This window comes from Tauraco erythrolophus, chromosome 2 (assembly GCF_009769465.1).
Source record: "Tauraco erythrolophus isolate bTauEry1 chromosome 2, bTauEry1.pri, whole genome shotgun sequence".
Taxonomy (NCBI): Eukaryota; Metazoa; Chordata; class Aves; order Musophagiformes; family Musophagidae; genus Tauraco; species Tauraco erythrolophus.
Window position 1 is genome coordinate 91,789,078 of NC_141466.1, and position 1,023,467 is coordinate 92,812,544.

The 1,023,467-nt window shown below is 40.7% G+C and overlaps 7 protein-coding genes across 9 annotated transcripts; 4 read left to right on the forward strand and 3 right to left on the reverse strand.

Annotated features, from left to right (window-relative positions):
- Positions 1 to 10,563: 10,563 nt before the first annotated feature.
- On the reverse strand, positions 10,564 to 24,279 carry HNRNPU (heterogeneous nuclear ribonucleoprotein U). 3 transcript variants are annotated; one of them, XM_086631598.1, is made up of 14 exons: positions 23,534 to 24,279; positions 22,304 to 22,412; positions 22,110 to 22,183; positions 19,599 to 19,738; positions 17,943 to 18,042; positions 16,734 to 16,846; positions 16,090 to 16,353; positions 15,742 to 15,861; positions 15,108 to 15,236; positions 14,574 to 14,742; positions 13,809 to 14,048; positions 13,151 to 13,353; positions 12,101 to 12,172; positions 10,564 to 11,688 (listed from the first exon to the last, which is right to left on the reverse strand). In XM_086631598.1, the coding sequence occupies exons 1-14, from the start codon at positions 24,231 to 24,233 to the stop codon at positions 11,635 to 11,637; spliced, it is 2,487 nt and encodes an 828-aa protein (XP_086487724.1). In that variant the 5' UTR covers positions 24,234 to 24,279; the 3' UTR covers positions 10,564 to 11,634. The 3 variants fall into 3 exon arrangements, with proteins under 3 accessions (XP_086487724.1, XP_086487723.1, XP_086487722.1); XM_086631597.1 differs by having other exon boundaries at positions 23,498 to 24,279; XM_086631596.1 differs by having other exon boundaries at positions 22,304 to 22,415; positions 23,498 to 24,279.
- A 36,453-nt stretch (positions 24,280 to 60,732) lies between these two features.
- On the forward strand, positions 60,733 to 76,020 carry DRC8 (dynein regulatory complex subunit 8). The gene is made up of 7 exons (XM_086627959.1): positions 60,733 to 60,799; positions 63,637 to 63,721; positions 68,066 to 68,138; positions 72,763 to 72,842; positions 74,683 to 74,725; positions 74,826 to 74,892; positions 75,905 to 76,020. The coding sequence occupies exons 1-7, from the start codon at positions 60,733 to 60,735 to the stop codon at positions 76,018 to 76,020; spliced, it is 531 nt and encodes a 176-aa protein (XP_086484085.1).
- Positions 76,021 to 99,688: 23,668 nt separating this feature from the next.
- KIF26B (kinesin family member 26B) lies at positions 99,689 to 413,571 on the forward strand. Its single transcript, XM_086627966.1, has 15 exons — positions 99,689 to 99,751; positions 100,013 to 100,414; positions 199,283 to 199,816; positions 228,421 to 228,587; positions 300,614 to 300,797; positions 347,132 to 347,338; positions 348,908 to 349,001; positions 351,091 to 351,353; positions 354,195 to 354,378; positions 360,794 to 360,953; positions 391,171 to 391,333; positions 392,472 to 395,922; positions 409,874 to 410,076; positions 411,443 to 411,593; positions 413,423 to 413,571. Exons 1-15 carry the CDS (start codon positions 99,689 to 99,691, stop codon positions 413,569 to 413,571), a joined length of 6,375 nt encoding a protein of 2,124 aa, XP_086484092.1.
- A 20,610-nt stretch (positions 413,572 to 434,181) lies between these two features.
- Positions 434,182 to 873,472, reverse strand: SMYD3 (SET and MYND domain containing 3). The gene is made up of 12 exons (XM_086627978.1): positions 873,309 to 873,472; positions 818,631 to 818,694; positions 812,106 to 812,213; positions 810,943 to 811,000; positions 806,508 to 806,644; positions 523,581 to 523,648; positions 520,986 to 521,088; positions 511,592 to 511,702; positions 488,419 to 488,506; positions 484,082 to 484,256; positions 441,038 to 441,146; positions 434,182 to 434,292 (listed from the first exon to the last, which is right to left on the reverse strand). The coding sequence occupies exons 1-12, from the start codon at positions 873,470 to 873,472 to the stop codon at positions 434,191 to 434,193; spliced, it is 1,287 nt and encodes a 428-aa protein (XP_086484104.1). The 3' UTR covers positions 434,182 to 434,190.
- Positions 873,473 to 880,677: 7,205 nt separating this feature from the next.
- Positions 880,678 to 890,463, reverse strand: TFB2M (transcription factor B2, mitochondrial). Its single transcript, XM_009983148.2, has 8 exons — positions 890,139 to 890,463; positions 889,097 to 889,185; positions 888,050 to 888,203; positions 887,503 to 887,651; positions 885,881 to 885,970; positions 884,591 to 884,653; positions 883,144 to 883,295; positions 880,678 to 881,731 (listed from the first exon to the last, which is right to left on the reverse strand). Exons 1-8 carry the CDS (start codon positions 890,461 to 890,463, stop codon positions 881,545 to 881,547), a joined length of 1,209 nt encoding a protein of 402 aa, XP_009981450.2. The 3' UTR covers positions 880,678 to 881,544.
- A 1,527-nt stretch (positions 890,464 to 891,990) lies between these two features.
- Positions 891,991 to 956,514, forward strand: CNST (consortin, connexin sorting protein). The gene is made up of 11 exons (XM_086631600.1): positions 891,991 to 892,748; positions 908,719 to 909,150; positions 920,392 to 920,597; positions 925,089 to 925,119; positions 928,076 to 928,162; positions 928,648 to 928,762; positions 936,998 to 937,019; positions 937,204 to 937,303; positions 942,853 to 943,733; positions 951,203 to 951,338; positions 952,170 to 956,514. The coding sequence occupies exons 2-11, from the start codon at positions 908,769 to 908,771 to the stop codon at positions 952,373 to 952,375; spliced, it is 2,166 nt and encodes a 721-aa protein (XP_086487726.1). The 5' UTR covers positions 891,991 to 892,748; positions 908,719 to 908,768; the 3' UTR covers positions 952,376 to 956,514.
- A 25,573-nt stretch (positions 956,515 to 982,087) lies between these two features.
- On the forward strand, positions 982,088 to 993,413 carry SCCPDH (saccharopine dehydrogenase (putative)). The gene is made up of 12 exons (XM_086627988.1): positions 982,088 to 982,295; positions 982,448 to 982,560; positions 983,439 to 983,519; positions 983,997 to 984,126; positions 985,731 to 985,780; positions 987,577 to 987,707; positions 988,224 to 988,341; positions 989,530 to 989,649; positions 989,762 to 989,818; positions 990,352 to 990,463; positions 992,291 to 992,372; positions 992,837 to 993,413. The coding sequence occupies exons 1-12, from the start codon at positions 982,088 to 982,090 to the stop codon at positions 992,940 to 992,942; spliced, it is 1,308 nt and encodes a 435-aa protein (XP_086484114.1). The 3' UTR covers positions 992,943 to 993,413.
- Positions 993,414 to 1,023,467: the final 30,054 nt, after the last annotated feature.

The window sequence follows — 1,023,467 nt, forward strand, 5'->3', positions numbered from 1 at the left end:
TGAAAATCTACTCTTTGGCAAAGAGCAGTTGTAGAGAAAGAGGAGAATGCTGTTTTGTACTGATAGCAACGTGGTTAGCACGTGCATAATGGCATCCTTCAAAATGCATGAGTGCTGTAACTGATGAAGGAGAAGTGGCATGATACTGTGTAAATTAAAAAATCTGGGGAAAACTGCAGCATTAGATCCTCGCCGGTGTTAACTGGTGTTGGTTTAAGCTGCTGCATTTAAGGATATTAGCTCAATAGCAGCTTAACTACAGTATTAGCAGTTCTGGCCAATAACTGTATGGAATTCTAGCTGTTTCTGCATTCCGTAGATAACCAATATATTACTTCTGCTTCACTGAGCAAAATGTAAAATGAGTATATGTCCAATGTTAACAAAAAAACGGGGAAAGAGGCAACACGCAGGCAGTCTGGACGACACGTGTGAGCTTTGTTGCCTACTAAAAGTTGAGATGGAATTGAGCTCACCAAAAATCAGAGCCTTTGCTGAAGGGGGCGGGGGGATCCCAAGACAAGGCAGCTGTGAGCAGGACTTGAGTGGCCTGAAAGGAGAGGGTCTACAATAGCAGAGGGAAGAATGCTTATAGTTAGACAGGGGACAAAGTCTGACATAATTCCTCGAAGCGCCGGCTACAGCTGCTCCTGCGCCAGCAATGGAAAGTGGATTGAAAGCGACTGACGGCTTGCAAACCCCTGGTGAACGGGTGAGGGACAGGACAAAACCCAAAAATCTGAAAGCTGTTAGTTGTAGTGAATTAGGATACATTCACAAGAAAGTAAAAATTATAGTAACTTAATAGAAGTAATTTTAACATTTGAAAACAATTTCCTAACTTTTTTAAAATTAGTGAGCCATATCTCTAGAAATGCTTTTTTTTTTTAAATCTGAGTCATTAGTGGAAACACAGCATGCATCTATGTTCCTCAAATTAAAACTTAACAAACAGCTACTAGAAAGAAGTACTAACTGTGAAGATGTTTCATTTTCAGCTCTCTCAGCCTCAAAAAGGAGAGAATGAAGCATAGCAACTTTAAGCTATAAAGTTACTAAAATCCTGTTTGTTTTACTGGCAGTTACGTTACTTGGCCGCTAAACGGTGACTGACGAGCACTTAGTTTCTATCCTCGAAGTTAGCAAAATTCTCCCTTAAAGCAATCTAAAACGCCTCCAAAATAAATAGATGGTTTATGGCCCCATTCGCTCCTCCACACCTTACTCTTCCCGCTCCCCACAGCAGCCATAATCTTGGGAAAAGGTGTTCACCAGCCCCCTCTGGCAGGAGCGCATCCTCGGGGCTCCCAACAGCGACCCAAGCACCGGGCAAGGGCTGGCGGGTGGGTGAGTGTCCTCCGACCCCTTCAGGAAGGAAAGTCACCGTCCAGGCAACAGGCAGGAAGCGGCCATCTCAGGTTAATTACCAACGCTGTTATTAGAGGGGTGTGGGATCAGAGCACCTCTGCCCCGCAGCGCCCTTCGCTAGAGTGGACGTAACGCTTCAGCCATCGACAACTGGAACAGGATCAAAAACTGAGGAACTATTCTGCAGCTGACAGCAACTGTCATCCCAAACTCCTCATTTATGTCTCTGTCCAAGCAGAGATTTTTGGGAGATGCTGGCTTTTGCAGGCTTCCAGGATATTTTGCGTGGGTCACTTCCCACCCCAAATCCTACAGTGCTGCAAAGGAAAGGTCACCCCCTGCCATGAAAAAATGAGCCTGGCTTTTAGTAGGGTAAGTTTTTAGGTGGGGGGGAAGTACGTTTGTTATTTCTGGGGTAAGCAACTCGGGTAACAATGAAGTACTGTGTGAACTTAGTTGTAATGAGCTCCTAAGTGAAAGACTTTCCCCAGCTTAGTAGGCTAATTCCCATGCTTCTCTCATTCCCATATCCAGTCATCTAGCTCAAGAGCTCTGTGGCTACCAGTGAAAATTGTTGGATTTGCTCCATTTAAAGTTTGAAGCAAGCATGTTGTTATTGCCTTGAAAAACTGATCAAAATGAAGGTTTTACAGTATGTTCAGAGGATCAAGAAGATGATCCTGTGATTTTTTTTTTTTTTTTTAATTTGAAGAACCAAGAATTAATTGAATGTTAGAAGTGGAGCTGAGTTTTAGTTAATGTGGCTCAAAGCCTTGGAACATCTATCCTTCTTACTAAAATGAAAATACTACACTGAGTAAGTATGGCTGCTAAACCTTCAGTTGGGGGCGGGGGAGCGGGCTGACGAAGAGAAGGTAGAGCCTTGGGTGAGACAATTTGAATAAAACACAGACTTTTATTCATGGCTAGCAGTACCTTGACCAAGAATGTTTGTTAACAGGCCCTCGCATTTTCATGCACTACTTTTTTCTGCATGGGCTCGTAGTTTGCCTGAGAGCCGTCCAGCAGTGGGTCTGCCTCTTCCTGCGAGAACAGGTGACAGCATCGCTGTATCTGCTTGTTTTAAAGATTTAAGAGCAGTTCAGTTCTGAGGAGGATGTTTTAATCTTTCCAGCATCTGTCATCTATCATGAGCAAGACTGTGTCAGAGCCCTCAACTTCCCTGAACATGTCAGGAGCCCACTGGCAGTACGTAAAACGTACCGTGGGAGCAGACAATCACCACTGCAGGGCTCTTTCTCTTTAGACTGGCCATAGCTCTGAAAATACCCAGCCTGTATATTGTGGTGATGTATTTAACAGAACCAAAGATTCCCCCTCTCTGTCTGCGTGCTCTGAAGAGAAGGAAACGCATGCTTTGCTTACTTCTTAAACTCCTTGTTTGTCAAATGCTGTTGCAATAGAGCGGGAGATACACTCTCAGCCAACATGGCTTCTCTCCGCAGACAAGAGATCCTCATCTCTGATTGATGGTGAGTGGCTTGTGATCAACTCCAGTGACAAACGTGCATTTATCCATGAGATATCTTGACCTTCAAGCCTGCATACATGTGCATGGCCGATTTTTGGAGTTCACCTACAAGCTTTACAACTCTGGCTGATATTCGTGCTTTCCATCATCCAGGTCAGGAGTTCTCACCACCTTTATTTTTGCCAGGTGGCCAAACCCAGTGAAAGAGGTTTTCCTCCACCACCTCATCACTGTGACATTTTGTACAGATGCTGTGGAAAGGGCATGAGAGATCCAGGGGACCCATTTGCCCATGGCTCCTTCTTCTGAGCAAATTCACAGAGGGTAGGGTGCCCGCAGTGAACATTTAGGACATGCTACTTCAGCAATTAGAGGGAAGCTAACATCCCCTTCCAGGTCAGGAAACACTCAGGCTCTGGATGGGATAGTAGCAACATTCCTGAAGATGTAAAGCCGCTAACTCATTTATTATCAGGCAGATACTTAATCATAAACGGCTGTTGCAGGAGTCTTTCATAGAGCCAATACAGAGCAAACAAACTTCCAACGGCCTGTTCCTCAAAACAGAGGGAATGATACTCTGTTCAGGTCCCCGAAAGAAATCTGGAACTACCAGTGATTATCACGTGCTGTGCTTTTAATGCATTCATCCAACATTTAAAGCTCTCGAGGGTCACCCTGAGGCAGCGTTGGGAGGCTGTGACAGAACTCGTTTGACTCAGTTTCGCAGCTCAGATAGCATCCAAGTGCCACCTTCTTCACTAACTGCCTACTCAGACTCCCAGATGGATAAAAGAGCTCAGCTCTTTATTCTCGAGCCTCACAAAGTCCCCCTGAACCACTACTGCAGAGGGCTTCTTAGTCCCACTAACAAGCAGGATGGTCCTTGTGATCCGGAAAGCCAGTCACCATTCAACTTTTCTACTCACCATTTTTTAGATCGTCATTCAACCTTCTACTGGGGACACCTCTGTCACCCACATGTCTGCTCTTGAGATCATTTGAGATGCATCTCGAGAGCATCTAAGTGGGTCGCAGAGTGACCACCTACCACACAGTCAGCAAGCCGCTCCCTCAGAAGAACATTCAGTTCAAGCAGAGTGAAGGTTCAAGCCATGCTCCCCACGCTTCAGGAACACTCTGAGAACTGCAAAGCTGTGAGAGGCCACAAACCACAGCCCTGTATTAAATCGAGTGCTCCTGGTACTGCAACAAACCTGACACAATTCAGAAGAGTTCAGCTACTGATACACCAGCAACACCATCCATCTACTGGTGACCTCCAGTGGGATTCACACTGAGTGGAACGCTTGAGATACAGCCACCATTCAAGGAGGAACTCATAGACTCCCTCCCTTCCCCCACCAGCCTTTCAGTTGCTTTCAGCAGTGTAATTGTCACTGGTTTGTTCTGGAACTAGAGGATACTTATACTTGGTACTTGCTGGACAATACACCTTTCAAGGCAGTAAGTATCTATAAAAGCAAGCTAATTTCTGAAAACTTCTCTCCTCTTCATTTTCTGCGCTAGGATCTGCTGAAACAAACTGTTGGAGTGTCTCATTTCCCTTCTGTGGCTGTTTCCTTAAAGGAAAAAAATAAAAAAAAAAGAACTGGCCGGCTGCCAAGTCACGGAGGCACATAAATATCCCAGGGCTGCGCCAAAGCGATAGCAGCAGCCCCCTCCCGAGAATCTCCGGGGACACGTTGGTGTTTTGGAAGTGTCTCCCGGCCACCAGCTTCTTCTCCACCGCCAAGCAGACCACGGAGTTTCCTCAGCGCGGAGCAGGGCTGGGCTCGGCATGCAGCCCTGTGGACCAGGGCACTGGATGGCAGCAATTCCTTCCACCTCCTCCTTTCTTTCCGAGAAAGCAGCTTCTACTGCAGCCACGTACAGGAGGGAGCCAGTCAGTCGGCTCGAGTGCCGGCAGCCTGCGTGCGGCTCAGTGGCCCTCGCTCCATGCAGGAGATACTTCCCTTCTCTTTGTAAAAAAAGGGGCAGGCAAGTTGATAAAAAAGCTGTGACTGAAGCAATATCTTAGGTCTGGAAACCAAATGCTGGAAACCAAATGCGTTTTGTGACGTTTAAGTGTTGCGTTCTCTGATATGTAAGTACTGAAACAGTTCTTATTGTGCTGTCACAGCCGCTTCCTCCGAGGTCTCTCAGAGCAAAGGGGGGGAATACACAACGTGTTTAATTTGCGGAAGTAATTTATGTCTAATATTTCTCTTCGAGATGCTTGGCTTACTATTTAACAATTTAATAAATGATCTTTTTTTTAAAAAATTAATTTAATTATTATTACAGGGTAGCTGCTTGCATAACGAAGAGTACACTAGAGGCTGGGCACCTGCTTGCTGAATAGCCGCCCCACTGAAAAGGATAGGACTTGCAGTGGACGCCAAGTTGAACGTGGGCCAAGAGAGTGTTCTCATTGCAAATAAGGCAAAGCACAGTCTGGGCTCCATCAGGAAGTACGTGGCCAACAAATCAAGGGACGCTCTTTTCCCTCGGTACGTGACACTGCTGAGGCAGCACGTCCAATATTGCTGTCCTGCTTTGAGCCTCTCTGTCAACAAAGATGTCAAAAAACCATAGAGGCTGCAGTGAAGGGCTCTCAGGGTGTCTGGGAGCTCAAGAGCGTGCCCTCTAGAAAAACAGTGGAAGGAGTTGGACTTAGTGTGAGCAGGAGCAGGCTGTGGGGTGACCTAATAACTGCCTAATATTATCTGCAGGACAGTTACAAAGATGGAGCCAAACGTCTCTTGATATTTGCAGATGATGTGCAGGGGCAATGGCCACAAACTCTAGCTCGGGAGCTTCAGGACAGGCAGCAGGATAAACTGTTTTACTACGAGGACAGTGCAGCACTGGAACAGGTTGCCCAGAGAGGTCATGTAATTTCCACCCTTGGAGGTTTTCAAGCTTCAGCTAGACAAAGCCCCAGCTGACCTGAGTACTAGTGCCAGCCCTGCTGCGAGTGGGAGGATGGACTACATCTCTGGAGGGCCTTGCGAACAACATTTCTGCAATTCTGTGACCTACTGAGAGACGGAGAATCTGCAAAACCTGAGGCAGAAAAAGCCCAACACAGTGCAGAGGACCACCCACACATAAAACGTCCTGGTTCGCTTTCAGGAATTCAGTCTCCACCAATGCGGTGCTCCCAGGTGAGACTGGAGGCCCAAGAGCACCTCGGGTGCTCTGACAGCAGCAGGCAGCAGGAAGCAGAAAAGACAAAGCGCACACAACGTGGAGCTGCCGGGCTCTGGGTGCATAGCTCTGCTGCTCACAACCTGCACGCGATGCTGCATGTGGACCTGCCTCTGCTAGCTCAACTATTTCCAAATCTTGTTTCAGCATGATGTGAGCAAACCCCAAGTGTCATTTTTTTCCGACAAAAATATTGCAGTCAATACCTCCAACGAGACGTACTCATTTCCTCTCCCCCATCTCTTACTACCTTCTTACCAAAAAGACAAAAGTCCTTTCATAATACAAGGGCTTATCTTATCAACTTGCTTAACAGCCCCGCAAAGCTGAAAGTTCAGCAGAGTCTGTAGAATAGAATGGAGACTTTCCTGGTCTCTCACCTTGTAAACAATCCCTGGTATTCAAAGCATACATTTACATCCAGGGAGTTCTTCAATATTATTCTGGGCCTTCTTATTTTGCAACTCTCTTGAGCATCAGCACCATTTCAGAACTCTGTGCTCCATCAGTGCTCCTTGCCAGCACAGACCTTCCCATGTCTAAGGCAAATCAGTTTTTGTTGGAACGTGGAGGGAAAGCTCTGAAGCACAGAGTGGCAGAAGAGTTAATGTTGGCTGATGTGACTTAAATGAAGGCCACGCTCAGGGCAGAAGACACGTACTTGCACTTTTATGCCAGATTAGTTACCAGATGTGTCTCAGTAAGCAGCCCTCTGATCCCAGCTAAGGGAGAAGTAACACTGAGGAAAACAAGTGCCTTTTCAATCCTTGTGCGCTGACCAGGCAGCAGATCCCTGAATCATTACTCAGCGTGCACTGCATCTGCCCTTGACTACCAAGTGGAAAAATTTTTCTGAGCGTGAAAAAGTTTGAGGGAAAAAGTGGCTGAGCTGTCTTACCCATAGTTTCGATTTCAGTAACTTTTAGGACCAAAATTACTCTGAGGTCAGAGGTTGTCTACTAAACCAGAAAAGAGAAGAAAAAACTTGCTCTAAAGTAACGCCTGTGTATCAAGTCACCCACATAAGTAATTGTATTACAAGTTTTTTTACATTTGTCTTTGTTTTCTTCTCTTTTGATGTTGACAATATGTCAAGCATTTAGCATCTCGAGGCTACAGCCAAATTTACGCAGCAATTGATTCACTGCTGACTCTTCCTGCCGCTCCCAGTGCTGGCAGAAAGACAAACTAAGTCTTTAGTCCGCCAGCCAAGTCCCGATTTCAGCCGATTCCGTGCAACAGCCAGCTCGGGAGAGGCCCGCTGCACCGCAGGAGACAGCTCGCGCCTCGCTCACCGAGTGAGCGAGGGAGAAAAGCTACGCGAAACTAATTCCTGATCTGCTGTTAAAGCGGAGAGAGGCCTCCCTGCTCCCTCTGCCTACACGGGCTGGCTTTGTGGAAGGGGGGAATTGTGCGTGACAAGAGCCAGGTGCTGCTCTAACTTGGCCGCAGCCGGTTTGTTCACACCGGCGTTACCACGCTGCTCATAGGAATTTCCGCTTTCCTCTCAGCAGCTTTTTCTGACATCCTGGAGCTCTCACTCTCCACATCCTCCACAGCACTTCAGGCTGGCTGAGACGGCTCCGGCCGTACTTACTCCTGCCTTACTAGTTCGCAATTACAGTACCTGCATGCTGCTTCCCTTTGGAAGAGTCCCACCCCTGGCAGTGAATCATCTACAGAAGTATTGAAGTATCTCGTGTCTCTCTGTAGCTCAGTTTGGTTTCTCGTGGCTTAGTCTGAGGTTGCGCTTTTAGAAAGCGCTGGCCTAGTTTTCTAAAAGGTCATGAATAAGGAAACCTCTGAATCTTAAAAAGACGACTTCATCACCTGTTTCTATTAAAAATAGGTCAAGAATGTTGTAAGAGATTTAAAAAAAAAAAAGTGGCTTACACCATGAAGAAGAAAATTTATTTTATGCAAGTGGTATGGACTGCACATGGCATTGCCAGAACACAGGTTTAATTCATTCTGCTATCAGAAAAATCAGGCAGAACTTCTAAAAAGTTCTTCACTGATGGAAGAATTATTCTGCAATAAGAACTTGTGTAGAGGTCCCATTTATATTGAGCTCCTACACACACACCCCAGCATTGCCGAGTACTCCCCATGCAGCACAGGAGCAGTGCAGCACACCAGAAGGGATGGCTTATGACAGCAGAGCTGGGGTTTAGGGACAAAACCAAAACTCATGAGGCACCCCAGAACAAAAGCCAGGCAGGCCTTGATGTCCCACACGTGAGAGCCCATTTATGAAGAGTCCATGTGTTCTCAGAGCACCCAGGACACAGCCCCTTCCCAATACCAAGGTGCATCGGGGAAGCACCTCCATTTACACCGCATGTAACCTAGCGACTTACTAGCAAAGCCAGAAATACAACTGGGAGTATTTTTTTAAGTGAGAACTTCCTCCCGAGATACCCAGCATAGACCTGCCTTCAGCCTGCAGCTAAGCACACATGGACCCATCATGCAATGCAGGGTGGCTGCTAGATGTATGCACCTTCAGCAGTCAGCGCTGCAAGGAGAGTACCACCAGCAGCATGTTACTGCTACTGCTGCCCACAGCTGCACAGACAGCACACACCACATTTCTGCTGCTACTGAACCAGCTCCGAGGCTCCCCAGGTTTGGACTGCATTAAAAAATAACCCTTCATTGGAAAAAAACAAACCCAGTTTGTACTGTAGAAAAAAACGCCCAACGCACACAAACCCCAAACCCACGTTGCGTATCACGACAATCTGCACGACTGCCGGCAGCGCGTCTGCTGTCACGCTGTACTTTCCCTCAGGTAGGCAAGTCCTTATCCACAGGGAGAAGTCAATGAACAGGTGGCTCAGCCCTCTCTTTTTGGCAACACACAGCTGTGCTTTCCTCACCTCTCTGTAGCCACCAGCTAGCTTTTCTATTGCCTTTTTTTGAACACAAACTGCACATTTAAGTGTTTTAATAGTAGCAATTTTCTGGGTAATGGCTTTTCTACCCAAACCCTTTTCATATGGCAAAATAAACTCCTCCTCCAGGAATAACTGGAGCGAAGATAAATTGAGGGAGTGTCTCTCCTTCATGGGTACAGCCTCACACAAGGGCTGGTCTCCACTCCACTGTGATAAGAGTGGGGAAGGATTTGGACTTCTGTATCCCCTTTCTGAACTGCACATGCCTCGGGTGCCCATGTCGGAGCTTTTTTTGAATGCTGTAGCTCACAACACAGGCAGCACATGCATCACTGAACTTAACAAAACAGCCTTTTTTCATATAGAGTATTTTCAGTAGAAACATAGTCCTCTCTCGAGTTTAAGACAGTTGAAGCATTTCCTCATGTGTACCTTTTTTTTTTGTTTTGAACACCATACATGGAAGAATTGAAAACAAAACATCCCAGACTTCTGAATTAAAATACAAGCTTTACAACCACATAGTAAGTGTAAGCTCTTGTATTTAAGACTATATAATTTTATAGAGTACCAAAATAAGCAAAGGATCAGCACTCCATACAAAGTGTTAGTTCTTGTGAGGAGGGTAAAAGGGAGATGGGACTTTCGTTACACTAAACTTTTTTTTTTTTTGCAAGTCTTAAGAAAATTCCATTTCAGCAAAACAGATCTGGGTTTAGATTCCCCACACTTCTAGTTCATTAAATAGTGTTTCTTTAAAGACAGTTGACATTCTTCTCATTGAAAGTAAAGGGATGATTTAAAGCAATATTAACAAGGAGGTGGTGCTGTCAATGTTTAATGTCAATATGCAATGTCATCTGCTATAAAGGCTAGAAGAGCAACACAACTTTAATCTTTACTTCTGAAGACTATTAGAAATTGACTAACATTTGAGAAAAGTTTCAAGCACACTACACCGACTCTAGGTCTAGGCTGCTGCTGGTAAAGCCTCTGCTAGTCTGTACGCTGCCACGAACTCGGCAGGCAAATCCCGACGCCCAGATGCCGGCAGCAACATGTGTTTTCACACGCACACCACGAGTCCGACTTAGGACAGTTCTGTCTCTCCCCTGTCTTACGGCATTAAAATGCAAGGAAATTATTAGCTAACATCGCCACTACAATTTTACAAAAGCGTAGTAAATCTGAACAAAACAGCGGTTAAAACAAATTGAAGCGCTCTGTTCGACTCCAGGATTCGTTCTCCATGACAACCCTCCTCTCCTATTCCCTGTCCAGTTTCTTCCCCCACTCCTTCCCTAACGTCTATTTTACAATAAATAGGTTAAGTGGATTTACATAATGCAAGCGCAACTCAAAAGACTTTTGCCCTATACACATAACCATGTTAAATTGTGAGAATACACACGTGATATATCTCTAACAGAGCAACCACCAGTTTAGATTTTTAAAGAAACATTAAGTATTTCAGCATGTACACAGTAATGAGTTTAAAACTGTCCAACATCATCGCTTTCATACATTCTCTTCCTCTTTATAGCCTTAAAGGGATTTTAGACCTTGATGGCAACAATCCCAAAACAAGAGTAAAATGAACTTATTTTATTGCAAACAAACGTCTAGAGTTAGATTTCTCCACCCACTTTCTTCAAAGAGAAAAGGAATCAGCAGGCTGAGGAGATACACCCATTTGAGAATTGACATGATTAAAAATTAGATATAAAATGGGTGACTCACAGTTTCATTAGCTTACAAAATGGTGGAGTAACTACTACAAGCACACTAGGTATACAGTATTTTGTGGGGAAAGAGTTATACAGACACACAGCTAACTTCATATAGATCCCATTAGACAACTGGATTTACAACAAGTTTTGTTTAATAAGAAATGGGCAAAGCCAGCTTCTTTTCAGAATCAAAATGCAGAACAAATGGAAAAGAAATTATGGTGTTGTACCTTCACAAGTTTGAGCCTCCACAAATAATGCAACCAAGTTTTACAACTTTAAGAGCTTCTACATACACTCCACCTTCACTACTGAGCCCCAGGTTTCCTCTTTGCCCCCAAACATCTTATTGAGCTCCAAATGTTACAAAAAAGTCCTAGTTATTGCCAGAAACTTTTACCTCCCCTCCTTCCCTCCCCACCCAGAAGCTTCATAGAGAGGATGGAGTGTAATATGGAGCTTTACATGATCTTATGGTATTTAATGAGGGCTACTAAGGACCCCCCGTACGAATCTGGTTGCTAAACATTTCTATCGTATTGTGACATGACTCACGACTGTTTCTTAGAAATTGGGGGATGGGGAAAAAGGAGAAAATTCTTTAATAAAAAGACACCAGGTACAAAGCAACGTTTTACTTTTGTTGTGGTAAAAAAAAAGTCACATTTTACAGATAAAATGTAGAACCCTGAAATACTGACACATTCTCTTATCGTGCACAATGCTGAGGTTCTCTTACGAATCACTTTAAAACTGCAATTAAAAATGTACAAAAAAAGAAAAGAAAAAAATCAACCCACAAAGCTTCTAAAAAAGGAACCCGCAGGCACTTCCTCTTGTGGAATGTTTAAAAAGTTAGCCTACTAAAGAAAACAGTCGACTTCTTGTGAAGGTTTTGGAGAAATATGTATCAGTTCATTTATTTGGGTATTCAATAATATCCTTGGTGATAATGCTGACTCCATGGCTTCTGACCCCAGAATTGCTGCAATAAATGGATAAATAGTTAATTTTGATCTGTAATCACATAATGGTTACATTTCTTACAGAAAAATAAAGTCTTTAACAAACATCTAGTTCTCCTGGAACCCGAGATTAAAAGTCCTCTCAAATAGCAGCAAGTTCCTGAACAACTGAAGACACTTAAGTTCACTTCGCAGTAGTAATGTGAAGCCAAATACTACATACCATTAAGACCAATAAGCCCTAGTTGATATTTGATATATCAAGACCATCAAGCCAGATTAAGTTTTGCACAGAAAACTATTTATAGGGATATTACCTTGCATAAAGAGATTTTGCTATCCAGTTTTGATTACACATCTTAATTATTTCAGACAGTGTTTTGAAACATTCAAGTTAACCATCAGTGAAAAGGTAAAGTTACTACTACTTACACCCTGCTGCCACTGGTTGTAGCCCTGAGATTGGTTTTTGTAGCCACGATTATTTCCCCTTCCTCTGAAGTTCTGCAAAAAGACAACAGTTTTTTTAACTACTTCATCTATACAGATTTTTCAGAATTGTACTAATACCAGTTTTTCTATTACCACCAAAATATCACATACCACATAGAATTTTTCACAAGGTATCAGGCATAGGTTAGAAAAACTAACAAAAAACCTCCCTGAAAAACACCAGCATACCAAACCCCCCCCCCTCTCCAAGCCAACAGCTTCTTAAACATGGGCCAAGAACATGAGAATTAATAAGCCAGTCATAAGCCAGTTCAAACTGTTGTTGCCAGTGGTCTGGAAGGCTGGCTAATCCAGTTTTGACTCACTCTATTTCCAGCTGCTAAACTGCACCAGGACAACTAAAAATACAAGAGCTTGCCTATTTTTAGTTAGGAGAGGCTGTGGTTGCTACAAGGATGTGTTATCTGATCAGACAAAAGGATATGGGTCATACAACTCGAAATAGAAGAGCTAGTCCACAAAACTTCAAATAAAAGTTACAGTACAAAAAGAAGAGACCTTGATACTAGTAGATAAAATACTGTGTTTCCCCCGTTTGTCAGTATTAGACAAACCTGACCCATGTTTACTTGCATGGGCTCCATCTGCTGGCTCTTCAGTAATCCAAATTCTGTTTTCCAATACTTCCACTGATACTCCATCAGTTAAGACCTAGGCTAACATGTCCTTACTGGTTGTGTTTGGTATCAGACATCAAAACGAAGACTCTCCCCAGAGCTATTTCCAGAAAGTTCCCTAAACACTTGATAAAGGTACACCTTGACCCTAAGGCCAAACAACGTTTACTACTCTGCGGAAGGTGGGCAGGAGGGTTCCAAGCCTTCACACACGCCCTAAAAATCTTCACCTGTAATAGGACAGAGGTACAGTCTTGACATGGAACCCCCACACCAGCATCATAACTTCTGCCTTTCAAACATCATCCAAAGTACTGTAGGCTCAGCTAATAAATCACCCCAAAAACATCACCTGGTTGTAGTTTCCCCTGTTGGGCATTCCACCTCTGTTATAGTTTCCTCTGTTTGAGTAGCCACCTCTGCTTGGAAAGACAGGGCCACGAGGATATGGGTAGCCAATTGCACCGCTGCTGCCACCACCACCACCACCACCTCCACCACCTCGCTGAGGCATGTTGCCTCCCCTCCTGTTGTATCCACCACGATTGCCAGGAACTGCAGGGAGAGAGTTACTTCAATCAAGTAATTGTTCAGTCTTAAGTATTTCTTACATGATGATTATTGTTCAAAATAACGACGTTTAGAAATAAGATGTCCAAACTCAGTGCAAAACTTTCAGTGCAAAGATTAAGTCACCTGGTCATAGTCAATACAGGTAATTTAACCACGCACTAACTCCCCAATACAGTCTGTAACACAAGTGAACACCAAACCTACCTTAAAAAAATAAAATCTAAAGTTGTGCCTCAAACCACATGAACAGTGTAATCCAGGATTTTGGCAATCCTTGCTTTTGAAGTTGGACAATTAACTTTCCGCTAATACAGGAAACTTGCTGAAGTTGAAATCAAGGTTCCCACTACATAATAAATGCAACGCAAGTACTACAAGCATTTTTCTTCTTCCTCAGCAGCGACCTCCAAAATTTACAGGCTTATTTCTAGGCTCACCTCCTCCTCTGAAGTTGCCCCGCATGTTGAATCCTCCACGACCTCTCTGACCCCTATTAAACTGATTTTTATTGCTCTTCTTATTCTTCTTAGAGCCAGTGTTCTGTTTCTTCTCCGGTGGAAGAGATTTCTTACTTTCTTCTTTATATTGTTCCAAAAGCTTCTGAGCTTCTTCTTTTTGCAACTCTACATAGATTATTTCATCAAAACATTCTGCTACCTCTGGCAGTGTGAAGTTCCCTATAATTGCAAAAACACTGAGTATTCAGCATCTACAATCAAAGCCGTAACTTAACCACCTTTCTCCCATTCTTCCTCCCACCCACTGCGTTCCCTCGGCATAGGGACAAAATTACATAATTTGAGCGTTTAAGAAATATAACAGTGACAAAAGAAATAAACAGGTCTTCATGGAGTTGCCAGTACTGTTCCAAACCTTGAAAACATTCTGCCTATATCTTTTTTTTTCTTTTAGAAGCCTCCACTCAGAACACCAGTTTCTGCCAAATACGTCACTTATATAGGGCACTTTATGCCAAGACAGCTTTGTGCATCTGCATGAAGCATATCAGCATAACTGAGTAGTGTTAAGGACTGCAGCAGAGGGAACACAATATAGTGTTGTCCTACAAGTTACAATAGTCTTCCAGTTTTGTTTAAGTACAACTGTTTAAGATAAAGTGATTTTTTTAGACTTCACGTTTACTTAATCCTTTAAACAGATACTCAGCATCCTAAAACACAGTATAGGATTATGTTCCATGCCTTTCATTTTGAGAACTGCATGCTCTGGAAGATCTTTTCCCTCCACCTCTGCCTTCTTTTGTGTTCTTTGCTTGTAGTCTTCATCTTTTGGGCAAACAACAACTGCTTTGCGCTGGAAGCCTGCAAACAGGCACATTTTTCTCCTCTGCGCAGCTGCAGACACATTTGTCTGAAAAAAATGCAGTAACTTACTACACGTAGCTGTCATTGTAAGAGTTAAGGAAGTCAACTTATGGTGTATAGACTTCACCTCTACAAGAGTTTGCAACGAAGTTTACAAATAACTGGACATAAAGATGCTGCATAATGCAAAGTTACAAGCTCATATCCACGTGTTACAACACTATTCCTCCCACATCCCATAAATCCAGAAGTTCAGACAAGCATTTGTAGTAATATCTCAACTTTGTGTCCCCTGAACGAGTAGTAAGTGAAACAACTGCTATTACAATGTAACTTTAATCCCATTTAATTACTGCACTACAGTCTATAACCATTTAAATTTTCTTAACCATTTTTCACTGAAGCTTCTACCTGATCCAAAATGAAATTCCGCTTCTTACGAGCTGCAATCTCAATGAACTTTCCAAGACACTGTGGAGCTCTCTGCAACAGCGTGTTAAGTTTTCCAGTGTCCGCCATCTGCCGCTTAAAACCTGCAACCTACAGAGAGATCGCCCAGAGTTAAAGTAGTCCCAAGACACGTGGCTGACATTTTTCTTTGCAAAATGCTTTACACTTCGCTTCAAGGGTTGTTGAATTCAAGGCCACGGCTACAAACTCATAACTGAAATTCCCAAAGCCTCCATTAGACATAGAGCTTTATAAACAAAGACTATACGTGAATCAATACAGCTGAATGTAAGGTATACTCATCACATCACTAATTCAGAGCTACATGATCTGTTCTGAGGACTGTGATACAAAGAAAAATAGAAATACTTAAATAGTCAACAACAGTTATTATTTCTTACATAGCACAACAAAAAGCTTCAAAATCCTGCTATGCCATGTGTGAGTAGCCGCTCAGCAAGATAAATGTCTTTAATGGTCACTAGCTAACGAGTAGCCGGTTCCTTGATACAAGAGAAGCCCATGGCAGACAAAGACTTGGATTTACAGCAAGTCTTTAACATATCAACAAATAAAAGGTCATATTATCACTTACCATCATTTTGTCCATAATAGTATTTGTCCCAAGAATGTTGTATTTCCCAGGATTTGCTGCTGCATGTTTGGTAACCCATGTAGTCTTGCCAGCACCAGGCAAGCCAATCATCATCACCACCTACGAGGACAGGTTCTACACTTGAGATACTAGCTCACAGATTTTCTTTAATACGCAATTTAGACCAGCAAGCCTAATAGCAACTGAGTGAGGGGCATGAGGGTGTCAGGGGTGGGAGGAGTGTGAAGAGTCATGGGATATCAAGTATTAAAGCCCCCAAACATAAAGGTCAGAGTTGTGTAATAGTCTGCCTAAACACCACAACAAGATTATCAACAGGAAACTCACCTCACAGTCTTTCTTTTGCTCAGGTCCCTTTGGTCCTCGGACCCTATCCTCCAGGGGGACCTTCTGGATGAAGGTATACTCTTCAGGTACAGGGAAGTACGGTTCCTCCTTCTGACCAAAGTTGAACTCAACTGCACAGTTATGGCAGAGAACATGTGGGAAGAGTGGCCGCCCATCAAGAACTTCTTTACTTATTTTGAATGCAACACCAAGCTCTTGTCCATTCTTTGAATATGAGAGTTCCACTTCATCACCATCAAAATTCTGGTTTTCAAACAAAGCATTAGTTTGGATAAAACTATATTATGAATTATATCGTATTACTCATTTCACTATATTGACTATATTCACTCAACTTCTATAACGCTGTTATATCATAAAGGAACTACTTGGAAGTTTTATCTTAAAATGAGTTACTGTCAATGACCGTCTCATTTCGGAATTATTTTTTTTAAAGGCTTTGAAGACCTTTGTGAATATGGAATCTTATCACTGTTACTAATACCTACTATTTCTACCTCCTTCCTATGTTAAACAATTTGTCTTGCTTCAAGTTTTTCTGTATTTGGTTCACTGCATCTCACAAAGCAGTCTCAAAACCCAAGGATGTTTTTCCTAAAAAAAAAGTGCAAGTGAAAACTTACAGCAAAACATCCAATCACATCATTTTCATCAAACTTCTCCCCAAAGTCTTCAGTCTCACAATTGCAGGTCTTTATTCCTTTTAGAGAATATCCGTAAGAAAATTCTTCTTCCCCTGAAGAAATAATTTGAATTTATTAAAACCAGACACTTTTCACCTAACCTTTTAGCTATAAAGTGATTTTATTTCTACTTAAGTTAAGCTGCTGTTCAAAATGTTCCCATTAACGCCAAAACAAGCTATGACACCCAAACAGCTATGTCTCATTCTTGTACTCAAACTACTCTCACTTGAGATGGAACAGCAATGTTTCCCCCCACCCCAGTTTTAAGAATCTTATGCTGGTGGTTCCAGATTCATGTTGACATAAAGCTGAACTGCTAGATAAAGACAAAAGCAAGTATTTTTAAACTGTGAAGACCTAATTATGCACCGGTATACCTGTACTGTAGTTAAGTCAGAAATGCCTTCTGACTTTAGTCTCCAGTAGCACTTACCCCTCCCCATTTTAAGGGGAGTTTAGCAGACATTCAGCCTACGCAACAGCTGAGGATCAAGCTGTAAGGAACAAGCTAACAGGAAGTGTCAAACATAAGGACTCATGTGGAACTTAAGTACTTAACTAGAAAGCTGCTGTTGATGTCAGAACATACCAATCCATACATATTTCCCACAAAGACATGTCTCAGTAGCAGGTATTAGTTACAAATACCATTATGATCAGTTCCCATCTAACTGATGAAGCTGTGCTTCCTTCTTCCTAGCTACTTTCAGAAATGAGGATTCTCCTCCCAAGCCAAAAGAATGATAATGTAGTTATCCAGTGATTTTTCTTCGTTGGTTATATCTTACACCATCCCTCATCCTTCCAAAAAAAATATCCAAGAAACCGTGTTCCTATTTATGACACTACACAAAAAGGAGACATCCTAATCTTGTGAGGTCTTCAAGAATGTTCTCCACAACCCATACCTGACCACCTGAAAGAATTAACTCTCAAATCATGTAATCCTTACAGGCCTGAATACTTAACAACTTTATTTGGTCCCAATAATAAAGGGACATGTCCAGTGAATGATTCAAGACCACTTTTCAGAACACAGGGACTACGATCACTAAGCTTTTCCCATCTGTTTAAGAAAAAATGACTTGAAACTTCAACCATGTTACAATGGATAATACAAAAGTAATCAAATGTTTTAAGTCTTACCAAGCAACATTCCACTTGTGTTCAGTGACCAGCCAACTCGCACTTCATGTATGTCAATGTCTTTTGTATACAGGTGTTTAACAGGAATCTTTTCTGTAACCTATTTTTAAATTATTTGTTAAAGAGTATGCAGTATTTATTAGACACTAACAAGACAGAAAAACAAAGGTAACATCTGGAACCTTTACACTCTGGTTATATCTTTGCTAAGTCCGAGTAGTCACCTTCTGCAAAATCAAAACATGCTTAATTGTGTGAAATCACAACCCAATCACTAAATAGGTACTTCTGGCTGAGCAATGAAGATGCAAGATACCACACACCTTCCAAGCGCCTAAATTCATAGCAGTCCCTCTCACTAGCCAAAAGCCTTAATCCTTTTGACACTGTATTAAAATCATAAACAAGATGTGTATTTTTTTTTTTTAAATAATTGCCATAATGTTGGGATTAACAGTAAATTACTTTGCCCATAAAATGTGGTAATGGATAAAAAAATTCTTTATTACATAGACTAGGGAAAATATTACACTCATTCCTTTCTACAGTAAGCAGACTTCCTGGGCAAGTTGCCAGCTTCCAAACAACATAATCAGACTTAAAAAAACCCACCGAAAAGTACTGGAATCTGTAGGCAATCAGCTGTTTTCTAACCGCCTTTACAAACTTCACCAAACTAAAGTGAAAAACTGATCAGTATCCTACCAGTTTCCACAACTATTCGAGTCAGGCAACTGAGGTGAAACTGATTTCAAAGTGCACAGGGCAATAAATACTGACATCAAGTTTACTTCATTGGCCTTCCAAAGTTATAGGTACCAACAGACAGAGAAATCACTCAGTGCAAGGGCATGGAGAATGGGATCACTACTCTCTCCTCATGGTAGTGGTTACATTTAAAGTACTAGAGGAAGAGAACAGTGTTTATATACACAGGTACAACATATGCAAAAAAAAGGCTTTCACATTGCTAAGTCAAAATAAAAACAGCAAGCTTTGTGCCTCCCATTATTCTTTTGTCAACAAGTTGCAGATATCTGTTTATTACAAGGCTGATTGTTCTTTGCTGTTCTTACCCTTCAGGAGAAGTCTTGCTCTCAAAATTGAAGTACCTGCTAAATATTTACATTCACTGCACACACAAGTCAGAATTATGCAGGCTGGAAGGGACTTCTGGAGGTCATCTAACCCAAATCCCTGCTTACAGCAGGTCAAACTCAGACTGAGTAGGAACACAAAAAAGGACTGCTGGGATAATTTATATTCCTTTTCAAAAAACAAGTCAAGCTTTCCATAATCTTCAGAAAGTACCAGTAAACTTCTGACTAGCAAGTATCAAAATGCTTCAAGCTTTGATGCATGAGGTGCCAAATAAAATTCTTGGTTCAAAAGTGAGACCAGAAATTACACATTCAGGGCAAATGCAAGCTGCTTTTTTTTTTTCCTGTTAAACGGAAGATCTTATTAAAGAGGAAGCAGTTTTGAAAATTGAGCCATCTCTTATCAAGAATCATATCACAGGCTCATAAGAGAAGGCCTTCTGAAAATTCTGTTCACTTGAATTAGCTTTAACTAAGTACAAAAAACCTGACAAGTACAAAAATATTGTATTTATGCATGCAAAACAGTCTCCCATAAAACATCAGTTTAACTCACCTTCATCTCAAAGCAGACTTTGCCTTTAGAAACTCCATAGGAGGCTCTCCCTCCAGCCCAGAGGAAAGCAAAGCTTTCCATGGTTAGAGAGGAAGCACTAAACCGGTCTCTCGAGATTTTAAAATGCAGGTCACAGTTATCTGTTAACATAAAAATCATTCTGTTTACTCTTATTACAAAATAAAGTACAGTTGTCCAGTTTTATGCATTAAAGGTGATTTTCAAGACAAACTGCCAGCAAGTACTCAGCATCTTTCAGGAAAGCAACTGAATGCATGCCTAGATAGAGCTGCAGGCTGAAGCTTAGCCAAAAATCTTAGGAAAAGCTAGCTAATAAGAGTAATTTTCAAGATGCCATCATGAAGATGTCATCAAGTTTCCTTTATTTTTTCCATCTGCTTCAAAACCTGAATTTCAGCTCATCTATTTGAACCATTTTTGTCAGTTACCTATTTCCATAAATACAGAGCAAAGGAACCTGCACCATGCTTTTCGCATTACCTGCTAGATACCTTTTTTGAAGTTGTCTTACCCCTTACACTCAAAGCTAAGGGCAGCTGAGAAGTAAATAGCAACACAAGTATTTTAGTTTAAGTACTGAAAGTAATACTGTCTTCGGTTAATATAGTCATTTAGCAAGTCCAATTAAGATTAAGCCAATTAAAATAAAGTCAGTTAAGTCAAATGCAGATGGGTTAAGCACGCAGAATGTGATGAGAGAACCTACTTCACCTAAGAAACACAATCTGCACTATGAATTCACCCATCACCAAGAACTTAAATGGAACGTTTGTTTTACAGACATCTTTAGAGCTACACACAATGATCTTCCAAATTAATCTTCTAGTAGTTTTCAAAAAGACAACACAGAATGGTAACGTGAGTGCAGGACGTAGCACTTGAATTCCCCAGAGCAAGGAATCCATAGAAAAAACTCCCAAGTTACAAGAAAGGAGCCAAATGAGCAAGTAGTGAGTTCTTCTGCCCAGATATAAAATCTGCATGCTGCCCAAGTACAGTAAAATGCAGTCTTCCCTGTAGTACTGTTAACATATGTAGGAGATCTTGTTTTGTTTGGCTACTGCCATCTCCAGTTGCAACTACATTTGTTGTCCAAGTGTTTTCTCTTTGGTACTTCTGTTATTTTATTTGTTGCGTGAAAACCAAATAAAATCATACTGAAGAAACCCACCTGTGTAGATGGCTTTTAGAACAACAAATGAAAACAGAATTTGAAGTTACAGCTTCCTTGTAAGACACAGGTAATAAAAAGCACTTAAGAGTGCTAAACCTCTTATATGTCTGGATCATTATGCTCCAGAAAAGAGAGTGCCAAGTTGTTACACAATTCAGTCTTAAAGCTGTGCTTGATTCTGATCTCCAAGCAGTCTGTTGACACTTTAAATCACAAAGTTTGTCCAGTAACAAAACTTTCTACTAGAAATAATAATGAAAAGTAGCTACTACTTAGTTATTGGGAAAAATCAGAAAATCTCAAAGGTGGCTACTCACCAGGTTCACATCTAGGAACTTGAGATTTAATTACCAAAATGTTAAGGATGGCATATTCAGCCATTTACGTGGCTGTAAACTAGTACCTCCTTCCATTCCAAAACATTTCTTGGGCAAAAAAACACCTGGAACTACTAGCAAATATGCGAGATAACGTTGTAATTTAAGCTTTCTTTCCATGTCACTTTAAGAATCCAGCAAGCTCAAGCGTGACTTTTTCAAGTTTCATAATCCTGCACTAAGACTTTGTACTTACCTTCAAGAATACAAACGTCATGTTTGCCCCAGTCATGATACATCACAACAATAATAACATCTATAACCTGCCTCAAAAACCCCCACTATTTGTAGGCACTTGTCAATTTCTATGCCCTTCTGACCAATCCTCTCTACCATCCCATCTGCTCAAATCATTCCCCACCTCAAACTCCCAGATTGCATGAATGCATGATTTTTCAGGAGGCCTTACCTGATCTTTTTGCCAGACTTATCAGAAAACATGAAAAAATACTTCACTGGTTGGTACATAAACAGGGCCTCAGAAAGTCACGCAGGAAGCTCACGCCACTAACTGTACTACTGTAACCACCTAAACTATTGACTCTCAGAACTTTCTGAAGTGAAAACCTCATGTACTACATAATCAGTAGTTTCTAAGCAGAAACTCAAGCAGTTTCTACGGTGTTCTATGCTCACTCTGTACTTGGTCAGCTTAGTTTTCATACTAGATTAGTTTTGTTAAAAATTTGCTCAGAAAACTGCATGATATCACAATTTCATGGGAAAACCAAGCTTATTGCTGCTAATATAAAGACTGATATACCCTTCTGTTCTTTTGTATACTGAACATAAGTGGAAACACTGTTTCTTTTTTTTTAATAAGCTTCTTGGTAATGAAAGTCAACAAATGTATTCATTCCATATTTCAGAAAGTGTGGTTTTAAGATTAAAAGTGTAACACCACATCTTTCCAGAGTAAAGAAAAGCACATTTACTCACAAGTATCAAGACAAACCACTGTGTCGTCAAAATGTTCATCTTCTTCTTCAACAGGTGGTTGAGGAGACTTGGCCCTTAACAAAACAAAGAAAGAGATTAAAACGATATGTATTTTCACAGTGTCAAAACAAGCATTTCTGTACCTCACTCCTCCTCATTCACAAAATGCTGCCCAGCACTGGAAGTCTGTTTACCTGCTGTACTTGTTTTCTTCAATGTATTCAAAATATCCACGGCCATGGTCTTCACGTGGTCTCTTCACTCCCCTCTTTTTCTCACCAGGTTTTTGTTCCGTTTTAGTATCTCCTGTAAAAGAATTAATGATCTATTTTAACTACCCAAAGCAACCCTTTGATTGGGAATAAACTCTGATGCGACGGTGGTTCCAGCCTTGGAAACTGAAAGAGCCTACAGCACGAGAAAAGCAATAGCAGCCTAAAGAAGAATTTTGATTTGTGCTATGATAAAAACCCGTATCTCGAATTTTTTCATCAGACTCATCTCTGATCCGCAACAGAAGCAGCCAGTACACCACACAGCAGCTGGTACCGTCCTCGATGTTAAGATCCCCACAGAAAAGCCAGACAGCTCCGAAGCAAAAAAAAACCCCAACCAAACAAAAAAAACCCCAACCAACCAAACAAAAAACCACAAAAAAACCCACCTCCCGGAGGAAAAAACCTCCAGCGACGCGAGACCCGCCCCCACCCCCCCAAAGCAGGACATTCCCGGCCGCTCGCAAGGACACGGAGGAGCGATCCGCACGACTGCGCCTCCTCTCGGCGGGCCGCGCGCGGCGGCCCGGGCGGGAACCCCGCGTGGGGCCGCCCGGCTGCCTGCAGGGAAGGGATTCCGCCCCCACCCGCCTCCATTGTACCAGGCCTTCCCAGCGCCATCCCGTGCGGCACCCAGGCCGGAAGTGACGTCACGCCGCCGAGCGGTCCTCAGCACAATACAGCGCGCCCCAGCGGCCCCTCCGCCGCCACCCCTCCCCCCGCCACGGCCCGGCGGCCCCTTCCCCGCCCCCCCCCCCCTCCCCCGCCAACAGCCCCTCCTCCTCCTCCAGCCTGGCGTGACGGCCCCTCACGGGACCCCCGCCCCCCACCGCCCGCGGGGCCCGGCGCAGCGCCTGGAAGGGAGCACGCGGTGCCGCGCGGGGGGCGCTGGAGCCCCCCCCCCCCCCCCCCACCTTCCCCCCCCGCAGGGGAGGCGCCGCCGTCGCTCTCGCGCCGGCCGCGAACGTCCTCCCGCGCGCGCCCCGGAAACCGCCCTCCTGGCCATTGCCCACCCCCCACCCCCCCCCCATCCCCCGCGACGGGGGTTCCCGGGGGAGAATTAACGTCGTCCCCCCTCCCTCCCCCCCCCCCTTTCCCGCCGCGCGTACTCACCCCCGGCGGCCTGAGCCCCGGGGCGGCCGCCGCCACCGCCGCCTTCCGCTTTCTTCTGTTGCTGCTGCTTGGCGGGGCCCGCCGGGCCGGAGGGGGCCGCCGCCGGGGGCCCCGAGGCGCCGCCGGCGCTTTTGCCGGGGGCCTCCTTGGCGGCGCCTCGCGGCTGGAGGAGCGGCGGGGGTTGCTGCTGCTGCTGGGGCTGGGGCTGCTGCGGCTGCTGCTCCCCGTGCCCGTTGGCGTCCCCGGCCGCGGCCTCCTCCTCGTCGGCGAGCTCGTCCTCCCCCTCTTGGAAACCCTGGTCGTCTCCGTTCTCATCATCCTCCTCCTCCTCTTCCTCCTCCTCGCCGCCCGCCTCCTCTTCCATGGGGCCGCCCCCGGCCCCCATCCGCTCGCCGTTCTCCTCGCCGAGCTCCATGGCGTCGCCATCGGCGGCCTCCAGCCCTTCCTCGTCGTCGTCCTCCGCGGTGGAGGCCGCGGCCTGGTCGGGGCCTCCCCCCTGGTGGAGCTGCATGGCGCCCCCGCCGCTCTCGGCTGCCTCCCCCTCCATGCTGCCGTTGCCAGGCTCAACTGCGCTGCTGGCGGGGCCTCCCCCGCCGGCCTCCTCCTGGTCTAGCGCGGCCTGGAGCCGCTCCATGAGCTCGGCCTTGAGGCCCTTGTCGGAGAGGCGCCGCTTTTTCAGCTCCTCCTTCAGCTCCGACACCTTCAGCTTCTTCACGTTCACGGGCGAGCAGCTCATGGCGGCGGCAGCGGCTCGATCCCTGGGCGGCGCGGGGGCGACTCTGGGCTGGGGCGGACGGCGGCGGCTCTGGGTCGAGGCCCCGGCGGGAGGGCGGTGGGTGGGTGGCGCGGCTGGTTCGTGCGGCTGCGGCAGCTGCAGAGCGGACCCGCCTGGCGCCAAATCCTTTCACCGAGCTCGCGAGGGAGACGCGCCTCGCGGGGCCGAGCACGCAGCACTGCCCGCCCCGCCCCCGCGCACGTCGTCCCTCCCCCCCTCCCCCTCCCCTCCGCTACCGTAACGGCCGGCCGCCCGCGCGCGCCCGTACCGTAAATACCCACCTCGGCGCAGCGGCTCCGCGCGCGGGGCCCGCCGCCGTCACGCGTGGAGCGCCGGGCGCCACCGCGGCCACTCCGCCGGGCAGCGGAGCCGATTTCGAGGCGGGGGGGAAAAGCGGCTCTGCCTGGCGGAACGCCCCGCTCCGGCCTCACGGCTGTGCCTGCGCCATGTTGGGCAGGCGGTGGCAGGAAGCGCGGCCGCAAGCGCGGCCGCTGTCCCCTCTCCGGTACACCCCTTCGGCAAAATAATCCACTCGGGACTGGCAGTCAGTCCCCGTGTCACTCGAGCGGGCCTCTCTCCGACCTCTGGCGTGGATTAAAGCCGAACGAGGTCCCGGCCCTACCGGGCAGCGCGATCCCCCGCCCCGGCCCTGTTCTCAGGTCGCAGCCTCGCAGGCAGGGCAGCGCCTGCCCTCCCCGCGCTCCCGGGCGCCCATCTCGGGCCTACTCCGAGCAGTTTATTGCATAAAGCGCTTGAAAGCGAACACTGCTACTCGAAATAGTTACCCTGATGCAACCTCGTTAGCGCAGTTACGTAAGGACGAACACAGAGCTGTATACCCCTTTCTCGGCTGGCTGCAGCAGCAAGAGGCATGCATAGACCTGATGTTTAACTGGAGCAGGCTGGGGCTAACAAAGCCACGGGGCTAACAAAAGGGATTTCAAGTGCATTAACTCTCCACCGCACAAGAAGCACTAGTCTGGAGCTCAGCACAGAGACGATCAGCTCACCAACACCGCTCAGTTCTCCCTCTTTTTCTCTCTCTGCACGGCATTAATTTGGGGTCTCAGTGGTTGAGTTTTTCCCAAATTGGTCAGAAGTTACTTGGAAATAAACAGCAGAGAGGGTTTCACGTGAACAGAAAAGCAGCACTGATCTACAAGTCTGCTGCCTTACAGAAAGCCTGGATAAAGAGCTAATTTTCACTTGCAGGGAAAAAAAAAAGGCAATTCAAACAACTAGAAGATCAATCATTATGAAGTATAACAGAAGGGAAGGTTTGTTTGGCATGAAGTTGCCTTATGCTTCGGTCGCGTGGCCTTCTGAACTAGAACAAATTATGTTTACCTGCACCGAGAGGAAGGGAGGAGAGATGAGGAAGTCACCCTATTTTAACTGCACAAGTAAAGTCTCTTTCAATGACATACACATACACTGCACTGACTGTCCTCAGTCAGGCTGGATCCATTCGGAGGAAAGATGACTCAGTCAGCAAGGTTAGCTCAACCCATCACTCCACAACAGCTTGTTGGAACAGAGACAGGGAGAGCTCCCTCATGCAATATGTACAGATGAGAAAAAGGTTGCCAGAACCTTTCCTGTACTATAAATGCAAGTTAGTAGATTTATCTTAGTCTAGTCAGTCAGAGTCATCTTGGGGGGGGGGGGGGGGGAAGGATAAGAGTGCATCAGTGCTAGGGAGAGGTCAGTGTGTGACCAAGTTGCACCAATATAAATCACTACCTTTGCCTATTTCTTCATGAAAGAGCTATCTCAGCTCGTCTGCTGAGGTACTCCCAATATATACCATTCTGCCAAGGTGGGAACAAAAAGTAAACAGGGTTCATCTAGTTAATATTGCAAGATGACCTACTGAAGCTTACAGACAACTGTGTTAATTTAGATGTCATCAGCATGTCCAACCTCCACATTTGTTTTTTAGTTTTGAATGTAAACGTTTTAAAGAGAAGATAGATCATTAAGTCCTCACATCTGAACCTCAGACAGAGCCCTGTGTTTAGACATTGATCTGGCACAGGCCTCATCACATGTTGAGCCATATTTCTGGAAGAGCTTCATTGACCTAATCATCTGATAATACCTTTCACCACTGCAAGCTTCATAGATTGATAAATTCTTTTACGCCTCTCTTGGATCCCTAAGCATTACCTTAAATAAGCACATCTGCACACATTCACAGCACCTCTGTGTTAGAAAATGCCCTCATTCAGAATCACACTAGAGCTGCAGTCCTCACATGTAATCCCATTCCTAAACAATGTCATGTCTGCCTACTTCAGTAACATGCTCATACTGCTTTATACTCCTGTTACCATGGAGAAACAAAACAGCTAACAGCTTTGAGGCACATCAAGAGATTACTTACTTACCCTAAAGCATTCAAGCCAGTATATAAAAGCACAAATACATAAAGACTCATTATTTTTTTCCCCCTGGAAATTTAACACCACCAACGTGAGATTTCTTTTTTTTTTTTTTTTTTTTTTTTTAGGTTGCTAGTTATCTCTTTATTAAATCACTTAAAAGTCTGAACTTTTTTTATTTCTAAAAGGAGATTAATTCATACCATAGTAGTAAGGGTACTATCTAATCACTCAATTAGACTACCAAACAAATATTTGCAAGTGTAGTAAGACTGGGCTTTCAAACTACAGTATGCTGTTATCTGTTATTATAAAAGTGAGAAAAGCCAGTTATTTTCAGATGTTATGTGATTTAATTGCAGTAAGAACAGCATTTCTTATAAAGCTAAGTACATAAAATACACACATAACTGATATAAACGTGTGACCTTAATGACAGCCTCTCAGTTTAAGTTATATATATATATTTTTCTTACACATTTGCCTCTGGGAAAAACTCTCAAAGATAGCTCCCCTGTCGTCTTTAAGTTTTATGTTTCAGGAGTTTGCTCTTCCCTATTCATACTTTGAAGGGGAAAAGTAAGTTAAGGGGATACGCTCTCCTCATTTTTGTACCATCTCTTAATTCAGACAGTAGATCCTTCAACTCAGCTTTTCCTAGATCTTGCAGACAGATACCAGCCATATAATAAAAATGAGTGTTTGGTAATGTGAGCTTCTGAAACAAGAAAGTGCTAGAGGAAAGCACTTTAACTTTAATTTGCAAAGCTGCTACTTTTATGATAATGATGGCCATATGAAAAACAAAACATCATTGCTGATAACCACAAGTACTCCTCCATTAACATTGCCCTTTCTTTAGTCTCAAAATATATTAAAAAAAAATTGCCTTTCCATTTAAATGGAAAGTGACATCTGCCCATACATAACAAATGCAATTCTATGCACTTTATTTATCCATCATATAACATTTTCCTCCGATGTTACTTTCTAACTTAAGATAGTGTTTTTCTCTCCAAACCAGTCTCCTCTCTCAAAAGTAATTTGGGATCGTCCCTCTGGGACTTGGCCCTTCAACAGATCAGTTACTCTGGTTTCCCTGACTTTTGTTTGTGCTCTTTCAGACTTTAGTTAGTTGCTCTCCTCATCCCTAACGTTCTTTCCATTATTAATCCATAGTCCTTCCAAATGCCTCTCCTCCTCCTGTTTGCCAAGGGCAGTGACAAAGGGGTGACAAAAAGAAGAGCAGGCTTTCAGGAGGGGACTGGATATTCTCGGGGGTCCCATCCCACCTGGGCTTTGAACTTCTTTTTGAACCTTTCCATACACCTTCAGTGTAGCAGGAGGATGCAGGCATTTCTCTTTTCCTAGTTCTGCTCTCTTATAGCCTTGTCTGTCTGTCCTGTTCTGGCTGTTCTTCTCAGGCTTTACCCTACGTTTGACCATCATAATATGCTCCAGGTCTGTTCTGTACGCCCTTAACCCAACTACCCTCAATTAATATTGCCTTCAATGTTCCACATTCAACACACCATTACTTTAAAAGAGAAAATTCCTGAAATACTCTGCTGCCTTTTATAATAGCAAGGAGAATGTGGAGCGAGTCTTTTTCTTTCTCCCTTTTCATCTCTCCTCCTGAAATCCTCATTAATCATTATTAAAGCCAGTTGGAAATTTTCAGACATTTTTAAAGTGCTAATTTGTCACAAGTGAGGTTGCATGACAAAGGGTCAGTTCTGATGATTTCTTAGCCCAAAGAACTCCTTATCTATCTATCTATCTATCTATCTATCTATCTATCTATCTATCTATCTATCTATCTATCTATCTATCTATGTCTATAGGTAGGCTCCATCTGTAGAGACTGCCAGGAAGTTGGGAATTTGTTTTGGAGAAATACCACTACACTTGCCCTGTGCTCCTCTCTTTCCCTGGCATTCACTGCTACTCCCTACCAGAGTCAGGATGCTGAACTAGATTGACCTTGCCTTGTACTATCTATAATCTCTCCACAATATTTTAATATCAAGTGAGGTCCAATTCCTCTCAGAAATGAGGCAGGAATCTTTCATAATAAGGCCTAGTATTTGCACAAGAACTAGATCAGTAAGGTCCTAAGGATGGTTTCGGACCTAAGGATGGTTAATGCCTGATTACAAGCAGAGCTAACAGCGTTCAAGGGACTGAAATTCATGTTTCCAGCACCTGTTTAGTTAGTCAGTTCCTCCTCAGCAGCCTCTTTCTCTTATTACACTTCTGCAGAGCATTCGCCTTTTTGCCATGGTACCCTTTGAGCCTCCAGGTGGGTTGTCAGTCAAGAGTCAGAACACAAGTCATTTTTAAGATCCCAACACCTTTTTGCTTTTCCTGTGGTGGATGAAGACGAAGTACTTCAGCAATCCCACCAAGCAGAAGGAAGGGCTGCAAAGCTACACTGGGACATCACAAATCAGCCACAACCCATGTTTGTCACCCTTTAAAGGTTGAGCACCCACTGACCCCATAACAACAAGAATCTCCCTTCCCCATTTTCAAGGAGTAGCTCTTCTTGCTTAAAAAAAGCTGAAAACCAAACCATGAGTTTGAGAAACAGTTTCTCCATTCAGAGCATTCAAAGACTCACACAGCTTCCAAGCCTGGCCTTGGAAAAAAGGATGCATCCTCCAGCATTAAAACCAGGATTCATTTTGGCTTTATTCAGAGTCATTCCGAAATTTACTGACCACACACTTATCAAGTGTTACATATTGAACACTTGATATTAAGTTCCAGAAATCAGACATCTGCAGTTTCTTGAGATTTTTCTTGTTACCTGCCACATATACACATTTACTAAAGTGGAGCTATGAACTCAGGAAAATTAGATAGAGCAAACCTCTCTGAATAGCAGTGAGTCTCTGAAAGAGGAGATAGCATTGTAAATCAACTTCCAAAAAATATTGTTTTCCTGCAAGAAAACAATGTGAAACAACCAATTTGAAGAGAGTATCAATTAGTCTCTCTAAGGGACTGTCAAGACAATCATAAGTAGGTTTTACAGTTGAGTGTCAGCTCTGTTGTACCTTCCTGCTCATATACCAGAAGAAACGTGGTCAATATATGTAACTAAAACCAATTTATCTCAGAAGACAGATGCAAGAAGTGTGGGTGACAGGACAATCCACAACTGGCAGCCAACAGACCAGCTCTTGCCTAATGCAACTTTTCTGTTCAACCTGAATATAAAAAAACCCACCCAAAGAAACCCAAAAATACCACCACAAACAAAACCCCAAAACCACCCAAAGAAACCCAAACAACAACCCTCCCACTTAATGTCCAGATGACCACCTTCTTGAGTTGTCTTTCCCTCTTGTTCTGATGTTCTGCACCCTCTATAGTACATAGAGTACACCTCTATCACCGTTTTACTCTTTAAGGCTCTTCAATACACCTTCCTCCTTCCCCTCTTGAGATGCTTTGGACAAAAAACGGGAAGCAAACACACACCTTTTGTGGCACCAGAGTGCTGCCAGTTCTTAGGCCATCTCCTCTGTTCACAAAGAATGCCTTCTGCAGATTGAGAAGGCCTTGCTAAACAAAACCACATAAACCCCCTAAAACTTAGAATATTATATGCTAACTAAAGGTACTGCCATGGTCTAACTGCATACCTTAAATCTGTGATGGGCAAAGCTAAGTCAGCAAGCTATTTTTGAATAGTCATTAATCTTATGTTAGCATGCTTTCAAAATGGCCATTTTTGTAATGAGGGCATGCCACACAGCTGAAGCCCAGAGCATTCACAGATGTGCAGATCCCAGCAATACGATGCTTTTCTTTTCCTTCGTGAAGCTGTTGGCTTATTAGTTTTTGAGTTTTACAGCCTCAGGAGAACTACATGCACACTGAGGCAGTACCTCAAACTTCTCCCTAGCACTACTTTCTACATAAGAAATGTGTCCAGTACATTAAAAAGAAAGAAAGAAAAAAAAATAGTTAGATGTCAGGAGCTTTCTGTGTCTACGCACTGCTCTAGCAGTCCTACAAGCCTGTTGCTACAAAATCCTGAGGTCTGCTAAGGTAGCTCTAGGAGACACCAAAACAGCAGAAAACAACTTGGAAAGTGCAAAGCTGCCTTTCCTCACAGTCTCCAATCTTTTCACTCTTACCTTTGGAAGCAGCATCCCAAAGTCTAGCTACTTTTCTGTTAGGCCCCAGAATAAGCCAGCACAGAAGAGAAAAGGAAAACCGCTCTGCCTCTGAAGGAAACAGAGCCTTTTCCTTTCTGCCCTCTCGCCTCCCATCACACACGCACGGGCTCAGAAAGCTACACAAACCCTAACTATGCATTGGCAAACCACAGCACAAGCATCAGCGACACTTAACTTTAAGATCGTACACTATACCATTTTCAGATCAAGAAACATAGAAAAGCAGGATAAAGAAACGAGGTCAGAGGCTTGGTTAGTTGTTTGGTTTGTTTTTTGTTTTGGTTTGGTTTTTTTACAAAACTGCATTTTATCCTATTAAGTTTGCCTCACTGTAGAACACTCCCTAGAAAGAAAGCCATTTTGTCATAGACTGCTCTTTAACCCACTCTGCTGGAGCAAATCTGCTCAGCTTTATTTTCAGGATGAAGAAAACCAGCACCATTTCATATGACAGACTTAGCAGCAACAGAAACTCTTCCAGCAACACAATAAAGTAACTGCTAGCAAATAGCTACAGGTAATTTCATAGGAAATCATCCAAAAAAACTCAATAAGCCACCTACTAACTCTCTGAGAACAATTATTTGACAATAAGCATCACAAGAAAAACACTGTCACTTAACCTTGCCGTTCCACATCCATAGTTTAAGGATACTCCCAGGAGCACACTCTTGCCAGAAGGCAGGCAGCCCTTCCAGCAGGTATTATAAACCACAACCAGGTATCCCATCAGGTCACACTGCTTTAAAGGAACAGTGCCAGCAAAATCAGGGGGAGAAGAGGGTCTAAAAAGCTTTCTACTCTAAAGTAGCTAATCCAAGAGTTAACAAGCTCCTAAACCATCTAGCTAAAGTTTTCTGACAGCAAACATAATGCAAGCAATCTTTTTAAATAATATCAGATCAATATGTTTTGTGCAGCACTCTGAATGATTAGTATTTGCAATCCAAGGCTCTCTATCCTATAGCTTTTCCTATGTCTTGATACCCCCTGTGACTCTGCTGAGTTCATTATAGGGTCAGAGCCTCAGTGAGATTCTGGATTTTATGAGTCCTTTTTCACACAAAAGAAAACAGAACTGCCTGGCAGATCCTTCATGAGATGAGGCATCTGCACTTGCTTCTCCTGCTGTCTCCTACTCCACTTACCATCAAAGTAAGAGATTCCCCAGCACCAAAAATGAAAACAAGCATGGAGCAAGGTGAGCACAGCATGCCACTTGTAATAAGGAACTGTTTTAGCAATTCTATTATCACACAGAGGACAGTATTTCTGAAAAAAAAAAAAAAAGCTGGTTGCTAAGTGACAATAGCGTGCTTATCTATCATTTTCAAATTCAAGAACTTAAACCCAAAAGTATTGTTGAAAAGGAATGAAAAAAGACACGTGTACTCCAAGCACAAATCTTACACCTTCGGAACAAAGAAGAATCAGATTGTCCACAATATCTAGAAAGTTTTTTTTTTTTTTTTTATTGCAAGTATATTCCACATGGGAAAGACTCAGATACTCTAGTTATGGACAGCACTGTGAAATTCTAATATACTGACACACAAAAGTCAATTAAGAGTAAAAGTAAAAAAACCCACAAAACACTTGAAAAAGAAGCAATTACATGAGAAAATAATGTTATAACTGATCAGCTTTAAAGGAAAGCAATGCAGAGCGTTCAGATGGCAAATCTTTAAATGAATGCTTAAAACCAACTTTTCTCTTTTATTTCTTCTCTGAAGCTGGACTCATCACAATAGCCAACAGGTTTGTTTAACTCCATAGGAACTCACTCCAGTGATCCCTGTCCAAGTTCTTAGGCTTGACATATGAGAGTTGGTACCTAATGCCATGCTTTAGCAACCAGCAATAAATCAGAAGCAAGCTTTAGGTCCACTGTTTATTTTAAGCACCCTTATTATGAGGAAATATTTCTGTTAATATTTCCTTTTGTTCATTTGTACTCCTCCCTTACGGGTTTATAGCTTTCCCTATATTTTCTCCCCGATCTGTATGTATTTCAAACGCTTTCATATACACTTGAAATACTTCACCATAACCATGCAGCTGGAACATTGAAATATCTGGCTGAACCTGACTTGCCCTGGCAGTGGTGTGCGGCAGCCCACTTGAAATGAGTTGAAGATCTCTGTCTGCTTCCAAGTGAACAAGGACTGCTTTGGAGGATGCTACCCCAGATAACCCCCAAACTGGCAGCCTGGGAAGGAAGTGAAGGGACCTGGGTGCTGAGTCACTTTTCACTTTCATTGCTATGAACAGGTTACGAATCCACAGAAGCAAATCTGGATACTCAGCAGTGACGCTTGTATACAAGGGTGAAAATACTCCTCCTTCTTCACACCCTTCTCCTCCTCCTCCCCACCATGCAGTTACTGGTGCAGGAGGGACCACACTGGAAACTAACTGAAATCCTTCAGGAGCCAAGGGCTGATATGCCCTCATCACCCACAGCTGGCAGTGCCTTGGGCTCAATCTGCTGGGGAACAAGCACCTGGGAGGCCAAAGACAACCCTGAGCCAAGGCTGGAGAAAACCTTCAGCCTGATGGAAGAAAGGGAAGAATTTGGTTGGGACCAGGGTTACGGCCTTATAGGGAGACTGGCTTGCAGGCAGAGGGCAGGAAGAAAGAGCGTGAAGTGCAAGAGATGGAACAGCCCACCCTCTGTGGGCTGTAGCAGGAAAGGTTGGTGGAGCAGCGAGGAGCCTGCCTGAAGAAGGGTGGGCTGTCAGCAGCCTCCTTCTGGGATGCTACAGGGTGCTTTCTTGGGTGATATCCAGGATGGGTTTGAATAAAGTGAGGTTTAAAAACACACTCAATAAATACCAGTGGGAAACACTGTGCTTTTCCAGAGTATGTTCTGGATTTTAAGCAGTTTTGTTGAAATTTGAAGTTTACTTTGCTTCTTTGGTCAAGTTTATTAAAGCAATGTATTACTGCGCCTCCTGGAACTGCTTCAGAGATTCTGTTAATTCTAGAGAATACCAAAAACAAGGAAACTCTTTAGAATTAAGAAAAGGAAAATTATGGAACATGGTATTTTACTTAGCAATAAAGTTGCTTGTTGCAGGGCACCAAGATCTCTTATATTCCTAACCACCTATATTTTAAAATAAAAGCATTTAAAACTAGGTAACGGTATGTTAATTTCCCCCTTTCTACCCCTTAGGTATATTCGGAACCACGTTTGTAAGGATAAAGGAGAAGTATTTTCTGTCAATACTTTTAACAGTTTGATGTTTTATCTGAATTGGAAATTGCATTTGATTTCTGTTTTTTTTTTCTTTTTTCTTTTTTTTCCCCCCAGTCTTTACTGTGGCTGCATCTGCTGAAACTGGAGGTGTAAGAAAGGGAGAAGTGTGATTTACACTGGTGGAGCTTACTGCTGAACTCACTGGTGTTACTTGCGTGAGGTAAAGCTAAGCAGACATATATGCCTCATGATTGGGATTGAGTATGAGTGTATGCCTCGAGACTGAGATTTTGCCATTAGCCATTTAGATCTGCTGACATTTTTGATCACTAGATCCTCCTCTCTTTCAGTTTTTTCAAAACTTAAAGATCCTTTAAAATCATGCTGAGAAATAAAACTTTTCTCTCTGATTATCTACACCCATTTTTTCTTTCATCTTTTTGTTTCCTGATGCATCTGTTTCAAGTGTTTGACTGTGTTTTCTCACTTTTGTTCTATTTTGAAATCCTCTCATTTAGGTTTCATTCTAATTCTTCTAACACTAATACCTCATCGATCTTTTCTCTTCCCAGTGAATATTATCTGTCTTTCTCAGTAGCTAACACATACGCTTGCTCTCTCCAACTTCCAGATACTAGCACTTTTATTCTTGATTTCCAAGTGACGATATAAGTGATTAATTCCATGCAATTATTTGTCATGGCCAAGTTGAAAAAGAGCTCTTACAAGATAGGTTTGTCTGTGAAACCTTATGCTTCATATAAAATCAACTCTTATCTGCTGCAGTTCACCAGGTTATTGAAGGACGTTGGGAGGATAGACAAAATAATTTGGTGATGCCTGTCTTAAAAGTGATAGACATCATCCCAACATCAAGAACTGTCAGGTTGCTGCCAATGGTGCTGGCTCCTTCATAACCAGATATACCTTATGCAGATCCAAATGGCAGGCCTGGAACTTTGAGCGATCTGTGAATTTATGGACCTTTTTTTTTTTTTTCTTTTTCTCTTTCTATCCCTGATATTATTGAAGATTGTTCCTACTGAGAAAAAAAGATGGGTATTGACTTTTTTTAAAGTCTAAAATCAGAGATTTTCCTCTGTGTTTCTCATTTCTCAAATCTATAGGGAAGCCAATAGCTCTAGGCTGACAACTTTATGCATTCATATTTTATGATAATGAAATCTTGGAAAGTGATAAAAACAGAGCTCTAAAAATCAGCTTCTTCCTTCTACTGTTGAATCAAAGTAATCTCACAAAGACAGAAAGCCTCTTTTAGTCCTTTCCGAGACTGTGTCATATTTACTGAGGAGCTCTTCAGTCACTCTGGAAACTGGACTTCTGAAAATATGCTGCTAGAGTTGTTTAGGAGAACAAGAGACTCTCAAGAATTCTGAAATTTTAGATCAGAAGAATCATGTGTATCTCCATGGCTACCAGATCAGTTCATGAGCATCCTGGCAGATTTCTGGGAGCCATTTTGGAAGGTTTCATAGATAAACTGCTTAGTGAAAAGACTACTGTGGCCATTTAGGCTTGCTGGTAAGACCAAGGCCCTATATATTTGACCATGAGTCAGAAGGGAGAACATGTTACTGCACCACATTGCTATTTGACCTTGTTAAACTTGTTGGTGTCAGGGCTAGAGATCAACAAAATGGCCCATTAGTGTCTCGTTACCCAGTGACCATGGGCCTGTCTTCGTGTCTGTGAAATTGGACTTCTAGCTTGCAAGTATTTCACTATGGGAAGAAAAGAAGTGGTGGTGCCACTGAAGGGGAGTCTTCAAGGATACGTCTGCTTCCAGGAGCATCTTTGGATGTTTACAGAAGCACACAGGACACAAAAGCAGAATCTTTTCAAAAGGCTCAGCTCTTGAGTATGCCATCTGCCCTAGGTTCCACATTCTTCCCACATGCCTCTCTTCTTGCTAGTTGCTCTACATTCTCGTATTTCTACGAATTAACTTTAGCTTCACCTCTTTAATACTCAATTTTAGTTCTCTCTTCAGTCATGTAACTTCGTGTCTTGGATGCTCCACACTACATGTAAAGAGACAAACTACTTGCAAAGGGGATGCAGAGAGGTACAAATACTCTCTTAAAGACATTGTAAAATATACAACATTAATACTACTTACTCAGACCACATGCAATAGAACTATGATATCACTTTTTAGGGAAGACATTCTGAGCTTTTGGAGGTTTGGTCTTAATCCTGTAAATAACAACAGATTTAAAATCACTTACATGTGTTAATTTTGAAAAATGGTGATGAAGAGACTTATCTGGGGTCACAGTTGAGGTCTGACAACAGAGAAACAACACTTTATAATTTAACTGGCATATGCTTTCTAGTTTAGCTACAGTTGTTTAAGACCTTATTGTCCCAGCAGCTGCACTGCTTGAGAAGTGACAAAATGGGATGTGTGATCACTCCCTGGCTCACAGCTTTGTTTATCAATTTAAAGTATCAAATATGCTGTGCTGTGCCGAACAGCCAGGGTGAGAGGAAAGGAGGTGGAAGGAGACGTACCGGGGCATCCACACCCATTGCTATCTCATTCTTCTGTTACAGAGGGGAGATGCCAGCTGGCAGTGGAAAGTAAGGTCACCAGAAGACAAGAGTATTGCCTCAAATCACTGCAGCAAGGTTTGGTCTTCAGGCCTCCCTCTTAGACTGTGTTTTTGGCCAAGTTAATCTAAACTGACAGAAACTATAGCTCTCAAGGTGGTGATGATGTATACAGCAATGCCAAGAATGGAATAAGAATTAGAATTAGAATAGAAAATAACAGGAATAGAATAGAATAGAATAGAATAATTTCAGTTGGAAGGGACTTAAAATGATCCAACTGCCAGACCAATTCAGGGCTGACCACGTTAAACATGTTATTAAAGGCATTGTCCAAATGCCCCTTAAACACTGACAGGCTTGAGGCATCGACCACGTCTCTAGGAAGCCTGTTCCAGTGTTTGACCACCCTCCCAATAAAGAAATGCTTCCTCATGTCCAGTCTAAACCTCCTCTGGTGCAGCTTGGAACCATTTCTATGCGTCTGATCATTGAATACCAGGGAGAAGAGATCAGCACCTCCCTCTCCACTTCCCCTCCTCAGGAAGCTATAGAGGGCAATGAGATCGCCCCTCAGCCTCCTTTTCCCCAAACTAGACAAGCCCAAAGTCCTTAGCCGCTCCTCAATAAATATTGCTGTATCATGAAAGTATGCATAAGCCAGGTAAAAGATATGATCTGTTTTTATGATATACTTCCATAAGCAATTATAAGAAAATAAATGTCTCACAGTGTAAATGATACCACTTTTAGGTTTATTTACATAGCTATCCCATTCCTGATGGTAAGATGTACTGCTAATGACAAAACTGGGAAGAGGTTACCTTTCTAGGATCAGGTTTAATGACCCTCAGTTTCAGATAGATTATTAAACTTGTATTTCCACTTCGTAAAGTTCAGTTAGCAGCTTAAAATTTGTGTATATATTAGGTAGTCCGTTTTCACTGCCCTGGATAATCTTAGCCATAAATTCCTTAAGTGAGACTTCACTTCCTTTGATCCTTGCTTTCTTAATGCTGCAAATCTTTACATGTTGGAGTAATCTTACACACTGATCTGTGTATGATCAGTGTGTCTGATCAGCAACCATGGCTTAAGCAGTTGTTGCTCCCTACACGATGCTGAGCAAGTATTTATATGTTTATTCAGCAAATGAGAACTCATCTCGCGGAGAAATAACCCATTAGTACTTTGTTGCCCATTTGTTTCTCCTGGGTTATTTTTCAGGTTGTTTGTCATTTCCTTGGTGTGGTTCATTGCACAGCTTCATAAATGCTTAACTGATACAGCTCTGAATGTCTAACCCTAAGACAATTTAAATGGTTTTATCAGGATATTTAAGTGCCTTTTCCTGTTAAATCTCCTTTATCTGCATCTATCTACAGTATCTATCAGAATCAGTTCAGCATGTTGCAATTTTCCCCACTCCTTAGGGCTCTGCATGTGATAAATGCTTGTCGTTCTGTCCCACAAGGCTAATGTCCTTGTCATGTTTTCCTGTGCAAACACTCACTTCTAGTGTGCAGGTATCAACTAGCCATTTCACTCCAGCAGTCCAAATGATGTAACATAATAAAGCTAAATTTGTTCAATTTACGCTGTATTCTGTTGAAGGGATGCAACTTCTATTTCAGAGCTCAAAAAGGAATCATATGTCCAATATGTCCAAAAAGTCTTTTTTTTTTTTTCCCCCCATCTCTGTCAGCCAGTCTAATAAATGATGATGCTTCTCTTCTCAAGCCTTGCTTTTGCTTCCTTGATGAGCCTCCATGTGAATGGAGCATGACCAAAGCTAGTTCAGGACAGCAGGCACTTGAGTTCGGAGAAAGCAAGCCAGCGATGGACCAAAAGCCTCTTCCACCCACTGAAGGAGAATTGTGCTGAAAGGCTCAGGCTGGTGCTTGGTGGCAGGTCTGCGTTTCCTCAGCCCTGGTCAGTTGTTCTTACGCTGTGCCTTCTGCTGCACTAGCCCAGCTCACAACCTGGCAACCACAACAACAAAAAAGAGTATTTTTTAGCTGAATCAGTTTCCTACTCAGATCCTTTCATGGCCAGGCCCTGGGGCATGGCAGAGAAGGTGACACAAAAGCAGGTGGTGCCTCTGCTTGCCCTCTTGGCGCCATGCCACTGAAATCTCTTGACCAATCCAAAGTATTTGTTACCTCTCTCAGCTTGAGTTACTGCGTCTAAGTGGCTCAGTAGACAAACGCTTCCTATTTCTAGATTTATGACGTATTTAAATAGTTACACTGGCAAAATTTACAAGTGGAGGAGCAGTTTTGATGGCTTATTTTTCCTGTTCCCTAGAATGAAGAATACAGCAAAATGTCAACTCTTCCTGGTAAAATTGGCTGAACTTCAGCTTTTGACAGTGTAAAAGTCTATTGTGATATGAATATTTTACATTCATAACCAACATGCAAAGTTTCTGAGCACAGATTGTATTTTCATTAATATAGTTATCTGTCTTCTGGCCACAGTACATCAAAGTCCCCTGTCCCTCATGAGGGAATCAAGCAGGAGTTCAATTTCTTTCTTATCCTAAATGTAGAGAAAGTATTCCTTGGATGTGCCTTAATTCTGTTCCTTCCCGCTCCCCCTTATGCAAAAAAAGTATATTTTTATTTCAAAGTGACTTTCATTTTACAATAGTACGTCTATACGGGAAAGTTTACAAAACATTTTCTGTGCAGTATCTGTAGTTAGATCAGAGTTAACATTATTTAAATATGGAAATGAATTTAATCTCTGCAAAGTTAAAGCTTATTTTTAAGTAATAAGAAAATGTCATGAACCTGGAAAAACAAGCTAGCCATGCAATTAGCCCTTTAAATAAAAAAAAAAACTGAGATGGAGGAGCATTGAGGTGATGCTTATGCTATAACACTAGTCTTAATCCTGTGCCGCTTGTGTCAGTGGAGGTGAATAAATTGTGAATCAAATCAAGATCAGTCCCACAGGCTTTAACCGTAGTCCCACTGCAATTCTGAAGTTAACATGAGCAGGTAGTGGGGTCAGACTTACAAAGTGAAATCCTGAACACATTAAGTTAATAGGACTTGCTATGGAATATGATTTTCTCCTTTACTGTCCTACTGTAGATTTAAAAGGATAATGCTACATAAATTCTCCGAACATTATCTCCACAAGCAGATGGTCTAGATTTTTTTTTCAATAAATGAAAACTTGCATTCTGAAGAAAACAGAAAAATCTTAAGTGCTTAAATTGATGGGTTTTCTTATACCCAGGTCCATTTTGATTTTTATTACTACTAACCTAGTGAGTGCAGCAATGTCTCCATACCCAAATAATCTTGACAGATGATGTAAAAGAATGTAGTTCTGCTACTCATACACTAGGAGGATTTTCCTGTGTATTAAAAAGTACTATATCATGCCTCAGGTAAACCAATTAAGTGCCATATATGATCATTCAGATGTGTAGCCTTAGTTCCTCCTCTCATCCCAAAGCTAACGGCTCCTACGTCGCAGCTGATGGCTTTTAAAATGTACTTTGGGCCAATTTACCCATGCTACGGCCTTATTCCCTTAAATTGCATGTTATCATATAACAAACAATGAAATAAGAACTTTTTTTAAAGGCTTGATTCACAATATTGGTAACATAAACATAATTTCAGTGTTCAATATTCCAATGCAATTGCGATTCTCCAAATGTCAGTCTGAAATCTATAATTTTGTGTTTTTCTTATGTATCTCTATTTTTACACAGCTTCTGGAGAACTACATTATTAGAGGGCCTCCCTTAAATATTAAACAATGACCAAAGAGTCTTTTGCTTTTTTAAGAACACCAAAATGAGTCTTCTGGGTCATATCAAAGGTCCATCTCTTTAAGCATCCTTTCTCCCAGTGAGGCCTAAAGCAGGAACTCAGTGGAGAACCAGGCAAATGGATATCTTAAATACTCTCTCTCTCAGCCTCCTACAAATGGTTTGTGATTCAAGGACTTCCTGAGCTAGGGGCATTAAAGAGTATTTCCATGTATTCAGTACCACTCATGGGTTTTTCTTCTTTTCTTCCTAAGTACATAAATGCAGGGATTTGATAGTATGTTATTTGGGGATTTTTTGACATGACATTGAATCATGTGAAAAGAACTTTTTCAAAAGAAACAGAGAAGAGAAGAATGGAGTTTGCATTCATGTTGCCGATGTCATTGGTTTTGTCTCTTCCAAGAGCAGTTCCACTGATGATGTCTTGCTGCTCCAGAAGTCCCTCATTCCTGAATTTCAGGCTGCTGGCTGACACCCTCTAGGCTCCGGAGGAACACAGTTGTGTGTTGGGTATGGAAACCAAGGTCTTCCTTCGAGGAAGCAGGCCTTCTTTACCAGTACAGGACCCTTGAATTTGTCTCAGTGTTCAGTGGTGAGCCCTCACTGCCTGTGGAGCATGGGGAGAAGTACTCATGGCAACTCGTGTTGCTAGGCAGATGGATGATTGTGTTTTGTTCCTGCCACCGTGTTCTCAGAGATCCTGGCTTCACTTCTAGATGTAATTAATGGTAATAAAGTCTGAAGGTTAAAATATGTGGATCTCTAGGGCCATTTCTGTGCCTTGGTGGGATGGGGAACAGTATTCTGGCACTTACATAGAAAACTGAGAGCTTTTTTCTGCTGCAGCTCTTTAAGCGTAATCCCAGAGGCTAAGCACTGCCAGTAGCTCCTTGACATTGAGGAATATTGCTGAGGGAAAGAAATGCTTCCTTTTTCGTAGTAACTCATTTTTAATGCATGTTCAGCCACTTTTTCTCAAATGCAACTTTGTTGAAGCTGGACAGAAGCAGCTAAAGATCCATAGGATCAGAGCTGTACATGAGCAGCAAGAGATATTTGCCAGGACAGCTCCAATGCCATCCTGTGGACCAAGAAGGATTTGAGATGCTGCTGTTATAAGCAGCCTTCAAAACGATTCTTTTTGCCTTCTTTCCCTCCCTGTAAGTTTTATTTACAGACTCAGCCAACCACTGAGCTTTCTTCCTCTAAAAGAACATCTCACCTTCCTGCCTTCCCCCCTATTTCTCCCTCAGTTTTGTTTGAATGGTCCAACTTCCTGGCTGTGCTGATTTAGATGCTTGTCAGACCCTTTACCAAATTTCTTAACTTGGCAGAAAACTATGCACTTTTTGATAGATTGTTTTTCTACTCGTTCAGTGACTCATATCTGCTCTCAATGAATGGTGGGGCCAGCACAAGGTAGAAGGAGGATGCGCAGCCAGAAGTAGAGAAGTAAGGACAAGACTTGAAGAGCTGGATCCTGCCCTTTCAGCACTGGTGAACGTCCTGTGTCTCGTGGATCGTACCCTCTGACATTTTATATAAGAGCTCAGATTTGGGGCTTTTAGATTTATTACCTGTATGAAAAATAAAGGAACTCCCTTGCCAATTGATTGTGCTTTTTACTGTTATGTAGATCAGAGCAGGAAGACTTATTTTTCAAAAAGAAAACAAAACGATGACAGATAAGGTTAATATGAAAATACCAGTAGTCTGGAAGAGGTCAATGGTAGAGCAAATAATGGTGGGCATGCCTATTTGTCTCTACCCTCTCTGTTAGGCTTCTGTTCCTCTGGTCCAAGCACAGGATCAAAGTCTGCAGTAACAAAGAGAACAAGCCAGAACAGAAGCTGTCTTTCCTCCCACACATCAAGGAACAAGGTAGATGCTCTCAGTGTAATTTACCCAAAATCTGAAGGGAAAGATACAGCATAGGCAGGGAATGCTGGAGGTTTTTTTCTCATTTTTATCTGGTTGTTGTGTATCATTTGGGTGAACAGATAATGTTAAGATAAGACTCCGTTTTGAAGATGCTGTTTCTGAGTCACTCAAATCAGATGCTGATCCCAGAGGAAGAGTGGAATGGAAATGCCAAATGCACTTGGGTTATTCGTGTTACATTGCTGAAACGGTACTGCGACACAGAAACACCTCCCGAGCGGTAGGGCTGTACCCGTTTAGCTACAGAGGAATAACAGGTAGACTTCTGTCACAGGATCATAGCTATTCATTTCCTTTCTCTGTGAAGGGCAAAAGAATGTGGTTTCTGGTGCCTTCAGTTACAGGGTCTCCAAGGACCCACAGAGGGAGTTCCATGGCGAAGGTCTTCAGCAAGTGTTCAGAGCAAACATGTGTCCGAATGCTGCAACCCCGAAGCCACGAGGGGACACTGCTTTGTAGGATGTTATTATACCTCCTTGAACTGCCTTATCTTCAGCATCATTTCTCCCATTTTTCAGTTGTTTTTTATTGCTGAACAAAATTTCTGAATATACTCATGGAAAACATACAGAATGTGTGATAGGACCCTGATAGCTGAGAGGAATGTATGTGATGAAATTAGGTGCAGAGGCAAGGGTACCTCACGTCTCTTAGGCTTCCGTGGATTTGAGCTTTATATCAACAATGCTGGTTTCTTCCATATTTTCCCTGAGATATTTTCTGACATTTTTTAAAATAAAAATTGCAAGTTTAAAAGGGTATGTTCCTTTCAGAAGAGCTCTTTAAAGATCTTGCATGCAGCAGCTGATATTTCAAGCTGTTGAATTAGTAGTTCTGGGTTTCCTTTTGTACTCTTCTGTGCCAAAATGCGATTAGTTGTTTCAGCCCACTCATACCCTTGGTTTGAGATGTCTGTGCATTAAGTTAAAAGGGAAACAGTCATGTGGTTCAGGTCCAATATTTGATCTGCGTTATAATGGTTAACATTTTTTTCCTACATAGATTTTTCAAGATATGTTGCCAGGAAATTTTAAAGCAGCAAGTTCTCGTTTTGGAGTGCTTTCTCATTCCATATTTTGTTCTGCTCCTGGAGACAGTCAAGACACCAAAGCCCTGTGTGTCAGGAATTGGGGGAAGAAGGGGAAACAGGTGCTGACACTTGGCTGCAAACTATTGAAAGCAAAAGGAAACTCCAGGCTGGAGCAGACGATGCAAACGAAGCACTCTGATTTACAGCATTTGTGCTGAGCGGAATGGCAACGACATGGGCAGGACAGTGCAAAATATCGTTTGCTGAATTTAGTATTAGCTTTAAGACACAAAAGATTCTGCAGCTAGGCCAAAGATACCAAACTTAACAAGTACAAACATCCAGGATTTGACCAATGCTTTTATACACTCAGAACAATGCTCTCCCCGAGGAGCTGTTGCGGCAGCTCATGAGGCCCCGAGTCAGCTAGTCAGCTGCTGCAACGAGACGTGGACATTGTGGCATACACAACGTGTCATAGCTGTTGCATACTTCACGATTTCCCCTTTCCTGATCGGCTTTCACACACTGCTTCCGTTACCATCCCTCTTGGAGGAAACAAAGACAAGCGTGTGTCAAATAGGAAAGGTTGGTGAGGGAAGTCAAGCACGAGCCCTAGTGAGATTGCTGGGAAGATGATAAAGGTGGTGGCCTGAGTGGAGTTACTGTCTTACCATGTCACATTTGCGGTGACTCACTTCAATTCTAAGGCTACTGTAAGAACACAAGAATCTCAATAAATTTGCACAATAGGCAATATTTGTATCTATTTTAAAGCTGAATGTTGTTCATGTTTTGGGTATGGATTTGGCATGAAAAAACAGGATGACTAGAACAGGATTTTTCAAAGCTTTTATTAGGGTAATGTGGAAAACACATTGAATTAGCGTAGCATTTGTAGAAGAGCTGTAAATGTCCTATGGTCAATCAGGTGATCTCAAAAATGACGTAAGAAACCTCATGCTGGGCACAATATTCAAGGACATGAAATTCCACATTTGGGGTAGGGGCAGGAAGTGATAAGCAAGCTCCGTCCTTGCCCAAACAATGTATTTTGTACTTCAGTTTCAAACATGTGACTGATCCACCACCACAGATCTACAAACCAGGAAAGACAAAGATTTTCTGTGTGGAGAGGTTGAGGGAACAAGAAATGAGACCCCTGTAAGACCGAAAGATAAGGGCCTTTCCTTCTGCTGTTGTTGCATCCTCTTCATGCTTCAGCTGCCATGCTGTTATCACCAAAACTTCTGTTACCAATATGAGAGGAAATCCATGCTACTCCTTTAGTCAAACTTGTAATTTGAAATATTTAGTTACTTAATCAACTGTTCAAGTCTGTAGATAATCTTTCAGAGGGATCAGCTTTGTTAGAGAGCATAATCAGCTGTTTTCCCAACAGAGTAATGGTGTGTTCTCTTGGGTATCTATTATACCCTATTTACTCTGAGCCATGTTCAATAAAAACGCATAAATAAGTGGCTGAAAGGCAAATAGCAAATGTTTCAAATATTATTTAAAAAAAAGTAAGTGATTTTTTTAAAAGCAAAGAAGCCCTATTTACCGTCAATGTGTTTTTCGAAATTTCAGGCTTCCATGAATACTGAGCACATCGTAACGGTTTGTTTGAGAGGTGGAGATGAGCATGTGAGGAGTCATCCACACAGGCTTTGCAAAAATTTAACATCTGACAAACAAGCACCTGCTGTGGCCAGGACAAGGTTTTAGTTCTAGGAATTTCATAAATATTTATTTTCTGTGAATATATGGTTGCATCTTGCTGGAATATTAATATTTATATTTTCTCTGCTTTCCTTGTTTTAGAGTCAGAAGAACCAGGCATCGCAAGCGTGTCTGCTAAAACACACAGCTAAATTTAAACTGCAGTTTTATTTAATATTGCTAAGACAGAATATTTTAGCTGTTTGGGAGTGATGGTATTTAGAATAAAATGTTCTTTCACTTTCTAAAGCTCAGATACACAGAAATCTCTGAATTGCTGGGAAAACTCTATTTTTAAGAGAAATGGAGCACTGTAAGTGGCAGGTTTCAGGGGCTCTTTCGGGGCCTGGCTGCAAGGGCAGCGCCGTGCAGGACTGGCCCCACCTCGCGGGCCAGAGCGGGTTTCGGTCGTGTTTTCCTTCTCCTTGGCGCACTGGGCAGCGATGCCCTCAGACCTTGCCTGGGGAGAAGGCCGGGGTTGGGCCTCCGCGCTGGGATCCAAATTTTGGGCTTTATCGACGTTTTGGGGAGACTGCGGCCGCGGCTCCGTGCCCGATGCAGTAACTCCAGGCCGGCACGCAGAGCCTCCAGCAGACAACTTCCATCACCTTTCACTTGCTTTGTATGTCAGCAGGCCGCGAAGGCCGCAAGGGAAGAGCTTTCCAAGGCGGAGGGAAAGTGGCTGTATCTGTCAGCCCAGGCCGGCCCGGGGCCCGCTGGGCAGGCCGCCGGCAGCCGGCCTCGCCGCGCCCGACCGCGGAGAACCGCGGCGGTTGCGAGAAGCGACGGCGACGGGGGGAGAGGGCCCGGCCCGGCCCGGCCCGCGTTGCCATGGCGACGGCGCGGGGCGGCTGCCATGGCGGAGGAGGCGAGCGGCGACGGTAACGCCGGGCCGCGGCCGGGCCCTCCAGCCCGCCGGGCGGTGCGGGAGGGCTGGCGGGGGTGGGGAGTGGCGGCCGGGCCGCCGCCGGGCGCCGGGCGAGTGGGGCCCGCTCCGTGGCGGCCTCCAGCGGCGGGAGAGGCGGCGGCCGGCAGGGCCTGCCCTTCCGGGCCTGGTGCCAGAATGGTATACGTACACACGGCGAGCGACACAGGCGCATATATCTGTGTGTGTGTGTATGCGTGCATGTATGTGTGTATGTATGAATGCAGGCACGCTTACATATTTACACACACATATAAGTACCCCCCGCTCTCCCATCCCATTCAAGGCGGCCGCGCCGCTGCCCCCACATCAGGCCTGGCCCCGCCTCAGGGCCAGGGGCTTCTCCTGGGGCAGGGGATGCCGCCAGCCGCCAGTGCCACTCGCGGGCCATGGCCACGGGTGCGGGCAGCCGTACGGTTGCGCCCGCAGCCGATGGCGGCGGAGCCGAACGCGTCGTCACCGTGTGGGACGGCTTCCAGGGCAGCCGGGGCGGCTGAATCGGCTGCTGGAGCCGGTTGGTCATCGCCTCTTGCAGTCGTTTCTGGAGGCATCAGGCTCTCTCTGCCAGGAAAAAGTAATCTGTGCTGCTGATAGCACCGCGGTTTATTTTTAGAGGCAAGCGTGTTCTACTTGAGGCAGCGTTGCCAGAAATTATATTTTACAGGCTAAAGGTAATTCTTCCTGCAAGGGTATTCAAGTATCATTTCAACAAAAATGAACTTTCTGTAAAACTCGCAATATTGTGACTTCTAAAATCCATCCTTTCCATAAGTAAACTTGTGTGTGTTGTAGTCATTCACAAATTCTGAACATTGTATTTGAAATAATCTGAAAAATCGATTATTTCATATTATTTAGGAAAAAAACCAATATACTCTGTGGAAAAGTCCTGTATAAGTAGTTGCTGTGGATGGTGCTGAATGAGTAATTTGATTTTGGTGGAAGTATTTCAAGCATGCACTTTGCAGCATAGATATCTTCCAGAAATTAAGAGATAGGACTGCTGTAGCTTCAATGAGGACTGTTCTAAAAGTATTATTTCTTTTAGATTGTTTCTCATTCTATTTAGTCTTGTAAAAGCATGTTTTTTGTATCTTTCTTGTTTTGCAAATGAAGCTGAGGCACAGTGCTGGCAGAGGTGGATAGAGATAGGATAACAGCCTAGAAGTCGGCTGAACCATCTGAGAAGAGGGAATCTGGTGTTCTGGCAGGATAACAGAAATATTGGGAAGTTCTGGCTCCATGTATTTTGGGCACCCATATGTATGATACCGAGATTTTGCACCATTTTGTCAATCCGCAGGCAGAAACTCTTGGAGAAGGAAGGTTGTGTGTTTTTGGTTGCTTGATTAATGGCTTTTAATGCTGTTTTTGTAGTTTCAAAGTGAGAATACTTTTAAGAATTGTAATTACTGCATTACTGAAGACAGACTTGTTTTTTACTCTTCATGTTTAACATCCTGCAAAACGCTATTCCCAATATAGTATCAGATATCATCTTCTAGAGGAAAATTGTGCTGTCATCTTAAATGACTTTGACCCTCAGCTACATTCCTGGCCCTACCAGACTTCCCGATGGATCATGGAAGTGACATATTGGGCTTTGGTTTCCTATCCGTAGAATGAGGACAATAACCTGTACCACACAGACAAGGCATCACTTACTTTCCGTTACTCAGGAGAATCATAGTCTGTTAGGCAGACCAGTCGCTTATTGCCCTATAAAGGTGTCTCATTACTATAAACTCAGTTGAGGTAAGCTAACAGTCAGTGTCTCATTAAACTGCAGGAGCAATCCCATAAGAATAAGTTGCTTACGCCCATTTCAGAGTTGCTGTTAGACTTCTTGCAGATAGCTGTTAGAGGGTTAATTAGGATTCCCCAGTTCTGAATTCAAGCATCCGTCAAGCTTTCTTCTGACAGGCATTCCACATCTAGGCAAACTGCAACTTTTACTTTATTATGCTTCAAACAGAACAATAACATTAGTTATGTTGTCAAATAATTAGTCTTTAGAGTATTCCTCTCAGTTCTTTGTAGAACGGCAGTTCCACTAGCTTTCATGGTAAAGGTTTCCCTTAGGTCCTATTATTTTCAAGTTTTGTCTTCTTTAAAGTTAAAAAGCTTGCTTAAATAGATGTACATGATGTACACAAGGAAAATGGTGAAAGGCCAAATCCTGCAACCTCTTGTACATCGTGTTACTCACATGAGTATTACCCTCTAACTTGTGCACTTGTTGTCAATAAAATCTTCTATGTGCATAAGTGTTAGTGGGATCATGCCCCTACTATCTGTAGGTGTATGTTTTATGTATGAATTTTAGATTCCTACATTTGAGCTTTCAACGTTGTTTAAGGTTTTTTCTTCATACCCATCTGATTACACTAGACTGTTTGCTCATCTTTCTCTTCTGTATGTTTGTCTGTATCTTCCTTCCTATCATTCTGTTTCTTTCCCTTTTTCTGCTACTTAATTCGGTCTGTCTGTTCTTCCATTTGCTCTCAGATACTTTCTTTGTAATTTGACATAACATATTTTCTAAGTTTTAATATCTCTGATCTCAATACTGATGTTACTAGAACCTGAAAGCAAAATGTCAGACCGGTAGTGCCTGAAGTAGAACTAGACAGAAGACAAGACATATTTTTCTCCAGCTGGGATTTAAGAAATAACATGAAAGTACATAAAGGAGAGAACGCTCAGTGTTCCTATATAGTTATGGTAATGTTATGTAATTGATCAGTATTAGAGTTTTTCTAAGACCATATTCTTTGTGCCAGTTAGCACATTTTTAAAATGCAATTAATTAAGTAATGAATCTTAATCCAAAAGGAAGTGTATTAAATAGTCTGAGCTCCTGTTTCACCCAGTCATGCCCATATGAAACCGAATAGTTCTGGATAACAGACGTCTTCCAGAAAGATACCTGATTCTGATGCAAAGACCTACGGAGATGGAAAATAACCATTCTACGATTATGGTTTTTGCTGATAAATGATTAGTAGTTGTTCTGGGTAATCTGAGTTACAGGTGCAATATGTAATCAGGCCTCCCAGATCCTCCCCCACTTATGAAACAGTCATGTGGAGGTCATTAGTGGAAATGGGAAAGAGTTTTCACCCCAATTTTAGTGCCTTATGTAAATACAGTGACAATGTGTTCAATAATACATATATATCTGCTCTTTAACTGCCCTGGTTTGCTGCCTGGCAGGCTGGTGAAATCAGAGATTTACTGGAGTTTACAGTTGGTAAGAACCAGCTACATACCCATTCAACTACTACCTTCTTGCAAAGAAACAGAGTTGCCCCTACTTCACCTGCCCTGCCAAATCCTCCTGTGTCTGGAGGTAGGATCTACACCTTCCCTCTCTGTGTCCCCTGGCGCTCCGCCTGGATTCTGTATTGCTAGAGATACTGAAAATGCGCTATCACTGCTCATTCAGTTTTAATAAAGTTGCAAGTCCAAACTTAGAGAGCCTAGTAGCTGCCGTGAGCACTGTAGGTAGTCCTAACCATTAATTCTACTCCAAGCACGCTTAATTAACATGAGAGTTTCAAACCTGACACAGAAAAGCACTTAAGCTGTGTATGGCTTTGGGGAATCACACGGAATGAGATAATATGGTGCACATGACGCTTAAGCACATGAGTATATTTAAGGGTCTTGCTATATTGATAATTTTAAAACATATTTTTGAGGGTTTCACAAATATGCGTCAGCATTTGAAAGGTACGAAAGCTATGGATTAAACATGCACAATAAACCTTCGGGCTAAATTAGTCCATCAGACAAATTAACTCTAATTTAAAAAGTGGCAGTGTTTCATTTATGGAAAAAAATACAAAATTAGTATGAGTTGTTAAAAATAAGTAGCTTTCATAGGGCTCAAGCAAGCAATATTTCAGCTCTAGGAGAAAATCTGAATATATGAGATCACTTAGGAAATCAGTGTGTGGTTTTATCACAGTGGAATTTACAGATGAGTACTATGAATATTTTTATATCCTCTTGTTGGCATTGCTGTGAGAAATTACATTATTAAACTGTAATACAGTTTAACATGCACCTTGACATCAATCTGAGTTATGTTTTAATATTTGTACTTATTTGGGAGTGAAACAAAAAATAAATTATGTCTGTCTCCCATGGACACAGAGGCTGTAGAACCAATCCTCTTGGCTATCCTCCTGCAGTAAAAGCTGAGCTCAGACGAATGTAGAATAGGTAATTGCAGATTGACAGCTTTCTTGTTTCTATGGTGCATAAAATGGCAGAAGTTTTTCAGTTTGGTGCTACTTCTAGCTGACTTACTGAATAAAAAATTGGCTGGTGTGCAGAAAGGCTTTAAACTTTTTTGTCTCTTAGACAATGCCAACCAGCAGATCCGCAGTGCTGACAGGGAGCTGGAGAACTCCCACAAATTATCTTTCCAACAATAGTTAACATGTTATTAAGAACTTCCATATCTACATACTAATTATTCTGAGATCTGAGGGGCTGGGTTTTTTAGCAGTTTAGGAGTACTTTTATTTGGTGTGAACAGATACCACTTCGTTGCTATTGGCAATAAGAAGTGGCGGCCTAAAGGGTCATGGTGGCAAGCTAATGGTCTTTCGGGTGACAGAGGTCTGACAGGAACCTGTTGTTGAATGTGTTCAGCAGGGAGCCCATGGGCTTTAGACCCCAGGTGGAGGTGGCTGTGCAGACTTGGGTGCTGGTCACACCACTGCTCTACCCTGGCCAAATCCTGCCATGAAGTCCAGCTGCTGCTGCTGTTTCTGCCATGGGGTTATGGCTGAGGTGGGGGGCAGAATCTGAAAATAGCTCCTACACATCCTGTGAGGTATCCTGAGGGGAGAAGTAGCTGCAGCAGCAATGTCCCAGCCCAGCCTGTGCCAAAGTGGGCCTCGTGCTCTGCGTGGCAGCAACGTTGGGAAGGGCATGAGATAGTCAGAGATGGGGCTAGGGGTGCTGCAGAAGGTGGCCAGAGAAGCAGGGAGCTCACAGGTATGCAGTGCAGGGGTGAAATCTCTTGGCATGGCAAGGGGCAGGAGATCTCAAAACCTACTTGTGGCCCTCACAGCTTTCAAGGTTGGATTCCACGTGCTACCTGACAGGTCTCGGGAGATATTTCTGTAAATAGTCTTTAATTGTAAATGTCCATCTTTAAGAAAATAGAGACTGAACTTTTTTGAAATGTGATATCTTTGCTGTTCACTGTTACGTAGGTGTGGGTAGTATGTGAAAGCCCTGTGAATGTAAGATTGGAAGGGATTTCCTTGAGTCCAGCCTGGAGTTGTATACAACCATAACTTTCAAAAACTTACCAAGCTTCATCTTAAAAATGAGAAGGATTACCATGTTGCTGGTGTAAGGTCACAGAAGGTTCTGGACCCTTAGTGCTGATGGTCAGGTTGAAAATGAGACATGAATTCTGAAATTTATCCATGAACAGCTTGTATCCTTTTTTCCATTTGCCAACTTTCTCCTTTAGCTCAGCCTGCCTCAAACAGTTACAGAAATAAGTCTTATTGATGATAAATGTAATTGTCTTAAATTTGTCAGCTGAAATGCTGTTCAAATTCAGAATGTTACTCTTAGGCAAACAAAAAGCAAATTGAAGGTTCGTATTTGTTTGCAATATGTAAAGAAAGTGATTTAGCGCTGTTAAGTTTTCAAGACAGCTCCTTAAAAAACAAGCAGCTGCATCAAACCTCTGTTATCCCTTGCCTTTTTGTTTCGCTGTCACAGTTGTGTTTTGCTTGGTCAAAGCCCTTGCTCCAGAGTAGTGCAGATGGAATTGCAACCAGTCTAGAAGCTGTATTTTTTTAACCCATTTGAGGCCCTGTCAGGCAAATAGAAGGGCTTGTGATATGTTGCATAACAGCACGTAGTAGAAGTCATATTTAAAAACCCTCATTCTCCCATTACATTGTAGACAATTACAGGTCTTTCAAATGAAGAAAGTTTACAAACTGCTGTATTCTAGCAGATCTACTGTGGTGCTGTTGTTAAACTTTATAATGGCTTATGTTTAAAGTACATTAACTCTCAGAGCACTAATACCCACTTGATTCTGGTCTCTGGTTCCTGACCACTTGAGCAACCAGTGTGCAGAGGCAGTTTAGTAGGCATATTCCATTTATGAGCCGCCCCGTACACAATCAGATGTGCATACAGGTATCCATTGCCCTGTTGGGGCCATCCCACACCATCGGCAGCGTGAGCTGTGTGTGTGTTACTGCATTTTGGAGGAGCTTGGTGTGGTGCATCTGTGTTGTAGGCTACGGGTGCTGGCATTGTCCTCTGTGGCTCTGCCATCCACTTCCAAGGCCAGCACTGTGGAGAGCCCAGGAAAAATGGAGACAAAGGCCTTCTGCGACCACGCAGCATAGCAGCATGGGCTGTGTTCTGCTGGTGTCATAGACTATGTAAGCTCTTCCTTTTCAGCCGCAGATGGAGGTATAGCAAGACTCAGCGTCACCAGGAGAGCTATATATCCTCGCAGGGTAGTTTGCTGTCAATGATGAAAGAGAATATAAGTATGGGCTAGACATAACTCTTTCATTATATCCCAGGTGTGTCTGAGGTGAAAGATACAGAACAAATTGCCACAGTGGAGATTACTGGTTTTGCCAGCTTTGAGCTGCAACAGGAGTGCTGACTACTACAACTGCCAGAGTTGGGATTTTAGGGATGTGCAAGACATCCCTAATGGAGATTTATGCTGAGCTTATCTATGCCTTATGAAAAGGAAGACTGCATGCAGCTGGTATTGACTTTAAAAAAAAGAGTCACGATTATTTTTTGCAGGCTAACAAATGTCAAGTGCTGACATTTCTTTCACTTCACTTCACTTCACTTCACTTCACTTCACTTCACTTCACTTCACTTCACTTCACTTCACTTCACGGATACCATTATGACTTTCCTTAAGAGAAGTATAAGATATTAATTGTTTATTATCTGTGAATCACAGCCGTACGGGAGGCAGTCCAGACTTATGCATATGTTCTGCAGAGGATGTAGACAATAAGCTGTATGTTACTGTTCACAGCATGACCCTGCACTATTTAATACAGGGGTGACAGTGGGTTGGGATACAAGGAGTAAGGTGCTTAAAAAGGTCAGGTCAGGGTGTTAGCTCACACTGTTGGCCGTTTCAGAGCTCAGAGAGACTTTGTACTCAGGGTGATAAAAATCTGTAAAGCTGTAGCTAGAGGGAAGAGTGCAAGCTAGAGCTGTGACCTTGCACAGCAAGGAGCTTATCCCTGGGTGCTAACTGCAGTACCTGCAACAGCCGGAGAGGCGGTGGGAGATGGCAGGAGGATCTCAGGGCTGTGGCTGGGTGCAGCCGCACCCAATCCTTGGAGCAGCCGCAGACAGGCTGAGTGCCAAGTATTTGGTTGTGCAGTTCCCTGCGACTTACAGGTAGTAATCCTTCCACACAGTATCATCCTGGCTGGTCAAAACAGAGAGCGGAAAACCTGCCCGTGGTGCTGTGTGTGTGTGAATCCAACTTGCATTGGCATTTCCTGATGGAAGGGCTTCTGCCTAATACCACCAGTGAGGCAGGGGACGATGGCCTCCACTGGACCATTTTCCTTGCAGATGTAAAAGGAATGCTGTAGCATAGCTTACAGATTACTCACTAGAAAATGTCAGAATGTCTTGCAATTTTAACCTCAATTAGGCCAACTTGTGGTTTTCTTTTCTGACTTTTTTTTCCCTGAGTGTGCTGCTAGGTCCAGAACACTTCATCAGCAGGAGAATCCAGTGCTGTAGCCAATTTCTGGCCCCAGGCTCCACATCTGCATTTCCAAGGGCTGGACTAGCCCATCTTGGCTAGGTGCTGCTATAGGCCACTGCCTGGGCTTGTGATGGCTCAGGAATCCCTGCCAGAGTCTGTCTCATCTTAATTGCACGAACCTTGGACATGATGCATGCCACATCCCAGATGCATGGTCCTATCAACCAGCCAGCCTCTGCACCTCGGTTTCTGCTCTTTGGCAGCTGCCAAATCACAAATTTGTTTTATGTACTGAAGGTGGGAAGGATTCCTTCCATACCATCCCACCAAAAAAAATTTGAAAAATTGATTGCTCATCAAACCTCAGCTAGTGCAGAGGTTTGAGAAAATTGAACTCTAGCTGAGTATAGCTAGTTAGTATTCCTTGATCATTTCCCAGGTTTGTAGGCTTCTCTGCTGATGCTCATGAAGACTGGTGCTTCGGTATATATAGGTATATATGTAGATACATCATATCTGCACAGATTGTGCACAATAAAAACATCAGGGCATATTTTGTTGAGCCTTTTCTGAGATGCATGAAGTGCTGTCACTGACATGGATTGATACGTACCTGTGTTGCATCATCAGGCTAACTGCCTACAGGGAATGGAGTTTCCCCTAGCAAACCATATGATTGTAGCATCCTTCCCCCATATGTCCCAGGACTGTGTATACTTAGCTTACCCTCAGCAGCAAGCTGCTCAGGAACTCTTTGAACAGCAAGGAGGAAGGATTTTCTTGCCTGTAGGACAGGGGAGAAACTAATCAGCCCGTTTCTTTTCCTGAAAAATAAGTCTCATCACCTGAAGCTGGATCTAGACTGCCAAGGACACAGGCACATGCGGCACCTGAAGAGATGCGAAGATTATGATGAGAAAACTGCATGGCTGGGAAAGGAGCTTCAGCAGAGCAGATGGGTGCTATCCCAGAGGGAACAGTGCTCCAGGGCAAAGTGTCAGCCACCTCTGCCTGGGTGTGTTTTTGTGTAAGGAGCTCAGCCAGGTAATAGGAAAGGTAGAGTCATATCCCTTACCACATCCTCAGCACATGCTGCTGCTTTTTTTTCAATGGCACCAAACTTCCATATGCATTCCCCACCACCAAACCCGCCACGTGTTCAGCCCTGAAGAGCACTTAGTGGAGTTTTACAGGCTGTAAGAAGCACTGTATGACATTAGCAGGATTCCCGCTGGGACCCAGTCCCCCTCAGCCACTCCTAACATTTAACATTTGCTGGCCCTCTTCCCTTCACTTGCAAGTTCTGCTTGATCAAAAATAGTTCCAGTATGTTTAGAGTAAGTTTGCTTTACATTTTGTGTGTAGGAAGTCCTTAGGCCTTTTATTTCTTTCACAAACAAATTGCAATCCTCCTTTCTGGGGATCTCCAGAAAGAATTGGGTGCAACCAGGGAAGTTAATGTCTCTATTGTGGAAGCCTGTGCACCAGGAGGCTGTCAGGTCTGTAGTACAGGAAGTGATGCAGAAAATTGTGGTTTATTGGTCCCTTCTAACATATGGACAATTTTATGTTACAGCAAGCATCTGTCAAGGATTTTGCAGAGATGGAAAAGGTATCCCTCGTAATTTGTCCTTCTCCATTCCCATAGGCAAAGGGAATGCAGCAAGCCCAGGCAGTGGTTGCAGTTCCACTGGGGCTTCATAGTGACATACTTTGCCATCTGCATCCGCTGGCTTCAGGAAATACAGTGCGAGCTCTGAACAGAGCAAGCCGATGGAATCCTGGTAAGGGTGTGGGAGTCGGGTTTAATGCAGCAGCTGTTCAGGCTGTTATATCATTGTGAATCAGGGCAGACAGGTATGAAGTATGAAGTACTGAGGATACGGACTGATCTCTGTGGACTGATGTGGGAGCTGTTTGCCCAGCACAGACCGGGCAAAATAATGGCATCTTGCAAGAGCAACTGGAAGTGATAGCATTAAAATGGCTTTGATGACCTACAAGATTGTGTACCATGAGGGAAAGAAATATTTTTTCCATTGACGAAGAACCATATTTGATTCAGAAGGGAGGGCAGTGGACAAGATTGACCAACATCTCTGGGGAGAGAGAAATGGGACAAGAACTTTGTGAATGGTGGATATCCCCTCTCAAATCAATGACACTGTAATACGAACTGCAGTGGATGCAGTGTGAACTATGGATTTAAATGCCTTTGGATATACTAGGTGGTGAAAAGCATTGACTATGGCTGCGTTTCCAGCTTGACATGGTATCCTCCATAGCCTGTTTTGTTCTGTGTTATAGTATCAGTTAGATTAAGAATTTTATGAGCAGCTAGAAGCTTGACTGCTTATCAGGGCAGCAATAGTTTCTACACTTACTTTGTTTCTCAACAGTTGAATTAGTTTGCTAATTGCCCCATATATTGTTGGTTTTGGTTCCCACATGTATTAGAACGTCTGAATCTGTGGTAGCTTAGAATGCCATGGTATTTAAAATACCATCTACTGAACAATCAAAACCTAGGATAATATTCAGGATATCTTGTTTCATCAGGTCAAGTTACTGGCAACTTGTAGCTCCTTTAGTTGCCACCAACTGACTATCACAAACTGGTTATATTTTGCATATTGGTATATTGTTGCATTTTTCAACTTTGAGGTTGAAATGCACAGTTGTCATATGTTTTTTTAAGTCTTTAATGGATTTGTCAATTTCAAACTGAAATAACCAAAATATTTCCATTGTGGTTGATCTGAACTATTTTTATTTTTTTTTACTGCTAGTATCATTCTATAAAATAATCTAATTTCCATAGCCAAAGCTGGAATCAAAATGGAGCTTATTTTTTTACATCACTTTATTATAAATTTTGCCCATGTTACAACGGTCTTATTTAAATAAGACAAAAGGAAAAATTGTGGTTAATATTTTTGTGTTAGAATTTGAAGTAGCTATTGCAATTAACTTTGCCATAGCCTTTGTCAAACTGACAGTCTGTAGGTTTATTATCAGACATCAAATTAATTACCTTACCTGATTTTTCTAAAACCCTATTTGCTGCTGGTAGTTTTATTCTTATGGTTATTTGCACCACGTGTCATGTGGCTGTGCAAAAATTGTTCCAATTGCTCTACTCTGAGAGCTCCATTCTGTATATCTGTTTTTAAATATAGTCCCTTTATTTTTATTCTCTATTAGTTTTCTATAAGGCAGTTACTGTGATGGAAACAACAAGGTAATTTTTCAGCTCTCACATGTACTACTATTAGGAAAAGAGGTATGACAATTGCGTGAGGTTATGCCCTTAGCCCCAGGTTGATTTGGTACATGATGATGAGTGTAGGGTTTTGGTTTTCTTGATTCAGCTGATGATGGGGTTTGCTTGTTTATTTAGATACCACATGGTGTATGCTGTGCCAAACATAGACAATAGGGAGCAATGATATGGCTAGTTCTCAACAATTCTGAAAAACATGAAAGAAAAAGCGTTTGCTGTTCTTGAGACTTCATTTTTGCTTCTGTGAGAATGCTTGAAAGTGACCTCTGCAGAAATCAGTTAAGCTTTTTTATTTTTCTGCAGGAAACAGACTAAAATTCAGGATGCCTAAGTATCATCTGTGATAACATGAGATGTTTCTCATTCAGGAGAGAAAGCATTATCCCTTTCCTGAGTCTGCAGGCCGTAGCTTGGATCTCCACATCGGAGTAGGTACCACTGTTAGTGGAGACCTCAGCCTGATTATTTCTTGGTAACTGGTATATACCAAATTTCATGAAGCTGCATCTCTCATCTCTTCATTCAATCTGAATGGCTAAATGCAGGTGACACATTTCCCATTGGTGCCATAAATACTTTGTGTCAACCTGTTTTCTTCAGATTGCAGTTCAGGAATGGGTTTATCCCTTCTTTGGAGGAATCAAGCTGCTTTATAAACCTCTTGTTTTTCTTCAAAATCTGCTTGATTTGTTTTTCCAGAATGAAGACTCCTCAATGAGCACATATCTCAAATTATTTCATTATGTATCACAAGACACACAAAAAAATAAAATTGTATCTTCTGCAAGTTTACAGCTTAATCATATTGTTCCTTTCTTTTCAGGTGTCTAATATATTAATAGCATACATGCTGTAGGAGGTACAGAGTAGAGAAGAATTTATTTCTCTTGCCTCAATGTTTTTAGAGCATGGCATACAATTACTGTTTCAGCATATTAGGTTGACTGTACATTAAGCTTCCTCTGGAATTAAGAAGGTCACTAGAAAAAATCTAATGTATATATGTCTTTTCTTCTGCAGAGCAGAAAGGTCTTGCCAATAAGTCAGATTCAAATGGCCTCACGATTGTTTTCTCCTTGTGTTCCTTTTCCTCAGTAATTTTCTTAAAGTAGAATTAGTTAAATGCTGTAAGGTTTTCTTCTTTAGGGTGGGATAAGGTTTCTGAATTACTTTTAAGTCAGTCAAGCTCCCCAGTACGGTTCACATGAAGGCAATGCAAATATTTGTGGCAGAATAATTTAGGGAGTTGTATACTTTGCTTTGGAGTTAGGAAAGGTAAGCAGTAGCATGGGAACACTTTATACTGATATCATCACCAAGAATTCATCTTAAGATACCACACTGGCTTTCCTTTTTTGTTCTGGAAATACAACCTCTCGATACAACTGATGAGCTTATTAAAGAGTGTTTGAGGTTTCACCTGTGCTGGTGATGCTGAGAATTGTGACTGCTTTTTAATATCTTGGCCTAGGTAATGGTCCAGTTAACACTTGCTTAAAAACCTGATTAGATCTCATAAGAGCTAATTGATAACCTCCTCAGAGTTGCAGTTGTGTTGTGGTTTAGCCCAGCTGGCAGCTAAGTTACCACCAGGTGAGGTCACTCACTCACTCCCCTCTGTAAGGTGGAGAGGAAAAAATGTAACAAAGGCCTCATTCACGGTTCATTCAGAGAGGATAATTAGAAACAACAGCAGATCTTACAAACACCTTCCTCCCACCCCTCCCTTCTTCCCAGCTCTTCCTCCTCTGCCAGCGGCACAGGGGGCAGGGAATGGGGGGGGGGGGGGGTGTGGTTGCAGGTCAGTTCATCACATGTTGTTTCTGCTGATCCTTTCTTAAAGGAGGAGTACTCCTTACACTCCTTCCCCTGCTCCAGTGGATCCCCTCGTCACGGGACAGTCCCCAGACTTCTCCAAGGTGAGCCTTTCCCACAGGATGCAATCCTTGCCTATCAGGTTGCTCTGGCGTGGGCCTCTTCCCCACAGAGTCACAGCTTCTTAGGGGGCTGGCTGCCACCCGCTCTGGCGTGGGGCTCTCCCTGGACTTCAGATGCCTCTCTGCCTTGTCGCCAGCCTCCAGCAGCTCACAGAGACCATTTTCTATGACTTCCTTCAGGCACAGGCATCTCTGCTCCAGCGTGGGGTTCTCCATGGGCTGCGGGTGGATCTCTGCTCCACCGTTAGTCCCCATAGGCAGCAGAGGGGCCACTGCCGTCTCAGCACGGGCTGCAGGGGAATCTCCGCTCCGGCACCTTCTCCCGCTCCATCTTTGCTGACTATGGTGTCTGCATGACCGTTTCTCTCTGGTCTCAGTCCTCTCTCTGCTGCAGCTGTGCCGAGCCTGATGAACCTTGGCAGTGCCAGCAGGACGACCTCTGCCCATGGGTGCCCTAGGAGCAGGGTACTTAGGAGCTCTCCCAGCTGCGCTGCCACGGCCATTGCCAGTCGGGCAGTGGCGACCCAGTGTAGGCAGCCCCCACCTCCCTGCTCTCCTCAGTGCAGGTGCAGCCTCAGCTCGGGCTCTTTTGTCCCCGTCTTAACTGGGGCATTTGCAGAGGCGCTGATGGCTCAGCCCTGGCCTGAGGGGATGGGGTTCTGACCTGGCCAGAGGCTGCTCAGACTGGCTTTGGATCCAGAGAAGCTTTTTGCAGCTACTTACAGGGGCCATTTTCTCAGCCCCTCCTGTGCTACCAAAACCTCATCTGGTAAACCCAGCACAAGTTGTGAAGTCTCTTATTGTTTTTTTTTCTTCATATTTAAGCTAATATACATTGTACATTTCTTCTCATTAGAACTACAGTCAGATTTTTTTTTTTTTTTTCAATTCTTATGCCCTTATTTCCATTAGTGGTTTTGTGAAGGATTTTGGAAGAGGTCAGATGAAACAGTGGCTGCAAACATCAAAGACAAATCTCTTTTGCTTTTTAGTTTCTCTTTCATTCTTTCACCCTGTACACCTTAATTGGGAATCGCCCTTAAAGGGAACATGGTACTGGTTTCACATCTTCAGGAACAGCACCAGTCTCCCTTCTTACTGGGAAACTGTTCCTGCATCTTGACACATTTCTAGAATTTTAACTCCATATTAATGCTATAAAGAGTAAGATCTGTTTCTCTATTTCTGCTTGTTGGCTACACCTTTTTTTTGACCATGCAGTAGGCTCAGTTTTTAAACAGGGACTTCACACTTAGTTTTTTGTACCTTTTCCACCTCCATCTGGCTGAGATATTCCCCATATCTTAACCACCTTCTCACTTCTCCTTTTGATTGGCGTTATATGGTAAGACAGAGAGTGTTACTTGTGATTTTGGGGATGATGGCAAGAGCTAGGATTTGCAAAGGATTGTCATAGGGATCTTATGGAAGAATTTTGAAGCAGTGTGGGTAGGGTGGTTAAATACCGTAGCTTGCATCTGTGAGCAGAAAAAGAAGGTTCACTGAAGTCAAGTGGAGATTGCAGAGGGCTTTAAGACAAATTTTCTCATGTGGCTGTCTGCATGGTCATGTCCTCTCTCTCGTCCATTGTCTTCTTAAAAGTGCTCCTTTTTCTTCATGGCAGTCTTTGCATCTTGTTCCCAGTTTTTCAACTGACAGGACCAAGGTTGCTGCCTCCTGTTTTGGTTGATATAATGGCTAGTGGGAAAGAGAAGAAATGGTGCTGGAGTATGTAGCCACTGGTACGATTCTGTACTTCCTGCTGATAAGCCCTCTGTTAGTGGGTGGGGAGATCTACAAAAGAACTGTTCATAACAACACTTTTAAATAAAACCAGAACAACAACACGTAAATGACTCTGAAACCGTCTGTCACTGAGTTGGGGTTGCCCCATTGTGTCCCTTGTCCTTTCAGACTGACCAGTTCAGCAAGACAGCCCCATGTGAGACAGGGTTCTTGTCACCAGAGACCTCGGAGGTTTCCTCACACCTGCTTGTAACCATAACACAGTACTATGAAGAGAGGATGGGATCATTAATGAGATGTCCACATGCATATAAGAGTTTAAATATAAAATGGACTATATTTATTAAAATATACCTAGATTAATGTTTATAGAGACTAATGTTTCAGGTGTGTTGAGCAGTAACACTAAGTAATAAAATCAAGTCCACTGGTACTTCTACAAATCGGCCCTTAATTTTACTGCTTATGTAGCACAAAAGGAGTTTCAGAGTATCTCATTGTGCAAATAGATTCATCAGGCTGCACTGAGACTGAATCTTCCTGTGAGCAGCAGACATGATGCTCCCCAGCATTTCAGGCGATTGTTTAATGTTGGCCTACCTGTTCTTTTGATACCTCTTTTTTCTGCACATAATTTCTCTTCAGTGAAAGGAAGGGTTGGCTTTTTGAACCAACAGAGCAACTGTCCCTGAGGAAGAAAAGAAAGCAAGCTCATACATTTACACGGATGGTAGAATCTAGCAAATTGTATCAACTATAAATCACTTTTAAAAATGCTCATTACTCCAGAGTCTGGCAGAGCCACATCTACTTAATTGCTTCTGTTCCCTACAAAGACTGAAGCCGAGGTCTTTGAAGAAGAAATGCCACATGCCGCTTAAGGGCAGGTTTCAAATGGGCCTCGGAGTGCTAAGGAACAGTCTGGACATGCTGAAGAGGAACAATTCAGTCTGAAAGAACCAGTAGAATTAATTTGGGAGTCCCAGCTCTCTGCCAGTCTTACTTAACTGGCAGCGTCTAGAGCTTTATCTAATTCACGCTAAACAAACTGGAAAATAGCAAAGGATAGTACAAGAAAGGAAACTGATAGTGAATACGCTTTTCAGTTAATGTATCTAAAGAGTGGATTTTGAGACGTTTTGTCTTCATATTGTATATGTGATAGGAAAACAAATAAACAAATGAGAATAAGAAAATTAGATAAAAATGACAAGTATCTGAAGTATTTTAGCAGCATAAAAATGGAAATAGTATATCATCCCTACAGGATGCATTTGAGGGAATAAGTAGTTATAGGTATTGCAATCTTTTTTGGCATGGTGTGTTTCAATATTTATTTATTCGAGCCATTAAAAGTAATCAGATAATTTTATCTTCCATATTGTGTATTGTTTTTCTAGTTAGTAGAATAAGTGAGTGAAATTTTGTATTTGATCAAAGTGTAAATATTTCTGTCCTGAAAACTGCTAAAAAATTGCTCCACAGGGCAACATGAAACTTTCATTGATCTACCCATGGAGCAGAGTCTCCTTGTACAGAAAGATTTCAGTACATTGGAGCATCACATCTGCTGAGTTAACTGCATATCTGATCTCTTGATGCGCTTCTTGAACGTATAATTTTAAACATTTATCCAATACTTATCCTAGAGCTGGAATGCATCTTTTTCTGCCATCTTTTTTTTTTTAGAGTGAATTGTAAAAGTCTTCAGATAACTAGCTTTGCCATCCTGAACTATGCTGAACATCTTTGACTTTCATTCCTAGAGGGAGGTCGGGAAATTTAGGCAATAGCTTATGTGGTGTCCACTCATCTTGCAGAGAGTCTTTGAGAGGACTACAGTATATTATGTTTTCTTCCTTGGATATGGCTCTTAATCACAACTTCCTCTCAGTTCTTGGAAGAAATATAGATTACCTGGTACCTAGATTAAATCATCAAGTTCATTTCATTTCAGAACCTTTCTTTGACAGGCCTCTTGAAACAGGTAAGATTAATGTATACTGTTTTCATGGAAGGCAAAGCTCAAAAAGGCTGGATGGCTACATAGTTCCAGTACTGGAAATCTCTCCCTGCCTCCCCCTGGTTAATTTTTATTTCTACAGAAAGCTCACTCATCAAGCCAAGAATGTACAGCTATAAATATTCCTTCAGCGTTTCTCTATTGCAAGAGAGTGTACAATTGAAGTGCCTGATCTCAAGAACCAAACTCCCAACAGTCTACATTGGAGACTGGATCCAGGACTCTTTGAAGTAACTGAAAAAACTCCCATCAAATTCAGTAGTTTGAGAGTCTTTAGGGCTTCTTCTACAATGAATCATGTCTGCTTAGTTTTAGCTGTGTTTGTTGGAAAGGAATTAAATGTGGATTTTACTGCTTAGGCACATAAAAGGTAGGCATTATTGTCAAGCTATGAAAAGAATACAGCTTGTCCTGAATCTGGATGCAGGAACCCAGATGAAGTGACTTAAACCCATCTCAGGGCAACCCTGGGCCCACGTTCGCCTTGCTCCTTCCACTGGCACCATGGTGTCCAAGCAGGGCTCAGGCTCGTGGTCCAGAAGGAGCTGTGGCACACTCTGAGCAGGGACCACACTTGGACAGCTAGGTGATCATGCAGCTGAGATGCACCATTACCACCAGACTTGATGTAGCTGCAGAGCGACAGCAAAGCCATATTACTAAGATGAATGACAGATTCTGCTTTTAGAGTGGTTTTTTTTTTTCAGAATGACTTCTGTTTCAAAGTACCTTTCCTGTCTGCCACTTTCTCAGTTTTGGTGCTTCTTCTGTCACAATTCTGAAATTGGAAATAAACGAGTTGCAACAGCTCAGTGAATCTTTCTTTTTCTTTTCTTATGTTTGTTTTTGCAGATGGGGCAGTAGCTGAAATTGAGAAAAAGATTATAGAAGCTTTTGAGGTGTTTGACCATGGAGGCAATAAAACTGTGGATGTCAGGTTTGTAAATATCTTCACACAGAAATATTACAGGATCTAGTACAGAGATAAATAACCCCCTAAACTTGCATCTGCTTTATCAGAAAATATAATTGAAACAGTCCTTTTGTCTCTGAACAATTATGTCTTTGCTTGTTTAATAGACATTTTGCATTGTTTAGTGGTTGAAGACCGAAACTGGCATGAGAGGGGGATGCTGGGACTGGTGGAGTAAAGAGGCAGGAGGAAACTGCAACGAGACAAGTTGAAGGCTGCAATTATTACTAGCAAATGTCTGCTCTGGTAGCTCCTTTGGCAATACAGGTCCTGGATCTCATACGGATCCCCTTGCTTTCAGGATAGTTGCAGCACATCATGCATCCTGAACGTTCCTCTTTCTCTGGCATAATGTGGGATGTGGATGTTGCTCTGATAGGGAGATGTTTTTAGGAAACTGGGAAGAAGCTTGCATATAATTTGATGATTATGATGATGGTTGTAATAATAATAATACAGTGAACATAAAGATGATCATACTTGATTGCCCGAAAAGTCCATTTAGCCCAATAACCTCATCTGAGCTACTGGTAGTTACTTGGGGGAGGAATACAAAGAATTGAGCAAATACACAGTATTCCTTGTTTTTTTTGTACATCTGCCACATTTTGATTGGAGTGGTGCCTGGGTTTTTTTTGTGTGTCATGATAAATAGTAAACGATTGTTCTCTATTAATCTTCTCAACACCATTACTGATTTCATAGCTGTCTGTCACATCTGTCCTCCATCACAGTAGTTTAAGGCTGAAGTCTGGATATGTTTAATCTCTTAGGAGATGCTGTTCCATAGCTCTGACCATTCTGTTTTGTGCTCCATCTTGTTCAGCTTTCTCCTTTTTGAAATGGGATGACCAGAACTGGGGGAATGGGATGCACAAATGGGAGTCAGGAGGAAGAACTGTGTGCACTATACCTTTAGAATGCAATGTTATGGAAATACAAACAAAATACATGTCTGAGGGAGTAGGAAAAGGTTTAATGGAAGACAAAAACATGGACTGTTAGACTGATCAGGGCATAACTGGCGACAAGATACAGCACTAAAGCAAGTCAAATTTAAAAATTCCTGAATAATCTTAATTCCGTGTTGTGTTTTTTTTTTTTTTTAAGTTTGAATATTTGACAGTGCTACTTTAACTTTGTTTTAGGATAAACATCCATACATATAACAATATGGCTTTTGTTATAAAATACAGAAAACATGTATTTATGTTTCCCTGAGCAGGTTCTGAAGTTGTTATAAGCTGTTGTCATTAAAGTTTGCAGAAATATTTTTTCGTATTTCCAGTTACTATTTTCACAAGAACCAGAGCTTTTAATTGTAAATCTGTTATTGAGTATAAACACTACAAAGGAGTGTGAGAACTGGTGAAATTGTTGTCATTAGACATTCCTAAGAAAGCCAAATTGGAAAACATCTTTAAACATTCCAAACATCTTTTCTGGATTACAAAACAGAGATGAGAGAGGTGCAAAACATTTATGTGACAGTTTTAGCAATGCATGCTTACTAGTGCCTCTAAATTTAAGAAATTATGGATACTTCATGGAATTGAAATGATTTTTCAGTTGTATTAGATAGAATGTCAGGGTATGTCTCCACGCTCGGTACAATTGCTGTTCCCTTGCCCAGAGGGCTCTTTGGGAAGAGTGCTCAATTAAATCTCTTGGCCCATCCCCAGAGAGTTGCCTGATGCCCTGGACTGGTGCCCCCGACTGCTCTGCCCCCGGCTGGGCGGTGGGATGGGGGCTGTGGCTGCCCCGCCTTGCCCTGCCACCCACCATGGGGAGCTCCAGCCACTACCACCCCAAAAGCCCTGGGGAGCACCTAGCCCTCACTGCACCATGACATCCTAGTTGCTAATTTGTTTGTCGCTTACATCTGCAGTCCTGGATAAACAGCTGTAAAATTTGCTACACTTCTTACTCTGTTATAGAATGGATATAGAGCTTGAGAAAGTGTTACTACAATGAAAGGATACAAATAGACTTTTAAAAAAATTCATTCAAACAGTGAGTGGTAACATGTGAGAGGGGATATTTAAAGTCTATTTAACATAGTAAATGCAGAATTTCACATTAATTTTTATCATAGTACAGTTACTGACTAAGAAAAAAATTTATTGTCTAATTATTCCTAGGTACATATTGCAGGGCTGTATCACAATAATGGGATGATTAATGGCTGATGATTTTGTATCAGAAGGTGGCAGTACAGCATAATGCTTAACAACAATTGTAGACATAAGAATGTTATTGCTTGAAATATCAGATTCCTGTGAAGAATATGGAAAATTACCCGGCTTGACAGGCTAACATCGGTATTGCATGACTCCTAATGCAAATACAAGTTAGTAAGAAATTAAGCACGAGGGAGATGGTATTTCATGCTGTTTACAACACACCCTGAGTCAAGGGCTTTCCTGATTTTACAAATCCTGTCATTGAAAATGTTATATGTAGGGTGAAAACTGTTTTATTGTGTCTGTGCTACAAAACCTGTATGAACATAAACTCATTTTAACCATAATTTTTGTGTACTAGAAACTACACAGCAGAAACTGCAGCTACTGAACTAAGTGAGAGGAAGTGGCTGGGAAGAAAATACGATTTCCTATCTGAGTCCTTTAAACTCCGTGTTATTACCAAATGTGACATGACTTTTTTGACCACAGAGACTTCAAACAAATCCTTATGCTGGCACATGCGGAGACTGTCAGAAACAGGAGTTTCAACAGCAATGCCAGATTTTGCAAACTCTTTCAAGGCCTGGCTTACTTTAGTCACATTGCAGTTTTGCTGAGTGTGAGGTGAGGCAGGAGATGATGGCAACCTTCCCATCTCTGGCAGTCTGTAAGAGAGGAAATGGTGAGGGACAGCAAGGAGGCGTGATTGGGGTTGGGTGTTTCTCTCGGGGAGGCAGAGAATATTTACATGTGCCTTTTAGCTGTAAAAGACAAGGGAGTACAGGAGTGAGAGCATCAAATACAACATATCCATACTAGAAACAGGATGCGTGGACAAGGATTATAAAAATAGGACCAAATGACTGGCCTCATTGAGGCAATGGCCAAACTTCCATTCACGTCCACAGGGGGCAAGGTTTCACTGAGTCACTTGAGCAGATGGCTTCTTTTCACAACAACTGTATGTGTGAGATTGGGTTTTGTTTTGTAACTATTTTTGTGCAGTCAGCCTTCTCCTCTCTTTTGTTTATTGTAGTGCTTCTTGCATGTTCTCAATCAGAATGGGAGCTCCTCGGGACCTGTCTGAGGAGGCGAAAGACTGACCCATCTAATTTCATTTGTGCTTGGTGTGCCACATTTGGGGCCTTACTGTTGTAAGATAGTTCTACAAAGGTCATTGCTTTTTGTATCTACCATTTTTCTTAGCCAATCTGATTTTTCCACCAAATGTACTGGTGAAGATGAAGAAACTACAGAGGTTTGAATCATGGTAACCACCAGCACCGTGGATACTCGTTCAAATGTGCTTTAATTTCTGTGTTGTATAATTGGACTGAAAAATCACAAGCAATATTGATGCTTTTGTTATTTTGTTTTCAATCATACCGTATGTCTCATTAGTACTCTTTTTTACAGCTTTACAGTACTTTTGTTTCTAGTCTGTGATGTTGTTTATCTTAAACTTTTTTGAGGCATTGCCAATTTGGTCAGAATTTTATTTAGAACAGCTATGTAAGAACAGCTACACCAGGTTCACCCGTAAATACAATCTATGAATATAATTTGCAGCATAAACAGAGTGGTGATAAGCCGCTGTGTTGGTCTGTTTGACTCTTTCAGAGCACAGCAGGGTCATAGCAGGGCTGCCTCCTTCCTGACCTTTTGTAATTGTTATTTACTGCAGTTAGAATTTGTATCTTTATAGCATTTAATGTAAACCCGTATTTTATTTGTTACCTTTCATCTCAGTAGATTTCCAACTGTTTTATTAACTATATAAATGTAGACTTTACTGAAATTAAGCTTAACAATTAGAGGACAGCAGTTGAAAAGTAACCTGCACACAATACACTGCAACACAATGGTAAAAAAGAATTTTTTTGGAAAGTAACAAGAACGATTATACTCTTCCAAAAAGCTCCAGAATATTTAATGTCTGTAAAAATAGGTATTGCTTACTGAAACATCATCTTAAAAGTCCACATACATACATATGCTTATGTGTGCTTGGGTGCTTGTATGTGCACACTCCTGTACGGAAGCTCTGAATTGGTATCTGGATTCTCCACAGACACTCTTGTATTGCAGATTTACTGACAAAGATGATCATTCTTTCTTTCAGAGAGATTGGTTCAATTGTCAGGTCACTGGGTTGCTTCCCAACTGAGGCAGAACTACATGAACTGCTTGCAAAGGTAAATGTTTAGATCTTCTGTATTTTTTTCAGTCTTAAGCTTGGACATTCTGCCTTGCTGTGTGGGAAACTTAAGCTCTTTTCCCAGAGGTTGGAAGTGTCATGGAAGTGATTCAGGCAGTCAGTCTCTCAAGTTGCCCTGAAGCAAGCCTTTAGGCTAATGAGGTTAAAATGAGGAGCCTTTGACTCTCTTTTACCTCAGAAGGTCACTGTGACACTGTGCCAAGGTGGAAGGGCATGTATAGAAAATGGAGGAAAAATTGGTTTTGGCTGGTGAAAAAGAATGTCCTAAGCCTCAGTCAGATTAGGTTATCCAAACCCTAACCATCTCACTCTTTTGGACATGCCATGGACACACACTGGATGATTAGGTAATAGTTCTTGAGCAGGTGTTAAAATTATGCATCAAATTCAAAAAATACACAGAGGGAAGACCTGCTGTTTTTTTCACTGGGTCCTGTTATTTCTATCTTATAGCCAGACCTCTCAACTTTCTGTCCTTCCTGAGGTCTCTCCCAGTCTTAAGATTTCTCAGTTATAGATAAGTAATCTTTTCTTACTTGATTACTTAAGCCTGTAAATCAGAATTCAGACGTAAAACCTCGCAAGACCTAGCAGGGTGATGTGCAGGGGTAAGGAACTTCCATCACATTTCTCCAGTTTTTTCTTACACCGATTTTTGTGTCCTTACCTCATGCTAGCAATAGGAAGGATGGTGTGCTGGTGCCTTGGCAGGGTATGTTTAATAAATGGGACAAAGAAGTGGGACATTCTTTTTTGCAAACTGATATGCTCACTTAAGGAGTGGAAGATGCTGTGGCTGAGAGGTGGGGGAAGGATATTTCTCTTTTTCATGTATAGGTCAGGATACTCTCTTGCTCTTTTCTTCCTGTCCCCAACAAAAATTTGGATGGTTGCAGTAGCTCCTCAGTAGGCTTGTCTGGTCTCTTGTAGATCAGAATTTAGTGTGAGAAATCTTCGGCTAAGTCTTGTGAAAATGACGCAGCTGCTTCAGATGAGGAAGTGCGAAGAACGATCAGAGGAGAAAGATCTTTTAACATGATGCTGCAATCTGTCTGCTCTGGTTCTGTGCTCTCAGTACCAGATTGTCCCAGCTCCCACTGACAAACAAGACAAAATGGAAACAGAAATCATGGTGCATAACATAAATGATATTTTTAGAGGCCCACAAAGATTTTTGTTTGGAGCAAATGAACAGTACAACTGACTGAAGACACAGAATTGAGGAAAGGAAAGGGATGCTTTGACACTACCCCCTGCCAGGTCCAGGGCAATTAGGAGAGTTTAAGGCTTGTCTCCCCTCCCAAAGGCACTAGACTTTCTATTTTATATTTTTTTTCAGTTTTCAGCATTGCTGGAAATTTGAGATAAGTAATACATAACAAAGTACAATGCAATGCAGCTATGAGGCAGAAGATTCTTGAGGTACAACAGTGTAATGTGTATGCAGTTGTTGATTTTAAGGATATTAAATTAACGTACAAATACTGCAAGAGGAAAGAATACATTCAGGAGTAATGGTTAACCTTAAAGAACACTGAACTGGAAGTTAAATCTCAAAGAAGGTTTCATGGTGCCTGTAAAAGAAACATTGGCCTACATTTAGTACCAGAAGAACATTGTCGTCTTGTAGAATCCTTAGTATATTAATAACAAATATATCTTAATTTATATAATATACCATTATCATTGACTACAGTAATACCATTTTATCTTAATCTAGATAAAGTAAAAATTGTCTCTGTTGGCTGATATGTAACTAAGCTTTTTCTTCAGTTTTTTTGCCCTTTGTGATTAATTTCTGTTTCTCACTACTGTGTCTCTCCATCATCTCATCTTTCTATTAGCCTTATTGTAGCTAAATGAGCATACATTGCCCTCAAATTATTCGTATCTGCCAAATCAGCATTCATGAAATTATTTTATATCTAAAAATTACCATATACTGTTTCCTATATTGTCATATGCTAAATGCTGTGATTAATATAATATCTTTAGGCCTACTTACAAATTTAAGATTAAACGATAAGCCTAGAGATGGTGAAAGCTAATCTGAGGGTTACTACAATGCCTGGAGTTTGAAATCCCGGGTTCAGTGTGCTGCTCTGCCTCAGATCTCCTGGATAACTCTGGAAGATGGTTTTGTTTCTCTGTGACTCAAGTCCCCACATGTTATGTGGACAATGATAGTATGGCTGTGAGAGCAGAGATACGACACATAATGGGTGCTACAATACAGTTGTTATGAGAGCTGTGGATGTACCCCAAGGAAAGAAGTAGAGCAAAACTCACAGAGTTTAAACAAGTAAATACTGTTAATATCACAGTCAATGTGAAAAGAGGAGGAGTTACAGAAAAAGGAAAACATCAATGGGAAACGAGGTATAGAAGAGGAGCGAGCATGAGGAAGAGTAAGAGGACACATATACCTGCAAATCTCAATACTTACTGACTTAGGCAAGGTTAATTATTTATTCGCATATCTGTCCAATGTTAGAAATAAGATTAATTTGAACAGTTAAAGATATTGCTGGGCCTGTAGAGCCACTGGAATGGAACCTGTTCTTTCCAGGTCAGAGGAAGCACATCACCTCCCAGGACTAGGTCCATTGTCAGGAAGGACACATTTCTTCCACGGATTGCTTTCTTAAGGCAAATAGCACACCAACAAAAAGCAACAAATCTGGATGATATTTGTCAGTGAGGGCTGACGGTTTCACAGGTATTTGTTGCATTGAGCTATGAAGTGGTGGTCATTACTGGTGAATTCTTCTGGTATGAAAATTAGGGTGACCTTCAACTGTTTGGGTGAGCAGATCTAATGCTTTTTGGCTCTTAAACATGATTTATATAACTTTTCATCTTCATGGATGTTTTGGGTCCTTGCTTTTGATTGTTCTGCTTAATATAGGACACATCTATCTATTTCCAGAAAATAGCTACCGTATTTTTTTTTCTGTCTCTGTGGACTTCTGACCTAATATTAGTTGAAGCACAGATGTTCTCTAAAACATCCTGTGTACTTCTATATCTCAACGTTTGTGATGCATGGAATAGTTCGGTGTATTGACTAACTGTTATGTCACTGGAAAGAAGTTATGTTTTGCCAAGTATTTTGTTACATCTTTTCAATGAAGCAAGCAGTAAAACAAATGGTTCTGTAATGGTAAAAGGTATCGTTTGATTTAGCATGAAGCATGCAACAGCTTCATTGCCTTGCTAAAGATCCCTTCCATTAGGCTCACCAAACAGAAGGGAAAAAGTGCTTTTACAAGCCAATTTCCACTCTAAAGCAGCAAGAGGTGGTGGCTGCCTGCTGTTAGCAACCAAAACCCTTTGAGAGCACTGGAGAAGAGCGTGCGGCAGCAGTTGCAGCTCTCCATTTAAGCAACTGGCATCACCCTCAGCTCTAACCCAGCTCCCAAGAGGAGAATTTCTTACTTCATCTTTTTCTAAATCGGTTAGAAGATTTCAAATCAGTGCCTGTTTGAGTCTTCTTTCAATCTGAGCTGTGTCTGTGGAGAGCCTAGTGAGGTTTTGCGGCTGCCATGTGAGACCACAAGGCATGCATCCAGTTTCAACACAGACAGGAACAGGCTAGCTCCAGTAAGAGGGCTCCTTTTGGGAGTAAAACTTGAAATTTTCAGGGAAGGGATGCACCAGGATGATAGGGAACAGTTTTTACCATGTTACTCATCTCCTGTGGAAGTATAGGAATGCAGTGAGAATGCTGCTAGAAGCCCCTGATGTTTCGAGACTAATCTATTAATTTACTTGAGAGGCAAAGGGAAGCTTTTCTTTGTGTAGCATTTTATGGGCTGCCTTGTGACTGTTTCAGACTGCCCTGACTCAGTCTGCCTGCCTCTCTGGTCCTTCCCCTGACGACTCTCTCTGGCTATGAAACATGTGGAGGCAACAAATTCCATCCTTGAGGTGCACTAGACCTGGGCTATGTCCAAACTAGCACATTAAATATGCCCAGAAACATCCTTGGGTGTTGAAGCCAGCTGGCACAGGGCAGCTCATGTCTGCCCTGGTAAATGTTTTATGTGGAGTGGCTGCACAAAGCAGCCGGCTGGAGAACAGTCCCAAAGGTCCGAGCCAGGCCTGGTGACTGCTGGGGGTAGCGTCAGGTGGCACAGGCCAAAATCATGCCAGGGAATGTGCTAATGGGTTGTTGTTATGGGTGGTCACATTACACTGCTTGGGGGTGTTCCAGGTCCTGCTAGACTTTACTGGTATGAATGCAGTCTGAATGTTTAAACCTCTGCTGAGTTATTGTGGGAGATAAGATCAGTTACTAGGCATTCAGTTCCTTTGCATGAATGGTTTCTGAGCACAAGAGGGCAATATTGAGTTGTTGAAAATGTCTATAATAGCAGGCCTGTATTTTGCCTGTGATATTATTTCTTCCTCTAATTTCTTTCTTTTTAATCACAAGCATTTCACTCAGATGTTATGGTGCCATGTGATATTAAAAACCTGATATAAATATTCAAAGTTTAACTCTGTGATTTTAATGCAGGAACCAATCCAATTTTCTGGTTTTCGTATTAGTTTGCTAATGAGTCATATAACCTGCCATACTTAAGTTTTATTTTTAGGTAGAAGAAGAACCACCAACCGGATACATTCATCTGGAAAAATTTCTTCCAGTGATGACAAAAGTACTACTTGACAGAAGGTAATGGAAAGTGGATTTTCTGTGTCTGTAGTTTATTCCAGATTGACAGGGTTGATTCTGAATAGATCTATCTCCAGTAATTTTATGTCACTGGAAGGAGTACAGATTTTTTTTGTTGTTGTTTAAACTCAGTTTACATTACCTTGATAGATTTTGTTTCAAAATTACTTCATCTACATGAAATCGTGTTGTACGGATGACATAAATGATAACAGCTTATAATCGTGAATTGTGATAATGTGTAGCTTTTGTATTTTTAATTTGAACCAGAATTAACTGACTTTTCAACATGTTTTGTGCATCTCTGAAATATTTTATATGCAAATTAAGGTCATAACCATGACTTTCTCTGAACATCTGAGTTACAGTTACTGAGAAGCACAGTCCGTTGAAGGATATTTTGAATAAGTTGTATAAATCAGCTTTGTGTTCATGTCTCAAAATGACTGCCAGGTACACTTGAATGTACACAACTAGCACTCTTAAAATCTAAATTTTAGATTTAATTCTAAAAGTCTAGAACAAAACTGCTGTTTATTATTCAAAGGTACATAGAAATCTTTGGTTGTACACAGAAACTTGTGCTTTCTTGACATTTTGCACTAAAAGCAAGATTACTTACAGGGAATTTATCTTTCTTTTTAAAGATGGTAGCCAAGGATTTTGAGAGACTTAGTCTTGTCCAATACTGAGAAGTTATTTTGCACACAGAAAGCCTTTTGGTAGGAGGGTGTTCTACACATGAAATAACTACAGGATTTCCCAAAACTGTCTCACAGCATCCAGAGGCAGTGGAGTGCACCTTGAGGCTGTGTTTGAGAGTCTTTGCACCCCTGCCTGAACACAGACCAGCCAGTAGTGTTTGAGTCCCATTACGTTGGCGCAGGTGAATTGCCTTCCCAGGTTCCTGCACTTTTGCCTTCTCTGGCCTTCATGGCACATTTTTGGTTCTACACTGATGTTCATCCTTTCACAAAATGATACCTTGCTGCTCTGGGCTCTCTTCTCCTCTTCCACACAACCATACACACACACACAAACACACCCAAAACCCCTTTCCCCAGGCTAGTGCAGGCTTGTCAAGATCCACTTTATCTTTTGGGGCATTATGTCCGTAGTTCACTTATCAAGGGCACGTGAAACTTGGATCACAAAAAACAAGGCCTCCTCTTAGCACATTTGATTTTTAGATATTAAAAGAGCAAGGTGGGTCTAGGCGAAACGATCTAGCAGTTAGAACATCCATGGCGTTCTTGGGGGTTGGTGAGAGTCTGCTGGGATATGGAAGGTCTCTATTGCTGTGCAGGGTTTCCTTCCAGCTCAGCAATCAGGCACACATATGGACACACACACGTACCCAGTTCTCCTGTCTCTCTGAAATTGTTAGTGATAGACCTTTTATAGCTACCAGCCTCCTTTGCTCATCATCAGCTCATTAGATCAAAGTCCCACTAGGTGATCTGTTGCCTAGCTACCTGTACCTGGACAAAACTTTATTTTCTTGGTTTGGCCATCTTCTGTTCAGTGCATTGGCCGCGTGGAATGATTCAGTTGTTACTGATTCCTGCTAACCCAATCAGCCAGCCCGGACATGTACCAGCCGTTCATCTGGCTCCTTAGCAAGAGGAAAATTAAACAGGAGTACAATAAAAGACATAAGAGGTAAAGATACAGACAGTTCCAAAAAACCAAGCTGGAATTAAATGTTTGATAAGCAAACTTAGTAACTTCTCATAGAAAATAAGTTTTCCCTTTCCTATAGTACTCATATTTTATTGTTTTAGAATAGTGCAACGACCTGGCAAACAGTGACTGAACTTTTCTAATTCAATGGTTTCAGCTACCTGCCTATTCCAGAAGATGTTCTTCTGCGTGCATTTGAGGTCTGTAACTAAATATCCAATTACCTAATTGCTGGAAAGAAGTTGCTGATTCTTGTTTCAATATGGTTAAAACCACAAGTTTTATTCTTTTTCTTTAAAGGCTTTGGATGAGAATAAATGTGAATATATTACTAAAGAGGAGCTGGCCAAATATTTGACTGAAGAAGGTAACATGAATTTTGTAATATCAGTATTTAAGTAAATAAACATTACATGTGTATATGGCACCCCGAGGTTCCTCATTCTGCATGCCAAAACTTGCATGAGTAGATACATTGTCTTCAAACAATGCTGTTGCTGTGATGAGTGGCTGCAGACTAGAACATTTCGCTGGTGAATAATCCAGGGAAAGAACATTTATCTGCCTGCTTGCAGACATTATAAGATAGAGATTATTATTATTAAGAGTCATAATTCAATCTTGTGTGGATATTTTACAATTCCGTGCACATCCCTGTGCTTCCTAAGGATGTGCCTCTTCTTCTGTCCTGTAAAACTGTAGTTTAGATTTCCAGATGTTTCAGGTAGTTTCAGTGCTCATTCATTCCTGCATTATCTTGATCTTAATTCTAGTGCTGTACACAAACAAAGAGATTCAAAGACCAGATTTAAGTTGTGTATCATGTAATCCTCAATATCCCTTGGAGAGCCTGCTTTTCTTGCATGGCTGACTCATGCCTGCCTACCTCAAGTACGAAATGATGTGCAGGCTTTGTGCAAGACCCATCCTCAGATGGAGACCTTGTTCTCAAAAAAAGATGTGGTAGGCCATCAGCAGCTTTGAAGCTCCTAAAAGAGAAAAAACAGAAGCCTTTCATGATGTGAGTAGAAGTGAAAGGATAGCCAAATGAGAGATCATAATTCTAATGTACATGCTAGACGAATTCACTCTGACAAAAATGGTTGTTTTGAAATCCCTGTGGCAGAAAGGAACAGGCTGGTTTGGAGTCTGTGAACTAAAAGATCAGAAGATCCAGGCACTCTGTCTCCTTTCCCTTAGACCAGCTTGTTTGGTGTGTAGGACTTTGGCAAAAGTAAAGGAATGGCTTCCTTAGTATTGCCCCTTTTCTCCTCAGCGTGAGGACTGAAAGGAGATCCTTACAAGAGAAAAGGAAGGTTATTTGCCAGCCCTGAAAATAATATTTATCAAGACAAAGTGTTATTCTTGCTTTCTTTTAGGTGAACCCTTTACTCAGGAAGAAATGGCGGACATGCTCTCCGTGGCTCTAGATCCACAAACAAATACTGTTCGCTACAGAAACTACATTTTAATGCTGATAATAGATGAAAATTAAGATCTTCCCCTGTAGTGTTTGAGATGCCTTTTGGTAACAGTAGTGTAGCTTGGCAGTTAGTTGAAATACGTGTTTTAAAGTATAACGAAGCTCGGCTTGTGACCTTATGCTTATAATTAAAATAAAATCTGTGTAGCTGTATTTCCTTGTGTTCTGTATACATACTGAAATATATTCACACCTGGAAAAAGAGCTCTTGACAGATATACTGTATAAGGTCTGGAAAAGAGATCATGGAATTTGGTTTGAAAAATAACAGGAAAAATAATGTTAATGGAGTCAAGAAATGGCTTTACAATTGCTTCTGAAAAATGAATGGAAAATGAGACCTGTGAAAGTGGCTAATAAGTAGGTAAGTACCTTAAGATGACTAAAATCATGAAGGCATGCTACTAGAATAAAGCTTTTATATTTAAATGTAATCCTTGTTTGTGTTTAACTAATAAGGCACCAGGTAGGTTACCACTTTTGAAACAATATAATAGATCAAATAAACTTTCTACAATTTCTAGTTTTTGTCAAATATTTGTGCTTTGTTTACCGCAGGCAATTAAAATGCAACGGTGCGTTCCATTTTATGTCACTCATCCATTGGCACATGGTATTTTGCTTCCATTTTAAACATGCAGGTAACACTCAAACCATTGCCATTGTCAAATTTACAAACAAAGTAATCCTTGAGAATGTTTCTGTTACTATAGGCAATAAACAGTTCCCCTTTCATAACCAGTTTGAAAGTCAGGAGCTGAAACTGTTCAAAACTTAAGATCATAGAACTGGAATTTGATTTTCATAAACTGATGAAGTGCCTTTTTTTGAAAGATGTTAGTGTAGAAAATGTCTCAACTATGCTTGCTAGAAGACCACCACAGATCTCACTGCTCTTCTCATTTCTAGTGTAATCATTTTCTTGACTTTTACAGTACTGTTGTCCTTTAACTTGAGTTTGAGCTCTTTCCCCTCGAGTTCTTGCCTTGTACATCGTCTTCTAACCAGTGGTTGCCCTCAACTGAGGAGGTCTCAGTTTGTGGAAGATTCTGTGGTCTGGTCCCCAGGGTCACCGTCTTGTACTTTGTGCTCCACACCTTTGACTCCATTTCTGTTTTTCTACTCTCTATTAAGTTTGGTTTCCTCCTGTGCAGTGTGCTACCACTCCTCTGTCTTAACTGCATATCCCAGCTCTGTGTCATCAACAGACTTCATCAGCTGATGAGATCCGGGAAAGACTGACACACAGAGGCCTTGAATGTCTTACCCGCTGTCATGCCCTTCTAGCGGCAGAGCTGAGAACAGAGCAGAGGCCTCCTCATGTCAGGTCTTTTGCTCTACCCATTTGTTTCACTTGAGCTGGAAACTCAGAGGAGCTGTTTTCATACACAGCTGCAAGGGAGCTGCTATGCTTCACAAAGAAGAGGTTAGCACAGTCTAAATGTGGTGGTGGAAGCAATCTGAAAGAAACCATTTTTTAATTATTTTTTTACTTCTCTAACCCAAGTTGTCTTTCATTGATATTTTCTTAAACAGTAAGGCAACAAAGAGTTAATGCAGGTAAGCAACATTTGCCTAGTTCTAATGCACTCTTGTTAATACATTTACTGTATATTTCAATTCTTTGTCAGTAAGAATGAAAAACAAAGGTAATCATTAGTGTTATAATGTGTGAAGATATAGGTTTTTGAAGATTAAAGCAAGAGCAACAAAGGCCCATTAAGAAAATATGTTTTTTATTAGCCTTCTTTAGTCTCTCTTTGGAAGCTGAAATTATTTTCCCTAGATGAATCCTTTGGTTTGATATACCGTGTGTTGTACTGGATCTTGAACACAGCTGGCATGAATACAAGTTTCATTCATATTCTGCAATCTGGGAGCCACTGTCAGCCTCATCTCGGATGTCAGCAGGAAGATGCTTATTTCAGGAAATTGTTTCATAGCTCACAGTGCTCCAGAGAGAGCACAATTTGTTTCTGGTGGTGCTACCCCAGAGGCTGCCTCAGCTACTGCTGCATCAAATCAGGATGCTCATGTACAACATAGTTACAATTCATAGTGCGGATAGATAGGATCTTAACATATAGCCTTTGATGATATATATAATTTTCTATCCTGTGGTCCTGGAATGCAAGGGAAGAGGATATTCTGGCAAGTAAAAAGTGGAATTGTGTCTGAATTTATCACACAGCAGCTCCTCCAGCCCCATCTTCTTACACCTGTCCCCAGGAAAGATCTGTGCAAATAGGACAGATAAAAGCAAGTTGCAGTCTTTACTTCAGGCATAAGCAACCAAATTCTGTTGCCTAGTGACTTTCCAAATTGGGGATGAAGGAAGTGTCAAGAACCAATCTCAGACTTTGTAAGGTCCTAAAAGATCCTGGCTCGTGGCTGGCTAGGATCACGTGGCTGTGATCTGGTCAGCTTGTGAAGGAGCTGCCCTGGGGGTCACGCCAGAAGGTGCTGAACAGTGCCGCACACGACTCTTCCCATGCCCTCGTCTTTCATGACTTGCCAGCCCATGCCATGGCCCCCCAGCTCCCTGTGGTCATGGTGGGCTGCATAAGGGGATTCTTCAAAGCTCTGTGGGATAGGCTGTCTTACTGCCTTGCATCTCTGTGCTCCCTGGGGCTGAGCAGGGTCCCATACCCTACGGGGTGGAGAGGAGACTTAGAAAACTATTTTGATATAACTAAAAAACCATCTTTACTTCTAAATTTGAAAGGAAAAATATATTACTTTGTCCTCATCTTTGAGATGGACAAATTGAACTGCTGAGTGGTCTTGAGCTGTCTCTTGCTATATGCCTCTCCTTGCTGGCTGTTTTGTCTCTTCCCTCAAGATCAGGAACCAAGATAAGGGAGTGGATTGCACTGGGAAGCCTCTAGGGAGGAACCAGCCTAGCACAGGGAAGCAGAGCCAGGGCTTTGAAGAAACTGGGGAAGTCAGAGGGTTTTTAACCTAGTTAAAGGAGGGAGAGGGAAGGGAACTCATTACCCAGATGTAAAGAAGAAAACTAAAAGAGACCAAAGAAATCAAAGAAGCAAACCCTGGAAACCATCTACAAATACAACTGAATCAGCAGGCATTTCCATCACTGCTGCAAGTTGCAGGCTGGACAAGACTTTACTTGTTCAAAACTTTAAGTAGGTTCAGCTGGGTCAGGGCATATCTGGTATATAGTGGAGACCTTCTCTTCAGTCTTACTGATGCTGTGGAGAAATTCTTCCAGCTGCTGAACTTGCATTGGGGGAGTCCCATTGCATGTATTCCAAGTAATACACTGGTGTTTTTTTTATGTTTCCCTGATCAGCTTTGGAGTTGCTTCTCCAAAACACTTTTCTGTCTGCTAGTGACAGTCCCATATATATTCACACCTGAAAGCTTCAACATTTTCCCATTGGAATGCATACCAACATGGTATATACTCTTCTTTTAGACTCTCCACTGACTGTGAGCAGAAACAGAATCATAGAATGATTAGGGTTGGAAGGAACCTTGAAGAGCCTCTAGTTCCAACCCCCCTGCCCTGGGCAGGGACACCTTCCACTACATCAGCTTGCTCAAATCCTCATCCAACCTGGCGTTGAACGTTTCCAGGGATGCAGCCACGACTTCTCTGGGCAACCTGTTCCAGTGTTTCACCGCCCTCACAGGGAAGAATTTCTTCCTTAGATCTAATCAAAATCTCCCCTCTTTCAGTTTAAAGCCATTGCCCCTTGTCCTACTGCTACACGCCCTTGTAAAAAGTCCTTCTCCAGCTTTCTTGTAGGCCCCTTTTAGGTACTGGAAGGCTGCTTTAAGGTCTCCTCAGAGCCTTCTCTTCTCCAGGCTGAACAACCCCAGCTCTCTCAGCCTGTCTTCATAGGAGAGGTGCTCCAGCCCTTGGATCATCTTTGTGGTCCTCCTCTGGACCCTCTCCAACAGGTCTATGACCTTCTTGTGTTGGAGGCCCCAGAGCCAAACGCAGTATTCCAGGTGGGGTCTCATGAAAGCAGAGGGGCAGAATCACCTCCATCAACCTCCTGGTCATGCTTCTTTTGATGCAGCCAAGGTTACAGTTGGCTTTCTGGGCTGCAAGTGCATATTGCTGGCTCATGTTGAGCTTCTCATCAACCAGCACTCCCAAGGCCTTCTCCTCAGGGCTACTCTCAATCCATTTTCCACCCGGTCTGTATTTATACTTGGAATTGCCCTGACCCATGTGCAGGATCTTGCACTTGGCCTTGTTGAACACAGGCCCATCTCTCCAGCTTGGCAAGGTCCCTCTGGATGGCATCCCTTCCCTCCAGTGTGTCGACTACACCACACAGCTTGGTGTTCTCAGCAAACATGCTGAGGGTGCACTCAATCCGACTGTCCATGTCTCTGACAAAGATGTTAAACAGCTCCAGACCCAGTACTGTCCCCTGAGGGTTGCCACTAGTCACTGGTCTCCACTTAGACATTGAGCTGTTGACCGCAACTCTTTGAGTGAGACCATCCAGCCAATTCCTTATCCACCAAGTGGTCCATCTCTCAGATCCAGGTCTCTTCAATTTGGAGACAAGGATGTTGCATGGGACTGTGTCAAATGCTTTGGACAAGTCCAAGTAGACAATGTTGGTTGCTCTTCCCTTATCCACCACCGCTGTAACCCTGTTGTAGGTGGCCACCAAATTTGTCAGGCACAATTTGCCCTTAGTGAAGCCATGTCGGCTGTCATCAATCACATTTTTTTTCCATATGCCTTAGCATAGTTGCCAGGAGGATCTGCTCCATGATCTTGATGGGCACAGAGGTGAGACTAACTGGCCTGTAGTTCCTTGGGTCTTCCTTTTTTGCCCTTTTTAAAAATGGGGGCTATATTTCCTCTTTTCCAGTTGGTGGGGACTTCAACGGACTTCCACAACTTCTCAGATATGATAGATAGCGGCTTATCAACTTCATCCGTCAGTTCCCTCAGTACCTGCGGATGCACCTCATCAGGCCGCATGGACTTATGCACCTTCAGGTTCCTTAGATGGTCTCGAACCTCATCTCCTCCTACAGTGGGCAGTTCTTCATTCTTCCAGTCTCTGCCTTTGCCATCTGTGACTTGGATGGTGCAACTAGAGCACTTACCAGTGAAGACTGAGGCAAAGAACTCATTGAGAACCTCAGGCTTCTCCATATCCCGGGTAACCAGGTCTGTTGTTTCCTTCCAGAGAGGCCCACATTTTCCCTAGTCCTCCTTTTACCACTGACATACCTATAGTTTTTTTTGTCCTTGATGTCCCTGGCCAGATTCAATTCTATTAGGGCTTTAGCTTTCCTAACCTGATCTCTGGCTGCTCAGATAATTTCTCTGTATTCCTTCCAGGCTACTTGTCCCTGCTTCCACCCTCTGTAGGCTTCCCTTTTGTGCTTGAGTTTGTCCAGGAGCTTTTCTGCCCAACTTCTTTGTTGGGATGCATAGCTCCTGAGCTTGGAGGAGGTGATCCTTGAATATTAACCAGATCTCTTGGGCCCCTCTTCCCTCCAGGGCTTTATCTCATGGTACTCTACCAAGCAGATCCCTGAAGAGGCCAGAGTCTTCTCTCCTGAAGGCCAAGGTAGTGAGCTTGCTGTGTTCCCTCCTTATCACCCTAGGGATCTCGAACTCCACTGTTTCATGGTCACTGTAGCCAAGGCTGCCCTTGAGCTTCACATCTCCCACCAGCCCCTCCTTGTTGGTGAGAACAAGGTCCAGCATAGCACCTCTCCTTGTTGGTTGCTCTGTCACTTGGAAAAGGAAGTTATCATCAGTGTGTTCCAGGTATCTCCTGGGTTGCTTATGCCCTGCGGTGTTGTCCCTCCAACAGATACTGGGGTGGTTGAAGTCCCCCATGAGGACCAGGGCTCATGAACATGACTTCTATCTAGCTATAGAGGGCCTCATCCACTCGGTCTTCCTGGTCAGGTGGCCTGTAGCAGACCCCCACTACTATGTCCCCTGTCGCTGCCCTCCCTTTAATCCTGACCCATAAACTGTCAGTTGGCTCCTCATCCATCCCCAGGTGGAGCTCCATGCAATTACTAAGATGGTATTGGCTGCCCGTATCAGGGTGTCATTTATCGCCTGATCTAGACTTACTGCCACTGAAATCAGCACTGGCAAAACTCTTGTCACAGGTAATGGGAAGAAGCTAGGCCTTCAGTTTCAGCAGGGAAAGTGGCTGGGGATGCTGGAGTTCAGACAAGGCTGGGACACGGATGGGAAGCTATGATTTTTTAAGTCTTGTAATATGCTGTTATCATTGTGTAAAAGGGGGAGCGTAGCCTCGACAGTAAGGCACCAGGCTGGCAGTCAGGTTTCATTCTAGACTTTGTCAGAGATATTGAGAAAGTCATATAACCTCTCTCGAGCTGAACTTTCCATCTATAAAGTCAGAGTAATTATGAGGAATGGGAGACAGGGAGTATCTGTCTTGCCTACCCTGACTGCCGACTTTTTGTATCACTAACTCTGATGTGATGTTTGCACAGTGTCTGGAACTGATGTTCTGATCAAAATCAGTGCCTACAGACCTCCCTGTCATATAATTAATAATGTTCTCAGCCTTCAAGTCTTTTGTTCCAGACTGCATGTTCAGGTTGCAACTTCTGAACAGGTCAGTCTACAGAAAGTATGTTTGTTTTTCATCGAACACAACTCTGCTTTGTAGTGCCTCATGCTGTGATACGTTTGATTGTACAAATAACTATTGAGACATCTGGTCTTATTGTTGGAGGGTTTTTTTTGGGACAGGTCAGTACTAGGCATGGGGACTATGCTGATAAAAAAGCTAAATAAAGATGTAGGTTGAAACAAGGTAGATTCTCAGATTCTCCTGTTTAACCCATTTTGAATCCCTGGGGCTACTATTTGGCTTAGTATAGTTCTGAAAGCCAAGAAAATGTTATTATGCTCAAAAGATTGATCACAGCATTTATATCCTGAGGCCCAAATTCTGAAGTCCGTATTCAGACAGAGCTGCCATTGACTTCAAAGGAGATCTATCTGCAGAAGAGCTTCAGAAATAGTGATGTACTGCCTCACAAGGCACTGTAAAAACCTTTTAGTCTCTTTAAACGAAGCCTCATCTGTGGAAGGTCTAACAGAGGTGTATAACCAGCATGCAAGTTGTGTCATTGAAATGACCAAAACCATAAAACCATGGGAGTAGGTAGTTAATTCTTGTCTGCAGTAATGCAAGTGAGCAAGATTCAGCAAGACTCAGCAGATAGAACTTTTCTATATTGTTCAGACTACAAAAAGTAAAATCTAGGGGTGCTACAGCATGGAGGCTTAAAATGACCTCTTCTTGCCATTATCCTGGAAAGACTGTAGCCTTAAACACACACGTTGCTTCTGTGATTTCATATACTAAACCAGTTCCTTTTATTCTGGTCTTTAACTATTCCTTTTAGAACTCCTTTTAGAACAGGCTTCCTTGCTGCAAATACCTGCCTAAATGATAGCATAAAAGGAAACACTTTGACATAAGATGTTTCACGTAGAGGAAAACCTTTGAATATTTGCTGCCAATAGTAGACTCTTGCCTGCCAAGATAACAGCATCCTTCAGTGCGGAAGAGGTCCTAAGCTTTGCTTTATGGTATGCAGCCACGTCTTCCCCTAGACTCCAGCCTGGTGATTAACATAACCAGAGTGGAGTTCTCAGGTTTTCTAAAAGTGTGATTTTAGAGCTGATAATGGAAGAATTTGAAGCTATCTGAGGTCTTCCACATGTGCAAGTTATCCAAGTTACAGTGAGGGAATACTAAGGATGTGGTGTGGTCCAGATGGAAACTAGTAAGAAAGACAGAAATTTAGCTTCATTTTAGTTTATAGTAACACTGCCAAGAAAAACTTGGTAGTTAACTTTAAGGATAACTTAGTTGAAATACCTATTTGCATGGTGAAGTTGCATTCGATATTGCAGAGACAAAGCTAAAAAAACCAACACCGTAGCCAGTTGTCATATGGTATTAAGTTGTTGCCTTGAGAAGTAATGCCATTCTTCAGAGCTCCTCCAAACACAGAAGTACATCCAAATTCAACTTAAATTTGATGGAAAACTCAGAACCTGTCTCTAGATCTTTGGGTTTCATCAAAGTTGCAGAGATAGTTTGTTAAGCTAAATATGATGTTTTACCATTAACTGTTGAGATCAATAGGGGAGAACTTCCTGAAGAAGTTGCATAACTAGGAATGGAAAGAAGACCACTCTAAATACAGGGCCCTTGACTCAATCCATTCCTAGAAAGAAAGAAAGAGAAGAAGAAAGAAGATTTGCTCCATTGCTCCACCACAGCCACAGTTTGTTGACTTTCAGGATACATTAAAAGACATGTATATTTGCTCAAGATGGTTGTTACTCAGTTTATAGAGGCTGGCCTGAGTCTGAGGTTCAGCTGTTTGAATGTGGTTTGTTTTCATCGGTATTTTCCTCTGGCACCTCCTCATCTGGATGCACAGTGCAGTGCTGCTGTCATTCACCTTTTGATTACAGTAGCCCTATGAAGCTCAAATCAGCAATAGTGTGTACTCTAAAAATCCCCAACTATCTAAGCTAAGAACATCTAAGATGAAAAGCAGGGAACATACACGATAAAACCAGTTACATATTCTTCTAGTAGTTACTTTATTTAATTACAGTGTTTTACAATTTATATGAACAAGCTGTGAGTTTCCTCTGTTGCTCCTTTGCCAAGACAGGTTTCTTTTGATGTTGCACCAAAGTATATATCCTGAAAGCATCTGTAAAAATGCACCAGAAACAGAGGTAAAAGGAACTGTTGAAAGCATGGAAGCATTGGTTTTACACCAATGTGAAGAAAGAGGTTCTTTCTCTTAATTTCCTATTGGCAATGTGCTGTTGGGCTTTCACAAAGATGTTCTCACAGAAATCTTGTGGCTCCGTGGGGTAGAACTGAATGGCCATGAAGAAATAGGGCATGTGGAAATGTGTCTTTTGGATTTTCTCGTATAAATGACTGAAACTTTTTTTTTCCCATCTTCCAAACCACAAGGGATGAAATGTCTTTTCGCAAAGTCATATAATACGAGATACACTTGTTGGTGAGTTCTCTGCTTTCCTCTTCAAAAATGTACCACCTCTCCAGTTTAACACAGTGGGTTAGTGGGGGTGGAGTATCTTTACCAGGAACTTAACTCTTTAAAACAGGTAAATGAACACCAGGGACAGTAGCAGACACTGCAGAGCTTAAAAAAAAAACCAACAAAACCACAAAAAAAAGGGCAAGAAATAAATCTCCTCATATGGATGTTTCTAATTGCCAAGGGCACTTTCTGTCTGGCAGAGATGATTTAGCAGTAACCACTGAGAGGACGAGCTCCAGCAGGCAGAGGGGAATAATGATAACTCTTCTTTTGGATGACATGACAGAATTTTTACAAGGGATTCCCACAAGCCCCATAAGCTGTATCTGTAGCATCCTTATTGCAGAACCTGACCACTTGGTGTTTAGTGAAAAGAACCATTTAAATGTTGTGAGAATGGTCTATACCCAGAGACATTAGTCCCTAATTGTGGAAGAACATAGCCACTTAGTAAGCCATGCCAGCAGGCCTTTGATAGCCAGGAACCATTGCTGCCATAGGAGGCAACGTCAGCTGGAAGCATACAGCTATAAAATGAAGAGAAAGACCGTTCTTTTGTTTTCTCAGGATAGCACAGAAGTTGAACATCATCGCTTGCTCCCTGCCCATTCTCACTGAAGAAGCAAAGGCTTTACAGTGATACAGTGACAAGGGGAAATGCTCAATGACAAACTGCAGACATTTGGGACAAATGTAGAATTAGAAAAAATGACCTACAAGTAGATGTGTTGAACCCATACACCTTTCACATGCAAAGTTCACACCCAAGATAGCTAATATCAATCATGCTCTCTACTATTATATGCTTACAAAAAGGTGAGCTCAGGAAAAACATTTAAATTCAGAAAACAAATTCTTTATACACAAATCAAGATGGGAAGTCCAGTTCAGTGACCAGGACTTGCTGAATAGGGTAGCTACAAAATGGGAAGAACCAACACCTGCATTCAAAGACTGAGACATACCGAGAAACAGTGGCTGCTTGGGCTAATATGACAACTTCAAGAGCTCAATAACCATGGAAACCTCAGTAAAAGGAATGCGTCTTCAAGGAAATTCAGAAGAGAGAGGAAGAAATGATAACTGGAGAACCCTTCAGAGGTAAAAATATATGTATTCCCCTCTCCAGAGACGCTTGTGGTACAAACAGTTTTTATTTTTTAAATAAAATGTGTTCTCACTGGCATCTATGAGAAACTATTTGGTGCAAAGGTTTTATAATATCTCTTTTGTAGAGTTGTCACCTTTCTGCATTTGTGAAGGCCCTGGTTTTAGAAGCTTATGATCAAAGTCACTCTCAGGTTTCATTTAAACAAGAAATAGGAAATAATCTGTTTTCCTCACATTTGGCAATAGCTTCAAAAATAATTAAAACAATCTGAAAGTAAGCAGCTCTGGAAGACAACAGCATGCCTTTCTAACTTGCATTTAATGTGTGTTGTACTGTCCTTTGTTGGAAGCCAAATTCTGATTAATGCTGTTCAAATACAATTCTTATTTCTATAATCAGCGAGGTCTATGAGGTACACCATCAGAAACTATAGGTAAATAATGGTGGGAAAAAGACAAGAGCGTTCTCACGCACACACAGAAAGCTTGCCTGGCCTCTCTAACAGCTGGCTGAGAACCAGATCTCTGCATCAGCTCATGAATGTATCTCAAGGAGCAAGAGAAGAAACAATGCATTCATCACTGCTAAAATTTAACTTTATAACGTGCCTTTCGGCAATGAAAATTCATAACAAGGATAATAAAAATGGCAACAGAGGAACATTCTTGCCCTTTCTCTGTTGGAATTACCCGCTGTTTGTCCAGCACTCATGTGCACCCAGCCGAGACCTGCAAGTTCGCTTTCCCTTTGTTATGCTCTGAACCAGTTATAAACCGTAAGGTAAAACTCTTGCGCTAAACTTCTGCTCTGCCAATGAAATCTTTAAGTCTTACAATATTTGTTTAAGAACAACAGATAAGATTCTGTTTGCAGGGCATTTTTCAGATAGTAGGTAGATTAAATAAATTTGTTCAGAAACGGCCGTCTTCACTCCCTGCTGATCAATGAGTGTTCCTCTGAACTGAAGCATTCACAGACCATCTCTGTTCCCCACCTGGGGAGAAAGCCTGGCTCTGTTCCCCTTACCGCCCCACTACAGCTGTCCCGGCAGACCCCCATTAGTGAAAGCAGCCCCCAACTTTCATACTGCCCCTGCTGCTTCACTGGCAATGGAAACATGAACTGTATCAAATAAATGACATTAATGACAGGCCAGGTTGCAGAAGATCACACTCCTCTCACTCAGGATTGTAAAAATAAGATAAACTCTTCACATTCATCACTACCTTCATGGTACCAATAACATCGTTAATCTACTACAACACTTCAAAAGGGGCCAGCTTTACTGTCCGCTAAGTGTCCATCTCACAGAGACAGTAGTGTATTTCATCATCCTTGACCCTCATACTGAGGGTATGTACCTCATACAGATGTACAGAGGTACCTCTGGAGATGCCAGGAAGGGGTCTCAAAATTCCCATCTCACAGGTCTTTGTCAGAGGGGCTCACAATTAACGTGATTATATTCATCAAGCTCTATATCTTCCATGTTCTCATTGCAGACTCTGTTTTCGTGTAAATCTGAAGTCAACTGGTTATGTCCTCACATAGTGGCCTACTCATCAATCATGTTGAGAAGAAATAGGTCTCTGAAAGCTCTGTATAACTGAGCTGCGTGTACAGAGTACAATTTGTACAAGTAAGTACTTTCTGGCCTGTTGAATGCAGAATTAGGCTGTTGCTGAAGGGGTCTGTATATTATGGAATAGAGGAAGACTACCTATACCGTTTTGATTGTTGTATCTCTAACCAACATCAATGTGTACAAGTGCAAATTACAGGAACCACAAGATGTTTAGCTTGGAGCCTAATCTAATGGATTGTTGTAAAGTCTGTGCCTTGCTAGAGTAATTTACTGGAGACAAAAGCTATACCAGAGGCAAACTAGGGGAACATGGTTAACCTTCTCAATGTTACGGTATTGTGTAAATCTGTCCCTCTCATTGGTCCAAAAACTGCAACCTTAAGTACTTCCTCTGAGTTCTCTTTGCCTGTCTTGATTCCTGGAATGCATCAGACACATGCTGTTAGAGAACCAACAGTGCCAAACTGCTCTCTCATCTCCTACCTATTCTCACACCTACGCATCCAAAGGACATCGTTATTTCCTACACTAAAAGTTCAGGGTGCAAGCTTTGCCTTCTTCAGCGGTACTTGGATGGGTCAGAAGTTCATATGCAAGGGCATATTTTGACTGCCATCTTCCTCCTCCTGGAGAGAATGCCTCATTCTGCAGGGGTTCTAGTGGCGTCAACAGCATATTTGGGATGCCTGCTAATTACAGAAATCTGTAGATCGGCCACGCACTACTACATTCACAGATTAGAAATGTTTTCCAGTTTTGCAGACTCAATTACTCATTAATTTGGGCTCCACGTTCCACTTTCCTGCATGGTCTGTACTTGCCAATCTAGTCCATGGGTCAAAGGAAGTTATTCCCTTCTAAGCAGAGTTCGTTAAGACAGATTCTTCATATTTATTCCCCTTACTGACACCTTCAAGACCATAAAAAGAAGTTGGGCCTGAGAAGGAAGAGAGATATCTTGGGCCCTTTCTTGCATCAAATGTAATGTCTGCACCAGGAAACAAGTCTCATTAAGATGCCACATCCTGGCACCAACCACTTGACAGGTATCGTGAGTAAGAAAGTGCAGACCCTGTTTAAAAGTAAAGAACTTCTTGCGGGCTTGAAGAAGGCATGCAGAAGAATTTCAGGATTAGTGTTATGCTCAATGAAAAAAAGTCTTTGTGGTTGTGATGTATGCAAGCCATCCTCATTTATCAAGACAAGAGCTGTAAGGTTCTGGATTTTTAAGGATTGCTGTTACCAGTATTCCATGTGGCTAAAGCTTTGAGAGCAATCTTGAAAATGCAGGATGTTGGGTTTAGTTAGCAAACTAACTTAATTTATGTAACCCATTAAAAAGCACTTCCTTGGCCTGTTTGCTCAAAGGAATGTGAATTGACCATTATTCAAGACAAGTTTACAGAACTGTTACTGGTAATGCTTATGAGACATGTAAAATAACTATCTATACTTAAGTAATAATGATTAATTAATACTTATTAATAAATAATTAATAATGAATTTTGTTTCACTTCTTAAACTTTTAATATCTCCTTAGTAAGTCTGAATACAATTCTAATGCTTAATTAACCCCAGTTTCATTTCATTAGTATGCTATAAATAAAAAAAGCAACAGGTGTCTAGGCAGGTAGGTAGCCTTTATAGTAAACAGTTCATCTTAGGAGGAGACATACTTGTTTTTCTTTCAACACAGAAAACGGTAAACACAAAATCACACAAAGAAACACACACTCACACTTTACCGGACTCCTGAACGTCATCAGGGCCTTTCCCTGAAGAAGCCTACAGCTTGTAGCCTTCATTTTATTGTTATTTGCATGGCAAGTAGTAATTGTGAAGTTGCCTTATGGCCCTAGCTGCCCATTCTTTTCCAGATTGACTTGAATTATGTGTAGCAATTTTTCTTCCTAGTTTGTCAGAGACTCATTCAATGAAGCCTCTTCAACTCACATGGACCAACCCCCACCCCAATTAGTTAGCGTCTGAGCAGCTTCCTAAAACATTTCCTTAAAAGGTTACAACCTTCCTTTTGAAGTCTAAGAAAATTTGTTCCAGTCAATCATGTGAAAGAATGTGAACAACTGGACAAACCTGACATACACAGAAAAAAAGGCTTAAGTCAGTCATCTATATTTGTCAGCTAAAGACGTATGCTTTCCAGGTAATTCTGAGAACCACCTTCGTGAGACATCAACCTTCGCAAGTGGGAACAGAGAGGCTGCCTGACAGGACAGGCTGTATCTCCATACGGGTTTTCTGAATGCGACTTGACAGCTGTATGGTATGCAATAGGACAGTTTCAACTTTACAAAATTTGGCAATACTCTTTCTGATCCCTCTGGAGCTTTCTCCATGCTTTTTAGCATCAGAAATGTTTTCTCTGTGATAAATACATCAGCTTGAAGCCCAAATAAGATGAAGATTCTTTGAATGATACAATTTTACATACATTCCTCTCTAAAGTGTGATCCTTATATCAACTCTCGTCACCACCCTGAGGCAGACTGCAGCTTTTCCTAGAAAAAAAAAAGTCAGAATCACTACACTCTTCCTTTTCCGTTTTAAGCAGGCTTAGCATGCTACAGAAACACTCAATTTCTCTTGAGATCTTCCACTCACTGGTACTGGTTTGTTTATGAATTTGTATGTAAACAACCCTAAAAGAACACACCTCCCAGGCTTGCAGTATCATCTGAGCCTTTGGGATCCGAAAGGCATCCTGTCCTCAGGCTGCCTCCCCAGCCCCAGTCTGTTCCTCTTAGTGAAAAATGAAGCCCCGGCTGCTCCCAGCAGTGTGGGATGGTGTCCCACACACATTTGCAAACACAGAGATTTGCCAGCTCCAGGGCACAGATTCCAACTCTTTCGGACCAAAGGCCTGTTTCAGTTTGCAGTCTCATTAGAGAAGTAACTGTGAACATACTGGCATTCAAGGCTTCTCAGTAAACATTACAATTATTAACGAGTGCCCTCAGTAGCAACGTTCATCCCAGAATATTGGTCCGTACTTTCAGACGGGACCAGCCTCAGCTGTCACTGCAGCGCACACTGCATTTTCATGCCAAACACCTGACTGCTGTCCAAAACTCCTTGGTCACAGAATGTAGCTCTCCTACAGCATCAGCTACTTTCCAGACTTTCATCCTGCCTGTGCTAGGAGATTTGGGCCAAATTAATTACTGTATATTGATGTCATTGTATCATTGCGGATCAGACATCATGCAATGAATACAGTGGTGAGTCTAGCACGGGTTAAAATGCTCAGTGAAGCTAATTGCATGGTGAACATGTCTTTCATATGGACAAGGCTAAACAACAAATTAAAATGTAGGCAATTATAAGTACTCTGAAGCCCTGTCTATGCATAGAGAGATATCCTGATGGGTCTGAAGAGAGGAAAACCTCTGGGAAAGAGGCAGTGAGGAGCAGTGAGGGCAGACTAGGAGTGCTAACCACCTCCTCCACCAGCACAGTTGTTTGCAAAGTATTCGTCTTTCTACAGTGCAGTTATGGCTGTTACATTAAATTGGCTTTGTCAAACTGGTGCTGCTTTGTGTCTGATAGTCACTAGCAGCTTAAAGCTGGCTCTCTGCGGTTGAACTTGCACCTGCTCACATGGGTACAAGATACATGGGTGTAACCAGTAAAAGGAGCTTTAAATACAAGCAACCATCCAAGAAGTCCATGCTAATTTCATTAAGGCAATTTAAACTTCCATTTGTGTTAAATTGGTAAAACTTTCCCAAACAGACAAGCCCTCTCTAAAGAATAGAATACCCAGCTCTGCTGAACTTGGTAACACGGGGTAATGCATCCCACTCTGCCAAAGCTTTCCAGCAGTAGGAAGAAATGCCCATCAATTGCTTGCCAGCCCACCTCCAAAACTGTGTTTGTGTTGCCAGCTGCCAAGGGATGGGATTGTTTTCCCTCTGTCATGGTGTTTGACAGAATAGTTACGGTTCAGAAAAGAGCCGCATCATTAAGGCAGTGGGTGGGGACATGCTGCTGAGTACAGCTGCCCCTTGCTTGTGTTGCTTCCAGGGACAGAGCACAGCTTGAGGGGAGGGATGGAGGCTTTCCTAAAGCTGTGAGTATGCCTGCCCTGAAACAGTGCAGCGATACTTTACCCAAGCCTGCCTGGGTGCACAGACAGGCTGTTAGAGTCATCTTCCCCACGCTGACTTCTGAGCTTAGTGACAAGACTGCTTGTTTCTTTAAATCTGAAAGAAGTTCCTGTGCACAGCAAACCATGCTCACCCAGAGCACCGGCCTCACAGCATCCCGCTGAGGAACAAGTATGCCTTATTTGTCCCCTGCTCTCAGCACTCCAGAGCTGGGCTGCCGTGTTTGAACATCCTGTGACGGGCAGACATGAAAACTGCAGCCATCCGGGTCCAGTCATGAATCCTTCTGGACTCCTCCGATGGGTTATTCAGAGTCAGAGCAGGAGGGCATGAATAAGCTACAGGAAAATTCATTGTGGTAGACAGGGAAGGGCAAAGAGAGCAGCTCTATACCTTTCTTGGCCACTGACCTGCATCCACGGGAGATGCCAGGTCCAGCCATGGCTCTGCCTCCCCAGCTGCCAGCAAGCTGACGAAGGGAGGGGTACAGAGACCAAACTGTGTCTTTCAAGGCAATGACGAACTAGAGGCAGTTAACAAAGAGGTGTGGGGGAAATGGCAGGCAGACAAGCCAGTCATCAGCCCTCTGCAGTTGCTTTATAAAGAGTATAATCAGCATGGCATGATGTATAGCAAAGAGAAAAATGGAGCATTAAAATTTTTGGAAATCTGCATGCTCTAAGTTTCACTTTTAACCCTAAACTTAGTGATAAAAGAAATGTATGAAATGTTTGAAAATGAGTTGAAAAAGAGTTTCAGATGAAAGAGATGCTTACAGATGTGGAGGGCCTACCATTACAAAAATCTCAGGAACACACTGGGGTGAGACCTCTGACGTAGCTTATCATGAATGTAATTCTCTGCTGTTTGAGCACTGGGTTGAATTAGTTCATCCCAGATGAGCTGAAGGGCAGAGAAGAAGAAATGCCTGCTGCCTTTTATATAGTGTTTCATTTAAGGCATTTACACATTGAAGAGTATGACAGACAAGCGCCTGTGAAGCCGGCTCTGTTGTTGATCTGTGCTGCTATAAATTACTCCTGCAACAAGAAAGGGTGCAGCAGAAAAATGTGATGATATAAATGCTTGGCTGTTTGTTTCTCCGGGCTGCCGGTTCGCTTTGCTGAGTTACCTCTGCTCACCTCCTTCCACGCCATCTGTACCGCTCGCCTGTGTCCCCAGCTCCTAGCGCGAAGCAGGCACGTGCACTGCGCTCGCTTTGTGCTCGCTACCCTCCAGCACTTTGCCTGTTTTCTAACTTTGACACGTGCTGGCCTATATTCCTCCTGTTAATACCGTTATTTGTTAATACCAATAGTACCATCTTCTTCCCTCGTCTATTCAAAGAAGACTACTGAGAATAACTCTTTTGGAAGACACGTTTTTCCTCAGCCCCTGAGGTAGTTAGGAGAGTCTTTGAAGAGTGTTTAAATGGAATCCTTTGCCCTCGTATCTCCAGCCAGTGTCCCGGTGCTCAGGGAGAATCACTAGCAGTGTGCCAGAGCCAGGTTTTAGCAGTTCAGGCTGCCACGGGCCCCCTTAGCACAGCTCTGCCGGCCGAGGCAGCCCGAAGACGCTTTCACTGGGGCCTTCCGTCACAACCCCACAGATGCTGGGTGCTGCTGCGGCATTACTCTGGATGCGGCTCCACCAAGCCCAGCACAGCAAGGAGCTGATGGCTTTTCCATGTGCCCGCAGAGGCAAGCAGGGTTTCTAGAGAAGAAGCAGCTCACATCTTTCTCCTTCAGAGCCTGTGACTCTGGCTGCTGTTACTCCAGTATTTTCTTGCTCTGTTGCCGTTCCATGTGAAATGTGTATTGCTAAGGCATGGCGTTTTGGGATTCACAGGTACTCCCACTTTGTTTCATTTTTCAGGCTTGCCTTTATTTCTGGAGTTGCCATGAATGCTTATTGTGCCTGAATAACAGAAAATGAGATTCTGTCAAATTTCAGTATTTGAATTTATGAACTTAACTGAAATTGGCTGCAGACTTGTCATTGCAATGCATCTCGCTGCATAAATGACTGTAAACTTCTCCATGCAGCCCTGCTCTGTGAGTATATGTAAGTCCATGACATTGCATCCTTTATTACTTACGAAACACATATCAATATTGTGTTAATAAGTAGGCATTGATTTTTTACTGAGAAAATAAAGATTTATGAAAGTAGGCAGTGCTGTGTGGCAGAAACTATGAAAGCAGTTTCTAGAAAATCTATGAAATATTTTACATTTGAGATACAGAAAAAATTCTATTCAAAATAAATCCAAACAGACAGCCCTTTGTGGAAAACAGATTGCTTTCAGTATCGGGCAAGGGTGAGATTTAAAGGCAACTGTTTTGCAACAGAATGAGACTCTTTGTCCAAATTTGAACACAAATGGCTTCCTCATATTATGGAGAGATTCAAGGAGACTCTCAGCAGGAGCAAGGAAAATACAGGCTAAACACCTGTGCAATGGCCCTGAGGCAAAAGGGCTAAGCAAACAGGGAGACGTACCCCTGTCAGGCTGAGAGTAAAACTCTGCTGTTGCTTGGAGTAGGAAGAAGTGTATTTAAAGTGTACTGATGCAGATCTGCTGGTAACAGCAAGAAGTAGAGGCTGTAATAAGGACCTCGTGGAGAGTTCCCTATCCACGTTACACCAACCAGAACTAGGGGCTGTAGCAGCACTTGAGAAGTACACATTTTCCAGTGCCAGTCTTTCTTATGCTGACACACAAGGTAAATCTTGGGACTGATTTAGAAATTGTGCTACAGCAAACACCTCAGCAGCCAGCTCATAGGGAGGAAATGCCCAGTATTAATACTCCATGATATCATGCTCAACAGTTGTCGAGAGCAAGTAGAAAAACACACTCCAGAAGCATAGTATATCCCAGATACTATAGAAAGTGCATTACCTACTACATCATAACTTCCAATGCAGTCTATACAGCTGATTTCTTCTTGTACTGCATAAACTCCTAAATCCTGCAGAATATTTGAGCTGTGGATACGTATGTTTCTGCTTCCATTCATAAGGAACTTCATGTGCTAGAGCTTTTGCTGAAACGATCCTATACTTTGGCAAGAGGATGAGAACAAGAACTGGAATGGGTTTAGAGAAGAAATAGATCAAACTGGGAAAGTTCTGGTGATTCTATTTGTAGCTCTTAATAATTATCCGTTTCTATTTTTACAATTAATTCTTTGTCACTATTACTACAAATACCTTCAATTTCCTCCCTATCCCCCAACGGACTCCAGCTCATTCCTATGCAGCTTCAAGCAAGTATGGAGCTGTCATGCATTTCAAATCTCCCCAAGGAGGCTTTTTAAAATTGTAAGTAAGACCTGATACTGAGACTTATTAGCACCAAACTTAGAAACAAAGCTTCTGTGCAGGCAGTGATGACTCTTCAAGTTACAGTTGCTGTCACCTTTTTTATCCTGAAATTTATTATAAATGTGAATTCCTCAAAGGATGTCTTTGATACAACCAACATTTCCAGTTCTCACAAACTACTGTTTATTGATAGAACTGGACTTATGCCAGTATCTCAGATTTGAGTGATGAAGCTGAACTTCTAGGTCAGATTTAATTGCACTCACACTGAGATATACTCAGAGGAAATCCACTGAAAGCAGCAGAGTCATAGTACACCACTGCAAATGCACTGCAATGTGATGGAGAAGCTGGAAGTTTGTATACTAGCTAAAACACAATTCACAACAGTCCATAGAGGTGCAATATGTAGACTGAGATCAAAGTCCATCCTCAGTGCTTTGAGACCAGCTTTTGCTCGAACCTCCACCTGACACTTATGCCTGCCTCCAAGGCTTTGGCTGCTGTCCGCTTACTTACGAATGTCTGAACAGCCTCATTTTTCAGGTCTGTCTGGAATTAAGAACAACAGTTAGTCTAACTTCTGAACTGCTAGTATAAATAATTTGCCAGGATTAAAGTTAAGGCAGATTCCCATGACTACCCATTACAATAACAGACAAAATGTGTAAACTTGAAATCGAGAGGTAGCTGTGGAGCTGCGTGTTGGTGATTCTGTTAACTAATCATCCTCCTTCCTTAGAGACACACAGAACAGGAGGGGCTGTAAGAGGAAACTTTATCAACTTCCACACAAGGGAGCCTAAAGAAAGGGAGAAAGTTGTACCTCAGTGCTTCTCAGAGAGGAAGGTGTTAACCCAGGGAAAGGGTTACTAGCAGAGCTTCTTGCTGGAGCGATACCATAGTGTCCTGTACTTTGGTCAGCACAAAATAACAAGAAATTGAAAGATTTTAGCAGTAAATAGCTCTAACTGGAGAATTTGGAATATCTTCACTTCCAAATATTCTCATAATTCAATACAGCCTTTCTTCAGTGGCCCAAAATGTCAGTAAATACTGACACCTGTCAGGAGGGAGAGCTGATCCAACAGCAACAAAGTCATCATCCAGGCTTGGCCAATAAAGTCATACAAGACTGCAAGTTGCAAGAGGAGCTCTCTCAATGCCCCCTTCTTAACAGTTCCCCCAAACCTGAGAGGTGAGAAAACGGAAATTTGCTGCTGAGACTCTTCAGGCTCAAACGACAATTTCACCAGGTCCTGAAGTCCTAATTTCCTGACTGGAGGCATTCTTCCTCCTCACCACTCATGACCCTACTTCTCCGCATCAAACCAACCTTAGCCATCAGCTAAGGACTGAGAAAGCCGTGGACATCCTCCTCAAGATCCTGCCATGCTGATGGGATCCGTTTCTTCCCCTGGGCTACTCCATCTGCTCCACTGCCCCTTTGCCGGAGACCACCTCCCCCTCGGCCACGCCGCTGGCAGGCACCTGGGCTGCCGGTGCCTCCCGAAGCCCCGGGCGTGAACCCAGCGCTGCTGCTGGAGCTCTCACCCAGCCGGGCAGCAGGCAGGAACGAAGGGAAGCGATGCCAGGTGGGCAGGAGCTGGCTGAGAGCCGCCACCCCACCACACCCACCTCTAACGGAGGGACAGCGCTGCATGCCGCCGGGCCGCGGCACCCCATTACGGATCCCGTGCCCCAGCGGAACGGGCTGCTCGCCCGCTGCACCCGACCGCGGCCGGAGGAGCGGTGGCCGCTTCCTCCCTGCACCTCCACACCCGGCACAACCGCGGCGGCGGCGGCGGCGACCGCCCGCCGTGCACCGCCGTGCACCGCCGGTCGCCACCGCCACCGCGCCGCCGGCAGAGGGCGCCCGCCGCCCGCCAACGCCGCCGCGCCGCGCCCCGCCCGGCCGCGCCCGCCGCCGCCCCTTAGCGCCGGCGGCGCCGCTCGCTGGGGGCTGCGCGGCTTCATCACCCCTTTCCCGCCCGGGTGGGCCGGCGGATGCGCTGTTTAATGTCCAGCCCTGCCGCTCGCCCCGCGGTGGGGACTGGCTGCGGCGCGCCGGCAGCTCTGGGGACTTGGCGGGCGGCGCCCGCCTCGAACCTGCTGCCGGAGCTGGGAAGGAGCGCGGTGGCTTACAGCCCGCCTCACCTCCCGCCGGCCGGTTCCCTCCCTCCGCTCTCCCCCTGCCAGGCTGCTGAGAACCGCACGGCCTTTAAGCGCCGTTTTGTTCCCCGTGCCCCACCAGCCTGCTGCAAGGCGCTGCCTCGCTGTGACCCTGCCTGGACCGTCCCTGTAGTGCCCCGTGCCCGAGGGTCCGTGGAGGAAGCAGAGGCCGGGGTGCTGGCAGAGCTCTGCCTCCCGCTCCCTAGTTTGGGGTTTGGAAGCTGTCAGCACACTCCTCAAGATGCTGCTCCTTGCCCACGGGACAGCCATCGTCTCCTGAGGTAGACATGCCGTTGTGCATGGGATGATGATCGCGGGCAGAGCAGATGTGGTTAGGCAGGCGTAGCTAGCAGCTCGGTAATTAAAGGTCTGCTGAAAAACAGCAAATCTGCCAGTTCGCCACCAGAATCGCTGAGCCCGGAAAATGAGAAGTTACACACCGTGGTGTAAGTGGCACGTGGCTGCCTGCAGTCGGTGTCCGGGGGCCTATAGAGTATACCTGCTCTGTTCTGCTGCCGACTTGCATGGCTTTTTCCTGCACTACCTTGTCATCCCTATCACGTCTCTCTACAGAACAAACCACGGGATCTCTGCATGTGGATTTATGTGAAACCCATTCACTTGGAGTAGAGCTAGGGTACACCTCCTTTGTTTGCCTGTTTGGTCAGCTTTTTGGAGGCACCTATGTAAATGCACAAGGCACTGGTTACCTCAGGTGGCATCGCTTGTGCCAGCTTTAGATTAAAGCTTTCTTAACCAGATCAGGAACGGCTGCTCTGCTCTAAGGGTGATAACCCAGTCAAGTCAAAGCACAGCAGAGCATCTTAGGCACCTTTAGTGCTGGCAGAGTATCTATGAAAACAGAAAGGCACTGGGAGATTCCTTGCTCAGTGATGCAGTGGGCTGGTTTTGTTTCCACACGGCTGTTAGAGCCAGGTACATTAGGGATGCTGGAAGGATGCATTTATATGGAAGTAACAATAGGAGGGTGGAAAGGTGGATCAAGTCCCTGGTGTGTTCTGCCTTCTCAATTGCATCAACCCATCTGTGCTACGACCCTATCGGGGGATCTGGCATTTAGCTCTCTACTGCATCCATTTCTGAGAAAATCAGCAACTTGTTTTGAGGAGGAAGATTTGTTGGAGATGATTGTGCTGACTGCAGGATTTGAAATAAAAAAGGATCTGTAACCAGATATGCATAACCCCCCAAAAGAAATCCTAATTGGAAGGGAAAGATTAATAGCGACACGAGTCTGTAGAATTTCATTGTTAAGAGATCAATTTATTATGCCCTTGACTGCAAGTTAAATTAATACACGTAAAATTACAACACGGAAAAGAGATGCCAGTGACTGTCATAAATTCAGCTTGCTTTTCTTTCCTAGTTATTTAGGGAGGATTGGGAACACTTGTGAAATCACGTTCATTAAAGCCCTGAATAGAGGCAACTAACCAATAACTGCGGTGGAAGCAACAAGGTTCCCCCCCGCCCGCTTCAAGAAGAGGGGGGGAAATCACAGACGTCAATCAAGAAATACTGCAAAATAAAATGGACCCTCCTGGCAGCCGAGGCATCGCGCAGACCGGCGGTGCGGTGCTGGCAGTCTCCTCGCAGCCTCCGGCGCCGCCAGCCCTGCAGCTCCGCCGCTGACCGGGGAGCGCACCGGGCTCCGCAGCCCCGTTCTTCCCTTCCCTTCCCTTGCAAAACTGTCAGGCACAAATGGGCAGGAGGATATTGGCTGCAAGGGACGCGGAGGCTCCTCCCAGAGCCTGGATCCCGATAATTTTGGAGGATTTCTTTTAACTCAGTTACAAACCTTGGTGAAGGAAACAAGTTGCCGCTGTAGCGGAGGCAGAAAGCGCCTGGGCTGGGGCAAGCGCGGCTCCCGCTCCCCCGTTCCCCTTCCCGAAGCTACCTCGGATGCTTCGCCTCACTTGCGGAGGAGAGCTGTGCTGCCTGCCGCGGGGAACGCTCCCTGCGCTGGATGTTGCCGTTTCTGGGAAAACAGGGGTTGTGAGGGAATGAGAGGGAAGACAATGAGGAAAAACCGAGCGGGAGAAAACCCCAGCCCCAGGCGTTTTCCCGAGAACTGACGGCGTTGTGGGTCTGAGCGATCCCGTCGGACGCTGCGCCCGGCGGAGGGAGCAGCCTGCCCGCGCCGCGGGGGACTTCCCCGGACCGGCTATTCCCTTCGGATGCGGACTGGGAAACCTGTAGGAAATTCTCCCGCCGCGCTGCGAAGCCACCATGAATTCAGTGGCTGGAAATAAGGAGAGGATTGCGGTCACGGCGCGGAGCAGAAAATACGGGGTAAGTTGTCGGCGGAGGGGCGGCTCGGAGCGGTGACCGCCGCCGTGCCGGGGCTCCCTCGCCGGCCCGGCGGCTACCGGCGCCGCCGGCTGTCGCCCCCCCCGGCCCCGCTCAACTTCCGCGGCGCGGAGCGGCGGCGCTGGGCGCCCCGCGGGGGGCGGGGGAGGCGCGGGGGCCGCCGCGGGCGCGGAGCGTCCGAGCGAAACTTGCCGGCGCCGCCGGGCCTCCCTGCCTGACCCGCTGCTCCTTCTCCCGCTCCAGGTGACCGACCCCTGCTCCCCCACCAAGCCCGCCGCCCCCTTCTCCCCCGAGAGCTGGTACCGGAAGGCGTACGAGGAGTCCCGGGCGGGGAGTCGCCCGGCCCCGGAGGGAGCCGGCTCTGCCCTGGGCTCCTCCGGCACCCCGTCCCCCGGCTCCGGCACCTCCTCGCCGGGCTCCTTCACCGGCTCGCCGGGACCCGCCTCGCCCGGCATCGGCACCAGCTCTCCCGGCTCGCTGGGCGGCTCGCCGGGCTTCGGCACCGGCTCCCCGGGCTCCGGCAGCGGCGGCGGCTCCTCGCCGGGCTCCGACCGCGGCGCCTGGTGCGAGCACTGCAGCGCCCGCCTGGCGGAGCTGAAGAGGCAGGCGCTGAAGCTCCTCATCCCCGGGCCCGTCAGCAGCAAGGTGAGCGGGGGGCCGGGGCGGAGCGGGGGGGGATCCGTGTGCTGCCGGCGGGAGCTGCGGGCAGGCTCCCCAGGGGGGGCTGCCGGCCACCTGCGCTCCGGTTTGCCGCTGTCCCCGCTGAGGGTTTTGGGGTTTATTTGGATTCGCCCCTGCTTGGTCTCGTTGCCCTTTCCCATCCCCGCCTCCTGCTTCCTGTGGAGCAGGGCGGCCCCGTCGCCGGAGGGCGGCCGGGCTGCGGGGGGGCCGCTGGGACAGTCCCTCAGGCTCGCTCCTTGCCTCCCTCTTTCGTTGCATTGATGGTGGTTTTGTGTTATTTCCCAGGTACTGGTTCCCAGTGAGGGTCAAGCAAGGGTGGGAATGCCATATGGGAGTCATTGGTCCATTCCCCTTTGGCTGTCTTTGATCCCGACAGGATGGATTTACAAAATATCCTGAGACTTGGCAGCCAACTTAGTGGTGAGGTGTGTACGGTCTGATGCACATGCTTTCTACTTCCATTGTGGGGCCAGGTGCAGCAGAGACCCTCCTGTAGCTCCAGGTTCAGATGAGGTGTTGAAACGCTGTGTGAGCCCTGTGAGGCTGTGGCAGACCATGGCATTGAACCCAGCTCCCCAGGGTGTCATTAACACAAGAACAACTTGGTGATGCTTCTCTCTTAGGAGAAGCATTAGTTGTTTTTTTTTTTTTTTTAATAAGAAGACTTAAAAATACTTGAAGCTGCTGGACCCCAAGTACTGGGTTGAATAATCCTGTGCCTAAAGAGCATGCAAGCATTTGTGAAACCTGGTCTTAGGTTTTAAGAGCTGACTAATCACAGATAGAGTTGGAAGTCTGCTTCCTGCTTCTGTTGGGGATTCTGGTACCTCCAAAGGCATACTGTGAAATTCCTTGGTTTTGTTTTGTTTGGCATTGTTTTTTGTTTTCCGTGTTTGTTGTCCGTAGAAAGATTAAGGTTACCAACCCTAAAAGAGTGACCAGCAGCCCTTGGCTGACCCCATGCTACCAAATTTGTAAGCACTGGGTTCCTCCATAGCAACCCTGTGAGTGTTGTATTGTGAATGGGTCTACAGCTCCCAGAATGTAATACAATGCAATTTTGTTTGCCCTGTTGGGTCCAGGTACTATCAAATGATAATATTTACTCTTCCACTTCAAAGAGTTTTCATTAGTGGTTACGATAAAGAGGTATCATGGAAAAGAGCCGACTGCTGAGAAAGGGTCCCTGGTATTGATGTTGTGTTGTACTCTCCATTATTTATTTATGTGCTGTTTGAGAGGGAGTTGGTGCTTTCTTGAACAAAAGACTCAAGGGCTGGTTCTTACCTTGTCTGAAGAGCTGGCTTAACTGATTTGTTGATGAAAAGAGAAAGGTAGAACCACCAAAATAAATAGTCAATTTAACCATATTAATACATGGTTGATCCCCTGGAAAGAGGCCCTGTACCAAAATCTTCACAAATTTCAGGCTATGTGATTTGGCAGTGATCACTAGCTGAGGGTGTAGGTGGGAAATTACTAATACAGACATGGGAGCCATCAGAATAACTGAGATAGGACGTGGACGAAGGATAAAACATAAGCATCAAGGCTTTGTATCCCTCACACAGTGTTAAATAGAAATTGACAGATTTTTGCAGTCATGTAAAGATTTGTACAAGCTTCTTTTATTGTAATAGTGGTAGTTGTTGCTTCTCCTAGCCTTCCTGAGAGGTTACCCTTGTGTTGCTATTGCTACTTGTTCATGTAGTGTAGCTGATAGTGTTGTACAGGCTGGTCTTTATTCATGTCAGTAGTAAGCTTTGCTTCTCTGTTCTTAGCCCTGTTATCTATTTCTTTCTTTTCCTCTTACACCTCCTTTTCAAACCTTCCAGCTCTGTAGGAGTGCCACTTACAAAACTACTGCTTATCCAATGTGTGTGTTTGGGGGAAGGAAGGAGGCACACGTAAGGTAGTTTTGTGGGCTCTGGTGATCCTCTGCCCTACTACCTGTGCTTAATAGTACTTGCAGGCTCAGTCCTTTGAGGTACTCCAGCCTTTTGCACACAGTTCCTTTCTGCAGATGGATGCTACCTGGCTGTGGCTATTTGCAGAAGCATCCCTTTATTTCATCCTTTCTGGCTTATTTACAACTGTTAAGAACTTTCTGGGCTTGTGATTTCTGCCTTCAGCAGATGCTACCCAGCACAGTGAGGCTTTGGTCTAGGTGATAAAGGATACAAATATCAAGGCTGGTGCCATTGACTTCTTTGGATTGAGTGTGCCATGCTGGTCTTGCAAGTTCATTGTTGCTGCCATCCTCTGGGCAGCCTGATGAGTGTTTGCTTAGGAGAAAGTGGGGCATTGGCGTGGGCCCATCAGCTGCCTCTGCAGGTGTGTGCTGCAGTAATGCTCTGGGGTTGCTCTCTGAGGCCAGGATCTCTTGCAAGAAGATGGAAACCTGTAATGTGTCTGGGGAGAACTTACTTCAGTTTAGACTGAAGCTGGAGTCTACTGTTCTGTGTTAATGTAGCTGGCATTTTTCAGGGTCCTGTGAGGTCTGCTCTTGATTGCTGCTGTGGGAATAGGTTTTTGAGGGGCTAGAGTTGATCCTGCTGCTGAGTTCAGTGGAAGAAGCAGGATCACACTCCTGGTTCTGGGTATTCCCTCAGAACTTGCAAAGCATCTTACAAGTCAAGATTGGTGCTCGGTAGGACGCAGCTAATTGGCAGTATGCCTTTATTAGAACAAATAAATGGAGCATTTAAAATGCATTGGTCATCTTCTAGTCAGCTAGGTCTAACTGACTTACATGACGATTTTTGCTGATGCTGCTGAAGACAGCCTAGAAATTTCATTAGCATTACAAATGCTAATTTTCCCTGCCCATGGCAGGGGGGTTGGAACTAGATGATCCTTGAGTTTCCTTCCAACTCAAACCATTCTGTGATTCTATGAAATACAGTATGTGGCACCTGTTTCACATTTACGCTTTATTTAGAAATGCATGTAACCTTGGGTGTTGTGTATTGCAGAAGACGCAGAATATGAGGCTATCTGTATTTTGACATGCATCTAGTAGCAGATACTGGAATCCGCAATTTAATTTATCTGAATGTGAACCTACATTGGTGTTTTCTACAGTATGTAATCATGTGAAGGCTGTGTATATCTGCAAAATGTAATGGTATACCTAACAGCAGCATAAACAGACCAGGCTTTATGCGTGAAGCTATGTACTGAAGCTTTTCATTTGATGCAGAAAAAGCCACACAACCTCGAGTAAACTGCTTCTGACTAGCTCATTGTTAGTGTTGAGCTTTCAGTTTTAAATAGAAGCATTCTCTCCTAGTACGTCAACAGGATGAAAGCTTGGGATTTGGGGTCTCTTTTTTGATGAGGCACAAAGGTGAGAAAACTGTAGTTATAGTTGGGCTACTTTAATTTACCCATTGAAAATGCCAGGTTCCCTGCCAATTACAAAAAAGAAAAATGCTAGAAGCTTGTTGGTTTTTTTTCTCCTCTTGTGATACAGATGTGACTTAATGATGTACAGCAATTATCTGCATACAAGGGGTTATGTTTTATGAAAATGAAATCTTATTGTAACCCCCATGCAAAGCACACCCGTGGGAAATGACTGGCACAAGTGGTTGTTATAGTTGCACGTTGCAGTTTGTAACTGAAAGGATCTTAGAGTGTTTGGTAGCCATTGTTTGTGGGGTTTTTGTTACAGTATCAAACGTCTGCACAATGATAAGGATGTCTCAAATCACTAATACTATTTTTTTTATTTTTAAGCCTTTTATTAGGCTATGTTTTCAGAAGGGTATCAGATGAAGTTGTAGCACGGAAGTTTATGACATTATACTCTCTATTTATCAGAATTTATGTGTAATCTAGTTGCCTTGAGTTCAAACCCATGATATCTTCTGGCTTCAATGGAACACTAACTTCACAGGCATCCAACAAAAGATCATTACGGTTAATTGAGGAGTTGCTATATTTGTGTATCAAATTCTTTTGTGCGTAGACAATCAATCGAATGCTAATACTAATAGTCTCAAGCTGGTAATTATAGATTTGTTAGTACGTGATTCCAAAAATCCTGAATACAGCCTTTAAACCAAGAGGCAATTTGAATGTGTAGACATGAATATATACTTGGGCGTGTAGAATATCTACTTGTGGGAAGTAAGGATGCTATTTTAAATACTAGAGATAGGTAGCACTGATGTTGATAGGTGGTTTATGTTCTGGACTGTCCCCTAGCTATAAACTCTGTGTTTCTGTGTGTAAGAATTAGGTAAATTCTCTTTTAGCACAGTGTGTCTGTGAAGGGGGAAGGAAAAGACTTGTACTCAGGGTCCAGTTTTGTTTCCTTTTTCCACAAATTTACTGATACTCTATCTCATTTTTTGCTTGCTTATTGTTGAATTAGTGTTTTCGATTTCAGAGGTGTTCAGTAGTCAAAGACTTGACTAATTATTAATAATGAAGAAAACCCTGAAGCTGATCAATGAAAAATAGGTTCCTGTTAGCTGGTAACAACTCTAGAAATGTTCCCAGTAGAGACAGGACAGTAATAAACCCTTCCTCAAAGCTTAGCAAGTGGCACAATAATGGAATTTAATTTCTGTCCAGACTTTTAATTTGTGAACAAGCACGGCCAGTCTGTATGGTGACTTAATTCACTGTGCAAAAATCTCAGGCACCTAATCATTTCATCCCAACTCATTGTAATGCAGATAGGATTATTGCATTAGAAATGTGATTTTAAATGGCCTGAGGCAGTAATTTGTCAGCATTTGGAAGGATTAACTCCATTAAAGTTTAGGCAACAACAACCATTCCTTTGTGTTGCATCACAGGTCACAATACCAAACATTTAGCACAACTCATCTGCGAGTCTTCTTATAACTGTATGTTTCCTGGCAAGCTGGGAAGCCACAAGCTACTTCATTTGCCCTGGAATTATGGCTGCTTACAGAGGTCCAGAGGAAACAAACAGATGTGCCTTCACCTCTGACAAATTAATGTAAAGCCTTTTCTCAGAGCAGCTGGAAGTCTTGCTGTCTTGCTGCCACAATCCACAATGTCAACATGTGAAATGATACAAATATTTCTTTTAAACTAGCAAATGGCTTCGAGGTAAGGGTGAATATACTATATATTAAAGACTGCTTTTTGGGAAGCTGTCAAAACTGCTAGCTCTGCAGCTTTCTCCATGGGATCAAAAAGGTTTGCCATTGAGTGCCCTGGAAATTAGGAACAAGCCTATGATTATGTTTAGTGAATTGAGACTATGGTGCTTTTCCTATCAGAAAAGAAAAATACTTTTAGGAGACCCTGCACAGACCTGTTGGGAAAGCGGGGAAAGTATTGATGTTTTATCTGAAGTAAATCTCTAGGGAGGGGCAAAATTTTGATGAAACTTTTTTTTTACAGATATTTGGCCGTGCATCTGAAAACATTGTGTTCAGAAATACACAGTCTGTAGCTGACCTCTTCCTGCCAGGCTGTTAAGTCACAAAGTTATTTCAAGGTGCTTTATACATGCCATGAGAGCTGCACCAATCTTTAAAATCATCTTGGATATTTAGATAGTCTTATTATTTTCCTAGAAGTAAATATTGCGATATCCATAGCAATCTTGTATAACAAGTGTAGGATTTTGGCTTATAATTGTGGAAGGGGAGGAGGAAGAAAGGTAGTCTGTGCTGAATTCCCCAGACAGTGTCAGAAAAAATGTCACGTATTACCAGTGTGACCATTGGCATGTAATGGGATTCACACCTGCGTCAGCAGATTATAAGAACGTTGCAGTGCTGTGTATGTAGGGTTGAAAGACATCTGCAGTTTTGCCACATCAGCAGTACATAGCCTTTGACATCATATAATTGGGGTGCTTCCAAGCACTGAACTTGCAGCCTGCCACTGCAATAAACTTGACTGTCATGCTCTACATAATGATGTAGTAGGAACTGCAGCATTTCGTGACATGTGGTCCACATGTCAAAAGCGTGAGAGATGTTCTAAGTTAAATTGCTAGCTTAGATCTTGGCAATGTGTCATTCTGTAGCTTGAGAGAAATGTATGTTAATAAAATGTGAGGAATACAAGCATGTGGGCTTCTCCCCGCCATTGGATAAATGATTCCTAGTCCACGTTTTTTGTTGTTGAAGCTGCAACTCAAGAACGATCCCTGATTACTGAAAAGCAGATTGCACGTTTACTTCGAATTAAGCAAGCTGCTTAATATGTATTTAGCAACACCCTGATAAACAAAGTAGTGTCCCAAGTGCAGAAAGTTCTAGAAGTGTCTTCTGTGGTCTTTCTAATTATTTGACCAAATTTTGGTTGCACTGTGACACAGATGGAAGTCACAACAATTAAGGTACTGCTCTTCTAGAAAGCAGTGGCAAAGCAATAACTGCAAGCAGTCTGCTGCAGTCAAGTATTGAGATGCTGCTTTTCTTTGGAAGCGTCAGCGTGTGTGTTTGAAAGACATGGTAATGTTTCATCGAACGGTTTCTGTTAACATGGGGTGGTCATTGGAGCAAGGTTGTTTTAGATGATCATGCCATGGCTGCATCCTTATTCATAGGTTTATGAATTCCCAAATCCCCAGTGCCTAGTTTTATTTTCAGTTGCCTTCTATGTGACCTTTCTACATGAAACAAATCTGTGTGGTTTTTTTTTTAAAAAAAACCCCAACAAACTATGACCATAATTAAGCTCTAAAAACTGTATTTAGATCTCTGGTTTCGAAACCTGAAATATATAATCAGACATCTTGGTACAGTTGTAACATCCTGTGGCATCTACAACTGGAATATGCATTTGCTTATGCTTTTCGCTCCACTCCCCTCTTTAGCTGATATTACAGTATAGCTTAGTAATGTTTTGATGAGAGCATTTTTGAGGTTTCTCCAAGTAAACGCACAGATCAGCACGAGAGACTTAATAGGGCAGGAGAATGTTGATTGCAGTGTTCTAAGCTCGGGATGGAGGCTGTTCAAAAGATCCTGCGAGGCATGTCAAATGTCTTTTCCTTGTATAACATGAACTGTTGCTGGTTACTTATCAAAACAGCAAAGAAGTGAGGAGGGAGAGAGAAGAGGTCTGGATCTGAACCTTGTCAGCCTATTGACTTACATGAAATTTGCCCCGGTGACAGGATTCTGACTTCAGTGAGATAAGCAGGATTTCATTTAGGCCACAGCTTTACCTATCATATACCTCTAACCAGGGAATACATGTATGCATTTAAAGCAGCAGTCAGCTGAGCAGGGCTGAGACATCCTGGCCCCCTGTGGGCTTCCCAGTGTGCCTTTTCTTTCTCCTCTCTGTATGAAGGTCATAAGTTAGCATCCCTGCAGGTCTTCTGTATGAATACATGGTGGTTGCTGCCTGCCTTAGTTCTTATCAAAATGATAGATAGTTCAAACACTTTCAATAGTGCTGCTTTCTAAACTCCAGTCCTTTTGATTGAAAGGTCAGGGAGTGACTAGATGTGCTATTACAACAGCAGATGTAAGGAGGACGTGATCTCTGAGAAAGGTACTGATGAGAGCAGCACAATGCATCCAGCCGGAACGTCAGCTGTAACTAGTACAGAATATAGGGATTACTTTTTAATTACTTTATGAAAGAGAAATTAAAGGAAAATATGATACCAGCTATACAAAAGAACCTGTTTTAAGAAATTGATGTGTTCAATTGCGGATTGGATTTATTGTTGTGGCATCAGAATTCAATTTATTTTATTTGAAATAACACAATGTAGTAAGGCTGTTATAAGCTACTTACCATTTCAGCATTGGTGTGCTTCTTCACATTTATTTTCATCTTCTACTGTTTTTACTTCTAGTTGTCACTAAGACCTGCTATTCTATTCAGTCTGTACTATTAAATCATATAGTATGTGGTTGAGCTTGCATTTCTTATATATATTATAAAATATTCTATGTTTTCTGGGAAGGAAGAAAAAAAGATTTCAGTCTGAAGAAACCTTCAGAGTGGTTTCCAATTCTCAGCTTTTCCCTGAAACTGTATTCAGTAGTAGTCTTGTGGTGGGGAGGGGAATTGCCAAGGAAGTTCTGTTTGAGACCTGAGGGAATTGATGAGGTATTAAATTGGGCTTGGCTTACAATTTATGGTGAAAGCAAAATACTTTCTTCTCAGAAGGAACTGGACACTTTTAGATTCACATGTGTTGGTATAAGATTTTTGTATTGTATATTTAAACTTGTTGTGTCTTCCTATTAAACAAAGTAGGGCTGTGTCTGCTCACTTTCTTGCCCTACAAGTAGGAGAACTTACAGGCCCTATGGTATCTGCTTTGTTAGTGGGTGGTCAATTATTTGGTTCAATGGATTTGGTGATTCAGGAAAACAGTGTCAAATGCCTCTTAAAAATTATTTTATTCTTGTAAAAAAAAAAAAGGCAATCCAATATGAGTATGACTCTGGAAAATATTTTAAATTTCTTCCTGCTGGTGATAAGATATCGGTATTCAGTGCAATATTAATGATGTAAGGCATCCATGCAGCTCCGGTGTCTGTAGGAAAATCTTAAATTTGGAATACAGTCTAAGTGTTTTGGCTTCCAAATTACCTTCCAGTAGAACTTTGTGGTTTTTTACCAATGTGTTTTGACCTACAGATTTTCTGTGGTGTATTAATAACAAACCTCTATTTTAAATTATATTTCTGCAAGTCCCCTAAATCATAAATACTTTGACGTGGTCGTTTATTTGCACCTGAGTATTAACAACAGCTTCTCTATTCCATGGGCTTGCACAGGAACAAAATTCTACTCACATAAATGTTTGGGGAAAAGCGTATGAAAGGAGACTTTGACATCCACCACAGTAAATTTTTTTCTTTTTCTGAAGAAAAAGTGAAAATTCACAGTGGTTTAGGGGTTTTTGACTTGGTTCAGGACTGTCTAAGCAGGCCCGTCTCAGCAGCAGAATTAATTTTCCCCAAGTTGTCTTTCCTTACCCTTTTCTTTCCCACCCTCATAGTTAACTGAAGATAAGTAAAGATTCAGGAATACAACCCCTGAATTTTTGTGGGCCGCTGTACGGTTCTGTTGGGAATTGCCCATTTATTTTATCACAGGTGTGCTTGAAGATGTGAAAGAGGTTCCTGTGGTGCTGAACAAGATGGTCTCTTTGGAGCTGTTTGCTAAAAGCAGGACAGAACGTGGCCTTCGCATGTTTCCATCCTGACTCCTGTAAGAGTTGCTGGGGCAAACTTCTGTCTTACTTGGACTTTATTACACAGAAGTTATTCAGTAGAGTGGGCTTCTGCCTTCTAACTGATAGCCTGAACGATTGTATGCTACTATTTCAATTGGACAGTTTTATTTTTCTTTGCCTCTTAGCTAAATGAACCTCTGACCTGTTAAGTGCCAAATCCTGAAAGAATTACCAGTTTACTCCATCCACCTGATGGACTCCAGCAGAAAGCCTAGTGGGCAATAAGGCAGTCTTGGCTTTAAGCAGGCGCTGAACAGCAAGAATAGAAGTCATTACTCTTCATTTCTCTATTAGTTTCACTGCTCATTTAATAGTGCCGGGCAAAGAAAAACATTAATATCCTATTCAGCAGCCAAATGCACCAAACTGGGAGTTGAAACTCATGTGTTTTCCTCTTTTCTAATGGTATCATTAAAATTTAACAAGTCCTCTAAATCATGTTAGTATTCCCAGGGTTAATATTGCTGAAATTGCTGGCAGTGTTCCCACAGGAAGAGTTAACAGTGGCTGAGGCTGTGTGGCTGGCATTTGTTGCTCAGAGGGAGGTGTTGGGACTGGAGAAGCCCTGGCACCAGAAAGGCACAATGAAGCCTTTGGTGACAGGGGGCATTTGCAGTACACATACATATTCTTTCCTATTCACCTCTCCCTTTTCACTCCCTCCCCCTTTTTCTCTCCCCACTAGTCCTAAAGCTGTCATTTCAGCTCCTACTCGTTAGATTTCTAATGGAAATTCTTGACAATAAGCCTGCATATATGTGAACCTAGCAGGAAGGCATACAAGTGTGCTAGTTGGTGTGAGTGTCAGATTTAAGAGATTGTTAGACCGTAGATGGCTTTTACTGGAGGTCGAGCAGGCTAATAAAGTGGGAGATGCAATTAAAATGGTATTTGTTAGAAAGGAATAGCTAGCTGTCTGGGCAGGCTGAACATGGGGAAGTGATGGGTAGCTAGAAGGCCATTAGTGATGGCTTTGTATGTAGTTCTGCAGCATGGGTGGCAAGCCTAAATCCGGAGCTGGTCTTTTAGCATGGCTGCTAAGACTGACTTTTTTTCCTGTAAGTCAAACCCATTTTTGAATAATGGATTTGACAAACGTCCAGTGGATTTGGCTTAGATTTAGAGGTGGGAGAAAGAAAATTATGGTGGGTGGGGTGGATAAGAGAAGAAACTGGTTAAAGGGAGCTTTCGGGTACACTCTCCCATCACCATGAAAACAAGGCTCTGCAAGATTTTGCAGAGTTGTTTTTTTGTAAAATCATTGAGTTCCTGCAAAGAGACTGTTGAGAAATATAAAATGGGACAGACAGCTCATTGAAATGCCTTCTTGTTTTAAATGGACAGTTGGGATCTGGTTCTTAAGTTCTTGAGGAGAGGCCTGATTTAAAAAAAAAAAAAAATTCAGAATTGTTTTCCCAACTGCAATAATCTTTACTTGTTAGAAGTATTTAGAAGTACGTTATGTTAGAAGAAGTATGTTAGAAGTACGCTTTATAGCCAGATAGGAGCAGCCTCACGGTCACAAGCCCTGGTCCTCATGGGGGACTTCAACCACCCTGACATCTGTTGGAGAGACAATATGGCAGGGCACAGGCAGTCCAGGAGGTTCCTGGAATGCGTGGATGACAACTTCCTCCTGCAGGTGATAGAGGAGCCGACAAGGAGGGGTGCCATGCTCGACCTTGTGCTCACCAACAGGGAGGGACTGGTGGGCGATGTGAAACTTAAGGACAGCCTTGGCTGCAGTGACCATGACACGGTGGAGTTCAAGATCCATGGGGCAGCAAGGAAACCACTCAGCAAGCTCTGTACCCTAGACTTCAAGAAGGCAGACTTCGGCCTCTTCAAGGACCTGATGGGCAAAGTGCCGTGGGAGGCGGCCCTGGAGGGACGAGGGGCCCAGGAAAGTTGGTCCACATTCAAGGAGCACCTCCTCCAAGCTCAGCAGAGGTGCATCCCGACGAAGAACAAGTCGGGCAAAAAGACCAGGAGGCCTGCGTGGATGAGCAAGGAGCTCCTGGACCAACTGAAAATGAAGAGGTTAGCCTACAGAGGGTGGAAGCGGAGACAGATAGCCTGGGAGGAATACAGAGAAACTGTACGAATGACCAGGGATCAAGTGAGGAAGGCTAAAGCCCTGAAGGAATTGAATTTGGCAAGGGATATAAAAAGCAATAAGAAATGCTTCTATAGGTATGTAGGGGACAAAAGGAAGTCCAAGGAGAACGTAGGCCCCCTCCGGAAGGATACTGGTGCTCTGGTCACCCGGGACATAGAGAAGGCTGAGGTACTCAATGAATTTTTTGCCTCAGTCTTCACTGATAAAGCCTCTTGTCTTACCGCCCAAGCTGTGGAAAGAACTAGCAGGGACTGTGAGGATGAACCACCGCCCACTGTACTTGAAGAGCAGGTTCGGGAACATCTGAGGAACTTGAAGGTGCACAAGTCCATGGGACCTCATGAGATCCATCCGCGGGTCCTGAAGGAACTGGCAGATGAAGTTGCCAAGCCACTGGCCATTGTATTTGAGAAGTCGTGGCGGTCTGGCGAGGTCCCCGATGACTGGAAGAGAGGGAACATAACCCCCATTTTTAAAAAGGGGAACAAGGAGGACCCGGGCAACTACAGGCCGGTCAGCCTCACCTCTGTGCCTGGCAAGGTCATGGAGCAGATTCTCCTGGGAACCATGCTAAGGCACATGGAGAGCAAGGAGGTGGTGGGTGACAGCCAACATGGCTTCACCAAAGGCAGATCATGCCTGACCAACTTGGTGGCCTTTTACGATGGGGTGACAGCATCGGTGGACAAGGGTTGACCAACGGATGTCATCTACCTGGACTTGTGCAAAGCTTTTGACACTGTCCCACACGACATTCTTCTCTCTAAACTAGAGAGGCATGGGTTTGATGGATGGACCACTCGGTGGATAAGGAATTGGCTCAATGGCCGCACTCAGAGAGTAGTGGTCAACGGCTCGATGTCCAAGTGGAGACCGGTCACGAGTGGCGTCCCTCAGGGGTCCGTGTTGGGCCCGGCCCTCTTCAACATCTTTGTCGGTGACGTGGACAGTGGCATGGAGTGCACCCTCAGCAAGTTCGCCGATGACACCAAGCTGTGTGGTGCCGTCGACACACTGGAAGGGAGGGATGCCATCCAGAGGGACCTCGACAGGCTGGAGAGGTGGGCCCGTACCAACCTCATGAAGTTTAACCAGGCCAAGTGCAAGGTCCTACATCTGGGTTGTGGCAATCCCAGGCACAAATACAGACTGGGCGGAGAATGGATCGAGAGCAGCCCTGAGGAGAAGGACTTGGGAGTACTGGTGGACGAGAAGCTCAATATGAGCCGGCAATGTGCTCTTGCGGCCCAGAAGGCCAACCACGTCCTGGGCTGCATCAAGAGGAGTGTGGCCAGCAGGTCGAGGGAGGTGATTCTCCCCCTCTACTCTGCCCTCGTGAGACCTCACTTGGAGTATTGTGTCCAGTTCTGGAGTCCCCAACATAAGAAGGACATGGACCAGTTGGAGAGGGTCCAGAGGAGGGCCACGAAGATGCTAAGAGGGCTGGAGCACCTTTCCTATGAGGACAGGCTGAAAGAGTTGGGGCTGTTCAGCCTGGAGAAGAGGAGGCTCCGGGGTGACCTTATAGCGGTCTTCCAGTACCTCAAGGGGGCCTACAAGAAAGATGGGGAGAGGCTGTTCAGGAGGGCCTGTTGTGATAGGACAAGGGGTAATGGTTTTAAAATAGAGGGAGGTAGATTCAGGTTGGATATTAGGAAAAAATTTTTTACCATAAGAGTTGTAGAACACTGGAACAGGTTGCCCAGAGAGGTGGTGGGTGCTCCATCCCTGGAGACGAAAGCAAAGTAGAGAATGAAGTGTGCCTTGGTCCAGTCACCAAAGGAACAGTCCTTCCACAGAAAAGGTGTCACACTGGGGAAGCAGGGAGAAATGGGTGATAGACCTGAGTTCTTTAAAATGCTGAGCTCACTGCTGGTGTCTTTAAAGCTGTACAGAAATAATTCATATAAAGGTTGTGTTTTGTTTTGGTGGTGGTGGTTGTTGTTTTAAAATATCCATCCCTATAACTTTTCATCTCTTTCTCGAAACAGAAACCAGCAAGCAGCCAGAAGAGTAGAAGGCAGTTTAAAGTTGCCTTTGGTTTAATACCAAAGTATTAATACTTCAGTATTTTTCATTCTGAAATTAGATTTTCCAAAGACTAAGGTACTGATACATCCTAGGATCTAAGGATGTTACTAGATATTTTTTTGTCTTGCATCTAATTAATTTGTTTCTCTTCTGTTTACCGAAGACCTTTATGTTCCATACTGTTGATTTGAGTCATGGTGTAAAACAGGAACTCAATCCATTGCATTAACAGTTTCAGCCAACATAGCAAATAGGTGACGTACATTTTAGTGCATCAGCAATTGTTACGAATTCAGCCTGGTTTTTCCTTTCCCTGCATGTCTCTGAGGGGGGAAAAAAAATGTTTGATTTCCAAGTTGATTTGAATTCTCGTAGTGTTAAGCTTATTGATTCTGTAGTAGTATTATACTGGACATTCTAAGGGCATGCTATTAAGTAGCAGTACTTGTTCCAATTACTTTAAAAGCAGAATAGAAAAGACTTCAGGTGTGAGAGGAGAGCTAAAGATGTGTGGGGGTATACATGAGGGCCGAATGCACTGGCACTTATGGCTCTAAATGAAGCACTTTAGTCTGTAAAGTGCTTTAAATTGCCAACCTTCTTTGTCAGTTCTAGTTACTTAGTTCTTTCTAGCTTGGTCTGCTACTGTCTTGCCTGTTTAATATTCCACTTAAGTATAATGAGAGATGAAACATCCAAGATGCCTGTATCCTCCAGGAGTCAGCTCTACTGGTGTGAATACTTGTGTTAGCTGTTTATAAGCAATGAGTAAACAGGGGTATAACAAGGAGGGGGGAAGGGGAAGGAAAACTGTTTTTACTTCTCTTAATTTGCTGGGGTTTTTTATCAGCAAAGGAAATAAATTCTGTCCCTTTCCTACTCTAAATGCATGCACTTTGGATAATGGGAATCGTTTCAATAAGCACACACTGCTAAGGCCCAGATAAGAGCTATTTCAGTGCCTGAAATACCAAGGACCAGAGTGTGCTGTGTGGGAAGCTGGTGTGGAATCATGCTGCCGAGGAGGCAGTGTGTAGTAATGTGCATGGGTGACACTGATAAATGGCTCCTCTAAGTAAGCATCTGCAGCAAATTGTCAGACTGAGACTTCCCAGCATACCCTAGACCTCTGCATGAATGAAATCTCTGTTGTGCCATTATTTACCCACCTCCATATGAAATGAGAGGATAGGATTCATTGCTTCAGTGCAGCTTTTATATGAGCTTGCTCTCTTTATGTACATATATGTGTATGTGTGTATATATTTCTTTTTCTATGCTGCTTTCTGCAGCAATGGCTGCAGAAGTTTCCATGTTCTCTCACTGATTAGCCATAGAGCTTTTTGAAATGGGACAAAACGACTTTCGGGGTGAAGGACAGGTCTTTTACTTCTGGAAACCTAAAATAAAATGTGTTGTATGTATTCTGTTCTTTGGTCAGACACATGTATAATTAAGGTAAGTATAAACATGGTTTGGTTTTTGTTGCTTTATCTTGTTGTGATTGTTTTAGAGGTTGTGGTGGCTGGGAAAGAAAAGGGAAAGGTCTTGGATTCTTTCTTTTCCTTTTTGAAGAATCATGATTACTGTTTTCAAAAGGCAGTGAGACAGTATGCAAATCTATTTTGCACTGAAATAAAGCCTCTCATCTCTTCCTTGTTACCAGTGGACATCACTGATGCATGAAAAGACTTGGATTTGCTCTTTGCCATTCTTCAAAATGTGTTGTGTTGTTTTTTTTTTTTTTTACTTCTTTGAGGTGATTTTCTAGAATAACTTGTCATTGAAACTGAAACTCTGGTAATTTAAGCTTTGGAAAGATCTCTTGAGATCAGAGTAGAATTTCTGGTCAACCCAGGGAAAAAAACAACAGTATTTGGTATTTAGCATACACTCCCAGTACACAAAGATCCAGATGAGTTCCCTGCTCTTCTTAATGCCAGCCAATACATCAAACCTCAAGGCTCTTAGAAATTAACTTCTGTGGGTTTGACTGCAAGGATATGAAATGGTAACCTCTGATATAGCAGCAGAAAGGTAGCACTGTGTGTCAGGGCAGAAGGACTTACAATGCACACATGATTTAGCTACCAGATTATACCAGCAAGCACCTTAGCTGAAGTTCGCCTTCACTGGCAATGTAAGTAAATCAGACTGCTGGTCAGGGTGCAGTGGAGGTGAGGATATATGTCCTGTCCCACCACCCTGCTGTGGTGTTGATGGCTGGCTGCAGCTGTCAGCTCCACCCTACTGCTGCAGCTCTCTTAAGTTCTTGCTTGACTATTGGAGCCCTCAGCTTCTTGCTCTCTTAGCCTTTACCCTCAGGTTATTTCTGTCTGTCTTGCTGTTTTTTTGTAAAAAGCTTCAATATTTGCTTGTGAAAGGGAATGGGACTTTCCCCACAAAAGTTTCTGTAGGAAAAGACCTTTTTAAATCACTCAGTGGGAGAAGGTGGATGCTCCTAGAGACAGTTACAGTGATTTGTAACACATAGATAGATGCTCATAGAAGTTACAGGACTTGATGAAGTTGAGAATATTCACATGAATGTGACCGTTCCTGGAGTACATGCAAAGATCTCATCGCAGTAAAATGTCTGCTACTTCTGTTTTTACAGCTGAGGAGAGGAGATACAGAGCAACTTGGTAAACTAATTAGTTGCATAAAACAGAATCCAGTTTCTTACATGCTTGTGCTCTTCACTAATGGGCTTTTTCCTTTTTTTGCTAATGTTGCCCATCTCATTCTCCAGCAGCTCTTGTATGCTGGCTCAGCATTGGCTCTTCTGACTCTGTACAGAGAGGAAGAAGGGAGCTGTAGTTTGCATTTCAAAGCTGTCGACCTTAAAGGCGTTGGAATATGGCAGTTCAATATATGGTAACTAACTACCCAGTTATGACAAAAAGTCTTTCAGAAAGACCTTGACTTCTGATTCTCTGATTGGTACCAGAAGCTGGCTGTTAGTTTAACAAAACAAAAAGAAGAAATTGCTAATGGGGTTGGGTGTGTTTTTTGTGACTTCCCCCCCCCCCAAGAGCCTGTTGTCTCTCTTTTTTCTCCTACCTTGGACAGTTCATATCTATGAATAATTTAATTGTCCTTGGCTGTCTGCTGTTGTGGATGGCATGCTGTTACACATTCTGTATTCATGTGGTATTTGTTAATGTTTGTTTTGTATTCTGTCTGCTTCTCTGCCTTTCGAAAGATCAAATGGATGATGCAAGGCTTGACAACATATAAATGCTATTAAACTGTATCTGAAAGAACAGAAAGGGGGTCTTTGTCATTTCATTAGTTAGAACATTAATTGGAATAGATTGTTTGGTGTTTCTCTCACCAGTGGAGAAGTAAATGTTTGAGAAAGCATTTTTCTACTTTTTGAAAGTTTGTCTTGAATAGATCTAGAATTTATAAGTAACAATTTATACTGGCTTACACGATATCTCCAATGTATTCCCTCTCTGTTTCCTATCTCTAGACATTCTTTGTTACTGTCATTATTCACAAAGTTGAAACTGCAGAAATACTGATTTTCAGATTTTCATTCTCTTCATTGGGGATTGTATTGCTTTAACTGATTGCTGAGATGCTTATCAAGCAAAGAGAAGCATCTGTAACTTTTTTGTGTTTACATCCTTTCTGATCCAAACATAAACATCCTTATTAGTATTAAAAACATTTATTTGGATCCTGTCTGTAATCTTCATGAACCTCAGGTTGAGATCCTGGGAACAGTAGGCAGAAAGCACACCCCGAGCTACTCTGTCGGCAGTTTTGCCAGGGGAATGGGAAACCAGGCTAATGCTTTAACTGCAATTCTATAGAGTGATCTCAGGGACGAGTGTTCCTTCTTAGAAAGCTTCATCTTTTGGAAAAAACATAAGAACAAGAAATAATAACATTTGCTATCATGGGTAAACCACTTAACAGCTAGCAGGAAAGCAGGCATTACATTAATAGTAACTTTTTAAGGTAACACTGAAATTTTTCATCATCCGCCATTAAAGAGTGTTTGAGTGTATACTGCTGCTCTAGCAGCCTCTGCTTTTGTAGGCATTTCAGCCAAGTCCCTCAAAGCTGTTTATCTTCTTGTGTTTGTTACGGTGCCTGCCAGTCCACTACATGTTGCCAGTCTTCATAAAACTGTTGCATAGCCCTGTAGGCAGCAGAGTCTTTAAAAGTGCTTCTGATGCTGAGTGCCCCTAATGCAGAGGAATGATTTTCTATAAAGCTGACCCCACTGTTGCTGGATGGCTGGACGGCAGGTACGTGCTTGCTTTGCTTGGCCAGTGCCTGCAGAGTCCAGTCCTGTAGCTCTTGCTCCTGGATGTCAGCCAAGCAGCTGTGTGTTCCGAGACAGGGCATCAGTGCTGCGATGTCTCTTGAAGCAGGCACGTTTGGAGACACCATTCTCACTGTGGGCAGTGCTGGATGTGCTGCCTCTTTGTCTGTGGAATGGCTTGTTAGGCTGCCTCTAATTTGAACCATCTGTGGCAACCTGCATGCTCTGCTATAATATTGTGTTTTGTCAGACCTCCAGTGGCATGCTGTGAGTGAGCTGGAGACTGACATGGGAATTAAGGTAGAAAATCCACTGGAAACATATCGCAGTGCATGTACAATTAACTGGAAAATAATTGTGTTCATTATAAACTGTACCTCCTGCACCAGGCTCCATCTTTGTTTTTATTCTGGCAACTGTAGTGCCTCTAGTGAAACTACAGGGTGTAAAATGAGGGTGAAATGTGTCTGTGGGTGTTCCAGTGTTTGTTAGAGGCCTCCCCTGTGTTGGGTGAAGCAGTATTGGAGTTTGTGCTTCCCTTCATCATTGTCTGTTGAAGGATCCTGTCAGGCAACCTGAGGCTTGTTAGAGCACCCAAAACATGGGGTTGCTAATTGGCTACAGCCTTGTGCTTTCTTTATATGCTGCTGTTTCTCTTCCTGTGAACAGCAAACATACTGTATGCCTCTTTCCTTTAAAAAACTTCCGTGCTGTTTTAACCTCTCTACCTCATTTTGTGCACTCTTTTGATAGTTTTCTTTTCCCTAACTAATGACTCACCTGGATAGGATTGCTGCTGGCTCTGTGATTATAGCAATTAACTCTAACCCTAAGGAAATGGCTTGCTGTGTTGCCTGGCAGCCAGGGTCTACAGGAGCTGGTAAAACAGAATGGATTAGACTTTACTTTTCCTTCATTTTAATCTTGTTATCGATTAGCAAGGAAAGCAACTTACTGTGAAAGATCTTGTCAGTTGTCATAAGTTGTTCCAAAATCTGTTGACTTGATTTTTCAGAGTTGCTGTGAATTCCTCACAACTTTTAGGAAACTGCAAAAAGGCTTTGGTGGTTCTGTAAATGGAGCTTCTTACGCCTGTCTTAAAGCAGTTGATAACTGGAATCACTGTCGTAATAATTTTTTCTTCCCCATGTTAGTCTTGTTTTTTACAGGGGTGTTTAGCCAAGCCTTAGTATTGTCTTTCATTTGGTGGTAGAGAATCATGAAAATACAGTTTTAAGTGAAGTTAGGGCCTTGGGAATACATTATTGTGTTTAGCAAGCTTGCTTATATGTTAATAACTAAAAGCAGATGTGTAAGCAAGGGTGTTGAACAAAATGGGAGCGAGCAGTGCATGTGTAGGTATCTCAAAGCAGGCCCACTCTAGGTACCAGGTGTTATCAAAGAGCACCTCTCAGCTAATATCAGAGGTGATAATGTGAACAAGCTGCCTGAATCATGGCGGTGTGGCACAATTAAAATCTTTATAGGGCTAACGACAGGCTGCTGAATTGGCTGCATGAGAGGAAACGTAGATCTGCCTACAAGCAAACATGAGGCTGATAAAGCTATAATTTGTTTTTGTACCCTATTGCCCCTTTTAATGATTCTTTTGCCAAATGTCAGCACAGATGGAAAATTCAAACCAAGCTCACCAACCCAATTCTGTGGGATTGGAAAGGTGCATAGTACCCCAGTGCAGCACCCCAGGGCTGGATTGCTACTAGGCTTGATGGTAGACATTTCAGGTTGGAAGGGACTCCTGGAAGTTACCTAGTCCAGCCTTCTCTTCAAAGCAGGATGGAATTTGGTGTTGGATCAGCTTGTTCTGAGGCTCATGCAGTGAAATTATGAGCATTTCTAAGGTCAGATTGTACAGCCTCTCTGTGCCCTGTTGCCTTGCTTCTGCAATCCTGTCCTCTCAAGTGCACGTTCTTGATGTTTCTTGTGCCAGCGCTTACTTTTCTGACCTTGTGGTGAGCTCGTTAGGGAGCTAATCTGGTAAAACCAACCCCTTTCCCAAACCCTTGGTACTAGCAAAAAGGGGACTCAATGCATGAAACATTACTAGATAAATCAGACCTGTTTCACCTATGTTCTCCTTCTGTCTGGAGGTATTTATGTTTTCTAGAGCCAAATATCTACACGCAGCTGAGTGATTAAGATATGAACTGCTCATCTGACATCAGAATATTTGTAAACACTATGACTACATATAGCCACAGGCAAATTATTTTTTTTTCCCCCCACAGTTTATAACTGCATGATGAAAAAATGTACTTGTAACAAGGGACAGGGGGGAAGCCAGCCTTCTCATATACTGTAGTCTTAGTTATTACACTTGTGTTAACATTCCTCATAAATTTTTTTTGATAGGTTATAGAAAAATAGGCAGAGCTGCCAATGTAATTAAGAGAATGTCTACCCGTAGAATTGGTCTGAAGGCAGTGAATTTAGCATGGCAATACAAGTAGACTGTAAGTATGGTATTGACAGTAGAAACAGTCTAAATATAGTGTTTCATTCTCTACTTATGTGTGGCCATGAGCGACCACTTGCAGTGACAAATAGTGGATTAAATATCATCTAATCGAAGAAGGCCTATAAGAAGGGGAAAGGTGCTTGAAAACTGTAAATACATCTTACAGACGCATCTGTGTTCCCTCTGCACAGACTGAAAAGATGTGATTTAACCCTGCTGTGACTGAGGTGTTTGTGCTGGGCTATCCTGGTGTCTGACTCCGTAACAGTCAGTCCAATACAGTAGGGTTCTTTTCTGCAGCTATATGACCTTGAGCTGCTTTTCCTAAGTGGCAAAACAGTCTACTGCAGGGCCCTCTGCCTTTGGGAAGGACTGTGACAAAGCCATGGGGCTCTTCTTGGTTCTGTATTTCTGAATGGCTCACTGCCTGTGCTGACTAGCTCCTCTGAGACATGTGCCTTAGGTGTTCAGTAGTCTCCTTTGCCCCTGCCATGCTGTGTCTAGAAGGGGAGAGTATCTTCTTAATGACTCAAACACTGCATCTGCATTGCAACAGAATGAATTCATATTTGGCTGATCTCTTGCAATTATAGCAGAAAATCAGTATGACTTTATCTGTAATCACTGAAAGTTTCTGCCTTATTCCTTTGGTGTTCAGCAAGGTTAAAATCTGTGAAGTCTGGATTGCTAATGGAAAGTATCAATGGCTCAGCAATTTATGTTCAAAATATGAATGGACACATATTGTGAAAGATGAGGACTTTTTGCTAAAGCACCATGAGATTTATTCAACTCCTCTGCCTTTTAATTATAGAGGGGTTACTGAAAAAACAACTTATTAGCCACAAAATAACACATCCTGGTAATACTAGTTTCTCCCTGGGTTGTAAGTTTATTGTGGGATACCACTGCACTTCTCAAAATTATATCCTGGACACTTTACTGTGCTTCAAAACGTAGTTTTGTTGTAGCTCTCCAGTAGCCACAGACCTTAAAGCTGGTCTTGTGGTCCTGTAGGCTATGATTTCTTTACTGAAGCTCATTGTGTTCCACTGATGTAGGGAGTAGATAGAAAGAGAAATTGGGTTTCCCTCTTTTTGTGGTGGCTGTGCTGTTAATTCACTTTCTCTTCATTCAGCTGTGGTGGAGAAAAATAACTAATTGCAAGACCCCTGACTGTGACTGCTGATCATAATTTGGGGTTTAGTACAAATACAGGCCTGCTTCTACCTGTTAGAGGTATTTCAATGAGTTCAAGGAATCCTAGGTGTAGGGTAAACATTGCTCTATTTCTTTTGCGTCATCCACTGCCCTTTTATCCCTTCTGCCCCATATATCCAGTAACTCTCAGTCCTTTTTGGAATTGTATCTATTTTGATGAGCTTACAAAAAAAAAAAACCACCCAAGTTCCTTTGCAGAAGCTTTTTAGTAAAAATAAAGCTATACCTCTGATTTTCAAATTTTAAAGAGATAATGGGACTAATGTCAGACCTAGGTGCCAGAAGCCAAGCAAGCATGCTTTTGAATTCATGTAATTCTGAGCTTGTTCTACCCCTGTCCATTCCAAAGAGAAAATCTGAAAGCTCACTTGTTGCAACTGTCTCTTGGGCCAGAATAGTAACTATGGACTGGCAAGGTAGAAATGAGCCTTGACAATGGCTTTCCCTCTCTGAGTGGAGACGGATGTGCTTGATGTGGTAGGAGGAATATGGGTGTTTTCTACCTGGGCAAATCCTCTAGAGGCTGGTCACCTGGGTGTGCTGGCAGAATTGTGGTGGTGGTGTTCCACAGGCTGCTGTCCTGCGCTGTGGGAGCTTGCCAAGATGAGTGATGGGAAGAGAAAAGACCAGGGAAGAGGAGGGAGGGAAAAACCCCCAACCAATTCTTTTTATTGCTGTTGGTTTCTAATGTCCTCTGGACTGCCTACTTGTGCCAATGAGAGTCATACACAGGAAGGTTCCTATTAAGTATCTGGACTTAGTTCTAGTAATAAATAAATTAGTTCAGTTTTGAAAATGCACTCTAATTCGCAAGTATTAATGAATTATCCTCCAGCCTTTTGTCTGCCCTGGGGGATATATGACTAGAGATCAAAGGTATAGAGGAGTGAATGACTTGACACAGTCACAGGAAGCCTGATAGTTCAATTCCCAGGACTTGTGTTTTAATGACAAAAAGCAATGTGGCACAGTGAATAGTCACAAATCTTCTATGTGGAAGCTGGAATTCTTGTTCTTGCAGTAGCATAGACATAGGCAAATCACATGGCCTTGAACAAACTGTGCTAGCTACAAGTTAGTTTTACCTTTCTGTCGTTGCCCTGACTCCTTTCTCTTTTTAAGACTGTAAATTCTCATTGGTGAAAAAAAATCTGTCTTTGTACAGTGCATGGCATAAGGAATCTTGATTTCTTTTTGTTATTTTTTTAGCTGTTTCCTCTAAGAGCTACCAAAATATGAAATAGAAAATCTGTTTCTATATGTATTACGTGTTACATTCTTTCAGGTTTTATGTTCTTGAATGTATTTTTGCTTTGCTACTTTATCTCCGTGGATGTCTATAGTGCTCTATATTGCCATAAAGCTTTATATTCTACATACTCGCATACAAAATGACTTTCTCCAGTCTAGTTGCTGCTATTTTACAAATTAAAAGCCCAAAGAGCAGTCTCTTCCACCCTTTCTTGCTTACCTTCCTCTTCTTTTGGATTACAGAGGAACCAGGGAGATTTGGTTTTGCCAGTCCTGCTCTGTTTGTTTTTTTAATACGCTGCATATAAATACACTGACAAATTTAAATGTTGGACAAATTTACTGTTGGACCAGGACTGACTCCATCCTACTATATCCTTTAAAGAAAGAAGTGTATGTTAATGTCACAAACACATCTTTTTCTCTAAAGGCTCTGTAGTTTTAAGCAGCCTGGTTGCCTGTGTAATGCTTGTTGACACTCAGAACTTTGCCTTCTAATTGTAGCAGGGGAAAATACAACCCTTGTCAGAGTCAGTGGTGGGTCAGTGGAGAACAAAGGCAGTAATCAATCCAAGGCCTAATTAAAGGCAGTGGTGCCAGGAAATGATAGGGAATTCAACAGCCTGACACTCAAACTTCCCTAATTGGACTAGTGTTCTTTATAACTGCCCTGTGCCCCACTCCATATTGCCCCAGCTATGATAGGAGTGTCTCACTCTGTGTTTAGTGTTTTGCTCTTAAGTTCAAGGCAGAGATGGATAGAGGGATCCATTAGCAGTGATTGCTTGTAGCTTTATACTCTTTCACTTCACACTTTTTGTAAAATCTCAGTTACTGAATTATGGTTATAAGCAAGTTGATGTTCTATCATAGTTGATACTTTTGTGAAAAGAGATGGTATGGCTAAGAGAAGGACACGCTGAGGCTGCTGCTGTTCTCACGCTCTTCGAATGAGAGAGCAAATAAGGGAAATAGTACTTTTGGATGGAGAGGATGACTTTGGTTCATTAACAATTTAATTTGAAGTGTTGTGGTTTCTACTACTTCATGAGATTAAAAGGAACTCTGAAGAATCTCAGGCCAGAAGAGAAGCTTAAACAGCAAATATCTGTGACCAAGAAACAATATTACCTTCTACGTCCTATAACCGTGTGATAAAGGGTAGCAGTTGCTGCAGGAATCTGAGAAAAATCCAACAAACTAGTTAGGAGCTTTCAATAAGTGTAAGTATAATAAATATCTGTTAGCTTGAGCTGTGCAATATGTTCTAGTTAAATAACATTTACTGAAGTTATATCATTTCTACAGGAAAGGATCCTGCAGAGTGCAGAAAAGAAATCCTGATGGAATCTTCAGTAGCTTTGCAGAGAAATGTATTTTGAGCATGGGACAGATTTGTTGTACTTCTGTGGAAATTTCCCCTCCCATGCTTGGTATCTCCTGTCTATTGGAGGTGTCTCTGTACAATAGTGAGAAAGAGTTAATTTTTTCTGAATTTCATGTTGAGAAAAAACTGCTTGAGGACGAAGTGGGATGAGTGCCTGGAAAAAGAATGGCAAGAACTAGCCGTTTTGTGTGTTTGTTTTTGTTTTGTTTTTTTTTTTTGACATGGAATAAGAGAAGATTGTGGGTGGTAACCAGCAGCATGACAAAGACCTGATAAATAGTTTATAGCACCATGCAGGATTCGATTCTGAATTTTTTGCAACTACATCACTTTAATTATTCCATCTTGAGCTATATAATAAGCTGTCATAGTATAAGCAGGTTAGCCATAAGTAATTTCATGGACTTCAGTGGAGTGTCGCCTGTCTAACATATACCAACATATTTTTGAAGGGCTGGGCCATAGGCTTGGTCTGTGGCATTAGTGTGTGCCTGGTACAGGATGGCAAGATAGAAGCCTCCCCATGTGCCAGCTGCCCATCAGTATCAGTGAAACATATGCCCATTCAGTTTGCTTAGTAATATTAATGCCATGTATAGTGGAGACAGAGATCTTTCCCTGTAAATATAGTGAGTTATTTTTGTTTTCTTTTCAGAGAAACTGCAGGAATGTAACCACATCTGCCTAGTTACTCACTGGCATTAAGTGAGCTACCCCTATGACTCTTATTCCCAGGTATTTTTTTAATTGAGAGTTGGATGTCATTAAGTAAAGGGATTTTTTCACTGTGAAGTGAAAAAACTATTATAAAACAGAGAAATGCAAGCTACACTATTTGTGTTAATAGCACTTTTTTTATCCCAGAGCCATATAAATATTTTAAGAAGAATTTAATTTTGTACGTAGGTCAAACAGATCTGAAGGAAGTAGGTAGTCTCTGGACACAAATGAAGCCAGATCTCTAGTCTTTTTGCCACGTCCGCCAAACCTGACTGCAGAATGAGCTCTGTAGGTGAAAGGGTACTGAAAGAAGCACTGAATAACATTTTTTGTTGTTATTTTAAATTATCTTTCTAGTAACAACTAGTGTTGATGACACTTCTAAACACTGTTAAATTATGCAAATCTTAAAATAACAGAGCAGTTCTTACCTATCTATACCAACAAATTTGAGCAGTGTTGTTCTCTAGTACCTAATCACAATAATAAGTCAATCCAAGTTTGAACTTCAAACCATTTGAAGATTAACTAGTAAACACAATTAATACAACTGAGTGAAGTTTCTGTATATATTAGAAACAGTGTTTCTTTGTATGTTACTTTAAAAACTTGGAAATATCTCAGTTGCCTGTTATAAAAGGTGTGGAAAACTCTTCACAGACTTGCCTGTCTCCTAAGCTGCCCAGCATCCTGCAAATTATGTACCTTGCAGAGAAGCATTATTAATTCCAGTGGACTGGCCTGTGGCACAGTCCGAATCTGTTTATAATCTTCCAGCACTCTGGTATTGCCCACACCTCTAACAAGAAGGATCAGGGTCATGCAGAGAGGGAGAAATGGACCCACATTTAGTGTGATAAATTGAAAAATGAACAGCAACTGCTTCCTGTTGAACCTCTCTTGTTCACCTCAGTCTAGTGGTGTAGGAGTTTTATCATTTTTCACAAGTAAAAAAAATTTGAATAAACAGATCTACCCAACCAGGCAGTTCTTACGAGATGGAATGCAGGGTTTTTTTTGATCTACAGTGTATTCTGATGCACTAAGTTCTTGGTCAGACCCTTTTCACTAAAGAAGAGTCAAGAATTTTGGAGGGGAAACCAATGCCAAAATGTAATGAAATCACAGTGTTGTATTCCAGGTTGTCAAAGGGTGATGCGTCATTGTTTATCTTCTTAGACTGACGAGTTTAATAATATCTTTTTGTGTGCTCTAATAGGTTGTCATGTGTTGCGACTTCATAGCATATTTGCCCTGCTAGCAAGATATTTAAGTACAGATCTAGCTGAGTAACAAGTTTCTTTGAGCAGAAGGACCAGCTAAATTCAGGACTCTTTTTAGCTGGCCAGTCAATAATACAGCTCTCCTATCTGGCAAGAGAAGTTTTCCCAGCCTTATTCTGTTTTTCTTTAGTGCAGTGTGTATAGCAGATGGACTTGAATCACAAGGTTGGCTGATACACTGTATAGAATGCAGCAAAAGATAACTATCTGTTCAAATTCTCCTGAACTTGGTGCAGAGAATAATGCTGACTGGAGGAAAACAGGATGGGTAGATTTTTGGAGAGACTTTAGAGAGTTTGTCGCAAATGGAGAATTTTCTCTGGCTTTTGAGTGGATAGAGTACTTCTTCAATTGTAACTAAGCTTCTCGAATGCAGTGGTTCAAAGACATCCATATTATGCTTGTTATTTCTTGTATTACTTATTTTTTACATATGAATTAAATCAGAAAGCCTTCTGATGAAGTCATGATTAGTCATCAGCGGTCTGCACCTGAGAGTCATGTACAATATTTGTTTGAAAGCTGTTACTGTTTTGCAGTGTTAGGAAGATCTGCTGCTGCAAAGAGACCATATTGGTTTCTGCTGTTGCAGAGTCACCAGTTGTACTTCAAATTGCACTTTGACTATTTACATGAAAGGTTTGGGTTGTAACTGAATTTTCTATAGGCTAGTGGCTGTTAAGCCCCTTTCTGGCCCTGAGTGAAAGTGGGCAAGAGAAGTTTTCATTGGCAGAATGTGTCAGGTGAAACACAGCAAAGGACAGAAGCCTTTGCATGCCAGGACTTGACCTCATGCTGGACTTAAACATTGGAATGACGTTGGCACAGGGCTATTAATTTATGCATGCCTTCTGAAGTCTTTTTGAACTGGCATAACTGGCAAAATTGGTATCGTTTTTCTCTTGTGTATTCAGATGTCTACTACGTATCTCCTAACGCATAGCCATTGCTGAGCTTTCAAGCTCATCTGCTCCCAATAATATGTTTCTCCTTTTATTTGTGTTTGCCACTAAAAATCAGTATTCAACACCTATTCAGCATTCAAAGTTGAAGTTCACTGGTATGAGCTATGAACACTTGCTGTCTGTTAGACACAGCAGGACATTAATTAAAGGGAAATAACAGACTCCTTAACAATGTTGTTATATTTTCAAGACCAAGCTTAATGTTATGTAGCATGTTACATGAGATTGTCATTCATAATAGGGCAGTTTAGGAGTAGAAAAAATACAGTTCATTGTGTACAAACTTTAATAAACTATTTCAATGTAATGTTCTTTCTTGCTTCATTAGTACTGGTTGATTTGTCTCCTGCTTTGTTTTACCTTTTCACACCTCTCAGACTCCATGTTGGCTGTTGTATTTTAGTATTTACTTCTCACAGTAAATGGTAAGTATCTGTGGAAAGCAGGGTCCTCTTCTGGTATGCACCGAGTACACAGAAGAAAGGACCGCTCTCTTCTCTTAAACAATAGCAACAACATTTAAACTAAGCAGAAAGTCTGAGGGTGTTGCTCTGAGTATTTATTCTCTTGCTTATGCCATGGGAATACTGATTAATCATGTTACATCAGTAGTCATCCACCTGGACAGCTTTCTGTTCTGAAAGATTAGGATTATATTTCTAACACTTCTAAATGCTGTGTAGCTCCAGAAAAGGGATTACCAAACCCATGATACGGTGTCTTCCTAACTTTCCAGAGCATGCAAAAGACCTGTGGAAGGATTTTAGAACTGAGTCTATCAGTTGGAGATGCAGGTTTCACAGACTTGCTGTGTAACTGTCTGCAAATTCCAATGCCTGAGTTTCACTGTCTGAAGTACTACAAGCAGAGGACCCATTACACAAGGGCCACAGGAAACTTCTGCAGTTTCATGTTTTCTACAGAAATCTTCAGGTGAAAGGTGTTATAAAACTTCAATGTGCTGTGATTAAACAGTATTATCACTCTAACTTATCACCACAATTGTAATAGCGTAAATGGATTTGATGATTAAGTCACCATGAATAATTTGACAAGGTAATAAAAATAAAGAAGTTGCAAACTGTAAACACAGCTGCTTATTCTGCTTTTGTTGTAGACACAGATGAGAGAGAAAATGCCATTATATTGATATAAACTTCCCCTAAGTCCCTGAACTTTCAATGGCTAAGGTATTGGAGGGAAAGAAAATGTTTCCTCAAATTCTTCACTCCTTTTTTCACTTCCTCTAGGCAGCTGTTTTTGTGACTGTAGGGAAATTTTACTCTGCAAGGGTTATTACCTGGATTCATTATGGCACTATAACTTTTAGGATGCTTCTACCCAAAGGCAAAGGAGGTAACTCTGGTAAATCGCCTATAATTCTAGGTCTTGGATCTTTCACCCTGCCCTGTGCTCTTCTCTGTAAACACGGGTGCAGAGAAGCCGTTGGACTGAGAAATCAAAAGTGATGAAATGCTCTCACAGGTTGTTATCTTGCCTTCAGATTAGCTAAAACTGGCAACACAATCAAACACTTGTGTTTATATCATGACAGACTTTTTTATGGGGATTGTTCTTCAGTAAATAGTCAATGTATATAGCTATAGCTCTGATCCTGCAAGTGATTGAACTGGCAGGCTGATTGTGTACCAATGTGTCTGCAAAGGGTCAGTAAGGTTCCTGGGTGTAAGTGGTTCTCTTGCTGTGTGTGTGACTGCCAGCTTGATATGCCAGCAAGCACTTTATCTGGCCTCCCCCCTTCCTTGCTGTGGTGCCTGGAGCTTACATGATCAGTGCAGTGTGCTTCTCTTATAGCAGTTTCTCCTACCCTTGGTGTCTCTGGGCTAGCTGTAATGCATGGGCTTCCCCATGAAGCCCTGGAGGGCTGGTCTGTATCCACACATGTATGCCAACTTGGTACCCTGTGTTCAGAGGCAGCATAGTGTTGTGGCATCTGTTTTGTTGTTGGATACATCAGTAAGGTACATGGTATATGTGATATTCATATGACGCTAATGCACAAGCTCCCTCTCCTGCTTCTCGCTTTTGTGTGAACCAGTGCATGGCATTTCAGCTAAATTCTGTAGTCTGTGGTCAGAGGAGCATGACTCTCTTCTGTCTTTTAAAATCCATGGTAGGATGACTGTGCGAAGAAACCCTTGATTTGTGAATCAGAACAGCTTGTCTAGACTCAGGCACAGCTTGGTTCTTAATTCTCTGTGGCTACTTGGGCTAGAGCAAACTGAGTGCAAAAGGGTGGAAATCGTTATTCCATGTTTTGTTTGACACAGCCTGGTCCTAGTGAAAATGTGTAATGTGCAAGGCAGCAGGGAGAACAGGATGCTCTCAACTTGAGCTGATTCTGTCATCAGTGGTGTCATGTAATTGTCAGATTTTAAAATTCAGACCTGCTGGATTTTCTGTGTTATTTTCTTTCAAATACTGACAAAATAGAGTCTTTTCTGCTTGAAATCAGCACTGTGCTGAGCTTAACACCTAGTCTGCTGTTCAATGCCTGAAGAAATTCTTAGTGTTTCAAAGTAAGTTTTGCTTGGATGAGGATATCAGCATTCAGTCTGGTGGATATAGCTATAAAAGAAATACTTTGGAGGAAAGGTCATGTGAGTAGGAGATAAGTTGCCTTTGCCTGTGCTGTTTAAAAAGAGTATTTCAGATGCAATACATTATCTGTGTTGAAAACAGCATGAAGTGCTTTATTGCTGTTAATGGTGTGGGCAGTAGTAGAAAGGAATTGCACAGACTGGTAGAAATAAGCTTTAACTTGACTTGCTGTGAATCACTAATCAGGTGTTGAGCATGGGACTAAATATCAACACCTTTCAGGACATTAAGCACTTACAAACTCAGCCTTAAATCCCTGTAAAAGATACTTGGCATGGAAAAGACAAGCAATTCGTTATCAGGGTAGGTATGTGTCTGAAAAGGGTTCATTGATTTGAGAGGCAATTCCTAATCAGGCCCAACAGTGAGCTAAAGTTCTAGTTCAAATGCAACTGTATGTCAGTAATACTGAACAAATACTGTTTTCTGGATGTTTGAAAGGAGTACGTGATTAAATTGTACGCGCACCCCACTTCCAATCTTCCCGAACCAGTAGAACTGCCACCTAGCAAGCCCCTCGGCAGTGGGCTGAGCTCAGCTGGAAGGTAAGGCCCCAACGACTTGCCCCTCTCCAGCAGGGTGGAGATGAGAATCGAAGGGCAAAAGTAAGGGGAAAACACTCATGGGTTGAGATAAAGACGGTTTAAGTGAAGAAAAAAAGGACCCCCTCACCTCCATGCTGAAAAACAAGCCATGCAAAAGCAGCCACTCACCACCACTAGACCAATGCCCAGCCAGTCTCTAAGCAACAGCTACTTTAGAAAACCTGCCTCCCCCAGTAGTACTGCTAAGCATGATGTTATATGGTCTGGAACATCCCTTTGCTCAGTTGGGGTCATCTGTTCTGGGGCTGTGTCTCCTTCCAACCTCTTGTCTACTCCCAGCCTGCTCACTGGGATGGCAGAGTGAGAAACAGAGGCAGCCTCGGGGCAATGGCAATAGCTAAAACGTTGGGGTGTTACCAACACTGTTTTGATCAGCTATCTAAAACACATACAGGCTCCTGTGAAGAAAATTATCTCCACCCCAGATAAATCCAGTACACCCTCCCAATTAACAGGTTAGACACTGGATTTCAGAGTGCAGTAACCTGATGGTTTAGCTGAAACCCATCTTGGGAAGAAGGAAAAAGCTTCAACAGTCAAGATTGCTAGCCCATCTAAAGCAATGTGCTGTTAAGAACCTGATTCTCTTTTCTTTTTATATGACTGTCTTTTTCTTTGTTGTTTTTTTTTTTTATTTTCATTTAAGTTAGCAAAAGAGAGAGGAAACTGTGTATCAAACACCTGAACAGATGTAGGAGGCAGAGAGGAAAGGATACAAGGCTCTGTGTTGTGAGGTTTGGTTTTGTTTTTTTTTTTTTTTGTAGTGTGTTTTATTTGAGGTTGCTTGTGGGTACAGATTGTAGGCACCTAGTTTGTACAGAAGGTAAAGGCAGAAAGCACATCTCCCATCTCTTTCTCATCTCCCCTTTCAAATATTAGTTTGCGACTTACCCTTTACTACTTACTTATTTTAAGTCTTGTAACTGAAGTAGCTCCCATCACATTTCTAACTCTCGCTGTTGAATGGCAGCTGAAGAGCTCTGTACAGAAAGGTATCTTGATCTGTCCATCTGCTCAGGTACCACTACCTGTGGGAAAAACAAGGCATATGAACACTTACATTTGGAGGCACAATTTTGTTTTTATCACCAAAACTATATGAACAAATAGAACTAAAAAAACAAGGCCAAAGTCCGCACTCAGTTAATCTATTTATCCCAGGCTGCTTAAAGCATCTGTTTTGGGTGAAGTTCTAGACCCACTCTTACTTTAGTTGTAAGTTTGAAAAACATCTGAATGAATAACAAATCTGTAATTGCCATTCTTCCTTATAACAGAGAACTAGCTGCAATTGCACAGAAAATGCTGAGTGTGCGTGTGGGATTTCTCAACATGCAAAGTAATCCTAAACTATAGCCCGCCTTTAAAAACTTAAAATGCTACTACCGGAGAGCCTATATTCTTTAGAGGAAGCTAAGAGGGTGTAGGAAAGGAAGAAAAGGGTCAAACTGCCTACAGCAAGTCTTGTGCTTGAGGTAACGATGGACTGGCAGGTTGTCAAAACACAGACAGATGCTTCCGTAATGTATGAACAACATGGCATCAGAATGAATGAACAGTGTTCTGCTTTTCCAGCCTCCTTCCACCCCCGTCGTGTTATTAGCTGAATTTCATAATTTGTGTGTGTGAAACATTTTATAAAGTCAGTATGGTGCTTGTCAAACTACCTGTCATTATCCCCCTTGTAAAGCAGTTATTCTGTCTGCTCCTGCTTTGGTCTGCTCTCTTCCCCTAGGGAGATACAGCACAGCTGACTTGGATTTCAGTTTCAACTCCTGCCTAAAATTGTCCCTTCTGAAAAGCATTGATTGACTTTCGGTGGGAGCATCACTTTTAAAGCTGGAGGTAGATCTGTCAGTAAGCCAAGATTTAGGTGCTTTTGGACCAGTAAGAGAAGGCTGGTCATGTATTCTTCTTTGCTTGAATGTGACTAGCTTCAGTGAGTTAATTGAATGCTGACATGAGGGACAAATCTCTCCCTTGATTTTTGTATGCCCTTCTAATTTTATTGTTTATTTTTATATCTTCAGTGTTTTCAGTTCTCTTGTAAAAGTACTGTACACTTTTGTTTAAAAACATTTACATTTTATACTTTCGGCCTTTTTATTAGGAAATACTGTTGAATGTGTTTGTTTTTTAAAAATATTTGAACTCATGCTTGCAAAGACAAATTTTTATCACTCTTAAAATTTATAAGACCAGATTTTTATCTTGCAAAACTAGCAAGTGACAGTTGAGGAGAACTCCCAACGTTCTTTCATGTGTCAGGTTGTATCTATGTGGAGGGAATGGATGGAAAAGGCTGGGAGGTGTTACTGCTGATGAAAATGCAGAAGGTGAGTTTTCAGGTAATGTGTAGTGAGTGTTCTAGGACCTCACTTAAACTTGATGGTGTTCAGTTGCAAATATATTTCATGCATCTGTTCCCCTATAAATTATGCCTGTCATCTAAAAAGTAAAATATTTTTACTTTCTTCTGAAAGTAAAATGCAGCTGTTTAAGTTAAGGTGGCCTGAAGGGGAAGGATAGACTATGGGAATCTTCAGGGAGGATGAAGGAACTGATGGGGTTATGCTGCAGGTTGCCTGGAAGCATGAAGTGAAGCATAGAGCTAGGATATGCGTGAGGAAAAACATTGGGTTTGGATGCAGGGTACAGGGAGAGGAGACAGGAGGCATTCAAGTGCTATAGGGGATTTTCAGCTGCAAGCTTGATGTGCTGGCCTCTGCCCAGATTGCTGTGTCCCAGGCTAATCTCTGGCCCTGTTTGCTATAGGTAAAAATAGAGAAGGACTGCTTGTGGCACAGTCTCCACAGTAGTGAAGGAAACAGCGTTTGATCATTGTAGAGTAATGAGGTGTACCAGGTTGCAGGAGAGGTGACTGTTGCTTGTGAGCTGAAGCACTATCCCTCCAAACATGCCATTACAGGGACTGAGCCGTTGGGGCCAGTTATTCCCTTACGCTGCTGCAGAATTAGTGTGTTGCCTGTTGCAGAGCAGCTTGTCAAGGTGATTCACAAATGGGTGTGCAGAGCTCGGTATTATGAACCAAACCAGAAGACTAAGCACTGGGGTTCTTGAGCTACAATAAACCTCTCAAGTGAAAACAAGGCCCAGAAGATGACTTTCTAGACCTTTTAAAATCAGATTGTGAAAGCAGCCCATCGCTCTGTGTGCAAGTGGTGTCCTTGGTCTTTCAAGAACCTTTACTAGTCTTGCTCTAGCAGCAAGTTCATCGCTGAGCTAATATTTCCTTTTGCTAGTATGTGACACTTCTGTGTTAGTGTGGTACAGTTCCAGTTCTCTCCTATAGATGATTTTCTTGGCAATCTGTGATACAATTAGATGTTGAAGCATGCAGTGAGGGACTATTTTTGGCCAGTGATAAAATGACAATGATTACGCATAATTGCTGAAAACAATTTTGGATTTTATTAATGAGATACTCCAAACAACATCTTGTACACTATTGTCTCAGTTAACAGCCAATTCGTAAGTTAAGTGTTGTGTAATTTGCATTTATTTCCCGTATTTATATTGAAATGACACTTGCTGTCCATAATTACCCATCCTCCAGATACAAGTTGTTGCTTTTTAGTTGCTGTTTCCCTTAAAAGAAGTGGAAATAAACACACAATTTAGGGTTGTATTGATTAGTCTCATCCAGGGTATAAATAGGGTTTTTACTATGCATCTGTTTCTCAAAGTTTTGAGAAGAGTAGCTACAGGCATTGAGAATAATTCTAATAAAGATTTAAAAAGTGCTAAGGCTGATTGCAGGGAAGTGTTTTTTAAATAGCATGAAATGGTGGTAGAGATGTCTCTGGTCCTGATCCAGCAAAAATGTACATGTTTAACTTTCTATATTGTGCTATCATTGGGACTATTTAGAGTAAAGAAAAAATAAGTAAAGAAATGCAGTAAAGAAAATGAAGCGAACACATCTTAGCAGAGAGGAAAATTCTGAATTGCAATGTTGGTTTAGAGTGTGGTTTGGCCCTACACATGGGAGGGACCAACAAGTGTGAGTGACAGTTACAATGAGGTGGTTGTGGAAGTTCTTAATCTGGTTGCTTGTATGTAAGGTACATTCAAGAACATCTAACTCTCATAAGTCTGTCAAGGAATAAAAAAATTTAGTTACATGTCCTGCATATAATTAACAATTTCTCCCCAAACTTATAATGACCTTACTGGATACTTTCAGGTTGGGGCAGAGGGATAACTGCTGCTGCTTCTTCACATATGTCCTGATTTCAGGTAGTAGGGCTCATCAGCACCCCCCATCCCTCTTTTTTCCTCCTATCTTCCTTGCAGTGAAGGTATGGATGTACTTCAGGGTGGCTTAGTCTGAATTGATATGAGAAATGCTCTTCAGTGATAATGAAATCAGCTCAGTTGAGTGTACTTCTATCATCTGGCCCTGCTTTGGGAAGGAGGTTGGATCTGAGACTTTGAGTTCCCTTTCAGTCTGATGAGTTCTGTGATCCTATTCTGTGATTAATGTTTACTTTGCCTCCATATTCTAGTGATGCTGAATTCAATCTGAGAAACAGGAATTACACTGCCAGGATATATGTAATGCTTCTCTTTTTGGTGGTGTGCGGTGGATTTTTTTGTAACATTGAGTTAGGAGCTTTATTTTAGGTTGAAGTCATAGAATCATAGAATGGTTTGGGTTGGAAGGGACCTCAAAGATCATCTAGTTCCAACTCCCCTGCTGTGAGCAGGGATGTCTTCCACTACATCGGGTTGCTCAAAGCCTCATCCAACCTGGCCTTGAGAAGTCCTAGAAGTCATCTGGTATCATAGAATCATAGAATGGTTTGGGTTGGAAGGGACCTCAAAGATCACCTAGTTCCAACCCCCCTGCCATGGGCAGGGACACCCTCCACTACACCAGGTTGCCCAAAGCCTCATCCAACCCGGCCTTGCCCTATCCCTGGAAGTGTTCATCTACAACTTCTCTGGGCAACCTTTTCCAGTGCCTCACTACCCTCTGAGTGAAAAATTTCTTCCTTAGGTCTAATCTAAATCTACCCTCTTTCAGCTTAAAGCCATTACCCCTTGTCCTATCACTACACGCCCTTGGAAAAAGTCCCTCTCCAGCTTTCTTGGAGGCCCCCTTTAAGTACTGGAAGGCTGCAGTGAGATCACCCTGGAGCCTTCTCTTCTGCAGGCTGAACAGCCCCAACACTCTCAGCCTGTCTTCATAGCAGAGGTGCTCCAGCCCTTGGATCATCTTCGTGGCCCTCCTCTGGACTCGCTCCAGCAGCTCCATGTCCCTCTTGTGTTGGGGACTCCAGAGCTGAACACAGTATTCCAGGTGGGATCTCACGAGAGTCGAGTAGAGGGGCAGAATCACTTCCCTCGACCTGCTGGCCACGCTCCTTTTAATGCAGCCCAGGATACGGTTGGCTTTCTGGGCTGCCAGTGCACATTGCCAGCTCATGTTGAGCTTCTTGTCGACCAGCACTCCCAAGTCCTTTTCCTCCATGCTGCTCTCAATCCATTCTCTGCCCAGCCTGTACTTGTGCTTGGTATTGCCCTGACTCACGTGCAGGACCTTGCATTTGGCCTTGTTGAACTTCACGAGGTTCTCACAGGCCCATCTCTCCAGCCTGTCGAGGTCCCTCTGGATGGCATCTGTTCCCTCCAGCGTGTCCACAACACCACACAGCTTGGTGTTGTCAGCAAAATTGCTGAGGGTGCACTTGATCCCACTGTCCATGCCACTGACAAAGATGTTAAATAGCACTGGCCCCAGTACTGACCCCTGAGGAACACCACTTGTCACTGGCCTCCATGTGGACATTGAACCGTTGACCACAGCTCTTTGAGTGCGACCATCAAAACACTAGGAAAAGCAGTTCTCCAGCAGATCAATAGAGGAGGCTATTATGTGTATCATTTCTTTCCATACATATTTCAAAATATTATAGATGTGAGGAAATATAGTCTATTGCAGAAAAACAGAAGGAAGATGAACTTTTCCACTCTTTTTTGGCTTTGTTTTCATCAATACTCTTTGTTTCAGTATAAAGGAAATGTTGAGGTAAACTTACTGTTTTGGGCTAACCCTCTACCCAGTTGTTAAAGATTGAATAGAGATGCATATGATTGAGAGATTTCTAGTTTGGTTTTGTCCTCCTGATCAAATTGTTTATCTACTTGGGGAGGTATTACTGCCAGTTTCCTGTAGGTGGTGTTAAGTGTTGTATAATGATGACTTATCTGACTGCAGGGGAGGATGAAGAGAAATTTCAATTAAGCAATTAATTTTTCTGTTGTGAAATCCTAATGCTAACAGATAACTACTCAATGCTAGAGGAACTCCATCCACAGCTGTGATATTACTCTCTACTGGGAAAGAACATGCAGTAAACTTCTGACAGAGCTGTCTCAATTACTGAGCTTTCTTCAGATTTCTCTGTCTCTTGTTAACTGAAATTGTGTATCCTTCTACAAATCATATGTGTCTAAATAGTACCGTAAGGAGTAGTTTATGGAATAATCCAACTATTTGCTTAGTCAAATAAATGATGTTATTCAAAGTTGTTTTTTTTTTTTTTTTCTGGTGGAAATGCTGTAGTCTTCTGATTCCCCAACTTCTGCAGGAGAAGCCGATATGTTAGTTGCTGTGGAATTCATAAGCTGGGTATTACAGGCTGAGGAAAAAGAAATGAAAAGTGTCTTTCTCACTTTCTTCAATGAGGTGCAAATAAGATGTGTCACTGTGCAATTCTAGTGAACAGCTATGTAGACAATTGAATTTCCTGCTTATCTGATGGTTTACGGAAATGTTTCTGCAGATGCTACCCAGTGCAATTAAATATGGAAGGTACATATCTCTCCTGCCTTTCTTTCCACTTGTCATTTGCTGCTGCTAGCTTTGCCTTTGTGCTGACTTCCTCAGGAGGAGGAGAAATATGGAATTCAGAAATGCATTGCTCAAAATAAAAGCATTCCATGTAGTTTTTACATCTTTGAAGATGATGATAAGATTTGTTGTGACTTTCTTTTTGCTTGTGAATATATGAACAAATTTGATGAATTTCTTGTTTGTGATGTCTCCCAACAGTGATTTTAACAGCTCTTGGCCCGTCTCCTCTCATTTAAATAGGACCTCAAGAGCAAGTAAATCTTGAATGAGCAAAAATGTAGCTCTTGTAAGGCGCTGAACTGGTGGAAAGAGTGCACTGAAGCACAAGAAAAAGCTTACAAATCTGACAATAAGGATCAGATGATCAAACTTCCAACTTATCAATTTAATCATAATTTCCCTCAGCTTTTCCAGAAGGCTGCGGTAATCATAAAAATGAAGGATTTCTTTCAACTCTTCAGGTAGCAACACTGGAAACACTTTAGTTTGTTGGGTCAGCTTTGAAGAAACAATGCTATTAAACAGGCCTGTAATCAAACAGACCTGCAAATAGTAATCACTGGGTAAGAAATTGTAGTCTATTTCAGGCACAGAGAATATCTAATTAATCCCTGAAGCTATGGGTGGGCTAGAACACACCTGCTGTTATGTTTGGAAGATGACGCCTTAGGTGTAAAGGGGCAGGAGATCTGGGGGATGAATCCTTTATTAAAAAAAAATTAAACCCCCCAAAATCCAAACAACTCCCCTCCCAAACAAAATATAAACCATAACGATTTTTCTTCTCCAAATTTATTGTAGAAATCTCTGTGTGTTTTTTTTTTGTAAAGGTCTGTATCTGTCAGGTTTTTGAGGAGAGGTTCAGACCCAGACACTAACCTTCACAGTGTAAATATCTGTCTATTAAGCAGGCCTTGGATTATTTTTATTAACAGACATTAAAAGTTGTCCATAGTAAGCACAGTTATTGGTACTTGCAGGGGAAGATGCTAGTCCTGTGCACAAGGGACCTCTTTGATGCACTTATCTTACTTAGTGTGAAATGTGGGTTGGAGTCTTTTAATCTGTGGACTAGTTTTGACTCCTAAACAAATGTGCATGCTTGCCTTTTTCCTTTTTTTCTCCCAAGTCTTCATTATTATTATCCTCAGGAGGTCCGCAGGTGCCAAAATGGCTTATGTCAAACAGGAGTTAACTAATGTGTAAAACATGAGTCTATACCTTTCCATAGAAAATCTTATTTTTTCTGTTTCCAAGAATAACATTCTTGGTCATCTAGTATAACGTTGTTTTGTCAAAGTTGAAAAGTATTTCACTACTAAAGATAGAAACATCTTATTTGCAAAATGATTTCAGCTGTACTTGTGGTTGGATGTGAATGTGAAACAAATCAGAAACACGGAGGAATTTAATTCCTTTTGGACAGGTATACACTAGTTGTTCTGTGGTACACTTTTTTGTGACTGTGTGTGTAGTGTTTAAAACTGTTCCTTGGGTGCTGGGATTTGTAAGTTAAGCCAGTACCAGCGATGGTATGAATTTGGAGTGAAGTAGGGAAGTGAATAAGGGAATTGGGATTCAGGGGAATGTATTCTCCTTAGTCCTTGTTCTGTCTCACACATAGACTTCTGAAAAGCAGTATTTTCTCCAGATAATCCCGTTGTACTGTTTTGTTTGATAGAACAATTGATGGCTTGTTTACAAGTATTAGCATGCTGATATTTCTTTTAATTTTGTGATAGTTACATGCTCTATAAAGTTTAAAAAGGTTGTTACTGAGTAGGACATATAGCATCTGAAAACAAAGGAACAGCCCTGGATAGAAGCTCTGACAAAGTCTGCTATTCCAAAAACGGACTGGTTCCAAGAACCAAAGCAGTTGTAGGATGAATGATAAGACCTCTACTGTACCATCTGTGGCCTGTTGCTGCAGGTTACTGTATCTGAGCAGTGTAAAATAGGGTTTAATTTCAAAAGATTTAGTCAGACTTCTTTTTGGCTATGCAGTCTGTTTTTTTCCTTATCTTATAGATTAAACTGTTGAGGTTTTGTGTGTGGTTTTCCTCAAACTGCAGGTTCTGTGAAGGTTTAGGATTACTATCAGGAAGTGACATGTGCCTTCCCTAAAGTCTTGAATCGTGAATCTTCAAGAGCCTAAATCTCTAGTGAAATTGTCAGTTTGTAAATTGGTTCTCCCTTTACTTATTGAAATAATGTTATCTATTTGTCTTATAGCCATTAGGTTGCATACAGAGTACATTTTCTTCCCTTCTTCTTTATTTGCTGCCCCAAGGGAGACACAGGACCTTGAAAAAGAGCATTTGATTACATGAGTGAAGAAGGAGAACCTGACCTTCAGATGTTGCACCCTCCATAAAAGGGGGAGGGGAGATAATGGTTTAAACATATACTTGATGGGAGAGAGGTGTGCAAGTCTTGCTTAAGGAGGCAACACTCTTGTGCTCAATTGCTGTTTTACCTGAAAGAAGCTTGATGGTTTTGTTCGTACTGTTTCATTTCGGGAACAGTAACTGATGTGGCAGACAGAGTGATAGGAAAGAAATCCTTACAAAAGCTTTCCAGAAGCTGGTATTTCATTCTGGACTTTTTATTTTGTTTGGTAGCAGCTGGTTTGCCAGCTTGCAGTCTTGAGCTCTGGGTGTTGCAGCAATCTACTTTCCAAAATTCATCTTTTTATTCTACCTCATCTCTTCTATCCAGTAACGTGTGTTTGAGGTACAGAAGTGCTTATGGTTGCCGGTAATGGCTGAGAAGTGAGACGTTTCCGGGGTGCTAGCTGTTATCTAAACATAGTTGATGCTTGAAATGAAGCTTTGTGATGTCAACTCCAAGTGGTCATTAATCTCTCTGAGGTAATCCTCTTTGCTCCAGGTCACCATTGTTTATGTAAAAATGAGCACATGAAAGATGTTTTTGCAGGCAGTATGTTCATGTGCCCTTTAGAGCAATTTTGATGCCAGTTTCAACTGCTTCATGACACTTAATGACTAGATGTCTCTGGAGACTTGAAACTCTCATGATTTCACAAGTGTGATGGAACTACTTATGTCTGAGTATTTCTATTCAGCCTGGTAGCAGCTCTCTTAACGTGTTTGGGCCTGGGCAGTTGATCTATTTGTCAGTACAAGGATCAGCTATTATTAACTTTCTGAAACTTATATACTCAAGCTTTCATAATAAACCATGGCTCAGTAATTTAAGTCAGGTTATTGTTACCATTGTCTGACAGAGTGATTTCCAAACTCGAGCTTATCAAACATTGTGCTTCTACGACAGCAACTTGAACAGTATCAAACCAGCAGGATGCATGTTACAAAGTGTTAGATGCTTTCTTCTCTAAATACTGCAAAGCTACTGCTCAAGCACTTGTATCCCTTCTTGAATTTGAGGGCTTTCTTTTTCCATTTACTAGATCAATCCTTTTTAGTTGGAGAAATAATGAAATTACTTCATTTGGAAACGGAGAAATGGTGTTGTGTTTTAGCTCTGTCCTTTAAGGTGCCCATAATGCTTCTCCTGAACTGATAAGTTCTGCAAAATCTGAAAGTGTGCTCAGTCTTTCATCAAGTCACTGCTAAAAATATTGTGTAGTACTAGACCCTGAGTAAACCCTTGCAGTGCCATGCTTCACACTTTTCTATCTTGATAGTGAGTTACCAAGAATGATTGATCAAGAATGTCTCTTCAGCCAGCTGTGTGCTTCTTTAACTGTAACTTGATATCAAACATACTTCCTTAGTCTACTAATGAAATATCATGTGGTATAACTCAGTTGTATTCAGGCAGTTAAGCTGCACATCTACTACTTTTCTGCCATCTTTTAAGTCAATATATGACTTGACATTATTTGTTCTGACTTTTATGCCCTATATGATTCTAAATTAAGTTTTCTTCTTTCATTTAAATATTTTTATGGGTATCAAAGCTATACTGACCATGCCTTCTCATCACTGCCTTTCTACAGCTAGTAGTTTGCTTTGTTGTTTCAGGATTCTATCTATCCTATAAGAATTCTTAAAAACTACTTTTATTCAAAACCTACTTTTATTCTTTAAGTATTCTTAGTACGTCTCATTAAACCATGCCAGCCTGTTGTGGGTTAGGCCGATCCGGCCTATATTCTGTGTACCTACCTGTATTATTTTATCTTTTGCCTATTTTACAATTCCTAGTTCTTAATTCTGATTAAAAATAATGTGAAGCCTAAGGTAAAAGTAATTCAGTCTGTGCTGTGCCATCAGGTATGTCTCCATGTTCTCTGTTGTTTAACAAAAGACTTTCCCACGGAAATGGATCTGTCTGTTCTGCATCCCTTCACTTCTAATTATTAATCTAACTTCCTCATTGTCATTTTTTTATTTCCCTCGGTAGTTGTGACTCACAGTGTGCCTGTGCCTTAGCCTTTCTGACTTTTGTCTCTCTCTGCTTGTACTAGTCTCTCTATAGTCACCCTTATCAATGTATCTTTGCACTTTTGTACCGCTCCTTTTTTTGACTTTTAAGATCCTGAAAGAGCTCTTGGCAAAGCCTAACTGAACTCCTGTTATGTATCTTGACCTCCATCCCCAGAAGAACATTTTGCTGTTGGGCCTTTTAATGCTACCCTCCTATAGAAAAGAACAGCTTTTCATTTTTCCCTCTTGAGTTGTTTCCTATGGGATCACAAACTCCCTTGCCTCTTCCCCCTTGTCCCTTTTCATACTCATTGTTGCAAGATCACTTCAATCTAAAATACCTTTTTATGTTTAGAGTCTGACAACTAGAGGCATTTGTTGCAAAGGGGTTACAAATGTGATCACTAATTTTGACATAATTGACAAACTAGGGTGACTAGAGGCTGAGGGAAACTTGAGCCCGGAAGGACTCCTGTTACTCAAAATCAGATTAAATCTCTAGAAGGAGAGAAGCTCACATGCATCAGGGCACAAACGAACCCCCAAATGAATTGGTATAGAAGAGATGGATGGACTGTTACTATGATCAGATACAGCTATTTCTGTGTGCTTTGCCGATAACCTGAGGGGTGGCAGATTGGTGTACGGTCTGTCAGAAAGAGGGGAGAAAACAATTGCTTTTTCCACTGTCTGTCAATATGTGTGTATTTTTGGGACAAGGATTAAATAATCATAATAAACATCAGTGTTGCTACTGATCGTGATATAGAATTATTTCATTTGGGTATGTGTGAGCTGCATATGGGATCTGGTGCCAGTATCTCTAATGGTGGTGTCTGCAGAGAGAAATATCTTTCCAGGCTGGTGGAGTTAATTTAAATCTACCCATGTAACAATTTATTTGGCTTATAAATGAAACATATGCAGCTGTATCTAGAAGATACATATGCGTGGGGACAGATTACTAAAGATGCAGTAACTTTCATGTTGCAGTTGGTCTGTGTTAACCAGCAGGATTGACTTCAGGCTTATTGTCCATTCTGTGATATTAATCTCACAGATACATGTAAGCACATGACTACTTGGAGCACAGGGAAGCTGAGCTTCCTCAGTTGATGCCATGTCTGTGTGTTTTAGGAGTATGGCAAATAAAGGTGGCAGCTTCAGCCATAACATTGCTCTGAAGTTCATTATTTTGTCAAACTCTTTTCTGCCTAAAAAAAAGTACCAACAGTCCTTCAGCTGCTTGTTTGTGGATGTGTTTTTTTTAAAAAAAAACCAAACTGTTTTAATCATGTTCTCATAAATACCTAAAGTGTTTTTTTCGTTTTTAAATCTGTCACTTGGTACATTACAAATTTTGGAAACTAAAAAAATCACTTTCCACAGGAGTGCTTTTTTTTTGTGGGATTTCTGGTTGTTTTCCCTACCCATTAACAAAATGGTTTTCCTATGTTTTTAAGGGCATTGCCGTGGATGAAGGGATGTTGTGCTGCTTAAGTATGGTCTACTGTGAGGCAGACAGACCACTCATTTTCAAAACATTCCAGAGAACAAAAGATGTTCTTACTGACAGATCATATGTTCTGTCATTGTAACACCAAACTATTAAGTAAAACTGTCCCTTAAGGCAAAGCGTTTCATTTATTTTCCTTTGAATGAGTAACTTGTTTATTAAGATGTACTAAGTGGCTAAATCCAGATTGTACTGCAGGCAAGGAAAATTGATTTATCACAGCTCTGTGGTATTGGATGTTTTATATTTAGTGGAATTATCTTTAGTTTTAGATTAAGAATATTTTGATAGGAGCAGTTGGATGAAATACCAGCTCTTGCTCTAGAATATGCAATGTGTTGTTTTAAAAATCTTTCACTCAAGAGATTGTGGTGGTGTCTGAAATACTCTGACAATGTATGCTTGCAGAAGTGAGCAAGACACGTGAGTGGCATGTGCATAGCTGTCTTCATCAGAGCTCTTATATTGAGCAAGGAAAAAAACTTGGTGTTGTGATCCACACACTGGATCTTCTTTTGGGGAATGAAGACGGATGTGGTTACAGAATCACAGAATGATTTGGGTTGGAAGGGACTACAAAAGTCATCTAGTTCCAACCCCCCTGCCATGGGCAGGGACACTTTCCACTACATAAGGTTGCTCATTGCCTCATCCAACCTGGCCTTGACCACTTCCAGGGATGGTGCATCCACAACTTCTCTGGGCAGCCTGTTCCAGTGCTGAACTCTGCTTATGTACTCTCAGTAGGGGTCATCTGGTCAACATGGACTGTAATTAGAAGACATGACACTACTTTTCTCGGATTTATATTAGTTGTTTCACTGAAAGGTCAGAAGAGATGAGGGGGAGACCAGAGTCAACTGAAGGCAAAGAAAGGAATTCTGGACAAGGCATGCAAGTGTTTGAGAAATTATGTGCTTGTGAGTGACTGCGGGGATGGGAGGCAAAAATGTTCTCTGTGTCTGCGTTTGCGCCTATAAATGGGATCTTGATCTGGCAGAAGGGGCTGAAGCTCAGGGAGACAGTGGGCACACAAGAATTAGTGGTAACAGTTAAAAATCAAAAGAAAGTAAAAGCACCAGATGGTCTAACCTTGTGCAGTACTACGCAGTCATCTCGTGGGGACACATGGTGCTGATTAAGCTTAAAACTGCAAATAATGATATAAATTAGCTGGCTAGTGGTAGACTGCTTGTGATCCCTAGCTTTGCAAGATTTTGTTACTTCATCTGAAAAACATCAACTCAGACAATCATGTCTAAAGCTTTTGGGAAAGGGTTTCAGGAAAGCCAGTGGTAATGGTGCTAATGATTTCTCCTCCCCACCCCCAGACTCCTCCAATCTTCCTCTTTCTCTCTTTTCCTTAATTTTTCTCTGTTACTCACTTTTACATGTACTGTAGCTCTTGGCACAATGGAACTGCTCATGGATTTTCATTCCATCTGTGGGCTTGGGCTCTGTCCTCTGAACTCTTCGAGTTTAGTTTGGACATGGCTTTGTGACTGAGCTGTGCTACTGAGATTCATCTGTAAAACTTTCTCTGACAGGCTGTGAAGCTGAGAAAGCCACAGTGACGCTCAGCCTCATTTCCTCCATCTGTGAAAAGCTGAAAAAAGGATGGAATGAAGCATTACCTGTCTTGTTTTACAGGAATTGTAAGCTGCCCAAGGAAAGGGTGGTCTTTAGCTGAGCACTTGAACAGTAGGTAGCATGTGTGCCTCTGACTTTAGCTGATTCCTCTAAACCATAATACAACTGATGATGATAGTTTATATCACTTGATTCCAATATAGCAACAAGGATTATCTAGGGAGGGAAGAGATTTAGAAGTCTCTGTTTGCAGACAGCGAATACAGCCACCTCAAATATTGTTGTAAGATCTCTCTAAAGCTTGGACCAAAGTTAGCACCTTAGCTGTGCTGTGTGCTATATGTTGGAGCCTGTTAATTCTGACCTGTATGTGCTGGGTATCTTGCTATGTAATCCCCCTAGACACCTGAGCAAACAGAGGTAAAGCCTGAATCATCTGAATGACCATGAATATGTCCACAGCAATTGTGCAGAAACCACGAACACAGTCCTAAGTGAATACCAGTAGGCTACAGCTTAGCTTGCCATTCAGGACACTTCTCTGTAGCCCACATGATTTCATCTTTTTCATTTGTTGATTTGGGGAGGGCAGGGGGAGAGCAATAATCTACAGAGCCTTCTGAATCCAATTTTTGTTTTCCTCCTCCCCCTTTGAAAGTCTTATTTCCCCAGCAGACGCAGACAGCCCTGTGGTCTAACTACAAAATAGATTGCAGTCAATTCTGCCATCTGCTGATGATCTCTTTTGGCTGCTTGCCACCATGCTTGTAATATGTAGCTAAATCCAAATCAGTTAAGGACATTAGTAGGATTTGGCCTGTGCTATAGGTAGAGAGGCAAAACGTGGACTAGCTTTTGATAAAACAATTATTTTTGTGCTACTAGAATTATTACGTTCTAAATCAGGATTCACAGACAAGAACTGTATATGTTCCTGTTACAGCTTTATTAACTATGTCATATTAATCTCTTGACTACTGCTGACTGCAAGAAATGGAAACTGGTTAGTGTTTTGCATCTGAATGTCTTCAGCTGCTGGGGAACATAGATGGTAAGAAGGGATCTAATTTGTAAAAGTGTTAAACCTTGCCTGTATTGGTCTTGGGACATACCTAACTTGCTTCTATTGCAGTTTGGGTAGAGCTAAAATCTCAGCAATGTATTATTTGTGTGCTGATGGCTTGGAGGATACCTTTTAGAAACAAGGGATCTCACAGTATTTGTGTTTTTGTGAGGAAAAAAGTAAAAAAAGAGTGGAACTGTATCCAGTTGTGATTTTTATCTGTATTCTTAGTCCGTGCTTTGCCCTGAGTCCCCAGTGCTTTTCTGAATGTGTCTCAGTGCCAAAACCTACCTCTTGGGCCAATCTCTGCCAAACCATTGAACCATGAAGGCAACAAAAATCAGAGGAAACTTACAATGAGCCTGCAGTAGATGACTTATGGAACATGCTGTAAGGAGACAATGCTGAAACAATCTCTCAAGACACATCTCCCTTTTTTTTAGCTTTTATTTTCATTTTTCATACAAAAGCTGTTAACGGTGGCTGCAGTAGTCAGGATGGAAATGCTATGTGATGTCAGTCCTTGTTTTTTAGGACAGGCTGGTCACTAAAGGAGGGAGGAGAAAAAGTGATTTCTGGTATATTGCACATCAGGCTGCATTTTAAGAGATTTGCATCTTTCTCAAGAAGAATTAGCTGGTTAGAGTAGAAGTTCTAGCTGGGCTATGTTTCTGGTGTCACATTTCTTATATGGTATTTCTAATGCTGTATTTTAACTCCTTTTCAGTGGCTGAAAGTGTGTAGAACATAGAGTAAGCAAAGGAATGTCCACTGGAGTATTTGAAACATATGCATGCTGGTGAGTAGGGTGTGAGAAGGATTTCAAAGAAATGGGGATCATGGTGATATTTTAATAACAAACTACACCAAAGAAGCATGCTTATCGAGAAATCTATCCATGAGATATTCTTAGAAAATGGTATCTTTTAGTCTTGAATTCCCATATCTTGTCTTTCTTGCTGCCCCGTTATTTAAAATATCACTGACAACTGCAAGTAACTGATGCCTTTGGAGAGCTGAGACTGAGATTAGAGATGCTCCTCAATGTGGTTTTTTTTTTTTTGTCTTTGTTACTGGATTTTTCCAGCAAAGGCATTGGGAAACTCAGCAACAGGCCTAGCAGATCATCTTTCCCTTGAATTCCTCTACAAGTTGTACTGTGACATGGCCTCAATTTCTGCCAAGCATGACTTAAGTAAAGCTACCAAAGATTAGTGTAAAAGCAGAAGGAAGGCTAGGAAGTATCTGAGTATTTATCAGATTATGACAAAATCATTAGAAATGTTAGTCTTCAATCCTGGAAGTACTTAAGCACGTGTCCTTATGTGACTAACCCATAAAAGCAGTGGGACTCCAAAGATCCTGATGCAGTGTAAGGGAGAGACATTACATAGCTTTGATCTGGAGTATGATTTTGATCTGTTGAATGGCACCTACTTTGCAAAAAGGTTTTTCACCTCACTGCATCACACCATGCTGATCCCTTTGTGTTTTAACTGAAATTTAAAGAGGACCTGGAAGTTAAGGAAGTACAAAGGGGGAGTACTTCTTCCTGACTGTGACTTTCCAAATACACTTTGTGCTTATTGCTTTCCAGTTCCAGATACTCCCCCCCTTACCCCTTTTTGACTGGAAAAGCAGAAAGTTACCCATTTATTAACAACACAGTTCACATTCCCTGTAAAAAGACCAGATACAAGTTGGGGTGAGGGAAAGGAGGGGAGAGAGTGCGTGGGTATAAACTGAAGAGGTTCTTGGCCTCTGCAGTAATTCAAGCTCTGGCTTGGATTACTGACAGCCATTGGGGGTTACAGCGGTGTGGGAGGAGAAAAGGGGTAGGCATACAGATTTATTTAGCAGTTAGTTCAAGTGGTTTGTACACTTTCAAATGGTGAGCAATCAGCCCAGTAGGGGAGCTCTTCCACTGCATCTTGTGATGCTCGCTTGCCATTAAGTGTTTATAACAGAATGAAAGCATGTTGTGTTAAACACGCTGTGCTTAACATGCAGCATGCCTCTTAGCTAATCTAACAGACATCCTGTGTTTGGTTGGAGAAGTATAAGAGGTCAGCATGGCCTCTATTTTTTTTTTGCTATAATGTTGTTTAAATTCTTGTTGACCTTCATCCTCTTACGAAATAACTGAAAAGTTAAACCCACAAATTCAGCAGCTTTTCTTAAAACCATAAGTGGTTCACCGACACAGACATTGAGAAAGAGGGCATCAGTGTCTCCTTACCATGCCTGAATGCCAGCCAGTATGCATAGTTTTTTATTTGAACAAGTTTCTAAACATAGAATAGATTTTTAAAGTGGCTTTTAAATAATTGAGACTTCTGCCCTTCCATTATTATTATTATGTATTTATTTCTGTTTTCAAGGACAAACTTTTAAGTTTGCCCTATTCTCTTCTGTGTCCATACTGTTGGATTGTGTCAGGCATTTCAAGCTTATGAGCTGTCTTATCAAAGCCAAGCTTGGGAATGTATGATCTGGGGTGGCAACAGGACACATTAACTGAAGGTATAAATCTTAACCAAAGGTGCTTTATCTAAAATTTTAGTTGTACAGTCATGCTAAATGAATGTAAATAAAATACGATGTCTTCTAAAGTAGTCTGACCTGAAACATCTTCCTTTCTTGATAGATGTCTATGGCTGTCAGGGTAGGTGGTGGCAATATGTATATTTGGGATGCAGGAGAGATGTGGTGTGCTTTATGAAGTGCTTCAGTGGTGAAGTGAGTAGGTGAGATGCTGTATAATTGTATGTTCCCAAAGATGGCTGATATATAAGTTTTAGAGACACAGGGTAACAGGAAGAGTTCTCTAACTAAGATGTGATTAAAGAGGTGGAAAACAGTGATTGGATTTTTGCTGGTTTGTTTGTTTTGTCCTGCTACATCTTGTGGGCGACTTTGTGTTGCAAACAAGTTGTACAAAGGAAATAATAATGGCCAATCCACCATACATCTCCTATGCTCAGATGGGGAGTTTCAAACTATTTTCCTAGACTTTGCTTCAGTTGACTGTGGGAACAAAGTAATTCTTTAGCTATAAGACTGGTGTTTAAGGACTGCGGAAGGGAAAGGGGCTGACTTTCTGGGGAAAGGAGAGATGTATTTCTGCAAAGGAGTTGCCCCAGTGCAAACTGATTTTCCAGCTGTGCAGCTGCCAGGACTTGTGCATGTTGTGAGGGAGGAAAGAGAGTCTCACTTCTCCTGACTCAAGATGGCAGGTTTCTGTTTTGCTGTGGGAACTGTCTGGCAGGTCGTGAAAAAGTGTAAGTCCCTGCCCAGAGGGACATCCTCATTTCGGGGACCATGGCGGCAGCAGAGTCTCTGTCAGCTGGTGCAGGTGAGAATTGTATTTGACCCAAATCTTTGGGAAGCACTACTGCCGCTTCAGTGAATATTATGTGAAATTTGTTTTGGTTTAGATCAGATATACGAGGGAAATGGCTTTCTCTCGCAATTCTTCATTTTGTCCCTATGCAGCAACTACTAAATGCTAACAGTTGTTGATAATAGACAGGTATTAAGCCTTCTAATAATTGTTCCTGTACAGTGTGAAGTTACGTTCAAGGCTGCCACACCAAAGCACCAACCATATAGTAAAATATTTACCTCCTTCTAGCTGTGTGTTTTTTTAGAAGTATATACTTTTGCCTTCAGAATCTGTTTCCATCATAGTGAATTGAATGTTTCATAGAATTAAAAAAAAGAAAGAAAAGAAAAAGCTGTTTCAATACAGCTTTCCAAACAGTAGGCACCAAGCCCATTCCTCTTTCTTTTATCTGTAATACCAAAATACCTTCTACACGTCATTGGTGCCAGTCATGTCTTTGCACTCTTTAGCCCCTGGAGAGGTTATTATTAAAAGTCTTTTCAGTAGACGTGGTAGCAGCTGTTAAAGTATGTTTTTCTTACAGGTAAATGAATGTTTACCTGCAAGAAAGTCAGTCCAGCATTTCTGAGCCAGAAGAGTCTTGGGTGTTAATAGCAAGAGTTGTGAAATATGCAGCCAATCTCTGAAATAATTCCAGATCAAGGCTGAACATATTGAACACTGTATGTAAACAACAGTATTTGTGTTGGAGCTGGATCAAAGCTCTCTTTTATTCTATTTTAAATGGCTAAAGACTGAACAGGTTAGTGACTAGAGATTAACATTCATTTTGGGCATTTAGGTCTTTAGCTTCTTTCCAGGTGTCATCTGTTTCATGTGGGGCTACCAAGCTGCAGGGGCTGCAGGTGATGCAATAGAGTTTTCAGGGTAGCAAAAGACAGCATTCAGCAAATATGATTCTAGGATTCACCTGTAGGAAAACATACTTTAAAATAAGCCAAAGTACTCTTTCAAAACTTACAGCTGATCTTTTGCTGTATTGAAGAACTGGCTCCTTATTTTTTTGTTGTCAAGTCTTTGCTCATTGCTGATCCAGGAGATTTTACTACTTAATTCAGTGATTTATTTTCTTTACCAACTTTTGATAGGGGACTTTCCTGACAGTGTTTTTAGTAATAGAAATAAATGAGAAATTGCTTGCAATTCATTCACTGTTTACGTGCCGAGGAACTTGAATAGATGGCAATAGTAGACCTTGTATGGTCTGTATTGACTAGCATGTTATGCTGTTTGGCTTATTCTGTAGTCTTCCTCCTGCTGCAGAGTAAATGGTAATGGCGTACACTTGAGGCCAGCAAACTAGTGAGAAGTGTTTTCCTGTGTGAGTGGAGACCTCCACATCTGGGGCTGCTAGCAGAAAGTATTCCTGTGTCAGTCATCTGCCTTGATGCGAGGTATTTGTGAACAGAACTGTGAAAGTCACATAGCACCTGTGGCACACCTATGGATAATGCCATGCCATGCGGAGACAGCATCAACACTGGCATTAGGACCTGGGGTAATGAGTGAAACCTGCAGTGGACCCTGAGGTAGAGGTTTATGCACAGACTTTTGCTTCCCTGTTAATAAGGAATAGAAATAAAACATGTGATAAGTTAAACTGCACAAAGTAACTCCATTGTAGAGTTCCTTCTAGGCTAAATATTGCCTTTACCTGGGCTTTCTACTTTCTAACTCATTCTGTCATTGGCTTCCGCTTCAGAGAGAGATTGCTCTCTCCCAGTCAAACCCTAGAACCACCATAGCACCAATTCGCATTTTTGTGGTGTTTTTTTCCCTCATGTTTTCCTTTCTTAAAGTTATAAAAGGAGAAAAACTGTGCCAAACAACAACAGAAGAAAGTGAAAGCAAAGTGCAGTTGGGTTTGGCCCTTTTTCTGAAGTAAGCTTGGCATGCCTTCTGCTATTGAAAAATCTACATGTCCTGCAGAAGTCTAGGTTATAGATTTTTTTTTTTTTCTTATCAACAAGATTTACTGTGGTACCTTTTAGTGCTAAATGTGATCCTAATGATCAGTTGGTCGTTGATTATATAGCACAAGATTTAGTCTCTCCTGCATTAGAAACATTGGTATTGACTGCTGAGGAGAAATATTATTTTGATGTGATGATTTTCTTTAAAAAAAAACCAACGGAACCAAACTAGTCTCTGTCCTTAAGCCATCCTCTGTTTCTAAGTATATCACTGTGGAGTGTCAGGGACTAGTTAGTATCACAAACACTTACCTGCTGGCATTTGAAAAACCAAACCACTCTGCAACAGTTATCATACATCTAGATCCCCCTTTTCTAAAGTAAATACGATGGTTTGGCTTTCATTAGCAGATATAGGGAAAGGTCATAATGGAAGTGATAAAGGGATGGTTTTAAATGGATTTTCTTTCACTGATACAGTTCTATATAGGTTTTTAGAAAGGAGAGAAGAGGCATGCTATAAGTCAACTGTAGCTACCAGGTTGTAATTTGGTGAGAAATGCCACTGATGGATCTATTTCCTTACACACATACTCTATGCTTGGAACAAATCCTTAAGATAAATTTGGCTTCCTAAAGGGAAGTGTAAAGATCTGAGGGCCGATTTACAGGGCAGCCGTAAAATACTTGAGCTTGTGGGGTTTTAAGTGTACTCGCAGTTGCTCAGAGATCTACTATGTGGTGGCAATGTCTTACATGGGAAAGAACTAGCCAATTAAAAATGTAACTCAGCAATCCATAAGGTACTCATTTGTTTAGAAGAGTTGCTATTTGTGATGTTTCAAAGAGATCACGAGAAGGAAGTAAAAGAAAGTATGTTGGAGGTCTGATGTTTTTAAGTTGTACCTGTGAGTTTTATGTATAGTTTTAAAGTCAGAGAGGACACTGAAGATACTATGTTGTTTACAGACAATAAAAATACCCACTTGCATGGAGCTTTGTTAGATCTGTTTGATAATTAGGTACAATTTTGTGCTTGTCAGTCCTGACTCTTCTCAACATAACTGCTGGGATGTGAGAAACAGGATAATGAAAAATTGCTTTCAAGTCAGTTATTTGAAACTACATTCTGTATCTTTCCATAAGGTTCAAGAGTTCAGGGCATTCTTGAGATAAGTGTAATACAAGTAAGATATGTTGTACATAAACATGCTGTTATAATGCTGTACCAATTATTATAAGTAATATATGCTGGAGCAGAAGAAGAGATAGCAAGTAGCATGGAAAACATGCTTTAAATATTCAAAGGAAATTTATGAGAAGTTCTGGTGACAAAGTGTAAAAGGATGTATTTCTACTGGATGTTTCCTTCGAGATATGATTCCTGTATAGCACTTACTTTCACCTCCTCAGAAGAAGAGACATCCTGTTCCTCATAGAAAGAGGGGGATTCTGATGGAGCATGTTGTTGCTAACAAGGGAGAAACTTGTATGTAATGAATTGAGTGTGTGCAAGGGTCTCCTCTAGTTGAAATGCTAAGTCTGCTCAAGCTTGTTATAATGGCTTCAGAAAGGTATTTAGGCATATAATTACCTGAAAACTGGTGGATCTTGAATGTCTGTACTGGCAGTTTTAGTGGGGAATCTGTATTAGAAGACCAAGCAGAGTTTGGTTTGAAACTCACCTTTGTGGCTTGTCCTCTTTTCATTGGAGGTAACCATAGGGAGCTGCCAGCACCAGCATGGTGAAAGGGCGAGGTGTAGGTTCTCTAAAGATCATGTACAAGAAACTACATCTTGTAGTAATTTTTTTTTATGACTCCAAGCTGTTCCGAGTCCTTGCCTTAAACGCTGGGTACCATCTCGTACTATAGTAAAACCTGACTTTGAGGAGAGGAAATAGAAACCTCCAAACTAGTAAAATATTTTCTGCTTAGAAATAAGATTTCTCCTACATTGAGACTCAACTAATTTAGCTCCTGGGCCCATATGATAGATCACGTGAACACTTTGTGCAGGGGAAGACTGTCCCCTAGGTGAAACCTCAAAAGTATGAGTTAAGTTTCCTTGCTGTCTTGTAGAAAGTCTTCACTTCTTTCAGTTTTGCATCTTAATATTAGTGATCCAAGGCTTTGGCATGTTAATAAGTTACTACATGTCATTTGCTCTGCAGTGATTTTTGCAGGTTCTTACCAATGCATCTGTCTTGTGAGAAGTGCAGATAGGGGATGAGTTAAGCCCAGCAGTGTGAGATACTCCCAGTGCTCCTGTGAAGAGACCACAGGAGAGCTGACTTGTGGTCACTTTAGGTCTACCCTTTAGCAGCTTCCGCCTTTGCCCAGTAATTTGTGATAATATGATGTCTTATGTAGGGGTAAAAAGCTGGAAATGAGAAAATATTAAACCTGAAAAAGAGTTACTTAACTGGTGGTTTCAAGGTCTCTTTTGGAGTTTTCTGATAGTAGCTGGAAATGTTTGGCAAGACTAGACTTCTATCATTCCTGCTTTAGTGGCTCAGTCTTTCAACTATTTATTGGTGATTTCTTGTCCAAAACAGGATGGCCCACAAGTGACTGTTTATTGCAGGGACCCACAATGTCCCCTGGTTTGTGCTTTCCTGAGTTGCTGTAACCTCTGCTTCTAAGCTCTGAATCCCTGTTTTGTGTGTCCCAGGCAAGTTCCATTTTCGAGCTCTTGTTTGAATCTTAACCTTTCACTCAACACTCATGCAGGCGGCTTGACTGGGTCTCCAAACTGATTTTGGGAGTGGAGTTCCATAGGAAATAGATTGGGCTGACTAGGACGTGTCTGAAGTCCCCTGATTGGGGTAGCAAGTCTAGAGGGAGGGTATCCTACCATGAGAATCCAGTCAAAATCATTCTTGGCGGAAGGTGCCTGCAGATGTACTCTGTGCACATGGTAGAAAAAACACTTACTAAAACCTCAGCAAAGGATTCTACTGAGTTTTTATTATAATGGCTTTGGTAGAGAATATAAGACTAATTCATAGGACTGAGAGAGACTTCAATGACCTCTATCTTAACTCAGCTGTCAAAAAGACAAATTTACTCCTTTGCAAAATCTTTCTTATCATTCATCACTTCTAGTTTAGTCTGAGAGCTCAACGACTCACTTTCAGTTGCCTACAAACACGCTACCTGTGTATGATAAGGAGGCGTTTGCCAAATCATTTCAGGAAATGAAAGCTAGAGAGAGAAGTTAATTTTGGTAGCCTTTGGTTAGTTTTGCAATCAAGTGCCTTTTTTTATTACCAAAATTACAAGACACTTACAATACCCTGGTTTACGTAAAAAGTTACAGTAGCTCTTACCTGATTAAAATATGTCAAGTTAAATTATTCTTTGGAGATTTTAAGCCCATACTTATTCCTTCAGAGCCTAAGCCTAGTAATAGATCTAAGAGTAGAAATACCTTGTGAAGTTCCATAGCTGGTTGAGCGTCCTACATTGGTCACTACAGGCAGTTGTTGGTTAGTTGTTAGTGTTAGTTAGTGTCTGAAGTGAGGAAAAATAATCCCATTGTTTGTACTTTTTCCCACTTCCTCTGTTTCTCCCTTATTGGGAATGAGCTGCACTCAAGAACAGTCCTTATTTAGGAGCTGCGTACTGCTTAGGTTTCTCATGGAGCAGGAGCAGGTGGAGGTGGGTGTTTTGTTTTGTTGTTTTGATTTTTTTTTTGGTGTGTGTTTTTTTTACTATGAGACATTTTTTAGTACTGCATAAATTTACACTTTCAGATTAATTTCTAGCAGAGTATTAGATGTTAGTTTAGATCTCCTTGTTAGGCTGCTTCTTGGTCCTTTTACATTTTAGTAGTGTATATGAAGGTATAGTTCTACTTCCTTGCTCTTCTGGTAAGACAGAAAGCTGGGAGTTGCTTTGTTCTTTGCTGTGGCCTTTGGCTATTTCTGAGCTAACAGACGGGGAAGCTGGAAGCAGCAAAGCTTAAGTATGCGGAGAGTTTTACCACATTAAAAACAGTGTAAGAAGAAAACAAGTCTCAAACTTAGCATGTGAGTATATTTGTTTCCAACTTGGGTGGTTAGACTGTGGGTTGGGCAAATTACTTGCTATGCTCATGTATTGCTTTTTAGATGCATTGGAACAGTAGCCTGGAAAGACAGTTTAGAACAAAAGTGAGATTATTCAAGCCTGAAAAAGAAAGATGGTGTCAGGAAAAATGATTCTGAGAGCAGCTCAAGGAAAACAACAACAACAACAAAAAACCAACGAAAAATACCCAAAGAATGAAATATTACTGAATTATAGTGCTTTAGTTTACCCTACTGCCACAGACTGCATTTCTGTCTTTATGCATAAATTTTAGTACAACACTCTTCATATCATTTATACAGACAGCTTTTCAGTCACTCCAGTTGATTTCATTAACGTGGGGTAAGATTCTTGGTTGATTCCACCCACTCCCAAATATTCATTTTCAAAGTTCCACTTAGCCTTACAGGTAAACAGCCAACTGTATGTTTCATGATATCTCCTGCATGCTTCACGCTGTGCTGGTTTCATTGAATCTGCTTGCACAGATAAGTACTGGTCTGTTTAGGAGCTGCCATAGGTGAGCCCAGAGCATTTGACACATCAGACTTTAGACCTCAGGCTTCCTCTGATATACTCATTTGGATGTGAATATGAAGTTTTGAAGTAGATAAGCATTCTGGATGTGTTTTTTTTTTTAAAAAAAAAAGGGAGAGAAAGAAAAAGTGAGGACTCCTGCTCTTCAGCTTGAGAACATTTTAGAAAAAAAAAATCGTAACTACTCTATTTTAGAGGGCATGAGAGACTATTGGCACAGGAGAGACGTGAAGCTCAAACTCCTGTGTTAGACAGGAGCCAATGTCTGAAAATGGACAATGAATAGAGCTTGCATGAGACAAAACTTCTTCTCTGACTCTGTTACTGAGGGTCATGGGTTGTTTAACCACTTTTGCACAGTGCTTGACACTGTGTTTAACAGTGTTAAAAGTTCAACACTTTTGCACACACGTTATAACATGATTAAGACCTGCTGCACCAATGACTTATTTCCTTCTTCATAGATTCCAAGCAGTTGGTTTTGAGTTTGTTTTTATTTTTCATTGTTTCCCTTCTTTAGTGTTTGAATACATGAGCTTGTTCCATTTATGAACTCTTGAATTTGGAAAATACCTGATGTCATAGTTCAGAGGCCCTAACTTGTAGCTGGCAGAAATTTAAGAAAAAAGCAGAAATAATTCCTTCAGTTTTGTAATAAGAGAAATATTCTGGGCTATTATCGATGGAGTCTTATCTCAGGAAATTGTTACTGGAAGAAATTGTTACTGGAAGAAGTTTTAAAGTAGACAAAGTCTTTACACAGCTTGTCATGATGGCAAGTGCAAGTCACCAAGTCTTCAATATATCAAAAGGCTGACACCATGAATACCTACATCCATGATATGACACTTGAATTTTTAAAAATATCTTTAAAATTTTGCTGTTTATCAGTGCGTGTGTGTGAGGAGGAGAGGTGAGGATAGTGTTTAGCTCTTCAGGAAGGTGGGTACAGTGACTCTGAAATAGCTCTTACCAGCTCCTGGTAGCGTCACCACATTAGCCCCACATAAGCTCCACCAAATGCCATCCTCTCCAGCAGCCTCCCAGCTGCCCTCCCAGAGCTTGTTCCAGAGATCTCAGGAGTGGGGAGCAGCCGCTGGTGGTTCCTCCTCTGGCAAACAACAGGGCTGAAAGGAGTATTTTCCAGGCGTCTTCCTTGTCCTTCTTCCCCTGGCCTGCTCTGGTAGGCAGAGGAGAGGACAGCATGTGCTCCCTTCCTGCAAGAAGGGAAAAACGCACTTCCCAAAACCTTGACAAACAATGAAGTTCTGGATTAAGGTGACTCTATTGACTCAGGATGTTTAGGGGACTTTTTTCCTGAGGGGAGACTTAATGCGAGTGCTTGAATGAATAAAATACCTTTAAAAATCACAGGGCAACTTCACCAAAGAAGTCTGACAGCAGCTAGAAACACACTAACGTACTTTGCTTTACAGTTACATCAGAGGCTGTTCCTTGTTGGTGACTTGGTCTGGTTTCATGATTAGGAGGCTGTTAAGTGGTTGTATAAGTGATTATCTGGTCTCTGGTCAAACTTATATTAAAAAAAGAAACCAAAACAAATCCCCCAAACAAAAAAACACAACCCACAAACACTTTCTGTTTTGGAAAGAATTGAGACTGTTCTATAACAAACCATTTTAATTTAACTGTTACTTTTAAAAAGAATTTTTCTGCTTTTTTATTTCTCTTTAAAAGTTTAAAAGCATTGTAATGATTGTAGCCAGGACAGTTTAACTAGGCTTGCTTGAGCAGTGAGATGATTCACTAATAAGTACGTGTGTTAGAGAGTCAGAAAACTACTAGGAGAATGGGCAAGGACCTGAAGAATACCAAGGCAAATCTTTGTTTATTAACATCAGGTGAGAGAAATAAATCAGTTTCTGAAGAAGCAGTTCCTTCTTAGGCCCTAGGCTTGTTTTTTACCTCTTACTCCCTGCAGATGATGATTAACTCAGTCTTAAAAGGATAGAAGTCATCAGATCTAGCAGAGAAATGGATTTGTCTTTGTCCATGTCAGTCCACAAACAGGAAACGCAAGATCTCATGAAGCATCAAGAAGTGACCATTTGCAACATACTTCTGAATTTCCCTGTAAATGCAGTTTCTAGGGCCAGATATTTTCAAATGAGTTATGGGTGGCATGTATTGGAGCTAGCCAGGGAAATTTTCTAGTAAATTTTCTGAAAAATAGTGGGTTTTTTTCAGTGGAAAACATTGCTGGAATATTTTTCCCTATCGGACATATTCCTGTTGAATACCACATCATCGTGAATTGGAAACTTATTGTTGTATGAGTGTGGACACTTTGTTCTAGGTGGGTGGTCGGAATATGTCTCTGCTGGAACTAGTGGAAGTCTACATTACATGCTCTAGTTGAGCTGTCTCCCCTCTTGCGCCATGGTTGCTTTAATACCTGAATAAACTTGGTGCTTTAGAGTGTCTCAAGACAATTGGGCATCAGTAGTCTGTTCAATGAGTCCAGCTCATACAGATAATTCAAAGGAACAGCAGAAATGAAAATAGCCACACTTTACTCGAGATAGAAGTTCTGAACCTGAATTTCCCATCAACTCCTAAGCATTGGGGTGTGTGTATGTGTAAGTACTGTGTGTGTCTCTGTGTATATGTCTGTTTATAAATTTATGAAATGGATAAGAACAACATCAAGAATAATATGTATATTGCAATCTGAACAGAATTACCTACAAATGGAAGATCTGGGGATTTTTTTCCTATTTGTTTGCCATTAGTGGGTGTTTTCAAGAAAATAGTGTGGTCTAGTGAAAACCTAGCAGTTGTTTTTTTCATCTGCATACACATAATCCACTCAAGCTATTCCCAGTTCACCTCATCCGATTCCTTCCTCCTTCCATTTGGGAAATTCACTGTTCTCTGAAGCCTAGATAGGGGTTATCAATCATGTTCAATATTAGGTTACTTGCAGAAGAGAGTCATTACCTTTAATGTGTAATAACTGTGCCATGAAGATAATACAATAAAATCCAAGAAATGTAATTTAGAAAGGCTTCCTGCTCAAGCTTAAAAAAAAATGTTATAATCCCATCCTTAGGGTCACAGAAAATCTTGTTTATTTTATTCCTTCTACTTTGTTTGTGCCTTTTGGGGTTTCTTGCAGAGTAATGCATCATCCACCCGGGGTGGTTCTTAGTGTGGGTCTGCTGCATTCAGCTATTTCTATTGAAACACCCAAGAATCCTTTCTGTTGTAGTATAGCTGCTGTGCGAAGGGCTGCTGCAGCGCACAGAGCAGCTATTGTGTTCGATTGTGGTTGTAGTGGTCCTGCTAAAACTCTTATGATTTGATGAATTACAGGGAATAGGACGACGCTGTACTTTTGACATGGGTGTGAATGGTGCTCAAATGGAGATATTGGAAACTTGGAAAAATAAGAAAGCTTTTTGTGTTCAGACATGTTCCTAGGGAACCAAATTGCTGATTTTGGAGTAACTTCACTGGGAGGGAGGGTCAGGGTGTGGAGCTGCTGTTACTGCTTTTGTACGTTTTCCTTTGGCCTTGTTCTCCACCAGCACTACACCAGTGTGCTTGGCTGTCCCACCAGAGAGCAAGATAGTGTCAGCTTTAGAAGGTGGGAGAGTAATGAGGAGATAAGTAGCAAAGGAGACTTCTCGTAAACTTCTGTATCTTGGGAAGGGTGGTGTAGCGCAGTCATTTCAACCAGTCTTTGTAAAAGATTCTCAACTCTGGATTCTCAGAATAGTTTAATGCGGTGGTTTAAAAAAAAAAAGTTTGTATTGAGTTGTGTGTTTTTTTTTTAGAACAGCAGTGGCAATGACAGTTTCTAGCTCTGTGGTTTTAAATTTTTATCAGTGTTTCTCCACTCCTACAGATACAGTGTCCTTGAATTAGGGGATTATTCCTTTTTTTTTCTCAGCACCTTCGAGTAATATTCTGACAGCTGCCAGAATTCTCCCTTCGTTTACTTTATTGATAAATGTTTACCTTTTCAAAATGTTTAGTAAACTGTTAATTTTATTTCACTATTTCTCCTTTTCTTTTTTTTTTTGAGGGGTACCTCCCCCTAGGCTATATGGCATTCTGCTTACTATAATCCAAATCTGAGCAACGGCAGTTTCTGCTAATTTGATAAATTGAGTTTCTCTGAGGAAGTTTTCAATAGAATTAAGGCTTCCATGAACTATTCTCTCTAGAATTAAAGACTGTAGTCTCCAGTTAGCGTGTGTGTCTTTTTCTGTGATATATTTTGTTGTTAAGCTTTTAATGGGCATCCTAATCTTTTCTGTTGAAGTATGTTTCCTCCTGCTGTCATCTCCAATTGTACATATCTTGGAGAGCAAAGCAGTCTTGTTAAGGAAAGATGATCTTCTTTGGACTTATTCCTTCATTTCCCTTAAGTGCTTATAGGTGAGCAGCCATGCAAAGTAATAAACTCAGTGAACTGATCTCAAGTACCTTTAGATCTAAAATTATTACTAAGCAGTTAATGGAGTTTACAGTACTGGTCTTCTGTATTACTAGCAGAGGTAATGATCAAGGTTTGAGAGGCAAATCTAAACAAGAACTGGAGTACTACTGGGAAAACTTCATTGAGGATTTTGCTCCAGAGGAGGAAAACAGAAAGCATGATGGCTAACCAAGCTTCTGACCCATTCCTACGTGAAGGCTTTGGTCAAGTTACGTGGTACAAAGAGGCCTGAGATAGGTCCCACTGGGAAGGAATGGACTGGTGGTAAAGCTTCTAACAGTGTTTTGCCACTTCAGCTCACTTAATATTCGAACCTGAAACTTGATGTTTCAGCAGGCAATATTGCAAAACTTAAAGAAGCAGAATTCCCAAACTTATACCACTACTGTAGTAGTTTAACTGGATATTTCTTTATGTAAATAGTTTGAAAGCATACTGAAAGAATTTGGATTCCCTCTCTATGGGAAATGTCTCTTTCTCCCAAAGCTCTGAAAAAATAGGTATCAGTTAAAAATAGTGGCAAATGAATATACAGTCTTCCTTAGTTGTATTTCTTCCCACATGTGCAGCTAAAACTTGAAATGATCTTACTCTTAACTATTCTCTTGATGTTGCATTGTCTCTAGACACTGAAATAATCCAGTAAATGTGCTCTCTGCTTAAGTGCAACTTTAATTTGAAAATCACATCCATAGCAGTTCTCAGAAATCCTATTTGAAATTACTAAGCATGATTGCTCGTGCTGGTAATGTTTTAAAAATCAGTTTGGTCAGACACGAGAAGCTATTTCAACTGACTTTTCTAGCCAGTCTTTGTTACCCAGCATGAGTCAGAGTTAGAGTCCCTGCACATCAAATACAGTCAACACACTGATTATTCTGTGGAGTAAGAATCTTGACAAAGCACTGTGGAATAAATTCTAAAAGAAAATCATAGTTGATATACCCTAGAAAAACGTGAAGTAGATTTGTCAAATTGTTTGTTGTAAATTAGTGTCTTGGTTTGAATTAATGAGAGAAAATTATCTAGAGACTATTACCTGGAGAAAATTGTTGATGCAATGTCATATTTTACCTATTAAATATCTTTTTCCTAATATAACACCTACTGCTAGTCAGCTCTAGTTAGATGTTTCTTATTTTTTCTAGCCTTAAAAAAAAATTCTCTGAAACTCCAAGGGCCAAACTTTACTTCTTGCTGTAGTAAAGTAAATGTTGCATAAATAAGAGAGTACATCTACCACTCCTGTGGTTGGCTATCAGACTCTATTTAACTGGAGACTGCATGGGAGTAACAGCACTAGTGTTTGGAAAGATGTTACTATGTGGTGAATCCTGACCCAGCACTGGGGAAGGGGAGCATGAGTGTGTGGATGGACAAATTAAAATAGCTCTATTTTTGCAGCAAATTGAAGAGGGCTGTGACTAAGTCTGTATTTCCTTTAAAGATGTTCTGAAATTTGTCTTAGCTGCTTGTTTATATTCACTGCTCTTACTTGTCATGAACCAAGGCCCATAGCCTTAGTCACGAATCATTTCAGTTTGTCCTGGGCTTTGCCTGTGTGCAGGTCAGAAGAAGCCATCCAATGTGTCCTGCAGATGTTTGAACTAGCATTGATTTAGCTGCTGTTTCTATGCCACATCTTAAGATTTCTTATCTTTCATATTAAGTTGTCAACCACCTGAGATAGCTCATCTTTCTCAGAATAAGTTTCTGCTGAACTGGTTGGAGATCCCAGTGTTTAGCTGGGTGACTGGTACTCAGATCCCCAACAGACAGCTTGAACGTGAAGCAAAAAAGCCTTCAATGAAGCTACAAGTTGGTGGGACGTATGATAAAGTTCAAGAGTAAATCATGCTGCCAAGCATTCAACTTTCTGCATCTTGATTTCTGGCTCATAGCGTCTTTCTGTGGAAGTATTCTATAAGCTGTGAGTTCTCCAAGGGGACTGAACGTATTCACAGGCAGCAAATTATTATTAGCACTTCAATTTAGGAGTAAAATCTCTCACTTCAGTACTCCTCTTCTGAGAGAATGAAGTTCTAAAGTGAGATACATTGTCAGAATACCCTTGAATTGTAGTGGTAACTGGAGATCCTTGGTCTACTGGCACCTCTTTTAGCTCTGACTTTAAGGCTGGGAAAGAAGATGGATGTAACCAGTTTAGATCTTAATCATTAATAAGAAGAATGAGATTAACTCTGCTTTGTTAAAGAATAATATCTGGAGGTTTCCCATTTTGTGGTGTTGGAGAATTTGCCCACTCTGGTTTGAAAATTAGTTTGCTGTGTTTCCAGTTTTTAAAATTAAAATAGCTTGTTATAAAAATTATTAAGGCAAACCTTGTAAATAACTTTCCTTAAAGGGATATTTGTCTTGTTTTCTTCAGGCTACTGCCTTTCACTTTATCCATTACTATGCAGTTTTAGTGTCCCTTTCCTTAAGTCTGTTTTTTTTTTTTTTGTGGGATTTTACTTACTGTGTATAAACCTGCAGAAAAAAAAACCCAGACTTGTGTAAAACTAGATAGCCCTTGTGTTCCTGTATGTGTGTCTGAGGTTTTGTGGTTTCCTCTGAAGTAGAAATTGGATGTAGAAGTGTATGCTCTACTTCTGTAACTTGGCAGTAGGATATCAGGCAGGAGAGCCTGTGAAACTGGAAAACAGCATTTTTCTCTGAAGGAAAAGTAGATCTAGAGCTCCTACTCTTTTGGTTTTGTGTGTGTGTGTTTTTTAATAGCATTCTGCTTTTGTTTTAATTTAAGAAAATGATCATATGGTCTGTTTACTGCAGCCAGAACTTCAAGCAAGGAGAGATGGAGGACTAGTAAATGATCCTCTGTCTGGTACTTACAAACACAGTTTGAATTTGTGATAAAACTAAAATGACACTAAAATCCTAAAAGTACATTTAAGATGGCTTTTACTTTGGACTCGTAATGGAACTGCAATGGCTTGAGCAAAACTAGTTTAGTTCAATAGTTTAACCTTGTGTCTGCACCTGACGGTTTCTTTTAGCTTTGGGTTTTGTTGTGATAGTTTTGCACAATGCTAATTAAGATCTGCTCTAGGGATAATGGGAATGGAGGCATCAGTAGTGTCAGGACATGTGGGCACAACATGTAATCTAAAGCAGCCAAAGAAATGTGAAGTTCAGCTGGTTGTCTGATTTGATGTTTTTAGATATGTATATATACACACACAAAGTGGTTCTGCTGAGTTTATTATTTTTATGCAGATCTGTGTAATGTATTAATTGTCTTAAGATCACAGGAGATCTTCAACATATGGAGCACGCTTAGTATGACAGGGTGATGTTAACAAATTCTTTTCTTTTGCTTTTGTTGGGTTTAAATTTGACAGTGGTTCCTGAGCCGTGGCCCACAGGATACTCGTTTGTGGTTAGAGAGGAGTGGTACGGTTCTGTGGCACTGACTGTGTCCAGCTGCCGTTCACATTAAGAGAAAGCCACACACAGGATGCACTTGCCTAGTATCAATCTGTGGTTCCCATCATCTCTGGGCTGTTAGAAAATTATCACTTGAAGAGATACAGACTTTGTGCAATAGGAACTGGTAGGGACTGTGTCTTCAAGATCCTTCCAGTAAGCCATGGACTGTCCAGTGAAAGCATTTTGGAAGCCTTGAATTGCTGTGGTTTTTATTTCTTATGATATGGAGTTTAAAAAAAGAACACGCACTTACTCCTGTGAGTTTCACCACAAGATTTATTTGAGCTGTTAACTGCTGTGATGAAGGTGATTCCTGAAGTCTTCAGCACAAGCTTGGTAACAGATGACTTTGTCAGGACAGTATATTGGATCTGTTACAAGCAAATGATATACGACTTAAACAGACTGGATTTGTCTTGGGTTTTTGTTCTCTTGTAGTGGAAATTTTGTTGCGCAGTCCTTCACCTGATTATTAAATAAGGACGGATACACTGGAAGTATGTCCAACATATTCAGTAGTGTGCAACAAACATTATATGCGTAAATTTTTCTAATCTAAATCCAGATTTTCATTTAGATCTATTGATAGAGGAGTTCTTGACTGAGAGATAGAAAAAGACTTGTCATGCGGTTGATACTGCTGTTAGTAAAGCCGTGCAGTCCCATTGCACTTGATCGATCCATTTCTTCCAAAGAACAGAACATGGAATGGGCCTGGATCCTTGCTCTCTGTTTCTTAGTGGTGGCTGTCTTGTATTTCTTATTGAAGGGAGGTGGGGTGTTGGAATGGGCACTGCTTTGGCTCTTTATTACGTTTAAAAAAATATGACAAATCAAGAAAGAAATACCAATTTTGTATTTCCTTAGAAAAGTGTTGTTTTCTCTCTTCATGGGGCCAGTCCTTGGGAAAACAGCAGGACAGTGTTTGTGAGCCAGGCAAAAGGGATTTGTTCTTTGAATTTGTAATAGAAATACTCCTAGCTTGACCAAAACCAATTAAAGTATCTGATCTGCTTATGAACTCATCAGATTTTGCTTCATCAAGTAAGGGGGGGGGGGGAAGCTTGGAGCAAACAGATGGAAAGTATCATGGGAGCTGGAATGAATATAACTTTTGGTAGGAACCAGAATGTGATTTGATCTAGTAGCCTTTCTTTTCTATTATTTTAATTCTCCGTATGGCATTCAGGGAACAAAATCAGTCTTCCTGCGAGTTATTCATCACCTGTAATTTTCCACAAGTGTTTCTCAAAGTCTCCTGGAGTAACTGTTTTTGTTTCACGTATCAAAGGAAGTGAGATCAAATCCTGTTATGGTGTTCTTTTCCATCAGATTAACTGAGTTTTCTCATTTTAGAATGAATTTATGGGGGGATGGGGAAAAAAAAAAGTAATATCCGATCAGCAATTGTTTGAGTTTTAAATAGTCAAAATAAAATTGCATCTTGCTAAGATGAAATAAGAAGAGGAGTCTTAGAGAATAGTATGAAAGACTCCGACAAATATGTACGCGTAAATGTAGTCCATTAGCAGGCTCAAGCAAAGAACCTTTCCTCTGCAATAGTGTGTAGGTCCTCATTCTAGCCCTTAAATTGTCCATTATAGAAGAAATTCTATTGCTTCTGTAGCCATGAGAGGCAAACCGCTCCTGCACAACCCATCTGCCCCCTGACTACCTGGGCACTGCTGATTTCCTTACCCAGCTTCCCTGTACAGTCAGAAGTGTCAAGTGATTTTCTTTTTTTGAGCAAAGTTTTTGTGAGATTGTGCCTTTGTCAGAGTAAACTTGCTGTGGGAAGTGTTGCACAACCTCCATGGTGAAAATGTTTTCCTGGAGTCTGAGGTGCAACATCTGGGGAAAACGAGAAGAGATCCTAGAGAATGAAATGCCTGAGTCACCTAGCCTGAGCAAGGCAGAGTGCCCATCACCAGACTTAAGAGAAAGCTTGCCCTTTTAGAGCCATTTTGTGTGAGGAGATAGAACTTTTCTCCTTTCTGAGCAAGTGAGCAACAGTGCGTATTGCTTGGTGGTTCAGACAGTGGTATTCTACAGGAGGGTATGATGGTAAGACACAGCATCTTTTGTTACTTATACAAACATATAGACTGCTGTGAGGGGAGGCAGAGAAGACAAATTAAATCCTGTCTTTCATATGCAGGTCACAAAAATAATAAAAAAATTTGACTCCTCGAATTCTACAGAGATATTCTCATCTCATCCGATTAGCAGTGGCACAAAGACATTCTCTAGACTAGCAGGCCAGATCTTGGTGTCTGAAACTTTGTAGTGTTGGCAATGGCATTCACTGTGGAACCCACTGCTCTAACTGGGGTCGCAAGCTCTGCTCTTTTACATTGGCCCTCCAAGTGCATGTCTTACGTGGAAAAGTGTTGGATAGGCTGAGATGCATGCAGAATGATGGTGGTGGTGATGAAACTGCAGCTTACTTACTGTGGGAATCTTGTTGACTTTTCCCAATGATTTGGCAGCTGCCTGTTGTCCCAGAGCTGGGGTGAGACCCCCTGCCTCCTGAGGCTGGGCTGTGTTCTGCATGTGGTAGAAAAGAGATTCTGTGAACTCTTGGTGCCGCTTGCAAAGTAACTACTTACCTCAAAGTTGATGGTAATTCACCACTGTTTCTTAAAGTGGAAGTCTCTTGCTGGTTAAGTTTGCAAGAAGAAATCTCGGAGACTGGCTTTTAGTTAAATCCCCCACAACCCCCCACCGTTTTACAGCTAAGCTTTCTGTTTGAGGCGTGTTTCTGTACCCATTCTTTCTCCCACTTGAGAGACAGTCAGTAGCTGCCAGATGCTAATAAAATTGTAAGGGGTGGAGAAGCTGAAATGGCATCCCTTTGGTACAACTAGTACATTCCAGAGGCAGCCGTAAATGCTATCTATCAGAGGCAGAGAGCCATTTCACTTGAGCACAGATGGTTTAGTGTAGCTGGAAGAGGAGGAGGGGGTGGGGTGAGAACGAACTCTGTCTGAGGGCCAACAGGAGAATTGTGGGCATTGCAGCCTTGCAGTTGGGGGATATAGGGTAGAGCAACATCAGAGAGGTGTGACCTGCCACAAAAAATACACTTAGATTTTAGGTGAGATTTACAGCCCTGTATATGCCTGCCGGGGCATCTGATGTTCAATGTAAATAGTAGCCTACTGAAATGCAGAAGACAATGTGTTGCTTGGCTGTGCTGCTCGCTCAGCTTTCATAGAAAAAGGAAAAAACTAACCCCCAAAAAACTGCCACCAAAGAACTCCTCTTTTTGGCTATGTGCCAGGCATAACAACCAGGCATGAAAGCAGCTTGGTACCAAGGACTGAGTCTTCCCCCAGCCCGTGCATTTTGAGGTTTCTTTACTATAACGTCTTTTTGTACTCTAAGATAATTACTATGCTAACTTTGTTAAAAAAGAAACAAAATGAAAAAGGAAAACTGACACAATGACTCCTTTTAACAGGATTACAAGGTGCAAGAACACTTCATTTTTGTGCCTCAAACTGCTCTTTAGCCTGCTTCTCTGCCCACTTAGGGACAAGAAACTAAAGAACATCCACCAGGCTCCATGCACCCTTCCCATATCTAATTCCTGAGACCTCTCTCATTGCCTCCTGTGAAGGGGCTCCTTGCTGAGAGGGAGCCTGATTGCTCTGCAGAAATTGCTTCATGCTTCCAAAGTCAGGTGCTAAGTCTCCACCACTGCAAGAGAAGACAGCTTAGAAACAAATTAGTTTTTAATGATGAATGATAGAGACTAGACTGATGGGTTTCCATTTTTATTCCCACTTCTTTCCCGCCTTTTCCTCAAATTTTTGCTGTTGTTATGCCACATTGAGCTGGAATTTGTGAACGATTTGGCTGGCTTCAGCCCACTGTGGTAGGTATTGCTGAGGCCAGGAGGAATAACTTGAAGAGATGCAATAAGAGGAGGGGCTGGTGTGCACAGAGATATTTTTCCAGTGGGAACTATGTCGCCTCTGCTTTTTTCTTGTGCCCTCTTCCATACTTCTCTCATTTTTGGCACCTAGAGACCTGTCTTTAAAGCCACATACAAACATGGACAGCCACTCTACTCCAGTAGCAATTCACCAGAGCCCCATTTATAGTGCTTTTTATAATTCTGTAGATAAACCTCCTCATTAACTTTCCATTTCAGAATTTTAATTGAGCTGTGACTGGGTATAGAGGTAGTGGCCTACTTGGCAACAGATTTCCTTCATCCTTTTATATACCAGAGACAGTTTATCTTCATTTAACTTTACCATGTTTTATTTAGACTGCAGCCTAACCCTGCAAATTCCATGAAACAGGCATGTCTTACTACCCTTGCGTACTACTGGACACTGCTGCGTTTTGGCTAGTGGTAACTATGTGGCACTGCTAAGAAGCCAGGGCAGTGGAGGAACTTGACGAGAGTATGTGCATAAGTTCATAGACAGGGTAGACACATAGGCTGGTTGGAAGAATATATTTTTATTCTTAATTTTAACTTCAACTACTTGTTTTTAAGTATGTAGGGCTGTGTATGAAGTATATCAAGTACTCAACTAGCAGAGCTACCGTTGTGGCCAAACAAACTCAACTAACTTTTCAAGCTAAGAGTTGGACGGTTCATTGTATTCAGCTGTAGAGGTAGCATGCCTCCGCATCTCCACCCTCAGTTTTTTGGGGTAGCTGAGCTCTGCTGGGAAAGCACCCAGGGTTGCAGGTATCATGCTGCTCAGTAGTAGAGAGGAGGCTTTGCGAGTAAGCATGGGGGCATGTGAGACCCTGGACTGTTGAGTTGGCAGTAGAACTATCCCTTAAGAAAGTGGTGCACGCTGCTTCTTTCTGACTTGTAGTACCTTTTCTTTACCCTTCTCAGCACTGTTCAGGTTGCCCTGGTGCCACATTTGAAGAAACATGGGATATAGTAATCTTAACTTCCTGCCATTTCTGACCGTGCCATCTGTCTATAAAGACCTGAGGATGACTAGAATCTTGATTCTTAATGATGCTATGGGTCACCCTTCTGTTCCTTAATGCTGCTCTTACTGCTCTAGTGACACCCAAACTGTAAAAACAAATATGTAGAGATGTAGGTCAAACTTCAGTAGTACAGCATTTTAATATGAGGTCATTGTGTCACTGTAACAAAATCGACTGGTGATTTCTTTCAGTTAATATCAGCCTCATATTAGGGGATTTTTACTGGTATAGTGCTGTCTGTGCGTCAGAAATGCATTAGCTGGGAGCTCTGTGTGCTGGTTGAAAGAATCTGACTTAGTCCTGCAGTATGTGCTTGACCTTATAACCCTGATTAAACACTGCAGGTCCACTAGTCATACTAATTTGAGGTACTTAACTGAATTCTTTGCCTGCATTAGTACAAGTTTTTTTTACTGACCTTCTACAGTCAGTAGGGAAGAGTGTGTCGGATAACTGAGTTTAAGACACCTGTCAAAAATGATCCAGAAGACCTCACATCTCTGTGGGTTGTTTGGGGAGCCTGGAACGATGATGTTCAGTACTTCAGTGCACGCACTCAAATTTGACAGGATGAACTTTAACTGAAGTTTGTGCTGCTGCATCTTTGCTACAGTGAAGGCCTGTGCTGTTGGCATCAGGGCAACGCAAATACCTTGTCTTCGTTGCTATGAGCCACCTTGAATTGCAAGGGAGGTATGTACATTATGAAACAGAACTGCCTACGTTTTTATCAAGTGTTTTAGGAATGGCTTCATTTTTTACAACTGGGATGAGAAATCAGGGATGGCTGCTAAATTTATCTTTGCAAGTTTGGTGAGGACAAGCAGGTGGTAGTGAACTTCAGATCAAAACGCTAGTCTTTCTCTTCCCTTTCTGTAAGTAGATGCTAAAGTCCCAACACTTGTAAGGGCCCATCCCGTGAATGATGATAAAGCTGAAGCAGTTTCATTGGGCTGAAGAACCATGATGAGGTGTTTATCCACTGCTCTTGAGGATGGGAGTGAAAGAGAGACCCATTCAGGAAGATATATTGCTTTCAAGGACAAGTTCAAAGGAAGTCAATCCACAGCCAGAAGAAAAGGCCTCTTTCATGTCAGTTGAAACTGTGCTTATCCCAGAAGTTTTAGCCACGCTGACCTGTAAATTCTTAACTTTACAGTGATGCTTTTATAAACTAGTGCTGTTCACTTTACTGTTTTTGATTGTGTTTTTGTTCTATGGGAGTGTGAGGGAGTAGGGTGTGTGTGGTTTGTTTTGTGGTTGTTTTTTTTTTTTCCCCTACTGCTGTGCTCCTGTGTAACATCTATATTACTTGGTTCCACATCCCAGGGAACCATCAACATTTCACGCATCAGACTTGCTGTGAGACTATTGTTCAATTCAGAAATCTATATTTAATTTTAAGGTATTTACTATTTTTGCAGTAATGATTTCCTTTAGTAATTAAATGGCTTTAATGTTAATGAACAGCAAATTAAGAGGGGACAAAGAACAGAAACACTCAATTTCCTAATTGTTCAGTATTAACAGAATAATCTTGAAGGCATCCACGTAGCCTAGCTGAAGACAATTGATGACCTTGTATAGGATTTGGAGTTTATGGATTTGGTTCCTCACTCTGCGCGGGCTCCCAGTTTAATCTGGCTGTGATCTCTAGATGTTTCTTGGACATAAATAAAGCTGCTGAAGCAGTGATGGGTTCATTCTCTCATGACAGAGACTGTGTTCCTTCTCCTGCACCTGTCACTACTTACTTGGACCAGAGGAGCAGGGATGCTTGACTGCTTTATTTTCTGATCTTTTACCAATGGGAAGTCCAAGGTTGATACTCAACTTGTGGGGCTAATGGAAAGAAACAATTAAAGTGTAGTATTTTTCTGTCGTCTTAAGGGTGCCGCACCAATTCTGTTGTTCATGTTTGTTATTCGGACACTTTAATGGGTATATTTTTTTTTTGGAATAGCCTTCTGGTCATTTAGGAACTGGGTATGTAAGCCTAGCCATAAACCATCTTGTTATCCTTTGTTCTTCTATTGAGTAGTAGATGGAGTTATACTTTAGCGACTAAACTGATTTAAAGGATGAGAGCTAACAGATAGAAATGGCATTTCTTTTGTACGTAAGCTAAGTTGCCTCTGTGATTTGTGTTTCACAGAAATGTATGATTCTTCAGAACATAAACATGTGCTTAGTATAGTGATCTCGAGAGCCCCTTTATCTTGGTGATGTTTTTCAAAGTGAAAAAAATAGTCTTGAGAATTGTAAGGTAAGAGTCTGAACTGAAATAAAGTGGGTGTCGTGGGTTAGGTTGAACCACCCCCCCCACACACAGCCGGTCACTACCCCTCCCCCACCCCCAGGAATAAGGGAGAGAATTAAAGGATAAACGTGAAACCCGTGGGTTGAGATAAGAGTGATTTAATACAGATGATTTAATACAATGTAGGTGCTCACCACCCCCTCGTATGCGAAGCCCGTCTCGTCCCGAAAACTGCAAATCCCGGACGAACGCGAGGCCCCGAAATAGAGAGGGGCAGAGAGGGAGAGATAGTACTCCGAGAGTGGGAGTACTGGGAGAGAGAGAGAGGAAGGGAAAAAAAAGAAAAGCAATAGAGCGAAAAAAACCACAGCAAGCGTAAAAGAGCAAAGCGGCAAAAGCGCAAAAGCCAAAGCGCAAAAGCCCTTCTTCCCATCTGACCCTCGCTTTTATACTGGGCATGACGCTGCATGATGTGGAATACTAATTGGCCAGTTTGGCCCTCAGTCTTAAGTTCCACACAAATCACAGGGGAATTGTGTCCCCCTTGTCCCATCTATGCTCCCCCCTTATCCCGCCGTGCTTCTGCACTCTGGCACACTGAAAAGTCCTTGGCAGCTTGTTATCAGTGTTCTTCTCAGAGTGAGCCTCTGAGTAAAACCAAAACATGGAGCTTTTCTAGCTGTTAAAAAAAAACAAACCCCTCTGTCCCAGCTAAAACTAGGACAGTGGGGTAATCTATGGACTTTATCTTGTGATAAGCTGATTCCTAAAGTTTTATCTGTGCTCCTTTTAAAATTGTCTGTAGAAGAAAAAGGTATACTATTTCTTTTATATTGTATTGTTTTGTAAAGTTTTGTCCTCTGAAATAAAGTAGGTACTTTTTTTTTTTTCCTTGTATTACCTTTAACTTTGCCTCTGCATAGATGCCAGTGGAAGTCATATGGAGTGCCCCTACATCTGGGAGAACATAAGCAGAGCTGGTTTAAGGCAAGCTCTTTGTGCTTTCCTCTCCTTGTGCTTAAGGAATTCCAGGCTGGGGGTTTGCATTAGGATTTTGTGCAAGTCAACCACCAGCAACAATTTTGCTTTTTCTGTGAAGAAAATAACTTAAAATATATTTCAGTATTTAGCCATATTATGCAGGCTTCCTCCTCTAACTGCACTGTGGGCTTAAGCTCAAGTGCTGTTGGAATATCCTGTCTTCGCATATCCCCTCTTTTTATGGTTTTATGATGCTGTCCAAATGCTGTTCAGATATGAGCTGAATTGAAAGCTTTTGAATCATACTGACTCTTTTAATGCCTGATAATACCTATGCAAATTCTTGGTTATACTGCTGTGTCACTGTAGAACTGCTAATACTATTATTTGTGTCTTTTTAAGGATACATGTAGTTGTCAGTCTTTCAGAAGAGGTGAAAACTGGTAACAGAACTGAGTGTCACAAAAATCATTCAACTTGACTTGTGACTGTGACCTAAAGCCTGCTAAGTGTGTGGACTGCTCTGATTTAAAGATGTGGTTCTCAGACTCGATGTTGATTCCTGAGATGAAAAGTGTACTTGCACCAGTAGAAACCAGTCCCAGGTATTTGTCTTTAAGTAGCACTAGTGAAATCATATCTCCAAAGTAGATGGACCTGTCATGGAGGGCTCTCTAAATGAGGGAGCTTATCACAGATTCCAGGTCAGGAAGGGCAAATGATTTCTATGCTCAACTTTTATGTAATGAATGAGCCTTTCTTTGGTCAATGAAGTTTCACCTTGCTGACTGTTTTGATTTTCTTTTCCATTTACTTCAACTTCCTGCATCAATTCCATTCACACTTGCTTATTGTTTTCCCCTCACCATGTTGAGTTTCTGGTCTTTTGTTAGCAGCCTGCTTCATAAGACGCTAAATCCTACTCTGGATGGAGAAAAGTGGGTATCTTGTCAGTTCATTGAGGGAGTCTTGGCAGGGAAAAAAGATGTGCTTGCTCTACACATAAGTGATAGTTGATTTGTCAGTCCTTTTATTATATTTTTCTCCTCTCTCACTTTACTGGAGTGAGAGAGCGGCTGTGTGGAGTTTAGTTGCCGGATCGGCCTAAACCCACGACACTGGGGAAGATTTGGCTTTCGAGGGAGGTATAATTGCTTCTAGTTTGTGGTTAGTATGGTCTCCCTCTGTTTCCTGATGTTGGAGCTTTGGTCACTTGTCAAACACAGTGATGATCCGTGTGGTAACTTGAGAAAGAAGAACTTGCAGTGTACCCTTGCTAGTCTGTGGGTTTGAGATGCTTAACTTTATGTGAGATCAAAGCAGAGAACTAAAACTTTTTTTAAATATATCAGGAGTGCTCATCTAGTAGAGCAATAGCAGAATTTGAGGGGTATCTGTTACATATTCTGTGCTGCATGGAACATAGCTTGGGAGGCATAAATCTGTATCTTTTAGCTTTATATGTACCTTAAAGATTTAAGTTAGGCTTAATTTTTTTTCAGATTAAAAGGTGAAATGGATATGCACAGAGAAATGCACAAGGCACAAAACCTTCAGTCTGATGTATTTTACTAGTGCAGAAGTATTTCTGCCACTGCTGAAGCATAGCTCCTTGGCAATGCGACCTCTCCTTGCAACAACTTCTGATGAAATACAGTGTGAAACCTGGTGTGCTCAGTGCATGGTCTTAGCATAACCAAAATGTTAATTATAACTCTGGAGTAAAAACTGAAGGTCCAAGACTACTCTTCAGAGTTAAACTACAAAAAGTGCTTACTTTCGATGGAGACATAGTCTTCGTGCACCCAGCTTGAGGATGAGTCTCAGTGAAATGCATTGCAGTTCTTCCTGCAGCCGGTTCCACATGCAAAGTAATTTCTTTGACTTGGTTTTCTCTAATGAGTATATTGTGATTTGTGTGGTTGACATCTGTTAGTATAATACCTGGTACGTCAAAAGAAGCATTCATACTCTATTTCATGTGCTTCTCCATCTGAGGAAGAAGACTAACACTTCAATTTACAGCTGAAAGATACTTGCATACTGCTGTGGTGAGTGTGGTAGAACTTAGGCAGAACAAAATGTCCAAATATCCACTTCCATAATGTCTGCTCACTAGTGTTTGTGTTTCACTTAGATCAACACCCTTCATCTATTAATGGTACTGTTTCTGCGCCATACCTAAAAAAATAAATTATCTGTTAAATATTCATTGTGCGCACAGCTGAGCTGGCAGGTGGTTGGTTAGAAGCTCTGTTAGTAAAAATTAAAATCTTGAGCAGCAGCAGCAGCACTTCCGAAGTTATGGGGCTTTCAAACTGTGCCCCAATTGAGATGTTGATATTCATGAGCTGTTTTGAAGAAGCAGACACTGAGGAAACAAATAACTAACCGGATGGTATTAATTTGCACAAACTTGATCAAAGTTTGCTTACGTTAGGAGAACCTGGTAAAAGAGAGGGCCCAAGGAATTTACTTTTCTGTTTGTTCGTTTGGGAAAGGGAAAATAAAATGCTCCAAGAATCTAGTTTTTCCCTACTTTAAACTTCTCTAATTTTAAATGAGAACATGGTTTGCTCCATATTGCAGAGAAAGTGGAAAAGGGAGTTAATTCTCAGCATGGAGTGATCTTTTAGCATTTCCTTAGTAGTAACTGTTATGTGCTACATTCATTGATCATAGGATTGCTTTGTAAATGTACTTCAATCTATGTTTTATGGGAATTTTTTTTTAATTCACAAAAGGCTGGAAAAGTAAAATTGTTGCATGTTTGTGCAGAAATAAAGAAAAATTTGTGAGGGGAAAAATGGAAAGACATGCAGTCCTGGAATTTGATGTTAATGGAATTAGTGTGAGCAAGACCAGGCTTTGAGTGTTTGAAAGGGTATAGAGCACTTTAAAGACCTGCTCTTGTTTTCTGACTGCAATGAAAGTTGTTTATAGTTAGAGGAAAAAAAATTGGATTCTTTCTTGCCTTTGCAAGATTTAGTTTCTTTTGGTTAGTATTTTACATTAAAAAAGCCTAATGTGTTTCAAATTAGGGTAATTTGAGGTTTTGGGCAGGAGCTCTCTAATAAACATAATCAAGAAAAGATGTTCCATGGAGTAAGTTGCATAATATCTGAATTTGTTACTGTACTTCCCTGTCTCCCCACCCAACCAATACGAGAATAGGCTACAGTTATTTTAGACTTATATGGTTTCTATTTTTTAATTTTTTTAGCCACTTACATATTGCAGTGTTATCTTGGCTTTTGAAAAGTTTCTGGTAACTGGAAACCCTGGGGAGCTCAGACAGGCAGGAAAGTGCAGGGGAGGGGGGCTCAGCACCCACAGCTGTTTGTCCACATGATGCCTGTGCCCTCTGAGAGCGGAATTGAGAATATGGTATAGCAAATATCTTTCAAAAACTGAATTTTGTACTGATGTTAAGGCTCAATGGTCCAAGTCAGGGAGCTCCACAGCTGTGAATGGGGTGCCATGGATCTGCAGTGTGGGTGCTTGGGCACCATGCTTGTTGGCCAAGACACTCTACTGCTCAGTGGTAAGTGTGACACCCATTTCTCTCCCATGGGGTTTTCAGCACATGGGACTGCTGTGACACCACTTAAAATTATCATCTTGGCAGTTTCTTATACTATTTACTTCTGTTTTCACAGACTTGTTTTAATATGAAATGAATAGGCCTTTGCAGAAGAGACACACAAAATTTCTGTAGGTTACTGCACATTGAGGCATTACAGCTAAAATACGCCTTTCCCTGTCAAAGTACTTTACAGCCTCGCATGGCCATGTGAGGAGTCACCAGATTGCAGACTACTTGCTTTACCCTAAAAAGTCCTTTCTGTTTCAGACACTGCACATAGTGGCCTAGGCAACCCACTTGGGCTCATCTCATGTGTGATATGCTAGAAGCTGCAAATGAAATGTGACATAGGAATTACTTTCTGGGAATGAGACCTGAAAAACATTTGAATGCATTGAATCAAGAATAGGCTTAAGCCTTAAGGCAGTGTCCTAAATCTTGTGGGATCTGTCAGTAGGACGATGGCTGCTTCCCACCCAGGCACAGTATTTACTAAAGGGCTGTACTGCACCAGTTTGCACACTAGCTTCTCCTTTGGAGTGTGCTACAACATATTTGGCAGGTAGACATGATCATATGTGTTGTGAGCACAGTTTGTGTAGGTACAGTAGGTCATCTCTGCTCTGTCTCTGTAAAGGAAGTCTGAGGATTTCCTCTTCTGGAGGAGGAAGGGAGAATGGCTTGTAGTGCTGGTTGCTGTGATGAGTCTTCACTCCCAAGTGCCAGCATAACGATTATGCCTAAAGAGAGAGAATCTTCAGGAATCATGTCCCAAATGGTGAGTTGAACTCTGACTGGGTTTTGCACCTTGCTCAGTTTGCTGCATCTATTCTGCCAGGTGCAACAGCGCACATAGAGCTCTGGATTGATCCAAAAGAAAAGATAAAAAGTGTTAGGAACTGACATCGGGACATCTGAACATCAGGAAACGCTTTCACTGTGCAGGTGACTAAGCACTGGCACAAGTTGCCCAGAGAGGTTGCGGTCTCCCACCTTGGAGATACTCAAAAGCTACCTCGATGTGGTCCTGGGCAGTGTGCTCTAGGTGGGCCCAGTTTGAGCAGGGTGGTTGGATGAGATGACCTCCAGAGGTCCCTTCCAACCTCAAGCGTTCTGTGATTCTATTGCTTTGCTTCCATCACCCAGATTCTACCAAGCACTAGTGGCCCATCCAGAACTGGGTCTAGGGCTAGGGGAGTATAGGAAGTGCATGGTTTTGTTTTCTGTTTGGGGCAGATGTCAGGAAGGAGTCAATTATTTATTCATTGAATTGCAAATTCCCTTCTTGAAGCTAAAAATGGCTCTAAATATGATTAAGATGAATGACTTGTACTGTCTTCAAACCTTTGAGATTTATTTTTGTATTGAAGGCTGACTTTATATGTTATTAAGTAGCAAAGGAGATGTTCTGTGTCAATTTTTAAAATGCTAATATGAACATGAGGAAACTAGCCATAAAGGAGTTCAGGACAGAGACATTTCAACACTTATTTGTGTGTTAAGAGTGCTGGAAACACCTTACACATCTGATACAGCTGATGGTGCTGCCAAGAATAAATGAGAAGATAATTGTACAAAGCCTGGCTGGGAACAGAGACAGGAGAAGGGGTGGGGAATCAGAGGTTCACATCTATTGTGGAAGATGGTGTCAAAATATTCTATCTGTGCAGGTATAACTCTCCCTAGAAATAAAATGACTTTAATATGCAGTAGCGTATTCAATGTTTAATTTAAAGAAGGAATCCATAAAAGCTCTGAATGTATATGCACACATCAAACTTGTTACTGTTATATTTGCACTGGATTCCAAGTGATGTCTCCGTAATCCTTCTCTGTCACTGAAGTTTCGTGTAATAAATTCACAAAACGCTATGGAAGTGTGTGCCAAAAAAGGTCTCTGGTGGATATTTGTGAGCATGCCAGTAAACGTTTGATGGATAGTAACATGGGAGAGTGAGTTAAATTACAATACTAAATTCAGGGTTTAGTTGAGAACACCAGAAACATTAAAAATTGGGAGAAAAGAGGAGAGAGGGGAGGTTGGACTTTCCAATAACTCCAGACTGCCAGTCCCTATGGTAATCAATGGAGTGTTCAATGCAGACTCTATAAATGTTAATAAACCAAAAAGATCTCAGCTCTAGTATCACTTCTGGAAAAGCCTTGAAGATCTTACATGCAGCTTGGGTAGTGTTGATAAAATACGTAAAATAATTTCAGACAGAGACTGTAAGCTGGAGCCACAGTTCTGTTTATTAATATAAAATTGTACAAATGGTTGCAGAAATAGCTAAAACCCTTGTAATTAAAAATATAGCATGTGATTTGATTGTGTAATGCAACTATACTTCCACCTGTAAACTTGAAGTATGGGTAACAAATAAATCCCCTCCACTTTAAACATACTAAGTGGGGCCACTGTATGCTTCCAAAAAAACCCCAAAACTGTTGGCATATAGGAATTGAGTCCTTACATACAGCTCCCTGTTTGCAAGTGCAGTTTGTTTTTTCCTGTGGGACGTGTCCAGTGTTCTTGCCAGCTTGAGTAGCACAGTGTTCTAGGGCTCTTGTGCCTGTGTTACTCTGCTCTTAAGAAAGAGTAAATACAAAGTAACGAGTGTATTATTGTAGGGCAGTCTCTATCCTTTGCCTAGGTCCTGAGTAGAAGGAGTGACAAAGGAAATTGTTCCATTTTGTTAGTATTTTGATTATTTAGTGGCTGCTTGCTGGTTTCTTTTTTCTTTTTTTTTTTTTCCTTTTCTTCCTCTCCCGCCATAACAAAGCCTGTGTAATCTATGAGAAGAATTTGTCTCTTCTAACTTAACACATGGAATATCTAACGCTAGGCCTCAGGTTTAGAGGTAGCGGCAGTGAATTCCACGAAGCCGTATGAGGTGTCACTCTCTAATTTGGAAGTCTGGTCTTGGATGTATTAATTAGGTCAGTTGAATTGGAGGACTTGTCATGGGCCATCAACACAACCAAAGACTATTACCATTTCCCATGCAAGATTAGTTATATTCAGAAGTGCATGGCAAGAGCCACCTCAATGACACCCCTGTGCCAAAAGGGAGACTTGTCCTTCTGACTGGCGGTGCTGCACTAAGCAGCCTTGGCGTGGAACAGCCTATACCTGGTGGTGTCCAGCAAGGCCTGGAGAAGCTCAAGTTCCCTGCTCAGGCCAGTGCCCTGAACAATTAAGACCAGTTTCTATCAGACAAGTGGATTACAGCCACGACATCAAGTCATGCAGAGTGATTTCGCTCACCAGGTCTCAGCTCTGCAGCCTTTCCCCACCTTCCCTGTCGCAGCCTTCATACTTGTCTCGCTCCTGGGGAGCCGCCTGACCTCGCTGACCAGGCAGGAATTGCTATGTGGGGTTTGGTCCCTCGGGCGGCTCAGCAGCAGCAGGGGGAGTGCCCCGACTGGCACAGAGGGAGCTGCCAGTGTGAGGAGGAGGAGAGGTGGTGGCAGCACTGACTTTGCCTGACCCGACACTCCTCCGTGCCTTCATCTGCGTGTGGTGAGCTGGGCCCACCAGTAACGCAGGGAAGGCTGCTCAGCAGCACGTGTTCTGCAGGAAGGACGGATAATGTGTCTAATCTTGCCATGCCTGAAGGCAGATTGTGCAGCTTCTGGCCAGGTGGAGGTTTTAAAGCCCCAGTAGGCTGCCATGCCAAGCGCTGCTGGCCTCCAGGTGTGCAGCCTTACTCCTGTGTGGGAAGAATGGAGCAGCTGCCCTGGCAGTTTGGAGGGATCTCATGAGTGAATCCTGATGGAACACAGCTCTGGGGGGTTTTAACCACAAGGTACAACCTCATGTTTGGCAGTTTTTCTTTGTGAGGTTTCATGGTTCCCCTGCCAGGTGTTGCTGCTGAAGTGTCCATGTTGCTCTCATGGCTTATCTGAGGGTCACTGGCACCAAGCTCCAGGTTCCAGATGGTGCTGCGGGAGCTGGCTGCAAAGGACAAGCATGATGCTTCGTATTGCAGTGCTTTGTGAATCTAGCCTAAAGTCACAGTGGCACTTTTAATCACTGCTGATGTGCTCAGACTTCTTCCACCCTCCTGCTCTCACTCTGTCTCCACTTCAGTGTGGCTCTTCTGCTACAGCATTAGAAATGCTGAGGCTTGGTGCTAATTCCAAGGCACTATGGTCCTTAGTCCGTGCCCCATCTGCTTCAGAGAAGAGCAAAGCAACCTCTGGAGGAACTGTCCAGGTCTGTGTGAGTCAGGAGTAGAGATAAGCATGAAAGGTAAATAGAGACTAATATTGAATTTAAATTAGTGAGACCCAGACTCTGGAAATGAAACTCAGGAAAATAAGGTAATGCAGTGGGAGGAGAGCTTTCTATCTCACAAATGAAGTTGAATTCCTGTACTCTTTTCTTTCTGGATATGTAGCTTTCGGCTATTCAAACAAAAATAAATTTAAGCTGGTACAATAACAATTCCTTGTTTCTCCCTTCCTTGCACTGTTTTTCCTTGAAATGTTGGGTTTTTTTTAATCTAAATCCAGATGTCAGCTTGTACTACCACAAAGTAGTGGTATTTTTTTTTCTAGGTTGCATGTATTATGCAGGTGTGTAGCGTTTGTAACATGTTTACTTAATCAGTGGTTGCTGAAATTCTTACAAGGTGTTTTAGGAGGCCACTGGGTTACTTTGCTGATCATAAATAATTTTTGTTTAAGGAGATATGTCTAACTTTTCTTAAATTTGGCTTGATTTCTAAATCTATAGAGCTGAATCAGTAGTGGAGAACCTGGAGCCTGAGTTTAGAGGGTTGCACTGTAGATTAATTGCAGGAGGTGCCCTTGGTTAGGGGGAGAGGGTGGGTAGCCTTAAGGTGTTTTAAGAGCAGTGCCATAGTGGCAGTGGCTACCTCTAGAACCAACAGCTTCAGCCTTTCAGATGCCATTCCTGTTTCTCAATTGCTGGTGCTGTGACTGGCAACACAAGGAGCCCAGTATGAGTCTGAAGTCATGATCAGTGTCTTTAATCTTTGCAAAGGTTGGAAGTCCATTCTCCTGCCTGCCAGTCAGAGAGCTTTTCAGCTGGTGCTGTAACCTGAAGACCTGAAGAACGTTATGTTTTGGTTTGAGGCTAACTAATGTTACCAGGCTCTACTGGAAGATTTTCTCCCCCTTCCTTCTTTCCTTCGGCCACCCTCCCCCATTGCGTGGCTTGCTTGGGGACTATTTGAAAAAAAAGATTTGTAATCTTAGCCCTCATCAGACCACACAAGTCAAGAGGCTGATCCCCTCTTGGGCTTGTCAGCAGTCAGCTCATTCAGGACAGAACGTGAGCTGTGGTGAGAGCTGGGGAGGCATTTTTTTAGCCCACACTTGTAGATCAGTGTCCTGGGGGACCAGCAACACCACTGTTTGGCAGTGAGGACTCATTATGTGCCTGTCCCCTGTGGTCCCACAGCAAGGACTTGTGGCTTCTGTTTGTGGTGAATGCATGCAAGGAGGGGGGCACATGGCCTCCTTCAGCTCTCAATGCTTTCATTGAGACCTTGGTGAGAACGTTTTCCAGCTGAGCCTCCATCAATTGAATTGCTTGGGATTTTGTGAGGGTGCGGAGGATGAGATACAGGCTGTGGAGACCTGTGGCAGCCTGGGGTTGCACAGAGTGAGTACTTTTGAACAAACTCAGTAATCCTGAACTGGAACAATGCCTACTTTTTGAGTTTGGGCTGTTCTTTTTTTAATAGGCAACAACAACAACAACAAAAGAGGTTATTAGCTATACTCCAAAGCTCCCCTACTGTCACAAACGTGACTATAAAGGCCTGTAAAGATATGTATTGAAACAGAGCATTTTCCAGCCTGAAGAATTGCTGTGGTAAATGTTAGACCATGTTGCTTGCTTTTGGCTGTAATTGCTCAGAAATGGTAGTATTCCCAGGGGGTTGATCGAGGCCCGCAGAATCTTATTGTACTTTATACCAACTGCAGTTGGCTTCAGATCCGTGAAGGTTTCTGCTATACCCACGTCACCAGTTGCCTGGCAGCCAAGTGACCCATCAGCCTCTGGACCTAAGCCAGTACCTTCCCACAGAACAGCCTTGCATCATGTAGCTGTGTCAGCTTGAGTCAGTCCTGGTGTGGTAGGTGCCTTCTGGAGTATCTTGTGAGGGAGCAGCCAAAAGCAGGTCCTTTGGCATCTGCAAAAGCCACAATGAGTGGAGTTGGAGCTCTTTTCTTCGCATGTAAAGATACACTCAGCAGCCCAACAGCTTCCATCTTGACCACAGCTTCTTATCTTCCCCATGCCGTCTTCTTGTACTCACCAGCCCCTCAAACCTAGTCTCTGTCACCTACTCTTGGTGCAAAACACCAAATCCTGTGCAATCTCTGCCTCAGCCAATGCAGACAGTCTGTTGAATTGGAGCTGAAGCATATGCTGAAGTATAGAGATTAATTTATAGTTTGTGTAGAAAGTCACACACAGAACTTAATGAAATTTAGCAGCTACGTTTGCAGCAGACCTAAGAGAAAAAGACTGTGTTACGGGCTTGTCATAACACACGTTCTACCACTTGAGCTGTGCTGGCATAGTTAAGCAGTGCAGCTGCCCCGAGGCTGGAGGCCAGAGCTTTGCCTGGTGAAAAGGTGTCCCACGCACTGTAGTTTATCCTCGTACTGTATGTGATAGTCATGATAGCATAGTTCTGTTCCCACTGAGAGCTGTAAGATCCTTGGTACTTTCATTCATTTTTTTCATGATGTTGTTTTTTTCCTCCTCCTCTCCTTTGAATGTGCCAAATATTTATCCCGTGCTAACCAAACATAAGCTGATCTTGCAACTGGAGTGGAAACCTGCAAACAACTTTGCTCCTGAAATTATTCCCAGCTGAAAAGCTGAGGTGTGCTCCTGCTTCCTGCCCTGTATACTAGGTGGAATAAATGTTCTTTCATGGCTGCTCTAATGTTCTTAGATTTCTTTGACTAAATGGAGATTGGGGACACTCAGCACCCTGTAAGATAAAGATTTTAACTTCTATGGTGCGTCTTTGTTTTCATGTCTGCAATATTTTTGTACAAGCGTAAAAATGGTATCAATATATCTAAACTATTGTACATGAGAAACGTGTAGAATAAGGGGGCATCAGAAGTGATAATATTATAGAGAAACAAATGTATTTACATCTACAAATTTCACTTCCAGAGAAAAGTCTTTCATATGTTACATCTCATTTTAGGGGTTCCAGAGATCACAGGCAAAAATTACAAGTGATTCCATGCACACAAAAGAAATCAAGCAAAACTGTAATTAGACAATTTGATAATTAGATCATTAACAAGCTCTTAATATAACTGTGTTAATGGAAACAGCTATAAATACAGAACTATATCTGGTTACTGTCTGGTCTTACATCAAGACTGCAGAGCTTTCACAAGCACATGTAACCCACCCTGAGATAATTTAAAACTGTTAGAATAAAACTTCAATGGGTTGTGCTGGGATTTTGCTTTTCCTCGTTTTGTGTTAATAAAACCAAAACCAAGTGCTAATAAAAATAATGAATAATGTCATGCACATCCAGAGGGGTAAGTATGGTATCAATTAACTTGAAGCTGGGATTAGTGCACAGAGTGAGGTGGAGTGTCACGTCTGAAGGGCAGGAGGAGGGTCAAAGGATATCTGCTGGTTTGGGAGTTGTGCACCTGATAAGCCTGAGGCTGCAAGGTAAAAGGCTGTGTAAACCAGAGGAAGGAGCATGGACATTGTATTGCTGGCAGGAAAGGGGCTGGACGGTGGTGGTTTTCCCTCTCTGAGGAAAAAAGTGGACTTTCAAGAGACTGAGTCATTGAAATGTGGTTTGATCTTGGATACATGGGGGTTTGAGGAATCCTGAGGCAGGAGCAAGCAGGGCAGCCCTTTTGTGGGTGAATAGCTTGGGGTGAGGAGGAGGTGGTAAATGATAACGGGCCAAATGTTACTGAGGGGGAAAGATTTAGTAGGTTGAAGTGAGACTGAGAGAGCCTGTACAGCTAGGCAGCAGGAGACGTCAGCTGCCTGTGGAGCAAGTGGCTGTCAGCACCAGGTATGTGGCTACTATTTAAAGCAGCAGTCTGCTGCATGCCTGGTATGTGTCAAGGAGGGTGTTTCAGACAGGTGCTGTCAAACCTCAGAGCTATTTACAGGATGCTCTCATGCAACTTTTGTCCACCTGAAACACAGCATAAAGTCTTTTGGGAAAACAGAGTGGCTTACAACACATTAATAGAGATGTGATCTTCCTTCTAGTTCAGCAATTCTATATCTTTGCTGACCTCATCAGTAGGCCTTCAAATTATTTGTATCAGAAATTAGTTTAAAAAAATATAATCTTTTCATAGATCACTGTCTTGATTTCTCCTCTCCCCCTCCTTTGTACCCCCCCAGTTCATACCATCAGCTTCAAGTAGGTATCTCATCTTCTCCCCCTGCAACCTCAAGGGTGGCACAGTGATCTGGCACTGTTCTCCATGGTCTTAACTAACACTCCAGCTTTTACACTGCCCACTTGCTTGATCCTGGGTGCATTCACATGAAGGAAACAGCTTCTAAAGAAGGCATCTAACAGCTCTGCAGATGTTGAGGTACATGTTAGTTAGTTCAGTCGGGATAAAAAGCTGGTGGAAATCCCAGTCAATACTAGTGTGAGATGTGACTGCCACTGAGTGATAAGAGCAGATTTGTGTGTAGCTTGGAATGCTCCAGATGTACAAAGATTTGAGAATCAGTGCAGAGGGGAGACTCGCTTCTATTTCACGTTTTTAGGAATGTTATCTGTCTAATGCAAAATGGAAACACAGAAGAGGCAACTACATTTCAGTTTTTCATGTGTCTCTGACTGTGAATGTGCATGGGAGAGACTTCGTTATTACTGTGAAGTCACTGTTGTCTTTGTGATGCACTTTCCCAGTGGGTAGGAACAAAATTCATTCTTTGTTTCCTAGATGGCACACAGATAAGCTCCATCTGATTTGAATAAAGTGGGCAGGATTTTACTTGCAGTTTTTCTAAGATTAAGATCACTTGGGTTGCCTGGTGTTTTCGTATTCGAGGACATGAAAGTCAATTTAAAGAGTGAATTTCAAATGGCTTTTGTTAAACTGCAGTAAAACTCTTTAGGTTTTAACTGACCATATATAGTGCTGTACAGGGCTTGCAATGCTCTAATTCTAGTCAATCCGTATCCTCAACCTTCCTAACTCCCAACTCCAGTCCAGAAGGTGGAAATCTGGTAGTGGCAGAAAAGAATCTAGAGAAGAGACCCTAAATAAGTGTTGCTTGAGGAGAGCATTTCCAAAATAAACGAAAGGTTCATCAGCTCTGCTGAACCAGATTGGAACCTCAGTGTGGAGAAATTGGTAAAATTGTTTCCAAAACCTTTACAATTAAAAAAAAAAAGTAAAAAGAAGATTGGATATGCAGAGGCAAAGCTCTTTACTCGTTGTAAAAGCCACCAATAACATATATCAATCTATTGTGGTTTTTTTTTTCCTCCAAAACAGTGATCTTGTATGCAATTTAAAGATACTGATGTTTCTTAGAGTGGAGACAAAAGTGTAAGAGTGAGCATGCAGAAGTGGTTTAAAAAAACAAGATACAAAAGTAAGCTGAATAGGACAGAATATTTTTGATTCTCTGATGCATATCAATTGTGGATGTGCTGAAGCTGAACAGATTTGATAAAAAATGTTACATACTGATTAGCTCTTTTGAGAATGCTAAGTTATGAAATAAAAAACACAATAATTTTTCTAATGATTGTTTGCCTAAAATAAAACGGATATGATTCTCATTGTCGGAGTGCAGATCCTTGAAGAGACTGCACGAAGAAAACCCTGTGTAAATAAGGACTGGAGCTCTAACGTTAGGCCTCAGGGGCAGAATGCCCTTGAAGTTAAGGATAAGAAAACTATGCAGCATGATAAGGGAGTAGTGTTTGCTTAGAGCAGAGCTTCGCTAGGCGGGTACCTGTTTGAAATAAGCTGTTAAATATGACAAGCATATGTATCATCCAATAATGGTGTAGAAAAGGTGTGGTCTTAGGATTATTGGCAAATACTGCCTATATAAGCAATAAGAACTGCGCAATAAACGAGACTTCCTGCAGCTAACTCATATTGAGTCGTCTCAGTACTTCTCCAAATCCCTTCTCCGCATTATGGCGCCCGAACAGGGACGGGAAAAAATGAGCTGGACTCATCGTTTCACTCGGGACATTTATTACTTGTTTTGAACGAGTGTTATTTTAGCGGAGAAGGGACGGCGACCTCAGGCGGCCCATCGGGGAAAGCCGGGCGGATCTACCCAGGCGGCCTATACAGGAAAGCCGACGATCCGCAGGATCCATTAAGGCGGCCCATCGGGGAAAGCCGTGCAGATCTACATACAGGCGGCCTATAGGGGAAAGCCGGAAGATCTGTAGGATCCACTGTCGCGGTAAGACGATGGAACAGGGACGTTGCATTGTCGTTGTTGGGAAGCTTCTTAGAGAAGCGTGGATTAAAACTTGGAAAAAGATATTGGCCCTCCCTGATTGCAGGGGGGTATGCAAAAGATATTATCGTGAAACACGAAGAATTAGGAACCAAAGGAAAGAAGAAGTAAACGACTGAAGAAAAAAAAAATAAGCGACAACTACCTCAACAGGAGGAGGTAAGCGACTGGGAACAATGGAAGCATGGCTTTAACAGAACATAAGTCTGTAGTTAAAGTGCTGACAAAGTGCTAGAGAAACCAGCACTATTAACAGTTCTGACTTGATAAAACTCCCGGTACTCCTGGTTTGGGTATCAGCCCATGTACCGGAGGCAAACTCTTCAAATATATACATGACAAGGACTTGGGACACTATAGACGTTAAACTTTGGCGTGCAGCCACCTGTGGGGATGCTGCTGGCCTGGAAAAGTCATCATCGAATCTTTTGATCCAGGGCCCCGAACGAAAGAGAGACTTATTTCTTTTCCCCTCTTCCAACGAAGTCGGTACACCGGCACCCCCGCGCCGCACCGCCCACCGCGCCCGGCGGCGCCCCGGGAACGCCGCTGCTGCTGCCGGCCGGGGCCGCGGGCGGCGTTTGCCTCGGCGCTGCCGCCCGTGCGCGGAGCGAGCCGCGGCTGGACGGGACGGAGACGCGCGGCGGGCCCCGCTGCGCCGGTTCGTTCGCAGCTGATGGTCCCTCGGCGGGAGGGGGCGGCGGCGGTTACGGAGCGCGAGCGGCCGGAGCTGCGACAACAACAACAACAACGACAACAAGGGGGGGGCCGGCACAGGGCTGCTGGGTCGTCATCGCCACCCTGCCCCCCCGCCCGGCTGAGGCGAGGGAGGGCTGACCCCCCCCCCCGCCCCCCCCCCCCCCCCCCCCCCCCCCCCCCCCGCCGCTGCTGCCCCCCCACCTGCCGGCCGCGCCTGGCGAGCGGCCGCTTGGCCCCGCCCCCCCGCCCGGCTGAGGCCCGGGGCCCAGGTTATACCGAGAGACAGCGCATCGTAACTTGGATCATCTCGATCGGCATTGCGGGAAATAACTAATCCTTTTCTGTTCCAGCAATTTGAACAGTTAATATCAGTGTTGCAAAACCGTAAACATGCACATTCCATTGTACATCTGCGAGCGCACACCGCGCTGCCAGGGCCTATAGCAGAAGGGAACAGGCGAGCTGACCCTCTCACGAGTGCAGCTCTGGTACCAAACTCGCTCATGCAGGCAAAATCTTGCATGACTGCTACCATCAGACTGCTAATGCTATTAGGTGACAATTTGGTATAACAAGAGAGTAAGCCCGCTCAATTGTACAATTGTGTAGTACCTGTCAAAATACGATCATGCCACCAGTGAATGGTGTTAATCCTCGTGGTTTACGCTCGCAGGAACTTTGGCATACACTTCTTATCAGACGTATTTTTGTCATCATAAGGTATTGAGCATGTTGCTGGTATTTCTTACAATCCTACTGGGCAACTGATCATAGAATATGTACATGGTACTTTGGAGAATATGCTTTTAAAACAGGAATGATGGGGAAATCTCCCAATGAAACAATAGCTAAAGTGTTATAGGTGTTAAATCTCTAAAATCGAGAGCTAAATATTTTGGGATGAATAAAATGTCACTCATGTCAAAATCAGGCACAGGCAGGGTTACAGCAAGTAGCTTTCCAACAACTGACTGAACTGACTAAGAGAGCATTAAGACGTGTCCCTGATTTTGGGGACAGGGGAGGCTTCCTCTGCTTCCATTCGGCAGGGAGCACAGGAACCTTATGAGCATTTCCTTGATCAACTACAAATGGCAGTTCAGAGATAAACAGAAAATCCGGCTACTGCAGATGTGTTGGTATTCCAGTTAGCCATTGAAAATGCTAACACAGACTGCCAACAAGCTCTTGATCTTATCAGAAATCGGGCAAAAAACGATTGCAGATTTAGTAAAGGCGTGTCAGAATGTGGTCTCGGAACACTATAAAGCAGAGATATTGGCAGCTAAATGTTTTGGTCAACAGTAATCACTGACACGTTGGTGCATTTAATTCCTACTGGTGTCTTTGGTCTTATATCACAAGGATTATGTGCACTATTGCTGGGACGATCATCCACCACAAAATTAGGATTGTTTGTACTCCCAAGGGTAATTGATTCTGAGGAAAAAATAGACGAACAAACGAACAAACAAAACACCAAAATGCTAGTAACTGCTTCTGCAGGGCTATAATAGAGCTTAGCAAGGTATTCCTTTGCATATAAGGGGAGATCCATGTACTATAGGGACTTTAAGAATGTATTTCCCTAACACCACCATGAACCTAAGTCATAGACACACCCAGAATAGCTGCAGCACGCATGCTTATGATAGCTAGTGCAATTCCAGAGCAGAATTTTGGGAACCAGCTAAAATCATTGCAGCTTCAATATTTGCACCAGGAGTTGGAGTGGCACAGGTGTTAACTACACTGAATAAGTTGGCTTGTTGGCTTGCAAAACAAACTAATGCTACAGCTTCTGCTTTATCAATGCTCTTAATTGACAGGATGGTTAAAATCTTTAGTAAAGCAGGCATTATATTGCTAGTAGTTCTTCTATGCATAGTAATAATCACCCCCGCCTATTGTCACGCTCCCAGCGAATGGTACAGAGTACGGTTCATCAAGTAATGGTCATAGAAAAACAAAAAAGGGGAATTGTGGCATCATACACACAGCTACAGTTGGGGTTTGACCTTGATGATTTAAGCCTGTGCTCCTTTCTGAAGTTGGGAAACACCGATAAAGAGGGTGAGAAAGAGAAGGGAGTGTGAACAGCTGGCACAGGGAGTGTGAGAAGTTGACATGGGGAGTTTGGGAAGTTGATATAGAGTGTGTGAGAAAATGATGTTTACTTTAGCAAGTGAAAAATAGCTCCTTTTTAGGCATAGCCAATAGTAAAGTTAAAATAGGTGCGTGCACTATTGTTTGTACCCAATCACAGCTGGGTGAGGGCCGCGTGGACACATCGTGGCCAGAGTAATAATCTATAAAAGCTGCCTATATAACAATAAAGGTCACTCTGCTATCACAAAAGAATTTTGGACACAGACAGTCACAGCTGCACAGCCTCCTTTAACAGTAATCATTAATGGGAAGGCTTTTCTGGCCTAGCTTACACAGGGGCTGATGTATCTATAGTGAAAAATCCTGACTGGCCGCCCTCTCGGCCTCTGATACAAGCCCTGGCAGCTGTGGTCGGAGTAGGTGGAACACAGATCCCACAGCAGAGTGCACAGACCTCGTTAGTAGTAGGCCCAGGTAACAAACAAGCTATTTTGAAACCATATGTTTTTGATGTCCCACGTACATTATGAGGTCGGGATTTGTTGAATCACTGGAATGTGAGGCTAACCTCAAATTTTTAACACACATCACTGATGTCCAGCCCTGACTCAAGCTGGCAAGCCGGTCTGGGTCGATCAGTGGCCATTAAAAGGCGAGCGGCTGGAGTGGGCTCAAAAATTAGTCAACGAACAGCTCAAATTAGGACATATAATTCCCTCCACTAGCCCATAGAATACTCCTATATTTGTTATTCCAAAGAAATCAGGAAAATGGAGATTTATGTTAAAAGATTTAAGAGCTATTATGCAATCATTTCACCAATGGATGCATTACAACCGGGTGTATCAAATCCTACTATGATTCCAGAATGTTAGCATTTGATGGTGATTGATTTAAAAGATTGGGTTATTTCACCTTTTTACTTTTTATTTATTTACACCCTAACGATTGTCCTAGATTTGCCTTTTCAGTTCCAGTGCTTAACAATGAACGACCCACGCAACAATATCATTGAATTGTACTGCTTCAAGGAATGATGAATAATCCTACAGTTTGTCAATTGGTGGTAGGTGATGCTCTCTGTCAGGTCAGACAGCAGATCAGGCTCAGCAGATTGCAGGTGCCTGCCCTGACCGTCAACATATTGTGCCTTCAAATACTCCAGCAGGAGTAAATCCAACAGGTTTATGTGCCAATGAATTATGGCAATCTGATATTACTTATATTCCATCGTTTAATCGATCTAAATATGTGCATGTAACTGTTGAGATGTTCTCTGCCTTTGTTGTTGCTACTGCTCACACTGAAGAAAACCATGGGAGTACCAAAGAAAATCGGGACAGACAGTGATCCAGTATGGTGCCTTTTTACAGGATTGGGGAGTGACGCACACTACCAGTATCCCTCATTCACCTATGGGACAAGTGGTTATTGAATGAATTCATTTAACATTAAAACAAATAGCAAAAAAAAAAAAAAAAAAAAAAAAAAAAAAAAAAAAAAAAAAAAAAAAAAAAAAAAAAGGGGCAGTCTTCCGTATATTTCCCCACAAGAGTTAAATTTATTAGGATCAAAATTTGTAGGTAGTGCCAGCAACAACCACGTTACACAAACGTGTTGTTTTAATCTAAGTGACCATGGTGAGTCCATCCACGAACAATTGCAATGGTTTGGAGAGCATTCGGGGAGAATTGTGGTAGAGGATTGTATATTGATATGTAAACTGTTTTCATGTTTTCTTATTGTTTGGTATATTACGTGTGTGAAAGTTGCTTGTATATATGCTTTGTGTCTTTTCTCCGATCGGAAGGTGTATGGATTCCACCTGTAGCTACTGGAAGGAAAAGCATTAACTGGTATCGAATTAATGACAAAGAATTACAAACTAGACTTAGTTGTGAGCACGTAACTTTGAAAAGAGAAGCTAGGAGGATTGTTATTGAACAACATGTTGCGATTTGCAAAATCCGCTGTTGGCCAGCAGAGCACATACTGGGCAGCCTTGTTGCACGCACTGGCCATGCATGCGGCAACGCTGTGTCAGTGCCTTTGTCATAGACTCTGCTGAGGGTGTAAAAGAGATGGCTCAGAGCGGAGCTGAGGGAGGCTGCAGAGCACACTGTGTGGATAAACAGGGGACGCCCTGAAGGTGCCGTGCCTGCCTCTCTTCTCTGCGATGACCCTGCCGACTGACACCCTCCTGCTCAGTGGAATCTTGGATATAGCGGGAATAGTAAAGCCCTCAGAAAGGGAAGTAGTGTGCTAGAAACTGCTTTTGCAAGGCTGTACCAAAACAACATGCTAGTAACTGGGGTGACAGTCTCATGCACGGGGTTTTCTTCGTGCAAGAAAAGAAAGGGGGATTTGTCGGAGTGCAGATCCTTGAAGAGACTGCACGAAGAAAACCCTGTGTAAATAAGGACTGGAGCTCTAACGTTAGGCCTCAGGGGCAGAATGCCCTTGAAGTTAAGGATAAGAAAACTATGCAGCATGATAAGGGAGTAGTGTTTGCTTAGAGCAGAGCTTCGCTAGGCGGGTACCTGTTTGAAATAAGCTGTTAAATATGACAAGCATATGTATCATCCAATAATGGTGTAGAAAAGGTGTGGTCTTAGGATTATTGGCAAATACTGCCTATATAAGCAATAAGAACTGCGCAATAAACGAGACTTCCTGCAGCTAACTCATATTGAGTCGTCTCAGTACTTCTCCAAATCCCTTCTCCGCACTCATGTTTGAAAAGCAGTTACAAGAGGTTTCAGCTTGCTACAAACCTCTGTATAAATCAGGACAGTAGTAGGTATATAGGTGTCACTAATACTGTCCTGACCTTCACACTTGGGATGTTTAGCTGCTGTTCTTCAAGTATGGCAGCTGTTTGAGAAATCACTGGTTACAGTGTCAATAGTAACTCAGTACTGACATTCATCAAAGAACTGTAATGCTCTTCTCACAGGAAAAGCAAGCTAAACTTTGAAAGCGTGGAGGTGTGTCAGAACAGTAATTGCTACTGTAGCCTGGTTACTCAAAGAGATTCAAATGATCTGTTGATATGATGCTTATCAAAGCTTGGAATAATGGGGAAGTTTGAAAGGATCAAAGAAAAACTAATGTTACTCCAGTATTTTAACAGGTCTGGCCCATGTAATCATAGGTCAGTCATGCTTCATGCTTATCCCAGATGGGTTTGAAAGGGTGGGTAAGAGGATATCAACAATAAAGAACATTTTCTTTGTGAATGGCAATCAAGCATTTTATGAAAGAAAAAAGGTACTGTCATGTTTGCCACATGGGTGAGGAGTGAGACTAAACATTTAGTAGATGAAGCTAACTGTTTGTAAGCTCTTGAAAGCATCTCATTCTAACAATACTTACGTCAAATTTGTAGCTAGCCCCTAGTTGAGTGAAGAGGCAGCAATAGCAGCTGAGTCCGATGTGGTGACTGTAAGCTTCTGCAAAAACCACATCTGTGATACATCTGGGTTGTATGGATGGCACAAGACTGCATATAGCAATGACGCAGAAAAGTACTTGGAGGTCAAGGTGAATAATCAGTTGAACACAAGCTCATAGTGTGCTCTGGTGGCTAAGAAAGCAAATGCAATCCTTCAACATCAGGCAGGAAAATACAAAGTGGCGAGGAGAGAATGGAGCTGCTGCTTTTTCCAGCACCAGTGACGAGGCTTCTGCAATAGTGCATTTCTACTCTTTGTGCTATAAAAAGGGCGCTGACAAATTCTGCCCCTTCAGCAACAGCTGAGTTTGTCTACCACATAGCAGTGGAAGAAGCTTCCCTCCAGGATACCCTGTGCATGCTGTGGCCACAGATTCAGTCTGGGCTGCAGAGCTCTAGACAACTGCATAGGAGAGCTCACTGGGCAAGGCTTGGATTTTCACCACTGAATGTATATTTAGATTTTCCTGCTGCTATTCCATTTCTTCTTCCCAACCCAATTAAAAATCTGGCTGCTGTTTAGCTATCAAATGCTAACACAAACACCTGTGTGCCAGATGTGTACATCTGTAAGTCCATCAGTGCTGATCCATTGTCAGAGCTATAAGCCAATTCATGGAGCAATTAGAAAACACTTTTGATTTTTTTTTTTCCCCCCTTCTTCTGTCCCTCCTCCCCATTTTTAATCCTTCTATTTTTCCAGGGTTTTCTCTCTTCTGCTTCCTGCTGCTGCAAGTTTGTAAGGTGAGCCTTGCTCTGACTTTCTGTCTCTTTCAGATAAGAAAACAGAGAGCCTAAACCAAAGTAGCATATTTTTCTGGTTGCAGAGTGGCTGGCTTATACTGAAAAATGTTAAATTATAAAAATCTAAATGTCAGTAGTATGTGTCAGCTCAAGAAAAACACCTTGAAATAGTAATGTTGTGAGGGCTGCGCCAGACAGGATTAAGATTTGAATTTTGCTTCCCCCTCCTCTATCTGATTAGAACTGATCCCCGAGACATGTTCTGGAGACACTGACTGTAGGACAGGGAGCACTCTCACGCCTTTGGAAAAGTGGAGGCTTGAGTCACCAGGAGAAAGCAGTTCTTCAAGTTCGAGGGACAAAATTGGTAATAGTTAAAGAGGTGGGATATGATAACACTGCAGAAGTTTTTACTGCAGTTGGTAAGACAGTCTCTTTGCAAGGGCTTGCTGGAAACAGGCTAATGTAAGAAGTCTCTCTCTTATTCCACTATGCTTTCCTCATGACCTCTGTCTCTCCTTTTGCCTAAGTTCTCTGCTTAGAACTCTCCAGTTCAGGATTGCCGCCTCTCTCCTCTTCCCAATATTAGTAACGGTGCTTACGGGGGAATGTTCTTGCTGGGAAAAGGAGAGAGTTTCAGAAGGATGAGAGGGAAATATGTTTTCCTTCTCTAGCAAAGGAGATGAGAGAGTTTCATTTTCTAAGCTGGGAGTGGTAATGGATGGCTTATGTGAAGACGACATGTTTGGTGGGAGGGAGGCCTTCTGTGATGGAGAGGGTAAGGCAGTGTGGTCTTAACTAACCAGAGAGGGTGTCAGTTGCTATGTACAGAGCAATAGAAAAAGGGAGGCCACCTCACTGCCCCCTTGGTCTTGCTCATGTGCGACTTTGACTTTTATTTACCAAAACACTGCTTGTGCCAGTGGAGATCCTGCCACCTTAGATAATTCAGATGATTCAAACTTTACTTAGCAAAGCTAACTGATTTTTATTTAAGGGTTTCCAGCTCAGTTTGATGCTACAGCACTACTAATTTATAGTCATAGTGAGTATCCTGTCATGCTTATTTGAGGAAGAACACTCATTGACTTCAGTTTATTTGAACATACTTTTGCTTTAACAGAAGTGGTGCCATTGTAACAGTGAGGAGCTGTTTTTCAACCGTTGGGACTTTGGAATGCTGAAAACAGCAAATCTCTGAAATGTAGCCGAGAAGATGATCGGATCTGTTTAAGTTAGGGTGCAGAGTCACTTGGAAAATAGCCTGAGTGCCTCTGGAAAGTAAATTTACAAGTATGATATCTTTATTGGGCTGGAAAGTACACCTGCAAGAGAGAAAGGAGAACAGAGGAGAAGGTGTTTTTTTTTTTTTAATTCGGGTTTTTTATTTTTTTTCTTCCTAAATAGAAACCAACCATGGACTAACAGGATTGTGTTTAGAGCAGAGATGTTTGCATAGTCATGGAAAAACATGTGTTTTTTGTCAGGGTTAAGGCTTCCCTCCTACTAATGTTTCTTAATTAGTTCTTTTACTCCCTGCCTGTGGAGAGTGAGAGTCTGGAAAACACACTTCTTCTTGGGCAGAACTTTGATCATTGCTTTTCCCTACTTCTACCCTCACCTCATGTGATGGATTACATACCAGCAGTCATTTCTGCCTGGAGCCTTTCAGAAACAAAAGAACTCCATGAGTCTTCTGTGAACATCTCCAAGTGGAAGGCGGCCTCTGTGATTTAGCTAGTATTGACTACTTTGCTCTTCCTTGAAGAATGATGAATAATATTGGTGTTGAAGAACACGATTTGATAAGAAGGTCTTGAGATCCATTGTATAGTTGAATTTTCTCTGAGGTACAGTAATGACATAGGTTACAACGTCTAACTTGTGTAGACTATTGTTGACCAAACTAAATAGAGTTGTGCAAAAAATCTTAGTATGTCCTCTATTAGTGTCTGCCTGCTATACTTTTGAAAAAAAGTAGTATGCGTATGAGGTATTTATATGTGTATCTCTGATCAGCTAGGTTCTACATGTAACATGTAGAAGTGCTAATTGCTCATCCTACTTCTTGCCTGCCTCTGTCTACCAGTTGAGTTCTGCCTGCTTGCATCTCCTTGTGAGCTTTGTGTAAATGTATGTGTGAAACAGATCATGCTTCATGCTGAAAGTGGTGGTTTGCTTTCTCTGTTGAGGAAGATGGGCACCAAGCTGGGTATCAGGAAGGAAAGGATTATTCTGTTTGTGGTCTACTTTGTTAGAGATGGAATTAAAATGTCATGAAAACTATACAGCAAGGTACAGATTTACAAAGGGAGATGGAAGAGAAGAGGATGCTTCTGCATTACCTTACATGATCATATAGTAGTGCTCTTTCTCCTCCTTCATGAGGTCAGGACTGTGTTTACCCTGGTGCGGCTGTCTGTATACTTCAGTGTTTCTTAACTAGTGCCTGTTCACTGGCTTAAACAAGAATTCCTCAGCATATCTGTCTACGATGAGTCTCTAAAAAACAAAACTTCCTTCCCTCTTCGATCTTTCCCATGTGAGTTTTTAGTTTGGGACCAAAGATGAGGGATTAATTACTAGCTAGTTAGAGTGCAGAAGATGAACAACCAAAGATAGCTGGAATTGATGTTTCTTTGAGCTTGAAAACTCAAAGGTAATGTGGAAAGGCTTCTCACAACAAAGCTCAGTGTGCACTCTGTTCAGTTCACTGCTTGCCTTGTGCATTTACGCTATGGTCTGTGTTGTGACTGATCTCCTGAGGCTTTCAGACCTCTTACACGCCTTCATTTGTTTATTATAGGAATAGGAGTTTATAGTAATGCTGTTTATACTAAAGATGGGTGAACCATTACAGCAATAAGAGAAACCATCATGAACCTTTGCCCTGAACTCAAACCAAACTCTTTTGTGATTTTTAAAGTTCTGTTCGGTTTTCAGTGTCACTGTACTTTGTTCTGTCAGGACTGAAAAATGAGTGCCAAAATGTAGATGGTATTTCCCGTGTCAACCTCAGATTTCACAAGCAAATCTGCTCTCATGCCAGGGAGTGTGGAGTTTCTTAGACCTCACAAGTTTCAGTAGTGAGTATAACCTTTCCAACTCCTGCTGCTTAGTGCAGCTAGCTCAAAGCGCTTCTCCAGTGAGGTTTGTCCCTCACTATTTCATATGGGACAAGATACTCTTTATTGAACTAGTAAGCATAACTAGGGGAACGTGTGCAGATGAAATACTGAAACAGAAAGTATTGTGTAGCTGCATTTCCCTGCTATTCAACCAAGGGCGTAGTGACTGTCCGACTTTGGCCTCCTTCCTGCTTAACTGTGGTGCAAGCCTGTCAGCTGATTGTTCTGTGAAATTATAGTGGAGCTGCCCAGTGCAGAGTAAGAAAGTAAACTCTCTTTTAGGCTCTATCGGTTTTGTTTTGAGAGCAAAATATGACTAATGTGTTTCTGGAACCTGAGTTTCTCTAAATTTATTTGCTGTCATGTAGGCTTTTCTGTTTCATATTCCAGACTTGGATCCAGTGTTGAGCTATCCATCTAGTGGAGTCTGATAGATTAGTAGGGCCAATCTTGGGAGTAATCAATTCAGGTTGTGCCTGTTTTCCTCCTTTCTGCTCCTGAGAAGGAACAGTCTTCCTTCTTCCCTGCCTCTCCCACTCTCTCTGTTTATTGTTGTATCAGAGAATGATCTGATGTTTGTTTTAACACTGAGATGAAGCTGAATTCACTGCTGTCCAGCACTCTTTAAAGTTGGTGTGCTACTTGAATATTTATATCATGCTGACATTTGCTTACTTTAGAGAAACTTTATTTCCTTGCAATATTTATCATAGTATCCAGGAATTTCCATGTTGAACTGCTGCTGGATCTAAATATTGTATATAGTTACCTGGGTTGAAGCCCAGTTGCCTAAGGGAAGTTAACTTTCAAAGAACAACAGCCAGCTCTGTGGCATTAGCTAGCTTAAGAAAGAGCTGGCAAAGATTTTTCCTGGGCTGACATAGAGCAGCCTGGAAAGAAGGCTCACACCTCACTTCAGCTATATAGGTAGCTTTGTCTAGCTCATTATAGTGAAAGCAAAGAGTCTTTTCCCTGTGTACCTGGCATCATGCATGGGGTGCCTATATCTGATGTGATCTGTTGACCTAGTTATGGTCTGGGATGGAAGATAAGATTTGACAGCTTTTGCATCCTGTTTTTTCCCCCTGATTTCCACCAGCCCCTTTCCCGAAGGTTAAGGGAGGAGGGCTTGTGCGGAATCCAGTTCCTGCCTTCCTGACACACTTTGATGCTCTGACCCCCTTTTGTGCATAGAATAGAAATGACCAGCTTGAGGTTTGATCACATCTCAGCCTCCTGTTGTTTCCCATCAGCTTATATGACTCTCTTGGGCTTCTGGGGCTAGAACTGCTCTTTTGCTGCTGTACGTAAAGAGAAACCATGATTTATGAATCAATTAATCACTGCATGCTGAGGAGCTGTTCACGGTAGTTAAACAGTGAAAATAAAATGCTTGAGTATATAATAAAGATGGATCATAACGAATATGCCTCTTTACCAATGAATTTTCTCCCTCCCTGTTATTATACCCTCTACCCATTCTTTCCCAGCACAGCCAAACTATCAAGACATGAAATTTATCTATATTGGATGGCATGGGGTTCATCAAATTACTTGATAAAGGGTAATATCTGTTTGTGTGATTTCCCCCTCCCACATAAATGCTCTTTCAGTCTGATTTCACTTTGCTACTAAAGCCACAAAGAGAAGAAAAAAATAATAAAGATTTTGATACTACTGATTGTAAATCTCTTTAATTAGTCATAAGAAAATGCACCAATAAGTCTCCAAAACTTAAGGAGGGGAAGGTGAAGGTGAAGTCTGCCCTGCCTGGTCTCTAAAGCAACAAAAATGTGGTGTGAAATTTCCATCACATGGTTGCACAAGAAATATTTCCATGACATAACTGTCATTGTTTGCTCTGCCTAACGCACACATCGTTGCTGTATGTTTCTAAAAGTGCATGATACTGTAAGAACTAAATAAACTTGGTGGTAAGCCACTGCTAAGACTGCTGTTAGGCTGCACAACTTACTGAAGCACTGTGTAATTTAGGCCAGCGTTCGGTGACTGTAGTCGGATCAGGGTGGTATATTGCTCTGTGGAGAGCAACACTGACGTTCAAAGATCTGCCCCTGAGGTAGGGATATAGGGCAAGAGGTTTTAAACCTGAGCATGTGCTTCTGCACTAAAACTATGCTTTCCAAGAAGAAAATTATTCTTTACAAATTATTGACCCTATACGTGTTCTGTTTTCTATATAAAATTATTGGTTTATTTTACGTTACCAGTAGATAACCAAAATAGTGGTAGACCATTTCATTAACAAAAACACGTTGTCGTTCTAGCTGAAAAGTGTATTCTTGTTTAAAGAAATGCTGAAAGGCGCTTGAAAACTTTATCAAATATTGATCTGTTTTGAATTCTGAAAAGGATTTTTGGGGAGTGATGGTACTTCTGTTTTTTCATTGTTTTTTTTTCTTTATAGTTAGGCTTTAAAATCTTACAATTTTGTTGCAGAATATTTCCTGGCTTTTCCGAGTACCAAAAGCTGGCATCGATGAGTAGATGGATTTGTGAACCTTGCTAGAAGCCCAGTGATTTTTAGTGGAGTTGCTCCTGATCTCACCTGTGTAACTAAGAGTAGATTTCATTCAAGCCAGAAATTAGGTGCAGTGGTGTGAAGCAGGTTAATTCATTCTCCCTGCCATGCATTGAAGCCTGCAGTGAAATTATAATATTTGCCACTTATCAGTAAAAGAATTTTTTTTTCCAACAGTCATTTCTCATTTTTGTTCAGCTCTGCTGCTGGCATATGTTGACTGTATCTAATGGCCTTTGTTTGTATTCTAAGCTTATCTCGTAAATTGGCTTTTGAAATGCACAATCAGCAGCAATAATATTTCACTGTGGTGACCATGGTTAAACATTTCTCTCCTGTCTACCCCCTCCCTTCTCTGTTTGTTTTTTAGGACCCAGGTTTCTCTTCGGTGATTCATGACAAGCTCCAAGTTCCCAATACCATTCGTAAGGCATGGAATGAGAAGGACAACAGGTGTGATGTTTGTGCCACGCATCTGAACCAGTTGAAGCAAGAGGCCATTCAGATGGTGCTGACCTTAGAGCAAGCTACCAACTCAGAACATTATGATGCCTCACCAGGCTCTCCTCCACCTCTCTCCAATATCCCCACGTTAGTGAGTCCCCGGCACATGGGCAGCCTGCAGCCCAGGGACTGGGCATACATGCCTGCTCCTTATGCTGCGCCTAATTACACAGGCTTCGTTGCCAACAAACATACTGGAAAACCCAACAGTCTAGGAATTGTCAATGGGGTGGAGAAGAAAAATGGCTCTCCTGGACACCAAGCCAAGGTCAGCTTTCAGATGGCCACCAGCCCCAGCAATGGTAATGTTCTCAACTCTGTGGCTATCCAGGCTCATCAGTACCTTGATGGCACCTGGTCTTTGTCAAGAACAAATGGTGTCACTCTATATCCCTACCAAGTAAGTATTTTAAAATAACAAAACATGTTCGTTTTCTTCCTATCAAAGCTTGCATGGGCATGCTTAACACTGCCTGTTTCTTTTGAGGAGAAGTAGAGCCATTCATATAGCGAGCACCAAAATGAGGAGTGCTATAAATTCCCTTTTCTCTTTATAGGAGATTGAATTGGAGTAGACACAGATCATGACGAGTATTAAGTAGAACCTTTTATTAATTCAACTGTTTTATCAATAATAGAATCAAACTGTTGTTGTTAATAGCAGATAACTGTTCACACAGTATATGCAATTATTCCCCTACACATTTCACATTCACTCTTGCTCATAATACATGATTGGAGCAACAGGTGGGAGGCCAGCCACACTTGTTTACTCATAAGTGGAAAGCATTCCTGGTGCACCAGTGACTTCTGGATGGGTGTTCAGGAAATATCCAGAGGGTCCTTTGGTTCATCATGTATGCATGTGATCCTATAGTCTTTGTCTGTATATAACAGGCACTACCTCAGTTGATGTGTTCTAAGTTACAGATGTTCTGATTGATGCTATTGTGTGCTGGTGGCCTTCTGCAGATTCGACTGATTCTTGGTGTTTTGATTTTTATATTTTATCATGAATTCAGCAGGTCCACTAGTCTCCAGAGCTTAGCAGTTCTGGGGAGATTTTCATGTACTTACCATGTTCTTTTCCTTTTCTTTGGCCTGCTGTTTTATGGTACGCCACACCCATAAATACCTGTAGAACCCATCCACACCAGCTCGCACAGAAGGGGCTTTTATGACAGGAGCTAAACTTTCCGAGGCACTTAGCTGAAGGTGGGTTCAGAGTGTCTGGGCACTGGCAGATTGCAAGACAAGACTATTCTTCTGAGTTCTCCCAGCCATCCCTGTTGGCTTCCTTAGGCACATAAAAATCTTTGGAAGTTGATCTTTCTACTAAGTTATGAATAGATAGCAAGATAGATATCTGAATTAATATTTAACATTTATCAGTATGAGAGCAACTAACATTGCCATCAGAAAAAAACAATGTTATTCATAAGTATTAAGATATTGTCATGCACCAAAGAAGACTTGATAAAACCAGAAGTGAACTACAGTTATTTTATCTAGAAAATATGTGATTTTATAGTTTTGTGGATTTATGGTCTGGTGAACCTGAATCACATTTGAGCAGATCAGTATGTGATCATAGCTTGATCTAAGAAAAAAAACTAAACAAAGAATGCACATTAAGAAAACTGAATAATTATTATTTGTATTAGGAAAATTAAGTCACTTTTATTGCATTCACAATCTTTTAGGTTCATCTTCTACGAAAATGTATTTTGTTTACTTTTTAATAATGTTCTTGCTTCCTAGATGGTTCACTTTGTCTTGAAAATATTCACTAAGAAGAATCTTAGATTCGAAACTTTCCAGACTGATCCTGTAGTTTGGTTCTAGTTAGATTAAGGACTATTCCCTACCATTTCCCTCTCCTTTTAATAACCTTGAAATAGAAAAGAGAAAACAGCACCTAGAGTCTAGTAGCAGATTTTGCCTGCATTCCTCTCCTTTCCTTCAAACCAACCAACACAAAAAAAGAAAACCAAAACAACAACCTCAGAAGAGCAAAGAAACCAGAAAAACTCCAAACAAACCTAGCAATGTTGGTCTGTGATAGACTGTGTTGATAGTAAATCTTTTATTCTCTGTAAGATTGCAACCTTTAAATGTTTAAATTCTCACTTTACTCAAGTGTCACATTTAATTGTCCAGTCAAGGAATAATAATGATAATTTTTTGTCTTTAAACACATTGAAAGGATTTTAGTGTTTGGTATGTAGTATCTGTATCAGACTGGTAATTAGTCAAGTAAGAAGAAAAACTTTGAAAAGTAATTTATTTGTAATTTGAAGTACCAGGGAGAGGCAAGCTTTGCTTTTTCTGCTTTTGTGTGCAGAAATAAATCTTATTTGCTACACATTTTCAAAACATCTTGGGTCTCTCTCCCATATAAATGTATTTTTTGTTATGCAGTTACTGTTACAAAACTCTGCTAGGGAAGAGCACTGGGAAGATAAATCTGTTATCTCATCTTAATTAGAACGTGAATTAAAAAAGAGGCACTAGCTACTTACTTCTGAATGTCTATGTATTAATTGAATTTTCTTGCCTTCCCTTAAGAACAGCGATTAGAAAAACCTCACTGTGCATTAGCTAAGAGGAATAGAAAATAATTTCTTGGGATAAAAATCCTTGCACTTCATACAGAAGTACAGTACCCTTCTACATCATAATCTTGTTAAATTGATGTCCAGGGAGAAGTCAGTCTCATGGCTCTAGACTTAATGGCGCCTGTTGTAGACACCTCCCATTGTAAATTAGCTTTTGTTAGACAGTCTAGATAACTTGACAGAAATGGTTGAGTACCTTGAAAACTGACTGCATTTTCTCCCTTGAGGTATCACCAAAGAGAGAAAACATTAGTTTGGAAGTGACATTCTGTAGCTCAGAATTGACTCACAGCAATGTTAAGCTCCAAAAAGTATTCCTACTGTTGTTAAGTTCAAGGATGTTGCTCCCTTCCTAAGATCTTCCCCTTCGGACTGCCTAAAACTGGAACTTTGTTATGGCGAATGAATGACAACTTTTGTTTCAATTCTGGTGGGGAAAAAAAAAAACAACATAGAAATAAAATGAGCATTGCAATATTTTAGGACTCAGCTGGTACAGTTGTATAGAGCAAGTCTTAAATTATATGCCACTATTCAACTAATTCTGCAGAAAGAGTGATTACTATAAGGAGTAAGTAAAACAAATGTGAATTTATATAGTATGAAATTTAGTAATTTATTATATATTTACAGCCTGAAAAATAGAAGTGGTAATAACGTCTTTAACTGGAGGTGCATGTCTGATGTAAAAGAACTGTTCTAATAATTTCATGGAGGCGTTAGGAGACTCCATTGGTAAGTTCCCATAAGAATATGTCAGAGAAAGAGTTGCTAAGAATTGTTTAAGCAAAACTGGTCCCACCTGGAGACTGAGAGATGGCATCGATAACCCTATCAGTCCCTACTGGCCCTGTTCTATGTGATTCCATGTTTAGCCACCCCTCGACTAGACAGAAACAAAGATCTGGTTCCAAAAACCTGTGGTGTTCCATAGGCCTGGCTTGCAAATGAACAGCTGACGCTGTAAGGGGCTGAATCAAATTTTGCTGGCAATTGATCCTCTTACAAAACAGGGAATCAGAGACAGGAAAAGGGAATTGGTTGATCTTAAACAAAAAGCATGGCCTGTTAAAACCCTCCTACAAACACTGGAATGCTGAAATGGTTACCTGGTCAGAGTAAAAGTGACTTTTTTTCTGTTGAATACATGTAGCCAAAATTCAATATAATTTTTGATCCAGTCTGAACATCGTGCCCTTTTGGTCATCAGCAGGTAGCATTTGTATACCCTGGGGATCAGACTGTGTTTTAACACTTGTAAAGGCTTCTGTTGATCTCTCTACCACTCAAAGGGATTTCAGTGCTTCCCTGCTCAGAGAAAACTCTTTTAAATTGTTGAGGTTTTACCTGTGAACGACTGTAATTATTTGTGCAGCTGCTAATGGGAATTACAGGATACCACAGTATTAAGTACACTTTTGTTGCTTACTGGTTATTACATAACACTTCTAAAGAAAAAGAAATCATTCGGCTGGGGTACTAATGTAGCAGCCAAAAGTCTAAATACCTTGGTGAAATGACTGCTTCTTGTCATTTTTACAGAGAATGTGGTACTAAATTGAATGCATAATGTTTTTATTACTTTATTATCTGAAGCTGCTAAAGTAGCTGAAACAAAACCACCGCATTAAAGAATGAGAAAGATTTGAGTCTTTAGTAGTTCAAACTGATTTAGTTTGCTTTTAAAGGAAAAGGAGTTGAAAATAGTGACTAGATTAACCTGGTTACACTAAAACAGTTTTTCTGGAGTAAAAGTGCTCCATTATTTAGAAGTAGTTGTTTCCCTTTAGAGTGGGCACTCTGTTTTGGCCTAAATTAACTGCATGATTCTCACATGCTGGTGTGCCTCTAAACCAAAACCATGGCATTAACTGTGTTGTGGTGTGAGCTGCAGAACATCAAGTGGTGGGCATTTCCTTGGCCCTCTAGTTACTTTCCTGGCTCTCCATAAGAATCTTTTCATATATTCAAGTAGATTATTTAAAAAAGCAAAAAAAAAAATATTTAGCACAGCATGTTTGGTATCTTTGAGTGACACGAAGGTAAGAAAGAACCAGAGAACTGCAAAAGGCTGACCGTTCCAGGAACAATGTGAGCCATGGAAGGGAAGAATGGGTAACAGGAAAGGTGGCTATTGATGTGGGTAGGGTGAGCTGCTCCTGCTCCAGACCTGGAGGTTGTAAAGTTTGAATTTGATAAGGAAAAAGATGTAAGGATTTGAGTAGGGGTATTGTGAACATAATCATAGAATCATAGAATGGCATAGGCTGGAAGGGACCTGAGAGATCATCTAATCCAACCTCCCTGTCATGGGCAGGGACGCCTCTCAACTAGATCAGGCTACTCAAGGCTCTGTCCAACCTGGCCTTGAACACCTCCAGGGAGGGAGCATCCACAACTTCTCTGGGCAATCTATTCCAAAGTCTTACCACCCTCGTACTGAAGAATTTCTTCCTAAAAATCTAATCTAAATCTGTTCTCCTTCAACTTAAAGCCATTTCCCCTTGTCCTATCAGTGGACACTCTTGTAAAAGTCCCTCCCCAGCCTTCCTGTAGGTTCCCTTCAGGTATTGGAAGGCAGCTACTAGGTCCCCCGAAGTCTAATGATATTAAAGGAAAAAGTGTTCCTTTCTCCATTGCACTTAAAAAGAGCCTTTTGACCAAAAGTTTGGAAAATGAGATCTTAAACTACTTGAGAGCCTCTTGGCCTCAGGTGTTAATGATCTCAAGCCTATTCAGAGAGTTATCAAAGGCTTTGTTTGTGTACAATTGATGAAAGCTTACAGTATGTGCTTTCTGTTTCCTCTTCATGTATAATGTGTGTTTAGAAGAACACTGGTCTCTGAGAAAGTACCAGCTTGTTCTGGAGTTTTGCAGTGATGAATGATTTGTTTGGAGTTTACTTAAGTCACGGCTGTCTCATAACACATCAGTTCTTTCAGGCACAGGCTTTTAAAAAGAAACTGGTAATGATTAGAGTTAGGCACAAGATGGAGAGTTCAGATACAGAGCTGACAACTGTGTGTGGGGTATTCTCATCTAGGATTTTGTCTCCAAGCTTTTTTCCCAAGTTTCTACTGTCTAGTTTATTTCTCTTCTACTTGCTGATGCTTCTGTTGCTTCCTAAAGCGTTCAGCAGGATAAAACTAAAATGTTAATGATTGCTATAACAGCGCTAGGATAATTTAAGTAGCTTCTAAAGCATATAATGCAAGGTACAGAAGTCAAGTTACTTGCTCCATCTGTAGACTAACAGGTGTCTTCTATAATTATTCCATGCATCCTAGAGCCAGACCTATTTTGCCAAAGCATCTTAGCAATGAAAGAAAAGATTTGTATACTGTCTCTTCTAGCACCACGTTCTTATGTGATCACACACAATTCAGTATGAGATACCTAACATACAAGGTATTTTGCTTTTGTGCAGTTAGGTTTTGGTCCAGAATTTTTTGGATGGGTTATGTTTCAATAGTAGTTCAGACACTGAATATGAGATCCGCATTTGAGTGTGATAGTTCCTTGAACATAGTAGAAAACTTTGTTCCTATTACTGTGAGCTCATGAATGATGTTGAACAAATGTGTGCAAACTCTTGCACTGATGGTTTTGTGGATTTTTTTTTTTTTTTCATTCTGTGACCTGGACTCTAACAATGAAGGAACTCTGTAGTGAGACTGTAGGCTGAAAGTGCAGGAATTTTATTTCCAAAGTTTGTTTGACTGGGCCAAGAAACAGCTTGTCAAACAAATTCATTGGCACCGAAATTATATCCCTGCATAATTATCTATTGCCCTCATCCCTCATGCATTAGTCGTTATCTCGGAAGTAGCTTTTGTCTGACTAAAAGCCTTTTTGAACCACATCACTAATAATTAGATATGACCCTACTAAAGTCAGTGTATGTCATCAGCTGACATGACCCTACTAAAGTCAGTGTATGTCATCAGCTGACATTTTGCCATGATTGTTTGATCATTCCATTTGTATATCACAGGAGTTGGCTATTTGTATTTCCTGTCCTCCTGTCCACCCCCTCAACTAAGAGCCCAGTTGTATACTGATTCTCTAATATCATCAAGAGGGGAAACTGAAGTCTATGTGAACTGTAGGAGGGGTTTCTTTTTTGCATTACCCTGGTGTGATTTGATCTCTTGCGGCATTTTTATGCATGGCTTAATGACCTTAGAATCATTACTTTTCTCATTCATGATACTGGGGTGACCAAGGGAAGAAAGAGGTAAAGGGTATCCCATGGACTGAAAAGAGCTAAGAAGGCTTATCCTATGAGTATGAAAACCCCATGACTCAGCTCTGATGTGAGGAAGAAATCTGTGGACTATTAGAGGAGTGAGTTAATCCTGTAAATTAGCGAAAGCCAGAAGATCACAATTAGTGAGGATTTGGAGTCTTGGTTTCCTCTCCTGCTCTGTAGCTTGAGGATTTTGTCTGCGTGTGAGACTAGTTTCTTTTCTTAAATAGCTGTGTTGATTGCGTGCATCATTGAACAAAAGTATAAACTGAGAGGATGGAAGATGTTTTAACAGTGAAAAAAAATTATGTAGAGATGGGATGCAGAGGGAGAAGACCAACTAATATGTTGACACAAAATTACTGCTTTGTTTCCCGTGCTGTAAATAAAGTGGCACAGAATCAGAAAGAAAAACGGGCAGCTTCTGCTTTGCTTCATAGTTCAAGAACATAGAGAGTTAAGTTAAAAGACAGCCAATTTGGAAGTGAGAAGAGGAAATAGGCTTTTCATGCAATATACAGTTCTTTGGAACTTACTGTTGTGGAAATAGTATAGAGGCCAAGAGCTTAGGAAAATTCATAAAAGGATTATGTGTTTATGTGGGTAATAAAAAATACCTTCTTTATGATATTAAGATAAAAAAAAAGTAAGAGATAAATTTCCATATAGCATAAGGCAATTGGTATCTTCTCTTCTCTGGAAAAGACTTCCTTTAAATACATCAAATATATAGCTAAGGACTAGAATTCTTGAAGCTTTCTACCACTGAAGCTTTCCAGCACAGGTATAACTGGGCTGACTGGGAGAAGGGTATTGATGTACTTAGCTCTTAGACTCTTTGTCCCTCTGTTCTGAAAGTGGCCCTTGAGTGGCAGCTGGAGAGAAAGCCTGGTAGATTAGAGCTTCGACCGGGTGAAGGATAAACACCAGATGACACCAGATGCCTGGTGCTGTGTTTTGGATGGAGGCTTGTGATAAACAAATTAGTGGAGAGTGCTTTTCCAACAGTATCAACAACGTTGCCAGAGTTTAACGTACGTGTTGTACATTTCAGAATTCTTTTAATTTTTTTTTTTAAATTTCTTCATCAAGTGCATGAAGATTCATGACTTCTGAAAACTCTCTTGGGTTGAATCATTTGTATGAGCAACATCTTGGTCTTTAAAGCTACAAAAAGATTCAATTCTTTGGCTGATATTCCTTCTGTATTTTGCTATTGTTCACATCTGTTGCAAGAGGAGAGAAAATAGACACGTGCAAGAACAAGGGTAACTCATTCTAACTGAGATGTGGAAGGGAAGGAGAGGATTACAAAAGAATTAGAAAGCAAATTTGTAGGAGTTTCCTTTTAGATTTCCAAGGGGTACCACTCAAAGAAGACATAAATCAACGTATTGTCTCCTTGACTGAGACATTTGTTTCCCACATTGTTTTACATAAATGGGGCATAAAAATAAGATTAGATTTAGGAACACAGTCATAAATATTTTTTTGTTTGCTTCTTGTAAAATCGTGTTCTAACCTTTGATTTTGCTTAAAAAAGATTTGGGCTTTTAAATATGAAGAATTATATTACTGTGCAAAAAATAAATTGACAAAGCCTTTTTCTTTGATGCTATGCTGTGCTTCTGGGAAGTAAGGAATAAATAGCTAGAGGCTGATGTAACTGAAATGTGATTCCACACAGCTATCATGTAAACCCATTGTTTTTCTTTTCTCTAAAGTGTTTCTGAAATGGCATCAGAAATGGAGCATCAAGTTCTCTACTGGGGCAGCTCTTTTTAATTCAGTGGATTTCAGTTAAAGTGGTTGGTGGTTCCCTTATATTCAGAGCATTGTGGACTTGAGAGGTGGGTGTTGTCAGATAAAATACACTTGAGGCCAGACTCTCTTCTGTCTCACTCCAGGCTAATTGCTTTGCAGCTGACAGGGCTACACTGGTGTAATACAGACAAGAATGAGACCAACATCAACCCTATAAGATCTGATCAGCCAGAGTGTGAGCACAGCTTTGGTGGTGGGAGTGAATATGGTGTCTTGCAGTCCAAGAGGGCTCAGCTTCCTTTTCGACCGGCGGATGGGGAAGCTTTCTTTTTCTCTACACTTCTGGTCTGACCCCATACTGAAGAGTCTGTTGGAACTGCTCTTGACAAACGAAAGCAGAAGGCTGATTGTCCAGCAGCTTTTGAACTTTGAAAGTGCATAGCTATATTTTATGAAGAGTAAGGAAGGCTTACATCTATACAGGGGTGAGAAAAAGTCCTGCCTAGCTAATGAAACCATCTTTTTTTTTTTTTTAAATACACAAACTGCTCTGAGGAGAAATGAAATTGCACTTCACCTTTCATTCCCACCTAACCTCTCTAGTTGAATTCAGAACTGCTCCAAAGGTTGAAGGGGAAGGGAAGGTAATGAACTCTCCTCTTCCAAGGGGTTGTTTGGTACTTGTGCATAATTACACTAGCAAATCTCAGCAGGAGCATCTGTAGCTCTTCCTTGTATGGGAACACAAGAGTCACCATCACTCATGTCACTAAGGTATCTGAGGACTTCAGTTTTATAAGCCAAAAAAGTTTCAAGTCTGACTGGCAGGTGTGAATGTCAAGTGACCAAGCTGCAACCAGTGCAAGGTAATAGTTGTAATGGATGGGAGTGCAAGTGAAATGTTTCTGTTGTGACAGCTCTCTGAAATACATGTGTCTATTGTGCTTTACTTCAAATTGTTTGATTGTTTTTTGAATTTATGAAAGTGGCATATGTATGTGTTTATTAAATAGCTGGCTAAATTTATGCGCAGGGCTAATGGAAAAGACAGAAATAAGAATTAAAGATTGGAACTATGCTTGATGAAATCACTTCTGCTTCCCTAACTTCATTGTGGCTGCACTGATCTACAATGAGTGCAGCTTGGTGTCACTGGATAATAATAAAACATACTTGTGATGCGAGTTCTACAATTTCTTTACACTTTTTACTTCATTATTACTTTGCAAGAAAGTCAAGGCTATTACCAAAAGCAGAGCGTAGGCCTGGTTTTGAAAAAGATTTCTACTTTAAAGCGTATTGCAAGATACAGATAGCTGATAGATAGCTTTTATTATTGCTTTTCTTCCTTCCTGACAGGTTTTAGGCTGCTGGAGCTAGGCAGTGTTGCTGGATTTAAACACAAACCATAAGCACAGTCAGCTCTGTGTTTTGTTCTTGAGTATTGTCTCAGTTACTGCAGTGCAACATAGAAGATGGAAAATTAACTCAAGCATTGTTAAAGAAATTATACAGAATGTGTCAGAAGAAAATGTATAGTAATGAGATATCATCAGTTCTTAGTTGATCAGTCTGATCCCTGAGGACTTTGTGAAGTTCACTGCCAATGTGCAGGAGATAAAAATGGATGTGACACGATTCTCAATTGTACAATACAGGTAAATCATGGCACTGAATCACAGACAGGGCCGATGAGCAAAATGTGCTGAGAAAACTTTGTCTACATTTGGACCACCTTCTGTGAAAGTCATCATGAAGAGTCTTGCACTGTTAGGCAGGTTTAATTGAGACTTAGTTTGCAAGCTTGTGGAAGACTTCTGATTTCTTTGCTTTGAAGTAATGTAAACCAAAACTATCATTGTTTGTCCTGTTCAGCAAATAATATAACTGGGTACTAGTCAGGTGACTAAAGAGAACAACACAGCTAAGGGTTCCTGGATACCAAGCTTCCCTGACAAATTACAAGAGCATCAGAGGGTGTCCTAAAGCTCATCTATTTTATTTTATTTTATTTTTAGCTGTAAATGCTAAATAAATGATTAAATTGTTTTCATGTAAATAAGTGCTTTGGAGGAGAAAATCTAGTTCTCATCTTACTAGCTTTTCATTATTCTCTACCCTAGTCAGTCATCACAAGGATCTTCGCTTCTGTAATCCTAAATGCCTGAAAGTGCCATTTGCAACCAGGATTTAGTAGTGATGCTGATTATCTCCTGAGTGATGTCTTGCACTTCAGAGCCTTTGTAAAGATCCTTTTAAACATTACCAGAGACCAGCTTATCAAGATTTATTCCTATTTATATAAAAGTAGGTGAAAGGCAAACACCTGGCCTGATGATAGCTAGGACTAGATCAAGATTTCTGGAAAGAGGCTTGAGACAGGCATATACGTGCAGATTACGTAGGTTACAAGATTTTTTCCAAGCTGAGTGATGTGGGTTTTTCTGCTTCCTTTTCCATTCAATGCTCAATGACTTTAATCATATATTGTGAATGTTTGTCTCTCCTATCTGCCCCCTGAATGCTTTGTCTTGTAAGCAGGGGCAGTTGGCACTGGCCCAAGGGACCATTAGTTCTAGGGCCTCTAGGCATTTTTATGATATAACAAATTAGAACAATGTAGCACCTTATTCCTCATATGTTGTCCAGTGAAGTGTGGCAGTGGAGGCTTATTGTGGCTTGGTTTCCTTTTGAGTTAAGAGAGCAGGAGGGCACCTATTAGTTACAAATGCTTGACAGAAATACTGGGAAACAACTGATTGCTCCTCAGTATCTCATTTTATCTGCTGGACAATTTTGCATAATTTGTGAGGGGGAAAGGAAGACTTTTGTTAATGCTGTTGCTGCTAGTATTCTTGTGCCCGATTTGCATACATCGAATAGAAATGCCTCTTCGTAAGTTCTTGGGAAATCCATAGATGGTACCACAGAAAGGCAAAGGACCTGTTGGTAGCCACAACTCCATTGGAGCAAGAGAATGGTTTGCGCTTAGGTGATTAGAGAATTTGCTCTCAACACTCTTTTGATGCTACATGGACATGGAATGGGGAAAAATGAAATTCTACAGGGAAACATATAATGTAAACTCAGCTGAAAGAGAGCTGGAGGGGTAACTGTATAATATTTTGCAGACTTCAAGGAACATTACTGTAAAAGGACCCAAAATACTTTGAGCATCAAAACTAAAAAAAGACAATGCATTTGAAGGAAACAAACTTTATTGTCCCATGCTTTACATGTGAAGAAGCAGACGTACAGGAAAGTGGAAGGATATGCCTGAGACAGGCACTATGCAATTTGCAAAGAGTTGAGGAAATAACCTTTTCTGTTACACTCAGGACAAAGAGGGACATCTTGTCATTTCATATGTGGAAGTTAGATTTTTCTGTGCCTGCCTAGAAGAATTAGTATCAGAGTGGATTATGAAACAGACAAATTATAAGGGTTCACAACAATTTGGAAAAACTTTGGAAACAGAAGAGACTAACTAAAAATATCTTACTGGTTGATTATTTGTCTTCAAATATGACTTGAGCTAGAATTTTTATCAACTGCACAGAGTTCATACACTTTACCATTTGCAACAAGCTGCTACTGTGCTTTCTGAACAGAAAAAACTTGAAAACAAGGGCTTTACTTTAGAGGGATTTATGTGAAAGTATACCCTTGGGAAAGAAGACGACTATAGATTTTTTTAAATTGACCTTTGAAGTTTTTTAGGTTTTAGCATCATTGAAACTTATCTTTCAAAAAGCTTCGGAGTCCAGGATATATGTCCCTTGTTGTTTACTCTGCCTCAATTCTTAAAAAAGTAGTTCCAGCAAATACTAAAATCTCATCGTCCTTTTACAATGCTCCTTTTCTTCCTAGGCAACCTTCTGTAATGCTATTCTGCTGGAAAATTGAGTTTTGAAACTGTAAATTCTTTTTTCTTGAACTTTCATGATAATCTATTTCTGCTGGACTGAACCCTGTGTGCATGAAACCCACTTTCCGTAGAGGACACTATGCAGAAAATGTTTTTCAGAGTTCTGGTCCTCTGGGTTGGTCACAGGGTAAAATGCACGCATTTTACGTGGCTTCTGTTGCTGTGGCCGTTATGAGCAGAGCATCTTAGTGGTGGGGGAAGTATGTGGAGAATTATCCCTGAATATTTGGTTTAATGCATAAATAATATTGAGAATTTAATGGTTTAATGCATAAGTATATTCATTCTACCTATGATTTTTTTGGGGCATGCTTGGTCTGGTTTCTTTATTTGTGTGTGCATGTACTTATGTATATACACACACACATATATCTTTTTCTTCTGCTTCATTTCCTCTAGGAAGGACTCCTGTGCTGCTTTTCCAAAGGAAGTTTCTGATAAATTTCAGGATAGATTCTGATCTGAAATCAAGTTCACTCCACTGGTGACAGAGCTTCACCATGCTTTTTGCTTTTAGTAACTATATGCTGTTCTGCTGATATTAAGAAAATCAAAGAATCAGTATGCCAAATTCTGAAAGCTAGTGTCGTAGAAGGAGGGGTGTTTCAGCCTCTTTTAAGAATACGCTCTAAGCAGCAGTTCCAGTAGTGTTTCAGGCTTGGTTCTTTATTATCCTACATATGGAATAGTGCTCTACGTTTTGGAGCTAGTTCATGCCCATCTTGTATTCCCTTTGTCTTAGCGTAAAGGACTGTGCAAGGTGACTTAGTAAATGCCTGCAGTATACCTTGTGAAGAGACGCGGGAGACCTTTTCCTTCAGTTATACAGATTACAACACTGCACTTCCACTGACCTGTAGCCAGTGATCCTTCTTTTGGCATGTCACTGTGGAGCAGAAAATCATTCCATGATGCTCTATTAAAAATTTATTAAAATAGATTAAAGATTTTCTTTCAAAAATTGATTTAAAAGTAACTTCTGAAACTTTTGCATTGCAAACCCAGTAAACAAGTTGAAGGGGAAAAATACGAAACGTTTCATGTGCAAGTAAAAATTCTCTGTGGAGTGCTGAAAGCCAAAATGAAAAATGAAGATAACCATAAGGCATTTATTACATTTCAGAATGGTTTACTAGAGTTTAGGCAAAATTTCAGATGATGAGCCTGTTTGTTGTTCTTATATTTGGACTTCATTAAATGCATTTAATTAAATCTATTGTAAATCTGTTTTATTCCCAAGGGGCCAGTTAATGTAATCTTGCTGTTTGCTTATAAAAAATATCAACCAAGAGTTCAGCACTAATTTTAATCACTGTTTGTTTTTAGACCCTAGTGAAGTATGTTTTGTCAGTTTAGTTTATTGTGTAGGCTTGTTGTGTCCTATGTAGAAGAAAGTCTATATTCATTGTTGCTATTTTCTTTTTTTTAAAGAAAAAGTAAGAAAGAAGAAGAAAAAATAAGTAGAGAAGTGCTGTTTGAAGGTTATTTATGCTGACTTTTATGAGGAAGAAATAAATGTAGCTATAAGACTTGACTGTATTAAGACAATTTTCTTAAGCTGATATTCTGTCTTAACCATCTGGGTTTTGACTGTTTAGATCTTTTAAGTTTTCCAAGTAGTTTGTTTTGTTCTCTCCTGTCTCTTTGGCTGCCAACAGGAAAAGTGATCAGAGTATCTAAAGGAACAGGAACAAAAATTAGCAAATGTTAGTGGTAAAAATTAGGAAATTATAAGCCTGCAAGGAGGCAGAAATTAAGAAAATGACAAGGGCTGTAGATGGTTCACAAAGTACAGGTCTACCTTAGATTAATGTGTTATAGGTACAGGCAATAATTTATAACAAAAACTGGAAGAATGTGCTGTGCATGTACTGTGAACACATTTTGCTTTGAAAATATACACAAAGTGTACCTAGGAGTGAAGAGTAAATAACTGGCAGTATTTACTGTGGAATGCAATGCGCAAAGTTAAACATATTAGGTAATAAGATACATAAGATGTTTCATATGACTCATTTATTTGTCTTTTACAGCCCTTCTCCTAGATGGGAAATGGCTGATACAAGATCATTAAAGCTTTTTGTAGTCTACCCTTGGTTAGATCTAAGTTCCGTTTTACTGAAAAATAATCCTTGATGAATCAAGTGTTTATTTATTTGTCTACCCCAAATTGTCATGATAGATTATACTGATGGAACTTGAAAAAATATCCTCTTTTTAGGAATGGTTGCCATTTGTTTGTGCTGCAGGTTATAGATGTTCAGTTTGTCCCTCTCCTGCCTTTTCAGAAAGGCTTTACAGCATAGCCAAACTAGAGCCATTGTCTATTCTGCTCTATTATTTTCTTTTTGGAACTGTGCAATTTTGAAAATATGCATGTCTGTAGTTAATATCTGCCAAACTGATCGGATTTTTTTTTAATGTCATCTGAGAAAAATAAAGGACTTGTATGTCTCAGTGTTGTCTTTGAAAATCAACAGTGAGAAGAAAATATTGTTCTTCATCTGACCTTATTTAGATGGTCAGAAGAGATGGGAATTGGTATTAATTACTTAGTCTTCAAGTGAATGTGCACTAAATTCCAGCTGAGAATGGACAGTCAGCATGCTTAAAGTTCTCTGTGTACAAGGGCCCTGAGGTAAAAAGTGGAAGTATGATCTTCATACTGTAAAGCTGCCATAGTGAAGATGGATTATGATGGTTCCTGCAGACCAAAATGCAGCTTACATGTACTGGAAAAAGATCATTGTGTGCACTAGAATTAAATGCTAGGTCAGCTTCAGCCAATGTGATGTTCATCTGGCTCCTGGAAAACCATGCTTGGCTTGGATCCCTTCAAGACTTGCAGGTAGAAAATGGTCAACTGAAATGACTTGGATTGAAAACACAATAGAAGTTGCAGCAAACAAGATGATGCAGAACCACAGTTAGCTTGGAAAATAGAAGCAGACTAGGAGTGTATATATATATGTAAAGCTGACAATATGTTTAGTGCTGTGCGAGAAGTATCCATCCCATTCAGCAGAGTACTGTAGCAAGTGCGTAGCCTGCATGCTCACCTCACAATCTGACCTCTTTGTGCCATTGAAAGGTGATCAGAACACAGAGAGGGCCAGTTCTTAATGGTTTACAGCATGCACCAACAGAGCTTAATTTGGGGTTCAGCTGAGGATCTGCTCTTCTTTTGCTTTTATTAGCTGAGAGGGCGGTAAACCTAGAGCAAACAGAAGACAACACAGCATATCTTGACACCTTGTCAGCCTATAGAATTCACCACAGGAAGTATCCTCCAAGTCAAATGCTTATAGTAGAGTGATTTTTATGACTGCTAATAACAGCTGTAGCTATGCAAACTGAGGTAATAAGGCAATCAAACCTATGCCTTAAGGCATTCACCTTCAGGGCCAGGAAGGAACTGTTTCTGTCCAGCTAGTGGTCTCATTTGAAGCCTCTTCTGGCACCTTTTGAATTCTTTTCATGTATTCCTGTTAAAAATGATGGTTGTTGCTGTCATAAAATAATTTTAAAAGCTCAGCAGGACATTTTTATTATTAACATGAAAGTAAGACAGGTGTTCATGTATTGTGACAGAGATTAGAAAGACCAACCTTGTTAAATTTATAGAGAGGTCACTCCTGCTGATGCACAGCTTCTGCAGAACTGTCTGGTGTGTTTTTTTTTTTTTCTTTAGCAGCTACATACTGACTCCTCTGGAAATGAGACGATTTCACGGCAGGTCCCATTAGCACTGATAACTGTGAAATTAGCAATTGCTACATCGCCATGTTGATACCATGAAAGAAGGAACACCTGCAAGGGACTACTAATAGTAGGGACAGAAAAGGGAAAGGCAGCTATACAAAGCCAAAGGGCAATGCAATTCAGCACAACTGTTACATTTTGAGATGGTGGATTATGCCATGGTTTGCGCAGTTCACTGCAGAGGTGGAAGTTTGCGGCATGGAAATTGAGACTAAATGCTGTTTCCCTGTGAAAAAAGAGGAACATCATAATTGTTACGCTTTTTGACTTGAGAGGTTGGCTGATGTCGAGGTCTTGCGAGGTATTTGCATTGAAAGGATATGCTGTTGTCTTCTGAAGAATGTATCAACGTTTCTGCTTGTGGCAATGAATAAGAGCGTTTCCTAGGCAAGTGCAGTGCTCACAGTTCTGAGCCTTTTCCAGCTGGAATTCAGCCCCCTAGAAGTGCCTTTCTTACAACACTACTGTGTTGGTACTTCTCTTGTTTTCAATTCTGCACATATTCAGTGCATTTTTGGACCAAGCAATAGCCAGTCCCCTGTGTTTACATTTAGCCCCTCTGAACTGTTCTGTAACTTTTGAGCAGATCTGTATTCAGCCTTGCATAATGGCTCCTATTTTGGCTATCCTAACGTAATCTAAGTCTTAGGACTCAGACACATGATCAACTTGATAACTTTTTAGCAAGCTTACTAATACATGGTAACTGTGAATGTTCATAGTTTACAGCAAATTTAACATAATTTGACTTGGTTTCTTTGTCTTAACTGTAGAAAAATGATTGTAAGATAAATCATTATTACCTTGCATTTGCCAGAGGCTAAGTGTGTGCATGTGGACAGCTGTTATGACTCAGCACGTCAACTTATTTCTATGCTTGAGCCCTCATAACCTCATACAATGTCATTTAGCCAGCATTCAGGAAACAAACTGGTTCTTAGAGTTACAAATGATGAGTTGAATGGTTCACCTGAATATGTGCAACTTCAGTGCTATACTGCGTCCAGTTCTGGTGTCCCCACCATAAGAGAGACATAGATTTGTTGGAGTGTGTTCAGAGGAGGGCCACAAAGATGATCCAGGGGCTGGAGCACCTCTGCTACGAGGACAGGTTGCGGGAGCTGGGATTGTTCAGCCTTGAAAAGAGAAGACTTTGGGAGGACCTAATAGCTGCCTGAAGGGAACCTACAGGAAGGCTAGGGAGGGACTTTTTACAAGAGTGTCCACTGATAGGACAAGGGAAAATGGGTTTAAGTTGAAGGAGATCAGATTTAGATTAGATCTTCGGAAGAAATTCTTCAGTACGAGGGTGGTAAGACTTTGGAATAAATTGCCCAGAGAAGTTGTGGATGCCCCCTCCCTGGAGGTGTTCAAGGCCAGGCTGGACAGAGCCTTGAGTAGCCTGGTCTAGTTGAGAGGCGTCCCTGCCCATGACAGGGAGGTTGGATTAGATGATCTCTAAGGTCCCTTCCAGCCTATGCCATTCTATGATTCTGTGATTTTAAGAACTCAATTTCATGCAGAAGACTGGGTACTTTATGGTTCTAAACGCTACCTGTGGAATCGCGACCAAACAGAAGAAGCAGAAAAGATGCTTTCTTCTTCAGGAATGAGACAAATTAGTCTTTTTAAGATGAGAGATCTTATTGGAATGCAGGTAATATGCTGGAAGGTGTGCTGTAGCATCGATTAAGCTAAACTGAAATGGAAAGAAGGGATGTATCAACTTGATGACTAGAAACTAAGATCTGAACACAGTATTTCTGTTCTAAAGCTTTCTTTGCTGCCTGCAGGTTTCAGTGGGTTTTCAGAAGAGCTGAGAGTGCTCGGAGCCTTAGACTTCTCTTGAGAGATGCAAATTTAACAAAGTATTCAAATGTGCACCTTAAGTTTTATTCCACTAAAGGGTGGATCAGGGTAAGCAAGACTCTCCTCAGAGTTCTTTTAGATGATGAATTGTTAATATTTCATTGAGGCAGTAAAAGAAAAAGCTGGGTAAGCAGTATTAACAAATCGTTGGTGTCAGAGGTTAACTTTTATTTAATCAGTTTTTAAAAATGTAATTCTATGTGAAGATGATATAGGAAAGTGTGTGGAAAAAGGATACTAGAGAATAAATGTTCATACTTTGAATATTTGATGAGTTGAGAAACATCTCTCAGTCTCTCTCAACTTAAATTTTCCAGGCTTCTATATTGCTTGGTCCAAAATATGACTGACTTCTAAATGAGTTGACTTTTCTCTGCAAGCAGCTCTTTTCTGTTTGCTCCGAAGTTCATGCTTCATGCAAGATTCAAATCCTCTGGTTCCTCCTTTTACAAAGGTACATTACTGGTAATCTTATAATCTAACACATAACGAAAAATTGTATTGTTGTGGTATCTGCTACCACTAATATAATTAAGCCTTTGGCAGCAGTTTATAGAAAAGCTAATATTCGTAATTGCTTTCTGATGGAGAAGCCACTGGAATGGTACCAGTTTCTAAATAGATTCGAGGCATTTGCTAGATCCCTGGGGGTCAAATCCATGCACTTTCCCATGCACAGCTGGATAAGAGACCTGTCAGATGTGCACTGATCTTACCCTCAAAAAGGTCAGATCTTGAGGTGATTGTGTGTGGGATGAGTTTGCATTATGCCACATTCTTATACAATAATCATTGCAGGAATCTCTAAGCTTGTCAGATTTTTTCCACACTGGAAATGTAGTTCTCTCTCCGCATGTTTTTGTGGTAGAACTTGATCATGTGTCTTTTAAGTAAAGACTAATGATCCAGTTCATACACCTATGTGTGGAAAAACTAATGGTGTTTTTTAGTGCCTACTCTCTTGCTAGCTATAGAAAGAGGTTGCTTTCTGGGTCAATAATGCCATTTAAGTTAAGCCCACATGCTGACACACTCTGGTAGCTTCTATAGCTGTTCTTGTCAACTGACAAGTGAAAGGTCAATCACTTCCAGGCTGCTGTTTGTGATAGGGAAACAGGTACAGTAAGATTTGAACTTCTTACGCGATCTTGATGTTGCTGGCAGGTTAGTAACAGATCAGAGAAATTAAAGTTTGTTTTCATAACAAATATATTGTTCCTGCACACAGTGAACTAGAGAGACTTGTGCCTCAGCTTCAAAAGTGCAGTCACTTTGTTTAGCTTCTGCCCCATGTGTGCAGACAGGCAGAAGATGGGTGGGTTCTTCTTTCGTAGTCTGCACGTGCTCTTCATTGCTGTGCTAGTTATTTTGGCACAATTAGCCTGGCTGCAGGTCTTAAAAGGTAGCTGATGCAACAAGGGAAGGCAGTGTGGTCGCTGCATCTGAATGCATGAAATTGACTTTAAGTGAGCTGCACAAAACAAAGGTCTTTTATCTTGTAAAATGTTACTAATCTGATAGCAAGTAAAAATCGTAGTAGAAAAAGACCTAATTAATTTCCAGCTGCACAGATTTGTAATGCAGCAGCAGGATATACAGGTAATTAAGAGAATTAACAACTTTAATAAAGTAGATTTAAAAAACTTCTGAAAGCTAGAAGCAGCCTCAGCTTTCCCACAGATTGTCATGTTGTTGCTGTCGTCTTGATGAGAAGGGAAGCAGTTTTATTGTGTTGCTGCACAGTATCTTTTTGCGTTGCTGAAATACCTAGAGACACAAAATTGAGACCAGAATCTCACTTCGCTAGCTGCTTTTCTTATTTTTCATTTGCAGAGTAAGTATGGGAATACGTCAACTGGGAAACCTTACATTGCTCTTCTGTCCGCAGTGACTTGGCTGGTGGAGCTTCATGAATGAGAGGCATATTTTGGTCTAGCTGATGATGCTTTATGGTTTTACCCACAAGGAATAGCTCACAGCGTTACAGTGGTCTGCCCATGGGGAATCTGGTTCATTGGGGGAGCTCTAGGGTACGGAGGGTGTGCACACTTGCACCCCAGGGTGGCTGTCCTGCCTGTGGCATCCTTGGGGAGGAAGAGGAGAGGCTGGCATGACCCTGAATGGACGTCAGAAAACATTGAGGGTGTTGAGGAAGGTGAGTTATGATAGCTATTGTGCTTTTGTAATGAGGTAGGGCCTTATCTTTCAGAAAATAGTTTGATAATGAAGCAGGATCCAATAAATAAAATTTACCAGTTATGTCACTCAGGCTAAAGGAGCGCTGCAGACTACAATCTACAACTTCTGTACAATGATAAGTTCACTCTAGGTAGATATTTGCTGTCCTGAATGCTTCAGATCATGTAACTTCCACTTCTCTAATATTTTTGCCCCTCCTTGTTTGCCTTTCTGCTTAATAAATATATCAATACAAAATGAGTGAGCAAGAAGGAGGCTTGGTCAATACTATTTCGTATTCAATATACTGATTCCTTTTGATGTAGATAGAATACTAACTGTACCTTCCATGGATTACTTAGTTCAGGAAGGTGTTGGGAAACTGAGAAAAGTGAATTCATTGCTAAATCAGATCAAAATGAGTCTATACACCTCACTTCTCAGTGATGGAGATGGCTTGGGAATGTGCATCAACTTACATTTACCAAGTCATGGTCTCTATGGGAATTTGCTGATCAAGCAAATGAACCATTGTCACAGACTTAATAGAGCAGATTTCCTGTTTTATAATAAAGCTTTTATTGTTGCCAATGCCATTCTTATTTGGTATTGGTTTTAAGGAGAGTGTGCTCAAGAAATAACTCAGATTTTCAGGCAGTACTGTTGTTCTGTGTGTTTTTGATTTTTTTGTTGTTGGTTTTTTTTGTTTGTTTTGCTTTTCAGTCCAAAAGCTAAGGCAAGAATGCACACTGAGTGAATAGGTGAAAGTAAGAGAGAGGATACTGGATGACTGAGAAAATAGTGTCATTATTTACAATCGAAAATACAGCATAAATGAATTTCAAAGATACTGTTTCATAAGGCAGAACTCTTAGGAGGAAGAATCAGAGGAAAACGTCTTACAGTAGAGAAATCCGTCATTATTTGGATGTCTGATCAGCTTCTTAGTAGCTGATCTTAAGTGTTTGTTGTAAAATATTTCATTTAATGGTATGGGCTCTTGACTGTGGGATGGAGCTAACTGTCATAGCAGTTTTGATGTGCTCATGTCTGCGCAAATCGTATTTTCATCTGTGCTGAGGATTGCATTGTGGCTGCAACAATCAAAGGTCATCTTTCTTTTGGACAAGAGAAAGCTGGAAGTTGTAATTAAGCTGTAGGTGCTGTCATGGTAACTAAATAAGTAAAAATAGTTTATGCTAAATACCGTTTGACTCTGCCTTGCTAAATGCAAAACATAATCAACATTCTTGCCATCTCAATGATTCCCCCTTTGAAAAACCTCACTCTTTCTAAAGGTGGGCTGTTTTTTGTTTCAGTACAAAATCTGTGCCATTACAGTAGCCCCTTCTGCTAGATCAATATTTCAGATTTTGTGTGCAAATTTGAATAAAGCAGGAGCAAGGCATGCCCGAGGACCCTCCCTAGAGTTTCAGTATTCGCAATGAATAGTCAGCTGCCTTTGCTAAGCCGTATTTGGTATGACTACATCCAAGAAAGACTGAATGCAGCAGGCATTATGCATGTCCTTTTGCAGCCTGTTCCTAATAGAACACATACTTTTGACAGGAAAAGTCTACCGGGAATTGCTGTCTTGCTCTTGCTCACACAGTGTCCGTATCAACGGTTGCGTTGATCTCAAGCTATAGCAGCTTAGTATTCTGCTATGAGAGAAAAAGGTCATAATCAAATGGCAAGATGCTTAAGACTACACCAGTGCCCTTAGCTACAAGAACTTGCTACCGTTTCAAAATTATTTCTTCTAAAGGTGGATTTTGTCCTGAATAATTCCTTAAATGTCACCTCTGTTGTAGTGACTGATTTGTGACAAATGCAGAGTATGTCCTTGGTGCTCTGTGGTGTATTAAAGATGACTGACTTAGCAAACCCTCACCACTTTCAAGTTGCTCTGATTGAATGGTGTAATTGTTCCTTTTTGCCCTGTGAAGGCTGTGTTAAAATTAACTTGATAGTTGTATGAGCAGCACAAGATTCCTCTTTCCCTCTATCCCTCTGCCTCCAAAACTTTACTTCGGTCTGCTAGCAGTTCAGTAAACTCTTTACCAGATTTACCTCAAAGCATTTGAAGCTGTGTTTAACACTGACATTTGAAACTGACTTTTAAGTATTTCCCTTTCTTACTTTCACATGCTAACCTCTTCCAACAACATTCTAAAATTATGAAAATGAAGTATAGTAAATGTCAAATTATCCATGTTTCTGTCTTTCTTTTTGGCACTCAGCACAGTGGGTGCCAGCTGTCACTTTGTCTTCTGAGAGCTACCATGGATAAATTTTTGCTGCACTTTTTTGCTACTGCACAGAACTTAATGCAATAACTTGCATGCCAGGTGAAAAGGATGAAGTCAGCGTTTCTAGAGGTGCTCAGATAAAATAGCCACATTGTAGGAGGAGGATCTACTACTTATTGATATGTTCTTTTGTTGAGAGACACCTTCTATAGGTGAAGTAGGACTTAGATTTTTCCCTTCTTTAAGCTCTCTTCTGCTGAAGAGACTCAAGAAGTGTTAGCTCTTGCTCCTTTTGTTTTCTGATGCTGCTTCCTATAGGCAAGTTACTGTAATTCCTCTGAAATTTGTAGTGGCTAGGTTGTGGCTTACTGAAGACTTAAGATTTTAATCTTGTTCTGCAATCCACTGCACTGTCACATCAAACAGTGAACTCTTATGCACTGAAGAAAGTGGAAGAATTCTTTGAGTTTTCAAAATTAATTTGTAAATTGGAGTTTTTTCCTCAACCTGTAAGAATTGGTAGGAGTAGGTCAAGCCCAGCGTCTCTTAGTTCTCGGGAAAGAACTGTCAAACTGTCAGAAGAAAGACACATGTAAATGATACACTGTGAGATGCCTCTCCCAGCGCTTGTTTCATCACTGCCATAGACCAGAAACTAGGCTCCTTTAGCCAAACAGGAAGAATAACTTTATCTTGTTATGACTGAGAGTAAACTCTGAGCCAAAAGGATTTGGACAGAAGGTAAAAGATTAATATTTTAGAAGAACCAGGACACCTGATTGTGCGTAATGGAAAACTTGAAATTAAGCTGCTAAGCTTGTGTTCTAAGCAGGTTTATAAGAATTTATGATGTTTTTGGTGTGCTAAAGCTTTGAGAGAGGTATCCTTTAAGGCTTCCCTCAGCTCATCGTTTAAAGGGATGTCTTTCAGAAGAACCTTTTTCTTGGTTAATGTATAGACATTTACTGTCTAAAATAAGCCAGGAAGTAATTTCACCAGTATTTATTGGGCAGAAAATTCAGTGCTGCTCTGAATCGAGAGTGGACTGCCAAAGAAGTAATTCATGAGTGAGCGCGTGTGTGTGTGTATGAAAGAGAGCTTTCTACCTTCGGTTTCCTTGCTGGTGAGCTTTTCTCCTGAGATTAGGATCTCTGCACACTGAAGATTGCTTTATAGTGAATTTGGACACAGATTCGTATCCTGAATTTGGCTTCAGGTATGGATATGTTTTATAGATATCTGTGCATCCAGTTTGTTCGTCAGTCATTGACGTTAACTAGATTGTGGGAATGTTCCTGATTGCTTCACTACTTCCAGAGCAAAGGATGCTTCATGTTTTTCATAAACACTTACTTCCATTTGTACAGGAATTTCAGTTGGGAGTCTTCAGTTAGGAGCTTTAGAAATATTAATGAGCTTGGCTGTAAAATGCCCCTATATAAATGCAATTAACCTTATACTGCATGATACCAAGTCTTATGCACAAAGTGACTCTTTAATTGGAAGAGAATCTAGCCTGACTGACACCTGTGGTTTAACTCCAGAGCCATCTTTTTCCTATGAAGTAGAGAATTTAAATCATGACTTATCTCCAGCTCTTGCTATATACTGTCAGAAGGAGGAGGTTAGTGGATGCTTTGCTTTTATGAGACAGGAGAAAAAAATGGGATTACGGGAGGGACATCTGTCTTGTTCTGTGTGCACTTAAAAGGTTTTTATCGAGGCATGAAAGGTTGTGTTGTTCCATGCTTTGTCTTTTTGTTTCTTATCCAGGCAGTGATGTGCGGCCAACAATTCAATAAAGGAATTTCTCAAAATATATCCTATTAACTGATCTTAAACCTCATGTATATGGTATGTGGGTACTCACAGAAGAGAACGGAAAGAGAATCGCGGAATCTATTCTTCTTTTCCCCATTAAATCCAGAAACACTATCCAGTGAAACAGTGACACTGAAGAGGCAGATTTATGTGAAATGTACTCGCCAGGCATACATTACTGGAGGGGGTGAGGGGAAGGTAGGGGAAGAGCCCGAGTTTATTAACGTTCTAAGTGTGATTTTCAACAATGTCTTTTGATCTGGTATGAGGAAAAAAAGAAATTATCTAAGAGCTTTGGAAATGTCTGTTCTGTGAGTATTTTTCCGTAAATGCTTGATCTGTTCTGGGTGCATTTACTCATGGTTGTGAATGTGTGAACTTCAGCAAGCAGTGGCAGAGGAGATAGGGATAATTTGGTACTGTGACTGGAGGACAAAGTAAATGAGACGGGGAGATTACCTCCAAAGTGCACTCTTCAGTTTGGTATAATAGTTTAAATGATTTCTACGCTCTCTGATCTATGAGGCAAAACAAAGAAATGCAATAGAACTGACTTGAAGTCAGTAGTCCCTGGACATATGAATTCATCTGAACTTCTTTCTGCCCACTACTTTGTGTATGTATTGAACTCTGAGAATAAATGAGGATTTATTAGTCAAATATTGTAGGCACGGGTCTAGTGAGGTACTCATCCTGTGGATTGACCCAGACGTTTATACTGCACAAATTTGTACAATACTCCGATAAGTACTTGACAAAAAAGGTTCCCTATGTGGCCCAGAATTTGGCATAGCACTGTCTTTGCCCTTCATCTCTGCTGTTTGCATGACCAAAGGGACAATTCCATAATCAAATATCAAGTTCTTGTTTGTTATCCTGTTCTTGCTTTGGTATAAGGAAAAGATAGCAATAGAGTGTCCTGAGGAACTAGTGCAAGCAAAACCTGATGTTCTGCTTGAGGTTATGAGTGTTACAGTATCACAAGGTGCTTCTGTGGACTTTGAACTGTATAACATCAAGTGATATTGCAGGCTTCCCAGATAAAGAACAGTAGAATGTTTGAAATCCAGGGAAGTATTTCAGCTTTCATTGCTTCTGGAGACATTTCACTATTGAAAAATCCCACTTTGGCAGACAAAGCAAACAAGTGCTAAAACTGGAAACCATTTCTCAGTTAGGAAATCCTGGACTGTGGCTTAAGCCAGTTCTTATTTCGTCTTAATTTGTCTATGTCTTGCATTAGGTAAAATAAAGTATGTTCCCATTTTAGCACCCTTGTAAATCAGCAGAGCTCAAGGACAGACAGTATGTGCATTTGGGAGTTCAGTTCTGAGAGAGCTCACACTGACAAGTGCATTTTTGCCCAGGAAGTGAACCAGCATGGGTAAGGAAACCAGGCGGTGGAGCTGGACCCTTAGGACCGAGAAGGTGCTCAACAAGTCTATCATGCCCCATTATGTGTGTCCACCCAGGGAAGCTTGAGGGCTCTCTGACGTGGCTGGTTACACGGGAATGCTGCTTTTCACAGATAATACATCAATATCAACAGTAGCTTCCTGTTTTCTGCAACAAAGCAAGCTATGTGAATGAACAGGAAGGAGAGCTGCTGCCTCTCCAGCAAGCTTTGATGGTCAGTACCATACAGATGTATTGCAGCTTGCAATTTGAGCAGCTGACCATGCTTGTAGTACTTGGACTGTTGTGTAGGATATGCGATAAAATAGCAGTACTACTGAAGAGCCTACGTTTATATAGAAGCAACTCCCTTCTGCATTTGTCCATAGTATATGCAATTCCTAAAATGAATATTATTTATCTCTCTTCTCTCTCTGTCCTATGGTTAGTGTGGTACTCCACAAATACAGAATTTGTAAATGTATTTGATTATTTCCAGTTTCTTATTCAGTTCCGTTGCATTTTACTATAAGAAAGTGTGACCTAAATACAGGCTTTATAAGATCTTCATCGCGTTTCTTAAAAAGCGTTAACGTTCCGTTTGCTGACTAATGTCTGTTTCTCTCCGAGTGCACATGTGAGGGGGAATGTTTTATATTTACATCTTTCTAAAAGAATCTCTTGTCTTTTTGGTGAGTCAGTACTTGATTATTTTGGAGTGCTTGTATTTAAGAACTAGTTATTCAAAAGCTCATGAACCAAGCATCTAATCAGCTTTTAAGGAAGCCTGAGAGAAGTACCTTTCGGGAAGTGTCCACAATCAGTTTGAGGCTTTTTATTGCTCTATTTACGCTGCGCTGGTCCCATTAATAGGACTTGTAGATATGGGCATGGATCACCTGAAAGTCCCTATAATCACAGAAACCATTTAGTTACTGCTTTTATGCCCACATCATGATGGATGTTTTCTGGGTGTCCCAAACACCAAGACACACAATCTTTTCCTGTTTTGCAGTTAGGTGAAATGCTTCTCTCAAGTCTCACCATCTAGCAACTTCAGGGAATCTGACACCAATAGAAATGTGCTGCACTGATTGTGGAAATTCATATTTGGAGCTGCAAATCTTTATTTGGCAGAAGATGGCGAGGTTATGGCTGCAATTGAGATTGCAGTTGAGATAAGTCAACTCATCAACTTCTTAACTGCTGTCAGGTTGCCATGGAAGTGAGTAGAACTTCCTGATGACGGTGTCAGTAATGGCAATCGATTAATGATGGTCCATCCTTGATTTCAGGTATATAAATTGGATGACTAAGATGAGGTTAGGTTTGTAAGTGTACTCTGCCGTGAAGGGAGAGCTTTTTAAATGTGTCTGCTTAGCAGTTTCCAACATGGTATAGATGCTGAAATTGGTGTCAGGATAATTTGAGGGGATACAGCTGAATCTTGTGCTAGTTCACTGTAAATATAATAGCTGAGTTAGCAAAAATTATGGAAAATTTGAAGAAATTATTGTTAGTGAATTCAAGTTTATTGTATGCCCCAAGTGGACATACATAGATTAGCAGAACCCTGAAGAAAATATGTCTGTGTGCCTGCACGCTGGAAATGCGGGAGGTATCCTGGCATCCAGCCTAAATTCTTGTGTTTTAACAGTAGTTTGAGATGATTTAAGTCCAGGATTTCAGCTATAGCCTTCTGAGAGCACTGCTCATTCAATGTAGTGAATGAGTAAATTAGAAAGGCTCAGTGTGTGACTAACATGATAGGGCCAGTTTCAGCAATTTTTCTGGTTCCTCATAAAACAGAGCAACTAGTTTAGCATTTTCTTGTTGAAGTATTATAGTTGGCTGTCTTAAAAATATGTAAAATAAGGTTGAACTCTTAGATTATCTTCTTAGCCATAGTAGAATGGGTAACAGTACTCTATAAAAGAAAGAAAGGTGACTTGATAGTTGGTCTAAAAAATGTTGCCATGTCACATGTCTTTTCCCCTCCCAAATATAAATCACAGCTCTTCAACTTTACCTTTAATAACTTAAATTTTTAACAGCTGAAAAAGAACTACAGGATCATCTCAAGTACTTTTCTTGATATGCCTTGCAAAAATGTTCTGTTGTTACTGTGGTGATCAAGGTAAGCATGAGAACTGAAATTGAACAGGTGAGAGACTGGTTTTTGCAAATTTTTGCAGGAGGAAGGAAGCAATGCCTTGGACAATTGCTAGCAATAATTTGGAGGGTTCTTTTTAGCCATATGTTGCAATTTTGCGATGAGCATTGGTGAACAAAAGCTATTTATGATCAAGATGAGGGAAGGAGGAAAGGAAAGTTGTTAGGAATTGCAGGAAGTAAAATAGATTACATTACACCATTGTAAATTCATACAGAAGTAATAGTCAAGAAACTGAAATCAAAGTTTTGAGGAGGTGCTTCAATAGAGACCTAGGTGACCTAGCTTTCTCTGAAGTCAATAAAGATCGTTCAGTTAATTTGAGGAGAACTGGGTTAAGTCTAGTTGAACTCCATTTCTTTTCCTAGACAATGAAAGCCTGAGATGAGGCTTCCTAACAGGGGAAAAAAATGTTAAGTGGGCCATCAGAAGAATGAAATTACAGGAAGTTTAAAACCTTTTAAGAAAGCCATGAAAGTGAGTGGTAATGATCCCAATTTTCCAGAGATGATAGTCTAGGATTCCAAGGGACTCCTTCCTATGCTGCGTCCTGGCTTTTCTGGAGAAAGATCAACATAAATACTTAAAACGCTAGTGTTATTTTACAAAGACAAACAAATGGTATTTTTTTTCCTGAAGTAAAATATGAATATCTTACACATATCTAAGCTATCTCTCTTGTACCCTGAAGTAAAACTGAGCAAGGATTATCGTTTACTCTTTCTTTTCCATATGGATGGGAAGCTATAGACGCTATTGACATTTCTAGTGACAGGATGAATTTATCCCATTATTTTTAATGCAGACAAGGTTAGAGCTGAGCCAAAGTACTGTAGATTAGCATGACAGAAGCAATGAACTTATTCACAGAGCAGCAAAGATGTAGTGAATGAAATGCCTCTTTTACTCCATCTGCAACCCAGAGGCTCTTCTGGATGAGAAGAGTTCAGCTAGTGAGCTTTAGCTGATGACACTTTTGTTTTTTCTGTCTTCAGATATCTCAGCTTATGACAGAGACTAGTCGAGAGGGTCTGACTGAAGCAGCGTTGAACCGCTACAATGCAGATAAACCCTCCTTGTACAGCTTCCCCGCTTCCCAGAGCACATATGTTGCCAGTGAAGTATCCACAGGCACCTCGGTGGCAGCATCGTTTTTTGCCAGGTAAGAGAGCTTTCTCAGATTTTCCTTCTCCAGAAACACAAGGTCTTTCAAAGGAGATGATTCTGTAGTAAAGAAGTGGGATTGGCTGACTATGGTACACACATTGAAACATGGCTATAGATACAACTCGATCACAAACTTGCTGAATTACCATGAAAATGTTGTTTAATCCATTTGTATGCATTTGTCTATAAGATGGGGATGATACTTCTACTGTCTTCTGTAAAATATCTGACTCTTGATTTTGGGTTAAAATGTGATTGCGCTCCCAGAATAACACCTGATTTAGTGATGTTTTTGGAGGGGTCCCTTTCTGGGATAGGCAATTAATTGTAGAGCTAACTGGAGGTGGATAGTTCTGTTGGGCAGGCAATCTTCAGGCTTTTTTATTGAATTTTACTTCACTCTAGGGAAATTATCAAGATTTCCACTTTCAGACTGAAAAGTTAAGGTTTCTGATTTCAGTTTCTGTCCCTGTCATACCGTCGAATTGGCTTAAGGATCTAAACTCAACCTCAGAACATAATTTCTGTTGAATATTCAGCCAATATCTCAAAAAATCTCGATGAGATGAAGTTTCACTAAAAAACAAATAATAAATCTTCTGGCTATTTTTATTAATTTGTTAGCAAAAATGGTGTGTTAAATGGACATAGCACCTAATAAGTGAAATATCCATTGTCAACAATGCAAATATTTCTCTGTGTAGAAATATGCTCTTTGCAGAGCATAATCTTTTTAGCCCACTTGAATCCTTATGTAACTGAAGAAGTTGAAATAATCCTTGTCTTTTAATGCTTTTCAATAATTAGAAGACTGACTTGGGCAGAGTTGTGGAAGTAATGAAATAAAAAGAGAATAAGCTATTTTTATAGCACTTCCAATCCAATCTAGTGAGAGATCTGAATTTCAAAATGTGGAATGAACTTTTGAGTAAATGCCTCAGGCATATTCAGATTAACTTCCTACCCTCTAGAGAGCCATCTATTAGTAATTCCACATGATTCTATTTTATTTTAAAGGTAAATAGAAAACTTTTTAAATCGTTGGACTCTGTAAATCTGGAAAGATTTTCCTCTCCTGTTTTTCCTCACAAACATGAGGACTGCATATGTTCAGTCGGTGTCATACAATAAGTGAATTGTGTAAGGGGATTAATAGTAGCATATTAGAAGACACAGTGAACATTGTTTGAGGCAGTTCTGCCATTTTTTCTTTACCGATGTGATGCTGGAATAGCAAATGTGAATGATGACACTTCTTGATTTGTTGCCCTTTTCTGTTTAACTGCAGGCAGTTTAAATTAAAATTGCTGAATGTACTCATATGGTAATATCTAATGAGGGTGCAGATTGGGATTAGCACATATTTTAGCATGAATTGATTTATGAAGATGGCTTAACTCATTTGTTCTTCATTGTTTCACTGTTTTACACTGAGAGAATTCATTTGCTCTTAATATACTCTGCTGAAATGTAGGAAACTAATTAAATTTACTCAAACTCCCTAGTGTAAATCACAGCATTTTAAGTAGAACTCTTATAGTTTTTAGCTGATGGTGTGAATTCTTGGGTATGCTTGACCCAGCAGAAATCTCATGTTTAGGCTGTTTACTTTTAAACTGTACTTAACATGACGAAAATGCCTGGTTTAGTTTGAGGCATTTCATAATTAGATAAATATCATTTAAATAAGTCAGTTTTGTTCTGGACTTCAAGTTATATCATCTGCTGACAGTTCAAGCAGCAAATCCAACTCAATTTTCACTGCTTGACCTTTTAACAAGAAAATCCACAACTTGTTTTCAAAATGTGGAGATCTCATTAATTTTGCATCTTATGTGTTTATTTGCATTTTTGTAAAGTTGGGATAAGAAATGTAAGAACCCACAAGTATGTGTATTATAAAATATAAAGTAGAAGACAGTGGTTGTCAAACTCATTAACATGGTGCACTGTTTACAATATGAAACAGTCATTTGTACCCAGTATATGAATCCTATACTTGCTTTTTCTGATGGTAAGTGGCACATGGAGTAGTGATTACCAGTTATGTCTGATTTTTTTTGAACATGTGTCACATATGATGCTTTCATGGTCAGTAAGAAATTACTATGCAGCCAGGAAAATTTTCTAATGTGAAGCTGAAGTTGGAAGTAGAAGAGTAGAAAATATTACTTTGAAATTTGAATAATGTCCCACAGTATTGCACTCTTAAGTTCCCTGACAAGCAAAGCAAACCTCAGATGAGGCTCAGATATAAAAGTCATCTATCATCAGGAAAAAAACCCAGTTAACTAAAATGCTATAGTATGGAGGAAATGTCAAGGCATCCATGGGAACTTTTGGTTGTAATTAGTTGAGAAACATCAGGAATGGAATACTGGGAGCTCATAATTTTTCTTTTCTCAGGTATTACTAGTCTAACAGTGATACTCACTTAAGTGGCCTACAGCTGGCACTGAGCCATGGAGAAGTGACTGAAGGCCACAGTGACTCTCAATCTTTTGAAAAGCCGTGAAACTTCTCAGTTGTTTCAATACTTGACTGTTATGTTTCATGATCTATAGCTGACAGAATTCCAAGCCAGCTAAAAGGACTGCAACTTCTGTGAATTGTCATTTGTTGGGATATTGCTGAATGAGAACTTATATGTCAGGATTCCTATGGGACAGTATGTGAATGTTTTAACGGAACAAGCATGGAAAACAGTGCTCTGCTGGTAGGCTTATGAATATTAGATGATGTAGGTATGAATAATGAATTTCTAATGGTGATTCTGACACACAAACTGAATTCAATCAATTGCACTTTTAATGACAAGCACCAAATTTGCCTTTCTGTTCAGGGCTATAACTCATTTTTGTCTCAGGTATCCTCCAGTCCATGCTAATTTAGCATCATCTTCTTTCTTACTAGTACACATTTGTGCTGAAAATAATTCATTTAATGAATGTGAAATAACGGTAAGATTTGTTACACAAAAAGAATCATTTGCAGAGCATTTTAGGATTTTTATGCGAGTTAATTTCTGCCTGCAGTTTGGATCTTTGTCATAAGAAGCACTGCATTTTTGGGCCGTTGTAGTCTAAGGTCTGCTAGCCTCTTCCCTGTGTCCTCCAAGCACAACGTAGGAGTGTGCCTTCTCTAGCGAAGGGAGAAGTATGTGCCAGTGCCGATGCTGCCAAAGAACTGAGGAAAGGACCTTCTGTTGCTTTTCTCCCTGGTGTTTCCGTGAAGCTCTGGCAGATCAAGGGTCGTTGTACTGAGCCTTGTTCCTACCTCAGCTGGTTTCTACGTGGAGAAATTTCTGGGACTCTGACTTCAGTTTTGGCCTGACTACTTCATAAATAAACCTGCCCTTCTGAGTAAAACTTCTGTGTTGTGACTGGACGTTAGAGTTTAGCTTCTCAGAGGGTGATAGCATGGTGCAGGAACCAGAAGTCAAACCTGGACTGGAGCCTCCTTTCAGTTGTCATTACAATACTTAAAGGTTTTTGGGATCTTGGTACTGTTTCTTGTTTGCCCTGTTATAGTAAGCTTGCTTTCTTGGAGAGGAAAAGCTTTTATTATATCAGGACAAAGGAGAAACATAAAAGCCCATTTCACTTTAGACCTCAAAAAAGGTAAAAATTTTTGAGGACGAGATAATTTTAAATGGTAGTCTTGAAAGTTGTTTTCTGTTGCTGGTCAGGAAGTGTAACAGTGTATCCTGAACAAAAGCCCACCTCAGTCTGAAATCAGATATAGTCATATTTGGATTAATTGAGCCTAATGGGAATATAGACAATCTTGAAAGCCTGAAAAATCTATTCTAGAGATCACTTTCTATGTCTTTATATAAACTTAAACACTAAGCAGACACACAATGCTACTGTTGTAGATGTAGCAAGGCATGTTTTTCAAATGAAATGCAGAAATGTCCAGATTTTTTTTTAAAAACTAAGAAGTTTTGAGACTAAGTAAGAATACAAAACCTTAGCTTCATGTGTAACTGACATGTAGCTACTCAGCTCTAGTTACAGCTACCTCCATTCTTGGAAAAAACTGCTGATCACCCTTTCTACACTCATTCCCTGTCCCTGTGTGCCTTACTGCCAAGGGGTGTTGTCAATGCTGTTCAAAACGCTGCTGAATGCTCCACAGATTTCCCTTCTACTCCTGTGAATCCTTTTTTAAAAATTCTGGTACGTATTGCATGAACTACAAAGCTTGTATGAAGACACTGTTTGTGGGACCCTCTTGTTAAAGCTGCTGTGCCGTTTTGAAGACTTAGCGCTCCAGAGACCCCAGAATCTCATCCCTTGCAGTCGATTGGACACATGTGATAAGCTATCAGCTTGTCACACAACTTTTGATGTTTGCTGTTTTTCCTTACAGGTGCCATATTATGTGACTTTTGTTGAAACTTAAAGTAAGGAGCTAGTCTGTGCAGTCTTCCTGCTTCTGGGGAACATTTTTAAAGCCCAAAGGCTTAGAATCTAGGAACCAGGGATTTTCTTTAAAGACTGTTTTAAATTAATCACACCATTTTAAGGTCCTGGCTTGAATTTTTCAGAGGTCTGGGGGAAATTCACAGAAATGAACTTTTCCTGGCATTGTAACAGAGGGTTTGTTACAACATGTGCAGCAAAAAAAGGTAAGGAACAGAGGCAGCAGCTGGTGGAGAAGGAAATGAGCTGGAATTGGGTATTCTTGTACCAGAGAGCCCAGCTTTGGCTTGGGAAGCTCCACGGGAGAAACATTTGATTCGTGTCAGTAGTCTGACTGTAACTGGTGTAGCTGAAGTGCTAAACTAGCAGATGGGGAGCGAGGTCAGGAATCTCCTCTTGATGCTCCTGTAACTTGTGCAGGTGCGCAGCAGGCTGCGCAGGCACACCCAGGGTGTTGGTGCTGCGAGGACTGAGACACCTCTCAGGACAGAGCCTGTTGAACATTGTCAGCGAGCAAAAGCTGCTTGTCCTGTTCTCTGTGCCTTTTCGAAGAAAGTTCTGTTGAAGTTTTGAATGCTTTCAAATAGTCTGAACTGCAGATGACTCAGATAACAGTTATTTCTTCATGCTGAAGGGCGGTGGACCTAACTGCTCTTTCAAGGCATGCAGTGGTTCCTGGTTTAGGCACTGCTTGAGGAGTCCTTGATGTCAAATAGTGGCGACCTCAACATCCCTAAGGGAAAATTATTTTCTGAGACTTAGGTGAAAACATATTTTGGTTTCTTGCTGCCTAAATTATGCAGAACCTAACAGGATTTTCTTTTATTAGCTGAACAAACTAAATTTAACGGTTAAATTGTGGTCAGTCTCTTGGACATTTTGGAGAACTAAATATAAACAATTATGATCAGAGTTTCTACTCTTTTCCCTCATCCTCATCATAGACTGCGTAAGATATATGTAAAAAGAAGAATACTTAGATACAAAATCCATAGACTGTCTTTTAGTAGAGATGCTGGCAGCAAGTTTTAAAACATCTGTAAATCATTTTCACAAATATTTCTACCTTCAAAGCCTGTCTTGGAGCTGACTAGTAGGGGAAATTTTAATCACAATGATCTCAGTCAACCTGAAAGACCATGAAACAAGTACTTAAAATTGGCACTTAGGTTTGAGTGCCCAACTTCAGGGGCTGATTTTTCATACTTGCTCAACATTCATTAGAAATGTAGGAAATCTGTGTTCATAGTCACTGCTTGTCTGTGCTCCCCGTTGTTATGAGAGCTTTAACTATCAGGCCATTTCTGCTTCTTGTTACTGCTGTTATTTCATGTGTATAAAGTAAATGCTAATCAAAAGGGAATCTTAAATCTCCGGAAGCCAGTGAAGGCTGGCAGTTGGGGCATAAAGAATACTGTTTTTCTATGGTTTGATGGAAACAAAATAAAAATGTCCTGGCAGGAAAAACTGTGTGAGCTACGTGCAAGAATAGCCAGTGCCTAGTAGTTGAGGCAATTGTCTGGTGTGCAGTAAAAAAAATTAGGACTGAAGTGCCTCATCTGGATGAGGGAAAGCAAAGGTATTTGAATGATGTCTAACTTTGCATGATAGTTCTATATTGGGTCCCAAACAATTTTCCAGTGACCTTTTTTTTTTTTTTTTCCCAAAGCTGACACATTCCCTGTGACACTTTGGTTTGAATCTGTTCATATCTTTTGATCACAAAAGTTTAGCAACAAGATTCCAGGCTAGGTCCATTTCTAATGAGAAGTGTGTAGGGTACATGACTGAAACCATGGCATCTGAATCTTTGGATACTTGCACACTGCTGTTACTTGAACAAAAACTTAAGAAAATGTATACACTTGTAGACCTGAGTTGGAAATCTAATTGTGATATGTTTAATTTGGCATTGGGCTGTAAACAGAAATAATTTCAACCTTCATGCCAATTAGATCCACTATATGTTGTCTTCAGATGCTTTCATTCACAGTTTAAAATACAGATAATGGACCTTGACTTTTAAACAAGATTTTGAGAGTGATCCATGGAGCTATAAAAAAAGAAGCAGCTAAAATTACCTTTAGGTTATCATAGGATACTGTACTTTCAGGGGCATGCCGTCTGCTTAGCCTCAAAGCACGTAACTGATAAAAAGGACATAAATCCTCCTCATGTTCCTAGTATCAAAGTAATCCACTTCAGATGTACAGGAGTGTTTACCTTAAGATAACAAATATAGTTTTCTGGACTAAGCATGTTTTAAAAATAATTATTTAGAACAATCTAAAGTAAAATACTACTATCTAGGAACAATTTATTGACCATTGAACAGAGAAATTAAAATTCCAATCCATGAAAGGCATGTTACTTTGGTGTTATGTCTGTATTGAAATATGCTCTACCTGCTTCTGTGCCCTGCACAAGGCAAGTATTTTTTCATCTGCACTTGCCCCACATATGGTATGTTTTCTGTTGATAATAATGGCAGTCACCGAATAATGTCATTATTGAAATGATCGTCAAGATTTTGAGTTTCTTGTGTAACTAGCCTTTCATAGTCTTGAGAAATGTTTATAATTTTCTAAGTAAAGCTTTCCTTTTCTCCCTTTTTCTTCAGAAAGTTTTGAGACATTGTGTTGTTTCTCTGTGCTTCAATCCCCAGTTCCATCTTATGAATATCTGGTTCTGTAAAGCAAAGAACACATGCTATAAAAGTTTTTCTGCTTAAGAGATTATTTTAAAATGAATGTATTGTCTCCTAAGTATAATCCATTATATTAATTGTTTCTAATATAAATTGGCTGAAAACTAGAATCTTATTTTTTTTTCTGATTCTTGTAAAAATCTGTGGAATTTAGTTACAACTTTTGTTTCTAGACATTTGTGAGTGCTTTGTGTAATTTTTGTTTTTGCTTCTTAATATACACAAGTTTTTGATCTTGCATCTAGAATTCATTTGCCCTATCAATTTTTATATGATCAGTTATGTTCAATTTTTAAATTTGAAAAATTCATCTGGGAATACAATACACTTATATGTACTTTTCCCTCCTTTTTTCGTAGAATCATAGAATGGTTTGGGTTGGAAGGGACCTCAAAGATCATCTAGTTCCAACCCCCCTGCCATGGGGTGGGGGTTGGAACTAGACCCTTTCTTTCTGCTTATTTTCTCAAGTACAACTCCATGAAAATTTATGCTAACCGGGTACTCCATTAGCTAGTAGGCAAACATTGTGCATCTTTCTCAGATCCTAGAGTCAATAACTGATTATATTGCAATGAAAAGGGCCAGTAATGCAAATACCTACTTAATCTGCTTCATGCAATGTACATGCTTCATAGAAGCTCTAAGCATTATGTAGCCTCTGTGGAGGCAGAGGGAGGTAACCAAGACACTTCCTGTCTTCAGTAGTTAGCAGTGGCCTTTGTCCGATGTTTCTGAGATGTTACCTTAGCTTAAAGTTTGCTTTCTCTGTTTGTACCTCACTGATTGCTGCTATTACAGATAAGAAGCTTTAGACCTGTGAATGACTCTGATGACCCCGTTCTTGCTGTGACACTCATGTCTTAGATGTTGTGTACTGATAAATGCTTTGCATCACCAGGAGGAATATTGGATGCTGCTGATATGGCACTGAGGCACCGATTATTTTAGTGGCTTACTAAGGAAGGAGGCAATTTTTCATGGATTTGTATTCCTAATTCTCCTAGGTGATTTCAGCATTCAGTACAAAAGTACTGAGGTGTATGGAAGCTGAACTCCTGCTGCTCTCCATGCACTCTGCTAAAACAGAGATAACTTCTTTGCTACTTCTCACCACATCTTGTGATTTCCTGCTAATTTCAATAGATCACAAAGGGGGAGGTTAACTAAAGATAGATTTGGCCTTTTAATTTCTAAGAGGGCTTTTGGGGTGCCAGAGTACTGGCTACATGAACACCTGCTCCTCGCTGATTTAGGAAAACTTAAAATGTACTAAAGCTATTTCCTTCCTTCGGCACTGCTTTTCCCTGCACCTGACATGGACATTGAGAAAAATTGCTAGCAGCATATGCAGTAATCCCTCAGCACCTGTTACCAAAGACTCCTGGTGTTTAATCTTGTGTTTTACTCTTAGGGCAGTGGAAATAAAAATGAATAGCATTAATCTTCTGACTTCTAGTATAGTTGTGACTGCCAACTGTAGTATAGGCAACCGCATGTTGATTTACTGTTTTGCATATTTCTTGCTTCCCTTAAACCTTGACATAAGAGTTCTGATTTATAGTGTCTCTATCTTGGCTTGCAGAGAGAGAAGGATGAATTGATGTAGTCGCACTGTCTATAGCAGAGAATTATATGCACCACCAGTTGTTTTTTCCCCTCTGTTTTTAACACCATCAAACTAACCTTCACTCAAAGAGGTCATAAATCCATAGTAACAAGACTTTTTCCGAAACACCTGGAAGTTCAGTGGCAAACTTTATATTCTGATTACTGCTTTCCTGTTACAAGAAGTAGTGTTACAGTGCTGTTCCAGCAGCCTTGAAATTCCAGCTGTGATTTACCCTGTCTGTAGAGCTCTCCACCGCCTGCTCAGAGAGTCAGTGTTTTCTTAACCTTAAGAGCAGTCTATTCAGCCACTGAATGGCTTTTCCTTACAATTACCAATGAATACAGACTGTTTTAGTTTTCCTTGTTCATAGACAGAATAAAAACTCTAACAAGGAAATGGGTTGAAATGTTGAAGTATTTGTTTATTGCCAAATTGGGCTTGTATATATGTATCCCTGTGATGTAGTTATGAAATATCAGACCACATTACACCTATCTACAAGACTAGATGGATTGTAGCAAATAGAGATTTAGAACCTCACCTCTTTGGTCAGCTGTAAATTGAACATGATATGCATCTTACACCTGCTGTCCTTTGGCATATTTCAGTCAAATGATTGATTTGATATCTTCTGAGTAGCTCAAGTTTAGGATTACATACATACATTGCATGCAGGACAGGAGCTCCAGAGCTTTCTATCACAAATCTTGATTTGACACTATTAGTTGCCTTTCAGGAGACAGACCTGTTAAAGGAGAAAACAAAAAAGGAAAATACACGTTTAGGAAACAAGTAATTACAGGAACATTTCAGCTAACAGAAGGTTTTTCCTGTGAATCCGTTTCCTGAGATTTCATGACTTTGGGTGTAGCTTTAGAGTTTTTCTTATGATTGGAGAATTCTAGAGGCTTTTTTCTCAAATGTATTTTCTATTGCTTAATAAAGAATTGGCCATAATTTCTTCAGTCAAAGTCTATTTTCAGGAAATCAGTGGAGACTCAGTGTCTTTAAGATCTCTATTCTTCTGGTTAACATTGGTCAATGGATTCAATGTCCTTTTAGGGTATAGTCAGATAGATTCACCTAGACTATATATTGGTTATCCTCATTTCTTTGAAGAACCAAACTAAAATCTCTTACTGACAACTAGTAAGTCAATCAATTATCCCAACAGCCATGAGAAAAAAGAACCTAGCTAGTTAGTCTGTTGTGAGAATTACAGCAATAATCTCTTTGAATCTAAGAAAGAATGCTGAATAAGTGAAAATTGAGGAAATCTAAGCAAAGGCATAAAAGACAGTATTAGCAGAAATTATTTCTGTTTCTTTTCTCAATGTATCTTTGTATGCAAATACAGGGAGAAATCAGTCATCTTTTTATTAGAAAGGGAAAAGTACGTAGAAGGAAATTGGACAGCATTGTGTCTCTTGTTCAAGTCATCTGTAAGCAAGCTGAGTTATTAACCTGTCCAGGATGGATCAGATCAACACTATGTGGAAGTTCAAAGTTGCCTGTTACTGCTTTTGCTTTTTATTACTGAAAGAGAAACAAATTAATGTGAATCTAAGCTTTCTTATTGCAATAGCTTTTCTATCTCGTCTTCCACCATGTTTGTCCCTTCCCACAGCAGCATCAACCTTTTATTGAGACAGAACTACTTTAGTTCAGCTATCTGATCTTGTGGAAATATCTGACTAGCTGTGCAAGGTGAAAAATATCTGAATTATGGCTAACTGTGTATTTCTAAAGTGTGCAAGACAGCACAGTTTGGAGATTCCCAAGGGCCCCATGGTCTTTAGTTCAGGTCAGCTAATTAGCCTTGGGACTTCCTGTTTGAACTTTGCTTATTCTGATTTATTTTGGGTTTCTCTGTAGGACAGTACGTAGTAGGATGTGCACTCCAAACCTGGCATTTCTGTAGACCTCAACTGTTACCTGTCATGAGTAAGACACAAATCATCATGAGATAAAACAAAAGATAATTTTTTGGATCTTTGAGTTGTAAGAGTCTTTAGATTTCATACACTCAGATTCTTGATGTTTGTTTTTTTTACTTCTGTCTGCATGCATGAAGGTCAGAAGTGCATTTGCATAATGAAAACTGAGAAAAAAATCCTATGATTCCAGGAGTTGAAGAGAAACATTCGGCATTCCAGAACTCATGAAGTAACATTGAGAACTGATAGGAATGAGGAATACATACATCTTCTGAATCATGCTATGCATGGGAATGGGACTAAAAGGAAGGAAAACAAAATAAAACTCTGAAAAGGAAACAAGCATTTCATTAAGTCATGGAATTCTGGGAGCACCAGAAAGCTAACATGCCATTACTTAAGGAGGGTTTAGTGGAACAATCCAGGTCTCCAGAAACAATACTGGACATGACATTGATCCAGGGTAAACAGGAAAATACCTGTGAATGGCATACAATTAAAAAAAAATCAGTTAAAATAATGCCAATGAGTTTAGGATTATGGAAAACAGGTGTTGGTCATACTGGCTTGAAATGTGTTTCCTGAGGTGATTACAGGTTTAGCTAATAAAGTACAACTGATACAATACAATCTAGGTGGATTTCACTGAGCTACTTGGATTAACACTTTGTGAATTCTTGATTAATACATAACAGCAATGTGAAACAAATTGCTAAAGCATTAAATAAACTAAACCAGATGAAATTATATATTATATTAATGGCTTTGCTCCTGCTGGAATTCTGTAGAGATACAGAATGCCATAGAGCACTAACTGGATAAATATTCTTAAACCTTTCAGATGGTGTTGGGAAGGTTGGTAGTAAAAGATTGCTTAGTCATCTGGGCCAACAATAGGTGTTACAGCGGTGTCAAATGTAGTATTGTAAGTCCAATAGTAAAGAGTGTCGACCATGCTTAAAGAATAGGGGCCTGTGTACTGAGAAGTGCTTGCTGGAAAGGATCTATGTGTCTTGGTTAATTAGTGGCATATGAGCACAGTGGGACACTGTGGCCAGGAGGGCTAATGCAGCTCTTAAATATTTGTAAGAATAAGAACATATGAGGAGAGACTGGGAATTTACTTTAACTCTGCGTTAGGAATAGATATGACCACTGCTAGAATACTCTGTCTAGTTCTGTTGTCCACAGTTAAAGATGCTGAAAAAATGGAGAAGCCTCAGAGAAGAGACACTACGGTCATTAAAAGTTTGGAAAACGTGCCTTCCAACAGCTTGACTTTAGTTTATCAAACAGATTTAGAGAGACGTGTTGACAGTGTGCGGGGAACAGAAATGTGATCCTAGAGGACTCTTCAGTCTAGCAGACAAAAGCATGTCAAGATGTAATGGCAGGAAGTTAATCTAGACAAAATCAGAATCATAATGAAATGTGCATGTTTAGGAAGGGGCAATAACCTGCTGAAATGAACAAAAGTAGCAGAGATTCTCTTTTAGTGTATGTTTTTTAAATTAAAATTGATATTTGAACAAAAAAGGCTGTAGTTAACCTCTGTTTGAGGTGCTTTAAGAGATTAATTTAGGGAAGATCCATTGCTTTTGCTATGTGGGAATTTACATTAGAGAGTCATAATAGTCTCACTTAATTTGGGAAGACATACTCACTTGTGTGTGAAAGTACAGCAACAAGGAATAGTATTTCTGTTCCTCTTTCAGACAGCAATGCTGTAACAAGGCACAGGAAAAAATTGCCATGAAGAAAGGAGTAAACTATTAATTTTCTTAATTTATCTAGGAGTAATTAACAAGTCAGTCTTTTAATGGGTGTAGTTTTTTAGATGAACTTCAGAGTTGTTTTTTGGTGTGTTTTTTCTTTTTTTAACTGCCAGTATCTGGAATTTTCATTTTTCCCTTTTTATGTAACAAGATGTGGGAATCTTTTTTTTTTTTCTCCATAGCTTCTCTGGGTACACATCTGCTTTAGTGGTGCATTGTTTTCTTGTTCTTTTGAGATTCCATCCTTCTCTTGTCTGTTTCAGAAATTACATCAGTATATATTATTTAAAAAAAAAACACAAATCAAAATAACCTTCCTAAAGTTATAAATGCTTTACTTATTCCTTTACCTCTTGGGTTGAGGTTGCCAGTCAGCAAAGATGATGGACGTTCATTGCTGACACAAGTAGATTAGTAAAAATCATACAAGTGGGAAAAGAGCATCCTAATATTTTGACATAGAAATTGAGATGAGATGTTAGGAGCCGATGCTGAAATAAAAAACATTGTATCTGAAGGCAAAGGTTTTGGGGCAAATGTCTGTGCGTTATAATTACTGGGATGAAACCAATGAAAACAAAACAAAACCCAAAACCCACAAAAAACCCCAAACAAAAACCCAAACTCAAAAATATCCCAGCTGTTCCACTTGATGGCTCATAAAATCTGAATAAAGTCCTTCAAGGGCTTTTTTTCTAGGAAGAGACTATTTTGTGTATGTGTAGTTATGGTAGCATCTGGTTCCCATCTCTGGGAATTCAGAGAATCCACAGGCACCGACATGCTGTCTGCTGCAGAGAAGCTCTGCAACACAGATAAATGCTTCAGACAAGTGCTCAGTATGTAATGTAATTGTCTGCAAGCTGGAAAGATGTCGGAGTTTGCTGGGAGGAGGTGAAATCTAAATCAGTAAAGTTTGATTAACATAAGCAATAGGAGCAGCCCTTGCATAAAATTTCCTTTGTTCACCTGTGAAGAGTGGACTGATAAGCTAGCAACACCTGAGTCAATAGGATTAATCAGTCAGAGAAGGTAAGCAAGGCATACCTAAACCAAGAGGAGTCAGTGGGTTTTCACAGAGGCTACCTCCTTCACAGAGGGTTCAAACAATGGGATCAGTAAACTAATTGTCAACAAATTTGAGCAGGAAATATAAAGAGCCTTTTATGAATAATCTCATTGGATTTAGTAGCTGTTGAATGACAAAGAAAAGGAGAGTTTGCCTCAGTTATTTGATTCATCACATTTGTCATTCTAATGCTTCATCCTTTCTACAAACAGGATATGTGTGTAAGAAGTAGTCACATCGTTATCTTATGTGAAATTATATTACATCATGGTAAGAATTTGTTACACATTATTGACATCTGGTATCAGAAAGCAAAATCTTTAAGATGCCTTGAACATGGGCACAGATACAGTGCTGATTTTCTGGCTTATATAGTGCTCAGCACAGTATTTTTGCTTAGCAAGTAGTATAATAGAGCAAATAGAAAAGAAGTGAAGAATTCACTTCTCTTATGGCTGGAGATGAAGTCAACCTCAGTAAGAGTCAAACGCAAAATGCATTTAAGTACATCTGTGCTTGAATGAAGCTTACCTTCACCCCAGGACACCTGCTTATGCACGTATATGTGCAGAAGAGGTGGTAGCAGATATTAGGAAAAAATTTTTTACCATGAGAGTTGTAGAACACTGGAACAGGTTGCCCAGAGAGGTGGTGGATGCTCCATCCCTGGAGACGTTCAAGGCCCGGTTGGATGAGGCCCTGAGCAACCTGATCTAGTTGGAGATATCCCTGTTCCTTGCAGGGGGGTTGGACTAGATGACCTTTGAAGGTCCCTTCCAGCCCTAACCATTCTATGATTCTATGATTCTATGATCCTCAGGGAACCACCATTGTACTGTGTGAAGACGTCTAACTTTTGTACAGTAAACTAGAGGCTAGTGCATTTCTCCAGCAAAGTGGAGAACTGAGTCCTAGGAATCCCTGAACCTGAAAAGAGTAAAAAATGACAGCTCATGCAACTGTTGTGGGTTAGGCTGCTCCAGCAACCAAACCGCCCCCCCCCAGTCGTTGACTCACCCTTCCCCAGCCCCAGGGATGAGGGAGAGAATTAAAGGATAAATGGGATACCTGTGAGTTGAGATAAGAACAATTTAATACAGGTGATTTAATACGCAGTGTAGATGCTCACCACCCCCTCGTATGCGAAGCCTGTCTCGTCCCAAAGCTGCAAATCCTGGACGAACGCGAGGCCCTGAAATAGGGGGGCAGAGAGAGAGAGTACTCCGAGAGTGGGAGTACTGGGAGAGAGAGGAAAAAAAAAGGCAATAGAGCAAAAGCGCAGGAAGCGCAAAAGAGCAAAAGCAGCGAAAGAGCCAAAGCGCAAAAGCCCTTCTGTCCAGCTGACCCTCACTTTTATACGGGGCATGACGCTGCATGATATGGAATACTAATTGGCCAGTTTGGCCCTCAATCTTAAGTTCCACCACAAATCACAAGGGGAATCGTGTCCCCCTTGTCCCAGCTATGCTCCCCCCTTATCCTGCCGTGCTTCTGCACTCCGGCACACTGAAAAGTCCTTGGAGTCTCACGTCCAACCACAAACATCAGCTTGCTATCAGCATTCTTCTCAGAGCAAGCCTCTGAGTAAAACCAAAACACGGAGCTCTTCTAGCTGCTAAAAAGAAGAGCTAACTGTCCCAGCTAAAACCAGGACAGCAACTCAAAGAAACGTCTTTAAATAATATACAAGGGTGGAATAGGTCTTTGCTTGAATAATGTCAGCTGAGGATGCCCCATTGTGTAATGAAGAGTGTGGGAGCCACAAGGTCACTGGTAGCGAGTGAGAGGGAGGAAACCCTTTTCTAGATCTGGAGAGCAGGGCTGGGCAGATGCTGTAGCCACTCTGCTCTTCCTCCAGCAGCCACATCTAAAAGAAAGGAGAGGTGTCAGCCATTGTGTGTGGCTTTGTGACTACACTCAAAGAAATTTGAGGCTGTTACTCTTTTTCACACAGGTGCCTAGTTCTGTGCTACAAAAGCGCTGTGGTCTAGGAAGAGACATTATTTCAGAAAGGTCTGTCTTCAGCACTTCCTTTGGGTCAGCTTATATGTTTGCAGCTTGCCAAGGTGGGGTGATGTTGAGCCAAGTACCTCAATCTTCCTATACTCTATGTATAGAATTTAGTTACTGAACCCGAGGTTTTGACTTTCTCATAAATAGAGTTGCTAAGAAATTGCCATGCCTAAGGATGGCATGGATCTAGGCTGAAGTTAACACCTGAATCTAAAGAGTATGTTCAGGCTAAGTTTCAGGTTTAATTTGCATTAAAAATAACAAGTACATTGTGAATACAAGAACCATCTATTCCTAGAATAAAAATTTTTAAATTGCTGAAGAGACCAGGTTTCCAAGAGTGCGGAGATGGGAATGATTCAGGAGCCTAGGTCTCATTTTCAAAAATTATTGAAGCGCTTATGAGCTTAAGTAACAATAACTACCACTGAAATCTAGATTTCTGCACATCTAGGTAACTTTTGAAATAGTACCTGTGAAGTGATTTCAACTTTTTCAGTACTTCCAGGAGGCAGATTTTATAGCTGTGTTCTGATTCAGATTTATCTCTGGTTCTGTCGTAAAGCGCTATTCTTGTATTTTGAAAATTATGTTTATTTTTAATTCCTAACAACTAAAATTAAACCCCAAACACATTATACAATACTTCAGCTCCAAGGGACAAGATCCTAAACTAAAACAGATCCTCTTCTTTTTCTTCGTGCCAGCTCTTTGTTTAGCAGTATGGCAATTGCACACACATACATCCCAGATGTTCATGGAAACAAAATTCCTCTTTAATTTACAGCAGAATCTGGTTTTATCCCTTGCTGGCTTTGTATTTGTCAAACACACACATGTTTAAAGAGCTCCTCTTCACCTACTCAAGGCTAAGTAAATCCATCTCTCTCAGCATCACCTAATATTTTACATGCTCCAGCCCCTGACCATCCTGGGTGTCATCTCAGTGGACAAAGAGATCATTGTCTCACTGGAGAGAAGATCATGGAGATATGCCTTCAGTGAGATACTGTTCTAGAAATACAAACTGCTTATATAGGTAATCTAACTATTGTATAATTTGACTCTTGCTTGGACTGGTCTTAGAGATCACAGTCAAAATCTGAACTTTAAGATGCAGGTTTTAATCTCTGAAGTTGAATACATTTTCCACTGCTTTCACCTGAGCAATACATAGGAGAGACTGAACTGATTATATATTTAGTAAGATGATGTGTGATTTCAGATTTTAGGTGTAGTAATTCTACAGCTGATGTTTGCTCTGCTCTTCTCATAGTGAATGTGGGTAATATCGTGAAACATCCACAGCGGTTCATTCGTATTTGCTTTGCAAAGTCTTTGACGAGGAGTCAAACAGCATTGGCAGCCTGCGGCTGTTTCACATAGTCAGGAACTATTAAATATCAAGGTGTCATGGAAAAAGCCATCGTTGCAGACTATGTTGATTTGGGCACCAGATGATTGTGTAGGCCACAAAAGGATTTTTCCCTGGAGAGCTTTTTCATGCAGGCTGCGGCTGTAGGCTATGAGGAATGAAGGCTCAGCCAATGCCAAGGTCTCGTCAGGTGCCGCAGGGCTTGTGGGCTCCCCATGGTGGGAGGCTGAGCAGGGCTGGGCAGCCAAGGTCTGTCCCACCACCCAGCCAGAAGTGGCCAGGGGGCACCAGGGCAGCCCCAGCTCTGGGAATTGGGCATCTCCCTAGGAATGGGATGGTGATGTTGGCCTGGCTCGGTGGGGCCCATGACCAGGCAGAGCAGTGCTGTGGGTAGCTGGAGACCATCCCTGCTGTGGCGTTGTGGGGGCTGACGTGGGTTCATGAGCTGTGGGGAGTGCCAGGGGCTGGGCAGGACCTGTAAGGCCAGTGGGTGCCCTTGGGACCCTGACAGACCTAGAGTTTGGGCTGAGGCTGGGAAAAGGGCAAAGCCTGGACCTGCAGTAGGTGTGAGGCTGGAAACAGGATGCAAAACATCAGTGCAGGCTGTGAAAAAGTGGCTCCCCGTGAGCTTGTTCATGTGGGTCATGGTGTTGGGAGAGCTAAAGCTTAGCCAAGGGCCAGGATTAGTGTTAGAAGGTGAAAGCCTAGAGCTGCGTCTCGCATGGGGCTGAAAAGGGGCTGCAAAATCACAGAGTAGGCTGCAAAAAGGTTTCTCCCTCAGTGATTTGCAGAGGAATTTGACTGAGGATCCAATTAAGTGTTCAAAAAACGTGTAGGACACGGTTTAGTGGGCATGGTGGTATTGACTTGATGGTTGGACTTGATGATCTTAGAGGTCCTTTCCAACCTTAATTGTTCCATGATAATACAGGGGAGGGGAGGAATTGCTGCATGGCCTGCAAAAAGTACCAAATCCTGTGTCTGTAGCATATATGACACAGGCAAATAATTAGATCTGTCTGAGCTGTAATTTTTGTTGGACTGCTCAGTTTCTTCAGCACTCTCTATTTTCACACTGGAACTAGCATAATTTCAGACTTCTTTGACTCCCACTGCAGAGGGTCAGCAGAGATGAATATAGGAGTGACGTTCGTCTCCATGAGCCTTACTGCATCGTCAACTAACTAGTACTTCTCTAGTTTTCTTATTGCTTCAGCTACTAGTGAAAGGGAGAATAAAGAAGAGTCAGGAAATTCAGCCCAGGCACAATTCACTTTGCACGCAAGCCACAGAAAAACAGCAGCAAGTGCTAATTACAGTTTTTAAGTTAAGCATTTCCTCTTTATGTGTCTGTTTGCAAACAGCAAATTCCCTCTGCACCCACATGGTTGGAGACACAAAGATGATACTGGAGCATGCAAATACTTAACTTGTCTATAAATTGATGTCAGGCTTTCCTCCTCAGTACGAGTATCAGAATAGGAGATTATTTAACTTGCTTAATGAGTATCTTGACTAGCTGGATCCTGCCTAGTTTTACCCAACACTTCCTGGCCTGGCAAGTGCAGGAAGAGAAATACAAAGAGATAGAGTTCTCACAGTGTGTTCCTATTCACCCTCAAGTCTCTTCCCTACTTTGGGGAGGCTGCTCTCTTCTGGCACTTGTTTTTTAGATCTTTATGAGCTCACAAATCTTTATACAGTGTCCCACCTTGAGCTGGAATTTTCTTCTGGACAATAGTGGAGATAATGTTGTTATTATTATTAGGATTTCTCCATAAAGAGAAAAATTCTTCTTGTTATTCAGTCTGTTGCTTCAAAGTTGATGTTGCAGCACCTGGTAAGTTGTACTTGTGCCCATGAGACCTGGCTGTCACCATCTCCTTCCTGTGCCCTGGTTTCTCAGGAAGAAGTGAAGGAACACAGAGTACTCCCACCAGGCCCCAGGTCTGGATGTCAGAACAAAGGGGTGAGACACCTGGAGAGATGAACAGCTGGGTTATGGAGAGCTACGTGGCTTGACAGTCAGGTGAATCAGCAGAAGAGCTGGGCTCAGCTATGAGAGGACTAGAGTATGGTATCCTGTAACACATGTATTTTCTGGAAATGTGCAGAAGATGTTCTGATTCTCACTCCCTTCCCACCAGGGAGGATGTAGCTCCTGATAAATTGTAGTCTTCTGGCGGTGATATTCCCTGTATTTTACCAAAACGTCTGATAGAAGAACGAAGCATGATCAAGTAAAGGAGAGGTTTAAAAATCTTTAGGAGCAAACAGAGGATGTAATATTTTGTGTTCTCCTATATAAGCTAGGTCTTGCGGATTTGAGGGCAAAAATGCTCTTTAGTCTCTAACTCCTTTCTCTGTGCTTTCATAGGAAAAGAACGATTTTTTGTTGCTGCTTCTGCACCACTTTCAGGACATTGACTTGAATTTCAGAGTGTTTGTAGTGATATAGCCAACAGCATTTCATTAGAGCCCAATACAGATGTCTAACGTTTTGATCTTTTTTGATTTATGTGGTACTGTCATTACATAGATCTTCCTCCTCTGAAAGGATTTTCCACCTCTGGAGGTTTCCTATGGCCTGTGGGGATTCTTCAACCTTTTGTGGTTCCTCAGTCATCTGTCCCAACTCATCTTGCTCCTGCTCTCCTGTTACCGTTCTGTGGCTCCGTCTCCATTGGTATTTGCCTCCATACAGCTCTTAGTTCATGAATTTAGGACACTGAGAACATATTTTTACTGTGTAATCAAGTTAAATTCCTATCCTTCAGCTTCCTCAGATGCTTACTGTTGCCTTGATTTGACTTTACACCTTCCCTTTGTGCTAATGAAACTGTGGGCCTGCCCAGCATGCTGCACCAGTGACTGACCAATGTTAATAATAACCCTCCAGTAGTGTAAAGTGTTGGTTGTTTTTTTTTTTAAAAAAAACCCTGAATCATCCAGTGATTTGGTTTACAGCACTGTACTACAAATGGCTGTTGGTGGGGGGGGGGTAAAATGAGAATCTTGTAGAAGAGAAGAAGATGTGTTATCTCTAACTGCATCCGAAGTTATACTGTTGCACCTTCTAAGACGTGGAGAGGTACCACATGCCAAAACATATATTATTTCTTAAAAGCAACACAAAGACTTGGGTGGGTATTTGTATGTCTCAAAAGATAAATACTACTTGTTTGAGTACCAAAGTGTAATAAAACAAATCACTTGGTGGTTAAATTGTTGATGCAAACAACACCAGAAAGGATGTTAGCCAATTGCCAATCTGCAGTTTAAGATTTGGGTTTGTCTAGATCATGAAGTGACTGAGATTTGAATCCCACAATACTTGATAATTTGTATATCTGCACAGGAAGGCTGCCTTGGCTCTGTTCAAAAGAATTTGTAAACCACTGTAAACAATAAAAGCTTGAAAACTGGTGCATTGAGTCATATGTAAATTCTCATGGGCTTGTTAAAATTTATGGTTTTTAAATATATGCAAATTATGGTTAGCAAACAGTTCTTTAAATGATGGCTAGTGAGTGAGAAGAGTGAGCTAGTGAGAAGCGTGAGAGTGAGTTTATATTTTTATATAAACATTCATGGATCTCATCGAATGAGTCATTATAAATTGTACACATGTCAAATGTTGAGTTTTTTATTCATCAGTCAAGACAGTGTTACCCTGATTGTTGTTAAAAAAACAATTTTTTAAATGATTCCTGTGATATGCCTAGGTAGCCACAGGAGGTGTTGAGGGTGGCACCATCTGCTCTGTGGGATCAATTTTCCTATTGTTTAGCGTCAGAAATTAGTCAGTTCCCTCTTTTTTGGTTGTGTTTTTCTTTTTTTTTCTTTTCCTCCTCCTCCCCAAATTCAGTAGGGTTCTACCGAACAATAGCAAAGCCTGCTAAAAAGATGGAGATGACCATGTATATGGCAGTGGAGCCCTTCAGGTCAAATTGTGCATGTGCTCAGTATTCTGGTGGAGTTTCTTGTGCAGGGACGTGGCTGCTGAATGTGTCCTCAGGGACATCAGTACGCTTTAGGCAATCTGCACGCTGATGGAGATTCAACTCCGTTGTCTTGGTGAGTGACGCTTGCCTGTTCCTCATATGCTGTGGGGCTTCTCACTCCTGTTTTGCATTTCCCCCCAACCCTCCCCCTGCCTCTGTCCACCCAGCAGCCATTTCTGCAGAAAATTCTCTGCTCTGCCAGATGGGTTTGAGTTGCTTTGTTGGGACTGAATAGTGAGCTTAAAGGTAGATGAAGTTTGATTATTGACCTGTGGCTTCTACAATGCAGTGTTTTGCTGTTTTTTCAACCATTTTGAAAGCACGCCATTGCTCATGGAGATCCAGTTAATGCACACTGTAAAACAGAGCGGCATATTGAAATTAATAAAGATTAATTAATAAAGAATTAAAAGAAAGCAATATAATTAATGCTAATCAACATGAACTTATGGAAAATAGCTCTTGTCAAAATGACTTGTAATCACATCAAAAAGAAATATCAAGTAGAGTTGATTAAATATAATTGCATTGATGTGAAATTTGGTAGTTGAGGACTCTTAAGTCTACTGGGTATATAAAGGGAGGCAATGGCAAGGAAATAAAGACAGACTCAGCTGAAATAAGATCTTTAGTAAAAAGATAGTTAACCATTGCAGATTGAAGATGGGTGAAAGCTTATTAATGGTGACTTCTATAAATGTGCAATGCAGATCTGTGGCCCATTACATAAGAGAGCAACTGTTGTGATCATGATACTTTTTTCTAGTTGTATAAACCACCTCAAAATGGGAAGGCACTGAATGTAGGCTGGGGGAAGGTGAGAGGATGGTGGGCGCATCTTGCGGAAGTGACAAGGAAGTTGTAACTGTGAGTCAGGGATGAGGCCAGGAGAAAAAGCCAAGCTGAGAAGAGGAACAGTGGAGCAGCGTACATGTTTTTCAATGAATAGGCATTTATGTTAAATTTTATTAAATACTCAGTTTGCAGAAATGTTTTTCTAAATGGCTCTTACTCTTGGTTGTGAAATTATGGATCTCAATCTTCCACCTATTGTCACGATGCACAGCGCTTGATATTTGACCATTTGACTTTTTTTGTTTGGTTTTGAGGGATGCTATTTGTATAGAAAGTTTCTGCTAAACATGAACAAGGCAAATATCAGTTGCACTAAAAAATAGAAAAAGATCATATATTTAAATAATTGCTGACTACCACTTTTTATTTACATTAAATAGTACCTTCTACTACTAAAGTACCATTTAAGCCTATGGAAAGACATTGGTCTGAGTAAGACATGGTATTCAAGCTTCAACACTTTGAGAATAGACATGAGAAGTGTTTTGCCTTAGGATAAAGTTGAGTGAAACTGAACTTGGGAGAGCTATGGAGATTCCTTTAGGACACAATTCCTTCTTTTCTACAACCTTATTCTAGGTCAGATTTAGGGGCTTGTAATTTACTTCTGACTAACTTCGAACATCATGTTTTAATATCCCTAAAGCATTTCAGTTGCACCAGCACAAAAGGGATAAGAAGTCATGGAAATAATCCCTTTTTTCCACCTTCCCATCTATTCCTTGCCTACATGATCTGATGCAAAAGGGTTAATTCTGATGAAAAGAATATATGTATTTTTTTAAAAACTTTCCCAACAGAAGTCGTCTCCTGTACTGAATCCTGACTTTGCATCAGTGTGAAGCTAGTTAGATGACCTGCCGAGAAAAAACCCAGCATAACTGGTCTGCACTGACTGGGAACTATACAAACTGCAGACTCTCTTAGTCTGGCAAGAGTTGGAATCTGGAACACACTGTAATGTTTAAAAATGCAAAGTGGTAGACTTGCTGTGTTTATCTTGGTGTGATTGCCTTTTACGAACAGGTTCTGAGAGAAGGGAGTCAGTGGTTGTGCTCTCTGCTATGCGCTCTTTTAGCAAGCTCAGCCACTCAGTGCCACACCACTCAGGGAGGATGGTGGTGGGGATGTTTGTTGTTTGTGCTTTTTTCCCCCCACTGTCATAAAAAATATGGTTTCTACTCCTCTGTAATACAGGCAACCTGATTCAAAGGTTCAGAGACAAAAAAAAAAATATATTTGCCTGTCAAACAGTCCAAGTCAGTTTTGAAATGGTGCAAAGCCTGTCTTCATTTCTGTTTTTAATAAGTCTAACGGACTGAAGTACCTCAGAAATAGCAAGCCCATCTTTGGCGAGGCTCTCATGCTCCTCTCATGTTTCCAAATATTGTTCCCCACTTCACCTCCCTCTGGTTGCTGACCGCATTACCCAGTTGGCAGAGTGCCTTCCACAAAGACCTCATCAGAAGGGCGCTATTACACCTGTGTCAGAACATCAGAACTATCCTAATTTCTTACTGCAAATTTCTTACAGGGCAAACCTGTTTGACTGTTGGTTCTTAATCCGTGAATAGCAATACTGATTGTTACAAAAGGGAACTGTGGCCAAAGAAGGTGACTAATCACAGTGGTTTCTAACAGTGGCAGTGTGACTTAAAATGGAGTTTGCCATTATGGCTCATTCGCCACACTGTGGGCTCTGCCACTGGAATCAATGAGGGGTCAATGGAAAGATTAAGTCATTCCTTGGTTATTGCCTCAACTCACATGCCACATTGCGTGTGTCTCTTGCTGCTGAACTTTATACTAGTCTTGCATTATTGCCATCATTGCCCTGTTATTAGTAGTTCATGATTCAGAAGACTTCCTGTAAAGACAGGTTTTTTGAACTTGAGGTGAAACATGCAAGTTAGTCAAATCAGTTTGGAGATGTTTTTGATTATTTTGCCAGCTCTCCAGTTGCCTATACCATATATGTCCCTTCTTTTTCAACAGAATGAATTAAAATAGTCAGTAATCAGCTCAAAATTGTACATGGGTTCAATTTTAATCCTCTTTAATCATCATGAATCTTCATTCTTGGTGTTTCCCAAGTAAGATCAAGAAAATGAATACTTGTGGTAAAAGGCTTTTTTCTTTCAAATATAGCTGTGGACAAAATTGTACCTCTGGAATAAATGTGCAGGTTGTCCAGTGGTATTCTGTACTTGTCTCCAAACTAAAGGAGCATAAATGTTCTGTCTGGGCTCTGCACTTCAAGAGTTGCAATCAAAATTTTTAGTACTCTAACCTCAACCTGAAAAAGGAAATATTCCGTGTAGCCCTTCAAAAGCTATTTCTTTTAGTCTTTTGGTAGCATATACGTATAGAGATATTCCTGACAGCTGTATTGGTTGCACTGTTTTAAAACAATATGAAAATGCTCACTTTATTTTTTCAAAAAAAGCACACCGTAGTTTGTTTTCTTAAATAACTGCTTAGTATGAGAATGTGTTTTCTTTATAGAAAAAAGGTACCACAGGATTTAGTATTTCTATTTGATTATTTTGTTTTTATTTGAAGACTTTTGAATCATTTCAAAAATGTGTCTCTAAGACATCTGGTATCAGGATAATTAAAAAACCAGGACAAAATTTGAAGAAAATATTTTCTCTTTGCATGGTATACTGGTGCAAGCACAGACATTATTAGGTATGAATTATCATCCTGGCGTTTTGATCATCAGGATGAAGAGACTGATTCAATCATCTTTGAATCTCATGATTTGTAAATGGCAGAACATTCTTTAGTGTGGCAGCCCATCCAGTGTATACAGGCATTATTTCTGGTCTTTGACCTGGATGAGCATCACCTCAGAAGCACCTTTTACATGAAGCTTCCAGCAAGAAAGTATACTCGGGTTTACATATTGATATATGTACTTATGCGGAGGGTGTGGGTGTGACCAAATGCATTTTGCTTCTGCGAAGTGAGTAAATGTTGGTTTACTTACTACAGTAAATTCAGAATTTTTAATTAAACAAATATCACAGATTATTTTTGGTGGACAGATAATAGAGAGTGATCCAGTTCCCACTGAAACCAATAAAAGTCTTAAATATGATGGAAGCTGGGTCAAGTTCTTTGTAAGGTGTCTGATAGCTGTTAGGTGGTATTTATCACTTTTAAAGTCACGTCAACGGATATTGCACTGCTTTGGTAACCTCTTAGCTCAGCGCTTCGTCTCCTCTCTGTTTTAACCTGCATGGAATAAGTCCTTCTTTATTCGTAGAGAAAGAAAGCCTTAACTTTACAGAAACTTTGTAAAAAAAAAACGACGTCTCTTGAGGCTGTAGCTGATAATTAACTGGATGCCAGACAAGGTAGTTTAAATAATAACATAAGAAGAATTTGTATTCATTAACTCCATATTCCTATTAAAATCAAATTTATTTTCTCTCTCTCTTTTTTCTTTTTGTCATTTGGATTATAAATTCTACACAATGTCATGGGCCACTGGACAGTCATGTGAGTGCAGCATGCTCTGAACAAATGATGCTGAACAGCATTAGGCAAGCCTTGTTCCTTCATAGAGATAATTTTTATTAAATTTCAATTGACCTAAAAAAGGGAAAGAAATTAATTAAAATTATTAAGAGGTATTTCAGTTGACGTAATCTGTCAGTAAGAAAGAGTGAAAATCAATCTAGCACAGAGTTTTCTGGCACTGTTTGCACTCAAATCCTTTGCACTCAAATCCTTTGCGTTATGATCTTTATTGACAACTGGAGGGGGAGGAGTTACCTAATCAGTACCGTCAAATCGATACTTTTATGCACAAAGCAGTTATGGATAGTGTTAGTGGAGTGCCTTTCTCTGTTAAATAAATGTTAGCTCAGTGTTTTCTTAATGCATGATTTTCATCACGTATGTTTAATGCTGTTGACACAATTCTCTTTACTGTTCTTGTGCTCCTCCTAAATGTCCCTGAACCAGTGGCCATGGTAACCCTCACTCACTGTACATTAAGTTACCTCCAACACTGCCTTACTAGGGCCGGTTGTTAATGAGCATCATTTGCTGGTTCACTTGTACAAGGTCATTCTTAATTTCCTTCTGATTTTAGTATCAGCTCAGCATTGAAGAATCTCAGCCCTAATGTCCCTAGGGTGTTATTTTTTGTCTGGGGAAAAAAAAAAAAAGGAATATATATTATTTAAATATAAATAGTGCTTTGTTTAGCGTTTTGCTGATGTGTCATCTTATCAGTTTGCTATTTATTTATTCATCTTTTTATTAAAATATGAAATTTTAGCAATTCATGACTGCGCTATGTGTCTGGAGCCTCCCTGTATGCCTTCCAGTTCTGCAGATAAGATCTGGAAAATGCTATGGGTTTATTGCCATCTGTCTGCCTGTGGGCTAGTGTGTGGTAAATGGAGTGCTATTTGCATATGATTATATAGTTTTACCCTTGTTGTTAATACATTAATTGTGTGTCATTATCCTACTGACTGACTTCTACAACTATTTCTGCAGGCTGATCTAGGCAGTGCTATCTGTATCAGCATGGCTTTCAGCAGAGCTTCCTTTGCAGCTGGGAGGTGACTGACTGACTGTGGCTGGAGCTACTGAATAGTTGGACACTGTTTGCTTTTTAAAAATGCAGTATTTTGAATTACGACTAAAACAGCAGTTTTAACTAAATTTAGACTAAAACAGAAGACTATTAGCAGTCTTCTGCTCTGTTGGGAACTCAATTCCAGTTTTGTGGGCGAGGCTTTTGCTGAAATGGAAATTAATGCAAAGCACAAGAATTTGGGCAAACACCTCATTTTTTAAGGGTTGTTTTTTCCTCCCAGAATCAACAGATTTGCAAGTCACCAAATGGAGATCACCGTAGAAAAGGGCTTTTTGGCTCTTCTCTATCGGTTTACAAATATATAGTAGTTTCTTGTAATTGTGGAGCCTGCGGTTTTTGATGGTCTTAAAAGATTGTAATTTACACCAAGTGACAAATCTCAGATTTGCAGAGCAGTTGTGACAGAGAGTACTACTGTTTGCCACATGCAATGGTCACGTCTTTTTGAAGTCATGATCAACATATTTATCATGTTAAGTAACAAGAGGCCGATTCACTGTCCCACAGGAATAAGGTAGACTGTGCTTTACATTAACAAACTTTATTCTTGCTGGTCTTCATCTTTCTTTTTATCAGTGTTCGCTCTTCGTATGTATTCCAAATTAGAGCAATTAGCTGTAAAGAAAGTAATATGTTTTTATAACTTTTAAGTCCCATTAGCATTACAGAACCTATAAAGCTAGGGGAGAGAGAGATTGTCTGGCCCACACATTCCTATTTTCCTCCAGGAAGCAAAGAGCTCTGTGTAAATCCTTTGCACGAAGGCAGGAGACAGGGTAGTTCACCTGCACTTGAGCTCCCCTTGGCGCTAAACAAGTGAGCCAGAAAGGACACAGTTTTCTTTCAGCTTGAACATTTTGGGCTGGCAATAGGAAAATAAAAATCTTGTGAATTTGAAGGCAGAGTTAATTTGCTCAGGATAATTGAAAGAAAGTGAAAAAGGAACCTCATGCTGCCTCTTTTAGCAACATTTCAGAGTAGAAACAGCTGGAGGATTCAGGGTTTACCGGTCTGAGTAATACGTAAAGAAAATTAAATGGTGTTCTAAATACCCTGGGTAGCTTGTCCTTTTGCTGTACAGGATATTTGTTTGAAAGTTATTTACTGGGCTTCCTTCTCCAGCCATTTCAGTCCCAACTCAAAAATTACTTACATAACCATTTCTTACAGGGAATAAGAAATCTGTTTTGGAAATTATATTCCTAAACAGTGTTGCAAATGGTTGGGTGAAACTTACTGAGTCCTCTAGTTCTGACTGGGTCATGAAACTAATTAAAACTTCTGTTGCAAATGACATCTCAGCTGGAGAAAACAGCACTGAAAAGCTGATTACAGGTTAAATAATTCTTATCCCTAAACATCATGACAAACCTGCAGTAACATGAAGCAGCAGGCTGGGTTGTCACTACTTTGTGAGAAATAGAAATGTGGTTTCTGGAGCAAAGAAAAGACAGAGGAAGAGTAATGTTTAGACCTGTTTTTATTGCACCTGAAGAGGAGGCTGCAATTATACCTTAAAAAGTCAAAATTTTCACTTTAATTAACAGCAGAAACTGATTCATGCTGCTTTGTGTGTCCCGTGGTGGTGTGTATGCTATGTAGAGTCATCATAGTTTTTAGTCAGTACCTTTGATCTTTAAAACTAAAAAGATTAAGTACAAGACAGTGAAACCTGACTATTTGTGAAGTCGCTCTGCAGAAAAGTGGCTAATTCTCTTGACAAAGAAAGGGACGTATTTCGGTGTATATATAATGTCTGTGCAGAAAAAGAAGACTGTGAAAAACATGTCATGCTTTTAAGGATGGAACAGTGTCTGGAACGGAGTGTCTGAAGTAGTGATCTGAGTTTTTAAAAAGCAGGCATAAAATGGAAAAAAAATTCCAACATCCTGCTACTTTGTGTTGTTTTCCATCCCTAGATGGAATACTTCCACAATGTGCCAGTGTTGGCACAGCAGTGTATACCACCCCATTTCAACCACCATTGAAATAATCAAAATAAGCGTTTGATTCAGTGTCAAGTGATGGTTTGGAAAAAATCTTCTCTCTGTCCTGAGTGTGTCCAAAGATTAGTTTTAGATGCCTACAGAAAACCCACAAATTGATGACGGGCCAAACTGTAATAAAAACTGTATTTGTTTCAGAGTAATGAATCTTTTAAAGACAGAAAGAAATCATAGAATAGTTGGTTGGAAATACAAAGTACTGTATTAATTTCTCTTTGTAATGGCTGCTGTCTTAGCATTGAGCTGTGTTAGCAGAAAACTGTTGACGGGGTTTAGTTAGGCCTGCTGGTAAGCCTGAGCTGAAGTGCCAAAGTCAGTGCTAGAGAAGAGGAGGAACTGCAGAGCTGGAGTCACAGGAAGGAAGAAAATAATACTTAAAATCTGCAGTGAGAGGCACTGACGGCAGTTGTCTGTCATGAAATGCCTAGTGTCAGGTGAGCGATAAGCATGGTGACAAACATGGCATCATTAACCTGCGTCCAGATGGGCTCCTACGGTTCAACCCCACCTAGAAGTGCTCCTTGGACTGAGCCCTAGCTGCTGCTGCCTGTCATAGAGGGACACCTTGGTTGTATTAGGCACCAGAGAAGCATCTTCCCTCTGAGAGCATCGTTGACTGTGACCCAAAAGTATCCATTAAGAACAAGTATATTGCATTCACTCAATGATAAATAGCAAGAAAGGAGATAAAACAGCAAAAGGTCTCTAACTGTGTTCTTACCGAGATCTTCTCCTTTCTTTGCAAATCTTTTAAAGTTAGCCTCTTATCCTCCTACTCATAAGACACAGTCCAAGCTGCTGCACTGTTCATGTGATGATATTAGGATCTTGTGCAGGCAGCTGCTGCTGTTTGTCTCTGGCTCCCGCTCTCTAGCTCGAGGGCTTTCATCCACTGGCCTCCCCTGCATCCTGGGTTTGCTGAGGAAGAGAACCTGCATCTGAGGAGACTGGCATTACTTCAGTAGGTAGCTTCTCTTTTCTCTTCTTTTAGTAAAGAACCTGATGTTCTTTTTGATAGCACCTTACCTCTGTTTAGTTTCCTGCGTCTTACGCCTTACAGCTTCCCCTGATTTAATTCTGTAGGGTCAGATAAGTTGTTGTCTCAGTCTACCTTGTATAAAAATGATAGTGACTTGATCACCCTTGTTCTCTGCAGGACAGCTGTGGAAAGAAATGTTTCCTGTAATAATGTACTCTGTACAAAACAGAATGTGGTTGTAAAGGCTGCTCCAAGTATTATGAACAGAGAAGTCTTGATGGCTAAAGTTTGAACTCCTGTGTTGTCCTACTTTTGGGTGCTTTAATCAGATAACCCAACTAATTTTAATGTATTTTCTAAAAAAAAATGAAGTATGCTATACTATACATTTGGTACATCTCTCAGTGACAGCTGCCAGGTTTCCAAGACAATTCAACAGAGACGATAAATCATTCCATCGGCCTGCTGCAAGATGGTGCCTTCAGATCTGCATGTGTTGCTGGAATAATACATGAGCTAAAGTACTTGAACTTCCATCTGTGTGAGCTTACATTTTTTAGTTTCCATTGAACAGATGAAACCAGGGATGTTTATGCAGTGCCTCTGCAGTTGTCAAATCTTGTGGCTCTGTAACAGTTTCACAATGGAGTATCTGTGTTCCCAGTGTTCTCATTCTCTACTTAGCACAAGCATGTATGAGAGCTAGAGGAATAAAAGCCAGTTGCTTTTATAGTATTTCCTTAGTGAAGCAGTCTCTACATGACTCAGTAAGGCGCTACTTATTTTTTATACCTCAGGCTACTAAGGCACGTGCTTACATTAAGCACTTGTTGGAGTTTGTAGTTGGACTTTAAAATGTTGAGCATGTACCTCAGTGATTTCTGAACTAGAATCTTTCAATATCAAAAGTGTTTCTTTCAAGGGGGAGTGCCAAGTGAAAAAGAGCATCAGGCAGTGGTTTCACAAACTGGGAAATTTGTTTTAAGGCCGTGAAAAGCACCAGGTAAATGGTGCCAATCATGAAATGATGTCAAGCTATTGTGCCAGTTCATTTTTGTTTAAGGTAAATGAAGAGCTAATTTGCCCTTGTAGACTTCTTCAACTAGATTGAGTAGAGTCTGTCCTCCCAGCATTTGCAGAAAGGCCAGCATGAACACTCTACCTAGTGATTTAGCTGGATCGAGAGAAATACAATAGTATACTTTTCTCCCAGTTAGAGTAAATTGTACTACTGGGTACACTGTGAATATGCAGACACGGTATTAATGGTCGTAGAACCATTTGAGGATTAGAATAAGAAAATATGGAGGCTCAATTATGAAGTAGGTAGTAGAAAAAAAAAACTTGATAAGCTTACTCAAGCTTTTGTGTTGTTCACCCATTCCCAGTTGGGACTGCACGCTGTCCTGGTGGTACACACCCACACAAGAAGCTGGATATGTAGTGGAGCTCAGGCTAATAAATCTGCTGGGTTTATTAGCACGGGCTTTACAGTGGCACCACAGGAGGCAGCAGGAGGGATGCAGGGGTAAAAGGATGCTGATGAATCAGCAATAGGACTGTGGGATGAGAAAACATCTGTGAACCTCTTCTGAAAAAAAGGTGAGAAAACCAATACCGTCATGGATGTTTGCTGACATCATGAACTTTCACACAGCGTTTTATTTTTTCTTTGGTGTGGGTCGTGATCTGCTGCTATCACAGTAGGGGTGTTTAACAAGTCCCAGTAAAGAGAACTGTGTTTGTGGAAGCTGCTGTGCAGATTTGATAGGATGTTAGGATGGAGAGGCAGAACAATCAATATGCTGAGACATACCATTAGGCAAAAACGAAGTGAAGATTAATATGGTTTTTTCTCTTTGATACGGAGTGAATCTTTGTACTGGGGAGCTCAATTGTTAAATGACTTGCATTTTACTTCAGGATAATGTCTACTTTTGACCATGCTGATTTCAGAACAATCTCTCTAATACACTGTAAGACACAGTTGCTGCAAAGGCAGTGCTAAGGAATTGGTAATCCTCTCTGATTTGCAGCCCTACTGTGTTAGTGGTTAGCACAGTGCTCTTGCTTTACATTTTTTCCTTTGTAATACATGCTCCACTGGATTTTGAAAAAATGCAGCAAAAGCTTTTAAGATGGATAACACAATTCCTTTTTCACAACACCACAAGCCTGCATTGTAGGTGCAAGAGGCAATGAAGTGTTCAAACAGGAAACACATTTAGTAGATGAATGGGCAAGAGATCTGTTCAAATGTATTTCTAAGAGTTGTCCAGAAGGAGGATGATAATGCCATAGTACTGAGACCTTTATTGCTGTCAGACTCTATCCTACGGGGTCCTCTACTTCTGGTTGTTTACAGTGGCTGTTTGACTCAGGAGCCTCATAATAAGCCAAATTATTTCTGAATAAGACTATGAGAAAGTGCCTGTAGTGCCACATAGATTTTTCTGGTACTCAGTCTTGTGAGTTCAGCATAGACAGCTTGTGTGAGGTAGGCCAGAACCTCACAGAGAGGTTGCTGAAGGTTGGGTTAGCAGTTTCAAACACCAGAACCAAAACTGTCAGATGCAATTTTTTCTATTACAAGGCTATAGTAATTTTATTCACAGTTTATTTAAAACATAACTTAAAGAGCGCAGTTTGATTTCCAAAGTCAGAGACTAAAATTAGAATGCTTGATCATTTTGTCAATTTACATGAACACGTCAATTATTAATATACATGGAACAGAGATGTAGACATAGAAAAATATACTTGTACACTGGCTGAATTATTCCCTTCTGAGTTCTTTTTGGTGGGAAATTATACAACATGTAATGAAGTCTTAGAGTGGAAATCAAAGAACATGTCACCCTGTATGATTGGGTGTAATGGCACCAAGGGAGCCTGAAAGTATTGTCTCAATTTATCATTTCCAAGACAAATGCCTTGCATTTTAAATGAAGCAAGAAAGCCTTCAGAAATGTTCTTTCAAACAGCTGTGCTTCTGCATTTGTTATTTTCGTAGTATATTTGAATTTTTGGCTATTAAAATATCCTTTTGGTTGTATTGACTCACTGATGGTCAATCATATTTTTCCAGCTAAAAAGAAAACTAACAATTCCCTTCCCTATTCCCTTCCACTCTCTACTAAATCAAAACTGCTCACCAAAACTGTTGATTCTTAAAAGCTTTATCTGATTGAGACACGTAAATAGGGATCAGCATGAATGTGTCTCTTTTTTTTTTTTGCCAGCTCAGTATTTTCTTATACTAATATACCTGATATTTTGTTGTCTCTTCCTTTTTGATGGTAGTTTTCCATCCTATGGTCTGTTATAATATTTTAAATTATTCATTCATTTACTTTGCACTTCATCATTCCCTATCAGCTACTAAGGTGTAAAAAGTGAGCTTTTAATGATTTTCTCTTCCCCTGCTTCCCTCCTGCCTTCATTTGTACTGCTCTTCATAAAAACTTATTAAAATGAGTTATTCTTCTGAAAACTTTCCACTGCTTTTATGCACATTCTCCTCTTAGATTGCTCCTGGGGAGAGCTGGGGTATTTGTTTCATTGGTTAAAAGGTCCTGTAGAATTTGGTGGAGGGCTACGTCCTATTCATAGACTTCTTAAAGCAGCTCATGGGATTTAAAAGGGTGTGATGCCTTTGAGCTATAGAATTCAGTTAGTTACACAAATATATTTTTGAGCTCTTCCGTGACCCATATGTTGTTTAGAATAATTTCTATAGAGTTTCTTTAGTTTCTTTCAAACTTTTATTGGTTTATCCTTATTATATTTGATGGGAATTTCCCATGAGAAGAGGATAAAAACCCAATGAAGTATGACTTGAAAAAAATACCCTCTAGTTGTATACATTCTTTGTAGACGAAATGTAGAACTGTGGCCTTAATTGGTAACACAATAAATTGATGTATCTGTCTGCATTCTCTTAGGCTTATATTGTGTTTGGGAAAAAATGCAAAATTATAAATGTTTTTAAAATTATAAAAAGCTTACTAAAAGATTAAGTAAAACTTTTCTTAAAAAAAAAAAAAAAATCTATAATGTAACACTGAGGTCCCTGCACTATTTTCCTCTGCTTCCTGGACTTCAAATTTACATCATGATATTAAATATGCCACAGTATAAACAATATGTACTTTGTAAGATAAAACATTATATCAGAGTAAGTGAAAGGCAGGATAGCAATACAGACTGTAGCACTGTATCCTTAGTATCACTTATTGTTTCCTATACATTTCAATATAAATGTAAATAGAGAGAGTACCTTTTCTAAAAGTGGTGAATTTTGTTGTCTGTTGCACTTTCCTCTGAAGTTCTGAAAGCACAGCATACAGCCTCCTATCCAGTTTGAAGCTATTACTGGCTTTTTAAATTTAGTGAGAGCTGCAGATTGCAGATGGGAGCGCAAAGGGAAGCTTTATCATGTGTCTTCTCCATCCCTTGCTACACATACACTCTGTTTCCTGCACTGGTAGCTTATATTGCACCTTCGTTGTACATTCAAGAAATATATGACCAAGCTACATCTCTGGAGCTGGAAGTGCAGGGTTCTCTCTTAAAATAGTTCACATACATTCAGGCATTCCAACCAGTGATACCTGTGATGCAACAGTTAGTATTTTTCTGTTGATCTAGGGTATGATAATCATATTTTAGATACTGTTAGAGAATTAATCTAGGGTTGCTGTAACTTTCTTTGCGTCTTGGACACTGTGCAAAGCCAGCCCTTCGATCGCGCATGTGGGCTGAAGTACAGATCAGTATGCACATACTGACTAGTTTGAACTGTAAGTACAGCTTTTCCATGTCAGGTTTAGAATTTCCAAGGCAAACCTGAGCACTGAGGTCCAATGGCTCAAGATTCTCTTAGCGTTTTTGCATTCAAGAGTGTTTGATACCTTATATAGAAATATACCTAGCAGAGGAAAACACACAAATTTTATGTCTTCCCTGTGTTTTCTGTTTATGTCGAGACTCCAAACGCTGTGCTTCTCAACACACTTTTTGTACAACACATAGATGGTGTTTTCACATAATTTACAGTTTCTTCAAGTAATAAAGTTGTGCTTCACGGCCAATTAATCTGGAAGGGAAATGAAGAAATTTACAGAACGTTTAACACGATAAACTTTACAAAATCTACAAGTGTAGGAGAATGTTAAGATTTCTGAACATGTAAGATTCTAATTTAGTAAAAATGCAGAAGACAGTTTTGTGTAGATCCTATATGGAAGAACCAAGCACATAAAGATCAGCAGTTCAGTTTACCCACCTTCTCTAATGGAAAACAAGGCCTTTGAGAGAAATGCAGTGATTGCAAACCTACTGATACTTTAATGTGGGTCAAATGGGAGAGTAAAATGAAAACATGCCTCTGGTTGAAGTTCCTTTGTCTCAGGCTTTCTGCTTTGTCAAGATTTTGTTTCTGCCACCTACGGCTTACCCTCGGTACTGCAGTACAGCTGAGGATGTGTGCCATATTGCACTACTTGCATTTTCAACCTAATTATTCTTGTGTGATTGGAGAAGCTAGAAATTGAATTGCAAACCTCAAGGGCCTCTAAAGTGAAAAGTCAGACAGAGATGCTAAGGTTATCACTATCAGCTCTATATGCTTAATTAGAAGTTGAGTAGCAGATTATCATTTACTTTACCAGTGTCAAAACCTTCATTAGAAATGAAACTGTGATGAAGAAGAGTGTGTGGCAAATAGTCTGTGAACCATAACTAAGGCTTGTTTATCTGGGGCAACTGGTGGAGAGAATGAGAGGAGAGAATTGCGGGGGCTGGCGTTATGCTGGATGAATACAATAATGAATTTAAATCGGTACTTCTGTGGAGCTGTTGAAACCAGCCTTTTAGGGGTAGGCGGAAGGAATGGTTCTCAAGACATTATGCTTTTCGGTTGCTACTATTTCCTCTTTCCTTAAAGCAAAGAATATAAAGACTGGCCAGAAAAAAAAACAGGAGTCCAGTGGAGACTGGCCAGTGCCCAGATACAAATAGCGGGATCAAGGTGAATAGTGTTCTATATGTGTGGATTGTGGATGGGATACAGTGATTTTCCTCACTACAGGAATGCTATGTCACTTCGGTGCCCTTGTTTTAAAACCCAGCTCCCCAGACTCCTCAGTACTGTATTTGTAGCTGGCAGCTAGTGAGCTCCATCCTACCTGTTCAGATATGTTTGTATCACCTTAAAAAAACCCATCCTGAGCTTTAACTGTGAGAACGAAGGAGCACAGTGTCTTGGGACCTGATGTGACAGGGCTTTCCCAAGCCTGGGTGAGCAAATCATCCCCATGTGCATGCAGAGGCTTGCAGACAGGCTGGCTCTGTTAGCAGTGATAACCACAGCATTTGCATTTTCACCCTCAGCTGCTGATTTACTCCAGTGCTTTTATATCAGATAACTTATTTAAATAATGCTAACAGACAGGTGAGGAGCAGTCACTATGAAAGCTGTTATGGCTTAGGTGGGCGGAGGGAGATTTGTGGGTAAAGATACTTAAGGGAAGCAGATTTCAGTTAAAATCATTAACCACTGGATGCAAAAGAGATGTACTGCCAGACAGTTGTCATTATGTTTTTTAGTGTCTCTTCTATCTATGGTAGATCTCTGGTATATGTTAGCAACAGCAGGAGATTCGCATTTTCCCTTAGCACAGACTGTTATATAGTGAAGCAATTCTGAACAACAGGAAATGCCTTTTCAAAACAGTGAGTGGCAAGAGTTAGGTATGTGATTTGGATTTCAATTCTGCTCCTGATGCTAACGCTGCTGCTAGCTTTAACGGAAGTGTTTTAGTATAGACCGAAATAGAGGAGATAAGATGTTTCTTCTTTGGAATGGAGCAGTGCAGGTGGACCAAATTCTTGTGGCAGTGTTCTGTGAGCAGATGTTGCCTAATTGCCATAGGCAGTCTGAGAAGTAATGGCCTTACTCATTCTTATTGTTGCTTGTTCTCAAAAATCAGCCTTTCACCTGAGTACTACTGAGGTTACAGTTAAGAAATGTTGCCCTAAATGAGCAAGTATGTGTGTCATGGTTTGATGGGGGGGGGCGGTGCGGGTTCTGGTGGCAGGAGGTCAGGTCACAGGCTTTGCTCCCTGTGACCTCCCTGGTTTTGGAACCGGGTTAGGCTTGGTTCTGGCCACCAGATCGGACTCCTATCCCCCTCGGGGTTGAGCCAATCAGCGCCTCTGCGAATTGCCCTATTTAAGCTGGGACAAAGGAACCGGAAAAGGTGCTTTGCCCAGGAGCGAGGAGAGAAGGGAGGAGGGCACTGCCCCCGCTCCCTGGCTCCCGGCCGGGCGGCTGCCTGTGTCGGGCTGGCGCCGCCCACAGAGAATGGCGGCGGCGGAGCCAGCTGGGGAACTCGGGGGCACCCCACTCCCAGGGTGCCCACTGGGCTGAGTTCACCTGGAGAGGACTGAGATCTGAGAGAAACAGCTGCATCGACACCAGGTCAGTGAGGATGGAGCGGGAGGAGGTGTGCCGGAGCCGAGTTTCCCCTGCGGCTGATGGTGAGATAGCAGGCGGCCCCCCTGCAACCAGGACGGCCTCGGTGGAGTAGAGACCCACTCGCAGCCTGTGGAGAGAAGATGCCTGAGCCTGAGGATGGTCGTGTTGGGACGCACGACAAGGCAGAGAGGCATCTGGAGTCTGCGTGATGACCCACGCCGGAGCGAGTGGCTACAACTCCCTAAGTATCCAAGACTGTGGTAAAGCCCACACTGGGGCAATCTGTGGGGAAGGATTGTTTCCTGTGGGCTGGACTCACGTTGGAGAAGTTTGTGGATTTTTCCTTGTGAGTAGGGGATCCACTGGAGCAGGGGAAAAGGGTGTAAGGACTCCTACTCCTTTAAGAAAGAAGCAGCTGTAACAGCACGGAATGAACTGACCTGCACTCCTCCAGTCCCTGCGCCGCTGGGGGGGGAGGTAGAGCTGGGAGGAAAAGGAAAGGATGGGGAGGTAGGTGTCGGTTTTAAGATCTGGCTTTGTTTCTTTTTATCCTCTCATGTAACCAGTTTTGTTTCCCTTTGTCCTTTTAAGTAACTGTCAATAAATTGTTTTGCTTTTAAGAAAGCCAAGTCTGTTTTGCCCGGGACCATGGTTGGTGGGTGCTCCCTCTGTTCTTGTCTCGACCCTCAGTCCCTTTATTATATTTTTCTCCTCTCCACTTTACTGGAGAAGGAGAGACTGTGTGAGTTTTAGTTGCTGGATCAGCCTAAAACCACGACAATGTGTTATCCAACCTTGTTTGGGGATTGCCTTTAGTTATCCTCAAAGTAAAGTGAATTATGCTTGGAGCTGTGGAGGTAGCTGATATAGGAGCTATAGTCAGGGGAGATTCAGGTTGGATGTTAGGAAGTATTTCTTCTCTGAAAGGGTTGTCAGCCACTGGAATAGGCTGCCCAGAGAGGTGGTTGAGTCCCCATCCCTGAATGTGTTTAAGAAAAGAGTGGATGAACTACTTAGGGGTATGGTTTAATGGGGGATTAGGGACGGTTGGACTCGATGATCTCTAAGGTCTTTTCCAACCTAGAAATCTATGAAATCTATGAGATCTAAACTCACTGTTTTTTTTCCCACTAATTGATTTAAACAAGCAAACTTAGTAGATTCATGAAGTCCTTCTCTGTAGGCTTTTATTCCCAGAGAAGGCTTTGCCTACAAATGAATCAAGAGTATTAGCTGAAGCCTGTCAACTTGCAGAGAGATTTGCCTGTTCTCTTTTCCTGTACCAGCATGCGTAAGTCTGAGAAGAGCCGACAATGACATACCGAACAGGCAAAAGCTGTATCATGTCTTGCTGGTGCCTGGTGCAGCAATGCCCATTATTTTTTGCAGGTACCTGTGTCCTGATGTAGTGTCTTCCCTCACATGACTGAACACGTATCCATCTTAAGATCAGCCTGTAGGTTGCACCCATCATTTTACAATGCCGACCTGTGTCTTGTTCATGTAATGGACGTCCATCAGGCCACCTGACAAGGAGAGGCAGCAGAGCCCTTGGGAAAGAGAGTGGCCAGGAGTTGGCTGATGATACCAGAACAATTCATTTTCCTCCAGCCCACTCCCTGCCCCTGGCTGAAGGCCCTGCAGGAAAACAAGGGTGTCAGGAAATCATCTGTAGGCAGATGAATTGTCTTGACATCTTGGCCCTTGCCTGCGATCTGTAGGTGTGGTGTATGCTGATACCCTGGGGGTCACTCCTTTTTTAGGCTTTTTGAACTTTATGGATTGGTGGCAGTGCTGTGATGATGATAGTACTGATGATGCCAGTGAAGGGAAGAGTATTTTTTTGCTGAACTCTTAATAGTATCAAAGGTAAGTTCAATAAAAGTAATGTGAATTGCATCTGATCTACTACCTGTTAACATACTGAATGCCTGGAGCATGTTGGCAGTGCTTTTGGTATTTTGCCAGTGGCTTGTCAAAACTGACTTGATTTTCTTTTAGAACCCTCACAAAAATCTCCAAGAGTGCTTTGTGGCTCATGTCATCCTCAAATTCCATCACAGTGGAGGTAGGCTCCCGGCTAGCTCTGGAATAATGCTGAGTTAGAAGAGCTACGTTGTTACATTCACAAGCATTTGTGAACTCATAAGGGTGCATAAAGATGCTCTAGCCCCAAGTGACAGAGTAGGTAATTTCTTCATGCTTTATAAGTGTGTCGAGTGGATGCCAAGGATGTCAGCTTTGCTGGCATGCCCCTTCCTTTTTTTTTTTTTTTTTTTTTTTTTTTTTGTTACTGCATAATGTGTTCACAGCTGGGACTACTAGCCATTTTCCTCGGTCTTAGCTGTGAAAGCAAGCTCTTTAATGAAACTTTAAATTAAATTCTTCCCTTTCCATTGGCAGGTTTTTCAATTTTTCCATTTAATGAAAAAAAATCCCATATGTGGAGAGGAAAATGTTCTCCACGCAAATTTGTTCAGTATGTTTTGTTATGGACCATTTATAGATGGCTTGATTTTTTTTTTTTGGACATAGATAACTTCATTGTTAAAATTATAAATTTTTTATTGTATAAAATGTCTTAGGCAAATATTTGAGCATGTTTAAATGCATGTATGGTGCATTTTATGGATCATGCCCAGTAAAACTGGGCTTTACAGTCATCTTCTGTATTGCAGTAGACACTACTTGTGCTTGTTGGTAGTGTCATTATCACTGCATATTGGTTTTCATGCATATTAATTAACTACCTGGTAACATATATCCCATCAGTGTTGTGAGTAGCTGCACAGAGTTGAAAACTGAGACTGAGCTGTGGGCCTTAGAAGACCGGAAGAGGCTTCTGCAGTGAACAAATTTTTTTTCTTTAACATATTTAAACAATACGTAATATCTCAACAGAAGGTGCGGGCTCATGCCGAGTGTGTTTTTGTGGCCTGTGTTATGCAGGAGGTCAGGCAGGATTGCAGGATGATGCTTTTGATTTTAGTACCAAAAAATCTCTTCTATAATAAGCTTCTTCAGAAACTTACTCAACTCTTCCCTTCTCTTTTGCAGAATTTCAAAAATTAGGTTTGTATAATTGCATCCCATTGTTTTCATACAAGCTTTAAAAAGGCAGATTCAAGCACAGACTGTGCTTTGAAAAGAGTGTTTGTATGCTTTTTATACGTTTGGCAGTTGCCATGGTTAGTTATTGTCAGTATAACTCAGTTTACAATATAATGAGCTATTTTTGAGAAAATTCCTGTGCTGCAGAGCATGAGTAGGTGCATATGAGCTTGCGCGCATGCCAGCATATGCCAACACGTAGCAATTTACACCTGTACGTGCTCCTGCCCAAACATCCAGTTTTAACGATAAGTTCAGTGAAATGCCCTGTTGCTTTATGCATATGTGTTTTGAAAAGAGTAACATTGTTTGCTGCATTTGGACACTGCCTCTATCTTACAGCTAGAGGTATTAATGTGGCTTATGAATGCTTCTACCGGTATTTAACATAATGCTGTGTTATAGTTGATTCTCCATTACACAAGATAAGAGGGGACCTGAAACACTTTGGAAACCCTGAAAAAAAAAAAAAAAGTGGAGACAGCCGAGTGACCATTGTGCACAGCCAACTCATCCACAATTTGGATAGCTATTTTAGTAGCTGGTGCTACTAATTGAATGCTGACTTCTGCAGAGCAGATAGGAGGCCAGGGTTATTTGCTTAGCCAGAGCATCCATCTGTGCAGGCTCTTCATTGCAACAAAGATAATTTCCAAGAACCTACAGATCTAGGAAGCATTGCACGAGTGGCTCATGTGGAGGCACGTCAACTTGGGTCTGGCTTGTCTTGTTCGCTCCAGGTGTCCTTCTGCCACCGGGTCCAGCAGGAGCTAGTATCTTGTACCATGCTTCAAGGGCACTCATGGTTGGTGTCGTGTTTAGTAGAGCACCAGGGCTTGTAGCTCAGGTGGGCCTGGAGTGACAGGGCAGAAAGTAACACTTGTGAGTTTCTGAATCTGTGCTGCTGTTGATCTGAGATGGCTAAATTGTTCCGAAATACTGAAAGATTGACTGAATTTAGAGTGGTGGCTAAGCAGCCCATTTTGTTACTTGAGCTAAAGGAATTAGTCTAATAACTGTGTATAAGTAGTAGGTTTTAATACTTTTTAAATTCAACCACTTGCAGGAGAGAAGTGATCTTGTGCATTAAAGCAAGTATAGTACATAAAAGATTACACTTTGGACTTTATGTAGCATACCTTTATTTTCCAGAGCAGCTGTGAACAGGGTTTATCTGAAAAACAATGTATGTAGATGTTTTTGATAAAAATTTAGAACATTATATTGCTGTCTAAATTTTATATTAGATTTTATAATTATATATTAAGTTCTTTTAAAGAAGTAGTAACCTTTCCTCTAAAAAAAAAAAAGGAAGAAATATTCTGGTCAAAAAATTGATGCTGGAAACCGATTGGAACTTTGATTGACTCATCGGAATTGTGATTTCTTCCTTAATCTTTTACGTGGACTAAGCTCTCTACCTGGAATAGGTATTACTGATGGTATAATCCTGTATGTGCCTTCTGTGAAAGAAAGATGTCCAGTAAAAGATTCCAACCATTTACATTTCCTTATAATAAATATTTGTGTTAGATCTCTTCCAGAAGAATTGTTTTTGACCAGCCATGCTTAGAAAAGATGTGTGAAACAATTTAGGTCCTCCCAGGAAGAATTTCTCAGGCGTTCCCTGACTGCAAGTAAATCTGAAGGCTTTACCAAAGGCTTTTACCAAATGGTGCACAATTTCAGGAAAGGGGTAAAGAGCCCTATTTTTAGGATCTCTTGAGCACTTCAAAGGCTTGTAGATGTTCCGTCCTTGACGCTTTAGATATTCCCAGCATACACAGGCTGTTCTGGAGAGCATCCACTCAGTGATAACTGCTGAGGATCCTAGCAGTGTTGTTCAGCAGAACAAGGCTACAATTTGATCTGAAATTTCATTTCATATCATTTCTCCATATGCATGTTATGGGTCATTCGACTGTATTGGTTAATTGTGGGCTAGCGATGTAATAGGAATTCTGGAAACATAAATTAGTGTCATCTTCAAAAAGAACCAGAGCTAAGTGACATGTTTTATTGGCTGTTCCATTTAGATGTAATGTAATTTCAGATACTTGTAGGATTATAACATTGAGGCCTAATAAGATAGATTCTCTAAGTGGCTGGATTGGGTGCTTGATAAAAATTAATACTGAGACAGGCCTTTCTTGTTATTATTTTGGTCTGAGGCAGGAAAGATCCTCTCAGACTTATGTCTGAAGATTCCTCAAAATACTGGTATTACTACTTCACCAATCATTTAAACACAAATCAAACAGTATTTCAACATTTGAAAAATTAAAAAGAAAAAGTAAAAAAGTAATCCAAACAGCTTAAATAGAAGTTGTGATTTTTTTTCCACTTTTTCTTTTCTTATTGTGGCATGTAGTCTGTGAGCTCTCAGTGTCCACTGGAATAGACCCCCATGTAGTTAACATAAGAAATAAAAATAGAAGTTGTCAATCCTGCTTCGGATTCTAAGTAAAGTTAATGAAACAGATAATTATTTAAAGAAAAATATATAAAAGAATGATGAGATCTAGATGATTTTTAAGGTCCCTTCCAACCCAAACCATTCTACAATTCTTTAAGTGAACAAGTAGATGATGATGTGCATTCCTCTGGTTAGTTCCCCCATTTCCCTTTCTACAGTGCATTTGATTGCACTGTCCATCAAGCATGATATGAGAAGAGGAATAATTGAAAATGAGAGAAGAGGCGACCTGGGAGCACTGCATGTGAAGATGACTGGTTGAACCAAGGTCAGGGAAGCAAGTTCAGTATTTTGTTTGTGTGGTTTCTGTCAAGCAGAGTTCTGCTTAGCGTGCTGCCGTGTTCCTGACAGCTCCCAGGATTCTGCTCATTCTCATCCTAAATTGGTTTCTGCAGTTACAAATCCAAGAGGAAAAGTAAAGCTGCTAATTGAATGTAAAGGCTTTCTGACTTGGCTCGCAGCTTATTCCAGGGCTGCTGAGTGCCCACTTGCAGGCCGTAAGTAGGAATGAGTTTTCTGTTTACAAACGGTGCATTTGGCTTGGCTAAGACTGCCCATTAAAAAAACAAAACAAAACCAAGTTGAAAATGTAGTGTCATGACTTATTTGAAGCATTAAATAGTATGTAATCCATGGAGGCAACACTGAGATTTTACCACAGTAGGTTATGCTGCAGTCTAAACTCACTGTGCTTGCTTCATAGACACGTTATCGAGAGAAGATGCAGAGTTGTTTTTAATCTTAAGAGCAGCAACTGTTTTCTGCTTCTAAGATTTACTGTCTTGGAGCCCTGAAGAGTGCAGGTAGTATTTCCAGAGTTAAAACAGCTGGCTTGAAAGAAAAAGATAACACTCCAGAAGTGGGAGTAAGAAGAAAAACAAAGAAAGAAAAAAAAATGATGAAAAAATAAGACATCAGGGTTTTACTTAGTTTCACATGAAGTCTAAGGTCTGATTAGAGGTTCTGATACTCCTTCTTTGCTCTAAGTTCCCCTGGCCGTCAGTGCCTCCTGCTGAGCACTGTGTCCTACCGTGAGGAGAGAGGACTGGTGGGTGGTGGTGGTGAGAGATTTTGCAGGACAGCTGCTCCCACCCCCTTCCTCCCTATCCTTTCCTACCCCTTCTAGCAGGAGTCTCTTTTTTCCCTCTTTTTTGGGCAAAAAGAGGCAGTATTCAGCGCTGAGGCAGGCATTCCCTATCTGCCAGGCTGAATTCTCTTTCTGAGTGACCAACTAGGGTCACTCCAAATTGACTTGAATGGAAAAAGCAATATTGTCTCATGCTTCCAAACTTTGTCCTTTCTGTTTTCAGGCTTACATTCCCAAATCCTTAAAGCCTCCTGTCACCCCATCTCCCACAGCCTTCTGTCTCCTTATGGACCTCCTGACTGTAGCATGAATAGGCACAGGGCTGAGCAGTGACAGGCGGCTGTCTGTGCCCTTCCAGAGTCAGCATGGGCGTTTGGCACTCTCTTGGAGAAGACCTAGGCATAGTTCACAGGTTAGCATAGACCAAAGATCATTCCCAGTGGCTGTGTTTGGATACAGGCACCTTGTTTTAAGGGCGGAGAGAGTTTACCTGGATGCTGTACCAGCCAGTGTTGAGGTCAAAATGCAATTTCTTGCCCATTTTATGTACAAGTATAGGCACAGCCGTGGGCTTCAGTTGTCGAAGTGGCAGGTGGCACTGTGAGACTTGTCCTGATGTACCTTCTGCATGTGCTGCAGGAGATGGCTTTTCTCTGATCCCGGCCCTCTTTGGCTCTGGCTGAAGCCTCCGCTGAAATTCGCTTTATCTTTGTTGTGAAAGCAAAGTTGTACCACAACCAAAAGCTTAAAACAAAATAGCACCCTCGTTTACCATGTTTGTTACTAGAAGATTTTTTTTTTTTTTTAAACTGCAAAGGATTATCATGGTTCTCTTCAAGCATGGGACAAGCACACTGAGCAGTGGTGAATGCTGCTGCTCAGCAAAACGTCTGAAACTGTCTTTTGGCGGAAGATAAGGACTGGGTTTCTAAAGGTTTGCTTTTAAGTACTTAAAGCAGCAGAGTAAAGGTGCATACAAGCATGTCTTAAGCATTTTTGAAGGAATCTCACTAGTTCCATATTTAGTGCCAGCCACTTTTTCTGTCTTATGAATTTGAAGATGAGGGTTGTGTTTTCTTTCTGTGTGTTTACAGTGCAGTGGGGTGCACAATAGGTAAATAGAAAAAAAATCAGTAGTTATAACCAAACCTTTGGCTGTGGTAAAAGCAGTCTTGTGTCTGGGCTCTTTGCTTCCAGCAAGAGATGGACAAACTTGGAAGAGGACAGAAGAGTCATGAGATCATAGCTAGAAAACATAATCTATAGGGATTTACTGAAAGAAACAGGGATGTCTAAAGAGGAGACTGAGGAGGGATTTGATGATAGTCTAAAAAGTGGAAGACAATGTTTCCACCATGTTTGTGATGCATAGGACAAATTATAGAAAAGATATTTCAGACTGAACATTTGGAAAACTTTCTATACAGTAAGGATGTATAGGAGGATGGGGTAGATGGCCTAGGAGAGTTGTAGAGTTGCCATCATAGGACGTCTTTAAGAGTAGAGTGGGCGAACATCTGTCAAAAATGGCATAGTACAGTCAACTGTGGTTGGAAAACTTGAGTCTGTCAGTATACTGACAGAGGAGGATTAAGCTTTTGAGCCAGATTTTCACAATACAAAATAAATAAATAGTTTTTTTCCACAGAAACTGTTATTCATGTACAGCAATGACTGGAATATGAAGATATAACTGATGGAAACTTGTGCTTAAGAATAAAATTATTGCCATTTTTATTTGGCTTTGAGTAGTTTTACAATGTGACTCTCTATAAAGAATGATTTAGATGATGCAGATAATTGCAAATGGAATTTTCTGCAAACTTTTGGCAAATCTGTTCATTCACCATGAGTGCATTTTGCTGCTGAAAGGATTTTCCATGTGCAAAGGGAGTTTATGATGAAAGATTTCTGTGTACCTGAATTTCTGCAGAGGGGCTGCTCTGTTTTTCTGTTTTGGGAAAGCTCTGCACAGAAGTGTCTTCTGACAGTGAATTGACTGTCGATGCAATATGCATTAGAATTTCAGCGCATAAATCATTCTGCATCAGGCAGGTAATGTCAGCTCCAGTGGACAGCAGGGTGCTCAATGACGAATTGAATTTTACACACTTTCAGTGCTTCTTCATGATTTCTTTTTCAGTCAGTTTCCTCTATTTGTGTCTACTGTGATTTATAATTCACATCACTACACTTCTTATCCTTATTCTCGTCATGTGTTGTTGTTGTCTCCTTGCCTTTTTTCCTTTTCCGTGGCCCCAGTATAGTAGGCTTCATGTCACTGGTGTACCAGATGCCATGATGTCCCCCTCTCCCTACATTTCCTCTGAATACTGCTTGATTCCAGCACTAGCACTCAGTCCAAACCTCAGCAGGACTGGAACAGGCTATGGAAAAGAACGTACTAGGTGAAGAAGACCTCTATAGTTAATTCTGGTTGGTTGGTTGTCACTGGCTTAAGAATAAAACTCCTAACTAGGATAAAAATCAATGATTATGTATGTTTCTGGCAGGTGTGCTTATGAATAAATATTTAATTTTCTAATAATGAAAACTAAATCTTGTGATGTGGGCATACATTTGATTAAGAGGCCAATATGAAAGAAAAATTCGTTTTCAGTCAGAAAAAGAGAACAGATTTCTTGGAAGACAGATTTTTTGAAAAACAGTTATAAAGAGCAGCAGATACTTAGAGGTGCTTCTGAAGTTGAACACGTGGAGGAAACCTGCACGTGCAACTAAGAAAAGAAGTGACAGCTTTGTGATTTTCTGAAGTCTCTAGAGGAGACTGTATCAGTTGTATGATGTAGTATTAAACTAATGTGTATATAAGGAAGGCTGTTCTTACTAAACTATCTGCTGAAATTCTCAATCTATGGAGAAGCTGAACTCCTACAGCAATCAGTTTAGAGTAGGAGCTTAACTTAGATGCTCTCAGTGTCTTTTAGAGGATTTTATCTCTCTCCATAGACTGCACAGAAGCTAAAGACACTCTTTATTTGGACAGCTAAATCAGGTTCACTTGGTTCATCATTATGTATACACCCAATTGTTTTCTATGCACTTTTTCTCACTGGAGGTGACATAAATGGGAATTTATGTGCAGATCTGGGAAAAGAAAAGAAAGTTACTGATTCAGCATTTGGCACTCTATTTGCTGCTACTGTCAGAACTACTCTTCTAAAAGGAGCCTAATTTTGACTTTTGCTCTTGGACTTCTTTCTGGGCTAGAGCGTGTCTGTGCAGCCTGAGGGATGCCCCAGGGCCCTCCTCTAATCATATATAAAGCCTTTGTCCAAACAGCACTTTTTCCCTTTTAAATCCAGATTGTACAGTGAATTGTGTGGGTATGGTGAATTCAGTAATATACCGACCAACATACAAGCTAGACCCAGTCTAGTCATACAGTGTAGCTGCTGTTTTAAACCTAAGGCATTCCCAAATGAAAACTCTTAAATAATGTTCTCCACAGATTGTAGTTAGAATATTTGCCTCTAAACAGCGTCTCCACTGATTGCTGCTACATTACTCATTGTAAGACAGCTTTATTTTCCTACATTCTTTTCGGAATGTAAATTGATTTAGATTATTATAATAATTTACCTCAGATCTTGCCAATTAAAAAAAGAAGAAAGATGGAATAGAAGTTTTGCAAGTGACAGATATCTTGCACTGCCTTAGGTTGCATTTCTGTTTGTTTTCCTAATTTGCTTTGAATACAGCTTCATGTTTCTCTTTCTTTTCACCTCTTTTATCTTTCAGAGGGATTGTCAGCAGAAAATTCTAATCTCATTATTTGTGGATCATGTTCTTGCCATGGAATGCCTTTCTTGTCACAAAGCCCTTTGATGGGCTCCCCATGGTATTTCTGGCTGACATCTTCCTAACCCTGGCATTTTCCTATCCACATCCTGGTCATGTTGTTGAGGAGAAAGTGTAAACCAACCCCTTTCACTAAAAGTCCTTCAAGACCCATACATGTTATCTTTAATGTGGCCTAGTTAGGCCATTTCATAGATTTCATAGATTTCTAGGTTGGAAAAGACCTTAGAGATCATCGAGTCCAACCATCCCTAATCCCCATTAAACCATATCCTCAAGTAGCTCATCCACCCTATTCTTAAACACATCCAGGGATGGGGACTCAACCACCTCCCTGGGCAGCCTATTCCAGTGGCTGACAACCCTTTCAGAGAAGAAATACTTCCTAACATCCAACCTGAATCTCCCCTGACTAAGCTTATGCCCATTTCCTCTTGTTCTATCACCCGTCACTAATGTAAAGAGCCCTTCCCCTACCTCCCCACCATCTTTTCTCAAGTATTTATAGGCCGTAATCAGGTCTCCTCTCAGCCTCCTCTTCTCCAGGCTAAACAGCCCCAACTCCCTCAGCCGCTCCTCATAAGTTTTATTTTCCAGCCCCTTGACCAGTTTAGTCGCCCTTCTCTGGACTCGCTCCAGGAGCTCAATATCTCTCTTAAAGCGAGGGGCCCAAAACTGGACACAATATTCCAGGTGCGGCCTCACCAGTGCTGAGTACAGGGGCAGGATCACTTCCCTATTCCTGCTGGTCACACTATTCTTGATACACGCCAGTATCCCATTGGCCTTTTTGGCCACCTGGGCACACTGCTGGCTCATATCAAGCCGGTAGTCAACCAACACCCCCAGGTCCTTCTCCGCCAGGCAGCTCTCCAGCCACTCCTCCCCGAGTCTATAGCGATGCTTGGGGTTTTTATACCCCAAGTGAAGGACTCTGCACTTGGCCTTATTAAAGCTCATGTTCATGTGAACATGAAACTCTGCCTGTACCCACATGCAATACAAAATGTCACAGGTCTGCTGTGGGCTGTGGCTTAGAATAGCATGTCTGAGTAGCCAGGTGGTGGTCACGCTGTCACAACGCTGCCATGACTTACTAGATATTGCTGTGGTCATGCCTGCCAAACCAGAAATATGCTCTTATGAAGCAAAAATTGCATCAACTATGAAATAAAGGCCACATTGTTGCAGTAGGCAGAGCCAAAGTAGTACCAAATGGCAAAAGCTCCTGCAGAACAGGACATATCCTGGTGTGTCGCCAAGTGGTGGTGAGTTGGTGTGTTAAGCAGCAGTTGTATAACAGAAATAACTTCTGGTTCAAGTTCACGCTTCTTTAGTTCACTGTCCTCTTTATAACGAGCAGCTTGCAGCTTCTGAGGAAATGCAAGGAATTCTGTGGGGGTCAGGCATGAGCGTATCTTCTCACTGCTTAGTAGAGCACTGTGTGCTTCATTTGATCTAGGACTCTTGAGTAAGTGGCTGTCTGTGCATCATCAGCTTGGCCAGTCAAGTGGTGCACAGTGTCTTCCTGGCTGAGACCTGTGTGGCTCCACACTGTGACTGTTCTGTAACAGACCAGGGCAAGGGAAGAAACAGCCTGCATGTGCATGCAAGTCCTCAGCTAGGTTGGAAAGACATTCTTCAACAAGCTGGATGTAGTATCAGTATTTGCCTTTTTAGTAACTCAACTGTAGAGAACATGTCAAGCTGTGAACAGTACTTAACTGCCTTTCTTCTTATTATTTCTTATGATTTAACCTTCATTATTCAATATCCTAGCTCACAATAGATTTTTAGCAAACAAATTACCCAAAATTTTGATAGAAGTGCTGAAAAAGAGCTTGTAAACATTAGATGGAACAAAAATCTTCATTTTGGAAAAAGCTTTTTTTTTTTTTAAAATAATAAAGCCCAGATCCCTTTGTCAGAAGGACTTCTGCAACTTAGCCTACTGCAATGGTACAATATCTGGAATATATCAGCATTATATATTACAGTTTGCCACCTCGTACTTGTAGACAGCTCTAGTCAAATGAAAGAAAAATTTTGTAGACCTGGAAGGTAGGATCTGAAAAGGCCTTAGGAGACTTTTTTACAGAAACAGAGGCTAGCACATAGGCAACCCATGAAAGATAAAATATAGCATGTGTCTGAAGGTTAAGTCAGAGGTCAGTGGCAGTATGCACAGGCACAGGATATGTGGCTAACATTTGGACTTCGTAATATAAATGGCCAGAACAGTCAGGTTTCTACTAGAGAAAAATGTTATGCCAGCAGAAGAGAATATTTAGTTGATCTTTTGACCCACTATTAAATAGTGATTAAAGCATTAAAAGTGTCAGTGGAAAACAAGGCTCCTTCACTGATGGAGTAGTCAAGGCTCCTCTGAACTTCATCATCTTTCTGACGTACTCTGACGTCATAGCTTCTGGAAAAGGATCTGTTGACCCGTCAGTTAAATTTGGATCTAGTAAATTTATTCTTAGGTAGTGCTTCATCATTTCATCCTGTCAGAAACTGTTATTTTAGTAGCTATGGACACCTGCGGACAAGATACAGCTCTCATACTCTTAGTCAAAGCTGTTCTGTAGGAGTGCAGGTTTTTTTTCTGATAAATATTTTCCACTAACCACCAGGACTGCTCAGCAGATGAGTATTTATGTCACCATCTCTCCTTTCCAGGCTTGTGATTTGCCTTCTCTTGCTACTTACGTTGCAGAGGTCTCTGCCTAAGCTTTATTTATAGAGGTGTGTGCTGAGGCAGCAGGAGGAATGGGAAAGGACGCTGCTTTGCCTTGACACGCTGGAAGAAGTCAATTCACATTCCATGCTCCCTCTTTACCTCACCAAGGATACAAAGCATCCCAATGGGTGGAGAAAGGGTTAAGGACATGTTCTTCATTCACTCGACATATGTTGTAGCCACTGAGAAGGATTGATTCTGTGGGAGGTAAGATGTACTCCATAACTACATGCTGTACCTGCTCCCCAGTCCTTGCCTCTGTATCCATCTCCCGAGTCAGTGTGATTCAGAGCCTTCTCCTTAGCATTTCAGAGGTTTTAATGATATGAGCCAAAGCCACTGATACTGGTAGTGGATCTCTATTGTTTGGAATACTCAAAATCAGTATTTTTATTAAGTAGTAGATTATTATTAAGAGCATTAGTTGCAGCAGGGCACTGCTGGTTTGTTTTTTTTTTTTTTAAAGTCAGTTTATTTTTACATCTAGTATTTACAGAAAGCGCCCGTGGTGACAGAACCATTGCATTTCTGAAAATAAAGCAGGGCAGTAGTAAGACATAATTATGCCTACCTTGTTATTGGAACTAAAGTATATAGCACTGAAAATACCATACTTGGAAAGAAAATTGATTCCTAAATATCAGCCTATGAATTGTCTCAAATGTATTGGCTTGAGCACAGTACGTTGTTAATACTATTTAAGCCAGATTTTAGCTATTTAGATGCTTAACATTCCATAGCTTTAGATACTACTGAAACCATGTAGAAACCATTCAAAATTGAGCCCTTTATTACTGCAAAAGTGAATATTGTACTAAGTCTTGAAAGAGAGAGCAATGAATTAAAAAAAAAAAGAGACTAAAAGAAGCGAACACAGTTTCAGACAGAGGAGAAAGCCAGCTCTTAATCCTATTTGTGGGCTTTGCTCCAGTTGGGCTAGCTATTGGGGTAAGAGAAGCAGGATTTGGCACTGGGAATCAGTAACACTGAAGAAGACATAGGGATGGAGAGACACAGTATGCAACAACTAGACTATAATCTATATTTCCAGAAACACTGCGATGCAAAAAGGAGAGTTCCTCTCTGCAGTGGTGTGATGTAGGAACATGGGGAATACTGGCTGCAGTGTTGTGAGAGAGATTGAGAAATCAGGGAGTTCAGAGGAGGGGATTAAGAATAATTAACGAGTCCTAATAAAAAGGACTAAATATGTATAGTTTGGCTAAATGGTGACTAATGTGGCCTGAGGGATAGAACAGCCCACAAATATTTGAGGGATGTAACTCCCCGAAAGAGAGAGGAATAATTATTTAGCATAAAAGATGAGTTGTAGCTGTAAGTAAATGGAGGAAATAGAAAAACTTAATCTGAACATTGTGAACAATTTCCTGAATGAGAGTTCAGTTGTTACCCCCTAGAGTAATCATCCCAAAGAAGTGTGGGAGCCTGACTTTTCCCTGTGTCAAACACTTGGCTAGAAAAATACCACACACAACTGGAGCAATCTTAGTCTTAGTATGACAGAAGAGAGGAAGTCTAGACGTCCACCACCTCTAGGCTCTCTGAAGGAATAACATGTTTCTGGACCTGTTTTGCTTTCCTGATGTTTGTGGGGTTTTTTTGTTTGCTTGTTTTTTTTTCTCTCTGAGAAATCGGTTCAAATTTCAGAGTATATCAGCAGATATATTTGTATAGGTGTAGTTGCCCTGGACAGGATGAAGCCTTTGTGTCACAGCAGGCTGCGCTCCGGCTCCCTGGGGAGCAGCTCTGCAGAAGAGGACCTGGAGTCCTGCTAGGCTGTGAGTGAGCACAGCCTGCAGTGTCCCTGGCAGTGAGGGAGGGCACCAGCATCCTGGGCTGTACTGACAGGAGAAGAGCTGCAGGTTGAGGGAGGTGATTATCCCTTTCATCTCAGCACTTGTTAGATTGTGTCTAGGCACCGTGTCCAACTTAGGACCTCCCAGTGCGAGAGAGATGAATGAGCTGGAGGGAGCTCAGTGGGGACCACCAAAGCACTGGTTTGAGCAGTGGGATGGACTAGAGACAACCCTTCCAACCTGAATTATCCTATGACCCTATGCAGTGTCAGTCAGGTTTTGCTAGAGACAGTGATATACATCAAACAACATTTAGAAGTTTTTGAAAGCACAGTTTATTCTGATTTGTTTTACAAAAACGTATGAGATGATGTACAAGCTTGGGAAAAAGCTGAAGACTATTATTGTATTTTTTTTTTCTAAAAAAAACCAACAGTGTCACCAGCACCTTGCACACATAATAATCTGTACAGTAACAATGTCTTTTTTTCTGTTGATTAAGTCTTCACGTTTTTACTTTGAACAGAACCTTTGCCACTGAGCTGCACTGATACACTTTTTTTCTTGGGTAAGAAGGGAGCCTCAGAGAAATCGTAAACAACATTGAATCTTTGAGACAGTTCTGCCTGTCTAAACCACAGTTGCGTCTGAGAAGTGTGTGGCTTCCCCACTGTCCCAGCACTCCCTTGGTGACATATTCCTGATGCTGTTTTCAGTCGCGTTCCCTTTGTGCTGATGATGCCACTGGCAATGCCTTTCTTCTGAGTGGACCATGGTGTGCTTGCTGTGCATGCAGTATGTGATGTGATGCTTCTGGGACCTTACGGAAATGCCATTACTTGAGGTTCTTGCAGCTGTAGGGAGATGGTGTGGTGTTGCTCAGAGTGTCTCTTTGCTGCTAGGAGGGCATGCTTTGCTTGCTCTCATCGTCTGCCTCTTGTGCAAACATTTATACCTAGACCAACTGAGTTTAACATGCTTTCATATGTGAATTTTATGCAGGTATAAACAATTAATTGAGTTTGCAAGGCAGTGAAAATCAGGCATCGGGTCCTCAGGCCTCCATGGTATATTATCAACCTTGAGCAGGCGCCATCGTTATTTGAATGAAGAGGAGACATGCACCAGCGATTCAAAAATTTAATGAGAGTTTTTGCAAACATGCTTGAATCAAACTGTAGTTTGAGAAAAGAAATTGAAAGTCATGTTACGGCAACAGTTGGAAGAATATTAATGGGCTAGGGGGAACATACAAGACAGGACCATAGTGGCACAGAAGAAGAGAGGGTACGTGGGGAATCACCTCTCGCCACACTTCTGGCTACACCTTGATTTCATGCCACAGTTTACTGACCCCTCCTCACTCCTTCCTTGCCCTTGTTGTACAAATGTAAGTCTTTGTGGGTCTGTAAATTGGATCACTGGTACGCTAAAAAGGCAGCTCCTGGGGGCTGTGCTCGCTCTCCCGTGTGACAAGCCATGACCAGCAGAGGTAAATGCTCTTTATCCAGGCTTTTACATGTGAGCCCTGGCTTTTGCACTGAAGTAACCGGACCTGCCCTTTCCATCAGCCATTCCAACAGCCCAGGTCTGCATGTATACAAGAGAAATCTGTGCTACGGCTATTTATGTTTATGGGTACCTTGCTATGTAAATTATATTTAGCTCATTTCATTATAGAAGTAAAAGTTACATTCTGCGCATGTGCATCTGGAAGAACTGTACATGATAAAGGCTTAACCTCCTCAGCTCTCTGCAAGGGAATTCTTAAGTTACAGGTTAAATGGAGTCCCAGCAGATGTTTGCGTGCGTGTCTGCCTTTCCCAGTTACACACATACTGTGTCTTGCTCTTTCACTACCACACTCACACATTGGATCGCATGGAAGAGAGAGACATGCAGTTTCTTTCAGAAAGGTGAAGGGAGAAGTCTGTAACGTGCTATTCAAAACCTCCTATAAATGAGAAACGTATTGCTAGAGCAGGTACGGTGTGGTGTGGGAAGTTATCGTGAAATTCAGATGAGACCCCTTCTCAGATGGTAACATGTGCCCAGGGAATCGTGAGTCTTCCACTCCTTCTGGCTTTGCACCATCCCTGTGGATTTGGGGATCTTTACAGCTGGCTGTCTTCACCTCCATACCGTTGCACTTCCATGTGGGAAGCTGCAACTGTAACCAGAAACATCTGAGTGAAACGTTTTATTATCAGACATGAACAAAAGTTTCTTGCATTTGATTATTTAGCCATTATGTAGTAATGATAATGGTGGAATGGAAGACAATGTAAGTAATGTGATTACAGTTATTTGGATGGCAAATTGGAAGAGTTTTATTACCTTCTTTGCTTCTTTTTTAACTTTCAATATGCCCATTTTAAAAGTATAATCAAAGCAATATGATTCCTTGTTTTATACATTAGTCACCATGAAAAGTTCCTAGAACTGAGACAGGCAGATGTGTCTTCATACCAAGAATCAGCATACCAAGAACTAAATGGATTAAAAACAGTAAAACATTACATTAACCTTTAGTAATATTCAGTTATTGCAATTTGCTATATTTATTTATATTTTTATTAGCTGACCTAACTTTCATCCTTTCATCTTTTTCTCCTATTTTAACAGTCATTTGTGGATTAGGAGGCTTTTAGTTTTGTATCTAATTGGGATAAAGAGTGGGACAAATTTCAAGCTCTCCATGAACCAGCTGCTATGAAATCATACAGAAGCATGTGGAGCAACACTTAGATTTTCTGAAAATTTGCCCCAGATGTGTTGTGCAGTTTTCTTAGTGCCTAAATTGTGGTGGTTTTTTTTTCCTTGAGCTTTGCAACGTTTCTATGCAGCATTGCATTTCTGGGTATGCACTACTTCACCTGAGCAGTCTTGGGAGGAGGAGGCAGTAGTCCATTGGGGTGAAGCTCCACAAACCTGGGTAGTGTTCATACAATTCCTCCTTTAATTCTCATCAGGTTAGTAGCTAAAGCTGTATGAACAATTGGGTTTTGGTTTGGTATTGGAAATGAAAGCAATAAAATTCTGGTTTGAGTTAGATACAACATTCTTTTCAATCTGATACAAACAATTTTATTTCTCTTTTCATGTATGCTAAAGGTTAAAAACAATTATGCCTTTGTGGTTTTAAGGCACTGAAATGTTTCACTGGTCTTTTTGAAATTCTAGTTCATCCCTCCATCCTAAACACTCTTTGGGACCAAAGCTATTAGACAAATTCTAACCTGGAAACCGAAGAAACTGCGGACCACATCCTGCCCTGTGTTACATGCCTATCCTAGCAGAGAGAAGTGGTAAAGGCAGCACTTAGGCTCCAGCAGCTCTGGGCAGCCTCATAGCACTCGCACACTAAGCTAGGTAGGGCGGTGGCTAATGTGCCAGCTGGTGTACCCCGATCTTGAGGGACTCTTCTAGGGTTCCAGCTAAATTTTACTTAGATAGCTGATGCTTTAGTCTTTAGCTTTGAGACAGAAAAGTGCTCCTTTGCCAAGAAGCAGCCACGTCCCCTGCCTCCCTCAAAGGGTATATTTCTACCCTGAAGAATTTGGACCAGTGTTAATGGCTAGTGCCTGTAAACACTGCACACTTACTGCCACCCTCATCTCTGAGCGTGCCATTTGCAAGGAAAGACCTATTTTCCCTTAGCTTTGGAATGATTTAGATATTATGTAGACTTAATCTCCATGGCACTTTCTTCCTCTAATTCGACCTGCAAGGATTTATGTAACCAACATGATTACAGACTAATTAAAACTAACAGTCTTCAAATGGTCACACATACTTTATACTTCCATTGCTTGTGGCGATGTGACAGACGGTGTTCAAGCATCCAGAATAACTGTGCTTGCTTCGTGTTATATAAGATGACTTCTTAAAATAGACTACTGAGAGACTTTTTTGTGTTGGTGCTTTTTTTTTTTTTTCCTTCCCCCCAACCAGCTTCACAACATCACAGCACTGTCCTCACATAAGCCAGTGTGACTGCCCTTCTGCTGTGATCTTATTTAGTCTTGGTGGGAGAAAAAACATGAAAATAAGCTTTTGTTTTTTTTTTCATTCCACTTCTTCCTGTAGCATCAGACAGAGAAAGGAGATGGCATAATCACATGCCCTATATTTATACTCTTTTAATTACCAGATGTGTTGTTCTTGAAGTTCTTGTGATAGTGAGTTTATCTGCAGCAATGGCAACCAGCCTCTCTGTGCGTGCGAGCCCTTTTTACTCCCAGCCAGGTGTTCGAGGGCTGATGCAATTCGGTCATGCTTGAAAAAATTCTGCATCTCGCTTGGTAAATAATGATAGTGTAATCATGTCTTGCCCTCCTAAGACACACCGTGGTAACCTCGCTTTGGCTGGCCCGCCTCACCAGCCAACTTTCCTGAGAGCCTCCTGACAATCGTATTGATGAGCTCCATTCACAAGCTGGTTGCCTTCTGTTCTAACACTAGGGCTTTCTGTAATCTCCTCCTTCAACAGAATGAGTACTTTGTGCTTCCTTCAGCAGCAACACAGGGCATACGTCATGGTGTGGGATCAGGTCCGCAGACAGGAATCCCTTTCATAATTCAGAAAATGCCTGTTCCTGAAATTTGTTCGGCCCTTTATGGTCCCCTCAGTCTCAGTAGGAGTTAAAGGCACGCAGCACACACCACAGGAGGTACTTAGGTCCTTGTAAAACTGAACCTGCACAGAAAATTTATCATACATTCAGAAACAACTGATCTGAGATTGGCCTCAGTGAGCTTCAGAGCACGATCTTACCTCCTGAGATTCATTGAAACTGCCCCTAACGTTATTGATTTGCATTTAATGTGATCAGAGCGTGTCTCCATGCAGTGTTAGAGATGTGAAATACAACCATGCGAAAAGGCCCCGCAGATACGCTGCTTCTCCTGGTATGAAATGCTGTCTAATTACATGTCACATAGTCCATGGGTGATCTTTCTATGTATGTCTTCATTTTCAGAGGTAGATATCTAGAACAGAAAATAAATCCAAAGGGGAGTATAAACGCACTCTAACCTGGGGAAAAGGATGGCAAATGAAAGTCTAACTTAGTGCAGTGGGCAGGAACTAATAATAGAGTAAGGACTGTAGCATTACCCCCGAATGGCCATCAGCATGTTAGTGATGAGCTGAGTACATTTCATCCACCTGCTGTGTTTCCAATATTATTTGATTAAATGAATCGATGGGGCAGTAACCAGACAAAGCGGAAAATAGGTAACATGACATATCTGTAAAATAGCTACAAAAGTACATAATGAAATGAAAGAAAAAGGAGTCAGTGATATTGATGACTGAAGGAGAGAGATCTGTTGGCCAGCAACTTTGTCTGGCGCAGTGTTGTGCTGTCCCAACTCAGGTGTGAAGCAGTGTGATGATGTTTGCCCAAGCTCATGAGGCCCCGAATTGACTCCGTCTTGTGCTCCACAGCACTTCTGTTCTTTGGTTTGTGCATGCAGGACTGGTGTGAGTGTTGATCTGTACAGGGGAAAGTGAACTGGCTGTATTGCGTGTGTGTGTTCACATACATATAATGCAGTCATTTTTGTTGTGGGGCACGTTTCTTTTTACCAAAACAACTGTATCAGTACAGCTGCTCTTGTGTAATTGTAATTTTGTCATTAGGTGGTACTTTACATTCTCTTCCCCTAACCCCCTTGCTGTTTGAGAATAAACTGTACCAGAGTAAATACCTTCATACTAAGAAGGTTATTTGCTATCAACCATACTGCTGAAATTACAGTGGGATCACTTATGTTTAGACAGGGACGAAAAGTATGTATTTATATGGCATAAGTTCAGGCTTGTCTTTGTATCAGCTTTACAGTGCTTTTGCACTGTAGACACACAGTGCGTTCCTATTGCTTTCCCACTGAAGCACCATATCAGGGAAGAGAATAAAATTTATGTTTAGAAAGCTAATCAAATATTTCTCGGGTAAAAAGGTTGTGCTACTTTAAGCTGACATGCTTCTCCCTCCGTCTCCCAATATTTGTAGCATTTGGAGTTGTAATATTCAGTCCTGAATGAGGCTACTTCAGTGATGCCCACAGTTTATGGTGGTGTTGCAAGTGAATAAAAATTTACTAAAAATAGCCTCTTTTCTGAGAGCAAGGAGGCCATGCAGCTGTGTGCAAAGCTGTGCAGAGGAGTGCCCTGGCTGCCCTGTCCGCCTCGCTATTCACTGCGAGACTGATGGGTCCTGTTAAAGCCAAAGGACTGGTTTTACACTCTGCAGCTCTGTGAGAGGGTGCAGAGTAGGTTTTTTTTTTTTTTGTTATGAGAAAGGAAAGTGCCACGATATGCTTGTATCTGCAAGCAACCTTTTAGAAAGGGCTGATCGCAATCTATGTTTGTTGGATATTAGGGCACAGAAGAATCAAGGTGGGAGGATGAAGGGGGAGTCTGCCTGAGGTGCCTCAAAGAGTACCACACAGTTTTGTTTTGAGCCCAGGAGGCCTGAACTGATAATGTTAGGCAGCTAAAATGAGTCCCAAATGGATCAATACCTTATATATAGAATGGAGTTTTCATTTTGATCTGAAGCTTCAACAGGAGGATGTTTTGCTCTAGAGGAGCTGGAGAGTTCTTTAATACAGGGAGGTGGCCTCAGACGTGCCAGATCAGTCAGGCAACTTCATTTTAACTACACTAACCACTTAATAAGGTTTCCATCCTCTCTCATTTAAATCAGATAAAAGCATTTCAAATTACAGCAGTCTTGTGACATCAGACACTGAATTCCAAGTTTTATTTTCTGGCTAGACATTGCGTTGAGGCCTTTATGATTCTTTAAAATGGCCAATATACTGGGTGTGTTGAGGTGATCAAGTTTTCAGAATGGAAAACAAGGGCTTCTCTTGCTGAAAACACAGGGTGGGGGAGCATTTAGGGTGCTTGTGCTTTGCTGCAGGTACTTGTAGTAGGGCAAAAGGAACAAATTCATATCCTTCTGTATCTTCTGGTCTGGAAAGCAAGGTATACTCCAGTTTTTCTGTATGCAGGATGTGCTTTTTCAGATAACCAATAGTCCAGACTGCAGGGCATCAACATACTCAATCGATTTTCTCAAACAAATGCGAAAAGCTGCACTGCTAATAATTCTAATGGGTGGGTTTTGAGGTCCTTCCCTAGGGCCAAAATCAATTCCTTGTAGTACTCTAGGCAGCATATGCTCTAGGCCTTCTCCCATAAAGCCCTTATTCTGAAAAAATGCTCCCAAAAGATGAACCAGCATTCTTGAGAGGAACCACAATGAAAGAAGTTTGACTAGAAAGCTCTATCCATGGAAAGATGAGGCAACCTGAACTTGATGGACAATTCTGGAAGAAGATTACATCCATCTGCCTCTTGTAAGTAGGAAGAAAGAGAATGCTTCAGTTCTAAAGGTCAACAGTAACGTAAATTGTGCAGAATTTGATGGATTTTTTTGAGGTAGCTGTATAAAACCATTTAAGATACTTAATTATAACCTCTTTGATGGTAAGTTTCTCAAGAATATGTTGCAACATCATCTACCCCATAATGGGATGCATAAGAAGTCTTTGATCAGTAAACAGTTTCTTCATTCAACTCCATAAAAAGTTGGATGCAACAAAAGTATAAATCGCTGTGTGGTATCAAAGCACAGTAAATTATAAGGTGACTTTCCCTTAAATACCAACTACTGTCCGTACAAACTGTTGTGATGCATAAGCTATTTGTTGGCCTCCTCCCTTACTTTTCTAATCTAAGGTAGTCCACACTGTTCCTGGTATGACCGAGGTTTTTGTTTGAATGTGTTGCAGTAGTGCACAAAGACATCTGTGGAATTTGGAGTTTTGTCTTACCTTGTTACACAGCACTTGACAACGGTGTCAAGTTAAGCTGCAGTATTTGATCAAGATTTTCCTATATAGCAAATGGGAGAGCAGGATAAAATGTATTGTAGAACCATATAGGTGTACTTTGGCAACTATAGGAATTTCTGAGGTAGGTGTGCAGAGAAAGAATTACTGGAAATGTTTTCCAAGTCCAAAAGAAAACGCTGTCCATAAGATTCCTAGCTTAGTGTTCTGGTTTCCTGACTATGGGATATTTATTATGAAGGAGGTAGATGAACCAATTTTCCAACCGTTTTCATCAAAGAGCTTTGCAGAGCGGTGATTATGCTCTGATGAAGGCAATGCAGTGGCCTGATCTCTTGTGTCAGGGAGCTGTGTTACTAAGTGAGAGGTCTCTTGGAAGAGTAATTTTGTTCCTCTTTTTTTCAACTATTCCCTGAGTTGTTGGTAGAGGTAATTTTTAGCCTACTGTTTGCTTTGATGATGAGGACCAGGATTCTTAGAAGAATAGGCTTTGTAGCAAGATACTGTAACACAGAGGATGTGCCTTTTGATAGGATTGCACCAAGCAGTAGGTGCTGTGGGTCAGGAACCTGTGGGTCACTGGAGAGGGAGGAACCAGAAGACCCCAGCGCTGAGAGAGCTGACCCAGCTTTCAGTAGGCCAGCTGTCCAGGAAGAAAAGCCTCAGGCGCAGATATCTCTGGGAAAGCTTCAGGCATTTATTGAATGTTATTTGTCTTATAAAAGGCAAGGAACAGAAAGTTTATCATGCTCCTAACCCTTGACTGGAGAATAGTGGAGAAAGTCAATAGGATGGCAAGAGACGAGCTTATTGTTACGGCTGAATCTCCTGACTTGGGAAATGAGCTTTCATTCTGTCTGCACCAAGTGAAACATTCATACCTAGCTGTCATTAGAGCAAACAGCAATATTCTAGCCTGCAGATGACAAAAATATATTACAACAGCAAGGTCTATGTCCAAAAAGAAAGGGGAGGATTAGTTTTCTATGCATTTTTAAGAGGGAAAATATTTTTCTGGCTAATATTGCTGCTTGTATTTGTCGTACCTACCATGGACTCATGGGACTTGGAGACTGCAGTCACTTTGGTGATCTGGAAGAGCAGACAAGGCCCTTGCTAATTCCTCTGATTCCTGCCCTCCCCCCAGCCCTCCCCCGTACTCATCAGTCTCAGCTGGTTTTTTATTAATATTGAACATGAGTTACTGGCACTTTATTCAGGTGGAACAGAGGTGTGAATATGGGTATTATCAACAAAAGAGATTGAGGTCTAAGTGAAATCAAACAGCAAATACATTTCTCTGTCTTTTTTATATGTGACAGGATGCATTTACTGAAACATTTTTGGCATGAAATTTTGAGCCACTGTAAATCACTTATTTTTTCATTTTTAGAGGCACGTTCAAAAGTTTACATTTATGAAGAAACAAAAATACATGTCAAATACTTGTTCAGTTTAGCACTATGCCAAAAAGTCAGAGAAGCGCCCTCAGAACTCAGTTAGTTTTCTTTCACTGAAATTTGTACAGGTAATAAACAAAAAGCTGCGGATAGATTAAAGGCTTTAAATCTCATGAATTCTGCCTTTTGGTGCCTGTGCACGCATCTGTACAGTTCACTTATTTCTGGCAATGTCTTACTACTTAGTGTGGTGTATTTAAGTTCATGTTGGTTTTTGTTTCACTTTACTGGAAATAGCAAAAGAAGAACAAAAGGTTTATTTAAAAAATAACAGTAATTGCCAACAGTAATAGTGTTTTCCAGTTTTGTAATTTTTCATAATAATTCATTCTGCAGCGTGATTAAAGTAGGTTAAATATTAAGGTCAGCTCCCAAAGGAGATGGGGTCTGAGCTAGCAGAGTGCTGAGCATTCCTGCAAGAGGCTGGGCACATAGGACTTCCCCTGCAAATGGTAGGATATGAGGACATTTAAGGTTGTGTATAATTGCTTCCTGAATCTTCAGTAGCTAGAGATAGATGGTTTTATAACAAAACGTTGAAGGTGACTTGGGTGAAATTTTTGTCAGATTTTTGCCCTAGCAAGAAGTGTGGATTTCATTCAAATTAAATTACTTCATCCGCTGCTGCTGATTTGATGTCCTTCCAGAAAGTAAACAAGAGTCAAGATATTTTTTAATGTGTTTTTGGTACACCCTTCCAAAAAAAGTGCTTATTAACTTTTTTCCATTTGAAATTGTAGTTTGACATTTATTTAAATTAATGTTCTAAAAATGAAAACTTTAATTTTTGGTGTATCAATTGCTGAGATTGATGTTAAGTGATTTTGTTGAAACTTTTCAGAGAAAAGATATTTTGAAAGAAAAAATAAAGCAGAATATTTTTATTGCTCTTGCAATTGCAGTAACATTTATTTCATGCCATCATTGGATCACAGAGGCTGGAAGGGACCTCAGGATGTTTCTAGTCCAACCCTCTGCTCAAAGCAGGCTTGGCTCTGAGGTCAGACAAATCACCCAGGACTTCATCCATTTGGGTCTTAAACCTCTCCAAGGACAGAGACTGCACAACTGTGCTTGGCTGTCCTCAAGGTGTAAAAGCTTTTCCTTATATCCTGTCCAAAACTCTCTTGTTTCAACATATAGCGATTAGCTCTTGTTGTTCTTCCATGCCGTGGTTTGAAGAGCCTGACTCTGTCATCTTGGTACCTCTCCTCGTAGGTACTGGGGGGATGCTGTTAGGCACCTCCAAAATTGCCTTAAGTATTTGTGTGAATATGCTGAGGAGATCTAGATTAAATTAAAATACAATTTTTCTTTTGTTTTGTCTGCTTTGCTTATAAGCTGTTGGGGCTGGACAGATTTTAGCATGTGTGCAGTCTGTTAAGAGGAGGACCTCAGTCTTGGACCTTAACATATTATATATAGAAATGGTGATAGTGTCCAGTAGTTGAAAACAACTTGTCTCAAAGAATTATCACTGTCTCATGGTGGTAAGTTAAGTAAGTACAAGGCAAGACTTACAGGAACTCCTAGAGGAAATATTTTTGACTATGACAGGAGATGGCTTGTCAGAGCCGGGCTTAAGTGCATTGAATTTCAGTGCATCTGTGTTGTCCGAATAGTATGCCATTTGTATGCTGGTGTTATTTTAAATGTGTTGACCTCCAAAATATTGATGAGGCAAAAAACCCTGTAAAGCTTACCTGCCTTTTGGCCTTTTTATGTATCTGTTTAATTGTTCTGCCAACCAGAAAGTTAAACAATGACAAAATAGACTGTGAATCTGTGTGCTGGCTGCTTTTCCTCGTGGTGTTACGAGAGGTTTCTGCTGAATGGGACAGAGGTGAAGCAAAATAGCTTTCCCCACAGTGTGTGGTCGGGCTTTAGCATCCAAGGTAATGGAATAACTGTAATCGTATAAGCTCCATAAAACTTACAGTTAAAGAAATTGCTTTGTATGATTTTAAGGACTGTTATTAAATGGCCAGCCGTTTGTGGGCCTCTCCTTACAAAGCTTCTGTTAGTCACATTTTTGCGTTGTTGTAACTGTCGTTACTTCTTGCTTGCGAGGAGAGTCAGCTAGGGGCTGGCTAACCAGGAGTCCTGCCCCATGGTTTCAGGTTTGCTAGCTTGTCTCAGATGTGGGGAAATCTGTTTGCCAGCCACCTCTGGTGGTACTTTCAGGAGAAGACACCGTAACTGTACATCTTTGCCCCTAATATTTTCTGGCTAACACATGAAGACAGATCTGTGTATGTTTCTTGTTTTACACACTAACAGTACAAATATAAAAGAGAGCACATTTCCATTTTTGTTACTTAGTGGCAATGCCGGTGTCTTACGATCTAAATCTGAAGTATGTACAGGCAATACTTCTTAACACCCAAAGCTTGAGCTGGATGGAGCTTGTTTCTGATCTTTCCTTGAAAGGTACTAGTCCTTTCACCCTCAGCTGTGCGTGATTGATATTAAGGCTACTCTGGTCTGTGGTTGTCAATCTCCTGCCTATGCAGTTTTCCCATGGGATTTGAAGATGCATTGCCAAGTAACCACAGCAGTAATCAGAAAGTGCTTACATTTGAATTCATTTGACTTATAGTGACTGTAGCTGGTTTTCTTCCCATATAATACTAGTGCTAAACATCTGATTTTATTTTATCCAAGCATAATGGTTCAGCTTGCTTCATGCATTAAGCATGCACTGACACATATCCAACTCATCCTCAAAGCTTTCCAAGTACGGGATAATGCTGTGAGCACTGTCATCTGTCTGACTACCATTTTTTATAAAAGCATTTTTCAGGGAAAAAAATAAGCGAGATTAATAATAAAAACAACTTCTACCCACTCTTTAAAAAAAACGACTAGTCATTTGTTTTCTGTGTTTGTGTGTTGAACATTTTCTTAGAGTTGGGTCCTTCTGCTGATCACCAAAATCACTCTTTTCTCTAAAAATGCAGGTTGATTATGTGTGCTTGCAGTCAATAACACAACAGGAAAGGTGAATCTGGTCGTTTTCATAGTGTGTGTGGTGACCTGGATCAGTAATGCCTGAAATTTGAGAATAGTACTAAGAGGAGAAGAGAATGAGGAGCAAAAAAAATGGAAAGAAAGCAGAAATGATCTTTCTCTAGCTAAACATATCACACTATTGACTCAAGATGTAGTTTTCTTGACTGGTACTATTGAAAGACAAGAGTCTTGTAGAAATTCGAAATGTGATAGTTCATTTGATTTGTTAATTTTTTGGCCAGTGTTACCTCTCTGCATGAGAACTAATTAATGATCGTGTGGCCAAAGAAAGAAGGACATCTGTCACTGAACGGGGGTGTTTCAGGAACTTTTAGGTTAGGTGAAATGATTTTCACTGGAGTACAGTGACACCTGTTGAAGAGAATCTTGTGGATCTAACAGTAATGACATGAGAAGTGGTTTGTTTCATATCTTGTCAGATCCTTGTTTAAAACTGAGAGTTTCACCCAAATAACAGCTGCGTAGAATACGAGTCATCTGTCCTGCAATACGTACTTGTGTAGGACTTTGAGCTTCTCATTAAGCTATTGATCTTCAAGCATATTCATCTTCATTTTGGTGCAACTCAGGAGCAGCTCTGTTACCAGTGAATTTACACAAATTTGAACTTGATATGAGCTGTTAATTTCACTAAGATTACCTGTGTGCAACAAGCCTCACGTTTTATAAGACCTGTCCTGAATAAAGTTTGAAGCCCTGTTTTGAGTCTGTGTTAGCATTAAATAAGTTAAAAATAATGAGTTTCTGGACAGTTACAATACAGTTCCAGGGGAGAGCACAGTCACTAAGGCACTGTGGCCAAAACATCTGAATTAACCACCCAAGAAGTAAAAGATTGCAGCCTGGGACAGCTTTATTGTTGCTATGAAATTGAATGCATACATAAAAATAAAGAGAACAATAAGGGGCAAGTGTTTACTGGGCATTAGAGAGATGTTTATTATGCTTTCTACAGCATAAGCAGAAAGCTCAAATCATCTCCAGATTTTAAAGGCATTGTAAAATAATTAAACACAAATACTAGGAACCTTACTGGAACTACAAATCCAGGAAATGTTCCTCTGAGGATTCTTATTTCATTCTTTACGTGTCTTACTAGGCTGCAACACTACAGCTCTGGGTTTGGCCACACAGAGAATTAAAGTGGAGTAAAGTTGCCCTGATTCTCGTTCGTAGCTCATAAGTCCCGCTGGAAGGCAGGGAATGTGGGCTGGGAAGGCACATGGCAAGCCAACTGCAAGATTTGTCACTCTTGTCTGTTTTTTTTTTTTTTTTCGCTTTGCTTTGGATAAGAAAAATGGTTCCATGTAGAGGTACGAGAAAAAGCCCTTGGAGGTCATTCTCGCTCTGTCTGTGGAGGATGCTTCTCAGGTGGTACCCCTGGTTTGCAGCAGATGGTGGAGAGGCAACCTGGCCCCTTGCAGTAGAACACAGCTGTTCACTTGTTGGATAAACATCCTGTAAAGTGTTTCTATTCTCTTTGCTTTAGAAGATGCATGGCACAATGGATGCCATGGCTCTCAGCCAGATCATTGCCCTCCAAATAAAAAGATGAGATTTTGCATGAAAACACATTTAGTACCACATATCTCAGATTTTAAGATCAGGGAAGTGCTTGCCATAGCAATTCAGACATATTAGCCATGTCAAGTAAGTATGATTTAGAATATCCTTTGGTATGAGCCAGTTCAGGAGGTTAAAGCAGTAGCAGCCAAGCCAAAATAAGTGTGAGAAGAGACGCAAGGGAGGGAAAGGAAGTATACAGACAGGGCAGTGGCAGGTATGGGACCTCTCCTTTTGGTGGTAGCACCCAGGTAAACTTGATTGTAATATCACCTTAGTGAGCCTGCATAGCCTATGCAGGTGATTGGGAGAAACAGAATCACTTTTGGTGACGATTTAGAGAAACTAGGTTAGATTGCTATAACTAGAAAATGTGAACATCCCATTTAGTGCCCTGAGTCCAGTTGTACAGGCAGCATTTAACTGCTAAAATTCAGTAACTAAAGATTCTGGAGAAGAAGCAACTTTTGAGTGACCCTGTGTAACTGAAAATCAAGACTAGCTTTTCTCGTAGGAAAAAAAGCTTGCATGATTGTAAGTTTGCTGTACCCCGTTGGTTCTTACCTTACAGCTACATGAGGACCTATATTATATCATGACTCATTTTATATAAACACATTTACGTAAAACAGAAAATACACCATGAACCCATATTTGCAAACATTTCAGTTGGAAATAATAAAAACTAATGGCAGGCTTCCAGTGTACTTTTGTTTTACATTCCATCAGTTAACTAGAATACTATGCAGGTTACATTTTACTTTCTACATGACAGTCAAGAATTTCTACTCTTTCTTCAGGAAGAATTATGGCTGAGGTTTAAAAAAAAAAATTCATCAGTAAGGCTTTTGTATTGAGATTGGAGCTGGGGAATGGTGTCTTTCACTTTTAGGTGCCCAACCTGAGACCATAAGATGGAAGTGTTTCACGCTGGGTAACCAACGCTGTTGGTCACAAATGTATTTTATAACTACCAATATAGCTGAACAAATATGCTTAGGGAGTTAGTTCAGGAGAGTGATTTTTCAAACTAAGTTCCATCTGTTTTCCAGCCTAGCACTAGGATACAGTGGGTAAGGCAGTTTTGGATAATTAAAGATATTGTTTTAATTACTAAGGAAGACCATTAATCTCCTTTGGGCTTGTCAAGCCAGCTGGTAAGCCGTCCCTTGCACATATAAAGTTCATGCTTACTTACCTTACTCCTTGAACAGTACACCCAGCAGAGAGTATTTGTCTTATAAAATGAAATTTGCCTCCAAATAAAGAAGAAAAATAGATTTTTAGTTTTAATGAAAACTGCAGATATTTACATTAGAGTTAGCTAGTGCATAACTGTTTAGCCTCCACAGCTTGAGAGACAATTTCTCTGTGGAAAATGTGATGTGAAAGTGAGCGTATTTTCCAGTTTTATTTTGACACAGAAACTGGTATGCTAGCCCACTGGCCACTATGATCTGGAATTCAGTTTCCAAGGATGATAGGTATTGGATGCGTCATAGTATAATATGGAACTCCAGTAATGAATATAGAGAGATGCACCTAAGGAAATTTCTTCAGAAAAAAAAGTCAGTGGTGAAGGGTTGTGTCAGATACTGAAGTGTGACAGTCAGTGTTACTTATCAATGTTGATCTTTACTGACACAAGTGTGAATAACATTTTAATTGTTAACTTAAATGTCTGATCTCCTTCTGAATCTAATGAACCTTCTGGCCTTACTGATCTCTACTTTGACAGTGAGTCCTAAAGTTTTAATTTTGTCTTGGACGATGTGTTGGTGGAAAAAAAAATTCTTTAATGAAGCTAAATAGATGTCCCTTGAATTTAATTAGCAGTGTCTGTTTTCTTACTTAAGTGAGAAGGAAGCAAATATGCCATAAGTTGGTACAGCCAGGCTCACTGAAGTTCATGATCTTATATGAATTTATGTCAAATGAGGTCCCAGTTCACTCTGTTTCAGCTGGATACACAGAAGCGTTATTTATTGCAGAGAGACTTTATCTAGTGTTCTTTTAAGTGCGTATCACATAATTTTGCTTTTTTGTTTGTTGTTTTGTGTTTTTTTTTTTCTTCCTCCCTTCACTATTGCGTAGTAACAAGTGAATGTATGGATTCTTCCTCAGTTTTTGAAGTTGCTTTTTGTGAGCAGCCAAAGTTAATTTAGAAACCATGAATTTTCAAACTATTCCTTCCACAGTGTTTCCTTATACATGTTGTACTGTAACCATTACCCAGTGACTTCTCTAAGCAAGGTATTTACAGAGCTTTCCATAATGCCTTGTATTTTGTCTAAAGAGTTTCATCAACTTCATTCTTGTATTGCTTACAAGTAGTATGAATAACTTTCCCAACAGAGATCCTTGCATCACCCTTAGCAGTGCCTTTGTCCTGTGTTAAAAATGGATTATTTAATCCATTTCTGTTCACTCATCTCTCTAGACAAGTTTCCAAAGAGCATACTTTGCCTCTTCATGTCTTAGAATTACCTCTAAGCTGGTTTACTTCCATTTCTTCAATGAATCCCACAGAGGACCTTCAGCTTTCAGGAAGTTCATGTCAGTCATGAATTGGCTTCCAGTGTAGGGGAGTTAACTCTACAGTGAATGTTTAAATATCCCATCCTGCCTATGGAGTTTTAAGGGAAAAAATATATCACCATTTCTGCATAGGCGGGAGGTGAAAAGCATTCTGACTGCCCAAAGATATACCTTATTAAACTTGTATTTTAAAAAACAAAAAGCAGAGTGTGTCCTTTCAAGAAATGACCTCAGTCTTTGCTATGGATCAGGTGGACATTCAAAGCAGCAATCCATCAGTTTTATTTGGCTTGAACTTTAATCAGCTTTCTAATGCCTCTCCTGCAATCTCAGATCTTGATCTTGTGATTATTTCCTCTGCCACAAATCTTGTAAGCTTCCAGAAGGTCTCCAGCTGCTTGTTTACTTAGGGACTCTTAGGAAAAAATAATCTAAATTAACTAAAGGTGTGAATCCAAAGTATATGAGCTAAACTGGATTAAATCTGCATTACTTTGGAAAATTATTCAGTAAAATGACATTAAAGACAGTTCTTTTGTGAATGAGTGTGTCCACACAGCGGTCTAATACAGTTTAAATTACACACTTCAAAAATTTAGTTTGGATCAAGTTCCTTGTGTGAACACAATCCCTGCCACAGCCATACCACGCACAGCGAGGAAGGGATTTGCCTTGTGCTGGAGCCGCTGCTCACCCCTGCGTAGTTCATAGCTGGTATCACTTGCCTCAAGTGGGATGTAATGTAGCTTGGAGTTTGATCAGCGTATTGTCAATCACATAGAGCCACGCTGCCGTCATCGCCATTACCATTACTGCAGTAGTATGCACAGTCTCAAGTGGAAATCGGAGTCCTGTTATGCTAGATACTAAATGAAAACAAATTATCTGGCTCCTGTACAAAGAGCAGAGTCTCAACTGCTGCTGGCTGGACTGGGTGGGCCATGAGCCACAGTGGCATCAGGTCTCTCAAGGTCCAGCCTGGTGCTTTGCCTGGGAAGTCTGGCAGTCCAGAGTCTATATGGGAGAGCCAGGCCTCTGCCTTGTCTTGAAAAGAAAGATGTGAGAATGTCTGACCTCCTATGCCAAATCACAGGGCCAAATCAGCATCAGCTGGCACAACCAGCTGTGTCCAGAGCAATGCTAGCCACCCAAGCTGAATGATTTGCCTCATGTAAATGCACTCACAAGAAAGCCACGCTGTACGTGTTTATGTCATACTGCAGCCTACATCTGGTTAAAATATCCTTCCTAGTTAAATGCTCTGGGAATTACCTGAGGCTTGTTGCCTTTCTTGGCCCCTTCAAAATTCAGTCAAGTCTGATAGGGCTTGTAAATGATTTTCTAGCCTGCCAGGCATTGATTTTTCTCTCCTTGGGGAAAAACAGAAAACCCCATGAAGTTGTGAGAAATAGCTCATTGGTTTTTTTTATATGTTTTGCCAGTTGCAGGCCAAAAATATAAAGGAAAATGCAAGTTCTTCCATTTGAATGCAATCTGAAAGGTTATAACTGTCAAACTAGAATATAGTCCCAAGATTTTGAAAAGGCCAGATATCTCCAATAATGTCTTTTCTTTAAGAAAATGCCAGCTATGGGCTTGGTTGGGTCAAGAAGTGGTTTGCATTATACTATGGACTTTGTAAAAGGAACAGCAAATGCTGGAGAAGCATTTAGTGGCAAGAGGGGGAATGACTCTGTCAGTCAACTTAGAAAATGGCTTTTAGGAAATGTATTTTCACTTGAGGTGAGTCAATGAAACCAGATATATGACCAGAGTGGGTGGAGACACTGCCTGTGTTTAAGACTAGACTATTGAGCTTGACCACAGGAGTAAGTTTTTCAGTATGTTTGGCCAACGTTTGTATTTTCAGTTGTTGCACATAGTACAAGATCTTGCTTATAATAATTTTACAGTGAAGCTAAGACATACAGAAGATCTTGATTCAGCGCAGGCAACTTTATGAAAGCGTTAGTGATGTTCAGTGTAGAAGTTGTAACACTGAATCCTCTCAAGACATTGTGATGTTGCTAAGAAAATGAAAAATTGCTGCTTTCTGCTTTGGTTTTGACGAACACATTTTGATTATGTTTTCTATGAAAAAGAAAGCAGACTTATAAAAGAGAGAGGTTACAAACTGCAGCCTTTAGGCCAGAGGGAAGGGGAAGGACAAGGAGGTGGTTACAGAAACTTCTGAGTTGTAATTATGTGTCAGGTCAGTTAAAATCTCCTAGTGTTTTCCTGTTACTAAAGGCTAATCTATCTGGAACTGCTTTGGACTTGCCATAGGCTAAAAGAATATGTACTGGCAGTGCACATGACCAGCTGACACATAGCAACTTCATGTCCAGCAGTAATTTGTTCATGTGTCTGAGACATCTGATAGAAACACAAGGTATTTGCATATTGAAACGAGTGTGTGTGTGTGTGTGTATATACGTGTGTGTGTTCAATCTTTTCTTTCCTGACTCCTTGGGATAAAATAATGTAGTTACTTTCGTAAGTTCAGTGTTGGATAATATGTACTGATACCAGTGTAATGAAACTAAAGGTTCTTAAAACTTAGGAGGATTTAGACTTATTGGTCTTGACTGTCACAATTCAGCAAAGTAAGGAAAGCTACTGTCAGCACACTTTTATGCTTATCTTAAGTCACACTTTGTCTGCCAAAGCAAGCAACATGAAAGTAGCCTCATAAATTGTTATACCCATCTCTCCTTTGAGATGGTGCTCCAGTTGACCTGCTCTGTATAAAATGCTCGTTTTACAAAAGGAAAACTATGGGACAGCATGATTAATATTAACATTATCCCTGGGCAGTGCAGAATGCACAACTATTGGAACAAAACAGCTGCAACAAAGGCTGAATGTCGAATTGTCTCTCAAAATAAAACATTTTGCAAAATGAAAGCATTGAATGTTTCTGTTCCAGAAAAGCTTAGCTTTTTAATCAAAGTCTATACAAATTTCAGCATTCTTATCTAAGAATACTGTAGTCTTAAAACCAGTCTTCATTGTTTTCCCTGCTTAGTGGTCAACGCAACCGTAGTTGGTATAATTGCCTTCATCTCATTGCAAACAGCAATATTTTCATTGGTCACCATTTGTTTGGTTTTTAGACTGGCTTATGTTTAAGAAGTGATAAAAATTTAAAACGGCTAGTGCAAGGCTTCTTACACCTCGGCGAATTCACCTCAGCATTTAATACTAATTAGTGGAACAGTGGCTGCCCCATCCAAACATCGCACGAGTATTCATTTTCTAATCAGCGGCGTATGAACAAGACACAATTTTGTGTGAACTATTTGGTGACTGAACTTTATTTTAGAATGAAAATTGCTGTATAGCTTGTTGATTTAATTGGAGGTTTTGGAGGTTTCTTACAGGCTGAACTGTTTCAACAGAGAAGATGGTGACAGAGGCCTGAGTGTGACCCTACTTAGTGCAGACTGTGTAAATTTGGAGCAACTTCGTGAAGTCAGTGGCATTAAACTAGTGCTAATGAGTGAAGAACAAGAATTATAAAACTGTTGGGATCAATGAGGTCAAAACTTGAGATCCTACATAAATAGTAACCTGACAGATACCTGCCTGTGTGGATGAGTTTGGGGTTGTTTTAGCTTACTCTTGTCATTTTTCCCACAGAGCCGCTCAGAAATTGAACCTGTCTTCCAAAAAGAAGAAGCACAGGCCTTCTGCACCGTCTGCTCCTGAATCTCCTCTCTTTTCTACCAGCTTCAGCAGTATCCTTCAGGCGTCCCCGCCCCCCGCGCCGCCGTGTCTGCTGAGGGCAGTCAGCAAGGTGAAGGACACCCCTGGTCTGGGCAAGGTAGGCCTTGCGGGTGTTGCCAAAGCACGTGTTTTCTCTGGGAGAAGGTCTTATCCTCACACTAAAACATGAAGGGAATTGGAAGGTCGTGTCCTCTCTTGGTTGGCTTCACTGCAGTTGATCCCTGAACATGCGTACAAAGGTTTACAATGTAAGCCATTTAACGCAAGTGAACTTCTGACAAAGCCGAAGTTGACGTGAGTGCAGCCAGCCCTGATGGTGCAGCAGGGACGTGCTTCAAGGCGCAGCGACACTAAAGGCACCTTCGCGGGGAGCGCCGTGCTGGCCGGCAGTGACAGTGCCCGCTCCCTCCGCTGGCGTTCTGCAGCAGCTGGTCTCTGTGGCTGTAGTTAACTGCTCAGCAGCTGCTCGCTGTGGCATGTTTTGGGTTCCTGATCACCCAGGTGTCCAGACTGGTGTCTTGGCTGGACACGTTCTAGTTTTATTCTGGCTCACGTTTCCTGTCTTTCTGCCGGTACAGTCAGGACAAGGCCGGGCCATGTACCTGAGCAAAGCCAACGCTGATAACAATGAATTGCCCTTTTTTCCTTTTGTCATGTTGCTTCCTCCCATTCTCCATAATCCTACCCTCTTAAAATGCTTTTTAGGTGCATACTTATAATCCAAAATGGTTGAGGCAATGGAGGAGGTAGCTGTATAGTTTATTGTTGCTTTGTTGTTTGTCTGAGTGACTCTTCCTTTTTCTCTGTCACAAATGGAGAGCCTGGCATATTAGAGCTGGGAATACACGCGTGCAGTTGCTGAGGACAGCAGTTTTCTTTAATCAAGGTAGTTTCTTATGAAAACAGCTGTGTGTGTGGCTTTTCTGTATTCATTGAATACTAAGCAGTGACAATGAATTTGGTGAAAATCTTTGTATTTAGAAGAGAGATTGTAATGTATGATCTAGGAGTGCTGAGCATAGGATGAGTTTCGGAATTTTCATTTCTGATTTGGGATACTCAATTTCTTATACTGTGTAGTTCCAGGTTTTAGTTCAGAAAACAATGGTGTTACTTTCATGGATGGTTTAATGCTTGTTTGAAAAGGGATTCCCTCCACATAGGGCTTCCCTTCCTTTCCTCTGACCTGATAGATGGGAAGAATTGTACAAATCTGTCATGATCTTCTAAAAGTTAGCAGTGATGCGTACTCTGACTTCAGTAGTAGGAGGAGTAAACTTGAACCTGTTCATTGTTGTAAGAAGCTGCTATGGAAAATACTTACAATAGAAGTCATTCTCTCAGGTTTCTTACTTTTCTGTGCTTGGGACACATTATATCTGAATAAAAATAATTCCATTGAGGAATAACAAAGAGTGTGATCATGAAAACAAGGGGAATTTCCCTTGTTGAATTGTGTGAGCATTTTTCCTGACTATTGGTTTCACCCTTCCCAAAAAAAGGGTCTGCACACACAGAGACACAACCATAGCTCTGTCAAAACACTGCAAGCTTCATATGAACCTTTCTTGCCTGTCTAATCATTGGTTTCCAGTGGGTGGGGCTTGGGGAACAGTTTTGCAATATGCCCAAACAGACCTATGGCTTGCTTCTCCGTCAACACCGTGTGCCAGAAGAGGCACCAGGTGTTCCAGCTGCATAAGTAAAACTGAAATTTTGCAGTCTAGCAGATGAAAGACAATATTTCTTTTCAGTTTAGACTTAAACTGAAAATCCATAGCTATCAGAGTATGCAAGAAATAGCTAAGAAGTTTTAAAAAATGTTTTAACGCATGCTTCTCCAAAGTAGTAAACAAAATTATGTTAAATCATATAGACAAAATAGAGAAAATTCTCTTTTTTTTTTTTTTTTTTTTCCCCACATTTGCATATGTCTAATCTGCAGTTTCTGTAATTGAGTTTCACTTCTTTGGTTTCTTCTCGGAGTCACCCTATAATTGACCTGAAGCTCTTGTACTTTGATCAAAGTTTCCTATCAGTTTACCTCTGTAGCACCATTTTCATTTTAATATGTCAGGAATAGGTGCGAGGCGTAATAAGTAAATAACTGCAGAATAACAATGTAATTTATCTGTCAGACTGGGAAAACTTCAGATGAGGTAATGGAATTTCCAGCTTGTTTTCTTTGAATTTTTATGGTTGTTATACGTGTTCTGTTCAGTTTGGTTGGCATATGTTTTGACAGGAGCATGCTAAAAACTGTTACTTTTCTCAGAATTTTCTCTAATATAATGTTTTCTGTAAGAGTATAAACTTATGAAATGTGGACCCATATGGAAGAAGCAGGTTCAGGGAGGCTAAAAGTTATTTTCAGTCACTTAGGGTTTTTCTGGTTTGTGTTTAAATAGCATTTTACCAGCAATCCTAGTGTGCTAAAACTCCTGTTTCACTTTGGGTTTGAGTGGGCTGGGCAATTTCTAACATGACTGTTACTGGAAAGTCTGGTTCACCAGAACTGGAAGGCTGGCAGTTGCCAAGGACTCTGAATTTCTGAGGCTCCCGAGGACAGCTGTGCACAGGCTGCCTCAGTCGGGCTTCCTGGAAGGCAGGCGCTTTGCTGTAGGGCTGGGAGCCCCGGCATAGATGCTGGGAGTTGCTGGCTTGGTGTGAGCTTGAGAGCTGTCAGTTTGACAGTGTAGGTTGATGTCCCAGACACTCAGACTCAGTAAGCTCAGACTTTGAGATTAAATTTCATTTCACAGTTTTCTAAAATGAACTTGCCACCAACTGAACAGTTGTCATTTTATGTTTTCACTTCTACTAGAAATTTCTAAGATTCTACTTCTCATTGCAAAATTGATGACAATGATTTATTTAAAATGGCAGAGCTGTCATGTGCAGGCATATAATTTTTGTGAGTTAAACTACGAGCATTTGCCTATCAGCAACATATTTAAAAGTTAATTAGCAGCTCAGTTCTTATGGATATAGGTACAACTGAAGAGTCTAAATGGACAAAGAGAAGAGAATTAGTGAGTATGTACTTGGGTTGCATACTTCACACCTTTTCTTACAAAAGGCCTTGCAAATCAAACTGTACCAGCCTGGAATTTGGAAGCTAAAGTTCAGCATCACAGAAGGAGGAAGATGATATTAATAATGAAATATTGACACTACATAATCCTCATTTTACTTCGACATTAGATACACCATTGACCCTAGCAGAAATACAGCAGTGTCAAAGTGAAATAAAGTAGTAAAGGATCAGATTCTTTGTTGCACCCATTTCCAAAAAGCTCACCCTGAAGTAAAATAAAAGGTTTGTGACCATGTTGCAAATATATTAACAGTGGTGCTGGTAGAGGTTATAACATCCACATGTGCTTTGCGTTTGCATTTATTTGCTGGCAGAGGTGGGTGACCCCAGGTGGTAGTGTGGTATCCCCACAGTGGTTTCCTGAAAGCAGTTAGTTTTCCTTTGGGCTGAGCGATGGTCCTGCTCCATAAACTGCTGCAGCTTGAGCATCACTTTTCCTTCTCTCTCTGCTGTCTTTGAATCATCATATTCTGACCATGGCAGATTGCTTTAGCTGGATTTACTCACAGAGAGTGGACGCTGTCCTGGATGACTGTATGTGCAGTTTCCCCAAGTCTCATCATTTTCTGTAATATCCTCTTTAAATCTGTTTTGTCCTTTTCTGACAATGAACCAAGAGACAGAGCAAAAAGGCTTTCCATGCAGAAATAATGATTTATTCAGTGGCTGCACTCAGATTAACTGGTTTAAGAGCATTCTAGTAAGATTTGCTTAGATTTGCTCCCCAGTCTGCTTCCCTTCTCCTTGCTCTCCTCTATTTTCTGTCAAACAAAACCAAAAATAAACCAAGACTTTTGATGAAAATTGGAAATGTTCTTTCTGTGAAAGATGTTGTTTTGCTGAATCGCACATTACCCATGAAAAACAGCTTATATGAAGAATTTTCTACCAGCCTTAATAAATAGGTTGTTTCCAAGTGGCACAGGGTTTAGGATGAATGGATGTGGTCTCTGTGCTTTCTTTCTTTTATTATTTTTCTGTTTGTAGTCTTATAAAACTCTTTCACTGAGAGGTATTCATTATGTTTGGGCAGAGATTAATTTACTTTTCCTTTTATTATTTTTTTTTGGTGTGAATTGTTGGGTTTTGGTACTTGCTAGTCTGAAAATAAAATAGCAATGTTTGTGCATTAAAATGATCCTTATGCAAAAGGTTTCTACCAGCAAAAAAGAAGTAATACTTGAACCTTCTGTGGGAAGTCATTTCAACCTATTAGCAAAATGGATTGTAATTCGTGATACTGTGTTTACTTTTTATTTTTTTCTGTAGCACCAGGACTTCTGCTTGCAGAGCCCAGCACCATTTCACTAAATAATGTATAAATTCGGATCAAAAAACCCTGTTTCTGTCCCAAAGCACTTATGATCTCAGTGTAGGGAGGAAGACCAGACAGAGAGAGAGACGGGAAGCAAGAAGGAACAATAGGGTATTATCGGTCATCTTGATAGTGGTGTCCTCAACCCATCAGCAGCCTAATATTAGATACCCCTTGTCAAGCTTTGGTAGGTGTTGCAAAAGAGGAGATTATTAAAATCTTTGAAGGGAGAGTAATAGGTTACACTGCAGATGCTTCTGAGGAGCCCTTTCCAAGTGTGTAGGGCAGGGTAGGAAGCAGCACAGAGAGCAGTTTTTGAGTCTAGTAAGTGAGTGAGAGATGCAGGAGCTGGATGGACTCCTGGCAGGGGCTGAGTGTGGAGCCTGACTTGGAAGGGCCATGAATGGGAGCCGAGCCAGCCTAAATGCCAGGAATGCCTGCAAAATGCTGGTAGGCGATCCGTGGTGTGATAGACACTCCTGAGTCATACACTTTTCTCCTAAGGACCTGTGTCACACACTAAAGAAGGTTCAATTACAAATAATTTTTCAGTGCCTTGCTGTAAGAATTTAATTTTCCATTAAAGCACAATATTTGATTGAAATAAGCTAAAATCTACAATCCATTTTATGTTAGTCTGCAGCTTACCTTTTCCTCACATTGATTTGCATAAAACTCTTACCTGGAAGCGTCAGAAGGATTCTGTCTGACCTGAAAGTGCCTGCACCAAAACAGCAGAGGATTTTCAGAGGTATACAGATGTGTCATTGCTTTGACTTTTTGTGAATATCACTGGGAGCTGGTCCACATTTCCATGAGCCTCACTGAAGGTTCCCACTGTAAAGGCTAGCTGGTGAGTATCTCGTTCGGTGAAGGAGAACACATTGGTGTGGGAGAAGGGTTTTACTCCTTGCCTCTTTGGAGGCAGGAGGTCCACAAAGGCAGAATACTACTGATGATTAATGGGCAGAATCTTATGTCTTTGGCCTAAAAAAGGCCATGGTATCATTGTTAAAAATCAAAAGATGGTCTTACGTCATACCATCCCACTTTGTATATTGATCATGTAGCTTGCTACTATCCTTTTGATTCAAGTGGCTAGTCAAGATGCAGTGCTTTGCAGTTTTTTTCCAGATAGGGGAAGAGATTACGAAGGGAATAGATCAGGTGTTGATAGTGCAATTCAGTTCCTTTACAAGGAAATACATAATCTTGAGTACCGTCAGAGAGGCAACCAAAGGCAATTTTCCTTCTAATTCCACCAGGTCCTTTCAGCTGGGACTTCAATGTCTCATTCCTTCCTTGGTTTAAGGGCATTTCTTTGTCCTACAGTACCAATGTTTGTTTAAGTTTTTCTTCTCCTTATTGTTCTTTCTGTCCCTGCTTCTCTGCTTGTGCTGTTTCTTGTTTATATGTACCGCTGCCAAAAGTAACAGTGAAGAAAGCCCCACTGCCCAAGCAGGTCAGTTTTCTGAGTAGATTCAGAACTGTCTTTTGAAGGGGACAGAAGCATATGCCAATGCTTTGGGTTTGCAAACTGCTAGTATTTCAGCTATCCACTGCCTTAAAATAGTTTATTGGACCTTTCACTAAGTGGGGCAACAATTATTGTGCTGGCCTTGACATGCTTTAATCCAAGCTATAATAGAGCTATACATGTGTCAATAATGACTAAGTATTCTATTGGCTATAGACTGTATGAGTCATGATTTGAATAGTCTTTGTCAAAAGATGTTTTCAATAGCTGTGTCAACTCTTAATATCAGTGCAGTGGAAAGTAAAGAGACAGACTTCTGTGATGTGCAAAGTTAATTTGAAGGGAACAAAATTGATGCACGTCTTGATTGAGTCTAAAAGATATCGGAAACCTCCTTTTTGACTGTTGGAGTTTGCATTTTGACTTGCTGATTTGTGAAAGTTCTGTATGATCTGAGGGCTGGAACACCTCTCCTGTGAAGACAGGCTGAGAGAGTTGGGGCTGTCCAGCCTGGAGAAGAGAAGGCTCCGGGGTGATCTTATCGCAGCCTTCCAGTACTTAAAGGGGGCCTCCAGGAAAGCTGGAGAGGGACTTTTTACAAGGGCGTGTAGTGATAGGACAAGGGGTAATGGCTTTAAACTAAAAGAGGGTGGATTTATATTAGATATAAGGAAGAAATTTTTCACTCAGAGGGTGGTGAGGCACTGGAACAGGTTGCCCAGAGAAGTTGTAGATGCCCCATCCCTGGAGGTGTTCAAGGCCAGGTTGGATGAGGCTCCGGGCAACCTGATGTAGTGGAGGGTGTCCCTGCCCATGGCAGCGGGGTTGGAACTAGATGATCTTTGAGGTCCCTTCCAACCCAAACCATTCTATGATTCTATGATTTCACTTCACTGCCATTGATCTTGAAGTTTTTTTCAAAGAATCATAGAATCATAGAATGGTTAGGGCTGGAAGAGACCTTCAAAGGTCATCTAGTCCAACCCCCCTGCAACAAACAGGGATATCTCCAACTAGATTAGGTTGCTCAGGGCCTCGTCCAACCTGGCCTTGAACGTCTCCAGGGATGGAGCATCCACCACCTCTCTGGGCAACCTGTTCCAGTGTTCTACAACTCTCATGGTAAAAAACTTTTTCCTAATATCCAATCTGAATCTACCTCCCTCTATTTTAAAACCATTACCCCTTGTCCTATCACAACAGGCCCTCCTGAACAGCCTCTCCCCATCTTTCTTGTAGGCCCCCTTGAGGTACTGGAAGACCGCTATAAGGTCACCCCGGAGCCTCCTCTTCTCCAGGCTGAACAGCCCCAACTCTTTCAGCCTGTCCTCATAGGAAAGGTGCTCCAGCCCTCTTATCATCTTCGTGGCCCTCCTCTGGACCCTCTCCAACTGGTCCATGTCCTTCTTATGTTGGGGGCTCCAGAACTGGACGCAGTACTCCAGGTGAGGTCTCACGAGGGCAGAGTAGAGGGGAAGAATCACCTCCCTCGACCTGCTGGCCACGCTCCTCTTGATGCAGCCCAGGATGCGGTTGGCCTTCTGGGCCGCAAGAGCACATTGCCGGCTCATATTGAGCTTCTCGTCCACCAGCACTCCCAAGTCCTTCTCCTCAGGGCTGCTCTCGATCCATTCACCACCCAGTCTGTATTTGTGCCTGGGATTGCCACAACCCAGATGTAGGACCTTGCATTTGGCCTGGTTAAACTTCATGAGGTTGACACGGGCCCACCTCTCCAGCCTGTCGAGGTCCCTCTGGATGGCATCCCTCCCTTCCAGTGTGTCCACAGCACCACACAGCTTGGTGTCGTCGGCAAACTTGCTGAGGGTGCACTCCATGCCACTGTCCACGTCACCGACAAAGATGTTGAAGAGGGCCGGGCCCAACACGGACCCCTGAGGGACGCCACTCGTGACCAGTCTCCACTTGGACATCGAGCCGTTGACCACCACTCTCTGAGTGCGGCCATTGAGTCAATTCCTTATCCACCGAGTGGTCCATCCATCAAACCCATGCCTCTCTAGTTTAGAGAGAAGAATGTTGTGCGGGACAGTGTAAAAAGCTTTGCACAAGTCCAGGTAGATGATATCCATTGGTCGACCCTTGTCCACCAATGCTGTCACCCCATCATAAAAGGCCACCAAGTTGGTCAGGCACGATCTGCCTTTGGTGAAGCCATGTTGGCTGTCACCCACCACCTCCTTGCTCTCCATGTGCCTTAGCATGGTTCCCAGGAGAATCTGCTCCATGACCTTGCCAGGCACAGAGGTGAGGCTGACCGGCCTGTAGTTGCCCGGGTCCTCCTTGTTCCCCTTTTTAAAAATGGGGGTTATGTTCCCTCTCTTCCAGTCATTGGGGACTTCGCCAGACCGCCACAACTTCTCAACTACAATGGCCAGTGGCTTGGCAACTTCATCTGCCAGTTCCTTCAGGACCCGCGGATGGATCTCATCAGGTCCCATGGACTTGTGCACCTTCAAGTTCCTCAGATGTTCTCGAACCTGCTCTTCAAGTACAGTGGGCAGTGGTTCATCTTCACAGTCCCTGCTAGTTCTTTCCACAGCTTGGGCAGTAAGACAAGAGGCTTTATCAGTGAAAACTGAGGCAAAAAAGTCATTGAGTACCTCAGCCTTCTCTATGTCCCAGGTAACCAGAGCACCAGTATCCTTCCGGAGGGGGCCTATGTTCTCCTTGGACTTCCTTTTGTCCCCTACATACCTATAGAAGCATTTCTTATTGCTTTTTATATCCCTTGCCAAATTCAATTCCTTCAGGGCTTTAGCCTTCCTCACCTGATCCCTGGTCACTCGTACAGCTTCTCTGTATTCCTCCCAGGCTATCTGTCTCCGCTTCCACGCTCTATAGGCTAACCTCTTCATTTTCAGTTGGTCCAGGAGCTCCTTGCTCATCCACGCGGGCTTCCTGGTCTTTTTGCCCGACTTGTTCTTCATCGGGATGCACCTCTGCTGAGCTTGGAGGAGGTGCTCCTTGAATGTGGACCAACTTTCCTGGGCCCCTCGTCCCTCCAGGGCCACCTCCCACGGCACTTTGCCCATCAGGTCCTTGAAGAGGCCGAAGTCTGCCTTCTTGAAGTCTAGGGCACAGAGCTTGCTGTATAGTTTCCTTGCTGCCCCGTGGATCTTGAACTCCACCGTGTCATGGTCACTGCAGCCAAGGCTATCCTTAAGTTTCACATTGCCCACCAGTCCCTCCCTGTTGGTGAGCACAAGGTTGAGCATGGCACCCCTCCTTGTCGGCTCCTCTATCACCTGCAGGAGGAAGTTGTCATCCACGCATTCCAGGAACCTCCTGGACTGCCTGTTCCCTACCGTATTGTCTCTCCAACAGATGTCAGGGTGGTTGAAGTCCCCCATGAGGACCAGGGCTTGTGACCGCGAGGCTGCTCCTATCTGTCTATAAAGCGCCTCATCTGCTTTGTCCTCCTGGCCAGGTGGCCTGTAACAGACCCCTACCGTAACATCGCCTATCTGAATCAGAAGAGGTTCTCTTTCCGTTGTAAAGCAGAGGTTCTCTCTCCTTCGTCACTCAGATATATGGGGGGGCAAAAAGTTAACAGTTAGATGACAAATGCAATTTTAAACCCTTTACCACAGAAAATAATTTCTGAGGTTGAAGCTGCTTTTGCCTGAAGTTACAATGGTTACTAAAGTGGAGAAAAAAAAATAAAATCCTTTGAGACATTTAAAGGAGATATGTGTTCATCTTTGAATGAAATCCTGGTGGTCTTTCGCCCTCCAGATAGAGTTGCTCAGAACTGGGATTTCCCTCACCAAATGTACTCTTTGGACCTAGTGGAGGCTTTCGTACGCTTTGGCTAGATTTCTGTTAGGCATGCTTTTCTGGGAGGAGTTTTAATGCCTCAAGCTAGTTTAAGAAAAAGGTGAAATTAATAAAAGTTGGAAGAATTTCTATAAACAGTAATCTCTTACCTCCCTCAGTCATATTTTCTATGCACGCTTATTGTCCTTCTCTAAAATAAAGCTTATCCTGGATGTGGAAGTACCAATCCAGGCATGCCAGGAGTCTGTCAGATTGCGTTTTGGTTGGCTGTGAGATTTAAGGAAAGATGTATTTTAAAGAAATTTCTTTGCAGTTATGTTTCCACAATTTAGAGAACGGCCATAATTGCTCTTCCTTCTCTTTGTGAAGTGCAGAAGCTGCTACTTTATGGGAGCTAGGAGCACATACCAACCAAGCCTGCTGAGGGAAAACTTGGCCCTTTTCCTAAGCTTCACACCATGCAAGAGAGAATTCCTGTGTGGAGAAGCAGGGCTGCATTTCTGCCATATAATCTAGCCAGCCGCTTTAGGAGGGGAATATTAGGCCTCTCCCCTACCTCTTCATGAGGCAGTTTAAGGTCAGTGGGTTAGTTTTGGCTCACCTACAAGCTGTTAAAAGCTTAGGAGTGGTTCCACAGTTCCTGGCCTGACAAGCTGTCATTCCGTATAATGGGTTTCCTCAAGTCAGTTGGCAAGGAGCAGGGAGGAGCTTGTGGCAAGTGGATGCTAGCGTAATGGTTTCCTTGAGCATTGCAGGTTCAGGCAGGTAAATGGAGCTGGACACCAAGGAATAGGCTTACATCTGAAATGGGAAAATTGAAGTCAGAATACCCTCGCTTTCCTTCCATCTGACTCCACAAAATGGAGCAGTTCTGCTGTGTGGCATTACGAGTGCCCCACCAATCTGGACACTGTTTGGTCCAGGGGGATACTAAGGTGTCTCTCTCTTCTGTTAATTCCTTCGCCTCTACTGATTTTCCATAAAATAAAGCCATCTTTCAAACTAGTAGGCATCCCCCTTTTCACTGAGTGGGGGTGAAAACAGCAACACAGAAAGTGAGGTTTTTCTAGAGAGTAACTTACAGTCCTTAAATGAAAGTCTTGGCTTTGGAAAAAAAGCATCTCTTTCCATATGTCGTAGAGGCAGACTAGTACCCTGACCTGACCACTAGCTATTGGTGGTAGCAAATGTGGATAAGAGACTGTTGCTCAGTAGATTCCTTCTTTGCCTCAAAGAATACCAATAGTAGTGTTCCTCCTCTTAGTGACATCTTCCTATGTGTATTCGAAATTGTGCTAGTGAGTGAGCTTGTGAATGCAAGAGGTAGATGGAGGAGATTTCCAGGTGGGATTGGACAGAAAAAATATGAAAAAGGCTGTACCTCGCTTTGATAACATTTTGTGTTTCTGTGTTAGAAAAATCAATCCTTTCTGTAATTCTTTTATAGTATATTTCACCCAGGGAAAGAGCTGTAAAGCCTAGTTTTGTATTGTTTACCTTGGTCTGTTTTGATGGATTTTCCTGTAAACATTGAAGATCAAAAGAAAATTAGCTTGCTTGAATCACTTCAGGCTGTTGCTACCAGCTTTTGTACATTCCTAAGTGACTTTATTTATACAGTGCCCTCTGCGCTGTCATAGATGTATGATTTTATGCCCAACAATCTATGACTTTTTGGTTAGTTGACTGTTTTCTTGACTCAAGTCACTTAATGATGTGAATAATCATAATTTGTAGACATCTAGTTGGCTTGGAGCCTTATACACAATCATATGGGTCAAAATTTGTCTGTGTCAATGTTGTCAGCCTAATGAAGCTACAGAAATCTTTAATATTGGTCACCTACTAACTATGCTTTAAACATTCTTATGTTGTGAAATATTATGACAGTGTGACACTGTTTAAAATCTCTTAAACATTGGAGGTTATGAAATTTGAATGAAAATGACTGGATTTTTTAAAAAATATAAAAACTCGTTTTTAACACTTTGATTTCCTCAAAGTTTTTCTGAGCTATTTTATTTTCATTTCTCTTACTTTTCAATTTAAGTTGAACTGCTGGTTGGTATTTTGGGGCATTATAATAGTTGTAGTTAATCACTTCCACTTAATTTCTAAGACTTTCAGTAGTACTTTTTAAAAGGTCTCCTTCTACCCTGCCCTCTCATCCCATTATATACATTTTTAAATCCATGAAGAAGAGGTTAATATAAATCAGGAAAGTCAAGATGAAAGAAACTGAAAATTACAAGGGTGTTTCTCAGACAATGCTGAGGAACGAATTTAAATGCTGAGTAGTTTGCTAAATGTGAGATCATGGTAAGTTTTCTGAGATCTTGTGCAAATTGCAAGCACTGTACTTCAAGTGCTCAGCTGTACAACTTAATACCTTGTTTTTTTTCTTTAAAACTTCCCACAGCCTTCTCCTCCCAGCCTGTTCTTTTTGTGTTTGACTTCTCTCAGCATGTGTCGGAGAGCAGTGCTCAGTGGTGCAGGCGGGATGGTGACACTGCAGGAGGCTCCGCTACAGCACTGCTGTAACATCATGGGCTAATGATTTGGCTGAGCCCCTTGATTCAGCTGCAAAGTTATTCCACTTTCCATTATCCTGAAGGTCTGGGCTTTACCTCATTTCTCTGATACAACATTGACTTAAATAGATAACCAGCTCAGATGAGGAAGAGCCTAGTGTGAACTGTGTTTTAATATTGAGAATACCATTAGATATATCTCTTCTCATTCACCATCTCCCCCTTTTTTGCCTTTTCACCTTTTCTTTTAGGAATCAAACCCGTTTTTGCAAATCTCTCTCTGGAGACATTTATCCATTTTTTGGTGCTTCTCTTATAAGAAGCCTGTCTCTCCACGCTCCAAATCATTATTTCCCTATCTTTTTCCTCACTCTTTAGTACCACCATTATTGCACTTCCTTAGGCTGTGATTCGTGTTGCTAGCTTAAGTGAGCTGATCACTACTCTTCTGATCTAGGCTGGTCATATGAATTCCTCCCACGGGGGAATGGAGAGAAGTGCTACATATATTTAGGATGGACTGACTTGCCTACCAGATGTTCCTTTCTTTTTCAGTTGATTACAGAGGCAACGTAGACACCTGCCTTAGAATAAGATACCTGTGTTTTGACTGGCTCAAGTAAGGTAAAATGAATCTCTCCCTGAGTAGAAACACAGTCTCTTCTTGTGTTCTGCTCTGGATTTTTAACTTTAATATAAAACCAGCTACTAGGAGATGTAATAACAAGATGCTTGCAGAAAGTTCTACATACTTGCATCTCTCCTCCAGATGGAAGTCTACATCCTCTGCTTTCCAGTCTAAGATACATTGGAGGTTCACTATGTGGCACCCAAGTCTAGTTGAGCAGACCTGCATGCAACCGAGCAGGCTGCATAAAGCAACCAGACCTTCATGGAAAAGGACCAAGCATGCTTTTGCACATTTGGCCTTATGCAAACCAAAGGAAAGCTGAACTGATCTTTGTTGATTTAAGGACCAGAGATGTTCAGTTGTACTTCTGCCAGGATGGATCCAGAAAGCTGGTCACTATGTGCACATCCATTAACTTAGAGCCTCTGGCCCTCAGATGCCCAGTTTCTCATTGCTCTGTAACATGACCTGTGAATCACTTCCAGTGAAGACTCCTTCCTAGAAAGGTATGCAGTGTGACTTTGGGTTTGGAAACATTTAATTAGTGGATCTGGATTCCTGATACCCAAGTACCATTTCATTTTCCAAATATAAATAGACTTTTTCTTCTATATTGTTGCTAAAGTGATTAGCAATTAAAAGACCTTTCATCGGATAATGAGATATGAAATGCAAGATATGAAAAACAATACCTTAATGTTCTCATTTTTCTTTATGAAAGCATCTTTCTGTATGGCAACAGTAAAAACAAAGTTTGAAATCATTGAACTGTTTGATCTTACAAAATCAGGAGGTAGGTTAATACATTTTTTCAGGCCTGTGACCCTCAAAACTTCTCCAGAAGTTAGAAACAGAGTGGGTGCACCTGCAATGGGTGGATGGGTATACGTGTAATACACACTATACATACAGTGTGTACATTTGTATCTACAAATATATATAGATGTGTGTGTATATATATATGTGTATAAAAGAATTCATCTCTTTCTCCCCACTGGTACAGTGGGAATATATAGAAAAAAACCTATATATGGAGTTTCTGAGAAAGTTATCTGAAAAAATTGAGAGGCTAGCCCAGCTATAGACTTGCTTTTATTTATAAACTAGCAGATTTTTTTTTTTTTTTTTTTTTGTTAGGGAGGAGAACTCAACATTCCCTTAAGACATTCCCAGTTACCTCTCAGGGATTTTAATCAAGAATAATATCCTCCTTCTTGCTTAGCTTAGTCCTCCTATACATTCCATGTTTTTTTTCTCCTGTGAAGTGATTGAAAATGCTCTCACACAAATAGCAGTGTTTTACATTAAATTCTCTAGGTATCTGTGAGGCTCTATTGCATTTCTGTAGATCCTGGTTGGTGCCATCCATATTAATTGCTGCTGGATTTTTCCACTTATCTGCTTGATTTACAATGTTTATACTGAAGGGGAGACTTAGAAAAAGATGTGGCGTCAAAAGGTGGTGTGTATTAAAATGCCAGGAGGAAAGCTGTACAATAACCTTTATAGCAGCACATACTCCATTACAGAAACAAAGATGTGGGAAAACTTAAAACCTGTCGATCCTTTCTTCCCTACCCCTTTTTCCCCCAGAAAATATGACATATGTACTTCAAACTATACAATGTGAGCATAATTATCTTTCCGCCGCTCAGTATTGCTGGAAGTTTATTCAAATACACATCTTGATTTGCAGTAGAAATCTGTTCTTGACTAGCTCGGCTGCCGCACCTGAGCCCAGATTCTGGAAGCAGTGTGGCTGGAAAAGCTGCTGTCCCTTCCCCACCTGCCCCCAAGAAAATACCTCAAACACTGCGTTTTTGTCAGCTGTGAGGAGCAGTGCTGAGGTATGTGCTGGCGTGAGATCCAACAGAGGCACTGGGGATGCGTATCGCCTGGCCAGGCAGAAGGAGAAGACATGTGCCCTGGTTGGCAACAGCGTGTGCGGACGTGATAAACACACGGAGGCCCAGGCTGCTTTTGGGAAATGGAGCAGCAATGCAGAGGGGGGAATGGGATTTCCCCAGGGCCTCACACTCCGTGAGCAGTAGGAATCATGAATCTCCTCAGATGGGAGGGAGTTCTTCATCATAAAGACTATTATGCTGTGCCAGGCATTGCTGAAACAGAACACCACCAAGCTATTTCCTATCTTATCAGGGTGTATTAATAATGCAGCGGTAATAATAGAAGTACAAATTAAAAATAACTGGATGGGCAGATAAGCAGTGTTCTTGAGATTAACGGGATCAGGAATTCCTTCAAACAGTTAATTGCAGAGCAGCACATAGGGGGAAATTTGCCTTTGCTGTTTTGCCTTTATTATTTTCTTCTTCTTCATCTTTGTGTTATTTCTAGGGCTTTTACATAGACACTAAGAGACACAATATTTCCTCAAGATTTCAGACTGTTCTTTATCTCCACAGAAATGAGGTATCTTTTTCTGATCCATCTAATTCAGTAGGGACTAATAATGCTGAATAAGAATAATATTCTGATTATTAGCCTTTTATAATTTTCTCCTCCCATTCCCATCCCACAATATAAAGGCAGACAAGACATTACAAGTGTCAAATATTCAGGCTTTGGGATGAATTGATGCAGACTGTTCTCTGGAGGTTTGTAGGCTCCTATCAGATTGCAGTGGCATGAAATCCCCAGCGTCCCTGAGTCTCTTGAGGTGTAATAGCTGGGCTGGGCAAAGGGAAGCATGAGTATCTGGTTCTGTGGTACTCAATGATTGTGCTCCCCCTAGTCCTTTCTTGCACAGCCTATGTCTGTCAGTCACTGACCTGGCAGGGTTTTACCTGAATTGGGACCTCTGCATGTTTTTTTTTCAATAGAATTAAAATAATGACTCAGAACTGCTCTTTGGTCCCCTGCTGGGTACCAAAATGTGCCTTACTTAGGGCGTGAGACTGCTGTCACTTTGATTTGAAGTCCTATTTGCTAAGTAATTTTCAGGGCACTCAAATTCTGCTCTCAATGAAATAGGTATTGGAGCTAGTGCAATGTGCAGCCACTTCATACAGCTCCATCCAAGCAACACTGGCCCACTGAGAGATAAGGCTATTAAGGGAAGCCCATTTGATTGAATGCCTGATACACTGATGGAGCAGAAGCTTAGCAAAGAACTGTGGCAGAACTATTACTCCACCATTTTTCTGGAAAGCAACATCATTTGTGAAACTAGCAATATGGAAGCTCAGCGTCGAAGATGTAAATTATATGTCATCCTGCTTTTAACATGGTTTTAGTAGTCCAAAAAGCTTCTTCATGTAATATTGTTATTACTGAAGAAGTCTGTCTACTGCACAGAATAGTTCATCACAGCTGGTTGCCACAGGAATGTCATCCATGATTTGCCAGAGTAAAAGAGTGGAGAAAGGTATTGCTTAAATATTGGTTTCTTCAGTAACAGAACATAGAAGAAAGTAAGCCCTTTGGAGGGGAGATGATGAGACAGAACTGAGGGGAGGGGTAAGGACGAAAGGATGTATTATCTGCACACTGATCCTGAACTTTCTGTGCATGCCATTAGTATTGTAAGTGTTCAGCACAGTTTGATGATTAACTTCTGAAACTGAGTGGTAACATTGTTGGCTGGTCACTCTTCATCATTCAGGTTGTATCTCCACTAATGTAAATGATGTAGATTAGAGCATCAGGGATGAATGCAGCAGTAGGTGAATTCACCAGATTAATGCTCAAGGTGATGCAACGGAAGTAGGTAAACTACACTGGCCAAACAAGAAGTGGGCAGACACCATTTACCTGTGCTTGCTCTTGACAAAAGCACTGTGTGGAACATTTTCGTCTTGTGAACTAGGTGACTGAAACACTCTGAGCACATGAATTCACGTGGATGGTGAAACTTTCAGGGTTCATAGGTGTTTTTACAGAGCCTGCCAACAGAGTATCCGCGATATTTGTGCTATTAAGCCTATCAGTCCGAATCCAGATTCTTTGTTTTGTTTCCTCCCCAGAAATGATTCACAAAGGTTTTCCATCTACCTATCTATGTCTCTGATGTGGATCTTATTGTCCCTAACTGCCGCTGATGTCTCTTGTTTATCTCAGTTTTGCTGTTGAACCTCCATTAGCTTCGATGCTCTTCTCACCATCACTGCATCCTCAGGTGGCCTCTCCCCTGAACCTGTGATCTTTCTACCTGTGCCTGTTCTGCTCTGAGTGCTGCATCTTAAATGTCAACATTTCTTCTCATTCAGGAAGGCGCTTTTTTTTTTTTTTCCTGATGTGAATTACATATGCTTCAGTAAATGGTTTGCTTTTTTATTGAATCTAAAGAGAGGAAAAGGGGAAAAAGAAAAGGCATGCAATCAGTTACCGAAAGCTAGAGTTAAGATATAAAAATTGAAACTGCTCTTCACATATGTCTGGGTCTCCCTTCACTAAATTCTCAAGCAATAATCACAAAGTAACGATTTATGAAACAATCCATGTTTTAAGGCATTGTCGGCATCCACTGTCTCTCAAGGCTAGATTGTGGAGATTTGGTCAGGGAACTAAACAGATCTGCAAAGAGTACCACAGAGGCAGGCTATTAATATTTTCTTCTATATTTTCTGTCTAGATAGTAACTAGAAAATCTGTAAGGTGGGTACCTGCCCTGCATTCATTTTTTTCCCCTCACTTTTTCAAGGAAAGTTTGTAAGAGCCGAAAACACCTTCTAGGCTCGAAGAGTTTTCATAGGAAACTTTCGCATCTCAGTGTTTTGGGGTTTTTTTTTGTTATTTTTCTGAGTTTTTTTTGTGAGTTACACAATGGTTTATATCAATCTCTCTCTCCTACAGGGTAGTCCTAGAGCATATGGAAACATGGATAGAGAGGATAGGTTCTAACTAGCAAATGAGTCTAAAATACAAGACTGTGGGCAAAGCTCAGCTTTCCTTTCTCTGCAAGTTACACTTTACGTCTCAACCGCCCTTCCACTTCTGTTTAACGTACTTCCTCATGTTACAGTTCTTTTTTACCCTTTATTTTTAGGTTCTTTTACTACTGTGAGATAGAAGAATATTCATCAAATTCTCTGGCCCCCTTGGAAATCTTCTAAAAATACACTACTAAATAAACATGTCCATTACTTAATCCAGGATCAAATGACCTGACAAGACAGATAAAGCAAAGTTGTGGTAACGTACTTTCTCCCTCCCTTGTTCCCAACACCTTAAATCCTACAGCACTGCTGCCCACCTATACCTCGCACTCAGCTCCTTGGAGGAGTGTTCTCATCTCCCACCTAACTGGCAGGGACAAAATGCACACAGCCTTATGTTGCAGCGTGCTTACTTGTTTTGAAGTAAATTATTCAAGTGCAAATTTGTAATGGTTGTTCAAAGTCCAGCTGATAAGAAACTCAAACTGTGAATAATTAAGGGCTGGTAATTGATTTTGATATTTTCTGGAGACTGACCTTCATACCTTATAACGAGCTATGCTTTATCAAATTGTGGAAATACAACAAATAACTAAGATCTGAAACAGAAGCTGAACTGAGTATTTGTCATGTAAATGTTTTTATCTGCAGTGCATTTCTTTAGGACTAGTTATCAAAACAAGCTTCTGAATGGAAGGCAAAAGGATGTAAGGCTCTGTAAGAACGACTGCTTTCTGAAACAGTATGAACTAAATTTAGCTACTACTCTCACAAGCAGAAGGCAAATACTGAATTAAAATGGTTGTTTCGCGAACAGTATGTGTTCCTGGTGCTGGGATTTTAAGAATGGAAAGATAAATTGTACCTTGCTTTTTCCTGGCTGTGCAAGCCTAGAGGAATGTTTGCAGATCTGCTGCCCTTGTAGCCACCCATTAACACCATATATAACAGCAACACGTGTGGTAACTGGAGTTCAAGGATTATTTAGGACAGCAGTCACCCTGCAGCGGGCAGGGGACCCTCCAGCAACTGCCTTTTCCTGTGTGGGGATGTGCAGGAATTCTGTTCTTTGGATCCCCAGAGAGATGTTATGCTGGAGAAATCAATTTTTCAGAGACCATGGGAGCCTGTTTCATTTTAATAGTTTGTATTATTTCCCAAAATGGAAGCAGAATGGAAAGATACTTTCTTAAAAGGCGAGTTTTAGGACCTGATATTCCTGATATTTTCAAAATCCAGACAGCTAGAGAGTCAGAGCAGTGGAGGGAAGGCTGTTGGTGGTCTCTCAGTGAATAGACAAATAGATCAGGAAAACCAGTATGTGAATTAGCAGTCTTGACTGAGAGCCCAAGATTAAACAGGCACAGACACTAAACAATCCTCTTACCCCTTGAAATGGCCCTAGTCAAATAGAGCTGAGGTATGTTAATAGGTAAACTGATCTGGATACAGTTTATGCCCTACCTGGTCTGTTTAGAGAAAGATTTTGGCTCCAAAATTGTCAACATAACATCTTCCATGGTTTTTAATTCACTTCATTAAAAAAAAAAAAAAAAAAAAAAAGTCTTGATTTATGCACGTTGGGCAGGCTGTCCCAGCAATCATGTCTTCAGTTCACATCCCAGCCCGTGCATGCAGAAGTCAAACAAAACCACCTCTGTCAGGCAGTGGTGCCTTTTAATTTACAAATAGCTGCCAGAGACCACATCAAGTTCAAGAGTACATGGGAGGAGGAGGAAGGATGAGGAGAAATATAGACTGGCAAGAAGAGCTTCATATTAAGTGAGATGTTAATTTGCATTTGCTGATATTTAGTTGAGCTTGAAAGTAAAGGCTGTTGCAATCCCATAGTATAAAAATGCTTTTGCTTGTTCTTTTTTCCCCCATTAAGAAGCCAATTTGTCTGTGTTTTGCTGATCTTGAAGATAAGACAGATAGGGAAAGAAGTGAACCTTCCTTTCAGTTCAGACTGAAAAACCCCCGGTGTTACTCCTAGCTCCATCTAGACATGCCTTTGTCATCATGGTCCCTTTGAAGAATTTCTTTTGAATAGATGTTAAAAATATAACAAAAGAATGAAAGAAGGAAAGTAAGAATGAACTGGAAATTCTTAGACCTTGCCTGGCTCAGAACTTTTCCTTCACAGAAGATACACAAGGTGGTAGATAAATCATTATAGCAGATTAAGCAGTAATTTTTATGTTGTTTAAATTGCTTTATTTTATCAGTTATGTTCATCAGACCCTTATATTTGTGGATCTGTAAGGATGTCACTTGCAATTCATGGGTCTTCTTTCCTTTGAATTACCAGGGAGCACAAGTGGATGAGACAATACTAAAAAACTTGACTGATAATAGAAGGTGGTGTAATTTAGTGTAAATCAGATACAGAATACAGTTCAGAGATTAAAGCCGTGTATTGTAATTACAAAGAGTTCCTTGGAAATAGTTATTCCTTTTCACCATGTAGGTTTTTTTCCTCTTTAAAAATAATTGTAGTTAATATAGCTGATGAGGTGCAGAGGGAATATAGGCTGAGTGAAGGAGACTGACAGGAGCAGTATCAAAAGTGTAAATGGAGATGCACGAGGTCTAGTGTGCTGTGCTCGTCTTCTTTCTTTTGTTGTTGTTTTCAGCTACTCCGTATCACAAATACCCAATAAGTTTTTTGCTTGGTTGTAGCGAGGTTACAAGGATGCTTCTGATGTATTTGCATTGATTTTGCTTTAAGCCACTGAATATTGTTCTCAGAGGACATTCATTGCTATGTGCTTCTGACAGACAAAGAGAAATAATTTCCAACTGAGAAATTAGGTGCTTCTGAGGAATAGTCCTTTAGAATAGTGTCTGCAGTCCGAAAGGCTAATCGTCCAAATGATAGACATGCATGGTTGACTTTCCTCTTTATGCAGCCTTGATTGAGACACGGTGAGCATGCTGCTGGCCTTTGTGGTGGATAATTTTGTTAGAACAATGTCCTCTGGGAAAGGCTTTTATACGGCAAGGATGACAAGTGTGGCAAATTGCTTACAAACCCCAGACCTAGAGGCTTCTCTTTCTGAAAGCTGCCAGCCACAGTACAGCAGTGCTAGAAAGCTGGAATTCAATAGCTGTTTCTGCTGCTGTGGAAAGTGTGACTTTTTTCCTAAACTCTTTGCTTATTTTCTCAGAAGGCTTGTTTTCACAGGACCAACAGGTTTGGGAGGCCCAGAGTACGTGAAAAGAAACAGAACCAAATGTTCACAGTGAGGACTGCTTGTTGTTACACCAGTAATGAGAGGAGCAATCACCTTCTGATGAAGTGAAATAGAGCACCATCTTCTTTCCATTCCATTTCTGATACAGAAGTTTTGTCTGTGGCAACCGCAGTCTCTTGCCCTCTAGTTTTCTTGCTTTTTATCTTTTCTATTTCTGTTATGTGACAGCAGCTACCAAAACCATTACATATCTCGTTGCATTTCTTACATACTTTATAGTAGCCGCACCACAAGTATATAGTTTGTGATGTGCTGGTCTTCTGATCTGTGTATCTTTTGATATATTTCATGATAGTGAGGGCTCTTGTTCTAATTGCTTCCAGTCTCATAAGCAGAAATGGTCTCTGCAGTGAAATCAAGAGGCAGGGCATCATTACCACAATGGGTGACAGATACAAAAGGATTTATAATCTAATTTCGGTTCATTAATGACTGTGATATTTAACTCATCCAGTCTGCCCTTTTACTACCTGTGTCTAGTTTTCTGGACTGCAATACCATTCGTACTCTGCAGAATACAGCCCTGACTACAGCTTGCCTCTCATTGCCTTATGCCTTTTTTTCCAGGAATGTGGTTCATCCACGTTGTCTTCCTTAGTGCCACTTTTTTACCCTCCCACGTTCATCTCAAGGTTGCCTTCCATGTTGTCTTTTCCTCTTGCACCAGTCTGTGTCTTCCCTCCCATCCAATTTCCCCCAGCTGTCCTGCTGACCTTACGCTGTCATAAAAGGGGAGGAAGATGCCTGAGCTGCAGTGAAAGACAATGATCGAGTAGATCAGGACAGAGCTCTGTGAGAGCAGCTCTGCTGATCGGTGCTTATTTACATCTGCTGAAGACCTGGTGCCTAAAATCTTAGGAACTTGCACCTAATTCATCATGTCTTATTTTCTTTATAGATAGGAGAAGTAGGCAAGTACTTGGTTTCACTCTGGTTATGTGAAAAGAGACATACAAAAGAACTGTAATTGGTCCAGATGCCATTACTGCAATATCAAATGTCTGTATTAGCTGATATTTGAGATATTGCTTGCTAGAAACAGCATTTTAACAGACTTATCGGAGAGAGAAGCTTCACATTCTCTTCCCTCCTGCTCAACTAATGCTGCTGCTCGCCCTGTGTGGGCCAGAGTGGGGCTACCAGCTCCCCCTTACCCTCCCTTCCTGACCTCTCTCTGCTGCCTTCTAATGGGAGGATCTGCTACTCTTTCTCCCATAACGCTTTTTATTTCTGCTGATGCCATGATCTTTATTGTACATTTAGGAAGTATTTATATGTTATGAATTATATTTTTCTCCCATACTGGTTTCTCTTTTCATAAACAAGCCTTACAAAAATCTCTGCATTGGGCAGTTACATATAAATTTGATCCTTTTGTTTTGTTCACAGAGAGGATAAAGTAAATGATGGATTGCATTAATAAAAAAAAAAGTGTATTGCTGTGTGTAAACTGGTCCCTTATGGTATAACATACCTCTCTTCAGCCCTGTATCAACAATGCGTTGAACAAGGCATTCATTTAGAAAAGGGGAAAAATATCACCTAGCCTGAAAGTTCAAGCCTAGAGTTAGTACAACATGAGGGTTAGTGAAGCATACAGACACTTCTTTGTCTAAACACTGTGCCAAGGAGAAAAAGGCCAGAAACAACTCACCTGGAATGTGGAAACTTTGGGACCATAAATGAAGAACCCCATTTTCAGTTTAACAAAGAGTGTGTTTAGAGGTAGCTCGTTAGTTGTTAGTATGTTCACCCAGAAAGCAATGCAAAAGCTGAACAGGCTGTTCTGGCTTATGCAGACAGTGGGACATGACAGAGTTCTCATGCTTTTCTGTTGTACATAACTGTAAGTGTTGTATCAGAATGCACGCTGGTAATCCTAGGGAATAATCCAGGCAAATCCTGGCTTCTCCCAGCCCACCCCTCTTTCAGGAGAACTGTTGTCATGTGGAATTAAAGTACTCCTGAAATGACTTACCATGGCTGTTACATCATGTTCCTATTTGCAAATCTCTGGAGGTTAACAGCACAGTTAATTCATGTCACGGATATTGCTGAAGTTAACATCACAAATCAAAGTATATTTATAATATTGGTTTAGAAGTCAGATAGTTAGAAATGTGTACATATTAAAAGAAGAAAACGCTCATCATTCAGCCAAAAAAGTAATGCTGGATTTTCTGTTATTAAACTGACAGGATGTTATAGCTGCTGTAAATAATACTGACTGCTAAAATCTTTTGGCCTCCCCAGTGTACAAATCAACCAAACATGGATTAACTAGTTTCCTCTGATGTGGTTTGCACTAATCCATTATGGTGTGATAACAGGAGAAAGCCTTTAATTAGAACATTTTGGTTTCTCTTCTGTGTATGCTATGGTTTCTCAGAAAACACTCTTCAGCTTTATGGAGTTCAACATCAAGTAAACTTTAAAAATCTATTACCTGAATGATGTCTGGGGACATCTGTGCGGGGTCTTTGCTGGGACACTGGGGCTGGGTGCATGTGCCTTGTGGCTTGGATGAGAAGTAGTTTAGATATTACTAGAAACAAGATGGACAGATTGCTCCTTCCCCTTGCTTAGACTGGAAAGTCTGCAGATGGGTGGTAATGTGCCACATTCTCAGTCCCCCATGTGCTTCACTTCGTACAGGAATGATGTGAGGGATAACAGGGGCTCTGGGTGGCTCCTGCCCTTCCTTGTGTGTTTGCTCTATCTTTTGTTCTCAGTTGCAAGAGCTGAAAAGCTGCAGAGCTGCTCTCGTGTGCTTTCAGTGGCCCGGCCAGCAGCCATTGCTTTTGCCTGAGAGTTTTGGAGTGGTGCATGCTCCTGCAGCATTTCCTTTGCTCATGGCATGCCTTTGACATAGTGATCCCATCTGGGGCTGTCCAGTGGGAATACAGATTTCCCAGATATGCTGCTCTACCTTGGGAGTTGTGCGTATTACATGAATATTGGATTCAGCAGCTCAATGACTTTGTTGTGCTGCTGCACAGAAATACAGAAACCAAATTGCTCTCTGAGGCTGACGGGCAGACAGACCGGCAGCAGCCATCTGAGTTGAATGGTTTCATTTTCATGTTTTAACAAAAAACAAGACGAAAGTTATTAAAGGTGACAGTAGAAGACGACAGGTTCTTTGGCAGTCTCTGCACTTTCACCCTTCCCTAGATATCATTATGTTCTTCAACCAGCAACCACTTTACTTTCTGATAATGTCACCGTTGCTTTCTTTTGCCCCTTTTGGTCATCAGATTTATAGAAAAATGATTGGGGGTTGGAGGGAGAGAGAAGGAGAGGCTGAACAGGAGAAGCAGTAGTAAGTTACTTTACTAGAATACAAGCAGGTTGGTGGCTGAATAGCTTCACTGAAATGTTCTTGTACAAAGCAGAAAACTGCCCATCAACATGGATGCATGAAATACATCTGAGTTCTTGCTGAGGATGGGGAAATGTTTAGCAACTAATAGCTAATATATTCTCAAGAACTTCAGAAGATGACTCTTACATAGCTCATGTTTGTATTTGTTAGGATTTTCAGTGTGTGTGATTAGCTGAACCCTTGAAAGGTTGGTGTTCTTCCCAGAAATCCAGGCTTCCTTCTGTTTAGCAATTCTACAGGCTTTCCCCACTTTGAGGGAATCAACAGCTGGTCAGGGAACACCTTAACATGGTTGCAGTGCCCGAGATGTGACGAACAATTTTATGACGTTTAAGATTTAAGCAAGCTTGTCAAGTCTCATGTGGTGCATGTGAGACTGACTGCAGCTGAACCTCATCTCAAGCTCCCCTATGGCCAGGACTGCATCTCCTAGTTTTGAAGCCTGGTGAAGGCCTCCTTCCGCTTTCTGACCTGCTGACTGATGTACTAACTAGCTGCGCCTGGTGAGTTGGGCTGAGGAGGCGGAGAGGTGCGGCTGGAGCAGTACACGTTTCACAGACTAGCTCTGGGGCTCTTGCACCATGTGAGTGGATGTGCGATGATCCCATGGTCCCATGTGCACAGCATGCTTGTATGTGGCTCGGCACATGGAGTTTCATGCACTGGAAGAGGAGAATGATGAATCTAACGAGACATCTGTTTTTGACTCCCTCAACAGACGTTTTATACCCTCAAGAGGTATGTTATACCATCTGGGTTTTCTCTTGACTACCTAAGCTTGCGCTTAGAGTCCTTCACCACATAAACCAGTCTTCCACATCAGTTGCAAATTTGGCTCTGTTGCAGAACGGTAATGATTAGAGCAGCTGAGAATCGGAGAAAGGAGGAAAAGTGAGGAGAGAAAAGGAAGTTACATCTTTGTATTAATGAACATAGACATTTTTAAAGACTTTACTGGGGAGAAAAATATGTATTTGATACACAGTAACTTTGCAGTGTGAACGATCATCTCAGATGAACTCATGCTAAAAAATGACCTTTCCATTACTTCCTTTTTTTCCTCTTCTTTTTTTTTTAAATACATTTGGAACCTTTTGAGAAAGCTGTGTATAAAAGTATTAAAATTCACAGCTTGAGGGAGAGAACATTGATTTTATCATTTTGTGTAGACACATACATGCACAGACTGAAACCAAGTCACTGAAATAGTCTGTAACAAATGGATCTGATCCAGAAAAGTCTATGTAATTAGATTAGCCTTTGGCCTGGCAAACACTTCATAAAGTTCTGTTAATACAATGTGAGAGCTAGTAAAATAAAGAATAATTTATCATGGGCTGAAATTGGAAAAAACCCTGACCCTATTCTTTTTTAATTTCATGGCAATGAATTTGCTGGATAAATATATTTATTGGTTGGTTGCAGTATGAGTGTTAAACTAGGAATGCTCAGCCAAAAGACTCTATATTTTTCAGAGCAGTACTTCAAAAATCTTTACAGCTCTCAGATGAGACAGATTTCCCTTCCATCATGCACTGAAAAATTGATCTTTAGTGGCAGTTATTGTTGTTGTTTTTATCTTTGCCATCAGTTTGTTCAGTGTTGTTTCAATGATCTTCTTTTCCAAATCAGACTGGAAAAACAGATGACATATAGGACCAGGTTATGGACCAGGTCCAAATGACCAGAGGAAAACAGAGTCTGAGCTGTGGCATAACCCACGAGTGAGAGAGCAGAAGTTTTAGCAGAGCACAGCAAGGGCCCATCTCTGCTCCTGTTGCTCTAAAGGCAACAGGAATTTTATTACTGGCTTCAGTGGCAGCCTAATTAGGTCTCTGAAGGCTTTTGAAAAATTCCCCTTGACATCTCATGACTGTTCCCTGCGGTGTCAGTGGAAAAGGATGTGTCTTCTGTCAGTGCAAAAGATTGCTCCACATGGAACTTTTTTTCTTTACTACAAATTAATATGATAGCACTTCTTTTGTCACCGTGTGGCTGAAGAGGAGTGCAGCCTTGTCCATGATATACAGCGTGAGTTTGTTACGAACACAGACACAGTAGGTTAATGCAAGAGTCCATCTCTAGACATCTGGGTTCACACTCTTGCTCAGACCTTGTGTAAAAATGAGTTTGTAGTCCCAGAGGACTCTTTAGCACACCTCATTCACAATACTCCTGCATGTTTTGGCAGGTTTCCATCTCTAACCAGAAGAGGCTTAGGACTGGAATAGCAGTAGAGCTTTTCCGGGTGAGAAATGAAGAGTGCTGATGGAGAACTGCAAGAAAATTGTTCAGACTGTGTCTATGGTGAATCAACAGAAATGCCACCAATTCAATTCAGCATTTTCAGTGCTTGTTTGGGCACTTCCACAGTGCCGTGCATTCCAGGCAGTTACAGTACTGCACCTTTATGCCTTCTCTGTGAGCCTGAATGATACTGTAAGGAAGATGAGATCTTGCAAGTGCAGGGACTACTTAGCACTTTCTCAGTAATTTAAGGAGTAATTTTGAAATTTGAGGCTATGTTGAACAACGCTTTACTTTTAAAAAATTTGTTGCATAGGACTGTTATGGTTTAGGCCAGCTGGCAACTAAATGCCACACAGCCGCTCACTCACCGATACCCTTTTAGGTCCTTGAAATACCCTCTCTTAACCAGGACAAGAATTTATCAGGAGAGAGTAGTATTTAGCCTGATTAAGTGTTAGATGCATTGATTATCAAATGCTGAGGGCAGAGGCAATCTTTTCTCCTCAAGATGCTGGAGTATCTTGCAAAGTAATCGATAGCATACACCTAGTGAGTCACAATAGTAAGGCCCAGAGAACTGAGTTGTGTATGAATGTATAATGAAATGGAGGGAAGGAGGAGAAATCCTGCTCTTGAAGGCGTTGAGCACAGGTGGACATGTAAGGTCGTCAAATAGATCCATACAAACTCAAGAACATGCCTATGTGTATTTGGCAAAGTTTAGGTCACTGGTCTATACAATCCGGTCTTCTGCTACCTCTATCAAAGGTCATTGCCTGGGGATTGAAAGGACGTCTTAAACCAACACGCAAACTGTACTGCAGCATCAGCTGGAGAAGAGGAGAGGAAGGATTCTTTTCTAACACCTGTGAACAGTTAGGTGACACCATGTGGTAGGAGGTTTGATATTCATAGCATTCCCTTGGTACCATAACTGCAGAACAAATCCAGTTAAAGTCACACCATCATCCAGACACTAAAAAAAAAATAAATCCATTAGCCTTATGTAGTCGTGAGTACTGCATATTAAAGGAAAATGCTTGGAATTATCATTCCTAGAATTACTTTCCCTGCTTGAGAATTCAAAGTGAGTTTTTTTTAGTGTAAGCATTTATTATGGGAAGTTAGAACTAGAAAAGCCAGCTTCATCTTCCTGTCCTTTATAAACCTTTCCCTTACTATAGTCCCCAGTATTTCAACACCAAGTTCCCAATGTACAGAGGATAGCTGAACCTCAACATAGGAGTGGTGCCCCATTTAAGAGAATTATATTACTGGCCATACTGATGCAGAAAGTTTTTCAAGCGTTTGGCCGTACATAGGTTTTTTTCCTTCTCTTCACCAAGGGCATCAGCAGAGTTAAAGTCATTGGCTAGGGGAGATATTCAGCCCTTGGGGCAATGGTGGTCTCCAGCCAACCCTTCTCTTTCTCTTCTGAGGAAAAAGGTGGTGGATGAGGTGGAGGAAACCCGAAGTCTAAGTCCAGCCCCTGATCCGCAGCCCCAAATACGCTCCTCTTTCCAAAAAGTTTGACTATTGTTCTTAATAGTTTCCTCTGTTGTGAGGGACCCACTTTTTGTGGTTACTGTGACCATGATCTCTCTTTCTTACTTTTGTTCATTCCTTCTAGAGAAACCTCTTCTTCCAGCCTGAAAAGATCCTGTTGATCTTCAAGAGTTGAACTGAAGTCAAGGTCCTATAATTAGCTAATCTGTCTGAAAGAGTTTGTGGATAAAGTCAATGGGCCAGGATTTCACCTTGTATATTTTGGCTTGTCTGTGCACAAATATTGACAAATATTTTAAAAACATTTTTCTTTAGAGCAGTTCTATTTACTGCTCCTCTATGTTTTTATTCTTATGCAGGAACTATTTGCAAAGGGTTTATGATACAGATTTCTACATGCTTTTCTAGGTTTATAGGTGAAAAGCATTCCTGCTTTTCCTTTGCAGACTCTCTGGAAAATGTAGGTTCAGGATAGTATGCCATGTATGCCTACAGAAACTTCAAAGTTTTCTGCACAAAAATGTGTTGTTTTTTAGGCTGGATTTTGGGGATATCTTTTATTTTTTAACTGGTCTTGTTTCAGATTAAGATAATGAATTGTTTTTATTAATGGAGAGATGTGGTGAAAGTATGTAGACTTTGATCTGAGTGTGCGTCTCTAGAGAGAGTAACAAAGTGTAGATGAGCTCTAGAAAATGCATGTTACTACTTCAAAAAGATAATGTAATTGTGTCATTAGAACTCTTTGTAGATACCAATTTGCCCAGTCTTATTTTCCTTGATTTTATGTAGTCTAATGTAAAGCTTTTAAAAAATATTTTTTTTTTCTGCTGGGATTTTCTTAACACTTGCAGTACTTAGAGTGTTTAATACATGCCCAGTTAGTAGGTTTAGTTCTACTAAAGCAACAACTTAATTATTTAATGTCATTTTTTGTATCAGTAGCTGTATTTCAGGATTGCTGCTCCCTGTCAGGTCATTCTAGTTCCCAATATTCATCTAATTGGATGATTTAAAAACTGATGGAGCTGTTTTGAAGTTGAACTAGTGATTGAGCTAAATATAGCTGAAAATTTTTCCATCAGTTTTTGGTTGCTTTTTTTGTGTGTTTGTTTTTTTTTTCCCCCCAAAAAACCCAAATTTGGATTGACAGTACTCCGTAGCTATGGAGTATTTTCATCTCAAAATTACTTTTTGTTTATATAAAGCATCATATAAACTACATTTCCAAAGTATTTTTAAATTCAGTGAGAGGAAAACACTTTGTTTACCAATACAGGCTTTTTAAATTAATCCAAAATATTTTCTGCATTTCTCAGAAATTTTCGGTCTTGCAGATTTTTATTTCTGTTTAAAAAAAAATGTATTTTGAAATACCAAGGTTCCTGTCCTGACAAAATAGAGGTTCTGAGTGTTGGTTCTTTAAAGATGTAATTGAAAGTTGTCAAGTTAAAACGTATTTGTGATTTCTTGTAACCAAAAGAGATTCAACTGTATATGTTTCAATAAGATGCAAATTTTCAGTTAATATATGTGTGAGAGTCCGTCTCTTACCAAGGGAAAAAGTAGGCATTTTGCAAAATATGATGGCTGATCTGAGTTTGGAATTTTAGCTTTAGGGAAGTAAATGCCACGTTGCAGAGATTCAGCAAGACAGGCTTTGAGTTCATCCCTGCCCTTTAGGGAAGACAGGGACTAAGTTTTATGGCTTTTGCAGATACGAGCAACAGTGAGTGTTGCCAGAGCTGAGTGTCTTGATCCAGTTGCATCTGTATGGTCTACGGGGGCTGAGCTCCATAGGATCCAGAATGCCGTCTTCACCTGCAGTGTGTAAGATTTCCTATCTGATGAGCTGAGGTTTGCTCCAGTCTTTGGAGGTGATTAAAGGTGATTAAAATATATCTAGATAAGAAGTTCTGGGTTCAAGTGTTTTTTTGAGGGTCATGTTAATATAGCAGCTCTCCTGTATTAGGTCTATACAAAATAACGGCATTCCGAAACAGCACATAAACCACTTTTTTCTAATGGAATCACTGGAGAGCCAAGGTCGCTGATGCATGAAGCAGATTCTGTCTAACATGTTCAGATATTGGTATGCCTTGTTAATGGTAGAAACTTTTCTGCCAAGTGAGCTAGTAGGAGGAATGCTGGAATTCTTATCTGGAAGTCATTGTAGATTAATGACTTTTTCTTCCTCATGCCTTTGTCCATCTGGTCATTTGCAATATCTCAGAATACATGTCAGAGGATGTTGCAGTCTATGGATGTTCATGCAGTAAGAGACATAGTAAATTAGACTTACTGTGCATGTCAGTGAGCTATACAGAAAAGATTTGAACCATAGACCAGAATAGTTTGGAAAGAGTTATTATGACCTGTCAAGTCAATAATTCACATTTTAGAAAAGTCCTCGATGTAAATTTACAATTTGAATTCATTTTACAACCTATCAGGCCATTAATCAGGGCTCTGTAAGGTCCCCTAATGCAGTTTTATATAATCTGTGTTTTTATGTTTTGACATGATGGACTGTAACAGCTTAATTAAAATAATATTAAGAGGTTTACTGAATCCCACACTATCCAAGGACACCCAGAGATAGTCACTCCATTGAAAATGTAGCTTGTTCTGTCTTGTTATTACACAGTGAATGGAATATGTCCTGAAGCATCTTGACAGAGACCACTTTTCTTACAACACCTATGCAAATTGGTAGAAATTAATGACAGAATGCATTTCCTTTACTTTGACGGGTTCATGTGCAATATTCACCTTACCAAAACTTGTACTGAATATTAGCTAATGCGCATTCACATGCAGTAAGGTAAGACATTTAACAGAAATACAGTAAGAGCAGTGGTACGCAAAGCTGTGTGTGAACCATAACATATTACCATTTATTAGGCTTTACATTATTGAATAGTCTGAATCAAAAGCCAGAAGTAAATATACCCAAAGTTGAGATGCACACTGTTCAAAGTAAGATCTATATCCTTTTTTTTTTTTTTTTTTTTGTATAGCGAAAATACTATGTAAGAACAAAAGGTCTGTGACTATTAAAGAAGTGTGCACAGAGCTGCGTGGTTTGCAGCTCTCACAGCTGAGTGTTGCTGTGAGGACAGTCCTTAAAAAAATGAATGGCTAATATGCAGCTATAGTACTGGACAACAAGTGATAAAGGCAGCTTTAGAAGTGCAATTAAAAACCCACATTGTTAATTTTTGACCGTAATAGTTGTCATAATGCATGTGACTGTACCTGAGGCTTCTCAGCCAGACAGATTTGTGGTCCATTCTGTCTAAATGTGCTACTGTCAATTCCGGGAACTATTTGGAAGGATTTTATGTACTGAAAGAAATTAAGAAAAAACAAGTTGATCCAAGTTAGGGCTTTGGCTCCACCAGTGAAAATCTGAATATTGTTGTGGTTGGCATGACTTTTGTTGGGATTCTGGCCCAATCTTGGCCACATTCACTTTCTGTGCTTCTTACATTTCATACTGATGTATATGATCAGTCTGTACTTAGGCAGTCCCACTTACTTCAAGACATACCTTTTTCAGGTTTTGTGGTATAAAACTATCCTTCACCAGACAGGCAGGCAGTAGAGCTGTCTCCTTCCCTACCGCATAGTGCTGACTTAGGATCATGTTTAGACCTGAAGTTTGAATATTTCATCAAGCTTCGTTTTATGCTGCACAGTATGTTGTTTGTTGTGTTATCTTCTCCCTTTTCTCTTTCTGATATATTTTACCTTCCTTATTTGTTCTGCCTGTGCTCTAATCTACTGTGGGAAGATGCTTCTTAAAAAAAAAAAACGCTCAACCTCCCCTCCTCTCCCTTTTTTTTCCTTCATTAATCTGTCTATTTTGTGATGAGTGACAAAATGTTACAAGGCATCGAAGATCATTTCTTCCCTGATACTAAGCTACAGTAGTGACAAGCATGGAGGATGAATTATCTTAAAATGAAAGATCCCTTTATTGCTCAAGAGAAGGCTAGTTGCTTCAATCATTTGTGAAACCTGTGCACTAACTGCTACTTTCATAGCCGTTATCTGGCATACAGTGCCACCCATGACAAATAGCAGTGTTACCGTAGAAATTTTCGTAGTAGGTGGAAAAGGACTGTTTAAAGAGATGGATTTTGAAGCAAATTCATTGGTCTCATAGGTAGGATATCTCCAGTAGTGTCAACAGAGATGCAGTGTATCTGTGGGAATTTTTACGTACCAAAGGCACCAAGGCCTTTGCTGAGTGGTCTCAGTTTTGAGAACACTGGATCTTGTTGTTGATTAATGGTGACATTGTTGTGACCAAACTGGAAATCATCACTGCCCAACCTCACCAAGATCATCCACTAGTTCTTATCCACCATCAGATCACTCTATCTGCATCAGAAAAAAGAGAAATCAAATTGTCAGTGTAGTTCAGGCTAGCTAAAAGAGAAGACTTCTTGAGCAGCTCCTAAGTGATCAAGAGCTTGATCTTTTAAAAATAAGCTTACATGGCTGATGCAGTCCCCATCCTGATGATTGGTGCAATGGAAAAAGCCTTGCTTGTATATGTAGAGTCCGGAATGAGATTATTCTTAGCTATTTAAATAGCCTGCCTAGAAAAGTGATCACACTAGACTTAGGAATTGACAAGGAGGGATCACTTTTCCACTTACAATGAAGTTTTTTAAGCCATGCAGGACTAAGGGAACTTAATTAAACCTCTGTTTTCATCAACTTGCTCATATTTGTCAATAGTGATTGTAGCCCTTAACTATTTCAACTCCACTTACCGCTGAATGCAAATTATCAGCAAAGGAGCTGGAGTTGCCTTGTGCTTCTGTTAGATCATTTATTAAGAAAAATAAAAGCTTTCCCTAACAGTCAAAACTGCTTGCTCCTTTGATAGATGCTTCACCTAGATATTGGGAAGAGATAAAGGGCTTACTATTGGCTTGGTTTGTAACGTTTGTCCAATTGCCTTGTTAATCTGAGTTTTTTGAAACAAAATATAAATGCTTTTTTACATTTGTATTGAGGAGCTCAGCCTGTCTAGAGTTAAAATGAGGATTGTTTTAAAGGTGCACCTGGAAAACAAGAGAAAATAATCCTTTATAACTAGCAGCTCAGGGACAAAATACTATTATGGCAAAGTCTTGCTTTAAAAAGGCTCTGGTAATGACCATTGCATTCATACTCAATAAGTCCTTATTTTGTGTTTTGGCCATGGAAAAGGCTAATTACACTCAAGACAAAAAAACATATTTGCAGGACTCAACAAAGTTTGTTTTTATAGTTCTTGTGGACAGCAGCTGCAGGCTATCAGCCTGGACCCTTGATAAATGGTTTTGACATTTTCTACAGACACCCCTCACGAAAAAGGCTTTTTATTTATTCTCAAATGTTGAATTCTGCATTATTGATCAGGTGCCATTCATTAAAGGCTGCTACTTGCTAGAAAGAATTACACAGTCCCTAAGCTACAGACAACATAATGAATTATTCTGTTGATGAACAGCAGTTAGAGGAATGTTAAGGTTGCATGGTTAAGCACTCAAAAGTCAGGAAACAGCAGCTGAGGTTGAAGACGATAGGAATTTTGCCCGAATTAAGATTGCAGAATTACAGCTGAGGGCATGTACAAAGACTACTAACAAGCACTGGATATTCATTCTAGGGCAAGTGGTTAGTTACCTGGTGTATTCACAAACACTGCTGCTACTTATTACAGCGTTTAGCAAGGTAGCGAGCAGTGGATGAAATCATTAGTGGTAGGGGTCACTAGGCAGATTGGCACTTTGTTGGTCATTTCTCACTGCAATAGAGTTGCATTTGTCAAGGAAGAGAGTTCTCACCTGAGGGCTCCTGTTTAGTTTTCTTTCTTTTTGTTTGTCTTCCTCTCTGATTTGGTATCATTTTGCTTCTGATATTTCATAGATTTCATAGATTTCTAGGTTGGAAAAGACCTTAGAGATCATCCAGTCCAACCGTCCCTAATCCCCATTAAACCATATCCCTAAGTAGATCATCCACCCTATTCTTAAACACATCCAGGGATGGGGACTCAACCACCTCCCTGGGCAGCCTATTCCAGTGGCTGACAACCCTTTCAGAGAAGAAATACTTTCTAACATCCAACCTGAATTTCCCCTGACTAAGCTTATACCCATTTCCTCTTGTTCTATCACCCATCACTAATGTAAAGAGCCCTTCCCCCACCTCCCCACTATCCCTTCTCAAGTATTTGTAGGCTGTAATCAGGTCTCCTCTCAGCCTCCTCTTCTGCAGGCTAAACAACCCTAACTCCCTTAGCCGCTCCTCATAAGTTTTATTTTCCAGCCCCTTGACCAGTTTGGTTGCCCTTCTTTGGACTCGCTCCAGGAGCTCAATATCTCTCTTAAAGTGAGGGGCCCAAAACTGGACACAATATTCCAGGTGCGGCCTCACCAGTGCCGAGTACAGGGGCAGGATCACTTCCCTATTCCTGCTGGTCACACTATTCTTGATACACGCCAGTATCCCATTGGCCTTTTTGGCCACCTGGGCACACTGCTGGCTCATATCAAGCTGGTAGTCAACCAACACCCCCAGGTCCTTCTCCTCCAGGCAGCTCTCCAGCCACTCTTCCCCGAGCCTATAGCGATGCTTGCGGTTTTTGTACCCCAAGTGAAGGACTCTGCACTTGGCCTTATTAAAGCTCATGCCATTGGCCTCAGCCCAATGATCCAGTCTGTTCAAATTTACCTAGTTATGTTCAGTACAAACAACAGAAGAAAGCATTACAGTCCTGATTTCTTGGTTTTGTGGTCAGACAGACCAGGATCAGTGCTAAGCGTACCGTACCATCCTTCTTGCTGCATACCGGGATTTCTTTGTGTGGGAAGACAGGATGCAGTGGAGATGAGCTGTGCTGTACCTGGAGTCAGATGCTTGCCCAGGAATTGATATCGCAGAGTACAACACAGAGATCATTCGCACCAGCAGCACAGACTTAGGTAATAAGTCTTTACATTTTCCCAAGTAAGAAAGAGTATCCTTGTACCACTAGAGGCTGTGTTTGCTGATCCTCAGCTTTTAATAACAAATTTGCTCAAACATGTGGCTTCCTTGGGTTTAGTTTCCTTCAGGGGTAAGAGTCAAGCGGTAGTGTCTTATAGAGGCTACTGAAAATCCCAATACAATTCACTACTGGTCAGAACCAATTGAATGTTAGGACTGAGGAAGGCATTAAAAAGAACAGCAATTAAAAATAATAAATCTGAGGGAGGACAAGCAACCACAGTCTCAGCAACAGGTTCTGGAGGAGCTGGGAGAGGCAGCTTCATGTACCCAGAGGAGACCTTTCCCGGGCACTCCTCTCCCCACTCCCAAAAGTAGTGACAGCATCCCACAAATGGCACTATGAACATGCCCAAGCCCAGTAATGTCCCCAGTGGGCTGTAGATTTGATTCAGGCTACAAGTTTGCTCATTGGAGCCTGTGACTCTCTCCTGATAGTATAAGTTCCCCCAGATTGTGTCTTGGTAGGATGCAAGTGGCATGTGAGCCACGTGGGTATTGGCAAAGCACAGCTCAGAGGGGATAAATAGGATGTCAGTGCAGTTCACTGCAGAGGGAGGTTCACAGGGCGGGCTGCGGGGTCACTGTTGGAGATGGAATATTCCATCATAACTCCATAGAGTTATGTGAGCCTTTAGATGCATTCTGTATGGTCTTGTATTCTGTTCTCTTGGCCCAGGAAGAATAAATAATCCTGTTTGTTTCAGAGGCATGCAGGATCAAGCTCACCATAAAAATCTCTTCCATGGATTTCTGTTAAAGCTCAACAAATGCATTTTTACTTAGAGATAATATATAGCATTACAAATGGATCTCATTAATTCTAAGTGACTGGATGCTTGGGCTCTGTAGTTATTGTGCCTCCCTGTACCACTGGCAAGATAGAAGCATGCAAGTAGTATTAAATATCATGTTTACACCCTTGTAAACATTATAGCCTACAGTTATAGCATAAGAAAGGGAAGAACTAGAGTTCAGGTACTCTGTTCAGGTAAAGCAAGCTTTTCATGGGATCTTAGACAATTCATTTATTCTTACACTTTATTTTAGTGTAAAAATGAGCATAACTGTAAATATATGTCTTAATCCTGTCAGAAGCCTTTGCAAAGTCCTGTAGGATCTTCAGGTAAAAGGTTCACTAACAATAAATCATATCATTGCTTGAATCCAGGTTTTATCATTTCCTCCTTTTTCAAATTTCATTTTATTGATGGTTGTTCCTAACTAAGGTCAAATTCTCATCTTGTATACTTGCAGGAAAGCAAGGAATTATTGCTGAATTCAGTGACATTATAACATATTAAATTTCTCACCAAAGCATCAAGCTCTAATCCTTGAAGTTTCTGCTGATTTGTTTCATGCAACATATGGCACCAGAGAGTGGTTACACTCCCTTCTGGAGGCTGGATTTCTCCTCTGAATACCCAAGTGCTTATTAGATGGCTCACCTATGTTGCCTAATGTGATAATTGTACCTCCTTACATTTATTTGGACTCTCCTCTCTTCAGCAATGTGGCCCCTTGCTTTCTTTGGAATTCTTTTCCTCTCTATGAATTTCCAAATCTTTTTCCTAGCCAGTAGCCTGAACCATCCCTTTTATTTACTGGCTGTCGTTACCAACTGCCACTCCAAAGCTTTACACATCTTTTTTTCATACTTATCTGAATTATACTGCAATTTGTCACTTCTTCTGGCTTGGCTTAAATAATGTAAATCCTTCTTATCTGATTGCATCGCTACTCATTATTTATGGTGCTACGCCATACACTGTTATGTGCAGACTGGGGAATCTTCTTTTGTATGCAGTCATGGAGATCATCTTTATAAATAATAGAAAAGCTTACAATTGTGATTATACATCTTCTGTGCAATACCTGTATGTCCTTTGTTTCTCTAGCACTGAAAAGACATCTCAAAGACAAGTTTAAGGGAAACTTTGCCTTTTATCTCCATTCTTTCCATAGAAATTCTTTTTTCTTTAGACAAAAAAGCACAGAGCTCCTTGTGCATCTGGGAATTCCTGTTCTCCTGAGAACATATAATGCAAAGTCCTCAGTACCACCCTTTCTCTAATTAGGGATGAGATGATCTGCCTGCTTAAATTTACCCAGCCATATCCTATGCACCTTTTTCACAGCTTCACAAAAAGGGAAACTGGGGCTCTTAGAGGTAATGTAGCAGACATAATTATCAATGAGCATGCTTGAGATACTGCTACTGTTGATATTGCTACTGCTTTCAATCAACATTGGTCCTTGTGGCAGGCAAGGCAGTACAGTCATGCTTTGCTGGAAGGGCAGATTTCTAAGAGGAAAATTTGAGTGAAGCAAAGTTCTCTGCACTGCAGCAGAGTATGAGCATCGCCTATGAAAAAGCGCCAAGTGGCTCACCACTGCCAGCTCCCTCCTCCCCCAGGGGCTGATGGCAACTCTGCGTAGACAGCAAGAATGATGGCAGCCTTGTCATCAATCATGAGAGCAGGGAACTTTCTTTAGGGAGGCTTGCCTCGCTGGTGCTGCAAATGTGTTTGCTGAGTTTTATGGATCTGTCTGTAGGATCTGTAGATACCAAGCCAGATTAGAATACGAACAGAGCAATGTATGGCACATCACATGCTTGGGAGGCCACTACTGCACCACCTGAGTTTCCTGTATTTAGCTTAAAGAATGGGAATATGGTCAAGCTGTGCAATGTTCTGTGGCGGGGACTTTGTCATGGTTTAACCCCATAAGCACCTCAGCTCTACACAGCCGCTTGCTTCCTCCCTCTCAGTGGGAGAGAATCGGAAGGGTAAAAGTGAAAACTCATTGGTTGAGATAAAAGACAGTTTAGTAGAAAGAGCAAAAGCTGCATGAACAAGTAAAGCAAACCAAGGAATTCATTCACTGCTTCCCATCAGCAGGCAGATGTTTAGCCATCTCCAGGAAAGCAGGGCCCCGTCACACTTAATAGTTTCTTGGAAAGATAAACACATTAACTCTGAACATGCCTCCCTTCCTCCTTCTCCCAGCTTTTACTGCTGAGCACAACATCATATGGTATGGGGTATCCCTTTAGTCAGTTGGAGTCAGCTGTCCCAGCGGTATCCCCTCCCAACTTCTTGTGCACCCCCAGCCTACTCTCTGGCAGGGCAGTGTGAGAAACAGAAAAGGTCTTGATGCTGTGTAAGCACTGTTGAGCAATAGCTAAAACAGCCCTGTGTTATCATCACTGTTTTCATCACAAATCCAAAACATAGCCCCATAGGAGCTACTATGAAGAAAACTAACTATTCCAGCCAAAACCAGTACAAACAAAAGAGCAGCAGGAAACGTTCCTAGGCACTGGCACTCAATCTTCCATACTCCTGCATTGTTAACAAGGTCCCTGGCATGGTGTTGGGCCACTAGACTTCTCTCCCAAACAATTTCAGGCACGATTTTAAAATTAGCATGGGCAAAGGGCCATCTTGTAAGACCATTGGATATGGACACACTATAGCAGAGGATGAGAATTACAGGGAAGGATGCTGGCCATTTTGTATCAGGGAACAGTGTTTGCCATGTTTAATTTACTAGGTAGATCATCTAAAGACCCTTTTGAAAGGTTGTATTATGTAGAAAAAAGGAAAGCAGGGAAGCTCTATTGCAAAAGGTAATCGGCATGAAGCAAAATATCTTCGATTTTAAAAGGTCTGATGCCAAGGAAATGAAGAGCTCTTGAAATTCATGGCAGCTAACTGTACTTGCTACTCAGCACAGAGAAATTCTTATTAGAGTGAAAGAAACAGCAAATTTTTGCAGCAGTATGTTAGGGGCTTAAGTAAGGCATCTGCTGACTATACCAGTAGGTACGTGCTTACATATCTGCAGATCCACTGCAGGAAAGACAAGATTTGCCAGCTGATCCCATGTTGTTCATGCTGAGATTGTTGAAAGCTGTTTTGGTTTGTTCAGTTCTTATGAAAATGCAACTAACAGTGACGTTTAAAGATATTCTCCAAAGAAAGAAAAAGCTGAAATTTCTTCCCCACGCATGAGCTGAGTTAGGCTGTTTTTGGCCCCATCATAGGTGCAGGTACGCTTCTATGGATGCATGTGCAGATATATGAAGAGTGTCACAAGCTGGGAAAAATCCTCCTGCTTGAGGCAACAGGCAAATTGCTCCAGCTATGCAGGTCTGAAATGCAGACTTCCCTCAAAGAGATCAGGAGGAAGTGTCCTTTTTCTTTTTTTTTTTTTTAAGAGCAAAATAAAGTGGCAGTGCTCTATGTTAATCTGTTAAATGCTGAAGTAGCAATGCGAGAGCTGAGGGACTGGGCTGATGTGCATGCTGGTTTCAGGCAGTGTCGGTGCTCAACACTGTCTTTCGACCGTACCAAATTACAGCGACAAAAACTCAAAGCTGCTGCTGACACAAACAAGACAAGAGGTCACAGAGCCATGCCCTATGACCTGAGTGTATTTCACACCAGATTTTACTGAATGTGTTAATAAAGTTACATCACCCAATTGAAAAAGGGTACAATCTTGATGAGGGCAAATTTTTTGAATAATACGATTGGTGTTTGGGTATAATACATTTACACTACTTCCCATTATGGCTACAAGTGTAAATTAGTTTAACTGCTATGCGGGATGGGGTTGATGACCTGGTAAAGTTTAGCAATTACACAAGAAAGAAAAAAAGAAAAAACAGGAGACCTGCAAGCCCTAATGGTATTGCCTTTTCAATTGTTTTCACTGCTTTTCCAAAGCAGCAGTAGCAGTAACAGCCATTTCCACAAAAAACATGAGTCATCAGGCCTGAGTTTTCTAATCTGTGCTAAAGTGAAGCACTGAAGCCTACAAGAGTTAGCTTTGTGAAAACAGAAAGGAGAATGAGGCTGTTTATACATGCTTTTCTGACCAGCTTACACTGGCATAATTACCTCAGTTTGTTTTTTCCCCCCAGATGTAACCATGAGACTTTCATTAAAACAAGGTCCCCTCATACAATTCTTTCTTTGTCTCGTTCTGGCTCAGCCTATTTATCTTGACCTCCTAGATTTCATTTTAGCATGATCAGTTAATTGTCTTATCATCTGTAAGAAAGATCCTTAAAAATGGTTAACACTGTTTCCATGTTCTCTGGGCACTATAGAAAGGCTTCTAGCCTTACATCTGTCATGCAAAACCATTTATGTGCATAAGCGTTTGGGATGACATAGATTTTCTTGTGCTGTAGCATATATTTTGTGGCTGGCTACAGCAAAAATGCATGCCTGCCACCATTATTTACAACTGCAACAGTGAGAAATTACAAACCCCACTCTTCATTAACCTGCAATAAGGCTGTTCCCGCAGCCGGTGATTGCCGTTACATTGATGGAGTGCTAATACAGCTCCGTAGCCCCGGCTGGCCTGTCTCGCCTGTGACTGCACCACAGCTCCTGCCTCCCACCACTACCTAGCAGACGTCCAGCAGAAGCAGCTCAAATGATTGATGAGAAAAGCAGCTCATAAAGGCACACACAGTGCCCAAAGCAACAGCTGTCTAGCCCTGTCCCTGCAGTAATTAGATGAGTGAACCCCCAAACGAAATCTTACAGGCAAGAGTAGAAGGAAGTGATAATATCCCCAGTGTCAATCTCCAATTGCTTGTGTTGACTCGTTCCAGCCTCTGTTTGTAGTTATTGGTGTTTGATACAGATTTGACACAGCTTACCCCTCCCACCTTCCCTGCTCTTTTCACTGCCAGTCCTCCAGACAGACCCCTGTGGGCACAGGAGACATGGGAGTGTCAGTGGCTGGGGCTGGACTCTTGTTGTCTTTTTTTTCCTATGGCACCGGTTGTTCTACTTCGCAGAGCATGCTGAACCTTTGTCCTTCTCCACAGAGTAAGAACATAACAAAAGGTCCATGGTAGGTCACAAATTGAGCTTAGCTGGGGAAAATCCTGCAATTAGCAAATTCCCTCTTCAAAAAATGCTTGACAGATATATAGGGATGCAGTAGATAAAAAGTGAGAAGGCAAAGGGACATGGTTCAGGCAGCTGAAATTGTAATAAAGCTGATTAAAAGATCTGTGCTTATTTTTACAGTAGGGAAACATAGTGATATTACAGCATATCTTCCCTTCATGCTACCAGACAGTACCTGTGAAGGAACTCTTCAGTGTCAGTAACTACAATTCAGAAATAAATTTAGGAAAAATGTATATATACTAAATTTTTATATATATTCAGAAAATGTATATGCATTTTTTAAAAATAGTGTATGTAATTTAAATACACACACACACATATATGCATAAAATAAATACATATACAAAAATAAAAAGAAACCCTAAACGGTACAGCTTTGATCCTGCTTTCATTTGTGGCATTGCACATAGGGAGTAATATTGTTAAATTCAATGACTGTAGAACATAACAAATCTTTTTAGGCAGAAACTGAGAAGTAAATGGGGATCCTATTGGATTGAATAGTTGTCCAATGCTGATCCTGTGACCTCACAGGAGAAAATATTAAAAAAATACTTCCAGCATGAGCAGAATTATGAGGTGAAGTTATATCCTGAAAGAGGCACAATAATGATGCAAAGCAAGTGACCTTTTCTTTTATTCTCTCTCTCCACTTTTAAGCTACGGTAATTCTTGCTGAGTTCAAACAGATTTGCATGAGTGTAAAATTAGATCAAAATTAGGCCAAGGTTATTTGTTTTACCAACAGCGCATGTCTCGAGACTGCTTTCATGTTTCCCTGTAGAAAGAGTCAGAGGTGCGTCTAAGGCTGGGCGCTGCCAAGACCCGATCACTGGGATTCAAATAAGAATTTCTGGCAGACTGAGTGGTCCTATTAATCTCAAGTGGTATCTCTTAAACCCTTCAATTACAAGAGATTAGTGAGAAACGGTAGCATTGGACTGAAGGAGTAATGACACATGGGAAGTGAAGCAGAAAACCTGCTTTCTTCTTTTCAAGGAGAAGTTCAATTTACAGTTTATTTAAATATAAATTGCAAGCATAAAGTATTAGAGTTCTTAAACTTCACTGTTTAGTTAGTTTCAAATTAACCGTACTGTATATTTCTGCCTTCCCCAGAGCAGCACTGTGATCTTCAGCCTGTCTGTTCCTTAAATTGAAGTCTTTTAAGTCCATTAAGTTCCTGTGCTATCCCTATAGCTGGCTGAGTTACGTTTGCCCATCCTCACACTGCCTTCCCCGTGGCATGGATTGCAGGTGCCAGCACGGACTGAGCCTCCTCCTGCTACCAGCAGCTATAAATTGCATGCAGGACTGTGAAATGACAGAGCAGGAGGCTGCAGTCTCCCATCGTTTCTATTGCTGTAGCTTAGTAGATTTACTCTTGTCATAACCACTGTTGAGAAATGCTTTGCAAGAATCCTTGGGTTTGGGTTGCATGCATGTTTAATAATGGAGTGTCTACCTAATGACAAGCGCCGGTGCTTTGAGCCCAGTAATAACTGAATGTATCCGTATGCTTGCGGCGAAGTAAGCTGCTACTCAACCCTTTGTACAGTTGCAGAGGGTGAAACAGAAATTGTATCACTCTAGTCCACGATCATACTGCATCTGAGGCACAGCCATTAGGAAGGGCCTAGCTCCCCAGTCTCAGCTTGATTCCCAAACCATGATCTGCCTGTCTTCTCAGGAGATACATCTAGCTCAGATGTTTTGAAATCCGTTTTGGTCTGCCTAGTTTATTGTGCCACAATTATGTATGCAGTTCTGAAACCCATTATGTGCTTCTCAGGGCTGAGCTTTGCCTGCATCTTGCCTGCTTGTTGAGTTTTTGCTACAGTCACAGCTCCCATGGCTTATAGTGGATGTGTATTTTGCACAGCCGGTATCTAATTGTCTTCTCAATTAATGTAGTGTAAATCAAGAGTAATTTGAAAGAGTTACATTGGTGTGAAACTGGCCAGGAGAAATACTCTAGGCTCTATGAATTGCCAGATGAATTCAAATAATCTATCACTATTTGTGTTCGTTGTCCATCACACTTGTGTGCCCATCTTTATTTTCACTAGCATGTGATTTTTGCTTAAGAGTGTCTCACATATTTGCGTGTGCTACTGAATTTGGGCCAAGGACTGTGCTGCCCAGGAAAAACATTTTTGTTATGCTTATAGCAAAAAAGAATAACTTTAGACAGCCTACCATGAAGACACTCGGGTAATCATTTAAAATGCCTGTGGTTGTAGAGAGAAAGCAATAGCATTTGTGGAGTGCAACTCATCTTATCTGGAAGGCAGGTCTATAAAACAAACCATTTGAATTAGATGCTAGAAGTATCTGTTTCTCTCTATTGTCTGCAAAGGGGTCCGACAACTGGCTTAGATGGAGGCAGCTCCTGCAGGCTGGTCTAAATGGAGGTGAGAGAAATTACCCATGATAAGCTGTGCCAAGATGCATGGACATCTTCATGCCAGCTGCTAACAAACTAGCTGCAGAGTAAAAAGTGTTCCAGATAACAGGATACCTACGTGTAATTAATATGATATTCCTCTGCCCTAACACACATGAATATGCTCTTTTCTAACCTAAATGATTCTATAATTCTATGTATGCATGGCGCTTAGGGACATGGTTTAGTTGTGGATTTGGTAATGTTAGGTTAACGATTGGACTCGATGATCTTATGGGTCTTTTCCAACCTAAGTGATTCTATGAACCATTAAGTCTCAAAACAAAAATCCCCGACGCACAGGAAATACAAAAGTTCATGGCAATAGCAGTATTTTTCTTGAGAAATGTCTGTATTTGCCAGGGTCGAGGAGCCAAATGGTCAGAAAATATATGTTGTTAGGGACTTCTGAGTTGAGCTCTTTTTTTATAGTGGTTCATTCAGTTTATCTGTTGCTAGTAAATTTTTAGGATTTCAGTTAAATTGGTCTTTTACTCCAGGGAAAGAGAAACCTGATGCCTCAGCTTCTATCACTAAAGCTATTGGAAGTTAGGAGGATTTGCAGTATTACTTCAGTAAGAATTGACAGGTATTAATCTGATTTTGTGTGAACAGGTTTAAATCAGGACCCAAGCCAGTGATATTATGCTGTAACAAAACTGGTGTAGCTGAAGTTAAAACTGAATGCCCATGCAGTTTTGAGGCCAGAAATAACTCTTAGGCTGCCTTTATATGAAAGATTGTTAAATTTCATGCACTATCCATTCTCCAAAACCCAAAGAAACTTAGCCTCAGGGTATTCAGTTGGCTCTCTTGTGCACACAGGGTCAGGATCTGGAAGACATGGATTCATAGCAGCCAAAAATACACATAAACTTATATGGAAATAGTTTTCTAAAGCAGAGCGCAAGTATTTTATTTAAAGTAGTTGAAGAATAGCATTTATTTTGATTTCCAGCAGATCAGTCTAATGCTCTTACATTGACATCTGTTTAAAAATGTGGGACACAGTAGAAAAAGCCAAAGACATCCAAAGTTAAAATAGGAAAACAGGTCAAGACTGATACCGCTCTTTGTTTTCTTGCTCCTCTAGGATTCACAGTATTGTACTCCCTCTCTTCCCTGCTAACTTGACTAGTGCCTCCCTTCTGAGCTGCTAGGAGACCACGGGCTGCAATAAGCATTCAAACCTTGCCCAGTTCATGTGGACTGACTGGGGGTGTTGGCTGCCTTTGTCCTCAGTAGAAATCAACTCTGCTTAGGGCTGGGTTTAGAAGAATGCTGTGGCAAAATGTTGGAGATGGCTTTTTTCAGTTAGAGGTTAGGTTTCATAAGAAGCTCGGCTGAGCAGTTGAGAACTTATTCACACCAAGCAGTATTTTTCCTCTTTCCCTCATTCAGTTGAAATTGTGTGCACAGATTTGTGACCGTTTCACCATCTAATGACAACTTGTTTTCCCGGGTTAAAATACATGGAGTCAAATGACCACTTTGGCTCACAGGCATACAGAGAAGACATCACAAAAGTACTGAATAATCTTAATTAATCTCTGGTCTCATTCCATTGTCTTCGAAGGACTTGTGTCAAAAATGAATTTGCCCAGATTTTACTTCTCAAAGCAGCTGATTTATTTCCATGTGGAATGAGCTTAGGCCAGCATGAAATGCACTCTACATACAAAAAGCACCAGTCTCCGTGAGGCCAACAGGAACTGCAGTCTTGTCTAACTTCTAGGGCTACAACCTTCTTCCAGGGTGCATCTGCCATTCCAACAGAAGATGTAGATGTGCTCCCACCCTGTGCTAAGGTGACCCTCACCCACAAAGTGACCCTTTGTGGTCACTTGCATGCCAGCTGTGCGTGAGTTTGATGCAAGTGACGTACAGTTGAGGAGCATTAAGATAAAATTTCTCTCTGGTTGGTGTGAAAGTCAGTCTGCTCTAGGACAAAGTGTGTGCAGGTGTGGCTAGAGACAAAAGCTGGCAGAGAGATGTTTGCCCTGTAAAGTTCAGGAACTTATGTGTCTGCAGGTGGTGAATCTATGGGGAGAACCAAAGCCAGACTGATTGTCATGAGTTTTACTTACGTCTAAATTGCATACCAACTGTGCTAAGGATGCAGTATAACCTCATTAAATCCATGAAGATGTATTTTCGCCTTCGGAATAACATCTTATTATGTAGCCAGTTAATGAGTTGTGAGCTAACGTGTTTTAACAAATCTTTTATCGCTTATTACATTCCACTCCCTTGACGATAATTTCAAAATCTGACCATTAAAACAGGGCTCTTTTCACAACTCTTTGATGATGACACTTCGAACCGAGCATTTAATCTTTTTGCGTTTGGATTAGAATCGGAAAGGTGTAAATTACAGATCTGGCTTCTACGTGCTTTTATTGATCAGACTGCTCCGTAGAAACCACAGCAGTTCTGATAGCTTAGCAGTCTAGATTACCTTTCAGCTTTCTTAATTGGGCCACTGGGGTACAGTTAATTTTCAATTTATGTTGAGAGAAAGACAAGGTGATGTAATACCTCATCATTGTACTTGAGTAACACTGACAATAAAACATCATGATGTACCTCGTAATTCTAAATACACAAATTGCTTGTTGATGTAGATGAGGATGAGTTCTGGCTTTATTCACTGTGTATTTTAGGCCAAATTCTGCCTATAATAATTTCTGTTGTCTTCCCTAACTTGCACTGAGACACTAGCTACAGCAACAAAATATGATTTGGTCAAGTGTAACTGGAAAGTTAATTCAACGTACCAGTCTTAGAGCATCCAACAGATTAATCAAATGTCATCATCTTTTTGTGTATTTGCTGACAGGTCAAAGTCATGGTGCGCATTTCTTCCACGCTTGCCAGAGACACATCCGAGTCCAGCTCTTTCTTAAAAGTTGACCCCCGTAAGAAGCAAATCACACTGTATGACCCATTGGCCTGTGGAGGTCAGAATGCTTTCCAGAAAAGGGGCAACCAGGTTCCACCCAAGATGTTTGCTTTCGATGCAGTTTTCCCCCAAGATGCATCACAGGTAGGCAACATATGATCAGAATTGTTATCTAAACAATAGCATGCATCAGAGCCAAATCCGTTCCTGCTGCAACAGTACTACTTTGAGTGGAGTTAGACCAGTGCTGAATTTGGTCCACCAGTGTCATCAATAATGAAATCAGTTTATTAAGTTATATCTCAATAATTGTGTCCTTTCTGTATTTTTTACTGTGAATATTTGCTCATAAAATTATACATGCCATAAATGTGCTAAGTGATGGCTAGTAGTCAAATCTTCAGTATCATCGTTATTGTATATTATAAAATCTTATTATTTGGTGTATACAGTGATCAGAACTGCAGTTCTCTAATGCAGTCCTCTATTCATTAAGAAGTCAAAGATTATTTATACAGTGTTCTATTGCACAGTTTACAATAAAGGGAAGGGGATTTTAGTCCCCAAATCTTTATTCATGTGTATATATTTAGATTTTTTTGTTTTTATTAGACTTCTTCGGTTTGATGAACTGTGTTACCCAAATGCCATGAGGAAGGTAGTGGAAGAGTAAAGTAACATTGCAAAGTATAATTAGAAAGCAGTACTGTAAGGCTGTTTCTGTACTCATAAACTAAACAGAGCTAGGACACAGGGCCAACTAAAGCACTGTCATATGACTGTATCATTAGGTCAGTCCCTGACCTAGTTCTGGTTCAGGCAGCTAGCACCTCCCAGACTAATGCCTGGATGCAGTTCAAGGGCTGGCCTGTGAACAGCCCCTTTCTTGGCCCGTTTTATTTGCTATTATAGAGGTAGTCTAGAAATGCCCATGAAGTGGATGAATTTATGTGACTTATTATCAAATGTGAAGTGCTTCACATAAAAGCCTCAACTGCAAATTCCTATTTAGTTTCACCCACTATCAGTAGGCAGTTGTTTCAGAAGCACTGTAGACCATTCCGCTTGCTTGAACCTTAAATCTAAGAATGTCCAGGGTATATTTGCATGTTGTACTTCTTAAAATACTGCTACAGTCTTTAGGATGGGGCCTACTGTTGCAAAAAGCTAAGAACACCCGTGATAATAATGTAAAGAAAAATTAAGAAATGTCAGCTAGCTAATGCTAAAGAGGCTGTTTGTTCCCCTTACATTCCTTACCCACCTGCTAGTGGAATTGAACTCAGTCCATAATTGTACAAATAATAGGGCTTGTAAAAATTCCTCGGTATTTGATTGGTTTTGAATCAAAAATGTATTTTAAAGTCCCCTAAATAGGCAGTTCCAACAAACCAACAACATCCTCTTACAGTATGTGTATTTTGTTTAACCCCACAAGAGAAGTTGGTACTTCATCAAATGAGACTTACTTGACGCAGAGCAAAAGCCTTGCTTTTTGTGCTTACACAAGTAATGTCATTCCCATCAACACATAGGTCACGTGAATGAGCCAAACAGGATTAGACTTTTTGATACTTTGACATGCTATCTAGACCACTGATGACATTACAACCGTTTTCCAGTAAAAATATACTATTGATTTGCCTTATTATTGTTAATGGGTTTCTTTTCTTTCTTTCTTTTTTATTTTTTTTCCTTAAATATCTGTGATAGGCTGAAGTATGTGCTGGAACAGTGGCTGAGGTGATCCAGTCTGTGGTCAATGGGGCAGATGGCTGCGTGTTCTGCTTTGGCCATGCCAAGCTTGGTTGGTATTGTTAAATTTCCCTGTTCAAGCAGCAAAGTGAATATTTTTAACCCAAGATTCCTATTACATTAGATTAGGGAAAACAAATTTTCATTTGTCTGTGCATAGTAATTGTATTTTGAAGTGGTACACTGTGCATGATCTTGTGCTACACTTTCACCTCTTGCTTACACACCTATTCACTTTGCATGTTGTCTAAACATTGGACAGCATACTCTTTGAAACAGAAGTTATCTTTGAGTTGTTGCTTCATTCTGTCCCCTGAGTACTATAGTAATTTTTAGCATTGTCTTCAATTGTTAAAGAACGATCCAACAGTGATCTACAGTCTTACAACTGTGCTTGGTATTGGAGAGTGTTTGCCGAAATACCACTTTTACCAAGCTGTGTAAAGGCTGTGTGTATCCACTCAAGTACTTGATGTTTGTGATGGCACTCAAATAGTTTGATTTATATTCTGTTCCCTGATTAGGCAATTCACTCATTACTAACCTCTTTGTGTTCTGTCTCCAACAAATCCTATTCTAACGGTTAACTGAATGTTACCGATGGATCAAAACTCGCTCTTTGCAAACACACCAACAGCATTTCAGGTATTCATGGAAAGACAATAAATAGGAGAATCATCATAATTAACACACGATTCTTTTGAAATAGCTGGATTTCAAGAGTAATCATATATTTTGTTCGTGCTTATCTAATAGTATTTCGAAAATACTATCTGTTTAATGATGAGGGTTGTATTGTATGTGTGCAATGATCTCCATTCTTTACTGTCTCAAAGAAACACAAATGTACACATACAACTTTAAAGGATAATTGAGTTTTTCAAGTGATAAAGAAGATCAAGATGTATCAGGCCATGATTATACCAAATTATAGGCAACAAAAACTGAAGAGTACTGAATGCTGCCATGCCAGCAGCTCTGGTACAATGAATGAAGCAAGGCCACTGGTCCAGGTAACCACAAGGCTCCTCTGGGCCAGACAGGAGTAGCACTAGGATGAGCACTTGGAAATTTAACCCCTTGTGACCTGCCAAACACGAGATGGCAAATGAGATGGAAAAGAAAGCCACTAGATAATGGTGTCTCACAAGTGCTACATGTCCTTTAGAGAGGTGGCCTAGCTAGGGCTTTGCTGGAGCACAAGTTGAGTCTCTGCAGTGGCTTCATTAACTGCACCACCACCATTCCACCAACTGTGGACATACTCAGGCCTTGCCACAGACACATGCATAGAAATATTTTCTTCACTGATCTTTTTCCACATGGATTCAACATAAGAAATGAAACAAGGTAAAGAAGCCACAAGTACTTGTCTGGAAGGATGTATGCCTTTATAATTTGGCTTATAAATTTAGTAGCCTTAGAAAACTTGTCTAAAAGCATTATATGTAGTGACACTTAAAGCAGTATAAGATAGTACTCTGTGTCTGTCCTTAATCAGCAAACTTTTACAGCAGAGACAAGCCAGGGCTACAATTGCAGTGTCAAATAATAGAAAACCAGGGGAAGGTTTTAACCCAGATAAAATGTTTCTTCTTGTGGACCCACTTCTGCACCAAATGACTGCATGTAACTGTTTTGTTTTGGTTTGGTTTTTTTCTGAATGAAGTTACATCCGTATGATCCTGGGACCAGATTTATGGCATACCAACCCCAGCATATGAAGTGTAATATAGTACTTTGAAGTAAAATTATATTCAAAGAATAGAATAGATTTCCCTGTATCTAAAGCAGGGATTTTTAGAGACCATGGCACTCCTGCTCTGCCCAATTGCCCCCACAATTCACCCACATCACAGGCTGCAGTGTTGCATGGTAGGGATCTGCAGCACCTTGTCTGGTGAATGGGAGATGTTGGGGGAATGCATGAGGTAATGATTTTTGAAAGCAGCTCAAGATTTCATCTACATTTTCCGTGTACTATTTGTCTGCCTGCCTGTCTTTCTCCCTTGCCTACTGTCCTTACTGTAGTGAAGAAGTTGTTTTCATGAGGCCATGCAGGATAATTTCTCTTGGCAGAAGGCTGTGAAGGTCCTGAGAGTGATGTTGTTATCTTTTCTCCATCCCCCCCTTCGTGACAGGAAAGTCATACACCATGATCGGGAAGGATGATTCCATGCAAAACCTTGGCATAATCCCTTGTGCCATCTCCTGGCTCTTCAAGCTGATTAATGAACGCAAAGAGAAGACAGGAGCCCGCTTCTCAGTCCGAATCTCTGCAGTGGAAGTGTGGGGGAAAGAAGAAAATCTGAGAGACCTGTTGTCAGAAGTGGCTACAGGCAGCCTGCAAGATGGCCAGTCCCCAGGTGTCTACCTTTGTGAAGACCCCATTTGTGGCATGCAGGTGAATCCAAGGTTCATTTTACACTGAAACAAGTAATGTAGCTTTTTTTTTTTTTTTTGAGCTCTTGAGATGGTTCAAATTCAAGAACTACCCAGAGCATAAAGTTTATAGACTTGAAAGTGTTTACTTTAAAACATGCAAGAACTTTATGACCTGCAGCTGCAGGGCCATCTGCTCTCCTGGCCTAAATATTTGTACCTCTGGTATAACTGACGTTGAGCAGGGGCTTGTGTTTGCAATAAAATGTGAAAACATTCAGTGCAAACAAGAATTCACTTCATTCTTAAAAAAAAAAAAAAGAAAAGAAAGTGTGATCTCTCTTTTGTAAAACAACAAGCTAAAATATTTACAGTACTGCACAAATAGCTGGAGGCCATTAATATGGCTGTTTATCTCTTTATAAACTAAATTATTTATAGCACTTGCATTAGCAATGTTGTAGGAAGCATTAATCGCTACTTATTAATTGCTGCCAAGAAATAAATTCCTGAGCAGGGCAAGCCAAGAATAACTCAAACTCTTCTCAGGTTTGGAGGTTTAACAGGAATGAGTAGCTGGCTCATGTATTTCCTGGGTAACCACTAGAAAGTCTCAGCAGCCCTATTTTTTTTTCCCTCTTAGTTTGAGGGGAAAAAAGGCCTGTTCTTTCATTTTGCTGTTCATGCGGGAGTAAATCTGATTTTTGTATGAGTAGATGAAGAGGAAGCAAACCAGCATGATTGAGCTGAATATATTCTTTCAACCTCAAAGGCAAAGGCTACTTCGATCGAGAACCTGCAGAGCACTGGATGAGGGGAATGGAGGGAGAAGGGAACAGACCTACAGGGTCATGTACCCTATTTCCAGATCCAAGCATCTAGAAATCATGAGTCTCATCCACAAAAGTAGTGACTCGTGAGATTTTAAACAGCAAGTAATAAATTTTGTGTTTTATCTCTTTGTGGTTTAAGCCTTTTAGACATGCTCAGATCATATTTTCCATTCTTTTCCATTCTACGCTTAAATACCAATTAGGGTTCTCATTCTCACTTGACTCCTGGCCTTATTGCTTTATCAGATAATTCGAGTATCAGAAGAGATCTCACCCTCTGGTATCCAGTAATGAGTGCAGTCTAGTGAATACAAGATGGGAGACTTGCATCTTCACAGTTCCCATTGGGGCGATAGATGGGCCAGTTAAGATCTGAATTAGCATATGTATGTTACATAACTGTGTAGCAGCTAACCTCTCCTCAGAGCTTATTTCTTTACTAAGTTATTTAAGCACAACAGTAATAATAATAAATATCCCATTATTGTTGCTTATTTTCATATAGATACAGACAGAACAGCTATATACAAAATGAATTATTTTAGATCAGTGAGAAAAGGTAGCTCCGTGAGAAGTCTATGTATCTCTGCAGTGTAAAATACTGAATTAAATTGCAAGAAAAACAGCCTTTTTCTGTTTGTTTACAAGACATAGCGACATTCTGGAGTCATGTGTCCTACACCTGAATTCTCAAAATCCTCAGATGAAGGGAGGATATTATATTATAGCCATACAAATATGCAAAATCAGCAGCATGCGTAGCAAATGAATAATCACCATATGTCATACTGTCTGTCATTAGACCTTTCCAAGTATGCACATTTTCTTGTTGCTTACATTAGTGAGATCAGCCCACAGACTGGCCTGCCTTCTGCTTGCTTTGTTAACTCCTTGCTGCTCCCTCCCTTTTTCTAGAGAGAGCTTAGCCTTCAGCTGTGTCACCCCATCCCCTGCACAGCCTCAGCTTTCTCTCTCCTCAGGCTGATTAATGGTCATGAAGAAGAGACAGGAGCACTGTCTTCTTTAGGCGAACTTAACCTTTAGCTGTATTACATAGCAGGGGAACAAACCCTGAGAATGGGAGTTCCTCTTGGTTTTTACGCCAGACAAAACAAGTCTATCCTGTGGGCTACGGGCCAGCTCTGCATACTGCCAAAACTAATGCCATCAGATTGCACAGTCGCACGTCCCTTCCACAGACAAACTAATCTTAGGTGACATGAAACATGCATGCATTCCTAACATTATGAGGGGTCAATCATGTCGACCCTCCTGGGCTGTCTGTCACTTCGGAGAGATAGGAGCAGGCTGGGGACTGGGACTGAGGTCCAGCAAATGCGAATGTATGTATATTACCTGCCCCGTTCCATTTAATGCATTGCCTTGGCTCATGAGCAGGTGCGTAAGCTTGTGATATGAAGAGGGGAGAAAAAGTCTTCTCTTCTGTGGTGCTCCCCACATGCTGTGGGGCCGAAGACAAACTTCATTCCTGTTATATCCCAAATTTGTCTGTGGACTGCTCCCTTCTAACATTTTCTGAAGGGTATCACGTAGTCCTGCCCCTGCCAGTCTCTACCAACTGTTGAGTTTGGGATGGAAGTTTCCTCCACAATTTTTTTCACACTTATAACTGTCAGAAGGACACAGTGATTGCCAGAGCCAGCAATGCAGGGACATAAAAGGCAGTAAAAATAATGAAAATACTGAATAATTAATAAACATAAATAGCTTAAAATTCTGGGAAAGTGAAGGAACAAATTTATGCGTCTGTCCAGCCATAGGACAGTTTTCGGTTGCTGGGGTATTTATTTATAACAACTGCCACCAGAGTTACCCCAAGTAAAAAGCATGGATTCAATCATGGGGCTCCTGGAAGACATGGTATTGTCACTGCCAGTGTCAGGAGGGTCTCATTCCATCGGGCATCTCCTCCAACGTATCTACAGTGCGCGTTGACCGCAGGAAGTTGTATGGTACTGTTGATTTGTGTGGGAGTTTCTGGGTCATTTCTCTTTTGCGTTATCCTGCAGCTTCAGAATCAGAGTGAGCTCCGTGCCCCTACAGCAGAGAAGGCTGCGTTCTTCCTCGATGCCGCCATCGCCTCGCGTCGCAGCAGCCAGCGGGACTGTGACGAGGAGGATCACCGCAACTCCCACATGCTCTTCACTCTGCACATCTACCAGTACCGCATGGAGAAGAGTGGCAAAGGCGGAAGTAAGCTGTCTCTTCCCTCCCTTTTGTATCCTCCAAGTCTACCTGGAAACTGGCTTTAAACAGGCCCTTAAACAATATTCTTTAGTTGTGAAAATTATCAGAGTTCTCCATTCAGCATGAGTGGACCATTCATATCAGCAGACTGTCCACCTGCCTGGTAAAGACCCACCGAAGGCTGGTAAAGGCCACTGGGGATTATTACCATCACTTGTTAATTTAGTTGCTGTTGTGGAGATACTAAAAGTTAGTCCTCAGCACCGAGTGGGCCTCTGTATCTATAAAAAAGTGCTTTTCAAATTGACTTTTAATATTATCTTTACTGATAGTGTTGAAGTCATGGATTAAAACATTGTGGCAACGCGAATTCCTTGCCACCCTTACGTTAACTGTTCTTCTTCAGCACCTAAATAGGACAGTAGGCATGGAAGCTGATGTTGGCAATGGCTAAACTGTACCTTTTCTTGGAGACACATGGTGTTTTAGTTGCTGGCCCAACTACGTGTGTACAAAGGGTTCTTGTGGTTCTTTGTAAATGCTCTGGGCATTTCAAATTGGCTTGCTCCTTCTCTTTGCCGTAGTTGCTTTCACTGGCTTGTGTCTTTACTTCCATCTCCCACTTGTAAATGAGGAAAAGATGCTTCTATGTCTAGTTATATGTTTCTGTAATTTTCTAAGGTTTCATTTGACTCACATCATTTATATTTTTTTATCATATTTATCTTCTGTTTCAAGTCTCTCAAATTGTTTATAACAGGAGATATACAGATACAGAGGGTTTTTTTTCCATAAGTTCCAGTGATACAAGATAAAAAATATAAGAAGCATCACTGCTGAAGAAAGAAAACTTTCACATTAAAATTTTTTTTTTTTTTTTAAATAATCATTGTTTACAGGGAAAAAATGTTTGTTTGAAAGGCACCAGAGACCTCAACTTCTTTAATAAATTTGTAGGCTTAAGCAATTCTGCAGGAATAACATATGTTTCAGCTCCTGGCTCTGCGTAGGTTATTTGTAACAAGAAATAGATTGCAAGCTACGGTGTGCAGTGGGTGAACACCACTGCAGTATTAATGTCTAATGTTTGAATGCAGAAAATTTACATTGGCTGTACTTAAAATATAAGAGAGAAAACCAGAAAGTTGCTCTAAATGGAAATGCAGTTTGCATGTGTTTAAGTAATAACCCCTGTGGAATTGGCAGGCAGAAATCTCAATTAACTAAAGGTTTATTAATTAACCACCCTGCGGTGGAAAGGAAGACTGAATGCTCAAACAGACTGGTTCATAGGAATAAAGATGGCTGATTTTGAGGGAATTATTATTGCAATTGTTTAATGTTGCGTGCTTTTTACTGCATGCAAGTACATGTACACACAGTCCTTTTCTACTATTTTCAAATGCAATTAATAAAAGGGAAAAAAATATTTTCCTGTGGCTATAATGACTCATTTTAAATAAAGAAGATGTGATCCTGTTGGAGTATAATATAGCATGCTTTGCCCACTGCCTGTAGTTATATCTGTGTCTAGTGGCTCTACCACCTCCTGTCTTCAAGTTTCCATATCTGAGTGGCCTCACAAGCCAGGCAGGGTCAGATCTCACCGATAATTGAATGAGGGGGAATTCCAGCTGCTCAGAAAGGGCGCCTAGTGATTATCACTGTCTCCTGCTGTAATGAAGGACTTTTCAGAAAACAACATGAAGATAGTAGAGATATATAGATTCCAGTAACGGGATTAAAAAAAGATAGGAAAAAAAAAAAAAAAGAAACCCAGCTTCTAAAGGATAAGAGCTTAAAGGGCTGGCCAACGTATGATTTTGGTAAAAAATGACTGTTAGAATAACGCATTGGTACTGTACTTACCTCCTTGTTAGATTCATTACCAGGAATGTCATGAAGCAGGCTTAGCACCATTGAAACAAATGGCATTGTGGCAGAACTGACACAGTCATTTTTCAGCTGTCAGCTCTGCAAAGTCTCTGTGGCCATAGACAAAAAACAAGCGTTAGGATGTTCCACTTCTCTTCTTCTCTCTATAGTTGCCAGGAACGTTAGTGGAGAACTCACCTAACAAGTTCATTTTCAGATGAAGCAAGTGGATCTGCCATCCTAAAAATGTCTTACTTCGACTTGTAAATTTAGTAAGAAGGAAAGATCTTATTCTGGATTTCCTCAGCCTGTGTAATACAAATACGTGTGGAAACAATACGACTAAGATTTTGAAGAGTAGTGATTTCTCTCATTTTCTTTTGTTTCCCTGATGTCTGGTAGTCTTAGCAACAGAAATATTTATTATATATAATTCAGTAAAGTCACCTGCAGTCATTTTCAGTAGCAACTGAACACGCTTCTTTGTTTTTCTGAGTAAATTATTGGGAGATTCTCAATAAAGGTAATTTCAGCCTTTTGAGGGTAGTAGTCTTAGAGGACTCAGGGACTCTTAAGTCTAAGAGTTTTAAGGACTCTTAGAGGGGAGCAAAGGTCCTCCATGAGCAGTTCAGAGGAGGTGAAGGTCTTGTCTTACCACCCAAGCTGTGGAAAGAACTAGCAGGGACTGTGAGGATGAACCACCGCCCACTGTACTTGAAGAGCAGGTTCGGGAACATCTGAGGAACTTGAAGGTGCACAAGTCCATGGGACCTGATGAGATCCATCCGCGGGTCCTGAAGGAACTGGCGGATGAAGTTGCCAAGCCACTGGCCATTGTATTTGAGAAGTCGTGGCGCTCTGGCGAGGTCCCCGATGACTGGAAGAGAGGGAACATAACCCCCATTTTTAAAAAGGGGAACAAGGAGGACCCGGGCAACTACACGCCGGTCAGCCTCACCTCTGTGCCTGGCAAGGTCATGGAGCAGATTCTCCTGGGAACCATGCTAAGGCACATGGAGAGCAAGGAGGTGGTGGGTGACAGCCAACATGGCTTCACCAAAGGCAGATCGTGCCTGACCAACTTGGTGGCCTTTTATGATGGGGTGACAACATCGGTGGACAAAGGTCGACCAACGGATGTCATCTACCTGGACTTGTGCAAAGCTTTTGACACTGTCCCGCACGACATTCTTCTCTCTAAACTAGAGAGGCATGGGTTTGATGGATGGACCACTCGGTGGATAAGGAATTGGCTCAATGGCCGTACTCAGAGAGTAGTGGTCAACGGCTCGATGTCCATGTGGAGACCGGTCACGAGTGGCGTCCCTCAGGGGTCCGTGTTGGCCTGGCCCTCTTCAACATCTTTGTCGGTGACGTGGACAGTGGCATGGAGTGCACCCTCAGCAAGTTCGCCGATGACACCAAGCTGTGTGGTGCCGTCGACACGCTGGAAGGGAGGGATGCCATCCAGAGGGACCTCGACAGGCTGGAGAGGTGGGCCCGTACCAACCTCATGAAGTTTAACCAGGCCAAGTGCAAGGTCCTACATCTGGGTCATGGCAATCCCAGGCACAAATACAGACTGGGCGGAGAATGGATCGTGAGCAGCCCTGAGGAGAAGGACTTGGGAGTACTGGTGGACGAGAAGCTCAATATGAGCCGGCAATGTGCTCTTGCGGCCCAGAAGGCCAACCGCATCCTGGGCTGCATCAAGAGGAGCGTGGCCAGCAGGTCAAGGAAGGTGATTCTCCCCCTCTACTCTGCCCTCGTGAGACCTCACTTGGAGTATTGCGTCCAGTTCTGGAGTCCCCAACATAAGAAGGACATGGACCAGTTGGAGAGGGTCCAGAGGAGGGCCACGAAGATGATAAGAGGGCTGGAGCACCTTTCCTATGAGGATAGGCTGAAAGAGTTGGGGCTGTTCAGCCTGGAGAAGAGGAGGCTCTGGGGTGACCTTATAGCGGTCTTCCAGTACCTCAAGGGGGCCTACAAGAAAGATGGGGAGAGGCTGTTCAGGAGGGCCAGTTGTGATAGGACAAGGGGTAATGGTTTTAAAATAGAGGGAGGTAGATTCAGGTTGGATATTAGGAAAAAATTTTTTACCATGAGAGTTGTAGAACACTGGAACAGGTTGCCCAGAGAGGTGGTGGATGCTCCATCCCTGGAGACGTTCAAGGCCCGGTTGGATGCGGCCCTGAGCAACCTGATCTAGTTGGAGATATCCCTGTTCCTTGCAGGGGGGTTGGACTAGATGACCTTTGAAGGTCCCTTCCAGCCCTAACGATTCTATGATTCTATGATTCTAAGGTGCAACTGCCTGGACGGTTCAGCAGGGAAGCCTGACTTTCTGCATTAAGTGCAGGAGCTCATAGTGCTTTTGGATATTTCCCCATAAGAAGTATCCCACTGCTTCCCACCACTGTGAGCACAGTGATGAAACTTCCATGGATATGTTTGATGGGTTGTCGTATAATCTGGGGACTGTTAAAGCATTTTGAATGTCTAGCCACCAACATTAGTTTTAATTAGACATTTATTCTTCACTTCTGTTTCTTGATACTTGGCATGACTTAACCAATATTGCAATATAATTTAATACATGGAAGTCCTGTGTTGCCTAATACCTGATATAGCTGAAGCACTAACAGGACTTAAAAGAAGCAAAAATTACTGTGTTTTAACAATTGTTGACAGAGATGCCGGCTATATTTTTTGAATATTATTATCAAATCCCACAGCATAAACCACTTTTACAGAAAAAGTCTTCTCTCTTCCTTCTCCTTCTGTCTTTCTTCTTTCTTCCTTCTTTCTTTTTTCTCTCTACTTTGCTTTTTTCTTTTCTTCTCTTCTTTCTCGTTATTCTTTTTTCTTTTATCATAAAAATCTACTTGTAGTTTTATTGTTGTTCATTTTATTTAGCTATCACCTATAATTGAAACAGAATTGTAGAATTATACATAATACATTCTACAAAAAAGCTTTATAGTTTTATAGTCGGTTTTGTGTCATGCAAGACACCAGGTAGTAACCATAAGCAATAAGCCCTGTGTTTTGCAGTGCTTGCAAAATGAAATATCTCTCTCCTTATTTTTTCATTATGAGTTAACATGTTTCAAGTTACAGCTAGTAGTTATATATACCTTTAGTAGCTGTATATTTTCTATATTTATATACATTTTTTATAGTAGACTTTCTTTCTATGAGCAAATCTGCAAGATAATACAATCGTGTACCACCCTTTTGTCGATATGTAGAAGTTTTACAACTTCTTCATATCTATGTAAACTTATTCCCTTCTACCTCCTATGACACCTGCATGCCTGTACACCATGGCATGGTACCACAGCTAGTGAATGCAGGATCACTGAAAAAACATGCTTGTGGTTGATAAGACATTTTCAAAGCAATGAAATGTATCTGGAAACTTATTTTCTAAGGTCCCCATCATGTAGTTGCTCCCATCACCATCTTTGCTTGTGAACTGGTCCCCACACCGCTAATACTTCTTTTTACGTGATGCGTAAGTTGAGGTGCTGTGTCAAAATGGCTGTGAATTTATTTGCATAGAGGTAAACTCAGATGTGAAAGTATTTCCGCTCCTGTTTAAGTTATGTTTGTGCCTTCTAATTGTGCTTTTAACTTTTGAGTTACGATCCTGGAAATAAAACTGCCTTTTCCTACAGATTGCTTCGAAATTAACTCTTGAGAATAGAGAGGAGTGGTCAAAGTTCAGATGCAAAAAAATCCAGCTAGGAAATTGTCTTGAGATAACAGAATTAGAAGCATTTCTGTAAAGACTACATAGTCCCTGTCCTGGGTTCATAAGGAACCATAGGATTTTAAAGAGAGCAAATGTCTGTTAATCTTGGTGTTTCAGTGGTAGCATCTTTTCACTTTAAATGCCGTGTGTTGATACAGAGTAAACAAGAAAAAAAAATAGGAATCCACTGCCAGTTTTACAGAAACTATTTTCAGAACAGAGCAGCTTGTCCACAATCCATTACCCATGGCATGGAAAACATTTTCTTAGCCCAAATGGTTATGTAAAAATATATAGATTTAAAGCAAAGTTGAATGTCCCACAGATGCCACAAGTTCTTCTTAAGATCCGATATTCAAGATGGGAAAGATAAGAGAAGCTACCACAGGATCACTGCTCACCAAGCAGCAATCCCTAGCCTGTAGTTTTCTGGGCAGAGGATCCGTAATGACAGACACAGAAACAGACAAGTCAGGTATAGACCAATAGAGCTATATTTAAAAAAAAAAACAATACAGTGGTGACTCCCACAGAGTTAAAGCCACGGGAGCAGAAGAGTACTGAAAGCCTCGGCAGTTTGTAAGCAAGTCTGGAGCAGACAGCAGTGTACAGCAATAATGGCTGACAGTGAGTTAACAGAACCCCTGCGATTTGTTGCTGCTAACACGAGATGTGGAAAGGTTTCTGAATTGTTTCCACTTTGCAAGTTGGGGCGAGTCTTTTGCTTTCCTGGGAAGCTGCTTTTGGAGTCACATGCTAACTGTTTGCTGTCCTTGTTTATGGCAGTGTCTGGAGGTCGCAGCCGCTTGCACCTGATCGACCTGGGTAGCTGCGTGAAAGTGCTCAGCAAAAACCGGGAGGGAAGCTCTGGCCTCTGTCTCTCATTGTCAGCGCTGGGGAACGTCATCCTTGCCCTTGTCAATGGAAGCAAACATATCCCGTACAAGTAAGTGGTATTCTGTGTTGCACCTAATGAGAGGATGCTTGCTAGCACTGTGCTTGTCTGGGCCTGAGGCAGACTTGGGGTAAGCAGGAAGACAGTCTGCTGGGCTCAGCGCGACCCACTCAAGGTACAGCAGGACCGGCCCAAGGTTCAGCGACGCCTGACCTAACTTTACATCTGGTAGGTACATTGCATCTGACGTTCAAGTTTCAAAGGAAGAAGCCTGCTGAAGTAAGACCCAGGTGTCATTAAGATCTTGAGGCTTGAAGTTCAGCACATTACAAATTTGTTTTCTAGGAATGTTCAGAGATTTCTTTCATGTTCCAAAACAGCCGAGAGCCAGCTTCAGATTTGCTCCACAGAGACAAACGTTGTTGCTGTAATGGAGCACTACAGAGAAAATTATTTTGCTGTTCGTTCTGTGGAATTTAGTTTCTTGAAAATATGTGTCACAATGACCATGCGTGTTTGTCCTGAGATTCTTTCTGTGATCCAAGGTTACTTTTCATTTTATTTTTGTGTGATTTGAATCTCACTGTCAGCCCTTCACTTGCAAAAAAAAAAGTAGACCCTATTTGTCACACTAGACAAGTGACTTTGCTACTCCAGGTAGCTTCTAGGAAATTAGAGAAATTAATCACCTAGTGGTTATAGAATCATAGAATGGTTAGGGTTGGAAGGGACCTCAAAGATCATCTAGTTCCAACCCCCCTGCCATGGGCAGGGAAACCCTCCACTACACCAGGTTGCCCAAAGCCTCATCCAACCTGGCCTTGAACACTCTCAGGGATGGGGCAGCCACAACTTCTCTGGGCAACCTGTTCCACTGCAAGATTGAAAGGTATTGACAAGTTTTACTTATTTGGTTTTGTCTTCATTTTGGAAAATAAACATGAATTGAGTTTGGTTATAATTTTATTTTTCTTCTAACATTTATTTTCTAAAATTATTTGGCAGTCTAGGCTTAAAACTTGCTCTCTGGAAACATTCCTGTTCCTGGAGATCAGTCAGACTGCAATTCAGTTAAGGGCCAACCAAATTTGCATATATAAGCATTCATGAAATGTTTTGTGGATCATGCACCTAGTTATAGTGTGAAAATATTGGAGGCTGGAACTAGATAATTTTTAAGGTCCCTTCCAACCCAAACCATTCTATGATTCTATGAAAATAGCTTGAACTCTGCACTTCACAAAGTGTAGCTCAAACTATGCGTATCAAAAACCTGCCTGCCTTCCTGTTGGATTTTATGGATTGATGGGAGGGCTTACTGTAGTAATAGAAAAAGTGATGTTAATGATGCTCCCTAGGCTTGAACTAAACATAACAGGAATAGTTACCAAATACCACAACTGTCTTTCCTGACAATGCCTGACTAGGGGAAAAGTGTTACCAAACATGTCTTCTACTTGCTGCACTACCCATCTCTTTCTGCTGTGATTCCCAGCTGTTGTGCTTCTGAGCTTGCACAGCCAGAGGTGCCAGCACACTTGCTCGTCAATGTTTCTGTACTGCTGAAAGAAGATAAAAGCTCTCTTCAGGCCAGCATCTCCTCTTGAATTTGCTCCTGTAAGAGCAGATAGTATAGAGTATAAGAATAGGGTTTGTCATCTGTAAATCAGAGGCAATATCTCTGTTTCTAAGGAGGACTTTTAAGATGTAATTTGAAAAACATGTTGGCATATTTTGGAGTAAATTTTGTCCTTTTCTTTCTGAGAAGAGTACAGAAAGTATTTTTTCCCAAGTGTGATCCATTCGTAAGCAATGGAAATAAGAATTTTGGTGGCTGGGTGAGTGCAAACACTTATTTGCTCAGTGATCCGACATACAGGTGTGTGCTGCTCCTTGATGGAGAAGAGAAGGAGAGTGTGTGTGTGTGTGCTGCATTGTAGAAGAGGCTGAGCATCCCACAGACTGATGTGATATGTGTTCCGTAGCACCTCTTATTTAAAGCAACAGCTATCCTATCTAGCTGAGATAATTTCCCTTTCTTTAGGGGTGTTCTCTTTCACCATTAAGGATAAAATAAAAATTTTGTTAGCTGCCTTTTTTGAGTGGGACCAAAGGAAAACAACAGAAGTGTTTTCTTCTGTGGTGGCACTGTGCATTGTGTGTGTGGTCTCAGCAAATTTCCACAGAGCAGCAGACAAAATGGAGCGTCTCTTCTTTATTTGAGCTATTAAACAACCATTAAGTATTTTATGGCAGCCTGTCAGTAGGCACTGCATGGCTTCCTGGTAGCACAGAAACTCACGATTTCATAGACATCAGGTTTTCTCTTACTGCAGAAATTTAATTCTCTAAACTCTGAGAGGCTGCAGGCTCTTATACTCCCTTCAGTGCTGTATCCAGCTTTATCTGCACAGGTAGTAGTTGTAGGGAAAAGCTTGTTCAAATTCATAGCTGGTATAAGCAGATGCTACTGCATTGCCTTCAGTGGGCTGTGTGTTTATACCAGGGATGGATTTACCTCTCTGCCTGCAGTCTTTATGACATGCTGATGTTCAGCACATTTGGCTTTTTTTTTTTTCTTACCTATAAGGCTAAGCCTTGGAAGCCAGTAAGTTGGAATCTGTCTCCTTTGAGAACACCCCCACGCTCCCTCGCATTTTGGGAATAGTAACACAGATTGACACTATCTTTAACAGCAACGTGTGTACTAAAGTTGCAAGAAAGTAATGCAGAAATTCTCAGACATCAAACAATATAGGCTGATATGGTTTGGGATCTTGTCGTGCATTCAAGTTAAGTTCCATGTGGGTCCCAAGAATGGGCAAGAATGCTTATAACCACATGCAGCTAATGAGTGACCAGGCCGTGATTTCTGGGAGTTTGTATCTTTCATATATGTACTTATAATCTTTCTCTAATGTCTCAGTGGGTTATCTCTTTGTCATACTAATATTCAGACCTATTTTGAACCTTACTAAGCACATCATTCTGTCATAGTATGAACCAGTGAGTTCTTCTAGCTCAGTATGTTATATAAAAACATAATTTTTAATTTTACTTAAATACATAGCCATTTAATGTCACCAGTTTCTTTTGGTCTTGAGTTAACAAACAAGTGCCTCAAAACACTGGGCAAGAATTATTTTCTCTGCAGGAACGTCAAGTATCTTCATAAAAATTGGAAGGGGGCACTTGCAAGACCAAGGAAGAGCAAAGGAGTTAACTCCAGCCCTGAGCAAGTTTGAAAGGACTCAGATCTGCTACAGGAGGAGGGTTTTGCTAAGCTGCAGTAGTTGCTAGTGCCATTTTAGTTTAAGAACATTTTAGCTTTACGTTAATGCTGCATTATCTGCCTCTGATTTCCAAGATGAATGTGTTTTAAACTCTCAGATGAATACCCATTTGCACAAACTCCAGATTCTGGTTTATATAGCTCACTATTCAAAAATTACTCCAGTTGCTAGGCAACAAGGGTGGTGATAATTCATGGTAATGCTGTTTTGGAAATAATCATTTTTATACATTTTAATGACTATGAGAATGTAGAAAAACTGTTTAGAAAAGTGCAAGGCTGTATGAATTTCTCTTTTGGAAATTGTTGCTTGTTTTTTTTTAATAGGCTTCTCTCTTAATGTGCTATCCCAATGTGCTAGTGTTTCTGGAGGCATCGTGTGTTTTGAACTACATGCTATGCTTATCCAAGGAGGGAGTCCTGTCTGTAAAATAGATGGGCGTGAGTCAAAAGCATGAATTTTATTCTTGGCACTTCTGCTTCTCTGTCGTATGGTTGCAGTTCCTCCCAGATCTTACATGCTGGTAATGTTTTTTTATCCTATCTGTAGAAAATAAAATTATATTGACTGGTGCAAGGTTGCACAACAGGCTTAGTGGCAGAGCCACCATGTTTTAAGATCTAATCTGGTGCTTAAACCATGGGCTAATCCATTCTTTCTTTCTGCATGACCTTTGGAAAATGATTTATTTTTGTATTTATTTGTTCCCATTTATAAAACTGAGCTAGAAAAAATTCAAGTAGGACTTTTTAAAGGGCATTCAGACTTGACGAAAAGTGCTACTTACATTTTAACTGTTGCTAGGACTGTTACCTTATTTTTTCACATTTTTAGAGTTAAGGACTCGCAGAGATGGCCTTAATGGGATGCAAAATCTGGGTTTTTTTTGGAGGCAAGAGTAGACTATTCTTGTTTCTAAGTGAAGAGGAGAAAAGGGAAAATGTTGGATTAAAGTATTGTGGTATAAAAGATGAGCCTAAAGAATATGCTGTATATCAGATATTGTCTTTAAATTCGTAGTTTAATATTGGAGTAAAAATGAAAAGGAGGTTTGGATGGATCCAGTAATTAAGATTCTTTTATTGACTAAATGGGTGTATCTATCTGCAGTTGTTTTATCTGTGTAAAAAAACCTGTGTGCGAAGAGCACTGGGATCCCAGGTATCTTTTGTCTATACATCTTGCCTTTGCATTTAAAGCATGAGTCAGATTATTTTTCTCAGAAGAAATGTCAATGAAAACTTCTCAGGAAAAGACAAGGGAAGCTAAAAACCAGTTCACAATACAGTTCTTCTACAATAACTACTATTAGTACTGGAGATTTTATCCTTACTTATGAGCTTGTACTAAATCTTAGTTTTGTGGCATTCACACAACCATGTTTGCTTCCTAGCCCTAAGAATTTAATGCCAAAATTGAACTATGTGCCCAATGAGCAATCTGTTTATGCGTTATTTCATCAGTGCCTAAACCTAAAATAATTTATTTTTTTTAATTGAGAGATTTCAGTCTTTTGCTTTCCGCTCCTGCATCTACTAGTCTTCCGTTCCTTGCTTTTGCTTGTCCTCAATGAGAACATTGTACAAAGACCACAGAAAGCCTCAGAAAAAATTTAGTGCTGCCTTTGGAATCTCCAGTCTTTCTGTGTTAGTTTGGTATTTAATATATTAGAAGTGGATGAAGAACTGTTTTGCTGTTTTACTTGTGGAAATGTGAAAGCATATGAAGGGGAAATGAAGAATGAAAATGAGCATGAGTGACATCTGAAACAGAATCATAGGACTGGGAAATGACTGCAAATGAATGTGAGACCTCCAAAAGACACTGAGATAACACGTACAGGAGACAATAATCCATAGAGAAGAACTGGGAAGCAAAAGAGAAAAAGAAATAAGCCCGTTCAAAAAGAGGAATAAGCCTAAAAAATACCCCCGAATGATCCAACTGAAGGAGAGCAGTCAATAGAGATTTTGTTGAATGTGAAATAGGTCCTAATTAACTATCAAAAACATGAGCCGCTGAGGAACAAAAGAATTTTTCCATGATGTTGGCAGCCAGGTTGTATGGACCTGAGTCTTGGCTAACAGATAGTGAAGCCACTGTTATTCTATAGAATAAGCAACATAATCACAGAATCACACAGAACCACAGAATGTTAGGGATTGGAAGGGGCCTCAAAGGATCATCTAAATATTCTATAATATTCTATAGAATAAACAATCTATAATATAGAGCAATTCTATATTATACCAGCTGAAGACCTGGCCTTAGGTACATGCCCTTTGACACTAGCATGAGTGCTGTGGTAACATGGAAGAGCAATGCCATTGCCAGCAAGAGGTGAGCACCGAAACACTTTCAACACAGATATTATAAGGACTTGGACCATCTGACAATTACTTTCACCTCTGGGTTTTTTTCTGTAGCTAACAGTATTACTAGGTTGAATTTCTGACAATTCTCCTCTTTATTCCAGAGAACTGTATAAAATAGTTGGAATCAGGGATGCACAGTCTGTGACTGTAGGAAACTTCTTAAACTTTATCAGAGTAATTTAATCTGCAACTCAAGGGCATGAGGATAGCGGATTTTGCATGCTTCAGGAATCACTGTCGTAGTGTTCATCAACAATGCACTTTATCGTAGGACAGTTTGGACAGCTGGTAGTGCAGATTGGAGCTTTATCTGCACACATCTTACAGTACTGTGTTTCATCATCAAGTTAATGAGAGATAGTAGACAAACTCCTCAAGGAAAGCTTCAGTGGAGCTGCCTTCCCCAGCTTTGGGTTTTCAACTCAGTCCTGCCAGTCTGGCAACGTGATAATTACCAGAGCAGAGGTGTCTGGGTGCATGTGTAGTGAATGTAAGTGAGTGTGTTGCATTCACTGAGCCTGATTCCCTGATACATGACTTTTACAACAGCCCTCAGTTGACATGACTCCATTCTGCAGAGGTATTCAAGTGGGAAGAATCAGGCCTCATGAGCTAGGTCTTCTAGTGCTCTTTGAACCACTTGACAAATTACCACTTTACAGATACTGTAACAAGCAAATAATGATGGTCTGCAAAATGAAAAGAGAAGGGAAGTGCTTGTGGTTTATAGTCAGATTTAATAGCAATTACTAATTGCATTTAAATAGCCATTCCTATCAGCAGCAGATAGCTGCATCATGGAAGGACACTATTTTGGTCCTGGGCCAGCACAGACATGACTGGTAATGAACAAGCAATCCAGTAGTGTGCAGTTATTGCTGAAATATAACTTGAGTGGGACCCAAATAGGCCATTGTGGTGATTTCATATACAAATGAATCTGTACTTAATTCTTTAAAATGCCTTTTGAACCTTCATTCAGGGTATCCAGCAGTTTATTCTCGCCTATTCCACCACTGGTTCAAGCTCAATTGAACATTAATATACTTTCTCTCGTGGAAATGCAGTGATAATTCATTTCATGTATAATTGAACGATTTTTTAATAGTCATATTCTTGGAATAACTAGCTCTTGTGCAATGCAGCAGATTATCGAAAAGCATATAGTAATACTTATTAGCCTTACTTCACATTTTTGGTTACCTTCAGTTTCTTGAATAGTTGCATATGGATATGATCTGTGAAATTACTTTCGTTTCCCTACTGATCTTGCTTTCCCTGCACAAAAGCCGTGTGACTCAGGGCAAGAGGGCAGAGATATCCCACTGCAGATGACCAAAGAAAATAGGTTTTCTTTGTATAGTGCCAGTATGTAGCCCCTTGTTCGGAGCTAGGCATCTCATCGCTAAGAAGAGGTTACAGTCTGGAGAAAATTTCAAATAGAAGCAAGAAGAATTATGAATGGTCTGAGATGAAAGGGTTACTCACGTGGAAGAACACCGTAACAAAAATAAAGCTTCATAGCTGGAAGGGAAAAGACGGCCTCTGAGAAGAGAGATGACAACTACTCTGTAGTATTTAAGGATGGGAATACACATAAGAGGAGAGAATTGCTTCTGGTGAGACAAAGTGGCAGAATGATTTCTTATCCTTAAGTAACGAGACAGAGGAATATAAACTTGAAAGCATGCTAACAGTGATTCCTGTTTGTCAATGGAAAAACTTCCCAAGAGCTCCCATGAAAAATTCATTGGTAGAATGATTTAAAAGCAAAATAAACATGTAACTAACAAATATTAATTAAAAGTTGTATCATAAAAAGTTCCAGATTGGTTAGGGGCCAGGCTTGTGCAATTCCAGTGCAGAGTTCTGGGGCCAGATCTTTAACAATTTTCAATAGCTTTACTTTCATTTTGATAATTTATCTTCATCCTTGTTTGGAAAGTGTTTGCACATGGCAGGCAGTTATACAAATAAACAATAAAACATGTTCTGTTGTGTATACTAGAATCTCTTCTGCTTTTAGGAGTCTGAAAAAATAGCAGTCAGCTGGATTGTTACACTTGCACGGTATCAAAGAAATCCAGAAAGTCTCAGCAGTGTCTTTCTCAAGACTACCCTAGCAGGGATATGGGATGTTCAGTTCATTTCTGTGCCAGGTGATTTAACTCAGTTAACCATTTTTCTTCCTTCATCAGTTAGTTACACTTTTTTTTTTTAAGGTCTTTTTCTCTTTGAACTGCAAAATCAAGTTCTCCCAGTGCTTGATCCAAACTCAGTGTAAGTCAATGGAAATCTTTTTATTGGGTTTTGGCTTAAGCCCTCAGATTAGAAAACATGCTTATATCTAATTAGATGAGATAATCCTCAAATCCTTGCTAAGGGATATTGTATACCATTGTTCATGTTCAGTATTTGATGATTAACAAGTTATTGGTTGAAAAAGGCAGTTTTTGAATAAGTGTTACCTACTGATGAGTTTGTCTGGGATTGCAAGGGACATGATTGATGGAATCAGTGAATGTGAAAACTGGAAATGTACAATTGTCTATTGACTGGTGTCAAATGGGTCTGTGACCATGAATTTGGAGCTCAAGAAGGTTATACAGAAACTTGCCACATAAATAGGGATTTGTGACTACTGAAGTGGCACAAGCAGGACTATTTGATTTTCCTCTTCAGTGTATATAAATAGTATTTGTGACCTTAACTTAAAAATAAACAAAAACTTGGTTTACATTTTCTTGGCAAACAGTTGAACAGTTTTTCTTCATACTCCTTCTTTTCTTGGACTCTATTTAACACCACCACCTCAATGGAGTGACAGGCCCTAGAAGCTTTGAAGAGAATTGTGTCATTGTAAATATGGAATATTTCAACCAGTTTGTCCTGTTGCTTTACAAGAGCGTTTGAATGTCATTGCGACTGCAAGATGGTTTTTTCCATACAAACTTTTACTGAAGTTCTTATTTTCATAACATGTTTGAGAGGAAAGCAGTGAAGACAATCCTCTTGTGCTCTTCAGATACCAACTAGCTTCTGCTGGATGATCAAAGTTTTCTGACTGGTGATTGCCTCCAGGCCTGTACACAATGAACAGATGCCAAGTGAATTTTTTTAAATACGCTTTGACTTTTCAGCCTTAAGCAGGCTGGTTAGAACAATCTTCTGAAATATTAAAATGATCTCTCTCTCCTGCTGCAGAATGAACTTGTTAGATTATTTAAATTTTTAATTTTTTTTTGTTTATAAATGCCATCACGCAGCATACTTTCTAGCAATATGTGACAAGAATCAGTACTATTAATTTCAGACAGCAGGTTTAACTATTCTAGCTGTATTTTGTCTCATCATCCCATCAGCAAAACTATTCTAACTGCCATATTTAAAATTATTTTCCAATGGGTTATTTTTGAGAGGTGGGGGGAGTTACTAAATTGTTTATCTCTCTATTCTTTAGTTTTACTCTTGGGCCGAAATAAAGCTTAATTCATTTTGAAAATCAATGACAAAATGTAAGTCCATACCGTCAGAAATATCAGTCCTTCTGGCTCCTTCTGGTACACCTCGTTCTGAAGAGCAGAGAGCTGGGCAGCAGAATGATGGCTGTTTTGGGGGGCTGTTACAAACCTGGGAGCTATGGAGATACAGTCTTCAGTCTCTATAAATACCACAAAAGGAGAAAGTTGGGAGCTGTCGTAGACATCAAGGGATTTTGGGGCTCAGAAAAGGACGCACAAGGTATGACACTCTTTGCAGGAGTGGGTGCTCTCACTGATTGAAGTCTCTATCCTGCTGGCCTCGCTGTAGGCAGCTTGTGCATCCTGCAGCTTTCCCGGGAGTGCTGCCTGCCTTCAGTGGGAGCTCCAGAGGGCAAGGCTCTCGCAGAGCTCCCATGTCACCTCTGCCAGTCCCTTCGGGCAGCTCAGACCGCACCAGGCGCCTGTGCTGCTTGACTCGGACAGCTGGAGAGCAAACGAGGGGAGCCACTTACCAGGTGGGCTGTTCAAAGAACCTCATCATCTCTGCGCAAGTGGGACCTGAGTCTCCTTGGAGCAGTCTTTAAAGGATTGAACACGTTTTTCATGTCCGCCTCCAGCTATAAACAGAGAAGCAGAATCTTTTGTGCTCCTAGACTGCATTTCCTCTCTCCTGCAAACAACAGTTTTCACAGGCTCTATGTGATGTGCTTTAAAGTTACTTTTCTGTGCAAGAGAGCAGGAATCAGATGCAGTATCCAGATCCGCTACCCAGTTGGCATGTAGTGCATATGAAAAAAAAGTTTCCAAAGGTATGGTGTTAGAGAAATAACTGCACTTTTTCAGAGAGGGAGCCGAGAGTGTTCTAGGAGCTCTGTGTGCTCAGTCAGACCCTGCCAACATGCATCTCCTGGATCTTGTTCATCTCTCTCATGTGTGGACATTGTGGTAGTGATGGAGGATAGTTCTTCTCATGTCAAATGGAATTGAGGGTAACTGCTGTAGTTGCAATAGTTTACACTGATGTTAAAGAGGGGTTGAAGGAGGACCAAAGCTGAATAAGATTTGACTCTGAAAATACATGTCTGTGAAAGAGAACCAGTACATTACTCTCCAGTGAGATTTGTGAAATGCTCCTATGTTATTTTCAGCCAAGGGCTGAGGCTGCTTACTGTGGAATGTGTTTTACAGAAAAAGTGAAAGTGTACTTTGGTAACCTTTAGGATCTTTGCATCATACAGAATATAAAATAAGCCTGTTAAGATGGTAACAGATTTTCTTTCCTCTTGTTAGGTGACTACTGCCATTTTGGATGGCTATGCGCTGTATAATGGCATTATAATCAGCTGCTTTTGTTGGTTTTGAGCTACTCTTGATTGCAGTCCTCTGTGAGCGCCTTCACCTGGAATCATTTATGTGCGTGTCAGACATAAGCTTCAAGTAGGTTACACAACTGGCAGAGTCCTTTGTGTCCATTTGCAGGTGCCATGTCAGCTCCCCTCATGCTCATCTCAGCACAATGAACCCCATGGTGAGAGGGTGTTTTTTGGGGGAACGCTCTGACTGCTGTGGATCTGAATGTGATGCTTTGGGTCTCTCTACTGTACGTGCTCCCAGGGGCTGTCACCTGTCTTCCCAGCAGGGTCACGACTCGTCCAGGCAGACACATGATGCTTCTGTGGTGCTGTCCTGCTTTCAATTGGAATAGAGTTAGTGTTCTTCTTAGTAGCTAGAGTAGTGCTGTGGTTTGGACTTAGTATAGGATTTGGTATCAGAAGAATGTTGATAATACAGTGATGTTTTTAGTTGTTGCTAAGAAATCAAGGACTTTTCAACTTCCCGTGTTTTGCTAGTGTGCAAGTGCACAAGAAGCTGGGAGGGAACATAGCCAGAGCAACAGACTCAAATTGACCAATGGGATATTCCATATCATGCGATATCTTGCTCAATATAGAAATGAGAGTTGACTGGGAACTTCTCTCTCTCTCTTTTTTGGGATTGTGGTTTCAGGATTTCTCTCCTCCGGGATGGCTAGCCACAAACAGGCTGGGCTTTGGTGTGAGCAATTGCACTGTGTCTCACTTGTCTATTCAATTATTTTTATCACTATTATTTTTATTTTATTTTATTTCAAATTGTTATTATCAAATTGTTCTTATCTCAACCCATGAAGCTCCTTGTCTTTATCCCTCCAATTCTGTCCGGGGCGGGAGCGAGTAGCTGCGTGATGTTTAGTTGCCATCTGGGTTAAACCATGACACGGACTGTAGCAGAACTCTGGTCTCTACTGGTATCACAAACACATCTGTTAGGTGTACTCTGAAAATTGAAATGGATTTTTTCATCCTCCTAAGAAAATTCATAGTTTTTCTTAAACTTTGCTACCAAACATCTTTTTCTTCACAAAGAGATAAGACAATGAAAGAAAAGAATTACAAGCAAGTCAGTGTAGTACAAAATATAGTATAACCCTTGAAAATACATTTTTAATTCAATTGGCCAGGTTCCATCCATCAATGATGCTTCTCTGTGGAGCAATACCTGATTCTTTTGAGGAATCTCAGCTTCACACTAGTAACTGTTCAGATGCCTAATCGGAGAGCAAACTGCTGTTGCTAAAGGTGTTCCTCTCGCTGAAGACCGGAGATAGATAACTGAAGAGTAACAGCTAAACACCACATCTTTTCAACAGGGAACATTTAGTTGTGGGTTATGAATAAAGAATGTTGCAGGCTGTGTATGAAATTACAGTAAGGTAGTATTCAGCTCTAGCAGTAATAGCATGGGTATGTGAGAGCCATTTTGACTAGCAATTACACATCTATTTTATGCATTAAACAACTCTGTTATCTCTCTATTGAAACTAACTTTAAGTTCATAGAACATAAATAATTTCCTTAATAATTTTATGTTCATATCCATATAGATATAAAACCAATAGCTGTATGCTTCATGAGAAGTATTACCAGGGTGTTGCTTCTCCTTAATTCATCTCCCAGAAATATAAAAATCCAGTGTTTCCTTCTAATATCTAAACTTTAATCCATAATGAACCTAATGAATTCTATATTCTCTGTATATTATCCATTAATTCTGCCTGGAGCTGGAGCTTCATATAATTTCCTTTTTAAGACTGCACAATTTGGAAGTACATTTCTGTTGTGCCAGATGCCAACTAGTAGAATTTACCAATTATTATTACCTTAAATACAAAGGGACAGAGTTAAGTATTCTATGCTGACATTATGAATTATATGCTGCCCATATGACCTTTCACTGCATTTTGCAATACCTGAATGCGAGAGTAAGTTCTCCTTGGTTAATCCCATAATAGGCAATAGGAATATGTATGGTGCTTTTTCCTTGCGTCTCCTTTGCACATCTCCCAGCCCCATGGTCTGACTATGTTCATGTTGAAACATTTCTGGCAGTTAAATCTGCAAATCTTCACATATTTAAGTAGAGAACATTATTTTGGGAGATCTAAAAAGATGGGCAGAGAGCAGCAAGTCTTTACTGCTCTTGCTGTGCAGATTCCAAGGGGAGCCCTAAGGGATTCTTGCTTCTTTTGTCCATAGTAAAAAGAAATATTCTCTACCACCATATTTAGGAAAAAGGTCCAGCTTCTTGTAGATCAAAGGCTAGGCACTTATTGTCTTAAGGTCAGGGCTAAATGTGTGCTGGGAACTCGCTCAGTGTACTGTGCTCTGCCATTATTCAAGTTTCGAATTGCACAAGTATGGACTGGCAATGGATGTGTTTGATTGGTTGACTTAGCGACATAATTTGTTTTTTGAGGCATTAACGTGCATTTTGACCATCTCTATTTTTGACTCATTTAGAGTATGAACCAGTAAACACAGGGCACAATATTGGTATTGTTGGACGTATCTCGTAGTCTTCAGAAAAGAAACTCTAGCACAGTTAGATTGCAGGAAATGATATATCCCCTAAATGTGATATTGTGCTGCTTCTCAAATATTTCTGTCATTGCTCCCAATCTGTTTGTATTAAGTATTAAATATAGAACTTTTATATCCCGTGATGCCTTTCATTTACACAGGCTTTACGGAATGTGGATCAGATATATTTTCCTATCTGTACCTACCTACATCTTACCATCTTTAATCTTTTGCACTCATTAACAAGTGATAACATTATGGAACATCCTGTTCTTTTCCTTCTTTATCTCCAGTATATTTCAGAAGTAACTTTTGGTTTTTGTATAGTTCTAGCAAATAACTGAAGCACTTATTGTCAGTGTTGCAGTATCCTTAGTCCATGGTTATTCAGAATCTGAATTCTGGCTGCAGTTTCTCAAATACTTTCATAATCTCAAGCAGGTTGGGGAGAAGGAGGCAGACGTAATTGGAAGCCACATTTCTGATTCTGGGGCATTCCAGGGTCCCAGTACCCCATGTTAAACTTTCTAGAGTCTTAACTGGCAGCAGGCACCCCAGGATGCCTTTTGGGCCACCCTGCTGCCTGACGTCTCCACAGGACACAGTGCATGGTGCTCGGACCCTGTCTCTGACATGTCCCCTCTACTAGCAGCAGTCACATCCTTGTCAGAACCCTGCGGTAGACTTGTAGGAGACCCACAAGAAATAGTGCCTTGACTGCTGTCTCACTGACTGTGCTTCTAAACATTCCCTGATCCTATGTATGATGCTCTTTTGCATGATAGAGAAGGTCTAAAGATGTGTGAAGCTCTCACTCTTTTCTGTTTTCTTTTGTATTTGCAAGGTCTGAAACAGAACGGTATGTTCTGCAGTGTTAATTGATTAAATGGCATCTATCATAACATAAAGAGATCAAACAGAATTATTTTTTTTCTCCCGTGTTACCATTTAAAGCTCTCAATTCTATTCAGATCATTAGCATATAATTTTCAGATGAGCTAGCCAGAAGGTCCCTAAATAAAAATTAGCAGAAAAGATTAGCTAGGAAAGCTGGAGCGGTAATGAGCTGTTGCACTATGATAATGGGCTAAGTTTATAGTTCATATCTAGCCCTAATCAGTGATAAGTGCAAGTTGTCAGCATTTGATAGCTAATTGGTGTTTCTTGGTATTACACTGCAACAAAAACACTGAAACGAAAATAAAACTTCTCTTTGTATATGACAAATTAAGAGTTAATTAAAAATGCTTGGGTCAAATACACCTCTTAGCTACACTACATGCAAATGTGCTGTGCTGAGGGAAGATTCGTGAGTTGTCAAAATTTCTTTGGTCCCTTTTGTGTCGTTACTATTTTTTTTCAAAGTGGTACAGTAGCAGCTTTGAAAACAGAACAGGACCTTTAATCCATTTGCTCCGTATTTAATGTCATAAATCACAGAAAAAAATAACAAAACCTCAACTACTGGAAAATATTAACAATGCGATAACAACTTGAACTCTTATAACAACCCGCTTGTTATTAGCTGTGTTTGCTCCATGTTCGTTTGAGAACTTCTGTCCTCCCACAGAATTAATTGGACATAAAATCGTAACAGAGATCTGAAAAATTATAAAGCAGGAATAATCTAAGCCACAGGACATGAAAGACTTAAAAGCCTGGCTAACTTGACATCTGTGAGCTGAGATTTTTGTCATTGCACAGCTATAATTAGGTGGCTCTAATCACGTTCATAATGCTAATACAGGAAATGTCCTGTCTGTCCTCAGTAGCTGGTGGTGGGAATGACTGCTATGCACAAGGTTGTGCTTCAAAACTGTGAAGCCTGACAAGCTCCTCAAGCAGGACTGGCTCTGATGTGTGCTCCAAGGGATATTTAGCCACCTCTGGAGAGGCTTAAGCATACATGATCACACCATCTCTCTGCTAGTCATCCAAATACGTTTTTTAATTAACCATTTAATTGACCATGTCCAATCAGATTTAACACAGGAATAAGCCTTCAGATATCTGAGGTCTGTGCAAGACCCCTGGAACTGGGAGAGGAACAGGGCAGAAGCAGGCTGGGCCATGAAGGTGTGAAGACAGCAGTTACCTGCTCCATTGGTTGCTGGTTCGCCAGCCAGCTGAGCCTAAGGCTGACCAGCCAGCACACACAAGCCAACCGGGAGAGAGGAAGGAGCTACAGCTGGAGGAGGTGAGTTAGGTGGGAAGTGGCAAGATGAGGTTGTAGGGACTATGCAGGTGACCAGCAGGTCAAGGGAGGTGATTCTGCCCCTCTACTCTGCTCTCATGAGACCTCACCTAGAGTACTGTGTACAGCTCTGGGGACCTCAACATCAGAAGGACATGAACCTCTTGGAGTGAGTCCAAAGAAGGGGCACGAAGATAATACGAGGGCTGGAGCACCTCTCCTATGAAGACAGGCTGAGAGAGTTGGGGCTGTTCAGCCTGGAGAAGAGAAGGCCCTGGGGAAACCATCTAACAACCTTCCAGTACCTAAAGAGGCCTACGAGAAAGCTGGAGAAGGACTCTTTACAAGGGCATATAGTGATAAGACAAGGAGCAATGGCTTTAAACTGAAAGAGGGCAGATTTAGATTAGATATAAGGAAGAAATTTTTCACTCTGAGGGTGATGAGGCACTGGCACAGGTTGCCCAGAGAAGTTGTGGATGCCCCATCCCTGAAGTGTTCAAGGCCAGGTTGGATGGGGCTTTGAGCAACCTGATGTAGTGGAAGGTGTCCCTGCCTATAGCAGGGTCTGTGGAACTAGGTGATCTTTAAGTTCCCTTCCAACCCAAACCATTCTATGATTCTGTGCAGAAGAGGGGACAGCAGAAGTGTATGAAACGGATGAACACGGGACACAAACCCACAGGAAACCGGTCTTCATGAATTCCTCTATTCATAGAACAACTTGTTCATTTATTCAGATCCTCACCATTTGAAATGCAATTAGATGAATGTATTTTCCTGCTGAGTAAAATTCATGCAGTCAGCAGACAAATGCCTCTGTAAATGATTTGCTCATCAGTGTATATGGAGGAGGAGGAGGGATGGAGAGAAGAGAGGAGCTAAATGGGTTCATTGCTAGATGGTCTGAATTAAGTGATCAATTTTTTGTTACTGCAATAGCTGCAAAAGTTAACACTGAAATGTTAAGAAAGTCCTGCTTCAACAAAAATTCAGTATTAGCATTCAGATATTAGAGGAACAAATCCTGACAGCCTGAGTTAAAACTCATTTTAGAGTAAACCCAAACAACACGTATTGCCTTCTTGGAGGGTGAGCTTTGAAATATCTTGACTGTTCCCAAGACAGGAAAATCTGGAACAGCTGTCTATGCATTTAAATTCAACATGCCTCCCAAAATGGGGATACATTGGGATACAGCCCTCTGGATACAACCCTCATCCTCTGATTTATGCAGACATGATACTAAATGTCTGAATTTCTATGTGAAAGAATGGTGATGTAATCTGTCTAGACCTGAGTAAATAACTGAATTAGTGTCCTCTGAGAAATTATTAGTTAAGCTGAAGAAGACAAGGAGCTATAAGATGCATCAGATAGTGAAGACTGATGAGACAGCAGTAGCTAGTGTTGAAGTGGGAGTATCAGAGTAGAGGGAAGGCCACCAGGGAAGTTCTTCAAGGACCAGTTTTGGGAGAGATTTTATTTAGTGTTATTATCTGCAGCCTTGACACACAAAGCAGGAGCATGCTAATCGTAGTGGCTGGTTACACAAAGCTGAGAGCCATCATCTGTACAAAGAAATATCAGAACATCAGATGGGAGCAGCTGTGGGACCTCAAGGGCTAGAGTGCTAGAAATGGCACCAATTCAGGGCCTTACCCTGACGAACTGCTAAGAATTTCTAGCTGATGAGTTCCGATTTCAGTAGAAGGAGGGGTAGGAGGTGTGTGCTGATTTAGGCATATTGGTTAATGATCACCGGTGTTCACAGGTGATGTAACAGTGAGAAGGTAATGAAGTCTGAGAGCGCATTAGGAATGACAGTAGAAAAATAGTAATGTCCTTATGCAAGGGACTAGTGTTTCCTCTGCTGGATGCAGCTCTGGACACCCATATAGATGAAGGATGAACTCAGACTGAAACAAGTACAAGAAAGGCTGGCAAGGATAGCTTTTCATGTGAGAGAAGATTAAATGCATTTGGCTTGCATACCTAAGTAGAGTTAGGGAATAGAAAAGAGTGTGAGAAGGAGTGCAAGTGATGCCTGTACATGCAGCAGGAGCATTCTTGTCTCTGGGAGGTGAGAGCAATGGAAACAAAAAGGGCCGTGGGCAAATAGGGGAGTAGATGACTTCCAGCATGCCACTCTGAAATGGAAGTGTGCGTAGGCACACTAGGAAGCCCTCCTAATGATTTTAAGGTTGGATCTTCTAAATACTTAAGGAGGATTATATGATTCTCTGTACTGGGTAGGGGCAGGAGCTGATAATTCAGTTTCTTCTCACTTTAAGCATCACCTTTGCTTGGATGCAAGCACAGGGATCAAGCTTACAAGACCAAACAATGCATTTCTCTTTCCTCCTCCTTCTGTGGTTATTGTCCATGTGTTCTGCTTAAAAGAACGACTGTGTTTCCTCTTGGCCTCTCTTGTGTCTCCAGACGTATCAAACCAGGGCTGCGTTGATTGGATGCTGAGGAACTCTTTTCCCCATCCTTAGGAGATCAGAGCAGGCATGCAGAGGAGATGCAGGAAGAAGGCTGCAGAGCCTTGCTGTAAACCACTATAAACAAACACTAGGAATGTAAGAATGGCCATACTGATTCAGGCCAAATGTCCTTCTAGTATCCTGTCTCTAAATTCAACAGCAGATGCCAAGGAGAGATCCTAAGACTAGAATGAGTACTTTGCCAAAATATTCTTGCAGCCTCAACCATTTTCAGCTACAGGAACTTCTGAGCTTCAGCAGCAGCTTTGTAAAACAGAAGGGGGACCTTCCAGGCATGTTGAAAATGAGTCCAGTTTGAGGCTTTTTGAAGACGGTTGAAGGCTGAAAGGAGCTTTTTATGAAAGACTGGCTCAGCTTGTCTTTGAAATTTTATTTTAGAGCTGCTGGGATTTTGAACAGCTAGCTCTTAATAGATCTCTTTTCATCATTTCAAACTAAATACATACAAACATTAGTAGTTGTGTATTGCTTTCTGGGACTCACAACTCTGTTCTGACTACCAACCTTGTGGAGAGGCAGCTCTTAACATGGAAATACTCAAATTTACGGTTGATTTTCTGGGCATAGTAGATACCTATCAAACTCTAAATCATGCTCTGGTTACCTCAGGTAAAACTGCAAGCTATCTAACAATTTCTAAACAGCAAGTTCAAAAGAGTTCCTTTTCTTTGCTGTCACAGGCTATTAAGAGACCTCCAAAATGTCAGAGATGTAAGAGCCTATTGAGGACCTTGTCTAATTAATGGTATTATAGTGGGCAAAGTAAATAGAAGAATCTGTTTAAAGGGGGAGGGAAACTTCAGATAACATGAAAAATGCATGTGCATCATTAATATTTTAAATTGCTGCATTCATGAAGATAAATGTATTTGATACAGCCTATCTCCAAATGGTTTAAATAGCAAATATATGTACATTAAAAATTATTATATATTGATTTGGCCACTTTTACTTACACTACACAGTACTTGCATGGAGTCTGGGGTCCTTCAGGTTTTATATGGAGTTCTCTGTGAATAAAGTATGATAGAGTGTGAGAGGGGTAAAAGAACCAAACATTTAGTTTTCTTGTGCCTGTGTTTATAGATGACAAAATTCCCACTGCCCTGCAGCAGCTGCTAGATTTGGCCCTATCTGCTAAAAGTCATCATAAAACTTTCTGTGGTTCCACAGTTTAACTTTATTGACATGTCTTTGACTTCAGAAGGGATTATTTTATTCATTATCTCATGTACCCGGTCACTAAATCTGTAAAAGCCCAATTCAGACCCTGCTGAAGCTTATGGGAGCCTTTCTGTAGGTTTCAGTAACAGCTGGGTTTGGACCACAGCACCTTGGGTTTCAGTTTGTGAATCTCAATTTTTTGAGCTTGTTTTCGGACCGTCACCAAAACCAGGCACAGGTAGAGGTTTTTTCGTCTATGATCTTTAATTGCCATGTAGGATAACATCATCACTGTTGTCGCTCACTCTGTTTCATCACTTCTCTAAATCAGCCCATTGTGTGAGTAGCTCAGCCCATCTGTGGATGAAAGTTGTTACTGTCTGATGGCCGTTCATTTTTATGTGAAAGGAGTTTTTAGTCACTCTCCAGTTCTAACGAGCTCATTCTGCCCCTATTGATTGCTGGCAGTACAAAATATAGAGGCCAAAGACTTATAGGCCAGAGAGCACCGTGTTCATCATATTCTGCAAACATCGTTTCAGATGTCCAAGAAACTTATTTTGACCCTGAAACTATATACTGAATAGTAAAGCAAAAGGAGTCTGTGAAGCAAAACCAGCTTTCTAGTCCATTTTGCTTTTTAAAGAAGGTAGGTGTAAATGAGAAGCTCAGCTTTCTTACTCTTCTCAAAAGAGAAAGAATGTGTAAAGATAGACAGCTAAGTCCATTCTTAGCCACCTTACTACTTAACCAGATTTTTGGAAGGAGATGGGCGTCCACCTTGTCTAGGACTTGTACATATTACCTGCCCATGCCAATACAGTATTCATAAATAACAGTCGTGTTTTTAATTCTTTGCTTGTTTGGAGCTGAGCAACTGAGGCCAGTGTGTCCCCAGCTGATAAATGGGAGATGAAACATAAAAAGTTCCCCTGTTTTGGGACTTGCTTCACCTGCTTGCTTCCCATGCTAGGTTAGTACATCACTTGGCGCTGCAAAGCCCATCTTCCTTGCCAATGGATAGAGATTGCTTCTTTGAGCAGCCCTTAGCAGTTTCATACTTCTCTGTGAAGCAGATTTTGGAGCTCTATGTGAAGAGAAACTTTATAAGGTAATAAATTGATTATCAAAGATGGAAGCATGACTTGAGGCTTCTGACTGTTTATTAATGCTGTCAGTTTAATATTCTCACTGGTTTACTTTGTGTTTTGAAAGCTTATAGTCAGGGCCCACTTTCATATGAGTGTGTATTTTTTGGTCATTGATCTAAATGAACAGTTCTGAGAGCATCAGCATCAAGAAAATAATATTGTAACAATTTGTCTCTTAATTTTGACATCCAAAAGGGTATAGATACTGGCTGAAAGTTCCCCTGCGGTTGGGAATTTCATCTGTGTGCTTTCTCTGGTGTGTTCAAGAGTGGAGTTTAAGGAGTTTCAGGCTTGTTTTTGTGGGAGCACAAACAAGATTTCTCTCCATTCACCCAGCCATCAATTCTCACAGCATTTGCAGAGACTTAACTATCTTTGAGGCTTTTATAATACTTTCTCGAAGTTTCTTCAAATTGGCCAAAAGGCTAGGATTTTATTGCTGGAGGTGATGAGGCAAGCTTGCGCACAGGTGTTTAGGGAGTATGAACTCTTAAGCCTATCTGTCTTTGGGAATATGTCTAGTGAGTCACATAGATTAATTGTATAATGTTCATAATATTAATGACAACCAAAGTCTACCTTCTTTTTTCTTGTTGTTCTTTCCACACAGGATTGTGTGTACTTTCACTGCCCTCTGCTATAATGCTGTGGGCTGAAGGCTCTAGGAGGTCAGCATATAAAATCTTACTTATCGAAATGCGAAGTATTTTGCTGAATGACCTTCCCAGTTTCCTGGAGATGTCATCTATTTACGCTAGTAGCAGTGCCAAGTGGAGTGGTTTCTAAAACGAAACAGCAGTCAATTTATTTGCAGGTACCACTCCATTTGGGATTGCAATTAGGATAACTAGAGCTGCTCTCCAGCACAGGAAACTGGGAAGGTCACGCTGCTGAATTGTTGCCATCTTGATGAAGGAGTGTATACCACTGCTGTCGCTATTGCAGATCAAATGAACCTAACCAGAATGAAGTCATTATGAAATCCTCCCAAAAGATCATGAATATTCATGGATCAATCACAAACATTTGAAGTTCATTTTCGTTTGAGGAAATAACCCTGGTATTCCACTCTCGGTACGTATGAATCGTAACACTCCTTGCAAGCAAAGCTGTTGCTCGCTGCTGGGGCTCATGGGTGCCGTGGCATGTGCAGCAGCGGGCTGCCTCTGGCCGGGCAGCGCGGGAGTGCAGCGAGCAGCCTTGCTGTCCCCTCTCCAAATCGCCACGCTGTGTTCACCAGGGAGGCAGCCGAGCTGCCCGGGGTGTGGGCAACACAAGAGTCATGCCAATCTGGTAGGCAGGTGCTTGTTTGTGCTGGAAGGGGAGTTGAGGTGGCCGCTGCCCTGCCCTCTCCGCAGGGGCTGTCACCGACGGTGGCTCTTCAGCACGCGTGACTCCAGCCGGTGACGCTGGCAGCAGCTGAGCCTTCTGAAAAGCAACCCCCTCGTTCAGCTTCTTGAATGCAGAGTGGAGAGCCTCGCTTCAAGGAGCGGTGCTCAGGAACAGCAGCCTGTCCCAAAGGGCTCGATCCTGCCAACTGCTGCATGCCCCTGCGAAGGCGGCGCGAGCTGGGGGCAGCAGCGCTGCCAGCAAAGATGCTGAGCGATGGGAGCGGACCCTGCTCTTTGTGCTGGTGGAGGGGTGTTGGAAATGCCCTCGCTGGGTGTCTCCTTGCTGTGCTCATGCCAGTGTTACCCATCAGAGGGACAGCTGCAAAGGTGGTTCCCAGAACGTGTCCTCAGCAGATTGTCAGGGGATATTTCCTCATCTTTCTTGCTACGTGTTTTTCCCTATCGCTGCCCTACAGGCGCTGGGCAGCCACTCTGCACCCCTTCCGTTCCCTTCCCAGCTCTGCTGCTGTGCTGCCAGGCTGCAGGCAGCCTGGAGGAGAGGCAGGCGGGCTGCTAAACTACTCCAGTTGCTATCCAGCAGCTGATACGACCATTCCTTTCTCATATAAAGCAACCAAATGGCTTAATTAGAGATAAGCTGAGCCAAACTTGTGGTTGCCGTAATGTTTCCAAGTAAGGGAGCCAAACAAGGAGGGGCGTGGGAGGAGGGAAGGCTTTTTCCTTCCCTTTGTGAGCGTACCTTGGTAGAAGTTAGCACAGAGCCTGGCCACATGCAGAGTCCATAAATTATTCTGGATCATTATTGATTTTAACTGTGGTGTGTTTTTTTTTTCTCCTGTAAATCACAGTCTATTTACTGCACAGGTTTTCTTAACCAGTGGTGTTGATGGTTTTGGGGAATCTGGTTTTAACTCCAACATATAGTTGCTGAGCCTAATTAGCTCCCTGGATTAATTGAGCTTCTGTTTTTCAGCTAGAATTTATTAGGAGCTGGCACTGTAATGAGGCAGACCACTAGGATCCTTCTCCTTTTTGATTTTCTTGGAGCTTTGTTTGTGTGTTTTTTAATTGTTGCTTGTGAATGATGTTTGGCTCTGTGCTGGGAGTACAGAGAGGAGAGGGATTGTTTTGTCCATTTTCAGTGCAGTCCTCTCTCTGAAACCATCACTGGTCTCCAGCAGAGTTGTCCTCCTGACCACCTCGTCCCTCTCACGCCAACACTTACTCTTGCTGTGGCTTTAAAGTACACCTGGATCTCTGAGCTCTCATTTGAAGTAACATGTTGACCTGTAAATAAGGGTTTATGTCTTCAGTTTGAATTGCCAAATTGCGAAGTGCACCTGAACCAAACGACATAAATTCACGTAACTGGGGCAAAGACTGCGAGGAACTTTTTTCTCATGTTGGTTGAATTATTTAAATGAATCCCATGCTGCTTTAGCTCCACTGGTGGCACAGGCAGAAGTAAGAAGATGGAGGAGCCATCTTTCTCTGTGCTTTTCCAGGGCTAGTGTTGTGGTGTGCAGCTCAGACCTGGGCTGGCAATGTCAGAAACAGTGCACTCTTTAATACATAGGTAAAAGTGAAGCTGTTGTGTGGTAGTGACTGCTTTATTGTGAGATAGTTCTACTATGGATAAGCTTGAATTGCTGAGATCAGTCAGCGGGACCTCCAAAGAGTGGACACTTTTATGTCAGTTTTAGCTAACAGTGTACTCCTTTGCTGTTTTGTAGATAAAGTTTCATCAGCTTTGGGAGCAACTTTTACACAGAAGTTGCAGCTCTTGAATGTGTCCCTTTTATGGTGAGAGGGACAGTCTGTTTCAAGGAGTCAGAGTAGCTGCAGCTATTGGGACTCTGTCCTTCTGTCATTAATTTTCTTTTCTGTCTTTGGTGGAAAGAAACAAAAGATACTATTTTGTACATCTGCCACATGCCCATGTGTTGTCACAAGCACAAGGATTGTTCTGCAATATGAAATTTGCACAGTTATGCTCTTAAAAGATGAGGATTGTAAGGGGAACCCACTTAAAATTTTATATGCGTTTTGTGATACTAGAATTTAAGTATAAGTCCCTGTTATCCCATACTTGGCTGCAACAATACCTTTCTCCTGCTCTCAACCGCTGTAGTGTCACATCCCTTCCAGCTGTAGTTGTGGTTTTCCCAGTACATGGACCTGGGCACAGTATCCCCTCAGAGTAGTTCTTTCAGCTGGCTCCCTCCTCCCCTGTGCAGTGAGCACAGCTTTCTGGGTTGTGCTAGTGTACCTCAAACAAGATAACCAACTGCAGTGGCAATGGAGATTTCCACTTTGCTTAATTTTCCCTTTAAGGCTAGTCAGCTTCTGCTTGGAACAAGTTCATTATTTCCCCAATGCCTCAGTTCACCGGGTGAAGGATTCCCCAGGTTAAAGGTCCGACACATTATACCCATCGTTTTTCAGTGTCCTCGCTTTGTTCTGCTGACAAAGCCAGGCTTACATGGCTGAACCACCAAGGGCTTTATCACTCCACCTGGCCTCAACTTGACTGTGCCTACACACGTTGCTCCCATTTCCTCTCTCCTTCTATCAAAATTAACAGAAAGGAAAGACGTAGCTAAGCAAACTGTGCTGGTTCATCATGAACTCAGCTGTTACACACCTGTAACATCCGCTGTTGGTTTTGTGCCTTTTGAGCTGTAAACTGTCCTCTGTAGAGATTATTTCCATGCAATAAGAGCCAAAACCAAATGGAGTATTTATGTGGTTCCCTTGTTATGCAGGCATTTATTACTACAAATAAAGCAGTGCAGCAGCACAAGGGAGCAGAGTTAAGCCTTCATGATCAAAAATAGCTGCTATAGTTACAGAGATTTTTCCTTTGACGTACCTCTATAAATAATTAGATTACAAGACACCTGAGGGCATACATCATCTGATCCTGTAACAATAACACCTTGAGGGAGTTGACAAGTCTCTTCTTTTGGCCAAGTGCCTAGGAAGACACTAAGATATATGATTAATAGAGAGCACATTCACACACCCTTGCATGTCTTAAAGCTTAGTTATAATATTGTATTGTATCTCTTGTGGAATGTTATTATTTCCATTTGTGATGGTGCTGCTGTTGTCACTGACTAGCCAAAATCCTCATAGCAGTGGGGTGAGAGGAAGTGGAAGACAAGAAAATATTTGTTATTAAGGTGAGGGGAAAAACAAAACAAAGCAAAGCAGATAATAGAATTGGTTAAATAATTCCACCGAAAAGTCATTATTTCAAGACTTCAGCTGGATCTTTCTCTCCAGTATTCCCTCCTTTTGTGTAACAGTCTTGTGCTTGCCTCTCCCATACAGAAAATAAGATGCTGGGCAGTGAAAACTCCTGCAAATTTCCTGAGCATAATATTTATTCTTATTGCTTCATTTTCTATTCATGAATTCTATTTTGCAGCCCTAAACAAAAGCAATTACCATTTGCCTCTTTTCTGTGTAGCTCACTTCAAACACATTGCTCATATGGATTCTCATAAAGCAGAAGGACCTGACAGAGGACTACCTGGGAAGGCACTGCCCATGCCATGCCCTGTCACTCTGGATGGCACTTCATCTATGTGGTGTGATGCAGTCAGCCATGCTAAATTATGGTGGCATTTGGGATTCCTCTGCTGGGTATCAGTGAGCAACTGGGGGGGACTTGAGTGGGGAGAGAGGCCTTGGAGGTCAGGCAGTGGCAGGGGAAGATGTTAATGAGAGCAAGAGGTGAGGAAAGAGGAGATTAGTACTGGGAGAGGGTCTAGCAATGATGCTGGAGACTGGTAAAATCAAATGTACCTGGTTAGACCGCAGCAGGATGAAATGGAGCTGTGCTGGGCTATCTAGGTGAGGAGCTGGAGATGGGCATCATAATATGGGAATGAGAATGAGTAAAAAGGTCGGATGAGGAAAGCCCAGGATAGACACTGATAGAAGAGAACTGGATTGTCTGGTGAGATAAAAGCATGACAAAATGGATGTGAATACACAAGAGCACAGCTCTTCTTCAGGGCAGCAATGCTCCTGAGTCTCACTGTTTCTCTACAGGCCGCTAATACTAGCAAAACCTCATGGTAAATTGTGAGTCATGTCCTCCTGCTCTATTGCTTGTCCATACAAAAGGTGGCAGCTGGTTGCTGCTGCCAGCTGGTCGGCAAGTTCAGCAACTGAGGACTTTTAATACATAGGAAGGTTCCAGGCTTGCTGATGTCTCTGTGAAGTATAAACTCAAATCCGTATAAAATTACATAAAAATATATAATAAGAGCATTCAAATTGTGAAATCAATTAATACAGGGGCAGGAAATGCCAGAATTAAGGTTGTCCTGGCAAACTTACTCTGTCTCCATAGTCTATATATTGTGTTGTCTTAGCGGGATTTCCTCCTTGCCCCTAAAACAGTCATCTTATTCAAGGCAGATAAAGGATCTGCTCTGGAGATGAATCACGACTGTACAGCAATGTGGTCAATGTCGATAAATTCCTTCCGTAATTTGTAGCAGAGGTGGAAGGTATCTGGAAAAGGAGACCAAGGGCTGTGGAAGAGAAGGGAAGTATTCTGAAGGGAGCTGGTACCACCTTCAGAACTGGCTCTGCCAATGCGTTCCTAAAATTTTTAGATGTGCTATTAGTTGTGTGTTCCTGGTTTTCTGGGTAACCAGATTTAGAACTGACTGCCCCATTTTCTCTGCAACAGAAGTCAAAGGTAGCTGTACTTTGAATATAAAAGACTATATGATGCTCAGTACTCTGAAAGATCAGTGCTTCACACCAAACACCTATGCTTAGTGAAGTCTTCATTGCTGCAGGTATTATCAGAAGATTACATACCTCACCTCAGAGGCATTCATCAGATACTGCATTGATGAGCTCCACAGAAAAAAAAGGGGCCTTTGAAGAAATCAGTCATTCTGGATTCAGAGCTGAGTTTGTATAGTCCTAAGAGTAGATAAGGCACAAGTCTGCACATTAAAAGGCAAGGATTAAAAGAAAGACTGAATAACTTCTTGTTCAGTGAGCACTGTTTATCCTGTGCAGTGATTGAGGCAGGGGTCTAGTGGAAAAATAGTACGCAGTCAGGAAATTAGAGACTTTGACTTAATGCACATAGGCAAGTGGGATTTGGGCAGTGTTCAAGGAAATGTATCATGATCTTCATTCTTCTGATGAAAGATTCTGTATTGTTTGAATCTGAGTATAATTAATCATTCATGAGGAAGGAAGATGCAGATATGTAGAAGAGGAGCACAAAGATGTACGGTTTTCCTTATTACTGAGCGAGTGAAAGGACTAATTTACACGGAGCCCAGTTTGCAGGGTGAAATCTCAGAAAAGAAGAAATGGAGATCACTGCTAACTGCATGGCTGCCACATCTCTCATTTGAGGAGTTTTAATACCTGCTAGGGTTCCTTAGTGGTAGCTGTTGAGAGACTCAGAGAACAGCTCTATGAGTCCTGTAGTAGCTGCCGTAACATGAGAGAGTGGAAATACAGAGGAAGTAAGTGAGCAGCATGGAGAAGAGAGAGCTCCTCTCCACATGGAGGGCTGCTACTCCATCGAACGAACTGAAGCTTTCTGCCTGGCAATCTGCACAGTTCTTCCTTTCTGGATGCTCTGTACCTTACCTGCTGACATCCTAGAGACATACGAGTTTATTTTCCTGCCCCCAGGGCTCCTGCCTCTGGACTTTCCAGAGATAGAGCTTTGCATGCTTTATTTTGGGGCTTTACCTGTGTGGGATGTATGAATGATATTTAGTAGTATTTTGCTGTAGCCATGATGATCTAAGGAGTTAGGGGAGAAAAGGTTTACAAGTAAAAGTAATGCATTTTATTACACCAAGTGATCCAGTTAGAAAACTGAGGTACCTTTAAGCACTGAAAAGGCTGCAGAGTGGACTTACTGATATAAAGACTTTGGAGTCTGAAGCGTGGTATCCTTCTGACGCCACCTTCATTTTTCTCTGTGTATTGTATCCTCATATTCATGATGGGTTATGGTAAATTTTCTAAACTATAAAAACATTAGTGGATGGGATTGAAGTGCATTTAAAATGAAGACAGGTATCTAAAATGGGGTCATCGTGCTGCTCTGGCATATCATTTTATTGCTTGGGGAGCAGAATAGCATTCCTGAAGATCTTCCCTTTACCATAAAGACATTGGTGCGATTTGCTATGCTGCTGTGAGAAATCTGGGACCTACTACAAACCAGTTTCTGCTTAATACAGGGAGCAACATGCACCCAGGAGCAGCAGCCCTTCTGTGAGCTTCTTCACAATTTCCTGTGTCTTAGTTTAGTTTGCCCAGCCAGAAGATCAACAAAGGTCTTCCTTCTGAAAGCTCTTCCACTGCAGAAGTGCAGACCTTCTCTTTGTAAAATTTCTGCTTTCATGGGAAACTTTGTTTTTGCAAATACCAGCTCATGAATCACCTAATGAAACAATTCAGAGCCTTTCTTTTTTTCAGGCAGAAATGCCATGTCAGCATTCGTAAGAACAAAGCATCGATTTTGTCTCACACTGTCTGTCAAGCAAATTTCAGTGAGACATCAGAAATATTTTACCAATATTTTACTTGATGAGAATAGAGTGAGTTAAAAATTAAGCTGCACATTTTTGTGTTATTATGTTCTCTTTGATTTTCTTTCTTTCCTTTAGAAGTTAGTAGGTGCTATTGTGAGAGATCAGTGAACCATGAACAGGTGAACTTGTCTAATGACAATGTCCAGAATTGACAAAAATCTGTGTTTAGCAGATTTCTTCCTCTTTATTTTATTTTTCAATGTACAATAGTGACATGAGGCTAGTTATTTTGTCTGGGTGCAAAATGAAGTTGATAGTCAAGATGAAAACAGTGCTGAATGAGTGAACTCTGAAATGAGAAATAAGTAGTTTGCTGCTAGGTTTAATCCTAAAAACAGATCTGCCCTTTAGTTCCTATCCGATATATGTCAGAGAATCATTTGAATTATAGAATAGGAATTTCCTCTGTATCATCATTCTTCTTGCAAGTGTATATTTCAGTACAAGGCAGATGGCACAGATTATTTTATATTCATAATGCATATACCTCTAGGAGAGCCATGCTGCAGTGTGCTGATGCTGGCTGCATGGGTTATGTGTTCTCAGGAGACCGACATGTTCAAAATGTATTCTTTTGCCCTTTCCCCTGTCGTCCCATGCTTTGCTCTGATAGAAGCACTAGCAAATGAAAGGCTTGTTATTGATTTCTGTGCAGATGTTAATAATTTCTGTGTAACTCTGCATTGGAGTGGCAGTAACTGATGTACAAAATTTGACATCTTAATTATTCCTTGATGGAAAGGAGGGCCACTAACCTGAGACACAGCAGCCTGTTAACTCTGAATCTGTGGATTCGAAGCAGCCTTAGGTCACGAGTGAAATGAGTGAGGCTGTCGCAGTGTACCCTTTATGGATGTTTGTTTGCTTCTCAAAGACACCAGACTCTCTTCAATGTGTCTGGAGCAGATGGAAGCAGAAATCCTGAAACAAAAAATGTTTTACTTCCAGTATTGCTAGCCTAGCTGAAATCACAAGTACTGGAAATCTCGGGAGAAGCACGATTTATGAACTCTTCAGCCTTATTGCTAGATGTATCAAAATATGCATCCAAAACACTGTTGTTTACTTCATAAAAAAGAGAGGTTCAAGAATTTTGCTGTGTGTATGTCAGTCCCATCCAGTAGACATCGCTTCAGTTCCCAGCAGTTGCAGCTTTATGCAGAATTCCCGTGAGCTGGAAATGTTAAGTAAACGATCAAGGGCACACATGTACCATAGGTCGCTAGCAGATATTGAACAGCGAGCCCCAAAAATCTGATCCCCAGCCACTGAAGTTATTGCTATTGTTACAGCAGTGAAAGCAATTCCTTTAGCAATAAGTAAATATCAGACTATTGCTGTCTTTACTTTCAGCTGTATGTAACTACTATCTTCAGCCTTTAGCATAGGAGATGCTCTCTTCAAGAGGATGCCACTTCCCAACTAACCAGCCAGCTGACCTGTACACCTTGTAGCTAAAGCTCTCTTTAAAAATTATACAGTATATTTCTGACTACAAGATTAGATGACCACCACAGAGCATTATATATGCATCATTATGCTGTTAAAATTGTCATGCTTGACAATTCCTATTCTTAGTCCAGTCACAGAGGGCCCCACAATAAGGCATCAGCATTTCAAAAGCTATCCTGTGCTGAACAATAGAGTAAATGGCAAGAACAGAAAATTTGATTCCTACCTCAGTGGAAGAAAAGATCTAATATGAAAGAACAATTGAGCGGAGTCTTAAGGCTTGATTGTTTTGTATTTCACCAGCATCATCCAAAATTAATTTCAGTGATTTAACTATTATTATTATTGAGTTACACAGTGCCCTAGCAGGCAAGAAAAAATTTGGGTCTTCTAATCTAATCCACTACTGTCTTGGTTTCAAGAGCTGGGCCAGAGTTTGCTTGCACACCACGCACGGGAAAAGGGCAGCAGTTTCATGTTTGCGGCAGCGGCTCCTTAACAGTTAGTCTCTAACGCTGGGCTGTATCTTTGTATTGGCAGTGGTATCAGTGCAGAAGGACTGAGGCCAGAAGAAGACATAAAGAGGGAAGTGGGAAGAGGAAAGAAGTTTAAACTGTAGTCCAGGGACTTTCAGCATGCTCAGCTGCAGATATAACATAGTGCAAACCTAAGGAAGGAAACTAATTAGGATTCCATTAAAAAGAGGAGAAAAAATCTTGCCGAGACCCAAGTCACATCACGATGGTCAAAGTGAAACCTCGCTCGCTAATGTAGCCTTAATTCATTTTATTTTGCAGAGACAGCAAGCTCACCATGTTGCTTCGGGAGTCCTTGGGGAATATGAACTGCCGCACCACAATGATAGCTCACATTTCAGCTGCTGCGGGGAACTATGCTGAGACACTGTCCACCATCCAGATTGCATCAAGGGTCCTCAGGATGAAGAAAAAGAAAACTAAGGTAAGACGATCTATAACTCCCTTCTTGTAACGGTGAAGAAGGGAGGAAGAAGGTTCCTAAAGGATCCTTGATGGGGTAAAGCAGCATGTAACAAAATCAGTAATCAATTCCAAAGTGTGTGGGTTGTATGTACCCTGTCCTAGGCAAGTGGCTTAGAGCACATAGCAGAGACTAGGGGGGCTAAACGCTTCAGCTTCAGATACAGAGGAGTGAGTTCAGACATATCTGCTGTAGCAGGTTTGTAAGCTGCCCTCATTTAATGATATAGCTGTCAGAGTGCATTTGTTTTCAGTTATGCTTTTAGTGCTAATGAAATAATAAGGAATGAAACTGCTGTGGAGTTAAAGGAAATCTGGATTAATGAAGAGTTAGAGTCTCTACGCTTCTCAGAGAGAGCAGGAGCAAAATAAATGCAAAGCAGTGTGTCCATTGCCAGCATTGATGCCCCATTTATTCTCACTGCTGCTAAATATGGGTGATAGATTTTCCAAGAAGTAGAGTGAAGATTGGCTGTATCCACTTTCATGTTTTAGAGTCCTGGTTTGTTCTTTACAGTTTACAGTGTGAATTGAGAACAATGAGTGAATTTTATGCGTTTCCTTTAAATTGACAATCTGTGGGTTGACAAAACCTTTTTTGTCAATGCATTGAAGAAATACAAGTGAAGGGATTCAGTCCACATGCTAACACAGCAATGTGTCCCTAGAGACCTCTGAGTGCACGTTATACAATTCCACACACTGGTAGTATGACCAAACGGGAATTGTCTTTATCTTCTGTGCCTTATTCGTGTAATGAGTTTTCTTACACACACACACAGAGCAAAGCCTTTGCCAAGTATCTGACTTCTTTGGCCAGGTTCAATTAAGGGAGGAACCCTAATCCATTTGTTCTGCACACTATTTTTTTGAAGTCTCATGACTCTTAAAATAGGACACAGAGCTGAGGCATCGTGTTCTCCATTGAACACTGTTGTGTGTTTGCTGTAAGAGTGTGGATAAGAAGCTTCAGAGCTCTGTGCCTTAGTTTAGAGATTTCCCAGTTTAGATGTGACCGTGACCCTTTGGTGTATGTGCTTTATGTAAGGAACTGCATGCAATGCTGAAATGTCATGGTTTCTGTCTCTCTCATATCGCAGTATACATCAAGTTCTTCTGGAGGAGAGAGCTCTTGTGAGGAGGGCAGGATGCGGAGGCCAACCCAGCTGAGACCTTTTCATTCTAGAAACACCGTTGACCCAGACTTCCCTATTTTGCATTTATCAAGTGATCCTGATTATTCGTCCAGCAGTGAGCAGTCGTGTGACACAGTGATTTACGTTGGCCCCAATGGCACTGCCCTTTCTGATAAGGAACTGACAGATAATGAGGGTCCCCCTGACTTTGTTCCCATAGTTCCTGCTCTGCAAAAGACCAAAAACGAGGGCAGGTTGGAGGAAGTTAGTGAATCAGGGCCCAGCACGTCTGAAAGAGACTGCCTGAAGTGCAACACCTTTGCAGAGCTCCAGGAGAGGCTGGATTGCATAGACGGCAGTGAAGAGACCGACAAATTTCCCTTTGAAGAGATGCCTGCTCAATTTAGCTCAGACCAGATGTCTAAGTGCTCTGTCTCAAGCCAGCTGGCAGAGCTTAGCCACTTACCAGAGTCAGATAAGGAAGATACAATGCCAGAATGTCAGCATCCTGATCGAGAAGCCAAGGAAAATATAAATGCAACACCCAGCAAAACTAAGAGAAATCACTCCCCTGTTCCTTCTGGAGCTCTCGCTAATGTTTCGACTCCTTCTTCTCCCAGGAGTGTAACAGGCAGCTCTAGTAAAGAGCTTAGCTCTTGCCAGCTAGCACACAGCACCAGCTTGCAGAGCAGCAGAGAAAGCCTCAACACCTGTGGATTTGTGGAAGGCAAACCTAGGCCAATGGGTTCACCCCGGCTTGGCATTGCGAGCCTCTCAAAGACATCTGAGTACAAGCCACCAACTTCTCCTTCCCAGAGGTGCAAGGTCTATACACAGAAAGGAGTCCTGCCCAGCTCTACACCCCCACCAGTTTCCCTGAGTAAGCATACTGGGATGACATCTAGTGAATCTTTGCTGCAGCCAGAAATCCGGACCCCACCTGTAGGCATGAGCCCTCAGATCATGAAGAAGTCAGTGTCTTCCAGCAATGGGGATTTTGAAGAGACCATTCTTGATGAAGATCAACAACAAAGCATTTCTTCAGAATGCAAGAAGGAGATTCTGAGCACCACCATGGTGACTGTGCAGCAACCGTTAGAGCTGAATGGAGAGGATGAGCTGGTGTTCACCCTTGTAGAAGAGCTAACCATTAGTGGGGTCCTTGACAATGGGCGCCCAACCAGTATTATCAGTTTCAACAGTGACTGCTCTGTGCAGGCTTTGGCCTCTGGGTCTAGGCCAGTCAGTATTATCAGCAGCATATCTGAAGATCTGGAATGTTACTCCAGTGCAGCTCCTGTGTCTGAAGTCAGCATCACACAGTTCCTTCCACTTCCAAAGTTGGGTCTGGATGACAAATCCCAGGATGATGGCAGCAGGCGCTCATCCATCAGCTCATGGTTGAGTGAAATGAGCACAGGGAGTGATGGTGAACAGTCGTGCCACAGCTTCATAGCCCAGGCATGCTATGGGCATGGGGAAGCAATGGCAGAACCCCCTGTCTCTGAGTTTGCAAGCACCATACAAAGTGCCAGCATGATTTGTGTAAGTGACAAACAGAAGCCAGTGACTGACAACATGCTTATACTGTCGGAAATGGGGGAGGAAGCTTTCGGCAAAGTGCCACCCATCAAAGGCTGTAAAATATCAGCTTTAGGGAAGACTACCGTCACAATCAAAAACACCGCAAGCCTCAGCAGCTGTGAAGGCTACATCCCAATGAAGACAAACATTACTGTTTATCCATGTATTGCCGTTAATCCCTTCAAAGCACAAGACACTGATGCTGTGCCGGCAGTAACTGCAGACCCAAAGGTTGCTCATCCCCATGATACGAAAGAATCCAATGCTAAGAAGGATATCACGTTTGAAGACCCTTGGCTGAAGAGAGAAGAAGATATAAAAAAGGATAGCTCTGGGGGCAGTGATGGGCCAAGGCCTGACGTGGCCACAGTTTCAGCCAAGCCCGAACAGAGCACAAAGCAGTCCTCGGCGGACAGGTTCAGTAGCAGCAGCAGCAGCGGGGATGCCTCTATCTCCCCAGGATCTGACAGTCTAAAAAGAATTGTGGATGGGTGTGAGGTGGCAGCAGCCGGCTCTACAACCCAAAGTCCTGTTCATTCCAGTGACAGCTTGAAGAGCAGCAGCCTCCCCCGAGGGCTCCCGAAGGCGAGCAAACTGGAGGAGCCCGACAGTCACCTCCATCCTACTGCCACCGACAGCAGTGCAGTCGGGTCTCCTGCCCTCCCCCAGTTTTCTAAGGCTAGCCTTGACAAGAAAATGGCCTCTCCCAAACACTGCGTCCTTGCTCGTCCCAAAGGGACCCCTCCTCTGCCACCAGTGAGAAAGTCAAGCTTGGATCAGAAGAACAGAGCCAGCCCCCAGCACAGCGCAGCCAGCAGCACCACAAGCAGTCCCTCCAGCCAGCCTGGTTCCTTCCTGGCCAGTTTCCCTGAGGAGCTGAGTGCCAAACAGAAGGGCCCTGGCATCGACAGCAGCAGCAACAGCAGCAGTAGCAACAACAGCAGCAGCAAACTCTTCAGTGCCAAACTGGAGCAGCTCGCCAGCAGGACCAACTCCCTTGGGAGGTCCACAGGAAGCCACTACGAGTGTTTGTCGCTGGAAAGAGCGGAAAGCCTGTCCTCTGTGACCTCCAAAATGAGCCCTGGCAAAGACACCACCATGCCCAGGGCTGGAAGGAGCCTCAGCCGCAGTGTCATGTCCTCACCCACCAACTCGGGCCTCTCCCAGTCCGCAGGTGCCTCCCCAAAAGCCAGCCAGTCAAAGATCTCTGCAGTCAGCAAGCTCCTGCTGGCGAGTCCCAAGGCCCGCAGCCTGTCTGCCTCTGCCACCAAGACGCTCAGCTTCTCAACCAAGTCTTTGCCTCAGTCTGTGGGGCAGAGCTCCAGCTTGCCTCCGAGCGGGAAGAACATGTCCTGGTCAACGCAGTCCCTCAGCAGAAACCGGGGCTCCAGCCTTGCTTCCAAATTGCCTCTTCGGGCCGTCAACGGAAGGATTTCAGAGCTGCTCCAAGGGAGCACTAGTGCCAGGGGCGTACAGCCGCGAGGAAGCTCAGAGGCAGACGAGCGCGGGGGCCTTCCAGGAGATGAGAAGCCAGCTGTTCACATGCTGCCTTCACCGTACAGCAAGATCACCCCTCCTCGGAAACCTCACCGCTGCAGCAGCGGTCACGGGAGCGACAACAGCAGTGTCCTGAGCGGGGAGCTGCCCCCTGCCATGGGGAAAACAGCCCTTTTCTACCACAGTGGAGGGAGCAGCGGCTACGAGAGCATGATGAGGGACAGCGAGGCGACGGGGAGCGCCTCTTCGGCACAGGACTCCATGAGCGAGAACAGCAGCTCCACGAGCAGCAGGTGCCGAAGTCTCAAAAATCCAAAGAAGCGATCAAATGCAGGTAAGCTTGTGGTGGTGTGAAAGAGGGATGCAGACCAAAGCAGATAACTAGTACATGGTGGAGAACCTAGCTCTAAAGGTGAGCTAATTCAGTACCACTGTATCTCTTAGTAGAGAAGCAAGGCCAGGGTAAGTGTCCTAGGCTCTGAGTTTCTTCATTTTGCAACATGCACAAATCCTGTGTGGTTGCATTGCCTTCGCAGTGGAGTCTCCCCCTCACCCACTTCACAAAGGTTTACTTCACATGAACACAAGAACATTTATCCCCAAAACTGGCTAGTATTGCCAATGGCAGCCACATTCAAGTATTTATTTATACAAATATTCTTCTGATTTGATTCCAGAAAGATGCCTTTGTGAGCTGGTGAAATGTAACTGTTATTCTTCAGCCGTTTGGGCACAAACTCCTCTCTTGGTATGCATGTTTTACCAGCAGAAGACCCGAGTCTTGCTGAATAGCAGCGTGAGCCCACTTTTGCTCCTTATGTGCTCTGAATGCCCAAAGGTGCAAGATGTCCCACAGCTGAAGCCATCGCTGAGTTCCTTCTTCCCACCTAGAAGATACAACAAAGTTGTGCCCAAGCCCCTTGAAAGATGTTATCTTGCCTCTGAGACTCATTTTTAAACTTTTGAGTTATGAGTCCTTCTTTTCCCAGTAATTTAATGATAACAAATAATAAATTATATTGATAATAATATATGGGAGCTACTGCACAGAAGCACTTTCAAATCTGAAACCTTTTTACTGACCATAGAAAGGACCAAAAGACTTAATCTTTTTTCAGACATATTCCTCAGTAGGTTTCACACTACATCAGGACTTTTTAATTAGATGGCAAGAGCCTCCTGGGTCATACCAAGAGTCTGTGTGGTTGCAACTGGTATGTCTTCCCACCAGAACACATTTCAGAAAATTGCAGGACAGGGATAAGGAGCCTCCATCAGCTGGTCACATCACCTTTTTCGTGAGTCCTATTTTCCCAACCTGAAGCACGAGTCCTACCTAACCCACTTCTGAAAAAAATACTCATTGGCATTGGAACCATTATGCACGGGTATGTGAAATATCAGTGGCTACTTCTACAGTAGTGCTGGCTGTCCAAAATGTGTTATTCTCATAGAATATTGCTCCTTCTTATATTGCTGGGATGCTCAGCTCTGGAATTCATTTGCAGTGAACTGAGTAATGCATAACTCTTCCTTTCTTTATGCTCTTGATTGTGGGAGCAGGAAGAACATGTGCAGAACAGATGTGAATACAATACATACCGCTATTAAAAATGTATCTGTAAGTGCCTGGCTGATTGTACCTGTTCAGGGGATGCATCTGAAAGTGATCACTCCACACAGGGAAAGCACAGACAAAGTGATAAAATAATCTTTCTGAAGTTAACTTTGCATCCTATGAGAAAATCTCTTTCCTATCCCTTCAGTTTACCTGGCAACAAAGTGATTTTCCTCTTTCTGAGGAGCTGTTCCTTTAATAGCTCATTTCAAATACAAACTTTTTACTGGTAACTTGCAAGAAAAAGAAAGATGATTTTGTACTTTGTGGAAAAGGAAAACAAAGCTGTCCACAGAGAGCATTTCTGGGTGTATACTGTCAACTGGATTGTATCTTGTCAAGAAGCTGCCCATATGATATGGACTTTTTCCACAGGACGTTTAGATGAAAAAATTTATCAAGTTCGGTGAAAACAGACAGCTGTGCGGATGAGGGAACAGAGAGAAAATTGCAATGTAGACTTATCCTTATTAGACTCTACAGAACACCCCCCCACTTCCCTGGGGGAGATACTTAAAAAAAATTGTCTGATAAGAGATGCAGGTAGAGCCTGTGTATTCTTTAGACTCCAGAGTTCATCCCGAGCCTAAATCAGTGGGAGATCAGGATCTGTTTACTCCGATGCTCATAAAACTAGTTGGTTTTATTTCTTTCATTTCTCTCTGCTTAGATAGCACATTGGAGGCTGGACAAGGCTGGAGATACAAGCGAGGAAAACATTGTCTTGGTGTTGCAATTACAGAAGAGCTTCAGATCTGTGTGTTGTACTTTATATCAGGGTTATATTTTGGCTTACAACTTTGGCTTTCGGTAACCCCTGTGTAGGACTGAACATTGTGTCAATGGCTCTGAAAAGGGGGCTAAGAAGAGAGGACTGTTTGAGACTCAGGTTTCAGCTTGCCCTTGTAGCAGTCCGGAAAGCATAGGTGGAGAGAAAAGGCTTTTCCATGGTCTAGCCAGCCTTGCCGTACATAGCAGGGCAACAATGCTGGTTTGTTGTGCAGGTACACAAAGACAGTGAGTGAGCGGGCAAGCAGGGACCTTTCCTTAGTGGGAAACATGGAGAATCTAAACTTTGCTGCTTTTTTTACTGCCATGTAACAACTGGCCTGTGTTTTTCACCAAATACAGCTTTTTCGCTAGCTGATAGATTAATGTCTTTATTTTCTTTTTTTTTCTGTGGTTTAGTTCTTCTCTCCCTGGTCAGCAACATTGCAGATATCTGCCTGTTACTGGACCTGAATCTGTGGGCTGGAGGGTTTTCAGTGGAGGACCTGTGTCCCTGGGAGTTGCCTGCCTTGGCGGGCTCAGCATAGCCAGGCACGTTGACCTCCCTCAAAGTACTTTACAAAGCTTCTCTCTTTATTCAGCCTGTCACCTGACATGGAGAGATTCTAAGAGTGTTAGTTCTGGTACTTCTGATAGTGATTTCCTATATCTGAAAGTAATTCTTGTATTGTTTTGAATGAGTTGTACTTGTATTTCTGTATAAGTACAACAAGGGGTTTTACGCAAATTTTTTTTTTAAATCTTTACTACCTTCCATATCTCTAGCAGCAAACCACTGCCCAGAAATTAATAACGCTTCACTTTCTTATAACCCAGCTCCTGTTTGTGTTTAGTCCTGCAGCAGTGAAATCATAATTCTGTTTTGATGTGTTTGATAATAGTATAATTTTTCACGTCAGCAGATTTATGATGGCATAAAACCAGGATTATGACTTCAATGCAGGAGAACATGAAGGAGGAGCTGAGATGTAAGGGAGAATAGAGGTGCTCACAAATATATTTTTATTGCATAATAAACAAAAAGAATGCAAAGGTTTGCAATCTTTCATCCTCTGTAATATCTTCTTTCTATTGGCCTGTTCTAGTGTGAATGTTCTCCATTAAGGAACATTTTTAAGTGAAAAAGAGAGCAGACAAAGGTTCTGAGCTCTTAAAAGACAGAAATTATTGTAATACATAGTGTCAAGAGCATTGGACCTTTCCTGATTTGCGGTCACAGATCCACTGTGCTGTAATGGATATGGCACTATAGATATGCTCATTTCAGGTCAGGCAACCTTGTCCACTTTATTTATGATTATTATTAACAGAAATGCTAGCTGTCAGACACGATCAACATGAATCAGCCCAAGGCCCCTGTAAGAAGAGCTATAAAGAGTCTTTAAGAGAATCACCAGCAGCCCTGTCAGATCTCACAATTACTTTCAAAGTTCTGACACATTGGAGAGACATAATTTTTTTTCTTGAGATTAAGATCTTGTCTTTCAATGCTCTTAAGTGCATTATTTGTCTGTGTAGGTGCTTCTGCCCTGGATGTCATACATGAAGCATCAGACCTACATTGACAGCTTTTGAAGGATAAAACTAGTTCATATCCTTCAGTGTCAGCCTTAGGTTAAGTTTTGGGCTCTGCCTGGATACCTGTACATTTCAAGATAGCCCAGTATTGTGTGTACAAAATTAAAAAAAATAAAATATTTGCCTCTTGCATTCTGGTACCTATTGAAAAATGATGTGTTTCCATCATGAAGCACATAAGCCTTTCCCCTGAAGCTGACCTATCCATTTAATAAACATTCCCATCTTTCTAGCATTTAACATTGGTTCTATAACACCATGTCAGCGTATATTGCCCCAAAGTGACTGCTTATGGCAGAAACGGAGCTATTTAGCCCTGATCTATGGCTGTACATTTCAAAGCTTTGTACAGCTGCTCTTTAATCCACCCTCTGATGTAAGTATTATTCCAGACTCTGTTTTACAGATGGAGAAATGAAGGCAGGGAACTTTACTGACCTGCCCATTGCCTACAGCTAAGTGAAAGCCAGATCCAGGGTTAAATTGCAGGCACTCTTGACTCCTAACCTTAACCTCACCTGACTCGGCCACACATCCTCCTCTGCCCTTGCTGAGCAGTGGAGAGAGGGGTTTTGTTTGTTATTTTCCTTTTGTGGCAGGCCCTTTCTCCTATCTGCCCACAAGCATCTGTGCAATTATGTATTCTATGAGTTCTTTGCTTACTCCATTAGCCTTCCCCCTGTAAGAAATGATTGGCATCTCAGCCATATTTCTGGCTCTGGCTCTAGTCTCCTCTCTCTTGGGTAGGCACTGCTATTCTGAGCAGGGCACTGAAGTGTTAAAGCATAGTTTGTACAGTCATCACTAGCACCAATTATATATTATTTCTTAATTCCTCAGAAATTTCAAGTGCAATGGCCCAGTGCCTCTCCATGGAAAGGCAACAATATGAGTGCTTTTATAATACATACTCCTAAATGTGATCAAGAAATGCATTCCGGCTGAACTCTGTTTTACCAGAGCCATATTTGTATCATAGAATCATAGAAATGTTTGGGTTGGAAGGGACCTCAAAGATCATCTAGTTCCAACCCCCCTGCCATGGGCAGGGACACCCTCCACTACACCAGGTTGCTCAAAGCCTCATCCAACCTGGCCTTGAACACTTCCAGGGATGGGGCAGGCATCCATCTGGGCAACCTGTTCCAGTGCCTCACCGCTCTCAGAGTGAAGAATTTCTTCCTTATATCTAATCTGGGAGCACAACAGATGTGAGAGTGAGACAGGCAGATTAGGACTTGCAAGATCTATGTTGTATTCTCTGGTGTGCTGCTGGTTCGCTGTATCACCTTGGGCAACTTGTGTAGTTTCTGTGTTCCCTGGTTACCAGCTCATAAAACTAGATAATGGCATTGTGAGAAAGGTAACAGCGGGGTCCTTAGATCGGGAGTGTTACCTGCCTGCTTTCTGCTCTTCTCCTTTGGTGGTTAGCATCTTTTCCCCATTTTAATTTGGGTGTCCATGGGAATTACTCTAAAATACTTCTCCATGCAAAACGTGATTGGATGTTTTCAGAGACGCAGCTTTGGTGGTAGCTCCAGGTCCGGCCCGCTGTGAGCTATCAGCAAAGCAAGAGCCCAGGCTCCATTGAGGTTTGCCCAGTACAGACAGGCCCTGTTTGCATTCCCATGTAATGTGCACGAATGCTTGTTTTTACCTTTTACCCCTCTCTCCTGCTGATGTTAGTTACTGATTCCTGCTGCTTACAATGTTTCAGAGCTGACAGACCTGTAAGGAGACCTTCCCTAGGGGCAGCAGAATGGGAGGGGCTCTGAGAAGAGGCTTTCCATGGAGACCACAGAGACTTTTCTGAGGCTGTTTTCTTTCCTGTTCCCTGTGGGAATAGGATTGGGAGCCTGGGAGAGTCCCCATCCCATACGACATCCAGTTAGACAGACCTAAGGGCTGTAGTCTATTGCTCCTTGCAGTGCTCTGCCGAGATGGGACAGACCTCTGCCAAGGCGTGCGTCTCCTTCAGTTTCTCTAGTTGAGGTTTTTTGGAGCTGACTCTGAGCCTGGATCTTTACTGGTGCTGGTGCCAGCGGGGTGGAACACTCAGGGCAGTGCTGGGCGGCCCAGGCAGCCTTGGGGGAGCAGCAGTGCGCACCAGCCAGCATGATGCTCCAGTGGGGACAGCTGCCTGCTGGCTGGAGTGCACGGACCCACTCACAGGGGCAAAGACCCAGGACTCAGGCATGGGAGGAAGATGTCACCCCTGTGGGAAGGAAGAAGACTGTTGAAGAGGTGAGGCTTAGTGGAGAAAGTCCTTTCATGTACAGTGCTTTCAAGGTGGGCCAGTCTGGGCCAGTTCAGCCTTCCTGAACATTGAGTCTCAGTAAGCATCAGAAAACAAAAATCTAAGGGATGCTGTTGACAGTAAGGCTGAGTCTGGACAAGACTGGGGGAAAATGAAGGTTTCCAAATGCTGACTTCCTGAAGTTCAGACCTGTGGCCTGAGCTGCAGTTGTATACCACCATTTGCAGGACCCTGCTCTTGGTAGACCAGAATAAGACTGGCATGGCTGTATGTGTGTGTGTTTTTGTGCACACGCTTTAATCTTCTTTGCACGGGGAACCTGTCTGACTATAGATAATTAAAGATTCCTGCCACAGCATTTTATGGCTTTTGCAGTAAAGTTTCATGACTCCTTGCGGCTCTTCCTCCGTACTAGTTTCACCACCAAAGCAGAGCAAATTGCTACATGGTTTTAAACACTTTCATTAAAAGACAGACTGTTAAGGCATGACAATAGTTACCTACAATTAGAGTCACTTTTTCTCTCTTACTTGTGTGCTCTGGGTTTTTCTGGTGGGATGATTTTAAAGATGGAAACTTAGAGGTTCCTGGAAAGCCCTGAAAACTCTATATTTGCACACATTCACTCTCTGGAAGCACTTAGCCCTGCCTCTGAAAGCAGCAGAAAAAGCCAGAAGCTGAATCTGCAGGCTGTAAATTATGAAAGTCCATCTCCAACCAACATTGCAAGGCATCACGTTTTGAAACGTGGCCAAAATGATAATGATGAAACAAAACACCAACAAAAAGAGTCTGAGCTTTTCTTGTTGAATCCAAGTGAAAAGGAATTTGGTTCATGTTTAGACTGCCTAAGGCACAGTGTGGGGAGCTGAAAATTGCTCTTTGTATCACAAAGCCTTAGGGCATCTCCAGCGTTTCTACTTTAACTTGCTTACAAGTGATGGTAGCTAATTGATATCCCCGCATTATACCTTTACCATGACAAAGGATGCTTAGAATTATACATTGAAACGCTGTTTGCATGCAGGTGACCACTGTATGCATGTGACTGCTGGCTGGACAGCCCTGGGGGGAGCAGAGGGAGGGGAAGTGTGGGCTTCAGCTCCAATTTTTTTTGGTTCTTTAAAACAACAGCATTGATTTTCCCAGGTCAAAGCCAGGCCATTTCATGCAGCAAATCTGTGTTGAAAGGGATCAGAGTAATCATTTTTTACACGCTTGACTACTGCATGCCAGCACTGAGCTTTCAGCCACATGAACATAGGAATGATTTAATAGAGGAAATGGCAGCAGGCTATTGTGCACAGTGAAGGCTCCATGTAACATGCATGACTGAGTCGCACACCATTAGGCTGGGTGTAAATAAAACCTGCTCCTGACACTGCCACAGAATTAGCTCACTGGAATGCCTCCACCACTGTCCTGTCGGGAGCTAATGCTCTGGCTGCAGACCCCCTTCCCCTTCCAGCCTCTGCCTTTTAATGCCCAAGCAACTGGCACAGCTATTTAGTGCAGTAGTGTAGTAACAATAACCAGCTTCTTGAATAAAGCCTCAATGCTGACAAATACCTGTTAAGCCAAAATCGAGCCTAAAGTGAAATAAATATTTAGAAGAGACTCTGGTCATTTTTTGCTAGGGATTGTGGGTGCTGGAAACTCACCCTCCATGATGTGCATCTTCCCAGATTACTCGTCAACCTGCCACGCTGCAGGAGGGCTGCTTCCCAATCTGGTTTCAGGAGTGCTCATTCACCAGCTCTAAACTGCCCTGAAAAGCTCTTTTTAAAATGAGACAGTAATTCGGGATGCAAGGTTAAGAAATTAACTTGGTGTGTAGAAAAAAATTTAGGAGTAGGCTGTACCTCAGCATATTCCTTATACCAGTACAGAAGCAACATATCTAATATAGGTATGGATGGAAGATTATAAACAAGAGTTGCTTTATTCCGATGTACAGCAGGCAGTGATTTCTAGCCTCAAGTGTCCTTGTACTTCTTGTTGATTCACAACAGCAGGATTGCATATAAGTCAACACAGAAGATGGCTTGAATTATTTTACAGTAAGGTGGATGTAGAAGATTTTCTTCTGAATGATGAATCCTGTCAGTTTTTTCCTATTCCAGGTGTTCAGGTGCAACATGGTCCTTGCTATGTAATCTGAGTTGCCAGGATGAACAAATGCTGTTTAGATTTTCTGGCAACAAATGCCTGAATTCTTTGGTGTTTGGAGTACTGACTTCAAGATGGGCAAACTAAATACTTCTTGCGAAGTCTCCACACCATCAGAGGGTCTTTCCACTTGAAAGCATTGGCAATGTCTTCAGTAGTCGGGAGGGGAATCGTGAAAACTGTATGAAAATCTGAGGAAGTGAATAGCCATGTGCTCTGCACTGGGGAAAGTGCACTATAAAATAAACTAGGCGAAAGGAGGTCAAAGGAACGAGGAGGAGTTGTTTCAGTCATGGACAATTGCCCATGAGGGCAGATCCCATTAGGAAATGGGAATGAGAGGAGAAGTCATCATTGCGTTCTCAACTCAAAGCAAGGAGGAGCCCCATTGTCAAACAGTGAGGAGCGACAGGGGAAACAGGACAGATAATCTGTGCCAGTAAGCAAACAGTTTGATGCTGCATTTGAGGTTGATGCTATTGCTACTGGAAGCACAATATTTCTTGGAAATGATGCCACAGAAGGAATGGTGGGAGCTTAGGGGTACTGCTCTACTTAGCTAGGATTGCTTTTTGTAATCATCTTGAGTTTGGATGGGCTGTCTAGTGAGAAAAAAACAAAATGCTGAACAGGTTCTGTACAGAAAGGCAATTTTACCTCCCATAACATTAAGTGCGGTGGGGAATAGCTTTGGTTCCACATCCTGCTTTTGAGCACACACTATAAACTTGCAAAATTATGATATATCAAGTTACAGTTTCATTTTCTGTGTGAAACACCTTGCAATTTCTAGGACAACAGTTGTTTTCTATCCCATTCAGATGTATCCTGCTTTGAAGAGAGATGCATCATACTTCTTTTCATGAAGATTTTGCGTTTATACTTTTTGCCTTTTTTCGTGGAAAAGATGCTCAGTCTGGAACGTGTGCTTGGAAAACTATCTAAGGGGAACACTTCAAAATACACAGTACTTAAGCAAAGCCAGAACGCTTAGGGTTTCTGTCCTGGTCAATGCATACTTTTATGAGCACACATCCTTACGCAGTTGGGCAATTTTGCTGAGGTCAGTGAGTCTTCTTATCCTTAACATTACCCTTACATACCTAGCTGGCTTGGTCTGTGTTTCCAATACCTTAAAGCTTCTCTGGGCTTATCTTTGCTGAAGCATGTTGTAGCTTCAGTGCTACTCTTCAGGCAGATCTATTTTCACACTGCACACCCTCACTGCTGTGTTACTCCCTTTATCTTAATTTCAATCTGGTCAAATCTTAACCTATAGCTCAAGGCAGAGCAACAGATCTGTTGTGTAAGCAAATCTTGTATTCTGTACATTTTCAGGGCTATTTCATAGTCTGATTAGTCATAGTCAAGCTAGGCCTAAGCGGAGAGTGTGGATAAATTCAAACTGAGTGAAAAACATATCCTCCAAGACATTTAGCAAACGGCATGTTGCTTTACATGCTGCATGGTCATAAATGAAAGTGTCAAAGTGTCGTTTTTCTGTCCTGGTTTCAGCTTACAAGATTTCTTTCAGATCGATTTGTGGTATAAATTTCTTTTTTTAATGGAGGAATGAATCCCATTTACACAGCGGAAGGGTCAGACGGTTTGCTGAGGTGCTGGGCAGGGTGCTCACTCCCCTAGTCCCAGCCAGTGGGGCAGGGACAGGAGGGACCTGCTGAGAGCTGCTCCTGCTGAGCTGCCGGGCTGCCCGCTGCCTTCCTGAGACGTGTGTGGGGAAGTAGAGGAGTGATGCGCTGTAATTCCTACAAAGCGTTTTATTTGTTATACAGTGAAAATTTATGAGATCCTAACCCCGTCAAGTGCTGCCAATAAATTTGGGACTTCAAATGGGTATTTGCTATGTAAATGGAGAACTATATTCATGTCAACAATTTAATTGTGGTGTCTGCATGTTGATACGGATGAGCAAGCTGTCAACTGCTTTGTGACACTCACCCTGAAGCTCTGTTTTGGCTGCATCTCCTTTCTGATCCCAATTAAGGTGAAATCAGTAAAAACAGAGGCTAAATGGAGAGGTCAGTGGCAGGAATCTCCTGTCAAAAGACACCATTGTTTTCTGTACCTGGGCTAATCAGCAGCCTATTAATCAGTGCATGTTTAGAATAAACTGGATTCAGTTTTGCCTGACTGCAAAGATACAGGAAATATTTCATTCAGTTTTCAGAATTTCAGTTCTCCCCAAAGCGCTCTAAACCTCAGATGAATCATCCTGAGTCAGCGTTCAAGGCTCAGATAAAAACACATTCCCTCCTTCTCTTTCTTCTCTGCCTCGCACACAGACATGCCTGCTGTGACGGGGCAGGGAGACCTGGGTGGGCAGCCCCTGCGTCCCGAAGGAGCCCCTGGGCAGACGGTGGCGAGTCTGCCCTGTCCCATCATATTGCCAAGAGCCGGCAGCCTCGCTTTGTTGTGATAACCCATGGGCTATCCAGGCGTGAGCTCTGGCTAGAAAAACGTAATGAGCTCATGTTACCATGTCTCCTGCTGCTACTGCAGCCTCCACTGCCTCTCCACTGAGGGTTATGTGCTGCTAGACGGAGCCTCAGGTTGGAGCCCTCCTTCTAGACCACAGGCTTCTGTTTCTCGTTGACTCAAATGGATATGAATGGGAAATAAATGCAAAAACATTTACCATCATCCCTGTGATTCATACACTGGTGACATCTGTTTTGCTTTGCTCCAAATAAGAGCCTGACGCTGTTCTTATGGCAAGGTGAGTTGGAGCCATCCACCTGCATTCACAGAGTGTCTCAGACCTGGACTTTGGCTCTGGTCAGAGATGCAGTTTTTCCAGCAGGGGTGGTTTAAAAGTGCCCCATTACACAAGAAGGTGGTGTTAACAGCCACAGTGGGTTAAAAAGAAAGAGAGGAGAAAATCAAATATCACAGAAAAAGGCACTACCTTAGTCATAGTTCAGCCATGCATGGGAGAGCTCGACAGAAGGAATTTCCAGTCTGCTCAGCTGCTTCGATGAAATGCTAGAGCTATTCTGTAGGCATGGCATGAAAGGAGATGTGACCATCGATGCGGGGCACAAAGTAAAAAGAATTAGCAGCACTCGACTGCTTTACAGAGGAGGTCAGATCTCATGCTTGCAAGTGTTGCTGACTCTAAAAGCTGATGGGCAGCAAAGATAGGAAAGAGATTGCTTTTACGCTCAGACAAAATTTTAAAGACTGCTTCTGTGAGACACCATGGCCAAAAGCCTAAGAAGTATTTTTAAAAGTATTTAATGCCTAAATCCTTTTGGTCGTGGGTGACAATAGGGTTGTTTTCAATGCCCTTCATGTCTAAGGAAGTGGAGGGCTCATTTCCCAGGAGTGACAAAATTTAATAATCTGCCACCCTGTCTCACCTCCCTTCAAATATGCAGCTGCTCTCACCATTTGGTTGCCTTTCTCTAGCATCACTGACAAGAGTCACTCTTAGCATTGCAGTTTGTTGGGATCCTCCCAAACTGTGTCTCTCATTTTTGTCACTTTTTAGCTATGGCAATGGGTCAGGTCTTGCTTTTCCTTTTATTGAGATCTGATTCTTCTCTTAATCAGGCATTTCAGTCTAGAGCTTAACTGAAACGCATTCAAGGTAAGTGAATGCTGACATTGACTTCCAGTCGCTGGTACAGCAGGTCTGAAATAACCCCTACTTGCTGGTATTGTAAGGCTTCACTTGTTCGAGCGTGGGCTCCTTTGCTGGGCGCCAGATTGAGTAGTGACACAAGTGTGATAGGTGTCACAGGATGGGCAGTCTGGATCTCAGGCCATTAAAAAGGAGCCTTGTAGAGCTCCCTGTCTATCCACCTTGGCTGTGCTCTCCTTTTCTTCCATAGAGTTATCTCAGCTGCATTCAGGTGAAGGCTCTGTAGACTAGACTTTCCATTTAGACAGCAAGATAGACAGTTCTCATTTTAGAGCTAGCGTTTTCAGGTTGCCTGCTGGTTACTAACTGCTGGTTTCTAGCACAAACTGCTGCACTCAGAAATCAATGGGATGAGATGTGATGGTTCGCAAAGTCAGCAGAGAAACAGACTCCCATGAATGAAACTAGACAATGTTTTGTTACTTGCGAATCCAAAAACTAGGCAATCAATAGATATTTTTTGTCGTTTGTTTCTTTTTTGGCTTTCATTGAAGCGCTAAGTTGACAGACATGTTGAAGCTATTTACATTCAAGTTTCAATAAATGCAGTGCTGGAGATTCTTCTAAATGATTTTATCTTGTTTTTAAAATAAAATCTGCATGATCATTCTGTGTCCCTTCCCTGCTGGCATCAATTTTGTTCTTGCAGCCAAGAGAGTCAGTTAATAGTTTCATTCAAACTTGCTGGCTCTGGCTTTTGTTTTTGATTTCTCCCATCCCTTCTATTCCTGCTGTCTCCTAGGGGAGACCCTGCAGGAGTTGTCAGCTACGAAACATTTTTTTTTTTTTAAACCCAGCCATTGCTCTGATTATACTAAACCAAGCAAGGAAATCTAACCAGTTGCTTTTTCTTTTTTTTGTGTGTGTCTGTTCTTTCTCCCAGCAAACCATATACTCCACTTCCTTACCACCGCCATCAGATCAGTGACGTACTTTTTCTTCCTTGCCTTACCTTAGGCCCTGACTTGGCAACTCACATGGCAGATGCTTTCCACATGGCATAGGCTTTCTCAGCCATGGTACATTTTAGCTACTGCAGTGCTGCCATCCACTGTGCTGGTATTACAAGGTGGGGCGAGGGTGCGTGAGCACTGGTATTGAAGTAAACACACTGACTAACCCTTCTGCCAGCCCATTGTTCTCGCTGCTTTCTTGCCCATCACCAGTGCTGCAGTAAGTGCATGAGTGGAAAACGTTTTAGAAGAATATTCTCCTGAACAGACAAGGCTAATGCAACTCTGGTGGCAACCACCAAGCTCGAGTGTACTTGCTGCAGGCGTTTTGTCCTCTCTAGTGTTTTTGCTGCTCTAGCCAGCCTACAGTGGTGTTATGCAAAGGACTAAGTGGTGGTATACTGGCACTCAACTCCAGCATAGTAAAAGAGCTTGGGTATCAATGTGCTTTTTATGCTGTGGTTTAAAAAAACCCAAAACCACACCTCGCCTGGACATGGTCTTTGCAGAGGCTGGCTAATGCTTGTTCTTAGGCTGTAAGAGCCAGCACCTGTAAAGAGGTAGGAAAGCAAAGGTAGACCAGTTCCAGCCTGCTGCTTTGGCTCTTCCTTGGCATACATGTACACACTGAGACCTCAGCAAAAGGAAGTAGGCACAAGCTCTGGAAACTTGAGGGTGCATATGCCCTCTGAGGATCAAATCCTGGAGTCAGGCACCAAAGAAGTGTGAGAATCTGACTCATGGTGAGTGGGTACAGCACATTGCAGCTACAGCTCACCCCAACTTCTGTGGCCTCCCTGGGTTTTTGCTCTGTATAAGCCTGAATATATATTCAGCCTTATTCAGATGGTGGGGAGGTAGGAGAAGGGCTCTTTACATTAGTGTTGGGTGATAGAACAAGAGGAAACGGGTATAAGCTTAGTCAGGGGAGATTCAGGTTGGATGTTAGGAAGTATTTCTTCTCTGAAAGGGTTGTCAGCCACTGGAATAGGCTGCCCAGGGAGGTGGTTGAGTCCCCATCCCTGGATGTGTTTAAGAATAGGGTGGATGATCTACTTAGCGATATGGTTTAATGGGGATTAGGGATGGTTGGACTCGATGATCTCTAAGGTCTTTTCCAACCTAGAAATCTATGAATCTATGAATATATAGTTTGTAGACATCTCTGCAGATCATGAAACCATTCTATGATTCTATGGAGCAGAAAGGAGAGGCGATAACTGTGCTAACATGAAATGGCAATTTCTACGTTTGCAGGTTCACAGAGACGGAGGCTTATTCCAGCTTTATCGCTTGATACCACTTCCCCAGCAAGGAAGACTGCCAACAGCCCCGGGGTCCGTTGGGTGGATGGGCCCCTGCGAAGTGGGCAGAGGGGGCTGGGAGAGCCCTTTGAGATCAAGGTCTATGAGATAGATGATGTTGAGAGGCTCCAGCGGCGACGAGGTGGCGACAGCAAGGTGAGTACAATCCATGTAATGTCTCTGTCCTCCTGGAGGGTATAAGAGGGGGAATTCAGATTATGCACTCAGAAATGTGTAGTATCGTATATGGTTGATTCAACAGGCAGCAAAACCTATTACCTTATTTAAAAGCAGTTATGCCTTCTTCTGTAGCAGGTAACAGACCTTGGTACCTTACATTTTTGTGTCTTGCTTATAGTCTTGGTGATTTTCCAGCATCTCATCACATCTGTTTTTCAAGGCAGCAATGGTGTCTCAAGTGCTTTGATGATATTGTTTTCAGGATAGGTAATGTCTTCTCTCTAACAAAGTTGTTCCTACCAACCTCAGGCCTCCAAATTTACAAAAAAATCAGGGAATTGTAAATGTCAGCTCTTCAGAGATATGATTGGGAAGAGTGACTGAAGTTGGTGGAATAGCACCAATTTTAGAGTAACTGTGGATATAGACTTTATTACTATTTTAATGCACTTTTTCTTCCTAGCCCCGGTCACTTGTTTAGGCTGTTTTTGATGTTGTTCTCTGATATGATTTTGTATGGAGAAAACCATCAGTTATTGGGGTGGGGTTTCCACTCAACTTCACCCACACAGTAGATTTGTCTACAGAGCAGAAGACAGAATAGGGTTGGGACCTTCTCACAGGCTTGGAAGAGGATAGTTCTTGTATTGGGAACGATCCCACACTAGCAAGGGTAGCACAGCCTGCACCATGGGCTCGCTTACTGCATGTCTTGATGGCCGCCACCCCTCAGAAGTCATGCGAGGCCAGGCTGGGTGTCTCCAGACAGCACTGCACCCTGTACTGTTGCTGTGCCTCATATCTTTACCAAAAATATATCTTCTTTATTAATGATTGTGAATTGATAGAGCTTTTCATAGCATATTCCCTTTGTTTAAGGATATTTTAAATTTTATGTTGCTACCAGTTCTCTTATTTTATAATATGACTACTGCATTTTTTATGTGCCAAGCAGAGAGATGTATTTAGGATTTTAATACAGCAAGCAATGGATTTCCTTTCCCTAAGAGCTTAGATTTTCTTGGCCAAACTTCTGGTGACAAAACCCAGAAATGTTTACAGTTAATCTGATTTCAAGATGCTGCCTGTTATTAATTATTATGGTTTATTGTTAACTATCGTTGCAAAGTCTCTAAAGCTTGCTGATGGAAAACATCAAAACCAAACAAAAGCAATAAAAATGAAACAGATGATAGATGATTTCATGCGGTGATTCATGTGCTTCCAGAGTAAATGGCTCATTGTCAGTATTATTGATTGGAAGATCACTGGACTGAGTAGATTTGGGTATTTCTTCTCCTTTTCACCTATTTCTTCCCTGCTCCTTTTTGCTGGTTGTCAGGAAGTGATATGTTTCAATGCCAAGCTGAAAATCCTGGAGCATCGCCAGCAGAGAATTGCTGAGGTCAAGGCCAAGTACGAGTGGTTAATGAGAGAACTGGAGGTCACCAAACAGTACCTGATGCTGGATCCTAATAAATGGCTCAGTGAATGTAAGGATGTTGTTTTATTGCTTGGACTCTTAGATGTCCTTTGGTTTATTTCATTGGGGGTGGGATGGAGGGAAGCAGAAATGTTCGCTAAGAATGAGATGTGAGTTACTGTGTTTGTAAACTAAAGTGAACCAACATATGACCTAAGGACAAGTTTTAGATCGACTGTATTTCTAGAACTAGGCCCTATAATTCAGATGAAATGTTGACAGTAGAACTGAACAATCCTTTTTTTGCCTGAGAGATGAATGCTGAAATGGTACAGCACTGTAGTGGTGAATATTGCCATTGGTAGATTAACGTTCACGCGTTTCAGTCCACAGCTCCTGAAAATGAGATTTTTTTATTTTTTTTTTTTTGCCTCAGATCACTCAGACATATGAGCAATATTGTAAATCTGCTCTTCTACCACAAAATAACACCGTGGAGCAAACTTGTCCCTTGGACCCAGCGGGTTTACATGAAAAATGAATTTCGACCATTTTTTATAACTATAGATGTGTAAAGTTTGGAGAGCTTGAAGGGCATTCACATTCAAATGAAGAAGGACCTCAACATCTCAAAGGAAAAAATATAAAGAGTACTGCAGGACTTGTACAATAATTTTTAGTATTAGCAACAGATGAGTTCATGTCAAAGAGTCCTAGAAAAAAACACAAGTTTCAATTTATTTAGGATAATTGCAGGTGACAAAAGGAGGTTGGGTAGAGTGTTCTCTTGAGGCATCCTAAGTCTTCCTTTGACAGCTGCCATAAGTTAACACCAGATTGATACATCCTGCAAAAAAACCCACAGTATATGTTTCAGGAACACTATTAAGGAAGAGAGGTAACAAGGACAGATTTAAAGGGAGCAGAGAATTTGCCATGCTTTGCCATCCGCTTACTACGTGATGCCTTTGCTTCTGATTCTGCCGTCATAAACACAGTAAGCCTTAAGGATGGCACAGACCTCAGGTACAAGATAAGATGGCAAGAGCTGGCTCAGACAATGTATCTCACACTCGACTTCCACGGACGCTGCTGCCAGCTGCTCTGTGGCAACATGTGAGCACCTATGGTGGAGCGATTGGTGCGTGTGCTGCTCTTGAGCGGTGTAGTGAGAATCACATGGAATAGGGAGAGGCGTGAGGAGGTTGGAGGTTGGTTTATAACTTTGAGTTCGGAATTCAGTAAAGGACTTGTCGTCCCAAGGCAAAGCACCTATTTAAATCTCTTTCTAGTCAGCAGAGCGCGTGAGAGTCAGTACATCTCATATACGTGTCCTGAATAGGGATGACTTCAAGTATATGCTTAGAACTCAAAATTTGCTTAAGCGTGGTGCTGAAGCAGACCCTGAGTGCAAGCAATCAAAATCATTGTAAATAGATTTAACTTGGCCTGTTTTACACTTTATTGCTGAATTTTCCCATCATATTCAACCTGTGTGTTCCTTATGGGCCTGAAGGTTAACCTGAAGCCTACAGGTGTTTTGTGCCAGCTGGTTTCTTTGAAGTGAGCCACATGGTTGCTGGAAGAATAGTTCTGGTGGCTTTTCTTGGGGAAAGATGTTGGAGTGTGGCAAAAGGCATCTGCAGTTCTGGGGAGGATGGCAAAGCGTATTGCTCAAGAAAGCATCCAATGCAATCTTAGCAGTGTCGCTCACTATCAGCAAGCCGCTGTGCCATTTTAATAGCCATTAAACAGAAAAGGCAACTTTTGATGACAGTGGCAAGCCAGAGGTAATGTTGTATACAGTACTGATGGCTTTAAAGACTTGAATTATCTCTGTCTCTCCCACCAACCAGCACTGGGTTTAGTCTACTTTTCCTATCTATGTGTTTTCCGCAGTTGATCTGGAGCAAGTATTTGAGCTGGATTCTCTGGAATACCTGGAGGCCCTGGAATGTGTGACTGAGCGTTTGGAAAACCGTGTCAACTTCTGCAAGGCCCATCTCATGATGATCACCTGTTTTGACATCACCTCTAGACGCCGATAAAGAACGAACCTCAAGAGAATTTCAATGCACATCTCTGCCATCCTCCTTTTCCCTTCTGAATAGCATCCCAAAGACAACAGAATGAGGATGAAGGTTGGAGTCAAGTCTCAACTGTGTGTATGAGAGATTTGCTTTACTATATGAAAGAGTAGTATTAAAAAAAAAACAGGACGAGCATGAAAAATGGAGATATAAGGTTGTTGATTCTCTTAGCCTAAAAGAGCACTTTGAGGAACCTTTAAGGACATGTCTGTAAATAAGAACTGCTGGCAGAAGACACTTCTTTCCCTGCGTTAGCTGAGGGAGGAGGAAAGGTGGTTGTAGGACTTCCATTGAGAGGTTCATTAAAAGAAAACCTATCCAGAAAAACTGTTTAAGTGCCTTGCAAATCTTTATTATCCAAACATTTATGTTCATACTTTATTGTGTACAGATGGTGCTAGTCAAGAAAAGAAAAAGGAAAAAAACACACTTTTGAAATGTATTTACAGCTTGTTTTTCTCTTGGTGTTTTCTTCTATTTCAGACTTGCTGTTTCTAAGTAACTTGTGTTTGTAGAGATATTTCCTAATCAGTACAACATATGAATAAATGTTAACTGTCTTTTCTTGTCACCAAAGTAAGGCCACTCAAAGAGAAATTCAGCTTTTCCAGATGACACAAAAAGTATTTCTAGCAGTGAGTGAGGTTTGCGTATATGTTCTTCTGTACTATCTTATATCTTGGAGGAGAAAGTAATTTTCCCAGCCTGTAGGTTCTGCAATGTATGAGAGAGGAGAGGTGATATTACCATGAAGAAAATATCTTTTCTATTTGATCCAACCCCTATAACTTGTTTTCTTTTTAATGCGTTTTAGCTTTGTATTGGTTAGAGTTATGGATGAGGAGGCACTTTTATCCTAACCCCTTTTTCTGATGCTAATAACTTGCTGGAAAATTACTCTTTAGGCTGAGGGCTCCCATGTTTATCAGTCCAAAAGTGATTGATTTATTCCATCTTTCTTTTTTGAGACTATGACTGATAAAATTTAGCTTTGCCTCTTTTTGACATACACCGCTGCAAAACACGTTTTGGCAGCTTTTGGACCCTGACCCGGTCTGTCCATAGTCACAGATGTACCTGAGAAGTGCAAGCTCTGTTCAGCTCAGCTAGTCTGGAAATAAACAGGAGTCGTGAGTGACTGGATATAGCACTTCAGGCATGTTGGCTATGGCGTTTTCCTTATCAACACTGCAATATTGAAGCTATGGCAAAATTCACATTGACATCAAAAGGGCAAGGCTCTGCACTTCAATGCACATCCAAGTGTTTCTTAAAGAAATTTGCAAAATCTGTGTTTTAATTACATATGGGCATAAAAAATTATTTTATTGAATTAAGTTTCTTCTTCTTTATATTGAAATAAGCCCAATCACAAAAATTCCTCTCACGTACACTTGTGCTATCCTGCTGTTGCTTGTGAGAAAACAAGACCATCATTTAGCACGTACACAATATGCAGCAATATACTGTTGTACTTAAATGCAACTCTTCTTTTACTTGCACTGTCGTATTAATGACATCTTACAGTATCCCAAGCAGCAAGTCCCAATGGAAAAATAAACCTACAAAAATCCCGATAGATTTTTCTAGTGGTTACCTGAAAGAAAAGCTTAAAAAAAACCAAAACACCAAGAAATAACATTTATATAGTTTTATTTTCTCTTAATGCTCTACAACTTGTAATAACAAATCTTATTCATTCTGTTAGCCTTGTTACTGGATTTTATAGAAGATCTTTCTTTCATTCTATTGGATTATTTGGAAGGAAAAAAAAAGATCCTATATGAAAGTCACTTTCTAGTCTATTCCACAGCATTTTCCAATCATGAAACTCATATTCCAAGTAAGTATTAAGTAAGGTCTGATCTCCTCTTCTCTCTCAAGACAAAAATAGCCTCTGAAAAAAAGCCCAATGTGATTTCCCTGGCTTTGTTACTCTTTGTAACAATTTCAGTAGCGCTCGTTATGTATCCCTTGTGTTGAGGCCCTCTCTTCTGCACAGAGCCCCATGAACTCAGTTCAGCTCCACCGAGCCACGGGAATTGCCCCTGCAGTTTTGTGGCTGGATGAAGACCTAGTTCCTTTGGGATATGGAGTGCATCTTTCTTTATGGGCTTAGTCCCATGGAGCCCCAGCTACACACTGCCAAGTCACATACACATGGGAGAGAGACTTTCGCAGCTGGCTCCTCTCTCCCTCTCTCTCTCTCTCTCTCTCCCTCCCCTGCCTCCTCAGATAGACCTGTACTTCTGTCACCTGTGGTGCTGCCCTGTGCCTGTATCCCAGGCTGTGCCCCCACATTCAAGGAAGACTCTCCCTGGCTGTGCATATGATATGTGCTGTGCATATGAAGGCTGTGTTGCCTTCTTTAAGCTTAAACATTTCTGAAAATTTCTGCGTTTGCTGGAAGGTGGTCATTGGCCTAATTGGCATGCATTGTCCTTCCTCTGCTGAAAACAAGCAGCCCAAAATGGGCATGTTGGGCTCCCTGGAGACCTGTGGTGAGGCAGTAAATGGCAAGTGATACAGTACAAATAAGCCTGCACCTGATAGAAACAAAGAGAAATCCTAGCAAATGGTGCATGCACAGAATGCGTTATTATGAGAAGATGCCCTCTCACGTAGCCTGGGACTTACACAGAAGTGGTGATGTTTCTATAAATCAAGTGGACACATTTCAGAGCTATTGTAAAATATCTGTTACATGTAAGATTCCTCAGCATCATTAACTCAATTATTCACAGTCTCTAGATTTGGTACTTCTGCAGATTAGGAAGCATAGCAAAAAGCATATCTACCTAGCCATTGTTTTAAAAAGTAAGAGCACGTGTTTGCCCTCCTTATCACGACGGACCAAAATTGATTCCTGAAGCCAAATGGTTTATGCCAAGGATTAATTTGGTATACTGAAAATACTAATTGAGCAGAATCACAGTCCTTTCAAACATTTTATTTCTGAGGACTTAATTAGAGTGGCCATCAACACATACATACATCATGCACTAGTATTCATATTCTAAATTCCATATTCATCCATATTCATCTCTTTTTGGACTTTCTGATAGCGTATTTCAGAATTTGCCACTGTATTTTTGGGAGTTGTGGTGGCTTAATGCATAAAAAGAAATGAAAATTTGTGGAGATTTGACATCTGTGAAATGTTTTCTCATTGAAATTAGCTTTTTCCTTCAGAATTTATATTATTATACTTCAAATATCTGCAAAATGGATAATTAAAAGCATCAGGACCTTATTATGAAATTGATCTTAGTCTACAATAGCCAGCACTTTACAGAAGAGCCATACACTTCTGCAAGTGATCCAGGAAGTCTCATTCTTCAGGCAATTGCCGGTGTAATGCTGGTTTTATCTTGATTTTTTTAAAACACATCAAGTTGCCCAAAACGCACAAGAGCAATGTGAACGGTCTGCTTAATCATTTGCATATGCAGAAATCAGTCTTATTTCCCTGGGACAGCTACAGTAGGAAACAGCAATGTTAATGTAATTAGGTTTGAAGGTTAATTCTTCGAACACGTGTAACAGGAGATCACAGTTCTTGATTGTCAGGTCGTGTAATGGCTGCAGAATGCCAGCCACTGCTCCGCATCCCCACCGCTGAGCTCAGGCATGGGCAGCTCGGGCCTCGTGCTAAGAACTGCCCGTCTTGGCATACGTGAACCTTATTTATATGAGAGATACAACTTGCTTTGTAGCCACAAATTCCAGTCAAACCTTGGACTGGAGAGTTTGGCTGCGATCTGGATTCCGACGTGCCACTGATGTGCGTGAGCTGTCACAGCGGGCAGAAAGCCACGAGTCGCACACATGCCAAGTCCAGTGCTGGGTCACTTTGCATCCTAGAGAGCATAGGAGAGCCCCAATTCCTTGTGCATTTGTCTTAACAACATGCATCTTTTCTCCTACCCTGCACGCCTTGTATTTGCCTCAAAACGATTTCTGTCAATACCCAGGCTCCCTTTTCTTAGCTCTTTACTGGGTCTGTTCTCGTTCACCTGCTCTGGTATAACGGAGGCACAATTGTGTTAAGAGTCAGGAGAGTTATAGGAGAGTAAAGCCAGTTGCAAGGAAAAGGAAAATTCATCCACCTGCCATTTCTTTGGGTATTTACTGTGCTGCTAGTTATACAGTGGAAGGCTATGCTCCTCTTACCTATGTCATACCCCCTCCTTTTGTGTAAGGGCCATGCACAGGGCTATCACTGAGTCTGTTGGCTTCGATCCAGTCTTGGAAAACTCCCTCTGCCATACTGCCGTTCAGTGACTTCCGAAACTTGCAGCTACAGGAAATACTAACTGGTAAAAAAGGATGGCATGATCCTCTGACACGAAGCGAGCTACGTGAGAGCTGCAGGTAACGTACAGAAAAGGATGAAAGGTGCACGCTGGTATTTTTTTCTTTCATCTCTGGACATGGCAATTTTAGAGGCAGAAAGCTGAGAGCGATGCTGATACTATAATGCACATCAAGTCCCAAGCTTGCTCACAGGATAGACTCAGTCCATCTTGAAGTGTTTTGGGTTTTTTTCATTTATCTCCGTAATATGGTTTGTCTTATAATAGCAACTGTTACCTGTGGCATGGAATTCAGATTTTGTGACAGCTGAAGAATCTGGACTCTTTTACAAACAATGCCTTTTACAAATGTTTGTGATTTTGTTGCACCTTTTTTTCTGAGCTAAAAATAATTGCTAAAATAAAGGGTTGTATATACGTACAGACAAAGGTATATGCACACAGCCTGAGAGAGACAATCCTCCCACCCATTATTGTGGGGAAGTGCCACAGCTATTCAGAAATGGCAACAACATCACTCCCTTTCCTCCTTCAGGGAGTGCCTATAAAGCCTTTCTCCTGGCTCTCACCGAGGTGAAGCTGACGTGCCATGCTATAGGGCAAACTTGTGCTCGGAACACTTTTGAAGGCTTCTTTTAAACGTCCGTCCTTCCCCATGTTCTTCAGCCTACAAAGCCAAGTTGCTGCAGTTCCCATCTAGAGGCTGTCACTGAAACATTAAAGCCTATAAAAATAATCCAAATTAACTACTCCATATTTCAGGGTGTCACGAATTTAGCACAAGGTATCTTACAATCAGGACTGCTAAATGCAACAGTTTCTGTATATGCATGAGGCATACAACATAGTTACATCAGTTGGAAACCTGGACTCAGCTCCCCATGAGATAAAGCTGTCTGTCTACTCCTAATAGTTTTTTAATTGCAACCTGAAGCTTCTGCATTGCAGAAGTAAATACAATTCTCATAAAACAGAGGTTGAGCAACCCTCTGATGCCAGTTCCTATGGGAGGAATGGTTGCACAGCATCAGGGATGTACCCTCTCACTAAGCAGAGATCAAAGCGTTCGTATCACTAAACACCAATAGGAGTGGACGATGACCACACAGAGAGGTGCTATTTCTCAGATCCTCTGGTGGGTGACATACCTTGCTTAAGGCTGATGTCCTCATGGTCTTTGTTTGGTTAGTCCATAGTCTTTTGCGTTGGCGACACCCAGCAGTTTTTTGGAGACACAAGGCTGGCTGTTGCTAGTTATCGCAAGATTTGAAACAGGTTTCCAAATAACTATGGCAAACAAAACTGTGAATGATTTGTCAGTGCAAAGTTAATAATCTCTCTCTCTTGCATTTATTGTGCGCTCATCCCAGGGTTATCTGAGCTTCCATACTTGCTCTTGGAAATGATAAACCATTTTATTATTGTCTTTATCTTTTCTTCTTTCTCCTTCTCAAGCAAATTTTCAAGAAAAAAAAAAAAAAACAAACAGAAAAATCAGTTTCTCTTGAAAACGTAGCACCCTTATCCTAACCCCATGGAAGTCAATATGGATTTTGCCACCAGCTTCACTGACAGTAGACTCATGCTCACTTATGCTACATTTTGAAGCTCACAAAGGGCGCGATGATTCTGCAAAGAATGGAGGGGCTGAAAGTAATACAGTGACATTCATCTATAATGTTTCAGACCACTTTCAAACCCTCCTGGACAGGAAATAAAACCGATCCCAAACCGTCTTACTTTGAGTGGTCCTACTTAAGTATTGAGCAAACTTTATAATAATGGTAATAAAATGGTGCTTGAGGCAGTTTCAGCTACATTACATATTCTCTATATACTATAGATATGGATGTATTCACCCTCTATGTTGTATATGTATGCGTGTGAGTATTTACATATAGCACACATACATATATGTTTTATGTATGCATAGATACTAACTTTTCTGAGTTTTACTTCTTTCCCTCCCATGGCTGAAACTGCTGGTTACTAACATCCACATCATATTCTATGTATGAAGGATATAATTTATTTGTAAACTCAGGATGTTCTTGTTTTATAGAGTTGCTTGTATTTTATAATTTATTTACACATCATGGTTGGAAATGCTTATCTAAGTGCTATGCATTGAAGTGTATGTTTGCTAAATCCATTTCACTCTGTCCGTGGCTATGTTCTTTCTCATTATAACAGTGGTATAAAATAGGGCTAAGGAGGAGACAAACTGATGGATATAGAACTTATGCTGGTCCCACCAGTGGGTAATTCCAGAAGAGGATGTGTCAGTAGTAGATATATATATTTTATCAACTGAAATTTATGGGGGAAAAAAAAGTAAAAGAACAAACAGCATGAGGACCAGTTCAAAATGTGGAAGGTCACAGCCATTTCCAAGTTGGTCAACAAATGCATTGAGCCTTTTGCCATTAAAATTGTAAAGTTTATTGTTTGCTGGCTAAAAAATATCCCTTTTGTGGTATCTGAGGTGTGAAACATTGTCAAAAATATGATGTCTGGAAAAAAAAATCAAACTATAGTGGCATTAAATGTTTACTTTTATCTTACCAATATATCTGCCTCCCCCTCCTATTTCACTTTGGATGAGAGCATTTATGAAATGGCAGAGAAGAAGGTGATTTTGACCCATGAGAGGATGTTCTGTTTTAACAGTGCAAGTGAGCAAGACCAAACCTGAAAATACAACAAACAAAGGGGTTTTGTTTTTTCTCAACTGAGAAGCAAATTAACCAGAAAACAACAATAAGGAATTATAGAGTTTGATAGCAACGACAAAAACATTACAACCGAGCACAGCACCATTAGTTTCTTCCCTGCTGCTGTCCAGAAACAGAAAGAAAACGCAGTCACGGGGCCTGACTCTTACATAAGCTGGTTGTGCATACGTGCTGCCCCATATTGACAGGGATCTGCATCTGTGAGCAAGAGGAAAATCTGAGCCCAAACAAATGGTAGAAATGTGTTCACAGGTACAATTTTTTGTCACCTCCAGAAATTGTATCAGATTTCCCTTGGCCGCCATGCAGGCATATTACACAATGTACGAGGAGTTTGTGTCCATTACTCAGGACATGCTTCTCCCTCAGAGAGGTGATGGTGGCAGGTTCTGCTGACCCTTGAACTTCTGCTAAGGTGCGTGCAATAGCTACTTGCCTTTTGCTCACGTTTGTGATGGTCCCTGTTTGGTAATTAAGAAGGAGCCTCACTTACAGGACAAGATGTGAATTAACTCTCTGGGCAAATCTCAAAAGCCCATTAACACTTGGTTAATCCCTGATAAGGACACTCTGCTCTTCCCATAGGAAAAAAACCAGTAAGTCTTATTTCATGTGGGGAAGGGAAAAAAGGAAATGACTTAAAATCTCTTTGCAGACATGTCACGTGCTGGCAGGTGTTGCTCATATGCCCTACTTTAGGAGGGACGTGTTGTTGTCCTAGGCATCTAAATACTTGGTTGACAGTTCAATGAGCATTTAAAATAGTCCTTTCTTCTACCTTGTTATTACACCAGCTCGGTGGCAGAGCTAGCAGTTACAGTGGCAGGGATGCAGTCATCCAGGGTGACCAGCTCTTCCAAATGAAAAATATAGAGGTGGCTACAGAGGCAAAGGTTGGTGTAATAAGACAATGTGGCAGAGGGGAGGAGGGAGTTTCTCCTGCTTTCTCCTTTCCAAGCAGAAACCCCTATGACTCCAGTACTACCTTAGCTGTTGCCCCTGGGCCAGTGAATCTGCATGCTGATGCCTCTCCACAGTCGCTGTAAATGAAGATAAACAGCCATTTCTTTCGTCTGTGGGCTGTTCAGAATAGCTCTGATTTGCTCTAAAGAGCTAAAAGGCTTATTGCCTATTTCTGAGGTAATTTATCTTCATTGCTGTTATCATGCAGCAACATCAGTATTAAAGAGCCCGAAGTGGTTTACAGTGACAAAACCAGAGAAAAATGGGTTAGCGCAAGTCCTAGACTTTGTCTGAGGCAGAACTGATGGTGAAGAGCTCCATGCGAGCTGAAAACAAAATCAATTCACTCTTGGTCAGTTCTGAAGCCTTACAGACCTCGATGCTACACACTGCCAGTTTGGGGGAAGACTGCCAGGAAAGGTTTTGGGCATGGAGGGAGAGCAGGGTATCACTTGGCAAAAGGCTGGTGTCCTCATGAGGCCTGCTTAAAATTGTTGGCACCTCTTGTAAACTAGTGCCCCAGACATGACCAAGTGTTACCTTGTCTTTAATGCCAACAACTTGCCAGGTTAAAAATCAAGACAGGATTTAGCGTGACAGCCTGACAAGTCCCATCTTCTTATGGGGTCCTGAACGAGCTCCCCAGCTACTGGAAAACCAGGGGAAGGGGAAGCAGTTGCTAAATCTGGTTCCTCTCCCACATGTGCCTGCAAAGCACTGGGACCTCACCCTCATTTTGGTTGGCAGCCCAAGCTGCCTGGAAGCTGCTGAGGGAGGGAGGGGAGGGAAGAAAATTTGGCTCATGGTCTCTCGGATGAACACAAAATTAATGTTTAGTTCCTCTCGAAAAAGGCCATCTGTGAGTGGATTTTATGTTTTATGATATCTGTTAGTATTCTTGACAGTTGCCAATCTGGCAGTTTTGGGGGCTGACATCTGCTGTTTAACCACTGAGCAACACTATACCGGCTGTGACTGCATGGATGCTCTACATTGCTCAAAGACCACTTTCATAACTTCCAAAAGCAAGTAGGTAGCTTGGAGGTCCTATCCACCCTCCCTTCAGGAACAACCCTGGCAAATGCTGACCTGGGAAAAGCTCTAAGTTGGCCAAAAATGGTCCATTTCCAATAGATGCTTGTCTAGGGAAAAGACCAGCATTCATTTTCGTGCAAGTTTATGTGCATCTCTTCTGTGGACGCCTATTGCACAGGTTTGGCACCCGCGCTTTACGTCAGATTGCGGGTTTCAGGCCGACCAACTGGCAGCTAAACGCACGCAGCTGTGTGCGCTTGGTGCACATCCATCTTTCCATTCCTAGCTCCTAGAGACCCACGTGCAGCCAGACACATGGGTGCAGTGTGCGGGACTCGGGGCTTGCTGCGCAGAGAAAGTGTCACAACACCAGTGCCGGGGAGGGCTTCATCACTCGCTTTGGAAGGAGCAGGGACTCTCCTTGTCCCTGTCTCATCCCTGCTCAGCTTCATCTTCTGAATGACTAGAAACCAGGGAGACGGGGAGAAAAACTGATATTTTTTTCTATGTTTAGTTTGTCAAAAGACGAATGGCTCATTGTAAGTACAACATAGCAGAGAGGGGGAGCACACAAGGCACCCCGCTGGCTGGGCACTCCGTGCCGCTCGGCATGGCCCCTTGCAACCTGCCCCTGGGAGCGTGCTCATGGCAAGAGTGCCCAGCGCTGCTGAAGGAGTAGCAACGCCTTGACCCACCTTGTCTTTCAGCGCCTGTCCACACGCCGTGGCCCGGCTCGCTTCCGTCGCTGTGCTGTGGCTGGATGCCCAGGGACACAACTATGAGAGCATCACGGCAGCTGCGGGAAGATTCACAGCCCTGCTCCTAAACTGTATTTGATTGGAACCTCACAACACCACAGGGCCAAGCAAGACACTGCAAACATCATTTTCTCCTAATTTCCAAGGATAATGGAAGGCATTCCAATTACGTGAATAATGAGAAAGATAAGAGTGGGGCTCCTCACTGCCCTGCGGCTGGTGACTCCTGCTGCCCATGGGGACTGGAGTCACTGGGACTCACGCCTGGCCTGAGTTTCCAGAGTCTCACCGAAAGTTTCTGAAGGTTATATGTAAAGCCATTAAGATGCTGTGAAATCCACAGCAAAGCTTCTGGACAGCCTCTAAGCCTCGGCATTGCAGAGTTCACATCCTTCAAACTCTATTCTTTCTGCTGGCGAGGCTGAAACAATGGGAGTGCCAATCCTAGTCTGCTTGACAATTGCAGTGGCATGAAGTCATCTGCAGAGTGGGTCAGTCCTAGGAACAGACACTAAATTTAGTGCATGCTAAATAAACCCCTAGCCTAGCAAGAGGGCTTCGCACCTGAAGTCTTTGATGAGGATGCAGTTAGTGTGAGAGTACTGGGGCACTGAAATACTTCCACAGTGAAAAAAATGGTTCCGGGACTGATTTCTTCACCCAGTAACATCACCTAGGCAGTCATGACTCATTCTATGAAATATTTATGTATTGCCTCTCTGAACAATTCCTGACTTGTGTTTATGTCCTGTTAACAGTTTGCTTTCAAAATTTTTCCATATGTTTGCAACATACACTAGTCCAAGAGGCATATTTTCCGAGCTCTCTGTGGCAGGTTAGTGCAGATGTCAAGGTCAAGGCATGTGAGCTTCCCCAGGAGGCCATTGCAAAGCTATGCTGTTTCTTATTGAGGTGCTTCTGAGCTGGCTGTTTCTGCCACTGGATATCAGATAGATACTAGGGCAGTGATGCTGCCTGTGCACGGCTCCCAAGACGTGTCTCACTGCCACGTGGTTACAGACTTATTCTCCAGTCTGTAACTGAGGCCAGTTCTTCTGGAGTGGGGACAAGGCAATGCTATGCCACAGAGAGGTAAGATTGCGGGGAGACAAGGAGGAAGCAAAATCAGTCCATGGAGGTGAGCAGACATTTGTAGAGCTGTCAGCAATTTGAGACCAGAGAGATATCAGGTCAGTTGCAGAGAAGATGAACATAATGATCAAAAATGATCTGAGGGCTGGAGCACCTCTCCTATGAAGACAGGCTGAGAGAGTTGGGGTTGTTCCGTGATGATCTTCTAGCAGCCTTCCAGTACCTGAAGGGGGCCTACAGGAAAGCTGGAGAGGGACTTTTTACCAGGGCATGTAGTGATAGGACAAGGGGCAATGACTTTAAAATGAAAGAGGGTAGATTTTGATTAGCTATAAGGAAGAAATTTTTTACAATGAGGGTGGTGAAACACTGGAACAGGTTGCCCAGAGAAGTTGTGGATGCCCCATGCCTGAAAGTGTTCAAGGCCAGGTTGGATGAGGCTGTAAGCAACCTGCCCTAGTGGAAGGTGTCTCTACCTGTGGCGGAGGGGGGTTGGAACTAGATGATCTTTGAGGTCCCTTCCAACTCAAACCATTCTATGATTCTATGAGTCTATGATGATGCCTTGCTTGTCCCTACAAAGGCACAGGATGTGCAGTGACACCACCCGGCTGACAGCCTGTGGCAAAGACACCGTCTCATTTTGAGAGTTATTTTGTTGTCACACTGGAAGCAGAAAGCCCACAGGGGCTAAGGAAAAAAACACTGATGAACCCAAACCCCTACAATCTAATAGTTATGTCAAAGCTAGCTATGATGATCTGGAGTGTTTTTTCCGTTCCTCAAACAGGAACTTTGTGTAAAACTGACCCTCATGCTAAGCCGTTTTGACCTTTTCATAAGCTAGCACCATTAAGTCTGGAGACTGTTATACTGCCTTATCTTGCTGGGACTGTAAACCTTTGAGCTTTAAATTCCCTCTGTGACCTTAGAAATTCTTCTCCAGACAAGGCAGAGTAGGTCTTTCTTTTTTTTAAAGCACACACTGAGGTAACTTACAATTAAACCCCAAATAACCAAAGTGTTTCAGATGGGAAAGCTGTAAACCCATTTCTCTAAGAAGTCATACACCTGGACACAGCCTAGAAGCTTCGCTTGGCTGCAAGGCCACACCGGCTGGCCAGGAGCTGGCCCCTCGCTGCTGGACGCTTCATGCAGTGAGATTTTGCTACAAGGAAATGCGCATGGCATCTGGGGTGTATGGCAGGGCTGGGTGACGGCTGGCACAGAGGCACCTGTGCCACGTCTGGGCTTCTCCGCCTGGGACCATCTGCAGGCCTGAAGCAGTTCAGGGTTCCCACCATTTCCATCTGGTGGACTGCGCAAGCTTTCTCATGGGGGTTGCAGATGGCAGAGGGGGTGCAAGCCCAATGACAACAAGGTTCGCTTTCCTCAGGTGCCTTTTGCAAACCCCTCCTCCGTGAGCGTCCCCAAAGCGCAGAGCCCTGTGCTGGCAGTGACAGCTGAGCCCGACCCACTGCAGCGCCCATGCAGAGCTGTGGCAGAAAGCAGGCGGTGCCAGAACTGGCCCGGCTCAGCTGGCACCAGGCAGTGACTGGCACCAAAAAGCTGCCGTGATCCAAAGCCAATGTAGTAGTGGAAGACTGGTCCTGCTTAACTGTTGTTCTCCGACGTTGGCCAAGAGTGGAGCAGCAAGCTGAACATTTCCATATCACTTCAGAAATAATAATTTTGGTGTGGTTTGTTTTTTTTTTTTAAATAGAGCATTTTTCTCTCTTTTCCCTCCCTCCTCTTCTCCAACAGAAGCTGGACACTTAACATCTCTTTACAAGGGTAAAACCTCAACAGATTCTAGGGCAATTGCTCCTGGTGAGCGGCTGAGTCACTGGCAGAGCAGGACACAATGGGAGCAGTGGGCACAGCACCAGTTTCCCTGCAGTGCAGAGCAGGGAGGTTGGAAGCGCCTGCAGCTCACCAAACACTCGCTGCAGCACGGGGTGGAGGGCCTCAAAAAGTGCCCCGAGGCACCTTTCTCCCATGCTGTGAAACATGTAACGTGCTCTAGAGTTGGCTTTGGCACGTCACTGCATTCCCCCTACGTAGAGGAAAGGTGTTCACGGAAAGCATCGCATCAGGCAGGAGGAACAAAATCCCTGCCTTTGCCTTCCTTGGCTCCTCATTTGGCTCTGGTCTGAATCAAGATACCTGCCCAGCTGAATGACTTTCTGGCAGGGCTTGGTCAAGAGGAAAGAGGCCCAGGTTAAAGCCCATCTGGGTTGTGGGCTAGGTTTGAGTGAGTCTGTTGAGTTGCAGAGCAATAAACCTCTGCAAACTCTGCCACCGGCCTCTTTCCAGCTCACGCGCAGGACAAACTCCTCGCTCCCACCACCCAACAACCAGCATTTCTTGTGACTTAGCAGCAGATTTCAAAGGGCTGTTCCACAGCAGGGAAGATGCTGGTCTCTTGATGAATTTCTCCGCCACCATGGAAGGATGCATTTGGCCAAGACTTTAGATTTGAATGGTAAAACAAACAGCTTTGTGGCCTGGCTGTATCACAGTCACATTACATGGATTGCACAAAGAGCTTCGGGGCTCTGATGAAATTAACTTGGACAATGCCCATCTAAAGGACTTTATCCATCTTCCCATCTGCTAGCTGTAAAACAAGGCAACATCCTTGTCTGGTGGCTGGCAGGCTGCCCCATCCCGCACTCGAGATCAGCATTCCTCTGGTCTTTGCAGAAAACACAAAATGAGATTTTTTGTCTATTTTTCACAAATTATGTAACAATCCCCACAGAAAATATTTTGTAAGGGTGAAAAAAAATTCTTTATATACCCTCATTACTTTGACTTTTTAAAATACCACTATTTACTGGTGCATTCAGCACAGATATTCAGAAATTAATATTCCCAAATTGTGATAGAGAATTGCCCTCATCCGGCCTGCCTGTTAGCATGATGGGGAACTTCACTCCCCAGTAATGGTATTTTCATCGCAGTCTTCAATAAGGTATATGCTCCTATATAGGGAATAAGCTGGATAAAAGATGTTAATGACATTAAAGTGAATATAAATCCAGATGTTTCCAGTACTTCACTGAAGACCTTCTCCCCAGAGCTTGATGTGCCTTTGAAAAGGAGACTGAAGTACAAGGGCTCTTGCATCCATTTGGGAGAATGCGATTGCCCAGGAGCAGAAGCAAACCCCCAGCAGCGACTGCTCCCTTTCACTCTGTCCCCATCATCTCTGCTACTCCAGTTCCCAGGCCACTGGCTGTCCCTCAGCTGTATGGCTACTGCTATAGGTACAGAGACCAATTCCTCCCTGTGATGCCTGCGACTCTCTCTGAAGACCTCAGGAGCTTTTCCATCCTTCAGTCTGGGCTCTTGCAGAGTGCTGCTGGCAGTGGGAGGGATGGCAGCTCTGGAACTTGGCAACGCATCCCTTGGGTGTCCCCAGCTTGGCAAGGGACGGCACAGGGAGGATCAGGCCAGATCTCTCCTCTACCTGTTTCATCACGGGATGCTCAGCACCACACCTGGCACCTACTACAACAGGAAGGCAACACTAAAAAGGCTTCATTAAAAGTAAACAGGCAAGTACAGCACGGAGCAGAGTGCAGGGCCTGGGGGAAGGGAAGAGTGGAGCTCTGCTAATTTTCTCATCAGACGCCCTCCTCTATTAAGGTCTCCTGGCTCCTGCTCTGAAAGTCAAGTGGAATTGTCAAGAGGAATCACCTGTGATCTAAAGTACAGTTTTCCTCCAAGAGGTATGTAAAATTGCCACCTTCCTACTCAGAGCCTCTGGGGACTGGGAATCAGAGCTGCTGAATTGGAGGGGCGGAGGAAGAAAACACTGCTCTCTCACCTCGTCTCGTCAGCCCCACTAGACAAACCCTGAGCTGAAACAGAGACCTGGTAGCAGGCTCCTTAACTCCAGATGAGGAGACCAACAAGTGCTGCCTGCCCAAGCCCAGGAGATGGAGGGGAACTTTAAGCAAAGAAGGGGCTGAGTGATTACTCCCTTCCTCCTGTCCTAGGGGCAAGGAAATTGGAAGAAGAGATTGTGCTCTGTCCTGATTTAGGCACCTTTGGAGTTAAAAAGGACTCAGGCAGGATGTTTCAGCTCTCTCACTGTAAGTCTCGTCAGAATTTGGTTAACAAGGAGCTGGAGTGTCTGAGACTACTGAAAAGCTTGTGTGCATGTGCGTTCCTGTCTCTGTAGCTATATAGAGATATATTTAAAAGAAGGTTAATTGGTCTCCTGGGAACTATAAAGAACTTGTTAGGTTCCTCTGTGTAAGCAGTGACTGTATGAAGCCTAATTACTAAGCCTGAGTTATTTTTTTTTGGGGGGGAGGGAAAGAATCTCTAAGGTCCTTATTAAAACCTACAAAAAGTCTAAAGAATGATGGAATTAGAATTGATTTGTCCATGTTGATCACAAGTGCAGAGCAAATAAAAACATTGAACTTTCCCCATGAAATACTAATGGAGGTCATATAGCCACGGCTTACACATCACCGTTGTGGGGATAAACAGAAAGCACTGTGCTGAACAGCAAGAACAGCAGGCTGCAGGCTTTCAGGTGAGGTGCATTCTTTATGTGCAGGGCAGGAAAAATGCACGCTTAGATGTTCTTGTAGGGACTATTCTTGTAGGGAGCATTTAGAAAACAGTCATCTCAAATGTATTTTCAGGCTGATTAACTTTGTAAAAACAGAAATGAAAAAGAAAAGGACTTTTGTACTGGGAAAATGTACATAGATAGGAAAGAGAAAATAGCCACTTGAAAAGAAAAGGAAGAAAAAAAAGAGGAGCTCTAACATGGCTTTGTCTGAAATGCCCCAAAGCATTTGCTTGGGATTTTTTGACTGTTATTTAGACTTTGCTGAAGTGCCATGGGTGGAGACGGACACTTTCTCTACATGGAGGAAGCACAGCTGAGGCAGGGGCAGCTCACAGCGCTCTGCCCATCTGCAGCAACTCAGTTGTGGAGGAACTCTCAGGCAATACCTGCAATTACGATGAGAAAGTACGATGATGCCATTCCATCCTGCGTGTCTCACAACCAGCGATGGCAGGACTGGAACGGAGACATTGCATGTAGCTCCAGCTCTTTCACCAGTCCGGACATGCTCATGCGGGACATGATTAATGTCTGTAAATTAACATGGCAACCAGCTGTTTGCTGCCCTTCCCCAAAAGCCAAACTGGCTAACTATTTCTCCCCTATAATTAGCAGTTCCTGTAACTGTTCTTTTGTTCAGTGAGGGACCTCTCTGCAACACCGTCACTGAGTTTGCTGCTCACATTAACACCGTTTTCTGTGGGCGAAGGCACCGACCCACACCCCACCGGTACCAGCCATCGCTGCGGGGCTCTTTGCCGTTGGGCCATTACGTGAACTTGAGCACGATGGGTCACTTATCTACGGGCCTCTTTTTCCTCAACTGTGCAATAATACTTAGCCTGCTCTTTAAAGTATCAGAGGTATTTTGAGAACTACATTTTCTGCGCGTAGCTCTCCTGCTCTCCTACAAATAATGCACTAAGGGAATGCATATAGACTCTTTAAGCCCTTGTAGGTAGGGAAGTAGAGAGGCAGCTATATGGAGAGTGTCATATCTCATTCTTTTTTTTTTTTTTTTTTTTTACGGTGAGGAGAAACTTCCCAAGGATCAACAATGGCAAAGCCCAACTGTGGACATCAGTCTAACCCTGGCTGATTTGCCCAAGGTCAGACACAGTTTCTGGCGCAGCGAAGAAGCCAAGCCAGAACGCTCTGACCATAACTGTAAGACCTTCCTTCTTCTCCTTGTCTTGTGGGAGATTTAATTCTGAATCAGGGAAAAAAAAATATCCTTATAATTGGCACAACCTGTGTGAAAAACAGAACTCTGTTCATTAAGAGCCTTGCAGTGGCCAGGGACTATTTGGAATATGCTGTGCAGTGAAATAGCCTCTGTATCTCATAAATATGCTACGTAAAAAATAACAAGTCTAAGCAAAGCTAGCTTAAAAAGCCGAGCCATCAGAGAAGAGGGTTACAGCAAGAAGCAGAGAAAGGGCTGAGTAGTGGGATGGTTTTGTTGGCATAAACCCATGCATGATAGACTCCGCACACAGGTTGGCAGACTCAAGAAGGTCACTGCGCTCAAAAATTGGTTCACAGCATTTTCACACGTGTCTTTACTTTCTACTGCCTCTGCTATGCAGTTCTGTTTGCTAAGGGCCCAGAGAGTTTTTATGTCCAACATCAGGTCAGCACACCTTGAGGGGTATGGATACAGAGAACTACACCATGCTTAAAGAAACAGCATGGTTTAGGAAACTCTTTGGGGTTGTTTTTTTTTTTTTAAGACAGAGGTTTTGTTGAACTGGTGTACATCATCCTTAGCAAAACTGTATAATCCTCCCCGTTTTCTCCTGTGTGTTGGTACTGTTTTTCTTCCAAACACATACTACAATGCAGTTCGACTCTCTCTAAATGCAACTTAAAATTGTTACTCCTGGAGTAATTTAAGGGATAGTGACAAACTAAAAGTAATTTAAAATGTATTCCTAAAACTCGAGGTGAATCCAAATTACCATTGCGTTCCAAAAGGCACCGGGAAAGTCTCTGACCCGCTGGAAGCAAGCAGCAAGCCTGCCAGCCTTACAGATAACGTTGCAATCTGCCTCTTTCCTACTTTAGCGTCTTTATCTTGGCAAGCTGATACCACCTGAAAAAACTGACAGATATTATTCATGAAGACTGAAACATGATGTCTGTGCAAAGACAACTCCAGCTACTTGGAGTCCAAGCTGAAAAAATAAGATTACTTGATTTGAAATGAGTGCTTATCTAGTGTTCCTTCCTTGCTGGCACGCTTGCTTGCTGCTGCACTTTCAAGCGATGCATTTAGCTAAACATCTCCACAGTCAGTGGCCAGCCTTCTTCGCAGAAAATAGACTGGAATGGGACCACTGGGAGGGAAAAATCTGCCTGCAACAACCTCCCTGCAGGATCTGTGGCCCCGCTGATGGTGTAAACACATGTAACTCTCCAAGGGAAACCGCTCAGTAAATGGTTGAAACCAACCAGAAAACGCTACTCTTTCCTTGACCAAGCTGAAGGAAACTCAAGTTTTTCATCAACAGTAATGAACATAAAGCATGTATTACGCGCCCGTACTGAGGAATCTTCGCAGACCAGCCCAGAGGAGGCAGCCAGGCAGGGCAAGCAATGTGGCAGTGCCCTCAGGACACCCATCTGGAAACCTGAGCCACAGATCAACCTGGGGCGTTTGCTTTCTTAAATTGCTCAGTGACCACTTCCCTACAGCCCTACGGGCGTGGCAGCACACTTGCCGTTGTGATGCTCTGCAGCCAACACAGAACACGCTTTCTCCAGTTCCCAAGAGCCATTGCACTGTTTCGCTTGTACGTTTTCCCTACGCATCTGCTATAGACCACTGCTGGAGAGAAAATACCAGTGTAGGCAGATTCTTCAGGTGATGTAATGTGGCCTTTCTTATTTGACATCAGGTAACTCTGACGCTTCCCTACTGCCCATCCTTCCCTGCTGTTGCACTTGGAGAGTTGTGGTGTCCTTGTACCAGAAGCCCCAGAAGACAGTGCTGCAGTTCATACACACAGATGTGTCTGCACACACAAGAGCTGGCAGGTTGTTTCCCAGTACGTGCTGCATAAACTAATGCCTCGTCCTACCTTACATTCTGAAGTCCCTTCCATTCAAAAATCTTAGTATTAGATCGGTAATCATGAAATAACATAAGCATCACCTTTATGCAAAAGCACATAATTTCAAATATGCATGTGCCCCTTTAAAACCAGAAAACAGCTCTTGAAGACTGGGTACCTCTCACATTTTCTGATTGTCCCATCAGTGATGCCATTACTTTGTCAGAAATCCCAATAAATGCAAAGGTCTGACCTTTTCCCCCAGATAATTTCCTTTTCATAATAGCAGGAAGACCCGACCAAGCAGTGAATTTCTGCGAGGATTATTGCACTTCTTGGGTGGTTGATGTGACTTGGCCTCTGGCATCACGCCATGCGACGTACTCCAGAAATGCACCGCATTTCATAGGTTATTGCTCGCATATTACTGCCGGGCAAGTGAACGCTCCATACGCTGGAACAAATTCAAACGCCTTTAAAGGAGATATCTTCCTCAGCGTTGGCATTCATGCGCTGCAGCTGTAAATTATGCCCAGAGTGTTAATTTTCTTTTTAAATGTGTTCTCATCTCGTAATAATTAATGGTGTCAAGTTACTGGTGTGAAAAAAGCCTGACTTTACAACAACGATGGATTAATGAAATAACAGTCATGGCTGGAGTAGCAGCAATAAATTGTTAGAGAGGAGTGACACACCTGAAGTGATGCTTTCAAAGGCCTTAAATTATTTAGGTTTCAATGTTCCTCGTAAATATTTGGCTTTTGTTAACATTTGTTTCTGTGTTAAAAACAGAAGTCAGCAGCTCTGGCAAGAACTCCCACACTGATGAGCATGGGAAATGGGGTGCACATGCATGGGGAAGCAGGGTCCAAGACATCCTTCTCTCCCCTAGGGACGACCTCTTAGTTCAGCGGTCATCTCTAGGTCTCAGAGCTTCACCACACAGTTGTGTCCTAGCACACCTGTGTGCTTGGTGGGAGAGCGATGTGGAAAGAGGGAAAGGGATATAGCTGGCCTGACAGAAACATGAATTTGCTTAGAAATACCACTAACTGGTGCATTGGATGGCTCAGACGCACGAGCCCCACTCTCCACCCCATTGCCTGCCCTGACTGGGAAGAGCTGACCACACCTGGCTGCAGTGACCAGGATCAGCATTTCCGTGGTTGGGAAGAAACTCCTAGGTGGTGCTTAGCTACAGGATGAAGCCACTGTGCCATCTCCTGCTGCTCCATACTCTGGAGCATAAAGTACTATTTTGGGAAGCAAAATTCAAACCCCACAGGCTTAGAAAGGTCTAGAAACCACACCGCAGAGCTCATAAGTCCAAATCTCTTTTTAAAACTGATATGAAGTAAGAAATTCTTGAAGCAATCAAAATGGGAATAAAACAGAGTAAGCAGTTTCCACAGATGATACACTTTTGATTAAATTTTTTGTTCAATCTGTTTTAATATTCAATATTATAACATGTAAAATGCAAGAAGAAGAGCCCTGCAGATATATTGGGAGGGAGGAGAATCTCATTTAGAACATTGGGAAACTTCTATTTGATGTCAAAGAGTACTGGATCAGGCCTTTGGAAACCACACCTAAGGGCAAGGCAAAGGGAAAAGTACATCATAATGTGTCTGACGCTAGATCCTCAATTGCTCCTTAAACTGGTATAAAAAATTTGGCTGCTGATATGAATGGAATTTTATCACTTTGTAACAGGGGAAGACTCTGTATGCATTTCCGAATACTTATTATCAATTAAATTAAGTGTTGTAAATTGATAATTAAGTATGGTCAATTAGATTGCTCGGTAGAAAGAAACGAATCCTTCTGAAAATTGCAAATATTCCTCCAAAAATTAACACAATTCAGATCATATAGAAAAACTAACAAATACTAGACAATTTTGTACAGCAAGTAGGACCTAATGAAAAGACTAAAATCTCTGAGAAGCTTCCCAACGCAATAAAAAGCATTTGATTTCCTTTCTCTTTGAATATTTTGTTTTCCAGACTGGAGATTTTTTTTTCACTGTGTTCTTATGATGGCCTCACACTCTTCCTTTATCTCCATCAAGGCTTGCATCAGGCTGTGATCTGTCCCATGGGTCACCTTCATAATATTATACGCCTTGAGGAGAGAACAGAGACACACACGTTAGTCATTGTGCAGACCGTATGAAGGGGCTGGTCACTGCAGTGGAGGAGGGATATAAGTACTGGTCTTCAAACGATTGGCAGCTGGGGGCTTGAATGCGTGGTACAGTAGAAATAGGAGTGAAGCATCCCAAAGCGTATAACGATTTGTCCCTGACACAGGAGCAGGCACTGACACATTATTCTTAGATGTTAAAGGCCATGAATATGTTGCACAGATGGATGTTTGGAATAGCAGAGGAAGATACTTTTGCACTGAGGCATGAAGGCCATTTTAAGATTGGTCAACTACAGCACTCGAGGTTTTGATACATTATTTAAAAGACAACTGTGATGTTCACGATGTTAGTAGCCTCAAAGTCCTCTACATAGAAATGGATTAATGCTTAACCAATGGAATAAAGTGCCTTAACTGTACATTAATAGCTTCACTTTAAAAAAGGCATGCAGGGGAACGGGTCTTCGCTACTTTTCCCAGGGGTTATTTTCTCTGTGTGTTGGTCATCCTTTCTTGCTGGGCCAATTTACACTTGCTGATATTGCCCGTAGCGTTGCCAGTTCCCTACCACAGATATGTCTGAAATGCTCTTTGCCCAGCTCATGTTTAGATCATCACTTTTCTGCTTCTTCCTTCTATTAAATTCCTCCTGCAAGGAGAGAAGTACCAGATGGAAATGGATTCAGCACTTCTGAAGAAAGAACAAGGGAACTAGAAGTGTACTGGTAGGAGAAAAGACATCAGAGATGTTTCCTCATCCCAAACTGAGGAATTATCAAAAACTAAGTGCAACCTGTGTTTCAACAGGTTCCTGGTCCAGTCAGCTGACAAAATTCAGCTGTATCAGCCTTGGTTTGCAGAGAAAGAATCTTTTGGAAGCAAATGTTGAGGAAGGGGCCTCATTTAAACTGGAAAGATAAAAATAAAAATAAAAACAAAAATAAAAATAAAAATATGATTTGGTGGAATGAATGAAAGTCTACTTCCGAATTCTAGAGACTGGCAAGAATATGGAAATTCTAGCACAGTTTATTTTTGCTTCAAATTAGCTAATTCTTAGAAGAGGGAGGCAGCAAAAGTTTGAAAGAACAAGTTGAAACAGCAGTCAAAACAAATCAAAGAGTGCAAGGAGCTCTAAAAAAAGTCAAATATGTTCTGAGCTACCACAATGACCTACTACTAAATGATAAAATACTCAGTTAAACAGAACAATGGAAATGCTTTCATCACAAATGCCTAAGAAATGTGAAATAAAATCAGAAATAATCAGGTTTCGCATATTTCTATTTTAGCAGAAATACAAAGCTGGTCATGTTTTTGTAAAATGCAAACATTGCGAGTAAGTCAATTATACTCTCTGAAAAAAGTACCTCAGTTGTTCTTAGTGGTCTATTTTTCCTAATTTAACATATTGGGGAAATGTTATAAAGAATAGATCATAAAAATCTTTCAACATAATGGAGTGTGAGGTATTAAGCTGTACAAGAGCACTTTTTAAAAAAATTAATAATTGAAAAAACTAGTGTAAAAAGCAAGAATAAGAGCCAGCCCTTCCCTGGCAGAGACAGTGGAATGGAGAAAGATGTGAACACTTGCATAGTATAGGAATCCCTGGATGGTGCAGAGCAGGATAGCCGCAGGTGGGATCCCATGCGTGTTGCAATGCAGCAAGACATAGCTGCACCCAGGCTAACTAGGAAGAGACAGAATCACCCTAGAGTGAAGCAGCAAGGTGATTTGGCCATGGATCCAGACATACTTGGTGCCCAGTGTTTGCATGCCCTGGCCAAGAAAGCTGTTGGATTTATTGTGAATGACCTGTGCTAAGAGCTGTGCATTTGGATATGGTACATCTGAGTCTCAGTCCCAGGGCAGCTGACCTTGATCTTCAGCCTACCTACAGGACAGAGGTCAGGCTGCTAGTGACGGACCTGGACACCCTGATGCACAGCCAGAGATGTCCATATGAATATGCCTCTGTTAAAAGGCAAAAATCCTTACTATCAAAATTAATCTGGAAATAATGCTACTATTGCTGAATTCTCTTCACCTCCCACATTTTCTTTCCATTTTCCTTCTTTCCTCAGTATGGCAGATAAACACATTCAGTCTTTACCCTTTTGTCTCCTTCAGGGAGAAAATCATTCTCATGCAATGCACCGTCTCATGTGCTGCAGTACGAGTCAGAGCCCGCTGTACTGAAGTTAGAATAGCAATGACTTCTGTAATCCCCAAATTAAACTGGCATTACGCTATGTAACTGTTTTTGCAAAGGTCAGTGCAAAACTGGGGATAATTTCATCTCCAAAGCAAGGAATTGTTTTACTGGGCAGAAGCAGGAATATGCAGGCTCTCTGAACACTCCCTGCTCCCCTAAATCGCACAGCTAACCAGCAGAGCAGAGGCTGAGCACTCTTGTGGTCTGTGTGGTCTTCCTCTCAGCTAAAAGAACAAATCTAATTATGAAAAACTATAGTAATTGCAAGACACCAACACAGGTCACAGTGTCATCAACCACACTCTGTCTCCCTGAAGAAAATAAAATCCATTAGGTTAGTGGCATGGCTGTTGCTCCATGAATGCCAATGAAACGCAGCACAGTCGTTTGTACCTGATTTGCATGGGGATGGGATGGGATACCCATCACCAGCGCTGCGGGGAACAGTGAGCAGATGCAGGACGACACCGCCCTGTCACAGGGAAAGCAGAAAGCAAATGCCACACACCAAAACGGCATGAAGTGAAGGCTAGCATTTCAGAGAGGGTATCTGCGGTTTTCCATCTCTCTTGATTGAAGGAGACACTTGTTAAAGCAGGCATAGGAAACCCAAAAACTGTCACAGCTACTATCGACCACAGCTGGAGAACAAGTCAGTGTTTGAAGCAACCACCTAGAGAAAGGGGATTTCTTCAGTGTTACCGTGAAACCTGGGAGGGATTTTACCCCAATTCCTGTGCTTTTTGCCTCCGCATCAGGGATTATAGCAAGAAGGGAAACGATACTGTAGCTATTGCAGGCCTTCATGAGATGAGGCAGCCATGCTCATCAGCTCACGGGAAGATAACGGTGCTCCTGCGACCCAAGTGCAGGGTCTGCAGGAGAAACTGGCCAGTCGTGTCATACATGTGTGTATTCTCCTGCCTGCCTGCCCCTGCTCCCACTGGTCATCACTCTGCGGCTGGGCACTGCTGCCCTGCTCAGGAAAGTGCACGAGTACAGGCAGCCACCACCACCATCCCAGAGGATGGAGCAGCAGCCGAGACAACATGCTGCAGCACCCATCAACTCACTTTGAGGAGACAACACTCAGAGATGAAGTCATCTCCCTGAATCCAAGCCTTCTCCTCTGCACGCTGCCTGTCGTCCCAAACTGGGTCCAGCTCCACTCAGGTTCTGGGCAACCAAAGAGGTGAGTTTACAGTGCTGCGAAGGTAACAAATGACACCTAACAAATATTTGTGCTGACAGTGCACCTCAGGACAAATCTATACAGTTGCTAGGGGCTCCTGTAAGCTCCAGAGATGCAGATCTGTCCTGGGCTTCTGCAGGAGTTCTGCTTCCCAGTTGAGAAGCTTTACTCTTCACAAGACAGCTTGTGGCAACTTTTGTTATTGTCACTTTTTTTTGTTATTGTCATTCCAGGCTCTTTAAATTAGGTTTGTCAGACTGGGCTCCAGCTCCAGTCTTTTGCTGACAAAGGTTTTCCTGATCTATAATTCCATTCGTCCTCCCAACATTACATTTTTCATATATATATGTATATAAATCTAAAAATAATATGTTGTTTTACAATAAACTAAGGGTTGCCTTCAGGTTTTATTCCAGAAGTGGAATATTGCCTCTCTGTAACACTTTTATTTCTCAAACCTGGCAAATTAGATTCTGCAGGGTCTAATACTCTTTCAGGGGTGATTTCATTTAATGGGTAACATAAAGCCCTACCTACAAATTATTTAAGCCTTCTTTGGGGGTGCAGGGCAGAGAACTAAACCCAGAGGGCACTAAGAGTAAGGTGGCTATGATAGTGACTCATTTTCGAGTGGCACAGAGAGCAGCAGTAAGGGCTGGGCTGCAGACCTGGGAATGAAGATCTACTGGTCCTAACAGACTGTGCATCTGATGCAGAGAGGCTGTCAATCCCCAGCAGCTCTAAGGCTGTGCCTGATTAAACAGGATTTATATAAGTGAGGCGAATTTCACTCAGATCTCAATTCCCCTGCACCTTCTACATCCTTCTCTTTAATGCCACACTGAAATTAGTCTGACGAGGGCTCCAACAGGGTGCTATTCAGTGTCAGAGTGTATTAAGAAGAGTAATGAAGCAGAGAAGGTAATCGAGTGTCTGCTCTGAGCATGTGGCGTGCTCAGTTGACACATCTAACCACAAAGGGCCAAACTGTGTTCTCATATAACTCTAGGACATTATCTGAGTTATATTAGGAATCGCATCCTTTACTCACAACAAACTGGGAATTATATCTTGTTCTAATTTCTTCCACTGTAGACAGCAATGGAGGGAATCAGTTTCAGATCTCATCTGAAGATGCATTGTGTCCTATGCTTACAAGTTGCATGGAAAAACAGGATGACGAGAAGCTTTTCCTCTTCTCAGCTGTGCTCTCAGAGAGTGGGAGTTCAGTCTATCCCTGTATCACACACGTGGGTGAAAAGGAGGTGGCTGAACAGGGAACAGGCAAAACCAGAACAGGATTGGTTTGTAAATGGTTCAGCATCTCAGCTGTAAAGCACTTACTGTGTCCTTGTGAACCACTAATGGCTTGGAGACCAAAGTTAGAGATGCATCGAGCTATGGCACAGAATGGTAAGCAGCACCTTATTGTCTCTTTTCGGGGAAAGAAGAGATTACAGCTTGAAAAAAGGTCTCTGCGTTAGTCATCACTCAGTATCCAAAGAATAACATGGTAGCAATCTGGCTTGCAATGAGCAACTTCTTCACTAAAAACATACAAAATCCCATCACGACTTCCATCTTCACTGATAAGCAGCACTCGGATGTCTCTAGGGGAGTTCACTCCAGTTTCATTTAATGCAGTATCATATAAGAAATACAATTAGAAGAATGCTTGTTGATATATTGCGGCAGTATCAATGAAAATAGAAGCTCTTCTGACTGAGGTCTCATTCCACTTGCTAAAAAGGAAAGTCTGAATGTTTGAAAATTATAAATATTATGGGAGAAATAGCAGAGCAGATTACCTGACACATGACAGATATATGACTTACTTCTGAATAATGCATGGAAAATAGAAATGGTAACTCTTTCATCTGCTTTTTTAACAATCAGAATTGGACATAATTTTAGTTAAATACATCAAATGAAAATTTAAGTTACCAAGACTTAGTAAGACTGGCATCATATTAAATACTGATTTATTATTGGAACATGTGGAAATTATCAGTTATTCAGCTTGCATAATTAATCAGATGTTAAATCCAAATAGAAACGAGGGTTGAAAAAAGTAAGCACAAAATACTAAGTTATCTAGAGTGTCGTGACTGATACTAACTTTATAGGGGGTCCGGGCAGGAGTAAAAACCACTTCTCCCCCCATTCCCAGTGCAGACACCCATCCCCTTCTGTCCTATGCAGCTGCCCTAACTTTTTGCTACAAGACTAGCTCTTCACATAGTATGGATGTTAAACAAAGGGGATACACAGCCAACTCCTGCACTTCTTTACAACATTGGGCCCCACTCCTGCCCAGCAGCAACAAGAAAGTAGCTGGGCCAGGTGGCTTTCTGCAGCACCCAGCAAAGGCAATGAGGAGGCTGTGTCAGGCATTGGAGGTGGGCTGTGAGACGAGAGGGGGAAACCCCTCACATACTGTCTTCAGCCCAAGCTGACCATAGGACAACCAATAATACAAGAGAATCAGCATCAGACCTCTTTGAGGGGAACTGGAGGCAGCACGTCTTCCAGGGGGAGAAAAACACCCTAGCAGTGGCTGAGGGCTTGAGATGGGAAGCGAGTGAGAGCCTATGTCCTGAGGACATGCTGCACATGGAAGGGGATTCTTCAGTGTATTTAATATGATATTAGCAGCAATATAATGGCAGGACAAAGAAGAGACTGGGGTAGGAGGAAATTAATATAACAGTCAGCTCAGGTACAACAGGGATGGCTTAAAGCCGAAATGTAACTAGCAAAGCACTAGATGCAAAATCAGGTCAAAGAAGAGAATGATGACAGATGATATAGAAATAGGGGGGATCAAGAAGCATGCCTTTTGATTTGAGTGTGGCTCACCATAAAATACAAGCATTAAAGGCAAAGTTCTCCAATCTGAAATCACAGATTCCTCATAGGGAATAAGGAGGGTAGAAACTGCAGCTCTGCTCCTGTTCTTGCACTTTCATTGCTCCCAGATTCACTTTGCTAAGGTAAGACGGAGCGTATAAGGCACTGAGATATATTTATCTCTTTGGATCTAATAGTAATTTTTCATCCAGGCACCTCTGAGCTATTGAACTGTAATTAGCAGTGACTGATACTGGAGGAAGTCAGTGACGCTGAGCAACAGTGACCCATCACCACACTCAGCTGCAGCCTGGGGAAACACCACTGATGGAAAAAGCAGTGAGGAGTATCCAAAGGATCGAAAGGCATGAGCTACAGTGAGAGCAGAAGGGAGGGGACCCACAGCAGATTTAGGGAAAGCGAGGGAGAGGTACAGAGAAGAAATGGTTCACAACACTGACCTGTTTCAAGGTCTCCAGCGCTTGAGGAAACATGTCTTGACTGTACTGCAGTTTGCCCACTCGCATCAGTTGCACAGCCCTCAGCGGATGGAAACCAGGGTAATACAGTCTGCAGAGAAATAGGAGGAAAATGTGTCACTGTCAGCTCTCACCTTCACAGTCACTGCCTTTGCGGAGAGCTATTAGGGCGGGACTGCAAAGTCATTGTGAATGTTAATAAGGTACTCAGAGAAAATTAGCTGCACTACTGAGAAGCATGAAATACTGAGGGGAATTAGCAAATTATTACTCTCCATCTCAGAGGAATGCCTTTAACATTATCCTGTTAGAAAGTGACGGGAGTGGGATTATTTAATTTGTTACTGTTGGATAATACAATAGCATTTACTGTACTTAGTGTTGCAAACAGAGGTCATTCACAATCTCAGGTCTCTGGAGAGGTATAATTTTAAGAGGAAGCTTCAGGAGGGAACCCAGTCCTGGATCCTCCAAGATGAAGGAGAGGGACTGTAGAGAAAGCAGGTATGTAACATCGAGGCCACCATTTCTGAGGGTTTGCTTGTTGCTCCCTGTTGCAGAAAGAAGTGGTGTTCAAGGAAACACCTCAGACTTGACTTGTGCATCTTGACAAGTTATCTGCTAGTGTGAGGATACACTCCCGTTCTTAATTAATTTCACAGGAGCAGAGGTTTTCCATAAACCTTACTGGAGTTAATAAAAACAGAACTATGCTCTCTTTGTTTCTAGGAAGTAGATGGAGAGCAATGTCATAATTAATGCCTCTCAAGATATTCTTGAAATTTCCACACTTTCATGGTGGCCACTCCATGTTTCCAAATCCCGCTGGCCCTTGGCTCACAACGCCCGGATCTCATCCCAGCCATGTGTCCTGGATGTGGAGAGCACAGCATCTCGGAAGAGCAACCTGGGGGCTGCAGAAAGCCATGAATGTGACTTGCCTGGAACTGGCCAGCAACAAACACGAGGTGAAGGGACACACCTGGAAGTTAAGGTCACCTGCAAAAGATCTTAGATCTTTTTGACTAACTACACAAATGAATGAATAAAAGTCTTAGGCACAACTCACTGAAGACAAATGTTCTATTTGATCAAACAGCATTTTATTTCCTCAAGTATACTAGTGGTGTGCTTGAGGAACGTCTAAAAAACTACAAAATTTGTCACAACTGCAGGAAGAAGAGTGGATAAGCTTCCCAAAATCTACTCTTTGAAGAATATTTTTTGTGTGTTTATGCCTAACCTATGATCATTGGACTTCAGGGGAATTGCTAAGGAGTGATACCACTGCAGTCAGAAAGACACTTAAATCTGCATGAGTATGATTATTGGAACACCTTTTGTGGAAGCACATGCTAAGACACTAAACAATGTAAATTTGTACAATGTATAGGAATCTTCATATAAGTCTGCATGCAAATGAATGAATTATCTTTCTCCCTTATTTTCACTAATGAAAATGCAAACACAATTAAATACAAGTAATTGTTTAAATGGCAGTGTATCTGGATGTCCTTACAAATCTCAAATGAAGATGTGTAAACACCATGGAAAATGTTTTCACACCCCAAAACCCCTTTTCTGTTGATCCCACGCAGTTTCAGTGAAGACATACAGAAACACATGGGAAGCATGCCTGGCAGGATCTCACGATCAACAGCTCTCGATATGCCAAAGCCTCTCACAAAGCAGCAGAAACCAACTCCTCAATGAGAATAATCCATCCTGAATTGCCACAAGCACCACCTGTTCAGATCCCTTGTGAGCTGCAGTCCAAAAAGGCTGGAGAGCCAGCAAATGAGAGAAGAAAAATTAACACTTATCTCAGTCCAAACTGATCACTCAGGAACTTCAAGGATCCAGCTAAACAAACACTGGAAATTATACAGTAGGTTTATTTTTAGATTTTGTTTCTGGTTATTATATCAACTAACATGGTGCTGTTACTAGTTAAATAGGGAGAAAAAGCAACTAAGTCAGAGATTTTGGTGTGAGTTAGTGAAGAGTAATACAAATTGCAGCACTAACATGGCACAAATGGGAGAAGTGAGCACATCCACGGCTTTGTAAAAATTGCAAAAAAATTATGCCTACATGATTGCATACTTCTGCTCTCACCTATAACTGTTGCAAAGGAAGGAATAAAAAGGCGATTCCCTCTCTTCTGGACGACCAAAATGCCAGGATGCCTGGGGCAAGGATCACAGTCACAGGAGACGGAGCCAGGGAGGCAAAGACTTTTGCATGAGACGATAACTCATGTTTACAGTCCCCACTAGACTGTCTCTGCTGTATCCTGACAGCTCTGATTCTTTTCCCACTGCTCCTTCATGGCCTCTTCACATCTCCTTTGTTCCACACCTTTACCTTTCATCCTTTCAACCATCTTTTTAATGTCTCTCCTTCTCCTCTCCCTCCTGAATAACCAGCCCCATCCAAAATACCAACACAAAGAGGGAACTTGGGTCCTGCCTTGCCTGCAGCCACTGCAGGGATGACAGCTCACTGTCGTGGGTTTAGGCCGATCCGGCAACTAAAACCCACACAGCTCTCCCACTCCAGTAAAGTGGAGAGGAGAAAAATGTAATAAAAGAGCTGAGGGTCGAGATAGGAACAGAGGAGCACCCACCAACCATGGTCCTGGGCAAAAGAGGCTGTTTTCTTAAAGCAAAACTATTTATTAACAGCTACCTACAAAGAGAAAAGAAAACAAAAACAGTTACTTGAGAGGATAACAAGAAAACAAGGTCAGAACTTAAAATCAACACATTTCCTCCGCTCTTTGCCTTTTCTTCCCGGCTCTACCTCCTCCCCCCAGCGGCGCAGGGGGACAGGGAATGGGGGAGTGCAGGTCAGTTCATTCCATGTTGTTACTGCTGCTTCTCTTAAAGGAGAAGGAGTCCTTACACCATTGTCCCTTGATCCAGTGGATCCCCTACTCACGGGGGAAAGCGTGAGTCCTACCCACAGGATGCAATCCTTACCCCATCGGATTGCTCCCGTGCGGGCTTTACCACAGTCTCGAATTCTTAGGGAGTTGTTGCCACTCGCTCTGGCGTGGGTTGACATATCGACCTTAAACGCGTCTCCATACAGACTTAAAATGCGTAAATGCGTAAATGCGCCTCAACCTGTGCCCGTTATTCACAATAGTCTCAGGCTCAGGCATCTCCTTTAACAAAACACCTCCCCATCGGCGGGGGTTGTTCCACAGACTTTAGATGCGTACCGTACTCAGGCTCTGGCATCTCTCCTCAACGTGGATTCTCCACGGGCTGTGAGTGGGTCTCTGCTTGCTCCACCGAGGACTGGTTGCAAAGAGGCCACTTGCAAGGGGACTCAACTGCAGCACACGTTGTCCCATTCCATCTCCACTGACCTGGTGTCTGCATGGCCGTTTGTCTCATCTCAGTCTTTTCTGGGTGAACTCGGCCCGGTGGGTGCCCCAGGAGCGGGGCTCTCCCCAAGTTCCCCAAGCGGCTCTGCCGCCGCCATCCTCAGCGGGTGGCACCAGTCCGGCCCGGGCCGCTGCCCAGCTGGGTGCCGGGAGCAGGGGCTGTGCCCCTCTCCCTTCTCCTCGCTCCTGGGAAAAGGCACACCTTTCTGGTTCCTTTGTCCGACGTAAATAGGACAATTCGCAGAGGCGCCGATTGGCTCAAGCCCCGAGGGGGATGGGAGCCGGGTTCTGATGGGCAGCTTCTGCCACCTGGACCTCCCCCCCCACATCAAACCATGACACTCACGTAGACAAACCCAAGCTATGCTTTAGCTCAGCAACGTGGCACCTGCTAAACTTCACATGGGTCCATCAGAATTCAGAATCTGCCCCTCCATTCAAACAGGTTTCTTTCTATAGATCATACATTCACCTGTAGTCAACAGAGATTTAGGATTGTGGCATATGCAATACTGGAGAAAACAGGTGTCAATTTAGCAACGTCAGGTACTTGGCCCAGACTACCAGCCATAAACTAAAGCAAGCGAAAATTTAAGATGAAGACACAGAAGGAGTCGGTGTGAAACAAAGAGCCCTGTGCTCATAAATATTTACAAAGCTGTTTTACTGAGCTGATTTATGCTCTGATCTTATTCATGTACATAGTTACATTTTGCAAGCCTTAAAATTGACATTTGAAACAACTGTTTATCATCATATTCTGGAATAAATCTATTAAACTATTGGAACACCTTTTGTGGAAGCACATCCATTGAGTGAGTTTACTAGAGAAATTCAGGCAGCTTGCGGCTCTTCTGGGAGAAATGTAAGCGGGAAAAATGCTGCTGGCTTCTTCCAGGCATCCCTAGGATTCAGTATTATGAAAAACTGGCATGGTAGAAAGAACTAAGAAGCAGTGTCAGGTACTTGTGAGCCAAGTTATTATCCCCACACATTGCTCTGAACAAAACAAAGTCAATAAATTTAAGAATAAGGAAGACATTTACCAGCCAAGGAACTGGTACCTAAAGACTGTCAACAAGAGACTAAGACAACTATAGAGAAATATATGCTGTAAAACACGTTACAGCTTGGGAAGAGCAGGATTTCAATCTGAAAAGGATTTTATGAGATTTACCAAGGCCTGAGGGACAGGAAGGAGAACAATAACATACTGAAAGCTGAAATATAGTTCTGTGAAGTGATGTTTCCTGGCCCTTGGCACTGGTCAATGCCCAGTAGTCCACTTGCAAAGAGAGATTAAACAGAATACAACTAACAAGCAAGGCTGCACTGTAAACAAGAGAACTGGAGCAGGCTGAGAAAGATCTGTACATTTTGTGTCACATTCTCTACTTACATAAGACAGCATAGCTTTTTTTCCATTTATTACCAACAGCATCCATGCTGGCCTCTCCCTCCAGCCTGCCCTCCTACCTATTGACTGGTCCCCTCAGTTTGGTGTCATCTGCAAACCCCACAGAAGTGCCTTCTGTTGACTCCTCCAGGCCATTGATAAAGATGTTCACCGTTGATAAGGATGAGTTCCAGGACAGTTTCCTGTGGTACCCCACTGTCACTGTCACTCAAACAGGGTATGACCCAATAACCATTACCTCTTACCTCCACCACTCAGCCAATTTTTCACCTATGTAGCTCTCTGCTCACCTAGACCATCATATCCTAACTTGGATGTTAACTCCCTGATCTTCTTGACCTTGCAAAGATAACAGTGAGCAAGCTGGCCAGTTCTCTCAATGCCGCTGCTGGAGGTAGCCATCAGGTTCAATGGGTTTGTAGGGGTCACACTCTCTCAGGTAATCCCTGGCCCAACCCTTACTCTGGGATGTGCCTGGGAGACTTCATAAGTGAAGACTGAGGCGAAGAAGGCACTGTCTAGGTTGCTATTCAAAAGTACAAATGAAAGCAATTTCCTAGTCTCCAGGTAGCTTCCACCAGTATTTCACCATTCCAGGCACCAGAAGTTCCTGCATTTCATTCACAAAATACAAGGATATCAGTTTTCACTAGGCAACTATACGGCACATACTTTGTAAAGCAACAGCTGCTTCTAATACACTATGAGATGGATGGCTTCTATCTGTAATTCAGCCACAAGGTTTGCTTTGATTAACCCCCAGAGCAGTCACTGATCATACACTTTCTAAAGAAAAAAATATTTTTCTTCTTTTTATATATTAGCTCTGAATCTCTCAAGCAATCCCTTGTGTTCTTATGTAAAGGACAAAGTAAAAAAGACAACCCTTGACAAATTTTAGCCAGTTCCTTCTATTTCTTAATACCGTGGTTCCATTAATTCTGCTCAACTTATCTCCCATTAAGGGTAAATAATGAGAGCTTTTATGTTCTCTTGTGAATTAAAGCCTAGTATTGAAAAAAAGAGACTATGCAAAATCACTTCCTTTTCTGATGCCTCATATTTTAAAATACATAGACGCCTACCATTCCCTGTAAATCAGTCTGTGGGGTTAACATTTACACTGTTGTCTTCAGCCTGATGTAATTAGAAGCAGGCAGGATTTATAAAACCTGAAATAAGGGTTTAAAATGGAAATGGTATAAGGCTGTTTAATACGATGACATGTAAAAAGTGATGCTCTATATAACCATAAATTGGTTTGCAGTAGCTTTTAGTGCAAGTAAATATGACAGCATAAAAGACATAAAGCAGTTTCTGAAGCCCCAGCAACAGAGGGGGAATTAAGGAGAGGCTCCTGGGCTTCAGGAAAGGTGGTGAGCACAATGCAAAGGGGACAGCATCAGCCTCATGACACAAACATACTAGGTACAGCTGGTGGAAATGTTCACCACAAGCATAGCACCCAATAAGTTCAACCTTCTCTGCTTTCTCGATTTCTGAACTGCTCAGCATCTGAGTACATTCAGTAAAGCTGTTCACTGAACTGCAGCCTAGGAATTATTTTAATGTTGTCCAGTTATTTGTTTTTTCACTATTCAGTGATGTGAGACTGGTCATCTAATTTACATTATGTTATTTCTACTCTTTGGCTGGGATGATCAATGAGTTCTAAATATGGGAATTATGAAAAATATTTTCAAGACAAATTATTACTTGTGCTAAAAAGTATGAAACATTTGGTATCTATCAACCTTTCCAGGGACGAATCAGTTATTTTATGAATAGTCAAAGAAATCACATGCTTCAGGAGCATAAGACAGGTAAACTAACTGTGCTTATTTAGGAGCTCACAGATCTTCATGCCAAAGGGACTGTGCTGCAGCTGTTCAGTCTGATCTCCTACACAGAATGTCACCTAGCAATGCCTGCTCCAAAACCATCAATTTGAAGCTGAAATAGTGCTTAACAAGCTATGCTCTATTTATAGAAAACAATCTTAAGCAGCTTTATACATAATTTGCTCAATATTAGTATTTTCTAATAGGCACAAGCCCTGTGCAAGCATTTTGCCTAGATGGAAGAAGGTTGCAGGGCTATTTTTGGAGGAAATGGGAACATGTTACCAATACTGGAATAAGTGACTCTGTTTTGCGTGCTAAGTATTAGAAGTCTAGTTGGAACTGTAAAATTTCTAAGGGCAATGTATCTATATTAACCTGTGTATAATCTTTAGAGATCCCTGTGAAAGCCTTCCAAAAGAATACTGGCCTGGTTCTCATGTTAATAATGTGATTTTTCTTGGAATAATAATGGTGTTAATCTGTTATTCTTTCTCGCTCTTCTTTCTCTCTCTTTCTCCCTCTCTTTTCTTCTCTTAACAACTTCCTATTGATCATGGATGAGTAGATAAGTTTAAATCAGTTCAGTACGCTACAACTGCCCTTATATCTTCTGCAGCAGTCATGCCATTTTTTGGAGTAGCAGGCTAAATCCTTTACCTGCGGCAGACCTGATATACTCCAGCTGCCCCGAAACGTATATTGTCCATTTTATCTCCCCATCACAGTGTCTCACAGAGACAATAAAAGCATCAGTGAACAGTTTAATGCTGTATCACTTTTTTCTTTTTTTCCCCCAGATTTGACCTCTTTCAATCGGATTTTGCGATCAGCTCCTCACCACTAGCAGGGAGGTTTTCCTGGAGGTAACTACTAGTGCACATTCCTAAAGCATTACATAAAAGCTTTGCCAGGGATGAGAAGACATTATTATTAGTAGAAGATTATGCTGGAAAATCTCTTACAAACTAAAGCAGGAAAAGTTACATTCTGTTACTATTATATAAAAATATTAATTGCCCCTAAGAGACTTACTCTTCTTCTGGTTTAACCAAATAACAGCAGAAAGTTGGCATAATTTTCTGAGCCAGCTGGAGTCTGATATCAGTAGAGATGTGTAGACCTAACACCTCTGATCAGAGTTCACTTGGAAGTCTCCATGCTCTTATCATATATCCTCGCTGTACATTTTTGCATTCTAATTTACATGTGATTTCTATCTGTATTACTGCGGTATTGGCAAAACTCTTGGTATTCCGATATTGAAATTTTCACCAATGACCACAACTCATGTACGAGCCTCATGATACTAAGCTCCAAAGAGCATGGCGTAACAGCCTTTCTTCTGCACAGAGAAGACATGGCAGCCCACGCAAATGAAGTGGTTTGTTGAGCGTTGCAAGAGAAAATCTCTGAGAAAGCCAAGAGTTCAACCTAGATCTCATTGTGACTTTGGGATATTTTTTGGTTCATGCAGAGCCCAGTTCTTGTGTCTATCTGTTTGGCTCTGCCAATCCAAATGAAAGTTAATGTAGTTTTATAGGCTTAACAGGTTTGCTGTATTTTTCAAATATAATGTAGAGACTGTCACTTTACTTCAGAAATTTTTGTGTCAGATGCAAATTTATTTTTCTGGGTTTTTTTAATTCCTCACTCAAGAAATTTCCTATTATTTCAGTGAAAAAACTGCCTCTGGAAACAGTTCAGGATTTAGATCTGAGAAATTATGGCTCAAAATATTTTTCATCACATCTGCATCTCATACTGTTCCATTACTATTTGTTTCAGTAATTTAACTGATGTGATCAAATAAGCAATCACACTTCTTAATCGACTGAATTCTCAAGAAATGTTAGCTATCCATCTCAGAAATAATTTCTCTCTGGCTGCTGATCATTCTGCCGTATTCCTTATGGTGATAATTTATGTCACATTAAAATGGATATTGTTCCAGATGTTGGCTCTGCCAAGATTTGAATGATAACTTTAATAAAATGACAAAGTGATATAAACTGCAGTTTTCATTTTGGCTCTTGATCTGTCTGACTGATCCACTTAAAATGCTGATACTGTCCGTTTGAACTGTCCACTTCAAATATTCTGTTTTCTTCTGGTGTTAAGAGATGTTAAGGAATGAAAGTGTGTTCAATCTGGAATGGAAGTAGGAAAAAATTTTATATAGATTGTCCCTGTGTCCTGGCTGATCCTCAAAATATCTTGTAGCTCTTGGTTTTGGTTTTGGTTTTTGTTTTTGTCATAAGTTCACCATCTTCACAGCTAAAGATGGTAGGATGGACTGTCACTGCAGACAGGAACATATCATCTCAGTCCTTGCATAACAGAAGAGTAAGAGATTAAGGTCAAAATTTTGTTCAAAGGATTTATAAAAAGATTTTAAAAGCCATATAAAGGATGTTGGAAGAATGCCAGAAAGGACAAGAAGTGTAGGAAAGACAGCAAAGGAAGAATGGGAAAGCTAGTTAAAGAAGACATGCATGGGAAGAGAAGTAAAATATGGAAGGAAAACCTACATTAGAGATACTGTAATTTGTGAGAAAGACCTTGGTGTCACCTTCGCCTCCAGCAGTGAGGCTATGACTAGCTGTCAATGTTAAGAAAATGGCCGACTCTTAGTATTTCATACAGCTGAGAATACAACTACAAGACTGGCTGCAGATACAAACAGTGCAAGATTTCTTAGAGCAGATCATGAATCTATAGGTTTGCACCATCTCTCTTCTTCAGCCGCAGAACTAGAAAGTGTCAGGAAAAGGAAAAGCACTGCTGGATCCCTTATGCAAGTTGTAGGTAACTTTCCTCTAATTGATTTCCTCCGCTATGTTATGAGGCTCCCCAGTATCAGAGCCACACACATCTAATTGTTAACTAGTGTCAGTAAACTTCAGAGAGGTTGTGCGAGTGTGTGTGTGTGCGTGTGCAAGCACAAACTGCACAAGCAAGGACGCAGCTGGTAGTATTGACATCTTCAGCGCAAAATGTCTTCTCTCCGCTCACCAGTATCTCAGATAACCTCAGAAGTCTGTTGTAATACAAAAGATTGATAACATGAGTTAGATCACTTGTTTAAGCAATAGTACCAAACTTGTTTCCTTTTCCATCATATCTCCAGATAGTTCTCCAGAGAACCTGTCAGGTTCAGTGCAATGACTCTCTCTCTTTAGAGAAATGGTTCCAAATACCAATTTCAAATAGGATGGCTGAAATCTGACATAGTCATTTTTCTCAGGACAGCCGTGGGTCAGGAAAGAATCAAAGTGGCATGTTCTTTGTCTGGATATCTGTCACTTTCCACTTCTGGAGACTAGAGAGTTATTGGTTGGGTGTTTTTTGTACACATATATCAGTGTTTCAGTAGGCATTTATATATACAGTGATGGGTTCTGAAGTAACTTGTATGATTTGGGGAACAGATGTTGGAGTTATAATGGATATTTCTGTGAAAACATTAGCTCTGTGAACGTTATGGTCAAAAAAGCAAATCAAATATTAGGATATTTTTAGGAAACGAAAAAAGAGAAGTGCTGTAAAAATATATCACACCTCTACATCTTGGGTATCGTATGCAATTCTGATCCTGTCTTCTCCAAAGAGTTCAGCAGAAATGTATAGGCAGGGGTGATGAGGACAGTTGGAGGCAGTGCAATGAAGGAGCAAATAAATAGATCAGGACAAGTTTGCGAAAGAAATTTTTGTGGGAGGACTTGATGATGGATCTACAAAATCAGAGGTAGCATGTAAGAGGCAAATGAGGAACGATCACTGTCACAGAACATCCTAGAAGATATCAAACAAAACCAACAAGCGGCGGGTTCAGAACAAACAAAAAGATGCTGTGTCTCACACAGATGCTAGTTGAACCATCTCTCATTTTTATTTTTATATCATCCCAAATCCCAAATCTGCCTCTTTTTTTATGCTTTCTTATCCACATTACCATTTTTTTCCAGCTGACCACAATTACAGTAACTGTAATACTCCATTACATTTTTCATTGAATTTTCATTGAAGCTTAGCTCAATAGCTTAGCAGTATTTCCTTCATTTAGATTATATTGTCTTATCAAAAATACAATCTTGCATGATACATTTTTAGCAAGTCTACACTGTTTTTTTACAGCATTTTCCATTCTTTTCAATTTTTTCTCCCTTAAGAATTTGCCCTAAATCTTTGAGGTGATGGCCCTCTAGTTCCCACTTCTAAAGTACTATGGCTCTTATTTTTCAATTGTTTAGGGTCACCTCTGATGTGACAATGCTCTTCGAGCACCACTTTTATTTTGGAAGTGCAGAGTACCATGTCCATAGCTAATAATGAAGCTAAGCAAATATAGAACGGAAATTATTCTTCATCCATTTAGCAAGATGGACCTCGTTGCTTTGTGATATCTTGTGCCATTGTTGTTCCCTGAGTAAACATTTTCTTGTTTGGATGAACTACTACAGCGGCATTATGTTTACCAACAAGGTTTCAAGTTAATAGCAATATAGTGGTTATGGAAAAAAGTTAGACCAAGGATCTCTCCTTTCCTCCCACCATTTTCAAATCAGAAAGATATTGGTTCACTGTCATCCCAACAGCGGACATCTGATGCAGCTCAATGTGTACAGGTTTTTGATTTGGTTGTGTAGTTGTTGAACCTACTGATATTAATCTCACTGTCCTGCCAATGTTTGGATGCCTAATCTTCTTGGTTTTGACCACTCAGCTGCCTTCCAGACTCACCTCTCTCACAACTTTTTTTTGCTTTCATCCACAGTTTTGTCACCTTTCAAAATTTGTCAGGCCTGTGCTTTACTGACTGCCATTTTGGTTTTCCTTATTTCTTGGAAATCACCATCAATAATAATAGCAACAATAACAGCTGAAATAGTATGTAAAAAATACAGTGAGATTCTTATGCATAAGTTGTTACCAGTGTGTCTGAACAGGAACTTCATTGCCTGATGTCAGATATCTCATTAGCTCTCTGGCCTTACTCCTCAGTAAAGTCTCAGTTTATTCATCTTTAAGATGAGAATAGTGATCTGCTCACCGGAGCTGATATGAGGCTAAATTCAATCGTGTTTGGGAAGAGCACTGAGAGTTCAATAGCAAGATTCTGTAGAAGTTCAAAATATTAGCACTAGTTCTGAAGAGAATTACAAACCCTTGTTAAGCTACACAGTTAAAATGTGACAGCTAAACAAAATCATTTGTGTGAACTGGAGAACACTTAACTTTCATCCAGTCACTCAGCTGGCTGGAAAATTTCTTGCATGACCAAAAAGGCATGTAAATTGCTTCAGAGATTCCTAGGAAATCAGACAATCTGGAAGAAAGGGGAGGGGGAAATAGCTTTTTTTTTATAGAAAAAAGAAGACCTGCTATGAACTTTATGAACAGCAATCATGAGCAATAATCTCTCCCAGACTCTAAAGTGCTGCCTGAAATGCTGGCTGAATACAAAGGAGAGATTTTTTCAGGTAACACGACTATGCCTCTTCATGGCATGGAAAATGGTGTGCAATACTTCAAAAGACCAAGGCATGCTTGAACTCTCTGTAATTGAAAGTAGCATGTTCACTGAGCAAGCATTTCTCAAGCAATGCCATGTTTGCTCTACACTTTGATTAATGAGTACATTTGTACCTTGGCAGTACAGGCAGGGGGTAAAAAATTTTTAAAAGAAGATTGAGGAGGAAATAGAACCATGAAAGGAATATTTCAGTTCATACAAGGTAAAGCAGTTCTCAAAATGTCGTGCTTTACATGGTACCGCATATCAGTCGCTACTTTAGTCTGTGAGCTACTATCTCCAATGGCTAAATCCAACTTGTATGTTACAGATAGTAGAATGTCTCAAGGCACTTTCCACTCATGTAAACCAGTACAATGGCACTGATTTTTATGCTTGATGCATAGACCGCCATGTTTATATCACCTTTTGCTAGCACATGGAACACCATGCTTCTAAGAGCTATAAAACAATGTTATTGTCAGCATCACTGAATCAAAACCAAATTTCCAGAACATTGCTCAGAATGCATAGTACTTTGGATTAAAAGATTTTCGTCTCTTTTTTTTTAAAAAATAATGTTGCTTTCTTCCTGCAGTGCTCTCTGGAACAGAGAGTAAGGTTTTATGCCCAGATTTTGGCTCAAGATTATTTGTGATCTCAAACCACTATTTTGTAATCATATGTTGTTGTTCTAAAAGATTCTGAGGTTTTACAAAATTATACCTAGCTATAGTTATGTGGCCCAGCCATTTGGAGCTTGTTTAGAGATGTGTGAGACAGAAGGATAAAAGGCTCTCCAATAGGCATTTTGCATCAAATTTCCTTTTGTGTGAAAAGTGTGAGGTTTTGGATTGTGCTTCTAGATTAGGTCATTAGAGGTTCATGTCTTGACATGACAATATATTTCTATAGGCAAGATAAGAGAAGAACAATTCATTCAAGGTAAACTGCAATACATTCAGGGACCTACTGAATAAATCTCTTGAGTAAAAGCAGAAACAAAGAGTTCCCAGACTGAAAATATAGGGCATGGTAAACAGGAACCCAGTTCCCAAAGTATTAGCTGTTTTTTTTTCCCAATTAGTGGTTACTATATAAAAATGCATGACGGATCTGTTAGAAGGATAACATTTTCTCCAGTCATGGCAACTCCAGCCCTTGTGAGGAGAGCCATGGAAGAGCAGCTGCCTCTCCGGGCCAGACCACAAGTGCAGTGACTGAACATGACACTGAAGAATCGGCCATGAGCCCACCAGGGAAAAAAAAAAAAAAAAGAAAACAAACAAACAAACAAACAAACTGGAAGCTGTACAGGAAATCCTATGGAGTTGCTTGACAGGGACCTGATCAGTTTGGGCCTTACAATGGTACTTGCACAGACATCAGTTGAGGCACAGACATTTCATGTCCAACCTCTTTTGCCTTCAGGTCATGAGTAGACATCCAGAAGGTGCAGCACACTCCTGACAGGAATCCTCTGAATGGATCTGATAAATGTTTACATTGCACCCCATTCACTGAGAGCAGCAGGCACAGAGGAAGAGCTACAACTGCATTATCATGCCTAAAGCACATGAATAAATGGCTTGTCATAGTCTAAAATCATGAAACAGTGAGCAACCACATTTCTTTCTCAGCCAATTGTGTAGAGGCAATTAGCACATTGATTTATGGATGACTGGAGGAGGGGAAATGAGCAAAAGAAACACATGTGGACTCTATCAACTAGTATTTTTTCTATGAACTGTTAGTTGTATCCCACTGAGCTAAAGAGAGACTCCATAACAGTTGGCCCACAGTCCCCAGTAGATGATTTCGGTGCGGTGAGACAAGGTTCACAGTTTTAGCTCAGAAATAATAGCCAGCACGTTGGGAAGAGCTCCAGCAAGCTGTTGTGCAAGTGCAGCAGAGCTGGCAGGGTAACTGATCTGTGGGTCCTGGACTACTATATCGTCCTGTGTCCCAGGTTATATCCCTTTACCTGCTAAAACCCTTTGGCATGATATTTACTATTGGTTTCCCATTACACGTACCAGCTGTGTCTGAGGCAGAACCTCCAGTTCATCTTAAAAGCCATTATTTCTAACAGTAAGAAGAAATTCCCTTTTCTCCCTTTCTAGATACTTTTTTCCTATTACCTTCCCAGTTTTCCTCTTCTAGTTTTTGCATCTTTATTTCATAGTTTCTCTACCCTTACATTTTCTTCTTTCATTATTCTCTATCCCATCAATTTGCTTTTTTTCTCTCTAACCTCCTCTGCCATCTTTTTATGTTCTTCCGCTCCTGGGTCCTGTCTACCTACACAAAACCAAAGTGGGGTGTCCTGTGGAGGCTGATTGCTCGTTTGGCTGGGCTACATGCAAGATACACATCTTTGAAGCAACTGCTAGACCACTAACAGCTGTTTCACAGTAAACTCCCTGTACATACTGAAAATTACGTTAAGACATGCAATGGTGTACCGTGCATAGAGCCTCAGGAAACTGCGCATTGATCTATGATATGTCCATTAATCTCTGCAGCCTAAAGGGCATCTTTCTAAATTAGTACAGGAGGCAGCCATGAAAAAAAAATCTGTCAATACTCGTTTTTAAGGCATAGGAAAACCACATACTGAGACTTTGCTATTAAATATGAATCCATGGCATGAGGCAGGCATCAAAATCTAAAATGACATTTACTTGCCTCAAGCAAAAACAAAATGTCATGGCTCCATCTGATTTTGCAAAGTAGCACAATGGGACATCCTCATTTGATTGTCAATTCGTGATTTCTCTGAAACATGGCATAGATATCTCTTACCTTTCATAGCATCCATTCTGAAGATTTTTGTATCACTGTTTGTATTTCATGCTGCACCAGATGTATCTCAGTAGAGTGCAGAAAAAGGCCTTTGCTAGGTGGACAGTTTCTCTCCCAAAAACATGGAGATCTTTTCTGGAGTTACCTTACAGATGCATATCATGGCTCTGCAAGCTCTTGTAATAAAAAGGACTTCACGCTCTTCCTTGGAGCTGTATCTTCTTTCTTTTTCTGCTTATAGTGGTATACCAAGTAATGTTCTTGGTCCACTTCCTCTCCTTTTTCATAAGACTCTGTCAAAGGGCCAGCAACTTTGACTCACGTAAAAGACTAGTCCTTAGAAAGGGCTCTGCTAATTGCTTACTGGCTTTCTGCAGACTTTTTGGGGCAAAAACTACGATATACCTTATCACAGTCCTTGATATTTAGGGCAGTTCTTTACATTGTCCTTGATCACATAAGCAGCTGATGAGTGTCGTACCTTCATATAAGAAGGTATATGGCTCAGTTCTAGCCCTTACTTGGTTTTTGCTATCATCAAGTGCTGTCCTTAGCCTTGAATCACCAGATCTGCCATGGATAGGCAACAGGGCGGACATTTTGATGGCTGAGTTCCTTCTTTGACTTTTCAGAGTAGCGTTGCCATGTGTCCATTTTATCTCTTCCAAGCATGTTCTAGATCTCATCCTAAAGCTGAATGAGCACTGCTTTGGTGTTTAGGCCATGGTTTTGAGACCTAACATCCCTGCCCCTCAGAAAGCACCTGGATTAATGTTGCAAATTTTTGGTGTAAATTTGATTTTAAGTTAAAAGATAATCATTATATGAAAAGGAAACCCAATTACACATTCCTAGATGTTATCAATCTCTTTAACAGTGCACTTCCAGAACAGAGGCAAGAACGAAGCCCACTTCTGAACACAGAGATATTTAGCTACAACACAGCAGAAGGCCTGGATAATTTACCCATGTAAATGATGTTTTTTATATGTTGCTATAAAGCGCAAATAATGTTAACCATACAAGGAAGTTTTGCAAAATTCATATCTTTTGCATTGCTGGTTTGAGGCATGATACAGTAGATTCTTTAAAACTGCAAAGTATTAACTTCTCCATGACATTTGTTTATGAATAGAGATGAGCCAAGAGGGAAATTTTGCTGTGCATGGAAGTACAGCGATGAATGACAGCATGAACACTACTGTGTGGTAAAAATATTTCCACCATGACATAGGTAGAATTAAAATGAATGTGTGCAGATATGCAGATTGCCTTAGCATTTAAAAATACGAGCTCAGACAGATTAAATACAACCACACCACATTTTTTTTGATTCCTACAGTACAGAACATAGATCAAATAATTTCATATAGTATGTCATACAATATTACACATAAGACACAACATTTTAAGCCAGTTTCATGTGGAGAAATATTTATACCAGAATGCAACCATTGAAAAAAGCTATCCTCCTCTCAACAGAGAAGCAATAATGGAAAGATTACTGGTTTACAGAATATAGGAACGTCCTGTTTTGTCTCCACTCCAGAACACGCACACTCATCCCTTCTTCCATTCTTTTCTTTTGGCAGCCTTGTCTTCTTGTTCTGGGAACAGCCAAGCTTCTTCTGAACCCTCCACCCCTTGCCCTTCCCAAGGCTCCTTCACTGAACATCTTTCCTGTGTCTTTACCTCCAAAGGGCTCCTGACAGGATCACTAATCTCCACAGTCATCACACTTGTTAACTGCATCGCAAGACTCAAGTATAGAGTAGGGTGTCAAACCTGAGACATAAGCTTGGTACACTGTACTGAACTACTTCCATCACATACTCTTATTGTCAGTGCTTTTGCAGCATGACTCTACGAGCAAAATATTTATTTTTAAAAGCAGTGAACGATCATTTACATGAAGAATAGCTCCCGTAAACCAGAGTAGCGAACAAACTGATGGCAATCTGGGCATTTAATACCTGTAGAGCAGCTTACCCAGCATGCCTTTGTCACCTGGTGACCACCCCACAACATTGTTATTGATTACCTCACTGTGTGTGTATTACTGTATCACATTTAGTTTTAACACTTTATTTAAAACTCCATGAACTCCAACAAATCTCTCTATCTTACAGATAAGGTCAACAACTCAGAATAGATTAAAGACAACTGAAATGTACTTTAAAGAAAGGGTGTTTGGTCAAACCTCAGTTCTATGCTTGCCAGTGTACATGGGACTATCCCAATGAACCCTGAGTTGACTTGATTTGAAATTATGACTGCAATATGAAACACTTTTTGGATTATAATTTCAAATTTCATTTAAAATCTGTGGGCAAGCACACTGGTTTTCAGAAGGAATTTGGAAATAACTGCAATACTTAGGTAGGTACATAAATCTTCTGTATAAATACCAGAGTCAGAATGCTTGTCTACTGATAGACTTTCAAGGTTAATTTGAATTCGTTAATGGTGTGAATTTAAAGTAATCACTTTAGCCATATTACAGATACTGTCACTATAAACTAACGCAGAATTATTTCATATTTAGCTTGATTCATTTCCAAAGTAAATGGGGCCACACTGCACTACATTGAGAAAAAACACAGGTATTTGAAAAGATTAATCAAAGCACTTTAAAATCTATTTAGGTTATTTACCATTGAGGCAGAAAAAATGATATGCTTAAAAACCAAAAAGCCCATGTTTCTTCAGAATATTGGTCCGCAATGTATGTAAATTTAAAATCCTATGACAAAGATAGTGTAACTATCCTGTCTTAATCTGTATGCCTTGATCTAAATGGGCAGGAGGTAGCTAGAAAATTGGCTAATGTGGAGAACAGAAAAGACGTCCTTTCTTTCAGATACTAGACAAAATGGGACAAGGTGAAAACTAGATACAAGAATATATTTTGCATTGTTAGGTTAATAAGCTGTTTGTGCTTCATTTTGATCCAAAATTGACGGTACAATAAATGCAAATTATGAAGTATTAATCAGAAATGGCATATTGTGCTTAATGCACTAGCAAATACTAAACTACCAACAAACACGTAATCAGTTGCTATAGTAATTCAAGTCTCCACCTATGTCTTAAGAATCATTAAGGGCTATGATGAATTTTGTCCTTTAGAAAATGTGTGCTTTCCCATAATGATTTTTAGTGGATTTTCTGCATAATCCCCATGTGCATACCACACAGATCACAGAGTGTCTAATCAGATTCAAATATCTGATTTGAATTTTTATTGAATGCTGACCTTTCCAATATACATTTAATTTGTGTTTATATCTAACACACACATCGCGATCTCAAATATTCCTCTCTGCTTGTGTTTAAACAAAAGGCAGCATGAAAGCAGTTCACTAGGAAAAATGGAAGCAGATCAAAAAGAATGAAAGATTTTTGAAGCAAAGTACAATAGTTAATTATTGCAAGTCTAAAAACTGTGAGAAATTCTCCCATGTGTATAAGGGCCAGTACAGGTCCTGTACATTAATTAGGCCCACTTAAAGCGCATTTTAAAGGCTTAGGCAGGATTTATGTGATGCATAAGCCTGGGGCTGTCTGTCTGCATGTGAATTTCATCCTCTATGAATATACCTGTCAAGATAACTGAAATCTGAACATTAAGGAGGTTGTTAGCAAATCAAAATCGAAATTCACAGACAGTGTCACCTCAATTGTATTTTGTTGCTCTTCGCTTTCTCGTAGCAAAACAAAGTGGTTACATGCATAAAGCAAATAAAAGCAACTGCAGCCACTACTAAATTTTCTCATTTAAGCTGCCCTAAAGAGGAAGATAGATGGTACTCTCTGAAGAAAAAGATTGTTTCTCTCTCTTGCTCTCTTTAAAGGAAGAGGTTTTAGTGGTACTCAATAACATTTGTTTCCATGTCAGGAAATGCAGGGCAGGACAAATATTGTACTTATCTCCCAAAATACACCAGCCTTCGACTACCTGTTTTGTTCACATAAATATAAGACTTTAAATGCATTAAATTGCACTATATAAGGAATTGAAATTTGATCCCTGATAAGTCATTATTTAGAATTCAGGGATTCTTAGTAATTACAGGTTTCTCCATGCCTTTACATTTCTGCATCAGTCATAATTTCCAAGAAAGGTAGAATCCTGAAATCTGGAACCTCTACTTATCCCCAGAATTCAATAGAAAACATTTTTTTTTTTATTTGAGACATGAAGCATTTTGACAAGTATTCAATTGCTTGGATCCGTGCTAAATTATTAAATAAAGGAAAATTTACTGGAATGATTTTCCTCGTAATTCCTGGAGAAAAGCCACAAATACTTAAGGTGGGGAATTTGCAATGAAAGCACTACAGAATTCAGGCTTTGCATTCTACTGGACTTTCTCCTATCAGATCCTATCTGGTCTACTAATGATATTAGGTTTGAGAAAACTTTTTTTTTTCCCCAATTTCATTTCTGGGTGTTTTTCTCTGTATCTCGTTATGTTTACTCTCATGCCAAATTGCCAAAATATCCCTATTGCCTCATTTAAATCCCTTTTAGGAAATTATATATTCTGCAGTGCCTGAAGAAAGCAGAATTTGAAAGTTTTCCCACCCTAGGAATCCTCTAGTCACCTCTGCCTCTGGATTTTTCTTTGGGAAACATTGTATTCTGTCCATCTGTCTTTCAGTCTGTACTCTGAGGTCATTTCATGTCTTTGTACTGTACATTGCACTGCACCTTCTAAGCATTTGAGCACTAATTCCGTGTCTGTTCAGGAAAGCATTTAAAGTAAGTGCTTAAGCATCTGCTTAGTTGACTTCAGTGGGCCCTACGCACATGTCTAAATCCTTTTCAGAACTACATACAGTTAACAAATAATTCGTTCTGCTACTACACTTGAACATGACTTTAGAAAATGCTTACACAACTGTAAGAGTAGGATTTATCTCAAAAGTATAGTCACACTGTCAGCTCACAGGCATCTAACTTTAAATGCCTGGACTGGAAGCTTAATCTTCGCAAGTTCCCAGTATAGGCAGTATAGAGTAAAGGGCTCCTTCAGAAGGAAATTCAGAATACTTAATTCACTCTGCTGAATATTCTCCAGCATTAATAATTCAAGATCACCTTATGAGCTCAGTTTTCTGTCATGTTGACTCAGACTTATAACTGTGGGGCAATTCGTGCCACACTTTAATTCTCCACATTGAAATGGGGATACAGAACGATTGATTTTGCTTATAATTTACTAATCTTTGACACGTATGGTAAACTTTAGGACACTGCATTTCTATAGGAACAACAAACTTCCAAAAAGAGAAGCCACCTAACTCCAAACCTCGTCCTATAAGTATGTCGGATGTGCAAACTTCATCAATGATCTCATTTAATAAATGCTGCAGTAGTAAATGTCTATAGACTAAAAGCACAATTCTCAAAGGGCCACAGTTTCTAATTTCTTTGGAAAACAGACACAATCTACACCATGAAAAATTTAATTGCACTTTAATTACCAGTCAGCTGAATAGCATGAGATATGTATGCCTTCCTTTTTTCTTCATTTTTAAATAGGTTCTGCCACTTGCAGCAAATTGTGGAAAGAAATAATGGATGCCTTGAGTATTCTTTCTGTCTGCTTCTACCAAAATTAAAAAAAAAAAACACCAAACAAAATGAAGATTTAAATTCTTCTGGATCAGTCATAATCCAGGAGGAACACTAGCAATAATGAATATGGATACACAAACGCAGCTGCAGCGTTCACATCAGTGGCAAGGTAATGCAAAAATTTGCCCCTTTGGTCGAGTTCTGCTACATTAAACTGATAAAAAGCTCTTGGCTGGCTGACTCAAGGTTGCTTCTTTGTTTTATAAGGTCAGAGCTTTAGCATTTGAAAAATCTTTTGTATATTGCAATATTTAACTCATTTCCCTCTATAGAGATGTTGTAATCATTCAGGAGTAGCACAGAATACTGCATATATAGAGAAACCCTTATGAATAAAAAACATACCAGCCTTTTGAAGGATTTCATTAAATGGGTGGGTAGTCAACAAAAACTGTTAGGCTGGATACCGCGCAGTCTAGCCTGGCTTTTATATTGCACCCCACATACTGTGGCATCTGAACAGCATACAAAACAACAATATGTTGATAAAGTCTCTGTAGTGCTTAAATCTTCTTAGAGCTGAAAACAAGATTACATTAAAAAAGTGTTTCTGTGTAGAGTTATGGGGAAACAGGCAAACCATCATATCTTCATTATGGCCTCTATGTCTTTCGTTCATGCTGACCTCCAGCACAGGAGAGCTTCCTAAGTATAAAAGTATGGCTGAATTATTTAGTTCAGTACATACTATTGTATTCAATACGTACTATTGGGGAATTAGCAAGAACAGGAAGTGTGTGATAGGAAGAAATTATTTGTCTATCCATGCTCACAGAAAGAGGATGGAAGGAAAGTGTATGAGTGAAGCTTTGTGCTCCTTACTACATTAGATTCATTTGACCACACGACATATGCATTAGCTACAAATGAACATTAGTTACGAATGTAAATATCCCTCTGGGATGAGGAAATTTTATCTTTGGTAAATCTGTATCAGGCACAGTAGCATGGACTGTTTATTATTACTACTACTACTACTACTATTACATTTTGTCATTTTAAAAGGAGTTAAAGAGCGAAATAGTCACATAGTGCCTGATAAAAATTACTTGGAGAACCAGTGATAAATCACTCGCTGTGATAAATCCTCACTACTGCTTTGCTGAAAAGATATATCACACAAGAAAACATTAGCCTCTAAAGATACAGTACTGTCAAAACTGAAATATCGAAATGCTCCCACTTTGTTATCACATCAGGAATCAATATTATACTGAAAGTGTAAATGAGGCAGAACCAGGTACTTTCATTAGCAAATTACAGAGGAGAGTAAAGATCTTGAAAAGAACACTGTATTTTCTCCATATTCCTTAGGCCATATTATCTTATGTAGCATCCTAAATGTCCTGTTGTGATGAAGAGTAATAATGAAACCCAGGAAAAAAGTACATGTTTAACTATGGATAAAACACCCATTAAAGCATAGTTATCCAACTTTACAATTCAGTAGAAAAGGAACATTCACTGGAAGCAAGTAATTTTGAGCTGCATCTTTCATGTTTATATATGTTTAAATCCCTCAAGTTTCTCCTGCAATTATCATCATGAAGACAGAGTACAAAATAAAAGAAATCTGCTATGATATCTTTTTTTTTTTTTTTTCCTGACAATGTGAAATGTGGGCTTCTTAATATCAGAATATAATTTTTTAAAATAAGAACCTGGAAAGTCTTGATGTTTCAGTGGCATTTTAAAGTCTGACTAGAGTTTACAGGGAGGCTAATATTAGTCATTGCTTTCTTACTGTTGTGCTCCTTTATTCCCACAGGTTTTCCATAAACAGCATGAATTTGCATAGGCAATACAGCATTGAAGAAAGAGATTAGAACACAGATAGCTGACAAACTGTTACATGAAAAGTTAGAAACATTAGCTAGTGTAGCACAAGTGTTTCTTAGAGGATTTGCATTGGAGAATAATATTCTTCCTCAGCGCTTGCTCTATTTCCCTTGTCCGGGATGACTAATCACAAAAGCTCTGGTATTAAATCAGTTAGTAGAGCTGAAACCCAGCAAAATGTGTCAAAAGTAGATTAATTTAACCTTGCAGTATTCAAGGAATGGAAACTATACCCTGGGGCATATTAGAGAAGTACATGGATAGTAATTATCTAAAAGGAGATAACCAACGTGCATTTAGAAAGGCAAGAGCCTCCCTGACTAATCTACTTGACCTTTATCATGAGGCTAAAGACGAGGCTGATAACGGGCTCTGCAGGGCTCTGCAAATAAAAGAGTGTGTTTGTATTTTCAGGAGGTCATGTGGGCATACACAACAAATAGATGAAAGGGGTGAAAAGAAAACAGCTTTACAAAAAACTCTGAAAACTCATAATGCATGTACTGCAAGGCAACGCATTTAACCCTCCATCATCCACCGAAGCACATGCACACGCAATTTCTGTGACCCAACAGCAACACTGTGGGAGCATTTGTTGCATCATCCACATGGTAAGTTTGCACAGTAATGTAAATGGTAACCAGGGAGTGTAGTTCTATGGGAGCCAATGGTCCACTTAAAGGTAAGTAAAGGGGAAAATGATATATATAATCTACAGGGATCTCAGAATAGGTCAAAATTTGATTTAACAGACTAAGCTGCTATAGTACATGAAATCCCTTTCTTTCTTTTTTTTTTTTTTTTTAATCTATCTTTTTTTTTTTTCTTTTTGTCAAGACAGTAGATGAACCTGGGGAAGGCAATACTGGAGAAGGGTAATAAAGGGAAAGCTACTCTCCAAAAAAAAAGGTCTTTCTTGAAACTGCTCTTCTAGCTGATGACAGTCTGCAGATGCTTTGGGTGGGGAATGCTTGAGTCATAGCAAAAGTCTACCTTCTGACAACAACATTCAAAGCCCACAGAAATTAATGAGGCTTGGACAATGTCCTCACAGTTTCACTTCCCTCTAACCAGGTGCCAAGGTGCTCATTTGACCATTTTGAATAGAGCAGCCAAGCTCTAGCAAGCTGATTTTATTTTCCTCATTCCTGCACTGCCTCAGCAGGGAAGGTGGCTTCCCCTGCACTTTTTGGAAGATGGAAAAGATCCTCTGCTACCTTGGTTGGAGAAATGACAGTTTGTGAAAGGAGGGATTTGTATGACAGGTACAACTCCTTCCTTGGAGAAAAGAGAAGTCAAGTTATAGGGTCTTTATTATTTTTCCACAGGAGCTATTGGAAGGAGGACCGGTTTTCTGCCTCCTGTAGTAAAAGGAGAGGCCACCAGTGATGATACATATTTGTGCTCTCAAGTTGCTGAGGTAATAAGGGATAAAGGAGAAGAAATTACAGAAATACACACACATTCCCCCCACCCCCTCATTCTTTACCAAGGAACAGAGAGAGGAGTTAAGAAATTAAGATAAAAATTAAGAAATTAAGATAAAAAGCTCAAAGAAGCAGTAAGGAGTGTAAGAAGAATTTGGGAGAGGAAGAAACTTGATCCATACCACCTCTCTGAGGTTAGCTGCTGAGACAAAGAGAAAAAGACAAACCTGAATCGAGAGACCCTCGAAGATCCATACTGACTCTAACACCAAATGTTCACAGAACTTTAAGCCTCAGAACGAAAATACATCATGCTCTTCCCTGGAGCATTTTCTACATCCCACTGCTTTCTTTACTCAGCAGACAGTGGCCATCGTCCACATTCCTCCACAAGGTTGTGAATACCCTTGCATGTTGCCAGTTCCCTCTTCTTATGGAGAGAGGCTAACAAAATATACCCCAGTCAGCAATCTGGCAAGGCAGTGGTAACAACCAGTGAACCAACACAGCTCTCTCAGGTCTAATACCAGGTTTTGCAGCCTTGAGAGGAGGCTCATTTACTGTCCTGACCTCATCCATAAGCTAACTAAGAAATTTTGAACAGCTGGATTTTAACTTTAATCACTGTTGCTAGTGGTACCGCTGGATCCAGCACAAACACAATCACATTACTACCTTCTTGTCTTTGTTTCAGAAGGAGTTACTTAGATGGAGTATTTTAGGTAGCTCAGGGAAGTCAGGAACCACTCAGAAAGTGTGAAGCACCAGGCCTGGGAACACAGAAGAGGGGTAAACTAGATTCGTAAAGTAGACCATACAGCAAACTAGACCATATGGGTAAAAAAAAAAAATCTTCTACAGATAGCATTCACTTGTTGTCGTAAAAAAAAAAATCAATTTGCAAACATTTAAAGTATTTGGCAATCTAAATAGCATCTGGAAACACACACATTGCTGCTTTTTTCTCCTCATTTCAGAAGCATGCTAGAAGCAGCACAAAATATTCTGTTCTTTGCTATGAAGTGGAACGTACTTGCCTGCATTTTAACTGAATTTATAAGGTCCCTGATTTTGTTTCACAGTCCATGACAATTTGAATTCTACTGAAATAAATATTCATAGCATGCATATTCCAGTCATATGTGTGAATTTGTAAAGTTGAAGCTTGGTTCCCATAATTAAAGCCATTATTAAAGATTCCAAGATGGTTTTGTGCTTGTGCAGAAACTTGCAGAGGAATTATCTCCATTTTTTAACACTAGCACTTGGCTAGAAGTGCCTTAATGCTCAGCAAGTATGGAAGCAAACATTTTTACCTGAGGGATAAAAACTGAGCTTTGCGTTTTAAAGGTTCACAATACAGTCACAAAGTAAAATATTCTAAAATATTTCAAAATACATTCATTTAAAGAACTCCACTAAAAATAAATCTTAGAAACTGCAAATATGCTTATGGCTGTTATGAAAGCAAAGGAGAAACAATTTTTGGGAAACAAATCAGCTTTTATTCATTGCATTGTCAGCTCTAGTCATAATTTGCTCTATTCAGGCCCAATTTGAATATCAGTGATGGAGGCCCATAACCGCTTGCTGAGTTGAGTCATGTTGTGTGGGACTGGCACACATTCAACTGCTGAAAAATCATTACCAGGAACTACAAAATGCAGATGGTGATACATCCTAATGTAGCAATTCCTAGGATGTGGTCCCTTGAGGACTGCTTTGGGTTATGCAAGGGTCTCTCCTTGAATCAAATATCTCCATTTTAAATGTTGGGAAAGCATCCAAAGGTGAATACTGTCTGCAGCAGGGGCACCATCTGGGCAGTGGAAGTGGAGATAGTATTTGTAGGTAAACATAGAGGTAGGAAGGCAAATTCTGTGCCACTGCTAGTCATTTGCAGCTTGTCTTCTAATACAAAAGAGTTGGCATTTGGAAAAGAAAATATATGCCTGTAGCTCAGAGGGTAGGGGTGGGAAGGTGTCCTGAGATGTGTGGGAATGTGGGGAAAAAGGAAGATAGTGTTTGGTGTCACATGAGATAGGGAAATGAGAGTCCAGTGCCAGGTGGAAAAGAGAGTAACTCCTGGAGATTTGGCAGCTGCCAAAACTGTCTTTGCAAAAAGAAGTTGATGCTTCACCGCAATCAGTAAACTGATTAGCTAAAGCTATCTAATCAGTGCTGGGGTACCCAACAAACTGAGATGTTCAATTGTCATTGTTTAGTTGCACTAACAGGGGAGACATCCCTGCCAAAGTTTAACTTTCCATTTTTCCCTGCTATACTTTCTCTCAAGCTGCCCTTCACACCTGGAAGATGCTTCCTATAAGCATCTATAAAAAACTACTTCATTAGCCTTCAGCAAATCCCTCATGAAAACTCCTCCTTTTCACAGTTCTTGGATAATGTCTGAGTTATGTGGGAACTGGTAGCATGTCACTCATGCACATCAATAGTTAGATCATCTAAGGCTGGTAAGGACTGGTGTCCTGGTCATACTCTATCTTGTTAGTCTGTACTTCCCTGACCTGCTGGCTTTATCTTCTTCTGTGACAGCTTGGGGAAAGAATCCCTTTTTTAGCCTGATAACAAAATTTATGGAGCCATCATCTGTCTGCCAGTAACTTCTGAATCCATTGGCCAATTTTAGCTAAATTTGGCAGTGAAGTAGAAATCTCAAAGATGTTTTAGTACTCTAAAAAACCAAGATAACAGAAGATAAAGATACCAATACTACGTTCCCCAAGGTAAAGAACACAGTGTGAGCTTGCCTCATGAAAGATATGACAGAATGAATGCAAGCAAAATGTTATAAATTCTCCACTCATAGGAAACTCTGGTTTCTGCACTATAAACCCCATTATACTGTATCTCTAGTGAATTCTCTGATGTGTAATAAGTAGTGCATGAACACTGCAGCACAGCCATCATTCAGTCAATCAGCATAAAAAGTCAGTCAGAGACAAAAATCTAATGGAAAAATAGCACCCTTAGTTCTGGAGACCAGTGAACAACTCACTTGTTGAGCATTGGCATGGTGGTATTTTCCTTTAGAGTTGACATGTCACTACCCAGAGCTTCTTACAGCCAGAAGTTGTCCTGGCGTGGCCCACAGCTGTCATGACGAACTTGTGTGTTAATGAGCAGTAAAAGGCTACAAGGAACATACTGAACTAGGCTCTGAAATCCCATGATTTTAGAGTCCACAGACTGCAAGTTTCCAATATGCTCACCGCACATTTCTGCAGCCAACTTTTCCATATGCTTCTACATTTACGGATAGCACTTCAGGGAAATCAGTGGCTTACAAAAGGCAAACATTTAAATATAAAGAAGAAAAACAGATCTCCTGAGTGACTGTTGTTAGCAAGCTGTCTTCAGCAGGAGAATAAACCAGACAACATTCTGTGAAGTATGTCTATTTAATAATATTTTTTTCTGAAATAATGAAGTCTTCTTATTAGACATAGAGAGCTGGCTATATCTCTACATAAATATCACTTGACTATGGTCACTGGTATGATTTGTATCAGCAGAAAGTCACAGGTCAGTGACAGCTTGGTCAAAGGGCACGCACAGGTCAGCGTCAGGGATGAAACAAGGCAACATGCAGAAACACAGAAGGCAGATCATGTACAAAATTTGAGATATTTTCACACTAGAGAAGGAACAATGGTGGCAGCTATTAAAAACAAAGCAGTACATGAATCAGGGCTTGCTCCCGTCAGACTGTGATGAGCCATCCCCAACACTTCCACTACCGAATATATTGCCAATGCCAGCCAGAGACTGGATTTACTCTCACTATCTAGACTTATACTTACACTACACACTGAATTCATTTTTTTGTCACTTCAAGTTAGATAGTATCATTACCTCTGGTCCCTTTGATCCAGCAGCCTCTCTTTGGCTTCTTTCTAAAAATATTTTTAAATCAAAAGTCACCGTACTGAAGACACTGAAAACCAAAACTGTGAAAGGCTAAAGAAGAGGGCAAGAGTTATGCAAGTATCAATCTTCACAAAATTGGATACACAATCTTATGATATTTTTGGAGCCACATAATCTCCATGTAAAAAGAAATGTGAATTACATAAATATTACCTTATTAAGGACTGCCATTTAAAAAAAGACCATAATTTATGACAAACTCCTGCACTGCTCTTCGAGAAGAGGAAAGTCATGTAAGTCAGTTTCAAAATTATTAATTATAAGTTCCCTTTTAATTTCCCTGAACTCTCACTCAGTAGTTTTCTTCACTGATGTTAATTTAAAGAGCGGTAATTTAAAAAAAAAAAAAGACTTGATAACGGTTTTCTTTGCATTACCCAAACCCCTTTTGCTTAGCAGAAGAGGGTGCGTTATACAGTGAAGAGCATTCCACTGATGCCTCATGAAATCTTTTTTCCTTTCTAAATCACTGCTTTGTCTGGGTTACCTGATAAAACAATTTGTAATCACCATCAGACTGTGAAAAGCAGGTATCTTCAACCATTGAGAATAAATTAAAATTGCAAAAAATGGCTACGCTAAAATTAAAGAGCAGATGATGCTTCATTGAACTGAGGGAGAATCAGAAACATCTGTCAACATATTGTAACAGAAACTCCTACAGTGAAAAAAGACATAAGTGCAGCTCTCTTACTTCCAGAGAAGTTTGCTAATTTAAAAATTATGTGCATGAAAGAGAATCAGATCTTGAAGTTATGAAAGTGTTCTTACTATAAAGAACTGAGGAAAAGAAACACACTACAGGATCCACACATAGAAGATTCAAGCATTGGATGACAAGTGTGTGAGCGTGTGACTGTCCGAACTTCCAGGCATGTGAGAGAGGAGGAGCTGTCAGTGCATTGCCCCTGGAAATTGAGTCATCTAGCAATAAGTTATTCCAGCTGACTTTTCCCAGGGATCTTCATTGTCAGATGTGACAGACACAGAGATGGAGACAAGTAACAGCCACTGCACCGAGGGTAGGAGTACGAGGGAGAGATCAGAACAAGTTTCCTACCCAGTGTGTGAGACTTGACAGCTCTGATGATACTGAGGACACTTCCATACAACTCATCCACAAGCCATCTAGAGCTGACTGATCTACAACCAGCACCACAGATGAAACTCTAGCCTTAATGAAGCCAAGAGAATTTTGCCAAAAACTACAACAGTGCCAAGTATTCCACCTGACAGCTTTGAATTTTTTCGAAACACATTAACCAAAGATTGTGTTTACTTTGATATATAAAAGAATGCAGACTTGACAAACTTTCTCAACTCCAGTTGAGAAAGCAGTTTTTGCTACGTGGACATTTTGATGTCTAGTAATACATTTGAACATGAGTTTAAACATCTCTCTTTATAGGCACTCTTTATCTGACCTCTTATTATCCACAAACTTGTAGGAACTTCATACACTTGACACCTCTGTGTGCAAGTTGCTGGTAGCACTAACAAGAAAAGGCACAGACAACACAATCATAGAAGCCTCACTGACACCGAAATGTCTTTAATTTCTTAGCAGCTGCTGCAAGACCAGGAACTTACTGAGACAACGTATGGCACTCTTTCAGCATGCCCCTGGCCCTTACTGTCCTGCTCTCCCGTGCTCTGGGCAGAAAGAATATACATGATACACTATTGCTGGGAAAGTGGAGGGGTTTGGTGTGGGGTCTATTTGCAGCTATACAGGTTTTGCCAAACTTCTTCTCGTAGTCAAGATTCACTTGGATTTGAAGAGGCATGACCTTTATTGAGCCTTTGAAAAGCATGCTAAGGATGTGTCCTCCTATCAACAGCACATGCAAACTAGCTCAATAGAATATTATATACCATACCCCAAAGAATATGTAAAACACAGTTTTAAAGTTAACTGGAAACTGCAGCACAGATAATTCACAGGAGTAGAATTATATTTCCAGAGATGCATTTTTAATATTATTTCTTACTGCCCTTACCCCAGGCAAATTTCTCAAAATTAGCTGAAACAAGATCTCTGCTACAGGCACAGAAATTCTGCACTACATAGAATGCAAGACATTCAAAATCCATATCTTCTTTTTTATTTTGGGAGACACATTTATTTGATTGCTTTTTCAAAAAATGCATAAAACCCAAGGTTCTAAAAATCTAGCCTTTCTTTTGATTCAGTTATTAAGCTGATTTAGTTCAGTATAAAACAATAGGATAAATGTCAACGTGGGCTGTCTGCAAATTCCATCCTAAGGTTTCATTTGGTGCAAATTTTGGAATACAAAAGCTAAATTGTCACCAGCACAATGGCACACAACTCAAAATCCATAAAACAGTGACTGTGGTGAAGATTTGCACAAATATAAGGGTCTTCCAGATGTTGATACGGGATTTATCATTTCTTCAGATTAGCAAGTAGTGGAGCTCAGAAATTCACCATTAAGGATACAAATGTGATGTCTCCTTTACATACCTGCCCTAGTGGAATTCAACTTGCAACTATATCTATTGTCTGCAGAGTTCTACAGTGTGCTTCAATAGATCTGTAGGATGCTTAACATTTTTCTACTAAATGTTACAGATTTGTATGTCATTTCCATAAAACCCTACCTCATTTTTATAGATGCTATTGATTTATACTAGAAGTTTAAGAGATGCCTGTTACAGACTTAATTTTCCGCTGAATTGTAATGAGACTCCAGCATATTACTCTTTATGTTGTTGTAGAATCCTTGATTTTTTTTTTCAGTTTTTTTAGGATATATCCACAATGATACTATACTTTTTACCCATCTCATTATTTTAGGAGAGGAGCCCTGTCCTAAATGAATTTCTGCGCACCTATTAATGTCGAGTTCCCTATCTGGAGCTACTAACACCTTAATGAAAATTCAAGCACATTTAGGTTAAAACAAGGAAGCATCCAACAAATCTGATAGAAGCTGCACACTTTTATGAATCAGTCTATTTTACAGGTTCCATCTGCCCTTAAGTGCTTCCCAGAGAACAAACACTGTGTCACTATACCGCATATTTCCATTGCTCTATCCCAAACACACTTAAGCTGCTGACAGATTAATGCTTAGTTCACTTGTGGCATACATTCTTGGGTTCTTACACATGTTCTTATAAGGAAATGGAACTCACTGAGCACTTAATCACAAGTTGGGGTAGTGTTATTGTATTGTATACAACACGCTAACTTTGTTTCAGGAACAGGCTAAGGTATCTCTATATAAGCCATTGCTGTCACTAGCACTGCCAAAGACCCTGGAAATTAAATCACTTTTGTCAATCTCAGTTAAACAAAACAAGCAGAAATTTGCCAAAGGGCAGCCCTGGGTGCTAAGGACGAGCCACCTGAGGAGTGTGCAGAAATGGCCAAAGGCTTGCACAGTTTACTGGAATGCAACTTGTATGGTTTAAGCATGCATACATTTGCTTGAGGTAAGCCGTTACAAATAGACCTTGATAAAATGACTGTAAAGACAGGGAATAATCAGCAGATACAGAAAACAACAGCAACAAAACTGAAGCAAAATACAACCCAACTTGCTAAACTCATCAGCAATCCAGCTGATTGTGAATTTATGTAGCTAGGAAGCAGCAACAGCAAAAGAAACTGGTATGAGTGCACGCAAACATGAAAACACACCATGTATATCTGCATTTGTGCCTAAGAGAAAGGTAGAGTTTCATAGAGAATTCTTCACATTCTTACCTGATGCAAACCAAGTTTGATCCGCTCAGAGCAGTCAAGAACCTCACCTTGTCTTGTGTTTAAATATAGGGCACAAAAAGGAAGGGATGGTATTTTAGGGTGAATATCAGAGAAATTTTAAGTAAATTCTCTTCCACTTTTAGCCTGCCAAATATTTTCCAGTTCTGACCTTTGAAATAGATTTTATAGAAGAAAATTTAGTCCTTGACCCTTCAGCAGACTGACCCTCCACCCTGTTATATACAACAGTGTATAAGCAACCATGAAGGCCTTTTGCCACTGAATTGTATGTTGCTGAGACCTCCAGTGAAATCAGGATCCACAAATTATCAATGATTTCTATGGAGCCGTGTACTTTTCATCTATCAGTAAATTTGGTGTCACTTTTCCTTTGCCTAACTTAGCAGGGTCTGAGTACGATTTGTTGTGGGTTTTCATCAGTGTCATCGGATGCAGTAAATGATCTATCCCTGGTGTTTTTCAAATGCAAAGACCAGGCACAGTGACAGTCCTTGCCACTGCAAACGGGAAAACTCATGTCCCACTGCAATATCTGGAGTTGGTTGTTCATCAATGGACACAGTTTAACACATCAGAGCTGTATAACCACTGTACTTTCTTGTTCTCCTCAAAGTATCAGAAGACCAGCGTACTTCCCTGGAATGATGCTACTCTCAGAGCAAGGCAGAGGCTTGAAAGCATGGAGTACTTAATAAAATTAACAATTTTAGGGAAAGTCAATATACTTTTAGTTGTGTCACAGCTTAATGTTGATGCTCTGTTACATGGAAAAAAAGACCTTTTTTCCCCTCCCTCTCTTTCTTTCTTTCTCTCTACTGGCACAAGCAACCTTGCACAATTTGATAGCATCTCTTGATAAATATCTGGCATTGGTAGAGCTCACCTGTACTGCAAACATGCCAGTAAGACGATACACAGATGATCTGAATCCAGACGGGTAGCAACAGATAAAGCTTGAATATGCATTCAGGATGTTATCTCACTGCAAGCATGTCATCCTGTGTTTCATCTCAAAATTGTGAGATGTTGAATTGGTAGAGGTAATATTACCCAACTTGGTTAGACATTTTGAAATCCCTTGAAAAATAACAGTCTTACACTGTTGCAGTACTGAGATAAATTTCTAAGATAACCTATCTCTAGCTATTGTCATGAAAGAAAGCAACTAACTAGTAGGACATTCCCCTGGTCATAAGTTATTTTGTGTAATTTTTTTGTAAGATTTGAGTTGAACTATGTTTCATAGACCACAATGTCTGTGTTTCAAAACAGCTCAAACAGTACAACATGCAGCAGTTTCCCATTCTCCCCAAGTAAGATCTCCAGTCATATTTACATAAACATTTTTAATACATGTATTTTGTGCCACTATCTAAAGTGAAGTTCTCCACAAAATGCTGTGGTAAATCTCGCAAATTCCCTCTATGACAAGAAAATTAATCTTCTAAATGTTTTTAGTTTTTATGACTGTATATACTGAGGCTTTTGTTTTGTAGCAATGTAGGATCTAATTCCATTTTTCAAAGTCTGCCAAGCACACTATTGCATGAAAAGATTTTCTTTTCTCTTTCTATTTTCTATTTCATCAACAATGAATCAAGTAGAAAGACTTTGTTTAGGATGCTCTACTTGCTGGCTGTCACTTTTGCCAGTTTTCAGAAGACTTCTGAAATGCTGGCCAGCCTTAAAAGTACATTAAATCCTTGGTGTGGATCATTCAACATACCTGAATTAATATGGAAATGTATTCATGATGTGGCTGTAATGAACACACTGTGATTCCAGAACTTTATCTACACTTCTGGCAGCCCATCAACCATATCTTCCAAGAGTGCACTGCACAGCTAAAGAAAGCTGATTTTCCTCTTAGGAAAGTGTTTGCAACTGTGGCAGTATCCATTTTCTTTGCCCTCTCTCTTTTTTATCTTTTGTGATGATGGGGACGAGTTAAAAGAAGGCTCTTTCTCCCTAATTTTGATATTTCTGGGCTTCTTGTAGTTGTTCTTTGGTTGCCTATACTCTTTCCTCTCTCCCTTTACTGGTCATGTGAGCATTGCATTCCTCAGTTTTCCTCCAAGATGACTTTATTTTGTTTTTAAAATACAAACTTTTCAATATTCGTTAGTAGACTTGCATTGTTTTCTGAAGGTGATTTTTATCTCTCTGATACATTTATCTTGCTCTCACTTTTGTCAGCTTTCATGGCTCTTTGGGCAACCTACTTTCTGTTTCTCAGAGCCTTTTTCCTTAGCAGTGCTATAGCTGTCCTTTGTTAGCCTTCCAACGTTTGTAACCAGTTACTGTCCTTGTTCAGCTCTCTACCCACAGTCATTTCCTTTTTGTTTCTTCCTTCTTACTGTCATCTTCAAAGTCACATTACTAAAGGTGATTCAGGCTTCTGTGTCTTGCCTAATGATGAAATTACAAACTGAACCTGAGAAAAGAGGTTCCAGGATACTCAAGGGAAGAGAAGGGCATCTGGGAGAGGTAAGAGAGTGAGAGAAGAAAAGCACTGAATCACCTGCTTAACCATGTACTAGATTATTTGGGGCTCAGTCGACATCTCAGGGTTAGGTACCAGCAGACAGTATTTGGGGTTATGGCCTAAAGCAGATAGATTTTCTAGTAGAAAACCAGAGTGGAAAGGAAGAAAGCAGCAGCTTTGGTGGCAGTCAAGGGAAGTAAGAGGGTTTTACAGGGGAGCATAAGGTCACCACCTCACACCATCAACTCTTTCACTCTTAACTCCATAATCTAACATTTAGATGTTGTACAGAGAAGTAAGGAGATCAGTCATTGTCTAAATTTCTGAAGGCCAGAAACTATTGTATTCATGAGGTAGTGCAACTAGCGTTCGTGTAGCAGTCAATACTCTCCGCATTTTCTTGAGTAGTCCTCTACGGCACAATTCTACTGTTAATTATATGAGGAAGAGTGCTATCCTAGCATGGCCGTGTCATTTCTTATATCAGGATTAGATAATTCAGAACTAGTGCTGATACCTCCAAACGTTCCCTGTATAGAATGACCGGATTTTCTGGTTTTATGGGGTTAAGAAAAACTGACCAACAGTCTTTGACCAGGTCAAGAGAAGTATAGCTCACGGAGATTTGATATGGTGGACAGGAGTATGCATTATGAACACGCTTAATAAACACAGGAGCTGAAAATAAGGATATTTCTAGTTTTCAGGGACACCTGAGTAACGCATTCCTAATAAGATCTTCCATTACATTTTAGCCATTCTACTCAATAACTGGTAAATTCAAGAGCCGGTGAGCTTGTTGTCTACCATCACACCAGCAACTATGTGGTCTCTAGGATTTGCTCACTGCAGTAATTTACCTTTTCCTCTCACCGGTATGTTGATTTTTTTCTCTTCCTTTCCTGTCAACACCAGTCTGGGAAATTTCAGCTTTACTCAGTATCACCTATTTTGCTGCAGAACCTCTCTGACCTTCATTCTCTGGTTTCCCTCCTGGATGGATCATCTCACTAGGAATCTGGTCTCTCATTGGCATGGTTCTTGTTTGACAATACTTCTTTCAATTTTCTGGTTCTGCACACCCCTCTTCAAAGCATCATCTTTCCATCACTCAGTCTTCCTGGCCAATCTCATTGATTTACCCTTCAAACAGACTCTATATTCTTCAATTTCTTTGCTTCCTTTATCTGCCACTCCTTTCCTCTTCTCTCCCTTACAACTGTGTTTCTCCTTTTCAGTAGCTTTTCGCACTTTTTCAATAGAAAAAATTATTGCTTTTTCATCTTTTTCAGCCTTTATCTCTAAGGTTATTTTGACTGTTTTCTTGCTTAAATACCACAATTTTCCTTTTTCAACACTGTTCACATCTCCATCACTAGGAACTCTTAATTGATTTCCTCCTTAGAAGTACTGCCAAGTCTTCACTCTCTGCCTCCTCAACTCAAATTGACAATTTATTCAAACAAAGAAATAGATATTTCCTGACTAAAATCCGACTCTTACTAATTCTCCCCCCAGAGAATGCATTGATCCTTACACCTTCTCTGCTGCTATTTTCTGCATGCCCTCTCTCTTTAGTCTCTTTCATCAGACATAGTGTTGTAAGTTTATCTTTCTTTTTTAATGATTCTCCTCCCCTTTGTCTCCCTTTTCCCTAGGATTTCTGCCTTTAAAACAGCTTTTTCAAAGCAATGCTCAGTTACTGTCAAAAGAATCCAAAACTTCAAATATGCTTCATATACATGTATTTTTATCTGTAAATTGTTCCCTTGATATCACTTCCCAATCCCATTTAGGTTCTAACCAAATCTTTGTTCAGAATCTGTATGCCACCAACTCCCCGCTTTTCTTTTTAGCAAAATTTGCACAGACACTTGTGTATTCCCAGAAATTGTTTTCCAAATCATTCCAGCTGAATAACTATTCTGCATTTTTCTCACAGCACGCAGGTCTTTGTAATATCTACTCATGCATTTGTAGGTTAGTATACAAGAGCTTCGTATTTGCTTAGTACATGTTTAATACTTCTATTTCATTCACTTGAGTTCTTTAATTGATGTGTAACAGCAAGCAAACTAATAAAAAGAGCTCAAGTAAGGATCACATAAGTCCTTGCTTTGGAAACCGCAAGTAAAACAAAAAAGCAAGTACAGAAAAAGAAAAAAAAAATCTCCTGATTACAAGACAAAGATATCTAAGGGTGACCAAACCAAACTGAATCTTTCAGTTCTGGTAGGCAGGTAGACTAGGACTGAAATCCCTATTTTAGACAAAGCCTGAAGCCCTGAATAGTCTAATATCTTAATCTGAAAGAGATTCTATAGTGCAAAAAAATTTTAAATCTCTACAGATGAAGTTAGCATTGACAGAGAACACAGTTCTTCCAAAAGAGTCTTAAAATACCTTCAAAATGCTATGTGAGAGATGGAGAAATCAACATTTGTAGCTGTGTCAGAGAAAAATGAAACTCAGAGACTTGGTGATTTAGTTCACTAAGATCACTAGGAGATCACTATCTGTAAAATTCAGATTCAAATAGCTTTTGGCATAAGTGAGAGGTGAAACTAGAAAGGAAAACTGAAACTAGAAGTTAAACCTGAAGCTAGTAAGCACCAGCATACAAATACAGAGCTACAGGATGAGCACTTAGAAAAATCTTGCAGCCATGAAGCTGTTTAAGAAAGTCTTAGGCTACCTGATTAGAAATGTGGTATATACTGAATAAGATACTGCAAATTAACACTGATGTTGTTGAAAATGAGGGAAGATAGATGGTGGAGCACTTATGAGAGTGTGCTTACAGAAGTCATTGAGGATTACACAGCTGGGTATCACTTTTGAGGACAACACATGGTTGTAAAGGAAGGATATAAGAAAAACAACTAGAAAAGAATCAAAGAATTGAAAGTGCTGGTGCTATGCAAGGTATATGTGGCAAGCAAGCAGCAAACCAGAAAATCCATTTCCTACCTGGGAAATGGATTGATCAGGACACAGATAACTTAGGCACCAGACTTCAGATATAAAACATTTCTTTTTCACTTTTTTGAGGAAAAGGTTGTTGCGATTGGAGGGGTCTGGAGGGGAGGAAGTAGGGAGGAATGGAGGATAGGAGAGAGCTGCTGAACTGCTTTAAGAGATTCCTAAAGATATCAGGCCAGGGACAAGCATGATCCCTGTTATCTATAAAGTAGGTACACTGCAGCCAGAAATTGTGCAAATATTGCTATAAACATCTGTCTTTTGGAAGAATTACCTGCAATTAACCAGAAGCAATACACTCTCCAATTTATACTGTGTTTTCTTACCCAGAGGGCCAACAAAAAGAACCAACTAGAGTTTACAGTTGTCATGGTTTTGTGATGTATATTTTTGTCCTTTCAGATCTGCACAAAAGATATCCAAACTTCTCCAGAACACAAACCACCTTCACATTTTTTAATAAAATAACCAATATGCAACAAAAAATTTTACTGAGTCTTGTGTTATCTCACATAAAGAATAGTGAGATAAAGTGAGGAACAAAGAAAACGATCATGCAATGATATAAATGTTCATGTACATCCTAATTTTTTGAAAAGCTGCATAACATGACAATATACAGAGTACAGTGAATGAGGAGGTCTGACTTACACTAGGAGACACTGATGTTCAAACGAAGAATATTTTTGTTAGACCACAAATATAACTTATAACATTAAAGATCTCTCACGAGGATATATAACTGCTTCAGCTAATTTCATGTAACTTGCTAAACACAAGAAGTGAACAGTGATCTGCTATCAATAACCTGGGAGGAAGGGAAAATGGAGAGGTGATCTTGGTGCTGTCCACTCTTTCTATCTGCTTTAGCAGTTTGTCACTATCAAGCTCTCATCCCTCTGCTTTCCTTATGTTGAAGTTGCACCAAGGCTGCTCGGTGCTCTTCACGCGGTTTATAGCAACAGCCCCCTGAAGTTCCAATGAGCTGTGATGCCCCAGCCTTGCACATTTGCACAGACACAACCTACTCTTTTAGCAAACGTACTTTGTTCTTCCGTTCACAAACTTCTGACCAGTCTACTTGGACTATCACCTTACCATCTCTAGGTGGCAAACCAGTGGAAACACTCATGAACCAAATATCAATTCCCAAATCATAATTCGCACTTTTTTTTTTTTTTTAGACAGTGGAAAGAAAGGATTTCAGACTTTCTCATGAGCTGTGGGGTTTTTTTTTAATGTCTTACAGCTTTTTGGTAAGATTTTTGTTTCCCTTTTTTTCCACGCGTTTTGCTCTAGGCATTAGAGAAAAAGGCTCTTGGCCATTTTCTAAAACCCCAGAAAAGGAAGCAAGGTAGATTTTATTCTTTCTGTTCTTTGTTTCATTCTTTCTTTGAATTGCTTTCTCCACCTTCACATTTTTGTCTCCCTCTCCAGTGATCCCTGAGGTAAGACTTATGTTTACTACTGATGTTTTATGATTAAGACACTGAACTTTGGTCTCTGAATTACTACTATCTGTAGGTTCAGAAATCTGTCAGCCAGCACAAGTCCCCAGGGGACCTCCCACAACCAGGGTGCCGACTGGCGCCGAATCCAGACTTTAACCCTTAAGCACCAGCATCCCCCAGTGGTCCCCTCGATCACTGCAGTTCAGTTTTCTCTCAGCCTTCTAGGTACCCTAACTTCCATTGAAAATGTAAATTCAAGTAAGGTGCCTCAGAACTAGCCAATACTCAGGACTCTGCTGAACATAGTAAAGAACCATATATATTTGGTCGCAGTTAAAGACGAAAAATTTTAATTTATGTCCAGTCATTGCATATCTCGTATGCGTATTACAAAACATGTATCTGTAAGAGCAGAGATTTTTTTTGTAAAACACCTTTGAAAAGAGGGGAGAAATCACACCAAAAGAAAATCAGACTCTTTATTGAAAAGCCTTTTTGAAGAAAATAGGTTCAGGGTCTCTTCCAAGAAGATTAGGTTCTACAGCTATTTTTGGCTTTTTTACAAGATCATGACTCATGGAAAAGATACTATAGCAACCATCAATTTTTAATCTGCCTTTTGATTGAAGTTCACATACTTAGAAGCTACAGTCCATCATATCTAGTGAATTGGAATTCTAAACGAAAAAATTCCTGGCTGACATTTTGTTCACACAATGAAAATTCAACCATGCTCTCAGAAAACATACTGAGCTTTGTTGTAATCTACCTTACGTGTAGTATTTTTTTGAAGTGCAAAATACTCAACAAGAAGTACATGCCAGACACTGTTCTTAAAACCAGCCTTTTGCAAAACAATCTGAAATTGTGTCGACTGGGATTGTTTTCCCTGCTCCCTAAAAGACCTCAATCACCGAGGAAAGGTGAAGTAATGGGATACTGCAAAATGCCACTGGAAGGGATACAGAGTAGGAGGAGTGAGAAGAACAGACAAATAAATGATGCACATCTAACACAAATGCATGATGCTCGCACCTACCCAGCTCCCTCCCACTCCAGAGCAGAACAGCTACATCAGCACAAGCCCTGTGTCAGTGGTGACTCGGCGGACAGAGGGGAAGGACGCGCAAGGCTGCCGGGGGAAGAGACAGAACAGCACTTCTACACGACGCTTTGGTATGGGATGAAAAGAAGGAATTTTCTCTTCTTAATGTTGGAGCCCTCCAGTAACTCCTAATGTTGCAGCACTGAAGATGAAGGGTTGTTAATTAAAAGAGCCCATCTGAAAAGCAGTGGGAGTCATACATTAGCTTTAACTTCAGCAGGAGATTATGAGCAGCGCAGAAAAGAAACAGACAACATGTTTATCCTCTCTGTATCAGAATCTCACCAGACCTGATGGCACAGGAGCCCAGAGAGGTAACACGGCTTTACCCAGTCCCTTATGCTTCCGAAATCCAGTATGTCCATGGTGTCACTTAGCTAATTCTTTTCCCCACAGTACTCTCGTGGCAACAGCTGAGGACATCCAGCAGAGTTTTATAACAGATGCATACTTCCACTGTTTGGCTGCAATGTAAGCACTGAATATTTGAGACAAGGGAAAAAAACCCAATCAAACCCCAACCTAATCCCTGGAACATAAGTGCCTTCTCTGCAATTTAAGGGCTAAACACTGGGGTCCTTCCTCAGAGGTAACCTAAGGGAAGTCTGCCTTACTCAGTGTCTCTGAACACAATCCTTCACAAGCAGCAGTATGCCCAGAGTGTGAATGTGCTAACTGAGACATGACAAACCCATGTAACACCTCTTGCTGATGTTCTGTTATTCTGTGGTTAAGGCTCATGAGGATTTTTGAAAGGAAGTTTATTTTTGCAATCTGCTGAGTGCTGACTATGATGTGGGGCAGCTTTCACTTAGGCAAATGTCTTAACTTTTGTTAAGGCTTTTGGACAGACAATTACTGTGACATTTACAAGAAAAGCTGCATAATACATTCGGCTTAGGCTATTCAGTGAAAGTACATGTTGTAGATTTTAGCAAATAATAGACAGTTGTGGTTCAGCACAAAAAGAGAAGGCAGCTTTTCATTTTGACAGCTGCCATCTCCCCTTATTTTGGAAGTTCTAAAAATATTTGAGAGGTCCTAAACAATGTTCCTCATAGGTTATTGTCACTATCTAAAACATAGAGGTCAGTATTACATATGACAAATCAGTTTTATGTAGTTTAACCATCTGTCTCTGCCAGTTACATGAAGTGGATGATTCTGAAAAAGCCAGCAACCATCATAATGAAAACAGACATTACGATGTACTGCGTCACACAGCACTGAAAATTAATCCTGCTGCTAAAGAAATGGAAAATACACAATAAACACATTACCTGAAATTAAAATTGGTTTTGACCAAATCTCCAGAGCTTTTAAAGTTGTAACAATGATTTCCTATTTATATGGACTGCTCGAATTCTAAGGTGATTCCCTGTGGAGAGCTGCATGAATACTTTTTCCAGAGCTGAGGAAAAGAAAGTAGATAGCTATAATGGAACTGCAGGAGCAGCCAAGCAGTAGATTGATTCAACAGGAGAAATTCAATGCATCCCAAAAGATTTCCTAGGATTTGCTCTCCTGCCGCTTAGGGCACAATTCACTGTAATGAGAAACTGAGGATTTTGTTTCAGGTGTGTCAAAGCTTGTAGTGATGACTTGAAGGTAAAAAGAAAAAAACAACTGAAAATATCTCTTAAATAATGCTTTTGGATGAGGAAAGAGCAAGGACAATCTCTTCAAGGTGCAAGGTGCAAAAAGGTCAATTATCTCATGGAAATAGCATCCCTTAAGAGATACTAATTGAATGCACAGTTGAAGCTTTTCCTTCATCTCTAAACTCCTGCATTAAACAGCGTGAAAACTACAGTACACTTCAGTAACCAAAACCGAGAAAACTTTATTAAATTATCTGGTAAAATTGCACATGGTCTCACTGTAATCTCTACTCTTGGAAATGTCTATAGAAAAATCCTGTTTTCAGTTGTGAAGAACTGAGTTAACAAGTTATAAAATAAAAAACAAGTGAGTTTTTTTTTTTTTAATTCAATAAGGGAACATCTAAAGAGGCATACTACTCTGTTCATCTGGAGCGTGCCACACGGTAGAAGGCTGGCAGAAAGCATGTACTGCTGCAGTACTACATAAGCCCCATTTGAAAGGTTAAGTGGGACATGCACAATGCGAATTTCACCCTGAGGAAACGTGAGAATTTGTAGGCACTCATGTCCTCCTCTATGAGAAGTAATAGTCATTACGAACATCAAGCTTCTCTACAGCTCTAGCACAGCCTATGCAGATTTCCTGCTAGTTACTTTATAGTGAAAGCTCCCAAATACTGTTGTTTCTCAAGCAAAGCCCAGAGTTTTATTCAGAAACAGCCTACCAGATGAAATTTCCTCAGGCAAAATGCTGAATGCTGATGGCATCCTGGTTTGATCAGGGAAGACATGTAAAATCTGAGATGTTCATATTCACAGCAGCACATATTGTCCAGCACTAGCATGCCCCTCACACTTCTCAACATCACACTATGTACTGGAACATCACATGGTGTACAATAACCAACAGAGACGAAATGGATGCTCTAAAAAAGTTACCGAGAATGAATATTCATGTGTGGACATTATATCTGGACATTCAGTACAGGTTTACATTTAGTTACAAACACCACGAATATCCAGAACCTAAAGATGTGAATCTTAGAGCTTTTAGAACAGAGACCAAAGCAGACAGCACCTGCCCTTTCTCCACTAGATGACCAAAGTTGCATTACAGCTCCAGGTTTCAATCAATTTCAAGACCTACCACATGGAGCAAGATCTCCTAGAGCATCTTTCCTTATCGATAAAAGGTCCTTAGACTCAGAAACTCTCCCAGCACATAGCACAGGAGCAAGTACTGACTAAGAGAGAAGAACAAGTGCTTCACCACCTTGGCCCCCTCCCAAAATAAGGACCAGGAGCTTTTTCATTTCCAGTTGAAACTGGATTTTGCATGATTTTTTTTTATTCTTTCTATAACCTCTATCTATAGACTTTATTTCATTCATCTATATTGTATTAATTCATCATATTATATTCATCTGTAGACATTATTTCAGCCAGCTACCTGTCCCTCAATCTTAACCTAGCTCAGCATAAACCACTGATACTCTCATGGCAATGGAGTCTGAACTAGAAAGTCAGCTTTTGTTCAGGGATGGGACAGCATCCAAACACATGAAACAGTGAGCAGCTAATAATCAGTTACTATTATAGCTCCTATTATCATTTTATATGCTCTCAGTCTGACTGGAAGCAAAATGGGAGTTCTGCCTCATCCATTAACCTGGAAAGCGAGGCAAGATGCACAGCAAGAAATAAAAAGAGTAAGAAACATCTAGATGAAACACGGTCTTTGCCTTTAATGAGATAGCCCTCTCTCCCCGCATCTCTGGAAACAGTTGAACCAATTATGTCTCTTACCTGTATGGTCCCAGAGTCCTGCTGCCATAATACAAAGCTTCTTCCCAGGATTCAAGGTTAATACAGGCATCCATGGCACAGTCAAGCATCTTCAGCTGATAGATATTTGTGTCTGGAAGATGACCCATATTGCTGCTCAAGAAATTCTGGCATCTTGTCAGAACCTGTTCCCACTCTGTTATTAGACTTTGTTAAAGAAATATCTTTAATCAAACAAAAATACAAGTTTTAAATGTTGTTAGCAAGGAGTAAGAGCATTAAGATAAAAATGCTGCCATCATTCCAGACTCTGCTTCAATTCTTGAAAACATACTTGAACTCAGAACTGGTAGCTTAGGTAACTACACTTTATTTACATTTAGCAAAACAATTTCTAAAGAAGGAATATTACAGCAATAAAGGGTAAAACAAAGATGACAAGATGAAAGGATATTTTAATACATAACAAACTAAAATTCAAATACTTTTTATTAAGCTGCTGAAACATTATTATTTATTTAAGATACTCCTCCAAATATTACACCCAAGGGCAAGAACCCATGGAAATATTTCTTAACAAAACGTCTCAGCAGCTAAAAAAAGAAATTTAATTTTTTCTATATTAAAATAATGACACATACTTTTAAGCTGCCCAAGATTTGGTTTAGAATTCTCATGAAATTAGAACCTTTTCTTGCAATTAATTGATTTTGTTTCTCCTTGAAACAGTTGTAAAGAGCATTTTTTTTCATGTACAGCTGCATGTTTCATGCATGAGAAAGAAAAATTTCACAGTTCTGATGTCTGAGTGTAGTTCAGGATTAAGGATCTTGGCTGTAAAGAGGTTTTTACCTCCAATGCTACAAGAAGACATTTTGTGTGTTTGTAAGAGAGCAGAAATAAGCTGGGTTTGCATTCACTTTAGCTGGATATTCCTTACTACAAATCACTTATTTTCGTTACATTCTACACCGATTTAACTTCTCTGTGGATCAGATTCTTCCCTCTCTGACCACACCTAAAATGAACATCAATACTCTCCGATTTTAAATGAGTCGTGTCATCTGGGACTTTATGGGACTCCCAGATGCAAGCAGTCTAAACACCAAAAAGACACCATACACACCAGTAAGAATAAATAAAATAATTAAAAAAATAATTAGACTTATACTAAGAGAAGCAATAATATTGTTTGTATCACAGTCTTTTCCATACAATCAACTCAATAAAGTTCAGCAGTTATGTTCATGACATTGCTGAAAATACTATTCATCCCAATCCAGCAATGGATTTAAGTGTACAACAATAAGCCTATGATGAAGTAATTAGTCCTTCCTGAACCTGGGAATATTTACATACTTAAATTTAAGAATGTGACCACTATGTGGCTGGGCCAGGGTTTATAGCACGGTTGTTACAGGGCTAAACTAATTATTTGTGAATTGCTCTCATGCCCTTGGATTGAAAGAACCTTATAAGGGAAGGAATGTGTTACTATAAAATTGCACCTTAACCTTTATATCTCTGGCAAACATCCATGTATTCTTTACAACTGATTAAGGACAGACAAACAGAAGAATGAGGGATATTATTTCCACTTGATACAATTTTTGTGGAAAGCACTGACATTCTTGAAAGATTACCATTTTAGCTGATGCATAGTATTAATTTGTCTGCTTTTACTTCTCATTATACTGCTTTGTTCACTCACTAGCATCTAACAGCAGATGTGCTATATTGCAAAACCTGTTGGGACCAAACCTTCAGGTATATAACTTGCAAACTAGAAAACCCACTATTAGCTGCAACAAGACAAAAGAGAAGCTGGCTTTCCTATATCTGCCCAAGACTGGAGAAGCAGCCCTCAAGCAGCTCTGATACTGTTGCATGGCCTGAGATGCAAAGGAATCCTCCACAATAATCCCCTTGCACTGGTGTCCTGGTTTCAGCTGGGACAGTGTTAGCTCCTCTTTTTAGCAGCTAGAAGAGCTCCGTGTTTTGGTTTTACTCAGAGGCTCGCTCTGAGAAGAATGCTGACAGTGCACTGATGCTTGTAGTTGGCACTGAGGTCTCAAGGACTTTTCAGCTGCCGGGTTCTTGCCAGTGTGCAGGAGCACAACGGGATAATGGGGGAGCATAGCCGGGACAAGGGGTCCACGACTCTCCTTATGATTTGTACTTGAACTTAAGATTGAGGGCCAAACTGGCCAATTAGTATTCCATATCATCCAGCATCATGCCCAGCATAAAAGTGAGGGACAGCCGGAAAGAAGGGCCTTTGCTGTTCCAGGACTCTCGCTCTCAGACTCTCAGAGTGCTCTCTCTGTGTCGCTCTCTATTTTCGGGCCTCCTGCTCCTCCAGGATTGCGATATCCAGACTTATCTGTTTTGGGATCATTAGTTTGGGACAAGACGGGCCTCAGTCAAGGGGTGGTGAGCAATTACACCGCATCACTCATTTGTGCATATTTATCATTGTACATAGTAGCAGTAGTAATAAATTGTTCTTATCTCAACCCACGGGTCTCTCTTCTTTTTCTTCTTTAATTCCCTTCCTCATCCCCAGGGGGTGGGGGAGGGTTAGTGAGCGGCTGTGAGGAGTTTAGCTGCTGGATCGGCCTAAACCACGACAACTGGGCTTTATCATCTCCGTTTGTATGCTTAAACTGCAATCTGTAATTTGGTTCTGAGACAGTTCACTCACACAGATCACTTCAAGTTCTCTAACTGCAGATCTAGCATTACAACACTGTATCAGTTATAATGAGTAGCTCAGATTTTGGAAGTCACCAGCTTTCTCAACTGTAGGAACTGTTCGTTTAATATGCTTAAAAAATTACATTTGCAGAGGATAACGACTATGTGCCTCAGTCAGCAAGGAAGGTTTTCTGTTCATTTTTGGCAAGCGGACAAATGTCAAGCCCTCTCTTCAGGTACTGCACTCGACACTGGATGCCAATTAGCACCGGTATTGTGGTGCAATGGAAGGAAAGATGACAGATTTCAAACAGCCTGTGTCTGAGAACAGAAGCTGAACAGACAATGAGGATAGATTTTCTCAACCAGTCCTGATTCCTTTTACTACAATGTGTTTGATTCATTTTTAAGTATCAGTTAAATGAGTAATCTTAATTAAAGATCCTAGCAAAATTCAGCAGTTGCAATTTCTCCTGCAATTAAGTATAAGAACATTAAATAGGACCAGTATTCTGGCTCCATACTTTCAGTATAAAAACGATTGCAACTGCATGTTGCATATCTATGATTTAACTTCCAGGTTAAAACATGGGACCCGAATGATTGAAGTTCTGTTTCAGTATTGTCTGTCTCTATCCAGTGACTACAGAGGAACTTAAGACAGACCAGAAACTAGATGAAGATTAAAGTTACATGAGATGCGTGTTTCCCTTTTGCTAAAAATTAATCTCTCTGGATTAGATAGAAATAAACTCAGTTGTTGGCTTTTTTTGTTAAAATAAAAATTGCGATCACTTGTTTCCAGTCTGAAATATCGCTATGCAAACTTCTTCTTTTTGCTGCTGAAAAGAACTACTGAGAGATTGAATTCTTCCTAGCTCCAGAGACAGCCCGTGTTTCTGGAAGCGATAAAGTATCTTGCTAAATAGGCCAAATTCAGCGTCAGTGAAATTCCACTGAATAGACTAAGATGAGAGAGAGATCAATATACTCATAGCCCTCTAGTCAAAGTATCTACCTCTTTACTGCTCATCTTCTCTCAGTTGTTGCTGTTCACTAGTTTTTTTTAATTGGAATAAATATCTACATTATGTACATTAGGCTCCAGTTCTGTTTATTAGTGCAAGACAATCTCATTCAATTTGCTTAATTATCAATTATTATTATATATAATTATAATAATAAAACCAACTTATTATAACGATTCTATAATGTTTGCAATGAACCTGACTGCGATTACGTCCTTGTTATTGTCATTGCTGTGCAAAGAATGAGAACCTGGAAATGTTCACAATGGGAGCAATGGGACAAAGAATTCAATAACGTTTCAGATTAAGCTTTATCTCATTTAGAAGTGGATTTATATGAAATGGTGGGCTGTGATGGCAGAAGTCTAAACCTGAGCTAAAATATCCCTTTACATCCCAGGTACCTACTATCCTTGCCATGAAGCAGTTCCAGTCCAAGTAATCAGATACCCTATTATTATTAATGCAATTAAGAATATTACATGGTATAAACATGAAATGAATTAAAAATACATTTTAAAACAACATAAGAATGTAAACTTTTAGGAAATAAATCTCAAAAGATGAACTGCTTACTAAGGGGCACTATGGATTGTTTTCATGACAGACAGTAGCCTGTCACTGAAAGGATACCTGCTTTTGATTTTGGGTATTTCACTTCATTTACAGCATCTTTGACTTCTTTCCAGGCATGCTCTTCACCAGCCAGCTTCTCAGCATCCTGGTTAATGGAAACAAAAACAATTGATGAGAAAAACAGTAGACTGAGAATATGCAGTAATGATGAAAAACAGGGTAAAAAGATTATACTAACAAAACCTACTTCTGGAGACTGTATCATTGTTTTTTGTAAACACACAAAAAATAATTTCACCTGGCATTCATACTTACTCTGTGTCTGTAAGTAAATGAGATGATATCAAGAAAAACGAATGAAAACTTGGAAACATCAAATACTCAAACCAAATACTAGGTTTGCAACAAGAACTATGATCAACCAGAAAAGAGAAATAATAGCATGTGATTTTTACTACCAAAATGCATTGAACAGACCAAATTCTCTCAAAGACCTGTTAACTAATACTTCACAGATCCTCAACCACACTGTAAAAAGGGTTTAGCAAGCAATTTCATTAACCATGTGGTGATTATAGAGACTTTACAAACAGTGGTAGTACAGCTACAAGCCTGAGCTTACAGAAGTCTACTACTCAAAAGAAGCTGAACTTCAATTTTCTTTTATAAAACATTGCTATTTCTTTCCTATTCCATCACATTCTATAAACAGTTATATTTCCCCATCACTTTGTCATAAAGAGGGCAAAAATGATTAACGGCTATAGCAGTAAGAGAAAGTTTCCCTTTTCAACTGTAGCAGTGACTAACTGCACCTTAGACAAACCTCTTGGAATAAATTTATTAAAGCATCTTCAAACACAGCTAGGCATCTTGAGGTATTTCCAAAAGCATCTAGATATTCAACTTCCACTATAAGCACTTAAATACCTTCAGAAATCTGGCCTTTAAGACACTGTAGTTCATGACCTCTTTCCTTACAAAAGGTTCTGCTACTAGCAGAAGAGTTTTCTAAGTGCAAATTCTTTCAGGGATATTTTAAAAACAGATTTAAAAAAAATCAGCCTCCAGCAGGGGTGGAGGCCTGGAATGAGAAGATGAACAAGCAAGGTGTGCAAGAATCTAACCAAGCACTTTGTTACCAACAGATGCTCACTAGGCATCACAGGAGTACCTCTATTAAAAAGCCTGTAATCTTTATCTGTCTAGAACACCATAATTTTCTTATTCCACTGTTTCTTACTTACCATAAATTCAGAACAGAAAATATTTACAGTGAGAATCAGCACTCACGTTCACATTTAATTTGCAGTTTTGTCTTTCTGTCTGCTCCCTGAAACAGTAGACCTCTGTGTATTCCTGGGATGATTAAATCAAGATTAAATCAAGATTGGTCTCAGCTGCCCCACCGTTCTGTAGGGCCCTACAAGGAGGGCAGCCTGACCCCACTGCATTTTGCACATATGCTTCCCCTACAATCAGTTCTCTGATCAAAAAGCTCACCTGGAAATAATTTTGTGCATAGCTGAATTTGCCACCAGCAGGCATAAGGTGAATGTTAGGACAAACAAGCACATACCATAGAAATTTTATCATCACATTTAATGTACATACCTAGCCCTCTTACAGCTTTGCGATAGACTTTCACTGAATCTGTTAGCTTCAGTGTAACCTCTACCAGTTTTTATGAGACTACATCAATTTCTGAACTCAGCCTGTTATCCTCTAACAATCTATCTCTAAAACACCTTTGTAGATCAAGCACTTTTCACTGATTAATCTAAAAGATAAATCTGGCCTGTAAGATAATAATAATGATGTCTGTGAAATTTTAGGTTTAGGGAGCAACCTGAAAAAGATAAATTATTTTAAGCTATCTTTTACCACTGCTCTAAATATAATTCTCAGTATTTTTGTAACATGCTGTAAGCCTTATAACCAAAACCTCAGAAACATGGGAATTGGGACATATTTATTAGTGAAAGAAAAAAACCTACCCTATACACCAAGTTACAGCCAATGACTGATGCATCACTAGGGCTCACTTTGCACACAGGGGAACAATGGATGAATCAGGTTAAATCGTTCACTGACATGGGACTAATCTTTCTTGTGCTGCATTTTGAGTTGCTTTCCATTGTCTTCTAGCACTTCATTTACACCACAAAGTAGCGCAAGGTTGGGGTTTCCTCTAACCTTTACACTAGTGCATAGAGTTAAGTCATCACTGGCTTCATATCCAGGTGGAGAATAGGGAGTGTCTGTTGGACCAATAATCTCCCAGTCCTCTCTGGATTCATGGTCTTTATCCCTTTTGTAGGAGACTTTAGGATGGAGGGAGCTGGGCAGGATGCCCAGCTCTGGGAAGGATTTAAGTCACAGGTTTCAATGAGATGTTTTCTGTGTTCTCACAATGAGGCATTTGGGAGATTGGCTTACATAAGAACAAGCAAAAACTTGGCTAGCTGGGCCTTTTACACCTCTACTGTTCTTCATCAGATTTCCATACACCAAAGAAGTCTTGTCCTTTCCTAAACACTCTAGTTCAAGGCATAGAGGCTGCTTCCAAACAGGCAGCCAAGCAGGGGCTGCAAAACAACCAGGAGGACTTGTCACTGAGAACACCTCTGCCTTCCAGCCTAATAAGCTTTTTCCAAGTATGTTATTTCTCTCCCTTGGACAATGCCTTGAAAGTCATGGCCATGTGATATGACTAAGCCAGCTAAAAATACAAAGCTGCCTTGGAGTTGGAATTATGGAAATAATTGAAGTGATTAATAGTTACACCAAACTGTTTAATTAAAAATAAGAGCATGGCAGTAACAGTTATGGGAGATTTAGCTTTCCACAGAGTAACACCCATTTAAAGCATCTCCTTTCAGAACATGTTCCCAGTCAAACCTCCAGGTGTGCAGAGCTGCCAACAATAAAGGAAGACAGGCTTTTTTCCACTGTAGAAAAGCAAGAGGCTTTTGGAAAAAAAAAGGAAGTTAGAGACTTGTGCCTAACTATTTTCGTTATTTCTAACATTGACAACAAACATAAGAGTTTCCTCTTCAGAACAACAAAATATTTATGTCTTGGTCTAAAAAATAACTACACTAGATAATCTAGTCACAAAAATGCATGACAACCTTATGACGGCTGAAACTGGCATGCTTTACAATTCAGCTTTCACACATGGAGGTGTGCTGGAGAAAACTGAGAATAGAAGTGTTGAAAGCACATGGGGAGAGCAGAAAAGACAGTTGCAACACACACTTTTCCATGGCAAGAACACAATCTCTCAATACTCTTAATAACACAGGTACAATCCATTGGAGGCAGAAGTGTCACTGGACGTGTTAGCTGAACCCACAATCTAAGGCACAAGGAAAGATAAAATTGATCCTGTGACTTTGAGCAATTATACCAGAGGGAAGATGGTTCCAGCACCTGCTTTCCACTTACTCCAAGCATGTGTGGGGGAAATGTCTTCATCAAAAGGTGAGTTAAGATGCAACAGCAACATTTCCATTCCATCTCTCCACTCCTCCAATACTATGGCAGGTGATGCTACAGCTTTCTTGATAAAACAGACCTGGGTATTTGTCATCTTAACACTGAAGCTTTCCGGAAATGTCCATGGACTACCTGTCCCTGACTGCATAGACCTGTGTTTCTAAACTTTTAGATGGAACACATTATATTTGGTTCTTCTAGTAAAATAAACTATAAACTAAACTCTCTACATCTGACACCTCTCTAAAGAAGCACACTGTGTACTTTCACATCTTCTTGAATTTAGTTAGGGTGCATAAAACACGAAGGCTCACTTACAGAATTCAACCAGACAAAATTCTACCCTTGAAACCTATTTGGCTCTTCAAAATGGACAAATGCAAAATATTCTGCAAAGCAAAATTTTCCTGCCATAAAGAACCATTTTTTCCTCCCCTAAATTTCACAATAATTTCTCTGTATAAAGGATTCAAAAACAAGATGAATTTTTAAAAATATTTGCTTAGCATCATAATTTCTATAGCTTGTAGATCAGAACAAGATGAATTGTTGTTTTTCTTTCAGAATTCTTCCAGCTTTTGTATCCAATTATTGTCCATACTTTTAAATTTGTAGATAACTCATTGCAATCTATGTTTCAGAAACGTGAGAATGGACACGATCAGCTCTGCCCAGCGCACCCTGTAAATGCTCATAAAAATAGTCTGTGGCACGCAATACATCACTTCATGTCAATATTTGCTTTAAATATTACACAGTCTTCCACAGTTTAGGTTCCATTAGTGACACTTCTAAAAATGAAGCTATAACCACTTATAATAAAGCTATAACAAAAGAGTGAGAAATAAGAAAACCAGAGTGTATTTGATGAGGATTATAATCTGTTTGCATATTGATCAAATGTAAAACGTTCTGTGGTTCTGGCTTTCAGTGATAGGAAGATTTATTATAAATGCACCATCTCCTGAAACAATTACAGACATCTGCCACCACAGAAAAAAACATTTGAAAATGTTCACCTGTTCCATTCCCTCCTATTCCTTTGCTCCCACACTGTTTGTAAGAATTAGTTCTCTCCTCCTCTCAATTATTCTGGTGTCCTGAACACATCCTGTCCTTAACTGAACTCTCCCTAGAAAGTATAATCTTCAAAGTACACATATGTGTTTATCTTCCCATCCTGCTGCTTTACACCATCTCTCTTTCTCTGACTACTCTTCTGTTTCCTATACTTCCTAAAAGTGCTCCGCACATATTCATTTCAAGCGTCACTGCTTTTACGTGCAATGTTGGCAGTCACTGTTCTTTGCTACCCCAGCATTAAAAATCCTGAATGTTAAAAGATTCCCACATAGACAGCATGTCCTCTGAGAGAAGATATCACTCATACCACAGCATATGCCAACCAGTCAGCGTCATTGTCGCCTCTGCCCAAATGCACTCCCACAACTCCAACACTGCTCATCTGTAATTCACTGCACTGCCGAAAACCTCCTGAACATTGAAAAGGTTAATTAAGGGCTAGTCCTCTTTTCATACTTAGGCTACAGGACGGAAATAGGACATGGGTTTTCTGTCCTCTCTACAAAGCTATGCATGTCCTCATACAAAGTATGAGGGCCTGCCAGGCAATCACAGGTGCACGCACAGGTGCAAGCGAAAGCACACTTGAGTGGTTTCCCGAAATCTCTGAGGTTATCTCTTATGAAACATTTTCAGTCTTTCTCATTTCCATAGATAATTTGCACTCTAATTTGAAGCCACAGTTTTGTGATGGGACAGCAGTTCGTGATAGACCACTGTACAGCTGAAGAAAAACATATTCTGACTAGGAAGGACAGGCTATTGTGAAGCAAACTGTGGTACTAGAGATTGACTTCACACTGGAACCTGGGCTGGATTTCTAGTTGTATACTGGATGAAGTTTAAACTCAGAATCAAAGACCTCTCATCTCTTTCTGTGAGGGCTGTGGTTTATAGAAGCCTACAGCTTCAATTGAGGATTTCACTCACTTTCGCTCTTGCGGAGGTACTTCATTAAGAGCTACAAGTATATGACATGATCAGTGCAGAGAGTCCTGTCATGATTCAAGATTTACATGTGATTTCTGAAGTTTCGAAAGCTCCCTTGCTCTACTCCATTAAAAATAACACCAGTTCCATAAATGCCAGTTCAACTATCCTTTCCAACCTGCATAAGGTTGTCCTGACCAGAAGCTGAGCTGTCAGAAGAGAAGACCTTGTGTTTTCTGTCATATGGCTCTGAAGAGGGTGGATAGGACATACGACAATTCCAGAGCTACTCTGTTCGCAGACAAAAATGATGCAGTATTCCCTGTGAGGCTACTGGGAGGGGGTGAATTCAACTTCTGAACAAACTGAATCAGTACTTTTTATTTTTGAATTCTGAAAATAAAATCGGACACATTGTAGTTGGATGCCATACTGTGACTGTGCAGTACATTGCTCAGTATAAGGCAGGCTGCATTACCTCACATAATCGATATCAGCTCTTCATGGATTACTGACTCTGGTGTCTGGAAGTACATAAGAACTGCACAGGCTAGTAATACTCTAAATTGTATAGGTATTGGAAAATTTAACAGTCATTTACACCATTTATGTTTAAGTGCTCTACTTGGGCATTCAAATCAAGATGAAAGTTTCCCCAGACCCTGCATACAAGCACCTGCTCACAGGACTATGAATAATCTTCCCTTAACATTATCCAACTTAGTCACAACATTACAATATTTACTCAGAAATATAAAAAGAGGCATCAAAAACAACTGTGGGAAAATGTATTAAAATAAGATGCTTTTAATAAAGAGAAAATGAAGATCAGCAAGTCCATTTTAAGAAGTCAGTTTAATAATTTAAATGGGTCTAAGATAAGTTTAGCCCAGTAACATCTTAGATTTAATTAAGTCTTAAAGTATAAGGTAAGAGAGGAGCAAATAGACCAGCAGTTCTCAACCTCTCCAGTTGCAAGGCCAATATCTGTCAGGCTCACAATTCTGCACACCAAAAATAGCAATTGCATTTCTGTCAGACTCATACCCCACTCTTATCCATGTCAATCCCACTTTGGCTATTAATTTCTGTGGATTTTTTTAGACACACACATCTTTAAACAGCCTTTTCAAAGACCACTGCGTCTGTATATTGTATGTTACATGGCCAATCTCATAAATGTTTTACAATGAAGCAAACTGACATCTCTCTTCCTACTGACTCCCTTGCTTATAGATTCAAGGGTCACATTAGCCACCCTTGCCAGAGGAGAACACAAAGTTTTCCATTTCTGTTCAGGTACCCATGCTGAGATTCGTCTAATCAAACGTAGACATTTGGGCTACCCTTCTATTTGACAGAGAAAAAGAGGTGCTCTCAGAGTGCAATTTGTATTATCCTAAAGCAGGCTTCTAAAATACTTCAGATGAATAACAAAGAAAGTGTGTCCATTTTTCTCCATTTTATCCATAAAGGAGGTCTAGAGTAACTAGGTCAGATGCCGACATTTACACTGTAGCTGTCTGAGATTTGGGGAAATAAATCATAAATCATAGCTGTAGATCTCCATTTCAGATGTGGAACATGTGTTCTACCTTTGCAGTGGTCATGCATTTTATTTCAATAGGTCTAATTTACCAAGCAATTACAGTTACTCTGTATTATTTACCTGTCCTCATAAATGCTTATTATTCTCTCAGTCTTCATCATCCAGGAATTTTACTGGCAATGATTTTGCAATTACTTCCAATTCATTCAAGAAAATGCTGGGTACTGTAGAAATAGGGTTATTATGGACACACTCTGAAACTATTTGGTAAGCATTATATATAACTGATGATTATGGTGATTTAATGCTTAAGGATGTTGTCAGAACAATCTTTAGAGTGTATATATATATTTAGAGTGTATATGTTAAAAAATACTGTAGTAAGAGAAAAGCTCAAAGCTTTCATTAGACTTGAACATCACAGCCCAACTGAACTTTTCAAAGACCAGTAATGCTCACAGATCAAGCACTATTATTAAAGCTTTCCTGTTTTACATGGACTCTTTGTGATAGAAACCTAAGTAAGTAACATTACAGAGAGTACTTCCTCTCCCCAAAAGCAGCATATCAGGATGCTAGGCTACTTAGCAAGAAAGCAAGACAATATCCAAAGAGATCTGTCAAGATATAAACAACACGCAGTGCTAAACAGATAAACTTCACCATAGCATCTTGCCTTGACCTGGACACTCTTCAAATGAAAGGCACATGTATTTACTTCAGTCTGAAGTCATCTCAGTTAAGTGTTGGTCATTCTGGTTGCTGACCAAAACATTTCCCCTATTTATTTTTAAACTAGGTCCCTTAAATACTACTACTCCTTTTGGTGAAATAGGAGTCATAATTACACTAGGGCTATCCTAGTTGTTTTCATTGCCCTTTCTCCATACTGTTTTACAAAATCCTTGTGCCACACACAGCTTGAGCCCCTGGGGATGATTGGAACTTTGCAGGCTCAAGACCCCAGTGCCCACTCCCAGTCAAGACGATGAAAGTTGTGGTTGACGCCATGAGCAGCTGGACTGAGTTTCGTGTCTGTGACAGCACTGCCTTTATAAACATCCTAATTTCAGAAGCTCAGAGCTGACTGCAAAATTCCCATCCAAGTTGCATACGTTACAAGCTGAAATAAAAATTGATTGGACCATGGGAAAAGCAATAAATAGAAGTTTGCTATTTATCAACTCATAAAAGCCAAAGGATGGGAGGAAGGGAGGAAAAGCAAAGGAAAGTATTTACAGCTTAGGATCAGAGAAATAGGGCCTTATGCCAGACCACCCAAAAATTCTTGGCACGTTTGTAATTCCATTGCAATTTCCAGCACCAGTCAAAAAAACCCCTGTGGGTAATTAGGTTACCTGAGGAAGGATACTGTTCAGCCTAATCCCTAGCAACTGTGGAGCTGGTATTCCAAACTGTCTCAGACACTATACATTTGTTAAGGCAATCTTCAGGTCTATCTTACCAAACAAACTGACAGCTATAAGGCAAATCTGCTTTATTGCTTAATTCTGCAACCTGTAGAGACACAGAGTGCCACTGAGAACATTTAGTGGCTCAAAAGAGATATGTAGATCCAGAAGCCTCAGAATACTTAGGTATTCACAATGCATGATCCAATCCACATTCATCAGTGAATTGAAATATGTACTTAAATTTAAACGCATGCACAAATCCATTAAAGTTAATATTTATGCGAATGGCTAAATGCTTCACTAAGTTGAGGGGAACCTATTTGGGTATCAAAGTTCAATTTATGCTTCAGTGATTTGAAGAATTTGTGCCCATTGAATTATTGGTTCTAAGTGAAGATATACTGACATGACATTAGATATTTATTTTGAACACTAATATCAACACAATTTAATATCTTAATGCATGATATATCACATGATAAAATGATATCTATAGTAATTATTTTTTTTAATGTATACTGCAATGTAAAATAACAATATTTACTGCAGCATACATTTTTCTGATTGAATGGGTATAAAATAAAGAGTGTTTAGAGTTTAGAAAAGCACATGCAACATGTTTAAGATCATACATAGTCAATCAATCTACTCTATACCTTAAAATATTTGACAGATCTTAAAAATGAAAGTGGCAATTCCTAAAGAACTGGTAAAAACCGACTGCCTAACTCACTAGCATGTTGCTTGAATATTCAGTGTCAATACTCAAATCCACACTGACCAGTCTCCAAGTTTTTTAAAGCCAGGAATAAAAAAAATGAATTAATTTTGTACAACTGCACCTCTTAAGGGAGCACAGTATCTGGAGTTTCCTCTAGAATTTTGCCAACAAATTTGATCGTTCCCCTAGCTGAATATTAGTTTCATATAATCAAAGGAGAGGTATGCAAATACCTTTAAAAGATGTTGTACAGTGTTTTAGTCATTTCAAGAACATCTACTTTGGAGGATTATTATTGACTATCTCTAACTAACATCAGTTTAAACCGTAGAGATTCTTCCAGTCTTTAAGGGAAGCAGCTAGAAACACTCCATAAGGCAAATGAGTTATGGCAACAAACTGTTACCAGTACCTTTATAGTACTTTATTAGTCTGATTCAATAATACAGACATTTTAGTCACTGTCACAAAAAACAGAAAAATGGCCACTTCCCAGAGAGAAAAAAGGATATTCCCTAAAATGTAATTGTTGTGGTTCAACCCAGCTGGCAACTAAACACCACACAGCCGCTCACTCACCCTCCCCCACCCCAGGGAAATGGGGAAGAGAATTAAAGAGGAAAAGGCCAGGCGCCTTGTGGGTTGAGATAAGAACAATATAATAATAATAATAATAATAATAATAATAATAATAATAATAATAATAATAATAATAATAATAATAATAATAATAATAATAATAATAATAATAATAATAATAATACAGACATATAGTGATAATAAAATATACAAACAAGTGACGTAAAGTGTAATTGCTCACCACTCGGTGACCAACACCTGTCCTGTCCCTGCAAGCCATCCTGAAATGGAGAAGTCTAAACACCACAATCCCAGATGAATGAGAGGCCCAAAAAGAGAGTGAGAGAGAGACAGAACTCCGAGAGTCTGAGAGAGTCCCCTCAAAAGAGAATGAAATGATTCTACATGTATAACCCTCATGTATACACTGGGCATGACATTGCATGACATGGAATATTCCATTGGCCAATTTAGCCCTTCAATCCTAAATTAAGTTCAAATCATAAGAGGAGTTGTGGGCCCTTTGTCCCAGCTATGGTCCTCTCCATTCTGTTGCCCTCCTGCACGCTGGTAAAACATGGGAAGGTGAAAAGTCCTTGATGTCTCAGCAGCAACTATAAACATCAGTGCACTAACAAGATTTTTCTCATAACAAATTCCATACTAAACCCAAAACACAGCACTATCTTAGCTGCTCTACTAGAAAGAAAAACCAGCTGTGTCCCAGCTGAAACTCAGTCAGTCATAATGTCATGGAAACTATTATAACACCCTTGAATATTTCTCAGGGTCTTTATTTACTGTTTGAATAGCTATCATGCATCTGGTTCCTGATGACTGCCATTGTTACAAGTTTTTATGAGCCCCAGCAATCAATAGTGATCAGCCAAGGTGATTCGAAGCAAGGAGATGTAACCTAGATCACAACACATGTACTGGAAGTTAGACTTCTTGACTCATAGGTAAGAACTGTTTATGGGACCTGGTAGAACAACATAATTTGATGATACACAATCTAGATAGGATTTCCAATTTTCCAAATAGTTCACAGTACTAGTAATCTCTCTGTCTCCTGATAATTACTCTCCACAAAGTATTTCACTCATCACTTCAAAAATAGACATGCTGTTTTCCTAAAATGTTTTTTCCAGTCAGATGGATGAGTGTCACCCCTCTGAAAAGCATGCTATTTCAACCCCTCCTTCAAAAAATTTCTTCTGCAGGTGAGGGTTTGTGATAAGGGAGAAGCAGCTCATTTTGCGTGGACCTCCACCTTCACTGACCACATAAAATGTACTAGTAAAAACTTCACAGCATCTTTCTTTCCAATACCAAATGTCCATAGATTCAAACTACTGTATTATTAGGCAGTAGCTGGAATCGTATCTGAGCTTTCAAAGCTCAGAAGGACTCTTTTTGTGCATAGGAATGATGCAAACGTAATGTAAAGTTGTACACCAGAAATATTTTGAGAGTAAAATTTACTTGTGTAGATAATTTTAATTTATATCCAACACTTCTCAGCACTGATTAAGACAAAGATACACGCCTTATCTTTTCTAAAGCAATATGATGCAGCAACACATTTTTCTTAATGACTCTGGTCAGGTAAATCTTGGGCAGAGTTGTGATACACTGTCTTACCATGCTCCCCAATTCAAATCACTGTTTGCAGTAATCAATGTCTTTCATACAATTGACTGAGCAATCCTGTGGAAAATAGCAAGACATCATGCAATGGGTCCACAAATTACACAGTCCTCTGCTATAACTCACACGGCTAGAGTAAATTCAGCCTTTTCAAGTTTGCTGCCTTTTACACAACAAAAGTTCCTATTCATGTCTAAAAATAAAGCTCAGAAATGTAAAATTTATAACTACAGCTTCAGTTACTGCATTGTTGTAATATATTATTAAATTATTGGCAAGAAATTGATATGGCACATTGCTTACCATAACCATTTTTCAATACAAAGCATTCAGTCTGCAGTTTTACAGTCTCAAAAGTTATAGACTTCCTTCCTATCCAGATGAGCTGATTCTAGCTTTAATAGACCTCAGAGGATATTAGTTAAGGACTGGAACTCATTTAGGCTCTGAAGAGCCTGATTTTGTCTTAAGCTACAGTGCTTCATATGCATTCAGTCAAAACCCCAAACTTAAAAAAATTACACTGTCAAAAAGAAATTAGAATGAAGTCATGAAATCTGATGACCTTGCCAGAGGGTCTTAAATCAATCAAGCAATCAATCAATCTTTGAAAAATAAAATTAAAAATAACATTTGGCTTGCAAAGAGTGTCTAAAAGTTTAGAGGCAGATGACAGGAAAGCCATTTTTCTTCCTTTAAATAAGAAGAGTAGAGTGAAAGATGCACTTCCACAATGTAGCATGGGAAATAACAACAATATGAGTCTTTGTAGTAAGTTTCATACTAAGCTATTCTAAAGAATAATTCATATTTTTAGTGTTACTTGTATAATGGGCATTTCTTTATCTACTTTATGGAGGGAGATATGAAACAGGGCTGTCCATTACTTATCAAAGATGAAAAACCAAAGAGCAGCAAAAGACAAAAATCACCAAAATGTACTGCATGTGTAACAGATGGCTCACTACAAAGGTACAGTATTTCAAAATTGTCCCTGTCTGCTCTATACATGTACCTATGTACATACATATAGGCATAAAAAATTGCTTTTCCCTTTAAGGTCTTTTTTTTGTTCAGTGTAGATATGTGTCCACTTCACCACAAAAGTATTTGCAGTGAAATGGATCACAGAATATACTGTTGCTCCTAGCAAGTAGACAGGTTAAGGACATTGTTTAGTTTATAGATTTAATGACGGGGCAGATTACAAGATTAAAATCTGGACTACTAGATTAAGTTTTTTCCAGACTTGTTTTTAACCTACTCTTGACCCATACAAAGTAAAACAATGATCTTCCTTCAGGACCCACTGTGCACAAGTCTGCTTTACAAAACCACTCCGGAGTCCGCAGCACAAGAAGAACATGATGCTGCTGGAGTGGGTCCAGAGGAAGGCCACGAAGATGATCCGAGGGCTGGAGCACCTCTGCTATGAAGACAGGCTGAGAGAGTTGGGTTGTTCAGCCTGGAGAAGAGAAGGCTCTGGGGTGATCTTATTGCAGCCTTCCAGTACTTAAAGGGGGCCTACAGGAAAGCTGCAGAGGGACTTTTTACAAGGATATATAGTGATAGGACAAGGGGTAATGGCTTTAAACTCAAAGAGGGTAGATTTAGGTTAGATATAAGGAAGAAATTTTCTACATTGAGGGTGGTCTATCGCAAAAAATTTCAGGGAGACAATAAAATTGTGTGTGTTTGAAGTTACAAATTCACTGATAAAGTGTAAAGAGTCCTTTTCCACCTTGTTTTCTTCCTCCATGTGGGTGTGACTCAGAGTATTTGTAGACTTTACTGTTGCTATTATTTATAAACTTGGCAGTTACAGAATCACAGCTACACTGTTTTGCAGATTTTTAGACTGTACAGAGTAAAAAGAGAACTCACCCCAAACTGCTGAGAGTCTAGCAGGAGAGAAAACAATGAAATAGAGGGAGCAAAATATACAGCATACGAGCAAAGGCTGAAGTTATAATCAGTACATATATTGTTGATGTCCTAGTTTGGGCCTTTAAAGGTAAATGGTAAAATTAATTCCTTGTCAGAAAGGGATTTAACTTAGATCCACAGAACTGATGAGATAAAGGTATTTCCATCCACTTTCTTTTCCTTTTACTTTAAAATGCGTAGCCTACTAGTTACAATGGACACTTCGGAAGACAAATATCCAAGCTCCTATTTCTACTCGACTTGGAGCAGGAATCTAGAAAATAGATATGGTGAACTGTCTGTATCCTGGACTCACCTGAACCTCACCAGTTGCCTGAAGCACTGACAGAATTGTGGGGTCCCCTTACTCCATAGGGAGCAGTCTGACACTGACGACACAGGATAAAACGTCATTCTTGCTCTGATGCAGATATTATTTTTTCCCAAAGTCGAAGACCTTCAAAAGGAGAGATTTTTGAAACCAGAACGTTGAATCCTAGACAGTCCAGCAAACTCTTTAGTTTAAAGTTGTGACTTTTTTTTCTGACTGAAATAGGATCTGAATTAAAATCTATCATATTTCAAGTAAATGACCTAATTCATGGGATTTAAAAAGATCGAACATCCTGCAGAGTAGAAGAAAGTGACTGACAAACAGATCAAGAAAAGGCATCCAAAAATCAAGATTATTTCTTTAGATGTTACTGATATTAGAAACCACCTTGGCAAGCTGAAACGCACAAGACCTTAAAGCAATCTGAGTGGAAGAAAATCCAGAGATTCAAGATCAGATAAAGCAACAACTGATTTCAATACATATTTAGAAAAAAATTTGTGAACTAGTGTCCTCAAAATCACTGCAGGGAAAGGTGTTTTGGAAAAAGATTTGTCTGATCTAGTCTTATGTTTTAAATTACTGCTGTTTCTCTATCTTCTCTATGTTTATTTTGGAGTGCTAACTCAGAGAGAGACTTTCCTTATTTCTGTTTATCATTCAGCAGAGACTAAATAGTGACTTCTATAGGAATGATACCATCTGAAAAAAAGAAATCATAACAGTAATAACTAGTTTTAACAGTCCCAGGAAAGCTGGACATGTGGAAAGGGGGAACACTGCTAGCCGGACACTTAAATGTAGTCACTACAGCCTGAAACGGCAACAAAAGCAGATTCCCTTCCCTTGGCAAAAAAGTGTTTCTGCTTAAAATATCTGCCAGAAGATTTAAATTTCTTCCTCGATGGCTGGGTCTGAAAGGAATAAGATTCTGCTCCCCTCAGAATAGCAGAAAGCCGGATTCCGAGGAGAACGCCACAGTCCAAGTCCTATGTTGGCTCCAGATACGAAACTGTCGGACCAAATTGATGCAGGTATCCTTATTAAGGATCCCCTGAACAAGAAAGAAGTCTGCACACAGCAGACTCCCATGAATTTATAAGAACAGCAGTATATTTTCCGTGACCTTTGACAACCCAAGTGAGCTCCAGCTGACTGTTGCCAGGTTGTGACCGGAACACACTGAGGCAGTCCTGAAGAAACTGGGAAAGGTAAATTGTCAGGGAAAAATAAGCACTGTCCATTCGTCACTGTGTGACACTCTGTGGGACTGCCCTTCGATGGAAAAAAAAATTACAACATTGAAATCTGGAAGAAGCCTCAGAAATCATGTAAGAAATGCTAAGAGGCTGAAGAGATGATTCCTTTGATAATGAGCAACAGAGCCCAGAAATTAGAAGTGGTTGCCTTGGTATTTAGAGTCATTTTTGGCACTAGAAAAAAAAGAAGCCCTCTGTCCTTGGCTGTTTGGAAATACCTCCCAAGAGGGTAAGATCCTCTGAAAGGGAACAGAGGAGTGTTAGATTGAATGTTGGATTTCAGGAACCGATCCAGTGTTTATGTCACTACCAAATGTCTTGCCAGAAGGAAGGAGCTGTTGATCAGCCTACCACCTACGGAAAGAATTACCATTGTGTCCCAGTGGGCTGCTAATTACTGCCTCTGGCTTTTGTGATTATATTATGTCAGGCTGAAAGGGTAGGTGGGTGAAATACGGCTGAGCTCTGGCTTGACTTCCTTCTGTAGTTTGCTTCAAAGGTAGTTCTAGTGGCAAAACAGTAAAAAGAAGATGAGGAATGAACAGACGATTTCTAAAATAAACTATTGGAAATCATATCTTTTGATAGGAAATGGATTAAACCAGCATCTTATTGGAACGAAGTCCTAATATTTTTTTTTTTTTTAATACAACCTTACTACTTGGCAATCACCTTAGAATCATGACTAGAGATACAGATGCTCCTGTTTTACTCTTTGCTTTGATCAAGAGGTTTTATGTTCAATTAGCTTTACGAAAAGACTTGTTCTCAACAATCCTATTTAATCCTTGCTTCCCAGGCTTCATTGTTTGAATTAATTTGGAGAGCTCATCTTTCATATTGTGCTTCGAAAACTTAGTGAGAACGTAAATGCCTGAAAATAAATAAATATTGGGGAAACTGGGACACAAACTTCTGGAACTTGATAATTCAGCAATTTAAAAAGGCACTTCTTAACATATAATTTTGTATTTCCTGTGTCCTAAATATATACTCCCTGAGGGAGGGGTGATGTTTTTGCACTAATACCAGCACAGTGATCTCACATGAAGCCTTTACATACTAATTTAAAACAACTGTCAATAATAATATTTCTCATGCAACAATGCCTCTGTGATTAAGTACATGTTCTTCAATGGTATTGCTGACACCAAACATGAAGATCAAAGGTGAAAATTTTGTGTAAATTCTATCTTTGGCCATATTCAAGCATCTCTCAGAAACCTCATTGATGCAAATCAACCGTGGACATATGCTCTAGCAACAAGTTTGAGCAACTTACATAGAGGACCATTTACATTTGATGAAATTCCTAAACTAGTTGTGTTGTTTCCTAGGATAGGAAAAGAATGTCTCAACTTCTAGTAGGTTCAGGAACTCACTCTGGGTTTTTTTTTTACAAAAGAGTTGGTGGATGTATGGAAGTGCAATACCAGCTAAAGAATCAGAGGTAACATTTTTATGTAGATGGTTTGGCTGCTGTTCAGGTGACCTAATTTTGAGAGTCCTTGAGTTGGAAACCGGACTTGTGATGCTCTCTACCAAAACTCAGGATGCACTATAAGTAAGTACTAAGTAAAGCAATAAACTGATTAAAGGAATAACATACTTGCTGGCATTATGTTATTATTAGCTTTGGCAACTATCAAATACTGGCCAAATATAAAAATGATTCAGATTCAAACCATCGCTTTTGACCTTGTAATAAATAAAAGCCTTCCAAAAACAAAGCCAGACTAAAATATTAAATCCTGGCTCCAAAGGAGAAATACAATTCATAACAAAGTGATTCTATACGCACAAATCTCCCTAAAATCCTTGGCTGAAAATGTAGAACACGAACAATACTCTGGCTCATAACTGTGGAAAAAACTGTTCTCCATTTAAAATGTTTGTCATCAATTTAATCTCATCTTTAATTGTAATTAATGTAAGGGGCTTTTATGTGCTGGAATCGTAGAATCATGGCATCATTTAGTTTGGAAAGATGATCGCGTCCAACCATTAACCTAACATTGCCAAGTCCACCACTAAACCCTAAGAACCACATCTACATATCTTTTCAATACCTCCAGGGATGGTGACTTCACCATTTCCCTGGGCAGCCTGTTCCAATGCTTGACAACCCTTCCAAGGAACAAATTTCTCCTAAGATCCAATCTAAATCTCCCTGGTGCAACTTGAGGCTGTTTCCTCTTGTCCTATCACTTGTTACCTGGGAGAAGAGACCAACACCCACCTCACTACAATCTCCTTTCAGGTAGTTGTAGAGAGCGATAAGGTCTCTCTTCAGTCTCCTTTAGTCCAGACTAAACAACCCCTGTTCCCTCAGCCACTCCTCGTAAATCTTGTGCTCCCAGCTTCATTGCCCTTCTTTGAACATGCTCCAGCACCTCAATGTCTTTCTTGTAGTGAGGGCCACAAAACTGAACACAGTATTTAAGATGGGGCTTCACCAATGCTGAGCACGGGGGGACAATCACTTCCCTCCTTCTGCTGGCCACACTATTTCTGATACAAGCCATGACACTATTGGCCTTCTTGACAACCTGGGAACACTGTCAGCTCGTATTCAGCCAGCTCTCGACCAATACTCCCAGGTCCTTTTCCACTGGGCAGCTTTCCAGTCCCCCTTCCCCAAGCCTGTAGTGCTGCATGGGGTTGTGACCCAAGTGCAGGACCTGACACTCAGTCTTGTTGAGCCTCATATGATTGGCCTTGGCCCATTGGTCCAGCCTGTCCAGATCCCTCTGTGGAGCCTTTCTACTCTCAAGCAGATCAATGCTCCTGCCCAACTTGGTGTTCTCTGTAAACTCACTGAGGGTGCATTCGATCCGCTTGTCCAGATCATTGATAAAGATATTAATGATATATGGTGTAGATACTAAAAGGCTAGAAGCAGAAATTTTCCAGCTACTGCAGCATCCTGTGAAAGTTCTTTTTCCCATGCAGGCTAGCTGAGAAACAGTTTGAGGTTTTTGTAAACTAAGACTTTATCTTGCACTTGTAGCTTGTTATGCAGTCTTGTTTATGGCACACTGGGAAAGTTGTTTTGAAATGGGTGTTGTAGCATTTAGCCAATCACTCTGGGAGGTGGATGGTCAAGCGACCAATTGCCTTGGCCATCCTTGTGAACCATGTTATATATATATATACAGATTTGTAATTAATAAACGGCTGCTGCTGCTGCTGCTGCTCCTGCTGTTGCCGTTGGTATTTTCTCCTGCACCTGAATTCTGTGTCGTTCTTCTCTCCGTCCCCGGCATAGCAGTGACAATATGGAATAGTAATACATTGCCAAGAGTTCAGCTTTTAGGAAGGCACACATTTCTGAATTACAGTGGAGGCTGATCTTAAAATGGAGCAAGTAAAAATGTATAAAGCTGTCAGAGATACAATGAACTGAAGACATTACAGTAGCAACTGACAGACAGGAAGTATTCTATGAGTGACATTTAGAAAGACATGGGTTTTGCCTTCTTTTAGTTACTGTTTTGTTTTTTTTTTTTTTCAACTTGGGCCAAAATCAGTTAAAAACATTGTTTAGATTTGTAGCTAGTGCCATTTAATTTGGCAGTAACTGTAGTGCAAAAACATTCACCTTAATCTTCCCTTGTCAAATCATCAGCCAGGCTGCTTGACAAGTTGCTAAAAGAGACTGGTCAGCATTATAGTGTGATCTCTTAGAATCAAAATGCAGCTGACATTGAGGCTCAGGCACCAAAAATTATTTGAGATCTAGAGGTCCAGCTAGTTGTCACTGTCTGCCTCCATATATTCTCATCCTTGGATGACATCTATGCACCTGGATTATTTCATGGCTGTGCTCACAGCTGGAGAGGCAGAAAAAAAACCCTACTACTGTATAGCAAGCAGAGATTCTCTTTGAAGTCCTTTCATCATCAATGACCAGTGAGGAACACTTTCTTTCACAATATGCAATGCAATTGTGACTGCGCAGCCATGAACCTCTTCATTTGGTCTAGGGTTGCATCTGCTCACACTGAGTGTGCCAGTGTGCATTAGCTGAAGCTGATGCTCAACTTCAACAGGGTCCCTGTGGTTGGAGTGCAGCATAAGTATACCTGAAGGTCCAGTCTTTGCCATATTACAGGTTCAGACCTAGAAAATTGTGCAAGCAAACTGTATACACTTAGAGAGTGGTTAGAGAAGATTCTTATGCTGTATGAAGTTGACATGTAGCTAAAAAGACCAAGTGACTGTGAATTTTAAAATCATTGCTGTTGTCAGAGTGAATTTTGCTGTTTTATATAGTTATGACATGAAATATTACATAAATAAGAAATAAAGAATATTTCTTCATCAATCAGTTGCCTCTTCAATCATAGTTCCTCAGAGAACTGAAATATTAGAAAAAGACCTCATGGAATCATGTTACCTAGAATGGCAAAAGAGCACTTTGACACACTACTCTTGTTTGCATACATTGCTAAACTGTGTGATTATAGTATGACATAACCACTATCCACGTTTAATCAATTTTAGCACAAATAGTAGTGAAGAAGCAGTGACATTGGCTGTAAGACATACTTGTCTTCAGTAGGAGCCAGAGACAAATGCTTGAAGTGATCTGCATAAACAGATTTTACCAACAATCTGGATGTTAATGTGCTGAAACCTACACAGTTGCAATTGCACTCTGCTGTTCATGTCAGCACAGAAACGTAATCATGCGATCATTGATTTTGTGTTTATATGGAGCAGCATAATTAATCTCACCCAATTTTACCTGTCTAAAGTGTGGGCATTTACTTGAAGGAATTCCTTTTACCTCTTATATTCATTCCAGTTTTCATAGATTTCTACTGCAAGACAGTATGAATGAGCTGCTTATCTTCTCTTTGGGTGCGGAGGGAGGCTAAAAACCAGCTTAGACTAGATGGCTAACTAAAGTTAGGAGAAATTAGTAGCATCTTGTAGGCTAAATTTGTTATTTACTCATGTAGATGTCTCTGAGGTTAAATATGACTTTTTATTTATTTTTTTTTACAGCACTAAGATACCACATGGCAATGGAAACTGCATAAAGCACACAGCTAAACCTTAAACCATTCACTTCAAGCAATTATTCTCATTAAAACAAACCCAGCACTTAAAGCTAAAAGACCTTAGAAAATGCAGCACCTTTCTTTATTTTCCTTTGGACATCAGAATACTCAGCAGAATTACAAATTGCCATCTTCATGCTGCATCTGGAGAAACTGAAGAAAACAGAATTTCACAGAACATGCACAAAAATGGTCCCCGATTTAGACAGACTGGTCTTGTTTCTAGTCAAAAAATCTGTTCAGCTCCAGTTGAAACGGTAGCTTCTCACTAATTATGAAAAATAAGGGCAGGGTCTTAGAAAGCACAAAGGTTGCTTTTGAATAAAATGAATTACCCAAGGTCACTTATGAAGTCAGTAACTAACTAGAGAACAGAAACTTGACACCATCTTCCTTCTTCACTAGAGCACATAAGACTAAATGAACAAACCTTTAGAAAATATAGGAGGAGACAGGAATTTAATTGATAAGAAACTTGCAAAGTATTTTTATAAATATGAATAAATATCCACACATGTAACTAAGTACTAATACATATAAGGTTTATACGCCGTTCATATAAACTTTAATGTATACTTCCCATAGGATTCTCAGGATCATTTTTAAAACATTACAAAAGACGTAGAATAAAAGCTACAATGGAAATTACGTGACTTACAGTTTTACTGTAAATTGATGCATGCATCTCAGGAGTAATTCTTCTCTTTTCACTGGTCCCTAGTATGTGCTCAGCAGCTGGCAGGCACACTCAGCAAGACTGGAACTTGGGAGTAACAAGAAGCTACAATCTCTGTAAGTGCTAGTTAGAAAAGGGATTCTAGGTTTTTTGATGAGATGACTACAACTGAAAAAATCTCCAACACCCAAGAACATACTTGAAGGCATAAAGTGTTCCTTAGCCAAACCAGAATTTGCATTTTTACCTATAACAAAGATTTATTAGATGGATTGCTATTGACTAAGCCATTGAATTTGCAAAGCAATGTTTTAATATGGGAATTTACTCTTAGCTGATTATATTTATTGAAACACAATGTTGAATCTGTCACCCTTCATGACCTAAAGTTGCAGCCGTTGCCTAATCTGTTGACAAAGAATTTGCCTTTTAAAAATTTTCTAAGATGTCTTCAGCAGGGATATTATTGAATAATTTTGCCAACTGACGACTTTTAAGCTTCTAAATCCAGCCATTACATAATTTAGAAAACCAGAATTTTTGAAAATATTATCTCCCACTGTAGCCGCAGTTACACACCTCTCAGCTCACCAACAATGACTGAGATCAATGGCGAAAAAAAAAAAAATCTACGTTTCCAAGTTAGTCATGTAAACAGTTGTATTTATAAAATCTCTGTCACAGAGAAATGAAATGCAATACTACAAGGACTGCTACAGATTATATCTAATCATCCTAGATTGAAGCTGAGTATAGAGATATCTTCTTCATTGACAGCAACAGACAAAGTTGACATGAGGTTCCTAGCCGTTCACAAATCTGTTTACATGGTAACAGTGAGAAAACTACAGAATTTCAGAATGCAGTCACAAAGAGCTTTCCAAATATTTTGCAACATCATTCCCGCAGGGAATTTTGCCAATGGACAAAAAAGATCTGCAGAAGATTAACTCAAACCACAGTTAAAAATTTAAAAGCGGAAAAAATATCATTAATTAATTCTAACCTATGTATAAGACTATTGTTTTCATCAATATATACACATATAATTTCACTACAATTTTTTTTATGTTGGATGTTGACTCTTAGAGTGAAGCATACTCCAGCTTGTGGATCTTTTTTCTTATAACATTCCACATGCTGAATGGTCCTTACACCACTTATCTACCCTTTCACAAACTGTTAAGCGATCTCTAAAGACTTTTTGTCTGCTTATTTTTCTTAATTGTCACTGCATCTGTGGGGATGCCATTCCTCAAAACTAATCGAAGATTTCATGGCACTTGACTGAGCATCTTTGAAAGAAAATACAAAAAGAGGTCTTCGCTTCGCTTCCCTTCCCTTCACTGCCTCTGAATAGCATTGCAACGATCTCTACCAGGCACAGAACGCCAGCAACTTTTGCACATGGACAGGAAGTAATTTGGCATTATGTCGTAAGCCTGAAATTTTTCTGTGTTCTCTTTTTTTAACTGCCTACTGATGAATCAAAGGATACATTATGTACTCAATGGATGTACCTTGGCTTGAACAAAGCTACACACTCACACAACTGTCCTACCCAACATAGAGTTTAAACTTTCTTTGGGTTTGTTTTTTGTTTGTTGTTTGTTTGGGGTTTTTTTTGTGGTTTTTTTTCTGTACAGCAATTATTTCATGAATCATATAATGCTCCTTGGAATCACATTTTCATCTATACCTTTCTTACAATCTCTGATCACATTTACCAATGGCACATGACACACAAACCAGGTATTTGTGAAAATAAGACCAAGTGTACATATAACTAGAGAGACAAAGTGCATAAACTTCCATTTGATCTCTAGTCAGGCTTCGGGCCAAAACTATTCTGGCCAGGCTGTACAAATATGAAGCAACCCAGAAGATATCTAAAACATGCTAGGCTGAACCCTAGTAAAAGGTCACACTGAATGAAATTTCATCTACTACTGCTACTGACCTGCTACTTCAAGAACGTATAAAAGAGAGCATAAGAGCTACAAACAGTCATTCAAGGAGGTTCACTATTCTCTCTAACAACTGCTGAATGTATTTGGTAGTTCTTGTAAATTATTGATGTAGGTGTTTGTCAGAATTAATCTAACATTATTATAAGGATAGGCACAGTCTTTCTGTAGCATCAGACAGGTGGCTTCAGTCAAATCTCCAAGATTATTTCTTATGAACAGAAAAAAAAAATCCTTTCCTTTCAGCTTGAAGTCATGTTAACTCTAATGTTCAGAGGTCTTCGAATCTCAGAACCACATCTTGGAACCAAAAGTGTTTCCTAGCTTTATGAACAATGCATGTTTTAGCAAGAAATTCTTCTTATCATGTTGTCAATAATTCCTGCTTTTCTTTCCTTCACGGTTGTCTTTCATAGCGACATAAACAGCACAGAGGGCAGAGGTCATCTTCTTCTCTATTCTGGCATCTGGCCAAGCAGCAAAAGGTAAGTATTTCATAAAGGAAGGTAAGCTGCTGACAGACCTTGGAAAATTGCATTTCATTGGCAAGGAATTTCTTCATTCAACCTACCTTTTCTGGATTCTGGCAGAGAAGACAGTCACATTCAAAGCAATACTGGCGCATCAGTTGCTTTTGGCGTTCGCTGGTGGGCATCAGTGATTCAATATAGCTGATGGTGAGCTGTGTGCAGTACATACAAAACTAGAGTTGGTATCTTTTACAAAAATTCCATATTCAGTGTACATATAGCTAAGGTAACATTTTTGGATACAACATTTTTCCAGCATAAAATTAAATTTTACCTTAACAGATGATTTCCTAGAAGAAATTGGCAACTTTTACAAAGGAGGAAAAAAGGCTAAAAATAATTTCCATAGAACACTTTCCCACATTTTGAGACCAATATTGTTTGAAATTATTAATCCCCCCAAAAATCATCACTATTTCAGCTTTTCATCCTAATTTGGGGAAGGAAGGGGGAGGGGGAGAGAGAGAGAGAGAGAGAGGAAAGGAAAAAGGAAGCTCAGTGTCTGAATTCCCTGTAAAAAAAGTGTAAGTGTGCATTTAGCACTGGTGTTATACAACATCCAACTATCTCCAAAAATTTTGTCTCATGGAAGCGCCTACTTTCCTGCAAATAAATACTTGAGCCTGAGGAAAGCTCCTCTTATGTCATACCCCTCTTGAGTATGTCTGTGATGTTTCCTTTGACCAAGGAAGCACAAGAGCATTGCTGTCAAAGTTGTTGAAACTATTGACAAGAACATTTATCAAAATGATAAAAGAAAATGCTTACATTTGTGCCATTTTCAGTTTCTCATGCTATACAAAGTGTACAGCATGAGAAACTGTGAACTACAGTGTACTACAGTGAACTACAGTGTACTGTAGTTCAACAAACTACAGACAGAAAACTCTTTAGTTTGTTCACTTTGACGCCTGCCAGAAGAAATTTTACATGGCTAACCATTTGTAGTGTTCTTCAAACGTTTAAAGTGCCGCCCAGGAACAAACTATGATAAGGGACAGAATATAACAAAATAACAGCCCAGCTCAGACCACCCTTCAGTCATACAAGCTATCGAGTGATTACGTATACGCCCAATACAGTTTGAAACACTCCAGAGAGATCAGAGCTAAAAAGTCAGGGCACATTATTTCATCCTGAGCCTAGACACTTCAACTAATTGAGAGATTTTTCACATGGTTCTCAGTTAAATCATGAGAGTCCACTCAAAGAAATTACAGGAAAACCTGACCAATTTGTTGTAATGACTATAAAATCCATTGTGAGAACCTGCACTTTGCAAATTAGCGAGCATTCTAATTAAACGAGCAATTATCAAGCAACTAAAACAATGCTTGCATTTTTTCATTTATTATTACAGTGTAATTTGATTACATATTGAAGGAGGATTGTATTAAAAGAAGATTATTGAGATGGCGAAGTCAAGCATTTAATATGACCACAAGCGGAAAGCCTGTGGAAAAAAATATATGGTCTCATAATTGAAGATTAATAGTATAATTCATGAAGGAGACAAATATAAGTTCCACGTATAATCAAAAGTTAGAAAGTATGATAACTTTGTTAGGTTGTGCGTTCCATATAATGTTCTGTCCCAGCTTGTGCTTGTCTGAGATGAGAGAGTAGTTTCACCACTGTTGGTTTACAGCAGAAGGGTCTGTACTACATTTACACAGAAGCTGTAAGCTTCCTTCTGAGCTTTCTGTGGTGAATGGATGGAAGTAGTTTTGTCTATTTCTTTTCCACTCTTTCCTCCCAGGCTTGGTCTCTTCTGCCCCATTCTCTCCAATCTGCCTCTCTTCTCATTCTCTCTCTTCTCTGCTCCTGGACATGAGTATCATTTTCCAGTCTTATTCTCCACACCTGGTTATCTAAACCTGGTTTCCAGCCCTCAGTTCTAGCTCCTTACATAACCATTCTTGGTACAATGGGTCAATTTCATCATCCTGCCAGTCCCAGATCTGCCCTTCTGCCTCCCCTGCATACCTCATCTTACACCTTTTGCCTGTATTTGATCACTAACATTCTTGCTCTCCAAAGTTAACAGTCCTTGTTGCCCTATTCTGGTTTCTCAACCATCTTCTCTGACCCCACCAACTTTGTCCTCATTTGTTTCCCCAGCTGGTCCTACTCTGCATCCTCTCTGGTGTGGTAAGAAAGATCTGTCTACCTTCCTGTTAAGCAGTTTCCAGTCAAGCTGTACTCCTAACCTCATCCTTCAGCCATTCCAAGCCCGCTTTCCCTCTCCCATCACAAGCCTCTGATCTTCACATCTCCTTGCAACTCACAAGTGTTTTCTGTCAGAATCATTCTGCATACTGGCTCATTCCCTTTCTCTTACCCTCTGCACAAACATCACTGGTTCTGACCCATGTCCTACTGTGCTTTAGGTTCAGGTAGCATCCAGCAGGAAAGGGGATTTAATCAAGTTCAGGTACAGTACAAGACAGTGGGAATCTTCTGGGAAAAATCATTCATGTGAGATTAGTCTATTGTTGCCAAAATACATAAGACAATGGTTTAAACCATATCATTACTGTTGAACCCATTGTTAGGCAGAGCTCAGCTCTCACACTGCAAAACAAACCCACAGCCAACATCAAACATGCTTTATCTATCTTCAGACTACAGTCCTCTCTTTTCATTTTTGGCTCCTTTTTTTTTTTCTTTTTTTTTTTTTCCTCCCCTCTGCATTCATGTTGCAGAAATGTTGTAAGTAGGAACAAGTTTGAAACTAGTAATTTCTTTTTCAGAGGTTATCAAATAGTTGCGAATATGAACAGACACGTAACAACCTGCTCTAGATTAGGGCATATGATAGGGCAGAAGGAGGAGGACAAAAACTTTGTCACGTTGACACCTCCTTTTAGCGTTTTAACAACTTAGGGTTTCTCTGGCTGTCAGAGGCCTAAGTCCAAATTCCCAGTCCTGCTAGCAGAAATCCATAAGTGAAAAAATGTTTGTAGCTGGCGGACTGAGTGGGAAAATGCAATTAGAATATTTAGAAACATGACCAACCTAATGGTGACTAAGTCTATACTAATCATTTAATTGTTTAAACATAAAAATTCTGTATTCAAGTCTCTCTCCTACACTTGTTTTAATTTTAGATCCCATCATTAGAAGCAAGGCTCATTTAACTTGTACATATTTAGGAAATACGTCCATTTATCAAAGGTTGTCTTAATGGTATTTGCATGTGGGATGTATGGTATTAATTAAAACATTACTTCAACTGACCAAAGCTTGCCTCTTTATTGCATCGCTTATAAAGAATGCAGTAAATCTTTTCCCCTGAACTGGAGAATATATATTAAATAACATTTATGAAGGCAGGGAATTATTTAACAGCCGTGAGACTTATTGACTCTCAAGACTTTCTCCTTAGAAATGCAGCACTGTCTGAGCCCTGCTTCTTGCTCTGACACAGAAATTCTTTAACCGTGGGTATGGTGGTTAGTTTCTCACGTTCCTCATCTGCCAAATGAGGTGGACACAATTTTCCAGTACTGTCATGCTGCAGAGGACTTAATTTATGTTTTTTGTAACAGCCTACAAAATTTATAGACAAAGGATTCTGTAGAAATTTAAAATCAATTATTTTAATGCAAATGGCAGGGGAAAAAAGTGAGTTCTCTTTTTTTTTTTTTGCAATTGTGTGTCTCAGGGTCTTAGGGAGGGTTGTGTACAAAAATCTGTTCCTGAGACAGAGTTATATAAGTGGTGAACAATCTGTGCTTTTTCTGTTTTGGCATATATGATCAAAAAGCCTTCTAACTCAAGGAAAAATTCGGTTTTAAAAAATGTAATGAACAAAATGTAGCATGTCAAACATACACAGATATAAACACTCTCCTCATGGAATTACAAAAACAGAAATATTGCATATTGTTGTTGAAATCTACCATGAAGATAGATTTCATTGCTGGCCATCTGAAATTATGATTTTTATTTAGTATTAACTTGAAAAATTAGTTGCTCTGTAAGAGTATGGTCTGTTATATGACTTTCTGCAGAAAGATACAAATTTGCTCTAACTGAAGATGATGAGAAGTCATGCATCCAGTTTGGAACAGAACTGGACCTCAGCTAATTCATCCTTTCTCTCAACAGGACTCATTGATTTGAGCTATGCACTAAGCTAACCACAGCAATACAACTTCTGATCGGAGAATAGACAAAATGAGCTCATGTCTGCCTACAAAACATCAGGCTGTTTTTTTTTAAATGCTGTTTAAAGTGATTACTTAAGGGTACGGAAATAATGAAAACCTCTTCAGAGCACGCTGCTTGTCTTTTTGAGAAAGTAAATTAGCTGATGGGCTACCTTATCACTGAAGGAGCCCTAGTGATCTCTAGGTGAATAATTTTTGTTTTCTTCTAATCATTCTCCATATCTTACTTTTTTTTTTTACAATGCTTAAATTTCATTTTCACAAAGGAAAAAGTGTAAGAAAATGAAATCTTTGTATATAGTCAAAGTAACACCACCTAAAGTTGCAATAGCTGTGATAGTCAGCACTACAACTAACATTATCTTGAGGAACAAAAAGGCGTTATAATTAGTTTTGAGCTGCTGAAAGCAAGTTTCAGAAATCCTGTAGTCTTTTAAGCAGGGACATATGGAATAAAATCCCCACAAAAATCTATTATTTCTTTCTACTATTAGATTCAATTATGCTCAAAAACTTGGTACAGAGTAGAGTCTACAGAGTGTTAGGAGATCCTTTTTAGCCACCTTGACCCCTAGTCTATGCATGCAGACCAATAGTTGCTCCCAAGCCCTGTTTTCCTTTCACTTCTTTTGTCCTCTCCTCTGCTCCCTATCCGTTTCATTCCCTTTATGTCAGCTGCAGGACAGAAAACCCTTAAATTTAGTGGTGATGATTACCAGATGGTCAAGCACTAGAATCTGGGGAATTAGCATAGATTCATACTGCCTTATATCAATGATAAGTGTCAGAGCAATGATGGGGAAGACAAAAAGAAAGGCTACCAAGCTTGAAAGAAGTTTCCTATCAGAACGTTTATTTGGCAAGGCTTTGGTAGCGGAGGGGCCTATAGGGATGGCTTCCATGAGAAGCTGCTAGAAGCTTCCCCCATGTCTGAAGGAGCCAATGCCAGCCAGCTCCAAGATGGACCTGCCACTGGCTAAGGCCGAGCCATTCAGCGATTGTGATAGCACATCTGGGATGATATATTTAAGAAGGGGGAAAAACACCTGCACAACAGCAGCAAGAGCAGCTGGAGAGAGGAGTTAGAATATGTGAGAGAGACAACTCTGCAGACAGCAAGGTCAGTGAAGAAGAAAGGGGAGGAGGTGCTCCAGGCATCGGAGCAGAGATTCCCCTGCAGCCCATGGTGAAGACCGTGGTGAGGCAGGCTGTTCCCCAGCAGACCATGGAGGTTAATGGTGGAGCAGAGATCCACCTGCAGCCAAGGGAGGACCCAATGCTGGAGCAGGTGGATGTGCCTGAAGGAGGCAGTGACCCCATGGGAAGCCTTTGCTGGAGCAGGCTGCTGGCAGGACCTGTGGACCTATGAGGAGAGGAAGCCATGCTAGATCAGGTATGTTGGCAGGACTTGTAACCCTGTGGAGGACCCACATTGGAGCAATCTGTTCCTGAAGGACTGCACCTCATGGAAGGGATCCACATTGATGCAGTTCGTGAAGAACTGCGGGAAGGACCCATGTTAGAGAAGTCCATGGAGGACTGTCTCCTGTGGAAGGGATCCCACACTGGAGAAGGGAAAAAGACTGTGAAGAGTCCTTCCCCTGAGGAGGAAGAAGGGTCAGAGACAACATATGATGAACTGATCGCAACCCCATTTCCCCCTCCCCCTGCACTGTTAGTGGGGAGAAGGTAGAGGAAATTGAGATTGAAGTTGCACCCGGGAAGAAGGGAGAGGTAGGGGGAAAATGTTCTAAGATTTAGGTTTTATTTCTCATTACTCTACTCTGATTTAATTGGTAATAAATTAAACTGATTTCCCCAAGTCAAGTCTGTTTTGCCCATGACAGTAATTGGTGAGTGATCTCTCTCTCTCCTTATCTTGACCCATGAGCCGTTTGATATATTTTCTCTCCCTTGTGCAGCTGAGGAGGGGAGTGGCAGATTGGCTTTGGTGGGCACCTGGCATCCAGCCAGGGTCAATCCACCACACAGAGCCAAATTTTCACTTTAAAAATTCTACATTTAACAAAGATTATAAATGTCATTTAATCAGACAAATAAGCTATATAACGATAGAAATGAAAGCTGTTATTTTGAACATCAACTAAAACATTCATTGGCAAAAACCAATAGGAATGCAGTGTGCTTTTGTTTAAAATGGTAAATTTCTGCCCTCAAAGAGCATACAATTCCAAAGAACCACATTAGTATAAAACCCAAATAATATACCTAAAGATAAATCTGAACTCTTGGTTTCTGAAGCAAAATTTAAGGACCAGATACTTCTCCATCTTGCCAGCTCTCTGTATTTTATTATTATTCCTGCAATACATTTTGTTTTCTTAGAGCTTTAACTTGGGAAACCGTGCAATTATAACTGCTTTAAAGCCATTGCCCCTTGTCCTATCACTACATGCCCTTGTAAAAAGTCCCTCTCTACAGCTTTCTTGTAGCCCCCCTTTAAGTACTGGAAGGCAGCTATAAGGCTGTAATAATATCTCTTCTTCCCATTTGCAACTTAAATCAGGTCTACTGGTGCATCCCTCTTTATATAATTGTGAGATGACGACAATGGCCAGTCGCCTCAACTCCCTGTGCCTCTGTTTTCCATGTGATTACAGGTCGTCAACAACTTCTTAACATGAGTAAATTGTTTCAGTGTCCTCTGATAGAAAGCACTACAAGTGTGCAAAAATATCTTTATTTCTCATTGGCCTAGTGAACACATCATATTGCAGTGGTTGATATTTTCCTGGCAAGGGTCCAGAAGCCCTATCAAGTTTGCTCCTGTATGGCTAGTAAAGCCATAGTTGTCTTCTAGTAATCTGAGCTCGACTTGCTACTTATCTTCTCAATTCTAATAAATCTTAGTGCTTATTTACTTTCTACTTATTATTACATAGGGGATCTCATTCTGTCTAAGTCTAGTGTAAGCTTGAACAGGACAAGGCAAGTTTTCTACTGCTTATAATTATTTAAGTTTTCTTGTTGCCCTGTGACTTAAAACAATGTTCATCTTACCACCTCAGAGCACTGGATTTACTCAGAAAATCCAACCAGATTCCTCCCTGACATGTATTTTCTCTCCCATTAGCTCAGATCATGGCCTCAGTAATATAAGTAAAAACTCAGCTCATAACAGGTAATGTAGTTTTATGTCTGTAGGTGTGTAAATTCAATACATGGCTATTAAGAAAACCGAGCTCACCCTGCTGCAGGCAAGCAGTAAGGCAGAGTGGAAAAAGTAGTACCAAAGTTAACATGCAGAACACAAAATGAAAAACAGTAGCAGTTGCACAAGAGAAAAGTAATTGAGTGTGGAAATTAATACTAAACTGCTCATTTGTACATATCAGTGTAATATTTTTTTCCTTCCTCTTCCCATAACAGATCTAAACTAATATTCACTTTGTATCTTTACTTTCTCACTTATGCCCATTTTCTTTCTTAGACACACTCTTATTCAAAGAAGCATGTACCTCAGACTGAGACTTCTGTTTTCAGATAAGTCAAGAGAGCACCTACTTTAACATAGTGTGTGTATATATATATGTGTATATATAATCTTACATGTTCCTTAAGGTAAGTTTTCCTTTCAGTACCAAACTCAGAAGCAATAGTTGCAACAAATAAACCAGAATCTGAGCTTTTTTGAAAATTCTGAGTTTATTTGGCTGCCTCATTGGAAGCAAAGTTTTTTAGAAAATATAGTATGTCCATGCAAGGTGCAGTTATTTTAAAACCTGTAATTCACACAACCACCAAAGTCACTGCAAACAAACTGATCGTAGCTGCCCTGCTTTATATTTATTCCCTGATTGCCTAACAAAATGATTTGCAACTTAGAACATATCTGTTTCACCACTGATTTTAACCTAGAGACTTCTGTGGGTTACAGACAACTAACACTAAGTGTAAAATTTGGGCCATAACTTCACAGCCATAGCAGTCCGCATGGTGGTCATGCTTGCAATGGAATTCACTTCTCACTCCAGAACCACCAGGGCCATCTGAGGGTCTCTCTCACTCTGTAAAAGCTGCTTGTTACAAAGAATTGCTTTATGAAATTTACATAGAAAAATATATTCATAGCTTCATAATTTAGAACTCTAGTAATTAACCCAACAAAACACATCCTGGGAAGACATTAAAATCTACTGTGATTTTAATTAAACAACCCATCTTGGTGAATTGGGAAGCCAAGAGGAAAGTTATGGTATATGGATAAAATGGAAGAAAAGTGTCTATAATTTGGCCTGAACAAGAATGCCAGACCAAAAAATGTCTACATTTAATAGCTCCACAAAAGTATATTGTATCCTAAAGGATTTCTCTTGGCAAAAGGTAAGTATGCAAAAGCATTTCTGTTGGTTCTCCACAATATTTTGCTTAAAAAAATATTTTACCATTTACTTATTTTGATGACCTACTATCTTAGAGAAAAGATACATCAAAAAACTCACTTCATAGGCAGGAAGAGAGATATTACTTCTAAATTAGAATACATATGCCCTTGCTCTCTACAACGTTTGAAGCATAGATGTGAAACATATTTATATTAGGTCATGATTTTGAAATGACCAACAGCAAGGACTGCACAGGTCATTGGTGTGTGTAAAGTTATATGTATACACCTGTCTTTGCAGACCTTACTAGGTAAATTCAGTATTGCATTACTGCAAAAGACATTTACTTTGAAATGTTTACCTAGCCACAAATTATTATCTTCAAAGTAACACACATGCTATCGTAAAAACAAAGCTGAAAATACCTTAGATCAGATCAGAAACCTCTTAAAAGGGATATTTTGAAATCTTTTCTACTGAAATGGACAAGAAAACAAATCTCATCTTGCTACTTTCGCTTGTCAATGAAAGGTTTACTATAACAGTATGGTTGCAGACTGACAAATGCTTATTGTTGCAATGACTGTGAACACTGCATTCCACTCAAAAATATTGTAAGTGTTTCCATCAGGGTAAAGACATTCAAATACAAACAAAATGAAGTGCCTAGAGGAAGAAAGGAGGAACAAGAATTTATCAAGACTGCTAGTGATTTATGAGAAGTAATGATTATGGGGCCCAAGCAGTGTGAAGAGATGATTCTATTTATCATTTTCCCCCTGATAGCTATGTGCTAGAAAGTGGCATCAATATATCATCAAAATATTAAGCTGGTGGCCCTGCAATCTGGAATTTATTTAGGGAGATGTCATTGTTGCAGGTGTCTGTGATGGAAGGGAGGACAAGTTAATTACCTCTTCACCAATCTGGATCTCTCGGATGGAGCGAAGTAAAAGCTGGTATCCTTCAAAAATGATCACGCAGTTTGGGTCACAGCTGTGGTTCAGTAAAGACATGCTGTGAGGGGTGGTATAGGGGGAGAAGAAGAGAGAGTGAACTTTACAGAAGAGCCTCCACTGCCGTTCTCCTTTAATAATTTAAAAGTAGCCAACAAGATTACATCTGAAATATCAACCAATTAAGCTACGAAACAAATAAAATCCCTGGTAAATAAGCTGCTTTTGGTTAGGGGAGGAAAATTAATGCTTAGAAGATTTATATTCATTGCTAATAGGAGCCACACCTGGATCTCTTCATGTGTTTCTGCCTTCTGCATACTCAGGGTGGGAGGGAGGCGATGGCCTCCCAACGGCACTCTGAGGGGCCTGACACCGGGGAGAGGGCAAAGCAGGTACGTGAGGAACGAGGCAACCTGGATAGTTCAGAGCAAAAGGTTACCTTGGGACTGCGTTTTATTTCTACTGCTTCTGCTCAGTTTCAGGGTACTAACCTTATCAGTTACCCTGATTATCAGTGGAACTGGAGCACAAAGGGGCCAGCAATCCACCTGTATTTCATAGCAGGTAGAAAGTGGAGTATCCTATGTCCCAAAACCAAAGTACTTGGTGTACACAGCTGAAAGAAGAGAGATAGCCATTGCATTTGTTTTACACATGTTTTGGTTCAGCCTCTGTTCTTGTGGTGTGTGACGGCTGAAGCAGCACAACTCATGGGGGAGCTGCAGGCATCCCCAAGCGACACACACGTTGGTAGATCTCCTGACACAGACATGCCCTTCCCTCTTCTTTGAAGCAGACTGTTAAGAACAACATCAACAACATCCACTATATATGCTTGAGTCCCATTTTTCATTAGCTGGGAATCAACTGACTTTGGCAGGCCAATATCAGTCCCATAGCAGACATGGGGCTGATGGTTCTTCCCCTATGAAATTGATCCATCGAAAAAACAATTCTGGCATCATCAGGCTGGAAGAAGAATTTTTGGCTTATCCAGCTCTTGACTGTCTTTATTTGCTTTCCTTATCTGCTTGATTCAGCAACTTAAAATCCCAACTGTTGCTGACAAAATAGGAGATGCCGAGAGTCAGAGCCCTGCACCAAAACATTTTTACTCTGTTCTTGATTCTTAAATAAGCTATCAATAGGAGCCTGGCTCTTTCGGTATTTCTTCTGGCCTCATAAAATATCTGTGGTTAACCTCCATATGAACCCAGTAACTTACAGTGGGAGAGAGTCTCCATTTCACTCTGTGAGATCACTGGGTGTACTCCCAGAGCTGCTGGCAAGATGATGCAAAGAAAGATCACAGGATTTTACCTATTTTAAATATATTGGAATGCTGAAGCTATCAAGCCATGCACCAATATACAACCTCTTAATGACACTAAACAAAGCACTTTTAATCAAATTTCCTCTTGTGGAAACCCTAGTGGTTTTGATGACAATTTCATCGGAAGCACATAAATTTATCTGGAAGGGCATTTGCCTAAGATTTGGAAACTACAGGCTTAAGCTCACAATTTTCCCAGCTAGAGGGATTTGCTACAGCAAAACTCAAACCGCTCTGAACTGACTTAGGAAAGAGTCTCTTGCATGCCTTGGCATTGCATTATCACATAGATAGCCACCTTCTTCCCAGTCAGGGGCCTTTTTCAACCAAAAGAAAACATTTCACTAATAATAATTCTCCAAAATAATGCTCCATTTTCCCCAAGTAGGTGAAAGGATTTGTTTCCATTACACTATGAAATCAAATGATTGTTCCGTACTTTTCATAACACTAATTCCCATGTTGTCCTAACCGCCTTTCCCTTATCTTTACCACAAAGCAGGCCTCAAGATATTGTATCCTTAGTCAATCTTACACATGTGACATAAGTAGAAAAAGAAACAACAGTGACAGGCTCGCGGAGGTATCAACAACATAGTTCAACTGTGCATTAACAAAAAAATTGCAACAGTAAAATATCATTCTAAACTATACATACTAATTGTCCATATTAATAATTACAAGTAACTAATTCTATGAAGGCAAAACCTGTCCTTGTACGTACTTCTTACCTAATACAAATGAGAATTCAAATATTAACATCCATCTCTCAAGGGGCTTACCTTTTCACCTTACTGGTTTCTTAGTTATGGTAATTTACTAATAAATGTGTTCAATCTTTTTAAATTTCCAGTTCAGAAGGCTCTTGGCTGCAAAATATCTCTATTCTAAAGCAACACTGAACAGGTTTCCTTTTACTAGTCCCAGTCACACATTTTTTTATGTCAGCATTTATTCTTACTTAGAAAAGACTACCACCACCATAAAAATAAAATATAAAGATGTATCCTATTTAAACTATTTTAACTCTGTAATCGGGACTATTAAGAATGTTTTCAACTTGATCTTCTGTTTTATCCTCCTTTAACTTATTTGCATTTCCCAGTTTCTCATTTGGACATGTTACCTACTGCTTTGATGGCCCTTACAGCTACCTAGGAAAAAAGGAAAAAACCTAACGTAGACTTTGCCTGTGAATGAAACAGTGTCCACAGTACCTGGGATACAGGCCAACACCAACATCCTGCATCTCTCCATTACTGATGGTGAAACAGTTACAGGTCACCTGTAAAAACAAGGGAAAAAATCCAGGATTACCAGAATCATTTGGAAACTCCATACTCAAGTGAAAAAAACTTTCAAAATAAAATGAAGGGGCAATTGGTAATTGGATGGGAAACGTTCAAGCCCAACACTGGTGCTCTTTCATTTTAGAGCAATCACATCTGGGACACACTCTCCTGTAAAACTACAGTCAATTAAAAGCAGAAACATTAGTATCCTGCAAAAACGTAGGGTTAAACACATGCAGAGGCCCTACTTTCCTGTTGGGGGAGGGGGAAGGGAAGAAAAGTCACCCTACACAGAGCCTGAGAAGCTGGGCCCAGAGACAACATAGCAGATGATGGTGACTGCTGATGAAAAGAGTGGCTGTTCCCATGCAGGGACTCTGCGGATGCCAGGCTGTCACAGCACCTTTTAATGAGTACCTCTGGAGCCCAAAGAATATCTATGGGACAGTTTTGAACTAAATAGCAACCTTGATATGGGCAACATGATATGGGCACAAATAAATACAAAGACTGTACAATCGTGTATCTTTCACGTTATGGGTATTTCGGTTTGCCTGTAAAAGATCACAAAAAAAGCATGTTCAAATTACCGTTCAAGAGAAATATAACCTTTCATTTAATCTCAAATATTCAGGTTGATAGTGTATTCTTCCTTCATACAATTATACAAAGCTAAAGTGGTTTTAGAAAAGAGTGAAGAGTGGAAGTTTCTTGCAAGTAGATATAGCCCTACCCCAAACTATCAGACTGAAACTTCTTGGTGTTCAACCCCGAGATGGATCAGCACTTTGTAAATGATTAGCAAGTATCATTGTCATGGGCTTAAGAATGGGCTTCAAGAACCAGAATCCAATTCCTAATGAATTTTTTAAATATCTGTTGTTTTTTTTTCTTTTTGGAACAGCTGGTTTTGTATTTTTTATTGTTTTTTAGACAATCTGTTGGTCAGTTATCAATGGTATACTAATAAAATATTTTATGTAGAAAACCACTGCATGATACTGCAGATACAATAAAAGTCCCAGGTCCCTTCTGCATAACATTAGATTACTAATATCATTAATTCTCATTAGAACAGAAAATGAGTTAGAGCAGGGTTTGGCAGACATGAAAATGAGATCTGAAAGTTGCAGTTTTATCCATAGAGTAATTGCCCAGAACAGTAAACGCACACCTCTATTTTAAAGAGGTATACTGAACAATTTAACACTATATCTTATCCTACAAATTGACAAATTATTATTTATGAGAGCATTAACTATAAGGTGAAAATGAAATCCTCTTTCTAAATTTCTCATAAATTCTGACAGCAACACTAATTTAAATAAATGTACATGCAGTAGGGCATATGTTTCTTTAAATGGTTAGACAATACTTTGATTAGTCTATTATTTATGTAACCCATTCAAATGTTCCTGATCAATTACCAAAAGCATATATCTTAATTATTTCTTTCCTGCTTGCATTGGATATAAAGTGTCACACAACTTCTGAGCAAAGATTAGTCCATTTAAAGTGGCAATTATCCTAGTTCTAAAAATATTGACTTGATTTTGGTATTTATTGAAGAAATAATGCCTTCCAGGTAAAAGAGAAAGAAAGCCAGCTTATGTGGACCTTAGCTTTCTCTAACGGATTATAAAGTAGCAGAGGTCAAACATGTCTTAGAACTAAATGAACCCCTCTTCCTTGCAAATCTCCTATTATTACAATAAAACTGTTTATATTAACATTATTGAATTTTGATCACTGTAGAGTTATAGAGACTGTTTCATCATTTTCTATTAAAGGTGTATATTCTATTATATGAAAAGTTTTACACACAGAAGCTGCAATAGTTTTACTTTTCTTTTCATAAACATGCATCAGCTTTTTATACCAGGATATATGCGAAGAAAAAAGTGAGATGAATGGATGCTCTGAGATTCAGACATCAAGAGCGTCTTTCAAGAGTAGTTTGCCATGAGGCACTTCTTTACCTCTCTGTTTTAGATATTTTCACAGTATGCAGTTGCATCACAATATCCCAGTAAGCTAGTGAAACACCATCTAATTTGTAATTATTTGTAATTTCAAATATGTGACTGGGAATCTAAGGTATATGGGGCCAGATCTGAAAAGGTATTTAAGGTATATGGGGCCAGATCTGAAAAGGTATTTAAGTCCGTAAACACAGGCAGAAGTCTAACTGGTTCCATGAATTTTGAGCTGCATGATTTTGCTCACAATCCTACCAGAGGCATAAGAACTTTCAGGTGTCCTGAGGTTCGATTAACCTCCTAGGAGACAATCTTTCCCCCTTTTTAAACGCAGGTATGAAAAACAGTTATACATATATAAAGTGTACTACAGATAGTAACCTTTGTTACGGCTGCTTTCTGTCCTCAGCAATAGGAAAGAGAGGAATTGAGATGGTGGTGGTGAGAATAAGACCTCATCATCTACGGTGTGAGAAATCCTGATATAATGACAATCCTTCGTGGACAGTTAGCTGCTGGTAACAGGTATCAAATATGAAATCACATAGTCTGTGGGGATGGGGCTGGTTGGTCAGTTGCTTTCTTTTAGATTTGTTACAAAGTCTCTACAAATTTACTAAATCTCCTCTGTATTTCTATTTATGTAAACTTTTAAGGGGTTTTAAATCTCAAAGTTAAATATCAGTCCTGTCAAGAGGAGTTCTGAGATTTCAATCCAAAAGTCCGCCACAAGAGTTGATGTTGTAGACTACAACTCCCAAGAAACGAAAGGAAGAAGGTATTTCTTTTACAGAATACCTGAAGAAAATTCCATTTTCCTAGCCTCCCAGGATTCACAGACATTTAAGCGCAGCTCAAATAACAGCTAAATCTGGAGTATCTAACCTGCTTCAGAAGAATACAGGTCAGCTGCTTGTTCCTGAGGCAATCGTTTACAGTTCAAAACCTACTGGGACTGGAAGTTAACCCCAATTGTAGGGGAAAAAAAAAAAAAAGGCGGCAAAACAATGTCTTTCTCATGCATCATAGTATTTCTTTAGGTTTCATGATCACCTTGCGTTATCTTTTTTCTACCTTAACTGACCCACCTATTCCCTATACTCCAATGAGCTTCCGATTCTGTTGGATTTCAGATTTTAAAATAAGAAAGATTAAACAATTCTTGGCAATCTGGCACTTCAAGAAATGCATTCTTCCTTACAAAGGCATGGTCCTTGTCATCTTAACTCCTGCAGAATCATTTATCTCAGTTATTTAATTTGTGCTGTTGTTCAGCTTGTCCCTTCTGATTCTTCTGAAAATTCCTCTCTATCCAGCACTAAAACTGCTTATCCACATAAGGAGACAGAACAGAGTACTCACAGTGTTTGTTATATTCACAAATAAGGAAAAATGCCCATGTATTTCAGAACTTCAAAGCTGTAAAGTCGAATTCCTTGCCTTTTCTAAAATTTCTGAAATAACACATCTCCCAGCATGAGAACTGAGGGAAAATTCTCAGGGAGAGTCATAGACTTTTTGAACCTCCACAGTGCACAACTTAGGAGTATCCTAGAGCTCTCAGGGCTTGACGTCATAGCCTGATTGGCCTATACAGTTCTCTAACAATTTAACAATTTAAAGAACCAATTCTCAATGTTTGAGTGGCCCCATGGCAATACATCCTGCAAGTTTATTTAAAAGGAACTGCTATTTCAAACAACAAACAATACTATATAAACTGATTGAATTAAATAAAAAGATTTGTTCTTTTAAGAGACTGCACATGTTTTAGAGAGGTATCCTGTACTCAGTAAGGTAACCCAAGAAGAAGACATAATCTTTCCAAGACTGGTAAACACACAGAGAGTAAACCAGTGGTACCGACTGACCATTACTCTCAGACATGCTTTACCAGCAAACAAAAACTACTGCAATCTGTTAAATTCTATTTCCTCTCTGAGTGACACATGAAAACTCTGTCAATTTACCTCGTAAGGACGTGTCTCTTCTCAGGATGCCTGGACCTACTGACTGAGCAATGTCTGTCTATGCCAGACCCACAGTCTAGTAGACAGCCATAAAGATTTATTTTGGTGTTTGCATTTTACAGGGTATGAAGGCTTTGGTTTGGCAACATACCGAGCTGAATTTGCTTTCAGTTCAGACCTCATTCATATCTCTTTATACCATAGATTTGCATTTGGGCTAAATAAAGCAGACACAGGCTTGATAGCAGGACATTCCACATTTGGAATTTCAGACACTAAAACAATGAAAAAGGTCAATAAGAGAGTAAAGGAAAGAAAACAAATCATTATTGGCTAACATTTGCTGCACAGATCAAATTACAAATACGAGGATTAATAATCAATCATTTTGTCTCCACGCGTTCCTGTATGTTCCTGCAACACAGTGAGGCAGCTCTTACAACACGTGTAAGAAATTCTCACAAGAAAGACCACCAAAGGGTATATTGCACTGATCGGGTCAGTATAATTTTCAGCTTTGACATGCAATGACTCCAGTCACCTCTGTAAATGGTGTATCACAGCTGGCATATTCTAGCCCAACATCAGGAAAAAAACCAAAGCTAACACTTTTCCCCCTAATTTATTATTCCAATGTAATGTAAATTAAAGATATGAAAAAAACCCTTCATGGATTGGTAAGTTTCTCATTCACACCAAAGCTGGCTGAGTATTCCTGGTCATTGGCAAATATTTAACTGAAGATGCTGTAACCAGTTCTCATGTTAACAGGTTTCTCAGGAGACTCAAACATCAGCCAGGAGGAAGGGGTGAGCAGTAAAAGCTACGTGAAAGGCATTTAAATGACCAACACACACCCCAGAGACCTTCTGGCACCACTACATCCCACTATAGCTCTGCACCGATAGCTCTTTCCCACTTGAGGACGAACTCATACTGGGCACAGATGGTTGATAGATCTCAAATCTGCTAATGACTTCATTTGGCACATGCAGCACCAGAGAAGCAGTGCTAAACACGTCAACAGTGCTATACTGTAAACGCACAGTATGCCACAGCAGTGACAGACCTGTCACGCTTGTTTTGAGTGTATTTCATTCAGCTGCTCACGGTCACAGCCCATGACACCCAGGCTTCCCATGCCCACAGAGCTTCTCACTCTGAAACCTCCGCTCTGTCCACTGGACAGGGTTTTGGAGAGGGAGAGAGGAGATGGAACAAGGTGGTAAGGTGTCTGCTGCCAGAATGCTGTGCTGAAAGGAGCACTTTGTGGCTTATATATACGCGCATGCATGTTTTATTGAATCAGGAACTTCAAATATGACTCTACATTGCATATTGTACTCAGGAACTACTTATTAGCTTCCATAGGAGTCACAAAACCAAAACTACATGAAAGAGACATGAGAAGGATCAACATAAACTGAGAAAAAAAAAAAATTGGGGTGTGTTTTGTTCCAGACAGAAATCAAAACATATTAGAATGGCTTTAGGAAAGCTTTATCTTATTTAGATTTGCAGACTAAGGAAAGGGAACGAGTAGTTAACTGTTTGTGATACCTGCTCAGAAGCCAAATTTTGCTGCAATACCATGACATTTGGAGAAGTTAAATTTCTTTCACACCATGACTAAATTCACAATTACTTCTTTTTACTTCAAAAACAATTCATCCTATTAATGTCTTGTGCCAAAACATCAATGTTTTGCCTGAATTGGAGACTACCATTACTTCAGAGCTAGTTACATAAAACGTGTGTATTTCCAACTGTCTTCTTAGTTCTTCATCTTATGTCTTTGGAGATCTTTCTTCATATCAACGGTCAATATTTCAGGCCTTTTTTGCTATCCTAGCACATGAAAGTTTCTGATGAGTGTGCAGAACACAGGTATCCCTTGCAGAGGGCTGTCATCACCTACAAGACAGTAGATCAGATAAATTTGGCCTGACATTAACAGATGATTTAATGCAAGTGTGCTTCAGGCATCTCCTTTTAGTACTCAGCTAAGTGGTGCAATTTTGATAGGAATGGAATGAAAATAGGTCATGGCATATTACCTTCTCTCTTCTTACCCCCACACATACTTCTCCAATCTTTCAAATAAAAATATTTAGCTAAGCAGCTGAACATATTTGATTGCTAAGAATTTCAAAGCCGTCATTACTAGGACAAAGGCTACGTTTGCTACGGGCATTTTTTTTTTTTTTTCAAAAGTTTGTGCAAGATGTAGTTACAAACCTGAGACTTGAAAAGTTAAAGCCTGAAACATGCAAAAATATTGCACTTTTTGGGTAAAATGAAATATTTTTAATTTTTCTACATCTCCTATTAAAAATTTTGTGCAACCTGTCCTAACCTTTTCACAAACTTCTCCTCTGACAACAGTCAGCAAGTCTCACGGTCCCTTTGGTGAAATTGTAGCTTTTACCCAGCTCTGCAAATATTATTATTATTCCTGTTTTTTTGGAACATAGCTGAAATGCATCTATTTCTGGAGTAGAACTGGAGAGAAGGAACTGCAAAGCCACTAATGGATCATATTACAGTATGCTTGCAGCATTTGGCATTATTAATTGGAGTGGAGTAGAGGCATGACATCCTTCTCTTCATCCTCATTTTCCTACTGGTAACTCCACTCTTGTGAAACAGGGCAGAGTTATTAACTTGATTTCAACAGCCACTGCATGCCCACCTATTGAAAATAAACTGCTTGTTTATTGGATGAGATCAAACTTCATGGGCATCCATGAGTGGTTAACTGACTTTGTATTTGTTGTACTTAGCTCGTTACAGATAGCTGTTGTACTGGTCTGTAATGGCACGTTAAAAAAATAAATGTTGGACTTAATATGAAAAATTAGGTTGAGATTCAGCTATGGTTGCTGGTATGAAAATTACATAGGCAAACCCAAAACATTAATGAATTAATGTTGTATAACTTCAGTTAATCATACAGATGGAACAAATTACTATCTGTCATCTCCTTCCATTACCCAGATGATTTCCTCATACCAGGCTCATAACTGCTAAGCAGCCTAAGTTAGGTGAGATGAAAGCTAGGCTAAATGTTTCAGAGTTTGCCAACTTTATATTCACAGTTACAATATAATTGTTATTCCTTCTGGAGGCGCTTGTTGAGCTAGACCTCCAAGTATATCTCCCTCTTGAAGTTCATTGACCACAAGTCTTTGGATTTGGTTGATTAGGCTTAGTGGATTTTTGCCTCTCTTTCCTCTTCTCTTTTTCACTAACTATTGCCCAACAGTATCTTTTCTACCGGGGGAGGCGGGGGAGGAGAGTGAGGGGGAAGATAAAAATCTGGGGAACACTTTTTTCATACCATTTTAAAAAAACTGTTTCCATCAGGAAATTTCTGAAAGCAAAAAGGCTGAGGATGTTTTAAGTGAAGGAAATTTCAAAAAGAGCAGGAAAAAAAGAGAAACAAACAACAAAAACATCTGAATGCTTTAGAAATGTGGAAAACAGGGTTTTTTTTGAGAAAAAAACTCCACGTTTTCTAATAATTTTTTCATAAGTAGCATGTGGTTTTTGAACAAGCTCTAGTTTCACTTTGCTACTTGAGTTACAACCTAAAACAGATACGACTGGGGAGTTTTAGAACTGAACCTAAAACTCTTTTTTTTAGTATGGTGAAAAAAATACACAGAAACCACTCACTCCAGCATACAACCTAGCAACACTGTAAACCCATATTTGTCCATGATCACTGCAAAGCAAGGCTAACTACACCCTGCTTTGTTTTGTATTAACCAGACAAAATCTCAGGCTCTTGTAATGCTTGCACATTGAGGCCCAAAAGAATACCGGTATCGCTGTCAGTTCCTTCCATTTTTCTTATGCCCTTTCCCAATAGATAAACCACTATTACTTTTCTTTTGACATACTGTTTTACAAAAATGAATAAGTATTGTTTTTTTAATCAAATAAATAAGGCAATAAAATAATCTTTAAAAGAATTTAATTATTTAGTATCATTTATTTTTAACTTATTCATTTCAACTTATCTTTCAAACTGGGTGACATTACTACTTCTAAAAATCAGTGGGCCAGACATACCCTTTTGTAAATCCTTCACCATTAGTGGTCTAAACCCCTTTCCCCTCATCAAAGGCCTTTGGAAATCAGTAAGTAAGGCAATAGGAAACCTGCACTATGTTCTTCCAGGCAGCTGGCAGATCAAAAATCTGCTGAGAGCAGGTCATTTAAATTACATGCAGAAGTACAATTTGAAAGTTATATGAGAGGTTCACAAAATGCCAAAGTAGAATTTCATAAATAAAATACTGTCCTTTTAAAGTTCTTTAGCACTTGATTAGTATATGCCTGCAAAATGCTTTTGAACTCACTCTTATTTCATCCTTCCACGGACAACGTATGAACAGTGTTGTCAGATGTGATGCGATGACTGATGCTTCTGCACCATAGGAAATGTTCTGCACAAGACAGGCGAGAGCTGCCTTTGGCCAGTGAAAAGGAGTGGAGTACCAGCTGATATTTATCAAATATATTAAGTCCAGGTGGTAATTAGAAGTTTAACAGGACAAAGTAAAACCGTGAAACAAAAAGCCCACTATATATTTAATCCCAAAACACTGAAATACTCAGCTGATTGCCTTAATGAGAGGTCTTTGGGGAAGAAAAAGGGCAACTGCCTATTAAAGGCACTGAAGAGATGGTTAAATCCAGATGACAGTTCTACGCCCCTTTCTGACTGAAAGGGAAAACTGATTGCACTGTGAGCCTGAATGCTGGCACAGATATGAACAAGACCATATCAGAAAATAGCAGGATATGATACGGCAGAAAATATAAGTCAAGTCCATTTCCTTCTCAGGACAACATAGAGCAGTATTACATTTAAGACAAAGATGTGATGGGATGCATAGAACAAATTGAAGCTAAAGCAGTAATTTTAAGGCCTGTATAACTCAAGTACTCAGTATTCAAGGAGTTCTTGGATTTCCATAGGATGTGTGCATTCTCAGTATCTCTGAAAAATCAACTCCCCAAGGGCTTCCAGCCAGCTTTCTTTTCTTCTTTTTTTTTTTTTTTTTTTAAATACATGTCTATATTTTAGGCTATTTCAAACATTGCTCTGATCAGGAAACAGTTGAAATAATTTAATTTTTAGAATTCCATAACATTGGACATGTTTAGTCTCAACACAGTACATACGCTTCTAGTTACTGTGAGGCATAGCTTTCATGCTGATGCCACTCATTTTCTCATTCCCATAATGCTAGTCTGACATTCTTGGACAATCCTATTTGATGATAAACCACAGTCCGTCAATGACAGCTAGCAATACCAAAGACAATTTGCGAGCACTGTGTGCTATATTTGACCATATTGGGCAGTGACAGAAAGTTAAGTCAGGAAAAAATAATAATCCTGCTCTACTCCTCTGGATCCGCAGGGTGCGTTTTTCACTCAGGATCTAATCCAGAGCATCTCAGAGCTGCATTTCCCATCAGTAGGCCAGAGTGAGAGAATTTGCTTGAAGAACCTCTGCATGCTGCAACCTGCTCCATTCAGAATCATAGAATCATAGAATGGTTAGGGTTGGAAGGGACCTCAAAGATCATCTAGTTCCAGCCCCTCTGCCATGGGCAGGGAAATCCTCCACTACACCAGGTTGCCCAAAGCCTCATCCAACCTGGCCTTGAACACCTCCAGGGATGGGACGGCCACAACTTCTCTGGGCAACCTGTTCCAGTACCTCACCACCCTCAATGTAAAGAATTTCTTTCTTATATCTAACCTAAATCTGCCCTCTTTCAGTTTAAATCCATTGCCCCTTGTCCTATCACTACACACCCTTGTAAAAAGTCCCTCTCCAGCTTTCTTGGAGGCCCCTTTTAGGTACTGGAAAGCTGCTATAAGATCACCCCGGAGCCTTCTCTTCTCCAGGCTGAACAGCCCCAACTCTCTCAGCCTGTCTTCATAGCAGAGGTGCTCCAAAAAGAAAAAAGAAAAGCCTGTATAGTTGGTACAGAGTAAGAGAAACCTCCCATTACATTTTATTTGGATTCCTTTGTGACTTTTGAAAGTACTAGTAGAAAATAACTGTTTCTTTTCCCTAAGAGAAGGAACCATGGACATATTTTGAGCGGTTACATGGGAACAAGGCTTATGGCACCCACAATGCCTGTGTCCCAGAAATTAGTAGAGGGAAGGTGACCATCCCATTCATCAAGATTTCTTAGTAGAAGTTCCCTTACTTCATCAGAACAGATAATAAGTCCCAGTACACTGGTCTACCTACAACTAAATAGAATAGATTTTCCTTTGGAAGAACATTTTTCTTGATTGTACCAGATTAGTAGTAGCTATTATACAGATTGTCTTTACTGTTACTACATGCTATTTCTAGTTAGGAAAAAACCCACAATACTTGAAGGTAGCATTAAGCTACACTTTGAGTAAGAGCCACAGAGTGAAGGAAATACAATGATTTACTCCAAAATAAGCTCATAAATTAAGATCAGAGAACTCCTAGTCAATGTGACATCAAACAACAAGTTGATAAAAGAACTGTAAAATAGTTACATATAGAGTAAGTTTTAATAGAACACCTAGAATCATAGCTTGCAGAAGAAGTTAGGAAAAAGCCAAACTCCTATGTATGCTTCCTACTTAACGAACTCTCTTATGGTACACAGACTGTAAATTGGTGAGAAAATGTGCAAATAATTGCATTATTTGATTTTTCACTCATAAATTTAAAAAAAAATAAGTATTTCATTCTGAAAAGTCTCTACCAGATATCTTGGAAATACAGAAATAAAGGAAAGCTACACAAACGCTGTGTTGAACTCAGAGTTCAAATGCTTGCGAGTAGCTAACTAAAGTTCACAGACCTGTATGTAATTGCTGTCTACAGGAAATACCTGCATTAGGGAAAGAATTTTATCCTCACTCTTTCCCCTTTGCCCTTCCACAAACTCACCAGCAAAGAAACCTCCTAAGAGCATTTCTGTGATGAAAAGGACTTTCTCCACCTCTATGAGATGAGCTAAATCTAACAGCCAGAAACAGAATCTGTCAACTTCACAGAAACATGACTTTAGCAAGTATTAATTGATAAAGGGAACACTTTTATATAAATAAGCTTGAAACAAAATGATCCACTCTCGGTTCATTTGTCCTCGTTTAGACTTCATGTGTTTTTCTGAAGTTTTAACACAAATAAGAACACAAAATTTGCACTTATATTACCGTAAATTGGCAGTGACTTCAGAGGCATCAGATGAGTCACACAAAACAACAAATAGGTAGGAAGAAAGTTCACAAGTTGAACTAGAATTAAAATTTGAGCATTGAAACTGGGTGATCTAACACTGTAGATTCTGCACATTTCAGACAAAACAAATCCTTGCCATTAAACATCTGCAAACTTTGGGTTGCTTAATTCTTAATCCAAGCTCTTCGCCACAACCGCATCAGTTCTCATCAAATACTAAAATTAAAAGACAGATTTTTTATTTTATAAACAGACAGTAAATGTGATATCATTAAATAGTTCGACTAGTTAAACTTGGCAGCTGAGCAAACATTTCAAAAAACATGTAAGTTTCTTTCACTCATTTTTTTCCCTAGCTTGAGATAGTTTGAAAAGCACTGAAACTTTGCATTTATCAAAAATGTCTGTGTTTTCCCAGAATTCAAATGTTACACTGCCATATACAAAGTGACTGCCATAACCATATATTCTTTCATGTGAAGATAACACTTCTGCCTACCAACAAGTATCAAAATTTCTTCATAGGAAAAGTTGCATCATCTTCCCTCATATATGCAGACCAGAAAAATAAATACTAGTAGTATACCCTAGAAAGTTGAGGAATATCAATTTGCTTAAATTTCATTTTCTTTATCTTACAATTTTTAAGCCAACTCAACTGTTTTTATAACCCAAGTTCATGATTTCAGAAACTATAAGAGCAGACATGATCTTTACATTTCAAAGTCCCAACATTCACTACAGACTGAGAAAATTACAACGGCGGTGTTAAATATTTCAGAAAAGAATGATGGCTGAGGTGGCTATGCTGGCTTTACAAAACCAAATATAGATTTACAAAATACTTCTTTGATTCACAACACTCTCCTACTGCTTCATGCTATTTTTTTCTGATATGCAGTTTCACTCTCAGTAAATCTTTATCTACAGTTTTCATACCCCTTCTAGCGTTTTTCATTTTACATATACCCAAGACAAGCAAGCCAGCTAGATAAACAGTAATTTCAGCAAGCAAGAAGGAGCAGCTGGCATTTCTATTACACTTGACAAAATCCAGGGTGACAGGAAAGTACCTACTAATTTTTGGTCACAAAAATACTAGTGGATCTTAGCAAATTCCTCACCTCCACCTCCAGTGAAAACTCTGTTTATATCTTGAAGATCTCTTAAAAACATGACAGAACAAAACTAAGTCCAACACTGAATCAGAAATATGAACCACAAGGCATGAGGTTACTAAAATCTACTTTTGCATTTCTCCCTCACAGTTTGCATTTTGACACTGATTCTCCCCTTATGTTCATACCTTTTCCCCCAACATAATGTCAAAAAGCTACATGCCAAAATACATTCTTCCTTTATTAATTAAGTCCTTTAAAATTCGATATTCTGGCTATGATTATTTAAGCACTTATTATTTAAAAGCACATTTTCCTTTCACCTAGGACTTGTTTCTCATCCGATTTGACCGCCTATGAAAATTTTACCTTTATATTGTTTGATTTTCATGAAAAGAACGAGGTAAAACTACAAAGTAATTCCTAAATCCAAGACATTTCACCCTAAGGATCCAAGTATGATACAATAAGAATTTAAAATAAAAATTACAAAATCACACAAGGTGATGTTTAATTGTTAGCTTTTGTGATGAGAGCCATGTGAGAAAGTAAACTCATACTTTTTTTTCACCAATAAATGTGGAAATAATTCACTTTTTTACTAGTTATGACAGAAAAGAGTAATTTGTTTTATTAATTCCTGTTTAAGTTACAATTAGAATGTATATTTCAAGTATTTCACATGCTGTACTACTCTTGGTCATTCATCTCTAATATGAATTAGCTGTGTGAAATTATAAAATTATGACCTTTAGGTCATCTAACAAGAATTTCAAATATCGAGCTTTCAAATACCAAATAGTTGCTTTTTTTTTTTAATTAATATTGAGCTCATCCTAATGAAAACGCAAAACATTTTTAAAGTTTGAATCATGATCTAGCCTTTGTGACTAGTCTTTCCAGACTGAGTCCAAGTGTTTTCCCATAGAGAGCCAGTAACATCATCGGCTCAGTAAAGCTGAAACAGGTGCCCCTTTTCACCGGCAAGGCTCTTCCTAGCCATAAATGAAGCATCTACTTCTTTTAAACTTCATTGTAATTACTTTTTTGATATTTTATACTCACTGTGATAGCACCACATTGAGCAGTCTATTGAGCTATTACCACTCAATGGATCATTTAAATCAATCTTTCAATTTGTGTAAGATATTAAAAATAAATATATGAAATTTATATCCCTTAGGAGAAAATTTAGACTTCTAAATCTGTTTCTCCAAACTACATTGCCAACTCTCCAGTTACATGTCCATGATATTTAACAAAGAAGATAAGAAGTCAGAGAAGGAAAAGTCACAAAAAACATAAAATGACTGAATTAAATGAAGAGAAATAAAACAGAAGCCAAAACTACAAGATATAATGTATTCATAAACCAAGCAAACAGATAACTTGCTTCTTAATGAGCATTTATTAATAGTTTGGTTGTGGAAAGACTATGCTAGAGAGGACCTGGCAAAATACCAGTCAAGGCAATGATGCTTAACATCCACCACCCATTGCTCAAAGGTGCTACAATACACAGGTCCCAATGGAGTATAGGAAAAGACAGAGTTTTGTTTTAAGAATTATTACACAGCAGTTCTAAGTAGCAATCCAGCTGTGACATAGTACCTGCCTGAAAGCACCTGCTGGCACGCTCTCAAAGATGCCAGTGAAGCAAATGACAGCCAGCAGCAGTTTTTGCTTCTGCAGGCAAATGCAGGGCTGAATTCAGCCCTGTGAAGCTGAAGCTTCACCTGACTTTGGATCTCAAGGTCCCCGACTCCAAACCACGCTCACCAATTCACAAAAACTGCCTCTTACTAACTAAGGGGGCTGCATAAGTTCTGGGGTTCATCCACTGACACGTTACCACTCAATCAGCACCTACATGTGGAAATTGCACTTTCAACTCTCATATCGTAGGAAGGACTGAATTAACGAGTACTGATATGAATGAATGAATGATTCTCTTCTGCTGCTTTACGAGTACAAAGTTTATCCAAGATTGTCATCTAACTTTGTACAAACTAGTCAGACATTTGAAGACAGAGAAATAAATCTCTCTTTACTCTTGTTTGAGAAAGAGGCCCTGCTTATGCAAGCACTTACAGAGAGGTTTTGTTTTCAGCTGAGCTTTCTCACTAACCTCAAAAGGGTAGCTCACAGGTTTACTGCTGTCATTTCTTACCTGCTTCAGGAAGGCACCCTGCAATTTACACTTCACAAATAGTTCATCCATTTGCTTGAGTATTGCTATTCTAGTTATAACTAGCTGTGTCTTACTGTGTCTAAAGACCTTGAAATTTGACTACTGTAAAAGAGGTAATTTTAACTTTAAACTTATTTTTTATTTAAGAGACATGATTTTCTTGAAGAGTTGGGCCACTGGGAGGATTCCCAAAGCAGAAGAGTCAGCGACAGCCCCAAGACCTGTGCATGAGATGGGAAAAAGACAGTAACAACTGTGTGGAGTGGCATTTTTACATGTTGCTTATTGGTAAACTTGTCACTGAGTAATACTAAACAATATTGAATTAATTGAATGCAAAAGTCTTTTACAGAGGAAACATGCTGAAGTCAGAAATCAAGCATAGCACACTCAGTCTTGATACCTAAAGGCTGATCTGTTTGTACCACAATACTTCTGTGGGACTGGGCAACAACAGCAAAGAGCGGGAAAGCTGACCAGACTTTAGACCTGCATTAGTACTGGCATGTGGGGAGACAGAGCAGAGATGCTTTTGTCAAGACAGAAATAGTGATTGAACTTCTACGTAAAAGCCATTATTAAAAAAGCCCTATTTATACAAATCTGACAAATCTGCTCCAAGACATACAGAGATGACTGCAAAATAAAGCTCACTGATATTTACTCAGTGTTCTCGCTGCCGGATCTGTGTGCATGACTATGAACATACTCTCATGCCACTATACGTTTGTCTAAAAAAAGATATGTTATTTAACGATATGGTCTTTGGCAGAAATTAAACCATAAAGCCACACATTTTGCAAACCAAGTATCCATAGCAACTACTGGCACAATAATTGAACTTGGGTATTATCAATTTTAAATTATTCACAAACAAAAATACTACATATTTGAATTAATAAATATCTAAGCCTGTACATGCCCTTCATTTCTATGACTAAAAAAGTTAATCCTAATTAGAGCTGAGCAAATAATTTTCAACAAATCATTCACCCTGCAAAAGCAGTTTCTGTCTTTACTTTTGGAAAGTCTACCTTGGAAGTAGACTATAAATCTGTCAAAATTCATTCAGAATCAGCTCAAATCTTTCATCCTTATTGTTGCTAATTTTGAACTCAATGAACCAACCACGAATTAGGTAGTAAAAATTTCCACTCAAATACTAAAATTGTGACAGTCACAGTCTGCAGACACTTTGGCTGACTTAAAAACTGAAAATACGGTAGCTTATTATTGTGATTGCATTGTAGCATAGATGCTAAATGTAAATCACAGTCCCAAAGACAAGCTGGAAAAAGCCTTGCCCTAGAATAGTAGTAACTAATGGAACAATGAATCTTGGAAAATATTAATTCTTTATTTTTCAGCTCATACAGAAATGGTCTCCCAGGCCATCCTGAGAATTATGATTTTAGAGAGAATTTTTCTTTTCTTCTCTTCTCCTATTATCATCTTGCTATTGGAACAACAACTCATTAAATGCTTTCCAAAAAGAACTAGGATCAAAAAATAATAATGCTTCAAACTCAGAAAGTAAAATAAAGGACCATTTCATCCATAGGGAACAAAAAAAGGTAATGTTTTTGGAGACCCTTTCCTCATTGTAGCTTCTCACTTTGGCAATTCAGTTTTGTGAATATAAATTGAAACCGGAGTTCAGCAGGCCTGAAATACTATTACTTGCCTGTATATCTGTAGCTTTATATTTCTATTTGCTTGAGGACATCAAACAATGTATAGACATTAACTAGTTAAGCATTATAACAGCCTTGTGAAGAACAGAAATGCAGAACTGAATCATAAAGAGGTTAAATTTAACACCAAGGCCATGGAGCACATCAGCAGCAGTTGGTATACAAAGGAATTTTATTTAGAGTCTTTGACTGGATCCAAAAGGTTTACAGTTAAAAAGAAAAACAAAATCAATGTTCTTCGGAAACAAAACCCACAACTGAAATGAGATTCCCAGCTTTACACTTCCCTGTGTCACATGTCGATGGTGCCATGGTGCAGTACAGCTGCAGGCGCAGTGTTGGTCATGTTATTCCAGTTAAGGGGCCAGGTATTATCTCATGTCTTCTGTCTTGGCTGCGTGATGCCATGAAATTGGCTGGTAGCTCTAACGCACTTCTCAGGTACATTTTCAGTCTACAGTTGCCTTTTTCCATTTATGCAGATTACTGCATGCCTGTTAACTGCCATGACAGAGCAAACTCATCGTATACAAAACAAGAAAGTGAGCAACACAAAGAGGAGGGAAAGAAATCTCCTCAGCATCCAAAACCTATAAAACACCAGAGTGCTTTTAAAAGCTCAACCATGAATCAGAAAGGGAAAACCCTGAAGAATCAGGGACAAGAGCAACCAAAGCAGCACAGAGAGGCCACACAGCCCACCTTGTCCACTTGCTGTAGAGCATTCTCCATCCCCACGTTGCAGCTTGCCTGGGCAGGGATGACTCCCTCTCAGCACCTACAGTGCTGATGGTGAAGTGGCACCCACTGCGGGGAATGACCTGCCCCGGTGCCCCTGGCCGCCCAGCCCCTGTTTGGGGTGGTGGAATGGGCTCAGGCAGCCTCCGCCACCCGGCCCGCACCGTGCCGGTTTACAGTTCTTGCATTTCTCAGTGAATCAGGTCATGGCGAAATACTGCTACGAAAAGATTACAGTACTTAAGACATAATCACAACAGAAACATAATTATGCCAGCCTGACAGCAAATACTTGCAGTTCCTCCTCCTCACTCTCCGTGACGGAGGAATACTGTCAACAAAATACGGCATAAAAAAGGTTCAGTAGAAAACTAGTGCGTAAACAGATGTCTCCAAAACAGGTGTCACAAGAAAACCACAGCGATTCTGGAAGAATTTAAATTACTCTTTTTCACCGAAAGACGAAAATGTGACAAGATCTCAAAGGCTGTCTTTCCCTTTCCCCTTCTTCCATGAGGAAATAGTCTTCAATAGTTGAACTTTTGCTGTGACAGAGGAAAAAACAACTTGTCATCAACTGTGTATTTTCCAAAATTATACTCTTCTCTGTGTATTGAAAGCATGTGTAGTTTCTGGCTCCCATACAAGTTGTCTATAATGAACTTTAGAAAAAAAGAAAGTATTTTTCAGTCTGGAAAGTGAGAGAACTAATACATGTACAGCATATATGTATGTAGGAAAACAATGCATATGGGAAAATAATGTATGTAGGAAAACATTCACTGCTATTTATTTTCAGTGGACAAATAATATGAGCTGTTTTTCTTGAAGCCATTGAAAGTGCACAATGAAATCTATGTTATTTGCCACTCTAGGAGGAGGAGGTTGGGATGAATAGTAACTTCTTTCCATAGTTGTTTCCACAGTAGCCAACTAGAGATTCTTAATTCAAATCCATATGCAACTCTTTAAAAACCATGAGAAAAATACATGGTCTGTTTTGGTTTCAGATCATACACCCATTTGCTCTATTTTACACTGGACTCAAAAATAATTCCAACAAATTTCTGGTGCTCTGAAACCTTCATAGATGCTGTTACAGGTATGCATAGTGCTGCCAAAGCATGCTATATAGCATTCTGTGAATAACACCAAAAGTACAAGTTTTTTTTCAAGAAAATAGGGCAATTCTTTTATAGTCATGTTGCATTGTGCTTCACACAAATCATAGTCTCACTGGAAATAAAATTTTTCCATTCTAGGTATGGCCTATAAGCCTCAATAACAACACCAAGTAAAAGAAACCCACAAAGTCTTGCATGATTCATGCTCCTTTCAGGAACTCTGTCTCCGTCTCCATGCAAGACATAGCTGAAAACAACTTACAGATGCCATGAATCTAAAAGAGTGCGAAAGCATTCACATTAGCAGACCAGAAACTTCATTCTCAAGCAAATAAGATTTTAATAAAAGTATAGTGGTTTGAGTCAGGTAGCACAGGGTACCTGGCCACATGTTTTACCCAGACAATATCTCTTCTGGAGATTATAACCAAAAGCAGTCGTGGCTTAGATAAATCCGAGAATATCCTCCATGGGAAGGAGAAAATGGGTTTGACATTTAACGCTTTAAGGATAATCTGTAAACTAGATTCAACTGATGGTTTGTCAGAAAATGCCATGTTGCAGAATCTAAGTAATTTACAGAAATGCCAGTCTTATACATTTTTTTGCTGCGATACTGGAGAGCACATTTAACTTGAGCAATAATCTGCATCAGGTTTGGAGAGTCTTCCGAATTTTTTGTTCCCCAGGAATTTCCTATTTGTGAAAAATTTTTTAGAATAAAGTCTCATTCTAAATTGGCATGAGTCAGACATTTAGAGCTCAATCAGCCACATCTCTACAAAGCACATCCAACATCACAAACAGAGACATTATCATAAAACTACAATACATATTTCCAAGAGTGTTTCTAAACAGACTGCATATATTACTATTGGACTAATCTGATTTCTCAGTTGCAGTTACAGCAAGAAGACTGCTGCACTCATGTAGCCATACCTGTAATGATTAGACCCACTCAACTTTTGAGATCCAGTAGGTGCTTGCAGTACTGGACCAGTTCCTCAGCTATGAAAATCAGTACAGTTCAAGAAGATTTCACATGGTACTGTTGCAATTTATAATGGTGAAGCATCCATCAGATAGTGACAAAAATGTTACATAATTAGGCAGGAAGTTGGTTACTTTCTTTGTACTGTTAAATATTTTACCTGGGCCCAATTCATTTGCTGAATTCTTTTTGTCTGAGATTCACTTTCATTTCTTTTTGACAGGAATCTCTGTTAAGGTTAGAATGAATTAAACATTATCACAAGACAGAAAATGGCAATAAGAACATTAATTGGTAATGATAGCATCCTTTTTTAACGTACAGCAGTACATTTGTCAAAACGTGAATTCTTTGCTCTGAGAACATTAAAACATAATAAAATCAACCAACTCTTATATGTAATTTAAGAAACATAATCAAATTGATCAAATAAAAATTGTAGAAGATTTATCACAGAAGCCCTTGACTGTCAAGACAGCTTTTCTAACCAGTTAACTTTCTGTCTTGAAGTAGAACAATTTTCTTATGCTTATCTCAGACTGCGTGGGTGGATGAATGAAATCAAGTGTCTGTGAATCTCTCACAAAGATACGATGTCTCTGTTCTCAGGCTCTAACAGCATCTTTCAGTTTTTAAACCAACATGTCTGATGAATGATACAGTTTTCACCATAATTTTAAATATTCAAAAGAATGTGCATAATTATTTTCTAAAAATACACCAGATACAATCTCTGTCTAGGTTTTTAAACTGTCTAGCTGGAGCCCTACTTTGGCAGCACTCACTGTAGGATCTGAGCACTTCCCGACTATCAGCCTGCACTCTGTATTCTGGAAGCCTGTCCCAAAAGCTCCCCTGACAGCACATCTCTGTTTATGGTCCCATTCTGAAAATCTCTTTCTTCTGGGGACAACTCTGTGGCTCTGCAGTGTTTCACTAATATCCAAGAAAACACTGTGCCTGTGTCAATCTATGTGTCTTACATTGGATAAAGGAATCTTAAGTGAGCATTCTGGCTCATGCCTTGCTCTTCCTTCTAAAAGGTGCCAAAATTATACGTATATAGAGCCATTTAGTAGGGAACAGCAACACTTCCAAGATTTCCAAGAAAATTCCCGCGTCCTTTGGTTGCTTCCCCATTTATTTTATCCTGTTAGTTACTGAATATAAAGACGTCAACAACACTCTTTACTTCTGTAAACACAGAAAACTCAAAGGCAGTAGACAGGGTACAGAGGCCACACTGTCCCAAAGGACAGAGTGTTCAATGCCTGTGCCAGAGCAGCCATGCTGGCTGGTATACTGCCATGCACCTGCACTGGAAACAGAATCTAAAACCAGCAGCAGCCTTCAGGGCCACACACACATCCCTGAACAAAATTCACTTTCTGAAACATCTAGGAGTCAAGTGTGTGACCTTGTATTGGCATTGTCAGATGAATCTGAGTTTTAGATAGCTGGCAAGAAGCTTCAGACTTCATTGTGAAAAAAATAAAATTACCTAGGTATTTAAAGGAATAGATTCTAAGGTATAGTCAAACAATCATGCACTGCATAGTGACTTAAATTACCATTAAATTAGCCAGGGTTTACCTGTCATGAAATAGAAGTATGCAACAATCAGTTACTGCATCTCAGCTGAAGGGTGGTAACTTCTTAAGACATGCTATCATTTACAATCATCAGCTCAAATTCTAATTTACATGACATTGCTTCAGCAAATAGATTACGCAGGTTGCAAATGACCTGCAGGAATATTATTGTAGTGCTAAAATTTTAACAATGCAAATTAGGACAGGCCCTTGGCTATACACTATTCAGAAATCATTGTTCTAGTGGTGCAGAATGTAGAATACATGACATACAAAAAGAGCTTCCAGAAACTGTTGCACTTCAGTAAAATATACCAACTACTGCCTTCCTGATTTTTTTTTCAGTGTCACATAAGAGAATAAAACAAAAAGGTAGCAAATATAGAAAGAGGGTGATACGGATAGTGAGTGAGAGAAAAGACATGGTGGTGTTTGTCTGCAACGCTCACTAATTCTTGCAGTGAAAAAAGAGTAACTGAGAATCCGAGCACCATTTTCAAACCTTTGACTTGGAACATACTTCCTCTGCAGCTTTAGGCAAATCACCTACCCTCTCTGTGACCCAGAGCTCTGCATTTAATTGAAATAGTTTCATCCAGTTCTACAGCTCTGTGTCCCAGTTTTCTTTGTTTTCTCCCTGTCCTGTGAGGATTACAATACCATTTCATAAGAATGTAATACAACAACAAAAAGCTCAGACCCTTTGTTCTTGTTTCCTGCAACTTGTCCTAATGTCACACTCTGTTTTCCACAGAAAATAAGCCCAGAGTCAAGCTACAGCCAAACCTCTTGGAATGTAAAATCTGTTCATCTGACATAAATTCAAAGAAGCTAAATATCAGTGTTTCAAATATATCTGAACTGTTAACCAGAATTCACTGACTTGGATTAGGCTGTCTCATATGGTTGACAGACAAGTGCCAATTTCTCAAACACTGTTTTATAAGAATGTACTTCTAAGTGAGAAAGATATCCAGAGGTCTTTCTTCAACTGAATTGGATAATTTTATCTTCTATTGTTTTTTTTGTAGGAATGATGACCTTCTGTAATGCTGCTTAACCAACTGTGATTTCCAATTACTCTAGGGAAGAAACCAGCAGGTTTTCTTGAATGTAGCTTTACAAGGTAGCAGCATCTTGAGTGACAGATAAAATTACTACAGTTATGCTTATTGTAAATGAAGTATTCATCAGTGAAAGATTGTTTTAACTCAATTATACTTCCATCCAAGAGGAAAAAAACAGTATAAACATCAAACATTAAGTGCTTAAAGAAATTCTCAGTGGTTTATGGGAAGAATGGTAAGAGAGAAAGTTCTCTTGAAAAAGGCCCTGTATACTTGCTGCAATTTTACCTGCTTGAAACCAACTGAAATGAGGGGTTCTCTTGCCCTTAAATGATCAAAGAAATGTAATCACGAAATGTGTGAGTAAAAAGTGCCGGATTTGCATTCCTACAAGAAATCGTTTACTAATGTGTGTCAAATGTGCCCCAACAAAACTAGTTCAGGTATTCAGAAGTAAATTCTGTCTTTAAGGATCATTTTGTCCTTGGTCTTTAATGCCATCAGAAGAAGAAGAGAAGAGTATAGTAATATCTGCTATCACAGGCAGATGCCCAGTACTGCCATGACTAAGGTCATTCTGTCTTTAGCATCTGGGCTGTAATATCCAAAACCATCCTGTGCAATATTCAAACTCATGACATGCAATATTCGAAACCATCATGTGCTGGCATTAGAAGGACAAACATTATGCTTGGTCTCTGCACAGGCTGAAAGGAGTCACAAAAAAGCTCTTAGTTTACTCATCAGCACAGAACTAAGTAAAACCTATTGGCTGTCCTGCATCCTATGATGCAGAAAAACATTACTTCTCCCTTTTCAGCCTTAGAACAGTGGAGAAACACATTCCCCACGTCCAGCACGTTAGCACAAGTTATAAGCCACAAGTGTCTGACACAAAGCTCATGGCACTCAGCGGAAAAACTCCCACTGACTTCAAAGTGTTTGATCCAGTGTTTTCCTGTACAAGTCTGAGAGCTGATGATCTGCAGAAAATGAAGAAAGAAAATACGCTTTCATAATATTATTTCATCAATCCTTTGGCAGAAAAACATCTGCTTTCTAAAAAAGGAATGTTCTCTCTTCCATTCCCAAGGACTTTTCTTCTAATTTTTGTTTATAACCATTACATTTTAATAGTAATCAACTTTGTAAAAAGCAGATTATAATCCATGAAGTATTTGGTGTGTTATTAAACAGCATTTCCACTACTGCTGGTAAAAGACTGTTTTATTAAAAAACAATCATATATACACAAAAAATCACTGGAAAAAATAAATTCTTCTAGTTTAAAATAATCCTCAGCAGTACTCCAGGGTGGTATTAAAATTGCCTATAGAATTAAATAGTCAGTTATCTGCATATTCATCATTACCACCCTTATTGTAGACCATTTCATTCTAGTCCAGAAAGTCATTCAAAGGCATTTATCACTACAAAAAAAGCAGCACTAGGATGATCATCAGTGTTTCCAAGACAACTTTCTATGTTTTGATGGAAGAGATAATAAGGCCTATCTCTGCCATCACTTTGTACTCACTACAGTATCAACTACTGAGACTAGCGCAACCATAAGTCATACCTTTGCTCTCCATAAAAGTTGCAGGCAGAGTGGTGCCAGATGGTGCTACCTGATCAGCATCACAGGAAAATGCTAGTTTTAAAAATTGTCATGACTGATGAAGTTCAAATCTACCTACCTACCTTTATTACAGTGTGGATTTCAAGTTTTAGACTCTTTTTAATTGACTGCATGTGGCAAGACAGTCACCAAGGAAAGACAGGAAAACTCAGTCTGTTGCTCACCAGCCTGGGCTGCAGCACCAAGGACGCTGTTGCATCCTCCACAGCCAGGAGGAAATGGCCTGCCTCTTGTAGGCAGGATAGGTACCTTGAGTTGATTAGTAGTAATTAGTTAATTAGTTCATTATCTTCAACTCAGTCCAGCTGGGTAAGAATGATTGGTGCCATAATTCCCCCTTTTTGTTTTACCATTTTTCCTGTTTTCACAAAGGCTTTATGGGTGAGCAGAGACCCGGCCCATTCATCCAACTCCAGCACGCTTCCCTCCCGCGAATACCATGTCGGGGCTTGCGGCTTTACCTTCTTCTCCGAAGGACTCTCGCTCGAGCTCCCGGCTCCGGCTCTGGCTCCGGCTCTTTTGGCTCGGGCTCCTTTGGCTCGAGCTCCCGGCTCCGGCTCTGGCTCCGGCTCTTTTGGCTCGGGCTCCTTTGGCTCGGGCTCTCAGCTCGGCGAGGGAGTCGGGAGCTCGAGCGAGAGTCCTTCAGAGAAGAAGGTAAAGCCGCAAGCCCCGACGTGGTATTCGCGGGAGGGAAGCGTGCTGGAGTTGGATGAATGGGCCGGGTCTCTGCTCACCCATAAAGCCTTTGTGAAAACAGGAAAAATGGTAAAACAAAAAGGGGGAATTATGGCACCAAACATTCTTACCCAGCTGGACTGAGTTGAAGATAATGAACTAATTAACTACTCAACTCAAGGTACCTATCCTGCCTACAAGAGGCAGGCCATTTCCTCCTGGCTGTGGAGGATGCAACAGTGTCCTTGGTGCCGCAGCCCAGGCTGGTGAGCGACACTCAGTCAATAAAGGAAAGTCTACAAATTGCAAACTGAAGATTAAACCACACTGGTCTTCTGAATGAGTTTCTCAGTCTTGCTCTATTTGTCCTCCATCTGATTTTTAACTGATCAGCTATTGTGCTAGGACTCCCAAGCCTCATCCCTACACTAGGACTAACTTTCAGCTTGCAGACTGTCCTTTGCCAGTCACCTCAGCTAACTGGCTGTGGCACAAAGTGCCCTTGTTCTTCCTGCTCTACCTCAGGGAACACACTTATGACCGTTTTCTCCTGTGAAGAATAGTTCCTTAAAGACGAAATTGCACTTCATGGTGGCATGGACACATTGAGAGAAATAATGTGAGAGATGGGTGTTCAGTTGTGGCATCTCTTTGACAGGAAATTCTAAGTGCTGCAGGCAGTTAAAATGGAAGGATGTACTTTTTCATTGAATAGTTATGAAATTAGTCTATCTGATAAAAGCACCTGTTCTGGAAAAACTTCTCTCTGTGTTGCATTCAATTCCATAAGAAGAATACAGGATGTTAATTGGATGACTCATCCATGGAAATGTATACCCTGAAGCAATAGGCACTGACGTTTAACTGCACAGTATTTTTCCTGGTGTTCTTGTTGATTGAAAATGGCCGTCAGTGACTCAGAGTTCACGGATACGTAACAGCCAAATGGCTATACATTTATTAAGGAAATCAGGTCACAGGCATCAGAGACTACAGAACCGTATAGTCTGTTAACCTGTGCAATAAAGGCCGTGTGGTGGATTGACCGCCGCTAGCAATGAAGCGCCCACCCAGCACTCACTCCCCACCACCACCTCAGTGGGATGAGGAAGAGAATAGGAAGATCAAAAGCAAGAAAACTTGTGGGTTGAGATAAAGACAGTTTTAACAACTGCAGGGAAGAGAAAAAATCCCGAGTGATGCAAAGGCAATCCCTCACCACTTCACACAAGCAAACCGATGCCCAGCCAGGCTCCAGGCAATTGCCACCTTGGAAGGCACACCACACCCTCACCCCTACCCCCACCCCAGGGTTTGGTGGTTTTTTTTTTGTTGAGAAAGATGATCAGCCTTTGGCTGATTTGTCTCAGCTGTCCCAGCTGTGTCCCCTCCCCAGTCTGCTTACTTCAAGAGTGCAAAAAAGAGAAAGTCTTGGGGCTGTTTAAGCACTGTTCAGAAATAGGCAAAACATTGGTGCATTATCAACACTGCTTTAGTCACAAATCCAAAACACAGCACCATATGGGCTGCTATGAAGAAAGTTAACTCCACCTCAGCCAAACCTAGTATGGTCCAGTAAATCTATAACTATTCCATGTCCTGACAAACTAAGAAAAATGGCTTCCTCTATGCTTCCTAGTGCTCACTGCTCTTCTCTTCCACAGCTACTTTTACTCAAGCTAGAACGGATCACACCTAAACTCTACAAACCCAATGTGTCTGTTGCTCTCCAATGCCATTCCTGACTGCTCAGTAACGCAAGGACATACCATTGCCACAATTATTTTCCTCCTCATCTGTGCTGCAGCTCACGCCAACAGTGCTACAAATGATCCTCCACCTCTGTGGGAGCCAAGATACACTAAGGGTGTATGATTGAAACAAATAAAGCTTTTTCATTTTTGCACCACTGCTAAACAGCTTATTCCTTGGAGCTTGATAGGTTCTTTAAAGGTAACAACTTAACAGACTCATAGTGGAGTCATTAAACTATTTGTTTCTAACTGGTTATATCCAACCACGCACATTTATTAAATATCTCTTTTTGTACCTGCAGATACTTAAAACCAAAATAATTTTATTTAATTTTTGCTTTTATAAAGAGAGTTTTAGCAGAGGAACATATTGCAAAATCAATCGTGGATATAATTGCACTTAAATCAGAAGAGTTACAGAAGGCAAGTTTGGCCCAGTGTATTATATTAAGGGTTAAATCAAGGCAATGGATGATTAGTACTTTATTCTGTATTCTCTGCATAGCATTAGCTATTTTCTTCTCCTGCTGCCTGTTTCTTTTGTAGAATATGAAAGACTTTCTCTTTTCCCCTCACTGTGTCTGCCTCCTACCCCACACAAAACCTTTGTCGTTTCCTATCATTCCTTCTGGTAGGATTAAAAACATATCTTCAACTTTCAAAATCCAGAGCAAATCTTCTTTGCAGAATTTTCTGGGGTTTTTTTATATTTTTCTGTCATTCTTCCCAACTGTCAGGGACCACATGATCATTTCCTACTTCAACTGCCTCATTGACGCATTTCTTCCTCAAAGCTTTCAATTATGATCTCCTTATTCTTAGTTCTTAGAACTTTAAATCTGTTTGCTATGGTTAAGTTTAAGATCTCTAATTAATTTTCTTAGGAAATAGGAGGTGCATCTGTCTGACTTTCATTCACTCAGCAAGCAAATATGACATTCAGCTGAGCTGTGAAAGCTTCAGATTTCAGATCCTTCACTCTGTCCATAAAAGGCCAAAACCTCATATGATAACATTTTTCAGCTAACATTTCATGCATTAGGAAGCACCAAATTCAACAGGAGTCCAGCCAGTGATTCATGTCAAGCTACAGTACGCACAGTATGCTTGAAATCCAACATCTTCAGATATTTCTATCTGCCACTTACTTGGCCCTGCATGAAGATCTGGGCTGCTCAAGGCATGTGTAGCACAGCAAGACTAACATCTGGAGTACCCAAGTATATCAATTAGAGTTTAGAGCTGCAATTGCAAGTGCCGGTTGAAGCTATTGAAAACCATTGTGCTAAAGATTCTAGCCACATGAAGAACTGAAAGTTTAAAGCAATTGGTCACAATCTATTTTAACAAAAATCTTTTGGCTTTGGGCACCTCTCAACCTTCAGGGAAAAGATGCAGAAACATCTACTGATAGGATGGTCAAGGTAGCAGAGTCACTTTTGGAAAAGTTTTGAGGGACACAGATAAATTCTCCTGCATTTGCACTCTTAGATCCAGAGCGTATAGCTTTCTGAAAAATAATGTTTTAATTCAGCCTTAAATCATTGGTCTTAATGAAAGAATTAAGATTGAAATGTTGTGGTCTATGTTTTACAAAAAGGAGGACTGAAGTATCACAGTGAGTATTCTGATTTTCAGAATGAGAAAACCTTACCCTCTTTTCCAGCTTTGGCAATTGCCTCAAAACTAAATCTGTAAACTTTAGCTTAAACATTTTAGTATGCAGCTTCATGCCACTGTATAGCACAGTTCTAGCCTCTTCACTGCAGTCTCTGCACATCAGAGATCTATGTGTTATCATAAACACAGCCGGGAAAGCCTGGCTGGGTCAAACTCTGCTGTACATTCATCAAAGCTCCTTTCTTTATTTCCTTTACCTTTGTCACATACAATGTCTCAAGTAATCAATATTAAAAAGTGCACATTCGACATAAAAATATATGTCCTCTACACTTAGAAAGATAAATATAACAGCAATGGTTTGTAGGAAAAAAAACCAGTATCTTTCATAAGAGTGATTTATATTAGAGGAAAAAACAGATAAGCTTTTGATCATTTTTCCAATTATATCAGATGGTCTAACAAAAGACTACCTCAGCCTACAAGCCCCAATTCTTTCTTTTGACATTCATGGCTACAACACAGTTCTTAAAGCCAGTATCTCTCATAACACTGTATGGTCATCACAGCTCTACACTGCAGTGACGATCTCATATTCTCCCACTGATATTGGTGTATATATACAACTCATATAGAGTTGCAGAAGTAACATAAGCCAAATTCTTTTGTTGCTTAGGACACACACTCAGCTTTTAATCACTTTGCTCTGATTTGTGTGATACTATTACAGAGTGGAAAGGCCCCTCATATTTTCAATGTATTTCTGGACATTTTATCTAAGTACTGTGTTTATCAACTTATATAATTATAGATCAAATTTATTTTCAAAAGCATCCCACCATTCTGAGACATAATTTAGTTTTTTGATTTGCTAGCTCATACATAAAGACGTTAGAGACTTCATTAGGATTTCTCCATAATCTTGATATATCATTTATGAAGAATACCATCTACCATTTGTACATAATCTTCCATCCAAATGTATTTTAAAATTCACTACACAAGGTATATCACATGTCCATTTCTTGATGTTGAAATTGGTTAAATGAGAACTTACTGGAGCAGCACATCAACTAGTGTTGCACAGGTTCCTTTATTGCAGAGAACTGTCACACTGCACATCTGGCCTGGCCAGGGGGACACACTGCCTTCAAGGGGAAAGCATTACCCTAGTCCTGTTCCTTCCTCCTCTCTCTCTGTTATGCTATAATTTACAGACTTTTAATGGGTTACAGCATAACCCCTCTTCTTTCTTCCTTCAGCAACATGAGCCAAATGCCACCTTTAAGAAGCAGTGTCCTCACACTCTTCCACTTATATCTCTTTACAAAACCACTAGTTTAATTTTAAATATAGTATTTAAATTATTTATTTATTAATATTATTATATTATTTTGTACATCTTTTCACCTGATATAATTGGGCATTACTCTCTTTCTTGGAAATACCCACGCAGGTATGACAACACCCCCAAATACTGCAAAAAGAAAGGCCATTTAGGACGTCACTTTCAGTACTGAGTTACTATTTGCATTATTAATATGTAATACAGAATTCACACTCAAAGCTCCTGGTGAACTAGAATTGATGAGTCTAGTAACACGCATATTTACAATGAGTACTTCTCATGAAGTGCACAATTTATAGAGTTGAGTAGCAATTGTGGAGATGCTGTAAACAGGAAAAAGCCAGCCAAGCTAGAAGGAATGTGCTAATTAAAGAATACAAGTGAAATGCAAGTTAAAAGCAGCCAGATAAGGAGAAGGGAAAATCCTGGCCCGGTACAGGAAGGAAGGAGGGAGCGTATCCCTTGCTAGATTTGCATTTCATATCCCAGGGCCCAGCCACAGCTAGTGGGGGAGGGAAACACTGATCCTTCGCATCTCTATTTAGTGCAGGTCCCCAGGCAGCCTTCCTATTGAAAAAGATCTAGGAAGGAAGTTGAAAAGAAGGACAGTAAAAAGAACAAAAGAGAGAGGGAGAGAGCGGAGCTCAGAGCAGGAGCTGCTCCAAGGGAAGGGCGGTTTCTCGGCAGCTCACTCCACAGATACAGTCCAAGGACAGCCAAAGTCATTCCAGCCAAAACTAAGACACGGTGACTGCGGAAGAGGGTAAGTTCAGAGGCCGAGTAATGGCATCACTGTATTCCTGATGAGTTAAGTATTTAAGTAAGGCACAGTCTGTAAATAAAGTTAATGGCTTTCATTGGAACAACTGATACAGTGTGGAGAGGAAAAAAAAGCACAAGTTTTTGGTTATATGAGCCCTTCTTCAGGTGAGGTGCTGAGGTGTGATGCTTTGGAGCAGTGTGTGAGGAAGAACAGCGCCCTCAGCTCTGGCATTTGACTGAGATGTTGCAAAACAGACACAGAATTAAATCACAGTTATACCTGACCACATGCTTTCCTTTCTTCTCCTTTGTAACATTTTTTTCTCATTCTGTAATTCAACATCTAATCTAAACTGGACTCATTATTTCCCTTGACTTTTCCTAGCAATCTGAGTAACTTCCAAATAACCTTACAGATAGGGAACTCTCTGTTCCTAAGGAAACAACCAACCTGCTTGCCCTAATTGCAAGTATACTCTTACTTTCAATACCTATTTTGTGGTTGTGAGGATGGGAAGTGCGTCCTTCCCTCAAACTGTAAATGGCATCACAGGGAATGGCAGGGATACATGTGGGTATGGAAGAAGGCTTTGGCAAAATTCATGTGCCTTCCACAAGTAACAGGTTCTGGGAAGATGGCCTCTATCCATAGCAATATCCATAGATGCTAGAGTTTGGTGGCATAGTCCAAAAGCCCCAAAGTCCATGGTGAACTTGCTGACTTAGGGGACTTAGAGTCAGGTCCTTAAATGAGATCCCATATGGGAAGCTGCAGACAAGTCCATGAAGCAAAACAGACTGACAATGCTTGCAGTTTAGATCTGAAATAACTCTGCTAATTTCCCTGGTTTCAAGTTGCAAATGTTCCTTGGTATTTAGATTACTGGCTTTTCTCAAACCCAGTCTGCCAATAGTGGAAATGAAGCCTAAAGAGGAAGCACTTAAAATAATTAATAATTGTTATGGGCTAGGTTTAATTTAACACAGTTTTAAACGCCATCTGTGGTCTTGGAATATTTCTCTGAGGTTTACTGGAAATTTATGAACCATGGGAAAAGGCATATTGATAATGAGAGGAACAGACAAAAGCAAGTGTTTTAAAACTGCAGAATCTTAATGAGTTTTTTTGGTTTTGTTTTATTTTAAAAAACCTGAATCAGAGTTTTTTTCTTATTTTGTTGGACCTCTGAAGCCTAAACAGAATAACAGACAGCAAAGAATAAATAAATAATGCCTTTGGCTTCTTATAGCTCTGTAAAGATCTAAAGAAGTGAAGGTCTTAAAAGCCAGTTCTTCAGCAAAGGGAGTAAACAAAGTAAACGACCGTTCTGCTCTTCCCTTATGATATCTGTATTGTTAAATGGTTTCCGAACAACATAAAAGAGAAATTTTCAACTGTTGATGATCAGAAGAGGTTTTCAGTTTCACTTTAATTAGCTTAAAGCTAAGAACATGTCCCATAAACTAATACCAAGTTCTTATTCAATCTTTCCACATTTTTTCCATAAATTATTTCTGTTATGCCAATGGAAAAACAAAGATAGAGGCCCTAATCAGTGCTCCCAAGTGTTTGTTAATGAACTCTAAGGGGACCAAACAGCCATAATTGTCTTTCATAACTGGAAACCTTCTTTCTAAAGTGGTTCTTTGTCTGCATATCACATTGTTGTACAGCTTAATGTTGCTTTTATTACTTTATTGCTTTTGTTACTTTTTCATGTGGGAAATGTTATTAGATAGAATATACCTTCAGAGAATCTTCCTTATCTTTAACAATAGCTATTTCTGCATTTACAGCAATAATGTAATCCCCATAATCCTGAATTTGTAGAATTTGTTCATTATTTTATCGTAGTACCTTCACTAACAGTTATCACCTTCTAAATACATAGTCAGCTTAGCAATTATAATGACTGTATTATTGCCATCTAACAGTGAGTTGTAAAGCTTGTGCCCAAAATAGCAAACTTGACCAGAATCCCCATTTCAATAACAGAATGCATTGTTGTGGCAACACTAAGGATGCGCTTTAGTGACCTTCAGTATTTCCTCTGGATCTGCGACTACCACAGTGTTTCCAGACCAAGATTTTGATTTAAATGTTTCCCAAGAACACTCTAGGCAAGCAAGGAGGCAGACCCTTTGCAACAGTTGCCTAACATAGCTCATTTCAGGTTCTTTCACAGTACATCTACAAAACAATTGGATTGCAACTCACACAGGCACATCTAAGCAGGTGGGATTAATTTCAACAATTAATATTCAATTCAACCCCAATAGCAGTCAAAGCAGCTGAACTGTGATATGGGCCAGCTGGCTGTGTGCAGGTGAGCTTGTACAGCCTATACTGGGATATATGCTATGACAGTTAATGCTGCTTGAGTCTACTTGGGTAAGTGGACATATCTCAGCTAAGTGTAAATATATTATAAAGAAAACATTATGTTCTACATGCACAGGGTGGGTCAAGGATGCTTACTCAACAACCTCAGATGACAGGAAAGGGCATGTAGGATTCTCTTAAGGCAGGAGCACTCCCAAACAGAATATAAATGTGATCTGTTAAAACGCTTATGTTTCTCTTTCCTGAAAAGAATTACCTGCCTAGCATATATTGTAGCTGTCAGCTGGATATAAGCACCTGTGCAGAACTGTCCGTCACATAAAAACTTTCTTTTGCATGCATACTAGTTCCTAAATGACATATTATGCTTGCTCTTTGCCAGACTGAGTGTGAATGATATACATTGCTTTGACTTTCCACCAACGCAGTCCTCTGCTAAGAATGCTACAAACAACAGCTATCACGCTGAATTCAGTCCTGCTTGTATCTCACCTGGCATTTTAATAAATACAAACATTATCCCTAAATTTACTGAGAAATCACACAGCATAGATATAGGTCAAAATCTGAAGTAGAAGTAACTAGACTCTAGTTGAGGAAATTAATTTCAGAGAAGACCAAGCAAGGGATTCAAAATATTCCAGGAAAGGGCCAAACAGCTTAGTTTCTTTCTATTAAAATACATGCCAAATTGTAATCGCTAATCTGCTGCTAAGCGTAATCTAGAAAATTTATAGCATACCACACAGTTCTTAAGCTTTCAATTTAAGTTAAAACAGAAAGAAAATGAGCACATACATAAAACCTGTTTTGGTATCTCGAGATGAAATTGTGGCTCCATTTAATTCAGTGGAAGATTTGTCATTGACTTATGTATTCAATACTGTTAGCAGGCACTTCTTTCACATAAAAGACTAAACTTTCAGAATAAGGTGAAGGGACTGTCTTTGAAACTAAACTCAGGATTTCTCATTACTTTCGTTCCTCTCTCTCCAAAAGAAAAGAGAAATCAATATTGTTAATACAATGTTTATATTTCTGTCACCCTGTTTTAAATCTAAAGTGAAAGGGGTTGTTTTAACATTGCAAATGCCTCTTCCCTCCACAGAACTGTAGATCAAGGTTTGACATAAGAAAAGCATAACTCTATAGGGAAACTGAAAAATATTTAAAGTATTTTTTCATCATCTTTAAACACATGGAGTTCATTGCATAGATTTATTACTATTAATTCATGATGTATGCACTCGCACATTTTTCATTTTTGTGTCCTGTTCGTTATTATTGCATTTGTGCCAACCTCCTCCTTTTTCTAGTGAACTCCACCTCACATCAACTCTCTAGTTAATCAACATGTGCATCATTCCAAAAGGTAGGGCAATGAGGAGGACTGCAGGAAACACTGTTTCCTAGGTGTAACTGGCTTTCATACAGTTAATTATATCTTTCTCTGCTCAATAACATCCTTTGTTGAGACAATTCATTAAGTCCACTGCCAAGAGATGTTTCTTGGGAGTGGTGTGAGGAATGTGCCGTTGGAAGGGAGGCAGCAGTGACCTTGTTTTGCCTGCACACAATATTCCCTGAATAAACCCTCAGAACTCCCCACCTGTTCTTGGGAAGAATGAAGAAGACTGAATTGAGACTAATCCTAAAGAACGTATTGAAAAACAAGTGAAAGTGACAATAGTTCCTTTTCCCCTTCTCTTGATTTAATGCTTTTTCTAAGTCTTTTTGTGCAAATGCGGGAGCATAGAAGTACTGAATTTATGCACCGCAGAAATAGTACCAGGCTATATGAGAAAAACTAGGCAATATGACCAGAGAGGATTTTTGATCACATAAAGCAGCATTGAGAATCAATCAAAAAAGAGGTACAATTTACCCTTAAATAAATTAAGTCTAACATACTAACATACTTCAAAGTTTGAACTGAATTACAGAATGAGTCATATACAAAATAAAATACCAGGTTTGAGCTTCCAGGGACAGCTGTGCACTATGGCCTTACTTTCTTATTTTAATCCTCTTTTTATTTTCAAATTTATTTTCTTTTTTAATTAATTATATTTTAAAGTTTATTAATGTATCCCCTGGAGCTGCTGGGATTATATTACTGATAATTACTACTAATACATGTAGAAGTAATACTCACATGCACATAAGCTTCCTTTTTCTAACACGCACTTTCACCCAGCTTGTCTGCTGGCATAAAGCAAGTGCATAGCTCTACTGATTCATTAAAACCAGGCTGATTTATACCAGCTGGGGATTTAGCCTTTCTTGTTTCCATGAAGTCAAATAGTATCTCATAGAGCTGTACAAATCTCTTATACAGGTATGCAACAGAAAATGTAGAAAACTCTAACATGGCTGAACATTTCCTCTGAGTGCTGACACTTCCTTCCTGCTCATTTCACATGTAAGACAGAAATAACTCTCTGATGACTTAACCTCTTCAAAAAGAAAAACTTTTCTGTACTGAGATCTGCTAATCAGGTCAAATTGCAGAAGCAAATTTATTGTTATGATCCTCTGAAAACAATGAATAAGTCCTTACCCAAAGGCCTGAGGATAAATTCTGAAACAAACACTCCCTGTTTCACATCAGAAAATCACTTTACACATTTGATTTAATGTTGCTGGACACACATCACTGTCTAGTGAAGAACTAGTACATGGTTCCTTATGTTACATCTACAAATCGTACAACCATTTGTTAGGATATAAATCATCAGTCTTCATAGTTTTTCTGCTGATGGTATGTCCAGGCTCCAGGTCATCTACATGACCACAAAGATAAGCACGTAAAAACAGTCAGTATTTAACAAACTTATATAGAATAAATTTCTTGCTAAATAAGATCAGACGTTGTATGGACATGCAGATGTAGAGAGTCCTGATGAGACAATGTCAATACTTCAGGCATGTTGACAATGATTATTCAAACACCATCCCTGAAATGGATTTTCTTCTTGTGAAAGAACTACAGAGTGTTTCCAGAAACTAATTAAAGTGCACAGTGCTGTCTTGGTTGGGCAGCAGGAAGAAAATACTAAATTATCGTACTTTGTCCATTAAAAAAGGAAACATCTATCATAAAAAGGTACTTTATAAGATGGAGCAAATCATGTCATCTTCAAACACTGACTCTTGCAGAGGCCTCAGCTATGACAAGTGGATAGTTCTGCCCCTTGAAATGTGATTTATAAGAAATGCTGGGTTTGGCAGGCTGTTATAACATGTCATGGTGCTACTAAATGCAAGTCAGAAGTTCTATATAATTCATTAGCTTTGTTTCTTGATTGGAAACTACACAGCCACCTGTCTGTGCAGTTATTCAAAAAAAGAAGACAAGGTAGTCATTCAAAAAGTACTGGACTGACAAGCATTTGGCGGGGATGAATACCAGTGTATCAAAAGACAAATACAGAACAAAAGTAATGAAACTGCAGATGGTTTTGTTGTCAAACTACTGATGTGAACCGCTGGGACTGAGGCAAACCTTGTTTCTGCATCACATCACCAGTGACTTGTACCTGTCTCAGGCAAACTGCTTGCTTCTGGGACACTGAGTTGTGCAGCAATTCTGCACAAGCAAAATTGTTGCCACACCAGTTGTTACAACTCTCACACAAATTACGTAAGTACAAGAGCTACCAGAGAAAAACCTTTGCATGAAAAGGAAATCATAGAATCATAGAATGGTTAGGGTTGGAAGGGACCTCAAAGATCATCTAGTTCCAACCCCCCTGCCATGGGCAGGGAAACCCTCCACTACACCAGGTTGCCCAAAGCCTCATCCAACCTGGCCTTGAACACTTCCAGGGATGGGGCATCTACAACTTCTCTGGGCAACCTGTTCCAGTACCTCACCACCCTCTGAGTGAAAAATTTCTTCCTTATATCCAATCTAAATCTACCCTCATTCAGTTTAAAGCCATTGCCCCTTGTCCTGTCACTACATGCCCTTGTAAAAAGTCCCTCTCCAGCTTTCCGGTAGGCCCCCTTTAAGTACTGGAAAGCTGCTAGAAGATCACCCCGGAGTCTTCTCTTCTCCAGGCTGAACAGTCCCAACTCTCTCAGCCTTTCTTCATAGCAGAGGTGTTCCAGCCCTCGGATCATCTTCGTGGCCCTCCTCTGGACCCGCTCCAGCAGATCCATATCCTTCTTGTGCTGAGGACTCCAGAGTTGAACACAGTATTCCAGGTGGGGTCTCACAAGAGCAGAGTAGAGGGGCAGAATCACCTCCGTCGACCTGCTGGCCACGCTCCTTTTGATGCAGCCCAGGACGCGGTTGGCCTTCTGGGCCGCAAGAGCACATTGCCGGCTCATACTGAGCTTCTCGTCCACCAGTACTCCCAAGTCCTTCTCCTCAGGGCTGCTCTCGATCCATTCTCCGCCCAGTCTGTATTTGTGCCTGGGATTGCCCCGACCCACGTGCAGGACCTTGCACTTGGCCTTGTTAAAATTCATGAGGTTGGTACGGGCCCACCTCTCCAGCCTGTCGAGGTCCCTCTGGATGGCATCCCTCTCTTCCAGCGTGTCGACGGCACCACACAGCTTGGTGTCATCGGCGAACTTGCTGAGGGTGCACTCCATGCCACTGTCCACGTCACCGACAAAGATGTTGAAGAGGGCCGGGCCCAACACGGACCCCTGAGGGACGCCACTCGTGACCGGTCTCCACTTGGACATCGAGCCGTTGACCACTACTCTCTGAGTGCGGCCATTGAGCCAATTCCTTATCCACCGAGTGGTCCATCCATCAAACCCATGCCTCTCTAGTTTAGAGAGAAGAATGTCGTGCGGGACAGTGTCAAAAGCTTTGCACAAGTCCAGGTAGATGACATCCGTTGGTTGACCCTTGTCCACCGATGCTGTCACCCCATCGTAAAAGGCCACCAAGTTGGTCAGGCACGATCTGCCTTTGGTGAAGCCATGTTGGCTGTCACCCACCACCTCCTTGCTCTCCATGTGCCTTAGCATGGTTCCCAGGAGAATCTGCTCCATGACCTTGCCAGGCACAGAGGTGAGGCTGACCGGCCTGTAGTTGCCCGGGTCCTCCTTGTTCCCCTTTTTAAAAATGGGGGTTATGTTCCCTCTCTTCCAGTCATCGGGGACTTCGCCAGACCGCCACGACTTCTCAAATACAATGGCCAGTGGCTTGGCAACTTCATCCGCCAGTTCCTTCAGGACCCGCGGATGGATCTCATCAGGTCCCATGGACTTGTGCACCTTCAAGTTCCTCAGATGTTCCCGAACCTGCTCTTCAAGTACAGTGGGCGGTGGTTCATCCTCACAGTCCCTGCTCGTTCTTTCCACAGCTTGGGTGGTATAAAAGACGTATTTTAGACGTATAAAAACCATAAGTATCCCTAAAAGTGTAGCTAGCTTAGCTGTGATACTGTTTTCCTTCAAGAAATGTAAAACTTTAAAATACAGAACCACTATTTACTTCCAGTACGCTGTTACTAGCCCATAAAGAGATCTGTGTTCACTGAGCTACTTAGATGCTTAAAATGAACCTTTTAAAAGGCGGATTTGTTGATAGAAAGCCAGTCAGTAACAGTGAGCAAAGCGCAACATTGCAAAGCTGTTTTCTAATGTACATTATGCCACACATGTGGCAGGCCAGTTTTCCATGCAGAATTTGTACAAGCAGTCAAAAAAATGTGAGAGAACCACGCTCTGGAGTTCTTCCATTTTGAAAACCAATCACTACATTTTGAAAATCCATACGCATCCTTTTAAGCCTTAAAATGATAATATACCAAGTTCACAGCCATAGCTTCTTTTTCCTGAAAAAAAGCATAGGAAGAATAAAACTTCTAGTGGACTCTTAGCTGAAACTTGCACTATGAACCACGTCTATATCTATAAAGAGCTTACCCGAAATTCATTCCCTCATCACTTGAATAACACTCTTATACTATGGTTGCTTATATACATGTAATATATGAACACATACCTTTAACAGATTAATTTATTAGTTACAATTTCAAAGTTCACAGTTGTTGGGTTTTGATCTCTTTGTAAAGGGTTGGTAAAAAAGAATCTGAAAAGAATCCTACATGAGGAAAGCAAAAAGGAGATACCAGTGAACAGGGCCTCCTATTATTACAGAGAAGACCGGATAAGCTGGAGGATAGCTAGGATTGCAACTTTCTAGTCTGAAAAAAGACCAGCATCATCACTATGTGTACAACTCTTTCAAGCTTCAAGGAATGATTTAATGGCTTTCATTGGGAGGTTTAGACTGGACATGAGGCAGCATTTCTTTACCAAGAGGGTGGTCAAACACTGGGACAGGCTTCCTAGAGAGGTGATCGATGCCCTATCCCTGTCAGTGTTTAAGGGGCATTTGGACAATCCCCTGAATAACATGCTTTAAGATGATCAGCCCTGAATTGGTCAGGCAGTTGGACTAGATGATCGTTGTAGGTCTCTTCCAACTGAAAATATTCTATTCTGTTTTGTTTTGTTTTGTTTTGTTCTATTCTATCGCATCTCCCCTCTAACAAGCAGTAAGAAATCAGAGGATATAGCTCAGGTTCTAGCTCTTTTTTTACTTTACTTGTGCTAAAATCTTTTAAGGGGGTCACAGCTGAGGAAATTCTGCCAATATCACACTAAAAACTTCAGGCTTAATAGTATGAAGCCTGGTGAAGTGGGAATCCTCTAAAGATAAATATTTACAAGTAACAAAGAGTGTTGAATGAAAGTTTCACTGTTCTTTCTTTCATCAGCAGTTATGCAGATCACCTTTTGCTCTACCACAAATATTGATTTATATTAATCATGGAAACTTCATGGCTTGCAGGTATGAAAGAAAATCAATGCAGTAATGTTCCTATTCGTTTTCTGCTAGCCATCACATTTGTGTGGCGGAAGAGGGCACACAATGAGGCCCTGTAGGTAAACAGATGAGAAATGTGAGACCAAAAATGCTGGTAGTGAATAGAAAGCAAATCTTTTAACAGTCCTAACACAAATATGCTTTGAATGCTGATTTTATTCTTCCATCTCAGAAGACTATATTTAGCATTCAGTATAAGAGAACAGCTCCAGGAACAACATTTCCACTAGACATTTGGTACATTTCAGGACTATTATTCAAATGTTACAGAAAGACAGATCTGCTCTTATATCCTCCATACATAAAAACTGCCATAGTGAAGCTTACTTATTCAATACTAACAGTGCATTTCATCCATACCCACTTCTCAGTGAAATAATAGACTCAGTACTGTTGTGTGACTTCATGACTAATGTAACAATGTGCTCTTTAAAATAAAACCTTCCATGATCACATACATACCTGTGTCAGAAAAGTCAGAATACTGGATGAACTGGTACTTATATGTCACTGGAACTGATAAAATAGCATCAGTCACATGAAAACCAAAGCACAGATGCAAGCTGAATCATATATATAATATGATGAGACTGAAAGAGAAGTATACATTAATTTGTGCTATGTGAGGTGCTGATTCCTCAGACTGCTCCAACTCTCAAAATGCACAATTCCAGTGGAGTCAATTGAGATATTCCTATTTATGTTTGCAATGAATTTTCATGTAAAACTTTTTTTCTACTCAATTGTGGTTCACTGCTCTACAAGTTTAACCTATTTCTGCCTAAAAGTATTATTATTCTTTGTAATTCTGCAACAGAAAATGTAATAAAGAAGACTATAAAAAGCCACTGAATTCACTCTCTTAAGAGTATCTCAAAATTCCTTTTGCATACAAGAAATATTTTGGGAAGTCAGATTTCTTTTTATATTGCACCAGGAATGCAAAACTAGGTGTCACGGTTTAAATGTATTTTTACATGTTAGGAAATTAACTAGCTGCCCAGTAGTTTGCATTTGTAATAAACGAATGCAGAATCTAATTCTTATTGCCGGAAGAGAACATAACAAAAGTAAAAGTATGCATTAGTAACATTTCAAGACATCATAATATGGCTGAAGTTTTTCAAAACTAACTTCCAGTATTAATGAATGCACACAAATTTCAGCTGTTAACAGTTCATATTTACTTTTCAAGGTTGTCAGATTGTCTTTAAACACAGCAATGCAAAAGGGGAACCAAAATTAATGTCACATAATGAACACCTGTTTAAATCTTTCTCTGCTGTAGAACCTACTCCACAAATAAACTATTTTCAGTAGTGCATTCCTCTCTGGACAAAATTTTAAGATTTGCAAGGAAAGGAACAGATACGATATTCAAGTTCTTTTCTTGAAACCCAAGAAAGAACTATTATATTGAGTTTGTCCTTCCTTACTGAAGCTGGAGTGACTCTCCAGACTATATAAGCCTTATAAAAACAGTGAATTTGGAGAAATGTTATACCTGACAGGTTGGTCGATGTTACAAGGGTGTGTAGTGATAGGACAAGGGGCAACGGATTTAAACTGAAAAAGGGCAGATTTAGGTTAGATATAAGGAAGAAATTCTTTACATTGAGGGTGGTGAGGTACTGGAACAGGTTGCCCAGAGAAGTTGTGGATGCCCCATCCCTGGAGGTGTTTAAGGCCAGGCTGGAGGCTTTGGGCAACCTGGTGTAGTGGAGGATTTCCCTGCCCATGGCAAGGGGGGCTGGAACTAGATGATCTTTGAGGTCCCTTCCAACCCAAACCATTCTATGATTCTATGATTCTATGTTCTTTCTATTGAGGTCTCGTTTTCTCCTGTGAAGTTACTGACTGCACTGCAGGTGAATAACAATCAACTAGAAACAGATAACAAAAGTGTAGCTGAATACTGTACCAATGATTTCTGTGATTTCACTTTAAATCATCCTTTTCTATTAATTTCTGCTATCTGTTTAAAGGTCAAACTATCTCAAAATTTAAACCCCTTGTAAAAGGCCTAAATGTAGTAGTAATGCTAATACAGCCTTTAGAGGCAAAAAAAAAAAGCAACAAAAAGGAGGATTTAACAAAATATTTGCATTTATGCAAATGCATGTACGTATGTATGCATTTTATGGTATGTATGCATTTTATGGAATTCAGTAAGTGGTAAAATTTATCTGCTAACATTGTTTCTCCTTCTGTACATACAGAAGCCCCATATCATGTGGGAAATCACTGAAAAATATTTTACCGTGTAAAAATAAGACCGATGTAACATCATGCATCCTAAGGAAAAATTGGTTGTTCTTTTCAATCAAAATGCTTTACAAAATGAAATATTCTAATTTATTTGAAAATTTCAGTGTATTTTCTGGTACTTTCAATTCAAACAAAAGTATTTTGACATTAAAGCCTCAAAAATCCAATGTCAGCACTGGCATATATTTCCCTGAGTCCCTATGTAATGCTGCTTTTCAAGAAGAATAACTCGAATTCAGTGTAAAACCTGCCAAGCTCATGCACTGGAGCCTGATGGGAGCTGTATTTCCAGTGACTGTCACCTCACCCTCTCCCGTCACCTAAAAAGTCTGCGGTCAGTCTCTCACTACCTTGACAAATTCAATAATATCTCTGTGCAGCAGGAGAACTGAGGAGTCAGCAGTGCAGGAGGAGCGATGGATGAGGGGCCAGAACACCCACATGCAGATCCCACGGGGCACCAGGGAGGCACACATCAGCCACACCAACCTCAAACTCACCTGAAATGAGACTTTGCAATTCAGCAAACACAAATGTTTTCGTTGTGCTTGATTCAAATCAAGACAGAAGGATTCCTTTCAAATTCCATGGCAGAATATTTGCATCTGAAAGCACTGAGAGGGAGCTGAGGTTATTGCACTTGATGACCAGAGGATACATGAAACCAGGTTTTCCAGCGTATTGCATCTCATGGAATTGATCAGTCATGTGTTTCCTATCATGCAGGGCCAATCCTGCAAGAACTTTGGCTCCACACAGCAGCAATAAATCCTTCTTCACAACTAAATTCTATGCCTATGTAATTCGATACAGTTCTACTGAAGTTAATAAAGCTGCAGAAATTTACAGCAGCAGATAATTTGGCCCAGAAACAATGAACCGCTAATTAGTAAGAGCAAGGGTTGGCATGACAATCATCTCAGCCAGCTTCAACCTCGGTATTAAGTACAGAATATCTCCATTTATCTCATTCATTCCTATCATAAACGTATTTAGGAGAGTTATACCTGATGCATAAGAATTTCTTTCTGCAAATTACTACATCATGCATCAGAGTAATTTCAACACTTATTTCCTTTCAAAAATTCAGATAATTATGTTTAAGAACTTAGAACAAGCTTATATAAAGTGGCTTTACTCTATTTACTATGTGATAGATACTGTATTACTCATGAGTAACCGAAGCCTGCCACATTGGAAAATTTCTTGAATAATGTCATATATTATGCATGCATGTATAGTTCAGCAGAGTCAAATATAACCAAACAATTAATAAAACAAATGAAGAATGCATAATTGAAGTGCTAAATCTGAGAATGCAAAACTGAATTGACTAGCAGAGAATTATTCATCTGCCAGAAAAATATCCATTGTAAAATAATCTGAGTGCACTCAACCAACCTACAGACTTTTAAAAAACCCAAATATTACTATTAGAAATTGATTATACTTTTTAATAGCAATAAATCCCCATGAAATTAGTTACTGCTTACCGTAGCTATAGCATTAACCTTTTGAAGCAAACCTAGCAAATTTCTAGCTAATGCTAATGACCAATTTCAAAAGGGATTACTCGTTAATTAAATTATATCATATAGAGTAGTAGTCATGATAGGATCATTTTGATGCCAACTGCATCTTAACATGAACAGTCTGTATTGCAATGAACCACATTCATCCAAAATCAGTAGTTAGTGCAATTAGGAGGAGCATGAGGACTACTTAGATGTGTTGGTTTTGAATGACAAGAAAATTTTCTTTTGTTTTACATTCATTAATTTAATTTCTCTAAAGAAAAGTTAAACGGTGAACCTATCTGTTGTAAGACTTCTGCAGTGTGTTTGGTCAGTCATTTCCTCAATGTGACCCAGCCACCGAGACGTAATGGAACATGGGACATTGTTATTTTCAAGGCAAACATTTGCCATTTAGGAGTCTCCCTGAGTGAGTTACTGAGTTTTTACAAAAAAGGGCCACTAGCTTCTTTTATTATGAAAACAATGACAAAGAAAACCATATCTTCGAAATCTGCCCATTCTACATAATATTTCATTAATTACTGTAGCTATAGCATTAAATGCAAATTTCAGAGTCTGATAAACACATGCAAGAACATTTTAAATAGATCACTGCTGGTTTTATCTGTGGTTCAAATGAAATTAAATGAAAAGTGATTGACACAGTTTCAGTCTTGTTAATTCCACAGGAGCTTTGGGCTCTAGACATGCTTTGGACCCCAAATCAGTGTGCAGAGGAACTGCCTTTTAGGATTTCAGGTAGAAAAGCTCTAGCAAAAGTTGGTCTCCTACAAGAAACAGGGTTTCTCTAGTATCCCCGAGAACTAAGCAGCTCCTGCCACAACAGAAGTGCAAGGAAAACGAGAGAAGGTTATAGGCAGCTGCCACACCAACTCCAGTAACCGAAGTAATTCCCTCAAGTTCAAATAAATTAAGCTGTCTCCAGCATCTTCTGCATATTCTACCTCATGCAATTAGGTCAGGAAGATGAGCACCAGATGCCTATATTTATGCTTATAGCAGCAGAGTCCGCAGAAATGGGGTAGAAATTGGCTCTCAGGCAGAAAAGAGGGTTGGTTAGCAAAAGGCGGCTGTGCCCTACAACGTGCTGCACCCCAATGCAGTCATTTCAGCCCACAGCAGGACCCGCATTTTGGTGACACTGTCCAGTGGCTGACACACCACTGCCAGCACAGCAGCTCCCAGCCAGTCTCTCCTTCCTTAGTAGGGTGGAAGAGCTGGCTTTAGAGTAGGACAGAAGCTCACTCTCTCCTGCAGAAAACCTGGTGCTCCCTAAAGTACAAGATCTAATGTGGAGGCACAAGTGGCATTCACTCCAAACCTGATTTCAGGCTCATTTGAGACTGAAATGCAGTACAAATGACAAAGTATTTGTCATATATAAATTTGTTCAAACCAAATAAAATAAAATCCACAACAAAATCTCGCGTAATCCCCAGGTTAATCAAAACTGCTGAAGGGCTTGAAGTATTACAGCTGCAACTTGAAAACCATCTTTGATCATGCTCCTTACTTATTTTTGTGCATAGTTAAGATGAGTAAAATCTCAAACCAGAGGGCTAACTATTCCCAAACATGCAGAAGTTTGGCTCCAGATCTGAACTTTGTGATTGGCCTTGCCTCCCTACTGGCTGGAGCCCAAGCCTCCATTACCAGGCACCCCAAACTGTGATACGGATGAGAACACGTGTGGGAAACTTGGCTCTTATGCACATATAACTCTGCAGTTGTCATCACTTCCCTCTTCACAGTCTTGCCTGCAAATTTGAATGAAGCCCAGTGGTGCCGCAGTCCTTTCCTCCCCCTCTTTATATTAGTCTTTTTCTCCCCACTTTGAAATATTTTTGCATACAATGCCAACTGAAAGCCCTCAAAGCTGGAATGCTTACCGTCACTTAGACTATGCAAGGGAGGCAGACTTTTATTGGAAACATTCCTTCCCTTCTTTTTCATTTTTGCTGCTCCCACGCTGTTGTTGGCAGCTTTAGATCCATATCAGAAGGAAAGCATGTAAAATGTATGCAGTTCGGCAGTGGTCCTGTAAGGCACTTCATGTGCACAAATATCTGCAGCTGTGCACTGCTTCTGATCTGTAGGAGACTACATATGGGCACTGAGATCAGAACACATTGAATCTCTGTTATTAAATGCATGTGTTTTTAGAGCAATGAGTCTTAATTCCTGTTAAGAGACTCCAACAATAATAAGAAAAATAAATTATATTCGCCCCCAGCAGAAGGGAAATTATGATTTCATTCTCTCTGTTCAGGTCATACCAGCACAGAAATGCAACAATACAAAAGACTAAGACAGCATATAGTGAGATTTCTTAAAAATCCTAAAGCAGCATTAGCATTCAAATCGTGTTTACATTTTTTTCCTCTCTATAGCCAACAGTCTTGTATGGCTTCACACTCTTGGTAGGCAGCAAGAACCAGCAGCTAGAAGGCAAAACCAGGTGCATTCAGATTCCTACAAGATGCACATTTTTAACAGTAAAGATGAGGAGCTGGGAAGAAATTAACAGGCAGATTTTTCATCTCCAAGCACATTCATATTGAGTTTAGCTGCCTCACTGAAAGCAATCCTTATAAAGTAAAGAGCACAATTAAGGAGAACCTAAGTGACAATTAAAGAATTGTTATATACAACTGAGACTAACTGATGCAAAAGTCCTCTTTGGCTTTATGCCTTGTTATCTTATGCTGTAAATAAAGAAAAAATGAGGAGTGGATATACGGGAAAGCCAACGGAAAGCAATGCTTTCTTACAATTAGTATTTTTCTTTCTTCTATATGAATTGAGACAGAACTCCATGCTGACCTTTGAAACAGATGCCTAAAAAGTACAGCATTTTGCCATGAATTTAGGAAATGTAATGTAAGACAAGAGACTTAGGAATGCTTACACCAATAATTCACAAGAAATACTGCATTTCAGTCAAGAAATTTTACAACCAACATAAATTATTAAGGGTACATACTTCGGCTGGCTTATGGAGAGCTACCATCAGTGCAAATCCTCACAAAATAGAGCACTGATACACCTTGAAAGGTATAGACATTAGTAGAACCATACCTTGCAGTCCTTGCTTATGTAGAAATCCCTACCAACAGCTGGAGAAATTTTACTGGTACAAATATTTTAGGATGTAACAGAGAAGCTGGCCCTACGCTGAACAAAAGCCACTATCTTTTTTTGGACTCTGCTTACCGGGATACTGATACAACCAAGTCTTTATACATGTTTGTGGTTTTGCCCTGCTTTGATTTTCAGATTTGCACTATATGTGCAAATTTAGTACATTGGGTCGGTCATTCACAGTTGCACATAAGGTGTTTTAGGACATCTCTCCAGCCTGAGCACCACCCTGAGAGGAGCTGGTTGTGCTTACGGGAGTTGCGACTCACAAACAAGTCCCCTGGAAGGGGCAGGCCTTTTGACTGACATTTTGAGAAGAAGCAGACTCAATCTGATAAAGTTTCATCATACCCTGACCTGAGGCAAGTCACCCGTGACTGCCCCTCTTCCTCGCTCCTCCTGGGCTGTTTATGTACAAGCACCCGTGACCTCAGCATCCACCTCAATCTGGGCAAAGGGCAGATTCACCTCTAATTAAATCGTTCTGGTCTTTTGAGAGCAGCAGACCTTTGACCAATACTTTTCTGGGATATCGAATCCAATCCAATCTACTGACATATGTACTCAGGGATTCCTTTTATAAAGCCTAGACATATTTTTGTCTCCTTCTGCTCTGCAGGAACCAAAAGCACTGTCCTCACCAACGAGGTAACGGAGATGTCTGGAAGTTTTTCCTGCCTTCTGTCCACTGAAAGAAATGTGCTATTTCTTTGAACCAGTCTTTCAACCACATCAGAACATCAGCTTTTTCGATAATTTCAAAAATTTACTCTACAAAGTTTCATTAAAATAGATAATCGCAAGGATGGTTTATTTTGGCCAGCAGATATCCTACTTTATTTTATAGCGTCGGTATTACAGAGTATGAAAGGGAATAGGCACCAAGACACGGCCCTTGATTTTAGTATTATAGCTAGCTGTGTATAATTAACTGCTAGGAGATTTTTTTTTCCCTTTAGCAGCTGAATGGCTCCATCACTTGGTGAAATTCATGAGAATCTTTTATGTCATATGTCAGTGATTTCATGTAGATAAACTGATGTAAGGCATAAAATTTTCAATAGAATTACACTCAAGTCAATAATGTCAGTCAAACAGCTATTATCTACAAGGAATATTCGATGATATGCATGGAATAGGTTCGTGATCCCTACCCTGCCTGATCCCTGTGCTTCTAATGAATATATAGATCCACCAAGACACACATCCTGGCACAAGTTTATGTATTTGTAATTTTACTTACAGAAGGAATAAATCTTGACTATAACATTTAGCAGGGAAATAAAAGAATAGCTGCTTTTAATTTATTTTTTAAGTATTTAATTCTACATATATAATATGCAATTGATTTAGCCAAGGCAGCAGTTAGTTTGAAAAGGATGGAGATTTTTCTGGGGTCTTTTTGTTTTATTTCCCAGTGTAGTAAGATCTTAAATTACAGATATGGGTAATACACTTTCATTTGTATTTTTCCGGTCAGCAGACGGCCACTTATTGGGTGCAAACTCAAGCCTCTGCACTGGGGTGTATAAGGGCTGACCTTAAAACCACACTTTCATTTGTATTTTTCCAGTCAGCAGACGGCCACTTATTGGGTGCAAACTCAAGCCTCTGCACTGGGGTGTATAAGGGCTGACCTTAAAACCTTTACCTTTAGAGTGAGGCGGGCTTGGCACCCTTTAGTTACTCTCTTGCAATATGAGTCTACCACTGAGATTTTCATTTTCTTGTCCATGCTATGAAATGCTGAGTCTTGGTGAGTTTGTATCAACAACACTGCAATTCTCCTATGAGTCTGATGAGAATTTCAGTTGATGATATATCAAAAGGTTCTTCACACAAGGAAGTCTCCAAACAATTCACAGGTGACATAATACAAGTGTCTTTGCTAACGCTGAGGTCACGAATGTTTTGTCACCTGAAGTGAGGCAGAGATAGGCTTCAAAATCACATTGATCACCCCCACCTCCAAAACAGTGACATTTTAATTCCTATAACCCTCTGGTGTGCAACTGATAGGCCTGAGCAATTCATCTCTGCTTTCCTGCATTCCCAATCTGTTGTTACCAGCTGTTCTTACACTGAAAACAAACTCTTGTTTGCAACTAGTCATGTAAAATATGACTTAAAAAAAACCCATATCAGTAACAATGAAGATGGCAATAAGTAAATGTTAAATGCCAAACTGTTGTTGATTTTGGTATTTCATGTTTGACGAACAAGTTGGAATTCCCAAATTGAGGAAGTGGTAATTAGCATGCTGGCTACCTCAAATACAAATCCATTCCTCTTAACAGGTTGGTCTTACTATCTGTTAAGACGTCATAATAGACTGCATTCTTCATCCTTATAACATGTAAAGCCATATTGTGAAGATAAAGCATGTGCAACTTATGACAAATCTACAAACCTCAAAGTTCTCTTGGTGGGAAAAGCCCCATTCACATCAAAGGGGCATTTATTTTTCTTAAATTCAGAAATTAGATGATGACTCACCAAGTATTAGCAAAGTTATCCGCAGGCAGTAAGAGAGTGGTGAATGAAACAGAGACTTGGGGGATGTCTTGAAAATGGCACAACAAACAACATGGAACCATTTCTATTTGGCATGTATGCTTATATTTTCTAATACAAAATGAGATGGTAATGCCATATCCCCTCAGTAGCTCTATCAAGAAATAAAAGTATGAAATAATGCTTACAAATATCTTGTGTTGCTCCTCTACCTTCTCATAAAGCATGAATACTCTGCTTTTGCCTCCGTGTTTAACAATCAGTGATGTTACAGTAATATTCACTACATTTTTTTTTCCTTCTAGCAGTAAAAATAACTTCACTGAGGAATTATGAAGCCAATTTTAATGGCCAAATTGAGGATTTGGTTTCAGTTTCAAACAAACTTTTCTTGAGACCTGTTTATTCAGTTGTTACATTTACAAAAACAAACAAACACACAAAACCTCTTAATCTTATTGGACCTTTATAGCTCCTCCCAGTCTTTACTAAACCACTTTTTTTGATCAGTAGAATCAATAGGCTGAAGGAATTCTGCATTTGGATGTCATGGTGATTTTGCCTGAGCAGTAAAGATCAGATTGTGCTCACGTACATCCTTTCATATGAGTTTCTCAATCTTTAAAAAAGGACTAGGGAAAAGAGAAATAAAATTAATACAAGAAAGAAAAGTAGGAAAAATGATAAAACAAAGAATTTACGTACGTCACACAGCTCTTATTTAAGCCTTATTTCTGATAATTTTCTGATGCACCCTTGTATACAAAATCCATCAACATACACTCCTTTTCTCTGCTTTTGCTGAAACAATTGGAAAAAAAAAATCTGCCTGCCTTGTCTGAAAAAGCCACTGCACGTTAAAAAAAAAACATATGGGTCACTGAAAATTGAGTTTTATAATAGAACGCATTAGTATACAAAGTACATTAAAATAAGAAGAAGCAAAAACTTGCTAAAAGCAAATTTTGTAATTTCATACTGTGTTGCATCTGTATAAAACAGAAGCCAGAAAAACTTTGCAGGCTTTATAACTTTCCTATTAGTGCTTCTCAACATGCTGACTTACTGGCGAGATGTGCGCACAAACTGCCACATCATTATCAGACAGGCAAGGGCATGCATTATCTTCTCACTTTCCTCCTATCCCTAGCTAATGTCTCATCGTAACAACCTCATCAGCTATCACTGATGAATTGCCCTACTTCTTGCCTTCATCTGAAACGCAACCTCAAAAATTACTATAAGGAAACAACCACGGCCAGCCTGGTTGTGAGCTGAAGGCAGACAGGAAAACTGGCAAAAGCCCTCTGCGCAAATTGCTGACCTTCAAAACAGCAGTTTGCAAAACATATGTGCTGCCACAAAATAACATTAAGTAACCTTTCCAGCGATGCCACTCTTAGATTCACACTGGGGCTAATCAATATTGCCCTGCAGCACTGGAGAGACATTCCTATATCCTCATGAAGGTTCCTGGTTTAATTTAATTCAGCATAATAATATCACCAGTTTCACAATAGACCAGCGTATCCCATGGACGCAGCAAGAAAGCAAATGCCAAACCTGGCCAGACCCCCCAGCGTGTACCCAGCAGGTGACCCCACCAGCTGCCTGGGACAGAGCGCGCAGCTCCCTCCTGCAGAAACCCTTGAAGGCAGAAGCGCTTCCAGGGCCGAGAAGCTGGACTGTAGGAAATGAAGTTGATGGGATCAGTGAATTTGCTATTGTGAAATAAGTGAGCCTTCCTTCGACCCAGCCTGTCTATAGCTTTGTGGGGAAAAGGTTTTATTTCATAAGTAAGGTTTAGCCTAAGCCCACGAGGCATTGTAGGGCTCATGGTAACCACCCTGGTGCTGAGGGACTCTTTTCCTAACATATACCTGGAAATTGGACTGCAGCACCCCGCGCTCCCTCAGACTGCAGAAAAATCTCTGCAGTATTACCAAGACCAAAGAGTCTCAGGTAACCAGCACAGCTTCACCCACCGTCTTATTCCCTTCACCCCCAATGGGCTAATGACTGCGTCTCAGAGCATAAAGTAGACACAATAAAGAAAGGGATCGACAATCACCTCGTCCTTCCACGCCACTCGTTAGCTCTCTCTGGCGGTACTCGGGCCTTGCACCATGAACTTCAGTTCTCATGAGCCCAGTGCGTTAGGGCAGACGCGCTCCAGCTGCTAAGGCAGCCCCTCTGATGGACAAGCAGTCTCATTCGTAAGCTCCTTCCAGCACGATAAAAATAAAAAACTTAGCTGATTTGGCATGCATCTGATATGCTTCTTTCATACAAAAGCTCAACTGCAAATATATAAATTTTAAATGCTCCTTTTTTCCATTACTTAATCCCTCCATAACTTGTGCTTATACTTTGTGAAGCACAGAAAGATCTGTTGTTCGTTTAAGAGCTTAAAATCCATACCAGTTTCTTGTAACTAAAACCAACACACTGCTGTACTCAAGTGAGATCTACTGCACAAAACACAATTACCCTATCAATTGACTACACATCAATAGGACAGCACATGATTAAACAACAGTGGGGAATCCTAATGATCCCCTGTGAGAATTGGGGTAGTGCAAGCCTCTCATTTTCTGCTCCGTGATGTGTAAATGAAAAGTACATTGGAAAGAATACAAAATGAATGGCAATATTTCTGTGCACTTCCTAACTTCATTTCCGTGGGAAAGTGGAAATCTAACGAAAGAGCAAGACCACGTTTATCAGATGGAAGATAAAAATACACTGATTGTAATGTCTTACTGAAGAGCACAATGACTTGTCCACTCCTTTAGCCCTGATATTTTCAAAGTAGCTGTTAGACACACACACTCACCTCCCAAGAACTTAGACAGGTGGCAGGTACACTGTGCCACAGCTCTAGGCACCCTTCACCTGATTGTACATGGAGGTTTACTCTGCAGCAACGCTGTTCCTCTCACAGGGCACTACAGTCAAATTAATATGGCCTTCCCAGGACCAGACTTTGTCCCACAGCCTGCTGCAGGGATGCTGAGCAATTTTTATCCGTGTTCATCCCATTCCCCATCACGTGGGTAGTGGAGAGTTCAAACTATGTATAGTGGGTTTTTTTGTAATCTTCTGAAGAAGAAAATTATTTTAAAATGAGCTGTAAACCATGCTTACACACTCTATTCATTTCAGCCCAGGACATATTAACATCCCAAGAGAGATCTGAATGTTACCGGAGGCTGTCAAATTAACAGGAATACATTGACAAAGAGAGTTTGTTCAGGGAATGTTATGCAGCAATAATGGTGCTAAGTGATGGCAAAGCATCATTGTGCTTCCAGCAAAATTTCATTTTTGCCTGTTCACAAAAATAAATGCCATTTCTGCCACCTGATTTTTGTCCTTGCTTGATTTGTTTAGCACATTTTAAAAGGAATTCTATGGCTTTCTCTTTCATGTTCTTTTCTGACAGTGTTTAAGAATCAGTACTTTACAATCTGTGACACTTAGAAACTCCCCAACAGAGCTGATCAGATTGTTTTGCAGTTTTAGGAAATTTAGTGATGCATACACCATGGTACAAATCCAGCCCTTATACAGGGAAATTAGGAAAGTCCCTTGTCAAGTACATGCTATTTTAGCAAATACCTGCTATCTGATTGTGTACTGTCTTTCAGTAATCGGGTTTTTTTTGACTGCTCTGGATCTCTTGTGTCACACACTAGAGTAAACAGAGCTGTGCTTCCCTTGTTCCCTGGGCAGTCAATTTTACAGGGTACATGCCAACATTATCAATGGGATTTTCCATACTAGATTAACCTCACAGTTCACCTTGTCCAATACACCAAGTGACTAATGTCATCTGCATGGTATTTTCAAATATTACTTACTTGCCAGTCTCCATACAACCTAGTTTGGTTACCTTTCTTGGCAACAGAGGTGCATTGAGCAGAACTACCTCAACTTAGCGAGTGAGCGCTCTCCAAAATGTAGCTGAGTTTTCTCTTAACTTCATCTTCTCCCAAAGCTTTGCTATCTCACTGCTCAATTGCTATGCAATTAGTAAGCTGTCTTCTTTCCTTAGTTTTTTCTGTCAATACAATTCAGCAGAAATCAGTGTGTTTTGCACACTCTTTGAAAGAATTAAATGGTTGATTTAGCCTGAAACTTATTTAGTGCCCTGTCTAGTGGTGATCTACATCGAAGGAGTTACAGTGAGGCACTTTGTACACTGTTCTAAGCTATAGTTAGTGAGGGACTGGGAGGGAAAAGACCGGGACGCTTCTATATTCCTGGTGTACACGAACATCTATTGTTGTTGCAAGCACCTGAGACTCGCAGGTCTGGCTCAAAGCCATCTTTCCTTCCATTGCTCTGATTTTGTAGTGAAAAAGCTCAGGTAATCAGAAGGCTCTAACAGCATATCTATCTTTCTAGTGTTTGTACTCACCGATGCAGTACTTGAGCAGTTAATGGTAACAAGCAGTGTACCAAAACCAATGTGCTTTGGCAAACATCACTTAGGACACTTCTGTTGCAAGCTCTACACACATAAAGAGAGTATTTCCTTACTTGAGGAAGTAAGGAAGCCTTTGGATCACAGACATTGAAACTACTCATGTCTTGCAATATTTATAAGCTGAAATACAAAGGCCGCTATCCCATATTTTGGATGACCTTCTCAACCCTGAAATGCCCATGACTACGTGATGTTGTTTGCTCCCTGTCCCAAGTCATTCCCCTGTAAATTCAATTAGTAAAAATAATTGCTTCACCACAAACTGACTGAAAATGCTAAGACCCATTTAGAAACAACAGCAATTATTAAACAAAACCCATTTGCAGGAGAGCTGAAGGCATTTCCAATGCTCATATGAAATTTAAAAATAGAAGACACTTCAGAGTGCTTAAACTGCAGACAAAACCCTGTTTAATTTCAAAGGTGGCAGGGTTACTAATGCACCAGCTACTTCAAAGACGGCAAAATAAATTGCTTTTTTAAAACACTGGCAGCTCCATCCAACATGATGGGAAATATATAAGGTTTACCAAATATGAAATTTAATGTGCACAGGTTGTTCAAAAGTTGCCTTAATTTGCATGAGTGAGCATAGCAAAAGGCACAACTTATCATCTCAGGCTCAGCTTTGGAAATAACTGTTCAGTCATGAACCTCAAATAGTCAACACACAAGGCTACCTCTCCCTGTTTTATTCCATAATGCTGGAAAAATAAAGTGTTGTTTATATAGCTGGAAGGCTTTGCTTTATTATAAAACACAACAGGAGTGTAATTTATTTAATATTATTTAGCATGTGCATGACCATAGATAAATAGCAATCCACTCAAGAATTTAAGGCCTCCCCTGAAATATTTTTACAATCCTCTCAAAACCAATGAACTTTTGACTCAAGACTGGGTTCTTTTTTCCATAACTATTTTTCCTAAATCTATTAGCAAGCTCTGACTACCTTTGCACTAAATGCAATTAAAAACTCAATACCATGCACACAGGAAAGGCATGCCTGGTTACTGGGATCCTCATTATCAGGCTGAGCTGGCAAGAGCTGTTCTCCATATTGAGTTTTACTGGCTCCATACAGCAACTCAATGAAGTCCCCAAATAAAAACTCCAAAATCATGTTTGGTTTATGTTTGCAAAAGTTTCCCTTGAAAAAGTTTCTTTCCTTTATGTTTGAAAAGTTTTCCTTGCATTTAGGAGCTCATATAAACACAGTGCTGTGTGTTTAACATTGACTGAATCCCTAGACATCTAAGGCGTGCTATGCTGCGTCCTTTGGAAAGATATCTTGATGAGAAAATGGTCACCTGCAGAGATTGAAGCCCACCCACTTTTACATAACTATAGCTTACTCTAATAGCAAAATGAGAAATGGATAAGGTGAGCCTATAAGATGTTTTCAGAAGAGAAGCATAAGAAAATATACCATGAAGACATTCAAGGTTACCAACAAAAACCTGAAGCTTGGTTTAAAAAACAAACAAACGAAAATGAAAAAGGAAAAATCACTACCAGGAGAGAAGAAATCGGAGGCTAACTGCACAGTTCTTTGCAAATAGAGACTGCGTAAATAAATTCAGGCATAGGAGTAGGTACACACTTTGTGACAAAGGGACTAGTTTCCTGCCAACTCTGACCTGTCATCATGGCATGCAGATCTACTTCTGCTGCAGAGAGCCAAAATAAAACCCCAAGCTCCAAAAGCAGTTTGTATTTGGGATGAACTGCTGCCAGGACATCAAGTGATAGGACAAACGTTGTAAAAGAATGGTTCTTAATGCTTCATGTTCAGTATATAATGGCTATTGATCCAGTTATTGAATGTGTTTTATAGGGAATTGAAGTATTCCTGAAAAAAAATTATCAATATTTAAGAACAAATGGAACTCTTAGCACCTTTTTCTACCACTTCCACGTGTGTGTGTGTGTGTGTTTATAACGTATAATACTTAGATCAGTGTCTCCAGCTTTTGTCAAACAAAAGAAATGTCAAAGTAGTAACACAATTTTTCTCCTATTAATAAAACAGGAGGATGCTAACAACTTTCAGGAGAATGAAGGCCTCATCATATTCCCCCTTCCTCTCCAAACTCACTGAACAATAAATATTTCAAAGGGTTCGAGCTTGCTCATTCATTCTCTTTCCCCAGCTTTGCATAGTTGCTTTGAAGCAGCTGTCCTTGAAGTATCAGATACTGAGATTTCTAATCCTGTTTCAACTTCTCAGCAAGACTTCTGAGTTCTGTTAAAGATTAGGCAACATTTTTTCTGTGCTGAGGCCTTCTAGGCATCTGAACAAGCAACGAGTCTCCAAATATATTAACTGAAGGTGACATTGCTGGTGGTCACAAAACCCCTTAAAGGAGATAAATTTCCATTAACAAGAAAATTACAAAAGAATATACAATTAAACCCAGCCCTTAATATTCCATCTGAATCAAAATACATATGTACATAACGAACTTCTGCAACAGAGTAAATAGGAAACAACCGAGACTTTAGGAAATGTGCTATATAGGAAACATGTTCTGAAAAAGGGTCAAAGCATATCGTGTGATGGAAAGCCAAATGTCATGCACATTCCTTCCCTAAAACACTGTTATGTTTAGCAAAGGTTGCAAAGAGCCCAGTCTCATGTAGGAAGTTTGGAGAGTGAGTACTACTATAGTAGTCCCACAAGGAGATATTTGCTGTGTATGTGTATTATGCCAAGCAATTTAAGGTGGGGGTGTGTGCACGTGCACAATTACGGGAGCCACAACACAACTTTATGAAACACCACATCTCGCAGGTTCAGTGTTTCAAATTTCAGCTGGGCTGGCCGTGCTTGTTAGTTCTGTGGAATATTTGGTGACACACTAGACAGAGATTTTATTTTCTGAAATTAAGTGGAATGAATCCTAGGCAGCTGTACGGATTAGTAATATCATCTATATTTGGCCAATTTCTTCTGTAAACACACTCCCCTACTGCAGTCAGGGGATTTTTACAGGGGAACTGACAACTCAGGCTGCCGAGTTCATACCCACACAAAGGCTCCTGCCCAGAAGGGATCAAGACGGGACTGTAAAAGTAAAGGCAAGTGCCAAGATAAAAAGACATGCTGCTAACCTTTAACTGTTCTTTTGAGATGTGATGCCATATGTAACTTGCATGTGGGGTATGGGTAGTGCTGGTACCTGGAGAATTTCTATCCTAGCAGTAGATGCCAAGGGCATGCTGTGAACCACCCTCCTTTCACGGGCTGAGACAGAGGGCAGAGAGGGTTCCTTCCTCTCAGCTGAAAAATTCAGAGATGAGAATAAACTCTTCAATAGGGGAACTGTAACGGGAGAAAACGTTGTAAATTACACTATAATGGCACATTTCTTCCAACTCTTCTCCTTTGAGACTCCTGTACGTAGCCATTCTGTGAACAGCTCCAGACAGGACCTTGTGACTACAGCCAGAGGAGGGCCATGGGGATTCATAAAGCCATGACGTGATCAAAAAACCGAAACACAGCCCCTGCCAAGGGCAGCATTGCTCTTAAAACACCAAGAGTGACACACAGAGCAAAACTGCGACTGGCGCTCCAGGCAGCTCCCCTGCCAACTACTTGGATGTTGTGAAATAAAGAAATCATGAGTCTTGCTTGTTGGCCTTCAGGGAAGTGGGGAATCCCAATCTCTGATCCAAGAATGATTCTTTACACAGTAAGAAACTCACTGTGGTGGGTTTTTTTGAGGAGAATAGGGGCCTGCTTGACATTTCCATTGCAGACAGACAAACGTGAGTGATCCTCTGAAGGGTTGTACTCTATCAATACAGAAACACACATCAGCAGTTCTGGTGTTGACAAGTTTCTCTTGAAGACCCATTTTGTCTGGTTTTGGAGCCCAGCTGACTAGAGCACGACTTCCTGCATCCCAACGAACCTGTGCCAGAGAGCAGCCCTGGAACCAATGGGTGTTTTCAATTAGGTTTATTTTTCTTTAAGCTTTTTCTCGAACCTGATCTTCTCCTACAGTGGGTGGTTCTTCATTCTCCCAGTCCCTGCCTTTGCCTTCTGTGACTTGGGAAATACAGCTAGAGCATTTGCCAGTGAAGACGGAGGCAAAAAGTCATTGAGTACCTCAGCCTTCTCCATATCGTGGGTAACCAGGTCTCCTGTTTCCTTCCGGAGAGGGCCCACATTTTCCCTAGTCCTCCTTTTATTACTGACATACTTACAGAAGATTTTATTGCGCCATACAGGATATTTAATCGTGATGTTTCCTTCTTCCAGACAGGAACATCAACTGGGTAGGCCTACTAGAGACCAAAAATTCTCTACCACAGCTCTTGATGCCCTGGGAGATCATACCCACATACTTTCTGGGCCAAAATAAAAAGCTACAGTAAGAAATTAAAGAATGAGATAGGTAAACCCAGGACCAAAGTTATAAAGTAAACAATAAAATAGTACAAGTCCTCAAAAGCATTAAAAGAGAACCTAAAGCAAATGAAAATTAAAATTTTAAAGGGTTATGATGCATTTAAACAGTGGAAAAAAAACAGAATGTGTAACACAGACAATAAATGGGAGAAAAATGAAGTAGGAATGAGCTCCAATGCTCTTAATATCATGTGAACCACACAGCGTGGAGAGTCCAGACTACATGCTACAGGTATTACAGAAGTAAAAAAACCCAAAAAGATCTGAACAGCAACGCTTGAATGTATCTGTCCAAGGTGTGAACATAAGCACATACACAAATGAGCTGGATCAGTGATTCAATCTCTGGAAGGAAAACCAGAACTTCTGAACAGTTGGTAATGATAATATTGTCTTCTTTCTTACTTCTCATTGCCTGTTTGCAAGTTACAGACCATGGAACTGCCAAAAAAAATAACATCAGAAGTTCTATAGTTGACGAGATGGTTTTACACTATTTACGGCCTGGCTGTGAGACATGTGGAGATCAAAGCTAGAGTTACAGATCAAAGACACAAGAAAATGTCCAACTAGAGCTTTTTTCATCAGTAAGTCACACACACACACACAGAATTAGCATGAGTAACTAACAATCCAGGCTAGGATTAGTCAATCCAATTCTAGACACACATCCCAGAGCTGCTCTACCCCCCTTTAGAATCACTAGAGATAAATAGCCTTTTCTAGATCATGAGTCATCTCATTTTAAAGTTGCTGTCTTGTTTAGATTTGATGAATTGCATCCCAGCTTACTTTTGAACTTCTGACTGCAAAGAGAGTCCAAACAACTTGCTTTGAAATATATATCTGTCTTTTAAACATCTAAAAATGACACAGGATAGATTCCACCCCTAAGGAAACACACATTATGGCAAGCAGAAGTTTATTCTAAATGTTGAGCAGTACCATCAACACATTTAACAGGTTTTGCTATTTGCCTACAATTGTTTCCTTATAGCAGTGGTGCCTCATGAAAGCTCATAACTCTACCAAAGGCTAGGAGTGCATGCTATTGCACTATTGTGGGAGGTGGAAGGAGAGGTAAGGATCAAGGGATGGACCAGCAGGGGACTTCCACACTCGTACTTTGCTGTGAAGAAATACTGCAAGAGACGGCCCTATACAACTTCGCTCGTCACATAACATAGCAGCTGGATTTGTTTGTTTAAATAAAAAGTTTCACTAATGATGCATTTGATCTAGAATTTAAAGAGGCTAAAGATTTTCCAGTACTATGCTTTTCTTCTGCTGAATGTTTTGATAAGCACAAGGAGCTACTTCAAAGAATTTATTCACTGTCCACTCAATTTTTTAGAAAAGGATGATCTAAAAGGAAGATCTGTTTCTGCACAAGAACATTCAAGTACTTGTCATCTGGCATCAACAAGCAAAATAATGCTGAATCCCTTCTACTTTTCATTCCTCCAAAGGATTAAGTTCAGAGATTAACCATAACATCTTTCAACTACAGTCTCACATATTCACGAATAACAACAAAAAAAAAAATTAAATCAATGCTTAACATGTCATTTTATGCTGCATTTTCAAGAGCAGAATGCTAACAAATATAATAGTACAGAGACAGGAGTCATTGCATAAGTTGATTTTGAAATACTGCACTCACAACACCAGTACAATAGTTTTGGGGTTTTGGGGTTTGTTTAAGAGTTCTGCTATTTAGGTTTGTGAAAATAAAGTCAGACAGGTTTATAAATCATTATTTCAAAAGATAATTAAAATTCAGGCAATTTTAATCTTTTTCATAGTAAACCGTATACTACAAAGATACATTAAGACAAATATTTCAAATATTTTTAATATCAAGAGGCAATACAAGTTCATTTTAAAATCAGGTAGTAAACAAAGATTATTTAGGTATATTGATATTATAGGTGTGTGCTGGAACCCTACCTACGCTCAGCTTTGACTGGCAGTCAAACTTGATGAAGACTTGTAAGCACCCAGGAATAGGCTTTGGCTAGATGATGGAGCACAACAAAAGAGAAAATGAGACTTGCTATGGTCCTACCTTTTCAGCGCAGACTTCAGAAGCCAGACCCATTCTGTGTGAGTCCACTCCCCTCTATGACCCAGCTCCTTCCCACTGTGTCCTGGGAAACCTTTGCAATGTATAAGTCACCTTGCATCCCAGAGAGGCTCACACTGGCTGCAACAAGACGTTTCTGTGATATAGAGTATGTATCTTGGTTTGCCAAAGTGGGCACAGATCATCATTTAGGTCATTTTTTAACCTTTTCTTGCACATTTCATGGAACTGATAGAAACATCTTGTGAGCCTCATGATTGTTAGTAGCCACCCTGGAATCTGACTTCTAACAGTGACAATAGGAGACACAGTGCTGGGTCTTCAGTCACCTCTAATAATAAGCACAACTATCTAAATGTGTAAGAAACACAGATTTAAGAGGTTATATTTGTCAGTATTGAGGAAGGCAAATACCAGAAGTACCAAACTCTAAGGAAAACAGCCTAATGATTTATATTCTGGCCTCCTTTATATGAACCTTATTGAAAAAATTCTGTTAAAGACTAGAAATCTTTCTTTCCTAAAATTGAGAAGAGTAAATAAAGAATAAAATTGGTGTTAAATATGCAGCTGCATTTTTAAGCTTTATTCATATATCCTAAGTGCAAATATTATATATCTCTCTCTGCAAATATTCTAGAAAATGCAATATGCATTTGAATTTTTAAGCTGTTATTGAATGGAGACAAATTTTGAATTAATCACTGCAAGCATTGGCATGCAAAAACTGATCTATTCTAAACACTTAGAAATATTTCAGAATATTTTACTTTTGTACCTTTTCATTTTTTCTTTCTTAAGCAATTAAGACAGATTGGAGATCTAAACATTATTTCATATAGATTCATTTTTAGTAATATCAACATTTTAATTTCAACTTTTTATTTTGTCTATCTACTATGCTATAAAACCAGAATAATTTTATTTTTACATTATGTAAATTTCAATACCAAAGTAAAAAATGTTTTCCATAGTAGAAAACATGAAATACACATATTCCTATTAGCATTCTGATTCTGAACAATCTGCATATCTTGATGTAATGTATGCTCATTGGAAAGAAAAGCAGGCTTGGTTTTGAATGAGAACTATTGGAAGTAGGGCATAGGCAATACAAATTCTCTCAAATCATGCATCCAATTATATCAAACCAAAACAAGATAAATGAAAACTAGAAACTTTGCAGATAATATTCATGCAGAAAAAAAAAAAAAAAGGAATAAATGCACTTACTCATTTTATGATGCACTGGACATGACTGGAAAAAAGTTGATGGTTTGATTGGTAATAACACATAACCACAAAAAAGACAGAAACAGTATCTATTGGCTTCAAAAACTTACATAGTTGTAGAATTTGAGGAAATTTAATCAAAATTTGTTCCACTGACTGTAATGATGCTTTTTATATGCAGCTGTCTCTGTCAGATCCTAATATATATTGAGGTAATACATATTTGAGCAAATTATCATGGGCTAAACTGAAATCTTAGCACCTCGGCTGAACTGCTGTGCCTGTCTTAAGTTTTCAATTGCCAACTGTGAAGCCATCAAATTATTTTAAAGCTTTTCTACACTTAGACCCTAAGTTCTTCATTTCAGTTTGAGCCGACATCAAAATTCTTCTAATAAACACTGAACTTCCAGAAGAAATAGCAGGAATGAGGAAGGATGCAGTATTGTAATGGACTGAGCGTTGAATCACAGTTATAAAACCTGGATTCACTTCCCAGCATTACCGCTGTTCTTGGATTACCTTCAGCAGGTTTCTACACCTTCCTGCACCTCTCTTCCCTGTCCCCCTTGTTATTTGCCTTGGCTGTTTCCATTGTATCTTCCAGGCAGAGACCATGTCACATAATGTGTTTGGGCAACTCTAGCACAGGGTGGCACTACTCCAAATTCAAGGTCTTTAGATGATACTGTAGAATTAATTAGAATGTAAAAATAAAAGCTTAAGGTGTTTTCTGAGTGTCACCCTTTCAATCCTGAAGTGGCTGGTATTTGACTACTACTATCCAATATATCACTGTTTCTCCCTTAATCAAATCATTTTTTCAACTTATTAACATGAAATTTACACAGAAAGCAATTTTAATATCTCTAAATATTTGTTTGATTACTTACTGCGATCTCATGGCCTATTATGAGAAATTAATGGTGTGGGTTGAATTGATATTTTAAAAAGTTTTAAAGACATTTCTGCTTTCTTTAAACTTTTTTTTTTAAAAAAGTCTTCATTATCATCAGTGGCTTTTTTGAGGGAAGGAGAGAATTGCATTTGCTTAGGTAAACCTGCTCATACGGTTATCCCTTCTGAATTACTTGTCTTGGCACAGTATTTTAAACAAGCAAGCAGTTCTTTCTTAAACAAGAAACATTCTCCTCAAAGTGAGAGCTGAGATCTGTGTGTCTCATCTCATTTCCTGTCTTTCTGGTTTTTAATCAAAATATATGAAGTAATTGCTTAAAAAGGGTATTCAGTCATGTGAATATTGTGGAACTGGGAGAATATAGATGTTTAGCAGTAGGAAAGAGGTATGTCAGAAGTTAAATACCACTGAACTCATTCCTTATCAGAGCCAATGGATCAGATTCACATGATCTTCATGGGATCTCACATGTAGCCCCCTATACTGTTCCCAACAATATGTACTGGCTATCCTATTATATAAAAATTTAGCTTTATATAATACTTCTAGACATCTAAAAAAAAAAAAATCTTTATTCTGTAAAGTGTTGAATGTTCTTGCTATAATCTCAGCAAAAACTCAGGCACAAAGTTCAGGGCTCAGCTGAAACAGCATTAGAGTGATCTGCACCTGCTTGATTAAGTCTCAAGGCCACTGAATTGCCAGCATCCTCCTATACAGACATACACACATACGCACAGAGAAAGAGCAGGAGAGATATTTACCTCTTTTGATTAAAAAAAATTCTTATATTTTTGTATCATACAATGTCCGAAGCACTTTTAAATGACAAGTAACAAGTGCTTAATGTGAGCACTCCCAATTAAAACCAAGTAATTACAACTCCCAAAGTGATAATGGCTAATATTTATTTCTTTAACCAATTTGAAATATTTTATCTCAAGTCAGTTTTAATGTTCCCCGTTATCCTGCCTCTTTGAGGACAGGAATGAAATATGATGCTCACAAGGCAGACACGCTTTTACCTGTTGTAGAAGAGAACCTGGCAGAACACCACCCTCAGGGAAGCCCAGCAGCGCTCTGTCAACCTGTCTTCCTTTCACAAGCTCTCATTTCTGCTAGTTTACATATTATATTAAAGTTACAATTGCCAACACAATCTTTGGGTTAACTAACACCTGAGAATACTGCACAAGTATCAACCTGCGCTTTCCCGTTGTGGTGCACCAGCTTTATGGCAGTGACAGTCTAAGAACATCGTGTTCTCATTTTTCTGAAAGAGCCGGGCTTCCCAGCCAGGCTGCACATTTCCTACATCAGAGGGCCTCCAAGGAACCCCCTAGGCATGTGGTTCCCATAACACCCTCGGAAAGGTATGCCGCATTGCATTATAGAAGTCGTTCTCTACCAGAGAGAATGTCATAACACCATATCAAGCAAAAGAACACAACTTCAGCTTTTTTAAACCGACATGAAACAGACCATTTTGAGGGAGTTGTGTTCTCATTTTCCTACAATGTTTCATGTAACAGATAAATCTTCACATAAAGAAAATATAATATTTCTTCTGCATGGAGCCACGTGCTCAAATGATAAGAGAAAATATGCCTTTCTTTAGTAATATAATAGATAAATATAAACATCAGCAGTACTCAATGATGTAATTAATGTGTAATAAGTATATTATGAATGAGTTTGTATTGCATTTTTCAATTTGTTTTTCTACCTGCAATCATAACATTGCATGAGTTTAACTTTTTGTATTTCACACTCACTTAGCACTCAGCACTCTAGCTCTGGTTATTTCCTACAAACTCTCTTGTAATCCACAAGGCCAAGCAAGGTCAGTATATTCAGATACTGAGCCACTGCTGCCTGAAGATTTTCCAGCAGTGAGGGTTAGATAGTTTTCCTACCATAAACACCTCCTTCTGTTATCAGATTGCTTTTGCCACCATTTTCACTCAGTAAATGAAAATTACATGCACATCTATTTTAATGAGGAAAAAAAAATACAAATTCAAGATCTCATATCAGAAACCCAGTGGTTCAAGAACAACTTTTCCTTCTATCCTCCTTCTTCCCTGTGTTCATTAAACTGCCCTGTCTACGGTAATATGGATCAAAGCCCACTCCAAAATACACAACCCTAATGCAAAATGATCTACAAATAACTTCATAATGCTCCTTAATTTGCCCATCTTTAGGGTAAGTTGCCCAAGATAGAGATACCATTCGCATATCAGCTTTCCTAATGACTGGAATTCAATTCTTAGATTAGCCTATCAGAAAGAATTCTCATCAAGGCTAATTTAATCACAAGGCTAATGAGTTTAACCAGCCTCCAGTCAATAGAGAGAAAAACATTCACCAGTGAAGCCTAATTTAACAGTTCTGAGTCTCTCTCTAGAGGAGAAAGGCCCTCTCCTCCATTAAATACAGATGGAGCTGATGGAGATCACCTTTCCTAAGCTAACCTCAGTGTTCACAAAGAGCTCCTTAAAGTTTATCTGGCCATCTCTATTGTCCTTCATTCAGGCTAGACTGTCAGAAGACAAAACCACCTCGACTCCAGAGGTCTTAAGAAATCTTTAAATAGTCTTCAAACCTTCAAAACATACACATTTAGCCAGTTCTATCCAAAACTGAGAGTCATGCATAGAAATGTCATATTTCAGACATGAAAATCTCACTGCAGTGGAGTGGCCCAGGAGATCAAAATAAAACTATAACAAAAAGCTCAGAATAGAATTTACAAAGTAAACTAAAATCCGAACATTGGGGAAAAAATCTTCATATGCATATTTTTTTGCTGTGCAGGTGACAATCACAGAACTTTATGGGATATAAACAGAGGTCTGCGCTGTTGGAGATTTATGTGTATGTATGCCAGTAAAAAGTGAGATGTGTGTGTGTGTCCTGACGCACATTCACATATGCAAGTGAGCTCAGAAACACTTCTGATGACATGACAACAGTGTCAGTGTATATTTATTTATGACTGTAAGGTGGAATCCCGCATTTTATAAATTTCTGAAGCAACCAAAGAGTCAAGAAAGGAAGCTGATGCTGTGACATTGATCGTAGCACTGTCCTGGGTCTCTGCACTGTGCAGGAAGCGGCAGGGCCCCAGTAACAAGCACTGGTGTCACTTCTTTCGAGCACGCAGACTTTGGGAGCAGGTGTATGGAACACATCAAGAAGACAAGCAAGACACGTACAGACAAAAAACTAAAATACATGTAGGGAATCATGAGGCATAGACATCAACAGTCATATAATAAAAGATAACTGATTAGTCTTCATTACTTCCTTGATCTGTTTTACCCTGATGTCTGAGGGCACCAGAGTCTTGCAAAGTGTTCACCTTCACAGCAGCCCCATGTGGGCAAGAAGTACTCCACTGCTTACGTAGGTGGAATATGAGGTATGAGTGGAAAAGAATAAAGGAGGAGGGGGTCTGATGCAGTTTGGGAGACAGAACTGAGAAGCTTGGCTAGCCGATTGACCTGAGATGAGAACCAAGGAACCAGAAATCTCTTTGTTCAATCCCTGAAGGGGAACCAGGGTCTCACTCAAGCAAAACAAGGAGCAAGGCCCAAACCTTCATTCGCCTTGTGAAGGCAGAACACAAGGTACACGAGATATAGGAGGATTCTAATCCTACTGAGATCTTCAAAGGATGAAAGCACTGCCTGCATCTGGCTGACTCTCCACAAACAGGCAATGGCCTCATTACTCCACAGGCATCGGAGTCAAACTCTGCTTTTCCACAGAAAAAGGTGTAAGAGAAGTCCCCCTCTGTTTCTAGATGAAGTCTCTGGTTAAAAGCACAGTCACTTTCATGAGTGTTTTGGATACTTAACGGCCATCCTTGCATTGCTTCTGTATCCACTGAGATAATACAGTGCCATGGAAACAGTGAAAAGAGGTGACCTATGTGGTAATATCCTTTAGGTGAGAAGAGGTTGAGGCCTGGGAGCACACAGGGAAAGGATTTTATGACTATTTTCACAGAGATAATAATCAACTCATCTAGATTTTCCTATGGCGGAAATTCTCCACAATTAGGAAGAATACATAGAATTTAGTTTCCTTATGTGAAAATATATAACATCTAATTTCCTTATGGCAATATATCATACAACTATGTTCAGCAACACCAAAATAGGAAAACATACTGTCCATAAACTATTCTTTTGAAAACAAATCACCAGCCAAAGCACTGGTATGCTGGTATTAAAGTTAACTTCAACGTAATCTGAAATAGGATCAGAATAAGGATCGCATTTGCCATGTTGCCTCTATTTTCAGCTTTAAAATTTCAAAACTAAAATGTTTACTTTTTCCTAAATTTAAAAGCAGCATGCATGGAAAATTACATTCTGGACAACACTGCTCATCAATCAAACATTTCACGGTTTTCCTGGACATGCAGAGTCACTGCAATGACTCAGACCCCTTAATCAAACAGAGGACTTAATACTAACTAATGAAGGATTACTTTCAAATTCTTCTTTTAACTCCTTCCTCATGTTCAGCTACATTTTCTCTAAGCTTTAAGAAAGAATGTAGGCTATACAGTTTCGGTGAAACTGGCTGGATAAATTAGCTGCATCGCACACTTCACATCAGATCCAATATTGATCCATGAAGAGTTATTTTTTGAAGGTTGTTAAAAATGGTAAACTGTTCTGTGTTATTTTTTGTAGCTCATTCACCTGTTCCTATGCAAACTGAAGTTATATTTATGATTTTACAATTTAGTGTATACTTAATCTGGAAAATTATTCAGAAGAAACATACAAAAATTACCATACTTTTAGGAATTTTAAAATATACATCTGTACTTCTAAACTACAAATACACACTTCAATACTTACAGACAGAACAATAGACTATTTTATGAATTATATTTAACTTAGTTTTGGAGAAATAAAAGTCAACAATTCAAAAATTTGAGAATAAGAATCCCACCACAAATTTAAGGATCTGATCTTCCAAGAAAATTCACTCAGCTGAAAACATGATCTTTAATGCCCATTCCTGATTTCAAGGAGAATTAAAAGCACACCAAACTTTTTAAAGGATTCCTCACCGCATTGTGTGCTCTGCTGTGCTTTGTGAGAAATCAGTAAAATTAGCAATTTTCAGCTTAGAAAGACATGGCATTATGCACCTGAACTGGACGCCGTCTTCTTCATATACCATTTAAATATGTTCAAAAGGATGTGACCCAGAGCTTAGATTCTGGCCTGAGAGCATTTCTCAGCCGCTTTATATGAAGTTTGCTGCTAATAACTACACAGTATGCAAAGAACTAAGGAACATCAAAAGATGGTTCTAGGATAAAAACGGTTATATTAAAATCTTCTCAGACATTCGGATGGGAGTAGGGTCCTCATAGCTTTCAACACTACCCCTCGTTTTCTTCCTCTGAGAAAAATACACCCAACAGCAATATGTGTTTGCTTTCATTAATCTGGGTAGAAGAGCTGCTTTTCTCTATGAAGAATTGATTCTGCAAAGATCCTTTACCCCTCTCCTCCCCCACAAAATAAACAAATCAATTCCATTAGGCTTGGAAAACACCATGGTCTGGAACAGAGACTCCATGCTCATTTACTGCCAACACAAGAACAGAGAGTTTGTGTAAATCTAAGACAGAATTTGCTTTTTGTTTAAAAACTGATGCTTTGGTGTTTCTTTTAAACACGAGTGGTTTCCATAATGCAGTTTGTATATTAAATTACCAGTTTTTCTTCCAAGCAAAGTCTACCAATTGTTCTTCCTCCCATATGTTCCAAATTTCAAAGATTTTTCAAATCTCTGTTTTGGTCCTGATGCTATTCTATTGAGAACAGGCACAAACAGAATTTGTGAAACACAAAGGTAATGAAACTACAGAATCTGTCACTTTGATCTGTTTTCTTCAGTGTGCCGCACAAATCAGTCACAAAAATGCAAATCTGAAGATAAACAGCTCATAGTCTGTTGAAGCACTGTGTGTTTTCAGAGTTTCCTTTGCTGAGACCCAGCCCCGAGTGGGCTACATCGAGAAACAAACACCATGACGAGCACAGATAGATCTACTTGCAAGATACTTAACGCTGCCTGTGAGACGAACATTCACACAATTCAAGACTCCGTGAGTACATATAAATTAAATATATCATTTGGAAATACAATAAACAAAGATGTTTCATAAACTCACAGCTGATATGAGCAAATGCAGATCAAACAGAGTACAATGTACTTAAGTTACAGACTTTATTGACACTGCAGCATTATCCGCAGCACATTTCACCAGATGTGCCCCAGCTTCCATGCCACGTACATGATTCTACACATTGTACTGGAAGATCGGGATACCACTTAGAGAACTTAACTGGATGAAACTATAGATGAAGGCACAGGTTGCTGCTGACGTGCTAACGTGGTTTGCAGTGACAGTCTACCCAGGTGAACTAACACTGAAGAGTCACTTCTTCCCTTCCACACGACTGTGGCTGCAGGGAAGTGATACAGCCCAAAACCACAGGTACACTAATCCATCCAAAGAGAGGGCACTAAAAGGACCAGCAGAAAAATTAACAGCTACTTGTCTTCCCTCAAGTTACCTGGTTAGTGAGAGGAAACGCCCTCCACCCCCAGCATTTGTGCCCTTCATGTCTGCTTCAGCAGACTGTTTTCTCTTCTTCCTCATGCCAATATAGATTAAACAAATTTACCAGTGATTTCATGATACACATGAAAGACAATTCAAATCAAATCACTGTGACCCCAAAATCACTTACACCCCCCAAAGTTCAAAGGCAAAATACACTTTCACAGATTCAAAAATCTGACTGTGACTTATTGCCCTTTCCACATGAACAGTAGTATTTACTTACAAATTTGCAGGTTCTTTTTCGAGCAGCAAAATGAAATCTAAGAATCTCTTTCCTTATATCAAGATCAAGGCCAAACCAAAACTTCCTAAACTGCTTCTCAGTCACACACCAAATCTAATGTCCCTAAAGGTGATGTCCAGACCCATTCCTCAGCTACATTAGATAATGCCTATAAACAAGTAGATAACAATAGCTAAACAGCCATTTCTTTTTTGCAGCACGTTCTCACTGACATCAGTAGATCTGCTTATGAGAGTAAATGTGTAGCTCATTAGGATGCGAGCTAGGACAGCAGCATGTTCATTGTCCACCTGGTTCTAGAAACACAGCAGCCAAGAAATAAGATTCACCCTGCATAAGAGAAAAATCACAGGTGCTGCAGAAATGGCATAGCTGTTGGCAGCTCTGACTTGGATAAAGCCTATGATACAACTTCTCCAATTCGTTCCTAGGATAGGGATATGCATGAGTATGAGCACAAGCATATAGATGGCACAAGCCATGTTTTTGCCTTTTCTGCTTAGCTGCACTGTCACAGCAGACTATGAGCACCATCAATAATGTTTGGATGAGCACTGAAAAAGGAATTGGATCAGCTAGGAAACTGAGAAATAAGCAGATCACACAGGAGGTCCATGGAGGGCAATGTTGACTTTGACCAACATCCAGGGAGAAAATTTTCATGCATCTTTCAGTCTCACACTCTCGTAGTGGCAAAAGATGGAGCCCCACAGTATGACCATCCCCTACTTTGCTGAAAACAGCTGCTGATAGCTCCAGCATCAGAAAATCTATAGGAAAACTGTTATACGAGGAAGCTCCCTTCCCCTCTCTACAGGTCTTGGGCACCATCAATTGACACTTGAAAGTTTGAGGGCATTTTTTATCCACAGAAAAAACGGGACTCAAGTTATACATATTTTCCATATTCACCATCAGGAAAACACTGACTTACACACCAGCAAGGTGTGTATCTTTTCCCCACAGCAAGCTTCAATGATCTTAATCCAGCTATTCATGTTGGAAGCATCTACTTCAAACAGTCTGTTTAGTTTAAGATATGATAAGGAGGCAATTAGTGCATAGTCTCAGTGTGGAAGAGATTCTTCGCTTTTTCCTCTGACAAACTCATAACAATTCACATCAGTGGAAGCTGAAGCTGACCAAATTCAGGCTAGAAGTCCAATTTTTGCAAAAGACACTGAAACGCAGAGGCTTTCCCTTTGCCTGATGTCTTTAAATCAAAGCTAGTTATCTTTTCAAGGATGTGTTATAACTCAGACACACATCCATCGGCCTGACATAGCAATTATTGTTGTGGTTTGTTGACCAATATTATAAAGGATATCACCGAAGATTTTGGCTCTGCCTCTGGCTATAGAACATTTTAATCTGTGTTGCTATTCATTTACCTTTTCTGTGTCAGAAGAAAATGTAAAATGAATCAGTCTGGATGTCAACTTGAGTCACCAGCCTAAACATATAATGAGGACTAAAAAAATACAAACCCTCTTCATTTAAAGATATTTTATTCTAGTATAATTTTACATCTGTTTTTACAATGTGTTTTGTTTTGTAAGAGGAGAATTACTTACTCATTAGAATCCAAATATATTATTAATAAACAAATTATTCAAATAAAACAAATTACTGGAGTGACAACCATTACTAGAGAGCAGTTGTCTTATCTGTTTACCACAAGCTGGGGAAAACCTGGCTTGTTTGGGAAGGAAGGGTGGGAAGTAACCGTCAAAACGCTTTTAAAATTATTCCAGCTAAATCATGGAGAATGTATACTTTGGGATAGTTCCCTCCACAAGACATGAATAGAAACCAAAGAAAACTTTCTCCTCAACATTTAATATAAAATAAGCAGCATAGGTGAAATTGATGGAAATGATTGATAAATTAGATAAAATATCATTACAATAAACTCCCCATAGAATTGAAGAATCTGAAATTAATATTTAGCTGGCCACAGGTGGTAACAATTTCTGTTTTCTTTCTGTGACTATTTCTGACATAATTCTATGACAATATAGACTGAAATTAAGGCCTATTTTTAAGTGATAGGGGATGGCCAAAATACCTTTGAAAATACTTAGAATACTTAAAAAATACTTCCTAGTTTGATTATCATTTGCAAATTCTCTTTGTTTGGTTTTATATAGAGGGTAAGATTGTGGCAAGTGTAGAAGTAAGAATTACATAAAAGCATTTGTGGAAGGAAAGCTTTCTGGCAGCCCAGAAAGCCAACCATATCCTGGGCTGCATCAAAAGAAGTGTGGCCAGCAGGTTGAGGGAGGTGATTCTGCCCCTCTCCTCTGCTCTCGTATGACCCCACCTGGAATACTGCGTTCAGCTCTGGAGTCCCCAGCACAAGAAGGACATGGAGCTGCTGGAGCAAGTCCAGAGGAGGGCCACAAAGATGATCCGAGGGCTGGAGCACCTCTGCTATCAAGACAGGCTGAGAGAGTTGGGGCTGTTCAGCCTGGAGAAGAGAAGGCTCCGCGGTGATCTTATAGCAGCCTTCCAGCTTAAAGGGGGCCTACAGGAAAGCTGGAGAGGGACTTTTTACAAGGGCGTGTAGTGATAGGACAAGGGGCAATGGATTTAAACTGAAAGAGGGCAGATTTAGATTAGATATAAGGAAGAAATTTTTCACTCTGAGGGTGGTGAGGCCCTGGAACAGGTTGCCCAGAGAAGTTGTAGATGCCCCATCCCTGGAAGTGTTAAAGGCCAGGTTGGATGAGGCTTTGGGCAACCTGGTGTAGTGGAGGGTTTTCCTGCCCATGGCAGGGGGGGTTGGAACTAGATGATCTTTGAGGTCCCTTCCAACTCAAACCATTCTACGATTCTATGATTCCATGAAAGGAGTGTCGAGAGTCCTTGAGCCCTCTCTGTCCCAGCTTTCCTCTTCCAACCAGCACCTAAAAAAAATCTTGGTGCTTTCATTTTCTCCTAATATTACTTTTCTCCTTTAGAACATTTGTTGAGAGCAGGTCTCCCAAACTCTTTAGTTTCTGCAACATTTTATCTGGAAATGACTTTCTGAAATTATCCTACTTAAAGCAAACAAATAAAAACCAGCCATCTGCTCAGGACTAGAAACCATTGGATACACAGATACACAACAGCATAAGCAAAATAACTGTGGAAGAAAGTTTGTGAGCAATCCAGCAGGCAAGGCACTCAACAAAACCACAAGAATAGCCACATTCCTCACGGCTCTGTGTGAAAGCCTCAGGAATGAGCATATGAAGAGGACAAACTACACTTCCTCCAAGTACTCTCCTGTTCTGCAAACATGTACAGCCAGAGCTTTTCTTAAGCCAAGCATGCTTTCATGCATTTACTAATTCTCAAAAGAATACTCTCAAGAATTTGTCCCATCTTTCCTTGACTCTGTATAACCTTTTAATATCCATGATGTCCTGTGGCAAGAATTTCCACTCATTAACAACATATCATGCAGTGAACTGGCTGCTTTGTTTTGCTTTGAATCACCACCGGCAAATTTCATCGTGTATCCTTTACCACCATTCAATAGCTATAATACTTTAAAGAAGGATAAATACTGTTGAAATCTAACCTTCTCCTCTTTCTCAACTAATTTTGGCTGAATTAGACAAGTAACTAATAGCAAAACAAGCCATATCAACCACTCGTACCAAGTTTGCTTCCTGCAAGACCCCTGAGGGATCGTCTCCTTGCCCAGGGTTTCCCACCATACCCAGAGCAGGTTTCATGAGCTCCACCAGCCACAGGGAGTCAGCTGGACTCAAGTCAGCTCTTTCAGGGACACTTCTGGCACCTATCAAGGCAGTGACACCCTTCCTGTCACAATCACAATCTCTTTCTCAAAGCCAAATTCAGAGAATGAGTGTTAGGAATAGCTTGCCTTGCTCTAATCCAACAGCTCTACTGTAAGCACATAAAGGGTAGTGGCCACCTTCACTCCATCAATCAGGAAGGCAAAATCTGCTCCCACTGACAGACCCTGCTTTAACTTTTGCCAAGTTTGAATGCTGTGCAGTTATTTATTTAACTTTGGTACTTGCAATGTATACAGATAGACAATTCTGGTTGCATGTATCTTTTACTAGGTTAGAGAAAATCAGAAGCAGATGGTAGCAATACTAAATGTACCTGTAAAAAACAAGTGCTGTCTGTTCTAAGAGGCTGGTCCAGAGCTATCCAAAATCAAAAGAGGAGCTTTCACCAGTCTGAACGGGTACTGCACCATGCTGTGAGCTCTTGGTGATAGTGTTCAAAGCAGAAGGCCATGAATGAATGGCCTGGTCCTCCTCTCAGCACACAGAGCAAGCATGCTCCTGGGTGATGCACTTGCGCTAATGGGAGGCAGGGAGAGAGGGCACGCATCCGTACCTGCACCCCTCTGGTCTCTGAGGAGGTTTTGTTCCTCAGGAGGGAGCACGCTGGTGAGCTGAGCAAGTGCAAACTATCGACAGGACTCTTCATCCTTCACAGAAATCAGCACCACCTCGGGTTTGGAACTGAATGACAATTTTTCAAATTCACACAGTGAGAAGAAAGCACAAAAGCTGGCTCCCCACCTCTGAGCACCACTGACAAACTTCCACAGCTACACAGCCCAAAATAAACAGACTCCAGTAACCATCCTGGTAACACTTCAGCAGAAGGCTCTGTAAGGTTTGTAATGATCTCACTAACAAAAATCACTTTGCAGCCTTCTTCCATTCCCCAGTTATACACAACTCCTCACTTTCCATCAGCAAAGAAGTGTGATGGACCTTTACTTAACAGAGATATTCACAAAGCGCTACATTTGCATCCATAAGAAAGCAAAAGCACAGATAAGGTGTGAGTCCCACTAAATCAAAACCTACAATTAAAGAAACTGTTGTCTGCACTTCATAGTCAAGTTCTGTTTATACAGCAATTTTATCTTATCTACCTTGTCATCTCATCTGCTTTCAGACCGTATATTTCAAGGAATTCATCGTGTAGCTACATTATGCTGTCTCCTCAATTATTTCCATTACATATCATTAGTAGGTCATATTATAAAGATCTTGTTTTAGAATGGTTTTCTGGCTAATGACTAAATAAAAATTCTTTTTCTGAGCCAATATTTTTTGCTTGTAAACAACTAAAAATATTGTAACATTTTAAAACATTGTAATTGCATCTAGAAAGATTCCAGAAATTAATTTGGAAATACTTCTCTGAGTTGCATACTGCCTTTATGGTTTTGCTAGAATTTACAGTCAATTTGAATTAGCATTTACACTTAAATGAAATGTGTCATAATCCAATCCCATTCTTTTAAAAAACATTAATGTTATTGAGAGAAGACCAGCTACTTTTTATTTTTTCACTTCATCTAGGAGGGTGTTTTTCTGTTCAGTAATTGTATAGATACATATACCATCCGTTCAACGATGGGAAAATTTATGGAAAGTAATTAACAGCACAAATTAAGCTTTGCTATCACCTTGAAACGAAACGACTATCACAAGATGCTAATTAGCTGGCAAAGTATCAGGGAAGAGTGTCTGGCAAGGGCATTCAGAAAAAAAAGAAAAGTACCAAGTTTTATTTATTAAAATCATCCAATTTTTATGTGCTGCATGCCTCTGGCTCCTCTATTCAAGATCTCTGTTTAAGGATGGAGTGGCTGTTTCTTCCCTCCTCAGCAGAGATAAAGAAGGGCCAAAAAGTAGATGCAATGTCAATGACATCTCTAAGTCAAACTCAGCCAGCTACGAGCATAAATCACAATATAAAGTAGTGATGATGCAAACCATAGAGTCTGGGCTTTGTTTTTTTTTTCCTCCCACAGATGGGACCTGTACATCAAGCTGAATTCTAGGTATTTTCTCCAGATGCTAAATCATGCAAATCATTGCATTTCCATTGAGCTTCCTGACACACCTCTAAAGAAAAAAATGCTGTCCCCTCTCCAAAAAGCAGAGCAGAGCTCTGTCAGGAGCACTGATTCTCGTTATTTCAGTGCATGATCTATGCGCAGCACCCAACGTGGCAGATGGATGTCCCATGGTCCCCCTACTAGAAAGGGAACAAAAGCAAGGCACCAGTTCAATGGTCTTTGGGACTTTCCTATCCTTACAGAACTACAGGATTCAATCCTAAAAAAAACCAGCCAAGTCTGCAGGAAGAGGTAAGAATTGAGGTGCTATGACTTTTGTTTGAATTTGCCACAGCTGCTTTCCAGTACGCACGGCTGGTCTGGGCAAGTAAGTATATACATAGTTTCTTACTTAAATAAAATAGGTAACAGATATAAATGCTGAAAGAGGAAAGAAAACATTTGCTGTGCTTCTCGACCACTTCTTTCCCCTATTCCCAAAACTCTGAGGATACAAATGCAGCCAGTGCAGATGCCAGGACACAACTGAGGGGTAATGGTATCTGCTGGACTTCAAGAGTGAAAAGCAAGGGCAAACACAGGCAAAGCACTCTCAAAATCTCCTGCTGACAGGAGCGGAAAAGCCGCATTTCCTACAGGGTACTTCCTTGTTTATGTCTAGGAGTTTGTTTGAGACTAAAAATTACTACCTTACACTACATTTTAAAAGCGGCAGGGATCTCTCTCTTCTTCTACGCATGTTCTTTTTCAACAAATTACATAAGTCGGTAATAGAAAACACAAGCTACACAATGCGGATTCCCAAATCCTTAGATATAATTAGTACTTCACTGAAGAACCATTTAAGAAAAATGGACTTTTATTGCTATGACTAATCTAAGCAATGCTGTTTAAAGCAAGGGTATACTGTGGATGCCTCTAGACTGCTTTTACAATACAGAAGAAAAATTGGCAGCCAATGGCATATATTGGCTTGCATCCATGCTGTTCCAGGTTGGTTATATTTACACTGCTCCGTAGAATGCAGGCCTCAGTGGACATGTGGAAAATATGTCAATATATCTGTGTTCAGCAGCCAGGGTTTCCTCTAAGAGGGAACAAGTTACTTTTGTGCCAAGAGGAGGCCAGAAGACAACTGACACCGGACAATCAGAGAGACAGGGCCACAGCACAAAGTAGAGAGTGAGCCAAAATAACAGTGTAAATGTAAAGATGAGATGTGTGCCTCACACTCACACACATAAATATTTTTCAAACGTTTTGGAAGGACACCAATAACTTCAAAAATCATTCGTAATCTAATCACTGTGTGGGCATTTACCGTTACAGCACACGGTACCCAGGGTCATGGTAAGGGAAGTAGAGAGATAGGAAGCTTTTCCTCCTGATTTCGTTTTGCTTACTTTCTATGTCAACAGTATTTTGTGCACACTGAGTTTCACTGTTTTCTCTCTGCCATGTGCTCCTGCAGCTCTGTGGGTCTTTCATCCAGAAACAGAAAAGAAAACCAACTGAAATCATATATACAACGATTTACAGAGGGAACATGAATGGCATCACATTAAGTAAAGTTATTACTTCTTGTTTAGTTGGTTTTAAATCAACAGCGTTTCACTGTGTCTTTTTTTTTAAATTACTTTTTTTCCCTGACAGGCTTTATTTGCTGTGATTTAAGTAATTTACTTCTTCACAATATTTAAGGTATTTTATACCAACAGAAATGTAATACTAATCATTTTCCTCTTCTTTTTCTCTCTGATTCCCTATGCTCTGTTTAAGTTAACGAAAGAGTCAGTCTAGCAGTCGACACAATTGCACTTACCAAGTAAAACAGCAAAAACCTGTTCTCACTGGACCACTATTCAAACTGATGTTTATTTTGGCACCGGTAGCTATAGTATGCCTCTGCTAACATAAACTACTAACTGCAATCAATAAATGGACAACAAAGTTCTCTCACAGAAGCCATCCATCTGTTACTTGCTGTTGTATCGATTTGTATTCTGCACGTGTAGCCACATTATCACACAATATGCATAATACAACGATGCAATTACTGAAACTAAGAGCTAAATCTTCATTTGTCTCATAGGTTGGGCAAATAAAAATAATAGATTCATGACGTTCATACCTGAGCAATATTATCAATTCTATTTCCCCATTTTGAGGCCATGGAAAACACATCCACATAAAACATATCTAGCAGTACCTGGAGAACAACAAAAGGTTTCAAAAATTATAGTATTGTAATAACTCTTCTTTCAGAAAGCTGATTAGACAATCTTAATGGGAAGTTCAGAATTTCAACAACAACAAAAATCCTCTGCTTCATTTAATGAGATCCTCAGAATGAAGAGTGCTCAATTACAGTTTTATGAAGGCTTCCTCACGTCTCTTTAATTGCTCTTTCCCATTTTAATTAACCTCTTGAATGCCAATCTAGCTTGCTTTCTGGCATGTCCATTACCATGCCTTTTAAGTGCGATCCTGTTACCCAGAGTAATAGCACGACGTACAGCACACATCCTCCACATCACACATGATCCCTCCGAGGAACATATTGCAAATGGATGTTGCAGGCACCTTCACGGTACAGCCTGGTGTCTGACAAGCTATCACACACACACACGTTGCTTTGTGAAGAACTATATGCTTTACCCTCTGGTCTTAGCAGACTTTTTTTTTTCTTTATTCAAATTATTAAATGGAAGGGGGCCCAATTCATCATTTTAATTAACATATTTCACAGATCAGCTAGTAATAGAAAGATCCACCACAGATTGTGCACTCTTCTCTCTCCCACAATGAACTGAAAGTTCTCTCTGATTGACTGAACGCAGACAAATTCTGCAGCATCTTGTCGCTATTGAGGTACAAATATGACCCTTATTCCAAGATGCCTTTCAGGGACAAGCTTTTGGCTAATATTTCTGAGGAAGCAGTGCAAGCAACTCCATAGTGGGGAGACAAGATGTAGTTTGAAAACAAGCCAAAGATTTTATTCTAGTTAGGATGCAACTAGTAATGTTGAGAGAGATGCCAGAAAATCTAGATCACTTACAGAATAATGTTAAGAATAAAGCTTTTGTTAATCTTTGCTTTCCTCTTTCCAAGATAAATTACTACAAGATTAAACTACTACTTCAAGACATTGAGTTTCTCTGCAATGTAACAGAAAAATATCTCAGGCAGGCATGAAAAGTATATATAGTTTATCAGTTCCCTTAGTTCCCACCTGAGGCAGGGCAAAGATTGCACAGAGGTAAGAAAATAATTCAGTAGGGGAAACTTGTCTCACAGCAAACAGAGAGCAAAACATTTGCACTATAAAGAGACAGTGAATTGCCATAAGCAATTCTCGACTAAGCTACGTAAAATCAAGGAGAAGAATAACGACTAAAAATTCAGAGATTTCGGCATAGGCAGAGGAGAGGAGTAGTCACAGAGATATAAACAATGTTGCCTGTTTGGTTCTTCACATGCCTTCTCTGGTTCTTGTCAAGTGTTCCTGTAGCAGGAAGATCTCTGTACTCATAAATACACCCTGACCATGACTTATCTTGTTTTCATTCAGACTTCCTTGAACTCAGAGTTAAATTTCAGTAGAAGAAAGTTCACAGGCACCTATATCTCCCTCACATTATCTACCATCTGTGAACAGCTATTTTTCATAAGAGCATATTAGTAGATTACAAAACCAAAGAAAGTTAAGAGGATGGCTGCAAAACACAGTAACTTACTGAAATCGCGTTAAAAACTCAATATGCTTTGAACAGAAGCTACAAAATTGGGTGAAATCTTAGCTGTAAGTCAACCAGGTACAAGCATCACACCTCGACCCCATGTGTTAGTCATCCCAGGGAAGGACAGCTTTCTCAAATATCACTTTTGGCCCAGTACAGTTTTACTGCATTTAGACTACTAATTGCAATTATTAATGAATAAATCAGTTTCCTGAAACAACACTAGCCTGGCTGTTTGTTTTGTTGTGTTCTTGTTTTCCCCTAAGGTGGACATTTCTTAAACGGGAAGCCGGACTGAGCACCTCCTCATCAAGCAAGCGTGTTTTGAAAGTCAGCCCCCATCAAATAATGTCCTTGCAGCTCTTACACCTAAATGAAAATGTCAGCAGCATGTGTGTCCAGTGTCCACCTCCATTATCTTCTCATAAATAAACTAGTTTCAGACCACGCCTCCGACAGCCACTAATGCTTCCAAGCATGGCTGTCAGTGAAAGTGGCACTGGCCAGCACTGACAAGCACCATTCGGGGACATGAATGGTGGCCTGGAACAAATGGTAGCTTTTTGACATCTCCCAGGTATCTGGGGGGTACGAGGGTCAGATCCAGGCAAAAGGCAGTTCTAAGAGCAGCACAGAGGCTACAGGGAACTGCAGTATCTGAACAACCAAGGGATAAAGGCAGAGCAAATGCAACAGTACAAAGACAGTACCTGTTTGAACATATATGCATCTCTTAGACTTTAAAGTTTAAAGGAGAAGTATGTCTAAAAGTACTGCGGCCCCTAAGACTGGAACTGCATATCAGAGAGCTCGGGAGCCCTGAGCAATACGATCAGTCTCTTCCACTTGAATTCAAGTTCACCAGGACACATAGTTCAAAATAAATCATACAGAACAGTACTCCCTCTCCTCCCAGTTTTTATTTTTTAGTTTTTAAGACACACAGAATGCTATAGACAAATACAATCAAATTAAAAATCCAGAAATGCCTTCGAAGTCTCTAGGTTAGACTTTACAGAGGCAGTTTTTAGTTTTCTTCCCCCTAAACAGAAACTAACAGCATATGGGCATTTTGTGATATAAGGAATAATGCGACAGACTTCAAAGTGGATCAACCGCACAGGTCGCATACAAACAACTTACAACTGCTATCAGAAAGCAGGTTTGTTGTGTAACTAAGAAAATTTTTTTTCTTATAATATTTTCAGTATATTATCCGAAATATACCAGTGTTTGTTATAAATTGATCTCATTAAAGTCCTGACCAAATCACCGTTTATGAGAACAAGTCCTTCTTTCCTGTGACTCCTGCTATTTCAAACAGTTCATAATTTGCTTCTTTAAATATTTTAAAAGTTTTATTAATTTCATAGAATCACTGTATGTCATTTGCTATCAAATAAACAACTGGCATATATTTACTCCCAGGTGACGAATCAAGGCTTTCCCTCCTTTAAGAAGAGAGGGCTTAGGTCAATCATAGATTTATTGTAACAAGTTATTATTCTAATGCTTTTAATACCCTGAGATTCTTAATAAGAGATACATGTTACAGCAGAGCTTTTGCTTTGTTTTTTCTTCCAGCATTAAAGAAGTCTGTAAGGAAACAATTTATTTTTTTGACATAGACATAAACAGGCTGAACACAGTACATTGAAAAAGCATTTGCAATTAGTGCTGTGATTAAGGAGTCAATACGTCATGACTACTTTTTAAAAAACTTACTGTCACTTGAGTAAGAAACAAACCATGATCATTCTAAACATCCAAAAGAAATACAGGTTTCAGAGCCTGTTTTTAAAGTGCAGAAGCTATCTATGCATTCACACATACATTCACAAACAACAAACCAAATATTTTCAGAGACTTCAGAGCAAACTTCTACTTTACTCTTTCATGCAAAGTTTGGACAGAATAATCTGAATCTTGTCTAAAGTTTGACACTGTATATGTTTAACTTTAGTTCAGGTACAGCTCCATATAAATACAACACTTGATTTTAAGAATGCAATTTTATAGCACTGCAACATTATTTGGCTCTTAGTGGTGACAGCTGAGAACAACGGATAAGCTGTCACACTGTACCAAAACTTCCAGTTTTCAGTTTTAAGATAGTGATCTGCCAACTTCTAAATTAATTTGGAACAATCCACATAGAGGTTTGAAGAAGGAAATAAGAAAAAACAGAATTAAAATGGGTAAATAGCACATAAACCCAAAAATGGTCACGCCAAGTCATTAACATAATGAATTTCTGCTATTCGTTCTATATTGCAGAGGTAGACTGAAATAAAAAAAAAACAACATTGCCAACTTCTATAAAAAGTTGAGAGAATGTTTCTAAAAATGTAATCAAAACCCTATCTATGGTGAAGGACTGTTGTGGTTTAACCCAGCAGGCAGCAAAACACCACAGAGTTGCTCGCTTCCTTCCTACAGTGGGATGGGGGAGAGAATCAGAAAAAAGGTAAAACTCATGGGTTGAGATAAAGACAGTTTAACAGGACAGAAAAGGAAGGGAAAATAATAATAATAATGATGATAAAAGAATATAAAAACAAGTGATGCACAATGCAATTGCTCACCACCTGCTGACTGATGCCCTGCCAGTCCTTGAGCAGCGGCCACTGCCCCCCAACCAACTCTCCTCCAGTGTTATTGCTCAGCATGACGTCATATGGTGTGTAATATCCCTTTGACCAGTTTGGGTCAGCTGTCCTGGCTGTGTCCACTCCCAGTTTCTTGCACATCCTCAGTCCCCTCACTGGCAGGGCAGTATGAGAAGCTGAAAAGTTCTTGACTCAGTGTAAGCTCTGCACAGCAACAACACCAGTGTGTTATCAACCTTATTCTGATCCCAGATCCAAAACACAGCACTATACCAGCTACTAGGAAGAAAATCAACTCTATCCCAGTTGAAACCAGGACAAGATCATACACTACATACATATTTCCTTTGAGGGGAACATCAGAAGCAGTCTTCTGGTAACGAAGTTTCTTTCTGTACTTTTTAAATTTTAAAAACTGCTCATAAACCCTGAAATCTAAACAAATTATATAGTTGAGTGCAAGCGAATGTTCATCCATATGCTATGTTTCACAGTCATTAACTTGGTTACAGGACATTGAAAAAATTAAGGCAGTTTCAGAAGAACCTCAAAAAATTTCCTTCAAGACTTTGTATAAACCCTCCCAGTATAAACTTAGATGCCTGTCACCAGCTGTTCCAGTGTAAAAGACTGACTGGAAGGCATGCAAACCTCACCAGAAAGTCTGGGTGCTCAGTCCCAGTATCTGTCTAAGATCAAAAGGAAGTTTCACTGAAAGCTATTTTTCTTCATTTCTTTCTCCAATCCTAAAAATGTCAGCAGAGTTTCTGAAGGAAACATTACTCAGTGAAGGAAGACTTGCTTCTTTTCAAATACTTATGGATATGAGATTGCAAAACATATTCAGCATCCAACCATGAACAATGAGTTCAAAGTCAAATAACAACAGCGCATAGCATGATTTACACTTACAAAGCCTTCAAGTTCTTCCAGACCAACAGCATTGCAGGAAAGATCCTAATCTGATACAGTTATTGTAATTTCAGAAACTAATCCAAGTTCTGAAAGCAATTCACTGGTGTTCGGACACAATCTGAGTTACTTTGGTGTAAACTTTTACTAGCCCAGTGAACCCCTGGAGAAAGGACTGACAGCGGGACAGCAGTTTTCCCAGGGCACACGGGTAGCCGTGCCCTCAGCAGAAAAATTACTAGCAAACACCACCACCACCACTTTCAGTAACTTCCTGTTGTCCTGAGGGCTCTCAAAATTGCAGGACTTCAATGACGGACACGGCAGAGGCTCAAGCAGAGATGCTGCTGCATTCCTCCCCTCGAGACTCTGCTCTGTTCCCAGCACAGGCAGTTTACGTCTCGCCCAGATGCAGGCTGAGCTTCTGACTGAGCTAAAGCTCCCGTTTCCAGATAGATCAGCATTGTCTAAGTGTGTCTGCCACAACTTTGACATGACTGGGATGCATCAAACCTATGCCACTCACCTCCTTAAAAGATGCTGTTAGCAAACTGAGATGTTTGCTTTTAAAGTACCCTGACTGAAACTGAAGTATTTTGTTTAGATTTTCCCAAAGTAAATCAAAATATTTCTGCAAAAGTGGATGGGTTCCCATGTGAAAATTTTATTTTAACGGAATTTCCCTTTTCATTGTAGATACACTGGCAGAAGGTTCCCAATAAAATATAAACTTCACAATGACTGGAAGTGAAAAAGCTGTCTGGGTAATCCATTTTGCTACTCTTATTTTAAGAAACAATACTGAGAAATGGGAACTCAAGTCTGAAAATTAACAATGCCTGTAAGAAAACAAAAAAAAAAAAAAAACACTCTTTTCACTAATGCAAACATGAAATAATAAATACACACAACTAAAAGAAATAGAAACTGCTACCTCAGTGACACGTTGTACATGGGAGGGAGGGCTCAGCTTAAGCTTGGTTCCAAAAGTCTGGTCCCTCCTGGCCCCACATGAGGAACAAAATAAGATATTGATAGGGACATCACTTCTCCTAACTCATCCACCAGAACCAGAGAAGGAGGCTGGCAGCCCCAATTCTGATCTTCCCAAGTTATCTCCAACAGGCTCTTGGGGAATTTGAGGGTTTCCCTCATCCTTCCAAGAAAAAAAAAACAACAAACCAACCAAATAACCAGTGGCATGGCTAGTGGCTAGTCAAGGTTTAGTCATCTTCAAGCCCGCAACAGAGGCACTGATATTTTGTGTAAAGCTTGTACTTTAGTACCCTTGTTGTCTTCTGGCGCATCCTCTTTTTCACTATTGTTTATTGTCTGAAGTAAATACCATTTAGTCTTGTCATAGAAATAAAATAACAGTAATTTTAAGCAAAACATTAATTTGTTAAGTATTTTTGATAGCACTAGCTTCCAGGGGCTTTTCTTTGGAACATGACTTTTCTTTGAGGCGTCTGCTGGCAGAAGGGAAAGCAAACAGCAAGCACTCCTGCAGGCACATCAAGCAGGGTGCTAGCAGGCGTTCTGCTACCCATCCAGTCAACTACAGTAACTCCTAACTAAGACTAGATGCATCTTCCTCTGCAACACTTGCTTGTAATTTTGTCCCCCTGCCAACTTGTTTAAAAACATCCAGAGCTAATCAAACTTTTTTGTTTGTTTTTGGCTGCTTCCTCATCAAAACTTTACAAAACTTTAATTTCAGCCTCATGAGCCCTGCAGCTGTAAATTAATTGAATAAAATTTACAAGCATTATGCACTGATAAAGCACTTTCAAGGCTTTTCCCTATTCAGTTGACTTAGCTGCTTGGCATGACAGTTTTGCTTGACATGAGTTCAGAGCCTCTGGAAACCTTCCTAATCCCACTCTCCAGGCCTTGTGCCTGTTCATGGAACCATGTTAACCCAAATCCAGAAAATTAATAAATCTCAAATGGTTTTAAGCCCTCAGAAACATCCCATGGTACACATTCCACTTTCTTTCTATTGCAGGCATCTTGTTGCAAAGAGTAACTCTCACTTGAAAGACCTAAGTAGAAACCAACGTAGCCCTCAAAGTTATTAACGTTTAACAAAATATCTTATTTAAGATTATTGTGGGTTGAGGCATAATTGCATTTACTGCAGTCATTCTCAAGTCATCTGTTTATGCTTCAGTGCAATATCTCCGTGTCAGTGTTCAAATTAAATCTTTTCAACAGGATTGCTGGATGACTTCTTTTATACTAAAAAAAATCCCTCTGCCCATATACTAATCCATGCAACCCCTGATCCTCACCATTTCTGCTAATATTTCTGATTAGACCAGGAAGCACTACTTCTCTGAGACACATCACACTAGTAGCAATCTAATGATGATTTATATTCTATGCTGAAGTGGGAGTACAAACTATGTATATTTCATTAAATATTTGACTGCATGGTAAAGGAGTTTTCTTATACCTTTTATCTGTCTAGTGCTTTGAAAACAACTGTTAAACAATAATCTTTAGGGACTATTCCTACAGTAGTCTTTAGGAACAACACTTAAAATGAAATCCAAGTAAAATCTCTGAAATATTCTTATGAAAGCTCACAGGAGAAGTATGTGGAAGTAAATATCCAGGATGTAAAGAAATGATTCATTACATGTAGGCATGAAGAAAAATGGAAGGCTATATTGACCTATAATATACATGTATATAAGTCAATGAAGTTTCAAGAGGGATTAATTCATCCCAATAACTTTATCTCACCCCAAGCTTCCTTTCACTTCTATTTGTGTGGGCAATTAACTATAAATGACATGATGCTAGAATGATGTCAAACAGAAATACTACCCTTTCAAATGAACAAAAACTTTTCCAAAAGTATCAGGTGCTTAATGAAGGGAAGACCAGCTGTTCCCAATAATGATATACCACTTACGAACATTTCATAAAATCTTCATGCAAGCAGCGAAAGAGTGTAATTCAAAACAAAGTCCATAAGATAAATATAATACTGGAATGTATTCAGGCATATAGCAGATGGAGAGAATACAAAATATTGTTAATGTTTTGGCAGACTAATCATTTTAACAGAATCAGATCATCGTTTGCATCAGACGTCTAAATCTACAGATGTGATGATGTCATGAAACTCTAAGAAGAATTTGTAAATATCATTTTAAAATCCAATCAATCAGAGCTATTGAATGACACAAAGAAACCTAAAAGAACAATGGCTTTTTAGGTCATCCTATTCATAATTCATTCAAGGACTATTACTGTAGAATATTTCATGGGCAATCAAAACCAAAATAAATTGGAGACCTAAACGAAAAGCATTTTCCAAGGCACAGAGTCCTTTCAGTGCCCTGTTCCCACAGAAGAAAAACAGAATTTGGGCACATTACTGCCGTTTTTACTTTAAAAAGCTCCCACATGAATCAACAACGCCCTTGAGACCAAGTATTTGAAATTACTTAATTTTAGGAAGAAAAAAAAAAATCTATGTAAACTTAGAGAATCTGGTACAATAACACCCTTAGTGGGACTGACCACATGGGACATGCAATGTCACTGAACAATGGACACCTTTGCCAGATCTTCTGTGGGGAATACTGCACCAACATAACTCAGCCAATTCCTGGTAAAATAGAGCAAGCCTCACCAAACAAGGAGAAAAGACCAACAAAAATATAACTGAATGTAGGGCAAACATTAAAATCCAGTGTTATTTAATTAAGTCAATTTGATGTGCAAACCTCTACTTTTTAGCTGCTCCTTCTAGTTAGTATAAACTGATCCCTGGAAAAATATTAATCATGTGCCCAGTATTTAATTTATACAGTTCTAATCTTTATCTATCATGAGGCAGTAAAGTAGCTAAATCCACCTTGGCCAACATTTACTGCACTAAGGAAGCTGAAATACAAGTTTCTTCCTCTTCACAGTCATAAGGGAAAAGTGTTAGGAAATAGCAGAAATTTTTACCTTTAATATTATCTATTTAATACTATTGCCATTTCTAGAAGTATAACTTTGACTGGTTCTAGGCATCTCATACTGTCTATATTGTAGGCATGGTGCTGATGAAGTCCAGGGTACCCTTAGTAACAATAATTCCTAAAACCTTGATATGAATTATATCTGAAGCACAATGAGAAGTCATAAGGTTAAAAACATCCCTCATGCAAGCAGCAAAGCATGTTTGTAAAAGCTAATGGTTTGAGCTTATTTTTAGCTTTGACCCAGCCCTTTAATAAGGGTTACGTTCCACGGCATACATTCTCAGCATCATTCACAGAGCAATCCTTTTCACTCTCTTATCACACAGACACCCAATCGTAATTCCTCGTGCCAATATTTTGATACCAAGAAGGTAGGCAAGTTCATGAAACACCTGAACTGAAAAGCAGAAACTCTGTTGTCACTTCCATGTGAGTACTGGGGAAAATACTGAAGCAGGCTATACATTTGTGTATCACCTGCTTACAAGTCACTTGATTTATACACAAAAATCTTGTCAAACCACCTCTTTACACCTAACATCACGGTCTGCATACTATGTTATATTAGCTGTTGCCAAGTTCTGCTGTTGATTTAGCAATACTGTACAGGAAATAAAGGCTGATTTTTTTTCTGCTATTCTACTAGTGATGCTGGTAAGCTCTGAGGATGCTGGGAGGAAAGAGCTCCAGATGAGAAAAACGCAAACATATACCAATTATGTGGTCGCTTCAATACACAAGAGCTAAAAAGAGTGCAAACTTGAAAATTCATTAAATCCCTCTGACATGCAAAAGACCTCTGCTAAGTACATTTAACAGTCAATGATATTAATGTGTTTTTTTTTAAATGGAGAGTTTTTTAAATCTAATGGTAGCGCTGTACAATAATATAACATGAAACTCAGTGCAACACTAAAGCTCACAAAATAGAAAGGTATGTGTAATGAGCAGCAGATAGACCCCTTTATCAGAATGAATCAGCTTTTAATGAAATGTGATTTAAAAAGTTGAATAGTAGAAATTACAAAGTACATGGTTTTGCACACTATGAAACCTCTCAGATCTTAATAATTGATTTTTTTTAATATATGGGTCTTATCTAAGTTTTCTCAGCTTTTTTATCATTACTGTTTGTTATTTGCAAATATAGTTGCCCCTTTGCGAAAGAGTAATGATTTGGAGGAATCTGCCATAGGTTACAAGCTTTTCTGGAAAAGAAGATACTCCTTATTTTCTCCTATTTTATTTTTATTCACAACATGTGCACAAACTGAAATAATTTAAAGAGGATGCTGCAAACAGTTGCCAAACCATGCAGGGACAATTGCAATAGCTGAAAGCCCAGATGAAATCACTTTGTCCAGGCAGGTGGTCAGAAACCACTCTTTCAGCCTGCAATCTCTCTTTCTGACCTCAGCAAAGTGCCTTCCTTCACCATTTGCACTACTTTCATATGACCCTGCGTCAAAGACATGTCCCAGCAGGTACAAACGTTAACTTGAAACACAGCAGTCATTTTCTTTTCTCCCTGTTCCAGTTTAGCTCCCTTGTTCTGAGGACAGAATGCATAATATAGTGCTAAAATGGTACATTTAAGAAATATTTCAGAAAATAATGATGCAGATGTAAAGCTGTGACCTTGTTCTCCAAGTACAGTCTTAAATGTGATAAGCCAAATGAGTTAGAAAGAAAATCACCTTGCCTTGCTGAGAGAAGATTAAGAGGGGAGCTGGTGAGCCAAGAGCAGGCAGCACATGTAGACCTGGGGATGCTGCTAGAAATTGGGCACTGATGACTGCATAACTCACGGGTGAAAGTCTGAAGGCTTTTCAGATGATCAGAAAGCAAGCCCCTGCACTGGTAAGTGTGCACAAATTTCTGTCTAATGATGGATAGTTTTGCTCTAAATTATTCAGAGAGCAATGTACTGAAATTGTTATATTTAAAGGAATGCCTTCGGAGGCATTTCCCACATGAAATACAGACATAAAGAATTTAATTCACATGGATAGTAAAGAAGAGGTAAAATTACACAAAAAACTGACAACCAGGTAAAAAAAGATGAAAGAAAATAGATTAGGATGACTTATTTTTCCATCTATCTGAAGGAAAGAACAAATAAAAGAGAAAACAGGTAAAAGTACTTAGAGCAGCACTGTAAGCCCTGAGCACTTCCATTCATGCAACTCAGTATGTGCTCTGATCTTCCTAGGGTGAGTACCAACTCCCCAGCTTCACCTCTGCACTTTTAAAAATTATGCCACGGGTACCTAATATGTGTTTTATTCACCGTCTTTTGGCCACCTAAGCATTACAAACAGAACCGGCCTTCAAACAGCAAAAAATAACATTCATTTCAGATTTTAGAATGAGTAATTAGTGAAATAAAACCACTGACAGTTTCAAACAACTAAACCAGAAATGAGATCTGTCTTTGGAAAGACCAGGGAGCAAGAGGACAGATTTCCTATATCCACCCCAAAGTGGCTTAATCTATTCTATGATACACCATTTTTGAATATGAGCAACAGCATCTAATATTCAGTTAAAAATCAAGTAAAAAAAGCAACATACTATTATATAACTGTAAATACTGCTGGAAGGATTGCATGTTTAAGGATCAAGGTCTTTTGCAATTCTGCTGACAGATTATCACCTATTTAATTATTGAGGTCTGTACAAATTATGGAAAGACATGCAAATGTAATTAGGAAAGTTAGCCTTTTAATGAACAAGAAGTGCTATAGGTAGGTAGACACTCATTGCTACCAGCAACACTAGCAGCTTTCTCATTAAAAAGTTAGTTTGCAAAGACATTTTTTTCAGGTGATGAAAAATGCATCTAGAAACCTAATACAAGTTCAGTTATGATCTCTGTTCATTTTAAGCCCTATCTTTATGCCAGAAAAATAGTAAGCAGTGCTCTGCTTTGTTAGTCCCTTGAATGCGAAGGTAGCGTAAAGTCATGGCTCCACACCTACATACCAGGAATAGGAAGAGTAGAGTACTACACGTCAACTCAAAGGGCCAGGCAAAACATCACACTAAGGTCCATTAAAAAAGGAAAAAGAAAAGCTCACATGTGATGAGACCACTGTCCAGCTCCCAGAGTTCAGGCTGCAGCAAAACAGATGGGAATGCTACTTTCCACCTAGCCCAATCATGAACTGGAATATTCACAGTGTCAAACCTATCCTGAGCAGGTAAAACTAAATGAATTGGACTGTAGAGGTACTGCACCAATTCTTTGGGACTTTATGTACCCAAGGCTGCACACACGTGTTTGTTTCAGAGTCTTAGAAAGGACGCCTCAATTCTTCTCCTGGGTATCTACACAACAAAAAAGTCTGGGAGAAAATTTGTTGAAAGTGACGGTTTAATGACAGCTGTGTGATAGAAACTAATCTGCTTCCATCAAACCACAGCAGAAGTTGACAAGAACCCAGAAACCAAGGATTGTGTTATGGGCTGTATACACTAGTTTCATGCAACTCTTTGAAGAATCACTCTGTAACTTTTTTTTTTTACGGTTTTTTTTTTTTTTTAGACAAAGGTGTTGGAATAATCAAATCATTCTGCAACAAATAAACACAGCCGAATGATATTTCCAAAACATAATTCATACAAATATGGAATCTCCATCATTGAAGATATCTCACCCGGGCAAGTCTCTGGGTAACCTGATCTCTCTGGCCCTGCTTTGAGAGGGGATAGGACAAAGCAATACCAGCACAACACATTCTGGCATATATAATACTTCTCTACACAAAACAAAACACAGAATACAGCTTTTGTTATGATAACAGAGGAACTAAATAGAAAAATGTTCAATGGAATAATTTTTGTTACGAGGTTCAACATGGTATAGAACTTCTGTGAATGACATTTTCATAAAGTTTCTTGAGTTTATAAATTTTAAAATGTTTTTTTCCATAGCATTTTAACTTCAACAAGGATAAAGAATATGAAAGCTGAATTTTGCAAGAAGAGAATGCTCTGATCTCCAATTAGACCTAGTTAAGAGTTACAAGCAGTATTGTCAACTTTTGTTTTTCAGTACCATCAGTGGCTGCTAATACCAACATCTTTTCACAGAAGGATCAATTCTAATTCTGTTAAGTGTCAAATTAAAAAACAAACTGATGCATGGAAATGAAAAAAAAAACACTCTGCTGTTTGAATTTGAATTAATTATAAGGGGCAAATAAGCAATTATTGATTCAGTTCCATAATACTAGGAACTTGCCAGAGCTACCAGAGACCCAGAGACATAAGCATAAATGCTCATAATAGAAGCAAATCGATAATCAGCCTCCTAGTTTCCTAGCAAACCTTGGCTTTTATTTATGCTGTGAAGTTAGCTATGCATTTACACAATATGTTACGTGCAATTTAGCTCAGCATCTTTAAAATCCATTCCATACCCTCCATACCCTTTTTTAAAATTATTATTTTTAGCATTATTTTTTATTCTTGTGGTTTAACCCCAGTCAGCAACTAATCACTAATCGCTCGCTCGCTTCCCCCTCAGTGGGATGAGGGAAACAATTGGAAGGGTAAAAGTGAGAAAACTCGTGGGTTGAGATAAAGACAGTTTAATAGGTAAAGAAAAAGCCACACACGCGAGCAAAGCAAAACAAGGAATTCATTTACTACTTCCTATCAACAGGCAAGTGTTCAGCCATCTCCAGGAAAGCAGGGCTCCATCACGCCTAATGTTGACTTGGGAAGACAAACGCCATCACTCTGAACGTCTCCCCCTTCCTTCTTCTTCCCTGAGCTTACATGCTGAGCATGGCATCATATGGCACGGAATATCCTTTTGGTCAGTTGGGGTCAGCTGTCCCAGCTGTGTCCCCTCACAACTTCTTGTGCACCCGCAGCCTACTCGCTGGTGGGGTGGTGTGAGACGCAGAAAAGGCGTTGGCTCTGTGTAAGCCCTGCTCAGCAGTAGCTAAAACATCCCTGTGTTATCAACACTGTTTGCAGCACAAATCCAAACCATAGCCCCATACTAGCTACTGTGAAGAAAATTAATTTTATCTCAGTCAAAACCAGGACAAGTAGCCACCTAGTATTCACTGTACAAGTCCTGGACCTGACAAGCCAGTGAAGACAGGAAACCTTTTGCCACTGCTCTGATGTAAAGGATGTCTCAGTGTACAGATGCAACCACTGCTGGATGAGTAAAACTTTGCTACCTCAAGAGCTCCAACAGCAACACTCAGAACCTGCAGAATGAGCATCTGAATAGGAAAAAATGCATTAAATCTGGAACCTCTACGAATCTCTTGGCCCTCACTGAGCCAATGTAAAACACGATGTTGAATAGGGTAAGGCTGGAGGATCACAGTCATCTTCACACTCCTAACCTCTCAGCCACTCCACATAGTCTTCAGGAACAGTAAACAGCCTGAGCTCATACACAAAGTCTTCTAACAAACATGGAATAACCCTGTGATCCTCACCTTACTGAAGTTGATGAGGACACTTCTAGTGGTGCAGATTACTCACAGAAGAAAGGGTTGCAAGTTTGTTTCAGCTATTGGCAATTTCCATTCATTTATCTTAAAACGTATAGCGTCAAATCTTAAAGCTTGCCAGATTTCATCTCAAAGAGATATCTGGAAATATAAAACCAGTAAGTCTGGCAAGTCTTGGCTAACTCTATAGAACAAGCACTGACAGACTGTTTCTGTGATGAATGGGATTTTGATGGAGGCAGGCAAAACAATTTCAAGATCCATATGTTATCAGCAAATGTCAATATATATCTCTCCCTTCTTTGTTTGTATCCTAAACTTTTCTTCTTGCAAGTGATTCACAAAAAGCAGCAATGAAACACCGCTTTTATGTCAAGCAAGACGAACCATCAAGAAGCAGAAACTGTGAAATTCCTCTGCTATTGCTCTCACCAAGACATGTGATTTTGTCCCCATCTGTAAATAACCAGCTGTGCCTGCAAGTGGGAATCAGCTCAGCAAGTTAAGAACACCATCACTTAAGTCCCTGCAAACTCTTTCTGACGAATGTAATGTTTGCTAATTGTTTGGAGTCACTAATTTAGGATAATCTCAATAGTAGGAAATAAATAGTAAATGTTTTGGGGATCTGATCATTTAATTACCATTTGTAGCTCAGTGCATTGATTTGTTATTTGTACAGTTTCCTAGGTCATCAATGGACGAAAGACCACTGTGAACGTTGATGCTGTTAAGATCCAGCATACTGCAGAACAAAGGTTGTTTGAATTTAGACATCTTACTGCCTTCTAGAGGAACTTAGTTTAATCTTCTAACCTCTGAAACAAAAGAAAAACACCTATATTATTTGTTTAATAACTTACGGAGTTCTCAGTAAAATCATAACTGGAACTAAAATTTTCTCAGATTAAACAAAAGAGAGAAAAGACAGCTCTTAAAATAGTTAAGAAAAATCCTGAAGTATCCTTTTTCCACTAATGTTGTATACACATTATATCAACTACTTGTAGTAGATGACAGGTATTAAAAATACATTTCAAAACTACATTATGGCTAACAGAATTTGAAATTCCTATGTTGTTAAATCAAGTCATTTTATCTGCTAGTAATCTGTAAATTAACTATTGCTTAAAAAAGTGTGCTTTGAGTAATCACAAGTAGGTGTTAATGAAAATCCCTAAACACAGGGATAGGACAAGGGGTAATGAGTTTAAACTGAAAGAGGGTAGATTTCTATTAGATCTAAGGAAGAAATTCTCCACTCTGAGGGTGGTGAGGCACTGGAACAGGTTGCCCAGAGAAGTTGTGGATGCCCCATCCCTGGAGGTGTTCAAGGCCAGGTTGGATGAGGCTTTAAGCAACCAGATGTAGTGGAAGGTGTCACTGCCTGTGGCAGAGGGGTTGGAACTAGATGATCTTTAAGGTCCCTTCCAACCCCAACCACCATATGATTCTATGATTACATCAAATTCAGTAAAAATTCTGCATTATCATCAACTTATTAACTTACCCCAAAATAAATATGTAAATCCTAGCACTATTAAAGTCAATGGCAAAATGTCTATTGAAGGCAACAGTATCAAGATTTGAGCCAGTATTTTTCTAGATCTACAAATGCTGAACATAATATAAATTCTGAGATTCTGGAGGCCTCTAAAACCGACCTGAAAACAGTAAAAGGCAATTTTCAGTGACAAATTCAAATGAGACTATCTTAGGAAAAATAAAGAGAAAGAAGAAAATAGCATACCTTTGTCATTTTTAATATAATTAAAACTTAAAAAATACACTGAATCAAAAATGAGAGCAGAAAATAAAGGCAATGATTAAATATTCACTGCATGCAGACAGCAGCCCTTTTAATAAAGCTTTCATAGTCCAGCTGAGCTGATTTCCTCCACTAAATTATGTTGTTGTTATTTGGAAATGGTTCTTGCAAGAGCCAAATAGATGCAAGAAAATAAAGTAACATCAACACATTTAAAAATAATTAAAAAGGAAATTTAATTTGGTAATGAATATAGCTCCACGGTTGGGGGGGGGGGGGGGGGGGGGGGGGGGGGAGGGGGGAAGGCAAGTAGTAGTTGAAAAAAATCCTAGTATAGCTGTGAAGAAGTTTGAAACCACAATGTACTCAACTTCCCACACTGACACATAGATCCAATTACTATACCTAAGTACTATATTATTCTTAAGTATTCAACATCGCAGCAGCCACCAGCTCACGTCTCTGACAAAGTAAGACAAATGTAGCCTGAGCAAAGAGATTCCTAGTTTGAGCCTGGGACACTGTAATTGCCCACAGAGAATCCAAGGGGTGACTATAGCTTGGAGGTTGTGTAAATTACGCCCAACATATGGGTAAATCTAAACCAGAAGATAAGCTACCTTTCCACCAGGGACCCTTCGCACTGCAACAGAGACACAGGAAACTTGCCTAGTGCTTCTAAGAAAAATGTCAGGTTTCTAGCTTCTTGGTCAACTCTAATACCTTTCTTTTGCAGATTCATGAAGTGTTCCTTTGAACTATTTTGGTTACTGAGCAGTAACTGATGTCCAGCAAATACATTAGACACTTCTAATCCACTGACAGAATCATTATGTCTATTCTACTAATGGTGCCTCAGATCAAACTCTCATAGCACCTCAGAAAGATAAGGAAAGAAAAGGGAAGTTGTTGCCAGGGAACACAGGATTACTTCAGAACAGCTTGAACATACACTTACACGTCAGTACTGGCCACATTAGTCCTCACGTAAGGAGAAAGAGGAGGTTCAAACTGAAAATATCGTTTGGAAGAAGAAACGGAACAATTCCCATATAAATAAGTCTTCAACATAGACAGGTAAAAAAAAATGGATTCACTTCTCTATAATAATTACAGTAATATACATATACCCCTTGCTAGTATTCTATGTATTTTTTAAAAAAAATATCACTTCCATTTCCAAGGGGAAAACGGAAGTACTTTGAATCTCTCTTGATAAAGAGATACAGAAATACTACCTCAGAATCAAACAGAAAGGTCTTCTCTAGTTGTATAAAAAGCAACTTGAGCAACTGCTATCACGAAGATTGCTTTTTATTGTTCGTTTCCAAGCAGTGAAATCTGTGGCTGATGCGGCTACTACACCACAGCTGCTAACACTCGAGAGACACTTTTTGCTATTCCAATCTGCAGTGCTGCATGGCAACACTAAGGGCAGTACAGATAAACGCATGACACCACCAGGCAAACACACTTTGCTGCGAAATCCCTATAAACTATCCAGCGCAGGCACACATTAAAGACATTTACTTTTGATGTTAATAAACCTTGTCTTACAAGACACTAGTCAGTAAGGCAAATGACTACTGATGATATTAGAAATGGACTGCCTTTTGTTTTTACACTTTTGTCTAGGAACAGTGATGCATGAGATAAAGTCATAAGATTTTAATATACCTTAAAGTGCCTTTTAATAGTCTTTATAATCAGTCCTGTGCCAGTAGGAAAGATGCAAACTGTAAAAGGCATGCAATGTCAGGCACGTGCATTCATAAATGTGTTTCACCATATTTTGTCTTCTTCAGTTTCTCAAGACTCAAAAAACTCAAGAGCTGGATTCAGAATTGAAAACAGCGTACCAGCATAATACTAGGAAGTTTAAGCCTAAGCCACAAGGAAGTTGGGAAGGTACAGAGGAAAAGAAGTTGTGCAAGAAGTATCATGAAGCAGCACAGAAGTGCTCTGGTAACACTGCAGATAGGCTAAGGCAAGCTTCAGATTTAAAAGAAGTCTATACAAGCAGGGGCAGAAGAGCAGGGCAAATTTTTTCCATGCTTCAAATCCGTTATGCTGCTATCGTGTCCCCTAAAGTAATCACTGAAACAAGCTGTAGGTCTTTAAGCCTCTCCTCACAGGTCAGACCCACCAGTGCTTATGGAGGCAGAGCTGCCCTGAGAAAAGCCTTTTCTCTCCTGCCAAGGGGTTGATTCTGGGTCTTGGTGCCCAGTGTTCTGTTCGAACCAACACGGTGATGCAGCAGTTGACAACTGGTCAGTTCTAATGCTTTCTGGTGAGCACACCCTCTCTGGGGCTGTGTTGACGACTTTAGACCATACACTACTGCTGCGTCATCAGTAGGATGCAGAGCTTGCGGTCCCTGTCTGTCTGTAGGCTTGGCCCAGATGGAGTCGGCAGAGGCTGTGGCTGCTGCAGTTATTTCACAGCACTGTGATAGTAGCACTGGCTGTGGCAAGGATCACTCTCCGAGAAAAACAGATGACTTGGTCCTGAACAGCACTGTGAAGGATGGAGTCGTGTGCTGCCTATCACGCCACTGACCCATGGAGAGTGAAACAGTCCCTGGACACAAAAGTTCCTGGCAAAGGTTTGACTGCTTTCTCCGTATAAATGTCAGGTAAATCTGCACGTTTTCACAACACAGTGAATGTTAGCTCCTGCTCAGTACTACATCTGCAGCCTTTTTCCATTACCAGAGAAAGGAGTCATCTACAATCTCCAAGCTAAAGGTGTTATTTGAAGAGACAAAAAAATATGCAATTTATATAGTATGCTATTTAAACTTATGTTCTTCTCCACACATACTTGAGAACAACATTGGCAGCCCATCACTAAATAAGGGATTTTTTTGAGACAGTAAAGGAAGACTTTTTCATTTTGTGGGGAATGCCCAGAACTGCCCAATGTAAAAAAGCCTTTTTCTTTCCTCCCACCTCAACACAATGGTATATAGTTTTCTAGTGTTGCCTGTGAGACTATACAGGCATAACTGAGAATAAAACTAAACTCACTTATGCTATGGGTTGTTATGAAAGGGCACTTTAAAAGGAAGCTTCATCCTTCTACGTTTAGAAACAATATTGTCAATACCAGTTTGGGTTCAGTGGGATTGAAAAATCTCAGGATAGGATTTGACCTTATGATGGATATGGATGCATTTATCTAAAAGAAATGGTTTACTCTAAGGTATCTCAATATTTCCCATGAAGTAAGAAGCCGGTGTTTTTTAAGGCTAATGCCTTGCCCCACTTATACTGGTATAAAGCTAAACTAGTTGCTGATTTTTTGTGGATAGTCTGTAACAGAAACCACAGATACGCTTTTTATTTAAAAATGTGGCTTCCGTTATAAACATCTATTTTCAGAGGCTTATCATAGCGGCTAGTGTTCAAAAATACTGGTAGTTGAAATACAAGAGATGAATACACAAAAGAAGTTGGTTTGTTTTGCATTTCTGGTTCGTAGGAAATCAACAAACTTCAGCTGAATGCAGTTTGCCCGTGTTGAATTAGAAATTCAGAAAACAGAATAGAAGTTACCAAACTCAAACATTATACTAACGTCATGCAACTATACATGGTTTCAATTTAAGAATATTAATCTAACTAGCAAATCCACAAAGTCCTTTCAGCATACTAAAATAAAAAGAAAATGCTGTGACGCTGCCAGCAGCGAGTATGAAACCAGCCCATCACGGACTGCCAGCAGGCAGCCAGCACGCTGTCCCCACGGCCAGGAGTACCCTTTAGCTGCCCACGCAAGCAAAAGGAAGTCACCTGTATTTTCACCTTAGCACTCAAGGCAGCAGCTGCGACTGCAAACGCTTTCAGGTGAAGGAATGCTGGGCTCCAGCCTTCTATCTGTTGCCCGTGCAAGGCTAACAGAGCAAAACTTTTCCTGCTCTTGTGGCTCTTCCTGCTTGCTCCCTTCCGCTGCATTGGAAGCTTTGCTGCTAAAAATCCGTTTCCATCAGAGCTCACTTGCCGTTATTTTCTCAATGCCTTTATGTAGCTCTGAGAAGTTGTAGGCAAAGAAATCGCTGTGAGAAATCATCTAAACCAAATGCTGCTTTTCAGATCAAATACTGACCCATTCTACTTCCTTTTCTAAAGCAAGGGTGAGAGGTTACATTTTCTGGAAAAAAAACCACAATGTACAATCTAAGCTAACACAATAATGGCTGTTTCTGTTGATTTCAGTAGCCAAGTAAGACATAATTTCTTCTTTGAGTGGTTTGGGTTTCTAAAACTTTGCTGTGCACGATGAAACCAGTGTCTCTCAAGGATAATTAGGACCATCTGGTTCAACTTGAAGTCTTCCACCATAATAAAATTCTCACATAAGATTTTTCTTTAACAAAACACACAAACAAAATGCATGAAGTACCAGACAGCAACCACACCGAGTATTTAAATCATGTAGGTATAAATTATAATCCAGTTTCCTGTAGGACCAGTCATGAATTTGTAGTTCTAGGAGGTAAACTGAGTTGTAATTTTCTTCATTTTCTTTAACATTACTGTAGAGCCCTATACACAGTTTCCATTGTTGTGGCTTGATATACTGGCAGCAAACAATTGCTTACACAGTATGCTATATTTCTTGGAGAGTCTTTGATAAAAGTATTCCTTGCTTAGCCTTGTATTCATGATGATTTGTGTGTTAAACACATGAGGAAATCTAGATGAATTTAAGGGTGAAGTGAACCAGATTTGTTTATTCTTATGATGAGGCTAAGGGAAGACGGTGATCTTTAACAGAAATAAAAGCAGACTCACATCACAAAATCCACCCCTGCACAGTTGTTTTTCTTCAGCCAAGTTCACTGGACTCAGGTGATAACCCAAGTCAAATACATGTCTTCCACATGAGACCAAATGCTTCCTCAGCTGTCCAGGTGGGCCTAACAATCACTGGGAAGAGTGAACATGGGGCTGTCACTAGGCTCAGTTCCATGAGCTGCTACAGAAAGCCTCGAAGGGCCTCCTCTCAATTTCTGTAGACCTTCCTCTTCCCTCTGGCCCAATCAACATGCTCATGATGTACAACAACCATTTTTCAGTCACAAAGCACCAGTTCTTAACTTGTAAAAAATAACACTGTATTTCAGAATAATGGCTATAATACTGCAGCATCCGTCATCAAGCTCACAAACTGAGAGCTGGAACCACTTGGTCATTTAGTTAATGGGTTTAAATAATGAGAGTTAAACAACAAAAACCACACCATAACAACAAATACATTAGATTAAAGCAGCTTTTCATGTTTTGCCAGGGTTTTCTTCCCTGACTTAAATTAAAATTTGCAAATATAAAGAGTTTAATAAATGCATTAGTCTAGCTTGGGGCTAGCATGTAAGATAAACATTATCTAAAATATATAAAAAAAATTATAATCAAAGATGTATTCCTTTGCCCCAGTACAAAATCCTACCATACCACATTTTTAACATGGTACAGGAATTCAGCCAGTGTCCCTTACTCAGACTAAAATCCTCAAATAGTACCTGAATAATGCAAACTCACACAAATATGTAGAAACTATTTAAAATGTCTGATACAGATTTTAGAAGGCGAAATGTGATGCTGGCATTTCTCTTCTAGAAGAGACTTAGAGTCTAACTTGAAAATACTTTCTTAACATACATTACATTGCTTTGTCACAAACCAAACATTACTTGTTCAAAACCCCAATAAATTATATCTAAATTTAGAGACAGTAGAGTGCTCGTATTAGCCAATGAAATAAAGACAACAGAAAACGTGCTTGGCAAAAAAAAAGAAAAGGATTATAAAATTTCATACATTAACCTAAATATATCTACATCATCTCTGCATAAGAAATAAAATACCAGTTGAGTCCTTCCTTCTCTTTAGAAAAGTAGGAGTATAATGTTACATATAATGGCGGTTTTTCCTCCTAAAAGCATTGCTGAGAACTTTAAGAGGCTATCAAAATAAAAATAATAGGATGGACTTCATCATAGGCTTTTATGGAATGAACTCCGCTCAGAAAGGAGGTTAACAGATTCAGCAAACTTTCAGACAGTGCTGAGCTAGGGAGAGTAGCTGACATGGTTAATGTCAGAGCTTCAGTCCAGAGGACTTCAATAAATTTGAGGATTGACCAACAGAACTCTCATGATCTTCAACAGGGAAAAATGCAGAGTTCTGCAACCAGAGTGGAATAACTCCATACATTGAATCAGGCTGGGAAACACCTTACCAAGCAGCAGCTCTTAAGAAAATGCCTCTGATGTTACAGTAGACACCAGGCTGCAACAATGAGCCCTCACTATTAACAAAACAAATCACACACTGATCTGCATTAGGAGGACCACGGTAGCAGATCAAGGGAAGCAAGTGGCAAGGCAGTCCTGGGAGACTCTCAGTTCTAGAGTGATGCAGAGAAAGTGGGAAAGGTCCAACAAAGGGCCACCAAGGCAAGGTACCTAACACACTACCCTATGCGGAGAGGCTGAAGGAGCTGGGCATGGTAAGTTTGATGAAGAGGAGACCACAGGGTGATTTAAGAACTGCTTAAAATTATTCGAAAGGCAATTATTAGGACACCACCACCAAACTCCTCTTGGTGGCACCAGACAGTATAACAAGGACAACACCCACACGTTGCAACTTCAGAGGTTCAGGTTGGATATTTGGAAAAATATTTTCCCTAGCAGTTCTGGAACAGCTTGTCAAACAGGTTGAGAGTTTCTGTCCTTAGAAAGGCTCATCCAGACAAAGCAATGGCTGATCTGGTCTTGTGTTGTAACAGCCCTCTTCTAAGCAGAAGCTTGGACTAGGTGACCTCTGGAAGGCCTTCAAAACCATATTTTTATGATTCTTTGAAATAGTAGAGTTCAAAACTATCCCTCCATTCATTCTTAATCTACTATTTGCTGATCAGCAACTGTAAACATTGTTTTTTGTTTTATTTCTACTAGATATTTCAATGCAATACATGTATTCATGGAACCCAGTATTTCAGTACTACTTTGAGCAAAAGCTGTTCTTGAACATGATCATGGGTGCATCTTCCAGATCTATGGCACAATGTTAATTCTTTTCTTTCTTGCTTAATTAAGTGTTGTTTCTATCCCTGCATAAAGATTTTGATTTTCTAGAAGAGCTATGTTGATATAGATTTACTGGTATCACAAACTGAACGCTAAGCACAACCAAGTCAAATTTGCAAGAGCACTGAAAATGCTATTGTCAGGTAGTATCATCTCCCAAAATAATGTCATAATTCTCATCGCAATCTCTGTATTTGTTCAGAATGCACTGGTGAATTTGCACCAAACTGTTACATGCTAAAAAGAGAAATACAGGACACTAAACACCACTTTGTTCAATGAATTTCAAACATTCTCATCACTGACAAAGCTTCTTTCTTAAAAGGTAGCTTCTTCCTTAAATCTATAACCAGGTAATGATGTATGTCAGTATTCAAGGGAGACACAAATGGCAGCCTTCATCTCTGAAACAGCGTATGTGCCAGTTACAGACAATTTTTGAATGGGAGTTGTAAAGATAAAAGGGAGAAGCTCAGGGAAAAGCAGCAGAAAGCCCGTCACCATGTAACCTTAACACATAATGACTTACTGAAATCCTCACTGACTCAGAGCTGAGACGAGGCTGGGGAATGAGCACTCATCTCGGCATTGCTGAGCCACTGGCAACTAGCACATCACTGCTGGTGCCCGCTGCCCAGCCCAAAGGTTGCCTGCTCCCCAGCCTTGTCCTTTCCTCTCCACACAACTCCTCATGCATATCTCTGGAGGCGGGAGCCACCACTGCCTCGTTGGCCTGCTTCTGGTTAACAACCTGGTATGGTTTGCAAATAAGCATAAGATATTTGTTTAAAGATGCAACCTTTGGTACCTCGGACATCATGCACCATGTAGGCTATCGGGGTTCTTCCAGAGAGCCACCCAATGTGGCCAGCAAACTTGCTTTCAGGTGCTACAGTTAGGCAAAGGGAGGAGGGCCTAATTGAAGTCTTCCAGGAAAAAAGTTTATATCTGTTCAGTAGATCAGCAAACACCCTAACTTTGAAGTGGAAGATAACAGATGAAGAAGTTAACCAGCACTGATGTAGAAATCGTTGCATTACAGGAAATGAAGAAGACCGACAACAGCAAAAACAACCACCCCCCTTGGAGAGGAAAGCTGAAAGGCTGAGGATGTCCTGGATTTTTTCCAGCAGGCAGGCACACTTCATCATGTGAAGGTGCTTGCTTGCAAATTCAGCAAGTGTGTTGTCATCAATAAACCAAAGTTTGAATAATAAGCTTCAATGCAAATGCTATGCTCTGATCCTAAATTAGTGAAAGGAAAAAGTGTCTTACAGCAGCAAAGAAAATCTCTCTGCAGCAGATGACAGATACACGTCTTATGCTATACACAGATGTTTATCCTTTACCCACTTTCAATACTACTTTGCCATTTTGCACTTAGTACTTGTTCTAACCAAAGCAAACATCAGTAGGCACAAAACCACTCCTGACTTGAGATCAAAATATACATCTGACTTCGTATGCAAAGCACATCATAAAATCTTTTTTTTTGGGTAGTATTTAAGCACAATGGTTAATTTAAATTAAATTTCTACTGTCTAGCTAAAATTATTAAGGGAAAACTATTAAAAAATGGTTTAGCATTTGACTATTTAAATACTCAAAATATTGCTCAGTTAGCCTTTGGCTTTTTGGAGACAACAAGGAGCAATCAAAGGAAATAATCTTTTGATGGTAGAGAAGTTCCAAGGTGTATCATTGTTAAATATGTTACAATAGAAGTTGATTGAGTTTTAAAACTCATTTTAAAAGTTCAGCTCAAATCCACTCCCCGTGGTAGCAATCAGAGTTTCTGAAAAAAGAATTAAAAAACATGAACTGCTGATTCACTGGCTTTAAAAGCTTTGGGAACATTAAAGGAAGATAACAATGTGAATGAAGGAAAAACAAAACAGAGGGAAAGATTTTTGCTCTTTAGCCCCTTGAAAAACTTTCCTTTGAAATCATTGAGCCTCATAGCAATGATCCCATTTGATGGCTGTCTTTTAAAAATGGTTCATTTACAGTATTAATAAAAATGGCTCTAGATAAGTAATTGAGCATGTCAAAAGACGAGGCTTCAGGGGCATCAGGCACTCAGCACTAATCATCCTACTTTAAAATACCAAAAATATAAAAATACTTTAAAATTTTTTTTTATTTGGAAAAATTAATATATGAGACTCATAAAGAGTATCTCCATACTATCATGAAAAGACTAGTCAATGCCATTTCCCTCAGGCTAGGATAGCAACTTCAGTAGGCTTAGGAAAAAAAAAATTAATTAAAGACTTTCCATTTTCAAAAGCAGAATTGCTACTATCATACCGTTCCATTTTCTTCGAAGTTTCATATTTTTGTGATTCTCATTCACCATCAAGCATGACTTCTTACTAAGAATTATATTTCTGGCCAATGTGCACATCTGAGATACTTTCACACAAACCTTCGCTTTATGCCTCCATTGTCTTTTGCTGGGTTTCTCTGGCCAGACAGCACTCTAACGAGTTTCAGGTGACTGCTACTGTAGCTGTAGTTGTGTTTGGAGTGAATCACACAGAGATCCCACCTGTGAAGCTTTAACAGGCCCCAGTGCTGCAAGCTGAGTGTTGTTTTTTTTTTACACACTTCTTGTTTGAAAATAAAAATTATCTTCAACCCTTTATATTATTGATTATTAGATATTGTATAAATATCACAAGAAGAACTGTGAATGTTCATTCATGATTTAAAGAGTCATTCAGACCCACATTCTCATACATAATAGACTAGAAGGTCATATATAGGTATACATACATATGTGTATATATATATACATACACATATACCCCTGGGTACGTGGTAATCATCTGCACACATACATGATGGATATGCAATGCAAATGTGAAACTGCAAACGTACATATTGTTTCTTAATACTCATCCTTCCATCAATTAACTTATATAGAAATTAATACTAAGTACTTAAAACATTTGACACACACTGACAGTCTCTAGGATTAACCTCAAATTTGAATGGAAAATAATAGTCATAACAACTCTCACCAGCAGTAGCCTCTTTCTGTCACTTTTAACACCCAAAGTGTAAGAAAAAACTAATCTGAGCCTGGTTTTCTTTCTGTATTCTACAGATAGTCATCTCTGGCATCAGCAGACTGAGTCTGGGCTTCACATTGATTTTCTTTTTTCCTGAGCTATACAGTGAAATTGAAGTCCTATGCATTCCTGCTAAATAAGGTTCTGCCTTAGCTAATAGCAAACTATGACAATGGTCTGCAAAGAATTGGAGAAAGGGAAGCAGTCTTATAAAAAAATTCACCAACAGCAGCTGTGAATTTATAACTGTCAATAAAAGTGCTGAGGTTTTTATATGCACATTAACAGCACGCTTCAGTGTAAAATGGGATTCTTAATTCTTTTCACAGAGCATTAAATCATATTTAAGATTTAAAAAAAAAATAATCCTTGATCAGCGACTGACAGGTCCCTCCCTATCAAATCACTCTGCTTCCTGTGTTTGTGCTTTGTCAACTTCAAGAACGAGCTAATTGCAAAAGATTGTTCTTGAAGTAAAATACAAAATACTAGGATGCGATTACACAACTTACGTTGCTCTTCATTTACTCCAAGCACGACTCCGGGAGACTAATGTATGTATTTCAAAAGGAAGGTAAGTCACAAGTATAAGATGGTGCAGGACAGGGCTTCAGGTTCCTTCAGCTGCATGGGAAAATGTCTTTCATTTACTGTGTACTTCATGAGAGGCCACCTTAAACCCCATGAGGATGCAATGCTGAACTTGTGAAGTCGTTTCCAGCCTTCTGTTTGGATTTACTCTGTTTTTCATCTCCCAGATCCCAGTGGGCACCAAGGGCACCTTCTCAGCCATGTTTAAATTTCACTCTATCCCTTGGAAGTAACATGGAACATATCAGGTGAAATTTGGCACCCTGAGCTTATTTCATTCCTTGAGAGATTAATAAAACTAAGCAACAATCAGAGCACCTCCAATACCTTGTCTACTTACATTTCTCCTAAATTCACTGTCAGTGCAAACTAGCGAGGCCACTAGGGCAGCACAGAAGCTATGTAACCCATGATTCTTGAAAAAAAAAAAAGAAATCTTACAGCTAAAAACCTCTTTAATTAGGGCAATATATTACTAGCATTTATTTTATATTACTAGTGAAATATTTTTACATAACAGTGGGACATCCTTTTGGTAGGAATTTGACTGTGACCTGCAGCTTCTTCATCAGAAGTCTATACGAGGCAAGACCACAATAATGTTGTGGCACAGCCAGTGCCAGTATGTAAATTTGGTTGCCTAACAGTATTCTGGCCTAAGGACTTTATCTACTTTGGCATCCAGTCACACAATAAGAACAAATAAACATCCCCAACCAGCTCCGGTGGTGGCACTCCCACCTCCCCATGGCCACCAGCATACCCACTACCAGACAAAAAACACAAACAGATCATGCACTGACACATGAGGATTAGACTGGCGTTGGCATGGGCATGGTGTCCTGTGCTGGCCACAGGCAGATGCTCCAGCAGCAGTAGCACCCACCACAAACACTGTCCCCTGTGCTGGCCAAGGGGCAGGTTTGAGTTCCAGGCAGGAGGGTGAGGGAGCCTGGGACAGCCTGGCCAAAGGGCTCGCTGGCAAGCTGTCCATCCACTGCCGTGTTGGGGGTTTGCCACCCTGCTGCCCTACACCCATCCCTCTGCTCCTGGGGCTCACAACAGTGTTTGCACCCAGACGAAGGGGGTTTTGAAAATCGAACCCTGGGTGCTCAGCTTGCACTGCTCCCTCCTACCTGACTCAGTGTGCTGGCACAGCACATGACAGATGAAGCAGCACACATTCAGCTGTCCAAACTTCTCCGGAGAAAATGACAGCTCGAGTGACCCATTATTATTGAACTGGTTTTTAATGAAATGCTAGTACTGTACACCACTACGCAAAGAACATATGTGGCTGCAAGTGATTAATTACACTTTCAAAGAACCTAATAAGAGACTCATATTTAAAATACTTTATGGCAACTATTAATTTTTTCTCTCTAATTATCAGAGTAGCGATGAAGTGATGCGCTCTTCACCTCAAATTTGCTTATTTTTCTTTTTCCTTCCCTCCGTTCTACAGCTTTATTAATGCTAATTGTGGTTCTGTGCAACAACCAACTGTATTTCTCTTTTTGATTTATAAAAGATAAAATGCATCAAGGCTGAAATCAAACCAAAAAACTTCAATTTCATCAAAAATAAATATGTCAATCTTATTTTTTTTTCCGAAATGGCTGCCTTAGGAAATTCATATTATTTTATTTTAGCCACATTTCCAAAGAGAATTAATTTTAATATTGTGACTATCTCAGGGGCCCATTTTCAGATGCTGAAAACACTAAGCAGAAATACATCATTTTTGTGAACCGCTGAGCACCTGCTGTTGAGCACTGAAAATCAATGATAGTGTACATACACAAAAAGTACTGAAAATTCAGACCTATGTACACTAACTTCAGGAAGCCACATTCTGATATCATCCAAAATAGAAATATGATTTTTTGCCCTGATCACCTGTTTGACAAGTACAGACAGTCCTGTGTTTTAAATGGGACTCTACACAGAAATCAGTGGACTTGGTATTTGAGAAACAGCTTTGCATTTCTGTGTTGGACCATGAGCAAGTCTGAAACCAGAGTTATTGGCCTTCTGCAGTAGCCTGACCCAAAAACACCGGCCAGCAGCAGGATTTCAGTACCAGCTCCTAACCACTGAAGGAATATCATTCACACTGAAGTAAAGTTTCATATTGATCAAATGTAACAAAACCCCACTTCATCTTTCACTAATTTTAATACACTGCAAAAGACTTCAAGGAACATTGCTTCTAGCCTTTGCGGTAGAACAAACAGCGTTATCGTGTGAAGAAATATATAGGCAGCACCCACACACTGAGCTGACCTTTCTGAATACTCCTTTATGGTCTGTCTTAATGCTATTTTCCAAAGCCAAACTATTCTCAACTTTTTATTTTATACAGACAAAAACTGATCAAAGCAGGAACAGAAAAAAAAAAAAACTTTGAGGATACTAAACCATATATGCCCTTAAATGTATTTATAACTTTCCCAAATGAGAAAATGCCCTGAGTTTGGCTGGGATACAGTTAATTTTCTTCCTAGTAACTGGTATAGTGCTGTGTTTTGGATTTAGTATGAGAATAACGTTGATAACACACTGGTGTTTTAGTTGTTGCTTAGTGTTTATACTAAGTCAAGGACTTTTCAGCTTCTCATGCTCTGCCAGCAAAGAGATGCACAAGAAGTTGGGAGGGAGAACAGCCAAGACAGCTGACCCAAAACGGCCAAAGGGGTCTTCCATACCCTATGACGTCATGCTCAGTATATAAACCAGGGGGGAGTTGGCCAGGGGGGATGCGATCACTGCTTGGGGATCAGCGGGATTGCTGCTCGGGTATGTGTTGGGCATTGGTCAGCAATTGGTAAGCATTTACACTGTGCATCACTCATTTTGTATATATTATTATTATTATTTTCTCTTCCTTTGCTGTCCTATTCAACTGTATTTATCTCAACCCACAAGTTTTACTTTTTTTTTTTTATTCTTCTCCCCATCCCACTATAGGGGTGGGAGGAGTGAGCGAGCAGCTGCATGGTGCTTAGTTGCTGCTCGTGTTAAACCATGACAGAGAAAAACAACCACACTCTATGAGTACCTATGATTAATATCCATATTATAAAATGTAACCAATTTCAAGAAAAGGCAATTATTTCAGGTGTTCTTAAAATTCTTTTCAATTTCACAGCAGGTCCATGGATCTCTGCTTTTAGCTGCTGAAGCTCAGTCATGTCACCTGGCTTAGCAGACGATTGTGTAAGCATTGCAGCACTACAGGCATCAGCTCACCTTGTTAACTCACACGTGAGGGTGCTGCTGGTCAGAAGAGGACAGTCTGCTCAAGACCAATTCCTTTGTCTTTTACCACTCCTGTTGCTGGTAGCTCCAGCCAAAGCACTTAAAATGCCATCTATTTGCTGCCATCTGCAACCATATGTCAAGATAAAACTAGAAAAGCACAGACATCTACGGTAAGTACACTTGCCTTTGCAAGCCTGATGGGAGGATGCCAGCCTCATTTTTGTGGCAAATGAATATGTTGAGTTCTGCTGTTCCATCCCTCCAAACACAATTCGCACATGAAATAATGTGTCCTCAAGAATGAGGAGTGTAATGATGCTTTATTGCTTGAGAAAGCCACATGCCCCCAGAGAATTTGTGTCATCATAAGCCACGAGTAAGGCTGGTGGTGCTGGCTTTGGGCTCTAATAAAAGAAGAGGGAAAGAGGAGCTGAAAAAACACCGTAACAAAAGATGCTTTTGTTACATGTTGAGATGAATCTGAATCAAAATGTGTTCACAGTTATAATTTCTTCTAGAACTGGGAAAACTGCCAGTAGGAATAGCATGATTTTACTTTCCAGTGCTGCTATAATTCTTATTCCCATCAAAGGAAGCTGAAAAAAATTGCCAAGTTATTTCATTAGGAAATGCAGCTAATTTACAGGCACGGTAATTTTCCCCCCACAAAATTGTATAATGAGCTTTAAACTCACTAAATAAAGGGTCTCTTCTCTGAGTGATTATGTTTAATTTACACAGGAATTAATGGTGACTGGACCTCCTTTCAGAATAGCTTTAAAAGAGCTGCATTACAAAAACATCAACAGCTTTGAAAAAAAAAATCCTAAGAGTCGATAGTGTAAAAAGTCCTTACTTTTATAACAGTGCACACATGTAGGTGTCTTCATATTTTACATGATAAGCACTTAACTGTTAAACCAGGTATCAGAATCCAGCGAATCTATAACATTGATTTTATATTTAATTACTTGCTTAGGTATTATGCTGATACAATGTATAGAAAACTCTAAACAAACAGAGAGAAACGCCAGGGAGCAATACTTCATCTTTAAAAACTGCTCTTGCTATATTCAATGCTAATTATGTATCTGTTTACTAGGTCTATTTTTATTGTGGTATTTTACTTGCTAGCTTGTCTAAAGAATGGAAACTTTGGTTTATAGACAAGCCTTGACAAATGTAGCCTGATTTTCACATAGTTAAGTAGTACCTAGAAAACCCTAGCATTTCCAAAATTCAGGTATTTTTGGGTACTTACACAGAAACTGGGTATTAGGAGTCATTCCCAATAGCAGTTGGTTTATGGTCTTACTAAGTTAGATGTGCCACATAAATAGACAGCATTTGTCCCTAGCAAGTCATTAAATGAAATTAAAATGCTTATTCCAGTTACTGAAAGCAGTTGGCCCTGAGGCTGTGGAAGCAGGAGAAATGCATTTGGAAGTTTTAGTTGGAAAAAATCCTTTTCTCCCTTTGTAGTGCAGGAAGTCCTAGTTATCTTTCCAATATACCATAGAAGGGAGATTCATAAAATTTCAGGTCTGGAAGGGGCCATTAAATCATGTAGTCTGTCCTCCTTTATTATAGTATTTCACAAGAGGTCTATAGATAATAAAGAATCAGTGACATCTGTGAAAGTGATTAACAAAATCTAAACCAAAATATTATGAGTGAGCAGTACAGACCGAGACTTGGGTATCACAGGAGCTTGATTAACTTACAAGAAATGAAAAGAATATAATTTAAAAAAAAAAAAAAAAAAAAAAAAAAAGAAGCAGTAGGAAAAATGAATCAGTGGTATATAATCCTTGGGAAGCTAGCACATCCATTGTGATTGTGACACCAGTATTTCCTCCGATCAAAATAGGGACAAAGCAGCGTTTTTAACACATCATTACCATCTACTGGAGACGAGGGAGAATGCAGCTCAGAAACGAGACCGGGAAAACGGACACCCAGACAGCAGAAAGGGCTGCCAAGTGTATCAGGAAATCCTATAAAGCCATCTTCCCTACATCCTTGCTTCACCTTCACCCTCCACACGCCCATCCTAACATAGTGTGACCTCCCTCTGAAATCTAGAAAATAACCAGTCCGAAGGTGTGAAAGTGGATCTGAGAACTCAACATGCATCCCACCGCCAAGCCATGAATATAGTCTGAGTCTGAAGTCTACCAGGAGTACGGTGAACTAGAGCCTGAGGCTTCTCTGGCAAGTGACACGCTATCTAGTTTCCAGCAGCTTTGACAGAAGGAAACCCTTGGATCATGTTCCTGATGCAAAGTTACAAAGGCTTTCTGGAGATGTTTTATCACTTCTCCCCCCTCCTGGAATTCATTTGCACACTTTGGAACCAAACTTAAAGCTTAGGGAAGATGGAGGAGAGTGACAAGACCAAAGAATTCAACAATGACAGTGGTTTTGTCTGACAGAGAACTCTCTACTTCATCTCACAGAAATCTGTCCATTTGTGAGTGGAAACATCTGCTTCTGGAAGTAACAGCACATCCGCATGATGCATGCATGTGATTAGATCCAATGGATTCAAAAGGAGGTTATGCCTCTTGAGTACAAATATAGTAAAGCACCCAGGAACATGCTTTTTAAATCAGCACCAGTGTTTACTGAACTGACAGAAACCATTTAAAATAAACTAGATAATAAGCACTATCAAAGAACACAAAATGAACTTACTAATACCTACAAAGCGATGAGGGACAATTGACTGACAATATTGCCACTCAACAAAATTTGGACATCACGGTAGCTCATATAAACTGTTCAAACTAGAGAGTTAGATCACATACAAACTTTACATGACTGCATATAACATTTGGTAGCAACTGGATGGCACTGGCCACCTCTAGGAGGAGGAGGAGGAGTCCATCCCCAGTTTTCCTCCTCCCCATCCCAGATCAGGTACTATGCAGGCTGAGGAGCCCCCCAGAGCGGCAGCAGCTCCCAGAGTTTGGATGAGCACCCCTATACAGAGCCCATCCTATGTCACAGAGCCGCAAACTGGTGTTTGTTGGTTTATAGATACTGTGGACACTGAGCACTGATCTGAGACTTTAGGGAGATCTGGGAACTGCTGCTCCATCTGTTTGGATCTGCTGAGCAACTTCAAACAAGTAATTTCACCCCACCAGGATCTCATTTCCTCACACACAGAAATGGGGTAATAACAGCAACCTCCTTTGTGTACCAAGTGGAGATTGTTATTTATAAGAAGAAATTATTACTGCTGCAATTAAATCCTTGTGAACTTCATCACGTATGTAAATAATAATAGCCCAGGAGCAATTTTTTAACCTACCTTCAGCATTACTAATTGAAAAAAAATTTGTTGGACTTTGTTATGGACTATGAATATGTTTTACAGGGCACTCATCTCCTCTGCTTCTTTACCCTTTTCTGTTCCACTCAGTTTTTCACTCTCGTTTACCTGCAGCCTCCCTTACACTGCCACACTGGCTTATACTTGTCTCACTAACAACTTCATGACATCTTCCCTCAGCCTTCAGTAACACTGAACGCCGTTCAGCAATTCCATGAGCTGAATCATTATGTTGTAACTCAGACATGATCAGCTGGTATATGGGAAAGTGCGGAAGCTTTCCAGTGCCTGGAACAGGATATCATCAAAACCCAGAGCAACTTTATGTCTTTCACCATACTATTCAGAAAACTGAGACACAGCAACAAAATGACCTAACACAACTAGCCACTCTGATTCTTCTGGAGATCGGTGACCATCTGTGAGGAAAGAGGGTCAAAGGTTTATTTGTCAGCCATTGCCCCCAAAGAAGTCATTTTTGCTTTGGACTCATTCTTCAGGGCATGAGGAAAAGGTGCAGCATGTCAGTACAAGGCTCTCCAGAGTGCTCATTACATGGTGCTCACTCTGCAGCTCAAGGAAGAGGTTCATGCATCTCTAACGTTAAGGCAAGGATCCTGACCCACCTTTTTAGATACAATCAAGAACTGGATTTTTCCAAGGAGGAAATGCTAAACTATGTATGAATATTAATTCATACTTTAAAATGAATATTAATTGGTACTTAAAAACTAGGCAAAAGTACCCATTTCGTAATTCTCAGCTTTGTCACTTCTTACTCACTAATAACCATTCTCTCAACCTGCAGAATGATGCGCATTTCTGCAGTATTTTATCAGTGCTAAGTACTACAAAAAGCATAAGATTTTACACAGGAACTGTGTTAGTATAAATTGTAAAAGTGGACACAGTATCTTTGTCCAAAATAGAGATGATTTAACTCCATGAGGCAATAAGCACCCAAAAGGCATATGGTTGCCCTGGCTAGGTGTATACTAGCAGGTATTATAGACAAACAGAAACAGTTCGTAGAACAAAATTTAGCACTGAGGAACTGTCATCCCTACTGTACATAATCGAGATTTTTTTTTTTATTTCTTTGTTTAAACTTCAGACTAGCTCTGCTTGGGTGCCTTGGCCTGAAGCTCACTTGAACCTGGAGTGCATCCAGGACTCCCAGAGCACATCCTCCAGTTTATTATCATCAAAAAGGCATCAAGTTCATGCACTTCAGGACTATTGCTCAACCAAAACCAACCGAAGGAGATTGAGAAATTCACTTCAGAAGAGCACTCCTGGTCTGGATTAAAAAATGAATGTACATGTACTTGCTGAGACACTCCAGTTTTTTGTGGTCCATTAAGCTTTGACAAATGAGCATATCTCAGTAATAACCACATGGAAGCTCATCACAGGAATAGGATTTGTATTTTTGTTGTAGCTACAAACAGCAGCAACTAAAACCCCTTATAACTTTAAGAATATATATGCTGAATTGTTTCCTTCCACAAAAAGCTAAATGGTTTTCAGCTTTAGTTTAATCACAGCTTACCATCTCAGCGGGTGCATCTCCACTGCAACTGGCTTATCCCCTCTTTCCGAGATCCTGTAATTTTTATTGTCAAAAAGTATGGCAAATCGCACGTTAGCAGCTCACAGGCCTGTAGTACAGGGCATGGGATCTCAGCATGGTTAGCATAGCAGGGACACCAATATCTCTACTCACAACCAGCCTGCTCTGCTTGGATGAAGGATGAGGTCCTGCTCTTGCCCACGTTCCAGGACATTCTGAATGTAGAGGAGAGGACCCAAGGAGCAGCAGCACCATCAGGGCTCGGGCAGCCCCTTGCTCTAAGTGGGGCGTAAACATCACATAATTTCGTTCTAGTTTGTAACTTGACATTTTCAGCTTCGAAGTCAAGTTAGCAAAATGGCTGTTGTTTCAAAAGCATTATAAAGCACACAGAAAAGATAAAAATTTTTAAAAAATATATAACAGGGAACAGAAATTCCTCCATAAGCTATGAGCATGAATTCAGCCCAAGAAACCAGTTTATCACCACTACAATTTAGCACCTGACTGCTCAATGACATTATCTTGGCAGAATCAATCCAGACAAGTACCCAACATCACCGAAGTCACCACTGAGGTTAGCATTAATCTGCAACATTGTGGAAAGGGCCTGCAGACAAGAAAAAGGATGGAAGTCACAAAAAAAGGGACATCCTCTCGTACACCTAGATGTCGTCCTCCTGTGATCTTCCTCCTGTGGCACACTGACAAAACAGTGCAGAGAAATTGCCACTTCTGTTCTATAAATACTGAATGCTCCTCCAATCTGGCAATTAGGAACTTTAAACAATATCAGATTGAAATCCTTCCACTGTCAGGAAATTAATCAATGTATCTCGGCTTGATGCAAGTTTTAATGTTTAAACGAGATAAACGAGTTTGTTTTAAAAGCTGCTAAAGGAAATACTAGGAAACAATTTAAACAATGTTAAGTTACCTGTTATATTTCAACAACTATTGAACTACAAAATCATCAGTCAATCTCTTCAATTTTTACAAGAACAAACTCCCAAATAGTTATCATCTGATATGAAAGTGGGATTTAAAATTTTTGGATAGAAGAAATTAGTGCCTTGTCTTCTTGCTATACAAAAATCCCTTTTGCTCTCATCTGTTTTCCCAAGCATTTTAGAAAGCCTAGTAAAGGTGAGAGCACACCTTTCACATTTCCAAGATAGCACCTGAATTTTCACCTTACATATTCCAACAACACAGCTAGCAAAAAAAAAAAAATTGAGAAGAACCACAAGACATAAATATATCAGGGTAACTCATTGAGAACAGAAAGTCACAGATACATGTCTCAGCCATTTTTTTTTTCTTTTCTTCACTGATGAAACTACAGCAATGAAAGAGTTATAAAATAGTAAATGTGACAGTTGCACGTTAAAAAGGAGTCACACAAAGATGAACTGGTATTTTATTATTATTTTAATAAATACATAATCTAGCTGCTTTACTTAGATAAGAAACGGGATGCACTAGATCCAGTGTAATTATTTCTATTGACACAACCTGCTTTTGGTTTTCGGTGCTATATTAGAGTAAATCCCTGCCATCTAAAGCCAATAAGAGATCTAATCTTGACTGCCTACAAAAGGGAGGTACTATACAACTACTGAGACAAAGGAAACAGGTCCATTATTTCCATTGATGTTCAGTATTTTACACATTTTCTTATAAAGCTGACGATACTCTTGGGAAAATGTAACATCAAATTTCTGACCAGAATTTATACTGTTTCATAATAAAAAGTGCAACAGCAAAACAGGTACCAAAGAAAAAACAGCAAAGATAAACAGTGCATGGAATGTTATGGTGAAAGGACAGGTGATAATGGCTCCTTCTTGCTGCCAGTGGAAACAAAGAGAGACTGGTCTTCCTTTCCCACACTATCACAGAGTCAGGAAGCCTGTCTAGAGAAGGTGTGTAGCAGCGTCCATCCCACACCACAGTCAACAGATTAATAGAGGCTGATCTTTCTGTTAAGGCTATCTTTAAGGATATGAGGTAAAACAAATTTTTAAAGAGGAAAAATATTAATTAGTTTCTTGGAAGAATTAATTTACTTTCAACTGCTTCAGCATAGAAACTTCCAGGTAAAAGAAAAAAAAAAATTACCTCTAGAAATATTTTCATAAACTACATAGGTGAACTCACTAGTCACTTTTCTAGGAACTTTCATGCATGTAAGGCATTGCCTTGGCTGAAATCATTTGCAACAATGACAATAAACATAGTTCAAGATACAAGAAATTTCTTACATACAAGAAAATTTTAAAACATTTTTATCTTAGTCTAAATGTCTAGTCTGTTGGAAAAATTACACAAAATGTATTCAGCACTTCAAGAAAAAGTGTTGAATTTCCTACTATTTCCAGTGTATTCATGGAACAGAGTTTGAATTGAACTCTTTTTAAGTCTCCATATTTCTACAACTTTTCTGAAAACATTGCCTAGAAACAATATGCAGAAATGCATGCTACAAATTTCTGACATCATAAGATCCTAAGATTTGTTTTCGCAGTATCACCTGCATATCGAATATGCTCTGTTTCTGCTGGAGGGTGGAAAAATATGCTAGGAAGTATGTTCAGTGTTAGGAAAACATACTGAAAGTAATTTATGTAAAAAGTATACCAAAAAAATACCCCAAATAAAATATGTCCGAATTCACTAGCACTAGGGTTAGGTGTATTTTTTTTTAACTTCTGCTGTTCAGAGGTAACCTTTTCAGCCAAAAAGAATGCTAGTGCTTTGAACTGGGATAGCCACAGCATGGTCAGCAGGTCCATCTACATTTTCTTAATTCCGCACCTAATATGAGGCACTGGAGTCAGTAAATCACTTATTGAAACCCTTCCCTGCAGATGGACCACAAGCAAAGTCTCTGCCAGGAAAAGCTGTAAATCCAAGACCCACCTCCCCACCCTGGCCAGACAGAACAAAGGAAAAAAAATGAATGAAAAGCAATCCATTCATCCTTATTTGACCATACTAGACCTGTAACCTGCTCTCAAAAAATTAAATTATGGAAACACAGCAATGTTACCAACTTAGCACACAATAGATAAAATGGAGGTGCAAGGTGATAATGGTGTCTTAAAGGGCAGAAGGCATTCAGAGTTGACCTCTGCAGAGAATACGTAACTCCATGTCCAGATTTGGGTCTAGGCAGATTTAGCAGACACATCCTATCTCTCTGTCAGCCTGTGTTTAAACAGGCCTGCACATCTACCTCACTTTTGCCTGTGCATGCACAAATATGTATTAGGAAAATCTTTGGGAAGAAAATGATAGTTGACATAGAGCAATAATCCTCTGGCAAAACATTTTACAAAAGATGACAGAAAGCAGGCAGCACAAGTAATGGAAATCTCTGGAGAAGACGCCATGGGAAAATGAGAAAATATAGTCAAAATCAGCTAATTAAGGCACTTGTATAACAAACACATTTGAATGACTAGAGTTCAAAATAACCACAGACTAGATCATAAACTTACGGGTGTTGTCAAGGTACGGTAAGGATGAAAGAAAAGGCTTCTATGACTGACAACGACTGAGTTGTGTGATCAGTTGAAGGCAACAATATCAATTCAAAATAAAAATGCCCCAGGACAAAAAAAAAAAGGACCTATGAAGAGAAAAAAGGAGAAAATGTTTTTAAAAAAATTTAAAAAAAAAGGAAAAAAATAAGATAAGAATTATATGTAGTCTAGCAATAACAATCAATCTTCTACAAAGTTAAAACTATGAGGAGGAAAACCACAGTGACTTTCCAAGAGGATCAAATGCTGAAATAGCACCTGTGTCAAGTGCTGAGAGTCTGTCAGTCTTACACAAGAAAAAATGTACCATGTACACTTATTAAATTCCAAACACTGCAATGCAAAGCTGTAACACTTTTGACAGTATATTAGCTGCCTCTGGAAAGGCAGAGAAGTAAAAAAAAAAGCTAGAAATGGACAAGCCAATTAAAAAATTTGCTTGGGTAGCAACTAAGTACCATATTAAGACTCTAAACTAATGGGACAAGTGATATATGCTAGAAAAATTTGATTTATGTTAGAACACCTGTGCTCCCACAGAGTATGCTGAGCCCTGTAATAGCCCTGCTAGCAACCCAGGACACAACTTTTCACCATACTCCGTGAGTATGGTCTCTTCACTATACCCTTAAGGTATGTGTCACCCAATAAGGATGATGACACTGGCATCTTTTAGGAAGCACATTGAGATCTATTAATTAAACTAGATAGATAAGAACTAAGCATTAATAGTATTTTCATCAAGCCAAAGAAAGGATAAGCAGGAGAGTCTAAGAAATAAACTGTAGCAAAAAAAGTTAAAGGGACACCAATTTGTCCCTCAACACATGCATTTGTGTGTTAAGTGTTCATTTATTTACTAACAAATTCCAAGATTACTATAGCAGAAAGGAGTTAAGAGTAAAAAGGAAACCCTCATTTTCTTATTTTGTTTAAAGTAAACATTGTTTGCTTATCTTCCTTGAAATACTGTCTTGAGTATTTATATTTATTTCTTCCTGCAACAGATGAATGATAATTTGAGGAGAAAAAACTTTGTAAATCCATAACATCTGCAAAGATTCTGGGCACAGACTATCATCTGAAACAAATTTTATTGTATGCCTAACTTCCTAGTTCATATATTCCCTTTAACGAACAGAATATGAGTTTAACTTAGTTGCTACTTACCATAAATTGTTGACTAACAGGTGCTAAGTGCTACTTACCTGCAAAACAAATCAAACAAACAGAGTTACTTAACAGCACAATAAACTGCATAGGAGAGTGGATAAAATTTAGGTGGCTTGGTGGTTAATCATTCCTATTTTTAACACCAGAGTTACATGACAGAATGGAGTGAACCAAGGATTTAATAAAAAAGAAATACAAATTACAAACTCCAGGTCAAATACTGTGATGGGTTGTGCAAAGCTCAGTCTCGGCAAAAATGCCTTATGACTTGAAATTCACTGTCCCCAGGGCAACAGTGAGACCATGGAGTGAAAGGACTTGCACAAAAGCCTGTTTGCTCTGACTCTCAGAATTGCTCCTGTCTCATCTAAGATGAGCCTCTGTAACACAGGATACAAGCACCTTACAAGGTATCATCTTTAGTATGTTCTTTTCTGGACTAACTTCACAGGAACTGTGAACCAAAATTGTTTCTATTACACCGAATGTCACAACTTAAATAACTAAATTCAGCAGCAAACTCGACTAAGGTGCAATACACGCTCACTGAGAGTTTGGTAAGAATACTCCCCTTACTGGATCTCACATGTCCATGTCTTGGCCCCACTATTCTTTCAAAACTTTTTTCCTTCTGAAAAATACAAATGCAGCATCTGTTGCTATCTTTTTTTGTATCAAAATGTGACAAATTTGCAAAGTTGTAAATCATTAACTGCAGCATCTCTAATCAAACAATGACAGAAATGTTGGTCAGAAGGAGCTTCTGGATGTCATCTAGTTCAACTTCCTTTATCAGGAGTGTATTTTCATAAAAATAGATAAATTCTTGAGTTTAGTGTTCTTTGAAATAGAAATATCAAACAAGGAATTAAATAAAGGGACAACTCATGTTTTATTGGTGCAATCTTATAATTAAACAGTTCTAAATATGTACTACAGGCAGGCACCACATCTTTTTATAGCAGACACTTTATTATTGTGGTATTTAGAGATACAAAGGACTGAGGTTAAGGGAGGTTGTTCATCTAAACCCAAAGTTCACAGAAAATTGTCTGAATTCTCTTTGGCATGTGGCATCTTTGACACTGTTATACCAAATACTGTGTTATTAATTCCTTAAATCACAAAATGTATATGAAGATGCCACAAATCATTTGAATATATATACAGTCCACAAATGTACCAAATTCACCTTTTCATAACATGTACACAATGTCCACATTGGCATCCTGGCATCTTCCATAACAGAGAAGACTGACAAGTGGAACAGTACATTGTTTAGAAATATCTGTCACAATCTATCTTTTGCTTTCGAGATTTAAAATAGAATAAAAATCTGAATCTGAATAACAAAAAAAAAAAAACTTTACAAAAATACAAGGTACATTTTAGGAAGGAAAATAAATAAATAAAGATCACAGGGATGAAGATAGAATCAGCAGTGCAACCCTAAAAATGGCAAGACATTCCCCTGATAGTTTTGCCATTGATTATGCCAGAATTCTTGTTAAATGTATCTCATCTCAGCTCAAAATTTGAAACAGGTCTCATCTGCAGTCTAAATAAATCCAGAAAAGGCTCATAAGTATGTTCTTTTAAGTCAAGCTTGTTAATCAATCATGATAAAAAGTATAGAAGAATGATAATCTTTAGATTTCTGACTATAAACCCAACAGTTATTTTTCCTATCTAGAGTTCTGCTGGTGATGTTAAGATTAATGCAACACACTATTCACAACATTATGACACACTATAATTATCTCCATGGATGCCAGAAACAATTGTGACCACTGTGATACACTGGGTACTATCCAAAAGAAACAAAATCAGTATAGATTTTAGAATATATGGGTACAAGTGCACTATACTTTGATCACACTGACAAGAACTTGAAGGAAGCCAAGGACAGCTGGAGCTAGGGAAAGGATGATGCCAATTTAATCTTTAAGATTGACAGCTCTGTTTGGGACAAGGAAAGCTGAGGGGATGTTATTCAGCAAGGGAAAATCACTGTGGAGGAAGAGAAGCTGTAGGAATAATGTATTAAAAATAAATCCGGAACTTGAGGGCATGTTTCATGTAAAGCAAGCCAAATGCTTTGCTAAAAAATGCAGCCTTTGTACTCTTTTGAAACTATTACATGCTAAAAATGTGGCTTTTGTACTCTTTTGAAATTATTACCATCTTTTTTTTTTTTGCTTCTCTCAAGCTAAGTCCTTCAGCAGACATTAAAATAGTTGTAAGTTGTAATTAGTATTCAGAAACACATTTTACCATGAGAAACAGAAAAATGCCCTGAGGAGCTCAGCCATGCTGCTCTGGGACAAACTCTGCCCCAAACACCAACCCTGGGCAAAGCACTGCTCAAGGCCTCGCACCACTGTGGCTCTAGGGGCACATGCGACGCCAGTGCCCTCTCCTGCACGAGTGAGCTCCTGGGGAAGCCCAAGGAAGGTGCCAGCAAGTGACAGTGAAGGCTCTGGGTGGCACTGACACACAGGTCTCCAGTCCTTGTCGCAGGGAGTGATGAGGACTGCTGAGTCTTCGGGAAACTGGAAAAATCTGAACTCGCAAACCAGTTGGAGGGAAGGAAAAACTGCTAGGAAAAGCTTCTCCAGTTAAAGTGATCTCTGAAACAACTGCAATTTCCCAGGAGATCCAACTCTGGTGTTTTCACAGGGCCGTTACTTAAATGCTACTTGTAAATAATTCTGCCTCAAGGCACACCACTTGAAGGAAAAAACAAGACTCTTCAAATCTTACATGTCTTCTCCAACAGAAAGCTGACTGGCAGTTCTGCATCCACTCCTACTCAACACAAGCAATCAGGTAGACTTGATTTGGCTTCACAACCTTCCCAGGTCTGCCTTTTCATAGCACCTCATGTCCTGTTCCTCCCTCCCGCACACTGGACAAGTTTTGCTTCAAGCCGGCCGCAGAAACACTGCCAAGATTTGTCCTTAAAATTCGTTCATCCAAAAATTCCATTTATGCAACAGTTGCTGCCTTCATAGGATGACAATAAAAAGGCACCAATTTCTTCATCCAAAAATTCCATTTATGCAACAGTTGCTGCCTTCATACAATGACAATAAAAAGGCACCAATGGTACAATCTCATGCCACGACCTTGAGGATCATGTAAATGACTGGCTTGAATACTACCATGCATATTTCCCTCCAGGAAGCACAAATATAATACTCTAAATGATTTATGGAGAGCTGTAGAAAAGCCTTTGTCAATCTCAGGAAATCAGCAAAAGTCATATTTTTACTGGATTTAGAAAGAGGGAAAAACACCACAGACTGTAGGTGTTCTTGGTTTACTTTTTGAAGTTGTTAATTCATGGAATGGTTAGCATGTCATATAAACATTTGATATAGCTGAATGAGCCTACAAGATGCAAGGACATGCTTTCGGTCAAAACAGGCTATAATTCATTTGTCATCTGCAAGAAATAAGAGTGTTTCTAACAGGCGCGACAAACTCACACTGCTACAGATTTCTAAACTCAAAGGAGGGTCTCCAGCTTCCAGGTTTTTATATATATATGTTAATGACATTAACAATGTCAATGTTCACTGAGGTAAAAAGGAAAAGAGACATTTCTGTTTGCACAGTCACATGTATCTGCAGAGAAGCTTTCCCTATAAAGGGTAAGGAGCATCTCTGTAACTCTCCTTCAAAATTCTCACTGTCTTCTACTGTAATCGCAAAAGAAATCTGCAACAGTTGGTCTTTATCAAAAATCTCTTATTAAAACTAACACCCTCCTTTGACCCTAGAAGAGATCCCATGAGCTGATTTCTCCCACCTATGCCCAGCTAGAAGGATGTATTCCTTTGGACAACAAATATAAATACTATAAAGTTAAATTCTGTTTAGTGTATGTTTCTGTAAAGTGTATATGTTATTTTGCTGATAGAATATTGCACTTCTGCTTTACAAACACCCCCCATATATGCTATAACTGATTTACTTGGCTTCATCTAAGTTTAACACACAGTAATAAAAGTTACTGCCTAAAAAGTTTGCTTTTGTTCACTTCCTAAACATAGTGTTCCAGCTTTCATAGGTATTTAAGATGCACCTAACTTCAAAATGTTACACACTATGGCCTAATCAAAAGCATATTAAAATCAAACTCTCACTGATTTTTAAATGGCATTTGGATCAAGTTTTTGGGGCTCAAAGAAAGCATTTATTTTCAGCATATTTCATTGCACTAAAAAACCATTTAATTCAACTCTGTAACTATCTCTTAAACATAATTTTCCATTAATAATAATAAAAAAAAATGAAGATTTAAGTGGTCCCTAAAAAATAAACATCAATGAACTTGCCTTCACTAAGTTAGTGGTTTGGTGTGAGTCAGAACTTTATTACCAAAGAACAACAATCATGTCATTCTCTCCACCCATAAGCTGGGAACAGCAACTGTTAAACAGGTACTGGTAATGGGTAAAAGGGTTATATCAAACCTACTGACTTTCGTGATCAATACTATTAAAAATCAAAAATTGTTTGTAAATTAAATCTAGATTCCAGTGTACTCTCATTACACCCAAACACTTACCATAACAATGCACTTCAGCTTTTTTCTAAAAATCCTTACATCTCTAAGTTATGGGGCAAAAACCTAGAATTCTCACTCAAACAGATGATTAACTAAGTTTTGCTGGACCAAGGACTGCAGATTTAGAGCTCAAACTCAAAAGGGAACCTGGACAGGGAAATTCCTCCTGCCAAGACATCTTTAAGCAATACCACCATTTCTGTTACAGGTCTGACTTAATCTGTGTAAATTCTCACGTCTATTGCAACAATTATTTCCAAAGATACAAATTCAGTTGATTAGCTTTAGAAAATCTGCATCTCTTCCCTATAAACAAGTTCTCCTCCTTCATGTTGAAAGTCATCAGTGTCAAGATGAGAGCAGGTACATGATAAGCCGCAGCATGGTTGATCACCTTGCTTTCAGCTTTTCCCAGTACGGCAATGCAACAGCTCCAGATGTTTGAAAACACTCCCTTCTCCAAACATCAAACACTTGTTCATGTTACCAGGACAAAAACTGCTTAGGAACAACTACAATAACAGCTGTGATCATATGCACAATTACAAGAAAATGATGAAAGTTTTGTTTTGGAAGCTGGCAAATTTGTATGGATTTATCCAATCTGTGCTTTGGATAAAGTCATTCATCCAAACAAATATTTTCAGAAGCTCAGTGGCCGGCGGGTTTGAAAATCTGTACTTGTGCTAAAAGGTGACATTTGAAATGCAGCAGATATGCCATTATTCTTAGCTTTGCACATTAATAAAAACTCCTGATGACACAAAATACAATAATGCTGAGCTTTGCTAGGCGAAACCTGATCTAAACCAAAACAATGGAGGCTCATACATCGCAGCATGCAGTTCCATTAATTCAGTGTAAATACTCCTATGGATCAATCTAGTTCAAAGATTTTTTTATCTGAAAACTTGGAGACACTGCAGCCACTGTCAGTGACTGACCTTGACACAAACATCAGTTGATTATCTTCCAGACATCCCCTTCCTGAGCAGGCAGTTTCTGTTTTGTTTTTTTTTTAGCAGCATATGCCTTTCCAAACCATTGTTATTTCATCTCTCAACAGCACTGTTATTTTCTACTGTCTGCTTTTGATTTTTAAATGTTGGAAACTATTCTATTGATAATCTCCTTAATACTTTCCTGTTCAAAAAAAAAAAAAAAACCTTAAAAATTCTTTAATTTTTCCACACTTTTCCTTAATTTGAACTCCCATGTCACTCATTGCTTCTATTTGTTTACAAATCTGTTTACTGGTATTCCTGTATTCCGCCTAAGCCCTCTCATTGTTACTCCTGATATATTTAAAAAAGACCTGTTATTTCACACTGAAATATCTTTCTGTTTCATCAATGCCCTCACATTGCTCTATCACATTTATGGTCACAATCTACATAACAGTTTTAAAATTAAATATAAAACACAGAAATGCTGTAACAACTGAGTCCTTCAAAACATGACTTCAGAATCACAAATACTAGAGCTGGCTCTTAGCTGGAATTCACTTTAATTTAGTCTGCTTCAGAAACAGGCTGTCCAAAACAAAACTCTTAACTGGATTAACAAACACTAGCTCAACTTTCAGTTTCATGATTCGGCTTAAATTGCTTGGAAGGGCATGTAATTATGCCAAATAAAACATAAAATTGAAACAACTTCAGTCAGCATTCTAAGAAAATGGTTATTTTTGTTTAGTCATGGAAAAATACTGTGACTGCTCAGGAATAAGACAGACCTGGGTTTGAAAGCACAGGGCACACTCTGAGTATATACATCCTCCAATCTCTTTCACAAATGGATCTTCCTATGGGCTGCTGTATTTTTATCTTGGACTTCCTCAGCAGAAATGTACATGCAGAACTCACACCCAGTCAGCTGACGCATCGGCAAAGCCCCTGGCCTAACGTGGGCTCACTGCACTGAGGCTTTACACACACTCCGAGTAAACCTGACCTTGCCGAGATGCATCGAGTCTTGCCACACGCACACAAGGTGCAGGCACCAGGGAGCCCCTGGGATTTGCCAGGCAAACTGCATGCGCACTGCTCATCCAGTCCTTATGCTTGGCAAATAACAGGGCACGACAGAAGCAACCAAAACAGATTCCTTACAGTTTATGCTTTCGAAGTTAGAAGATAAAACAAATTACAGACCTCCTTTTGTCCAACCAATCATTTAATTTAAGTAGCATTACAAGGAGGCTCTTCCCAGACATCATTGTGGCATGCCTAAGTCCAGTCTAAAAGAGCACAATCCCCTGCTGGCTCAAAGGCTATTAAGTAAAGAAATCTCTTATATACAGGACTAATTGGATTCAACTATCATTCTCCAATATATATTTAACAAGTAACATGGCATGGCTGTTGTGCATGTCATTGTGTGGCTGTGACTCAGAGTCATACTCAAGGAATATAAGATTACATATTCATTTTGCAGTATTTATGATGCAATGTATGAACACAGGTGCTTGCTGAGCAGTGATGAATGGTGAGACGAAAAGCCAGACATCTGCACTGAATAACGTAAATAATTCAACCCCTGCTTGCTCTTCAGAAGCACTGAGGATCTATACCTTTAAGCCGCAAATGCTTAACTCTATCAGCTGTCAGGTGCATGTCTGCTCTCAACAAACTGCAGGACAGAAGCTTGAATTATTTCTGCTCAATTCATCACATTTTAGCCAGCGTGGAAGTCTGTAGTCTACCATCAGCATAATAAAATTAACACACGCAACCCTTTCAACTTTAACCTTTCAGGCCAAGAAGCTAACCAGCTCTGAAGGCAAAGGAGCCTGGTCTTGCAGTAAAGTCAATAAACCCTCTGGTTTCACAGGATGTGGACAGTTTGGCTACAAAGGCCATTCCTGGAGTGCAAGTGGGTATCATACAGATACCCCCAATAAAGATTACTTCAACTTGTAGTCAGTGCTGTGGGAGTCCTAGCTGGCACCAGCTGGTCAGAGGCAAAACATCTGCTGGTTTCTTCTCATGTCAGCTCTCTCCAAGTACACTTTCAACAACTGGGAGAGCTGGCCTTCTGCTGTAATCCTAAACCAACTTGAGCCCTTCAGAACTTTACTTGACTTCATTCTAGTTTGCTAATTTCACTTGCTCCTGGCTCTTGCAAGTCCTGAGAGCGCACGCTTCCTAATATTTGAAATACAACTATTTGAAATCATGCTGTCGAAATAGATGTACATACTTCTAACTTGAAGCAAAAGGATAACTAGCATTTTAAAAGTAAAACTAGAATAAGACAGGCAGTGTTTTCCTGCTGACAAGTGTGTAAGACAATGTAGCAGACGTGCACTTTTGAAATGCAGGTGGGCTTTTATCCCTGCCAGTGCAATGCCAGTGGTAGTTCCAGATGTGGGGAAATTGACACTCCTCCCCCCGCCGCCTCCCCCCCCCCCAAAAAAAAAAAAAAAAAAAAAGAGAGAGAGATTTGCAATCATACAGCACAGAGGAAGCCTGGAGCAAACTGGCACCATCTAGAAAGCTGGAAGAGACCCAGACAAATTACAGCCAGAACTCTTTGGAGCCCTGTCTGAAATCAAAGCTGCTCCTTGCCTTTGGTGGGAAGTGCAGAATAAAAAGAATGAATGGGAGAGGGTAGATGACGGGTATATCCTTCATTGCACATGCAAAAGGGTACAAATTACAATCCTTTGAGTATACAGAGGTGAAGGCTTATTATATTAAGCCACATTATGAAAATGACTGTTTACATTGGTTCATTAATGTTTGTACAAGGCTGTGAACATGCAAAGTGGTAAGTATCAGCACAGGCATCAGCATGGTCTCTCAACTTTGACATGTTCATGACTGTTGTAACAAAAGAAAATACACTTTAATCATAACAATTATCGCCCACGAAAGGTGGTGGTTAGTATATTGTCTCCCTACATCATTTCTGACCATTGAAACCAAGTCAGAAATTGATATCATCGGTTGGTATTGTAATCCTGAGCAATTTATTTCTTCCAAAAGATAAAATGTGTGCAATCATCAACAAATTAACAAATTCAGCCCACTAAACTAGCATACTTGGCACTGCAAGGCTATGTAGGTGGTGTGTTGCTAAAATACCTTTAGTTAGATTTGATACAATGTCTTACAATGCATTGCCTGGTGAAAGAGAAGTTATTTTTCAGCTTTCTACTTTTTTTTTTTTTAATTACATTTTAATTCTTTCATAACTGTAGCAGACCTCAAATCAACAGGAGGTTTTAGGATGAAGTGCCAACATCTATTGCCTAAAGCAAACACCCCAACATCTCAGAAAGTGAGTTTTGTTTGAACACCAGCTAGAAGAGTAAACTATAAGCAGAAGAAATAAGTATCCTCAGCTCTGCTGGATGAAAGAGTGAAAGCAAGAGGGACTGCAAATAAGCCTCTTTCTCCAACCTCCATGCCCTTGCAAGGCAGATTCTTTTCTCTATACGGGTTCTTGGCTGAGCAATTCCTGGATGAAGGTAAATTCTAGAAAGTCTTTCTTGCATTTCCTGTATCTCAGTCTGCCACCCCAAAAGGCTGGTTGTGTTTCTCTGCCTCTCCTGGCAGCGGTCTGGTTGCAGAGGCAGGGCTCACCATGTGTGCTTGTCATCTCTGCTCCACCAGCCTCTCCTCGACAGTGCTGCTCGGGGAAAGGGCAGCCTGCCCTGCACCCCAAAGGCAGCCACTGAAAGCGGGGTCAGGGGCCAGGGCAAGCTTCTCCTCTGCTTCTCAGCTACAACCACTTAAAGGAGCATATGGCCTCCAGCAGGAGGGAAACTGTTAAATCTCAGGCAGGTTAATAATGAAAACCCTTGAAGACGGGTATTGGGACCAATCTCACTTAATACTAGTATTAATGACATTGGCACAAAAATATAAAAGCAAACAAATAAATTTCCTGAGACCTAAATGTCTGGAGGCCTTGTCAACAGGAGGAGGACTGGGAGCTCGCACAGCAAGAGCTGAATTATCTGGAGGGGTAATAGAAATGGGATGAAATTTAATAGCAGTGTGCAAGGTCAGAAGCTTTGGAACTAATAACAAGACTTTCTGCTATAAACTACGAGGTTGTCAGTTGGAGGAGCTACACAGGGAGAGTATATTTGTAGAATATGGGATGTCTGCAAATCATAAGCCATGAAAAGAGTAAACCTGTCAGCTGATGTATCCTCAAAAGAGCGAAGGAAGATTAATTCCCATGATACAGGCCTCTATGAGAGATCCTCCTTTGAAATACTATGCACAATACCAACTATGTTTCAGAAAGAGTCCTTCCAACCAGAACAGGCCCAGAAATAGGCTTTGAAATTATCAAAATAATCTAAGCAATCTTACCCTAGCAAGACCAGGACAGGAAGGATAGTATTCCTGTCTGGTCATTTACCAGGCAAATTAAACAGTCCAAAGGGGGCTTTAAGCTAAAAGACATATACATCTAAATTTTAGAAGAAAATAAGAAAAACATGTCTATCAGCAAAGTTCTGGAAGTACCTCCCCATCAGAATCCCATCATCTCAGGTGGGTTTTGAAAAGTTCATAGAAAGGTGAAAGTCAGGGAAGTAAATTTGATGAAACAGGACTGGATTTACAGTAGGAAAACTGCTACCTATATGCTCCATACTGGCATCAGAGTGTTATCCAACACATTTCTCTGTTTCTCTGCATCAAACGTTCACAAAATTAATTTTTTTTTTTAGCATTTCTGAATAGCACTGGCAAGTTTTTTCCCCCTCTATTTCTTGCAAAAGTGCCAATAGCTTTTTTGCTTTTCAGACTGAGGCTGTAATGGTGCATCTCTCAAACACCTGAAGGTATTCCTGACAGCTTGTCTCCTGCTGTGCCTCACACAAGCTCTCTGCAACACAGAAAACCAGGATGTGCCCATTCTGTCTTGCTCCAGCTGCCTCCTCTCAGCTGACTTATTATTTTTGTAATTTCTAAACCAGGATGGTGTATTCCTTCAAATCTGTGCTGCCTGTCACACTTCCCTAGCCTACAAATAACGCAATGTGCCACCTGGAAGAAATACATCATTTGCACTGCTCCCTCCACCTAGATGCCATTGCAGACACATCCCTCCCCATTAAACAACACCACTTGTTGTAGAGCAAGCCTGTCCTTAGCCTTGTGCCACAATAATTGCTGAAGGATTATGCCTCACAGTCACAGAGACAAAGTATGCAAAATACAAATCAGGCTGTTAAAAAAACCCCAACCTTGTGAAAGACAAGATCGATGACAGGAAAACGAGGCTTGACAAATTGTATAGATAAGGCAGCGGCAAGTTTTTTGAGGAAAGAGTTAAAGCAAGTTAAGAAAAAGTAGAGTAGAAGAGAAGAACATTCCTGATCTCAAGTTCTAAAAGGACCAGAGACACACACAGCTCTTCAGAGTTCTGCCTGTGCCTGAAGGTCATTTCAGGAAGCTAGAAACATTTCCTCAATGGTGCTAAGGAAAGTGGAAATTTATTCCATATTTTGCTTGACAAGATCCACACAAAGCGCGTACAGAAACAGCTGCTGGAAAAGGACAGCCAATGGCTCAGAGCTCCAGCTTGAATGGTTAGTAGAAAGACCAGAAAAATAGTTAAATTAAATGGGCAGAAAATGAAGGTCTTCCCTCAGAGGGATGTGTCCCCAGGCCCCAAATAATCAAATAACAAAAGCATTTCTTGAGAGCGCTATTTGCTGTTGACAATTTTAATTTAATTAGATAGGTTTGGTAAACATTTAAATAGAAAAAACAAGAGCATTCTCATTTCTTTAGACAATACTAAACCTGAAATGTTTCTATGCCTCAGTACTGGTTTTGGCTGGGATAGAGTTAATTTTCTTCACAGTAGCTAGTACGAGGCTATGTTTTGGATTTGTGCTGAGAATAACCTTGATATCACACTGATGTTTCAGTTGCCACCAAGCAATGCTTACATTAAGTGAGGACTTTTTCAGTTTCTCATACTGCCCTGGTCCTCCCAGTTTCTTCTCCATAAGAAGCTGCGGGGGGGACACAGCCAAGACAGCTGACTCAAACTGGCCAAAGGGATATTCCTTACCACAAGACGTCATGATCTGTATATAAGCTAGGGGGAGTTGGCCAAGGGTGGTGATCACTGCCGGGGAACTGGCTGGGCATCACTTGATGGATGCTGAGCAGTTGCATCACTTTTTATTCCCCCTTGGGTTTTGTTTCTTTCTTTTCTCTTTGTTGTTTTCCTTTTCAGCACAATTTATTAGGAAGAGTAGGAGTAGTATATTATTTTATTTTATTTCAATCATTAAGCTGTTCTTATCTCAACCCATGAGTTTTCTCTTTTTTTCTCTAATTCCCTCCCTCATCCCATTGCAGGGGGAGTGAGCGAGCGGCTGCGTGGTGTTTCGTTGCCAGCTGGGATTAAACCACGACAGCCCTTAAACCAGAATATCATAGACATCTAATTTTGCCAGACTTTGCCTGAAACTAGAATGACAGCAAGTTTCAAAATGTCCAGCTCTCCCGGGGAATGGAAATTCAAGTTTCCAGTCAGCTTCCTCAGGTGTCACTGACAAAAATCAGACTTTGGACTGTCCCCAAACCTAAGTTTTCTTTAAGTGGGCTCAGAGCACTTCTGTCTTTCACCAAGAAAATTTATGCATTTATTGTATAACTAATAGCAGCCATTGACTTCTTCTGTTGTACCTTACCAGGACAGCTTTATTTTGCAGGCTGGAAACAAATGGTCCCTTCTTAAATGTTAGGTGCCATCCGCTAAGCCTTGAATGTAAATGAACAAAACGACATTTGCAGAACACAACCCACAAGCAGGATCAATTCCTCCTGACACTATATCTATTACTTAGACTTCCCTTCATTTTTCTAACAGCATTAGACTCAAGCCCAGTGCTCAAAGCTGCATCTAGTTTATTACTAAAATAAGCGAAGGTTTGATTTCTTTTGTTCCTTCTGATAAAGCAGCAAAGGTCTTTTTCACCTGCTGTAGGAGAACCACTTCAAAATTCCAAAGGCCTTAAAAATTTCAATATAACTGAGCTCTAAAAAAGCTCAAGAAAAACAATTTCCCCACTTCTTTAAGGTTTCCATGTTAAAATCAGTCTTTCACAATGACTGCACATTAGAAAAACTGAAATTGTTGCCAACATGAACACTGCACTTAGATCACAATATGAATTAATGAGCTTGCATTTCACCTTCATCTCCCCCTTCTTCAATGCTTTACTCCCCCTCCCAAATAAATGAGTCGGGTTCCTAATAAAGTGCTTGAAAGGAAGGCTGGGAAATTTAATAATAAAAAGCTCTCTGAAATTAAGTTTCTGGCAGTGCTTTAAAAAAGAAAATGTTATTACTTGGTCCTTTGCTTTTCCCCAAAGCAAATTTCAGTCCTTTGAGGACAGCACAAATACAAAGCAGATAATTTACAAACCTTTTATTCGGCAATTTGCCTGGTCCAAATAAGCAACTATAATAGGAATTGCCAACTGAGTATTTTAAAGATTCTAGTATAGGAAGAGAAACTGCATATTGCAGAAGAAGAAAGTTTCTGTCTAAACTATCAAATAATAGATTTTCAATAAGGAGTAAACTGTTGAACATGTTAATTTTCATAGGAAATGGAAGAGATAATTAAGAACTGAAAACCTAATGATAAGTGTTGGAGTTCTTATCATATAATAAGTTTCCTAATTTCAGCTCTTTCGCAGTTGCTGTGCTGAAGACAACAAAGGGGAACATGCCGAGAGTTCGGCTTCAACTATTCAAGTCCAGAACCACAGATTAGCCAATACCTGGCAAAGTGAATCCAAACTTTTCCCTCTGCTCATGTCTTATCAAAAAGTTACCAAAATACTCTTGACAATTTAGAAAACTGGAAAATGTCAATAAAACTGTGAAAACTTAATCAGGGAAACAAAGCACGTCTAATTCTCTAATTTTGCAACAGCTACAGTGTCTTAGACTGTTTCTTACATAGCTCTCAAATAACTGTACGAAAATCAGGCTTCACTGAATTCTCTAGGAATTTTCCTGTTGCATCCATTGCGACAGGATTGTGCTATAACGCAATACATAACTCTGAATAATTACTTGTTAAGGAACGTAGAGATTAGATTTTCATGTCCCCTCTCACAGATAATATTCGTACTATTTTGCAACAGCATAAATGTGTATCATTTTGCAAGATTCACGCTTTACTCCTTAATCACTTCCACTAACTATTTTGGACTACCTACCACTCATCACCAAAAAGAAAAATGATTTTGTGCTCTGTCCCTCTACACTTCACATGCTTCAAACAGATGGTTGGTTCTACTAGTCGAGTCAAAACAAATAGAAGGCTGAACTGTGTGGGAAAGCATCTTCCTATGTAAAAATACTAGGATTTTTAAGTCATTTTGTTTTGAATACAACCACAAAATATCTTTGAAGGAAGAAAGTTTTTTACTTCGGATTACTTTGTTTCTCAAGGTGCAGCAGTCACCTGGGGCATGCCTACTTGTCTTTCCTGGAACACTGTCATTTGCAGCTGTGTGCGTACATTGATTTCAGTGTTTGCATTATATCCCATTCTCTTCTTCTCCCTTCAATATAACCATCTTCCTTCTTCTAAAATATAGCATGAGAGTTCAGAAAAATGTATCAGAAAAGATGAATTCACAAAGCTTGAAAACAAACCCAAAACCAAAAGCCCACTTGGAGATGGGACTCCTGGTTCAGAGATATTCAGAACTGGAGGTTTTGCTCATGACAGGCCACATGACATGGATCCAGAAAGATCTGAAATATATTGATACTGGTCTTCAACAAGCAATGAGCTTCTTCCCAACCAGAAGCTGAGAAACAAGATGTCAGCTCAATCATGCACAAGTATGCACAATCCAGTCAGATAACATGTTCAAGCTACAAAGCCTCACGTGGACCACGCATAAATGGATGCAAGCAGGTGACTGTGTGATTTGAACATCAAATACAGGATTATCGTTCTTCATAAAAAGTTAATTCCACCAAATCAAACTAATGACTTCTATACCAAAAGGAATTGGATGATTCTTCTGAGCTTTAAAACCTTTTGGGATTTTCTGTCAGTAGTAGCCTTCCATAAGTCTGAAGGATGGCTGTAGGATGTATAAACGTTAGTGACTCACTAGCTTCTGTTACACTATGAAAGGCTGTCTACAAGCTTTTTAATTGTAGTATAATTTCTAGCAGGAACATGCAAAAACCATGTAGCACAGCATTTACTATAAGTAAAAATTCAACTCCTTTCCAGCAGAGTTGCATAGTGCAGTCAACAAGTCATTTCTAGTCTGCAAAATCTCTATATGTAGTTCCCAACAGAATTAATCAACTGCAGTGGTTGTCAGCAGGACCAGCTAATTGCCTGGGCCGCAGCCGATACAGAGATGGCTTCAGCTGTTGACGGACCAGGAATGACCATCCAAGACCCAAACACACAAGACATCCAAAAGCGTCAGCCCAGTCTTTCCCATCACTCTGCCCAGCAGCAGGAGGTCACTGCAAGATCTGACAGCCCAGGGCCTAAGCAGAAGAACGATACAGCAGTGTGCACACCAGTGGGTATAAATTCAGGAAAAAAGAGAACCTAAATCTCCTTTCATGACTTGGTAAAAAGTGCTTCCCCCTTGTGACTAGGGGTCTTGAGGACTTAAAAGACCCTTTCTGCCACATCACCCTGTGATGGCATGATGCACAGCTCTGCTGACCTCCTACATAGATCAGAGCTGTGTAATCACACCTAAAGCAGAAGGTTGGTCCACTGTACTACTGCAAGACTTGTTTCGTAAGTCTTGCAGACTTATGAAGACTTACGTACTGCAAGACTTGTTTCGTAACACATCTACTATTAATAATTAGCCAATTTATGTATACAGTGAATGTAATCCAACAGTCACACAGCAGACATATCTATAACCCAATTAAGCCACAGAATATTCATAAATTCATACAGATACATCCAGAGATTATGTCCACCAAAACACAGGATGAGTTCAAGAAAAAAAATTTAATAGACAGTGAAAACATGGGGTGACATCTTCAGCTGGGGTGAGTTACTGTTCCTTATCTAATGCTGGTAGTAAAATCCTTCAGTGCATAGTAACTGAGGATTTGGGCCTCTGGATTTTGCACGGGGTTATGATATTAGAATAAATATCATGGTTAGCTTCCTTGTAAAATAAAAATGGGTTAAGAAATTTCAGAATTGGACTTGGACTTTCAGGCTGAAAACCCATTAGGTCTTGTGCAAGTTTAGATTTGGACATTTTGCAATATTGAAATCTGTGCTAATGACACCGTGACATTTACAGGTAGGGAGCTTGTAAGACTATTCATTTTTGACTGAGAAAAGTTGAGAAGAGATATATATGTATCAGAACCAGAAAGCTGGCTCTGACATCCAGTTTGCAATTTGTTGCCTATCCAACAACAGCAAAGCATTCAGATGGACCAAAGGCACAAATTCTGACCCATTTTTCACACGCTGAAAAAATGCTATTTGAAACTGTATTTTGAAAGTGGCCAAGATTTTCAAAAGTCTATGAATAATTCCTAAACAGCTTCTTCCAAATTTAGAAGAACAAATGATGGATGAATACTTCTTCAACACTACTTTAAATAAAATTCAAGGTTGAGACTGTACAAGCGAAAAGTTGAAGTATAGATTTTAAAAACAAGTTATATATGGCAGAATTTAGGATTTAAATTAAAGCGTCACTTTGACCTTAACTACCAGATCACTTATATGATGTAATCATTAACGGAAAACAATACCTGTTTTATTCTTTTACATTAACAGTAAATCTTTTAATCGCATTCTGTATGCAAAGCCTAGCAATGAAATATGTATAAGTAACGTTACTGAAATATTCCATATAATCAATTTCTATCCTGATTTATCTCTCATGTTCAGAGTTGTGAAAAATACACATAAAAGATGTTATCTATGGAGCTGTCTCCAGTAGTAATGTTAAATGAAGAAATCGATGAAGGCTTATAGAAATCCCCCTTCCCCCTGCAGAAAATGTCAGAGATGTGCCAGATAACCTCTAAGAATGAGATTTTTGCATGTACATTTCTGATTCAGCTGCAAATAAGTTGCTACACCATGTTGCCAGACAACTTGCTATGCTCTGAGAACTGGAGGATGCTTAGAAACAAAACCTCATCTCCAACTAAGCGTGTAAGTGTAGAACGGTTAAAAAGCACCATCATCTCCCTGACGAGAGCAACACAGAAATGTCCTTCCATGCCAGCACTGCTGGCATATTTAAAGCTGTGGTGGGCCTGGAGGAATCCCAGCCTCACTTGCTCCTACAAATGCCTCTTCCACCAAGATCTGTTAGCACAGGCTGTTAGCTGTCTCCTATTCCATAAGCAATGTAAAGCATTTTAAAAATCTTGTGCCTTTTAAATAGAACGGAAGCCACACACTTTTCTGGCTTAGTTTAACTAAAGCAGCTCCCTCTGACAAAAGGATGGGTTATGCCTTTCAAGGTACAAATTATGCCACATCATAAAATTAGGTTTTGCCCTGGATAGGCACACCTAAAGCTGGTTTGTGTTTTGTTGTTGGTTTTTTTTTTTTTCCTCAAGAATGGGAATTGTATGTTTATATCTGGAGCAAAATGAGCTCAGTGAAAACCCAACAAAGTCTGTATAATCCTTGGGTGAATTAGAAAAGCCAGAATCCATAAGCAAGTCTGTACTTTTCAGAGATGAAAGGGGAGAGAGATTATCCCTCTACATCTTATTCATGCCTGGTGTAAAATAAAGTGGACTTTAAAAAAAAAAACAAAACAAAACACGTAGCTTATGGATCCACCACTGAGCTGAGCAAACTGTGCTGGGAGGAGACTGCTCTGCTCCCGAGAAGGAATCATTCACAGCTTTTAGCATCAAGGGGAAATACTCAGGCTTTACGCCACCTTCCTGTGAGGTGATTAACAGGGACTTTCAGCTTTACTCAGCTGAGTTTTCTCTCCTTAAAATGTCAGAAAACAGCCTTCTCTAGATTCAGAGCAAATCCTAAAGTCAACAATCAAATACAGATTCAGACATCCCACAGCGGACTCCATGTTTCTGGAGCCCAATTCCAGTGTGCTTCACTGGACTGGCAGGAAGGCTTTGGCAGAGGGGGAAGAGCCAGATCTGCATTTCGCCAGGGAAGACACACCACCTTGCCACACATCACCTGCTTTGGCAGCAGCAGAAGTCTGGGAGAAGCGGCTCTTGCTCTTACAGTGTGCCTTGAAGCATCGCCGACAGATGACAAACGAGGCAGTGCGCCAAGGACCTGGGGGCAAGACCAGGGTACAGCTTTGGCGCCAATGGCTGCAAAGTGGGCAGCCCACCGCACAGCAGGCTGTGCGTCTGAGTGCTGGGGAGGACATGACCTCCCGGGTCTTGGTGAGCACTGGTGGCACCGCACGGGGTAGCCCCTGCGACACAGCACCCTCTGGCCGCTGCATCCCCCCTGCCCATATTATTGTCTGATGGGTTGACATCTAAAGTGCAGACCTCAAACTAACCTGGGAAGTTAAATCCTGGACTCTGGAGAGTAAGTGTAAATAGAATTTCTTGTCACTCCCAGCTGCATCACCACGGCTCCTCTGACCTCTGCAGAGCAACAGAAATCACCCAGGCAGAACAACGAAGGGCTTCAGGGCATTATTTTTTCCTCCCAGGAGAAAGGAGGATGGAGATAAGACACACTACTTCTTAACATTTTTATTCTGCCTGTTCACTTCTCCCTCTTCCGGCTTGTGGCATTTCACTGCTGCCACTGACTGAGGTCTCCCACATTTCCCCGCAGAGGGGACAGCACCCGTAAGCCACTCCGGCAAAGACGTCCCTCCCCTTGGGCACTCACCTCGTACACTCAGCTCAGTTGGGCTCTCCTCCCCAGCACCAGTTTTGGTCCTCATCCCCATCCTGCAGCAGGAGTAGTCCTGCCCAAGCCCTTCATCTGTGGTGCATTAAAAACTGGTGCTGCTCATGCTGCTGCAAAGCCACCAGGCAGCTCTACCTGGGAGCTCTCATGCCATCCTGATCACAGTCTTTCATTGCCTTCCTGGCCACTCAGGCACCAGCACATGAGGATTATACTTCTGCTAGTTCAAGCAATAATGGTGAGTTTCTAGATAAGCAGACCTGTAATACTCCAGGGTGAAAAAGGAGATTTTTAAACAGCAAGTGACTTCACCTATCTGCTTTGAGACAGATGGTATAGCCTTATGTTGTCAATTCCTATACTGATATCTATGGGGAAAAACACCTCTTACAGTCCGTTGAGAGGGACCTGCAGCAACCACCGGAGAACAGCTGACGTTAAACACTCCTAATTCCACCTTGGTTCTGCATGTCAGATTTCAGAACTGTTTGGACTGGCCAGTTCAAGAGATGGACCTTAATCCAAAATCCGGACCAAGTCCAAGCCCAGAGTAAATGCAGTAGAAAAACTCTGGACTTCTTGGGAGTTTAGTGCTCAAGACATCCTAAAACATCCTGGTTGTGGTACTGGCACTGACAGACACATAATCCTCAGAAATTTTCATTAGACACAATCCTACAGGAACTGAAGCTTTTCTCATCTGCATTTCAGTCAATATTTCTTTAAAATCTTTATACCCACATGTGAAGTGGGGCTACTGTTTCAAAACTGCATCTATCTTGTACACTAACCAGTCCTAAAGACTTCTACCCATAGAGTTTGCTTATTATTACCCTGAATCTCCTGACAATTCCCATATTAGCTATATACTTGCCTTTATATATCTCTTGGCTCCTAATGTAAAGGCAGAAACTTTCCTGTAAATAATCCTTGTAAAGAAAAAAAAAAAAGAGACAAAAGTAACAGTAAAAATATTTTCTATCAATAGAAACAGCTTAGGCAATGGGCTAGACTCATTTCTCTCAGACAATGGGAGATGCCTCACTGATTAGATTTCAGTGTAGTGGGTTCAGTGTAGCGGGAAGTAGACAATTAGGTGACGAAACAGCATCTCCCTCTCCAGATAGACTGTTTGAAATGTTTGAATTAGTTTTTAAACATAGTTTAATGATAAAGAAACTTGGTTTTCAGTTTTTAAAACAATCTGCTTAACTTTTAAATGCAACTGAATTCCCCATTCATTCCAGCACTTAGAAAACACTTCTTTGTCTTAATATACACCATCACACAAGTGCAATTTCCCCTTTAATAGTGTTTATTTATATTTAATGCATATTTATCTTAAATTCCTCCCTCCCTTTCAATGAGTAAATTTTCTTTATAATTACGTGAACATCATCTATATTATGGAGCATTCTACATGTAAATTATTTTGCTCTCAAAACATAAAAAAAAAATAATAACTTTGTGTCGTGAGGTTTTTTTTTAAAGATCACTACAAAGATCTTGAATCTGTTGAAGAATGAAACATGAGCTACAGTGTGTATCCCTCTTAAATCCTATATAAGCTGTCAAAACTGTTTCTTTAGCTCAGTTGGCTTAAAAAAAAAAAAAAACCACACACAACACCAAAAAAACACAAACCCCAAACCAAAAAAAAAACCCATCACACTTTTTTTATTCACTCTCTTCTGTACATATAACCCAAGATGGCATTCTGTCAGACAGAGACAGCTGGCAGCAAGGTTGCCTGTCTCTGTTTTGCGGATATTTGTAGTTGCCAGTTATTTGGAACAGTCTCCAATCTTGTCTCACAGCAAGTCAGGTTATGTACCCGGCTGGCATCAAGCCACAGACATCACAGCAAACTGTAAAAGACTCTGAAGAAGCAACAGATTTTTCACAGAAAGAAAAAAAATAGAAAAGAAGAAGAAACTGGACTGTGAAGTGTAAAAAAAAAAGTTTAAGGTACTCAGAATGAAAACCTCTTCAAGAAATTTTTTCTATGCCTCTGGATTTCAGAACAGCATCTGGTTTGGGATCACCTGTCCTTTCAGTGCAAGTGTTACCAGCCTTCAGCTGGGAACGCTGTCTAATCCCATCCTCCTGATTATATGAAAATAATTTATAGCAAGTCCTTGAGCTGTTACCTGATTCTAGACAGATGACTTTTAAATAATAACTTCTTTAGGACACTGCACAGGACTCTGAACGAGCAAAAATAATTTTGAAGTAATGCACTTTTGAGGGAACAATTTCAACTACTCTGCTGAACTCCTGATTAGCTTTTATTGTGTTAACACATAGTACGGTGATGTAGAAATTACTACAGGCATATTGATTAAGCAGTCTATTTGGCAACAGTCAGGGTGATGAAAGTGTAAGTTCTGCACCCCAGAGAGCACATCCAGCAGTGAGCTCAAAGGGAAGGACACGGGCACACCAGGCAGCACCTGCCTTACTGTCACCAAGCCAAACCGCAGAGACCCTTCGCAGGGACAGCAGAGAAATTTATAGCGGGTCTTCAGGACCAGCTGCACCAATGTGCGTGCACAGAAACATTCAGCAGGAACAGCGAAAGAAACCCTGTACTAGAGCACCATGGATTTAATAACCATTTTCTGCAGGCGAAGCAAAGCCACAAACAATTTGAGCAGGCCTTCACCAAAATGATATTATCAAAGCAGACGCAGGGATTACGCAGCCATTGAAGGGACAGGAGTCATTCAGAATTCACAGGAAACAGAGGGCAGAGCACCATGAGAACCGCAGTGCTGACAGATAATGAAGAGAGAACTCAAAGTGGAAAAAAAAAAAAAAAAAAATTCCAGTCCTCATATTTGGCCATGTTTTGAGCACCAGCTGCTGACACTCACTTGCAACACAGGGGAAGGTTATTTTTAAACAAGAAACTTCCCAGACTATGCAACTGTTCCTAGGAACTTTCACTATTTTGCAAGATATAAATAAGAATTACAAATCAGATCTGCCATTGGTACCCTGGATTGCTGTTTTCATGGGCTGTCAAAATGTCTGCATCTGCACCTTTACTTACTAATTCACTTGTCACCTGTCAGAAAAGAAAACAGCTTATAAACTTTGATTTAATAGAGAGAGTAAAAGGAAACATAAAACAGCGCATCATGAAAATGCCTTATAAAGTATCTGTTATAAACTCCTTTCGTTTACTGCTTAAGGGATGGCAGCAGGTGTCACATGCTCTGAAGCTGGTGAAGAATCACTTCTTTGCCACAAAGCTCATCAGCAACGTCAGACTCTGAACACGAACATGGTTCGTTACCTATTTAGTCGGTCTAAAATCCCCAAACTCAGACTTAGCCTAGCCATGAGAGTACAGGGCAGAGACACGACACAGACATTTGAAAAAATATCTTGAACTAGAGGCAGAATTTCAAAGCTGGACCATGATTTTGATTCCTAGTAACTGCTCTAATGTTAGGATGTTAGTAGACAGGGTTTGTTAGCTGTTGTTGTTGGATCTCCACGTCCGTCTTTTTACTGTCTTTTTCTTTTTTGCTGTAAGATTAGGGTAAGATAGGGTCATAATTTGTACGGGACACTGCCCTGTCCCCACTCTGGCAATGCTGCAAAATGAATATTTCTGGATTCTGAAAGCATCAGATGTAACTCAGAGCAGCAGCATTAGTGTGGAAGTCCATCTCAGTTTACTCTTGTAGGTATTTTACTACCATACTAGCAGCTTTAGTCTGCAGACACTAGCTCCTTTACTATAGATAATAACACTAAATTTCAACTCTCGTCAACCATCTTTTCAGCTGACATATTTCCAAAATAATTTTTTAAGTCCTTCCAATGTTGATGTTCGTTTCTGGAGACCATGGGGCAGGGAGCATCTCTTCTAACCAGGGAGACCCATTCTATAAACCTCCCTTTGCCCACCAGTCTCAAACAGTGCTGCATTACTCACCTGGCCTTTTCTTCTCCATTTCCTTCATTTTTACCCAACACAAAGTCCAGACTTCACTATGAAAAGTGATTTTGCTAACTGAACTTTTAAGCTATTTGTAGCACTAAAGCCAGATTATCCAGTCAGCTCCACAAAACTTTTCCTGAATCATTTCTTCCACTCCCTCAACCAAGCTATACACAGGAGTCTAAGATGTATTGTAGGTATTTTCTATTTTTACAGGAATTACTACCAATCTTTAAATCGCACGTCATGTTCACTCTACCATAGGCAATGTTTTAGCTGCTCTAGTTGTTTCCTGGTCATGCTTTTTCAGAGCATAATGCCCTTGTTCTGTACTTCACAAGAAGTTCATCTTCAGATGAATTTTGCACCTGCAACCTGCAAAGGCCCTCACAGGCAGTGAATACAGGATGCACAAAACAAAACTGCATGGCAGCACTTCTGCATAGCAAGTGAAAAAGGCCAGATACATCTTTAATTTCCAATATGCAACTGAAGTATCCTGCTCAATTTTGAGCTTTTCTATCACTTTCACTGCACTGTGCATCTTTAAATTTTATGAGATCCTAACACCATTCTGGTTCCAGAAATCTTAAAGTATTACTAAACGCTGCTGTGGTACTACCTTGCCTAAATTCAAGAGAGCACTGTTTTTCAAGTTTTCTAAGTGATTAGAGTCAGGAAAGATATAATCATAGTTACCAAGAGATATAAAATGACATAAAATGAGTCATTCTTTAGTCCCAGACTGCTTGACATTTACAAAATCAGCCTGATTTAAAAGAGGAAAAAAATGACCTTGAAGGTAATTAAGCTCACATAATTATTAGCCTGGGGCTCACTGAAGAATGATAATACACTCATTAATTCCTAACATGGCAAAATAGTTGAAGCGCAGAACATAGTCCCAAAATCCTCTGCATCCCATTTCTATTTAATGTTTATTAGCTGTCTAACTGCCCAACCTTCAACACATTGCTCGCCTCAAAACCCAAAAGGAGACTGGAGTATTACACAGCTTCACCCTAACCTGGCCTGGCTGTAAACTGCACCAGGATCAATCTTGCCACTAGAATTGTTTGACAAATTCCCAGAAAGGCTCCAGGAAACATCCTGGTTTCGTTTCAATGAGTAGACAGCATACAGTAGGACTGCCCTAGCGCAGGACTTCTCAGCTTTGTATGTCTGTGTCTACACTTTTTACACCAAATCAGGATCTAATTTGCCCACTTCCCAAAAGGTTGTGGAGAAACAGCAGTTACAGTAACACCACACTTGAATAATAATAATAAAAAACCCCACAGATTTTTGCCATTTTCCTTGAAAAGCAAACAAGCGAAGAAAGCTATTAAAAAATGCAAGGATTTTTCTATGAGTAACAAAGCTGAGATTCCTGTTATTTGACTATTGATCCATAATGGTTCACTTGGACAACATTTTCAAGCTGTCCACTGAATCATAAAGGCCAAAAATTTGCATCAAGTAAGAATTATAAATAAAGTTAGCTGAATTTGCTTGTCAGCGGGCAGGAGATGATCCTTAGTTTTATATTTTATTACTACTGCGCAGGAATCAGCTACACACATTTCTCTCAGCTCCTGAGCGCGTGTCCCACATGGCTCACCCAAGACCAAGAAACCGACAGCTAAATATCTGAGATCTCTCAATAAACACAGAATTGGCAAAAATGACACTTTATTGCAGCTGACTGACATTTGTAACCCCAGAGATGGAGCACAAATTGCTGAAAACACCAGAGTGGTGAGCAGGGCATGATGAAAACATTTTATTTGGCCAGCCTCTGTGGAAGGGCAAAAATAAACCAATAAATAGAAAGATCTTCACTTGATGACAAGTTACCTCCTGGCCCTGAACCAGTCCACAAGCTAGTCTAGCTTTTATTGCATAACCACAGAAAACACGTATCAGATGGGTTGACAAAAGTTTGCTTCCTGTTTTGGTAGAGTGCTTAAAATGCTATCAGATCATGTTTCTTCCCAATATTCATTAATGTTATACCTGTCTTAAAAACTGAATGGGCAGACATGGCAATGATCCCCAGAGAGATTTCACAGTACTGAAGTGACAGTGCCCTCTCCCTCATCAAAATGTAAGATTTCAGCTTTGGTAACAAAATCTTCACCATGATACTACAAAGCTTCCCATGGTAAAAACATGGCTTTCCCTCGGTTATGTTTACTCTGTGTGTGCTAAAAATAATGTCCTAAACCCTATTTAAATACAGTACTGTGGTGGGTTGACCTTGGCTGGACACCAGGTGCTCACCAAAGCCACTCTATCGCTCCCCTCAGCTGCGATGAAAGGCTTATGGGTTGAGATAAGGACAGGGAGGCATCACACATCAATCACTGTCACGGGCAAAACAGACTCGACTTGGGGAAATTAGGCTAATTTATTGCGAATAAAATCAGAGTAGGGTAATGAGAAATAAAAACTAAATCTTAGAACATCTTCTCTCCACCTCTCCCTTCTTCACGGGTGCAACTTCACTCTTAATTTTCTCTACCACCTCCCCACCAGTGACGCAAAGGGACAGGGAACCGGGGTTGTGGTCAGTTCATCACAGATTGTCTATGCCACTCCTTCCTCCTCAGGAGGACTCCTCACACTCTTTCTCTGCTCCAGTGTGGGGTCCCTCCCACAGGAGACAGTCCTCCAGGAACCTCTCTAACATGGGTCCTTCCCACAGGCTGCAGTTCTTCATGAGCATCTCGTCCTCCTCCTTCTTCACCAACTTTGGTGTCTACAGAGTTGTTTCTCTCACTTATTCTCACTCCTCTCTCTGGCTGCAATTGCTGTTGCCCAACAACTTTTTCCTTCTTCTTAAATATGTCATCCCAGAGGTGCTACCACCATCACTGATGGGCTCGGCCTTGGTCAGGGAGCCAGCTGGCATTGGCTTCAGTGGACACGGGGGAAACTTCTAGCAGCTTCTCAGAGAAGCCACTTCTGTGACTCAATACATATTTCAGAGCACTTCTACATTTCAAAAAATTTGTTACAGAAACCTTTTGTTCTAAGGTATTGCAAATATTAGCTTAGTAGAGAATATAAAAAAGCAGAAGGCTATCTGCTGGTTTAAATAATTCCTAAAAATTACAAGACTATATTAGGTGTCTGTCACAAAATTAATAGATCTGTCATAGTACTTATACTTTAAATTGAAAAAAAATTCCTTAGTTACCCACAGATTTCAGTACCTTCAACAGGATGTGTTAAAAAAAAATAAACTGAGTTCAAACTAAACTTGCTATTATTGTCGTTGTTTAAAAAAGAAAAAAAGCAATTAAGTGAAGAGATTGACAATGAAATACAATATGCTGCAATAGTTCATCTTCTGATCAGATATTGCCTGTTAGGAATACACTCATTTGAGAGAGCAGCACTTTTTCAGTTGCCAAGAATATGCATGCTCAAAAGGGAGAGCTGACTGCTCCCAGGAATTTAATGATCCATCTCTACTCTGAGATAGCAACAGTCTCCAAGATCATCCACCTTGATTGTTTCTGTGCTGGAAAAACAGTAATTAGAGAGGAGTCCAACCTGAACTCTAAATCCACGTTTTCTTCATTTGGATCTGGGAGCAAGCTCCCAGTTACAGCTTTGCTTGTTTTCCATTAGAATTAAAATTTCAACACTAAAAGCTATAGTTTCTCAAGTGCACAACAGCTTGAAAGCCATTTCCAAGCTCTGACCCAGGTGTTTTGACGTGCACCCTTACCTGCCTGCCATTCAGAGCTACCACGCAACTTCCACCAAACTGTCAAATCAGAATGATTCAAAATTAACTTAATGTCATCTTTTCTAGACTAGGACTATGTTCCCCAAAAGAGTATGTGATCTCATTTCAGGAATCCCAAGCCTACAAGATTTTCTGAATGAATTATCTCTGATTAAGGTGTGATTTAGCATCAAACTGCCAGAGGCGTCTGAAAAGCCCTGTTGTTACATGATGCATAATTTCCTTCAATATTCAAAACAAAATTAAACTTCAGTTCAGGTCAGCAGCAAAGATGCTTTCTTCAAATGCAGAAGTGTTTCATTACATCTTTTCTCTCTATAGTATTACTGCTTCCTAGAGTAGTTCATAACTCATTTTTGAGAAAGCTGTCTGTAGTTTGATAGTCCAAGTATACTCAACGGTTCCCCTCAGCCTTCTCCCACTCCTTTCATCTTCCTCCCCCTGCATTTCCTGAGCATGCATCTTTCAAACGAAGACTATGACAACACCTTCCCTCTACTCTCTTTTCAGCCAAAAACCACTAACTGTTTCATGATTTCTCAGAAATTGGTGCCAGCGCTCCGCCTCACATTCCTGACCTGTCTGCCCCATCCATGCAGCTCAAAACCAGGCTGCAAAGCCGCGTGGTAGGTGTGTGTGGAGAGGGGCAGAGAGGAATTAACATAGTTTATTGCCTTTTGCAGACACTTGGAAAACGAATGACAATATTCTAAAAGCTAAGGTGATAATGTGAGTAAACGACAGTCATATATAACTATCTCACAGAAAAGAGACTGGATTTTCTGTTAACCACTTGAAATGTTCTCCAGGGGCAGCAGAACAGAAGACCTCTGCTAGGGAGAAAATAATGTAAGCTGCAACTCTGCCTCCAACAAATGATATTGTTACATATTCTTACATAACTATATAGGTTAAGATACAACTGTCCAAACTAGCAAGTAGGGCATGTTGCAGTGCCATGCAAGCAAAACGTCCCAAACTGCGTTTTTGGGACCATGCTGGTGCCATGACTGCAAAACTGGAGCTGCTGTTCTTAGGCAATACAGAAGGAAAGCCGCAAGCAATGTTTCATCTGAAGGGACTATGCCGTTTTGTCACCCAAGCCAGGGGTTAGCATGGCATTCAAAAGCACAGGTTCAATTTTCGTATCAGTAAAAAAAAAAATTAATTGTAAATTGGGATTACTGTACATACTGTTCATGTAAGGATAAAATACATAAAAAACAACTCAGTAAATAATCTGGCAAATTAAGATTGCAGAGATAAATTTCCTATAGATGATTATCCTCATCAAGATATATGACAGCTGTACAATCTTTCTGTAGCAGAAATTCTGGTTAGTAAATCCTCCAAAAGTAGCCCATCATTGCTGTGTATCATGCTAGGCTAGCTTTTGGCTGTGACAGACTTCAAACACAGTAGGCAGCTTTAATTTCTAAAAAATCTCATTGTTATAGTAACCTCTTTTCAAATGTATCTGCATATTGTAATATACAATAATTCCACCTAATTACTTACAGAGCCCTGGGCACACGTTCTGAGAGGACAGCTGCAGCAAACTCGTAGCCTTGTGCCCAGAGGTGATGCAGGACACATCGAACAGAGTACACCCACCTGCGCATTCAAGAGCTTCATCATTCAGACTATGGCACAGATGCACAGAGTATGAAAATGAAAGCAAAACTGTAGACGCTCAAGAAAGCTCATTATCAAAATGGTCATTTCTTTAAAAGAGAGATCTTTCCAGTAGGAGCCTCAACCAAGTGATACAGGCTACAAAATTGACAACGGACTTCCAAAACTCAGAAAATCTACAGATATGACAATGCATTCTCCCAAGAATTAATATTCCTGCTTTCTTAATGCATGTAAGTGGCAGCTGCTTCCAAATGTTTTTAGTACTGAAATTTCAAGTCTGTATTTCAGGCAATCTTTAATCATTCTTGCTGTATTTAAAGCATTGCATTAATGTCCTTATCTGCTTTATTATGAGAAATAGGGTATAAAGGGTACCAGGATGCAATAGGTCCTTCAACCGATAAAGAACTATGTTCTTTAATCAGTGTGTGCATTTTGCTTAGCCTTTTATGTCTAAACATGGGTTTTTTCCTAGTACGAATCACAGTAAAACAAAGCATTTTGTCTGATCTAAGGAGATTAATGAACAGCAAATTCCAGCAATTCTTACTACAGCAAGAATTATTAAAGAAAAACCCATTCTTGAATCAGATATCTCCTTCAGCACTAAGAATTCAAGTTTTCCCTGCTTATGCAGATGTTCTTTGCCTGAATTTCCAGCCAGCAGCTGGTCTCCTGTCTGGAGTACGTTGCTTTGAATGCATCCACTAGTGAATTACACACCCTAAATCTGACACAAATAGAGTCTTGAGATATAAGGAGTCATAAAGAAGATTTGATGGGCTTTAACTGCAGCTGAATGCTACACGAGGAACATACTCTGCAATAACGTGTACATCGTATGGATCCTATTTGCTTCCTCATGATAAAGTGGCAACTTAAGCTGCGAAAATTACCGTCATCCATCTCACCCCATGCATTCACACGCTTGGGAAGTGTAAGTGAACATGCAGCTACGTGTTTCGCAAACAAAATGTTTCTCCTAAGTCAAAAAAGAGAAGACTTTAACGCATTTCACAAGAAATGATCAGGCAATGCATGGAGGCCTGGCACGACTCCAGCCCATCAAAACCCATCAAATCTGCTTCACAGACACCGAACTTTCCTGCCTTGCAAGCCAGAATCAAATCCATGGTACAAAAGTCCAACACCTCTTCAGTCAAAAGGACAGAATTTACTCTTTAACTCAAAATTTTCTTTATTATATGCTACAAAGGCATCTCCTTTTTGCTATTTTTATGTGTGATGACAGTATTTGTTCTCAGTTGTTCCACTGAACCTCACTGATCTCACAAAGGTTGATGTCTATACGAAGGTTGATGTGTGAGAAGCACACGGGCATATGTTCTATAATACAGATTTATAAATATATATACTTAGTTTATTTGAACTTAAATAAACTCTACTCATCCAGAAGCAGTGCATACCATGAGAAAATTTGTGTTCTGCAAAACAGCACTCATGATTTTTAAAGACTGTTCTGTTAAAATTTTCTTTTGCTTTTAAGAAATATTTCTTTGAATCATTTCCTTGAAATATGAGACATATTTGCATCATATATGTCATATTTCCTTACTCTGCATTACCAGTTCTTTACATACTTCTATCACGTTTCTATTTACATGATGCCTCTTTAATAGTTTCTTCACCCATTCGTTGTTTTATCTTTAATGTTATCATCAAATTTTTGTTTTTCTACCTCTGGATCCTGTATTTATCTACTTTGCCACAGAAAGATCATAATCGCACATTATTAATTATCTCACAGTGATATTGAAGAATTTATTGCTGCTGATATAATAGGGAAAAATTAATTGACTTTAATAAAAGATATGTTTGAATTCATCAGGTGAAAATTTGGTCTGATTTTTGTAGGATATTAACTCAGCAAAACTCTTACAATCTCAGTCTTTACGATGATAACACATTATGACACATATATGATCATATGTCTCCTGATTATACCATGGCAGTGCAACTTGCTCCTCTAAATCTACAAGGAGGAACACATTTCAAATGCTACAGTCTCTGCACAGTGCTTTGTAAAACGGAATTGGGTTAGTGAGACATCATACGACTTCAGCAGTCTGGGGACGGGCAGTGAGTTTACATTTGTCACCTGGGATAGAAATTTAAAGATGACTTTGCCTAGAAGAACTGACAAGATATTTACAAAATTAAAGAAATAAAAGAAGGTTTCAAGCAAGACGATTTCTCATTCTAATGGCCTGCCTGTACTAGCTTTGCTTACAAAATGAAAAGTACGCAGCACGCCACCTACTTTTTAATTAGTCTCCATTGATTTTTTTCTTGTATTATATGAACGATTCCTACAGAAGTTTTCACCAATGTTTCTCAAACACTAACCATATGAGGAAGCTTATTGTTCCCATTTTAAAAATGAGAAGACTGAAGAAGCAAGCTTACATGGGATCTCATGTCTCAAGAAAACTTTGACATATTTGCCTGTTGTGCAGGAGCTGCCCAGAGCCCACGGCACACACCTGCGGCTACTCCAGGCTCCGGGCTCTGCCTCTGCCTGCCCAGTTCAGGGATCGTAGAACAACAGTAGCCCTGCCCAAACGGAAAGGGGAAGGCTAGCTCGTGTGAAGCTCATGTGAATCCTGCAACTGCACGCAAACCTATGAATATTTCAGTTAAAAGGAAGAAGAATCTGTTTCATCAACAGCAAAACTGCACACGAAAATAGCCAAAGTGAATGAATGGAAGATAAGGAAAGGATCCATTTCACATCTAAATACTCTTTTGGTGGTATATCCAGAGGAGGGAGAAATCATGGGGAAACCGTGGAGAAGTGTTATGTCAAGAATCCAAAGAGTCAGCATGAGCAAGACCTGAAGTGATGCATGTAACAACTTTTAAAAGGTTCAGGGCCTGGGCATAGTACCACAAATTAGAAAATCAACTAAAGGTAGTGAAGGAGAAATTATTTACTGCTTTTTTTACTCTGTAGATGCAGAGACACATGAAGCAAAGAAACCTGCATCAAAAATAACGTTAAGTGATCTGTGAGAGAAGAAAGAAAAAAAAAAAATAGAATCGGATTTCAGTACCCTGTCAGTTTGTACATTGAAATACACAGAAAAAGCTTGTCAGACAGAGCTACCATGGTTTCCTCAGGACCGCTGAGGGACCTGGCAAACCAGCAGGAATATCACCAGGACAAGTTGTCCCTACCAGGTAGCAGGCGTAGTGATTCAGCACAGGCTGTCAATTAAAATCTTTGTATCACATTTTCTATCATCATATTGGCAGGCCAGAATTGATACCCAACAGTTAAGAAAAAGAAAAAGCTTTTAATTATTCTGAATTAACTAGGAGGTACTGTTTATTAAAAGACTGTAAACAGAAAACTGGGGGAGGAGAAGGGAGGGAAAAGAAGCTGTTCAACTTTAAGTTGCCCATTACCTTTTTGGGGTTTGGGAATATATACCATATAATACAATTACATAAAAATATTTCCATGAGCTGTTCTTGTATGCAGATATTACACGTAACACATTTTTGGAACTATTTAGTACTAATATTTCTCTTCAAGGATACCAGAAAGTGCCTTTAGACACTGGAGGAGCTAAGAGACATTGAACTCTATACTCATCATCCCCCCTCAGACCTCAAAGCCTGCTGCCCAGTTCCCCAGACACTGGACCACAAGGGATGCCTCCAAGGCCCAGGTGCCTAGGAAAAGAAAAGGTAGTTCCTAAAAAGTGAGACTGCCTTGAAGAGGATGTCTCCTAAAGGCAGCAATATCAGAAAGATCAGGCTCAGTAAGCACAGACAAGCCTCCCAAAGGCCAAAGCAATAACAAGCCCCTATTCCTGGTCCATGATTATTTGGGTAGGACTGACCCTGAACAGGCAAAGGCAACAGAAAAAGGAATTTTCCTCCAGGGATGACAAGGAACCTTCAAAAGCAGCTTTGGATAATTAAGGGTGGGCTAAATAAGACATTTTGTCCTCATAGAACTCAAGAAGGATATCAAAATTTTTAAGATCCTTGCGAGGAAGGAAGGAAAAAGAGGATGGAAGTGGAAAAGATAAAATCATTGCCAAAAAATCTCTCCTGGCTCCTTATCTGCTCAGGTATACATAGCAGTATTGTAGGGTCACAGAAGTTAGAAGCTTTCTGAAACCAGAAAATGAACGTTGTTGAAAATTTACGTTTAATAACTGGAGGAAAGAAATGGAAGAGTGACTGCCAGCACTCACTGGGTAGGGCTGATGAGTTGTTCTAAATTGCTTTTCACCAGCACTATCAGTTGAACAGACCTGTGCCAAGACATCAAGAAAAGCTAATAGTTTAATAGCAGGTTTACTCACTTCAAAGTGGTAATGGAAGGTATTGCAACAATGATTAACATTAATATGAAGCAACTCAGAAGAAAGGAAGGAAAAAGGCATGTGGATGGATTCAGAAGACTGAGTGGAAATACTAAGTTCAGGAAGAAGGAATTTTACAGTAGACAACTGCACAAATTAGCAAGTTAGATCGTACCCAAACAAAATATCCAGCATTGAGACTAATGACAAGTAAAAATATCTCAACAAAAAGATGCAGACTGATTGAAAGATAACACATATTGCAAACAATTAGTAGTAAAGTTACTCTTTGAAGATACCAAAAAGTATCTTTAGACACTAGAAGGGCCAAGAGACTTTGAAGACTTTCCAATTTTTATCTTATAATTAATGTGTTTTAGACTGTCATGCAACTGCAAGGTTTTCAGGAAGCATGTGGTAATCTTGAAAGCTACAATAGAATGAACAGAAGTGATACAGTGAAAAAGAAGGACCATTCTTCCTTCATTTTCTTAACTTCATCTTTGCTTTTGGCTGACATATCACTAAAGTGTGTTCTAAGAATCAACATTTATATATTGAAAAGCACCCAAACTGAAATATCTCAAATTTCAAAGAGCTTAGATTCTAAACCTAACAGTATTTTAACAAACTAATAGTGTTCAATTGCAACACTCCACCTCTTTCGGGAAGCAAAATTCAGCTGAAAAAAGGGTTATATATGTTTTTGCTATTCAAACGACTTCCAGTGGAACAAGAAGGCAATAGGAAAAGCTGAAGAATCTGTTCAGAAATTAGTGAAGTCATATGTGAATAAAGTTTGTGGAGTTCATGGACCTGCTCTAACAAGTCCTGAAAAAATAACCCATAAAGCAACCATTCTTCAATAAAAAATTCATAATTTCTGCAAATTTTACCTCTTTGTTGCTTTCTCCATTAACAATGGAAATAATACCAAGAAAATGAGTTGGGACTCCCAATGCACACCAGATTGAGTTCAGAAGGCAAACTGAATTACAGGTGGAACAAAAATCCATACAAAATGAGATGAACTATTCAAAATTTCAGTTTTGCAACACCGACACCTCTCTAGTGCTAAGTTGAAGGCTCTAGAGAGAAAACAGTATCTGACCTTGCAAAAGCCACCCAACTTAATGCACTAAACTTTAAACAGAATATTTAAGCGAAATCTTAAGTATAAGCAGGAAGAAGTATGGGTGGGGAATGTTAGACAATAACCAGCTTGATACATGGTGAAATAACGTACTGCAACAAGTTACTGGTAATCAGTTACAGAAGCATAATAAATCTAACGCATTTCTACTGACACCTCATTACAGAATTACTTTCTAGGAAACTGATGGTACACAATACAGTGTACAAAAAATGTAAATAAAGTGCCAACTGACATATAAAAAAGGATGCAGAAAGACATAATACCTCGAGTTTCTCAAGCCCTTAAAATATATTTCTGAATATTTCCCATCTACTCAAAATTTTATTCAGCTTTTAAACAGACCTTTAACATTCAGAACTTTGTAAGCAGATACGTTTTTTAGTATGTGTCAGCACCTTTGGTATGTAAAAGTCACTGCGTTATGTTTTACCACATATTTCACAGTTCTTTGTTCCTTGCACCACAAATAGAACTGTGTTTTTGAAAACTCTCTAGCCACATGCTGTACTTTTTCCAATCTGTTTTCTGCAAAGAGCTGCTCTCTTGACTACGTAATAAACAGGAGAATGTTAGGACACACTCAGAAGTTATTTATGTCCAATACCTTTTTTTTTTTTGTCTGGTACATAAATCATTCTTCACCTAAAAGTACATGAAGGCAATTATATTGGCTTGTGCTGAAAGCAGAAAAACAGCACATAAAATAACATATAGCAGAAAGAGAGTATTTAAATAGGCATGCAAAGTATGCCATATACTTTAAAGAACACAATAAGGGAAATACGATCCCGTTTTAGCAGAACCTACAGGACAGTAGGACTGCAGCAGTGTGGTCTGCCCAGAGACCTAGAACCTCACATTTGCCAAATAACAAAACAAAATAATAAATTTTGACTGAAATAATAAATTTTCAACAATACAGGAAAACAAAGAGATGGCAGTCAAGATAATACCAGAAACTGCATCCCAGCAGCTGTAGTTCTTTAAAGAAGAAAAGGAAGACAATTAAAGACTAAACACAGAACTATGACCAAACAATGCCCTTCCTCATTAAGTTGGTATCATTTGAGATAAACTCTACTGACCACAGTGGATTACTCAATAGGGATATTCCAGTTTTAGTACATCATAAATTATTTCTGAGTTAGTATCTTAACCACGTAACTTAGAGCAGGCCTCTGCAATCAATGGGAACATCAGACTTGCACAATGAATATACAATATTTTCTCTTCATTCCTGATCCTCAAACTTCCCCTAAACGTTCCGTGGGCTGCCCCTGTCCTAAACATCGGTGAAATATGAAGAGCAAAACCAATTTCATCACTGTAGGCCCACGCTTCTGTGAAATGGCCCCTGCTAGGAAAGAGACCAGAAAGGTCTGTGCTGAGAGTCCGTAAAAAATTGGGATACACTGAGCAGGGCCTGCCCAGGTCCTCGAGGCTGCACCCAGGAGAGGACTCTCTTGGCTGGACTGTGGGGCAGAGCCGATCCAGGTGCAGCAGAGCGGCAGGCAGCAGGTTCAACACGCCACGTGGCAGCCCCTGCAGAAAGGCACTCCGTGCCGCAGGCAGCCCCTCACAGCACTACTTGGACTTCACGCCATGCAAACACTTGACGTGACTTTTGCCTATGATGGACAGCTTTGGTTGGCCATGGACAGCTCTGGCGTCTTTTCACCAATGCAGGACTTCTGCGTCAGCCCCTCTTTCGCTGCCATTAACTAGGATTTCCTGGAAATAATTTTCTCTTTTTCTACCTACAATGTTTTGCTGCTGGAATGAATATTAGGAAGCAAGCACAGAATAGTATTTGATAGACAGTGTCAGGCCGACCTACACCGCTTCTTTCGATAATACATAGAAACTCAGATTTATAATGGAAGTGCTAAGACAATTACAACCACAGCAGCTCAGACTATGATGCTGTAATGTAAAGGCAACTGTGCCATTAGAGTAATTTGAAAGATACCAAGAGAGGAAAGAAGGAAGGGAGAGGGGGGAGCTTTCAGGATTTATTAGATGTTGGCACTGTAATGGCCTTTCTTTGAAAAAAAAAAAAAAAAAATAGCATGCAGTACCATTCCCTGCTGACTCTAAAGTACAGAGACTGCGAGCACAGCTCACAATTATGGCAAACTCCGAAATGTGTCAGTCAAGGAATGGAGCTGCTAATGCCAAACAAAACAGCAGATTTACACCTGGGAAAAGAAGCTATAACGTAAGAAATACATTTTCTTTGCTCTCATTTATAATGGTAGTGGGGGAACTAACTACAGGGGGTGTTTAGCATATTTACAAGACACTACAGGAGGTTTTTAGCATATTTACAAGCAACAATGGCATAATTTTACATGCAGAAGTTTAAATATTGTAAAATCTGATCTGCCTTTAACTTCTGTGATTTAAAGCATCTGGATCTACCTCTCAAGATGAAACTTTCAAATGAAATAATTTCTATAATGAAAACTCCATGCTCTACTAACTTGTCACAGTCACGGAGATCTCGCTATGATTCTCTAATAGCAATAGGGCATTTTGGTTCGGAGTTTCTTTTTATTTTATGCTTTATTTAAAAAGGGGAAAGAAAAAAGCTTTGTTAATGCTTCAAAATAACACAAGATAGTATTTTTAGACTTTGTTTTCATTTGCAACAGTAAAATGTTCTGACACTAAAGATGAGTGCAATGTCTTCAGACAGTTGTGTCCTGTTAAGCACCACTAAACACTGGCGTGCTGGGCCTTACCTCTTTTACAGGGTAAGAATAAGAAACCAGTATTGTTTCCTATTCTGCTCTTTGGTCTTGGGAAAGGATACCTGGAGGTGAATAGAAGGAACAGAGTATATGCCAGGAACGGTCTGTGTCTGGTACAATCTAGGTTGGGTGCAAAAACCAGACTGGGCCTGGCCCAAATGAGAATCTGTTTTATTTCCATTCTCCAGCACTGGGAAAGCCCAGGGGAAGCGAGCACATGCGGCACGGGATCGCTGGAAATGACAACACTCTGTGCCATTTGCTTGGCAGCTGAACAGAGGTGGGGCTGAGGAGCGCTCAGCTGGGGAGGTTGAGCCCATTCATCTTATATTTCACTATTTGAAAAATAAAATCTAGATTACGTACATGCAGACCACACCACTCCTCATCTTGTGTTTGATTTAAGAAACCTAAGGATCTACGTAAGGATGGTGTGAGTGATCTAACGTGTGACACAAAGAAGACACCTTTTAGGCAGCTTTAAGGACCAAGCCTGATAGTTTCCCCCACAGGAACAGCACCTACAGGAGCCACGGCAGTCAGCAGCACATGCTCACTGCCATATCTCAGGCTACAACCTTTTATAACCTTGATCTAGGACATGTGACTACAGCCTGTGGATAAAAATCAGTTTCATTCCTCCTCTCTCACTGTATTTGAACACGTTTACTTGCAGCAAGACTTGCAACATGCACAGAAGGAAAGATGAGACAGAGGGCAGATCGATCCCCACCTGGATTTAGGAATGCAATTGAGGCACTAAATCTAGAAAAGTCACACAGAGCTCTCCCTTGACAGGCACTATTGGCCCAAGAGTAATGCAGCCCACCCAAAATCAGCTTCAATAAGAAAAAACAAAGCCAGAATTACCAGTTGTTTGAATTTGACACCGATTAACACTAACTAAAACACAATATTGTAATAGATTTTTTTCTAGACCTTATTGGCTTTTACTACTTTATAATGCATTTACATTTTTTACAAAATTCTGGATCTCAATTTATACATAAAATTTCCCTCGACTTTTCCATCAAGTCTTACAAAAATTCATTAAATATTCATGCAACTCAGGGAAATTTCCCAATTACCTCTGGTTGGACATAGACCGCAGTTTACAATACTAAGAAAATATGTCTATTCAGAGTCTTTGGTAAACATAGTATCAAAAGAAAATTTTCTGTATTTGGATTTCTTTTATAAAAGCACTGATTTAACATCTTAGATGCAGTAAGACATTGCAGAAGATAAAACCAGAAGTAGCTTAATTATAGCTCACCTCTGAAGGAAGGTGATGAAAAAGAAAGTAGAGATTCAGTGGTCAGAAACACCGGAGCTTAGCATAGACTCATTTTATGGTCTCCTTTGAAAACCTATTTGAACAAGACATTGCTCGTGACAAAACAGAGGGGCGATGCACACCAGATCACCCCCTCATGTGAGCTGGAAGCAGGCTGTGTGCCCGCTCACAGCCCTCCAGCTGCCTCTAGCCGCACTCCCAGCATCTTTCATAGGAAATGCAACACTCCCCTGAAGGACAGGCTTTTGTTAATTCCCACCTTACATTACTCGTAACAATACTGTATAAATGATGGGCCAAACTCTGCCATCACTTAATTCTGATTACATTCATTTCATTAAATTAAGGCAGAATGAAGTCATGGCACCGTATGTGTAGATTATCTAGCTCTTTGGGGGTTTAGCTATATATAGGAAGGAGGGGTTTAGTATGTGGTATTAAGGCACTAAACTAGATGCTTGGGTTACATGATACCATAAAGCCAATAAAAAGAGGCAGGTATCTAATGCATATGCTCCGATTTCTCCGTGAAAGTCTCAATTAAAAAACCTGACCTAACTTTGAGACTTGAGATTGCATGGCGTGTGGGACTCCCGGCCCGACACACAGGTGCACGCAGATGCACACTCCTACTGAAAGTAATTCTGGTTGCAAAATAGGAGTTTGCCTCTAAAAATCGAGATCTTGATATTTTGTTGTGTTTGATGCAATTGCTGCTGCTGTTGCATCATGGTGGGAGTTGCACTTATTTGTGCAGCTATTTCTTAGTCACTGCTCTGCTTTCGTTTCTTCTTCTTACATATATGACTTGAGTGTGTGCTGATCCATAAACCTGAATAACTTGGAGCTCATGAAAACTGATCACTTTCAGTGCCTGAACTATCATCATAAATCACCTGGATTTAGACCCTGCTGCAAAGTAACAAGACTGATGAGTATTTTATTAAGCCAATAATTAATGAGATGAGTTAGAAGTAGTCACTTTTTGACATAATAAATTGTAACTGGTAGAAAACAAGTTGAAGTCCACCTCTAATAAGAGATATATTAAACTGCCATAATTGTAACTGTTCGATACAATTCAAAGTATGACAGTTAAGTATCCCTGAGTACATAAATTCAACTATCTAGATTGTTTACTACTGTAGTATGCATCACTCTGTAGTGTCCACAATACTTGCCTTTACTGTTCATACATTTCATGTTCAATGAAAACCTATATTTATGAAATGATTAAGTGATACAGGATCTTTCTAGCCCCTTACACAGTATAATACTTTGATAGCATATGGCCTGACATATAATTATTTTACTTTATGATTTATTTGTATGCTGTAAACTAAAAATATTTAGAAAGCTGTCTTCTGAATTGGGAATAATAGAGTATAAGAATGTGGCATTATTGCTATTTTATTCAGGAAACTACTGTCACATGCAGTCTCATCTCAGTTGTGTTGCTCCACTACTATGGCTTTACCATTTTGTTTTACTACATCTGGGGCAGTATACAGTCCAATGAAAATTCTGTTCTATTTCACTTTTTTTTTTTGGTGTATAAACCACCTTGGCTCAATTTCCGTTCTTATTGCCATTTTCATAGTGCAAAGTTAGATGCCTACTCTATCAATCCTCATGCAGATAGGTAATTTTTATTCACAATTTTGCATTGTCTGAATTTGAAAAGGCTGCACATCTACTTGTCATAGAATCATAGAATCATAGAATCATAGAATGGTTAGGGCTGGAAGGGACCTTCAAAGGTCATCTAGTCCAACCCCCCTGCAAGGAACAGGGATATCTCCAACTAGATCAGGTTGCTCAGGGCCTTGTCCAACCTGGCCTTGAACGTCTCCAGGGATGGAGCATCCACCACCTCTCTGGGCAACCTGTTCCAGTGTTCTACCACTCTCATAGTAAAAAATTTTTTCCTAATATCCAACCTGAACCTACCTCCCTCTATTTTAAAACCATTATCCCTTGTCCTATCATAACTGGCCCTCCTGAACAGCCTCTCCCCATCTTTCCTGTAGGCCCCCTTGAGGTACTGGAAGACCGCTATAAGGTCACCCCGGAGCCTCCTCTTCTCCAGGCTGAACAGCCCCAACTCCTTCAGCCTGTCCTCATAGGAAAGGCGCTCCAGCCCTCTTATCATCTTCGTGGCCCTCCTCTGGACCCCCTCCAACTGGTCCATGTCCTTCTTATGTTGGGGACTCCAGAACTGGACGCAGTACTCCAAGTGAGGTCTCACGAGGGCAGAGTAGAGGGGGAGAATCACCTCCCTCGACCTGCTGGCCACGCTCCTCTTGATGCAGCCCAGGACGCGGTTGGCCTTCTGGGCCGCAAGAGCACATTGCCGGCTCATATTGAGCTTCTCGTCCACCAGTACTCCCAAGTCCTTCTCCTCAGGGCTGCTCTCGATCCAATCACCACCCAGTCTGTATTTATGCCTGGGATTGCCACGACCCAGATGTAGGACCTTGCATTTGGCCTGGTTAAACTTCATGAGGTTGGTACGGGCCCACCTCTCCAGCCTGTCGAGGTCCCTCTGGATGGCATCCCTCCCTTCCAGCGTGTCGACGGCACCACACAGCTTGGTGTCATCGGCGAACTTGCTGAGGGTGCACTCCATGCCACTGTCCACGTCACCGACAAAGATGTTGAAGAGGGCCGGGCCCAACACGGACCCCTGAGGGACGCCACTTGTGACCGGTCTCCACTTGGACATTGAGCCGTTGACCACTACTCTCTGAGTGCGGCCATTGAGCCAATTCCTTATCCACCGAGTGGTCCATCCATCAAACCCATGACTCTCTAATTTAGAGAGAAAAATGTCATGCGGGACAGTGTCAAAAGCTTTGCACAAGTCCAGGTAGATGACATCCATTGGTCGACCCTTGTCGTCCGATGCTGTCACCCCATCGTAAAAGGCCACCAAGTTGGTCAGGCACGATCTGCCTTTGGTGAAGCCATGTTGGCTGTCACCCACCACCTCCTTGCTCTCCATGTGCCTTAGCATGGTTCCCAGGAGAATCTGCTCCATGACCTTGCCAGGCACAGAGGTGAGGCTGACCGGCCTGTAGTTGCCCGGGTCCTCCTTGTTCCCCTTTTTAAAAATGGGGGTTATGTTCCCTCTCTTCCAGTCATCGGGGACCTCGCCAGACCGCCACGACTATGCTACACGGTATGCTAGCCTGAGCCTCAGGGAATGATCTCCTTACTTCCAAGGTTATACAGTTTTGAGAAAACTACCTATAGAACACCATACACAGCTGTGGGATGCACAGTGTCCCTCAGTTTGTCCCTCTGCAAAACAGAGAAGCTGGCAGAGGTAATGTGTTGAGTTTTCAGACCCAGCAGGACATTGGAAACCAGCCCAAACCGAACCTGCCTCCTAGTAAGTCCCCAGGAAGTCATTTCTCCATGTATGCTGTAGCACTGGCGACAGTGCATTTACTTGCAAAACAATATCAAGAATTGTATTTGCAACAAGTAGAACTGCTTCAGTTATACTAATATTCTAATACATTGTAAAATGACTTCTGAAAGTCATTTTCTGAGTTTTCTTTATGACAGTTGAAAGATAACAGCAAACTACTAGGACATACAAAATACTTTCTTAACTTGTTGCAAAATGCCTTTTGATACCTTTCTACAAAAAATGCTACCTTTTAAGATTAATCTTAATGCATTCAAATTATATTCAAATTTCTGTAGGACAGAGGATTGAATTCCACTAACAGTTTACCTGTCCTGGGGGAATATGTCCAAAATCTTCTTCATTTTACAGCAGGAAGATCGTATAAATAAGAAAGATAATAGAATACAATAGACTGAATACTGAATAGGGGCATAGCACATATGCATTATTTACAAGGCAGAAGGTTTAAGTATTACAAAAGTTGAAACCAGTTCCCATATTAAAGAAAGGGATATTTGAGATAAGGTATTACATGACTCCAATACTAAATCTTTTAGGACATTTTGAATTCAAATTTTATTCAGTAAGAAACATTGTAGATTGTGGTACATTTATGAACAGTAGTCAAAAACATCTCTTCAATTTTATCTATAATATAGTTAGAATAGGGGAAAAATCCACTTAAATTAAAAAGACTGAATAAAAGAGTAAAGGCATACAGAATCAAATCCCTTTGTTTCTAAAACCTTATTATCAAAATACGTAACAAAAAAATTACCACGAAATGAAAAATATCTTGTGACAAAGATCGTCACTGGTTTAAAACATTTAGACCTGTCACGCTGGTTTCTGAGCAGACACCCTTAAACCCATGTGTCGTGGGTTAGGCCGCTCCGGCAACCAAACCCTACACAGTCGCTCACTCCCCCACCCCTAGGGATGAGGGAGAGAATCAAAGAAGAAAAAGAAAAGAAAAAAAAAGAGACCCGTGGGTTGAGATAAGAACAATTTACTACTACTGCTACCAATATGGTACGTATGGATATGTACAAGGATAAATATATACAAACGAGTGATGTACGGTGTAATTGCTCACCACCCCTTGATCGAGGCCCGTCTCGTCCTGAAGCTGCAATCCCAAAACGGATAAAACCTGATACCGCAATCCCGGATGAACAGGAGGCCCCGAGACAGAGAGTAAGAGAGAGAGAAAGCACTCTGAGAGTCCGAAAGTGAGAGTCCCAGAAGGGCAAAAGCCCTTCTTTCCAGCTGATCCTCACTTTTATATTGGCAATGACGCTGCATGATATGGTATACTAATTGGTCAGTATGGCCCTCAATCTTAAGTTCAAGTACAAATCGTAAGGAGAGTCATGGACCCCTTGTCCCAGCTATGCTCTCCCCTTATCCTGTTGTGCTCCTGCACACTGGCAAGAACCTGGCAAGCTGAAAAGTCCTTGAGACCTCAGTGCCAACTACAAACATCAGTGCACTATCAGCATTCTTCTCAGAGCGAGCCTCTGAGTAAAACCAAAACACAGAGCTCTTTTAGCTGCTAAAAAGAAGAGCTAACTCTGTCCCAGCTAAAACCAGGACACCATGTCAAATCTCCTGTGGGCAGGAGACAATTACAATTTCCACAGAGAGTCTGATTTACCATGTTTAACTAGATGATCTTTGAGGTCCCTTCCAACCCTAACCATTCTATGTTGTTGCAGCACAACAGCGTTGCTTCGGTTCCTCAAAATGTTTGACCAACTGGCTCTTACAGAAGTCAGAGAGCAGAAGGGATACTCAGCACCTGAGAGGATGAGGCAAAACTTTTCCTTTACTAAGCTGCTAAAACCGAGATAACGTAACATTACTGAAGAGTAATGTAGTTTTCTCTAACGCATATAGCAGCTTCAAAAGAATTTTTGTCTTAGGGAGTGGGCTTTCCATTCTGCAATGAATAATAACAACTTACACCACTGTCTCAACGCAGTAGAAACTAAAAGAAATCGTCACTTTTGGCTGTCATGGTATTGTATGTACAAATATCATTTACATCTTCTCACCAATTCTCTTAAAACACCATTTCATAATGTATTCCTAGCAGTGTGAGTATGCCTCCTATCAAATGGATTTTCAGATTTTGTTCAAAATGGGGAAAATCCTGCTTATTCAAAATTAATTTAAAAAATACTAAATAAAATGAAAAATCAGTACTCCATATAAAAAAAAAACACAAACAAACAAAAAAACCCCAACGAATTGACATAGTATTACCTATTCGTTTTATGAAGAGATGATGAAAATCAGTAGCTCTACTAAAAAGATATCTCTACTTCATGGACATGTAGAGTTCAAAAAACACATGACATTATTTGCTACATGCATATATGGTAACATATTGGTAGGTGAGAACACACATATTTGTGTATGAAATCCATAAATGACTAGAGAGATCTAAAGGCTATTTATATTGTGTTCATATACAAGTTGCATAACAGCTAGCTGCTTAGCTGAAAAAAATTCTGGTCTCTCTTCAGTCCACAGGATTAAAAGATTTTTCTAATTAATAAGTAGAATTATAGCACTTTTGAGGAAGTTTCTGCTGTACTAATATAGAAGTATTTCCCTAAAGAGGAAAATTCTAAATAGTAAATAAATGCATAACTTCTAGTCATATTAATGTAGTAAGTGAAAATGCCTAAGAGGCAAGGAGACTTGTCCTAGTATGCACATCAGCCATTTGTTTGAAGGCTGTAAAGCATTTCATGCTTCCCTCCCCTTTTAATGCATATTGCTAAATGTAAGTATTGCTTCATGTCAAATGGCTGGTAGTTTTGGTTGTTGCTTGGTTGGCTTTTTTAAAAAATTAAACTCTTCCTTTCTGAAGTTTCTTTGCCTTTCTTTTCTTAAAATCCTGCTCCATTTCGAAAAACAAGCAGCATAATATGACACAAGAACATTTTAAAAAAATTTACTTCCATTTTTTCTCTGTATCATTTCTCTTTTTCTCTGTCAATTCTTTTTCTTTCTCATCATCGTCTCCTGCCACCACCTCATTTCACTCAATGGAGATAAACAAACAGCCTTTCCCTCTCAAAAAACATGGCACTGTTAACATGTGCTCTAATGAACGATTTAGAGACACTGTATGAACAATGATTACTGACCTTCCTTTTCTGATACAACTTGTTAATGAAATGAGCTGCGTGGAGAAACCTCTTCTGGGGTATCGAGGCCCTTTATGACGATGTATGTACAGCGCATTAAATATAATTGACGCTCCTAGATTTTAAGTTTACTGCAGAATGGCTGTTTTTTCAAAGCATTAATTATTCATACACAATACTACACACTGCATCACAGAACCTCAAAATCTAGATTAATTGCCATATTAGAAATCCTGCTCAGTATGAAGCAAGAGTTGCTGTTCTGGAGGAACAAAAAGCTCCTCCTCAGGCTGCTGGCATACATGCTTTTGGTTATTAGAGCAGCTCCCTCAGCGGAACACCTTCTTTTCCTAGGCTTGCCCTGAAAATCCTGTATTCTTTAGCCAGTGTGAGAACAACATCAGAAATAATTAAATTGCCTCCTCCGCATCACGACACTTTACCAAAAGCTCCAAGATCATCATCTGATGTCAGCAGTACAAGCTTTAACGATACCTAGGCACGCTGCCTCCAGTTTTATAAGACAGAAAAAAAGACTCTGGGTGAACACTTCTCAGCCAGACCTACCTCAGCTTGCTGGGTTGTGCATCAAACATAAAAAAAAAAAGTACAAAAACCTTGTTACCATTCCAGCTAATTAAATTCCATGGCTTGCTGGGGTGTATATGCGCAAACTGACCTCTACAATGTCATGACTTTCAGGTTACTCATTGATTTCCAGGAACCGAAAACGCAATGCAAATAAGGAATTGCTAGTCAATTAGTTCTTATCACAAGCTCCCAGTCTGTGGTAACTGTACGACATGCAGGTCTGCATAACAATTGGAAACAAGCCTTTTCTAGCCAGGTAACTGTCCTCAAAGGCAAGACGTGCATCCCCTTTCCTGAGAACAGATGTAGTCAGCAACATGATTAATGCCTTTGCGTGCAGTACAAGATTGATTTTAACAGCTGTCAGCAATTTCAGATGGTATGGGCAGTCCCTTCTCACTTATCCTATACATGTGATGCCAAGGTAATCACCATTTCAGTTCACACACAGAAGGAAAGCTTTTCTTTTTCTCCTTATTATTATTTAATTCCATCACTGCCAGCTAACTGTAATGAAACTATCTGGAGCTTCTTTAAAATGCCTATCGTTTACCACATGTTCATTTAATTTTTAAGAGACAACTATAATGTGCAAGTTGCAACTCTTTGCCTACCAATATATGTCATTAAAATGAATATTCATGCGGCACTTTCAGTGGCTTTGCTTAATATCAAACCTACCGGAGTCATTAAAAGGCTTGTCATCATAGCCCATCAGCGCCTCTGGCACTCGTAAAATATGAACTTTAACTCTCTGTCTGCGAGTGCTAATCTCAGTGTAAAATAGAAAAATAAATTACTGGCATCAATTATCAAAGTTTATCGGTTTCATGAGTAAATTGGGATTTCTATAGTACCTCCAGCTGCAATTACCTTTACTAGAAGTCACTAATAAGTTACTCTTGACCAGTCCAAACAAACAGAAAACCACTTTAAACACATTACCATTTCTGTTTGCAGATTTCATGAAATTGCCATTATAAGCAAGTGGATATTCTTACTAATTCCAGAAATATTAACATTTATCATCTTAAATCAGGCGAGGTGCTGCAGAATAACTGGTGTGAAGTAAAGACTCAGCTGCTTTCCTTCTGTGGAAAACCCCCAGTGCAAAGGCTGAGCAAACACCAGTTTGTGCGTGGGAAAAGTGAGAATCAATTGCTAATTAAAGGTTTCTTAATACAGAGCAGTCCCCCACGAGGAGTCCTCACTCGATCAGCGCACATGGTAGTGCGCCTTAAGATTGTGGGGGATAAAAAGCTGCTGTTGCTCCACACCCACTGCGTCTGGGGTGTCAGGGAGGCTGCGGAGGGTGACATAGGGAGGGAAGGATGCTGTTTTGCCTGCCTGATGCGAGCAGCCATAAAGGCAGGCTGGTTAAAAGAGGAACATTACTGAACGAGAGAAGACGTCTTCTGAAAAATACTGGCAGAGAAAACGCCTGCCAGTCTGGGAGCTGAGCCTTGAAAACATCCTTGAAAAGTGCAGCTGGTATCCTTGGAGTACAGCTGGGTACCTCAAAACTGAAGACATCCTGATAACATGAATAAGCGCAAAAACAAAGAACTGCAACTAATTGTGTGAAGAAGTGAAAAATAGTCAGGCAAAGGGGGAAAGAAGTTCTCTCCAAGAGCTTCTCATACCTTTCCTTTTCCTGAACAGGTTGAATTTTGCTCAAGCTTTCTACAAGCTCTTGGACTCTTACCTGGGATGCCTGGCTGACTGCAGACCCTGTGACACAGATCAGCTTTCATAGACTCAAAGAATCATACAACAGTTTACGTTGGAAGGGACCTTTAAAAGACATCTAGTGCAAATCCCCTGCAGTAAGCAGAGACATCTTCAACTAGATTAGGTTGCTCAGAGCCCCGTCCAACATGACCTTGAATGCTTCCAGGGATGGGGGCATCCACCACCTCTCTGGGCAACCTGTTCCAGTGTTTCATCACCTTCATCGTAAAAAATGTCTTCCTTATATCTAGTTTAAATCTACCCTCTTTTAGTCCAAAACCATTACTCCTTGTCCTATTGCAACAGGCCCTGCTAAAAAGTCTGTCCTCATCTTATAGGAGTCCTCTAAGTACCAAAGGGCTGCAATAAGGTCTCCCTGGAGCCTTCTCTTGTCCAGGCTGAACAGCCCCAACTCTCTCAGCCTTTCCTCATAGGAGAGGTTCTCCAGCCCTCAGATCATTTTTGTGGCCCTTCTCTGGACCTGCTCCAACAGGTCCATGTCTTTCCTGTGCTGGGGACTCCAGAGCTAGACACAATACTCCAAGTGGGGTCTTACCAGAGTAGAGGGGCAGAATCACCTCCTTTGATCTGCTGGCCATGCTCTTTTAACACAACGCAGGATACAGTTGCCTTTCTGGGCTGCAAGTGCACATTGCCAGCTCATGTTCAGCTTTTCATCCACCAGTACCCTAAGTCCTTCTCCACAGGGCTGCTCTCAATCCCTTCCTTCCCTAGCCTGCATGAATATCAGAGATTGCCCTGACCCATGTGCAAGACCCTTGCACTTGGCCTTGTTGAACCTCATGAGGTTCACATGGGCCCACTTCCCAAGCTTGTCCAGGTCCCTCTGGATGGCATCTCATCCCTCAGGTGAGTCAACTGCACCACTGAGCTTGGTGTCATCTGCAAACTTGCTGAGGATGCACTCGATTGAAGTCAGAGTGTCTGTTACTTTATTGGTCCCCCTTTGGGCCCGCTTTTGGGGTTGGTTTGGTTTGTCCTCCCCTCTGGGATGGTTTAGCCCCTTCTGAAATCTCTTTAATTTGCCTGATACTGGTATTATATATCCATATAAGTAATAGATCATAAGTTTATCTGCTGTTATATTGTTGATGTTTGCTTCACTAACATAAAGTAGTTTGTAGTAACCTGTAATAGTATATACCTACTTGGTTGGGCTATATCAGTGTCCCTATACTACTGATTGATACTATATTACTGATTGCTGATAGTAATTTGTAATAGTTTGAGAGAGATATATAGATATTTGCTTTATGAATATTACCTGTACTTGCTTGTGGTGACTTTTTGAGGTATTTGTGGTAATCCATAATAAAGTACAGAAATTTAGAAGATAAAGCCTCTATGTATTACCAAATCTTACCCATGGTCGCCATCTCTATACACTGGCAGAATGGATAACCCTTGAGGTTGTGACATGGCCTGGCTCCAGTGCCTGCATACAGCAGGGAGGATGGAAGTGGCGCAAATGACCATGGAGCCCCCACCTTTGCTCAAAGTCTCCCTCTCGCGGTAGCGCTTTGTTAGCACGATCCTACTGAAAAGTGCAGGACAGCTGTCCTAGGTCAACCTGAAAACCTACGGACCCACTCTCCAAAAGAAGTCATAGGCAGGCACCTGGGCAAGGGTAAGAATTTGGAAGTGCAGAGGGTGTTTCCTCCTAAATCCTAAGCAGTTCTTCCTCTTTCTAAAACAATGTCTTATGCATGCTCCCAGGACCTTCTGTTACCATCCCTTAGCTCAGCATACACGGAAAGCTTCTGGGAAGATTTGTGAAAAGATGGCGATGCCTTCATTAGCACTGATGATCACTAATGCCTCTGTTACATCTGTATGAATTGGAAGACTAGAACAAATAATCCAGTGTCAAAGGCCAATTGGTTTTGACTTAACTCAGACAAAGTTGAGATAACGTCACAGTTGTGACTGCCAAATCCTTCATTCCTGGGTGCAGGTCTTCTTAAAAGCACTGCTTGGGGAGCAGAACAAAGATCCAACATGTAAACTTACCTTCGGCATTTGCTGACACCAGTGGACATATGAATGACAGCTTTCCCTTAACACAGTGTTTTGCATAAAATCTCCTGGGTTTTAGAGAGGTAGTGGTTTTAGCTGAATATACTTCAAGAAAATCTCTGCATTTGTCTAAACAATACAAAGAATATTTTTTCATATATGCCATATTCCCTTCATTCTACGTGTAAGAGTTTGTTTCAGGAGGTCATTGCTCCTGAAAAGACTTAGGCTCTCTGTGAGTGCTTACACTTTAAAAGAGCATCCAAAGTGGAATGCCGCTATCTGCCACTACCCACCCTGGCCAGAATTTTCCCATGCTCTGCAGACACTGTCAAGAAGCAAATTCTCACTTCGGTTCATTTTAGGCAGCAAAACAGTTCAATGCTAGCAGCCAGGTTTCTAAAAATATGAGTTCTTGCTAATATTCAGTTTTTCAGAAATGCAGCTTTAGTGTAACACTTGTGTGAAAGCCAAGGACTTCTGAAAATCTTGCCCTAGTGCTCAACAGTGCCAGATACACAACATGTTTGTGTACCCAACCATGCAATCTTCCAAAAGGCTGGCAGTAGCCATCCTGGACAGTCATTTATCAGAATAAACAAGGGATCTAACTCAAAATAAGCAGCTAGGAAGTGCTCTGGATTTCCAGCAGAGGGAGATTTCTTTTCCAGATTTCTTTTACACATTGCTGGTAAATGTGCAGCATTTGCAATGTTGGTGCAAATGTCTATGCATTTTGGCCATTGAATCACTGAACAACTAAACAGATGGTACATGAGCAGTATGTAAAACATTTCATCATGTTGGGCAAGGTACAGTAATATCAGCTGTTCTGGCCTGCTGACCTTGGAGTTTAGATAACATTGAAAAATACATGTCATTTCACTCTCTTTTTTTCCTTCTGAGACCTACTTTGGTCTCACCTCTACAAAATAGAAGCTAAAACTAGGAAATTAGACTAGTATGCTCTAAATGCAAGAAGCCTTCCACACACTTTACCTCACCCACATAAGAATATAGTACTTAAAGATAGCAAAATAATGCAACCTGTAGAGGTGTTGCCTCCACAGCCGCCTTATCCTTCCCAGGTCTATGGCCAAATCTTTGTATAGCGCATTAATTCTCACCAGAATTTGGCTACAGCTACTTATATAAGCTGAAGGTACCAATAAATTATCACCACTGCTCTTCCTCAGTTGAACTACGGGTGATGGAGTGATAAGAGAATATCGATACCCCCCTCACCTTCCTTACATGCCACCTTTAAAGCCAAGCAAAGAACTGTAGCCCCTGGATAAAGATTGATAAGATAAGAGCTTTGTCACCTATAAGCATCCCTCACTGGGCAAAGAGGAGAAGCGAGGAGCAGACAGAGCCCTCTGGACAGGTTTTCCAGCCAAAAGCACATGCAAACGACGACACACAAATAAAGAGGAGTTAGAAATACTCTACCTCCCGCACAAATACAAGGCTCTTGATTTTGTCCTTGTCCCAAAGACATGCCTTTTTCCTAATATCTCAACTCCACAAAAGTAAAACAAATTAAAAGTCAGAAACAACAAAAAGCTCATAATCATTAACAGCTGGTAAGAACAGTAAAAAAATAAATTAACCCAAAATTTGGGGAAAAATTACTTCAATCTACATTTTTTTAAGCGAGCCTCATGACTTTTTTCATACTTCAGGTTGACTTTAGCATGCACAGCTCACTCCTGCTTCTCTGCATGAGTTGAACTACTTGCATTTTAGATTGACAGCTATCTGCACAGACTCTAGTTTTATGGTTTGCAAACTCTCGCAAAAACAACGATCTTAAAAAATATTTGAGAATTTCAAGTTAGTCAGGAGGTCTTTGTAATGAGCACACAGTGCACCACAAAGCTGGATTTAGCAAAACGTTCTCAGCAAATATAGGAAAATTCTTGCAAGGCCACATGGCTGTTACCAGACAATGTTTCCCCCATACTTCAAGAAATGTCAGATTCTTGGGTTTGTTTTTTTTTTTTTTTTTTTTTTTTACAAGAACCAATGAAAGGTGCTTCTACCATCCCACATAGCTCAGGCTCTCCCTTACTAAGCCAATAAACCTTCATTAAGCTATCTGAATTACTTTTTAAATTAAGAGAGCAGCACGTGTTCGTGCATATGAGAACAGTAAGAGGCTTTCGGCAATGATCCTGCTTGAGTAATTATAATCTTTTACATTTTTACACTGCCTTTCCTCTCCCTGGGTCCCAGAGTGCTAAACAGAGGGCTGTGTCCACAGTTGCTGCCTCCCAGTCACATCACACTTTCTCGCAGGACATGCAAAGTCCAACCAACTTCACAAGTGTTTGCCTCACACACACAAGCAAAAATACCACCATTGACAGTACCCCAAATTAATTTCATTAACAGAGAAAGCATAGAAGTAATAAATTCAGCTGAAGCAAATTGGCCTGATCCAATTACAAGTGGTTGAAAACAGGAAAATGTTTCCACCAGACAAACATACAGAACTGTCCTAGTTTTGGACAGGATAGAGTTAGTTTTCTTCTTAGTAGCTGGAATAGTGCTGTGTTTGGATTTAGTATGGGATTTGGTATAAGAATAATGTTGATAACATGCTGATGTTTTTAGTTGTTGTGAAGACATCAAGGACTTTTTCAACTTCCCACACTTTGCTAGTGTGCAGGTGCACAAGAAGCTGGGAGGGGCATAGCTGGAGCAACTGACTCCAACTGGCCAATGCGATATCTCATACCATATGATGTCATGCTCAATATATAAAGCTCGGGGTAGAAGAAGGAAGGGGGAGACGTTCGGAGTGATGGCATTTGTCTTCCTAAGTCAGCGTTATGCGTGATGGAGCCCTGCTGTCCTGGAGATGGCTGAACACCTGCCTGTCGATGGGAAGCAGTAAATGAATTCCTTGGTTTGCTTTGCTTGTGTGTGTGGCTTTTGCTTTATCTATTAAACTGTCTTTATCTCAATCCATGAGTTTTCTCACTTTTACCCTTCCGATTCTCTCCCTCATCCCATGAGGGGGAGTGAGCAAACGGCTGTGTGGTGCTTAGTTGCCGGCTGAGGTTAAATCACAACAGGAACCTTAAAAAGCATTGTCACCAGTTGATCTACATTTCCTAATAGTCTCTTGAAAGCAGGAAAGAGTGAGAATAAGCGCAGTACCATGCTAATGTTTAAATTGCAGGAGTAGCTCCTACATAGCATTTTCAAGTGTCCAAAAGCTTCTTAAGATGGTGTATAACTAAAAAAACTTCAAAAGCAAAACTGCTTTTTAGCAGTAATTTTCCCCCATGTTTAAAGTTACAGCACTAAAAATCCTGCCATGGGTTAAGATTCTCACACTGTATAGCTTATCACAGCTCCATTTGACTATGAAAGTGTTACTCAAAATAAAAAACCAGATGCCAGTTCTTCTGGTGGTTGTAGGGTGTCCTCTCTCCAAAAGCTGATGGCATTAAAAGTGCACCGCTATCACCATGCTGTCTTTCAAGGGTAGAAACCTGCTCTCCCAACCAGGAAAACCACAGATAGCTTACGTCTGGGTACCGCCTGTTGACAACAGCAGTAACAAGTGAGCTCAACTACATCAACTGAAGTAAAAACACTCCTGATGAAAACATCTCTAGCTGAGAAAGCCCCTGCCGTATAACCACACAGACCTCACACAATCCCCTGCGGGTCCTCATTTCTGACCGACAAAAGCCAGAAAGATCGAGCGTCTCCCACAGTCGAGGTCTCAGCAGAAAAACAGTGCCTCCCCCCCTGCACTCCCCTGGCATCCCAACGGCACACAAATCACAGCTGAGCTCAGCATGGGGCCATCTTCTCCTGGGCTTTTTGCTATTAAACAGAAGGGATTGTTCTTTCGTTTTCTGCTAACAACTGCAAAGTGTCATCCCTCAGCCCCTGAGCCTTTCTGCGAGCACAGAGCAGTATGATCCGTCAGGGAAGCCTGTGATTTTGTCCATTGTGCTGGTCAGGTTGTGAGCGGGGCTATAATGGGAGCTCTGATGGCGGTAATTCGGAACAAGCTGCTCCACTGAAGTCACTGCACTGTTTTGTCCATTTCAAATAAAAGGGAAAGAAAATGCCAGTGGTGCTTCAGCAGCTGCTTCAGCTCCTTTTAGCCTTTGGTAAATAAATGCGTACACAGTTACATGCCGAAAAGGAAATGGCACTTTGGTGGTAAGGGACACGCAGCAATCCTCCATGTGCAGGAGATGGCTCCAGCACTGGCCACAGCCGCTCCGGCTGTAGGTCCACCAGCACGAGCGTACGCCTCTCGCATCCTGCTTATAGAAACAACAGGAGTTCAAGCCTCATCAGAGTTGCATGGGTTTTCACCCCAGCCAGACTTCAAAGTTTTTCTTGATTTACACCCATATGAGATCAAAATAACCCCCCACCATCTTCAGCTCGATGTAAACAAAAAACTCTTGAAAGCCTGGCCCAAAATCAAAGTCCTTGAGCCTTTGGGGGGAGGCAATAAATCTGAATGCTTCACAGAATCTTTTTCTTCAAATAATTACCAGTTGGGTTTGCATTTCTCATTTAGCTTTCCTTCCAAGTAACTACAAGATTAAAAGAAACATGGTAAAAAGTGTGACGAGACAGAGCAAATTTAATTTCTGCAAGTGAAAACCATGAAACAACCACAGAAAGAGGACTTGCACTCTGCCGAGACACCTCACATCCAGTGCTCATTGACCTAACTGGGAAAGAATATGATTTGCATAGTGTTAAACTAGTGGCATAAATGTATGTTAATCATACCCAGTTGCAAGTATCTTGCTTCTTCTCATGTGTTTAATACAATGAAGTGGTGTTATAAAATATTAAAGATAAATTTGTATTGCAAAATTTAAAGGCAAATCCAAACTTCCTCAAACTTGAAGTTTGTTCTCAGCTTGGGATCTTTATTTGGAGGGTTTCAGGCAGAGCAGTCCCTGGAGTCTCTCTCTAGCGTTCTGCACACTAACCCACTACCAACGTACCTCCACAAAGACCTGCTGACTTACTGTTCTCAATACACTAGTTTCATCTTGCAGATCTTCCACCAGCTTTCATTAAGTTCCAGAGCAAACACAAGCTGCTTTAAAACTGTTTAAAGCCTAAGTTGCCCTCATCAGCTGCTGAGTGCACTTAAGCACAGCAGGGCACCTAACCTGACTGCAGCTGATAGGTCCCATCATAATAATAATAAAAAAATAAATAAAAAAAATTCAAAATAAGGGTTTTCTAAATGAATTTTTCCGAAAGCCAGGGTTACTCAAGACTAAAGTTTGGGTTATAGCAAGTCTATATATTATGGCAATATAGAAACATATTAACTGCTGACCAGAATAGATGCTTTCTGGTTAGTTGTTTCACAGGTATTTAGGAAAGGCTTCTAAGTGCAGGTAAAACAGACATTTTACATTAATTTCTGATATTTTGTTGAGGGAAAATAAGATATCCATAAATCTGCATTAGCAAACCCAGATCATTTGCAGAGGCATACACCACTTCAGACTCAGCACGAAGAAAGCAAATCAAACATAAATAAAAGCAGAAGTTGAGATTCAGGCTTTAAGCCAAAAGAATATTACTTAAGTAATGGACTCAGCAAAATTTAAGATGTAATTTTAGAGTCTAGTGATGGCAACAAAAATGATAATAACTTTAAGGGAATGCTTTATGGTTTTCTATGTCAAATTAAATGAGGATTTAATGCAAAATATTTGCAAGTAAGAGAAGTGAGATCTTCATATATTTTGTGCACATATATAAATATGTAAGAAAGTTCACAGGGAAAAGAAGCTTTTTTTGTATGGGTATTGCATGTGTATGCGTTGTCTGTTGATACAAACACAAAACAGATTAGGAAAATCAATAGTCAATTCTTTTTGTAGATTTTTATCCACTGTAGTACACAAAAGCAATTTAGGTCTTGGCTGCACTGAATCCTTACTTCAGCATTTCTTAGACGAGTATATTTGTCATTCCCTCTGACAAACAATAGATAACAGGTGGCAAATCAAGATTGTTTTATATTTAGTACATTTTAAAAATGTAAGCAAAACACAAAGTTAACAGATTACTTTTCTTGAAGACAATACATTTAGTCTCTGATGCTAAAAAGGAAAAGAGTCAAAAAGAGCATCAGTCATTATCCACCACGACCAAACACACCTGTACTCTAGGAATCCATGGGCTTTCTAAAACCTCCTCGTTAGAAAATAAGAAAGAAAGAAAAGCTGGTGACATGATTAGCTGCCTGTTCCACAACTTTGAATAATCACTGCATGTTCCAGATCACTCTGTATGGAGAATATCATTGCTTCTCTGACAGTGGTGTTGACTAGTTTGTAGACTAAAGCTATAGAAACAAGAAAGATATTGAATTTTATGCTGGTCTACAGAAGAGAAATTAAAATTAATTTTAACCACAATGTTTATCAAAAGATTGTGGTCACCTCACAGGGCAAAATGGTTTGGGTGCTGAAATTTGGCTGCAGTCAAGTATACTATCTAACTTAAAAAAACAATTCAAAATGTGACTTTCAAGAGCTATCATACAAGCTTACATTGCTAACGTTGAGGGTATCTGCATCTATCATGTGAGTTCACCCTTATTTCTACTTACATGCTTGAACAGAAATTAATTTATATGACATAACACATTTTAACTTCCAAAATCATAAAAACAAGCCTTAGTTTCCATCTTTATGGACTTCTGCACTTCCAGCTAGAGTCTGAAAGCATTTAGCAGCAAGACCCAAGTGCAGAGCAATCTGCTGCAAGATTATTGTAATACCAAGCTTACACATGAAATGTTAAGCTTTCTCCCTTTGACCGCGGCCAGCAAATACACTCTGCCAGCAGCAGATCCAGGTTAGGATGCAACTGTTGTCTAGTTACTCTTTCCTATAAATTTCATTTTTCTTCTCTGGTAACAGTACCCGCTTAGTGTGGGAATAGCAGCCTTACACACAGGTTTGTCACTGCAAGGAAGACGATCTGACCAGGCCTTAGGTAAACTAAGAGTATTTTTTTCCTAAAAAAAATATTTTTTTTTTTTAATTGTGTTCACTTTAAATTGTGTTTCCCTTGTATCTTTTGAACAGTGTCAACTACACCAGTTGTGCACGTCATATCCAAATAACCAAGCATTCGCCTTTTGCCTGTATTGTGGACTCTGATTTTTCATCCTTGTTCTGTATGAATGTGTTCCTGTCCTCCTTTGTTCTGAGTATTCCGTTGGATGTGTATGAAATTCATATGTTACTGTCAATTTTTCAGAAGCAGCTGAAAATGCAGCACAACGAAAAGAAAATGAGTCACAACTCCAGAAGGAACCTCCATTGAACAGCAAGGGCGAGCACACAAATTGGTGTCTTGGTTTCAGCTGGGACCGAGTTAGTTGTTCTTTTCAGCAGCTAGAAGAACTCTGTGTTTTGGTTTTAGCCTGGGATTTGCTGAGAAGAATGCTGACAGCGCACTGATGTTTATAGTTGGTACTGAGACCTCAAGGACTTTTCAGCTTGCCATGTTCTTGCCAGTGTGCAGGAGCACAGCGGGCTGCGAGGGGAGCATGTCCGGGACAGAGAGCCCACAGGACCCCTTATGATTTGAACTTAGACTTAGGATTGAGGACGAAATGGGCCAATGAAGTATTCCATATCATGCAGTGTCATGCCCTGTATAGAGGTGAGGGTTAACCGCAAAGAAAGGCTTTTGCTCTTCTGGAGAGCTCTCACACTCACACTCCCGCAGTGCTCTCTCTCTCTTTTTGGGCCTCTCACTCATCAGGGATTGCAGTGTCAGAACTTATCTTTTTGGGATTGTTAGCCAGGATGAGACAGGCCTTGGTCACCAGGTGGTGAGCGTTTATACTGTGCATCACTTGCTTGTATATATTATTATCATTATACTTAAGTATATTTATATATTATTACTATTATTAAATTGTTCTTATCTCAACCCCTTTTTCCCTTTAATTCTCTTCCCCATCCCATGGGGGTGGGGGAGGCTAAGTGAGCTGGGCTAAACCACGACAATTGGCCTAGTACTGAAAATAAATAGCAAGTTGAAACACATGACTAGAAAGTCAGGGGGATTGTTTTTGCTTTGAATAGGAAGTAAAATCAAGCGAGTGCACTGTAGCATTCACCCAGTGTGTTTTCACACACAGATTCAGATGAAAAGAAACAACAAAAGGGAGGCCATGCATTGGAATCCCTGAAAAGTAAAACCAGAAGGAAGTTAGATAGGAGGTGCTTCATAGTCACAAATTTAGGTGCCAGGAAAACAGGGTTGACAAGGTGTTTAGTACAGCATTTAGGAGACATGCAGATACCTCTAAAACCATGTCGCCGTGGCTTTGTCTTAAGGCACTCTGAATGCAGAATACAGTATTTATTGTTCAAGACCTTGTGCAACATAGGGATGGCTCACACTGCTGAGGACTGACACCCAGATCCAGCTGGATTCATTATTCCTATCCCTTATCAGTTTTGGCACACGTACCAAAATCTGAGAAAATTTTATTTGTAGTTGGAGGCAACTTTAGGTCTGTCTTGTTTCCCAGTAGTGTAATGGGAAGGATCTGGCCAGTATTTCTGAACTTTAAACAAAACATATGAAAATTACAGTAAGTAGTGAAATAACAGAATGTTACCAAAACAGCTGCTCTTAGTGGATGAGGAACTGAAGAAAAGCAATCTGGAGATGTCCACAGTTTTTTCAACATAAAATATCACAGACCAATGAGAACATTGTTCATTAAGAATAAGGCTAATGAAACAAAGCTAATATTGACAAAAGTTATGATTTCAACAATGTTCATTGAGCCAAGCAAAAAAAAATGAGCAATTTCAGGAACAGAAATATATTCATCCACTCTTGTCACATGAAATACTACATTAGCACAGCAGCTAATGTCCAAAACTTACGTATCACCACCTTCTATTATTATTCCTAAGCCACAGTCCTCACTCCCTGTGTTCTGTTTTGAACTGGATGATTGCAATTGCTGCCTCAGCACTTTTTCACTTCTCCTTCAAATTCCAGAATATCATGTATGCTGCCTACTGGATAAAAGACATGCCTGATTTAGTAAAATTCTTCATCTTCCCTCTACATATCCATAACAAGTAGGTCTTCTGCTCCAAACACAAGAGCTACAAAACCATTATTTCTGTGGTGTTTGTGGTGCTTGAAAGACACCTATGCTCTAGAAACTGAACTGAGTCTCTAATGTATTTCATGCAAGTCCTCCAACAGCTGTCAAACGGTAATGACTTTTACAGACTGAGAAAGATTAGCTTTCATCTTTTTAATATATTATCTGATTCTCAACCGAAATAAGGTACTGAAAACAGCCAATTTCTGCAGAATTCCTTTCCTTTTCTCATGGCTGAATTCATGTGTATCTTTCAACACACTTGAAACACTAAATAAGAATTCACTTTAGAAATTATTGAATGTCTTTTCAAAATATCATGACCATAATCCACATGTGTAATACTCATTATTGTTAACGTAAAGTACATGTATGAAGGATGGGGAACTATACACCTTGAGATCAAGTATTGCACAGCTCCATGAAACTGAAAAGGAAGCTATTGCCATTCATACCAAGCAACTGAAGTATGAACATTTCTTTTACATCATATCAATGCTACATTGAAGCATGCTTCAGAGCTGCTGGTATTCTTGGGGGCACTAGACCTCTCCATTTTGTGAGGTTTTAATAGTTGGGATGACGGAAACTGACCTCTGGAAGGTCCCTTTTAGACATAATGGAGTTACTCGCTTAAGCTTAATCACTGAAATATATTCAATGCAAATTTAAAGAAAAGATAGTTCATAAATATAAATATGTATTTTATTATTTTTTTAAAATACACAGTAATTTCTCTACCCTACTTCAGAGGCTCTTTCCTACCTTTCTTCTGGGGAGGAAAAAAAGAAATGTTCAACATATAAAAGTAATATGTTACCTTTATTATAGAGAACACTGTTCTTGATTAGCACAACACTTAAACCCCACCTGATGAACTGGTTAACTGGAAACAAACAAAAAAAAAAGACAGATAATATGCTACACAGAATAGCACAGCAGAAACTAAAAGAACCCTTGTAAGGGACAAACAATGAGGTCAAGATTGTTATTAACAGAAATACATTGCAAGGCCTGCTTCATAAATATTTATGTATTTATGTTTATAAAACATCTGACTGTTAGTTCTGCTGAAAGTGTAATAGTGACTTGATGGGCAAATTAATAATCAGTGTGCACCAGCCCTTATGTGGGTTCTTAGAAAAATAACATTTTCTGTTTGCAAATCTGCAGCTGTACTGAAAACTCATTCCTTTGTAGCACATGTGTTTCTCTTCTAAGTATATAGATGGTATTATTGTATAAACTTATTCAAGAGGTTGAATCCATTCCTCTGGAGCTGTATAAGCTTTAAAAATACCTATCACTGGACAAAATTTCCACTTTGAAATATCTGAATTCCCAGGCAAAGCAATTTTGTTTAGAGCTTTCATTATTGTTATTAACTCCTTAAAAAAACTGCAAATGCTAGCATTACAATAAACATCATGAAACTCTAATAATAAATCTGGGCACATGTGTTTTCTCTGTCTACTGGACTTCAGTCTCGAAAACTCCCCACTACTTTCACCAATGCAGCAGCTCAGACATATTTATGGGGCTGTCCATAGCCCTGGAGCTCTCACTGTTAACCTTGTCTACGTGGTACTAAAGACATTGATCACCCCATGGACCCTCAGCTATATTATATGGAATTGCTCAAGAGAAAAGTTGAGAAGAAAGTTTGTCATACACCGATTAATTAGGAAAACAAAACCAGAATATCGGTTGCTAAAACTGCCTCCAGTTCTCCCCCAGCACTCAGTGCTCTCGTTCTCTTCCCAGCTGTGGAAAGAGGTTTCTCAGAGTACCTAAGGATGCCCTGGCTATGTCACTCCTGGGACACCCCAGCTTTCCCACCAGCAGCCACAGCTGCATAGAAGCAGGAGAACAGCAGAGGGGAACCTCCTGTCTCCAAACTTTCTCCTTCCCCAAAAGAAAAGGCAGATCCTCCCCTCCTACAACCAGAGGTTAAAAAAGTAAAGCCTGCTCACAACCACTAAAATAAAAAAAGACATATTGAAGACTATGACAGATCTGATCGCCTTGTACTCAGTATCAACTCCGGTGATTTAACATCATATTCTCTAAATTGCAGATTTAATTATGTGTAGTTTAAAAATTGAGCGGGACGAAAAACCTCTTTCTTCTTTCATCTCTTTGCCTCATTCACATCCCCATGCTAGAAGCCATCGCAACATATGGTACACCACGAAGTAGCAAAACCATGTTATTTTCATCACTCCAAATGGCAAAGATCTTCTGAAACAAGTGCTTTTGCATACATTTGGCCCTCTAAGTCTGAGGTCTTCTGGAAGGAAATCACTACACTTTAACACCTTGAACATGAATTTTCAATTGAATTATCCAAACAGACTGCTCTTTCAGTCTTTGTCTGGAATAAAATATACTTATTTTCTAATTGTAACAGTAAATAACATAAGCAATCACATTCTGAGAGTTAAATATAAATGATAAAAACATAAGTTACACCAGTGTTTACAGAGAAGCATAGATCACATTTCTCTAAGTGTTCTGGCTATTTCTTTCTAAGCATTGATACAATGCTTTGAATAGGAATGATGTTTCCTGTAAAAGAAATGCCACAAAATCATCCTATGTAGCTGGTCAGATTGTACTACTCTGAGGACCAGTATGTCTTGTAAATGCTACACGGCCCACTGAGCATGGGACTGAGAAGACCTGGGCTCAGCTTACAGCTCTGCCACTGCCTAATGAGCAGCTACAGCACCTTTTCATAAGAAAGTCTAACCTTTCTGTGCCCCATTTCCATATCTGCAGAATGGGAATAATGGCATTTTTCTATACAAAGCACTTTGTGATCAACAGGTGAAAACACAGTAATACAAGCTTATTTTCTCCAACGTGTCAAGCTCTCTCCATGCAACCTCATTTGTATTATTCATGCCTGAAGGATCCAAGAGAAAGATATTTTAGCACTGCAATGCTAAAATTGTTCTTCTTTGCTACTCCCTGCTGCTGCTGTAGCATATTTTGTTGACAGACTCCAGTACGGCTGGTGTTAAACAAACAGGAATGGTACCTACATCTGCTCAGAGAAGGGTTGCCTAGCAACTGCAATCAAAGGGTGGTTTACCCTCACCAATCTACTGTAAATTAATAGAAATCTCTCTACAATATTCTAACACCTTATGTTTTAGTGGCTATATAAATGTTTTATTATTATGACTATTATTATTTCATAGCTAATGTGTTTCATTTCATGATCTGCTTCAGTCAAAAAACAGAGCAGCTAGAAAAGGTCTGATTATGAAGCACAAAAAGGTTCAGAGACTGGTTTGATGTAGAAATATTCTTTGACAGCTCATTGCGTTTATTTACTATACCCTCTTCTTCTGCCATTTCAGGATCTACTTCAGCTGCCCCATGGGAGCCTGAAGCCATTAGCCTGAATCATCATTCTGAATGCAAATTCCACAAGGTAACACCAAATAGCGAAGGTTTCGATTCCTGTAGTTACTGAGGTGCTTTCCCTTTAGCAAGGTTACAGGTCTGTTACTTGTTTCTATATTAACAGCAATGATTCTCAGTATGCCTGACATTACAATGTTCATTTAATCATCTGTGTAATAGCTGAATACCAGAGGATGTACTGAAGAGTGCATGTCAACACACAAAAAGAAATTAGTACCTGAGATACTAAACAGGCTACGCAAATGAGGGAACAAATCAATCAAACGTGGAGTAAAGAAAGCTGGTAGAGCCTACTCATTAGGTTTTAGTAAGTTCCATTTCCAACCATATTGAAATAGGAGCAGAATTTTGATTCAAAAAGCTTTTACTGAAGATCCCAAAACAAAAAGGCTGGAACTTTTTAGTGAACATTAAAGGTCCCGTGTTGGGGAAGTTTCCCGGCTGCTACATGAGAAGCACCTGTGCCTCATCAAGACAGGTGCTGAGTCACGTTGGTTGGCCGGAGACCACGTGACCTATGGGAAGTTTAAAGGTGGGGCACTCCCAAGAGGGAGTGGGGCATTTCCCTCCTGGAGTTTGGAGAGGTAGGAGCCCTCGGGAGAGTGTGAATTGGAGCTCTCTGTTGAATTAAGGTAGCAGTGAGTTTAGAAGAGCCTTCTGATTGTAGAATACCTTGTGGTCGCAACAGTCGGTTGGTTGCGACCCATCGGAAGAAGACACAGGCAGTCCGCGACATCTGGTGACCCCGACGTGATTCGTCGAAACGCGAACTGCCTGGACCGCAGGGTGAGCTGCGGTGGAGATAAAACCCAGTGAAGCTCGAGAGCAGCAGGAGAGCTGTGAATTGATCTGTTTCAACCTAGACGCCTGAAACAAGGTGAGCTGCTGGGAGCTAAAATGGGCCAGAATTTTGTCAAGGAGAATCAGACCTTCACCTTTCTCAAATCTGCAGGGATGGCTGCGGGGCTCAACATAGGTAATGAAGACCTATATAGTTTACTTAACTGGGCAGCGGGGCACGAAGATCTATTCAGCCTTACCTGCACCTTTAACCTAGAACTTTGGAAAAAGCTGGGGGATAAGTTGCTCTATGAAGCCGTGGTTAATCAAAGAGGCCGGACCGACCTTCTGCGTACATGGGAGGCCCTAGATAATATAATTCAAAAGGGGTCAGCAGAAGAGGAGGAAGAGGAATTTACAGATTATGTATCCGCAACCGAAGGATACGAAGGGGGCAATGAACTGTCTGAGGGAAACAGTGTGGACAATGAACTAGACGTGTCCTCACTATTCACAGAGGTCAACAAAGTGGCGGGGACTATGCAGGAACTTTGCCCCACCCTCCAGGAGATACTGGAGCGTCCCCCACCCTTTGCCCCAGCAACCCCCCCTTCCTCCTCAGGAGGTATCGAGCCTACAGCTCCGCCGTTTGATTTAATAACCCCACCCCTGGCAAATTCATATCCGGCGACATACATGGCACAAGTACGAGCAATGCAGCCGTTATTAGTACGACAGGCCATGACAATGCTGCAAGGTATATCCCAGCAGTTAGCAACCGTAGTGAACATGTTGCAGCAGGCCATGACCCCCCCTGCAGTGAAAGAAATTTCAGAAGAAACCCCTAAAGCAAGCGACAGTTCAGCTAGAAAGTTTCCACCGGTTTCTCCACCAATGAAAAAGTCGCCAAAATCCGCCCCGCCGGCCCCTCTAGAGGCATGCTTATCCCCCGCTCCACAGTTAGAAATAACAGAAATTACCCCGCCTGCCATGACAGCCCATCGTGATCCAGTACTTTTCTGGAACGAAGTTAAGAAAGAGGCAATAGAGGCCGGGGACTGGAACTTGATACAAGCTTTGGGGTTACCAGTTAGTAATAAAAAACTATCGGTAATGAAAATGGAAGGAGAGCCGAGTGCGTTTCCCGTAGAACTGGCCCTCCCGGGTGCCAACCAGCCCAATAAACATTTGGGCTGGTCATGGAAAGTGATCCAGGACATGCAGAAAGCGGTAGCGCGATACGGACCAAACTCACCGGCGGTAACACAACTATTACGATTATTAAACTTAGAAATTTTGGTGCCGTACGATTTTCAACATCTAGCCCAGGTCATGTTCCAACCGGTGCAGCGCTCCGTTTTCACAAATGTTTGGAGACAATTGGCCGACCAGCAGGCATTACAGAATATCCAATTACCCCAAAGCGACCCATGCTATGCTATAGGTACCGATGTATTGATGGGAACGGGTCAAGTATTTAGTAACCCGGCAATACAGGCTCAATGGCATCCCCAGATCCTCGAACAGGTTAAACAAATAGGGATGCAGGCACTATTACGTACAGCAGAAATGGCTGAGCCTAAAGCAAAATATTCAACAATTAAACAGGGGGCCAACGAACCTTTTCTACGGTTCGTTGAGAGATTGCAGGGGGCAATAGAAAAGCAGATATTTGACAGTAGACTACGGGCACTGTTGACAAAACAGCTGGCAAAGGACAATGCCAACCCTGATTGTCGGAGAGTCATTGAAGTATTGCCGGGGGACCCCTCTCTAGAAGAAATGGTGATTGCATGTGCCAAAGTTGGGCCCGTAGAAAGCGAGATGACCACATTGGCCACTGCTCTAACTAAACAAAGATGTTATATTTGTGGGAGAATAGGTCATCTCGCCAAAAACTGCAAATCAAACGGCCGGCCGGGAAACAGCAGAAAGAGAAAGCGTGTACAGACGTCTTATGGCCCAGGCAAGCCCTTTGCGGGAACGCTGCAACAGCCGCAGAACAGTCCGGAAAAGACCGCAGAGGGAATGCTAAAGCAGCCAGAGCAGCCAGGGTGGATGTATCCATCGTCGTCAGAACAATGGATATATCCACCGCCAACGTGGTATGATAAAAAAATATGAGAACGACTTCCCCATGACCCGGTCCCAAGGTGTTTAACAAACGGCGACGGAAAATGGAACTGAAACGTTGGAAACCCCTAAAGGCTGCGAGGCAGTTTTTGTTTTTTTTTTTAAAGAAAAGGGGGAATTCTTGGGGAAGTTTCCCGGCTGCTACATGAGAAGCACCTGTGCCTCATCAAGACAGGTGCTGAGTCACGTTGGTTGGCCGGAGACCACGTGACCTATGGGAAGTTTAAAGGTGGGGCACTCCCAAGAGGGAGTGGGGCATTTCCCTCCTGGAGTTTGGAGAGGTAGGAGCCCTCGGGAGAGTGTGAATTGGAGCTCTCTGTTGAATTAAGGTAGCAGTGAGTTTAGAAGAGCCTTCTGATTGTAGAATACCTTGTGGTCGCAACAGTCGGTTGGTTGCGACCCATCGGAAGAAGACACAGGCAGTCCGCGACAGTCCCGTACTCTCCTTGTCACAAAAACAACTGTCTTTGATAGCAGGAAGGATCAAACAGGTTGGTAAAACCCACATGTGCCTATACAGTTTCTTTCTTCCGCTATGTGCAGATATATTTTTACTAAGTCTGCATCTGAGCTTGAAAATGCCATGCTCTACAGCCAGCCCCCAAAACAGCATTTCCTCCATTTGATGCAGCTGCCCTTAGCTCTCCCTCCATCTTCCACACCACACACACTGTCTATCCATATTCACACGGTATGCAATTTTTTGAGTTCCTACATCCATCCCCCCTCAATCTTTCATATATTAATTCTTAAAGGAAAAACAGCTTTGCTATCTGCCAAACTCAGGTGTTTCACCAGAGAGCAGCTAGTGGAGCAAGACATTAAACAAATGGTGACAGAACAACAAAACCAAGCAGGAAGAAGAATATACTTATGCTTACACAAGAGCTTAAGCATTTTGTTATTTCCTGGCTCTGCCTAGACCACTATGGGATATTGCTGGTTTTTTGTCTGTAACGATAAAAAGGTGAGGAAGTCGAAGTGCGTTGCTTAGCAGAACCCTGCACGACTCCCCTTCTATCCGCATGTCAGTGCCCTGTGCTCCATGCGGTCCAAGATCAAATGCAACTCTAGCGAAAGCAGCTCCTGGATTTTTCTGCTGTGCTTGTCTCTGGTTAAAGGGTGAACCTTAATTTAAACAGCGTTTTATCCCAGGTCAGGAATTCACACAAAACCAGCAACATAGTAGGATGCAAGATGGACTTCTGATTCTTCGAGAAACTATTGGAGGCTTGAGTCATGCACTGACTTCAGTTTAGCACTGTCTCTGCTTGTACTGGTTTTCATCCTCTTAAAACATGCACTATATTTGTGCAGCTCCCTCAGCAGAAGAACTGGGACATATTCTATGAGAATAACAGCTAATAGACATGGCTATAATTCACAACTACGGATCACAGAAGCCTGACGTAAGATTGTTCAGTAATTGCACAACTCTTAAAAATGTACTTTGAAATCATATCTAAATTCTTCAGAGTTGGAGGCTTGCTTGTTTGTTTGTTTAAAGTAGTATGTTAAATTACTATATTTTCAATCCAGAAAAAGTATCTGTGGTAATTGCTGACAAAACTCAGCTTGAAAATATGTTTCTTCACAGTTGACTTTTCCAGCCTGGAGTGTCCTAAGCTGGTGATTCTCTAGAATGGAAACTGCTCCATAATTTCAATCCTCCTTCTAGGTACCTAATTCAGATCTACTACACCTTTATGAGTGGAGAGGGAAGAGGAGTCCAAATGTGAGAGCGTCACTGACCTACAAACAGGCACTGATGATCCCTGCTCTGTTTTCCATTTGCTTTCCAATAATTTCCACTTCTTGGTTTGAGGTTTTGATTTTTTTCCCCTCCCTTGTGCATCATTTAAGGTTTCCCCACACTGAATTTGATCAACCATTAATCACCACAGTAGGCAAGCTCTTTTCTGTATTATTTATGAATATGTTGTGCTGCATACTTCCATACCAGACTTCACTGATGGCCACTCTCCTTTGACCAAACTGACTAATCCACCTTTTCTTTTTCTTCTTTCAACCAGTGGATTATTCTCTCACTTCATGGGAATTTAATTTCTTTGAGAGCCTTTAACGAGAGACTTCCTTTGTCCACACACTTACTGAGATCATCAGGGAATTCCACTGATCTCTGAAGCACGAATTCTCTTTACAAATGCGGTGTTGGCTCTTCTTCCATATGACCTATAAATTCCCATAAATTATGCTCATAAATACCACTATTTCCTACAGTTCCTAGCCAATTCCTCTGAAATACTGGTTTGTGATTTACCTTGGAACTAGGGTTTTTTTTGTTTGTTTTTTTTTTTTTTTAAACTAGCATGTCATTAGCCTCTTGAAGTCTCAAGGTAATAAAGTGATTTTAAACAAGTGGTTGCACACTAAATGGTTTGGCTATTTCTTCACATTCCTAGTAATGAGGTCCTGCTAATTTTGCCTGTCGGATCCACGCTTTTGTCTACCAGCTGTTCAAACTGAACCAGATCTTTCCTGTAAATGAGTTGGAGCTAATGCCTTTTAGCATGCTTTTCAAAATGTTTAAGAAAATTTTGCACATAACAGCCTCACAGCAGCTAAATTTATCTTATTTATGTAGTTCTTTTACAAAGACATATGCATAAACATGAGTCATAAAATCTCAGAACTGGTGGAGAGTCTAAAAACTCAAGTCAGTTTTATCTACTCAGATAAAAACTAATAACAAATTGATTACGGCAAAGAGGGAAAGTAGCACTAACAACGTGGAAACATGCTTTTTGTTCTTTGATCTAACATAAAAGACTAGGAGAAACAGTTCCACGGCACGTAAACCAGCTGAAACAGAATTCTACAAGTTATTTATCCCCCCAAAAGTTAGACAAATATTTACTTGTCTTTGTAGCCAGCCCTGCCAGACTCTCGTCTCCTCTCCTGAGGCAGGACTGCGACTTGGATTAAGTCCCTCAGGGGTGCAAGGAAGGAGTGAGCAGGTGCTGAGGCGCTTCACCCTATGAGCAGATGGTAAGGACAGATAGATGCTGGGTTCTACTCCTCCAAAATAGTCAGCCATCACAGCTGTCATGGTCGGAGAGAGACCATAATGTGAGACTGGTATAGGCCAACAGCAAACTACTATACACATGCAGAGCAAGAGAAAATGGGACAAAGTCATACTTCAGAGGATGCCTTGGTGGCAACACGGCTTTCTAAGGCTTTTACTGGTTTAGTAACAGTTAGTAGCTCTACTGACTCAGAGCTGTGCTCAGAAATGAAATCTAGCTCTTCCCTTTGGAAGAAATATGTTTGGAGAGCTAAGTCTGTTTAATGAGTACTAATTTGTTCATGAAGCTGACAGCTGAATTTCCTCTTCAGTCTACATTATATTGCATGTCACTTTTGTTGGTTTCTGGGGAAAACAAGAAAAAGAGCAGCCCTTATTTAAAAACAAAAAACAATTCATGATGAGATTGACATGAAAGAAAGTTGTTTCTCATCAGTAATTGCTTCCCCCTGGGCTTGAGAATGTTTACAAATGAAAGCTTTTTCTTCATATATGACTTGACCTATCATGAATTATAGCTGCTGCAACCAGTTCCACACCTCCCTGCACACAGAAAGGCAGGCTTGCTATCTCAATTTTGTACTATAATTAAATATTTTCTGATGGAATATTATTTATTCTTCCTCACCTGCAGCTCTCCTGGCATTTATACATCTCTAAATATTAGCAGGCAATTAAAAAACTGTTATTAACAACATTAATATCCTAAGAGCTTGTTCGATGTGAGACATGGGACTGAACTGCTTGACTGCAAAGAAAAGAATTTTTGATTGATTTTTTCTTTTTAAATTTGTGCATTATCTAGCACCTTACAGTCTTTGTTCACAATCAAGGTTCTTAAGCAGTCTAGGAGGAAATACAAAAAAAATGAATGATGAGATCAGTGATAAATTTGGCTCATTCGACCACTATAAAACTACCAAAGAGAAGAATAGGTATAATTTGGGGGGAATTTACACTTTTATTAATATTTTGCTCTTAAAAAAAAAAATCCAAATAAGCTACAGTTTTCCACCCAAAACAACTTCAAAGATAAGTAGGACCTGTTACACTAGGAGGAAAGTCAAGATCAAATAAAACAGGAACTCGGTATTTAAGACATTCAAATCTAATTGTATGATTCTTTCAAAACCTCAAGGGTTTTTTCTTACTCCTTTATATATCATGTATCCTGATTCTACAACAGCATAGCTCAGTGCAGCCCCTTGAAATCACTGTGTGTTGGTACCAACAGAGAATTTGGCCAAGGAGTTAGAGAAAGATATTCACTCACAGACTCAACTCGGTGTGCTTCAGGGCTGCTCAGTAAAAACCCCTCAACTGCAATCCTAACTTGCCATGCTCATACGCTTGACAACTTTATGACAGTCAGCTTGCCATTTTGCATCTTGCTCTGTATTTCACATAACCTCTTGCATGAGATGGGCCACAGTTAGCACCCTCATCTCCCTCCTCTGCTCCCCCAAACAGCAATGGGGGCGAGGGGAGCTGCCTGTCCCTTCATGAACTCAGAAGCCAAGGATGAGGCAACCTTCTAGTACTTCTCAGTCAGGAAGGGCACCAGAACTCAGAGCCCTGGGGAGTGCTCAGCAGGGTGTGACAAATGCAGAGAAAATGGGTGAAGAGCAGACCCCAACAGGCACGGGGACAGGAAAAGCAGGCAGAACTGAGAGGGGATTCCTTTTGTTCAGTGTTTTGCTTAAATAACACTGAGGAGTAAAAGCATCTGCTAAAAGAGATGTGGGTGCGACTGGCATTTCTTCTTACAGAGAAGATGATTGTGACGGCCCGCCATGATCATGCGTGGGTAGCGTGGGAGGGCAGCCCGAGCGCCCAGTCCCCAGTACATCTCAGCAGGGACAGACCAAACCAAGCACAAAGCTTTACGACATCTTCAAGTATGCATGGGAGGACAAGACAGCAGCTGTTCTTCCCAAAAATTATTTGCTGCTGTAACAAACCAAGTTTAAAAAGACATTAATGTATAGATCAACAACAAACTCTTCAGAGGCTCCACAAGCAAAGCGCCTGTAACAGTCAATAAGCGTTTTGCTTTACTATAGACAATACGATTTCACCCTATGTGCCCAGCGTACTAATGAAAAATAAATTGTATACTGCATAACGATTAGTGCACACTAACAAACTCACATGTGGTTGCTGAAGTTTTTTTTAACCAACAAGTCAGAGGTTTTCCTATTTTGTTACCCCATGAGAAAAAGGAATTGCCTTGGCAAGGCAACTAACTCGGGGTTGAAACACATCTGAGAGCCAGGATCTTACCTGGAATACTGCATTCAGGTCTGGAGTCCCCAACACAAGAAGGACATGGAGTGGCTGGAGCGGGTCCAGAGGAGGGCCACGAAGATGATCCGAGGGCTGGAGTGCCTCTGCTATGAAGACAGGCTGAGAGAGTTGGGGCTGTTCAGCCTGGAGAAGAGAAGGCTCCAGGGTGATCTCATTGCAGCCTTCCAGTACTTAAAGGGGGCCTCCAAGAAAGCTGGAGAGGGACTTTTTACAAGGGCATGTAGCGATAGGATAAGGGGAAAGGGCTTTAAACCGAAAGAGGGGAGATTTAGATTAGATATAAGGAAGAAATTTTTCACTCAGAGGGTGGTGAGGCAGTGGAACAGGTTGCCCAGAGAAGTTGTGGATGCCCCATTCCTGGAAGTGTTCAAGGCCAGGTTGGATGAGGCTTTGGGCAACCTGGTGTAGTGCAGGGTTTCCCTGCCCATGGCAGGGGGGTTGGAACTAGATGATCTTTGAGGTCCCTTCAAACCCGAACCATTCTATGATTCTATGATCTGCAAAACACCTTATTTGTCACTTAATGTTAATTTAAATCTAATCTATTTGATTCTAAGGACTAGATCCAGGCCCTCTGACACATACTGGACTATATTTTGCAAAAAGCATTTTATAGGCATCCCATAACACAGCAAGTTTCATCAACTTCAGTAAAAATATATAAATGAAAATATGCATTTTGCGTCCAACATTTAAACTAATGTAGTTCATGTAGTGTAATGTAGTTAAGACACTAATTAGTGTTCCTGACAAATGGTGAGTTTTCAGCAATTTAAGGTACTGAAAATATTTTCATTTATTATCTACCCTTACTACTCTCTTTTTCAGAAATAAAGCTACGTACATTTATGTCTATTTTTCTCCCTCAACAGAAGAAATAAATTAACAATATCAGGAAAATGGGACTTTACAATGAGTTACTACTTATCACACTAAACCACTAAGACTTCTTGCTCAGCTGGAACCGTGCACATTCCCAGATGGTGTATTGGATTATAATTTCATAAAACAAGTTTATTCTCTCAACAGTTTCTCTTGCAATTTCCTCTGAAAAGTCATCTAAATACTTCCGCAGTCTCTGTTCCTACTCCCTGTGGAGTCTCCCATATCTTTTCTATATGGCATTATTTTATTTTGCTATTATGGAGTAATTATATGTAGGAATTACGCTACTGAGCTATTTCTATAGGATTTTTATTTTTTATTACGTCATTACAACATTTATATTAAGCTCTTTACAAGTCTTTTTTTTTCAATCCAATACTTTTCACATAGTTCATTTTCCCTGTACCTGATATCTTTAATAATCGAACTATGACCTGTCATGTTTTTTCAAGGTCCTTTCTGAAGGACAACGAAAAGTAAAAATTTTTCTATGTTGACATCGAAGTGATCCAAGATTTAATCAATACTAGCAAAATATTATATCTTGGGTTATTCAATACCTATAAATTCACCAGCTGTGAAGGAGACAAAAGCCCTTCCCTACATGAGAGGTGCACAAAGCCTAGAAAGACAATCGCATTTCTGCATTTTGTGTCCAACATTTACGCTAATGTAGTTCATGTAGTAACTTGGTGGCCTGCAGCACATGGCCAAGTGCCAACCCTGGACCTGCTTGATTTTGGTGCTGAGCACCAGCCCCGAGCTGCAGCCTCTCCTGCTGCAGAGATGGGAGACGATGGCAGATCCACTTCGCTTTCACCGCAGTACGTGCTGCCCACAGCCATTTGGTATGCTGGCAGCTGGCGGCTAAGGAGGAAGGTTGGACAAGCATCTGTCCCTGGAGCAGATGCTCTCACCTCAGACTGAATGTGTCTAGAGAGAAACAGGGCATTAAAGAAGTTTGTCACTTGGTGGCCCACTCACCAGCCTGGCACCTGCGAACACCACCTCTAGGTTAGGCAGAGCAACAGCAATGACTGGAATGTAGCAGCATGGCAGGCACCCTCCTACCCAAGGTGTTCCTCAGCACCTTAGAAGAAGGAAGATAAGCCACCTTCCTGAGCATGAATCTAAGCATTTCTGGAACAGGGCTGAATCCAAAACATTAATACTACAGGAAAGTTTGTTGGAGAAGCAATTTAACAGACTAGAAGATATCTTTCCTAAGATACTTTCCCAAATTATCCTGTGTTATTTGCTAAAAGAACAAAACAATATCACTTGTGCTCCCAGTGAATTTCCCGTTAAGAACAAGAGGTGAGAAGGGCGAACACTCCGGCTGTGGTTATAAAGTCATCTCAGACACAGACACTGCTTTACCATGGCAGTTCAAGCCCCACACTTTCATTTTAGAGATGTATAGCAGAACCAATTGGGAAAACATATTTTTCAAATGCTGTGGAAATGACTAATCAATGTTGACATAGCTGGAATTTCTGGTGCAACCAAAGGTCTTTCAACCGCCTCAAAGTACTCCATAACCTGGAGCTGGGAAATACAGCTGGGACTTCAAAGACCAAAACATAAACGCCTGCTCTGCTTGATTGAGTTCTAGGACTTCAGGCCTTATCTTCCAAATAATGATGTTTCTGCTCTAACAAGTTGGTTATCAGCTACTCTGTAATAGGGAAAGGTCCGTCTCTCTCCTCATCTTGTTCTCACTGTATCTGTCTTTTCCCTCCAAAGCCATCCAGGCTTTATATGTTGAGAAAACAACAGTGAGTTGTGAGTGGCTGCACATTTAGTACCAACAAAGCCACAGGCTCAGAAGGGGTAACACAAGGACCTTTCCAAAAACACGGCTCATACAAGCACTTCTCATCCAGTCCCGTGCAAAGTCAATCAGGATTGCTCACACGACTGCTGTGAGGTGTTTAGGCTAACCCCCCCATGTCTTGAAGCCAACATGGAGAATCCACACCCTGGATCCAGTCATTAGTGGTGGGGAGAGAGCAGCAGGCAGACAGGCAGGGACACGCAGCCAGTCACACCTTACACTGTGGCTCTACCTTTAACTATGCCAATTTCTCCAATTATGGTCTCACCTCAGCCCCTGAAAAAACATCAGGTTATAATATGGTGGAAAATTATTAACAGTAAAAAAGTTTTGGTTTCTGCAAGATAGAAATTCCTGTCCAGTCTATCCACTTCAAGCACTGCTGGATGCTGCACACATCACTGACTGCCTCACCAGTGGCAAGTTATTTTTTTCAGCTCATCCTGAATGGAGTAGAGCAAACAGGTAACTTTCAGACATGTAGCTGTAGAAGAAATCTGTATCGGCATATCTATGTTTGTCAAAGTAATGAGTTGAGAGTATAAAAAAAAAAACTTTTTCTGGTATTATTTTCCCTTAATCACTGCTCAGAAACAGTAGCTGTTTACCAAGAAAGATGATTCTCATGCAACTTTGGGTCCCCACAGAAAACAAGCTCAGTATCATCAAGCACACTTTTTCTCTCACTATTTCTCTCAAATACTACTTTCCCCCCTCCTCAGATTTTGCGTTCTTTCCCATACAGTTCTTCCTGCCAGGAAATGTTTGATTACATTTGTCTTTAATGTTCCGAGTTTTCTTGAAATTCTGTCTGGATTTTTTTGGCTCTTGACTTTTGAATTTGCCATTTCTGTGAATCGTGAATTCAGAGATGCACGAACAACTTTACTTGATAGACAGTAGATTATGTTACCTCTCACTTTCTTCTGTTATCTTACATGTTGTCAAACCAGACTTCACATTATGTCACAGCTACTCTTTCTGAATGGTTAATTTTTCACTGAAAGTTACACAGATGGGCAATTATTTTAAGGCTTGAACACCTGCCAACAATTGTAGTGTCATAAATCTGATCCCCAAAACTCACACAACCACAGAGAACACTAAAAACAGAAGACAACGCTGAATGAAAATTACACCAATTTTTATGGATGGCAGAATTAAAATGAAAATTTTTCACACTATCAAAAAAGACTTCAATCACTACAAGTATATACTTCTGTATATATGAACATGCAAAATTGCATATTTTAAATCTCCAAACAATAACTAGAGAGAGACAAACCAACTTAAAGAATAGAGGGATTTTATTTATTTATGTATTTTAAGATAAGCATACTACTCATGTGTGAACTAATGTAACCATGCTTTAAAGTCTTATACGTATTTATCTATAAAAATGAATAAAATATGAGCACTACTCTTGAAAAAGAGATGTCACCTAAAGAAGTGGCTCACTTTCCATGTCCTCTAGGCTGACAGCAGAATGGTCAGTGACTAATAATTCCTCTGTTAACTGTTACCCATACACTGAAACTGGGACAAGAAGTATGGAGCATTTCATATAAGCTAACAGAAAACTGTCCATGCACTGTGGCTGCCTCCTGCTACTAGCACACATTGGTTTTGCATCCTGCCACTGTTACTGCTGCTGTAAGGGTGCAACATGGTCCCACATAGCCAAAGGCAGAACTGAGATCAAAAGAAACCACAAAATTTACATCTATGCACACTGTGGACAAATATAACAATACATGTACACGAGCTTACCCAAGTATACAGTCATACAGCACCCAGTCAAGCCTGGCACTCACAAAATCACCTGCTGCCTTCCCCTCTCTCCCCTTAAAAGCCCCACAAAGATTTTATCAAATTTCCAAAATTCTTAAGCAAACCACCAGAGGCCCTGAAAAATGTCCACGGAGAGTTATAGAATCATAGAATCGTTAGGGCTGGAAGGGACCTTCAAAGGTCATCTAGTCCAACCCCCCTGCAAGGAACAGGGATATCTCCAACTAGATCAGGTTGCTCAGGGCCTCATCCAACCTGGCCTTGAATGTCTCCAGGGATGGAGCATCCACCACCTCTCTGGGCAACCTGTTCCAGTGTTCTACAACTCTCCAGTGTTCTAATGACTTATTAGTTTGCACAGGATGAAACAAAACAGAAATAATAAGGATAAAACAAGACAGCAATATAAATCAGGCTTTCAACAAAAAGTGTTGCCATAAAGTGGTCCATGCTTCAAGGTCCTCAGGGAGAAGTCTTTGATTTCCTGAAGAATCATTTACAGAGAGATACGAATATTTGTTTCGAAATCCATAAATAATTAAAGAAGTTAATAATTGAATACATGGCCAGTCTTGTCTGAAAAGAAAATTTAGAAACTGTTGCAAGCAATTCTTCAATGACATTGACTTTCTTGAGAATAGTACAGACTTCCCTCCTCTTTTTGTATTCCTTCTCCAAATGGAGTGATGCTCAACAGTGAAAAATGGAGCATGTGATGTTCCACAGCAGATCCAGAAAAGGCTGGGTGCTGAGTCACAGATTTCTGGAGGACTGTTCATGTTATCAGGACTTTCATGCATCCTCTAGTAGACAATATTACCAAGTGTCATCTCCATAAAATATATATCAGTAGAATAAAAGGGAAAGAGTTCAGGCAAACTGTAAGTATTTCTGAACAGAACAAACCCTGTTGTTATTATTTGAATCACATTAAATAAATAATCTTCATGATTTTAAAATAATTTTATTTCATGTTAATTTTTTCCACATGATTCTCTTTCCTTTCCTCCACTTCTTTTCTACAAATTTAGAGAATGCATGGCCTTACTTACAGTCTCTCTCTCTGTGTTACATGTATCCCTATAAAACCCAAATTCAGTCACAGACTTCTCAGTAACATGTTCAAAATGGGCTCCTCAGAATGAAGAGAAAAATTCTATTAAAAACTTAATTTTCATTCATTTAAAAGCTTCTTCTGTCATTCAGGTAAAAAAAAAAAAAAGACTGTAAGTAGTCATTTGATGTTTTACTTCACTATCAAGCAGGTCATGTTTGCAGAATGTCTTCTACAGAATTCTGAGGAAATCCTGATTTTGATTTCAGGCACAAGGAATTGTGTGTTTGTATGTGGACACATGACCAGGCTTGGAGATCTGTAAAGATTCTTCTTGGCATGAGTGTCCTATGAACCAATTACGGCCCATAAGTAAAGAAAAAAGGAATGAGAAAGAGAAGGGACACACTGGAACATATCAAATAGCCATTTATAATTAACAAGGCCAACCATAGCAATATGTTCCAGTACTAAGTTTTAAAATTTCATTTCAATAAACTAACTAAAATAGATGCTGCTGCAGAATAGCTGATGTCATAAACCACACAATTCTGATTTCAGAGCATGCAATAATTAAAGGTATGTTTGGTAGTAGCTGTGGAGATTTCTTATTTTCAACATGAGTGGAGTTAGTTAACCTCTGGCTTTCCAAAAGAACGAGGAACAGTCTTCTACACTGTGGTGATGTGGTTACATGCTAAAACTGTTTTATTAAATCAGCTTATCTGTTTACCATCACATGAAGCACCAAAAGCACGTTTGACACTTCACAGAGGAAGGACAGACTGTTCCTCTCGCTCACAGCTACTTCACCCACACATAGTCCCCAGACTTGAGTGTAGGTATCAATGGTGGTGACAGCCAGCCTGCAAAGGGAAGGAAGAAAGACTATACATCTCACAGAACCATGAGCTCTGTGAATCAATTTACTCAACAGATAGCAAAATGAACAGTAGCCAGCACAGAGATAGATGGCATGAGTAAAAGCAGTGTACTATGGCAGAAATCAGGAATGCGACAAATAACTAAAAAAATTTAATCAGGAATTAACGGGAACTTCTCTTTCACTGGCAGCCTGCTCCCGTTCAAATCAATGCAGAAGGGCTCCCTGAACAGATTGCCAAGAGGACAGCACCAGCCTTACAACTAGGTGACTGCTAATTGATACCTGAACTGAGAAAGACTCTCCATTACTTTAGTACTTGAAAGAGAACTGGGTTAGTGACCTCTGTATAAGTAGTTTCCTAACAAGAGAAAGGATTTCAGACGTAGGACATCTGAGGAGGAGGGAGAGAGGAGGGCTCACATTTATTTTTTTTTTATTCATTTGTTTGCTCTCTTTTCTTTCTGGTGACCTCTCCCTTATTTTCCTATGCTGTGAGGGAGAAATGATCATGAATGGCATAATGCATGTTAGTATTAATTAGTATTGCTTTTCTTATGTTAACCTATCCTATCTTCTTGACTTCCACAATTCTGTTATATATAGATATATATGTATATAAATTGCCATGACAGCTTTCCTGCAAAAGAAAATCACTGCTACAGCTGACCAAAAAACTTCCATCAAAACAATTTTCTATTACAGTATATCTTTGAAGGCACTATGCTCTGCTAAATATTATTGACTAAATTAAAATAACATTTAAAGTGTTTTTTTCTTAAAATATTTTATTTCACAGCAAGGTCTACTGTAAAATCTATTTTACTTTGCTCACTCACTCAATATTCATTCATACCATCACTGATAGTAGGCTTCCACAGACAGCCCAGAATGCCAAAACACCACAATCACTTGATAAAGTATTTCAATTGAATGTTTAGACTGCATGACGGCAATCAAGCACGTCATGAACTGCTACTGCTTTCATGAGACAAATAATATAAAAACTAAATAAATGACAAAATTAATTTGATATTGAAGCAAAAGTTAAGTTTTCTCGTTAAATCTTACATATTATTTTATCTCAAATTTGTCATGTGTTTTAGAAATATTTCCATTTTTGAGAACATGAAATCAATGCAAATTGCCTTCCCTCTCTCCTCTTGTTATGCTGCTTCAGTTTCTCTCATTCACCACAGCAGAACTCTCCATGGCTCCACTAGCAGCTTATTCCATCTCACATATGCCTGTCCACCCCTACAGAAAAAACAAAATACCAGCCCCACAGCAACTGTTCTCTCTCTCAAGACAAGGATCTACATAAGAGAATTATCCTCTGCATCTATGTACAGATACACAAGGCAAGCATGGAAGTAACTTCAGTTCTCACTTCCTGGACTTCTCCAACACAAAAGCAAAAATATTTTATCACATACTCTAAACGACAAATGCCACTTTACCATGAAAGTTCTCTTGGACAATGCTGGAGAGGTTTGAGATAAACAGCTAATATATTTTATAGTCAATTGTTTATGAGCTTCTCTGGTCTACTGGACATTTCAGTGCCTTTCAAAACTCAGAAACCTTTCAAAACCTCATTTCATAATCTCTAAAGTATATTCCAGGAGTTGTTATGCTTACTAGAACTGAAGAAAAAAGAAAAAAAGGGAGGAAAAAAAATAAAAAGGACAGACACAGAGAGAAGAAAAACACAGATTCATAGACAAAGCAAAATGAGAAGAAAAAAAAAAATCTCATTTCAGTCAGGTAAATGTCGGTATTACATTGCCAAGTAGCCTGAAATTTCTGAAAGAATTGCAGGACAATGAAACCTGAATGACAAGGGGAAAAACTACTTCCCTACCAACATTTTGCTTTCCCCTATTTCACCTCCTTGGATGGCAAGAATCTTTTAGCTATTGTGCTGAGATTTGAATGGAAAACAATTTTCTGTCAAATCCCAGCATCTGTAAAATCAAAGACAAAATTGCAGAACCATGATCTAATTCTGTACTGATTGTCAAGGGTCTTAAGACACAGATAGCATATACTTCTAAACTTTTTGGTCTAAGAAAGTTATTACTGTTGCATTTCTCCATATGGAGAGTTTTTGAGAATTTCCAGTAAGCTTTGGCAAGCTTTTCCTGTATAACATATATGGGCTCACCCACCACATAAGAGTTTTGAATTGATGACAGAACACTCCATAAAGGAAAGAAAATCCATTCCATCTTCCCTCTTTCCCGGCAAAAGTTGTCTTTTCTAATTTAGGTCCTCCATTCAGCAATCAGGAACTACTTTGCCGTTAGTTAAGTTTCACATAAGTGGAGACAGATCAGCAATGCAGATATCTCACCTTTTATCATTACTGTCTGAAGTTCTCACCAATGCATACTCTTTCTCCAAACCAATTAACAAAAAATCACTCAAACACACAAACAACCCAAAGCCCCGATTTTTTCTTTCCTTTTTTTGTCTCATAAGAAGTTTCTATGAATCATACTCTCCTACAATGAATGAAACGATGAATGCATAAAGACACTGCAAAGCTAAAGTGCATGTCTGAAAGAAACAGCATTCCTTCTCCTTTCTAAGAGTATAATGTGTATTTCTAAACACTGTCTAAAAGTGTGGCTTTTAGGTTGCTTGCATCTCTAATGAGAAAAATATTCTGTGAAAATGTGATTCTGTAAGCAGCGACTCTAATTTATATAGCAGTAGGCCTTAAATGTAAACAGGCATTTAAATGTGTTCATTTAATGGCCACTCAGCTCACTCCTGCTTTGGCTATCTCTAGAAGGGAAAATGGATTCTTATTAACGATTCTCAGGCTGGGAGAAACCTCTGACCTATGCACACGGTTTAGCAAGGTCTGCTTTCTCTGCAACAGCTACAGATGGAGGCAATCCTCAAGAGACTTGCTCCTGCTGTTCTCCTCTGATGAAGGAACACTTTGCATCTCCTCTGCTTTTTATCCCCCAAAATACAGCTCTCATCAATAATCACAAGAAAGAGACATCCAACTTTTTTTTATGTTGGGTTTTTTCTCCAAACACAAGGCTGCAATATGAGGATTGAATCCAGTAAAGTTTAACGGTGAAGAGCACAACACCATGTAACCCCTCTTGGTAAAAGGTAAGTGATGTACTAGGAAAAAAAAAAAAAAAAAACAAGAAAATTCTTGAAGGGTAGGGGAGCAGAATGGGCTCTTTATACAGACACTCCATGATTTTTAAAATATAATCTGAACCATGAAGATAAACAGAGCCCTTCAATAATATGCGTATTCCTTCCACATCATCACCATCACCACTTACACGATGGCCAAAAACTTTTGTGTACTGTTCTGATCTGGTATTGGCCCAGCATAAGATTGATGTTAATGGTGCTCCTCCAGTTACACTTGTGTTACAGAAATGAAGGATGCAAATTATGCCTTGAAGAAGTACTAGATCTGATGCTGGTTTTGTAACTTATATGGTTTGCTTGGGGACAAATCTTTTTTTCCCCTTTTTATCTCCTTTAAAGAACAACAATCTTTCCTTCTCATAGGGTAGAAGCTGGAAAGACTTCCTCTTAATAGGACAGACTGAACTGCCTCCTATAAATATTGTTTCCACTACATCTACATGATCTAAGGTAATGGCTGTAATAGAAAAGACAATGAAAAATAATGGATAAGCTTATTTTAAATACAGGAGGCTTTGTCTTACTGGTGATAGTCAGAGGATGCCATAAAATAACATAATCCCTTAAAAATATCAGCCCACAAAAGTAGTCAATAGACATCACGATAAGCGCTTGCTAATCAATAGTGATAAGTCAGTAGAATTCAGCTAACGGATGTTTCAGCAACCGTTTTTGTAATACTTAACTCACTAGCATAAACATACTAGGCCAATGCTGTAAATAAGAAAGCTGCTTAGTGGATTACAAGGCAACAAGATGAAGGAATGGGACAGCCTTACCGCTCATGTCGAGGTCTGTTCTCTGTTCTGCAGAAGAAAAATCTGCTGTAATGCTGGAGCATGCAATTATTTTTAAGAGGTACAAAAATACAATATTTAGAAAAATCCACTTATTTTAGAAGAATCGTACCTGCTTACTAGAAACAAGTTTTCTCTAACTGGAAAACAAGCAGTAGAGAAAAAAAGGTATAAAATTGAAAATAATGGTTAGCAAAGATGAAACATGAAATGTATACACTCATGAGATTGCTATGCTGTACAAAAAAGATTACAGGCAATCATCTGGAGTACCAGGAAAACTAACAGTATATCCTGTGTGTATTTTATTGCTCACATTTAACCATTACATGAAGTCTTCAAGCTTTATTCAACGCACACTGCAGATAATGAGCACTTTACCTGGACAAGACCTCCCTAGGGACAGTCCTGACTACCAAAGCCTTATTTTTATAGAAGAGGGGAGGACACATGGAGAACCGACCCTCCTTGTCAAAAGCAGCTGAACTCTGCAGCACACTGTCGTGCTTTCAGAGAATGCAGAACATCAGCTCCTAGAGAAAGGGGACATCTGAGTACCCACAGCTTTGATTTCTCTAACAAAGACCAACAGAAAAAATAAGAAAGGCAAAATTATTTACCAGACATTTGCTTCAAATAAATTGAACTGAAACAGAAACACACCCAGGTTGATCTTTTTTTAAGCATATTCAAATACTTTCACAGCAGAAATCTTATCTGTGTGTGCAGACTTCAGCAACAAAAAACTTTTGTTAGCTATAAGCTCAAGTTGCAATAACAAGACACCTCCTTTCCCTTTGACAAACACAGTTGTCCCTTACTCCTACAGCACCATGTGGGAACAGACAGGGATCCTAGCCCCATCACTGTGGCCATGTCACTCATCTCTTTGCGCTCACCTTATTTTCTCCTTCCCTCTCCACTCAAGACACATGCTCCTTGACTGCCAACATGCCCTCTGGCCTATTCTCATTTCTCTCTAAATCCCGATGTTTTGTTTACCAGTTTGCAATGATAGCAAGGTCCTTTGCCTATTTGTTAAATTTTCAAATCTGCAATTTCATATGTATCTCAAGGAGCAGCAGTTCTCTTTCTAGGGCTTTACTATCACCATGCATCATGCTGACCAGTGCTGTGTCTCACTGCACACTCCGATGGACAAGATGGGCCACAAGTACGTTCAGCTGTTCCCCTTCTCCCAGGCCCACTTCAATTAATATTTTTATTGCTTTTATTTCATGTTCCTCATCTATTTAGGTGGATTCTAAGCTTCCAAAACAAGAAATCTGATTTTAAAGCCTGCTCCCTTTAAAGCAACAAATCAAATTGGGCTCAATTGCAGGCACGGAATTCAGCTTGTTGCTGCTGATTTAAGATACTTAGTTCTGTCACAATAACAGCAGGTTTCAATACCTATGTAACTTCACTGCCAAAACAGAGAATACATATAATTTCTCAGACACTTAATAAGTTAGGAAGGGCTTTGCTGGAGTGCTCATCTTAAAGTCAGTTGTGTACTTACAATCTGGATATTTGGGACAATCAAGGGCACAGGTTCTAGGCATAGAAGGTATCCCCTGCGGTCCAGAATGAAGGCCATGGTCAACCCTCCTGACCATGGCCGAGCCTTCAGCACTAGCGAAGAAGCCCATCTATGCAATACGGCTATGAGGGAGATGGTTCCTTAACAAATTTATGAGCAACATCAGCATCCCTGCCTTCAGTGGGCAAGAAACAATCAATTCGCTTTCCTCTCTAAAGTCACAGCACAAAATAAGCACATGAAGCTTCTTCAAATAAAATAAAGCCCCTCAAAGTACACCTGCCTTTCTGGAAAAGTTGAAAGGGCAAATCCCATTAGTGATGGTATTAGTTGCCTGAAGCAGGATTAGTTAACTAAATTGAGAGCCACATGAGATGCTCTGTGCATCTAAAACAACCTCGGAGGCTGCAGACATGTCACAGACACAGGACCTGACAGAATCATAGAATGAGTACTGAAAATGAGGAAAACTTAGGTAGCAGTAGAGTGTCAAAACTCAGGTAGCAGTAGAGTAGAAACCAGCAACCGGAGACCACCTCAAATGGCAGTGGACACTTCGGCTCACACTGCAGCTTCTGGCCCCTAATATGTTACTCGAAGTTTTCAAGTGCTGCAACAAGAGGAAATTAAGAACCTCTGAAGTAAAAGAAGGGCTCTGTAATAAGACTGTCATCCCTCACCTCCCATGCAGCAGGAGGGCAATGTTTGAAAGATCTTAACATGGATGGGCCTCTACACTTTGTATCTAGCTGCTCTGGTCACAAGAATTCAGGTTTGTTGGACTTTTTAACGGCTTCTTTTAACAGTGTAGCAACACTTCAGACACTGACTCCACGGGATACCTTTGACAGAACTCCTAAACCATGCAAATATGAATGCTAACATAGCCAAAGTTATTTTTTCTTTTATTTTGTTGCCACGCTCTCCTAGATGTCTGCCTGAAATTAGGCTGAGAAGAGACTGGGACATGTGATGTTTCCTGGTCTCTCAGCCTCTCCAAGTATGCGTATGTTGGGTGCAGTAGAAAGGGAGATAAGGCAATTCTTCAGATGCGTTAGAAATTACTCCAAAGTAACAAAGGAAAAGCAGGCAAGGATGAAAGTAAATTCCCCCAAAACTGAAACAGATGTGTAAAAATACTATTTATAATATTCTAGTGATAATGTCTTCCGCATTTTAATACTCCTCCACTTAACTGAGATGACTCTTATTACACAGTTGACAACTGATGGAGCTCTGTGAATGACAATTTTTAGAAAAAAAAATGAATTATATCTAAAACACAATATACTCCAAATCACAAAAATATTCACTGACTTTTCACTGCTGGCAATTATATGTTTTTTTAAAGAGTGTTCTAAAATCAGTTCCTATAATTCTCTACTATAGGAGGGAAAACAAAATTAATTGAGAAGTGTTTATCCTCCTGTTTGGGTTTTTTTTTGGGGGGGGAGGAAGGGCGGCGGTGCACAGTGGTGTTGATTGGCTTTCAGTCAATTCAGTATAACTTTACTATGGCAACAGTTGCATCACTTCATATCACGCAATCTTGGATGAAAAAATAAAACCAGCACCACCTCCTCCTGTCCCTGCACACTGATCTTCTTGGAGGTGGACTTAAAAGCCTCTGCTTCCTAGATCTCCATGCCAGTGCACCTATGCATATAAGATTTCTACCTGATTGAGAAGACTTTTTCCTATTTACAATTAATCTAGTAAAAGCATTTTGCTTTGAAAGCTCCTTTGTGCTACATAGTACATTCAGTAGTTAGAGGGTTAATGTGTGAAATGGATCACTGGGCTGAAAATAAAAATCACTGTTAAAAATGTGATACCAGGAGAATTAGGCACAACATAATATTGTAACCACTGAGAATTCTCAACAGTAAAATAAAGCCTTGTACTCCCAGCATTTTCATTAGTTTTCCAGTAGTGCTGGACGCAGTGTGAATTACAATGAGCTAGAAAGCAGTGGTTGCTCTCTTTAAAGAACATGCATTGTATAGGGGGAAGTCATTTCTTCAAATCATACTGTGCCGGTTATTGGTTTGTATATGCTGGTATGCATTTTAGCACTTAGAAATGACATTTCTCTCCATTACTGGATGCTGCATATAGCCTGCAAAACAGTATCTCTTTATTAGCTCTCAAAACAAGCCTCATTTTAAGGTAAATATTTGTTTATAAGTATGCACAGTGATATAAATCTGTAAAGAGAGCATTCTCCACAAAATCTTTCACTGGGAGGATGTTTTTTAAGTCCAGACAGAAGGTAGTGTGTTTTCATTATAACAATTGCGGAAGATAACATTAAGATGATGAGTAAGAGCCAAAACAGGACAAAAATTCAAGTTGATATAAGCTTCTAACACAGAATGTTGTTCTGCTGGTAGCTAGGTATTCATCAGAAGAAATAAAAAACAAAACCAAAAACCTAAAAGAAACTGATTTGGGAGTAAGTAAGTAAAGCAAAGCATGTATCTCTCGTGGTTACTTTACAAGTAAAGCATGTATCTCTTGTGGTTTAATCCCAGCCCGGCCCAAACCTGTACAGCATCATAACAACACCAACCATCTTAGAAAAGAGACAAACAAGCTTATTTGTACAGAACTACTAATTTCTCTGAAACCACTAGTTATAGAGCTGTTTAAGAAGGAAGATTTGAGTTGACCCAGGTCTCAGCCTGAACTTCCCAAAGACTCATTCGGGGAATCTATATATATGGATTAAAAAAAAAAAAGGAGATGTGCTCTCTGACCATTTGTCGTGCACAGACTTTTATTTTCAGCTGTATAACTTTATGTAGAAAACCAAACTCTGACCAACCTGCACAACCACTGGAAAATCTGAGCCCCTCATTCTTAAGAAACCCAAGCAGCCTAGACAAAATTGTATAAAACCTGCAACATGCTTCCAGGAGGACTCTCGTATGAATTCAGTGATGTGTATCACATCCAGAACAGTTTGTATCAAGTATCCTTTCTCAGGGCCTAACTGGATTCAAGCCCCTAGGTCTCAGCCTGAAAAAGCACTGAAAACCAACTGCCTACCTCCTAAACAATTACCTATACCACACTATATGGACATTTTGACATCTTCCACATGCAGTGAATTTCAATCTAATTCACAGAAACGTCGAGGTGGGAAGGGACCTCTAGAGATGCAAGTCTATCTCCCCATGCTCAGACAAGGTTGCCTACAGCAGGTTGCCCAGGACCATGCCTCATCAGGTTTTGAATATCTTCACAGATGGAGACTTCATAACACATACAAGCAATCTCTTCCAGTATACAACTGCCTTCCCAGTGAAAAAGTTTTTTCTTCTGTTCAGATGGAATTTCATGAGCGTTTTTTATTTGTGCTCGTTGCCTTTTGTACCATCAGTGGGCACTGCTGAGAAGAATATCGTTCGCTTTTCTTCATTCCCTCCCATCAAGTATTTATATACATTGGTAAGATCCTCCCTGAGCCTTCTCTTCTCCAGGCTCAACAATAACAGCTCTGTCAATCTCTCCTCCTCTGACTGATGCTCAAGTCCCTTAATTATCTTTGTGGCTCTACACTGGACCCACTCCAGTAAGTCCATATCCTTCATTGACAGAGGAGCCCAGATCTGGATGAAGCACTCCAGATGTGGCCTCACCAGTGCTGCCTTGGGAGGAAGGATTATCTCCCGCAATCCGTCAGCAACACTTTTCCTAGTGAAGCCCAGGATGCTGTTGACTGACTTTGCCATGAGGGTGCATTGGTGGTTTATAGTCAGTTTGTTGTCCACTAGGATCTGAAGGTCTGTTTCCGCAGGACTGCTTTCCAGCCGATCAGTCCCCAGCATATATTGGTGCTTGAGGTTGTTCATCCCAAAGGACTGTAACTGTGCATTTGCCTTTGTGGAACTTTATGCAACTCCTGTTGGCCCATTTCTCCAGCCTGTCGAGATCGCTCTGAATGGCAGCACAACCATCTGATATACTAGCTACTCCTCCTAGTTCTGTATCATCTACAAACTTGCTCTTTCCACCTCTTCCTTCAATCACGTACACTAAAACAAGTAGTAGAGATTTCTAAGTGAGCAGAGTCAGCCTGGCTCTGGACACGGACACAGTGCTGTGTCTGAGCTGCCCAGCTCAAGAGCACGGCCCCCCTGCTCAGACACGGCCCTGCACCACCTGCCTGTCCATCTCCCGGGCCCCAGGCTAACGTCTCGGCACGGAACTGCACAGCTCACCACGCCACAGTCGTGCAGGTGAAGTGTCTTGACCTGCAAGACAAGATATAAGCTATTGACGTTGTATTAACATTGTGCCTCACTGTTCATATGCTCTCTAGTCAGCTGTACTCTAAGTACAGGCATAACATTTTTTGGATTGTTATTTTCAAATTTTAACATTACCTCCAACGCTGCCTCATTATCCACCTTCTTTTGATGTGGCACTGCCTCATTCTTAGTAAAAGTGAGGGAGTTTGTTCAGCTGGTTGCTTTGGTTTTTATTTTAAAGAAAAGGCAGTAAAACCATATGATATTTTTCCTGCAATGCTTAAAGGGAAAGACTTGTCTTTAACCAGCTATGCTAATAACAGAAGACTCTAAAGCAGGCAATTAACAAGCATTAAAGCTTTTTCCCTAACAAATGATCTGATATTGTTCTCTTGAGGATTCTTTCTTCTTTTTTTCCCCCTAAATGCAAACAGTAAGATGTTTACAAAGTCATTAAGATGAAATACTTAACCGAAGAAAAATAAATAAATTTCAGTAAGTAGTAATCAGAATTGGTGCTGTTTTCTGGTTTAGAGCATGTACCTTTAGATACCAAAGCTTTGTTGGGCTTCAGTGGCGATGAAAGGACAGGAACGCAAGGTGTAGAATATGTTCACATTTGCTGTTTTCACAGGGATCACCAAAGTCATGCAGCCTCTCCAAGCAAGGAACAAGCAGGGATGAGTGAGGCAGGGAACAGACACCGTGCGATCTACTGTGTCTAGACCTCTTACAGTTTACTCCCATTTCAGAATAGCAAAGGACAAGACCATCGGTTAAAACACTGGAAATAAAGATCATCACATCAGCAATAAAGATTCGTCACATCACAAAATAAAGATCTGCTCTAGTTAGACCACTGAGTTTACTGCAGCAGATCCCTATTCCATGAGGAAGTCTCATGTGAACGAAGCTATTGCTCATACGCAGACTGACTGGACTGAATAAGGTGGAGATGACCCATCTGTGAAGTCTGTCCTGCCTCTCAGAGGTCAGAAAGCCCAAGGCACTCCCTGGTTTTCTGATGGTACAAAGCCTGGTTCTGAGGCCCTTGCTCACACGGATGCTCTGGCATCTCTGGTGTTATAGCCAGTCCACATCAAAGCTTTTTCCTCTGTTGGACACTCCCCAACCAAGCTATCACTATTGAGAAAGCTCATGAAAATATGGTAACTGTGTGTCGTGGGTTAGGCCACTCCAGCAACCGAATCCCACACACAGCCGGTCACTCACCCTCCCCCACCCCCAGGAATGAGGGAGAGAATTAAAGGAGAAACGGGAAACCCGTGGGTTGAGATAAGAACAATTTAATACAGATGATTTAATACATAGTGTAGATGCTCACCACCCCCTCTTATCCACAGCCCATCTCATCCCGAAGCTGCAATCCCGGACGAACGCGAGGCCCCGCAGCAAGCGCAAAAGAGCAAAAGCGGCGAAAGAGCCAAAGCGCAAAAGCCCTTCTCTCCAGCTGACACTCACTTTTATACTGGGCATGACACTGCATGATATGGAATACTAATTGGCCAGTTTGGCCCTCAATCTTAAGTTCCACCACAAATCACAAGGGGAATCGTGTCCCCCTTGTCCCAACTATGCTCCCCCCTTATCCTGCTGTGCTTCTGCACTCCGGCACACTGAAAAGTCCTTGGAGTCTCACGTCCAACTACAAACATCAACTTGCTATCAGCATTCTTCTCAGAGAGAGCCTCTGAGTAAAATCAAAACACGGAGCTCTTCTAGCTGCTAAAAAGAAGAGCTAACACTGTCCCAGCTAAAACCAGGACACTGTGAGACCTCCATCCTCCTGCCAAAGTCATTCAGAACTCACTGATGGATTTAAAACACTCCTAGAGAAGAAGGTAGCAACACGGAGACACAAAAGAAAAAAACCAAACCAACTTTGTCTTCCTAAAAAATCTGGCTAAAAGCAGCCAACAAACTATGGCCAAATAAAGACAGGGGAGGTAGCCACAGCTGATGTACTAGCAACAGATTCTCTTTGAGATTACAGAAATCTAGTATATATAGAAAAAGCAATCTTGATGAACTCACGATCCACTATATTTTACTTCAGTTTCTCTTCACACCTTAGAGAAACAATTTTAAGACCTTATCCTACACCTCTCTTTGTGGAAGGCAGTGTCATGGTACCTCTGAACTCCAGCACAGCAGGCTAAGTGAGAATCACTTTTTCTGTGAAACGCCCAAGGACTGTAGGACAGAAACACAACAGTGTCACAACTGTCATGTTTCAAACACATGTTTAAAAGTTTGGCTGCCCTGGAGCGAGGCATGGCAGGAGGGCAGAACTACACTGAATTTTTCAGGGCAGGCAGCCAAACACGTTGCATTCCCATACAGAATCACAGCAGGGATTCATAACACAGGTACCAGTTGTGTGGTATGTCCCCAACAGCAACACAGCAACACCTCCGGACTCCAAGGCGGTCCACAGCATTGCTGGTGATCACTAAAAATCAGGAGGTAGGATCTCGATCTTTGTCCCATCTGAAAGTCCAATCAGTTCATCACTGGTAAAACAAACTTGAGCTCAGTCTTAAGTATCAAAAAAAAAAAAAAAAAAAATCTGTGGATTGACTTTCTTGCGTGTGTTACCATTGCCTATTATGGAAAAAAAGTAATAAGCAATAGATGACTATGTTGCATTTAGTGAATCACTCAAAAAGGTTGGTTCTGTCAAATACAAAAGTTGCAACATTCATTAACTTCATAATATATAGAAAACTTCTCATTCCCAATTAAGAAACATTACTCAGGACCTCATGAGTTTTTCAACAAATGTTAGGAATAAAAAAAAAAGTGCATATTAAGGTAATCTGTGAAGAGTACTTATTATGTTTTTCCAGGTGTTTAGTGTGATTGGAGTACTACACATTTGCATAACTTTTGGATTTTCTAGACATTAAGAGAGAAGCAAACATAAAGAGAAGCCCGTGATTTATCAAGTGGTTTTTCAGGAAGGAAGAGTAATTTTCCTTTACAAGCCATCTGTACAGTTCACCATGTAAATAAGTCTCTGTTCAAGACAACAGAATCATATTTTACTTGTGGGTTTAACACACAGAGCACATTGCCACCTCAATTCTGTTCCACTACCAGAGGACTCATTAAGAAGTATCAATTAACACAACAGCTACCCTAGCAGGCAGAATAATGACAGGACATTTACAACTAAAAAGGTTTTTTTTTTTTCCCTCTCCTTTAATTTTTATTTAATTTCAGGGGGAGTGGACAACATATTAGTATGCAGGTTATGAATGTTTCCACCACAAAGCTTCTAGTAAAGACAAATTATGATCACCTTCCTACAGCACCTTACTAAATCTCCCGAGTCTTTCTTTATTTATACAGAATCCATCACTGCAAAGTCTAGGAGCACAAACAGATTAAATACGCTCCCTGCATGCACCCAGGCTGCTGTCATTGACATTGCCCAGGAAAGCAACTGTAGATTCTATTTTCTCTTTTATTCCTTCAAACTTGAGCACAGCAGGGAAACTGTGAACTGACTTTTCCTTCCTGAGATTAAATCACGCTATTTACTGAGCATCAATCACAGACCAACTGATGGATCCTTGAGCTGTGGAGAACACACCTAAGCTTCAAACCTTTCATTTTCTTAACACCTTGATACACAGTGACAGAAAGACAGAAAACCCTCAAAAAGATGCTTGGAAAAAAAAATTTAACTAAAAACAGTTTAGTGTTTGTAAACTGCAAATATATCCTTTTTTTTTCTCCAAATATAAGGATCTGATTTCTCCTGTAATGTCCTTGGCATGGGTGCCCTCTACCAAAGCACTTGTAATTGATGTGTTTCATTTTAACGACTTGCAACTCTGAGCAGTACAGTTTCAACACTGTCAATCCAGCATCACTGTGCCACAAACAGAGCAGGCCCAGGAAATCGTGAATCCATGGAAGAAAAAGAAGAAAAGATGACTTTCCATAGCATTCTTCTGTGTAGGGTATAAATTAGTATACTGACAAAGCAGTGCGGTCACAGACTCCTCTCCATCTTATTTATTCTGTTACAGGGAAATCAGTGATATGCCATTCCATGTATGATAAATTGTCTTCTGTGGGCATTTATTTTTCACAGATAAACACTAAAACCCTCATCCCTTTCAATAACCAGGCAAGAAATTGCCTAATAATTAGGTAGTGCAATTTATAGTTTAATAGCCTGTGGGATTTAGGCCTTCCACCTTCTCTGAGACTGTCACACCTGTGCCCTTTTAGCATTACATAGTAGTTTAGTGTTCTCATTAGAGTCCAGAGATTAATATTAATGAGACAGAGTCTCACTTGAGGCACGCGAACTTACATGACTTTAATTTCAATTTTTGAGTGCAACTTATAATGAGAATTTACCTTTATTACTATTATTTTTAAGAGCTTTCAATTTCTTTCTCATATCAAACAATATCAGAAATAATTCGACCTCAACTAAAGCCAGGAAAATGGTAAGCGATTCCATGCAACAACAGAATTGATACTAGGAGCCTGTAATCCATTTCTCTTTGAGGACAGATGAGTTAGTTTTGACTTAGGTAGGCAAATCTTGAATAAGTAAATCATTTGTAAATACCAAGGTTGACAAAGCATACTAAAGATTATCAGAATTACTAATTCAGGCAGTCTTGTAAAAGGACTGCGATTACACAGTAAAAATTATTCTTCCTGTTATCTACAGAAAGGAGATAGAATCTAGCTTTGCAGAATGGGTTTTCTGACTGTATCACAAGGAAGGAATTACAATGCAATTCAAGATTTAAAATTTCAGTCACCTCTCAGGGATTCTCCAGGAACTCAATATAATACAGCAAAATTTGCTCTGCTGAGAAGAAAAATCCACTGCAGAGTACCAGCATATTAATGATATAGATGCTGCTATGTACAGTAATACTTTGATTGCTGAATCCAAACATGCAGATCAAACACACAGGGATATTTGAATACTGCCTCTGTGGCAAAATTAAGGGGTTCTTTTTCTTGGGGGATGGGGTGGTTTTTAGTTATAGAATATGCGAATGCAGGCTTGTACAAGCGCAGAGCCTATCACATCTCCTCCACGTAACTCTCAAATTTTCTGGCCAGTTTTAGCTTAACTTGACAACAGAACAGCAGTCTGCAAGACATCGCATTTCAGCAAGTTACAGGAAAATTAGAAGCTCAGTAAAACAAGAGAAATATAAAAAACTGTCCCTCTGAGGGAACATCAGCAGAACAACCATCAGTGGTCTGCCGGGACATAGGGCATGGTCCCTCTTAGGTGACCTAGAAGAGACCCAAAATGCAATAAATGAAACAGAGCAGTTTAGGGCGTAATTATTTAAAAAAAAAAAAATAGTTTTTTTTTAAAACTTTTAAGCTATTTTGCAGCTGAAAGCTGAGCTTCCAGACAACAGAATAAAATTCCTGGGGCAGCTTAATTCTGCAGCTGTACACCAACATGTCTGAAAAATAGCAGCTCACTGTCCTACTGAAAGTTGCTCTAAGCTGAATTCCTCTCAAAGCCAATACATCACAGGGTGCTGCCAGTCTAAAAGATCTGGCATTTCCCAGCTCCTTCACATGCACTATAATTTAGGAAAAAAAAGACCTCAGAAAATTGCCTAAGCTGGCTCTGAAAATATTTCTCTTTCTATCTGGTTCACAAATTAGCTCCTTAATGTAATTAAGGTTCCTAGATTTAGGGAAGACGTCAGCTAACTATAATTTGCTTTTTTATTTATTTTTTTTAATAACGGCCCACACTCAATTTTTTCCTCCTGCATAGGCTTCTATACTTTGCAAAAAGTAGAATATGTCAAATATATTTAAAAGCCTACAGTAATTTTGCAAATATCTTCATCATTGGCCAAAGGTGACAGGACACAGCAACTGACATGGTACCTGCTCTGAATGCAGGTTATTGCTATAATCCACTGCAGTTATACTGGATTGCTTTGCGTTATGGCCCAGTGGAACCACAGTGAAAAATTTGTTGTTCCACATTACAAATTACCTTCTTCTCAGCTACAGCAGGTAATGCCATTTCAAGGTGCACTTGCAGCATAGGAGGAAAAAAAAAAAATAAAGGTGTTTAGTCTGTATGCCTCACAAATTCATTCCTTCTCTAGATTCCATAATAGCATTTGTAAATAAATCAGATTTGTTCACTTACTTTGCAAAAAAATAAAACTACTTCAGATCTAATAAGTAGTTTAATTTTAGAATTCTATTTCCTAAATATTTTACCACTCACATCAGAGAAGCTCACAGAGAGCACCGCAGCTAGGGCAGACTTCCCTCGGCGGATGCACAGCAGCGAAAGGGGACACGAGAGCAGGCTGACCGTGAGCTGCCTGCAGCATGAGGTTTTGAAGAAGAGCCCTTCAAAGGGCTACCCACAGCTCCATGAGAGTCTGTGCCTTCCTGGGACGGGGTCAGGTCCAAGGGTGCAGACGCCACACTCCCTTCTGCAGTCTGCCTCCATCCCACAGAGCAGCAGCTTAAGAGCAACCTCTAGCTGTCACCTAAGGCTAAATAAACTCAATCCTCTTAACTCTTCCCTCCTAACCAACTGTTATTTGTTGTATATCACTTTTATTATGACTGCTATTAACCGCATTTTTCCATCTGCTTTGCTTCAGATCACTTGAGTTAGAAATGCCCTTCAAGGGAAGAGGCCAAATAGGGAGGCACAGCTCCCAGCATGTCCCTACCCACGCACTCACCACGCTCCTCTGTCTTGCAAGGCAAATCAATGCAAAATCGTCCTAAAACTGAACTAGTGTGCTTTTATCCCATGTTCATTGTGCTGAACATTCACATTCCTGCCATACTCCTTTGTTACCTCCACCCCTTTTCTTCACAAATATTTTTAAATAGGATTTATATCTATTCGAGTAAGTACTTATTCCTCGTTACATACAGAAGTGTAAAATTAACATTAATCCTCATAGCATTATCCATGCTTTCGTTTATTAATATGACTTCAGGTAGTTTAACATTAAGTCCACACCTATCTCACAATACACAGCAGCCTGGAAGTATTTTGTGTCTGAGACACTATAAAACCATGCACCATAAAACATACTTGCAAAATTTTTCCCTATTAGAAAAAAAAATTGTTCCCAGCTATTTCTATTTCATTTTAATTCTGTCACAGAAAAAGCATTTGGCCACTTGAACATACAACAATTACTTATTCTTCATTCTCATTTACAATTGGATTGTGATGGCTCTAAGGAAACTTGAGACATGAAATAAAAATACAAAGCTTGTATGCAAGCATAAATTAAGGGTTTAGTCTTCCCATTATCAACAGACAAGCATTTGCATAGTCAGGGAGATTAATCCTAAATTCACTTTTTGTTTTGCCTAACCATCTCCCAGTTAGAAAGCGCTTCAAACAAAACAAACAAAAATCAGTATGATTTTAGTACTCCAGTAAATAAACTATGAAGTACATTCTCCTCTCAAGGTTGTTACACTCAAACTCCTGTACCATCCTCTCGTTAAAGAGAGGGGACAGATGTCTACCCTTTTCTCTCGCACACTCGTCACATACCATGACATGCAGTTGCTAAATTTGTCCAAATTTGCTAGCCATGGCCACTGCTGAGGGCTTTGCTCCCTGTCCCCCACTCCCCAAAGGCATAGCCACATGTCTGGAGGAGCACAGCACCAACACAACTCAGCACAGGAGTGGCACGGTGAGAACACAACCGGGAAAGCACGGTGCAGTTTGGGATGGGAGCAGAGAGGGAGGGAAAGGAATGGTCCGGATAGCAAGGACAGACAGCATGACAGAATGAGCTTTCACAGGACACAAATGGTGCAAGAGAGAAGAGAAACAGAACTGTACGATCCCAGAGATGGAATTAGAGGATCAAAAAATTAGCAGAAGCCTGAAAACAGAGAATGAAAAGGGAAAGAATACACAGCCTTCAATATTTTAATGTTGCATTTACATGTGAAAAGGGAAATGGGACAGCACAATGGGTAAGAGACATGAAGATGCAGAGAGACAGGGGCAAAAGGGAAGAGGGAAAAGCACTGCAGCTGTGAGGAAAACAATAGCTTCCAATGGTCACAGGTAGCAAAGTTTAGAAATTTCCTCATTTAAAGAAAATACCCAGATATCAAAACCCCTTTGTTTTGTATGCTGACAGTAGTTTGGCACCAACATGACTTAAAACTACCAACTCACAAAATATGCTGCAGTATCACGGGAAGTTTTCTGCACTTGAGTTTGATTCTTAAAGACACACGTGTTAACAGAGGCAGGTTTGAATAAGACTCACAAATGTTTATAGCATGCCTGGTAGTATTAAAAATGCATAAAGAGGCAGATTCGGCAGCTTCCTTTGTGAAGCCAGTGGAAAAAAAAAATCTTTCTGTCTCAGGTTTCCAAAACCCTGCAGCAACTCCCTGGTCCCGCAAAGATCCAGCCAGCACTTGGAAGCTGGGAAATACAAGTTTCTGAGTGCACGGACCTAGCACCTCCACAACCAACATGTCAATTAGAAAAACTAGAGAAATCACCCAGGAACTGACTTCTACAAGCATGAGAACTAGCAGGGACGGCAATGCAGCAAACACACTGTGGCACCAGAAAGGAGCGGTGGCTGATGTTTGTGCTTTCACCCTAAAACCTTGATACTTGGAATATTCGTGTTCAGAGTTGTAGAAAAATAGTTCCCTGTAACTACCTTAGGATGTCTTTCTAATAATAACTTTTAAAATGTTTTTTAAAATGTTTTTCCTCTCTTCCACTCTGCTTTTTCTCACAGAAAACAGTATTTGGTTAACACAGGAAATACATATCAATCTTTTCACTCCAAGTTTCTGGCAGCTGGGTAGGAATGAAGGCATTCAATGTTCGAAACAAGAAAAAGGACTCTGTAGGAGTGGCCAAGTATAAACCAGGGAAGGGGGTACCCAGGGTCAGCTGCACTTCTGCTTGGGCATCCCACGCTCAGCAGACAGCATGCCAATATACAAATAGTGAACTTTCTTAACGTTGCTAGGCAGATCCTACCTTTGTTGTGGATGGGGCCAGGAGGTTACTACTGCTCTTGGACAGTTCAGCACTACGCATGAATTCTCCACTCTGAGACAAACACTTTTAGAATACCTCCTAGTCATTAAATGAACCATAGAGCAGCACGCTTTAAAGTTCCTAGCTTATTTTTACCATGGGTATTTCAAAAATAAACTATGCTACATGTAAAAGAAAGACTTATAAATCAAATCTTGGTGGTAATAACCAATGTAAGGACTTATAATTATTAAAAGCCCAGGGAACTGCAAGTGCTGGAATTCAAACTTACAGTTACAATTATTATATTTTAAATATATATATATGCTATTTAAGAAACAAAGACCTAACTCTGCACTGGAAGTGAGGCTATAAGGAGACAAACAGAATAAAAAAGCCCACCATACAACATTTTTTAAAAAAGTCATTGTAATCTAACCTACATTCAAACACTGAAATTTACTTTATCACAGACATTTTTTTATTGCATAAAATCCACCAAAAATTAAATTGAAGGTATTCTGATGCTTTATATCTACCTAGTTTTTCTAATTTATAATTTCTGTAACTGACTCCAAAATTCCTAGTTTCCAATTATAATTCTCACTTACAGAACAAGTGTACTAGCACCATTTTTTGTTCTTGTTTTTTACTCGCACCTTCAATAAAATCCTAAAGTAAATTTTTCTAGGAGATTTTAAAGACTTTGTTTTTCTTTAAATAAGCAATTCACATGAATAAAGCATCTTAAATTTACAAATAAAGAAATGCTAGGAGCTTCTTACAGGCAAGGAAGTACTCCTTTTTTTAACCCATTCATATCTGTAAGTCCAAATCATATTAAAAATTAAATGTAGCTATATTACATACCACTGATGTTTGTCTGAAATCATCAATTAACATTAATCTTGTTCAACTACTCTACAGAGGATAAATCCTTAAACTTCTTTTCAATTTAACTTTGTAAAAGAGTAGAGTTCAGGCTCACAACAGAACTACACAAGATAGTATCTCTTTGCCATAAATATAGTAAGGGCTAGAAATACAGCCCACAGCTCACAAAGGCTGATAAATATCTTTTGGCATCATTGAAAATGTTAAGCTTTCTTCACTGCTGACTTGTATTGCCCACCCATAATTAAGAATGATGTTAATAGAGCTTTACTAAAACATATAGGAGCTCACAAACACACAGCAGCTGGTGCAGTGTAACACTAACTAAATGTAAACAGCAGTCCTGTAATAAAAGAGGAAATGAGAGTTGCTGAAGCATTTGCAATGGCAGCCTCACTTAGGATTATAAATCACGGAAGAGGCTGCTCAGCAAGGCTGTCCAATCTTGCCATCCTTAGAGAGTCAACTGGGTAAAGCCCTGAGCATCCTGGTCTGATCTCAGATCAGACCCTGCTTTCAGCATTGAGTTGGGCATAAGTTACTCTATGATGCTACTTTATCTTTTCTAATTCATCTAGGACAACAGTTCAACTGATTCTGATGTTTGTCTTCCACTGGTGATGGTATAAAAAAAAAACAACAACCACCAAACAAAATAAAAAGAAAAAGAAAAAAAACAAAATCTACCAACAACACAGTACCACAAAAAGCTTTAAAAGCTTTAGAACACTTTCCAGCTTTTCTATACGAAATTAGTTGGGGTTTAATAATTAATAAAATATAGTTAAAACTAATAATTTAATATTTATTGTTAATTAATTTATTAATAAATGGGATTTTCTTTTATACAACCAGAATATTTCTTTGTCAACTCTTCAACTACAAAACCAAGAGACTTTTATATAACAACGTGTATTTCTTTCTGAACAACGGTCCTTGAACCTGAGTAACTGTGCAGCAGCCCAGAAGGCAAAAAACCTTCCCCAAAACAAATCAATAAAAGTGAGTAACAAATAAAAATAAAATCATCTACATAGAATGGTTGGAATGTATTGCTATGGATACATTTTCTTTTCCAAGCAAAGAGGGCCCTCACCAGTCAACTTAAGATGACACTCCTCTATCACGTTGTTCATGCTCATGTCACTACACAGTGAAAGACAAAGACTTTCAAATGTTACAGAAATGTTGTACTTGGACCTTGCCATTTTTAGTAGGATCTGCAGCATACCAAAGTAGCAATCAAACCTCAGTAATCACAAATGCTGTCAAGCAAGAGTAGGTGACAAAATCTCAAGTGCCATCCTTACACATTAGCAATGCCACTTTTTTACCAGCCTCGAACAAATAGTGACGGGGATCTTGGTACAACACAGCAAAGGATAAATAGGACTCCAACAACATACCAGTACAAGGGATTAGTGAGTATACTTTGCCAGAAAGCACAAAAAGTCTCTTTTTTATTGTCTCTCTCTCACATACTGTTCTAGTGTTTGTTCTGAAGAAACCAGGAGTCTTATGAGAACAGCTCACCTCCTCCAAATCCTATACTCTATGTCCAAATTTCTAGGTGTGTGACATGAGATCTTGACACTGCAGTCTGAGTTCTCTCCCTACTGCAGCCGTGCCAGGACTGACGAACCTCAGCAGCGGCAGCCCAGTGTGGGCAGCCACCGGCCCGGCAGCCCCAGGGCCAGTGCCCGCCTCCTCTCTCTCAGTGTGGGTGCAGCCTCAGTTTGGGCTCCTTTGTCCCCATCTTAAATAGGGCATTTTCAGAGGTGCTGATTGGCTCAGCCCCGGTCTGAGGGGATGGGGAGGGTCTGACTGGACAGAGGCTGCTCTTTTTTGGAGCCGGGGAAGCTTTTCATAGCTACTTACAGGGGCCGTTTCCACAACCCCTCCCGTGCTACCAAATCCCATCACGTGAAGCTAGCACATTGAGCTTTTTCACAGCTACTTACAGAGGCCGTTTCTGCAGCCCCTCCTGCAAACCCAGCACAGGGGGCCTACAAGAAAGCTGGAGAGGGACTTTTTACAAGGGCATGTAGCAAGAGGACAAGGGGCAATGGCTTTAAACTGAAAGAGGGGAGATTTCAGTACGATCTAAGGAAGACATTTTTTACAATGAGGGTGGTGAGGCACTGGAACAGGTTGCCCAGAGATATTGCGGCTGCCCCATCCCTGGAAGTGTTCAAGGCCAGGTTGGATGAGGCTTTGAGCAACTTGATGTAGTGGAAGGTGTCCCTGTCCATGTGAAGAGGGGTTGGAACTAGGTTATCTTGGAGGTCCCTTGCAACCCAAACCATTCTATGATTCTATAATTAATAAAAAATAAGTAAATGAAAAGAGTGATGCAACACATCACACCTCACTCCAAGTGCTGCTTTCATACCTGAAAGTAAATCTTTCCCTTTGTTTCAAAGCTGAACTGTAATCCAACCTGAAGCTAAACCCCAAACTCATGTTCCTTCAACTCATTTTTCTACTCTGAATAAGTAGTGGAAGCCAGAAAGACTACCACACACAAGAAAACACACATGTAGCTTAAACCTCACGTGCACTTTGAAACTGTTTTAAGGAGATTTATTAAGAAATACTACGACTACTGCAGGTGTAAGACAGCAACGCACACCTCTGCAGGCGAAACAGACCACGTGCTTTTGGAAGCGTGCTGCTCATCAGCAAACCTGCAGACTTTGTAGTCAGCTAATATAGTTTCTTGTAACAACTGTTCTCTTTTAAGTCTAATCAATTACCACCATAGGGGTAGATGATGTATCCAGGGAGTATTTACCTTTCAGTGGTCAATCATAGAATCATAGAATCATAGAATCATAGAATGGTTAGGGCTGGAAGGGACCTTCGAAGGTCATCTAGTCCAACCCCCCTGCAAGGAACAGGGATATCTCCAACTAGATCAGGTTGCTCAGGGCCTTGTCCAACCTGGCCTTGAACGTCTCCAGGGATGGAGCATCCACCACCTCTCTGGGCAACCTGTTCCAGTGTTCTACCACTCTCATAGTAAAAAATTTTTTCCTAATATCCAACCTGAACCTACCTCCCTCTATTTTAAAACCATTACCCCTTGTCCTATCATAACTGGCCCTCCTGAACAGCCTCTCCCCATCTTTCCTGTAGGCCCCCTTGAGGTACTGGAAGACCGCTATAAGGTCACCCCGGAGCCTCCTCTTCTCCAGGCTGAAGAGCCCCAACTCTTTCAGCCTGTCCTCATAGGAAAGGTGCTCCAGCCCTCTTATCATCTTCGTGGCCCTCCTCTGGACCCTCTCCAACTGGTCCATGTCCTTCTTATGTTGGGGGCTCCAGAACTGGACGCAGTACTCCAAGTGAGGTCTCACAAGGGCAGAGTAGAGGGGGAGAATCACCTCCCTCGACCTGCTGGCCACACTCCTCTTGATGCAGCCCAGGACGCGGTTGGCCTTCTGGGCCGCAAGAGCACATTGCCGGCTCATATTGAGCTTCTCGTCCACCAGTACTCCCAAGTCCTTCTCCTCAGGGCTGCTCTCGATCCAATCACCACCCAGTCTGTATTTATGCCTGGGATTGCCACGACCCAGATGTAGGACCTTGCATTTGGCCTGGTTAAACTTCATGAGGTTGGTACGGGCCCACCTCTCCAGCCTGTCAAGGTCCCTCTGGATGGCATCCCTCCCTTCCAGCGTGTCAACGGCACCACACAGCTTGGTGTCATCGGCGAACTTGCTGAGGGTGCACTCCATGCCACTGTCCACGTCACCGACAAAGATGTTGAAGAGGGCCGGGCCCAACACGGACCCCTGAGGGACGCCACTCGTGACCGGTCTCCACTTGGACATTGAGCCGTTGACCACAACTCTCTGAGTGCGGCCATTGAGCCAATTCCTTATCCACCGAGTGGTCCATCCATCAAACCCATGACTCTCTAATTTAGAGAGAAGAATGTCGTGCGGGACAGTGTCAAAAGCTTTGCACAAGTCCAGGTAGATGACATCCATTGGTCGACCCTTGTCCACCGATGCTGTCACCCCATCGTAAAAGGCCACCAAGTTGGTCAGGCACGATCTGCCTTTGGTGAAGCCATGTTGGCTGTCACCCACCACCTCCTTGCTCTCCATGTGCCTTAGCATGGTTCCCAGGAGAATCTGCTCCATGACCTTGCCAGGCACAGAGGTGAGGCTGACCGGTCTGTAGTTGCCCGGGTCCTCCTTGTTCCCCTTTTTAAAAATGGGGGTTATGTTCCCTCTCTTCCAGTCATCGGGGACCTCGCCAGACCGCCACGACTTCTCGAATACAATAGCCAGTGGCTTGGCAACTTCATCCGCCAGTTCCTTCAGGACCCGCGGATGGATCTCATCAGGTCCCATGGACTTGTGCACCTTCAAGTTCCTCAGATGTTCTCGAACCTGCTCTTCAAGTACAGTGGGCGGTGGTTCATCCTCACAGTCCCTGCTAGGGGACTCTCCTAAAGCTGCTCTGTGTTTTGTAGCAGGCTGTGTGTTACGCAGGTGGTTGGTACGCAGCCTGAACTCCAGGCCCCGCACAGTACAATAACAACTAGCTTTACACCACCTAGCTTTGGACAAATACTACACTGTAGCTATGAGAAATCTATCACCACGCAGGGAATCTGAAAGTAAGCAATATTGATCCTTAGCCAACTTAGCGGTCAACTCCTGAATGAGCAACATCCATCAGGAAGGTTTTATTGACAACAAGGCAGACAATCACCACACCCACAGCCACCTCAGAATTTGACCTAGAGATCTTACAGTAACATGATTTTCTCTGGTTTGTGAGATACTAGAGCTCAGTAGAGTATTTTATGGCATTCTTAGAGACTCATAACTTTTTATAACCCTGACACTGAATATTCAGCCTATTGTCACAATGAAACAGATAATAAATAATAAACTATATAATTTATTGGTAACTATCGTTTATTAGTCACTGTAGCTTTTAACAGTGCCTTTTGGTTAGGTGTAAAAAGTACTGTTTATTACTATGCTCTATCATAAACCAAACCCTTTTCCAACCAAGCACTCTCTGTGACCACAGCTCTTGCAAGCTGTCATTTGACAATACAAAGGACTTTGATGGCAATAGCATTTTATGGACTCTTTACCCTTCTGCCCCATTCCCAGTCATAATCTTTGGTCATACGGCACAGGATGTTAATCATTATGAACTAGAAAAAGAGAGAGACTCAGGCTAAAAATTATTTAGGGGAGGAGGAATTTTGAACCAGAACACTTTGTTGAACAATTTATAGCACAGTTGCCGTAAGCAGCATGATGAAGTCTGCCCCAGTACAGCAGGTACGGACAGACAGAGACAAAGGAGCAGAAAGCTTTCTGTTGGCAAAACTATTGTATCACTGAGCTACGACCACCACAGCATCCATGAAGAAGAGTGACCTGTGGCCAACGTGTTCCTCAGTAAAGATGCTGCTCAGGAAACGGACAGCAAGTCACTTCTGCTTACTGAAATGACATACACACATGAAACAGCAAGTGCATCAAAGCAACAAACCCAATTTTTTGTTTTAACATCAGAAAATTGGCAAATGAAACGAATGGAGAAAAATATGAAACCAGTTTTTCAAACCAGTTTCAGAGGGCATCTATGAAATGAACACCTCCAAGTTCAACTTTTACAATATGCAAATGGTAGAAATAACAAAAGAGAACAGAATTAATACAGATAGAGATGAATATGATAAGTCAATATAGCTTTCCTGGACAGAAATGACACCTCAGAGATCTACCACACTTCTTCAAATAAATCATCTAATTTATGGAGTAGATGACTCATTTGGCTGACAGCCTACCTGAATTTCCAACAAAGGATTTTCCAAAATTCTTCACTGGTATCTCTCCCTCCCAAAAGCTGAGACTTCATCAAGCAGGAGGAAAAATCTTCTTGAAAAATACTAAGTGGTTAAAGGATACAAGATTACTGTAGAAATGATCAGTTTTCATAAAGGAGAAAGGATCTGCGGTGTCTCACACGCATATGTGCCAAAACCTACACTGTACAAAAGGCAGTGAGCTGACAATATAAAATTATTCAAGATAACCAAGTCGTAAATGAACCATGAAGACCTCTGGAATTTCTATCATAGAATCATCTATGACAGTTTGGGTTGGAAGGGTCCTTAAAGATCATCTAGTTCCAAACCCTCTGCCATGGGCAGGGACACCTACTACATCAGGTTGCTCAAAGCCTCATCCAACCTGGCCTTGAACACTTCCAGAGATGGGGCATCCATGTCATCTCTGGGCAACCTGTTCCAGTGCCTCACCACCCTCATTGTAAAAGATTTCTTCCTTATATCTAACCTAAATCTATCTTCTTTCAGTTTAAAGCCATTGCCCCTTGTCCTGTTGCAACATGCCTGGCAAAGAGCCCCTCTCCAGCTTTCTTGTAGGCCTCCTTTAGGTACTGGAGGGTTACTAGAAGGTCTCCCCAAAGCCTTCTCTTCTCCAGACTGAACAGACCCAACTCTCTCAGCCTGCCTTCACAGGAGAGGTGCTCCATCCCTCAGATCATCTTCATGGTCCTCCTCTGGGCCCGCTCCAGCAGCTCCATGTCCTTCTTATGTTGGGGGTGCCAGAGTTGAACATCAGAGTAAGGGGCAAAATCACCTCCATCAATCTACTGGCCACACTTCTTTTGATGCAGTCCAGCATATGGTTGGCTTTCTAGGCTGCAAGCACACACTGCTGGCTCATGTTGAGCTTCTTATCAACCAATACCCTCTAGTCCTTCTTCTCAGGGCTTCTCTGAATCCATTGTCCACCCAACCTGTATTTGTGCTTGAGATTGTCCCAATCCACGTGCAGGACCTTGCACTTGGCCTTGTTGAACTTCATGAGGTTCTCACAGGCCCACCTCTCAAGCCTGTCAAGGTCCCTCTGGATGGCATCCCTTCCCTCCAGTGTGTCAACTACACTGCACAGCTTGGTGTAATTAGGAAATTTGCTGAGGGCGCACTCATTCCCACTGCCCATGTTGCCAACAAAGACATTACACAGAGCCAGTCCCAATACCATTCCCTGAGGAACACCATTCAGCACTGGTCTCCACTTGGGACATCAAGTCGTTGACCGCAACTCACCGATTACAACCATCCAGTCAATTCCTTATCCACGAAGCAGTCCATCTGTCAAATCCTTGTCTCTCCAACTTAGAGACAAGGATGTTGTGTGGGGGACAGTGTCAAATGCTTTGCACAAGTCCAGGTATATGACATCAGTTGCTCTTTTCTTATCCACCAATGTTATAATGAGCAACTAGAAAATAAACTAGTAGATGAAATTCAACTTTGATAAACAAAGAATAAAACACTTATAAAAAATAACCGTGACAAGGCACACAGCATAGTGGGCTTTAGAGCCCAAATCCTGACAGAAATCAGAACAGACATCTTTGTGTCTTTGTTTAAAGTTCTGTGAAAATATCAGTTGAAAGTCAAGGAACAGTGAAAACAGCAAATTAAATAGGTGCTATTAGGAATGGAACAGAGAACAAAACAGAAAAGGGTCAATATGACAATGAATAACTTCATAAAGCATCCAGTTCTCTAGCACAGCACGCAGCTGTGGTCAACCTATGTCAAAGGGAATGTAACAGAACAGGAAACATTACAGAGAAGAGCAACACTGCAGACGGAAGTCCCCATGGAGGGAAGCTCAATAGATTCACCTTGGAAAAGGACAGCTCAATGTGATACAATGCAAAATTACTCATGGAAGGGAGATGACAAACAAGTAGTCATTTTCTCACTTATAAAGCAGAGTAGGAATATCATGCAGAATGTTCACAATAAATTAAACTCCATACAAAGTATAATCACATTACAGACTGCATTTCTGTAGGATGCTATAGAAAACAAAGACAGGAAAAAATGCAATTAAATGAAAAAAAAAGTAAATTTAGGCCTCAAACAAATCCATGCTCAACTCTTCTTGGAAAGAAAACTACACCATACAGCACCCTGGAAAGACACCTTGGAGGGAAGATAATTTTATATTTGTCTTGAAGTATTTCTTTCTGGTCACTATCAGACAAGAGAGGGGGTTAGGTGGATTTTGGCTTGACCCAGCTCAGTCGTTATTATGTTCAAATTGCTCCATCCTTGCCCGGGTGAACTCCATCCCTCTGATATCCTCCTTCATGGCACAGAAAGAGAAAGCTCATCAGCTTACTTGTCCTGACCTCTACTCCTTCCTCTCACCAAGGGTTTCCAAAAGGGTACAGGGAAATCCCTGTGTAAATCACAGAGGTGAATCCTAAAGAAGAAAAGTAAATCCTCTCACTATCCTCTGATGTGTTTCATATATCCGTAAGCTGCTGCTCTCAGTTTCTTTTGTAATACAATTGCTATCACTACTAGCATTAACTACCACTTTTGCCGACAGGCTCCACAATTCATGACCACAAACAGCAATCTCCATGAACAAGTTCAGAAAATTGTGCTCATCCCTCTCCATACATCAAGAGCCACATGTTGGCAACTTAAGATGTCAGAAGATTAGTTCTCCTGATGATAGAAGCACTCCTCTCATCAAATTTTCATAATTCAGTGTGGTCTAAATAACTTCAAATGGTCGAATAGTTGGATACCAAGTCCTCTTCAGAAAAAAGTGAAGTAGCCATAACATGACAGGATGTTTGAGAATTATGCCAGCCCTGCCCTTAGCGATGGCATATATAGATAGCATTTCCATTGCTGAACTGGTACACACATTGCAAAGTAAAAAAAAAAAAAAAATGGTGAAGAAAAACAGGACCATAACAAGGGCACCAAGGAAAGCGGCAGGACAAACATGAAGTTTAAGATAAGATTCTCTTAACAACATCAGTAGAAACTCCAGTGGAAACTATACTTGTGAATACAACTGGAGTTGAAGAACTTCTGTCTTTGAAGATCTTTTTTAAAAGGCTCTTAAGTGATTTAACAATGCAGCTTAAATCAATCACAGGAAAATGCAGTTATTTGATAACTACCCTGAAATAGCTAACATACAGTCAACAATATCACATTAAAAATAAGGGAAATTCATAACCAATATAATTTCAAAATACTAGATCAATCTGACAGAGGCAATATAAAATCAATTATTTTTCTAATATTGAATATCATTGTGATCTTTGGAGCAAATTGATAATATTTCATCTTCTGTGTATCGTAGCATTAATGTTTTAATTTATAATTGATTCTAAAATACAGGGACTAAGGCTGTAGCTCTAATACAATAAATTTTTTAAACCATATTCTGTCAATAATCCATCATTTGATCTTGATATGGCAAATAAAGCTACTTACAGGAATACACTTTCTAGTTTTCTCCCATCAAAGCTACATAATCATCAAAGACTGACATTTACTAGATTAAGCAAGGTCATCAATCTGCAAGTTCTATTAAACGTGTATCAAACAATTTAGGAAGCAATGAAAATTGGAGAAAAAAAACAGAAAAAATTAATACCGCTGAAGAGAAGGGATAGTGAAAAAAATGAGTTAGTAACGTACGAGTTGCCATTAGAAAATATAAATAAGTGATCCCTTTTCCTCTTAACAGGTTATATATGAGTTTTCTTCTCTGGAAGCTGCAGCAGAGATTAAATCTATAAAATAATCCAATTAACAATACAGACAGCAGAAATATATTTCACAGTTGTCACTTAAAATGAAATTTATTGGATGTGGATATCTGCCTCCAATAACAGAAAGTTAACAGGGCAACACACACGTATAGCACAGAGTTGTGCTTTGAATGTACCTGTACCTTTGTGCTTATTTGCTTTGTCCTTGGATGCAGACCAATCTAAGATTCGCAAACAATACTTTCTGGGCACACCAAATAGTAGAAGAAGGAGGTGAAAATGCAAATGAAACTATAAAATGGCTACCAATGCCACCCAGAAAATTTGGAAAAACATCTCACTTCCAGACAGTTGTGCTGAGAGACTTTTTTCTTATTCTTTCTTTTTTTTCTAGCTACCAGAAATATCAACAGGAAAGCAGGATCTTATCTACTGCTTCACAGTTCTTCTGTCCCTGCAGCTTATTCATCATCTAAATTCATGACTGTAGTTTGGGATATCACCATTAATTGCTTCAGAGATAGTGAAACGTCAAAAAAGTAGGTGGTTTTGAATTGATGCAGGAAATTAACTGTGGGAAACAGAGCAATTCCTGAAGTCCAAATTCATTAACTCACATTGTTTAAAAGCAATTTTCTCTCTTTTGTTTTCTGATCTTTAAAAAAAAAAAATATTATGTAACACAGTAATTATATATGGGGAATGATAATCTTTAGGCTAAAACTTTCAGTTTTAGTTACCTACTTCATGCTTTGGAAGCAATAAGGAGAAAGTTGGCAGCATTATTCTTTCATGTTTTTTAGCCTTCTCACACACTTTATCACTGAAACAAGCCAACAGATTTGGTGCACAGTGAATTCCGCCATTTTTTAAATTTTGACCTGGCATAGGTAATACTATGCCAACATGAAAGAAACACTGGCTGTAGGGAGAGGCATGGTGGTACCTTTTTAGCTCAGATGACAGACACATAATTTAGATTTCTCATCATTAACATACTTATCAATGACCTAGAATAGGAAAGAAAGTGGAAATGGATAAAGGAAAAATTTCAGTAATAGTTGCAAATTAGAAAGTTATTACAGTATGCAGGGCCAGAGAGTACAGTGAGTCACTTCAGAGCACACTAAATGAACTAGTAAAGCAACAGCAACACATACTCCTTGTTGACAGATGCAAAATAAGGGAGAAAAACGACCATCCAAGTTACCAACTCGAGAAACCTGGCAATGGAGGAAAACAAAACAAACAAAAAAAAAATCACTGCTTGTCAGCAGTTGTGGTTAAAAACTAACAACAGTGTGTAAGGAATACTATGGCAAAGCATATGGATTAAAATATAAAGGATATTACTGAATTAGTGGATGAAAGAGGAGAGTGAAGAAAATAATTTCAATTCGTATGCATGAAAAGCACATGACATTGCAAATGGTCTAGAAACTAGCCATGAGTTTCTCATAATGTAAGAACAAACCAATTCTCAATGTAAGAGAACATTAAAAAGACAGTAAATTCAAAATGGATAAAACAAATACTCTCCTCAAATTATGTGATTAAAACTCACTTCCACCAAAATGTAAATGAAAAGAACTTAACAGATTTCAAGGCAGGAATGGATACATTTGTGTTGTGGATTAACCCAGCCAGCCACTAAACAGCAGGCAGCTGCTCAGTCAGTCTCCCCAACCCCCAGGGGACAGGGAAGAGAATTAAAGAGGAAAAGAGAAGGAGACTTTGTGTGTTGAGATAAGAACAATTTAATAATTAAAATCAATGAAAAGTAATAATGATAAAAATAATAACATATTATAATATAAAAATTATAAGAATTTATACAAACAAGTGATAGACAGTGTAATTGCTCACCACCCAGAGATCAGCATCTGTCCTGTCCTGCAAGAGATCCCAAAAACGCAATCCTGGAAGAGCAAGAGGCTCAAAAAGAGGAGTTTGGAAAAGAGAGAAAGTGCGTGTGCACACTCCGAGACTCCCAAAATCCACAGTTCCTGGCCAACCCTCATCTGCATACTGAGCATGACGTTGCATGATATGGAATATTCTATTGGCCAATTTGGCTCTCAATCTTAAATCTAAGCTCAATTCATAAGATTGGAGTTGTGGGTCCTTTGTGTGCTCCTGCACACTGGCAAGACAGGGCAAGCTGAAAATTTGCATATTAGTGTACTATCAACATTCTTCTCGTAACAAATCCCAGACTAAATCCAAAACACAACGCTATTCTCGCTGCCAAAAAGAAAACTAACTCTTTCCCAGGCAAAATGAGGACAATTTGTCAGTAATATCTGTAGGATTTCAAATTAATTTATAGGAGAGATGTTAATCTTCCTTAAACCAATTACTTGTGAAAATAAGTCCAAGTATCTGTCTATTAAAACGTAATCCATTCTTCTAACAATGTACAGTTGACCAGTCTTGGAATTTTATGACAGCTGTAGATGGCCACCAGATCTAAACTAATTGGCTATTGCTATGATTCAGACATCCATTTCCATGCTCACTGCAGGATCTTCCACAGCTCAGAGGCAGAAAGGGAAGGAAAAGATGTCAAAAATCCAACTTTTTATCCTCAGCAGAAGTAACATAAAATGTTTCTTCAAATCGTCTTCAGAAATTTCTAAACAGTTACGTATTTTATGTTTCATGCTTTCAAAGCACAAAAACTTTAAAAAATGTTTATTAGAGATGGCATTACAAAGATGAGCGATCACAGATGAAGTTACAAGGGCATCAGTTCATACTGGAGAAACCAGTCTGCCTGCACACCCTCACTATACAGCTTAGTAATAGGAGCTCATTAACAATGTTTTACCTTGAAGTACCAGCAAGTATGTTTATGGACAACTACCATGGATCAGTTAACAACATGGACTTTGTTCATGTGCCTAAATCCTAACGCTCTTACAGTCTGAAATGGCTCAATGAAGCTTGTTGTTCGTTGTTTCTTTTCCATCCTTCTTCAGATGAAACTCAATTTGATATTTCAACTTCAAAAACATTATGAGAAAATGAAGATAGTTTCATTACTTGACATATCTCTCCACTGAATCAAACTGCAATAGAACAGTTGAATCCAGGCTGCTGTACATCATCAGCATCTAAACAGACTAGTTTGAAATTAGCTTTTAAATTATTTGTAAAGCTGAAGAAAAATCATTTGGTCTAAATCAAAACAGTAAAATGTAGTTCCCACTGATGTAGCTAATATCAGCCATAAGCAAATCTAGATCTGTTCAAGTAAGATCTTTCACTAGTTCAACTAAACTAATTTTTAGCTAAATTGAACAACTTCTGTGCTGTTCTTTTTCTTACAAAATGACTAGATGTTGGCACCTTCAGATATGTCAGAATAATAACGACCATCTTAATGTAATAGTTTATTTCTGCTCTGAAAGAATTCAAAAGGAAAAAAACCTCAAAATTTTCTAGTGCTTACGCTTGGAAAACCTGTGAACAGGCATAAAGCAGAGAGAGATAAGAATGAACTAAAATCCCTTCAATCCATCTTCGACTCAGATCACAGCTGAAAATCTCAGGACCTCAAATCCTGGCTTCTCCAGAGACCATACCTGCTCTGAAATGAAGAGTGAACTGCTCACTGGAAGTTAACGTCAAGCACCAATACAGTTAACCAAGATTACTTCTGAATGCTGAAGGTCAATATATGTTGCTTTGTTCTAGAGAAGATGAATTCAAAAGCCAAGATACCTTCTTAACAAAATCTGTCAGTCACAGAGCAGACCAACTGCTGAAAATCCTACCTGAAACTCACTGTCAGCACCAAATCTCCATTGCTTCTAGATACTCTCCTACACATGGATGTAATCAAATGCTAATAACCAGCCCCATTGCTCTCTCCCCACACAGGGGGTTGTTTCTCAGATATTCCAGTCTGAAGGACCATTTACCAGTATCAAGCAACACAATGGCAAATACCTTTAGCATTCTGGTCTGCTAGTTTTCCTTTAGCCCATTTTGTTTCACGTTTTCACTAGCACATAGAAACATAGAATGGTTTGGGTTGGAAGGGATTTTAAAGACCATCTAGTTCCAAACCCCTGCCATGGGCAGGGACACCCTCCACTACATCAGGTTGCTCAAAGCCTCACCCAACCTGGCCTTGAACACTTCCAGGAATGGGGCAGCCACAACTCCTCTGAGCAATCTGTTCCAGTACCTCATCACCCTCAGAGGGAAGAATTTCTTCCTTAGATCTAATCGAAATCTACCCTCTTTCTATTTAAAGTCATTGCCCCTTGTCTTATCACTACATGTCCTTGCAAAAAAAAAAAGTCCCTCTCCAGTTTTCCTGTAGGCCCCCTTTAGGTACTGGAAGTCTGATAGAAGGTCTTCCCAAAGCCTTCTCTTCTCCAGGCTTAACAGCCCCAACTCTCTCAGCTTTTCATCATAGGAGAAGTGCTCCAGCCCTCTGATCATCTTCGTGGCCCTCCTCTGGACTCACTCCAGCAGGTCCATGTCCTTCTTATGTTGGGACCCCCAGAGCTGAAGGCAGTATTCCAGGTGGGGTCTCACGAGAGCAGAGTAGAGGGGCAGAATCACCTCCCTTGACCTGCTGGCCATGCTTCTTTTGATGCAGCCCAGGATACAGTTGGCTTTCTGGGCTGCCTGCGCACATTGCCAGCTCATATAGCTTCCTTGCGTTTCCAAGGGCTGATGACATTGCATAAATTCAGCATAAAATCAAAAAGCATTCTCTACACACCAAGAATCATCTTACCCACCTCAGATTATTGCTTACTTGCTTTCTGGACCCCTATTAAGATGAATTCCCTGGTTATTGCCTAAATATAACTGATGAAGATTGAGAAATGAAGATTTAATAGCCGCAAGAGTCATACATTGTTACTGCTGCCTTGTAGGTCCTCTGACTTACACAAGCACAGATCAGTTCGCGCCTCAGTCATTGGAAGATACAGAATAAGTCACTTGAATTAAGCTACCTTTCAGATGAAAAGGTGTAAGGGTGTGTACTGGTTGTTGAGGACATGGGCCTTTTGTGGGTTTAATGTGCATAGTATTATCTTCTGTTTTCTTGTGCAACACTTTTACCCAATAGTATAAAATTGGGCACAGTATCACTATTCTAGGTTCTTTTATATAAAAATGCTTCCTTTTTGAGGTTTGCACTGAAACACAAAACTCCTGAGAATCTTTTGACCTTCAGAGTCCTTTGCAAAGTCTTTCTCAGACCACCTACCTTATTAGAGCTGATTCCAAAACAAACAGAAAAAGAAGTTCCCACATACCACCTCCCATCCTGTGGGGTATTTTATGCACTGGAGGCTTATATACATTTTAAAGCAACATTTTCACTTACAGACACAGTGGTTTCCTGCTTTTTGTTGCTATATGTTATTAGCCTCAAAGTATGCAATTATCAAGCGATTGCAACAGAAAACTGGCTGATTATAGCAAATTACTTCCATATCACTGAGAGTTTTGCCAATTTTGCTATATATTTTCCTCTTGAACCATTTCCTATATCTTGCAGGCACCACATTACATGTCTGACGTGTTCTGCAAAGCAAAAAACTCTGCAATAGAGCACTGCTTGGGGCACCTTAGGTTATGTACCACTTGACAAGACACTGAAGGTAATATCAGGGCTTGGAACAGGAACTCTAGTCTTAACAGTTTTGGTTCTCTTTCCCACTTCCCCTCTGCAGAAAATACAACAGCCCTCCTTTAACACCCCTCTAGCACACAACACTGGCAGCCCTTGGCCTATTTTGGGTCTATGAGTAGAAGCACAACAGATATTTATCCAGAGTCTTGTTGCTGCAACTATTGAAATCAAAGCCATAAGAGTCAAAGATTCTCACAATGCTCTCTGTGAAGTAAGGAGCTGAAATCTAAATACTCCTTATGCAATAAACCTTACTCATTCAAAGAGAGACTAACAGTCAAGAAAAGAAAGGTTTTGTCCTTTGCGGAAGATAAAAAGGAGAGCCAGAAACGGTTCTGAGCAAGCAACCCTGTTGCTAAGACTTGAGAAAAGATGAAGACACAGCACGTGAGGACAGACCTTGAAAGGATGGCTCCTGGCACGCTCAGTACAGTGCAAGTGCATAATGAAGGAAGGAATTGATGAAATACTGGGGAGAGGGGAAGACAGCTCTAATTTTTTGTTCAAGGGTATTACTGACTTGAAAGAATAACAACTTAGGATCTGTGTCCAAGACTTGTAGATCCATCCCAGAGGAACTAGGTTGGCAGAAAAGTATTCTTTTGTTGTCTGTCCAGGAAAAAAACACCACCACAGGTGCCAATGCAGACATGTAAACACATGGAATGACATGAAGGAGGCAAAGAGCTTTGAATTGTGGCAGCTCAAAAGGGACAAGTGAGAGAGGCAGCAGCTCCCAGCTGCTTTTTGAACTTAGATTTATCAACACACCTACTCTGTAAATTCAGGAAGGAAAATGGGACTCAACACTTGTAACATACTGCAAGCATCAGCAAGCCTTCAACCAGCATTTTTCCATAAGCTTGCCAAAGCTAACTTTATAATGGAAAGTCAGTCAAGAGGCACAGAATTGACAATGCAGTTTTTAAAAAACAATACAGTTTGTCTCAAAATGGTCAAAATGTATTTATTCCATTTTGTACCAACAAAATTTCATACAAGATCATTTTAAGGAATATTATATTCTAATGGGAATACATTTTCCTTCAAAGTATTTAAGAGGTAGCAGTGAATAAAGCCGTGTTGCAATTCATGACCTCTTTCCAGAAAAACATAGTCAAGTCCCTAAGTCCCGCTATATCTTTTGGAAATGTACACATGGACAGAGGTATCTAGCTCTTCAGGTATGTAGAGGTACCTGAAGTCCCAAAGTTTGGGGAATCTTGCACTAGTTTTAAACACCAGACAAGGTCAAAATCATCACAACAAATCTCTGAGAAATGATGACAAATAGAAACAGAAGTTAGGTCTTCACCTTGAATTTCTGTGTAACCTAATTAGATATATTTTAGTAATGCGTAAAGTCATATCCACTTCAGTTACATAACCTGCAGAGTACAACAGATAGAAATAGAATTACAGAAAAAAGCAGGAGGAGGATACAGCTTCCAAAGAAAAGGTGATTTTAAAAAAGAAAAAAAATTCAAGGCAAATTCAAAGCTGTTATATTTGCGCCTGCTGCAAACACAGTCGTAAAACTTTCCAATACCATGATGTTATTCCATCCAATCTTACAATCTTGAAATACATGATGTTATTTCAGCCTTGACTGGGCAACAAATTTGAATCAAAAAACAATTTTTAAATGTTCTCAATATTATATTTCCTCCTATACTTTCATTCAAACACAGCTCATTGCAACCCTGGCCTCAGTTACATCATTACGTTGCATCAATGGCATTATTAAAACTAATATTGGTCCTGATTTTGAGCTACAGTGACTAGGAATCAAAACAGCACAAAAAAGTAGAGAAAAAAATAAAAGGTGATTACTCCTTTTCAAAATATTTCTGTAAATATAATCATTTTGACATTTTTATTGTTAATGTCAGTTAACAGTATCAACCAATATAGAACAAGCTAAGTTTAGTAACTGCTGAGCTCAAATGTCTCACATGACTCTTAATATCCACTCAATGATTTTAAAATTCACAGGGGAAATAGCCATCTATGTACTTCCTGTGAAAGAGTGATCAAATGCAAATGAAGAATCTCTACAGGTGTCACTACTGAGCTAACAAGAAAGTTAAACCTTTCTGAAAGATATATGCTGCCATTTACTCTTCCCTGGAATGCAGGAATCTAAAAATGGATGCACTTAGGTAGCTATTTCATACATGCAGCATGCACCAAAGTGGCAAGGAGTGCAAACAGAAGACAAAGCCAGATACCCACAGGAAAAGCAACCACATGAAAAACAAAGCTAACAGAGACTCTCCCTATCAGACATCTATTTTTTGTTTTTCCCTATTTCATCCTCCTCTTGCCTTCTGATTTGGTATGTTAGATATGTTTACCTTAATGAATCACTATGGCCATTCGTGATCTCAGGCAAACACTAAAAATTCAAAAGCATACCATTGGTCCTAGCAAAGTCAGTGCCGATTTATTTATGGGAAAAGAAAGATGGGAGGGATATGAAACTTCATTAGATGAGGAGCCTCTACACATATACCAGTACTTCTACCTTTGAAGAACGTGACCTGAAGATTTTCAGGTACCTACATCATGTTCAAATTTTTCAGTTTAAACGCCAGTCATCACAGAAATTAGTCTTTTTCCTATCCTATTGTTCTATGTTTTTTGTAATGAATATGCACTTTTTTTTTTAAAGTGTCATATACACTATTTACATACTCTTCAAGGACAAAGTACTAAAAATATTGTGGGAAATCAGCAGAACTCCAGAAAAGGTTATTTGTTCATCTATTTTTAAGAAAAGGACTCAAGTTTAAAATCCAGTCGAAATAGCATAGATGGTTTTAGTGACTGTTTACCAAGTTATATGCAGTTTATTTGTAATCTGATTATACAAGCTTCACATTCATTCTAGCTCCTCAAGTGTACAGTTCTGTGGTTTCAATTTCCATTGGTACTCAACTGACCCCTGCTGGCATGATTTGTACTTGTTGAAAACATCTGGATTTTTAAAAAGGTTTATAAGGATGGAAACAATTTTTTTAATAGCACCCAGAAGTGTGCTAATCCACCTCCTTGCACAAATCTCTGTAACCCAAGGAACTCACAAAATTAGATTCTGACATGACCCAGAAAGGAGCAATCAAAGTATACAGAGGAAAAATGAAAGCAGACATATAAGATTATGTGGCTATTCAGCAAGTCTGTGCATAAGAGATAACACTTTCTCCCCAACCCTAAAATCAAGATAACTCTTCATAACAAAATGATGTCACTTAAAAAAAGATAAAATATTAATATAGTCACACATTTTTAAAGTTCCATTATTTGACGGTTAAGATACTCGATTTGTTTTGGGTTTAGTATAATGTTACCAGTAAGTATTAAAACTTACGTTTTTTCTTGGAGAACTTTTCCTGGCAGGTTAGTTTTTCCCCAGAGAATGTTCACATAAGGATGCTGTAGCGTAATAAAATTCCCCCACATGGATCCCATCACAAAAGTTTCTCCGAAATCTTAACTCGAAGGGAAAGCTTATTTTGTGGGCCTGGCTCCAGCTTCAGCATCTCATGCAAATAAAACTATTCATCAGGAGAAAGGTCACACGGAAGTTGAGAAACCGCTGTCATGTTTTCCTACAGGTCTTGCAAGTGCTTCTTAATAGGTTTGATTGCACTTCGCCCCCATTTCGTCTTCTGCCAAATTTCCTTTGTTGCTATTCCCTGTCTGCTAAATGGCAACCTCTGGGAGGCACAGAAAAGGCAATTCGAGCTAATACAAGGTCTCTTCTCACACATACATGTACAGGTGTAAATAGGTTGGTCCATGCATATTTTTTAAAACAAATCAAAATAAACGGCACCTAATTCTTTCCATAAGTCCACAATGAACATGGTCACTGTGATGAACCAAACTTCAAGATATGTGTGTGCTTCATATGGGCTTTGACAATGAAAACTGTTAGATAAGGAAACTGAATCCACAAACAGCAGAACTCACAAAGCCTAATCTCCTTGGCTTTCATTCACAACATCTCTCTCTGCATCAATTGTCTTGTGTCTACTACTATATTAAGGTATCCATTTCCTTAGTGAAAACACTAACAGGTCTCTTTCCTTCTCACCTACATGTGTATTTTCACAAAAATTGTAGAAATGGCTTTGAAACCTCTGTCGCTCTACTAAACGTGGTGGTGATGAGCTGGCAATTCTAAAGGTTATTGGGGAAAGAAGAAATAATTGTCAGACAGATAATACACAGCATGAACAACTAAGTCACGTATTTCCTTAGGAAGCCAAGGCAAAAAATGGATGTGAATTGAAAATAGAGACTGTAAAAGAAGGAAAAAGAAAGTTGCAGAAAAAAAGAGCTCAAAAGTTATGTTCTTGGTTTTGTTGTTTTTTTTTTTCCCCTTCAGACAGAATAAAGACAGACTTCAAGAGTGGCATAATAGCACAAAGCAACTGAAAACACTGAAATGACAGCATTGGGAAAATAGGGTCAAAAAACATCCCACTTGTCAGAATACCCCGTTTTTCTGCATCCTGTCAAAAAGAATTTGTTTAGTCACTTTACTCATACAATATTTTAGTCCTTCAAACAATTGTAATTGTGGCATGCAAAGCTAAATATGCTTGGAAAGAAAATATTGAGAACAGTAAGATGGGGGATGAAGTTTAATTTAATAGACAATACAGACTAACACTCTCCAAAAACACTTTTAGGAAAACCAGAAAAACAAGCAGCAACTTTGTGATGTGGGCTTTTACTCTGTTCTGATTTATCCCACCAGGCTCCGGGCAGATTATTACAGACATATGTGCACACATCTCCCCAGTAAGCTATAGGCAAGTTGTTGTATACAGGTTTGGGTGTCACATGCATGTGTGCACAGAGTACAGTTATATTTTAAAAGCTTCAAGAACCTATCTGAAACATTTGGATAGCTGGAATTGATGAAGTGTCATTTGTGGACACATACATATTTTAGATAATGCAAGCAGGTACCTGATAATCAACAACTGCTCAGGCATTTATAACACTCCCAGATACACGCTACAAGATACGACCACAACCCTGTAAATGAGTTTTAAAAAGACTTTTTAGCCAGGTCTTCTGTTTGTTGCCCTTGTTGTCTTTAGGTTATCACATGTGTGTTTGGACATTCTGAATTACCTGCTTTCATTTAGCATTTAAGAATACTAGGGTTGACAACAGCAAGTTAATACACACTCACACAAGTAAATGTTATGATGAAATTAATAGGATAATCTAAAATCTTTTCTTAAACGAGGAATTTTTTTTAAATTTTTTTTTTTTAGTATGGATACAAGCGTCATCAAGGCTGTGTATTAGTTCATACACAGGAAAACCAACCTATGCTTCTTAGCCAGAAGAGAGACATCTTAAAAAGTGAGAAAAATATTACTTTAGATATGGAACTGAGGTGTTCCCTATGCCTGCAGGACACTTTTCCCCCCACAGCTGGCACCAGTTACGTACATCCATCCCCTTCCTTCCTACAGTATTGAAATCAAAACAAAGCTTCAAATGTAACTATTTAAAGAAAAAGAAAAACAAAACCAAAACCAAACAAGCAAACTGTTTTCTGGGCAATCACAAATACAAATACAGGCTGGGCAGAGAATGGATTGAGAGTAGCCCTGAGGAGAAGGATTTGGGGTGTTGGTTGATGAGAAGCTCAACATGAGCCAGCAATATATGCTGGCAGCCCAGAAAGCCAACCATATCCTGGGCTGCATCAAAAGAAGCGTGGCCAGCAGGTTGAGAGGGGTGATTCTGCCCCTCTACTCTGTTCTCGTGAGACCCCACCTGGAATACTGCATTGTCGTGGGTTAGGCCGCTGCGGCAACTAAACCCCCCCACAGTCGTTCACTCACCCTCCCCCAGCCCCAGGGATGAGGGAGAGAATTAAAGGATAAATGGGACACCTGCGGGTTGAGATAAGAACAATTTAATACAGATGATTTAATACACAGGGTAGATGCTCACCACCCCCTCATATGTGAAGCCCGTCTCGTCCCAAAGCTGCAATCCCAGACGAACGTGAGACCCCGAAATAGAGAGGGGCAGAGAGAGAGAGAGTACTCCGAGAGTGGGAGTACTGAGGGGGGGGGGGGGGAGGCAATAGAGCGAAAGTGCAGAAACGCAAAAGAGCAGAAGCGGCGAAAGAGCCAAAGCACAAAAGCCCTTCTTCCCGGCTGACCCTCACTTTTATACTGGGCATGACGCTGCATGATATGGAATACTAATTGGCCAGTTTGGCCCTCAATCTTAAATTCCACCACAAATCACAAGGAGAATCATGGCCCCCTTGTCCCAGCTATGCTCCCCCTTATCCCACTGTGCTTCTGCACTCCAGTGAGGACATGGCACACTGAAAAGTCCTTGGCCAACTACACACATCAGCTTGCTATCAACATTCTTCTCAGAGCGAGCCTCTGAGTAAAACCAAAACACGGAGCTCTTCTAGCTGCTAAAAAGAAGAGCTAACTCTGTCCCAGCTAAAACCAGGACATGCATTCAGCTCTGGCACCTCCAACCCAAGGACATAGACCTGTTAGAGCGAGTCCAGAGGAGGACCACGAAGATGATCTGAGGGCTGGAGCACCTCTGCTATGAAGACAGGCTGAGAGAGTTGGGGTTATTCAGCCTGGAGAAGAGAAGGCTCTGGGGAGACTTTCTAGTAACCTTCCAGAAAGGAAGTATTGGAACAGGTTGCCCAGAGAAGCTGTGGATGCCCCATCCCTGGAAGTGTTCAAGGCCAGGTTGGATGGGGTTTTAAGCAACCTGGTGTAGTGGAGGGTGTCCCTGCCCACAGCAGGGGTTTGGAACTAGATGATCTTTAAGGTCACTTACAACCCAAACCATTCTACGATAAACAACTGTTCCCATCCACCATTTTGCAAACTGTCCCAGCATACACACTTAAGCATAGCTATTTAATTGTTTCTCCAACTGATAACAATTTTTGGTGGTTCTCAAAGACTGAAAGTCACTCCTGCAGATCAAAAATGTTTTAGTAGAAAAAGAGAATAGTTCATTAATTTATTATATCATACTTCTTTGGGAAAGTATGATTTCAAGCATTCATTCATTTTCAAGATACAGTATTCAGTTTCACATCCACAGTTCAATAATCAACAGATTAACTTGGGTTTTTTCACTTAAGTTTATCATCCAGCCAACAATAAACTATACATGCTCCTTCATTCAAGAGACACATTTTCTACTCCACGTTTTGAAATTAGTACTACTTTACATACTTATATCTAGTCTCATATACAATTGGAACAAACTACAGCAAATCAGAATGTCCTGCAGGATTCTGATTTTCCTGGGCAAACGCCAAAGTAATTCATCACATAAAATTTGTCATTTGTTTGCAAAGCTTGCAGATGTCCTGAAAAAAATCAGAGAGGTTCAGATTTACATTCTGTTTTGATGAAGCGACACTAACTGCAAAATGCCCCTTTACTAGACTGGACAGTCTAAAAATTCCAGGGATTATATAAAGCAGCAAACGCGTTTCGTGCATACTCTGGGTATTTTTTTTTGCCATACTACAATTCAAACTAACAGATAATAGTGACAAAACCTATGGACTTCTTTAAATTGTATAACATAAGCTTGCTGCTGTCACTTACCAGCTGTAAATTTCTTCCATCCATGTGTTAACCTCATTTCTATACGGCAAATATTTTATATTTCTAAGCATTCAAGTGGAACTGTATGCAGTGTGCTACAAGGAAATAAGTTAAGAACACTCTAAAGTAAATTACTCTAGCTCAAGGAAAAAGTCAAAGCAGAGGGAATGCATAGTGCAAAATAAACTACTTATTAAAAAAACACAAACCAACAACAACAAAAAAAAAGCCACAAAACTTAATTCCATGTTAAAATCTTGAACAAGCAGAGAACTAAAGACAGAGCAACCCAACAAGTATGAGATTGGTCAGCGAGAATTCTAGCTTGCATTATTGATCTTTCAATATACCCAGCAAATATGTTTCTGCCTCAGTTTCTTCATCAGATCAATATGAGTAAAATACTGAAGAATTCAATAATAATAACAAATTAAACAGGAACATCCTAAAGATACAAATTACATTTCAAACCATTCCACAGGAAAAATAGAAGTTTAATATCTTTTGTCCCTGCTTTGTCACCTTGCATCTTTTACTAATCACACACTAATTGAAAAAAGTTCAAGACTAAATACATAAGAACATAGGCTCAAATAATAGGGCGCTGACCCTCCGAATTATTGAAACAAAGTAAGTCCACTTATGACATGAAATGCTATTTCAGCCAGTTGAGAATGCAAGACCTCTTGCCTATTCACTCCGTTCCATTAGAGCTTAAGCACCTTGCTGGAAGAGATAAGCCTTACTCCTCAAAAGGATAAAGTGTTCTGAAAGCAAACACAAGCTTAGGTTGCCCGTACTCCAACTCAGAAGCCAGGACTGCCTTGGTGCTGAGCAGCTAACCAACCCTACTCAAGAAACAGCTCAAGTTCACTTCCATGCTAATGGTGCTGGTCAGAGAGCCTCCTACTTGGTTAGCTGAGAGCTTTACAGGAGTACATTCAAAGCTGCCTGCAAGACACTGTAAGAAAATGCTCAAAGTCTTCTCTTCAGAAAGGCTAATTTTGCTCAGGGTGTCAAGCAAACTTGAGTCAATTAAGGTTATTTTACCAATTGAAAAAAAAAAAAGCACATAGATCAAATCTGACAAGTACCAGGTTGAATCCTTTAGAAACATTTAAGAATAAAACACATTTAATCAGAGAAATTTAAAGACTGGGTGAGATACTTCTCAGAAAAAAAAAAAAAATCAGAAGTAAAATCATACTTCCAATGCTTCCTAGCATCCTTGTGCCCTAAGCAAGTAGAGCAGTCTTCACTATACATTTGGAATAGCACTATTTACAAACTGCATACCTTAAACACTGTTTCTTAATAAACTGTATCTCTTTGTCTCTACTTCTGAATACATGTAAAATTCAGTTATCATACAGAACTGGTAACTGGAATTCATTGTTTTTTTCTGTAATTGTATTTACAGAATTGTTTAGAGCAGTGATAGATACTGGCAGAACTTGTAGTGAAAGCCTGATTTGTGACCTGTGTCTAGCCAGAAGTACTAGACCACATGTTTGGAGGCCATTAGGAGTGTAAGAGAACCACTGCATCTGGTTTTCTTTATAGGCTAGGTCTTACTGCTTCTTTACCATATGGACTTCAGTTTCAGATAAGGTAATTTCCTAAATTAATGTGAATAAATAATGATTCTTCAAAATATGCAGCAATCGTCTTTACAGATGGTAAGAAAGGTAGATGAATGCTGAGAAACTTGTAATACTACCCCATTAAAAATACGTAAACGTTTTGCTGACACAGTTGATAAGATAGCTTAGTCAATACAAACACCCATATGTCTAGACCACTGTGTACAACCACAATTTGCACATACAGCATGAGTAATCTATCTTATTCCAAGCTGAGTAGACATAAAAACATTTTTGACCAGAAATAATTCATCTTACCAACATAAATACGCCACATTCTTCAAAAGTCAAACACAGTTACTCAACTGAATAAGGCAGTAGGATTTGGATTTTTTTATGGATGCCTACAGATTCTGTTTTAAAAAGCCTTTTTCAGCTTTCTCAGAATTGTAGTTTCCAGCATTGACCCGGCATGATGACTGCCAGAAAGAATGCAAAAGAGACATTAGTATGTGCAAATTTGAGGACAACTTTTAAAAATATTCAGTCAATTGGCACATATAGATGGTTAATGTCGATTTTTACACTGCATGTAATGGATAAATAACTTCCTTGCTTCCAGTTCAAACAGCATCTCAACAAGACTACTATCTAAATAATTTTTAAAAATCTGTAAGTTTGCTTTTCTTTTGCTTAGCAGCAAAAGAATGGATTTTGTAATGGATAAAGGAAAAAGTTGTCAGCAACTACAGATCTGAGACCATTGAAGGTATGAGCTGTTCTCAGAGGCTCATAATTCTTCCATATCAGTCATTTGTTTTGGCTGAAATTTCCCAAAAGCCGACACTGTGATTCAGGTATTCTTTCTGAGGGAAAGAATGAGGAAATCAGGGAGGAGGACGGAGAAGTGAAAGATATCGGCAATAACATCTCAAACGTTTTTAAGGTTGATAAAAAAAAATCTTATTTTGTTGGGTTATTGTAACATTTCTACACCTAAAGTAATGATAAAATCTGTTAGAGGTGTCTAAAAATAATTCACCAGAAACCAAGTTTATAAGACTTGGAAAAAATGCCAGCATAAAAAAATTTCAGTACCAACTTGTTAGAGCTAAACTATCTTCTAGTTTTGCTCCAAATATGCATTAGCCTCTCAACTCCTATGTGCAACTGAAGTATTTGCCACTTTTAGAGTAACTGGCTTTTCATGCGACCTTCATTAATTTATTTAACTTGTAGTTTTTGAGAACATATCAGTATGTTGACAAAATTGGTGCAGAAGAGATATTGCATTTGTTTGAGTGAAGTCGTACTGATGGTGGTCATTGTTAACATTCAAATAACACTGAAAATGCACAAGATACCATGTGTTTCAGTTTACATTCCTGCTACACCTCATTGCTCAAAGATGAGTAAATCCAATCACAAAGTCTAGGTACTTACACTCTGTACTGGCAAAAATTGACTAAAGGAAATCTCGGTCTCTTGTTAAAAATCCCAAACCCTGTAGACGCAAAAGGTATTTCAAATTCTCCCCTTTTGCATTGACCTTTCCAAGAATGGAAATACATACAAGACATCCTTAACATAACTAACGTTTCTAATGTTGATTAAAGATATGATGCAGAAACTGTAGAAAAGCAAACTAATCTCCACTACGTTGCCAAAACTGTTGGTTTTACCTTCTGTAAACATACTCTTCAGTTTAGCAACTGTAATAAGAATGTTGTTAAGCTCTTTTTACTTATCTGAAAGTTTTTAATGCTCCAAGCTTTTAGTATTAACAAAAAAATACTGTTATATTTTGCCAAGAGAAATTAGACAAAATATCGCCAGAGGGCTCAATAAAGTAGCTGACAGACACAAGCCCGAGACATTGTCATTCTGAGAACATTGACAAGATGTAAATATACAGCAGCAGACCCTGGGGTCACAATACCCACCCTACCTGCAAAATTAAAAGATTTTGACCTTGACACCAAGGCGGGATGAAGCCACCAGCCCCAGACGGTTGGATTCCCTGGGCAGCGAAGATAAATTGTGAAGCAATCGAGAGGCACACCAAAGAGGGGGAGGAGGAAAGGGCACAAGGGATCTGAATTCATAAAGGCAGAACAAAGATGAGGCTCAAAGGAAGCACAGAGATTTTAAAACTGGCTCTCCTCGCAAATTTTACAAGTTCATTTTTGCACTCAAAGATGTGTTTTCTAGCTTTAAGCTTCTCCCAGCTTTCAAACAGATTTTTTTAAAGATTTGTATTGTCATTTCTAAACGCCTCAAGGCATTTGAGTTTTTACAATTCAAGCCACATTTACAGAATACACACTATGCAGCATGTAAATTGAGCAAGCAGTTTAGAAAAAGCTGGACTAACACAGAAATCTGCTAAGCAATCCTACCACTTCCATGTGAAACCAGCAAGAAGCATCTCTCCTATTTTTATACCCCTATTGTTAGAGCTACATCATATTTCTCCTCAGCTTTTACCACCTCCCCAGTTTTGTCACTTCATCTAGTCCCTTTTCTTTTTTTTCCTGCCTTTTTCTGTATCACCCTCAATCATAACATGTAACCTATATATCAGCTCTTCTTGTTATCCATGTCTCGTACACCATGCCCTGCTTTTTTCTTTCCTCTCCTTAGCCCACTTGCTACTTTACATCTCCCCTGCAGCAGCCATCTATATTTCAAGTGGCCTCTTTTTTTCCTGGGAAGCAACCCCTTCAAATATTTGCTCAAATCCCTCTCTTTTGCTGGCACTCTGTTACTGGTCTCCACTTCAGGATGAACTCCTCTTTCTTTGCTGCCTGACCTTCAAAAAAATTCTTGCAGCTAAACACAAAATGTACTACAAATATTGTACCTCATACGATCTGTTCAAACACCAATCCAGGTTGCAGCACCATGGCAAATGTGACACCTGTGGTCTTCCTTTGTACTGAAATTGTTTTGCTGTGCAAAATTCCAGTTTCCATTTATAACACAAAGTAGCTTTTCCTTATTTTCTTTCAAACCCTCTCCTGACACAGAAACACGGAGACACAAGCCTTGTGGTATGCTGAGTACACAGACTCATTTTCAGGCCCCAAGATATGGGGTGGAAAGTAAAAAGGGAAGAGGTGGAAGAAGGACTGAGGAAGGTCTTATCTAAAGCCCACTGTGAGCAGATTCCTGAAAAAAAAAACCAAAACCAAACCCACACACAAACTTGAAAAGCAAAAGGCAAGTTAAATAAAAACCCAACTTATTGTAGTATTTCTTTCCCAAACTTAAATTATCTCACTTCTAAGCCTATGCTATGCTATTTAGACCTGGGTTTTGAAAAATACACAGAGGATCATCTAGTTCTGTGTTACTGTGGACTCCTTTGAATGAGAAGAAATTACAGTTATGCTGATGTAAAGAATCTACATTCCTTTTGCATTATGATAGCTGTGAACTCAGCAGTTAGCAAAGGAGGCCATGCTCCTACTTTCCTTAGAAGCAGAGCTCCTGATTGCTTTCTCTTTCCTACACTTGAAGTGGAATATCACAATAGGGCATGCATGAGCAAATAGTAACTGAACCTACAGTGACAGAGGAAACAGAAGCAGCACTGTTATCACCAAACATGAAGTTTTCAAGCGTGTCTAATCAAATGGGTCAGGAACAAAGGATATGTATGGAAGTGTGCTCCATTCCTCAAAAGTTGGGAGCATAAAAGCTTTCCCATTGGTAGATTCACACACAGCCTGCACAGCAGTGCATGCACTAACATACATAGCACTTCTTTAGCTACATACGTTTCGGTACTTGGGGGGAAATAGTTAGGCTAAATACTTGTTCCCTTCTGTTCTATCTATCTTTTTCTTCACAACACGTTTAATATATAAGATTATGCAAACATACTAACATATCAATTTTGATGGGATCCTATGATGGTCTACTTTAACTATCCAGGCTTTGCAACCTCTTACACAGACTTTCGACCGTTGCTCAAAACCCAAGAAGGCTGAACTACTGACTTAATCACGCTATAGCTTCATTTCTTGTAAATAGCAAGTGAGTAGTCTGCAATAGTTTGAGCTAATGCCATCCACAGAGAGCACCCATGATTTTCAATACAAATGTTATACTTATGCACAGAATAAAAGATTTAAATGCAAAACCAGAACAAGTCAGAAAATTCTGAAAAGGGGTGATGCTGAAGAGAAATACAATTTTTGTTGACCTAAGAAGCTTAGAATAATTTGTTTGAGCTGGAAAAGCACATAGCACAACATAGGGGAAGAGAAGGGACTATCCCGTTCTACCAGTTCTTGGCTCACAGAAAACTTCTCCTTTCGTTTAGTCAGTACAGATCGTCACCATCTCAGTTCTGGGAATTCAAGCTTAATCCTCAGGACCTGACAAGAGCTGATGTTACTGTGGAATCACCCTAACAATTTAAAAATGCTAAACCAGAAACCACTCAGGAATCTGGCCTTTCATACAGTCCTGGTAACTTATTCAAACCAATCTTGATAACCATCAATGTCTATTGCTAGTTTCAAGATAATTGACGCTTTTCTGAGCCATCAGGGTGCCACATTAGAATATGAAAGAACAACCTTTTACCATTCATTACAGCAGAGTAAAGTATACAAATGCAATCCCAAAAAAGTTACAGACTACAAAACAAATGAGCACCATCCATTTTTGGTGCTATTTTTTGCTATTCCCGATTTCAGTATTCTGAGAAATTCAGGAAGTAAAATTCATTACACCTCAGGATGCCTATATATTGAAATAAGGCATTAGTGTCTTGGACTGCTGGTCCGGTAACTTTATGACGGATACATAAAGGGATGTCATTCTGGCAAGACAGAAGTGATCAACAACAGCTTCATAAAGGATGACCCCTTGCCATCAGACCAATTATAAGAAATGCTGAACCAGTAGCATGACAGTAGCTAAGGTGTTGAGCTATGCGAAACAACAAAGCCCTTCTCTTTTCTCATCTGAAGAAGTGCAGCCGAGGCTCATCAACAGTTGCTAAAATTAAGATTCATCAAGCAAAAGAATTCTCACTTCATCATGGGCAATTGTTTCTGTTAAAATAGAGTTAACTATATTATATTGTTGAGCTGGATCTTTGGAAATGCAAGGCAATATCATAATGCAAACATTATTTTGTTACATTCTTAATCTATCACCTTGTTTTAAAATGTACGCTTAATGCCTTAGCTTTTATGAACACTGAAACATACGACCATTTACGAATATTGTAGCATATAACACTGTACTATCGAAAACCCTTGAGGGAGAACTTATCAGAACAAGTCAGTGTGGAAAAAAGCATGTTTTATCATTATCTTTTCATTGTAAGAGGAAAAGGTTTGCATTGCCTATTTTATATTTACCAGCAAATTGACATCTAATATTTTGCTAATTCTTTTTTCCATCAGATAAGTTTCTTGGCAAAAAAGCAATACTTTCTCATCTTTAAATGTCAAATTTTCATTTACTTTTTGGCTTGCAAATAGTGCAGGCCCATAAAATCCAACTGTAGAGGGTTACAGAATCTCTCTAGGATTAATTATGCTTTTAATTAAATTAAAAGATTCCTCCTTACGTGACCTCCATATCAGTCCCATATGCACATTATCTCTTCTGAGGCTTGTCTCAGAGGACAACAGACTCCCCATTACAGAACTACACTATTTTCCCTTTTGTCGCATCTGCCAAGAGGCTGTTTGGAATTTAATTGCCATCTTTATTTATGAATTATAACTGCAGGAACAGTTGTTTGTGTGACAAATATTCTATGAATTTCAATTTTTATTGCGACAGTTATTGTAGGAAAAGAAAAGATACATAGTAGGTTTTTGTTTTGTACTCTGTTTTTAAAAACAAGTACAACCTGCCGTGTAATTAATTTTTACATGTTCAAAACAAACTATTGCATCTGAATACTAAATACTGTACACATCTAATTTAAAATATACACAAACAGAAACATCCACGTATTTATTTTATGTATGTATAGACACAAACACACACACAAACTTTTGAGAGCTTAAACACTCCTAGGTGGTATCAGCAAACCTACATAGACATATTGAGGAAGGGGGGAAAAAAAAAAGAAAAAAGCAGTTATGCAGTGGATACAAAAAGAAGAGACAAACTGCAGTGGCGTACAGCATTGCATACACAGCAGGTAAAACAAACAAACAAAACAACCCACAAAGAAAACCAAAAAACTGACAACTAAAAAAACCCACAAATACAGTTCATCAATCTTCTTCTCCAGCAGAAGCAGAATAAACTAAAACAAATCCCTGAAACTGAATTAGACATGGTTTGACTAAAGCACATGGTGGAAGATAAAAGCTGTAAACAACATAATGAGGTCCTTACATGAAATCTAGAATTGTATTGCAAACATGCTAACACTCCTTTCCCTTTTTCTTTCTGAGCAGCCATAGCAGCAGCATTAGTTTCTTATGAGACTGTCACAAAACACGAGAGATGGGAAATCAAACAACTGCACACTGATAAAACAGAAGATATGTTTCTGACAAGTAGCAATCTTTCAACCTCTAGCAGTGTTTCTTCAAAGAAAATAAATTGGAATAGGTCGACTTTCTCCCCCGCACACCACTTTTTCTTAACACAGCTTGATTCACATTTAGTTTTGGCTTGGCATACCTAGTGTTATCATCGGTGATTAAACAGGAAGGTGGGAAGTGGCATCCATCTCTCACTAAAAACCACAGAGCACATTGTATTAGCTCTCTATAGAGGTCAGTGAGGCACTGGTTCACACAAAATTATCTGCTGGGAATTATTCGGACAGTATCAACGAGAAGGAGTGCTCCTCTAGGCTGGCCATTGCCTCCCTTTCCCTGAGAGTGCATCCACATCCACAGGAAACCTGTAGTTCCAGTACCACCGGCAGCACGGATGCAGGCTTCCACATGGGGTGAATGAGAGTTGGTTGGTGCAGCTTCTTCCATGGATAGCAGTGAAGAGGCATGAGATATGACCCTCAAACTTAATATTTTTTTTTTGTTTAAAAATAAGGCTGGTACAAGACTCAGGGATGGATGAAATCCATCATCAATTTTTAACTTATCCAGACAATTTCTATTTGTAACAGGAGCATCAGAGTAGCAGTAAGATCAAGTCAGTTATTATTAATAAAGCCTCATCATAGAATAACTGGTCTGAATATCTCTTTATATACTTCTCAGCTGAAAAGTCTGCAGAGCAAAGTCTGACGAGAAAAGTGGGGGGGTGGGAGGGCAACCACAAAAAACCTGAAAACTCTGACACATGAAATCCAACCCTGTCAAGACAAGGTACTGTCGCAAGCGCTGACAAGCTCATGTCCACCCTCAAGATCAACTAACAGATTGGAATGGAACAGACAGTTATCACAAAAAGATGCTCTACAGACAAAGGAATAATGTATGGAAAACCAATGAGGTTAAGAAGATTCATTCTGAAAAGCAAAAGATAAATTCCATTTCTTGTACTTAAGATTTCATTTTAAAACTAATTAAGATGAGATGTAAAGTATCTCTTCCTGGAAAGAAGATTTTTGGCAATACATTCAATATTCTTCATTTCAAATTCTTACTCAGGACAACCTTCCTCATCCAAGCTGTCAAAGCTCAACAACTTCCTCTGCAATAGCTATTCCTGACCTACCAAGCAACTCATCTTTTAGTCTGATGTGCTGAACAGTTGTCTAATGGAGTAGCATTTGATCCTTATGCCATTAATTATCTCTGCATTTTGACTGAAACGGGGCAAAACCCCATTCGTGTTTTTTCTGCTGTTTCTCACTCCAGCATGCAGGTGCCACCTGCATTATTGAAAATCAACTTGACTGAGTACCAAAAGGCCAAACATCTCCTCCCTCCTCCTAATTGATTCGTTCCATACTGCAGGAGCGAGTATTTAATCAGGTGTCTTCCAGGAGGATGATACTAACTGTTCTGTAATTATTTTACTGGAAAAGCTTATCAGTTAGAATTGATACTGTGATGTGTCCTGGAAACACTGGGACTTCAGTCATTCTTGAGCTCAATGTCCAAGGACTCCTCTACTTATCCTCCTCACACTAGGAATTGTTCATACTACATCCTGCCTCCATTTACCATAGGTATCACACAGACAGGTGGAAATGAAAATAAGACTTTAGGAAATGTGATTTCATCCTGCTATACACATTTTCAGTTCAGGATTGATGCCTTAAATCAGATCGTTTCATGGACCAGTACTCAGTGCAAACTCTGGTGTAACAGACTCTCTTATTAGTCTCATTTTCAAAGCTAAGAGGAAGTCAGAAAGTTCTTATATAAAAATCTCTATTTCACTTCAAAGGTCATTTCAATACTGAAGTGCCATCTGTTCATACTGTAACGATTTTTTTTATCATTGCATATTTTAAAATTAATGTCATTATGGGATAACAAAAAATACATGAAAACAGTTGAAAATTAAATTTAAAAATGCTGAGATGAATTTTCAAAAATAATGTTAAAGAACTGTTTTATAGAAAAATGTAAACTATTTTTACATTGGATTGAAAACTGGTTTTATTTCAGTTTCTGAAAATTCAGAAATTTGACCATTTCTAAACTTGAGGGACAAAGTTCAGCTTTCTATTGTGCCTTATGAGTTAATCTCAGATTGCAATAGCACACTGTGGAAAGGACAGACATGGATTACTCCAGCAGAACTTTAAATAAATACATATATGGAGGGATGTAAGGAAGCATATTACTTTTTAGCCCAGGAAAAGAAAAAAAAAAGGAAAAAAAAACCCTCTGTGACTTCTTACAGCCATCTGGACATCTGATAGTAGTAAATGAAATCCACAGAGCACAAGACATAACCTGGCAAGCAGAGAAAGATGCTTTCAATACAGGGGGAAAAAAATTCCAAACCTCCCATTATTCATCCAAGTGATTTCCTATCTCGATGGCACTTCCTGTGAAATTTCAAAACTACAGCTTTTCTTTGGACAAACCTCTGATTTCTGAAAACAATGGCATAATTTGGAACTCAATACAAAAAGCTATGAAATACAGAGTTAAACATTGCTTGTGTAGTAACAGTAGTCGATCCTCTTCCTCCATAAGTCTCCTAGAGGCTCCCTGCTGGACTGTCATTGCCATGCAAATGTCATTTCATTCTGATCTATTTTGGTACAACAACAACAAAAAATACTTTCTTGGAAGTCATTCTAACCTTATCAGAATGCAGTGGTCATGTACTACTCATAGAATCATAGAATCATAGAATGGTTAGGGCTGGAAGGGACCTTCAAAGGTCATCTAGTCCAACCCCCCTGCAAGGAACAGGGATATCTCCAACTAGATCAGGTTGCTCAGGGCCTTGTCCAACCTGGCCTTGAACGTCTCCAGGGATGGAGCATCCACCACCCCTCTGGGCAACCTGTTCCAGTGTTCTACAACTCTCATGGTAAAAAACTTTTTCCTAATATCCAACCTGAATCTACCTCCCTCTATTTTAAAACCATTACCCCTTGTCCTATCACAACAGGCCCTCCTGAACAGCCTCTCCCCATCTTTCCTGTAGGCCCCCTTGAGGTACTGGAAGACCGCTATAAGGTCACCCTGGAGCCTCCTCTTCTCCAGGCTGAACTCCACCGTGTCATGGTCACTGCAGCCAAGGCTATCCTTAAGTTTCACATTGCCCACCAGTCCCTCCCTGTTGGTGAGCACAAGGTTGAGCATGGCACCCCTCCTTGTCGGCTCCTCTATTACCTGCAGGAGGAAGTTGTCATCCACACATTCCAGGAACCTCCTGGACTGCCTGTGCCCTGCCGTATTGTCTCTCCAACAGATGTCAGGGTGGTTGAAGTCCCCCATGAGGACCAGGGCTTGTGACCGCGAGGCTGCTCCTATCTGTCTATAAAGCGCCTCATCTGCTCTGTCCTCCTGGCCAGGTGGCCTGTAACAGATCCCTACCTACTCCATTAAGAGAATTTATTAAAGCAAAGGAAAAACCTAAAACTATTGTGAAAAAGATGACTTTCCAGCCCAAATCTGAGGTTTTTTTCTTTGGTATCAAAAGAACAGCCCTTTTTTATTTTGCAACATCTCAGGCACTAAAGCTACAAGAAGGAGCAGGTCACTTTTTAACACAAGGGAGGCATAAGGAGAGCAAGTAAAGATATTAAGGGGTTATTTTTCTTTCTTCTTGTTTAAGATCTCCTACAGAGTGAATTATTACAATGATCTGCAATATAAACCTCACCAGTTTTTTATAATTTGCTTGTAAATACTTTCCTTAATCTCTCCACTTACAGATTTTTTTCCCCTCGAATCGATCTGATAAGGAAATAGCAATTCAAAAACACTACAGAAAAGAGGGAAACAAATGGTTGCAGTGAAATGCATACTCTTCTTCTCACATATTTGTACAGCTACAGTGTGCTGTTCACCCAAGTTTTATTTCTAGAGCAAGTATTACTATTTCTTGATTACTATTTCTTGATATTTACTATTTAGAGAGGGAACATAACCCCCATTTTTAAAAAGGGGAACAAGGAGGACCCGGGCAACTACAGACCGGTCAGCCTCACCTCTGTGCCTGGCAAGGTCATGGAGCAGATTCTCCTGGGAACCATGCTAAGGCACATGGAGAGCAAGGAGGTGGTGGGTGGCAGCCAACATGGCTTCACCAAAGGCAGATCGTGCCTGACCAACTTGGTGGCCTTTTACGATGGGGTGACAGCATCGGTGGACAAGGGTCGACCAATGGATGTCATCTACCTGGACTTGTGCAAAGCTTTTGACACTGTCCCGCACGACATTCTTCTCTCTAAATTAGAGAGGCATGGGTTTGATGGATGGACCACTCAGTGGATAAGGAATTGGCTCAATGGCCGCACTCAGAGAGTAGTGGTCAACGGCTCAATGTCCAAGTGGAGACCGGTCACAAGTGGCGTCCCTCAGGGGTCCGTGTTGGGCCCGGCCCTCTTCAACATCTTTGTCGGTGACGTGGACAGTGGCATGGAGTGCACCCTCAGCAAGTTCGCCGATGACACCAAGCTGTGTGGTGCCGTCGACACGCTGGAAGGGAGGGATGCCATCCAGAGGGACCTTGACAGGCTGGAGAGGTGGGCCCGTACCAACCTCATGAAGTTTAACCAGGCCAAATGCAAGGTCCTACATCTGGGTCGTGGCAATCCCAGGCATAAATACAGACTGGGTGGTGATTGGATCGAGAGCAGCCCTGAGGAGAAGGACTTGGGAGTACTGGTGGACGAGAAGCTCAATATGAGCCGGCAATGTGCTCTTGCGGCCCAGAACGCCAACCGCGTCCTGGGCTGCATCAAGAGGAGCGTGGCCAGCAGGTCGAGGGAGGTGATTCTCCCCCTCTACTCTGCCCTCGTGAGACCTCACTTGGAGTACTGCGTCCAGTTCTGGAGTCCCCAACATAAGAAGGACATGGACCAGTTGGAGAGGGTCCAGAGGAGGGCCACGAAGATGATAAGAGGGCTGGAGCACCTTTCCTATGAGGACAGGCTGAAAGAGTTGGGGCTGTTCAGCCTGGAGAAGAGGAGGCTCCGGGGTGACCTTATAGCGGTCTTCCAGTACCTCAAGGGGGCCTACAGGAAAGATGGGGAGAGGCTGTTCAGGAGGGCCAGTTATGATAGGACAAGGGGTAATGGTTTTAAAATAGAGGGAGGTAGGTTCACGTTGGATATTAGGAAAAAATTTTTTACTATGAGAGTGGTTGAACACTGGAACAGGTTGCCCAGAGAGGTGGTGGATGCTCCATCCCTGGAGACGTTCAAGGCCAGGTTGGACAAGGCCCTGAGCAACCTGATCTAGTTGGAGATATCCCTGTTCCTTGCAGGGGGGTTGGACTAGATGACCTTTGAAGGTCCCTTCCAGCCCTAACCATTCTATGATTCTACATTCTGAAGTTACCTCTGTCTGCTAAGACAGAAGTGGCAGAAGAGTCCTGGTCTCAATTTTAACATACTCATGAAGTTTCACCCAGAAGCAGAATTCAACCATAGCAGAGTGAAATGACTGAAGTTCTCATTACATTCAAGCTGGTGCAGAGCCATGGCTGATATACGAGTCCGTCACTCTCAGCATTGATTTGCAGAACTCTCTGAATGTCTCTCAGCAGTACAGTTCCCTTAAAGCATTTTTCCCTTCTCTCTAGCATACCTCATAACTCAAATTGTCAAGTTTTATTTAAATTTCTTTGTTACATTAAAAATATTCATCAGGTAAATCATTACATTTCAGTTATGCATCTTCATTCCCTTCTAAAAAAAAATAATAAATAATCAAATCACAGCAATAGAAGAGTAAAAAAACCAGCTGATGCAGCGATATAAAGCTCTCATGACTGTCATAATGAGGAATGTTGAAGAAAAATATTACGGATATATTTTGCTGAACTGTATTGGTTAAGAAAAAGCTTTCTTGTGTCCCATTGCACACATTGCTCATGTAAGCAGTATGGAGATCAAGGTCAATGAATCTTTCACTAAACTTTTCCTGCTCTCTAGCTCCTTCTCTATGTAGACTTACACAAAGTAATTGCATCATCTGCAGCTAAAACACACACAAAATGTATAATCCTCCTATTTCTTTTCAGATCCAGCATCTTAAAAACACTGCTTTATTGTATATATTCATAAACAAAACATTAAACCATAAAAATCAATTTTCAGCAAAAGTACAGCATGTAAATTCACATGAATAATTAATGACTTAGTAAAAGTTCTTCACTGAGAGAAACTGCATCAGTTTAATTCTATATAAAACAATTTCTTAAGCAGCATACTCTTCCTGGGAGGTAAGGAAACTGCCTGCTATTCAGCATGTTTACCAAACTTTTACACGCCTGCACTACATCTTCGGTAGGTAATCACATACAAGTATGCCTTGCCAAAGGTCAGATGTATTCAGCTGACAAACTGCTTCACTCAAGAAGGAAGGCAAAGCTAGTGTTTTCATTTTCTTTTGCCTATATAATACCGAAGTAAATAAAAAAAAAAAGTTCAGAATAAACTATCAGTATAAATTTTTGCCAGTACTGATTACTATAGCTAGCATATGATTGTGCTCTAGCAACAAAGGCCCTAGGCAAACATACAAATTAAACTATAGGGTCTCACCCAGATTATTGTTTATAATAATTCCCATACATGACTGCTTACAAGACTTCTTTTTTTTTGCCTTACAATTTCTGGTTATTGTTAAAGAGAAATTTACCTACAATTGTTGCCGCTCTATGAGAAGAATTGGCCCAATGGTAACATGAAAGTATCTTACCTAAAGAGTATTTACTACTAATTTTTAGTATGAATAAATCTAAATTTAATTTCTCTTTATAAGTGGAAGTATCTGCAGTTCAAATTGTCTCTAAAGCAAGTTCTGGATAGGACCAAAGTCTTGCTCAACCAACCTTCTACTTCATCAGTCCCACCTTAAATAGCCCCATGAATATTCCCCTCAATAAGACATCATAAAGCTTAATATTTTTTCCATTACTTTCAAAAAACACTCCTGGCTTTCTCCAGTCAAAAACCATCTCAAATCCTAGTTCCTCTACAGCAAGCACCAGCTTTTTCCCACCACATCACAACTGCTCATTAGTATGTTTTACTTAAAGGAATCAGATTTAACAAGAATGAATGCTCAACACCTGGCTCACTATACTTCACTCAGAAATATCAGTATGGCCAATAAGACTTTTACCAAGAGACATTTAGAATCAGATCTTGAAATCACTTTGTTTTTCATAATGTAGGATTCCTGATGAATGACTTTAAAAACAGGAAGAATGCTCTATTATATGAACCAAAGGCAAACATATGAGATCAGTTAACTTACTGAAAGGTCACACACAAATTAATTGTAGCAGAAAGCACTAACACACAAATGCACTAAAAACAAGTGCAACAGGAATTCCAAACCATCAAGATAAAGCCATGCCTGACCTTATAATTACGATGCCACCTTCTGTGCCTACTTTTTTATTTATTAATTTCATAGACTTCAAGACTGCTAAATTCTATGACTTGCTTTTCCACCTCACACAGACCAGGCTTTCTTCCTCTGGTTTAGTTTTAGCGAGTTCAGACTCTGAACCATCCTTCTCTTTCTGGTCAGTTGAGCGTCAATGCTGCGGCAAAGAAGATGCAACTATGTAGTTAATGATGGCAAGAAAAGACTCCACTTCAGTTTGACTTAAATAGTCATGGAATCATGCTCTCAGGTATCATTTGCCCTTAGAGATAAGCTTTAATGACCAGAAGTGAAGCCTCCAGCTCAGTTCTCCAGCCCTCTCTTGGCTATGTTCTTTTTCCCACTTTACTCTCTCTAGGATCTCACAGTCCCGTAAATGGAGTATGAGACATTTCCACTGGCTGAATAGCAACACTCCCACCACCACCCTTTGGAGAATTAGTTTTCCCTATTAGCAATGCTTCACAACACAATCAGTTGAGCATTAAGGATGATACCACCATGCTCATTTCCGTTTCTGGCTTAGGTGTCTGGAGTCCAGACACAGAAAATTCACCAAATAACACCTTCTCTGTCATCAGCCTAACCTCACTAAAACTATGATTCAAAAATTCATAGAGTAATAAGAATTCAGATACAAAGATACTGTACAGCTAATTTAGGGTCAGCCATGCAACCTCAACAGCCAGGCCAGATGTTTTGTTTACACAGCACAAACTCAGTACAAGGCAACAGTTCAATATGTTGGGGGATCCCTAAGATTCAAGATGACCGGCCAAATAAAGATTAAGTAGTTTTTCCATTACAGACTTCAATATTTCAGCATTTCATGATTCTACAGTCATCTATGGAAAAAAAAAAAAGAATCAGACTTAAAACCAAAGTCTTGAAGTGACACCACAGTGGTGATTTGAGTACATGCTCATCTAGAAACATACACTGATAATTAATCCCTTGTGAGTAAAAGTTGGTTTAGTCCTGTAACAAGATAATTGAAAACTGTCAATTCCACTCTGATATAATTAACCAACACTAGATCAGTACCCAAAAATAATATTCACTTGTTAGCTGACTGGAACTTTTTTCAATATCTGCCTTCACCTGAATCCGAGAACCACCTCTGCATGAGACTCTTTCATTATAGTGAATACATTAGAAATCTAATTGAAAAATGTGCTCTTCAACAGTTTCACTTCATTGTTTGAGATTCAGAAATAAGATTGTGAGTGCAGACTGTAATTTGCTGCCTCTGCTATATCGAAATCATTGATTGTGTTTGCTAGAAACACACAAATCAATACAGCACAAATATATTGTAATAGTCTATAAATATTGAGGTATACTTTTTATCCATAACAGGAAATAAAGCTAATTCAGATAGCTCAAGAATTACTTTTTTTGTTGTTGTTTGCTTGGGGTTTTTTGGAGGTTTTGGTTTTTTGTTTGTTTGGGTTTTGGTTTAATAGACAGAATGTTAATTGCAGGGGGAACACACGCTTTCATTTGTCTACCAAGGACTGATTTCAATAGCTATTTTTCTCCTATAAATCTCACTTTTCCTGGTGGTTTTGTACAATAAGCTGCATTGTATACTTCACAATATCCAAGTTTGGGAACAACACATTTTCTGAAGCACCAACAATAAAAGGAACGAGAATATAGAAAGATAAATAATTGGAAATAAAATAAGATCTATGAAGAAGCTGACATAGGTTCATTCTGGAGAATAAATGAAAATGCTAGAAGGTAAGGTGATAAAGGAAGACTGAAGCAACAGCCAGGGGGAAAGAGTCTTATTTTACCTCTTCCTCTCTTTAAGGAGTCATATAGAGACAACAGACGGATGAGGTGGTAAAGATAAGGAAGTTATTTCAGCTCTGTGAGTGAGTTTTAAATAGCTTGGAAAATGCACAAAAACTCCAGTTTCTCCTTTTTTAATAAAAAAAGCTCAATTAACATTATCACAAATAAGTTACCCCTAAGAAACCAGTAAGGAATTCAAATATGGTGCCAAAGTGGCATCTACTTTACTTTCAAATTTCCTTCTCCAATTGTTTAACTCAAATATAGTATCCAATGAAATGAGAAAGGTACAGAACCAACATACATTGCTGAGGACTCAAAACATTAGGTAACAAAATTCAACATATTCTAATTCTGTTTACAGAAATTGCATACTGCTTCTCAACTACATCACATTTTTCCTACATGCCTTCTCATAAAATGCATTTACATTGAATCATACTAAAAAAAAAAAATCACCTAAATGTTACTAATTGATATTGACTAGTAATTCACAGTAGTACTAGAATATAGCCCTGCATTTTTATTTGTGACTAAAAACATCAGATAAATATTTGACACAATATGTGATCTATGGTTAAATATATATTGCCTTCCTTCATAAACAAATATACACAGAGGATTAAAGGAACAAAGATGAAAGTATTTAATCAGGCAATGTTTAATGACAAATACAAACACTATTGAGGGAGAGGGTGGTTTTTTTATATTTGGTGTGGTTTTTTCATGGTCACATTTGTATTATTCAGATTTTTTTAAGTGCAGGGGAAATTGTTTATACTATGGTAAGTGTTGCCAGAAGTAAATAATATTTTCTAGAAAAGTTAAGAAACGTCATTTTATCATTGTGTTCACACTAATTATTTCATTTGCCTTTTGTTTCCCATATTTGCAAGTGTTTGGGGAAGGAGGTATGTATACATAGTATACATATAATATTTGGACAAAAACTCTGCCTCCTTTACAGGCAGTATCTTTACAGATGGAAAGGGGTCAGGATAAGGTTATGAAGTTAATTCATATGCTTTATAATAAAGTTGTTACATAGGATTTTCCTCAGAATTTAAATTAAACATAATACAAAAAAAATATTAAATATTAGCATTCCTGTGTGGCAAGATCAACTAGGCAGAAATGCCATGGTTTACACGAGTTGTAAATCCATAACTGTAAGGACTATACATTCAACAGATATAATATTAAAATTTGGTTAGAATTTTTTTAATGAAATACCTTCATATTTCATTATAGAATTTCACTTTATGCAATTATAAACACCAAACTATTTACTTCCTTTGTAAAAATTAGTGTTGAAACTGGTAATACAAGGTAGGAAGTAGCTGGAATTGCTATTTCATAAAATGTCTGAGATACCTGGGACTACACCCAATGTCTGCCAGCACTCTACTCTGCATTGGCCTAAAGGAATAACACCACTGAGGACTAAGGCTAATCCAGTATTTTCCACTTTTAGGCATCAAGTTTCATCTCTATAATTTATAATCTATAATCAAGTAGCGCATGAAAAACCATCAGTAAGCATGCGATCAGCACAGTAACCTGTCACAAGGCAAAACTTGAAATACTTGGCCAAATCCCATAGCAAGCACAAACTGGCATATTAAGCCTTTTTGTCTTCCCTGCTCTTTTAGATTTTCTGTGACTTCTGATCACATTTTAAGCATCCACCATCCTTCATATTCTACCTCCTAAAACATAATTTATTGGAGCATTTTTCACTAAAAAGGAGAAAAACAAATCTGAGAGGGGAGGAGTTCCCCTGTGTAGCTTAAGAAATAAAAAGCTAAACTGTAATATGTCACCATAAAATGCAAGAAACACAAATTCATAATACTCACTAAATTGGTCATGTCTTATAGGGATCTCATGATTTTCAGACAGAACATCAGTTCTGGAGCATTTGCAATCCCTTGTTCAGAAGGACAAATTGAATTGATCTGAATCCATATAATACGGCAACACTTTAAAAGAAGGATTAAGTAGTGGCAACCATAAAAGAATAAATTGTTGACACATTGTCTATGGTTAGCCTGTAACCAGGACTAAAGAATAGCCAGCTGTTATATTACCCAGTGACACCTGCCCACTCAAGAAAGGGAATCGGGAAAAGGAAGGAAGACCCATGGTTGAGATAAGAACTGGTAAATAATTTAAATAAAATTGAAATAATAATAACAATAATAATAATATATACAGACAAGTGACACACTGGAATTGCTCACCATCCCTTGACCAATGTCCAGTCCGTTTCCGGCTAGTGATATTGGAGCAGGAAAATCCCAAAACCCTTATCTCAGAAGGGAGAGAGTAGGTCTTGGGAGCAGAATGATGAGTGAGACCCTCCAGGGGCAGTGATCATTGAGAAAGAGAGATTGTCCCAAACAAAATTTCCAATTTATAGTGAGCATGACGTTACATGGTATGGGATATCCATTTGCCTATTTAGGTGTCAATCACCCCAGCCATTCTACTCCCAGGTTCTTGGACATCTGGGTCATTTGCAAAAAGAAGCTGAAGAGTCCTTGATCACTATGGATACCTGCGTATCATGGCCAGCTACAAACTAAAACGAAGTGTCTCATCAACTCTGTTCTCACCAAATTCAATGCTGCAGTCGTCTTAAACATTTAGCTTTCTTTAGAAATAGAGCTTTTTTGAACAGAAAAGTGATTCTGTGATTCTATCTCAGCAAAACCAGGACACATATAAACAGTTCCCAGCAAAGGGTGAATATATTTGCTCTTTGAAATTCCCATGAGATAGCTACAGAAAACCGCAGCCCTCCCTCCCCATCAGAAGAGTGTAAAGTTTTTATGCCACTCTTCAGTTCAACAAAAAGACATAACTGGTATGCTTGAAAGGAATTGTGGCCAGGCACAGTTTTACTATGCTGATATCATATAATCCTTTCTTCTATCAGACTGTCCTGTGGAAGAACAGAGGGTTGCAATCATTTCTTAAGGCTTGAAGTACATGAATCCGATCTACGTCTTTCACCGGAGCTCCTGACCTATGTATGAATAAGGCCAGAAGCTGGAGACCAGATGCAGCTGGCTAAGGCTGCTAAGGCAAAACTGAAATATCATCAGAAAATTGTGGAAATCAATTGGAACAGTGGGAGGAGATTATTCCAGTGCTTTTGTTTGCCAGCCAGTCCGTGTTTTCTTCCACAGTACTAACAAAATGTAATAAGAGTACAAAGCTTTGCTCTGAAGTAGAGCAATCAAGAGGCAGTGCCATGGCTTTCTACCAAGGCAAACTTAATAGAAGCAGCGGTCAGGTGAAAATGATGCAGAGGATATTGCTCCTGTTATTGAGCTGGGGTAACCAATTCCCAACAGGACAGAGAGAAACCTTCCCCTACCTGGTGCACATACATGATTGGTCTTTTACTACAACAACTCATAAACAGATAATAAATAGATATCCCTGAAAAAGCTTAAGTTTCAACCAAGTGATACATGTGCACGTGACTGTTCTGGGGAAGAACTAAACCCCATTTCTTTCCATACAGGATCACACCTAAGGTTTTTCATTAATTATGGAGACACTCCTATTCAAATGGATAGTCACAAGTTGTAAGCACTATTTTTTTTGCCTCTTCTATTCCTACAAAGAACTCTGTAAGAAAAGACAGGTCCAGTTACATTCATTGCTTTGTTTAGCTGAGACTGTCACATCAGGAACAGATTACTGTAACATAATCCAGCCAGACCACACAAGGCCAGTTAAAAGCTGAAGCCAGTGCAGAAAACAGCTGCTTACTTAATTTTGCTATATACTAGCAACACAATAAAACTTTCTCTGTAGATTGGCCTCTAGTTATACATTGCTTTTCAGATGGCATTTACTGTTCAAAGCTCTATACAGGTTACCATTTGTTTACCAGCAAATATCAGCTCGAGTGTTAGCTGGACATCACTCCTCTTTAAAGAAAAAGCATTAATGATCAGGATGTTTCCATGAGATATCCTTGACTCCAGAGCTCACTTCTCAGCAGAAGGCAGAGCCTGCCAACTTTATCAGCACCAAATCTTTCTTTTTCTCCTTGCATAAGAGGGGTGGCAGACACAGGGCTTGTTATAGGAATTGGGTAAGCATCCTTGCATGAGATTGTCAAGGTTTTCCTTGCAATGTGATGTGAAAATGTAGTGTATTTTTCAAAAAGTATCTGGAATCTTTGTCCATTAGGCTTTGAAAAGGAGCAATCTCAAACATATTCCTCACTGATGCTCCCTTCTCACTTCTAAAAAATATTTCCATTTCTATCAGGACAAAAAGCTACTTTTTAAACTTATCTGAGTAAAATGACTGTACAGACTTGGATTTATGATAACACAGAGAATTTTCCCAGACAATTTGATTATCAAAAAGAACATCAAACGATTACTTATCTCCAAATATGACCTCGGCATAAATTTGGTCAGACAACCACAAAAAATGAGGACACTGCATTTTTTGAACTTGCTCTGTCTCCCTCTGACAGTCTCAAGTCTACCAAGAAATGGTGTAACTTCTTCATATTTAATCCTCTCTATGATTGTCGTGGTTTTAGGCTGATCCAGCAACTAAAACTCACACAGTCTCTCCTTCTCCAATAAAGTAGAGAGGAGAGGAAAAAAAAACAAAAGGACTGAGGGTTGAGGCAAGAACAGAGGGAGCACCCACCAACCATGGTCCTGGGCAAAACAGGCAGCGCTTTTCTCAAAGCAAAACAGTTTATTAATGATTACTTAGAAGGACAAAGGGAAATAAAAACCGATTACTTGAGAGGACAGAAAGAAACAAAACCAGATCTTAAAACCGACACCTTCTCCCCCCCCCCCACCTTCCTTTTCCTCCCGGCTCTACCTCCTCCCCCCAGCAGCACAGGGGGCAGGGACTGGGGGAGTGCAGGTCAGTTCATTCCGTGCTGTTACTGCTGCTTCTTTCTTAAAGGAGAAGGAGTCCTTACACCCTTTTCCCCTGCTCCAATGGATCCCCTACCCACGAGGAAAAATCCACAAACTTCTCCAACGTGAGTCCAGCCCACTGGAAACAATCCTTCCCCACAGATTGCTCCGGTGTGGGCTTTACCACAGTCTCGGGTACTTAGGGAGCTGCAGCCACTCGCTCCGGCGTGGGTCGTCACGAAGACTCCAGATGCCTTTCTGCCTTGCCGTGCCCCCAACACGACCATCCTCGGGCTCAGGCATCTTCTCCCCACGGGCTGCGAGTGGGTCGCTGCTCCACCGAGGCCGTCCTGGTTGCAGGGGGGCAGCCTGCTATCTCACCATCAGCCGCAGGGGAAACTCGGCTCCGGCACACCTCCTCCCGCTCCATCCTCACTGACCTGCTGTCGATGCAGCTGTTTCTCTCAGATCTCAGTCCTCTCCAGGTGAACTCAGCCCAGTGGGCACCCTGGGAGTGGGGTGCCCCCGAGTTCCCCAGCTGGCTCCGCCGCCGCCATTCTCCGTGGGCGGCGCCGGCCCGACGCAGGCAGCCGCCCGGCCGGGAGCCAGGGAGCGGGGGCAGTGCCCTCCTCCCTTCTCTGGTCGATCCTGGGCGAAGCACCTTTTCCGGTTCCCTTGTCCTGACTTAAATAGGGCAATTCGCAGAGGCGCCCTATTGGCTCAACCCCGAGGGGGATGGCAATCTGATCCGGTGGCCAGAACTAAGCCTAACCCGGATCCAAAACCGGGGAGGTCGCAGGGAGCAAAATCCCTCTCCTGCCACCAGAACCACCCCCCCCTCCACATCAAACCATGACATTCCACCCCTCGCCTCTGCGAATTCCATATTTAGGCACAACTTTAGTTACAGAAAGAGAACACAGAGTTACAGAAAAAGAACACAGTATCAACAACAACATTGAAGAAGAAGAAGAACACACATTTTACAAACAATCCACCCCTTGTCCCTTCACCAGTCACAACAATCAAAGTTTCCCAAGGTCCTTCTGTTTTTCAGCACTGTGAAGTCCATGTTTTGCCCATTACCTCTCCCAGTCACTATTCTTATCTCAAATTCCTCGAGCCCCACGTTGGGCGCCAAAAAGGACTGTCGTGGTTTTAGGCTGATCCAGCAACTAAAACTCACACAGTCTCTCCTTCTCCAATAAAGTAGAGAGGAGAGGAAAAAAAAACAAAAGGACTGAGGGTTGAGGCAAGAACAGAGGGAGCACCCACCAACCATGGTCCTGGGCAAAACAGGCAGCGCTTTTCTCAAAGCAAAACAGTTTATTAATGATTACTTAGAAGGACAAAGGGAAATAAAAACCGATTACTTGAGAGGACAGAAAGAAACAAAACCAGATCTTAAAACCGACACCTTCTCCCCCCCCCCCACCTTCCTTTTCCTCCCGGCTCTACCTCCTCCCCCCAGCAGCACAGGGGGCAGGGACTGGGGGAGTGCAGGTCAGTTCATTCCGTGCTGTTACTGCTGCTTCTTTCTTAAAGGAGAAGGAGTCCTTACACCCTTTTCCCCTGCTCCAATGGATCCCCTACCCACGAGGAAAAATCCACAAACTTCTCCAACGTGAGTCCAGCCCACTGGAAACAATCCTTCCCCACAGATTGCTCCGGTGTGGGCTTTACCACAGTCTCGGGTACTTAGGGAGCTGCAGCCACTCGCTCCGGCGTGGGTCGTCACGAAGACTCCAGATGCCTTTCTGCCTTGCCGTGCCCCCAACACGACCATCCTCGGGCTCAGGCATCTTCTCCCCACGGGCTGCGAGTGGGTCGCTGCTCCACCGAGGCCGTCCTGGTTGCAGGGGGGCAGCCTGCTATCTCACCATCAGCCGCAGGGGAAACTCGGCTCCGGCACACCTCCTCCCGCTCCATCCTCACTGACCTGCTGTCGATGCAGCTGTTTCTCTCAGATCTCAGTCCTCTCCAGGTGAACTCAGCCCAGTGGGCACCCTGGGAGTGGGGTGCCCCCGAGTTCCCCAGCTGGCTCCGCCGCCGCCATTCTCCGTGGGCGGCGCCGGCCCGACGCAGGCAGCCGCCCGGCCGGGAGCCAGGGAGCGGGGGCAGTGCCCTCCTCCCTTCTCTGGTCGATCCTGGGCGAAGCACCTTTTCCGGTTCCCTTGTCCTGACTTAAATAGGGCAATTCGCAGAGGCGCCCTATTGGCTCAACCCCGAGGGGGATGGCAATCTGATCCGGTGGCCAGAACTAAGCCTAACCCGGATCCAAAACCGGGGAGGTCGCAGGGAGCAAAATCCCTCTCCTGCCACCAGAACCACCCCCCCCTCCACATCAAACCATGACAATGATGCCAAGATTTGCAAGTTTAGAACAAGCTTCTATATAATTATTAAATATCCCTTTGTGAAGCAGTTTTGTGACTTCCTAATATAAAAGGCTTACATTTGCACAGGCCCATGATTTGCTCTCTCAATAACTGCAAAAGAATTTACTTAAATATTTTGGAGAATCTTAGCTCTTTTCATTTACATTTACTGGAAACGAACATTTGACTTCATTCCAAGTAAAACACTGTAGATAATGTCTCCATCTAGTCATGCAAGTAAATAGCAGCTAGTCTTATCTGAAGAGTTACAAAGAAATTTATGGGGAAAATGTTATTATTAAAATGTTGATGTAATTTTAAAACCAATGTCTAGATCAAGACGATTCATAGTAATTCTAGGACTATAATCCCCACAGAAATGTTAGTTTGGAGCTCTCCACTGTAAGACACCACTATCTCCATGTTGTGCCCTCAAGAGTACATAACATGATGTCAAAAAAGCTGGACACAAGGTCACACACATACAAAATGCCTCTGCTCTTCACCAATACCCACCGTTTGTCTTCTCATCAGTACCCAAAATGAAATTTTTAAATCCTAGAGAACACCTTAGGGAGGAGAGTGTCCTAGATACTTCTGTTAAGGCGCACATGAAATTTTGGTATTCTTAAAATGGCTCTCAAAACACTTCCGTAGCTTCATGAGAGAGCAACAGGAACGTTTTATCTTGCCTGTAACAAAACTTCTGATGGCAAGCAAATCGAAAGTTTGCCCAAGTTTGCTAGGATTGATCATGACAAATCCATCATATTATAACCTGTTTTGATGGTACTGTCTAATGAAACTCAGCAAGTTCAGTTACTTGTTGACCTTAGAGGGAAAAGGGAAAGGACCAAAATGTTTTCAGGGGAATTTGGACTGTACACTGAATAGTAGGATACTTCAGATCACCTACAGGAATAAAAAATTCTTTAACTGCAGCCTTATTAGCTGCCACTCTATCATTACCTCAGTTTCTCAAAGAAAGTTGTAACGCTGAGTTTAACCTGTCTCCCACGATAATCTACTGTTGATTCTGAATTGTTAAAAAAAACAAAACACAACAAAAACCAACAACACACACACAACAACAACTACCAAACACCACCAAAAAACCAGTACTACCATGACGACGCATTTCAAAGGAAGAATACAAAAAAAAAATTTCCCCAAAAGAGTACCAATTTAAACATCAAAGTGAAATTATTCTTTTTCCTCCTTAGTTTATGTGTCTCTAGAAGCACCGTGAACAGAAACTGAACTTCTGCTGAATGGAGGCTTTAGAAGGATCAGGACTTTCATATAATTATTTAAAAAAAATAAGTAAAGAATTGTTGAAAAAGAGTAACATTCCTATTATTTCTCAAGAAGCTATTAAGTTAAAACTTTAGTTTCAGGGTGAGTAACATACAGCTTCTGAACCTCCATGTCCTTGTTATAAAGAAAAGTAACAACATTGTCAAACGCAAATACAGACAGTAGTGTGGAAGGTCTTCCAAGCATGATGAAAACTATCAACTGTAATAAGATACAGCGCTGTGGCAATCTGTCAGCTGGGGGAGGAAACGTTCCCTGTCATATTAGCTTTTACCACAGATAAGGTTTTCTACATACTGCCTTGCTTAAGTAATTCCTTCTATTACAAAAGTCTTTTTGCTTTCTTCAACTTTTTATTTACAGGAAACTAAAGAAATGAAAACTTTGAAATAAATGAAAATATAGAATCATAGAATGGTTAAGGTTGGAAGGGACCTTAAAGATCATCTAGTTCCGATCCCCTGCCATAGACAGGGACACCTTCCACTACACCAGGTTGCTCAAAGCCTCATCCAACTCGGCCTTGAACACTTCCAGGGATGGGGCAGCCACAACTTCTCTGGGCAACCTGTTCCAGTGCTTCATCACCCTCAGAGGGAAGAATTTCTTCTTTAGATCCAATCATAAATCTACCCTCTTTCAGTACACCAGGTAAGGTCTCATGAGAGCAGAGTAGAGGGGCAGAATCACTTCTCTTGATCTACTGGCCATGCCTCTTTGGATGCAGCCCAGGATACAGTTGGCTTTCTGGGCTGCAAGCGCACATTGCTGTCTCATGTTGAGCTTCTCATCAGCCAACACCCTCAAGTCCTTCTCCTCAGGCTGCTCTCAATCCATATATCAGCTTTTGACTCTCTCTCACCACAGAAATAGAATAATACAGATTTTAGTCCTCACTCTGTAAAAATCCATGTAAAATTGTCACTTTAAGCCCAAGCAATTCCTGTTACAGTAAGATTATGTGGTTTTGGTAAATTGAGGATGTGATTTACTGGGTAATGACATGCTGCAATACATATTGACTGTATTGAAATAAAAAGTTTGGTTCTACCCACTTTACCCAACAATACAGGTCATTCCAAAGAGCTGACTGCTTCCCCTAGTCTTTAGACAGAGTTTGCAGACGATGATCACTTTATTCATTTTTCCAAGCACTGACAAAAGTATCAAATAGCACAGGGTCAAGAATCTATACCTGTGAATGAGACATAAAAAAGCATATTTGAACTGTGAATATTCACTTACTTTAAATCAATGCTGAGATACCTGTCAAATTCTACAAGGCTCTGAGTTGGTGCGTGATTTTTTTTTTTTTTCTTCATTTGGATGACCAAAAAAAAAAAATCAAAAATTAGTTTAATATCGATATTACCTTTCTCCATTAAGCACATAAACTCGTAAAAAAACCCATATCATTAGTTTAACAAGAATCTACTTTCCGCAAGATCAGTCAAGACTCATTTGATGAGATTTCATTTTTATCCACATCTTGTCTTTATTACGAGTATTTTCTATTTGACAGTGACATTATAGCCAGAAAAAAAAAAAAAAAAACCCACAAGAAAATGCACGCTGCGCTTTTAAAATACTGTTTGAACACCATCTTTTGTCCAGTTTTCAAAAAATTCACCTCTCAAAGACCTCGCCACCAGCATTAATATTCCTGACACTGTTTTGTCCTGTTAGATCCAAGTTGTCAGGTTATGGAGATAAAAGAGAGTGGGGCATTAAAACAAAGCAAATACAGAAAATGTGGTTAGTCAGTATTTTAAGATCACATACACAAAAAATATTTTAAAAAAAATCACTGTTTTATGTAATAATGCCTTGTTTGTACGTATAACAATAACTGCTAATATTTTAGCCAACAGCTCCGTATTCTCATCCAGAGACCAGTTTACTACATCAAGTGTGTATATGATTCCTGTGAAACAACAAAAGTAAAGTAATTTCATTGTTCACTTTCCCCACACAAAAGATCATTTCCACCTAGTGACCATAAAATTTCATGTTATTAATCAGCTTCCCCCTTCCTAGCAAACCTTTCACTTTGTTTCTGGGAAAAAAAGTGTACACAACTGCAGTTCCTAATGCAAATTAGGGCAGCTATCTACTGAAATCAGCAAAGCTCTCTGAATTTTAAATCAGTTAAAAATTTTTCATATGGTGTGGAGAGAGTACAAAAATGATCAGTGCACACATATATATAGGTAAAAGATTTACAGTGTTTGCTATAATTTCATCCCTTCATTAAATATCCATTCTGTATCATAATGCGACTTATTTAAAAGATTTTTAAAGCAAACTCTGTCAGGGAGTTTTAATTCTTATTCCTATGAACGTGAGTTCCAGTACAAAAAGATATATCAGAATGCTCACCTTAAGTTAATTTTCCCACCTTAAGTTAATTTCCAGTGCCAGAGGTTAACCATTGGAGTGCTGTTCACCTTTTTGCAGCACAATAATAAAATACACCTACAAGAATCTTATACAGAAATGGTCTTTTAAAATGAAAAGATTTGACACTGATATTCAGAATAAGGAGAACTATCAGCTACTTCACTTTCTGGCATTTTTGTAACGAGACTCAGTAGGTCTCAATTCTGATTTCAAATCGAGATAAAAAATAAATATTGTGCAATATTTAACTTTCTGCACCACGAGACACTGACAGAAGAGGTGTAAGAATGGAGAAAGAAGCAAGCAGCCCCAATTAGGTATATCAATACAGCCAAAAGATGATGTTAAGGTTGTGTCTTGCAAGCAAAGCAGGGTTTGGATCAGCAATCGGTTAAACAAAGTAACTATTTCAAGTCAGATCACATTGTTTTGCCCACTAATATGGAGAAAAATCATTCTTCCTTTCTTTTAAAGAGGGTTTGAAAAGACACAAGGAATTCCAGAGGTAGGCAGACAGATCGTCAGGTTTCTATTTTGATAGCACAGGATTAACAAATCATTTAAGACTGGCTATTCCAGCTCAAACCAAAGGTCAATGTGCAGAACAGTATCACATTTCTGACTGTCCCACACCAGATTCTTTATGAAAAGGTGTAGAAACAGCACATATAGAGACATCTTTCCACTGATATAGCCATCCAAGCACCCACCAACCTCTGCCTTAGGAATTTCTTGAGCCAAAGGTCGTATTCATCTTAAAAGAGACTGACTTATTTTTCAAATCAGCAGATCAGCAGTCACACCAGTTTAAATCATAACAAATCTCATGTTATCTTCTTCCCTCAGGCCTTACCTTTCCATCTCCCATCTTCTTACACGAAGCTAAGAGTATAACTGCAACACGGCATTAGAAATGCAGGATGAAACGGCTCCCACAGCTCCATCCAACTTACAGAAGACTGATGAAGTAGAGATATCAGACCAGCCAGATGGTACTTCTGATGAGGGAAAATACTCCAAAGTCTAAGGTAACAGCTGTTAGGGCAGACCTGTCAGCCTGTAACTACTTATCTGTAGCTACCCAGCCTCTGGGATCCCATGTATATGGACCAAAAAGAAATAGATGAAAAATCACCAAATGAAAACCATTACTCATCCTCTTGTACTCCCTCTTTTTCCCTTTTTCTGTCTCTCTTTTCTAAACAAGGAAAGCAAGGATCAAGGTTCAGACACACAAATGAGTTGACATATTTCAGCATAGCTCAACCACAGCAGCTGCACATAATTCCTACCCACCCCAAAGGTCAGGTGAAACACAGCTGCTCAATGCTTTTCAGGGGGTGCTTGCAGTAGCTGCAGAGCATGGCCACCACCTGGCCCACTTTCAGAAACTTGCTTGGGTGCCTGCATCCTTACCCTGAACTCACAGCTGGACAGCAGGGCTATCCTTCACTCAACAGGAGCTGCTCGGCAGCCTGAGAAACCTTCAAACCAACCCACATCTCCACCAGCGCATGCCTGAAGCCCAACAAGGCTTTTAGCCTGTCTCCTAAAGTGGCCAGCAGCAGGAGTCAAGGGTAGAATACATGAACAAGACAAGCACTACTTTGGGTGAAAAATTGTTTATATGCTCTCCAAGGCTTTGCTGATTTGCTTCTCTAGGACACTGCAAGCCAGACGTGGCATCTTTATATTATGAATGGTTAAAACTATGGAAGAAAAAAACAACATAAATTATCACAGTTCTAATAATTCCACTGTGGTAGGGAAACAGAAACAAGAGATGCCGTTTTGATTAAATTTATCCTGTACCATGCAATCCAAAATATTTGTAAGTAAAAATAATTAAAAATATTCCATAGCTTTTCAGAATCTCATAAGTCTCAGTCTGTTTGGTATAGTAATCAAGTCAAGGAAGATCTCCACATTCAAAACGCTGAACTGTCTAAGGGCAAAATGTTACTTTTTTTTTTTAAAAGACTGTGTTAAAACCATTGCAATAAGATCCAAAGCTCATTTACTGTGAAATGCTAGCTAAAATGTAACTGTGACTGGAACTCAGGCCCTTTTCTCATTGATCTGGTATCTCTCTACCCACAGCTAATTGGAGAACAGGAAAAGGCCACCTGCCCCTTAGTTCTGCCTTTCTTTCTCCTTTACCCCAAGTGTGTCAAATGGTTTCTTGGTTTTCTACTCTCATCTTAAGAACAGTTAGCATTTTCCTAATTGAAATAGGAAAAAAAAGGGTTGAGGTGAAACATACAAGAGTTTACTTTTTCAAGTTCAAGGTTTGGAAACACCACACTTTTAAATGATAACAGTATTAAAAAATAAATTTTTTTAAAAAGTAAATCATTGCATGAACATGATTAGATCAGAATATACTGACCTAGTTCAGCTTAATTTATATGATGCTAACATGGCATTAGAGACACCAGAGTTCAATGTGAACTAGTCTTACCCCTTTCAAATTGCTTAGTAACAGCACAAGAACAAATAGAGTCTCCCTTAACAAAGCGGTTTCTGAAGGCAGCATTTAAACACCAGTCGTGTTATTTGAAACAATCCAAACTGGCATGCAAGAAGTTGAAAACTAATCTATCAAAACAGATTGTGCATAATGAAAAAAGAAGTTGTTATCAACAACATCCCTTTAAAGACAGCCAGAAAGTCCACCAGCTTTTAAGTCATGCACAGTAATCTACTGCATTCAGATTTCCAAGGGCAATCCTAACCCTATAATTACCCAGTAGTCACAACTAGTTTTCCTGACAGAGCTGAGCCTATACAGAAATACCAATTATAATAATTTTGTACTCTTCACTGTGTTTTCTAATGCTAAAACAAGCATATTTCCGAGAAACACTGAATGCCAAAAGGGACAGAAACATGAACAATTCAATTCTCAATCATGTCACACATGATCAACATTTCCAGTTTTCTAGCTCAGCTTCCACTGAAAGTCAATGACACATTTTAAATGATAAAAGAGAAGAGACCCATTAAGTCTTATGTCACTTCTGTGATGACATACTTTTTAAAGAGCAGAAATAACTACACTGCAGCCATAAAATTCATGAGAGATTTTGCTGAAAACTTCTACATCATGTCCTGCCTGAGCTTAGCTGCTAACACTGCCTTCACAAAAGCAATCAGTTGATACCAAAACATGGTAAAGATAAATTGATCATTTTTTATATCTCGTTTTATCTCAGTGTACTGGTTTCTCGACACACACAGCATAGAATTTACCCAAAGAGTAAAAAGCAGTTACAAACAATGCTGATATTTATACGAGAGATTTTTCTGGCAATCCAGTAACAGTGCAAGAAAAGACAATAAATGCTATAGTGAAATGTCTCTATTTTAGTTTGAACCATATAAAAAGTCTACTTTTTTTAACCTCACTCAAATAACCTTTGGATTGCCTCTTCTGCTCTTTTCAATCCTTTCTAGCCCCTAGGAGATACTCCTGCCTATAGATCTGTTCTGCTTGCAACAATGCTTTCCTGCAGCCAGCAATTCCCACAGGATGTGTTTCTGTTAAGTGCAGTATTACCAGGCTGCATTCAGACAGATCCAAGAGAAAGTCATTTAGGTCCAAGGAGAGAGCCAGATCTTTTCAGTAAGAGCAGCAATACTAAAGCTGTTCATGAAGTTTTAAGTATTGCAATGGCCCTCTTCCTGTTCTGTGAAGATGGTGTGTTTCAGCTGAAGCACACATTCATTTAATTTCCTTGGAATTCATCTGTAACAAACCCACCACTCAAAGAATATCAGTATCATCATCCTAACCTTGACTCTATATGCGTATAACATAACCGCTGGAAAATCATAAAAATTACTGTAAAAAGCTTAATTATTTATTTCAGGGCTATTGACCGACAAAAATTTCAACTCTCCATTTGCCAGGAAATAAGCAAAAACCAAATACTTTTTGTATTTAATTCCAACAATCTTTTCAGCTTAGGCAGTGCCAGATCCTTATATTCAAACAAGTTCCAGAAATCCCCCAAAGCACTCATTTACTAAGAGAATTTCATTTGAAGTATTTTGGTGTGATCCAAAAGCTATTCAGCTTAGACAGGTAGGCTGTTGGTAACAACTGTCGAAGCTTAAAATATGAGATATCAGGCAAGGAATTTGTCTCACATTAGAAGTCATAAAAGGTAATTGCTTCTTCTAACTTACCAGCTGCTAGAAATATATCTGAAATAATTTTTCATTCAGTAAAGTCCATTACCACAAATAACTGGATAACCAAATTATGTTACAGGGTGTCTTGTATACTACATGATAGTTATACATGGTGAACCCTAACTCGACTTTTTTTTTTAATATATTTTTTGGTGAACCCTAGCTCAACTTTTTTTTTAAAATGTTTTTTCAATTATTCAGTCACATGAACCACAAAGCACTCAAAAAATGAACCGCGTAAGAGTTAATTTGGGCAATGTTTCAACCTCAGAGTGAAGCAGTAAATGCACACGTTTTCTTCTGCTGCTTTTCCTTTCTCAACAGCAGCTATCAACGATAGCTTCCTGGGCAACAAGACACAAAGACGTAACTGATTCGAGAGTGTCAGAGCAGCCTTTTGCATTTTCAAGCACGTCTTACTTTTCTACAAAAAAAAAAATATTTCCATAGCTAGCAAACACAGTGACATTCTGAAAGCGAAATCATAATTCACTTTCCAGTCTATCTTTATCTATTTTAATTACAGGTTGCCTCACAGTTTGGGAAAAAAAGAGCAGATGCATTTCTCACAGCCATACAGACGCATCAGAGAGCAAGAGTGTTTTTATGGGAGATACTTTTAAAAGTAGTTTTCATCCTAACTTCCGAAGTATACTATCACTTCCATAAGATACTGAGTATCTTAACTTACAAGGAACACATCAATAACAGTTTCAAAGTGATCTCAGAGTTTTCTGGCATAAGATCAAGCTTCATGGCAGACATAAAGGTCTTTTCTTAGGGATTCAAAGTTCATATGTACTCTTCTGTGTAACCCACATGTACAGAAGCCTTGTTTGACCTATAAGATTCCAGTTTTATTTTACCTAGAAAATGAATCCTACATCATTTTAATGCTAAAAGTAAAAACCTCAAGCAATCCTGATTTCACTTACTTTTCTTTCTTGTAACAACACTTCCCAGTTACACATATGAAATGGTGATTATTGAAAGCTTTTTATAGCATAAGACTACAGTGTAAGATTAGCAACATTATAATAATAGCAGTGCTAATTAATTCATTCTAACCTATAGCAAAACAGTATGAACAACGCTGCCAGTGTTAACGATTATTCCATGGTGTACATCTCCTACTGAACATACTCGCATTGTGCTGAATGTAAGTCAAATCTTACATCTCCAAGAATGCCAAAGAGCCGAGATATATAATGGGGAGGTAGACTGACTTACCAAGACAAAATAACATGGAAGACGAGGCAAGTAGCTTCTGACAACAAATCAGAGTTGCAATATTTCAAGTTTAATTCCCCATTTGTTCCCAAGTGGCAATGAGTACATTCAGATCTTGTCCCCAATTCCATGCGATCAATAATGGGACTCTCAAGTTACTGGAGTCTCAACACATAGGGCTCAACATAAGGCCACATGGTGGAAACGGATACCCAAGTCAAACAGCATATACGTGCCTGGGCACAGGCTCATGCCTTGGCACATAGGAGCACACACACAGCTGGAAGCTGTGCCTTCCGACACGACAGCCCTCCAGTTGCAGAGCAGCCAGCAACTCCCTCCAGGACCCCACATAGGAAGCATCCATAACTATGTCTGTATCTAGCACAAGCAGTGTGAGAAGATGAATATTAAACTGTAAATGCAGGAAATCAATGAGCCACAGTTGTGAAGCATGGAGCAGATGGCAGAACAGCATGCCCTAACACATGAGACTTGAGGGTCCACCTCAGGGAGGCTGGATTCTGAACCCTATTTTAGGGGGTGGATGGGTTGGAGACCTCCTGAAGATGCACATAGTGCATTACTATTAGTAGCTGTCTCTGTTGCTTGCCTTTTGTCAAGAAAAGGCTATGCTCGATATTGAGGAGGAGGAAGCCTGTACAGGTATAATCCAGTCTGCCAAGGCCAATCTTCCTACAGTAATATTTTTGAATGCATGGGCAAAAGCAAAAGTTGCAGAAATCACCCCTACCTCTCAAAATTCAGAGAAACTCAACTGGAATTGCAAGCTAATCTGCAATCTTGGCCAGAGTGGTAGATAAACATCTCTATGCAAAACTATCTTTGATCTTTAAGAATCTTTCAAGCATTTTGGATATAAAAATATATTGGAATTCTTTCCATATAGATTTAGTTATAAAATCAGCGTTAATGGGAGAAGAGTAAAGTTGACTATTTAAACAAAGCTAGTTACAATTTTTAAAGAGACTAAATGAACTTCGTAAGATTCTATAACAATATCTTTTCCTGTATCTTTTTTTTTCTGACAACTCAGCTTTACTTGGAACAATAAATCAAACCTACTGTGCCTCATTATTCTAAATTCCACTGTTTATCATTACATTAATTTAATCAACATCATTTGCTTGCATGAGCTAGAACAGCCACCTGCCCTCCCTCCTGAACGTCCTCTAAACGCTCTGCGCAATTTTGATTCTAAAGAATGGCAAGAGCATTCCTATATTCAGGGCTTCTCATTTACTGAGAGATGAGTACTTTTTGTTAGTAGCAATGTAATGACAGGTAAAGGAGGATGGAGTAAATGTTAGTGGTCTAAAAGAGTTGTTCCTTTTTCTGCTGTAAAGAACTAAGACAATTAACATCTCCCCACTGCAACTGTGGGAGATGTACAACAAATACCCTTATGAAAAGAATAGGCTCCAGGAAAAATCTTGCCAAACTGCAACTACACACCTTATTTCATATTACTACACGAAAATAAATCATTAAATGAGATCCAAGGAGATTCTTAATCACTAGCAATACTAATTATTCAATTGTCTGATGATAATTCTGCATTCCCCACTTAATCTTAGGTGAACTAAATATCAATTGCCACAGAAAGACAGATTGTGACATATTCCTAACATCACACCTTGGAAAGCTGACTGCGAGAGCCGTAGAATTACACAGTTCAGAAGGCACAAGATAAATACAAATTACTGTTATTATATGCTTGGTTGATCCAACAAGCTTTGTGCAACAAGCTTCATCTTATTTCTACCTATGCACCATCTCCCCCCGCAATCCCAGCAATGCAAAAATGTAGTCCAGGGAAATCCTCCTCCAACTGCACATTAACAATAAGACTCCAATCAAAAGTGTATTAGCAAGACAGAGTGATTAAAAGCATACTGTGACATATATTCACAACTTCCTGTATCCCCTTATATATACAGATTAATACTAGTAAAATAACCAATACAAAATATGATGAACTACACAAATGAGTAGGAAACCCACCAACCCACTCTCCCCTCATCAGCTCCATTTCTCACACTTAGGCACATTCACTTAACTTTCTACAAATACCTGTATTCCCATCTCAAACAGAGATGCTCTGATGGCAAACAATGGTGATCAAGCGTTATCTCAAAGGTAAGTGGAAAACACCATGTTCTTCTCTAATAACTGGGCTTGGTTTTCTCTTTCTGTGCCTTCCTCACAAGACCCCACATTTCCCTCATTCCTCTCATCTTGAAATGGAGTAACAAGAAAATTGAATTCACGAATTTAATTTTTTGTGAACCTACAACATCTAGATAGTAGTAAAAAGAATTACTAGAAATCATACAACTGTGGACCTACTAAACTGAGTTGGCTGGTTTGTTTTTATCATGGGCAGCTTTGCCAGCATGATTTATATTCATTTTGCTGTTTGTGGTACAATTTTTTGATTAGCAGATAAAGACTTTCAAAGAAAAACACCCAGCAGCAACATGCTTGAAAAGCAGATGTGCACATGCTTACTTTTCTCCCAAACAGTTGCTTCATGGTCAAAAAATCCCTCACTGAAAACATACTATTCACAGCTCTGGACATTCCCAGCTCTTTCGATTCACCCTCCCAGCAGAGCTGTACCAACAGATCTCAGCTTCTTCCAGAATACACAAGCCTCCAGATACATCTCTATTTATTTGACAGAGTTTCTCTGTATTTACGTAACTTGTGTGGTTATGGAGATATCTTATCTCACACCTATGCACTATGATTCATTATCTACTGATACCAGCTTCAGCAGCAGGGGCCATTGAGACATCAGCATATCTACCTAAATTTAGCTGCTTCAAAGAAGATGCAAATATTGCAAATCAGAACCATTAATGTTGTCCAAGATTCTGCTGTTATAGAGTACTTTTTGTTTCCAGGTTCTTACATTTTCTAATTTTGTGCCATGACAAGATACCACAAGGACAGTTAAATAAATAAAAGAGAGGAAGCACATCCATTAATGTCTTCATTAAGTAAAGAAGTCTTTTAGAGAGCTGTGTAAAGTTTGAGTTAACCAGGAAAAAACACTTTTCAAAACTACAGTTAACACAATTTCCCCAAATTGCTTCTATTTTTTATACCTTGTGGTTCCTGCATGCTGAAGACGATGGTACAATTCTTGCTCTATTTCTCAACAGTCGCTGTGAATTCATCTCAAGTATAATCTTTCTACAGGTGGTTAAATACACTTATTCCTGTTTTAACTAACATGTACAAGGATATTAAGACAAGAAGCTGAATTCTTCTTTGTCATTGCTGCAACCAGTCAAGAGTTGCTCCTGTGGACTCAGCCTAGTTACATCGTCCAGGTAAGGGTACACATTTTGGTCCTGAGCATCATTGCTGACAAAGTGACAGAATGGGGGTAAACAGGTGAAGTACTGCAATAAGCTTTGTTTTCAGAATTGTGTTTTTTCAGTCAAATGAACTGGATTTTGCATCAAAAATTACTAGCTGATTGTCTATGTCTAAAAAGCTAGTTTTATGAAACTAGTTTCATTATGAGAAACACAACGATCTTTTATAATCAAGACAGCAAATGCTGTTGGACTTATATCTGTTATTGGTCCAAATCCACTACAAAAATTCCAACACTATCATTACATTCTAAAGACAAGCTGCTTCTTCAGTCAATATATAACTTTTTATAAAGCTAAAGACATACTTCACTTTTTAAGACCCAAGAAACTACAGTCAACACATGCAGCACTAATTATAAAATCTACGGAAGTGAAATCTCTCATTTAGAGAGATGCTTGTTTCAGATTCATGCCATTTAAAGTATCACCAGGATGACAGAAATTCTCTCAAGTTAAAAAGAATCAAACATAAAAACATAAAAAGTCGGAAGTTTAAAAGCAAAATAAGTGATTCTATGCTGTTACACGAGTTTCTCGCTATCAGCCATTTTATCAAATTTTACCTCATACTCTGTAAAGTATAAAAGCAAACATGACTCCTCAAAAGATCAGACAGCACAAATGTACACAGTGCAAGTTGCTGTCTTAAATACAGATTTTTTAATTTGAGTACAAGCTTATTCAGTGATGCTGAAACAACTACAGAATGAGAAAAATGTCAGCATTACTTGGTCTATATAATTTCTGCATAGCAGAGGAAATCCATGTTACAGACAGCAAGCAATTTGTGCACCTCCCTCCCTTCTTTACCATTTACTTTACAGGTAAAGTATTTTTCACTCACAACACTGAATGAATATTGACAAAGCAGTAGGCTGACACTTCACCATTTCTACCTATACTAGTAGCAACACATAAGCCTATTCTGTCTATTTGTATGATGAATGCAGACAACTCTGACTTCAATGATCTTCCAATGCATAAAAATATCCATCAATGAGTGGGTGTCCAGTCCAGTTTCCTCTGAAAGTTGAGTGAAACCTTGCCCTTGATGTTAATGAAAGAAGAAAGAAGATGAATTTTATACTTGTGAGTACAGGCAAAGCACAAGGTTCGTTGACAGATTGAAAAATATTCTTGTGGAATGGGAGATAGAAGGGAGCTTTAATCCTGCATTTTTTTTCTATTTTAAACTAGAAAAATACTCCCAAATTTCCAAAGCGATTATAAAAGCCTTAGTAACAGCCCACGATTACTTTATATTCAGAAGGGAGATATGTTCAAATCTATCATCTGCAGTATCAATGACATTAGGGACACATCTGAGCACACACATTTAAAATTTCAAAAAGCCCACACCAGCACGGGAAGTTTCAAAGGATCTGTAAGAAGGAATGCAATTAATTCACAGTTATAGGTATGAAAAATCTAGTCAATATTTACACAATCAAGAGGAAAGAAGCAGGTATGGAGAAAAAAAAAAAAAAAATCACTAATGCAAATCAGATGAGCTCCTAAAGGAAATATTCCTGGATCTGACTATTCCAGTCAATCAGCATCTAACTACCTGAAGACAGCATGGGAACTTCCAGGGCTGGTGTGTAGGGAGATGCAAGCAAGAAAGCTATGACAAATCATTATGCCTGTCAATTGCAGAGTTCTTGCACCTTGCTCCCCAGTATCTCCTGCCAGCTGCTATTATGGAATAGCTATACCCACTGCTGTGCCAAGAAACTGTCTAAATTAGACTTCATCAGCTTCAGGTTGCTATGGTACAAGCTAAGTGATCTCAAGCCAGCTCACAGCATATCAGCACTACAACTGCTTTGTGACTGCTGCTCACCCATACTGAAATACACAATAGTGGAACAACTAGACTACGATCCTGACCCAGTATGACTTGTTTCTTTCTCCACCTTATTTCCACAACAAACTTAGGAGTAGTTTTAATGAAACAGGACACACCACAAAAAAATTTAACGTCACAACTACCATGTTAATAAAGCAAAAATATATATACTCATATACTGGAGAATAGGGACAGAATACACTTTTAAGGACTAAATTTCATGTAGGTAGATATCATTTAATCGACACCCACTGAAATTCCTACATGTGACAGAAGTTGTCACATGACACTTAATACTGTTGATACTTAAACTGTAACAGCTATTGAGCTCTATAGGATACCTTAGAGAAAGTTACCTGCATTTTCAGAGAGGCTCTCAAGCAGCTGAGATAACAGTAAGTCAACAGTAACACCACGAATACATGGTTCCCCATTCTATCTTCAAAGAGCATGGCATTTTTCAACAGACTATCAATCTACTCCAACGTCATTCTGGAAGGAAAACAATGTTTAGTCTTTTCATCTATTAAACATGTTAAACAAGTCTCAGAGCTGATTAATAATCCTGCCACACAGAATTCTAGCTCTACTCACGGCCAAAACAAACAAGCAAAAATGCTTTAAGCAACCCCGCTGCAGGTCATGCTAAAGACAAGGATAGAACAGTTTGCTGCCAACAGCATTACAAGCAGTTATCGGGCTTATCCTCCTCAATTAGAGGCTTTTAAAATTGCTGATAGAGGATGTAAGTGGTTTTCATCTACTGCTCAGATCTTTACTAAATGTCTCCATGACCTTGTTTCATGCTGGCCCTTCCTAAACATAGAAGGTGCCTCACCCCACATTTTTTTGTGCGTGTACTCCAATTGCCACAATCACTAAAGCTTTTTATTGTTACTGTTTCCAGTTCACTTCCATAAGGGTGCCAAAAAAGAGACTGATGTATATCACACGTCAGAGACGATTAGCTTTTTAAGCACTGTGTTTTGTGGATATGCTCTGAGCAGCATTAGGCAAAATAGTGTTAATTAAGTTCCTGGACATCTGGATCCTTTTCAGTTCTGCACAGTACTATCACAGCTCTGAAACTAAACCAGAGGGAAGGAAGGAAGGATGGAAGGAAAAAAAAACCACACGAAGTAGTGAGAGTTGCAAAATAGCCTACACACTACCCTGCCATTTATTTCTCCAGACTCTTTTCTGTCATCTTATTACTTCCAACTTAGCATGACAGAAAAAGGTTCAACTAAACAAGAAGTATACACACTTTCCCCCTGCCCTGCCCCCAAAACCGCTCAAGGCAGTAACTTTTCTAGAAGCTTATGCTTTTCAATCAAGGCTGAATTAACTTCCTTAAAAATAGTCTTTTCTCTTCCCTATGCCCTGCCCTCCAAGAACAAAGTTTTCTTTCCTACCACATACAACTAAATTATTACAAATTCTATCCAACTCTTCTACCTCATTTTCTGCACCTGGTGTTTGTTACAGGCAGCTTGTAAAACAGATAGTGCATTCAATAACTAAATAAGGAGACCCAAATTATACCACAAGCTCAGTTTGAGGTATTGTAGTCTTATGGTCTTACTTTCACTGCATCAAGCTTTGTTAGCAAAAGCTTGTATTTCAACTGTAATCACATTGCTCTAATTTAAAATCAGATAGGATGGTTAAAGCCTTGTTTCATGGTCAGGTAAAATATCCCATTGCTCTTGAAAGTAAATTGTGACTAAAAATTAAGATAATTGCTATAGAAAATTATCTCACCTAATTATAATTCAATGGGGAAATAATAGGAAATAACTAAACCTGAAAAATCACATTAGACAAAAATAACTTCCTGTAAAGACACAACATTCATTTGGTGAAGTAGAGTCTTCCCAGACTGTTTATCACCCTCATTCTAGAGTACTGCTGCAACATTTCTTCCCATTTTATTAAAATTTGTACTATTTTTTCTTTAATTTCTATTTACATAATTGTTTCCAAAGCTGATGCATAGTGATTGCCACATCCTCTGCAGTCCTGACTTTAAGAAAGAGCACTTAGTTAACCAAATGCAGTGAGAATCTTAGCAGTAGTATAAAACTATTTCTGCAAAATTAAAAAGATACAACCTAAGATGTAGGCTCTTAATCACAACTGTTCTTATTCTAATTGTCTTTACACTTAATCATGGCTACATTGTGGAAACAAGCAGCAGAGTGTAACTGCTATACTGTGCAGCAGGAGAGATGGGATTTAGTTCTGATTGCCCTACAGACCTTTTATGGAAAGACAGCTATATGACTGTTGTCTATTAGCCTTAATTTTCTGCTAGACAAGAAAAATACAAAGAATCATTGCTAAATCTTCAAATCCTTCTTGGGCCTTATAGGAAGCACTATGCAAGGGAAAAGCATTATTGTCAATTAATAAACATGCTGAAGCCATAGGCAGAGACAAGTGAAAAACAAGGCCAACTTCAGATTTTCTACTTACTCCTAACTCTTTCAAGAGTAACAGAATTGATGGGAGAACGAGGGATACCAAGCAGACAACCCTGTGATCCCAGACCAAGTAAATGAATAATTAAATAGCCCCAAGACCTTCCTTACCATTCCTCGCTACAAAACAACCTCCTGACTTTTTTCCCCTCTCTGTATTTATGAAATATCACCCTTCTTCAAAAGACTTAAGATGCAGAATGAAAATTATGCCAGAAATTAGTCTGCATCATGAACTTTTTCTAGTGCTGTACTCAACTCGAGGGGTCAAACAGCTCTGCCTGTTAGCTGACACTGGCTCATTCAGGCTTCTGCAAGGTCGTCTAACAAACCAAAGGGAGTCGTTTTGGCAGGAAGCACACTCGGGCACCCGATTCTTTATAATATCTCAGTTACTGGATCATCACCAGAAAAAGTGAGTTTAAAATGCTGAAGTCAAAGTATGTAAACAATAAATTCCAGCATTCAAATAAGTCTTGTCTGTTTGCTATGCCGTACAAACCAGTGCTTAGTTTTCTCCTGATACACTTAGCTTTTCCCATTTCCTTTGTTTTTATGTATTACAAAAGCAGAGGCTGACCTTCACTTATACCTCTCTTGCTAGATAAGACTGCTGCTTAGAATGAACAATAAGTGTTAGGAAAGTGATCACTCATTTACTCTGAAAACAAGTATGAAGGTCTACCAGAATTAGTTTTGTTATGCTCCTGTGGAATATACTGGAAAGAGTAGAGAAAAATTCTTCTGAAATTATTTAGGCACCAACTGAGCACAATATTTCTGATGATCATAAGTCAGTTCTTAATAGCTGTAAGTGTGAAGCTTTTAATGGCTTGAAACTACACACAGAGAGAACAGGAGAGAAGACACACCATGTCCATATTCACCACCACTTTATCAACAGAAATACTAAATCAACAGCACTTTAAATTAAAAAAAAAATATATCAAAAATCTCATTTAATAGACTTAAAGAGGGCAATAGTCAGAGAAAAAGAGTTCTGCTCATCAAAAAAAAAAAGGGTTCCTGCTCATCAAACTATATGTTTGATGAGCAGGAACATACCCCTGCAACTCTAAAATAAAACATAACACAGTCAAGAAGATTGACATAAACACAATTGTATGTTTAGCACCCATGTTTAACCACTCTTGTTTCAGGCATAATCATTTCTGGAAACTACAAGACTTTGGAAATTGAAACAAAAATGAACCATGAAAATGAAAAGGTTTTTGCAAAATAGTTTCCCAGGCCATGACTAAAAATAAATTTGTCAGTACTGGCCTTGTCTTCAGTTTACCATAAACACACAAGTTTGCATAAGAAAGGATAGCAACATACATTATTTTTTAATTACAAAAAGAGCAGTGATGAATGAAAAAGTATGTCATGGCCTCCTAATGATAGGAAAACTGAAAAAGTACATCTAGTTAATTAGATGAGCAAACCTGGCTCAAAGTAATCTTCACCTGTATGTCTTTAACAATTCTTAACTCGCTCATAACTTTACTCTTAACTTTATCCTAATATTTCTTTTTACTTTCTTGATACAAATCACTTATTTCCCTGCTATCATGGACTAGTAAGTTAACTACTGAATCCTAAGTAAGAGTAACCTACAGAAAGCACTGCTAAAGAATATCTTGACCAGGCAGACATATCTTGTCTTCAAAGGTCTCAGAGAACATACTACCTAATGCCTATAATATCTATGGGAGCAATGTGAAGATCAAACATACTTTCTTCTAGTCATATAATTAAGACAATTTCCTTCAAGATGCACTTAAAAAGATACCCAAATACATTACCATAATTTAGTATTCAGAGGCCAAGTGACACTGCTCAACTCCCAGTTCTCTTCTACCTATACAGATACATATCAAAACCTCTTTAACAAGTTTTTTTTAAATTGGTACTAATACCCTTCATGTTGGAAAAAAACCTCTTTCAAAACATTGAGTGGAATCAAGTACTGAAAACTTATAAGAACAGTAAAATATATTTAAACTTTGATAAGAGGAACAAACAAAGGATTTTAAAGAGACCAGGGTACTTCATCTCTTGAGGGATGTACCTCTGCACTTTACAGTAGCCTCCTCACTTAAGTTAAAAATAAAATCAATTATATCACAGCCTAAACAGAAAACTGGTCTTTTGGTTAAAGCTGTCTGTGGGTACACAGAGACTAGCATACAGCATCGAACTTTTGTCTCTTCTTCACTTCAATTTTAACTTCACAAACCTCAAAAAAAATGAGGTAGAAAAAAAATAGTCTGACATATAAAAGATACACATGTGATTCCAATGTATATGGATACTGACTTTCTTTTTCATCTTATCCTAGATTTATAGCTCTATGCTTACTTAGATATGTTTTCACTGTCATTGATCTGTGTCAATTCTAAACTGACCTGAAAAGTAAATAGTAGGACAGCCCCTGAGAAGAGAGTGGTGGGCAGCACATCACCTGCATAAAGAGGCATATTCATCTCACACATATACAGGTGTGTGACCTCTCCAGTGAGCTGAATGAAAGCAGTACATCTACTTTCAAAGTAGAACCTGCTCATAAGAAAAAAGTGGCAAGATTGGAACTGCAGAAAAAATTAAAACTTTCAGAAAGCAAAAAATTATCTCTCTAATCCATATCACTCCACGTGCAGTTAAGATACTGTCCAGAAAGTGAAATTTTGCACAACAGAAATAGGGACATTGATATTTCAGGAGTAAAGTATCATCTCTGCTCTATGGGGTTCCCAAGAGTCTTCAATCCAGCATCCTTTTCCTAAAAGTTTGCTATCAACTGTTTCATCAAAACATCCTTTAGAAATCTTTTATTTTCCAATAAAACTCTATTTTAAGAGTACTAAACTGCTCTAGAAGTCTGCCATGTTACAGTTCATTAACTATCACTGAATTCTACCTTATTGCTATTTAATGACAGAGGTTGCATATAACTTACTATTTTTATAAACTCAAGAATCTGAAAGTAGGAGATTTTTTAAAAACGGCTACCATTTTTTCCAACATCAGAATCTCTTCATTTCCTTAATTGCAGAAAAAAAAAAGTTTTCAGACACTTTCAAAATGCTCCAAAAGTCAATTCTGACATGGTATGAGTAGTTGCAATTCTATTCAAGTCACCAAGTCTACATTTGGTCTAAAAAAAGAGACTTCTTAGGCCTGATTCCAGCCTTTTCCTTCCTGAGTCACAGTTTTACAGTTGATTCCTTCAATGCCTCAAGTAGTTTACATAGTTATGTCTGCTATTCTGAAAAGAACCATAAATAAATTAAAAAAATTTTTAATTCTTTATCTCGCATCCATTAAATGTCTCACAGAATTCCAGGCCACCTCCTCACACATGTAAGTAAAAGCTGAAGAATAAAAAGCAAGGACTGATTTTATCTCAAGGTTATGGAAACATCATTAAACCATAAAACCATGGTGTCAGAAATTTATCTTGACATTAGAAAATGTCTCAGTGGAGTTCAAGCCTTATCATGTAATTAACTGCAGATAATTCTGTTTAATACTGAGGATCAGAATTTAGAAACAGTCACAACCTTGATAAATGGCATGTTAAATAAACTGAAGCTTCCGAAGAGTGATCAGACAGCAAGAAAGAAAAAAAAAAAAAAAATACAACTCTAGCTCAAAGGACAGTTGATACAAAAGCAAATTGCCTAGCAAAGACAGGGCAACACTGTCAAAAAGGAAGGTACGTTACTCTTCTGAAACACCTCCTCATCCAGTAGTGCTGATATTTTCCACAGGTCTTATGCAAACTAAAAATACATTGGGGTGAATAAATACATTCTGTTCCCATGGAAAGAATGTATTTCCATTCTGTTCTTCTGGAAAGAAGTTGCAAAATTTTCTTTGATTTTCAACGAGAAGTTTCCACAAGTTTGCACTCAAGGGGATTCTCTGCCACTTGAGCGTCACAAGCAAGTGAATAAAAACTGTAATTAATTTTCACAAAGACAAGAGCAGTGGCCAGCAGAGGAGGAGGACTGTTTAAAAGAGCTTTTGAGAAGCTCTTTTGACCTGGATCAGGTTGGAGATTTTCCAAGAACTATCTGGAATTTAGTCATCTCACTGCAGGAATGTTTTTCTCTTTTGTCTGGCTTTCTGATTATTTTCCTTCTTGAGGATCCAGCATCAAATAGAATAAAAAAAATGACCTTTGACTGGATCTTTGTGGCATGCAATGAAAGAATTGATCCAAAAAAGCTCAATGTTAGAATAGCACCTACTGAACTTAAAAGGAATGTTGGAAGAGCTTGGCAAAACAAGATTACATCTTGAAGTCATGTCACTGTCGTATTTCTTTGTACAATGACCACACAGAGAAGTCATCACATCCAGTCTTTTTTAGAGTTACACTACAGAGAAGAGACCACGGAAGTCTTACCAGAGATTCACAGTTCCAAAGTCTCAAACTTTACCTGCTGGGAATAAGTATCCCTATTCAGCTTGTGGGGAAAAAAGAAAACAAAAGACCACACACCACAGTACATTCAGCTTATCTACCAAAAGCATTCTACGACAGTGGCAGAAAATGCATGCTGCTATCTCACTAGGGATGGGGGCATATTAAAATCATATTTTAATATAGTGCCATACTTCATAACACACTCATCCGACAACCATAATTGGGAAGGCTATAAATTACTATATGGAGTATTAGAGAGTGACAATAGAGCTTTCCAAAAAGCATAGTGCTTGACGGAACTCCAAATGAGATAATTTTACCTAAATGTAAAGCATATGGCTACATTTAGTCAACAGCTCCTTTCTCCCAACCAATGCACCTGTTCAGTCAGATTCTTCTCTCAATTCCTTTTATTATTAGTGATATTGTATCTGTATCCATGATATTTCTATGCCATTTACTCTCCATTTTCCTAGAGCAGACTATCACGCAGACTTAGTAATAAGAGCAAAAGAGGGAAATGACATCTACATTTAATGGTCTGAAAGCCTCTGAATTTCGGGGGAAAGTGGAAGCAACAATAACTGAAAACCTCCATACTTCGCAGTACATTGAATAGAGTAGGGACAAATTCACAGTCAATATAAGGAATACGTTGGGTTAAAAATATCTTTGTGATAGCAAAACTATAGTGGGACAAATATAATTAAAAGGAGCATTCCTAGTTATCCAGTTAACAGGATATGGATCTGGGAAGTCCTGACTTTCACTCTCCCCTTGATACCCACTTGCATCACCTTGGTAAAATACACAGGAGGGAAGAGGAGGTGCACATATGTGCAGATGCTTGTGCATGTGCGTACATAAATTTTAAAAGCTTCCTTATTTTCTTCAGCAGTGCTCCAATACATTCAGCAACCATCAGACTGCTCCTGTAAAGCCACCACAGCCAGCCTCCATCTTAAGCTTATTATTACATAGAAGGCAGCAATATTTGTAAACAATTTCTTACAAGCTGTGACTCAGTTCAAACCGGTTAGGCAGTGATCATCTTCTGATACTCAGCTTTACCTTCAGCTGTAAAAATTCTCTAAACCAGATAACACAGCATGCATATTTCATGTGAAATGCATCTGAAAAAGTTCAGGTCAAATCAGTATGGCAACACAAGACAGTAACACAGTTTGAGTGGAGAGTAGGTAGTGCAGAACGTTTTTATCTATGACTCTTTTTGACTGGGTATACTTCAGCCTGCACAGTTTTTCAGGGACAATTGCAACTTTACATCAGAGCAGATTAATCATCAGTTTAAAAAAATCCAGAAAAATACCACAGTTGATTATATTACTCCTATTCGTTCTGTCCATAGCAGAAAAGATTCCAGAATTGTGCAAACAGGTTAAAAAAGTGTAAAAATACATATATTGCATTTTTATTTAATTTCTTTACAAGAGGCTCTTCCTTTTATCTACATCAGAAGAAAAACATCTAAGAACTTCATTTACTTCATAAGAAAATACTTATTAAAACATGCAAGAATTAAGATAAATCTTTTATTAGAATTTATCAACCAATTAGAAATAAAAAATTAAATCAAGTTAAAGCTATGAGTGTTCTTCATATGAAGTACTTCTGCTAGCATTGGTCAAATGAAGCTTTCTGAATTGAAAGCAATTAAACACGTACAGCAAAAGCCAACAACATTTAGTTAGTAACATAACAAACATTTTACATATTGTGAAAATTAATTTCAAGTACTTTACATGCAGCCCTTTAGAATAGATGATCCACATCATTCCTGAGAAAGCGGTTTGTGGGATACAGTACTGTCATGAATACCCATTCACACAGACAACAAAATGACAAAGTGGAGTAGGAGTATATCTGCAAATATAAGACATTGCACTTTGCAGAAAAATTCTAGGCTGAAGAATGATGCTATATGCTTTCTATCACTCTGAAAAAATTACTTAAATTGATTGACTCAATTGTTTTTGAACTTGCTTGGTTTTTAACACAACCTTCTTTTTTTTCTTCCAAGAGCTTTAACATGATAATTTAAAAAGGGAAAAGAAAAAACATCCTCTGGCTGCTGCTTTAATTTTGAAGTGTTACAATTATATAAAAGCTATACTTCAGCTTAAATACTGACTGAATATAAAAAAATAATAGTTTGATTTCACTTTGTCATATATCACATTCTGGATTTATCTACTGAACTCCCACTCAAAAATAAATCAAGAACACAAGGAAAGGATAATTTATGAGTTGTCAAGCAATCACGTTTTAACACTTACTTTTGTGAAGATCTGAAAAAAGTCAATTGCAGGTGGCAAGTGAGACGCATCCTGGATCTCCATTTTCAAATACAGTTGCAACGTCTGCGCAAGGTGCCTGAGGCCATCTTTCATTTCTTCACTTAACTGCTCAATATCTTAAGGGGAAGGGAAAAAAAAGCATACCATGTCGTAAACAGGATCTTTCGCCAACATTTTGAAAACGTCCAATGGCAGCCATACAATCTAGACTTTTGCAGTTCCAGAATTAATCTTGACAGAGGGCAATTCTGACAGAGGTTGGACATTTGTCATTTTTTGTGACAGCTACCTATCAACACACAGAAGAATTTATCAGGTTGCTACTGCCAAATCATATGAATACAATGGTGAGTTAAAGATCAAAAGCCGATAGATAAAGCGGATGCGTATGCAGATGTAACACACTACATACAAAAATCAGGCATCTGGGTTTGTAACATTAAAAATGTGCTTGAAGGTTTACGCAGCAGTGCCTTCCTCCTTGCAGTAGTGTGTATTTTTATATTGCGTTCTCCATAGATGCGTCAGAAACACTTTATGCTCACAGATCAAAAAGGAAGATATTTTAGAGACAAAGGTAGTTTTGTACACAACAGCTGGTAAACAGAATGAATATGGAAGAATATTAAGCAAATATCACTTTGTTAAATACTAAAGCACCATTATTCATGCTTTACGGATAGGAATCCTGAAGCAGAAAGAAATATATTGCCTTGCTTTCTAATGAACTGATCACGCATGCATCAGGTCACTGACAACATGGAATTGAAACTCAGCTGCCCTAGTAAGTTCAGTGCCTGATTACCTGCTTCATATTTTCTTTTTCCTGCCAGTTAGCACAAAATTAAGACCTAAATGGAGAATGCGAAGGTGAATAAATTCAAGCACTATAACAAAGAGGATTATTATGCACTATGAATCAATTTCATCTCTGCATAATGGTGAATTGTTATTTTACTGTAAACGTCTATCCTTAATGGGAATAGAAATAGTGTTTTAGCAAGAAAGATTCTTCTCTGTACTTTGGATCTAAGCTTGATGGCTTCCTGGAAGGACAATTCAAGATCCATTCTCCTCTTCAAAGCTAACTCCTAGTCACTCACTTAAAAAGAGGATCCACTTAAAGCAGATGTCACTGGGTTTGGTTTAAGAGCTGTCTAGTGTGTCTGATACTTGAGCTTCTGTGCATCCCTCTGCTTGAAGGTACTGGCTATTTTGTAGGTTGTAAACTGTCTATCACAGAGTTTTCATTTCACACACACCACAAGTGAGCTGCTTTAATAATCTCCTACGAATTAATTCTGGCAGAGCACTAAACACTGGCATACTAAAATGGCTGGTACACATGGACAGCTATCAGCCACGAGTCTTCCAGTGGAACCATCTACAATTTGCTTCTGGGCTGGTATGTGTCTCCTCATGTGCAAACTCTTAGGTTCTATTTAGACTTTCTCTGAAGCCACTGAAGGCCACCCTGGTTAGCTCAATGAAGTCATACCAGTACACCATATTATGGCAAACATACCTCTCCTCATGCCACATACAGACTTCAAGAAGCATCTTTATTATCTATCGCATATTGCTTCCGTTTTGGTGTAAAGTAACACTTTCCAAGATCTGCTCCCATGCCAGTGGTCATTGCTGACAAAACGCCATCTACAAGCCATGCCTCAGGTGAATCTGCAGCATGCTGAGCAAGCAATGACTCCAGAGCAATCTTAAGGGTAGTCTGTCCCTACTAGGGTTAGGGAAGGAGAGACATCCTGTCCCAGAGCAATCAGATTCAGTTCCTCACAAAGTTCAAACTGGTTCGTACTACGAATGCTGAGATATGCCCCTCCATACCCGGCACAAAGTCTAATTAACCAAAGTATTTGCCTTTTCATAGCTACCCACAGTGCTACCCACGTGCATCTTAAACATGTAGGCATTTGAGGGAGAATTTGCAAGCCTGAATGAACGTACATGTTAGAAATCCAGACGTGTGCTCTTCACTATGTATGGAAATCTCTGATACCAAAAAGCATCATATTTATAAGGACTGTGTCTTCAAGAAAAGCAGCAAGCTTTCAGATGACTGCAAAACTCAAATTTAAGGTTTTTTTTTTAAATCATAAGCATACACTTGCATTTCTTATGTAATATTCCTTTGAAATTAAGGATGCTTTTTCCTTAAAATGTAATTTTTCAAGACATCATGTAATTCATCTTAAACTACCTGACATACATTGCAAAATGTATTATGACAAAGAGAGAAAGGCATGATTTGCCTCACTATTAGCAAATAAAACACCTCTAGAATGGAGGAGAGGAATTGTTTAAGTAGCACAGTATAAACGAATGCTGCAGTTTAGGACAGATGTGAACAAGAATACCAAGTCCAACTGTAAATTCAGGGAGAATTGACAGAGATGGGAGCAGAATGCAATTATCTATCTTGGAATCTGTCCAGGACATCAGAGCTAACAATCCCAGCGAAAAGTCCCACAGGATCTTTAACGGCAAATGATCAAGACCTGGTTATCACAGCATATCAAGCAGCCAAGGCCAAAAGCAAAGTGAAACGAAATTTGTGAATGTTTCCATTTTGTGTTTTTAAGAAACTTCTTGCAATTGTTTAAGAACTACAGTGTGGGAAGGAAAATGCTACAAAAGGCTTGTGGAAAGTTTTCTACATAAGACATGGAGATTTAGTTATGCAGCTCTGACGCTGATACCAGTGTAAAGCAGCAAAAAGTCTGCCCACAGTACAGCACACAAATGCTTTTCTGCATACTGAATCTTGGTAAGTAAAAGCAAAGCTGATTTCTGAATGATTGTAACAGATAGCAAGCCTGTAGAACCATGTAAGTAAGGAATTGTCTTATAATAAATGAGAACTAGCAAAAGTAAAAATGCACACAGACACCTGTCCTACTTAATCTGAGTTTCAGGTTGCACAATGAGCACGAAAGAATTATGGAGCTGGGAACAGAGCTTTATAAAGGGCTAGATGCCTCCATATGTGGGTGGGTGGGTTTTTTTTAATATATGTATTACCTATTTTATCAGATAATTATTTGATAAGTGTATAAAACTTTTATTTTCTTTTATTCAGTTTATATAAGTCACTCACTCTGAAAACCACTCAACTATATAAAGTAACATTGAAAAGTAATAGTGTAAAGGAGACTGAGACAGCATAGTAACAATAACAATTTTCAAATATTTTTGACTTCCAGGGAAAAAAAAAAAAAACACCACACCACATTAAAAAAGGTATCAATTAGAATTCTTTCTATCTGTCATATTTCTGATTAGTGTTGAAACACTATTTTCTATCACACAGATGCTTCCTAAGAAGTTTTTTGCTTCAGAAGCAAAACTCTTCTAATGTCCCATAAACATTTGTTACACAATTTGAGAATGTCCATGGCATAAAATTCTAATATTTTGAATTACTGAAATGCATTCCCTCTATCCTTTTGAATTTATTGTCCTATTAAGGTGTTTTGCCCTTGCAGTTTAGGAGAAGGCAGCAGAATGTCAGGATGTACATAAGTAACGCGGAATACTAGTTATCATATTTATTCACGTTTTTGTGGTTTTTATTTCTACCTAACTATATCAATAGATCAAGCTGGTTTATAGCCAAAGCTCTGAATAACACTAAAAAAATGTTGAGGTAATCAAAATATTCACACTACTCCAGAAAATCACTTTAAGTGAGATGCAGGAATGAATTACGTATTTATTTTTTTCCCCTTATAAGTCTTTAACCTTTAGCTATGGCAAAATGTGGAAAAAATGTTTTCTATTTCAACATTAGCTCTGCTAGGAGATTATAATGAGCATCCTTTACTAAACAAGCAGTTGAAACTTGTGAAACCACAAAAATAATATCTCTGCAATTTTATCTGTTTTTTCCTCTATGAAAAGTCATGTAGAAGAAAAACAAACATATCCCTCAAATTTCAGATTTCTTTCCTTTTTCTGGAAGTTATTTGGAAGCTTTATGCAATAGACGCATATATTATATGCTATATATTTATAGCACGCATATATTAAAAAAGTAAAACCTTTATGTAAAAATATATGTATTTTTGTGTATGTATATAAAAATATTGGCACTGTATGTAATAAGGCAGACATCAGGTAAATTAAAAACTGAATAGTCAAGATGTACACTGTAAAATGAGAAAAAGTATTGGAGCCAAAAAATCAGGTGGAAGTTTTGCTTGAACAAGACACACAAGTTTTTTCCTTTCATCTCCAAAAAAACCTGTTCTTCCCCACAGAGGTTTTAGCAGGTTTTGTCTGATTCTATTATTCAACAGAGCAGACCTTCAGAAACCAAGCTGCAAGAAAATTAGATGTCCATTCTGTAAAGCAGAACTTAGAAGCACTTCCTGCAATGTGGTTGGCAATTACTTACTTGACTGAAGATCGGAAAAAGAGTAGAGTCTCTCAGAAAGGCATACTGATTGTCTAAGCTGTAGAGAAAAACATATTAACACTTACATAGCACGCTTTATCTTCAAAACACTCTACAAGATTGATTGTTCAGTGTGATATGCCTGTAAGACAATTAGGTAAGGCTAACAGCATCAACATAAATCTGGTCATTCCATACTTTCTGTAAACTATCATAAAAACACTAAATTTTTGTTGGTGTTATGACACTTTCTTTTCTTCCTTTTTTTTTTTAACACTTCAGCAGCTTACCCTTAGTAATTTACTTGGGCCCTTCACACTATAATTGAAAGCAATTTATGAGGTAACAGTCTCAGATTTCATGTGACTATAATTAATGCGCAGTATAGCTAGGTACATATTTGCCCTTTAAAAACAATCATGCACACGCTCTTCCCAACAACATATAAATTAAGATATTAAATCATATTTTATCACCTTAGACCACAACAAATGCACACGTTTTTATCCAAGACAAATAGCATGATGGCAGAGTCAGCAAAAAAATGGGCAAATACTTTTTGATTTACAATCCCACACAGTCAAACTGCTTAACCTAACAGAAAATTTAGCCCACATAAATTAATCAAATCATGGGAATGTCAAACACCCATGACTTCCAAGAGAGTTTAGAAAAAGAAAAAAAATACAATTTAACTGAGATTAAGCAAACTCAAGATTGAAAGCACAGCATTATGCCCTCTAAAGGAAGGGCTAGCTAACAGTGTTTTTGTCCTTATCACTCATTCAAATAAGGCTGAATGAGGTTCCCAGTGAAGCTAATGGAAAAGCATCAATAACTCCAGCAGTATCAAAGTAAAAACAGTGTCCCTCTGTGCTTTCTTTCTAGGCAGAAATAAGTTTAGAATGGTGCCACATAGTCATAGGAAGAGAAAGTCGATAAACAGGTCCCTTGAGCTTAATTATGTCCATTTTAGTATCTCTCAATCCTTTCAGCTTTTCTGCAAATTAATCAGTAATCTTGTAATGCAATATGCAGTCCAATTTTGTTCAGCAATCCCAGTCACTTCAGCTTTTTAGCTCTTAATTACATTAAAAATGTAGAGTGAAAAAGTATTTATCTGAATCTGCTACACTAAATAAATCTAAGAGAATGTCACTTACTAGTTTGAAAACAATTCTGCCAGCAAGTCTGATAGAGTCTGGAGGAAAATTAGGCTCAACGCTCTTAAGACACCTGCATTCCCGCTTGTGGTCCAGCCAAGCTTCTTTCTATTAGGATTTTTTTAAAAGGAAGAGAAAAAAAAACTGCATGTTATTTTACATACCATATATCCTATCTTTTACATAAATACACATATATTTTATAGAATCATAGAATGGTTTGGGTTGGAAGGACCTCAAAGATCATCTAGTTCCAAAACCCCTGCCAGGGGCAGGGACACCTTCCACTACACCAGGTTGCTCAAAGCCCCATCCAACCTGGCCTTGAACATTTTCAGGGATGGGGCATCCACAAGTTCTCTGGGCAACCTGTTCCAGTGTCTCACCACCCTCAGAATGATGGATTTCCTCCTTAGATCTAATGAAAATCTATCATCTTTCAGTTTAAAGCCATTGCCCCTTGTGCTATCACTACATGCCCTTGTAAAAAGTCCCTCTCCAGCTTTCTTATAGTCCCCTTTTAGGTACTGGAAGGTTGCAAGAAGATCTCCCCAGAGCCTTCTCTTCTCCAGGCTGAACGACCCCAACTCTCTCAGTCTGTCTTCATAGGAGGAGAGGTGCTCCAGCCCTCGGATCATCTTCACGGCCCTCCTCTAGACCTGCTCCAACAGTCCCATGTCCTTCTGATGTTGGGGACTCCAGAGCTGAACGCAGGACTCCAGACGGGATCTCATGAGAGGAGAGTAGAGGGGCAGAATAACCTCCCTCGACCTGCTGTCCACGCTTCTTTGGATGCAGCCCAGGATATGGTTGGCTTTCTGGGGTGCAAGTACACACATTTTTTATATATAGTTATTTATATTTATATATGCGTACGAGCAAACATGCTCAGCCTCGCCATGGGCTGGACCTGAAGATCCAGAACCACAATACCATCACAGCGATTGAGTCGGGCTGGGAGGAACGGCTGCAGAGCCGAAAAGTCAGCTCCAAAGGACCAGGAAGGGGACCTTTCTTAGGTACTGACGTCCACTGACTGTGGCAGCCTCCAACACAGGCAACATCAAATGCTGACTGCCAAGGATAACAGCAGTACGCACACTTTACCAGCATAGTCTAAGAGTGCAGCTATAACATGAGTGTTGTGGAAAGGGATAGGCTGGATTACCCACTAAAACTAACGCTATCATGCCATTTCTCCTCTAAAGCAAATTAATTGTGTAACATACTATAAACACTGTGGCTACAGCAGTGCAGGTTCAGGACACAACAATATCACCATTAGGTTACCCCAGAATTTAACTTTACCTTTAAGAAAACCTAAGAGAAACACAAACAAAAAACTGTATGGTCAAGTTGCCAGTCCAGTTCCTTGCCAATACAAACCTTATTTCAGTCTGCCTCATGCTACTGTCTGACAACATAGTTCATACCACACTTTTTCAAGCATTCTACCTGATGCCTTTAATGCACAAAAGGAACATGTAAAGATAGAAAGAAAACTGCACAGAAATCTACAAGAAATATCTTCATTTTTTGTCCCATGGTTCCCATTTTCTTTACTTTTATGCAACATGCTGTAAAAAGCATCATCAGCTTAGTTCAAGTTGATATCACCATCCAGCTACCTGAAATTTTTATTTGATAAATAAATGGGCTCTGATTCTCATTTAATTGTGGCTAAAAGAAATAGAGCTGCATACTTCACAAGGTTGGAGAGAACTAGAAGGGATGCTAAAATTTTCTCAACTATACTTACACAAGTACACTAGACAAGCATTCACTCAGCAATCAAGACCACAGAGGGCTTCAAAGTCTATCCACTTCACCAAAATGTAGCTGCTCTAAAGCAATGGTCAAGTTTTCCATGCTGCAAAAACCGTCTCCAAAGATCTCTGAGCTGATGAGGCATTAATGCCCACAGCTGAGAGGACTGGTGATGATATTTTCGCAGTTCAGACCAGGAATGCTCGCTCTAACCAACATCTAACATAACAAAAGACAGAACCAAAAATATTTCAGTTGCATGTACTATCTGAACCTGCAAATTTTGTTTCACGAGCCACTTCTATTAGAGCAGCAGACAAAGACTAACACTTCCATAGCAGAGAAGAGACAGGATGACAAGGTGAGGGAAAGCTGCTATATATTGAAACACATAATTTCTACCCCCCTTCCCTTCCTTGTCTCTCCCAAATCAGTGTGGAAGAGCAACAAGAATGAGTCTTCAGCTAAAGAAACACATCAGAAGAGATAGTTAATTTCTTATCACCTTTTTTTTTTTGTCTTTACAAGCTGAAAATTCTGTTTCTAATTTACAAAAACTCCAAGCCCGCCTCATTAACATAGTACAAATTTACACATTTTACTTACATATTGACACATTTTATTTACATATTTACAGTATATGTTTGAAGCTGCTCTGCCATTTCAAATACCTTTAAAAAGTAAATTGAAAAAACAGGCACAACAAAAAATTGTTGCAGTGACAAGAATTCAGAATAACCAAGAGCTTCTGAAGGTGACATTTTCTCACAGATATGCAGTAAGAAAAAAAAAAAATGAACTGAGAAAACCAGCTTCTGTTAGGTAACTGCCACACAGAAAATGATAAAACATCTAATATAAAGAAATTACATGTTCAGCAATAAAAAAAAAGAGGAAACAGCAGCAATATATGCAAGCGTGCATCACACCTGTAGATACTGACATGTTAGTTATAAAGATTATGAAGGCTATCAAACAATTTTTTCTTAAGCTGCGTTATGTGGGGGAATTGTTTCAGGTAACTTGGTTTCAGCACCAGTAGCTTTTATTCTATTTAATTCCATTCCGCCCCCCCCGCTCCCTCTAGCGTACACATAATAAATAAATTGGACTTTTTATTTATTTCAGATACATGGGAGATTTGTGATTTCGCTTCCTTTACCCATAACTCTACAAGGGGGGAAAAAAATGACACTAAGGCAGCATTAATCCAAATACAGTTAGTGTCACATGCTAGCCGACAAATACAAGTTAAGTATCTAGTGCTGAATAGAATTATTCTTGTCTAGAAGAAACAAGGTCATGCTTGTAAACGTCCAGATATCATTCTGTGTAATATAACTATATTGACATTTTTATCGCACTTAATATAGAATTGTTCTTTGGAGTAAGCTTTTATCTGTCAAATTTTTTCCCTATGTAAATGTAGCACAGAATTTTAAACATGCTAGAGGTGACATCAAAATGATTAATATCTTACCCAACCAATAAAGCCCTAATGAGATGAAATATGCAGTACCATATAGCATCATATGCCACATTTCTTTGAGATGCCTTCCCACATGAGAAGAGCAGTTCAAACACACACCTTCTGCAAAACAGGACTTTGGCTGAAACAGATGCCGAAAAGTCATTTGTCTGACTCCTCTGCAGAAGGAACGTTGGAACAGGGACTGCCATTCTTTTCCTCCCAGCTGGCCAAGGAGAGGGGGAAAAAGTTCCAAACGTATTAAGTATAATAAAATTCAACAATATTTCTTCTTGCTATTAATACAACAAGCATACAAATTCCGAAATTTGAAACCATGAAGATTTGTGACCCTGGAGAGACCTACTTTTAAAGTTGGTCTCTAACAATACTTATTGGTGGGCTTATATTAGTCCCACAGTTCTCCATGGGAGGTTTTCTTAACTTTGCGTATCCTGGCTTTCAGTCAAGCTTTTATATGACATATCCAGCATGAGTATAAATAAATACTACAGTGCAGAGGTACGGCCACCTGGTATAACCATTCACCCCCCCACCAAGGAAAGTCTCCCAGTTTTGCAACAGATTTTTTTTTTCCTCCCTGTTAGAAATGAACACTGACAGAAGGCGGCAAAGACAGATGAGTGAACAGGGCAGGGCAGTACTCAGCCCTCCTCCTCCAGACTTCGCTACATGTAGTAACTCAGAAAGAATATCCCTCCTTTTAACTCCTCCCAAATCACTGCCTCTCATTCAAGCTCAATGTATCCCAAGTGCAATTCCACAGGCTACAGCCAAGTGACCAGGGTCAGAACTCACATGGCTTAGGAGACAGGACAGCACATAGCTGTTTATTGGTGGCAGATTGAGAGCCTGCCCCGACCAAACCAGCACTACACAAGCACCAACGCAGCACTGGGTTTCATGGGATGACTCAGGCCCAGAATTATCTCCTGTGAGATCCCTCGCATCTGCCTGTAAGGTCTTGCATGTTTTCAGCTGAGCTAATGTGCATCCATTCTTGCACAGACATATGCTATTCCTGTCTCCAAACAGTTCATAATCCTATGAAAGATCCTAAATCGATGTTTACGAAATGAAGGTTTCCCTTGTCTTCTACGTAGAGTCAAAAAACCAAATGCCTCCTGCAGAATAATGTGCTAATGAAAAGCAGTTAAACACTAGAGCTCATAAAAAAAACTTTTGAAGTAGGATATTTTTCCATTGGAAGGTTTTGATTTGTTAAAAAGATGCAACTTGTAATTTCCAAAGGATAGTTAAAAAAGACGTTCTTAAAAAGTTTCTTTTGTTTTAATTTTTCCCCCTCTTTTTTTACTTAAATTAAGCCCTTTCAATAATGTTTGATGATAGTACATTCTGAATTCCGCCTGAAATGACTCCGCTATTTGTCAGGGACTATCATCTGTATCACTGGTCTCCAATCTATGGGATGCACTAAATTAATAAACATTGCCAGGAAAGACCACAGCAGTGATTATGAGGAGCAGTAGACATGGTAATGCTACATTTGGAGGGACACTCAGCCAACTATACTACAGACACTGCTATAAGGCAGGTCCAGGAAATTAGGCATCGACAAGTGGGAAGACAAGTGTCAAGGAGGGGCAACCAAAAAACACATTTAAAAGCAAAAGGTCTACATATACTTGATCCCGAAATCAGAGTTCTGTTGAAAAAGGTCAGCCCAAAGGATCTCTTGTGATAACTTCCAGTCCTACATTTCTAATATTTTTTTAAGTAAATTACAGTGTAAAAATTAAAGCAAACTACTTCAACTGGTTGGGGGGGGGGGGGGGGGGGGGGGGGGGGGGGGGGGGGGGAGGGAAATTCTGAAATTTGGCACAACTCACTTCAAAATCTTCAGTATTGACATTATGGAGATTTTGATAAACTGGAAACTCTAATTCCCATATAGTTTTATGCAAGACTCCTGGCCTCTGCCCACATATCTCCTTAAAGGATAACAATTCTCACAGTAAGTTCCAAAAAGGGAAATATCTTTCAAAAGATTATTTCTTCTCCTATAGGTTAGCCCAAAGATAGTTTTTCTTAACCACCTGACATTTTAAATCAAATGATGATTTTTACAAGATATTTGTGGATTTAAAAATGGCTTATTTTGGTACACCTAACATAGAAAATCCCTGCTGCATTTACTTTGAAGTTTCCTTCAAAGCCCACCTTTATATCAAACCTCGTTCAGCTACTCACATTAATCTCTTTAAAAGTCATATACATTTAATAGAGTATCAATACTAGTCTGTTTGGACCATTAGTTGGTTTTCTCCGTTTTGCTCTATTTAGAAAACAAAACAGAAACAACAATGCAAAGCTAAAAGGAATCATTTAAAAATTCAAGTGTTCTGTAAGGCATTCCTCATGGTTCAAATCCCAGGTGCCTGGTTCTCTGGTGTGTTAAGGTCTAACAGTCATCTACTCTTGCATGTCCACTCTGCACCAAGTCCTGCCAACTCCCAGGCACATGCGTAAGCGTCAATACAAGCCAAATAGAAAAGCTAAGGTTTTAGGTTTGAACATCTTTAAGAACTGTTTCATAGGATAAAATCACAGGATAATTCAGGTTCGAAGGGATCTACAGAGATCTCTAGTCGCAAAACAGGGTCACCTCTGGGCTCAGACCCAGCTCAGAGCTTTATCCAGTGGGGTCTTGAAACCCTGAAAGCATGCAGATGACACACTCTAGCCAGCCTGTTCCAACTCTTGGCTGTCTTCAGGATGAAATTAGCTTTTCATTATATCTCATGTGAACCTCTCTTCTTTCAACTTAGGCCCGTTGTCCCTTGTCCTCCTACCACACACCACTGTGAAAAGCCTGGGTCTATCTTCTTGAAAACCTCCTCAGAGATGCAGTTTTGCCCAAGGCCTTCACTTCTCTGCACGTTCTTAACCCTTATTTCCTCTTAAAAAAATGGAATGTATACTTTGCTACGATAAAAATTACTCTTGAAATACAAATTGTTTTACTGCAAAATTGACTTATAGTCCTCAGTCTACAGTCAAAGCTGAAGAATTATTCCTCCCCCTCTAACCAAGCAGAGCCAAACAGTTTTGTCTATTGCACTGATTATAATCTTCTAACTAAAAAAGTACTGAACAAGGCGGCATGTTTACACACTCTGTCCTTAATTACAAATAAGAAATTGCAGTGTGAGGGTATGACAACGCACAAAATGCACGGGCACTCTGTCAACAGAGTATTCACACGCCTGTTTTCTTCAACCCTTTATAGTTGTTATTTTTAATCTTACCTGACAAGATTTACCACAGTATTTAGCAACCTTGCACTGAGAGCATCTGTGCAGATGTTCATTCCTGTTCAGAAAAAAAAAAGAGAAAATCAGTTATAAACACAAATAGAGCTTTGTATTTATCTTTCTTACAGAACTAGCAATTTTCAAACAATCCAAGGCAAGAAAAATATCTAGAAAGCAAGACTAGTCTAAAATGCACTGTTAAACAAGAAGAAATTGTGCATGGTTACATTCAAAGCTATATTCACAATCCTCTACTCATGTGACTCAGCATTTCTGGGGCCACTTTGAATCAACAGTAAAGATATCAATTGCAGGTTTTTTTTGCCATATAGATAGAACCCTGAGTAGCTTGGTTTTGTAGATAACATCATAATTAGAGCTGTGCAATACAGCTAGTTAATCTATTTATTATCTGTCTTGAGTCTTGTCTTAAGCAAGCACCACTATCTGTCTTAAGCAAGACCTTGCTGTGAACCTGCAGTTGTGACATCAAATTATTATTATTTGTAACAGAGTCTGTAGTTGACATGTCAGCAGAAATTTCTGCTGTAAGAAAATACTTCTGACTGGTGGACAGTGAGACCAAAATAAAAATTCATTGATGCGGGAGGCAGGGAATAAAAATCCAGTGAAAGCTAGAAGGATAAATACCAGAGCTATACATCACAATCTAAAGGTTAAAAGCACCTCCTGACTCTAGTGCTATTTTCTGATGCTTAGTTTACTATTACAGGAGTTAAGAAAACATCACTGAAGTTCTCTAAATTTTTAAACACTAAGGAAATATTAAATGTGAAAGCACACACAGAGCAAATCTTACACCTCAAATACATAAATTCAAGTAAAGAGAATTACTGCAGATGAGAAGAAACAAGATACAGATTTCAAGGCTTCCCTCTCCTCTTATTTTCCCATAGAAAATATTGAACATGTTACATTATTCTGGTAAGACTAGGAAGTTTTCACTTTGATTTCTTAGCATACAAAGTTATTTGTTATTTGTGTTTATAGTTGAGAGGTGTCCCTGCCCATGACAGGGAGGTTGGATTAGATGATCTCTAAGGTCCCTTCCAGCCTATGCCATTCTATGATTTTATGATTTACATGTTTTACAGGCATTCATTAGGCTGGGAAAACAGCATATACTTTTGTTTTTGTTGTTAAAACCGAAGGCACGAGAGTTACATTACAGACACACCAATTAACTAGACTGTATGGAGAGCATAATCCTTATTACTTCCCCTCAGACTTCCACCTGGCCATTCCTCTGACCTTATCCAAGCACAGTGCCTGACTAGGCACCATTGGTACCTTGTGAGCTGCACGTGGCTGAAAGCAACTCGGTTCCACCCAAGAAACCGTCACCATGAGCTACTCCTCAGCACCCCCTTCTCCCCCCTCCTGCAAGGCAAGGAAGGAGGTATGTGTCAGTCATATCACTCAAAAGGCAATTTCAGTAATGCCATCTTTGCGTTGCTGTAGTGTTTTACATTTAGCCGCCTCAAATCTTATTATATAGACTAATTCAGTCTTCTAATTTAATTGGGAAATAACTAAGCGTCTAACACAGTCCATTCCGAACTGAAAGGTCAAGTTTAAGCAATCAGACAAGGGACCTTCCTCTGCAGGATTCCTGGTGCCTGCACATCAGTACCAACTGTGCTCTTTTCACTCACACTCCCAACTGATACAGCTAAACCAAGGTGTAATTCTCTGTCTGCTCACACCAAAAAAAATACTCCTCCACTGTCATCAGTAATCTAGAGGCTGAATACCATATACTCAGATTCCCAGCTGAACTGCTATATGACATGACCTTTCTTCTTTTACTTACACCACTCAGTTGTCCTCGAATTTTAATTTCTATGGGTGACTTCAAAATGGTAGAGCACTCTCCAAAGGTCACATCCAAAAAAGACAGCAACAGCATACCCAAACTTCAATGTAGAACCTCTGGATGAAAAATTTAGCCCACTGATTTCAGCTGTGACACCAAAACTATCCAGAGCAGCAGCAGAAGACCAGAAATTCCATGGAGCACCCTCTAGCACAAACCAACCTGTCCTTTCTCTCAAGTCCCAAAAGGGGAAAAGGTATTTCACTGATATATTAAAGCACTGTGTTTGAATTACTAAAAATGTCAGCTTATGCACTATCTTAGGTCTTGTAAGCATTCAGGCAGTTTAGATACTTACATTGATCAAAGATCAAGAGTAACATTATGTACAGATCATTACAATCAAGTAAAAAAAAATCTTTCATTTCTACTGCATAAAAATCTCTTGTTGTACAACATTCTGTAGACACTCTACTGACTACCAGGAGAAAAATAAATTAGGAATATTTCAGATACAAGCACATGTTTTGCTAGTGCCTTCTTCACCTTCCTACCTGCAAAGCCAGCCCTGAAGACTGAAAAAAATAGCAACTGTTGGATTCCTATAAACAGAATCTAAAATCTTGTACGTGCACAATAGGTTTTTCATTTTAAGGTGCAATGCCTGAGCATGGTTCAGTGTTAGAAACAAGTGTGAAATCTTCATTTTGCCAGTTGAGGAGAGCTGCTTCATTTTCAAGGTTAAGCAATGACACAACTTTAACCAGCTTGTGATAAAGGAGCACACATTTCTCATCCTACATTAGAAGCTCATGTCAGAGTAATTTTGGGAATAAATACGCTTCAGTGGTATAATTACCGTAGACAAAAAAAGAGTAGAAACAGAAACGCTGTTTGGACCTGCTCATTGACTTGGATATCAGAAGCGGTCCAGGTGTAAATACATGCTCATAAACTATGCATACAAATTCTTTTCCACCAAGACAAGTTTTGACACATTTTTAATACTAAGCAGCAAATTGTATCAAGGATATAAAAGTATCATTTATAAGAAATCCACACCTTCTTTCTAAATATTTCACAATTAACAGGATAGATTAAACTTTTCTGAAGCTAGACCTTTCAAAATACTGAAAGAAGACACTAGAAGAACTTTTTAACTTGTTCAGCTATCACTTTATTACCTTTCGAGTCTGCCAGTGTACCATTCACAACACCGCAGGCAACGTTATCACTAAAAATCTGCCTACCGACCTAGAACAAAAAAGAAAGCCAAGCACCTAGAACTTCAGTTTGTTGTTCAGCTCCCTACACATATGGCTGCAGCCCTTGACATGGTCACTCTGCAGCGTGTCCCTGTTGCTCTTTACAGGTCTGTTTTACATGGCTGTACAGAATCACAGAGAGGTCACAAAGGAGCTTTCAGCCTCTGTTTCTAGATACTTCCTTTGTATCCAATAACCTAAATCCATGCTAACAGCCTCTATCGAACTTCTCTTTGTCATTATATAGTATTATCTGAACGACTAAGTGCTCACTCTACTGCAGAATGACTGAGCAAAACCATTTTGAAGGCAGATTTTTTTTTGTTCCAAATGCTGTTCATCAAAACACAGTAATGAGTTGGGACTTTAAGAACAGAGTATTTACACCTTTAGTCTCACACACATTAAAGTACCAAAAAGTCTCAGCAGTAACAAGTAAAACACAGATTACCAAAGAAGAGTAGTTATAACCTTCTGGAGCCAGAATTTAAATGAAGGAATGCCTGTAATTGTCAGAGAAGCCTCTCCTACAGATTTCACATTCTTTCATCAGAAGGCTAGATCCAACAACCTTGATATAATGCAAGAATACCTTGCTTTGGTATACCTCTTGGTATTTTCCTAAGAGATGCCAGGATTTACTGTAATCATTGGTGTTAAGTCACCAACATGTATTCATTCTCTCTTTTGTAAAACAATTAGTGGACCTGTTGCCACAAAGCACTTTCAGCACCCACTGAAGATTCAGTATTTTACAGCATTATTTCCTTTTTATCCTTTGTCCCTAAGGGGTAATGATGCTTCAGTTAAAAATGCATACATACACAAAAATCTAAGGATCATCACGCAAAACTTGGATTTTTGCCAAGTGGACACTAGCAGTCAGATTATTTGAACAAGGTGACTCCCTGCTGGCACCATATAATGAATGAACTATCCGTTCATCTTTTGGTATTTCTTTGAATGATAAGCAGATGTAGAATGCCTGTTACAGAGTTGAATAGTAAAGCTACTGATGAAATCATTGCTTTTTCTTCCAACCCTCTCCTCCCTCTTGGACTGAAAAAATTGCTTTAGATTTATAGCATCTATGAATCTTCCTACATGACAATTTAAATGTAAACCAGCAGGATCTAAAACATTTAATCTGAATACACAGAATTTAATAATAAGACTCGTATTCATATATATAGGATTTATGTATTTTAGAACATTTTAAAAAGTGATACAAATTTGCCTAGTTTATCGCTGTCTTTCTCAATACGTTATTAATATTATAGGCTTTATTGAAACAATTTTAAAGTCACTGTCAAATACTCCCATGCATTTCTCATTACCTGTAAACATTATCTGGAGATAGTATCAGATTATTCACAAGGTATCTACTGCACCTTGCCTAATGTGACTAATCTCATGGATGAGAAAATGCATAGAATTTGATCTAATGCATTCAGTAATATTTTAATCTCTGAAAAAGTTTCTGCTGCAATAGAAAACGAAAGAAAAATGCAGCAATTGAAAATAAATTAATTTCCCATTACAGCTTCAACAAGATTTTCCAAATGACCACAACCCCTTATGAAACAGCAAGCCCAAGTGAGGATCTTACCAAGTGAGGATTTTAGCCTTACAAAAAAAAAAAAACACACCTCAAAAATTAAGTAAGCAAGGCTTGTCAGTTGTCCTCTAGTATGATGTTACAATGCGGTGAAGAATCTTTATCCTAAGGAATATGGATGTTACTAAATTTTTTCATCATTATTGTCTACAAACACCGTTTATAGAATAAGCTCTCCCAACGTGTACTGAGAAGGCAAAAAAATAAAATGTGAATATATAGGTGGGTGGAGGAAGTCCTAAGAGATTGATATGGACAGAGGACAAAAGAAAACTTACGAGATAGGGAAAAAATTAGTAAGACAGCTCTACTGGAAGTGGCACACACACCCTCCTCAGCAAAATAACATTTTTTTCTTTTGTGTTTTTTTTTTTTGTTTTTTTTTTTTTTTAAATTCCTTCTTCTTAAACGTATGAGAAGACCAGAGCACTGTAAGGAGGGCTGACGACAAGTGGCGAAGCAGCTGAGTCTATGGGAAGCTGCTCCCAAGTATGAGACAGCCTGAAAATACATGGCTAAAATCCTAAAAAAGACATGCCAAATCTGAATCAGAGTGAAGAGGTTGACAAGGGTTCGCCTGGACTGCCAGGTCCTATCGGAGCCGCACCTGCCCTCTCGCAATGCACAAAACATGTGCCCTTTTAAAACCATCACAAAATACCTCAGCCTGCCAGGAAAGGGCCTAACATAATTTGAAAAACCACAACAAAACACAACCAAATAAAATTAAACTATTTAATTTATAATGAAAATGCATCTACACTCCTCTGCTGATCGCAGGCACTTGACTTTCAGCCCTACTCACATGGCAAGTGTCAAATATAACAGAACATTTGATTACCAGACTACGCTCAACACTCCTTTCTCTGCAGTTTTATTCACACTTCTGCTTCCGCCACAGCTTGCAGGACAAAAGGCCAATCTCACACAAATCCCCTACTGCATTTTTGATGTCGATATTGTTTTTCAGTTAATAACCCAGCACTATAATACATGTAACAAAAGAACAGCGCTTTCAGACACGTCGTGTTCAACTAATTTCCTGAACAAATTCGTAGACCTTTGCGATTCAGTTGAACATGTCGAGTGCATAAAGTCTACTTGAATCTTCTCAAGTGTGTGCATTTCAGACCTGTCACAAAGTGAAAGCAATCAATACCTACAATAAGTAAACATGTCATTCATGGTTTTACTAACATGCTTCTGTCTTCTAATAACAAAAATAAATGACATGAATAACAAATAGCCACTTTAAAATTGGTACATTTGAGAAGAGGGGTTATGTTAAGTGCAATTACAACTTTCTTTCGCCACCTCTCTCCCAGAAGAAAAAAAAAATGCGGTGCAGCAGCATGGTTGGTCCCCAGCTGTTAACCTGCTGCTGACCCACAAGGGTACCAGGCACTGCAGGTGGAGGAGCATCTCCAGTATACCAAAAGCCACAGCATAGCTCTGGGTACAAGGACAAAGGCTGTTGGGGGCCAGGTGGCAACAATCCCAAGGTGTATGCCTCTGCAACATCCCAAATCCAAGCCCTTGGCAAGGAACAGCCCTCCGCAGCCAGCAAGTCATGCCCACAGCAGAGGTTCCCAGCCCCTCCAGTGCCCTGGCTTGCTGGCTTGGAGCAGCTTGGCAGGCTCAGGGCTTCTTCCCTGACAGGGCCTGGACCCTGGATCCACAATTACGGATCAGCTGCTGGAGGAGAAGCCATCCTCCGTGTACCCTATGGCCTCTGAAATAAGGCTGCCAGGTTTTTCTGCCCTAAGGTTACTCTGTATGCTGTTCTCAGGTCCCACTCAGCTCATTGGGTCTGGGCAAACAAGAATACAACAGGTAAGAAGCCTTTGAAATCTACGTCCCTAAAAGTCATGCAAAAAACTCCCATATTCTCCATTTGCATGATTGATTGTGTTGAAAAAGTATATGAATTGATCTTTTTGAACCTAAAAACAGCACCAGAGAGAAGTAGCCTTCTGAGAAGCAGCAAGAATGACAAACATTTAGAGTTAACAGATATTAACTACAGCTAACCATCAATGATCAGAGACACTTATTCAAGTGAGAACTGAGACCTTTTATATAAGAAAAACACACCCATTTTACTTCCAAAAATAACAATCATCTTCTTTATACCTGAACATATTACAGAAGTAGTATTGCATTGTCCAGGTCAAAAAGAAAAAAAAAAAAAGAAAAAAAAGGAAGAAACATGAATAACAAAAGCACCTGTCCAGTGATGAAAGCTTAGTTAAGGCATTTGCACTCGCAAGCACACCACCCAGTAACACAACAAAAACACAGTTTATTCAGGATGACGTCTCATATCTTACGTATTGGCTTCTGAAGTCTCACACGATACCGTAAATGCCCACATGCACTGCTTTTTTCTGTAATTCTTGTTACACTCGGCCATATATCTAACACCTTGAAACACTTCTGAATACATTCACCACAGAAAAAACGGAATTCAAACAGATGAGGGAACAGAGAGGATCCTTCTGCTTAGAATGGGCATCAGTTCTGTTCAGATTTTACCAATACTGGTTTTTACACAAGTATTTTCTTTATTTGGTTTTAAAATATACTCCGAATAGGTAATATCATGCTGAGTCATACGACTTCAGCTGACAGGAGGTTCCAGACAATATTTTTTGTCTGGTTTGTGTGTTGGGTATTATCTCCTGTAATTTTTTTCTGCATCTTAATTTTTTTTCTGAAGAATACCTGGCATGAAAATTGTGAAAAACATATTCTAAATAAAACCTTGTTATGGTCTACAGTAATTTCTTCATTCCAGTATCATCTTTTCTGACAATCTATGTTGAACTTTTAGCTTTTTATACTTTTGGGGGTCACAGAAGCCAAAAACAAGGCTGGAAAAAGGCATCCAAAAGGGCAGATTTTCATTTACTCCTATGTAGAAGCTAGTCTTTGTGTTCATGCAGTGACAGCATGTTACTAAATTGGAATAAGAAAGCATTTATTTTTCAAAACTTCTTCACACTATTTTGAAAAAGATTGGATTTTTTAAAATATCCAAGACTCACAGAATGGTGCAAGTTTCTTCACTGAAACTGTGAAGTTGTCTAGAGCCATAAGGAGATGATTCTGCTTTGGTTAAACTGAAAAAAACAAACCCACACATCAATTTGCTGAAAATAGAGCCACTAGAAGTGCAGTATTTATTCTGATACAACCAAGAACAGAATTATACACCTCTCCATTAAGCTAACAACTGATAAAAAGCATCAGATGCAGTGCTTTCCTATAAAATTAGTGAAGGAACTTATAAGATACAAATACCTAAAAATATGGCCCTCAAACAGGCAAAAAATTCAATCTTACCTTTGAATTCTACTTCTTTATTCAGTATTTACTACTGATGCCAACCTATGCAAGGAGATACAAGAAAATCTAACTGAAAACCAATAAAAGACTTCAGAAGTAATTTTAGTAGTATAATAAGGCCCTTTAACTAAAAATGTTATTCAGAAGAAGCACTCAGCATCTCCCAAAACAGTACCTTTTTGTTCTAGACAACAGACTAGCTTTAGAATAAAATACCCTTTACATTTATACATATGTATATATGTACACACATCAGTGTACATACATACACACACACTTTATCAACATGCACAATGAATGAAACGAATGTCATCACAACAGAAATCAACAGTTGTGTGAAACCACTTTAACTATCTTCCCAGCAAAACTCAAAGGTATCCCCCACTGAGAGCACTGAAGCAGAAACACAGCAAATTTTGGCTCTGAGAGCACAAGGTAACTACTACAAATTGTCTCCTACATCTACTTGTCCTGCTAAGCTACTTTGACACACTTTTCCTCAAATCAGGGCCATCTCTAGCGTTTGCCTACAGTTGGCATGCCAACATACCTCCAGCAATTTCAGGCTTAAACAGATTAATTTCAGTCACACAGTACATTCATTCCACCTTGGGATTTTAATCAAAGAAAAAAGTCAAATACTGAGGAAAACTAAGATTATATTTCATAATATGAAAAGGTCATATCTGTAACTTAGAAACATGTAAAAGAGCTACATGCAATATTTTTAAACACTCATTTCTAGAACATGTGGTTACAATCCAATGAAGCCAACTATAACAAAACATCCCATCTTTCACTTTTCCTTATAAAAATGATAAATTAATGCATGTTCACTAATCTGCTATATGTCTAAGTATTTTTTTCTTTGACCTGTAAGTCAACATTCCACACAAAGAAAGTTGTTACTCTAAAATATCATACTGCTGTAAATATTTACATCCTGCTAGTATAACCTCCTGGATCATATAGAACTATGATTTTCAGTGAAATATAAACCCCTCTGACCCTCTCAGACAGGAATATCTTCATCAGTTTTTTTCTTTATTAGCTCCTTTCCCTTCTTGACCATATTTTTAGGATACTCATTTTTTAGGAGGTCCTGCAATGCTTATTTACTTGCTTTTCTGTTTCCATATACGAACAGTTACACTCGAAAGTTCTTTCATTCCCTATAGAATGCATTTGGAAAGTACTGAACAAAAAATAAAACATTCCAGGCAACAAACTTGGACAGACATAGCAATACAGCTGGGCTCAAATAAATCACAGTGCGTTTTGTCTCATAGATTTAGAACTAGGTAAGGATGTACATCAAGTTAATCCCTCATTTTCATCTGCTTAGCCCTTATGTTCAGATTCACCCAAGTTAAGACACAAACGCAGATGACTGGAAGAAGACAGTCAGTTTTGCTTACTTGTAAGCTGAAGAACCCAGAAAACAAGAAAACAGGAGTGAAACGCAAGAAAAACACAAGTATTTCTATCAGATAGTAGAGAGGACTGACAACACAGAGAAACAGATTCACACATACACTGGCACAGAGCCCAGAGAAACAGCTTGTCTCCCCTTCTTAGGTGTAATCTGATATTGTGAGGTCTTACAAGATATCTGAAGCGTTCTTGTCATGAACTGGATGCTCATAAAATCCCACTGAAGGCTTTTGCATAGAAGAACGTGAAAATGTTCTTGATTTCAGTAACTCCACTTCCCACCTCTAGAGCACAATGGCTTTCTGCTGTACTTGTTCCTCGTGGGATACACTTTAAATGCATGCAAGTTTACCTCAGACAAAAGCATTTCTGATACCAAGTTTACCCTTCATCTCTTAGAAGTACAGACTATTCCTGATAGTACCTCTCTTTGCTCTCTTAAACTATTCTATGCAATTGTGAGGCATTGGAGAAACCTGAAGAAAGATCACTTTCAGCAGACCTACAGACACCTGTAATAAATTTAGAAAAGCTGCCAAACCAGTTCTCTCTCAGTCTAGCAGGATGGACAGTCTTTTAAATTACTGTTAACACAAACCTTCCAACTTTTTTTTAAACACATATTTTTCTTCAAATCTTCTATATTTCATCAATGCTTTTCCTGTCATTTCATTATCTCCAGTTTTGCAGGCATTTTGGTTTTCTTGCCGCTGTTCATATTTTTGCCCTAATTTTCCTCCATGTTTCAACAACTTTCCTGTTTGGGAATCTTCATCCTCTTTTCTAGAATATAGAGAACTTGTTTTTTGGCTCGGAGATGTCTCATTGTGTTCCACATTAGCCCCAAAAGGTCTTTATCTCCCAATAATTTCTGTTCAAGAATGAAACAAACATGGCTTGGAAATACTTGAAAAGAGTAGACTTTTATTTATATAGCACAGTGCCAAATACCCTTACTGAATGATGATTTTTCATTGTACACTAGGGTGATCACATTCAAGCAACTTGATCTGAGAACATTTTACAAAGTTTCTGTTTATCAAGTGCTTAAATAAAATCTGTTATATCACATCTCTCACTTCTCTCTCCAACACATCCTGGATGTCAATATCGAAGGGATGATCACCCTTCTGTCTCCCTCCTTTATGCATTACCAAAAGGTGGATTTCACGGGTCTCACTCTAAAGCTTAATTTTGAAGATGTTCACCAGTAAGAATGGAGGTATTTCGTATTAGCACTGGGACAGCAATGCTACATAGAAATTATTCAGAAAATGCAGAATATATACTTTTTTTATACAATTTTTTTATACAATTACTTCTATAAGGCAGTTAAAGCTGAATTGTTATTTTCATGACACTCATCACTATGAGTGACGGAAAGCAAGATCTTTAAGCGGAACTAAGCATATATTAGCTAAAAGTTGGAGTTCAACCTTAAAACTGCTCTAAAGTTGATTTATAATGTCAGATTGACTCAAAGAAATCTTATTACAAAAAAAAAATGTAGTCACTAAACTCTTCACATTTCAAACCATACTCCTAGAGCTTAAAGATTCACTACAGCATCCATCTTGTTCTCAACGACCTTTGTAATGTTCTTCCATGCTTCAGTTAACCTGTTGGTACTGAAACTCCTGCAAACGTCCCCAAACTGAGCCTCAACCACTGCGGACTGCCTATGGGAAAGCACAGGCAGCGCACAGTGCTGCTCAGGACAGCAGTAAGCACCCGGGCATTTAACAGAGCAAAGGTCCATGCTGCTGCATGGCTGGCAGAACACCACCCAACCAGTGGAAGGCAAATGCGGGTACATGAGCTAATAAGCACTCCCATAGCTACGTGCGCAGTGAACACACAAGTTGTTTTCAAGGCCTCCAAGTATTCCACTGCAATGAGCACAGAAATACTAAGGCTGAACTGTATAGTGACACTTATTGACCTCTTCCTTGCTTCCGCCCCCACTTCATTTGGTGTCAGTGCCCCTACAGAAGCAGGACGAGGTCTCGAACCCATTTTTTGCTCAACACTAAATCTCAAAGAGTCGCAGCCATTGTGGAGCCAGCCAAGATGCTGTAACTACTGATCTGAGAAAGCCTCTGCAGGACTGGAGTCTTCCATTCCAAAATAAACAGCCAAGGAAAGACTTAAATCAGTGCCACGCCACCTGATACTTACTCTCTGTACTCTGGTGACATCTGATGGCTAAAAGTGTAATAGATGCTTCTTCAATTCCAAAGATTAATCATCCACGTTTCCCTTTTCCATTCAGTAGAGAAGCAAAAAAAGTCAAAAGAAACACCTCTAACTATAGTGACATCCATATATTTTCAGAAAAAAAGGTAATTACAATTTAACAGCTGAGAGCACTAGTGTTAATCTGCCTCAGTCCATTTCCCACCCATTCTACCCATTAATAAGTAAGCAAAACTTACGCACCCTTCCTGGTTTCCAAATTCGTGCATTTCCAACAGAAAGGTCTTTAGAAAGAAATTGGCCCTATTCAGAAATGTATTATAGAATGCTATGTCATCACTAGCTTCAGAACAAGCCTTCCTGCTTAAGAATTAACAGTTTAGTTTGACCGGGAAGGCATCTAACTCCAGGAGCAACCCTGAAAATTTCACTAGCGGTAACTGACATGCTTGAAGATATGCACGTGCTTAGGCACGGCTGCGAATGACAGCCCTCTCCCACAAACTAGTTCTGTTACTAGTACTGCTGCGTTTCTAACTGTAATCAACACCTTCATAAAAGATACTCATTCCGACACTCATAACGAAGTGTCCATATAATTTAGCATCTCCCAGAAACTAGTCATTATTTTAGAGAGGAAGCACAGATAACACTTGCCAAAAAAAATTTTGACTAAATTCTGTTGGAAATGTAAAAAATGGAGATAAAACATTGGTAGCTTTCAGAATTCAAATAACTTTGAATTAATTTTTTTTCAATCTTAAGTTTTTAATAAGAGATCCCATGTATTTTAAATGAAGCCTTCTCCATTTCTAGCTCCGCTTATCACATGGTATAATAATGATGTTGCATTAACATGAGAAATAACCAAGAGCTTTTTAAAAAACTTAAGCTATTGTTTTCATTAATAGAAGCAATTTCTTAATTAAGTCATGGGAATTCCAACATACAGTGCGCTTCCTCACAGTTCACTAGTGCTTCTCATTTTTCTTGTAAACAGCATTCCATAGTGAACATTGAAAGGAGGAGCTGCCAAGCCATAATACCTGTCATAAGATGAGAGATTGTCATTCACCTTCCTGCTGACTTGTCCCAATCACAACGCATCAGTGCACACATTTCCATTTCAAAAATTGCCACTGATATTGAAGAAGCTTCAAAGAGGCATAGACACTGCAAGGCAGTTTGAACTAACATGGAGAATCACAAATTGATATGGATTGGCCGTGGATTTTGCACAATTATCCAGTTAAAATTGGGGGTTTTTATGTTCCAGAAAATATTACTTTTACATCACTATAATTCTTCAGTTAAATCTCATTTTCTCCATGGCCAAGAAACATGGGCCTTTAATCATCATACTGTAGCTTCAGCCATGGGTCATGAGAAATCAGATTATTTGTTTCAGTTCAACAACCGTGGAATGAGACTGTGCAGAGCACAGTACAAGAAAATGAGAAATATGTTATTCCTTATTTGCAAAGGAAGAAAGTGAAGGTTTATTGTGATGGGTAAACACTGGGAGAGAGCTAGAGTTTTTGTTAATGTATATCAGTGCTGATATGGCTTATAGATATCAGTACAAGTTAAATAATCAACAGCAATGTTCTGCTTTGCAGAATAAAAGAAATGCCAGCAGTACATGTTTGAAAAACATGAGCCTCTGGTAATTTCTAAAGTCAACCATGCCCTAAATCAATGAACCAAAAAAGCATGTGGGAAGGAATGATCCATCACAATTACACTGTTTTCTAAAAACCACTTTCATTAAGATTGCAAAATAAAAAGATTTTTTTCAAGTGTGTGCACATATATGTATATATTTTCATCCATATATACAGCCTGCGCTGGCTTTCTTATTCCTATTCTGAATTTCTCGTCTCTTATTTGCTACTTACTCCTGTGTCATGAGAACATTACACTCTAATTCATCATTTTCTCTCAATATCCAACACCACCCCTTCAGTGACACAATGAAACTCAGAAGTCCTTCACCAGCTCAGAGGCTCCTGCCCCCTTCTACCTCCCTGCTGGCACACACACAAGTGGCTCGCGCACATTGGAAAGGCTAGCACAGCGTCAGAATGATCTTACATCTACATAAACCTTACATTTAGCTTATTTTACTGCTTGAATGCTCGTTTCCAGTCAAACTTTACACCCAAATCTGAGACTTTGCCATAACAAAAGGAGGGAGGGACAAGTGGTGTTCTACCGTACACGGGTTGCTCAAACTTTACAGCCCGCCAACAGCTTTGAGTAGCTCCTGTTCAGTCCCCACCGTGTTACATGACTGGAATAGGTACTTAAGTAAAAGGTGATTTGAGTATTTCTTGTGAAAGCATCCGCGTGCCTTAGTTGTAAGCGAGAGGGGCCGAGAAAGTGTTCCTCTGCCCACCAGCTACAAGAAGCAGCACCTTGCAGATCATGAGGCAAATCCCTGACCTCTCTCATTTTGGTCGATTAGGTTGTACGGGAAATACTTGCTGAAGTAGGTATTTCTTTAAGGTCTCAATAGAAAAAGTGAAGTTGAATTGTCAGTATAAACAGTAGGAGATGCAGGTTTAGTTCCGAGTTGGGGGCTTTTTGTCTTGTTTCATTTTAATCAAGAGGCTGGTTCCTCCGTTCACTTAAATTGGGGTTATTCTCAGCTAGTAAGTGGATTGAAGCCTCTGATTAATTTCACATAGATCATTAAGACAGCTAAAAGAACCCAAATCACACCTACAATTTAAGCTGAATGTAAGAACTCAACATGAAAAGAGTCCACATCTCCTTTTGGTCAACGCTTCAAAACCTCAATAAATCATCTAAAAATGACATCTGCTACTTCTCAGTGAATGCAGCTGAGGGAACACAGTTCTGTCATTTACAAAAACTAGTTCTACTACTAAAATATTTGTCTGACGAAAACAAACTCTCTTGCATTTATAAGTTCTGTTTGTGGAAATAATCTCTGCTAATACAAAATTAAAATGATTAAAACATTCCAAAACAGTAAGGCAAAAAATAAACCCAAAATGGTTAAGAATACCTTTAACTCATCACAACACAGCAACCTATTACTGTGGCAAAATTCAACTTTGAAGGAGATGAGATTTCTTGAGAGCCAGCAGCTCCAGACCATGGAACAAAACTCCCATCAGCCAAGGAATCACTTAGATTTCAAATCTGAAAATCTAATCTCTAGACAATCCTTATTGTTTGGGGTTATTTATTTAAAAGTAAATTATATTTCATGTAGCACATTTTCTACTGGTATGATGGCTTCCACACTGAACAGGTTATGTTTAAAGAACATATGTTTGTTCAGGGCTGTCAATTAGAAAAATCACATATTTCAGTTAGGCTGTGTTCTTACTCATTAAGTAATTCCTGTTTTCTTCTTAAAAGCAGACTGAATTTACAATCTGCTATTACATAGCTATTTCAGTTGTTCTAAAACAGCCTCACTCAGGGAGCTGAGTAGTGGCATCCCCTCTGCTGTGCACTAGTGTTACCAAAGTCAGGCTAAGTACATGTTGATTACATGACAATTAACCAAATTTTGGTTAACTTCACATCAGTAATCTCAGGATTTCGTAGAAATTCTTTACAACAGAGAAACTTTCACAAAACCTGAAAAGCTTGCATTTATGCTATATTTTGTGCTGTGATCCTGCCAGATGTTTCCAAACTAAGCCACTTCAAATTGGAAGAGTGTACAGAAGACACAGACACGGAATAATTAGCTGATTCAGGACCATGTGTTTGTACTTCATATAAAGCTACTTTTTCATCCAATGTGATAAAAAGTTCCCAGCATGATACTAGGCTGTTTCCCTGCTGAAGATGAGGCCTTCTGTGGGAGACAAAAAACCAAGGCTCTGATCATTGCATTCATTTAAAAATCCAACAACAACAACCACACACACACATAAAAAACCCCATGAAATAAAACAAAAAAAATACAATACACCCCATGCCTCTACAAGTTCTGGTTTTTGTTTTTGTTGTTTTTTTTTTTTAAAAAAAAAAAAAAAACAAACATAATAGGCCAAGGACTGATGGATCAATCCCCACCCCCCTAAAAATTCTTTTTCTGCATTCCTCATCCTAAACTATGGATTAGGTGAAGAGCAGCAGTGTCTCATCCCATAAAAGACAGCAGAAATTCCTTAACCTACCTGCCTGGGGAACTACAAGCTTGTATTTGCAAATTCTTTTAAAAATCTTGGGTGGAAATCCAGATTAGTGCATGTTTGGTATTAATCGTTCTTGTAAAACTCATGAACCTTGAAAATGTCTGTGAACATTTTAAGATAAAATATGGACTGAGCTTCCAAGACTAATTTGTGTTGGCAATGCTCAAGACAGAATTACAAACAGATGTTCTAGTTCTGTCTGAAAAACTAAGGGATTTGGGGATAAAAGTCTTCTGAACGATTAATGATATTGCCAAAATAAATATGCAGTCATCTGCTAAAACTAAACATATATAAATACATAACGCCAAACCAAAGCATATATCCTATGAAAATACTGAACAGATTAATGTAAACTAGACAGTGCCAAGACAGTTGTTTTCGGACAGTAAAAGAACATGCTACAACTCTTTTTTAGAGTGAAAATATGATACACTTAATAGTACCACCACATATTAAAAAAAAAAAACATGCGGGGGGAAAAAAACCACCACTGAGACTTGGTCTCTGCAAAATAATTAAGAATGAATGACTCAAAATCAGAGCCTTGCTAAAGGTAAAACCAGACAACAGATTACCAATGTTATTAACTTTTAAATGGCCTGAGAAGATGCTTTTATTTTCACAGGGGCGCTGACTTGGAGAAGAAAATTAGATTAAAAAAAAAGAGGAAGTGGAAATATTTTAGAATGCCGGCAAGAAAAAATAAATCCTAAATGCAGTACATCATTACATTTAATTTCTCAAGTATTAAAATAACATATTACTTGTACCCTAAATTAATTGCAAACAGACAAATTGGCAGGATAAAGTGTCCTACCATCCTATAATGCTTATAATGTTTAACTGGAATGCTTATAAAGACATAAACCAAAAAGCAACTTAAGTCCATTTTTGTAGTAGATTTGTGTGTTTTTAGAAAGGAGTTACTCATTCTTGGATCTCTTCTACTCTCATAATTTGCTTATTCTGTGTAATTACTAAGAAATATCACAACTCTCATAGCTATGACTTAGTTGGTTTCTTCAAGTTCCCAAATACATACTTCATTCAGAATTAAAACTGTTCAAGCACATTTTCTTAGATGACAAAAATTTCGTTATGAAAGCATGCTTAGGATGTACATCGAAAACATTTACATATTGGCATTTTCTAGTGGAAAATGTTTTTTGGATGAGCGGACAGCTGCAGGTAAAAATACTAGATAAAGGCAACTATGCAAACAAAAGGAGGAAAAAATCAAAGATTGCTGGGAACGAGAACTGGTGTTTTCTCCAGTGCTGAATTCTGAGTCCAGACGACAAAAACTTACATAGTAGAGTACCATCACCTTGCTCAGTGATAGACTTTCCTTGCATCACTGAAGTCTTTGGTAACGTTTTCACCAACTACACTAGCACAGGATGAAGGCAGTAGTAGAAAAACAAGTTACACAATTGAGTCAGTTTCTTCCAGCAAGGATTGCTCTCCTCTGACTAGTGAAAAAGTAAATTATCATTAACATTAAAATCATCATCTCTACGTTTCAGATCAGACCAGAGTAGATCAACTGTACATTAATGCACTGAAAAAAACCACTGTCCGATGATGTTAGTTGGGACAAACGGGGCATTTAGGAGCTGCAGCCTCTTGTGCTATGACCCAATTGAAACCAGCAGTCAACCTAGCAAGTCTAAAGCATCGTCTTCTACAAAAACTTCAGCACTAATGGAAAGCTGTTTTAGTGATCACTGTTCATAAATAAACCATCCAGACAATGACAGACAGGAAGTAGTCCATCCGCCAAATTTAAGACCGACATGTTTGTCAATAACTACTAATGCTACAAGCATGTTTTTGATTTGGGGAATGTGAAAACAAAGGAAAAGAGAAAAAGTGGGTAGAGATGAGACCAGCCTAAGAAGGGGAACTTTCTGAAGATTTTCAATTCGAATTAACAGACAAGTTTTGTGGAGACCATTCTCAGGACTCTTGATAATTCCAAGGAAAAAGCAGCATGCAGCTGTGGGAAGATGCTTATACCACAACTCAGCATAGGAGATCCCAGAACCACAAAACCTGTTAGGCTGTGCAAAACCTCCAAAAGTCACCTTGTCCCACCTTCTGCCCAAAGCAGGGCTGACTTCAGAAACTGATCAGGTGTAAAACAATCAGATGTTCTGTTTAAATGTAAGGACCACTGAAAATCCTACAATCATCACTTCTGCTGGTCTTGCTATACATCTATATATCCATCCCTCTGTAATGAGTCCAAATCATTTATTTGTACTAGTGAGCAGCTACCAACATGAGCTGGGTCACCGATTCCTTTCGGTGACATCCAGGAGCCACCAACACTAATTGCCATCACTGAGATCCAGAGGCAAGTATAGAGAATCAAGGGTGAGTATAGACGAACAGAGCAGATCATGCTCATGAGAGCTACTAGAAAAGGTTATTATTTAGCATCAATAAGCACAGGTAACAAATTATCAGAAAATCCAGTTGAAACTGTCTGACGACTCAATAAAGGAACACTATATCAAGTACATACCACACGTTTACATGATCTCTTTCCACACAAGAAAAGAAAGAACTCTTTTGAGGGGAAAAAAAATTACACAGAAGGAAAAAAGCCCTTTATATACCCACACATTCAAGAATTGTATTGTTTGGGAAGAACAGATAGAAAAAGCAGTAACTAATAGCACATACAGCCCTCATTATTAACAAAAAAATCAATTAACATATTTACTCAAAAAAACCCACCTGTACCTATATACAGCAGAGGTTATGTAATTTTTTGTTTTATAACCAAGAAGCTTACTACATTTAAAAGACAAAACCAAAATACTTGCAATAACATTTATTAAGTTTTGTACCCAGTGGGTTAACAACGGATCCATTACGTAGCATTCAATAACTACACAAATACTGTTAAAAAATAAAGTAGTAGTTCATCTGCTGAAACGATTTAGAAAGTCAATCTGAAAAGGATGGGACCTTGTGAGTTCGTGGCAGAAATTCATCTATCCATCATACCAAAAGGAAAGGAAAGGTTACACAGGTTAATAGATAGAGAATATCCATGATTGACTTCTGTATTTCACTACACACATACAATATCTTACAGTGATCACTGAGCTGTTGGACAGTTTGTACAAGTCAATGCTTTCTTCATTCAAGATTAAAACTATGAAGATAAATTATAATTATGCAAATCCTTACTACAGTACATAATACTAAGACAGAATCTGTTTACAATAACAAGGTGAGGGCAAACATATCCTTAACAGTAGAGGCTGAAATGTCAGTGATGTCTCAAATACGACACAACATCAAAATCTACATTCTCACATTAAAAGTTGTATTTTCCAATTCGATATTTGCAATTATGCAAGACAGCTTCCTACCCAAATCCTCCTCCTCTCACTTTTAGAGAGGGGGAAATTCTTTACTTTTACCCCTGCAGCTGATCACTTGCAGGTTCGATTCTTCTAGAGGTCAGGGTTTCCACACACTGACCAAATGAACCTCTAAACAAACAGGTATAAATGAATTTAATTCATGTAATTGCTTTGAGTTCTGTGCAACTGGTTATTTTCCACAAACCTGGAAGAGGCATTGGGTCAATGTCATGAATTCTTAAATATTTTCAAGTACTGGTGCCAATTCTGAACTCACAATAATAGTACCAGTTTAACTTCTATTTGTTTGGACAGCAATAAAACAGAGAACGAAATCAGAAACAAAGTAAAAACGCCAAGTAGATTGCAAGGAATGAGGCAAAGTGGACAGGAAAACCATGTAACCTTTGAAAATCCAAGCTCAAAAGAGCGCAAGGGCAGTGTTTTAGGGGAAAAGCCACTGCAGTCCGTGCCCGCCCTGGGAGTGGACCAGCATTCCCAGAGAAAGGAGAACTGGCTGATCCCAGAGCAACAGCACCTGCAGCCCTTTGCCTTTCCACCGCTGCTTAGTGTGCAAATACCAGAAGAGATGCACGAGGCAGCACATGTGGACGCATGCACGCAGCTCACTGAGGCCGTGCTGCCTCTCCCACTTCGACAGGAGCAATTTGGTGGCCTCCAAATTTCTCTTGCAACCACTGCTGCTGCAAAATCCTTTTATGTGCCTGAGGCTTCAGTGAGCTCAAACACCAACAGTACAACCAAGCCCTCCCAGTGGCACTGGCATTACAGAGGAGGAAGTTAGATTAAATTTAGTTCTACACTACAGGAATAGCTTTAAAGGAAGACAAGTGTAGCTAACCTGTGAAGATTTGAAACTCAATGGAAGACAAACTCTAGAATAAACACTCACAAGTCACAGTAGTAACACAGACTTGCAGGTAGACTTTTTCAGCATTTTCTCATCTCATTTGTATGTTACCCCATGATGTACTTTAATAAAATTTGGCAAGAAAATCTTCTAGCAAAATAACAGTTGAGCTGCGTTTGCATGCCCCGCAGGAGTCACACAAAGACCAATGCTCTCGCTAATGTATATAAATGACTGCCTGAAGGTTGCACAGATGCTCCGCTGTGCATCTGCACTGATGATGTGGTCATTTTGAAAAGCCCTTTTCCAATCTGTTACAGAATACCTGTTTCTAGTTTCCTGACTTGGGGAATAAGCCTCACCATCAAATGGCTTACTGATAATTGCCTCATGTTCAATCTGTTACAATAAAACGCATGATACTCCGGCCTCACTTTGAGGAACAGTTGCATATAAAGCAGTTGGAGAACTGACAGTAACATTTAGGTAGATGACAAACATGGCAATTTAATACACTTTAGAGTTCGCACTTCAGTTCTTCTACACAAGTCATGTGGCTTTTAACAGCTGATAAATTTTCCCCTCCAACATGGCTCCAACCATACTGCCTGTGAACACTAATTATGGAGTAATCAGTTAGCCCAAACACCTTGCTAAATGGTTTATAAAGAATGAATAATAAAAGGGTACTGCAAATGGAAACAGATTACCTTATTATCATAGATTCCAGGTCGTGTTCAACCATTTGCTATCAAAGATTGCAAGAATTAATCCACAGTAAAACTTCTTTGCTCTCTCTAGTCAGATAGAAGAAAGAACTGGGCATTCACCTTTTATGCATACAGGGTTGAATGCAAGAGTTGTCAAAGATAACCTTGATCTAGCAGCCAGATGACTAATAATCATAAACAATATAAAGACAATTTAAAATTTAAGATCACAGGGACAGAGAATTGTTGCACATATCACTGCTATTTTCACATTATTGCATTTGCCTACAATGATTTATCATAACCCAGGAGCCAAAAGTGTCCCCTATACCACACAAAGCTGCAACAAGACGGAAGAATGTTACAGCATACCATGTACAGCACTGACCGTGTCCAGACAAGTATTCAATACTTCAGTTTTTAATGTATCTTTTTGCTTAGTCTCAAAATCATAATAGCTGTTAAAAATATACCAGATGCTCTAAGCAGCAGAGAAAAAAAATGATACTTTACTGGAAGAAAAGAAAAATTATAATTTAAAAAACTATTTTAAAATACAGTACTTTGGAAAAACAATAAAGGTGGTCTACGGTGTATTCTGAAGACGGGAAATAGTATTTAGGTGGCAGAATTCAGTCCTATGACTGCACTCACATTACTGAATAATCTTTCCTGGTTTGCTTCTCTGCTTTTTTAAAATCTTCATTATAACTCTCCCAGCTTCATACACTCAGGAGTTTCTGAAAACAAAAATCCATCCACAATTAACCTTTTTCAGAATATTTTGTCATTTAATTAATGATGAACAGGAAAAAAAAAGTTGTTGACGCTTTAATACCAATTGGTTCACTCAGCACGGAAAGAAATCAAAATTTTCATGAGTATAATCTAAAGGAGGAAATGGTACAAAGGATAAAACGACATTTGCAGTTGCTTCTGCTCATTTTGAAACTGCCCCTGCTGTACTTCCACTAAGCTGTAATGTTGACCTTGAGTGCCAAATGCAGATCCCACATGTGCTGGCTTTACCTGATGGGGGTTTGGTAGCACGGGAGGGGCTGCAGATATGGCCCCTGTTAAGTAACTGTAAAAAACTTCCCTGGATCCAAAGCCAGTCCGAGCAGCCTCTGGCCAGGTCGGATCCCCATCCCCTCAGGCCGGGGCTGAGCCATCAGCACCTCTGTGAATGTCCCAGTTAAGATGGGGACACAGGAGCCAGAGCTGAGGCTGCAGCTACACCAAGGAGAGCAGGGAGGCGGGGGCTGCTGACGCTGGGCCACCACTGTCCAACTGGCGATGGCCGCGGCAGCACGGCTGGGAGAGCTCCGAAGCACCCTGCTCCCAGGGCACCCATGGGCAGAGCTCGTCCTGCCGGCACTGCCAAGGTTCCTTGGGTTCGGCACAGCTGCAGCAGAGAGAGGACTGAGATCGGAGAGAAATGGTCATGCAGACACCATGGTCAGAGAAGATGGAGCAGGAGAAGGTGCCGGAGCGGAGATTCCCCTGCAGCCCGTGCTGAGACGGCAGCGGCCCCTCTGCTGCCTGTGGAGACTAACGGTGGAGCAGAGATCCACCCGCAGCCACGGAGAACCCCACGCTGGAGCAGAGATGCCTGTGCCTGAAGGAAGTCATAGAAAATGGTCTCCATGAGCTGCTGGAGGCTGATGACAAGGCAGAGAGGCATCTGAAGCCCAGGGAGAGCCCCACGCCAGAGCAGGTGGCAGCTCCCTAAGAAGACATGACTGTGGGGAGGAGGCCCACGCTGGAGCAATCTGATGGGCAAGGATTGCATCCTGCGGGAAGGACTCACGTTGGAGAAGTCTGGGGACTGTCCCATGATGAGGGGTTTCACTGGAGTAGGGGAAGGAGTGTAAGGAGTCCTCTTCCATTAAGAAAGGGGCAGCAGAAACAATGTATGATGAACTGACCTGTAACCCCCTCCTCCCCATTCCCTGTCCCCCTGCACCACTGGGGAGGAGGCAGAGCTGGGAAGAAGGGAGGGGTGAGAGGAGGGCGGTTTTAAAAAGAAACAAAGCCATATTTTATCTTCTCTGAATGAACCATTAACAAATTAAATTGTTTTCTTTCCCCAGGACCATGGTCGGTGATTCCTCTCTGTTCTCATCTGACTCTGAGGCCTTTTGTTACATTTTTCTCCTCTCCATCTCACTGAGGAGGAAGAGTGAGCAAGTGACCTCACGGTGATTTAGCAGCCAGCTGGGCTAAACCACAACACCATACTACAGCAGCTGGACAACTTACAACATGAGCGGGGCTACTGAAAATCAAAAAAAGTGTCTAATCCCGTATGCTGAATATGACAGGGAAGTGGAAATATCAGCACGTGCTTTAACAGGATTTGCCCGAGTAACTGAAGAAGCATTGCTGCAACAACCAGCACCACAACCCAGGCTGATGTGCTTCATCAGCAGCTTGGTCACCACAGGGACATTTACTTGCCAGGACAGCCCCATTAGCAATCCCAGGGGCATTGGCTTTGCTCAGTGGAAGCAATGGCTTGGAGAGACAGGGCTCCATGCATTCAGTCCCTTCTGTTGCTCTGCATCCACTGCGCTTGAATGGTGACAACTCTTGAGGGTTACTAACAGCAATAACCCCTTATCCTGTGCCCTCAGTTCTGGAAGCCTAGACCCCACCTGTCTGTGCTTCAAGAGCCACAAACCTTAATGCAAAGACAGGAACACATTTTTAAGCCTCTCTAAGCTAGATAAACTTGTTTCAAAGAAAACCAAGAAAGATTATGCCATGGATTTCACACACTTACATCACATCTTGTCATTTAATTTTTCAGATGCTCTGCCACTCTTGTCTTAAAATTGAAGGGGGGAAGAAGCAGAAGAATGAGTCTCTTCAAACAACCCTGGTAGATATAAACATGAATTTTACTGCTTCCTACGCCGCTCATTTCAATGCTGCGTTCGTTACCACATCTGGCAATACCATTTAAGTAGCACTGGGCACCAAAAAGTTTTAAGGGAAGTGCCATGAAACTGGCAGGCTCAGAGATGTCCCATAGCCCACGGCAAGTCAGCACCAAGGAGACCTATGTGAAAAGGCACCAGCTTGCACAGAGGTCACAGCTCAGAGCTACAGGAATCTCTAATGAAGGGGACAGGCATGCAGAAAGCAAAGAGAAAGGGAGGAGAGCAATACCATTCTGGTGCAGCAAAATACCACCATCCCTGCTTTGTCCACTCCATGAACAAGCAGAAACTGGTTTCAGGCAGAAGCACTGAACTCCACCAGTGTGGTTTCAAGAGGGTGGCTGGCTTTTTATTACGCCCACAATTATGAACATTTTCCCGTTTGTCCCTGTCTGTCTATGCACTCACACACACCAGTGTTTGCAGGCAAGGTCCTCCTCAGGGGCAGGATTCAGAAGGGCTGCTCCCACGTGGGAGAGGGATGGTTCAGCTGTTTTAACTATGAAACAGGTTGTCCTGACAGTCTGTTCTTATTTTGCAGAGGTTTGGTTTTGCATTTATCATCGTTGATTTTTCTTTTTCCCCTGTACAGTTTCCTGTACAGTATGTGTAGATTCGGATTTCGTAGAAGCTGATGATGAGTCAACAACTGCAGGTGATAAAGCCCAAACTTCTGTCAGAAAAAAAAAAAAAATTTGATAACACCACTATCTTGTAGAGGATAGGAATAATTTGCAACTAAACTGAGCTTTGAATGCAACTAAATTAAATACTCAGCTGCTATATAAAAACTGTCTCAGAATAATTACATTCTTACTCCAAAAAGAAGAGAAAATGATTATTTGAACATATATTCAGATGTGGAAGCAACTTGAGTTACTTTGTTTCACTGAACTTTTTCTAATATTCAATATTTTAATGTATATGTGTACCAGAATCTCTCAAATATTTAATATCTAACTATTCTTGGCCATAAATACTTTATATATGTAAAAGCTATAAAAACAACTTAAAAGGCAATCTGTTAAAGCTTCCATTTAAAATGGTGCACAATTTATAGTTTTCCTGCCTATTTACCCATCTAAATTTGAGACAGGCAAGATAACAGTGGCTCAAAACACAAACACTGAATGACACATTACCATCACACTTGTAAATTTAGAATGAATAGGTTCAACATAACTTTTTTTCTGTACAATATAACTTGTGTTATATTCCATTTTTGCCATAAGGATTGTTACTACAGTAAGGTTCTAGTCATGAAAGTATTATCATTTGTAAATATTACTTGCAGGCATAAATAGCTAAGACAAATAGCCCCAAAATAAATTGGCAATTGTTTTTTTAACCCTTTAAAAAATGTTCAAGGTATATTACTTCATGCTGTGTCTGTTGATTATAACCTGAATTTTTTCTTCCACTGTTTACCAAACATCGGTCAGTCACAAGGTAGGGTGTTTTTTTTTCAAAAATAAAACACACCCATCCATACACAAATTTGCATGTTCTATTTCTTCTCAGAGAATTTAGCTCCTTTTTATAGGCACCATGTGACAGCAGCCCAATCAATTAAAACTAAGATTTGAAATGGCATTTGGCAAACACATACCTTTTGTTTTCTATAAAACAGTTACAATAAGAACAAAACACATTGACTACGAACTACACCCTAGAAAGAAAACAAAGTTTCTGGTAATCAATCCCTAACTAGCGTTTTGGAACAATTACCCGTGAACTTAAAATCACCTGGAAGCTTATAAATATCTTGTAAGATTGTTTGTACTATCAAACCTATCTAATAAGGGCAAAGTGCATGGTGACCATTCTCAAATTAATTGTTCAGTCAAGACTCAGTAAGTAAAAGGTGTTAGCTCTGTTATGCTCCATTGCATACAGTTACATCTTTGATAACTGTCCCATGGGAGTTTATGGATCCTACATGACCCCTGTCAAAACTCAATTGACTTCTTCCCTGCAAATTCTACTAGAATTAGTTCCTGCATCACTGCCCACAATAATCAAGAGCAGAGTGCTTGATTTATGTATAAGCATTTTGTTTAACTCAACAGAATATAAAATTGATGAGGTTATGAGATGGCTGTTTAAATAAAAAAAGTCAACTGCATCCCATTCTATATCACAAATTAGAACAGACGTTTTAAATCTCTAATTCAAAAAACTGGAAATGCTTCAGGAACCAGGGGGAAGGGAAAGAAGAAAGAGTTTTGTCTAAATATTGGCCTTTTGAAAAGCACGAGGATCTGCACACACACACAAAAATAATAAACAATTAATAAAGTGTGCAAATGTAATGCTCCAAATGTTCTGAAGTTTACCTACAGCAGAAAGCATTACCTTTACAGAATTTAAAAGTTCCTAATAGCAAAAAAAAATGAGGAATTTATTGATAAAGCACATGCTCTTTACTAGCAAGTTTAATGATCTGAGTTAAGCCTTTTTCAAAGACTTGGAAACATTAAACAAAGAGCCTATAATTCCTCCTTCATTTTCTTAAAGTTATTGACATTCCTCAGCTGTCAATATTAAGCACAGTTCAACTGCTCAGCTCACCTCATAATTTTAAAACATTAAAACTGACCAACAACCTAAAAATCTTCATAGAATCACAGAATGGTTTGGGTTGGAAGGGACCTTAAAGATCATCTAGTTCCAACCCCCCTGCCATGGGCAGGGACACCTTCTACTACATCAGGTTGCTCAAAGCCTCATCCAACCTGGCCTTGAACACTTCCAGGGATGAGGCATCTACAACTTCTCTGGGCAACCTGTTCCAGTGCCTCATCAATCTCAGAGGGAGGAATTTCTTACTTAGATCTTCTCAAAGTCTCCCCTCTTTCAGTTTAAAGCCATTGACCCTCCCCTATCACTATACACCCTTATAAAAAGTCCCTCTCCAGCTTTCCTGTAGGCCCCCCGTAGGTACTGGAAGGCTACTAGAAGGTCTCTCCACAGCCTTCTCTTCTCCAGGCTGAATAATCCCAACTCTCTCAGCCTGTCTTCATAGGAGGGGTTCTCCAGCCCTCGGATCATTTTCACGGCCCTCCTCCGGGCTCGCTCCAACAGCTCCATATCCTTCTTGTATTGGGGGCCCCAGAGCTGAACACAATACTCAAGGTGGGGTCTCATGAGAACAGAGTAGATGGGCAGAATCACCTTCTGCTTCACTTTAGCTTTATGAATCTAAACTCAGCTCTCTAAATCAAATAGATCTAAAACTTGGATTGAAGACAGCAAAAGTCAGATGCAGATAAACACGCGCTAGTTGTCAGAAGGCCACTTATTCACAGCAAACTTTTCTTTAAGAAGAAATCTTACAGGTTTGTAGGCAAAATTTGCAGTACCTATATGAACGTTAAGCATTCCCATCTGAAGAATCAGAATTTGATATTTAGCTTTCCCTCAGTGCTGCACAGGTGCTGAATCACAAAAAAGACCTGGGAAGATACTACCAACTGAGCTAGTCACCATCCCTCAGCTACCTACATAGGAATTGCTCTTCTTGAAATTCTTTCTTGGACAACAAACTTCTCTTCCCTTGCCCTCTGTCAAGACAAGTGATCTGTACAGGCATCTGCATCTCACCCATCCAAGCCCCACACACCATCCATCACAGCGAAGCTGCAGCACACAGGGTGAGTCCATTAGACCATAGACCAGCGTGCTGGGCCACCCCCACCAGAGTAAAGCACACGCACGCCTCCAGGCAAACTTCTCCACCTAATGCTTCGTCTCAGTAATTTCAAATTGCACATCCTACAGCTCTGCACACAGGGGCTTAGCCCACCCTAAGCCTGGTAGAATATGCCTTCACATGATATCACCATATTTTCTTCTGTAAACTTAATTAACAAAGCAGACATTTGTGTTCCAAAAAGCAAGCCATATTCTAAGAACACCCAGAATCATAGAATCATAGAATGGTTAGGGCTGGAAGGGACCTTCAAAGGTCATCTAGTCCAACCCCCCTGCAAGGAACAGGGATATCTCCAACTAGATCAGGTTGCTCAGGGCCTCATCCAACCTGGCCTTGAACGTCTCCAGGGATGGAGCATCCACCACCTCTCTGGGCAACCTGTTCCAGTGTTCTACAACTCTCATGGTAAAAAATTTTTTCCTAATATCCAATCTGAACCTACCTCCCTCTACTTTAAAACCATTACCCCTTGTCCTATCACAACAGGCCCTCCTGAACAGCCTCTCCCCATCTTTCCTGTAGGCCCCCTTGAGGTACTGGAAGACCGCTATAAGGTCACCCCGGAGCCTCCTCTTCTCCAGGCTGAACAGCCCCAACTCTTTCAGCCTGTCCTCATAGGAAAGGTGCTCCAGCCCTCTTAGCATCTTCGTGGCCCTCCTCTGGACCCTCTCCAACTGGTCCATGTCCTTCTTATGTTGGGGGCTCCAGAACTGGACGCAGTACTCCAGGTGAGGTCTCACGAGGGCAGAGTAGAGGGGAAGAATCACCTCTCTCGACCTGCTGGCCACGCTCCTCTTGATGCAGCCCAGGACGTGGTTGGCCTTCTGGGCCGCAAGAGCACATTGCCGGCTCATATTGAGCTTCTCGTCCACCAGTACTCCCAAGTCCTTCTCCTCAGGGCTGCTCTCGATCCATTCTCCGCCCAGTCTGTATTTGTGCCTGGGATTGCCACGACCCAGATGTAGGACCTTGCATTTGGCCTGGTTGAACTTCATGAGGTTGGTACGGGCCCACCTCTCCAGCCTGTCGAGATCCCTCTGGATGGCATCCCTCCCTTCCAGCGTGTTGACAGCACCACACAGCTTGGTGTCATCGGCGAACTTGCTGAGGGTGCACTCCATGCCACTGTCCACGTCACCGACAAAGATGTTGAAGAGGGCCGGGCCCAACACGGACCCCTGAGGGACGCCACTCGTGACCGGTCTCCACTTGGACATCGAGCCGTTGACCACTACTCTCTGAGTGCGGCCATTGAGCCAATTCCTTATCCACCGAGTGGTCCATCCATCAAACCCATGCCTCTCTAATTTAGAGAGAAGAATGTCGTGCGGGACAGTGTCAAAAGCTTTGCACAAGTCCAGGTAGATGATATCCATTGGTCGACCCTTGTCCACCGATGCTGTCACCCCATCATAAAAGGCCACCAAGTTGGTCAGGCACGATCTGCCTTTGGTGAAGCCATGTTGGCTGTCACCCACCACCTCCTTGCTCTCCGTGTGCCTTAGCATGGTTCCCAGGAGAATCTGCTCCATGACCTTGCCAGGCACAGAGGTGAGGCTGACCGGCCTGTAGTTGCCCGGGTCCTCCTTGTTCCCCTTTTTAAAAATGGGGGTTATGTTCCCTCTCTTCCAGTCATCGGGGACCTCGCCAGACCGCCACAACTTCTCAAATACAATAGCCAGTGGCTTGGCAACTTCATCCGCCAGTTCCTTTCCTTCCTAGAAAAAAATACCTTTCAAAATATAAAAGTGTCAGAGTCCTAAAGTAAGAGAGGACTTACGAAAGCCCCTACATGGGCATGATTGTAAATCCATGTAAGGTACAGTTACTGAGACCAATTGAGAGTAAGATTAGAACAGGAAAACAAGAAAAAAAAACCTTGCATGTTTGGATATCTTCAAATTGCTTTAAGTATCATGAATGTACCATTCTTAAAAAATACCTGCAACAGACATCTGCCATACATGGAAAATAAACAAACAAAAAAATAAACTTGGATTTTTATTCTAAATATGCCTCACAGATAATATTTATGTGGGTTTATTAATTGCATTTATAAAATATACTGCTACCAAGCCTGTAGCACACAGAATATTTAATATATATGCAAAACATTAATTTAATCAAAATAAAAAATAAAATACATCTCCTTAGAAATAAGCCAAAAATATACAACAGAAAAACCACCCAGTGCCTACATATGACCATCATTACATCTTTAAAAGAATTTAGACAGCCTATGAACATTGGAATCATATCCATTTACCTGGACTAGCTTACATAACGGTGGTAGCGTTTGTAGGATGCCTAGCAAGAGTCTGACATTTCTCACGTATAGTCACTACTGTATTTTAGATACTGTAAAGATTGATTACAAGTATAAACCTGCCTTTTAAGGAAAAAAAAAATCCTGCTTCATTGGAAGAACTCTAGATGTTTCACATCAATTAGGAAGTCAATCATTATGTTCTCACAAAGATAGTTTTCTTAATGAAAGAAATTAAAAGAATACTCAATCTGAATAAATTTATTGCCCAGGACTAAGTATATTACCCAGGAATAATGCACTTAACTTGAAATAGAATTATCTTTTTTTCCTACTGTTATAAGTACACTCTTGAATATGTCTCCATTTGTAGTAACATATGGCATTTCATCAGAAACCACAGTCTCAAGGGTTTTTTTTTAATACAGAACTATATTTGAAATAACAGTAGCATAACAAAAGAAATGCTAACCTTTGGATAGCAAAGTTCGTTCTTGCAAACTAAAGCCATCCTTTCTAAACCAAAAAATACTCTTGAGGACTCCAAACCTTATCAGCCATCACTCAGTAGTATCAGAGCCACAGATACCCAACCTGGTGATCAGCACCGAGTGCTGATACCACCGATGCTGCATCATTGCAGGAATACCTGATAAACAGTTTGGCAGATGAGCGAGAAAAACCCACAATTTAACAATTAGAAGTGAATCTAGTAACAGCACCAAAAAAATCAATTGTGACTTTAAAAGAAAATGTTATTCTTAGAACAGTACGCAATTTTGGTCTACTTTATATGAAATTTGAGGTTTATTCTACCAAAACTACTTCATGCTTTGTCTTTGACCCCTCCTGGAACCAAATCAATCCAGCTTCCAAGTTCAAGATGCATACCTTCGGCAGTAACATAACACTAATAGGCCTTAAGTTTATTTCTACCAGTTATTCTTATCTTCAGTTTCCACAACATCCTGAATTTTGAGCAAGCTTGAAAATGCAGACCTATATTTGCATGCATTTAAAAGTTATTGCTTATGCTCAGAAGCAGACTTCTAACATAAATACCTAACAAAATTTATAAGCTAACAAAGTTTGAAACCTAATTTTTATCTTTTATTATGTTTGTTCCATGAACACAATACAAGAGAGTAATTGGAAAGCATAGTCCAGCTATTTGTCACTATTCTGCACCCCTGCAGAACCACCTGTTAAGCACCATATTGCAGGCAGGCGGTGAACAATGTAGCTCCATCACTGAACCCTTACCAAAACAATGCCCTGCTGGTTTCTCATGAGGAAGCCCACTTATTCGTAACAAGAACACGAGAAAGAAAGAGCGAGCTCACTCCTTACATGGTTTTAAATAAATAAAAATTGTCTCCTCTAGTGGGACAGTGCCCATGGTTCTCATCAGTAAAATCACTGCATGTAACAGTGGATACAGATGACTTGCAGCTATAAACATGTCTGGGAGGGTTCTCCATAATCTTTGAATAAATTTGCATATATTCTCATTGATTCGGATTGTTCTGTAGGAGAGGGCAACCACGGCATCATCTTGGATAATAATTCTACCAGGTTTAAAAAGACACATATGAACTACCACTAGAATTCATCTAAAAAAAAGATACCATAAAAATTCAGAACTGACTTTTGGAGAAAAAAATATTAAAATATTTTAATAATAAACAAAATCAGATACAGCTAAGGAAGTTGTAAAATATACACAAATTAAAAATAGACCCAGGACAATTTGTATATCATGAAACCCTGATCCAACACCTAACTGAAGCAAACTCCAAGGTTTATATTTTGCATTCATGATGTCAAAAGCCCTCTACCACACTTCTTTCCATGGCAGGGGGGTTGGAACTAGATGATCTTTAAGGTCCTTTCCAACCCAAATCATTCTGTGATTCTACCCTAATTAAGAAGAAACAAAGCAGGGTATGCTCTGTTTCTTGTTTAGTATTAGCTACACATACATTGTCTGGATAAAAAGGGGAAAGCTTTGGGCTTTTAAGCACACTGCACCTGATGGGAACAGGCAGTAGAACAAGCAGAACAAAGCCATCAATCTCACTCTGCCTTTAGGCCACCAGCTGCTGCTGGGCTGCAGAGCCCCAGCCATGATGCACATCCTGGTCCTTTAGCTCTTGTTAGCTACAGTCCAATCAACAAAAAGTCTCCTTAGACCTTCCTCCAACCATCTCCTTTGTGTCATTTCTGCATTTATCTACTGCAATGCATTTTTTCCCAGCGTCACTCCTGAAGGCCAGTTGAAACTTCTTGTTATTTCGGGATATTGCCACCAAGCTGCCAAGGGGACGGGCTTGGTGAGCGCAGTCTGCCTTCCCTTCATCGCCTGGCCCTGCTTCCCAAACATTTCCACATGCAATTACAGGCAACTGGAAACCAGCACAGCGACTCCAGTCATATGCAATGGTCATGCTGTTCTTCTGGAAGACAAGCAGCAGAATTAGCCTTCCCCTGTCAGTTGCCCAGTCCTGAAATAACACAGCGCAGCGGAACAGCACATGGCTGATGTCTGTGCTGCAGTCCTGCAACTTCCAACCAAGGTATCTGTGGGCTGGGGAGGAGAAGCTGGTGCATCTTTAAAGCACACCTTTAAAGCACAGAGGGAACAGAAGGATGCAGAGTATAGCAGGAGGTCAGTAACGTATTCTGCCTTTTTGGTTTGGTTTTTGAACAGAAGATCGTCTGGGCTGCCACTAAGCAGCACGTTAGAGGGGGCATTCTGACAGCTCCATATGGGGCAGCATCCCATTGCCTCCTAAAATCCATTCATTCCCTTGGTAGTCAGAAAACACTCATCTGCGCTCTTGTCGTGGTTTTAGGCTGATCCAGCAACTAAAACTCACACAGTCTCTCCTTCTCCAATAAAAGTAGAGAGGAGAGGAAAAAAAAACCAAAAGGACTGAGGGTTGAGGCAAGAACAGAGGGAGCACCCGCCAACCATGGTCCTGGGCAAAACAGGCAGCGCTTTTCTCAAAGCAAAACAGTTTATTAATGATTACTTAGAAGGACAAAGGGAAATAAAAACCGATTACTTGAGAGGACAGAAAGAAACAAAACCAGATCTTAAAACCGACACCTTCCCCCCCCCCACCTTCCTTTTCCTCCCGGCTCTACCTCCTCCCCCCAGCAGCACAGGGGGCAGGGACTGGGGGAGTGCAGGTCAGTTCATTCCGTGCTGTTACTGCTGCTTCTTTCTTAAAGGAGAAGGAGTCCTTACACCCTTTTCCCCTGCTCCAATGGATCCCCTACCCACGAGGAAAAATCCACAAATTTCTCCAACGTGAGTCCAGCCCACTGGAAACAATCCTTCCCCACAGATTGCTCCGGTGTGGGCTATACCACAGTCTCGGGTACTTAGGGAGCTGTAGCCACTCGCTCCGGCGTGGGTCGTCACGAAGACTCCAGATGCCTTTCTGCCTTGACGTGCCCCCAACACGACCATCCTCGGGCTCAGGCATCTTCTCCCCACGGGCTGCGAGTGGGTCGCTGCTCCACCGAGGCCGTCCTGGTTGCAGGGGGGCAGCCTGCTATCTCACCATCAGCCGCAGGGGAAACTCGGCTCCAGCACACCTCCTCCCGCTCCATCCTCACTGACCTGCTGTCGATGCAGCTGTTTCTCTCAGATCTCAGTCCTCTCCAGGTGAACTCAGCCCAGTGGGCACCCTGGGAGTGGGGTGCCCCCGAGTTCCCCAGCTGGCTCCGCCGCCGCCATTCTCCGTGGGCGGCGCTGGCCCGACGCAGGCAGCTGCCCGGCCGGGAGCCAGGGAGCGGGGGCAGTGCCCTCCTCCCTTCTCTGGTCAATCCTGGGCGAAGCACCTTTTCCGGTTCCCTTGTCCTGACTTAAATAGGGCAATTCGCAGAGGCGCCCTATTGGCTCAACCCCGAGGGGGATGGCAGTCTGATCCGGTGGCCAGAACTAAGCCTAACCCGGATCCAAAACCGGGGAGGTCGCAGGGAGCAAAATCCCTCTCCTGCCACCAGAACCACCCCCCCCTCCACATCAAACCATGACAGCTCTGCAAAGGCAAACGGTTACAGCAGCACCCATCACATGGTGCCCTGAGCTTTTGGTCTTTCAGTTCTTGAGCTCACCCTTCTGCAGAAAAAAAAAAAAGTTACCTTAAGAAGCCAGGCACATTCCCTTTTAAAACTGTATTTTGTTCACAAACATGATTGCTTTTGCATTATTTTAACCTAGTTTCTCCTACACTTACGAATGTGACTAATAACAGCTGAGCTCTTCCCCCTCATAACTTACCAGTTAGCAACACACATCCCTCTCCAGAATTGTTACTGGTTTTCTGTCGGTTGGTTTTTCCGCAGAATAGGATTCATTTCTTGTTACCAGACACCTCTTGTTTCATGACGCAAACTAGTCTGAGGAAAATGTCACTCCAGGATTAAAAATAGTCCTGAATTGCAAAACTAAAACTAAACAAGAGTTCCCGCCTTCTCTATGGTATACTAGCATTTTTTTTTCATTGGGTATTTATGACACCCATGAAGGAAGAACATCTTTCAGGTAGAAACGACACTGAATTCACTCTGGCAGAAGTTAAGGCAGCAGAAAGAAAAACAGCTGGCAAAGCCTTTTTTTATCAAACAACTCTTTCCTCCCACAAGCATGTGTCACATGATCAGATAATTTAAAGTATACAGAGTATAGTGGAAGTTAACTGTGAGCCACCAAAACTATTTCATAGAAAATTCTATGATCGCAGAAATGATCACATAGAGACGAATGATGTAAAATACACTCAGCTATTCATAGCAACTGGATCTGCTGTATATAGATTTTTGTGCACAGCCTGTTAAAAACTGAATGTGGAAAACTGCAATACTGCCTAATACTTTCATAATAAAAGCCACATTTTAGATTTTTTTTTTTTTTTTTTTCAGGTCACACGTATGCTTGTTATTCCACATAATAACAGCATATGTAAATTTTATATTCTGTATCACATATTCAAAATGGAGTGGGTTTTTTAAAAGCAAAATCTGCATTTTTTTTCAAAGCTTGACCCAATCTTCATGTTTTCAGTTCTTCATAGTCATTTTGTTTCTCATTAGCAATTTCATCTCTTGGCTAGCAGAGTAGTCATCAAATGCATCAAGCATCAATAGCCAGACAAAGCAAATAATTATTTCTTAGACACGTACAGAGCTTTAGATTATAGCTAGTGTCTACAGAAGTAGTTTTAAACACTTCAGCACTATAAATAGGAGACTGGTTCCTGATTTAAGACCTCTAAAATTGAGCATCTTTTAGCCACATAGTGGCCCACATTCATTGCTCACATTCTGCTAGGCAATTCCCAATAAAACAGATCTATCATTTGAAGATAACTTTGCATTTCAGTGCTGAACATGCTTCCTCATCTGCCAGAAAGACAACCACGAGCACTAAGTGTATGTTTACATCGGGGAGAGAACCTACAGATTAAAGCCAGGGAAGGTCTCAACACAAAGAACCAACCCCACCTTACACAGACAGCATGATTAGACTCCCCCCGCATCTTTCTGTTTTGAAGTTTCTGTTCCTTCCCCAGTTGTGTTGGGTTTTTTGAGTAACCCTCCAGAGCTAACCTCCAGAAAAACGTCAGCTATCCAGTGTCATAGGATGGGACCAATCACAAGGAAGGAGCAGGGAGATTTAAACACAACTACATCAACAGTAACAAAGATAACTTATCAAAATCTTCACTTGCTATTCGGAAAAAAAAAAAGAAAAGGGGGAGGGAGAGCATCTGAAGATGTAAGTAGATAATTTCTTCCACTACTGAAAACCTCTCAGCATTTTGCTACTTAATATACAAACATTCAGAGAAAAAGTCTAATGTCTTTTGGTACCAAGAGTGATCCACATCTTGTATCACAAAACGTTATACAGAATAGTTCACAAGAGCAGGAATAAAAACACAAGTAGACCTTCCTTGTACATACATTGCACATAAATTAGGCTTTAAAACTAAAATTTCATTTTCTAAGCATCAAAATCCAAATCCAGAGTCCAAGGTTTAATCAGAAGTAACTTTAGCAAATGAATTATTTAATAATCCTACAGGCTTACTGTTTCAGGTCTTCTGCAAATAACAGAGGAATAATTTACGAGGGAAAAGCAAAGTCAATGGGGTTAAAAATGCAATTCCAAAATATGTGGAGATCTAAAGGATTTATTTTGCTTGTGCCAGGCATGTGAAATGCACAGTTCACAAGTGCTGTACCAGATGTCCTGAGTTCTCATGTACTCTTGAAGTCTAATTTTCTTAATTCACCACAGCATCTTATGGAAATTAAATAGCAAGAGTAAGCATTCATTTCCTAAAACTTGAGTTCAAATCCTGATTAGGTCACAAATGAAGTGAAATAGCTCAATCCTACAAGAGGATGCATCTCCTGTGCCTTATGTACAATGTCTATCCACTTTAACAGGAGTGGATACATCTACACACTTCCTAAGGTCAGACTTTGTGTTCACAGGGAGAAGAGAGCTAAAAACTTAACACTCACTCAAAAATCTGTTTCCGACAGCTCCAAAATAGAGTATAACTTCAAATTTCAGATTAGCTGAGGCCTGTGGAAGGCATTAATCAAAATTACTGTTACAGAGCACCATCTCCTATTCTCTTGTAAAGAGATATACAACAGCATTTTGGCTGCCTAAAAAGAAAAAAACAACCTAGAGTATCCTCAAGTTATAGTTAATTTAATTTTGGTGGTTTTCACTCACTTTTCCTACTGCTGGCCATTTTGCAAGTGAGTAGACAGACTGCATTTGTTATTTCGCTTTTTAAAAAAAAAAAAACCCTTATCTATATACATACACAGAGAAATTCAACACCCATCAAAAAAGATGTCTAAGTCTTAGGTCCTACAATCCTTAGGAACAGATCAGTCACCAGTGTTAACTCTGGAAAAAAAAAATCCCACAGAATTACTGAAATAAGTACTCTTACTTCTTATCTAGAGAAACTGTAATTGACATGAGAGATCAAAATATTTGCAATTAGGAAAACATTAGGCTTTACATCAACAGCAGCACTACTGTAGCTGTAACAGCTTTTTCTTAAACCCTCGTTGTGCCTAAAGATCTGTCTGCTAACTGGACAGGTCGCTTTACTATATGCAAAATATACTAAGCATATCCGATATGTAGCAACAACATACTGACAACTTGTGGAATGCCTTCTCTTCCCAAACAGTCCAGTTGCAGTCTGCATTTCTGATGTGATTAAAAACACTCAAACAGTTCAAAAACAAGAGTACCATACGTAAATATTCAGTCTTCCACATACAAAGTGAAAAGGGTAACTTTCATAGCACTAATTCCTACAGATAGACTCACGCACACTTCTAAACCACAAGTTAAGCAAAATTAAACCTGATGACTTACACGTGAGTTCAGCAGAAAAAAAGAGAACTACATAAAATCACAGAATGGTTTGGGTTGGAAGGGACCTCTCAAAGATCATCTAGTTCCAACCCCCCTGCCATGGGCAGGGACACCCTCCACTGCACCAGGTTGCTCAAAGCCTCGTCCAACCTGGCCTTGAACACTTCCAGGGATGGGGCGGCCACAACTTCTCTGGGCAACCTGTTCCAGTGCCTCACCACCCTCTGAGTGAAGAATTTCTTCCTTAGATGTAACCTAAATCTCCCCTCTTTCAGTTTAAATCCATTGCCCCTTGTCCTATCACTACACGCCCTTGGAAAAAGTCCCTCTCCAGCTTTCCTGTAGGCCCCCTTTAGGTACTGGAAGGCTGCGATAAGATCACCCCGGAGCCTTCTCTTCTCCAGGCTGAACAGCCCCAACTCACAAGGGAGTGTTTTTGATCAATTTGTGATTCATATCCTTGAGAGTCACTTTGTAACTCATTATGCATGTTTACAGCATGTTGCTACATCCTACCTAAATACCTTGTCTGTCACTGATCTTTTCAATGAGCATCTTTTGGTGAAACTGAGCATGCAATTAAAAAAACCTGAACACACTACTAAGCCTTTTGAGACCCACTATCTTTTTTAATGTTGAGTATTTAAAGCAAGTTGAGGGGAAAAGAAAGAAATGCAACTAAAAATTGTTGCCTAGGAAAAAAAAAAAAGGCAAACAGAATAGGGGTTTTGTCTGACATAGAAAAGTAATGTTTTTCCTGGATAGTTCTTGTGTTAAGCTAATTCTAGAAACAAACCAAAGTTATTGTAAATCAGGCTTTCTCTAGACATTGACTTAAAAAAAAAAACACCACCCACAACAAAAAACAAACCACACTAACTAGTTATTTTCTTCCTTATATGAGCAATGACATCTTTTATTAAGGCTCTTTTTTCTTTATATTTCAACTCCATTTCCAGTTTTAAAAACAATTTTCTCCCATTCTTTGTATTTTTCTTATTTTAGTCATGTGAAGTTTTTGTTGACTATATTCCAAGGTAAAAGCAAAACAAAAAACAAAACACCACAACAAAAAACAACCTCTCCTCACATATAAAACATTTAAGTGTTGGAAAACAATCAGATAAAAAAAATCAATCTTGAAATAAATGCACAACTCCTCCTACCCTCACACCAGTGTATGTCAGCAGACACGACCGTATTTCATGTAGTGAAATTTCTTTTTCCCTTCCACTGCTCTAATGTAGTTTCAGATAAGTGTATTGTAAAGCAGTACACAGGAGAATGTTTTTAATAGTGTCTATCACCATCATGTCCATTTACTTCCTCTTCAAATTGCATTGATTGTCTCAGATGTTCCTGTGTTCATCAGGAACAGCTTCTCCTCACTTCAGCAACATGTCCTGAAAAAATTCTTCATGTTACTGGCAAACAGCTTTGTTTATATGACAAGCCAGGACACATCAGCCCTCCCTAAGGAAATTCTTCAGCCCTGGAGTGCCCTGAAAAACCAAGCCCAGAGGGTCCTGGCCATGGGTCAAGGCCCAGCAACTGCTGCAATGGTACAAGTGCCGAAAGGAAACCACAGTTCCCGAAGGCGCTCGGGGTCACTTAAATATCCCCCTTTGGGTGTTTAAAGGAAAACACAAGAGCAGCTGCACTGACATCCCCCTACCACACAGCATAATTAAGCAGTTTACAATCTTTTGGCATGAGGAGCAGGGACACAGGCTTTCCAGTAAGTCTACTGCTGAAATAGGCTATGGAATTAAAGTGTGTAATTGGAAAACATCGCTCCTCATGGACAGTGCTATAGGAACTATAATCACATCAACATACAATGTTTATGCTTACTGTAGACATACAATGACAGTAAACTTTCAGAAGATGACGCTTTGTCAACACACAGTTATGCAAAGCAGATGAAAAGCCTAATGTGAAGCCAGAAAACATAGTCCAAAGGTTGTAAATTTTTTCCAGTAACTGCTACGACATTTTTAAAATGTAATAAAATAGAAGTTTTATACAAAGGATTCCTCCAAAAGACTGACATTGAAGCCACTACCATACAAAGCTTTATGGTAAATCTCATTAAGTAACAAATTGACTTGATGGCCTACCACCACCATATTACCTTGTAGTACACAATGCCAGTAGTAACCTTACTGCTATAATAAAACTTGTTTCCCTAAATACACACCATATCTATTTGTTAAATATATTCTCAGTACTGTAAAATTAAAATCAAGAATAAAGAATTAATGGATTTCTTTAATTAATTTCATCTAAAGTTGGTAGAGAAATAACTTCTCAAAAATAAGAACTAAATTATTTGGGAGGCTGTTAAAGCCTAATTTTCTATTTATTTCAGCTACAAGATACTGTTCTTCCAATTAAAATTAATCCAGCTTTTATTATTGCATGAGAAACATACATATACATAAAACCAAAACACACATGAACAGAAAAAAAGCACTTTCGGAAATTACTAGTTCTAGGAGACATATGAGGTCAAAAAAATTAAAAGCTTTTTCTCTCTTTAACAGAAATTCTGACAGGAGATAATTGCAGGACCAAGTCCACAGAGGTTTTGTTGTTCCTTATTGCGAACTCACATCCCCAGCAAGACACACACGTCAAGGATAAACTTTACTTCATAGGTAAAAGACTGGGAAACACTAGAGGTCATTTATTTCCACCAGTCAGAACAAATGCTAAGGACTCATTGCAAGATAAAGCCAAAACACCTGTTCTGCGGAAAGCTAGTAAAAGTTTGTGGTAGAACTGGAAGCATTTCAAAGCTAAGAAAAGTTTCTAACCTTGTCTGCTTGCAAAATAGGGCAGGATGGCAGGGAAGGAGAAGGTTTCTATTGCAAAAATCTGGGGGTAAGTACAGCCTGGGATGACATTTCTAAACCTACAACTACCGATTAAACATTGTCTTAAGGCAAAAATTCTACACAATGAGCTTATGCATGCATTACGGTTTGTAGCTTAGTTATTATCTGCAATAACCTGATAACCATTCATTAACTTCTGAGCATAAAAGAGACAACTGGCAAGCTATTTCATGCTTCAAAGAATTTATAGCAAAAGGGAGAGAGGTAAACACACAGTGCAGGTGACTTTGTATCTGGAAAAGAAAATGAATATTTAAAAATGCCGTTACCTTCCAGCTGTAAAATGAATTGACATTGAAACGTCCCAACAAACGCAGTTTTTAAAACTGATACTGAATCTTTGTGTCGTAATGAGCAGAAAAGCAAGTATAATCTTGCAATTAATAACAAACAGCTATTAGTAAAGTATCTATAAAGTAAAGCTATCTACTTTTTAGTAGAAATGAATTTTATAATTAAAGTGTATATGAACATATGAGAATGAGTACTAAATGTGTGCTTCACAAGCAGCCCGGACTACAAGGGTCATAAAATAGTATGCGTACAGACAGTTACAGCTTATAAGACTCCATGGAGGGAGGTTAAAAAGAAGACATGAAAATTAAAAATTAATAAGTCTACAGTACAGTTGTTCTGAACAGACGTACTCCCAAAGTCACAACTCCCACGGCAATCTCTAAGGACAAGGAATTTGGCTCCAAAATTATTTCTGAAGCACTTGGGAGTTCTGTAAATTATTTCACATCTGCCTCGAAGCAGATTAATAAGGAAAGAAACACTACAGGAGAAGTGACCAGAGCCCTACACCAGCTCCCCCAAACAGAAAGCCAAACATCACTGTATTTTGTGCACACGAAACACTGACATTGCTCAGAGCTACATGTTCAAAGGCAGAACGTGTCCTTTAATAATTCAATTCCTCCTGAGACTCAGGAACAAGATAATAGGCTAAAAACAACTTTCAAACAGGATATTCAGAATGGCAGGTAATGTCCACAATCACTGGTACAGACCGTGACACCTATGCACTCTTCCACCACCAGGCAGCGTAACCACCTTGATGCCACCACCACAAAAACAGCCCCAGGCTCTCCAGCTACACATCTAGTGTTGGTGCTTCCCACCTACAGCTCTCCTGGCCGAATACAAAGACACAACTTTCTACTGCCCAGCCCAAAATCCAGTTCCCCTCTACATCAGTTTGCAAACAAGTTCTTAGAGATATTTTCCATTAAGAAATCTTGTTCATTTAAAATGCTTTTATCTTCCACTTAAGATGCTTTTCAACTTCAGGAAATTCATATATTGTAAAGAAATTATGAATCTCTTTTCAGACCACTATTTTCCACTTCCCCTTCATTCTTCTAAAGGTTCCCATGAGTGTCACAGAGCAGCCACAGCCTTGTAACCTTTCAGGGAAAATAAAGGCTGTAGGTCTCACCTTTCAAAATCTCTGAGATTTCTACACATACATGCAAAAATCAGAAAGCATGTTTCATAACCCTTCGTACCATACATATGTTGTTACTTTAGCTTCCATCTGCTGAATTCTCTATTTGATTTGGTAAGTGATTTATATCACAACATTATCCACAGCAGACCAGTACTTTAAAAAAAGTGACAGGTTCTTCCTTTACAATCAGTTTTTCCCAGAAGTATTTAACATCCCTTCAGCTTAGAGCACCATTCTAGGTTATGTCTCCTCAGCCCATCTCAGGTACACAATTTTTCACACTGACATTGTTTTAGCCTGTTGTAATTCAGATTTCACTGGCCCTTTTTCTGTTCTTCTGTGGTATCGGTTAAGTGGCTTTGGTTTTTATCTTTCCCTCCACATACACTTTTTTCTTGGCCCAAGGACAAGCAGGTTTCACAGCTTTTGAAGCTAAAAGGAACCATCATATGATCTAGCACCATAATATTCTGATCTGGCAAATTACACAGGCCATAAAGTTTCACACGGCAAAGCTTTCAGCTCTGGGCAGAATTAGGACTTATTTTAGCAATTTTAAAAAGCCCTGTTAATTTTAAATATATGTATAAACCTGTTGGTGTTGGACTTTTTCCTAGTGGTACTATTAAATTTATAGCAGATATGCCTTCAGCTGCCTAATCATAGGTAATTATTATAGTAATTAAACTTTTTACGATGTTCAAGTGGGCTACAGGTCAAATATTGCCCTCAAGCTGATATACAAACATATAATGAAAATATTTTCTATTTTACGTACTATCAACAACTGTCAAGTACATGGGTGAATGTGGTAAACTTAAAATCTCTCTCAAATAGGTAAGCAATGAAAGACCTTATTCAATTTTACAGATGAAGCCACTGACAAACGAGGGCTCTAAGCCTCCAATTATGTATCTGAACTACAAAGTCATCCTTCATCTGTTGTGTTCCTCATACATGCATTAAAATATACCCATCAGCTGAGAATATCTTAAGTTTTACACAGAAGTAGGACAAATTAAAAGGGAGAGAAGTGCTGCCATTCTTTGCTCTGATTGATCTCCCATCCAAGCTGTGTTCCAAGATTGCCTACGAAGGTTTTGTTGGGTGGCAGAAATGGAGGAAAATGACAACCAACATGACAAATGAGAACTCTTACAATGGCCTCTTCAGATAAAAACACAAGTGACATGTATTATTGCAAAGGGAATTTCTATATAGACAGTGAACAGGAACAGGAGGGTAAACCTTTCCTGAAACACTGATAAAACAAACACCATAAAAATAAAACTACTTAAGTCTTGATAAATCCAGTAACTTCCTAATCAATAAGATGTTAGTTGAATACGTATTTCAGCACAAACACACATATCACCTCCCACACATACATTTATTTTTAATCCTAAATCCTTTAAGGGTCATTAACTCAGGACAAGCGAATCCCACCTGTGTCATTTTTTTATATACACACAAAAGGATTCTCCAGTCAGCACACTCTTCAGCAGAAAGGTGAGCCCAGTAAAACAACCCCACCTCAAATGTTCACAGTCTTTAGAGGAAGCCTAACTGTTTTGTATACAACACTCAGCATTATCAGCATTCCTTACGGAGTTTCATTAAAAAATCTAATTTAAGTAGTTTTGGCCTATCAGAACACACAATAAGGTACTCACCACATAAAATAGTTAATGTAATTCTACCAAAATGACTGCCAAAATGGCAAAGGCTATTAAGTGGCAGCAAAAGCCACATATGAGCAATATACAGATGGACTGCATGTCTAATAAAATATTAGGTATCTATTAGAAGGGGCAAGATTAAGTTGTTTCAGTAACTGGATTGCTAACTAACAGCGTTTATACATCTCTTGCTATTATTACGCTTGACCTGTCACTCTTTTTAGTGCTCATCAGCACAACTCATCTACTGTCTCAGCCAGAGAAAGGGACATTGTTAGAGTAAGAGATACTATTCAGTGCTTATTTTAGGGAATAAAGCCAAAACTATAATCTTTGGGAGAAAAAAAAACAAACCACACAAACCCCCCATAATTCTGTAACAGATTTTATTAAAGGTAAAATACATTTCATTGTTATCCGTTTTACACCTGATATCATATATATCTTGTGTGATTAACTACATAGACTATTTTTTCCCTGAGGTAAAAACTTCAGATAAATCTATCATCACATGTTGAGTTTCATACCGTATTCCAGAAATTGCTTCCACAGCTATTCCATCTGTTCTACAGCAATATCAACTAATAAGATGGTTTTAATATGACAAGTGGATAAAATTTGTAAATAGCTGAGTAGCCAGTCCCATTTGCTAAAACAACATAGACACTTATGAACCTAAATCACTGAAGTGGTTTTCTGTGCCACTTCAATTTTTCTTTTCAGTCTTTCAGTCTGTTTTTGCTTCTTCAGAAGTCTGGACCAAGATACTTTCAACTACTAGAGGACTTGGAGTCTATGCACCACAGAAATGAAAGAATGACACACAGTACAGACCCGCCTCAAATATCTGGATCCAGAGTTTGATCAAAAAAAAAAAACAACACTTGATTTTTTTAAGAGGAAATTAAACTGCAGTGCAATAGCCTGGCACAAATCTTTCTCATCCAATACAATATGAAGTAAAGATTCCATGTACAATGACTTGCAAAGTGGTACTTGAATTTACTCCTCACACACAGACAAGCTGCAGAGAAACAGAGGAGGTAAAATTCGAGATGTACTTTTACACACATCAAGTGTTCCTTGGTACACCACTTACCTCAGAAGGAGCTGGAAGCTCTATTTCTGTAATGGGAAAACGGCAGCCAGGCCACAGCAAGAAGAAGAGGTGCTAACACAACAAGATGGCACTCCAATTTGAACCTTTGTTTTACAGCAAGCTGCTTCCAAGCTTTTCTTGACAAATAAATGAAAACATGTTTCTGACCTTTGAGAAGCATGGAATGCTGAACAAAGGTTTTTATGCTGAACAAAGATTTTACATAGGAAACATGCATAGTTTATTTCATGCTCAACATTTCCTGAGACAAATCCTTCCTCTTTGAGGGCAATGCTTCACCAATCTTGTCTCAATTTCTCTCTCCCTATGTTACCATGATCATTCCTACTACCAAGAATGCCACCACCACAGAAATCATCTTTTCAGGTCTATAGCGCACAGTCCAGGCAGTTGAAGATCCATTTGAATTAAATTGCATGAACGAGTCATATTAATTTGAACTTTTAAGAAAGGGCTTGCAGTTGATTAAGAGTGGGTTTACTCCCTCTTCTTTCCCAATTATGATCTTTCGTTCCTTTTCTGCACTTCTACATCACAACACACTGTCGTAAGAAGTCCTTCTCAACACGGCTGCTGACTTTTTTTCCTTTGAATGTTGAAACCTGATTACGAAGGCAGCGCACAAACCCTACATTACTGCTCGGGCAAGGCCTCCCCAGTGAAGCCAAAAGTTGTATTTCCTGCCTATTGACTGCATGATCAGGTGCTCTGATGCTCAGAGGCCAAGAAAATAGTTTGCTTTAAAAAAAAAAAAAAAAAATCAGTCTTTAATTTCACTTAAGCTTGAGCAATCAAGATAATAGCAGAACCAACCCTGAGCTGAAAGCTGCTAATAGCTAAGATGATAATCGGGAAAGCTAAATATTGCATGAACAGGGGATTACAGCTTGAGTTAGCATAGGAATTACTTACTGGTGTTCAACCAATTGCACTACTTGGCGTCAACCCTACAGTCACTGGGATGCCCTTGGGCATGATTCAAAACTTTACCTTGGCCTCTAAATAAAATCGCCCACTGAGCCGCAGAGGTGCACTGTGAGAACTACGACTGCAGGAATTAAGCACAGATCCTGAAATAAGTATAATCAGTGACAAAAATAAAATACCAGAAAAGTCAAGACACTCCTACACAACCAAGACAACAGACAAAAAGAAAATATCTTCTTTGTGGTAAGAAACAACAGAAAATGCCTGCAGTGTTTCTTCTACTAAACTGAAGCTAATGGCAGAAATGCTTCTGGGAGAGTAAAATATAGCAGAAACACAAATGGATAAAGGAATGAAGGTGGAGCCTGATTGCCCAGGACTGACCTGAGCTACAAGGTGGGAAAAAATCCTCCTCCACACTAACAAGCCAGTCAGTCCTGCACTCCTGAAGACCCCCATAAGAGCTTGGAAATTCCCTTAACTGCCCTTTTTAAGGTTTCATTTTTAGCTACAGCAGACTAAAGGCTAGCTACTACCAGAAGACATAGCCCTGACTGTCCGACCTTGACCATCCCTTCAACAGCCACTTCAGCTCCTCTGTCCCCCAGCAATAATTTGATTCAAGGGGAGTGAATGATTTTTATATTTTGGTAAAGCATGTTTTATTCCAGTTTATCTCCTGGCACCAGTATATCACAGGTCAGACAAGCAGCAAAGCTGCCAAATGAGAAGCAGAAGGAGCATGGAGGAAGGAGAGGAAGGACTCGGGGGAGCAGTAAGAATAATCTGCCCTTTCAGCTGCTTCTAGCCAGCACATCAGGTAGGCTATCACACAGATCCGTATCCCACTTTAAAACATGAATAGGTGGGGCGGAGAGACATGCCAAAAATTCTATGAGCCTAACCTATATCATTTTGAGTAATTCAAAACAGCTGTTGTGACTGGCTCTGAAGACTATAGATGCTTCAAGGGAAAACAGCATCACCCCATACACCATACAGCCCAAAAGCATGTAGTAGCTTTTGAGTACAACCACAATGGAAGCAACCACTAACAGCTAATGAATTCCAATGCCTATGGACAAGATATCATTACTAGTTCTTAAAGAATTTAAACAATAAATTATCTAACGTAATGTAAAACTTCCAGCAACTTAAGCGAATTGAAAAATTTTATTGGGAGATATCTGAAACTAATTGTGTCATTATACATTACATTAGCTAGAAGTTACCCGTATTTTAATCAGTTATGCTTTCCCTCATAGCACTAATTTTAATTTTGTACTTGCACAATTACAATTCACCCTAAGAAAATGCATACTAAAGATAATCCAATTCAGAAACTTATTTTCACGGCTTTATCATTTACCACAAGCAAAGAATATTCATGCAGAACATATTAATATGTTAAAGCATTAATATTATAGACTGCACTATGCAGAAAAGAAATATAATATCAGATATGGATTGCAGATACATTGTAAAACGTAAATTCAGAAGAACTTACAAGATGACTACAACTTAAACTGTCAGTCACAGCTTGACAAGACAACAATTTTGATGTAATACCTTTCAAATTACAGAGCAGTATAAGCATGGAAATGCTAAACACAAAATCACAATCTGGTAAGACCTTTAAGGACTTTTAAAGCATGGCTAAACTTAAATTTTAATTTTTCATAAGTGACAGACACAGCAACAAACACTTGACCTGGGAGAATTTATTTTTAACAGCTTCTCCTGTTTCTGTTTCTTCTATTATTAACAGGGAAAAATCCAGGTTGGCAGCAGAAGGCATTAACAGCAGCCTTAAGACCATAAGGCAGGGGAGGAAGAGAAGGAGGAGATGGGCACACCTTTCCAAAAACAAGCCCAGAGCATCCAAGACAGTAGGGAAGTCTTGGATGTGAGGATCAAAATACTGTGCAATGGAAAGGAGAGGGTTTACTGCAAATAGAACTTGAATTATATTGCCAAAACAAATCTCCAAGAGAAAGAAACAGTCAGTCGAGGAAAACACCTACCAACAGATATTCGTAACAGGAACACAGGAACTTCCTAACCACCCTAAAGGGTGCTGTGAGGGAGGCAAACCAAATCAATGGACAGTCCAGGACAACTTGGCATGAATGCTATCCTGAATGCCAGAGCTTCCTCCTTCCTCACCCTCAACCTGACTCAGCAGAAGGAAAGGGGGAAGGAGTTTGTAAGTGTAATTTCTGCTACAGGCTTTATTCCTCTAGACAAGAAAGTTCAGGGCCTCTTGGAAGGAGATACTGGGGGAAAGTACAGTCTATAGTCTATTCACTCTCTCTTGCAGAAGATTTTCCTGGCAGCAAGGAGACAGTGGCCTGGAAGCCATTTCTCCTACAGCTCCAGCTGGCATGGGCACAGAAAAAGGCATTTCTATCCTGCTTTTTGTAAGGTTGCTTCAATCTTCTCTATCGTGGTAAGATGACATGGGGGAGGGAGAGTATCTTCTCAGAAAAACGCTACTTTTTTTGGCTATTAGTCCTTCAGCTATAGATAGAAATAGCTCAGTCGGTCGTGGTGTGCGATTTCTCAGGTCTTGGGAAACATTCTCACAGGTCTACATGGAACCTGAAATTCTGATATTTTGTATAGCTCATCTCTCACATACAATTTTGTTTCACATCCTTTGCCCTTACTTCACACTAAACCAGATATATGAATAGACAAGAGCACTGCAATTGCACTCCTGATTAGTCAGAAATGCTACATTAAGATACAGCATATAATTCTCAGGATTATCCTATCTTGGAAGCACAAAAAATGTTTCAACATTGTGGTTACCACTAATCAGATATAATTGGTTTATATGCCTCTACTCCATATGAGGTTATGCATCTTGAAAACTACTGGAAATGCCTGGAACTTTGACTACCACTGAAGAGACATACAACGCACTGTATTTCTCACACCTTAAAAATGTTATTGTCAACAAATTCATGGCACCAAGTCGTGCTGACCAACTTTAATTCATTTATATGGAAAGTTTAATAAATACTTTTTTATATATATATATATTTAAGTTTAAGGAATTTTAAAAACTTTGTTATTCCAGTCTGTTAACAATCATGGAAATACAATAGTCTACGAAAGAAAAAAAAATAGCTTTTTGTATAAGCAAACTATAAAATGGGGGTTTATATCTAAAAAATATAACTATAATCCTTAACAATTGTCATTTGATGAGAATCCATTGAAAGTTAACAATCAAAAATGTATCATCAAATAGTAGTTTGTTCCACATTTCAGTATTCCTGTAGAACAAAATGCCAGTATACCAGAAACATCTAGAGCAACAAAACAGTATGGTTTCAGGAAGCTAGCATAGTTTTAAAGCTATCTCTATATTAACCAGCAACAGAAGAATTTTTCAGAGATAAATGAGGAGTCAGTGTAGATTTTGTAGCCTCATGCATTACTGGAAGTCTCTCATATGCTAAACTTCTACCTGTGTAAAGAAAGAACATCCCTTATTTCATACCTCCTAATCACCCAGCACAGCTGGAACGAGCAGAACTCAGGTGCGGTTCCAACAGAGGTGCTCTCTTCAGTGCTTAACAAAGTGTCTTAGGTTTGCTGGTGAATGACAGCGCCTTCATGGAGAAATCCCCGTTGCTACAGAGCCAAAATAACCAGCTCCTCTCCTCTCTCAGCCTCCCAATCGCAGGGTGAAAGAGGAACGCGTGCAGGGTCAAGGGCTTGCTGTCCTCAGTAGTCCAAGCCAGGGTCATAGTGGTATGAAGGATCACACAATCACAACCATCCGCCTCATCACTCTCTTTCCAAATCAAACCCTGCTTCTCTCCACTTCAAATATTCCACATCATGGTTAGGCACTCCATATCTTAACAACATTATGCCAACTTTCATTATTATTATATTATTATAATAATATAATAAACCAGCAGCTAATTTAAGAGTGTGTCTATGCTGAAGACACAGTACTGAATGCACAGTCCTGAATGTAAAGCTGTGTCCATTTGGCCATTTTTAAGCCAGGTGAAGCAGAACAAGGAGCATACACTTGCTGGCCTGTGTTTAGCACTTTGTAATCGCCCAACTATTTACCAAATTCTTGGTTGTATTTCCATATTGCAGTCGTGTCTGCTGCCATGGCTAGCTTACCAACAGTCCTAACTTACATGTTTTTCCTCTCTCTAGATATGTTTACAAAAGTTGCAGTCATACAAAAACACGTTCATACTTCCTCTTATTCCATTACCAGAGTCTGAACCTTTGACCTTACCCAAACAAGAAACACTTATGTCTGTGATTTCATAGTCCATATATAATGTTGTATGCTACCTATGCTCAAATACTCACTTTTTTTAAAGTATCTCTCTCCTTTAAAGGCATAAGTGGTATAGCATTTGGAAATGGGCTAGTGTTACTTCTTTTTCCTGCATTCTCTGAAACGCACATTCTAGAAACTTTCTTGTTCCCAAGTGTCAACCAGTACTTAAGTTTTCTTGCAGTAGATTCTTGTAAATACAACCCATCACAGAAACATTCTGTAAAAAGCAAACAAACACCAAAGGCATACTCGACTTTCACTCTCATTTTGACTCCCCTTCTATAACAGACTGGGTGTATTTTCAATTCAAAATCTGAAAGTCAAACCAAGCAGTGCCATCACTACCACGTACCTTGCAGGAAACTCAGGGCTTAAAGGCTGATAGAACACCAAATATGCAGAGAGAGAGAACTGCCAAGCACTGAGATGCCACTACTGCATTCACTTATCAGACAAAAAATATTTTTAAAAGCCATGTAAAGATTTTAACCAGCTGTGCAAACTGAGCAACACCACCAGATAAAACAGACAGCCCAATACATGAGCACGTGCAAGCAAACTTTGCAATGTGAAATTGTCCTACATTAACAGTCAGTACTGATTTAGGATTATTTTGTTAAATCAAGAAGTAACTGGCTATTTCCAGATTTCAATGAAACTTCTAATCTGATCAACTGCATAAAAGCAAATTCTAATAAACCATAAAACCAAAAAAAAAATATTACAAATAGTATCAATTAATGTCAGAAAAAGAGGTCAAATAAGTCTTTTCCTTTAAACTTAGAATTTTGCATCGAAAGATGAGAATATAAGTATTTTCTGGTCTATTCTCATATTGTCTATAATCTCATGTAACATTAACAGCAGAACTCTAAACATATAAGCAACTCAACTAAAGTACTTGCAGTACTTTGCTTTTTTAAGGAAATAAATAAATTCCATCATCACACTCACTTGACTATACTAACTGCAAGGCTGGCTTCTGACCCTGGCAAGACAATAGAGGCTATAATCAAGAATAAGATCATTAATCACCTGGATGAATAAAATCTACAAGGATAGAGGACGCACAGCCCCCATGAAAGGACAGCCTACTTTTCTAGCTTGTCTGAGTTCTATGAGGATGTCAACACACATATGAATAACAGAGACCCACTGAACAGAACATCACTGTGGAAAGGCCAAATTAAGCTAAATTGCCAGGGGCTGGAAGAAAGGTCATTTTATAGTGTGACAGCCAGGTCAAGGATAGAGAAGAAAAATATAAGGTGTAATAGTCATTTTCCAGAACAGAAAATGGTGATGGAAGCCTCCAGGGAACACTGGCAATTAACTTTACTCACCACCTTTATCAATGTCCAGCAGAACGGAAAATACAGTGAAATCCCCTAAGTTTGTAACTGAAACAGCTCTACTCCCTCAATCCTGCTACATAAATCTGTACTGAGCTGTACTGCCACTGACCACATGTTAAAGAGGTATTAAAGCATGGAAGAGCCATACAGAAAATTTTTAATTAATAAGACAACAAGAATGTTTTCTGTTGCTTTCTGCAGTAGGTTGTTGGAAGAAAATGTTGGCCATTCAAATCTTGTCAGACTTCCATAAAAGCAAAAAACACCATGTTTTCAGCAAGGCACTGACTCTAACGCTACAGATACTCTTTTTTTGCAAAAAGGTACTATCATGCAACACAACATCATATGTTCTCTCAAGACACTACTTCCACAGAAATGCACACTTTCAACAAACACTTTTCTTCTTTATCAAAATTTATATTTCTGAGCAAATCTTTACAATGTATCCTACTTCAGGACAGTATTTTTTTTAATTGCTAGTGGAATATAATTTGAAACAGCTACGCAATCATTTTAAACCGGCTATAGCAGAATATTTTAGTCCAGCCTTTCATAAAAACCAACATGAATCTACTCATTAGAAAATACGGGATTATCTCAGAAGAAAGAAAAAATCTCAAAAGGCGATAATGGCATGAGCTTTAATAAGGCCAAGTGCAGAGTCCTTCACTTGGGGTATAAAAACCGCAAGCATCGCTATAGGCTCGGGGAGGAGTGGCTGGAGAGCTGCCTGGCGGAGAAGGACCTGGGGGTGTTGGTTGACTACCGGCTTGATATGAGCCAGCAGTGTGCCCAGGTGGCCAAAAAGGCCAATGGGATACTGGCGTGTATCAAGAATAGTGTGACCAGCAGGAGCAGGGAAGTGATCCTGCCCCTGTACTCGGCACTGGTGAGGCCACACCTGGAATATTGTGTCCAGTTTTGGGCCCCTCGCTTTAAGAGAGATATTGAGCTCCTGGAGCAAGTCCAAAGAAGGGCGACTAAACTGGTCAAGGGGCTGGAAAATAAAACTTATGAGGAGCGGCTGAGGGAGTTGGGGCTGTTTAGTCTGGAGAAGAGGAGGCTGAGGGGAGACCTGATTACGGCCTATAAATACTTGAGAAAAGATGGTGGGGAGGTAGGGGAATGGCTCTTTACATTAGTGATGGGTGATAGAACAAGAGGAAATGGGCATAAGCTTAGTCAGGGGAGATTCAGGTTGGATGTTAGGAAGTATTTCTTCTCTGAAAGGGTTGTCAGCCACTGGAATAAGCTGCCGAGGGAGGTGGTTGAGTCCCCATCCCTGGATGTGTTTAAGAATAGGGTGGATGAGCTACTTGAGGATATGGTTTAATGGGGATTAGGGATGGTTGGACTCGATGATCTCTAAGGTCTTTTCCAACCTAGAAATCTATGAATCTATGAATCTATGAGATAGTTACCAAAATCTGCCATCTGGTCTGCATACAACGGAGATCTAGTATGACCAAAAATTTTAACTTCACTATACAAATAGTATGAACAGCCCAGTAAGGTAAGGAAAGGATGTTAGTCTTTCTACAGGTATAATACTTCAGTATTTTAAATTAACAATAACATTAATTTAATTGAGATAAGACTAAGCAGAACCACTGCACTAGCCCAGCTTTCCTCTCTGAATCAGAGCAGCAAACTTTGTCCTCAAGAGCCATCTTTACCCTGCTTGGATACCTCAGACTCTTGCTGTAAGGACTCAGCAAAGGTCACAGAGTAAGTCAGCACTGTATCAAGTCTGTGACCCCAAATCCTGGTGAGACCATGCTGCCTCTCAACAGGCAGTCTGGAAATAAGATATTCTGCTCATCATTACCCATCTTCTGGCTCATCCAGCACTTCTCACGCAGCCAAAAGCTCTATCCAACAACATTTACTACTACAAGTTGGGAGACAAAAGTAAGTATAGAATTACACTTCACAGTACAAAGCCTCGAACATTAATTTTTGTATCTAATAAAATTGCTAAAATGCTAAATCAGTGTCAAGCACAAGATATTTTTTTTGTGTGTTCCTGTACTGCCACCTAAAGCTCAGAGTGAAAAAACAGGAACAATAGCAGACTGCGACTTTTATCTGTAGTCCTCTAAATGAGCAGTAATGGGTTTTCTGATACCCAGCTTTGAACAAAGATCACATTGCATATTAAATGAAAACCAGATTCACAAAACAGTTTGATTCCACATCCCACTTCAGCAGTACTTCATAATTTTTCTAATTCCCATACATTTAAAAAAATGATACCTATGTATGGATATATGTATCACTCACTAATTTAACTAAATAATTTAAATTATTTTTAACTTAACTTTTTAAATTTAATTGATATCACTATTTAGAAAAATGACAAACATTCACAAATGCATAACCTTTCATGATACATCAGTTGGTAACATCACTATTTCTCCCAACAAACCTTGCCTTGGTTACACTTCTATATCTAAACACTTGAGATTTATTTTCATTTCACTTGCACTCAGCCTGTCTTCTATAATCTGCAGCCCCTCATGACTTGAAGTTGAAAAGGTACAGGCAGTCACCACTCTGAAGGACTCTGTTGTCATGAGTCAGACTCGACAAATATATTAGCTAAAAAGATTTTTTGGTTTTGTGTTTTTTATATGCTCAGGTTAGATGCAAGTGTGACCTGGAACACATTGTCAAACTTTTCTCTGGGAAAACGAAGATCACATTATCATTTATTTAAACAGAAGCTGAGATACCCTGTAAGGGCATGGAGCAAAACACTAGGAATGTTTCAATCAACAAAACATCAAACACTTTCAAAAAGAAAAAAAGACAAAGGCTAGCAGTATTGAATTGCCTCTCCAAGTCTTAGTAGTTATACATGGTTTTGGATCACCTACCAATATGTTTCAGATATTAATACACCGATCTCCAAAACCGAGTCTATCACAATCTATCTTGGCAGAAAATGGCTCAAGCGCAGACAACGTTTTGGTTTTTTTTAAGCAAACACAGAGAGCTACTGGGAGTTTATTGGTTTTCACTTGTAAGGATTTGGGGGAAGAAGGCAGGCGCTTGTCCCACGCATGTCTCAAAACCACGTGCTCCTAGACAAGATCAGCTTTCACGGGGGACAGGAAACTCGGCCACCTCACGCTGCTTATTCCATGACGGCTGGTGCCCAACAGCTGAGGTCACCGCTACCAACGCCCAGGGCGGATCATTAGGCAGCAGGGAACACGCAGCCGAAAGGTTTCCTTACGGGACTACAGCGGACGAGAACTGTACCCTCACCACGACAGGTAGTGCTGAGCAGGAAGAGGGCAGTCACGCAGCGCCCACCGCGACCCGCTACCTCCACCCCCAGCAGCCACAAGCCACCCAGCCGCGTTCTGCCGCCCCTGCCCCCGCCAGGCTGAGGAAAGACTCTGCGAGGAGCCTGGCGCCTCCAGCCACCGCCAGCCTGGCACAAAAACGCCGCCGAGCACCGGCACATCACCGGGCCACCTTCGGCACTGCCGACTCCTGCCGCCCGCCCGCAGCGAGCAGCTAGCCCTAGAAACCTCCGCGCAAACCTCCCGCGCCCGGAAAGACACACTCTGTCAGGACACGGAAAGGGAGAGACGCGCCGCCCCGCCGCGACCCCGCGCCGCTGCCCCGCCTCAGCGGAAGGGGTGGCGCTGGCCGGGCGGGAGAGGCGGCCGCGGGGTCCTCCGTGCCGGCGGTACCTGCGCAGGCAGTGCTCGCACACGCTGCCCAGCTGCTCCTTGGTGACGACGTACGCGAAGGGCTCGGCGCGGTAGAGCAGCTCGCCGGGCCGCACCCGCCGGCGGGAGCGGAGGCCGTTGCCTTTGCCCGGGCTAAGGAACCGCTCCAGCGTCGCCGGCTCCATCCTTCCGCACTCGCCGCCACGGAGAGAGCGCGGAGCTGCCGTGCCCCGCCCGCCGCCACGTGATGCGGCGCTGCCGCCGCCATCTTAACTCCGGGCCGGAACCGCCCCCACTTCTACTTCAGCGGTTTAGCGGACGCTTTAAATAACACCGTTTTCCAGCTTTCTCGCCGGTACTGAGGGGCCGAGGGTAACCCTTTGCCTGAAGGAGGCGTAATAAAACATTTCTAGTAATACCACCCTGCGATGCTAAACAGAGTAAAGTGGTTATCGACGTTTCTATTAACTGCAGCACGTGCCGCCAATTACAAATAGTTTCAGTTTCTTTGTAACTTTGTGGGTTCGTTATTTTTTAAGGGAATGAGGCAGTGAGAAGGTGCGTAATCCTAAACCTCGTTAACGGTGAGATGGAAAATCCTGCAGCCACCCTTCCGGCACGCGCGTCTCCTGCACGCAGCCCAGTCTCAGCAGAGACCCGAGTGATGCAGCACTGAAAACCACCACAGTAGCTTTGTCCAGCACCAGTCCTGCTTCCTTTCTATACCCACCCGGCCTCAGCACTGGCATGGAAGTGAAATAAAATGCGTACGAAACTGGAAGTGGCAGGAGGACGTGCGGAGGCTGCGTGCCCACAGCCGCGCACGCGGCAGAGCGAGTTTCCCCGGGCCCTCGGCTGCGCAGAGGCAGGAGGCACTTAGGAGCGAGCATCTGGACACGCTCATGGATCTCCTAAAGATCTGAACACTAGCATTGCTGGGCCAGGACGTGCTCGGCCGCCAAGCTCCAGCAGTGTCCGTCTCCAGCGGTGCCCCCTGTATACCAGCTCATTTCATTAGGCAGAGCCATCAGTCAGAGGCACCGAGAAAGAGACAGGGGAGAAGCAAAACACTCGCGCGATTAACTAAGAGCACCGCTCTGAAATGGTGATGCTAAAAGCTGACAAGAGAATGAGTGCTTTCCGTCTGGGTCTTACATAGCTTTCATTCATCTATGAGATTACACGCATGATGCAGGCTAAATATGCTAAACTGCAAATAGGCTTAGTCTGTTTTTCCTTTTTATGCCTGTAGAGGGAGTTAGGGCTTCTGTTTTGGGAAAGAGTGTTAAGCTGTTCTGTCAAAGAACAGCGAGACAGACCTAACCTTTCTGCAGAACAGCTTTCCATTTCTAAACCATGCTCAGTCTTGTTCTCAGTAATGATTAATTCAGTCTGCAACTGTTTCAATCCAAGCTGCAATAGGGTAATCAGAAATGACAATCATAGAATGGTTAGGGTTGGAAGGGACCTCAAAGATCATCTAGTTCCAACCCCCCTGCCATGGGCAGGGACACCCTCCACTACACCAGATTGCCCAAAGCCTCATCCAACCTGGCCTTGAAGACTTCCAGGGATGGGACGGCCACAACTTCTCTGGGCAACCTGTTCCAGTGCCTCACCACCCTCTGAGTGAAAAATTTCTTCCTTATATCTAATCTAAATCTACCATCTTTCAGTTTAAAGCCCCTTGTCCTATCACTACATGCCCTTGGAAAAAGTCCCTCTCCAGCTTTCCTGTAGGCCCCCTTTAAGTACTGGAAGGCTGCGATAAGATCACCCGGAGCCTTCTCTTCTGCAGGCTGAACAGCCCCAACTCTCTCAGCCTGCCTTCATAGCAGAAGTGCTCCAGCCCTCGGATCATCTTTGTGGCCCTCCTCTGGACTCACTCCAGCAGCTCCATGCCCTTCTTGTGCTGGGGCCTCCAGCGCTGAACGCAGTATTCCAGGTGGGGTCTCACAAGAGCAGAGTAGATGGGCAGAATCACCTCCCTCAACCTGCTGGCCACGCTTCTTTTGATGCAGCCCAGGATAGTGTTGGCTTTCTGGGCTGCCAGTCCACATTGGCGGCTCATGTTGAGCTTCTCATCCACCAGCACTCCCAAGTCCTTTTCCTCAGGGCTGCTCTCAATCCATTCTCCGCCCAGCCTGTACTTGTGCTTGGGATTGCCCCAACCCACGTGCAGGACCTTGCACTTGGCCTTGTTGAACTTCATGAGGTTCTCACAGGCCCAAATATGCATATCCAAAATACTATTGGGAAGAACCAAGGTACATCAAGCCACAGGATTCTCACTGAAAAATGTATTTTGACATTCACTTAAATGCTGCAGTGATGCAATTCATTGCCAAAAGCACTGACAGCAATCTGGCTGTCAGTTAAATAGTTATGCACATTACTATGCTTATCGTTAGTTCTCCTACCAAATTTTTTAAAAGTGTTCAATAACAGTGATATTGTGAGACACTCAAGAATTATCCTTAATAGTTATTAAAATATTAAACAACTACCTCTGTATCTGGCTTGTAGGTTTTACTCCACCTATTAGTCTTCTGCATCTCCCTGTCTATGCTGTTTTAAGTTTGTAAGCAAGTATTGCCCCAAACCTACAACATAAACAAACCCAGTAATAACAGAAGCTAATGTCTATCTCTTGGGTGGATAAACTTAAGTGATGAATGGTCAAACAATATACAAAAAGCATGAACTCAAAGTCCTACCCATGAACAGCAAAAAGTGCACTCAGGGAAGAGCTAATAGGAATATACAATACCAGATGTAGCTTTCATTATTTTCTTAATTTTCCAAGTCAGTCTTCTCACTCACATGTTCCCTAACACAACAAAATCTCACAAAGCACAAAAATGTGTCTGAGGGAATGACAGTCTCTTTTCACACGCACACACACACAATAATAAATAAATACACAACAAAAAATAAATAAAATCACAACCTTAGCAAGCCCAGCTGCTCTAGCAAAACCCCAAGTATGAATGCCTGAAGAAAAGGGCTTTCATCCACTTGGCCTAAGTTCTATAGTGAAATAAGCTACAGAAACCAAAGAACAACTTTTGGCTAACATTGCATTTCGGTTGATATGACAAGATAACTGTAGTAATAGAGGCTTTTCTAGAATAGATAAGCTTTTAAAACTCAGCACAAACATTTTCATTGATGCAGTGTTGAATGTATCAACATCTGTTAAGAAGAGACTGGAAAGCTGATTCTGGATATCTACATCTACAGTTTATCAACTGGTCTGCCTAGGGGGGCCATTCAACACAGCCTTTGAGCAACGGCAACCAACTGAACGCCCAACTCAGGTGTTTTTGGAAATGTCAGTCTGAATTTTCTGAAAAACATAATGATATTATGGCTATATATTCCAATGAGTGGCCATTTAGTCCTTAACTATAGTTCTGTTAATCCCTGTTATTAGTATGGGAGTTTTACATGACCAAGTCATCCACTGACCTAGACAGGTCAGACTTCCCAACAGCTATTTGAAATGCATGACACATTCCGGACAGAAGCAGCTGTTAAGGCATTTAATAGAGGCACTTTTGTGGGAAATATCACTTAATTGTGGCTGATGCTGCTGAATTAGTCATACTTCCTTACTGCCAGTAGATGAGACACCGTAGTAGAAGTGCGGGTCTTCTATCTCAAGACAGCATGTTTTACAACATGAATGTACAGAAAGAATTGCGGTAATAAAATAATTCAAATTCTGCTCTTTAGTCATAAATGTGCAATACCCATTTCAACTAACACTGCACAAAACTGAATTCTTCTGGGAGCAAAATATGGCTCAAAACATAAAATGTTAAATTTTGGATTAGTACAAAATCTGTCACTAACAGCATAGAATAGCTATCAAATAATTAGTTGAAAGTTTGTAAGCACTGACAGATCTTTTATGAATGCATAGGAACCTCCTGACGAGGTCTCTTCACTTTTAAGGTTGGTGTGCTAGTTAAAAGTAGATTCTAGAATGTAAAAATTTTTTTAAAACCGCACTGTAGAAACATTTTAAGCACAAATTCGTAATAAATTTCACTCAGTTACATAGATTTTACATTTCGATTTTTTACTACAAACTTTAAAAAACTTTTCTATTTTTATTTGAGATTTCCCGGCCTCAAACACATTAATCTCCTTCAGGTGGCAGAAACAAGTTCTGAAGTTTGTCAGCATAATTCCTTAGCTGTTTGTCTATTTTGTGTCTTATCAATAGGATCAACTATGTCACGTGTTGAAGTCTTGCTGACATTATGAGCAATTGACTATTCCATTTGGTGTGTATCTTTACCTCTAATTTCCTTTGGACTTTGTATGCTTGCTGTGTGTTGTGTTCTGTCAGCTGGGGACAGCGAACGTGTCTATTTTTGGCAGTGACATGTTAAAACAGCAATTGCAAGGAAAGACGCAATAGCTATTGAGCAAGGATGCAACGTGAGTGAATAAACATCTCCCACTGACTTGTCCTTTCTGGAAAAGTTACTTATTTCCATTTTCTCTCTTCTTGTTTACAAAAGAAAGGTACAGCTTTGCTAATCAAAGGCTTGGAAATCTTAGATTGGAGTTTTCAATCTACAGCCTCATAGATTGCGTTTAGCCTGCTAGAACAAGTAATTCAGCATGTTTCTCAGGAAGCCTCAGGTTCTTCCTATCACATTTAGAAATCTTAAACTACACTACACAATCTGTTTCTCGAGTTTTATATTGGTATTTCTATCAACATTATCATTATTTCCTACAAGGCTAAGCTGTAATTATTAAAATGTCCAATGCTTAACAAGCCTCGTAGCCAGTATATACACATTCCACCTTAACAACCCTTTATCACATCATCTGCTGTGTTAATTAGTACAAGGTTACAAACCCTTCTTCTAGATCAAAAGGCAACTGCTAACTATAGAATCCAACTTGACTAATCTCCTAATTCCAAGTGGCAAAATTTCTCATTAACCGGGCATCGTAAGGACAAAGTTTCTTTCTGTTTGTATTTGTGTGTTTGCTAAGATTTTAATTAGTTACATAGTAAAACTTCAGGCAATTGTCATGACAGTCATGTAATTTTCTTTTACAGGCAGATGGATGGCACAAACGATCAGGGCCATTAGAAAAGACTTAGCAGCTCTGAAGTTACAATCAATGTACAAACTATGATATATAATTGGTGCTTTAATATGGCATGCTAAAAGCCATTTTTCTTGGCAACTCCTGTAAGAAATGGGATTTGAAGAATGGAAGTTCTACTTGATAGATGTATTATATGTGGTTCATCAATTAAATCAGTCTTGGGAAAAAATAAGAAAAAAGGGAAGAAAAAAAAGAAAAAAGGGAAGAAAAAAAAAGAAAAAAAGAAAAAAGGGAAGGAAAAAAAAAAGAAAAAAAGAAAAAAAGAAAAATTAAAAGAAACCACAACCCCAGTCTGAATTTGAAAGGAATACGCTATACTATGGATCTTCTATTAAGTATGTTGTATGCATGTTGTAACCTTCATCTCATCCAAGATCACAGATTCAAAGATAGGAAAACATAGGAATAAATCTTCCCAAACGTTTGCAGCTGATTAATGTAATATCTTATATAGTGTCACAACACAAAGCTACGTCAGAAACAATTGAATTGTGAGAGATTTTCAAATGCTGGTGCTAATTTCAAAATACTCTTTATTACTTACTGTATCTGACACTGTAGCTCACAAATTAATGCACTTGCAGAAATGGGAAACTTTGCTATCCCACCATGATACAAAAGTAGTTCCTGTAAACCTTTTAGTCTCAAAGTTAGGATGAAGATCTTCTCTTCTGAGAAGGTCTAGCATTTTAAATTTTGAGCAAATTTGTAGTTTTGTTTTTCTCTTTGAATAGCATTTTTTAGGGTTGTTAAACTGTAAATATGCAAAAACAATATGTACTATGTACTGTTTTCCTACTTGCAAGTTTTGTCTTTGCGTTTACATGAGTCAAAAATAACTGAAGAGATGTTGGCTCAGTTTTCCATCAACATTTTCAGGAACATGGCAAAGGCAGATATGCAATGGAAAGGCACACAAGTAGTACAGAGTTAATTAAAAATCGTTAACAAAAATGCATGAGAAGCTTTCATATACATTTAAAATTTCAGTGGAAGTTTGCAGTCAACATTTTTCTACAGAAGCAGTAAATCTGCAACAGTAAGATGTACTAAGTGGCTTGCATCAATTAATCAAATGCATATACCTACTTCAATTTCACTCCTCCGTATTTATTCGCATACACCAGTAATTGTCACTTTTTTCCCCATCTCTTCCATCAGTACCAAAACTATTTTTATAGCCATTGTTCTCTTAATTTCTTGTAAATTCTAATCATTTGTGATCAGGGCTAAACATATTGCTTACACTCCAGACTTAATGGCATGGCATTAAATCACCTCATTTCAAGTCCCCAGTTACAAAATATTCCTTCTGCTTACAGGCTCCTTCTGTTACCTTCGGAGTCTCTGCATTGGCTCAGTAAATGCTGGTTTTGAACCAGCATAAAAAAAAACGACAGCAAATAATTGTCATTTTTTCAGTTCATATTTGAAATGTTATCAGCAACACAGTTAAAGAAGTTTATATAGACAGTGGTGGTTTTACATTTTATGGATTGAATACTGCTCCTGGTATGCTAATGTAAGACATCTTGCTGCAAGAAGAGCAAGGTGTTTGATTCAAGGAGAGGCAGGGGGAAAATCAGGCCAAGAGATACTACCTTCTTGTAGACCAGCAGGTAAGACTGGTTTCCATCTACTGAGATTGAGAAAAGGTGGAATTGCTTCCGTTAACGCAATCTTGCCATTCATGGTCAATTTATAATGCAACTTATCTGAAATAGTAAGAGATGTAAACAGAAGGAAAGCCTCAAATCGTCACGACCTACACCAGAACACCAGTAATGCCCTGAGACACGCTGCAAATTAAACCTCAGCCTTTCCAGTAGACTCATCATAACAACATTACAAAGGCTCAGCAGCAGCTTAAAGAGAGCTGCAGCCTAGCTAGCAGAGTGAACTGATGTGGCTTGAAGTCAATTTTTCTTCTGCAACAGGAATCGCAGGAGGAAGAGAGAGATGAGTGCTTGTCACATCTATACCTCACTATGCTTAAGAAATACAGCTCTGTGTTTGTATTGTTTTGGTCACTGCTGTTTTCCGAAGCCTGAAAATAGCTCAGGCTTTACCAAAAAGGCATCTTATTAACTCACGCTCTGCTGAAAAAGTGTATTTTTGGCTACAGCTCTTCCCAGAGGAGACAGCACAGAACACAGAACCAGTACAGCCAGACAGCACTATGAGACAACCACAGAACACTTACACGGTTAAGTCAGGCAGAAAAGTAACAGGTTGCATTACGGAGTACTGTGGCTAAAAAGAGAATTTTAATAGTAAATGGTTTTCAAGTTATTTTGTACATATAATACACATTAAACAAATACATATTGACAAAGGTTGCAGGTAAGATGGTGGTGGGTTTTTTTCCAAACTGTTTACACAGCACTGAATGTTCTGGTGACTTCATTTTTAGACCTAAAATAAAATAAGATAAAGCCTGTACGCATACAGGTGTTCGCATACTGTAAACTAGAACAGGCTGCCCAGTGTTCTTTTCAAGTTTTCAAAAGAAAGAATTGTTACATTTCTTCTCCTAGACATATAACAATCTTTAGTTATAAAAAAACAACTCTCAGTTGACATTTTATCATGCTGTCATTACCTTGTCTTCTATTAACTCAGCACTATTGATTTATTAATATTAGGTCGACGTTAGACTGCAAGGTTTTTAGACCAGGAGACAATATAATGGATTCAGTGGTTGCAAAGACCTATGTATTTTGGGAATCTGTGAAAGGGCATTCAAATCACTGAGCACTAAAATACAAACCACACAAATAACAATATTTGGTCTGTTACTTTTTTCAAATGTTGTAAATATACAGCAGTGTAACAGAGAGTTCTGTGTCAGTGATACATCCAAAAGCAGCAGGTCACTAACATGCTCCTGGAAAAGATGCAAAGTTTGTCCATTCTAGATAGGATTGTGATCAAATAACTGTGAATCCGTTACTTTCATCTTGTGTAGAAGGGCTCTTGTTACTTACTGAATTTATTTTCCCGTTCGGACAAGAAATCATCTAGCTAACAGTATCTCCGGTTTTATTTAAATCATTTCTTATCAAAGTAATCTTCCAGAAGCAAAGGTCATCTTCCAAAGACAGCAGTTTTAGATTTACAAGTTTATGTTCCTTATATTTTCGAAGACTTCATCATGGATCCAGGTTTCATTAAGCATATTAGAGTTTTGCAAAGCCTCAAAAAGGCGCCTATAGTCTTCTGGGTATAAGTCACGTGTTCGAGCATTTTCTGGAATTTCTAGCTCTCTCAGTAATTTGCCACCATTGTCCAAGCTCCATGAACTGAAAAAAAACACAGAAAATCATAACAGAGCATTTATTTCTGTGAAAAATTAAAGAGCAAAAAACAGTATCTAAAGGTCCATTTCACTCTTTCGCAGCTTCTAGAAGTAGTTAACATCTTCCTACAGCACAAGTTATTTTCAATCCACATAGGATTGAAAACAGGAAGAAACCTCTGCTAATAAGACATACAAATACCAAATAAAGCCCCCAGCAGACACAGGCAACACCAAACCACACAAGCCTCCTCATTAGAGGGTGGGTGTCCTCCCTCCTCTGCCCTAACTGCCTAAGTCAGTAACAGGCTTTACAGCACAAAAAGGGGTTATTCTCCAATGCCTGCGAAATTAAGTCAAGGTCATCTTCAAGCAGATGATTCACTACAGCATGAGCCAGTGTGACTTACCCCTCCCAGGTATCTACTTCTATATATAAACAGATGTATCCACTGTCTCCCCATTTACATCACTGCTATGAAAACTAGACCTTAGTTAATGTATATGCACATCTATAAATTCCCCAGACAGGAAAAGGGTGTATAAATACAGAGAAGATGCATATTAGAAGCCTTCAAGGCTAGCACCACTTCCTGGCTGAAAGATTGAGTGGAGATTAGGTACACCACTGGGCTTTCAGAAAAAAATCCATTAAGGCTCTCTGCACTTGTCTTTGCGAAATGAGTTACTGGAATTTATTAGGTTGGGTTTGTTGGTTTGTTGTTGTTTTTTTTTTTTTCCTTTCTGGAATTAACTTCCACAAACCACTAGCAGAAAATGAGAAATATATTAATTATTTTCATTAACAAGTTGAAGTCAGTGCTTTCCAGACTGCAAACACTTCCTATACATGGAAAATGCAAATCTACTGATCATGAAACAAAGTGAATAGCTCCAATGTAATACCAAAAAGAATAATTAAAGAGAGTTGCATAATTGGTAAATAAGTCTAAAGCTTATTTTTTTAATTAGATAACAGAAAGCCATTTGAGAAAATCCCCATTCCACCTTCAATAACCTTCAGCTGTTTTCATTAGCATTACTTTGATGTCTGTTATAAACAGAAACTCTTTTTCAGCTTTTAATTTCTATACCTGCAAAACTCTTGGTGACTTTATTGTAATGTCTGTAAAGCGAGTGAAAACTTCTTGCAGATACCTGACCTCACCTTCATTGGAGGTACAGACAATTACTGTACATCTACATTCTAAATACTTGTTGACCTTCCTGTCAAACCTCAAGTTTTTCTCTTCTCTGAATAGAGGCCAGAAACAGTACCTAAATTATTTTATTGTTGGTTGCAAAAAATTAAACTGTATTTCAGCTGCAAATAAATACTGCTTTGAGAACATGTTTTAATATTTTCCTATATTTCTCTTAAGAAAAAGCAGAAAAACTGCAATCTTTCTTACTTACTTTAATCTATCACTAAGTCTAGACTTGGGTTTAGCGAGACACTGTTTCACCATGAAAATAAAGGTAGCTGAATTTGTGGGCGTCAAGCCTCCTGTGAATAGACTTTGCTGAGGAGTCAGTCGTACCAAACATAAATGGTTATTTGGCAGCCACTGCAAGAAAAACAAAACAAGCCACTGAAAAGTCATTTTTAAGACCACATGTCTTTAGCTAAGAGTAAGCATTTCATCTGTGTCACCAGTAATATTTCTTACAAAGCATTAGAAGTCTTAACAAGATGATTTTGTTGGAAGCTGAGGCTTTAAAATTTTGTTCTACAATGAAGATGCTTTACCTGTGCTTTACCTCCCCCCAAACAGGAAAGGAAACAGGAAACAAGCCAGACAAATTATCACTTCAGTTTTATTTTTTAAGACTGAACTTTTTTAGTTGAAACAGACAATAGTCTTGATGTGAGTTTTCAAGAGATAACATGGCCTATAGTACTCCTGTACTACACAAGGTATCAGACCTACCTGCCTTTTGTATATAAAGACAGAATTATTTGAGTGTAACACTAAGACAATATTGCAACTTGAGGATTTTATGAAATTAGGAGGAGACGGAGTCTTTAACTGAAACAGATGTGCTTCTGTATTGGCAGCAATGGATATATCATCCAATAGATCTCTCATTTGTACTTCTCCGAAGGCTGTCACAACACACCTTACATAGTCCACCTGATATGCCTCTCTATAGGGCTTCACAGCAACACCAGTCACTTAGAGTCACTTATATTGTACAGTAACATTTCAAACAATACTCAGCATACTACTGTAGCAGTTTTCAGGGAAGGGGAAAACTATTCTGAAAATATTAAGTAAACATGCTTTTATATCATTGGTATTAAATAGAAATATTCTTATATTATGCGAAGGAACATCACTACTTCTCTAAAAGAGAAAGGTAAGGAACTTTACACAGGGTATTTTTCCACTTACTAAATTTAAGCTTTGAGACTCACACTTTTCAGCAATTAACTAGCACACAGAATCTACACTGGACATGTGAATAACCATTTTAATCAAAACCAGCAGCATACTGATTGTGTTATTAATTGTGATAACGCTTGTTTTGTTCAAGCAGGTAGATGTGACCCTGTCAGTGACTTCTTTTGAAAAAGACTTTACCTGTTCACATCCCTTTATGCTGTTTATTCACTATATTTTTTCCATCATAGACAATAAAGATACTAGTTTATTTCAGTTTCTGAGCTAATAGCAATTCTTCATCCCACTTCTGATGCATCTACATGCTGCCTGTAAGTTTTAATTAGAAGAACACTTCTTAAAAATACACTATTCAGTCAAAAATATACGTGTAAATGCTGTTACCAAGTTATTTGAACTTTAATTAAAGTGGTTTAGGTGCCTCCCCAAAAGCAGGAAAGTGCACACAATGATCTTACCGTGCTTTTTGGTACTGCCAGTCCCCCATTTTTCAAATTAGTTATAAATGATGACCAAGGTTCCTACAGAGGAAGCAAATATAGAACAGAATTTTGTTCTATATTTCTATTCTTTGTTAGAATTTGGAAAAACATTTACCATCAATCTTGTCAAATTAGAAGTTTACCCTTATTCTAAAATTTGTTTTAAAATCATGTAAATATATCAGAACTAAAGGAAAAAAAAAAGTCAAGTAATGAGCACACAAAGGCCAGACTGAAAATGTTATTTAATCACATTCCTGACAAAGTATCTGAGTAACACTGGTAAATTACTTATAATCAAATAACTTGTACCTATTACCATACATTAGTGGGGCTACCTATTGGTTTCAAGTTCCAAATTTGAACCAAAGCTTAAAAACTAACAGCTGACCATAAAAGCTACTGTACTGAGTCCAAACAAAAGTCTAAGTCTCACCAGCTCAATAACTTGTCTCCTGAAGTGGCTACAAGCAGATATATAGCAAACACTGTATGACCAGGGCATGCATATAATAGGTTCCTTAAGCATCATCTTATTCAACTCCTTAATATTTACCTTAATACGTACCTCGTGGTACAAGGGAATTGTAAGACGATAGTGAAACTTTTAATTTTAGATGAACAGAACATTTAAACTATGAAGGCAGCTTCCTAGACAAACAAGAGTACAAATGCAATCTAAAAAGCATAAAGTAAGTGAAAGTTGATGGCCATGTGCTCATGTGGAGGTGGCGGGACAACACAAAAAACTTTTTAAAACTAAATCATAGCATGTTTGACAAGATAAGATAGTTATTGACTAGCAGGAGAAGCAGGCCTGCTTGAAACATAACAGGCTCCAAGACTGAAAAACATATTTCTACTCAACACAGCTCAGGAAGGCAAAAGCATACATGATGGCAAAATGCAGAGGACATATCAAAGAGCAGACTATGAGAGATTAGAAAAGCAGTCTTCTGGTCTCACATAACTCCTAGTAAGACGGAAAAGACCTATCTGTTGCACAAACGTCTCTTTCTTACCTACCAGCTTCTGAGAATAAATGGTTTTGAGTACAGTGGCTTGTAATGAAGATTCTTAAGTGAAAGAGTTTGACACAAAACAGGACTGTTTCAGGTTTTTACATTAAAAAGCTTTCAATCATTCTCCAACTAATTTAAACACCATATTAGCTTCCAATTAGTTTACGACAGTAAAACACTATAAACCCTTTTCTAAAAACACATCCATAGCATTAGACCACGTTGGCTGGTACAAAAAACTTACCATGTGCAGTAGCTGAATTTCACATCCCACTTGCCAAAGTACAGTGAGCGCTTGGTAAGCCCTCACTTCCTCAGGCTTTGCTGTTAATACCTAACCAAATGGCAAAGAAAAAGCATTTTTGTTGCTAAAAACAAAGATTGCTTCTTTATCTAAACAAAATCCTTATATATATAACAAGTGGTAAAAAATCCATAGTTTAGTCTAAAATTTCAAGGTAAAGTTACATTAGGCCTCAAACACGTACTTTGTGCTATTTTAGCACATCTCAGAACACATGATTAGAAGACATTATGGCAGTCTAAGTATTTCTTCACAGCAGTTATTTGAATAACTGAACTGTGTAGGAATTTCCAGCTTATACTTTCTGGTCCCTTTTAAGGCAGAGAAGTTTCACACAGAAGAGAAACAGAGCTCACATTTTGTATAAAAACCATAATGTGGGCAGAGTTATCAGCTTACACTGATAATATTCCTAATAAGACACACAAGCAGAGTGAGCCAAACATCAGGTGACCTCACTGAACACTAAGCAGCTTGCGCAGTCATCATCCTGATCAATATAACAGATTAGACAACTCTTAGGGCAAGAAAAAAAGAAAAACTTGTGGTTATTCTCAAATAGGGCAAAGAAAGAAGTAAACTGTAGCAGGGAGATTGAACTTCTCATAATAGATTTAGAGAGCCGTGTCATACGATCAACCAAAAAAACAAAAAGAAGGTTCCAATTGCTTTTACTTAGGTACACAACTCTCATTTAACAGAGTTCACAATAAAACCAGAAAACTTAATAAAAAATAGTGACTGCATTAAATGAATAGGCTGTCCCCTATTTCCTCAAAAATATGGCTACTACAAACATACCATCTAAGTGGTGTCCAACCTGACATTTCGAGAAGAATATACTTAAGACTTTTAACTTATTTTCAGTAGACTGTTAGGCACAACACAGGTTGTATAAGCACACCTGGAAGTCTTTGCTTACTTCAAGTAATTAAAGGCTTGTGGCTCTGTATGAACCTCACAGTTTCGCAGAAATAAAAAGTACCCGTGAACTACAAGTACTGTTCTAGAGGTTTGGGACAGTGTAAATTAGGAACACATCACCCAGAAAGTTGCTCTGCACCTTAGTGTACAGAACTTTAATAAAAAGGTGTGTAAACGACTCATATTTTGCCTCATTTTTTTCAGTACTGCATACAAAACTGGCTCAAGAGGGCAAGTGCATCTCACTGAGCATGGTATTTAGTAACTCTGAATCCTCTTCATGAGGCATTTTAAATTCAGTCTTCATTGACTACTACCTGCAACTAGCAAGAAATTTTGCTACAAAAGCACATCACAGAATTCAAGTACCTCATAAGTTACAATGGAAAGCAGCTAGTCTGCTGCTGCATATCCTTCTCAAGGACCAGCCTTCACATTTGTAAGATTTGTGGTTATGTGACAACAGAATGTTTCTTGGCAGTGCTATTACTGCATAAAGAGAACAAGTAGGAAACAGACAAGACTTAAAAATTCTGACAGAAATTCACTAGCAAAAACATTAACTACACAATGTAAGGTTTTTGTGTTCTATGAAGGACTACTTATTCTTTACTACCTGTAAAATCTCTTACACATACCTTGTACTCTTTTTCACTTACAAAGATGTTAAGTTCTACTCTTCCATATCTGTATATGGAACTGCATTCATACAGGGCAAAAAGAAGCCTCCAAAGTGTGCTCCTTTCCTTTCTTTGCGGTAAGATTCCAAAAATTTTCACAGGTACATCTGTTTCAACAGTGTGTAAAAGTATCTTTAAAATTGTGCAATAGGTACTAGACAATCTCATTAATGCTCATGTCTAAACTACAAATTAAGAAAATAAAATGTCAGCTCATGTTGTTCAAGAAAAGAATTAATACAATTCAAGCTTTAGTCAAAGCTAAGCACAGTTTGCATTACACTAAACCTTTCGCAAAGACAAGCAAATAGCTAAGATTTCATATTGCCACAGGGTTTTTTGAAACAATCAAGAACCTAAATAAAGCTGAAATGTAGGAAATAACATACATTGATTCAGCATACATATTAAATAGAACATGTAAGTCAAGCAAATCCTACAGATTTTGCCAAACTGCCTATGCACCCTTCAAATGCATTTGTAACGTGTGATCGTATACATATACCTGTCCTCCAAGGAACTGCTGCAACGCCCATGGTTTCAAAAAGTTTTTCAGAACACATGGCAGGTGGTTTCAGTGTTCCAGGCACCAAAAGATCCAGTCTGAAGAAGTCACCATAAATTACCTTTAATTGTCCATCCAAGCTATTCTCTAAGGACTGAATAAAATTAGTTTCAGTTGAAGCAATCTGGATGCAGTAACCTTGTCTTGCAAAACATCCAACCCAAATGAAAAAAGCGTTCAAGCACTACCTAAAATTGTTACCCAGTCAACAAGAGTCAAATCTCAGAGCTGCTTCTTACAGCTGATAAAAAGAATAGCTTCCTTCATTGCACAGGGCATTTTGACATTTTCATGCTGTTCAACTGGAGCTTTAAAACACATTCTTAAATTAGTAAGATGTTCTGCAAAAAAAAACTATACCCAACTAAGCAAAGCACTGCATTTAATGATTTACAACTAGAATTCTTCATATACACAGAGAGAATGCCTTTTATACGCATTTTAAGTCAAGTGAGAGTCTTTGGTTCCAAACCTCTACGGCATTGTAACACAATCCTTCTAGTGCAACTTCTGCAGGTCTGTGTCTGACCACCCTTGAATCCATGCAAAGCCAAGGTGAACAGGAGAGGACATGACATGTGAGTGTCTTAATATCACTAGCCAATTGCACGGTAATAGATTAAATAATACCGTGAGATAATCAGAATAACCAAGACTATTTTTACAGATTTCTGAAAGCTACAGACATCTTGCTTAGATACGCACAACTACAATGACTCTGATTAGTATTAGCCTCAAATTTATGCATGAAACTTTTCATAGGAAGACAATGAACTTGAATTCCTGCATACACAAAACGTCAAATCAAATGATAATAAGATCACCTCTTGCTGAACATGCAATGTAAAACCAAACAATACTTACTATTATTAAGCATTATTTCAGATTTTACAAGTAACAATCACTAGCTAATTCAGTTACTACTGATTATAACAGTTAACTACATAATTTAATTTTTAGAAACGTGATACCAAATCAAAAGCATACCTGTAAGTTTGGAAGAAAAGCCAAGTTACTTTCTAGAGCTACTACTTTAACACCTGCATTGAGCAGAGTACGGGTCAAGATTCCAGGACCTGAAGGGGGAAAAAAAAAAAAAAAAGAAGAGTGCATTTTTTCTAAGTGATTTCCTTTAGTGATTTTCCCAACACAACACTTGGGACATACCACTTTCAACATGAGATAACTTGTGTTTGTTTAAACACACTTTAAAACAAGAGTTAGAAAAAAGATTTACACGCAGCCTGCCTGAGATTGCGCAGTGACTTATACTAAGCACAGCATTACAGTTAGATACTGAGGAACATTAGATATAATGCTTCAAATATTTCTACTACTTTTTCTTCTACCAACTGAAATACAGTTTGAAACTTTACCCATTTATCTCTACAGATAAAATACTCTCTGCAGAAATGTAAAAAAAAAAAAAATTAAGTAGCTGCAGAGGACTGGCTATGTAATGGCTCACAGTCTTAGGCATGCTTTTACTGACAGAGAGTTCACCTACAAAACCAAAAATATTACCTGGACAGAAACTTACATCTCTACTTACTCTATAGCAAAGTTTTAACATCAGTGACTCAAGTCTCCAGACTGAGCACTCACTCATTTTCCCTCCAAGCTCTGTATGAACGGATCCTCCTGCCTCCTGCCCCAGGCATACCGCAGTGCCGCGACACCGAGATGGCCCTGCCGATGGCCAGCGTCCGCCCCGGGAGGACACCGGGGAGGCGGGGCGGGTTAACCTGTAGCACGGATCTCGTCCCGGCGGGCCCGGGCAACACCGTCACGCAACGGAGCCGCCACCCCCGCCCGAAACCCCGGGAGAAGCAGAGCCACGTTCCTTTCCCTCAGCACCACCGCCTCTCCGCGGCCCCGAGAGAGCAGGGCCGGGGGCCTATTCCCGCCAGTGGTCAGGGCGGCAGCTCACGCTGACCCCGCAAGGTCAACGGGGCACGCCAAGCAGCGCCGCGCCCCGGCGGCACCGGGAAGGCGGGTGGAGGATGGCAGGAGCCTCGGGGCAGCTTACCGGGCGCGCACTCGAGCAGGACGGGCTGAGGGCCGGGGCTGGCTCCGCCCTGCAGGCAGCGCTGCACGGTGCGCGCCAGCTGCGGGCAGGCGATGAAGCGGCGGAGCGGCGGGCCGGTCCGCTGCAGCTGCCGCACCAACCGTGCCGCCTCCGCCGCCTCCGGCACCCGCAGGCCGGGGCTCGGCCACTGCCCCGCCGCCCGTCTCGCCGTCGGCCAGCACGGCGGCAGCCCGCACAGCAGCGGCCGCAGCCCTGCGGCCAGCGCTGCCGCCAAGAAGCGGCGGCAGCAGTCCCCGGCGCCCGGCGAGGCCCGGCCTGCAAGCATCGCCGCCACCGGCCCCACGCGTGCAACCACCAGGCGGGCGATCGCCGCAGCAACGGGAGCGTCACTTCCGCCTCTCCTCGGCCTCTCTAGCGCTCTTCCGCTCTATCGTCGGAGGTCTCTCGTCGTGGCGTCCTCTCTATGGTGCCAGCCCTGCACCGCCGGGAGCCTGCGGCAGCGGCGGCGCGGCGGGATCAGCCTTCTCACCTCCACGCCATGCCGGGTGGCGGGTCCCGGCCGCCCGAGCCGCAGCGGAGCTGAGGTGAGCTGATGCGCGCTTATGCCCGAGAGGAAGAGGGAAAGGGGAGATGTTTCCCCCAGTGTCGCGCACCGCCGCCGCCTTCCGCTCGTCCCGGCCGCGACCGGGGGCTACGGGGAGGTGGGGGCCGCCGGGCGGGCGGCCCGCGGGAAGATGCCGTCCCCGCCGCCTCTCCTTTAGGTGGCGGGGGCGGCACCTTCCCGCGGGCCGCCCGCCCGGCGGCGGCGGCGAGGCTCCGCCGTGAGGTGAGGTGAGCGAGCGAGCGAGCGCGCGCGGGCGGCGGTTGAACGGCCGCGGCGCGAGGCGGGGGGAGGCCAGCACCCGGCGGGCGGGGCGGGCTGAGCTCCCTGTCCGCCTCAGGCGCGATGGCGGGTGCCGGCGCTGTGGCCCCTTGCGCGGAGCGGTGCCGCTGGAGCAGACCGGAGGGATGAGACGTGTGGCGGCGGTGCGCCGTTCAGGAGCGGGAGGCTTCAGCCGGCAAGAAACGCTCTTCTGGGCGCCGGTGGAGAGATGCCTGCTCGGTTTGTGGGTGGAAGTCCCAGGAGCTACGTATTTAGTTTGAGGTTTGCCGGGGTGTTTTATGGGAGTCTTTGATCTCCGCGTCTGCAGCTAAATAGTCACTTCGGGACTCGGTTCTTTGTATCGCCCTGCCGCCCTCAGCAGGTGCAGGATCCCGCTCCGGCGGATCTGTGGCATCGGTCCCTGTCGGCTGCTTTCTGCCCGATACGGTCTTGCCATTATGCTTTAGGTAAAACCGGTAATTCAGTAGCAGCGACGTTGTCCTTTCAACAGTTTCCCTAATGCCTTAACGAGAAATAACTTTAGGACCGTCTTCAAAAGATACTCAAGTTCTGCGAAACTGGAGTTCATCCTTCAGGAATACTGTGTTAAAAACTCACAACTCAGTTGCAGGTGAGTGGCTGTGGTGTGACGGAGTTCTGAGGAAAGGGAGAGAAAATCCTCCCAAACATGTTTCCCTGCTTCCTGCCTAGTTTGTGCAGAAAGCAAGAGTGATCTGGCAATTACAGACTAGACTGGTCTTCAAATTAATGGCTTAAAAGTAGTCTTTCTGTATGATTTTGTGTAATTGCCTAATTTCTCATGTCTTGTTGCCCTGTTTGTAAGGTGAGAAATTAACATGTGCCTACTTACTGAACAAAGTCATTTTGTTTGACATATCTTTATTAAGCAGAACCTGGGACAGAAAATTGTGGCTTTGCAGTTCTCTGTTTGGCTGATCTGCATGTGGCATGAAGAGAGGCTGGGCTGAATTTAGGAAAGATTGCAAAGACCCAGCAATATCATCTCTGCAATTTATTTTTAAATACTCTGCTCTTTCACAGAGTGCTGTAATAGTCTTCCCTGTCCCTTAAGGGAAATGGACGGACTGTTCAGCTGGATGATGGGATAGACCTCAATCCATTTTTAAACTGGACTTTATGTTTTTAATAGCTTTTTTCCTCTCTTACTAATTAGTCTGATAATTCAGTAATTCATAGGACTTTTAGAACATTGAGCAGAACTTGGTTTTCTTAGAGCAAGTGTTGAGTAATGTCCTAATTCAGTATTCCTTAATCAAAGTTTATTGGTAGCTATGGCCATGGAAAGGTTAGGTATAGTTATTGTATTGCCATGTCATATATTTTGAGGTTAATTGAAGAACTTTGGAATTTTTTTTTGCCAGTTAGAGCACTAAGGAATGCTAGGACCGTCTTTGAATGGGCGGTTCAGAGTAATTGAGATTATTCAGAGGAGTGTTTGCTAAGTAAAGCCAAAATGCCCTGACATTCTTCATACGCTAGAAATGATACACTCTTCTTCATTTGCTTCATATTTTTATTTACTTTAGCTTAACAGTTGCCTGCATTGAACCATGAATCTCTATAGGATAAATTTATGATTCTTTCTTCCCCCTGCCCATTCCCCCCTTAGAACTGCCAGATATATACTGAATACTGCATGCATAAAGGACTACCTCTTTCTGACCTGGTCATTATCCTTGAGAAGCTGTTGAAACCTTAGGAAAATGGTAAGTTTTGTACATTTTTTGTTTAGAAATTACAATGCAGGAAGTTGTTTAATACATTAAGGTATATGCCAAGGACATTTGAACAGTTATTTTTAAGTTAATGGCTGATCGTGGCATGTATTTTCTAGCTATTACTGCATGCAGATATTTGAATTTACGGTCTTACATCATACAGCCTTATGTCTTTGTAATTTAAGTGCATTGTTGGATGCTCTGAAATTATTGTTTCCTCCTAATTATTGTTTTTTGAAGTAAATCAAAGAAGCAACCAAAAGGGTTACCTGTTTGACTGGATTCCAACCTATGCTTGAACCAAAAGAGCTCATTAGTTGGATGGGTAAAAAAGATCAGTAAAGAGATATTTTTCTTCTCAATGGTTCTAAATGTCTTTTGCGTTTACTTTTATTTGGCTTCATTTAAAGCTTATTTTTTAAGTTAGTATTAAAGTATTAGTCTTTGAGTAGCATTTTGCTATATATTAACCACTTAGAAATGCTTGTCAGTATTTACTATGGCTAAGTAAGAGGGAAGATAGTAGTACATACGTCTTGATCTCAGTTTTTCGAACTCTATGCGCATACTTCATTCTAAGTACATATTCAGTAGAATTCCCATTTTCCACAAAAAAGAACTCCAGGAGGGTGTTACTAGAAATTTGCAGGATCATAATTTTTCTTGTCCTAGTCGTGATACTTATCATTAGAATCTCCTGTTTGGCTGAGAATACAGATTAATTTTGTTAGCATACATTTGTTTCAGAAACTCTTTATCTTTCTATTTTATTTACTATATCCCATTTTATCATTAACTCGTAAAATTTAATCTGAATATTTACTCTTAATATTGATTATTTTTTTAAATTATGCATATAATGAACGGCTTATTATGTTATGTATTATCGTTTTTACTTATTTTATTCAGTGTACTTCAGTAATCTTGTTGTAATACTTTGGATGGTGACCAAGGAAAATAGTAGGAGGAGTGCTAAGAGATTTCTTCAAAAGTGCTGTGGGCACTGTGCACTCAGGAATATAGTCTCTAGCAAGAATTATTTTTTCAAAATCAATCAGAGAATAGCCTCGTTCTCTTGTCCTATTCCCTTGTCATAAGTGTCCCCTACTCCAGGCCCATACGTGCACAAAGGAAACGTCCCAAGGACTGAAGTAGTATTTAATCCTCTGACACTGAAATCCAGTAAATTTGCAACCTGTGGGTTGTATTGGACATCTTCCTTCTAAGTGAAAATCAGTCTTTGTAACGAGGTCAGCAATTTTGTATTTAGAGCCGCTATGCTCCATAAACCTTAACTTAACTGCATTTCTATGTGTAGTCTGTTGATGATGAAAAATGGCTGGACTCTTGGACTGGGGAGAGGGGAGTAGTTGTTTTGCTGTTTGGGCAAGCTGTCAGTAATAAGGGAAGTAAAAATCCAAGGTTCCTTAGAAGCCTGCCTGCTCCCTGTGACAGTGTCACTTCCAGCCTAGCACTGAAAACCTGATTGATAGGGAATTACTGTCCATTAAAAGTGGGCTAGATCAATTGTGCAGATCACTGAAGAATGAGTGCTCAAGTACCAATTAAGTGAAATTATCAAGTTAGTTCTCCTTTGAGATCATTTCTGAGCACTAGGTATATTGTCATGTATGTTAATATAAGCTTATTTAAAAAAAAGAAAATGTTAAAACTACTCCTCCTTTGCTGTTTTTCTGTTGTAATAACATGCTATTCAATAGCAAGGCATTTTCACACCAGGTGCAGATTGGCTTTGCAGCCTTACAGACACTACAGCAAAGTTCACAGCAGACAAAAGAGCCATTCAGCGCAAAAATAAACATTTTTAAATGAGCTGATGCCTTGAATTCTGTTCCTACTGACGCTAATAACAGTGTCCACGTCTTATTTTCCCTTATAATAAGCACTAAGCAGCAATATTTTTGACATTTTCAGTGGAGAGGCAAAGGGTTCTGTAGTGTGAAGACTGTTGCATAAGCTTTGTATTGTAAGGCATTTTGGCAGGGGTACAAACTTTCTCACTGTGTGCTATATCTGTTCTGTGTGTACAGAGAAACTCAGTCCCTAGGGCCATCAATCTGGCATCTTTCATCAGCACTAAATTTACTGCAAGTATTTTTTGTGTGCATGCAAAAAAAGTGCTATTAAACGTTTGTGGACAGGAGTAAGAACATTGAAATAGGTGCATCTTCTGTTTACATCTCTCAGAACTCCTTTTTATTGAATTCTGATGAGCACATTCTGCTGACTGAAATTCACTCAGCCCATGTTTGTGGGTATATCTTGTTCTAAGTATTTTGAACACTTTGACAGTATTACCTTGCTCCAGAGCTTGTCACGCTAAGGACTTTTTTACTCTTTTTTTACTTATTTATCTACTCACTGTGTAACTCTGATGTCTTTAAAAATGCATTGCTAACCTATAAGGAAAAGTGTGGAGGAGAAACGATGTTCGTGTCAAGTATTTCTGTGGAGAAATTTTGGTGCGTAGCACGCTTGCTTTTTAGGAACAGGGTAGCTTAGGAGCCTGAGGCTTTTTCTACTGTTGTCCCAGGACACTGCTCCATCTGTTCAAACTGAATTACTAGTGTGTGGCCTTATAATGTGAGCTTTAACACTGCTTTTCTCCATCCATGGGATTCATTTAATTTTTTTGTATTATTTTGTTTAGAAAAATAATATTACACTGCAGGGCAAATTGAGATTAATTCAAAATAACTTTGGGATTTTAAAAAAACCCTGAACTAATCCTGGTATTTGTTTTATCTTTGTAATATGAGCATGATAGGAAGATTTTTAGGTTCACTTGGGGACTATGTCATTGAAATAATATGGAAATTTGTAGTGTACTTTTTGGAGGTTGTTTCCTGATGGTTAAAACTTGGAATTTTGTGTGCTTTTAGCCTCAGAGTGAGGGCATGATGATCTTACCTCTTTAGACCAATGTTTCAACTGGACCTGCATCAGAGTTCAGGTGTTGTTCATTCTGTTGTTACAGTGTTACAGTTGACTAATGGCAGAATATACCATTTGGGGCCCATCTGTTCCGAAACTTATAATTTTGTAAATTGTTCGGTAATATTTTGACATCTTCCTTTATTCATGTCTTTATAAAATAAAGTGACGTTCACAATGCAGAGCTTACACATTTTATCCCAGTAAGAGTTTATGACAGCTGGCATATAAAATTACCCCTTATCTCATGTTGTTTTGGTAGCTGCTTAGAGTTTCTGATCTGGATTTCTCTTTTTCTCATGGAAGACTATTGAAGCCTGCTATTTTAGCACTGAAATATGACATCAGTAGTACAAGGAGAAATTGTAAGTATTCAATGTCTCTACAGGCTGTAAATCTCCTCCTGTCTTGGTATCATTCAAACTATCTCAGTTTGAGTTTTAAGTGAAATTAGTTTTTGCCCTCTTACAGTACTGATGCTAGGTTTTATTAATATTTGTGATATTTAGGACTTTCTAATGGAAAAGTGCTTTTTTTTTTTTTAATGGAAACTACTACTTAAAGTAGCCGTGATAATAAGAGTTTTCTGAAAACCTGATCTAAACCAAATTAGATCTCTGTTTACAGGCTCAAGTGTTACAAACATGCGTTCAAATTCTAATAGGAAAAACTGGTAACTGTGTGCTTCAGAAAACATTTCCAAGATCTATTAATCAAAAATACAGCTCATATAGCCAGCACCTATTTACACAATTAGAGCTGAAATGAATTACCTTAATAACTTCCTGTTGGAAAGGAGAAAGTTGAAACAGCACTCAAGGCTAAATTCACCACTGGGTTTAAGTGGTCACAGCGTTATTAACTTCAGACAAATTACAGCAATGATTAATTTTTGAGGAATTGTGATTTGTTTAACATAGGTCTCTCCTGGTTTATACATTCTCACTTGTGCATTTAAGGGCAAAAAACTTGACCAAATTCAAGTGTCTGTTTTGTACCTCTTTTCAGTCCTTGTATGGTCCATGGTCCCCTTTACCAAAATATCTATTTCACAATCTCTTTAATGTATTAATCTGTGTTATGTCCTTGTGAAATAAAGCAGTATTTTGTACTGAAGAAATACATTAAAGATGAGTTTGACCAACTTCATGGAGGAGGTTCAGAACGAAGAAAGGATTTCATCTCAGTCATTTGTATCTGACACTGAATAATGTAGAAACTAGACCATCCGTCCCTTCTGAAATACAAAACCAACTACAACATTTTGGTAGAGCTGCTGGGTATTCCAATTTTCTAATGATGACAATTATTGAAGCTCTAACAATTAGCTCTGTTCTTAATTAACCTTCTAGTTGGACCTGCAGGTTTGATGACAAAGGTACTGCAAGTATGTAATACTTACAGACAAGAATTGTTTAATAAATTTTATGGATAGATTTCCATTCTATTTGTGGTCACTTCTGGCCTTGATATGATTTAGGACCTAACTGAATATTTTGACCATGCTAATTTTCTTTGTATTGATGAGGGCTATAAAACTTGCTCGTCCCTCAGCTGTAAATTGTGGAATTCAATCTCACTATGAAATTCAGTTGTCAGAAAGTCTTGAACACTCGTGTTTCTTCAGATGGGCAATTTTTAGATAATTGGCTTGTTCTTCTTGCATCTCCATTTCAAGGGATTGTATTCTGTCATGGGCCTTTTCATTTATGTTTAAAGTTGTTACCTGAGATTATGAGGGATTTTAAATCATTGTGCATTTTTCAGCTACCTCTTATGAGGTGGTAGGATGGTATCAGCTTTCTCAGGTCCTGGTAAAGTAAAGATTTGGGTAAGAGTGAGCTGAGCTGATTAGTTCTCATAAAAATAGTCTGTAATGATTTGCAAGACTTCCCCCTCCCCCCCCAAAGAAGAAAGTACGCATCCTAGAAAAGATGCATAAATTTGTCTAGTAAGAAGTTTGTAATTTTTGTTATACTTCGTAATCAAACTTGTGCATATGTCCTGAAGTGTAACAACAGTCTAGGAGTTGTTCAATTAGAAGGAAAACACAAAAATCAAAATGGCAGATACTTCTCATAAGGCTTAGAAGGAGGTTCATGCATCCCAAGGCAGGACCAGTTATTCATACATTATTCCTAACCAATATTTGTCTAGACTGTTTATAAAAAGTGCTGCAGTGATGCGAGTTTCCCATCCTCCTAAAGCAATCCATTCTACTGCCTTTCTACCCCTGCCTGAGATCTGTTCTGGTGTTTTGCTGCAGGCAAGAACAAACAATGAACACACCAAATGGTGAGTTCCCCTTCTATTCTTATGCCATTCAGTGAAATTTGTCCTAGTGAAGGTTGAAATCCAAAACTTTTGGACACTTTAAGGGACTGATTATTGTGTATTTTGAGTGCTGAAAAAGAGCTTGTTTGTGTGAAACTTTTGTCTGAGCTGTCATATGTTCTAATAAAAGATACTGTTTGTTCCTAGACAAACCTCTTGTATTTGGCTGCTGACTGAAACATATTTTTATAGTAACGTTAAATGTGGAAGAGTAGATTATGCCTGGCAGTATATGTTTATCATTGTTTATTAAAGCTGTGAATAAGCAGTATGACTAGGAAGCTTAGAAGTGGAAAATAGCATGTGGAACTTCCTCTCAAAACCTCACTATTCCTGCTGTTTATAGATATAAAGATCATTAGATGCCACTGCTGCTTGACAAATGTCACTTCAGTGTCAGAAAGTGCCAGACCACCAAAGTGTTCATGCTCAGATATTTTTGTAAATTCAGTGAAATTAAGTAAACCACTCTTGCATCTGAATACTTCTTGGAGGACAGCAGGTTTAACGCATTTGAAAAGATAGACCTCCTAAGCCATGTATCTGACACGGAAACAGAAAACACATATAAAGATATTTTTACCCCTAGTACATTATTTCAAAGCCGAACGTGGGGCAAACTGAACAATCAAGAGGATGTTAACGAGATTCTCTCGTAGTGAGTCTATCCAGTGATGGGATTGTATGTAAGAGTATCTTGTGAAATGATAAACTAGTAATGAGTCCATGCTATAACACAGCACAACAGCAAGGTGATTTTTTTCTGTGGAGAGGTCAGGCTGGATAATGGAAGTATACATATAAATATTCTTATTTCCCTTTATTTAGAAACAGCAGCATTCGAACCATTAATTGTTGCACATAAAACACAATGCAGAGCAGAATTCTGTTAACTGGAATTGGTCTGGCTTTGCGAGACCATTATAGCTAAATGAATTGCCTACCTTCTTCATCTGCTGTCTCTTTCCTTCTGCAGCAAATTGTGTGGTCAAGTACATCTTCAACAACTAGTTCTCTTCTGTTTGTTTTTTTTCTCTTGGCGTTGGTGAGGCAAGGGCACTCTGAAGCCATCTGGTGATAACGTTCCAGGTTTCTTTAGATGTATCTTGGCTTCCACATCAGCAGAAGCAGAGAACAGTTGTAGAGAAATTGCACTTGCACTTTCTTAAAAGATCATACAGGCTTTTTGTTTCTAAGCTCCTGTAACAGCATAGTAGGCATTGTCCTTTTTCTTGCAAGCTAATGAACTCATAATGATATGTTGTATATAATTTTTAGATAGTGCCATGCAGCTACTCTGTTTTCTAGAGCTTCCTCTTCATTGCTGCATCTTGGTTTTGGTAGTAAATATAATTGTTCATAAAGTGAGATCAACATTCTTCCTTGTACATGGAAATTAATGTGCAAGAATAAGAGTTTGCAGTACATATTTTGATTTTTATGGCCATGATAGTTTTCATGTTGGTTTGTATTAATTTGTAGAATATTATTTATCAGTATGAAACGAGACAGTAACATTTAAATGTGGTCTTGTAATCATAGAATCATAGAATGGTTAGGGTTGGAAGGGACCTCAAAGATCATCTAGTTCCAACCCCCCTGCCATGGGCAGGGACACCCTTCACTACATCAGGTTGCCCAAAGCCTCATCCAACCTGGCCTTGAACACTTCCAAGGATGGGGCATCCACAACTTCTCTGGGCAACCTGTTCCAGTGCCTCACCACCCTCTGAGTGAAAAATTTCTTCCTTATATCTAATCTAAATCTACCATCTTTCAGCTTAAAGCCATTGCTCCTTGTCCTGTCACTACACGCCCTTGTAAAAAGTCCCTCTCCAGCTTTCCTGTAGGCCCCCTTTAGGTGCTGGAAGGCTACAATAAGATCACCCCGGAGCCTTCTCTTCTCCAGGCTGAACAATCCCAACTCTCTCAGCCTGTCTTCGTAGCAGAGGTGTTCCAGCCCTCGGATCATCTTTGTGGCCCTCCTCTGGACCCACTCCAGCAGCTCCATGCCCTTCTTGTGCTGGGGCCTCCAGCGCTGAACGCAGTATTCCAGGTGGGGTCTCACAAGAGCAGAGTAGAGGGGCAGAATCACCTCCCTCAACCTGCTGGCCATGCTTCTTTTGATGCAGCCCAGGATAGTGTTGGCTTTCTGGGCTGCCAGTGCGCATTGCCGGCTCATGTTGAGCTTCTCATCCACCAGCACTCCCAAGTCCTTTTCCTCAGGGCTGCTCTCAATCCATTCTCCGCCCAGCCTGTACTTGTGCTTGGGATTGCCCCGACCCACGTGCAGGACCTTGCACTTGGCCTTGTTGAACTTCATGAGGTTCACACAGGCCCACCTCTCAAGCCTGTCAAGGTCCCTCTGGATGGCATCCCTTCCCTCCAGTGTGGCCACAACACCACACAACTTGGTGTCTTCTGCAAACTTGCTGAGGGTGCACTTGATCCCACTGTCTGTGTCGCCAACAAAGATGTTAAATAGCACTGGCCCCAGTACTGACCCCTGAGAAACACCACTCGTCACTGGCCTCCACTTGGACATTGAACTGTTGACCACAACTCTTTGAGTGCGACCATCCAGCCAATTCCTTATCCACCGAGTGGTCCATCCATCAAAACCATGTCTTTCCAGTTTAGAGACAAGGATGTCGTGTGAGAGAGTATCAAATGCTTTGGCTAAGTCCAGGTAGACGATGTCAGTTGCTCCTCCCTTATCCATCAATGCTGTAACCTCATCATAGAAGGCCACCAGATTAGTCGGGCAGGATTTGCCCTTAGTGAAGCCATGTTGGCTGTCACCAGTCACCTCCTTATTTTCTATGTGCCTTAGCATAGTCGCCAGGAGGATCTGCTGTCTGATCTTGTAATGTATCTTTACACTACGTATCAGAAAGATCAACAGATTTATTCTTTTCAAGAAATACGGGTTAGGCGAGTCATCTCAGTCATTCTTTAAATTTTAGTGTTTCCACAGTTTTCCTTTTTTGTTCCAATGGTAGAAAAACTGACTGTAAAAATAGTGATTTTTAAAAAATACTGTTTCCTGTTCACAGAATCAGCATGAGTTTTATTTTTTTTCTCTAGGACTTGTGAAGCTGCTTGTATTTAAAAAAAAAAAAAAAAGACAAAAATCCTGCAACAATAAAGACGACAATAAGAAAAATTAAATTCCCTTACTATCTATTTTTCATTTGTCCTTCAACCTGAGGCTTGCTTAATTTCTTCTTTAAAAGGATGGGGATTCCACAACATCTTTGGACAGCCTGTTTGGTTTGGTTATTTATATGGCAACCTTTTCTAGAGTGAATGACTTACCACATGTAGTCCTGTCTTTTCCTCTCTAAAACTCTTACCTCACTGTAATCTGGGTTCTCTTATTTGTGTACATCTTGGTTTGTGTGTATTGTGCACAAAACAAAATACACAGCTGTAATTGATTAGTGTCTGGTAGAACATAATGAATTCTCTTGTGCCTGTAACACTTATTATCTTATATCTCAGGAGAAAGAAACACTGGAACTCATGGTCAGTTTTCTGTTTGGTATCTCTTTGAGATGCTTTTCATCAGAATAGAATGACTGATTAATCCCTGTTTCATATAGATGTGCTTCATTTACTCTGAAAGATACAGTGCATTCTGTTTGTGATAGTCAATTTCATGTTACTCCTTTTGTTGCACTTATTGATACAATTTGGAATTACATCCTCAAAAATAATTCTGACTGCTTCTAATTGCTGATTTTGTGTTTTATCATCAAAGTTAATGAAAAACTTGGTTTTCAGTGTTGCTTCTAGTCAATCTGAAGTACTCATTCACTTTGAATAGAGCAATAATAGGTGATACAATGGGGAAACTGACATTGAGAGAATTAAAAAGACTTAAATCTCCCTAGTTAACATAGAGTCATTAAGTAGCACAAGAATGAGAGAGGGAAAGCAGAGTCTTTGGCAGAGGAGCTGTATGAAGGCAGTCGAATGGAATAAAAAAATGATTTGCCATAAAGTTTTGGATGTTAGATCCTTTATAGCATTTGCCATCAGATATGGTGTTATGATCTTGATCTGTTCTGTAAGATACTTCTGGGAACAGTAAGTGAAATAGTATGCTACATATCGTAGAATCATAGAATCGCATAGGCTGGAAGGGGCCTTAGAGATCATCTAATTCAACCTCCCTGTCATGGGCAGGGACGCTTCTCAACTAGATCAGGCTACTCAAGGCTCTGTCCAGCCTGGCCTTGAACACCTCCAGGGAGGGGGCATCCACAACTTCTCTGGACAATTTATTCCAAAGTCTTTCCACCCTCGTACTGAAGAATTTCTTCCTAAGATCTAATCTAAATCTGTTCTCCTTCAACTTAAACCCATGTCCCCTTGTCCTAGCAGTCAACACTCTTGTAAAAGTCCCTCGCCAGCCTTCCTGTAGGTTCTCTTCAGGTATTGAAAGGCAGCTATTAGGTCCCCCTGAAGTCTTCTCTTTTCAAGGCTGAACAATCCCAGCTCCCGCAGCCTGTCCTCGTAGCAGAGGTGCTCCAGCCCCTGGATCATCTTTGTGGCCCTCCTCTGAACACGCTCCAACAGATCTATGACTCTCTTATGGTGGGGACACCAGAACTGGACGCAGTATTCAAGGTGGGGTCTCACAAGAGCAGTGTAAAGGGGGAGAATCGCCTCTCTCGACCTGCTGACCACACTTCTCTTGATACATCCCAGGATGCGGTTGGCCTTCTGGGCCGCATGAGCGCACTGCCAGCTCATGTTGAGCTTCTCATCTATAAACACCCCCAAATTCTTCTCTTCAGGGCTACTCTTAACCCACTCTGTGTCCAGTTTGTATTTGTGCCTGGGATTAGCCCGACCCAGGTGAAGGACCTTGCATTTTGACTTGTTGAAGCTCGTGCAGTTAGCACAAACAAACAAATTAAACATTCACAAAAAACACCAGCTTTCCAGGATAGCAGAGCTGTGTTAGTACGAAGGGGCAGGGCAGGGGGCGCGTGTTGTCTGTGTGTGGTTTTGTTTTGTTTTGTTTTGTTTTTAATGCTCTCTTCAAATTTCATCTGTGCCAGGTCAGGAAAGATCCCAGTTCTTCCCTTCTTTACAGAATACAATCCAAACAACTGTATTTAAGGTTATGTTTCCTTAGTAAGGATAGATGGAAGAAAGCCTCTGTACACACACAAAAATGAGCAACTAAAAAAGTTGTAGAAATTATATGAGGTTATATGAAGTATGTGAAAGAGAACAACACTGAAGAGCATGGGCTCTTTAAAATTGAAATTGACTGAAAATAGAAGGGAGTGCCATGGTATTTCTGTAATGTATGTATAATTTGTCCTAAAGCAAACAAATATACAACTAATTTTTTCAATACAGACTTTGTGTTTTAGCCACTTGGCAAGTATCTTCCATCTTATTTTTCGTTTGTGCTATAATCACCATGGTTATATATGCCAATTGCATGAATCTGTGTGGCAAATGGAACTGAAACACTTGAGTTCATTGGCACCTTTTAACAGAAATCTGCACAGTTCTACTCGGTGTTAGCTTTTTTTTTTTTTCAATTTTGGGCAACCAGTGAAGGGAGGAAAGATGTGCCTAGGAAGAAACAAATATTTTCTCGTAGTATGTTGTTTGTGTGTACAATTCATTTCAGTGGCAAAACAGTAAATACAGTAATTGCATATGTATGGTCTGTTAAATATAGTTCAAATCACTAGTGATTTTAATTCCATTTTTATATATAAACAAAGGTTTCTACTTGTGTTTTTAGACAGAGCTAAAATTCATTCTCACAGGATATCGCTTTACTTCGGTACCTGCGCGGTGCCTTGGTACAGTCAAAAGGAATAGCAGATAGCAACATCGAAAACCGGGAAGGAAAAAAAGTTTAATCTGGGGAAAAAAAAAAAAATATTTTTAACAAGGCCAAGACTATTCTAAACTCTTTGAACTAGCTCTTTCTGGATTTTCACTCTCTCAGGAGTCATGAGGGTTATATGACGGAAGAGGGCTATATTTATTTGGAGAAATATTGAGTTTCAAACAAAAAAGCAAGAAATGTTCATCTATGCTAGCTGCAGAAGCTCTCCAGCCTCTCAGCTAGAGAGTGGCTATCACTTTAGCCACATGTTAAAAGGAAATGACTTAATATTTTCTATCAAAATGTTACCTTCCTCTATAGAAAATGTCACTTGTCAAAAGCATCTTTTCCTCATTTTGCGCAATGTAATAGGAAACACCTTGTTCAAATACATTCACATTTTTGTTTCCCTGTGATAGCTGTTGAAAGGATAAACTGTTGTCTACTGATAGAAGCAAGAGAGTGGTGGTAGGACATCCTGATTTTTAGTTATTGTTGTTAAAACTGACTCCTCGTTGGCTTTGGGCAATTTACTTCAGTGTCTGTTGTTTGAGATATCATTTAATCTATGAGCTAGAGAGGGCAGCAGTAGTTATTATTTCATGTGCTAGAAAGAGTAAGAAGTGAACCTTTCGAGTTTAACATGGTGTTTGGAATTATTTTTTACGTTATTTATAACAGTTATTATCAATAAATCAACATAACTACAGTGTCAGTGTCTGTAAATAATATCTTCTAGTTCTGATTCTTGCTGGTCTGATTAAGTTCTGTCTTCCTTACAACCTTTCATTTTATATTTAACACTCTCTGAGAGAAAAGAGCTTGATTAAGGAGCATCCTTCTAATGAAGAAACGCATTCTCCAGATATGTGTCTCCTCTAGAGTTCTCTTCTTTGTCTTTCTGGTGCTCAAGGAAAGCCAATTTTCTTATTTGGTTACCAAAGGAAGATATGACTTGCGTCTCTAATGTAAAATTCGTCATTCTTCTAGAACAGAATATTTCAGTTGGAAGGGACCTAAAATGATCATGTAGTCCAACTGCTGGAGCAATTCAGGGCTGACCAAGTTAAAGCATGTTGTTAAGGACATTGTCCAAATGCCTCTTAAACATTGACAGAGTTGGGGCATGGACTACCTCTCTAGGAAGCCTGTTGCAGTGTTTGACTACCTTCTCGGTAAAAAAAATGCTTCCTAATGTCCCGTCTCAACTTTCCCTGTTGCAACTTACACGATAGGCAGTATTTTTTTAGGCTGGTGTGGCTGGAAATGGTTAACAAGTTCTTCAGGTTAGAAGCAGAAGTGGAGTTGTCCTAGTTAGTGCTGACTCTTTCTTTTGTTTTCCAGCTGGTGGTGGCTTGTCAATCTCTGCATGCTTCTCTGGAACTCCTAGAATGTTCTTCTTGACAGTACTGACATGCAGTCCTTGATATACCACATGGCATATGCCCTTCCGATTCCTAATCATTACAGAGCACATGCAAAGTTATCTAAGGGTATGTGTAGCTGCCGAGGTCTTGCCACTCAGGAATGCCTGAGTGGAGGAGAAGTAAACTTTTGCTAAGAAGGGCTAGACTACTAAAGGTGACATTGATATGCTTCCTGGCAGCTGTTAGCTCAGCAAAATTTATGTTGTTTTAAGAATAAAGTCTTTAGAAGTATTCTCTTCAGGAATGCTAACAAAAAATATTTTGGCACAGGTGTAGAGGGCAGCCACAGAGGGCCAGAATAACTGAAAGTGGTGAAGAAAAGAGTAGTGGACAATTAGGACTTAATTCTGTAAAGTTGCTACTGGCACCCTAACAGCATAAATGGTCAGCAGCAGTTGCAGCAACTGGTATGCATATGAGCACAGGATAGTTTCTGTGCTGCTCTTTTCACCTCTGCAGTCTTGCATCCTTCCTTTTCATTCCCTCCTAATCCCACAAATGGAAAAAGATATCGAAGAAGGTTTTAGAATTTCTTTAGATGGACTCTGCATACACATTTGACTTCAGAACATAGTGTCTGAGTGAGTCATTGGTAAGAGGAACATATGATTTACACCTGTTTTCCCCACTCCGACCTAGCAAATTTGATTTTTAATATGAACATTTTAATAAAGAATATTTTGAACAAAAAGCAGATACAGGAAGAATTTTCTGTTCATTATGTGGCCTGTGCCTAATTAACGATGCCACCATTCACAGTCATGGAATCATAGGATGGTTAATGCTGGAAAGAACCTCTGGATGTTGTCTAGTCTAATGCCCCACCCTGCTCAAAGCAAGGTCAGCTAGAGTGTGTTGCTGAGGACCATGATCATTTGGGTTTTGAGTATCTCCAAAGATGGCACCTCCACAACCTGTCTGGGGCAACTCTGTTCCTGTGTTCAGTCTGGGCAACCTGTTCCAGTGTTCAATCACCCTTACAAGTAAAGCTTCTTTTTATGTTTAAACACAGTTTCTTGTATTCAGTTTGTGTCCATAGCCTCTTATCCTTTCACTGGATACCTCTGACAAGAGCCTGAGTCCATTATCTTTATTTTCTCATATCACTTTTATGTATGTTAATTTGACCCCTCTTGAGCCTTCTGAAGGGTGAACAGTCAGTCACAGCTCTCTCAGCCTTAAGTCCTCAGTCATCTTTGTGGCTCTGTGCTGGACTTGGTCCAATAAGTCCATATCTTTTTTTGAACTGGAGAAGCCAGAATTGGATCCTGCACTCCAGGTGTATCTCACTAGTGCTGAGTAGAGAGGAAGGATCACCTCCCTTGACCAGCTCTTCCTAATGCAGCCCAAGATACCACAAGGGTGCATTGCTGGCTCACAGTCAGTCCTTGTCTACCAGGACCCCCAGTCCATTTTTTCAGGGCTGCTTTCCAGCTGGGTGGTCCCTGGTGTGTGTCAGTGCGTGGGGTCATTCCTTCCCAGGTGCAGAACTTTGCATTTTCTCTCGTTGAACTGCATGAAGTTCTTGTCAGCCCATTTCTGCAGCCCTTCGAGGTCCCTGCGAATGGCAGCACGACCATCTGGTGTACCATCTGCAAACCTGCTGAGGGTTATCTCTGTCCATCACCCGTATCATTAATGAAAATGTTAAACAGTACTGGCCTCACTGTCAACCCCTGGATGCACACCAGGAGTGACTGGCCTCCAGCTGTACTTTATTTGGCTGATTGCAACACTCTGGGCCCAGCTGTTCAGCCAGTTTTTGGTCCACCTCACTATTCATCTAGCCTGAACTTTGTATGCTTGTCTGTGGGTGTTATTGGAGACAGTGTCAAAAGCTTTACCAAAGTCAAGGTAAACAGCATCCGTTGTTCTCCCCTCCTCTGCTAAGCCAGTCACCTCTTTGTAGAAGCCTGTTGAGTTGGTTAAGCACTATTTACCCATCAGAAATCCATGCTGACTACTCCTGATGACCTTGTCCTTCATATATTTGAAAATGGTTTCTAGGATTACTTGTTATATCACCTTCCAGGGACTGAGGTGAGGGTGAGCAGCCTGTAGCTTGCTGAATCCTCTTGTCCTTCTCTAAGGTAGGAGTGACTTTTTCTTTTTTCCAGTCCTTTTAGCAACTAAAAAGGATGTGGAGGAATAATTTTGGGAAAATCTTTTTAGTAATCTTTAACAGAAATATGTTTCTGTGTATGAAAGAAAACCTACTTATTCTCTAAGGCATTTTTTCAATTTTTCTGCAATTTGGATCCTTCTAGCAAATAAAATGAAACATTTTCTTGCATATTTAGTGTCTATTTCAGATATTTCAGTTATATATACCAGGAAATAAGACTGAAGGAAGTTTGGTGAAGACAGGTTTCCTAAAATGCCTTTTCATTCAAAGGAAAGGATAGGAAGCTGCTATAGGAGGCTTGTCTAAGCTCTTCTATAATACAGCAGTGCTTGCTGATTATTGGCTTTGCTGTTTGAAATATGTGAGCTAAATCTAATGAGATGTACATAATGGGGCTGTATTTCATCTATATACTTGCTAAATTAAACCAGCAATATGGCCATGCTTCTAAAAACTAGAGGTAGGAACTGATACAATAACAGTCCTGTAAAAGTACCATGTAACTGCTGCGAAGAGTTACCTTTTTTTACTTGTAAATATGCATGTAATTGCAATATGGATCAAAGTTGCATGTTCACAAAAAGGAAAAATTGACCCCTGCTGAGAGTAGGTGGAGGATTAGTTTTTTTTATTAACAAACCATCTGCTTCTGTGTATACTGAAGTCATTTAATGTTTTCTTGAAAATAAAGTCTCAATCTGAGTCAATAAACAGGTTTTACTTGCATCTAATTCTTTTAACAGAGTTAATTTATCTGCATATTTGATGTGATACCATCACTGGCAGAATTAAAAGTTGTTCTGCTTTTATTCCTCCCTGGTTTATTTTTATGTCAGGCAAACTATGATCTTATGTGACAAGAATGCTTTTGTTTTAGCCATGGATATAAAGGGGGCTGGTTTCTGTTTGTCTTTTTGCTTTTCTTGTTACCTCAGCTGTAACACTGGGAGCACTGCTGTAAAAATCAGCTAGGCTGTTGGTCAGGTAACTGGAACTGATTATAACTGAATAAAAATACAAGTTTATAGGTAGTTTTTTGAATGTAGATATGCTTTGCTTTAAGACTTACAGTGGGGCAATGGATTACTGTTTGAAATAACTTCCCCATACTTTAAAGCTGTGTCACCTGACTAATGTAACTCATTATTGGCTGGCATTAGGTATGAGGTTATTTATCCATTATAATTTACATTATATTATGTACATTATATATTATATACATTAAATGCTTCTTCTGGTTTTATATTTTAGGTCTAAACATATTTGGAGGGAGGCTAAGTGGTTCCACAAGTAGTGCTCTAATGGATGACAGAGAATTTCCACCAAATGATCTACAAATAGACTCAAAGGACAGTCTTCCTGCTGACTATAGGGTGGAAAGTTTGGCACCTCTTTTGGTTTCTTCAGCTGATGAAAATGAAAATCAACTTGACAACGATGGGAATGAGGTTCTGAGCAGCATTGCTATGGGACGACAAGCTAAAGGTGAGCAGGACAGCATCAATAATAATGAGAATATGGACAGTGGAGACTGCACTCCAAGCTGTAAGGAAGATGAAACTGAGAGGAGATCTGTAAATGTCCGTATGGACCCCCAGCTGGAGGAAAAGCCTATTACAGAAAAACAGCCAGGTGGAAAAAGAAGTCCAAGAAGCAAAAGAAGCTCCAGTAAAAAATCTAAAGGTACTTTATAAAAAAATATTTTTATTCTATTTACTGAAAATAATAACACTGTAGTTCTAATCTGTGAACTAATAAGAAAGATGTATTTTAGTTGTCATACTAATTATTTTAAAAATTTCACTAAAGTGATTTTTTGTTGTTGTTGTTTTGGTTTTTTTTTTCCAAACTGTTAATAGTCCTGAATCGGATTCAGTTCTAGATGTTTTCACCTTCTCTATTTCAATGTTGGCTATGTAGCAAATGGAACATATCAAGGAAGCACAAGTAGAGGGAGGTGCAGAGTTTGGCCTGACTTTCAAAGCAGAATTGCCAGAAATTCAGGCAATATGATTTTGTTCATTTGAACGTTGTGCTCGAGTGCAAGATTTTGGTATCTTGATCCAGTGTCAAGATTTGAAATCTTGGTATGAGTACCAAATAGACTGATCTTGGTCTGCTGTTGTCAGGATTTACCTACTTTTTCAAAGCTTAATAGATAGTCCTAGGATATGCATTTTGGGTAATGAGCTGTTCAACAAATATGTTTCTACCAATTTTTGATGTTACTTCTCCTTTAGATCTTTTGGATATGAATTGGGTAAGGAAAATGTAAATTTTTATTACATGTTCTTATTTGAGATGCTTCTTCCCTTTTTGAATGAGTAGGATTTGTCTGCATCAACACAATGTGTTATTGTATTAGGTTTTTCCCATAAACTCAAGTTTATATGTCATAGTGATGCAAATGAGTGAGCTAAAAGCCAGGCATCGCCCGGCGGGAGCCAGGATCTCCTGTGTCCCGGTTCCGGCAGTGCCTACGTGACTGCTGACGCAGGGGGGCGGACCCGGAACAGACGCGGGAGATTTAAACTGCCCTGAGGAGCGCTGCGACCCGGAGCGCTGCGACCAGGAGCGGGCAAACAGGGGCGTGGCGCGGCAGTTTGCGCAGGCAGGGCGAGCAGAGAGAGCAAGCAGGCAGAGCGTCGAGCGCGGTCGGAAGTCCCTGACTATCATGGTGGTCACTAGGCATAAAGCGAAGGCTGCCTCCAGCCCGGTGCCAGCCAGGACCGATGCAGCCTCCCAGACGGACCCCCGCTGGGTGCACGCTGCCACCCAGGTAAGCTGCAGGTCTTGTTCCCCAAGTGTATTGGCTCAGGTTGCCACCGGGGAGCTCACTTGTGGGAGCTGTGCCAGGGTGGAGGAACTCCTCCGCCTGGTGACAGAGCTCAGAGAGGAGGTAAGCAGGTTGAGGGCCATCAGGGAGTGCGAGAGGGAGATTGACCAATGGACCAGTACTTTGTGCTCCCGCCCGCAGACCCAACAGGCTACCACAGCTTCTCAGACTGAGGAGCCCCCAACCTCTCCCCTGGCCGGGAAGAGGAATCCAGGTGGGAATGAGCAATGGCAGCAGGTCCCTGCCCGGCGCAGCAAGCCTGCCCCCTCTGCTCCTGCGACTACCTTCCAGGTTCCATTACACAACAGATTTGAAGCTCTGCAAGTGGAACCAACACCCAGGGAGGATGATGATACACACACGCTAGTATCCTTCCCTAGGACCACACGTATCATCAAGACAGCCTCAGTTAAGAAGGAAAGGCGGGTGATTGTTTTAGGAGACTCCCTTTTGAGGGGTGTGGAGGGCCAGATTTGTAGACCTGACCCTTTACACAGGGAGGTCTGCTCCCTTCCTGGGGCAACAATTAGGGATGTAATAAAAAAACTCCCATCTATAGTCAGGCCCACTGATTACTACCCTCTTCTTCTTTTCCAAGTTGGTATGGATGACATTAGGAAAAGAAACATCCGGACTATTAAGAAAGATCTCAGGGTTTTGGGAAGAATGTTGAAGGGATCAGGGGCCCAAGTAATATTCTCTTCTATCATACCGACTCTAGGACATGACACAGGATGGAAAACAAAGATCGAGGATTTAAATAATTGGCTACAAAAGTGGTGTGAGGAAAACAACCTAGGCTTCTTTAACCACGGGCTGACCTTAATGCCAGATCTTCTATCTAGGGACGGGGCGGGTTTGTCTCCACGGGGGAAAAGGCTGCTCGCTACAGAACTAGCTGGGATCATCAACAGGGCTTTAAACTAGATGTGAAGGGGGTGGGGGGTATTGTCAGACTTAGAGGATTAACAGCCGAGGACGGCCCTCCATTGTCTGATGAAAGGAGTGTAGGCAGGTGCCTTCGGCCTGCTGCCTCAGTGATACTAGGGGGTGATATGTGTAGTCAAGAGCAACACACAAGTTGCCTAGAGGTTAAAGAGAATCCCAAAAATAACAGCTCAGGTAATAAAACTTCCCCCCCTAGGGGTGCTGTGGGGTCGAAAGCCCAACTTACGTGCTTCTATACGAACGCACGCAGTATGGGCAATAAACAAGAGGAACTGGAAGCTCTTGCTATCCGGGGAAAATACGACATAGTTGCCATCACTGAAACATGGTGGGATGACTCGTATAACTGGAGTGCTACCATGGATGGCTACAAGCTCTTCAGGAGGGATAGGAGAGGTAGAAGGGGTGGTGGGGTTGCCCTGTATGTAAGGGAAGATCTAAACTGTTTAGAGTTAAATGTTGGGGATGACCTAGTAGAATGTCTGTGGGTGAAAATCAAAGAGGGGCCTATGAAGGCGGATATTGTACTGGGTATCTGCTACAGGCCACCCTATCAGGACAGTGAGACTGATGAGCTATTCTTTAAACAACTGGGGGAAGTCTCGCGCTCACTGGCCCTTGTCCTTATGGGTGACTTTAACCTGCCTGATGTCTGTTGGAAGTATAACATGGCAGTCAGGAAACAGTCTAGGCGGTTCCTGCAGAGTGTGGAGGACAACTTCCTCTCACAACTGGTTAGTGAACCGACTAGAGAAGGAGCTCCCCTAGACCTGCTGTTTGTGAACAGAGAAGGTCTTGTGGGAGATGTGAAGGTTGGAGGACGCCTGGGGCGTAGTGACCACGAGATAATAGAATTCTCAATTCTAGGGGAAGTTAGGAGGGGGAACACTAAAACGGCCAAGCTGGACTTTGGGAGAGCTGACTTTGGGCTGTTTAGAAGTCTGGTTAACAAAGTCCAATGGGAGACAGCTCTCAAGGGTAAGGGGGCGCAGGAGGGATGGTTACTATTCAAAAAGGAAATTCTGGAGGCACAGGAGCGAGCTGTCCCTGTGTGCCGGAAGTCGAGCCGCCGGGGTAGAAAACCAGCTTGGATAACAAAGGAGATTTGGGAACATCTCAAAAGAAAAAAGGATGTCTACAAGTCTTGGAAGAATGGGCAGGCATCCAGGAATCAATACAGGGAGGAAGTTAGGGCATGTAGGGAGATAATCAGGGGGGCAAAAGCCCAATTGGAACTTAGACTAGCCTGCTCCGTAAGGGACAACAAAAAGTCTTTCTATAAATATATTAATAACAAAAGGAGGGCTAAAGATCACCTCCAGCCCCTACTGGACTCAGGGGGTACGTTAGTCACTAGGGATGAAGACAAGGCTGAGGTCCTTAATGCCTTCTTTGCCTCAGTCTTTAATAATAAGGTCAGCAGTTCCCAGGTGAGCTGGCCTTCGGTGTCTGAGTGCAGGGAGGGAGAGCAGATCGAAGCTCCTGTGATCCAAGAGGAACGGGTCAAGGATCTGCTCCTTCGGCTGGATGCCCACAAGTCTATGGGGCCTGATGGTATCCACCCGAGAGTCCTGAGAGAGCTGGCGGATGTCATTGCCAAACCCCTGTCTATTATCTTTGGGCAGTCTTGGCTCACTGGGGAAGTTCCGCTGGACTGGAGGCTGGCGGATGTTACCCCCATTTACAAAAAAGGGCGGAAGGAGGATCCGGGGAACTACAGGCCTGTCAGTCTGACCTCGGTGACGGGCAAAGTCATGGAACAGGTTATCTTGAGTGCTATTAATGAGCACATACAGGTTAACCGGGTGATCAGGCCCAGTCAACATAGGTTTATGAAAGGCAGGTCTTGCCAATCGAACCTGATCACCTTCTATGACAGGGTGACCCGCCTGGTTGACGAGGGAAGGGCTGTGGATGTAGTTTTCCTGGACCTCAGTAAAGCCTTTGATACAGTTTCTCATAGTGTTCTGGTGGAGAAACTGGTAACTGCTGGCCTGGATAGGTACACCCTCCTTTGGGTTAAAAACTGGCTGGATGGCCGGGCCCAAAGAGTGGTGGTAAATGGGGCTAAATCCGGCTGGAGGCCGGTCACCAGTGGGGTTCCCCAGGGCTCAGTGCTGGGTCCAGTTCTGTTTAACATCTTTATCAATGACCTGGATGAGGGGATCGAATGTACCCTCAGTAAATTTGCGGACGACACCAAGCTGGGAGGCTGTGTCGATCTGTTCGAGGGTAGGGAGGCCCTTCAGAGGGATTTGAACAGACTGGATCACTGGGCTGAGGCCAATGGCATGAGCTTTAATAAGGCCAAGTGCAGAGTCCTTCACTTGGGGTATAAAAACCCCAAGCATCGCTATAGGCTCGGGGAAGAGTGGCTGGAGAGCTGCCTGGCGGAGAAGGACCTGGGGGTGTTGGTTGACTACCGGCTTGATATGAGCCAGCAGTGTGCCCAGGTGGCCAAAAAGGCCAATGGGATACTGGCGTGTATCAAGAATAGTGTGACCAGCAGGAGCAGGGAAGTGATCCTGCCCCTGTACTCGGCACTGGTGAGGCCGCACCTGGAATATTGTGTCCAGTTTTGGGCCCCTCGCTTTAAGAGAGATATTGAGCTCCTGGAGCGAGTCCAAAGAAGGGCAACTAAACTGGTCAAGGGGCTGGAAAATAAAACTTATGAGGAGCGGCTGAGGGAGTTGGGGCTGTTTAGCCTGGAGAAGAGGAGGCTGAGGGGAGACCTGATTACGGCCTATAAATACTTGAGAAAAGATGGTGGGGAGTTGGGGGAAGGGCTCTTTACATTAGTGATGGGTGATAGAACAAGAGGAAATGGGCATAAGCTTAGTCAGGGGAGATTCAGGTTGGATGTTAGGAAGTATTTCTTCTCTGAAAGGGTTGTCAGCCACTGGAATAGGCTGCCCAGGGAGGTGGTTGAGTCCCCATCCCTGGATGTGTTTAAGAATAGGGTGGATGAGCTACTTGAGGATATGGTTTAATGGGGATTAGGGATGGTTGGACTCGATGATCTCTAAGGTCTTTTCCAACCTAGAAATCTATGAAATCTATGAAATCTATGAAATATATTAACTAAAATCACTGTTTCATTGTATAAGTATCTTTGAAAGTTGCTTGAAACAACTGAATCATGCCTGCTTTTTTTTTTTCCCCCGATGTATTTTTTTTTTTTCTTCTAAACACTGAGAAGATGGGGAATTTGGCTACTTAAAATAGGTAATTTTAAAATACAGTTTTCCTGCTAAATGGCAAGTCTTTATTGCCTAATCTGAAAACTGATGATGATCTTAAAGGACTACAAAATAGGTAAAGAAAGGAAAGGAAGGAAGCCTTGCGTTCCGTGTCTTGTACTTACAGGCAATATCTAGAAGAGAAAAATTATATTTTCTAGTAGAGATAAGAGGATCCTGAAATCTGTCATTACAGGGAGAATGAGTTCTTATGAAATGATGCAGAAGGTCATTAAGTGTATATTTCAACTGCAGATTTAATGTTTAAAAATAGAACAAAATACTTAATTAAAACTAGAGATTGGCAGAAGTAATTGAGAACCAGTCATCTGTACGACGGGAATAACAAAAAACAAGTTGATGAACTGTGATACAGACATGTGGACAGAAGTGTCTGAAGCACAATGAGAGGAAAAAAAGGAGAAGTTCACCCAAACACTGAAAGTTAAACTTTACCTGTATTCTCTCTCCGTTAGTTTGAATTCTTGTTGATAAATGCCATCAACTGTTGCAGAAGCACAGCAGAACGAGCTGTGCACAGTAAATGGCAATTTTAAGGCAAAAAGCAGAAAGCTAAAATATAGAAAATTTCATAGAAAAATCTAGAGACGTAGAAAACCACAACATAGAACATCTTGCCTGCAAAACTTTCTTCCCATGAACAAACTCTTACTACTTTATTAAGCAAGAACCTTGACTGTTACAGAAAGAAGATCAAACTATAAAATTACATTATATCTCCCATTGCCTACAGGCTAATTTACATTCAGCTTTTTAAATATTCTCACATGATCGTTCTCCTGTTTTCACACAATGCGATGCCTGTCACAATTTCTTGTTATCACGAATGTCTTTATTTTAGTAAGAATCTTCCTTTTAATTTTTAACACCAACTGTTCTAAACAATTCCTGAGTATCCCTCTATGTAAAAGAACCAAACTAGCTTTCTTGTCTTTATACCAACTTAGAGATAAAGGAGAGAATAATCAAGCAAGAATGGAAGATCCCTGAGTGGGTGACAGCAGAGCGTCACACAAGCGAGCTGGAATGACGAACTAAATACTTGCATAGCATGTATTATGATGATTTTTCTTTTTAAATTTTTAACTATTGAGAAATCATGAATGAGTTGCTTTGAGTCATAGCTAAAGAAAAGATTTATGGATCTTCTCCTCTTTCCGTCTAAGCAAACCAGTTAGGGTCGCTATTAAGTGTTGCCATTCTGGAAGAGATGATATTTGACTTAAAAAGCATGTTGTTCATCTTCCTTCTCTTGCTAGTGGCTAAAACAATAAACCTGGAGTATAGTAAACTACAATTTACTGATTTTAATTTATTCAGGACTTGCTCAGCAGAAGATTGGTGATTATTAGAGAAGCCAATCTTCCGCTCTGGACACGTGTTTTTACCTCAGAAGAAAGAGCAAGTATTTGCACTTGCAATGCATTTGAAACCCTCTAAATGTTTGCTTGTAAAGCACAAACAGTTTTAAGGATTTGATTATTTTGTTTCTGTATATTCCTGCAATGTGTTGCAGCTAGAATTAGCCTAGCTCCTACCATCAGTGGACTGAGGTGCAAGGTTAAGAAGCACTGTGTCTGGTTGAAGATTCACCTAGTTCGATATCCTGTCCCTGACAGTGGCCAGTAGTGGATAGGTAGGTACGAGTGTAAGGACAAGGCAAAGAGGTAGCGATTTGTTGATCTGTTCTCTTTGCCATCAGCAATTGCTCATTCAGGACTTCCCCAGGTGGGAACTGGTAGACTGTAATAGCTTACAGTGAATTTGTCACCTGACTTGCAGCTGTTTTTTGAGTCTGTTTTGGTGTTCTGGAGTAAGGAGTTCCAAGATTTCACCTATGTGTTGTTTGAAGAAGCACCTCCTTTTAGCTGTCTTGGTGCTGCAGCAGATGTATTAGAGTGACTTGACAAGTCCATAGCTTCCAGATCCCAGATTTCTCTCACATTCTTTCTGTATGCTAATAATAGTTTTGGATAGACTATGATTACATCTTTTTAAGGAAGACACTGGTGTTCAAAAAAGTGAGGTAAGTTTAAATTAACAAATTTAAACTTTGGTGATTATTCATACTTGGTTTCCTTGTAATGAATCGTACTAACTTTAGTGCAGTAGAGAGAGTGATTCATGAAATGTCATCTGCTTCAATGTGTTTTTGTAAATGTGGACTTAAATTATCCCTGTTCTCTGAATATAATTTTGTCTTTCGGAAAAAGATCAGCCCTGGCATAACTAGACTTAATATTGTAAAATCACATTGTGTAATTCCTTAACGTAGTGTAGCATGGTAACTTGCACTTAATCATTTTTCCCCAAGTTAAATTCTGCAACGTATACTTTACTGTAAATTATTCAGCTTATTTCTTGAAGCAGCTTGAAGGTTGGGGAAGAAAGTGGAGTGGTTGGGATGGATTTGCTGTTGCAGCAAATGAAATATATCAATATAAACTGGTTGAATTATATGAAAAGTCAAGCAATGTTATTTTATTTAGGGTTCTGTGCCACACTAAACAAGATTTTGAGCTTGCTTAGTTAGAGTTATATCTTTACAGCCAACACTCCTGTCTTTTAAATCTCTTCTCTTGAAAATGAATTTTTTTTTTTAAATACTTGCTGGTCTTTTTTTTTTTTTTTTTAATCTTGAATGAATCAGTCTGAACCAGCTTTCTGCTATTGAATACCAAAGGATGTTTAAAAAAAGAGATTACCATATGTTTTCTGTACTGGAAACTTCTGTTACTGCAGACTTAAGCTAATGCTACTGAATGTGAAAATCAAAATTCAATTAAAAACAGAGGACAATATCTATAATTTTATTTTGATATCTTTATTTGATAGCAAATGTCTCATACTTGCACCTCTGACTCATTTTCAGACAGGTGGCAAGAGCATCTTAATTTCATATACTTGCAGTACTGATAAAACAAAAAACGATGATATTGAAAATGTGTTTGTTGTTTTTAGTCACAGGGTCTGGCAAAATTGAAACTTTTTGCAGACATTGTGTTGCTTCTGTGAACTCTTAGGGAAATTTTGTGGAAGCTTGCTTCTCTCCATGTCTTAGGAAACATTGGCACACTCAACTGGGCTTAGAAGATGTCAGTTGAAACCCCTGTGAGTGAGAGCAGAAACTTGAACGCAGCTCTCTGCCATGTTCTTAGTGAGTGCTCTGGCTACTGGAGAGTTGATATTTTCTGTGTCTTTTCACGTTTATTTTCATAAAGGCTTTGGTTCCATTCTAGTTTGGAACAAGATGATTTTTAAATATTCACTTTGCAAAGTGAAAAAACTTCATCCTTGCTTCTTAAAATATCAGAAATATTTGTAAGATACCAGTCTTTAGTAAAAAAAAAAAAAAAATCTGCTTTGGACAGTAAGATTGATTGATTCCAGAAAAAAGCAGTGCTGTGGGCCCTTTTCAAGAACACGGAGAAAAAATAAATAAATAGGGATTTTATTTCATCAGAAAGGTGTTATGGGCCAGCATTACTAAGTGTTGCTGCCTCAAGAAAAGTTCTTGATTGTAGAGCTACTAAGGCACAAATGCTGTCTTGTGCTTAAAATAGAAGAAGGTGGAGTTAACCTGAATGGCTGTGAGGCGTTGCTTCAGAATCAGGGGAGTAATTTGAGGGCAGAATTTGATTCCGAGTGGGTGACAGCTCAACTATATGTAGGAATAATATGCAATTAATAAACTGTGTTAGCAACAGTACCACAATATCATTAAAATGAAGGTTTTTCATGATAGTTGCTATTGAGCATGTTTCAGTCAACGTTCACGTTTTGATATGACAGATGATTATGAATTACTTAATAAAGTGCAGTTTGAAGTGACTTTTTTTTTTTCCTGAGAGAAAGGTTTGCCAGAACATGAGGACCCTCTTCTGATTTCATGATCTTGTGCTGAACAGAAAGCTGTATTTTTAAAGACAGCCTTAATTCCAGTTCCATCTCTAAAAGTACTTCCTGGTTTGAATCTTATATCCAATTATGTCTCTTGTTGCTCTTGGCCCACAGCAAGCCCAAATAAATACTGGGAAAGCAGAGACACGCATTAATATCAAAAAAAGCAATGTTGTTATACCCATATTTTGTCTGGCAATAAGCCCTGTGAAAATTGCCACACACAGAGATTATTATTACTCCTGACCTGGGTAGTTTACTTAATAAAGAGTTTAAAATAACCAAAAATGAACAGTGGAGCCTTCAGTGGACGAGCTAATGCCTTTCTTAAGCCCTAAATCTTAAACCTGAGTCATTGCTATAAGGTTTCATTTGCGATGAGCACAAGGGGGTCTGAAATATGCTGAGAGCCTAAACTGTAGAAACAGAGTCGAAGCGTGATGGTTACTTGAAACAGAGCCCTCACCTGTCCTGCTTTTAAATGATAACGTGATTTTCAGAAAATGAGTGTAGTTGGGGAAGAATAACATGCTCATCATAACTTGAGCTTATAAAAGTTTATTGTGCACATTTCAGTGGCCAAATTCTCTAAATTGTTTTAAAACAATTATGGGATTATTGATTTTTTTTTTTTAAAGTTCAGTTCTATGTAAATTTATCAACTTCAATGTCATTTTATGAAAAAAAAAAAAGTTCATGAATTGGTGGAATAAACTGTAGTTCTCTGGTTACTCCTAAGACTGTGTGTTATAGGAAGCCATCGTTTATTGCTTTTATTCTCTGATCTTTGTGACAAACTGGTCCAGTCTGTATATGGGTAGCTGATTTTTCCCACTGCTACTGCCTGCTCTACACTTCTTCCCTAATCTCATTTAACATTTCCTGATAACTATCGTATTCATGATCAGCAATATTCTCCAAAAATTGCCTTTCGAACAATAAAATGTGGGGTTTGCACCCAGAAGGTTTTTCCTGTAATATTTTTGTACTGTTATGCTTTACATTATCCTTCACTTATGTTGCCAGTCCTCCACCTACATGTCTGACTTTTTTTTCACTTCTGTAAAATTGGAGACAGGCAACAGTAGACTGCTAGGGAATGTACCATGGAGAATGTAGCAAGAAGTCCTGGAGGCTAAATTCAGTTTACACATCCTCGTGTCGTTGTTACCAACTTAGATCACCACTACTTGCTCATTCCCTGGACTCTCAAATAAACTATTCAGCTATCTAGGGAGGTCATCCTTTCACTCAGGAGGACTGTCCACCTGGGCATCTGTCCCCAATGATAGAATTCCCCACTGTCATCGTCTGCATCTTTCTATCCTTTAAGATCCTGTCATCACTGTGAGGAGCCACTGTGGTATCATCTGAAGAACAGCTCAAATTGTTGGTCTTTCCTTCCTTCCTAGGACTTCTCCGTGTACAAGCTCCTTGGCAGGAGTGAAGAGACCAACTGAGAACCTCTTTCATACTCTCCTCGCCTGCCTTCTTTTTGCCTTTTTTGAGCAAAACCATTTTGCAAACAGCCCTGCTTGCTGCCTCTGCTATGTTATGATTCAGTCTTAATGTAGGCTTTGTCCACTTGGATCCAATATTAATTTTTTTTTGTAGCTGAAACTGTAACATCAGTCACAACACTTTTTATTTTAGGTCATCCTGGTTTCTTATTTATAAAACTCTGTAGAACAGTTTAGACTAGGTGGTGGTTGTTTTTTTTTTTACCCCAAGTTAAAGTCAGGTCCCAGTTAGAAGTGTACAAAAATACCTGATCTATGTTACTGTATTTTTTCAGGTTAGTGAGCTGACTCTGAGACAGGCCTGTTACAACTAATTTTGACAAGACCAGTATTTTATTTACCTGCAGGAATGTTATTTAAGATATTAGGTTTTTATTCACAGCTTTTGTATTGGAATTTCCTGAAAAAGCAACTTGACGTATTTTTTAGATCCTAACATAAGTACTTATTCTTTTTAAAGGAGTTCCTACAGTGGGAACCACAGCAGTCAAGGAGGAAAATACTCTTATTACAGATACAGATTCTGTGCATGCTGAAGGTGCTGTTGAAGCAAATGAAAACTTTCACCAAAAAGAACAAAAACAAACGTTGCAGTCTCTTTTCTCTTTGCTCCGTGAAGAGGTTGAGGAGGTGGATTCAAAAATACTGCCCCTGTGTCTCCATCAGGTACTTCCTATGATTCTGAGGTGTTGCACACGATTTTGGTTTTATCTGAGACCTTTATTAATTAGGAAGAAATGCATTATTTCAACATATGCCAATATTTATATCTAGACAGGATATTTTGTATAAGAGGTGGTCAAGGCAAATATCTAAGGTTTTCTAATATATGTTAAATTATAAATTGGCTTGAAAGTATATTCTGCAGTTAAAGGAAACTCGTAAGACCAGGTTTTCTAATTTTCCAAATGATACAATTCTAGTTTGGCAGCAAGATTTAGGAAAATCACTCTTCAACATACTTTAAATATGGTTTGTAAGATACTGGGATAGATACAAGACAAGCTGATGTCTAAATAACATTTTAAATCTGGTATTATTTTTACTATTGCAGACTTCTTTCTAGCATGAATGCTAAGATTCAAGGTTTCTTAGTGTATACTTTTTTATAGCACAGTTGCCACACCTGCCACACCAAAGGAAATACTGTGTGATTTGAAAAGCAATCTTTTTTACTAACTGGCAGGTATGTTTTTCTTCCTGGAGGTTATGATGCAAGGTGAGTATGTTGATAGGACTTGATGCAGTATTAATTTGTAGTTTAGTTGTGTCAAACTAACAGTGAACTAGAAGACTTTTTGTTTGGCTATAGTGTCTGATATAGGATATATATATATACACACTATACAGTGTCTGGTTTGACTTAGTTGCATTATCTTCACTGTGGAAAATCAAGTGGTTGTGATATTTTAAACTTCTAAACTGTGATGGCACTCCTGCATTCTTACTGTCTTTGACATAAATCAGCGATTATATTTGAGAAAGAGGTTTCTTTTTAGTGTTGCAAATTATAGATAGTTTACATTTGACTAATTTATTTCTTTTTAATCTGTGTTTAGGTGAAGATATTTCATATTGTTCCTTAATTTATTCGAAACTTAGCACTAGGGTTAACCATTTGTGCTTGTAGCTTTGCTGAATTTGGTGGCTGTTCATGAGTCAGTACAAAGGTCTGTTTTGGAAAACACTACAGTTAGGGCAAAAACTTTAAAACTGTTTACAAACATTAAGGGGTGTCATCGAACATGACAGAGGTGAAATCTGTTTGCTGCTTTTTAGACGAGAAAGCCAACCCTAAGGGTAGCAACCTTTGAAAGTCCCACAGGAACTGTGACAGAACTGAGAACAGAATCTGCATTTCCAGATTCAAACATGTAATCAAACACTATCTCTTTTTTCCTAAGAAATGTCAAGTGATTTTTAATGGAGTGTGTGAAAGAAAGCTAACAGAACTTACAGGGATCATAACACACTTTTTAATCAGGAGAAAAAATAAAGGATTTTAAAGATAACATTCATGTTTTCATGTGAAGTGAGCCTATTGAGAATTTTTTTTTCCTTTTCCAGCAAATGAACCTGTCATCTTCAATCTTTTTTTTCAGATGGCTAATACAGCCTGCCAGTAACTTTCTTTTATGCCAAGTCCAGCAAATACTCTTCTATCACATTCTCTTTTTATTCTGTATGATAAAGTTCAATGTCAAACAAAGAGCTACATCAGATATTCTGGAGTATTAACAATCCACGTTGTTAGTGGGAAGACTGTATTAAATATTTAAGGACTGTGGGATATTAGGGTGTGTTCTAAGGGTTAACTTTTAATTAATTAAAACAGGGTGTAATTTTTGTCCTGTCTTGCATGGGATTCATGTGATTTGTTTAGCACTTGATACAGAACCTAAGAAGTACTTATATATGAAACAAAGATACAGAGCTTTGGTAGCTCCAGAAATCCTTAGAAGACTACTGTGAGTAGCAGACAAAATATGCAAATAAAGAACCTTAGAAGTCACTCACCAATTCTCTTTTGGAGGTACTGGGCTCAGAGTGGTCTAGTGGTTGGTACTAAGAGTAAGAGCCAGGAATATGCAACTTGTAATCTGGAGTCCTCCAACAAGTTGCTGTCTTTTTTGAGCAATCACGTTTAGACTTTTACAAAAGTGCCTACTTGTTAAGCCCTTAATTATAAGTGCCTAAATTCATATGCCCCAAAGATTTTGAGACTGAATGTTTTTGTGCTCCCACAGAAGGCCTTGGAGTATCAACTGTGAGGTATCTCAACCTGAATGTTCGGGTCTCAGGGTTCCTGCAATTACAGGACACATCTTGCAAGCGTGGCCCTTGCCACACCATGCATGGCAAATAGGAAGACTACCAAATTTCACTGTCCCTGAAGATTGATTAGTTGGTGCTTGTAAAGATCACTGATACTGTAGAACTCTGTGGAACAAAAGGTTTATTTTTTTCATTTTATTCCATTTACGAACAAAGCTATCAGTATTCCTCAGCTTTCTAGGAAAGCCTGCCCAGTTTTCTAGCAAGCACAAATAAATTTTTTTTGTTGCAAATCTCAGATTATTTTTCAACAGGGAGGAACTAGAAGAAAAATGTTTCGGTTAGCATGTTAGCTTTTCTATACAGTGTTACACCTTTTCTTTCCAGGTATCAGCTCTATTTTTTCTATAGTACTCCCCACCACCAACTCAAAGTGAAATTCTAATTCTAATTAGAAACATGCTTGTTTTCTGACTGTCTTTGGACACTTACTTTCTCTGGGCTGGTCACATGGACTCTGGTACAATGGTGTCTTTGCCCTTTTAGTCCAAGAAATAATCTTTATGCCAGTTCTGTGAGGGGAGGGCAAGGGGGGAAAGCAAAACCAAAACAAGTCAAAGCTGAAACTGATACTTTTACTTGATTCACAGAAAAAGTGTGGGTTTTTTTTTTCGAACTGGCATCTTGACTTTTCTTCTGGAAGTTCTGCCACTCCATGCTTGTAATTTTGGCTTTGAAATAGCTGGTTGAAAGTAAAAGCATCACTGGGAAGCGGATCAGTAGTCTGCAGTTAAAATATGTAGCTTTGATATAGCAATAACTTGGGATACCGGAACATAATTTTCTCTTATGCTTGCATGCCCATGTTCTTGGTTTATACGCAGCTCCTCAGTGTATAAATCCTTGGTGAGCATATATTTACTGTTCCTTTTTGCAGTGATCTGCTAAAGATAGGTGTTATAAAATTATCCAGTCAGGGTGAAGTTGCTTTTTAAGATGTTGCAGCTAGACGCACATTTAGGCATAGAGATTTTGTGTTCAATTCCTGGTCATTGGCTGAGACGGCAGCTGTTACAGCAGCATTTAACGTCAGCTTCCACATTTCGTTAAGCTGGAAGTGCTGGAGACTGACTTAGGTGTTAAAGTATTTTATACGTAGCCTGTCGTATGTTTTATTTTCCTGGTCCTCAGTAACTGCTTTGGGATGATTTTTGTTCTCTATATTAAACCTTGTTAGCACTTTGAGCTTTAAATAGAACAGGAAAAGTTTGCTTATTTCTTGTGTTGACTCCCTGGTATTTTGTTTTGATGTATTTGTATTAGCTCAGCATCCATCTAAGAGAACAAATCTTGAAGAATTGTGATTTTTAGGAGTTTTTTTCCAGTGGTCGTTTTTGGCAGAGCCATCTTGTTAGAAATCCAGTTTTAATTATTCTGTTATAGAAATGTCGGCCTAAGGAGGAAGAGCCTCCATGTCCTAACAACTACAGTGCAAATCAAAGAACTGCCATATGGCTTAACTCCATAACTTGCTGTATTGTTGAAGAGCTTCACATACCAAGATGTTAGGCTTAATGAACTGACACATGAGGTAGAGGATCTTTAAAACTTTTTAACATGAAAGAGCAGCTTCAGGAAAGGAAGTGACAGAAGGCTGCTGCAATAGTATTGTCTGGCTTCTGCACGTGGCCTAGGAGTAATATAGAAAAAAATGAAGAACTTGAGTCCTTTTATTTTTATCTTATGAATTTCAGATACTCATATTGTAAATTTTTAAAATACACAGAATTTGAATTCTATGTATTTGAAATATTTACTGTAAATAGGATATAAACAGGACAGTCATTCATATGTCTCTGATAGGCAATATTTTTAGTGTCTTTTATCCAAAGATTATTCTTTTCTTTTCAGTCAGGAAACTTCCTTTTCTCCATTTTAGCACATTGCACTGTAATGCTCAGGAGAGCTCAACAGTGACCTTAATTTGGTCAAACATAAGGAAGCAATGATCAGTAACAGAATTCAGACTCTTCAGCTCATATCAGTAAAGACGGTACTTCTGTTCTAGGTCATTTTAAAACTTTCTAATATGATCATTTAAAAAGTTTCTGAAATAAGCCTTTGTTGTTGTAACAAGATAAAACCCAACTAACATTTGAGCAAATCCGTTTCTGTCAGAGGACTTTGTATTTCTTTATTGTTTGATATTCTTTTTAACATCTTTCCTAGAATGAGAATGCATGTATTTAGTCTGAACATTTAGTATTTAGTATTTTACCCAAACTAAATATGAACCTGCAAAACAGATGTTTAAAACTATGATAAAAAACTGTCATGAAAATTATAGAATCCTTTTTTTTTTTTTTTTTTTTGCTTTTGCAGATAGCCGAGACCTATTTTCAAGAGGAGGAATGTATCCTTTTACTTGTGGAAATTTTTATGCGATACTAAAATAATCCAGCACAATAAAACATAAAAGACAAATGCTTTACTGTTGACTCACAGGTTGTGGATCAGGGTTAGAAAGAAGCAAACAACAGTAATTTACCCATGAGTGAATATACAATATGTTAGCAAGTTCTTCTTAATCAGACAGCTGGGATATGAGTTAAGTAGTAAATCCACTTCCAAAATCTGTACTGATGCAATCATTAGTAGTTGAGTACAAGCAAGGAAGTAAGAAAATATTTTCAAACAACTTCTGTTTTTATAGGATAAGTTCTATTCTAAGTATTATCAACTGGGAATATATCCAATCTAGATAAGGTATGTATTCTCTTATATTAAATATGGCACTCTTATAGTAAGAACAAAATTATCACAATGGTTGATTAGAATATGTACTACAAACATCTAGATTAGAATAAAAGTACCAAACACACTGAGCTAAGGGAGATCAGCAACCTGCAAACAATAGCAATGTGTTCTTTGCCAAATGCTAATTAGTCAAAATCATCAAGGTAGTTTGAGAAACTGTGGTAGGAAACTATAGAATCATAGAATGGTTAGGGTTGGAAGGGACCTCAAAGATCATCTAGTTCCAACCCCCCCGCCATGGGCAGGGAAGCCCTCCACTACACCAGGTTGCCCAAAGCCTCATCCAACCTGGCCTTGAACACTTCCAGGGATGGGGCAGCCACAACTTCTCTGGGCAACCTGGTCCAGTGCCTGATGACCCTCTGAATGAAAAATTTTTTCCTTATATCTAATCTAAATCTGCCCTCTTTCAGTTTAAAGCCATTGCCCCTTGTCCTATCACTACACGCCCTTGTAAAAAGTCCCTCTCCAGATTTCCTGTAGGCCCCCTCTAAGTACTGGAAGGCTGCAATGAGATCACCCCGGAGCCTTCTCTTCTCAGGCTGAACAGTCCCAACTCTCTCAGCCTGTCTATGGGTGATTGCTTCTGAGAACAGCTAGTTCAATGGTCCAGATTATTTTGATTTGTTCCTAGATAATACAAATAAGTTTGATCAAAAAATTATAATAGTTGAACTGCTGCTAATTACTCTGATAAACCTCAGTAATTGTGGGAGACAATAATCATATTAAACCTTAAAAAGAAATTATATTTTTGGAAAAGGTGGACTGAGTTTTCCTCTGTTTGCTTTTAAAGGAAAATGATCAGACTATAAAAAGAAGAGGCAAGAGTGGTAAGCCATTAAATTATATGTTTCACAAAGGTGCGTCATAAATTACAAAATCTGTGCATACAGATTGTTTGTTATAAACAAAATATAGCAAATAGGCAATTATAATGGTTAAATAACAAAGCATAAGAAACCTGGAAAGGTATCCTTGAAACCTAGCCAAATTATATTTGCCTGTAGTACAAAACCAGAGAAATAACTCTTGCAATATTATAAAAGCAATGCATAAAATAAAACATCCATCACTGTCTTAGAAGACTGTTCTTCTGTCTTGGTCATTCGAATTCAAAAGCTTCCATCAGAAAATCCAAAATATACAGCACAAATTAAAGGCATGGAAAAATTCTGTAGTAAATTATGGCTCTGCAGGGGGACATGCAGTAAATTTAAAATGCATTCAGCAGTGTGATAGAAAGACAGTTTCTCTTTCATAGATGTTGCTTTAATTGAAGGGCACTATATTTAGAGCTGATCAAAAGAAATATTTTTAATGCAATGTACAAATGTACACCTGATGTGTGGAATTCAACACCACTGTATAATACATATTTATGAAGGATATCTCCTCTGTACTTGCAACCTGAGGTTAAGAAAGAACTTGCTTGATCATGTTGCACTGTATTAATTATCCATGACAGACATTTTAATTCATCCAGTGTAGAACTTCATATTAACAGTAATTCAGGGTTTGTTGTTGTGATCCTCTAAGGCTATCTCTGATCTGTAATCTGTTTCTAATAACAAATTTCTTGAAGGCAGGGAATATTCTTTCCATTAATATTGTTGTTTATAAGCCGTGCTATGTATATGTTGCATGAGGCTAACAAGAATAACAAGTACTGGTTGTGTTTTAGTAATCATTACTCCAGTACTTTAATTAGCATGAATAATGGAAAATATTTTTTCTATATTACTAAGAACCTCATTCACTGTACTTCTGTCCTCATTGTACTGTAGAATTAAATTTCAAATAGTTGGCAAAACATGGCTTTAAACAGAAAAACAAATAACTTGGGCTTGATGGAACTAGAATTATCCTGACTATTACAAAAAAATATGACTATCGTATACCTTTGTGAATATATTGATAACCCTAAGGCGAACAAGTTCTTCGTATAGAAGAAAAGTAAGCAGAATTTTCTGAAAGAAAACAGAAGGTGAACTCAGCTGTCCAACACTGATGTATACAATAGTTAGGGAGGGTATATTTTAGGAGTTTGAGTTGGAGAAATTTTTTCAATACTGTCTCCAGCTGGTCAGTAGAAAGGAGCCATATTCCATATTTTCAGTGAGTTATGGTTATTGACATATAATTGTATTTCTTGAGAGATATGTACTGGTGTTTGTATAATTGTTTTGCCTTTCATTTCCCAGAGATTTCGTTTTCTGATAAGGGTTAACAGCATAATAACATTCTGCTCATTTCTTTTCTAGAAGAACTTTTGTTGAACTTAAGGCATGTGAGAAGAGGTAACTGCTGAAGAGAATAGGGTTTTCATTTTTGGAACTTTTCTCAACTTCTTTTACTTCTTACATGCTGTTTTCATGCCTGCTGTTGTTTTCTTCCTTGCACAGAAATCTGGATGCTAACCATTATTCGTTTTGATTCAGTTATGTCAGATTTCAGGTACATAGTGATTGCCCTTTCAGCTATGGTGCCAAATATAAATAAATCATAACATGTCCATATATGTGTGCATTTTTCTTTAACCTTCCATTCAGATGAGAAGGCAATGAAGTTCATTCAGCTTGAACGACTGTATCACGAGCAGCTGCTTGCAAATCTTTCTTCCATACAGGAGCAGTGGGGTCAGTACAGGCCACACTAATATGGTAGAAGAAAGAGTTAGTTTAGTTTGTATTTCTAAATAATAGAGTACATACTTTTCTGGCTTAGAAATGTTACATAGCAAAAGCAGCATTTATATCAGAATTTCTTTCAGCTTGTTACAAGAAAAGTATTCCTGGTTTAGATTTCTTCTGCATGTTTCATGAAACAGGTACAAGTAGTTTGCCATTCTTTATTCTGTTAATTGACACTTTGATCGATCCACAATTGTTTGGAGCTTATTTTTTGTTTGGTTGAATTTGGTTTTGTTGGTGAATCTGATGTGATCGAAATAAAGTGTGTTCTCAAAACATACACTTCTTTACATAGTGTGAAACAAGATTGTAGAGCATACGCAGAAGAGTTGTCAGTGTTTCTCCATTAATTAGTTTCACATATATGTTTTATGTTAAGCAAATACTATTTTCATAATACTTCAGGTAAAAACTATTTTGATTTAATTTAGAAAGAAAATGGAAAACAGCAGTTCCTAGTCAAGTTACAACACTGAGGAATTCAGCTAAAGAGCTAAGTGGTGAAGAGTTGGAAAAGCTTACTAGAGTTTGCTCTTCACATCAGCAGTAAGTATAAGAATATGTTATTACTTTTCCAGTACTAATATGTTAGCACAGCTGTTGTCTACTTACCAGTATAGATGTTTTTAAAGAGTCAATCTCAAAATAAAATTTGCATCCCATTGACTTCAGTGAGTTTGGTTATCAAGTGGTGGTTCTTTTTGATACGTAACTAAAATGTTTCTGTTGCCATCAATTTTCAGTGTTTTAATGTGGTTTGAGGAGTGTGTATGGACTAGATCTGAACTGTTTTCAGCAAATCATTAGTTTGCCAGTAGAGTTTTGAGTTAATTTGTGAGTATTTTCAGTGAAAGTAAAAACCAAGTAGTGTTAATTTAGGAAGAGAGAGACTGTAGTACTGGTGATGGCAACTGTGGCTATACCTATTGTTTTAATCATTGGTTTTAAATGCAATTGCCCAGCATCTCAGACTCCAGCACTCCCATCTACCTTACAGGATTTCATTCTCAAATTGTCTACATTTTTAGGATAATTCCCAAATGTTTTAAGTCATTCTCGTGATCTTCTGTTGATGTCATATAGTTTGCATAAACATTAAGAAACAGTGATTCTGTAGTTCCCTAGTGTGGCAGTATTCTGAAAAGGTGTGAAATCTTAGTTCATACCTGCTTAACCTGATTCTGCAGCCTCCTGAATCAATATATCACAGTATCACAAACTTTTGACAGTGCCGAGGATGCTCTTCTGGGCCCTAACACATATGGAATTTTAACCATCAGGAAGGAGATCTGTTATCCCACCGAGTACGAGGCAATCAAGCCTATTGTTCCTGCCTAACGAGGGGGCAACTGCTGCTGTTTACAGTTTGTTGGACGGGATTTGAAGTGCTTCACTTTATCAAGGAGTCATGGTGGCTCTGGGAGGAGGAGAATTGTGCTTTCAGCATCCACTCAAAGGGATATTGGTGTTCAGGTCACAGGCTGAGAGGAATGTCATAGCTTTTCAATGGTAGCTGGGAGCAATCCTATAGACGGCTGTGTGAGGTGCGAGCAGGTTGATGACCTGCTAAGCCGGGTGGCAAAGCTCCAGGATGGAGTGTTGGAGCTCAAGGAGGAAGTGAGTAGGTTAGGAAAAATTAGGGAAAGCAAGAGGGAAATTGACAGCTTCCATAATCTGGTTGTGGCAGAGCTGAAAGAAGAGGTGGAGAGGTTAAAGGGGATCAGGGAATGTGAGGAATTAGGGGACAGGGGGCAATGGCACAAGGTCCCTGCTCGGCGTGGCAAGTACAACTGCCTGGCAATTCCCCCGTCCCCCCAGGTGTCCTTGCATAACAGGTAGAGTGCTCTGCAAGAGGAACTGGAAAACAGTGAGGATGATGGTTCTCCCTGCTTGGAGGTGTCACCAAAGCCTAGTCGGACTGCCATTGGCATTAAAACCTCATCAGTAAGGAATAAAAGACGGGTCATTGTCATTGGTGACTCACTGCTTAAGGGAGCAGAAGGCCCGATATGCAGACCAGACCTGCTGCACAGGGACGTCTGTTGCCTCCCAAGGGACAAATTTAAAGATGTAAGGAAGAAGCTTCCTTCCCTAGTACAGCCCTCAGACTATTACCCCCTTTTGTTGTTTCAGGTAGGCAGTGAGGAATTAGTAAGAACCACTCCAAGGACAATGAAGAAGGACTTCAGAGCCTTGGGGCGCCTGGTTAAGAGATCAGGAGCAGGTCATGTTCTCCTCTGTCCCTCCAGTTGTGGGCAAAGATGAGGGATTAGGCAGGACGTACCAGCAGATTAATACTTGGCTCTGAGCCTGGCGTGTCCGGCAGGGATTTGGTTTTTTTGACAGCAGCTGGATCTACAAGAGGCCATGTCTGTTAGAAAGGCATGGTAATAGCCTGTCCCACAGAGGGAGAAGGGTTTTGGGAAGGGAGTTGGCAGGGCTCATAGACAGAACTTTAAACTAGGTATAAAAGGGGGTGAGGGTGAAATCAGGATCACTGGAAGGGAGCTGGAATGCAGTATGCCAGTGCTTGTGGGGGAGGAATGCACTAGCAAGATCGTGCAGTCTCATGAATTAGCAAGGGATCAAGGTGTCATGCTGGGTTGCGGACGAAGCACAGGGGTTGTTGAGGGGTTGGTTACTGTGGAAACACCTGAGCATCATCAGGGGGCTCCAGGTACCTCATCAGGGACCCAACTCAAATGCCTCTATATGAATGCCCGCAGCTTGGGCAATAAGCAAGAGGAGCTGGAGTTGCTTGTGAGCCTGCAGCGCTATGACCTGATCGGCATCACAGAAACATGGTGGAATGACTCCTGCGATTGGTGTGTTGGACTAGAGGGGTATAAACTGTTCAGGAAGGACAGGCAGGGGAGACGAGGAGGGAGTGTTGCCCTCTATGTCAATGAACAGCTAGAATGCATGGAGCTCCACCTGGCAAGTGATGACGAAAGAACCGAGTGCCTGTGGGCCAGGGTGAAAGGAGGGGTAGGAGACTTTACAGTGGGAGTGTGCTACAGACCACCCAATCAGGAGGACCAAGTGGATGAGACCCTACATGGGCAGATAGGAGTTGCTGCTCGTTCACAAGCCCTGGTCCTCACGGGGGATTTTAACCACCCCGACATCAGTTGGAAAAACAACACGGCGGAGAACAAGCAATCCAGGGGATTCCTGGAATGCATTAACGATAACTTCCTTATCCAAGTGATAGAGGAACCAACGAGGAGAGGTGCCGTGTTAGACCTCGTTCTCGTCAATAGGGAAGGGCTGGTAGGTAATGTTGAACTCGTGGGTAGCCTTGGCTGCAGTGAGCATGAGATGGTGGAGTTTGAGATCCTAAGGGCAGCTAAGAGGGGGAAGCTCAGCAAGCTTGAAACCCTTGATTTCAGAGGAGCTGACTTTCGCCGCTTCAGGAACCTCCTTGGTGGTGTGCCATGGGATAAAGCCCTGGAGGGACTGGGAGCCCAGGATTGCTGGTTGACTTTAAAGGATCATCTCCTCCAAGTTCAAAGGCATTGCATCCCTAAAAGGAAGAAATCAGGCAAAAACACCAGGAGACCTATATGGATAAACAAAGAACTCCTGGCTAAAATCAAATACAAAAGGAGAATACACAAAGCATGGAAGCAGGGACTGGTAACCTGGGATGATTACAAGGAAGTTGCTTGTGTACTCAGAGACCAGGTTAGAAAAGCTAAGGCCCTGACAGAGTCAAATCTGGCCAGCGATATTAGAAATAACAGAAAAGGATTTTATAGGTATGTGAGAGAAAAAAGAAAAACGAGAGAGAATGTGAGGCCTCTCCAGAAGGATACAGGTGACCTGGTTACTGAGGACGTGGAGAAGGCTGAAATATTCAGCAACTTTTTTGCCTCAGTCTTAGCTGGCAACCACTCGAACCACAGCACCCAAATCACAGAGGATGTTGGCTAGGTCTGGGAGAGTGAAGAACCACCGAAGGTAGGAGCAGATCAGGTCCAGGAACACCTAGAGAACCTGAAGGTGCACAAGTCCATGGGACCTGATGGGATACATCCACGGGTCCTGAAGGAACTGGCAGCTGAAGTTGCTAGGCCACTAGCCATCATATTTGAGAGGTCCTGACAGTCTGGTGAGGTTCCTACAGATTGGAAAAGGGTGAACATAACCCCCATCTTTAAAAAAGGGACCAAGGACAACCCGGGAAACTACAGACCAGTCAGCCTTACCTCTGTGCCAGGTAAAATCATGGAAAAGATTCTCCTGGTACCTGTACTAAGGCACATAAAAAATAACCAAGTGGTTGGTGACAGCCAACATGGCTTCACTAGGGGCAAGTCGTGCCTTACTAATTTAGTGGCCTTCTACGACAAAGCTACAGCACTGGTTGACGTGGGTAAAGCAACGGATATCATTTTCCTGGACTTGTGCAAGGCGTTTGACACTGTCCCACATGACATCCTTGTCTCTAAAATGGAGAGACACAATGGACCACTCAGTGGATAAAGAACTGGCTGGATGGTCGCACTCAAAGAGTTGTGGTCAGTGGTGCAATGTCTACATGGAGACCAGTGTCAAGTGGTGTTTCTCAGGGGTCTGTTCTGGGTCCAGTGCTATTTAACATCTTTGTCAGCGACATGGATGACAGCATTGAGTGCACCCTCAGTAAGTTTGCCGACGACACCAAGCTGTGTGGTGCCGTGGACTCACTTGAGGGAAGAGATGCCATCCAGAGGGACCTTGATAGGCTTGAGAATTGGGCCAGTGCTAACTGCATGAGCTTCAACAAGTCAAAATGCAAGGTCCTTCGCCTGGGTCGGGCCAATCCTAGGCACAAATACAAACTGGGCACAGAGTGGGTTAAGAGTAGCCCTGAAGAGAAGGATTTGGGGGTGTTTATAGATTAGAAGCTCAACATGAGCTGGTAATGTGCTCATGCGGCCCAGAAGGCCAACTGCATCCTGGGATGTATCAAGAGAAGTGTGGTCAGCAGGTCGAGAGAGGTGATTCTCCCCCTTTACACTGCTCTTGTGAGACCCCACAGAATCACAGAATCACAGAATCGTTAGGGCTGGAAGGGACCTTCAAAGGTCATCTAGTCCAACCCCCCTGCAAGGAACAGGGATATCTCCAACTAGATCAGGTTGCTCAGGGCCTCATCCAACCGGGCCTTGAACGTCTCCAGGGATGGAGCATCCACCACCTCTCTGGGCAACCTGTTCCAGTGTTCTACAACTCTCATAGTAAAAAATTTTTTCCTAATATCCAACCTGAATCTACCTCCCTCTATTTTAAAACCATTACCCCTTGTCCTATCACAACTGGCCCTCCTGAACAGCCTCTCCCCATCTTTCTTGTAGGCCCCCTTGAGGTACTGGAAGACCGCTATAAGGTCACCCCGGAGCCTCCTCTTCTCCAGGCTGAACAGCCCCAACTCCTTCAGCCTGTCCTCATAGGAAAGGTGCTCCAGCCCTCTTATCATCTTCGTGGCCCTCCTCTGGACCCTCTCCAACTGGTCCATGTCCTTCTTATGTTGGGGACTCCAGAACTGGACGCAATACTCCAAGTGAGGTCTCACGAGGGCAGAGTAGAGGGGAAGAATCACCTCTCTCGACCTGCTGGCCACGCTCCTCTTGATGCAGCCCAGGATGCGGTTGGCCTTCTGGGCCGCAAGAGCACATTGCCGGCTCATATTGAGCTTCTCGTCCACCAGTACTCCCAAGTCCTTCTCCTCAGGGCTGCTCACGATCCATTCACCACCCAGTCTGTATTTGTGCCTGGGATTGCCATGACCCAGATGTAGGACCTTGCACTTGGCCTGGTTAAACTTCATGAGATTGGTACGGGCCCACCTCTCCAGCCTGTCGAGGTCCCTCTGGATGGCATCCCTCCCTTCCAGCGTGTCGACGGCACCACACAGCTTGGTGTCATCGGCGAACTTGCTGAGGGTGCACTCCATGCCACTGTCCACGTCACCGACAAAGATGTTGAAGAGGGCCGGGCCCAACACGGACCCCTGAGGGACGCCACTCGTGACCGGTCTCCACATGGACATCGAGCCGTTGACCACTACTCTCTGAGTACGGCCATTGAGCCAATTCCTTATCCACCGAGTGGTCCATCCATCAAACCCATGCCTCTCTAGTTTAGAGAGAAGAATGTCGTGCGGGACAGTGTCAAAAGCTTTGCACAAGTCCAGGTAGATGACATCCGTTGGTCGACCCTTGTCCACCGATGCTGTCACCCCATCGTAAAAGGCCACCAAGTTGGTCAGGCACGATCTGCCTTTGGTGAAGCCATGTTGGCTGTCACCCACCACCTCCTTGCTCTCCATGTGCCTTAGCATGGTTCCCAGGAGAATCTGCTCCATGACCTTGCCAGGCACAGAGGTGAGGCTGACCGGCCTGTAGTTGCCCGGGTCCTCCTTGTTCCCCTTTTTAAAAATGGGGGTTATGTTCCCTCTCTTCCAGTCATCAAATACTGTGTCCAATTCTGGTGTCCCCACCATAAGAGAGACATAGATTTGTTGGAGCGTGTTCAGAGGAGGGCCACAAAGATGATCCAGGGGCTGGAGCACCTTTGCTACGAGGACAGGTTGCGGGAGCTGGGATTGTTCAGCCTTGAAAAGAGAAGACTTCAGGGGGACCTAATAGCTGCCTTCCAATACCTGAAGGGAACTTACAGGAAGGCTGGGGAGGGACTTTTTATAAGAGTGTCCACTAATAGGACAAGGGGAAATGGGTTTAAGTTGAAGGAGAACAGATTTAGATTAGATCTTAGGAAGAAATTCTTCAGTATAAGGGTGGTAAGACTTTGGAATAGATTGCCCAGAGAAGTTGTGGATGCCCCCTCCCTGGAGGTGTCCAAGGCCAGGTTGGACAGAGCCTTGAGTAGCCTGATCTAGTTGAGAGGCGTCCCGGCCCATGACAGGGAGGTTGAATTAGATGATCTCTAAGGTCCCTTCCAGCCTATGCCATTCTATGATTGTATGATTCATGGGTGAGTGTCCTACCTACTAGACATTGAGTTTAAGGGACGGATGGAAAAAATTACATCAGCTTCCTCAGAAAAATGGTCAGCCAATGATAATACAGAAACTAACCATGTTCAAAGGCTGTAAAAAGACCACCCTGTGACAGGGGAGATGCTCTCAATCAGATGGGGAGAGAGAACTTTTTCAAATACGTTTGCATTGGCTTAGATAGTCTGGATGTTAGCCAGAGCCAAACCGCTCCTGTTGCTCATAGAGAGTATGATTTGGCTTCCTCATTTTTTTTCTTCTGGGGGACCATACAGAAGTTTGAAAACACCCAGGCTGACTGCCAGAACCCAGGCAGGGAGTGTTTGTTTGTAGTCTGAATGCATTTGGGAGGAAGCCCCTGGCACGTGTACTCTTGCCTTTCCGCAGGAGGAGGCAGCAGCTCTAGCAACGAAGCTCCATGTTTACACCCACAGCCTGCTACTGCTGGGAGATTGCACTCCTGAATGCCTGGAGAGTTCCTCAGCCTACATTTCCTTCCATGTGACCTTGCAAGCCCACAGAGAGATTAAGATACAAGTCTATTGTGATTTATATACTGCAACTAGCAGCACCTCCCTATTGTCATCACAATTGTCACCTTGAGAATAACTCTGCTTTCTGCTTCTATTTTTTCCATGCAGCCTCACTTTAAAATACAAAATTTCAGTTAGGTAACATCATTCCCAGTTTGGAGAAACCCTGCAGTTTGATAAAATTAAGGCTTTAATTTGCCATGATTAGTTCTCTGTATTTAATATTATTACTCTTCCAAACTCTCTAGGCAAAGGCCTGTTTGCTTTTATTGTTTCACTTTTTTTTTTCCCAAGCTTTAATCTCAATTTATTTTGTAATTAAAATTATACTTTAACTTTTAATGAGTAACGTGTAGGCCTTGGCAAATGTCAACATTTTGCTTTTGTAATTGAAAGTAATCTACGTTTTTCTGATACTTAAAGTCTATAGCTACATACTGAACATTTTTGTTCTTTAAAGATAGTTTTGAGTGTCCCTTAGTTGAAGTTTAAATGGTAAAATTTAAAAGTCAATGCAACTTTTAAAAGTTTTTATTAGAGAGTATCAACATCAGTACTTTTCCCTCGTCTCTTCTATTTTTTGCCAGTAGCTTTAAACAGAATGTTCAACATTTTATCTGCATTGCTGTATGAAAATCTGCAAGACAAATTGTGCATGATAAAACACATTGTGCATGATAAAACACATTGTTCATTAATCTCTACACATTTTGCAAAGTCCACGCTGACTGTTAGCAGTGCTGACTCGCCTGTGAATCCCAGTAGAATCAGTGGGAGCTGCTGTATCTTACAGTACCCAAAAAACTTGTCCCAGTATAAGCAGTGCATGGAGAGGGAAATACGTTTTGTGGGTTTTTTTCCATTCCTCAGTCTTTGTTACAGTGATCAGTATTTTTAATACTAGTAGATACTGAGTCTTTACATGATTTTTAAAGTTGGTAGAGTTCCTTCTGAGCATAAAGTTTTACAGGAATTTAGATTGCTTGATACGTTGCAGTAAATTTTTTGACTGCTTTCTCAATTAGGTGGAGCAATGTTTGGGCTAATTGGTCTTCTCATGATATTCACATGTGGTTTAGGTCTGTGCTTGGAAGCATACTAGCATGCTGACACTGTTTCAATGTAAGAAAAGTTCTGTGCTAATATTAGAGCAGAGTAAAGGCTTATAAGATTTCAATGACTTTTGTTACGAAGAATGTTGCTACTAAGCTGTCTAATTTATTCTTTTTTTCTTTATTGCTGCAGGCCACAGGCATCCAAAAATAAGGTGAGCAGCTTCTTTTTAATTGAATTTTGCTTTGTCAAAGATTGCTAATAAATGTATTTTTAATATTATTAGATATAATCTTTCCAGTTTAGTATAGAAACTGTTTGAAGTTTGGATATCTCAAAAAGTCACAATGTTCCTGTTTAATTCCAAAAATTACAGGAAATACTATCATATTTTACAGCTAGTAGCTGCAGAAAATACATGGGAGAGCAGTTATTTGCTTCAGTTAATGGAATCAAAAAATTTAAAGGAAAGAGAAGCTGCTGCTGCTTTTAAGTCAGGTATGTGTGTGTGTATGTACATGTGCATATGTTTGTTTTAAATATTATCCCGTAATGACATATTCCTATAAATACTATGAAGCTATTTCATTTGAAGCTACAGTGTTTGTTGGATTCCCACAGATTGATCCATTTGTGCAAATTTTAATTTTTTTCACCATGGCACAATGGACATACTATGTAATTTTAATTAGTCATTGATATTCAGAATTGAAATTAAAGTAATTCTAGCCTCTATCAAAAAAAGTCTTTAAATATGCATGCATTTATAGCAACCTACATTAGCTACAAAATTGTGTAAAACTAGAGATAAGATACAAAATTTGTGTGTATAAAATACAGAATCATAGAATGGTTTGGATTGGAAGGGACCTCAAAGATCATCTAGTTCCAACCGCCCCGCCATGGGCAGGGACACCCTCCACTACACCAGGTTGCCCAAAGCCTCATCCAACCTGGCCTTGAACACTTCCAGGGATGGGGCAGCCACAACTTCTCTGGGCAACCTGTGCCAGTGCCTCATCACCCTCTGAGTGAAAAATTTCTTCCTTATACCTAATCTAAATCTACCATCTTTCAGTTTAAAGCCATTGACCCATGTTCTATCACTACATGCCCTTGTAAAAAGTCCATATATATATATTTTTTATATATATATATATAACATAAACAATCTGATGCCAAATATTCTGAGTTGTGGCAGTTCAGTATAGTTAACAGTAACTACTTTAATTTACATGCAATATATTGATTTCAAGACACATTTTTTCTATAACAGCACAAAAAATGAGGAAGCTTTTGGGAGGTCTCAAAGAGAAAAACGTACTTCAGTTAATTTTTTTCGGTATACACTTTTATGTTAGCTTCATTTTCCTCCTCCTGCCTTGGGGCAGTGGCTGTTTTGTTTGAGTGATTTGTTAGAATCGTTGAGTTCTTATCAAGCATTTGCAAATTAATGAATTGTTAAAAAGGAGACAGAGGGGGAAAGAACATTGGTAGACTACCAGACTGTGCTTTATATCTGCTCTCTTTAAGCAAAAAGTTTCTTTTTTTTGCAATGTTCCAGTTGCCAAAATTGGCCTCAACTGAATACCTTTCCTGAAAAACAGCTAGAATTTCTCACAAGATGAGAGTTGGCCCAAGTGACCTTAGGAGGTCCCTTTCAACCTAAACTATCCTACAAGCATATGTCAGCCAGGATGTTCAGGAGAATCAGGAATTAACAAAGATACGGGTCACAGTTCTCTACATGTGTGGATCCTCCTCATCTTCATCCTCTTTTACCTGAACGCATTTTCTTGTCTTTGTTCTTGTAACCTAACTAAACACAAAACATTGAAAACATGAAAACAAGCATGTTCTACAGCTCAGAAAGCAGATCAAAAGAACCCAATGCTTTTTATTTTTGGATGGTTGGAAATCCCCATGGAAAAGAAATTAGGCATTTACAATTTTTCCACTGTTTTTATTCCAAGTGGGAACAAAAGCTTTCTGGAGAGTAGAACTTGTGAGCATTTGAACCTTCTGAATTAAGGAGCATTTTGTGTCAATGTTAAAATACTGTAGTGCAACATCTAGACATATTAATGTGGAAGTATTAATGGTGTAAATGGATTTTTTTCATTACTTTCTCTTACAGTAAACCTTGTCAAAATGTCACCAGAATCTTTGGATTCCTGTGGAATGTTTGTAAATTAATAAAACTATGTCATCCAATAGAAAACAGTTCTGCTAAGAATTTTACAGCAGTGCTAAATACTTTTTCAATACAAAGATATTAATATTTCAGCCTAACTCAAGTTTAAATCCTTAAGAATTGCAAAAGATGTTTTTCACAAGATTAGCACGTTCTTGAGGAAGCACCTTGACAGGTCTCTTGATCTGTTAAGGCAGTGCATGGTAAATTAGCTGCTGCTGCCCCTCATTGAGTCAATGCGTCAGCAGCATGGAGCTGTATGTTTTTGTTGCAGTTAGAAGGTTTTGGGTAGGGAAGGCATCAGTGTGAACTAATACAGAAATTGGACAAAGATCATAGAATCATAGAATGGTTCGGGTTGAAAGGGACCTCAAAGATCATCTAGTTCCAACCCCCCTGCCATGGGCAGGGAAACCCTCCACTACACCAGGTTGCCCAAAGCCTCATCCAGCCTGGCCTTGAACACTTCTGGGGATGGGGCATCTACAACTTCTCTGGGCAACCTGTGCCAGTGCCTGATGATCCATAACTCTGAATTTGTATATATCACTTCGTGCTGCACAAAAAATTTTTGAGCTGTGGCTGAGTGACCCAGCTCAGGACTAGAAGCAATATGGCCATTTGGGGCTGCTTCTTGATTTTGCCTGAACCTCAGCAAAATCCTATACTATAATAATGATACAGTTCCTAGTATTTAAACTAAATACTGTTCTGCATTAGTCTAAATGCATGGGCCTTCTCATTGAAAACTTAGAATGCTTGTCTTCAGCTTTTTGGGTGGGTTTTTTTCTCTGTATCATGAAAAATGAGAAGTAAATGTGTAAACTTTTTCTTCTTTTAGAGATTTATCTGCCAATCTGCAGGGGGAACTACTTAACTCACCTGCTGGTAGTAGAAGTCTGGCTTACAGTAATACAGGAAAAGGAAATTCTGAAGTTGTTTGAAGGCTGCCCTCCATGTGAATTCATATGCCTAAAATAAGGATTTATCTAGCAATTATCAATGAGAAGTATTAGCTTATAGGTAGAAATCTATTTATTACTTTGTAGAGATTGTTTCACTGTACTATGGTAGCATGTTTGAAGTAAAATACACTTCCTTACTAATCTAAAGCAAAATTTACTCTGTTGACTTACTGCAGGCATTTGGGAACATAGTTTGAGCTTCTGTAGGCAGTTCATCCTGAGAATTCATGATTCCCCTCCCCTGGGGATACAGTGACCAAGAAACAGCTTTATAAGAAGTTGGCTAGTTGAGATTCCTGGACAGTCGCTGAATTAGTTTTCTGCTCTTCTGAGCAAGGGTTGTGAATGGTCTGTTCTGTTAACGTTTTCCTTTCTGGCAGATTTTCTCTTTGAGTCTACCAACAGAGAGAACTGGACCCTTAAAGCTCTGTGTGTATATTAAAAGATGAGATTTGATACATCTTATATCCATTAATTTCTTAGTTTCTGACTGGAAGCTGTAATAGCCTTAGTGTTAACTAAAGATAATCAAATTCATGTGTTTCATGAGACCTTTTCTAATGAAATGATGAATTTTATAAAACCTTTATCTTAAGTTTGCAGTGTGTACATACAGACCTGTTTCCAAGGTGGGAAGAAAGTGCTTATACCCTGTTTTCTTTTAGTTCATATGGGATTTGTTTTTAAATGGGAAGAGGGACAAAGAGAAGTATGAATTCTTCACTGGTAGAATGCCATAGGTCAGTACTGTCTCTGCTAGGCTGTCTTGGATTAATAGTATAAAATGTGGTGGCTACGCATTTCTGTGATGAACAAAGCAAGTGTCAATTTTAAAGTAAATCTGTTTGGGGGGAAAAAAATAAATTACCCTAAGTGCTTTTGTTTCTAGAAAATTTTTAGTAGACACTTTGTTCTATCTCTGACAGATAAAAATTACTGCTGCCTTGGTGAGTATGTCTTCATTTAACTTAGTAGGAAAAAGCATCTTTTTTACTAAGTGTTCAAGTATTTGTTTTAACTTGCCTTGAGTCTATAGTGGGCACAAGTTGTCTAAAGCAACTGTTTTGAAGTAGGTGTAAAGAAAATATTGAAAGCTGCTGAAAAATTGATGTGGAATGTAAAAATGATCATTTCGTCTCAGTTCCTGTACGTCTGTAGTTAGATAACAATGCTAGGATCATTTATTACTTTCTTAGAAACAGTGTCCTAAGCTCAAGGGCCACCTTTCATGGTAAAAAATTCGATTCAATTTCTGATTCCATTTAATCTTTGTTGCTATTGGGGCTGTCAACAAAGATGCCTGTTGTAATGTGGATGTATCCACTAGGAAAAGTTGACAGATGGTAAGAAAATCTTGTACTAATAATCCAGGCTGTGTTTGAACTTATGGCCTATATGTGAAGGACTCAGTATCCTGCTATAAATCCTTTGAGCTATCTACTCATCTGTGTCTAATTTTCAAAGAGTCCCTGTCTCCTACCCATTTCTTCTTTCAGTGTTTTACAGAAGTTAGATTTCCCGTACCCCTTCTGTCTGTTAATGTTGTTCTGATTTTTTTTTCTGCATTTTGATATGATTGGATATTCTCTCTTTCCATTTTCAAGCCTGTCTTTTCTATACTACCTTGCATTTTGTTATCCTTTAAAATGGAGATAGTTTAGAATTTAATAAAATTGTTCAGTACAATTAATTAATGCAAGCATTTCTTTGAAGACTTACAAATGTGACCCTGTTTCATGTACTGAGTTCAGGAAATTGCTCAGATTTTAAATGAGGTTTTAACAGGTAAGGAAGTATAAGATTCACATAGAGGTCTTCAGTCATTCTTGTGAGAATGTATACAGTTAATAAGGCCATTGTTTGATCTCTTTGTTAATCTACTCATAAGACGTTTCTGCTTTTCACTATGACAAAAAAATGCAAATGAGTGTTTTCTAGAGGTATTATTAATTTGTTGTTATTACTACTACTGTAACAGTAGACCTACTACAACATAGTTTTATTTTAGTTTTTATTGAAGTATGAATAAAAGACAGTTTCTATCATAGCTGCCTTGCTTTGGTATTCTAATTCTAAACACCTCACTTCTCTCTTCATAAGCCTAAAAAGGGAGGTTTGGCTTTGAGCTTCTCATAATGGCTAGTAATTTTATTGACAACTTGGGCTAACCATCTACTCCTTCATCAGCAGATCATGCCAATAGTAGGTAAATTCACAAGCTATGTAGAATTCCCCTTGCTTCTCTTGGAAATTTCAGATAAGAAAAATCAGTTTTCATTTGTATTGTAAATACGAATACAAAAATAAGCATTTTTTCATATGTAAACTAACTTACATATCCAAAAAGCAACTTCTTTTTATTCAGTCCATTATATAAAATACTGTAATTGGACATTAAATTTAGTTTAACCAAAGGAGCTAGTTACCCACTTAAAAGAGCTGAATTTAAAATGTATTACATTAGTATGTTTTCAGCTTCTTTAAAGGAAATGCAGATATCTCCCTGTGTCATAGATACACAAGCATCCAAATACAGTTTTCTGAACTCCAGGCCTCCATGAGATGCACTTACATAAAATATGCTTTAGGAGAAATGTGGCTGTACATATTGTGCTTGAAGTATGAGAGTAACTGTTTTCAGGAGGGCACTAAAGCATGCGCTTTGCCTGCAAGAATGCGTGCAAATACCTTGCTGAATCAGGAGTCGGCTTTTCAGACTACTAACGAAACTCTTATTCTGACTGGAGCATAAAATACCTGCCCTTTATAGGAGTGCATTTTAAAGCATTAGGTTACAATGTTATCAAATCACAGTGTACTCTTTCCCCTCTGGCCTGATGCTTTGAATCATTTAAAAACACTGGAACTGTTTGTCCTGTTGCACTTAGGTACTGGAACTTGTCCTGGCATTGGACCAAAGAAAGAAGATAAACAGCTGAGTACTAATTCTCCAGATGAAAAGAAAACTGAGAGACAGACAGAAGCAGCAAGCCTTTGGGTCACTGCAGAAAGGGACCACATGGAGGAGCAGCACTGCAGTGCTGAATCAACATTGGAGCCACACACCCAGTCCACAGGGACAGTGGGCAGGCCTTCTTTGGGCTGTTTATCATCTGGGGATGCCGGTAGAGATAACAGTTTGCAGCTGAGAGAAAGACAGCTCTCTGAGGATGCAGAAAAAATAGAAGGTACAGCTGGGGAGCCTGGAGTGAAACTCCCTCTTGAGCCAATGGTAGATGCTTTGGTTTTAACAGATGCTGATTATATGCCTACTGATTTGGTTCCTTCTGATAAAGATGTGCAAGCTGATATAAATCTGCCCAGATCAAAACATGCTGCTGGTTCTTCAGAAATTGCTAGTGGCCAGCTTGGAAATAGGGATTTAAAGCAGCAATGGAAACAGCCTGATGATGATGATGATGAAGAATCTTCGCGGGACAGAACTGCATCAAATATATGCTCTGGGTGTAATAAAGTGTCTGAGCATGAGAGTACTGCCCATTCACGAGTATGCAAGGAAATACAGAGAACAACAGGACAGGAGGAGAAGGTAAATAATGAAGAACGAGAAGATTTATTTCTCAGATTTTTAAATGGGAACGTAATAGACACTGAAGAATCATTTGCAAACTTAGCAAACCAAGAGGACTTTGACACTGTTCCAGATATTTCACCTGAACAAGCATCTTACAACTCATTGGAAGCTTTATCGCTAGATGACAGCTTTTCTTCTCTTGATGAACTCGCAAGAAGGATAGAGATTGCTGAGGTAAATACTGTGACTCCTATAAAATCTTCCATGTTTATCTCAATTAAAATATTTTAGGTATTGCCAACTTCAAAATGTGTTAAATATTCCTTCATAATCACTTTTTTTAATCTGAAAAGAAATCTATACTTATTTAATTGTTTGCAGTTACTTAAGTAAAAAGTTTCTTTTTGTCTGTCACCTTCTTGACCAGCAGTGCTCTGTGTTTCTAAAAATTAGATTGACTTTTACATATGAGTGTGAACACCTTTTTTTTTTATTCTGACAGAGACTTAGGAAGTGGCCTGACAATTCCTATTAAATCACAGTTTCATGTCAGAGATCTACATAATGCCTATGATGTAACATGTGGTTTGTTTCTATTCACAGAATAAAATTTACTTTCCTGTGCCTATTCCATCTAGGTGAGAACTACATATGTAATAAACTCTGAATATGAATGTATGGGCTTCTAATTTTGCCAAGTTTAGGCAGTTTTGTTGTTCAACCAAGAACTAAGCCTGAACCCACCTTTTTGAAGCACTGCTGATAGGCTTCAACAAGGAAGAGTGCTTCATAAGCTAAATAGCTCTTCTGAAAATATAGAAGATTTTTGGCTTTGGGACTTTTTTGGAGAGCATATGATGACATCTTTGCTTTATTTGTCATCTTGTTTTGGTGCATTTGCAACCATGGGACCATAAAAGCTTTTTCTTTAAATGAAAAAAAGAGATTATTGTGAAATGATGTGATTCCAGATGCTGGAGGGGGAAGATTTGTAAAAAGGTATTTTCTTAGTTCTTCTCTATGTTTAATGCATTTAACAATACAACATCCCTTGGCAATGAAGTAACAGTAGTTCTCTGTAGGTCAGGAGCTAATGCACAGAGACCAAAAACCCACAATCACTCAAAGACAGCAGCCAAGCAGGGAACTAAATACTGGGGATCTATGCTGATGTTATTACATGTTTGGCAGAATCTCCAGAGCTGGAAACAGAGCATTTTGTTTTTTCTCCCCACCTAAACAACATCTTATCTCGTTTCCAAGATCATTCATCCTGATCTGTCCCTAAAACATCTTGTCTTTCAGTAGGATGTCAGGAAGCATGCCACATATCAGGACTGAGGGCCAGGTGCACAGAGCTGTACAGAAGCTCTTGACAACACGCAGATGTGGAAGCCCACATACATGTTTATATATGTAATCAAGCTTTTGCACTAAATCCACTGGCTCGTGTTCACTTAGAGGATGGTTTTGAAAAAGAGTGTTTTGTTCATGTTGGTGCTAAGCCCATATACGTGTATAACAGAAGAGTCATCGCTCGGGATTAGATTTCTTTTGAGCCCACTGAAAGTTCAGAGTTTTAAGCTACAGGAGAGAACTGTTCTGTTTCATGTAGAAAAGCCCTAAATTAATCCTATAGCGATTATTTTTAAATTGCATTGTTTGTGCCATTTGCATTTTAGAGGATGGGATAGAAAGGACCATATTGGTACTGTTAGAAAAATGATGCTTGTATTGATTGTCCCAGTGACCGATGATGATGCTTTACAGGGAATCTAGTTTCATTTCTAGTTTGCTGTCCTGATGCTTGGACTGCCAGTACTCTGATGGCAGAGTTGAGTCTCTGGAGAGGAGAAAGTACCTTGACTCTCTGTGTAGTACTTTTTCTGGCCATATAAGGCATAATGTTGGCTGGCACTGGTAGGATTCTTTTTGAATCATTCCTCGCAAGAGGCCTGAGTTGTATGTGAGGCCAGGGGTTTAAATCAGGGAGACGAGAAGAAGGATTAATTTCAATACTGATTAAAGTTTGTAATATGCAGCATCTGGGGCTGTTTTGCAATACCTGAAATTTCTAGGTGCAGCAGGGTGAGTTAAGGACAGCACAGCAGCTTGTATTGTTGCACCTATACACTTATATTTTGTTTTTCCAGTTAATCTTGCCACCTGTCATTACCCTAGGTGTTGCTTTTCAGAAGCAGTGAGTGCCTACAGCTTTGCTGGAAGACTCCAGGAATTGAGAGCGTTTGACACCGCAGAGAAAGCAGCACTGTTAACTTACTTTCACTGATTTTGCTTTAGTGCTAAAATAAGATTCCACTGATGTTTTGACAAGCAGACTGATCTTTGCACCCAGCCATAACATTTCTTCCTTTCATGTCCTCCTGAAGCCTTTGAAGTTGCATTGTTCAGGCTGTAGCCATCTAATAAGATGACAATGTTTTCATACCGTAGTTGTGAAAGAAATACCTTGACAATACACTGGTAGCTGCATGAATGAAATGAAATGAGTTACATGAAATGTACCAGTGTGACAGTAAAAAAACCCAAAACATGAATCAAATTTCATTAATATTCTTCAATGGAGGTGTAAAATTAATTTATTGAAAATGGGGAAGTGTAAGTACTTGCGTATGTACTTACAGTTAGGAAGTTTTGTTTGACCCCATATTGAGACCAAAGAATCATCTCATGTAGTTCTCTAATTTAGATCCTTTATGTCACTTCCTTTTAGTCTATCATTTACAATAACTTCATTGCAAAACTAAAATAGTACCAGCGATTTCTTCACTTGTAAAAAACGTGCACAACAACATACAAATGATGGAAGATCACTGTCATTTTATGGAAACTATATTCATACAGCTAACAAAGAGCTTTGAAGCACAGCCAGCAGTTGGCAGCAACAGGTATCAGAAGCATATAACCTCTTCTTAGAGGTCTCTTTGCTGTCATTTCTGTGAGAACGAAACGACGCGCTAGCAGTCAAACAAATTGTAACCTCAATAATGTAAGTTGCCTTTTGCCATATGAAATAAAAGTTTCTACATAAGCTTTTTATCTGAGTGATGATTAGGGAAATGAGTAAAATCTTAATGTTTTTCCTTGTTTGAAAATTATAGTTTTAAATTTCTATCAGAAAACAAAGATAGTGAGACTCTCTGCTACAACATAAGGTAGTAGCTTTTGGTTGGCACTGTTTGTACACCAAGACTTTTTAGAAGTACTGAGCATGCACTGAGTAGCAGCTGATTTGATTGCAGAAATGAAGTCTCTGCTTATCTGTACTAGGTCTGGAGACAATGCCCTGTTGAGATTCCCTGTTCTCTTGTATGGCTTGGGTCCTGTAGTTTTGCGTTTGCAAGAATTATGCTCCTGCGTGAAACGCTTGCACGGTATCTGAGGTATTTATTGTTGGATAAAGGAGCCTCGGTACTTGCATGGTGAGCGTATTAGCAGAAAAATGAATACTGAATCTGCTGAGTTAGCTCCTTTTCAAAGTCAAATTATTCATGTATCTAATGTATTTTGTTAGCAAAGGGATTTGTCTGCTGCTTATAGCTTAACCCAGGGCAGTCTTGCTTTTTGTCAGTTTGTTGTACAGTTATGGATTACTACTTTAAAAAAAATTCGGTATTGCTAGAAATAAAACTGTAGGCCTTTGCCAAGTAACTGAATAAGGAATACAGCCCACAGAAGAATATACAAAACTCCTCGCTGAGTAGTTCTCTGCATTCAGACCAAATACTTCGTACCATGAACTTTTCTTTCTAGATCCCAGTTTTCAGTGCCTCCAGTTTGGGGTTTTTTATTTACTTCTGTATGCTACAAATTATTCCAACAGTCAACTTTAATCTGTTTTCTCTAAAAGCTGGAAGTACAGGACCTTATTTTTATAGTTTAACTTAATACGTTTATACATACATCATATTTAGTGAAAATATGCATAATGTAAGAAGCAGGGTTTTTAATATTTTGTTAGCAAATGCTCTTGTAAACAGAGAAGAGACAGGTAGTTTAAACAGAGCTTATGTTTTCTTATTTTGCAGCCATTAAACTTTATCCAAAAATGTTTAAAAGTTTTCTGCGAAGCACAATCACTTTGTATTAAAAGTGGTAAAAAGAGAAAAGCTAAAATATTTAACAGAGTTTCAGTTAAGTTAAGACAGTCATTGCTGCTTTCCTTTTTGACTGTTGGTCAAAATGCCACCACATACCTGTACGCCATTTTCAGTTCCTGTACAGTAATTATAAAAGCTCCGGTCAAAGGATTTTGTGAAGGCCAGCAGAGCTGAGTGAGTAAGCTCAGTTACATAGATGCTCCAAGAGCATCTTTTGTTAATTAGCTAACTTGGAATTAAGAAAATGATTGATGTTTCAATAGCGTCTTTTATGTAACACAGAGCTGTTTGCAGTGTTGTGTGGTGCAAGCCCTCATTTTTCCTCCTGTGGTTCAAGTCAAGCAAAGACTTGACTTGTGGTCAGCTGTATTAACCACAGTTCCCTCGTTAACTTCTAATTTAAATAATGTGTTCTGCCTTTTTAAATTTCTCCTGCCTCCTAAAGACTGGGATGGAAAAGTTCAAGTCTTGCATAGTAGCCAAGCCCTTCTCCTTGGATGTTTAATTAATGGGAAATGGATCTAATACAATCAGTTTATATATTGCTTTGAAATCCTTCTAAATGAAAAGTGTGATAGAAAAATACATTTTCAGTTGTTTTAAATGAATGAGATTTCATTTGTAGCAAGATGGATCCTGTTCTTACATGACAAACTTACAGTAATGATGTTTTTATGACTGAAAATAAGAAAAATAAAATGTGGTGATGTTTGCATTAAATGTTTTCGAACTGTAGTTGAGAATATGGTAGAAAAAAAGGAGTAAATACTGCTTTATGCAGAACTCCATGTGTGTTTGTATTTGCATTTTAACAATAAACTCTATCCTGATGAGGAGGCATAGCTTTGTAGGTCATTTGTAGGTCACATTTCATGTGACTCATGAAATTCAAAGGCAGATTAAATATTCTAGGTATTAATTACATCCCATGTAAAGGGGACATTCTTAAAAATACAGTCTATGGCTTTTGTCAGGACAGGAGAGTAACAGTAGCCAAACTGATTTTATTGCAAAATCAAAAGCCCTTGCTCCCCCTTTTTAAGCAAAAGATTATGTTCAGCGTGGAGAAACCTGTGCTGTGTCAATTACTTCTTTATACATTTAGAAGTAAATCCTGAAACATAGCCATGGAGACTGACAGGGAAAGTAAGTGAACCTCATTGTAGCCAGACTTTCCTTCGCAAGCCTTTTGCATAACTGTAATCACTGAAACACACATTTCCACATAATCCTGTCCAGTATGGCCCTCTGGTTTTAAGCTTGGAGAAGACAAAGCTTGTGACATAGTCATTCAAAAACTACCAAGAGCCAACAGACAAAATGAAGTGTCTCAGTTTGAAGTGACTACTTGCAGAATGGGCCACCACATCTGAATCTTAGGGCAGAGTGGTACAAATGCCCCACTGCCCCTGGGTGACATTCCCACCAGGCGCAGCCCGAGCCACTTGCGAGCACGCGTGCCAGGTGACAGCTAGCCTCCTGCGTGGGTGGTGCGGCGGGAGCCACTGATCCTCTTTATGAAAGCAATGCTGTGCACAGAAGCTTAAAATAATCTGCTCTTTTAAAGGACATCATTTCATCTCTGTCCTCTCAAATAAATAAGTCAAATTAATGCACTCCTACGTGATCCCCCTTCCTTGTCACAACAAGGAAGCATAGGTGTTTATTCTCTGGCTGGCCTGATAAATTTTCGTGGCAGTTCTGCAATTTAACATTACCAGTAGAAGCTTCACGCCAGTGCTCTTGTCTGATGGGATGAGACACTTGTGGACTATTATTTCTGGTTCGTTTGTGCCAAAGAGTGGTCCTTCATATGTTGACTTAATTTCTTTCCACCACCTCCACACTTTCACTACTTTGTAAGTACTTCGTTGTATTGTTTCATTAAATAATCCATTCATGCTCTTGCGCAGACAATCAAAAGGGAAAGTGAATATCGGAAGGGGAAGTGCGGCAGAAATCAGTTTTATCCTCTCAGTTTTGATTTTGGGAAAAGTTGTTAGACTGTAGGCATATACCCACGGTGACCAGCTCTGAGAGTTGTTCCGGGTAATGTTATTTGTCCAGTTGAGGACTATAAAATACTGCCAGACTAGAGAGCTGCAAATGTAATTGCCACATTTACCAGTCAAAGTGCTGCAAATGCCATAGTTGGTTATTGGATTGTGCTCTGTGTTTTGCTGTGTTCAGTGCACCGTCTCTCTGATTACAGCATGTATCGATGTTTTATATAAATTTGTAGCATGAAGCAAGTTAGTTAGTTAGTTAGGGGCATAAGTCATGAAGTCAATTGTTTTCTGTTTTTCTACAGCTTTTATAATTACAATGCAAATGAGTTTTTATACATGGTCTTCTAACTTGATTAGATTTGGGGGGAAGTTAAGCAGTCAGTTGTCTGCAACTACAGTGTTATCTGGAAAGTTGCTTTTTTTCCACTTAGAGTTTTTGTGAAAATTATAGTTATTTGGGGTCATCTCATACATAGATGAGTTGCAAACTCAGTTGCAAATGTGAGACATTTTCTTATCTGTAGCACAAATGTATACAGATTACTTTTCAGTTTAACAAATGTTATTGCTGATCTACAGAATAAGTTTTAAAAAGTACTACTCAGATTTATGAAGAGATGACTAAGACTTTTTTTCAGGTAAAGATGATCTCAAGATAAAAAAGCGCATGTCTAAATACGCTTCCTGATTTTGTTTCTGTTTAGTTCTAGCGCACCAGGAACTGCTTGCTTAGGAAAGCTTTTTCTCCTGATACTTCCCCTACTATAATTTTTTGAATAACTAGGAAATTATGGACTGCCCAGGCTGGTATAACGTCCTAGTATGGCTTAGCATATGCTCCTTGCAGCTAAGCCAAATGTTCTATCAAAGGCAAGAGAAGTTAGAGTTTATTGAGTTGTTGACTGTATCGCTGTTTGTGCAAGCTGTTTGGGTGACCAGCCAGCAGGGAAGGATTTTTGAACTGCTGCTGTGTCCAGAGAGCTTATTACAATGTGGTGCTGAAATCTATCCAGAGCATTGAAGCTGTCTTCTTCCCTGGCATTGCCTCTTTTTGGTTTTGTGGCCCCACTGCAGCTTGTTTCCCACCCTGGGGAACCAGTTGCAATGCTGGAAAATTAATCTCACAATGAGTATTTGATAGTCTCTGCAGGATTATGTCTTTGTAGAGGTCGCAGCAGTCTGTCATTGACTTCTTATTGCCCTCTGACGGTGGTGTTTCTGACGCGAACCCTCCTCACCGCTTCCCCAGCTCATGTGATTTAATAACGTGAGCTTACAAAGGAACTGTTGTAGTGAATACAAAGTATGATCCAAACGGTGAATGTATGTGTATTTAAGTTTGATTGCAACTAAGGGCAGGTACTGTCAGCAGAAGGATAGTGCAGCTGTCCTGCACATTAAGGAATTGTCGTATTCGTGAAGTAGGTTTCACAAGTGCTGCAATGTTTAAGAAAAGCAGAGTGGAAACCATTTTTTAACTGTTTAGCTCATTTCCTCCTTAAAGTCTTTGTTAAATAGATCTCATGCTTGGATTTCTCACATCTCTTGTGCCACTCACTGTCTTTCCTCATAGATTGCCCCAGCGGAAGGTTTGGTGTCTATCCTAAAGAAGAGAGATGACAGGGAAGGAAAAACAATTGCTCAAGTACAGCAAAGGCAAACAAAGAGAAGAGTACGATTCCAAGAAATGGAAGACACATTGGATCAAGGTAGTTTAAAGCTGTTAATCCCTGTTTAAAGCTGTTAATCCATATGTATTTGCCAGCTCTCATTAAATTTGGCTAAACACCTTACTGCCTTTTTGATGGGCTAAACAGCCTCATAAGAAATACAATATATTATTTTGTTATGCTTTTCTTGGAGTTTAAGATCTCTATTATTCACACTAAAGAGTTGTTAAGAAAAATACTTTTGGTTACTAATGGTAGTACTTTCTATATCTACCGTGTGTGCCAGCTGCTAAATGGTATTAATGGAGGTCTTAGTGCTTAAAAGTGTATTAAGTGTATCTCATACACTGAAAAGAAAATCCATTCACTGCCCAAAAGCGAGCTTACCTCGTCTTTTTCTTTAAATTACTTGAAAACAATTTATGTTTTAAATAAAATTTCAGTTAGAGTGCCTTCTATTTATATTTTTTCCAGGAATTTAGTAATTCAAAAGGAAAGCTGTTTATTATTTTAATCTGATTTCAAACACACAAAAAAGTGCTTGAATGTTTCTTTTTATTTATTGTGCAGCATTCTCATAGTTAAGTGGATTTTGCTTCAGTATGGAATGACTCTGAAAGTGATGTCAGCAAGGACAGGTACACAGGCTGCAAAAATGAAGCTATGTAATTATTTAGGTTTCTGAAAAGACTAGGGAGAGAAACATACAGTTCCTGGTATGTATTATGACCACTTTCACACAGCGAGCACTATTAAATGTGTTTACCTCCTGACCCATTTATGGTAAAAACCTATCTCGGATTTTCTTGCACACATTCATATTGTTTTGTATATCATCCTTTTTCACCTTTTCTGCTCTTGCATTTACAGATGAAGTAGCTGGTGGCTCCTGTATTTTGCTGATCCTGCTGTGCATAGCAACTGTTTTCCTTAGCATTGGAGGAACTGCATTGTACTGCACCTTTGGAGACATGGAATCCCCTGTGTGTACTGATTTTTCAGCCAACATGGATTTCTATTATACCCAGATATTGCAGCGTATGGAAGAACTTAAACACTGGATAGCCTTCTCATAGTTGAAATGAGTGGAGACAGCACATTGAGAGCTCACCAATGGTTACTGGAGAGGGCAGAAAAAAATCATGATTTCAACTCTAACACTTGCCACATGCAGGCGATATGTATGTGATGACGTACTTACACTTTTACGTAGAAATCAAGAAAATTCTAGTTTAGCAATCAGGTGGCAAAATGTTCAAATCTTAAGCTGTAGCAGTGTGGTATGGGAGAATAAAAAGTTATTCTTTTCACCCTTTTGGGAGTAGACAGTAGCTTTTCGACAACTTGAGCAAGTGAAAAAGAAAGAAGAAAATTAACTATCTTCTATATGCTCTCCCATTGCCACACATTGTAAAGCAATCTCTGGAAGCTCAGTAAAAGGACAGCTTTAATTTACAGCTGTTTGTGCAAAGGTGTTGCCTCCAGCTATCATGCAATAAGTCTATGTTTTATGGAAACATTATTTTTCTTCTAAGTCTTACTATTTTTCTCCATTTTAATTCTCCTGGTGAGCCATGTAGTTATTTGGGTGGAGTGAGAAGAGTGCAGCAGCATTCACGGAACCCTCATTTGGTGATTAACAGGCTGACCCTGTATTTTATTACTTACAGTGAATATCATTAGCGGGATAAATCTGCTGGCAGATTTCACTAAATTTCCGAGAACTTCACTCCGAGTATTGTGCGGGCTGTTTTAGAAATGGAAAGTTAAAATAAGAAATTATTGGTTTCACTAAACACAGAAACAAAGTAAGATGTTTAGTAAATTATTCATGTTAAATAGTAAAGTGGCTTTGGCCAATTTTAAAGCACCTGGTAGCAGGTGTGGGGCTAACTGGGTTTTCTGTCCAGCTATGTCACTGACTTGCAGTAATCACTTTGTGCCTCAGTTTCTCCTCCATAAATGAGGAACAATCATCCTTGCCTTTGTCTGTGAATATTTATTGCAATTAGGGCTCATGTCCGATTCATCCCAGATGAGTGCACAGGATCACTGAACTGTGTGGCTGCAGCCTCTCCCAGTGAGTGAATGCTTATGTAAAGTGGGACTGATCAACAGAAGAGATTCAGAGGCTCACTGCAGACCCACGGCATGTTAGTAGTCCAGGGCACTCGTTCCAGCAGATAAAGCACATTTGCATCTATTTGCCCTGTGGTTCCAAGACCTGTATTGTAAAATCTGCTCTTTTTCTATCAGCTATACAAACAAATTTAAGTCAGTACCAAGAGTCGTTGTAAATGGGTATTTCTATCACTTGGTGCTCAGCCCTCCCTGCCTGGTATGCGAGAGAAACACTGACGTGATTGTGAAGGTGAGAGGTAGATACGCAGGCCTTTGGCCCTCACTCTGGTCAAAATGTGGCGACGGTTCTTGCACAGAGCATGATGGCCTCGCCCTGCTGAAGGTGTTAGTGCGAAACGATTCCTTTACACCTCAGGAAACAGCATTTTTGAGGGGTCCGCTTCACTCCACTCCATGATTTCCTGCTTACTAACATTGTATGATGCAGTGTGTTCAGGTGTAGAATATTATTTTGTAAAATACTAAGGAATGAAATCTTCAAGGGTATTGCTCAGAATTATAACATTAAATGATCATGCTTTCTGGCATTTGCAAGCAAATTGTCCCTCTAGTGAGCTTGATTGTTCCTAATGCACTGTTACACTTCACGGGTTTTTAAAGTGAAAGTTAAAATCACATTTTTTTCTAGAATAAATTGCATGTATGATTTCTCTTTTTGTTTTCACTGCAGAGGCTTTGTTTATTTAGACCTTAAGGGGAGCCTCATGTGCAGCTTTATATTAAACTAGGAAATTTAAAACGCCCAACTTAATGAACACTTTTGCTTTCGGAGTGAAACTTGAGAACAGTAGTTTGGTATATTTTTTTGTTTGTTGTCCTCAGAGTATTATAATGCTGGGCTAATCTAAAGGAGAAAGGGAGAGACACTTTTGTATTTTAAAGTGTTACTGGCTGGTTCAGTTTATTATTTGAAGTCTGGGTTTGTTTGTTTATTTATTTAGTTTTTCTTTTAAAGAAAATCTTAATTTTCTTTGTTGGTAATTTACTCACAGAGTAATTAAAAAGCATGCATTCAGTTAAAATATGTATTTATAGTGACAATATAGTTAGAATATATTTTGGGTTTCTGTAACTTTGCATGGAGTGTTTCAGGATATTAATTTTATTCCTAAAGAGATAACTGTTGATTTCAGGTTAAAAACATATTTTTATTTTTTTGTGCACTTCATCACCAAAAAGATCAAGAGGTATATATAGAACTATTTATTCAAAAGTATATCAGATACAGAGATCAAAGATCTTCTACTTCTAAGTTCATTTAATTAAAACTATTTTAAAGCAATTATTTAAAACTGTAAAGCTATTTAAAGTCAAAGCAATTTTTAATAAGCAGTTCAGTTTAAAATCAGTGATCTAAATCCTGGTATGTCCGCTTTGTGCTATATTCCCAGTGCAAAGGCTCACTAGTATCAGCAGAACTGCCTACACGCAGATCATGAGAAGGTTGGGCACCACTTTACCAGCACCAATGAAAACTGTTCTTTACCAGTACCCAATGAACAATGAGTGGCCAGGCGTTCCGTGTAACTCAGCTCCTTACACTTGTGTTGTAACTTGGAGCATCTCTCCAGCCTTCTCAAGCCATGCCAAGGTACCACACCTGCTAAGTCTCTCAGGATTTGAGGGAGCGGAAGGGGCACATACGCACAGGCTGCCCGGCTCCTGATCTGAGATGTTCATTCCTCAGTTGCAACCAAGTAGTTGAAATCTGGATCTAATTTCTGTTGGCATTCCTTTGTAAAAAGCTGATTGTACTAATTCCCGCTTTGTGTGACGATTCCGTTAGTGCAAATAGTTTGCATGATCTGGTGGCTGCAAGCTTGATAATGTACTACAATGTAACAAAATTTCCCTTGCGTTGAACTCCAGAGAGTGTCCGGGTAGGCTGGGTGTTGGCCTTCCTATATCCTCTGTCCTCTTTGATTGCTGGTGACATCGCTTCCAGCAGGGTGACCAGAGTGGTTAGGATCTTACAGTCGGGTAAATCCACACTAAAAGAAATAGTTGATTTGAACAGTTATTTCTCTTGTCTGAGTATTTTGAGGTAAAACAATACAAAGCAAGAGCTAAGATTGTTATAAGGAGGAAGAAAACAGAGAAAAAAGGTGTTGGTTTTCCCCCCCCTTTGCGCGTTTTAAAGCCCTTTGTGTATAAGTTTTTATTTATTCTGTTTCCTCCCCTGCCGCTGTCTTTATGGCTGTTCTGTTTGGCAGTAGGGGAAACATACTACGCCAGCATAAAACCAGTTGTAGTTAGTAGGAAAATTCAGGGAATGGTTCGGTTCTTGATAGTAATGAAAAGTAATTTCTGGATTTCAGGTTGATAGTGTGGCCGCTTAATCACCTGCAGCACTCTACTAGAAACCCCCACCTTCTAGTTTATAGCATAATTGTTCTGAAGAGATTCTCGCAACAGAGCGAAACCAACAAGACTTTTGATGTAGATTGAGAATACGCTGCCAAAGAAAGTTTTCTGATGACATAATTAACACTCTCACCCCTAACAGCATAGAGTACACCAAGAAAAGCACTGTGCTGTGGCTTAGCCACACTGTACTACAGACCTGTTTTCAAAACAGTGTCAGTAAGGAGGCAGATATTCCACGGCCCAGATATGCCAGCAGAAGTTTGTAATCTAGACACAGCTCATGTTTTAAAATGTTTCCAATACCTTTGCTTTCATACTTGGAAAAAGCATTGCCTTGGTGACGAGCAGTAGGAAGCAGTCTAATGAAATGGGAAACTCTGGTTTAGGATTTTTAGGAGTAGAGGGCAAGCTTGAACTATCAGTAAAGCAGAGTAGACTGGAATTCCAGCTTCTTGTGTGACTGGGTACTAATCCACTCAATAACCTAAAGGGATGTTACCCTCTTAAGAAAATATGTTTGCCTACTTTGTACTGTAATGTAAACCCAAGACCATCTGAAAGGACTAATAATTATTTGTAACAAATTAAACTTAAGCTTCCTTTAGCAAAAGGAGTAAATAACTGTGTTTGAAACTGTCACCCAAGCTTGTAATTTAAATACTGTAGCAAAAAAAATAAAAATAAAAACTGTCCCAAAGAAAATATATGAACCTTTTTGGGTACTGTGATTTCTCAATGTATAAAAAGACCAAGATTTTCTGTGAAATTCAATTAAATGAGCAGTACCTCCAATAAGAATTTCATGGTCAAACCCAAACCAGAATGGAAAACGAGGATAAAAGGCGTAAGGTTTAATCTGGTTTTTGGTGTAATGTAGTTTTCCTGAGTGGGTTGGTTTGTCTTTGTTTTAATAGCCAAACAAAACCCCAGCTTCCTCCCAGAGCCTGGTTCCTTTAGACAGATGGGTTTTAAGTACTAAAATGTTGCCTTACTGCGTTCTTCTTGGGGGAAAAAAAAAAAAAGAAAGAAAGAAAAAAGACAAATTGGCAGGTGGTAAGTTTCAGAATTCCTAGTAACTGGGTGGGTGACCTGGATAGTGGTCACAAGCCAGTCTGCACTTTGAATTCAATTAAATAAATAAATAAACCCACAATTCCAATTAAACCCAATCCAGCAGCCTCTGATTTGAACAGGAGCATGCCAACACTACGTTTTGGAACATTCTCCCCCACCCTTCTTGGCTCTTGCTTCAAAAGCCACGGAATGAGGCCAACCAGAATTTTAGACTGCTAAAAAAGTAGTGAAATCCTAAGAGAAAATTAGTTTTGCACATTTTGGTTTGTTATCTTTGTGTTGTTTTCAAGTTATTCTTCACAGAAAAAGTGAGAACTACAATGAAAAGAGAAAAAATAAGAGATTTTCATATAACTTCGTCTAAATTTGTGAGATAACATCTCACAGCACCAAACTAAATCAAAACATAGTATCTGGCAACCCCGAGGTGCAGCCTAAGAGTCGTCTTTATGTGTAGAAGTCAATTGCTGTTGTAAACAATTCTTCTGTAAAGACTGACATCTGGTTTCAGGAAGACAAGCAGCTAATCTTCCACTTCTGAGGCTTGATCTGACTCCTGACCAGATGCACTGGTAGTCTTGACGAACCTGGATGGGCTTCCAGAGCTGGTCAGTAAACTCTCTTATCCAGAAGACAGCCTTTGCCTTAGGATTTGGCTTTGTAGACACAGTTGTGCTGATGCAGAAGTAGTACAGACTGAGTTCACTGAATCTGTCAGTCGCCACCACCATTCCTTGATTCTCCTCAACAACCGTCTTATGAACAGTCTTCTGCCCTGGCCTTTATGAGGAGCTGCTGCAGTGTCTATCCATGTCTTCATCCCTATGAGTCCCCTTTTATTCCTTCTGTCTCCCTCCTCCTTTACCATTTCTTTCTCAGTATGAAATAGCATGTGTTCTGTCACTCATAGGATCAGGAGGTAATTGAATTAGGAAGGCACCTCAGAAAGTCTCTCGTCCAACCTTCTACTCAAGGCAGGGTCACCTGAGATCAGTCCCAATTGCTCAGGGCTTTATCCAGTCGAATGTTGAAACCTTCCAAGGATGGAGACTGCACAGCCTCCCTGCGCATATTTCACTGCTTGGCTGTCCTCAGGGTGAAAAAGTTCTTATTTTTACCCAGTCTGAACCTGTGTTTCAGTTTGTTGTCTCTCATCCTCCTGATACGCGCTGCTGTAATTCGCTTCTTAGTAACCTCCTTGGAGTTACTGGAAGGCTGATACTAGGTGCCCCAAAGCTATCTCTTCTCCAGGCTAAACACTGTGTTTTCTAGCAGTGTCCTTCTGATGCTTCTTCTCACTTTCTTGTCCACAGCATCTTCCTCCCTGACAGGGATCCAATATTCTCCTATGAGAATAGGAATTCTGTATGCTTCCCCCTTTCCTCTTCCACCTTACACTCTCAAATTCAATATCAAGATTTTAAAATCAGTAACGAGGCCACAGGCAAAACTGAAATAGCAATGACAACTGTTGCTTTAGAAACTATCGATGACTGTCATTGATTCGTTAGTGTGTAGCAGTGATTTCAAAACCTACGCTGATTCTTGTACTACTCTTAAGCAGCTGGTGTTTGAAGGATCACATGCTGACTTCCATGTGCCTTAATGAAAGAATCTAAATATTTCTCTCTAAAGTAGCTACCCGAGGAAGCATATTTAACTATAAAGTCCTTTTCTAAAAAAATCAATTTTTTAAACATTGCTTCTTTGAGGCTCCTTTATATTGTTTGTGATTTGTATTACTTTGAATTAAATGTTATGGCAATTCTTTGGCATAACATGAGCCTGTGGTCATCTCTTGAAGAAAATGAGGGGGAGTAGATGTGTGCGATGGGGAGTAGATGTGTGGTGTTTTACAGAGTCGCTCTCTGACAACTAAGATGTTACAGAATTGATATCAGTGAATTTCAACCAAAGGTCTGATTCTGCACTTGGGTTCATCCTGAGTTTGTTTTTAATGGCAAACAGGCTAAAATAAAAACAAATAGAGATAGCACGGAAACACACCCAAAGTTTCAAAGCCATATCTAATACCCGACCAAAGTCCTCTGTTAATCTAAAATTGTTGAGCTGCCCTTTCTTGAAAACAGGTTTGAATCCAGCTTCACATGACAATAGATCAGTCAGCAATCTCCTTTTGCTTTTTTGCCAAGAAACTGTCTGGCAAAGTGTCGTCTTTTAGCCAAGATGGGCCCCTGATGTAGGACTCATTTGTTAGGCTGTTGGGGAAGCTTCCAGTAACCCTTCTGTCAAATGACAGTTAATGACTGTGTCCCATTCCAGTGCCTGGCTCTGAAAATGAGTTTAAGCCCCGCTATTGTGCTTTCATAGACTGATCAACTTCAAAGCTGTTACCAAAAACAACTTAGAGACTGAGAGCTATAGGTTGGTTTTGTTGTGGGTTTTTTTTCCATAAAGTTCCATGTCGCAAGTACTGCAATGAGAAGATTTTACTGGTTTTCACAGTTTTGCCAAAACATGACCAGATTCCACAACTGCTGTTTGTACCGCATGGAAGCGGTGCCAGTGCAGTGCATCCTATAGCGCACTCCCTCAGCTGGTCGGTATTGATGCTGTTCTCCTGAACTGGCATCCTTGCCTGAGAAGGTAATGGTTGCATCAGAAGTGGCGGTGAAAGCATGTATGTACTAGAAGCTGAGCAGCATGAGGATATTGTTACTTCCACATAAACCTTACACCTAAAAATGCACTCTTTTAAACTTTCCTTTAGGAATCATTCATCAGTTTTCCTTGGCATCTCTTTATTAGAGAGAGACCGCTTTAAGCCAATTCCTCTGCTTCTTCTCCAAGAACTGGAATTGATGCTTTTTGCCAGAGATAACATGAATCTTGCCACTTGCATGTGATGCTGAGAATCCTTGTTCTTGTATAGCTTCATACTTCTGGCTTTTCCACCAGAATTTCTGATGAAATTGGTAGATAGTCTCTGAGGCTATGAGAGTAGCAAGAATATGTTCACGCTACTTTTCCTGAGCTAGCCGAATTCAGTGCACTATAGAAAGGACTCACAGGAAAGAGAGCGAAAGGTTTGAATCGATACAGCAAGACAAATTGTCAGTATCTACCATCATAGAAACTAGCAATGTTGCTTGAAAAAGGCCCACCATAAATTATAGACAAGACTATTCAAAGCTCTGAGGCTTTATGTACAAGTTAGTGAAAAGGGGAAACAACTTCTCAAAGATGTGCAAAGGTAAACACCGAGTATATTATGGGCAAAGGGGCTGCAGAAAGAATGTAATGAAAACCTTTGATCAAAGACGATAAAAAAAAATTATTGGTAAAGGACGAAATACATTTCTGATAATTATATCTATCAGTGATGGTGGTTTGTTTTTTTTCCCAATCGGGTTTTATAGAAACAGAAAAAAAGCACACAATAGCTTAATGACACGAAGGGAGAGGCTAATGGTTAAAATATTGCTGAATTCTTTGTAGGACTCCGTAGGAGGAATGTAAGTGGTTTGTACAAGGTCACGTAGCAAGAAGCAGCAAAGCAGGACCACGGCTTATCGATCCTATCTTCTGATTTTTTCTCTCATCCCAGTTCCCACTAAGACAACACAGAATGTTGTTTACATTATTTCTGACTTCACACAGCTTTGAAGACTTTTTTTGAAGATATTTTTATATTCCCATAAATTTTGTGATGATCTTAAGGAATAAAACTGATTCAAGAGATGAATTTCCTTTCTAGTATGCAGCACTAAGTCCAAATGCCATTTAGCATATTTTTAGTACTTGATATCATCATACCCAGGGTAGCTGGTTGCTATTTACATGTATTAAAGCAAATTGTATCAACAGACCACATGGGAACACATAGTATAATAGCAACTCCTATCATCAGAAAACGAGGCTCAAGCTGTCTGTAGTCACTTTGTGTTTTGCCATCTAACCCTTACTACTCATGCTCCGTTAACTGCCAGGCAAGTAACAATGCTCAGCGGAGCAGGCTCTATTGAGAACCCTATTAAAAAAATCAAGCCGCAATCTCGCAGCTCTGCTGGGCTCCACACAATACCTATCGCTGTGCCAAGAGTGAGGAAACGAAGCGATGTGGAAAGAAGCAGCGGTCACCAGATTCTGCCTCCCAGCAGAAATGAACTTCTTGTGAGGCACAGAAATGTTTTGACCATAAAGTGGAAGTTGTCGTCACTGTCTGCAAATGTGAAAGATGAAAATAATTTCAGATGCTCTGGGCGTCCCTCAAAATGCCTCTAATAACCCTTTTTTCCTTTCAATTTTTGTATTATTGAAAGCTTTCCCTCTGGTGAAGGCAAAGAGGAAAATTAAGCAATAGTAAATCTTTTTGTTTGTTTTTTGTTTTGGCATGTACCGTCTCTTATATTTTTCTATAAATAGGGCATTGTTTTCCTGAGCCGATTCACTGCTGGGTAATAGCTGATGGTTTACCTACACAGGCAAAATAGATGGCCATTAGCAATAAGTGACTCATGTATTATAAAACAGCCCCATTAAAAAGAACCATCTCTATCGACTCACGCTGTAGGATGATGAAACGGTCTATTTTCAGTGAACAGGCTGAATTTTGCCATGTGGCGCAAGCCTTCCACAGCCCACCCACACTGGCAGCTCGGTCTGGCACTTTTTTTGTCTTTGTATTGGGACCTTCCACAGCTACGATTTCCCAGTACAGAGCAGCCGGGGAGGCAAGTATTCTTCCCGTTGCTTCTTTGACCACTGAGACAACCAGCAGCTGCAGGTCCCTCTAAACCAAACAGAACAGCCGTGAATTCTTTATAAAGACCTCTAGAGTTTCAGTCATGAAACCCCGAAACAGCCTGTCTTTTCATACACCCCCCGCAGCCAGAGATGAGGTAGGCTATAGGTGCCTGTAATGAGTCCGTATTCATGCCAGCCTGGAGGAGATGCTCTTTGCCACACAACTCCCTCCGTAGGAGAGGAGCAGCCATGACTGCGAGTCAAATGCTCTGCTGGCAGATCGCACAGTGTCCTTCAGGACTGATCCTGAGATTGCATTGCCTGCAGTCCACATAAAAAAGACTGCACAGTACGTCCTGTGGTCCTTTCAGAAGTATTTCAAAGTAATTGCTATCCTGAGCACTCCCAAAAATGTTTTAAGAATCTAAACCTGCTGATCTTTCTTAAGTAGAAATATGTAGTATGAGGGACTAAAGGCTTTAGGATCCCAAAACAAAGGCATCATGGAAACCACAAAAATACTTGCAGAAAGTTTTGAATGGAAGCAGTGCTGCTGCGACTGCCTCAGGATTTCGAGATCATTCCGATAGGAAGAAGGGCAGACTTCAAATAGTTTCTTAAGGGGCAAAGGCTACTACTCCCTGTGGCACCATCGCAGAGCACTTAGCATCACAGTCATGAATTCAAATATGGTTTAACAAGTTACACTAGGACAGACAGGGCAAGTTTAATTTTTTTTTTCTATCTATTGCACATTAAATAGCAGACCACTTGCTTTTCAGTTCTGTCCTTACCTTCTTTTCTATTTTGTTTTCCTCAGACCTTCATTCCTGCCTCTGAATGACATCCCTTTCTAACCAATTGGGTCAGTATTTTTTTGATATGGCCAGGAAAAAAATTAGCTACGGCTGAAAAAGGCTATGCTGTGGCATGGTTTGAAGCAGTTGGGAGAGAGAGATGACTAAGTGATGAGAACACAAAACTGGAACTTGGGAGGGTTTAATTTAATTGCCTGCTCTCCCAACAAATTTCCTACGTGGTCTTAAGCACAACACTTAATTCCACTGTGTTTCAGTACCTCGCCTCTGTAACGGGGACAACTCTCCTTTGATGCTCTTGTGATGTAGCAATACACATTTTAATGTTCGTTACAGTGAGTGGGGTCATGGTAATCTCAGAAGTAAAACATTTTAAGCAGTATCAGCAGCTTGGTAGTCACACTTTGTCCAAAATGGGTACCTTGCATTGTCACAAGTAATTGCAATGAACCTTACCATCTGAAAAAAAGAAAGGAAGGAAACCCTTCATGGTTTTCACTTTCTTTTTTGAGTTTTCTATGAATATGATAGCTGCTTCAGAGGGGCTGTAGGAAAGAAGTATTGAAAAAGAGGAAGATAAATTTTAGCATTCCTGCCAGGTTTTTTTTTGCCTTGCCATCATGTGAGGAAATTGCATCTGGTTTTATTTTTTTTGTGAGGTTTTTTAGCATCATAATGACTATACTGTGAGATTTTACAGCTATTTTAAGCTACCTGTAGAATTACAAACTGCTTTTGCATCTCAGCTTTTGTCTGCGGGAGTGAGAGGTAAAATCAGTTGCTTGATGGATTTCAGTACCTGGAATCTGCAGTATATAGGCTTGTTAGTCCTTCCCATTTTGTACTATCTGCAATGGAGCAGAGCTTTTAATGGTCTCAATATGATGAGTGGCTACCTGGAGGCGGGCAGGAACAGACTGTGGAAAATAAGACCAGGTTGTTTTTTAAAGTGTTCATACCAGAAGCTTTGATAGAGAATCTGAAAGTCTATCCCTCATACAATTAACATTTACAGCAATTAAGCTTTTTGCTACTGTGTGACTCAGTGTAGTGAGAGGATTAGTGCGGATTTAGTGATTTAGATATATTTAGTGATTTAGATTCTCCAGTTCACTGAAAAATCACCCATCATAAGCTATTCACTGGAAATCTTGAAAACAGACTGGGGAGGCTAATGTAAAGGAAAAAATGAGCCAAATTTAAGGTACGGTTTCTGGTCAAAACAACCCATTCCCTAGTGCAGCCACTTCCAGAAGCACACTTCTGTCGTAGATATTGGCTGCAGAAACAGCCATTAACTGCAGAAAGATTTGGGCATCTTGCCTGCTGGTTCTGTGTTTTTTCCCTTTTTATAAGTGACTTCTTTGTGGATTTTTGTGCAGAAATTAGAGGTTATATCTTTTTATATGCCTATTTCCTTCCAAATATGGACCCAGGTGGTGACAAAGAAAGAGTGATGCCATCATTATCTCTTACTGAAACAGAAAAAGCATAAGGTTGCAGCAGATAGACAGCAACCATTTTTTGGTGCTATCAGTACACTTCTGTGCACTCATTTTGCAGGCCCTTGCATGTCCTATTCTTTCAGTTGATGCTGGGAGTACGAAATACATAGAAGTCACCATTTAATGCTGCCTATCCCTATGTCACGTAGGAAAACCAGAAATGGATGTTAGGTGAATAATCCGATCAGCCCCTATTAAAATTCATTGTTAGATATGCATGAGCTGAGGCACTTATCTCAGCAGATCTCACTGAGGTACTGCTTTTCAGCACGTGTCATGATTTTCAAGGCACGTGTGAGTAAATGGTAAAAAAACCCTTTAGTAGGGGAAGAGGAAGGGTAGGTCATGTAATTAGATGAAAATAGGTCATATGACTGGGATTTTCCTTGTGATGAAATACTCGTTGCTGCCAATTTATTCAAATTGGGGAGGGAGAGAGAAGGAAGAGATGTAACTGTATTGTCCTTTCTTCAGGCTATTTCTTGTTTCTCATTGTCTCTTGACCTAATATCTCATTCTACAAAAAAAGTCACAGACTCCTGCTGCTGCTGCTTTTGTTACTGTGAGAAGCATTGCTTTTTTAAAGTAAATTACTGATAGATTAGGCTCGAAATGTCACCAGGACTGCATATTATCATTAAGAGAAGTTATTTGCTTCCTTTTGAGTTTTCCTCCTTAGGAAAAAGAATTTTATTTAGGTGTACGGCAAATTTCCAGTGTAACTACATTTGAATATCAAAATTACCTTCAAACCAACAAATGGCCCATGCACAATATCTGTGCTTGGACCAACCTGCACTAGTTTAATGTGCATTGTAGAGCAGCCTTCTCTTAAATTATGCAAACTTGTTGACAGAGATCAAGTCTATCTTTTTCAGGCAATACCTCAATATTTACAAGAACACCTTCAAACACTGTAGTTAAATTAGTGCTACTCTGTCACTTCAAGTGAATAGTTTCATAAGCAGAACCTGATGTGGAGGAGGCATTTTAACTAAGACCTGAATCTACTCATTGAGTAAGGAAGGCAAAAAGAATACTGAATAGCTTCCCAGTGACTCCATGAATAGGAATCCTTGGAGACAGCAGGATATGTTAATGTAATTAAAGACATCATCATAATACATAGGTACCAAAAGTCCAAATCACAAAGTACAAGCAGCCTTATTTCTGGGATTTGTGGCATTGACTTAACAATCTTAATAAATAGTGCTCTTCAGAGAGGCAGCAAGAGAACTGCATTACTTTAAAATATGCAGCTCCATCAAAATCAGAACATTTTGAGTATTAGGCTATTTTCTTACAAAACAAAATCATAGCAAAATAGGAAAAAGCCTTTGGATAGTCTCGCAACATCATCTCTAGCTAGAGCAAAGCCAGATTTTTACATTCTCACAACTTTTCATGCACAGAAATTCTCATACAGATTTGTTATTGATCTTCTAATCTTGGAGGTATATATTTTATTACTAAAATTAGCATTTAAAGCACGAGATATCATACTGCTGGTGGTACACAGGTCCTGATATCTTGAGGCTTCTGTATATGCTTCACTTCTAGTACACGTCTACATCTCCATATGCCAGAGCCACCGAGTACCCAGATAGAGTTTGCTCCCCTTTCTTCCACCTCCCAGGTACATTGTTCTTGCCTGCAGGGAACACCAGCATAAGAGCAGTCTTGCTCCCCAAGTGCTGCACCTCTGACCCATACTTTTGACAGGAGATGGCTGGGGCGTAAGGGAGCTTAATTTCCCTCTCACCATTGCAGTGCAGCCCTGTAGAGGAATTTCTTTTCCAGTAGATTTGACACCAACCTAAAACTAGTAAAATGCTTTGAGATGCTCTTGACTTCAAAAATAAAAAGTGCTAAAAAAGAGAAAAGATCTTACTGTTATGATGTGACACCAACATGAATTAGTTTCAAGCTATCTATCTCATATTTTTTGAACAAAAGGCATGCTGAAAGAATTCCACAACTGGCTGCTGTAACTTTCCTGTTATTTCTATATCTTACTATCCTGGTGTGAATTTTATTTCTTTGATTCTCACAACTCTGCAGTTCAGAAACTGTAAAGCAACATGACACTGCCTAACTCGTTTTCATGACACTGACATCCTGATACTACCGGTTTTCCCCTTCCAGGTGGGTTAGCAAGAGAGGCTGGAAATCTATTTTAATAGCAGTTTTTAATTTTCCTCCAATTCATTTTTTTCATGCTGGCTGAGTAATTTAATTTGTTGTTGACCTAGTTCCAGTTATGAAAGATTAGGCTGTTAGTAATCACAGAATTTTTATCCTTTGGCCCTTAAAATAATTAGACTTTTTGAAAATATACGCTATAGATTATTAACAAATGTTACAGTATTTTGCTTATTGAGTTCCTTGTTTCACATGAAAACATTTTGTTTGTACACAGCCTTGATGATGATTCTTTTTTAATTGTAAGGTGTAATTGCCACCAGGAAGGGTGACACTTAGCCATGAACTAGTATTTGATCAGCACGGCACATGATGTTGTTGTCACAGATACCATGGATTCATTGCGTGAATGTTTCCCTCCAGCAATATTGAGGCAGAGGCATCCACTCTAATTAGAGGTTTGAAGCCTGTGTTGTGTAATTGGTTCTGCTACACTGCACAGAATGACTGTCCCTTTTAAAAAGTGGAAGAAGACAGAAAAACAAGTTATCTAAGTGATTCTCGCTAGCTCCCTGCCTGTCCTGCCATCCCCCTCTAGGTGACTGATTCTGGCTTGCTTGCTCTCATTTTGGCAGTCCTGGGAGGAGCAATCAGTTCTCTCAAAGATTCCTGGCAATTTGTCCAACCTCTAACATGTTTTGGGGAGGAGCTGGATCCAATTGACCTTGGACAAGAGGTTGCAGCTGTGAGGGTGATGATCGCTATGACTTTTTTGGTTCCACCTATAATGGGAATTTGCCCCAGTTCCATCAATGAGTGACTAATTTCCTGGACAGCTGAGCCAGCATAAACCTCTGGTGTAGGTAAGGAAAAAGAAATTGTTACTAGTTATAAATGCCAGTGGACTTAAGGTAAATTCAGCACTTTTTTGACTACGCTTGAGATTTGGATGCAGGTCCAAGGTACTGCGGCTTGGCCAGAAGTTTGGTGGAATTTTGGACAAATTCCCAAGTGCCTCCGGAAGGCTTCTAGGGTGGCAAGATCTGCAGATCAACATTCCTGGAGCTGCTCAGTGATTAATGATGAAGTCTGTAATAACATGTTCACTACAAATATTTCTGCTGTTTTCCCTTCTAAGCATGTATTTAGAAACAGTCCATGGAGACCTTTGTGCCATCCGTACCCACCGAAGTCCTTTGCCATTCTGTTTGGCTGCCGTAGGGAACTATGTGATTGTGGGAGAGAGGCAGCTGTATTTAATAGTGCGGCTAGCTCAGCTTGGGAGAAAGCAAAAGGGCCCAGGGGAATGGGAGGGAATAAAACTGAAAACACTGCAGCTATGGCTTTTAGATTTGAATGAGAGAGAAACTCCTCGTAGGCCATATTTGTAAGGGTCATTTAGGGATATGCAGTCCAGAATCCTTATCTGCCTGCTAAGCGATTACACAGTGTGTTAGTCGAGATTTCAGACATTTTATGCAATCAGTTCCTTCCAGGAGACGTAACCAGAGCTGAAGGCCTCCGCTGTGTGCTCTAGTTCCAACTCTTCACATTTTATCCCAGGTCCAACAGTATTTCTGTAGTCTCAACGAATGGGTGTATATTCTTACTAGAGTCCACATTTTTTAATATTAAAATTTCTGTCCCTCGTGGCTATGGAGAAACAAATATTTTAAGAAGCTTGAAGACTCGGAAACTACAAGTTAAATATAAAAGCCTCATCTTCACTAGATTTATTTCATTGTTTTTACTACCTATTCATTGTACTTGAATATTTCCGAGTCAGTATTTATTGTCCATTACAACGTACACAGACATTACCTGGTTATATCCATAAAATAGTGTTAAATCAACCAGCCAGAAAAATAGATATGGCAAAGATTAAGAGGTTATTAAGATGTCTTACATCAAACCCTAACCCCTAAGTCCTTGGGACATCCTCCAAGTGTTATCTGAGGAAGATAAATGCAATGCACACAGGAAGACTTTTTAGTCATTTGCAAGCAAAGATTTGTGCTTCCAATATTTGAAAGACACTTGTGCAGAATCAAAATGAATTCTTGGGAATATGTTGCCACGTCAAACTGAGGAGATGTTTTCTCCTGCCTTGTCCATCAATAGAATGTGAGAAACTGTGTGAGGTCACATGGTCCATGTTCTGTCTGCAAATGCAGCGCTTTCAGATGCATCAAAGAGAATGCAAAGAGGAAGCAAATTAAAAGAGGACACAAGTGGAGGATGGAGACAGAGGGAGTGAGGTCTGGGCAGAGCTCGATGGATTCCAGGAACTGGAGGAAGACAGAGGGAAAAGCTAGAGGCAATCTTGTTTAAGCAACAGGCCAGATACAATGGCGCCTTCTCATTGTGTTTAGTCTAGAAAACTGGAGAGGGACTTTTTACAAGAGCATGTATGATAAGACAAGGGGCAATGGCTTTAAACTGAAAGAGGGTAGATTTCCATTAGATATAAGGAAGAAATTCTTCACCATGAGGGTGGTGAGGCACTGGAACAGGTTGCCCAGAGAAGCTGTAGATGCCCCATCCCTGGAAGTGTTCAAGGCCAGGTTGAATGAGGCTTTGGGCAACCTGGTGCAGTGGAGGGTGTCCCTGCCCAGAGCAGGAGGGTTGGAACTAGATGATCTTTAAGGACCTTTCCAACCCTAACCATTCTACGATTCCATGACTCTAATTGCATGTACATCTTCAGTCTTATTTCCAGCAGAAATTATTATTTTGCCTTTCATTCCTTCCCTCTTCTCTGCTTCCCTTCGAGAGGGAACACAGGGCATGTGTGTGAGCTGATGCTCAGAGAGCAGAGAGTATTGTGAACCGTTGCAGGAAGACAAGTTAACCGAGGTCTCTGAGAACGCCGACAAGCAGACACCTCAAAACCAGACCAGCGCCCAGATTCTTATTTAGAAACAAACGCCGACCTCTGCGCAGCAATCACTTTCCAGACTGCTGCTTCAAATCCAGAACCTTTTACACCCTTGGCCCTTCTTCGGATTTTTCCCCCATTCCCTCCCTGATTACGTCGAAAGAAATAACGGCACCCCTCCCGCCCGGTCCCTCGGGAAGGAATCCCGCCCTAGGCGGGACCGGCCGCGCGCGCAGGGTGGAGCGCGGGAGGCCGGCGGCGGCCCAAGGGAGCGGCGCCCCCTGCTGGCCGGGCGGCAGCTGTGCCCGGGCGCCGGGGGCCCGTCCCCCGGGATGGGCGCGCGGCGGGGCGGCGGGAGCGGGAAGCGGCGCCGTGTGCGCTGTGGCGGAGGTCTGGAGCTGAGGCAGAACGGCGGGAGGCAGCGATGCTCTTCGTTTCCGCCTGCGCGCGTTACAACTCGGTCGCATGTGGGAAAGGACGGGGGTGTTGGTGGGAGGGGGCGAGCCCGCGTCGCGCGGCCGTCATGGCCGGTAGCAGCGCGAGTCTGTCCGTCGGACCTGAGCAACGCTTCGGGATTTCGCTGCTCCGGCCGGTTTCCGTGCGCAGCCGTGTGTGGTCGTCGGTTTGTCTCATTAATGCGCGGGAGTAAATTCCCGGTTATTTGTAACGTTCTCTGAGCCAGACACGCAAGTTTAGCATCTGGTTTTGACTGGTGATTCTGATGAGCATCTGCGGCTTCTGTTCAGGTGACTTCCACGCTTAAATCCTAACGAGTTATTTTTAAGCTTAAATGCCCTAGTTTCAGTTTCAGCCTCACCTGCTGGATCTTGTTATTTCTTCCTATAAAGAAAACTGGTCGTTTTTCATAAAAAGTCAAATTCCATGCGTTGTATTAAAAAAAAAAAAAAAAAAAAAAAAAGGGCAAGAAGGACGACCAGAGCTCTTAATACTTACCACAGGTATGGAACCATTATAAGACATAAGAGAGTGATCATTAGAAATGACCTTTCTTCTGCAGGGGCAGGTGTTGCTGTTAGGTGCATAATGAAATGTAAGGCCACTCTGTCTCCAGGCCCATTAAAGAGCTTTTGGTGGTGCTACAGCAGCACCTACCTTGTTTTAGTGATGTGTCTTTTTCTATCATGGCCCTGGCATGCTGCCATCAGCTTTGCTTTATGCCTTGCTTGTCTTTTCATAGCTGCAGGCCAGATGATTTCAGCATTATATGCTTCCTCTGGTATGGAATCTGACCGCTGTGCTCAAATTACTTGTAAGGTACCTTTCATTCCACATGCTGTATTTCTTGTTATGTATCACAGTGCGTTCAGTGTAGGTCGTTTCAGCTAAAAAACAAACCTAGAAACTTTTGCACGCTGTAAGCAGCGTGTAGAGCTGGTGACTGAGCACACATGTCAATGGGGCTATTATTCTGCCTGGAAACCTCAATTACTGCTGGATTTGTAGGATAGGATAGAGCAACTGCTTTGAAAAATTCCATTCAAACAGTTAGTTCGTGATCAAATGGTGAATTAGCCTGGGAGGTGGAGAGATAGTGCTGTGGTTTCTACTACCACAGCCTTTGGGTGCTTCCTCTCCTTCCGAGATCTTTTGTAAAAACAAGCGAACAAACCTCCTGTCAGTGAGCTATGACAAGCCTGATGTGGTGGTCAGGGAGATAGTGCTGCTCGGTGATGTTAAATGCAAAGCTCCAGTTCTTCATTCTCTTCCTCATTTGGGTAAATTAACTTCCTCTACAGCTTTCACTCACCCTTGACTAACAGGATAACAACTCTCACCCTGCTCTGATTAACTTTATGGCTGCTGCCATGCCCAGTCCTAAATGTGTACCTGGATTTGAGAACTCTGGAAATGAAATCAGGCAGGGCAGTGTTAGGACAGGAACTGTGCGGGAACTACTTCTCTGCTGTTCCCAGAAAGGGGCAGGACTGTAAAAGGTTGTTAGTGGCATATTGTGGAGGAGACAGGGATTTTTCTAGTGGCATAGGAATCTTGAAAAAGGATGAATACAGGAACAGAAGTTAATTTGTGGTTGTGGCTAAACAACGCAACAAAATGTGGTCCCATGAGCACAGCAGAATTGATAACGAGCCAGAGAACGGCAGTGTCAGGACACAGTAATGCTGATGTCCACGGCTTGCTGTAGCAGTAATGCCTAGACAAGAGGTTACAACCAAGACAAAAGGTCTCGTACGCTACAGAGACAGGTGAAGTAAACTGTGTACAACCTCACAGCAGTAAAGCTGGAGGATACACTTATGATGACCACAAGACAGCTGAGTGTTGTTTTAATAAAAGTATTCCTTTTTTCCTCCCATTGTGAGGAAAAACATAGGTATATGCATGAGTCTGTATGAAGGAGCTGGGACAACACTTGTAGCCTCTGTAGCTTAAGCTCACTGCATACAAAAAAGGTCCCTTCCATTCCTCATTCCAGGAGGAAATAATTAAACTGGCAGGCAGAGAAATGCCATCAGGATGAACATACAGGTCTCAAGCGCACATTCCATAAGAATTTTTTTTAGTCTGGCTTAGTGTTTTTTTTAAATTTTACTTTAAAAATTAAATAATTTTAAACATTTTTTAAAGTTTGCAAAGGGAATATTATCAGGGGAGAACCCCAAATCCTGACACTTAAGTGAGTTGCACAGTCTCCTTTTTGGGCTTATGGTGGCCATGTTTTAGAGTTCATATGTCATATAGAAAATCAAGCTGTCTGAATTTTTTAAAAAGTTAGTGATTCACACATTTGCTTGTTCCATAAGATATCAAGTGAACTGATCTATATGTCAGCCTTGTTTCTGACAGTTGTTTTGTATTCATGATGTCGAAAGCCCTCTACCACACTTCTTTCCGTGGCAGGGGGGTTGGAACTAGATGATCTTTAAGGTCCCTTCCAACCCAAACCATTCTATGATTCTATGATTTATGTTACCTGCAGTAGGAAGTTATACTAGCCTGTTGCTTTTGTTTTGCAAGTGCTTTGGAAACAGTCTGGTTTCAATTTGTTTCTAACACCATTAAAACTGCCTTTTTTTTTTTTTTAATTTTCTGGAAGAAGAACTTAGCTTTGTGAAGCAGAATTGATGTGAACTGTTACAGGACAGGTACAAAGATCCTTCGCTTGTTTATTTGTTTTAGAAGTATTTGGGTTTGGATTTAACTATTCAATCAATAGGTATATGGTAGCTGGTAGTGATCTTTGAGTGCAGAAAAACAACACAACTCACCAGAGGGAGCTCAGACACAGTTTCTGAGCCTATTAATAATGGAGCTACTATAGTTACCATTACCTGTCCTGTGTTTTGCTGGTAAATCTCTCCTGTTGATTAACTTAAAGTTTCTGTGTGGGCACCTACATAGCCTGCATTATGAAAGGTACACTGAGCTTTCGATTCCAGATAATTTGCAAATCAATACTGAATGGAAGCAGGGATGTCTCAAACCTTAATTTATTTGTCAGCATTGGTAGGTATTACCAGAATACTTTTTTCCAGGCCATAAAAATGGGTCAGAAGAGGTTTGTTTCCCCTCCACCTGCCTCTTCCCTCCTAGTGCACTCCTTCCCCTTCATTAGATCCTCAGATCTGACATCCTTCTGCTGCATGTCCTGCTCCTACAAACCAATGTATCTACCTCAGGCACTCTACTTTCCTGTCTTGAGTAACGCACCTCACTCAGATCCCAGCCTTTCGCCTCTTCCCATCTAGTGCGTGTCCCCAACCTAATCCACTCGCCTACCTAAAGCACATTAGGTTTCACCAATACTTTGTGTTTTATCTTATTCTTTCCCCTTGTCTTTCTTTGTTCCACCATCCTGAGCTGCAAGTGCAGGTTCAGACACCACCTGGGTTCCTGCTGGAAGCATTTTGAGAGGAGCAGTTGAATGCAGTGTGTACAGCAGTGAGGTTCTGTTGACTGGCTGTAATTGCTGTTGTGAAAGTGTTCAGGAAGTGATTAATGAGTAAAGACCTTTACAAATGTGCTTCCCTTGTGGTCAGGTAGTTATCTGCCATCAGGCAGTCCTCCCCACATCACACAGTCACTGTTCATGTGGAAGTATTTGTTGGTGTTCAGATAAGAGTCAGCACACAGCAGACGCGTAATCCGCTACTGCTGCCACGTAAGCTGATTTTTCCTTCAAAAAACACTTGTAAAAAAGTTTGTGTGCCACAACTTGGGAGCCTTTTTGCTGGAGAACACTAAAAGACTGGTATGAGTTAGAAAAATCATTCAAACCACCTAGTACAGTCTTAGGCACTCTGCTAAAGAGGAAGTGCTACAAGATAAGGTCAGAGAAGAACAGATTGAGGCTTTATGACCCTGCACATATTCAGCGACCTAGTGAAAATGGTTAATACAGTAAAATCATTATTTTGTATGGGTAGAACAAGCTTTGGTAGGTGACAAATAAGATAGCGTCACTAAAGTAAAACCTTAAATAACTGATTCTCAGTTCCAGTGTCCTGGTTTCACCTGGGACAGAGTTAATTTTCTTCCTAGTAGCTGGTATAGTGCTGTGTTTTGGATTGAGGATCAGAATAATGTTGATAACACACTGGTGTTTTAGTTGTTGCTGAGCAGAGCTTACACTGAGTCAAGGACTTTTTAGCTTCTCATACTGCCCTGCCAGTGAGGAGGCTGAGGGTGCGCAAGAAGCTGGGAGTGGACACAGGCAGGACAGCTGACCCAAACTGGCCAAAGGGATATTACATACCCTATGACATCATGCTGAACAATAACACTGAGGGGGAATTGGTTGGAGGGCAGTGGCCGCTGCTCGAGGACTGGCAGGGCATCAGTCAGCAGGTGGTGAGCAACTGCATTGTGCATCACTTGTATATTCTTTTATCGTCATTATTATTGTTATTTTTCCTTCCTTTTCTGTCTTATTAAACTGTCTTTATCTCAACCCTCAAGTTTTACCTTTTTTCTGATTCTCTCCCCCATCCCACTGTAGGGGGGGAGTGAAAAAACAGCTGTGTGGTGTTTCGCTGCCTGCTGGGTTACACCACATCACCAGGTTAGACACCTTAATGCTATCCCAGAAATTCAGAAAAGTGGGAGAGAGTTGTCTCTGTGTTGGTAAGTGAGGCTCTGTTCTGACACAAACCAATGCAGAGCACTCTGCACGGGCCTTGCAAGGAGTCATCTGGGTTTTTGAGGTGTGTCAAGAATATGGCAAAATGTGCTGCGCTACAGATGTTCCCCGTGTTAGAGGACCATTTGGTCCTTTAGTATTTCTCAAAATTCAGTTACTGGCCCTGCACGCTGCTGAGCAGGCCAGCTCTATAAAATGAGGGGAATTTGCTGCCTCTGCATTACATTCTGTGTTTTCGTTCTTTCCTTCCTTACAGTAAATGCTGCATGTGCCGACTGCTCAGCTCTAACCTCAATCCCAAGGCAAGATAGTGGTCTGAAAGCTAAACTTCTGCTTTCCACAGAATGAAGAAAAGGATATAGTTGATCATTCTTGTGGCAATTCTCAGAATACCTTGATGAGATGTATTTGTGAGCAGCAGATTTTGGAAAATCTGAAAAAAAAAAAAAAATCTGAAATGCCTCTGTAGCTATTTTTAGCTTAATAATATGAACTTTGGATTTTTCCTGAAAGGTGTCTCCATTCCTACTCCTGGGTAATTCATTATTTCCTGGATGATATTCTTGGAACTATCTGCAATTTGTCAGTCTATTCATTGTAGTGAAGCGGCTGAACAGGAATGCAATGTTTTAAATGAGACTTTCAAATGGAGACGGATTTTTTATTTCCTTCTATGCATTCTGATGCTTCTACGTTGCTGATATCTCCTACATTTGCTATCCACTGGGCAAAACATTTGTCTCTGTGTCTTTTAGCATAGCTGTATTCCAGGTTTTAACTTCTCCAGTTTAGATTAGTGTGCATCTTCTGAATCCGTTTAATTTCTTTGCTGCAATTACTTCTCTGCAACTATGGGAGAAAGTTTCAAATCTGTAATTGTTGTCATCAGAATGACTACTGAGCTGTGAGACAGGGCAGAGCCCTACACTACTCAGCAAGAGCGCTCTGGTGTTTAACTCTTTATGTCTTAATTTACTGTGCTGCCACTTTTATTATAGCGTGTTCTAATGCAGTATTGGTTATTATTTAGTGTCAGCAGAAAAAATGTGCTCTTCCCCTACGCCTTCTTTTTTGATCACTATCTACTGAAAAAACTGTACATTTCTCAGTTTTTTCATACCTGGAAGTGTTTCAAGCTCAGTGTGAGAAGTGACAACTGCAGTAAATATTGAATGAAAAGCCTGAACTCTGGTGGCAATCAAAAGCTTTGACCTCTGCTGTGCTTCTATGGGTCAATGGTGCCTTCATTTTTGCTTTTAAGAGGTTGTTTAGAGTCGTGTGTGAATGGGACTGTGTGTACAGCCCATTAAAAAATAAAAGGGTGGGATTCGCAGGTGTCATAGGCTGCCATCTGTTGTTTTGTAATCTTCCAATTTAGAAATAAGCAAAACAGGTGAAAATAACTTTGTTCATTTATTATTTTTATTTGTCTGAATGTGTATTTTGTTGAATATATATGTATACAATATACATATTACGTATGTGTATGTAAGGTGACAATCTGCTGGTGACCACCTTGGTCTCTGAGTAAATGATGAGAGTGAAAGGGAGGAGAAGGAGAGGGAGAAAGGGATCAATTTGCTTGCCGGCATTACCTGAAGCAGAGCAGGTGTTAGAAGACTGACTGTGGAGAGTTGGGAGATGCCAAAAGGCTGTCATACAGTAATGGGAGTGTGAGAGGACACACAGGAAAGGATGGGGTAGACAGATGAGACCAAGCAGTGACTCAGGATCAGTTAGCTTGGAGATAAGACACCAGAAGAGGAAGAGGCAGCAGGGAACTGGGAAGCAGGGAGCTGGATTAAGGGAAGCTGAAGCTACTCAGTATGTTTGTCAGTAGGCTGCTGCCACATGCCTTTTGGCCATGCAGAAGCTCCCATAGCTTCAAGGAAGACAGCTGCACTAAGAGATGATGGCTCAGTGATAAAACTGTGCAGCACCTGTGGGACTTCTTCTGGCAGCTGCTGTAACAGCTTGATTTGTTTTCAATTTACTGTATATTGTTTTCTGTGAAAAAGGTCTAGCTGAGAAGCAAGGAAGAAGGCAACCTGGTGTAGTGGAGGATTTCCCTGCCCATGGCAGGGGGGTTGGAACTAGATGATCTTTGAGGTCCCTTCCAACCCTAACCATTCTATGATTCTATGATTAAGATGGTCCTGCGCTTGGGTCACAACAACCTCACACAACACTACAGGCTTGGGGAAGAGTGGCTGGAAAGCTGCCTGGCAGAAAAGGACCTGGCAATGTTGGTGGCCAGCTGACTGAATATGAGCCGGCAGTGTGCCCAGGTGGCCAAGAAGGCCAACAGCATCCTGGCTTGTATCAGAAATAGTGTGGCCAGCAGAACGAGGGAACTGATTGTCCCCCTGTTCTCGGCACTGGTGAGGCCCCACCTTAAATAGCGTGTTCAGTTTTGGGCCCGTCACTAGAAGAAAGACATTGAGGTGCTGGAGTGTGTCCAAAGAAGGGCAACGAAGCTGGTGAAGGGGCTGGAGCACAAGTCTTATGAGGAGCGGCTGAGGGAACTGGGGTTGTTTAGCCTGGAGAAAAGGAGGCTGAGGGGAGACCTTACCGCCGTCCACAACTACTTGAAAGGAGGTTGCAGCGAGGTGAGTGTGGGTCTCTTCTCCCAGGTAACAAGTGATAGGACAAGAGGAAACGGCCTCAGATTGCACCAGGGGAGGTTTAGATGGGATATTAGGAAAAATTTATTCACTGAAAGGGTTGTCAAGCATTGGAACAGGCTGCCCGGGGAAGTGGTGGAGTCGCCATCCCTGGAGGCATTTAAAAGATGTGTAGACATAGTGCTTAGGGACATGGTTTAGTGGTGGACTTGGCAGTGTTAGGTTTATATTTGGGCTTGATGATCTTCAAGGTCTTTTTCAACCTAAATAGTTCTGTGATTTTATTTTATTTTTTCCAAAAAGGTTAGGCGATATTTTAATTTTAAAATAAAACTAAAAATAAAACAAATAAAGCATTACTGAACTGCCACACGTGGCAAGCAACTCTGTTGGATTCTCTGCAGTTTTTAATTTCAAGCTCTTTTTGTCCCAGTCTAAATGGGCCCCCCACCTGTATGGGGTGGCTTTTTGAAGCCTATTGCCTCTTGATTATAAAGTAATATTCTGCATAAATTAAGGATAAGATACACCATGGCACTAAGAACTGTGAGCTTTGTTCCAGAAACATTTGTTCTCACGGTCTTGCAGTACTGAGTAACTGTAAAAGGTAAATAAATGGCTGCCTTTTTTTTTTTTTTTAATCCCTTATATACTCACCCACATAACTCTTCATACCCTGCAGTGAATTATCCACGCATTGTTAGTCAACCTTATTTCCCAACACCTCTGCCTACTCTTACGTTCTACTTTTCTTGTGTTCTGTAGTAACTTATGCAATGATGCAAGCCAGTGATCCTATTTCATCCTTTGGGGTACAAGACAATTACCATATTGTGTTTAAAAAAATCATACAGCATTGTGCAATTAACTTCATATTGCAGTCTTTCTGCTACCTTATTATTATTTTAATTAAAGTAATCATGCAACAACATCTGCATTTCCACTCTAATAAACAAAAAGTACCCTAAAGTTATAAATTAGTATAAAAAACTTTACCACAAAGATTGGGGTCCAAGGAATAGATAAATATCGATAGGAAAGATTTTATCAGAAAATCTGCTGTACAAAATGAAGGCACATACACGTGCCCTTATAAATGCTTGTACAGATGCTTCAGATCCTGCCAGAGGTTCCAGGTGGAACTAACAAAGGGAGGCATGCCCCTTGTTATGTAAGAAATTTGAAAATATATGGCTTGCATGTGTGAGTGCATATGTGCTTGTGTGCTTCTCTGTCCCAAATAAACTGGCAGGGACCTCTAGTAATTGAAGTTATCTTAGACTGAGGCAGTCAGGCTAAATCGGGCCTTAAATGAAGTACTGAAATCTTTTAAGTATCTTTATGCAGACACATGGAAAAAATAAAAAAGCACATTCAAATCTGAAAAACAAGGTTTTAAAAGAAACAGCCAATAACTTTTTTTGTGAGCTTCTAAAGCTGATTCCGATGGGAACCTCCTTTACAGAACTGCACTTGGCAGCAGATGTGGAATTTCTTGTCTTCCTATTGGACAAGGAAAAAATCCTTGTAAATCATCATCCTACTGCTTTCCCACAGAATAATTTTTGCAATCCTGCGTTGGCGACACTAACTAGGGAGACAGGTTAGCCTTCGCCTTAGCCTTGCTGTAAACCTTCCATTTAAATTTATTGAGTGCACCCTCAGCAAGTTTGCTGATGACACCGAGCCTTGTGGAGTGGTTGACACGCTGGAGGGAAGGGATGCCATCCAGAGGGACCTTGACAGGCTGGAGAGATGGGCCTGTGGGAACCTCATGAAGTTCAACAAGGCCAAGTGCACGGTCCTGCACATGGGTTGGGGCAATCCCAAGCACAAGTACAGGCTGGGCGGAGAATGGATTGAGAGCAGCCCTGAGAAAAAAGGACTTGGGGGTGTTGGCTGATAAGAAGATTGACATGAGCTGGCAATGTGCGCTTGCACTGTATCCTGGGCTGCATCCAAATAAATGTGGCCAGAAGGTCGAGGGAGGTGGTTCTGCCCTTCTCCTCTGCTCTTGTGAGACCCCACCTGGAATACTGTGTTCAGCTGTGGGGCCCCCAACATCAGAAGGACATGGAGCTGTTGGAGCGAGTCCAGAGGAGGGCCACAAAGATGATCCGAGGGCTGGAGAACCCCTCCTATGAAGACAGGCTGAGAGAGCTGGGATTGTTCAGCCTGGGGAAGAGAAGGCTCTGGAGACACCTTCTAGCAGCCTTCCAGTACCTAAGGGGGCCTACAAGAAAGCTGGAGAGGGACTTTTTGCAAGGGCATGTAGTGATAAGACAAGGGGCAATGGCTTTAAACTGAAAGGGGATAGATTTCGGTAAGATCTAAGGAAGAAATTCTTCCCTCTGAGAGTGGTGAGGCACTGGAACATGTTGCCCAGAGAAGTTGTAGATGCTCCATCCCTGGAAATGTTCAAGGCCAGGTTGGATGGGGCTTTGAGCAACCTGATGTAGTGGAAGGTGTCCCTGCCCATGGCAGGGGGCTTGAAACTAGATGATCTTTAAGGTCCCTTCCAACACAAACCATTCTGTGATTCTAAAATCAGAGCCTCGACGTTGCCTTGATGGTTGCTATTTTGAAACCTACCTGTCTACTTGTTAGTTTCACAGGCAGGAATGTAAACTGGCTCAGAGCCTTTGCTTTTTGCTCTTTTTTAACCCAGTGAGCTGGAGAGAAACTGCAAATGTATGCAAACAGAACTCTTCCACTTGCAAAACACAGATCTCTCTCGAGAAAAAATGAGTTGAAGCTACCATAATGATATTTTATGTAAGCGAAAACCACAAAACCAGGTTTGCCTCATGTTTTGATGCCCCTCTAGTCCGTTTTCAAGTGTCCCTCTGCAGCTCTGAAAGCCTGATTTCTTGCTTGTGTAAGTTTCCATTTACATTAATTATCTTGCTCCAGCAGGTGTGTTTTAAAGAAATACAGCTGCCATTAAAAGAGTAGACGAAATCTCGAGAGTTGTGGATTGATAAACTGGGTAAGTCTGCCCAATTTGGTGTAAAGTTTCAGTCACCAAGAAGAGACAGGGTTCTTGGCACTGCATACCGTCTTGTGCTTGCCAAGCCACTGTCTAACAGCAAAATGCAGGTCTTATCAAATACATATGGCCTGAGGAAGCTTGTGCAGTCCTGATTCTTAACAAAAGGTTGAGTCAGAGTCATAAGTTTATGAATTGCCTTGTTTTCTGGGAGTGGTAGAGGATCAGCTGTGACAAGGGGATAATATGAAAGAGGGAGAGAAGGCAAGAAAGGCAAGCTGCTGGAGCAAAGGGATGAAGAAGGCAGGCTAAGGATGCCAGCCGGCCCTGCGAGCTATGCCAGAATCCCTCTGCAATTTGCAGGCTCCTTAACAGTCTCCTGTCACTGAACAATTTTAAATGTTAATGCAAAGTCTGAAGAAATAACAATTTTTGTTAACTTCAAATTGCAGGGTGGGGGGAAGTATCTATTGCTTATGGTTGCAATGTGTTTTCAAAGCTTTTGCAAAGAAGAGAGATTGGAAGACCAAAGGCAGTGGCCTCAAAGAAAACAGACTTTACTTTGAGAATTAGTGGCAGAGGAGAAAAATTGAATGTAAGAGGAAAGCAGCTCAGAGGATTTCAACAGTATTATAAGCACAGATGGAAATTATCCCAGTGTGTAGGAAGGACGGGAAGATGGTAAGAGAAGAGCTTGACTAATGAGATGTTCTGTGACCTCAAACACAAGAAACTGGTTTTGCAGGGTTGCTCTGTAACTCAGATCAACAAAATGATCTGTATGAAAAAAGAACACAATAACTGTCTTTGTCCTTCCCTCCCCCACTCTTTGTTTTTTGTTAGACTGAGTTGTTTCACTCACACAGCTGATAGTGTAGGCCTAGTTGATGCTGATGCTTAGAGGTGAGGATCTCCTGCTGCCTTGGAGATTAGATGTTTGGAATGTATTCAGAAAGGACAGACATCTTCAGTACAAATCTGAGACGGGAAAAGACTGGCGAGGCAGCAGTGATTTGAAAAAGCCTCCAAAGCGGAACAGATCATGAGCTGCAGGTGCATCAACAATACGACACTTGCAGAAAAAAAAAAGGCAAATGTTAGGGGCATGTAGAAACGGGGGTAAATTCTGGCACATCACGTAACCTTCTCAATCGATTTAGCACTGGCAATGTGAATGTGAGGCCTAGTAGTAGACACTAGATTTCAAGAAAAATGTAAACCAGCTGAGTTCAGAGGAAAATAGGAAAAACGTATGTATGAAGTGGCCTGTGAGGAAAGACCAAAAAGAATTAGTGCTTTTTAATCAAGGGAAGAGTGAGGAGATGCATGGAAGTTTCCAGCTTTGCAGCATCTTTTTTATATACTCCTCGGGATTAAACCTTTTACCAATGTCCTCCAGAAACTGTAGAAATAGTATGGGGCTGAAACTACAGCATGTGGAGATCTAGCTTCTTGTCTCCAGCCATACATACAGCAAAGTGAAGGAGGAGATTTGCCTGGGGAGGTGTGTGAAAGTGTTTATCACTAGAGGTTTTAAAACAGGTCAGACAGGAATTTGTCCGGAAGGGTTTAGATGTCGCAGGTGCTCACTGGGAGAAATGGCCAGCAAGCAGGATTCACAAGGTTGCTTTCTGTGAGCCTCTGGAATCCAGGTGAGCAGCCTCGCCAGGAAAAGGCCGGAAAAGCAATCGTGAATGCTCCCTACTGTCGTGGCTTTGCGGAGTCATGGCTTCTCCCCACCGCAAGGAGAACTTCAAATTTGGTGTTATTCGGCTTTTGTTGTTGAGCGAAACATAAACATTTGCTGTAGTTGTAGGGGAAACAGTGTTTCCTTTTACTTCCAGGTAATTAAGGTTTTCTTTTTGATCAGTAAGTCCTCAACTCCTCTCTATGACCAGTGCTGAAATGCTTATGGCAATAACTCAAACTAATGAGCTGTGCTCATCAGGATAGAAAGAATCTGCTCCAGGACCAGTAACGATGGCCTCTCTCTACAAACGTTGCTTCAACTGCTGGGCTCCAAAACCTCTTGGTCCTATCTTAGTACACTTTTATCTGCTCAAGGAACGTCAAAAATGCTCCGAGGCCCTGAGAGATGGCACCCTTCCCGCTTTGCTTAGCTGCTGGAATCAGAGCAAAGGTTATTTCTCCCCCGCCGCGAACGGAGGGCTGAACCGCCGCTGTCACTGGCGCTACGCGGCAGCGGCTGAGGGCGGGCGTTGGGGGCGGGGCGGGGCCGTGCCACCGCCGGTGCCCGGCAGGCCCGGTGCCCAGCCCGGGGGGCAGCGCCGCGGGAGCCGCCCGGCGAGCGCACGTCGCGCGCCGCCAACGCCGGGAGGGGCGGGGCCTGGGCGGGGCCGAGCGGTACCGGCTGCTGCCCGGCGTTGAGCGGCAGTGCGGCGGCTCGATCGGCGTTTTTCCCCATGGCTGGCGGCGGCGGGGTCGGGGCGCCCGAGCGGCCCTACGAGCTGGTGGTGTTCGGGGCCTCGGGCTTCACCGGCCAGTTCGTGGTGGAGGAGGTGGCGCGGACCGCGGCCGGCGGGGAGCTGCGCGGCGCCTTGCGCTGGGCCGTGGCCGGGCGGAGCCGGGAGAAGCTGCAGGCGGTGCTGGAGCGGGCGGCCGAGAGGCTGGGTACGGGCTGCGGCCGGGGGCCGTGTGGGAGCCGCCGGCGGGCGGGTGCGAGGGGAAGGTCGGTGTCGGGGCGGCGGCGGCGGCGGCGGCTCGGCCCGGGGAGGGAAGAGGCGCGGCGGGCGCTGTCGGTGACGGCGGTCTCCGGTGCGCAGGGATGGCGGCGCTCGGGGCGGAGGTCGGCGTGCTGCTGTGCGATGTGGGCGACGCCGCCTCGCTGGCCGCCATGGCGAGGCAGACCCGGCTGGTGCTCAGCTGCGTGGGCCCGGTGAGTGCGGGGAGGCGGGCGGTGCTCCCGCGGCTGCCGGCAGAGCCCGGGGCGGGTGCGGCCGGGCTCCCCGCTCCTCGGGGCAGGCAGAGCTGCGACGGCTACCGGGAAACCTGCCGCTGGGCTGCGGCATTTCAGGAGCCGTCCCGGTGAAACGTGGCTCTTTGAAACGGAACCAAAAGCGCACCCGTGTACCGTCCTCGCCTGCGGATTTCCCACCACGGTCTCGGGTGCTGCGATCCACGGACGAGCCTCGCTGAAATGCAGCAGGGTTGGGGGGTTTGTGTGTTGCAGGTCCTTCCCAGGCAGCGTAAGAAACTGGCCGCGAAGCGGGGAGGAGCTCTGGGTTGGGCCAAAACGCTGGAAGTGGTGCTGGGGTCGAACCTAGAGCTGGAAAAGAAGCCCGTGGACTCGCCGATTGAAGTTCTCGGCCCCTTTAAAATTTGCAGCGGCGATATTTCCAGCGCATTCAGAGGGGATCGAAGTAGGGGAGCTGGAAGTTGGGTCGTGGCCATGTCTTTGAGATGAAGAGTATTTAAGTAGGGACTGTGCTGGTACCGTGAGTGCAAAAAGCCTAAAGTGAGATGAGAGAGACTAAATTGGCCTTGCTGATCTTACTGTACGAGGAACACAGTGGAGCAGTCTGTGCAGCAAACTGCGTTATCCGCGCTGGAGTTTGTTACGCTGTTTCCTCACCCCCCCCCCCCCCCAATGCAAGTACTGTAGTACTCGTACTATTCCATTTTTGTCCCACTTAGCAAATCAGTAGCCGTCAAGTGCATATTTTTATTGTAGATAGGTCTGTTAGATGAAGCGTGTTGGGTGAGCTGTGATGTGTGGGGTTTACTTCGTTATGTGTGTGTTCTTTCCGTCTCTAGTATAGATTCTTTGGAGAGCCTGTGGTAGAAGCTTGTGTTGAAAATGGTGCAAGCTGCATTGACATCTCTGGAGAACCCCAGGTATGTGACAGCCAAAGAATGCTGCCTTCTCTCAAGGATCTGTTAAAGGAGTATTTGTTTGGTGTGTTTCACCTTTCTGCTGATGTCTTTGACCGTGAAGGCGATTTCTGCCTCCTGATCTACAATGTGAAGGTGCGTTAATTATTTTAAAGCACATTAATGTGGCTTAGTTGTAGAGTTTTCTTACTTTCAGACCAGTGCCTCTGGGGTTCTCTCTGGAAATGCAGATTTTTTGAATTGTGCTTCAAGTCTCAGTTGTGGTTCTCTGTAGGACTGTCGTGTCGATGACGTTTCTTTGCCCTGCTGTGAGGCTTTCATACCACAGAACAGGAATACTGTGTGTCTGTCTGAAAGACTCTTGTGAGTGGTTTGAAGTAGGTAGGGTGCCGTGATATGACAGCCAAGCACTGACGGCTCATATTGGCTACGGCCAAATACAGAGTTCTGCCTAAAGTGTTTGTTGTGACTGTGTTTTAGTTTCTGGAAGGAATGTACCTGAAGTACCACGAAAGAGCTGCGGAAAAGGGAGTGTATATCATTGGAAGCTGTGGCTTTGACTCTATACCAGCGGATATGGGAGTACTGTACACCAGGGACAAGCTGAAAGGTGAGTCAGTTACTAAGTGTGACCTATGCTGCAAAAGAAAAGCCGGTGATGCTTTCATCCGGTTTCCTCAAGCAGCAATGCTTACGTGGAAACTCTTGCGGCCTCTCTCTTTGCCTGCCTTTACCAGCTGACGGGTTTCAGCCCAAGCTGGTAGACAGAAATTTGGAAGTAAATCATACTGCTGTTAGATGGGAGAAGATCGGTCATTAGGGAGAGGGGGGATTCCAGGTAGTGTTACTCACTGCGAGAACAGAACCGTCGGTTGTCAGCGGCGGGCTGCTCAGCCAGCGTGTGGCCGTCCCGAGGCAAGCCTCAGCACAGTGCCTCTGGAGCAGTGAGGATCTGGTAGGGACGAGGCAGTGGGGCCAGGAAGGCTGCAGGAAAGGGATAGCAAATGAGTGGGTAATGGGGTCTCGTAAACTTTCTCTTTCTGCCACCAGCCCTGGGAAGCTGTTGTAGGAGCGTTAAGTAGATAGATGGTGCTATACAATGCCTTTTCCTTTAAGAGCAGCTAGACAGTAACTGGAAGAGGATAAATACATTTGCAAAAAGATGTGAGACGATTTAATTCTGTGCAAATAGTACTTGACCGTAACTTCAGACAAGGCTACTTCGTTCATCAGGTCCGACTTTCAGGTGGAAGGGCCGATAAGAGTAACCAAATGTTTTGCTTTTGTGTACTATTAAAGCTGCTGTTAAGTGGGATTGCTTTGCCTTGGAGCATATCATCAGCTTTCAGCTTAAGAAAACTCATTCTGGATCTGACTGGAGGGGGAGGAGGGGCATGGAGATGAGTATCTGCTTGCTCCTGGGGTTATAATTTTATGTCTGATACTTGTTTTGAATAAAGATGTCTTTAATCTTGTCCTATTTTGACTGTATGGGTTTGTCTCCTTGTCTGCCCAGTTGCTGGCTACATTGAAATTTGCCCATGCAAGTTCAGTTTTACAATCTCAGAAGGAGCCGAGCAAAGCAGGACAGAGCAGAATTTGGAGGAGCTGTTTTGTTTTGGTGTTCATCCCAACAGAGCATTCCTTGCAAAACATGAGCTCTGCTAAAATTAAATGTTTTTAGGATATCTTGTGTGGTTTGGGTTTTTTGTGGGTTTGTATTCTTTTTCTTTCTAGTGAAGGTGTACCAAAATCCGTAAGTCCATCTCGGTTTTCACAGCCTACGTCATCCTTCATTTTGAAACTTGGAGGAAAACTAACTGTGGCTCTTAATGTGCTTTTCCTTTTTTTCTTTGGTTACTTACAGTATCTCGTTAACTAGATAAGACAGATGGCAAATTTAGTGAGCAAAGAGAATATCAGCGACCCTTATTGAAGGGCTTGACGTAAGAAATTTGGTACTTGCTAACTCAAATAACTGTGGAACTTAATCTCAGTTTATTTTACTTTGAGACGAAGACGCGACTCTGCCTTTTCAAGTAATAACGTCAGTGGCCTGCTGTTTGAGTGCACCAGGGCGTACTCTGGCTTTGTGAACTAATGCCATACTGCCTGTATGTGGGCAGTTGGACTAGAGGATGATTGTAGGTCCGTTCCAGCTGAAGTAGTCTGTTCTGTTCTATATACCAAGTCATGTTTTCTCCTTCCTTAAAGGTACCTTAACTGCTGTTGAAAGTTTCCTGACAGTGAAATTTGGGCCTGAGGTTAGTTGGTTTCTGCCTTCTTGGAAACTCAGCGGTATTTGTGGTAACGTCACCGTAGCCTGTTAGAATAATGTCTATGTCGTGACATTCATTCATAATGAACACATTCATAATGATATATTATGTATAATACATACATAATATATATTGTATATTAATATATTATATTGTTAATATATAGTATATAATACATACGTAATATATGGTCTATCACATTATATAATATGATATATTATGTATCATACATGCATACATACATCATTATATTATGTATAATACATACATAATGAAACATTGACAATGTCGTGACATTCATTCAGACCAAGGAACGAGCTGGCAGTTCTTTGATGATAAGTCTAAGAATTCTGTTCTTTGGGAGCTAATAGAAGTATCCCAAGGAAACAGCCTTTTGTAAGGTTCATTCGCACAGGCTGTCTACCTAAGGTTTGCTGTGTCAAGCTGTTTCAAGAAAGACTAGTTTTGCAGAAATGTGGGAAGGATTCGTACCCCAGTAAACTACATCAGATAGATAGTGGGCTGCTGGTAATCCTAGTGTTTGGCCGTTGGGTTTTTTTTTGGTCTGGGGGTGGGGGGAGGTGTGTTTCAATATACTTTAATGGACGTAATCATAACATGTATGTGTAATAATTGCAACAATGTGCAATAAAAGAAATAATTCTAAGGTCATTCTTAAAATAACACAATGGTGACCCGAACCAAGCTGGTGTTGGTTCCCAGCAATCGAACATACTGCTTCTCCTGTCCTGGCACCCATCTTGACAGATGGGGCCCAAGTCACAGGCTGTTCTTACGAATATCTGGAGGAGCAGAGGAAGCCCATGGAATGGGGGAGTAATACCTATCTGTTCAAGGAGATGGGATAGTAGTTAATGAGGATGTAGAAATCTGTACGTCAGGTATAAAGATTGTTTAAGTTTGTAGTATAAGTTGCAAGTGTTGGTAAGAAGGGATTTTGGTAATGAGAATAAAGTATGGTGGGATGGTTAGAAGAGACAGAGAGATGGATATGTCTATATTTTAAATTATGTGGGACCTGAGCATGATGCATATCGTATGGAATAAGGAGATTGTTTTGGGTCTGCCTGAGATGGAGTTCGTTTTCCCCCTAGCAGCCCTCACAGTGCTGCGCTTTGTATTGATAGCTAGAAGAATGTTGACAGCACACCGGTGTTTTGGCCGCTGCTGAGCAGTGCGTGCACAGCATCAAGGCTGTCTCTCCAACGCTCCCTGCTTGGCACTCCACCCCCCCAGTAGGCTGAGGTGTTCAAGATCCTGGGAGGGGTCAGAGCCAGGATAGCTGTCCCAAACTGACGGAAGGGATATTCCATACTGTATGACATCTGCTTAGCAATGAAAGCGAAGAGAAGGGAGGAGTGGTGGAGGGCCTTTGTTGTCACGATGCTTGTCTTCTGGAGCAACTGCTATGCGTATTGAAGCTCTGCTTCCTGGGAGGTGGCTGGGCATCACCTGCTGATGGGAAGTAGAGAATAAATGTTTTACGTTCCTTTGCTTCCGTGTGTGACATTTGCTTTTGCTTTATAAAACTGCCTTTACCTTGACCTGTCCTCCTGAGGAGGGGAGTGATGGAGAGGCTTGATGGGCGCTGGGCATTCAGCCAAGGTCAACCCACCACATTTCAATATACTTTAATGCACGTAATCGTAATATGTATTTGTAGTCATGTATGATACATGCAAGAATTCTGGGTCGTTATTAAAATAATACATGCAGCCTTGAGACACTGAATTAATTACTGTTTCATGGTATGTCACCAGGGTTCTTGTGCACATGATGGCACCTGGAAGTCAGCTGTTTATGGCCTTGCGGATCAAGACAACCTGAGGAAGCTTCGAAAAAAGATAGGATATGCCCCTGTTCCAATAGTTGGTGCAAAACTTAAAAGAAGGTATAAGAAGAGTAAGATGTGAAACATGCTGTCTTCTAACATAGTTTTAACTACTAAAAAGATGCATTTAGGGCTTTAGTATAACATGATCACGTAGGTGCTCATCTAGTAGAACTGAAGATAAGTTCAGTTTTACTGATTTGTTTGTATTTTACTGACAAAAGAACATGTCCCAGCATTTACTGGGTCTCAAAGCTAGCTTGTTCTAAGAGACTTTTAGTGACATGGCAAACCTTTGAGTTGGATATCAGAAAGGATCGGTGAAATGGAAAAAAGAAATGTGAGGAGAATGTTATTTTGATTGTCAAATTCATCCTTGCTATAGTGCTTGGAATTTTGAATTGAGGCAGGGATAAATTGAACTAGTTCGCTTTCAGTGAAAAGAGATAATACCTTAAAAACGCTTGGGAACAAGCCATATTGGTGGGGCTGTTGTGATCAGTTTCTTTCAGTTTGTGTGACTGACTTTTTTTCTGCCTTGCTTTGTGTGTTTGTTTTTTTTTTTCCCATTCCCAGAGGACTTGTGTTTTACAATCAGGAATTCAAACAGTACTCCATTCCATTCATGGGATCTGATGGATCTGTTGTGAAACGATCTCAGCGTTATTTTCACACAGAGTTGCAGGAAACACCTGTAAGTTACTGTTATTAGTATACTATGTCTTTATTACCATTTTCAGCGAATCTTTCCTTTATATAATAACTGTTCTTAGTGCAGATCTGTATAGTAGGGTTTCTGTAGTTAGGGCAAGAGCAGTGAACTGCAATGCACTTTGGCTTCTGAAAAGAAGGCGGCTTGTTCTGTTCAAGCAGCTTCCACCTTTGGAAGCTGCTTGACGTGATGTGGTCCAGGTTCTTCTGGGTGCACGGGCCTGTTTCCTACTGCTTGATACTCTGCCTGATGAGCTTGCTTATTGCTGCTAGTGTGACAGTTACGAGAGTCTCTTGTAAAGTTCTCATGCTGTCTGATTTCTGGGTATGTATTTGTACGGGATGGAAGCCTTCAGTCTCAGAAATATTTGAAAGGTAGGCTTCATGATTTTCAGGATTGATAAATACATGAAGTTCTGTTCCGGTGCAGAGGCTTTTTCTGCTCTATCGGTACAGCTTCTGAAAGCATTGTAATTGTAGCCTGTGTAAATATAGTGAGGTCAGGATAGTGTAGTACCCATTCTGATAAAGAAGTCATATGTATGCTGCTCATTTCTATCTGGAGATGTCTTAGACGCTTGGGTCAGTGGTGTGCAGAGTAAAGGCAATGTGAAATGGTGGTTGTGGAAAAGATGTTTAGCTTTTGTTTTCCATGGTTTCCTTTTTTCCGTGGAGAGACCAGCACCAACACTCTGTATAACAGCTACACAGAATCACAGGCATCAGTTAAGAAGTGAAGGTGAGATAGTGCCCTAAAAATATACTTGGAAACTACTAATGAGAGTGGCTTGCTATTGCTGCTCCAGTATTCTAACTTTAAGGCCTCAGTTTCTCTTAAACTAAAGCACAAAGAGGAGGAAAGAAGATCGCAAGAAAAAAGCCTGAAACCAGATACCAAAACACATCTTTCTTTAAAGTTTTCCACTCTTGTTTACTGTGCTCGCTCCCTCGCCATTCAGCAGTTATATTGTCTTCTCACAAGGAATTACGAAGTGAAGCATTATTCAGAGAGTTGTTTAGAACTAAGACAGATGTTTAAGGCCCTATTTAAACAGCTATCTATTGTATCAAACAATTGCGTGCTAATTTGGGGGTAGATTTATTTTTAGAAATTAATCGATGCAAACATTTAAACGTAAATTCTACCACTGAAAATACATTTTTGCCTCAGGTGCAGTATGGTGCGTATGTCAACATAGGTGGTCTTGGCTCTGTTATCAAGCTGATGTTTGCTGGCATTTTATTTCTTCTTCTTGTGAAGTTTAGCTTTGGAAGAAATCTTCTGACAAAAGTAAGTGTTCAAAACACAAACGAATTAAGTGTGTGGAGATTTTTTCCCCTCTAGTTTACTGTTGGTCTATTTTTTGATCTTTCTTTGTCGCCTCCCCCCTCTTACTATGTAGTACCCGGAATTTTTCTCTGCTGGACGCTTCACAAAGAAAGGACCAACCCAGAAACAGGTAACCAGCTGCTTTCCATCACAGTTTTTGAATAAACTTGTTATTGTAATGATGGAATAGTAACCTAGAGTCAACTGCTTAGTCTCAAAGAAATAATTTCTAAATGCACGTCGTGTGTGCCCGTTCAGATAGCTTTGACTATTTAAATAATCTCGCCTTCTGTTATTAGACATCGAAGTATATGGATCTCATAGGAGAAACAATGGATCGTCTCACTGGGTCTGATGTATTTACATGGATGGCTCAGAGCGCTCAGTCACAGATGATGACCGAGGGAGACTGAGCAGCAAAAACGCGGGACTGAAAGCACTGAGAGAGTTAACGGACTTCAGAACAATAAGGGTTCCAACAAAGTGGAAGTGATTAAAAATTGAGATGAGCTTGTACCTTTTAAGCCGTAACTCAAAATAACTACTCTCTGGGTTAGGTGGATCCTAGTATTTGGCGTAACGGATAATTGTATCTACTCCTTGTGCTTGTCTGATGTGAGTGAGTTCCTGTTTTGGTGACCACACTTGTCTTGTCCACTACAGATGGATGGAACCTCTTTCACAATGACTTTTTTTGGTGAGGGTTACAGTGAGGGGCAAGATCCCCAGAACGGCAAGCCAAATGTAAAGATCTGCACCGAAGTGAAAGGACCAGGTATGTATGTTAGTAGCAGCTACCTGCTTTTGGCTCACATTCCCTACTCTATAATACGTTTACGGTTCCACTGCTGGAACGCTTGCAACATGGACCAAGTCAGCACCCTTTAGCGAGGATGACCATGGATACCAGCATTCGTTGTGACCTGTTTTTTGAAATGGCCGATTCATTTGTGTTCTGGTCGTTATCTTTCCTTCTGACTTGCCCAGTTCACGTTTTCATTATGCAGAGTAGAGCAGTTAGAGAGAGTGCTTTAAGGATATTTTTCAGTTATTACAGCCTGGACTCATTTCTTGTTTATTTCCAGTCCCCCGTGAGTGAACTTTTAACAGATCTGGCATGGTATTGTTTCTAGCTAGAATGTACTTCTGTTCAGAACATTCCTTTAGGAGAAGGCACCTGAAGTAAAGTCTGGAGACAGCAAGATTGTGTATTCAGAAAGAAGTTAATGAAGCATAGCTTCTTTAAATAGCTAGAGAGGTAACTACAGATAGGAGCAGCCTCACATTCACAAGCCCTGGTCCTCATGGGGGACTTCAACCACCCCCATATCTGTTGGGGGGACAACACAGCAGGGCATAAGCAATCCAGGAGGTTCCTGAAATGCACCCTCAGCAAGTTTGCTGATGACACCGAGCTGTGTAGTGTGGTTGACACACTGAAGGGAAGGGATGCCATCCAGAGGGACCTTAACAGGCTGGAGAGATGGGCCTATGGGAACCTCATGAAGTTCAACAAGGCCAAGTGCAAGGTCCTGCACATGGGTCGGGGCAATCTCAAGCACAAGTACAGGCTGGGCGGAGAATGGATTGAGAGCAGCCCTGAGAAAAAAGGACTTGGGGGTGTTGGTTGATAAGAAGATTGACATGAGCTGGCAATGTGCGCTTGCACTGTATCCTGGGCCGCATCCAAAGAAGTGTAGCCAGAAGGTTGAGGGAGGTGGTTCTGCCCCTCTTCTCTGCTCTTGTGAGACCCCACCTGGAATACTGTGTTCAGCTGTGGGGCCCCCAACATCAGAAGGACATGGAGCTGTTGGAGCGAGTCCAGAGGAGGGCCACAAAGATGATCCGAGGGCTGGAGAACCCCTCCTATGAAGACAGGCTGAGAGAGCTGGGATTGTTCAGCCTGGAGAAGAGTAGGCTCCGGAGATATGACCTAGCAGCCTTCCAGTACCTAAGGGGGCCTGCAAGAAAGCTGGAGAGGGACTTTTTGCAAGGGCATGTAGTGATAAGACAAGAGGCAATGGCTTTAAACTGAAAGGGGATAGATTTCGGTAAGATCTAAGGAAGAAATTCTTCCCTCTGAGAGTGGTGAGGCACTGGAACAGGTTGCCCGGAGAAGTTGTGGACGCTCCATCCCTGGAAATGTTCAAGGCCAGGTTGGATGGGGCTTTGAGCAACCTGGTGTAGTGGAAGGTGTCCCTGCCCACAGCTAGGGGATCGGAACTAGATGATCTTTAAGGTCCCTTCCAACTCAAACCATTCTATGATTCTACGTAGCTTAATGCAACAGACGCAGCCTGAATTTAAGCAGAGAATGGGGAAAGCCCTTGCTGTAGAGGAAAGCCCTCTGTCACCATGAGGTGATTGCTTATGGTGGTTGTGTGGTTATAGGTCTCTCTTTCAAGCAGTATTTGTGCAGATTACCTCTTAAGGACTTCACCAGTTACCTGGGAGAATTACCAGGTAAAAAAGCTCTTCTGAAACGGGGAAGGCTGTTTCATTGCCAATGAGATTATTCTTCAGCATGCTGTAGGTAGGAGCAAGATGACATTTCAACACACTGTATGTTGGTTTTGAGAGTTGTTTGTTGTTTTTTTGGCAGAGCCTGGCTATGTTGCTACACCAATCATAATGGTTCAAGCAGCTGTATCTCTCCTGGAAGATGCAGCGTGTCTGCCTAAACAGTAAGTATTTTCCCATGCGGCACACCTGATCTCCTGGGAAACTATTGTGTGCGTATGTTTCTCTTGGAAAATACAGATCTCATAATGCTGTGGCTTTCTGTGTTATCTCACCCAAATGGCTGTGCAAAGGAGATACTTCACCACTAGCTGCTTTGAAGCCACTACCTCTTCATGTGCCTTTCAATTTGAAAAGAGGTAGTCACAGGATTTTAGTAATGCTTTTGCAGCATCTGTTCCATTAGTGACTATCTTTTCACTTAATGGAATGGTTTCTATGAGTTGGCTGGATGCAGAAAGGAACCTATGAATATAACCAGCTTGCCAAACTCCTCACATGCTCTGCTGTGGGACAAAGTGGCTTTTTCTTTCTTTCTCAGGCAGGGAAAGACGTCTTTGAGTTCAGAAAAAGGTGTCACTCCATCACTGTGCCACTAATGTTTTTCTCCTTTGATTTTCATTAACAGGGGTGGTGTATATTCTCCGGGAGCTGCCTTCTCCAAAACAAAACTGATTGATCGCCTCAACAAACACGGTGTTGAGTTCTCTGTCATTAGCAAGCCTGAAGTCTGAAGTGAAACCAAACCTGTGTAAACTAACACCTTTCCCGGGTCTAACTCCAATAAACCTCGTTTGGCTGTAAAAGCCTAATCAGAAAGTAGTTTCACTCTGCTATTGTTTACGGCAGAAACAGAAGAAAAATTCACTTAAAAGGTCTAATACTACTTGCCTACAGCGAGAAACCCATAAAGAGCACCGAGTTTTAACTCACAAGCATATTAAATCAGGGATTTATCAGGGACTAGTTTTAGAATTTTGTTTAATCTCTAAGTTACTACTTACTGCAACCACTGTGGCACCTGCTTCACAGTTAACCCCAGCCTCCTGCCCTGGCCCCATTCCCAGACTCCTAAAGCAGGCTCGCTCTGGATAACAGGCATCTTAGCAGATGGAAGCACTGGTTACTCCTCATGCTGTCTCTTTGTGGTGGTGTTACTTTGAAAGCCTTCGTGCCCCTCGTGAAATAAAAGAGCAGTTGTTGTTTCTGAGAGCTTAAGGAATAGTTTTGTGTTTTTCCTGGGTTATTAACAAGATGGTCTGACTCTGTGCTGCTGTCTTAAGGCGTGCTGAATCTAATCCTTAGCAGCGCGCCCGCAGTAAACTGCGCCGAAAAAGCAGAGGAGAGCACACGCAGAGCCGGCTTTGCCAGTACGACCATCCCGGCGGCGGGGCCGCGGCCGGGCGCAGCCGGAAGAAGCCGCGGGAGGAGCCGGAGCGGGCGGCCGAGAGGCGGGTCCGGGCTGCGGCCGGGGGCCGTGTGGGAGCCGCCGGCGGGCGGGTGCGAGGGGAAGGGCTGAGGGGCGAAGCGCGGGAAGCGCCTCGGTCGGTGTCCGGGCGGCGGCGGCGGCTCGGCCCGGGCAGGGAAGAGGCGCGGCGGGCGCTGTCGGTGGCGGCGGTCTCCGGTGCGCAGGGAAGGCGGCGCTCGGGGCGGAGGTCGGCGTGCTGCTGTGCTATGTGGGCGACGCCGCCTCGGTGGCCGCCGCCGCCTCGCTGGCCGCCATGGCGAGGCAGACCCGGCTGGTGCTCAGCTGCGTGGGCCCGGTGAGTGCGGGGAGGCGGGCGGTGCTCCCGCGGCTGCCGGCAGAGCCCGAGGCGGGTGCGGCCGGGCTCCCCGCTCCTCGGGGCAGGCAGAGCTGCGACGGCTACCGGGAAACTGGGATTCACTGGGCTATAAATAGCCTCAGGGAGGGCAACGACACCGAGAACGAGCTGAGGAAGGCTATTGTTCCCGCCTAACGAGGGGACAACTGCTGCAGTTTACAGCTCCTCGGACGGGATTTGAAGTGCTTCACCTTATCAAGGAGTCATGGTGGCGTCTGGAGGAGGAAAAATGTGCTTTCAGCACCCACTCAAAGGGATATTGGTGTTTAGGTCACAGGCTGTGAGGAATGTCATAGTTTATCCTTGGTAGCTGGGAGCAATCCTGAGGATGGCTGCGTGAGGTGCGAGCAGGTTGATGACCTGCTAAGCCGGGTGGCAAAGCTCCAGGATGGATGAGGCCCTCAAGGCCAGGCTGGATGAGGCCCTGAGCAACCTGATCTAGTTGGAGATATCCCTGTTCCTTGCAGGGGGGTTGGACTAGATGACCTTTGAATGTCCCTTCCAGCCCTAACGATTCTATGATTCTATGAAGTGTTGGAGCTCAGGGAGGAAGTGAGCAGGTTAAGAATAATTAGGGAAAGCGAGAGGGATATTGACAACTTCCATAATCTGGTTGTGGCAGAGCAGAAAGAAGAAGTGGAGAGGTTAAAGGGGATCAGGGAACGTGAGGAATTAGGGGACAGGGAGCAATGGCACAAGGTCCCTGCTCGGCGTGGCAAGCGCAATTGCCTGGCAATTCCCTCGCCCCCCCAGGTGTCCTTATGTAACAGGTACAGTGCTCTGCGAGGGGAACTGGATGACAGGGAGGGTGATGGTTGTCCCTGCTTGGAGGCGTCTCCAAAGCCGGGTCGGACTGCCGTTGCCATTAAAACCTCATCAAAAGAGGAAAATATAGACGAGAGCCCACGCAGAGGGTTGCCTAAGGTGAGACAGCCTGCCCCACAATTTCTGACTGCCTCTGTTAAAAGAAAAAGGAGGGTAATTGTCATAGGTGATTCCCTTCTGAAGGGAACAGAGGGGCCAATGTGTCGACCAGACCCAACCCACAGGGAAGTCTGCTGCCTCCCTGGGGCCCGGGTCAGGGACGTCACTAGGAAACTCCCTGGTCTGGTACGGCCCTCTGATTATTATCCGTTACTGGTAATGCAGGTCGGTACTGATGAGGTAACAGAGAGAAGTCCAAAGGCCATCAAAAGGGACTTCAGGGCATTGGGGCGATTGGTCGAAGGGTCAGGTAGTGTTTTCTTCAATCCCTTTAGTGGCAGGAAAGAATATAGAAAGGAACAAAAAACCGGACTTGATTAACAGATGGCTCAGAGGCTGGTGCCACCAACAGAAATTTGGTTTCTTTGATCATGAGGAGGCTTTCACTGAACCAGGTCTGATGGCACCGAATGGGACTTGCCTTTCTCAGAGGGGAACAAGGGTCTTAGCGCAAAAGCTAGCAGGGCTCATTGACAGGGCTTTAAACTAGATTTGAAAGGAGAAGGAGGGAATATCAAGAATGATAAACATGTGCTGGAAGTACCTGTAGAACAAAAGAAGGGAATTCCAGCCGCTCCAGCCAGGAAGTCAGATTCATGTGGGGCCCAACTTAAATGCCTTTATGCCAATGTGCGCAGCATGGGGAATAAGCAAGAGGAGTTAGAAGTGTATGCGCACCTGCTGGGATATGATCTTATTGGCATCACGGAGACGTGGTGGGATGAATCCTATGACTGGAGTGTCAGAATAGAAGGGTACAGGCTCTTTAGGAAGGATAGGCAGGGAACAAGAGGAGGTGGAGTTGCCTTCTATGTCAAAGACCAGCTAGAGTGCATGGAGCTGCACCTGGGGATGAATGAGGTCCCGACTGAGAGTTTATGGGTTAGGATTAAAGGCAGAGCAGGGACAGGGGACATAGTAGTAGAGGTCTGCTACAGACCACCTGACAAGGAGGACTGAGTGGATGAGGCCCTCTACAGACAGATAGGAGCTGCCTCACGTTCATGAGCCCTGGTCCTCATGGGGGACTTCAACCACCCTGATATCTGTTGGAAGGACAACACAGCAAGGCACAGGCAATCCAGGAGGTTCCTGGAATGCATGGATGATAAATTCCTTCTCCAAGTGGTAGAGGAACCAACGAGGAGAGGTGCTACGCTGGACCTTGTTCTCACTAACAATGAAGGGCTGGTGGGGAACGTGACGCTCAAGGACAGCCTTGGCTGCAGTGACCATGAAACGGTAGAATTCAAGATACTTAGAGAAGCAAGGAGGGTGCATAGCAGACTCACTACCCTGGATTTCAGGAAAGCAGACTTCGGCCTGTGCAAGGATCTCCTTGCTAGAGTACAATGGGATGAAGCCCTGGAGGGAAGAGGGGCACAAGAAAGCTGGTTAATATTTAAGGATCACCTCCTCCAAGCTCAGGAGCGGTGCATCCCAACAAAGAGAAAGTCAGGTAGGAACACCAGGAGGCCCGCATGGATGAATAAGGAGCTCCTGGACCAACTCGGGCACAAAAAGAAAGCCTATAGGGGGTGGAAGCAAGGACAGGTAGCCTGGGAAGAATACAGAGAAATTGTCCGAGTAACCAGAGATCAGGTTAGGAAAGCCAAAGCCATGATAGAGTTAAATCTGGCCAGGGACATCAAGGGCAACAAGAAAGGCTTCTGTAGATATGTCAGTGATAAGAGATCTAGGGAAAATGTAGGCCCTCTCCAGAAGGAAACGGGGGACCTGGCCACCCAGGATATGGAGAAGGCTGAGGTTCTCAACGACTTCTTTGTCTCAGTCTTCACTGACAAGAGCTCTAGCGGCATGGCCCAAGTCACGGAAGGCAAAGGCAGGGACTGGGAGAATGAAGAACCGCCCACTGTAGGAGAAGATCAGGTTCGAGACCATCTAAAGAACCTGAAAGTGGACAAGTCCATGGGACCTGATGAGGTGCATCCGTGGGTCCTGAGGGAACTGGCAGATGAAGTTGCTAAGCCACAATGCATCATATTTCAGAAGTCGTGACAATCTGGTGAAGTTCCCAATGACTGGAAAAAGGGAAACATAGCCCCCATCTTTAAAAAGGGGAAAAAAGAAGACCCAGGGAACTACAGGCCAGTCAGTCTCACCTCTGTGCCTGGCAAGATCAGGCAGCAGATCCTCCTGGCGACTATGCTAAGGCACATAGAAAATAAGGAGGTGATTGGTGACAGCCAACATGGCTTCACTAAGGGCAAATCCTGCCTAACTAATTTGGTGACCTTCTATGGTGAGGTTACAGCATTGATGGATAGGGGAAGAGCAACTGATATTGTCTACCTGGACTTATCCAAAGCATTTGATACTGTCCCACACAACATCCTTATCTCTAAACTGGAAAGACGTGGTTTTGATGGATGGACCACTCGGTGGATAAGAAATTGGCTGGATGGTCACTCTCAAGGAGTTGTGGTCAACGCTTCAATGTCCACGTGGAGGCCAGTGACGAGTGGTGTTCCTCAGGGGTCGGTACTGGTACCAGTGCTATTTAACATCTTTGTTGGAGACATGGACAGTGGGATCAAGTGCACCCTCAGCAAGTTTGCAGATGACACCAAGTTGTGTGGTGTTGTGGCCACGCTGGAGGGAAGGGATGCCATCCAGAGGGACCTTGACAGGCTTGAGAGATGGGCCTGTGAGAACTTCATGAAGTTCAACAAGGCCAAGTGCAAGGTCCTGCACGTGGGTCAGGGCAATCCCAAGCACAAGTACAGGCTGGGCGGAGAATGGATTGAGAGCAGCCCTGAGGAAAAGGACTTGGGAGTGCTGGTGGATGAGAAGCTCAACATGAGCCGGTAATGTGCGCTGGCAGCCCGGAGGACCAACGGTATCCTGGGCTGTATCAAAGGGAGCGTGGCCAGCAGGTCCAGGGAGGTGATTCTGCCCCTCTACTCAGCTCTCGTGAGACCACACCTGAAATACTGTGTTCAGGTCTGGAGTCCCCAACACAACAAGGACATGGAGCTACTGGAACGAGTCCAGAGGAGGGCCATGAAGATGATCAGAGGGCTGGAGCACCTCTGCTGTGAAGACAGGCTGAGAGAGTTGGGGCTGTTCAGCCTGGAGAAGAGAAGGCTCCGGGGTGATCTTATAGCAGCTTTCCAGTACCTAAAGGGGGCCTACAGCAAAGCTGGAGAGGGACTTTTTCCAAGGGCGTGTAGTGATAGGACAAGGGACAAAGGATTTAAACTGAAAGATGGCAGATTTAGGTTAGATATAAGAAAGAAATTCTTTACATTGAGGGTGGTGAGGTACTGGAACAGGTTGCCCAGAGAAGTTGTGGATGCCCCATCCCTGGAGGTGTTCATGGACAGGTTGAATGAGGCTTTGGGCAACCTGGTGTAGTGGAGGATTTCCCTGCCCATGGCAGGGGGGTTGGAACTAGATGATCTTGGAGGTCCCTTCCAACCCAAACCATTCTATGATTCTATGATTCTATGATTCTATGAAACCTGCCGCTGGGCTGCGGCATTTCAGGAGCTGTCCCGGTGAAACGTGGCTCTTTGAAATGGAACCAAAAGCGCACCCGTGTACCGTCCTCGCCTGCGGATTTCCCACCACGGTCTCGGGTGCTGCGATCCACGGACGAGCCTCGCTGAAATGCAGCAGGGTTGGGGGGTTTGTGTGTTGCAGATCCTTCCCAGGCAGCGTAAGAAACTGGCCGCGAAGCGGGGAGGAGCTCTGGATTGGGCCGAAACGCTGGAAGTGGTGCTGGGGTCGAACCTAGAGCTGGAAAAGAAGCCCGTGGACTCGCCGATTGAAGTTCTCGGCCCCTTTAAAATTTGCAGCGGCGATATTTCCAGCGCATTCAGAGGGGATCGAAGTAGGGGAGCTGGAAGTTGGGTCGTGGCCATGTCTTTGAGATGAAGAGTATTTAAGTAGGGACTGTGCTGGTACCGTGAGTGCAAAAAGCCTAAACTGAGATGAGAGAGACTAAATTGGCCTTGCTGATCTTACTGTATGAGGAACACAGTGGAGCAGTCTGTGCAGCAAACTGCGTTATCCGCGCTGGAGTTTGTTATGCTGTTTCTCCCCTCCCCCCCCATACAAGTACTCTAGTACTCGTACTATTCCATTTTTGTCCCACTTAGCAAATCAGTAGCCATCAAGAGCGTACTTTTATTGTAGATACGTCTGTGAGATAAAGCACGTTGGGTGAGCTGTGATGTGTGGGGTTTACTTCGTTATGTGTGTGTTCTTTCCGTCTCTAGTATAGATTCTTTGGAGAGCCTGTGGTAGAAGCTTGTGTTGAAAATGGTGCAAGCTGCATTGACATCTCTGGAGAACCCCAGGTATGTGACAGCCGAAGAATGCTGCCTTCTCTCAAGGATCTGTTAAAGGAGTATTTGTTTAGTATGTTTCACCTTTCTGCTAATGTCTTTGACCGTGAAGGCAATTTCTGCCTCCTGATCTACAATGTGAAGGTGCATTAATTATTTTAAAGTACGTTAATGTGGCTTAGTTGTAGAGTTTTCTTACTTTCAGACCAGTGCCTCTGGGGTTCTCTCTGGAAATGCAGATTGTTTGAATTCTGCTTCAGGTCTCGTTTGTGGTTCTCTGTAGGACTCTCGTGTCGATGACGTTTCTTTGCGCTGCTGTGAGGCTTTCATACCACAGAACAGGAATACTGTGTGTCTGTCTGAAAGACTCTTGTGAGTGGTTTGAAGTAGGTAGGGTGCCGTGATATGACAGCCAAGCACTGACGGCTCATATTGGCTACGGCCAAATACAGAGTTCTGCCTAAAGTGTTTGTTGTGACTGTGTTTTAGTTTCTGGAAGGAATGTACCTGAAGTACCACGAAAGAGCTGCGGAAAAGGGAGTGTACGTCATTGGAAGCTGTGGCTTTGACTCTATACCAGCGGATATGGGAGTACTGTACACCAGGGACAAGCTGAAAGGTGAGTCAGTTACTAAGTGTGACCTATGCTGCAAAAGAAATGCCGGTGATGCTTTCATCCGGTTTCCTCAAGCAGCAATGCTTACGTGGAAACTCTTGCGGCCTCTCTCTTTGCCTGCCTTTACCAGCTGACGGGTTTCAGCCCAAGCTGGTAGACAGAAATTTGGAAGTAAATCATACTGCTGTTAGATGGGAGAAGATCGGTCATTAGGGAGAGGAGGGATTCCAGGTAGTGTTGCTCACTGCGAGAACAGAACCGTCGGTTGTCAGCGGCGGGCTGCTCAGCCAGCGTGTGGCCGTCCCGAGGCAAGCCTCAGCACAGTGCCTCTGGAGCAGTGAGGATCTTGTAGGGACGAGGCAGTGGGGCCAGGAAGGCTGCAGGAAAGGGATAGCAAATGAGTGGGTAATGGGGTCTCGTAAGCTTTCTCTTTCTGCCACCAGCCCTGGGAAGCTGTTGTAGGAGCGTTAAGTAGATAGATGGTGCCATACAATGCCTTTTCCTTTAAGAGCAGCTAGACAGTAACTGGAAGAGGATAAATACATTTGCAAAAAGATGTGAGACGATTTAATTCTGTGCAAATAGTACTTGACCGTAACATCAGACAAGGCTACTTCATTCATCAGGTCCGACTTTCAGTTGGAAGGGCCGATAAGAGTAACCAAATGTTTTGCTTTCGTGTACTATTAAAGCTGCTGTTAAGTGGGATTGCTTTGCCTTGGAGCATATCATCAGCTTTCAGCTTAAGAAAACTCATTCTGGATCTGACTGGAGGGAGAGGAGGGGCATGGAGATGAGTATCTGCTTGCTCCTGGGGTTATAATTTTATGTCTGATACTTGTTTTGAATAAAGATGTCTTTAATCTTGTCCTATTTTGACTGTATGGGTTTGTCTCGTCTGCCCAGTTGCTGGCTACATTGAAATTTGCCCATGCAAGTTCAGTTTTACAATCTCAGAAGGAGCCGAGCAAAGCAGGACAGAGCAGAATTTGGAGGAGCTGTTTTGTTTTGGTGTTCATCCCAACAGAGCATTCCTTGCAAAACATGAGCTCTGCTAAAATTAAATGTTTTTAGGATATCTTGTGTGGTTTGGGTTTTTTGTGGGTTTGTATTCTTTTTCTTTCTAGTGAAGGTGTACCAAAATCCGTAAGTCCATCTCGGTTTTCACAGCCTACGTCATCCTTCATTTTGAAACTTGGAGGAAAACTAACTGTGGCTCTTAATGTGCTTTTCCTTTTTTTCTTTGGTTACTTACAGTATCTCGTTAACTAGATAAGACAGATGGCAAATTTAGTGAGCAAAGAGAATATCAGCGACCCTTATTGAAGTACTTGACGTAAGAAATTTGGTACTTGCTAACTCAAATAACTGTGGAACTTAATCTCAGTTTATTTTACTTTGAGACGAAGACGCGACTCTGCCTTTTCAAGTAATAACGTCAGTGGCCTGCTGTTTGAGTGCACCAGGGCGTACTCTGGCTTTGTGAACTAATGCCATACTGCCTGTATGTGGGCAGTTGGACTAGAGGATGATTGTAGGTCCGTTCCAGCTGAAGTAGTCTGTTCTGTTCTATATACCAAGTAATGTTTTCTCCTTCCTTAAAGGTACCTTAACTGCTGTTGAAAGTTTCCTGATGGTGAAATTTGGGCCTGAGGTTAGTTGGTTTCTGCCTTCTTGGAAACTCAGCGGTATTTGTGGTAACGTCACCGTAGCCTGTTAGAATAATGTCTATGTCGTGACATTCATTCATAATGAACACATTCATAATGATATATTATGTATAATACATACATAATATATATTATGTATAATATTATATTAATAATATATTATATTATATATAATACATACGTAATATATGGTCTATCACATTATATAATACGATATATTATGTATAATACATACGTACATACATCATTATATTATGTATAATACATACATAATGAAACATTGACAATGTCGTGACATTCATTCAGACCAAGGAACGAGCTGGCAGTTCTTTGATGATAAGTCTAAGAACTCTGTTCTTTGGGAGCTAATAAAAGTATCCCAAGGAAACAGCCTTTTGTAAGGTTCATTCGCACAGGCTGTCTACCTAAGGTTTGCTGTGTCAAGCTGTTTCAAGAAAGACTAGTTCTTTCTTTCAAGAAAGACACTAAACTGGGAGGAGTGGCTGACACACCCGAGGGCTGTGCTGCCATTCAGAGAGACCTGGACAGGCTGGAGAGTTGGGTGGGGAGAAATTTAATGAAATACAACAAGGGCAAGTGTAGAGTCTTGCATCTGGTTAAGAACAACCCCGTGTACCAGTACAAGTTGGGGACTGAACTGTTGGGGAGCAGCACAGAGGAAAGGGACCTGGGGGTCCTGGTGGACAGCAGGATGACCATGAGCCAGCAATGTGCCCTTGTGGCCAAGAAGGCCATTGGCATCCTGGGGTGTATTAGAAGGGGTGTGGTTAGTAGATCGAGAGAGGTTCTCCTCCCCCTCTAGTCTGCCCTGGTGAGGCCGCATCTGGAATATTGTGTCCAGTTCTGGGCCCCTCAGTTCAAGAAGGACAAGGACCTGCTTGAGAGAGTCCAGCGCAGGGCCACAAAGATGATTAAGGGAGTGGAGCATCTCCCTTATGAGGAAAGGCTGAGGGAGCTGGGTCTCTTTAGCTTGGAGAAGAGGAGGCTGAGGGGGGACCTCATTAATGTTCATAAATATGTAAAGGGTGACTGTCATGAGGATGGAGCCAGGCTCTTGTCAGTGGCATCCAATGATAGGACAAGGGGAAATGGATATAAGCTGGAACATAGGAGGTTCTGCTTAAACATGAGGAAGAACTTCTTCCCAGTAAGGGTAACAGAACACTGGAACAGGCTGCCTAGAGAGGTTGTGGAGTCTCCTTCTATGGAGTTGTTCCAAACCCACCTGGATGCGTTCTTGTGTGATCTAATCTAGGTGGTCCTGCTCCGGCAGGGGGATTGGAGTAGATGATCCTTTGAGGTCCCTTCCAATCCCTAACATTCTGTGATTCTGTGGTTCCAATCTGGTAGTTCAGCTTCCCGCTCTACCTTTTCAAATGGTAGTCTTTAGTGACCCAGTTATTAATTCTGTGCTGCAGAGACAGACGCACGAGGAAGCATGCAGTCAGCGCTGGTCATGCGCTGTGTAAAGCGTCTCTTCCTCAGAACAACCTCCATCCCCGTCAGTTTCTCCAAGCCTGAGGCTCAGTGCAGTAGCTGACGACGGCGGTGTCTCACTCGGATGCGCGCCATTGCAGACGTCAGCTGGCTGCACTCGGCATGATGGCGTGCTTCCAAGGAAGTGGGCTGTGGCAAACAATTGCTGTTGTCAGCTCTACCTGACAATGTCATCACCACTTCCCTCATTTTCTCTTCATCAGCAGGCTTTTCTGCGGCCTCTCAAAGCAGATCTTCCCCTCTGTAGCCTTTGCCTTGTGCTACAGTAGCCCAATTTACGCCTCTTAGACCGCCCTCTTGTTGCTGCAGCACCTTAATCCCCTTTATCTCATGCCACCCGCTACCTCCTGTCTGCTTTGTCCCACCACAGTGACTTCACCCCCCTCTGTCACTGGTGTTCCATTTGCCGTGCACCAACCTTTCTCTCTCGTCTGAAGAGTTCCATGAGAGCCGTTGGGAGGCACAGCCCATCTTCACCCAGGCAGGATCTAAGCTAAATGATCAGCTCGCTAGTCCTCATACCGTGGAGCAATGAGTAGGAAGGGGGAGAGCTGTCTTGGCACTGCCCTCATCTTCCTATCTACTGGCCTCCTCACCAGATTTGTGGAAGTGTGTTGGGGCAGATCACACTTGTGCAGCGGATGGTAGCTACAGTAATTTTCTTGGCAAGTTGACCTAGCCCATAGACTGTTTATTTTGCAAGCCTGATGTCGACTCTTAGGTTCCAAATAGATGTTCTGATGTCTACTGCATTTGGGCAATAACTTGGGAAATCAAGAGGTGTTTTAATAACCTTTGGAGAATTGTGACTCTCTGGTTCAAAGTCTTGTTATGCATTTGAGCAGGGATTTCTTCTGAATATTAGTAAGACAAGTTTCAGAATTATGGTCAAGAAGCTTGGTTTGGAGTTTTGTTTGCCACCGTGAGTCGTATTTGGTGCACTTCCTTGCCTGAAGCCAATTTTCAGAAAAAGATGGAAATATCACATGTCAAATATCACGCATCAGATTCTTGCAAGCATGCAAGTTGTTGTTAGGTGTCACTAACTGGTTTTGTTAGTACTCGATAAAAATGCTGCTTGGTTTTTTATACCCTTCTTTGAAATACTAGGAATAAGTTTCTACGCCTTAAGGTACAGCTGAACCTAAAAGTTGAACAAAACATTTCACTACTGCAAAGCTACTTGGTTGAGTTGTGAATTCAAGGATACAGACCGTTGTTAACTCCACTCAAAATAGTTGGTTTGCATCTGAGGAAGAAGTATGGATCTTTTCTACCAGCCAAGCTTATCATTCAGTTATTCAGATAGGCACGTTGTGTATAGTTTAGGTTACTGAAAGTTAAGGTCTGTGTCACTCCTTTCTGTGGAATGAGGAAGTAGGTTGTACGTCATCTCTTGTGTCTTGCACACGGCTTGCTTTATGTGGATGCCAATCCACAGGTAAAATTTGAGTGGTGTGAGAGATTTTTTTATTTCCTCAGGCTATAGCACGAGCTCTGCAATTGCACAACTTTGGTTTTACACTTTTATGACAGAAACTCTTACTGAACGTCTGTTTCTCAAAATAGCTGGCTTAAATTTTGTGTTGTGTGAACTTGTGTTACGGATCTGTGATGCATTTGGTGTTTTCTGGAACTAGAGTTTTCCAGTGACTCAAAATTACAAGGTGGTCTTGTGAGTTTTCGGTCCTGCATTGGAAAACTTTCATCCAGCCAGAAGGTGTGTGTAGGTAGCTTTGCCTTACTCATTTTAATGTTCACATCATTTTACCCAAGATACCTTGCAGTTGCCTTGTCTAGTCAGTCATCTCGGACATTGAAGTTCCAGAAAAAACAAGGGAAAGCCTGCTAATTCGTAAGCCGTTTGAGAATCGCAGGTGATAAGGAGTATCTCAGAGTAAGGTTCTGCAGAGTGCCAGAATTGTTTTGACGTCAAGTTGTAGGTTCTGTTGTTATTCTAGTCTGCCTTCCACTTTGCTAAATATACTGGGTGAAACTGGTGTGTGCTGGTGGGTGGAAGTTGCTGCTGTTGCGTGCAGTGGATGTTTTACTGTGTCTGTAGAGGACATTTATTCACTAACTGGAAAGAGCTCAGATGGATAGTTCTGAGCCATGAACTTCTTGTCGTGAGTTAACTGTTTGCTTTACGGTTTTCCTTCATCAGAACGATCGTGATCCTCTCTTGAGAGAGAGAGCAGTTGCCAGAAATTCTCTATCAGACCAGTATGGCAAGATCCTTCCCAGAGTTCAAAGGAAGCTGGCTGCAGAGAGAGCCAAGCCTTACCATTTGCCTTCCTTGGTCTCAAGAGAAGGTAATTTTTAGGGGGGGAAATACAACGGGCAGCTCACCATCACTTGCATTACACCAGGCTGATATTTTTCCCTCTTGCTTTACAGCCGCAAGACCAAAGCCATTGTCAACAGTGGTGAAACAAGCTGATGCAGGAACTGTGCATACAAGAGGGTCATTCGTCAGTGCTGTATTGTCCAAAATGGAAGCACAGCTAGGAAATGAGCCGAAAACCAGTTGCTCACAACACAATAGGTAATCAGGCTTTTAGCAAAGTTTAGTTTTGAGCGACATGTTTGGAGAAAGAGACAAAATTCCCTTGGAATTGCAGTAGGGTTTTGGAGGAAAGGTGTGCCTGAATAAAGCTTTGTTTGGCTTTTTGCACATACAGTAGATAACATTTGAGTATCCGTACATGGTAAGTACTATTTGAAGAGAAAGTTTTCCAGCTATGATCATCTTATTTATGCAAATATATATATATACATATATACTTTATGGTAAATGTGTTTGCTGAATGTAAGATGGCTGAAACGAAAACTGTGATTACCATCAAACTGTTGGTGTGCAGATTTTGATCGACTCGATTGTGTGATGAAATGGCAATATTTTCCCACTTCCTGCCCAGTACCTGCCTCGTTTCTGCCTCTTTTTACTTAAAAATTAGGCAGAATTCCAAAAAGTGGAAACGAGGCTAGTATGTGCCTGATGATTTTTCTGCAGGTGTTACGGTCAAATAAAGTTGAATTCGGGTATGATTGGACTTCCGGGGAATGAAAGTCAGTTCCATTTTCCTTTTAATTCTAGTCCTGGACCTGCAGACCCACCAGTGATAACACATCCTCTGCCTGATGCCGAGTTGCCCAATGCGTTTTCTGGGACATTGTTTTAAAAAATCTTCACAGAAATGTTCCTGTTATAGTAGATGTACAGAATTCACATTTCAAAAAGCTGTTGCTTCTCATATGTGCGTGTGTCTATACTTTCTGAGTTTGCAAAGTGTTCTGTTTGCATTTAGTTTTGTATCTGTTAAAGAAAAGGTCAAGTTAGGGACAGAACTCTGTGAAGAATTTGAGGTGATCCCAGTGTTGACCTGTAGATGAATTTTCTTCTGACATGGGAATTACATCACTTGTGCAACTGGAAGCGGGATTACTCTGGCCTCAGAGGAAGTGATTTAGGAAATTAAGTATGAGATGTAAAGAAATAAGTAAGGAAAAGAAAATGCCTGTAACTTGTTCACGGGCCTGATACATCACCCCAACAGGGAGGGTTCCCCCGTATTTCTCGTTCATTGAACGTTTTTGTTACGTGTCGTCACAGATGTCTTGAACACAGCGTGATGTTTTTCATTTATGCAAGTATGTTCATATTGTAAATTGTCTCTTAACAGATGGCTGGATGTGGTGGTTCATCCTGTTCCTTCATGCTCCTCAGCACAGGGTCGTAGCTGGCAGTCATCAAGCAGAGCTTCTGCTTCGTTTGCAGCATCCCGCCCATTGAAATCGAATACGCACGGCTCCCTCTCTGAAAAGAATTTTCCAGGATCATCAGAACTGACTTTACTACAGACTCCTCCTGTGGTTAAGGTTTGTCTTTTAAAACCACAGTAAGAACCAACCCCGCCAAAAGCCTGTAAAGTTTGTTTCAAATGAAACCACCAAAGTATTTAACACAAACACTGTTGGATTCCAATTGTGGAAGATTTCCCGTATGCACGTGGTTATTGGCTATACAGCCCTTCTGGATGCAGGACGTTGGGAACAGTCTTGCAGAGGGAGAGTTTAGTTCTGATTGCAGTATGCACGTTGTCCCACAGCTTTGTGAAATGCACTCGTTTTTATGGCACGGAACAAGGGAAGTTAAGAGTGGACTTTTCAATAGGCTTAGATACTTAAAGGTGCCATTTGTAGCTTAACCCTCTCGTTAGTTAAGTGCTCAGTAGCTCTGTGTAGTCTGACTTGCATACCTACCAGCCAGAACGCGTCTGCTTTAGTTTCTTAATCCAGTGAAGTGAGTGACAACTAAGTGATGTCGGGTCAGTGATGTCAGTCTCTGTCAAATGCAGTGATGGCTTTTAGCAGTAATTTCAGTTCCTAATTGTTTGGGTTAAACAATTGTTTGAATGGATCGAGAGCAGCCCTGAGGAGAAGGACTTGGGAGTACTGGTGGACGAGAAGCTCAATATGAGCCGGCAATGTGCTCTTGCGGCCCAGAAGGCCAACCGCATCCTGGGCTGCATCAAGAGGAGCGTGGCCAGCAGGTCGAGAGAGGTGATTCTTCCCCTCTACTCTGCCCTCGTGAGACCTCACCTGGAGTACTGCGTCCAGTTCTGGAGCCCCCAACATAAGAAGGACATGGACCAGTTGGAGAGGGTCCAGAGGAGGGCCACGAAGATGATAAGAGGGCTGGAGCACCTTTCCTATGAGGACAGGCTGAGGGAGTTGGGGCTGTTCAGCCTGGAGAGGAGGAGGCTCCGGGGTGACCTTATAGCGGTCTTCCAGTACCTCAAGGGGGCCTACAGGAAAGATGGGGAGAGGCTGTTCAGGAGGGCCTGTTGTGATAGGACAAGGGGTAATGGTTTTAAAATAGAGGGAGGTAGATTCAGATTGGATATTAGGAAAAAATTTTTTACCATGAGAGTTGTAGAACACTGGAACAGGTTGCCCAGAGAGGTGGTGGATGCTCCATCCCTGGAGACATTCAAGGCCAGGTTGGATGAGGCCCTGAGCAACCTGATCTAGTTGGAGATATCCCTGTTCCTTGCAGGGGGGTTGGACTAGATGACCTTTGAAGGTCCCTTCCAGCCCTAACCATTCTATGATTCTGTGATTCTATGAAACTGTATTTCCATCCACTGCCATCAGGCTCTTCTCATGTAAGGCAATAACCCTTGACCTGTCTTCTTGGTGCTGATCGTTTTCCCTTTGCCTGCCTGAACAAAATAGTTGTGATCTCTCCGAGTTATAACCTTTTTCTTCGTGTTCAATCTGCTCCGTATCATTAAGCGAGTTTCGCTGTCCTGCTCTTAAACCCGCTCAATACTGTAAAATCTGTTTTGAGCTGAGGTGAGAAGACCTGAACGCTTCTAGATGAAGGAGTGCAGGCGTTTTTACAGCAGTGTCACTTAATTTAGTCCAGTGCGTGGCTTGATCAGGCAGTGAAAAAACAAGCTACGGCCGTTGCTTCGCTGACTGCCATTTCTCGTGGCAGTGTTTTCCGTCCCTGTATCTGGGGTTCCGTTTGAAGTTGTATGCCTTTTAGAGGAGCAGCGTAGAAATTGCAGAACTTGCTGGGATGAGAGCTAGCATCGCAGGCAACAAGTTGCCATATCCTTGTTTCTTCATGAAATTAATTTGAGAAATAACGTTTTACGTTGGCATTAAAAAAAGAAGGCCGATAGAAACATAAAAAGCATGTTTTGGGTTTTTTATCATTAAGGTTTTCATACCTTTGTAAAAAGAGCCGTGCAGAGGCTAAGCTGTGTCCTCTCTGGTGGTACAAACGCAGTTTGTAATTTCAGCTAATACTTTTCCCAAGTGAAGTCTTGTGTTTGGAAGATTAAAGTGTTTTTAAAGTAAATGTTTTTATGTCTTTTCATAGAGAGCTAAAGTTTTGGCCACACCTGCTTCTGGTTTTCCTCGGTTTACTCCGGAGGCGTTTCTCAGATCCAGACGTCACGCTACACCCCTAGCAACTCCCTCTGCATCTCCAGGATGGTCATTTACTGCTCCTCTACAAGCAAAGGAACGTAGAGTATCTTTCAGGGAAGAGAACTCGAATGCAAATTGGACTCTTGGGAGAAGCTGGGCTGTAGTATTTGGGTTTTATGGTTACAGGCATTATAGACTGATTTGATTTAGGTTTTTTTTTCCAAAGGCTGCCCAAACTCTTTACGTTGAGAACCGGAATTGCAAATCAGAATGGCAGACTTGAATTTGGTCAGAAAAGGTTATGTTAGACATTCTGTAGCATCACGTGCCTGCAGGAACACATTCATAATAAATGCCAGTGACTTTGTTGGTTTTTACTCAAGTGTTTTTGGGAGCTGTGATGGGTCCAATGAACACAAAGAATAGACTTGAGATGGCGTTATAAGCAAGCACTTACAAGACTCACTTCATATTAGTTCTGTAAGGTCCTGGAAACACAATAAACAGCCAAAAGTGTGATTAATTTTTACATTCATCTTTAAATCTAAGGTAGTGCTGTAGTGAGAATTAATTTTGTAGCACCTTTCTTAAGGTGACATCGTAAAACTTACAAATACTGGTATATATTTGTTGGTGGTTTTGTTTCCTCTGTTTGTTTTGACAAAGCATATCTATGTTATTGATGGTAAGTTTTGTTGTTGTCTCTTTTAAGATGAAAAAGGTCACAGAAGATGATGAAGCACTGTCTGGAGCTTCATCTGAGCATCGTCATGGAGTGGTCTTGGATGATTTGTCTGAAAGTAGAGCTAAACCAACTCAGTGTACTCTGAGCAATCCTGAGGATGATTGTGCTGGAATGGAAGAGTCTTCAGAAGGCATATCTGGGGATGATTTGGAGAAAATGGATGTCAGCAAAGAAAGTAGCAATCTCTCTGCCAGGTCAGACCAAACTACTTTGGAGTATCATGACGCAAAATCCCCTGGCGATTTCGAAGACGATGTCATCTTTATAGCTGCTATACCAGCGAATTCTTCCACTGAAGAAACTGCAGATTTTCAAGAATTGGAGAAGGTAGAAGACAGTGAAATGGTTGAAGAGAGACCTTTCCAGGTGGAACAGCCAGATTCATCAGAACTAAGGAAAGAAGCTGGTGTGTTTCCTCCTATGATAACCTGATTTTTTTAAATGTCGTCAGAATGTTCTGTTACTGATGAGTGCAGATGTTGACGATAAGTTTTCACAAGTGTCCTAGGCATGTCCTTTCCCTGGGCTTTTAGAAGGATCGCTCCACTGTGTTTTGAGGGGTTTTTGGGTATCCTGGGCACTATGAACGTATACGGGTTTTGGCTGGCATTTCTTGTGTGTAATTGCAGCTGAGAGGCAGCAGTGATTTGTGGGAGTTTTGAGAGGGATACAAGTTGAAAACTTTGGCTTCTGGTTATGTTTTAGTGGTACTTCTGTAGGCTGCAGGTTTTTTACAGCAAGTTTAGTCTGTGGCATGCTTTAACTAGATAGGACTTTTTTCCTCTTTTTTTTTTTTTTTTAAACACCTGATTAGTACTCAGTTAGATAGTTTTCTTCTGGAAGTGAGTCTGCTTATGTATCTGCTTCTCATTACAGCTATGCTGGCTCAACAGCTTATGCCGCCTTTTCTAAACCTGTTTCTGTTGGTCTTTGGGAGTTTGGCTCAGTACAACTCATTCAAGCCAGTGCAGCTGCTGAGAATGTGTTCATATGAGCAGGTGTGCTGGCAGGTTAGAAGAGATGTATATCCAAATGAATATCCAAATGCTGGAATGAGATGAATATCCAAAGAGGAATAAGAAAACTTACTTCCTGATTGTAAGGAGGGATGTCTTCTGAAGTTTTGATGTATTAGGTCAGGAACATGTCAAGCTTAATTTGTAAACAGAATATCAATGGCCATTTCGTTTTCTTGACTGAAATAATGCATCAGACTCCTTGTTTTACTAGAAAGATGAATTCAGACCTCCTGTGCATTTGAAGCCTTGGTTAGATCACTCTCCTAGATGAAATGCATAAAGGCTCACTTGAAAATCATACGAGTTTTTTAAAAGAAATGATGTTAAGTACCACAGGGAAGTCATCCATCTGTCTATTTTTATAGGATTTGTGGAAGAAGCAAATGCTGGATGTCTTACCCTTCCTGAGGATAGTAAACTGATGTTTAAAGCTTCTGAAGCTGCCACTTGTAGGGCTGCAAGCGAAGGGTAAGTTGATAAAATAGGTACATCTTTGGATTCATTGCGGCAAATGAGTCACGAATGGAATGTAGATATGTTGGTCAAGGAATTTCTGATTTTTCTTAATTTTTTCTGTTTTGAAATGTGAAGATTTTACAGTAAGAAAGTAATTTGTGAAACTCTTCAAGGTTTGTTTTGAAGCTTTATGACGAATGTCTCTTTTTCTCCTTGTGAAGTGAAACAAACCACCAGGAGTCCAAAATGTCCTCTTCGTCAGAAGAAAAAGCCATACCAGTGGTGACAAATCCGCAGCTTTCTGAATCCCCGGAGGCAGACGTTGAATGTAGGTACAGTGTGTTGGAGATGTTACGTGAGTTAAGGTAGCTGAGCTCCTGAAGTAAGATGTGCAGCTGGCCCTGGCACTACAGGTGTCTCAGACTGAAGGAACACGAACATGTTACTGCTAACTTTCATTGAACTGTAGAGAGAACACCTTCCTCAGGGAAAGTCTGTGTAGAAGATGTGTAGTGGGTGTTCCTGTTCTTGATAAAGACACTGAGAAAACTGATAGCCTTTAAAATGTTAGAAGGGGAGAGCAGTATTTCTTGCAATGTTGTACACCCCTGCTAACTGGTGTGCCACGGGATCTGCTGCTTGAGTTACTAGTGTTTAAGATGGTGCATCCTCAGGATTCAGGCTGTGAGGAATAACTAGCTCTGAGGGTGCCTTTCCGGCCACCCTTTCCTCAGTTGTTCTTTTGCTCTATGGACTTGCCAGCTGATTTTCCTCTTCCTTGTTTTGTGGGTTTGTTTTTTCTTTTTCTTTTGTTTTTATTATTATTATTATTTTTACTATTGTTGTTGGTTTGTTTTGTATTGTGGGGCTGCCTCCTTTGCCAGATAGGTAGTTCTGGCTTCTAGTTTTGGAGAAACCCCAAGATATGTGGCAAGATGGAGAACTGTATTGTTGGCTCCTGTTCCCTCTGTTCCTTCCTGTTGCTGAAGCCTGTGCTATTTATATAGCAGTTCAGTTAAAATTCTGTAAATCTCTTCCAGCTGTGCTAAGTATCATTGAGAGTGAGGACGTGGTCAACACTCATTCAGAAAATCGCCTTGAGGACAAGTGTGTGGATTTACCTAAAGAACATAACCTAGAAGCAGCTGAAGTTGAAGAAGATGTTCCTTTTCCACAGGAAGAAAGAACTGTTTCTAACAATCTTCCTGAAACTGAGGAGATTAATGTAAGTAAATTGTTTTCCAGTTTTCTACAAAATAGAAAACACTTGGCAAAGTGGGACAGTCCTGTCTTATTGACAATTTGAAGGCACACAAAAATGTCTCTGTTTCAAGATATTTCCAGCTACTTAAAACTCTTTTGGTAAAACTACACTTTTTAACATCTAAGCCTTGTAAACTACACATTTGAAAAGGTTCTTCACATGAACCAAAAAAGAGAATTAGAGATTCTCCAGTTGTCCCAGGTTTTCCCCCTGTTGTTCTCCGGGGGCTAAAGAGTTATTGGATTCATTGTGGATGTTCTCTAAGTACCATAGAGAGTATACTGGCTGTTTCCTGTAGGATTATACTCACAGGAATTACTCCTAGTTAGAGTGAAATACAAACAGAAAGGTAGGAAGTAACAGAAAATGCTTTTCAGCGTTCCAGGTCTGAGATGAAGTTAAATAGGCAGTCACTCATTTAGCTCATCTCAGCTGTGGGATTCAGGACAACGCTGTAGAGAAGGTGATTATAGACTTGGGAATGTATCAGTCACTCAGGAGAGTAAATTGAAAATTTGTGATGGGAAGAAGGGAGCAGGTACAGGAGCCTGGCTGCAGAAGCTTTGCTTTGAGACTTTCATGTAGCAGGACAGTGGAGGTTCTTCCGCTTCCGTTAAAACTGGTTCTTACTGATACCCGTGTGATATGCTGATTCCCAACATAAAAGTTTGAGCGTCATCTCCTGTGGATCTAGAAGGAAAGAAGAATCGCTCGGTACCGGGAACTTCAAAACAAGAGGTGGAGATATTCAGAATATATGTGTTGGCTCATGCAGTCCAAGTGATTCCTTCAAGTGCAGCGTTGAGTTGTCAGGTGTGATAGCTGGCCAGTTGGAGAAAGTGCTGCAGTCACGACTATCTTGACTGCAGCTTTAAGCTTTGGGACATGATTGTATTTTACCCGGTTAGATGCAGAGTCGGTCGCTCTGTGTGGCTCTGTAGTCAGCCCCACAAGTACTGCAAGGTCATGATTACTGCCAGTTGTGTCCACAGCGTGGACCGTGCCGCCGCTCACTTTGTTCACGGGTGGTGGCAAACAGTTAGTCAGTGAAGAGAAATATCAGAAACAGAGCATGGGATCGCGTACAGTGAATACTCTGTTCTCTGTCCTTAAACACATAAACTTTGCTCTGTAGTCGAGAGTACGTGGTGTGTTTCTAACTTTACATTCAGTGGTGATCTGACAGGAGAAGCAGCCTTTCGCTGTCCGTCGGTTTCATCTAGCTCAGTTTGAAGTTAAGTGATCCTGAGTTAACAGAGATTTTTTCACTTCAGGTTCTTGGAAGATGAGCTTTGTTCAGGCACAAAGCTCAGAAGCAGCACCTGAGACATCACCATGTAGTGAACTATGTTCATCAGGCAATCTTCAGTACAGCTGCAATACTCTAGAGCCACAGTTTGCATGGGAACAGGATGCAGCTGAGGCAGATGGAGAGCTTTTTCTATCTCCAAGTAAATTTACTTCAGTGTTGGAAGAAGAAAGTGAAGCAGAGATGGGAGACCCAGCCCTAGTAGATGCCTCTGAACCAGCTGGCACAACAGCAGAGGTAAAACCGATGAACAATTTAGGAAATGCTGAAAATCAAAAGCATGGGACAAACTCAGTGTCCACTGTGACTAGTGATCAGGTATCTCAAAATATTGTATAGTTGCTCCCGTATGTGCCTGAACCCATTAAGGTAGCTATTGCTAATTACTTACTGGATGTCATCAAAGACACAAGAAGTAAGGAATTTACATCTGAAGTTGTAGAACAATCTATTCTTGAAAGCATGAGTAAAAAGGGAACTAGATTCCAGAAGGCAAAAGCTCCCTTAACAACGGTGCCAGAAGGAGCAGAAGATGAAACCAGCGTAGATCAAGTCGAGTGTGCCACCACTCCTGGAACAAGCACGAGGCGACATCGGAGTAGAGATCTAAGTATTCCATCGGCAGGCGGTCAGCGCAAGAGAAAAGCAGCAGTCAGTCCCAGGAGAAGTGCCCAAAAACTGAACAGCGTTAATTTACAATTTACAAAATCAAAAATGAAGATGCCACTTTGAAGACTGTAGAATGGTGAACCTGACATTAAACTTTTCACTTAGTAGAAACTACTACAGTTACTCTAATAAATAATTTATTGGTTAAGTAATACCTTCTACATACCGGATGAGTGTATTAATAACAGACTGAGCTTGTCTTCTGGGGCCGTGAGTTTTCTCTCTCAGAACAGAGCGTTCTAGAGAAACCGTTGCGTGCGCTTGGATATTCTTCTCCTTAGGAGTATCCATGACTGAAAGCAAGCTTAAAAAACCTGCCAAATGTTGACTGTGAAAGTGGCAGGTCGAGTGAGACTTTTCAGTCTGGCTAGTAATTCTTTACTCGGAGTATTTTGGACTTGAACTACAATGTAAGTATGGTCCAAGAGGAAAGTGGGGGGAAGTTCTAGCAATATTTTTTAAAATTCACATTGTACAGCAGTGCAGTGGGTAGCTCAGGAAAGGGGGTAAAAGATCGAACTTTGAAAACCGGAGTAATAAATGGGTGTCAAATCTCAATACACGTTTTGTGTAGTGAACAAGAGTATTTACCAAATGCTCCAATCCCTGATCAAATAGAATGCACTGATTGAAATGCTGGTGAAGATTGGCTTAGTAGGGTTTGAACATGTTCCTGTCATGCAGCGCACGCAGGCGACTGACGGGGGGCTGTAAAAGCCACCCAGCCTTGTGCCACCTTGAGGCCCTGTCTCTGCAGAGACGACCCATGGGGAGCTGTGCAGATAGCTCAGCCCTGAGCTGTCCGAATAGCCCTAGACTAAACAAGGCAGCGCTGCATCCTTCAAAGGAACAAAGCTTGAGCTGAGCCTTGAAATCCCTCAACAAATACTATGTCCTGAGTCTCAATCCAGCCATTACTCAGTTGTCTGATGAAGTAAGATAAAGAGAAGCTGGAGGGTTTCAGTTTCAGCTGACAACCTTGTGTACTCAGGCGACCACAGATGAGCAAAGAGAAGTAAAAAGCAGAGCATACAAAACTGCCCCTCAGCCATGGATGAATGAAGAAAGATAAGGGGAATCTCCGCCACACCGCCAAAGATAACGGTATGATCCACTTGGCCATAGTCCTACACACAGTTACGTAAACCAGGCGATAAACCCTCTAAGATTCAGGTTGGGAATTGGGAGTCGCTTCTTCAAAAGGGGAAGCATAGCCCCCATCTTTAAAAAGGGGAAAAAAGAAGACCCAGGGAACTACAGGCCAGTCAGTCTCACCTCTGTGCCCGGCAAGATCAGACAGCAGATCCTCCTGGCAACTATGCTAAGGCACATAGAAAATAAGGAGGTGATTGGTGACAGCCAACATGGCTTCACTAAGGGCAAATCCTGCCTGACTAATCTGGTGGCCTTCTATGATGAGGTTACAGCATTGATGGATAAGGTAAGAGCAACTGACATCGTTTACCTAGACTTAGCCAAAGCATTTGATATTGTCCCACACAACACCCTTGTCTCTAAACTGGAAAGACATGGTTTTTGATGGATGGACCACTTGGTGGATAAGGAATTGGCTGGATGGTCGCACTCAACGAGTTGTGGTCAACGCTTCAATGTCCAAGTGGAGGCCAGTGATGAGTGGTGTTCCTCAGGGGTCAGTACTGGGGCCAGTGCTATTTAACATCTCTGTTGGCGACACGGACAGTGGGATCAAGTGCACCCTCAGCAAGTTTGCAGATGACACCAAGCTGTGTGGTGTTGTGGCCACGCTGGAGGGAAGGGATGCCATCCAGAGGGACCTTGACAGGCTGGAGAGGTGGGCCTGTGAGAACCTCATGAAGTTCAACAAGCCTAGATCAAATAGAGTATGCTATCACTCCTGGAATCCTCCTGCAAAGAGGATTCAGCTGGGCTGATTCCTACGCATGCTCTGGGCACAGCATCTTATTGACCACCTTCTGGTTAGAAGAGGATGAGGAAGATTGCAGCTTTCCTTTGTGATTCAGGATGCTGGCAGCAGCAACCAACGTCTCGGCTGTTCAGCAGCAGGGTGGGTTTCTGTCCCCACGTGCCACACGGTCCCTAGGAGGTTCAGGTAGGAAGGGCTCGCTTGGCAAGAGGCCAGACCACCTCCCGCTGCGTGGCTCCCTGGCTGCTGGTCCTCATCGCTCACAGGGTTTGCTATTTCACACGTCAATACCCTGCTTAAAGCTGTTCAGAAGAGGTGTGGTTCTTGCTGGCCGAGAAGGAGCGGTGGATCTGGAGCGTGCCGGTGACGTGGGAGTCCCGGCTGGCGGAAGCCCAGAAGGAGTGGGAGCAGAAGTACGCCGCTGTGGCTCAGGCGAGTTTCCCAGTAATGGGCATGGCAGCCAGATAGCTAAACCGCTGCTCTTCTGCGTCTGACGTTTTCCCCTTCTTGTCATCTTTAAGATCTGTTACTCACACACCTCTGTGCCAGCAGTGTCTCGCCGAGAGCCTCCAGGGTCTTTGAAGCTTGGGTAAAGTGGCCATAACATAGCCCTTGGTTGAGGGTCCACATCAACTCTCTCATGAGTTCCAGTGGCAGGATATTCTGTCTCCTTCTCGCTACATTCGAGTCACTTGTTCCATTGTGTAGTTGTAAGAAGTTATTACTGAAATAAGAGATGGCCGTGAATGCACCGAGCCATGTCCAAGCAGCTCCGACTTGTGTCATTTCAAAGTCCTTGGCAGGGAGAACCAAAGCTTTTCACTTGAAAACCAGTCGTGAGATAAACACCCTAGAACTTGGGGCAGATGCGTCGTCTTTGTGGGGTTCTTTTTGAAAAAAATCAAGCTACCTGCTTTTAATTTTGGCAGAGCCTACTGTGTCCTGTTCTGCTGAGGACAGCTCCTGCTTCCCTTACTGCATCAGCTCGTTTTCCAGCGTCGATTTGTCTGGGCTTTCTTAAGACAGAGAAACACACTTGATCAGGCTTTTATTAATTTTGTGTTTTCTACCCAGTAAGGTGTCGGACGGAGTTTGGGAGAAATACCGGTGAGGAGGCTTTGCTGGTGGGGCATCGTTTTACTGGTGTGGTGGAGAGAATGCTGAAATTGGTGGGAGAGGGTCAGCAGAAGCCTGGGCCTGTTGCATGTGTTGCAACTGGTTTTGCAGTTCAGCTTGCCAGGTCGCTGTTGGTAAGGTATGTTTTCCGAAGGCGGTATGGAAAGGCCGTCTGGACGTGGTGCGGGGCAGCTGCTGTAGGTGACCCTGCTTGAGCAGGGGGGAGGCCCAGAGGACCCCCAGTGATTCCGGAAGGCCTGTCCCTTCCTTGTTTTGTGGTGGCCACTGGTGCGGTGTGCTGGAAGCGTCCTGTCAACGACTGCCTCCCTCTTGGGAAGGCTGCGTGCGTGTTCTGCACTGGGACAGGCAGCACCTCCGTCCGTCCACCCAGGCATGCCGAGCCATGTCAAAAGGGTGTGATGTCGGAACCGACTTCAGGGGGGGGCGGGTGAGCGAGCGGGGCGGGTGAGCGAGCGGGGCGGGCCGAGGGGCAGGCCGGGAAGGGACCCGTAACCGCTGCGGGACGTGCCGCCGCCCTCGTCGGCACGTACGGGGCAGAATCGGGCTGGAGTGGGACGGTGGGCGGGCAGGAGGCGGCGGCGCGGGGAGAAGGCGGCAGAGGTGGCGGAGGCGACGGCCGCCCTGGCTGCCTGGCCGCCTGCCTTCCCCGTACCAGCAGGTACCGGCTGCCCTGAGGCGCTCAGGCCGGCACCGCCGCTGGCGCAGCGCGGGCCGGGCGGGCGGCCGGGGCGGGCGCGGCTGCCGCCGCCCGGCCCCTTATGTAAGTGAGCCCCGGGGCTGCGGTGCCGTTCCCCCGCCGCGGCGGGGGAGGCCGGGGCGGCCGGAGGCGCGGCCTGGGCAGCGCACATGGGACGCGGCGGCAGCGCCGTGGAGGCTCCGCAGGCGGAGAGGCGGCCCGCGGAGGCTGAGGGGCGCGGGAGATGTGGCGGCTGCCGCCGGGAGCTTTCCCTCCTGCCCGCCCGCCCGCCCGCCGCCGGCCGGCGTGTGCCCCCGCCCCTCGCTCCTTCGGTCGCGTTCGGGGGGGTTTTTCTTTTCCTACTTAAAATTTTCTTCCCCCCTCCGGCTTTCGGTGTCGTTTTCCAGGAGGAGGCGGGAAATAGGCCACTGTGCGTAGAGCGGCGGATCGCGGGCAGAGGGCCGGGTTTAATGGTGAGAGCTCAGCTGTACAGGAACCCGGGGCCTCTTGTGGGGGTCTCTGGATTTTGCATGAAGCATGCATCAGGCAGCAAAGTTGCTGACTTGAACAAAAGTGCTTGATTTCTTCCTTAATCAACCGTGACTCCAGGCCTGGAGGCCTCTGCTGATAGAAAGGAGCATGGTGTCAGTCTTTCAGGTCAAAGAATTGCTTCCTGATCATGTTTGGGAAAATTAGAGGAAACCTGAGGGACTTAACTCTGTCGGGATGGTGAACCCCGTTGGGGTGTATGGCTCAATGTGGTGGTTCAAGTGCTGCCTTAGCACCCATCGGTCTGGACGATTGTGTGAGTCTTGGCTGGCAGGTGTCACGCGTGTCTGAGCTCACAGCCCTGCGTCCTGTTCTGCTGAGGACAGCTCCTCCTTCACTTCGTGCCTCAGCTCGTTTTCCAGCATGGATTTGTCTGGGTTTCCTTTTTAAGACAGTGAAACACACTTAATCAGGCTTCTATTAATTTTGTGTTTTGTTGGTGTGGTGGAGAGAATACTGAAATTGGTGGGAGGGAGTCACCAAAAACCCGGGCCTGTTGCATATAATTTCAGAGCTGAGTTTCGGAACTTTTGCTAGCTTAGCCACGATAGACAGGGACAGCAACTTTTGAGGGAAAGCGTAGTCGTGTTAGAGGATAACCACAGGAGGTAGGTGGGTAAACGGGCTCTAGTGTCAGATTCTGGTCTGTGCTGGGTTGGTTTGTGTTTTCATTTTTAAATGAAGTGAAGTCAAATCTGTGGTCTGCATCAGATGCACGATCGTAGCTGTTGGGAGCTGTGGGAAGGGGGCTAAAATTCTTCCTTCTTCTCCCCTTCTGCTGTAGATTCGTGCTTCTTGGAGAGCTTGTGGAGCCAGCATCTGCCCAAACTCTGCAAGACGATCTGAAGGCTGCGCTTGGGTGAAATAAGCCTGATTGACTGTAGGATTCGGATACAGCGTCTCTGTTATGCGAGTGGCTTTTTAGACTAAAACCAAGGTTTGGACTAAATGTAGGGATTTGGCCTAAGACACTGGGGGGAGTTTTCTGGCAAAGCGGGGAAGAAAGGAGAAAATGTGTGGTGCTCACTAGATCACCTGCTAGCTCCCTCACTAAACCCTCTTTCTGCAGGAGTAAAAAAGGCAAAGTGCCCATTCACCAAACGTGACTACTAAGGTGCAGCAAGTGTGTCTTTTCCAGCTACTGCTCCTCCAGTGCCTGTGAGTTGCTTCCGTTTTTCTGGGGAAAATGTCATTGAACATGAATAGGAAATGTTCCAAAAACTCTACAATTGTCATCTTTAACGGTTATTCAACAAAGTGGGTGCTGTTTTTCTCAAAGAAGTTAGTTTTTCTTCCATTTCTTCCTCTTTGGCTTCTTCCCACTCTGTGTCCTGTTTCCTTAGAGAACATGATCTGACCAGTGTCAGGCAATGTTGTCCGTTCTCTGATCAGCAAGTAACACTTCCCCGAAATCACTGTAGCTTCCGCATGTGGCTGAGTGAAGGAACGCCGCCTGGCAGCTGCAGCCTTTCTCCGTGGGACGGTGCGTCTCTACATGCAAGAGGGAGTTAAAAGCTGACCGGCTGTGTCGTGGGTGGTGTCCTTTCTAAAAGCGCAGGGGTTTTTAGCTCTCCTTGCAAACTGAGCGTGCAGTTTCACACGCGTACGAGCTGGCTGTACAAGGGCTTACTGCCATAAAATGGAGACGGACAAATTCCCTCTCCTTCTTCTCAGTGCATTGTCCTGCCTCCTTCCTTGTGCCAGCTGTTAGGCTTGCTAGTTCTCCCTGCCGGCCAGTTGAACTCTCCTAACCTGGTGGAAAACTGTCTACCTTTCTGGGTTAATTTCTTGTCTGCTTAGGGAGTTAGCTTGCCTGCTGAAGTGCTCTGAAAAGTGTTCAAGGCTGGGCAAGGTAAGCCACAGGAATACAGCAGTAGAACAAAAGAGCAGCTGGAGAGACGGGAGGCAGCAGCAAGGCCTCCCTTTGGTGGCAGTGAAGTCAAGGTGTTTTGTGGAATCGTCTCTTCCGCTGCAACTGGCGGTCTTTTTAGCTTTTTCTTCAGTAAGCCTGTAACATTGTTGGCCTTTGAAATCTGATTTTCATGTCGTACCGTCAGTCAGAGCTGACATCCCAGAGCTTGACTTGGCTGTAGGTGATTCTGCTTGAACGTGTAAATTGGCCATTTTTTGGAGAATTTTTCCTGGAGCTTTTTAATCCAAAAAGCCATCATCAGTCTGTGACTCGTGGCCTGTTCCTTTCTTTGGAAATAGTTGATGATGTTTGGAAGTCATAAGTACCTAGGGTGAAGAAGAAGGGTGATCTGGGCAACTTGTCCACAGACTGCTGTGGTATAGGCAACAGCTGAGATTTGGATTCTGGTTTACTTCTGAGCATGGAGTCAACCTGTAGGATTTTACACTAGTCTGATTTAATTTTTTATTCACTACAGTCACATCTGCTCTTCTTGGAATTTCGTGCTGTTCTCTAGAATTCCTTCATATCTACATTGTCCTAGTAGTGTTGTCTCTCAAAGGAGGACTGGCCAACTGAATCCTTTAAAACAGGCTACTTTGAGTAGGAGGGATTGATTACTCAATATTTGCATTAATGATATGGATGATGGGGCAGAGGGTACCCTCGGGAAGCTGGCTGACATGCCAAACTGGGAGGAGTGCTGATAACACCGGTGAGTCATGCTGCCATCCAGAGGGACTTCAAGAGGCTGGAGAAGGGGCTGATGGGAACCTCATGCAGTTCAACCAAGGGAAGGGCAGCAAAGATGGTTAGAGGGGTCTGGAGCATCTGTCCTGTGACAAAAGGCTGAGAGAGCTGAGACTGTTCAGGCCAGAGAAGAGAAGGCTCAGGGGGGTCTCGTCAAGCATGTAAATACCTGAAGGGAGGGTGTGAAGAAGATGGAGCCAGGTACTTTCCAGTGGTGCCCAGTTGCAGGCCCAGAGGCAGTGGGCACACACTGAAACGTTGACAAGGTGCTACTCACTGAGCCAGTACGTCTGTGTTAGTGTTTGGTATGTTAGGTTACTCGTAGAACATGCTCCTTAAATCGTTGCTGTTGAACTAAGCCGTAACGCTGGTCAGATTGTGAGTTGTTGTGAAATACTGCCGAGCTGGGCTAAGGCCAGGCAGTAGGAAGGAAGACACTGGAATAAGGAATATGAGGATTGAAGTAGAGAAGGAAATCAGTGTTTCAAAGTGCTGTGTTATGTCTGCATCGTAAGTGTATGGAAACTACCTTCTCTCTGAGGAGCGATGAAAGTCTGTATTGCTTGTAATGTGGAGATACCAACGGTGCGTTTCGGGAAGAATTTGAGAGTGAAGGTAGTAAAGAACCTGGTATTCCTTCATGCTCTACACAAACATGCAAAAAGGGAACAAGACATAAATGATGCGTGAAATCTCCTAGCAGACAATTGACAATCAAAGTCAAAGTCCAAACTCAAGGGAAAGGACCCATGGAAACATATACCTGTTACTGCAAAGCTTTTAGTATAGGATTTTCCACAGATCCCATCTGACTAACCTCTGTGAGTAGACTTGAAGTCTGTGTTGGTGTTTTTTTCCAGTTACTTGTCAATACCTCTGTATCCCTTTTTGTTGGTGATCTCCTTTTGCTCTGCTGTGAGATGAAAAAACTGTCCTGAGTGGCATTTTTTGGAGGAAGAGAGCTACAGGGCGGCGTATGGGAGATTATTCACTGCAAAGTGGTGAAACTTGTGTCACTCTCAAAAATATTTATTGCTGACAGGAGTCTATTTTGCATTTTGGTCTTTATTTACAGTGAAGAATGCGAGACCTAACGGCTCAGGTAACGAGCAGACCGCTGCAGTTTCCAGAGGTGACTGTTCAGGCAGTTGGGGAAGATGAGAGAACTCTAGATGCTGTGCTGCGTGGGAAGCTTTCTGGAGGTGAGCATTTTGCTTTTACTTCAGCATGCTGAGTCAGTGAGTCCTTGTCATGGTTTGATGGGGGGGTGGAGGTTCTGGTGGCAGGACCTGGTCATTTCTGTCAGATCTCAGTCCTCTCTGGTTGAACTCGGCCCGGTGGGCACCCCGGGAGTGGGGCTCACCCCGAGTTCCCCAAGAGAGGACTGAGATCTGAGAGAGTCCTCCTCACTTTTTAATGAAAGAAAAGGCAGTTTTCAAAAAAGAAAAAAAAGGAAAGTGCTGTTTTGGGCTGTATTTAGTTGTAGCAGCTCAAGCTCTGTGACCGTCATAACACCACATGCAGAAGTAGGTCTTCTACAATATTACAGAGGCCAAACCCCTGTGTTTTCTTGCCCGGTCTGAATAAAATCCGAAGGAAGAGAATATTACTCTTGGGTGCTGCAGCCGTATTTCCCAAAGATGGCACAGGATGCCGATGAGTACCCAGTGAGAGCTGCGGGAAGTGGCTGAGCAGATTAGGTAGTTGACTTTCTAGGTGATCTGAAGGTGGAGCTGGGTGCCTGTCCTGGACAGTCTAGGCTTCTGTTAAAACCAGGTAGAATCTTCCTACCTGGCTGTAAATGCGGTAATTGAGTTAATACTTCCTTTGAGCTTCACGAAACGTGTTGAATTCTTTCTGTGATCAGCAAGTGTAAAAGTTTGCATTTACTAAGAGAGTGCCCCTTTTAAGGTAATTTCTTGTTGAAGTCCAAATCCCTGCCCCAAGTAGGCCTGTGTCAAGTAAACTTAAGAACTAGAAATGAATTGGCTTAGATGTGT

Coding starts and splice junctions, on each gene's coding strand:
- KIF26B (XM_086627966.1), top strand. CDS start 99,689: ATGAATTCAGTGGCTGGAAATAAGGAGAGGATTGCGGTCACGGCGCGG. Junction 347,339..348,907: donor TCCCCCAAGATGCATCACAG/GTAGGCAACATA, acceptor TATCTGTGATAG/GCTGAAGTATGTGCTGGAAC. Junction 349,002..351,090: donor CTTTGGCCATGCCAAGCTTG/GTTGGTATTGTT, acceptor CCTTCGTGACAG/GAAAGTCATACACCATGATC.
- HNRNPU (XM_086631596.1), bottom strand. CDS start 24,233: ATGAGCTGCTCGCCCGTGAACGTGAAGAAGCTGAAGGTGTCGGAGCTG. Junction 14,049..14,573: donor TGCAGTTCTCAAAATGAAAG/GCATGGAACATA, acceptor TTGCAATTATAG/GGAACTTCACACTGCCAGAG. Junction 12,173..13,150: donor ACAGGGGAAACTACAACCAG/GTGATGTTTTTG, acceptor GTCTTTTTGCAG/AACTTCAGAGGAAGGGGAAA.
- DRC8 (XM_086627959.1), top strand. CDS start 60,733: ATGGTGCTGGAGTATGTAGCCACTGGTACGATTCTGTACTTCCTGCTG. Junction 60,800..63,636: donor GATAAGCCCTCTGTTAGTGG/GTGGGGAGATCT, acceptor TTGTTTTTGCAG/ATGGGGCAGTAGCTGAAATT. Junction 74,726..74,825: donor TTCTTCTGCGTGCATTTGAG/GTCTGTAACTAA, acceptor TTTTCTTTAAAG/GCTTTGGATGAGAATAAATG.
- SCCPDH (XM_086627988.1), top strand. CDS start 982,088: ATGGCTGGCGGCGGCGGGGTCGGGGCGCCCGAGCGGCCCTACGAGCTG. Junction 985,781..987,576: donor CAGTGAAATTTGGGCCTGAG/GTTAGTTGGTTT, acceptor GTATGTCACCAG/GGTTCTTGTGCACATGATGG. Junction 987,708..988,223: donor GGTGCAAAACTTAAAAGAAG/GTATAAGAAGAG, acceptor TCCCATTCCCAG/AGGACTTGTGTTTTACAATC.
- SMYD3 (XM_086627978.1), bottom strand. CDS start 873,472: ATGGAGCCGGCGACGCTGGAGCGGTTCCTTAGCCCGGGCAAAGGCAAC. Junction 511,703..520,985: donor AGATCCAGATTGGTGAAGAG/GTAATTAACTTG, acceptor TACTGCACACAG/CTCACCATCAGCTATATTGA. Junction 488,507..511,591: donor TCTGCCAGAATCCAGAAAAG/GTAGGTTGAATG, acceptor TCCATTAACCAG/GATGCTGAGAAGCTGGCTGG.
- CNST (XM_086631600.1), top strand. CDS start 908,769: ATGGATGACAGAGAATTTCCACCAAATGATCTACAAATAGACTCAAAG. Junction 909,151..920,391: donor CTCCAGTAAAAAATCTAAAG/GTACTTTATAAA, acceptor TTCTTTTTAAAG/GAGTTCCTACAGTGGGAACC. Junction 925,120..928,075: donor CTATTTTCAAGAGGAGGAAT/GTATCCTTTTAC, acceptor CCTTCCATTCAG/ATGAGAAGGCAATGAAGTTC.
- TFB2M (XM_009983148.2), bottom strand. CDS start 890,463: ATGCTTGCAGGCCGGGCCTCGCCGGGCGCCGGGGACTGCTGCCGCCGC. Junction 888,204..889,096: donor CTTTTCTTCCAAACTTACAG/GTATGCTTTTGA, acceptor AATTTTATTCAG/TCCTTAGAGAATAGCTTGGA. Junction 885,971..887,502: donor TAAGTGAAAAAGAGTACAAG/GTATGTGTAAGA, acceptor CCATTTGGTTAG/GTATTAACAGCAAAGCCTGA.